General features: G+C 40.9%; 28 protein-coding genes and 8 long non-coding RNA genes across 80 annotated transcripts; 21 read left to right on the top strand and 15 right to left on the bottom strand.

The window, feature by feature from the left end:
- Positions 1 to 1,290: 1,290 nt before the first annotated feature.
- Positions 1,291 to 36,755, top strand: dnah1 (dynein, axonemal, heavy chain 1; the record flags this gene model as incomplete). Its single annotated transcript, XM_017304994.2, has 72 exons — positions 1,291 to 1,510; positions 2,607 to 2,862; positions 2,968 to 3,125; positions 3,225 to 3,436; positions 4,283 to 4,560; positions 4,709 to 4,859; positions 4,977 to 5,167; positions 6,005 to 6,227; positions 6,352 to 6,471; positions 6,567 to 6,649; positions 7,435 to 7,576; positions 8,251 to 8,406; positions 8,558 to 8,756; positions 8,885 to 9,138; positions 9,344 to 9,556; positions 9,642 to 9,803; positions 9,912 to 10,033; positions 10,535 to 10,640; positions 10,725 to 10,904; positions 11,004 to 11,141; positions 11,284 to 11,447; positions 11,532 to 11,645; positions 11,731 to 11,919; positions 12,027 to 12,132; positions 12,625 to 12,738; positions 12,827 to 12,976; positions 13,074 to 13,160; positions 13,238 to 13,424; positions 13,507 to 13,598; positions 14,777 to 14,931; positions 15,018 to 15,195; positions 15,307 to 15,501; positions 15,596 to 15,715; positions 16,240 to 16,398; positions 16,639 to 16,710; positions 16,804 to 16,944; positions 17,080 to 17,240; positions 17,462 to 17,619; positions 17,745 to 17,915; positions 18,544 to 18,722; positions 18,888 to 19,118; positions 19,220 to 19,416; positions 20,561 to 20,696; positions 20,826 to 21,034; positions 21,132 to 21,303; positions 22,549 to 22,740; positions 22,845 to 22,955; positions 23,126 to 23,311; positions 23,424 to 23,618; positions 24,025 to 24,192; positions 24,312 to 24,503; positions 24,615 to 24,746; positions 24,962 to 25,087; positions 25,280 to 25,399; positions 25,506 to 25,655; positions 25,748 to 25,908; positions 26,678 to 26,900; positions 27,625 to 27,820; positions 27,939 to 28,090; positions 28,178 to 28,374; positions 28,478 to 28,622; positions 29,480 to 29,638; positions 30,106 to 30,237; positions 30,364 to 30,534; positions 30,679 to 30,858; positions 32,234 to 32,404; positions 32,933 to 33,109; positions 33,241 to 33,371; positions 33,768 to 33,912; positions 34,137 to 34,343; positions 34,761 to 34,995; positions 36,423 to 36,755. Coding segments are annotated over 72 exons (11,877 nt in total), but the record flags the coding sequence as incomplete, so codon positions are not given.
- Positions 36,756 to 36,897: 142 nt separating this feature from the next.
- On the top strand, positions 36,898 to 64,966 carry mapkapk3 (MAPK activated protein kinase 3). Its single transcript, XM_008409622.3, has 10 exons — positions 36,898 to 37,690; positions 47,099 to 47,238; positions 52,984 to 53,048; positions 53,433 to 53,512; positions 53,617 to 53,743; positions 53,917 to 53,992; positions 54,838 to 54,962; positions 62,295 to 62,380; positions 62,458 to 62,538; positions 64,240 to 64,966. The coding sequence occupies exons 1-10, from the start codon at positions 37,385 to 37,387 to the stop codon at positions 64,393 to 64,395; spliced, it is 1,242 nt and encodes a 413-aa protein (XP_008407844.1). The 5' UTR covers positions 36,898 to 37,384; the 3' UTR covers positions 64,396 to 64,966.
- Positions 55,544 to 57,827, top strand: LOC145551747 (uncharacterized). 2 transcript variants are annotated; one of them, XR_014087640.1, is made up of 3 exons: positions 55,782 to 56,037; positions 56,829 to 57,015; positions 57,344 to 57,827. It is a non-coding gene; the product is annotated as an uncharacterized LOC145551747 (long non-coding RNA). The 2 variants fall into 2 exon arrangements; XR_014087639.1 differs by having other exon boundaries at positions 55,544 to 57,015.
- Positions 64,967 to 71,111: 6,145 nt separating the features above from the next.
- On the top strand, positions 71,112 to 87,363 carry pfkfb4a (6-phosphofructo-2-kinase/fructose-2,6-biphosphatase 4a). Of its 4 annotated transcripts, none has more exons than XM_008409626.3 (14): positions 71,112 to 71,392; positions 78,254 to 78,370; positions 79,255 to 79,351; positions 79,443 to 79,509; positions 79,585 to 79,659; positions 80,091 to 80,147; positions 80,354 to 80,475; positions 80,579 to 80,786; positions 80,860 to 81,006; positions 81,717 to 81,821; positions 83,511 to 83,640; positions 84,193 to 84,255; positions 84,337 to 84,401; positions 86,592 to 87,363. In XM_008409626.3, the coding sequence occupies exons 1-14, from the start codon at positions 71,341 to 71,343 to the stop codon at positions 86,649 to 86,651; spliced, it is 1,365 nt and encodes a 454-aa protein (XP_008407848.1). In that variant the 5' UTR covers positions 71,112 to 71,340; the 3' UTR covers positions 86,652 to 87,363. The 4 variants fall into 4 exon arrangements, with proteins under 4 accessions (XP_008407848.1, XP_008407847.1, XP_008407846.2 ...); XM_008409625.3 differs by lacking the exon at positions 86,592 to 87,363 and adding an exon at positions 84,760 to 85,466 and having other exon boundaries at positions 71,113 to 71,392; XM_008409624.3 differs by lacking the exon at positions 71,112 to 71,392 and adding an exon at positions 76,503 to 76,775.
- Positions 87,364 to 88,084: 721 nt separating this feature from the next.
- arpc4l (actin related protein 2/3 complex, subunit 4, like) lies at positions 88,085 to 90,606 on the bottom strand. Its single transcript, XM_008409627.2, has 6 exons — positions 90,450 to 90,606; positions 89,720 to 89,838; positions 89,303 to 89,414; positions 89,122 to 89,217; positions 88,709 to 88,879; positions 88,085 to 88,617 (listed from the first exon to the last, which is right to left on the bottom strand). The coding sequence occupies exons 1-6, from the start codon at positions 90,450 to 90,452 to the stop codon at positions 88,612 to 88,614; spliced, it is 507 nt and encodes a 168-aa protein (XP_008407849.1). The 5' UTR covers positions 90,453 to 90,606; the 3' UTR covers positions 88,085 to 88,611.
- A 162-nt stretch (positions 90,607 to 90,768) lies between these two features.
- tada3l (transcriptional adaptor 3 (NGG1 homolog, yeast)-like) lies at positions 90,769 to 95,732 on the top strand. Its single transcript, XM_008409629.3, has 9 exons — positions 90,769 to 91,090; positions 91,371 to 91,618; positions 92,342 to 92,589; positions 92,684 to 92,789; positions 93,756 to 93,891; positions 94,003 to 94,106; positions 94,266 to 94,372; positions 94,880 to 95,071; positions 95,159 to 95,732. Exons 2-9 carry the CDS (start codon positions 91,409 to 91,411, stop codon positions 95,349 to 95,351), a joined length of 1,296 nt encoding a protein of 431 aa, XP_008407851.1. The 5' UTR covers positions 90,769 to 91,090; positions 91,371 to 91,408; the 3' UTR covers positions 95,352 to 95,732.
- A 5,482-nt stretch (positions 95,733 to 101,214) lies between these two features.
- LOC103465079 (uncharacterized) lies at positions 101,215 to 115,012 on the bottom strand. The gene is made up of 3 exons (XR_533747.2): positions 113,462 to 115,012; positions 108,849 to 108,926; positions 101,215 to 104,425 (listed from the first exon to the last, which is right to left on the bottom strand). It is a non-coding gene; the product is annotated as an uncharacterized LOC103465079 (long non-coding RNA).
- A 92-nt stretch (positions 115,013 to 115,104) lies between these two features.
- Positions 115,105 to 129,558, bottom strand: LOC103465080 (RNA-binding protein 38). The gene is made up of 4 exons (XM_008409631.3): positions 128,686 to 129,558; positions 125,045 to 125,168; positions 123,086 to 123,140; positions 115,105 to 116,721 (listed from the first exon to the last, which is right to left on the bottom strand). Exons 1-4 carry the CDS (start codon positions 128,896 to 128,898, stop codon positions 116,370 to 116,372), a joined length of 744 nt encoding a protein of 247 aa, XP_008407853.1. The 5' UTR covers positions 128,899 to 129,558; the 3' UTR covers positions 115,105 to 116,369.
- Positions 129,559 to 131,508: 1,950 nt separating this feature from the next.
- Positions 131,509 to 139,416, bottom strand: rae1 (ribonucleic acid export 1). Of its 3 annotated transcripts, XM_017305014.2 has the most exons (14): positions 139,401 to 139,415; positions 138,023 to 138,120; positions 137,336 to 137,454; positions 137,142 to 137,246; positions 135,472 to 135,564; positions 134,647 to 134,733; positions 134,483 to 134,569; positions 133,828 to 133,899; positions 133,642 to 133,749; positions 133,444 to 133,550; positions 133,282 to 133,357; positions 132,630 to 132,824; positions 132,454 to 132,539; positions 131,509 to 131,898 (listed from the first exon to the last, which is right to left on the bottom strand). In XM_017305014.2, coding segments are annotated over exons 3-14 (1,107 nt in total). In that variant the 5' UTR covers positions 137,426 to 137,454; positions 138,023 to 138,120; positions 139,401 to 139,415; the 3' UTR covers positions 131,509 to 131,897. The 3 variants fall into 3 exon arrangements, with proteins under 3 accessions (XP_017160503.1, XP_008407854.1, XP_081463503.1); XM_008409632.3 differs by lacking the exon at positions 131,509 to 131,898 and having other exon boundaries at positions 132,450 to 132,539; positions 139,401 to 139,416; XM_081607377.1 differs by lacking the exons at positions 131,509 to 131,898; positions 139,401 to 139,415 and having other exon boundaries at positions 132,450 to 132,539; positions 138,001 to 138,024.
- Positions 139,417 to 140,392: 976 nt separating this feature from the next.
- LOC103465082 (bone morphogenetic protein 7-like) lies at positions 140,393 to 155,218 on the top strand. The gene is made up of 7 exons (XM_008409634.3): positions 140,393 to 141,166; positions 147,283 to 147,472; positions 150,661 to 150,809; positions 151,773 to 151,979; positions 152,053 to 152,126; positions 152,211 to 152,321; positions 152,410 to 155,218. The coding sequence occupies exons 1-7, from the start codon at positions 140,779 to 140,781 to the stop codon at positions 152,557 to 152,559; spliced, it is 1,269 nt and encodes a 422-aa protein (XP_008407856.1). The 5' UTR covers positions 140,393 to 140,778; the 3' UTR covers positions 152,560 to 155,218.
- Positions 155,219 to 155,346: 128 nt separating this feature from the next.
- Positions 155,347 to 166,826, bottom strand: LOC103465083 (uncharacterized). Of its 3 annotated transcripts, none has more exons than XM_017304601.2 (3): positions 166,471 to 166,826; positions 159,289 to 160,417; positions 155,347 to 157,019 (listed from the first exon to the last, which is right to left on the bottom strand). In XM_017304601.2, the coding sequence occupies exons 2-3, from the start codon at positions 160,285 to 160,287 to the stop codon at positions 156,693 to 156,695; spliced, it is 1,326 nt and encodes a 441-aa protein (XP_017160090.1). In that variant the 5' UTR covers positions 160,288 to 160,417; positions 166,471 to 166,826; the 3' UTR covers positions 155,347 to 156,692. The 3 variants fall into 3 exon arrangements, with proteins under 3 accessions (XP_017160090.1, XP_081463502.1, XP_008407857.1); XM_081607376.1 differs by lacking the exon at positions 166,471 to 166,826 and adding an exon at positions 166,147 to 166,462 and having other exon boundaries at positions 155,347 to 157,016; XM_008409635.3 differs by lacking the exon at positions 166,471 to 166,826 and adding an exon at positions 166,147 to 166,462.
- Positions 166,827 to 170,346: 3,520 nt separating this feature from the next.
- Positions 170,347 to 186,001, top strand: LOC103465086 (dysbindin-like). 2 transcript variants are annotated; one of them, XM_081607381.1, is made up of 5 exons: positions 170,347 to 170,682; positions 180,595 to 180,685; positions 183,843 to 183,995; positions 184,084 to 184,227; positions 185,353 to 186,001. In XM_081607381.1, exons 2-5 carry the CDS (start codon positions 180,667 to 180,669, stop codon positions 185,628 to 185,630), a joined length of 594 nt encoding a protein of 197 aa, XP_081463507.1. In that variant the 5' UTR covers positions 170,347 to 170,682; positions 180,595 to 180,666; the 3' UTR covers positions 185,631 to 186,001. The 2 variants fall into 2 exon arrangements, with proteins under 2 accessions (XP_081463507.1, XP_008407859.2); XM_008409637.3 differs by lacking the exon at positions 180,595 to 180,685 and having other exon boundaries at positions 170,352 to 170,682.
- Positions 186,002 to 186,223: 222 nt separating this feature from the next.
- cdh27 (cadherin 27) lies at positions 186,224 to 203,529 on the top strand. Of its 5 annotated transcripts, none has more exons than XM_017304963.2 (18): positions 186,226 to 187,944; positions 188,275 to 188,397; positions 188,636 to 188,785; positions 189,570 to 189,714; positions 189,800 to 189,963; positions 190,301 to 190,432; positions 191,115 to 191,297; positions 191,399 to 191,715; positions 197,300 to 197,442; positions 197,517 to 197,741; positions 197,826 to 198,044; positions 198,128 to 198,249; positions 198,327 to 198,413; positions 198,504 to 198,569; positions 199,748 to 199,822; positions 199,898 to 199,963; positions 201,358 to 201,423; positions 201,499 to 203,529. In XM_017304963.2, exons 1-18 carry the CDS (start codon positions 187,924 to 187,926, stop codon positions 201,658 to 201,660), a joined length of 2,466 nt encoding a protein of 821 aa, XP_017160452.2. In that variant the 5' UTR covers positions 186,226 to 187,923; the 3' UTR covers positions 201,661 to 203,529. The 5 variants fall into 5 exon arrangements, 4 of the variants coding, with proteins under 4 accessions (XP_081463506.1, XP_017160452.2, XP_081463504.1 ...); XM_081607378.1 differs by having other exon boundaries at positions 188,679 to 188,785; XM_081607379.1 differs by lacking the exon at positions 186,226 to 187,944 and having other exon boundaries at positions 188,078 to 188,397; positions 188,679 to 188,785.
- On the bottom strand, positions 201,728 to 205,337 carry LOC103465087 (protein LSM14 homolog B-like). 2 transcript variants are annotated; one of them, XM_008409639.3, is made up of 8 exons: positions 205,086 to 205,337; positions 204,803 to 204,966; positions 203,853 to 203,979; positions 203,555 to 203,743; positions 203,252 to 203,326; positions 202,491 to 202,631; positions 202,293 to 202,419; positions 201,728 to 202,210 (listed from the first exon to the last, which is right to left on the bottom strand). In XM_008409639.3, the coding sequence occupies exons 1-8, from the start codon at positions 205,210 to 205,212 to the stop codon at positions 202,054 to 202,056; spliced, it is 1,107 nt and encodes a 368-aa protein (XP_008407861.2). In that variant the 5' UTR covers positions 205,213 to 205,337; the 3' UTR covers positions 201,728 to 202,053. The 2 variants fall into 2 exon arrangements, with proteins under 2 accessions (XP_008407861.2, XP_008407860.2); XM_008409638.3 differs by having other exon boundaries at positions 202,293 to 202,422; positions 205,086 to 205,336.
- Positions 205,338 to 206,744: 1,407 nt separating this feature from the next.
- On the top strand, positions 206,745 to 222,922 carry LOC103465090 (transcription initiation factor TFIID subunit 4-like). Of its 2 annotated transcripts, none has more exons than XM_008409641.3 (15): positions 206,745 to 208,176; positions 208,470 to 208,603; positions 208,704 to 208,823; positions 210,065 to 210,154; positions 210,632 to 210,754; positions 210,885 to 210,974; positions 211,097 to 211,306; positions 213,177 to 213,318; positions 213,428 to 213,533; positions 214,615 to 214,787; positions 214,861 to 214,991; positions 215,854 to 215,982; positions 218,330 to 218,386; positions 218,492 to 218,614; positions 221,534 to 222,922. In XM_008409641.3, the coding sequence occupies exons 1-15, from the start codon at positions 207,402 to 207,404 to the stop codon at positions 221,696 to 221,698; spliced, it is 2,568 nt and encodes an 855-aa protein (XP_008407863.2). In that variant the 5' UTR covers positions 206,745 to 207,401; the 3' UTR covers positions 221,699 to 222,922. The 2 variants fall into 2 exon arrangements, with proteins under 2 accessions (XP_008407863.2, XP_008407864.2); XM_008409642.3 differs by having other exon boundaries at positions 206,747 to 208,176; positions 214,618 to 214,787.
- On the bottom strand, positions 215,683 to 225,807 carry LOC103465089 (uncharacterized). Of its 2 annotated transcripts, XR_014087642.1 has the most exons (4): positions 224,223 to 225,807; positions 221,498 to 221,638; positions 220,024 to 220,110; positions 215,683 to 215,998 (listed from the first exon to the last, which is right to left on the bottom strand). It is a non-coding gene; the product is annotated as an uncharacterized LOC103465089 (long non-coding RNA). The 2 variants fall into 2 exon arrangements; XR_014087641.1 differs by lacking the exon at positions 215,683 to 215,998 and having other exon boundaries at positions 219,837 to 220,110; positions 224,223 to 225,803.
- Positions 225,808 to 234,579: 8,772 nt separating this feature from the next.
- On the bottom strand, positions 234,580 to 555,777 carry LOC103465092 (cadherin-4-like). 3 transcript variants are annotated; one of them, XM_008409644.3, is made up of 17 exons: positions 555,248 to 555,777; positions 553,281 to 553,392; positions 431,137 to 431,160; positions 355,468 to 355,694; positions 343,611 to 343,793; positions 310,284 to 310,439; positions 302,391 to 302,535; positions 282,465 to 282,637; positions 269,250 to 269,387; positions 262,095 to 262,280; positions 261,765 to 262,018; positions 255,792 to 255,934; positions 244,965 to 245,201; positions 244,081 to 244,314; positions 243,866 to 244,005; positions 239,617 to 239,781; positions 234,580 to 237,677 (listed from the first exon to the last, which is right to left on the bottom strand). In XM_008409644.3, exons 1-17 carry the CDS (start codon positions 555,299 to 555,301, stop codon positions 237,471 to 237,473), a joined length of 2,778 nt encoding a protein of 925 aa, XP_008407866.1. In that variant the 5' UTR covers positions 555,302 to 555,777; the 3' UTR covers positions 234,580 to 237,470. The 3 variants fall into 3 exon arrangements, with proteins under 3 accessions (XP_008407866.1, XP_008407865.1, XP_008407867.1); XM_008409643.3 differs by having other exon boundaries at positions 255,783 to 255,934; XM_008409645.3 differs by lacking the exons at positions 355,468 to 355,694; positions 431,137 to 431,160; positions 553,281 to 553,392; positions 555,248 to 555,777 and adding an exon at positions 345,633 to 345,897 and having other exon boundaries at positions 255,783 to 255,934.
- Positions 379,307 to 383,194, top strand: LOC145551748 (uncharacterized). Its single transcript, XR_014087644.1, has 2 exons — positions 379,307 to 380,353; positions 381,907 to 383,194. It is a non-coding gene; the product is annotated as an uncharacterized LOC145551748 (long non-coding RNA).
- Positions 493,964 to 496,883, bottom strand: LOC103465091 (uncharacterized). Its single transcript, XR_014087643.1, has 2 exons — positions 495,147 to 496,883; positions 493,964 to 494,656 (listed from the first exon to the last, which is right to left on the bottom strand). It is a non-coding gene; the product is annotated as an uncharacterized LOC103465091 (long non-coding RNA).
- Positions 555,778 to 682,198: 126,421 nt separating the features above from the next.
- LOC103465577 (kelch-like protein 10) lies at positions 682,199 to 690,521 on the bottom strand. The gene is made up of 5 exons (XM_008410564.2): positions 690,292 to 690,521; positions 687,573 to 688,059; positions 685,293 to 685,904; positions 683,367 to 683,516; positions 682,199 to 682,654 (listed from the first exon to the last, which is right to left on the bottom strand). Exons 1-5 carry the CDS (start codon positions 690,441 to 690,443, stop codon positions 682,289 to 682,291), a joined length of 1,767 nt encoding a protein of 588 aa, XP_008408786.1. The 5' UTR covers positions 690,444 to 690,521; the 3' UTR covers positions 682,199 to 682,288.
- A 54,504-nt stretch (positions 690,522 to 745,025) lies between these two features.
- Positions 745,026 to 749,835, top strand: LOC103465578 (uncharacterized). The gene is made up of 3 exons (XR_533817.3): positions 745,026 to 745,195; positions 749,327 to 749,488; positions 749,795 to 749,835. It is a non-coding gene; the product is annotated as an uncharacterized LOC103465578 (long non-coding RNA).
- A 121-nt stretch (positions 749,836 to 749,956) lies between these two features.
- On the bottom strand, positions 749,957 to 753,594 carry LOC103465580 (potassium channel subfamily K member 15-like). Its single transcript, XM_008410567.3, has 2 exons — positions 753,002 to 753,594; positions 749,957 to 751,053 (listed from the first exon to the last, which is right to left on the bottom strand). The coding sequence occupies exons 1-2, from the start codon at positions 753,282 to 753,284 to the stop codon at positions 750,155 to 750,157; spliced, it is 1,182 nt and encodes a 393-aa protein (XP_008408789.1). The 5' UTR covers positions 753,285 to 753,594; the 3' UTR covers positions 749,957 to 750,154.
- A 3,528-nt stretch (positions 753,595 to 757,122) lies between these two features.
- On the top strand, positions 757,123 to 760,860 carry LOC103465579 (opioid growth factor receptor-like protein 1). The gene is made up of 8 exons (XM_008410566.3): positions 757,123 to 758,016; positions 759,139 to 759,201; positions 759,293 to 759,328; positions 759,413 to 759,467; positions 759,619 to 759,697; positions 759,770 to 759,836; positions 759,912 to 760,060; positions 760,151 to 760,860. The coding sequence occupies exons 1-8, from the start codon at positions 757,510 to 757,512 to the stop codon at positions 760,497 to 760,499; spliced, it is 1,305 nt and encodes a 434-aa protein (XP_008408788.1). The 5' UTR covers positions 757,123 to 757,509; the 3' UTR covers positions 760,500 to 760,860.
- A 331-nt stretch (positions 760,861 to 761,191) lies between these two features.
- On the bottom strand, positions 761,192 to 782,152 carry dido1 (death inducer-obliterator 1). 7 transcript variants are annotated; one of them, XM_008410570.3, is made up of 16 exons: positions 781,999 to 782,152; positions 780,569 to 780,640; positions 778,459 to 779,479; positions 776,441 to 776,840; positions 775,416 to 775,778; positions 772,493 to 772,700; positions 769,746 to 770,301; positions 769,483 to 769,642; positions 769,263 to 769,379; positions 768,602 to 768,751; positions 768,199 to 768,358; positions 767,588 to 768,110; positions 767,322 to 767,469; positions 767,111 to 767,200; positions 766,814 to 767,009; positions 761,192 to 765,504 (listed from the first exon to the last, which is right to left on the bottom strand). In XM_008410570.3, the coding sequence occupies exons 3-16, from the start codon at positions 779,316 to 779,318 to the stop codon at positions 762,044 to 762,046; spliced, it is 7,392 nt and encodes a 2,463-aa protein (XP_008408792.1). In that variant the 5' UTR covers positions 779,319 to 779,479; positions 780,569 to 780,640; positions 781,999 to 782,152; the 3' UTR covers positions 761,192 to 762,043. The 7 variants fall into 7 exon arrangements, with proteins under 7 accessions (XP_008408792.1, XP_008408793.1, XP_017160219.1 ...); XM_008410571.3 differs by having other exon boundaries at positions 768,650 to 768,751; positions 772,493 to 772,703; positions 781,999 to 782,151; XM_017304730.2 differs by having other exon boundaries at positions 772,493 to 772,703; positions 781,999 to 782,151.
- Positions 782,153 to 782,157: 5 nt separating this feature from the next.
- zmynd8 (zinc finger, MYND-type containing 8) lies at positions 782,158 to 803,361 on the bottom strand. Of its 2 annotated transcripts, XM_081607383.1 has the most exons (21): positions 803,257 to 803,343; positions 795,389 to 795,462; positions 794,982 to 795,127; positions 792,823 to 793,044; positions 791,588 to 791,701; positions 791,207 to 791,272; positions 790,908 to 791,000; positions 790,662 to 790,749; positions 789,742 to 789,797; positions 789,551 to 789,628; positions 789,321 to 789,436; positions 787,917 to 788,410; positions 787,596 to 787,697; positions 787,305 to 787,460; positions 786,675 to 787,202; positions 785,510 to 785,893; positions 785,242 to 785,435; positions 784,339 to 784,419; positions 784,106 to 784,184; positions 783,758 to 783,997; positions 782,158 to 782,855 (listed from the first exon to the last, which is right to left on the bottom strand). In XM_081607383.1, the coding sequence occupies exons 1-21, from the start codon at positions 803,310 to 803,312 to the stop codon at positions 782,680 to 782,682; spliced, it is 3,543 nt and encodes a 1,180-aa protein (XP_081463509.1). In that variant the 5' UTR covers positions 803,313 to 803,343; the 3' UTR covers positions 782,158 to 782,679. The 2 variants fall into 2 exon arrangements, 1 of the variants encoding a protein (XP_081463509.1); XR_014087645.1 differs by lacking the exons at positions 782,158 to 782,855; positions 783,758 to 783,997; positions 784,106 to 784,184; ... (10 more) ...; positions 790,662 to 790,749; positions 791,207 to 791,272 and having other exon boundaries at positions 791,588 to 793,044; positions 803,257 to 803,361.
- A 1,884-nt stretch (positions 803,362 to 805,245) lies between these two features.
- On the top strand, positions 805,246 to 856,519 carry LOC103465576 (nuclear receptor coactivator 3-like). Of its 3 annotated transcripts, XM_008410562.3 has the most exons (23): positions 805,247 to 805,402; positions 834,969 to 835,029; positions 836,974 to 837,078; positions 837,226 to 837,386; positions 840,072 to 840,172; positions 840,290 to 840,464; positions 840,564 to 840,755; positions 842,096 to 842,182; positions 842,275 to 842,418; positions 843,605 to 843,752; positions 843,852 to 844,480; positions 845,148 to 846,103; positions 846,186 to 846,309; positions 847,277 to 847,519; positions 848,369 to 848,575; positions 848,802 to 848,919; positions 849,044 to 849,215; positions 850,543 to 850,905; positions 851,027 to 851,137; positions 851,760 to 852,015; positions 852,090 to 852,282; positions 852,365 to 852,551; positions 853,780 to 856,519. In XM_008410562.3, the coding sequence occupies exons 3-23, from the start codon at positions 836,993 to 836,995 to the stop codon at positions 853,789 to 853,791; spliced, it is 4,665 nt and encodes a 1,554-aa protein (XP_008408784.2). In that variant the 5' UTR covers positions 805,247 to 805,402; positions 834,969 to 835,029; positions 836,974 to 836,992; the 3' UTR covers positions 853,792 to 856,519. The 3 variants fall into 3 exon arrangements, with proteins under 3 accessions (XP_008408785.2, XP_008408784.2, XP_017160497.2); XM_008410563.3 differs by lacking the exon at positions 834,969 to 835,029 and having other exon boundaries at positions 805,246 to 805,402; XM_017305008.2 differs by lacking the exons at positions 805,247 to 805,402; positions 834,969 to 835,029 and adding an exon at positions 836,284 to 836,830.
- LOC145551749 (uncharacterized) lies at positions 821,809 to 824,701 on the bottom strand. 2 transcript variants are annotated; one of them, XR_014087647.1, is made up of 3 exons: positions 822,990 to 824,701; positions 822,384 to 822,498; positions 821,809 to 822,286 (listed from the first exon to the last, which is right to left on the bottom strand). It is a non-coding gene; the product is annotated as an uncharacterized LOC145551749 (long non-coding RNA). The 2 variants fall into 2 exon arrangements; XR_014087646.1 differs by having other exon boundaries at positions 821,809 to 822,289; positions 822,990 to 824,699.
- Positions 856,520 to 860,421: 3,902 nt separating the features above from the next.
- id1 (inhibitor of DNA binding 1, HLH protein) lies at positions 860,422 to 861,943 on the bottom strand. The gene is made up of 2 exons (XM_008410561.3): positions 861,390 to 861,943; positions 860,422 to 861,145 (listed from the first exon to the last, which is right to left on the bottom strand). The coding sequence occupies exons 1-2, from the start codon at positions 861,735 to 861,737 to the stop codon at positions 861,110 to 861,112; spliced, it is 384 nt and encodes a 127-aa protein (XP_008408783.1). The 5' UTR covers positions 861,738 to 861,943; the 3' UTR covers positions 860,422 to 861,109.
- A 3,116-nt stretch (positions 861,944 to 865,059) lies between these two features.
- LOC103465573 (uncharacterized) lies at positions 865,060 to 890,838 on the top strand. 3 transcript variants are annotated; one of them, XR_001776583.2, is made up of 4 exons: positions 865,060 to 868,749; positions 868,880 to 868,960; positions 885,205 to 885,327; positions 889,685 to 890,838. It is a non-coding gene; the product is annotated as an uncharacterized LOC103465573 (long non-coding RNA). The 3 variants fall into 3 exon arrangements; XR_533816.3 differs by lacking the exon at positions 889,685 to 890,838 and having other exon boundaries at positions 885,205 to 885,457; XR_014087648.1 differs by lacking the exons at positions 885,205 to 885,327; positions 889,685 to 890,838 and having other exon boundaries at positions 868,880 to 872,166.
- Positions 890,839 to 900,748: 9,910 nt separating this feature from the next.
- LOC145551750 (uncharacterized) lies at positions 900,749 to 907,579 on the top strand. Of its 3 annotated transcripts, XR_014087649.1 has the most exons (4): positions 902,622 to 902,970; positions 903,887 to 903,998; positions 906,869 to 907,321; positions 907,389 to 907,579. XR_014087649.1 is itself a non-coding variant. In XM_081607384.1 (3 exons), the coding sequence occupies exons 1-3, from the start codon at positions 902,940 to 902,942 to the stop codon at positions 907,251 to 907,253; spliced, it is 528 nt and encodes a 175-aa protein (XP_081463510.1). In that variant the 5' UTR covers positions 902,624 to 902,939; the 3' UTR covers positions 907,254 to 907,579. The 3 variants fall into 3 exon arrangements, 1 of the variants encoding a protein (XP_081463510.1); XR_014087650.1 differs by lacking the exon at positions 902,622 to 902,970 and adding an exon at positions 900,749 to 901,466 and having other exon boundaries at positions 906,869 to 907,579; XM_081607384.1 differs by having other exon boundaries at positions 902,624 to 902,970; positions 906,869 to 907,579.
- Positions 907,580 to 910,941: 3,362 nt separating this feature from the next.
- On the top strand, positions 910,942 to 982,647 carry sulf2a (sulfatase 2a). 5 transcript variants are annotated; one of them, XM_008410556.3, is made up of 22 exons: positions 910,942 to 911,025; positions 939,076 to 939,144; positions 963,989 to 964,253; positions 967,847 to 968,086; positions 968,187 to 968,338; positions 969,856 to 970,025; positions 971,670 to 971,820; positions 972,096 to 972,271; positions 973,261 to 973,389; positions 973,680 to 973,736; positions 973,839 to 973,968; positions 974,756 to 974,963; positions 975,271 to 975,529; positions 977,728 to 977,824; positions 977,918 to 978,012; positions 978,087 to 978,146; positions 978,230 to 978,396; positions 978,585 to 978,727; positions 978,896 to 979,004; positions 979,100 to 979,133; positions 980,898 to 980,951; positions 981,343 to 982,647. In XM_008410556.3, the coding sequence occupies exons 3-22, from the start codon at positions 964,058 to 964,060 to the stop codon at positions 981,371 to 981,373; spliced, it is 2,658 nt and encodes an 885-aa protein (XP_008408778.2). In that variant the 5' UTR covers positions 910,942 to 911,025; positions 939,076 to 939,144; positions 963,989 to 964,057; the 3' UTR covers positions 981,374 to 982,647. The 5 variants fall into 5 exon arrangements, with proteins under 5 accessions (XP_008408778.2, XP_081463513.1, XP_008408777.2 ...); XM_081607387.1 differs by lacking the exon at positions 910,942 to 911,025 and adding an exon at positions 915,577 to 915,650; XM_008410555.3 differs by lacking the exon at positions 910,942 to 911,025 and adding an exon at positions 926,236 to 926,569.
- A 1,597-nt stretch (positions 982,648 to 984,244) lies between these two features.
- arhgap46a (Rho GTPase activating protein 46a) lies at positions 984,245 to 1,027,697 on the top strand. Of its 4 annotated transcripts, none has more exons than XM_008410551.3 (10): positions 984,245 to 984,531; positions 998,961 to 999,470; positions 1,010,640 to 1,012,041; positions 1,015,995 to 1,016,661; positions 1,017,800 to 1,017,892; positions 1,021,444 to 1,021,517; positions 1,022,687 to 1,022,886; positions 1,024,018 to 1,024,109; positions 1,024,195 to 1,024,364; positions 1,026,417 to 1,027,697. In XM_008410551.3, exons 1-10 carry the CDS (start codon positions 984,518 to 984,520, stop codon positions 1,026,609 to 1,026,611), a joined length of 3,417 nt encoding a protein of 1,138 aa, XP_008408773.2. In that variant the 5' UTR covers positions 984,245 to 984,517; the 3' UTR covers positions 1,026,612 to 1,027,697. The 4 variants fall into 4 exon arrangements, with proteins under 4 accessions (XP_008408773.2, XP_008408774.2, XP_081463511.1 ...); XM_008410552.3 differs by having other exon boundaries at positions 1,015,995 to 1,016,637; XM_081607385.1 differs by lacking the exon at positions 984,245 to 984,531 and adding an exon at positions 998,758 to 998,865.
- A 1,972-nt stretch (positions 1,027,698 to 1,029,669) lies between these two features.
- Positions 1,029,670 to 1,044,878, top strand: phf20a (PHD finger protein 20, a). 3 transcript variants are annotated; one of them, XM_008410548.3, is made up of 17 exons: positions 1,029,670 to 1,029,830; positions 1,032,736 to 1,032,842; positions 1,033,215 to 1,033,383; positions 1,033,577 to 1,033,661; positions 1,034,652 to 1,034,728; positions 1,034,813 to 1,035,395; positions 1,035,495 to 1,035,545; positions 1,035,627 to 1,035,899; positions 1,036,805 to 1,036,999; positions 1,037,681 to 1,037,764; positions 1,039,023 to 1,039,178; positions 1,040,719 to 1,040,900; positions 1,040,989 to 1,041,088; positions 1,041,568 to 1,041,763; positions 1,041,837 to 1,042,287; positions 1,043,440 to 1,043,608; positions 1,043,692 to 1,044,878. In XM_008410548.3, the coding sequence occupies exons 2-17, from the start codon at positions 1,032,760 to 1,032,762 to the stop codon at positions 1,043,832 to 1,043,834; spliced, it is 2,997 nt and encodes a 998-aa protein (XP_008408770.2). In that variant the 5' UTR covers positions 1,029,670 to 1,029,830; positions 1,032,736 to 1,032,759; the 3' UTR covers positions 1,043,835 to 1,044,878. The 3 variants fall into 3 exon arrangements, with proteins under 3 accessions (XP_008408770.2, XP_008408772.2, XP_008408771.2); XM_008410549.3 differs by lacking the exon at positions 1,029,670 to 1,029,830 and adding an exon at positions 1,030,332 to 1,030,942; XM_008410550.3 differs by lacking the exon at positions 1,039,023 to 1,039,178 and having other exon boundaries at positions 1,029,671 to 1,029,830.
- Positions 1,044,879 to 1,046,346: 1,468 nt separating this feature from the next.
- On the top strand, positions 1,046,347 to 1,098,017 carry ndrg3a (ndrg family member 3a). 4 transcript variants are annotated; one of them, XM_008410544.2, is made up of 17 exons: positions 1,046,347 to 1,046,507; positions 1,069,207 to 1,069,292; positions 1,072,880 to 1,072,912; positions 1,083,386 to 1,083,491; positions 1,083,620 to 1,083,740; positions 1,084,688 to 1,084,750; positions 1,084,836 to 1,084,896; positions 1,087,148 to 1,087,234; positions 1,088,532 to 1,088,588; positions 1,090,332 to 1,090,435; positions 1,090,608 to 1,090,673; positions 1,090,762 to 1,090,813; positions 1,090,892 to 1,090,939; positions 1,091,024 to 1,091,059; positions 1,091,419 to 1,091,470; positions 1,094,246 to 1,094,284; positions 1,095,931 to 1,098,017. In XM_008410544.2, the coding sequence occupies exons 2-17, from the start codon at positions 1,069,236 to 1,069,238 to the stop codon at positions 1,096,101 to 1,096,103; spliced, it is 1,155 nt and encodes a 384-aa protein (XP_008408766.1). In that variant the 5' UTR covers positions 1,046,347 to 1,046,507; positions 1,069,207 to 1,069,235; the 3' UTR covers positions 1,096,104 to 1,098,017. The 4 variants fall into 4 exon arrangements, with proteins under 4 accessions (XP_008408766.1, XP_008408769.1, XP_008408767.1 ...); XM_008410547.3 differs by lacking the exon at positions 1,094,246 to 1,094,284 and adding an exon at positions 1,091,894 to 1,091,919 and having other exon boundaries at positions 1,095,931 to 1,096,040; XM_008410545.2 differs by lacking the exon at positions 1,094,246 to 1,094,284.
- Positions 1,098,018 to 1,100,438: 2,421 nt separating this feature from the next.
- On the top strand, positions 1,100,439 to 1,105,695 carry sla2a (Src like adaptor 2a). Its single transcript, XM_081607388.1, has 8 exons — positions 1,100,439 to 1,101,069; positions 1,101,539 to 1,101,618; positions 1,101,715 to 1,101,814; positions 1,101,893 to 1,101,979; positions 1,102,314 to 1,102,417; positions 1,103,910 to 1,104,062; positions 1,104,150 to 1,104,270; positions 1,105,122 to 1,105,695. The coding sequence occupies exons 2-8, from the start codon at positions 1,101,546 to 1,101,548 to the stop codon at positions 1,105,243 to 1,105,245; spliced, it is 762 nt and encodes a 253-aa protein (XP_081463514.1). The 5' UTR covers positions 1,100,439 to 1,101,069; positions 1,101,539 to 1,101,545; the 3' UTR covers positions 1,105,246 to 1,105,695.
- A 4,302-nt stretch (positions 1,105,696 to 1,109,997) lies between these two features.
- trpc4apa (transient receptor potential cation channel, subfamily C, member 4 associated protein a) lies at positions 1,109,998 to 1,122,562 on the top strand. Its single transcript, XM_008410540.3, has 18 exons — positions 1,109,998 to 1,110,162; positions 1,114,307 to 1,114,435; positions 1,114,558 to 1,114,674; positions 1,114,783 to 1,114,840; positions 1,114,937 to 1,114,992; positions 1,115,126 to 1,115,254; positions 1,116,405 to 1,116,606; positions 1,116,704 to 1,116,889; positions 1,117,326 to 1,117,468; positions 1,117,555 to 1,117,686; positions 1,117,800 to 1,117,858; positions 1,117,947 to 1,118,132; positions 1,118,217 to 1,118,307; positions 1,118,427 to 1,118,567; positions 1,119,560 to 1,119,671; positions 1,119,804 to 1,119,916; positions 1,120,016 to 1,120,222; positions 1,121,361 to 1,122,562. Exons 1-18 carry the CDS (start codon positions 1,110,037 to 1,110,039, stop codon positions 1,121,496 to 1,121,498), a joined length of 2,325 nt encoding a protein of 774 aa, XP_008408762.1. The 5' UTR covers positions 1,109,998 to 1,110,036; the 3' UTR covers positions 1,121,499 to 1,122,562.
- The last annotated feature ends 8,455 nt before the right edge of the window (positions 1,122,563 to 1,131,017 follow it).

Raw genomic sequence — 1,131,017 nt, forward strand, 5'->3', positions numbered from 1 at the left:
ACAAAGACCCAGCTCTTCAGAGGGCATCTCCTACGCTCGCTTCAGATTGAAACGTCTACCAATTTATAAAATAAAATAAAAAGACATAGAATTTTTTTTTTAGTTGTAACATGAAAAGTGTAAAATCAAATTGTATTTTTTGCAAATGGCTGTACAGATTTTTTTTAAAAATAAGCACACAGTAGCTCTACTTAAAATAGCTTAATAGTGTCACAGTAAAAGAAACTCCTCTCCACGCTATGTGTCATAGCTAGAGTTTTCACTTCTCCATGGGACCTCTGCATTGACAACAGCCTTAAAGAAGATCCATATTTCGCCGTCGGTGGCGACACACCCAAAGTTCAGATTCCTTACATAACCATCCCTGGACACGCTCCTCGACAGTTAGTGGAAGAGAGGTATGAGCTGTTTTTGTGGTAAAGATTATAAAGAATGTTCTTTTTTTATATCAAATAATAATTCAATTTAAAGTCTTATTTTTTTATTTATTTCTATTAACAGACTTCGTAGAGGATACTTGGTTTTAGACTTACTTCAACTCCTGGCAACAAAAGGCATAAAGTCTAACAACTTGATGCCAGCGCTGCCAGACAAGCAAGATGATTCTGAACCTAAGTCATACAAGCTGGTGTCACCCTTCCTTCCACTTGAGGTAAATATAGTGTTACTGCTGCAGTACTTCTATGGCAACCATTTCACATATGTATTGCGTTCTTTACAATGCCCACATCCTCCTTGTTCTTTTTATTTGATTTGGGTTTTTTATTTTTTATTGTTTTTTTGTATTTTATGAGATATTTGACAATGATGATTACGAATGCCGGACACCGGAAAGCTGGCTTTCTATGGGCAAAAACCAAAAATGTCCTGAGCGAAAGCCTATTCCTGCATTGGCCTTGCTGCTTACTGGTGATTACATTCTCTTTAGTGCAAAATTATTTCTCTACAATATAAATTCATTGATTTTTTTATATATAGTTTTAGTCACAATTTGTGTCTTTGTCTTTTTTCTAACGTGATTCAGAAAGTTCATACCCTGAGTACAAATGGCACTTAGTTGGGGTTCTTGACTATTGTACGGAAAAATGTCAGTACCTAGTGGAGGAGGTTCTTGGAGGGAGGAGGAGGGGAGGGAGAGAGGGAAGGAGAAGGAGAGAGGGGGGAGAGAAGGAGGGTGAAAGAGGAGAAGAGAGAGGGTAGAGAAGGAGAGGGAGGAAGGGGAGTAGAGAAGGAAAGGAGAGAGGAGAGAAGGGAGTGGAAGAGAGAGGAGGAGGAAGGAGAGGAAGTGGAAGAGAGGGGGAGGAGGAAGAGAAGGAGGAGGTGGAGGAGGAGGAGGAGAAGGAGGAGGAGGTGGAGAAGGAAGAGAAGAAGGAGGAGGAGGTGGAGAAGGAAGAGAAGAAGGAGGAGGTGGAGAAGAAGGAGAAGGAAGACAAGAAGGAAGAGGAGTTGTTCGAAGACAGCACTCGAAAAGATAAGGAAGTAAAACCTGTTGAAGAAAGACGCAAGAAAGGTAAGTAATTTGTTTTTCTTGCGTAGCGTAGTAACAGTACTTGATATATTTTTGACAGCAGATATTTGCATAAACACAATCTTTTGTTCACACTGTCTGGCTAATCACAGTCAGAAGAGTCTTATCTAAACAACAGGGACTCTGTGTGAGTAGGCAACTTTTCATCAGAGCGGACAGACGTCACATGTGGGATACCCCAAGGTTGCCGCATGTCCTGCAGTCCTGCAGCCCTCCTTTGTTAATATAGACATACACCTGCTAGCTGAGACTATAGTAAGATTAGTTAGCATAACTACGCAGATGACACATGATTCTACGTTACATCCATGCGTGGAGGTGTTGTGTAGATCAAATCAAAGCGTAGATGTGCCATAAAGTTTTTTCAGATAGACAGAAACAAAACTGAAGTTATTTCTGGACATAGAGAAGAACAAGGCCTGCAAGCCTGAGAACACCATTCCCACTGCGAAGTATGGGAGTAGCAGTATGATGATTTGCAGCAGAAGGGACTGGTTAAATAAATGGCATCAGGGAAAAAAAACATTAAGACTTCGTGAACAACTACTGTTAAGGATTACCCAAAACAAAGTTACTTAAGGGAAACAAAGTCAATGTATTGGAGTGGCCATCAGAAAACCCTAATCTTAGTACAAAAAAAAAGAAGAAGAAGTAAACATAGGTAGGAAGTCAGCTTACAAACCTGACTTAGACAAAACCAGTTCTGACTGGATAAATGGGCAAAATTCCACCAAACTATTGTGAAAGGATAGTCCAAAACATGCCCCAAGTCAGATAGTTAAAAACTGACAATTGTACAAATTAGTAATGAAATTCATATAATCTATAGAATTTGACGAAAGCTAAAAAAAAATCTCAACAATTCTCTCACTTTTAATTCTGTCAGTGAGCAAACTGCAATAATTTTAGCAATCCCAACTGACCTAAAACAGGAAATATTTAGTTTTATTTAATGTCAGAGAGTCATGAATACAGGGCTTTATACACAGTACATGAAAACATCTGACTACAGCTGTATTTTTTATTAATTTTTTTGATTTTATTTTTTTGATAAAATAAACTAACCACTTTGCCACAGACGTGACCATTTTGTATGGAGGCACTCAGCACTGGATACCGAGGATCAGGCTGTTGTTCAAAGCCGAGGATCCTCGAATCTTTGCAAACCGAATCGAGTCTGCTCTTCGTTTGAGAAAGGACGGAGAAATTCAACTCCTGTACAGCACGTCTGTAGACTGCATGCCCATCTGGGAGGCAAATCCGTCCCTCAGTCATGCCAGTCTGCAACGGATCAAGGGACTTGTAAAGTCTGCTTGCGGCTTTAATGGGAAAGTGTGAGTAATGTCATTCCCAGTCAGTCCCTTCGTTGTTGCCTGTTTGCAATGCTTCTCTGACAGAACACAGAAAAGGGTCAAAGAAGACTATGTTTTTATGTGCAGATTTGAGAGATGTATAAAAAACTTGGAGAACCAGGCCAAGCTGGAATATGACCGGGTTATGAACCGCATGGTGTTTGACAGTACTGTGATGACCTACTCAGAGGAGTTTTCAGACATTATATTGCCACAAAAAGATCCTGAGAAAATACCAGAAAATAGTAAGCTCCTTTTTTTTTTAAAAATCAACATGTACTTTTTTTTTGGAAGATGAAGGGTCACTCTCAGAAACTAAACCCTGGGTTCTTTTACTTGTACAGTATGCATTCCAGTTCCTCCCCTTCACTATAAGGTAAAGCAAAATGAATTTGCCCAGAGCTCTCTGCTAAACCTACCCGAGGTGATTGCTGTGATACATGACATTTTGGACACGTGCCACAAAGTGACAGACATGAAGCTGTTCGATGTGACGATCGTCAAACTACAGCGAGTGGATGAATTTGTACGCATCCAGTCTCAAGTTCAAAATGGGGTAAGTAAGCTTGCAGTACAGATATGCTTTAACGTCTCAGTCATTTATTAAAAGTGCAATCAATGGATTAAAAATCACTCTGCGTAACTGTGTAAACTTGAAATATAAGCATGCACGTTTTCAAAAAATGTTTCATTGCCTAAAACCAAACATTTCAGTTGTCTAGACTTTCATATTCAGGAAGGTTCAAAATAAGTTTTTTTTTTTTTTTAAACGTAATTTATAAATGTTAACTATAAACTGGTTATAGTGGTTATACTTCAGTGGAAGGGCAATTCATCCATTGCAGTAAGTGGGATACATTCTATCTTAGTTGTATCTAAACGTCCATCGGCGTGCTTTTTAAAACGAAATTTGACGCGGAGCACACCAGTTAGACTCTTCTCACTCATCTTTTCACTCGCATTTTCAAGTTTGAATTGTTGACCGCAGTACAAGACCATTTAACGTTCTGCATTGTAACGCTGTGTGGCAGAGAGGTTTTTAGGTCAAAAACAGATAATGTGATTAGTCTGCATTATGTAATATTAACGTGCTAAACTTTTTAGATGAATTGCATGCGTATTAACATTGACGGCACTAGTTAGAAATAACAAAAATGTCTCCAAAAAGTGATTGTAATAAAAACACAGAAGTGTTCTGTGGAAAAAATGTGAACGTTTTGTATAGATAAATCTAAGCTTTTTGTTGAATGATTGAAGAATTTATAAAATTAAAAGAAAAAAAATAGCTAGGGGCAGCCCTACTCTGTAGCTGTCCAAACCTGATGCTAGAAACTGTCTTTTGCCACACATTCTTCATCACATGGATTTAAAAAAAGGACCAACACGCTTTCACTTTTTCCAGATAACCTTGTATCTCCAGGAGAACTGGGTCATCTCACTCAGCGACAGCATCCGCTCCGCTAGCAATTCAGTCTCTAAGGTCCGCCCTGAGTATGACTCCGATGAAATTATATACAGACTGATGAAACAGGTGGTCTTCAGAATGAGGAACTCCTTGCGCACCCTTGTGTTAGATTCACTGAAAAACCTGAGCAAGTTCCTTCTGGAATCTTGTCAATGTGGCAAGGCGTTTACTGAGGACATGGCATGGGGAAAAGACCTGATCACTAGCCCCTACAGGTAAGATAAACCACAGGTACTCAGAGGATCATTTTCCAGATTAAATAAATGTATTAATGAAAAGCTAACAAAGTGTCCTCAAGGTTCACATATGTTGATTGATATTCAGTACTTTGTGAGTAATTTTTCTACATCTGTCTTTACTGAGGTCAAGGAAGAATCCTCTGTTCCTTGTGGATCTGATTCTGGACCAGAACGGGGTTCGTTACAGTACTCCCCTTGAAGATTTCGAGACTTTTGTCACAAAACTGTTCAGATCTGCCATTTTGGTCACACACAAAATTCCACAGCTTTACAGGGTAAGCACGAAGCAAACTTTTCTTGTGCATTTACAGTGAAAATCAAGCGCTTTGATATCGACATAAACATAGGTCACCGTAATGTCAAAGATTTAGCTTGGTTCTTCCTCTCACCAGTTTGTGATGAAGAAACTGGTCATCATGGGCAGTTTGTTAATCGAGCCGATGTGTTTCCACGAAAAAGAAGTAACAGAGCTGGAGGAAAAAGTCCGGAATGTTCTAAAGAAAGCAACAATACCTCTCAGAGCTTACGCTGCCAAATATGAAAAATTCTTGGACCTACACATTTTGGACATAGACACTTTCAAGTAAGTTGATTTCCTTTGGTGCATAGCAAAGTAGCAGACTTTGAGATCCCTTTTTCGTCACTCAGCAATAGATCCATTAGCAACGTGGGATCATCTTTTGCGAGCTCGGTTGAAAAAGCAGAGAACTGGAAATTACTATGACAACCAGCGACTTTGCATGCACTAGGCATGTACCTTTAGACGTGAATTTTAAAAGTAAAGCTCATTGCTACCCACCAAAATAAGAGTAACTCTTTCCCAAAAGATATGTTGACCTTCAGATTAAAAGCATACATAATTGCAAACATGGGCTTTGGATTGCTGACATATTTAAACCAATCACAAGAAATTATTCGGTTTTTCAAAAGAAAGCTTTGTAATAGTTTTCAAGTTAAAAGTTTCAATTTTAAAGTGTAGATTACTGAAAAAGGATGCTCCACAACACTAAGAGAACTAAGCCGGTCAGCCGGTCAGTTTAAATTGTCTTTCAAAGTTGAATACTTCATAGCATAGATTATTGCAAAAGGGTATTTCGAGTAAGTAAGGTAACTAAATTAGTTATACTGAGTGAGCTCCACATTCCTGGAATGAAAATGGAAAATGTTTCACCTGCAAACTCAGAGATGATAAACAAAATAAGTCATTTTATTTTGAACTGTTTATTATTTTTCTTGTTTTTCTTTTGTTGTTGATGCTGTTTTTATGGATTAGGTCAGAGTTGTTTCAAACTTTGATACCATTTTTGCCTCTTTGACTTTAGGATTTGACAAAATTCAGTTCAGTCTCATTTCTGCTTTAGTTCAAAATGAAGTGATTCTTTCCTCTGAACGATGAATTCTTATTTCATTAATGCCTCAGGACCCTCAATGCAAAGCTGGCCCCTCAAGAGGTGAAGAAACAGGTCGAATTGCATCTTAAGAAAATGGAGAAGCTCGAGTTCTCGCTGCCATCATACATTGTTATTGGTCCATTTTTTGTCCGTGTGCAAGCCGTGCGACAGGCACTCATTAAGAAGCGGTGGTTTTTGGCCAACGCACTCCTGGAAAATCTTGCTGTGGTGCTTTCAAAAGAAATCGATGATGTAAGTCATTTGTTCGGAGGCCAGAAATCCCATTCTTTTTACTTTTCGCATGCTGCTTTAGTGTGCCAGAGTTCACTAGCAGCTCTCTTCTGAAAAGGATATATTATTTTCTGTGTGTGTTTAGGCCAGTGATAAGTGCATTCATTTAAGCAGAATGCTACAGGAGAGACCCAACAGCATTGAGGAGCTGACTGAAAAGAGGGAATGGATGAAAGAAATCCCTGACCAGGTTAAGAGTTACAAGGTACAAAACTGAACACCTTAGTGAGTTTAAGCATGTTTATATTCAATAATAATTTAAGATTTACACAAATTATCTTCACAACCTATTAACAACAGGAACAACTTTCCAAAATCTTGATGGACTATGAGGTACTGGAAGATCTCAACTTCCTCATTTCAAACGAGGATTTTGGCAAAAAGTAAGTGTGTATTCATTATGTTGAAATTACATGCATTAACTTTGCAGGGTTTATACACAGTCCTGAAAAGTATGGAAAAGTTATGAATTTTAGTATTTTGCAGATCTGACTTAGTTTTAGAAATGAAAGTTGATAAAGGCAAAGCAGCTTCTTTGTAACACTTTATTTTCTGTGATGTGGTCCTCAAAATAGAACGATTTAACCCAACAAAGATCAATGCATCGATCCATCCATCAACCCATCCGTCCGTCTGTCCTTCAAAGAACTTTGCGTTTTGAAAATACATGAAAACTGAATGCAAAATATGGAAATGTCAGTCTAGAAAAGCCTGCAATTTAGTAACAAAATATTTCAAATGCCTATATTTTGGCTTTCTTTGAAATTTAGTGGCTAATTCCAGGACTTTTCTTCTTGTTGCAATTCAAAATTTGCTCTATTGGGAGAGTTTTGTTCTGTGGGTGAGTTTTGAAAAACTGCTCAAATCTATGAGTAATCTTACATGGTCAATTTAAGATTACGGGGAGACTCTTCACTTCAATTACATTTAAAGACTTTTTTTTTCTTTATGGTTTAGGATATGACAGTGCACAGTAAAAGTGAGTCCTAGAAACATTTACCCAATAGACTTTCTTCCTACAAATGCTCTGTATCCCCGCTGTTGTCGCAACACCTAAGGAGACGCAAAGCCATCATAAGACTGCGCTTTGACTTGATTTGTTGTTTTCAGCTTGGGATCTAAGATGGAACTGTGGAGTTAGTCCTGTTGCGGTGGCTCTTTTGTGCAGGTGGACAGCTGTTGGGTGGCCACTAAAGATAAACTGTCAAGTGGAGAGAGTACATGCCCAGCATGAGGAAGATGAGAAGCGCTTCAACAAGATCCAACTATCAGACCAAAACAAACTCCAGGAGCAAATTGACGCGCTGCAGGTTTTCCATCTCTTTTTATCTATCACGATTTGTTTTGAGTCCATCCGAAAAGGTATTGTCTGGATAACTGTCTGGTTGCTTCCTAAAAATGTTCCGCACTCTTTGTCCCTATTTACAACGACCTGGAAAAGTACTAGTACTCCTTTAACTTTTCCACATTGAGTCGCCTTGCAAAGACACAAATTTCAATGTATTTTGTTAAACCACTTTTCACTGCAGATACAGGTGCAAGTATGTTGAGGTGTTACTCCACCAGCTTTACATATCTACAGTTTTACACCTTTTACCCCTTCTTCTTTGCAGAATATATATAGCATTTATTGTGATAAATTTCCTATTGTGATAAGAATTTAAATTTATCATTGTCACAATTGGTTATGTTTAAAACATCCCAAAACTCTCCTTCTTTTTGAACTCAGTACTTGCTTTGGAGGACTTTAATTGCTGTCACACAGTCATACAGTTACATTAAGAAAGATGCAATAAATAGTTCTTATTGTCCCTCTTATTGTTATCATGATAGTGCCACAAAATATCATGGTAGAACTTTTAAATCCAAATTGTCCTTCTCTTACATCTACCCACCCGCCCCTCATGCAACACATTGAATATTTTGCAACACACTGTACATGTCTTAAAGCAGGTCTTAACTTTACATATACCTTTGTGAACAGGGTATCGTTGCTGAGTTTGTGGGATATGACGACATTGACCTCGCCCATGAGATCGCCAACAAAGCCAAGCGTGCAAAAGCGCAATTGAAGCAGTGCCAGAGTTTGTCGGAAACCTACAACAACAGAGAGCGTCTGCTTGATCTACCAATCTCAAATGTAGGTTTATTAGAGAGCTTCAGTGAGAGTGCAATTGACAGGAATCACTCAAAATATGGCAGGGAGTACCTGCTTTTGTTCTTTGGTTTTGTTGTTTGTTGGTCATTGTTTTTGTTTTTTTCAAACTACAAATTATTCATTTTTATTACAGTTTGATCATCTGAATAAGCTAATAAATGACTTCAGTCCTTTTGAAAAGCTCTGGACCACCACGTCTGACTGGCAACGTTGGACAGATGGCTGGTTCAATGACCCGCTTACTTCAATCGACTCTGAGCCGCTTGACCGTCTCGTCACAGAAGCCCTACGAACCATGAGTGGTTTAATTAAACAGTTCGAGGGCAATATTGGTTTGCAGCTGATTTGTTACCTTACAAAATCTTCTAATAGCAAAAAAAAAAGTGATTAACTTGTCTGATTTATTTATTTTTTTGTTTGTCTGTGTCCTGGGATGCTCTGTTGTCCTACACAATATTAGAGGTCCAAACAATGACAAGTGTAATACTTGGTAGGATAGAGGAGTTCCAGCCGTTCGCCATTCTGATTCAGTGCCTAAGGAGCCCGGGAATGAAGAGCTACCATTGGGAGATGATTTCAGAAAACATTAACATAACAGTTCGACCAAAAGCAAACATGAGTCTTGCTCGCTACATAGACCTTGGCATTCAGGACCACTTGGATGAAATAATTAGTGTGGCCCAGACTGCCGGACAAGAATACAGCATTGAACAGGTGATGCATACAGTGATCCATAAGGTCTTTGTTAGATAATGTCTATAAATTGTTGTCAGATTGCTCATTTATATTGGAACCATTGCTAAAACTTAAATTCTTTTCCATTGTTGTGCACATTATCAAAGAAGCTACCTACTAACTCTTAGTCTGTCTGGGGATATCTTTACTGAAGTTGCTCCTCTTTCTCCGCCTTTTCCTCTAGGCTCTGGAAACGATGGAAGAGGAGTGGGCGACAGTTGAATTTGATTCGCTTTTCGACAAGGAGGCTGAGCAATCCATCCTAAAGGTCCCAGATGAAATATTCCAGAGGCTGGATGACCATATTGCCAAAACTCAGAACCTGTCTTTGTCCCCGGTCAAAAAAGTATTTGAGAGCCATCTCAACACCTGGGAGAAAAAGCTCAGGCTAACTCAAGTACAAACAAAACCAACCATTAGGTTCTTAATATTTTTCCTGTGTCTCATCTTTTTTATTGCTGCCTTTTCACATTTGAATCCAGGATGTGCTGGAAGAGTGGCTGGAATGCCAGAGTGCCTGGCTGACCTTGGAGCCCATCTTTAGCTGCGATGAGGTCAAGAACAAGCTCAAACAAGGAAATACGTACAAGCACATAGAGCAGCGCTGGAGAAATGTCATGAGCAATGTCGACAGAAAGCAAAATGTTCGAACTTTTATGTTTTGCCTTTTTTTGAATGCACAACTAAAACGTATAATACACGAACTTGGCACCTGTGTTAATAATGGACAAAATGTATGTGTTTATTTTTAGGTGATTGAAATGTGCCAAAATGTTCACCTCCTAAGTAGGCTGAAGCGCTACAACATGTTTTTGCAAAATGCTCAGAAAGGACTCAAAAAATACTTGGAGGAAAAGCGAAGTTCTTTTCCAAGGTAAGAAATTATTCAAATGCAGAGGCACCTCCATGATGTTGAAATGTTATGTTTTGTGATTGTTGCAGTCTAAAATTACTGATTTTGCAGCATCTTTTTCTAAAAGTTACGGTCAGAGTTGCAAATAATTTCTATGCGGTATTTTTGCCATAACATGATCTTACAAGAAAGTTCAAATTGCTGCCTGTAACGTTTGCAAAAAAGACATGATTTTAACATAGTTAATACTTAAAGTGCAAATAAGATTTTTAAAGTACCTTTTTGAATAGTACTCTTAATACTATTGATCAGTTATAGGCCAAGACAAAGCTTTGGTTAAAATTTTTATTGATATATAAATCTAAATAGTGTGACATGCATTTGTGTTCATCCATGCCTTGAGCTTGAGAATAGCTTCATAGAATTGCTTTCCGTCATAAAGCATTCACATAATGGTGCACTATATTGTCAATACTGACTGCTAAACATTCTGTTTGCGTTGCGCATAACTTTTGTATGTAGGTATTTCTTTCTGTCGGATGCTGAGCTTCTGCAGATTTTATCCCAGTCCAAAGATCCCACTGCTATACAACAACAACTGCACAAATGCTTTGAGAACATCTCACAGGTGTGCTTTGCTTTGTTGATTCTCTGAGTACTCCACAACAACAGAAGTAAAGGATTAGTGACCAAGTTTTTTGTTTGCCTTTAGCTGCAGTTTGAGTCAGACCTACAGATCACGCATATGTACTCTAAAGAAGAAGAAAAAGTCCAACTCTTGCCACCAGTATCGGCAGCTGGGAATGTTGACAACTGGCTTAGGGACTTAGAAAAGTCCATGAAGACCACTTTGAGGGATAGCATTGAGAGTGCTCTCCAAGATTATTCTAAGGTAAGCTGGTTGATTATTTTTTTGTTGTGTCTCGCAAGATATTTTAATTTTACTGAAGCACTTTTAAAAGCTTCATATTCACTCTCTCTCCCTGCATAGCAACCACATGTTGAGTGGGTGTTTTCATGCCCTGGTCAAGTGGCGATTGCCAGCTTTCTGGTTTTCTGGACTGCTAAGGTGTCTACGGCTTTGGAGAAGAGACTCTTGAATAAAATTCTTCCTGTACTACAGAATCAGGTTCACTAGCACTAAACACACATACCAGTTTGATTAGCCACAATTCGTTGACTTAAGTTTACATTATTTTTAATGAGCTGCTCTTCTGAACATCGTGCAGACTTGACTATTTCTAACCTTTTTCATCGTTTTGCTTATGTAGCTTGTTGACTTAGTGCAGCTAATGAGGGGAGATGTCTCTAAGATGCAGCAGGCCGTTCTGTCCTCCCTCATTGTGATAGAAGTCTACGCAAAAGATGTCGTTTCCAAGCTGGTGGAGCAGAAAGTTTCAACCATCAACGACTTTGAGTGGATCAGCCAGCTTAGGTTTGTTTTACTTTACCAACAAACACACTTTTACCACTTGGCATAGTTGCGTAGAATTTATTTGACTACTACATGTATTTGCAGATATTACTGGACAAACAAGGAGCTGCACATCCATGCAATGAACGCAGAGTTCTTATACGGATATGAATATCTTGGCAACTCTAGACGAATGGTGATCACCCCACTCACTAACAGGTAGTGCTCGAATTGGATGGTTTTATCGATGCGCTCTGCTTGTTGCACGGCCCAACCACTGACTCCCAGCTTCTGGCTCTTCTAGATGCTACCTCAGCCTTACGGAAGCGCTGCATCGCAAGCTGGGAGGCGGGGTCGCAGGCGCAGCAGGCTCAGGGAAAACAGAAACCATTAAAGATCTTGGAAATGCTCTGGCCATGCACACTGTGGTTTTCAACTGCTCCGATAAACTCAAATCCTTCGCAGTAGAAAGGTTTCTTAAAGGGGTAGCCAGGTAAAAAAAGAAAAAGGAAAAAAGCGAGCTAGTGTGAAAGAGTATGATGAAAAAGCACGACACATGCCGTCATTCACGTAAGATTTGTTTTCTGTTTCGTTTTACAGCTCGGGTGCTTGGGCTATTTTGGATGACATCGCTCGCGTTCATGTGGAGGTTCTCTCTGTCGTGGCACAGCAGATCTCCACAATACAAAAGGCCCAACAGCAGCAGGCAAAAACCGAATGCACTGATCATTTACATTCATCTTCCTGTTAGAATCATGTCTCGGTCAGGGCTGCAGCTAACATTTATTTCAGTAATAGAAAATTTTGTCGATTTGTTCTGACGATAAATCAATTGATGGGCTGAAACAAACTTTCATACCAAATTAGGAATGTGTTAAAAATGCAAATAATCAAGTGATTCGATTCGTTTTTTAAAATAATATAATAAACATCTTATTTCCAAAAATTCAATTACAGCATTCCCTTAATGTAGGCTTAATTCCATCATTTGTAGCAACGGACGTATCTGCAGCTAAAAAAAATTGCTTCTCGCATTATAATGTGAAAAATTAAGTCATTTCTGCTTGACAAACATCAGTAAAGTCAAGAATTAATCTGTTGGCTAGTTTTTCTGTTGATAATAGGATAGGGTTTGGGTTACTTAACCTTAAGCCTATCCCTAACCCTAAAGTGACTGTTTTTTTTTTGTTTTTTCTAGGCTGAGAATTTTGTATTTGATGGAATGGAGATTCCTTTAGTATCTTCCTGTGCCATATTCTTTACCATGAACGTTGGTCACACCCCTTGCAATAAAATGCCTGTCAATCTGAAGGTATGTAATCATGATTGAAATCCAAATAACTATGTATCACTGAGAAAAAGTTGGTCGGATCCAACAAATGACTTGACGTTCTCTGCAGAATCTGTTCCGCCCCGTATCCATGGTGATCCCTGAATACGATGTGATTGCGGCGATCTCCTTGTATTCATTAGGCTTTTCGAATTCCATAGCCCTTTCCAAGAAGATTGATACATTTTTCAAGCTCTTATTTGATCAGTTAGCATCTCAGGTTTGAGTTTTGAAAAGATATGAATTTATATAATTTTCATTATTTTTGTTTTATCTTTGAAATAAATAAAAGATTCACTTTTGGTTTTATTTCGAAGGACCACTATTATTTTGACATAAGAGCTGTGAAGGCTGTGATCTCTGTAGCTGGAAATCTGAGGAGAGACAACCCCGACATTGATGAGGTTTGTTTTTTTCTTTTGTGGAGCTCTAATTCGTCATGAACTAAGATTCTTACTGTCCTTAATATTTCTGTTGTCAGTGGTCAATCTGCCTTCAGGCCATCCAAGAAGTAAGCATGCCACAGTTTTCGCAGAACGACCTGGAACTCGTTAATGCCATTCTCAGGGATCTTTTCCTTGAAACACCACAAATGCCCATGGGTTATGACATTCTAGAGGAGTCCCTGCATGATATCTGCAAAGCAAAGAACCTCAAAGATGAGTTTGGTCCGTGCCTCGATTGAAAAAAATTCCAAGGATCGTCCTGTCTTTTTGGAGCGAGTTTGTAACAGCACTGTGGTCATTTCAGGGTTTATCAACAAATGCCTTCAGTTGTACCAGACCACTGTGGTGAGACACGGTCTAATGCTGGTTGGGCCTCCTGCATCCGGTAAAACCAAGGTACAGTTCCTTCCAAAAGTACCAATAGTATTGAGCTTTACAGGGTTGAATTCTTCATAGTTTGGTCACCTTACAACCTTCTACTTGTATTTCATTGGAATTTTACATGACTGACCAGCACAAAGTAGTGATTGAATGTGAAAGACAAGGAAAATAGATGGTTCAAATGTTGTTTTTTTAGATGCAATTTGGAACATCTTTGTGTTACTGAAAACAAAAGCGCACCTTACTTCAACGTTTTAATTAAGTCAAAAAAATATTTTGAAAACCATCTATGCTATTCCTTCCACTTCAGGTTTCCTGCTTTGTGTTGGTCTGTTACACAAAAAGGCGGGTAAAATACATGTATGCTTCTGGTTCTGGTAATGTGACAAAATGGGGAAAAGTTCAATAAGCATGAACACTTATTTATGGCAATAAAAGTTATCTACATGTAATTATATTTATTTATAGAATTCAAATTTGTTTAGGTGATTCCAATACACAACAAACAATTTTAATGAGGAAAGTTTAAATAGGAAAACAAATTTAACATTGAAAATATTTGGTCTAATTTTAACACTAAGTCCTACTTTTATTTACTAGTGCAGTCTTAATGTCACTCTCTCTGAGGAGAAGCTGAAACTTGGACTTCACTGGATATTCAATAATTCCAAGATGAAAACTGTAATATTTAATTAATGAATTAATTTCCCCTAAAACCATTTTGAGATGTTCTGTAGGATTTGCTTATATAATTCATGTTAACCTGAATAGCCAATACAGAAATCTTCTTTTTGGACTTTGACTCCCCCATTGGAACATGATTTTATTTGTACAAAGGGCACTATTTAAATTTAATATTAGCCGGACATTTTTGACCATCATACGTGGGTTAAGATTCGTCAGAAACTGATGACTGTCTATAAATCACATTTAGGCTGCTTTACCGAGAACTGATGATGCTTGACATGAACAAAATGTGAAACGTCAGTAGTAACTATAAGTGATACTTTGAGTCGAATTTGGAGAAACCACTTATATTATTCGTTGTGTTGAGTAATTTGTTGGATTAGCTTATTGCAAACAATGGAAAATTTGTTTGCATATTTTTACCATAAACCTATTTGGGTTTATGATTGCAAATGGACACGCGCATTAAAGCTGAACCTAATTCTCCTCGTGAACTCTTTATTTAGTGCTACAAGGTTCTGGCTGCTGCATTAACGGCTCTGGAGGGCAAGCCCTCTTCTCGGGGCGGCGTTTACCAGGCTGTCCAGATTCATGTTCTTAACCCCAAATCCATCACGGTGCCGCAGCTCTACGGAAACTACAAGACTCACAACCAACACTGGTAGAAACATTGTCCTTCAGACAGCGTGTGCTACAAATAATGAAAAAAAATTGACTCAAACTCTTGACTTATTTCAAAACATGTAGGAAGGATGGTATCCTCCCGGCTATTCTCCGTGAGGGAGCAGCAGCGGTTGACAAAAAGAAACAGTGGTACGTGTTAGACGGACCTCTGGAAGCAGGGTGGATGGATGGCTTGAACACCGTTCTGGATGACAACAAGAAACTGTACCTAAGTTGTGGGGAAGTGATAAATCTCACTGATGTACGAAGTTTTTTTTTTTTTCTCGACTTTCTTTAAGTGTGGAGCTCCTCCCACATTGTTTTTCTCCTTCTAGTTTCATTAACACGTCCCCTGGTTTTCTCCACCCAACAGGAAATGACCATAATGTTTGAGGTGCAGGACCTGGCAGGAGCATCTCCGACTACTGCGTCTCGCTGTGGTATGGTGTACTTGGAGCCCAATCTGTTAGAGCTCTCCTACTTCACAGAGTGCTGGCTGAAGCATATTCCTGAGACTTTGACACAATACGCAGAGCACATGAACTCACTGTTTTCCAGGTTCCTAGCGGTGAGAGCGGAGTCGTTTTAACACTCTTTTATTACAGCACCTAATGATAGTCAAAGCCATCCTATGCCCCCTTTTTTCCCCTCTATGTGTACAGGACTCGATTTCATTTGTGCGCTCATCAGTGAACGAGATCATCCCTTCTCTGGATAGCAACCTTACTTGTAGTCTTCTTAAACTGATGGATTGCTTTCTTAGCTCCTACCACGTTAAAGAGGTTTGTGTGTCCATGTAAACGGTGTCAGTTAGAATTAGTTTTTATTTGAATTTGGCTCGTTTTTTGCTACTTACTTCACCATGGTTACTCGAAATGCCAGCAAAAGTAATAGCACCCCTCACGGGATTAAGCCGCACACTTTGAAATATATAGTGTGAGGGGGCACGCAGCAGTACGAGCTGCATTAACGGTGAAAGGAAGCGGCACTTATTTTGGGGTGTAGAATAATAGGTGCCTTCCATGCACTGCATGGAGGCATTGAAATGCCTTGCAAAGCAGTGCTCTCCCAGTCATTCCTATGGCAGGCCCCAGTAACAATTTGTTCAATGTCAGTGGCATCATTATGGATTGGAACTACCTGATAAAATCCCAATAAAAACAACATAGAGGATGCAAAGTGGAAAAAATGTAAAGTGGTGTGAATATTTCTCCAAATCCAGTTTCACTAATATGCTATTTGATTGTCCTGCATGCCTGAGCATTGTTGATTATGGCTCACTGTTGTGGTCTTTGCTTTATTTTAGGGTGAGAAGCCCCCATCTCAAAAGGAACTGGCTCATGTTAAGGAGCTGATAGAACCCTGGTTCTTTTTTTCACTGGTCTGGAGCGTTGGAGCCACTGGAGACGGAGCCAGCCAACAAGGTTTTAGCGACTGGCTCCGAAACAAAATGGCAACAGAACAGGTCATATTAGTTTGCCTTGTTTTGTCTGGAGAGTGAAAACGTCATAAAAAAAACAAACACACACTAAATCTAAAAGTAAACAAAAAGAATGTGCTACTGGTATTTAAAAGCTAAGTGCTCCCAGAATTTGTTTTGAATTGTCACTATAATTGTCGGAGGTTTTAGTGATGAAATTACATGTAAATATAGATGTTTTATACTTGTGGGGGTTTTTTGTGTGTTTTTGTTTTGTTTTTTTAGATCAAACTATCTTTTCCTGAGGAAGGTCTAGTTTACGACTACAGGCCTGACGTTGAAGACGAAGGGAAAAAAGTAGATATATGTCTAAACTGTGAATTTTTAATAGCTGGAGGAAAACAAAAGAATGGTTTTTCTCCAATTATCTTTTTTTTCCTTGTGCCTTAGGTGCAGTGGGCCAACTGGATGAAACATTCAAAAAGTGCTGTTATCACTTCACACATGACCTATGAGGACTTATTTATTCCAACCCCTGAGACAGAGAGAATGTCTTACCTGATGGATTTGTTGCTGACCCACAAGAAACCTGTTAGTGTGCTTCTCAAAATACAGCATAATTTGAAACATTTTTGGTAGAAAGCATAAAAATTCTAAAGCAAATAGAACAAACTTCATCAGATTGTATTTTTTATTTTTTTTTGTTCTGTTGTCTGTGTGATCCAGTTGCTGTGTGTTGGGCCTTCTGGTGCAGGAAAGACCCTGACCATGACAAACAAGCTGATGAGGAACATGCCTGATGAATTCATCACACATGCTCTCATGTTCTCTGCCAGCACCTCGGCGAGTCAGACTCAAGATTTCTTTGAAAGCAAACTAAGCAAAAGGTACGTTTTGATAAGAAAACCTTTAGCACATTTAAAAATCTTTGTGGTATAAACAGAACGTTTTCTTCCCATAAAACTAAACAGATTTTCAGGCATCAAGGTAACTATCTGCTTTCTTTTTGACACCCTAAGCTAAACTAATGACGATTGCACAAAGCAAAACACATGTACGAACTTGCACCGTACACAACCACTTCTTTATCAGATGCATAACCTTTCAGGCGGAAAGGAGTGTTTGGACCTAAAATGGGGGATAACTTCATCTACTTCATTGATGACCTCCACATGCCCATGTCCGAAATGTGTAGAGATCAGACTCCTTTTGAACTTCTGAGGCAGTGGCTATGCCATGGTGGCTGGTATGACAGAGATCTGATAGGTATGTTTTCTTAGATGATTATGGATTTAACTCTTCAGATATTTGTCCAATGAAAGAAATTAGACGGAGAGAGAGAGATAGAGATAGCACTCACTCTCTCGTGTGTTCTTGCTACTCCTGCTCAGGAACGTTCAATCACTTGGTGGATATAAATTTAGTTTGTGCCATGGGTACCTCCAGAGGAGACAGCATTGCCTTTACTCAGCGCTTCACGCGGCATTTCAACATTCTGTCCCTTAATGGCTTGGAGGACTCGATGAAAACAATTTTCTCAACCATTCTTGGGAACTGGATGGGTGAGTCAAACCTCTGGTTTACGTTTATGTTAAAATGAATAAAATTTCAAACACACACCCAACAGATTACTTCTTGTAATATAATAATCTGTATAAAGTAAAGTTATGCATATGTTTACGGGGGTGGGGATTTATTGTATTATGATAAATTTTCTATCATAAGATTTTTTATTTATTGTTGTCATAAATTTCCAATTATTGATGCTTTTAAAAATACTGTTTATATTGTTGGGAATGTTTTGTTTTTTTTTACTATTTTTTTCAATGTTTGTTCAATGAGAGGATCAATAAACATCAATACATTTTAAGCCATGATTAAAAGTAGTTACTACGGTCTGTGGGCATTTTAGTAATACACATCACACTATTTTATGTGACTGGTGTCCTGCATTTTGTATTGATACAGTATGTGTTACCTTTGATTAGTATTTAAACAGGTTTAATGTTCTGAAACATAATCAATTACTTAAATAAGTTAGTTGCAGTTCTAACTGCATATGTAGGATAATTGTAACAACTAATATGGCTCCCTCCTAAACTCATCTCAAAGCCTTTTATAAGTATACTCTGTGCAGATTTTAAAGTTTTTTTCTTTTATGCCTCCCTTTTTCTTTTATTTTTTTATCAGGAGCTATTCTAATTGTCCAGGGACTGCAGGAGTCTCTTGTTGATGCCACTATTAAAGTTTACACCACCGTAACTCATCACTTCCTTCCGACTCCAGCAAAGTGCCATTACACCTTCAGCTTCCGAGACCTATCCAAGGTTTTTCAGGGCATACTGATGGCTGAGGCGTACACTATAAAGGTGCTTATTAAATCTTTTTAGAGATTACCACGTCATATATTAATTACTGAATTGATTCTACCATGGTTCTACATCTTTGGGATGAATTTCAGATTTGTTGTAATGCATTAATATATAAAAGATGAATCCTTGCATTTTTTTTTTTTTTTTTGGCTGTATATAAAGGATAAATTTGAGCTGCTACGCCTGTGGTACCACGAAAACTGCCGGGTTTTCCGGGACCGTCTGGTTTGTGTTAGCGACAGGGACTGGTTCAGCACCCTGCTGAGGGTATTCATCGACAAGTTTGACTGCTCCCTTGAAGATGTCTTACCCTCCTCTCCTGTCTTGTTTGGAGATTTCATGTCTCCTGAATCTGACCAGGAAGTCTACGCAGTTATAGAAGACAAGGCAGAAGTGAGTAGTACCAGTTGGCTTTGCAGTATATAATGGATTTTTCCACTGTGAATGAAATATTATGTGATATTTTACAAATTATGTTGCGTTTCCTTGCCTAGCTCAAAAAAGTGATGGAGCAGTACATTGAAGGCTTCAATCAAAGCAGCCCAGTCAAGGCGCCACTGGGACTTTTTTTGGACGGCATTGAACACGTATGTCGGATCAACCGCATCTTGCGCCAGCCCCTCGGCCACGCCCTGTTGCTTGGAGGGCATTGCAGTGGCCGCAAGACACTTGCCAGACTTGCCTCGTATATGTGAGAATCGAACAAGCTGTCTTGTTTTTTTTTATTCTTTCATGTTTTTATTACTTAAAGTACACTCAGGGTTGCAGATTGCATTCAATTTTAGTCTCTTTTACCACAAGAAAACCCCCCAAAAACATAAATATGAACAGTTTAAGGTGGGGAATAGTGTAATATAGGAGTTTTATTAACGTTCCAACTACATTTTTTCTTCCACTTAACTTCTGGTTAATACACTTGGACATAGAGCTCTGTGAAAGGTCAGTTCAGGAGTTTTCCCCATATTTAAGTAGGATAAACTATACCCATAAGATAGTATTATTATACTAAAACATTATCAATCTGGTCATATGCTATATAATGTATTTTATAAACAAAAAAGCAACAGAGATACATTCTTGAAGTACCGTATTTTCCGCACTATAAGGCGCACCTTAAATGAATGGCCTATTTTAAAACTTTTTCATATATAAGGTGCACCTCTTTATAAGGCGCATAGAATAGACGATTCAGTTTGGGTTGCAAATTTGTTCCGTACTCTTATTACACATCCACATTTGTAAAGAAGTGCTCCCCGAGTACTTTATATAGTAGGCTGCCCCAGTCATTGTTTCACCCACAGTGTTGGTGTTGCGATATTGTACCCAACTGTTTTCTGGGTAACAGACCAGCCGACACGCTGCCGCCGCAGTCTCTGTCTCTCTTCCCCCGCCCCCCCCCGCCCCCCCTGGCTTTAAATGTATTATCAAACTTTATTAACAAACCAGCATTCTGACAACTATCCCAGCATGCACCGCGCACTTCTTCTTCTACGGGGGGAAAATGAAGTCAGCGGCTGCTTACTGTAGTTGCTAGACTTGTTGTGGCTCAATATTGGTCCATATATAAGGCACACCGGATTATAAGGCGCACTGTCGGCTTTTGAGGAAATTGAAGGTTTTTAGGTGGGTCTTGTAGTGCGGAAAATACGGTATTATCCCACACATCTTTACCAAATCAATATATGAGTTTAACTTGAGCTGAATTTCTAAAAAACTCAGCTTTTACATTGAGATCTTGTATGGGATTTAGTGTTAGGCTTATTAAATATATCCAAAGACCAGTGTGATGTATGATGTACTGGCCCAGTCCTAACATTGTATTTATCCACATTTAGATCGGGATATAAATGTTTAAAGGCTGCAGTGTCTAAGAACTACGGTAGGACTGAGTGGAGAAACGATATTAAAAACAACATGCTCTCTGCCGGTCTTCAGAATCAAAAGATCACACTCCTCTTTGTTGAATCTCAGGTAAACAGTACAATTTTATTACCCTCTGTCGCTGTGTTTTTGATTCATAATGATGCGATTACTGAACCCATTTCCTCTACAAACAAGAACAGGTTTTAGCAAGTCAATTGTTTGTTATCCAATTTCCAGATTAAGAAGGAGTTTTTCCTGGAGGACATCTGCAACGTTTTAATCACCGGAGAGCTTCCCAACCTGTATTCGTCAGAGGAACAAGAGCGTATCTTAAAAACAATGAAGCCAGTGGTGGAAGACCTGGACCAGCAGCTAACACAAGAAAATCTGATGGCTGCCTACCGTAGGAGAGTTCACAGCAACTTTCACCTGATTCTCTGCATGAAGTTAGTCAGAAAAGGATCAAAAATCCTCTCTTTTCAATGCTAATGTTATTTTTATTTTTTTTTGCAAATTGATTTTCTTTTTTCTTTACCTCCCCAGCCCTGCAGGTAAGGGGTTTCGTGCGCGGTTGAGGCAGTATCCTTCTCTGGTGAAAAGTTGCACCTTAGACTGGTTTGACACCTGGCCAGATGGGGCTCTGCAGGCTGTTGCGAGAGCATCTTTAAATGAGCTTCTTGTGCTGGATATCAGTCCCGAGACTAAGAAAACCGTGGTAAGAAGCTAGTCTGTGAACTTCTTTCTACATTCAGTTATTATTCTTTTTCACAAAGTCAGCTCATAGCAATCCCGTCCATCCAGTGCTTATATTCACTTAACCGTGCATTGTTTGAGGGAGATCAAACAACCATGCACTCATACAAGAAAGGAAGAAAGGAAGGAAGAGAAAAAAGAAAGAAGCAATGAAAGAAACAAAGAAAGAGAGAGTTTACACTTTCTTCCAAGTCCATCTCAGGGCTTAAACCTAAATCCTACCAAAAACATTTAGGGTTAACTCACAGGTGTCAAACTCCAGTTCTCAAGAGCCGCTGTCCTGCGGTTTTTAGATGTGCCACAGGTACAAAACACTGGAATGAAATGGTTTAATTACCTTCTTCTTGTGTAGATATGTTCTCCGGGACCTTGCTAATTACCTAATTATTCTATTCAGGTCTGGTGCAGCAGAGGCACATCTAAAAGTTGCAGGACACCGGCCCTTGAGGACTGGAGTTTGAGACCCCTGGGTTAACTGAGCAAAAGAGAGAATAGAGAGGAGAGAGGGAGAGATCAGTGGACATAACACTGTGCAAAGGACAATGGTCAAAGATTCTTCTCTCTGTGTCCTCCAACCTTGTGAAGTGTGATAGGAAAAGCCAATGTGCTGTCAGTTTAGTAAAAGAGGATCTGCTCATGTATTCACAGCAGTGGGGCCAGTAATTGTGCATCTGAAGATTGTATTAATGGCACTAAATGACAAAATCATGTAGAGGCTTTTGAAGAAAATTTCTGGTCTTCTCAGAAAGGTGTTAACAAATCTTTGCTGACTCTTTCTCAGGTAGTCAATCTCAAAAAGGGTATGTTGTCACCTTCAACAGAAAGCTACCATAGGAACCTGTTCTGTCCACGTCTTTGTTTCGTCACTATGAATATAGAAAGTAATTTATGGGAGGATGCTTAATTTTTCTGGCATTCAGCACATTTAGATAATTTTGTGTTGGAGGGGAAAAGTTCATCTGCTAAAACAGAAATTGGCACAGTTTGTCCAATAGGTGACAGCAAAGCACACACACAAACCTTCTGATTGCGTGGTGTGAAGCAATCCTCATTCAGTGATGATGTTCAAGTTATTTACGTCCCTTTACTATTGCTGTCCAACTGAGTTGTGACTACGTCAGATGCATGTTAACGTCTTGACAGACAACCAGAAGGAGTGTGGCTTTACTGTCCGCAGAAGACATGACCCGAAAATTTCTCTCCACAGACCCTGATGTGTGTGAACATTCATCAGCTGATGGTCAAGAAGACTGCGCAGTACCAGGCAGAGCTGTCTCGATGCAACTACATCACAGCTAAGAGCTTCGCAGAATTCATCAAACTCTTCACAGATCTGACCGAACACAAGAAACAGAAGCTGAACAGTTCTCTTCAGCACATAGACGGCTGTCTTGACAAGGCGAGGCGCAGAATAGCAACTGATTAGAGGAATGAATTATCTGTGTTTAATTAGCATTGAGTGAGCATTAGTAACTTGATGAATATTCTATGGTCGGTCTGTAGCTTTGTAGCACAGTTGAGGTCGTGAAGAGGCTACAAGAGGAGGAAGAGGCGATGCAACCACTTTTGGAGGAAGCTGCAAAAGATGTTGAAGTCGCTTTGCAGGCCGTTCAAGTAAGCAAATGTCAACAGAAGTGTATGAGCCATACTTGAATATATAACAACAAATACAATAACGGTACTCTGATTTGCTGTCCATCCTTTATACACTGGAACAAAATGCTATCACTGACAGTTGAACATTGAGTTTTATATAGAATTTTTTCTGGCTTTTCTTTTACTAGGACACTTCGGCAGTCGCAGTGGAGATTCGTAAATTTGTGCAAGAAGAGCAGACAAAAGTTTTAGACAAAGAGCGTTTTGCCAAGGCAATCGGTGTGAATGCTCAGCGAGACATAGACAAGGCTGTGAAGACGCTGGATAAAGCTCTCGACAGCCTGAAGGCCCTCAATCCAAGCAGCTTCATTGAGGTACGTTTAGTTTTCATTACCTTTCATGCAGCTGTGTTGAACAGCTAAAACATGCAGAACCCTGGACTATAAGTTTTACATCTATTACCTGAATGATTTATATATTTCACAGCTCCAAGACCCTGAGCAGTATACCCGGGAGATAAAGCTTGTCCTTGCAGCGGTTTGCATCATGAAAGGCATTGAACCAGTTAAGGGCGCTACGGAAACGCCAGACGCGCTTAACTTTGAAGAATACATGGAACCTGCTGAAGGTCTCCTACAAGAACCTATGGTGCTTCTGGAGAGCCTCTTCAGCTATGACAAGGTAGACCTCACTGATATTATACAGGTACATGGAATAGTACCACTTATAATGCTTTACATAAAAGGACATAGAGATGATGTTGCCCTCAACAACATCTTTAATCAACCAAAGAGATCCCTCAGATATAGTTAAGCCCATAAGTATTTCCATGTACCGCTGCTTATTTTAACCCTATCGCTCTGAAATGCTTGACGAGATGTTCAAAGGCTTTTAACATTTGGAGTTTTTTTTTTTTTTTTGTCACATTACAACCAGATTTGATTGGAACTTTAATGAGCAAGTAAGTAGTTAAGTTTTATTTGTATTTCCAGCTGGGACTGAAATGCTTTTATTTCGATTTGTCCTTTGCCTGTTTTGCTGCATAAAACTAATTCTGTCCCCCCGCGCCCCGATGCCTGTTGTGCAGGACAACATTTCAGAAGATGCTGTCAGTCTGCTACAGCCCTACATCGACGATGAAGAATTTCAGCCTCCTGCCCTTGTCAAGATTTCCGTCACCTGCAGCTCTATTTGCCAGTGGGTGCGAGCCATGTATGACTATCACTTTGTGCTCAAAGCTGTGGAACCAAAATGGGTGAGATCTGAAATGTCTGCTTGAAACATTCTCTTGACAACGGTATCTGTGCAAAATGAAAGATTCACAGACATGCAGGGAAAGCTGCTAAACTGTTGGACTTGTCAACACTGTTGCAGCAAATTCTCAAGGAGGCTGAAGAGGACTTGAGTGCCGCCAAGCAGGTTGTTTCTGATGGCCAGAAAAGACTGAAAGAAGTGGAAGAAAGCATTCCCCCTTTAGAGGCAGAGTACCAGCAATGTTTGGCTAAGCAGAAAAAGCTGGTCAACGAAAATGAACTGACCGAAGCTCACCTTGTCAGAGCAAAAGAGGTCGGGAGAAAGACTGAGGCTTACATACAAAACAAAACAAAATAAACTTTATAGCTCAGGACAAAAGGAAAATATTAAGCTTTTGTGACATGTTTATTGTTTGCTCTCCAGTTAGTAGAAGGGCTTGCAGAGGACGAAGAGCAGTGGAAGGAGGCAGTGATACATCTCGATAATTTGGTTTCTAATTTAGCCGGAGACATGCTTCTGTGTGCAGCTTACGTCACTTACCTTGGACCCTTCTGTGTAAGTTTGCCAGAACTTTGGTAGCGGATGAGAACATATGTATTGGTACCTGCTTTAGAGGATAGATTTGTGGCTCTGAATCAATCTTTTACATCAAAACTTGGATTACAGGCATTGAATTGTGTAGGTGACAAAATGTGAATAAGTGGAGGGAGTAACGCACAGCTCTGTGTATTTCCACTAAGATCATTTTTATTTGCTGGTTTTGTCTTCAGGATGTGTATCGGGCAGCCATAGTAGAAGAATGGCTCAGATGTTTCAAAGAGCTGGGTCTTCCACACACTGAGGAAACTAATCTGATCAGCAGTTTAGGAGATCCTATCACAATAAACTTTTGGAAGGTCAGAAGCTGGCTGTGATTGGAGGCGCTACGATTAAATAGATTTAGATTCTTTTTTCTGTTTTTTTTTTTTAAACCAATTTTTCAGTTCCTTTTACATTATAGAATCAAACCTGTTCTTACAAGCTTACATCTCCAAATGATTTTGAATATTTTGAATGCATTGTCATATGTTTTTACTCCATGTACATAGATCGATGGATTGCCCAGTGATACGTCATCAGTGGAAAACAGCATAATTGCCCAGTATTCTCCCCGCTGGACACTGTTCATAGATCCACGGGGTCAAGCCAACAGATGGATCAAAAACATGGTAAAGTCTTTCAGATTGTACCTTAATTACTTGCCGTTGTTGATGTGTTGCATAAAAAGTTAACAAAGTTCATATATTAACTTATATTGATGCTGTTTTCACCCAGGAGCGGCCCAATGATCTGAGGGTTTTGAGGCTCAGTCACAGTAAATTCGTCCAAGGTATAAAGAATGCTATACTTGATGGTAAACCCTGCTTGGTGGAGAATGTAGTAGAGGAGTTGGATCCCGCTATAGAACCTGTCTTGTTCCTACAGGTGGTTACACGTTCATCCTCTTACATCTGTTGGCAGAAACTCAAAACATTTTCAGAAAACGGAGCTGTCTAATCTGTATTTGTCGCTTATAGACCTTTGAGGAGGAAGGCAAGACGGTGCTGAGGCTGGGTGACTCAGTCGTTCCGCTATCTGAGGACTTCAGGTTGTACATCACCACGAAGCTGCCAAACCCACATTACTCTCCAGAGGTTTTTGCCAGCGTCACCGTCATTAATTTCACTGGGTCAACCAGGTAACACACACACGTTCAACCGGTAGAAGGGGGAAAAAAACTGAGAAGCTTCATTTTTGTTGTTCATTACCGTTTGCGTCATTATTGAGATTCAGTCGAAAAGATTGGATTCAAAGAGAATGGTCAGTCAGTCTGTCTGGTTCCTAAATAGCAGCTGTTAAACTGTTGAGCTTCCCAAAAGTTTGACAAAACTGGGTTAGAAGACATTTTGTATCCGGCTTTTCATCGATATTACACCGATTCAGGGCACTTACCTGCTTAATATGTGAATGCACTCAAAAATTATGAATATCTTTTGCAAACTCTATTGTGTCATATAAAAGTAGTAATTCTGAGTCATCGTATTATATCTACATCTAAATTTTATAAATCTAGCATTTTCATTTCACAAGTTTCACACTGGAAGTGTTCGTTCTATATTATTTTAAAGAGCTAGAAGGAGATAAGAGTAGAGGAGAGAAAGAAGCTTTGACTTAATACAAATCAACACCCAGAAGTCTGCTTCTACACCTGCAGAAAGAGAGAGAAAAAAAGCAACAAAACAGTAACTTATGGATTTATAATAGTAACAATTACAGCATCACTGGAAAGTACAAGTACAAGATATATTTAGTGGCAATCGCAGCCCAGAGTAGTTCGGAACTCCAAACACCTGTCTGAAATGTTTATTCTAAAGACGTCATCATATACTACCCTGGTATTTCAGCTCTATTATGTATGCCTCTGTTTGGAGTCCTTGTGTTTGACTGGACAATTTGTGCTCAATCAGCGGCATGGAAGACCAGTTGCTCAGCCGGGTGGTAGCCGAGGAGCTTCCAGACGTGGAGGAGGCAAAGAACAAACTGATAGTCAGCTGCGCCCAAATGACACAGGAACTGAAGGAAGTCGAGGATAAGATCGTGCTACTTCTCATCTCTGCAACAGAGAGATTTGTGGATGAGGATTTAAATCCACAGTTGGAGGCTTGTAAGATCAGAGCCAAGGAAATCAAGGTCCGACCATTGAAAAGATAGATCTTGAAGTCATCACTGAATGTTTTATGTATGCTGCCTTTAAAAAGTATCCATAAACTTTGAAGTTTCATATATCAAGTCACGCTACAACCACAAACCTCAAGGGGTTTTAACTCGATTTTATGTGCTAGACCAACACAAAGTAGAGCATGAGACTCATAGTCTCAGTCAATCCTTAATTGAACAACCTTTCTCTCTACCAAATGTGCACATCAAGAGACGAAAGTCTTTGCCAATTCTTCTTTGAAAAATACCTCAAGTGCAGGATTGTATTGTTTTATAACCTAACCCCGTATTAAACATCTCCACAGCTCTGCTTGACTTTTCTGCCATGTCTTTTGACCTTTATGATGCTATTTGTTGACTAATGTTCTTTAACAAACCTCTGAGACCTTTGCAGATCAGCTGCATTTTTACTGAGATTAAATTACATACAGGTGGACTTCTTTCAATAACTTCTGAAGGCAGTTGGTTGCTGTGGACTATATTTTGGGATAATAATGATAAGAGGCTGAATACAAATGCGCTTGACAAACATGCACTACTTTATAGGTCTGTCACAATGGAAATCCCAAATTATAGTGGAGTAAAATGTGGAAAGGTTCAAAGGTTATGACTATGTTTGCAAGTTTCCATATTGTACTTTAAGCTGCTATTGGTGTTGGTTTTGATTTGCTTTTTTTTGGGTTTAATTTAATGACAGACTAAAATACTGGAAGCAAAGAATACGGAGAAGGATATTGACGCTGTTCGTCTGAAGTACTTGCCAGTGGCAGTGCGGGCTCGGATTCTGTTCTTTTGTGTGTCAGAGTTATCCAATCTTGACCCGATGTACCAGTACTCCTTCGAATGGTTCCTTGCCATCTTCATGAAGGCTATTGCCAACTGTGACACAGCAGGTACAAAGCGAAACTGACTGATTTTGCGGAGAATTGTTTGTGTGTATTTAATATAATGAGTTTAAATATGAAACATTTTTATGATTTTGGTTGGATATCTTCATCGTCTGTCGCACAGACACAGAGGAGGAGAGAATCAACAGCATCAATGAATGCTTTACCTTCAGCCTGTACGTGAATGTGTGCCAAGGCCTGTTTGAGAAACACAAACTCATGTTTGCTTTTTACCTGTGTGCTCGCATCATGATGGACGAGGATAGAATCAAAACCGTAAGTAAAAGAGTCGGTAAAAGACTCGAATCGGCCTAGCCCATGTTAGCTTGCTGAATTTCCCTGAATCTTTTATTATCATGGCAGAGTGAGTGGAAGTACCTGCTGTCTAGAGGGGAGCCGGTCCACAAATTGACCAGCACAGAAGTAAACTGGCTCTCGGATCGGACCTGGCAGGACATTTTAGACCTCAGCACTCTGGATAACTTTGAGGAACTGGCAAAAAGCTTCACAGACCATCTGGAGGGCTTCAAGAAAATTTTTGCCAGCAACCAACCCCACAGGCATGAAAAGATTAACCCTGTACAAACACATGCACTCTTCACTTCTTTGTGATGAAATCATCAAAGTCTTATAAGGTGGCTTTCTGTGTCTGTGTGTCTAAAGAGAGCCGCTCCCAGGGGAATGGGACACCTGTCTAAACTCATTCCAGACGTTGCTGGTCCTTCGATGCCTGCGGCCTGACTGCTTGATTTACGCCGTGCAGGACTTTGTGTCTACTCATCTGGGAGAGCCCTTCATAGAGACTCGGGTAAAAACCCCTTCTCCTCCCTGAAGCCTCAACTTTTCTCTTAATTCAAGCATTTCTGAAGATATTCTGAGCTCCCTACCAGCATCTTGGAGGTCGCTAATTCTTCAATTGTGAAAGTTTTGTCTCCCTCTGCTGACCTTGGAAGTGAATTGCATTGATTACATGGATCGATCCATATTTTTCCTTGGTGAACAACCTTTTATATCTCAACTGGAATTAAGTCCATGTTTTAATTAAATGGACACAGAGACAGAAACAAAAGGGAAATGATGGGAAAAAAGGAAGGAAAAGAGGTGGGGAAAAGCGTTAAAATAGAAGAGGGAGATAAGAAAGGCTAGAGAACATAAGAAAACATGCTAGACATCTGCTTCTATACCTGCAGAAAGAGATGAAAACAGAAACCTGCAACAAATAACATCCACATATAACGACAATGTAACTGAAAAGCACATGGTACTATTTAAAACACACTATTTAATACATTATCTTATTAGGAGTGATGAGTGGGGCTGCTTATGTTATCCTTTTCTCAGGACTCAAAATATTTCAGCCTCAGTACCAGCAACAGGTGGGGGAGGGACGGGACTCTGCTCCATAAAGGCAGAGAACACTTTGGTCACTCCAGCATAGGCATGTCATTTAAATAAATTAAAAGTTGGGAACAATATGACAGTAAATTGTTGTTATTTTTTTAAATGTATCCTTCTCCAACCTTGCTGTGGGATTGATCCCAGTAACTGGGCCATGCCCAACCGAGACACAATTACACAAAAATAAGTTAACGCAAGAATGAACTTGTACCTGTAATGGTTTTGGTGGTTTTGCTGCCATATAAACGTTGTTCTGTGTCTCTGCAGATGTCAGATCTGTCTGTAGCCTTCAAAGAGTCGTCCCCTACCCACCCCATCGTCATTATCCTGTCTCCTGGCACTGACCCCGTTGCTGACATCTACAAGTTTGCGGATGTTATGGGTTTCTCAGAGAAAGTTAGCGGCATCTGTCTGACTCTAAGGCAGGCAAGTCCAACTGTATATTCTGTATTTCTCTTTCTATTTTTATTTTTTTTACTGAATTACCTTGTCCTTGTGGTTCTGAGGTGGTTTTCTTGATTGTTTCTGGATGAATACAAGCATTGCTTCAAACTACTTTTACCACATGTAGCGTTCCAGCAAAAATTAAATAAACCTATCTGCCGGTTTTAAGGTGAGTTATTTCCTTAATCTAAAGGAAACTTCACTGAAAATATTTACCTACAGTAACTACACGTTCCAATTGTGGTTGTTCTATAAACTTCAGAATGGACTTTGCAGATCACTGCCTGTTTATGCAATTTAAACCTCCCCTAGGTATTACACTAATGTGTGGACAGTTAAACTTTCGTAAATCATAGTATTCTCCAGACTGCCCGCTCCTAATGTCCAATTTTTCACTTTGCTCCTGCCATTTTTCAAACTACCTAACCTTCTGCTGTTATTCCCATCAGGGTTCCATGCCTGAGTCTATGATGCGGACTGCTATGAAAAATGGTCACTGGGTCATTTTCCAAAATTGTCACCTGGTGCCCGACTGGCTGCCAACGCTGGAACGACTCATTGCGTGCATCAGCCCCAAAAAAGTAAGGACATACAAAAACGATACTTTAAGAAACAACAACTGAGCTCATCTTTTTGAAAATAACTGTGGACTATATGGAAACAGAGGATTTTTTAAACTCTTTTACTGGCACGCCCTTTGTGCACAGGTCCACAAGGATTTCCGTCTGTGGCTAACCATAATTCCCTTTAAGAAGATTCCAGTATCCCTTTTTCGAAATGGCTCCAAGATTGTCGCAGAGCCTCCAAGAGGCATTAGGGAAAATCTGGAGAGAGCCTACCTGAGATTTACCGACGAGTTTCTGTCTTCTTCAACAAAGGTCCATGTCGCCCTCTTTATGTTCATCTCCATATTATTTACTCAAAACATTTCATTTGGATTTTTGTTTTGTCTTGTTCGCAAAGTTTCATTCGAAGGGGCTGGTGTAGTTCAAATTATTTACAATGCCTTTCTGTCTTCGTAGGAATCCCAGTTCAAGCCACTGCTTCTCTCCCTCTGCCTGTTTCATGGGGTTGCCGTGGAGCGCAAACGATTTGGCCCACTGGGGTTTAACACTCCCTACGAGTTCACTGACGAAGATCTGGATGTCTGTGTAGACCAGCTGCAAATGTTTTTGGAGCAGTACCAAGACATCCCCTACAAGGTGGTTAGACCAAGCATGTCCATTATTTCTCTAAACCACCAAAACAAAATAAAAAATCAAAAAATCTTGCATGACATATTTGTATAGGGCCTTGTATACTACCTTCCAAAACAACTCATACCCTTTATTAGATCACATATGAAGTGAAAGGAACTTTCAAAACATTTTTAGCAGTAAGTAATTGAACAGTGTGGTGTGCATTTATTTTAGATTTCTACCAAGTCAATAATTAGCTGCTATTACAGCTGCAAGTATTTTAGGGTACGTCTCTATCAGCTTTGCAAGTGTAGAGACTGAAATGTTTGTCCATTCTTCTTTTTAATATTGCTTAAGATCAGTGAAGATAGATTGGGACTTTGACTGGGCCATTCTTTTGACTGATCTAGCCCATTCCATTTGGGGCTTTGGGTCTTGTTGCCTTTTATTAAGTTTTATCCATCTCTGCATCACCTCCAAAGCTACAATCCAGCTTCTATGGTTACTGCGTCTGGCCTGTCAAGTTAAGTGAACAGTCATGGTGTCCGTGCATCCTTAAAAATTCTTAAAAGCTCATACATAAAGTCATGTATCTAAAATGAAGGCCTTAAAATGTCTTACATGTATATTTTTAAAATAGTTTGCATTAATACATTAATCACAGGTATTAAATGTTGTGGCAGGACTATTTAATGTTGTATAGTCTATGTATTATTTTCTGGTGGAACTTTTTTGTCAGGCAAAAGTTTGAGTCGCACTCAGACATATTCATTGCATTCTGTAACTTGAGTCACTTGCAGCCACCAGTAACTAGCTGCTAACATACCTTCCCAAGCCAGCTGGCTTGCTTTTATGCATTCAGTACAAATTTATCACCAAGTGGCTGGAAGAAGTTTGTCCATTTCTGTGGAGAATCAGGTCTTAAATTTAATTCTTAACCGTCTTAAAATGTGTTTAAAAGTCTTAAATTTGAGTTGGTGAAACCTGCATAAGCTCTGGTCTAAGTAGGTTTGCAGTTGTGTCATACTCTTTGTTTTTAAATGATTGATTGCTCAGGGCTCCTTGAGTTACTGAACGTTTGGGATCTTGTTTGGGTTTCAGTGAGTTTTATTTTGTGAAATTAGAATAAAAGAAGTTGAACAAAAATACATGTCAACCTTTCGGATTTTATTTTTTGTAAAATCTATATAAAAAAATATATACATATTTTTCCTTCACTTTCTTCTTCCCAGTTATTCACTACCTTCTTGTGGTCTATCACTTTAAATCCCTACAAAATATGTTGTAATGGCTAATTGAAATAGAAGTGCTTTTACTCTAAGACTAAAAGTGTGTCTGTAGGCATTGTCATTTATCTGTCTGTCTGTAATTTTTTTTTTTTTGTCCTCCACATGACCAGCTTCTAAAACACACTGCTGGAGCGGTTAATTACGGCGGCCACGTGACGGATATCTGGGACGAACGGTGTCTGCTCACTCTGCTGGACGACTTCTACTGTCCTGACGTTCTTAGTGACGATTACGTCTACTGTGGTGTCTACCGGCAGGTCGACTCTAATCTGGGCATCGAGGTTAGATAAACACAGAGCCATTTGATTGATGGTGTGCATTCAGAATCAAATTTGAGTGCATCAGTTGGCTTACAAAACTGAGAAGGTTGTCTGGAGCCGCAAACAGACGAGTCTGGAATACACAACATCGAGGACAGTCATCTGAACACTAACACAGCACGTCAGTAATTTAAAACCACAATTCTGATCATGTGTTGTTTTAAATTAGGAGCATAAAAGCAATCCTTTGAGACTAAGCTCCCCTGAAAGGTGCATTCTTATTTAAATATCAGTTGTCTGACCATAAGTTTACAATGCTCTAATGCATTCGCATCAATAAATAGTGTTTTCTTTACTCTATCCCCAAAATCATAAACGAGGAAACGTAAGAGGTGAGACTGTCGATATCTTTCTGTTTGGAGTAAACAATGTCGAGATGGTTTGTGCTGAGTAAGGATGTGTGAAGGTCATCGGTGCCTAAAAATATATTATTTGAATGTAACTTGTATGAAGACTGTGTAAAATGTCATTGTACCTCTGACCCTAAAGGGCTATTTAGCATACATCCGAGATCTGCCCATCAATGATACACCTGAGCTCTTCGGTCTCCATGAGAACGCTAATATCCGGTTTGCCCAGAATGAGACCTTTGCCCTGTTGGACGCTCTGATTGGTCTCCAGCCTCAAGCTCCCGCTACGCCGACTAGAGACAAAACATTTTATGAGGTTCTGGCAACAACTGATTGATAACGTTTCTGCCTTTATTTGTGCTAATAACATCTGTGTGTTTTTATTCATTCAAACCTGCAGTCAATATGAGAGACGTGTGACAGTTTGTGTGTCCTTTTTGAATTCAGACAGTGGAGGAGGTTGTGATCGGCACTGTTAGAAAACTCCCTCAGCCTTTCCCTCATCATACGGTGACTGAGAAGTACCCAGTTCTGTATGACCACGCCATAAACGCAGTCCTGATCCATGAGGTCAACAGGTGAGATCAGTCTGACAAAAACATTCATAAGCTTTAATCTAGGGCTTATGATAGATTAACTGCAATGTTGAATTTGGGTCCTAGATCGAAATAAAGTAGTGCGTAGATATAAAGTGAAAGAAAAAGGACGAATGGTTTTCTGAATGTCTTTCAAACAAAAATCTGAAAAGTGTGATGGTTGTTGTTTTTGCTGTACAAGCCAGACTGAAACTAGTAGAAACTCAGTTTTAGACTACTGAGAGATATTTAGCACTTAAAAATGTGTATATGTTTATTTCAGCTCCATTTCAGTTTTTTTATGTTTGTTTTTTGTTTTTTCCTTTGATGTGTTCAGAAACGTTGGTATAGTGCGACCAATACATAAGATGCTTTTCGTTCTTATTTGTTGTCTTTTAGATACAACAGGCTGTTGGAGGTTGTTTGTCAGAGTCTCAGTGACATGTTGAAGGCTCTGAACGGTTCGGCTGTGATGTCTCCAGACATGGAGGTTATGGCTCTCAGCTTGTTCAACAACAGAGTGCCTGACATATGGCAAGCCAAGGCAAGCCACAGAGAACTGGAAATAACTTAAATTCTCACATAACGTTGTCTAATCTCTGTAAAAGCCTGAATACGTGACTATTGATAGATGATATGTATTGATAATGTGAAGTTTCAGAGATACACTGTAGCGTACACCTTGTTTTCTGTTTAGAATGTCCCAAATTTGTACATATTTCCTGCTTTTAGTCTCTGCTTTCTAGCTGCCATGCTTTCTCTCGACAGGCGTACCCCTCCATGAAGCCTCTGGCTTCCTGGGTGTGGGACCTTCTCCAGAGGATCAGTTTCTTCCAGCGATGGATCTCCGACGGCAACCCATTTGTGTACTGGATTAGCGGGTTCTTTTTCCCACAAGCCTTTCTCACCGGAACCCTGCAGAATCATGCACGCCAGTTCAGCATTCCTATTGAAACACTGGGATTTGACGTTAAGGTCCATCAGGCTATATTTGTGATAATAGTTCAAAAAAATTTTTTTTTTTTTCATATTTCCATGATTAATTTGTTGGAAAAATCTGGAATCTGATTTTAGTTCTTTCCATGTCTGGATATCTTATAGTCCAGTGGACTTGGTTCAATTGGGAACCAAAATTGCCACATTTGTTGCATTTTTGGTGTGAAAGCAACCTAAAGAGTGTTTTTGTATCTGCACACTAGATTCTCTTTATTGTCTGAAAACGTTCCTCTATCTTCTATCTTCTTTGTGTCTTTTCTTGTATCACTTCTTCTTATTCCCTCCTGGCATCCTGTTTTCCTGACCTCTCTGTGTCTTTCCCACATGTGAAGGAACCTGTACTTTTCCACATATGAGGTTTTTTTCTCATATGCCTTGCAATGCCTCCCCCTCCAGGTGATGGTGAAACCCCTGTCAGAGATAAGAGAAATGCCCAACACAGGCTGCTACATCCACGGTCTATTCCTGGAGGGGGCCAGCTGGAATAAAAAATCAGGCCTGCTCACTGATTCCACCCTCATGGAGTTCCACACACAAATGCCCGTCATCTGGCTGTTCCCCAAAGCCCTCAGCAGTCGAGAAACTACCTGGATCTACCTCTGTCCCGTCTACAAGACTCCCAGCCGAGCTGGTCAGTACTTATGCAATGACAAAAAAAATATCCACCCAAACACAGCAGATAAATATGTATGTGGTTGTGGTAATTTGCTAATTTCTGACATTTATGAAAGAAAATCTGTAATCCCATGTTATAAACTGTGTTAAAGTGGTGCCTGGAAGCCGAGGGTCTTACTCAAGTGTTTGTGTGCACCTCCTTAAAGTGGTTTTATTACTCATCCAAAATAGACTCCAGTTAAGTGTCGAGTTTCACGAAGCCGCTGAAAGTACAGCTCTGCGTCTTCCACCCACAGCACGAAGCCCACGTCTCATACTGGCTGTCTCATCAGTTTGTTCAGAGGTTAAATATTTATACGTTTACAACATTTTGTATAGGCTGAGCTCTAAAAGTATTTCATAGCATTTTATGAATCAAGTACTTGGTGCGTGTGACAAATAATGCTGAACTTTGGGTCTTGTAAAACGAATACACAAAGTGCAAAAGTGTAAACAGAACTGTGAAGTTAAAAGTTAATAATATTTCAGGGTTATATAAATAATATAAATAAGAGCAAACTACTTGAAGAATTCTTTACAGTCGATAAACAAAGCTTCCCCACAGGTGTTGAACTTTATCCTACTAAAAGTTTACAAAACAGCCAAGAAAATTAATGCTTTAGAGTTTATCCCGAAAATGTTATTTAAGCACGCTTAACTAGTTCAAAGTTAGTGCTAAATAAAAAATGTGTTATTAGTGAAAGTGTACTCACCACTGCTCCTTAGAAATTATGTCATTTTTAAAGGTAATTAAATGCTCTAGACTTTATTAAAGGATGTGAAACTAAGGAGGTTCAATACAAATGTTAGAGTAAGGTTATGACAAAATAAATAAATACAATTACGAGAACAAAGTTGGATGAGAAAACCATTGAAATATAGTTGAAATATTACCAGAATAAAGTCAGAATATTATAAAAACTCCAACATGAAAGAGCAGTCTTATAACTGCAGTAAAATGAAGAATGTTGAGCGTCGAATGCCAAAGCTATACTTTGGTTTTATAAATGAGGAAATAATCGCTTATCACGCTAGAATGAGTTTATTATCAGTAGCGGAACACACCCCGGTGTGTTTATTCTGGTAATTACTACAACTTTACTCTCGTACTGTTACGACTTGTATTTTTTCAACTTTATTCACATATAACTTTATTCTTATGATTTTTTTTCTTAGCCTGGCCCTAATACTTTGTAGCACAAATACATGCCACACTTTTCTGATTCTTTTCTCTTTTTTTTTTTTGAAAAGAAATTGGGAAACATGTTACTTTGCCACATTTATGTGCTACCTTATGGTGCTCTATGCTATGAAATAAAAAAATGTATACTAAAGTTTGTGGCTGTGAGATAATTATCTAAGACCCTGTATTATGCAGATAATGTGCCTTTTGTTTTCCCATAGGGAGCTCATCCACCACTGGCCTTTCCAGTAATTATGTGACTGCCTTGGAGCTGCCCACAGAGCTAAGTCAGAGGTACTGGGTCAAACGAGGGGTTGCCCTGCTCTGTGCACTGGATCACTGAGCACATAGCATGAATTTTTCTTGCATTCATCACCTTAAAGCTGACCAGTCCACAGCGACGGCACCTGCAGATTTCTCTCACTACACCTCGTGTTAGCAAGAATGTTCTGTAAAAATATATATATATATATATGATCGATTGTTTCTGTAACTTGACATTTTTACCACAGTTTATTTTATTATTATTTTTAAATAACATGTTTACGGTTGTACGCCTTGTCTTTTGTGTGTGTGTGTTTTTTTTTCCTGTCTGGGCTTTTTTATTTCCACCTCTCCTTATCGCGCTACTACTGAGTAAACGCTCAGAGAATTTCCGTCCTGCTCCTTTAAGACTGTCTCATAGGTCAGTGGAGAAACATGACTTGACTGAAGGAGGGGTGGCGCTTAAACAAACAGTGACAGTAGCTGGCCATGTGAATGTAACTAGAACCCAAGATCAACGGGAAACGGAGATCACCAGGGTCAACAGATTAAAGTCCTTTATAGAGATCTAATACTATTTTAATGTTCGGCTTTCGTTTCGGATGTGTTGAATTAATCAGCGGGGAATAAGTGCTGATCGGTGAAACTCGGGGAACAGTTTAAAAACAGGCGCGCAGTTAAAGGAAACATCTGAAACTAAATTACTAATGAGCTCTTAAAAGAAGACGGGGTGGGTTTTTGTGGCGTTTTTATCTCTCTCTCCCCTCTCCCCTCCTCGAGGACCTGTTGTCCAGGATGAGCAAATGTGTGATCGGTGTTTAGATTAGTGGTTAGGGTTCCGAACCTGTCGGCTTTACGCGGTGACCTGCGAGAGTCATCAAGCAACTTCTCTTAGATTCGCTCCAAGCCGGGTGCGATCATGCTTCAAAATGGTAACGGGAAGGAAAAACCGCCGCAGTCAACAAAGACCGATGGAACCGAATCGGAACCTTCAGCTGACAACCCGAAACAGCAGCCGCCGCCAGCTGCGCTCCCAGCCGAGGACACGAAGGGCACCGACACCGGGTCCACTCACTTCCCCATGCCGGCTTATCCCAAACTGGAGATAAAGCGCAACGCAGTGACTGACGACTACAAGATTTCCAGTCAGGTTCTGGGCTTGGGGATCAACGGCAAGGTTCTGGAGTGCTTCAACAAGAAGACCGGAGAGAAGTGCGCTCTGAAGGTAAAGAAGTAACCTGACACTTATCTGCTGGTTTGTTGTAGAAACGACATATGCAAAAGAATGGAGAGGTTTGTTTGAGCTCAGGAAGGGTGTCATTATACAGTAAGGACATTTTTGAAGCGTTGTTTAACAGATTTAATCTTTATTTGGAATTGAAAAGCATCTAACAAATTAAACTTTTGCAGGTTTTTGAAAACTTTTTTTTTTGCTATATTTTTTGTTTAAATGACAGCTCTGTTCTGTTCACTTACATTTTAAAGCATAACATGATGATATTATGAAATATTACACAGTTATTCCAATACAAACATCTGAGGATATTTTTACATATTGGTACTTTCATGCAAACTGTTATGGAAAAGTTTGCCCTTTAACTCTGTCCCAAATGCCTGTAAAAATGAGAAACCTGTTGGAGTATCAAAAACTTTTCTGGAATTATAAATACTCATACTCTTAGGAAAATAAGGAACCCAGAACAATTATTAACTTTTAAAAGTAGTTATACCCCTAAAATTACTTCACATTACAACCAAACATCTTTACCCCCCAAAAATCTGAAAAGTGTGGCATGCTTTTGTAGTTGCAGCCACCTAAATAAAATATGGTGCAACAACCTGCCTTCAACCCAGTGAGTAAACAAAATACAAATCTGGGAAATTTATATATATATATATATATATATATATATATATATATAAAACAATCTTTATTCAAACCATGGATGTTTGTTAGACAACTTTTAGACAAGTGTCACCATGATGACCACACCAGACATGTCAAGGATAATATATCTGTGAGGTTAAAAAATAGTATCCCAAGCTTGGAATGTGTGTCAGATTCCTGCTCAGTCCGTTATCCGAATACAGAAGGAGCATGGCACAAGTCTAAACCTACCAAGCAGAGCCGACTCCAACTGTTCTGGTGCTCTGGGCAAGATTATTGTTTGACTCACACATAGAGGTTCATAAGATAAGAGGTGTGCTATTCTTAAATTAAGTACTTTTAAAAAGCTGCACTACACTCCACGTTGTTTATCATCAGTGTGTCAGTTTTTAAAAGGTTTAGCTGTTTTACTTAAGATTAGCTCCATCTGTTTCTGAATCAATAGTGCAACTGGCACATGCATTTAATTTCATTATTTATTGTAATAATGAAGCTAGCCTCTTTAATAAGACATTGCACAACACTTTGCTTTTATACAACTTTGCTTTCTTTTAGTTAAACTAGCCTAGAATAATCAGTCGACATACAACAGCAGAGCTTCACAGTGTACTGTGAAGCCCCAATTAGCACACATAACCAGACATGTATCCCTACCCAGCAGCATTTTACTCTCTTGAGGATATTTAAATGTGGCCAGAAAATCTGTTCTTCACTATTTCATTCAAAGTTAGATTGCGATAAATAAATGAAGATTATAGATAAGCCGGAACATGAACAACACAGAAAAAACTAACATTTGATTTAAAGTCGCTATTAATTTAATGGTTAAATAAGTGAAACTGCTTTTTCAGTTTGCTAGAAATCATATAGCAACTTTGGTTTGTGATGGCATCAGAACCATCTGACACGTTTTTATCTAAACTGTAACTTAAGGAAACGCTTGAAAGGACAGTATTGTCTGTCAGACTCACCAAAATAGAATCAAGATGACCTAATACTGAATTAATTTAAACATTTGATTTCACTTTGTCAGCTGATTGTGGTTAGGACGGCTTAGTTTTCAGCACTGTCATGTTTTGCGTGTTGAGAGCAGGAACAAAATGCAGACAGAAGTTTTAATAAAAGAGAATTTTCAGATTGTGCGCAAGGAGAACAGGACAGAGTAACGGGAGGAACAAGTAGAGGACAACGAAGGTCAGTGAACTTATAAACTGTGGAAGGAGTGAAGAGTGACAGAGTCCAGATGAGCTAATCGGAGGAAGGTGGAGCAGCTGGGAGAGGAGAATGCTGAGCTGGAGAACTGTGGGAAAGAGACTAAAACTGACCTAAGTTTGTTTTTACTTATTTATGTTTTAGTCCTTGCAGCAATAGGCACCTTAGACAACCACTCCTATTATTTGATTATTTAATAACTACAATCTTTTTTGTTTTTGATCGTTTTCTTTTGAAATGAATAATATGGATGACTTTTGACTCAGATTTTACACGTTTTTGACGTTTTGTTTTATTCCTTTTTTCTTTAACCCACAGCTATGTGAGATAACATCGTCTCCACTTAGGGAGGCATCTTATCTCTGTGGGTTTATGGCAGAAAGAAACATCCCAGGGACCCACAGTAACTATTAAACATGCGCTCCAAAACTCCGGCCTTTATGGAAGAGTGGGAAGAAGTAAATATCTGTGAAGAGAAAGCCATTACAAATCTTGTTTATTCTTTGCCACAAATACATGATGATATATGGTGGAAGTAGCTACAGCATATTTGTTTTTGTTTTAGATTTTTTTTTAGCAGGGACAGGGAAGCTAGTCAGAGTTCACGGGAAGATGGATGAAGCTAAATCCACCAGTTAGAGGGTGCGAAATAACTTGAGAATGGGTTGAAGATGAACCTTTCTGTGGAACAGCAACCCTAAACATGCAGTCAGACCTACAGTTGAATTATATAGATCAAACTATGTTTGTGAGGAGGATGGCCTATGTAAATCCAAAGCCTGAATGCAATTGAAAATCTGTGGCAAGTCTTCAGAAATGCTTTCTGTCCAATCAGGCTGGGATCACAACATTGGCTGATCTTCAGATGTGCAAACTGAGTTAATACTTACCCCAGTAGAATTGCGGTTGTAATTGCAGTGAAAGGAGGCTCTGCAAAATATTGACTCAAGTGCATGCCAAATTGTTAAATTTTTATTTGTAGAATGTTGAAATATATGGAACATTTTCCATCCAGTTCACAATTGCCCACAAACTTGTTGGCCTACCTCTGAAACTCCTATAAAATACATTGAAGTTTGTTGTAGCATCACAAAAAAGTTCAAGATTTGTGAGTAACTTTTGTAAGTTGCTTACGTGTCTGAGGTGAGAAGATCTGCTTATCCGAGGAACAGATGCAAATGTTCGGAAAATGTCACTCTGTGTTTAATGCACTTGTCTTTAAAGACATTAAAATACATCTCTAATCACTGCTATGCAGATGATATTTAGTTGCACAATGTCTGAACTTCGCAGTCTGTTAATGTGCGTAGACGGTGTTAATGCGGTGGATGGCAGTTTTCTTTCATTAAACAAAGAAAAACTTAAATTGTTTTTGCACCAGAAATATCCATGTGTTGATAAAGGAGATATTTGGACCTCCTGGATCTTTAAAAAAACTTTGATTGTGGTTTTTACTTTGAATGCACATGTCAAGTCTCTAGTTCGTTCTTGTTTTTATCCTCTGCGAAATATCGCCAAACTAAGCTCGGTTGACTCGCCTTCTGAATGGAAGAACAATTATTCATGCTTTTGTTTCATCGTGCTAAGACGTGTTTTAGCGCACAAAAAGGTCTTAACGAAGTTGTTCAAAATGCTTCTACCAGGCTTCTGAGAAAATCCACCAAGTTTTCACATGTGACTTCAATCTTGATGCGCTGGTTTCCAGTTAGAGCTCTTCCTTTATATTGTATTTATATTGGAGAGTTTCTGCACCCACAACGTCCCTGGCAGATTTCTGACATCCTATGATGAGGTGGTTCCCTTTGCTAAGATACAGACAAACCTTCAGTGGCCCTCGGACTTGAGACTTGTGATCGGTGGTCTCTCGTGAAGCACTTTGTGATATCACTTATTGAAAGAGACGCGTACATTTTGATGGTGACATCTTTCTCTGCGAGCAGCGGAAACTATAGCGCACGCTTAAAGTCAGGCACGTGTGCAGCGCACTTACCTCTCACCTGTCAGCACAGTGTCAAACGCTCAGAGATTTGCAGGCTTATTCTAATCTGTCTGAGTGACCAAAACTAGCAGCAGCTGTGTTGCTGTGTAATCGAAAGCCTCAGAAAAGATGAAAAAAAAAAAACTGATAAAATTAGACCACGACCGAAAGATGAAATGCTAAAGTCAACATATTGTGGCAGAAACAAACATCCGTGAGGAGAGAGATAAAATGCATGTTGCCTAAAAATTTGAGGCTACAAGGCGAATTTCCTACTGATAAAGTGAGCTGTTCGCATGAAATGTTATCAAGGTTTAACAGCAGCGTTGTGTAATTCCTTGAATTCTTGTCTGATCGCGTAAACAGCTTTCATGATTGGCAGATTTTAGCTTTCATCAGCGTGAGCTCACAGAGGGTCATTGTGACACAAAGTGTGAGAAAACATCACAAACCGTGCAGTTATCGTAAGAAATTTATAGATTTTACAGGAAAATGATGGAGACAAACATACACACACGCTCCTAATGTAGCTCTCCCTCTGTGGTGTGTGGTTTGGCTTCGTCTGGGAGCCAGACAGCCCCGAGAGCTCATCTTTCATTTGCTCTGACGGATCGCATAAGGCGCCCCTTCTGTTCAGACAGATATTCGCTCAGACCAGGCCTCTCACACTCATTTATATTGGCTTTAACATCGAGGCAAGTGACTCAGAGCGATGTCACATGTTTCGTTGTTCTCATTTGTCAAATGTCTATCCAAGGACGTTCATATGCACATTAGTCTGCACCTATACTGACACCTCTTGGAGGTGTAAAAAAAAAAAAGAAAACTGCATAGATGTGAGGTATTTTAACATTGCATGTTGTGGTGGCAATGCCAACTAGGTTGACGGGGTTGAAGTGAAGGTTTTTTTTTTTTTCGCTTTTGCCTCTAAACAAATAGAATTGGAGTAGAAATGATCAAAGGTCTAAGGTGGATTCGAAAGAGTCGTCCATTTTGTGTCTTGAATTAAGAGTTGTTTTGAGCCATAAATGTGATAGATGGATATAGGTCTAATCTACTTTACGGCCGCGCTGGCCGGGAGCCATTCCTCTTAATGTAATTCGGTTACTGTTGTCTTTTAACTCAGATTTGTCTCACTTAGCGACAGGACAAAGGGTTCCTTGTGTTGTTTGGATGGCCTCTTTTGAGCACTGCCTTTAAGCACAAATCTAGCTTGTAATTATTTCATTTTAGAGGTCTCTATGAAAAGGACAGACCTTCTTAAAGTGAAGGTAGGTGTGTTTATGGCTGTGCTGCAAATCAAATACAAAATATCAATATTTCCGAAGCTGCTGTTGCATATCTTGCATGCTCTACCGTTAGTAGCTGGTCTTGTTAAACAAGTTAATCAGTCTCCCAGGTTTTGAGGACAAGGCTCATCTTGGTTGAAAGCATCAGGAGATTGTACGAGTAGCATGACAGCTGACATTGTTTTTAGTCTGCTCTAAAAGAAATTAAAGTCTCAGTGTGAATTATTCATATATCTGCCTTTAGATGATGGAGCCAGACTTTATTCACTGATGGTTCTGTTTAAACCAATTTTAGAAATTTTACGTTCAGCATCTTACAGATGTATTTATTCCCCTGAAACTTTTCCCCACAATGTGCTTTTACATTAAAAGAACAAACTTCAATCCCAATGTAATTCATTGGGATTAATCAACACTAGAAAACTAAAGCAGGATGCAGCATAATTGTGACTTGAAAGTGAAAACACATACTGTAAATGTTTTTTTAAAGTTATGAAGAAAAAAGAAAATAAATCTTGGTGCGCAGTTGGATTCAGCCTGCTTTCAGAACCGCCTTTTACAATATTTACAGCTGCGTGTAATTTGCCGCATGTTTCTTACAAGCTCTGCACATCTAGAGATTGAACTTTTTAGTTCGAGGGCGAGGAATAGGTTTTTTTAATTAGCTTGTATTGTTTGACATAGTGCAATGCGAAAGCAAACCGCAGCTACTGAAATAGTAACAAAGGTTGCAATTATAGTTCCCAACTGAATCGAGTCTAGAATAGCCGGACTATGAGGTGTGAAAGCACCCTTACTGTCCAGAAAATACGGTACTTTGAATAAACACTATTTTATGTTTAGAGTTGTCTGTCATAAGGTGAACCTTGTACCTTTTCTTTTAAAGCCTCAAACAGATTGTCTTCCTGGATTACTGCTTCTTTACCTGGTTTACCGTAAACTGGACTACAACTTCTTCTCCGAATTTGACTTTGTTCTTGCCACTCGACCATAAAATCCAGATCAGTAGAGAATAGAACTAATAGTTGTACCATCGACAGATTCTTCCACCGGAACCATGGATCTCTGCATCTCCTCCTGAGTTACTTCAGGCCTCTTGGTTGCTTTTCTGATTAATGCTCATCTTGCCGGACATGACTGTCCACCCAGGACAGTCCTGGGGTTTCCAGGACTCTCCACCTATACAGGTAGACAGTCATGTCTTTGTTAGGTTTGGAGCTTTGTCATGCTCTTTATGCCTTCAGATGATGAGTTGAACAGTGATGTTCAGAGCTCGGGATATTGTCTTCCAAACCTAAATCTGGTTTAAACATCTTCAAAAGTCTTTATATTGACTATAAAAGACTTGTGAATGGCCTGTCTCTCTTTTTTTTCTTTTTTTTGCTTAATCAACCCTCACAGATCGGATGTTCAACCCACGCTTTGTTGTTCACTTTATGAGTCCTGCTTTATTGGTAAAAGGTTGTAAAGATAAACCACAGCTTTATGAAGCTGTACACACGGCCTCGTCGAACCGCGCCGATACTTAATAGCGCGTAAACATCTCCGAGTGGTAGTGTGTGCATGCGTGTAATTAAGGTTCTGTGAGACGTACCGGGGCAATTAAAACGAGTGAAGTGATCAGGCAAATCATGCTTCTCGGTGCGAGTTAAGCCTCCCTGACACACAGACGGGTTCACTTTATGAGTCCTGCTTTATTGGTAAAAGGTTGTAAAGATAAACCACAGCTTTATGAAGCTGTACACACGGCCTCGTCGAACCGCGCCGATACTTAATAGCGCGTAAACATCTCCGAGTGGTAGTGTGTGCATGCGTGTAATTAAGGTTCTGTGAGACGTACCGGGGCAATTAAAACGAGTGAAGTGATCAGGCAAATCATGCTTCTCGGTGCGAGTTAAGCCTCTCCTGACACAAATCAGACGGCTTTGAGTGCTGGGACGTTTTTGATTGGTTTATGTGTTCAAAGTCCATCATGAGATTAGCTTGCCGTATTCTCTCAACGTTCTGCTCCCTCCCTCCCCACGGTTTTTGTGGTACGTTTAATTCAGTTTTATTATCCCCACCCCCCCAATCTCTTCCTATCCAGGAAATTAAGGAAAAACCTGCTGCTCAGACTGAAGCCATAAAGTTATAAAGAACACAATTAGAAACAAAACCTGCCCACTGCTTTTTTGTCAAAGTCAGCCTCAAGTGGGTGAAGCTAAAAAAGAAATGAGACACAGAGTGTGTTGGATCGGACAAGTTTAGTCAGCGGAAATCCTCAACTTCTTCTTTCAACACCCTGCTCCACTTGATCTCTTGACTTCCTCCTCAGCTTTAGCCAGCTGAAACATGGCCTTACACCAGCTAGGTGTTGTTTTGTGACATTTTGGGGTTTCCAGGAAGTTTCCTTTCTTTCCGTTAGTAGCTGAATGTGAAAGTCCTAAAATAGTCCCCTTTTTTTTCCCTTTATGGTTGTTGTTTCTAAAGAGATAGAGAAGTGAAGACAGACAGGGGAATATGGAACGAAGAACCGGGCAGTAAAGGCGTTACCGAAGCAGGCGCTCGCTGCTAGCAGACTGCGCTCGCTGCTAGCTGACTGCGCTCGCTCTTGGGTCACCTCAACAGTTCGACGCCATTTAACACAGCGCAGATTTATGTTGTGTGTCTGCCACGTGCTACTCAGTCAAACTGTGTGTGTGTTATGAACTGCAGTTTATTTGGCCTCGTGAACAGCATATCACTCCATCACTGCTGCATCCAAAAATACTCTCTGACTGCATGCGGTGTCCAAGTCAAACACCTGCTGCGCACGTCTACATGCGAGCTTAAATGAGGGTGACCGCGTCCTGCATCTGCATGTGTCAAACACACCCCACCATCTGAACGAATGACCTTAAAGGCGACACACGTGCTCAGCTCAGTACTGCTAACTTGTGGAGCGCTCGCTAATTAGCCTATTCAGCTTGGGGCTAAACAGGCTGTTTAGCAAACTTTTTAGGAAGCGTACTGTGACACTTGACTTCATTAACTTTAATGAAAAACAACAGCAACAACAACAAAAAGATTAAACAAAGGTGAACTGAAACACCCAGCACACCAAACTCCTCACGCAAGCAGCAAGCATTGACGGATCACCTGTTTCTTAGTTTTAGGTTTTAGGAAGTCACGGTTTGAAACCACACACGCTTTCTCTCTGCTTCTCCGTTTCCTTTGGGACGGCCCCAAGGTTAGAACCTTATGTTCATAGCTGCTTTATGCGGGTCAGTGTTTTACCACATTAACCAATTTTGAAGCCATCTTGCCTTGAGTTAATGCTGGTCGAAGCAACAACAAGCTTTTCTACCTACAGCACATTATTAAAAGCTGAGTTCTTATTAGTTATCTCATTCTGTTTGACATGTGGCAATTACATACTCTTATGACAATTTCTATTGAAAGAAAAACAAAACAATTCCCCACATCTAAAAGTTCATTAAATTTAAACCTTTACTAATGTAATCTTTTTCTCACCAATTCATACCAGTTTTCATCTATGCATGTTTCTGGTAAAGCCCTTAGTTTGAATGCACTTTCTTTTTTAAGGAAAATGTTTATTTCATGATTTTTCCCTCTCAAGCGTAAGAAGGCATGAATAACACATGAGAACAGCAGCTTAGAGACTTTACAAACCAGGACCCTACCAATGCATTTAAAAGCACGACATGGTGAGCCACTGATTTAACACAGTAGTGTAAAGTTACATTCACAAAACATATTTTTAGAGGCATTTAGATAATTACAGTTATACCTGCTCTTATTCTGAACAGCATTGCAACTCCGATCTTTGTACAGCAACCCCCTTTCTCAAAACAACTGTAACAGGAAGTAGTTATTCGGCTTCCATTAGCAGTGAATGGAAGCAGCTGAAAGTCTCACTGGTTTGTTTTATTTGTGAGAATTTAAGCATTATATTGATGACACTGGCCTGTTTTACCACTAAAACTTTTAGTCCATCTAGAGTTAGTTGTCCCCCAACATGTCACTCCCCCTTAAATGCAGCGACATTTAAGAGACAGTGACAAGCTCAAGCTTGCTAATAATAATAGCATTAGATGCTATACCCACAGAAACAAGCAAACAGACAAAAACAGACTTTTGTTTCAGTTTTTTATTCACATTTATTTCCAGACTTTCTTAAGGACACCTGGCTTTTCTACAATTATAGCATCTTCACCCATCTTCATAGGCTTTAGTAATAACTTAAAGAAGTGATTCTCACTTGTTCCATGTCTGTTAACCCAACAGATTCTCTACGACAGTCCCAAAGCCAGACGGGAGGTGGAGCTACACTGGCGAGTGTCTGGTGGGCCCTACATCGTTCGCATCCTGAGCCTGTACGAGAACATGCACCACGGGAAGAAATGCCTGCTCATCATCATGGAGTGGTAAGATGACACTTTACAAATGTTGACCTAACTCAGCTTTGTACGCACCAATACATTCAATATTTATAATAAAATAAAGTCAGAATTTAAAAGTTTTTTAAAATGACAAACGTACTGTGATAGATATTTTTCCGTAACAGATTTCTTCTAACTTTAGCTTTTTTTTCTTTTTGTTTGGTCACACTTTAAACAATAAAACACATTTTTATGCCACAGATGCACTTTTAAAATGATGATTTCATTTATTAAGGGAAGAAGCAACCGAAACCATTGTGGCTCACTGTAGAAAGAAAAATTGAAAGTAAAGCAAAATCGGAGACTTGTCATTAACCACAAATCTGTAGAAATCCAAACATATGAAGCAAACATGAGACACTGGGGAGCTTTCTCAGGAGTGGCCAGCCAACCTCAAAACGCAGACCGATGAATCATGGAAGAGGTCGCAAAAGAATCCAGAACAACATCTGAGTTGATGTCAGTATTCATGATTCAGCATTAGGAAAGAGTCTCTGCAAAAATGGCTTCCATGACAAACCAACTCTGATCAAAAGATACAGCTGGATGATTCCCAAAACTTCTGAGAAGGTAAACAGGACAAAAGTTGGTGTTTCTGGACATTAGGTGTCTTGCATAAAACCGACACAGCTTTTCAGAAAAAAGCATGGTGGAGATTGTGTGATGGTCTGGGACTGGATTGCATCTTCAGGACCAGAACGACTCGTTGTAATTGAATGGACCACAGATTCTGCTCTCTGACAAAGTCCTGAATGAAAACGTCCGCCCGTCAGTTTGTCACTTGAAGCCCAAGCACACTCTCCGAGTTTTTTTTCTTCTCACAGCGCTATATTGTATTAATGTAGTTTTGTATCTCCTCAGCTGAAAGTCATGAAAAGTTAAATACTTTCCTGTATCTAACAATCCCAGATCAAAAATCTAAAGAAAAACCTGCGGCTCTCATGTTTTTACGCTGAGTTTATGTAGATCCCCTTGTCTTCTAGAAGAGCAAATGACTGTCTTTCCAGACGCGAGCCCCATTACCTTCGATTCGCTCACACTGGTTCGAAGCATTTGCTTCAAGAATACTCATGTCATTGCAGACTTAACAGAAGATTTCTGTGTGTGGAAGCTGTGAGAAAAGATAGTTGTTGTTTTTTTTTTGTCAATAAGAGTAGAGAACTCATCACAACTAAAACCCATCCCATCTTGGTTTTGATGGTTAAGCATAATTTTAGAGATCAAAAGCAGGCAAGGAGTGACTGAAGGGAAATGACCGTTTCTGTTCTAGGGAATTTGACACAGCAGCTGATCATTGTAACCACTTTTAGTTACGCCACAGCTCTTTGCTACTTTTTGTCCTCTCACTGTCTGTGTGTGTGTGTGTGTGTGCGTGCGTGCGTGCGTGCGTGTGTGTGTGTGTACGCGTGTGCAGGGAGGTGTGAAGTTGAAAGGTCTGAGTAATGCTGCATCGCTATTGATTCAGAAGCGTGTGAGTGAAGGCCTATCAAAGCCCGGTATCATTTCCACTGTCGCTTCATGACCTTTAACCGCTGACTAACACAGCCGGGCTGTGACAGGTTGAGATAAGGCTTCAAATAAACAACACATCTTTACCTCTGAACTCAAAAGAGGAATCAGACTAAGAAAAGTTTCAGTAGCTCGTTTTCCTTCAGGCACAGAAACAGGCCAGGATAGAAAGTTTCCAAACAATACAAACTTTTGGTACAAGTCTCTAAAACTTCATTTTTTTTTATTTTTTTTTTTATGGAATTACATTTAATAAATCCATGTGCAGACATAGCAACCTGTTTTGTGTTAGTTATCTCATCTATGCTGTATATTTAGCATATCTGTTTGTTTTTCTGTAAAGCTAAGCCCTGCAAATTTTGATTCTGATTTCAGCTTGAAAATTATAAAACATAATTACATGATGAGAGCAACAATCCTGTTGTGAAGAGTCACTAATTATTTATATCAGAAGTAGAGGCCATATCACTTTGGTTTTACTAAGGTTTTAGAGATTAACTAAATGAGAATATGGTTGGTATTTTAAATTGTCTTTAGTATTTTGTATTATTGATGATGGCAAACTAAACAGCAGTCTTCATGTGTACATCTTGAAAATGTAGCTCCTTTCCCCAACTCAGCGTTTTCTTAAAGGATTATAGTTATTTAAAATCCAGCCTGATTAATGACACGTCGGTGATGAAAGCTTTAAAACCAAATGGAGCCTTCTTTTTATCTAATTTGTGTTTCTCTGTCAAACCCTAATGGAATGGAATGGAATAGAATAGAATAGAATAGAATAGAATAGAATAGAATAGAATAGAATAGAATAGAATAGAATAGAATAGATTAGAATAGAATAGAATAGAATAGAATAGAATAGAATAGAATAGAATAGAATAGAATAGAATAGAATAGAAATACTTTATTTATCACAGACAGGAAATTACTGAATGAACAGTAGATATGTCTTCACATGTGGTATAAAATACTGTTTTACAGTTTCTATTGGCTTATAACTCTGTGATCTCCCTGACTTCAAATCGAACACAAAATTGAGGTTTTATTCACTCAGTAACAACTTTTACATTGCAGAGTAATGTAATGTTGTTCATGTTATGTTGTGATACGCTGCAAAAAAGAAAAAATAAATAATTACGTTGTGTAGTTTCTAGTGGAAATATCTGAGTACACTTGAAATAAGAGAAAACCTACAAGTAACTCAGAAAAATATAGGAGCTTGTCTTAAGGCAGTGATTTCTCAATACTGGCAAATTTTTTCACTTATAACATGGGAAAATGTTTTGTTTTCTATATTTTTCTAACTTGTTTTGAGACGTGCGCTTTTTGCAGTGTAGTGCTTAATTTGGTGCATTCGCTGACTGGAAAAGAAATGTTTTTTGGGGCTTTCGTCCACCTGTCATCAGTCAACCTGAAAGTTAGCTAATTCCTGTCAAACTTCCCATTTCTCTGTGCTTCTCTACAGTAGGACTGTCCTCAGTCACCACCCAAAATGTCAACATTTAAACAGCAACAGCTTTCACATCTGCTCATTTTGTGTGTGCGCGTGGATGCGTGCGTGTGTGTGGGTGTGTGTGTTATAGGTTAGTTATTTTTTGACAAAGAAGAGAGTGGCTACAGCTGCTCTAATTTGTCAATTAAGTTTCATAGCTGCAACTAAAAGAAGATTCCCTGCTGGGAGGACACTGCAGATAGTGAACCAAAACGCACTCACAGTCACACTTGTCCTTCACCTATCTGCTCATCTGTAAACCACAAAAAGAACACACTTATTAATGCTCACAGATCCACCCAGCAATGATAACGGACACACTTTGCTCAGCAGCAGACGGGAGTTTCAGATATCAGTCACTGAGCGGGGGAGAGCAGACTTTTAAGTGATCTTGGAACATTTTGGTGACGTTATACTCAAAACTTTCAAATAACGTGGCTGTATATGCTGGGAATGATTTGAATCTAAAAATAAAACTGTAAACGAGTTCAGTAATCCTTGAGTAAAACGTTATCTGAAAACGACAATACATATCTTGGGTGGTAAACGAGGTCGATCATTGTCTAAGACGTTTTAGTTTCCAGAACGTGTTGGAATGAGAGATGCTTCCGTCTCTCTGCCAGTAATTAAAAGCTACTGGTTTTTCATGAGTCGGCTCCGACTGGTGATCACCAGACCCGTATGAGTTTTGTAAAAAAAAATCTGATAAATGTTGGAGACCTAATATCATCATTTTCTGGTAAATTAAAAAACACTCCCACTATAGAGAAACCCACAGAACATTTTAGGCTTCTATAGTTGATGCTTGTTACAGTACAAAGCATTTTCTGGCACTCCACAAAAAAAAAAAACAATCCTATTTTCCTGTATGGTTTGAGGTGCCTTCCTCCAAACACTGACTGGAGAGTTTTAGGCTCACACTAAAGACAAGCTGAGGGGCTTTGATAAAATCTTTCTATTTTTAGTCTCTCATCTTGGCAGAGATGCCATGTGAAACCAGAGGAGGAGTGAATTCCTCAAGGGGGAAGAAGGACTCATGAAAATGATAAGCAGAGACGAGGGCGGGGCTTACAAATTCTTATGTGTGTAAAAAAAATGTTATGTTATTGTTTTGTTGTTTCAAGCTGAACTTGTGCAGCGTGTGAATCTACGCGCTCGTTCTGGAACGCGCCTGGCACGATGTTTGTTTGTGCTTCCAGCTTGGTAAAGTTCATGTAAATAAGCCACAACACCAGCCAATTACAGAAGGGTCTTTTTTTTATCCAATCAGAATTCAAGCAAATCAAAATATGACACCAAGCTACAGACATTAAACAAGAAAACTTTTTACAACTTTGAAATTTTGAAATTTAAGAATATTTATTATAGCACACAAAATATGCTTACTCATCATTCTCTATTTTAGGTGATATTTCTATCATTTATTTTAGTTTTAAACATGACTAGCATTTCATAGCTTGTTTGGTTGATCACTTTAAAATCATTTAACTGAACTTTAAGACTTTTTTGAGTGTATTGTCAACTACCCAGTCAAATTTGCTCTCATTTTTTAAACATTTTTAACACAAAAACACAAGACTAAGCAAGCTATATGGGGAAAGCCCTGCATCAGATGGTCAAAAGCCTCGTCCACCTTTAATCTGTAGGGTTTAAGATGATGTTTGGCCCACAGATCATAGCTGTAACACTCGTGTTTACGGAAATGTTTGAACATTCTTCCACGAGAGCCTCTGTGAGGTCAGACACCGAAAAGGTGCTCATTCGGGTTGAGGTCAGCTCTCTGTCCAGGTCACTCAGGTTCTTCCACGCCAAAACCCGCTCACCCATGTTGTTTGGGTACCTCGCTTAATCTCCCCGTCCTCAGTCATTGTGTTGGAACAGGAAGCGGGGCCGACCCAAAACTGGTCCCATAAAGTCTGGAGCACAAAATTGTCCAAATTGTCTTGATATGCTGAAGGATTAGGAGCTATTTTCACTTGACCTGAACAGCCTGAAAAACAACCCAGGCCGTAATCCTCTCTGCTCCAAACTTGGAGTCAGACGAGGCATAGAGGTTTGTTCCTCCACGGAAATGTATCCGATGGTCCAGTCTCCATGGCAACCTGGGTCCGGGCGATATGCCTCAATACCTGTCACGAAATAAGCGTTTCATATCAGTCGATATTGACAATTGTCAATTAGTTTTTTGTTTTAAATATATGAAATACAGCCAAACTGATGACGTGACATTTCCTGTTTAATCCACAACTTTCACTCCACGCCATTGTTGTTTTTTTTGTTTGTAAGCAGTTAGGTACAAGTTACTCAACAGGTTGTTACTAGGTAACCAAAAAAAAAAACGAGTGAGTTAGTTGAACATTTTTCCAGACATATTATCTGTTGATATTATGTGTATGTATATTGATTTATTGCCCGGCCCTACTTACACCACTGAGACCCACTTGGGATGTTACTTGAATGCATCTGCTTCACCATGGAAACCCACGGCAAAAAAAACAAAAAACAGATTTAAACATTTCCTTCACTCATCTTATTCCAGTATCTTTCAGAGCTACTAAAGAAACTATTTCAAGGGATTTCGAATCAGTAGAATCAATTACAATTCTTTGTTTTAAAGCAAACTGGTTATAAAAAAAATACATAATCTCAGTGCCTATTAAGGAATAAATGAGACTTTATCATTCTGTCGTAAAAAGCTAACAGTCATGAATTGATCTCTGTTTATCCAGTATGGAAGGAGGAGAGCTGTTCAGCAGAATCCAGGCCAGAGGAGACCAGGCCTTCACTGAAAAAGGTGAGAGTAAATGACCACATCAGACTCTCTCTCCTTAGATGGCATTACCCAGGAAAGGACAGATCCGTGGAGTCAGATGCACTTCAGCCGAAAGCATCGGATGCACCTCTTTAAAGCTAAATCACGAGAATGCAGCTGCCACTCTGAGTCATCTTTTTTAAAAAAAAAAGCTAACTCATGTGTGAAGTTTAAATTATTTTAAATCTTTTGGTGTGAAACAATGTAAGGTCACATGGGTTCATCTGCGTCGGTAAAAATAGGAAGTGAAACTTCCACCGAACATCCAGCTTAAACCCAAAGCGGGCCTGCGCTCCACCTCTTCATATCCTGCCGTACCCGATCCGCTTCTGGTTTGAGAGAGTCTGTTTATGTGTTTCCTCCCAGAGGCATCTGAGATCATGAGGGACATCGGGACCGCCATCTCGTTTCTCCACAACATCGACATCGCCCACAGAGACATCAAGGTGCGTAGAGGTATCCAGATGAGAACCTCCAAATCGCAAAAAAATAAATAAAAAATACACGTCGTAATCTCTGGCTCCTTCCACTTCTCTGCTCGCATCTCCAGCCGGAGAACCTGCTGTACACCACCAAAGCCAAAAACGCGGTGCTGAAGCTGACAGACTTTGGCTTTGCGAAAGAGACGACGTTACATAACCCCCTGCAGACGCCCTGCTACACACCGTACTATGTGGGTAAGAGGTTTCATTACTTTTTTTTTTCTTTTCTTTTCTTTTAGGTGTGTAAAATGATATCAGGAGTTTGAGTTGTTGCTTCAAAGCAAAAAACAAAACATATTTTTCTGTCTGATAATGTGAACTGTTTTATGTATTCTGTGTTTATGTTTTGGTGTGTTATCATTGATAAGCTCCTGAGGTTTTGGGTCCGGAGAAGTATGACAAGTCATGCGACATGTGGTCTCTGGGCGTCATCATGTACATCCTGTAAGTACAGAGACAGTAGAGTCAGGGGTTCTTTGGGGTGAGGGTGGTGATAATTTAAGCTGTGCTTTCCAGTAATAGTTACACCTGTCGAACTTTTTCGCTTGATGAAACTGTTTTCAAATAATTCCACAAATAAAGATCTGGAAAATGTGGCATGCATTTGCGTCCAGTGGATATTTTGTTGAACCCCCGTTTCACTTCCTGTCCTTTCGGTTTTGTCTCTACCACACCTAGCAACAATCCATTTTGACCATTCTTTTTCTCCCCCAATCCACACAGAATTTCTCATTCAGATTTGACAAAGATTCTAATTTGGATCTGGACTTTGACTAGGCCGTCGTAACGTAAATACCCTTCGATCTGAATCATTCCATTTGCAGCCTCAGATGTTTTCTCCCGGGATTTCCCTGTATTTATTTTTTTCCCATTTGTCTTCTGGTGAACTCCGTTCTCTGCTGCCACCACCGTGCTTTGGTGTGGAGGTGATGCGTTCAGGCTGGTGTTTAGTCTTCCACCACAAGTAGCATTCTGCATGTAGGCCAGAAATTTCCACCTTGGTTTCATGCGACCATGTCTGCCATGCCCCGTATTTTTGAGACAAATGTCACAAAGAGCTTCCTGTGCTGTGAGATTAAATTACAGTATTGCACACAGCTGTCAGAGTATAAAAACGCACCACACAATGTGATGTTCCAAATTATATGCATAACATTTGTGTATGTAATGTTACAAAAGGTTAAAGAAAATAAATCAAGGCAATGGTTACTTTTGTAAGGTACTGTGGATACAGAAGTGTATCGGAGGCAGATTAAAAAACGCCCGTATCTGTTTGCCTCCCCTGCTAGGTTGTGCGGCTACCCTCCTTTCTACTCCAACACCGGCCAAGCTATTTCCCCCGGGATGAAGAGGAGGATCAGGATGGGCCAGTACGAGTTCCCTAACCCGGAGTGGTCCGACGTGTCGCAGGAAGGTAGGAGTTCAAACGCCAAAGCGGATCTGTGGCAAACAAATTCAAAAACCTCCGGAATCACCTGAACTGATGAACATGAGAGGACACGCAGACCAAACAATCCTCAACACTTAGACAGGGAATTAGAGTATATGAACAAAAAACCCCTGAAGGATTCTTTATCTGTGGTTTTTTTCCTATGTAAAACAGACAGCACATTCTATACCTTTAGTCATGACAGTTTTTTACTAAAGCGAGCAAACGAAGTTTTAAGGAAGGTTATGAAACCTATTACTCTCACCTTTGTGTGGAGTTGACCTTATTCTGAAGCAAGCCGTGCCAGAAACAGGAAACCGTGGGGCTGCACAGAGTGACTCTGCAGCTTGGCTGGGTGGCCTACTAATTCACACAAAGGAAAACTTTAGTCAGGTGACCGGCGGTCGTACACACCACACAAGATAACATCTCAGCTTTGACAAATCGGACTGCTTTGCATCTTTGTCGCGAGTTTCAAAATAAAAATAGACCCGTGGTTCTGAGTGGTTTGCGTGAGATCGGCAGTCTTCTTCAGCTTAAACCATCTGGCCTCCATAATATGGAAGTAAATATGTGCCATCAGAATTTGAATAAAAAATGCATCTGAAACTTGAATGTTGTATATTTGCGCTTACTTTTTCAATTTGAAAATTAATTCAGAATACAATTTTGACCTAAAAAAAAATTCAGTGTCATTATTTGTACACGTTTGCAATTTTCATTTGTTAAAAAAATTCACATTCCTATTTCAAAGTGATGAAATTTTCAATATATATATTTTTCAGTGTTAAAAAATTTCAGCATATAAAAAAATTCAACTTTTAAAAATTCAAATGCAATATTTTCAGTGTCCTAAAAATTCAACTTGCTCAAATTCGCTGTCTCAAATTCAACATCTAAAAATTCGCTGTACAAAAATGGCGAGGTTACTTCAGGTCACAGACATTAGCAATCGTTGTCAGATTTCAACACCCAGCCAATCACATGACCTAAGCGTCATATTGAAGAAATACCAGCATCACCGAGGCTAGCGACCATGGAGGCGAACGCAAACCCAACGGTGAGTCTATGCTTTCATATTTCTGTAGTACATTTTATTTTGCGCATGAACTTTGATACATGATATTAAAGCTTGATTTAAAACACGGGTTTGGGCCGTTGTTAATCTTACGCCATGTAATGCTGGCATATTAGTTCTCGCTACCTGCTAGACCTCCACCCTCTTCTCTTGGCTGTCCTACGCCCAATTTTCCCCTGTTTTATTTAAAAAAGGAATATTACTTGCGCCAAGTCTAGTATCTTTAAAGATAACTGATGGGTGGCGACTTTCTGGGTTGTTTGTATGTTGTCTTAGGTGAGACTGAGACAGGCAGTCTTAATAAAAGTCGTAATTTTCCAGGACATGCTACCGCTAATGTAGAAGCTAATATGGCTGCCTTGTGTGCTTCAAGGAGGGGCTGTGAACTCTACCGACATTAATTATAACCACAACCCCATTCTGTTCATCTACTGTATTGTTCATGTGACTTCATTTATGAATAAATTTATACATTTATGGTCATTATAGCGTCATCCAAACTACTGCTTCTCTTATCTATTAATTTACATTCTTTTACTTTGCGTTACAAAACGTCGTTCTGTTACCTAGCAACATTAGAAACAACCTCCTTTGTTTTTTCATTTGATTTTAACTCATTTTGAAGAAAATATATGCTTGCAAGTACAGCTGTTAAATTATTTTAGATTAAATATCTTTAATTTGATTTCTCAATACTGACCTACTGATTTCAAAATAGTTTTTTTATTTTACTGACAATGTTTTTGACATTTTTTTTCTTTTTTCTTTTCAAGGAACATATGGATCATATTTTTGATAGACTCCATGATCGTTTGGAGCCATTTCTATTTCTACAATTACAGATGGTCCAATCAGTTGGCCACAGGTGAAGAAGCAAAGTGATGACGGTGACGACAACGATGATGTCTTGGAAGCAGAAACTGCAGGTGACAGGGTTTCTCCATCAGTTTCTCAAAGAAGGTAAAATGTCTGTATAAACATTTGGCCAATGTTTGTTATTTTGAGAATGATAAGACGTGCAATACATACCAGCATAATACACTACATTTATTTTGTTATAATCATGACTTACAACACTGCACAGATAAAGCTGATAAAGCTTTTCAGGTTGATTAGTGAACATGGCAAAAGGTATTCAAATGATTTTTGAAGGATATCACATTCATATTCATTAGTTTCTTAGATGGAAAAGACATTCGCATAAAGTCATATCTCAAAGTCAGCTTTATGAATGATTCCATCTACAGGAAACTCACCATGTATCTAAAAAAAATTATACTTTTCCTAGCATTTTCAGACAATCTGCACCAGCTCATGAGATTTTGGGTTGGCTGGGAGGCTCCATGGCAGGAACTGAAGCCTGAAGTAGTGCAGTCAACTGGACCAAACCACATGGCCACTTCATCCACCTGCAGTGAACGTTTACGCCTTCCAAGCCATTATTCTACCTACCAGGCTCTGTATGCTGACATGATGTCTTAAATCGGTTGGGACTGGCTTTGGTCTTCTTTGAGAACTCAGTGCATTGGTGTTTCATTTGTTCAATAATTGCATTTCAATATGGCAATTAAGTAAAATTACAAAGTCATTTTATTATTAGCTTCTTTTTTTTTTACAAATACTGTTCATCATTCACCGCAGTCTTGACATTAAGTTGTGTTCTTTGAAGTGACGACTAAGTACCTGAAATGTTTGTCAAGCATCCCTGTAAATCTTAAATGTTAGAGTAACTATGTTCAGAGTTTCTGAGTCAGCACTGTTTGTACAGGAAATATGAAACGGAAACTGTTTTTATGCAATGTTTTATTGAATGTTCATCTATGCTTGAAGTATTAGAAAATAAATGACATAAACCAAACTTAACTTTTCCATTCTTATAATGCAAGAAAATTAAGGTCCTACACAACTGTACCTACTAGGTTCCTTTTGAGAAAAAAAGAACAATCAACTCACAAATTTAGAACATTTTAGTTCTTTAACATGTCTACCATAAAAGCACCATGATTCACTTTTCCAAAGCACAAATTTTACCTTTGTGGTAATATGATCAGCACTTAGCTTTACATTTCATAAATGCTGGATTTTGAAACTGGACAACTTTCACAGAGTGAAGAACTGTTCACAAAACAGAACTGCAGCAATATAAATGTCACAACCAAAAGACAGTGATGTGCCTTTTGGGTTTACTGCGTCTCTTAAGTCCATTTGTTCGTCAGTCAGTTGCACATTTGAATCTGGTACTGTGACGTTTGACTCTTCCTGAAGAGGAAGCCCGCTCTCCTCCCATTCAATTTCGGGAATCTACACCCTGGAAAACACAAAGAAGGGATCAAGAGAACTCAAAATGTACTTGATTGCAGATTCCTATGTAATAAATTAAATGAATGATAGTGTACATGCTACACATTAAATTATCCAATTAAAATGTACCTCTGTCAAGGCACTGTGGGGTTCAGGAATTGAATGGTGTGTAACTTAATCAGAATTTGCTTTTAATTACAACATTAATCACAAATTTTAGCATAGCTCAAACATTCTTTGTAACCAAAGATATATTTTGGAGATACAAAGTAGTGGGGATTAAAATGATTTTAATAAGTTAACAGCTGTACTTGCAAGCATATATTTTCTTCAAAATGAGTTAAAATCAAATGAAAAAACAAAGGAGGTAGTTTCTAATGTTGCTAGGTAACAGAACGACGTTTTGTACCGCAAAGTAAAAAGAATGTAAATTAATATATATCAACACTTGTCAGATAAGAGAAGCAGTAGTTTGGATGACGCTATAATGACCATAAATGTATAAATTTATTCATAAATGAAGTCACATGAACAATACAGTAGATGAACAGAATGGGGTTGTGGTTATAATTAATGTCGGTAGAGTTCACAGCCCCTCCTTGAAGCACACAAGGCAGCCATGTTAGCTTCTACATTAGCGGTAGCATGTCCTGGAAAATTACGACTTTTACTAAGACCGCCTGTCTCAGTCTCACCTAAGACAACATACAAACAACCCAGAAAGTCGCCACCCATCAGTTATCTTTAAAGATTCTAGACTTGGCGCAAGTAATATTCCTTTTTTAAATAAAACAGGGGAAAATTGGGCGTAGGACAGCCAAGAGAAGAGGGTGGAGGTCTAGCAGGTAGCGAGAACTAATATGCCAGCATTACATGGCGTAAGATTAACAACGGCCCAAACCCGTGTTTTAAATCAAGCTTTAATATCATGTATCAAAGTTCATGCGCAAAATAAAATGTACTACAGAAATATGAAAGCATAGACTCACCGTTGGGTTTGCGTTCGCCTCCATGGTCGCTAGCCTCGGTGATGCTGGTATTTCTTCAATATGACGCTTAGGTCATGTGATTGGCTGGGTGTTGAAATCTGACAACGATTGCTAATGTCTGTGACCTGAAGTAACCTCGCCATTTTTGTACAGCGAATTTTTAGATGTTGAATTTGAGACAGCGAATTTGAGCAAGTTGAATTTTTAGGACACTGAAAATATTGCATTTGAATTTTTAAAAGTTGAATTTTTTTATATGCTGAAATTTTTTAACACTGAAAAATATATATATTGAAAATTTCATCACTTTGAAATAGGAATGTGAATTTTTTTAACAAATGAAAATTGCAAACGTGTACAAATAATGACACTGAATTTTTTTTTAGGTCAAAATTGTATTCTGAATTAATTTTCAAATTGAAAAAGTAAGCGCAAATATACAACATTCAAGTTTCAGATGCATTTTTTATTCAAATTCTGATGGCACATATTTACTTCCATACCATAACCTATCAGACGATCTGTCTCGTCTCGTCTTTCTTTTTTCCGACCTCAACCAGCTGATCTCCTTTTACCCAACAATGACAGCGGATGAGTCAATCCCCTTGTTCTTTTTTTTTCTTCTCATTTAAATCCCGCTTGAGTTGATGCTTTTGTTTTTACAATCCCCAAACCATAACAACACTCCAGTACACACACACACACATATATATATATATATATATATATATATATATATATATATATATATATATATACATATATACATATATACATATATACATATATACATATATATATATATATATATATATATGTGTGTGTGTGTGTGTGTGCGTGTGTGTGTGTGTGTAACACAGGAGATGAAATGTGTTTCATCTCCTGTGAAACACATTTTACTATGCAGTTTATAATCAGTAAATGGAAAACATAATAATCAGATTAGCTCTTTACTGTATTACCGTTAAGACAAGCAGAAAGGTTTTTTTATGAACAAGAAATTTTAAACCCATTTACAGCGGTGTGCAAAAGTATTTATACCCCTGAACCTTTTTGCGTTTTCACATTACAACCACAAACTTTAAGATGTTATGTTTGGCTTTTTATGCCTTTGACCGTCACAATGTAGTGCATAATATGACATAGAATGAAAATAGCACACCCTTTTCAGTTTTTTTTGTTTTTTTTACAAATAAAAATCAAAATGTGTTCCATACATTTCCACAACGATTATACAATCTAGTGCAACGAACTGCTTTCATAAGTCACCAAATATGTAAACAGACTCCAACTTTGTGTAGTTTTTGAAGGCCCCAAATGAATGTTGGAGAACAACCATTATCCTGAAGATTAAGGGACACTGTGGAGATGTAAAATAATCAGCTACTTTAGCAATTGATTACTTGTTAACTAGCTAAAGAAAACAAAGTCAATTTGCTAAAAGAACGACTTACTCGGTCGTAATTAAGCCAAAACTGTAAAAAACAACAACAAAAACACATATATTTAGCATTTTTAAAATAGGCCGTTTTTCTTTAAATATGTTTCCACTCAGAACCTCGTTTTAATCTCAACTGGTTCAAATTCTGCAGAGAAGAAAATCTCCTGTGAAACACATTTTACTATGCAGTTTATAATCAGTAAATGGAAGACATAATAATCAGATTAGCTCTTCACTGTATTAACGTTAAGACAAGCAGAAAGCTTTTCACATGTTGATGTTAGAAGTATTTTTCAGCTGCAGATGCATCTTTTGCTACATGGAATGCTATGTTGTTGCACTACATGCAGTAATCTGTTTTTCTTCTCAACAAAAGGAGCTCCATTTTTTTATTTGCTTGCACCTTTTAATGTATTTCTGACAGTGCATAAAAAGGCTTATGTGGTTCGACAAAAAATCTGCAGAATGTGACAAATTTATTTATGTGATTAATAGACAGATCGTCAGAATAATTCCTTATCAAAATAAGCATTAGTTGTAGACTTGGAAGACAAACATTCCAAATGTTGTTTAGTTAATTCAGTTGAAGAGGGCTGCAGGTTCAAAATATGGCTTTTACGACAGAGTGAAAAAGAGAAAGGCATAAGAAGTCCTATTTTCAGTTCACATCAAGCCGTGAAAAGCAAACATTTGGAAGAAGGTCCTCTTTTAAGATGACACCGAAGTGAAGCTTCTGGGCCCAGATCCCAGGAAAACTGGATAGTGTTGATGTTAAGATGGAGGAGGCTGGCCTAGTATCCCCTTCCAGCTGGACGACAACTTTAAAATACTTGTAGTGTGACAGTTTGGACCAAGGTATATTGATGAGTTAGAATGGCCTAGTCAAACTCCTAAATCAAAATGAGAATTTGTTGCAAAAATCCTGAAAACTGACTTTTACAGAGGCCTTATTGAAAACAAGCTAATAGGTCTGGTTGTGTAAAGCCGATGGAGATGCCGGAAGGCGACTTTGTATAGAGAGGCTGAATACAATTGCAAGTCACACTTTTTAGATCTAAATTAGATCAAAAATTATGGAAACGTAAACATCACGTTCCTTCTGATTCAAAATGACTTGCTGCTTTGTATAAAGGAGTGTCATCTCCAACTACAAACCCAGCCTCTTTCTGCGGTCCGATTAGTTTGACTCGCCAGTTCTGCTGATGCAGAAAGCCTCGACGGGTGGCTTCAAACTCAACTGCCCTGGATGCTCAGCTTTTTCTCATCTGTGTGCCTTCTTGTAACTAGCCCAGTGGTTGCAGTTCCAGCTTAGTCTGTGGTGCAAGTTTTCTTGTTCCAAACGTTGGTATACGGTTTTGTTGAAACTCAAGTTGTAAGGTGATTCTGCCCTACTTACTGGAAATTGTAGAAGTAGGCCACACTGCCCCTCCCAGAGAGACAATAATTCACTTGTTTACAGCTACTAACCTTATAATAATGACAATGCGTTTCTTTTTTTCTTCCCCCAGCTAAAGATCTGATCCAACAGCTACTGAAGACGGACCCGAACGAGAGAATGACCATCACTCAGTTCACCAACCACCCCTGGATCAACGTAAGCAGCTGACCCGTAAATCCCTTCCCGTTAATCATGTGTGTGTAAGTGTTTGTGTGTGTTTCCCCGCTCTGCAGCAGTCCATGATGGTTCCCTCCACTCCGCTCCACACCACTCGGGTCCTGAACGAAGAAAAGGAGCTGTGGGAGGATGTGAAGGTAAGCTGAAGAACTGTCAACACTGACACCTTCTGGTCAAACTCTGCCATTACAACCTAGAGACGTAACTAAAAACTAAAGCTGCTAATATGAATATTCTTGCTAGCTAGCTAGTTTTTTTTTTTGCATCTGTCACGGGTAAGTAACTTGAAATTTGTCGCCATTTTTCTGGACAACGTTTGTCTTCGTTATTGGCTCATTTCTATTGTCAACCTGTACAAGACTATGTGCATTCTGTGCAAAAAAGCTTGCCGCTGTAGGGGTGAATGAAGGCTGTAAAGAGCGTTTCAAAATATATTTTCTTCAGTAAATTTCTGTCATGATGCAGGTCTTAAATTTCATTCATAATGATCTTTAAATTTGAGCTGGTAAAACCTGCAAAGACTTCGATTTAATAAATTACGTTTAAGTAAAAATGTAATTGGCAGAGAAACAGTGAACCCTTAATAGATGACAGAGTTTGACTCCAGTTAAGTTTTTTGTCACACTCCTCATCTGCCACTAGATGGAGGGAGAGGCTCGAGCGTTTTTCTTTCAATTTGTTCTGTTAACACTAGTCATGCGCCTCCTTCCAGCTATCTCTGTTTGTTATACACAGACATAAGACGCTCCGTGAGCGTCACACAGGCCGGATTCGACACGTATTGAGCAAAATGTCCAATGTAGATTTGCACATTCCGTCACAAGCAACCAAATGTGCGTGATAAAAAGTGAATAGACCTTTCTTTAAAATGAGAAGCTCACAATGGGCTTCTGTGTTGCAACTAACCACTGCTGTTGCGTAAAAATTAGGCAAACTGCACACAGAGGTGCAAAGCCAGAAGAATATTGTAATTCTTTTTATACAGGCCGAGTGGATCATGGCTGACGAACCGGAAAAGGCTGAGACTCCAGTTTCTCTTGACCTCAGCTTAGAGACCTTTGACCTTTCACCCAGTTTATAACCAACCTGTCCACTTTTTCTTTTTCTGCATATGTTTTTTTATTTTTTATGTTTTTTGCTACTAGAGTGCCTTGCAATGATTTTTTACATTTCACCCTGTAACAACCGAACACTTGTGCATTTTACTTGGATTTTATGTGACAGAGCAACAAAATATTGCATAATTATACAGTGAATAGTAAAACAAAAAACACAAGGCTTTTTTCTTTTCTTTTTTTACTTTTTGCAAATAAAAATGTCACATGTGGAAAAAACATTTTACAAATAAAAATGTATATAAACTATAAACTCTTTTTTAAAGACTTTGTAGTTGGTGTTTAGGTATTAATATTCCAGTCTTCAGATAACATAAAGCTATCAAGTGATATTTTCACATTTTCTATCAACTTTAAACATTTTTTAACTCAAAAGCACGGCAGCCGGCTGGATGACTGCCTAGCGCCCTGAGCACCGGGCTTAGCAAGTTTTCTGGCAGAGATCCTGATATTACATCAGACCGTTAACATTTTTAAAACCGAAACGTGGGCTTAGGAAAAATTATATTTAATTCCCCCTTAAAGGTCTGATAATATAACAAATAACTCATTGGAAAGTCTATTCCCATTTATTTAATATGACTGTACACGTTTAAAAACTGACGTCTTACTGTCTCCCGAAGGGAAAACATTAGTTCCAGTTTGAGAAAGTACCAAAGTAATTAACTGCTTTGTTTGCCACCTCGAAAACCACAGTCAAGCCTTCCTCCTTGTCTCTCGCAGGAGGAGATGACCAGCGCCTTGGCGACCATGCGTGTGGACTACGACCAGGTGAAGATCAAGGACCTCGACACATCCAGCAACCCTCTCCTCAACAAGAGGCGCAAGAAGGCCGCGGCGGGGGGGAAGAGCGGCTCCACCGTCTGCCAGAGCCAGTGAGACGACGAGGAAACTCTGTGGAGAGTCCTGACCGAACAGCATCAGCCGAGGAAGAGGAGCTGCTTCGGACACGGAGTTAGGAAGCGCCGGATGACGTTACTCAGAGGGCCGGTCTGAACCTTTGAGACTGGAAGTTGAAATGCACCCTGGGAAGAATTAAAGCTGGACATTCGTTCCTGTCAGTGGTAGAAACCGACAGCTCTGCTCGCTGTGGGTTTGTCTGTGTTAATTATTTTTATTTGTGGATTTTGTTTCTTTTTTTTTGTAGCACTAGGTGTGCAGACACGACGTATCTGCGGTGATATTTTTGTGTATTTGAATGTCTAAAACCTCCTTTGGAGCAATTGTGAAGATCACAAAGAAGCAAACTGCGCAGAGAGAGAAAGAGAGACTGAAGCACTCCTCATTGCCTGTGTTGTCTTAACTTTGTCCTTGGCTGCTTTCCTTTCAGAATTAAAGCCCAGTCTCCCGCGACTGTCCCGTTATTCAAATGTAGCCTCCGTATTGACCTACAGTTCTATTTGAAGAAATATTTTTCACTGAAGCAGCATTAAACATAGCGTCATGTTCACTACTGAGTGAGCTTTTTTTTTTGTTGCTCTGTGGTATTTCTGAGGAACCCTGCCAGTTCCCGTAAATGGAGTAACAAAAGTCGTGCAACGGAGTTTTACGCAAGAACCGGTGGGTTACCAGTGGTGTGACATGGATTTATGACATTTAGCTTAAGAAACATTGAGTGTGACAGCTCGGTGAAGCGCTTCTAAGTAGCGGCTGCAGTTTGCTTTCGGATTACGCCTCGTGAATGCAGTTGAAGTTTGACTTGACTTAAATCCATGAGGATTCAAGACAAGTTTATTGACTTGACTTGATTTGACTAAAGACAGCTGAAAGTGCTTTACACCAATTAAGATATTACTGCAACCAATTGTAAAATAAGGAATAAACATTACATTTTATCTAATGCCATCATCAAGCAGCTATACATCCATACTCCACGCAGGTGTTGTCTTTTTTAAGCTTTGTTGTAAAGGAACTCAGTGTTCAGCATCTTTACAGTTTTCTGGAAGTTTGTTCCTGATTAGTGGAGCATAAAAACTGAATGCTGCGTCTCCATGTTTGGTCCTTATAAAACTTTGAGGATTAATGCAACAAGAAAGGCACCCTGAAGTCTAACTGGAAAGGTCAAAGGCCTCCTCATGTGTCTGTGTCTCAGGAGTTGAGAACTGAGAGTGAAACCCCCAAACACACCGTTCATTTGTACCCTCAACTATATGAGCAACCGCCATATTTAATCTGAACTCAGATTAGCTAAGGATGTCCGACTCTCCTGACCGCACAGAGCGTTGTGTTTGATGTTTTCCAACACTGAACTCGGAACCTTTGACTTCCCAGTACCAGCAAAGCGCCCCGTTACGTGCATGGCTTTTTTTATCATCTTCCCTGTAACTGGGGTCCTTGAAGCTTTGTTAGGTTGTTATAAATAGCAGCAGTGAAGTGCTTTTAGGGGACTCAGTCATCTGATGTGCCACTACACTCCAAAAGGTCAACAATATTATGTTTAGAAGAAAAGAACCTTTCCCCCACTTCGATCATATGGCAGTGCAGGATTATGGATCAGGGGATCATAAACTCCTGGAATAACGAGACGATGATTATACAGTTGAAAGCAATGTCTTTTTATACCCTGAATAAAAAGACACTTTTTTTCTAAAGTTAAATCCAACCAGTCTTCATGTGTTTTCGGTCAGTCGGAATGACCAAAAACGTTTCTGTTTGCCACAACAACGAGAGAGTCTGTCAGATTTATTCGTTAATATCTTCAAAATCAGAAGCATCAGAATGGTTACTGTCTCTTCAAGCAATTGAGGAAAGCCCAGATCATAATGTCATGATCTGGATTTTTTTTTTTTTTTGATAGACTGACATATTTTAGTTAATTGGAGTCACACCTGAAACATGCTGTTTTCTTGTTAGACATGATGGGGAAAGTCAAAAGTTATCAAGAAGAAAACTGCGGCACTACAGACGTCCGGTTCATCCTAGGGGACAAGTTCCAGATGGTTGTCCTACTGACCTAATGTAGCAGCCGTTTAACTTCACATAGTGAGAAACGGGTCTTTTATTTGGTGTAGTAAACAACTGGTTTCAACTATGAGTTCCTCTTTGGTTTGGTTATGATGAAATATGGCTGTAAACACAGCAGGAGGAAATTATATTTAGTACAAGAGTTTATTCCTTTTTTTTTTAATTGCTGGAATTTCACAGGTCGTGAATTTCATCATGAAGTAGCAGCAGCGAGATGTTTTTGTCTGTGGTTGTGAGTCATTTCACGAAAAACAAAGCTGGTCACTATTACGCCATACACTGCGTCGCTGATGCACAGTTAACACGGTGCAACAGTGACTCCTGAACTTCCTGCTGGCGGTATTCCACAAAAGTCACCCGCCCTCACCTGTGGTTTACAAACAAACAGGACGGGGAAGCAAAGATAGGAACAAAACGTCTTCTGGCTCGGCCTGTGAAGCGTCTGATGCTGAAGCTCCTGACATTCCTCGATGTTGCTGATGATCTGCTCAGTCATTTTACCTAGGCACATTTTGACAGCTCGATCTCAGACCAGTAGGACTGGTATGCTCCCAAGTGTTTGGAGTCAGGAGGACGTGAGGAGTGTCTCGCTGCCTTTTGGGAAGGAATGTGTTTGGTGTTGTGGAGGGAGGATGGGGCCAATGAAGAGCTCTGTGACCTACAAATGTCACCTGGCCTCCCTGTCATGCATAGTCCAGCGCTGTTCAAACTTTCCCTGATGCCTTCTGGTTATGTTATTTTTTTTGGCTCGGATTGAAACGTTTGATTCGTGGTGTTTACATAGTGTGAGCACCTCGTTAACTCACAGACGTGCACAGTCACTCGCTCTGCTTGAACAGTTTGGTGTCGATGTTTCACGCTTTTCCAGACGCAGTCATTAAAAAGTTCCCTAGAAAACTGGGCGGGATTTAACAATAAAAACCTGAAAGAAAACAGAGACTGAAAAGCATGACACAAAGAAGGAAGGAGGCAAAGAAGAAAGGATAGAAGGAAAGAAAAACTGAAGGGAGGAAGGAAAAATAGGACACAAGGAATGTGATAGGACACTAAGAAAGAAGTAAAGACGCAAAGGGAAAAAAAATGGAAGGACAAAAGTTTCAAAGTTGAAAGACAAAGGAAGCAAGAAAGGAGGGAGAAAAAGAATGAAAAGAAAGTGATTGCGAGTGGATCAGTGGTAGAATAGGCACCCCCATATACTGGATGGAGGAAGTGAGTGAGTGATAAACGGAGAGAAGGTCACGAGGAAGAAAGGAGAAAGATAGGAAAGACATCAGGGCAGGAGGGAACAGAGAAAAGACGGACACGAGGAAGAAATGCATTAAACTAGGTTAAAAGACATAAACCCCATAAATGTAAATATTACTCCATCTTCTATTATTTTATTTTTTTTTTTCATTTTATCAAAACCTGGAAAATGCTGAAATGAACTCCCATCCTTTCCAGACCCTGGCTCTACAGTCACTGCCATGTGCTGTCACAGGCTGCTGCTGTTCCTTCTAAAATAGCCTCCAGTCCTCACAGACAGGTCACATGATGCTTATGTTATCCTTAGAGAGCCATAGTGCTGGGACCTCTCTACATGTCCTGGCAGATGAGATTTACTTTCTATTATGCCACACTTGATCTCTCCTCAAACAAACACTGTAACAAGATGGTGCATGCCTCGTCTGGGCTCAGTTACATAAAGAAAATACTCATTACTTCTTGGCACACCAGATAGACCAGTTCGTTTAGCTGTGGTTTCCTTGGAAACCTCCAGATGCCTCTTCCTAAAGTTGTATAAAGGGCACAATTAGCCAGGACAGCCATGGAGATAAACGTGCGTTCTCTTTCATATCAACCAGTTCGTAAGGCAAGCTCAATTTAACAACCAAAAACAATCTTTGTTGAAGCAGATGCTTTGGCCGTTTACTCGTCTCAAATGTTTGGATGAGTTGGCATGATGCACATGAGGAGACGTAACAACACGGAGGTCAGGCCTTGCCAATAATAAGTTAATACAATGGGTCAATGCTAGTATAAGGCTGAAGATGTCTGGTTGGTTTGGAGCTGCTGCCAGTACAAGTTTCCTGGCTCTTGAGAAATAAAATGTAAGCATGTTTTCCAAAGTTGCATCAGAACAAACTGACAGATTTCTGGAAAAATTTCCTCTAGACATACATGACTATGGTGAAGTTGTGCAACCATAACACGCAATGTCACATTTATTGTCTCAAAGCCAGAGATTTGATTATAAGGGGTTTGAATCCATTGATTAAATGTTTTATCGATTGGTTAATCTACCCAGAAATCTCTGGATGATGTTTTTGGAATTCGTCGCCTACTTCAGATTTCTGAAAAACATTTGTGACTCAACTCATTTACAGGGAATCAGATGTATTATCTTCCATGATGTTTATTTTGAAACACTAGCTCAGACAGAGCCGACCAATCGCTAAATGATGCGTAGATTCCTACGGGCAGGGGAATCTGTGGAGACTAATTTTGATGACAGACTTGAGAAACAAAAAGTACTAGTTATAACTTGTATTAGTCCAGTTGTAGCAGCCCTGCTGGTTATTTGAACTGCTAATCCACTACAGAGAAGGGATAGGTTTTCCTAAATGTTCTCAACCCATGGGTGAGGCCGGCTCTGCGACAGCTGAGACTGGCTCATGCATTGTTTCAACAATCCCGAGTTCAGAAGTTAATCTATATCAAAATGGCAGAATGGATCTGGGTGGTGCAGTGGCCTTACCAAAATACAAATCCCAGCCTTATTAAAATACTAACTTATTTAAATGTCACAAGCAAAACCCTTGCAAATTTAAGCATCTGATGGAAGCTGAGTTGCCACTTCTCGCTCAGATATTTTAGGCATTCAGGCCAATACTTGGTGCAATGACCTTTGCCCAGTAGGACAAGTCTTCTCCTATAACATTTAATCTTTGACCTGTACTCTCTACAACATCTTGTCCAGTGTCCCAAGTCCTCTGCTGTTGTCTCTATAGCTCATCTCACAGGGTTTCTGTGGGATTTAGGTCTGTGGAATATATATTTTTTGTTTAGTCGAACACTTCTGTGTTGATTTGGGAACATGTTTTTGATCATTAATTTGCTCAGAGACCCAGTAATGACCCCCTTTCCATTTTCTTTATTTTCTTCTCAGTTGCATCTCCGATTTTTACTTAATATTTCCTCGTCTCCTTCATGACACAATACGAAGCGAAACAGGCCCACAGCATCATACATCATCCGCCGCACTCCATGGTATAGAAGGTGTTTTTCTACTCAGTGTGGTTTGGCTAGTAATTGATTGTTTCACACCAATTCCACATGGAGTGGTTTTTTGTTTTACTCGAAAGCTCAGTCCCAGTCTCACATTACTAGAGCACACCTTAATAAATAAATAAATAAAAAGTCCAAGTCAAATTTGGTAAACTCTTCACATTTATGTTTGCCATGGCAGATCAGAGAAAGCTTTTAATTAATTTTTAAGGCATCACTCCCAATCAACCAGACGGCACTGCCTACAAATATCATAGAGCGGTTGTTATGGAGAGCTGGAGATGGGCACCAGCAACCCTCCCGACCCCACTAAGGGACAAGGATGTAAAGAAAATGGATGGATGGATGGACGGTTGTTATGGAGACTCGTGACCCTGACATGATACTTCATGCTGCTTTTCTGGAGATATGCTCAGCGTGTGGTGGCAAGATGACCTTGACCTGCCTACGCGCTGTGGGTATATCCTGTCCAGTCCAGTTACTTCGGAAGACGGATATCGGGGCTGGGTTTGACGTAAAACCCGAGGTAACAGCTGTCGTTATTTAGTCGGGATTTCAATATGGCGACGTCCGTAGAGGTTGTTTGTATTGTAATATATCTTACAAACGTCCTTTTAAGCTTTATTTTCCAAACAACACTTTTAAGTTGTTCAATTTACACGTAGCATAGATTTTACTTGTGTGTCTTATAAAATAAAAACATCTGAACTACATCCGTTTATGCGGCCATTTTGAAATGCAAAATTTCAAAATGGCCATAATTTCAAAATGACAAATGAGGGCATTACTGTTAATTTTATTTTCGACAGGAAAATGGGGATTTCCTAGTTCCGAGTACAAGTGGAATATAGCATAAGAGGGTCTTCTTCGGAAGAAGAATTAGATTTGATGTTATTGGCGGCTGGCAACGAAATTTGTGTTTTGTTGCCACTTACTGGCATACGTCTTCTTCGTGGTTTTACTGGAAAGTGGCAAAAACAGAGCTGGCATAAGAGTCTATGTGTCACATCATATTTATACCCTTGAAAAGGTTCCTAGAAACTTTGTCCAACATAAAAAAATAAGTATTAACTTTTTTTTTTTTTTTTTTAGTTTTTGTTGCGTGTATTTTGAAGGTATTTTTTAAATGCAGTCCACCCTGAATTAAATTTTTAAAAAATTATTTTATTTTTTTTCTAAATTTTCCGCGAAATCCCTGCTAATTTAATGCAAATATAATTCATTTGAGGGTTTCCGACCACGCAGACCGTGCTGTTTCTAAGTTTCACTCCCCCGTGTCATTTGAAAGGTCCAGCCCCTACAAAGTGGCGGGTGCAGCGGCCACTCAGCTGTCAGATGGTGGGTGGGATGAAGGAGGCTGAGGAGGAGGAAGAGGAGGACAGACAGGTAGAGGCAACTCCTTCATCACATCCATTTCTGTACAAGTATCCTCCCTACCTACAGGTCCCTCTCTGTCTCACGTATACATACACACACACACAGAGGGTGTGTGTGTGTGTGTGCTCCAGCATCACTTGAGTGGTGTGCGGGCTGCTGCTGGAGGCACGTACTCACCGCCACGCACTCCGCTCCATCAGACACTCTTCCACGACCATGAGAGGCTGCTCCAGCCGATGCAAGTCCACGCAAAACCAGGACAAGGCGGGTAAGAGACGTCGCTGTTTTAAAAAAAAAAATTGTATTGTTATTATTATTAATAGTATTACTATTATTTTTGAATCCGTGCGTTTAGCTGCGTTGTTGCTGTCATTTTAGCAAAAATACAGGAAGCGACCGTGGGGTCTACACGTCTCTTTAAGACGTAAACAGCAGCGCTGCTGCTGCTGCTGCTGCTGCTTTCACCTTTCCCCTACATTCAGCATCGGACAATAATCTTTGCTGTTTACAGTACGCAGCCTGTTGGTAACAGCAGCCTGGACCGCAGCAGGGGATGGAGAGGCAGGCGGGTAGAACCGGGCTTCAGACTAACATGTTAGATTTATATATATATAAACGGAATATAGAAAGAAAAGAGAAATCAGGACGAGACGTTCCGTCTCATTGTAATCTTCTGTCTCGGTCGGTGGTTGTCATTATCTCTGCGGTAAATATAATGGCTGTGTGAGGATGTATGTGGTCGGATTGTTTACAGCTGTTTGTTGTTGTGATTGTGCAGCTCTTATTAGACTGGACCGCCGCGACGCAACACGTCCAGTCCAGTGACGTCATGCTGAAGCCCCAGATCCGGGCTTCGGAGCTGGATCCTTACTGAAGGGATACGGTTATCACGCACTTCTATATTGGGAAGTGACTTGTCCGGGCTAAAAGGCAGCTAGCTGCAATCAGAGCCTGGCAGCTGCTGGGAGGAGGAGGAGGAGGAGCTGAGCTCTGCTTCCTGTTCATGCTCTGGTGTAAACTATGCGAGACACCTCACTGAAGAATCTGTTTCCAACATAAATAGCTGCTCTAAAGTGCCTTAAAACAGCAGGCGTCGACCGTAACCTTTGACATTTTGTCACAGACGTCAGTGTTTTACCGCTTTACCAAAAAGGAGTGCAAAACTCTGCCTGGGTTTCAGTTTCTGCAACAAGAACTGAGATAACTTGGTGCAGAATTGTAAGGCTAAATAAAAATCTTAAAAGTGTGGTGTGCTTTTGAATTCAGCCCTCCGAGTTATTATGTTGTCGCATGGCCAGATTGAAAGCAGCATTTTGTCAGCTGTAAAGCTGTGGTGTGAGGTCTGGATCAAGGGTGGTCAAAGTGAAGGTTCGGGGGCCATTTGTGGCTCCTGAACAGGTTTAGTGCACACTTTGGTGTATTCCAGTCTGCTTGTTCTAAATGTAGAAAGTGTTTGTGAATGAAGACTATTTTTATTGCTAAGAACTGACTACACTTCTTAAATTGAGACCAGAACAATAAGCAAACTGGATATCTTTCCATGAACAAGGGATACATACAAAAATCATTTGAAATTGTGGATGTATGATCCATTTCCTACAAAAAAAATCATCCATTTATTGCTGAGTAAGTTTAAAAAAACAAAATTTCTGCTAATTTTAGTTTTTAAAAAAGATATTTTTTTTCTCCTCTTTCCCACAAATGATAGATTTAAGTTGTCATGGCGACAGGTCCTCCAGCGTTACTATGGCCCTCTTGGTTGCTTTATTGATCAATGCTCTCCCTGCCGGACCTGTCGGCTCAGCTGGACGGCCGGGTCTTGGTTGGTTTGGAGCTGTATTGTAGTATTTCCCTCTTTGACAAAATGCATGTGTTCTTACTTTGTAAAATTCATGAAAATACATTAAAAGTTTGTCGATGTTATGAGAAAGTTCATGGGCTAAGCGTCTCAAGCCACCCCATTCAGCTACAGTCGAGACCATCAGATAAATAAATAAAAAAACACCAGATGAACGCAGGCCGATAAGAGGCGTCTCAGTTTGTACAGGATCATAAAAGCTCTGCAGCATGTTTACCTTAGACAGCTGAAATTCTAAAAATACGTCGTGAATCACGGGAGCCACTTTTCTTCCTGGACCCTATGAACCCGACTTAAATCATGGTCCGCCAGCAGTAGGGGACGATGGATGCTGCAGTCATTTAATTAGAAACACCTCCATCTCGCCACATTTAGGTCACAGGCTCTGCAGCTCCATCTGCGAGACTCTGAGCTTAATATAAACAGCGCAAAAAGAAAAAGCACCAAACAGACAGGCCTACTAACCTGGAAACGTTCGTGCAGAAACGTTTGGTCCTGCTCAGGAGAAGTCCTGTTGCTGTGGTGTTTTCAGGTGGCTGCACTCGGCCCACACACACACACACACACTGAGGGTTTATGTTCGCACTGGATGGAGAGAGATTCTGAGAAGCTCTTTGAAACAAAGCAGACATTTTATGAAGAAAAGATGTAATTGTATGTATGCAGGGGTTGGAAACATGTCTTTTGTTTCAGCTTTGGTTAGGACATGCTGGTGTCAATGTGTAGTGATACTTAGCACGCCTGATTGACAGCTGAAGGGAGTGCAATAGTGCCACCTAGTGTCGTTTGTCTGAAAGTGACGTGAGAAAGAAGTGCTAAGATTTTATGTAACAAGGGCCAAAAACAAATTTCAACATAACCTTGATGTGAAAAGAGAAATGGACACATTTTCTTTCAGTCTGCTGGAGCTGCATTTGCAGTGAAAGGTGTTTGTACAAGGTATCTACCAAGTTATAAATACTCTTTTCAGTATTTATTAGAAAAAAAAGGTTGAAAACTGCATCTTATTTTCCTCCTACTCCATTTTTGTGCCACTTTATTTTGGACTATGCCATTAAATCCTGATAAACTACATTGAAGTTTGTAATTGTAACTTGAGTTAAATTGAAAAAGACTAAGCAATATGAATAGTTTGCAAGGTTTTACTGAGGAAAAAACTTCAGCAGTTAAGAACTTACAACTTCTTATGTGTATCACGATTCAACCAGAATCGCACTCATAGCTGGAGTTTTTCTCCCTAGGCTCTCAAAGTACAAGCAGTGCTGTAAGATTAGCTCGGATTTTAAAAGGTTAGCATTTCATTCTGCAAAGATATTGTTGTTGAATCAGGCGAACGTTGCCTGATTGTAATGTCAACAGAAAACCACTGTGCTTGGATAACACAATCTCAAATATAATGAGGTGCTGGAGCAATACAGGAAAGCAGGTTTCCTCATAAGCTCAGAGACGGTCAGGGGTTTCTATTTGTGACGCCCTACTTGTAGATATTTTATATTGTAGTTCTTCCCCTTCCTGGCTAGATTTCACTTTGGTTGTAGAGTCCATTTCTGCTTCACTAAACTTGACTGTTTTTGAAGGTGACTGTCTGATTCTCACTTGTTTCTGTCATTGAAACTTCTTATTGTTCAGAGTTTTCTCCAGAAATCTTTTGATTATTGAAGGTTTCCAGCTCAGAGACCGCTTTCATTCCTGGTTCTCTCTCCTTCTCTTACACGCAGATTTCTTAGAGGGCTCTTTTCCTCTTGCTGATCTTCATTTTGTTGTGTTTCAGAGGCCATTTCTTCTTTAGCGACTTGGAGTAGTTTAAGGATCAAAGTTTCGTCTGCATAAATATGATTTATGAATTTGGCTCTCTGATCCTCAACTCTTTTCCATAATGAAACTTTTTCTCCCACCTGAGCTGTGGATCTCTGCATCCTCTCCAAAGTTACCCAGAGCTTCTTGGCTGCATCTCTGATTAATGCGCTCCTTTGCCTAGCTCATTGTTCATTTTTGTGTGCCATGTCTTTATGGGTTTGCAGTCATGCCAAAATTCTTCCATTTTCTGATGATAGATTAGATGGAGCTCTGTGAGATTCCAAAGGTAGTTGTATTGTTTGACAACTCTTAAGTACTTTTTATCTTCCCCACCTCTATCTCCCTGACCTAATGTGTTTTTTGGTCTTCTAATATTCTTTGACAAACGTCCGTGTCCTTCGCAGATCAGCTACATTTACAGATTAATTCACATACAGGTGGACTCTAGCTACTAATTGTGTAACTTCTTAGGACAGTGGGTAAAACTCATTGTGGCAACATCACATTTAATTAAAGACATTAAATTAAATCTGTAATTACAGAAAGAATTACAGATGCAGATGCAATTGTATCTGTAATTGTATCAAAATATGTTTTTCAAAGCACTGGCGCATAAAGAGGCTGAATCAAAATGCATGTCACATTTTTCCAAATTTAATTTATTAAAAAAATAATTTACAAACCATGTATCAATTTTTTCCTTTATACAATTATGTGTTACTTTGTCCAAGTCGAGCACAATATACAATTTAATAAATCCCGTTGTTGTAATCTAACAAGATTAGAAAATATTATCTTGTTATATTTTTGCTGGCAGTGCACATTGCACATTTTATCTAACGTCAACCTATTGCCTTACTAGTCCTATCTGTGCTTATCCTGCTGTTATAATAGTTTATGGCTAAATGAGTCTGTGATGTTATTCAAGGTTCATCAGTCAAATTAATTACTGCTCCAAACCCAACTAAAGTGCTGTTCTCTGTATACGTATTCTATGGATGAACAGGAAGAAATGTTGCGCCTGTACTTCCGTCGTTACGGTCTAGTATGGCAAGTCAAATTGCATTTCATTGCTCGGAGTAGAATTCTATTCTCTAGTCAAGTCTGTGCACAAAAAAAAAAGATTTTTACTTTAGTTCCAATTTGCTCGTGATTCTAATTTACATATAGACATATAAATTTGGCGGTAAATAGAGAGGATTTCATGGAACGGCATTGTTACAAAGAAGACAAGGTTAAATTAGGGGAAATGTGTGAAGTAGCTGGATACAAATTGTGGATGCCATTGGATTTTATAACCATTTCCTTAGTAGTTGTAATGTAAATTTTGACTTGAAAAATTCTATTTATAATACAAAAAGAAATAGGCTTTATTGTGCCACAGAGGGAGAATTTAGGTGTAACAGCAGCATCAGATATATTAAAGTTCACAATATTTTGGCGAAGAGTAAATGACATTGCTGTTTTTTCACAGAAAAAAACTTTATTTCCGATTAAATTTGCTACATTTTTAATAAAATAAAAAAATTAGGTTCTTGAAAAAAAAAATACGTAAGGTGGAGTTCCTTGTTTATGTGCTGAAACTTGGCCATATATTATAGCTGCTGATTCTGAAAAAGTAAAGGTTGGAGTTTGTGATTAAATGTTATTATATCTTGCCATACTGAGTCGCCGGTTAGGTCCCATTGAAGCGAAACTGAGCACGTGACCGCAACACTAACTGGGGGGGGGAGAGAGTGAGAGCGCGAGCGGCAGTTGCGGGTCTGTTTCCATCTGAACTGAGCCGCGCGGATGAAGCACCGGTCACCTTCGGAGCAGCATCACGGGAAGCTTCCCCGGGTCAGTGTCCCCGCTGCGAACGCCTCAGCCTCACCGCAGAGCGACATGGAGGACAAATCCACGTTCAGTCCACGGGAACTCACCCAAAACCCTTTGAAGAAGATATGGATGCCAAATAAAAATGGCCTTCCTGAAAAACACATTTCTCATCGAACGGGTGCGTATAGACGACGTGGCGGGCGACCGTTGCTAGGTTAGCATTACCATTTCTGGCGCGTATGTTGGTGAACTCGCCCTTTAATGATGAATTAACGCTGCGTCAGTCCGTCTGTTTTGAAGCGTGTGTTGGGGGGGGGACAGTGCGCAGAGTTCAGATGCAGCGCTGCTGCTCCAACAGTCTGGCTCGCACGGTTATGTAAGGATTCACATAATGTTCCCCACAGATGAGATGTGCTCCCGCCGAGGAGAAAAGACCCGCTTCTGTTCATCTCTGCCTCGCTTCTGCTTTTGTGCCAGGCGAAGCACCAGCAGTTGACAGACAGGAACTGTTTGTTTTGCATTCATGCGGAAGACTTGCCGTGTGATAGTCACTCATTTTTATCCGCGCACAGACTGTGGCGGGCCACAAAGAGTGGTCTAAAATGTCGCGACCTGACGAGCCTGAAGTTGGCACCCGACTCAGCAGGCTGTTCTGGTGCTTGGCTTCAGCCAGCCCAAAGCAAAAGCAAACTAAGCGTCTGTTTATGGCCGTCGGGGTAAGGTAGGGGTCCCTGAAAGTGGGTATAAACCTAAACACTTTAAATTCATAGGTAAGTTTATAAGAGTGAAAGAAGTGTTGAAATTTGGATCGAATTCTGCTTTGGGCTGCACATAATTTCGGACAACTTCTGTACTTTTGCTAAGCTGCAGTTCAAGATTCAAATATTTAAAAAAAAAAAATCCAACCATCAGTGAATATTTTTACTCTAAATATATTTTGAGTTGTAAAACATTTATTAAGTTGGTGAAAACAGAGGGAGTTTTTTTCCCCCTTTGAAACACTTTAGGAGAAACCCTCTTAAACCAGTACAACCTATGAAATTTATAAAAATGTATGAAGCCTCTGTTGTTTCTAATAAAATTTTGATCTAAGGGATTAACTAAAGTTGCTTTAATCAAGCGCTGTGAATCAGACGCGAACGTCGGAGTCACTCTGTAGGATCTGCTGAGGTGGAGGACATTACCGGATATCGGCTGGTTGGGCGTGCAAGAAAAGCAAAGCAAAGATACAGATTTCAGAGAGCCGGTGTGGACAAGTACTCCGTGTCTCACAATGACTAAGAAACGAACCGTGCAAACTATGCGCTCTCTGACCGGGTTATAAGGGCCCCGACGGGGAAAGCTGCTCCTTGCCTTCCTGATGTAGCATTTCACAACCATAGCGACACGACCTCGAAACAAAGTGACCTCTGCTCCTTGATCAGCCCCCATAAAAAAAACAACATTTTAGCATGAGATATTTTCCTTTTAATTACACATGATGAAAGGCAATAATTAAGCATGCAGTAAAAGTGATACTGGCGTTACTTTTTTATAGCTGGGGAAGATAATTGGAGTGATTACCCTTGTGTTTTCAAGCTGAAAGCTTTTTTTATGAGTCTTCCATACTCATAAAACGTGATGACAGAAGTTTTCTCTTTCCCTCCGTTATTCCAGTATGTATGACCAACTGTCCCACCCTGATCGTCACCGTGGGCCTGCCTGCAAGAGGAAAGACCTACATCTCCAAGAAGCTGACCCGCTACTTGAACTGGATCGGCGTGCCGACCAGAGGTACTAACTTCCAGTGACTCAGACATTTGGGGCTGGGAAGGTTTTGGTTCCCCGCTTCTGGATAGTTGTCTTAATCTCACTGCCACTCACAAGAAGATAAATACGTTTGTCTTTGAAGTCATCTTTCACAAAAAAAAAGTCCAAATTAAACAGATGAAAATATATATATATATATATATGTGTGAATATACTAATACATGTGAAGCTCTGGAAAAAACTAAGAGCCCACTGCACTGACCCCCATTGATATTCCACCAAATATTGATCTCTGAACTCTTCCTGAGTTAAAACATTAGTTTTGTTGTTTCTAAATGAATATGAACCCCTTTTTCTTTGCATTATTTCAGGCCTGAAAGCGCTGCATCTTTTTTGTTATTTTGACCGTTCCTAATTTTCTGAAAATAAATACTAAATGTTTGCTTGGAATTTCAGAGACATGTTGTTAGTAGTTCATAGAATAAAATAATAATGTTCATTTTACTCAAATATTTACATATAAAAAAGTCTCTTTTTTTAAGGAGAATTTTGTTCACATAAACTTAATAATTTATTGTTTTTGTTGTTTCTGTTGTTTTGTTAATTTTGGATATTTAAAACGTCTTCCAGCTCCAGTATTGTTTGTTAGAATTTGACAAAAATATAGGGTGGTGGTAATGTAGGCTTTTAAATCCAGAAGTACCACCACATACAGTACGCATAATTCCAAAGTTAAAGGGACAGACACTCTAGCGTCACACAGTGTCCATCTGTGCACATCCACGACCACTTCTTGGCGTTTTCAGCCACGGTGAACAAAGGCGAACTCACCAGAGACATGGAGCTCCAGCTGTACAAACATCAGAAAGTATTTATTTGTTTTCCTGTTCTTTTTTTTTTTTCTCCAGAGTTCAACGTTGGACAGTACCGGAGGGAGTTCCTGAAGATCTACGAGTCCTTTGAGTTTTTCCGTCCCGACAACGAGGAAGGGTTGAAGATCAGAAGGTATAATCTATAGCTGTCGCTGTCGCTATGTTAATGTTTTTTTTTTTTTTCTTAAATAGCAAGTATACGAATGTCTGCATTGCGTTTGCAGGCAGTGTGCTTCAGCGGCTATGAACGACGTGCGACAATATTTAACAGAGGCAGGAGGCCAAGTCGCTGTAGGTTAAATCTTTTCTTTGTTTTTAGCTAAAGCATTAAGAGGCTCGCCTGAAACTGCAGTTTCTGTTTGACAGGTTTTTGATGCAACAAACACCACCAGAGAGAGAAGGGACACCATCCTGGAGTTTGCAGAACAGAATGGTTTTAAGGTGAAACCTGCTGTCGTAAAGCCTGCAGTAAATCGATTCTAAATTAAAATGAACTCAATAATTTCCTTTCTAATGATTCTAACTCCTTGGAGGTCAATTTTTGCTTGCAAAAATGTGTGTGGTTTTCATTTTTTGTTTTGTTTATTGTTTTTGCTAGTTTTGTTCATTTATCTTTGGTTCTTTACGATACCTTCCCGTTCCGGTGTTAAACGTTCTTTACAAATTTGAAGTTTGTTGCTCTTTAAGAGAGTTGACTCATTTGAATTTGTTGAAAAAGGTCTGGAAGAAGCAATATTAGCCTTTATTGTGATAATTCCTGGGACAATTAATTATCCAGTAACATTTGTTGTCATGGTTGTCATGTAAAGATGTAAAGCGAATGTTTCTAATGGTGGCTACACTGAACCTGTGTTTTCTCCCTCTTCTTCTAGGCTTTTTTTGTAGAGTCGGTGTGTGAAGACCCTGAAGTCATTCAGGAAAACATCGTTGTAAGTAGTTTTAAGTAGCTTTTTTTGCAAAAGCCCCTCTCCTTCATGTTTCTCATATATTTAGTCAGTTTCCATGTTCCTGCTGAAGAAAATCTAATCTACACCACAATAATACTTTTTTTGATGTGTCACATAAAATCGTAATGATTTTATGTGACACATAAAATCAAACGTGAAAAAGGTGATTTTTTTATTTTTTTTTTCAGCAAGTGAAGTTGGGAAGCCCTGATTACACTAACTGCAACACGGAAGAAGCAGTGGAGGATTTCATGAAGAGGATAAAGTGTTATGAAAACTCTTACGAGACGCTGGACGAGGTCTTGGACAGGTCAGGACGAACAACGACATCCAACGAGACTTGACCGGTTCACAGTTGGTCGTTTGACTCGAAGCTATGAAAGCCGAGCCATCTTACCGTCGTCTCCTTTCAGGGATCTCTCCTTCATCAAGATTATGGATGTCGGCCAACGCTACCTGGTCAACAGGGTGCTGGACCACGTCCAGAGCCGGATCGTCTACTACCTCATGAACATCCACATCACGCCGCGCTCCATCTACCTGTGTCGCCACGGAGAAAGCGAGCTCAACGTCAAGGGTCGGATCGGAGGCGACTCGGGTCTCACGCCGAGGGGGAAAGAGGTAGAAGAGAAATCCTCAGAGATGTAGCCTGAAGGCTAGGAGAGTAAAACAAACGTCCTTCTTCTCCGTCCAGTTTGCTAAGAAGCTGAACCAGTTCATCCAGACACAGAAAATTGGTGAGCTGAAGGTTTGGACCAGCCAGATGAAGAGAACCATCCAGACGGCAGAGGCCCTCAACGCCCCCTACGAGCAGTGGAAGGTCCTCAACGAGATCGACGCGGTGAGTTCACCTCGTCGCTTCCCTTCTCTGAACCTCAGTTGTGTATTAAAGAGTGATTTCAGGTTTGGACCATCGGGCCAACGGTAGAGCAGCCATCCAGGGTTCGATTCCCAATCCTTTAGCAGCTTTGTTTTTTGTTTTTTTGTTGTTGTTTTTTCATCACATGAAATTCCTGTGAATAAAGGCCACGCAATTTTTTTTTATGTGAGAAATAATGGCCACAACACAGTCTACGCGTTGTAATCTTCACGCTGTCGATGGTCGTACCATTTGCCAAAAAGCTTCAGAAATTAATTTTTTCTTCAAATAGTTTCGAGTTTCGTTAAAAACTGTGTTGAAAGGGATTTCTGTTCAGAGTAGAATCATCAAATTTAGGTTTGACCAGTGTAGATGTGTAAGATTTAACACCAGAGAGGATCAAATGTTTGTCTAGATTTCCCCCAAAACGAAGAAATACTCCTTTAATCTCGAGCTAAATCACAATCTTCCAATCAGATACGAACTTCAGTGACATTAGCACCACGATATTTTCTTCTTGCGCTCTTTCTTAAATAGAACAAGCATCAATTGACTGAAAATGTCAATAAGTAATACAGTATTTGGTAGAAATTACCATCAGGGACCATCAGGTGCTGTTTTCGTATGCTGTTTGTAAGTAACTTGTTTTATCCATTTTATTTTTTTTATTCAATGTGTGTCGTAATTTTTAGGGTGTGTGTGAGGAGATGATGTACGAGGAGATCCAGGAAAATTATCCCCTGGAGTTCGCCCTGAGGGACCAGGACAAATACCGCTATCGCTATCCAAAAGGAGAGGTCAGAGTTTATTGTTATTATTTGATTAGGTTTTGTCTGATTCTTGTTTTTTTTGTTGTTTTTTTACTTGCAAACATTTGATGTCCTTAAAACCGGCAAAGCAATTCACCGTTTGCATTCATTCACATTAATATTAAAGCTTCCTGAACCAGTCTGAGTCATCAGTTACAGCATTTTGTTCTGAATTGAAATAAAACAGTGATACTTTGTAAGTTTAGAGTTTTACTGCTGACTTGCAAGACGATTTCCGCTAATTTTGGATGTTTGTTTTTATGTCCGCTCCCCTTATCGGAGCCAAAGTGTAGAACGTTTGTGGGCCCACGTTTCTGTGGGTAGTGAGGCGACTTTAAAATCTGCCTCTTAACTCAAATGGCATCAGATCCAACCGATGGCCGCTCATAAGAGCATTAGGGAAATAATAATTTTAATATGTTTATGTTAATTTGAAGACCTTCATAATCTGGGTTTGTCGCTGATCGTCTCGACTGCTGGTTCACATGTAAGCATATTGATGGAAAGTTGAAAGAAGAATAAAAAGATGCACAAGCAACAGGATTAATTTTTTCAACATATTTTAATTACCGATGTGCATCTGCGCATTGGCAGCCAATAAAAATATTAGGGCTGACGCGATTAATCGGCTTAATTGTGATTAATTGTCAACTAATTTAACAACCGATTAATTGCTAACTGGAGTAAACAGACTAAAAAAAAACCAGATGTTTGTTGAAAGAACTACACACTTAAAGCAGTAGCTAAGCCCAAACTGTACAAATATATTTATATACATGTTGGATTTAAGATAAAGAAATAATTTTTTTTTTTTAAATATGTTCTTCCCAGAACTCCTAAAGTGGTGTCGCTTTAGTTTCACTTGGTCCAGATCCTGGAAAAAACAATATCTGCTATTAATCTTTTAATAATAATTGGAGAGCATATTTTGCTTTCCAATTATTAATCGGTTAATGCAAAAATTAGTCAATCTGCAAATGATCAACCGTTCACTAAAGGAAGGCTCTCTTATTGCGTAAATAAATGTCTTTCTTATTTAAAAAAGGAGATAAATTGCTTGTTTGCATCTTTTACTGTATTTCTAATCTAGTATAAAAAAGGCTTTAGTGGTTAAATGAAAAATCTTCAGAATGTGAACAATTCTTTTATCTGATCAATTAATTAATCATCCGAATAAAATAATCACTTACTAAAATATAGCTTAGTTGCAGCCGTAAAAGATATACATAGATGGGCATTTTTAGACATACTTTACATAAAATGATGAATGAACTTGTGGTTTTTGTCCACTGTCTACATTGGAGTGACTCAGACTCAGTTCAGTTCTCCTTTGTTAATACAGTAACCACATTACAAACACATTATTCAAATATCTCCGCTAATGAGACTCTGCTTGGACATTTGGCCTCCAAGCTAAACACAAGACCGCAGTAACCAACGATTTCACATCAGTGGCTTTCTCGCTGAACGCCTGTCCGCCTGGTCAGCTCTCGCCTTCCATTATCCCTCCATTAATCTCCCAGACGGAAGACAGATCCGGTCATTATTGTCCATTTTCCACCTCCTCCGATGTTTAGTCTGTTTACCTTTACGGAGAAAGCCTCACCCGGCAGATTTTCCTTCCGTCTTCTGATTGATGATCTGATTAGCCTCTCTGAACATTTTTGCCACGCTCAGTCCTACGAGGACCTGGTGCAGCGCCTGGAGCCCGTCATCATGGAGCTGGAGAGGCAGGAGAACGTGCTGGTCATCTGCCACCAGGCGGTCATGCGCTGCCTGCTGGCCTACTTCCTGGACAAGACGGCAGGTGGGTGTGTTAAGAAGTCAAACATAGAATAAAACAAGGGAAACGTCATGGGGGAAATAACCAAAACCGAATTATGTGCAAATGACACATTTGTTTGGGTTTTGTAAGGAAACTAGAGCATTTTGTTTAAAAATAAATGCTGGTAATATTTATGCTGTGAAGTAGGGGTGTCCAAAGTGTGGCTCTAATTTCCAAAGTCTTGCTCTCTCTCGCTCACTCACAGGCTGAATGAATGACAGACATGGCTTAACATGTCACATAAAATACAGATTTCCTCTGTTTGTTGATGACCCAGTTGTGCTAAGTTGTGATATTTATTTTTCCTGAAAATCCTCCAATCCTGGCAGCCAGATGGCGTACGAATCAAGTCTGAGAAATGATTTCAGATCCTTCATAAGGCAAATTTATATATATATATATATATATAATATATATATGTGTGTGTGTGTGTGTGTATTTTTATTTTTTTTAAGAATGTAGTTAAAATGTGTATATGGACACAGGAGGTGTGCTTCTGCTGATTTCATTCGTCTGATTTCTGTGTCTGTATAGAGGAGCTGCCGTACCTGAAGTGCCCACTGCACACCGTGCTGAAGCTGACCCCCGTGGCCTACGGTAGGGCTGCCATCTTGTGCTCAATATGCTTAACAAATGAAAAAGGTTGTTTGCTTTACCAACAAATATCCGTCATCACAGGCTGCAAAGTGGAGTCCATCAGCCTCAACGTGGATGCAGTCAACACGCACAGAGAAAAACCAGAGGTGGGTTCTGCTGGTATTCGTAACCTCGGTTGTGTCGTTTGTCTGCGGGGTGCAAACACACTGAATGTGTTCAAAGCTCCCTTTAAAGCTGACAGAAAACATTTGGCACCATTTTAAACTTTACTAATAAAGCCTCAAGATGCTTTAGCTCTCGAAATCAAATGCATATTTAGCATTTTCCTGTTGGCTCACAGCTAATTGTCAGTGAAGGAAGAAAAAAAACATTTTAAGAACCAAACGTGGAAGAGTTTTTATGGTTTCAAATTGTGTTAATGTGTGTATATCTTGTTTCCCTTGTGTTTGATTCCTCCACCTCTTTGTTTTTGTTTTTGTGTGTTTTTTTTTTTTTATCAAACAGAACGTAGATGTGACACGGATGTCAGAGGAGGCTTTGATTACTGTGCCAGGTCACCAGTGAGGCAGTTAGCGCTCTCCGACACCGTCTACCCTTTCCCTCCTTTAGCCTTGATTACGCACAATGATCCTTCATGGCGCACAAAATGCACACTTTAAAAACCTTGATTGAGCCTCTTCTTTGGTCTTTCTCTGTTTTTTGGGGGGGGGATTTTTTGTTCTTTTTCTTCCACTTGCATTTAAAGGCGTGGTGATGGTGGTAAATAAGTGGACTCTGGTTGCTAATCTTTGGGGGTTTTCTTTGAATCCTGCCTCGCCGTGCTCGCTCTTCCATTCTTAGAGAATGAACGAAAAGCTTCTTAAATGACGCTGCACTCCAAACCCTGAAGCAATGAAGCTCCGGCACCCAGTCTGAGGAAGCACCTTTCATGTGTAGCAAAATCTTGTCTGAACATCTTGGCGATGTTTCTCTAGTGCCTCAAAGTTTTTAACAAAACTCTAATCTACCTACACGACATCGCAGATTTTTTTTTTTCTTAACAATCTTTAATTTATTACAATGTGAAATAGTGTTAAGTCAAAAATGCTGGATTTATGTAGCTGTTTGTGATAATGTGAAAGATCTTGAAGGATATTCATATCAATTATCAGAATTAAAAGGAATATTTTTGTTTGCTGTTTGTAAATAAACTTCACCCAAACATCCACCGATTCCTGCCAAACTCCTTGTGCTTCATTTTTTTAAGTTTCCATTAACAGCTTATTTGTTTCAGACATAAGTACAGAAAAACAAATCAAACAATCACTAAACAAAAAATGACACCTGTTTTTTTAACATAACCATATGTGTACTAGTTTTAGACTTCCTGTTTTATGATTTGGTCTGAGGTCAGAACTGATGTAGAAAAACTATCTGAAAGCTCAACTTACAATATCCACTGGTGTTCCCCAAGGAGCTAGGTTAGCCACCATTTTCTTTTGTATTTTACTTTTTCGTTTTAATTCTAAAGCCACTTTGTCTGACATAAAGGTAAATAAATATTGTCTATATTTTTAAATAAGTTTGGGGCAAAATACACTTATATGCCAAGTGTTTTTCATACAGCAGCACCTTCCTTATGTCAAGCTGCAGAACTTTTATACAAAGCTTTTCACTCAGTGTTGAGTTTATTAAATATGGTTGTAAATATTTAGCATCATTCTAATTTATATTTTGTGTAATTGTCTAGTTTTGCCTTAAATAAAACTTTTCTGACAATTCTCAAACATGCTTTCAGTTCATGCTTATAATGACATTTTGACCAGGTCTGCCTGGGGTCATTGACAAAATTAAAGGAAGATTATATTAAATTTTTAAACCAGATTTAAAAAAAAAATTGCCATATACTTGACAGACTCCCCAGACCAAGTACTGCTTCCCTCTGAGGACTCGGATGTTTCCGGGTCATTCATATGCAGAGCTTCCTCTGGGGTTGGATGACAGAGCGGCTGTCTCTGAACAGAATCCTCTGTGTCCAGAACAGACTCCTGTCTGCTCAGAGAGGAGCCTCTAATGAATTATACTCGACATTTAGTTTCAACGTGTAAATATTTTAACGGGAGTTTTGATTATTTTAATGGCACCAAAGACTTTTTTTTTTTACAAGACGAAAGAAGAAAATCCCATTTCCAATTGTCTGGTGCATTTAAAAAAATAAAAACAATTGAAGGTGTCAAACTGCTCTGGATTTTGTCCTCTGTTCCACCAAACTAACTCAACAGACATGAGTGATTTCATTGGCTGACAAAGTGTTGGATATGAAAGCCCATCTGACCCCGCCTCATTCCTCCTTCCAGAACGTTGACATCCATCGTACCACTCAAGACGCCCTGCAGACCGTCCCTGCTCACCTCTGATGCCTGGGCTGGAATCAGATGATACTGAAGTTGAATCCTCTTCCCCCCCAGTGAACTCCCTGCCCCCTCCACCCTGACCAGTCTTGTGCGTTTCTCACATTTCCAGTCACTGGTGACCCATTAATTGGGTGGACGACATGCCACACTGCCACAACCCTTAGCTCTTCCTGTGTCCTGTGTTTGTCCTGTTCGAATTTAAGGAGGAACGTTTGACCTTTATGACCCTGATGTTCATATCGTAAACACTCAGCTCACGGCGGTCGGTAAATTCGCTGCTTTCAGGGTGTTGGTGTTGTGCGGCGGCAGACTTGACACTGGGAAGTTACTGTAGCGTGTTTTCAAGTGTTAACCTTTTTTTTTTGCAAAATATCCAATTCGTCTGCTGCATGTTTGACTTTGTGCAGTCATAATTTCACATGATCATGTGCAATTCTGTAGGTTTTGAACCTGCACTGATATGAAAACAAAGCTCTTTATGATAACTGTGCTAATAGGAGTGAACGGAGAATTGGGTGGGAATAGTCCCCACCCCCCCTCCTAGTTACTGTACGTGATGGGGTAAGCCCACCTGTAAACTATTATTGTGAAGCAACACATTTCAGTAATAAGAATGCAAAAAGGATCATTAGCCAAAAATATTGGTGGTGTTGATCTCAACTTGAAAATGTATGTTCCAACTCTACTGCAATAAAGATGTTATTTTTCTAAACCACTCAGTATTTTTGTTTTATTGACTACTGTATTTTCTGAATGCTTTACTTTTTCCAACAGCATTAGCCTCATCTGCTCAAAAAAAAAAAAAGGTAATACCTTATATGATATCTGAAATATGCTTGATATGATTCATTACTTCATTTAACAAGAAGTTAGGCATAGTCTCTCACCAGAGGGTGAAGCTAACAAAGTATTGTCATAAACCGATTATCATTTTCTGGTGTGGCAAGGTAGTATTTTTTCCGAAAATCTGTATATTTTATTGTGCCAAAAATGTTTTGTGCATTAAAGTGTGAAATGTTAATTTGTTTTTACTGCCTGCACTAGTTGTAGAATTAAACAAAAGGAAGTGAATGTTCTAGTAGGAGTTTACATCAAGGAGCGACAGCTGTTTTATTTAGAAAGCGGTGCCAATGTGAAGTTATTGTCTTAACTGAAAGTAAGATAGAAAAGAAAAGCAGTTTGCTCAGGTTTCATCAGGACAGCCATTTTCTGCAAGTAAGACATTGACAATTTTGGAGTAATCCGCTCAACCCCACTTTCAAAACAAATGACCTTCTCTCCCTGAAGTGACATTCTAACATGCCGTCCGCATCACTTCCCCTTCCTCGCTGACATGACCTCACTGCCTTCGACGAACCACTTCCTCAAAAAGTGTTTATAGGTGCAGCAGCAGCACCAAACCATGTATGGCGCTTTTCTGACTCCAAACACACAAGTACAAACAAGTGACTTTTATTTCTCTCTCATTATTTTCTTACACGGGTAACCATGGCAACTTTACAGCGGCTTCCCGCTCCGTGATTTAATGCCGCGCGTATCACTTCCCTTAGACGTTTTTGTGTTCAAAACTTTGGAGACAATTTTTTGAAGCAACAGCGACAGAACATACAGGACTCCGTTAGACGATATAAAAAAAAAAAACTGGTCATTTTTCTTTTTTTTTATCTGCAACAATAAATTCTCAGCGCTCCACCGTATTCATGGCTATCAACTTGATTAATACTTTTAAGGACCCGCCTTTGTTTGGGGATTTGTTCAGAGAGGCTGAAAATGAAACTGGCAAATATTTCATTATATACAGGAATTGATATCCATGAATACGGGGGAAATATTACAGGATGGACACAAAAAGAGTGTCGGATTGGTCACAAAGATCTCATCTCCTCGCTGATTGGCTGTTTACTCCCCAAGTTCTCCATGAGTTGATTGGCACCTTAGAGAGACCCCAAAGACAACGCCAGCATCAGAACTGTGGAAAGGAAGCGGATAATTAGCCTTGGTCATGATCTCTAACAATATTCAAGCGGACAAAAAATGAAAAAATAAGTAAATAAACGTACGTTCTTGAGGAATTCTTCAGCGACGATACGGGCCCGGGCGTTGACGGACAGCTTCATCTCGCTGATCTCCTTGTCGATCTCCTCCATGAAGTGAATGACGAAGTCCACCAGCTTGTGTTTGTACATCTGCTCAGTGTGGAAGTTGGTGATCAAGAAACTAATATCGTACCCCTGTGGAGATGACAGAAGATGCAAACGATTTAGTAAAAAACAACAACAAAAAATGATAATAAATCCATCCGTTCGCCATCTTCTGCTTATCTCACTACAGCTTCTGTAGAGGGATATGATTTATGTCAATTCAAATAAGTTGACAAAGTAATTTATTGTCTTCTGTTTGCACATGGATGATTGTACCCTTTGCTGTCATTAACTATGTATGTTTTAAAAAATAAAAGACCCTGATCCCTTACCTCGACTGGTTTCCTCCTCAGAATGAAGAAGTTCTCAGCTCTCATCATCATGAACCGCATGAATTTGTGGCAAAGAATCTTCTCGATTTCATCAGCCTGCAGTTGAGTAGGATTGCTTTTAGATTCGAAAAGGATTGTGGTGTTTAAGAAACAACATCATCAAAATTGTGTTAAAATTGACCTGCTTGACGGCAATGCTGACTCTGACGGAGTTGATGGACCCCTCGATGAGAACCTTCTCCTTGTCGTTACGGCTGATCACCACCGGCTGGAGAAGCAGCTCCTTACTGCTCCTGTAACCATGCCAACGGAAAGCGCATCTTTCAGCCTTCGGGGTCGTTCATTCTTTGCAAGATAGCTGCTGATGGCAAAACAGGCTGCGGCAAGCCCCCCCCCTTCCAGCACAAAATTCAAAAGCCCTTGCTCCAGCCTGTGTTATTTTTTTTCTCTTTCCTCCCCCACGCCTTCTTATACAAGTCGGATCAAGTCCGTACTTGTGTGACAGCTGCAGAATACAAGAGGCTTGAGGGATGGAATACAAATGAAAAATTCTTGACAGCCACTGGGTCTCCAAATGAGCCAGCGCCAATAAACATACCTGACCTCCACCTCGGGCTTGTTGTGACGCTCCACCACCTGAGAGGAGAAGTTCTCCAGGCAGAGGGCTGCCTGCAGGGTGGCCCTCACAGCGTTCAGGTAGGGGCGCAGAGTCGCCGTCTGAGCAGGAAAAGGGAGGAAAGATCATCGTCTGCTGTGTTTGTTGTACGATAAAGATCAGAGCAGGAACAAAAGTGAACCTACCAGCTCAAAGAGCTTGACCTCTGAGGTCAGGTTTGACATACATTTCACCCGATTATGTTTTGTTGTCACATTAAGGTTTCGTTTAACAAATGATTTATTATACACGCACACACAAAGGTATTGATTCAGCTATGTGTGGATTTAGGAAGGAAGTGATTGGTTTCTTTAGGAGTAGTGAACGAGATGCCTTCAGGTGGACAGTAGCTCGTCGTTATTCTTCAAGCAAAGCCTCGGCAGCGTCGAGAAAAAAATATATACATTTTTGCCTTCAAATGTCTAGGTGATGAGAAAATAAATCCGTAACAAGAGGCCCGAGCAGGAAAAAAAAACAGCTCAGCTAAATCTCTCTAGTTTCTACATATCGTTTCATCAAGGATGTCCGTGCTCTGATTTCTACTGCAGCCCGGCCGCAAGACGGCCACTTAAGCTAGCTAGTTAGCTAATATCGCCTTGAACGAACTCGCGATCAGCCGAATTAAAAAGCTAAATATTTAAATATAAAGGTACATGTAGAGTAGGAGACTTACCATTTTTGATCTGTACAAGAAGGAAGTTCCTCAGCCACGCCTGGGACGACTCTTCCGTAAATCCTACATAGTAGAGTACAGCTAAAGTGCGCTCGTTTTCTGTCAACACCTTGTTTGAGGGGGCGGATGTCTTCACGTCACAGAGAAAAATATGAAAGTAGTTCAAGCCACCGCCCAGGTCACAAGAAACTTTAAACAAAACGAGCGTATACCCCGACGAGTCCATTCCATTATTTTATGGGAGAAGACGTTGCGTTTAACGGTTTGTTTTGTGATCATTTCAACGATTTTAGGCTGGTTTCCGAGCAAAGTGATTATTTTACTACGTATCGTATAGTTAGAAAGGTTATAATTAAATTATTAGTAGGAATGTACTGACGCAGTTACACCATGGAGGGAAAATGGTTTGCACTGAAGATACCACCTTAGCATTTCAAGTAGATGGGATCGAAACTTATTCATTTTACCCACATATTTGGCGTTACATTGAATTTTTAACTTTGTTACACGTACTAATGCATATGTAATTTTACTTTTAAGCGAGTTTTAGCTTTAAATGAGGTTATGACGTTGTTTATATACGTTACAAACACCCCTCTCAACACAATGGTTTTTCCCATCATGGACGCCGTTCACTGACGGTAAATATTGCTACTCTTGAAACATTTAATTGGGTGTGTATGCGCCCCGAACACATATGAACAAGTTATTAAAACGTTTTTGTATATATAATATGTGTACGTAATATGAACACCGAAGCAGCTTTCGTGAAAACGAAGCAGTAATTTAGCGGCCGTGCGAAGCAGGCAGCCCCGTTTGTACGTGCTTTGGGTTCGAGATGTGAAACGCCGCGCTGAGCTGTGTTAGTGTGTGTCCGTGGGACTGATGATGTAGAAATAACCACGCTGCCTGTGTGAACAGCCGCTGACAGACCCTCCACCCCACCGCCGGACAGCATCATGAGCGAGCTGAAGGACTGTCCCCCACTTAAATACTACGACTTCAAACCCGTGGAGCATGTGAAGCTGTGCCCCCGCTACACTGCGGTGTTGGGCCGCTCAGAGGACGATGGCATCGGCATTGAGGAGCTGGACACCCTGCAGCTGGAGCTGGAGACCCTGCTGTCCTCAGCCAGCCGCCGCCTGCGGGCCCTGGAGGAGCAGAGACAGGTACGTGGAGGTCCAGGACGCTTTATCCACACCTCTTAAACATTCTTGTGTACGTTTTTTTAATCACATTATTTCTAAACTTTAATGCAATTTTCTTGGGATTTTTACTAAGTAGCACATATTGTAAACCTGAAAGGAAGACGCTAAATATTTTAATGTAAAATAAATAAATAGAATAAATTAGTCTGAAAAGTGTGATGTGTATTTTTATTGAGAATCTCGAGACAACCTCCGTCCTCCACTTTCCCATATTATTTCAACTACGAGTGCTTTGGGTTATGCTTGTATCAGCTCTCCATATCTCATTATTCTTTCTATAATAGCTCGAGCTTGGTCAAATCCGGTGAAAATCCATTTTCAAGTTTGTCGTAGATGCTCAACCAGTTTTAGCTCTGGACTTTGACTAGACCCTTCTAACACTTGAATATGCTTCGATCAAATTAAAATTCAGAAATACATTATTGATCCAAAAGCTAAATTAAATATTGTTGTAACTCGTATTAATTCAAATTCATCACTCCAGTTGTCTGATGAACGGTGAGTCTCTATGCTAGTTTTGTTTAGATTACTTCTGAATCAGCTTGTTGCTCTGAATTACACTATAAATGGTATGTATTTGTATTTACTGATTTAATATTTGGGGGGCAAAAAAAATAAAATAAAAGGTATGCACTACTTTGTGACCGTACCACCTTGCCCTCATTGTGGCGTGCTCCTCCTCAGATCCTCACAGACTGGCAGGACAAGAAGGGAGACAAGCGTTTTCTGAAGCCGAGCAAGGACCCGGATCCTGCAGCCCCAGTCCGCCACAAACCCAAGAAGCAAAAACTGGACGGCAAGGGAGGGCACGGACCGGGCCCAGGACCCGGCAGACCCAAATCCAAAAACCTGCAACCGAAAGTTCAAGAATATGAATTTACAGATGATCCACAAGATATCCCCCGCACTCCGAAAAACGATGCTCCCAACAGGTAATGAATCCCTGCTTTCCTGTAAACTTACAGTCCATAAAAAAAAAAAAAAAAAAAAGTTCTTCAGGTGCCTTTGTGCTACTTTATTTTTCAGGTTCTGGGCGTCAGTGGAGCCGTATTGTGCAGATATAACCAATGAAGAGACCCGACTGCTGGAGGAGCTTCTGAAACCTCCAGAGGACGAGGCAGAGTATTTCAAAGTACGACAGAAAACAAAACTCAGCTCCTTCATTCGAGGCTAAAACGGCTCAGCTGAAGCTGGATTGTTACTCTAAATGTAGCCCAGAGGTGTCCCAACCTTTAGCCATGAGGGCAACAAAAACTTATTTTTAAAGCAATTTTAAAACTAACATTTTTGCCTTTTTTTAATCTACTCAATCAATTAAAAGAATGAAAATCTTTGAAATCAACAAAATGAATCAGTAAATCACTATAGACACAAAGCATAAAAAAGCTTTTGCAAGATTGCATTAGTATAAGTCAAGTCCTCAGTTTCTATGTTTTTTGGGGGTCAATTGTTTGGTTTTGAGTAAAAGAAGGATGATAATTTTATTTCTAGTCGCATTGAAATTATGATGAATACAAAAACTTTGTTAAAGGTGCAGTATTATGTAAAATCAACTTTTTTGATAATGCTATTCGTCAGCAAAGACAACACCTGCAGTGTTGCCTTGATTCTTTCATGCATGTTCAAGAAATCCTTTAATCTCCTGTGGCAACCATTCAGCTGTGCAAAACCCCTGGGTGGACCTAGCTCCGCCTTCGAGACGCAGCTCCGCCTCTGAGCTGTGCTTTTCAAGCTTCCGCCTCACAGAGCAGGCTCCTTCAGACTAGCCAGCAGCAATCAGCAAACACCTGGTGCGTCTACTGAGCTCATTATACGAACTGCTTCTTAGCGCAACGCTTGTAAAAACGTTGTTAAAGAGTTAAATGGAGGAGGCGGAGTTTCAGAAAAAGCAGGCGTTTTTAAAGAGACAGAGGCCCAAATTCAAGACGTTAAAATAACAAAGTCAAATTTTAGACTTTGAATATTTGATTTCTTATTTGCATAACAACTGAAGGTAGCATAATTACTTGATTTTGCTGTAAACATAATAAGAGGTACTATTATGGGAAACATCAATAAATGGGAATCTGTTTCTTACACCTGATTCTGTTTCCTGTAGATTCCTGCGTTGGGGAAACACTATTCCCAGCGGTGGGCTCAAGAAGACCTGCTGGAGGAGCAGAGGGAAGGGGCACGAGCCAACGACAAGAAGAAGAGCCTCATGGGAGGACCGCTGTCAGAACTGGACGCTAAAGGTGAGAGAACGACACAGCCGTGTCTGCCTTTGGCTTTAAAGTGACAGGATCGTGTTTCTGCACAGCATGGTGTTTCCATGTCAGCACTCATCCATGTGTTCGTCCATGTAGATGTCGACTCACTGCTGAAGAAATCCGAATCCCAGCACGAAGCGCCAGAAGACGGTTGTCCCTTTGGTCCGCTCACTCAGCGTCTGCTTCAGGCCCTTGTAGAGGTCAGATCCAGGTTTTCTGCTCTGACGATTCGTGTGATTCCTAAAGCTTAGAGGATTTTTCTCAGAACCCCTTTAAAGAAATCACAGGAGATCAAACATAGAGAAATAATCTATGCTTTTGAGTTTAGTTTTATTCCACCCGCCCTTGTTATGTTTTAGGAGAACATTATATCCCCCATGGAGGATTCTCCAATACCGGACATGTCCGGAAAGGACGCGAATGATGGAGCTGGGACTTCCCCTCGAAGTCAGGGGAAAGCTTTCAGGTATTTGCAACATCAACGTAATGTACAGACCCAGCCGGTAAAAGAGTTTCTCTTAATCATGATGGACATTTTGCTTACAGTTAATGAAAACATGGCATTTAAGACTAAAATATAACATCAGACCAGTAAAAACATATATTTTATAAAACAGAAATGTGGGCTTTGTAAATACCTGCTTAAAGTCATTACTTTTAAAAGCTCCTTTTAATCTGACAAAGTAGACTCATTGGGATGTATATTCTAATTTATTGAATGTGACTCTGTAAGAACGCCATTGCTTCAACATTAAAAATCAGCTAGCTTTATCAGCTAGCTTTAGCACTGCTCTGAGAGCAGCATTTGATGCAGCACAAACTCTGAAGTTGGAAGTTGAGTTGATTTTAAACACAGATGTCAAGGACTAGTCTTATCAATTAACGCCATTAATAATGGCCTTTAAAAGTCTTAAACTTGAGTCGGTGAAATCTGCACACACCCTGGTATTGATAGTTTCCGTCTGGTTCCCAGTGTTCCTCACACACGTTCCCTGGAGGCGCGGATCAAGGAGGAGCTGATAGCTCAAGGGCTTCTGGACTCGGAGGAGCGACCCGGACAAGGAGGAGACTTGGAGGACGAGGTCCTCGCCGAGCTGCAGAAGAGACAAGCAGAGCTCAAAGCCCTAATTGCCCACAACAGAGCCAGGAAGCAGGAGCTGCTCCGGTGAGGATTGTACCCTTTTTGGTGTAAACTGCACCAGTGAAGTCCAGGTGTGCATTTTGAGCCTGTGACGAGCCGCTGTCTCCACAGGTTGGCGAAAGAAGAGATGCGCAAGCAGGAGCTGAGGCAGAGAGTGAGGGTGGCCGATAACGAGGTGATGGAGGGTTTCCGGCGCATCATGGCCGCCAGGCAGAAGAAGCGCACACCAACCAAGAAGGAGAAGGATCAGGCCTGGAAAGCTCTGAAGGAGAGGGAAAGCATTCTGAAGCTATTAGACGGATAAAAAGAAGCAATGTTTGGTTTTTCTTCCTTCTTTAACCCACATCTCAACCAGTCCTTACAGACTCAGACGGGAGAAACTGTCCTGTAGTGTAAACATTTATGTGAAGTAGTTTTAATAGTGTGTAAAATCAGCCATCTGATTCTCAGCCTTGAGTAACTTTTCTTTTTTGTACCGTGATTGTTGAATTTTGTCAATCTATGTTGCTTTTATTTTTATATTATCATTATTGATTGGTTATGAAACAGAACAACTTAATGTTTTATTGGTTTTTCTACAACTACAGTGAGGAAAAGTGCGTGATCTGCAGTCTCATTCTCAGAATGCACAATAAGCTGGATAACAAACTGACTCACCTTCTTCAGTAATAAAAATTCAACATGAGGCTTTTTTGTGTGATTAGTATTTATTTTCACGTTGTCTTTAATCAAAGTAGCAGAAATCCTTGGTTCGAAGCAATGCTGATTTATAAGCAGCAGGGTGTCCGCATATTTAAAAAGTATTAATTTATTTAAAATTAAAGCTTTAAAATATCTAAAACTCAATCACAAAAATGTAAGTTGGCCTTAAATGTATCAACAGGATTATTTAATCTCATTCTACGTAGGTTTTTTTTTTGAAAGACTGAGGTGTGCGCTGATATCTTCACTCTGCGTCTTGTGACTGAAGGTGGTTAAGGCCACAGACATGAATGCATTATTCATGTAAGGCTACCAGTAACAAGATGCTAATAGTTGTTTGCTAGCTAGCCGGCTAGCAACCAAGAAGCACAAGATTGTTGCCAAGAGCCACAAAAAGACATAAAATTTAGTTTTGGTTTCCTGCATTTTTTTTCTTTAGATACATTACATTACATTTTATTCATAATTGTCCTAAAATGTCTTAAGTTTGAGTTTGTGAAACCTGAATCCATGCAAATTGGTCATAATCATCTAATAGTTTTTGCTTTCAGATGACTGTAGCTGCACAATGGTTTAAATTGCAAAAAGCATTACAGGAGCTATTGTAACACAAAAATATATCTAAAAGATTTAAATGAAAGCTGAATTATAACTTAAATTGTGAAGAAAAAACATATTTTTTTAATTTTTTATAAAATTGGAGTGGTTTAACTACATCTTGCGTAACTAATTTGCCCCAGTCGAAGGCTGGAGCCTGTGTTTGGAAAAACATTTTCCGTATTGGAACAAGTAGCGCTCCTCCGCCACTAGATGGCAGCAACACCTTTGTGACTCATCTGGCGTCTCCATAGCTCATGGCCTAAGGTTGACATCACCCTGGTATACAGTGTGTGTCGATGTGGTGTGAGCGTCCGGTTGTCTTCAGCTGAAGACATCCTAACTGATGTTGGTCCCAGGAGGAAGCAGGAGCCTGTGTGTCTCACACTGAGCAGCTGTGTGTCAGGGGTCAAACGGTTCATCCTGACGGGTTACAGAGCAGCACAGTTATCCACCAGGAGTTTCACAACAGACAACAGTCTGCAAAGAAAAAAAAAACGCTTCTTCCTGACCAAACTGTCACATGATCACAACAGAAACTACCCCCCACAACACTTGCCCCCCCCCCCCGCAAAAAACGTGGTAGTAAAGTAGAGGATGTCACCTCACTAGAGTCATGCTTCTCTGATTCTAGTTTGTGCTCCTTAAAAGTTGCTTTTGTTGTGCTAGAATATGAAAACAAAAACTTGCTGTAATTTGTATACGATGTTGATGTTTTCATTCACCTCACAACACGTCTTGCCTACAGGTAACATCTCACTAAAATCCCTCACTTCATTATTTTGTTGACATAAAACATTATTGACACCCAAGATGTTCTTCCTTAGGGCCAAAACAATGCAGTGTGCTTGTTTGCATTTTAAACAGGTTAAGGCTACACAGACGACAGGTTTGTCCGGGGCTTGTTGCTGTTCAATGTTTAGGTTCCGCGGTGTTTGGAATACTCTGGAAGTTTTATTTCAGGCAGTCGTCAGATGTGATATCTGGTATGACCCCGTCATATGGCAACAGTCTTCAGTCAGAGGCCTCCTCAGATTCATTTTAAGACCGACTGCTACCAGAGGTCCTTTCTGCCCATAGCATCAACTCTATGAATATAATGGATGATAAGGGTTATGATTTCCCTTTGGAATAGTTTTTTTTTTTACACTACATTTTTAAATGTAGTAGTCCCCCTCCCTAACTCCAACAGTGGCAATGGTGTGATGGAAAAGTTTTACAGATTTTAAGTACACGTCGTTACCAGTAACCCAGCCATACATTCTGGTTAGCTTGTTCGCATGCCTATTGTCTGCGTATCCATGTGTTTGGGTGGCGTAATACTTACAAGCTCCATGTTGGAAATCTACTAAATTAAAGCACTGCAGTAAAATAACCCAATGTTAAGAGCGACAGCCAGGCTGGACGCTTCAACAAAAGCCTCAACCATCATGTAAAAACCAAACCATCGTTTGAGCAGGTGTCCTCCAAGCAAATCATAATACTGTCAGACCACGTGTATGAAAGCTTTTAATAACATGAGGCCCATCTCACAGGTGAATGAGAGGCTGAATAGACTGATACGGCGGCCCCCTCGAGGCTGGGCGGATCACCCAAGGCTTTTGTTGATTTGTTGTCATTAGACCTTAGCTGAAGGGCAGGTGGGTTTTGTGCTGATGCACTGCTCATACATGCTTAATGATGCTCAGCATCTGTTTGCACATCTCATATTGAGCTGTCTACATAAAAAATAAAATCTCAAAAGGATGGACATTTTATTCTTTTGACAACCCAGGTGGTACGTCCCCGATCCAAGTTCGGCCTCCAGCTGTACGTTGACCAGTTTTTCCACAACTAAAGATTAAAATGTTTGCCCACTCCTCTTTGCAAGGTAGCTAAAGCCCACTCAGATAAGTTCTCAGCAACTGTAAACATTCATTTTCAGCTTTTGCCACAGACCCTCAGATTTAGGGCTTGGATTTTAGACCATTCTGAAGTATGTGTATGTTTTGATCTAAACTTCCCACCGTGGCTCTGACTGTATGTTTGGGACTGTTGATTTGCTTGAAGGTTCATCATCTGCCCCAGTCTTCGGTCTTCTGAAACATCCATCAGTTTTATTTTCAAAATTGCCCAGTCTGTTGACCAGCTGAGTCCACTCCACTCAAATGTGACCAGCTTGATGCACCCCACTGTGTTTCCACCCAAGTGGTTTGCCCTCGCATTTTGGAGGTGACTCTCTATGACTTGTAAACCTTCATGGCTTTCTGGCACAAGGTCGGCACCAAAACAAGGAGCAAACGCAGCGTTCTGCGAGCAGCATGCCGGGAGTTTGCGGACACACACTCGCCATCGTTTATCTGAGCCAGCATCAGCGGCGATCAGGAGGGGTTGAGGGCTTCTCTTTCCATCGCTTCTTTGTTTTGCCTCTGTTTAAGAGCTACGTTTCTCCCCCCGGGGCTCTCCCACTCCACCTCCGTCCGCACGTTCCTCAGAGCCTGGAAAGAACGACTGGCGTTCTCGTAGACACGCTCACCAACACACAACGGCCCAGACACGCACAGACACACACCGAGAGAAACATGAGTGTAAGGGGGATTTAACGTGGATCCTTTCAGCTTTCATGCTGAAATGAAATTCTGTGTGTACATCAGAGATCGTGTGTGTGTATCAGAGATCCAGAGGCTGAGGCAGCTGCTCGGGCCGGTCCCCTGAGAAGAGCCTCTGTCCAGCAAGACCACGCCTTGGCACTCGTCCTGCACAGTAAACTATTGTCTTCGGAGCTGCTGCCCCTCCTCACCCCCACCACCATTCTGACGTCACAGTTTGTCCTTCCCCAGAGGGCAACTGTGGCCGCTGTGGTAAAACTGGACTGGCCTTTTCATCAAAAGTCAGACACACAAACATTAAACCTTGACGTACGCAGCTGCACCGTCAAGCTTCACACGGTACGCATAGCGCCGGTACTCTCTCACTTCTTTGCCCCGTCCTCTTCCACATCAGTCGTATTTGAATACTATTTGCCTCCCATTTGCATGGCAGTTGAGGCTTTTCTTGTGACTCCTGAAATTGACAGCTCACATGCAAAGCAAGCACTTTCTGTCACTAAGCTCCACCTGCCTGGGCTTTGCTCACTGCTGAGGTAGACGCAGCCACAAAGACTGCCTGCTGTTTTTTTTTGTTTTTTTTCACTGAACACAGGCTCGGTCGACCTCAAGCAAGCTACGCTGAATGAGGTGAGAGACTGTGAGCAGATCATTCGGTATATTTAGTGAAAACTGGCAGCTATGACAAGAAATCGAACTCGCTCCAGGGTGAGATTCACAGACACAAACTGTAAACTGAAAGCAAGTCAAAGTAGAGGGAAAAAAAACACTATAAATTGAATCGCAATGGTAAAGGATGCCTATGGTTAGGCACGTAGTGACATTTTTACAGAAAAATCAGGTAACAATGTTGCCTTCAGTTGTTATAGAAATGTATATATCAAACATTACTTAAAAGAAATATGACTTTGCAATAAACCGCCTTAAAATTGGGCCTCTGTCCCTTTAAGAAGCTCCTGCTCTTTCCGACACTTTGCCTTGCCATCACGGTTCTCCAGTGCTTACAAACGTTCTTAGGAGGGTAGGACCAGGAGGTAGTTCATATTTTCACCTCAGGAGACTCTGAGGTGCTGTCTCCAGCCGAGTCCCAGTCTACAGTTCTGGGACTCGGCTGGAGACAGCAGATCCCAGAAGGAGATTTGTGGAAATGGGCGGTGCTTGGTGAGAGCAAGCATTTAAGCACAGCCAAAAAGTAACTCAAGTAAATGTGACTGAATAAATGTAAATAGTTACTACTCAACTCTGCTAGGCAGGAGATACTTTTTAACCTTCGTTTCACAACTAAAATGAAACAAAGGTTCACCAAGTAAGTCCAATCATTACTCGACTTGCTTGCTGATGGTGACTTTTGTAGATGGAAATATCAGCGATGAAGTTCTACATACTAAAAACAATTATTGACTCTAAAAACAAAACAAAAAATAATGTTTGACATCATGTCTGTCTCAGTCTAGACAGACCTTGCTAAAGTGCCCAGAAGCCAATCTGCAGGTACACTTTGCAGGCAAGTGACCCGGCAGATCCTCAACATGCTGCTCGGTGTGGAGTTTGTTCATCAAACGCCACAGTTGCTCATTTCTAAAGTGCCGTCGCGCAACCATCGGCTGTGGAGCCTCCAAGCACTAACCCAAGATCTGATAGAGAGAGATAGTCAGGTGGGCTATTTCTGATGTGGGGGTGAGGAGAAAGCTGTTGATAAAACACACTTTACTTTAGAGATAGGACCAGAAAGGAGAGACTCCCCCTCCTCTATCCATCCTCATCAACTAGATAAACCAATCACACAGGATCCATCTTTAAAACCTTTTGGTTTCGTCCAAACTGGAGCATTTATGAACCTGCAGAAGGGGAAAGGAAACGGGAAAAAAACCCTCTCCTTCACCACCTACCACTGTCATTCCTCCGCCGTCTCTCCCTTGTTTTCTCTTCTGTTATTATCTCTGAGATCACTATCAGGCTGTGCGGTGGGGTGGAGGGCGCCCTCCCACATGGCTCTGGTGAATGATTGGTAACAGCAGCGCACGGGAGGAGAGAGCAGTCAAGCAAAGACAAGAGGCCCAATAAAGTCCATCTAAATATAGAGAGGCACCAGGGCCTTTTTTCCCTTCTCCTTATAAAGAGCTGCTGGTGAATCCGGGTGGACTTTCCTGTTCGCTCTGCGTTAAGAGCTGATGACCCCCCCACCCCCCTTTCTTTCCCCCCCAAGGAGTGGGAACCGCACGGAGACACACAGTGTCTTTTTTACGACTAGGCAGGGGGGGGGGGGGGGGGCTCAGCCAGGTCTCTCCCTGTGGAAGACGGTAAATCATGCCTGGTGGAACATACTAAAATAGGAGAGGTCTGAGGAGATGTTCATAAAGAAATGATGGGAGAAATGAGTTGGGGGGCGGGTGGGGGGAGGATGTTCCCGTGCAGAAGATTAGAACAAGTGGGTGCAGAAAAAAAAAAAAAAACTTCAGGCTGAAAATATCTCAGAGGATGGATTTTATATTGCAGTTTAGATCAACACAATCCCCTGTGCCCAGTCCAAATAATGCCCCAATTTGGCTCTGAGTCATGGCCATGTTTTCTAGAATTGCTCCCAAGACCCAGATCAGAATATGGTGGGAATTTCAGTGCTTTTTATAAACGGGCTGGTACAAACGGACCAGAACCAGGGTTTGTTGTAAGGAGGTTTGTCTTCGGGAAAGCAAAAGTGACTCGGAGAAAGGCCATTAGTCAGTTACTGCAATTGTAACGTTGATGGATAAAATGCATTACTTAAAAAGAACAAAAAAAAAAATAAATAAATAAATCTGAAAAGTGTGGTGTGAGTTTTTAATCAGCCCATGTGAGTTGATATTTTGTAGAACCATCTTTTGCTGTAGTTACAGCAGCAAGTCTTCTTACATGCCCAAAGACCAAAGTGTTTTCCAAATTTGTTTTGAATCGAGCTTAAAAGAAAAACTCCTATTGGATGTTTGAGGCTTTGGCTCACTGACACATTGAGATGCTTTGATCTAGTTGGGTTGGACATTTCAGATTTTTGTCCTACTTGAAGGTGAACAGCCACTTTTTTCCCCCCAGGATTGTCCTGCATTTAGCTTCATCCACCTTTTCTGACCACCTTCCCTGCTGAAGAACAACATCTCCACAACCTTTTTGGGGCCCTATGCAGATTTGGTAACACTTTATTTAAAGTTGTGTGCATAAGACTGACATTACACTGTCATAAACATGACAAAACACCTGTTATGATCACGAAGAAGTCTTTATGAATGTCTGTGACTTCTGTCATGAAGTGTCATTTGTCAAATAATGACACTTTTAATCCAAAGTTGCTTCAAGTTTCATTAAAAATCCATTAAAAGTGCTATCTTTGCATTCAAGTGTCATTATTTACCAAAAGTGACACGTTAAAAGTGTCTTTATTTACCGAATGACAGGACATGACAGCAATCAGAAAGACATTCATAAAGACTTCTTCATGTATTATGTCGTATTTATGACAGTGTCACACCCCTTCTAATAAAGTGTTACCACAGATTTTCATTTGCCCCTCCAGCCTCATACCAACAGGTCTACATCAGATACTTCATCATTTCTAGGCTACTCTAAATCTGTGACAGACCTATTATCAGCATCATTTATCGTACCGGTGTTGACATGCCTGTTGATTTTAACCTTACAACACTAAAAAACTAAAAAGTAAAAATTTGGAATTTGAAATGCAGATTTTTTTTTTTTAAGTGTGCCACATTAAAACACTAAATTTACAACAAAGAGATCCCACATATGCTGGACATGACCTGTTCAAATGTTTACCATCAGATGGCCTATAAAAAGCACCGTGTTGCAAAAACCAGCCAACACAGAGACATTATCTGTGCCATGGTGAACACTTCCTTCCCACATCTTGACTCAAGCAGCAGCTTTCCACCGTTTCTCTTAGGTTAACTAATGGTGACATGCTTTTAGTGCTGCAGGACAGAAGAAAGAAAATCAGTAATTGTGCACATTTTTGGCACGGCTGTGACGCTCGCCGCCACATGCGTGAATCAGAGAGGAGATCATTTTCACAGCTGTCCTCGTGTATATCAGCAGTGACAGCGAAGGTCCAGAAGTCAAAGGAGGAGACAAAAGCGTTCGCTCTGTTCCTCCAAATGTCCCCGTTCACCTGTTGCTCCCGCTGCTCCAAATGACCACACACCAGGACACAAGGTAAAACTGCTACTACAGCCAAAAAAACCTAATTAGTCAGTATTTAACTAATAAAAAAGAGCAAACACACTCTTTAAAAACTGATTAAAAGTAACTGAATTAGACAAACAAAAACTCATAACGAAATGATAGTACACTATAATGAAAACTAAAACCCTGCCTGCTCACTTTCTGAACATGTAAATCCTAAAATAAAGTCGCTTTATGATGTAAATAACAATTTTTAATGTTACCGGTTCTGTCAGGAGGAATGGTCCAGAACGCCTGCAAACTATCGTGAGAAGCTTGTGGAATAAAACTCAAGAGGTTAGACTCAATTCATACATTGTAAAAGATTAAATACTGACTGACTGTAAATGTTTTAAATTCAAGGAAAGTTACAAACAAAAAATACTGTGAAACAATCTCTCGCTAAGTTTTCTGACATTTAGGAAATAGAAATAATTTGGACTATTCTGACCTAAAACAAGAAAAGTTTGGTCTGATTTAACTTTGGGCAGTGAGTAAAAAAAAAACTATTTGTGCAAATATCTGTTTTCGACTCTAAATTAATCTCTTCCTGTTGCAGTCTGAGAGTAGTCAGAATTTGCACCAATGGGTTAAAGAAGACAGCTAAACAGGAGCAATGCGTGTGTATGCGTGTGTGTGTGTGTGTGCGTGTGTGTGAGGGAGTGTCAGTTTGTGGTCATGAAACCCCCGCAGAGAGGGGAAGCTCAGCTGTCAGTGGTCGTCAGGCGCTTGTGGATGAGGGGGGGAGCTCCCCCTCCGCCCCCCTTCTCGGTTTGTGCGCCGCCCCTGCTGCAGTTAACCTCAACCCCCTTCGCCCCTCTTTCTCTTTCCTTTCCACCCCTTCTCTGGTTCCCTGCCCAGAAGCAGCAGCAGCAGCAAAAGCAGCTTGGCCCTGTCTGAGGCAGAGGCGCTCCTCGTCACAGCAAGGCGTGTTGGCCGGAGATAAGACGAGATGCCGCGGCACCAGCAACCCTTCAGAGCACGGCGAACGAGTGTCAAGACACTCGGACGCTAAAAGGTCAACCTGTTTTCGTTCTGTGTGCGACTCACAACGCGCTGAATGACACAGAAGGAGCAGACTCTCGGCGTGCTCTGTGGGGGTGAAGATGTTGCCATGAAAGCGGCTGCCAGGCTGCTGCGTTCGGGCAGACGTGTGGGGTGGATGTGAGGCTGGAGGCGTCAGTGACTCCTGCAGCTCTGAGACGTGCGGGGGCGTGACGTGTCATTGTTCTGCTCCTGGATGTTGGCTCGTCTGGGGGATCGCGTTACAGAGCTGGAGACTCGACTTGGTGCAGAAGAAAGAAATAAAAAAAAAGATTAATGTAAAAACAAAGATGATCCCAATTAGGTGTGTGCCAGTTGCACCGATTTCCTTCATTTTGGGAGATCGGTGATCGGCCGATACTGTCATGCAAAGCCGATATTATCCTCCGATTTTATCAACCTCAGCAAAGGTCTAAAATTCAACCACTGTCTTTTGTTTTCCCGTTAGGGAGGTTTGACTGATGGACCAGCCCACTAGGTCATGTCTGCAAGTTTGCAGTTAACGATAGTGACCCCACTGTTACCAACTCAGCGACTTTCTTGGTATATTTAGCGATATTTCGGACAAAAAAAAAAAAAACAGGTATTGGGCCAAATTGGACTCAGCAGGTCAAGGTTTGATCACCAATCGACCAGAAAACCGCAATTGGTGCAGTCAAAGTCCCAATGGTTTGATGTTGTTGGGGATTTTTTTTTTTCCGGCACCAAATCTAAACATAAATACACACATCTTGGAAAATGACTCCAATTAACTTTTTCACACTTTGTGGCTTACCAGGAACCCCCAGCCCAAAGATATTAGTTTTTACATATACCCGGCTACATATGTAGCTACAAGACCTCAATCTGTAGGCTACAACCAGCTCACCTTGCTCTTAAAGCAGAGAGGATCTAAAGTTTACCATTTGCACCTTGACAAAGATGTTCAGACCGACATTTTACTGGGATGACATACAGCGTGGATAGCGTGAAACGTTCAGGAGGTTTGTGATTTAAGTCCATGCTAGGCCGCTGAAAGCAGTTAAACCCGCACTACTGGCTCCGGGGTGTGATAAAGCCTGGAGTATCTCTGGATCAGAGTGAGTTTTAAAGGCTCTGGCAGACATTAAACCGACAGCAGGCCTGCAACTTCTCAGCCACCGTTCGACGACCCGGCAGGCCGCTCAAAGAGCCTCCGGGTCCCGCTGGCGTTCCGACTGAGGCCAGCGATCACGAGACGAGCCGGAGGAGACGCGGTCTCTCTCAGAGGGAGCCCGAGTGACGGGCTTTAGCCGGTGGGACAGTAAAAGCTGAAACAGCTGTAAAAGGGTGGAGGAAGTGAAGGAAGTGAGCTCACTGGGCTTAGTGAACGTTGGTCCGTATTTGATTTCAGTTCACGCTTGCCTTGCGAATGTTCTCAAGTTCACCTTGTTACGCTGCAGCCGCAAAACAATTCTTCATCCATTCATCCAAATCCAATCCGATTTTCTGACCGAATGGCTCAGGTGGGAGAATCTGTTGACAGTCATCCGAGGTTCGCCGTGGTGGAAGAAAGTAAATTGTGGTAAGCCATGTGGAGCAGGGGCCTCATAATGACTATGAATGCACTCCAAGGGCCAAGTGTGGTAAAAATGTATCCAAAAAACGATCAATTAAACTGCTAAAATATAAATAAATAAATAGGTGTCTATTTAAAAAAGTTAAATAACATTGGACATTTTTCACATTGTTGTAATTTGGCAAAAATAAAGATAAAAACCGCTTAGATTTAATTAATAAAATAATATTTTAGTACCCAACTTTTTTAAAGGCTCGATTAATGTCTCTCTAGAGGTCTGTTGTCAAACTGAAGGCCCGGGGTCCAAGACCGGTCCACCATAGCTTTTTTATGTGCCCCAGATGCATAAATAGAACGTCCAAGAAAGCAGATACGTGTATTATTTTATCAAATCAAGGCAGGTTTCTTCCATATCCTTAGCTCAATGTGAAAATGTTATTTAACTTGAAGGACTCATCGACTGCAGAAGCACCTATTTTGGCTTTTCAAAAAAGCCAAAAGCCACCTTAAGCGCGCGTAATAACTGCTTTGTGAAACTGAAGAAGTTATTTCTAATTTTACCGTTTCCAACAGAAATTTCCAATGTGATATTTCAAAGAGAGCTTTGAAAAACACTGTCTGGTGTGAGCATCTGATGGCAGTGAGACTCTGTCCACTTAGCTAAACTTTACATTAGCATGAAAAATGCAAGTTCACAGCACTTGGGATATATAACCACACCAATCACTTCTGTGAGACTTTGTCATTGAGGTATATTAATCCCTTTTTGCCAAAAGGGTGTTTTGTGTTTTATGCCAATATCACTTTTGGCCATTATTTTGTAAATTTAGCCTTGATCATATCACATCCATCTCCTTCCTCAGGCTTTTAGATTGAGTTTTTTTTTTTTTAGATTTGTCCCTCATGTGCAAAGATTCTCCTGGATCCTCCATTCAGTTTAACGTTTTGCACCAAAGGAGTCACGTCAGAGAAGGTCAAACTGTTGAACTAATTCCCCGTCGTGGCAAAAGATCTGCCTGTCTTTACACATTCAACACTTTGCCTGTTTTCTTTTTAAACAGCAGAAGGCACTCCTCACTATAAGTGAAAACACTCATCCCACGGAGACAAAAGGAAGTGTTTACATAGATAGACGATAGAAATCTACTTGTTTCAGGCTCCGCAGTGTATCCAGTTTTTCTCGCTGAACCAGCCTAATTGTTCCGAACCGACTGTTTGAGGTTTTTGGCATCTTTTCATTTGGTCAAACAGGTTTCTGTTCACAGATATTTTCCCCTCTCTTCATCCTCATCCGCATTTTTAAGGAGCGTGGCGTTGCTAATAAATTGCTTTCAACTCGTGTCGCTTTGAGTCGCTGATATAATTTGTTTTAGATTAAAACAGGATTAAGTTATAAAGCAAGATTTCAATCTTAGATTATCTGACAAGCACCTGTTCTGGCACACCTGCAGACCTACCAAGAAATGTCCGTCCACCTAAAAACAGCGACAAAGATGGACGTAGTAACACTGGAGGTGCTGCAGTTTATAGTTCAGGCAGGACAATTCTTAGCTGTACTCACTAATATGCCTGCAAAGAAAACATCCTACCAAGTACTTGTGTTCTAACTTCTAGTGCAAATATCTAAGTATGCTTGAAATAAGTCAAAACCAACTCAAAGGCAACTTTTCAACATGATAGAGGGGTTTGGTTTTAGTCAACAATTTCTTAAAGGGACAGTATTATGTGTTTTCCAGGCACACAGTGCCAATTTATTGCACAGTTACTATGAGAAGTAACTATACTACTTTCAGTTGTTAAAAAAATACTTTGCACCCTGAAATTGAGAGTCTGCCTCTTTAAAAACTCCTGCTGTTTCTGAAACTTTGCCTTCAGGAAGTCATCCCAACATTGCTCCTCTAGCAACCCTTAACCAGATTTGAAATAGGAAGTAGCTCAGCAAATGCGCAGTTCCATCAGCTGTTTGCTAATTGAAGCTGGCTAGTCTGAAGGGACTTAGTGGGGAAGTCAGGGGAGATGGGTGCTCTCTGTGGTTGGAAGCTTGAAATGTGGAAACTGCAGGAGGAGCTTCTTCCTTGAAGGTGGGGTTATGTCCACCCAGGTGTTTTGCACATCTGGATGTTGTGTCCACAGCAAATTAAAGGATTTCTCAAACATGCATGAAAGAATCAAGGTATCAAGGTATGTTTTGATGTAAAGAACAAAAAAAGAAAATTTTTCCTAATACTGCTTGTTGAATATTAATGAAAACGCATTAGTTACAAATGAAATAATCTGCCCAGTGGAACAATACATTTTTCCCACATCATAAGTTAAAATGTCTTACTCTACTTGCAAATTATTTTTCATGTAGCTAGTACTTTTTCATCAATATTTAGGAATTACTGACTTTAAAAAAAGCTTCTATTTCTTGCTACAATGTTGCTTTTAAGTTAGCTTTGTCCTGCATCTAGTGTACTCAGACATTTGCTCTAGAAACTAGACCAAAAATACTTTATAAGATTTTGTGTTTTTGCAGTGTGGCCTTTCTAAAACAAATAGTAGCAAGAAGAAATCTTGAAAGAAAGCAAGGAAGATTTTGCTCTGCAAGTTGTCACAGCACTGCAAAGATGTGGAAGAACACGCTGTGGTCAGACAAAACAACAACTCAAAACTTTAAGCACACACACACACACACACACGCACACACACACACACACACACACACACACAACACTTCACACAGATCTCCGTCGAAATAGTACAATCCGGGCCTGTTGTCGAGTATCTTTCTGCGGACAAAATGACGCCATTTTCTTTTAGCATCTACGTCAATGAGAAGTGATTTCGGCACTTGTATGTGGGAACCTTAACACTGACATATCACAAAACTAGCTTATTTGTCCTTCATCATGATATTTTAGCGGTAGTAGTCAAGGAAGCATGTTTTCTTTTCGGTATTGAAAACATAAAGAACCTCAGTAAACGTAATGTTATCTTTTATCCCACACACTCCTAGACATACAAAAAAGTTTTTTCCCCTAGCTGGGAATATTTGGATCTAATTCTGTTGCATGAGAACTTTTAAACCCATTGGGCAAAATATAAGACTTTAAAAATATCTCTAAAAGTGATTAACTCTACCAACCTTGAATTGTTTAAGACATTTGCATCTTCTCCTAGAGTTGAGGATCACCTCTCTTGGCTTCTCAATGGGAACTCCGGTCTGTAAAACACAAAGAAAACACGACATCATCATGTTCTTATCAGCTATAACGATATAATGTCTTCTTAAATTGGCTTCAAACGTCAAATAACCCCCCTTAAGTACTTTGTGGAGTTACCCTCATGGTGCATTCACACCAAACACGTTTTGAGTGTCGGGCAGGTCTGGTCAACATTCAGTCTATGTGGAGCGTCGGACGCGTCAAAACTCTCAAAATGGTTCAAATCTCGCCGCGCTAGATGCTCGAAACGCGCCTCAGCGGCCCTCGACGCCTCCACTTACTTAAACCAGACGCGCCTGACGCTCAAAACGCGTTTTGTGTGAACGCAGCATTACTTCATCTGCTTGGGAGTAAGAGCTTGACTTTCTTCTTCTTGAAGCAGGTGTCGCTTTCCACTTACCTGTAGGTTTAGCCATAAGTTTGTATCCGCCCATGACTGTTGTTGTGCAAAAGGAAAGAGGATATCCCATGAGGCCGCGCGCTCTTCCCGCGTGTAACAATCGTTACTTAGTTAAGATTAAAATTGTAATTTGTTTCCGACATTTAACTATTAGATAGATAGATAGCTAGATGGGACGATAGATGGATATGCTTATGTATAAATAGTATGAATTAGAACGTCACGAACCACACTCCATACCAGTAGGTGGCGGTAATGCTACTAAAAGTTTTTTGCCAACCGCCAATAAAAAGTAACAAGAAGACGTTTAATACTATTGCAGTTTGATACCTCTTTCTCAGTTTTTAAAAAAAAGATATTTTGTGATATAATTACTTAAAATAAATGTACATCAAATTCCTTAGTTTAACACAAAAACATTTGTTAAATTTTTTAATAATTATTTCAGTATGCCCAACTGAAATAATCACTTATTCGATATTCTGAGATTTTATTAAGTTAATCTAAACATTTACTAAGCCTCTGAACGCGTTTGCAGACTGTAGATGGAATAAAAACAGGGAGATCTTAGATGAAAATGTGTTCGAGGCTGCAAAAGATTTGAGACTGAGATTGATGTTGCAAGAAGACAACACCAAATATTACAGCCCTGCAGCTGTGACCACAGGAAAAAGGTGGTTCAAAGGAGTATTTATTCTGGTGGGATTCATATAAATGAATGTCACACTTAGGACTTTTACATGTAAACTATTTTTAAAACCACGTATCCCTTTTCCTTTCAGTTTACAGTAATAAAGGCTTTTTAAAATTATTTTAGTTCAAGGGGTACAAATACGTTCTCAAAGGATTGCATAAACAAGTTTGCAGAGATGACTTTACCAGGAAGCGTCCCTCCCTCAGATAAAGTCATCCTCAGAAACACCTTTTGTCTCGTGTTCTTCTCACTCTCTGCATTTATTTATGTCTGACTCTCTCCAGACCCTTCATTTTATCCAAAACGTTGGTGGTGCTTCAAAAATGGCCACGTGAGTCAGAAGGTGACGGCTTTCTGGAGTCTGGTCGCCTCCAGTGAGAGGCCGGGTAAATTTAGCCTGTGGCTGGAGCTTATCTGAGGCTGCAGCAGCAACACTCCCCAGGCCCGGGCAGGCCCACTGCGGGGCTGAGTCACACTGGGGTAGGAGGGGGGTGATCTGCAGACGGGACAAGTCAGGTGGAACGGGCTCGGTCCGAATTTTGCAGGGGTTGGATTTGCATAAAGTAATTGATTATTTGTTTAACATAAGTAGATATGCTAGTTCTATAACTTGAGAAGGTGTTTTTTTTTTTTTTTTTTTACCTAGAAACCTTTGTAAAGTTAGCGTAGCTGGAGTTGCTATTATAAACGGTTCAGTTATGTTGAAATGGTCAATTAAATAAATCGCGATTAATTCAGCATTCACTCATCAACTAATTCTGTAATCTCTTAAGCGTTATCTAGAGGATGCAGACAAAAAAGGCCATTTGATGAAAAACCTAGAGCAATAACTAAGCCAAAACTGTAGAAAAATATATGTATATTGCATTTAAGATTTTAAAAAAAATCCTCAAACTCTTTAGTTTAAGCTCCACCCAATTCTGTAAAAAATGATGTAAAGCTCTTATCAAGCACCTTTTAATCCAAAAAAATAATCAACAAGTTTGATTTTAAATTGAACATGTTAGCATTTATTTTTAAATGTTTATTACCTTATTTTAAAAATAAAATTATACTTACATATAAGTGCACTTGAAAAGTATATTTTTAAAATTATTTATAATATCAGAAGACAATATGTTAAGGTGGTGAAATAAAAAAAAAAAAAACGGCAGAATATGTCAATTTTTTATCCGATTAATCAATTAATCGTTAGCTGCCACCCTGGTTTCAGGTTTACGTCAAATCAAGAAGCAGAACTTCTCCAGTTTGTTTCTCACTTCACAAATATAATAACTCATGAGCAAAGGACAGTCCTTTTTTTTTTTTTTTTGATGCAAGTGATTGACATAATGGAAACAAGAGGTTATCTCCAGCAGGTTGCCGTGATTAAACTTAAGCTGCCGGCTGATAAGTAGCGATGATGTTTCTGAGGAACCACAGGACGTCAGAGTTACACGACAGAGCGAGATGTGAGCAGGGAGTGAGACTCGGCCGTGCCTACTTTGTATGTGCATGTTAAAGTGAAGATGAGGTGGGAGAGGAGGGTGTGGGGGGAGAGAGAGGCTTTATGATGACCCAGCATTTAACACGGTCTGCTGGGCCTGCGTGTGACCTCGTTCATCAAGTTGACACCCGGTTCTGTTTCTGCCCTGTGATTCACCAGAAGGGAAAAAGAAAAAAAAAAACTGGGAGAAAGGAGAAACTAGAGGGTGAGGCAGGAGTGCAGATGTGCAGTAAGAAAAAAAAAAAAAAAGCCACAAATGAGAAGTGGGGAAAAAGTAAACAAATGTGTGTGAAAGACGAGAGAGAGGGAGAGCAAACAGAGAGCGCGGGACGAGATAGCAAGAGATAAACAGTGACAACGCGAGGAGGACGAGAGGAGGACCAGAGCCGCCTCGCTTCACTGACATCCAGTAAACACCAGCAAGCAGCAGCAGCAGCAGCAGTGGAGACATCCATTCTGCTGAGCACCAGTGTTTGGAAAAACCGTGACATGATTCAGCTATATTTAAAATGCAGCTTGTCTTTTAGTGTTGGCATCCTGCAGCATGTCCTCCTAACACACGGCATGGTTTCCATCAAAACCGTTGTTGTTGTGTTGTATTTTTTTTTCTCCTTAAATTAGTGGGGAACATGTCTTCTTCCAAACACAAACGCATCATGTCGATGTCAAAACACTTTGGAAAGTTTGCAGCGGAGCGTCGCTTTTACATGTTACCTTGCATGACACTCATCATGAGGCTCTTGTGGAAATATTCAAACCCCTCGATCTATTTCTCGTTTGCTTTCTATCTTCCTCTTCTCTCTCCAACCTATTTCCTCTCCATCTACTGTACAGTCACTGCAAAAACACAACATCTTACCAAGTATTTTTGGGGGGGTTGAGTTTGTAGTGCAAATATCTTAGCTTACTCAAACTAAGACAAAACTAACTTACAAGTAACTTCACAGCACAGTCAATAATTCCTTCATATTGTTGAAAAGCTAGTTGTTCCACTAACAGATTATTTCACTTGCAACATTTTTTCCATGTCATAAGTGAATACAAATGTACACCACACTTTTGAGATTTTCATTCAGAAAACACAATTTTCCTTCCACCACACTTAGTGTTTCTCTGTCAATTAAATAATTTGACAAAATATGAAAAAATTGGCAGGGTATGAATACTCTCGCAAGATACTGTAGCAAAGCTGCTGCCTTCATTAGCTGGACATCAAGAAAGAGAAATGTCTAGAAATCCCACCAAGTCCTCTTTTGTTTACTTGCTCAGCTCTTGCACACAGTGATGTCATCTGATCCCAAAGCCGATGTAGTCAAATATCACTAATTTACATTCATATTCAGCCCCCTTTTTTGCATGATGAAATATAATCCAAAGGCAATTATTGCTTCCTGGTTTGAGGAACATGGGAAATACAGCGATTCTCCCAGACTGTACGCCATCCTACTGCTCCGACTGGTTGTGATGTATCTGGGATTTTCTCGTTTTCAACCTTCCCACACTTTAAACGACTAAAGCCATTCAATGTTTCCTTGGAAAGCCTCATACTGTAGTCTGATTAAATTAGACATGCATGTTCCTTTGCATGTTCAGACATGCAAAGGAACATGTTCAGACATGTTCCTTTGCATGTATCCCCACCTTAAGAGAAAAATGACAAGAAATTGATACCTTAAAACTCGATGCTTAAAGTGAAAATAAAATTCTTGTTCAAAACAACCTTGTGAACTCAAGCTCCCACTAAGGACGGGGCTTAAGAGAAACATGTCTGTGTAACAAGTGGAACGTTTCTTAAGAGTAAATAAGCTCTTAATGAACTTCAATCAAAACCAAAAGCATTTTAGAAAAACCTCTATTCAGTTTAAAGCTGTGTTGTAAATCATTACCAAGTAGATGAATTAAAGCTAAAGAGAGGAACAACAAGATAATGGATGGGCTTTTTGTCTCCACTAACCTTGTCTCTGTTGTGTTCTGCGGGCTTAGCGAAGGACTCTGAAGTGACACGTTTTGTGAAGTAGCTGATGTAAGCACAAACATGTAAAAGCGCTGCTGGGGAAAAACTGAGCCAGCTTAGCTTGTTTGGCAATGTGGGGTAAAGAAAGAGTGAAAGAAAAGACTTTTACATGAAGCTCGGGGCAACATGGCTTTAAATGGATAGCTTGTGGTTTTTGAAGTAGATTTCAGTTCTTATCTGCAATAGCTTTCCACATTTCCGAACTAGCTGCTCCAGTGGTGAAGAAGCTAACGGCTAGCTCGAGAGAAAGAGACCCCGGGCTATGGCCTGGCTGAACATTGTGTCTATAATTAATAGATTTTTTTTTTTTTTGGTTGAAATATGTCTACAAAACTGCCAAATTAATTACATAGTCCGTTCACTCCACACCGTTGTTTTTATTTTATATTTTTAAGCAGGAATGTCAGGTGGCTAAATATAAAGCTACTGCGGTACACATTAACAAGGTTGTTGCTAGGTAACCAAAGGAAACTGTTGATCCAACTAGCCTAGTTTTATCGGACATTTTCAATCATGTTTATCACATTGTTTATGATTTATTGCCCAATCCCACCAAAGATGTAAAAACGTCGTTGCCGCTATTTTACAACCATCTTTACCATTTCTGACTTGGGCCGTTATTTCTAAAGACATTATTTACCCCTTCATGAATACTCAGAACGGAACATAAAAAAGTGTTTCCATGAAGTAAAAATATAAGGAAGGGTAAATTTAAAAATAAAATTGATTTTTTATTTGTTTTTTAATCACCAGGAAAGCGTTCAGCTTTCAGTGTCTGCGACCAACTAATCCGGATTTAGAGTCTAAAAAGATGAACTATCCCCTTAACTTTACTACTAGTACTCTCCTTATTCCTTCAAAACAGAAACGTCTCAATAAGCCACCAAAACCACGTCATGTGCTGGCCCAAGGGAACACCCATCCTCCCTGGCAGGTGGTGGTAGTGGTGTTGTGGCTTGATAAAAAGGGTCTGGGCCCCCCTCCCCCTGGCTGATGTGCTGCTCCCGACAACCTTGATAACAAACACGTATAACTGCACCCTGTAACCTCTCCGAGTTCTCACAGCAACATCCCAGGAGGAGCAGCAGCTGCTACACACTGCTGCTAGTGTACCGAGGGTTTTAATACTTTTAAATTAGTTTCAAAGTAGTTAAAATATCCTGTTCTGCTGTTTAAAGTGTCTGAGCTGGAGTCACTGGAATTTTCTATGGGTTGACAGAGTAGAATAGAAGCACCCCTCCCCCACCTGTTGCTGCACACCGACAGCATGCTGCGTGACAAATTAAGCTGTTATGAAATATTTGCCACCACTAAAGACACCAGCAGTTAGTGTAGAAGCTAAAAGTTATTATAAACTTTTATTAAAATTCCAGAAGATAAGCTTGCATAATGTGTAAAGCATCAGACAGCAGGTTAGCTTAGCCTGACTAATCAACCAGCAAATTGCTTATGCTTCTGTTGCTCTATAACAGGTGTGCATTTCTACAAATATTGCTGAGCCGCACTATTTTTACTTATTCACATAATCTCTATGTGGCTTTTGTTTCCTTTATCATGGAAAAAAAAACACACCAGAGGGCATCTTGAGTAGAAATTTTTATTCTTTATGGCTTGTTTGAAAGGATTGTAAAGAACAATCTTACTGGAAAATGTAAAATAAAAAGAATTTCCAATGAACCCAGTCAAAATCCACTGGTAATATGATGAAAAGAACGACGACACTTTGTGGATCTGCAGCAAACAACTGCAAGTTAAATGACGTCAGTGTCACAACTACAATCACAATAAATTTAAACAAAAAGGAAAAAAAAGTTGTTTTTTTTTAACTTAGTACCTCTTATAAATACCTACATATAAATATTGAAAAATGCACGTGATGACATCTGAATGTGCTGTACATGGAACAACAGTCCAACCAACTCAGTACAGAAACAGAAATAAAAAACACTGGTGTTTGTGCTCAGTGTCAGCGACCTCAACGATACACACAGCTCCTCGATACTGTTTATGATTATCTACATCGAATCGAAGTCGGCTCGGTTACAAAAGGGGCTCTGCGTCCTTAAACTTGGCTTAGAGTGGAGAGGCACAGGCAAAAAAATCTGGAGATTCTCTTTGTTTTGTATTTATTTATTAAGGCCTCTTGAAATCAAATATCGGGATGTAAAAAAAAAAAAAAAAGAAAAAGCTGTGCAGTCGCTTCTCTGAGCTGAAATCTCTCCTGGTTTTCCTGCGCTGTGGAAGTCTGTTGGTGAGGCAGAGCTCTGCTGCGTTTCTCTATCGCCACTTTCAAAAAAAAAAAAAAAAAATTAAATAAAAGAACTAACATGAACGTCCCTCAGCATCTTCAAAATGTCCGCCGTGTCCAGCCAAGACACTCTGGGCTCCAAGGAAAAACAAAACAAAAAAAAAACTAAACATCAATATCTAGCAAGGACCTGCGTGACCTCTGCTGATTGAGCTACGAAACGACGCCAACATGGATAATAATGGCAAACAAATAATGACAAAGACATTAATAATACAACAATAATAGAGAACAATAAAATAATATTAATTATAATAATAATAATGATGATGATAAAAAATGAAGTGTCATGTTCTGGAAGCCCTGGGAAGCGACCACATACTGTATGCTGGTTCGGCTTCCCCTCCTGAACTCCCAGCAGTCCTCTCTCCCCTTGTACCAATGAGCAAGCAGCCCGTCTTAGTCGTATAGTGCAATAATCCCGACATCGTTTTTCCTTATACCTGCTGCTGACGACAGCGGTGGTACCCTATAGGGGTCTGCTCTTCTGTCCTCTTCCACTGCCTGTCCCCCTGCCATCCCCCGTCGACTCCTCCGACTTCACTGCATCCTCTCTGGCTGGATGTGCTGCTGCGGGGCGTAGTGCAGGAAGGTCGGGGCCTGGGCGGTGGCGGAGGGCAAGGTGGGGTGCACGGTGGCTGTTGCCGTGGTGGCGGCGGCGGCGGACGGGCCAGCGGACGCTGTGGGGCTGGTGGTGTAGCCGTAGCCCAGGAAGCCGGCCGGGGAGGCGGCGTAGGGGTACTGCTGGTCGAAGGCGGCGTGGGCGTACTGAGCGTAGGCCGAGCTGTAGTCCAGGTAGGGGCTGGTGCCGACCGAGGCAGCCGACACCTGAGTGGGCAGCAGCAGGCTGGGCTGCACAAACGCTTGGGGGTAGATATACGGCTGGGCCAACCTGCACAGACACACGCAGAGAGGGGGGATTAGAGGGGCGGAGAAACCCCCAACCCAGACTGGTTTCTACAGTTTACGTCGCTCTCAGAGGAGGAGACGTGTCAGGAATACAAACCCTCTGAACACCCAGCCTCACACTCAGCTCTGTTACCATCACTAACTTAAGATAGTCATGTGAGGAGCAGGTAGGGCTGGGCGATATGGATTAAAAATAAAAAATTTTAATAACATGAATTAAATCGATTACCTTTGCCCTCTTATTAAAAAAGAAACAACAGGAAGTATTTTCCAACTGAGAATTAGTGCCAGGCTGCAGGAATAACAGTCATATCAGCAGAAAAAAAATTTTTTTTTCAAAAAAACATCAAAAATTGTGCGAAAAAGATTGTTTAAATGAGAAAAGAAAAAGCGTCCAATCAGCTTGGTTTGTGCGTTTCTTGGAAATAGTCATTTGCCTGATTATCTCAAAGAATTGCTACTGATAATAATTTGATTCTGACGTGTTAAAAGATGAAGTTATATCAAAACATAACCTCATCAGGTGTCCAACATTCCTCATTTCAATTTTTAGGACTTTATTGTGGTAATTTAAAAAAATAAAATAAAATTCTTAGCCTGGCTCTAATATTTTGTTGTAGAGTGCACCTGAATTCAATGTCCAAATAAACAGAAGAATCAAAACACGATTACCAAACAAGATCGTCATCCTGCGCATGCTGGCATCACTCTGAACGACGGAAACACAAAGAGCGGATTGGTGGGGAAAAAAAAATATTTATCATTTTCCAAAACTTAAATCTTCAAAAACCAAATGATTAACCGATTAAAAAATAAATAAAAATGTATTGCCCAGCCCTAGAAACACTTAAACAAAGAGGTTAGTATCGAAGGTGACTCAATTCTCTGTGTAAATCAGTGAGTTAAAAAAAACACCAAACCTGTTGGGTCAGACCTCCTGCGCTAGACGAGAGGGAACAAGTCGAGGGGGGGGGTGGGGGGGGGGTGAATGACAGAGGCAGCCGTTAGTGGCAGCTTTTCAAGCTCAGGCATCAGCAGTGTTTTAACAGCTGCTGCTCTTCACCCTCTGAACACTCACACACACAGAGACGGGAGGAAAAAGAAAAAAAAAAGGGGAAGTGCTTTAAGGGAGGGCAGAAGTTGGAGTCTTTTAGTTCTGAGTTTGTAACTCTGCCTCACACACACACACACACACTCTCACAGGTGATGATGGTGGCTGGGGAACTGATCAGGGTCAATGGGGGGGGGCAGGCCGGGTTCTACTGAGCCTCATGGACCGGCTCAGATGCAGCTGATCAGGGCTGTTGGGTGGGACTGGTTGGTGGATGAACAGCGTTTGTCCACAGAAGAAAGAAATGTTTTTCAGGTGAGATTAAAATATAAAAAGTGTTCCCCATTGCTACTCCCCCAACAAAACAGGAAGGTTTGACCAACGCTGCATATCAAGGAGTTAACGGATCTGGCTCTAGAGACAGCTTCAACCCTTGACATTAAAGACTTTGAGCAAAAACAACACAGAAAGGCAAAAAAAAAAACAAACAAAAAAAAAAAAAACAGAAAATGTCACACTTCGGTTACCTACAAGGAACCATCAAAGTCAACTCAGTTTCACCGTTTTGCCACTGCAAACCGTTCCCGTTAGATAAATACTGCTTATGAAAGTCGCCTACGAAATCAAAGCATGCATGTACAGCGCCTTGTGAAGTTATTCTGCTTGGTCTTTTTCCACGTCGTCGCATTACAACCAGCAACTTCAGTGTATTATTGGATTTTTAGGTGGTAGATCAACACAAAGTAGAGGTAATAGTGATAATCAGAGAAACAGCCAGGAGGCCCACAGTCACTCTGGAGGAGTTTCAGATATTTTAATTTCAATTGTTGAATCCACATATAGATTTTTTTTATGATTATAAACTAAAATGTCCATTTTGTAGTCTGCCTGGGACGCAGTAAGCATGTACAATGTGGTGTTGAGATAAGAAAAAAAGAAAACAAAACAAATAACGTGTCAACTAGGGTTGGGTGATAAAAATAGAAAATATAGGGAATACAGTTCAGAGTGATGTCATCGCATCCAATGCCTACTATTTTGTTAAGCATGTTTTTCAGCTATTTATTTGGATTTAAAATTCAGGTCAACTCACAGATGGGGATGATGGAAAAGGAAAAAATAAATGATGAATGACAAAAAAAAGTTAATTATTTTTTAGGAAAAGAAGGCAAGAAATAAAAATTGGATTTGATATGAAAGAAATCTGATTTTATTTTTAAGCCACATTGCCCAGGCCTGGTATCATTTTCTCTCCACTTCAGAATATCAGTTTGGTCCATCACATAAAACCCACTGAAGCCTGTGGCCGTAATGCAACAAGATGTGAAAAATGCCAACGAGTATGAAACTTCCAAGGTGCTGGATAAGGATGTACTCACTTTACATACTTCCTGCGCACACAAACACGTTCCGTTACCTCTGCTCACACACCAGTTACCACTGCAAACCCCCAAACCATGCCATAATAGGGAAAGAGTCACACCGCAAATCAGCATAAGCTCTTCAGTTCATATCACACAAACAGGAGAGGGAAAAAAAAAAAAAAGAAGATAAGACACTCCAGTCCATCACAGCACACTGCACTGCACTCTCAAGCCGTCACTGGCACCTTGTAGAGAGGCTGGCTGAGGGGAGGCAGGAGAGTGTGGGCAGATATTTTCCCGAACTGAGGACATCATCTGATCCTGAATTGGTGCACTTGGTCAGCTGGCAGCAGAGGGCAACCGTGGCATAAAAATGAAATTAAAGTGATTAATTTGCAAAAAAAAAAAAAAAAAAAAGAGGATTGGGGTCAACATGAATCCTCATGTAACTGAAAGGAGAGTTAGACCTTAAATACCAATGTAAAAATCTACAAAAGAAAAAAACAAAACAAAAGCAAGGATGTGTTAAACAGTGCATGAACATTTTAATTGTGTACTAAACAAAAGTAAATGAGAAGTGAAGGGAACAATAGGGGCTTCAGAGGAAGTGAAAATCCCACCACTGGGGAGCTTCATCCACACTTCAGCCTTGGGAGACGATTGTACGTCATTGGCTGCGGGGCATGAAAGCCCTCGCGCCAACTCTAAACGACCTCAACCTTGCGTAAGGCAGGATGATGGTGGGGTCTGGTGCAGGAATAAAAGACGAGAAGAAAAAGCAGGGATAGAGATCACAGCGAGTCCAGAGGGCAGCAGAGATGCCAAGCACGCTGCGTAAACAAGTAAAATAAATAAAATAAATAAAAACAATGGAAGAGAGGCCATAGATGACAGCCGGAATATCGTTGGTCAGCTGGATTTCTGCTGACAGCCGGTCATAGCGGTGCGCTGAGTGGCAGGCCGGGACACCGGAGAGACGGGCTCGCCAGAAAACGCTGGCTGGCAAAGAGCGGGCCAGTCTAAAGGCTGGAACGTTCGCCAATGACATAATGAGCTGCTGGGGGAAAAAAAAGAAAGAAAAAAAAAAAAAAAAAAACGCCCGGGAGACGTCACACCAAGCAGCTAAATATCTCACAGATGAACTCCAGTGCATGACTCGATGCGACGTGAAGTGTGAAACCAGGCAAGACTGAACTGGGTTGGTGTGGATGAGGTAAAGCCCACCTCTTAAAACGTCTCTACCTCCGAACAACTGCAACGGGTCTTTGAATGGGTGGAAGCAGGGAGGGACAAAAGTGTTTTATTTGACACCTGTAGAGGCGAGTTACCATGGAAGCGCCTCATTAAACATTAAGTCGGAGGATCTAGCCCCCCCCCCTCCGCTCTCCCCCTTTTGATTCTACTTCTCAATCCCCCTCCAAGTCTCACAGAGGTGTCGGTTTTCAGAAATGGAGGGAGGACTCTAATGGAAGAAGAAAAACAAAGAAGAAGAAGAAAAAACAGTGGCAAGAATCCAACAGGATGGAGGGAAGGAGTCGATCCGTGACGAGAGATGAGTCGTCTGCAAAGGCCGACGTCCCCTCCCCATAAATACACAGGCCGCAGCTCTGGTGACCCCCGTCGGCCCACCCCGCCCCTACAGTCCACACCTTATCCACAGTACTCTCTACATGCAGCATCAGCGCACAGCTCAAAATCCTGCTCAACACCCCGTCTTCCTCCCGCCATATGTCCACAGGCATCGTGGGGTCGGGGGAGGGGGAGTGAGGAAAGACCCCCCCCCCCCCCACATCCTGTGTGCAATCTGCATCTTAGCAACGTCCGTGTCCAACACTCTAGCCGTGCAGAGGAACCTCGGGAGGACAGGTGTTGGGCGAGCCTCAGAACGTCTCAGGGGCGGTGGTCACAGGAGATTACGGAGGGTGGAGTTACCGAGGGTGGAGGGGAGCAGCACCTGTTGGGCACACGCCTCAGACAGCAGCCGAGCAAAACACAGGAAACATTCAGGGTTTGTCCAACCCTCTCTGGACCGGCGGGACGTTGACATGGACGGGACTTTCCTTTGTCCTCCCCCCTGAGGTTTTGGAACATGATGGGACATGTTCCTAGTGGGACTCCAGCTAATTTAAGCAGATACAAAAATCCAGCCAAGTTTTTTTTTTCTTCTTCTTTTTTCTAATTTTACTTATTTGTGGAATCCTATGAACATCTCATCCTTTTAAAGCTCTTCACCAGACATTCCTACAACCATCTCAACACAAATCAAAAAGTTTCATTTCACTGTATTCAGAAAAGGGGAGTTTAAATATTATAGGCTGGTTTCACACGGCGTGACATATTAAAGTGTTTATTTTAGCTAACTTTGCCAATTGTAGGCTGCAGCAACAACCAAAATTTAAGTTTCTCAAAAATTCTGGTTATTACGTTCTACAATAAATAAAATGTATAACTTATTAAGAGGAAGAGTTATTATCCCATACCATCCACAGGAACCCGCAAAAATATTTTCGGTAAAGAAAATATTTTGAAGCCATGTTGGTGGGAAGCAGAGGGGAAGGAGCAAAATGGATATTCAGAACCTTTCAGCGGTTCTGTGGAGATCCCTCGCTTTGTCACTTCTGAACTACAGAAAAGGAACCGGACTGTGACTCAGTGGTCCAAAGTCAGTTTTTCAGAGTAAATTTTACACTTCATTTGGAAACCAACTCCTCAGATTTAGAACAAATCGTTTTTCGGTAACATTCTAAATTTCATTCGCTGCAAGCTGCGATCATCAAGATGAACAGAAATAAACACCTTAAATAGATCCCTCTGTTATAAATCAACATAAACTGTGTCCCTTTTTCAACAAAACCACTGAAATAAGTAACATTTTCAGGGTTTCCAACACTGTATTGTAAGCCTGGCGGGTCAGCAGGTTTAGCATTGTTTATTTATGTATTTTAAAAAAGGTGGAGATGCCTTTTTTAAAGACTTTATAGTTGGTGTTTAGGTATTAATCTTCCAATAACGCATAACTATCAAGTGATATTTTCACATTTCCTGTCACCTTTAAACATTTAACTCAAAAACATGGCAGCCGGCTGGATGACTGCCCTAGCACCTCGAGCACCGGGCTTGGCAAGTTTTCTGGGGGGAAACTCTGCATTTTGATAAGATTGCATGTTTTTTAAGATGATGTTTGGCATTCTATTAATTTGAAACTAAATTGCTAAATTTAAAATTCCTTTACTCTACAACCAGAAAAATAAAAACAACAACCAAAAAGAAAATCTGAATCTTAGAAGATGTTTAGAGTCATTTAAACTTGATACTGATGAGTAACTAAGCTCTTACTATTTAACTTCTTTTGCTTGCGGATTAAGAGTCTTGGAATTTCACGCAACCACAGCAACAAATGCCAAACAACTCACTCAGACTAACTTCCTGAACTCCTGTTCTACTAACAGAAAAGGAGGCTGTGCATGTAAAATCCAAACAGGCCTTGGGCTGCAGCTTGAAGCGTGATATCTGAGAGCTGCAGGGAGAATCAGAAGAGTCGTTAGCTGCTCGGCCGACCGTGGCTTCCAGACTCTGGAGTTTCTCCCCCCGTCCACCCTGACCCATTCTCCCCAACACTGATGGAACTCCCCCGTCGGTGACAGAGCCCGCTCGGGCCGGACCGCGAGTCAGGAGGCCCCTGACGGAGGTCAACGAGTGAGTTACACATTCACCTCTGGAACACACGTCCATTACCACGGAGACGCAAATCATCTCGGCAGCCTCCTCGCTCCAAACGAGACTCGATGTATGATAATGGAGGGGCGGCTGGAGTTGCGTGTAGATACTGGAACTGGCGTGTGCTTTCCAGAGGCTGCGTTTTGTCAAAGAAATAGCAGCCCGGTGGCATAATAGCAGAGAGCATAACAAGCGCCCACTCCCTGCTCACTTACCCATACTGCCTCTGGATGAGTGCCGGGTGGATGGGCTGCACTCCGATGGATATGCCTGGAAGAGAGAGAGAGGGAGAGGAGAGGAGAGGAGGATGGTTGTCAGACACACATCTGCATTTACAGAGGAGGAGCAGAGAACAATGCACAGAGGGCACGGAGACACAGAGGCACGGCCTGTTTCCAGCCTACCATGGAAGAAATATTTCAAATGTTCCAGAAAGCAAGCAAAGAAAACATATACGCCGTTTCAGAGCTGCATGGTATTTGTCGCATAAATCCGAGGTATGCGAGTTCCTCCATGGAGCTGCAGGCTGTGATCATGTGACCCGGCAGATTAAAATCAGCAACAGTTTGTCTCTTAGCCTGTAAAACAGCCAGTCTTTTAGCAATCAGGCGTCCAGCAGCCCTGTCAGATACTTCCTCTCCACCATACCTGCTGCTAGGGACGATGAGCATTTATCGTAACGTCTATCATTTATCGGCAGAAATTTTGTATAAGATTTTTTGATTTACAATAGTCACAATACGTTCTGTCCGTTTTGTTTTTCTCCGATGTTTGTTCAATGTGACATTTTGTTCATATCAACAAATATGATTAAATTCAGTTACTGTGTGCGTTTTAGAGATGCAAATCACACTTCTGGATGTGATCGGTGTCCTATAGAAATGGTGCGTTTTTCCAAGAGCAGCGTTTGTGTTTGTGAGGCTATCGATGCTGTGCTGTCACACCCATGCAGTTACCTAAAAACGTACCAACAAATCGTTCCTATTGTTACTTTGATCGTCATCACAATGCTTCCACAAAATATCGTGATAAAACTTCATGTCCCCCATTATGTCGCCCACCCCTACCTGCTGCACTGATGGGATAAAACAGGGGTTTTCAGGTTTCATCAACATATTTAAGGCTTTTTAAAAGTGAAACTTAAGACCTGCATCATGTCAGAAATGTACAAACGAATTTGCTTTGCGCAGAATGCACGAATCACCGACGAGAGAAGTGAGTTTGCGGAGACGATGAACTTCATGCGGCCCACCGGCAATACATTTACACTTACTCATGATGGATGCAATAAAGCCAGTTCTCTAGCTAGCTAGCAAGAGTAGGTTAGCTAATTAGTGATAACTGCATGGAATAAAGATGTCAGAGAGAAAAGCAGCGTGGGAGAAACAAACTAGAAAAGATTAAATAGTCTTGCCACAACAAAATGTAAAACTTGTGATTAACATATTTAATGCCAACCTACTTTTGAAAATACATTTAAGACATTTTAAGGCCTTACTTCTAGATACATAAATGTAAGACTTTTTAAGGATGCATGGACACCCCGCAAAATGTCACATTGCAATAAATCACTAAAAATGATTTTAAAAATTCAGTATTTCATTAAAAAGTACATAAAATGCTAAAATAATTTAATTTGATCTTATTGTGGTGAAATCAAATGTATTGCAGGTATTCTAGTATTTATTGACTTATTTCATTATCCTGTGCTCCAGAACATTGTCATTTATTTCATCAGTCTCAGTGTGTAGAGCTAACACTGCTAAACATGCAGATTAACGCACAGATTAGCCAATCAAATGCTAGGATCTATTTAACAAACCACAGTGACTGTTTAGATTCATGCTCTGTAGCACAGGAAATATTTCATAATTGAATACCAACATAATCATTTCAAAATGTACATTTTTACCAATAATTACACATTTTATTGTGAATTAAAACATATTTTATATATACAGTTATCTGTTCTACTTACCATAGTCATTATACATTATACATTGACTTAACCAATATTAAAAAATGTAAAAACATAGATATTTACTGGAAATTTGTTGAATTGTGGAACTGTTAGACCTCAACACTCATCATTGCCTGCAAAGATGTCCGCAGTTTCCCCCCCACCCTTTACTTTCTAGCTAGCCTGAGCTCTGCGCAGCCCCTCTGTATCTCACCTGTCTGCAGGCTGCGGGGCTTGGCACCCAGGTACGCCAGGTTGACGTTGGCCTTTCTACCGTCTATGATGGGGTTGGGATCCTTGCAGGCCCTCTCTGCGGCTCCTCGGTCAGTCATCGTCACCTGGCAACCACAGACGCAACAGCTAATGAATCACATTTTAGCCTCGTAGAAAAAAACCCAAAACAAAACATGTGCAAGAAGATTTCAACTGGTCCACTTTAAGAAAGACCAGTAAAAAAAAAAAAAAAAGCTGACATTTGCTGGTTCAGAAATCGGGCTAACTGCTCTGGTACCAGCTGCCTTTAGCTTGACAACCGGTTTAGAAAATTGCGTTAGTTTCTACACTAAAACTGGTTATTTATGGCTGGATAACTGTCAAAAAAAAAAAAAAAAGAGTTTGTCAAAAATACAGCAGTTTTTTTTTTTCAGCCAGTTGACAACTAGTGTGCCTTTTCTGCCATCTCAGATTGAATTTAAGCCATAGGAGGAATGCGGTTCAGATTTGAGTAGTTTTGAAATGGCAACTTATTAAAAACCCCAGTGTACTCTGATCTTCTCAGTTTGGGCGCGTTCATTGAAAGAAAAACAAAAATTACTTCTGAGGCAAAAATAAATAAATAAGGAAAAGATGCCCACAGCAGCAGTAGCCAGCCTATGGCTGCCACTCAGACATGGGCAGAGCTGCTGAAATATGGATCTGGCCAACAAGGAGCTTATCCAATTAGGAACAAAATAAGGAGATTGGCATTAGTCCACCCCCCCGGCTCCACCTGGCATTAGATGAGCCCTTCTGCTTTGATTGCCACATCCTGCCAGTTCTCGGTCTCCTCCGCACGTGAGCCGACCCGATCCAAGAACACGGAGCTGAATAGTTTCGGAGGACACTCTGCATCTTTTACGGCGAGGCTTATTGGGAACAAAGCCCACTGCGGCGCCTGTGTTGTGAACACACAGGAAGGAAACAGGCTGTGTTTACAGTGAAGCGCCTTGCTGTGGGGTTAGGGTGGTTTTGGTTGGTGGGGGTCCGCTAATCCACCTCTGAAGTGTGTTTAAGACAAAAAAAAAAAAAAAAAAGAAAAAAGTACACTCAGCTACAGGTTCCTTCTCCTTTTCAAGTCAGACAGAAAAAAACAAAAAGCGACCCAGGAGTGAAAACCGGTGAGGTTAAAGTCCCTGGAAGCAACCCGCAGGGTTTGACGAAAAGCCCGTTTAACCTGAAACGCCGGCCCCCACAACAGAAAGCCGGTCGGTACCTGCTCGACTCACCGGACGGCTTCCCCCTCTGACTTTCATCAGCTTACGTGTAAACAAGGAACAATTGTCTTCCAATTCCCCTTTAGAGGTACACGGAACCGTTTTCCACTCCTTCTTTGGCCCGATCAGACAGCCGAGCTGAAGCGTCTCTGCTAAAGTTCTGGTAAATATTTGCATTTTTTTTTTCTCCCCAACTGCTGCTTCTGTTCTTTATGGTTTTATCTCCCAGGGACCGGATAAATCACTTATTAACGCAGATAAAAACCCGGTACTGCAAAGAATTTTAAAAAGAAGAAGTTGTCAAAGTTATTATAAACAAGAGTCATTTTCCCACAGAACTCCAAGAACTGGGATAACAAGGAGCAGTTAAAAATGTTAGGATGATTTCATTGGTCCAGAGAGATTGGATCAAAGAAAATGTAATCGGTTTCTAAGACTGGAACATGAAAAGTTGACATGAAAGCTGGTTAAAGAAGTATGGATTTCCACAGCAGGATTTCACTGAAAAAAGAAAAGAAAAACTCAAAACAAAAATGGTTCCCGTTTGTCAGCATTTGGTTGGACGGCATCACAAAGATCACACTCACACATCAGCCTGATCAGGTTGCATTAGTAACCATTTTGGCAGCAGCTTTTATTAGATATTGACATAGCGATCCCGTTGAGTCAAACCTTAAGGATTTTAATTCCTGCTTTGAGAATCAGGATCCAACGTCATTTTCAACTGTCTCCTCATAAGTAAACGTGGTTAAACGAGTTCAGCGACATCAAGCAGTAGAAACTCACTTTGCTCCTATTGCCGTTTTGGTTTGATTGTGATGCATAACCTGTCACATTTGACTCAACTAACCCTAAAAAGGGGAGCGTAACCAAACCTAAATGGACCGCAGAGCCACGTCTATTTGGTATTCGTAGATTCACCCAGTTGCAGACTTTTCTGTGGAAATAATCTCCAAATTAGTTGCAGATAATTTGCCAAGTTGCTTATTTTTCTATTAAAAGAGTCAAGATGCAGGTTGAGGAGCTGAAATACATAGCCGAAGTAATATTTTGCAAATCAGCCAATCCAAGCGTCCAATTCATTTTTCTTGCTGCTGATTGGCTGAAGCCCCAATAGCAAAGCTAAGTGCTAAGAGGGTTCCCACTATGCGCATTAATGCATATTTAGGTATATTTGGTGTTCAAACTATTTTAAAAAAAATGCAGCTACAAGCTTTTGTAGGGCAGGTTTTGAGTATTTGCAGATATTAAATATTTTGACCCCCCACGGTTACTGGAGGTCTGCTGCGTTTCCAGGAAATTTACAATGGAAGCATACAATGGATTTGACTTTTCAAAGGACTGCTCATAATTCATCAACATACCCAACTATGGAGTCAAACAAACTGGTACCACATGGACAGGGTACAGATCGGAGATAAACATGGACAAAACAGCAAAGTAGTGGTACAAAATGAGGGTGTAAATTGGGGAGGGGGTAAAAAAAACACATCACGAAATTGTGATAACTTTGAGTGTTGTATATGACAAATGATTATAATTAACCTGCATGTTCTCCATCTCCAGTTCTCAAAACTTGGTCACGAAGATTAAGATTATTTGGGCAGCAATAGTTTCTCCAAACTGATGGGGTCATTATTGGCAGGCAGAGTCAGAATGAAGAGCACTTGCAAATGTTTCCGTGTTGATCATCTGTTGATATTAATCCGATTAAATAATTTAAGCCGACCGCCACAGGTTGTTCCATAGCAGGAAAAACTACATCTGAAGAGATTTTTCTGAAAAACTCAAGCATGCATCTTAATGTCCCTTTTTCAGCAGCCTGAACTGTGATGTAAATCATGTCTTCTGGTTTCTGACAATGGAAAGCAAGAGTGTGCAAGGTCAACCTCCCCACTGCTCTGAAATAACCATATAAAGCAAGCAAAGAGTCCAGCCTCTCTCTCTTTCTCTCTGACATACACACACACACACACTAAATACACACTTCCAGAGCAATAAGCTGGGGCTGCTCAGGGTTGAGGGGAGGTGGGGGGCGGGGGGGGGGAGGGTATGGGGGGGGTTATAAAAGAGGAGTGGACATTAGACATATGCTGAAATATAATCTTCTTAGTTACCCCATCAACTTTTGTGATCCCTCATCCTCATTAATCGAAAAGAACAGCCAACCAGGCGACAAGGCAAGACAAAAACAAAGATGCTGCGCAATTATGTGTTTAAGCCTGCATGAGTGACTTCAGACTTTAAACGTGTTCTTTAGCTAATGACCCAGAAAACAACTTTTTACAAACTGACAGAAACTAGTACGAGTTAAAAAAAAAAAAAGTCAGGTTTTGATAGAGCTATGCAAAAATGAGCGTGTGTTTGTGTTGTTCATACTTACAAAGCCGTAGCCCCTGGATTTACCGGTCTGTCTGTCAGTTATCACAACGGCCTCGTCGATGTCCCCGAAAGCCTCGAAGTATTTTCGGAGCGAGGCGTCAGTCGTGTGGTACGGCAGCCCGCCGACGAAGATTTTGGTGAACGTGGTGTCTTTCTGGACCGGTGTGGGAGGCATGACTTCCAGGGATCCGTTCATGTACTGATGCAGGAGCATTGGTAAAGCCGGAGAGACAGACCGAGGCACACAGAGTACTACACTAAGCGCTCAACAGTTCCCCCGACATCCAAAAACCACGCTCTAATCTCTAGTGGAGTGACGCCGTTTTGTTTCCGCTCTCTGGTAAAATTGAAAAAAAAAAAAAAAAAAAAAAGAAAGAAAAAAAAGTTGCGGCAACCTGTAGGAATCAGCGCTTCACGCCGCTTGTAAGCCTTCTACACCCAGCACACCTAGCCGGTTTGTAGTCAAGGCGAGAAACCGTGCTAGGAGTATTTATACCAAACGACACGACTCCACCCCCACCACAACTCTTGGCCAATGAGCGTGGACTCGTCGTGCACAACTGTTGAGGCAGGTCCTCCCATTGGCTCATCGTTTCACGGTGCCAGTTGCACCTGCTTTTGTCTTTTTAAGCACAAAGAAAAACCTGTCCTGTATCCGCTGGACCGCTCTAAAACAGGAGGGGAAACACTGTACCACCGACCTGTCGCCTAAATCCTTCCCATTCATGCAATACTCAGTAGAGCAAATTTGCCTTTTGCAGATATGACATGGTAGATATGGACTAGAAAGATCGACATTATAAACATGTTTACAATTTAAGCTAATGGCCATCAAACTTATTTTAAATGTAGATTACACCTACAGAGATGTTTTTTGCTCTTTTGTGATCGCGTTTATCCGTATAAATCAGGATAAACGCGACTCTCTCGAAAACAAACTTTACAAACTTTCATAACTCGGGTGAGATAACAGAAAGAAACTAACAAAGAGTTCTTTTGAGTGCCTCCATTTGCATTTGCTGTGTTCAGATCGTCTCAGCTGTGGGAGTTTGGATCTGGGACAGATGTAATGGTCTGCAAGTCGGAAACTCAGCAAAAGTTTCCCTCGTTGTTACAAGCTAATAACGTGTATCTTCATTTTCTGTGTTCAAATACTAAATGTTTAGAGATAGAATTTCTACTCGTGCCGCAACTAAAAACATACATGAACTTATTTCCACGAGATGCACATATTCTGATAACACATAATTCCAAAAATAAAACCAAAAAAGAAATGTTCAAGCTTGTTCTAAATCTAAAGGAACAAGCAGACATTCGTTAAAGACAGATATCTGGAGCTACATTTTCTCACTGTGGGTCAATAAAGGATCAATCTAGTTTCCTTCAAAACCACTACAAAAGAAATCAAATTACTCTGAAAATCTTTGAAATTATGGTCATGTAACCACTGTGAGAATTGCTGCACATCTGCCACGAACAGGTATTTCTGCCCCAGATCATATAATTAAATTCCAAAATTAATGTGCTATCCTTCTCATCACCTCAGAAGTAAATCTTTTCTTAATGTTTTCTACTGATTGAAAGTCTGAGAGATGGGCTGGCTAACACACAAACTAGAACAGAGATTACTCTGGATATTCTGGAGTCATTTTCTTTCTTCCCCATCTTTTATCTTTTGGCTTCCATTTCAAAGTATTCAAGATCCTATCATTTTCTGCCATTTTTTTTTTTTACGTTTTCCCCTCTCCCATAAGCCTTTCAGTGACGGCATGCTGTCCTTAACGGTGTCCAGGATCAAGCCATCTTACTCAAACTGCACTACAACCGTTTGCTTTATTTTTTAAATGGGGTCACGATGAATGACATTAGTGGCTGAAGTCCACTATTAGTTTGAGCAAAGCAAGAATGATTAATTTATACAGAATCAGCATCATAACTCCACTATACCTCAGTAAATTGCCTGGGTATGTCTCCCACAAACATACCCTAGTCTGTTTATAATGGTATTGGACTGCTATTGTCTTGAACGCAAATTGCCCTTTGCAACTTTAGTAGTGTAACAAATCACAATAAACATAAAGCTTAAATTCCAAAGAATCTGAAAAGTAATACTTCTTGTAACTCATGTTGGTTAGCGCTCTATCCATTTGGTTGTTCTTCTGCATGTGCAAGAGTTGTTGCATTTCCAGCTCCAGAGACACGCTAACCCTGCAGAACAAGCCGACTTTAAGGCCTGCAGGGATTTTATTGCAGCTTCGCTGAAACGTTGAGGAACCTGCTAGTGTATATTGTTCTCCGAAAGCGTAGTGGGGACATTGGAACTGTAGTGGCTTTAAACCTTCCCGCCACCGTTGCCTTGGAGGTCTACTGCCAACTACCGGGTCAGTCTGACAAAGAGGTGACGCTCTAATGACCTCTATAAAATGACACTTAAATCGCACCTCTACCTCTTAAGATCTGGTCCACTCTTCACACAAGGCCTTTGTAGTAGCCCCAACTACCTCATTCATATCCTCCTGAAATCCTCCTACCCATCCAGGGGAGCTGGGTGGGAGAGTCTCATCACACACCTTTGATCCCATTTGTCCTGCCGAGTTAAAACTGTTGGGGGGAAAATGCTCCACCTGCTGGTTAACTGTGAGTAAAACAGGCAGATAGCAGGGAGTAATTAAAACATTTAGCATCCAAAAAACGTGAGGTGAGATCTTTGTCAAGTCCGTAAATATTACCTTTGCTCTGCAGCCTCCGAACACAGAACTTTATACAGAGATCCTTTTGGTCACAGTTGACTGTCTTGTTGAAACGCAAATACAACGTTGGAATCTAAGAGGGCGCACTTATTTATTTTACATCCCAATATCTTTAATGGAACAATAACAGCAAAATTACAAGAAAATGAAAAACTTTTTGGAAGTTGTGGGAACAAAAACAAACAAACAAACTTGGACACACTGAAATAGTCATAAAAAAATATCAAGACGAATATCAAATTAAAGCCCTCTTCCCCTTCTACGAAAAACTTAAAAAGGCCAACTATCATGCAACATCAAGATGGGTTGGCCCCTCTGATTGGTCCATGCAAGGCACCAGAGAGCCACGGCATTGGTCCAGACGTCTGTCGAAAGGAAGGAGCATGTCTTGAACGCATACACGCACACTAAAGCAGCAGGTCTCCCGCAATTCTCCACAAGAGGTGCGACTTGGCGCGACGAATCTGGAGACAGGAAGTAGCAGTCAGTGACAGAGCAGCAAGGTTGTTTCATCGCTCGTTTATTTCTGAACAAAAGGAAAAATGGCTATTCTACAAGCAAAGCGCTTACAAAATATGCTTGGTTTTCTGTATTTAGAATATTTTTCATTTTGAACTTCAATATTCCATTCCAATAAATAACATCTTTAAGTACCACTCCTTAACATTAAGTACTTCATGTATACAGGCTAGACTCTTTAGCTAAGACATAAGGCTCCATCCTTTACATACAACCTTGTTTGAGTACAAGAGTAGTTTGTGCACACACACAGATTTGGAGCAAACGACATTACATATTTAAAGTGCAAAGTGCTTTTACCAAACCGGGTGGCTACAGAGCGAGGCTGAATTGAAAAATAAACAAATAAATAAAAAATCATGTCGGTATCCTTACTGCCCACATTCATGCATGCCCTTGAGAGCCCACAGCCAGAGCCACAGGAGCAATCAGGAAATGGGGCAGCCCCATTCATTGACCACGGTCTCCACGGTAACAGACGGCGGCTGCCCTTCTCTCACCATTTCTTGTTCCGAGGCTTCAGCTCCTCAGCGGCGTTCCTCAGAAAGATATAGTTCTTTTTCTGGGGGTTGTAGTACTCATGGCCCTAGAAGATAAAGATTTGTTTCCATTTTTTTTGTTGTTCTTTTTTTAAAGTAAAACGATAAACAGAGGTGAAGAACCGACTGTGAAGTACCTTTGACCAGTCGTAGCTCGAGGCGTACGCGAAGATGTTGCCGTTGTGGTTGAAGCAGCAAGCTGTGATTGGCTGGTCAAGCTGCTCGGAGGTCTTCAGCTTGGTGCGCGCGTCTTTGTCCCAGAAGCTGAAGCGTCCGTCGGAGCCCACGGTGGCCAGCGTGCCGTGGACAGGATGGAAGGAGATGGCGTTAACCTGGTCAGGAGAAACAGAAGTAGAGTAAGGTTAACGACTGATGATTATTTTACTGATCGATTGGAATAATTGATTGTTCTGACAATTAAGCGGAGGAAAAAAATGTGCACTTTCTACAGCTTTCTCATTTAACCATTCAAGCCTCTTGTATACAATATTAGAAATATATTAAAAGATGCAAATAAACAATTCAATTATTTTTTTTATTAAGAAAAATACAACATGGCACAGTTTTAAATTCAAAATCCTCTGATGTCCATCCATCTTCACCGTCTCTGCTGAATACAGCAACCCCAGAGCATGATGCTGCCACCACCACCGTATTTCACCATAGTTAGGATGTGTTCCTGGTGATGTGCAGTGCTAGTTGCTTTTGCCAAACTTGTATAAAAAAGTGAAGAAAATCTGTATCCCATCACTAACTTTTAATAGTGTTAATACAAGATGATCAACTTACAGCATAGATGTCCTGTGGAGTGGTTGTGTTGGTTCCATTGGACCTGTGGCACTTGAAGGTGAAATTATCTTTGGCTCTAAAGAAGATTGGAGAATACGGTGAAGTTGTTGGGGTTTTTTTTGTAAGGTTCGGATACGGGTTGTGTGTTTTACAAAAACTCACGGATTTGGCGGATTGATGTAATGTATCGCCACTCTACCCTCAATGCTTCCCAGTGCAAAGCCTGTTGGCTTGTTCTGCTTGTCCTTAAATATGGCAACACAACGGTGCTGAAAAGCAAAAAACAGGCAACACTGAATTTGCATAACAATAAAACACTGCAACATTTTTAAAACCTCAAAGAGTTAAAGAGCAGCTCACCTGATGTTTGAGAGGTGAGTCTATTCTGCGAAACTCAGAAGGCTGGTTCTCTAACTGGTACACTATAAGGCCTCTTTCCGCTGTGGCTACCACTGCCATGGGATACACCTACGTCCAACAGGGTGAGTCAGTTCTCTCAACGGAAAACTTTTAGAAATGACCTCATGCTGGTTATAACGAACTTACAACGTCAGCACAGTAGCATCTCTCGGGCATCTGCAGGGACATCATGGGGTTGGGCGAGCGGGTGTCCCAAAACTTTAAAGAGAAAAATGCCAATGTTTCTAAATGTGACAAAACATCAGACTGATTGACAGATGTGTCTGAGACTGGAATTACTTTCTCTATAAATGCAACAAACGAATGTGTTCAAAGTGCTTGAAGAAGCAGGCTTTCCCACAGAGTTTTATAAGCCTGGCGGGCCACCAGGCTTGACTTGTACCCCCACCAATAATTGTTTATTTATTTGCTGTAGGGTTTTTTTATACACCGGTTTCTGCAACCACTGCCAATCTTTATTGGTCTACATGCCAAGAACTTCAGCACATAAAGTGACAAGTCACGGATAAAGGATCAACAAATTTTGGACACTTCAATTACGATGAAACGACTGAAACAACTGCTTTTTTGTTTGCCTTTTTTAAGACTTTACAGTTGGTGTTTAGGTATCGCGAATAATATCTTCCAATAACACATAATTACCTAGTCATATTTTCACATTTCCTGTCAACTTTGAAACCTATTTAACTCAAAAACATGGTGGGCCGCAGGATGACTGCCCCAGCGCTTCTACCACCAGGCTTAAGTTTTCTGTGGGAAACCCTGAAGACGGCTGTCATACCTTCAGTGTTTTATCCCAGCTGCCGGTCATGATACAGCTGTAGTTTGGGGCTTTTATCCAGTGGATTGATTTGATTGGACCGTCATGCTGGGGACAGGAAGGAGGAGACGTGTGAGATGAAATCAATCTGATCGCTCGGCGGACCCGGCGGGATCTTGTCCAACCTGTGCAATCTGCATCGCTTGGTTGCTGTTAAGATCCCACATCTTGGCAGTCTTGTCGCATGAAGCGGTGAATACCTTACTGCCGTCCTGCAGAATAAAAAACAAACATGACATCATAAGCTTTTTTTGCAATCCAGCAGCAAAAATCTAACATATGGATTCAGGGTTTGTACACTTTTCCCACATTAAAATTCAAAAACTTTACAAGCATTTTCGAAGAATGTTTTTAAACTTTTCCAGCATCAAACTTTGGGGATAACAACGATACAAATGAACTAAAAAAAAAAAAAAGTTTTTAAAGTTTCAATTTACTATTACATCACTTTTTACTGTTAATGTCTTGTGATGATAAATATTTATCACACTGAAACAATACGAGGTATGGTAAATGACATTGCTGATCAAATTAAATATTTAAGCAAAATATACATAGAAAGTTACAAAGATTCTCTAAAGCTATTATCTTGCCAAGTTTTCTGGCATTTAGCAAATAGAGATCATTTTAATTCTAACTGACCTAAAACATGAAGAGTTTAGTCTGATTTAATTTCAGACAGTTAGAAAAAGTGTCCGTTGTTTTAGCAGATGTACTAAAATATCTCATTTCAACTGTAAATAATGTCAAAGTTTAGGACTTTAAGCGTTAGATTACATTTTATTACAAACCTCTGCTACTGATATATCAAACACTTTCAATGGCTTTATACATAAACCAAGCACTTTCCAAACCTTGAAAACACCCAATTGATGTACCAGTGTTTTGAAGGATTTCAAGCACCCTCATGAGCCGTGTGAGTTGTTTTATTTTTGTAAGATGACACCTACGTCGCTCCAGCAGACACCCAGCACCGGACCCGTGTGCATCTGTTGGGCTTTGGGGACGGTCTGTCCGTTGTCCTGCACCTCCCAACATCTCACCTGAAATCACACAGAAACGACAAAATGCAACTGGAAATGCGTGACTTTTGTCTGGTTTGTGGAAACGAAGTTACGTTCAGCTTTCCATGTAACAGGATGGATTTGAGAGAAACACCTTCAAGTCCTGAAGCAAAACCTCTAAACCCAGAAATTGTTCGGAAAAAATAAAGAAAGTGAGGCTTTAGGCAAGATAGTGACCCAAATCATTCCTCCAGGTTGCTCACAAACATTTTAACTAATACACAAAATGTTTTGTATGATCAACATATATTTAGTCACACTTGGCACAATTTTATTACTAGCATGTTTAAAAAGGATATTTTCCATCATGCAACAACGTTATTTTTAAATGAGAACATTCAACTCCCTTTCTTCATCCGTTTTAGACTAATGCTAGAGCTTCTGACAGTACCTTCTTAAAGTATTTTATAATATAAAGTGTTCTAATGTATATACATGCAATAATATGTTATGTTACTAACACTATATTATGTGTGTGTAACTGTTTCTGTAATAGGTTTTCCATATCATGGCAATGGCTAATGGAGACCCTAACAAACAAATATATTTGAATAATAATTCTGAACCTAAATGTGTCATTCTTGTGCATTTATGATGCAAAGAAAAATCAGTTGTGTTCAGCATTAGGAGGCTGGTGAAAACCAAAAAAATTTAGGAAAAGTTGTGCAAATAATTCTAATGTGGAAGATTTAATGTTAGCCGTTTTTAGCATCAGTATTTGACAATCAAGTCAGTAGAAGCACAGACTTGTAAAATGAGCATTGTAAAATTCCTAAACCCGTTTTTAAACATGTTTGATTTGGGCTCTGAAGAAGTGAGAGAAAGACTTCAGCTGATAACAGGAAGGCTGGATATATTTGCTCTGTTTGTCCTTTTCAGCGTTCACCTCTTTGCATCCAGACTGTGAATAAAGTGAGCTGCAACCATCTCCTGACAATTCAGACTGTGTACAAGTAACGTTAAAAATATTAGTTTTAATGTTATTTGTTGTAAGTTTCCAAGTGAATAACAAGATTAAAATTCACATTAATCACAAAAAAAGCTTAAATGAGTGAATAAATCCAATATGTCATTCTTGTGTTCCTGATAAAGGAGGATTGGAAAAATGTCTAAACATATTTAACTAGTATTTAACTCGCTTTTTGCCTTTCCTATTTCATTTGTATATCATCAAATGCATGTGGTCAATTACACAAATTAAACAATAGCATCCAAAATAAACCTGCACAACATCAGGAAAACATGTTATGTTTTTATGCAGTATTAAAATCACCAAATATACTTCAGATATTGAAAACATGAATACTACTAAAGTAATTTATCACAAAACAAATACTGCATCCAATGATACTACCATAATAATGAATTTGACAGCTTGACCCAGTCAAAGTAAGGGACCTACATTCTCCATGGAAAAGACCTTTAGAGCTCTACTATAGTAACATTTTACAGCAGCTGCTCTCAAACAAGCACACTGGGTCACAAATCACGCACAAAATCCATCCTTGGTTTCTGTCTGCATAGATTTCTATTGATTGACTCAACAACCAACTTACATCGTTAGCCCAGGATCCTGCAATAAGGAAGTTTCCTGGCATGGTTGGAGGACTGAAGGCCAGGCAGCTGATGCTGTCATCTGGAGGCGAGGTCACTTCGACATCCTGTGAGAGAACATCAGGCGAACAGGTGAGAGGGGAATGCACATGAGTCACGATTACTGCACTACGTTCAACGAGTTCTTTCAGTTTACCTTCATGGGATTATGGCTGTCAGTTGTCGTGCTTCCAAAAACACCAGTCCCTCCTGTTCCAAAGCTGGAAGCCGTTCCGAACAAACTCATAATGCATTAAAGGCGCACCGAATGTACGGCTGCGGGAAAAGGCGCAAAGATGAGCTCTCTTTATTAAAACAACCCATTATTTTCATATTAATTATTTCAATTATCCATTACAGACAAAAAAATACATTTGCAAAAGGCAGTACACAATCATATGTAGCGAATGTTGTCACAGATGAAACTAGAAGGTAATTTTATAACATAATATGGACTAGCTTTACAGCTAAAGTAACGGTCTTGCTAACAACATGTCAAGCGCCGACTGAATATGGCTTACTCTAACACGGTTTTAAACAAATAAAATAAGAAATTACCAATTATAAATAGCACTTAACAAAGACCTAAAGGTATATGAAACTAGCCTTGGTTTAATAAAGTTGAGAAATAAACGCGAATGAGCAGTTCAGACGCTAATGTTAGCTCCGTCCGTCTTTAGCTTTGGGCTAAACATATTTTTAACTTCTTCATTCATCATTTTAATATTAGCAGCTGTTTCTAGAAACTGTATTAATACACAAAGCTTTAATGGGTTAAATTAGATCATTAGCGCAAGGTCTAAATATAACGTATATTATTACAGAGCAAAGGTGTGGCGCTTACCACTGCAGTGCGTCTGTGTCGCAGTTTGATGACTTCGTTTTACTCGGCGATTCCTTAGATGTTCGAAAACCAGCTTATAGTCTCATTATCGCCACCTGCTGGATTGAAATGTGAAAGATGAAAAGAATTCCTGAAAATATCCGGAAGCTTCTCTAAGAGTTGAATGATTTTCCAACTACGGTGTTGTGATTGTCCTAATTTCTCTGTAAGCGTTTCGCATATTTAATAACTACAAACTTCAACATATTTCAAAAGGAGTTGAAAGAGAATGAAAACCTATCGTCTAAAAGGTTTGGTGTGTATGTAGGTATTCAGGCTCTTTCACTTCTTGAAAATAATTCGGTGTTCTTCAAATTTGTGCATGTGCCACTATAGGGACGGTGTGTTCACGGCCAGGATCAGTGTTAATTTTAGCTGAGAATAAACTACTTTTAAGTGACTTTTACATTTTAATGAATACAAAATATTATTCTTAGGTTCTGTGGAATCTGTATTATTTTTTTAATTCATGAAACTAACTCCCTAAAGTTATCAGCATATGTTGGAAAAAAATAAATGTTGTGTTTATATCACTTAAAACAACAACAAAACGTCTGTCTTACATTGTGTAGCTGTGTCTGTTTACATCCAAAGATAATTAAACCAATTTAGAGAAACTGTAGTCTAAATAATTACAGTCAAGGGGATGCTAAGGTTTACAAATGTTTGTGTCCCACTTGGATGACTCGTGAGTTTATTTGAGTTTGCGAGGGATGAGTCACATTACGTGACCTGTGTGTGCCGGTGTAAACATCTTCAGCTGCGTAATGTCTGCTGCAAATCAAACTGCGTTTTCTGCTAATTCCGATGCTGCTGCTGATGAAAATCATATTTTGAAGACAATTTCAAAAACCTTTTTTTTATGAATATAAATATTTCAGCACCATATTTCAGACCTTGAACATTGATCCAGAGCTGCGATGATGGCTTAGTTCAAAGCATGTGGTCTAGTCAAAGTAGTGACCTAATTCTGATTGAGAAAACCTTCAGTTTGAGAATAGTATGAAAAGAAAAAAATGGAGAAAAAAAAAAAGAATCGCAAATCTGGTAAAACTCAAAAATACTAATCGTGAAGGGTGGTAAGTTTTGACTTTAAGAGAAATAAACACACGTGTGCATATTATATTTTAGATTTTTACTTGTAAAGTGACTTCAGAAACCAGCTTCTCCTCAGAGTTATGTGCTTCTTTGTTCACCTCATTAAACCCCACTAAAACGCAGCAAAGACAACAGGTGAAATATGACAAATGTGAAAAACTCATTTGAAGGTGTACAAATAGCAGCGGTACAACTTCTTACGCTTTACTTAAGCCGCAGCAAAGCTGGCCTCGCTTCTCACCTGCTCCCCTGATCTGTTAAAGCAGAGCTGCAGCGTCTCTTTGGAAGCACATTTGCATGTCCCGTCATGCACCCAGACTACCGCTGATCACTCAGCAATTAGGGCGGGCCTCCCTTTATTGTCTCGGTTCAAAGAATTTCTGCGCCGTAAAGGGGATTTGCCCCTTTTTCAATGCAGATTGTTGATAACAATTCAAACCACTTTATGATGGACAGATAGGGGGGTGGGGGGGGGGGGGGGGGGGGAGGGGGGTTTTGTGTAAGAGCTGGCCACAGAGTCCCGAAATGCGAAAGAAAAGGACTTTAAATGCCGATCCATTCCAGCTCGTTTTAAACAGCAGCACCTCAAGCAGTCTCGTCCAAACCAGAAGGCACTCTGACCCTGAGCCTTCAACGGAATATCAAAGCTTCACACCCATTCATTTAAGATAAATGGCACTTTGTGTCTCCCCTCCGCCCGTCCGTGCACTATAAAAATAGGTTTTAGAGGATACTAAATACTGCCTATTAAAATAATTAGGTTTTTTAATTTGTGAATGGAATGTTTAGCAGTTCAACTGTATCACAATTAGATCATTTGCGTTTGCAAAAAAAAAATAAAAAAGATTCTAACACATTTTGGTGTGCATTTAATGGAAGATGTTGTTTTTTTGTAATTCTTATTTGTCGTACTTATCCAAGCAGCAGGTGAAAGGTTTTATTATCAGTGAAAAGTAAATTCATTCAGCAAAAGCTGCCCTAAGACTCGAGCTGCGTCATTGTTTCTGTCTGTAAGTTGGATTTATTTCGGAAATACAAGATTTGTCCCTTGAACTGTCAGGAAAATGATCTGTATGTCACCCTTGTTAAAGAAGATTTTTAAAGTTTTTTCCAGTTTTGGTTACTTTTAAACAAAGTAAAAAAAATCCAATAAGACTTTAGAATAAAGAAAATTTAGTTCAATAAGTACATTTGTAAACAAAAATTGGTTGAAATTTAACCCATTTATTTAGGTGTCTTTCGTCTGTTAAACGTGTATCTTTTTAGTGGATTCAATTTTAGAAAACTTTATGGAGAATTTGTTGTTTAGATGTCGCGTGCTGGTCCTTCTCTGAACCGCTCGCGCCCCTCCTCTGACGCAGCGCCGCAATAAAAGTCCTTTCCCAGAGGAGCCGTCAGAGAAGCGCGCGTGGCTGAATCACGGCTGCACGGCGCGCAAATGGGGAATTATGAATGAATGAACGACACACGGCGTTGATAGCAGGAGGCGTGTTTCTAACTCTCTGCACATGTCCGAGGACCGCCTGAGGAACAGATCGCATCTCCGGCGTCTCCTTTTGGATTAGAGCCGCGCGTAAAAGTTGGGGGCGGAGGGGACTTTAAAAGAAATATAAAATAAAATGCTGGCGACCGCTCTGTTCCTGCTGTCGTGCTGGGGAACCTGCGCGTCGGCCACGCGCGTCTCCTTCTCCAACTTCTCCGTGGACAACGAGGTGGGCTCCAGCTTCATCCACCGGAGACTGCGGAGCCAGGAGCGCAGGGAGATCCAGCGGGAGATCCTCTCCATCCTGGGCCTGCCGCACCGCCCGCGGCCGCACGCTCACGCCAAGCACAACGCCGCTCCGACGTTCATGCTGGATCTGTACAACACCGTGTCCACGGCGGCAGAGCCGCGCGCTTACTCGCGGTACAGGGCGGTTTTGGAGGGGCAGGCGTCGGCGGTGGTGAGCCCGCAGGACAGCCGCTTCCTGGACGACGCGGACACGGTGATGAGCTTCGTCAACCTCGGTGAGTTTTACCACTGATTATTATTATCGTAACAATTAATCTGCTGTGTGTGTGTGAGACATGGAAATGTTTAATATGGAAGACATTACAGCAGGTTAATATTTAATACCACCACCTTCCTGATGGGCTAAGTAATTTCTTTTTCCCCGAAAGTGATTTTGAAAAAACAAACACATTTTTTTTTCCCCAAAAAAATCCAGTCCTGGAGGGCCACTGTCCTGCAACTTTTAGATGTGCCTTTGCTGCACCACACCTGAATACAATAATTAGGTCATTAGCAAGGCCTCTACACAAGAAGGAGGTAATTAAGTTATTTCATTCCAGTGTTTTGTACCTGTGGCACATCTAAAAATTGCAGAATAGTGGCCCCTGAAGGCTGGAGTTTGATAGGCAAAAAACAAACATAAAAAAAAAAATCACTTCTTAGGCCATTATTTTAGGACGTGACGCTTTCTAACGTCATCCATAAAGAACAACATTTGTCAGTGTTTACGTGTAAGGTCACAATAAAACATTAAAAAAAAGCAGAACAAAATAATTTAGAAAAATAACCTTCGATGAAGCCAAATTAATGCCGTAATGTGTGGGGGAAAACAAAGCAAATCCACATTTCAGTAGCTTTTTGAGCCTCCTTTAACACGTAGTTTCACTTTCATACCATCTCTCGCTTTATTAGATGAACTCTTTTTGGATTTTTTAAATATGTTTTGAATTTGTAATCAATGGCTTTTCTTTTTTTACTTTAAAAATTCACTGGTGTACAGATTAGGTCATTTCCCAGTGGGTTTCAGAGCCCAGGTACTGTGCCTTTAAAACAAATCCAAATCATCAGCACTCCACCACCGTGCTTGACATTTGTGTTCAGGCTGTCTGCTCTGAGCAGCCAGGCTTCTCGTTCTTTGGGGTCTCAGCAGTTCAAAGAACATTGTTCCAGAGGTTTTGTGGTTCATTACGACGCAGCTGTGCAAACCCACAATGTTCGGCCCTTAAGTCGTTTTGGAAAGAAGACTCTTTTATTGTGGCATTCCTGCTGAAATAGCCATTCGTCTTTCATGACTTTCTTTCTTTTTTTTTCTTTTGGAGTTCTTTGTAATTGTACTGTCATTAAATCAAAGTTTTTTAACATGCTAAGTGATGTATGAAGAAAGTTGGACATTCTGGCGATGGCCTTTCCATGCCTGGGACGATTGTTTCAAATGTCTTCTGCTCGTAAATCATCTTTCTGCGTGAAGAATAATTGTGATCATAAAACTCGTTCCATATTGAATTTCTCCTCCAAGACCGCTCACGCTGTTGTCGTTTCTTCTTGGTGTTGTGTTAATTCACAAGACGATCAAAAGGAGAAAAATTGCACTTTTGTTGAGGTGATGACAATTGCTGATTTTCACTTGGCAGCACCCAATTCCCTTGTTCTTAAAGGGGCAGCATCGTGAATTTTCTAGGCACATTGAGCCATTTTATAGCGTTTTATAGTTTATAGCCTCTGTCGCTTTAAAAACTCCTGCCCTTTCTGAAACTCCGCCTTCAGGAAGTCAACACAACATGGCTCCTCTATTAACCCTTAAACAGTGTTTTCACCAACGCTTCACTGAGAAGTAGCTTGTATAAAGTGCTGATCATATGCACAGCTCCTGCTAATTGATGCTGGCTAGTCTGCAGGAGCTGAGTGGGGGACATACGAGAGATTGCTGCTCTGAAGCTTGGAAACTGCAGCTCAGAGGAGGAGCTTCATCCTCGAAGGCGGTGCTGCGTCAACCCAGGCATTTGGTACATCTGAATGGTTGCCATGGGAGATTAAAGGATTTCTTAAACATACATGAAAGAATGAAGGCAACACCGCATGTGATTTTGATAAGGGAATAATCTAACATGTTGTAAAGTTCGAAATAATAAATTTTACTTAATACTGCCCCTTTAAGGGATTATCAGATATTGAGGGTGTGGAGTCTGTCACGCCAAAACACAATTTTTGCATAATTGAGGCTAGATTCAAATGAATTTGGAACATGGTAGAAACCAGTTCTTATTGATTCCTGACGCTTCAAACTGTATAATTACAGGACAGTGCACTTCCTTTCAAAACATGTACCTGTAAATTGTTAGCTGTGTGTCAGTAGGAACCCGTGGGTCACTTTCGTTGTGATAAATCGTCGCCATGCTGTACACGTCAACATGCATACGTCTGATTTCTCTGCTCAACCTTACAACTTAACGGGTAACTGTGGGTTTCCTGCAGTTATCAGAGCCGCCGCAGTGCATTGTGCCTCGGCGGTTTGTGATCAGTCGGTGACAGATGAAAAGTCGGGGAAACCGAAGCGGCATTGTGTTAATAAAGGGAGGAATCCAAGTTGTTTGCCTTAGAGGAGAAAAGCTCTGAAGTGTGTGTGTGCGCGTTTGTTTGTAATACCTTGTGGGGATCATTTTCCTGACACATACTACATTGTGCGGACCCACCGCTACTTGTGGGGACCGAAGCCTGGTCCCCAAGCGGAAACACTGCTTTTGGGTCAGGGGTCAGATTTAGGACTAAGGTGTGAATTGAGTTTTGGTTAGGGTTAGGATAAGGGTAAGGATAAAGTTTAGGCTGTAGAAATGAATGGAAGTCAGTGGAAAGTCCCCACAAAGATAGCCATGCAAACGTGTGTGTGTGTGTGGTGGGGGAAGCAGCAGGCGGTATGGTGTTTGTGCTTGTTTTGTTACACCAGCAAACCTGCCTCGGGGCGTGGACCGGGTGGAGAGAATGAAACTAGTCTTTGCCACCTCTCCTATCAGCAGCGGGATTCAAAATGTAAAGTCGACAGTAAAACAATCGGACGTCGTGACATCGTCCCATTCTACGCAGCTACAGCGGTGAACTTTTCACTTCAGCTAACGAGATGTGGAAATATGTTTCCAAACACCAAAGGCACATTCATGCGGTTTCACATTTGGGGAGTTCTGAGGCAGGAGAGGGAGGAAAAAGACAAAATACAGACAACTGGTGGGTGGCATTTCTCCTTTTGAGCTCACTTCGCCCAGCTGTTTTTCTCCACCACATTTGACTGAAGGCATTGTTTCCTGGTGGCTTCACAATCGTTTCAAGACGTCCTTCCAAATGTGACACGCCGATACCGCCGATGATTTGAGATGGGACATAAATGGCAAACAGACATGCTGTAAATAAACACTTTAGTGCATGGTCGCGCTGTTATGCGGTGCCAGCAAAAGCAGCAAGTCAGGAAAGTGGTAAGCAGTAGGTGGGAGATCTAACAAACCAGTACACTCCGGTTGGATTTTATAAGCGCTCTGATGATTAAAGGCTGGTTATGACAATTTATTTTGTCTACTTTTCTAAAAAAAAAACAACAACAAATATTTCCATAATATGAGATCTCTCATATTAGGTTATTCGATTAATTGTCCGCCTTTCAGAATCACTCCTTTAAAACCCTAACAATTGAAGGACTGTTTAGTAATTTTAACCTATTATTTTTGGTTGAAAACGTCACAAAGTGTTCTCCATATGAAAAATAAGAATTTATGATTTCTGGTGATGATGCAGCTGACGAGTTGCAGAAGAATCGAGAAATACCTTTTGAACCAAAGCAGGAAAAAACAAGCTTAGACGACAGCAAAATGGGCCATTTTGATATTTACTTTAATTGTGCTATAAACCTCCATGCGCCTACTTATTTATTACTCGATTTATGTGTGGTTTATTTTATGGTTGCCGTCGTTTTTTGTATGAATATCAATATCATCGTCAAAGTTTCCAGAAGGAGACCGGCGACGCCGCTTTCACAGGGACAGAGTTCGACATCGATAAGAAATTTCACAATTCGCTTCACTTATCAAATAATAACGTTTCATAACGCGTAATTACGACCTCCGACTTTGCGACGAAATTGATTTACTGGTAAAAAAAAAAAAAAAAAGTCCATATAGGTTCATTATAGCCGTGTTGCTGTGTGGCCCCGCAGCGTCGGGAGCAATCTGTAGTGTCGAAATGTCTCCCAGAGGGAAGTTTGCATATCTGAGGTCTGATCTGTGCAGCTAATGGGCCCAAACGTAAACACACCAAGTCCTTACAAGCAATTATTGCTTTCATAAAATCACCCCTCGTTCCCCCTGCAGCATTTAATTGCGGTCAAACAAATGACTAGCAGGGTTCAGAATGCGGCACTCTCAGGGCTCCTGGCATGTGTGTGTTTTTATGTTGAGAGGGGTTTTTAGAGAACTGTGAGTCATTGTGCGATGCCGTAAAAAAAAACGTTCCGGATTTGTTTATTTTTATTTATTTATTCATTTATTTTTTTACTTTTTTTTTTTTAGCATCAGAGGCGTCAGGAGAAGATGTAAGGATGATCCTCTCAGATATCTGAGATATAACGTGAATATAAATCCGAATGACGTCATGGGTATGGATGGATGGCTGGTGCTTCAAACTAAAGGGGCGAGAGAGAGATCCCTTCTCAAGGGCACACCTGGTTGCTAAAGAAACATTTCACAGCCTTTTCTGTTTTTTATTTATTTCCTTTTTAACTATTGGGGGGGAACCTTAAGGATGGGTGGAAACCTTTGTGGTGCCACCGGTTACCGCTGTTCCGCTTTCCTCTCTCCAATCAAAAGGAAATCACGGCGTGGCGACGCATTGCGAGATGATTACGGAGGTGTGGTGGGAGCCGACCCAGGCGCTGAGGGCGCACATGAAATTGGCGTGTGGCTTTCCGTACTTTTGTGTTGCGCGTTCGAGGAAGTGCACTTGCTGCTGCGGTTTTCCGGGCAGAGCCCGAACCGGGCCTTTTCTTGTGGTCAGCACATATGTGCGATTTTACACGGAGAGCCAAAGCGAGCCACGAATGTGTTTTTATCTTCCTTCCACCCCCAATAGTGGCATTTAAGGAGGGGGAGTTGAGTTAAATAATGTTTACATTAGTCATTCCACTCATGGAAGTAGGATTTATTTTTTATTTTTGTGACGGAGCGCTTCCAAGCTTGCGGGAAGCGGAACACCCAGCAGAGGGACGTTTAAATAAACAACAGTTTACCACCGACTGGTTTACCATAATAAACTGCTTTTTATTATGCCTTTTATTGCCATATGCCCCCCCACAATTGAATGCATCTCATTTGGGATTTTATGGGACAGACCTGGGGTCACCACTTTTCACAATCCAAAGCGCTTTATTTGCCTCTCGGTCTGGCGATATACAGTTGGGTCAGAGCTGCAAAAATCTGCAACTCTTCTAAAAAAAAAAAAATCTTTAAAAAAGGGTAACAAACTTTTATAAATGTGTGCTTTTTAAAATAATAATAATAAAAAGAGTACGATTACATTTTTGTTTGGTTGATTTTAGAAAAAAAAATTAACTTGCACAAAAAGTTAATAATAAAAATGATATCGCACTTATGTATTATTGTTTTATTTTGTCACTTGTATATGGAAATTACTATTGTATTTACTAAAATTTAACACATTGGATGAAGTAATTCGTCAATATTTCCCCTTGGGAAACGATGGTCTGTTCCATTTTTTTTTTCATGAAAAAGTCAATCTTTGTGAACAAAATTGCAAAAAAAGTACAGTTTGCAATTTAATGGAACATTTTATTTAAGTTTTTTTTAAAACTAAAAATTCATGCAATTAAGACATCTTATTAGCAGATCTGTGAAGGCTGGGGGGCTTTATTAGAGAATACGGATGAAACGACAGCATCATGTAGAGCGCGTAACACAGACGGGTAAGAGTTAAAGTTGTGGAGATTATTTGTTCAGAACCAAATTTTGCCTTAAAGGGGGGGGAAAAAAAGGAGAAAAAAATCCAAGAACTTCCAGTGGCAGTTTGCAGAGAAACGGCAAATGTGGAGAGCGAGGCTCTCTGAACAGACGAGGGTTGGTGGTGGATCATCCTGAACACACCATTCAGAAGGTAAAGCATGGTGGTGGTACCATCATGCTGTGGGGAAGCTTCTGTTTGACAGGAAATCTGGTCAAACTTGATGGGAAGACGGATGAATTTTAGGCTAATTCTTTGAAGAGAACCTGCATGTATTAGTGGTGTGGCATCGTCATTTGGACGAAGTTTTAATCAGAAGTTTTCTATCACAACTGTCTCTCTCTCTCTCTTCATCTGCCAGTCGACGGGGACCGTGACCTCCTGGTCCGGCCGCACACGCAGGCGTTTCGTTTCGACGTGTCCCGTATCCCAGAGGGCGAGGCCATCACTGCCGCGGAGTTCAGGATCTACAAAGACTTCATCCGGGAGCGTGACGGGAATGAAACCTTCCGAGTCAGTGTCTACCAAGTCCTTCAGGAGCCTCCAGACAGGTGAACATGTCCTGGTGTCACACTCTTCATTCATCTTGTTTTCCACCACTCCTTCATTAATGATGGTGTCAAAACTTTCTGCAGTTTTGGAGTCAAACAGACTAGATTTTAATCGGTTGGGTCTGACTTAAATGAGCTCCAGACTTGTTTATCGCAATTTAAGAAAAAAAAGAAGGATGCTAACACGAGGATATGTTTAATTTCTCCCAGACTGGATGGACTCCAGGGTGGAACAGTAAAGGGGATTTTTTTGTTTTTTCCGGTGCTTCCATCGTGACGAGGTAGAAGTTCCTTAACTCGCTCACGCTTGGCAAAACGATCGGAAAACATTCTCCAGGTGACCTTTAAAGTGCTATAAACGTCGGATCGGTTTGTCCGATTATCCTCATGTGGTCTAGATAAGCACCCGGGCCCCACACACGCCGCTTCAGCTCGCGTGAATGTCAGAGCCCAAATGTTTCTGCAGAGAGACGTTAGTGTTAATTGCAGAAAACACAGAGACTTTCACAGAATCCAAACAGGACTGTTCTCAGGAGACCTGCAATTTCGCCGCACTCCTCGCACCACAAGTGATACCAAATATCCCTTGGACGTCACATGTAGTTACTCCGTTTTGCCCATCTCGCTCGCTGTGTTTCATTTGCCAGCTTCTGTTTTGCTTCTTCTTCACCACTTTTGGTACTCAAAATACCGTCTTTAATTACAGCTCGACGGGCAAACTCCTAAAATTACACCTTTTCAGACTAATCAAAACCTCAGGCGCTTAAAACACAACTGTCGCTGTAACGTTTGGTTGGAAGAGGTCTTGAGCTTTTTGTTTTGCTTCCCCCCCGAATCCAAGTAAATCTGCTGTTCTGTGGAACAAGTCTTGTAAAAAATTGTAATTTGAGCCATCATTTCTTTCATGCTGAAACAAAAACAATCAGCAATTGTCTTGTGGAATAGACAACATATTTTTATTCTTTTTGGTTCTTTTGCATTGACTTGGTTTTTTTTGTTTCAAAAGGGGGTGATTCAGTAATGACCTTAATTTTTTGAAATCTATATTTTCTTTCAGTCTTTAAACGAAAACGGATACAAAAGGCTAGTTAGACAATGGAACGACTGAAACGTTATCCACACAGGCAAAGGGTAAAAAATGATTGAAGAAAATGTTCAAACATGTAACTAATTCTGTGTAAAATGTTTTCGTAGTCATTCTCACACTATATTTATCTATGCCAGCGTATCAACACAAAGTAGTGCCTAATGGTAAAACAGAAGAGGAAGTAAACCTGATTTTCACTTGTAAACATCTTAAAAGGATTCTTTTCCCTGAACTTTAAAAAATAATAAAAATCCAATGCTACCAACTGTGTTCAAAAACCACTTCAATGGGAAACAGAATTCACAAATCCAGCTGTTTTGCGGAGGCGTCAGAGGTTTATTAGAGAACATTAATGACCACATGCCAACGTCCAGCTTAAGCAACACAGCAGACAAGTCAGGGATTAAGTTGTGGATTAGTTTTAGTCAGGGTTGGGTTGTAAAATAGAATCCCAAACTCTGAACATTTAACGTAGCACCGTTTTGACGACTCACCTGAAAATGGAAAGACTTTGGCACAACCACAAACATACCAAGTCATGACCCTCTACCTAAGCTGACAGTGGGAGCATTAATAGCCAAGAGGCCCATGGTGACGGTGGAGGAGCTGCAGAGATCTGAGAATGGGTTAAAGTGACAACTTGTGCTTGAGAAAACCGACTTTTACTGAAGAGTTGGGAAAAGTTGAAAGAAAGCCATGAAAAGTCTCATCTAACATTTCTACCAAGTCATACAACAACAACGGGAGTCGCATGGGTAAATTTGGATTGATTGAGACCGAAGTCCAATTGAGCATTTCCTTTAAAACCTCGTAGATGCTTTATTTCCTGACTTTAACCATTTCTGCAACAAGGAATGGACAACAGCTTGATTGGCAACGTTTGTAGAGACATGGCTCCAGAGACATGTAGCTGCAATTGTTGCAAAATGAACTATAGTTGATACGACTACAGTATCAATGTTAAAGAAAAACATCACCTGCGTACAAAATGCACAATTTGAAGCAATTCTAAATTGTTCTAAAGTGACATTCAGCCTTTCTGTCTAGACCGAACCTGTAGCATGAATAAGAGTAAAAACCTTCATTTCCATAAAAAAAAAAAAGGGTGATAATTGTGGTGCTAGAAGCTCGGTACTTGGGTGTCTGATTTGGGTCAGTAAGTCTGACGATGGTGGTAAAATAACACCATTGTCATTCACAGACAACCCCAAACAGACCCGAAGGCAGCAGGACAAGTCACCTTGATGTCTGCGAGCAGATCAATTGTCTTTGAAATTCGCTACAGAGACGAGAGGTCTGAGAGCTGAACCCGTTTATGCAAAAACTGGTTTTGGAGAGTGAGCTAGCTATTAAAAAATAAAATCATACATACATGTCCTTACAGGTTTATGTTTGAGTAAAATGAACATTGTTTTATTCTATGAACATGTCTCTGAAATTCCAAGCAAAAATGTAATATTAGCAGAAAATGAGAAATGGTGAAAATAACAAAAAAGATGCAGTGCTTTCAGACCTCAAATAATGCAAAGAAAACAAGTCAATATTCATTTAGAAACAACAAAACTAATGTTTTAACACAGTTCAGAAATCAATATTTGGTGAAATAACCATGATGTTTTCAATGGGGCCAGTGTAGTGGGCTCTTCATTTTTTCCAGAGCTGTATATCATTATCTAAACACCAAATATTTTTTTATACATTTTCATGGACAAGCTTGCTTTTGTTAAATAAAGGAGGTATCTAAAAATTACTGTCTTGCATGTCTTCTCAACCCAAGAAAGGTTTAAATCTTCAATTATCTTGGTGTATAAAATAAAAATAATTTTCTCTATTCTCAGCAATAAAAGCTGGATGTGTCATCGTTTACTTGGAACATTTTTATTTTAGAGTAAAAACCCTTGGGTTTCTAATATGACATTATGTTTAGATTATTCATCTGTAACCTTTTTGTTGAGTGGAGTCGACCTGCTTTAAAGCAAGAACGCTGCAAACCATCTTAGTTGACGTTTCCCCCAAATGTTTCCAATAGGTGAAAACGCTTCAGCGTGCAGAAACATTAATGTTACTAACTGAACATCGCATCACATGTTTGCTCTTCCAGCGAAGCGGCACTCTTGCTGCTGGATCAGCGAGACGTTTGGGCTTCAGATGACGGATGGCTTGTGTTTGATCTGACCGCTACCAGCACCCTGTGGCAGCTCAGCCCTCAGCAGAACCTGGGACTGCACCTGGTTCTCGAGGACAACAACGGTCGGTACCAACTGTTATCCTGCACTGGCATTGCAAAGTTTGTATTTATAGAAGATACCTGGAACCAGAAATAAAGGATTAAAAAGAATCTGGATAAAAGATACTTTGTTCATTTTTACACATTTTATTGCTTTGGTAACTACAAGAACTGGAACATTATTAGTAGCAGAACCATAGCTGCCAGTTCTATGTGTAGATGCCAATAAACTTTGGGCGATATCACCATTAAAGCCAGTTATAGCAGTTCAAGGGTTTATAAAATGGTGTTCATATGATCTGAGATGATCCATGCATTTTTCACATTTACTGTAGAAGAATAATTCCCAGTTTTGTTGGTACTTAGATATGTATTTTTGCCACATTTAGCCAGCTCTTTATACTTTAAATTAAGATTAGGTACCATTACTATGCAGATGACACACAGCTCTACATTACGTCATCAGGTGACTTTGAACCCATCCATGCACTGAAGAGATGCTTAGAACAAGTCAGTGTGTGGATGTGCCATACCGTTCTGATGCGGAACAAAAACAAAACTGGACTTATCATCTTTGGACTGGAAGAGGAAAGATCAAGAGTCGGCATGCAGCTTCTGTTATTACAGCTGGAAACTAGCGATCAGCCCTGAAATCTGGGTGTAGTGATGGACTCTGACCTGAACCTTCATCAACACATAAGGACAGTTACAAAGTCAGCCTTCTATCATCTGAAGAACATTTATAGAATCAAAGGTCTAATATCCTATCTAGTGGCACTGATTATTGTAGCAGGTCTGCCTAAAAACAATCAGACAGCTGTTGTTGATCAACATATTTGGTGCGTATTTGCTTGATGATTTTGATGATGGCTTTTGACAAATTGGCCTAAATGTTTTTTATGATGTGAAGAACTTTGAACTGCCTTGTTGCTGACACGATACAAATACAACTAAACTGGACTTGACTTAAATTTTGCCCTCCAAAGGCCAGAAGAGGAATCCCCGAAGAGCTGGGCTGCTGACTGGGAGTGGGCCTAAAGATAAGCAGCCTTTCCTCGTTGTCTTTTTTAAAGTCAACGAGGTGCGGTTCCGCGGCGCTCGCTCGGCTCCCGGCCAAAAAGGACGGCAGTCAAACCGCTCCAAACAACAGAAGGCGGTCCAAGAAGCACTGAAGGCAGCAGAGGCCGGGACTGGTACTTATCAGGGAGACTTTCGTAATATTTAACCTGTTGCTTTGTGCTAAAACTTTGGTTTTTCATGTTTCAGATACCCTCGGATTGTCAAAAGAGGGCTGTAAGAAACACGAGCTGTATGTCAGTTTCAGAGATTTAGGATGGCAGGTACAAAGCAAAGGATATCATTTTACACACAGTTTTTTTTGTATGCAGCATCAGTTACTATGGTTGTGGTTTTCCTCTGATCAGGACTGGATAATAGCGCCGGAGGGCTACGCTGCGTATTACTGTGAGGGCGAGTGTGCTTTCCCTCTCAACTCCGACATGAATGCCACCAATCACGCCATCGTGCAAACTCTGGTAAGTCCCAAACAGTCCCTGATCGCTGGCACTTTCACAACGGCCTCTACATGCTCTGCAGATTAACTTGTGCTTCCTCTGACCGCAGGTGCACTTCATCAACCCGGAGACGGTGCCACAGCCCTGCTGCGCCCCAACGCAGCTCAACGGCATCTCAGTGCTGTACTTTGACGACAGCTCCAACGTCATCCTCAAGAAATACCGTAACATGGTGGTCAGAGCCTGCGGCTGTCATTAACGGGTTTTTTTTTTTTAACGCCTTTTGCCCGACTTCTGCAAGTGTAAAAGAATGTCATGAGGCAGAAAGAGGAGTGGCTGGACACAAGAGAAGATGGAGTCTCTGGTCTGCAAACGCTTGTGCCAAAGTGGTAAATCGCTATGACAGGGAGCAGCTACGGCAGACTATGTCTAAAAGGAGAAAACTTCAGACTTTCGTAGACTTTTCAAGCACAAACCAAACTTAGAGGAAGTTAACAGTTTGCAGAGATTGGATCTTAAGCATCACATACTGTATTTGCAGTTGAGGGTCCAGTCTTCTGAATGAATCTGGGTTTCCTGGGTCAGGTGTGCGACGTTTGACAGCTGCCTACGCTGCCCAGCCAAAAAATTAGTCACACCGGATCACCTTTAGCTTTACGGCTCTTGTTCCCTGCGTCATCTGAAAGCTTCCGCAGTTTGTCCAGATTTGCGTAACTTTTTCACCTCCATCTTTTAGAGATGATGGGAGAGTCACACTGCTCTGCGCGTCCCAACCTTGACTCTGTCGAGCCAAAGTTTGACTGCATGCAACTACTCTCAAACAATTTGAACCCAATGAATCCTTGGATTTTTTTTATTTTATTTGTTTTTTGTGGGGTTTTTTATATTTGATTTTTTTTAAGGGGACGCGGCTGTTTAATTCTAATCCCTTGAGTTTCCTTCGCGTTGTGCATGTGGAAATGTTTTTACTTTTACAACTGAACGTAGCCTTGAGTTGTTTTACTTTTTAACAATTTAATTTCATGAAGAGCTTAAAGCCACAGGATGTAACTTTTACAAAAATAAGTTTTTTCCATATTTGTTATGATCAACCTCCTCACAGTGCTGCTGTTGCTGTGATAATTTAAACAAATATATAAAAACATCTTTATATATATATATAAGCTACATACTTTAGCTTCAAGTAATCTTTTTTTTAATGAAAGAAAACGATCGTGATGATTTTTTACATAAAAATGATGGTTCTTCTTAATATCGATCCCAATTTTAAAAACGCAGTGGACAGTTGTCAACTCCATTTCAGTAGTTTCTGCGGTCATTTGCCTTTGCTTGATACAGGCCAATAATTTGAGCTTCCTGAAGCCGATTGCCATATTTTCCATGATGCGTCGTCTTACATGGTGGTTCAGAAAATGAGATGCTACTCATCGCACTACTGAAGGTAAATAACTTGTCACCTGCTGAAACTTGCGATCCACGCTGTAATTATCCGGTGGGAGACTCTTACCTATTCTCTTTGTCGAGTCCAGTTGATGACATGTTTTCCACCTGGCAGTATAGATGGACAAGGTTGCAGTGATTCATCTTTATAGAGAGTCCATTACCTGTAAACAACAGTTGCCCTGAAGTGTCAAACCAAAGTTGCAGAAGTTTTACTTTGCCTGATTAAAAAGGTCAAATGGGAACAGCGGATGCAGGAAGTGTTTTTATCTACAAGAACATTCACACGTGGTCCTTTTGGGTTAGAAAAACAAAGTACACAAAGCTAAGTTTAGACAGATTTAATTATGTAACTGGAACCAGCTAAATACCCCATTGGCTCAGAGAGTCGGTGTCATTTCATGTGTGTGTGTTTGCAGAATATGGAAAATCTACTGTTGTGCCTGGGTTCTGTGAAGTATTTGTTGAACAAAAAGCTGCAGGTGGTGCCATTTCCTCAGTCAAGAACTCTGTAAGTTAACTTTGCACAGACGTTCACCAAATGGAAATCATTGCACATCTTTACAAAAGGTCAAATATAAAAGATTTGTGAAATTGGAGTCCAGTCCATCTAGCTGGATGGATGGATTGGTTTGAATTGTTCTTTTTACATTTCAGCAAATGGAGTTGAGGTTTCAAAAGAGAACATATTATTAGTGTTGAATCATTCTGTCCATGGTTTGAGCTATACAAACCTGGACTGATCTCAATCTTAGGCAAAAAAATAAAAAATTAAATGTTGTGAAAATACTCTTGAGTGTAAAAGCATGGAATAGTTCAATGAATAGAAACTCTTATTTGAATTGGAGATCTGATGCCGACCTGGTGATTTAAAAAAACAAAAACAAAAAAAACCCCAATGTAAAATTCCTTTAGAGGTCTTGAATTAGGCCTCAATTTCAACGCTATTGTATAGCCTCGTGCACAGCCATATTTTCTGATAGCTCTTACACTTTGCATAGTAGCGCGCAACAAAAAATTTATTGGTCGCAGCTGAAAACGTGATTTAATATTTATATTCTTCTGCTGCGTTCACACCAAACGCGACTGGCTTACATTTAAAGTCTATGTGGAGGTGCATTGAGGGCCCATCATGGCGCGTTTTAGGCATCTAGCACGGTCAGGAGAGTCCAACGTGTCCAACAAATAGGCCGGCAACGGAGAACAACGCCTTGAATGATTTTGACACGTCTGACAAGGCCAACACTAGGCGTAGAGCAAAATGTCAGCATTCAAAGTGCACAGGCGTCAAACTTGAAGTGTCGGACGTGTTTTTGACACACGTAACGTGTTTGGTGTGAAGTTGTGGTTTTGGTGAACAGTTGTAGATTTTGTCCATATCAAAAACTTCAACTGCTCGTCAGTATTTATATTTTCAAAGTGAATCCAGCCCTTTTTATTGCATGTGAATAAAAATTATCACTTGATATTTCAGCCTACTCCTGACTCCAATGGAATTTATTCGCTAAACTCGTTGCTGTTGCGTTTTCCCATTTTATATTTATTAGGTCATAAACGCTTTCTTCATCCAGTTCTTGTCAGCTATGAAATGACTGGGTGCAAATGCTTACAGATGAAGTCACGTGATTCACTCTTTAATTTCATCCCATTAAAAATGATTTGGGTGTTTTGTTTTTTTACACAGTTTCAACTTGAAAGAACCAGAAAAAAAAAAAAAGTATCTCTGCTTGGTGCTTCCATCGTGTCACGACAGCCCACGCAGATCCTACATTGAAGAGAGAGGTAGAACGAAGCTTTACAAGTGTTGCAGTACAGAATCAGTTGGTTCACATGTTATTTGGCAGTAGAGAGTTGAACTTCAGTGAAAGACCTGAGAGGCAGAAATCCCACGAAGGAGCAGATATCGTCAGAATCGCAAGAAAAAGGAGTTTAAATCTGAACAGTGCAACTCACCAAGGCGACGTCAGTTCCTGCTTTGGTTCTCTGTTATCACTTCACGACATATTACATAACCTTTAACCCTGAGAGGTTAGCTCACTGTAGCTGTCCTCTTTAGCTGAGACTACTTAAAAGCCAATAAAGATGACAAGTCAAGCACAGAAGCATGATCCAGGAGGTAGAAAGACGAGACGCTTTTCACAGAACAAATCCAAAGAAATCCCAGACCTACAGTGCCTTACAAGACCGTTCCCACCCCTGAAACTTTTACGATTTTTGTCACGTTACAACCACAAATGCCTTTTCTTAAGAGTTTGTGTGGTGGACCAAAAAGAAATGTTCATGGTTTCCATGTTGTTGTTTTTTTAGAAATAAAACTCTCAGAAGGTTTTGCTACAATTATAGCTGAAAGTTTTTTGGACCATGTCTCTTCCATCTTTGCAAATTTTGAACAATTATTCTTATGAGAACAGCTAAAGCTCAGCCAGACTGGCTATGATCAGCAATTTCCAAGTGTTGCCACTGGGGCCAGATTTACAAGGATGTGGGCCCCTGGGCTGGAACCGGTGTTGGTGCTCCAGAGGAATTTTGCTGGGGGACACAGTAAAACGAGGACTTAATTTAAACAATAAGACAATGCTGAGTAATTATGCTCAGATTAGCATAAATGTTAGCTCAGACGTTGCAGAAATCTAAAAATTTCCTACCTCTGAAGTCAGTTTCTTTATATGCAAAATAAATCTAATCAAGTAAGAGTAGCAATAGTTCATATTACTTGTAAAAGTAAAAAGTACAGTGCACTAAAACTATTCCTATACATTTTTTCCCCTAAAAAAAGTTACCATTTTCTTTCCACCTTTCAGTTTTGTGCTACTTTGTATTGATCAGTCACCAGGACATTACTCTGAAATTTGTGGTTTTAATGTGCCAAAGTGTCAAAAAGTTCAAAAGGTGTGAATGCTTTTGCAAGGCACCATATATCTTTTGAAAAACGGCGTCCCTAGTGGTTGAATCTCACGGGGCCGAACAGTGCCTCCTGCGGGACGCCTTCGTCCCCATTCCCTGCTCCTTCAGTTCAGGTAGAACCTGGCTGCACAGCGCAGCGTTTGCCTCTGGGGAATCGTGACCGTCCTCGGGTTCTTTGGGGCCAGTTTTCGGCTGTGGGGAGTCTGATGGCAGCGGCTCGGGAGCGGACACGGGCGTGAGGGCCAAGCAGACGTCTCCCACACTGAGCTGGCGGCACTGCAGGCCGCAGAGACGGGCCGTCCTCTGGGGGCTGCAGGATGACCAGCCCTGCCCGCGCACAAAGAAAGGGTACTCCGCGTACACATCCACCAGCTCCTGAAGGAAGGACGTACACGCGCACACACACACACACACAAAAGCCAGTTACACAATAATGTTACTCTCTTAGAGTGCTAAACTTACCTGCTAGGATGTTACAGATGCAGCTACAGTGATTTAACCCAAAACTTCAAATTTGGTACATGTAACAATAAATACATACTGTATAAGTGAAAAAGTTTAAATAATATCTCTTCCCTCATTCACGAATGAGGGAAGAAGGGAGCGGATGATCGACAGGCGGATTGGGGCAGAGTCTGCCGTGAAGCGGGCGCTGTACCGGTTCGTCGTGGTGAAGAGAGAGCTGAGTCAAAAAGCGAAGCTCTCGATTTACTGGTCAATTTACATTCCCACCCCTCATCTATGGTCATGAGCTTTGGGTCATGACCGAAAGAACGAGATCACGGATACAAGCGGCCGAAATGGGTTTCCTCCGCAGGGTGGCTGGGCTCTCCCTTAGAGATAGGGTGAGAAGCTCGGTCATCCAGGAGGGACTCAGAGTAGAGCCACTGCTCCTTCACGTCGAGAGGAGCCAGTTGAGGTGGCTTGGGCATCTGGTCAGGATGCCTCCTGGACGCCTCCCTGTGAGGTGTTCCGGGCATGTCCCATCGGGAGGAGGCCTCGGGGAAGACCCAGGACATGCTGGAGGGATTATGTCTCTTGGCTGGCCTGGGAACGCCTTGGGGTTCCCCCGGAGGAGCTGGAAGAAGTGGCTGGGGAGAGGGAAGTCTGGGCCTCCCTTCTGAAGCTGCCCCCGCGACCTGACCCCGGATAAGCGGAAGAAAATGGATGGATGGATGGAGTTTAAATATTTTAGTAAAATTTACTTAAATTGTATCCAAATTCAACGAGAAATCCTACTTTAAGTAGAAATCCTTATAAAACCACACAATCACAAACCAGCTGTGGTCTCAGGCTGAGATACTTTAAATATCTGGACTGGTGACAGTCACATTTCACTGCAGGAAACAGGAAACACAAAAAGGGACCGGACACCTGAATGATACTGGGAAGCACAGTTCATGTTTGAAGTTAAAGGAACAGTACTTACGCCACCTGGTGGCAGAAAGAGGAAACTGACAAAGCTTGCCATCAGACCCCCAAGCACCAAAATACTCCAATAGTAGCACTACTTTGTTATATTTTTACTAAAGTAAAAGTAAAAATTAGCCGTGCAAGAAATTACTCAAGTGAGAGTGAAAAGATACGATGTAAAAAAGCTACTAAAGTACGGAGTAATTGATCAGAAAGTCTGATTTATCATTTTAAAATGATGTAATTAGACACAAAAAAGTAGTTATGTGCATATGATGGTATTTTAAAGATGTATAAATAACATCATTGTAAAATACAAATTTTAAGCAGAAGAAACACTTAAAATAAAAAAATATATATACGTTTTATGAAAACGATATTCACTGTATTCATTTCCATGCATTTGTAAATGTCATAGTTGAGCTTACAAATTATTTTTCAAACTAAAAACTTAATTAGTAAACCAAACATATAATGTTTAATATAAATATTTGTCTTACAAACTAAATAGTTAGCTCAAATCAAAAATATCTAGCTTGCTAAATGTTTAGATTGCTAGCTAAATAGTTAGCTAATGTTTAAATTAGCTTGCCGATAAGCGGAAGTGGACTGTTAAAATAAAAGCTGGGTTTTGAGAACTTTAAATATTTTCCTGCTGCTGGCGAGACTAAACCGCTTCAGTCGTCGCTCGGGTAATATTTTCTTCATTTTTAAAAAAATCTTCGATTCTTTCACTCTCGACACGTCCAACGTGTTAGCTGAAAACATAGGACCAAACTATTGCTGTTAATTATTTCCCGTCCAACTTTACAAACAGCGGCAGCTCGTAATTAAAAGTGTAATTTTTGTGTTCAATTTGGAGAAACCACTTGTAATGTTGGTTGTGCTTAACAATTGCATTTGTTCTTGTTTGACTTGTTTATTCCAAACAGCAGCTGTAGTTTAAATTTGCAGTCGGTGTTGAATAATTGTACTTGGATATTATATGAGATGCTAGCTGCCTTTGGTTACTAAAATCGACATTTATTGGGAAAGTGTCCATCTGCTTCTTTTGTTGGCTGGTTTTCAAAAGCGTAAATGAACTTGCGATATTTCAAATGATTCATCTTGGAACTGCGATGAAGAGAAAGAGGCTTGACGCGTCGTATAAAAGGACTATTAACAGCTACTTGTGCGGGGGCCGCCGGCCGCCGTGCATAATAATAATAACCACAGAGTGATATCCCCTCACCTGGGACTGCTGCTCGTGAAGCAGGATGAGGAGGCGGGAGACGGAGGAGGAGGCGGCCGAGGGGGAGATGCTCTGCACCGTGCAGCAGCTCAGGCGCAGGTCCGGACAGGCCAGAGAGCCGAGCAGGAAGTCCTCGGTTTGCAGGTTCTCCACTCTCCTCAACCGGCCGTCTCTGAGCTCAATCAGAGACCCGGCGACGAAGTGGGGAAGCAGCCAGGGAAAGCGGTTAGGGTCGGTGGGAGCAGACGGGGGCACCACGGGAGATCTCTGCTTTTCTTTCATGGGAGTGCTTGTGCCCTTTAGGCTGTTGGGGGAAACTCTCCTGAGGGATTGTCCAGATGTAATTTTTGTTGCGTTGAACAACGAACTGTGCTTCAAAGTGTTGTCCTCGTGCATGGATTGAGGTAGGTAAGCGCCTCCTTTTTCAGCTCTGTGCAAATCATCAGTTCTTCTTTCACCTCTCCTCGCGTACGGACCTTTGTGAGGGCCATAGGTTTTGTCTTTTAACACTTTGAGCCTCTCCCAGCCTCCGCTCCCCCTCTGGATGCCCTCGGACACCAGAGACCCTGCGCTGAATCTAGAGACATATTGTGGATATCCAGAGTGGAGAGCCCTTGCTCCGGATAAATGGTTCTGCAGTTGGTACTGATGGGAAAAGTCCCATCCGGGAGGCAGAGGACTGAAGTCTCTCCACTCTGCCCAGGCGTGGTGCTCTCTGAAGGCGGACGGGGTGTGCTGTTTGGGCCTGGGAGGGGGTTGTACCTGCATCCAGGGTTGGTACAGGGCAGTGACCCGCCTCGGCACAGGCCGAAACAGACCCATGTGCTTTGTCTTTATGTCGGCGTGGCTCTTGTACGGATAGGGCGCCTTGAAGTTTGTGGCGTCGCATTGCAGCAGCTGCTGCTGCTGCTGCTGAGGGGAGCTCACTCTTTGGTCTCTCTTCTTAAACGGGAGGCTGTCCCTGTGTGGGACCAGAGCCGGGCTTGTTGTGAAGCTCATTGCCTCACCTTGCCTGTCATTCACTCCAAGAATACATAGCCTTCTGCCGAGATAGAGCTGGTCCGGAGATCGTGTGTCAAACCCGCCATTAGTCTCTTGGCAACTGTCACACACTCGAGGTCATCGTGATCTAGGCAAAGGAGACAGATATTGATGAGTTTCATTTAGTCAAGTTTAATTAAATCCCTCCTATGACGGCACAAGAAAGTGCAAGAGCACGTTTAGAGTTTTAAAAATGAATTATTAGTGCGTAGGGGAAAAAAAAAACACGGCATCAACAATACGTTGAGAAATCATTTTCTATGTTGCAGCCATGATCCAAAGTATTGTAATGTTTGATATGATAAGCCATGATTACATCAGTTTTAAAACCTTTAGATAGAAAAATGTGAAAAGTGGAAAAAATCAGTCAATCACAGGTGCAAATCCTCAAAGGTGTATTTTGGACAATCAAGAGACGGTTATTGTTCTAGTTTAGATTTTCAGTGTATGATTGAACAGTGAGAAAAAAAAATCATAAACAAGATAGAAATTTGAACGTGTCTGCTGATCTTGCCAGCTGGGGACGTCCCAACAAAGCATGCAGAAACTCAGGAGAATTACAAAAATCCCCGCACAGCTACGTCTCAGGTTCTGCAGACCTCGGTGAGTAAACTTAGAGTTCAGGTTCTTGCTAGAAAAACAAACATAAGAATTATGGATTGCTTGGAAGCATTTCATAGGCAAATAATTTATTTTAATAAAAGATAACACGGCAGCGCAGGCTGAATTTATAAAGTTGCGTCTGAAAGAACCTTAAGACTTGTGGACTCATGTCATTACAAATCGAAAAGGTTTACTGGTGTTGAGAAACAACAACTCCAGAAGTACCTCATGCTAACTGTTAGGCATGGTACTGAAATGGTGATGATCTGGGTTTTGTTAGGTGGTTTACTAAATTAGCCATAATCTCCTTTTGTACAGAAAACAATCTGGAACTATGAGCAAATAGAATAAAAATGATTCTGGATGCTTTGTCAGAAAGTCATCCAGAAAAACACAACAAATCTCAGAAAAAGGAAGAAATGGTGTAAACATGTTTGTACAAGTTCCAGTTGCTTTATTATTCGTTTAAATGTGGGAATAATTATTTCCTCCATGCTGGTTTTCTATTTTGGCACCCCCGCCCCTTTGCTTCAGTAAATATTGGCAGCCTAAAATTGGCACTTGCTCACATCCTGTTGTCATTAAGTTTTATGTAATCTCCCGATATGTCAAACTTTGCAAATAAAAGAGCAGATTCTCTTTCCTCCCTCTTGTTAGGAGTGAGAGAACATTTTTTCCCACCCAACCAAAAGTAACACGCGGTTAGATCGCTGCCTGTAAATATCCCCCTGACGTGCGAACAATAACTTCACCATCAGCTTCAAATTACAGCTTTCCAACCACAATTTGCTGTTCTGAAAGTTTTTTTTTTTTTTTTTTTTGATGGACATCTACCAACTCCTTTGTAAAGAAGAAGAAGAAAAAAAAGAGAAGTTACTATGGTTACAAAGTGCTCCGCAGTGTGGTTGATGAAGGAAGGAGTGCGGAGAGAACAAGGCAGAGTAAAAATGTGGGTAGTGGGTGTGAAGCTAGAGGTCAGATTAGAATTTTTTTTCACACCCCTCGAGGTTGCGAAAGTAACATTTTCCAATAGAAAAGAAAAAGAAAGAAAAAAAAAAAACGACATAAACGTATGGTGGTAAACACACAAGCCCAGGCTGCATCTGAAACACCCATAGATCCCTCTTCATCTACCGTATGCGCTCGCACAGTGAGTCAGCTCACTTCGGTGGGATAAATATAAGAACACTGTGGCCAGAAACACCACGGTGTATTACAATCAACAACTGCGTGTCGTGTTTTTAGACAAACTTGGCTAATAGCACTGGACGTTTTTTTTTTTACAGCCTGTCAATGCACAGAGCTCGTCTCATTAAGAGCTTGTTCACCACCAGGACTGGCAGAGTGCTTCACAAGCCTGTTCATACCTGGTGTCAAACTTCAAAAACTCCAGGACGTCGGTAAGATTTCAGCGTAAAGTTGTGCGTAGTGATGGAGCGACCGAAAAACGACGTATGCTTTTAAGAAGCGAAAACACGGACAGGTGTGTGATTGTTTTTGCATTTGCTTTGTGAAGACTTCAGAGGTTGGACTGAGAACATTAGGGAACAAGCAGCATCACGGAGACCAAAGAATAAACCATTCAGGTCTGGAGGAAATTTAGAGCAGAGTCAGGTTATTAAATGTTATCTTGAGCTTTGAATATCTTGCAGAGCTCTGCTCACGGAAAGAGTGTCACTACATGCAGACGTACCATTTTAAAATTTTAAGGTATTTAAAAAAAAAAAATTATTTGACCTTTATTTCTACAGGTTGGCTTTATAGCTTCATTACAAATGTGTGCAAAACTTTGTTGATACTCGATAATGTCCAAAAAACACCATTTCACAATTGTGGTGTTTTCATTAAATAAAATAATTAAAATCAGTCGCAAATAAGTTTGTTTGCGCAATGACTTTTTAAAAATTATGCTGCGCCACCATTCTCCTATCACTTCCTGTCTTTTTTCTTTTCCGCAAGCAGTAGCATCTGGTTGTTGGTCATGTGACTCGTGTGATGCAGAAAAAAAGGTTTCTGTTGCAGTATTGCAAAATACACTATTTTGAGACAGCCAAAAAAAACTTTGTCAAAATCTGTGTGTTTTTCGAAATCTGCTTGCTTCTAATTAAACAAATTTATTTAGCAAAAAAAACAATTTGTGCAATTTTAAGACGAATGAAAATGCAGACATTGAGATCCAGGGTCTTATTTACAAGAGAAACCTATTTTGATTTTTTTTTTTTAAATTGCAAAAAAAAAAAGACAACAAAACATTTACAAACACGGCAGCAATGCAAATGTTTAAGAAATTTGACTCAATTAAATAAGCTAAACAAATGTGAGATAAAAGCAAGGGGGAGGGGAAGTTTCATGACAAATGTTCTCTTTGGGCCGTCTATCCTTACCAACAGGGAGAATAAGTACAGCAATAATGAGAAAAGTAACAGAAAACACCCATGGTGGTTCTGGAGGAGCTGCAGAGATCCAACGCTCAGGTAGGATAATCTGTTGGCATGGCAACTATCAGTCATAGTCTCTCTAAATCTAGCTTTTATGGACTTGTGGCGAGGATCCATCGCTAGAAAAAATAATTATACATTCTCAATACAAGCCACAGAGGGGCTCTGCAAGAAGCTCTTAGACCTAAGGTAAAGTTTAACGTTGCACACAAAGTAAATTCAATCCCATCAATGCCCCTGGACCAGCATGGAGCAACAGTGGACTGTTGCATGCATTGTGTTGTTTCATACTTTTCTTTTTCAGCTGGTTGGATTTGATTAGGGAATCGATGGATAAGGTTACATGTTTGGTGAACCCAGAAGACAACCTGTAGGAGGCTGCTGAACAATTAGACTGAGGTGGGAGTTTACCTTTTACCTGGACAACAAACTGACATGAAGCTAGAACAATATCGAGACCTAAATACAGTTAAGATTTTGCCTCAGGACTTGAAAAATGACATCAACAGACGTTCTCCATCCAATCTGGCTAAACTTTAGCTATTTTTCAAAAGAAAGTGGGCAAGCTCTGCAAAAACTCAAAATCTTACCAAGCATTTTGTCTATAGCTTCTAGTGCCAATATCTTGGTACAACTGAAATAAGGCAAAGCTAACTTACAAGTAAATACATTTTCAGCAAGAAATGGAAGTCAATGATTCCTTAATATTGACGAAAAAGTACCAGTCCCACTGATGGGTTATTTCACTTATAACACAATCAGTCAAACTTATAAAATTGTGTTATAGGTTCTACTTATTACATCTCGTCATATGTGAAGTAATCTGCCACTGGGACTAGCACTTGCGTGTGTCAGTTTTGTCTCAGTTCAATTGTTCTAATATATTTGCACTGGAAACTAGGCCAAAAATGTATTATTTCACTACAAAGGTTTTGATGTTGTAGTGAAATATCTGTCTCTAGAAGTGCAAAGCTTGTGTTGAAACCTCATACTGACATGATGCTGTAATTCCAGTGAAAGGTGGCTTTTACAAAGTGCTCAAAAATATAAGTTTAATTGAAAACCGTGTATTATTTTGTATTATTTCTGGGCTGCACAGTGCCTCAGTTGGTAGCACTGTTGCCTTGCAGCAAGAAGGTCATGCATTTGAATCCCAGCCAGGGGTCTTTCTGCATGGAGTTTGCATATTCTGTCTGCATGTGTGGGCTCCCTCTAGGTACTCCAACTTCATCCCACAGTTAAAAAACATGACTGTTAGGTTAGTTAGTCTCTAAATTGTCCTGAGCTGTGAGTGCACATCCATTGTGGCCCACTGTGTGACCATGTTGCCCTGTGATGGACTGACCAACCTGTCCAGGCTGTACCTTGCCTCTCACCCAATGACTGCAAGGACAAATGGGTTTTGATAATGGATGGATGAATTATTCCCTCCCTTTCACTATCCCAATAAAACACACTTTGTTTGTAGTTGAGGCATCACAAAATAGGAAAAGGTTATTGGTGTATGACTACTTTTATGGGGTGTGTGTGTGTGCGTGTGTGTGTGCGTGCGTGCGTGTACTTGTCTACCCATCCTATTTAGGAGCATTTCTGTGACACATACTAACCCGATGGGTAGGGTTGGGCGATCTGGACTGTCATGTTTCAATACTTGTGATAATGATAAACATGACACTAAGAACTATGTATCACCTTTTCTAGGTAACTATGGCTCTGACTGCATGGCTATCAATTATAACCCCACAAACACATATACTACTCTTGAAAAACGTTTGTAATGCACTTCATTAGGACATCAGATACATAGAGAACTGATTTGTATCACTAAGCTGCTCACAGTAACTACATTTAATCAAATGTCCAAATTTATTGATATCTATTAACACTGATGGAGAAAAATTGAAAAATAATCAATGCGAACAGCTTTAGGCATTTTTAATCATTAACTGGAATTTTTTTTGGTGACAATAAATCAAAATTTATCACGATAAATGATAGACGATATGATAAATGTCCACCACTACGGATGGGGCCAAAGCTTGGTCCTAAGATGGTGAATCCAACTCTTCACGGATAGGGGAGAGGTTAAGGTGTGAATGAAGGTTTGGTTAATGTCGGGGTTAGAAAAAAATTTCAGCGTTAGCCATAAGTGTGGTGACTAAAATGAATGCAAGTCAATACAAAGTCTTAATGTGAGTAGGAATACAAACTTGTGTGTGATGAGACTGCGTCCTCACACAGACGCGTCCCTGCGTGAGCAGTCCGTCTCGCACAGACACGCTCACCGTGACAAGTGTTTGTCAGCTGAACGCCTGCAGTTTGCATGTAAATTCATTCAAATAGCACTGCTGTGTGGGCTCCACACTCTCACAGTGCGATCTGCACAGGTATGGTCACATCATGACTCGAACATGCCAGTGATGTCAGGCTTCTGCAGCCTTCTGCATCCATAAGAGGAGTCGCTGATCACTACAGCCTGCCTATCTAAGGGAAATGACATGTAAACACAGCAGTGTTTTGTGTGTTTGCTGCCATCGTTCTGAAGCTAATCAGGACTGTGGATGAAACTATTTGCATATCGGTAGTGGCAATATTGTTCTTGGTTAGTTTAATGGTTCCTTCTATGAAGAAGGGAGATAACAGTTCAGACTCTGGTTGTGACTGTCAGACTCAGTCATCTTTTCAAACACATCACAGTTGTCTTAGCCAAGAAAATGATGCGTATATAAACATTATTACATGCACACATAAAAAAAAATCAACTGGTTTTACTTACATGTTGCCTCTTTCACACACCTGTGCCTCTAGTCTTCATGCTGCATGTCCATCAGTCATCCCTCCACACACACACACCTGTGTGTCCTGTGTCATGCTCACACACCGCAGGTGAGAAAGCAGAATGAGCACAGGCATCCAGACGAGCTCACCAGACACTCCTTCTCACCTCTCTCTTTCTTTCTCTCTCGCTCTCTTCCCTCCTACTCACTTTTACATTTTTGCACTCCCACTCTGCTCACTCAGTCCTGTTAACCTTTCTCAGACAGATTCCCCATCTCTTGCTCTCTTTCTCTCTCAGTCTCTCCCGTCTGAACTTGCTCACCCTGTTGCTCTTGAGCCTCTCCTCCGTTCGCAATCAACCCTTCTGTTCTTTGCCGTTGCTGCACGCTCCATGCCATGCTGTTGTCGGGTGTATAATTAGAGATGAGAGTGTTGTGCAACTCCTCGGCTGATGGGTAGGCGTATGATTGCCTGATGGCATTGGCGTTGCGCCCGGTTCAGTAAGTTGCTTCAGACCGGGGTGGACACCAACATTCACAAAAAAAACCCGGCGTTTTTGTTCGATTGAACTCTCTTGAATCTTCGTGGTGTAGACGCAACAAGCCGTTGGAAACGTTTCTTTGAGATTTGTTTTACTCACAATCACAAGATAGCCTCTCTTCACATTTATGATTCAAATCTCCACTTTCACTACATAACAAAGGTGCTCTAATGGATGGGGATCTGGTGAGGCTTCTGGAGTAGAGTGAACTCACTGTCACGTTTGAGAAACCAGACGATCTGAGTGAGCTTTGTGACATGACTCATTATCCTGTCAGAAAATGAGCAAACCGTGGTCCAAATGTGATGGAGATGGTCAGTGACAACACTCAGCTAGACGGCGGTGCTCAGTGGGTACAACAGGCCAAATTGTGCCAAGAAGATACAGTCCATACTGTCACACAAGTTTATGATGTAAAGCACTTGGAACTGCCTTGTTGCTGAAATGTGTTATGCAAATAAACTTGACTTGACTACACCACCTCCACCTGTCTGACATAATGGTATCAATACTTTCATGTTGCCACGCCAAATTCTGACCAAACCATCTGAATATTGAACCTGAAAAAGCTCAACTCTTTTCATTGCCATTCTGAAGCACGGTTTAAGGCACAGAGACTTCGTCATGCCTAAATGCATTGGGTTGGTGCAACATGGTTGCCGTGCTTGTTAAGAATCATCAGAAAATCTCTACCCAACAAATTTGGTGTGTGATGACATTGACCTGCCGATCGTTTCTCCTTCTGTAATTCACTTCCTGATTTTCTCTCATTGGTGGGATTATTGTGAATTAATATTGTTTCACGAGTGAATAAGTGAGAAAGTCCTTCAGACTGCTTTTGTTGAGATCACTGAAAGGTTGACATCAAAGACTCCAAACAAGCTGCAGTTAAAAAAAAAAAAAAAAAAAAACCCTGAAAGCCCTTTCATGGCGGTGCAGGAAACTCGCTGTTTGTTTTATCTCGTGGAAGAAAGAGGACATGTCTTTTGCTCCGCCAGCCTCTGTCTCAGCTATTGATTTTGCAGGGCCTCAGCAGGTGAACCCCCAGTCATGAGAAAGCCCACGCACGATTTATTATGTGGTGAAGAGGATTTCTCACTTTGACTCACACCGTGCTTCCTCTGCCCACTCTCTCTTTCTGTGCCTCTTTTCTTCAATTCTCCGGTTCTTGTCTACTGATGAATACACACACACACACACACACACACACGGTTGGTGGAGGTTCATGGCAATGGTGAGAGCTTGCATTGCATGCCTTTGCCACGATTAGCATATTTAGGCTGAACCACAGCAACCGGTGACATTTACAACCAATGTGTTTTTATTGATAGAAATCGCCAGTCACTCCCACCACTTCCCAACTGCTGCACAACAGCTTGTATTTGCAGTTTCACTTTGCAGCTTGGCACACAGACCAAAGTGAGAGTTTCACTAGTGATTCTTTATTTCCCCCATGCTGTGGTAGGGACATGTTTGTTGTTCTCATACCAGACAAAAAGAGCTTGTTTTATTTATCAATAAGTACGTGGATTCTTCTGGGGATTCAGGAGGAACATATCCATAACCGTCATGTCGTGTATCTTCGTACTGATTCGTGTCGTTGCTCTCTCCTGCATTGACTCACAATTGCTATTTTTTCCTCCACGTAACTGAAACAAGACAGCATGACAGCTTCTCACTGATCTCAGTGCTGTGTTTTGGAAAAAGAAAGAAGAAAAGAAGAGAGAAGTATTTTCAAATGTGAAGCTTGAAAACCCTTGAGTGGAAATTAGTCTGGAAATAACATCTGTTGTCCACTAGGTGGCGACAAGTGAGCAGTATGGTTTTTTTTTTTTTTTTCTTCTTTTTTTTTGTTTTGTTTTTACGTTTTTTTACGTTTCTATCTGGGACCAAAAGTGCCACAATTTTTCACCAAGCTCTTTCAGTAAATTCATATGTGAAAATTTGATTAATCTTTGAGATTAATAGACTGAATAAATAAACAAAATTATCATGATTGTTGAAATAATGTGTTTTTGTAAGCTGAAACATTAATACAATTATTTACATTTGTACTGGATAAAATGTAAAAAAAAATATAATTCCAATAATAATACAACTGTGAATTATTTAAGCAATTATTTAACAAGTTCTATTACTCATCTTATTGTCTATCGTTTAACCTGTCTTACTTAACGATGTAGAAAACTGTGGTCTGTTTGGCACTTTGACATTTCATTAAAATAACTTTAAATCACAAAAGAAGCATGATGACGCATTTCAGCTGTTTTGAAACTAACATTTCAAAACTTTGCCATTCATTGATACAGGAACAAGTTTCTTTTACTAGTTTTAACATAATAATATGGTTTCACCTGGTTCTAAAATGTTTTATAATACAACCACAGGTGTACAAAACCACATACCACAAACAAAATTAGCTGTTACACCCGAACTGTACTTCTTCAGAAAAAATGGAAGCTTTATTATGAAGAAGCAAAATATTATGAAAGTCATTAAAGATGTAGCATTTGTAAAGAGTTCTACCTCGTAGGAGTCTAAAAATAAACTCTAACACTGAGCTGCAATGTTTAAATTTACTCTTAAGATGGGAAAGACAAAGGAAGATGTTTTGAAAACATCTGGACTGATCAGCTTCAGCACCAGTTCCACCGGGACCAAACTGGAAACAGAAACTCTCACGTCGGTGTTTGTCAAGCTGTTGTTTCTACATCCCATTTTGGTTTAGCTGATGGGAAAATCTCCGCTCACGCAGTCGTTGTTTAGGCCGGCGGCTAAATACAAACACAGTATGGGGTAAAATTCATGAAATAAAACAGCCGCATCCAGAACCCGACCAACATGTTGGATGACCAGGCCTTCCTCTAGACAAGGCCTCTTAACTCAGTTCATGTTGGGAGCCTTGAGAAATTCATATAGAGTTTAAAAACCCTTGTTTGCATACTCCTGGTTAAAAAATACAACACTTCTGCAAAATTTCCTTCACATTTTCTTCAAATTGAGAAGTTCTCATCGTAAACTGAGGTTTATTAGATCACACAAATATTTTCAGTTGTGCTGTGGGATTAAGATTAGGGCTTGGATTGTTGCACATTTGGAAACACCTTCTTCCTGACAGAGTGGCCTCATGGTGCAAATTATGAAACGACTCTCATACCAGCATCTTTGAATTTTATCTAATCACTAGATGAGATTAATATTTGTATCATAACTGATTGATTTCATAACTAATATAGATTATATAAATATTTTATGACTTAACAGCAGATTTGACTGTGTGATAAAAGAATCCAGAGACATATCTACCAAGAAACAATAACAGAATTGTAAATGTCATTTTTTTCTGAGTTTCCTTCAAATGTTTTCTAACATTTTTAACTTTCCCACTTTTTCTTTTTTAAATGGAAACTAATAACGGTTATCAAATTGTGAAACATGATTCACTCAAGCAGATTCAATTTCAAAACACAAGCAAACAAGGAGGAGAAGAGGACAAAAAGACAAATGAAGAGGTGAAGGAGAGGAGAGGAAAGGGGAGCAGAGAGACAAAAATAACAGAGGCATGTGTCGGTTCCTCCTTGGTATTTTCCACTCTGTTAAATAAATCCCTTCCTCCCTCCCTCCTCTCCCTGCTTTCCTTGCTCTCTCCCAGCTCCTCCTTCCTCCCCGTCATTGGTCAGCTGGCCGAATCCACAGAGCCACAAAGTTGTCCTCGCTCTCATCCAAGTGGCTCACGCTTCCCTCGGGGAGGAAGAAGAGAAGCAGGGAAGAAGGACCAGCAGGGAGGCGACCTATATCCGGACACTTTGGAGCGGCTGCAGAGAGCGGAGGAGGTGGGGGATGCGCGTCAGGATTTTGGTTCAACTCTGACAAGGCTGCCTGCATAGCGTCTCCTCACCCTGTCGACACGTCTGACTGATGGTTTTGTTTCCAACAACTTTCCCAGCATCATGAGCTCCTCATCAGCCAACCTTCAAAGCAAACGCCTACCTTGTAAGTTTCTGTTTAAAACTTCGGTTTGATGAGATTGAAGGTGTTAACCAAAAAGTTCCGATTATAAGAAAATTGTCTGCATGTTTATGTGTTTTTTTTTCTTCTTTTTACCTTTGCCAGTTGAAATGAACCACAAAAATGGAGTCTATAGGCTGCTGTGTTAAGACAACATTTGGACAACACTCTGCTTGAGTGAAACATTTGGATTATTTTGCTAACCTAGCACTCAACCAAAATATGGGCAACACTAGATTGATTTACCATAACAGGGTTGGGTTATTGAGACACTCCACAACAAAACTATATCTTGAGCAAACTATAAAAATTAGCTGCAACAAAATACAACAAGTTGGTTAATTCCAGGTTTATTACTTTTTCAACCCAAGACCTTTGGTAAAAAAAACCAAAAAACAAATAAATTGGATTGAAACAAGGCTTAATTTTTTTATAGTTAATTTCTCCACAAAAAATGACAATATAACGATGTGTAGCAAAATATGTTGTTGTCAGAACATCTCGGACAGCGTCACTGTTACACTATTGGATATATGCGGCGCATTTCAAGGATTTCAAGCATGCTTTGCTCTTTCAAACATTTACAGACTTCTACAGCACTGTCCGATAACATAACCCAACCTCATGCTACACCGTGCAGACACTCAGTCTTCACTGAAGATTAACTCGCTTGTATCTGTTAAACTTGCTGAATGAATCCAGTAAAGAAGATTTTATCGCTCAGGGGGAGAAGACACTCATAAGGCATTCAAAATTTTTGCCACAAAAAATAAATAAAACAAGAAGCTCACATTATGGCAAACATATTCCACACCGGTCTGATGTAGTAAGAGACAGTGAATTCTACCAAATTCACAAACGTCACAAAACAGCTACACATCAACAGTGAAACACAAAGTTTACTTTACTTTCTTTATTACTTCGACACATTTTTGACATTATGCGTGGGTGGATAAAATAGGGTCATTTTATGTCAATTTTTAAATAAAGCAACTAAAAAAGTTAATTTGTTGAAACACATTTATGAGAAACATTAATACTACTTAATACTACTTTGCGTACCTATATTGACTTTGTTATTGTTTGACAATTGTTTGCTTTAATTAGGATTACTGAACATGACTAGCACTTGGCGGTAAAAGCCTAATGTCATGTTCAGTGAACAAACTGGTTCTCTAGTGTAAATTAAAGTAATGAACATAATCCACTGGCATTTATATTATTCCACTGCATTATTTTACTGCCTTAGCATTTTTTCTGTCTTATCAGATTGTTGTATAGTCCAAACTGGCCACCTAGTAAGAATGATGAGCTGCTCGTTTGTGTCCACACCAATAATCTAGGTCACACTTCTTGACCCTAATTTAAACTTATCCCAACAGAGTAAAGCCACCATTTTGGTTAAATAACAATTTTTGTCAACAGTGCTTCTCTTATATATGTTAATAGATCTTAAAGTCATTTACAATTGTAGTGTTGTCAAGACTAAGCTCCCTTTGTGCATCATGTTTTCATGGGAGCCGGTGTGACGGCTCAGCCGGTGTTTTAATAGCTGCCTTTATGTTGACGTTCTCCGATGAGACGGAACAAAGAACCTCAAGTGCCAAAAAATCTGAAAGGAATGACTCACTACTCTAAGTCATATTCAGTACTACCAGATGAACAGGTCATACTCCGTCAGGAACACGCACACACACACACACACACACACACACACGCACACACACATTGAGCGGTAAAGTTAGATTGGGATCAAAGCACAACTATAGACATAGATCTCTTCTTCCTAATGGGATTGCGGTTGCGTATCTCATCAGAATCGACTCGCCGCAGCCTGTTTTCAGAGACGAAGCGACCCAGATAGGGCCCGAAACTGCATTAGTCCCAACGAGTCCAGAGATTTCACGAGACTGAAATGGATCAGGGTTCTGGCTCTGGAAAAGGAGTCGCCCATCTGTCGTTGTGCCTGCTGTTCCCCGTGTATTCGACTGCATCACGTTTTGATTTCTGTGTGTATGAGCCGGAGAGATCCACTGTGCCGTGTTTGGATACAGCGTCGAGACGCGAGATGCTGCCTAATGAGCATAAAATAGAGGATGAAAACCTTTATCATAGCTGAGCGTAACTCTCTCAGATCACATTGAGGTGTTTGTTGCCGTGTTTTATGCTTTTCTGTTTAGGCGTCACGCAGGAGATTAAGATTTGTGCAGAAGAAGTAAAAAAACATATATTGAACAAGCTACAGAGTCTTGAAAAAGTCATGTTACAGTCACTAACTTTGATGGATTTTATTGAAATGCTGGGTGATAATTGTAAAGTAGAAGGGCATATAAATCATTTTATCAAGATATAGCAGCAGCTCAGAGATATGACATTAGGTCTGTTCTCACTCATAACCTATTTATTGTGGTTCCGATTAAGTTTTCCACATATGTGGAAAACTTGCAGAATACTGCATTAAAAATAACACATTTTTTCCATGATGCTCAAAAAATTGCGTGTGCCAAAAGTGGGCGGGCCTCTCATTCAGAATGTGACCAAGAACACAAGAAAACATATATTGTTTGATTCTTCTGGAAAATGATGATATATTTTCGAGAAACCAAAAGCAAGGTTTGGAATGAAGCTGCTTTACTTTTTCTAATCTAGCTGGATCATCTGTGATATTTCTCTGAAGATGAAAAGTGTTTTTACTTCTTTAAATCTATCTGACAAAAACCAGATTAAATCACTTGAACCCACCTGGAGTTCCTATTGTGTTCAGACACAATGGGAAAATATTTTATTCTTAAGAAAATAAATAATAGTTGGCCTCTTCTTCCCAGCAAAGCCTAAGGACATATTTGTATTAATGATTGTTACAATAAAGATGACATGGATCAATGCTTACATTATACCCTAATTGCTCTGCCGCAAGCAATGCCTTGTGATAATCGAGCGATTATTCAGTCACTGCGTGTAATTCTGCTTAGCAGGCGCGAATGAATGATTTTAACTGAGTTTAACTGAGAAGTTTAAACGTTGCTGCCCCGTGGATACACATCAGCTGAACCCATTATTCTCCTCTAGGGTGTCCACAGTAAAAAGAAAGACGAGCAAAATATATATATATATATCTGGTAAGGTAAAGATCTGATGGATTAATCCAGTGTTAGCCATGATGTTTGACCATAAAGTTTAAACTTGATCACTACATTATTTTCCACTCGGGGTCATAAACAGTGTTGCACAAGGCCTTATCAGGACATACCCTAAATTATGACGTGGTTTAATATTTGGACTCTGATGGTAAAGAAGGTCTTTTTTTATTTATATGCATTTTTCTTGGATGGTAAATTGTGTGATTAAATGTCAACAACTTACCCAAATTTAAACTAAATACTTTAATGCAGGTGAACTCAGACGCCAGTACTTAGAAATCGGGCCGAGCCGAGGGTAAGCAGGGCCCCGGCAGGATGTGACTTGTGTTTTGGTGTGTTCAACAAGCTTCATAACTGCTAAGACAGCAATGAATACCATATGTTGACTATATGACATTGACGTGCATTAGTTGGACAATTTATTTATTTATTTTCTTTTTTTTCTTGGGACTTGGGATTTTTTTAAAATTATTATTATTTGATAAGTAGATTCTGTGAATAAATTTGACATAGGTTTGCTTCTCTGCTTCACATTGTTTCAATTCAGACTACAGTAAAGTCTGTATTTGTTGGTTAAGAGTAAGCTGAAAATGTGACCCCACTTCAGAGATGACCTCCTCCTAACATAAAAAATAAAACTTTCATAGAAAACTGTCATAATTTTAAATTGTGAATTCATTTAAATGTAATATAATTTGTAATTTGAGGTAAAAAAAAAAAAAAGCATCTTGAATTCTTTTAAATCAGATACTACAAAATAAACTAAATTCTTAATAAACTTGACTGTAAACAACAACAGAGATCTGAAGCCGGGCTCACACTGAGAGATTATCATCACAGTCTCTGTGGTTGTCCAGAGTGATCAGACATGCTGACTGCTGATTCAGCGCTTTTATATCACCAAACACTTGCTGCTGAAGTTAATAAGTGTCAGAAAAAAAACGTGAGTCACAAAACTAACGAAGGCTGCAGTGGGAGGAAAGATGACGACCTCCCAGGAGTTCTTGTTAAGTATGAAGCGACCTGGCCAGAGAGCACTGAGTAAAAGACTGAATCAGCTCAATCTTTCTGAGACAGACACAGTTTGCTCACTTCTTTATCAATCACTGTTACACTACTGGGTTTTTTTTTTTTTTGGCTGTTGTTCTAGTAAATTCCAATAAGTCGTGTTTTTCGATAACAATGTGAAACCTTCCAACTCCAAAATAAACGAAAATGAAAAAATGTCTAAGTCATTGTGATTGGTGAAATAGAACATTCCTCTCATTCTCCTGGTTCGTGTTAAAATAACTTTGAGCTGTTTCAAAAGTACAAGAAAAAGAAACAGCAGACACCAAAATATGCAACCCATGAAAACATGATGGTGGGGGAGTTAAAAACGTTAAAGCCTTTTATTCGTACATTGGTATGAAAACATTCCTGCTCACTTACAGATATCTTCTGCTCCTACTTTTTATCTTTTATAAAATAAACTTAAATGTTTCTGATCATAAGGCATATTTTGATGTTGGATAAAGATGATAAAACTAAGACCTGAGTACACACACAGAATGCAATGTTGAAATAATTATTTTCATGAATGGATAAAGGTACTTAAATCAACTAGGCTCAAATTTCTGAGCTATTTTTGCTACCATAAAGAGTTTGTGAGAACTTTTACATCACTATTTTTTGTAGAATAGTTTCAATTAAACCTCACTGGAAGGCTGCTTTGAGATCTCTTAGCTGTCTTCATTATTTCAGCAATGCTGCATGTAAAATATTTCTTAATTCTGCAGTTCTTGCAGTCATCAGGTCTGGGTTGCAGCTTGTGAAATAGCAACTATTTTTCACAATAGTGTTTTTCAGACACTTTCTCTGTTTTGGAGTAACCAGGCCTGTCACAATAACAGATTTTGCTGGGCGATACATTGTCCCAGAAGTTATTGTGATAAACGATAATATTGCTGTTTTGAGACCACTTTCAAGTAATATACTGGAAAATGGCATAATATTGCAAGAAAATATTCTCAGTGATCAGTAGACTTTAAATTTTAATGAGCATTTAATAATGGAACTGGAAGACATTTTAAACGTCCAAAATAAATAAACAAAACAACAGAAACAACAAATATTGTCCATCAAAAAAAGCGACAAGTTGAGACCAATAAACCAGACTGAAGGCTTTTGTAATTCAGTTTTTGGTAGAAAGAGAAAAATTATAAATCATACAAATGGAAATAATTAAACTCTTTTTAATATATCATGTGATGAATTTATTTATTGCTTATTGCAACAGGGATATGCAACTGAATGATTCTGTTTCCAAAACATATTAAAGTTAGAGAACTTCATACTGGCTCTTCCCCACAGACCAGCCATGACCTTCGTTTTAAACAAGTGGCAATTGAAGCTAAATGCAGTCACTCTGCTGTTCAGCAGTAACCATTCTGTCTAAGAGGATTTGCCTGTGCAGGAAACAAACATGGATCAGTGCTTCATCATCTGGTAAAGCCTATTGTGTTAATCAGAACTCATGACAGCCTGCTGGTGGACATGTGGAGGGTAGCAGGACAGGACAATGACCTATAAACGGCCCTATTGTCAGTCACGGTGGAACCAAGAAGAGGCCTGATGATGTCAGCACCGATGGACGGTGCTGGACAAAGCTTTGTCCCGGCAAACACAGCCTGAGCTAATATGACGATGGAAAGACCGGCAAATATAACCAAGCATCAGCTTAATAATGCACGAACCTTGCAACCCGATTCTTGTAAAGCGGGATCGTTTTTAGTGTTCCAACCAAAAAACTGAGTGTGAAAGTCTCACACTCACACTCCATTTTGTTTTTAAGGAGAGGAAAGGAGATGCAAGTGTGCAGTGCAGAGGGATTTTGGCCTCAAACTGCTTCGAGGCCTGCGTTCGTACCCTGAAATCTCGAGGTAGGACAAAGGTCAAAGAGTGATGGAATCTTTTCACCTTTGGACAGGAGGCCCAGGGCATTCACAGCTAGGTTTCACCTCAGGTAGATCCCCGTGTTTCAAAATCTGAGGTGTGGACCGGCTAAGTGGTAACAGAAAAGATCATTCACTCATCCGTTTATGATCTCTAAAAATGTAAGAGACTGATAAATAACAAAGAGCTGTAAAAAGCTTTGGACTATGCTAGTGGTCTTCAAAGTGCTTTACAGTGCTAAAAGTATGAACTAACCTCTGTTTGGCCACAGTTTATTTAGGGTTCTGGAAAAAGACGTTCCCAGTGCTTTGCAGACAACTCTATTACAGTGGAGCATGTTCACATCCAACCCATGAAAAATCCCCACTTTATATAATTGTGGTCATACTTTCATCTTTTTTATTCTTATTTTGCTTGTCCGAGACTCTGCCTCCTTACCGACTTTAGCATTAGTTACTAAAAATCAATCCATTTTATCTCTGACAAAGGCTGGGTGACGTTGGCTAAATGTTTGCAGTTACATTTTCTGCACGCCCCACACTTTGAAAAGCCCTGGACTGTATCAGTAATTTGCTACAACACCATGTTACAATAAAAACAATGAAAATCAAGGCTTTGATTTTGGTAAATGTGGAAAATAAAAAACTTCTGCGAGAAAACTGGAGCAAAAAGTAGCATCTTTGGGTCATCAAGTTCTAAAACCCTTTTCCATCCTACCCTACCACCAGAAATGTAAATATCCAGAGTTTCCTAAACACTGTGGGACCGTAACTGAACCCATGTCTTTTGGTCAGATGAGACTCGGAGTGATCACCTCATACCCAAAGTTAAATATGGTGGAGAATGAGGGATCCTGTTTTGTTTTGCTTTTAGACGTTCCTGACAACCCTATGATGTGCATGACATCAAGGACTGTTTTGAGATACAAAAACACTGTAAATAAAGTCCTGGTGGTATCTAAAACTGGGTCATCGTTGTGTCTTTCAACAAGATAATGACCCAAAACATATGGCCAAGTCAACACATAAATAACTCACCAGTCTTCCTTGGCCATCTGAGTCCCCAAATCTTACAGAAGACCAGCTGAAGAGGAGAGGAGACAAGAGGAGAACTTAGGGAATCTGGACAGTCTGCAGAGATTGTTAGAGAAGTTGTTGATGGTCCCTCTCTCTCTGGGTGCTCCAACCTTGTTAAATGCTGTAGGTGAAAACTAAGTGCTGCCCCCTTGTCAAAATGGTTTCTTTATAAGGTGCATTCACACCAGCACTGTTTAGTCCACTTTAATCAAACTCTAGTACATCTACCTACAAAGTTCGGTCATATTGGGAAGATGTGAATATGTGATCAAACTATGGTGCAGAGCATTCTGGGTAAATACAACCTAAACAAATGCGAGAGTCTAGCGCTGGTCGGAGAAATGGTTTGTGGTCTTTAACCAAAGACAAAAGAGAAATCCTACAACCACTAAAATCTGACGCCGCTCCATTTTTGTTCATATTTTATGAAGTAGGAAGTTGCACTGGTCTTCTTCAGATGTTTTAGTGTCGCATCCTTCAGTGGTTCTACGTGCAGCGCCACCACAGGTGAGGAGAAAATATTTTTTAAAGGGTTTGAATCGTTTGGCACAGTGCAGTATGAAAGTGAACCGGACTAGCTGAATTGGAATTTTTGTCCCTAAACGAACCAAGTTTACCGGACTATCAGGTGAAAACACCCATATTGACAACACATATACCAATACCAGTACCATCAAAGTGCTCATATCAACTTTATTGTAACAATCCAAATTTTAAGACTGGAACTGGGTGAGCCAAGAACAATAACAGAAGTCCAAATATTCTGCTTTGAATTGGCTCTTTATATAGGCATCATTTAAGTCAAGTCTTGCCGGTGTATGCTGTCACAAGAGCTATTTAAACAGGGATGACTTCATCCACTTCGGTAGGAAAACCACTTCCCAGCTCAGACAGAACCAAAGTTGGAGTGTGGGGAGCTATTCTGTAATCAAAGTGGAGAAGAAAGCAGTGATTCCCAGAAGTTTGAATTCTCCGCTGACATTTTTCTGTTGTTACAAAACGACAGGAAAATGTTTCCACAGAAGCGTTTGCTTCTGGCCTTGACCTTCCCTCTCTTCGTCACAGGGGAGCTTCATGTGAGCTCACATTTTCCTCCAGCTCACTGATGGGCCTAATGGGAGCCTGTGGGCGACACCGAGCCCTCCTGTCCCTTCATTTAGCTCAGGGATCAATGCTTTGCTGCTGCGACTGACGCTTCTAACCTGGCATCTCAGCAGGCGGCTCCTCACAAAAAAAAGAAAGAAGAAAAAAGAAGAAAAAAACAAGGGGGAAGAGAAACATGTGACATCCACACATTAAACAGACACAAAGAGTGACCTGATTTTTCATTTTCATTTATGTACGTGCACTTGAAGCTGTGCTGTGAGGAGATGACGAGATTTAGTTGAGCGCTAAATGACCTACCATCAAAAAGGGATGATGGGTTTTACTTCTTAGACGCTGTGCTGAGCCCTTTCATGTGGTCAGCCTCCTCATGACACAGTTTTTGTGAAAATGTGACGATAGTATAATTCAGGCTCTTCATGCTAATCCCAACAAGGGCGCACTCATAGTACCTCTCAAAAGTATTCACATCCATTGACTTCAAATATCTCCTTTAGAACAGGCATATGTATTTTACTTTGATTTTTTTTTTTTTTGCCATAGACTTAACACAAATAGCAAGTATAGTAAAGTGCTGAAAAGTGTGGACTCTGTTTCTGATAGATAGAAATTAAAATTCAACATAACCAATTCATTCAGAGATCACAAAACAAGTAAAGGGTCAACCTGTGTGTACTTTAATCCCAGGGTTAATGAAATCGTTGCTATGTTTCCATTACAAACCTGCGCAAAACTTTGTTGATATTCTGCTAATGTTAAGAAACGTAATTTTGCAATTATGGTTTTCCATTTAATAAGAAACGCAACTAAAATCACAGGTGAATAAGTTTGTTCACGGGATAAGTCATTAAAAAACACAACGCTCCGTCATCCTCATACCACTTCCTGTCATCTTCATCTTTCCGCAAGTAGTAACAGCCAGATGTTGATCATATGACTTGTGTGATGTGAAAAAAGTCTTTCCATTGCATTCCAGTAATTTTGATACAGCCAAAAAACCACCTAGTCCAAACGCAAAAGCGTTTTCATCGAAAAACTTGTTTTTTCTAAATAACTTGTGTTTCCATTAAGGAAACATATTTTTGTGAGTCCAATTTGCGCATTGGAAGCACAGCATCAGGTTTGCCAGGTTCTCTACTTTTATCTGGTCACTCTGTCTGGAAATTTTGTCATTTTTTTTTTTTTTTTTTAATCTGTCCAAATTACTCACTCTAGGAACTTGCGCCATCTTTAAGGAGAGCAGTCAGTCCCATTCAGCTACATCTCTGCCTTTGTGTTTGCCTTGAAAGGGCCCTTTATTTGCCTGCTGCCTGAGCTGAAGATCTGGGTTTGTCTTTATGCGGGGAGACGGGGTGGCATGCAAACACATCCGGCCTCCTCCGTCTGTAGCAAACACTTTTCTGTCTGTTCCAGTCATTCTGAGTGTCCAGCTGGTCTTATGGACCTCTGCTTCTCAAGTCCCAGGGAGAGAGAGAGGAAGGAAAGACGAGGGGGGAAAAAAAGAGCCAGAAAAGACTGAGTGAATGAAATCTTTCACATTCTTCCTTCCTTTCACCATGAAACTAATGACTTCGTTATTGTGTGGAACTGATGTACAATAGACATGTAATCTCATCGCCTTTTTTTTTTTTTTTTGACTGAAGATTTTACCACGTCAGTTCCTGGGCTACTCAGAGGTCACTGGGGTCGCCGGTGGCCAAAAGACTAACTCTTGGATGAGGAAGCAAAATCAATGTGAGGATATACGTCTGTAGCTAACCTTTAGCTGCCCAGGGGCATCAGGCTTTCGGTTTAAACAATCAATGGCGTGATCAATCCGTGTCTAACTGGGTGGGAAAACACTCCAGGATAAGCAGCAGCTATATTTAAACCTGCAGCCTTAAAGGGAATCAATTTAATCCAGCTCAGGTTAGCTGCTTTCCAAAACTAACCCCTGTGTTTTCTCTCTGGCACGCTGCTCTCAGCTGGATGCAGCAAACATTTAGAGTCACACGTCAAGCAGGCCGCTTCTTATTGTGTCAGACATATCGCTTTGTTAACGCTGCTCCCCTCACCTCCCGTTACAGCTCTGAGGAACACTGGATTTGTGATTGTGTAACAATTATAAATGTCCCTCTCTTTAAGGGGCGATGTTATGCATTTTACAGGGATATGGTGTCATTTTACAGCACAATCTAGTAGTTATGTTAACTTCACTTGCTGTGTATATCAAACATTACAAAAAAAATTAAGAAACTCTCTCTTTGTGAAACTCCTGCTCTGTCTGACCCTGTGCTTTCGGCAAGTTCTCACAGATTACAAATTTTAAAATATGTATCACTGATGAGCAATTTTAAGTTTTATTTAAAAAAAAAAATCAATCTCAAGATTCTCTCAAAAACCTTCCCAAAACATATTTTTAATCTGTCAAGAGTTAAGCTTCCTAAAATAAAGTTGTTTCCTCAGCATAAATATCAGGATACATATTTATAAAAATCATTTTAAAAGAATCAACATACAATGTCAACGTCTTAACTTTAATTTTTAGAGGAAAGAACTTAAGTCTTGCTTAATGTCTGCTTTCTGTCAAATACAATTGGTTGAATTCCCCATAAGCACAATTTTTTTTACCTATCCAGGCAGCTGAAAAAAATATCTTACTGAAACTTCAAAGTACACATTTATGTAAAGATGTACATCTGAACTATGAATATGGCTGAATATTGACTACTGAAGAGAAAAAAGTATTTTTATTTTGGGCCGATTAGTTGTAGACTCAGTCATAGTAAATGTGTCATAGAAGGTAATAAGGGAATATAGTTATTCCTATGCTGCTAAATTATCTTCTATTGTAGTTAGTAAACACTTCTCATAACACTTATCAACTAACTGAAGTCAAATCACCAAATTATTCAATAATGATTTTTTTTTAAGTATCGGTATCAGTATCTGCGATACTAGCCCTGTATTTACTTCCTATCGTATCGATACAAAAATTCCCAGTGTCGCACATCCGTACTACGCTGTGAGCAGAAATTGATTTCCTCTTTATGAATGTAAATAAGCAGAAAGCAGGTTCAGCTGATAGTTGTTTCCAATAACCCAGGGGTTTTTAAAATGTCCCCAGTCCTCCTTGTGAAGCTCCGTTTCTCCGTCAACAAGCTGTCAACTGAGACTGGAGCTGTGGTGACAGGCTCCTGTCATGTCGCCGTCGCAGATGTGCGCCTGGCCGTGACTCATGGGGAGGGCTGTGCTGATGCAGCACAGCAGACAGGCCAACCTGTTGCTCTTTTAGGTCAGCTCTGCTGCCTTTGCACTTCCAGAAAAGGACTTTCTTTTTCAGCACTTTCTGTGCTAGTTTAGCTTAATAAAGTAGCACAGAAAACCTGCGATCACAAGCGTCCCCAAATTGACACAAGCGATGACTCATCCGGTCTAAATTGCACTCGCTGGTGCATTTTTTTTTAGATCGCTGGGCCCTATACGCTGACTAGATAAGCTTGACTTTACTCCCAGTTTTGACATGAATCAGACGGTTGATCCAATTAGTTTAATCCCTGTTCGGAATCGCTGCTCGGATCTCAGACACTCATCTGATGATAGCAGCGGCCAGTAAATCCACTGATTCATACATTTCAGTTCAAGTTTCCTGTCGAACTATCTACCTGTCTTTATTTCAACTTAAGATTAGTAATCTAAAAAGAGAGAACCACAGTTTTTTCTGGCGTTCTCTTCAGCCTGGTCTCCACTTGAAACTGCAGTTCGGGTTACAGTGATGCTGATGAGGAGGAAAATGGGATCACATGGTTCCTCAAACAGGATTAACTAAGCAAAAGGACTCACAGTTCGCCCTGTGAATCTTAAGAGCAAGACTGAAAATGTGTGGGTGAGCAAAGTGCGGCTGTCTTTAATCTCCACTGATGCGCTCAGTAAAGCTTGCATTTTCACACAAATGATGAACAGAGGGGACTTAAAAACTCAGTATCTTCATAGATGTATGCTTACAAAGTAACAGAAAAATAAAACTGCCAACATGCGCATAATTTTATGCCTGGCATTGTCATATTTACTGCTTACTTTCTACAGAAACTGAACGAAGGGATATGAAGCTCTTTCTAGGCTACAGCTCAATGTCGCCCTCTTCTGGCGTGCTGGGCTGCTGAGCGCTTTGAGGTCAGTTTTCAGCAATGCTCTGGTTGGGAGTCAAGACACAAGGATGTACTGAACAAGCAGAGGTTTGTTGACAGTGAGTCATTAGAAGGCAATCAGGAACCTCTCATGAACTTTACACACACTAAGAGCAGACTACAATTTGTCATCTTCCTAAAATAATAGCCTAAAACGATTTTGGAAAGATAGTTTAGGCAAACCCTCCAAAAATCCACTTTTAGCAAAAAATTACTTATGAAGGTGACTATTTTCTGATGCCCATGCAATCTGTTCATATACCGAAGTATTTAGACACGTGACAAACACTGTCCCGATGCCAAAACAACTCTGAAAAATGCAAATGTTTTGTGTTTCTAGGAATAGAATAATTGTCTCAATAATTTCAGTGTTTTTAAGAGTCTTTGTTAATGAAGAATAATCCAGTTCGGATTTGACAGAAGTGATTCCAGATTGTTCGTCCTTGAGTCGTGTGCCAACTTGAGCGTCGTTAGAACGGCTGCGGTGAACGGTAGTTATTTTCTGACTCACATCGTCTATTACCGAGAGATGACAATACAGTACCAGATAACACACTGGAGTGTCATTTGCAGACTTTTTTTTTTTTTTGTTTCCGTGCTGCTCCCTTTTGGATTGCTGCCCTGGGCAGTTAGTCACATCAGTCCTGTTGACATTAAACCTGTAAATAGGAAATGTGCTGCAGCAACGTCTGACTTCCTGTCCTGCTGCATCCTACGATTCCCAGCAGAGACAGAGCATGCCCAGAGGCTTCCAGACATGGAGTCACCGCAGCAGCTCAAGCTTAGGGAGCGACAGCGCTTCTTCGAGGAGGTCTTCCAGCACGAAGTGGACGTCTACCTGTCCTCGGCACACCTGTGCATCAGGGACTACAGGAGACGTAAGCTGGACGTTCGGTAGTGGGTTTCTGCATCCACGAATAAAGACGTTCTAATTGTGTTTTTGTTATTTTTCTTTGGATTTTGCAGCGCCCATTGGTAGCATCTCCTCCATGGAGGTGAACGTGGATCTCCTGGACCAGATGGAGCTCATTGACCTCTCAGATCCAGACCCGGTGGATGTGTTCTTCAGCTCCGTGGGGGAGGAAGCGGTGCTGTCCTCGCCGCTGCCAGGTATTGAAACTATTGAAACTAGATCATAATGCACTCTGAAAAATGATACGCTAATTAAATTTAGCAAAATGCAGTGACATTTTTACAAGATATTGAGTTTATTTGAATGCCCTCAAATTAGTTGGAACAACATATTTGTAGTAAACGTAAGTTTTGTTTTTAATTACATCTGATTCAACCATTTAAACCACGCCATCAATTGAGTAGATTAACTATCTGAACCAGATTGAAAAGCTGAGTTGAAAGTATTAAAGGGCATAAATAAATAAAATTCAAAACATTTATAGGCTTTAACTTCAAATTTACCAATGACCTACTGAAAAATGTGTTTTAGCAACTGTTTTTTATTACTTAATTTACTACATTTGACAGTATTTAGTGATCAATATCTCACCGAATAGAACAAAAATTTACATTGTCACTATAGGACGTTATGTGTATTTCTACCATCCCTATTAAAGTAGTTAAGCAACAGATTTGTTGGGTCACTGTATTATTTTGAGCTGGACTTAACCAACATTAGAAGACATTATCCTCAATCATTTCTGTCAGTTGTATGCAACATTTGCCACAATCAGCAATAAAAATAAAATATTTTAATCTCTGAATTCAGACTTTTTTTTCAGAAGAATGAAGCCAGAACACCGATTAAAAAAAGAGGTCAGAATTCTGAGATGAATCAGAATTTCGTGAAATTGTCAAAATTCTGAAAATTAATTCAATTTTTTTTTTTTTTTTAGAAGTTCTAGTACTCTTCCATATAAGGGACCTGGAACACATTTCCATTTCACTAATGGTGCAACGCAGGACACAACAACATGCCGCTAAGCACTCTGGGAAATGGTTTCCACTCCCGCCATTTTTATCTTTCAGTTCTTTCAGACCTAAAATACCAGCTTTAGTGAACAGATGGGACAAAATTAATAAAAAGGTTGACATGACTTACTACACAGTAAGTTCAAAATCTAGTTCTTAAAAAGTCGAAGTTAGTAGACAACTAAATGCTGCTCAAAAATTGTATGCCCATATAGCCGTATTATTATTTTTAGAGTGTTCATCCTACAAAACGATAATAAGCGACTTTGAACCACGAGTAACATTGTGCTTTCTACCACCAAACCTTAGCAGGCCACAGCAGCGACGAGGCGGCCATCAGGAACGGGCTGTTCCGCCACGTCCTGGAGAGTCTGGACGGCAAGTCCCGCATGTCCTCGACGTCTTCGGACTGCTCCTCGGACAGCCAGGCCGCCAACGTCAACGGAGGAGACACTCCTCTGGTCGGGTCGGACAACGAGGAGACGCCGAGCGGCGAGGAGGTGAAGAGAGGCGTGTCGCCGGAGGACGGAGAGCAGAGAGTTCGGAGTGTGCACTCCTACTGCGAAGAAACGTCCCGTACGAAATAATGCGGAGATTTTTTAACGGAGGACGCCCCAGCTAGAGGAGGACGTTGTTTGAGAAAAGACTTTTTTAATGACGCGCAGTAGGTTTCCATGGTAACCCGCTAATCGATGTGTACTTTCTAGCGCGGGCCACGAAGTGTAAATAAGCCGATTCTGGTTAGGCAGCATTTCTTGTCATTTCAGTGTGAAAAATAATGATTTTTGTACAGTATTAATAAAACTCTAAAACAAGAGGTGACAGAAATGACAGATATCAATTTTTGTTATTATTATTTTTGCTCCATTTAGAAAACAAAGCACTGACATGCCGCAAAGCAAACAAGGACTTTTACAACTTGTGTGTTGTACTGAAAATAAAGGAAGTCGGTAATAGAGCTGGTTCTTGTGGGGGGTTTTAACACTCTGTGAATGATGAATATGAGAATGTGCTCAGTCTCAGTGTAACCGGATCCTTTTCTGCGTAGTGCTGGTTATTGACTGAATGGACCGTGACACAGTTTCTTTCAAGCGAATGATTCTCGGGTTTATTTCTGACGAGAATACAGACAAAACAACCGTGTTAAAGGATCCGCGCTCCAAGTCCAACACAAAACAAAAGTATATAACAGAAATTATCTTAATAGATCTATAAATAAACTGAATGTATTTAGATGGAAAAATAAAAGGCACACACCTCTCCCGCAGGACAACATGACAAAAGGGGAGGGGCGCAAACAATTTAAAGACAATACCACAGAAGATGAAATAAAAGGGAGGGGCTTCAGATCTTAAAGTAACACGGTTAAAACAGTGACAGGTATTTCAGTAAGATAAGGAAGACAAATAATCAAAAAAAGACATTTTGTGTAATCATAACAAAAGAGAATTATAACCAGGTTACATCAGATCGAAATGAAAAGTATGCGCTTCAGGCAAAACTCGCAAAGCGCTCCAGTCAGACTTCAAAAAGGCTTTTCCCACAAAAAAGCTTACTGCAGGCCATCATGTCGGCATGTATCCACAGTGACAAAGAAGAGATAACATAGACTTAAGAGTAATTTGAGGCACTGAAAATGTGTTCATTTACAAAGGGCAGTATTATGTAAAATCAACTTTTTTTTTTAAAGCTTTACATTATAATGTTATTAATTCATGCAAATAACAGCTGGAGTGTTGCTAGGATTCTTTCATGAGAAATTGTTTAAACTCCCATGGCAACCATTCAGCTAAAATGCCTGGGTGGACCTAGCTCCGCCTTCGAGGACACAGCTCCTCCTCGGAGCTGTAGTTTCCAGCCCTCCCCCTGCATCTCCCCCACTCAGCTCCTTCAGACTAGCCAGCAGCAATTAGCATACACCTGGTGGAACTGCACATCAGCTGAACTCATTATACGAGCTACGTCTCAGTGCATGGTAAAGATGTTGTTAAAAGGTTAATGGAGGAGCCATGTTGTGATGACTTTCTGAAGGTGGAGATTCAGATTTTTAAAGACACAGAGGCCCCATTTCAGGGCATTAAATTAAGTCAACTTTCTCTTAAGTCATATTTTGTATATACAGCATTTTTACAACTGGAGGTAAATTTTGTCATAATAAATCTACAAGCTTCATGCAGTTTAGGAGGTTTAATGTAGCTCCTAACTGAGGATAATACATGACTAATATTTTTTTTATAGAAACAAGTTTAAATCAAAAAAGTACAGCATGTTCATCCCCAGGGACGTGAACTGGTAGAAACTTGGTGGTGGTAGAGCACCTGCTCTTTCTCCTCTAAAAGTGTCCTTTTGACTTTAATTTTTATTTTATTTTTTTTGTGTGGTGCCAAAGACAGCATTTCTGGATTTTGAAGCTTATATTACTAGAGTCCCACATTTTTGTAATTTAACCTGACAGGAATCTGTCTGCTCCAAATATGCAAATATTTTGTTATCCAATCTGACTGAACAAAGGGAACAGGAAGAACATGTCCCTCTTCTATCTGACTTTTACTTCCTTAAAGATGTACAAATCCATTTACGTTTTGCAGCTGTGAGTTTTTTCCATCAAAGTCATCATGCAAATGAAACACTGCAAATAATTTGGCACGATGCCACACCTTATGCGCCCAAAACCTGATCGTCTGCACAGTAATCGGAGCAGATCCCCTCCCCCATGACGTCTTTAAAGCCATAATTTAAAAAAATTGCCTAAGCTGGAAGGGGCAGAGACGGCTGTAACCTGTGATTGTGACATTTATGCAGGTGTGTGTGAAGGCTGGAGTCCAGGTTTTTTGTCAACACACACACGTCCGCCAGCACTTCAGGCACTGAACAAGCATCATGCTTCTCTTAACCCTGCTGGTATGTAGCACATGTATTAAAGATTTCAGGTTTTACTCAAGAGGTTCTGCTTTACCTAAGTTTATCTTGAGGTTCTGATTTAAGTTTGAATCTTGTTTTCTTTCAAAAAAAAAAAAACTTAGACGTTTAAAATTTTGTTAAGCTATATTCTTTTTGTTTCTGGTTACGTTTAACGGAAATAATACTTCAAGCTACTCAGAGAAAACATTTCCAGTCAAGCTTTTCGTTTTTCACTTGACAGACAGAAAGCGTGTAGCTGAGCAAAAATAGTTGGTGTGTAAACACTGGCTTTCATTGCCCTTCAGGTTTGGTTGGTTCTTTATCTTTCAGATATTTTTGCTGCCAAGTCCGTCATGCACAGCGGCGCAGAGCCGCCAGAAGAGAGACTGGATCGTCGACTCCTACGAGATAGAAGAAGGGAACCCGGGACCCTTCCCTTACGTTTTGGGCAAGGTAAAGAAGTCTCAGAAAACTGGTCTTTCTTCATGTGAAAAAACAAGATGCAAACGCATCGGCGATCCTCCTCCTGAAAACACTGGATCTACCAGCAATCCAATTCAGCTATTTTCACTGCAAATACAGAGATATGCTTTAAACCGAATAACTTATCCTTCTGTATAATTTTATCAGGTGTGAAGGAAATGTTCATTCTCATAAAAGCAGATTGTAAAAAACAAAAGTCGTGTTGCAGATATCTATCGACCGCAAATATCAAGTATTGTTTGACCTGAAAGGCCAAGGAGTGGACAAGGACCCGAAGGGAGTCCTCGGAATCGAAGAGTCGACGGGCAAGATTGTTGTCTACAGGCCGGTGGACTACGAGGAGTACAAAGTGCTAAAGGTTCGTCTTTTACAAACCTTACACAAAACATCTCGGACCGCCAACGACTTCTGCATTTCAGCAGGCGTCAGAATTCGCACCTCAGGGGCCGTGGCCCATGAACTTTTCAGTTTCTCACTCACATCGATCTGCTATATATTTTGTAGAATAATTGTGTTTTTGTTTTTGTTAGACTTAAATGGGATCTCAGAGCATATCCTGCACAAAGGGAAAAACAATGGACAAATTTTAATATGAAATTCAAAACTATTTTCCTTTTTAGTTAACCATTTAGCTGAAATAACGTAGCTTGAAGTTATTTATATTTTTTGTCAATTTTTAAAATAAAATTGTGTATTGTTTTTTTATTTGCACTTCGGATGAGAAAGTTCAATTAACCAAACATGTATGGATCCTACAGGACCACACCCACGTACTACAAAAAGTACGATGCGGCATAGAAATGAGTTGATTTATTTTGCCCTACAGTACATAGCTGGAAAGATGTCTTCAGTTTTGATCATATTTTTGCACTAAGCAAAAATTGATACTCTTTCAAACAATAATACAGCCAAAACAATAAATTTGCCAGGTTTGAAGTTAAGCTTTTTGACTATTTTGGAAGCTTTGAAAACTTTCCTCCTAATTGACTAAGTTGGATATACAAATTGATTTGTAGGGGCAAAACTGCTTGGTTTAAATGTTGTCTTGACTCAGAAATATCTACATCTAGTTGGTGGACAGAATCAGCATTTTATTCTGTCTTTTGTTTACTTGGTAACTTTGCTTCTCTGTGGATGTGTAGCTAAGTTTTGAAGCCAAGAAGAAGGAGGACCAGTCTATCGACACTCGACTAGGAATTGAGATTGCAATTCGGGACATCAATGACAACCCGCCACTCTTCGTGGTAGATCGGTATAACGTCACAGTGGAAGAGGCTCTTTATCAAGGTAAAACGGTTCAGCAGGTCTCCTGTTGTTTTTGTGTTTTACTCTGTTGTAAACCTTTTTTTGTTAAATCATTAATCCTCTGCAGGCTCCCATCTCCTCACCGTATTGGCCCATGACATAGATAAGCCAAATACCCGCAACTCGACTTTCCACTACGCCATCAAATCGGTTTCCCCAGAATCTTCGAACATCGAATTTGTCCTCAAAGAAACTGGAGAGCTGTCGTTTAAAGGCTGTTTCGATCACGAGGCAAGACACTCCCTTTTTCTAAACATATAATAGTTACATAGAAAGGTAAACAATAGCACAGCTATTTCCAGTTAGCCTACATCGCACCTGAGAAGAAAAAATTTCACAAGATGTGGTGTGTATCCAAGCATTGAGGGTGTGCTCACTCCGAGTACTGTCTGACAATACAGAAAGTATGCTTAAAAAGAAGAATGAAAATTAGCTGGAAGGAAAAGCTTTACCTGCTGCATCGCCCTTGATCTATGTCTGAGGGAGAAGCGCAGAATTCCAGAGAAAAATACCTTTTTTTTCCTCCACACCCTTTACGCTAACGAGGTTGTCTCTTCTTACATCATAGGTGGCCAGCAAGCACACGTTGGTGATAGAGGCTATAGACCATGGTGAGGTCATCCAGCTGTCCAGTTCAATCACAGTCCTCATCAATGTGGAGGATGGTAATGACCACCTTCCAGTCATCACGGGTCAAACGGTAGGTAGCCAGTTTCACGTCACGGTCACCTTTTTCTTCACCAAACCTGCATGGGTTTGAGACTTCCTTGAGACTTGGACTTTAACTGAAGTCCTGTGGTTTGGTCACACAAAGCTAATATTTCTGTTACATTATTGAACATCAGCCTTTTGCTTCAAGAAGTGACACATCTATACTTAACTTTCCAACACATTTAAAACTGTTGCATGTGTTATTTGGCCTGTGCCATGTCCAGACCTGTTGCCATTCCTTTGTCGATACATGTAGAATTTTCTAGACACGCTGCTGATGTCCTCACACGTATACATACCTATGTAGAACATATTTTTAATATGCCAACATGCAGGGAAAGAAAGTTAACAGTGGTGTGGATATAGGGTGAGCTTTTCGGCAACAAACACTCAAACCCTAAACCCAAAAAGAAAGAAAGAAGGTTTAGGGAAAAATATTTTTCCAATGAACATGACCAGCGCTGCACCCTACACCTGCACATTTTTTTAAAACATCAAACACACATAGTTTAGATACCATAGCACTTGAGTCAGATAAATTCCAAGTCAGTATGTGCGATGTGCTTTATGTGCTCCTGACTAACTTTAAGGTTATCGTGTTTAGTTGGTTAACTTGAGACACTCCCATTTACCTCTGAATGTTTACCATCACCTTTACATTTAAACAACAGGGCTCAGGCAAAGTGAAGGAAAACAAGCTCGGAGTCTCTCCTCTGCGCTTCCATGTGACGGACAAAGACATGACACATAGCAAAGCCTGGAGAGCCAAATACACCATTCAAGGAGACAAGGGAGGACACTTCAAGATAGAGACAAACGCAGAGACTAATGACGGGATTTTGACTGTTGTGAAAGTAAGATGTGTTTGTATTTAACGATGTTGCTTCTATTTTTTTTTTTTATTTGACTTAAATGTTTTTGAAATGCAATTCAACTAAAAATATGTTTTTTTCAGCCATTAGACTTTGAAGATGGAGCAATGAGAGAGCTGAAGATATCGGTTGAAAATGAGGCGCCATACTTCTCCTGCAAAGTGAAAACGCGGCCGTCCACTGGCCTCTGGGATGTTGATTTCACTGATGAGCAAATTGGTGGCAAGAGAGTTCAGCCTAACACCAAAACAGTTGTCATCGAGATAGAGGACGTGAACGACCCCCCGAACTTTGTCGTGACCGTCAAAAAGGCCAACCTAAAGGAGGATGCGCCGATCGGAACCTGGGTGGAGAAAGTGATTGCTGTGGATCGAGATGCCACTGCTTCAAGCGATTTCATGTAAGGTGGCTCTTTTTGTAAATATGGAGAGCAATGGCCAACTGCTTTGAGGTTATAGTTTAGAGTGCTTTAAACAATCTGCAAAACAATTTGTAATACAAAACCAAGAGAGAGAGAGAGATGTGGAAAACTGAAGAATTATGAAGTTCAGCTTCAGAGGAAAGTTGCATTGTGGATTCGGCTTCTTCTCTGCTTCCCTTTAGACTAGCGGTTCTCAACGTGGGCGGTACCGCCCCCCAGGGGGCGCTGGCGGACATTTTTACAAAAGGGGGGCGCTGGGATGGCTTTGGGGGGCGTTTAGTCGAAGGTAAACTTTACACCTTAAATCCACAACAATGCCAGTTTAGACTTTGAGCAACTTGGTAAAACTGTATTGTGTAACATTAAATCATGCTTGGCTGCAACTGTATCGATGGCAGCTCTCCTTCTATTCAGTGTTTGTAGCTTCATGGCGCAGCTCCGCTCCGCATCAGTTCAGCTTTACACCGGCTGATGACGCTGCTGTGATTCACTTTGTCTGGTATTTATGCAGGCTACATATGTTTTGGCAGTTCTGTGATCATGTCAAAGCAGCATTTTATATTAAAAAGTGTTTTATTTCCGTTTGAAAGCTGCCCGCTTCCATGGAAGGACAACAGAAAATCGCTCTTATAACATGAAATTACTAAAATCACAATACCCTCACTTTGTATCCCTCTGAAAAATTAACTCATTTAAATAAAGAAATCCCTCATGGGTGATTCCACGATAGAGAGCGTTCATTTTATAGCGTTAACATGGTGCTGTAAGTGGTCCGACATGAAACGGGTTTGATAGAACAACGGTACCTAGCACTTTTAAATTTCAATAATCAGAATACCAAAATTGTTTCCGCTGTTTTAAAATACTTATGTCAGTCTGCCTTTTCCCCATCAATATGTTTCCCGACCGCCCTGCACCTTAGGGAGTTAAAAAAAAAACAAAAAAACAAAAAAAACCCCGCCACGCACATTGCGCACAACTCAAACATGAGAAGAGGGACATAAAACGGAGCGACGAACTAGATGTGAATTATGACATAAAAACAGACTCATCAGCTGATTGCAGTTCTAATTCCTGAGATGGTGTTTGGGCTTCATCATTGTTTAATGTAACCTTTGTTTGTGGAAGAGATGTTTCCTGATTTTCCATTAGACCACACTCCTCCTCTGTGGAAACTACATTAACTTCACGTGTTACGTCTTCTGAAACTGTCCCAACTATTGTCTCAGTTTGTTCAGGAGCAATCTGGGGGATGTCAGATATTTTTTCCGAATCAGGATTTGTTGTCTCACTGATTGGGACGAAGTGTTGATCTGACTCAATCGGGTTTACAACAGTTTCCAGTTTAGTTTTTTCTTCAGTGATCTGCTGTTCTTTAAATATCTCTGTTTCTATTGTATGAATCTCATTTTTAACGAAGGCTGTTTGATCCCCAATTGTTTTTACTTTAGAAGCTTCTTGTTCTATCTTTGCCTTCTTACAGAGGCTCTCCAGTTCAGATGCATCTCTCGTCACTGCCTTTCTCTTGATCTTATGCTTAGATTTCTTTGAACGCCTTTTCTTATCCTGGTGGTCTCCATTTTGTTGTGCTATGAAGACCGTTTCTTCTTCTATCACCTGCAGTACTTCACTGATGGCTGTTTCATTCGTGTTAATTTCGTTTTCGATGGTCTCTGTCTGGTCTCCAACTATTTCCAGTAGTGAAACTTCTTTTTCAATGTCACCAGAAACGTTTTCATCATTGACAGCTTTCAGTTCAGATGCATCTCTCGCTGCTGCCTTTCTTTTGATCTTACGTTTAGATTTAGTTGATCGCTTTCTCTCATATTGGTGGTCTCCATTTTGTTGTGCTATGGAGACCGTTTCTTCTTCTACCACCTGCAGTACTTCACCGATGGCTGTTTCATTCGTGTGAATCTCGTTTTTAACGAAGGCTATCTGATCCCCAATTGTTTCTACTTTAGAAACTTCTTGTTCTATCTTTGCCTTCTTACAGAGGCTCTCCAGTTCAGATGGATCTCTCGTTGCTGCCTTTCTCTTGATCTTACGCTTAGATTTCTTTGAACGCCTTTTCTCATCCTGGTGGTCTCCATTTTGTTGTGCTATGGAGACCGTTTCTTCTTCTATCACCTGCAGTACTTCACCGATGGCTGTTTCATTCGTGTGAATCTTGTTTTTGATGGTGTCTGTCTGGTCTCCAACTATTTCCAGTAGTGAAACTTCTTTTTCAATGTCACCAGAAACGTTTTCATCATTGACAGCTTTCAGTTCAGATGGATCTCTCGTTGCTGCCTTTCTCTTGATCTTACGCTTAGATTTCTTTGAACGCCTTTTCTCATCCTGGTGGTCTCCATTTTGTTGTGCTATGGAGACCGTTTCTTCTTCTATCACCTGCAGTACTTCACCGATGGCTGTTTCATTCGTGTGAATCTTGTTTTTAATGAAGGCTATCTGATCCCCAATTGTTTCTACTTTAGAAACTTCTTGTTCTATCTTTGCCTTCTTACAGAGGCTCTCCAGTTCAGATGGATCTCTCGTTGCTGCCTTTCTTTTGATCTTACGTTTAGATTTAGTTGATCGCTTTCTCTCATCCTGGTGGTCTCCATTTTGTTGTGCTATGGAGACCGTTTCTTCTTCTACCACCTGCAGTACTTCACCGATGGCTGTTTCATTCATGTGAATCTCGTTTTTGATGGTCTCTGCCTGGTCTCCAACTATTTCCTTTACTGAAAGTTCTTTTTCAATGTTGTCACCAGAAATGTTTTCATTACTGAAAACGTTCAGTTCAGATGCATCTCTCGTTGCTGACTCTATGCTGTTCTCAACTGTAGATCTCTTGAATACTTTTGTCTGACGATCCTGATGTCTGTTCATTTGTGTTTCAGAAGGTTGTTTTCTAAGCAGTAAAAACAGCTCAGTTTGGGTTGAAATGGTTTTATAAACTGGTTCCAAGTGAAATCTGTTCTCCACCACATCCATCTCCGTTTGCGCTGATATTGATTGACCGACTGGTTTCAAGTGACATCTGGTTTCAGGCACATCCATCTCCGTTTGGACTGACACACATTGGTAAACTGGTGAGGTGTCTTGTGATTCGCTCTGAGTCTGAACTGAAACCATAGTATTCTTCCTCTGTCTTCTCTCCGAGAGTAATTTGTTCGTCAGATCTTTTAGCTGTTTAAGTTTAGCATTTAGTTTCTGATTTACATCGGACATGTCATTGAGCTGTTTCATTAAGAATTTTTGTACTTCCATATGTGCCAATTCAGACTCCTTACATTTGGCTTCACACAAGCATTTTACTTGCCTTGTCATTTCTGTAGAGTCTCTTCTCTTCTGTGTTTCTGTGACGGATTTCTTTTCGGTCACCGGCTCTGTTGTAAAACTAACAAGTTCCTCTTTGCAAATCTCCGTCTTAAAGAAATTCTCCTGATCATCTTCTTCTTCAGGCAGAGAAGTGTTCTGATTGATAACAATTTCAGTGCTGGACTTAGATGACTCTTCCTTCTCTGGTGTCTTCTTCAGTACGGAGATCGATTCCTGTTCAGTAACCAGTGAATCGGTTACTGGTTCAGCGATGGACTCTTCTACACTGACGTTCTGCTTTTCGATATTTCCAGCAGAAATCTCTTGGTCAGTGGGGATGTCTTCCCCTGAACAGGTTTTAAATGGTACCTGGTTGTTCTTGTTGGACTCACTCTCAGGTGGCTGTTCATCCCCTTTTTGATCCACCTTTTGCAGTGCTTTGGCGCTCGATCCATTTTCAAGCACCAATGAAGAGTCCTGCTGTTCCACATTTTTAGTTGACATCTTAAGCTCCTCAGATGCATGCAGTGCCCACCAGACTGCAAATGAAATCTTCTTCTTCTTGCGCTTGGGTGGCTTAGGTGGCTTTACTTCCCTCTCGACTATGTTGTCGGATGCTACTTCTTCGATTGTACGCTGGTTGGACTCCATTTTAACTTTTGCTTGTGGTTCTAAGATAGATCACTTCTCTAGAAACTCAGTAGATTTCAAAGTTGAAAATCCTACTATGTACTGCTAAGTAACTTCTCACGAGAAACTATCGACAACCTTATATGCACCTTTTTGGGCCTGCTACTGCCTCTAGTGGCGTAGGAGTAGGACCACAAAGTCTTTATTATTTTATTATTAATTCTACCTCTTGTTCAGCGCCCTTATTCATTGCATACAGTGCATACCCACTTTTTGTGCCACTTTTTACTCGAGTGGCTCTCAGTTTTATAGGTCAGATCTCAAACCAAACACCTGATTTGACTGTGACGGCTTTTACAATTGAAACGATAGATTCTAAAATGCTAAATACTGTCCAGTATATTGATACAAACAAAAAATAAGATTTCATAACAAAGGTGTTATTCTCTCTATTAGCTGTACTGTTTTCTTGGAATTCTGGTCTCAGCCTGGGATCCCTCTGCATGGAGTTTGCATATTCTCCCCATACTTGCATTGTATATCTCAGGGTACTCCGGGTTTATTCCACAGTCCAAAAATATTCATGTCAGGTTAATTAGTTTTTTTTTAAGTTTCCCTTAGATGTGGATGTGTCCAGGTAGAACATGGATTTTTAAAAAATGTCCAAAATGTAAGTGTTGCTGCAAATATTTTTGGAATCCCCCTTTGGTCTAATGAGCATCTAATTGGTGTGTAATAATCTTAAATGTGTATGGAGGTTTCTGAATCTGACATGAAAAACCCATTTCCTTCAAATTACATCAAACGAGGCCCGACAGGCTTTCTCTGCTGACCTTCTACTGATGAACAGGTGAACAAAAGTATAATCCTTCTTAGTTCTTGGTTTCATACATTTTTTTATTTTATTACTTAAGTCATCCATCAGTGAGCTACTCCCAATGAGAAAAACCAGCGCAATGTGACTCCTTAATCAGCGAAAGTTATGTAATAGAAGATAATCCACTGCTTCCACAGAAATGCTGCTCACACATAGTGTGGAAATTACCTTTTCCACCTGGCTGTCGTTCCTCAACTTAATGATAATATGTTGATAATAATGATCGTAACATTAATAATAAAATAATTGTCAGTGCAAGTAACCTACAAATTCTTTGGTGGGGGGCAGTGAGGGACCTGGATAAAGGCTAGGGGGGCGCTGGCCCAAAAAACGTTGAGAAACACTGCTTTAGACCAAGTTTATGAACCAGGCAAACCGACAATCGCTGCAAACTTTTCCAGAATGGACAGACTGCCAGACAGCCCCTTGCTCAGCAGTCACTCAGAACTCCCCTCTTAGGAATATTATGTATAAATGTGTCCTTAAAAACACCGGTATAAACCTTGGCTTCAAGTTCAGCTCAAAGTTGTGAGGAATGTGACCTACATTCATGAACGCGGGCATGCAGAGCACCGGCCGTCACTGGGAGGGAGGTAATGGTAGTATGGTGGGTGCACTGGGAAGCAATCGACGGGCCGTCATTTATGTCAGGACCACAACTGTTCATGAATTCGGATTCTTCAGAACATTTGCATTTTGAATTTCAATTTAGCATCTTTTTGCATTAAAGTGAGTTGCGTTTGTCAACAGCTACAAAGTGGGACATGATCCAGCAGGCTGGATGAATATTAATCCCCAAACTGGAGACATCACTACCAGAAAGATGGTGGACAGGGAATCCGACCATGTTGTCAACGGCGTTTACACCGTAATACTGCATGCAGTGGATAAAGGTAATCACAATTTCTATAATTCTCATAGCGTTAAATATCTCCATTGTGAAAGCACTGTTTTCTACTTTTAACAGGTGAGCCACCCATGACAGGCACAGCTACACTGAAGATCCATGTTATTGATATGAATGACAATGTACCAGAACTGGAGGTGAACCATGTGGCTGTCTGCATGTCCGACAACCAAACTTCCATCAACATCTCAGCCACTGATCTAGACGCTTCTCCGTATGGAGGGCCTTTCACATTTGAGCTGCTTGGGGACGTCAAAGGAAAATGGAAACTGGATCCATCCTACGGTAAAACTGTGATAAAACGTAGAAAAATCTCAACACAGCGACACAATCCAAGCACCTCAACAAGCTTTGCTTTTGTTCTTGTAGGTTTCACAGCAGGCCTGGTGAGGCTCTCTCGTGTGCCTGCTGGTCGTTACACTCTTGGAGTGAAGGTGTCAGACCTGCAGGGGGCGTATGGCATTTACAAGCTGAACGTCACCGTGTGCTCCTGCTTGGTGGTTCCCCACTGCCGCATTCGGAACTCGGCGATTAGCAGCTCTGGCGCTGTAGGCATCGCACTGCTGCTTCCGTTAGCTTTATTCTTGCGTAAGAAAAGAGAGCACTTATCTTTAGACCATCCTGGAAATGTGACAACTCCTGTAAAATGACTTTTTTTTTTTTTGTTGCAGTGGCAGTGTTGGCTCTAATTACCATCTCCCGCAAAGCAGTGTTTATGCCCGCACACGAAATCTCTGACGTTAATGGATACCTAATTATTGAAAACTTTGAAGCACCAGGGAGGAATGTTGAGGTTACACATGAGAAACACTCAAAAATGTGACTTATTTTAGTACAAATCTCATTAACTGTTTCTTATTTCTTGCAAAGTTTGAAAAGTTAGAGGAACGGGTTACACTGTATGTGCAACGTAAAAACTTGAGGTGTTCAGGTGAATTTACACAAGACATTTCGAAAGTAGGTAGAGAGTAAATACATTTTTTTTTTTTACAATTTTTTTTTACAAGTCAGTCTAGAAAGTTTGATGTTAGTCTCTCACTTCCACAGGGTAGAGACGACGGCTTCATCAGTAGCAACTCATGGAGGTACAGGACGAGTAAATACTGGAACAAGGTAATCTGCACCGTATGATCTTCAGATTCTATTTGAATATTCAGTTGTTTTCTCCCCTCGCATCTACACATCTCGACTTCTCGGCCAACGGCTACATCTTCCTGATAAACACCTGCTACTTGTAGTTTTAGACTTTTAAAAGTGAGATTGTGAGATTCTGTTTCTAGGTTAAAATTAATATCTCACATATACGTAGTAGACGACTCTTTAAAATAACAGATACGTAGATCCAGAATGGTTTTCAGAGGCTGAAGCCAGCAGTGACAGGGAGCAGTTTACTTGAACACCATTTTATGAACCTTAGCACATTGTCAGTGTTTGTTTTAGGCATTTGCATATTTATTTTCAGCTTTTTGTACTAAAATTCAAACTGAGATCCTGATTTTTTTGTAGAAAGCATAACTGTTAAACCCAAAACTATTCATATCCCTGGCAGATTTAGATTCAAGTTCCTTTTTCACCAACAGATAACTTTCTTGTTGGTACGAGTCTCAAACTATAAAAATAGGTCTCCAATTAGAAATAGCATATCACAACTTAAACAATTATTCGCATTTAGCCAATCAAACTCTTCTAATTGTTAACCAGCCTTTGCATTTTTATGAATATTGAATATTGTTTCTTAAAATTTGTCTAGTGGTGAGCTCCATGTCTTTGATTTTGGTTGGCCTCCTTGCCATCACCTAATGTTGAGTTCGATCTCTAGATTCAAATAAATGCTGGGGCTCAGCCACTTGAGAAGGTTCTCTTCCAGTTCGCTTATTGTAAAATGAAAATACTTTAAATTCTAATCTTCCAGCGGTATGAATAGTTTTATGCTCAGACGTAATGGTTAGATGTTAGACAATATGACCAATTCAACATAAAACAATTAGCCACAGACTCTAACAGCACTTAAGTTACCAGCATTTTTCAACAAAACCACATGTACATTCAGCACTCAACTCCATGCTGGGCAGGACGTCCTAACAGACGTCCAACTCACACCAGGAGAAATACATTAAAAGCAATTTTGGCAAAATAAGTTTGAGAAATACCTCAATTTTCCCTTATAATGGAAGCCTAGTGACTTCAAACGCTGAAGCACCATGGAGTTATATTAAGGTTACACATGAGAAATACTCAAAAATGTAACTTATTTTTGTACAAATCTCATTAACTGTTTATTTCTTGCAAAGTTAGGGGAATCGCCACTGTATGAGCAATCTGAAAACGTGAGGTTTTCGGATGAATTTACACAAGACATTTGCAAAGTAGGTAGAGAGTAAAGTAATTTTTTTTTTACAAGTCAGTCTAGAAAGTTTGATGTTAGTCTCTCACTTCCACAGGGTAGAGACGACCACTTCACCAGTAGCAACTCATGGAGGTACAAGACGAGTAAACACTGGAACAAGGTAATCTGCACCGTATGATCTTCAGATTCTATTTGAATATTCAGTTGTTTTCTCTCCTCGCATCTACACATCTCGACTTCTTGGCCAATGGCTACATCTTCCTGATAAACACCTGCTACTTGTAGTTTTAGACTTTTAAAAGTGAGATTGTGAGATTCTGTTTCTAGGTTAAAATTAATGTCTCATTTATAGTAGACGACTCTTTAAAGTAACAGATACGTAGATCCAGAATGGTTTTCAGAGGCCGAAGCCAACAGTGACGGAGAGTTTATGTTGAATGTTATTTTATGAACCTTAGCGCATTGTCAATGTTTGAATTAGGTGTTTGCATACTTATTTTCAGCTTTATTGTACTAAAATTCAAACTGAGATCCTGATTTTTTGTAGAGAGCATAACTGTTAAACCCAAAACTATTCATATCCTTGGCAGATTTAGATTCAAGTTCCTTTTTCACCAACAAGAAAGTTCTCTGCTGGTGAAAAAGGAACTCAAATCTAAATAGTCTCAACCTATAAACATAGGTTTCCAATTAGAAATAGCATATCGCAACTTAAAAGAATTATTCTCATTTAGCCAATCAAATTCCTATAATTGGGTTTGATTGGTTAATCAACTCACACCTGGACAAATACACTGAAAGCAATTTTGGCAAAATAAGTTACCTCAATTTGTTTGAAGACAGTAGCAACTGGCAGCCCTAGGACTTGAGAGAATGTCAATGAGAAATCTGAAAAATATATTGTGCAAAAGCACCAGCACTTACACAAAGTCTTAAGAAATGTAATGAGTTTACTGCATTACATGCAGATACTTTGCATGTGTATAGTCTCTGTTAAAGCTGCTTTCAAGCATTTCCTGCACAAAATTAGTTTGAAAACCAAGTTTCACCACATCAGATTTAGGCAGGAGTGCAATTGGACAAGCACAATCTGTATCTAGTTTCATAAGTCTCCTAATTTCAGATCACTTAAATCAGATTGTGTGTAGAAAATGACAATTTACATGGAAAATTACATAAAGGGGATCAAGCTTTGATTTTCTTGTGAAAAAAAAAATGGAAGAAAGTCAAAAGTGATTCAAGTTGATGCTATGCTGGCTAGAATATTCTGTTTAAACGTTTCAGTCACCCCGTTGCCAACCTACAGTTCCTGTATAAATCACTCAATTCAAACGTTGCAACAGTTTAAAGGTTTATCCAGTGATGGGAGTTGGAGTTTGTTTAATGACTATAGACTAGGCGTCAACTTGTGCAAACTAATCTGACTGAAATTAGGATGCCAAGACAGATTCCAGCAAAGATACTAAGTAAGGCCTTATGACCTCTTAGCAGAATCCCAAATGTAAAATGTCTGGGTCATCTCATTAAAAAAAAAAAACTTCTCACTTTTTTAAGACTGAAGACTGCAACGCCGAGAGCTGCTACCCGCTGTCTGATGAAATGCTACTTCTCCTTCAGAGGGTTAGTATAAAACACTCAAACTTGAACATGAATTAGCCCTTACAACTTTTTTTTTCCCCCTCCCTCTCTCCACAGAGGCTCTCTTCTTTACAAGAACCAATGGCCGAGCTGCTTGATTATGAACCTCAAACCTACGCAGAGGAGGGGGATCCCTATAGTCCTGCAGATCTGAGTTACCTCGACATTCCTGATGAGCATGGTTCACTTCATGAAGTGAACCATGAGAATTCTCCTTGAGAATTTAGGCCCACAGTTTAATGAACTGGCCAACTGCGTTAGAAATCACAACCACAGGGACCAAAACCACCTTTACACAACATACAGTTGAATAGCAACTGTTGCACTTTTAATCTTTTACAAGGAGCAGAAAAAAAAATCCAATGCCAAAAAAAATTGTTTCAAGACCATTTGAGTTACACATAAGTACAAAAATCAATACACGCAACAGAAATGCTATCCTGATCCAGGGACATTAAATGCTGCCTTCTAGTACACAGCTGCTGGATTAAAAAGAAAATTGCTCCCATTTCATGTAAACAAGCCAAAGCTTAAATATTAAATGAAAATACACAAGTCGGAGAGATGGCTTTAAAGTAGAAAACGATATTTACAGTAGCATTAACAAGGTTTTCACACCCTCCCGCTGCCAATCTTGGCGAGGGTTTGCCGATCTGTGCTGCCCTCTGCTTTGCGCCCACGTCCCCTGAATGCTCTCCCCCTCAGAAAGCGACCAGGGACTCCGAATGTTTCCATGTTCAGCTTCTTCTCCTCCGCCCAGGTAGTTCTCCTAGGGAGGTTACATTGGGTGAAAATTAATCAGACGAGGGCAGAGCAAACTGGTACCAATGCAGATTGGCAACCTGAAGTACCTGGGTTTAGGGTCTGCTGAGATGTTGTCGAAGAAACATTTAGCTTTGTTATAATACTTCTCTGCAAGAGTTTCCTCCTGTAGCTCATGCTTCGAGTCCTGGTCCTCCCCAGAGTCCAGTTTCTCACCTGCTAAACAAAGAAAAAATAAAATAATCTTTTTACCAGTTTTACCAATCTGAAAGATGACCTGAACTTACCTTTAGCCTCCTGTGTCAGATGATCTCTAAACTGAGCATTCGCAGTATCAAAGTCAAAATCTGCCTCAAACTCCAAAGCTGTGACTTGAGAGTTTTTCGCCAAGAGCTGGCCACGGCTTCTGGTCCTCGGCCTGCGACTGCCTACGAATGCGCATCAGAACCAAATTTGACAGTTTTAAACTGGCCACAACTTCACCCTGGAAAAAATGTTCCCTAGTTAATTTCCTTCTGTCAAAAGAAGCAGCATCACCTCAAGTTGCTTCTACCTGCTTGAGACTTTAAGGCTTTACTGGAGCGGTAATCAGGATGTTTAAAGGGCAAAATAAAATATGGATTTCCCACCCCCCCCCATTTTTAATGAAAACATGATTGGCAACTGCTTTGTTTTCACACAAACTCCATACCACTGCAAGGCATTTTAAATTTTATGAATTTTCATGCAACTTGTACACACACCTTTCAAAAATAGTGTCATAGCTGAACCTTTAAGCATGTCAGATTTCACAGAAAGCCTTACCCAAACACTAGCTTTCGTATATTTCAGTGATCGCTTCACACATACAGACCTGGAATAAATGGTGCAGCTTTTTTTTTTTAAAGTCGCGTTTTAGAATGAATTAAAGTATTTGTAAAAAGGCTTTGCAGAAATGGTTAAAAAAAAGAGGATGTGCCCCCCTGTGAGAAGGGGAGCGCATCCTAAATCTGACTCCTCGTTTTTTTCCAAGTGTTCTGGGGTGGTGGAGGGGGAAAGCATTTCATACCTTGTTTTTGTCTTGTTTTCTGATCATCAGTACTTTGGCCTTGTACCTTTGCTGCAGCTGGTTTTGATGCTTGACCTGAAGAGCAAAAAGAAAAAAAAAAACATTTTCTAAGTTGTTTGGTGCAATGATGGTTGTGTCCGGGCTTCAGAGTAAATATTTATTTTAATTAAACTAAAAATGGGGAGTTTACAAGTGATCTGAACTGGAGTCATTCATATTTTTTTCTGCATTTTTTCCTGCGATTGTCATGTGTGATGTGAATAAAATTATTGGAGTCATTTGTGAAGGTTTGATTCTGCTTACTGGTGGGAACATTCTCCTTCTCAACCCGCGAAGCATCTCGTGGGGGGCCCCTGGACGGACGAACAGGAATCCTGCTCTGCGGCGGGATTGGAACCTTTCCCCTCCTCTGTGCGGCTGAGGCCAAAGGCACGGTTTGAACCGCCTGCTCCACCGTAGGTGCCCTTCTGACTGTACCATGAAGTCCTGGCACTAGGAGACCAAAAAAAAAAAAGAAAAAAAAGGAGAAAGAACCGAGTTATCTGCAGGCACATAACCAAAAAAACTCAGCACTAAATTTTCAAGATGGAAGGTTCTGTACTTAGGCCTAGAGCTGCATTGTACTGCTCAGTCAACAAAGAGCCAGCAGCCAGTTGGTTAAAGGTGGGCATCATTTCTCTGTATGGACTCCAACGTGGGTGGTATCCAGAAGGTGGGCCCATGGATGACTGAGTTTAAAAAAAAAAGAAGAAAAGAAAAAGATTAAATAATAATTGCCAAGTACAATTTTTATAGATAAAATTCAAAACTGGAGACACAACAAGCTTATCTAATCAATTTAACAGAAAGCTTATTCAATAGAGCAGTCAATTTTAAGTCCAGATAAAAGTTAACTCTGGAAGCAAAAATTGTAAGTACTTTGAAAAATCTTTCCCCCCCTAATTTTAAAGCCTTCCCTTTGCATGTTCGTTCTTACTACCAATTAAACACCTTCTTCAAATCAGACAAAATTGGTGTCAATTAACTCGACTGTTTGTGTAGCAAAATATTTTGCTTGTGCTGCTTTGGCTTTGAAAATTTAAAGGTCAGAATGTCAACCAGCCCCCTCACTTTTACTAAATCAAAATTACTTTTAAACTTCATTAATATCTTCAAAGCCAAAGCAGCACAAACAAAATTTTTGCTGCACAAATGTTTGACACCAGCTTTGTCTGATTTGAAGAACGTTCCTCCCTCTTCTACATTTGGACCAATCAGACTGCCATGAAAAAGTCATAAGTAGGTTCATATGGACAGAGAGGAGGGAAAAAAATGCATTTCCCCTCTATGTAAACATTAAACATAACCTTAGACGTTTGGGTTAAGTGAAGTTGGTTTGAACCGTTTCACAATAGACTGTAGCACATCAAATGTACACTTTTTTTTTAAACATAGAAATTTAAAATGACAACTCTGTACATATTAAGTGGAATCATTTACCAGAATGTGGCACTTTTGGCCTTCCATACAATCATCGAGCCTATACGGCTGCGAGCTAATCAACTAGCATACCTGAACAATGGCAGGATCTCGGGGTAGCCCATGGTGTGGTTTTGGGGGTTCAGACACGGTAATATCTTTGATATCACTTCCTCTGAATATTATATATTGAAAAATCTCATCTTTTGGAGGCACTGGTCTCTCAGTGTGCCGGTCCTCTGTACCAAAGGATTTAACTGGTTGAAGAAAGCGTACGTTTCTTTAGAATATATACCAAATAACCGACAAAAGCTGACGAAAAGAGGAGTTAAAAAGTCGTATATTAAAATATTAAATAGGCCGTGCTTACACTTACCTTTGGCCAAAGCAACGGTGGACCTCTCCGTGTCCACAGAAGACAGTATGCCTTCATATCGAATCTGGGCCTTCGAAACTAAACTTATCTTACTGCCAATATAAGGAGTTCCACCTCCGGCACTCATATTTGCAGTAAACGTTTTTTTTTTTATGAAATAAACGAAGCAATAAACAACAAATGAATAAATAGCGACACCCAGACATGAACTACTTTATGTGCAATTACTGTGCACCTGTGCGCTTTATAGGATTGGATCTGCTCGCAGATGAACGAGCCACCTGTGCATAAGCCAGGGTTAGTTTGTTTAACTCTCCAGCGTACACCGACACAGACGTTAAGAAACTATTTGCGTTTTGTTTCTTATTAAATTAACGACAGACATCGTACAACTTCTATTTGTGAACATAGTTCTTTACTGTTGATGAAAAGAATGTAAGAAATTGGCAGAACTTTATCGTTTTAGACATAAATAAACAAATAGTGACACATTGGGTCTACTGCAAGATTAAAAACAGACTTTTTAATACTCTGGTATTACAGCTTCACAGAGTGGCACTGAATTAAACACTATAAGTATAGATGTGTGCGTGCGTGTGTGTGTGTGCGTGCGTGTGTTTGTGTGTGTGTGTAGGTGTCCACATATATGTATATATATCACTGTAAATATCAATTTTTTTATGTTGGTATTATACATTTCTTATGATGTTTGCAATATGAGAAACTGTGGTGACACTATATTCAACATTTTTGATAAATTTATTTCAAAACACTGTTGTAACAAGTAAACAATATGCCAGTTAATTGTTAATTGGATTAATTGTGTCGTGATTTCATGATACATAGAAAGTATCTTTTTAGCTTTAATTACAAAATCATACTTATCCATATTGAGGAACATTATTATTAAAAACTGGTCATAATTCAAGAATTTTTATTTACTTTTTTACTTCTGCTTAAAGTATCTAAAAAAGCTATATTTAAAAAGTCAGAATCTTTTTCCTGAGTCTTTTTCTGCTGAGCCCATTGGAGGAGAAAAAGTTGTTCTACTCCTGTACTAAGCATAGATTTGAGTTACTTCTTCCACTAAAAGGTCGACTCCATCCAACTCACTGCATTAACAGGGTGTGTGAGATATGTCTACAATCACTCACAAAGACAAACATCTGTGGGAAATACACTACGTGATTTTCTTAAGAGTGTCTTGCCCCAGCTGCAAAGAGGTTCTACATAATTTTTTTCAATAAATAATTGAAAACTTATGCAGCTGACAAAGCTTTTTTTCCAGGCTGGGCTAAGTACCCAAAGGTTCAAGATCCTAAAAACGCCCCTGCATGCAGATAAAAACACATATTACTAATAAGGGATTTGTAGTATTGATGCTTTAAAACACAAATATAAAATTTCTTGTTGTGTATAAAAGTCAGTGCAGAGATGCTTGGCTACAATGCTCAAGACTAAACAGTCATTTTTTAAAAGGGTGGGGCGTCTTTATACGTCTCTGTACAACCGAAACCTCATTTCGCTGCAGCCATCTTGCCCGGTGCATCCAGTGTGAATAAACTCTGAAATTTGAATATTAAGCTTGCAGCAAACCTGGGTATTTATCCACCAAAGGTCACAGGATTGAATTCTGAAAAGGATTATCTGTAGTTTAAGACAAAGTATGCTTTGTAGTATGAAAAATTCGGTGAAAACATATCGTCCCGGTGAGATGTTATACCCTCTTCTACTTCTCCCGGAATGACAGCTGAAGCCATTGGTACCGCCTTTTAGCAGGCAGAGCAGCCAATCACCGTTCAGAGAACTCCTCAGTCTGTGGACTTTTGGCCGTTGTACGCAGGCGCACGTCAGTTAGTAAGTACCTCACTTTTCACAAGCTCGCAGGAGTGCGAAGATGGCGGTTGGCCCCAGTCTGCTGGATGAACTCTTTTCACAGACGGGGGAGAATAAAGCGGTAGTTTGCTATCCTCCACGGTCTGTAGAGTCACAGCTGTCCTTGTTTATTAGTTTGAGTTGGCACGAGGCAGCCGTTAATTACATGGCTATAGTTCCGGGACGGGGGGGTAGCTCGAGCTAATGTCCAGCTGGGACTTGGTCAAGACGGTTGCTAAAGCAGGTACGCTGTAACTACTAATATTGTTTTCCTTATTTGTTCTCTGAGAACAAACGAGAAGCAAGCGCCGGAGTTGGCAGAGAAAAGCAACAGACGTACAGTAGTCTTCCCCCATCACATTCGAGCGTGTGTTACTCCCGGTTAAACTAGTTGAAGTGCAGAGGGGGGTCTCCGCTTAGCGAGTTCCCAATGGTTCAGCCATGGACGCATCGACAGGCAGCACCGACACCAAAAGGGGACACGAGCCGGGAAAACCACTTGTTGTCGGTGACGGTATAAGTTTCCCCTCTAACCAGCCGGGGAAAGTATCTTCATACCCTGTGCAGACTTTTAATGGGAGCCAAACTATGAACTTTCACAATTCAGGAAGCGTTGCCCCTCTGGAGGGGGCGAAAGCGACAAGTGGCACTGGTAACAACAACAGCAGCAGCAGCACTGTGATATCAGCAGCGGCTGTCAGCACCGGAGCAGTGCTGTCAAAAGGGCTGACCGGCGTATCATTGCCCCCCTCGTCAAACAGTGTCATTCAGACGCCGCTAATGAATTCGGACGGTGTTTCTGTTGCGAGCCAAGCAGCAGGACCCACGGTGACACTTGTCAGGCCGCCTATGCAAACAGCCGGGTCGGGCACAACTTTGAACGGCAGCAGTACCGCGAGTTCCGCCGTGGCTGCTAATGCATTGAATCAGACGGGTATTGGCACGCAAAATCCGCCGGTAAACAATGGGCAGCCCGTCAGCACAGGTTCGCACATCATTAAAGCAGAGCCGCCAACAACGATAATCCAGTCAGTACCGCAGCCCGCTGCCGCCGCCGCCGCTGCTGCCGCCGCCGCCCCCAGCTCCATCAGTGCTCCCAGATCTCTTGGCATGGCAGCCGCAGGTGCTCCCGGGATCACGACCCAGATGCTGGCTCCCAGGCTCCCACAGACCTCTCCGGGACAGCCCAGTGTACACAACATCCAGATACCCCCGGGTAAGTGAGGTTGAGCTGTCATTTAGCATTTTATAAGTTGTTGCAAGTTTAAACAGAAAACTAATTATGTAAGTTTCCCAAATTTATGAACTGTAACTATAACGCTTGTCTTTAAAATTAACACATATAATAATACTTTATTTGTATAAACAAATGTTACAAAGTGCTTTACAGAATAATAAATAAAAAAAAATCAGTGAAGCAGCCCATCATAATTCACACAAAAATAAAGCATAAAATATCTTTATAAGTTTTTTGCTGTTGCTCTCACACAGCTTTCTGTTTCACTTCAGGTATGGTGCTAGTGCGCAGCGAGAGCGGGCAGCTGTTGGTGATTCCTCAGCAGACTCTGGCCCAAATGCAAGCGCAGGCGCAGGGAGGCATGGTACCTCGGACCACCACGCCAACAAATGTGTCTGTGGCACAGGTATTTTCGGTTTGGGGTTTCAGGAAACTATATTTTAATCTAGAAGGAAACTGTTAAAACAGTCTAGCTTGTTAGTCTGTAATTACTTAAATTTTTTTAGGCTCCTGGAACTACAATCATCAGCCGACAAGTATCTCCGGGCACCATCATCCGACCAGGCTGTCCGCCCCCAGTATCACTCGCTGCAACCACTGCTCTTCACAGAGCGCCTATCCTGTCGGTGTGTACAGGATTCTACAAACGTGTTCTCTTTTAATAATATGATGCTTTAAACTTTGATTTATATTAAGTATTATAATCGCCAGGCCTATAAGCAAAGGATTTAGTTCTTGATGTCTCATTTGCACTTCAAATTTACCATTTTATTAATGTAATTTGCCGTAAAACTGCAGACCTGGAACCTCGTACCTAGAATTTACTTGACATTTTTCACAAACAAAATACTTTGCACATCTAAGAACTTAAAAAAAAAAGATAGTTTTTCTTTGCAAAGTGGCTCAGTATCAGTCAGATTTTCTGAACTTCAGCTGTCAAGTCTTGTTATAGAGTCTCAAATGGACTTTGTGGAACTCCAATACGTTGGTACTTTAAACAGTTGCTCTTCTGACTGCGTTTCATTAGATGTTTAAGACTTGGAGAAACTGGACTTAATGGCGGTTATTGTGAAGGCAATAACCACCTTCACAATAACCGCAGCGTTAATCTCAGTGTTTCATAGCAGTTACAGTGTAAAACCTGAAGGAAGTCATTCCACACTGTTACTGATGGCTGAATTTAATGTAGAGGTCATCAACGTAAAAATGGATAAATACAAATGCAAACCGCAATTTAGACTTTCATTTGTAAATAGATGTAAAATCCATTATCAGTTTCCTTCCGTTTAACGATAATGAAGTACTTTGTGTTGTGCAAAAATACATTATAGAAGTTTGTAAAATGACAAAATATGAAAAGGTCAGGGGATGTGGATACTTTACCAATGTATTGTGCTCTCTTTAAGCAAACCAAAGCTCTTAATGTGTATTTATGTAATTACAGCATAACATATTTATTATGCATTCTATCCAATAGAAATTATTGCTATGTGCAATGCATGGCTCAAAACTGCTAATTTGCATTCTGCTTTTGCATTGATACAATATGTGTGAATATATACATATTTATGTAATTATTAAACTAAATGCAGTACTGCACCATCAGGCTGCAGTGGGGTTTTTCCCAGAAACAAAATTGCGAAGAAAAAAAAAGGATCTTTCATGCAAAATAGTAAAAAAGAAAAAAAAGTTTATTATTATTATTATTATTAAACATGTCTGGTTTGCTCTGTGGAGCATTTTACCTGCTGTGCGTAATAAAATATATTTCTAACCAACTAGGACTTCAAAGTTCTGAGGTGGTCCTCTACAGTCTTTTATTCTGGTTAATTTTTTAAGCCGCATGTTTGTTTTTGTCTCTTCCCAGAGCTCCGTAGGGGCCACAGTGCCAGGACTGGCCCCTAATATGCTCACTCCAACACCTGGGACCACGGTTACCTCTGTAACTGTGAGCAAAGTAAGAAGTGCTCACTTCAAACACTTCTTTCAAAAGGGCTTATAGGGGTAGTAGTCCAGGGCTCCAATTTCTTTATGGATGGGTAAGAAGTTGCACACATTTTTATTTACTTTTTTATGAACGCATGTGTTTTACAACCATTTACTATATGTAAGAGTCATAGGCCCACATCAAGTGAGTTGTAATAATATTTTGGGGTTTTCTTTATGAATATAAACAGTACTCAAGTATTAACGAATGATAAAGTAATAGCATTTTTCTGTTTGTTTTTTATTTTTTGGGCAACAACCAGGAGCTACTGGTCAACAGATGTATTAAACCCACCATCAAACGTTTTCCAGCCCAAGGGCTCACATCCGTGTAAATTTGGCCATGCACACTGATTATTTTGCAAAAATCGCCTGTCCTGTGACGTACACCATTGTTATTTGAGACTTCAGGCTTGTTTAAAATGCGGATTGTTTCTGTTTGCCATAGGAGACAATGGAGAATGTAAAGAAATGCAAGAACTTCCTGTCTACACTGATCAAGCTGGCATCCAGCGGGAAACAGTCCACAGAGACTGCAGCAACTGTGAGGGAGCTGGTCAAAGACCTGCTGGTGAGTGTGCTTCACACAGTGACAACTTTACATTTACATTTGCAATTGGACAAGATTCCCAGAGACACTAACAAAGAAAGAAAGTATATTCACGTAAATGTAAGCCCTTAGATTTTTGATGTTTTCCCAGGAAGACAAGCTGGAAGCTGAAGAGTTCACCAGCAGATTGTACAAAGAGCTTAACTCCTCCCCCCAACCATACCTAGTGCCTTTCCTGAAGGTGAGAACGCCCATGTCATTCTGTCACGTTTAAAGCTTTCAGCCAACAGCAGCACACTTTAAGGTTGTTACTATGCTGCGGCTTCACCTTAAATCATTTGGCAACTTTTATTAATTTGGTAGAGAAGCCTCCCGGCCTTGAGGCAGCTCACCCCAGACTCAGCAGCCTTCATCCAGCAGAGTCAGCTTCCTCAGCCGGCCTCGGTGGCCGTCTCCTCCACCTCAGCCACCTGCACCACGGTGGTCCTGGGCAGCCCCGGCCCCCGCCTCACGACTCCAGGCAGCAGACCCCAACTTCAGCCAACAGTCAGTCAGGGACAGACGACGTCACTGGTAACGATGCGCAGCGTTAATCTCAATGTTTCATAGCAGTTAAAGTGTAAAACCTGAAGGAAGTCATTCCACACTGTTATGATTGTCAATGAACCGTGTCGACTCAAATGTAAGTGTCGGCAAAAAACTATCATGTTCAATCTTATTGCCATTCGTGCCAAAATTTGTTTATCATTATTAAAAGTGCAAAAATATGAAATAGCTAATGATAAAAATAAAATAGTCACATTTTCTAGAAAAAAGAGCCCTAAATCATTTCAGATCCAAAGCATTAAGTGTCTCACATTTGTGTAAATGGAAAAAAAAGGCATGTAATTTCTCAAATCTTTAGTATTCTTGCATTGCAGAAAACTTCAAGTAGAGTAGCTTCTTAATCCTAACAAACCGGAACAATGTAACTACAGCTTGCTACAGTTAATTATTTTTACACTATGACAATCTGCACCAGTGTTAAATCTAGGATGCCGCCATATAAATGTTTCCCCATTTTAGAAACATTGTTGAATGTGATATTTTCTATGTTTAACTTGTGTTTGTGCTCGTCTTCGCCGCTCGCCTTTAATGAAACAGTTTCTCCCTGAAGCTGTTCTTTCCATCATCTAGAATCAAGCCGAGTTAAACAGGCCACACAAAATGAAGGGGGGTGGAGAATAGTTAGTTTTATTGAGAGTGGTCGGTGCACTGCTGGGGGTGGGAGAAGTAAACTACAAAAACGTATGGAAAATCTCTACTCATCACTGTATAATCGTCTGATAGGTCCAGAATTACAACTGTGCATTTTTTTTAAATGTTATTTGTTAAGTAGTTTGGAAAGGTAATGGTACGTAGCACATTTTCAGCAACAAGACAATATAACGTGCTTTACAGGAGTTAAAAGGAATACAAACAAAATAAACCAAAGGAAAGAGCAAAAGAAGAAAAAGTATCTAATGTTGATCTAAAGAACATGTGTCAAACGCAAGGCCCGGGGGCCAAATCTGGCCCGCCATAGCTTTTTATGTGGCCCTCCAGACTCCAGATTACATCAATAAGTCCCTCCAGTTTTTCACAAATGCGCAAAATTCACACAAAATCAACAGATCCCCACATTTATTCTTATTTTACTGACATTTTTTCTCAAAACTGGCCAAAAACATTAATTTAACCTCACTTGATGTAAAGTTATATATGTGACTGATACAGCAATTAATAAAAAGTTACATTTAACATCATATATTAGCTCAAATATCGTAAAATTTTCTGACAAATATTCCTATATTATCACTAAAAAATCTATGATTTTGATTGCAAAAAAACACAAAAACAATCACAAAGTTCGGCTGATCAGTGTGAAAGGATGTTCAACATAATTTCACTTTAAGAAACACTTATTGGATGCTGAAACATCTATTTATTAATATTTTAACAATTTAATGTTTTTTATCAATATATTCTAGAACAACCGGCCCTTTGAGAACATTCAGATTTTCGATACGGCCCAAAATGAAAATGAGTTTGACACCACTGATCTAAAGTATGTAAACTTGTTGCTCCTGTTCAGGGTTGCTAAGTATCCTCCGGTCTAAATCCATTTCTGGGTTGGAAGAACATCAGTCTAGAAAGTTGTCTGCTAATGTTGATCCAAAGTATATAAACTAGATACTCCTATTCAGGGTTGGTAGATAAGTATAAGTAAGTATCCTCTGGTCTAATTCCTTTTCTGGGTTGGAAGAATAGGAGTCTAAAACGTAGTTGCCAAGGTAGTTTTTCTGGATTCTAAGTTTGAAATGGGGAGGAAAAACACCACATGCCTTTTGATCCATGTGCGTTGGATGGAATCAATAGCTGCCATTTAATCTGGTTATAATGTATGGGTATTAAATCCCCCCAGGTTCTCCAGCCTCAGCAGCAAAGAGCAATGCTGAGACCTCAGGTAACTTTACCCACAGCCCCCATGATGGCTCTGCGGAATCAAACCCCGGGTCGCATCATGGTGGGACAGCAGCAAGTGCAGCTGAAAGAGCTGCAGCCAGGTGAGGCGTCACCCTGACAACTCCGTTGTTTTTGTTTCTGTGTCCTTCTGCATCCACGTAGTTTATTCTGTCATTTCTCCCCCATCCCCATCTGCTACACACATTGCAGCGGTTCAACTGAGACCCGAGGTGACACTTGTTTCCAGGCAAGTCTCCGCCGTTGCTTTGACGCAGGCACAGAAGAACAAGCTGAAAGAAGCGGGTGGCACTTTCAAGTGAGACTCTTCATCTCTTTTTCTGCTCTTGGCTTCGTGCCTTGCGAAAAGCACAGACGCCCTTTGAGCATTTTCAAAAAAGTGTCGAGTCAAAACCCGCAAATTATTATTTTCGATTTGGTCCTAAAATGAAAAGGCACCGTCAGTCATAAGATTTCTGCTGACTTCTTCAGGCAGTAGAAACTCTCTCTTTTATTTTTTTTCATCACCCAAACTCTTTTGTTAAATGAGTCTTGCACAGAAGTTGGTGATGTTTTCAAGTTCGTATACAAAGATGAACCCAAAGTGATAGAAAACTACAGATCCAACTGTTTAATATAATAGGCCAACATGAATGGCCATAATGGGACACATTCGTAAAGTCGAAGGAAAAATATACATGTTTCAGAATTAATTTTGTAAATGAAAATCTGAAAAGTGTCTCACACATCTTTATTTAGCCCCCTTCAATACTTTCCACTAATTATTGCATTTGAAACTTTTAAATTATTGTCCAGAAAACAGCATCCGTAGAAAAGGCATGTATCAATCCTCTTTTTGTGTGTGTTTCATGTTTTTTTTTTTAGTTTTAAAGCAAAAATAAAAATGATTGTTCTTTAACCACAAACTTTCTATTGCAGGTATTTATTAAATATTGTTAAATTGTCATTTGCGACCCTAAACGAGTTTTAGTCTATAATTGTTTTGCATTTAGCTTCATTCATCTTCCTATCAACTTTGACCAATTTGAAGAAAAACATTCCCACAGCATGATCCTGCCACCACCATGTTTAGTAAAGAGGACTGACTTTTCAAATGCTAATCCATATTTAAATGGCCTTCCAGGTCAAATTATATACTAACTTATCACATTAAATCTAAATAAAATACACTATAAAGTTTGCTGATGTGACATGACAACATGTGGAGATTTCCAATCGGCATACATAACTGCACTCGCCATCACAAACAGTTCTGTATCAATCTAATTTTGTGAAGAGAGATGCATGTAAAATTATTGCAGAAAAAGCAAATCAGTCTTGCCGAACAATAATGTTGACTGCCAGACACTGCAACCACAACACGTCTGCTTCTTCGTCAGCAGAGATGACGACGACATCAACGACGTGGCCTCCATGGCGGGAGTGAACCTATCAGAGGAGAGCGCTAACATCCTGGCAACTAACTCCGGACTCGTCGGCGCAGTGACGCATTCCTGCAAGGACGAGGCCTTCCTCTCTTACGCCTTGCTGCAGAGGAGAATGCTGGAGATCGGTGAGGCTCTGGTCCTTCCTGACCGAACGAGGGCCTCCGGTCAGTCAGTCTCTCATTTTCTTTCGTTCTCCAGGTATGAAGTATGGCGTCACGGAGCTTGGCACCGAGGTGGTGAATTACGTCTCCCATGCCACCCAGCATCGACTTCTGAACTTACTTGAAAAAGTCTCCCAAGTAGCTCAACAGAAAAACATCAACTTCAAGGTTTGTTGATGAATTACATCAAATCAAGCTGATTAGCAGAGCGCATTTCATCAAGAAGGCAGCTCAAAGTGCCTTACATCATAATATAGAACCGATTATGAAACATAACCACGTCATTTTGTCAGATGCCGTCATCAAAATCACCGTTACACATAAAAAATGTTGATCAGTGTTCCATTTACCATTAATGAAAGCAACTTTTTAGCTTTTTGGCCTTGATTTAAAGGAACTCAGTTTGTTCAACATTAGCAGGGCATAGAAGATTAATGCTGCATCTCCACCAGATTTCTCAAAGAGGCAGCTTCTTTGAGCTGCCCCTTTAAGACAGCTCATCATAAACATACTGGGAGTGTTGCCTTTATTCTTCCATGCATGTTAGAGAAATCCTTTAATCTCCCATGGACTGTTCATTTAGCTGTACAAAGCGCATGGATGGACCTAGCCGTCCCTCCTCAGAGATGTAGATCAGCCCTCCCCTGTGACTTTCTCACTCAGCTCCTTCAGACTAGCCAGCAGCAATTAGCAAACACCTGGCAGAACTGCTGAGCTTGTATAATGATACAAGCTCCTTCTCAGTTCAACGCTGATAAAAACGTTGTTAAAGGGTTAACAGAGGAGCCATGTTGTGATGACTTCCTGAAGGAGGAGTTTCAGAAAAAAGCAGGATCTTCTTAAAAAGACGGAGGCCCAATTTCAAGGCGTTAAATTATGTCAATTTATTTTATTTTTTTTACATGACTGAAGGCAGTACAGTTACTTGATTGTGCCATAAATGGAAGAAAACATAATACGGCTTTAAAATGATTACCGGTATGTTCATCATTGACTTCTGATTTAGCATTGTATCGATGGCGTCTTTTAGCAGGAGGATGACAGCTATGAGCAGAGCAGCGACGTTCGGGCTCAGCTGAAGTACTTCGAGCAGCTCGACCAACTGGAGAAGCAGCGAAAGGAAGAGCAGGAGAGGGAGATCCTGCTGAAGGCAGCTAAGGTACGCCGTAATGAATCTAAAGAATGAAAAAAAGAATAAAGAATGAAGCTTTTCTTCATTAACACACATGTTAAGCCGCTTGTTACATTTTTGTGTTCACCATAAACAGCCTTAATGTTTTGCCTACATACGATGTTTTAGTCACTCAATAGCTTTTCAGTTGACTCGAGAGCGCCGTACGGTTTGACCCCAGGGTCGGTCGGGATTGATTTATGACTCGACAACAGGGAGCCCGCTGTCAGCAAGCGTCCTAATTGGTATTTGGGTTGAATTTTTCACGTCAGATTTAACCACATGACATTAAATAAGTAATGATTCATAGATTTTAGTTTGTTGAAGCCAGAATGTGTAAAAAACTTTCAGCTCTAGAAGAGTAAGCTTAAAGAAAACAAACCCTCTCTGCGTTTCAAAGTTTACATTTGAAGACTTCTGGTTGTTGCTGTTTTGTTGAGAACGATTTCAACTGTCCAGGATTTCTGTGAGGACTTAATGTCTGAAATTGATTCATCTTAGTTTTAGGGCTTTAAGACTTTACGTTTATGTAAAAAGTAATTAATTGATTACTAAATTAGTTGACGATTATTGATTAATTTGTTCAGCCCTACAGGTATATCCATATACAGGTCCTTCTCAAAAAATTAGCATATTGTGATAAAGTTTAGTAAACCATTTACCAGTGGTTTTGGCACTGTGAGCAGGTGCCAGGTTGTGTTGAAAAATTAAATCTTCATCTCCATAAAGTTTTTTACCAGATGGACCATGAAGTGCTCCAAAACCTCCTGATAGCTGCAGCATTGACCCTGCCCTTGATAAAACACAGTGGACCAACACCAGCAGCTGACATGGCCCCCCAGACCATCACTGACTGTGGGTACTTGACACTGGACTTCTGGCATTTTGGCATTTCCTTCTCCCCAGTCTTCTTCCAGACTCTGGCACATTGATTTCCGAATGACATGCAAAATTTGCTTTCATCTGAAAAAAGTACTTTGGACCACTGAGCAACAGTCCAGTGCTGCTTCTCTGTAGCCCAGGTCAGGCGCTTCTGCCGCTGTTCCTGTTTCAACAGTGGCTTGACCTGGGGAATGCAGCACCTGTAGCCCATTTTCTGTACACGCCTGTGAACGGTGGCTCTGGATGTTTCTACTCCAGACTCAGTCCACTGCTTCCTCAGGTCCCCAAGGTCTGGAATCTGCCCTTCTCCACCATCTTCCTCAGGGTCCGGTCACCTCTTCTCGTTGTGCAGGGTTTTCTGCCACACTTTTTCCTTCCCACTGAGGTGCCTTGATACAACACTCTGCGAACAGCCTATTCATTCAGAAATTTCTTTCTGTGTCTTACCCTCTTGCTTTAGGGTGTCAATGATGGCCTTCTGGCCAGCAGTCAGGTCAGCAGTCTTACCCATGATTGTGGTTTTGAGTAATGAACCAGGCTGGGAGTTTTTTAAAAGCCTCAGGAATCTTTTGCAGGTGTTTAGAGTTACTTTGTTGATTCAGATGATGAGGTTAACTGCAGGTTCAGAGAACCTTTTCATGATATGCTAATTTTTTGAGACAGGGATTTTGGGCTTTCATGAGCTGTATGCCAAAATCATCAGTAATAAAACGATAAAAGACCTGAAATATTTCAGTTGGTGTGCAATGAATCTAAAATATATGACAGTTTAATTTTTATCATTACATTATGGAAAATAATGAACTTTATCACAATATGCTAATTTTTTGTGAAGGACTTGTACTGTAGAGTCTAAAGTTCAGCTGATAGTTATCTATACACCTGGCTTATTTTGTTTTTAAATGACTGTCTTAATACTCAGAGAGTTGTTTCTGATAGAGGTCGAGGCGGCCGTCTCTCAAAAGGGAGTATCAATCTAAAAATATATACATTTTGGGGTTGTTGTTTTCCTTTTTTACTATGAAAAGTCTTGTCTGTAATCATCAGGGCAATCCTTCTGATAATCCCCAATTTGTTGGTATGTACAGCATTAATTTGTGGTGATACGCTCTAACTTTTTTTCTTGTTGAAAGGCCTCTTTGCCATAACCCTAATCTCCACAGATTCTCAATCGCATGCTCAAGTAGATCAAAGTGACTTCAGAAAATGAAACCTGTTATTGTCATTATTTACCACAGACTGTATGTCTGCTTGTTGTCGTTTTGTGCCGCCTGTTGCATTTCTGTCTTTACCATAAACAGTTAATTTAACACATGTTCTGGATTTTTTTTTTCCCTAGTTATTGCACGGTTATGTAAGCAGTATCTTATTCTCTATGCTTTGCTGTTGACGTCAAACTGCCAATTGAAGTGTCTTAAATAAACAGCGACTGTTCTTCATGTCGGCCTTTCAGTCCCGAGCGCGGCAAGAGGATCCGGAGCAGCTGCGTCTGAAACAGAAGGCGAAAGAGGTACGAGTTGAGGCGGAGCACGGTCTGCAGGTCTCTCTGTCACGTTTACGACTGATTCAGTTTTTGGTGAGCGTGTGTGTGTGTGTTTCTGTGTGTGTTGTCCAGATGCAGCAGCAGGAGCTGGCTCAGATGAGACAGAGGGAGGCCAACCTGACTGCTTTGGCAGCCATTGGGCCCAGGAAGAAGAAGAAGAACCTGGATTCTCCATCCTCATCTGCTTCAGCTGAGGTAACAATGAAGACGGTAATTAATGTTTGCACAATTTATGCCTGTGCACCTGCAGCAGCCAGGGCCGGATGCGTTAGGATTCTGGGTCATCTCTCTCTCTCTCTATTTTTTTTTCCACCTGTCCTGTTTTTATTAGCGCAACATCAGGGAAAAACTAAAAAGGATTAGTCGGATAATATTCTGTAATTGCATGTTTTGGTTATTATTTGACAGCACAGCTCGGCCGTCACACAGTGTCTCGCAACAAATATTTAGAGCACTTAAACTTTTACTCAAAGTCAAAAACTTTTATGCATTTAAATAACATCTAGTAAACAAAATGTATCACGTAATTGACATTGATCATTGTAAAAACGATGCATGGCTTTCAGTTGCAGGTCTTTTGAGGTATGTTTCCTCTAGTCTTTAAAATGTGGAGTGTTTTGGAGGACTTTGTGTGCTTTTATTTTGCCCATCTTTCAAAATGACCAGATTTGTGGATTGGACAAATGCAGCTGCTCCAGAGTTATATTGGCCCATCTGACTTCTTCTCCGATTAATATTTCCCTTGCCCAGTCTTGGTGGACAATCAAGTTTTGATACATTTGTGAACTTAATCATCATTTCTCCTACCATTTACCATTATGTCCAATTTTGTGTTGGCCTATTATATTTCTGTCACAACAACAAATTTTGCTGGACCATAAATGAAGCCAGAAAGTATTGTGATAAACAACATTGTCATTTTGAGAACATTTTTAACTAATATAATGATAATAATGACATACTAATGCACGGACACCATCTCAAAAATCAAGAACATTTGACGCTGGGACTGGAAAACATTTTAAAAATCCAAAATAACTAAAAACAAAACAACCGAGACAACAATAATTAAAATAGATTATGAAGCATCTGGAACCATTTCAAAAAATATTAATCATTTCTCTTGGGCAGGGAAAACAGACAAAAGAGCCAGGTAGAATTTTTATATGACAAAAAAAGTGCAAACTAACTACTTCATAGTGAATGTCAAATGTTTCCAGTGTTTTTCAAAATGGCGGCTTTTCAACAATATTAAAAGGGAAGTGTCTTTTTAAAGATTATTGTTCAAGTCGAAATTATCAAGGTCATTTTTTATTTAGTGTGTAATGAATTGATTTATTGCTTGTCGTGACAGGATTACCGCATCACAATTTCAGGTTGTAATGTGATTAAAACGTTACAAAAAGAGATATGAATACTTTAGCAAGGCACTGTCGTTAACAGATCCTTTCTGGGAGTCACAGAGTGTATTTATAGCTCCTGTTTGAAACATTCTTTTTGTTAATGGTTACAAATGTTAGCGGTGAGAGTCGAGCCTGCTTCTCGGTGGCCGTGTTGGTGATAGAAAGCTGAGTTTGTCACCAGCTGTCACTGGCGGTCCTCACCAACTGCTGGAGCAGAGAAACTTGCAGAGCGACTGCTCTCATGAGGTCAAGCAGAGCTCTGTTCTCACTGCAACCGTCAGCTGACTCCTGTAAACACACATCGCATTATAACAAGTTTGATCCACGTACGTCTAATGAAATGGTGCATTCATTTTAGACTGTCATCCTTTATACTCCCCGTTCTTGTGAAGAAAAACTTTTTTTTTTTGAGGAAACTGTTCATTGGCCTTTGAGAGTTTTCCCTTCCTACTGCTTTTAGTGCAGTTTAATGTTACAGCTAACGCTTTATGGCATACTTGGAGAGGTGTCACTTTTTTTAAAACTGCAAAATATTCACATTGACTTCTCACCTCGCACTAAAAGGCGTTTAAACATACCTTTTTTATTACCTTCTATCTCCTTTAAATGGTTTTACTTCTCTTCTGCTTTGCCAACATAATCATTCGCTTTGGTTGAGCTAACGGTCTTTACGAGCTCCCTCGCTCATCGTTGATCAGTGTAATCTGCTTGTCTTTGGACCGTGGGTGGAAGTGTGCTCAGAAGAACATGCAGGCTCTAACCCTGGGAAAGCCTCAGTTTGCTCTCTGATACTCTGTTGTACAAGTAAAAGCTTGAAAAAGCAGAGTATCATGAAAAAAGTTCATTGTTTTTTTTGTCATTCATTTCAGAAAGTGAGACTCATGTATTATATGGATGTGTTACACATACAGCAGATATATTTAATGCTTTATTGTAGCTCCATTTGCTCTCAAAAATATGAAGACCTTAGATAATAAAGGGAATGATTCCAAAGTCCTGCAAAAGTATTCATACTGTTTTTTGGTGGCAGCATCAGTTTCTGGGGATAAAATGCGCTGTTATACAAACCAGGGTGTCTGCGCATCCTTAAAAAGTCTTAAATTCATGTATCTAAAATGAAGACCTTAAAATGTCTTGCAAAAATGTAATATGGCCTTTAATATAACAGTCACATGTCTTAAATTGTGTCTTAGCAGCAGAGTTAAATCTCAGGCAAAAGTCTGAGTTGCACTCAGACATCTTCTTTGCATTCTGTGACTTCACTGTTGAGGCTTCTGGTAACTCACAGCTAATGTACACTTGCTATCTTGCTAGCTTTTTGCATCCGTTATGGGTAAGTGGAAATTTACCACCAATTGGACGATGTTCATACATTTCTGTCGTGATACAGGTCTTGCAGTACAGTCTTGAAAAGTCTTAAATTTGAGTTGGTAAAAACCTGCAGAAACCCTACAAGCTGTACAATGACTGCTTTACATTGCATCAAAGTGTCATATTTTAGATGTTGTCCAATGAAAAGACATAAGGTATGTACAAAAATGTAATTGAGTGTACTCACTTTTGTAGCACACTATGTCCTTCTTCCACTCACTTGCACAGTCATGCACTAGCACGTTTGTAGTTGTAACGTCACTAAACACAGAGATGTTTGTCATGCGCTGTCAGCATCGCTCACCGTTTCCTTCTTCCTTAACTTCTCCACATCTTTCAGGGGTCCGGAACAGGCTCGTCTTTAACCGGCGCCGCTGGTTCCTCGGGCTCCAGACTCACTCGACAGCGCATCACGCGTGTCAATCTCAGGGACCTGCTCTTCTGCCTGGAGAACGAGAGATTTACCAGTCGCTCTCATTTCCTCTACAAGGGCTTTCTCAAATAGCCTTGATGTTTGAGAAAGAGGGAGAGGCAGAGAGAGAGTAGAACTAGAGGGGGAAGAGGGAGCGATGTGAGTGGAGAGACCAAAACGCAGCCACTAGAGAAAGACTCCTTTGGGTAAAAAGGAGAGGAGACGACATATTTGGTGCATTTAAAGGTTCTTTAGGTGCACCTGCTATCATAAAATACAATCGTAGCCATACTGGAAGGCCTCTCTACCTCCCTCCTCAAGTGATGCCTCTTTCCTTCAGAGCAGTCGTTGACTAATGCCCCTTTATCTGCCCTGTTAAAACCTCCTTTTCTTTCAAGATGGTGCAAAAGTAAAACGTGTTTTATGAAGGTTTTATTTTGTGTGAACAAAAGACATAATGTACAATTGTGCACTGTATCATAGTTTGGTTTATTTTCTGAATATTCGTATGCAAGCTAGGCTTTAAAGCTATGGAAATCACTTGTCGTATTAGACAACCGGTTTGTTTAGGTTTTGTTTTTCTTGAATGATGATCTCGTTCTAGTTTGTGTTGATTTTTAGTTTGAACTGCAAACTGTGTAACCTGCTGAGTTGCCTTCCTAACTATGAATAAGCCATACAACCATTCTCACACAATTAACCCTGCTGTAAGCTCACTCTGTTCATCTCCATTACCTTGCAGCATATTTAAAATTTCCATCGTATTTATTTACTAAAAATCAAAGTTTAAATTAATGTTTAGCTATTTATTTATTATGTGACGCTTCAAGTGTGTTCTATTGCTTAGAGCTGAAAAAAAAAAACAAAATTAAAAAGTACATCCACAATAGGATATGTTTGAAATGACGTTTTAGATTTCAGATGCTTAGAGTTGGGTGTTCTTTATTTTTAATCTATTCTTTAGATTTAAACTTAAAATTTCTAATTTTAATAGTTTTTTTAAGGCTTCTAACCTCTGTTGCTATACCAAACTTCTTCTTTTTCAATCTATTTTTGTAGCCTCCCAACACACATTTTTACTCCTGTTGCAAACTGACAGCGGTAATGTGACATTACTACTTTGGTGTGCTACTGGACAGCCCTTTAGGTCTTTAGCGTCTCTGTCTTAAGAAACTAAAGTTTCTTCCTGTACATTTGTAAATGTTTCATCTAAAGTTTTACATACGGTTTTGTATAGAATTGAAAATTTACGCATACTGCATCAAGAAAATCTAAATTTCTCTATTGAAAAGTTTGAATAAAGGATGATTTTACATATTCCATGTATTGGTTTTTTGCTTTGTTTTTCACCAGGGGGCAGCATCTAAATATGTGCTGTATGTCTGTAAGGACTGCGAAGCTTTGTAACACAAAGGACCTAAACCCTTAACATCTGTAAAACCACCTGTAGTTCACTGTATGCGTCCCCTGGGAGTGTGTGTGCGTGTGTGTGTGTGTGCGTGCGTGTGTGAAGCGCAGCAACAATCACTCGGCTCAGAACGAAATCACACGCATACAGCCTGCTTACCAGTCTGTCCGACTCTTTGTTGAGTCGTCTTGTTTAAGGCTGTCCCCATTATCAGCCCCTGCACAGTGCACTGGAAACAGCTGTCACATCAGCTGCTGACATTCGCCATAATAAACCATTTGCTGGAAATGATTAGGCCCATTCTTCCACTGGGAAAGCAGCCTGATGGTCTAATGATTGGGAGCAGAGCAGCTTTTTTCTTTTGTGTGTGTGTGTGTGTGTGTGTGTGTGTGTGTGTGTGTGTGTGTGTGTGTGTCTATGGTGTCCATTAAAAAGGAACGCTACACAGCTCACAAAAAGGATTCCCGTCTTTTTGATGTCTCAGATTTTGTCACCACAAGCCTAAAAATATACATTATAGGGATTTTTTTGTTTTTGTTTTGATAGACCAAAACTATAAGTGGCACTCAATTGTGAAGTGGAACAAGGGTTCAGGGTTTTCATTCCTGTTTGGAATTAAAAATATGATATGTGGTGTACAGTTCTACTGATATACAATACTAACATATTTTCTACCAGCTTAGCCACATCTTATCTGACCAGAGCATTTTTTTTCTTAGAGCTGCAACATGCAGTTCGGAGTATTTTTATTTATTTTATTTTGTTTTCTTGCCACTCTTCCGTAATTTCAGGTTTATCTGAGCATGTAAGTTACTCTGACAGCTGTGGATCTCTGATGATTAATCGACCTGAAAAATAAAAGTGAAATCTTTCCAAACCACAACGTTCATATTACTAAAATAATATAACCAACCCGCAAGTTGGTTAGCAACTCGCGGGTGCTAACCAACAATGTGGAGCTTTTTCTTTTCCTTCAGGAAGATATATCCGGTAACCGCTAGATGGCAATATTTCATTCCCTATATAAGGTTTATCTGTTGCTGACAGAGTCGTTCTCTTAAACATTAGGTTATAATAGCATTCACCATTCAACACTTATATTTCCCTTTACTCATTAAGCACCCAGTCTGCTCGGTGACCCTGTATCATTGACTTCGCTGTGAATAATTTAAAAAAGAAAAAAAAAAGCCAAGAAGAAGAAAGCCAAACCGGGGTCTCTTTCTGGTTGTGTGGGAACCTCGTCGAGCCCCGAAAGCCTCTCAGGGCGTCGATGTTCGACGGCAGCGGGGACTCAGGTAAGGCCTCGGCCCTTGTGTCTCGGCCCAATCCAATATTTTTCCTGGTAATCCTCCCTTCCGCTCCTCAGCCCTGCTGCTCTTTTCCGAGTTAAGTCCACATAAGCTCCCTCTTGAGTGCCAGAGGCAGAGCAGCGCCAGGGATGGTGCGGTTGCCTAGCGACGCCTCAGTCGCTGCACCTGAGGGTGTTGGGTAAACACCGCGAGCCTGCCAAAGGGAAGAGGAAACGAGTGACATCACCAGCCCGACACCCTCGCCTCCTCCCTTCGTGACATTTATTGCAAAAGGCTTTTATTAACGTCTTACACTCAGTGTCGCCGTTTCTGCTTTCACCCCGGGCTGAGATCATTAATGAGTCTCATGCAAGTTCAAATGTGTGCATATGCGCGCGCGCGCGCGTGTGTTCTTCTCAGTTGTCACTTTTGTCAGATTCCAAGATGGGATTTGACTGATGTGATAGTTCCTCTCAGTGGGGCGTTTCTGCTGCACTTCCACGATAAGCCTCTAATCTAAAACAATCTTCCTTTGTTTACTCTCACAGAGAAGCTCATCGCGGTTTGCACTTTAACTCTGATTACGGCACGATCCCTATAGCTTTGTAAATACTAAAACTCAGATCATATTTTAGTGTGATGTTATCTTTGCAAGCTGGTGAATTAAAAAAAAATAAATAAAAAAATCCATTTGCAGTCACGTCGCATTCATGCTGTGAGACAAATGCATTGGTAGTCGGTAAATTGTTTTATTCCTTTCAACACCTCCTTGCCTAATGTTGATTAAGCCAGGGGCTTATGAATAAAAAATCTGCTGGAAGGAGTTCCGGGGAGGGAATATGATTGAGGTGAACTGATGTGGCACAATGTGATTCAGTCGGTGCACTTTATCTTCCATTTGGATGCACAAACCCAGCAGCCCGGAACCACTTTTATTCCCCAAACGAAATTGAATGAAATCATTTGGAGCCCACTGACAGGAATTAAACCCCGAAACATAAAACCGAGCAACAGTTCATTAGCTCCCGCGTCCTCACGACTCTGTCTCTTGTTCGTTTCTGGCCTCTGTCCCACCCGGGTTAATGTTGACTTCAGGACTCTTTTGTTACGAGGCCGACCGGAGCTCGCTGCTCTGGCCAGGAGATGCTATAATAAGGCCGGTGTTTATGGCCGGCTGCTGGAATGGGTTTTGGGAGCGTCGCTGAACCTGTGAGGTATTGATGCTGGGGTTAATAGCCTGTTGGCCTCTTTAATGGAGCTGATTCAGGCCAAAGCAGCACACAGTTTCGGGCCCAGAGGACGAGAACGTCTCCTCTTACAAAGTCATCTGTCGGGCGATGCGGGTCAGACTCCAAAATGCGCGGTGCCCCCAGCAGACTGAACGTATACTGTGCTCTGCTGTTTGCATCTAACATGATTCCTGCTAAAAACGTTACATATTAAGAGGACAACAAACAGCGTAATGCATATCTGCTTAATGGATGGAAAATGACACACGGTTTTCAGAGTTTTTTTTTTTTTTTTTTTACAAACAAAAATCTGAATACAACGTCAGTGTTTAGTCCATCAACACACACTGCAGTCTAAAAAGTGTATTTGGGCTGCAGTTCGTCTTATGGACTTATTTACATTAATTTCACTTAATTCTTTTGATTTTGCTATGGCAACTTACTTTTTTGTGTTCATTTAACTCAAAACTTACAAATCTTTAACCTAAAGGAACTTTTCACTTTGACATTACTTAAAACAATTGAGTTCAATACCAGTTTCGTATCCTATGTCTGACCAACTCAATTTATTAAGTCCTTCCATCTCAATTTGCTAAGTTTTTATAACTTAATTCATAAGGGGGTTTAACATGACAAATTTAAGTCACTCAAATCATTTAGTATCTTCTAATAAACATTTAAAATCTCTTTGACTTAATTCTACAGAAAGTCAACTCAAACTTTTAAGTAGTTCCAAACTAAATATTTTGGGCTGCAAAATTCTTAGTTTGCAGCCCCAAAAAAGTTACAAATCTTTTCCTTAAAGAACCTTTTTACTTTAACTTTACTTGAAAAAATTAAGTTCAATACCATATTTGTATCCCACGTCTGACACCATGACTCAAGCTGACCAGGGACAGATTCTGTACCATGCAACCAGGGTGCTCTGGTGGTGCAGGGGTAGAGCACAATCCATAAGGAGGACTTAGTCCTTGACGCAGCCTTCGCAGGTTTGATGCTCAACCTGATGACCGGAGCTGCAGGTCTTCCTTTCTGTCATTAACCCCTTTCCTGAATAACTACGCTCAAATAAAGGCTGCCTCAGCTAAAAAAACAAAAAAACCCTGAAAAAAGAGATCCTAATTTAATTTACTTTTTTATTTGAAGAAACTTAAATGATTTGAGTAAGACTGACTTAAATTCTTAAACATACTTAATAAATTTGTTTAAAAAATGTTACAAATTGAGTTGGATGATTATAATATATTGAATTGGTTAAACTTGATAAATTAAGTTTGATAAACTTAATTGAATTGCTTGTTACCAATTGAAGCAATTCAATTAAGCTGGTTCAACTAATTTCTTTTTAGAGTGTATGGTCAAGGGAAACAGGTGGCAACTTTTGTATTTCTGTCTGTTGTGTTTGTTCTTTTCTTCGCTGGCTGCAAAACAAATTCCCTCTTGAGGAAAGTAAAGTTGATCTTGATCAAAAAAAAAAAAAAAAGATTGATTTTTGTCTAATCTGGCCTGCAAACACCTTCTTCTAAATGTTTCCTGCGTCTCCCACATGCTTTATGGCCAACTGCAAATGGAAATTCCTGTTTTCTTTCCCCCTAACAATAGCTTTCTTCCTGCCAATCTCCCCATAATGGACAGATTTAAGGAATACACAACAAAAAGCTATCCTGTTAAACGATTCTCTCACTTGAACTCCAGAGTTACCATGGCGCTTCGTGGCTGCTCCTCCTTGTCTGGTCTTTCTGTTTTGCTGCATGGTCACAAAAAAATCCCAATAAAGCACAATGAATAAAGCGGTCATAAAAGTTCAAGAGATGCGAGTACTTTTAAAAAGTCACTAGCTGGCCTCTTTTTTTGTCTGAATGTGAATGATCGCTACTACTCAGATTATACCGCTGATCCTCCTGAGTTATAGACAGAGGGACAGATGAGAATGGAAGATCTATTATACCTTCAACACCACTAAAGAAGCTCTCAGGTGCAAAGAAATAATCTCTTAGCATTAATTGAATATGTGCAGCAGTTTTCCCAGCAGGAGGGGAGTTATGCTAGGCCAACATGCTTGTGCTGTGCTGTGTAGAAGGAAGAGAGTATCCAGGGAAAACCCTCAAATGGATAGGAAGAACATTAGCCTGTCCCCTTGTTCTATGCGTCGGTCCGAACAGAGGATCTGGACCTTGGGCTTTTGGGAAGCAATTGCTGGCTTGAGGTGCAAACCCTGTGGACGTTTTACATTCTACTCAATCGTTAACGTTTGCCTGTGGTGTGACGTATGTAATGCGCTAGCTTGATGCTATGAAGCTTATTGCAAATTGCCCTGCGCTGTAAACAACCATGTTAACTCAATATTTGGTAACGTGGCCAACACGGACTGGACGGCTTTGTTCACCTCCTCCGTTGCCGTCGCTACAACTACAGGCAGACTACAATTCTAAAACAGCAAAGAAAATCGACGTCATCGCTCACAACTTCTCCTTCTGCTTGCTGATTGGTCTTGTTGAAATTCGAGTGGAATTGCATAGGAGAGCAATGGCCAAGCTAGGAGAACATGCTACCCCTCACACAAAAGTTTGCTAGTTAAAGAATCAAGGATCTTTTTAAACTTTCAAGGATCAGTATCACTGTGTGGTCTGGGTATTACTTCTAAAAAAAACGCAACATACCTTTAGAAGGTACTCTAAAGGTTCTAAATACCCTTTCGAATATGTTTCAAGCAAAAATGTCATAAATCTCATTCAGTTATGACAAACAGGTAAACAGTTTCTAATACTTACACTGAGGTCCGCTGATCCATTCGAAATGGAATGAAAACACCGTTCATTCATTTTCTAGGCCCCTTTAATGCTGTTCAGGTTGCAGAGTTGATGGTGCCGATCTTCGACAGCCTACTGATGAGAGGCGGGATAGAAAGAAAAAACCTGTTACACACTGTCAAACATAGAAAGAATCTCAAATTAAACTGGAGAACCTGTCAAAACAAACCCCCACACATACTGGGAGAACATACAAACTCAACCCAGAACGGTCCTAAGAGACAACCCCTGATTTCTGCAACAAAAGCGCTAACTACTCAGTGGGGATGTTATTACAAATATTTCCAGTCATGAAGATGTGATGTCAGAGCCCGCCTCTGTCTTTCTGACACATTTTTCACTTCAGCAGATACGTTCAAAAGTAAAAAAAAATCACAACTGAGCCTAAAACTGCTACAAAAAATGCTGCATACTGTATCCATTGAAGCCAATGATATGGTTTATGGATAACATGTAGACTGTTTTATGGAGAAATCTGGAGCAAAGTCTGTTGGGTTTATGTTTCGGTGCCAGTGGCGATCGTTCCTCGGTGGGTTTATACTTAGAGGCGTTTTTGATTTATTTCATGTTACAGACATATGGGGCTACATGCATCTTTAATGCAAAAACACTATGTGAAGAAGTCTATTTTACAGCATTTCAAATCATCTGATTAATTATGCATAACTCACCGACGTATATCGAGCCTGGAGCTCGATAGATGGTGAACTCTGCACAGTGAGCGAATGCTGTTGTAGAACTCAGACATTATAAGGTCGATTAAAGTCCGATTGTTATAGGACCAATTGTTATCAATAACTTGTTGATCATTAATTTTTTTTTCTCATAAAAACAAACCACATATGTTTAGAAAGGATATTTGAGGAATGTGTCTCCCAAATAGGCGTCTACTTTGTAAAAACTTTAAAGAGTATTATGTATTTTCCAGGCACAGAAATTATATTACCTTCAGTTGTTGCATATCAAGACATGACTTAAAAGAAAACTGACTTTGCAAATTATTGCACCTGGACCGCATAAAGACCTCTTAAAGGTCTCTGTCTCTTTAAGAAGCTCCTGGTTTTTCCGACGCTCCGCCTTCAGGAAGTCGTTGCAACATTTCTTCCTTTAACATCATTTTACCGGAGTTGCAACCGTTTGTTTTCTTTATTACAGTTTTTTTTCCTTGTTAACGTCCCCAGAAAACCATGTATCACTTCACTTCCACTTCAAAAATATCCACAATTCATCACACGAAATCGCAGTGAAATACATAATAATAAATAATAATACATTTTATTTGGAGGTTCCTTTCTGGACACTCAAGGTCACTTTCAATAAGTGACTAGACGGGCAGGGGGAACAGACCAGAAGAGGATCTGAGGGTTTGGGTTGGAGTAGCAATGTGAAGGATCGGGGGGAAAGTATGAGATGGGAAGCCAATGGAGCTGTTGGAGAACAGGTGTGATGATATGAGTGGCTGAATTTTCAACCGATTGTAATTTATGACGTTTTTCTGTGGCAGACCAAAGAGAAGACGATTACAGTAACTGAAACAGGAAGTGACCTGTGGACCAGAGCAGCAGTGAGAGAAGGATGGAGACGATGAATATTTCGGAGATGAAAGTAGGCTGACCGAGTGATATTATTGACATGGGAGGCAAAGGAAGAGGATAACATCCAGACTCTTAACCTGATGGGAGGGAAAAATGGAGGAGCTATCAACCAAAATGGAGAAGTTATTAAGTTTACTTAGTGTTGATTTAGTACCAATTAAGAGAAGTTCAGTTTTATTGCAATTTACATTGAACTTTGCGGTTTTTAAAAGTATTTTCGATAGCCTAAGCTGATGTTTTGGGGGAGGAGGAGTAGATTATCTCCACATCATTGTTAACTACGGTAAGACTTTTTTTGAAGGGGGGTGAATAAGACTGACATGATACTTTCATAAACATGACATAACACCTGTCATGAACATGAATAAGCCCTCATGAATATTTATGACTGTTGTCATAAAGCCTCATTCAGTAAATTATGACACTTTTAATACAAAGTTGACATTATTCAAAATGTCTTTATGACAACTTGACATTAACCAAGAAATCATTACTGTTTAAACTTTACCTTTAATAACATAAAGTTACCTAATTTTTAAAGTGCAATCAGTAATATTTTTATAACAAATTTATATCCGTAATAATTTCTTGGCTAATGTCAAGTTGTCATAACAAAGACATTTTGAATAACGTCAACATTGTATTAAAAGTGTCGTAATTTACCGAATGACGCTTTATGACAACAGTCATAAATATTCATGAAGGCTTATTCATGTTCCACAATGACAGGCGTTATGTCATGTTTATGAAAGTGTCATGTGAGTCTTATTCACCCCCCTTCAAATAAAGTGTTACCACAACTACTCGTCAGGCGGCAGATACTTTCTCCAGGAGGAACATGAAATCCATTGTGGTGCTTTGATCTCATTGTAGACAGACTCCTGAAATATAGCAGAAGAAGTCAGGCTGAGAGTGGTGTCAGCAGAAAAAAATAAAAATAATAAAAAATGTTAAAAAACACCCAGCCAGCAGAGCCCGTCCATCCAGGCCTGTTCTTCTGTGGAATAACTACATAAACACTAAAACCACCAGCGGTTGATCACGCAGCCAACATCACAACCGTGGTGTTTTTCAAATTGAACTGTTCTCTGGGTCAGCCCAGGAGACTCCGGAGAGGAAATGGGGGGGAGTGAAAAAAAAAAAAAAAAGCCAGGCTAGGACATGTTTGAAGAAGAGAACTTTATTTACAACACACAAGGCTCTGGCTGCAAGCCAGCAGCAAAGCTCCTTTCTCAAGAAGAAGGGCGGAGAGGAGGGGGGGTTATGAGGGGTAACTGGAGCTTCCTCTCCTCCGCCACGAGGAAAAAGAAATTTCACCTAAGCCCATCAAAGAGCCCGTCCTTGAACTAAATATTCTTTTCTGCTGACAGCTTGCGACTGAGATGACTTCTTCCCGGTTTGATTATAATTTCAGACCTTCCCACCTCCGCTGATGGCGCACCTAATTAACACAGGTCCACAATCCTGCGGAAGAGTTCATTATTTTACAACCATAAAGGTTAAGTTAGGTTTATTAGTCGTTACCCAGACACTCTGGGAATTAAATCACCTCTCATTAAGAACTCCGGAGTTTTTTGTTCTTCTTCCTTTTCATTGAGTCCTGCTCACACCTGTTTTTTTTTTTAACTCTTTTCACCGCCCAGGTTTCTAATTTTTCCCCCCACAGTGGGCAGAGAAAATATCTCTCCGCTCCCTTCCCCTCCACGTGAGCTTTTCCTCCAAAGCACTCTCTAAATGTTATGCATTGCTCCCGCTGCGCTCGGTTCTCCTTCCCTCTGCTGACCCCTCTCCCCCGTCCCACTAATCACCTCTCCTCTCCACACGGCCTACCTGCATCACGCCACACAGCCTCATTTTTCTCCCTCTCTCTCGGTCTCTCTCCTGCCCGTCTTCCTGCCTTTCCTCTCCGGGCGTCTCATTAAAGGCGCTCTATCTAATGAGATTACGCCGTGGGGATTAATGGTGTGGCTAATTGACAGACACACAGCCGGAGAGGATTAAATCCCCTCTAAGTCCCCAGCGGGGCCTTTTTTGGGGCGTTTCGGCGGACTAATTGAAATCACAAGGAACGGACACAAACACACTTCCTGACCTGCGTGCCTGCGGTGCTCCGCCTCAGAGGGCCTCGCTCCCTCGGCGACGCGGTAAAAGCGCCAATGAAAACAAATAGTAGAAATAGGTGAACTGTTCCGAAACGAAGACGGTACCCAAACAAAAGGGTCACAGATTAAGAGCATCATTTGCGGAGAGTCTATCCCACCTCTAACTAAATACGCCATTTTACAACGGGGAAAGAAATAGTGCACGTGCAAAAAGGGAGTAGTGATGTTAAAAAACATCACTATAGGAGAGAAAAAAACATAGGGAGGTTAGATTTTTAAGTTGGTAAATCTTTTTTGTGTTAAAACCTTTAAAGTAAGTTCATGTTTTATTGAAGCAGCACAATCTCATACTTTTAAGCTGTTTGTTGGCCCTTTGCACGTGGCGTCACTCACTCAGAAACTGCCCGCTCCGCCATGACAGACGTCAAAAAACAACCTATGCGCTCACATAAAACGCACATCTGGTGGCCTAATGTCGCTTTTATTAATTGATTTCGCAGTAAAAATGGTCTGTCTGTGCAGCACAGACGGCTGCACACAGAGACAAGGATACAAACCAAACTTGTCATTTTATTGTATAACTTTTAATGAGGAAAGATGCAGCCCTCGGTGTAATTACGGACTTTTTACAAGGTAAGAAGATTAACGTTCATATATATTATAAGTATCATTAGAAACATATCAAATATCGCATTATGGCGAAGGTACGCATCTAACCATGATGGAAACGACCGCACCGTCATGTAGCCTAGCATGTATGGGGGAAAAATGATTAGCGTCTAGACTTCTGTACGTTTTTACAGCTGCTTCGGTTTAAGGGGAGACGCTGTTTTATAGTGACATAAATCATGTGGTGTGAATTCGGGCAAAGTGGGTAATTTTATCAACACGTCAGGAGGGAGGAAGTACAGGTCGGTTTCTAAGCTAGCTGTTTCAAGCTTCTGTAAATATGAGCCACAACCAGGTGTGTACTCTCAAAAACAAATTAGTTTGACTCGAACAAGTAAAAGCCACGTAAACATACGAGAATAACTTGGGAAAACAACTTAAGTCGCTCAAAATCAATACTCCCGACCCTCACTTCCGACGTCCATCACGGTGCCTTGAATGATTAAGTGATGTAGTAGCAAAGGGTCAATACTACCATGTATGTAAAAATGTCAAAAAAAAAAAGTATTTTGTATTGGCCTTAATATGAAACTTTGAAGCACATTTGGTGGGTCATTAAGTCCTGTCTCATTTTTACAGTGCACTATATTGCCAAAAGCGATTGCTTGTCAGACTTTTCACACATGAGTGAGACTGCATTCTTAGTCCATATGATAAAGTCCCACCCTCTGCAAGTGTTTGGAGAGTTTGAAGAATTCAGGGAAGACTTTCTACAAAGCTAAGGAGTGAGTTTGCGGTAACTTTTGTGCATTGTGTGACAGATGTAGGACGAGAAAGCCCGACTCCCAATCACCACTCTTACAACAAAAGCGTTCTGCCAGGTCGAGGTCACGGTTCTGCATTAAATCAGTCAAGTTCTTCCACACCAAACTCGCTCCATCTACATAGGTATATACCTGGAGACTACGTGACGTTTGGAGGTCAGTAACTACTGACTCTGCAGAAAGTAGGTGACCTCTGTGCAGCTGAGCATCTGCCGTCTCGCCCTCTGTTATTTTATCTCACCTACCACTTTGTATCTGAGTTGCTCTCATTCCCAATCTCTTCAAGTGTGTTGTAAATGGACTTAAAGTTAACTCTAGATAGAATATTTAATAGAGGGAAATTCACGATTTAAACTAGTTCCACTTTGGAACTCTCTGATATCCTGAGAGCGACCCGTTCTGGTCTGCATGCCTGGTTGTTGGATTACATACACTTGTAATGGGAGTAATTGAAACACCTGAATTTAATGAATTGGATGGGTGAGGAAATAATTTTGAAATACTTCTGTTCTAAGTGGATGTCCTGCCACTTAGAACAGTGCATGCGAATCGGGATGAAGGTTGTAAAATTTACCGCAGCCGAGTTTCCATTACAAATGTGCAAAAAGTCCTTGTTGATATTCTGATGTGGAAAAAAGATTTCATAATTGTGGTATTTCCATTAAATAAGAAATGAAATTAAAATCACACGTGAATAAGCTTGCTCAGGCGACAAGCCATTAAAAATCACGGCAGCGATGGACGTAAACAGTTACATGAGATTAACCGTTTACGGTTATTGCAGAATATGTGAAGCTATAGCTTCACATATTCTTGTTTGGTGCGTGAGAGAGAGATTATGCTGCTACTACCATAAAAGATTAATTTTCCACATCTTTACCAGAGGTGCCAATAATGTTGCCAGAGCTGCTAGAGGAGATGGAGACGAAAAAAAAAAAAAAAACTTCATCAAAACACGATCGTATAGGCTCGTAGAAATTCAAAGCTTTGAGCAACACTCTATAAGAAATGACCAGCGTTGAATAAACAAGGCCATTATATATAATTCAGCATCAACCCTGAAGGTGATGCGTGGAGGGAATATTTAAAAAAAAAAAAAGATGGCACATTTTCAAAACATGTGTTGTTTATTTCCTGAAGCGCACATCCAGTATCGAGATGAATAAATAAAAGAACTCCAGTACCTTGAATAATATAATATCAGCAGGCATGGCTAATGAGTCGTCCCAAGGCAAGAAGCCGACCGAGGGAGCGCGTCTGTCAGAGGCAGACGATAGGGCATGTTTCATATAGAAAAGATGCGAAATGGAAAAAAGTTAGCAGAACTGAAGCAGAAAATTTAAAAAGCAAGCATTTTGTAATAAGTCGTGTTTTAACAGAAGATCCACATTTTTTTTTTTTTTTTACAAATGAACGGGCCACCAAAGCTCGGTGAGGAGCTTGAGAGGGAGAGCAGCAACCTTTACAGCAGGGAATATAAGTATTGTTGACTTTCTTCTCAGGAAAGATTTTTAACAATCAGCATACCGGCATGAGAGTAACGCAGGCAATCCACAAAAATAAAAACAAAGAAGTCAAAAATAGTTTGTTGTACACGATCCATGGAATTTGTCCGTACATAACAAAACAGCCTCTTGTGGGTTCGGACTGCTTTAAGTCGCTTTGTGTGTAGAGAAAATAGTCGCATGCTCAGGTGAGATTTTGACACGTCTTCAAATAATTTTAAAGCATCTCCTTTGCTCTCACCTGTACATTTTCCCAGAGATTTTTAATTGGATTTAAGGCTGACTTCTCCAGTCAACAGAGTAACTAGATAATTTTCTCTCCTGAAACCCATTGAGTGTTTTCATGGTTGTGTGTTTAGGATAATCGCCTTGCTTAAAAAGAAAAAAAATCCACCCACGTTAAATCTTCAGATGATCAAATTCTGACATGATGTTTCCACCCCAAAACGGCAGTTTTTTGTGGTGCGTTTGGTGCGAACGCAGTGCCATTCCTCCTCCAAATGTGTCATGGTGGCATCCAAAGAGTCCAAAAACTTTGACTAGGCTATGTTCTCGGGGCTTTCACAATTGATCTGCAGCAAACATAAAACATGATTTTCCTTCTTCAGTGGAGTCTTGTGCATTGCACGTGCATAGAGACCATTTTATTTAAATCCACTAATCATTTTTGAGAATGACTTGACCTGCTAATTCCAAGTTCTTTTAAATGTAATTTGTTTTATCAGAAGAGGATATGGTCATGACTGGTTTAAAAATAAAATAATGTTCCTCTCACTTTTAGTAAATGCCCCCAAACATTGCTGACAAGAACATTTATAAGTTCAGAAATAAGTTTATAAACCAAACCAATTAGTATATTTACCACATGGAGGTTGTGAAGATCTTGTGATACAATGGTGATAAAACCCCTTTTCATCAATTAGGACTAAATCAGCTAACTCAAAACATTTGAATCGATAAAGAGCAGAGTTTCTGTGTAAAAACTGAAATTAGTTTGGATTTCTTTGCATGCTTTTAGTTTACGTGGATAACTACCAACGTCTGCAATGAATTACAATGTGACAGGCCCGTTATGCATCTATCTCCTGACAAAACGCAGACCAGTGTCAATACTTATTTTCCCTGCTATACGTCATTGATACTTGAAAAATACGTATTTTACAGTATTTTTTTTATTTTCTCAGTGTCTTTATACAGAGTATATTCATATAGTTTCTGCTGACTATTTTCACATTCTCACCACAGAGTAACAAGTGCTTTGAGTAAAACATCTGCAGAAAAGAAAAAACCAAACCAAACCAAAATAATAAAAAAAAAAAAAAACATGCACCTTTTAATAGCTTTGTCGGCCTAAACAAAAAACAAACAAAAAGAATAAACAGGAATGTTCAAGGCGACCAAAAGAATCTTCTTCAGGCGTCTTCGTTCCGAGTCATTTGAGTTCCCCTCGATCAACGTTTTTCCGACTAATCGAATCATGCCTACGTCAAGCTTTACACTGTGGAGTTAGCAACACAAAACCATACAAGGGGCAGGCAAGCGTCTCAACACAAAGGCTCCTTAAAACCTCATGAGTCCACAGAAGAAAGGCAAGCATTCTCCAATAAATTATAAAACCCCCAACATGTATAAAAAAATGTTGACGCTGGGTTGACAAGGGTTTTTGGGGGTTTGGGGAGGATGCTAATGGACTGAGCAGGTTCTTGGAGAAGAGGGTGGTCCAACCCTCCCTCGACAACTCTTTAACTCGATGGGTTATGGGGTCCGGTAGTCCGCCCTGGTTTGCGTCCTCCCTCTCAGGGACAGGCTGCCGGGGCTGTTTGCATGTCTGCGATTGGGCGAGGACAAAAAAAAAAAAAGAGACGGGCAGGGCTGGTCTGAGGATGACGGGGGAAACGACAGAGCGCGTCGCCCCCGTTGTACTGCACGAACAGCAACCAATCCTGAGATAGCAGGAGTCTGATACAAAAACACACCACAAAAGGCACTTTATAAAATGACAGTGCTTCTGTTCTAAGGAAATTCAAGTTGACAAAGAGTTAAAGAGAGAGTCGGTGAGCGCCCCCTTCCCCCTCTTTTCCTCCCAAATAAAAACATTCTCTTCAGTGTGAGACTAAAGCCGGAGATAGTTTTGTTTTCAACAATCAATCAAAGCACAAAATTTACTACTCGTGTGTCTCGCGGCCCGCCTTGATTCGTCCCCGGAGGAATCCAGGTCCAGCGTGGCGAGAGAACGGGAAAAAAAGAAAAAGGAGAAAAACTGAAAATGTCACACTACAAACTCGGCACTAAAAACCATAAAGCCAGAATACAGTTGCATTGCAGCGGAGTTCACGTCTGCGGGCTCGGCCGACTACTGCAGCCCGTGGAAAAGGGTCCGTTCCTCTCAGGTCTCTTTGTGTTGTCAGGTGCTTTACATCCTCTCTCGACCGTTCCTGCCTCTCCAGACCCCTGCCACAGCCCGCCCCACCCTCACCACCCCTGCGCCCCACTCTCAGTCGTCCTCTCCTCCCCCGTAGAGGTCTGCCAGCTTCTTGAAACGCGGACCCCAGTCGTTGAGGTAGTCGTAGTCCTGGTCTCCTGAGCTGGTGGAGTTGAGCGAGCTGACGGAGCCGGCGGTCGAACCGCTACCCTCATAGTCGAACACCAGCAGGGAGTCGTACGGTGGGGCGGTGGGGTCGTTGTCGGCGGCCCTCAGACCCTGAAGCCGTAAAGAGAGAAGAAGGAAATTGCTTACGTGAGACCAGAGCTCGCATAAGCAATTTGTGCTTAGTTTTGCTGTGAAAACAAAACTAAATAATTAGGAGCCTTTCTGGAATGGCAAAAAAACCTGAGAGTTGGTCTTTCTAGAGGAGCAAAACGCAATTTTTCAATTGTGATGTTTTCATTAATTCAATTCAATTCACAATTATTTAGTCAAGGACAGCACATCAAACAAAGTTACAGGATAAAAACAAGAAACTGATGTTTTGTACTTGTTTTCTAGCCACAGAGTAATTTACAAACCCAGGCCTTGGTTGGCCGAACTCAACGCCAGGCCCTGGTGGAACTATTTGGGTAGAAGTTTGTTGCCGTTTCCGTCCGTATCAAATTAGATGTGTTTTGCAAAACTACAATGGAAACACAAGTCACGTGCCCACAGATGTTACTTCTGGCAGAAACGACAAAAAAGGCAACAGGAAGTAGTAGTAGTAGTTGGAGGATGACGGTTTGATTTTGTAATTTTTTTCAGCGCACAGTTCGTAAAAAGTTGTCATTTGAACATGCCGAATCCAAAGCTCTTCTATAAAATCCCAGATTCCAATTTCCCCAAAATAAGGAGCTTCCTGCACTGATGGCTGAAGAAGACTTAATTTTATGATCTACAACTACCATTCCAAGAGAACAACAAGAACATCTGATGTTGTTGCTGGATGTATGTTGTTAACCCATGCAGACGCATTTATATCAATGTTTCAAAAACCAGAACGTCATTTCCAAAGCATTTCCGTCAATACCCCACCAAGGTATTGGTACTCCTTCCAGCACCTCAGAAGTCAGAAGTGGAGACAGATAAATCCCACGCATCTACGACTACTTTAAAATGGCAGAAGTGTCTTGCTCTTCGTATAAAAAGATTATCGAGAAAAAAACAGTGCGGTAATCCCGATTGTTGGCTGCTCAAAATTTAAGGTACATATATTTCCCACCTTCTCACTCTTTGACTGGAAATTATTTCTGGGTCTTATTCATGCTTTTAAATACTGCTGCTAGCCGGTGGCACAAACTACTTGTCATTACTACTTCATTCCCTGGACCCACCATGCCAACTTGATGTAGCACAAGTACCCTCCTGGCTGCATAGGTGCTTTCAAAAGACACACGGAGATGGCAAAATGCTCTTTAATGCCACTTTGGAGTTTTTTTTTTTTTTTTTAAAGTGCTCATCCTTCAAATGCATTAAGGATATTCAAACCCAAGGGAAGCCATATATTCTTCATGTCCAAATTACTTACTTTTCCAAACTTGAATTTCCAAGCTACTCAGTCCTTTTAAGCCCAGTTTTAAAGTTTAAATACGAGACCTAACTTCGGATGTGTGGAAGATTTTCTTCAAAACATTCAACCTGCTAAAACCAAAGAGAAGGAAGAAAGGAAAACTCTGAAAACACAAATCTTTTCTTTTCTTGTCTGATTTTTGTCTTTTTCCATACTTGTCCAGCCCTTAAAAACAGACCAAACAATCCAGAACACTGAGAACCTGTCCTCCTACAAGAGTTTTTCCTGTGAAATACAAAAATGAGTGTTTTCAGGAGCTGGTTATCCAGCTGGGAAAGTAGATTCATGGGTGCAGTTGACTTTAAAGAATGTGGTAAACTCCTCTTCTCCGGCTCACCCACCGGGAAGGCTTCTAATGATCCATCATCGGCTGAAAGCTGATTGAGAAGCAGAACAAACGCCTCCACCAGGAACGCTGCTGGCAGAAACTCAACTCTCACAACAGAAGGAAAATCGCTTTATATTAGCCATAAACCGTTATGACGGCATAATTAGTCTTAAGTATAAAAACAGGTGCCCACCATAAAAACATGGATGTACGATACATTTTTAAGTCATGGATCCCAGAAGACGTTGACAGAAGGTGTCGACCTAAAAACCTACGTCGTTTATGAAGTCTCCTATGTCCCCCGGGTGGGGCACGCTGGGTCTGATGGGGTACTGCGACTCAGCAATCACAGGCCTCTCATCGACCCGGCGCACTCCCGTTGGCTTGCTGATGATGTGGTCCAGAGACTCTGGCTGCTGCAGCTGGCTCAGGTCGTAGTCCTGGATGAAACGACCAGAGAGAAAAATTGAGATTAAAATCGGTAAGGAGGATCAGAAAAAAATCACAAAAATACAACAATCATAGAATTCTTCGTGAAGAGAATAGTACGTATTCAGTGTCAAACTCAAATCTGGCCGTCCATGACTTTTTATTTGGCCCTCTAGACTCAAGGGGACACAGGAGGTGACATAAACTGAATCTTCAAAATAATAGTGTTTAAATATTATTTTATCAACCAATTAAATCAGTCCTTCTAGTATTCTGTGATTCCGAGATTGTGGAACTTCATGTAAAATCAGCAGATCTCCCACATTTTGTTGTGCTAATGCGCATTTTGTTGTCAGTTTATGGCAAATTTTCCACAAAAATGGTCAAAAACATTGAGTTTAAGTGACCAACTCCCACCTGCAGATGGCAGTGTTGCTTCTGCTGTGATCGCCGTGGTAACGAAAGTCGTCATACATAAGCGGAAATTTCGCTAGCATTTTTTTGGAAATATCTCGATAGTCTATGATTTATAAAAGAAAGTCACAAAAACAATCGTGAATTCCTGGAGATTGAAATGAATGTGAAAAGATATATATATATATAATAATTTATCTTTAAAAAATACTTATTGAATACAGACACAGATTTTTATTAATATTTTTAAGAATTTGTTCATTACTGTTTTTTTAAATCAATACATTTTTAATGATCTTGATTTGGCCTAAAATCAACCGCTGTAGAGTTTACATTAAGATACACTCCTCCGGTTGGAAATCCTTCCAATCTTTTAGTTTTCTTGTCCTCCCATAATTTTCTCTTTAAAACTTTCTTTCCCCACACTAATTAATTCAAAAGAAACAGAACAGGTAGTTTATCTCTTTACTGTTATCCTACATATGATTCATAAATATACCGTATTTTCCGCACTATAAAGCGCCCCGGATTATAAGGCGCACCTTCAATGAATGGCCTATTTGAAAACTTTTCATATATAAGGCGCACCGCATTATAAGGCGCATAGAAAAGACGCTGCAGGAGAGGCTGGAGTTACGTTATGCATCCACTAGATGGAGCTGCACTAAAGTGAATATCAACAAAACAGTCCGACTCCGGTCGGCGAGGAGAGCCTTCCGCGACTGGGCCGGGGCGTGGCCGGACAATGGTCACCCTTCTCCATTCGCGCACAGCATGTTGGTGGAGAACGTGGTGCTAAATGACCTGCAGATGACCTGATTCTACACGATCGGTAGGTAGATAGGTCAGTCAAACTTTATTTATAGATTACAAACCAGCGTTCCGACAACTATCCCAGCATGCGCTGCGCGTTTCTTCTTCTACGGGGGAAAATGAAGTCGGCAGCTGCTTACCATAGTTGCTAGACCTGTTGTGGCTCAATAATGGTCCATATATAAGGCGCACTGGGTTATAAGGCGCACTGTCGGCTTTTGAGGAAATTGAAGGTTTTCAGGTGCGCCTTATAGTGCGGAAAATACGGTACCCATTAAATCTTCATCCAGGCACGTCAGTGCAAAGAGGCCTGCGAGGACCACAGCCATCTGTTGCTCGCGTCTTTTTACTCTCCACATATTGGTGTGTGTAGGTGTTGGAAATAAGTGAGAATCAAAACAACATTTATTTATTTAACTGTCTGCACTGAATTCGGCTCTCTGGGGTTCAGGGACTTTAATTACGTAGAAAATAGCCAGGCTGTAGAGGACAAAGGAATATGCAGCTTCACATTCCTAAACTTCAACATATTTAGCATAGCATAAAAATGGCTGGAAAGACATGGTTGTCAACCAACAAAAGTATGGCTCACTTTTTAGATATTTGTTTAAACTTTGTATTTCGCATCGTACCTAACAAAAGGCTTCACAGACAAAAAAAAGCAGACCTTATCTGTGTTTCGCCTTTATGTTGTTTTCTTTCCTTTCACTTTCATTTTATTTTCTCTGTGCTGAGCTTGAAAATAACAATATTGAATTTTTTTATTTACATAAAACTTTTTTAACCTGCACAACAAATCAGAATTAATAAGATGAGGTTTGTGTGAAGAAAAAGAACCAAAAAAAAAAAAAAAAAAAAAACGCATGGTGTTTATTCTGCCTGAAGAAATCAGCAGGAATCTTAAGCTTGTCAGTGCCTTTTCTTTTCAGAACCCAAATGGTTGCTGGTTCATGCTGAGGTACCAGGAATACTGCCAATACGGATCATGATCAAAACCCTTAAACAGACAGAACGGCGCTATAATTATCCCTGCGCAGATGTAGAAGCTTTTGTAAAAAGTTTGAAGGTTTTGTATCGTTCCAAGAGACGAGAGCAGAGATGCTTTGTGAAATGTGTGAAAAGCTGCTTTGTGATAGTCATTAAGGTCATAAATCCCGCAAAAACGGTTTCAAACGGCTCATTGCACTACGTCGGATTTATCATATGCAGTTTTTGTCGGCTCTTCGTGTCGTTTCCAGCAGTCGACTGAGGCGGGGAAAAAAGCACAAGCGTGTTCATGCGTGTTGACCTTTTCCACCAGCTTTCTGCGAAACTCAATAAAAGTGAGACATTGTTAATATGAGCTCAATCTGTGCTTTATCTGCGGGAGGTTAACGCAGTGCATGAATGTGTTAAAACGAGTGCGTTGATGACAGCAGTTAATTTTAGTGGAAGAATTTAAACTTAGCTTTTTTCTTTCTTCCAGATAAATGAACTAAGCAAGTTTTCCCTGGAGATATTTAATAACCTCATGTTGAGTAATAAACAGGCTTTTCTTTAAGTCTATGTAGTTAAAATCATGAAATACTCCTTAGCTTCAAAGTGCAATTTAGGTGTTTGCTGCGAAAGCCTATTTTGGCTGTAAAAATGTACGATTTTAATATGGTCTTCTGCCTAAAATAATGGCCAAAATAATTGTTTACCAAAATATGATTTTGGCAAAAATTGACATGGCCCCTTATTTTAGGAATGTAACAATAACATTCATAGGGTGCCGCACAAACAGACAAAGATGCAAACACTTTTTACAAAGCAATAACAGTCATTTACTTCCTAAGTAAGATTAGTCAAATGAAATCAAACATTCCTTTATGAAGAAGGCACCAGGGAGAAAATGCCACACCATCATGTATCCTCCTACCATGTAACAACTGTTAAACATCTAGACTTTTGTACACTTTGCTCCGGTGTAATCGGAAACACAGTTTTATGACACAGTGGTATAAATCATGTCGCGTGAATTCAGGCAAAGTTGGCGATTTGATCAAATCAACAAACACGTCAGGAGGAAGATGCGGTGGGTCGGTTTCTAAGCTGACTACCTCTAGCTCTTGTAAACACCACTGTCTATGAGCCCCAAATGGCTGTGCTACATCCACGGACATGAACAAGTAGAAGCTATGCCTACATCAGCAAAAACAACTTGGGAAAATAATTGTAGTTCCGCCACTCAATACTCCCATTCCTCACTGCTACTGCGCCTCGGTGTCAGTAGGTGTTGCAAAGGGTCAATAATGACAGATCACAATTTAACTGTTGCTGTGTTTTTGTTACGAAGGTGTGCCAAACTTTATTGATATTCTGCTATTATTGAAAAAACACAATTCCACGTACATGAATGAGCTTGTTCACACAAACATCATAATCCCACCACTCCCTGTCGTCGTCTTCGTCGTGTTCCGGCAGCAGTAACATCCGGTTGTTGATCACATAACAAGTATTTCCATTCCTTCAAGTTTTGCAAAACACACCAACTTCGACACAGCCGAAAAACCACCTCATCGAGTTTTTTTTTCAAAATGGGAACATTTCCATTAAATGAATCTATTTTGTGATTCCAATTTGTGCGATTTTTTGGTCAATGGAAATGTAGTTTGTGATTAATGGATAGAAACATCCAGTCTTGATTATTGCCCAACCTGTAGAATCAAGGAATCAGTTAAATAAAACCCACCTGTCGACATGAAGAAGGCCTAAATATCTCAACATATCAAGGCCCTGATCTAAACAGGTACCATGATGAGGGAATCATCAGTGTTATTCTCTTCACTTGTCAGCGTTGCGCATCGCTATACCTGGTTTGTGTATATCTGTAGTAATCTGTCGTACCTGGTCTTCCTCTCCACCTCCCTCTTCGTCATACTTCAGGATGTTGTCTCTGACGTCGTCCTCTGGGTCGATCAGCAGGGGCTTCGCTTGCCGCTCCTTCTCTCTGCGCTTCATCCACACCACGAACAGCAGAACCATACCTTCCGAAGGGAAAAAAAACAACAATCAAATCTCAAAATCATGTGGGAGCAGCCATTCTAGAGAGTCGCACTCACTCAGCAGTATGATGATGCAGATGAGGATAGCGATGATGGCTCCGGTGCCGAGGCCAGCGGCCGCCACCGCTCCCGTGGCACTGCAGTCCCCGTTGTTGTCGCAGGGACACACTTTGATCCTGATCATGGAGCGGTTGGACAGAGGCGGGTTCCCCGAGTCAGACACTATGACCGGGATCACGTAGACGCCTGCCTCCAGGTAAGGAATCCTCAGTCTGAGCTGAGCGTAGTCGCCTGCCGAAGTCAGACAAGGAAAGTAGGTGGGGAAAAGGGAAGACGGACTAAGACATCTTTTAAAATGTAAACAAACCTTTGTTTACATCACACGCGTAAGTGCACGGCATCAGCCGCTTCAGCACGAGCAATCACTTTGACGTGTATGGCTGAAGGCAGAAACATCTAAAACTACAGTGTGTAACCTTCAGCATCTATCACTCAGCCTCAGACAAGAGCCTCTGTGGGAGTCGGATCCAGGTATGTGATCAGATTTGTCCTCAAGACAGCTGCTGTGATGCATCCATCCTGTTGGATTAGGTGACAGATCGGCTGCTCGGGGGACCGCGAGACGAATGGATCTCATTTGTCACAAACGATAGATTGTACGTCAGGGCTGGATGGCACCCGTGTTCCTCACTGCAAGCTTTCTGAGACGTTTTGTTAAACTCGGACCTTCCCTCTCACTGCCTATAGCCACCACCGCCCTCGATCCTGAAGATTAATACAGCCAGATTTTTTTTTTTGCGCCACGTCAGGAGTACGGTTTGTAATTTACCGAGGACGCAGGTTGTCCATCTTGCACTCTCTCTTTCTCGCCTGCTTTATGACCCGAGGGGTCCATTTTCACCATGATCTCGTCTTAAATGCAGCGTGCGGCGTTTAATTACCGTTCAGTCTGGAGATGGTCCAGTTCCGGCGGATGCTGGCGGGAAATGAAGGCAGCTCAAAGACGAACGGCCCGACGTTGGGCTCGGCGTCGGCGTCCGAAGCCGTGATGTTGATTCTGGAGTTGGGCCGGGCTCGCTCACAGATTTGCGCCTCCTTGGGTATCAGCACGGGAGCGTTGTCATTGACGTCAATCAGGTAGATCTGGAGCGTCCCGGTCCCACTGGCCTGCGGCGAACCTGTGGGAGGGAGGGAAGATGGAAGAGACGACACTTTAAAAAAAAAAAGAGAGACTGAAGAGTTCAGATGGAATGACATGACACTGGGGAAGAAGAAGCAGCAGAAGCAAGGGCTGCTTCCTTTTTAGACGCATAGTTGCAGCCGAGTCCTTTGTGGAACTGAGAAAACACACAAGGAAGGAAACAACGAGGAAGACGATGTGTTGTGTCTGCTAAGGGGGTGGAAGTGCAGGGAGGATGCATGAAAGCCAAACACACAAAACAAATGAGTGGACACAGCCCGACGTTGGGCTCGGCGTCCAGCAGATGTTCCAGATGTTCCTTTTCTTTGCCTTTATAATTGCCCTGAAAAGTTTGAACTGTCTGAGGTGAGACTCTCATAAAGATTTCTGTTATGTGCTCTTTGCATATCCCCCCTGAGAAATGAGTCAAACACTAACCTTTCAAAACAAGCTCATCATTATAACCACTTCAGGTATGGTTCTCAAAGCCAGGTCAAAGCAAGACCAATTTATTCTTTCTCTTTTTTTTGTGTAGTTTTCCTTGCTGCCAACAGGAAAAAGTGCTCTTGAGCTGAATAAAAAATATTGTTTGCTGCTGTCTGAAGTCGGTTCTGCTGAACACGATACAGGAATGAAAGCCTCTGGCTTCTTTCCCATCAGAAAAACTTCAAAGCATCAAAATCAGGCTGAACTGTACTGTGAAGGTAAATATTTTACACAGGGGCCGAAAAAATTTGTTGATAGCCAACCATAGCCACCTTGGTGTAAGTCAGGGGTCGGCAACAGAGCTTGACTCCAACTAATTTGTTGAAGTCGGGGCAAAAAATTGTCAAGAGCAGCTGAACCTGCAATAAAAATAACTTTACAGTGTACGCAAACTTAGCGTGAAAGTACAGAGATTTGGGATTGGTTGAATTATTTCTTCATCAGTGCTTCTTGGCAATAAATTTCCTACCAGTGTAAAGATTAATTATTTCATTTTAAATGCTGCCACATTTGGAAGGAATGTGGATTTACGTCCTCAGCAGTGGAGTTAGGTAAGTGAGTTGCATCCATGTACAGCGACCTGTTTGCCAAGCAGAGATTTACTGAGATGAGACTCAATAAGCAGTGGAAATCTCAGAAACCGAACCTTAGCCTCAACCTGTGCTCATCGCCCTTTACAAAGTCCAGAATAAAAATTATACATACAGGCTCAAAGATACTTGTGTATATATGAGCCTATCAACAAGCTACTATGGCATTATGCTGGCTGGTTGAATTTGACACCTGAAACTTTAAACATAACTGGTCGTCCCAACAAGACAACGACCACAAACACAAATCCATAGTTGCTTTGCAATGGACAAACTATGCAGTGATGCACGGATTAAGAATAATACCTGGGGGTCAGTGGGAGGGAACCATCACATCTGAATTGATTCTAGCAGTTCTGGTAAGAGTTGTCACTAGTTTTGCCAGTTTCCTCCTCCACTTCAAAGAGAGAAGTGCTGATCCAAATGAGGTGACTGTTAATGTTGATTCAAACATTAACATGGACTTCTCTTCCCTGATTGGCTCAGTTGCAATTCAACTGGAGAAATCTAACTCAATGGTAGAAAAGCTAGACGCAGACCTAGAGAGATGATTGTGTATGAAGGCAATGGCCATGTTATTGGTATGGTAACCACTTTCCAAAAATAGCTAAATAAATACATAAATAAATTAAAAAAAATAAGCAGAGAAATGCAACATGCTAAGGGTATATTAAACAAATAGTGTAGTATATGTATATATTTCAGCCTGTATATACAATTTAAATTTGGTAAGGGTATTTTCATTCCATCCTTCAAAAAAATAGCACTGGAGCTTCATTAAAAACATAAACATATATAAAATATATTTCCCTGATGAATGTCCCAAGCAAGGGACCCAATATGTGCCAAACATTTTCCTGTCTTTGGCCGGTTGTGTCCATGAGTCCATATACAACAGATTAAATCTCCACTCTGCAGCCTAAAAGAGGACACAAGCAGGTAAGAGGGATAGAGACCGGCCTCTCTGCTCTGAACCCAGGCTGAGGTAAGACAGTCTGGGGCAAAGTAGAACAATCTTGTCCCATCGATCCAGATGAGAAATCCTGTCTGGATGTCCGGGAGGTTGCGCCCCTCCAGGCCGAGGAGGAACAGAACCATCCGGCTTGTTATCGCCTCAAAACCGGCATCTGTGTTTACACTGAATGGTGGCGCATTAGCACACAAGTGCAGCTTTTATAACCTGTAATGGCACCGTTACTACTGAAAAATATATACAGTAGCTCACGAGCAACCAACGCCGAAACCCATGTTTATGTCTTTTTCATAGACGCTTTGAATTTTTAAGCGAAACGACGTCAAACTGCACTTGCACTTATGCCAGCTGTCTTCCCGCCGCACGGACCTGTCTGCATTCAAGCCGTACCAGAGGTGCTGAAAATATACAGGACTTCTCCGTGTAAATAATGAAGGAGCCACAAATCGCTAAGCACCAGAAGTCCTATCGATTAAACATGAATGGACAACATTTCCCTTTTAATTCTACAACTTCTCTCCTGGACTTCTGCTCCCAAAGACGTGATGCAACACAATCCTATCTCTTTAAAAAGAAAAAGAAAAAAGTAAACACTTCCAGGAGAAAATATAAAATATGGACATATTGTCTACGTTTCATTCTGGATCCGAACTTTTGAAAGATAGGAAGAAATTAATGAGAACGCTCCTGCACCACATGCCATGTAGAAGAAAATCAGTTGATCAAGCAGGCTTATTTGTGTGGCATATCTGAGCAACAAGGCACTTCAAAGTGCTTTACATCATAAAAACACAAAGATAAAAAGTCACGAACACAACATTCAGTCACTGATTGAGAAACCAGGAACAAACGTTACATTTTGTCGAGTGGCACCGTCAAAATCCTCAATGCACATCAAATATGTTGGTCGATGTTCCAGTGATTTTGGTTCAAAAGCAACTGGAAGCAGGTGGGTTTTAGAGGTAAGGTGGTCCTATAAAGCATGTGTCAAACACAAGGCACGTGAGCCAAATCTGGCCCGCCATAGCTTTTTATGTGGCCCTTAAACACTTCAGAGGTATGCATAGATAAAGATCAAGATAACAGTTGTGTGCTTAGATATTGTTAAATTAATCAAATGAAAGCGATTTTTATCTGTTTACTGACAAATTACATCAGTCGATGCTTCCAGTTTTACTGCGATCGTGAAAATTAACGCAAAATCAACTAATCGCGTTGTTTTCTTATGCTTGTGCCTAACAGAGTCTACGGAAAATTTTCCAGAAAAAATTGTCAAAAACATTGGCTTTAAGTGATGCCAACTCCCACCTGCAGGTGGCGGTATGTTTTACTTCTACACTTATTTGCGAGTAATAAAAAAAAATCTAATTTTGCCGTATTTCTGGCAAATATTTCGAGAATATGATCTTAATGTGTCCCAAAGCGAAAACGAGTTTGACGCCCCTGACATAAAAGTATTAACTCACACGAGCTGAACCCAAACGCAAACAATTTGAAAATGAATGTGTCCTTTTGAGTTCATATCGCAATAATCATGGGCTGGTTTGTATTGACTTAGTACAACAACAACAACAAAAAAAACCCCTCCAAACAAAACGGGATAAGACATATTTCAGGTTGCTGCACGACAAAATGTGGAAAAAAGTGAATTGCGTCTCACTGCTTTTGCAATGCACTGTGGGCACACTGCACTGTTGAACAAACAGTGATTTATTGTGGCCTTGGCTTCTTTTTTGTTGACAGCTACCTCCAAGCCGTCTGTCAGCAAGCCGATGTAAATTCCCAATGAGGCGCAGCACACAGCGTGCTCCAGCAGCTCATCAGTGTTTTTCCTATGAACTCCTCTCCGCTGCACGCCGCAGCCTGGTGCATCAACTTACAAGCAAAGGTCCGCTGCCCGGCGCCCCGAGGCCCATCGACTGTCTTGTCGGTTATGATTGGCCGGGTGCTTTGTTGCCGCTCACGCTTCGCTTGAGTAGAATAAGTGAAGAGAATTTCAATCAAAGTGGAATATATCCTCTTGTTGACGCCGGTCTCCAGAATCAATAGACAGTCAACAACTTTAAGCTGCGCCTGGCGCGCTTCGGGGCGTCGAATCCCTCATTTCTCACCGGAGGAGAAAAGAAAACACCTGGGTGCCTCCTACTTCAACACAGAGCGAGTTACTCTGTTTGCCGAGCTTTAGTCATTTGTCTTCATACGGAGCTGCAGCGGCTGAGGTGGATGCTGAGGACGCTCACCGGCAGCTAATGGGTTTTCCTTTATTATTTTGACCAAAAAGTGCTTTAACACGTCTTCCCCGTTTGACTTTTTCCACATAATGTCGGGTTAACCGCAAGCTTCAGTGTGTTACTGGGCATTTAATAGCTGAACATAAAGTGGTTAAAAAGCTTTCGGATTCAAAATCCAAAATTTTAAATTAATCTATATAGAATATGAGTCTTACTTCTTCAAAAAATGTAAGACTTTTGCACAATGTTCTAATTGTTTTTATCTGTACTTCATGTTTTTCACCTACAAACTCATCCTCCTATATTCAGCCACATTACCAGAAAATGCTACAGAAGTGACAATTGCCCAGATGTTTTACAGATGACGTATTCTTTCTGAATCATCTTAAGGCTTCTTTTTTTTTTTTTTTACGGGGTGGGGCAAAGTTCAGTTGCACTTTTCTATTGTCGACGCACAAAAGAGCCCTCTGTATCTGTGAGCCTGGATAATGACATGTCCATCTCCTGTGGCGAGTTCTGCACATGTTGTGATGAGATTTTTTTTTTCCTCTGTGATCTTCCACCAGTGTTTCTCACCCGGGCCTCGTTTCCTCACACAACTCTGCACAGATTTTCTTATTTTTTCCTCTCTTCTGTACCCAAACAGCTGCTTCGGCCTTCCGCTAATGATCCCGCTGTCTCTCAGATTAATGCGTTGTATTTTGCCACATGATTATTAGGGCGGGTTCCTTTGCGTGTTTTGAGTTTATAGTGCTGTCTTCCAAATGCAAATGGCAGCAGTATTGGCGACCGTCACCTTGGCTGTGTGACAAAATACAACTTCAGTGATGCAGTGAAACTTTTTACTTATACGGAGTTTACATTTGATCTGGCTCATGTAATATATCTCTCTTTGCAAATGGCACAAATGTTCCACAACGGGCAGAATTTGTTCTAACACCTCAGTTAATCTGACCAGTTGCAGCAGCCCAGACAGAACATGGAGGTCCGCCAACGTTGTTGTTGTTGTTGTTCTGCGCCTGAGGGTGTATGCGCAAGATGACTTGATTGAGTCAACATTTAAAAATGTTTTCAGTCTACGTCACGGACAAGATTCCCTTTGCGTTTCTAAAAAAGTTTCACTCTGGAACCCGTTTGTCAAACCTTGGAGTTTAGGTCCGGATAAAATGCTGTTGCTGGGTGAGAAGGACCAGAATGCAACAAAACATTTCTGCCTTACCGTCCTGGCATGGTCATGTACAAACAGGGTGTTATACTTTTTGAAAAGTTGTCTGTTTGGAAATGGCATGAGAATCAGAGTGGAAAGAAAAAGCCTGGATGTTGAAATTAAGGAAAAAGTACAATTAGCGTGCTAACGGGCTCGTCTTCAATGCCGCCAACCACAAGTTAGCTAACCAAGCTACTGGACCAACAAAACTAGCTAGTACCAGTTTGTCAGACTATCCCTGGTGAAGCGAGTTTTACACCAACATGGACAGAAAAGGCGCTAAATAAGAACCTCGTGCTCCAAAATCCAGAATCACAAAGCTTGACTGAAATCTTTGGTCGCTAGCATCCAGTTGGATTGTGGGAAACGAAGGACTTTATCACGACAAATGTAGGAAATCAAAATGCTCGACTATGAAATCCAACTCCACAGCCAGGTTGTGCAGCGTGTTCATGGCTCACTGAACACACATTGAATGCCGGCGTACGTGGAAACCTTGAAAAAGCCTGAGCCGTCTGGTCACGATAAAAAGAAGTATGGCTCATCATAGAACCTCGCAGAGTCTAGGTCTATTTTACTGCTTATATTCATTCAGGTGACATTTAGGGCTTTTGACCAACTATCTCTACATTTGTGCCTTATAGGTGTAGTTTTGGCTCGACTAGTAAAATCTGGTCTAGATTAAGGAAAACGGCCAACATATTGAACTGGTTTGTGCGAACAATGTTTTTAAAATTCACTGAGTTGTTTGGTCTGTGATCATTCAGCCATGAAAAAGGATGATTCACACAAATAATTAAAAGCCAAGGATTAATATTTATTTCTATGCACGGGTGCATGTAAAGCTTTTTGAAAAGCTGCAAATGCTTTTTCATCTGTACCTCTTCATATTTATGAAACAAACTGTCCGTCTTCATGCATATTCCATGCCGCGTCCTATTCAGAGCGTTTCTCATCCCAAGGTTTTATTCCGCAGCTTTTTATTAAATGTAATCTGGGTATTTATTTCTTTAGCTAAATTTAAGGTGTGCAGAGAAAAAAAAAAGCGTGCTCCACGCACTGCACACATTTTAAACCTCCCCTGGGGCAAATCTGGGATGTTTGGCTTTTTTTTTTCTAAATTAAACTGTCTTGACATGATTTGAAGGCTGCTTCCCAGCCCGCACAAGCGACAGAGAGACGCAGATCCGGTGTAATTTCCCCATAAATCCACCTTCCATCTTAATCCTTGGAAAATTTCTAAACGATCCTGCCTAAATAGTGAGAAAATGGGTTATTTGATTAAGCTCTGATCCACTTAGTCCTTTGATTCTGAACAAGAAAAGCAGAAAATAAACCTCTTTGATATCTTTATCAAAGGAAACAAACAAGATCCTACAGCATCCAAGCACCTCGGTATGGCTCCGCGGGAGGGCTTTGAGCTAAAAGTAGCATTTTGACCCGATAAAATGTTAAAGGCTCAGCAAAGTTGTAACAGCTCATCTTGATGAGTGCTAAGTGTCATGGAAGTCCATCAATACTGCATGAAATGTCCTGGGGGGAAACAGCTCTAATGGCAGCCTCATGATGGCACTGTAGGAAAACAGAAACATGCCTATGGGAGTCGTTTTTAAAAAACAGCTTCGCCGAACTTCATGGGAATACAACAAATGTGTTTCAGACTGTCATTTTCCAGTGAGACACACAAAGTCACAGACTGACTGACACACCTTGCAAAGCAATACAAACCCTTTAGAAATGTTCGGTTTGCTGCCACATTTAATTTTAATGTAATTTATTGGGATTTTGTGTCAGAACAGCATAAAATGGAAGGAGCCGGATATGTGCATTCTTGCAAAGTGTGCCGTGCATCTGTGCTCATATAATCAACTTAAAAGTGCAATTACATTAGAGCTTCCAGTGTTTCCGTCAGATCCAAATCCACTTTAAAATCTTTCGACGTGCATATTTGAGATCTGAACTTTCTCTGGGCCTTTTCAGAAAAAAAAAGCTTCCCTATACGACGATACTGCCACCAACACGACTGTAGGGACTGTAGGTTTTGGCTAACAATGGTCTAATCCGTTGAAGAATTAAAATCTCATTCACAGATGGCAAAAATATGACCAAAACAAAAAAAAAAGAAAAAGAAAGTAACATACCCAGTCCATATGCAGCCAACACCGAGCGTATCTTCACACCATTGATTCCAACATACATGCACTATTCAGAACGGGAACATATCAAATGTGCAAAAAAACCTACCTAGAAAAGGTGACACGTTTTCACAAAATCCCTTCCATTTCTTTGCATCGATAACTAAATAACAGATTTTTCAATACACCAGCACAGCAGGCAAGATGGGAAACGATGGAATAGCCGGAGGGGTTCTTGAAATGAAAAGTGTCTTGGGTGGGCCCCACTTCCCACCCACTCACACACACACACACACACACACACACACACACACACACACACACACACACACACACACACACACACACACACACACACACACACACCTTCTATTTTCTTTGTGAAGATGTCATTTCTTCACATTTTCAGTTTGAGCATTGCTAAAGGAGACACCCAGCCACTATAACTAAAATAAATCAGGACGCTTTGAGCATAACCTCATGTGGACACAACGTCGATGACAACAAACACACCTTGGTGTGTGTTTTCTGCAGCCGGCTGAGCTGTCTTCTTAGAAACATGGAATAAACTTGTTCGGGGTGCAACTTATGGGTAAACAGTTCTGCCATCTGAAGAACTATTTACCTATAGTTTCATACAGCTGTTTTTTATTCATTAACAGCTGTGTTAATGAATAAAATGAATCACATGAAGGCAAACTGTCTTTATGAAGTAGGTGACTTATGAAGGTAAGTGGACCGACTGATTTTTAAAAGTATCGACTGAATATAAAAATGTGTACCGCAGCATTATTTTTCTTCAACTTTACAATTCTGCACTACATTGTGACGGTCTACCAGATAAAATCCCCTTAAATTAATTAGGCCCGAGCAGCTAAGCGCTGCGAAGGCCTATTGAAATCGTGCTGTAAATTATTATTCTTCCGCAAAATAAATTTGCTTTTTGGGGGCTTTATCATATTCAAAAACGCACCAAACTTGGCGGCCGCATAGTGCCCGGTGAAAATTTACGTATTTTAAGGTCCTCGAAAAAATCGCACAAGAAACGGCTCAAGGGCGCCCCCTAGCAACTTTCAAAAGACCCTTTTCTATTCACTTACTTTATCGTAGAGACTTGAAATTCGGTACAGTTGTAGAGCTCCCCAAAACACTCTGAATTTACAATTAATGTCATAGTGCAACTATCCTAGGAAGTCGGCCATTTTGGATTGAAGTTCCGATTTTGCCCCCATTTTGGCCGTTTACAGACGTCACATTTGATCGAACTCCTCCTAGGGATTTCGATCGATCGGCTTCAAACTCGGTCACATTGTTCATAAGGCATGGCCGATTCAAAGTTATCAAATTCGTGAGTTTTCGAGCATGCTGAAGGGGTCGTACCAGGGGTCAAAGTTCACCGACTCACCACAAAGTAATAAACTGTTAGATCTCCTACAAAAAAACTCACAGAGCCACCAAACTTTCTGTGTGTGAACACCTTTGGATGACCTACAACACCCAGTTGTGAAATTTTTAGATTACCTAAGCCACGCCCCCTTAGAACAGGAAGTGTCATGTTTTACTGCGAACGTTCACTATCTGACCCCTTTCACCTAATCAACATGAAACTGTGTCCACAGACAGAAGACATGTTGGTGTGTCAGGGTGTCCAACCCCGTTTGGTTTGGATGCAACAGGTGGGCGTGGCGGCGTGGCGAAGTGACCTTTAACGCCGTCTCCTTACGTTTGGCCTTGATTTCCACAGTTTAAAGCCCAGCTGCACCAAACTCACAAGGTTTGATCCTTGTGGGCCCCTCGTCAGGAATCCAGTGTGACTTTTTGTGGGCGTGGCCTAATGTCTCAACAGCGCCCCCTTGAAAATTTTAAATAACCAGCCCCAAGCCATTCTTTAACCTAGAATTATGAAACTTGGTACACTTGTGTATCTTGTCAAGACCTACAGAAAAGTCTCTTGGAGCCATGGTCCAAACCCAACAGGAAGTCGGCCATTTTGGATCAAAGCCGCCATTTGCTGTTTTTCAGAGACGTCATATTTGATCGAACTCCTCCTACAGCGTTTCAGATACAGACTTCAAACTCAGTGAGCAGAGAGTTGAGACATTAAAGGTCTAAAGTTATCACAGGAATTTTTGTATGTAAAAGCATGTGGGCGTGGCTAAGTGCCAAACTTTGAGTATTCGCCATAAAACATCAAAGTGACAGAACTTCCACATACAAGGTCACAGCTGCTTCAGACATCCTATGTCTCACTACTGACCAACCCTCATTACATTCCCATGGTCAGATGATGACGTAACCTTAGCTCCGCCCACTTTTAACAGGAATTCAGCTGTTTTTTCTACTGTATGTCTTATTTTGACTGAGTAATACATATGGAATTAATCTTCTACCACCTGACATAATATGAGCTGATGATGAACTGTGAGGATGAACTCTGATTCATGGGGGCGTGGCCAACTGTCTGTCCTTCGCCATATGCATACAACTGTCTCTGAATCACACACGCATCTTCCGATTGGCACCAAACTGGATACGTTTGAGCTGTGCTCAATGCTAAAGAGCCCAACGGGTTTGAATTGTGATTTTACTCTACAGCGCCCCCTACATTATCCCATCATCAATATCTCCTCTCTACATCGACCGATCTGCACCAAATTTGTGGTGTGTTGCCAGGGAACCATGCTGATGTGACCGGTGCGTACTGCCTGGCGGACGCGCGCCTCAACTGTGCTACAGGGTACGCGGTGGAAGCAGGTGGCGGTGCTGGGTCCCCCGCGGTGGCTATAGGCCGGAGCGGCGCTTGGCTGCTCGGGCCGCTTGAGGCTCCGCGGAGCTTTAATTGGAACTTGTCATCATATGACAAAATGGGAACGAGTTCAAGATGGATGACGACTTTCCCAAGGCACCGGTAATGAATTTTTGGGTGCTGTTGGTTAAACACACTCATCCCGACTTACCAGACTTACCATTGTCGTACGCCAAGAACGTGGCTTCGTACATGTTGTTTTTGACGTACATGGACTCCCTGTCCAGCAAGGCCATGGTGGTAATCTGACCGTTGGTTCTGTTGATCTTCAGCCAGTTAGCCGGGTCGGAGAGCTTCGAGTACCTGCGCCGACAGACAGACGGAACAGAAACAAACACTTCAATCCCATTTAAAACAATAGGCATATATATGGCATATATATTCTACATCATGACTTTTTTGCAGCTCCTCGGTGCTACAATAAAAAGCAACTCTAAAGCTTTTTATTTTATTTGTAGATCCAAAGTGGCTATTACCAGGTTGAATGCTCATTACCATAACAAGCCGCGGCAGCCGAGCGCCTTTGAAACGCCGTGGCGGCAAGGAGAGCGGAACATATGTTCGTCAAACTTATGAACGCGGCAGCTCATTAGCATTGGGAGCGAAGAAAAGTTCTGCGTCCATTTGTGGAAAGGCTTGTAAACGCCACCCCGGCTCTGTGTGCCCGCACGGCGGCCGTCGCCGTCGTATTTACAAATCTCATTAACGCGGATAATAACCGGCAACAGCTGACCGGGAGCCGGGTCTAACGAGTAACGGTTAATCACGACTCTCGCCAGAGGGTCAGAGTGTGGCCACAACGACAAGAGACGGGGTTCAGAGAACGGAGGAAGGAAAAGAAAACGGGGTGAGAGAGATCACAGTGGAGTTTATCTGTAAACACGGGCAGTGGAACATGACGGGCATGAAAAAGGAAGAGCTTAATTAAAAGGAGAGAGTTGGAGGCTGACAGCAGTTAGTCAGTCAGTAAACCAACATCACCTCCAGCTGAAGCCCCGTTGTTTCCTGAGCAAATGGAGCTGAAACCAGAACACTGTACTTCTTCTGTCTGATATTAAATCAGACTAAAACGTTTCTGTTTTAGGTGAGCTGCGATTACTATAATCATCACAGATGCAAAAACATAAAAAAATAAAACAGATCATAACTAAGTGAATTTTAGAGGTTTTTTTTTTAGTTGTCTTTTCAAAGTTTCTTAATGGTACTTCATACAACTTAGGCAAATTTTTGGTATCCTTCCATACGCTTCTCTTGAGTGTGTCTCATTCCTCTGGGCAGAACAAATGTAACCGAGTCAGGTTTGTGGGCTGCTTTGCACACACACACACACACACACCTTTCCCTGCTCGGTTTCTTACTGAGTCTTATGATTTGAGATTAGTGAAGGCCAATGCGAACCATTAACTTTGTGGCGTTTAAGTCATGTTGCAACTTCACTCTGAGGTATCATCAGAGTCATTGTCCGTTTGGAAGACCCATTTTGACCCAAGCTTGGCTGATGTCTTCAGATGTTTCAATGTTTCTAGAATCTAGATAGTTATTTTTTTCATTTACAGAAGTGCACAAGTTTTGCAGAATTACTGCCTGCAGCATGATGATGCCGCCCCATATGTATGTTGTTCTCAGATAAAACCCTCAAAGTCAGCTTCACCAGAACCACAAGATGTTAACGTCTTTTTGTCCATGTGAATTTGCAAACTATAACTTGGCTTCTTCCTTGCAGAGCGGCCTTTCGGCCCGCGCCAGCAGAGGACTTGTGTCCTCTGTCCTGCTAGCTGCAGCCAGCAGCTTTTCCATCAGGCACTTCTTGTTTATGTTCGTCAAACTTATCAACGCAGCAGCTCATTAGCATTGGGAGCAACGTGTTAATAGGCACACGTTGAATAAAATCAGTGACTCTCAAGGACACAGAACCGTTTCACTACCTGGACTCATGACGGCTGGACATTCCCATCATGTCTGTACTTGTGTGTAATTGTTTGAGCAGATGAGCCTGGCCCATTCAAGAACTGAAAAATTGAAAGAAGTATGAACAAACTTTCGGAGAGCCACAATTTTCTTTCACTCTCGCCATGATGTCGCACAAGTGAGCAGTGCGTTCAAGCCAGTCGTCTTATATCCATTTCACTAAAATGCTGTGAATTAACCAATTAAAAGCTTTCACAGCCATGTGTTCCCAAATTGTTTAAAAGCGTAGAAGTCTTAGTGCACCTGAACTTCAGAATCTGAGGAAAGCAATAAAAATGTCTCAAAATCTCTTATTATTCTGGCGTTTAGCAAATTAAACTGTCAGACGGTAAGAAACAGTACATGCACGTCTAACTGTACATAAACACACGAAAAGAGAAATAATTCTACTTGTAAGAGCTTGTCGCACTGTTGCCCAGCAGGTGAGGGTTTTGCTCTTTGTGCAGCGGCTCCTGGCGCGCTCGTCTCCTCCCTCTGCCAGCAAGGTGTCAGTCCCTCTCCCCCGCAGCACTTATTTGCAGCCGGCACGACTAAATGTCCTACCGCATCTCCGAGGACTTTGTTGTTAATTTTACAGAAAGTTCAACCCTAATCTTTCGCTCTGGTTCCCGGAGATCTTCATAGTGAAAGATTCTGTCCACTTTTAAATATCGAAGATAAACTAACATTAGAAACGTATAGGAAGTACTTGGATTTACTGTACTGCTTAGAAAGAATCTCAGTCATAGGAAGCAAGATCTTGGGATCTTTATTTATTTATTTTTTTACACATAATTTAATCTTTTCTTTTGTGACTGTGGATTTTGCAGTGATCGACACAAAGCACAGCATAAGCATGAAGTGGAAGGAAAACGACAAAAAGTTTTCCGAATCTTTCCGCAAATTAAAGACTGAAAAGTGTGATGTGCATCATGTCCAGCTCTCCCCCCTAACTCATACACTAAATCAGTAAAATCCTGTTTTCCGTGATAAAACATGGTGGTTGTTGCATCAAGCTATGGGGGATACCTTTTCAGCTGTAATGAAAAATTGCAAGTGCAAATGTAATAAAAAAAACATGCAATATTTCTCTTCTACTTCAGTTATGAAATGCTTTGTTTGGATTTATCACCTATAATTTCGCTTGTCGCAATACGCAGTTGATTAATTTATCTCATGATGAACCAAGAATAATTATCATTTTTAATCTGATGATTAATACTTTTTCGAAGTGCAATTTTGTTTACAGAGACTCCACAATCCATTTTATTTTTACTTTTGGTTGTAAGTGGTTTCCATTCCCGTTTTATTTATAGTTTTTGGTTCTTGTCATCTTTTATTTACGATATTTCAAATGTCTTCCAGCTCCGGTGTAAAAGTGTTCTTTACAAAATTAAAGTTTGTTGGACTTTTTCATTCAATTCAACTCGATTCAAAAATACTTTATTGATGCCAATGGGAAATTAAATGTTGTAACTCATTTTACTTCAAATTCGTTAAAATTTGTAAGGCTGAACTTGATATTATGTCATTATCAAGATTTCATCAATACATTAGAACAATTTTATTGTTTATCGCAATAATTACTAGGTCAATTTATCGTCCAGAGAAATTTGTTATTGTAACAGGCCTGCCTATAATCCTGATAAATTATAGTAGTTAAGGGTGAAAAAAAAAATAAAGGGGTATAAATATTTCTGAAATGGACCGCTTGTAAAACGGCCTGCCAGCTTCCAGCTCAGATCTCTACCAACCAAATAATCTTCATCATGATCTTGCATCCCAAACAAGTGTCCTCGCTTTGCAGAGGCTAATAATCAACACTTACAAGGAACGCATAAGGACACGCACGCAAACCCACATTTACTCAGCCTCGCCGCCTCTTAAATCCCATCAAACAGTAAAATCAGCTGGCAAACAGTCTTGGCTTCACATAATCTTGTTTTCTCTTTCCTCCAGAGAAAGAGCAGGAGAGAGAGAGGGAGAGAGAGAGTGAACAAAAAGACAAGAAATTCAGAAGAGCATAAAACAGCCAAAGCTGGCTCCTCTCCCATCCTCGACGCAGGGCTTTCAGTCATGCTCTGCGGGTACTCGCCTGCATGTCGACGGTGTGCATCTAGCAGCCGGTGTTTGTGCATTTCTGTGTCTTTTGTGCACAGGGGTTCAAGCGAGGCTGCTGAAAGGGAATACGGGAGTAGAGACCGTGCTGCCGTGAGCCGAGCGACTGCTGGAAAAACTCCCGAGGAGGAGAAAGCAGCTCTGAGCTCACATCAATGGGAGACACACCGACCGACAGAAAGGAAAATGACTGGGGTCAACGGGGAGGGAGTAGAGGGAGGAAGGAGAGTGCGGTGTATGAAAAGTGACTTCTTTCAAAGGGCAAATGAGCTCAGGCCGTTTGCATAAAGGAGTAGACGGAGGATATTCTCACGCATGAGTACGCCTCTTTCTTTCACCTCTGTTTTGTCAATTCGGTAACATTTCCTCCAGGTTTCGCCGCGGACACGGCTGCCTCCCTGACATTAAGAAAAATCCATCTGGTGCCGGCAGCGGAGTGGAAGGGCGAAGCCGGACTTCGGCGGGGCATGTGGGAGTTTCCACCGCAGAGGGGTCGATGCTGGGATGGCACCGTCCATGCCGCATGTCGTCCTGGCTGCAACGGCACGGATCGATGAGGAGGAAATGGGGGCGCGGACGCGGCCTCCCCCTGTCCAGCTCGTTGCGGAGCGACCTCTTCACACCGGCTGCTTGGCAACTGAACGGGAGGGGGAGATAACTGGGACGTGGGTGGGAGAGATCAGCGGAAAATGTCGCTTCAGAGGCGTAAGCTGTGAAGAAAGCTTTCAGCGCTGATTAAACGCCTGCGAAGCTCAATATTTTGTGCGTCGCGATATGGGAAGTGCACAAAATATTGGAAATGTTTAACTACAAATGAATTCCACGCTTCAGGCTGATCCTGGCGCCTTGCTTGGGCGAGTGCTTTAATAGAAAAGCCAATAGTGGACGTGGATTTCCCCCAACGGCCAGAAATGTACGTTTCAAATGGCTGTCATGGACGGCCGTGATCGCAGTCAGCACATTAGCTTCTACACTAGCGCTTACAAAGAGGTGCACTGGCTTCCTGTTTGAGGGACTTTTTCTTTGTTCTAGTGTCGCGGTCTGGCTCAAAATGGACCCATATTAAGGACCGTATTTCTGTTTGGTCTTTGAATGCTTTTTAATTCATTCTGGAAATGATTTATTTTATTATTAGAACTTGATTTCACCAGATAAAACCCCTCTGAGATCAGGTCGACCTGCCTGAGAAAGGCAGCGACCCACGTCATAATGGACAAGAGAAGTCGGCAACGATAACAAAAATGGACCTGTCGGCTGTCTTGGAGTGACCAAGAGATCTGGGTCAAACACAACTAATATAATGTTCAACCAAAATACCGCAATTACATGTTTTCCTGGCATTGTGGAGCTCTGACATGGAGACATATGCAGTTGATTCAGGCTGCAGGGGAGTGAGCGAAAGCAAGACTTCAACAGAAAACAGTAAGGCTGATGGTATTACAGTAAAGTTTCTTTGCTAAGATATTGCTAACAATGTGATCTGCACTATCTGCCTGAAGGAACTCCCAATGGTGAACTTGTTTTTTACAAGGCTTTACTTGGACTCAAGCTGACCTACATTTCTGCTACAGTTGCACAGAGAAATATTTACCCTCATAGTTTTTTGTTTTTTTTTCACACAACTTGCCGCTTCTTTCTGTCTCTTTTGCTCGGACAGAATTGGGTAAGTCCACTCTGTTCCATCTTTTTGGAATTTACTGCAAGAAACTTTGAGATTGACTGAATTAGTGCTTGAACATCCAAACTAAAAGTTCTTGAGGCCGATTCAGTAACATAGCCTGTCATTTTCTTTTAGCTGTGTAACTTTTTGGTCAGGAGGATTCGATTGAAATTGAGGTTTTTAATCTCAATTGGTTATTTTTATCCTGGTAAAATAATAGCAAAAAAGACAGTTAAACATGCCACCTTGTTTTTTTTTCTGTCTTTGACACATCACGTGCTTCTAAAAGAAATTGCCGCTCACTGCAAGACAGCTGGAAAAAAAGTGTTTCGAATGTCCGTGGAGAGATCAAAACTGGAAATTCAAAACGTGCAAAGATTAAAAAAAAACATTTTTTCCGACCCGTACCTGACGATCTGGTGGATGAAGTGGTCGGGGTCCTGAGCTGCGAACACCGTGAGCGTGGTCCCCGCCGGCACGCCCTCCTCGAAACGGATCGTCTTGGGGTTGACGGGGAAGACGGGCGGCTCGTTCACATCCTGGACAGAGATGGTGACCCCTGCCGTGGACTGAAGCGAGGACTGGATGCCGCTTGCCAGGTGGGCCTGATTGGACACCACCACCGTCAGCATGAAGGCGCGGTTCATCTCAAAATCCACCGGCTGCAAAGTGACGGCATTGGGTGAGACAGTCGATGGCGACGGGACAAATCGGGACTGCATGTAGTTTTGGTTTTACCTTGACCACCGTGAGCATCCCCTCGTTCGTGATGGGATTTGTGCGGATGGTGAAGTGTCCCGACGGATCGCCGCTGACGATTCGATAGACCGCGTTCCAGTTGGGGCTGTGGGGCTGATCCCGGTCCACCACCGTCAGGTTGGTTACCACGACGTTCACCTTGTTCTCCGGCACCTCACCGGAAAACTGCACAGAGGAGGAATGGAATGGACGGGCAGGAGAGAAAAACATTAAGATGATGTCGGCACAGAAGTTTGACCGTTTGCTAATAACCTGATTTATTGACTTTTGACGCATACGCTTGCGCCGTCATCCATCTTTAGAGGATTTTGCATAATTGCTGCCCACAGAAGCACGAACCCGAAGCGGTCGCAGCGCAAATCGGATATTAGAAACAAGGGGGGGGGGGGGGGGGAGGAAAAACCGGCACATTTGTCCAAATGTGGATAACACAAAATGATATCTTCCATTATGCTAATGCAGCGCTTTATTCTGCACCATATCTGCTCAGATGCAACTCTTTAATTGAACAAATGGATTTTTCAATTAAGTGTTTACCCATTTAATTTGGATTTTGTGCATGAAGCAAATCCAGGTCTTAATAAGTAATTAGATAAGTGCTGTGATTAAGACAGCAGTAGGAATAATCTCTGGCTAATGATCTTCATTATATTGCAATCTTAGACAACTCTCCTATAAACTGGCTTGTGGAGGAAGCTCTGTGACAGCTGGCGAGCCCGAAGAAGAATTTACAGCACAGTGGGAAGCATTTATCTGGATGTGAAGGGACGGGCACTCAAAGGGAGACGCGTGAAGTCTAAACTCTCAATCCAGTTTTTCCCAATGGACATTTGAACTGATTTTATTTAGAATTAGTGTGACTAAAGCCATGTTGGAACATGACTTCTTTTCCTCTCCTCCTCTTGTGATTTAACTTGCCTCCCATTCTCCTGGTTAATTTAGTCCTTCGGCTCAGCCTTCACAAACCGAACCGTGTTATTCAGATGTGCCGAGCAGGAAAACATGCAGAAGATCAACCTTTTGAGAACAGACATCAGACACCGGATTTTATTAGAGACAGAAGGACAAATTCACAAAGGCATTCGGGGCTGGCTAAACCTGTGCTCAACCACTCAGGTTCTCAAACTTCAAACACTTTGGGGCTGACACACATGGCCCGCATTTAGTAAGGTAGATGCAGACACATCTAAATAGTGCCTGCTAAAAGATGGTGGCAAATTTTAATGTAGAAAGAGAAGAAAATTAGGGGGAAAAAAACTGCTGCACTGTTTGCTTCATAAAAAACTGAAACTTTTTATTTTGACAATGCATTTCAGATTAGCACTGAATATGTACATACCTTACATTTAAGAGTTTTGCTGTCTGTAATATTGTCACCTTTCTAAAATAATGACCTAAGAAATTTTTTGCCTAAAGTGATTTTGGCAATAAATAAATACATAAAATCCCCACCCTTTTTTCCCCCCAAAAAAGATGATTTATGTAAGAATTAGAAATACATACTTTTGACAAACAAAAATATGACTTAGGCCATTATTATAGGATGGTGACAATATTTCATCCTCAGTCAATGATTTTTATTTTCAAATAAATCAGTGAGAAAACATTCAATTCATCGTTTACAATCTGTTTTAAAAATTTAAATTCAGTTTTAAATTGCTGCTGTGATTCTTCTCTGGCAGCTTTTTGATGATTTGCAACGACCATGACGAAGGCCACCAGCCAAAACGCCACGGTGCCGCTAAAGTTGTTCCCTAAAGCTTCAAATGTCGCTGGAGTCTTCATTTCATTTCACCTCACCAGAACCTTTGACCCTCTCTGTGAACTTTGGGAGTCGATGAAGCCAGAAACGTTTGGATCGCCGTGGCGATGGGAAATGTTCTTCAGGTGACAGAAGCCCGACTTTATTATCGTCTTTATGTGTCTCTGAAAGGGCAGGTCGCGGTACTGAGGTGAGCACTGAAACCGGACTGAGAGACGTGCTTGGTCGGAGTTAGGACAGCGTTTGACTGAACACAGTTAGGTCAATAATCTTACTGATGAATGAAAAGTTGGAGATTGGGCTTGAAAAGTCCAGTAGCATCTCATCCAGCTTCCTCATTTTCAGCAGTTTTTTGATAACTTGTTTTTTTTTTAGATTTTATTGGATTTTCACATTTTCAACCCTTGTGCTTCGTTTTGTGCGTTTGATTAATCAGATTGGCTAAAAAGCATTGTGATCATCACCATTCATAACACGACAAACAAGTAATAACACAGCACTTTTAGACCAATGCTGTTTGCCTTTATCTTTTTTTTTTTGTCAAATTAGAAGTAATATATTAGTTTGGTTTACAAGCAGTCCAGTAATTTTGCCTAATTAACATGCATATACTTTCTCTTCGCTCCCCCCCTCCACCAGAAACCAATAAACTCTTCTTGCATCTGTCAGGAAAAACACAATAAATCACTTAACTGTTCCAGGTTGCGTTGTTTGTGTGGGTAGCAAAAGCCAGTTACAGAAAATGACAAAGTAGTGGAAAAAGCAAACAAAAACAGGGTTTTATTCATTTTTACTCATTAGCATATCTGAGTCACACACCAGGATAACGTAAACTGGCCTCTTAATAACAACCTTGTTAGTTTGTTGAGCTTACACATCGCTTTGCAAAGGTATTTGTTTGTTTTTTCCACTTTCTTATGTTACAACCACAAACTTTAATGTATTTTATTAGTATTTTAAGTGAGACCCACGCAAGTTAGCTTATGTTTATGAAGTGGGAAGACAATTATACATAGTTTCCTGCATTTTGTTCTTGTCTTTCAGTAGAATCAATGCAAAGAATTATCTGGGTCTGGGTGTAATGATGGACTCAGACCCGAACCTTCAGAGACACATAAAGACAATTAGAAAGTCGGCCTTCTGTCACCGAAGAACATTTCCAGGATTAAAGGACTGATGTCCTGGAAAGACCTGGGTTCTCTTTTCTGGAACAGCACTGCAGGTCGGCATTAGAGACCAGCTGCTTCATCCTAAGCGCACAAAGGAGCATCATCATAGGTCCTTCTTGCCGTCAGCAGCTGTTAGGCTTTATAGCTGTCTAACAACAGAATAAGCTTTTCCATCCAGTCCTTCTATATTGCTTTGTATATCAGTGATTCTTGAAAATACGGACAAAGTGGGTTTTAATTTTCCCATAATTTTTTTTTATTTCTCAACCTTATGTATGCAAATATGAAAAATAATGTTTTTGAAATGTAAAGATGCTAAGGTGCAGGCTCCCAGTTGCAACATTTTATTTTTAAAAATTACATTTTTAATCGACCTGACCCAGAACTTTGTCATCACCATCTGACAAAAATAAATAGAAAATAATTTTTTAATTTTAGTGATATTAGTGATATTTTTACTCATTTTAAGGACAAATGCATCTCAAGAAACAAAATAAATATTATTTAAAACAAAAAACAACAAAAAGTCCATCTGATGGAGTTGACACAGAACTGAAGGTGGTGACAAACTAGTGAGTAAAATGAAAAACTTGATACATGTGAAATAATGCAATTTATGTAAAAATACATTAAAATGAATTAATTGCACATTTAAGTGAGATTTGACAACAATTTCATTGAAATAGTCAGAAAAACTCTGATGGAGTTGACATCTGACGGAGTTGACAAAATGCCAAACTACCTACATTTACATGATGTTATTCTGAAGGAGGCCATATTGTAGCTCATCAGGTCCATGAAATCTTTACATTATACTAAAATTAAGCTGTTATTTCACAAAATATTTCATAAATTGTCAGTTATGGTGTTGACACATCATGGTTGTGACAAACAACTTAGGAATAAAAAGAAGAAAAAACTAAAAGAATAACATAAGCTAACCAGAGCTAACTAGCCCTCTTAGCAAAGGAAGAGAAAGGAAGAGGTCATGGGGTCCTCAGAAGTTCTGGTGCCCCCCAATAATGTCTGATTTTTTTTACATTCTTTTTATGTCTGACAGTGTTGACAAAAACTAGGGACAAATTTCAATAGAGTTGGAAAATATATAAAAATTATTTTTAATTCAATGTGTTGATACCTTTTTAATTATTTATATGACTACTTATACTTAATTGTCATAATATATAATTTTTGTATTTCTTTAATTGTTTTAAACTATTATGATGTGTTGAGTTCTGCTCCTGGATAAGGGATTTTACAGGCATCATCCACCGACTACAGCATTTAAAATAAAAACATATTCAGCAAATACCTGGAAAATATACATTGTTGTGCTCACATGACCCAGGTTAGTTTAGTCAGATATTTGAAAAAAATATATTTTGTGTATATTTTATTCAAATTTTGTGCTTTATCCATAGGACCTGTTTTGTCCCTATTCTCAAGAATCACTGAAATACATTTATATGCCCAAAACCACAATTTGTGCAAACTAGGTTTTTTTTGTTTTTCTTTATCCTATTAGATATGTGAGTTACTTAGAATCAGAACAGTGTAGCTTTTCTTATTGTTTAATTTCCTTGTTTTATTAAACTTCTAAAAATCCCGACATTCTGTTCTTTTCCATATTCATCGTTGTTAGAAGGGCGCTGCCTCATGAATTTACTCCTTTGCGTTTAGTTTCTCAGTTTGTTGTTGCAGTCTGTTCTGTTCTGTTCTGTTATGTGGGATTTTGTTCTCTTCCATAAACGTTTGTGTTTTCCATTTGGACTCCAGTTTCTCCGGCTCTCTGTTCGGCTGCTTTCGTGTTAATTAGTCTCTCTCCCTCAGGTTTCCCTGCTTGTGTTCTGTCGCAGCTGTTCCTCATCGCCTCCGATTAGTTCCTCTGGTGCCCTCGTCATTTATCCACCTCTGACTCAGCGTTTAAACTCTTCTTGTTTTTTTTACTGTTCCTTTCTGGATTCTTTCATTACTCGGCCAACGCGCTTAGTGACCCATAGATTCTACTGCACGTTTTCGTACACGGCCCTGCGCTTTGGTCCTTTCTTAAACCCCGACTTGAAAATGATTATTTTTTACAGTTTGTAGTTTGTGTTTTTGCATTTGAGGCTTTTCACGGGTGTTGGTGCGCTTTCCATTTTCCCGCCACTCTGCTGCTGATTCATTTAATTTCCACACGGCGGGACAGATAATGGAAGTACTCCACTCTCATCTATTCTTACCCTGATTTAAACACCTCAAATTCATCCCTGAACCGTCGGCTGCGTTCCTTGTTTCTGAAATGCCATTTGTTCGGTATTATTCTCCAACAAACCTCTGAGACCTTCACAGGAAAGCTGGATTTACACCGAAACTACAAGTAGATGAGCTCTGTTCAATAGTCGGGTGAAGGCCTGTGGTTGCACTGCATTAAAAAAAAAAAAAAAATCACACAACCTTTTCCTTCCACTGTAGAGTTAGCCTTTAACTGTACTGGTACACAACATGCCAGCAAAATGCAGGCGGGGATCCGAGTGTCCGACCCTGACACACACACACACTCTCGCTTTGCAGTAAGCACAGCGGCGCTTCTGTTTGAAATCTCTGACATCCAGCTCACGACGGGCGCCCACAAGAGTACAATAGCTCTAACGGACCTGTCAGCATTCGATTCTACTTCATCACCCGGAAGGTAACAAAGAGTGGGGGGAAAAAAATGTAATAAAGAGGGAAAGCGACAGATGCTCCCGTTCAAAACATCCACGCAAACGTTTGTGCTCCGAGAAAGCCCGCCCTCCGAATACTGCTTCGTCATCAGAACCAATCGCTGTCTTCTAGTGATTCTCGAAGCAGCTGAAAGGTGCTGCGCTGCTGGAGGAAAAGCAGATGTCGGGGACGGACGGAGGCCAGACGCCTGCAGACAAACCGGGCAGAGGCTGAGCAAGCAGGCGGAACGCCGAGACGGAGGAAAAAAGCCCAACTTCATCAGCAGCTTTTAGTTTCCCCCCATATGCTGTGTTTTCCACAGTGTTCCTGAGTCGCAAGTATTTGTTCTCAGCCTGCTTCCCCACATCACCCATCCAGGTTTTTCAGTTCATTCCCACATTTAATTGGCCTCACCCAGAAAAAGCTAAGTTTGCTGTTTTTATGCCGAGAACACAAAATATATCTGCATACAGAATTTAAGAGTTTGGAGGCAGCTGTAGACACGACACCCACCGAGTCTGTTTCCACCTCTGGTGCAACGTGTGTACGAGATTCTCATAACCAAACGGTTGCCACGGAGAGACGATCTGAAGATCGACACACATCTGTCGAATGACACGTGTACTTTTGTCTTTCCGGTTTTGAAGAGTGGATAAGGTAAAACTGCTGCTCTGTCATTTCATGTTTGGTGAAACAGAAGGTTGTGAATTATGAATTAATTTGAAAAATTAAAAAGAAAAAGTATAAATGACAAGAAATGATTCGGCAGCATTGGTTTTATAGAAATTATTTCCAGTTGGAGGAAATATGAGACAAAAAAAATGCAAAAATAAAGAAATGAAATGTTTTTAAATCACGAATTTTACTTAAATGAAAAAAAAAAAAAAGTTAATTTCCGTCTGCAAAATATTCAGAAATTCTGAGATTAATCTCAGAAATTCTTAAGAAAAAAACTTGGAAACTTTGGAGTTTCAAAAGTGGATTTTTTCCCCTTTTTTACTTTCAAACCAAAAACGAAAAAATTTCCAGTACTGGATCATTTTAGACTTTATAAACTCAGGAATGTCATTTTTTTTTCCTGAAAAAGTCTGAGATTAATCTCTTTGCTATCAAATTTCTGACTTCAAGCTCAGTTTTTTGGTGGAAATTTAATCATCTTCTTTTAAATTTCCATTTACAGCGGTCGTCATGTGCCGTCCTAAATCCGTTTTCTTGATCACAAACTGTCAGTTAAAGTAATTTGTTGAAATGTCATGTTCTTTGATCGTCTTTCTGATGTGCTAGTTGTTACATTTATCAAGCTGCTTTGCTCTTCAAGCTAGCATAACAATCACCAAATGGAACATTTTCTGTCGAGAAAAAGGCGTCAGAATCCATCCGGCGACCTGCTGAGAACCCAGAAGGCACGAGGCAGCGTTTAGGCTAAACAGACGGAATAATTGTTGAATAGTGAACAAAAGTGAGAAAAAAACATTCTAAAGTCAATCTTTTCTCACATATTTTGCAACGTTGACTTACCGTCCTGACTGTCAGTTCTGGCGGGTTGTCGTTGATGTCGGTGATGGATATGAGCGCCGTGGCCGTGTTGGAGAGCCCAAAGTTCAGATTGCCCTCCATGTCCGTGGCCTGGACGATAATGGTGTACTGCGAAACTTTCTGTGGACAGAAATGGAGAGATTGTGCTCAGCGATCGGCTGATCCGGTAACAAACAGACAGCGGAGTACAAAAAGGGGGAAAAGCAAATATCGTCCACGAGACGCTGATCTCCAAAAGACAAATGAACCGTTAATCTGTGAATCCAGCGCGACTCCTAGCCTGGGATTGGCAAGCAAGACAATCCTTTCGCTCATGAACCGGCCGCTCACTGCAACAACTGTGTAAATGGAGCGACCTCGCCCGCTCGATACCACACAGTAAACGGCACAATAAACAAAGACAAACAGACACACAAAGTTTAAGAGAGGCAACAATGAGCTGGTTAACAGGCCCATTCGTTACTGTCGAAAAGTCTCGCCGTTCTGCTGCGGGAGCAGACCCGGGTCATCACTCACTCTAATGAAGGTGCCGCCACTTTAAGATGCACAGGAAAAGCTTTGGCTAATGAAAGAAGGTTAAAGGGCTTTATTTAGTCCAGTGACTGTGAGGAGGAGCAGCAGCGATAGAGCGAGCCCCACTGAGGGACGCAGGGTCAAGTCAGCCGTTTCTGGCATCTATTGATAGAGATGACAGCGCATGACATAATTTATAATAATTAAAAAACAGGAAAAAGAAACAACAGCTAAATCCCTTTCAAGAAGTGAATGTTTGTAGATCAGCCAGTTTTTCACATCCTGCTTTTCTCAACTGGATTCTTTCCTTCAGGTATCGATATCAACCATGTGTCACGTTAAACTTGCTGCAGTTCTCATTTGAAGCAGAAGATGTCACCACAGAGAATCTGTAGATAGTAGAGGAAAAATCTACAGGAAGCATTTTGCTAATATGTAATACTTATTGAGCCTCTGAGATCCGATATTAATATCTTTATGGGTTTGGATATTGAAAAACGATCCAGATCTGGTGTTACTCTGAGCAGCGTTATGCTCGATTATTTATTTTAGATTAGTTTTTTAAATTCCTTGTTGCACTTTCTGAACCAATTGAAGAAAGGACTGTTGCAGTTCTTTATCAGTTTCAGTTTCTTTATTATTTATTTATTTTATCTTACATTCCTAACTGCACTGACTGAACACATTGAAGTTCATTTATATGTTTGACCAAGCTTGTGAAGATATTGGTGTATTTAAGTGTGCTGCACTGGTGCAGAGTTACCAAATACATTTGTAATTCAGTACATTTCTATCTGCATGAATTAAAACAACAAAAAAGTTTTTAAGTAAATTTGGTATCAGCTGATACTAAGCATCCAGTATCTGTATGAGTATCGGAAGTGAAAAAAGTGGATCAGTGCGTCTCTACTGAGCAGCGTAACTTTATGTAATTACAGAGTTTATTGTGCCAGTAGCTGATATGAGTTACGTCAACAATCGCTTTTGAATTGAATTTGCAGAAAGTTGCAAAAACAAAGACGCGCTCGGCAGCGCCATGTTCAGGATGTACCTGGAGAAAGGCAGCTAACCCCCCACACACCCAACCACCAGAACCAGCATCAGCAGACAGGTAAAGTCAATGAACAGATGACCGGATACCAGAACGACCCAATAGGGCTGCAGCCTCTTCTTCTGCCGTCACAAATTAGCAGCACTTGTAGCAGCAGCAGAAGGGCAAAGTCTTCCTTCTGCACAGCTGACTTTAACAACTGTGGTGAACACAGACATGGTCTCTGACGTGATCTTTCACCTGCTGTAAGTGTTGCCCTCAGGTCATTCTCAAAAACATCATTACAGCCGTAGACAGAACGGCTCTCCTCCACGCAGACAGCGTCTCTCCATCGTCAGAGTGAAGGAGCGCAAGACTTTAGGGTTTGACCGGCCTCACGTAAACGTTCCTGCGGCTGGTTGAATGCATCAAAACTGATCACATTTCTCTAACCGAGAAGTTAAGAAAGTCGAATCATTTGGTGACGACTGAAATGAGAGTTCAAACCGAGGAAGACTTGACCCTGAGAAATGTGCTTGGGTTTTTCAGTCTGCCTCTTTTCTCTTAAGGCTGAATCTTAGTTAGAAAAAAACCAAAGGCCTTTCCACTGGGGCTTTTGTGGAGTCCAGTAAGCTCAAAATGGCCATTAACTATTAATCAGTCAAGTAGTAAAGTTAATCATTTTAGAGGTTTACTGTTTTTGCTCTTTGTTTTGTTCCTTCAATTTATAATCCAGAGATGCTACTAAATACAGCTCTGGGAAAAAAAAAAAGAGACCACTTAAACTGACCAGTTTCTCTGATTTAACTTTTTATGGGTTTATGTTTGAGTAAAATGAACATTGTTCTTTAATTCTATGAACTACTGACAACATGTCTCTGAAATTCCAAGCAAAACTTTATTTATTTGCAGAAAATGAGAAACGGTCAAAATAACGACAAAGATGCAGTGCTCTCTGACCTCAAATAATGCAAAGACAACAAGTTCATATTCATTTAGAAACAACAAAACTATTGTTCATTCTAATAAGAATAATCCTAATAAGAACAATTCGACGTTCTATTTTCTTCTTCTGCTGCAACTCTTTCAGTCGAGGCTTTTTTTTGTCCTTTGTAGTGACATCTACTGTTTAAAATGAGAACTGCAGCATGCCTGAAGATGGGGGTATGATAGGCAGAATCATACCCCCATAATCTGTGCTGATGCCAGAATTAGCTAACGGTAGACCCTACGCCGGGGCGTTCAGCGGCAGCACGGCGGAGCACCAGGATGAAGAAACACGACATGCTGAACTCTGTTTAAATGCGGCTGAATCAAAAGGAAGAGATAACACAAAGGCAGAGCGTCCCTGCTGACTGGCTCTGTCCGTGGTACTGAAAGTTCACGCTGTACTCAGATCCAACCACCCTCTCAGTCAGTGTGTGAATGCGTGTGTGTGTGTGTGTGCGTGCTTCCACCCTGGCCGTATATAAGCCTCCCTGCTTTGTGGGTTCTTTTTATTCCTATAAATCCATATGGCTTCATTCTGCCAGAGAAAGGGAAAGAAAGAGAGAGAGAGAGAGTGAGAGAGAGAATGGAAATCAAGGACGGCCCAACCATTCACTCTCTGAGACCTGCCTCCTTTGTTCAAACATCCACAATGAATCTTACAGCGACGGTCTAAACGTCTGTTTGTTGCGGCGCTGGCTTCAGCACATTCATCCGCGCTCTCTAATGACTCGAAGTCCAGTGGCACTTGTGATTTCTTAAAGGAACAGGAACGAGTCTGAAGAGAGGCGTGGTGAGCCACACATTCGGGAGATAAAGCTTCCCATGTTTAGTCTTCTTCTTTTCCCCTCTTTCTTCTCCCTCTGGTTTATCGTGCTCTTTGGTAACACATTCTGAGCTTCCTTTGATCTTCCATCACATCTTGGCTGTTCATGTCATTTCTCAGCCTCTCCCTTTTCCTCTCTCCCTCTTTCTTTTTAAGACTAGAAGGAAGCGGCTGATTGGGAGATAAGTCCGGTCAAAGCCCGCGTTCGGCCGTTCTGCGTCTCTCGGCGTTATGAAGTGCGCCGACGTGTTAATTTGCACCAAACCAGCGCTATTAATGAAAACTCAATACTGGCTGCCCTTTATTAGATTCATAATGAAATATCAATACCATCTCGCCTCATCCAGTGCCTCGGTAAACAGGCCCCCCCTCCCCCTTTGACTGAATGTGTCTCACTGCAGACTCATTGAGATCCAGTCGCATGCATCGGTCTTGAAATAGCAGCAGATGGTTATGAGAAGCCAACAGGCTGGAGCTTTTTGACGGATGCGTCACAGGTCAGGGGAAGAGAAGCTGAGCCGGTAGGTGGTGCTAACGCTCGGTAGGGGGTTGGACGACGGGGGGGTCCGTGCCATCCTGCAGGGTTATATCACCCATCTGAGAGTAGTTACAAGTTTACTGCCCTCCGATTGCACACATATGCATCCATTAACCCTGCGGTGAGTGGGAACAGGTGGGACTCAGACACGTAAAAGCACTCGGCCGGCGTGTGTTTATGCGCAGCGAGCGCGCGCGCTGCGGGAGCACTCTCCTGTCCAAGCAGGAACCCTCTAATGAGAACTGCAGAAGTGCTGAACAGGAAAAAAAAAAAAAAAATGTCCCCCTCAGATTAAAGTCCAGCACTGGCAGAAGACGCAGCTCCTTGTCTCGCAACCAAACAGGCCGACAGGCCACACCAAACTCAATCTGCACGAGCAAGGAGCCATCAGAGACCAGAGAAACATCCGCACATCTGCTGACCATAAAAGCCTCCATTGCTTTTTATTTTTTTCCCCTACGCACGGCCCAAATTAGGCAGCCCGCCGTCCAGGAGACGGAACACAAATACTGGGAAATGGCTTCAAGTTTCCAACGTTGACTCCTCAAATTGCCCAACAGAGCAGCTGTCAGGTGAGGTGGAACGAGCGGGGCGTTCTTAACACGCAAACGAAAGAGCTCCGGTGAGACTGTGTTAACCAAAACAGAGCAGGACTTAAAGCTACAGTGAGCAACTTTTATGAAAAAAAAAAAAAAAAAGTCTTTTACGTATTTGATAAAACTGGCGCAATCTTGTGACAGTTTGTTTTGATTCAGATGATGTGTTTAAAAAAAATCTAGCTACTGCATCTCCTTTTGCTGTCTGAAGAAATGCACCCCTGGTCAAAACTAACCAATCAGAGCCTGGAGGAGGGTCTTAGCGTTGTCAATCAGCTCATGTAAGTGTCGCTAAATGTGCTAATGGTGAAGAAAACCGTTTAGCCGCCATCATCGGTGGCTATGCTAACTAGCCAGAACATTTAGCCAGCTGTGAATGAGCCAGCTGTAGCGTAGCTTTGCTTGACTGACAGCGCTAAGTCCCTCCTCTTTCTGGCTCTTATTGGTTGCTTCTGACCAATCAGTGTATTTCTACAGTTGGCACCGGGAGGAGGCAGAGGAGAGGAGCTTTATAAAAGTTACATACTCCTGATTTAATGCTGATGTGAGCTGGTGAATGTGGCTCCGTGGCAGCAAGACGTGGACAGGTGAGTGAATTATCTCAACGTCGTGCGGTTCTGTACATGACCACTCGGGGAGTGGAGACCAGATGAGGGAGGCTTGCTGCTGTCTCGACTCGGCTGAGTTGTGATCTGGCTTGCTGGGCGCCCACCGACCACGCTCATTGGCTTGTCACTAGTAATCTGCGTCAAACAGTCCCGGCTCCCTCCTTCCCTTCCCTCTGTCCACTCCAGTGAGTCGCTGACCCCGTCGCCCCAGCCTCGCTGTGATCGCTTAAAGCAGTGTTCACAATTTAAACCCATTTAATCACATTTTAATAACCATAAAACGAGACTGGGCGTGAAGATTTTTCTGAAAAAATGTGTGCTTGTTGTTTTTGTTTCTTTTTACTTTACACAGTAAGACTTCAAAATATTTTGCCTTACAAAAATTCTGAAACGTTAGAACCACTAACTTCTATTTATTTTAATAGGATTTTATATCAATCTTTGTCAAATAACTCAAACTCAACCAAACTGTGAAGAGCACATTTTTAAGTCAACCCTCAGATTCTGAATTGGATTAAGCTCTGGACTTTGACAGGGCCATTCTAACACATGAACAGGCTTCGATCTAAACCAGCACACTGCAACTCTTACTCTATGTTAACCGCAGGGACAATGCTTCCAAAGAAAAATTTAAACCTGTTTAAATACTTTTCATTTATTAGTCATGCTTTTCACTTTTGTTATGTCGCAGTAAGTCGGGTCTGAAGCATCCAGCAAGCTTTTTATTCAAAAACTGATTTGGACAGACCCACCTAAAGAAGTAGGCAAATAAAGTTAGGAAACATTTAAGACCCTTTTCAGAATCTACAATATTTTTTCTTTTCTACATGGTTAATTAAAATATTGAATGGAGGTAAAAACAAAGGAATTAAGGATAAAGTTATTTGAACATGGATCTTACAGGGTTGGTATATTTGTCCTGCTGAAAGTGAAAGATTCAAGCCGTTTCCAACAGGTTTTCTTCCGAAAACGGAGTAAGGAAGATGGCTGGTGCTAACAGATATTAGCTCCACATATCTTCCCATTAAAACTTTGAGCTTCCCTGTCCCAGCTGAAGACAAGTGTCATCATGTCGTCCTGTCAGTTTGTGTAGACATCTTCGCATTTTCAGTGGATAGATGAAATGGTAGTCATAGAGACGGTAAAAACCTAGGAGACTGTTTAGATCTGATCCAGCTTTAAACTTCCCCATAACTAGTTTGGAACTTGCTTTTGCTGTATTTCATTTAGGGGTATCAGAGTAGTGAGAGTTAATAAATATGCACACATAAATCTTTAATAAAAAAAAAACACCAAAAAAAACCCCACATTCATCGTTTCCTTCTAAGCAGTAAAGAAAATGAGGAAGAACTGTAAATCCAGGCAAGTGTCTGTCCCGTTGTCGTCCCTGCATGGAGACGTCCACCATGCTGGGTTAAGGACACAAGCAATGACGGCTTGAATAAAACGTGCAGCGTGGAGACGTGCTGTGGGCAGCGCGCTGCTCTCTGAAGGCTCTCCATCTCTTTTGTAGAGACACTGACTCAGATATGAAGGTAAACCTGAGTCCACTTGATTAGATACGCCTCCACATCTACGCAAACGGCTCACACAGCGGATAAAAGAAGCTGTGATTCACCGTTGGGGAAAAAAAAATAGGAAGAAAGAAAGAATACAGAGCGAGGAGGTTTAATTGACTGTTCACCTGTGCATTACAACACAATGCGCAGGCCAGGATTAAGATAGAGTTTTGAACGGACTGTTGCTAACAGCAACAGATGAAAACAGCCGAAGCGAGTGTGCAAACAAACGCTTGTACTGCAGCGGGTCATGACTCCTCACCAAAACCAGACACAAAGGAGACAATGTTGAAACGGTCACAAAATAAAAATACCGGAAGGTGGAAAACTGAGTTCGGAGCATAATTAAGGATTTCTAATAAAGCCGAAGAGTCTAGATAATACACAGAAAGACGGTAAAAACTAAATCATGACAGTATTACAAACAGGTTCCTGAGATTATGGTGTTGCACAATAATGCTAATGTAAAAAAAAAGGTGCAATTATTTTACACTAGAGAAAGTTTGTGTTCACTTTAAATGGCATTAGCCGTTTTGCTAAAACGTTAGCACAAACTGGTGCTATAGTTACGTTCACTGTTTTCTCTTTGACCAGATAAGTGGTCATTAAGTCAGTACTTACAGGCAATATTTTATGCTGTTGTATATTAACGTTATCCTAATTCCTTAATTAGGATAACAAAAATGCTAGACATTTTTTTAAATTCTTTTAAATTCAGAATTAAGCAAACGACATACCGTAATTTCCGCACTATAAGGCGCACCTAAAAACCTTTAATTTCCTCAAAAGCCGACAGTGCGCCTTATAATCCGGTGTGCCTTATATATGGACCAATATTGAGCCACAACAGGTCTAGCAACTACAGTAAGTAGCTGCCGACTTCATTTTCGCCTGTAGAAGAAGAAGCGTGCGGTGCATGCTGGGATAGTTGTCGGAAAGCTGGTTTGTTAATAAAGTTTGACTGACCTATCTACCTACCGACCTGATAATCAGGTCATCTGCAGGTCATTTAGCACCACGTTCTCCACCAACATGCTGTGCGCGAACGGAGAAGGGTGACCATCGTCCGGCCACGCCCCGGGCCAGTTGCGGAAGGCTCTCCTCGCCGACCCAAGTCGGACTGTTTTGTTGACATTCTTTATGTCAACAAAGTGGCTTTAGATATTCATCCGGGGTGCTTCGACTAGGGTTACCAAGGGACCAGCCCTTATACATTTAAAGCCGGGGGGGAAGAGAGACAGAGACTCCGGCGGCAGCGTGTTGGTTGGTCGGTTACCCAGAAAGCAGTTGGGCACAATATCGCAACACCAACACCGTGAGTGAAACAATGACTGGGGCAGCCTACTATATAAAGTACTCGGGGACCACTTCTTTATTATTACACATCCACATTTGTTGAGTACGGAACAAATCGCGTCCCGGGACGGGTGGCAACCCTAACTAGCGTCTATTCTATGCGCCTTATAAAGCGGTGCGCCTTGTATATGAAAAAAGTTTGAAAATAGACCATTCATTGAAGGTGCGCCTTATAATCCGGTGAGCCTTATAGTGCGAAAATACTGTACTTAGTTTGAACCAAAATATTACTAGCTAACAAAAGATGATGGTGCTCTATACTAATGTCAGTGAGTGGTGTTAATTGTTTTACTTGATATTAGAAACCAGTTTGGCTAAAAAATTTAACATTAGCCATTAAGAAGCTAGCATAAGGTAGTGCTAGTTTAGGGGAGCGTCTCGGTCCATCGGTTTGTAGCTAAAGGTGTTTTTAGACAGTATAAGGAGGTTGCTTCTGTTTTTATAATGCCATTAGAAAATAACCTCATCCTTATTTTATGCATTTGTTCGCCAGATAAACCAGACAGACTCAAAGCGGATACAAAGTTATCGCAAAGTCTGCCGGGATTTATCTAAACATCACCTCAAAGCTTTGAGGAACGTATATATAAATTAACAAAATTATTTCTTATCTATTAAAGTAGTTTTGGATTGTTTAAAGTCTTTAGTTCTTTTTTTCACAAGTTTCAAGTTCTTAGACAGCACTTAAATATAATCCATTCAGGTATAAAATGGCACCAGCTATATTAGCATATTTTTACCAACAGCCTGCAGCAGGGAGACAATTACTTCCCATTTATTTAGTTGTAGCCAGAGAAATATTAAAGAAACCTCAACTTGAAAGGCATGAAAGAGATTCATTTTGTCCTAACAAGTTATTTCCTAAATAACAAAGCCTCCACAAAACCGATAGCGACAGTGATTTAAATTCCTGACTGTTATTGCTAATCTCGTTTTAGCTTGATTTGTTTTTGGTTAACCCTCTGTGGTCAAACAGCAGAGATGTTAATAAGTCATTTGGCTTTTTTCTCTCTCTCTCTTAAATCTGTGTCAATATGTTCATCGTTAAAACAAATTCTGTTTGTAATGACATATGAATTAGGATGCAAGAAACTTATTTTGGAATATGAGATGCACAATGGCCCAGTTGTTAGAATGGCTACCAAGATGCCACTTTTTGATGCAGATTTTATATTTGATTAAAACAAAAAGAAAATCTCATTGTGGGATTGTTCTACCACAACAGAACAAGAGTTTATGCGCATCATAACCACCAAATTTCCAACTTGTATTGTAAAGCAATAAATTTGAGAGCGTTACGATAAAACAAAGCGGTGCTCAAAAAGCAAGAAATTTTAGCGAGAGCACTGGCATCGATTTATTTAACAGAGGAGCATAAATTAAGCAGCTTGGCTTCTTCTGAAGGCGATCCGCGGCGCAGCTCAATGCTAACTCGGCGCACACGGCGCGCATAATAAAGTGGATATTGAGTGGATATTTTCTTGATTAAACGCTCGCTTACAAGCAGTCAACATCCACCTACATGCATCAATACTTTTCATTCAGCAACCGGCTCGTAATCCTCTGATGATTTTTTGCCGTCTGGCCTCTGGAGCTCCGGCTAAACAAGGCGAATTAACATAACTCAGCATCTCGGAGACAGTGCAGCCCCGGGCCCATTTAGGATGCAGGTTCTCTTGCCTGTATCCCCTGGTTAGGCTCTGCACATCCTAGTGGAGCCAGGCTGCGGGCCGCTCGGGTCCTTGAGGCTGCTCAGAAGATGTCCTAATCGTCGGTGAGGCGGTCCAGTGTGTAGTTGGCACCAGCCCTGGGGGCACAGCATGATCCCCTCCCCACTACCCACCCCACCGACAACCACCAGACAGTTCCAAGCCAGGGCTCATGAGAGATTGAGACAGCCGGGGGTAATGAAAGACAACAGCCCTGCCTGCCAGACGAACTGCTGGCATGGAAAAGGGCCGGAATGGGAGAGTGTCCATGCCAGCTGTGGCTCTTTGACGTGTTGGACTCTGCTACCTGCTGCATCAGAGTTGTACTTCATTTGAAGACTGTCATTTCTGTTGCAGGCTAACAAGTAAATTTGCTTTTAGTGCAGTGTTAGGGGGCGGGGGAGAAAAACAAAAAGAACACAAATAAAATTGACCAAATCTAAAACGCTGATTTGATTTTTTTCCCCCCCTCTCAGCTCAACTCTCTCAAGCACAACAAACGATGGGCCTGGTAGGTGTGGACTTAAAGTTTTATCATGATAATTTGAGATGCTATTGTGATAATAAGAAAAGTGATAAGAACTATTTACAGCTTATTTTTTTAGGTAACTCTATGGTTCTGACTGCATGGCACAGCAATCATTGCCCCACAAACACAAATATTGCTCTTAAAAAGTCCATTTGTAACAAGCTTCTTTAGCACACCAGACACAAAGAACTGTGATTTTATCACTAAATTGCACACGGACTTCATTTAATCATATTTTCAAATGTATTACTTCTTATCGATAAACCTTTATTGAAAAAAATGAAAGCATAAAAAAAATTGAGGTTGTAAGATGACAAAATCTGAATAAATTGACTTGGTTATAGTGGATTTACTCTTTTGCTTGTCACCCATAACTACGCTGCTCTGATGGAACAGTTTCATCAACAAAATAAAATGTAGGTATTATTAATTTATTGCTGTGTGTCACAGCAAAGGCAAAGTAACGCGGAAAAAACAATAAAAAACTGAATTATAAAACAGACTTGTTGTCATAGCAACTGACTGACAACAGCTCCACTAGCATATCAGGACTCGACACAACAAACCCCCCATGAAAACATTTACCACACAAAAAACCGAACATTTAATCCTTTACGGTATTACGCTTTCAGACTTGATGTTTATTTTGCGGTAATTAATAAGTGATCGTCTGATCACAGCAGTGGTTGATTAGCTAATTTAAACACCTGCTCTGGGTTGCCTTTTTTTGGTTGTTTTTTTTTTTATATATTTTTTTTTAACTTCGCCAAAAATGCATCAAATTCCACAGCACATCTGGTTAGCTAGGTCAAAGTCAAAAGTCAAGCTAGCACAGCTGACCTACTGCCCTCTGCCACGATATTTTTTTAAGTCAACTCTTTTTCTGACCTGTGAAATGTGACGCACTTTGTCTGTGTTATCTAGTTGCTACATGTTGACAATTTTTATTTTACGTGTCACAAGTACATTCAAGACTTAGTGAGTCATGTTGACAAACCTAACAGCTAAAACCAAAGGGTGTCGTCACCATCAGGCAGTTTTCTGACATCTTTAGGGATCTTGCATGGATGAGTGAAATCACGTTGAACACAAGTTCTCCTGTAAGACACTGAAAATGACCTCCGACCTCTGACTCTACGTTTTATCTTATTTTTAATTTCAGGAATTAATCGACACATGTTGTTTGGTTAGCTCGTTCCCCGTGAGGTGTGAAGGATGCGACGTGCAGAGCAAGGAAGAATAATTGGTATATTTCAAAGTCAGAGGTAAGTGACACCAATCTTACCCTTCATCTACCCCCTGATTTCCTCCTCAATGCGAGAGAGAACCTGCTTCTCCTCTTAGTTACCCTATGAATATGCTAATTAGACGCCAGCGTGGCGCTGCAGGATTAGCAGGAGTGTGACAGGATACAGAATATAAATATATGTACTACACAGGCGTTAACCATGTGTTCCCTGTCAACGCAGTGAGTGGGGAATGTTCATGTCTTTGCATGACACACGCTACTTTAGCTGCTCAGAGACCTCTTCCTCTTCCCCCCCCAGCCCCCCGGCCCCCCAGCCCCGCCTCCGGCTTGGTGCACTTAAAGAGCACGTGAGCGCGGAGCGTTCACTCATGTCGACGACCTTCACAGCAGGTGGATGAACTCCCAGGTGTGTCCCAGTTTTAGAGTGAGGATCACAGGCAGGTGGGTATGGCGCCGCGGCTCGATGTGTCCAGATTAATGAGCTTTTTCCTCGCTCACATCAGCTTTGCTTGGGCTTCGGCCCGAGCCAGGCTGGAAACAGGGACAAAGCCCTGGCAGGCGCTCACTAGATTCATTTATATTGTCGCACAAATGTGCCATTCTGTAAAGCCATGCCAGCTCCGTAGAAAAATTTAGATAAGGGAGAGGGATTGATGTATTGTTTATCTTGTTATAAAACCGACTTTGTTTTTTTCCCCCCCACTGCAGATATTAATAATTATTCCATCAACAACAACAACGACAAAACAACCCCCAGGAGTTCCCTGGCCAGGTTTTAACATGAAGAGATACAAACGGGAGTTTTTAGAAAATAAACGTTATGACACTCGCTCCGGGCTGCGTTTGATTGTCCACTTAAATCAGCCAAGTAAGTTACAAGGACGGGACAATCCTGGTACAGGACAGCACATGAATTTACCACCGTCCAGTTTTCATTCCCACGACCAAAAGCCACAGAAAATCCACCCAAGTTCTTTCACGGAGTGTGGAGAAACAGAGAGAGAGAGAGAGAGAGAGAGAGAGAGAGAGAGAGAGAGAGAGAGAGAGAGAGAAAGAGAGACAGAGAGAGAGAGAGAGAGAGGAAGCGAGGACGAAGAGGCAACCGGACCCGGCTTTGGGATAAACAAAAGTTGACCTCTGTGACCTCCCTCATTAGCAGCCCACGGTGGAAGATGGAGCGGGGACGACGAGCGCGGCGGCGGCGTGTGGGTTGGTGAGCGACTACAGAAAGCAGCACATGAGTCGCGGATGAGACAAAGGAGAACGATAAAACGAACCCTCTCGCGACCCCGCAAGCAGAGAGGTGCTGGATTTACGTGGCCATTATCTCGGCTCCCCCGCTCCGCACCGAGGCCGACATTAAATATTCCTCGGCTCATTTTTGTTTGGAGATAAAAACTCAATAAAATATCTGCTGTTAATGGAGGGAATGCCGTTAATGGCTTTATTTGTTTTCCTTATCGATAGTTTTCAGCGAAACTTAAATGAAAGAGTTAAATAAATCTTTAAAAAAAAAAAAGGCTCATTACATATATATGTCATAGCAGTACATTTTACCAGTATAAAAACTGTGGGAACTAACAGTTTCTGTGAACTTTTGGAAAAGTTTGATGTTTTTGGACGGTGAAGCAACAAACTAATTAGGACAGCAAAGAAAAAAAAACAAAAAACACCACAACACCACAGCGATTATTGACCTCCCTGTCCAGTCCGGCGGCCACAGTAACGATGTCTCCCGTTTCGCTGTTGATGGTAAACATGTTGGGGATGGGACTGTGGGGGGTCTGCGAGAGGATCCGGTAGCGGACCATGCCGTTGGCCGTGGTGGAGTCGTCCGAATCCGTGGCCGTCACTTGCATCACAGACGAGCCTGGGGGGGAAAAAAGAGAAATGAGTGAGACACGGGAGGCGACGCGTAACGGACCGCAGCCCCTTACAGATGCACTTCTGAGGTCTTTTTTTTGGTAATAGACCGACATAAAGTAGCGCACAATTGTTAAACCTAATTAAAAGCATAAACAGAAAGTTAGAGTCGTAAATCCGTGGGCAGGGTTTGTGTTCAACCAGCTGAATTAATACTTAATAGAGCCACTTCCTGTGGTGTGCCTCCATAAGCTTTACACAAACAGATTTATTTTTGTCTACTCCTTCATGTAAAATAGTTCAAGCTTAATGAACTCTTGAAGCCGTTTTTGTTTAGAAATCCGTTTCTTGGAGAAAGTTTGTTTTTAATATTCACGCCACTATCTTGATTTGCGTTTCCACCATCATGACGACGCCTCCCTCGCTGGTCTCAGAGGGTCTTCCTGGTTAGACAAAGGTGCAAATAAATCGGAGGTGTTGTCGAGCTGGAAGGTGAGCGCCTGCTTCAGTCTTTGCTTCGCTGGCAACAACTCCGACTTCAGACCTGCATCGGTAAAAGTCATTTCTGCCTGGGTAGTACTCGATGTCAGTGCTAAATATGCTACAGAGTTGTAACATATTTATAGGCTGGAAAAAGGTTTGAGGTTGTCATGTTACATTGTCATTAGTAAATTTGACCTCCGGGCGCAGAAAAAAATTAATTGTGGGGTTCCTCAAGGGTCCATTCTCGGGCCACTTTTGTTTGGCGTCTTTTTCAGTGTTCAACTTTGTATTGCTCACACATAAAAACCTGTGAAGTCCTGTGGACGTAACAGGACAAAATGAAATGTCTGAAGACGAAGTTAGGCCAGTCAAAAAGTTGCCCAAAAAGAAATTGGCGGCATCGCTCTTCACCCCGGCCGCTTCACGCTTGCCAGATAAAAGCTGCAATTAGAAAAAAAATACACAATGTTCCTCTCACTCTTATTTGCACACCTGCATTTCAAACTAAACAAAACGTGGCTTTGTAAGCTCATTATTATTATTATTATTATTATTATTATTATTAATGAATTTGTTGAAAATATCAAAAGGCGACCGCGAGGTGACTCGTTTCGAGCGTCTTGAAACGGGTCCATCAGAGTTCCCAAATTGCTGTGACATTTTCCGTTCCGGATAACAACTTTTTAAGAGAGACGGAGCTGGTTCCAGAACAGAACACAAACACAAAGCCTATTAAATAAGCTCCTATTTTAAGCTGCGCTGCTTATTTGTCCTCTGTACATTTCAAGCTAGGAGCGCAAAGTTTCCACCTCTGCAGAGACCATTTAAGAAATGAGCAGCACTGGGTCTCCCAGCGTTCCCCCCCCCATCCATTATTTCAGCCCTCGGCAGCACTGTGGTTGCCGTTAATGCTTTGATACTCTCTCCCCATTTGTCTTAGCATCACAGATAAACTCTGTCATTTAAGGCAGGCGGCAAAGAGGCAGAGAGACACAGAGAAGGTTTGCCACCGTTTCTCTGCGTGTGCCGACTGGATCTATGTACATCTAAATGCATTTCCAGACACGTCTAAGCATTTGTATGCATGCGTGTGCTTGTTTGTGTCATCTTAGTATGTAGCAGGGTGAAGTGGGGGGAGGAGGGGTCTGAGTCCCAGAGCAGAATTATTGATTTGCACGAGTTTGTCAGCTGGGCTCGCAAATGCAACCAGGCAATTAGGAGCACTTTGTGCTGGAAAGAGGAGAGATCACCTCGCCTCTCTCACAGGGTTCTGTGAAAATGTCACTTTCCATCAGGCGGCCATTTACAGGCTGCTGCTGCTGCTGAGAGGGAAAGGAGTGTCAGTTCACAGGAGGAGGAGAGGGAAGTGGAGAGGCAGATTAAATACAAAAGGAAGGCCGGAAAGTAAAAAGAAGTGATAAAAAAAACACACACACACACAACCCCCCCCAAAAATACCCTTTTAGCTTTAGAAATATTTAGAATTACAACCTACATTGGATTTTTACTGGGATTTTATGTCACAGACCTAGAAAATGGTGGGCAAATGGGAAAAGGGAGGAAAATGATACAGTATTTGAACAATGGTTTACTTCATGAGTGAATGGGTATTTATTCAAATGTTTGTAATTTGACTCCATCCATCTACTCATCAACTTTAACCCACTTCTCTGTCCCTGCTGAAGAAAACCTTCATCCTCACAGCATGATGCCTTCACCGCTGTGAACGCGTCTCTAACGATGAGGTGTTCAGGCTGCTGTGCATTACTCCCGGCCAAAAGAGTGTCCTCATCTGACTACAGCATCATCTTTTACTTCAAAACTACAAACAAAGTTACTTTTGGCTTTCTTTCAACAACAGCTTTAGATTTGCTTTCACAACAGCAGCAGCTGTGTTGAGGACCGGAGCGTTCCTCTGGAGTTAGCCTGGGCCTCCTGTCTGTGTCTCTGATTAATGCCTCCCCTTAGGTAGACAAAGTCTAATGCATAATTAGGTAACTTCTGAATGTAAATGCATATTTATAGTTTTAGAACACTGATTACAAATAAAAGTTGCACTTTTGAGATTGGTATCAACAGATTTTCAGTGTTAAAATGACGACATGTTCCCGTAAATTCTGCCAAATAGTGTTAATGTTTGCAGCTGCACCTAAAAACGTGGAAAAAGTCCAATGGCTGTTTCTACGTTTTGCAATGTGTTTTAAAAGTAACGAAAGGAGAAGGAAGAAAGTTGTACGTTATATTAATTTTAGAATTTCTAAGTTTTTCTTAGAAATTCTGAAACTCATTTAATCTTTAAGTAAGGCACGTGTGTCAAACTCAAGGCCTGTGGGCCACCTGCAGCCCGCCCTAAAGTTTGATGTGGCCCAGACGGACACATAAATAGAACCTTGAAAATATATGCTGTATGTATGCTTTAATAATATTTTATCAATCACAGTTTTTAACGGAAGAGGATTAGGACCACGGAGAAAACAAATCTGAATCTTTTTCTTGCAGTTTTGACATTTTTTCTCAGAATTTTGACTTGTGTTTTTTTTTTTTTTGAGAATTTACCAGAATTATTCAGACTCAAAAGTACGAATTCTGAAGGAAAAAAAAAGGTGAAAATTCTTTGAAAAACGTCAGATTTGTGACTATTTTTCTCAAAATTAAAGCCAAATTCTTTTTTTTTTTCCCCAGCGGCCACAATCTTTTCCCATAGTTTTTATATCTATTCTGCCAAATCACATTAAAGTGAAATGATGTTCGGTATTATTTAACTTTAAGAAGAAGTAATCACCGAGTGCAGAGGCGATAATTTATTCACGTTTTAGAGGTTTGTTAATGAATTGTATCAACACATTTCACCAGAAACGGCCCTCTGAGGATATTCACAATCTTGATCTGGCCCAAAATAAAAATAAGTTTGACACCCCCTGAAGTAAGGCACACAAAAATCAGCCGAAACCATCAGCGCTGATTAAGTTAGCTGTGTCACATCAATAGCAATCAAAGTCAATCACCAAAAAAAAAATCACACCGGAACGCCCAAGTCCCGTCTCACTCCACGACCTTTCAAATCAACCGGCGGGAAAAGATGCAGAGCAGCCGGCGGACTTGTCGCAGACTCCCCGGCTCCCTGCGGGTCTGAGTGCTTAGCTGGGGTCTCACTTCCTGTAATTGGGTTTCGGTGGCACCATCATTCCCTGCGACAGCCCGTGCGGACAGGATAATTGTGGCCTCAAATTCTATTTCAAACTTCATTAAGTTTCAAAGCAGGATTTGTCACTTTGACCAGCGAGCAAAGAAAGGAGGTCCGAGGGAAGGAGGGAAAAAAGGAAAACAATTACAGAACATGGGGCTGTGTCGATATATAATGAAGCTCTTCCAGTCCTGTGGGTCAGCATGGGGAGACGTGAACGTGTGTGTGTGTGTGAGGGGGCGGGATGAGGTGGACCACATGTTGGTGCCGCTGCCCTTCGTTTCGACAAAGAGGATGCTGGGATGCGATAATAGGCCGCTCTCAGGTCCACGAGAGGCAAACACCGCGCATGTAAGGGTAAACTGAGCCTGCTTAATTCCGATTCAATTTGAGCACTAATTCCAAATCCTAATTGCTTTTCCACCAAAACTGCTGGACCAGAAAATTTGTCGCCGTTCGTACATTGTTGGCCGTTTTGCACACGCGACTTCTGATCATCAGCGAAGTCTCACCGCCGTCGAAATTCTAATCAGTCTGAGTCAACATCTGCCCCCGAATTATGGAGAAGATGTAGAAGAAAGTGGATATAAATAGAAAGAACGAATTGGGAGATAGACTGGTTGTAAGACAAAAAAGAAAAAAAAAGAAAAAAAAAATCAGTGGAGGAAATTGCATAGAGGGGGAAAGAAAGTGAAGAAAGGTCATAGTATGGAGAGGGTTTATAAGGACCATTAAAAGGAGAAGTGCAAGGGGAAGTCAGGGAGTGAGAGGGCATGGGAACGAGAGCATGAGTGGATAATGCTTCTCATCAGTGGGGAGAAGATAAAAGGTTTCTCTTGGAGCAAAAAGAATGACCGTGTTCCCAGGAATAGGAGGGAAACGAGGTAAAGGTTGAGAGGTAAGGAAAGGCAGAAGGAACGGCTAAAACCCGAAACATCCCGGTGGAAGAGATAAGGAGGACATCGCTTTTCCACACCTGAGAGCCTGATGAGTTCTTCTGCAACAAGGCAGAGGTGAGACTGGTGCAAATCATCTTTTTGAGATTTTTTTTTTTTTTTACTTCTTGTCGAAGCATATCTCTCAAAAAGGAACATGTCGAGTTCTGTTCTAGACTAAAAGATGGGCGGCTGAACAATAGGCAGGAACACACTCACCGACCGATTCACCACATTCAGCTATTCAGGTGTAACAAAACTAGCAAACCGGTCAATGAAATGGCAGCAGCTCGTCACATTTAGCTTTCTATATGTGGCAGAAAGACGGCACTCAACATTATAATGGGGTGAAAAAAGAGGATTTAAGTGGCTGTGCACATGAATGTTGGTCTTCCAGAACCTGATGATCCATAGGGCTTTTAACACATGGCCTCATCGAAAGAATTTAACTAACTAGCCCTAACCAACAGCACCGCGCAGTAAAACTGAGGCTAAAGTATGCACAGGTCCACCAACAGTAGGCAGAACTGGAAAAATGTTGCCTATTACTCTGTAGTTCATAATATGATGTGTTGTGGCCTGAACAGTCAGTTTCCCCTTTGTCTCATTTAGAGAGCTCTGTTTGTTTGAATCAGTCTGAGTTGATTTCTGTTACTTTGACCTCTTTTATGAGCCCAATATTTACCCAAGTTTTCATTATTTACCCAAGTTTCTGTTTTGGGTTAAGAAGAAAAACACTATTCTTTTTCAATTTAAGCCTGTGCTTGACTCTCCTTTTACTGCTCGGCTCATCACAACATATTTAAGGAAAACCTACATTTCGTTTTTATGAATTTAAGACTTTGTAAGGCTCAAATTTGAGATACATGCATTTAAGACTTTTTAAGGATGCACAGACAGCCTGTAATGTCTACAGCAGGACGAGATCTGTTTTCAAACTTCAAAATCCAAAGGAGCGGCACCACATCTTGTGGAGTCTTCACCAAACAGAATATTTCATGGTGCATCCTCATCATACTAACATACAGTACAAGTATGTTTTGTTGTGGTTCTGCTCATTAAACAAGCATCTGCTCTACCTCAAGTCCTACGCCAAAGCCTTCCCTGCTGTTTCCGCTTACTTTCATCGACCTAAGTCGATAAATCCACTGAAATCAAAGTCAATGGCAAATCTATCACTCCCGGATCATTAAACGACACTAATTTTGGGTTTTATTTTTTTAAATAAGCTATACAGCAAAGTAAGGTCTGGACGGGGAAAAGACGTGTCACGATCTGGAATGACTTCTTCTCAAACTTCCCTGAAGTTAGAATTATGATAAAATACACATCAACATTTCTGTCTGCAGGTCTGTCTGGGTTAAAAAAAAAACAAACAAAAAAAACATGTTATGGGTAACTGCAGGCAGCAGAGGCTCGCAGATGCGCATATACTGCCTGAATCTCAACGAGGTGCTGTCAGGGTGGATGAACCGGCTCCTGACAGGAGGCTGGCTCAAAACGGGGGGGTGGGGAATCAGGGGGGAAAGAAAAACAGTCGACATTATACCCAGAATCTGTTAAAGGCTCAGGGGCATCAGACTATTTACAGCTAGCTGCCATCCCCACTGGCAGGGAATGTTGTCAGAGAAAAAGCCAGTCGTACAATATAAAATTAACCTGGACAATTCCAAGATTTTTTGGCAGCGGCATGAAAAGAATATTGCCACAGAATAAGTGCCAATTAGACAAAAACTTTTTTTTTTTGCTTAATCAAGTGGAGAAGAGCATATAAGTTTCTGACAGGTTGTCAATACAAAATAATAAGACGGACCAGATGAAAGGGCTACGTGGTAAAGTAAAATTAATTTTGGCAAGAGGAAGAAAATAAGCACACACACACACAGAAAAAAAAACAAACTAAAAACATAATTTATACTCTGGCAAATGTGCAATAAAAATTCATCCAACCCTGATGAGATCTTTTGAGAGGCAGGAGAGCGGAGACGAGAGCTCTCGTCTTTTCAGCGGCTATTATTACGTTTCCTGAGTGATCGGGCAGCAAGCGGACATCTCTAAATATATCAGCTCACACGAGCTGCTGAAACGCGTCGCCAAGAGGAATCCTGAGTGACCACTTGTGACGGCGTCTCAGCGGCCCGTTCATCGTGCAAATAAACACGGAGCCCATCTCACGCAGTCGGCTGGCCGACAAACACGATCAATATTCTTGGTCTGTGAGACATTCTACATCGGTTTCAGAATTTCATTAAGAGTTAAACTACTGGGCAAATGATGTAAATCTCTACGACAAGATGCAGATTTGTGGATTTCTTTTGACGCCTGATTTTTCACTAATCGTGATTTTTTTTTTGTTTGTTTGTGCTGAACAACACGTATTCCTCTGAATGTGCGGTAAGGAAGGGAATAATCATCAGGTCTCGTTTCCTCTTCAATGCATGCTGTGTGCTCCTTCTGATGTTATCTGAACAGTGCATGTTAAATTGGGATCAAGGCTGAAAGATCCAGTGTTTTTTGTTGTGTCGCCACACGCTAGGTCTGGACAAGATGGCCGAAAACCGTATCACGATATAAGGGATTCATATCAGTCGATACTGATAATTATTTATTATCAGTTTTTGGTTTTAAATATCTGAAATACTGCCAAACTGGAGGCCTGGCACTTCTTGTTTTATCCACAGTTTTCACTCCATGATGTTTTTTTTAATTTTTTTTATTTTTAAGGAGTTACAACGAAAGGTGGAAAAAGCTGCTCAATGGTTTGCTACTGCGTAACAAAAGAGTGAGTTCAATGATGCTAACCACGTTGGTTAGCTAGCCGTGGGAGGTTGAATGGCTGAAGTCTTTCCTCTTCCTACATCCCCCAGAATGCTCTGCAGTTCTGGATCAGTGAAGTTATTGAATATTCTGACCTATTTTCTATTAATACTGATCAAGTGTCTATCGTGAGGAATATTCTTGTGGATTTATTGCTCAGCCCTACAACATGGTACAGTGATGCTTCTTATTATGTCACCAAGTTTCATTTATGTATTTATTTTTTTCCAAATGTAAAGATCAATTTGCCATCTGGAAATGAAATTTCAAGGCTCTAAGAGTCTTGAAGAAGTCAGATAATTACTCCGAAATAAGCAGAAAGTTACTAAGGGAACATGTGCAGCACGATCAGTTGTTTGTGAATCCAAAAAATCAAAATAAAAAATAAAAAATGATGTCATTGCCATTTCTGTGTTAAAAACAGAAATCCATAACATTGTCTGATTTGTTAAGAAATTCAAAAGAGAACTTCATAAGTAGATGCAGTCTTTTAGCTCCGATGCTTTTGATTAATAGGAAAATCCAGTTTGTTTTTTGTTGTTTTTTTTGTCAGTACTTGACCCACCAATCCACAATCAGGTCTGACCGGTTGATTGTTGCATCTCTAAAAGCTTAACGGTGATTCAGAGTTCAGTGTCGGCGCGCATCTTCGAACAAAACCCAGACACATCAATGCTTTTCAGTTTGTAGTTTCCGTTCTGAATGAGACTCAGAAGCTGAATGATAAACTCCCCCCCCAAAAACCAGCCTTTATTCAACATAAAAAAAGAGAGATGCAGCGTACACAATAAATCCAAGGACGTTTGGGCATAATTCCCTCTACCTTGAATCTCAAAGCTCCAGAAGTTCTGCAACCTGCTGAAAAGAAAGTTCAGCTCAGCCGCTCCCGTTCTGTGTTACCCGGGTCGACACGGCCTCACGCTCCTCTCTCAAAGACAACCATCACGGTCTTTCATATTAAAAACACGCCATTACCTGACAATTTATAAAATGAGCAGGTTGTTTAAATGGTAGAGCTACACAAAATATCAAATCACAAAGGTCACGATATAATTTCACCTTTCTCAATGGAGTGCTTAGTAGCTGTACTTTGATGGATATCATATTTCAAATGTCGTGCATTCATCTTCTACCTGGAAATTACATGCGTGGAAAAACTGGTTGGCAACCATTATAAAGACACCAACCCCCCAGCCCCCCTCCCCACAGACCTCCCCCCCGAAAAATCCAATATAACCTTTCATTACAGCAACATAATCTCACAGGGACAAATTTTAACAAACCAACCATTAAAGTGCATTCATTCACAGATGGAAAAACTAACACATTTAGCTAATAATGTCGAATTTTTAATAACTCTTTTTCTAAAAATCCTCAACAATTATTCATACACAAAAAAAAATCCCTTTCAAAAAATATTATTACTACTTCAATCTTTAATTTAGACTCTTTAGATGCTACTTTTCAGCATTTTAAAGGCTCCTCATGTCCACTCAGGAGTACAATGGAGGAACTCTGATGCCGTGAGTTTGCTTCTCCTCTCTGCGAACGATAAATGAGTCCAGTTCATTGTGAACGTTTTGAAACAAAGGCAAGTCTCCCCTCTAAGGTTGCTGGGATGTTTAAAGATTCATCTTTCTGTTTACTGAAGCCACATGAAGAGTTAAAGAGGTTCAAACGCCGACCTACAGTCAAAATGCGTCTGACAATAAGGTAAGGAGAGCAGCGGCACCGATAAATGTGCCAACGGTGATTTAAAAATTCACACGTTTGTCAGGGGCTGCAGCAGATTTGACTTGATTTGTAGTTGGCTTCACATTGGGTTGGATTCAAACTGCTTAATCTTTTTCAATCTAAACACCAAAACTGCAGCTCCTTTAAGGTTTCAAAACTATGCAGGCAAATAAAATGGGTTCCGTTAAATCAGCAGTACAGTATTTTCCTGCCACATAGTGCCATTTTATAGCACAATCAAGTAACTAATCAATCAAGTATCAAGTTGTTCAAAAGAATTGCTGCATATATCTAATATAACTTAAAATAAATGTGCGCCTCTGTCTCTTTAAAAGCTCCTGCTTTCTGAAACTCCGCCTTCAGGAAGTCGTCACAACATGGCTCCACTATTAACCCTTTAACAACGTTTTTACCAGCTTTGCATTGAGCATATGAGCTGAGCAGATTCTCAGTTCCACCAGGTGTTTGCTAATTGCCGCTGGCTAGTCTGAAGGAGCCGAGTGGGGGACTGGGAGGACGGCTGGTCTGTGAGGCGGAAACCGCAGCTCCGAGGAGGAGCTTTATCGCTCGGCAACACCCCGGGTATGTTTGTGATGAGGGAATAAAATTACAATAAAAAGTTGATTTTACATAACACTGCCGCTTTAAGATGTTTCAAACATTCAGCTTGCTCTCCAGCCCCCCTGTCCCTGCTTCATTCAGCGCTAAAAATCGTGAGGTTGGGTTACCTTGCGATTCAGAATTGACTTTAGCAGTGAGTGAACATGGCTCTCTTTTCCTCTCTGCATTGGCCTCTTGCCCGACTACAGCTGGAGTTGGCTTTTCACGCCGGATCGCCCGGGCAGCGCGCCGTCTGTAAAACACGGGATGAAGTATTGTTCTGGCCTCGGCGCCGGCAGCTGTGGTTTTCACCGATTTTCTTCCCATCGGAGCGCAGCCCACATAGTGCCAGACATGGGAAATAATAATCACGTCCTGCTCTGTCTCAACAACTCCGAGGTTCGTGTTGTGTTTGTGAGAGAAACAGACAGGATGGTGAAATTGTGTTTTTGTTTTTTTTTGGCTTACCGGGTCTTGACATGCTGCTTACAGCATGGTTTTTGTAGCAAAAAAAATAAAAATTCTGTGTCTTCCTTTGGAAAACGTCTCTTGTGTAAGTTGTGTTTCAACTAAAGGATTTAGGTAGATGGCCTCTCATTTTTGGAAGCAACAAGCAGCAAAAATCTACATTTACACAAAATCTACAGTAGAAAACTTTGCTGTGAGGGATCTGCAATGACAGACGAGTGGGATTAAACAACGTGACAAAGAATAATGTCTGAAATTCAATACTCCACATAATTTTGCGTCCTTATCCAGACTTTGAAAATAATGAAACTAAATTCCTATCTCGTCCAGATCGCGTAGGAACTCTGGTTTTAAAAGGCCTCAAGTGTCCTAATTAAGATCTCTGAGTGTCTGAATGGGATTTCTCCTCAGTCCAGTTCGACCGTTCATCCTGCTAGTGTTGTGTTAGCGCTGCGTCTGCACAGGAGTTCACTGATTATCAAGCTTCATCTCGTGTTAGAAACTCGATTGTTCCCCACGTAGCTCTCAGACTGCGGGTTTGTAGATGGATTTTAGAGTTTCTATAAGTTTATTAAAAGAAACATCATTTAGTTATCAAGTTAGTTTCCAGGTTGAAAACCTCTCTTTTTGATAGAGCGCACAGTAGGAGTGGCTTCGGTGTGACGGACTACTTTTTCTCACTCTGTTAATTTACAATTCTGCATTATAAGTGCATTATATAAATTGCTGTGAATACTGGGGATTTTTTTCTCGTCTATAAGGGCCCCAATCGAACAGAGTCTACTGGACCATCAGGTGTGAAAACACCCGTATGTTCTGTGTCATAGACCAAACCACTGCTCTTAAACCCCTCGGCCAGCCTGAACAGATCAGATTCCTCCTATCGATTACAAACAGTTGTTTCGTTCCACTGTCACCATATTCTTGCTCAACAGGAAGAATTGCAAAGATGACCTGATGAGACAGGCGTTGTACAGTAAACATGAATTTGTTGCATCATGTTACAGGTTAATTGGAATGCTATTGATTGATTTTAAATATTTTTATCCGATTAGACTAAACCGACGTTAATAAATGAAATCCCTTGGTTTTGCACAGCACCCTGAGATGACGCCTATTGTGAATTTGCACTGTGCACTAAATAAACTGACTTGACTTGACTGTAAGTCAGACAAATAGCAGAAATTATTTAGAAAACACCCCGGTGCTTCCACGTCTGCTGTTTACACCCATCACTTCGCCTCTCCGCGCCGAAAGCAGCCTTTAATTAACCCTTCCCCCCAGGCCAGGCTGAGATAAAAAGTCCGCTAAATCTCACTGGAAGTGTCGGGAGAGAGAAGCAGAGATGCACTCCCTCTGAACCCCCTCTTGGGAATCAAGCGGGAGCTGCTTGGTTTTTGATCTGCTGCTCTTACTTTTGAGAGAGATGCTCCAACCTTCTCTCAGACTCGGGTTGGAAGTGGGAGGTAAGAGCGACGGAACGATGCTCCAGATGCTCGGAGCCTCAAACGCAGCGTTATCTCTAGAGAAATCCCGCCGTCCATACGGATCCGTATCTGAGGCCACGTCATACGATTTCAAAGACTCGTCTTGGTGACCCTGTGTGGCAGAGCACTGGGTTTCACAGAGTGTGTGAGCTTGTTCCAGTTGCGTGTTGGTGCTCGTTAGTTGTAACCCATTAACATTAACAGCAGACCAACACTCCTGGTTCTTTATCTTGTTCACAAAGCTAATCCTCTTAGTTTTAGACACAGTTTTCATTTATCCCTCATTGGCAGCTAAATTCAGTAAAAACCTGATTTTTATTAGTCATGTTTATTTGTTGCTTAGCAGCGCGGGGTGTGTGGGGGTCCGGTGGCAGAATATGCCAAATGGCGCGGTTTCAAACCGGTTCGTCCTGATGGTGCGATCCCATCGTCGCCTGTGGAACGTCTGGTCATGTCGATAAGCGCGATCCGCTGGACGTTTCCCCTTTGATGGCGTTCTCACGGTGCTGGATATGAGAATGAGTCGTAATGCTGTACTGAACCTTTTGATATCCGGGGTGTTTAGATGCTGAAATCGATACACACACGGCTCAACATGTTTAATGTGAGTGACATTTATGTACAGCAGAAGAAAAAATGCCGTGGATCTTTTTAGGGATCAGAGGCTACGTTGTTATTTGTTGTCTTTCGTGTAATTAATCATCTTAAACACAAGTTGTAAAACTTCTAAACATGTGGAGCAAGAAAGAAATAAAATCTAATTCTTTGTTTGGCTCCAGCTTTATTTTAGGATTATATGCAGCTCTTCTGTTATTTTAGAAGATGAAAAATAAAAATTTGGGTCTTGGAAAATAATTGTGTAATTTAAAGCAGTCAGTGTTGACCAACGTTGTTATTGTGATCTGGTGACCGTGTGTGGGAAAAGTCTAAAAATAGTGAAAATAGAAGGATAAATGTCGTCTATAAATGCTTGTGCCAAATGATTTAACTTGTAATAATCAGTGAAAAGAAATCAGTTTAGAAAGGGAAGTCATAAAATTAATTAAATATAAATCAAAACCAAACATTTTTTTTCTTTTGCGTCTTGGCAGAGTCGTTTCAAAACTAAATTTGGGTTTTTGTTTAATTTTTTCCAGACACTCTGGATTTCTACTAAAACACACACACTGGACACACATAAAACACACATATGGACTTTAATATCGACGGTACAAATAATCCCTAAATGATTGTATGTTTTTCTCTAATTAAGTACATTTTTGCTCTTAATTCAGAAATGAGAGGTTTGTTCACACCTACTTGAAGGTTGTTTTTTTTTTCAAAAAGTACCTTTAATCAGATAAACGACATATCATAACACATATTCTACTTTACTTTACATTACTATGTTTATCTTTTATAAAAAGTTAAGTCGCTTCAGCTTCTACATGATAACTTCATGATCTCTGCCTCCCGTTTCTTGTTTAATTACCATTAATAAAGGACATGATCCACTAAGAAAATATTAAATAAATAAAAACATAAAAAAACAAAGAAGCTGGTGTTTAGTTCCTATTTTGAAGTTTTGAACCACTATGTACATCTATAAAAAGAAACAATATAGAAATAAAGCATTATTTTAGCTTACACTGACTCCATATGGTTTATGTCATCTTATGACTGAATTAATGACAAATTTTCCTAATATTTTTTGGCAGAATGAATTATTTAGGTTTGAAACAGGTGGCTGAATTTAAACATCGAGTTGTAATACTCTCACCTGGAGGAGAACAACGTCGTCTAGCTGAGTGAACATCTTCAGGCATAAATGGAAATGTTGACACGGTAAACAGGTTTTTCTGCTTTTTCCTCATAATGTTTTGTCTTTTTATTCTTTATTTGCGGTTTTGCATGAAACACAAGCTGTGAATATTTCCTTCAGTAAATATTCCATGATATGTACTTTAACTTTTCGGTACTTTAACTTCTCACCAAAAACGGTGAGCAGGACTGGAAATATGAAGCATGACTTTAAATTCATAATGTGTCAGCAAGGAAGAAAAGGTGATATAGTTTAGTAAATGAATTAATGCCAATTGTCAATCTTTAATAATACCAATTAAACTTCAACAAATATTTAACTTATTCTGATATTTAAAAAAACAACATCTGTTTTGCAGGTTGAATAGTAGCTGCTTTGCTTTTTTAAGTATTTGGTAAGTTTCATTGCACTAAATAGAAAAACATGCTAGCTAGAATCAGTGGACGTGAAGGACAAAGCGTGTTTTCCTGTCCGTCTGCTGTCCCCTCGGTGAACTGGTGACCTGTCCAGGACGCGCCTCGACTCTCGCCTCTTCAATCGGCTGCAGCCTCCGGAGACTCTAAGCTGGATTAAACGGGCAACGGAGAGGAGCAAGTGAGGAGTTTCTTTAGCGAACGACAGGAATGGATTTCAATATTTCTCCACGCATTTTAATTAAAACATGTTGGTATTCAAAGAGAATTTTAGCGAGTCGTGATGCCGCCACGACGTCAAGAGCTGTAATTACGCTACGGCTGATGTAACAACATGGAAAAGGAAGAGCTCCAGTAAGGGCTTTGGATTGGGACGGGCCAATCAGAAGTCTCACGTAGCCTGAAGGCAACACTGAGACCTCCGGGAATCTGCGACAGACCTTCTCTGAGCGGAAACACGCAACGCAGTCAGACAAACTCACACGAGTTCGGATTTTGTTTGTAAAACTCTCAGAGCAAATCTTACAAAAACTACAACGAACCCCAAAGAATTATTCAAACAGTTTTGAGCGAAGTCGTCAAGAGCCGTGCGAAATGTTGAATAATTGTGCGTTAGAGATTAAGTCGTATTCTTTGACGCTTCAGGCGTGAGGATGTGTGGTTCCCTACTGGCGGATAATAGTGTCCATCAGCGTTGATGTAAACGCCTTGAGCACAACGCAGGTCGCCAGAGGTGAGAGGAGGTTTAGACTGCAGAGGTTTCATGTTCTCTGAAGACTGGATGAACGTGAATCTGTGAAGATCCTTTGTTGCTGAAAATGTCGCATTTAATGAACAAATTTGTGTCGTAATTACTAAAAAACAGCAAGATCTGCAGTGGAAAGAGAACATGTATAATAATAGAAAAGAAGCAGACGACTTGATGAATAAACAATGATAGGTTAAAGAAAGAGGAGTCGTCAATGAGCCAATCAAATATTTGGATTACGGCTGATATTTAAATCACTATCAAGATAACAAATTTTGCAGGACGATAAAGTTATTGCGATAAATGATAACATTGTTTTGAGATGATTTTCAAGTCACAAAATGGTTATGGTCTTATGATGCAAACAGACATAGTCAGAGATCAACAAACCTCTGATGACTATTTAACTCTGGACACAGATTACATTTTAGATATCTAAAATAAACAAAATAACAGCAACAACAAATAAAATGAATTATGAAATCTCTGAAGTGACCTTCAAAACAATGTCTAGTTGAGACCAATTAACCAGACTGAAGACTTATATCATCCAGTTTCTTTCCGTACAAAGAAAGAGAAAAGGAAGAAACTATTAATCATCAAAATGGAAATTACTGATCTCGTTTCAATTTATCACGCAATTAATTGATTTATGGCGAGAGACGTAATAGATCATCTGTCCAACCTTCAAGAGGAGCCATAAATCCCTGTTTTTTTTAACACTTGTAAACTCCATTCCATGGGAGGCCAAAAGTGAAACATTTGTTACACCTGCTGCTGTTCACTCGTCCCTCTGCTCTGTATCAAACGAGGCTGTGAAGGAAACGACACAAAAGCCCCAGAAGAAGACGCTGAGTGCAGCTTCCTTCCTTCTGCACAAAATGTAACCAAAAATCAGATTTCAGCGGTTTGAGGAATTATCTTCGGTCTTTGATAAAAGACCAGGAGGCATTTGTCCTGCTAGAGCCAGCCTCTTGTGTTTTTTTTTTTGTATTTGCCCAGAATTCCCTGCGCTATAGTTAGCTTCCTGCTTCTGGAGCGGCCTCCCGTCCGCTTGGCATCCACATACGCATTGATACTGCCAGAGTTCACTTCATCTTGTGTTTTTTTAGTCCGCGTCAGAGTTCGACAACTCCCCAAACGAACCGGACTTTCCAGTTTGATCATCGCAAAGCTGAACCCTTAAACCTCAGGAAGCCTCACAATCTTCCAGTCTTCTTTGTTGGATTTTTCCAACGGTTTAGATGTGGAGTCAATTCTCTGTCAAGGAAGGAAGAGTTAAATACCCCCCCCCCCCAAAAAAAAACAAGTCAGATCTAAAATTATTAATGTACTTCGGCTCGGGCTCGTGTCTCAGATGTGGCCGGGTTCTTTAACTGCAGGGAATGAATCAGAGCCTGAGGCTATGAAAACCAGCTCCGGCATAAATCTGAGGCAATTAACTCCAGGTACAAACCAGGTACGTTTATGATGAGTAAAATCTTTAACTGGCAAGGGACATATTAAAGAATCAAACAGCCTAGAAATAAATAAATAAATAAATAAAAAATAAAAGTAAGCCTCTCTGAGACTCAACTGGAGATGAATCACGATCACTTCTTGTTTTCTTCAGCTAAAAAGGCAATTAGGCAAACACATTGTCTTTCTCTTTCTTCCTTTCTTTAATTAAAATTCAGCACTTCAGGGAACAATGACCGTGTAAAAAAAAAAAAAAGAAAAAGGGAGACAAAAAGGGCTGAACTCCTCACTTATGCTATTCTCTTTTTGACACGACACTCACAACACCTAACAAAGTGCGCTCCGCAAACAAATAGTACATGGCAGAGGCTGCTCAATGAAAGGGAAGAGCAATTACTCCGCTCATAGCGGGAAGCGTTTCTCGCTAATAAGAGCAGCCGATTTCATTCTGCTCAACACAAAACTCCTTTTGTCGTCTGCTCTCGTGCTTCTTAAGGCACGCAGAGAGTCTCCGATTGGAAAACAAAAGGAAGGAGCTTTTGGGATGTCTGGTTGGCCTGGTTAATTAGGAGCTCTGTAGATAGACCCACGCTCCGCTGGGTAGAAGACAAGCACACGCAACCGCACACTTGCTGATCCATTGCTCACACATCCACAACACGCCTTCCTATATTGTTTACAAATCCCCCCCGAGATTAAACTTCGCAGCAGAACAATATCCGATCGCTACGAAGATAAACACGGGGTCCTCGGGGGGGTCTGATTGTTAAAACAAGGGCTCTTTTCCTGTCGAGACGTGAGATACACTGGAGCGTATTCTGCTCACGTCTCCCAAGCCTCGCTGCTGACCACAGGAACCCCCAGCTCCCCAACTCTGAGGGAGGAGCTGCAACGCTCTGCGGATTCTGATAACAACGCAGAGGGGCGCTCTGGGGCGCAGACGTCCCGGGAAGTCGGCTTCGTCTGACGTCACAGAAATCCTCGCGCGAGGCTTTCCGACGAGATGACGCGATCGGATTTGTCCTGCAGGTGAGGGGGCAGTGGGGTGAATGGGGTCCATGACAGGCGGGAATCCTTGAGTAATAAGAGTTCAAGCATTAAAGCAACTTTTTTCCCCTACAATTCATGCTATTAATTAAATATAACTAATCCATTAAAACCTTTTAGCAACTCATAAAGTTGGCTCCAGATGGATTATTGCATTAGTAATCCTCGGCAGAGAACAGCTTGAAACCACACAGAAGTGGTAGTCGGAGTGATTATTTTTTTCATGCATTAATTTGAATGGTTTTAATATTAAATTATTACTTTCTAGCATTTAAAGGTGCTTTATGGCTCCGTGTGACTCAGACAATTAGAAACGGAGTCAAGTCGGAGTTCTCACATGAGTAAAAGCAGCGCTGCCTCCTGTTCCACGGCGCGGCGGAGTGCCGAGCATGTGCTTTGTTCTCAGTAACTCAATAAAAAGGCAGAATCATCATCAATGCGCTCAGGTTTCATATAGATCCTGTCTCTGTGATTGATTCGGAACTTTTCTGGCTTCTTATGCTCAAACTGGATTGAAAACGGCACGAGCATATAACACACAGCTGGAATAAAATATTAAAGTTTTATAGAAGCATGTCGAAGTGACAATCTTACTGAGGCTTCATTTGAGTTGAAATGAAAAAGACTAGTTAAAGTTTAATTTGTATCTCGCTAAATTTAAAGTGCATCTAACCAATATAATGACTTTGTTGCTTTAAATATGATGGGTCATTTTTCACATAAGGTACATGAGCTAAAGCTAAAGGATGTGGACGTCAACATTTGTTTTACGTTAGAAGTGTTGTTTTGGTTCCATTTGTATTTGCTTTCTCTAGCTGCGTTCCCAATACAAGTGTGCACAAAACACTGCCAATAGTCGGCTAATGTCAAGTTCACAATTACGGTTTTCCAATAAATAAACCCCCCCCCAAAAAATCACATATAAATAATTCATTCAAGTCATTAGAAAACATCCTCCTCCTACCACTTCCTGTTGTCTTTGTCGTCTTTTCCGCCAGTAGTAACATCCGGTTGTTGATCACATGACTTGTGTGATGCAAAATAAATTTTTTTCCATACAGCCAAAAAAAACACCTCATCCCAGCGCAAACACTTTTTATTACAAAATGTTTTTTTTTTTTTTAGATTGATGTGTTTCCAATGAACAAATGTATTTCCGTAATTCCAATTTGTGAAACTATGCAGCCACTGTCGATCGCCGGCTGCGTTTCCATTGACCATAAAATATAAAAGTATCTCATGTGTTTATATTTTTAATGGTTTTTTTTAGTGTACAAATTTATTCAAGTATGATTTTAATTGCATTTCTTATTTAATTGTGAAAATGTGTTTTGTCAAAACCTTTTCGTTTTGTTTTGTTGTCATTCTTAAAAGCTGCTTTGCACGCTTAGTTCTGCACCTCAGCATTTTGCATGGATTATGGTACAAAAACGACACTATTTCTTCAGCACATGTGAATAAATAGTGCGTATGGAATCTTTTTGGTGTGAATATGTGTATTGTTACACTTCTACCAATTAGTATGTAATTTAATCTGAGTGTAAAATGAGTGAGATAAAATTAGTGAGCAAAAAAGATCAGTTTATGTTCTGGTAATAATTGGATTTTCAAATCAGAAACCAGAGAGAAAATACAACAAACAAGAAGTTATTTGATTTTTTTATTTTTTTTTTCTTGGTCCTAAAAAGGTCAAATTTAACCTGTTTCTTATTTGGCGGTAGAAAATGAATGAAGAAAATGAAATGCCATAATAAAAAAAGAAAACACAAAATCTGTGGTTTCAGGAAATTAAAACCAGACCATTTAAATTTCCTCAGTGGATTATTTTTGACTTTTCTTTAAGAACGTACCACGCTGACAGAGATAGTTTGTTTGAGTTAAATAAGCTAAAGTGTCGGTCGGCTTCCTGATCAATCCCAACACCTTTCCTGTATGTACCAGAACTGCAATGCAATGATTAAAATAAAAATCAAATGTGCGCATTAAAATGACCTAGTCAAAACCCTGATCAAAATTCAATGAAGAATAACTTGACGCAGTAAGGACTACAGTCTATTTGCAAAAATGCCCCAAAAGACTCAAAAGACAGTGAGATGGATCTACAAAGAGTCGACTTTTGGTGGCTTTATACTTCTCAGATATTTTTTGTTGTTTTGAAAGACCTGGACCATTTTCCTTCCACATTAAGAATATTTTCTGCTGGCCTATCATGTTAAACCCAATAAAATACATGGAGGTTTGTCACTACACACATACAAACTGTATAAAGGCGGCTATGAGAAGTTTTACAAGTGTCTAATTCAGAATTTATAGTAGAGGCAGCATTAAGGAGAAAGCGCTCAGATTTACTGACATCTTGTGGCAAAATTGTGAAATGCAGCAAAAAGTATTGGCGGCGTTAGCAACCCGATGAGAACCTTTGTGTGACCGCGAACTGCACCGTAAATGACTGCTGCTGCTGCTCGACCACAACAATGACCCGACAGTTCACAGCTCAGGCTGCTTGAAACAAACTGATTTATCGCTGGCGTGACTTTGTTTGAGCCACAGTTTTCCACATTCGCAGAGCCGCTGGACTGTCTTACCTGGTTTGGACCCTTCAGCCACCGAGCCGTTGTAAACCTGGTTTTGAAACTCGGGTCTGTTGTCGTTCATGTCGATCACGTAGATGTACAGGTCTATCGGGTTCTCCACCTGGTTCCCGTTCATGTCCACCGCGTGGGCTCGCAGCTGAAAAACAAAAAGCGAGAGGAGAGAGTCGTAAGGCGTTCGGGACGAAGCGTCTCTTCCGGGCTCAACCGCGGGGTTCTCTGGACTGGAGCGAACGCAGCAACAAACGCAACCTTGACTTTTGTTAATTGGCAGCTGCATTTAACTGGCAGACATCCATAGGTGCCACTGATGCAGTGGCATCCAGCTGGCATCTTGGCACAGGGAGCAGACGACACAAAAATAGTGGGGGGGATAGTGAAATGTTCCAGACGCACAAACAACACTTATTCTGTTGTTAGCACAGCCAGAGGCCTGAAAACATCAGAGAGGTGTTGCTGCTCAAGCTGCGTCTTCTTTTTGTTCGGGGGGAATGTTTGTCTCAGTTTGCTTTGACAAAGCCAGCCATTTGGATGGATGTCTTCGTCTGATGAGCCGCTTCTTGACAATGTGTAGTGCGAGAACAGAGACGGAAAAGAGGGTGAGGATAAAAAGCAAAAAAAAAAAAAAGAAAGAGACAGAGACAGACAAACAAAAAGTGGAGCCGGAAAAAGATGAAGGAGGTGGGAAGGAGAGAAGAGAGAGAGGAGGCTTGTGGAAGTAAATGAGGGCTGGAAACACAAAGAGGCAGTGTGGGGGTGTTGAACAGGGGGGCACTGACAAAAGCAATCATCATCTACAGTGGGGTGTCTTAATTTCCACCATTGCTGCGGTGTACTTTAAACTCCCCACCTATCCCTGCTAATGGTTGCCGACCTGACACGGAGCTCAGTAATGGCCCTGGAACCAAACGGCCTGCGTTTCCTGTGATTAACAGACTGCCGCTGCTTTCTGCTTCTTCATCACACTTAAATGTTTCAGATCAAACATCTGTTGTGCCTGCGTCAAAGACTAAGACCGAACAAGTCGATACAAAATTCAATCATCGACTGATGGTTTAATTTCTTAAAGCTGCAGTGCGTAACTTTTATAAAATAAATGGTTTTTTACACATTTGTTCAAACTGTCACCATGTGCTGACAAGGTAATACTAGACAGATAATCTGTTGGAAAAAAAAAAAAAAATTTCCACCACTTCTGCCTGGTGATTCTGTTGCCGTCTGAAGAAATGAATCGCCCCCGGTCGAAAGCAGCCAATCAGAGTCATGAGGACCGCTGTCAATCATGCTCACTAAATGATGGAGAAACAGCTTATGTTTCTTGGTAAACTGTTTATCCGCTGTCATGGCGGCCACGCTAACTAGCCTGAAAGTTGATGGAAGCGTAGCAGAAAGATAATTGTTATTATGAGAACTGCATACACAAGCATGATTAACAGCGCTACGATGCTCCACCTGGCTCTGATTGGTTGTTTCTAGTTAGCACTGGGAGAAGGCAGAAGACCTTCTCCCAGGTCTTATCATTGGACGATAGAATCGCTTTTAACCATTTTAACTTGATTTCAAGGTCATCATGTTCAGCAGTAAAACTACAGACCAAATCACCCCAAAGTCGTTGATCCTGTCAAACGGCGTCTCACCTCCAGCTTGTTTTGAAAGTTATGTACCGCAGCTTTAAGGGAAAAAAAAAAAAAACTGGAAACGAGGGAAGCGGAAGAGGAACATCCTTCTCCGTAACAGCGTACATTAATCTCAGTCAGTTGCTTAAAAATTCAGACCTGCAACAGAAATGCGAGTCAGTCTTGACTTGGATTGCTAAATGGATGCGGGCTCCACGCCGTCGAGGAGGAGCCGCCTGTCAGCGTATTTACAGGAAACCGGCATGAATTGTGGGACAACATGAAAGATTGAGTGGCAAGCACCTGCTCTCTGCAAAGCACCACTAATCATCTTGGTATTTTTTTTTGGGAGGGGGGTTTTGTGGCCGCCTGTTTGCAACTCCTCCCAAAAACACCCAAACGAGCGTCCAAGCGCCCCGTTCAGACACGTGTTTACGCATATCAACACGGACGGCGACGCAGCGCGACGCGCGCTCTGGAAGATGGAACGAGCCCTCTTTAGCCCCTTAATGATCCTCAAGATGCTAGTTTTCCATTGGCTGAAGCACAGCAAACAAACAGGGAGAGGAGACCCAACAAACAAACAAACAAACAAAGCCAATCTGTTTTCTCAGCTGTGAGCGCTGCATGCTGGGAACGCGTGGCTGCCGCGGCGTCTGCGTCTGAACGTGTGAGATGAGGCGTTTCTGTGTTTTCGTGTGTGTTTTGTCCACTCCGCTCCCGCTTTTGCTTTTTAGCGTCTCCCTGCTTTGTATTCATCTTTGTGTGAGTGCTGATCTTTGTCTCCTGGGATTTATTCCTGCGAGTTTGCGCTCCGCGAATACGGAAAAGTATACCGTTACATATGCAAATATATGCTAATGTGTCATGCTATGTGTGCCGCCGAACTATAGCATGCAAAGACTTTGGAGTGATTTGGTCTGTGGTTGTGCTCCTGAACATCATAACCTTGAAATCTTTAAATGAAAATGGTTAGAAAATATATGGTATCATCCAATGATGCGTCTTTAAAATGAATACAAGCAATTAATGTACGGATAGAAAGAAACTGTACTTGTTTTTTTTAGTTGATTTATTCATTTATCTGGGGTTATTTACAGAAAATATTGATTATATATCAGACAATATAGGTATTGCGTCAGATTATCACTTGCTTCTGGCTAATTTCCATCTGCAGTCCCAGTGGATGATACAAAAAAAGATCAATAGGGAATACAATAAACAAAAAGGATTTTAAGATGAACGAAATGTCAGATTTATCATATAATATAAAGAAGGAATCATTAGTTTTAAATAAATCAATACTTGTTCTATATTGAGGAGTTTAGGGGGAAAAAGACATATTCTGGACAGAGTTTATTCCATGGCTTTACATGAAGAAGCTGCTCGTTTATTGATGATTGTTTTTGTAATTAGCCGTCTGATGTTTAGCGGGTGTGTGACAGTGGGGACACATTGTGTGTTTTCTCATCTGTCTTGGACATCCAGCCATGAAGGATTGAAACCGAATACAACAGGGCTGGTGAAAATCAGAAATCATTCATGTCTGGACATCTTTATTCAAATTTATTCATTTTCAGATATTTCTATGAATATAAATGTATTTCCCCATTGATTATTTGATATTCAGTGTTTGTCTTTAATTCCATGAATATTAATTATTTCTGTAATTAGTAATTCGCTTCCTTCTCATTTCACTGTTGGCTTTGTAACTTTTATGCAGTGGGGAAAAAAAAGATCATCTTGTAGTTGGCAGAGAAACAACCGGTCCACCATGATGACGCAACATCGCCTTCCCACGGCTCCCTTTTACTTTGCATAAACACGTAAAGGTGACTTTATTGACCAAACGTCTATGAATATTGAAACCCAGGGGAAAAATAAAGCCAGAAAACATCGAAGCGAGACGGGAATTAAAGCAGAAATGTGGCGGAGCAGAGCGGAGAAACGGGAAGAGGAAGCTGAAGCTATGCTAACTGGACTCTGAAAACCGCAGAGATGAAATGTGATGGTTTTGTTCGTCTTTGTCTTTTTTATTCCCGCAAACCTTGGAGCGGGTTTTTTAATTGACTATTGAACTCTTCCTTACTCAAAAGCCTTTCCACAGAAACCTGGGCGACAGCGGCTGACGAAATGGGAGATTTACTGAGATGACAGAAACATAGCATCGCCTTCCCTGCTAAAGAAACACCGTCTTTGAATCAGATCTCCGCCTGGAAACGTCGCTGCCTCCTCCTCCGTCTCCTGCTCAGACCAGTTATTGTTTTTGTTGCTTGCTTATTTTATTAGGAACATCACATAATATGATAGAATTGGCCATGAAGGCTGGTTTTCATCTGTTGTCCAGGTTCAATCAATATAAATGCAACACACACAGGAAAATGAACCCGCTTCTTCCATCAAAACAGACAATAATAATAACAACGATGATGATGATAATAATAATAATAAATAAAAAACATATCAGGTTACAAATTTAAAAAGAATAAAAACAAAAAAGTTCACCGCAAGTAAATAAAAGAGCAGAATGAAGATGAGAATCACGATCAATATGAATCAAATATGACACATTTGATCATCTAAGAGCCATCATTTTAAGTTAGTAGAAAACGATTTGAAAGATTGATACGTTCTTACGTTCTCTGGTATTTTGTGATGAGTAATCATGAAACTACTATGTTTATTGGCTCATTTACCAACAAAAACAGCCTATTTACCCAACGTCTCGGTTCTGCAACTTTTTCATTTGATTGCCTTTTATTTTTTTTAAACTGGTCATTGAATGCTATTTTTCCCCAGATGTGATGTCTGTGAATAAGCACCAGTTGTGTTTTGTGTCTTTAATCTAAAACAATTGTGTTAAACACCTGTTAGAAAAGCCTCAACTACACCAAATTACACGCGGTTATTAAATGACGTCGCAAAGCAGACGGTATCTCCGTGTAACCTCGATAAACGTTCCTCCCTCATGATTAATAACATTTCTCCCATTTGTTGTGTATTCATGTGAATTTACCTTCATTCAAAGTCAACAAAAATTCGTCTTTGCTCAACAGCTGAAGCTGTTGGCTAAATCTGCGACTCTGGTTAACGCCCACACCGCTCACCCACAGCAGATCCCTTCCCTCTGGTGCCAGTCTGTCAAAAACAGCAGCCGCGTCTCTCTTTTCCCCTTGAAACAAAAAATAAAAGTAAAAAAAAACAAAAAAAGAAACTAACAAGCAAAGTTTGGCCTGCGAGCGCATCGCCGGCGCCGGGAAACTTCCTGTCAAGTTTGGAAGAAAGTAAGCCATGGACCAAATTTCCCCTGAGCCAAACACCGGCTACATTCTCTCTCTCTCACACTCACACAAAAAAATCATACATCACATCAAAAGCAGCATGGGACCCCGCAGTTTAAATAGGCGGTGCATTCAAGCTGAAGTGCCAAACAGCCTAACATGCTGTTTTCACTCTGGGCTGCGTCAAACAGGAAGTGTTTTCGGAGCGGCTGCACTTTTCCGGGGGACCGACCGACAAACTCGCCTGCTTTATTGATCCCAATTTGCCGCTTGGGCGTCGAAGCAGGAATACTGAGAGAACAAACACGCAGAGTCCAGAACAAAGCAAATGATCAGAGAGCAACGCATAAGCGTTCATGTGTTTTTAAGGGTTTTTTTTTTTTGCATGTCGTCACATTAGAGCCGCAGTCTGGAGAAAGATCTTTATGTTATAGAGCAACACAAAGTAGAACAGAAATGTGAAACCATTTGTGGTTTTGCGGTGAGTTTTTTTTTTTTTTTTTTTTGGGTCACCAGGTCAACTACTTCACCGTTCCTTCCAAGGAGAGAAAGCCCCTCACCATCATACTACCACCACCATGCTTAACTGTATTCATAATGGTGCGTTTAAGGTGATGTGCTTGCTTGGTTTTTTGCTTGCAGGGCAACAAGTTTTATTTAAAACTTCTTCCACGCCTCCACTCGTTCCTGTTTGTTCCCTGTGTCTCCAAAGTGATGGCTCCCGTCCTCTTCCCTCTTTTAGATAAACAGATTCAGCGTTTGGAATATTTTTCCTTTTCTTTTAAATATATCGCTTTTCCAATCATTCTGACCACTCAAAATGCTTTACACTTGCGTCATCCGTTCACACTCACAAACGCACACGCACATTTATACACCGATCGCATATGTTGATGTGCCAAGGAGCACATCAACATGTGGCAGGAGGAAGCTGGAATCGAACTTACAACCTTCCGATCACAAAACAACCCCACCCTCAAGTCGCCCCACTACTTTATCTCTTTCCTGTCTGCTTTGTTTCCAGGGTGCTGTTTATTTTCCATTGTTCTACGACAAAACTTTTCAGAACAGCTGGATTCATCCAGAGATTAAACTACAGACAGCTGGACACTGATTTTATAGGCAACTTGGAAAAGGAATTTGTAGCACAGGATTTTGTTTATGGGTGTCTGGGTACAAATTCTGATTTGACACATTAAAAAAAAAAGTGTTCCGTCCCTTACGATGCACACATATGCACCTCTTTGTGTTGGTCTGTAGCACAATGTCCCTATAAAAAACAAATTTGTGGGCAAGGCATGACAAAAAGTAGCAAAATTTCATGGCGTGTCATTACTTTTGCAAATTAATCTATCAATCCAGCCATTGTCTATAAATGAAGGGTCAATGTGGGGGCTTGATGTCCGTTCTCCAGCGGCCTTTGGGCGAGATGTGTGTCACAGAGACACACAGGACAAACACCCAGGCACATACAAGGCACACACACGGTGTTACATTGTAACACACGGTGTTACAGTGTCAACCCTCATCTTTGTTCATACCTATAAAGACCAAGTGACGAATTAGACGATCCTACAGAGGCATCTGAATGTTTATGCAATACATTTCTATTTTTGGTTTGTATAGCGGATATTAAAACTTCAAACTCCTCTGTTAAAGAGCAAAATGCTTTCTAGGTGAAAAATAGGACCAAATTAATCATAATCATCCACTACTGTAATTATTACACCAGACACACATAGAGTTAAATTACCAATATTTGATTGAAGTTGTGTCTCCTAAAAGACTCCAACTTGAAATTGAAAAAAAAAAAAATAAAATACAAAGTGTGCACTGCAGGAACACAACCAGATGATCGCAACATTTTTAAGATTTTTTTTTTATTTACACGTCCTCCTAGCAGATGTGCTTTTAACTTGGTGGATTGTACAACCTACATGTCAGTACATGTTTACTATGTGACAAAAACCAGATTTTTGACCAGGGCTCAAAAACCTCTGTGGGCTACAGTGTCAGAGTTTCCAGGGTCGACACGCTGCAGAGAAGTGCTTCCTCCGCTCAACCCCGCCCCCAAACACAGAGACACGCGTTGGACTTAGCTCCATCAGCAGCACAGCCATCTATCACGTCGACCGCCAAGACCCGACACCGGCGCTCACCTCAAGCACAGGCGTTGCCCAGGGGCTGATATAAACTGTAACCTCTAATACGAACAAACGGGTGAGCCTTAACGCATGTCTCGAGTGGTCTGCATATTTAACTCCAACATCTACGAACGCCGTTTAACCCGAGGTTTGAGAGAGAGAGAGAGAGAGACTGTCAGGATTTTAACCCTGCAGCTTCCTCTGTGTGTTGTAAATCCTGTAGGCCTCATGGAAGCTGCCTGTGCAGCTGTCATGGTGCCCCATTGATCAGCGTGCCTGCTCTGGGTGCATTAGGTAATGAGAGAATCTGCAATGCACAAAAGAAAAGCAGGAGGAACACGGTCAGTCGGGAGAGAAGACCTGGGCTTGCTGAAAGGCGTAAACAAACATTTATCAATCTGCAGGCCATACACACACACACGCACACACACACACCCAACTGAAGCTGCATCTGCTCATTAGTGCCGATGGTAGGAACAAAGACAACAGTTTTCCTTCACGCCACCTTTGCCGTCTCCGTTCGTCTCAATTCCCCACTCGTCCCTCGCTGCTCAATCTACAGAGAAAACGCCGGCTTGAGTGTCAGTGTGTGTTTTATCACGGCATTCTTCCTTTTTCATCGTCGGCTTCAAGATCATTAAAGTTTGGAGAAGCTGATTTGAAGGCACAGAAGAGGCGCACCCACCCCCCCCGCCCCCTTTTTTTTCTCACCCCGACCCCCCCCCCGAACGGCGGCTTCGGGATAAAAGGAGGAGGAGACGACAGAAAGCCGAGGCAGGAAATAACGAGGCAGACCTAATTGGGGATGGAGTGGCAACAGAAGCGGACAAGATGGTTGTTCCTTACATGGAAGGAGGCTCTCTCCTCGCGGTCCAGGGGCTGGGTGACGAACATGTTGCCGCTTATGGGGTCTATGTTGTAGATTCCGCTCGGAGGCTGATCGGCGCCGGCGCCCGTGATGCTGTAGCGGATGCCGACGTCCTTATCCTGATCCGAACGGATCTGTGGGGAGATTCAGACAAAACAAGTTCAGCAGAGAGGAAAATCTGTTCTTTAGTCCCCCCCTCGCCTTTCAGACTTTTCCTGCACTTTGTGATAAAAAAGAAAAAAAAAGAAAGTGAAAACAAAAAGAGAAAACATTCAGGCAAGAGATTTTTGACATGCGGGGCTTTACAGCAGAAGTCTTATCCCTTGATCTTTTTCACAGTCTGTTTCACTATCGTTTAAAAAGAAGAAAAAGTCCATGTGTTTGACATTCTCTATAAAAGACCAACATAAAGTGAGGCATAATCATAAAGTAGAAGTAAACTCTTGTTTGAAACATATTAACAAATAGAAGAGAGTGTCGCCATGGTCAGCTGAAATCAGAGTTTTAGTTTTTAGCCTGCGGGCAAACGTGTGTCAGAAAATTTACAAGATCATTTAAAATATACCAGGCTGTCACAGTTACTATTAGTAAAACAAAAACAACAAAAAAACAGTAGAAACCAGTTATCTGTTGGTCTGTTCCAGGGATCTGCAGCCTTCACAGCCCAAAATCTCTTTTTACCCTCAGTGCAGCCAAAAAATCCTCGTTTAGAACCAGACATTACCCAACCCTTTGACAAAGAAAACTTTCATTGTAGTTTGATTTGTCATTTATAAATGAGTCATCATGTAATTTCTATACTTAGGAAAAATGAAATAAAATTCAACATAAGACGTTTGCAATAAGAAGATGAATACATTGTCTTCTATTGCAGTGTTTTTCAACCTTTTTTTGAGCCAAGGTACATTGTTTTAATTGAAAAAATCACGAGGCACACCAACCAACCAAAAATGGAAACAGAGAGACTCTGTAGTCGCCTATATTACATATATAGTCATTCTTATCAAAGTGTCTTGAATTGGAATCAAATAAACAACTAAAATTTAGTTTTTAATACATTTTACATTTTTTAGATTTCAAATTGCACTTAACATGTCCACATCATAAATACACCTGAACAGTGCCACGACAAAGTGGTGTGAAATTTAAAGATGTTGAAAACTCCAAAGTGTTTTACAAACATAAGAATCCACAAGCATTCTTATAGCCGGAATACAGAAAATAATTCTTATTCTGAAAGAAACAATAATATTTGGGAAAGATTTCACTTCATATTTACTGTAACAATAAGAAGAGTTGGATGTACAAAATGTCAATATCTGCATATTTTACCCATCTAGTGTGAAACCTGTGTATGTTTGGATGAAAACAGATCTTATTTCTTGGCAGAAATTGACAAAGCTCTTCCTCAACAGCTCTCAGTCTCTCCGTTTTTAGTTTTTATAGTATCCATGCTTGAGAAGCTCACTTCACACAGATATGTTGTGGGAAATGGACCCATGTTCTTTCCAACTACTGCTGAGCTTCTCTGTCTTTTCCATCAATGTCATCACAGTCTTGCTAGATACGATGCTCTCACTGCTACCTGTAACATTCATGCATCACTAATTCTCGTTTTAATGTAAAATGCTCTGTATCTACTGCCATCTAGTGGTAAGAAAATTACATGAATTACTCAGTTTTTTATAAGGACCCAGCAGAGGGCTGCGTCCCAATACATCTGCTGGATATATTAAGGACTCCGTCTCCAAAGCCGAACCATGGTTTTGTTCACACCGAGCTTAAGTGCAGCGACTCTATTTCCCTCCTGTAGTGCCAGATCGACAGCCCTCAACTTAAAAACTGCATGATACGAGTTTGAAAACATTTCTCCATCATGCCTGCTGCTAGCATGTGGTTGTTCTAAATGAAAATTAGCGCGTTCTTCTTTGATTTCCAATTTTGACTTCTAATGATTCACTTCCTGCTAGAGAGCCCCCTGGTGGTTGAAGAAAAATCCACAGAAAAGCCACATCGGGCTACAATCCGCATGGTTCAATGCTTATAGTCCGGAAAATACGGTATCGTAGGTGAAATTTAATAATTTCCATGGCACACCTGACGATCACTCACGGCACACTAGTGTGCCGCGGAACAGTGGTTGAAAAACACTGTTCTATAGGATGTTATTTGTGGAAAATGATGTAAAAGAACAGGTTCCAACCTAAAGACCAGCAAAGATCATGTGTTTGTCATGTTTAGATGGTGGTTGATGGAGGACCCAAATGCAGAAAGGTGGAGTAGATGATGAGAAAGGTTTCTAATGAAGAAATGATGAACAACAAACTTACAAAATATCCACAGAGAGCCACAGCAAAATGCAAAACATAATCCAAGAAAGCAAAAACGTGCAGAAACACGAGGGGAGCAGAGTGGAACTGGGAAGTAACGTTAGGAACCAGCAAGGAGTGACTGAGAATGAGGCTCTTAAATACTGGGGAGGCAGAATGCTGAACAGAGGGCCTGGGCTGGTGAGATAACTGATTGCAGGTGTGAGGGGAGAGACCAAGAGAGTGTACACAAGCAGTTTAAACATAATTAAACTAGAGTAACTAAACATAACCTGACACAAAAAATAAATATTATAAACTAGACTGAATAAGAAAGGACTGAACTAAAGAAAAGCAGAAACATGACTGATCTAATAAAAGGAACTAAGTTACACAGAAATTGACAAAACTCAAATCACAACTAAATATCGTATGCATACTTAAAAACATTAGTTTTTATTTTATTTTATTTTATTTATCTTATTAGCCAGAGATATAAAGAGCCATTGTAGAAGATCCAAAGAGCCACTTGTTCTTTGGTCTATCCAATAAAATTCAGAGGAAAAACCTTGAAGGTTGTAGTTATGACACGACAGAAGGTGAAAATGTTTATTTAATACTTTTGTAAGGTTAAACTGTCAAAAACAAACAACAGATGTCAACATAAAGCCACAGTTTGAATGAAAACCAGGAGTATGTGGCCATTTTGATAGATGCATCATGATTATATTAGCACCGCAATCTTTCCTAAATGTCAACACTTTAATCTTATAGCCTAAAGGTGAGAATAAAAGATGGAGCAGTCTCTGTGGATGGAAACAGATCCATGTTGGGCCACACTGATGGCAGACTGAACCTCGGTGACCTTCCTGGCTTATACTCTCATGCTTATTGTTCACCCACTCATGGAAACCCAATAACTCAGAACGCCAGCTCCACCTTTCACAGCCCCAACGAGTTTTCATACTCATCCTAAATGTGATGCTTAAATGAGACACATTTTGCTTTAAGGAAGGTTTCATTATTAATGCTGATCTGTCAATAAAAATATATTTCTTTCCTTTTTGCGCTGTCTTGCAGACTTGGAAGAAGAACTAGTGGGATGGGCCTGCAGCATTTCTTCAGATGCGTTTGATTTTTGGTGAAATTTTCAACGATTCTGCCTTTTCACCCAGCGGTACGGCAACATTAACCTGGCATCACTTCGGAAAAGTGTGTGGGGGGGGGGGGGGGAATGGAGTCGTTTGTAAGACCGCTGTCCCTCACAGCTTATTGCATTCCGGATAAAAGAATAAAAGCTTGAAGGTGAATGGGTTCATTTGTTTAGAGGGGAAGGAAGACAAGATGACAGTAGAAGCAGAACTTTTACTCAAAGCTAATGCATAGATTTTAGGTCAGAGAAACAAAAGACCGAACTTCACATTTAGCAATGAAGATTGATTTACTTTCTTCTTTCTAGAAACAAATGGGACGACTGACACCCATTTAAAAATGTATAAGTTCATTTCATACTTCAGTTGAGCTGGAAAACAGCCAGTTTGGCTAAAGCTAAATTTCATCATGACACTGCTGCTTTATTAAACAAATGGTAACCCTCAAAAAGCGTCCTATGACCCTTTTTGACACAACATGGTGGTAGAAGAATCATTCTGTGGGGACGCTTGTCTTCAAGGATGGAAACCCATCCATTGGGTTTCATGTTAACCCAATGAATGGGTTAACATGAAAGCATTTTTAATGTCTTAGAAAAGCCTAGTCAAAGTCCAGCTCTAAATTCAGGTGTTTATGTTCCCATTCCCTTCTGAAAATATATGTTGAACATATTTGTTCAACATCCCTCTTGTTTGACCACTTCACCCTGCAGTTTTATTTTCAGCAGGCTGTAAATCATCACTATGGTTACTACTACGAGGAAATAATCAAAGAATCCAATGAAGAGAAAAAAAAGGTATGTTTGACTGCTTTTTTTTTTTTTTTTTTTGCCCTCCAGCGCTATCTTTCTCTTCCCCTCCTATGCAATTTTGCTGGTCTGTGGCGCCGCAGATCATCCATGAAAATGAAATTACTTCATCCGTTCAGCGGTGACAGAGGCTGCTGCATAAAACATTTCACTGTTTGAACATGATACTCCCTCCAACCCCCGCCACTCTCTTAATTTCCAATGCCGCCCCCCTCCCCGCACCCACAGTGAGGCACTCCGCAGCCGCTTTCACTGGTGCAATTTTCGTATCCCCCCGAGCTCATGTCACACGTGGTCCATTTGTGGGCTCTGCAGGTAATGCACGGGGATTGCGTAACCCCCGACAACCGCTGCGCACGCTGCTCTGTGTGGACCGCGCGCTCCGTCACGACACCGAAAGCCTTAATTACATTTATTGTTCACTTTCTGTCAATCAAACCAGGATGTAATTATGGAATAAATAATTACCCCGAAGTGATCATTCTTTTTGCTCCCCCTCCCCACCTCCATCATTAGTGTCATCAGCTCGAATAACAAGGAAGTAAGGGGGAGCAAAACGATGTGCGTGAGAATTACTCTGCCACGTCTGGGAAATGACGCAAACATGCCGAGGAGTTGCTACAAGCTAAAACGAACAAACCCCAGAAAAAAACAAAGTGAGGCAATCTTCAAAATTGGAGGATATTGGCAAAAAGCTACAAAAGGTTTGTGACAGTGAAAGCAGAAAAAAAGGTAAACTTGTTCAGGCTCCTTCTGATTGTATAGTCATGCAGAAGCTGAACACTACTAAAGACATTTAACGGGCTTTGGGGATTCTTCTTAGCATCTTGCAAGCTGCTCTCATTGTGAATTGCATAGATGGAAAGCCTGGAGCATGTTGGCGTTCCTTACCAAACTCACCATGTGAAACTACAAGTCAGAATAAATGGTCAGTAAATGTCAACTTAAAAAAAAAAAAAAACATGTGATAATTGCTTTTTAAGAACCATAAAAAGCTGCAGGAAGTTGTGGGGATGGTATCGTCTCCACAACTCCCTGTGTTTGACTCACAGGGTGAAACAAAGTTCTCCTTCCATGGTTGAAATGCATGAGCCTCTAGAGTAGCGGTTCTCAACGAGGGCGGTACCGCCCCCCAGGGGGCGTTCAGAGGACGGCAGGGGGCGCTGGGATTCTTTTGGGGGGCGTTTGGTCGAAGGTAAACTTTGCACCTTAAATGCACAACAATACCAGTTTAGACTTTGAGCAACTTGGTAAAACTGTATTGTGTAACATTAAATCATGCTTAGCTGCAACTGTATTGATTGCAACTCTTCTTCTATTCAGTGTTTGTAGCTTCTTGGCGCAGCTCCGTTCCTGCTACTGGTAGCTTCACCGCATCAGTTCAGCGTTTCACCGGCTGATGACGTTGCTGTGATTCACTTGTCTGCAGTCTCATTTTCAAATATTTTATGTTTCATTGAGGATTTTTGTACATATGTTTTGGCAGTGCTGTGGTCATGTTAAGCAGCAACTTATATTAAAAAGTGTTTTATTTCCTTTTGAAAGCTGCCCGCTTCCATGGAAGGACAACAGAAAATCGCTCCTATAAACATGTAATTACTAAAATCACAATACCCTTATTTTGTATCTCTCTGAAAAATGAACCCATTTAAATAAAGAAATTCCTCCTTTGGCGATACCACGATAGAGAGCGTTCATCTTATAGCGTTAATACCGTCGCTGTAAGTGGTCCGGTATGAAACGGGTGTGATAGAACAACGGTACCACAGCACTTTTAAATTTCCATAATCAGAATACTGAAATTGCTTCCGTTGTTTTAAAAGGTTTATGTCAGTCTGCCTTTTCTCCATTGATACGATTCCCGACCGCTCCGCATTGTATGGGGTAAATAAAAAAAAAAAAAAAAGAAAGACGTTGTGCAAAAATCTGAAACAGGAGAAGCGGGACATAAAACGGAGCAACGAACTAGATGTGAATTATGACATAAAAACAGAGAATCTGACGCTGAACAGTGAAAAATCAACACATGATGATTAGGCGGCGCAGCAGGTGATGAGTGAAGATTACTGGTGGTCAATAAATGATAAAATAAACCTAGCAACAGGAAAGAAACTAAAGTAGAGACAGCAATAAACCAAGAGAGGAAAATACTAATCAAATGAAATTAAATGGAACTGAATGAAGAACAAAATGCATGATGTGATTATAAACTAAACTAAGAAACTAAGTAAATACAGAGGAATAAACTGGTATGGCAAGACCTTTCGAGCAATAATTAATACAGAGGACGGTATCGCAAGAATAAACAGACACCATTTCCAGATAAAAGGTAAAATAATATTGTTGAAGTGCCGTGGGTTTGTTGAGACCAGATCTAGTACTGAGAATAAATATATCTTACAGACCATAAGAGTAAATAACTTATCACTTATTTATGTTTTTAACTAGATTTGATATATTTATTTCTTCAATATTATTTTTCATGTCAGTGTTAATGTCATGAGGCTGATGACTCCATGACACTTTCAATTTGACTCATTAGGATTTGATAAAGAGCCAGATTTGTTCTTTGTAATTTCTGTCCAATAAAACTATTAATCTACAAATGAATAGACAGGTCCATATAAAGATATAATCAATGTTTCTGTCTCATATTTGTATGACATTAAAAGAACCTGGAACTTTAGCTGTTCCACTGAAAGCTCTGGTTTGCACAATAAATGCCATGTGGGTGAAATTTTATGGATGATACTCTGATGTCCTATTTTCCTGAAGGCAGCACAGAGCTGCACCACCAGAAACTCACAGAAATACTGAAGAGAAGAAGAGCCATGATTAACGTAGTTACAGTTCCGTCCATGTTTTAATGTTGCAGAGCTCAGTCGTTTTGCAAGTAGATCAAAGTTTAAACTGGCATGTTGTACATATTTTATCTGCTCATTTTGTGCCAGATAAAGATTTTTTGCATTTTTCGTAGCCACGTGTGAAAATAATTTCTATTCCCATGGCTTTTTTGTTCTCTGGGAAATTATTTTTGATGATAAATACAGAAACAAGCATAAAAATCAAAACATCTACAATAGTGATAGTAATATCAATAATAAAATACTAGTCAGTGCAAAGTAGCCTACAAATTCTTTGGTGGGGGGCGGTGAGGGACCTGGATAAAGGCTAGGGGGGCGCTGGCCCGAAAAAGGTTGAAAAACACTGGTCTAGAGCGTAAAGAACTGTACGCTAACTCTGAACAGGTAAAGGGAATAACTAAATAGGAACTGCGCATCACATCATTTGCGCATCACATCATTTCAGCTCTGACCTAAAACCATAAATATTTAGGGGTCAATTAGTCACATAAAAACTAACATTTAGTTTTATGCCTCACTAATCTAACCAAACATTAACATCTAGTTTTATCAGAACAAGAATCCAGAGATCCCCCTACTAGTTTATAAATTACTTATTCTTATCAAACATGGGGAACCAATATGTAGTTTTATACTTTTATTTTTTTGTCTTTCTTTTGGTTTTGTTGTTTTGTTTGAATTTCCTTCTCGTTCATGTAAAGCACTTTGAACTGCCTTGTTGCTGAAAATGTGCTACAAATAAAATTACCTTTAAACCATAAAAAAGAAAAAAACATTTATTTAAAGTTCAATTTGTGTTTCGTGACAAGCTTGACAATAAGAGTGTGTATTCGCTGTTGATTGACAACAATTAAAAGAGGTCTACAACCCCAATGAAGCAATGTTTTCTTTTCATAAAAACAATTCATTATTCAGAAATCACAAAACTTGCTGCTGAAGTGTTTAATGAAGAGCAATAATAATTAACTTCAAGTTTAAAATTAGAGCTGATCAAAATGAGGCCGTTTTTTTTTCACATTTCATGTGTTGTTATTTTAATTTTTCACGGTAATTCGTGCAACATTGCCGATGTGCACACTTGCGACGGCGTGCTAAAACATGCAGCATTACCCAAAGACATAACGTTTACTCACAGAAAGCGGAAATTAATCCAAATAATTGTTGACTAATTGGACAAATATTTAGAATTAATCAGCCAGTATAATAACCGTGGTCCCTCCACAGAACATCCTCCTAGTCTCTTCAGCGAACCTTCAAAGCCGACCGAATGGTTGGCACGTCAGCGCGACCCTCCCACGAGACAATGACCTCTGGTGCGGATTTTTCCACATGAAGACCTCCCGAGACCACATGTCATGCTCACTACTGTCTCTTAATGAAGAGTCTTTATGTGAATAAATTGAACACAAGCGCAGCTTCCTGGAGGCCCGGGAATCCCGTGAGTGACAACTGCTCTATTGAGCCATTTGAATGGAATGCTAATGAGGAAAGCCGGGATTTTCTGCCTTCCCCTCACTTTCTCTCTCTCCCTCCCCGTCCATACCGTAAAACACGCCAAGTCTCTTTCGTAGCTCGACGTAGATGGAATGACAACAAATTAGTAGAGGTGTGCCGATCGATCGGTCACTGATCATAATCGGCAGATTTTTGTGAAAAAGTGCATGATCGGTGATCATTGGCTCTTGTTGCCGATACCGATCACCTACATCTCATTTCGCAACCTGCCTGTGCAGCTGGTCTTCTGTTTCCTTCACACTGCGCAAACGTGCAGCAACAAATCCTAAGCGATGTTGAACTATAACGCACTGAGTGAATGGGGAAGTTTGCGTGTTGCGGCGGAAAATTGAAGCACGTCAAAATGCATCAACACAACGAAGCTAATACAACATAAAAACAATGCCATACTTGACGGAGTTTTGCTACATCGAGGCTCACTGCAGTAAACAAGAAATATGGAGGATCAGATAGCAGGTAAAGCAGCGCACAGCTACAATGACCCGGATTAGCATGACGGTCAGAAAGCTAAACAAATAACCTGCAAAATTATTTAAGTCTTCGAGCTGCGATGTAAGACGCTGGTTCTGCTCTCGCTGTTGAACCGCTGCTACGCGCTACAGGGAGTAATATTTCACAGACAGAGCACCGCTTCTGCTCCACCTGGTAGTGACTCTCACACCGAACCTCTGTTTAAAGCTGCAGCATCTAACCTAAAAAAATACATTTTACATACGTATTAAAACTTTCGCTGTCCTAACATGAGACAGATAATCTCTAAAAAAATAATCTATCTCCTCCTTGTTCTGCATAATTACTCCGCTCAGTCAGAAACAGCCACTCAGAACTAGCAGTAATCAGCTAGCCGCCATGCTATCAGGAAGTTTTCATTCAGTAACTCAGTATTGTTTATTGTAATGGAACCTGCATTTGCCTTTGAATGTTAAGTTTTATACTTGAATTTTTTTGGCAATGTTGAGAGGTTTTATTTTGGCTCTTTGCATTATTTAGCCTCTTCAGAGCTTTCATATGTTTTCAGTCTGTTAAAGATAGTATTACCAATAGCAGTACAATTTGCAGAATGCCTGTTTTGTTTAGTTTTCTTCTTGGAACAAGTTATTAAAAACAAGTTTTTGTCTAAATTAAGGTGAATTCATGGTTCCTTTATCCACATAATGTAACCGGTAGTGTTTATGATAAAATAAATAATTATGTGATCGGCCCTCATGGGTGATCGGTATCGGTATCGGCAGGAAAAAACCTGATCGGCACATCTCTACTAATTAGACTATAAATAGTCGAAAAAGACTGGACGCAAAGAACTTTACTCGCCGTCTGACTCGGTCAGATCAAACCAGACCAGACACATCAGCTAAGTGGCCCGCTTGTGGTTCTTTGAGAGTTATTTCCTTGATTACTGACAACTGATGGGATCCTTCGGGACAAGCTTTCTTTGTGAGTTGAGACGTGGAGAGGCATGCAGACAGGGAAGATCCAGGCAGCAACAGCAATGAGGAAAAATCACATGAAGAATATCAATTCTACAAAATCTTCAGACGTTAGGCACGCAAACAGCAAAAAAGAAAAAAAAAAGACAGAGGAAGGAATGGAAATGACTACATTTCCATTTATTGAGCAAAGCTGCTGGTTGCCTAATTAGGGTGGCATGGAGCTTCCTTCTGCCCAAATCTCTTTTAATTGATCCAGCACTGCATGATCACCCTATCAGCATGAGTAGTTTGATGCCTCCATAAAGAGGAGCCAATTTGTTGCCTATCTGACTGTGATTCAGCCGCTTGGCCCGCGAGTCACTTCAAGCAGCACCGCGAGAACAACAGAACTGCATCTAGACGAGCGTAAACTTGCTGGTGCGAAGCGCAACATCAGATTTTTTTTTGCTTGGATGAAATGACTATCCTTCAACCACCATGTCATAAAGGGGACGGTATACAGCAGGAACCCCTGGGACCGTTAAGGGTTACAGTGTGCTATGAGTTAATGTTACTCCATAATAGGAATCTGTGCCTTGCACTCCTTGATGGCCTCTTTTATGTCTCATCAGTGCAGGGTCGTTCAGGCCTATATTCCCCCCATCTCTCTCTTTATTTTATTGGTCTCGATGGAGTCGGTAATGTCTATTTCCCTTTAGGGCAAATCAAACATTCCCTGTGGTTAGGCAGGCTTAGGAGAGTCTCACCTGTGGTGTTACAAGAGAACAAAAACAGCACGTTGTTAACGTCTGAATCTTTTTGAAGGAGGGGCATTATGTAAAATCGGCTTTTTTGGAACCTTAAATCATGTTGTAATGCTATCCCCTCGTCAAAAACATACCCAGACTGTAGCTGATTCAATTCATGCATGTTTCAGAAATCTTTGAATCTCCCGTGGCAACTATTCAAGAGTGCCTAAACATTTGCCCATACAAATCCCCAACTACTTCCCCACAGCTCTACCTTGCAGCTGCAGTCTCCAACTAACATTTCTACATCGATATTTAAATATGTTTTAAATCATCCTCTTGAGTAAACCTGCACAACCTCTGGTCCTGTTGTTGCATATATCATGCAAAAGCAGCCTTTTAAGGAAAATAACTTCTGTTGGTACGAAAGGAATCAAATGTAACAAACGTCTGTGAGGAAGGTAAATAAAGTAGTAGTATCCCAATATATGTTAGTGCAGTGGTTCTTAACCTTTTTTGAGGTACCAAACCCCCCAGTTTCATATGCGCATTCACCAAACCCTCCGCGGCAGAAGCTCCGCCGAACCCCTGGGACCAACTCACCGAACCCAGGTTAAGAACCACTGTTAGTATATCAATCCAAGCGTGGATGTTGAAGGCCAGCTAATCAGAAACATGGTGTAAGAGGGATACATCATGGGATAACTCATGATGAATATTCATAACTGAATATTCATAACACTTGAATATTCATAACTGGTATAATTTCGATGAGGTTACTAGTCGGGACAATATGATAGAGAACATTTTTTTTGTTTAAAACCCAACATAACCTCTGCTTTTTAGAATCTAATACCAGTTTGAGGTGAAACAAATACACTAAATAACACCAGGGGCAACTGAATCTTCATGACTATAAACAACTCAGTTGAGTACGCTAAGGAGGCCAGTCCTGACTCTGAGGCTGGTCCTGACCCGGAGGACGGTCCTGACTCGGAGGATGGTCCTGACCCGTATGACGGTCCTGCCTCAGAGGCAGGTCCTGACTCTCGAGGACGGTCCTTACTCGGAGGCAGGTCCTGACTCGAGGACGGTCCTTACTCGGAGGCAGGTCCTCACTTGGAGGACGGTCCTGACCCGAAGGACGGTCCTCACTTGGAGGATGGTCCTGACCCGGAGGAAGGTCCTGCCTCAGAGGCAGGTCCTGACTCGGAGGACGGTCCTGACCCGGAGGACGGTCCTCACTTGGAGGACGGTCCTAACCCGGAGGATGGTCCTGCTTCCTCTGAGTGGCCCAAACTCTGAGGCCAAACTAAGACTGGACAAAACTCAATGTTTGTTCCACTCTTAGAGGGTTCTTGAGTCTGAGCATCGTCTGAATTATCTCCACAACAGAAAGCATGTTGAATGTACTTCCATGCCTTTCTGAGATAGTCTTGTGGTGGAAGATTAATTTTCCTAGGACATGCCGGTGTTCTTTTGAAACACTGTATAACATTGTAACTATTGGGTTGTCACTTTTTATCATCCATCCATCCATCCATCCATCCATTTTCTGCTGCTTATCCGGGCTCGGGTTGCGGGGGCAGCAGCTTCAGAAGGGAGGCCCAGACTTCCCTCTCCCCAGCCACTTCTTCAAGCTCCTCCGGGGGAATCCCAAGGCGTTCCCAGGCCAGCCGAGAGACATAATCCCTCCAGCGGGTCCTGGGTCTTCCCCGAGGCCTCCTCCTAATGGGATGTGCCCAGAACACCTCACCAGGGAGGCGTCCAGGAGGCATCCTTATCAGATGCCCGAGCCACCTCAACTGGCTCCTCTCGACGTGGAGGAGCAGCGGCTCTACTCTGAATCCCTCTGAGATAGGGTGAGAAGCTCTCACCCCATCTCTAAGGGAGAGCCCAGCCACCCTGCGGAGGAAACCCATTTCGGCCACTTGTATCTCGTTCTTTCGGTCATGACCCAAAGCTCATGACCATAGATGAGGGTGGGAACGTAGATTGACCGGGAAATCGAGAGCTTCGCTTTTTGACTCAGCTCTCTCTTCACCATGACAGACCGGTACAGTGCCTGCTTCACGGCAGACGCTGCCCCAATTCGCCTGTCGATCTCCCGCTCCCTTCTTCCCTCATTCGTGAACAAGATCCCCAGATACATAAACTCCTCCACTTGAGGCAGGACGACCCCCCTGACCCGGAGAAGGCACTCTACCCTTTTCCAGCTCAAGACCATGGCCTTGGATTTGGAGGTACTGAGCCTCACCCCGGCCGCTTCACACTCGGCTGCGAACCACTCCAGCAAAAACTGCAGATCATGATCTGATGAAGCCAACAGGACCTCATCATCCGCAAAAAGCAGAGATGCGATTCTAAGGCCACCAAAACGGATACCCTCAACACCTTGGCTGCGCCTAGAAATTCTGTCCATGAAAGTAATGAACAGAATCGGTGACAAAGGGCAGGCTTAGCGGAGTCCAACTCTCACCGGAAACGAGCCCGACTTACTGCCGGCAATGCGGACCAGACTCTGACAACGGTCATACAGGGACCTGACAGCCCGTATCAAAGGGCCCGGTACCCCATACTCCCGGAGAACCCCCACAAGACCCCCCGAGGGACACGATCGAACGCCTTCTCCAACACATGTAGACTGGTTGGGCGAACTCCCATGCACCCTCCAGGACCCTGCTGAGGGTGTAGAGCTGGTCCAGTGTTCCACGACCAGGACAAAAACCACACTGCTCTTCCTGAATCCAAGGTTTGACTATCCGACGGACCCTCCTCTCCAGGACCCCTGAATAGACCTTACCAGGAGGCTTAAGAGTGTGATCCCCCTGTAATTGGAGAACACCCTCCGGTCCCCCTTTTTGAACAGGGGGACCACCACCCCAGTCTGCCAATCCAGGGGAACTGCCCCCGATGTCCATGCGATATTGCAGAGTCGTGTGAGCCAACACAACCCTACAACATCCAGAACCTTAAGGAACTCCGGGAGCATCTCATCCACCCCAGGGGCCCTGCCACTGAGGAGCTTTTTGACCACCTTGGCGACCTCGTCCCCAGAGATTGGAGAGCCCAACCCAGAGTCCCCAGGCACAGCTTCCTCAACAGAAGGCATGTTGGTGGGATTGAGGAGGTCTTCGAAGTATTCCGCCCTCCGGCCCACAACGTCCCGAGTTGAGGTCAGCAGCACACCATCCCCACTATAAACAGTGTTGGTGTTTTTATCATCTTAAACAGCAATTCTCCAACTAAATCATCATTGTCTGAGAGAAGTTGAAAGATATCTCCGCAGAGTTTTCTTGTCAAAAAAGACAAAATCTATGTCCTTCTTCCGAGAGTTTAGGAGCAAACTTTTTCTGGACAGGTAAGGTGTGGTTCATTTTGTAAGCGGCATATCTAGGTCTGTGACTGGACTTATAAATCAATCGCCAAAGAATTTTTTCTACCATATGTCTTCTTTCCTCTTTGGTTCCACGTTTGAAAGCCATCTCTTTCGTGTCCCTCAAAAATCATTCAGGGTCCATGCCTGCCTGAGTATAATCCTCACTCAAGCAGTTTTCAACTGAGTACAAGTCCTCACTAGGAAAAAAAGTATTTCTGATCTTTCGTTTTGTAGATGTAAACATTTTCTTTGGAGGAACAGGATTCTCCAGGTGATGTTTGAATTTTTCCACAATAACTTTATGTCCTTCTGGGTAATCAAGAAGTCCAATTAAATGCAGTCCACAAGAAAAGAGGAAAGCACCTCACGGTGTTCTTCCACAGTCCGTCCGCAGATTTTTCAATCACTTTCCAAAGAAGTTTGCTGAGAAAGTTTGTTTTCCTGTAATCCGGGGTTGTTTGACCAGCATGGACTTTGTTGGAGAACATTTTTTTCATGTTTTTCCAAAAAAAGTGAGTTGTGAGCTTTCGTTACTCATCTTTGTTGAGCTGAGCTAAAATGTCCAAATGAATTCTGTGTTAATTGACCGGAGAATTAACTGATCAGTTGGTGATGTCATGGACTCTATGACATCACAGTCATACTTAGCAGGGCCTCATGACAGACATCATTTAAAGTCATGCTGATGACATCATTGTCAGCAGCATGGCAACTGTTGCTAAGGGTAATAACAGCAGCAGTGAGCATGCGCTATAAAAACAATAGAATCTGTGGGCACTAAATACATTATTCCCACAAGTCTGAACTGGAAGTGATCTGTGCAGTTTCGCCAGAACAGGGGGGGCCAGGGAACCATTGGCCCCTCCACTTTATCGCCCTACACATTTTTATTTGTTATTTGGGTTGTATCTCCTAACAGGCATAGTAGGGCAAGTGTCAATGGGACCGCTACATCCAACCAGCTACTCAGCAAATCCACCGGTTTAACCCAGAAGAAGGGCTTGACCAATTTGCAGTCCCATATTCAGTGCATCAGCTTATTTTGGTGGGGACAAAAAAGCAAAAAAAAAAAAAAAAAGAATCGAAGCAATAATAATATTACTCAAGTAAAAGAAAAAGGTACAGTGCTGTGAAACTACTAAGTACTTTTTTTTTTTTTTTAAAGTTACTCAAGGGAATGTAAGCAGATCTACTCACTTTTGAACATAGGCAACATCATCAGTAGCCTACAGGCTACTTGTTAACAAGCTCGAGGTGCTGTATTGTTATCAGCTTCTTTAGCTAACATTAACTGCATCCAACAGCATTTGAACTCAGCCGGTTAGTTTGCACAGTTTTTCAACCAAAGTTCTTTGCGTTTTGCTGGTTTGTTGCCATAAATCTAATATCATTACATTTTATTTTCAGCCTCTTAATTATATTTACAACTTACATTGCTGACAGCCTATCTCATAATCTAAAAAGCTTGAAAACATATTATTATAAAAACAAATAACAGTGAAACTTACAAATGTCCAGAAAGAGAAATAGGAAACACTCCATGAAAGACGCAAACAGGCTGCAGACAATCAATTACTATGAGTGTAGTCATAAAACCTTGTTGGACCTAATGCAGAGCCTTGAGGAACACCTGTAATGACAATCAGGAAGCAGGAAGAATACAGATTTTGTGGGGAGTTTAATAAACTTAAAAAAAAGACAGTTTACCGTAGATTTAAGGTAAAGTTTAAGCTCGTACATTTTTTTCTCCAGGCTCAGTAAGGCATCTCCTACTGCTTTTTCAAATCCACATAGCCGCATTGGTGATTTCATGAGACCATTTCAATAGTCTGTCTAAATGTTTTTTACATAGCGAGCTCGCGCTTCTCCAACTTAATTAATTCTGTCTCATTTTTTTCCAACGTTGATATTGCCTGCCTAACATATTGTGGGTTCTGATATTAAAACTCCATGACAGCAAAAGCTGAGTGAAAACCAGCATAATGTCATCTATTTATACTTCCTGGTGGGAGTAAATGTCACTGTTGGCACCACAAGTCAGATATTAAAACACCTCCGGAACAGTGTTTGCTACAGTTTGTTATGAAGCATGAAGACGGAAGTTTTAAGGGCCGTTAAGGCTGAGGAGATCAACGCAGTGGAGACAGAATAACGCCGTTTTTCACCGCCGAGGTGCATTCTGTGATGCCAACCACTCAGGGCACTAATAGGCAATGACTACGCTGTCTAACATAATTGGGACAGCATTTGCCAAGCATCTCGGTGCCTTTAACAGGAACCAACACCGACTGCATGACGTATACACTGATAAGAGGGCACTGCTTTTAAACTCTGAAATAATGCTACACATACGAGCAAATTAGGAGCAGCAGTGTACTCATTTGTTGTCAGTGGAATCAAAATTGGAATTCTCACTGCATATCGCACCGTTTTAAGGTTTTCGTGAAATATTCTGGTTGTAGCACAACAAAAACAAAGAACAGATCGATGTAGATGATAAATGTTTTGGAAGCTGGACAGCCTTTTTTTTTTTTTTTTAAAGCACGGATGGCCAAACTGTACCACAAAATATCCCCCCAAATTTATTATCACATAATGGGTTATTTTTGCCAGAGTTTTTGCATCTAATTTCATTTTAGAAAAAGATTACATAATTGGATAATTAAGTACAAAATTGCCCCCGAATTAATGTGTCCTGAATATAAAAAGCATTCTGTAGATTTCAGAACAATCACACTGCTCCATTAGAAGCCACTTATGCTACCTGGACAACGAATGTCCACGACTTTACATAAAACATATGTTGTGTCCACAAGCAAAGAGAGATTTAAGTGGAAAGTTTGCAATTCTGTCAACCAAAACATCCCAAAAAAGAATCTCTGACCTTTTGTTGGTTAGCGTTAAAACACTTGGGTTCTGCAGCAGGACAATAATCCAAAATGAATGACTTAAGAAAAGACTTAGCCAAAGTTCTGACCTGAATCCAGATACTGTGGCACAACCTTAAAAAGACTGGAGCGTCTTTGGAGCGTTGGAGCGTTTCATGCTGGAAACGCTCCAACGTGACTGAATTAGAACAGTTCTGCAAACATGAGTGGGCCACAATTCCTCCATATCGCTGTTAAAGATGCTAGTTATCACAAATGCTTGAGCTTCCGCCTCACACGTCTCCCCCACTCAGCTCCTTCAGACTAGTGGCAGCAGCAATTAGCAACCACCAACATAACGAACGCATCGCTGTGATGGCGTGCTGAAGCTGCACTGTTGGACAGAACAGGAGCTTCTTAAAGAGACAGAGGCCCAATTTTAGGGCGTCAAATTACAAAGCCAAATTTCTTTGAAGCTAAATTTGACAGACAGCATTTTTATAACAACTGATGGTAAAATAGTTACTTGATTATGCTATGAAATGGGACTATGCCCCTGGAAAATACATAACTTTGCCCCTTGGGGGAAAAAAATCTACCAGTTTATTGAATTTAAAAACACTCTCAAAATGTTTTAAATATACCCAAGTAGCACGTTGCGGCACCTTAGTGAGAGCCTTTAAAGAAACAAAATGATAACTGATTTCCCTGTGCCGACCTGACTGACTTCAGAGTCACTGCTGGGTTGAAATATTCCAATTTCACAAGGAACCTTTGCAGTCGTGGGGCTGCCGGAATAGCTGCTAACATGACTTACTGCAAATGGGTGCATTGCTATGTTAAACAGCATTATCAAAAGCATCGGCGCCTCCGTGAACTATGCAGGCATCCTTGAAAATCGCTGTTTGATAATGTCTCATCTCTCCCCGCTGTTCCGCAGTGTCTGTTTTCTCTTTGTTGAACATGAGGGAAATGGCAAAACTACATGCTTTTTAACTTCCTCTTAAATTTCCAGTTTTGCATCGCTTTGATCCCTCCCGCTGCGCGCTTGTCACTCTTCAAAGCCGACGGTGCCCCGCTTTTGATGGGGAGAGGGGAATTCAAATAGTTTGATAGGCCATCCACACAAACATCCCGAGAAAAGAAAATGACACGGGAGGAAAATAAGAAACCAGGAGGATGAAAGAATTACAAGAGATGGGCTGACAAAATGGCAGCAGGAATTTCCAATTAGGGAAAATGTGGGACCTCAAGTTTTTTTTTTTTCCTATGTCTCCAAACTTTCTCCTTTCTCCCCCGTCCCCTCCCGAAAAAACAAAACAAAACAAAAAAACAGGAAAACACAACAACAATCTTTGACACAAGAGTGTGGTTCTATGTGGAGGTAAAAGCTGTCAGTTTAGCAGTGTCATAAGAAGGGAATGACAATTTTAAAAATACTCACACACTATAAGGCGGCCTGCAAGAGGGAAGATGTGGAGAGCTTAGGTTTAATATCTCTCAAGTGAGAGCCAGTGACAGCCACCGTCGCACACAGTTATCCCTCATACTCATAAAGAAGCGCAGCCTGCTCTGTTATGGATCGGAAACTGAATGGGAAATGAACCGAGTGCCGCACACTTCTGGGCTTCTGCTTTGTTCGTATTTTACTCCCTCCTTTTCATTTTGCGATCTCGCCGCCTTTCCTGTCTGCGTATGTGCCGCTGTATCGGTTTATCCACCGTTCGCTCACGTTGTCTCCCGTCTCTGCCCCCAGGAAAGAAACAGTAAAGAGTCCCATCAACACAAACGAGAGTTAAAGTCACCACCAGAGGTTTAGCTTATCTGTTTTCTAACCCAGCTTCATATGAATGAGAAGGAAATACAATGAAACAACAAACCAAAGGAAAGAGCAAAAACAAAAAAGAAGTAGTAATTTGTAAACCAGTAGCGGTTTCTCTAGATCCTTGTTCTGATAAAACTAAATGGTGCTTTTCCAAGTTTGTTCTAGATTTGTAAACTAACAGGAGTTTCACTTGGTCTTGAGTTCAATGCTAAATGTTGATCTAAGGCAATGAGTAGTTTCTCTAGAAAAACTAAAACTAGTTTCTTTGGATTCTAAGTTTGATCTAATTCCTGATCTGGGTTGAGTGAAGTATATAAAGTAGATGCTCTTGTTCTGGGTCGCTAGATAAGTATAAGTACTCCATAATTATAAGCTAGAAGGAGTTTCTCTGGATAAACTGATTTCTATTCTCTGGATAGAAATAGACCATTTCTATCCAGAGAAATTGATATTTTCTCTGGATAATAATCTAAAACATATACAGCTAAATATTGATGTAAAGTATTGAGTACTCCGCAATTTCTAAAAGTAATAATAAACAGACAGGAAAGGAAATGACACATCAGGAAAAATAGCTACATGTAGCAACATTCAGATGACACAAAGTGAAAGGCAAATTTAAAAGTAACAGACAAGGTCTCCTTTTTTGTGTATTAACATAAACATCCGTCTGTAATAGGCAGTGACCCTCCAGGTCCCAATCTTGATCTTGTACTTGTTGGCTTGGGGTGCATAAGGACTGAATGGTCTTTCAAAGCCACTCGGGAACCCCATCACACCCACTGGACCCGGCCATCGACTGTGCAGCCAAACTCCAACGAATCCCGTCAGGAGCTCTGAGTTTTCCCAGAACCAGAACAGAAGCTGCTCTGCTTCTCCTGACTCACAGCTTTGCCAGTTTTTCAGACGACTTCTCTTTACGTGATGTGTTTAGCTAAAAAGACGAGTCAGACAGAGGCGGCTTTTAATGTGTGAATATGTCTCCGTTTAAAAAAAAAAAGACCAAGAAGTATTCTGGGTGCCTCTGGTATCACTAATAAATAACCTTTGAATCAAACATTTTTAGAGCTGTTTAAAAAGAAAGAAACCCAGAAAGATGTTGGATCCTGTGACGGCTCATGTAAACGCTTCTGAAGTCGCTTTCTAAAAACCCAAAACAATCTGACACATTCTGCATTTCATTTATCGAAACCTACATCCAAGACTTTTTTCTACCTAACAGAAAGCAGATCAGATGGTCTCCCAATTGCACATGCATGAGTAGCCCATCGTCACTGGCTCGACCACAGACCATTAGCCAGACGCAGGAGTGAAATGTAAGAATAGGGGGGGGAGGCAATTAGAGAGAGAACAAATATTAATGGAAGTTAAGAAGTGACTCACAAACCCAATTATGGCATTAGTCAGGCAATTTAGATGAGATTTGCATGAAGCACAAAAAAAAAAGTGTTGAAATGTACTGGCAGTCTCCCTGCATTAACAATGGCATTAATACCCTGATTCACAGCAGAGGGAGACGAATAGAGCAAACACAGCCATTCTCCCTCTCGCGTATAAGGAGGATGCTTTCCCCAAATGCAACGGGAGTGGAGGGAGAACATGGCCGTGCTCTTGTCTTATCCACCTCAACAGTCCACAGACCCCTGGAGAGATTAAACTTGCTAAATTGGTCCACTTTACCGGCGTCTTCCCGGTACAAGGACGATAGGTAAATAGAGGAAAACAGCCCACGAGATAATTATCATTGCAGGCATGGCTGGCTGCTGGAAGGCTGGCTATAGGGGGAAAAGCAGAGCATGAAAAGAAAACACTTATACGAGTCCAGCGAGCAGCAAGGAGCACTTTGCTGGTGCCGCGCCTTTCCTCTCCGCCTACCTCCATCGTCAAATCGCATCCCTCAACCGCAGCTACTGCCACACGCTCCCGTGGGAGACATGCAGCGATGACAGCCTGGCCAATCAGCCGCACCCTGAGGCCAGTTGAAAGTCCTTCTGGCATGCCTAAGGCGAGCGCTGTTCAACCAATCAGTTAAAGGCCCGGCTTGAAAGGAGGGCAATGCTTGGCTTAGGGAGCTGCCAAGGCTGCCAATGAGCGTCCGGAGGGGAGCTGGAGCGGCTCGGAGGGAGGCTGCCAGGGAGGTCAGAGTGGACGAGGGGCAGACTGACAGTCATTTAGCGAGAGGCTGAGCTCCGTGTCACTCACGACACCACAAAGCCTTTGTGGTGCTGAACAGGGTTCTAATGGGACTGTCACCTTCTAATTGTCCGACTGGGAGCGCTCTGAATGAGAAACGGCGGCGCGGCTTCCAGGAGGGCGAAGACAACAGAGACACAAACACGAGCTCTCGTGTCCTCACGGAGAAGCAGACCAAAGTGTGTGTGTGTGTGTGTGCGTGTGTTCACACAGAGAAATCTCGTTTTAAAATGTTCGCCGACAGATTTCCATAAATTTCTCTTACAGTAGACTTTGTTTAGTCCAGTAAACAAACACTGTGGGTTTTATTTTATTTTATTTATGTAAGCAAAGAAGCCCCAGTCCCAATCTTTTAGTGTTAAGATGTCCATATGTTGTAATTTCAGCTTGAGCTTGGAAAGATTCAGTCCAGTTTCTGTTTTAGATCCGATACTGATGTCATTCTGGGATCGGATATCGGGCCAATGTCAGCTAACCGTCCGGCTGTTTACTCCTGAAGTGTATATTGGTAGTAGCCAAGAAACAGTAATCTCATACGTTTGTATGTAAACGGATGTTCGATATACGTCAATAGACGTGTTTGTCAGATTTTGGAACTTCTCGCAAACACATATTAAACGGCTTCGTAACACTAATATGGACATGTAGATAATATGCAGTGGTTTTCTTTTTCATCTGCTCTATATTTTTTTTTAATAAATGAGGAATGAAAAGTTGATTATTGAAAGTTAGTGCCAGAGCGAACACAGAGTGGACAGACTGTTGCTCAACAGTTTACACATTTCTTCTGTTTTTCTTTTTTTTTAGTCAATTGAATGTTTACAAGTCATCAGATGAATGCCAGTATCAAGATAATTTGACCAAATACAAAATTAAATGATGAATTTGTTTGTTCAGAGGAAGAATTGCTTTCCAAACCAATCTGGCACTATAAAAAAATCCCTCTAAGCCCAATCCCTGGTTGTGCTGCTCTTGGAACCAAAAACTCAAATTACATGTTTGCAACAGCTAATAATCAGCCTTTCAGATCACTGTTGAGGAACTTTGGTCCACCACTATTAACATAATTGTTTCAATTCAACCACATTGGAGGGTTTTACTTTCTGAGTGTGGATAGCCTTTTTGAGATCACACAATACACAGCAACATTTCAATTAGATGAAAGTCTTTGACTAGGCCGCACAAGACGTTTTATTTTGTTTCAACATTTTAGCCATTTAGAGGTGGACTTACTGGATTGGTGGCCAGCAATGGGCTTCAGTTTGGAAATTTCCCATTTTTCCATATTTTTGTCCAGATTACTGAATCATGAACACTGAAATACAAGATATAAGACCTGCAGTAAATTTAGAGGTTCCATCCATTTTCTTGCACCCTTGTCCCTTAGTGGGGTCGGGAGGGTTGCTGGTGCCTATCTCCAGCTAACGTTTCGGGCGAGAGGCGGGGTACACCCTGGACAGGTCACCAGTCTGTCGCAGGGCAACACAGAGACACACAGGACAAACAACCATGCACGCACACACACACACACACACACACACACACACACACACACACACACACACACACACCCACACACACACGCCTAGGGGCAATTTGGAGAGGCCAATTAACCTGACAGTCATGTCTTTTTTGGACTGTGGGAGGAAACGGGACTACCCGGAGAAAACCCACGCATGCACAGGGAGAACATGCATACTCCATGCAGAAAGACCCCAGGCCGGGAATCGAACCCAGAACCTTCTTGCTGAAAGGCAACAGCTCTACCAACTGCGCCACTGTGCAGCCCTCAAATTTAGAGGTTGTTCCTGGTTATTTTGTAGCAAAGTTTGATGAGTTGTTGATGTCCTCATGGTCATTTGGCGAGACCGGCCACTTCAGGAAAGGTTCCTCCTTGTTGTGTAGTTTCTCCATTTGTAGACTTTGGCTCTCATTTGTATTTTAACAATTGACTTTCTTATCAGGTCTTGACTTTATTTTAGACCGTGGAACGATGTGAGGGCTGTAGTCATAATTTTAGTCGTCTTCATGTTGGTAGACCAGTTCCAACCATGTTGTTTCTTGATTCGATGGGTCATAGTGTACTCATTCAATATCTTCGTCCCCCCAAAATCTGCATATGCTGTTTCACATCACAGCATTTTTAAAGATTTGTTTTAGCTCTAGATTAGAGTTCTCTAAATGTTACAAAAAATTAACAGACAGTTTTAGGATACAATGATCAAATTTTTTCAATTTCTAACCTCACTGTGACAGAACAAGCAGCAAAGTATGAAAACGTTCAGAAGCAAGTTGTTGGGTTTCTAAGAAAAAGTTTCTTCCAATAGGAGCAAATACTTCCTCTGACATCATAAATAAATAATAAATGAAAAACTTTTTTTTTCTACGTGGGATTTTGTAAAACTGGAGTTTACACGTCAGACTCGCCAAACTTGGATGTACTAATACTATGTGAAAGCTGTACTGTGACCAGAGTGGAGCGGTAATGTCTGTCATGGTGAGTCTTCAGCGTCTAAACTTTAATCGGGTCTACGCCAAGCAGCTATGCGGGATAAACGGAAATAACTCAACAGTTTTGGCAGATCTTTGGCAGAAACAAGGTTACAGAGCACTTCCCACCAACAAAAAGTCAGGTATGTGGAACAAGATTAAAGGCAACTTTATTCCTGGAGACCGTGCTGCTATTCTGGATGATTCAGAACCCAGAAACACTCAATTTTGGGAGGCATTCTGAGGATTATGTTGGTGGGGGCAAATAGAGGAGCGTCCCAATTTAAGCCCAGAGTGAGACGTCATTTCAAGAAACTCAGTTTGCTCCTTGGAGATGAGTTAAACCTACTTTCTGGGTGAGAAAATGTCATATAAAAACTTTTTTTAAAGAAAAAAAACAAATGCAGCTAAATATCACAGCGAGAAAATAAATCAAGAAAGTCTGGGTAGGCTTTGGAGCTGTGACCTCAGCTTCACACTGACCATGATCATTTCCAGCCAACGCAAGGCGAGTTTGTTCATACGTCAGTCAATCGACTCAAAGGTCAAAGCACTTTATAGAAAAAAAAAAAGTCCTAAAACAAAGCAAGACAAAAGAATACAAGCAGAATTTATGCAATAAGTAAAGAAGAAAATGTGAAATACCAATTTGGTTAAGATTGTTTTTCCACTAGTAAAACAAGTTTTGGCTGGACAGGAAAGGCTGAGTAACACTAGTCCACCCACAAGTAAAACCACAAATTAAAGCTTTGATTTGTCCTGTTTTTATATGACAAAAAAATACATTTATTCTTACATTGTACATTAAAATTAGATGTAGAAATAGACTTTTGATTTAGAAATAGACTTTTTGTGGTTGTAAAAATCTAGACAAAAATTAGCAACAAGGTTTGTAATTTTAGCCTTATTGGTTCTGGTTAATAACTTTGCATATTTACAGATCAAGATCAATGACATCTGATTTCAACTCAGCCACTGATCAGCCTATTTATTATGGCAAAAGATGTTGTTACACTCCAGGTTTTCCCCCAGTGTATTATAAGCCTGGCGGGGCACCAGGCTTTACTTGTGCCCCCACCAGGCTAAGCATTTCTTATTTATTTGAGTCTTTTTGAAATGTTTGCATCTTTTTTTTAATGACTTTATAGTTGGTGTTCAGGTATCAATCTTCCAATCTTTCATTAACACATAATTATCAAGAGATATTTTAACATTTTCTGTCAACATTAAACATTTTTTAACTCAAAAGCATAATGGGCCACTGGATGAACGACTGCCCTGGAACCCAACCATCGAGCTTAGCAAGTTTTCTGGGGGAAACGTTGTACTCTACCAGGGAACCACAGGCCAAATGTTTGACCCCATATGTAGATAAAAATCTATGATGGGCAACCATTCTTGCTGTTCTTGGTCAAAGTACCATGCTTAACATGCCATGTCCTTTTTTGTGCAAACAATCAGGAATGCTTCCTTCTGCCTGTGGAACAAGCAGACAGAAAGAACGCTACATGAGTTAAGGCGTGCTTGTCGGCAAGGTGCGACCGGCTCAGGCTCGTGAATGTCTTGACTTATTTTCATTTCTCTCTCTCCCTATTGCCACCACTCAGCCTGCCTGCATCTAATGCTAAGTCAGTTTACTTTTAGATGGATGTAATAATAGATAAAATGCTTTACAGGTTCGCCTATAGCAGGAAGCATGCAGCAGTCACAATGCTGGACAGTTTGTCACTGTTATTGACTGCTATAACTCCCTGCCTGCATGTTAGTTTGTTTAAAGAAATGGAAACAGCAACTGTAATAACTGCTGGTGGGAAAAAGTTAGAAAAGAAGCGCGGATAGACAGTACAGAGGCGGCAGGTGTTTGTATTTTTCTATATAATGTGCAACAGCGGTTGGCAATCTAATATTTATCAACAGTGAAAAAAATATGTAATGCACAGCTATTATTTAAGGAGTTGCTTGATGGTGAAATTACTGAAACTGTAGCAATATATCAACATTTAGAAAATCTATAATTTTCAATTTTTCTAACTACTTGTTTTTTTTTCATGTATTTTATTCCGAAGACAAACCAGTTCTATATAAAGAAAAAAACAAACACCAAAACTATATTGTTACACATAGTGTGATGGTCAGAGTGTTTATGTCTGCAGTGGAAACTTTTCAAACTACGGCATTTAGAGATGGAAAATTGTTGTGAAAAAAAAAAAAAGAGTTGTGAAAAGTAAATATTGTGAGGCTTGCACAGGTTAGGTGTATAAGTAGAGCCTGTCCAAAACGTTTGGGGATAAAGAATTGAAAGGAGGCCGAGTATTTAGCCTTGAGGAGCTCCCAAGGCTAAATACTTGGCTAATAACTGTGCAGCTTTGCAAAAATACACAGATGGATGACTGAAAGCTTTAAAAACCTTGAACTATCAACTTTAATTATTTATGGAGGCGGGGTGTGTGATCAAACTGTTAAAATTGTATTCATCAAAGGATGTGGAAACTTGAGTTGAAGAAAATCAGTTTCATTTGTAAAGTTTGGAATTTAGAAATATATATATTTTAGAAATAACAGATGACTCATCAGTTTTTAAAAGTATTTTTTTGTTTTTTGATTTTTTTTTTTACAATAAATATAACACAAAAGTTCATTTTTTGAGATTGAAAAATGACCTTTAAATTATTTTCTAAACAATCTGAATAACTTGTTTTTCTAGCAAATTATTTTTTTGGGTCGTAATTTTAAAAAAATTACCATTATGATGTCATGTACTCATCCCCTTTAGATCTGATACCTCAAAACAAAAAAGCAACTAACTTCTCTAAGAAACCACCTAATAAATAATGTTTGCTCCCCGTGTTTAATCTCATCTTTGCAGACGTTAAGTGATGGATGCAGCTTGTCAATAGAAAGGCCTGTTGGCCTCTGCTTTGATTCTGTAAGAATGGAGAAAGATCTCTGACACCGACAATAATAACAGGTTAATGCAGCTCGGCTGAGGTTGGATGTTACTGTGATGCTAATTAAGCCGATAGATCTAGTTTAAAAGCAACGTCCTATAATTTCCTGCTGGGAAGTCCTTAGCAATTAGCCATATCATTCTCTGCCTGTAACTTACTCTTTTACATTTAGCATAACACCACACACACACGCGCGCACAGCCACGCACGCACACGCACACACACACACACACGCACGTTTGTGTGGCTAACTTTATGGGGACTTTCCATTGACTGCCATTCATTTCTATGGATTAAACCTTACCCTAACTCTAACCAAAACTCAATTCAAACCTTAGTCCTAAATCTAACTCCTGACCCAAAAACAGTGTTTCCCCACAAGGAGCAGTGGGTCCCCACAACGTCGTATGTGTCCGGAAAACGGTCACCACAAAGTATTACAAACAAATGCATACACACACACTCTTGTGATCCTTTTCTTCATAGAAATTAAACATCAAATGTTGCGGCGCAGCAGCTGTTTGGAGGAGCTTTGTTCCGCTACAGGTGGAGGAAGGGAACCTGTGCCGCTGTAACGAAGAACCTCGAGCCGCGGCGCTTTTACGGCATTGATTTAACATTGAGCCAAAATGGAAGGCGCTTCTGAGCTCTGGCTGTCAAATAATTTGACATGACAGATGTAAGTGTGTTGGAAATGGAGAGGTATGTGGGAACAGCTCCGGTTCAGTGGACACAAAGGGAAATGGCAGAGGGACGACTTCTTCCTTGAGAAACTGACGAGCGTTTAGGGTTGGGGGAAGGAGGAGAGATGGAAAAATGGAATGAAAGTTGGATACTCGGGTTGAAAGAAAGTAAAAAAGAAGAAGAAGAGGAAAAAAAGGGAAATACAAAATAGAAAGTCTGTGGAGAGTGCTGTAAATCTCAAGGGGTGAGGCAGGCCAACATTAGTTTCAGGCCATTTGTGGCATTCTCATCTCGACGGCCCTCTCGCAGCACCTACACCGGGGCCAATGAGGCAAAACTGATGGAAAGCAGTCTGAATGTGAGCGAGAAAAGATCTTCCTTTCATTTAACCAGGCCTCACAAAGTGGGCTACCTCCCTGACCTGCAGTTAGGAAGAGGAAATGAACAAGGGGGGAAGAAAATAATTGAGCACATTGTATGCAGCTCCAATAAAACGTGACTCCACGAGCTCAAGGCAAAGGCCGACAGTGTTTGCTGTTTGCTCAGCCAAAATGAAACCGTAATATACGTAATAAATAAGTTTTAAGTCGCACCCTTAAGTGAGCCTGTGTAGGATCTATTTTAAAGCCTTAGTTGCAGCAGCTCATTATGGTAATTCCGGTGGTTAATTTAGTTTGTGCGGTGTGGAGTTGGCAAAATGATCACAGATTACTCGTCCTGTATAATCGCATCAAAGTAAACGTAAACAAATGATTGCATTTCTCCGCCGGCCAGGTTATTTTTATACGCCTTGATAAATCTTGACTGTTCGCTTCAGACGCAGATTGAATTTGTGGCTTTTTAATTGTGTTTTAACTCTGCAGAGCTGCTAAAATAAACATGATGTATCCGTGTGCGCGGGATTACAGGTCTGCTCCACCGTGCGCTCGGCGTAATGTCTGCGCTGCTGTTTGCTCAGTACCCAAAATGATAACACTGTGGCTTATTTGCAATCTCATATCGCTCAGAGTATTTCATTACCGCTCATAATGACTTTATAATGTGATTTTTGGATCCGCTTGTTTTGTCTGGAGTTTTATTGCCTCCCATGTGCGCTCAAATACTTTGCGCCTGCTCTTTGTGTGTTCCTCGTATCTACATGTTCATTTATGTGTGCACAATTACTGAGTTAAAACGATATTTCATGCCAATTGATATTTTTCCTTTTTACATTAAAATTGAATTTCACATTTTATATTTGCCCCAAGAGTAAAGCTTCAAATACAAATCCGTTTTATTGTTTTTGGGGGGTATTTTTGTTTCAGTTTTGTATTGTTTGGCTATTAGCTCTTGCTGTGTGGACATTGTGAAAATCAAGCTAAATAATACTGGGCTTAATCAAATTATTGCTTGCAAAGGGCTTTCATATTTTCCCAAGCGTCGGTTCAGTTTTATGTAATTTAATTGCTGTCAAATCTTACAATAAGCTAAACAACTGGTAGGTTGGTAGTTGTACTAATAGAAGGGGATTTCTGCCGCTCTGTAAATCTTTTTTGGAAGATCTGAAACGCTTTGTCAGTGGACAGAGTTAAATCTCAACAAACATAGATTTAACTCTGTCCAGTTAAGAGTCCATTAGTTTTAGTCTAAGAGTCTTTCTGCATTTGAGAGGAAGCCAACATGCTAACCTGACAACCAGAAACATTACTGTGGGGTTAAGTGGTTCATCTAAAATACCCTTAGGTGTGTGTGTGCGTGTGTGTTTGTGTTTGTGTGTGCATGTAGTTTGTCTTGTGTTGTCCTGTGATGGACTGGCAGCCTGTCCCCGCTTCAGTCATTATGGTCTATCACAGTGTTTCTCAACCCTGGTCCTCAGCGCCCCCCTGTCCTGCATGTTTTGGGTATTTCCTTTCTGCCACACACCTGAATTGTATCTCTGGATGATTAACAGGCTTCTGCACCACTTGATGGTCATGCAATCATTTGAATCAGCTGTTCTGGAATAGAGGCATATCTAAAACATGCAGAGCAGGGGGGCGCTGAGAACCAGGGTTGAGAAATACTGGTCTATCATGTCAAATCCTAATACAGATTGTAAGGCGCACTTAAAAGCCTTTAATTTTATCAAAAAACAGCAGTGCGCCTCATATATATTATCCTTGAGTAAATCAGCCCCTCTAGTGGATTAGTTATGGATTAATTCTGGTTGTGCTCACTGACCTTGAAGTGATTTTTTGTGGTACACGGCGCTCACGGCGTTCTGTCAAAATGTTTTAGCTACATTACGGCTACTGTAGTCGGGAGCGTCGTGGAGTAATACGCACTGTGCTTTGACTGACTGACTTATCCGACTGTTTTGTTTCGCTTAATGCACCTTGTGGTCTGGTGCGCTTTATATACGAGAAAAGATCAAAAGCAGACCATTCATTAACAGTGTGAATTATAAGCCAGTTCGCCCTGTAGTGCGGAAAATATGGTAAAAGAAATCATCACTGTGAAGTGAGTGGCAAAATGTGAAAAAGTAAAAGAAGTAGGGATACTTTTACATCTAATCCACCTGTTTATGAAGCTTCATTCGAGAACTACACCTACATCCCATTTACATTCTAACACCGGGTGGAGCTGGTGTGTCTTCAAGTTCAGACTTTAAAGCCTCGCTTCCTCTGAGCCCGGCGTTCGTTCAGAATCTCATCTCAGAATCTCCCTCTGCCGCTCGCCTTCACGTCACGACAAACCGCAGAGTTGTGTGGCAGGAAGAACTGGGAACAGACAAATTTGCAGAGCAACAGACTCATCTGCCCCCATGCTGCACAGCTAAAGGCCGAGGCGCTGCTACAGGACAGCCGGCTTGATAGAGTTACAGACACGCATTCAAACCAACCCGACCTCAACGCCGACCCGGCCCGCGTGTATAAAGGTAGTCACCTGCAGCTTAATCCAACCATCAGACACCTGACACGAAAAAAAGGGGATGAAAGAAGCTCCACTTCTCCAGCAGGGCGCGACAATTTCGCACCTCCTGTTACACTCCGTGGCATGATGGTGTGTGTGTGCGTGAGTGCGTGTGTGTGTGTGCGCGCAAGGGCGAGAGTGTTCACGCATTGGTGGAAAATCTGCTCACTTGCCATCACATTGGTGAAAGGCGATTTTCCGTAATCCCGGAGTGTAAGCCATGGAGTACAAATGGGCGTAAAGGACTATGTGTGTGTGTGTGTGTGTGCTACTATTTTTGTGTGAGTCAAAAATGTCTCCAAGAAGCCGCCTGTCTGTGTGGGTGACTGATAAGAGGCAGAGAGTGTGCAGCGATTAGAGCAGTGAGAGCAAAGAGCTAAAAAAATTGTGACACCTCCATGAGAAATTAATTTGGAGATTTTCTCCACACCTTACAGCCACTGGATATAACTCAGCATTTGTCTGATGCCTGTTGAGTTTAAATTTGATCTTTTTTTTTTTTTCTTCCTCCAAGTTTTGCTCTGCGGTTGTGTATAATTGAGTTCTTTAAGTTTCAAAGACATCCTTTTCAGAAGCAAGGTCACGCTTTCGCCTAAAACCGGTCTTGGTGAAATGAAAATTACCTTTTTCTAAACCAAGGAGCGTTTTCAGAGGTGGAAATGGGAAAAGTTTGGTCTAACTACAAGAAAATATGTCCTTGCACATTGATTGCTTGAAAACCACCTGTCTGAGATATTAATTATATGATGCTAGATTGTGAGAGCAGCCATGGAACAAGCGAGAACATCTTGTCAATGCAACAAGTATAACTTTATACGTCTCATGTTAACATCAAATCCTGTTTAACTTTAACACTCGACAGCCAGACCACCGGTGGTAAGGATGATAAACACCGACTCTGCACTGCAACTCAACACTGGTACACCCCAAGGATGTTACCTAAGCCCCCTCCGTTTCCTCTTTTCACCAATGACTGTGTAGTCATACAGATATCAAAAGCGTTTTTTTTTGGTTCAAATATCTATGAAGACGTAATATAATGTCAGCAAGCTCAAACATACTCAGTCTGTGACGACTGAGTAAGTCCAAGATGGACGCTACACCCTTTGGATCTCGATCGGGGTCTCTAAGGTTGGGAATGAGAAAGAGGGCTACACCCTGGACAAGTCAGAAGTTTATCAAAGCACTAGTCAAGATATTTACAAGACAAACAACTATACATGAATCCTTTACCACCCGCAATGAATCTACAATTACCAGGTAATCTTACATTCCTAACTGTATAACTTTTGGTGAACAATGGAGTACCTAGAGAAAAAAAATTATTAAAAAAACCTTATTATTCATTTTAGCTATGATCGGTTTAAAATGTGTTCTGATTGAATGAAACAAATGAATCATTTTATGTGGGTGCAAAACTAATTAGTCCAATCATGATGTGCGTTTTCATAAAACAACCCTCTCATTCAGATTACAAATTCAATCAGAATATTCAGTAACACTTTTATTTGAATGCTGACATGACACCTGTCATGAACATGAAGGAGTCTTTATGGATTTTGAGGACTGTTGTCATGAAGTGTCTTTCGGTAAATAATGACACTTTTAATAAGTCGCTTTAAAAGTTTCATTAAAAGTGTCATTATTTACCGAATGACAATTCATGACAGCAGTCATAAACATTCATGAAAACTTATTCACGTTCAAAACAGGTCATGTTTATGACAGTGTCATGTCATAAACATGACACTGTCATGTTTATGTTCATGACAGTGTCATGAACTGTAACAGTTTATTTTTTTAAACTGTAACAGTTTATTCGGTAAATAAAGTGTTACCGAATATTCCAATTGGAGCATTTATATAACTTATAAATGCTCTTTTTCACTGATTATTCTGTTTTTATTTTTTATTTTAATTATGTTAAGCACTTTGAAATGCCTTGCTGCTGAAATGTGCTATACAAATAAAATTTGATTGATTGATTATCAGTTCTGATTACTTATGTAGATGTAAATGTGAATACTTAGACATCACATTGGTGTAACAATTAATGTGCCTTGACAACTGTGTCATGGTTTCCACTCTCTCTCATGTTAATGGTGATTGCCAATAGGATTGCAAAGCTGAGCCACTTCAAAATTCAGCCTCAAAATTCATCTCCACTGTTGAAAAAGTCTCACAACAGGAACTATTTTCAGCACAGACTAACTGGCTCTGGGTTGGCTGAGTTGGTAGAGCACATGGACCATGAGTAGCAGCTATAGTCATCGAGTTATTGCTGTCAAGGGTTCAATTCCTGGACCATTTGCTGCGTGTTTTCCCACCTCTCAATTTACTGCTCAAAAAAGGTTACTAAGACTAACTCACTCTTTGAAAAGGTCTTAATATTCATTAGAGAATTTGAATCTGTCATAAAATACAATAAAAGGCTTTCTTTTTTTTTCTTTTCGCTACTGATGCGGAAAAAAAAAACACACACAAAAATTGAAGCCCTGCAGAAGAATCATGTTTAAATGAACAAATGTGGAAATCCAAATCAAGCTGTGAAATTGTCTGGAGACCTTGTACACAATGGCAGAAAGAGTTTAATGGGAACATCAGGGATCTTCAGCAGGATGCTGCGCTTTAATGAAAGCCTCCTTCTTCCGCTATTACATGGGAAAAATAGACACTTAGTTCATGATAAAAAATTAAAAAGAAACAGTTTGCCAGCTGTTTTAACAAGCACAGAATTCCCACTCTTCAGTAATCCTCAGGTCTGCAGCTCTGAGACCAAGCATCAAGTGGGTATTTGTCTGCCTTCCAAGGGATTCCACCCCCCTCCCCTCGTCTCCTTGTCTGTTGATGCCCCAAGGCCCAGAATACAAATCATTTGGTATTATGATGTAAATCTGAGTAAAGTGCAGTGTTTTCCCTGTACCTCCCCTACGTGGCAAGTAGAAAATACCAGTAAAATTGTGTCTCATGGCCTGGTGGTGAATGAAGAAGATATAATAGAAAGACATCTTCCCCAAGTTTTTTTTTTCATATTCTATTCTTCCCATAGACCTAAATAAGTCCTTTAAAATCAAAGACGTTTCAGAGTGCGTTCTCGAATCGGGTTTTCTTTGTGATCCGACGTCGCGCAGAAGTTTTCCGAAGACAAAGTTATGTTTGCTAAAAATCACACTGTCACTCACCCTGACAAGCATGTGTGGGAAAGGTCCTCGGGAGTTTTCAGGAACGTTGATAGGTGGGATGACCCAATCTCTCTTCTGCCGCCTCAAGCTGTTCGCAGAGGAACCTCTCTGATGTCTCCGAGAGAACTTGATAACCCTGGGTTGGGACTCCCACACCCGTGACAGCATTTCTTCAAAGCCGATCTGAAAAGAGAAAAAGAGAGAGTGCGTTGTGAATCTTGCGAAGCGGCAACAAAAAAAAAAAAAAGCAAAAAAATCTTGACGGCTGATCGGTCCTGAGGGGAAACTGGCTGGTCAGAGAGTCAAAAATGAGATCTCTTTACGACTAGAGCTACCAGGTAGTGCTAACAACAACACTCTTTGGTGTGAAAGTTGTTACTAAGTACAAAAAAAAGATTCAAAGTGTGTAGTGAGGTGGCTAAAAAGACAAAGAAGAAAAAGAAAGGTGTAACAATTTCGGACGTATTACTTAAAAAGTGAAGCCTGTGGTTCGTTCAGGCTGCGAGGGAGCGAGAGAGTGCAAGACTTCCAGCAGGTAACAAGCAGGCTGAATGTTGGATTAGGAAATTTCCTGCAGGTGTCTGACCATTGTCCTGTGAGTTTTAAATGAACCACTGACTCCAACAGACCTGGGTCACATGGCCGGATTACATCCAACATGTAAACAAAATCTGTTAAGTGTTCTGTATACTTGGACACTTCTTAAGGTTCATCAGTTTAATTGCTTGATACCACAAAGAGTGAATTAACTCTGCGTTTTCATTAAACTGCTGACATTCTGGGATTCTACAACCACTTGTCCAAAAGAGAGAAAAAATAACAGCACTTGACTGGAGATCAGAGGAAAATTGACAAATTGGCTCAAGATCATGAAACAGAGTCGTTCAAAACACTTGTTACAACCAAAGTATGCAAAAATTAAATCTATGAACATTCAAGACTCCCACATACACGGGTATACTTCATTCCACTGAGGTTGGAGCGTACGCCATGCAGATTCAAAGTGGCACTGAGTCGCTCAAAAGTAAACCACTGCATACACAAACTCATGTCACACAGCAAACTATTTGCATCAAACTGATGAGGTCGAGAATCGACGAAACCAGTAGAAATGGCACGTATGAGCCGGACTGCCACTGGAGAAGAAACGAGGTTAAAAGACACAAATTCCTTAAAATAATGCCGCATTGCTTGTTTCAAAACCCTGAGCAGGAAACCTGAGCCTGCCTGAGGCCCCACGACTCCTACCTGAGACGGTGAGTATTCCTTCAGACTGCACCGTGCATGGATGTGCGTGCCTTGTTTACATCCCCGCAGGGACGTTTTTAATTTAATGTTTCCTTCATCTCTGTCTTTCCCGTTTGTCCCTGCTGAAGACTGAAACAAATGAGGTATCCCCCCCACCCCACACCTCACGTAAGCCTTTCTTGGCATGAAACAGATACAAGAGAAACATCTGTCTGATAATGAGAGGAGTACCCTGCAGTTTTGTAATCATTCCAAGATGAAAACAGTTTTCTTCAAATTGTGTTGAAAGCCTTAATATTGTTTTGGTGTTTCAGACCACGAAGCTTTTTGCTTTTTTATTTTTTGTTATTCCCAGCTTATGTTTGAGGCTTTTGAAAATCTCCCAGTGTTCAGCTCTCATGTAGGAACGTATGGACGGATAAACAATCCCCACGGCCCCTCCTCTGTGATGCCCTCCGGCTATAGCTGCAGAGGGAAGATTGCGTTCTTACTCAGTTTGCCTCGTGAAATAAGGGTTAGAGGGGTGCGTAAAGCCCTGGGGTTTTTTTTTTTCCACCCCGATCCTTTATGCTATCGTCATGTGTAATATGGCTGTATTGCTGTAATCCACCTAATCCTATTGTTGAGTCTGCACCCCCACGTACAAACACACACACACACGCACACGCACACACACACACACACACACACACACACACACACACACACACACACACACACACACACACACACACACACACACACGCACACACACATCGGCAGCACCGTTGTCACCTGAAGCACGGTGGAAATCCTCCTGCTAATCCCACCTGGACCGCACGCAGCGCCGCCTCGCAGGCAGCTGAGCACACGAGCGGCAACGCGGCCGCGCCTCTGAAATGCAAACCCGGGCCAACTGTCCGGCCTATCAGAGCGCACCTGCTGTGCCTGTGAGGGAGGCCGACCGGAAGCTACACGCTCAGGCAACAGCGGTGAATGTTTTTCCATCTTTCGTCTTCACTCGTTGCATGTTCGAGGGAGGACATTTTGGACGGAGTCAGCCGTTCCCACCTGGACGGGAAGCTTTTTTTTTTTTTAACCTCAGAGTGGCCAGCTTTCTATTGGTCCCATCTCGATTTGACACAGTAGGGGCTCCCGCACTTCCTGTATTGGTGCCCTCTGTCCCCTGCACTTTTATCAGCCGTGTTTATCAAAGTGGGGCGAAGAGGCCACCAATGGCCACTAGGGGGAGCCCCGTAAAACTTGAGTGAAAAAAGTGAAAGTAAAAAATAAAAAAAAGTAACATTTAATCAGAAGATTTTGTTCAATATTTATAAAACAAGATTTATTTTTCAATAATTATGACGTGCAAGTTAAAAATAATTTATTGAATATTACTTGACATGCTCATCTTTCTGATTGGCTGATCATTTATCAAGAAGAAGATTTGCCTCAAAAGCAAGTATCGCACGGCTAATTAAAATCAAAAGATAAGATTTTAACTATACATGCTAACGAATGTGATAGTTACTGACGAGAGAGTTAGAGAGTGAGACAAAATAAATAAATGCCCATTCGAAATGGAGGTGTATACAAGCACACACACTTTCGAGGTGCCTTTCAAATAAATTCGAAAAGCAGACGATTCTTGATATATTTTGCTGCGTGGCATGGAAAAGTTTGGGAACCGCTGGTTTAATCCGTTGCTAACATGTTGCAACGTGTTTTTTCAAGTCACCGTTAAACACAACATGGCCCTGCAAGCTTTACACCTGTCAGACAGCGATGGAGACAAGCCGCTGTTAGCATCAAGACAGCTGGAAAGACCTTTACAGTTTTCTTTTCTCTAAGCAAACTGAGTGCGTTGAGTAATGCTATTGGATGCAGATAATTACATCCATGCCAACATATTACAGTAAGCTTGTTAAGAAGGAAAACTGACAGTGTCTGAAAATGTGCTATATAAGTTTGATCTATTATTATTGCTAATAATAACAGGCTGCTAATTGTGTTATGGGTAATGGCTACATTTTCTTAAGTGACTTTTTAGGTAAAAAGGAACTTGTAGCAATAGCTTTACTGTACTGTACTTTTTGCTTTTACTTTAGTAATAATATTGCTACTCTTACCTGAGTAGGTACTGGTGCAGGTGAGGCAGACAGTCGCTGATCGAATTAGTTTTTATCTGGGAATTTGTGCCATGTAGATGCTGGACAATGGAAATATTCACATTATGTGATGTCATAACCTTATAATTCAATATTTATTGGGTGGGGTTTTATGTGATAAATCAACACATATTAATACACCAGTGTAAAGTGTTATATTGCTCTCAAAATGTTGGGCATTTATTTATTTTTAAATCCTGTAATTATTCAAGCTGATCTGTGAAAGCTGAATACAAGTGCACACCAGACTCCGTAGATTTTTATTTGTAAAAAGAAAAAAAAACTTAAATGCATAATTTCTTGTGCTTTTATTTTCAATTATCCACTAATCTGTAATGGTCTGTCCCATAAAAACCCAGTGAACTCATTGTCGCTTGTGATAGTTACATTACAAAATGTGAATAATTGGTCCAAATCCTTTTCGCAAGGCACTTTCAGCTTTGCCAATCCTTGTATAAAAAAAATAACCCAACAAAAAAGCGAATGTTTAGTTTAATGTGGATGAAAAACGATCCGTGACAGTTTATGTGAGCGTACTCAGAGTCCAGTGACATATACGATGAGCCGCGGCTCTGTTCTTTTTCATCTTCGCCCGTCCCAGTAAACAGCTCCTGAGATAAACTCCATATCTCCCCTCCCAGCTATCAGTGGGAAAATACAATGAACGACCAGCCTCTTCCATACAACAATCCACCAGCTGATGAAGAGCGGATGATAACGGGGTTGAAATATTTCATTGGTCAAGCCTCAACATTCCTTTAAAAGAAATGAAGAAATAAAGACGGGAGACAGTCAGCCAGAGCGATAGGAGTCAACAGAAGAGCTGTCGTTGGATGGAAGTCTGCTAGTGGATGATATCTGCATAGTGGCTGCATGCGACTCTGACTTTCAAACAGCATGGCAGATGAAATGCTGCTGGCATTGAGACAGAAGCAGAATTACAGAGAAGAGAGAACAACACAGGAAGTACAGTCTCAGTAAGCTTCTGGAAAACAACAATGTGTGCCTATCCAATATATGGGACATCTTTTGGCTTGTTTTCCTTCACATACACTCACCGGGCACTTTGTAAGGTTCAAAACCAGTTTGGAGCCTCTTGTGCCTCCAGAACTATCTTAATTCTTTACGGCATACTTTCTCCAGGGGGTCAGAAATGTTCCACATTTGCATGATGGCATCACACAGTTGTCATAGATTTTGTCAGCTGCGTATCCATAATGGGAATCTCCTGTTCCGCCTCATCACAAAGCGCTCTAATGGAATGAGAGCTGGTGACTGGGGAGGCCCATTGGAGGACAACCATCATGTTCAACATACCAGTTTGATGCGATTTCAACTTTGTGACATCGAGCTCTATCCTGATGGAAGAATCCAACAGAACACGGGTGGTGATGAAGTGATGGACACGGTCACCAACAATAATCAGATCAGAGTTTAAAACCAAATCCGTGGACGGCTTCTTGCTTTTTGTGTTTTTTTTTTGTTTGTTTTTTTTTTACCAAACTGATCCTGTGATGGGGAATCTGATAAGAGTCCAGTTTGAGAGAGCAGTGGAAATAGCAACTTCGGTTTTCTGTTCGTAGCTGCTGTTGAGTGAGACGCTGCACCGCTCCTCTCCAGTCCCCTCACTTGTTCTCTGACGTACTAACCCTCCCACTTGCACCTTTGAGAGGCCAACACCAAACCCGCTGTTTACCTCTATGGATCCACAATTGTAAAAAACATAATCCATCTCACTATTCATAGAGGATCTCTTAGCTGGATTATTGTTGGATTTTCACAGAACGTCTCATTCCTCTTCCTTCTGTGGGTTAATCGGACTGAGCAGCCTGCAGGCCTCCTGTCCTCCTATTCATAACCGGCTCCTGGAGCTGATCCAGGTTATGTTTTAGTGACTCGTATGAGTCCTGGGGATGTTGTTCCAATGATTCTGTACTAAGTCAGCTGATAGATAACTTTCATAATGTTAGAACCAGGCACTAAGGCTGTTTTGCTGCTATTGAAGAACCATGAGATAATAAGTGAATCCAGTTCACACTTTTGTATTTGTCAACAACAATAATAATAGTTTTTATTTACAATGCTCTTCATCTGTTGAGATCCCAAAGGGCTAAATACATATGCATGAAGTGATATGCTTCTGTAATTTATACAATTTAGAACAGCTCGATTCAATAAGGTAGGGAAATAATAAAACACATTTACCTACTAATTACCTACTACCTATCTATTTCTGATAGATAGTGTTATGGAAATTTCATTATCAAAGAATGAGAAGCTGTTTCAATAATAAGAGAAAGATTAATCTTTGTCTTAAGTTTCTTTATTCGAAGGCAAAAGCGTTCGAAGACCCGTCTCACTGAGCGCAGTCAGGAGAAAGAGCCCTGAACAACACACATCACATCGTTATATAGTCACAGCAAGACAAAGACCCACCCAAAGTCTGATCTTATCTCTACTACCAGATGGATCACAGAGACGATCCTGACCCCCACCTCATGAACTATCCCTCACCTCTTGGAGGGGATAATTTTATGGCAGGAAAGAGAACTTATAAGGATTTCAGGAGAAACTTCTAATTCTTCTTTGTCAGTTAGTCGTAGGTTCAGGTCAAACAAGGGTACAAACTACATTCCACACACATCAGCCCTTTAAGACAATCACCAGATCAAGCATTTTACCCAAGATGTCTTTAGGTCTCCTCTGCTATCACAGCTGTGGAAACATCTAAACATTATCTGCAAACATATTTAATGGACAAACACATATTGCAGAAATATAGAAACAAAGCAGATATAATCTGTAAATAAATGAGAAAAAGTATAATCAGTTCCTTCAAAAATGAAATAAGACTGAAAACTAAATTTTCTATTACAATAGGTTCACCTGAAGGATGCAAGGTGGAACATTTTGACAGAAGAGGCCCCCAGACCAGTTTGCTCTTTGTAGCTCATCTACTTCAGATTGTGCCCCACATATCTTAGTAGTAACAAGTGTTGCTTTAGACGCAGTTCCATTACTATCATCTTCTGAAAATGATTTCTTTAGCGATGAGAAATGATTGGTTATTGATAGATCAGCATTTTCTGAAATACTCCCAACGTATCCGTTACCAACCACCATGCCACATTTAAAGTTACTTCAGTCTACCTTCTTCACAATTGCACTAAATTATCACAAAAAAAAACAAACAAACTAGACATATCTTCAGTCGTGCCTAAATAAGTGACATTTAAGAACATGTGTACACGATGAATGAATGAATGAATGAATGAATGAATGAATGAATGAATGAATGAGTGTTTAGCATGTGTGGAGTCAGTCAGTCATTTTTGCGTGTTCATGTGGAAAATCTCCTGAGATGACCTTGATGCAGGCATATGCTTAAAGGTTTGATTGTGTAAAAATAATTCATGGGTGTATCTATATGAATGTGTCCCTGATTGAAAGTGCGTGTGCTTGCATACATGATACAAGAACAGTGTGTGTGTGTGTGTGCGTGTGTGTGTGCGTGTGTGCGTGTGTGTGTCCTCAGCTTGCTGGGGGCCCTTGAACCCTAAAGGCATGAAGAGCCAGCTGCCATCTCTCAGTTCCCAGGCATCCCTGCACACTGCTGCTACATGGCAGTCGTAGGGCCTGTGCGCCCTGAGCCCTGGAGCAGACATCTGGAGGTTATCTGTCTGACAAACAGGCGTAGCAACACAATAAACGCGTTCTCCCTGCCAATTCTCTGTTCGCCATGTCTTCTTTTATGTTTTTTTTACTACTGGAGATCCCTTAGCTGAATCAGATCACAGTGAAAGACTTCAGTAAGAAGAATGTTCTCCCATGAGATCCTTTAGCAAAAACCAAAACGAGGGGGAAAAAAAGAGAGAAAGTTTCCAACACCGAAATCAAACTGTGTCAGAAAAAAATTATATTGAAGTTCTTGATACTGTTTTCCTGTCGAGACCCTCTGCTTTCCATCGTAGTCTCTAAACGCAATCTAAAAGTTCGGAGTTCAAAGTACTTTTGCTTCTGCTCCATTTCCGATGACCGACAGACCCCGGGGTCCCGCGTTCTGGCCCGACAACCGTTGTCGTAATCTACCCCGAACAGGAGAGGCTGCTTGGGTGGAGCGCAGTGGAAAATGCTAATTAGATGAGCACTAAAACCTGTTCGGGCAAACCGGCGGACTCCAGGTTCGTCGGTGCATAACCAAAGGGGGCTCTGATCTGGTGGAGACGGCAAACAGCCGAGCCATGAAATCAGCCCGAGTTGGAGAGCTCTCCACGAGGGGAACCTACCTGCGCGAGCTGTGATAGCCTGAGTACATAAACGCAGCGAGAAGGGCTTTAAGCCAAAGATGCTCCACACTTCAAATGCTGGAAAATTAAATGGCAAAAAAAATAAATAAAAAAATCCTAGTGGTACACATTCAAAGTATGCTAATTTCCGCTTCTGAAACAGAACTGGGAGATATCGAGCCGGTTATTAAAAGCAAATTAGTTCCCTCTCACTGCTGCTGCACAGCAAAACATGCACAGCAAGAGGAGCGTACATTATGAAGCAGAAGCGAGTTCATTTACAGAGCTAAGTGTATCATGGTTGGTAAGAGCAAACCAAGTCATCCAAAATCTGAAAAATTAATGTCTGAATGCCATATAAGGTCATACAGAAACATTGGTTTGTAATTTAAGCTTCATGTCTGCTGTCGTAAAATCAAAGACAAACGTACAACAAAGCAAAAAAAAAAATCTAATTATAGGCAAAGGTCACCTTAACAAGCAAACATTGTTTTGACAATCACAATGCCTTGAAGAAGTCTTCATTCATACTTCTTAAAAATCTATTGGGTTACGTTAGAGGTGTGGACAGTGATGGCCAAGTCTTGTTTCAGATTCCTATTTAGATTTTGGTCTTGACTTTGACTTGGCCATTCTAACAATAAATATGGTTTGATCTAAACTATTCCATTGAATCTCTAGTTGTATGTTTAAAGGGTCACTGGAAGGAAACCTCTACAAAAAAAAAAAATCTGGATTTTTTTTGTTTGTTTTTGTTTTAAAGTCATGAAATATGTAAAATTCAACAGCATACGAATACTTTGGCAAAGTTCTGCATCCTGCAAAGCACCGTATGCATGTCAGTCCAAAACCATTCTGCTGAAACTGAAGGTGCAGTTAAGTCAGAGCTCTTCAAGCAAGTCCTGTCGCTTACCAAAACTCTGTTTTTGAAAGTAGGAAAATCCTTTAAAATGTTAATTGGTGTAAAAATGAAATCCCATTCTTTAAAAAAAATAAAATAAAATGTTTGTTTTTTTAGAAATAAGCTAAAAAGTTTGTAGCAGTGACAAAAAATATATGTATATATTTTGTTTTTGTTTTCCATACTTATCCAAACCTAGAAAATGTAATTATATTTAGTTATATTAATCAATAAACACTGGAGGGCCATGGTGATGAGGGTGAATGTAAACTTAAAGAAAATATGAAAGACACCCAAGCACAGCAACAAGTATTGGAAGTTTGGGATCTTAAATACTGATAAAGATGTGATTGTGACACAATAACCAGATGGGTACAATCAACAAAATGAATAGACCAATCGACTCTAAGTGATCGGAGTTAAATATAAAAAATATGGAGATAAGTCAAAATTCAAGACTCAAAATGCAGAAGTCCCCGTCCATGGGATCAAATCAGTTATTCCCTGTAATATCACATTATCACTTTTATAAGTAAGTTTGTACTAAAACCTTATTTTAGCTACTAACCCAAAAAAAGTATCTGTTGAAAGCGACGTGAGAACACATAAACACCACGGCGGTGAAAAAACCGATGTGGCATACATGCACAAAGTCATTTTCAGCTATTGATGTCATCAAAAACAACACCTTTCCCTCCCACCCAACCTCTCTCAATTATTGAATCTTTCTCTTGCTCCGCAATGTGTGAAACATAATTATACAGTGAAACTACATCACCTGGTCTTTGCAGACTCTACCAGAGTGGAACATTAGCTCAATCAATGTCAATTATTTCCCAGTCTCCATTATTGCGCCCGCAGGAGTGGGCAGAATTATAATCCTCTCTCTCTCTTTCTCTCTCTCTCTCCCTCTCTCTGTGACTGCTTTAGTTACACGAGTGCCGGCCGGGCTTTTCGTCATGATTAGAAACATGAGGGAACATTTCGCCCAATGGCTTTCAACAAGTAGTCCGGGAATCGTATGACAAGGGATTTGTCACTCGGCGAAGGACTTGGTGGGATTGAGACGCCTCTAACTGAGGCTGTGTTTACTTTGCGTGGTTGTGGGTTATGGTTATTAACGGAAAAATGATGAGAAACATTTGTGCAGTTCAACTCATTACACATATAAGACAAAAAAAAAAACATTTTAGAACATTTACAGTGTTTATGAATGGAGTATAATTGTGCAAATGAAGGACGAAACAGTCCAATTTTTAAAAAACTCAAGTATTCAAAGAGAATCTCTGCAAAATTTCAATATGGAGTAGTTTTTTTTTTCACCAATGTTCATCTTTTATGACTTTTATTACGAGGATCGGTATACTGTGGCTTGACTTTCTGATTAGGAACTCAATCAGGAAGATGCTTTCATCGTTCCTTCACAAAATGAATCGCAGCCAATCAGGGACACAAGTCTGCTCCTCAAATCTTCACTCTTTTTACGGAATTTTTCAATCAAATTTAATTAAGTTTAGCTTTCATCAAATGTAAGTTATTAAGGCTGGAGACTTAAACAGAGATCTGTAATCACCATTTGCCGGCTCATTAGAAAGAAGAAGCTTCGAGTGGCTGCCACGGTAACGCTCGCAACCTGTTGCTCCAGTTTTTAAAAGGAACGAGATGATGAAACGACGGTGTTGAATGGAAATTAATTGTGAGGTGGCTCTCCAGAGCGTGCACGGCGCTTTTTTTGTTTAGAAAACGCCAGGTGTTTCTGATTGGAAAAAGGAAAATAAAACAAAAAAAAAACGATGCTGAATCTTTTTAAAGAATGTTGTAACATCTAATGACAGTTTCTGAGCAAATCCCAACTCAAAGATACGTAGAACATTCAGAGGTGAAACAACATGTTTGTAGAAGAGCCTGGACCTTTGAACTAATCCTTTTGTAAAAGCGTCATATTCACTGTCACGGTTCAGCCTTCTCTAGATAACACCGAGCATCCATTCTGATGAAGCATGGCCGTCCTTCTTGGATTCTCTCGAGTTGTCCACCACTTGATCCGCACGATTATTGATATATACTAAAGTTGCGACTTAAGATTTGAATAGTAGGGTGACTTTCCTAAGAGCAGAGAGCAACATTCAGTTTACTGCATACCGTTTTGAACTCACTGCTGGGTAATATAAGCTTTCTGATGCTGCCAAAAGGACTTTCAAGACTCTTTGATGACAAGGATGATTTGATCCAGAACGCTGCTCCTCGAGTTCTCACTAAAACCAGGAAGAGGGAGCACATAACACCAGTTCTACAGTCCAGTTCTACAGTCCCTCCACTGGCTCCCTGTAGCTCATAGAAGAGACTTTAAAATACTGAAATCACTGAACGGCTCAGCACAAAAATACATTAAAGATGTGCTGTTGTTCTATCAACCTTCCAGACCTCTCAGGTCTTCTGGTTCTGGTCTGCATCCCCCAGACTTAAGAGAAACAGCATTCAGCTTCTACGCACCACAAATCTGAAACAAACCTCTGGAAAACTGTAAAGCAGTTTAGTATAGACTAAATCTAGACTGAAAAGCCACCTGTTTGGAGTCGCTTTTGAAACATTAGAACATTTGAAACACTAACACTAATTCGTGGTCTGAAACATTCGTTTGCACCGTTGATCAGGCTCTCCATTAGCCTGATCAACGGCAGACTAGCAGGGCCTGTACAGACTAACATGAGGCCCAGACGGTGATGAAGAGTAGCATGTAGAGGACGTACTGTATGTGAATGGAAATGGTGATGGGGATTGTACTGCCGATCTGACATTTGTGTTTTTATGTAGTTTTGCTTTTATGTCTTTATAGCTACTCTTTTTTAGATGTGCTGTAGTTTTGCCCCTGCTTCCTAGACAAATTTCTCCTATGGGAGACTAATAAGCTATCAACATTTTTGATGTAATCTCACTTGACAAATTGTAATGCTTCAATTGTTGACTGTGTGTTCTGTGACTTTGTATTTTTTTGTGTTTTTGTGATGTAAAGCACTTTGAAATACTTTAAAATGGATTGATTAATTGATTAATAATTTATCATCTTCAGTTGTCTTCAATGTGCCTCCAGTCATGGTTCAGTAAACATCAACGTAAGCCGTCTTTGGCCGTAGGCGGCCGCACGAGTTTCCTACAGATCTAAAAGACGGTGTCACTTTGTGAAAAAGAGACAATTTACACCTAAACAAATGATAAATATACCAACAGTCAGACAAATATCAAGCCAACAGTTACACAACTATTGCCCACTGTACCTTTGTTAGCGGTAGAGGGTGAAGATGTCCGGCGAGGGCCAGCTTCACGGTGGTCTCCCAGATGTGCGGGTCGTGCAGTCCCCGCGCCGTCACCATGAACTGGACGGGCTCGGAGAGGTTGGCCACCTCCTGCTCCGTGTACACGCTCCCGTCGGGCCTCACGCTGAAGCTGGGGTCGCTGCTGACAAAGCCCACCTCTCTGCTGCGTTGGCAGTCCTCAAACTTCACTGCAGAGGCAGACAGAGGGAGGGAGCGGAGGTGCAGGATGAGAAAGAGGCGACGAGCTGAGATTTACTCCGCAAGGTGTTCGCAAATCCTTGACACATCTGGCAGGCTTAAGATTAAACCGCATCCATCAAGACATATCTTGAAATATCTCATCCCTCCTGCTGTCACTTCAGATTCACCGCTTTGACGTTTTTGGGCAAAACAGACTGCTTATCTCCTCCTGAACACAGAGAGAAACCTAATACTTTTTTCCCATATAACTCTTTTTTACTCCCCCTGCAAGCTGGACTCAGAGGTAGAAAATACTATTTTCCCCTGGCTCCCCAGGGAGAGCATGAAGAGATGGTCAAGAAGCACATTAGGGTGAGTGACCAGATACAGCACAATGCACATGTAGGTCTGGAATGACATTCTGAGGGTTCTGCTTCACCGACCCAAAAGAAAGGGGAGCTGCAAGAAATCTCTCGTTTGCACGCGCTCACACAAATCGCTATTTCTGTAACCAGATGTCCGGACGTAAAGGTGTTTCCTGCCTTTCCACTTCACATATGAGTGATCGGCTGGGAGAGAGGCGCAGACGAAGAAATATGCCACTGCAGCACACAAAGCAGCAGAGACAGAAATCCCTTTCATTCTGTTACAGGATTTAATCAACTCTCTGCTTCATTCTTTTTTTACACGCTTCGCAGCACGACCTCGACATCGACGCGCCAAATGACTGATTGGTATTTTCAACATGTCTGATACAAACAAACAAAGCAACAACAACAAAAAAAGGCACATTCTGTCCCTTGTTTCATTCTACCCCCAAGAAATGTGGATGCACGCGCTGTGATGTTATCTGACGAACTCTGGCTGCTGATAACAAGACAAATTGATTTCATAAATCACCCTGGGAAACGCGTCGCCCGTTATGAGCCGCGGCAGCGTGATTTCTCAAAAATCCGGCGTGAAGAATTCTGCACGGCAAGCTTTTTATCAAGCCATCTATTTAATTTATCGCTCAGCTTCCTGTCAAAAAGCAGCTTCAAAACAACAGGCTAATAAAGGCGAGGATCTCCTCAGCCAGAGCGGCTTAGCGTCCCGCAAACGAGGCCGCTTGTTTTCAGCCGCTGAGTAATTGCAGCCGTAATGGCGACGGATGGTAAACACAGTTCCCAGGATGTGTGCATCCGTCTCTGTTCGTGAGTTCGCAATCTGTATTTTTATTTCAAGAAGTCAGAAGAAACACACACACACAAACACACACGCAGACAAACAGTGCGTCTTCGACTGTTGGGTGTCGTTTGAAATTGTCGCTTTGTTTTTGGGATCAAACATCGGTAACTGGGGTTGAGAATGAATGGATGTGACAGTATACCGATCAGACATAATAAAACTACCAATAGCGTGTTGGTTCAACTTCTCCTGTCAAAACTAATCCTGATCATCTAATGAGAGATGCTCCATTAGACTGAAATATCGGTAAGTTGGAGTCCAAACATCTTTTGCTCCTCAAACCATTCCTTAACCATTTCCCCAATTTTAGGTGTCAACCTACTAAACCAATACCAGCCACCAGGCATTACAGTTTTAATTAAATGGTCAGAAATGCTTAGATAGGTCAAATCACAAGAACATCCGTATAAACCTGACCCAACGTTTTCCAGCCAGTAGGACACTGTCCACAGCTCCAGACTGCCTCTGCTAGCTTACCTTCATCCTACAATGCATCCCAGCACCATTTGATCAGCAACACCTATCGACCCAGCTATATACATCAAGGGTGTCCAAACTTTTTGAAACAGGGGCCACAGAAATGGCATCTGTTATGAAGAATACAAAAACAATTCAAACTGAATACACAATATTTCAATGAAACGTACCAATCTCAGCCAAAAAAATGCGCCAACCCACTCATTTAGTCATGTGACCCTTTGTAAACTCTCTCATATGTTTACACTTGATCATCTTTCCCGTTTCTGAAACATCAATATTGATGACACAACATCCACTTGATGCGTGACATGCCTCACACCCGCTGACAGGTTCCACAACGACGGCATAATCGGTACTATTTGCTTCACTTGTCAGTGGTCATAATGTTACGCCTGATCGCTGCGTGACACAGAACTGCTTGAATTGTCCTGAGATTAATTGTGATGGCGGACATGTATTATGCAAATGACTTCAATTAGCTTGAACTGAGCGAGCTAATTGTTGTCACTTAGACAGGTCTCTGGTGGTGCAGCTGGAGAAGCGAGGCTTAAGGACACGAATACGTGCGTGCGTGTGTGTGTGTGTGTGTCTTCTGAGTGTAGGTGCACACAGACAGTGTGAGAAAGTACTTCCCTAGCAAAAGAATGCATTACTCTAGGTGTTAATGCTTAAACTTGAACCGGCTGCCTTTTGCGCTGTAGCGGTGCCAGTTGGCATGGGAACACTCGGGCGGTCCGTGAGACACCAGCAGTGCAAAATAGTGTTAGTGGAATATCTTTGGTTCTTAAAAGGGCAGCCGAGTCAACACTCAGTTTACCAGTCAACGCCTGCCGGTGTGAATCCTCTCTGGACTCAGATTGTAACCCAAAGCTTCATGTGTATAAGACTGAGAATATAGATACAGTCACAAATGACTCCGTGTTCATTAAACCGCAGCACAAAGCACATTTTAATCAGGCGGTGGGATCTGAAAGCTGATACAGAAGCAAAATAGGTTTATGTGTCAAAGTATCTGAGAACAAAAGAGAGTTGAGCGTTGAAGTCAGAAGACGGGGGAGGCAGACGAGACGCAACAGACAGTCGATGTTTAACGAAATAAATCAAATGAACCCCGGTGGAAATCATTTTCAGAGCTAACAAAAACAATTCTATGTTTCAAAAAGAAAGAGTTTAGATCGACTGTGACCACTGCTAATCAAATGCACCTTAACCGATTACCAACAGTGCAACAATCTCTGTAAAGGCAGGAGGGTTTGGAAGCTTGTTGCTCTGGACCACTGAATGTGTTGACACGATGCTGAGAGGGGAGAATAGTAGCAGTGACCTTCAGGAAACAATTACTGCTGCTATTCAATCTGGAAAGGGATAAAAAGGTGTTTCAGAGTCACTGTATACTGGACGTCCAGTCGGCCACTTTTCACCTTTCAATAAACTACCATAAAAAAAGCTGTTTTGGTAACACTTTATGTGAAGGGGTGTGAATAAGCCTGGCATTATGCTGTCATAAACATAACACCTGTTATGAACATGAAGGAGTCTTCATGAATGTTTACGACTGTTGTCATTTAGTATGATTCGGCAACTTATGACACTTTTAATGCAAAGTTGACTCTTTCAATGGAAAGTTTACTAAAACTTTACATTAAAATGGTAATTATTGACTCAATAGTGCAACGTTTACAGATTTAATGGACTTTTAATGCAACTTTCAGTGTAACTTTGCATTAAAAGTGTCATTATTTACCGAATGACACTTCATGATGACAGTTGTACTCATTCATGAAGACTCCTTCATGTTCATGATAGATGTTATGTCATGTTTATGACAGTGCAATATCAGTCTTTTAATTTCTTTTTCATTTCTAATAAATATTATGAGCTACAGTTGGCAAACAATGTTGTAACCTGGCTGGTTACAGCAAGAGAAAGGCCTGATTGATGTGAACGTAGAGTCATGTCACATGACTATCATCAGCAAAGACATTTCTTAAGTGACGAGCTTGTTCAATATGATAGCCTGCTGTTTTACATGCATCGATGCGTTCGATGACAGGATGTAGATATGGATTTCCTACTACTCTATTTTTCAGGTTGGGCTCTGGCCCCACCGGCCCCTACCATCTCTGTGCTAGCGAAGCAACTTCACTCCTTCTCCGTCCTCCAGGGATTATGTTACAGCAAAGGTCCGTCTCTGCAACACCTGGAGTTATCGCAAAATAACCAACAGCTATATCTCAGACTCCACAGGTCTCAGTTAAAATGAACATCAACGACAGCAGTGCGATTTGAAAAAGACTCAAAAAATACACCTTGTTTTGAAGGGTTGAAGGCAGCAATTCTCTTCTCTGTAAAGACGACAGCATGAGTTCGATTTGCATCTGAATGAGCCTCGAGGCTTCTTCGTGTCCTTTGGAAAGATGACGGTGAGGTAAGACAGATTTGCCTAAAATGCACATCATTGTGTTTGGAGAAACTCTCACAGCAAGTGTGAAGCATGGCGATGATTGGGGCTCGTTGTGCAGCCACAGAACAAAAACGCTGCAGGCCGAATTCTACTAAAGTCGATTTCGAGGCGACTGAAATAAAAACCTGCATCGCCAATGAACTGAAGCAATATGACCATAAGTCATAGAGAAAATTATGACTCAATTAAAAAAAAAATAAAAAATGAGTAAACATGCTCTTATAACCTATCTCTAATCAAAGGGGATGCTTGGTTTTGAACTGGACCCCTTTTTTCTTTATCATCTGAAGGTAAATTTTTTGCAGCCATTGTCCATCAGAGAGAGCAATCAGTTATTTCATCTTGGGTTAGCAAAGTACGGCTTGTTCTTATGAACAAAAACTCAAACTTCAAATGATTAAATGAAAACCCGGCCGTAGGCTACGTTCTCCGCTCACAACACAAACTGCTACACATCCACGTTTCTTCCTCTGTCAGATAACCGTTCATGTTCAAAACAGTCCCAGTCACTACTGGCTTTGAACTGCAGCACTTCGTTATCTTATCGGGAGCACCGAACGTAAAAGAACAAGAAAGCGCTGTCAGATTTTTTTTTTTATATATATATGTGATTAGTTATTAATACCCTATATAAGAACATCGCAAACAACATCAGACTTTGATGCCAGATAACCAAAAATAAACACTTAAGATACTTCTAATTCTCAGGTATAACACATATTAAGTAATATTTTGATGAAGGATAAAGAGGTACAGCCCAAAAAATTGGAGTCTTGCGTTAAAGTGCAATATTTCTTGGAAGCTATCTCAGAAAGTGAAGTTTAACTCACAAATGGACGTCATGAGGTAAACTCTATTTTTTTTTCTTCTGACCTTTACTGTACAGGAACAATTCAGATATGAAACAACCAACAAAAGCACCTCGATGCATTAAAGATCTGCAAAAGTACAAAACGCCAAACTAAGGAAGTTTACCAGAACAGCTCAAAATCGAGTTCTTTCTCTTGAAGAAAGAAACTTCAGCAGCATCTGATAGTTTCTTAAACATGTTTTCACATTTTTAAGCATCTCACTGGCACTGAAAACAGCTTAGTTTGAGTCTTAATCCCACAGAAACAACTTTTACGCCCCAATAATGCTGATGTCAGTGAATCCTGGTTGGACAAAGACAGAAGTTTTGGCACTTCAGCATTCCTGACTGAGTGTGGTAAAGACCGGTAAAGCTAAAAATGGTCCGATTCCATCTGGGTTCGGTATGCGTCTCTAGTTTAGCTCGTCTTTGAAATATCCACAACTTTGCTAAGCGACAGGCTTTTACAGAGACTAGTGAGCGGCTAAGTGTTTACCGACTACTGGGATAGCTGTCTGCTCCCCTGCAGCCCTGAACAAGACTGATCCATTACTGGAAAAGGGACGGACAGATAATAGCTGTCAGTCTGGAGCAGATTTAAAGCATTTTTACCTCGTGTTGACCAGTGAGGTAAATGCGCAACTTTTTTTCCCCTCTTTAAACAAAATAGCAAACATTTTTGATTTTGTACCTTTGATAACAGATGGATTCAATTACCGACAAATTAAACGTAAGAGCAAGTTGCCATTGGCAATGACAGGCTGAAATGTGACAATTAACAAATCTGTAAGGCGTATGCATGTGTGAACTCAGCTTTTCAGCTTGCATGAAATTGTTTTGGTTGGTTAAAAGAATGTATGGTGTGCAATTTAACTATGCCGCACATCTTGATTTGTTCCAACTAGCCAATAGTTTGGTCCGATACCCAGGAAGTATAGATTCAACTGTGACCAAATTCTGCTGGTTTTGGTTTGTTAGTGTTCTCTTAAGGCAACTCAAGGTGCTGCAGAAAGCTCAGTTCGAACTCCGTCCCAGTCTCCTGATCTCATCTCTTCGATTCCTTTCAGCTCATGTGAAAATAAGTATGAAAAGAAAACCTCCTTTGTGTGTTAACCATGTTTGCCACCTTTCTTGTTTTCAATCCTTTTGTCCTGAAACAAGAAAAAGAAAGAAAGAAAAAGTCTACCATGTTCTGTGTCTGGCTTCGTCTCCCACTGGATGCTTCTTTCAACACGAGTGTGTTTGTGTGTGTGCAGGTTTTTTTTCCTTTTTTTTGTGTGTGTGCGTGTGTGTGTGTGTATGTGTGCGTGTCCTCTATATTTTTTGCTGCACTCTGCTATCCACAGAGATGTTTGGCGGGCTGCTGAGGCCGATGTCATTCTGCTTGGCTGCTCTTCTCTGGACTTGTACGGCGCAGAAAATGCTGTCCAACAGAGCGGCTGGTGCAGCTCAGACACGGCTAAAAACAGGGCAGGCGAGCAGAAACAGCCGTCGACCGTGACGTTCCGCTCATGTCACACACACGCACACGCACACACACACACACCATATATGCAATTACTTCCAGTCTTTGTCTCCTCGCGCTTGCAGATCAGTGACAAAACCCAGGAGGAATCCCAGCTTTTGCTTTTACGGGTACGTTACGTGTGCATAATGCATATGGCAGGCCACTCTGCACAACCTTCTCCACGCATCAGCACAAAGCAGACCACCCTCGTCCCTCCGCGGGCCGCCCACCACGTGTTTACCTGTCAGCAGCGAACGGCTCTGCTCTTCCCCTCCTCTCTCTCTTTCTCTCTGCTCTCCCAGAGATCCTTTTCTTCTCTCCTCCGTCCTCATGTCATTCAGCCTGATCCTCCTCTCATTCTCTATCTGGCCTCCTGCCAGAACTCAACGTGACACAAACCTGGACGGTTCTCGTGACCCAGAAGTGTCGCGCGGCACAAAACCGAGAACTTCAGCGGTCGATTAGAGATGTGGAGATGTTCTGATAGTCATATTTAATGAATTAGAATATTATTTAAGCAGGTATTAAGCACACATCAACCTGTATTTTTGCTGGTCTGATGTAATATTTTAATTTTAAATGTCACGTTTTCGTAAATCGTCAATTATCAGAAATAAATGCTCTCAAACATCCATGTGTGTGAAATCATTCTATATAATGTGTTTCCGTTTTGTGACCATGTTCCTAAAATAAATGGGCTTTTCAATAATATTGAAATTTATTGAATGTGTCTGTTTGTACAGAAATTATATTACAGTCTGAAAAATAATAGCCAGAAGATAAATGGATCTTGTATTGAATTAATGTAGCCTATTCAAGTTTAAATTGGTTAATTCAGCAGCACGTTACTATTCCTAAAAATCCCTTTAAAAAAACGCAACTGACACATTTTGTAAATGTTACACTAAACATTTCAAACGTGATAAAAATTTTCTAGGAACTCATAATTAGTCGTCCGCAACTCCCGGTTTCCCTGAGGTATAAATGTGGCGTGAGGCGGAGCCGCATTTCCTTTGCCACTGGCCACCAGGCTGGACGAGAGCCCATATTTATTTTGCCAACAAAGCAAAAAAAAAAAGTGTCCTGTTAGAAGACCAAAGGGTCACCGAGTCTCCATAGCAACCATTAGATACTTTTCTGCCTGACAACTAACTGTTGTCAGGCTGTTTTAGAACGAGGCCAAGAAAACAGTCTGACCACCACACATGTAAAAGTCATTTAAATGCTAGAGGGACCTTACTAGAGCTGAAATATGCAGATGGGGCTCCGAATGCCTATTGCTAAGTACGGTGGAGGATCTGTGATGCTGTGTGTGTGTTTCTCCTCCAAAAGCCCTGGGAGCGTCGTTACAGGGCATCATGCACAGCTTGAAATACCAGTTTTCTCCCATTTAACAGGAAACTGGTCATTACTGGGTCTTTCAGCGGCGCAACGTAAACAGAAATGGATCAACAGACACCAAATCAACATCCATTTGTCCATTTGGCCGTGCTGTTACCGGGTAATCAGCTTTTCATCGCCTGATGATGTGAGGAACTGCAGCTCCCTGAGATTTAGCAAATTTAACTTGAAAAATTAAATTGGAAACTGCTCGGTTATAATCATCAACTGTACGAGTGTGTGCCAGTGATTAAGTCAGTACGTGTGTGTTTTGTTGGTGTAGTGGGACTATAAAGTAACCTGTAGTGTTAGATTTTCCGCTTCATTTTATATCCGGCACAGCTCATCAAATGGTCCCCTTTTTAAGTAATAAACAAAGTTTATTATCATTAGACGTGTTACTTTCATAAGAATCACAGTCACATAGTGGACGCTCTGCACTGACGGTTGCCTTTGCGGACGTCAGCAACGAGCCACACGAAACACAGCGAGCGACACGGTTCACACAGGTTTAAAAACGGCGAGAAGCAATGTGAGAATCAGGTACGAGTAAAACCTCTGACTCGATCCAAACGGAGCATATGGAGCCTCCCTTTGTTGAGGCGCTGCTCATCGCAGTTTGCGGCTCAGTGCTAAGTAAACATTCCCTCTGGTGTGCCGTCGCCAGCATGAAGCCAAAGGGAAAAAGCTATGCCACCCACTCAATTTGCAAATAACTGTTTTTTTTATTTTTTCCTTTTGCCAGGCTGAGGCTGTGACAGACAGGAGCGTGGGTCCCACTGATGAGTAAACTAAAACCGTTAGGCGGATGGAGAGAGAGAGAGAGTTATTCAACAAGTGCAGAACTTCAGAGCTCCTGTGCAATGGAGGGGATTTTAGCTTCTGAATAGTAGAACATGTTAAAACGCTGATATTTTAAAACAGTAGTCAAACAAATACATGGCAACGAAGTAGAAGGGAAATGGTGCACTGTTTTCTATGTTTTTTTTTTTTACAAATAACATCGAAAATCTGAGACGGTAACCTCTCACTACTATTTTCCCCTCCAAAAAATCGGGGTGCATTTATTTACAATCTGTCAATAAGTTTATAACTTAACCTCAGCATAAATCCAGCTGTTCTGTGAAGGCATATTTAGAGATCATTAGTGGACAAACAGAATCATGAAGACGAAGGAACTAGTCAGGTTGTAGAGAAGTTTAGAAAAGAGCGAGGCTATAAAACAACGAGACAGGTGCACCGATTTCCTGTGGAATTTGAATCCAAGTTATTTGAAAATTCACCAATTTTCAGATAAAATTGGTGAATTTTAGTCACCAGTAGTACTCATCTCACATATTTGAAAAAAAAATGCAGCCTGGGAAACCGAACTACCAATGCACAACCCTACTCGACACCATCGGCTGGCATTTCCGAAGCAGCCAATCCGGATGCACCGTTCATTTTCCTTGTTGCTGATTGGTTGCAGCCCCAGAAGTGGAGATGAACACCAGGCCAGTAAAGTTTCTACTGTGCTTATTGATAAAAGTTGGGGAGGTATGAGCAGGGAAAAGATGTCAACAGAATTATTAGTCATGCCCTGGGTGTAAATACGACGTTTTGTTGACATAAAAGCAAAAAAGAATTTCCCCCCTTCAGCATAGCTTTCCAGGCGGGGCGCCCTAGAAACACATGGAAGGAGGTCTGGTCATCTGGTCAACAGAAAGAAAATGCTGCGAGGGAGAAAACTGACACCCGGAACACAAAATGTCTGCTGTGAATAATGGAGGCAACAGCATCTTGCTGCAAAGATGCTTTTATTTAGCAGGACAAGGAAGCAGGTCAAACCTGATGGAGGCTGCAGAGCTGCTAAGACTGGGGGAGAGGGGCTTATAACCAGCAACACTGAGGCCTAAACACGCACTCAGGAGTACAATGCAGAAGTTCAGAACAAAGAAAACTCCTGGGTGAAATGGGCCAAATGTTCATCTTAAGATTTAGGGGTTTTTTTGTAAGAAATTTTAAGTCAGCCATCATCATCTTTTTTACCTCCCGATAATGCAGCACACAGTGTTGGTCATTCACCTGAGAAAAGAGGCAAATACACTACGGTAGCCAGGGCAAACCTGTTAGTGGGGCAAAAAGTCTCAATCCGGCTGATGAACGTCCCTGAGACTCTCAACCTTATCAGCACGGTGTCGCGTACAACGCCGACAGTTTGACGTGAGCACGCCGAGCTCTTTACTGTGCGACGCCGAGTCTACGGAAAAATTGTACCTTGTGTCCGGCAGACGAAACTGAAACTGACACAAACAAAAGCTTGACTAAATAAAGGTTGATTCCTTTGGCCAAACGTCAAAACAAACTAACCTTCTTTCAGAAAGGGCATTTAGATGTGACGTCGCTCAGATAAAACGTAGAATTAGACTGAGTAGAACTGTCATTATGGATCAGGCACATTGTCACAGATACCTGAGCTAGAGTTTTTTTTCCCCAATATCGAGACCGATGTCGATCTCAATATCGGATCGGAGCATCTCTACCTACAACTCCCAGAATGCTGAGCTGTTCTGGATTGAAGTTCACTGAAACTATCCACCTTCTATCAAGACACATTTTCTACCGATATTGATCGATCTTGATACCTATCATTAGCCTACTCTCCCCCAGGGATTATGAAACGTTCACATTAAATTTGTGAAGCTCCTTCCAACTACGAGATGCGAGATATGAGAAAAGTCGATCTCCTCCGGTGGATCACGCGGGAACGCCGGCTTTGAACGGGCGGCTTTGGCGAGCACCGATGTGAAATCTTATTTTCTGATGTGCGCTTTATCTCCATAAAAACGCTGCAATATGTGGAACTGTAGTCAAACCCGAGGCATCCCCCCGTGTGCCGTACCTTCACATCCCTCGGAAAACTCTTTTTGAAATCCATCCCGCCGCGTCGCCCCCCCCCACCGGAATGCTTGGAACTAATTCAATTTACATGCTGCTGTTTTTTTTCTTTCTTCTAAAAAACACTGCAGGTACAATGTGACTGCCCTGCAAAGATTTCTTTCTTGCGTTCCTTCTTCTTTTTTTCTTTTTTTGGGCCGCAGTTGGAAATGAATTTCTCTGCCTCTGCAGTTCTCTGTTTCAACAAAGGCCCACACACTTCCTTCTGACAGCTCGCTCTCTCAAAAAGAAACCACTGCGACTCGTGTGTGTGCCTTCGTGTGCGCGTGCGTGCGTGTGTGTGTGTGTCGTTGTTGTCTCGTGTGTGCAGGGGAGCAGGAGTAAGAGAGATAAAGACAGAGTGAAGGAGAAGAGGGACATCGAAGTGGGAGAGTGTGACATGAGCTCTTTGCATAGACGATTATTACAGCTGGTGCATGAGTGGATATTGGTGTCATCGTCGCTTATTTGCCTGTGTGTGTGTGTGTGTGTGTGTGTGTGTGTGTGTGTGTGTGCGTGTGGGGGTGTGCAGGGCTGAGGAAGTGCTGTCAGGCTGCGTTTGTGTCTGTGCTCATGTTTCATGTTTTAAACACCTCATTCTTGTTATCTGGGGCAGCTCTCCTCTTACAGAGCTCAGTAAAAACCTTGTCACATCTCTGGGTGCACAGCAACATTTGTATGGCCAACACATGCGCCTCCTTTCAAGCCGCGGTTCTATCACACCTAACCTCCTTCCACACCTACAAAGCCGTGGATGTTAAAGAGAGAGAAAACAGAAAAAAGAAGAAGAAAAGAAAAAAAAAGGGCCCCTGTGGAGACAAACCCACGGCGGCTTGGGAAAGTGTTCATGCCTCTTGGATGCAGCTAGTATTTTTGCCAGGCTGAAGCTACAAACTCCAATGTGTTTCAATGTGATTTGTGGAAGGAAAGCGATCGATGTTTTCTACATATACGTTCGTACTCAGCCACCTGCTCCCTTCACATCGATGCTCTGCAGAAACACATTTTGCTGCAGGTCCAGCTGCAGATTTTTACTCCGTTTCCTCTATCAGTCTTGCTAGTAACATTTTTTATTGTAAGTTTATTCAGACATTTATCTTTAAGTTTTTCCACAGAGTCTCAAATGAATTTGGGTCTGGACTTTGACTAGACCATTCCATTACAGCTCCGGATGTGTTTAGGTTTGTTTTCCTGTGGGAAGACGAACATCTGGACATCTTGAGCATGTTTTCATGTATGTTTTTCCTTTCAGGACTGTCGTCTTCTTTGATCCATCTGCAATCAATCCCAATCGACTTTGACAATGTAGCGACCAATAATGTAACGCCTTCCAATAATTGACGGATTTTCAAGAATATTTTTGATAGTAACCAAAAAATTATGTTATTTAGTTCCTGGCTCGGTGTAGAAAAATGCATCATCTGATAATGTGATGATATATGAACATGACTGGGTTAATTGAAAACATGTAATTTTTTTCAGTTTGTATGTGCAATTTGGTAATCTAGATCACACTGTGGATGTTATAGTTGTCAAGGAAAGTACTGAGCAGCTCTCTCTACTTCAGTGTAAACTCCAGCACTGCGGGCCGTTCATCATATCTACAGATTTTATTACCCGCTGTGCATCTCTGCTGCTCCTCCAGAGCTACCATAGCTATTATTATTATTGCTTTCCATGACAGCCACGTCTTTGCAGTTCTCCAGCTGTGCTATATTCTGTCTGTTTACAAATCACATACCACAGTTAACCTAGTCTTTGTGTTGTCTGTCACATGAAATCCAGAGAGTAGAGCAATTTTTTACTCTTGAGAAAACAATAGAATATTCTATCAAGGTAGAATGAAGTATATTGATTCAGTAGTGTTGTATCATTGCAACACTAAGTTTCCATTCTTTATTATTATGTTATATATATATATATATATATATATATATATATATATATATATATATATATATATACACACACGTAGCCCGTTTTGTGTTAAAAGTTGAACCTGTTGGTTGATTGACGGCGCAGCGAATTGACTTTTGAGTAGATTATGCAAGATGTTTTTCTTCCACTTACTGCTTTTCATTCAAAACTTGTTTATGTCAACACTCGACATGTTTCTTTTAAACTAAACGAAAGAAATAAAAAAAAAGCTCTCAGTAAAATACATGAAGGTTTTGCAAAACGGTAAACAGACTTGAAACATCTGTAACTCACACACAAAGAAAATCAAGGATTGCTTATTTAGCTGCACATCGACTTTTTTTCCGCCCAAAAAATGTTACTATATTTTAAGAGATTGTGATATTTTGCTCCTCTGTAATTGCCACCACCGTGCCACATCCTCGCGTCTCTCAGTGCGAGTCGCTCTGCGTGTCGGTTTGAATCCCACCACGTTAAAAGTGCCGCTCCGTTCGGTCGTCTCGTGCGTCTTGGCGGGGGCTCTTTGGAAGGAGCGATTGGGTTCCGCGCATCCGCGGCCCTCCCTCTTATCTCCGCATTAGTCTCCTCTCGGGGGCGCCGGAATGAGGCGGCTTGAGGAATGAGTAAGGAGGAAGGGGAAAAAAAAAAGGCAAGATAAAGAGGGAGAGCCGGAGCAAAGCAGAGCGGATGCAATTAAAAGACTGGGTCACAGATCGCAGTGCCAGGCGTCAGTGTGATTAATACTCCACCACTCAGCCCAGGAGCTTTTCTTTGCTCTGCGGATGTGTGAATGCTGACTGTGTGTGTGTGTGTGTGTGTGTGTGTGTGTGTGTGGGTTTGTTTGTGGTTTTGTTAACTGCTGAGAGAGCCGCAGCTAGAGGGCACCTGTGTGTCTGATTCCAGCTCCTGGTGAAGCAGGCAGAGGCCAGCATGAGGGTCCAACAGCAGGGCGACCTCATGGCATCTCAGTATTTACACAAATATGAATAATAAGAATAATGTAGAACATGATCAGATTTGAAATGTTGCCATCTTTCAAAATGTTAACTCTTTCTATTTTGAATTTGATACAAAAAAGGAGCAGTTTTATGTAAAATTTTTTGAGCTTTACATCGCGATATAAAGTAATTCCCAAATCAAAAACATACCTGGAGTGTTGCCTCGACTTTTTCATGCATGTTTCAGAAATCCTTTGGTCTCCCATGGCATCCATTCAGCTGTAGAAAATGTGTGGGTGGACCTAGCCCCGCCTTTGAGAACGTATCTCCTCCTCTCAGCTGCAGTTTCTACGTTTCCGAGCTTCTGCCTCACAGAGCAGCCCCTGCTGCACGCGACTCCCCCACTCAACTCCTTCAGACTAGCCAGCAGCAATTAGCAAACACCTGGTGGACCTAGAATCTGAATGTCGTCTTAAAAGAGTGTTTCTTTACAAAGAATTTAGATTTTAAATTCATTAGTGAGCTTTTTAAGATTGGAAATATTATCAAAACGAGACAACGTTGTCTTTTTGGGGGTGAGTGAATGTGTCTTTTTCGTATCGGATTCTTTTTTCAGCAAAAGAAAAAAGGGTGAAATAAAAGTTTGAAGTTTAATTTATTCCATAAAATGTATTAGCTGTTGACGAATGATATAAGTGTGTCTGATTTAAGGTTGTGGATCCAAAAAGCTGCATGCAAACATTTGGTTTTGTTGTATGCAGGTGACACAGTACTAATGGTTTCAACAAAGAAGAGCTGAATAAAGTAAACCTGAATAACTGACGGTGTGCAGCAACAGGTGGGGGAAGGGAAAGTGTACTGCCAGAGAGAGAGATAGAGAATAACCTAAAGTCCAGTATGTACTCTGGAAGAACAGGGAAATTTGTTATTTTACTAAAGCCTGCTAGAAGAACAAAATTCCTGCTGGCAAGGACATTTCATGCTTCATAAGAACTAAAGCGCAGAATTCCCAGAGGTACTCACCACTCCAGCACCCCATACTCTCAGATATATGTATAAAAAACACTTCAGAATGGACTATGTGTCAAGAACAAGGCGCAGGAACCTCCACACCAGGGCTGCAAGAACAGATTAGTGTCATTTTGTTCCTGCAGCTCTGGGGGAAAAAACTAATTCCTCTGTTCCTTTGACCGTACGGTCACTACCAGATTTCTATCGACTTCAAACCCCTCTTTTGAAACTAACTTTTTAAAGCTGCGGTATACAGAAAACCAACTTAGAGCAAGCAGATCAGGTTTTCAGAAGATGGTTTCCTCCTGGCAGAAAAATAAAAAAATACCAAAAATGAGAGACGGGGGCGGAATCGAAAACCAAAGTGTAAAAATGGCTTAAAAATCACCTTAAAACTTCCTAACTATTTATGCCAAGATCACCCAAAAGCTCACCACGGAATATCTTACGTAACCGTAGTCAGCTTTTGAGCCTTAATGAGCATCGATTACCGGAGAATTTCTCCCTGCGTGACTCTTTGGCTGAGCGTCTCATCAACATTTACCCACTAATTTCAGATCAGACCTTGCCAGTGAAATCTCTCTTTCCGACTCTTTACACAAAGCTTCCATCGGGGCGGGAAGCAACGCCTCGCAGCGACTCCCAACCGCCCCGCCTCATCAAGCTGCCGGCCCTTTCCGGAGAGAGCTACGATAACGAGGGAATGCTTTAGTTTTTAAAAAATTTATTTCACTTTTTTTTTAGTTTTTTTGAAATCGTAGAGAGTTGCACAAACACAAAAAAACCAAATCTTTCTTTCATGCCTTTCATCTGGCTCCCACTCACCAGACCTTGGCTTCAAGGCTTCCCTTTCGATTTAAGCGCGAGCAGAGAAAGAGCCGCGCTCTATCACAGCGATATCGCTTTTAAGGAGGTGAAGCAAGGAAAGCGCCGCGAGGCTACACAGTGTCTGTTATCTCCTGGTACAATATAATAATTTCACATGGCCCTAAGTGAGGCAGAGGGACCTCAGCTGAGCCGAGTGACAAAGAGGGAAAGTGTGAGCAAACTGTGGGCGAGGATCAGGAGGCAGACAGGGGGGGGGGGCTTCTGGGAAATATACAGGACTGTCACTCAAAGCCTGTAACAGCTATAATAAAAACATGTTTTCTTCAGATAAAGGTGGTGGTTCTGTTTTTTTTGTTTTTTTTTTGCGGTTTATAAAAACGACAGAAGACGGCCGGGCTGCTTTCAGAGTTCATGACTGCAGTACCTTTTAACTGGTTATTTTTAGCTGGATGTGATTACCCCGGAGACTGGCTTTAATAAACATCGTAAGGACCAGGGGGAAAAAATTATAAAAAAATAAAAAATAAAAACAAGCTGTTTCCCTCCGACCAACCGGATCCGGGCACGACTCGGCCCGGATCCGGAGAGAAACCAAAGACTCACTCAGAGGGTAATCAGCTTTTAATTTTCCACCCATTCTTTTTTTATGTTCTCCCGTTTCATCTCTCTCTCTCTCTCTCTCACTCTCTGTATCTCTCTGTCTCCATCACCCTCATCCGCTCTCTGAGCCGTTTGGTTTTGAATTTATTTTCTCTGTTTCCTTCTATTTTTTTTTCCCCGCCCTCTCTCTCCTCACTTCCCTCGTCTCATTAGCATAAAAGTGTTTGCATCCCTCCCTGGTGATTGTTTAGCTGCTGTGTTCAGCAACTTGGGTTTGATTCCTTGCAATTGCCCCCGAATTAGCATTACAAATATACAGACAAACAGAAATATTTGTTAGGCTCGACAGAGATGCTTAAGGGGGTAAAGGGGGGGGGGGCAAGTGATGAATCTGTGAGCTACGCCCACCAATAACGACGGTCTTATTCGGCAGTAATGGGTTTACTCAAAATTCGCATCGATGTGATGAATGTGAGAAATAAATGAAAATTCTTCTGTGATAAAATGTACGACCGTAACGGCTTTAACACCTCTACCTCTCCTCCACGGCCCGGATCATGTCTTCTAAAGCTGCGAGTTAGAGTTACGACGTATCTCCTTCATTATCCAACTCTCTCATCCATCTCCCTTTAATCCTGTCTTCAGCTCAAACCCCTCTACCCCAGGGGCGAGTGATGGGCCCCGGCCCCTACATTAGTCTCCACAGTCGGAGACTGGGAACAAAACTCAACCCAATTTTCCCCATGAAGAGATCCGGGCCGTCTCCGAGGTTAAATACGCCGAGAGCCGCTTCGAACCCCGTAATTGCCGTGATTTTTTTCATCCAACTGTGTATTTTCCATTGAAGAGTTTCTCTTTGCATTGTTTTGATTTGGGATTTAGGCTTTGAGACGTCGATGCGGAGGGATGAGAGCACCGTAATGGTGAGTAATTGTTTCCTCCAACATCCAAAGTGTCGCCACTGGATCTCAGCCCTTCCATGTGATCAACCAGATCACACACAGAAGCTGCGTTAGCTTGACTCCTGCAGCAACCCAGGCCTGCTTAGTGGAGGATGCATGTCAGGAGAACACAAAGAAGAAAAAGCAATGGATGTGAGCCTGTTGCAAATGTCATCATTAGGAAGATAACGGTTCAGGGTAGTAATGCTCTTGGAGCCTCTGCAGCTGCGTTTCCATTACAAATGGGCCGAAAAAACACAATTTCACAATTAAGGTGTTTCCATTAAATAAGAAATGAGAATCAAATCACCTCTGAATAAGTTTGTTCATGTGATAAGTCATGAACAATCAAGGCAGCGACGGATGTAAACAGCTACATGAAATGTATTCAGAATTCAGCCATGGAGCTGAACACACGGGTCAACCATCAACTAAACTGTCTGGGGTTTTTCAGCTGATTTAGGGTCATTTTGATGAGCTGAATCCAAAAACCTCATTGTTTTTGCTCAATCAGGTCAACTTTCTGAACTGTCGACGCAACGTGAGCATCACAATGGACGACTTGTTCTCACATCTGGATGCTGAGAATCTGGATCAGTGAGTGACGAGCAGGAGGAGAGACTCCATCAGGACAGGAAAGAGACGGAGACTTTTACACTATGAAGATGTAATGTTCAATTTACATGGACTTACCTCCATAAATGTTTATTATTCAATTTACAGAAGTCCACATTTGTAACATTTAATTAATAAACTCTGTTGGAAAACTTTTTTTTCTCTCCTAAAACCTTTTATGGGTGAGAAATATGAACGGAAATGAACCGATGGAGTCACAAACATTTTATTAATTTAGTCATAAAATCAGATTTCTCTACATCAAATTAGAATAAAAACTTGACCTGATTGAGAAAAATTAATGTCACTTTAGGATTCAGTGGTGCAAAATAGTCCTAATTCAGTTGAAAAAAACATGGACAGCATACAAACAATATTTCTTTGTAAGCCAGTGTTTATCAGCCGTGAGAGGAGACGTCGGCGTGTTATTAAGGCACTAGAGCAACAAACTGCTTATACTTTGGAGCAGTTACGTAGGCAGCATTTTGGGGAAATTGTAATTGGCGATTTTACATTAGAGTTATGGATTCAACACATTCGAAAGACAACTTTTTATGAACTGTGTGATGCTGCTAGAGCTCTGGTGGAGCAGCTGCCAATTGTCCAAAACACCCAAAACAAACCATCATCCTCCTACTACTTCCTCTCTTCTTCTTCATTTTGAACAGTAGTAACATCCGGCTGGTGACTCGCACGATGTGATAAAAAAAGTGTTTCCGTTGCAGCTTTCCTAAAAACCACGTCATCCTACCTCATCAAATTACTGAGCTGATAAAAATGATCTGACCAAGTGGAGAATTTCCTTCCTTCCCAGATAATCAATTGATTTTTTCCAGTAAGAAACAATGAAACAAGATTACAGAACAATTTAAGATTGGAACATTATTGTCAAGAAAAATAAGAATCTGCATTTTTCTTTTCAAAACTGTAACAAAGGCTCCACAGACAGGCTGATTGACTTCTCAGTATCGGTATGCTCTGTGTTTTCGTTGAGTTCTAAAAATGTGTTTTTCAACACTGGATTCGTTCCGTTGCATTTCGAGGAATTGGTTCTTAAATGCTGTGAGCCACAAGGTCTTATGAGATCTCATTACAACCCGAAGATTTGTATTTGAACAGATTAAACCCAGACGGGAGCGAGTGGCTAGCCTCGCCCGCAGAAAGACGTCCAAATGGCCCGAATGTTGCTTACATCATGTCTGGTTTCTGACCTCCGGGCCGCATCTCACAAGCTCAACACTCGCTAATACCATAATTGAGCTATAAGTGTCAAAGTCGGCCTGATTTAGGCGCGGTCTTCACTTCACGTGATAGTGTTCATCTGTTCTTTTACTGCAGAACGGTCGAAGTTTTAACGCGTCATCTTTACTGGTGGCTAACGGTTACTAAAGGGCACGCAGTGCTGAATGAGTAAAAGCCAGAAATAAATCTGACCATAACAAAATTAAAAGACGTAAAAAAAAAAAAAAGCACACATCAGGTCTACATCATAGACCTTAAAGCCTACAGCAAATCATGGAGATGAGTCAACCTGTAAAACTGGCTGTATTTTGAATAAGACTGCAGCACACACATGATTTCCATCATAAAAAACATCATGTTGTCGTCTATTATGGACCAAGCAATAAACATTACTTTAATTTTAACAAATACCAACGTCAAAATCATCAAGCAAATACAAGTTAATAGCGATGTCAACTCTCCACCAGTGGGTTTTTAGCCTTAAAATAACTCAGTGTTTCGGCTGCTTTGCTGTTTTCAAGTAGAAGTTTGTTCCAGATTGTTGGTGCGTAGAAACTGAATGCTGCTCATCCATGTTTGGTTCTGGTTCTGGGGATGCAGAGCAGAACCAGAACCAGAAGACCTGAGAGGCCTGGAAGGTTGATACAACACCAGCAGGTCATTAATGTATTTTGGTTCCCAAGAAGTTCGGTGATTCATAAAGTAACAAAAAAGTATTTTAAAGTCTTCAAATCATTTACACACACACCAACTCACCAAGAAAATTCTACATTTCTAGCTAGTTAGTATTTTCTCAACAATGTGTAGATAAGGCTTTAGCTCTTTAAAAAAAACACGGCAACACTGTTTAAACTTTACCTTTAATAAAATAAAGTTACCTAATTTTTAAAGTGCAATCAGTAATACTTTTATAACAAATTTATATCAGTAATGATTTCTTGGTTAATGTCAAGTTGTCATAACAAAGACATTTTGAATTATGTCAACTTTGTATTAAAAGTGTCATAATTTACCGAATGACGCTTTATGACAACAGTCATAAATATTCATGAAGGCTTATTCATGTTTATGACAGTGTCATGACAGTCTTATTCATCCCCCTTCAAATAAAGTGTTACCAAAAACACTTCCATGGAGAAATAAACGACCTCGGCTTGGAAAGGGAAGTAGACGTAAACTTTCCACTGTTGCACCTTTGGACCACCAAGTGATTCAGCTGCTGCCAGGTGACTTATGTAGGTTTAGCTGGCTTTGCAGCCAGAGGGTGTAATGTAGCAATAATAAATGCTGTGTGTGACTAGCTAGCTGTGGGATTTAAAGCAGAAACACACAGAAACTGGTGTGATGTGCAAAACACATAAACTCTTGCCTTAGTGAGACACCGGAAGAGTTGTGCTGTGCTGAGCAGCAAGTCGGAGCAGATTGCTGGACACCAGCCAGTGGTGTGTTTTCTCCAGCAGAAGGTGGGAAAGTCATCACACACGCACACACACACACCACTGAAATGTTTACCCGTTACGATCGAAGACGTCCAACACACAGTGTATGTATGACGTTCTACGTTGACCCTGTTGACTTCAGTCCGATGCCTCCAGTGGTTTCACTGCTCAACAACAAAAGTTTGAAATTTGCCAGAATTAAACGTTGTGGTTAATAAATTTTTATTTTTTTTGCAAATATTACTGAATTAGTAACATAATCAGGCACAGATTTGTAGCTGCAGCTTGGCTGCATGATCTCAATCGTTAAATAGTCGTAGTTCAGGGATGAAATCCTTACACAGGGAGCTGCATGGGATGAACAGGATCACCATGATTCAGAGGTAAAACTTTCTTTAAACCACCGTGTTCTTTTCAGTCGCCCAGCCTCTTAGAAAATCACACAAAAAAAAGAGGAAGGGGAAAAAAAATCAATTAAACACCCGACTAATCATTTGCACCTAACATTTCCATTTGTCCTCTTAAGGACTTTTTGATGAATCCCACCGCCTAACTCTGCTTAAATGCCAAGATTACAGAGACGGCAAAGGGAGGATTTCAATAGACTCTCTCACACTTACTCAACGCTTGAAGTGAAGCTTTGACCCAAAGTGAAATTAAATAATGAGGAACATCATTTGGATTTCCTGCTGCGCTCTTTTTGGATGACACTCGGCTTGAGAAACTCCACGCAGCTCGAGGAGCCCACGAGACAAAAGGGTAAAATATTCCACCCCCCTCAGATGTCCCTTTTGTCTCTCGAGTCTTTAAAAGATATTTTATTTGCATAATGGCTCACAATTCGGCGACGCGGCGTTTCGGCTCGCGATCTCGCCTCCATCCTTCGTTCTTCCGACGTGTCCCGCGGCGACGGTTATCGCGGGAGATCAGGAGAGGCTCTTATCGTTGGAATAGAGCTAACCCTTAAGTGGGCAGTCCTGAGCCTCATTGTCGGCCGAAGATGTAGGAGGCTCAGTGAGAGAGGTTCGACCGTCTACTCAAAAGGGAATGGGAGGTCGGTCTCTCCGGGCCGTGGTGCTAAAACCATTATTCTTATCACTGCAGGAAAACTCGCTGCAGGCCAGGAAAAAGAAAACAAAAACCCTCTTCCGAAAGGTCAAACGAGCGTCTCAATGTGTGTTTACCTCCCTCCCCGCCTCTCTCATGCCAGACATTTCTGTATTTCTCATTAACTGATAATACATCACTTTTGACCTTGTGATAAAAATACATTAGCTGGAGACAAGTCATTAATCTATAAAGAATCAGGCTGTTTAGGTTATCAGGTGGGAACGGCTAGGGTATACGTGTTATCGCGCGATTGACGGGAATGGGCTGTTGCCCTTCCTAGGCAAGTTGCTGTATGTAGAGGGGGAGTTGTCTTTGGTGGCAATGCTGACCATTATCGGAATTAAAAGTTCAAAATGTACAGCAAAGAAAAGCTACAATTGCAGTCAGAAGCTCAGACAAACCCTCAATAATACTTACTGAAATGTTCTTTAGTAACAGATTTGGTACATTGTCACTTCAGAGTATTTACATATTTAATCTTAATTACATGGAGCTGTTTTCTCAATGGTATTTATTAGAGGTGTGCCGATCGATCGGTCACCGATCATAATCGGGCCGATTTTCGTGAAAAAGTGCATGATCGGTGATCGGCGATCATTGGCTCTTGTTGCCGATACCGATCACCTGCATCTAATTTCTCAGCCTGACTGTGCAGCTGGTCTCCTCTTTCCTTCACACTGCGCAATCGCGCAGCAACAAATCCTAAGCGATGTTGAACTATAACGCACTGAGTGAATGGGGAAGTTTGCGTGTTGTGGCGGAAAATTGAAGCACGTCAAAATGCATCAACACAACGAAGCTAATACGACATAAAAACAATGCCATACTTGACGGAGTTTGGCTACATCGAGGCTCACTGCAGTAAAAAAGACATATGGAGAATCAAATAGCAGGTAAAGCAGCGCACAGCTACAAACATTCACCCGGATTATAAGCATGACGGTCAGAAAGCTAAACAAATAACCCGCAAAATTATTTAAGTCTTCGAGCTGAGATGTAAGACGCCGCTTCTGCTCTCGCTGTTGAACTGCTGCTACGCGCTACAGGTAGTAATATTTCACAGACAGAGCGCCGCTTCTGCTCCACCTGGTAGTGACTCTCACACCGAACCTCTGTTTAAAGCTGCAGCATCTAACCTAAAAAAATACATTTTACATACGTATTAAAACTTTCACTGTCCTAACATGAGACAGATAATCTCTAAAAAAATAATCGATCTCCTCCCTGTTCTGCATAATTACTCCGCTCAGTCAGAAACAGCCACTCAGAACTAGCAGTAATCAGCTAGCCGCCATGGTATCAGGAAGTTTTCATTCAGTAACACAGGATTGATTATTGTAATGGATCCTGTATTTGCCTTTGAATGTTAAGTTTTATACTTGAATTTTTTGGCAATGTTGAGAAGTTTTATTTTGACTCTGCATTATTTAGCCTCTTCAGAGCCTTCATATGTTATTGATAGCAGTACAATTTGCAGAATGCCTGTTGAGTTTTTTTCTTGGAAAAAGTTATTAAAAAGTTTTTGTCTAGGTGAATTTATGGTTCCTTTTTCCATATAATGTAACCAGTAGTGCTTATGATAATAATAATAATAATTATGTGATCGGAATCGGCAGGAAAAAACCTGATCGGCACATCTCTAGTATTTAATATGTGAAATACAGCATCTTCCTAACATATTCATACCCATGTGTAGTCAGTTTAGGTGGCCAGCCATGTTTTGGTCAAATTACAGTTTCCAGATGCTTTAAACATCTCTACAACTTTCATAACAGGATACACACACACACACACACACACACACACACACACACACACACACACACAGAGTGGTGTTTTCATCACTTGTGGGGATTTCGCATTGACTCCCATTAACTACAGCCTAACCCTTACCATAATCCTGATCCTATCCTTAACCATTACATACCTAACCCCTACCTTAACCTTTACCATAAACCTAACCATCACAGACCTAACCACTAACCCAAAAACAACAATTTCCCTCTTGGGGACCAAGAAAATGTCCCCACAAGGTGCAATGGTCCCCATAGCCCCACATTGTAGACAGAAATAGGTTCCCATAAGGATATGAAAACCTGGTACACACACGTACACACACACACACACACACACACGCATGCACACACACACACACACACACACACACACACGCACACACGCACACCCACCCCCACACACACACACACGTTTGTTTCGCTGTCTTTGTGGAGACTTTCCATTGACTTCCATTCATTTCTGCAGCCTAACCCCAACCAAAACTTAATTCACACCTTGGACCTAAACCTTAGCCCTAACCCCAAAACAGCATTTCTTCTTTGGGAGCAGTGAGTTCCCACAATGTAGTATGTGCCAGGAAAATGGTTCCCACAATGCATCAAATACAGAATACACACCTACACACACCCACACACAACAGGCTTTTAGTGGCTTTGATCAACCAGTGATGTCACTCATGCACTATGACATCACTGATGACTGTGATACATCACCCTTTAATACCAAGTTCCACAGAGCAAGTCATTTGATCTACATGTCAGAAGACCAAAAGTCAATTTCCCATCCTTGGACTTTAGAGCAACAAACGAAAAAAATGTCTAGAGAAGAAGGTAGAGACGAAGATGTGATGGGTGAGCTTGCCAGCATTTTAAAAGAAACATTAGTTGATGACAGCATGGACAGACTGGAGAAGGAAAATAGTGAATTAAAACATATTGTGGAATGTCTTCATTGAAAGCTTGAGCGCTCCAAGTCAAGTGAAAATGCTTCCTGGGAAAGAAACCTGCAAGCAAAATATGATATGGCAGCAAGTCGAAACAGAGAACTCCGTGCGGAGTACGAGTCGGTTCGTGCAGAACTTGATAACATGGAGCGCGAATATGAAAATACGACAGATGAGGGGCGTCTTTTAGAAACCGCTCAACAATCTCTCAAAAGAAAACTCAAGGAGATTCTGGCAGATTTGAAGACGGCACAGAGGATCCTGGATGAGAAATCTGGAGAGCAGGAAAATCTTTGTGAAGAACTGAACGTTCTCAGGAGCCTGAATGCCTTTTGTAGTGAAGATCTTGAGATGTTAAACAGGCAGAACATGATTTTGTGGCAGAAAAATGCTCTGCTTAAGTCGAAGATAAGAGAACCAGGAGAGGAGGGCAACCGGGGACGAGGTTCAGTTCTGAGAAAAGTAGGTAACTGGGCATATACCACTTTAAAGACTTTGTACCAGTCTGGAACACTTAGGTACTGGGTCCCACCGTGGCTCGTATAATTCCTCTGGTTAGTCTGGAAAACCGCTGCCTTGATCTTGCTGGTTTTTCTTGAGTCGCTGGCTGTTCCTGAATGGCTGGCTGTTCCTTAGTCGCTGGCTGTTCCTGAGTCGCTGGCTGTTCCTGAGTCGCTGGCTGTTCCTGAGTCGCTGGCTGGTCCTGAGTCGCTGGCTGGTCCTGAATGGCTGGCTGGTCCTGAGTCGCTGGCTGGTCCTGAGTCGCTGGCTGGTCCTGAGTCGCTGGCTGTTCCTGAGTCGCTGGCTGTTCCTGAGTCGCTGGCTGGTCCTGAGTCGCTGGCTGGTCCTGAATGACTGGCTGGTCCTGAGTCGCTGGCTGGTCCTAAGTCGCTGGCTGGTCCTGAGTCGCTGGCTGTTCCTGAGTGGCTGGCTGGTCCTGAGTGGCTGGGTGGTCCTGAGTGGCTGGCTGTTCCTGAATGACTGGCTGGTCCTAAGTCGCTGGCTGGCTCTGAGTCGCTGGCTGTTCCTGAGTCGCTGGCTGTTACTTAGTCACTGGCTGTTACTTAGTCGCTGGCTGGTCCTGAGTGGCTGGCTGGTCCTGAGTCGCTGGCTGTTCTTGAGTCGCTGGCTGTTCCTTAGTCGCTGACTGTTCCTGAGTTGCTGGCTAGTCCTGAGTCGCTGGCTGATCCAGCGACTCAGGACCAGCCAGCTCTGAGTCGCTGGCTGGTCCTGAGTGGCTGGCTGGTCCTGAGTGGCTGGGTGGTCCTGAGTGGCTGGCTGTTCCTGAATGACTGGCTGGTCCTGAGTCGCTGGCTGGTCGTAAGTCGCTGGCTGGCTCTGAGTCACTGGCTGTTCCTGAGTCGCTGGCTGTTCCTGAGTCGCTGGCTGGTCCTGAGTCGCTGGCTGGTCCTGAGTGGCTGGCTGTTCCTGAGTCGCTGGCTGGTTCTGAATGGCTGTCTGGTCTTGAACGGCTGGCTGATTCTGAATGGCTGGCTGGTCCTGAGTCGCTGGCTGGTCCTGAGTCGCTGGCTGGTCCTGAGTCGCTGGCTGGTCCTGAGTCGCTGGCTGGTCCTGAGTGGCTGGCTGGTCCTGAGTGGCTGGCTGTTCCTGAGTGGCTGGCTGTTCCTGAGTCGCTGGCTAGTCCTGAGTCGCTGACTGGTCCTGAGTGGCTGGGTGGTCCTGAGTGGCTGACTGTTCCTGAGTCGCTGGCTGGTCCTGAGTCGCTGGCTGGTTCTGAATGGTTGGCTGGTCTTGAACGGCTGGCTGGTTCTGAATGGCTGGCTGGTCCTGAGTCGCTGGCTGGTCCTGAACGGCCGGCTGGTCCTGAATGGCTGGCAGTTCCTGAGTCGCTGGCTGTTCACTAAATCTCACTAAACTGCACACACTAACTGTATTTAATAGAGGTGTGCCGATCGATCGGCCAATGATCATAATTGGCCGATTTTTGTGAAAAAGTGAATCGGCAATCATTGGCTCTTGTTGCCGATACCGATCACCTGTTTCTCATTTCGCAGCCTGCCTGTGCAGCTGGTCTTCTCTTTCCTTCACACTGAGCAAACGCGCAGCAACAAATCCTAAGCGATGTGGAACTATAACGCACTGAGTGAATGGGGAAGTTTTCGTGTTGTGGCGGAAAATTGACGCACATCAAAATGCATCAACACAACAAATCCAATATGGCACAAAAACAATGCCATACTTGACGGAGTTTGGCTACATCGAGGCTCACTGCAGTAAAAAGACATATGGAGGATCAAATAGCAGGTAAAGCAGCGCACAGCTTCAAACACTCACCCGGATTATTAGCATGACGGTCAGAAAGCTAAACAAATAACCCGCAAAATTATTTAAGTCTTCGAGCTGCGATGTAAGACGCTGGTTCTGCTCTCGCTGTTGAACCGCTGCCACGCGCTACAGGTAGTAATATTTCACAGACGGAGCGCCGCTTCTGCTCCACCTGGTAGTGACTCTCACACCGAACCTCTGTTTAAAGCTGCAGCATCTAACCTAAAAAAAAATACATTTTACATACGTATTTAAACTTTTGCTGTCCTAACATGAGACAGATAATCTCTAAAAAAAATAATCGATCTCCTCCCTGTTCTGCATAATTACTCCGCTCAGTCAGAAACAGCCACTCAGAACTAGCAGTAATCAGCTAGCCGCCATGGTATCAAGAAGTTTTCATTCAGTAACTCTGGATTGTTTATTGTAATGGAACCTGTATTTGCCTTTGAATGTTAAGTTTTATACTTGAATTTTTTTGGCAATGTTGAGAGGTTTTATTTTGGCTCTTTGATAACACATGAAGGCTCTGAGGAGGCTAAATAATGCAGTCTGTTAGCTCTTCTTGACCGGAAGGTGTCGGCGCCGACACCTCTAAATTTGCAGTACCGTAATTCCACCACACGTAGCGCTATCTGAAAAATTCCAACTGTTTCTGAAAGGGGAGACGTTGCACTTTCCAGCACGTATCGGGACAATATGGAAACTTCGCAGCTGCAGCTGCAGAGAGTGTAATTAATCCGGGGGGCACTCGTATAATAGAGGGTATATTGCGAAAATAACTTGCTGGATATTGAAAGTTCTGGTTGTTATGGATACATGGGTAAGTATATCATCTCACAGGACATTTAAAGAACTACTTACAATTAAAATAAGGAAGATTTATTTAGGCAAACGCTTGAAACTTCGACGTAAAAGGGTCAAAGATAGTATTACCGATAGCAGTACAATTTGCACAATGCCTTTTTTTTTTAGTTTTCTTCTTAGAAAAAGTTATTAAAAACAAGTTTTTGTCTAAATTAAGGTGAATTCATGGTTCTTTTTTCCACATAATGTAACCGGTAGTGTTTATAATAAAATTTTTTTTTTAAATTATGTGATCGGTATCGGTGATCGGCCCTCATGGGTCATCGGTATCGGTATCGGCAGGAAAAAACCTGATCGGCACATCGCTAGTATTTATCCAGTCTTTGGTAGATTACTACTGTAAACTACAATGTTGTTGGTTTAAGTTGAAGCTAAAACAAAATTGTAGCCATTCCTGTTTATTTCACCTATTCCATGTACTTTTGTACCAAAGTATTTTACTCCTTTCTCTTTCAAAAAAAGCCCCGGTAACACTTTATTTAAAGCAGTGTGCATAGGGCTGACATGACACTGTCATAAACATGACATAACATCTGTCATGAACAGGAAAAAGTCTTAATGAATGTTTATGAAGTTGTCATGAAGTGTCATTTGGTAAAAAATGACACTTTTAATGCAACGTTGCACTAAAAGTGGCATTACAAGTCAATTAAAAATGCCAACTTTGCATTAAAGTGTTTAAATTTATCAGATAATGCACAGTTGGCACTTTCAATTGACTTTTGGTGCAACTTTTAAAGGAATTTTGCATTGAAAATGTCATTATTTACTGAATGACACTTCAGGACATCAATCATAAAGATTCATAAAGACTCTTTCTTGTTCATGACAGGTGTTATGTCATGTTTATGACAGTGTCATGTCAGTCTTATGAACTTCAGATGAAGTTTTATCAAAGCTTGCACAGGTTCTTCTGAACACACTCCTCAGCAGGTGTCCAAATAGTTCAGTCTTTGTTTTGTCTCACTATCAAAGTGTTCTCCAGAGTGCGGTTGGGTTGTCCATGTGGGCAGCTGCAAATTTCAGTCTGACTGTGAAGCCAACAGTTTTAAACCAAAGACTTATTTCATGGTAAAAGGGATCTCAGAGTGTCTCCACCTCTAATTTTCTTCTGTCTGAGGTGATTAAGCCACGTCGCTGATAGGAGTCAGAGTTTGGGCTTTAACAGGGCAATGATCCCAAACACACACCAATGGGGAAAAAGCATCAAGCAGGATAACCTGAAGACTTTCTAGAATAGCCAAGTCCCAGACTCAACCCCTGAGTCTATGAGGTGAAAATCAACTTTTTAAAATATATTCATCAGTTTTGCTAAGGCTGGTTAAGTCGGGGTAAACATGTAGACTTGTGAGATTTAAAGAAAATTCGCAATAGATTCAAACTTGTTCAGCCAGTTCTCATCGAAACTCTCAGCTTTATTTGTGCAATTATTCCACTTTGAAAAAAAATGGTTCAAAGACACACACAAAAAATCATGTCAACAACTGTACTGTACCTGATACGTCTGACTAGAATTGACTAATGCAGTCTAAGGTTTTATTTTAGTCTCACGACGCCGAAGTAATAAAAGTTATTTCTTGTCAGATGTCTGAGAGAAAAATATCAGTGGCTTGATAAAAATTTTCAAAAAGTTTCATAATTCTTGCAGTGAAAGAAACTCAGTAAAAGCAGGGGGGAAAAAAGTCAAAGCAAAGCAAATGAAAGGGGAAAGAATTGTGAAAAACCTCAGACAGGAGAGAAAAATTTGACGTAACAAGACACTTTATCCTGTCACCTGCAAATAACAGGCAGAAGCATTATGAGCTCCAATGGAGAAAACCTTCAGTTTTCTGTCTGACAGAGATATTCTTTATCTGCACCGAGCAGTTTGGTAAATAGCCTCCACATCATATTTCAAAGACCTTTTGGATAGTTCAACCAATAATATCATGTTTCCTGCTGTAGCCAAGCTGAGTCCTCCTCACAACGTCAAATGACTTTTAGCACTTCTTAGCATGTCGTTGTTCTTTCCACTTCGCATTTTCTCATTATAGCAGTTCAAATTCAGTTTGACCAATGGATGTTCAGCTATAATATAATAATGTATGTCTATGATTATTTAAAAAACATACTGACATTATGTCAAACTTGTGTTTGAAATGGATTTTCTGCAGATGCTAGAGCTAAGCTAACCTTTTTGACTTGGTGTTGACTTGTAGCATTAGTTTAGCATGCTAGCTACGATGTAAACGTTACAACAATATGCTGGCATATTGTTGTAATAATAATATACATTATTATTATAATGTATATAATAATAATATACATTATTATTATATACATATAATAATGTATATTATGATTCCATAATATACATTATGGAATGATAATGTATATTGAAAAAAATGTCTGAAATGCAATGTATTAAAAAAATTATATATATATATATATATATATATATATATATATATATATATATATATATTTTTTTTTTTTTTTTTTTTTTTTAATGAATAGCTTTCATTTTTAGACATTTTCATTACACAGCAAACACTGACAAAAGCAACAAAAAATTATTTTCTGTCAACAACTTCTCTATTCCTGACTCGGGCTATTTTTTTAATTAATTTTTTTTATGTTGTCTTCAATAAAGTTTCATGTCTGATAAACTGTTACATGCTGCTTGCAATGTGTGATGCCATCTCAGAAAATTAACACCTGTTGTGTGTTAGCAACGCAAAACATACTACACACATACAGAAAAAATGGTTTGGTTTGTTTTTCATTAAGCAAAAAACATTTTAGGAATTTCTTGCAAATTTCAGGCACCACGAGTCACTGGCAGTGTGTTTATCAAGTTACACAATTGCTCAAAAACTAACAGAACAGACAGGCTCTGTTTCATTTGGCTCTGGAGAGAATTTGCTCAAGCAACAAAAGGCTGCTGATTACATCAGCCAGCTTTCTTGGTGTTCTTTTAATCAAACCTTTCCAACAGGATCTAAAAATTGCCAGTAACAAAAACCTTCCCAAAAAACTCACAATCTGTCCAAACTGACCTCCTGCAGTCCCCATGTTATACATACTGCAGCCCCAGAATGAAACTAGCAGAGAAAAACTTTCACCAAGAATGCTGACCAGGTGACAGGCCGAATTAAAATATTTAGAGATTACTTTACATTCATTTGTTCAAATATTAGAGTCATCAGATTACTCACACACACATTCACTAACAATTTCTGTATGCAGTCGACGTTTGTTTTTGATTGTCGTGGGCGTCTTAGTTAAAAAATGTGCATGAATATTTTATAGTGGAAATAAAAAAATGCAGTTAAACAAAACTTGTCTAATAACATGAAGTAGGCTGAAAAATCATTCCTTGAGCTAAAATAAATAAATAAATAAATAAATAAAAGTTACTGATAAGAATCAGTCTGGAAAGGGGTCACAAAACCATTTCTTCGCCAGTGGGGCTCTGTCAAAGTACAGTGGGAACCAGTATCCAAAAATTGGGAAATGTAAAATGTGAAACAAAAACACGGAAGAGTGATTTCCTTCCCAGAAGGGAATTCTCAATGAGGATGGCGTGACCTTAAACACACCATTAGAGCAAATAAATCCTTCAGTGTGTAAACTTAAAAAAAAACTTCTCCAGAGAGTAACAATCACTTGATAGCATGTGTTACCAATAAGGGCAGCGTGACCCGTTGTTACATGTAGGAATAAATAATTTTTTAATTGGACCAGGTCGGGTTCCGTAGCTTTTTTTCCCCCCTTAGTAAATCATTTGAAAACAGCCTTCTGTATTTACTCTAATTATGTTTGTTTGATACTGACATTCGTTTGATGGTTTTAAACCATTAAGAGAGACAAAACAGCAAAAAAACAAAAAAAAAACAACTACTGATATTTCAGTTTTAACTACCAACTGGTGCTGTAAGATGTTAATTGTTATATAAATAAAAAAAGCAAAAAACAAATATGAAAAAAAACATTTATTCTTCTTTATGTCAATGTTTATCAACTATGGGTTGTAGAAAGATGGCTCTATTATTATTGTCCTCATAACAAATAATTAAAATATGCCGTTTGAATCCGTCAGCTTGGCAACAGAAATGCAGTGGCTGGTTGCCAGGCTTAAGGATCTAAGGCCTGGCCACGTTTATCTGCATTTTATAGAAAGTGAAACAGAAACACGCCAAGGACCTGTTTTTTCTTTCTTATTTTTATTTTTATTTTTTTTAAAAGAAAGCAGGATCATTAAATTAGCAGTTTCACATCACCAAGAGACATTTCCTCTTTCATTTCATTCAATTTGCTGCACTGTACTCAAACCAACACGATTCTCTCGCTTGGCCCTCGCAAAGCCTTCACAAAAACAGCCGAGTTCTGAGAAATGTTCACGACGAAAACCCCCTCTTTGTTGACATAAACATCAGACATTAAATACGAGTGAAAAAAACAAACAAACAAAAAAAAAACCCTACATAAAACTCACAAATCATTATGTAAACCAGGTCCGCGGTGGAGGGAAACGCTTAGCATCGACCTTCACAGCTTCAGGCTTTAAAATGCAGAATTAATTGCACAACACGGATTTTGTTGCCAAGTCTGATTTCAGCCAGACTCGCATGCCAAAAAGTAATCTGTGCATGCACGAAACTCTCGCGGAGACGCCCCCGTCCCGAGCCCCGTCAGGAACGCCGCTCGGCCGTTCACGGCAACGTGCTAATGATGCGTGCTTGCACTCCGGCTGCACGCCGGGCGTAAAGCTCTTTGTGGCGCCGCAGGCGGGAGTGACAGGGAGGCGGATGAGGACATCCGGTGCAGCATGAAGGATGGTGGCAGTCGTTTCCCCCCCCCAGGCCACAGTGACGGCCCTTCATCGATCCAGCCACTCCAGAACCTGAAGTGCACGGCCCTTTTGGCTTTGTCAGCACAGTTCGGCTCAGCGGTGCTTCAACTCCCCTGATCGCTGTCAGAAACCCAGGAGAACCCAGCACCACCCCCTCCTCGTCCTCCTCCTCTAGGGAGCAGAAAGTGAAAATGCTGATGTAACTAGTGCAAAACAGGTGGCAGAGGGTGAACTGCCACAGAGCTGCTACCTATTCATTAAGCAATCATTTTCAGCCTATTTGGAGATTCAAGCACATTTCCATGTACTGTAAGGCGGGAGAGAAAAGCAGAAAGGCACTTTGTCGTTAATTTAACTTCGAGATGAAAGTCTTGGTAATTCTATTCAGCTGTCATCTGCTCCTCTTTACAAATCTATCTTACCGCTTGCACAGTCGCAAATGTGAAGGTGTGCTATTATTAGTAGAGGCTATTCACTAAAAAAAGGACAGTGTTTGTCCTCTGCGCCGACGACACTTTGTACACTTTGCATTGTTTGTCATTCATCCCTGGAGTCACTGCGGCTGCGACCCGAGACGCGACGTTCTCTCGTTTTCCTCGTTGAGCTGCTAAAAGTGGACTTTGAACCTCCCGGCTAATTGTCGCCCGTTTTCAGTTTCATTTACATATGACTCTGCACAGCTTGACAGATAACCCACCGATTCTGAAAGCTCAGACCTTGATGACGGAGAGAACTTTAAACCCACCGACGGAGCCGTTTAATGAAGACGTTCAAACGTTTGGCTACGTCCTACACCTCAGAGCTAGTCTCATGTCCAACTGTCCAGGTTGGACATCAGCGGTTTGATGTTGTAAGGAGGCTTCATTCACATTGCTGGCACCGGGCAGGAGCGCTTTAGCTTTAGCTTTAGCTTTAGCCTTGGCTTTAGTTTTCAGAACTGCTGCACGTCTTCGTGGTCTGGATTCAACAGAGAGTCAGAAACATTCCTGAGACGTTTCGTCCTATGTTAACGTGACTGCATCATATAGTTGCTGCAGACGTCTGAGTCTCATCCTTGACAATAAAATCCAGTGTAACAACACATCTCAAATGATACTTGATGACTATGAACCTGCTGGGAGGAGGTGGCGGTTTAGTGTTCTGCCAAATATGTAAAAAAAAAAAAAAAAAAAACACATATTTTTGTAAAAGTTATACACTGTGGCTTTAAAAAAGGCACTGCATTTTGGGTTTTCACTATCTGTAAGTAATGAATTTTAGAAGAAATAAAGTCTCGACATATTTCACTCTCGGCATAATGAATCTATAGAACACAAAATATTGACTTTCTGAAACGAGAGAGGAAAAACAATGGCACTTATCCACAATTTTCACATTATTTTGTTAGGTTAACATTCACATCTAAGGGACAAGAGCAGCTATGAAAGATTTAAAAGATATTTTAGTCTTTCTTGAAATGATTCAGAGTCTTGTCACATATGTTTCAGGTGCTAAAAACCTGAGAGTTTCCGTCTACAAACCCTGTTTTTCTAACTTTGGTACTGATACCAAATGGGTCGCTTTGAGAAGCACTCAAAAGCAATCCTGGCATCAGCTGTTTACGGGGAAGCAGATCTGTGGTAATGTAGCGCTAATTAGCTCAAACAGACAAAAAAAAAAAAAAAGGAGAGAAGTGGTTCAAGAACATTGATTTCTGATTTAAGTGGATCTCAAAAGGGAAGTCGAGTCAGTGATATTTTGAAAATCCAACATTAGAAACTGAAGGACACAAACGTGAACTGAACCTGGATCTGGAAATAACGTCAACGCAGGTCAGATGATCAATTATCCAGGTCATTTATGAGCATCACAAGGAAAAGTCGTGTTTTGAGTTTCTTGTATTCAAACAAAGGTAACCCTGACGACGTTACCATCCTGGGTTTTTTATATTAGATTTTCACCCTTAATCCTCTTCCCATTAAATCCCCTAACAAACAAACAAACACAACGTTACTATTCAGTCTATCTTGATTTGATGAGATAAATCAGCACAAATTAACACATATTCTGACACCAAACCATGTGTCCCAAAATATTTTCAATGTTTTTCCAAAAAGTAAAAAAAAAAAAATCTGACAACTGTAGCTTTTCACTTTAAACAAAAGCTGTCTATAGATTTTTTTTGTTTGTTTTTACCCATTCTTCCTTTTCAAGGACAGTGAAACTGCATGAAATAAAATTTGAGTGAAACCACTAGTAAACTTGAACTAGCTTAGCATGTTAGCATACCGTTATGGAGGTACTTGGGGAAAAACTGTGAACTTTTAAAACCACCGGGCTTCTGTTAGCAAACCCACTGCGTTCAACAACAACCAGCTTGTTTTTTAAAGCTGGTCCTTTATTATTTGTGACAAAGTATAATAAACACGCTCTCTCTAAAAAAACACCGTGCATGTCTCTGATCGCTCTCAGCCAGCTCCTTGTCTCTTCTCTTATTTAGACCGAGTGCGTGGCGGAACGATAATTGAACCACTCGGTCAATTCTATTTAAGGATCTGAGGCAAATCACCCAGCAACGCCCGGCCGTGTGTGTGTGTGTGTGTTTTTTTTTTTGTCCCTTTTTCTTGCATTGACACTTCCAGTTCAGAAGCCTCCATAAAATCTGCTAAGCCTAAAATCAAATAATCCTGCCAGGACTTGTAAAACTGAACTCAATCTTTCTGCTGCGCACGGGGAAAAAAGCTTTTATTCATCCCATTACTATTTGTGTGTTCAGCAATAACGCTACAGTGAAATCCATTAGGCACAATTGCTATGTTGGCATGGTTACTCTTTAGGTAGGATAAGCAAATTTGTGCCCACACAGGCAAATTTGCAGGGTGGCTGGATGTGAGGAGACGACCAATATTCATCTCTCGGTTTATACGTTTCATCGTCGTTCAGCCGCGGCTGATTGGCTGGAGGATGTTTGGGTTTTCTTGACGTGTGACATGTATTTAGTGCTGCCGTCCAAAAGGAATCACACCCTTTGAGGCTTTGTGCGCTTCTTGTGGTGTTTAAGCCATTTTATTTTAATCTGCTAGACCAACATAAAGCACATATAAAACGTTAAATGATTTGACCTTCACTTGACCCCTCAGGTCGCCTTTCGCTTATATTATCGCTTCAAGTCTTTTGCAACTGAAAACTGGAACAAAGAAATCCTCATTGTTTTCTCCAAATAACCCAAACTGAGTTCAATTAAATCTGTGAACAGGGTTTTTAAAAGTCTGGCCACCAATTCTCAGTCGGGTTCTGGACTTTGACTGGGCCATTCTATTACAGAAATATGCTTTAACTATACAACTGTAGTTCTGACTGTATGTTTAAGATTGATGTCCTGCTGGTAAGAAAAAAAAACACACAGTCACCTCCAGTCTGAAATATCTTCCACCTTCTACTTAGTTATTGTCCATGCTGAGAAAAACCCTCCCCACATCATGATTCTGCCACCACCCTGCTTTACTTATGACTCGGTGGGTTCAGCACAGATGTGGAGTAATGAGTTACATCAAGTCAACCACATTGACTCGAGTCATTCTGCTGCCCTCTACGCTTCCCAACCTCTTTTTGTGACCGGTTTGCGTCAAGGTCAAATGCGCCTCAATTTCAGACAAACTGAAATCAGGGTAACACTTTATTTGAAGGGGTGTGCATAAGACTGACACGACACTGTCATGAACATGAAGGAGTCTTTATGAATGTTTGTGACTGTTGTCATGAAGTGTCATTCGGTAAATAATGACACTTTTAATGCAAAGTAGCAGTAAAAGTCCATTAAAAATGCCATTATTTACTGATTAAAGGAAATAATATTAATGGCCTTGTCTGCTGTGTTCCTTTGTCATCATGATGCCATTTAACTCGTGTCAACAAACTCAGACTAAGAGTAAATAAAAAATTTGATGTCTTGTCAAACTAAAAGGGGGTGGGAGGTGAATAAAATATATAAAATTCATATTACCTTTTAATTTGAGTACTACTTAATTTGAGTACTACTTTGTGTTGGTCAGCCATATAAAATACTCATAAAGTACACTGAAGCAGAAAACCCAAAGGATTATGAAAACCTTTGAAAAGCACTCTGCGACACACGCTACAGATGTGTATATATATATATTTTATTCTATATTCTGAACAATGACAACATGACTCAAATAAACTTGACTTATTTAGTTGATGAAATATTCCTGATGCTTTATAGAAATCCGACAATGAAATAACAGAATGAAATGACATTTCCTCCTATTCCACGGGGGAAGGAAATTCGCTACTTCCTATGAAAAAGCTTGCCGGGAAATGTCAGGCTGACTGTCATTAAAGATGCAGTGACATTTTTATTCCATCTTTTAAAGCCGCGATTCCATCACAGCCAACAGAGGCAGGCAATCTGTTCATGCCGAACAGACAGCCGTCAGACAGATTAACTCAATTACTCTTTCGACTTGACTGAGCGGAGGAAACAATACATTTCTCATTTAAAGCTCTCTCTCTCCTGCGTGGGAGGAGAGGCGGAGAAATATTGCAGGTGGAGGAAAAGCAGAGGTGTGGAGCTGGGGGTGGGAAGGGAGCAGGGCAACAGACTTGTTTGCTCATCTAATTCTTTTTTGTCTTCCTGACTTTGTTTCCTCACCGCGTTCTCAATTAACTACAGTTGGCGGCAAGCGGCGGGGTTGAGACGCGGCGTTCTTCGGGGAGCGGAAACGACGACGGACTCCGCTCCGACTCGGACGTGACGGAGCTGCGGGACAGGAAGACGGGCGGCGGGGGAGACGGACGAGACGGGAACGAGAGAGACAGAATGAGGTTTGCAGCTTCTGCGTGTCGGAGTCAGTTTGCCGCGTGAGGCGGGAGAGGAAATCAAACGATTTCCACCGCGCTGACACACCTGAACTAATACGCCGCTCGGGGCATTACAGTCAGCCTTGTGTATGAAACGCGGTGTGACACGTGTGGCCTCTGAATTGTCTGCAGCATCTGTTGCAGGGCCCCAGATGGCGGGAGGCCTTCTCAGTACTGCTGCTGCTCCAAACCTCTGCCTCGTGCGAGACGTGGTCCGACGGTGCTGACCATCTGTCAACACACGACACCGAGAGCGACTTAAGAAAAGTATTCACACCCGTTAAAAAAAACAACTACAAAAAATCCCATAATTTGAATGTTGGAATCAAAATGTAAAGTTGTGCATAATTGTGAGGTAGAGAAAATTTGCAAGGGAGCATATGAAGCTGTCCCTTTTTTTTTTTACAGCCCAATCAAGTAACTATGTTACCTTCAGTTGGTATATAAAAATATGAACATAAATTTGACTTTGTAATTTTACCATCTTGAAATCAGACACGTTTCTTTAAGTACGTCCTGCTGTTACTGAAATTCAACCTTCAGGAAGTCGTCATAACATCGCTTCATTTTTAACCCTTTAACAAAGTTTTTATCAGCCTGTAATGAGCTCTGCTGATGTGCAGTTCCATCAGTTGTTTGCTAATTGCTGCTGGCTAGTCTGAAGGAGATCAGAAGCTCGTAAACTGCAAGGAGGAGCTTCGTCCTCGAAGGCGGAGCTAGGTCCAACAAGGTGTTTTGCACAATTGAATGGTTGCCCTGGGAGACTGAAGGATTTCTCAAACATGCATGAAAGAATCAAAGCCAACACTCCATGAATGTTTAGGATGAGAGAACAACAACATTACATGACTTAAAGCTCGAAAAATGTTGGTTTACATAATACTGCCCCTTTAAAAGGTGTGAAGTGTTTTCCAGAGGACTGGAGTATTTTTCTTAAATAACCACAAGGTACATACATTGATTTTTTGCCCTTACTGTACAGCATTTCATTCTTTTCTCTTTTTATATATATTTTTTATTTAGTCTTTGAGTTTATTTACTGTTATTTCCTGTTGCTTTGCTGCTGTTGCACATAAATGCTCCCACTGTGGAACAATAAAGTATTTCTATTCTCTTCGGCTTGTTGCCTCGATAACACAGACTGTTTGAGTTGACAGCTCAAGAATCACCAGTCTGCTAAGGGTTTGTTGACGGTATGCTAACATGCTAAGCTAGTTTACAAAAGGTTTCACTCAAATTTTATTTCATGCAGTTTCACTGTCCTTGAACCAGGACAGTGAAATGTTTTACTTTTTGGAAAAACATTGAAAACAATATTTTGGGACACATGGTTTGGTGTCAGAATATTCTTGCAAAAGAAACCATAAGTAACAACTGGATTCTCCTGCTACAGTCGAGGTAAAAACTGTTTCTAAATTACAGCTAATTTATGCTGGTTTCTCACAGAACATCAAGACAGACTCAACAGTAAAGTTGTTTGTTAGGGGATATAATGAGAAGAGAATGATGCATCATTTTGGAAAAGCTTGCCTTCAATCTGCTCTTTCTTTCCTATTCATGACTGCGGGCCCAGGCGGTGGTGGTGGCGGCGCAAAAAAAAAAAAAAAAAATTCCCTGTGTGAAGGAAAATTTGTAGAGTGAGTATGAAAAGGTCAGGGCATCGCGCTTACCGCGGAGTCAGACCCCGGAGCGGCAGCAGCGGTGAAACCTGGGATCCCCAACGAAACTGTGTCAGGCTGCAGGAGGGAGCTGTCAGCGCAGATACCGAAACTTCTACTGCACCTCCATCTACGTCCCTCACACTCACTCCTGCCTCACTGTGTCAACTCTTCAAACTATCTCTATTTCCTCTCGCCTGGAGCCAGATGCACCGAGCCACATCAGATTTTTCTCAGTTCTGCATAAAAGCAAGAAAGAAAAAAAAAAAAAAGGAATTCCTCTTTCCTCATTTTCCGTATTTCCAGGTCCTTCACTAAATCTCAGCCTAAAATGAAACCGACGGGGACGGAGATAATGAAGATATAAGCATGAAGCACAGACTGCGAACCAGGGATATTAAAATTGACTCGAGTAGCTTCGCTGCCTCTTTCCGCTCCCCACTTTCTGAAGGGTGATAAAGAATCATTAAACATTCATTGCTCTGCATTCAAAGGAGCGGACGTCTGCATTTTGGCCAGACTGAGAGACAGCCAGTTAAGTCTGGACTTCCTGTTGGGTCTGACACAGTTCGTCATCATCAAAACAAACCGGAGAGGGAAAGAAAAAAAAAAAACATGAAGGGTTACTGTATAATTTAAGATATGAGTCAAAAAGGGCCGAGTGCAAAAGCCAGGCTGAGAGTCTGCAATCGTGCTGACGGTTCTGTAATGCTGAATTAAAGCGCGTTCGTTTTTGCAACACACTTTATGCGACGCACAATGCATATGTAGAAAGTAAATGTGAGCTAAAACAGAAATCCGGATTTTTCTGACGCCTTCTCACTGGAAATCTCGCAACAGCTGCTTGCTTAGTCGAAGCTACAGAACATTGAAACACAAACAGGATTTTTCCATTTGGGATTATTTTAGCAAATCTTTAAACCTCATTGGGGAACATAAATAAAGCAGTTTTTTTCATCTTATTTTAATTTAGGCTTATTGAAGAACTTTTTTGTTTATTTATGTTTATATAGATGGAGACATTAGCAGATGTACATGTCATCTGCTGACATAAATGTTGAGGCAAACCACCAACTCTTGCAGGGAATGCTTCCTAATTTCTGACATCTTTTGTCAGTTCAAGAATCCTGTGTTTATTCCTTCTCAAACTAAAACCGTGGGAACAAAATTGACCTACTGATGACTGGCAGGCTCTTTTTAAACACTCTACACTTCACACCTTAATTCGTGATGATTCAAACAGCTGTCACGCTGCTACCTTGTAATGCCTCTTGGCAGGTCAAACATTATATTTTGTAGACGTCAGATTGTGAAGAAGCAGAACACCTTTTGTGAACCGTCATTTTCTGTAACATCCTTGAATTATGTGTCGCTTTTGATGCGTCTCAAGCTGTGAAGTGAACAGCTAGCTCTACTCAATTTCTCTCATACTGACATGCTTTTTCCTTACTGGAAAGAACTTTCATTCCAAGTCGAACAACAGGTTAGCGGTACAATGCTTATACGGTCTAGGAGTGCCCCCAAGTGGTCAAACATTCATCAGCTGAACTAAACAGAAAATAGGTCGGGCTACTCTGCCGTTGGAGTCAGTTTGAGCATTTGGCTTGCTATAGTAAAGAAAGTGCATATGCATAAGGGTGTATGAGATTATTACTGTTATCATTGGTTTATTATTGTGGCCTTTTAGTAACACTTGCATAACATTATGCACCAAATAAGATGTATATTTCATCTGTGTTGTGCTTTTTAGGTGATCGCTCTGCATATGTTGCAGTATCAGAAGTGTAGAAACGTACTTAAAACCACATATGTTCATGTACCACCAATACATTGAAGAATGTTACAATTTTCTCTGGTGGATGAACTTATTGTTATAATCTCAAGTACATTTATAATTTCTGACTTTGAAAACAGCTTCTGACTGTCGTTCATTAGCAGATCTGAAACTTCTGGAACAGAGCAAAATTAGAAACCAGCAGCGATTAGGCCTAAACGACTGGTACAAAAAGCCTGGGTCAGCTGCAGTCACAATGTATTTAATGGATAACAAAAATAGAAAACGCGATCTTGACTTCTACGTGAGAAATACTGTAAAAAAAACAAAAAAACTTGAAGTTACAGCCAGTTCCTAAAGAAAAAGCCAGAGTTTAATCTTTGTCTTCTTGTTATCGTGATGTGCCTCCACATAAAGTCGGAGCTGGAGCCCTCCAGATTTGTGAATCATGATAAATGTGCCACACTGATCCACTGATGCTGCGATCGAGGGGACATATGAAGAGGCAGTTGGAAGAAACATATAGTATGAAGAGGGAAAGTTAAAATGAATTTTGTTATTTAAAAAACCCATCAAACCTAAACAACCTCCTGAGCCTAAACCATTATGTCTGTGGCAGGATGCCTTATTTAAACAGGTAAACGTTATTGTCAAGTACAAAGGAGTGATTGTGGAGATATTCAGCAAAGGATGTTGAAATGAAGCAGCATGAGAGAAGAAACAGAACAAGTACAGAAAGGGATGTATATGTAGTGAGTGTGTGATACAGAGGAGGATGGTTGGGAGGCTGTATAATGAAAACTAATAATTCATTGAAGCAACCACAACCAAAAGAAGATCCTCTTGTTACATCCGTACAGTTTAATCCAACAATTGCAAAAGGGACCAGAAGCCCTTGGCAATGTTTGTTGACATGAAGTTGCACAAAAAAAATCTCTAATATTAACTAAAAAAAACCCCCGGAAGAGTGAAAGTAAGAGCAGCGTGGATTTAAATCATATAGTAAAAACATGTATTTCAACTGGATATACTGGATATGTTCCTGCCATGGATATGCGACTACACGTATTTAAAACAAAAATACAAGCAGCACTTTATTTGTAACTAATACTCAAGTGGTTTTTTTACAGGCTGCTAAATTTCTGTAAAGTGGAGTGTTGCAATAATACTAGCATAGATGCAAAGCACTTTTATCAAGAACCTTTAATTAGACCCCAACACTTCCAATACATTCCACAGCATTAAAGTGAAGCCAAACTTGTATGTAGGCAGTCCCTCAACTTCGTACCATTAATCTAACAAATTAACATTATCTAGTTTTGCTAGCTAAGGTTAAAACATCAACTTATACATTTAGCTAGCTAAACACCAACTCGTTCACTTAGCTAGATCCAGATTAATTCATGCACTTAGCTAGCTAAACTTGAACTGACTTAGCATTAGCTTGAGTGAAAATAACAGAGGGAGGAGAACAACTGAGGTCACTCAGCATTCTGTCTTTCTTGTAACAGACAGAAAAACATTCATATATATTTATTCACTGGCAAATGCTTCTTCCTCTTTTCAACAGCGCTCCACTTAAAACCATAACCAGAAACCTGGAATTAAAAGCTAACTTCAAGGTTAGCATTACTGCAGAGAGTGAACGCCAATTGAGCCATTAATGAACCCCAGTCTCACCAGTTAGACCAGTACAGTGCAGTCTATAGCAGCACCTTGATTCCAGTAAGACGGACGAAGTATGAAGAAAAAACCACATTGTTCTTTAGATGAGCATGAAAAATTTGTTTGGGTGCATGTTGAGAAACTAGTTCAGATGATGCAAGCTGAATAAATCAATAGTGTCTGATGAACATGCACAGAGACAAATACATTCCTACCTTGCTTCAGTTTTACTATCCGTTGCTACATTCATCATTTCACATTGTCAGAGTCAAACTCTGACTTAACCAAAAGAGGCTAAACCCCATGCTTGCAACTCAGACTGTCAGACCTTCACTGTTCTTTGTCTGAGTTTTATTCGAGGATATATGCAGGATTAGATGAAAATGTTTCATCTACATTAGTATCTACTTTTATTATTAATTTAAAAGTACTCCTTACACCTTGGTCATCGACCCAGTTGCACAAGATGCTGAAATACATTTATTCTTTCAACATGCTTTCTTTAAAATTGAAGATGCGCAGAGAAATAAGCCGACGACTACCCCAGCGTTTCAGCTTATTCAGCCAGACCAGAGAGCAGCTAGTCTGAAACTCAGGAATCGGATGATTTTCTGATTAGTGAATTCACCATAGCCAATCGCTACCAGGTCATGACGACCGCACGCCGGTTACAGGGTGAAGACAGGGTCAATCATTTCTAGTGAATAAAATGAAGCAGAGATACAAAAAGCAAGAATGAGACTGTCTAAAAGTAGGTGTTTATTTTAAGGTAATTCTGATCCCCATAAGAAGGCTGAATGCAGTAAAGCCATAAAGAAAATGAAACAATATAAATCAGTCAATTTATATATATATATATATATATAGCTTGTCAAAAACTATTTATACCCGGATAAACAATTAGTAGTAAAGCAGTAAGGGTATTTTGAGGATTTATCATTGGTGTCACTGAAAGACCTCCTTGCCATTACCCTAATCTTTAGCTCCTTCCACAGATTTTCTTTGAATCAAAATTTGCCAAAGGTAGAACAGCTTTGGGATTAACTCTGCACTTATTAGGGTGAACGCACACAACTGCTGTTTACAGTTAGCCAACAAAACCTATTGATAACATAAAATGCCAACGACAAAAACAAAACAAAATAATAATAAAAAAGAAATACATTTCCAATCAGTGAACCTGCCAAACATTAATAGCAGCAGGCTGGATTAAGAAAACGTCTTAATGCACGGTTACCTAGTGAAAAAGAAGGGAATTTTATTCTTAATAGGGATTACAAACACACAACTATTTACAGTTAAGGCTAACCAAGCAAACTGCTAACATTTGATGCTAAAATCATTTCAAAATATTGACTTTGTGATCATTTTGTCTCCTTTTTTGATCTCCCACAGCATTGATATATCTATATGTGATGTCTACACTCTGTGTGAAACTGAAGTCAAATTATTTGTGTGTGCAAACTTGACCAATAAAAACGATTCGGATGCCAAGAATGCCGTCACTTCTGTTAGCGTTGTCAATTTTTCAGTAAAGACACATTTATTACACTTAGCTGAGTTTTATTAGAGGAAAAACAGCTCGAAAACTCGCCTGTTGGTGTTATTAAAAAAAAAAGGCTACTGGAAGTTTAAAGATGCATTTTCAATATAGAGATAAAATATTTCCCAAAAGAGAGACTTGCATTACTTGGATGGCAAACCTTCACACTGTGTGGGCTCACAAAAGATTGAGACTGTTCTTTATAGAGCAGAGTAAATCAAATAAAGTTTGATAGAGGACCATAATCAGTGGGTGTGAGGCACACTGCCGGTGCACAGAGTTACGAACTGATTTCAGAGGAAACTTTGATCCGCTTTTGTCCACATGACCTCCACCGCCAGAGTTATTTTATCTCTCAGAATTGAGAATGAGACAAACGGTTCAGTTCTCTTTTGACAAGTTTTGGTACTTTCAAGCCCGTCTCACTGGTTTGTTTATTCGGAGCAGAAGCTATCCACAAACTTCACGACTTCGGGACAAAAGCTTCCCAAAGTTCATTTTCTTTTCAATCACCTGGTTAAAAGTAGGTGTTTAAGGTAATTTAGATCACCATTTTCTTTGTGTGTGTGTGTGTGTGTGTGTGGTAAGACTGTGTCAATTTGTCACTATTGCAAGTTATATGCTCTAAATCTTTCTTTTGTCCCCGTGTTTATTTACATGTAGTCAAAGAGCTTTTTTTTTATCACGCTTTCTAACAGCATTTCAACCAGGCTTTCTCACTACTGCATCAATCACACGTACATATTGATGCACACGTTTCCACTTACATTCATAGGAATATGAACAATAGACGTTCGAATATCTTAAGATGCATCTTAAGTAGGTCTAAACTTGGAAGAAAGGAAGCAAACACAGAATCCATACAGTCATCTTTTTTTTTTCAAAGGTGAAACCAAAAGTAAACTAAACCAGAAGAAAACCAAGTCCAGCAGCAATAACTGTCACCAGTTTTTTTTTTTTTCATGACTTTGTCTTTCGTCAACATCGAAAACATCTCGACTCCCAGTTCTCCACCGTTGTTGCTTCAGCTGGACGTTTCCAGACATTTGCGTCTGCATGGCTCACTTTACGTCCCACAATGAGCTTTAAATCAGCCTGAGTACAGGAGCTTGATGGTTATTGAAATAATTTGCCAAACAAGCTGGAACAAACACCAGAAGGCTGCCAGAAACAACCTTCTGTAGTAGCTGTAGTTGATGAACAGTTCACCAGTGCTTCCCCCATTAGTCCGACAGGAACATCCACGGGTGTACTTACTTTATCCACACTTATTTCAAACTTGCCTGTGTTTCAATCCTCATGACGCCTCTTTCTGTACAGAGAAAATAAGGCCAAGGCCTTGAGATTTTGAAAGCAGTGATTTCACTTTGTCAAAGTGATGAAAACAAATATGTCTAACACCACATATAAAGATGTTTTTTGAGAATAGAACGTCAAACTTTATATCCTAGTTCCTGGCATGGTGATTAAATTCTAACATCAGCATAACACAGAGTATAAGTCACTGCCAGTGAGGCAGCGAAGGAGTCCACAGCCCCTTGTAACTCTCCGCATGAGGTAAATAGAGTAAAAATGCAAAATATATTCAGAGTGGCGTCTTCTGAGAACTTGGCGGCATCATAGCGTGATCTCTCTGCAAGGTGTACAAAGTTATATTTCTGTGTCAGAAAACAGCGGGAGTGTTACCAACGGCAACGCTGTTCCTTTAAAACCAGCATCACTGGGAAAATAACAACTATAACTGTAAAATAGCTTATATGAAACTTAAGAAGAAAAAGATTAAATTTTTCCATAAGCAATCGAAACGCCCTTAGATGAAAACTTTTCAATTTATGGGAATTCAGATATTTAACTCCAATCCATATACCTGCAATTGATGCACACAGCAAATCAACAGTTAATATCGTCAACAATGCTACATTAAAACCTCGCTACAAGGCTTACAGAAACAAAAGAAAAGAAAAAAATCAGCTCACAGAAACTTTCTTCTGTTTCTGATTGATAGGAAAAGTTCCTGAACTTTGTTAATGTCCAGGGTTACGATGGATGTCACATCTATGTTTGGTTGGTACAAAGTGGCGCTGTGGGTCAGCAATGACCTACACCTATACACACACTTAAAGTCCTAAAATTTCTCTCAATGTTTTTGTTTTTTAGTTTATTTTTGCCTTTCTCGCTGCAGTTATCTTCCCAAACATTAGGAGTCACCACTGACAAAGTAACACCGCAAGAATGAACCCAGAACAAAAGACCTACAGACGTTTACAACGTAATTTTCATTTTTTTAATTTGAACTAATCAGATTTCAAACAAAATCAAAACACGATTAATTAGGATTTAATCCAATCGTTTCTTTAAACGGGGATCATCCGCATATCTGAACATAATTTAAGTGATCTAGTTACCAATCATAACAATGTTATGGTTATGCACAGCAGTGAATTCGTTAAATCAAATGCTCCATCTTTAGTACAATCTTTTTAACAATACATAAATGTATGCTGGTTATCTTATAAAAGCATCTGATGAAAGAAATAAAAGACAAAGCATGATGAGAGAGTTATGTTGAGAGACAGGAAAAAAGAAACAAGTTTGACTTTAGGACAAGCGATTCTCCCTGAGACCGTCATCACTGCAGAATCACCATTTCTACTTCCTGGGTCGAATCCTTTTAGACGAAATAGATGCAAGAAGACATCGTGGATTAAAGTCTAAAGCAACATGGACGAAAAGAAAGGATGGTAAGAAGCATTATGATTATTATAAACTGTAAGTGTAAAATTATATCGAAACAAAGAGAGGAAATAAGAGCAGAGATTAAACTGTTCACTTAGAAAAGCCAATAATGGAGACTAATGGACCACTTGGACTAAAATAAAAAAGAAAGGTATTTCTAAGAACTAATAAATTGGCTTTTAGCAATTTCTCCAATCCATCTTATTGTAGATCTCCAGTCTTATAGTCCTCCTACTCACCGTTTTATTGATGTACAAGTTTTTAAAACTGGGAAATGAAGTTAAAGAAAAGCAAACGGTGAACCGGGTGACTTCTATCTGAGCAACCAGACAACGACTTCTGCTGCTGCAAGTCCTTCAAATCGAATAGGGCTTGAATTTCTGTTTCAAATTAAATGAATAAAGCACCATGAGTAGTGTAGTGTATCCAATGAAGTGAGTTCACAGACACACACACACACACACACACACACACACACACACAAAAAGGTGAAATAGTTAACATTCCAGGTTGGTGCTACACAGAAGATAACACTTTTTTTTTCTTCTGTTACCTGAAAGCACAGGAGGACAAAGTGACTGACAGAAATTTCGTTTAAAGAAGTTACTTCTTGATTTATTTATTTTTTTCTTTTTTCGCCCCAACCATCCTGGCAGACGTACTCATCCATAAGGCCACACAGACAGACGCCAGGCCAGGTGCAAATGTAGGTGGACATATTAATACCCGGTCATGTATACGTCCACACGCACAGGCAAATAATTCCCGTGTGAATGTGCATACATATGATCGCTTTACTCTGCGCCCTCTCCGGCTACTGTTCTGCTCAGAGCTGAATAAATTAATAATGATTATCTGTAATCTTTTTTTGATGTTATTGAAACAGTTGCCGCAACATATTGACCCATTTTCTGCCTCATTTGCCGAGACATTCGGCTGAATCGTAATTTTTATTCACATTCGTTTGAGAAACGGGGAAAACTTTCACCGGTGCTTGTGTGTGACTCGGCTCCGTGGTCCGGATGAGATGTTAGACGCGACAGTCGGGAGCAAAATTAAGAGTGAAATCCGAGCACTTAATTGCATAAAAGCGTATTTTGGCAATTACTGGCCAAAAATCTCCTAAAAAAAAAATGAAGCACACGCTGAGAGGGGACGGCTCCCAGAAGACAGAACATCGCCCTGATTGTAATAATCAACATTTTAGTCAACCAGCAGTCAAATAAGCGGCTGTAAATGCTGCAGAAAATATCCAATGACTATCACAGTATCATGATGTCTTTACTTTGTTTGGAAAGCAGAATAAATATGTAAGCTTGCTCTTGATAAATGGGTCATTTGGGTAAAATTCAGGTTTACAAATCCAATATGCAATTATTTTTAGATGCTAATAATTCAGAGATTAAAGTCAAATTTCTGAGAAATTAGTAAAAAAAAAAAATCTAATTTTTTTTTCAGTGGCCCTAATCCTCTTCTGTAGTCCCAAATGTTTTCTCATGTAGTAAATACTCTAGTTTACTTTTTTTTCCAGTGTGAGATTATGCTGCTGGAAAAAAAAAAGATGAATGTATTGTAAGGTTTAAATAATTGCTAAGGGAGATATAAGTTACTCACCGCAGCAGTGTGGGATGCATAGCTCTCTGTGAAGAGAATATCACGGTCTGCTGCATTTAGCTAATCACTAAACAAGTCTGCTTAGGGAGAACGCTCACTGCGATCAACAACGGAGAAAACCAAATGTGTCTGTGTGTAGGTTTGTGTGTGTGTGTGTGTGTGTGTGAGAGAGAGAGACCGAGAGCATTGAGGATGACTGAAGGGTTCTGGCAGAACGAGGTCACTCTGTTCTACCAGGTGATTTTATTTTTGGTGGGGGCGGACAAGAAAAGCAGGTATGTTTTAAGTGTGTGTATGTGGGTGTGTGGTTGCACTGCAGCACTTGTGGTCATGGAGAGAAAAAAACGACCGGTCAGAATATGTCTGTCAGTTTTCTCTGGCAAAAAAACAAAAAAAGAGCCCTTAAATTAAAATATGATGGAAAAGTTCATTTACTTCAGTAATTTAGCTCAGAAGCTAAAAATAATTAATTATACTGAACATATTGATATGTTTCAAGCATTTATTTCCTGGTCATTTTAATAATTATACCTTTAATTGTTAATAAACACCCAAAATATGCACCTGTTGTTAATCAATGAAATGAAAAGAGCTTTCCCCCCCCAAACAAAATCAGGCGAGCGACTTCACAGCAAGAGCTAAGTAGCAATGTTTAAGATCCAAGCTGTCAAACAGGAGATTGGAACATGCCGTATTATAAGTTTAGAATCACTAACTCTCCCCAAAGCCTCTGCTTCCTTGATCTCCTTAATAAACCCTTTTTTGAGGCAAGACTCTCAGCCCTGCTAGACGTATACGTGCTGATAAATCCAACGTAAATAGGCGGCAAATGTGGCTCTTTGCGCTAATGATGTGATGTGATGTGATGTGTTCCCCGTGTGACTTAATGAGCGTCTCCGGAGTGAGGCAGGTACACGGCGCCTGTCCCTCCAGCCACCCCAGAACACCCATCTTCTCTCAGCATCATTAACTTGCGCTGAACAGCAATGATGGCAAAAACACACAGCCATGTAATGAGGTTAAGTAATATTTTTTTTTGTCTGCGCATGCGTGTGTGTGTGTGTGTGCGTGTGTGTGTGTGTGCGTGTGTGTTGAGAGTATAATAAATGCCAAGCTACACAGTGTAGTGTCAACACAAAGAAGTCACCCTAATGAAGTGGATTAGCTGACAAAACACCGCGGATCATTATCAGTGGGATTTGTAGGGAGGGAAGAAAAAGAAAAAGAAAACAAAAATTAACAAAGGTGCACCGAAGCAAGGGAAAATACAGGGCGATACTCGTGGCGCTTAATTACATTGTTAATGAGCGACTAATAAAGGGGTTTCTTTTCATGAATGGCAAGGCAGACTACGCCTCGGGAGAGCACCTTCTAATGTCTGATTAATCCAGTTCAGGAAGTCTGAGAGCTCCGCTTTCATTTGTTTCGCTGCACGCCGCATTTACTTCCCGCTTCAGACAAGAAGCCGCTCGTCTATCACGTCCCCGAGCCGAAATGACACCTGTCGCGCAGCTGGCGCCAGACTGCGAGAGGAAAAGCGGAGCCCTGGGGGGAAAACTAATGTTCACCGTGCCTTGTCCTAAATATTAACCAGGCACTTCCTGCTCCGAACCTGCTGACGGCAGCTACTCCGAGACAGACAGAAGGGAGGTGGATGCGTCGAAATCCTCCGTGGGACAAAAGTGCCCTACTTGTACAGGAGGGGTGACCCCCATGTGTTCTACACAGCCTGAAACATCCGCAGCCGTTATTTATGAGCTCACAAAAGGCGTCCTTTTTGCAAAAGGGGGGACCGTGTTCCACCTGTGCTAGCAGCGGGTTAGCGTGCGGCACAAATGTGGTGCTGTGAAAGTGACAATAGAGGTGCCTTAGTGGAGCTAACCTAGCCGTAAAACGGGATAGCTGTGCAGCAAAACAGGCAACGGGAAGTGAGACATTGATCATCTCGTTGCAGTGGAGTGCAGTGGGAGTCCTCAGGGACTGGGCACACAGTAAAGAGGGCAGTTTCTCTCCAGTCTAAACTTTTGCGTTTCGAGAGGGGGGAAAAAAATGAATCTGATCTGTATCCAGGTCATTAAATAGGTAAATGCAAGAAGCTTGATAAAAAATAAACAAAACATTGCGTTACATACACCGATCATTCGTCTTTTCTCCACACCTGCTGGATCCTTGTAGGGTTCCAGGGAGGCTGGTAGCCCATCCCCAATGCTTTTAGTAAGACACGGGCTAGATGGACCCAGGGTGGGATGCCTGTCCAGTAGCAGACCCAGGGGTAGTGGGGGCACTCCCAAAAAAGGAACTATTTTAATCATAACAGAGACAAAAGTCTAAGTAAACTGCTTTTTGCAATATGTAGTTTACAATAATTCAAAGCTGTTGACTTTTTTAAGGTTTTATCGTCTCTAGTGGCCTTAAGTTGAGAGTGATGAGACAGGAAAGTGGGTAAAGACACATGGCAAAGGTCATCAAGTCAGGACTCAAACCTGTGATGGCCACGTTGAGGACAGGGGGTCTGAGCTCTCAGCTATTGAGGAACGATTGCTTCCTAGAGGCAGTGAGAGCGGTAAAGTTGAAGTTTTAAATGTTATGCAATTGCTAACGTTTGCCCGTGATGCATGTTGAGCGCTAGCTTGACGCAATGAAGCTTACCAGAAGTGCCTGCACTGTAAATAACCATCCTCTACTGCGAACAGGGAAGTGTCGAAATGAACGAGGCAGACTTCCTCCGCTGCCATTGCTGAAACTACAGGCAGACTACAATTCTAAAACAGCGCAGAAAATCGACATCATCGTTCATAACTTCTTCTGTTCGCCGATTGGCTCGGTTGGAACCCAAGTACACGGGAGAAAGCCCAGGCTGTGTGTGAAGAGAGATGTTAGCTGAATGGAATTGCACAAGGAGTCAATGGCCGGGCTAGCTATTAGAGCAACTGAGAAAATATACCTTAAGCCTCCATAACAAACAAATCAACCGCATAGCTCACAGCACCAAGATGTTAGCATCAGATCCTTTAAGTTGTGAGGTTTTGGTCGCCAAGAATTGAACTTCTTAGTCATTTACCATTTTTGCTTCTTGACGTGTGCATCATCCTGCTAAAAGATGCCACAGCCATCAGGGAGTAGCATTCGCTTGAAAGAATCTACATGGTCTGTAGAAATGATTGAGCAGCGAGCACCTACATGGAAAACCCTCTGAACTTCACCAACGCAATAGTCGCACTGAACATTCAAAGCGGTTTTACCCCTGATCCACTCGCAACACGCATGCTTTTTTCTATCAACTGGTGTTTAGAGATATCAAGACGTGCATTTGTTCAGAGAAGATGTTAAAGTATGCTTACAAGGCGAGCGCAAATCGTGAACCGTTCACTACCATGATTACTTGATTTATACAAGAAGTTCAGAAAGCATGTGTGTATTTTTGCTGGTGGCAGAGCGCTGAATATACGTTCTTCAGGTTGTCTGGAGAACATTGTTCCAGATGTCCTCAGTAAAAAATGATTCATGTGACTTTGAATCTAAAATGATGCAAAATCCACATGGAAAGGACTCAGATTTAAACAGAACCTTTCTGCAGTGAGGTGTCAGAACTGTTCGCCCCACTAACTGAGCTTTTCTAATGATAAAATCAGCATTTCTTAAGTTTTTTTTTTATTTTACTGCATAGTTGTGGTATGATTTTCACATACCAGCACTATTGTTTGTTTTTGGAGATACATTTTAGAAGAAGCACTTATGGAGCCGTGAAACACACACAACCTGGCCTTCCAAAATAAACCGCTGACAAGATAAACACTAACGAGCTAATTAATGTCTAAGAATGTGTTAAAACTCAGCTAAGAACTCTAAATCTTCAGGGCGGCCTTTTCACATCTTATTTTTAACTTTTTATACCACTGGAATATCTGTTAATTGTCTTTTTACCACTTCGTTTAGCACATGCAAAAACAAAAAATCTTAATGTTTTAAAACTCAACAAAAATTGTTAAAAAAAAAGGCAACGGAGAAAGAAATTATGGCAGTCATCTACTCAGGTTCATGTTTATATTTTGAAAGCAAAAATACAATTGATCTTTACAGTTGTTTAGGAGAGAGAATGCCAAAATGCATCAGACATTTTCTCTACAGTACAGACGTATATGTAAAATGTCTCTATATTATAAACATCGATAACATTTTTGAGTACTTCTTGTACCAAAATAAAACACTAAAGATGTAAATATTAATATTGCAAATGCATCTAACCCAACTCAAACACTCATGACATTCATGCTGTCTCTCCCATTGGTTTTACTGGAAAGGGACAGATGCTTCATCCCAACAGGAGTTTCCTCAGTGGATGTCTGAACACACCGGTCAGAACAAGTTACAAAACACAGAGCAGCAGATGAGGGGGGCGGGGCCATAATGAATTTACGTACCAATAATAATATTACTCAAGTAAAAAGCACAGTGCAGTAAAACTACTACCTTTTTATTTTTTCAAAAATGTTACTCAAGCGAATGTAACCAGTACTGCCCACTTTTGAAAATAGACAACATCAGTAACCTGCAGGCTACCTGTCATGCTGTGCTAGTATTAGCTAGTCATCATTTAGCTAACATTACCTGCATTCAACAGCTTTACTCAACTCAGTCTGTTAGTTTTGGGGAAAAGAAACCTGCGCAAGGTGCTTTGCACAGGTTGAACACACACCTGATAAACACACCTGTGTAGCTCTGCACAGCAGCATCAGGCCATGCTGCGTTTAAAGGCGACTCGGAAAAACAGGTTACGACGTGTTAACAATGGATTAAACAGTTTTAACTGCTGAAAAAACGTGACAGAAGGCACAGATATTGGAAGTACGGAAGCCCTACTGCATCAAATCTATACAGGAATATCAGCCACTTTAAGATCAAAACAACAAACAGCTTGCAGTCCAAGACAGGCTGACTCTGTGGGTGGGTAATGCCCGTCTATGCCCGCCCATGCCGCCGGGCCTGACACAGAAAGACCTCTTTTATTACATCATTGAAAATATATATTAAGTATTTAAATTGCTGGAGAAAACCAAGACTTTTTGGATCATTGACCCTCAAACATTGTTATATCAATAACTGCTTATACAAATTCTGTTTCTGAAAGAGTTTTTATGAAAAAACTTTTTTTTTCACTTTGTTGTGTCATGTCTTAAATTATTGGTTCGAATGGAACAGTTTATTTACGAGTCTAATTTTTACTTCAACGCTGAAATTTCTGAATTTGTTGTTCAAAAGGAAGAAAGAAAGAAAGAAAGAAAGAAAGAAAGAAAGAAAGAAAGAAAGAAAGAAAGAAAGAAAGAAAGAAAGAAAGAAAGAAAGAAAGAAAGAAAGAAAGAAAGAAAGAAAGAAAGAAAGAAAGAAAGAAAGAAAGAAAGAAAGAAAGAAAGAAAGAAAGAAAGAAAGAAAGAAGCCTGATGTTGGAACTACAAGTGAGACATTTCTTACCAAACTTGACCTTAAAAATCAATGTGGGTGCCTTGAGCAAAAATAAAAGTAAAAATAAAAAATGTGACTCTAATTATTTTTATCATCAGTACTATAAACCTGTAGTGGTCGTGTTGCTACAAAATGCAGCATAAGACATGAGCAATACCACGTAATGGAATTACAAGGTACTGCCATTAAAAGTGTATTCATCTTGCATTATTCCAAGAGGAATAAAGCATAAGTAATACGGTTCACTTTCAACCATTAAACTCCCGTTACTAAAAGAAATATGATCCGATGTCAGCGCTAGCACCTAGCTACAAGTCCTACAGCAGGCTTGAGTTACTTTCCTCAGCTGATTTTACATTTTTCCAACTCATATAGCCTCTTAACAACATTTGGCCACATAAACCGCGATGTGAGCTTGAAGGCACCGTCGCAAAGACACCTTGAACAGTCCATTATTGCTGATTCTTTTATTTTCTTCCTAAGCACAAAAGATTTCCATTTAGGCTAGCAGTCAAGCAGAGAATTAAAGGATATAATCAGAGGGGAAGATAGCCATCTGGACTGCATTTGTGATTAAATGTGGAGGACATAGGTAGGCAATTCCCTTATTAAGTGCTGTTGTGCTGAATAAGGGTCCTTGGAGTTAAGTATCTTAAAAATTCATGACATTGAGGAGAGCTACCACAAAGACAGTCAGCAGACAGTCAGCAGTCAGTCACTCAGCAGGCGTAGCTCGGTGGATGGGGAAGGATGCACCTGAAGTGGGGTCGTTACCCAGTTTTATCTTTGTGCGAGCTAAAGCAGCTCTGCACCGGCGCGTATTCCCCTTTGCCCCTAGTCTATTTCAGGACGAAGCATTTATTTATTCTCTTTGTTGTTGCCTGATGTCCTGAAATGGCTGATTATGCTGCCTGAAAATGCACAGAAGCGCACGGTGAACATTCCCGCTCAGGCTGCAGGACGACTCGCGCACCGACACAATGAACCTCGTCCATGAACTGCGTGTGAACTTCTAAACCCCTTCAAAGCACCAGGGGTGAGCAGAGGACTCGCTTTCCAATAATGAAGAGGAGATGGTTAATCTGGCATTAGCGGCCGGCCTCCCAAGAGGACGTAACATGACTGAAGGAAGGTCTGAGGAAGTCTTCAGCATGCATTGCCTCTCCCTTCTGCTTGCCTTTTCCCAGATCGACACTGGTGAAGCACAAAGAGAGCCTCTACGAACGGGCCGTCAAACAAACATTTGTCTCTGACGGGGGAGCTCTCTGGATCAGCGTGCAACGTGGTCCGAGCCGCGTCTGGGGCCGGTCAAGGACACCGCCGTGTGGGAGCATCAACAGAACCTGGCTCTCGCCACCAGGCACCAAATGAACCGCCGCAGCAGGACGCGGGGATCAGAGAGCAGCGGGAGTCTCCTTTCATCTCTCGGGAGATTAGCGCTCCCTTAGGAGAGGTGTGCGTGCGTGTGTTTGTGTGTGTGAGCTGTGTAACACTAAGAAGTCGGTGCCTTTTAGCCACGGGCTACACACTTCCTGCTCCTGCTGCACGCTGAGAAACTCCCCCAAGGCCATGAATACAGGAGCTTCCATAGGCAAGAGAGGGATGAAGGAGGAGACAATCTCCTTGGGCAAGTTTTCTTAAAATAAACATGAAACGCTGTTTTGCGTGAGCTCCTTCCTCATGTGCATCGTAGGTGGTTTATTTGCCAACTCACACCACGCTCGCTTGATTACGTTCAAAGTTACGTAAACACGATTCAAATGGCAGGGAGGAAGCTGCTCCTGCAGGGCCAAGTGCATTGTGACTGCTACATGAAAATGCTGACAGGTGGTCAGCGGGGCAGTGTTTCTGTGGAGTGTCTCCACTGGGTGTCTTGACGCAGCAGTGCCCTGGTTACAAATGTGAGACAAAGAGCAAGGCCCTTTGGGGAGCAGCACCTCGTGACAGTCTGTGGCATCCCGGATCATCAACCACTTCACACGACAACACCTCGCTGGAACTTCTGCACAGAGGTTCACAGCAACACAGAGCTAAGTGACAACCTGCTACACAAACACACTGAGTCACAGCAAGCATGAAGGCATCTGTGGGGATTTTCTCTCAGCAGACACTTTTAGGTTTTTTTTTTACACCAAAGTGACTCCACTGCTAAAACCTGCTGGAGCTGGTTCTTAACTGGTTCAATGAAAACAGTTTGATAACTTTGTTTCCCCCCCCACACACACACACCTGGGGCCATGTCATTACATCATATGTGAAGGAGGTAAAACAATATCAGATCATCAAGAGCTATTATGATCTGCTGAAGCAATTAGAGTGTAGGAATTTGAATAGGACACATTCTAGGTGATGCAGTTCTAGTCTGAGCAAAATCTTGATCAGATTGAGTTTTTCCTTTTTTGCATTTGACGTCACAAATGGCATTTCATTTAAGTAGGGATAAAGCATTAGCAGTTTCAAATTAAGATCAACATTAAATTCACATTTGCACACCACAATGTTTGTTTTCTGCTGTTCCTCAGATCACATCCATGTGAGAGTAAAGTAGAGATATCTAAACCTGTCCACCACTAAAGATGCCAAGTATTAATTGTAGTTGTATTTGGGACATTATAATGCCTACAGTGTTTAAAATGTCTGGTTTGTCTTTTTAACTTACCACATTTGATGATCAGCATTACATTCTTCAAAACAACCAAAATAAGTTGCTAATGCAGTCGGACAATCATCTGTTTCACTGGAACAAAAGGCCAGTCCGACAGCTACGTTACTGTAGTGATGTTAACCTCTGTGATGCAAAACATAAACTGATTATCTTAAGAAAAGTGAGACATGCACAACCATTGCATAGCTTGCTAAAGTAAATGACGTACTGTATTCTGGTGTCAGTCTGTGCTAACAGCTAGCACAGTCATGTACTAACACATGCCTGTGCTAATTAGAGTGATAATGCTGGTTAGATACAGATGCTGAAGGTTGCTATATTTTTAACATTCCCAGTTGGCCTTTCTGTCATAAGCAGACATTACAGACCGACTACATGCATACTGGGCTCAAAATAGAAAATTTTTCAATAATGCCAGTTTGCTAGATCTCAACACTTTACTCAAATTCTGATTTGTGCTAGGTATGTTACCATGACAATTTCTATTTCAAGTGGACGTTGTGTTCTGCGTTAACGGCAACGTTTGATTCTAAATCCAACATCAGCACTGTTTGGCAACATGTGATTGCTGTTCTCATTAACACTTTTTTTTTTTTTTTTACACATTTCTTCCTTTTGTCCACGGAAATTTCATTTAATTTGTCATTAGCTACAATACTGAGTATAAAGGATAAAATCCATTGATAAATTACACCATTAAAAGGTTTATTTCAATAAAATTAAACAAAAATACAGTAATTACACACAGATTGTTGTTTCCAAGCCTGTATTCCTGTTAATGATTTTCTGCTTATAGCGCATGACAAAATGAGAGAATGGATACATAAATGTGGGCTTGATAAAAGTGATGTTTAATATCTGCTCAAAGACGATTTTTCTAGAGCTACGTAGAATCTGACAAGAGAGTCTCATCTGAACATATTTTCTAATTTATTGAACGAGACTTGAAATCTGCTGGGAGGTGTTCTTCTAAATCACACTCTGTGATTCGTGCTTGTTGTGACCAAAAATATTCCCCAAACAGCTGAATTTGTCTCTTTTTTGCACACAGTTGAATAAAAATCCGGTTGCTCCACCACTCTCTCGGTTATTCCATGCAAAATACTTTGGACCTGAAGAATGCGATAACAAAAATTGTGTGTTTTTGAACCAGAAAAAGAACTGGTTACCAGCATCAAGGACTGGTTGGCAACCAAACAAAAGGAGAGGAAACGGTTCGTCTCTCTAGCCCACACCACTCGCGCTCACTGTGGATTTTGCGACGGCTACTACTGTGATCAGGAAGTCAACATTAGCTTGAGGCTATACGCAGAACCCTAACCACAAACTTAGCTAATGTTCTGCAAGATGAAATAGAATACAGCATCATGTTAAAGTGACATCTAAACTGGTTTGGCTCCAACTTCAAAAAAAATACTTTGAAGTTGCACCAAGTTTGCAATAAATATGTCACTTTCTCAGCTCTAGTGCACCATGAATTATTAACCGTGATCTATATGCGCCTTTCACGCCCTCTGATATTTAGCTGCTTCATCTTTTTTACCCTTAAAGCACACTTTGTCCTAAAGATCTGAGAATCTATATGTGTGAGTGTGTGTGTGTGTGTGTGCGTGCGTCGTCAGAATGACTTTTTCGCTCCACGACCTGGGACCCACCACCGCAACTCGGAAAACAATGTGCGCACGTGTCACTTTGTGATGCCGGCACGCTAAGAATAAGGACGGCTCCTGGTGCGCACGGTGTCCTGGATACCGAGAGGAACTCGTCTCAGAACCGCCTGTCTGCGTGCGCTGCAGCACGCAGCCTCAACACGGAGACGGTGAGATTTTTATGAAGATTCCCTTTTTGTTTTTCTTCATTTCCATTGTGTTCTCTTACTTCGTACATTATCAGCTAAAAAACCTGACACCTTCTAGCCCAACAGCCTAACACTTCAATCCTATTTCAGGTGATAATCCACCCAAAAAAAAAAAAAAAAAAAAAAAAAAAAAAAGTTCCTCAGACACAACTCATTTTTCCTTAAAAAAAAAAAAAAAAGGAAACCTGGCCTTGCCCCTGCTGCCTAGGCACATTTATCCACCTGCAGTGCACCACAATGCCAGGCCATCGGGCTTTGGTCAGCACACAGTGAGCAGCTCATAAATGAGTAATGGCGGTCACATTAACATTTGGTGGTAGGGCAGGCCGGGGGCATAAAGGAGGGAGACCCAGGGACTATAGGAGCTTCCTGTGTCTTATAAAACAGCAGCTGATTAATGTTTGATTCTAGCTGGCCTCATTCCTACAGCAGCACGTTGCAGAGCTAATCTACAGAACGGCTGGCAGGGAGAGAGAGAATGATGGAGCTGGAGAAGCGGGGTGAAGGGAAAACGGTTTGTACTTTTGCTGTTTTTTTTTTTTCTGTAGGGCTGAGCTGGTGATAATGTTCTTTTTCCTCATTCACTTCAAAGCAAAACATATCAGGAGAGCAGAGCGGGTCGATCAATCCAAACCGCACGCATGCGATAAAACACTAACCGATGGAAACAAATGTCTTAGGATTGGTCGGAACAAATATTTCTCACAGGGAACAAAAACTCCTCTCATAAGACGGAGCGGTTCAGCTAATCTAGGGCTGGGTCAGTCCTCGCGGTTATAGGTTTTTGGATCTGCTGTCAGGAGACGCAGCTAAAACGAGCCGTAGCTCGTCCCCAAGTGGAACTCGATGCAAGCAGATCCTTATTCAGCAAAACGGGCAGGTAGGTGTTAAGTTTTGGACTGTGTGTGTGTTTTTTTTCTCATTATGTTAGAAGATTTTACAGCTGCACTGGTAGAACAGGGAGGACCAATAAGATCCCTGCCGAGATTCAGAGGCAAGATGGCCAACAATGAGCAGGTTGACAAGTGATGACATTTTGATGTAAAGTCTCCCAGTGTTTTACAGAGATCCTGGTTTTGTGCATTTCGACAAGGTTTCCAAATCCGTTGGTCCACACCATCACAGATCCTCCACCGTGCTTCAGGCAGAATGTGTTAAGGTCAGCTTAGTTCACTAACAGTGAAGGTCAGTAAACATAAATTTTGTACCGTACGTGTTTGACATAAAAGCGATGGAGTTTGAAAATCTTTCCTGCTGGTAAAAGTGATGTGACATTTTAGCCTGGAAAAGTGATAAACTCATTCTGTTGGGTTTTTTTTTTTGGTTTTGTTTAATATTCTACAAGTTCAAGATTATTTATCTTATTTAATTACATATTATTCTGCTGCAAAAAAAAAGAAAAGTTGAAATATCCATACTGGAATCAATGGTTCATGTTGGAGCATTTCTGACTTTGGTAACAGAAACACGTTTTTTTTCTGAATTTCAGCTCGATAATTAGTGAGACATGTTCTCACCTACTTTCCTTGAGCTTCCTCTGAAAGTGTTTGGATTCCTCCAAGGGCATTTTGAAAATAAAAAAAAAAAAGAAGCTTAATTGCAGAAAAGAAAAACAAAAATTTTACAGTTAAAATATGGAAAATAGCTCAGTGATGATTTGAGCTCCTATGACTCTAACCAAGGTCTCAGACTTTAATTGGCTTGTTAGGGCTTTGGGGTTTGTTCATAGTCAAATCTGGTGATGCTCACGCATTTCTGCCCCAGTTAGTCTTGAGCAGCAAAACACCGAAAATTATTTAAACTAATAGGCTGTGTAGGGTAGTCATAATAAATTAACAAGCTAGAGGAATTCAACTTGTATAAAACATAAACTGCATCTCCAGGCTGATGCATCTCATAGTTCCTAATGTATGAAAATACAAAATAATGTTTAGAACAGATTTAGTTCAGGTGTCTGTGGAATTTATTGAATTTAAGGAGGGTGTTTTTTTTTGGTGATATTTATGAGCTAAAGGGTAATCCAGAAGTCAAAAAATGTGACCTTGATCCACCACTTTCATGCAATAAAAAACATCCAAGAGCATTAAACCGAGCCATAACGTTGGACTTGCAGGAAAAAAACGCAACAAACAAAGCGTCACGGTTAGCAGGTTGTAAAAAGACCCAAGTGCAGAGACGGGTGGAGATTATCAGAGTCCTGCAATAACAAGCATTCACACAGCAGGTTGGTTCATTTTTTAATTTTTTATTTTAACTGAAATCTGATTTATTTTGCATGGTTGCTCATGTGACCAATTAGATGTGGTCAGACTTGAACGGTTTCTGATCCCAAAGCGCCTTCCCTCACCCCCCATTAGCAGAACAAGAACATTGATGTTCCACAGGAGTAATAATTACTCTTTTGGAAGTAATAATTGATCCCACCAACTATGGATCGCTTTTAAAGTTTTGTCAAAAATGGGAGCCAACAGTTTTGTCAAAAGGTTAACACTAAGAAAGCTAACATTGGAAAAAAAAAAACAGCACAATAAATACCTATAGTTTATTTGTGGAGCATTAACTGCAACATCTGTAGAGAAGTTTGACTGGATGTGTCGTCAGAGCCGAGAGCGGTGGGACTGGCTTCAGCGACGGGCGTCTTTCATGATGACATTATTATAATTTTCAGCCATTGTTTGCGTCCACATTTGCCGCAGCTAGCCTCTGCTAGAGGGTCCAGAATTGCGTCGCATATCTCACATCAGTGGCATAAACGTCCGATAAAACGCGATGCGATCATTCACACTGCAGACGCTTTGAAAGCAATCAATCCAATTTAATGCCATTTATGGAAGGGGTAAAAATGACATTTTTTTAGAGGTATAAAAAAAAAATCTGATGCAGTGAAAAAGTCAAATGTAAGTTTTCAGTAGGGCAAAATGGATTTGGGTGGCATTTTCCTGCTGTCTGAACACAGAGAGTGAATGGGCAGAGAAACAAGTGGGATAATGGGAGAATCTAACAATGAAACCAGAGAGTTATACTTTCTAAGGAAGAATGACACTGGGTGCAGGTGAGGAGAGAAGGTGACTGGGTGCAGCTGTGGACCGGCAGCCTGAGAAAAGGTGAACAAAAACACAGAAGCTGAACTTAAATAAGCTACAAAACACGGAGAAAAACAAGACTGATCTAAGAGAACAAAATCCAGTTGCTCAAAGAACAGAACACAAGAATAAACTAAAAAATTGTTTGCCTTTCAACAATAATGAACACCGAGGAGCAAAAAAATAAATAAAAATACGGCAAGACCTATTGAATATAAAGAAGAAACGAGAAAATACAAACACCAACGGCAACGGAAGAGCGTTGCTCCAAAGATGAGTTAAAACTGCACCAGGTATCCATCTTTAATTTATACAGGGTAAAAAAAAAAATGAAGCTCTGTGAAAGCAGAATCAAACGTAATTGTTTTCAGTGCTTAAACCATCATCGGGCCGCTCTGCTCTGCTGGGCTCAGGCTGGGAAAGTGAACCGACCCGCTTCTCTGTGGAAGACGAGGAGGAAAATTGCAACAGCTAAGTGATTTTGACAGTAACACGCTGGGAAAGGAAAAGGAAATTAAGAGTTTGTCACAGGTTACAGAGAATGCCTCCTGAGCCCTCACTGAGCAAACTACTGAAAATATACCATAGAGAGCACCTTGAGCACCTTGAGCAGCGATTCTCACGTTTCGCTCCCTCTCCGTGAAAAGTGATGATGCCTCCCATTGTTTGGCGCAGGAGGCCAGGGATCAGCTGGCGTAATGGGCAGGATTATCACTTTACCTATTGGTTTATTTAAGCCCTTCTTATAAGAGTTGTATCATTATAATAATTATTCAGACATTTCAATGATTTCTAAAAACAGGAATAAGTTTAAATTATAGATGCATCCTCTTTAAAATTTGGTTAAGTGTACTGCAGGGAAAACACACACACCTTTCGCACTCATCCAAACCTTTTCTGACATCATTTGTATATTTGACTGCTGTTCCCATCAGAATCGGCAGAGTCCATTGACATTAGTTGGCTTCTTTTCCCCATTGCCCGTTCATTAACAAGAGTTTAGGTCTTAGATGTTCCAGAAACGTAACAACTTCCTGGTTTGTCTGTTCAGAAACCAGTTTTCTTGTTTGCTTGGGATCATTGTTCTGTCTGAGTTTAAGGTTTGAGATTTGAATGAGGTTGCTAGTTTAAACTTGTTACGACCGAGGCATGCAGAAGGACATCTCTGAATGCACAACCTGTCAAACTTCGAGGCGGACGGGCTACAGCAGCAGAAAACCACACCGGGTGCCACTCCTGTCAGCTAAGAACAGGAAGCTGAGGCTACAATTCACACAGGCTCACCAAAACTGGACAATAGAAGATTGGAAAATGTTGCCTGGTCTGATGAGTCTTGATTTCAGCTGCGACATTCGGATGGTCGAGTCAGAATTTGGCGTGAACAACATGAAAGCGTGGGTCTGTCCTGCCTTGTATCAACGGTTCAGGCTGGTGGTGGTGAAATGGTGTGGGGGATATTTCCCTGGCACACTTTGGGCTCATCATGTCAACGCCACAGTCTACCTGAGTACTGTTGCTGACCATGTCCATCCCTTTATGACCACAGTGTATCCATCTTCTGATGGCTACTTCCAGCAGGGAGCCATGTCATAAAGCATGAATCATCTTATAGCGGTTTCTTGAACAAAGAGTTCACTGAACTCGAATGGCCTCCACAGTCACCAGATCTCAATCCAATAGAAACCTTTGGGATGTGGTGGAACGGGAGATCGGCATCATGGATGTAAAGCTGACAAATCCACAGCACCTATGTGATGCTATTATGTCAATATGGACCAGACTCTCTGAGGAATGTTTCCAGCACCTTGTTGAATCTCTGCCACAAAGGATTAAGGCCAAAGGGAGTTGAACCCAGTACTAGCGAGGTGTACCTAATGAAGTGGCCGGTGAGCGTACTTTCTGTCATCTTGGTCTCATCTAAACATAAAACTTCTCCCCAGAAGTACTTTGGTCAGACAGCTGGACACCATCGAGGCAGTGACCTGTCGAAGCCGACTCACTTTGCTCTTCTTTATTGGCTCTGAATTCAAACCAACTGAACTTTCTGTAAGTTGCCTGAAAACTTCAGTAATCCAAACACTTTAAATGGGTTCTACAAATTCAGCTAAGAAAATGGTCAAACATCCAACGAAAAATAGATGTAAAACTAGCTAGCGGCTACAAACAATGAGCATATGTATGCATGTATTCACATCTCAATCTAAATGTATAATGTTGACTCTAGGTAGAGATGCAAATATCTAAAATAGGTTGACATTTTCTTGTAAAAGATTAGTTTTTTTTGTACGTTTAAGTTGTTTGTAGTACTAGCTTTCAAACCTGAAAAATGGGTCTAGATAACATAAAAGCCCACAAATTGATACGACACTCATGCCCTATGTGACTGCATGCAAATGAGAACGTCTAAATAACCCGCTTAGAGCCAGAAAGTCTCTGCATGTGCAAGTTAACTAAACAAGTGGAACGTGCTTAACTTTAGCAATTTCACCGCTTAATTTTTCAGCTTTTAATGGCATCTACTTTCAAATGCAGATGAGCAATAATTACATAGCACTGTTATGTCACTAATGGAAAAGGCTCCGAGAGATGGGATGTGCTCCACATGCCAAATTTGCCACGAAACCCCTACAAAAAAAAAAAGAAAAAAAAAAAAAGTAAAAATCCAGTGCAGCCGAGCAGAATGGAGTCGGAAAGAGTTTCGATGACATTAATGTGTCAAGTTAGGGTCGATTAAATCCATCTGGTTACATGGAGGGAAGTGCTGTTGGAATAAATGTCATAAAAAAAGAGAGAGGAACTCAGCAGGTTCTGTCAGCTAGAATGTTGATATGGACCTCATGAAGGCAGCTCAAGTGGTAATCTTAATCAGCAGGCTTATTTGTGCATTTATGCACACACACGCACACATACACACACACACGAATTCAACACATCCCAAAAGTTGTAAATTAATCTCTGCCTCTATAAAGAACACAGGGAGATAGCTGTGATTGACAGCCAAACCGTTGCTGCCGAAAGCCTCATTTGAATGAGAAAAGCACCAAATGAAAAGTGTTAAAAGCCAGCGCCAAGACATCTCCAAGGTATCCTTACATGAAAGAAAACTTAAGTAGTTTGTATGCATTTTAGAAGCTAAGTGTCTGGAGTGAAATGTGCAGAAAACTGCCCTGCTTTTTCGTTTCCTTGCCCCCCTCTCCTCTTCACCTCCTCCACCTTCTTCTTTTTGGAAAAGAGTAACGCTCTCCGTGCAAACCCAGACGCCAATCATGAGCGAGTCTTTTTGAGGTCCGGACCTCTTGGGGAATATCAGTACAGCGGCGCGTTACGATTCTAACCCTGAATCTTCGGGATTGACACACTTCCAAAGATGCTCTTGTGCCGCCATGCAGCTCTGCCAGGGAAGGAGGAAGGGAGAGGAAAACAGGGAGGAGCTAAAAAAAAAGCTGCTTGTCTTTCATTCAGCAGAGAGTAATTTAACTGTTGGTTCCAGGCGGCGAGGATTGGCTTTAATAATGGTCTAAACCCCTCAAATTGGGAAGGACTTTGTCGTGTCTTCAGCTCGTTATGCTGCTGTACCGTCCAATCCGGCCGTGCTGCGAAGAAAAGGGGAGGATCTGCCTGGAAAGTGCTAAGAAGAAATGATAAATAATGGGACGGAGGGAAGGCTGGAGAAGGGTAAAGACTCCCACAGCGGGAGGCGATGATGAAACAGTGAGATGCTCAAGAGGGTAGCGCCATTTACTGTTCGCTAATATCTCCCATAATGTTGGTATAATTAACCCCAGGAAATGTGACTTCATTAGTCTCAGTCTGGGTAAAAACAAAATGAAGTGAGATCTAACTGCTTGGTTATACATGGTGGCATGCTAATAAAAGACCAGGATGCAGATATAAGCAGAAGCAGGAAGTAGTGCTCAAAGAGATGTTATTGTCTTTACTTACAAACAAAAGGAGGAACGGAACCAAGATCCAGCAGGAATGTCTGTTTTTGGATTCAGATCAGAAGAGCGAGACTTTCAGCAGGTAACAGGAAGGTTGAACGCAGAACATCTGCACCGTTTCATCTTTTTGAGCTCCGTCGGTCATGAAACACGATTTATCTAGCAATGTTGGTAGATCTTTTTTGGTGGATTCTGATAATTTTCTACGTTCTGCAAAATACGAACGCACAGATTGCTACTTTGGCACTGTGAGCTAATTTCAAGGATTTGTTAAATTAACAAATAGTTCAACATTTCAATTCATAAAGCAGAATTTCCAACCTATTATGAATTTAACAGGAAGTGCTTCAATTTGACAAAGATATAGTTTCTTTTTAACGACACTGCTGGCTTAACAATGACAAACTGAAAATATTGGTTAAATGAGAAAGTTTGGGAAATGTAATAGCGTTTCGAAAGGATAATCCTGTGGTCAGTTTCATGAAGCTACAGCCGTAACATCACTGGTTAACAATGAAAGCGTATTCATTCAAAAGAGAATGAACACAGAGCTGCTTTTAGTCCTGAAAATCGTCAAGATTTGAGTCTCAGACCGCATGTCAAGTCTGAATCTGAAACTGGAGTTCCCATCTCTCTCCTGCCCTGATTTCTTTTAACGTTTTCATGGAAAGCACACGAAGCTGAATTCATTTCCCCTCATGTCATTAACATCTGCAGACTGTCCATCTCCAGTGACAACATGAAAAATATGCAGGAGAAGTGGGCGACTGGGATCAGGGATGATTCACCTTGTTCTGTGTGTAAGCTTTCCATCTGCGTTGAGCTCTACCTCCGTGGCAAAAACACCACGTAAACATTTTCTTTTTTACTTTGAGTTTTATTCATTTAAAATTCAGCAGGCTTCCAAGAATACAAAAGGACTCGGGTTGTCTGAGGTGTCGAGAGCCGGCGTGTTGACCGAATTATTAATGATGACTGGGGGTAGGATACAAGGGAGAAGCTCTGGGTCCACACGCCGACTAACAGCTCTGCTGTATCAGGGTGTCTGAAGTCAGACCCACCGGCCGCTTCAGGTTCTGGGAAGGATTTTATGGAAAACACGACCGAAATGCACAGATGTCTTAAAATTCTCTAGGGCAGAGGTTCCCAAACTGTGGGGCGCGCCCCGTAGAGGGCGCCGTGCCATTGCAGGGGGGGGGCGCGGGAAGCCGTCTGGATGAAGAAAAAAAAACCTGAACGCTGTATGAGCTGGGTTTTTACCTTAGAATGGCCAACTCTATTAATCCCATGTCAATTTGATACAGTAGGGGCTTCCACACTTCCCATATCTGTCTCCTCTGTCACTTTTAACAGCAGTTAAAACTGTTTAATCCGTTGTTAAAATGTGGTAACCTTTTTTCCGAGCCGCCTTTAAACGCAACATGAGCACTAAGACGCTCGCCCTGGATTTAGACCTGTGCGGCAGTGAAGGAGACCTGCTGCTGCTGTGCAGAGCTATGCAGGTGTGTTAGAATCATGGCAGCAAAACGCAAAAAACTTTTCACAGTTTTCCCCCCAAATTAACAGACTGTTGAGTAAACCTGTTGAATGCAGGTAAAGTTAGCTAAAAGATGACTAGCTAGCTAATATCAATACATCACCTTAAGCTTAACAAGTAGCCTGTAGGCTACTGATGTTGTCTATGTTCAGCTACGTACATTCATTTTGCCCCCCAAAAAAGTCGATCCCCCACCCCTCCGGCTCGCTAGCAAAAGTCGTTCAACCAGACAGCTATTTGTAATCCATAGGGGGGCCCCAGAAAATGTTTGGAAACCACTGGGGGAGCCCAGGAGAAAAAGTTTGGGAACCACTGGGGGAGCCCAGGAGAAAATGTTTGGGAAATTTAAGCACCAACATAAAGGTTATATATGTATATATTTTTTTAATCAGCAGGTTTTATCCTTTCATTTGTCTTTCATAGTAAAAGGGACCAGAAATATTCAGTGACTTAAACGACGACTTGGGAACACCCAGTCATTGAGTTTGGCCAAATAAATTAGGTTTTCTCCCGACCTAAAAAGGCAAAAATGAATCTGTTCATAAAATTTGCCACATAAATGCAATTTTTGAGGATTTACTGGACATTAATTGGACAGGAGACAGACGAGGAGAACGCAAATGACCCAAGACTGGGAAATTAATAAGAGAAAAATGGGAAGTCAATTTTATGTCTTTGATCTACATTGACTTGTACTGCTCTGTTGAAATCAAAATACTCTGTTCAACCTGTGTAACTTTTTACTATTTTGAGATCTGAACAACATTAAGAAGATTTGCAGATTTATTTGCCGTACCTTGTTTAGACTGCATGGTTATCCACAAACGCCCAACAAGGATCCCATTGGATGTGAAACCTTTTGATTCCTCCATGAAATGTTTGGCTCTCTCATCCCATTTTTTAAAGAGTCAGCAAACCCAGTTTTACTGTAACGTCTCTCTCACACCAGAACCGGCTAAAAATAACCAATAATGGCAGGTCAGCCCTTGACTGGAAAACCAGAAATCGGCAGCAGAGCTCTGATGGATGCATCCCTCAGAAAAAGTTAAAGTGAAACGATTTCTTCAAACCCCGCAGACATTCCTCATCTATATTCTCCAAACTCCAGCCTTGACTGCTTCAGAAGGTTTTCCTGTCTGCTCTCAGCTGCATCACAAAAAAGAAGCCCTTTGTCTTGGAGATGAAAAAATAAATTACATATATATATATATATATATATATATATATATATATATATATATATATATACACATACATAGATCAAATTTTATCTTTCTCAAACATGTAATCCTGTGGGAAAAGCCAGACTGGTAGCCATTAGGCAGTGTCCTCTGTGCCTTGGCTCGCTCAGCCTTTGTAGCGAAAAGGCCAGAGCAAAGCTGGTTTCCATTCAGCTGGTCGAAGCCGCGAGATCAAGCAGCTTCCAGCAGCACTTTTAATTTTTTTCTTCTTCTTCCCTTTTCCACAGTAATAATTGTTGACGGTGCTCGAAGTCTTAGCATGGAAAGAAAAAAAAGAAATTAAGCAGATTTCAAGTCCTTTCTCGTTTTCAGCAGGTTCCACGACATCCCACCCCCCAAACAGCGCGGCCCAAAACCAAACAGGAGAAAAGAGGCGCCATTTTTTTAAGGCTTGTTTGTTTTCCTTCCTCTGTTGCACAAATCACCCACCAACACAGGCGCTGCGCGACTTTACTTCGAGAGCTCTTGCTGGCTTGTCTTCATCAAGTCGAGATGTGCGGCAGAAAAACAGTTTTAATTGGTGCTGAGGGGGAAGTGAGGCGGAAGAGGCTGCACGCCTCACCACAGCTCAGAGAGGATACGTGGACATGATCGGGAGTTCTTCCTGCAAAGGCATTCGATGCTAACGATATCGATACATGTGTCTTTTTCCTAAACATTTTACATTATCCAGCAATCCTACTTCACCTACATAGATGGGAAGGTGACAAAAGTGCATCTTCTAAAATGACCGACGTCAGCATCACTGATAATGAACCAAAGATCGACCCCATTAGGCACATCAGTCTGCAGATAAAGGATTTGCAACAGTAAATCAGGCAGCATACGTCCAGAAAGCTCGCTGGAAAGACCTTCGCTGACACATTTAAAGGAAAGCCGGATCGCCCCGCCGGCTCCTCTCTCTGCGCTGTCGGGCCTCGTCACTGCTTTCGTTGTTTTAAGACGGATTTAGAGAAATTAACTTCCTGTTGCTGCTTTGGCTTCGGAGGCATTTCACAAGCCATTAGCTGGTTCTTCCAGCTCCAGCGGCTACTCAGACCCAGAGAACGAGCAGGGAGAGCGGAGGATGAGAGAGCGCAAGGACTGCAGAGGACGTCGCATCTCGTTCACATGTGGAGTCGTTAGCTGTGGCACATGAGAAAAATTCAAATGATGTTTTTTTTTTTGGCCCACATGAGAAAGTCTGTTTGCCAGGGTGTTGATCCCATCGTGAACCGGACAACCAGCCACTTCACAGACGGGCAATTTGAAGGCAGAGAGAGTAAATAGAAAGTCAACGACATCATCACCATCATCTAATGCACACTTTGAAAAGCCAAAAAGCTGGCTGTGTTTTATTGTTACTTTAACTGCGATGAATCCATTTTAATCCCTTCTCTTTTATGATGCAGGGAATTTTGAATGGCTGGAGATTCATCAACCAATTCCAGACACGTTTCACGATGACCGAGTTTGACTAGTGATCAGCAGAAATGTGGATTTTTTTTCTTCTTTATATATTGAAATTAAAGGGGCGATGTTGTGTAAAATCAGCTTTTTTTTCCAGCTTTACATCGTGTCATAGTGTTATTTTCTAAGCAAAATTGGCCCGGCTTGTCTATTTTATCACTAAAATCATCTTTGAAATTTAGCTACCCATTCATCATGACTCGAAACAAATTCTGACGAGAAAGCTGGTAAATCTGTTTTGTTGTAGCAACACCTTTTTTCAGCTTCAGCAGCTTCTCAGACTGTGAAGGACAGGAAATGCAGCATCTGTGTGCCGCTTCTATGTGTAACGTTTTCCTCTTGCGGCTTCAGGAGGCTTTGTGTTGAGTGACGGAGAAACACACATTCTGTCGCTTCTATTATTAAGTCCATTGCACTTCGAAATATGGTTTTACATACAGAGCACATCATCTCTTTGACTCCGTGTATGAAATGATGCCGTGATAATGTGAAATCGGGGCTTTGCCTAAACAGAGCAGTGGGAATGTTTTGATGGTAAGTGTTAATGTGATGTCATGAAAAAAAGAAGTGAACTACTGCTGCTTACTACGACCTGCACTGTAAAAACACTAAATCTTACCAAGTATCTTTGTCTAGTTTTCAGGGCAAATATCTTAGTACAATTGAAATAAGAAAATTGTACTACTAACAAGTAACTTTTCAGCAAGATATCGGAGCTGGTTTTAAGGGTTAATGATTTTCATCAACATTAAGAGATTATTAGCTTAAAACAAGCTCCTACATCTTGCTGAAAGGTTACTTGTAAGTTAGTTTTGTCTTAGTTCAAGTGAACTAGAAACTAGACCAAAAATACTTGATAAGATTTTGCATTTTTGTAGCGTAATGTTCTCCTTCCACAGATGGCACACTTGGCCCCGTCTCCCTCCTAGATGAAGCTTTTGCCTGAGCTTTTACTGTGACTAACCCTGTGTGTCCTCTTTCATCTGGCTCAGAGTTTATCTCTTTAGCTGCGTTTCTCACTCCTAACAGAGCTGTGGTTGACATTGGCGTTTTACTTTCCTTTAACATGCAAAGTACTCCTCGGTCAGCGAGTCGGAGGGATTCCTACATCGTCAATGACTCAATGCCAGCAACCGTCTCCCCGTCTCTACGTCCTCATCCAGGAGACGTCAAAGAGTCGACGCGAGCTGCTGGGGTTCCTTAGACGACACACTTTCAGACTAATTTAAATAATAAACTGAACTTGGCTGCATTGTTTGACAATTATGCTTAAATGAAACACATGTACGGCTGCGTTCGCACAGAAGGTCTCTGTTCATTTTCCGATTTTTTGCTGAAATCAGATTTTGTTATTTTTATCTTGTTGCTTGATCATTCATGCTACTGATTAATTCCAACCGCAGTCAGACGTGTGTGTGAACGATTTACATTCCCAAAGAGGCCTGCACACACAAAAGGACACCGACGTCACACAACACCGCACGTTTTCCAGTAGTAACACTGGGTGAAAGCGTTTATATTTTAGAGTTTATTCACCAATGAGAGCCGACAGCATCGTCGCAAGATCGAAACAACACAAACGGAGCCAGCAGCTGATCGCTGTGGCTTGTTGTGGAGCACCGACTGCATCTTCTGTGTGTTTCGATGCGTAGTCAGAGCCGAGAGCGGAGGGACTGTGACGCGTTGCACTGACTTCTTCCCTGAGTTCGTTATCGTAATCTGCAGCCGTCGTTTGCGTCCCGATCCGCCGCATCCGGCTTTTTCTGGTGCAGAATTATGGTGTTGCATGTCGGTGACATAAAAGTCAGATAAAATGCAATGTGACCGTTCACACTGCAGACGCAGACGATTTGGTACCTCTTATGAAGTGTTTTTTTTTTTTTTTGGGGTGCTGAAAATATTAGGCGTTCATATACAGATCAAATATGGACAAAAAAAAAGAAAGCTGATTCAGGTCGCATCTGGCCGCTGTGTGAACGAATAACTAAAACTAATGTGCATCAAGGTAAAACTGAGACATTTACTTATAGCCACATATTTCCATACACCATTGAAATGCATGGCAGATACACATTTGTGTGTTGGAGGCTGGCGTAATCACCACCGGAAGAAAGAGACACACCTTCAACTCATCACAAACTCTTGAAACTGTTTGCATCCACGAGCAACAGCTTGCAGAAATAGCCTTGTTAATTAGGCTGATAAAGAAAAAAAGAAAGATGCTGACCGGTGACGTCGTCTCCGACATGAATCCTAATGACGTCCACAACCGAGCTGAGTTTAAGATCAGTGTAAGGCAGTTCAATATGTTTTAGTCGAGGGTTTTATTTAATTTTTTTTCTATCAGGTTGTTAGGGGTCGAACAGTTTTAAAGCCGACAGAGGAAAGCCATAATCAATCTGGAGATTATAGATAAGGACACCAAAACCAGCCAAGAACAGCATTTTCCTCTTATCGCCAGTACACCTTGCCCTCCTGCCTCAGGTACAGCCAATTAAGCCTGGAGAGGGGAGAGGACGCGGCAGCAGCCACTTCAGATTGAGGACGCCCGTCAGCAGACTCCAAACAGGCCCCGGCCCCGCCGAGGGCGCGCAGAGAGCTTGTTAAGTACGGGAAGAGACGGAGAAACACGTCAGATTCTCACGGCAGGTACGGCGTTGTAACATACGGTCCAGAAAAAAACACACGCATGTAGGATAAACTGGAATTCGAAAGGCACGAATAACGGGCACTCTGCTGAACGACGGGCAATTTTCTGGATTACTTACTGCTGACTGCGCTACGGAGAGCGAGCAAGGACAAACAGACGTTGCCCTGGCTTCACTCTCTCTCATCGCTTTTTTAATTCCTTATCACTTTATGTTGTCTTTCTCCACCTTTTATTATGGAAAACGGCTCACATTATGGGACCGCGCCACAGCGTGGCAAGAAGAAAAGAAGGCAGGGAGGAACAAACCACGAGCGGTCGAGCAGAGGTCACTTTGGTCGAGTCTCAAATCTCTACTGACTGACATAAAAATTCTCTCAGATTAATATGAATTCAAATAATTTATTTATGGTTTTATCTCCATACGGAGCAAACAGTCATTTAGTGGCTTTTTTTTTTTTTTTTTTTTGAGAGAGTGATCCATCATTCAGAAACCTCTTATAAACGGTTGCACATCATTTTGAACTTAACCGAAGCATAGTTACCCAATTATAAATAAAATATACATGTATGCAAAAAAAACAAAAAAAAAAAAACAAAGATTAACATTTGAGCTTCTACTTGACTTAAACAGCAGGGGCTTTCATTTTGAAGAACTGCAATTCAGTAATGATGCAATAATCCAGATATTTATATAATATCGGTGAAACCGGATTAAAACTTTTAATCGTGTTTGAGATTAAATTTGAACACTTAATGGCAATTTAACTGAGAACTAGATGGACAAAACAAGCAACTTCTTTCATTCAAAAATCCTTTTCTTCTACTACATTATTGAGTAAACAGACATATGAGCTCAACAACAAAGACATGTATTGTTTTTAATCTGTTATTTGGATTATCCAACCATCGGATTGGTGCAAAGTCCTACTATTCTGCTGTCATGTGTTTCAGGAACTCCTGATCACTCCTGATCGGAGCAACGTGTTTTGAGACTGTATTTAAGATTTGATAGGTTTTTGCACAACTTGAACACAACAATAGTCTCTTTCAGATCATTGTATTTTTAAGCAAAAATTAACCCACAGTAAGTCAAGAGAAGCAGCTTTGTCATCTTTCACTGTCTTCTGGTGCCACCTGTGCATCAGATTTGCAGGCGTACCAGAAACACGCAAATACAAATGGTTCTGGCTGGAACCTTTGTATTTGTACCTTAAAATTAACAACAACAAAAAACAAAACAAGATTAATTGCATTAAAATTTTAAAAAAAGCTAAAAATCTATGCAACTAAATCATCAAAATCGATACGTAAAAGTGCCGGCCCTCAGATATATATAAATATATATATACATGCTTTTTTTTTTTTCATCCATGCATAATATTGACTCATTGATGTGTTGAATGCATATCATGTGCAGCATATCTGCAGACTTTTCAGTTGGCCAATATTTATTTTGTTAGAAATCTCTTTTAAAATGGTCTCATGTAATATTCAAATTATTCGAGAAAGTGAATTTAATGTTTTCATATGTTGGTCAGCCAAAATCATCGAACCTAACAGAAAAAAATTATGGTTAGATGTCACTATTTAATGAATTTATGCGAGTTTAACTTTTGGAATACAACTATAAAGGTAAATTAGCTTTTTTTGATGATATTCTGATTTATTGGTTTTGGTTCTGAAATAATCAGAAATGAATGTTAGACAACAGGGGGCTACAGTATGTAACCCTAACCCTAGCTAATAAACCATTTGGCAGAGTTTGAACAGAGCTGACATCTGTAACTTATTGACTGGTTTGCTTTCACCTCTGATTACATGCGGTGAAAACATCAAATCCCGGACCAAGAGTCTCATTTGAGTCTGAAGTTTCAAACAAGTGAGGAGGTCAGTGTGGCTCTGGCCTTTGCTCCCGCCTTCGCAAGTCTGAGTCCAGAGTCACCGTCTCTGGCAGGAGCAGCAAGGAGTCCAAAATCAACACCACAAATTAAAGCAAATGTTGATATTTTTGTGGCTTCCTGTTGCCTCTTTTTTCTCCCTGAATCCTGGCTGCATTTGAAAAAAAGAAAAAAAAACCCAAACAGAAACACAGAACACTGTTGCTAGCTCAGCAATGAAATATTGATCACACAGCTTCACTGTGCTGTGTATCATCACCTCCTCCACCAGCAAGCAAAGTATATCCCAGCTGCACACACACACACATGTAAAGCCCCCCTCAAGGGCCCAATCTAAACTGCAGCTTTATGCTCCTGTTCCCCTGCTGACTCTTTGATGTTGCCCAGACCAGACTCTCCCAGCGTCTGGATATCTGTCTACCACTCCCGGCTGATGCTGCCGGATCTAGGCCTGTCGCAACGAGCAGAAAATTAATTCCATCTCACGATAAACTTAAACGAACTCTACAATTTCCATTTACAGGATTTTTTTTGTTTCCGTCTTTCAACCTAAAACTGGATGACGACAGTCTTCAGTCTGGTGCACAGTTATGAAATTCCTTTAATTTGATGTTTCTGTTGCTTTCATTATTTACTTTGGATTTTTTAAAATGTCTTCCAATGTTAAATACACAGGAGAATTTAAAGTCGATTGAAGAAGATTGAGAATTATTGCCATTACCGTTATATTACATGAAAATGCTCTCAAAAGAATAATATTATCGGTTATCGCAATAACTTCTGGGGCAATTTATTGTCCAGCAAAATCGGTCATTGCTACAGGCCTGGTCAAATCAGCGTGACTCGGCGGCGGTCACCTCAAACCGCCACCAGTCGAGGAGAGTTCAGCCAGATTCCCCGCTTTTGTCTCAGCTTCATCTGGACAACACGTACAAAAAGGTGCATCAGCAGAAAACAAAGCCCTGGGAGAGAACGAGCGCCCGGTCCGGATAGCTGGACGACGCACAATCGCGCCGGCAAATCGTAGAGAGAAACAAAAGGCAGAACAGCAGATGGACTTTCACATTCAGGGGACAAAGAGTTTCAGGAAGCCAGAAGTGACTACACCACAGAGACACCACAGAGTAGTAGGATGGGAGGGAAAGAGATCCATCTACCCTTTATTTAGTCTAAACTGAGACGGAGTCCATTAGAGTTGCAGAGACTCAAAGAAAAAAAAAAGAAAAGAAACGAAAAGAAGAGAATGGAAAAGAAAACGATGCTCCCTCTCGGCTTGTTATTGAGTACTATTGGAGTCAAAAGGGGGTAAATTGACTAAGTAGGTCGAAGCGAAGAGCATGCAGAGAAAATATGCTAAACTGAAATTCTGATTGGCCACATGGGTGTGTGGATGCTGCTTTCATAATTGCCTTCGCTTGATGCTTCTCCCCTCATTTTCAACATTTGCTGTGACATTCACTGTGATTGAGAGGGGAGGGGGGAGGAAACAGCATCCCGGTGATGCAAATGGTGTTTGTGTCTCAGCTGCCCCCCCCCCCCGTCTCCGCCCGCCCCGACCCCAACCGAGACTAAGCATCTGAGAGCGGTTCCCTTCACATCATGTGAGTGAGCGGCTGTGCTACTTACCACGCTTGCTGGACACGGTGGTGTCTGTCACAAAGAAAGAGGGAGGAGAGGAGGGATGGGGGAGGAGGCGGAAGAGAGAGAGAGAGACAGTGATGATTAGAACATTATAGGTTTCAGGGAAAGTGGCAGTGCGATATTAAAGACACAGGTAAACAAGGGGAGCCAGCAGATCAATTCCTGAAGATTAATGGAAAGTCAGAAACAGTAGCAGGACGAGGATGTAAATGCGACATAAAGTGAAGAAACTACTGAGGAAAATTTGCTGTTACATCCATTGCAGTCGCCTACATTTATCAAGGCGACTTCATTTAAAAAACAGGATTCAAGTCTGTTTTTTTTTTTCTTCTTCTTTGCCTTATTTTTTTGTATCATCGCCTCCGGCAGCAAAATTCATCTTTATCTTCAAACACCTGATGTGATGTCTGTGTTGTCTCTTATGTTTTGTCAATAAAAAAAAAATAAATAAAAAAACTTCAGAGAATTGCGCGCTGCCGTCTGCGCACACAATTGCAACAGGTTACAATTTGTTGCAGTACCACTTGCAACCCTCGTGAACTTTTTCCACATGTGGTTGTTTTGCAGCCGCAAACTTTTTAAAGATATTTCATCGGAATGCTACCTGACAAACACAAAGTGGTGCAGAATCTTTAATGGGAAGGAAAATGAAACATGGTTTTCAAAGGTGTTTTTTTGACACAAAATAATCGTAGTGTGTGTTTGTATTGACATGCTTCTGTACTAATGAGGGTTTCCCTGCACTAGAAGGAGCTCCTGTCAGATGAGAGTGAAAAGGAACTTTTTGAATTATGTGAAACAGTGTTTGGCTGTAAGAGTCTAAGAGATCACCTAGTATTTCCTTTTCACTACTTTGCTTTGGAAAACCTTTGCAGTTGGTCTGTCCTGTCCAGCCTTCTTTGTTCCTGCTTTCTATTCTTGAAAAGAAATTAGAAAATATATATATGTATTTTCAAAATCTTGTTTTTATTTCATGAGAGTCTGAGCCTTTAAAACAACGTGGAAGGTAATAGGAAGAGTGACATCACTATCACTATGGAAACCCAATGGATATCTGATTTTCCAAAACTGAAATCTTCCTAAAAATTTCGATTAATAGATAAAAATGATTTATTGTCCAGTTCTAGCAGAAACATTATGTGGTATGATCACTGAACTGCAACTGCATTTATGCAAGAGCTATTTAACATCACAGCAAAGACTCAGTAGTGTTACTTAACATCAGGCTATAGCTAGTTGATTCTCTCACCTCAGCATGCCAAGAGCCTGAAGTGGCTCCAGCTGTAAGCAGCCTGACCCGTTTTCTGATTAATTTAGCAAATACCTTTGTAACTACCAAAGATATTCAAATATCAGGCAACCGGTCAAAAAAAAAGAAAGACCTGATGACATCACTGCACAGGCAGCAGTCTCAGTCCTTATGCATCAGCTTCATCCCTTTAGTACAGAGTCTATTCAAAAGGAGACATAATCAGAACAGAGCTTGATGTTTCACTAAATTTGCTTAATATTCCAGTTTAAAAAACATTTAAACTGGAAGATCGGAAAAGGTGCGATAGCTGCTTAACCCTTGTGCGTGCGAGGACTGAGGCAAACGTAGAGGGCTGTGGAAAATGATACAAGTTTTACGTGTGTAAAACTTGTTTTTTAAATGATGTCGCCTTGATAAATGTAGGCGCCCGCAATGGATGTAACAGCGTCCATTTCGACATACAAGGGTTAAAGTCGGCAGAGAAACTGCAACAGATTTAAGTCTTTCACCTCTAAAGGCAAAAATGAAGGTTCTTCTGTAGGAAATGTGTAACTTTTTCAAGGCGCGGTGATGGGAGACTCAACATCACCAAGAAAATAGGTGCATGAAGCTTACGGTGAATTTTGGTAGGTGAATAGGAATCAGAATGTGTTCACCACATAAAATATTGCATGAGAAAGTTTTACAGACAAAGAAGAGCTGTTTATTGCCCCCTTCCTTCAGAAGACGTCCCTTTTAATTAGAAAGTTTGAAACAATGTAAAACTTGAAAGGACGCTACTGAATATAAAGCAAATTAAAGGAGGTTTTGTTGGAAATGTCTGCTAAATTATTCATGTTTTAATCTAGGCATGCTCCCACAAACTGAATATTGTTAACTAATATCTCTGCAACATTCTTTTGTAGTTTTTTTAATTATTATTCTTTTAGCAAAGCATATCAGAGCTAGCTATGATATGCACAGAGGCCAGAGATTTATACTTTTTTTATCTGAGCAGTTTACTACAACAACTCGAGAACTGCTTTTTGCTTACTCCATGCAAAGTTTTTGACATCTTTAGAGACAAAAAAAAAACAAAACAAGAGAAAACCGTGGCACTTTTTAAACAATTGTTTTGCTTTCAGACACTCGGCCGTCTATTCCCCTTCCCCGTGTACAAAGACACCCCGGTCCATCCCAACAGAACTTAGCTTCGCACATGTTCAATTATTCATCTCCCTCTGTCAAGAATTCAGCCGTCCTGGCACTTGCCAGTATCCCCAACACATTGGCAGGCAGGCTCAGATTTGGCATATGGTGCAGAGCGGGGTTTGCTCATCCCTCCCTCCTTCACTTGGCCTCCTGGTACGTACAAGGAGAACGCTAGCGGAAGCCAGCGAGCGCGTGTACGGCCGTCGGTACGCTTAAAAACTCCGCTCACCCCCTCGCTGAGTCGCTGGACGTCTGCCCACAACCCCTTCGCAACAGGTTGCGAGGTATTCAGCAGATACAAAAACAGCTAAAGACTGCAGCTCTGAGGAGAAAACGGAACATTTCAGACCGGAAAGAGGTGAGCTGGGCTGGATCTGCACAAAAATCCACATCTCTGTTCTTGTGCTGAACGACGCTACGCATGTGTCTCGGCACCTTGTTTGTAAATTTGGGATTATATTTATAACAATAAGGCAAGGCAAGTGTGTTTGTGTAGCACGTTTCAGCAACGAGGCAAATCAAAGTGCTTTACATTACGAATACATAAAACAACCTAAAAATATTACGTTTCAGGGGTATAATAAAAGATGGCCTACATAGTAAAAGTAATGATGTTTCGGTAAATAGTAGGAATATAACAATCAAAGGCAACTCTAAACAAATGGGTGTTTTTAGCCTCCAGTTAATGGAACTCAGCGTTTCATCGGTTTTCTTTAAGTTTGTTCCAGATTAGAGGAGTGTAAAAACCGAATGCTGCTTCCCCGTGTTCGGATCCGACTCTGGGGAAGCAGAGCAGACTTTCACCAGAAGATTCAATGATTTATAATCGAACAAAAGTATTTTAAAGTACGTTCTCTAAACTAGAGGGAGCCAATGTAAGAACTTTACAACCGGGGTGATGTGCCCTATTTTCCTAGCATCAGTGAGAAGACAAGCAGCAGCGTTTTGGATCAGCTGTGTCAGCCTAGCTGACGTTTCAGACAGACCGGTGAAGATGCTGTTGCAGTCATTAATTTGCCTATAAATGCGTGGATGAGTTTCTGAAGATCTTGTTGGAACATTAGTTCTTTAATCCTAGAAATGTTCTTGAGGTGGTAGAAGGCCGACTTTGTAATCATCTTTATGTGTCTCTGAAGGCTCAGGTCCGAGCCCATCTCTGCACCCAGGTTTTGGGCCTGATCTGTACCCAGCATGTAATAACTGAAGTCGTGTGCCGACTTTGGTCCAAAAACAACAATAATTACTTCAGTTTGGTTTTAATTCAGCTGAATGAAGGTGTAGCAGATCCACGCATCGAATTGTTCCAAGCATCTGTTTAGTTCTCAGATGTGTTCGGACATTGTGATGTAGAGCTGCATATCACCTGCATAATTATAACTTAGGTTATCTGTCATAATGTGAACTAATGTGAGAATGTAAACATTAAACAGGAGGGGCACCAAGATGGAACCTTGGGGTTCTCCACATGTGATTTGTTTCAACTTCAGCGTAAAATTACTGATCGACATGAAATGAAGACGTCCTTGTTGTGTAGGTAAGGCTCGAACCAGTCGAATCCTGTGTTGAAAAGGAAACCATTTTCTAAACATCTTGATGTGGAGACTTTCTTTCAGGAAGCAGGAGACTCCCAGCGAACAGGACAGCAGAATATATTTACAGTAAAGTTATATTCTTTCCAGCAATGAGCTTTTGTCCATCATCAAACGTACAACGTTTTTTTTTTAAACTTCAGAGTAAAAGCCAAGAGTCTGAATTCAACAGAAAGTACACCATGAAACTGAAGTTTTAGAACTAAGTGAGTATATTTTATTTATTCAACACCTTCAACAGATGAAAACTAGGAAGCACTTCACAAAGAGAGGATCTATCAATATTAAAACGTGGTTAAATGAAAACATGGAAAGGAGATGTGAAAAAAAAACACACGTTTGTCTTTATCTGCTTTCAAGACAACAGAAACGTTCAAATCTGTTTTATGTCTACTCATTGGGACTACAGGCAGATTTTGGTTTGAAGTCCTCAGGGTTCAACTTGAAGTGTTTGTCTTTAACTATTAAGTAACATATGAAGGAGTTTGACCAATCAGGGCCCTGAAAGTTCAAGTCTAATTAAATCTAACTGCAAGAGCAAAATTATTGAAAGAGGAGTGAAGTAAACTCTTCTGTTTAATCTTCTGCTTAAAACCAGAGATTTTTGACTCAACTGAAGGTGATCGGGTTTTGTTGATGCAAATGAAAAATTAAGTATTTCTCAAATTTTTGAAACCCATTCTGACAAGGTTTGGTTTGGTGACTTTCAAGAGAGGTAGGTTGAAAAGAGCACCTCCATTTCTTACATTTGGCTTCAAGTCCTACAGGAACTCTGCTCTTTGGAAAAAGAGAATGATCCGAGCTCGGATGAAGTTCTGGAGCTATTTTTAAAATATGTGATTTCTTTTCCCACACGCAATTCAGACGGTTTGAAAAACTCTGAAATTTTGAAGGAGCAGTGCAGCTTAATGCCATTTGCATAAAAGGGATGAGATAATGTAAAACTGAAGTGTCCAAAATTGAAGCTTCTACTTGTAAGGTAAGCTCTAATCCAATCTAAAAGCCGCAGAGCTTCGTTAGCTCATGGTGTGAGCGGCGGACTCAAAGGCCACAGAACGGTCCTGCAAGATTAAAATCATCAGCCTCCACGGCCGCCGTGATGTCACTGGACTCTTAAAGCGAAGAGGTTTTGGTGAAAATCCATTTCACAAAAACCAGTTTGGAAGAAAAATTAGAATTATGTTCTGATGATTTAGTTTTGTGACAGATTGGCGACCTGTCCAGGGTGTAACCCTGCCTCTCGCCCCAAAACGTTCGCTGGAGGTAGACACCAGCACCCCTCTGGACCCCACTGGGGACAAGGGTGTGAGAAAATGGATGGATGGATGATTTAGTTTTTGAAAAAAAAAAAAAAAGAAATCAAAATCAGTGTAAGCCAAAAATACTGACCAGTTGTGATTTACTTGTTTAAAGAAAGGTCTGTCTTTGTGGTAGAGCTTTATAGTACATGCCGCTATGACAATACTGTAGAACATTAGAATTATGATATAAGGTATAATAAAACTGTCACTTCCTAATTTTCATTATTCTCCCCCATCATCAGAATGACTCCACCACTCTTTTCAGCTTAGTTATCTCAGGACTTGAGGCAGTAAGAATCCATCCAGCTGGCCAAACATATTGCACTATTAGCATTAACAGTGCTAATGCACATCACTTGAAATGTTGCATATTGCACCATTTGTTTAGAGTATTGCATACATTAAATATCGCAATGACGACTGCAGCACAAAACGTTGTGCAGCTGCTGTTTTCTGTGGGTTTTGCAGAATGCTGCGGTTGTGGTGAGTTGTAGCAACATGTAGTTTTTCCATCACCTCACATAATAATCAAAGGCAGAAATGAGAGAATAGAGTTTTTATCATATCCAGCTAAATTAATACACAGAACATTTCTTCATGGTGTATTTATTGTGACCCAAGCGGTTGGATTCTTGCCCTAAGCACACCAAGACCAGGGATCAATAACCTGCCAGACAAAACCGTAGCATTACAGAAGCAAGGCAAATTTGTGGCCAGTCACATTGCAAATTAAACTTATTTATGTTGCATTTGACCTCCAGTAAATTCATTTAAATTCCTAACCAACGTACTGTGTCCTTGTCCAGATCGGATTCATCCAGTTTCCTCTCAAATTAGTCTCACAAATTCGCCGTACTCTTTTAAAAAGGAAACCGTTGCGGTGAAAGGCATTAGTCAAAGCAAGCGGTGACTCAGACACCCACATTTTACAACCTTATCCAAATGGTCACAATTAGTCATAATGTTTATTAGGGATTTGTGAGAAAAAAAAAAGAAAATTCTAATTATTTTAGCATCTTGCACCCTTTTGGAAATAAGCCCAAAAAGAAGCCAATCTTTTTTTACAGCTGGTAGGTACAATCTGGTTCAAATGTTAGCAGAGAATCAGCCGTTTACACGCCACCAACCCGATGGGTTTAGCTGTTCATACGTGTTGAAGACATCATGTTGGAGTCCAAACTGAGAATCAGAATATGGAAGAAAAGTGATTCAAGACACTTTACACATGGCGTGGTTATTGTTGCTATGCTGGCTGCTCTAAGAATTTCAGAAACTGTTGATCTCATAGGACTTTCTTATGCAACCATCTCTACACTTCTATAGAGCTACAATCGTGTAGATGACAAAGCCGTGTTAATGCCAGAGGTCAGACAGAAAGGGGCAGCCTCTGAAGGCGCTTTGTAAAACATCTCAACCTTAAAGCAGATGGACCAGAGGAACAGGAAACTGAGGCTGCAATTCACACAAACTCACCAAAATTAGACAATAACAGTGGAAAATGGTGTTTGGTGAAATTAGTCTCAATTTCACCTGCAATATTCAGAATATGGATTAAGTTTTGTGAAAGCATGACTCTGTCCTGCCTCATATCAGCAGCCTGGCATCTTGAAACGCTTTGGGCCCCTTAGAACAAAATGAGAGCTGTCTATTTGAGAATCTGGTGGCGCGGGAGAAATGAACAGCAACTGCATTTTGCTATAATATTAATATTGTAATGGCTTCCCATGCCTTCTTGAATCTGTCAAAAATAATTAGAGCAGTTCAGAAAGCAAGGCAGCCCGACCCAGTACTAGCAACGAGGGGAGATCCGTGTAAGTAAATGGACTAAAAGATAAAGGTTGTTTCTTCGGTTGATAAATATTAGAAATGACAACTTGGTGTAGATTCTCAATCGTCCAAGACATGACAGTTCAAAGTACTTACATCACTCCCTAATGTAAGTACTTTCTTCAGAAATGTTCCCTCTAATCCAGTGGTTCCCAAAATGGGTCCTGGATGTTTTCGTTCTCTCCCTGCTGGTAATAACAACCTTTTCAGCAGGTCAATGTTCTTCTCAAACCTCCTAATGAGCCATTATTTGATCCAGGTGCGAGAGAACTGAAACATGCAGGATGCCGGCCCTCCAGGACCCCAAAGGGATATTATACATTAGAGATATCACACCAAAAAGGCCTGTGAAGGTCACTAAAGGGGTCGTCAAGATGGCACGAGTCACCAAACCTGTGGCCCATTTGATTCAGTGATTGGGTCTTTGTCACTTAGTCACCTGAAAACATGTTTAAAAGAAGTCAAAAATGCTTACGACACACAAACGACTCACCAAAGCGCTCGCACGCACACTAGCTGCCACCTGCGACGTGAGCGAGTGTGGATGGATATGAGAACGTCTCTTTGCGTGCAGCTGTGTCCTCATGCTAAATCTTCTAGTTGCCCCCGTGATGACTAATAACCGGAGAGCAATTTCGGCTAATAAATAATACATTTAAGAGTCTAATCAAATTGAGCAAATGAGTATGTCTAGAAAACTATTTATCAAAGAACAAACGTGTATTTACAAATACAACACTGGCACAAACAATCAATTATTCATAAAGTGAATACTGGGTAAGTGGGCTTCTTCCCGGGTGAAATGCTACCATAATTGGAGTGGGACTACTGGAGTGAGGGCTTGCATGTGTGTGTGTGTGTGTGTGTGTGTGTGTGTGTGTGTGTGTGTGTGTGTGTGTGTGTGTGTGTGTGTGTGTGTGTGTGTGTGTGCGTGTGTTTGCATGCGTGCATGTGTAGGTGTATGTGTGTGTTGTCTTCGCCAACATTTCTCCCCATGCACCCAAGTTCCCCCAAACACGACAAGAGCAGGTACCGACGGCTCATTACTGCCTAATGAGTCGTCTGATTAGTGCTGAATATAAAAGCCTTATTGTCAAGCATTGTATGTTTATTCTGATTAATTATTACACTGAAGTGACTGAATGGGAGGCGCGGCGACGTACGGCGTTGGCGCTTTGCAGCAGAGGAGCTCTCGCGGAAGGAATAATTGCGTGTATTCACGTGTCGCCGCTGTTTGAAGAGATTGCGTCCGAGACTAACCGCTGTGTGTAATTGTGCTGCAGTCGGTGCTCGGAAGAGGCGAAGTCAACCTTTCGAGCTCCTACCTGCGGATGCTGATGCCCGCTAATGACCAGCAGCTTCTCACCAGACAGGTGGGCAGAGAGGGCTCATCTTTGCCGGGGCTCGTTTGCAATTCTTCCTCAGCGTTTGGTCGAGAAATAATGAGGAAAGCGGCGCTGGTGAACCAACGTTGGATTTCGCTGAAGGTCTGCGCCTCAGAGGTTTGAAAGAGGACAGCATCATGAAGACCCAGTAAGACGTCAGACAAGTTAAGAACGACATCATGGAGACGTTTAACGTAGGGCTATTTGTAGGTTGGAAAACAGCTTCAGAGTCTTGCGTCTCTCGTAGAGGACTGATTAATCCATCAACTATAAATGGAAAGAACGTGGCATGAATATGGCACAGATGAGACCAGCAGCATTTTGATTTGAATTTTTCAGGACTGCTGGTGTGTTATACTGATAACACATTGTGTGATTTGTTTTGTGCTTGAAAGCTGCTGTAGATAAGTACAAAATGTTTTTTTTTTTTACATATTTGTAAAAACTGTCCTTATGTTATTGCACTATAACATGAGACGGATAATCTGTGGGGGAAAAAAAACTAAATTATTCCCATCTACACAAATACACCACTGTCGGTCAGAAACAACCAATCAGAGCCACGCAGAGGGTCTTTGCGCCGTCAATAAAGCTCATGTACATGCTGCCTAACATTACCAGTTTAAGAAACAACTTACAGGAAAACTGTATATCCACCATATATCCACCTTATCACTTGTTTCATTTGCCTCAGTCTTCGCACGCACAAGGGTTAAGTATCAGGCTGGGACTCGGTGTTGGGAAATGTCTACTAATAAACAGATATGTCTCAAACTTTAGGAAGAAATACCTACAACTAAAATTCCTGAGACAGTGCTGTGGTTGATAGCGCTGCATGGAGTTTGCGTGTTCTCCCTCTGTGTGTGTGTGTGTGGTGCGTGTGTGTGTGTGTGTGTGTTCTCTCTGGGTACTCTGGCTTCCTCCCACAGTTCAACATGACTGAGAGACTAGGGAGGTTAACTGGCCTCTAAATTCTCCTTACACACAAGTGTCTGCATGCATCGTCATTTGTCCTGGTTGTCTCTGCATCGCCCTGCAGTGGGCTGGTGGTGTGTTCAGGGTCTGCCAGCTTTTCAAAGACTGCTGGAGATGGGCACTAGCACTCCATGTGAGGATGGGCGGGTATGTGCAGTGGATGGAAGGATGGACGAAACTCTTGCAAGAAACCAAAGCAAACTGCAAAATTACAGTGTAATTTTAACCATGTTTTATTCCCAAAAGTTGTAGCAGTTCAAAGTGCTAATGAGCCAGCAGTTTGATTCAAGTTCATAGGACTTTAACAATATCATGATCTGCTTCAAACAATTACAGTGTTTTATGAACTACTGGGGCACTGACAACAATACACAAGCTCACATCCAACAGTGGGCTCTAAATTTTCCGTTTAACCAAACTAATAGTTGAACAATGAGTGGAGAGTTAAGCGCTTTAAGAAAACCCATGCCGACACCATCCGGAAAATAAAACCTCCTCAGCTCCCCCGCTGGCTTCAGCTTAGATTCAAACCGCCCCGTTGTGAAACAACAAAACCCACCAGCGGACGCTGCTGCCAAACACAATTAATTACAGAAAAATTATTTTTCGCCGCCGCGACTGAAAATATGACAAACGCCTCGAGTCAAGAAGTGGAAGCTTATTGTTTGGAGCCGTTTTGTAGGTGCGGAGCAGCGGCTACGCAAACACACTTGCTCTGAAATAAGTCATGACTCCCCTTTGGCCACGTGTTGAGAGCGTATTCCAGAGCAACATATTAAGAGATTGTTTGTGGACCTCCGGTGTTTGTGATTTAAAGAGGGAAATGCTTTCAGAGCTTTGTCAACCGCATTCATTCCTCCCTCGCGATGTGTGGCGTGCCGGCAACGTGTGAGCATATTCGGCTGCGGGAGGCGGGCTGATTTATGACGGGAACCTGGCTGCGCGCGGGAAACGAAGAAGGGTTTTTTCCCTCTCTCGACTGCCGTGATGCCGACAGGAGCTGCCGGTGGAAGCGGCGTCTCTCAGCTCTTACCACTCAGCCTCAGCTTGGAACGTAAAGTAAACAGGGTTTTACTTTAGCAGTCGAAATGGACGCGCTGCATAAAACCCCACAAAATCTGACCAAGTATTTTTGGTCGAGTTTCTAGTACAAATATGTTAGACAACTAGTTTTCAGCGAGAAATATGAGCTCGTTTTAAGTCAATAATTCCTTAATATCGACGAACAAGTACTTGTTCCATTGGCAGATTACTTCATGGGAAAAATGTCTTGTTATAAATAAATATAATTTGCCAATGAACAAGCAGTTATTTTTTTTATCAATACAAAGAAATTATTGACTTAAAACAAGCTCATAATTATTGCTGAAATGTTACTTATTAATTAGTCTTATTTCAGGTGCACTAAGATATTTGCACTGGAAACTGGACCAAAATTACTTGGTAATATTTTGAGTTTTTGCAGAAAACTTGCATGAAAGAGATCGTCTCTCCTTAAACATCTTTTCAGCGCCTCTGGCCGAGGGAATGCAGAGGAGACTGCAAAAAGGTTATTGATGGGGGTAGGAGGGGGAGGGGGAATGGGTTGTATCAGTTCTTTTTTTCATCCCCCCATTCCTGATGCATGAACAAAGCTGAACTGGTCTCCTCAGACAGGCGCCTGGATGACTTGGCTCGTCTGTGTACATTTTAAATCAAAGGTAATGGGGCTCTTTAAGGGGGACTTCTGCTTCATGCCCACCAAACTGTCGATACATTGCAGGCCCGATCGCCGAGGCCCTCTGTTCTTCAGAGTAAAGGATAGTATATGTGCTCTGTGTTGGAAGCAGCAGCCGCTTTGGGGACATATTGATGAAAAGTTGAGCACAGAACTTTGTGATTTATGGTGCTTTGACTTACTGCCGCAGTTACAGACGAGCGTAAAGTCTGGACGAGATTTCAGCACAAAGAAAATATTCACACATCATGGATGGCAGGCGCGTCTATAAATCAGCTTCAAAAGTCAAACCTCGAGATTGGGGCGATTCTTTTTTCCGCCCTTCTCCCCCATCCCTCCTTCCAGAGATGCCAACTGTCAATACTCACCATGAGTCTCTGCTGGAGGTGAGTAATGCTGGAGAGGGCTAAAAACATTTACAGTGTTGAAGGTCAACTATCTGCAGCAGCACACTGAATCCTAATGCAGAAATGTGGCTTTTTCTTGACCTGTGCTGCTAGTGGAGTTAAAAAAAAAACAAACAAAAAAAAAAAAAAAAAGAATATATATATATATATAATTTTTTTTTTCTGTTGTATCTTTTATTCATTGGAGGTGGGAATCATCAGACTAGACTGGAAGTTTGAATGTTGAAGTACAAAGCCTTGCAAAATATATATTTAATTCTCTAGAACCTTTTGACAAATTTTATGGTTTTTTTTCATTTAACATGAAAAACTTGCACAAAGTACTGGGTATTTGTAAATGGAAAGGAAAAATGATACGTGGTTTTTATTTTTTCTTTTAAAACAGGACAACATCTCAACATTCCTCCATTATGCCATTCTTAGGAGCAACAGATTGAAAAGTAGCTTGTATGAAAAGTTCAGCAGGCTCAGAGTTCCACCAGGAGTTTACTAATGGCTGCCGCCACTAGTCTGGAGGAGCTGAGTTGGGGAGGTGTAACATGATAGAAAGCTTTAAAAAAAAAGTTGATTTTACATAACAACTCCCCCTTTCAATAAAATGTGGAGTCAACATAATGCTAGTAGAGAGAAAGAAACTGGACACACTGAACATGTACTGCCTTTTTACTCTTTGGCGAGAGTTCTGAGAAGAACAAAGTTCAGTCCAGGTTTCGAGAAAAGAGCCATCAAATTTTTTCTTTTATTTAAGTTTCATCACTTCGCTCAGCTTCGCTTTGTAGGTTTGATGTGTTGGGTACGATTCTGACCATTTGACAAGCAGCGTCAGAACTAATTAGACTTGACAGCTGTTGCTTTTTGTTTCTTTTAAAGATCCGGATCAGGGTGCAGTAAGTGCCCCTGTCAATCTGAAACCTCTGAACACTTCCACCGTGCCGAGCGCCGACGTTCCCAAACCCTGAATACCAAGCAGATCTCTGAAACTGCCGTTACATTCTCTCATCTAACAAAGAGCCACTTTCCCTGAAGGATTATGTATTTAATGGGGTGACTCAACCTTAATGTTAATGCCGTTTAGGTAGCAGCTGATTAATTGCTGCAGCGCTGCGTGTGGTTTCACTTAACTATGTAAACATCTCATGTGTTAGGACATTTGACATTTGTGGGTAAACACTGGCATGCTTTTTCTTTTTTCTTTTTTTCTCCTCCCACTCCCCCCCCCCCCCAAAAAAAAACTGTAAACATTTGTTCAGAGACTGGAACTAGTGTGTGGTTTTACTGGGAATGCGGATTTCCAACATGAAAGATGCAAACATAGGAAGAGAAAGATGTGTTTTTGTTTTTTTTTCCTCCACTGACATTGGAGTTGGTGGGGATGCATTGCGCACCCCCTCCCCAGACACCCCCCACTGTGACGAACTGGTGCTGACACAGCCAGATGTTTAGTTAAAATGCAGATCTCCAGCGTGGGACGGAGGGAGGAGCTGACACACGCTTCGTGGGCTTTAAGCTGCCAACTGCTTCCCCGCAGCCACCGTGCGTCTCCGTAGGAACCGCGCACGTCTGCCTGGATGTCGTACAATTTGCATTCTGTTGAGTGTTCGTGCTAGTACGCGCGCGTGTGTGTGTTTACGTGGAAGCGATCATCTGGCAATTTAAAAAATACGCTTAGGAATAGTCAGCGACATATGCGAACGCATGCCGCTGTGCGTGTGAGGAGTACTACATTAAACATATGTCTGAACCGAGGTCTCCCGTCGCAGTTTACTCTTTGCGCTCCGCCAGAACAGACTGCTCAGGCTTGCACAAAAACTGCTCTCTCTCTCTCTAACTCACGCACGCACGCACACACACACACACACACACACACACACACACACACACACACACACACACACACACACACACACACACACACACACACACACACACACACACACACACACACACACACACACACACACACTGCTGATTCAATGCTTCCATGCATAGTGTGATGCTGCTGCTGCTGCTGGGCGGACAGAAACATCTGCAAATCTCCATCGCCGTGCAAAGGTTTTACCTCGTAAACTTTTCCCTGTGGTCTAATTACACACTGATGTGTTTTACTGGGAAATGATTTGATAGATTAAGCAGTTCATAAATGTGAAACAGAGTAAAAATTATACATGGTTTTCTTAAATCAGTAAGAACTGACAATCGTTTGTGTTTGGCCTCCCCAAGTGTGTTAGGGTTATGTCTGCAACAATATGCACATGGAGAGATTATATGTTTATCTACTATTGTTTGTTAAAAGAACCTTAAACTCAATCAAATTGAATGGGGAACGCCTGTGAACATGATTATTTTTTAATTCTTGGGTGGATTTAGGCTCGGACGTCAACCACTTCACCATCTGACCTAAAACAATCAAGAGTTCATCAGTATTTAGCTCCATTCAGCCTCCATGTCCGTGTGCAGGAATAATTCCCACATGATGATACAACCAGCATCACGTGTCTTTATTTGGCCAGTGTGTTTTCCTTTCCATACCTGCATTTTGAATGCAGGTAAGGAAAAATCCCCCCCTGTGAATTCATCTGAACTGAGCACTTTCTTCTGCATTTGCTCTCTTACCTTTACAGCTCGTGGCTACAGTGGCTTTCCCCTTGCCACATTTATCAAATGCACAGCTAACTTGTCCTTGCTATATGTTCTTCCTCCTCAGCTATAGCTCCGTGCATCTCTTTAAGAGCAAAGTTTATCTAGTTTGGAATGTCATTTTGTACCCTCCCTTCCAACTCTCGACTTTTTTGAGCTTTACATCAGGCTATAATGTTATTCCCTCATCAAAAATTTACCTGGAGTGTCGCTTTGATTCTTTCATGTATGTTTGAGAAATACCTTAATCTCCCATGGCAACCATTCAGCTGTGACAAGCGCCTGGTTGGACGTAGCGCCATCTTGAAGGACAAAGCTTCTCCTTGGAGCTGAAGTATCCAAGCTTTCTGCTCACAGAGCAGCCCTCCATGCATCTCCCCCACTCAGCTCCTTCAGACTAGCCAGCAGCTATTAGCAAACACCTGGTGGAACTGCACATCTCCTGAGCTCATTATAGGAGCTACTACTCTGAGCAACGCTGCTACAAAATATTGCTATGGGGTTAATAGAGGAGAGCTATAGATGACTTTATGAAAAGTTGAAGTTTTTAAAGAGACAAAGCCAAATTTCAAGGTGTCAGATTTCTCTTAAATCATTATATATATACAGCATTTGTACTACAACTGAAGGTAACATAGTTATTTGTGTTATAAAATTATATAACAAATAGCACTGCCCCTTTAAGGTGGCTGAAAACCACAATTTTTAGCCTTGAGTTTTAATCGCTTTTCAAAATCTCACATCTGTTTTCTTCAACTTTACAAGCACGTGCTGCTTTGTGTCGGTCGGTTGCTGCTCGTGGTTGTTAACATGGCATTATATTAGAGTAAGAGGTGGGGCCGATAGAGAAAACAGCAGCATTATGTGAATGAGATCACATAATGACGCCTGTCATCTACAAGAGCAACCCTATCATCATTTTCACCGCCGTCGTTCTGTTGGTTCGCCGGAGCCGCCGGTGCTGACTTTAATGGCATCAATCACGGATTAAAATAGAGCGCACTTGAGGACGAAGAGGCCTCCAGGTGAGAAGCGACGTGCTAAGACAACACGCTTTCTCATCCCCCCTCCCCCCTCTTCCCTCTCCTGCCCCGTTTCGGCCAACTACCACTAAACCTAATCTCTTTCCCCAAGTAGCCCGAGTTAAATAAATGTCTGTCATTAAGGCCGGTAGAGGATGAAAGAGGGCTGGAGAAGATCAAGAGGTGGGTAGGCTATGGAGGATGATGCTTAGTTACGCCCCACAGATTCAGAGTCTGGGAGGGAGACGATGAGGGTGAGAGGCAGAGTGATAACGCCCAGGAGCAGCTCCTCACACCGCTTGTGTTCTCTGGAGTCACACGTCGCGCATGACAGAGGGTGGTGGTGGTGGTGGGGGATATTTGAGAAAAGGAGAACAAGCAAAAAATAGATTCCAAGCTGTTATGATTAAAGACGAGGCTCACCTAGATCTCTGCGGCAGCCAAACAGTCTCTTCTCATTTGCTCCGTGTCAACTCATCACCTCCCCTCCCCCTCCTAACTCATCTCCCTGCAACCCCATTTAATCATTAAGGCAGCAAAGAGCACCGCTGTCTGCTCACCGAGTAACAGAAGTCACCCTTCATATCCCCCTGGCTTCTAATGACAAGCAACAGCTAAAGGGTACCATGAAATATCTCGCATCCACCTAGGACTCGTCCCGGCAGTCACATCTGTCCCGCATGCAGCTGCAAGGAAGTGGCTTAAGGCTCCTATCAATCCCGTCTCTGTCTGTTTGATGATCCCCAAATGGGAATACTTCACTGCAAGTCTTAGCTAACCTGCCCAGCTATTTTAACAATCTCCCCTGGGTCTGTTAGAGCTCCATTATGTGTCTGCTGGAAGGAGACATTATGAAGTGCATGTCCAAACATAGAAAGCGTTTCGTCTAAGTCCCTGCAGTGTGGCGTCGCTGCAGCCAGCTCGGCTCCGACGGTCGGGTTAAAACGTGTGTGGGGGGGGGGAACTCGTTGCTAAACCACGAAGCAAACAATGAGCAGCGAGGACGGATGAGGTTTCAGCCGGACTCGAAAACCGGTTTGTGTCTAGCAAGTGTCTTTGATCTCGACACGTGCGTGAGCTGGTTACTGGATGGGGGTCTGTAAGTGGACATGGTATTTCAGTAGCTGCTTGGAGAAGTTCAAAGTCTTTATACTGGACTGAAACGTCTTTTCTTTCTCCTCCTCGAGCTTTGATTTGCAAGCTGCTGTTGCCCAACAAAGAATGCAAAGCTCTCAGACTGACCCTAAGAGCCAATTTGCTTTTTGGAGACATCAAAATCCCGTGATGGACCCTTGGGCGTTCGTTGTAACCCCGCTGCCTAACTGACATCTTTCTGACAGATTCGGACAACGGGACACGACAGGTGGAGAGACAGAAATGAGAGAGATGCAATGTTTTAAAGCAGGAATGCTTGGAATTTGGTAACATCATCCGACAAACAACACCGATGCCCCAAAACTGTCACAGTTCCCCAAGTCTCGGTTTTAACATTTCTGCGGATGAATCTCGAGAAACAAAGCGAGATACTGACTATTTTAGATCATATGGTGTGAGACAATTGCTTTTATCATTCCAATTCTTAGCAGATAACCTTAGGGTGAAGGTGACTTATCCTTTACGGGTATCATAACTTCAAAACTACTGCCAGGGCTATACTTTGGGAGGTATTAACCATTCCACAAGGAGAGCAATCAGGAGGTTAGGCACTGATGTTGAACAAGAAGACCTAGTGTGCATTTTCCTCAAAAGTTAATCTTGAAATTGTCCAGTGAAAGTCAAAGCTTTGGAGAGCCACCCATGTTGCTCCACATCGAAGTTGCTTCACTACATCCAAATAAATGCTGTATTGGTGCACATTTATGTTAAAACTGTTAAAGGCCCCATTGTTCATAGTCCCCATGGTAAAATTGTCAGATTTGTCTTTGTGTGCTTCTTTCACTGGAACTTAGGAGCATCAAACTGTACACTTCACACAATTCAGTCAGGCAAGCAGGTTTTCCAAGGACTCGCCAAACTCAAACAAGTCAAATTCGGATTGTCAAACAGGAGAAGATAATCGATCAATTCAGAGAATATGTGTCTGTCGCTCTGGAGTCTAGCGGCTCCACGTGAATAAATCCAATGTTCTGCTATATTGTAGGGTTTCAAAAGCAAAGCTATCCTATGAGGCCCTCCATGCGCTGATGCTGAGCTAACCTGAAAGTCTCTGTAGCCATTGACTTTGCTATTCGTTGGCAACTCTGCCACACTATGCGCCTCATTATGCGCCGTTTCCTGCTCTGTGGTTTTATGTGGCCTACAACTTCATGGCTGAGTTGCTGTTGCTCCTAATTGCTTCCACTTCAGGATACCAATAACTGTTGACTGGCAGCGAAGAAACGCCTGCATAGGTGAATTCACCGGGCTCCCGACAGAGACCAGTTCTTTGTCTCAGAGCAGTCCGCATGCGTGAGCGCTTCACGTTTTACTACTGTAGCCATGGAAATCATAGAAGAACCTGCTTGTATGGGTTTAGAGGAGTGTTTATGTCGCAGGCTTTCAGAAACTTTATTCAAGTTAACCAGAGACAATGGAGCAACAATGCTTGTCTGGTGGGAAATTTCATTACATTTAGCTAAAAAGTGGAGACTTTGCACGTTTGATTGTGTAAGTAGACCAGACATTTATGATCAAATCAAACATGCAACATTATTACTCAAATAATTTAAGTCTTTAAAATATGAGTTAAAGAGTGTTGATCAAACTACTGGGTGGAGATTATTTTGTTTGTTTATCTGGTTGTTTTTCTGTCACATCAATGGTTTTTCTATTGTTTTCTAGAACATTTTCATCATTTTTTAACAACTGCTTTTAAACATACAACCGCTTTTCTCAATGATTTTGCCAAAATATTGTACATTTATTTATTTTTTTGCAACTGATCAAATCCCAAAACCCATCCAAAACTGCAAGACCCGTTTAACTACAACATCGATCTGTGTGCTTATACGTTTCAAGTGGCCTCAGATTGAGTTGTGTCTATTTTATTTATTTATTTTTGTGAAAAGATCTCTGGCTATAGTTCAACAGTGACTCTCGGCAGGAAAGCAAATGTGAGAGCGCAGGTCACGTATGAGGTGATGAGTTTTGTTCTGGAAACTGAGATGCTGAGAAGGTCAAATAGAGCACTTAGACTGTGCGAATGCACTAAGTGGACAGAGAACACATTTTCCTCCGGTGAGAGACTGAGGTAACACATTGAACCATTTGCCTTTTAGCACTTTCTGTCACTTGCCAGTATGTTTCAATTGTGTCTGGCCGCCCGCTTCAAACCGCGTGCGCTCGTTGCACCTTTGCGAATTTCTACAGTTATGGAGGTGTTTTACAGCGATCAAGTCCAGCATAGAGCTAAAATACAGTTTGGAAGGATGGCAAATTCACACCAAACCTGACAGAGTTTGGCTACATTTACATGGAAATTGTAAAAATTAAAGGGAGAATTAAGAATAATGTGAGCCCTATTTTTTTCCCCCCCTCTCCATTTCAGAGTGGACAGACTCCATCAGAGTAACACCATCAACCCACATGCGCTCATTTATGTGCCTCTGAACAGAGCGGAGATAGAACGGCAAGAGAGAACAAGACCACACTCTCAGGAGGCATAACTGCTTTTGATAGGCTCATTTTTTCTGAAGTAGCTGCTGGGCTTAAAAAAAAAAAAAAAAAAGTCAATATGTCTAGCAACAAACTTGTTAAATTGGCAGCATCAACGTGAACACAGGAGTGTTCAAAGCTGAAAGTGTGAAGCCGGACGGGAGTTACAAAAAAATAAAGACAAGAAAAAACAAAAAAGAGGAAAACAACAATTATAAATCTCAGTCAGAATTAAGTCAGTTTCTTCCTTCTGTTCTCCATTTGCTCCCTGTGACTCACTCGTGTTCCTTATGTGCAGTGTTTGCACTTTTATGACATGACAATTGACTTGAACAACAAATACAATAAAAACACTTTGCAATTATGCCCACTAAAACCCACGGGGAGCAGATGTTTCCGCTTCTTTTTTTTTTTCTGGTGTCACGCTGTCATTTGTCTACATAACCTCGGCGAGATTAGCTTTTCAATAAAACCATCCTCTGTAAAGCAAACGCAACTGTGCCCTATTATGGGCGGCGGGATTGCAGTAAAACTCCATCATCCCCCCCAATTCAGTCTCTTATAGCACCAATAAACCGCAATTTGATCTGTCCCGGTGTAACAGCGAAAAGCAGACGCAACATTTTGCCATAAGGAGAAGCACAGCTGTGATTATGCGCCTGAACTGCATTGAGACAGTTGAATACAGATACATCATGGTTTTGATAGACGTTTTATTTTATGCATCGTACACATAACCAATTTTAGAGGGTTCACTGAAAAAAGAAGAAGGTTTTTCTGCCCACACTGGGGATCCATGGCATCTTATGACACTATGATATTTGAATAAAGTCTGTTATGTGGTGATGTATACTTCTTGCCATCAACATTTTACTTTGTCTGGTAAAGTGACTAAAAGCTATTACTTTGAGTCCTCTATGTTTGAGTGCTTTACAGAGGTCAAAGGAAGATAAAGTGTGCCTTACAAAGCACCATGGAGTTGCTGTATCCATGTTTAAGACTCAAAGAAAGAAAGAAGGAAAATACGTAGTTTTTGACTTGCCCGTTGTGTTGACAGCTCTTGCGGCTAATCGATGACGCTAGGCTGCGAAAGCATTCAAATAGCCACCAATACTTTTGAATAGCTTTTGTGGCAGTGTTGTGAATGGGTTATAGAAGTATAACCCATTCTATAATATAGAAAATTCTTATAAATAAGAAACAAGCAATTTACAAGCACTGGAGAACAGCCCGGCTGGCTAACTGGTAGTAGCTAATGACTTTTAAAGCTAGCATCTGATTTGAAGCTCTCTGTTGGCACAAACAGGGCTAGCTTTGCATTTTAAGAACGTCTGAACAGAATGTTATCAAATCCTAACATACGTTTGGCTGTTAAAGCCAAAGCTAAATTATTCAACACTGAACAGATCAGTGCAGTGGTCTGAGATCTAAAAGCCTAAAAGAAAAACCTTGTAAATTGAGTAGTTTTATACTTTTTTTTTTTGCATCAGCACCATCTTATAAGTATAAGCAAACTTTAAATACATTATCCCACACCCAATATTGACGACGTAAAACGATTGATATAAATGTACGCCCCTACTCTGTAGCAAGGAATTGATCTAGAATGTACATTTGTCGTCGTTTTTTTTTTCTTCAGGCATGAATTTTAACCTGAGCAGACGCAAACAAAATAAGAAAAACTAGTGCAAAACGCGTTTTTCTTCCTTCAAAGTTTGAGTCCAGCCAACTTTAATCATCACTCTCTGTGTTGTGAGCTGAAGACGGGGTCATTGATGTTCTGTAGATTGCAGGCTGGCATTTTGTGCGACGTTGTTCCAGGACAAACCAAGCCAGGCAAACAAGCGATCCAACCCATCTAATAACAGGGGGAGGTTGCTTTTCAGCTGCGTCTGCCTCCTCTAATTTTCATCAGTTTTGACAAGCCCATTATACGAATCTGGGGACCCAAAATAAATATGTTTGTGCTGAGCTAACGCGACAGGCAGTGATCACACCTCGCAATGTCGGAGGGGAAGGAACTAATTTTAATTAAAAACGCGGCAGCCGCGGCGACACGCTGGGCATCACAAGCAGGACTTTTGCCTTTGGGCGCTGAAACTTTACAGGAGCCCGGCACAGCCGAGTGCCATCCCCGACAAAAAGCAGAAACGGTGCAAATTACCACGATCGCACGCAAAAACAACTATGGCAGATGTCATGGAAATATGCTTCTTTACCATAAACGCATTGCCTTCTGGCTGGGAAGCAAGTAGTATGTTGTTTTTTTTTTTTGCTATGTTTGAAAGAATCAAACCAATGTTGTATCTTCTTGTTGCAGTTTGCTCATTTCTAAAGCTCGCAGCATGTTAGCTAGTGTTACGAAAGCCAGTGATCAGACTGAAAAGGAAAAAAAAAGAAAAGCAGACTGAGCAGGCCTGGGAATCCTCAGTGGACCGTGCCGGACAATCGAGCTTCAGCAGAGACACTGTCAGCATTCAGGTCCACTGACAGCCAACACCTATTCTTTTCTAAGGATGACATCTTTAGCAGCGGACATTGTCATTCACTGGAAAAACACAGAGACAGACCACCGCGCTGTCAGCAGTGCTAGCAAAAAAAAAAAAAAAAATTGTCAGTTTCCATGACAACAGCTGTCTTCAAACTCTCCAGTCATTTCTGTCACAGAAGATGACATAAGTTGACTATCATTACTTTTTTTATTATTAAATTTTTTTTACTGCTTTTCTTCTTCCTGGGTCTGCTTTGACTCATTTACTTCCTACTGAGCTGTCTGGTGTGATTATGGCTCCTCATATCTCCTCTTCGTGTCCTTTTTTCTCTTCTCACCCACTTTTATTGCCTCTGACACCCGTGTATGGCTCAGACTTGGACGTCTGGGTCAGAAGCACAACTGATGAGACTTAACGTTTGCCTTAGAAGTTAAATGCCTCTTTTTAAGAATGCCTTCTGGTGTTTTGTTTAACGCCAGAATAAAAACGGTGGTTTCAGAAGGGGGTGCGGTGGGGAGGGGGTGTAATTTTTGGATAAAGTTAAACTGAATTTGGTAAATAAGAAAACGGATTTCATGGGCCCTTGCGGGTTTCTTATTTTACTGCCAAAACTACTGTAATAAATTGACATGTATTGATTTTGACGACGGCGCTCTTCAAAATGGGACGTTTCTCACGTCACTGGTTTGTTAGTTGTCAACTGTTTAGTTTTTGTGTTTTTATAATGAAAAGCACTTTGAACTCTCCTGTTGCTGAAATGTGCTACACAAATAAACTTGATCGATTGATTAGACCACAAAGTAAAGGATTAGATGGATACCTTCCCTTTGATGGTAGTCTTCACGCATTTAATCTGCTAAACTCACAACCTGTATAATCCGGGTTTGCCTTAACAGTCTTAGTGTGTTTCAACTTTTAGAGCAGTGGTTCTTCACCTTTTTTGAGGTACCGAACCCACCAGTTTCATATGCGCATTCACTGAACCCTTCTGTAGTGATAAATAAAATATGATTTTTTTCAAGACATAGGGGTGACCCAGCTAGAGTCTAGTTGGGTCACCCCATGATCACTAAGCCTTCTTAAAAGGTAGAGTCTCTGAGAACAGTTCTTCAAAATATAGTCAGTGTTTTCAGCAAAGTTGAGCTGACTGTCCAGGAACGAGCCAAGGTATTTAAAATCTGTCACAGTTTCAAAAGTTTGGCCATCCAGAGAAACTGGAACCACTTTAAGGTCTTGTTTAGATCATTTAATTAGCTCTACATTCTTAAGAAAATGAAAAATTTATAATAAATAATATAGACGTTGCGGTATTCTGATTTAGTAATGTAATTATATAAGTTGTGTTACCACCCCGACGCCACTAGAGGCAGTAGCAACCCCGAAAAGGGGTTGCGACTAAGGAGCAGATTTAGAAGTTCACCGAAAGCTACAGAATTTGGTTAAAAACTTTGAGCTTTGCTGAAGTAAATAAAGACACAAGTTCAAATCCATGCTGAGAGTGGAGCTCCTTCAATCAGGGCTCCTCCACAGCTCTGATTGGCTAAGCAATGTAACGTGATCCTCTGCAGCAAGTGATGGCAAAGCGGGACGTCATCACGACTTTACACAAGTGTGTCTTTACCTCCCCAGCAGAGGCTCCGCCGAACCCCTGAGACCGACTCACCGAACCCCTGGGGTTCGATCGAACCCAGGTTAAGAGCCACTGTTTTAGAGCAACACACACAGAAACGGAGACAGTACTGGCTGCTGCAGTCTCCTGTCCAGTAACGTCTAGTTCAGGGGTGTCCAAAGTTGGTCCTGGAGGGCCGGCATCCTGCATGTTTTAGTTCTCTCCCTATTGGTAATAACAACCTCCTCAGCAAGTCAGTATTCTGCTTAGGCCTTCTGATGAGCCATCATTTGATGCAGGTGTGTAAAACCAGGGAGAGAACTAAAACATGCAGGATGTTTTAGTCCCTCCAGGACCGACTTTGGACACCCCTGGTCTAGTTACTTGTTAGACAGCTACAGATAGCTGCAGTTTAGGGGAGAGGAAACACAATTTGGTACATTCTGCCCACACGCAATTAACTGGAACCATACAGAACTGTCCTATGGTGTAATAACCCTAATTTAAAGGATTATAGCTTTATACTAACATAGTATTAAGACAAACATCTGCAATATTTCTTTCATTGAAAACTGCCAACCAGCTGCTAGCTTGCTAACAGGAGTTTAAAATCAGTCTTACTCTAAAGTGAGTGACTGAATTTACACACATCGACTGTCTGTACTGATTAAGAACAGAATATACCAAAAAAAAACAATTGTTTTTTTTATTTTTCTGTAAGTATATAAAAAACAAAGGAGCTTTAATTTGGGTCACTCTGGTACTTTCTCGAAAAGATTTGAAACCATGTTTTGCCATTACATTTGAACGGTTCTGAAATGACTCATTCTAACTGTGCTGTAAGTTGCGGCTGCTGTAATATTGATTGTATTAGCAACTTCCGGTAACATAATGACAGGTTGAGTAAAGAGGTTTATTTTGACGGCTAATCATAACGCAGTAAATTTTGGAGTTTATGTAATTATTCTTTTTTTGTGTGTCTGTTTTGACAATAACAAACATACGGACTTGTCCGGCTGTGCAGGGTCACGTCAGGACACTTGTTGTGGCGTACGCTACTCTACCTGCGATCAAAAGCTTAACTTGTGGCCTAAGTAGGTGCATCCACCCGAACTGGATAGGATTATTTCTGCAATCAGTTGATTATTGTTTCATATACGTCTGCCGTTTTCAAAAAGCCCCCAGATAAAAAAAATTAAAAAAAAACACCCATCCCCACATTTATCTATCTACGACGACTCCTGACCAGCAGACAGTTTAAAAGGATTAACAGCACTGCTGAGAACAAATGAGGCATGATTTAGGTCAAAGAAATAACGAGTAATGTCGCCGCCGCCTTTTTACGAGCCGGAATAATTCACCAACGTGTGACAATCCTCTGCCTAAAGTAGAAAATTACGACTTAAAAGGAGCCAAATATTCAAGCAATGGCCGACATAAACAAAAGCTATGGTCCTGATTGGGACCTTCCTTCTATTTCATGTTTAAAGCATTTAAACATGTTTCCCTCAATGCATCAGGATTTAAAAGCAAAGTAAACAACAATAACTTTGTCACATTTCTTTTTTCCAAAAAGAGAAGGCAGGAAAACATGATTAAATCCGAAAGGCGGCCTCGGCTTCCAGCTTGGAAACGATTCCGGCCTGAGAGCAGATTTTGCAGAAGACCCTCGGTTCTGGACTCTGGATCCTTGAGAGCCTTATGAAACTTTTTTTTTTTTATTGTTCTGTTTGCTAGGGCTGCCTCCAATTCACTAAAGATGTGAGGATAAAATCTATCTGATAAGTAAAAGGTGTGAAAGACTTCAAAGAAAGAAGAAGGCAAGGTTGAGGTGAAACGGGGTCTTGGGTATATATTCAGTTATTTCCCCCCTCCCCCCCTCCCATCTTTATTTGCCCTGCCTTGAGTAAATGTCAGGCTACGCTGGGAACTGGCAGTAACAGCTCATTATAAAAAGTCTGAAACTGAAATATATCTCACCTCTTCCGTGCCAAGATGCAGCAGAAGAAAATATATTAAATAAGCTGAGTCTGATATCTGTACTGTGCCATAAGTGCAAAGGCTATGGTTTGAGTTAAAAAAAATATATAATTTAATGGTCCACCAGCAAAACAGAGGCTGATGCCCTGTACCAAACGTGCAATTACAGTCACTTTGTGTCTTGTACGATAAAATGAATCATTACCACTGCAGCATGAAAGAACATAATCTGGCCCGTTTCCAGCCGTTCCCCAAAGGGGCCTGATTTGTGATCGCATCTGAAGATAGACTGCGCATTCAATCAACAATGCAGCTTTCAGCTTTCAGGCCACCCTGCTGAAACGCTTGAGGGATACACGAGATCAATAAAGATAAATTAATTACTACGCTGCCAAAAGGGAATTCTGCACGGCCAGAGTTACTATAGAAACATAAAACCGCACGGCAGGCACCGACATCGTAGAGACAAACATAAAAAAAAAATAAAATAAAATAAAAAATGCAGAGAGTGGGGTTGGAGGGGTAAGGGAGGGGGTAATATCCACGCCATGACAAACAGGGTCCCAGAGAGGTCTGTGAGTTGCCTGTGGCAAGTCATGATCATTTTGCTGCACCGATGACATTAAAAAATAGCCACCGGTTTGATGCAGAGGAGCAGCTGCTTCCATGAGAGACATTCTGCAGCCTGGAAACTGCAGCCACTCAAGAAAAAAAAAAAAAAAAAAAGAGGAAGGGGGAAAAAAATGATGCTAGTTTGCCAGGATGGGTTTGTGTCTCAGTAATGTGAGCGCAAAACAACAAGTTTATAATATGAAGCCAATTAGAACAGAGCGTGAGATGAAATGAGAGGAGGAAGGGACACAGATATGGAGACATAGTGAACAATCCAACTTTTTGGATATTTTGTCATGTTACCTCCACAGATTTGTTTTTATTTACGTTTTTTTTTTTAACAAAAAGAAGATCAAAGTAATACATAATTGTGAAGTGGTTTCAGATGGAAACATGGGAGAGAAGCAATAAACAGGCTCCAGATACGACTGAATTTCAGACCGAAGCACAAAGATAGCGATGCTAACACAAACAACGAAAACGGAAAAAACACACAGTTAATCTAGAAACGACCCTTCTAGAAAAACAGACCCAAAAATAAGCAACATCTACATGTAATCAGAGAAGACACTAACAAAACAAACCAAAGAATCGAACAAGCAGGGCGGCGCGAGCTAAGCTAGTCACGATGAAGCTAACTGTGCGAAACATGCTACAACAAGCCCACATATCTTGCTGAAAAGTTACTTTTAACTTAGTGCTACCTTATTTTAATTGTACTAAAATATCTGCAGTAAAAACTATTTAAAAATACTTTGATCTTTATGGACTACTTTGCGTCAATCCATCACAGTGTATCCCAAACTTAACAGAACTTGGTGGTGTTGTGGTAAACGAGAAGAAGCCTCCAAGGGGTGTGAATACTTTTCCAAGCCGCTGTGCAGCAACCGGCCCCCGTACGTTGGAGCTCGTTTCTCGTTTCGGCGGGCTTGCGCCGCAGCCTCGGCTGCGAGCGAATCTCTCATCTACAAAGCTCATCTACGGAGAGCGAGCAGCAGCAGCAGCGCTGGCTGCCTCGCCTGCCTGCAGGCTACATTTGCTACAACACTAATATCACAGAGGCATCCAATGAATTCCTAAAGAGCACAATCAAGAGAGAAACAACCCCTGCCGCTGCCATCACCATGCCACTTGCTTTCCCCCTCCTGCTACTTACACAAGCAATATTCCAAGTTGTTGTTTTGCTTCCATCAAATTTTCCATTAAAAGTGACATTTCATCTAAATCAGGCCCTTGGGGTGTGAACCCAGACAAAAACCAAAGAAGGTAAGGGATGGGGTAATTCTCGCAGTTACTAAAGTTGGTACACACACACACGCGCGCCCACGCACACACACACACACACAGAGGCCTGTGTGTTCACCTCCTTCAGCCCGCGTGGCTCCGTATACAGAGGGACGGCTATTATTTGCAGTCATCCATGCAACATCGAAGCAATTACATGTGTCTCTGCATTCAGCGCAGTTATTAAAGCAAGCAGCATACCGCATCAGTTATCTGAGGTGTGTAAACGTGACAACTTTCTCGCCTTCTGGAAACCCTCACCGGTTGTTGGCTTCACACCATGGAAGAGAGCATTTACGGGTGGTGTTTGAGCAACCTGTGACGGTAAAAAAATAAAAAATGAAGATGGAAAAAAAAACAAGAAAGCAGACTTCAGTCCTGCCATGCAAGAGCGACAGCTGTGTTTAGGTGCCAGCTCCTCGGGGACGGCAGAGTCCAACGCTGGGTTTGAAATCATGAAGAGAGGATGAGGAAGAAATGGTCTGTTCTGAAAACTGTTCTATTCATGCTTACTTATTCCTAAATTAATAAATCAAATCAATAGCCTGCCTCGCAAAGCGCTATCTGGGAAGTACGGGTTTTATTCATCGCAATATCAAACGATCAAATTCTTCAATATTATAATCACAAGGGCTTGCTTATGAAGTTATTCAAGTTTATTTTCCATAATTTAAAAGTCCGTGCTCCAGTTCCTGTAGCCACCTGAATTAACTTGTACAGTCCTACAATTGATCTGAAAATAAAGTTTTCAAAACGTCTTTAATTCATCAGAAAAGACATTATGTTAATCACAATTCTTAAAATTTATTAGCAACTATTTAGCTGGTAGCACCACATTGCTAGCTAGCCAGTTAGCACAGCTAGCTAGCTGAGTCTATTATGGGTAAGTGTAAATTTAACTCCAGTTTGCTAAACGGCGGCTCACTTCTGTTGCCAACCCATGATGCTACATTAGTAGCTGCCTTAGCCAATGTTTTATACTACTATATTAAATATTTGCTTTTCTTTCCTACATTCCTGTCATAACATGGGTCTTAAATTTCATTCATAATGATCTAAAGAAGTTGCTAAATTTGAGTCGATGAAACTTGCAGAATCTTTTATTCTCTCCACTGATACGGATCGCATCAAGCAAAGCCTTTTTTTTTCCATTACCCACCAAGACTGGAACAAGCAAGCAGCCTTTTTCTCTGACTTTCCTCCTGTTACCCACCACGTTACTCCATCACGCGATGTAAACAGAAACATGATGTGCGACAGTAATAACCGTCCACCTTGAAACACGGTGACCGCTGAACAGAAAGCATTTATGTTTCCTGAACAAGGCATCAGGTCACAGGCTCGGCGAGACTCGACAAAAAGCCACTTTGGAATTAAAAACAAATACAACAAAAATGAGCGGGAAGAACCACTAAAGCAAACCGTCTTCAAGTGGAACTCATCACCAGAGGAGGCGATTCAAATGTGTTTCGACACAGTTTTCAAAAGGCTTTTGATCATCCCATTTAAAAGCATCATAACCTTGCATTCTATTATTCCCATTAAGTAGATCCTTCAGTTTGGTGAGAACTAGCTTTTGAGCTTTCCAAATGAAATCAGAACTGGCACGCTTCAAGTTCAGCGAGGGGAAGCTTAAATATTAGGTTGTGTCGTCGTCGATACAGGCAAAAACGGCCTGTAACGGTGACGTTAAAAAAAGCCTTTGTTTTTTGAAAGAACGGTTTGTGCGTCACGACACAACGGTAGGTCTTCTGAAACCGTACAGAGGCCGTGTTAAGAACCGCTCCGGCATTCATTTACACATCTGCTGTGACCTTTACCTTCTACCTTAATGAGATTTCCCTTGATTCGGTTTCCCTGAGAAAATAAATCAATCAGAAACTCTATAAAAAATTGACACAACAGCCCTGAACGCATCAGCGGTTAGGTCTTCGACTTGTCAATTGCAGGTATAATGAGACATCTTATGAACAGCCAGGCTATTACTCTTGCTGAGCAGAGTGCGTGTGCATGTGTGTGTGTGTGTGTGTTTTTATTGGTTCCCGTTCTTGTGTGTGAGCATTTGGCTCTCGTCTGCATTTTCTTTTTTTTTCCTTTCTTTCCTTCGGATAGAAACGGGGGATGCGCTCCGGAGAGGAGAGCGGAAGTTTGAACTCCTCACCTGTCATGTTCCAATTAGCCTGATCTTTCCACAGCTCATTACGGTTAGGGAGGGTTATAGGTGCAGGACGAGACGGATCGATAGCGCCGGCCAACCTCAACTTTAGCTAACAAATGTTTATCTAAATAAACGCTTACTTTCAAAAAAGATTTAGAGGTATAACAAGTAAAAGGGAAACAAAAATAAAAAGGGAAATAGAAGTCAATGGCGCCCCCCTCCGAAAATATAAATAAAAGCGAGTCTAATTTTAATACGTTTATCCCCAACCAGCAGCGGCAAAGACCAGACCTGGAATGCTGCAGAGAAAAAGCAGGAATAGGCTCCCTAATGCCTCTTATTAATTAAAAGATGTGTCAGCACATTCGCCAGTGACAGAAGCAATAAAACAAAGTGCTCCTCCTCATTTACTTCACCTCCCAGCAGTGCGAGAGGAGAGAGTGTCGCTCCTCTTTTAATATCTTTTCCTGGGGAGCAAACCGGTGGCACATGCCGGCGTGTGTGGCGGCGGCGGCGCGCGGGAGCCAATCCTCCAGACAGCCTCGGCGCATAACTCGCGGCGTCCAACTGCGCGCGCGAGAGAGCGTGCGAGCTCCTGATTAGGCAAAACAAAAGGAATGTTTTGGAAGGCAAACGAGTGGGAACTGGGCAATTAGATGTTTCAGTTCTACTGATTGAGGATGACAGGAGCAACACACTGCGCTAGGCCTCAAACATTCAGGGGGACACACACACACACACACACACACACACACACACACACACACACACACGAAGAGCTCTTCCACACGCAGAGGCGAATACGTTGCTTCATTTACTGCAATGCCAAATTGGATCTGATAGGCAATTAATGGTGTAATTGGCCGTTGGAGAGGTTGTCTTCTCCCTGGAGTGGAGCTGGTTCCACTGGGCAGTCAAGAAGAGAGTGAAGGATGTGTTGTTGATGGAGCCGGGCCAAAACGGAAAGGATTTTCTCAAGTTTTAGAGGGACTAAAAATGCCCAAAGCAGCACTAGTAGCATTCTGTTTTATTTTGGTGCTCCGTTAGCGAGCTACACAGCGACATTCAGAGCAATCTGCAGATTTGGTTTTTTAATGTGAGACACTGTTGACCAAATTAGATTTGGAAGTAAGAAATAACCCAGGGCATAACTTATGGATGGAATATGTCAAGTTTTTTTTGTTTTGTTTTTTAACAAAGCTTATGAACATTTAATATCTTACCTGTAGTTGAAAGCTCTCATGGCATCCAGTTAGTGTAAGGGTAAATCAGCCAGGCCTGAAGACGACTCCAGTCTCAAAAGCCTGATATCAGAGGTGGTGCGACACAAATAGTCTTCCTCTATGAGACGTGCTAGGAAAAAGTTTCACATCAGAATAACTGTCTGATATAAAACAAAAAATTTAGAAATAAGGGGCTATTTTATTGATTTCTTTTTTCTTTTTTTTAAACTCCGGATTACTTTTCTGTTTGGTAATTAGTTTACATTCCATTAGTGCATGTTGTACACAGGAAGATCAATGCTGACGCACTGCCTCCAACCTAAATTTCCTGTGTAGATAATTTGGGGCTCGTGCGTAAGCAACCTTCCAATACAACACTGCTGACAGTCTAATGGTTCGTAGAATTAATGAAACAGTAATAACACGGCTATGACAATTTAGAGAAATTTTATGGGATTGTTTTCAAGAGAAAAAAATCAGTTTGGTCTTGGCATCTATACTGCCAAATCATCTGGATTTATTCTCAATGAAGATGCCAAGAGTTATCTACTCCAGGTAAGATACTGACTTTTTTACCTAACAGATTCTCACTTCAAGAATCCAAAATAATTTACTGAAGATTTCTGCATTTCAATTCGGTAACCTAGTCATCAACCAAGTAGCAATGAAGGTCCAAAAAATAATATTCTTCAAATGATTTTCAAGGATTCTTCTAAGAGTGAATAAACAAATCCACTTCTGCGTTTTTTCCTGTTTTATTCCGAGAAACAATTTTTACCCAAAGGTCACCATGAAATTACATATCAGTCTATTCCCAATGAAGGACAATAACGCATCTTAATTACTACATTATGCTACTTTTGCCAATCTGAGGCTTCCAGTGAAGTTAGCAATCCTGAAACAGAGCAGCTACAGCAGCTTAGAACCAGCAAGATAAATTTAGCTGAATAGCACATCAGCAAGAAGAAAATTCAAAGTGCCGTACAGACAGTAGATCCCCATCCGCTTCAGGAAAAGATTCACCAAATTTAACATGACCACTCCATGGCAGGGTCAACTCAGGGGATGCATTGTGAGAATTAGACAAATTAAGCAAAACTGATTTGCACAAGAGAGAACATGCACACTTCTAGATTTCAAATCAGTACAAATTTTAATGCTCCTATTTCTTAATTGTGAAGGCCTGCCCTGTTATTGTTGGGTCCACTACTGAGCAACATTCAGTCAATTATCTTCCTGAAAGTGATACATTGATTTAATCATTTTGCCAACCGCAAATAAATTTCACCTTCACATTGTTGTATTTTGTTTATGAATTTTAGTGTATGTAAACTAAAGGGGGGGGGGGGAATTCACTAAATTAATTTGTTATTCATTTCTAATTTTTTTTAACATCGCAGGAGTAGGTTTCAGGTCTAATTGATAGTTTATTGTTTTTTAAAATGAGTTTTTCTGTATGCGCCATGCAGTCATGTAAAAGCCAAAATGAGGCCATTAGACTCACTGTTGCAATAATTTGATGCTGGAATTGATTGTGTGCTGCAAGCGGCGGAACATTTTACTCATTTAGCAAAAAACTGTTTAAAACCTGTGAATTCTCACTTCATTGCCAAAGTCATTAATTCTACAACTAAAGATGTAACTATAAGTAACAATTTAATATTACATATAATACGATATTTAGATCCATTCAAATCCGTATAACAAAATGGTTTCTTCTATGCAGTAGAATTTAGCACTTTTTGAAATCAAATGTTATTTAAATGTATTCACAGAAGCAGGGTCAGGGCAGCTGGGTCTGTTTGCACTGTAATTAGTTTTTTATTTCTTTATTTTTTCATTTCAGGGCTCTGCTGAAGTGAACACTTGAGAAAAGCTTTGAAAGTGTGTTTTATTAGCTAAGTTTGAAATGGACTGACCTTGCTGTATGTTAATGGATGCACATATCAGACAGGTAAAGTTGCCTGCTGTTTATGATTCTGGCCAGAGAAGCTTGTTAATGCACAAGGAGAGATCCTTACAGTTTGTTTATGCACACTTAGGCAACTTAGTTTAAGCAAATGTTACATTACCTACGTGTAAGTTAAATTTGAAGTAGGTTTAAGATATATGTAATGCCAATAGATACATGGAACACCTTGAGAAAGTACATAACCATGAGCATCATAGATTTTTTTCTTTTGGAATACTTTGAGCTTCACAAATATAAAGTAGTGCGTGTGTAAAAGATACATGGTTTAATTATGTCCTTTCACGAATAAAAGTCGACAAAATTGAACAAAAATGTTTTTATCCCTACCACAAAGCTGCCATTACCACTATGCGCCGCTTTGGGGATGATCTGTTCAGGGTGACGTACATTGTGATTTTTTTTTTTTGTCCAACACTCAGACAAATGATTCCAATAAGTATTATTTGACCTGAGGATCGTCTTCTACATTCCCCCTGCATGGCTTATGACAACACTAAATGGAAATCTAACCTAGGTTAGATTTCTAGCGTTCGTCCAATCAAAACATTTCTCCAGTCCTTGCGAAGTTGCCGCAGGCCTCTTGACTGTTTCTCAGACTAAGGCTCTCCTAGGTCCTAAAGATACTATTTACTGTATGATGCCCTACCAAACCACTGACATTACTTCACAAAAAATCCTTAATTTTCTCATGGGTGGATTTCATTTGTCACAATCCTCTGGACATTGGTTTGGTATTGCCTCTTTCGTGTTCTGGTGTTTATATTTTAGTGTTTTGTTCCTTTTTTGCTTACTTATGTCTAGTTCATGTATCGCAAATAGTTTGACAGTAATTATATGAGTGTGCAAGTGGGAACAGGACTGCTTCTCTTGGGTGGCTCTTAGCAAAAGCGACAGGATGAAGAGAGACTCCGTCCTCCATTGTCTTTCCAAGCGACTCGTAAGACAATCAGGAAGTAATAGTTTATGTGGCAGTGGTGGTTTCTCAATGGCATTCCTCTACAGAGACAGTCGGGAATTTTTTGAAGCTTTGGCGCAGATGTGTAGACGGTTAGAAAAGTGTCCATTACCAGGGACTGTTTCACCCGTAGGCCTGCACAAAGAAGGGAACTCTATACTCTGGAAACCAACAGTGAAGCCCCGGGGAGCAGGAACTCCATTACTGAGGTAAGCTGGCATACATTCAAGCACTACAATGATCTGGTTTCACCATGGGAAAGTGAATAATCATCTTATCCATAATCCTTAATTCAGTGGCCGAGTAAACAGCCCCAGTCAGCAACATGGCCAGACAGAGAAGGCAGAAGTGCGTCAAAATCCACGAGGCGGTAATCAAATGAGGTCCATCAATCCATCCATTGCCTTCCGCTAATCCAGGGTCGGGTCATGGGGTTCAGAGCCAACAGAGTAGCTAAGAGTCCAGACAGAGGCAGAGTAGTCAGGATGCAGAAAACCAGTCAAATACACAATCAGGAACAATGACATGGAGAACCTGAAGGAAAACTATCACAAAGATGACGACAAATGGCAGCAGAACTGATGAGAGGCATCAGCAATCAGCAGCCCGCACGCGCAGGACGAGTCACAGGTGAGAGCAATGAGCTAATCAACCGGTTAGGGACAGGCTGCGAGCCGAGGAGCAACACGAACCATCGGAAGAAACAGGGAAGTCAGAACATTTTACGTTTTAGTTATATTTATCGGATAGTTTCTGCTTGTGATGTTTGTGACGTCAGGCTTTTTCCCTCAGCTACTTAGTAATTCTCCCCTCACAGCTGCTATGCATTATGTAGATTTCACTCACCTGATTCCACAAATGTATAAGCTGTTGTCCACTCTGTTCCAATGCCAAGTTTGTCTTTGGATATTTGTGGAATGTTTCTTTTGCAAGTTTTCTCAATAATTTCAGTGCTTGACCCCCATCAGCTCCACAAAATCCTGAAAGAGACTTCTGGAGGCAGTTGGTTGCACTGCATCTTATTTATGGTGGCTACAATTTGTTAAAGAGTATGCTCTGGATTAACAGTAGATTTCTGTGTGTGTGTTTGTTGTGTAGGGATGGGCGGTTCCTTTCAGTGAAGCCGTCAGTCAGAAATATGACATTAATCAAATGAGCCTCCGGTGCCAGGGCCATCGTATGGAAGCAGGTGATTGATGAAGGGCGAGGCTCCAACATGCCCACAGCTCCAGAGCCATACATTCATCCCGGGGCATTTTAAATGGTCTTGACCTTGCAATCATCCCTCCCACCTTACCTTTCATTCTTTTATTACTTTTATCCCCTCCTACTTTGAGCCTCTCTCTTCTCCGAGCCGGAGATGGGGAGCTAATAAATAAAGAGCAGGAATCACAGATGCCGGGCACCCGCACGAACCCCCCAGCCTCCCACCCCTTCACCGCCCTGCTGCTGCAAAACTGTCTTCAGATGCGTCAGCAGAATTAGAAATGCACAGTTTCATTACCAGTCTTTCCACAGCCCCAGATGATGTTCAGACTGAGGGGGATGCTTCGGTTCCACTGGAACCACGGGTTATCAGTCTTCCCCTCTTCCAGGTGTAATTAGGTGCTCTGAAACAGGCACCAATTTAGACGTTTACTGAAGACTCATCCACACAAATGGAATCAGAGATAGTAATCCTTTTGATGCTGCACATCTTGTCGGTTTCAATCCCTGACAGGGAAACTGTAAACAGATTATCGCCGGTTGTGCCCTGGGCGCGGCGGAGATGATATTTCAGACGTCACGAAGCACCGGCCGCATAATCTCATGCTAAGAGTTGGCTTTGCGCGGTCACGGAATCAAACGTCATGTCTACCTGCAAGGGAACTGAACTGCTTGTTTAGGTAAGCGGGTTTGTGCGCATGTGAAACGTTGTCTCCACGGGGAGAGAGGTACGCACCACGGAAAGCGGACACCCTAGCAACCGCGCGCCTTCCTGCTTCACATGATGCGCTGCTGTCCAAATGATGCATGGATGATGCGCCGAACAGATTCCCTTCGGCCTGCGGAGTGTCAGCTGCATCTTCCTGAGGGGCGGCGGAGAGGAGAAGATACAGCTTGGCTTGGACTGGCAGGCGGAGACGGTGAGGGGAAACGAATGAGCGAAGGGAGAGTTGCAGCGCAGAGAGTTTTCACTTCCCAGCGGTGACATTTGACCACTCGGCTTTGATGTCCTTTCTTTAAGCCGCGCCGCCTCTGCGAGCAGAAGCATCCGCAGGTGTGCCGCCGGAACAAAAAGCGACCACAACAGGAAGCTTTGGAAGCTCGGCTGAATTTGCGTCTCACGAGGAGGCCGTCTGCGAGCTTAATCCTCCACTATGGGCTACAGCGGCGAGTATGCAAAACCAAGGAGTAGCAACAGAACACATTTTCTAAAGATGCTTTTTATTTTTTATGTTTTATATATATATATATATATATACACAAATGCTGGAATTTAAAGGTCTCTTTGAAACTGTTTACAAGCCTCCTTGTGGAGAGATCCGGGGCTGGAGATGAGCCAGAGCGCATCGGAGCGGAGGGGCGTCTGGCAACCCTGAGCTCTGCTGGACTGAGTTTGGCTACCTGAGGAGCTAAACCCCAGTGGAGTGTGTGGACTGACTTCTCTACAAAAACTATTTGCAGAAAAAAAAAGTTGCATAAATCCAGCTCTTTTGTAAGTTAGGAACAATGCTACTATGCTTGCATTCCTTGAACTATTTCCATCTGTTTTTTCACAAACTTTAACATGTTTTTTGGATAATTTTTTTAACAGACCACCAGGAAGTGACACGAGTCTGAGAGGAAGGCCAATGATGATTGGTTTTTAAAGGTTTTACAAATATAATCTTAAGAAGTGTGGCAAAAGCTGTATTAAGCTCCCTTTGGTCCATTATCCCTGGACAAAACCAGAACTGACCCAATTCATGAATAGAGTCCAGCTGTGTGTAACTGAAGGTGATTATAAATCTATGGCAGTTGAACTAGACTGGCGTTAATCAGAGAAGCGTTTTAGGCCCCGTTTCAGTAAAACCCTACCAGTTTTGTTGATCCGGCACATCTTGAAACCAGATTTCAGAGTGAAACTTTTCTGTGAAAAATTTTACAGGTTTGATAACACACATGTGCAGAACGCACAGGGTTTATTCTACAGCAAAAACAATGGCGGATAGCATTGAGCTGTGTTGTGCGGCTTAACCTATTCAAGTTAAGCCACACAACACAACACTGTTTGTTAAGTCAAACAGTTGTTTGACTGTTCAACAACATGCTAAAATCACAGAGCCATCTAGTGGCATATGGATGCATCTCGTGAAAAGTTTTATTTTACAAGACATAAATGTAAAGGTGCAGCTACAGTCAATGCTACATGTGGTGCCGGCATAAAAACTGAACAAACTAAAAGTGATGTTTGCTTAATAGAAAGTGAGGCTGAAAATGATCTACGTAAGATGAACTGCAAATATCTCAGTGGAACGTCGTCGCCTCAGGTCTGATGACAAACTTTCGACTTTCCAGGTGAGTCCACATCCACAGCTCAGGAGGAGGAACATTATAGGTCAAGTATTTGTACTAAACATGTCCGTCTCTTATGGAAGAGTAGCAAGAAGAAAATAATCGATCTAAAGTTCTGTTTGGCACACAGGAAGAGTTCACCCTCTCTTCAGATGAGACCAAACTGTAACTTGGTGACCAACATGAAAAATGTCCTGAGTAGCAAAAAAATAAAAAAAATCTCACACCATGACCCCCCGCCTAAACAAATTGGAGGCAGCTTTCATGCTGTGCGGATGTTTTTCTTCAACTTTTGGGGACAAACCCCAGCAGACTGGCAACTGGAATTGCAGCAAGAAATTATTCTCCTACTAGCTTTGACAGAAATGAACAGCATGCTTTTCTTTTTCTCTGCTCTTCAGTTGTGGCCTCCATCCATTTATTATTCCCACTTCATCCTGTCCAGGGTCACAATGAGCCTCAGTGTTTCCCAGATAACTGTGTGAGAAGCAGGAAACTCCCTGCAGAGCTCGCTAAGGCTAACAGTCTGAAGCGCAGATCAACACCTGAGACATGAATGAATTCCTAATTCTACCTGCAGATAATTTCAGTTTAAAGAAAAAAAAAGTACTTTTTTCAGACTCACATTTCGGCCTGGACGATAAATTGCCCCGGTAATTTTTGCGATAAACGCTAATATTGTTGTTTTGATGCCAGTTTCAGGTAACATGCTAATAATGGTTTAATGATGCAAGTTTGCCCTCTCAAAGATCATAAATGTTTAATTTAGTAAAAAAAACACAATGCTGGAACTGTGAGATAGTCAACTAAAACAGAAACAAAAACCATTTACAACCAAAACCGTAAACACATGTACTATAATGTACCTGTAAACAAAATTGGCTTTCAAAAAATATTAATCAAAATGGAAATGATTGAACTCATTTTAATTTGTCATGTGAGTAAATGATTAACACCTTATTGAAAGAGGCTTAATCATATCTACCTTTGGTGCACTTCATGCAATGAAACTATTCAGTGTTCTGAAATTACTAAAGGTCTTTTTAAGACTTTTAGCAACTGATGTGATCTGTTTTTGCAGAAACTCAAGACGCTTCGACTCTTCTGAGCAGCAGGTCCAAACCCTGTTCTTCTCTGGTTTCCCACTGAGGTGGATCTGATGGAGAACCTGATAACTTGACTCTTTTATCCGACACTTTCCCCTTCTCTCCCCCATGCTTTTAACTACAATCACATACATGGGGGAAAATAAATAAATAAAAAACCTGTACTCTTCATGCACTCCCCTACACATCATCATCATCATCATCACCATCATCTATGTCTGTCTCTCCCTTTTCGTTCGATCTGTACCTTAATTTTGGAGATGTTTTTTTTTTTTTTTTCCACCCTTACCTGCTAGACATCTGAGCTAACAATCAATCCCGTTTCATTCCGGTGAGGGAACGAATGGAATTCCAGCTGAGACTGTGGCAGCAGGTGAAGAACAAAGGCTTTTCTGGCACGCCGCCACCGCCGCTCCCCCCCTCCGCCCCGCCAGCCGCCCTGCCTCTGCCTTCGCTCTGCTGCAGAGACCCGTACCTGCTCCGGGTCCCCATCACCTCCTCACAAACATGCAGCGCTCCTCCAAGATGAAGGGACGCTGTGACCTTTCTGCCATCAATAGAATGCGGGTCTGTACGTGATCATTATGTGGAGAGAAATTGATGGGCTTAGACGGAGAAACCACTGGTATTACTTTGTCACTTCGACCGTATTCTCTCTCTCTCTCTCCCTGTGTTTTCGCCGTAATTTATCTCAGATTTTGACTCCCGTGCAACAGGACAACTCACTGTATTAATAAGTATTTTTATAAAAAGCCTTAAATGAAGGTGATTAGAGCTAATGCGGTGACAAATAACCTGTGATCCCCGACAAAACAACCCGCAACACGTCTGACACGATGATCGACGCGGCACGAGGAAATGTTGGATCTCGCATCGACAGGAACTGATGTGATTAACGCGGCACAAAGAGAGTCATCAAACCTCACTGCTGCTGCTGGGTTTTTTTTATGCAGATGGTTACATAAGGATAAGGAAAAGGAAAATGTAAATAGAGCCAAGTCACTGGAAGTCTGGAAGAAATCTGAGAAATAAATGCATTGAGGCACATTTAAACAAGAAACGTCAATGTCGTTTATGGGATTTTATTGGTAACTCCAACACATAGTAGTAGATAATTGAAGTGGATGGAAAAGGATGTAGGATTTATTTTTTCTGTCCCATTCAGTTAATGCTGTATAAAGTCTTTTGCTTAAGTCAGTGGTTTAGGAAAGCTGGAGGGAAGATGGGGAAAATTTCAATAGACTGTTTTTTTTTTTTAATCCCCAAATCTAGTCTGGTTTTCAATCAACATTATAAAATATAAGCTAAAATGAGTCATTGAAAGGTTATGTGCCAAGCTCATTTTTCTGAATGGCTGCCAGTCAGGATGCTAGCTGGCTAGCTTGCTCCTCAAGGTAGCATAGCGGGCACAAAATGCACAAAAAAGACTGAAGGAAAGGTGCTTTTGCTAAACTAATGTAATAATTATTAAATGGTGAATAAAAGCGAGGAAAAACATTCTAGAGGCCAATGTTTCTTTACGTATTTTGTAGCATTGTCTGTGGGGTTGCTAAGGAGGGCCTCGGGAAATGGCTGCAGCAGTTTTACACATGTAGTGGCAGATTTTCAGATCTCTGCTCTATGACACAAAACCTCAATAATGTATATTTATTTATATATAATTACAGGATGCCTGTAGTTGCAGCGTGACGTTTGAGGAATATGAATACTTTTCCAAGTCACTGTTGTTCTCTGAATTTGTGAAAAAGAACACAAGCGGCTTGAAATGTTCTCGTTACACGAATCCATCTTTGTCTCCGCAGTACAGAGAGGATATGATGCACATGGGCTGCTGGACTTATTGATCAACAAAGTGCAAAAAAAAAAAAAAAAAGCGGAAATGAGCACTTACTATACGGATGAAAACGTGTCTATATGGAAAAAAAAAGAAAGAAAAGTTAATCAGGAAGTCGCAAATGACTACTTTCTGTGACATTAAGCGCTTAGCTTTTAAAGCACTTCTAGTTTTTTTTTCCATTAAAAATAAACCTTAAAAGGGCATTTTTATGTAAAATCAACTATCTTGAGCTTGTTGTTATTTCCTTCATCAAAAACGTACTTGGAGTGTTGCCTTGATTTTTTCATGCATGAGAAATGAGAAATCCTTTCATCTCCATGGCAACCATATACCTGTTCAAAACACCGGGGTGGACCTAGCCCCTATCTTCAATCTCATAGAGCCACCCTTCCCCCATTCAGCTCCTTCAGACTAGCCAGCAGCAATTAGCAAACACCAGGTGGAACATCTAAGTTTATTATATGAACTATTTTTCCGTGCAATGCTGGTAAAAACATTGTTAAAGGGTTAATAGAGGAGCCATGTTGTGATGACTTCCTGAAGGCGGAGTTTCAGAAAGAGCAGGAGTTTTTAAAGCGACAGAACCCCAATTTCAAGGCGTTAAATTGCAAAGCAATTGTCTTCACCCATATTCGACACAAACTGACTGCAACAGTTACTTGACTGACTTCAATGTTCTTTAGAATCACAACTGTAAAATGTAGGATTTCTAAAACTATATGTTCAGATGAATCCAACATTTAAGGACGACAAAAGACAAGTAATTTCTGCTGCTAAGCTTTTCAGCCTCCGCTCGTTATCGCCGCGTACGTCCACCCTCAGCTGCTTCACAGGTTGGGAGCGGATCGACTGGCCTGTTTCCCTGCCTGACAATGGAGGCTCAGTAATGGATAAAATAACGTATTAATAGCTGCCTCGCCGACTCGCGGCTCAAAGATGTGTTTCATTAAAATCCAACCGAGATGTGTCAACCAGAAATAGCAGGAAAATCGAAGCGGGAGAGAACACGCCTGACAGACGCGGCAACGTTATATTTCACAGTATGTTCGCGAGGAATTACAAGTGGAAAAAAAATATAGCGAGTCGTCTGAACTTTAATCTACCGCATGACTTTGTGTATATTGAAAAAAATAAATGAAAACATTTTTTATTTTTCCACACATAAAATCTTTAAATGTAAGCGTCTACAGATGTTTATGAGGTGTGGCAGGAAACATTACCCTTATATGGAGTTAAACGCAGTTTCTGGTATTCTTGGTTAGCAATGACAAAATCCTTGATTTAACTTCATCCTGATCATGAATGCAGACAAACTAATGTGATTATTTGCAGCAAGAGCACAAACACAGGAGCCAATATCGCAAATGCAATGAGAGCATAATCAGATATGATGGAATCTGATTGCAGATTACACATTATGCCCTAAAGAATTTGTAATCAGTGTAAATGATCCCAGTGTACGTTTATATATAACCCTTTATTTAGACAGAAAAAATCTCTTTAGACTCATTGTCTCATTCATAAGAGAGACCCGTTACATAAATCACAAAAACAGTCCACGGTTTTATTTTTTTTATTGTGATACCTGCATTTGATTTGGTTATAAGATTAAAGGGGAAGTATGTTGTTGTTTTTTTTAACAGGGACATTTTATAGAACAATCAAGTAATTATATTACCTTCAGTTGTTTGTATAAATACAAAATATGATTTAAAAGAAATCTGACTTTGTGGTTAATTGCGTTCAAATTGGACATCTCTTTAAAAAAAGACTCCTGTTCTTTCTAAAGCATAAAACTGCCCCCTTTAAGTGAAAATACAATGACTAGAGGTCACATGACTTCATATATTCTAAAAGTCAAGGTCAAAAGTTAAGACAACTAGTCGCTGTGACATAGTAGACGGCTTCACAACAAGTTACAGGTTTTATAAGCTATATTCAAAGTGACCACTGACCGCTTAGAGAGACACTTTGGACAAACTCGCACAAACGAGTCCCCAACACCGGCCGGTATTGATGTTCGGGTAACATGATCGTCTTGGACAACGAGTCGACGTGAAACGTTAAAAAGTCTTTTCAGAGAACAGATTAGCCTAAAAGTTGACTAGTTGGTTTAACCCAGTTGGGTTTTTTTAGCGCAATTCAAAGTCAGACAGTAAGGGGGATAGAAGCATACAGGGGGGTGATTTGTACATCTGCTGCATCCATGTCTGTTTTAATAATAGAAGAAAAAAATAGATAAACAAAAAAAAAACCTCCCAGTCGATGGAAAACTGGATCAATGAGGGTCATTTTCTGCTGCGGTTCGCTTTGATGCCCCAGCCTTTTCTAATCACCGTGCCTTTATTTTCTGGTATTATGGATCCAGTCAGGAACACAGGGCAAAAAGTGGGACCGTATGAAAAAACATTTAAATGAAAGCTAGCATGTAGGCTAATGTATTTTTAATCATTTCTGAGTTATCACTGTCATAGAAGGGGATTATACTTAAATGCAGATCTCTATTGTGGACCGTAATAGAGCCGGCCGCCATAAAAAGCTGTAATAGAGATGGTGGGAAGGGAAAACTGAGCCTTAAAGAGGCTATTGAACATAATAGAATAACTTTATTGTTGAGTAAAATTCCCTATGAGATCTCAGAGAACTGCATTTTAAAGGCGCTGATTAAAAGTGAAACCCGGACGTACATTTTCTGACGCAAACCTTGTGATTACAGGTCATGAAAACTCTTGTGGCTGATGACAAACAGAGCGCCCTTCGTCTCGACTCTGCGGGCAACTGATTTCACTTAAAAATGCACTTTGAAGGCAAAACTTAATCAAGTTGCTGCAAGCATTTTTAACACTGGAAAAGGTCACATTTAAAGAATGGCTATCACCATGTCAAAAAGACAATTTTACTGAATTTTATTCAAATCTTTTTTTTATTGTCATTACTGAAGGCAACACGTCTATTGAAAAATATTTTTGACAGCTTGTTGGAATCTGTAATTAGATTTACGTGAATCTTTATATGTACTCTCCAGTGCGGGGCGCAGGGTCAAAACGAAAGTCCAGTGTTCGTCAGTGGAAAACATCAGTTTTTCCAGCAGATTTTAGGGTCATAAATAAGAGGAATTTTAGGTAATCTAATCCTCGTACAGCTTTGCTTTTTTACGCCTCTAAAGGTGAGTTTTTTTTTTCTTCTCTAAGCCTCTTGACTGCGAACCAAGAATCATTCAGGCAAAAAGTGTTGCATTCATTGATGAGAGAAAAATCTGATTTTAGAGTTTCCGATCTGCCGTCACCGTTCGAGCTGAACGTTTTACTCCAGACAGCAGCTGATATATTTGCTTATGTCTGAGATTTCTCAACTTTTCTCGTTTTCTAACACACGCTGCACTACGGACAGCAGACGAGTTAAAAAGCCGTTCAAGTCATAATAAAACTTTAAAATTCATCACAAAGGCTGGAAAACACTAAAGGATTACAGGCTCTTTGAAAGCAAATATAAAGGTTATTAGTTCAAACTTGTATGCTATTATCGTCATCTATAGGAAGACATACGCCTGTCACAATAATCAATCAATTAATCACATCATAAATTAAAATGAGTTCAATTTTGTACAGCAACATAATAATCCTTATGGTTTTTGTTTGTGTTTTTTGTTTTTTCTGTTTCGTTTTATTGTTTTTGGTTGTTTCCAATATATAAAATATCATCCAGTTTTTTTAAATACAAAATTAAAGTTTGCTACACTTTGGGAGGGTGAACCTGCATTTTAATGCCCTCGTCAATGAATCACTTGAAAATGGTCTCCAAGCAACAATATTATTGTTTATCACAATAATTACCGGGACGATTTATTGTCCAGGCAAAACCTGTAATGGTGACAGGATAGAAAGACAACTGATGCAAAGAAAGCGCTTCCACGCTCAGATTTCTTAAAACACAATAATGTAACCCTATATTTCTATTCCAGGTCTTGGTGGGGCAAAAACCTTGAGGCCAAACACACACACGCACACACACACACACACAGACGCACACACACAGGGATTAGCCCTCAAAAAGCTTTTACATCCAAGTACCCAATGCCATGCACTGCCTCCAACCACTCTACCACTCCCCAGCTTCCACTGCTGCCCCTCACTGCCTGCCAGCTGCATGAGGGCTCCCTCAGGCACAGCCCAGCCTAATGTCTGGCCAGCTGTGGCCATCCTCCTTAGCAAAGAGCTGAAACAGTGGTGGAAAAGGGGAAGAAAAAAACAAACAAACAAAAAAAAACAGTACAACCCAAAATTGAACTTGTGAGATTCAGCGAGGTGAGAGGTTGAACCCACACAGACCCAGAAATCTAACGCAGCACAGAGAATTTCACTTGGTGCAACACGGAAAACAATTATAAGATGCTTAATTGAACCACAGAACCACATGCACTTTTGGTGCTCTGTGGGATTATTAATGAATGCGCTGACATTTCTTTTAATTTGCCAAGCACTGTTAGATGCTGTCCAGAGCTGTGGGAGGTATTCATGAAAGAAGGAGGGAGGGATGGAGGGAAAAAAAAGAGAACAGACAATAAAAAAAAAAACAAAAAAAACATAATGCATCAGCATACGGTGGATTGTGCAGGGGATGGCGGAAATAAGACGGTGGCCCCCGGGGGAATCGTCCAGCCCAGTGCTACACAACCGCCCAGGAGGTCCGGCTAACATTAACACACATTATACGCAAGACCAGCTTTCCAGCGGGACACCATCACATGCTGTTTGCATCTCTGCTCCATGTACTTTGATGATTTGAATTTATAATCAGGCGGGACTGGGAGGTCAGGATTTTTCATAGAATCAAAGCTACTTATTAATATGTTTCCTACTGGTCTAACTCATGTAAATGAGCTGAAACTTAATTGTGTTTTTTTTTTTCTTTTTCTTTTGCGTGCGTGTGTTTTTCTTATTACCGAGAACCAGAGGCATTATGCGCCTTAATTCTGCGCTGCTGTTCCTCCCTACCTTCGCTGGCGTTCCTGATGTCATTATGAAATCACTTTTAATGGCGTGCGCTTCAAATATTTGCATAACATATTACAATAGCGGCGAATTAATCTGCTCCTCGATTTAAATTAGTGGCATTCAGAGAATCAATTAAGTCACCATCACTTTCCGAGCTGCATTAAGTGCTAACAGCGAGGGGAATGGAAAATTACATTTCCCTTCACAAAATTTGCATACTGCATTGGCACTGGTGATGCACTCAGCTCCTTGGCAAAGAAAGTGCTTACTTTGTTCCAACTGCTAAAGACAGCTGAGAAAACTGTTCCTCCCTCCGCTGAGTTTGAAGCTGTGATTTTTTTTTTCTCTCTCTCTCAAGGAGACATTACCCCAACCCAGTACATTTTGTAGTCATTTCTTGGACAGCAGTTCTTGGCTCAAGTTATTTTCTTTGCAAATTGCAACATGCCCATTGCTTTGGGTCTTTCCACATCATTTCCAAGGCGTTGACAGTGGAACTGGAGTTTTTTTTTGTTTGTTTTTTTTACTTATTCTCCACTGGAAAAGTATTAATGTAGCTGAATTTTTGTTAGTATGCCACGTGTTTATGGTGGCCACGGAAGGTCAAGAAAATGCAACAGCCACAACAAAAAGTCACAATGCCACACCAAGAGGTTGCAACAAAATAAAAGATAACACAACAAAACGCCACAACACAACAAAAGACACAATGCAGGGCACAACGGAACAACAAGCAGCCACAACATAACACACCACAAAAAGCCACGATGGAAATTATTCTAGTATTTTTGTCATAACTTTGTGTTGACATGACTTCTGTTGTGTTGTGATTTCTGCAGTTTGTTGGCCCTTCTAGGCCACTATAATATGTAGTTGGGGGGGGAAAAAAAGGTATACCTGGTTCTACAGACTTTGTAAGCAAAACTTTAAAAAGTGTGACATGAACTTAATTTTAGCTCTCTTTACTCTGATGCCCCATAATAAACTTCAGTGGAACCAACTTGACCTCCGCATGTATCCAGTGGTTCTGTGAAGGTTTTTCTTAGAGAACAATAGTGGGAAACGAGACACGTTAACGTTCTCTGACAGGAACGTTTACAGATGGTTTAGGCCTCAGAAGCAATATCTTCAGCTTTGTTTCATCCAGCATGAAAAAATGGAAAGAGTTTTTCACAACTGCAAAGCAACAAAGACATGGACATGAAGTATAGTGACTAGATGATTAATTAGAGAAGCAGCCATGTAAATCAGATTCTGAAGCCTACATGCAGAACACTGCGGGAAACAGAAAGCCAACACAGTGGCATGACCCTGAACGCACCATCCCTACACAGTGACATGGTGGTGGCAGCATCATACTGGAGTGATGATTTTATTCAACACTTTTATTTGCCTTGGTTTTTTTGTTTTTTTTTTTAGGAGAGGGAGAGAGCTGGATATCCACAAATTCTAGGATGTAAAGAATTTCAACAAAAATATACTAATGCACTTCCTGTCTGGAATCATATGCAGTCCATTTAAATTCCTCATCGCGCCATGGCAACGGGCTGAAGCCTTCCTCACAACAAATGAAACTGCCCTGCTTTGCATTTTCTCCTCCACTCACCGTCTCCTTCTCTCCGACTGCTGCCTATACACTTCTGTTCAGCAGAGCTCCCATAATGCACTGCGGCATGATGTCTATCAGCATTCGCCATGCAGTTTAGATTTTAATTTCCAAGTGAAATACCAACCGAATACCATTCTTATGGTTTACCACGCTCATCACTAGAAACGCAAAATGTTTCAGTCCTGCCTTCATAAAAAAAGCCTTTGTTATGAAGCTGAAGGAAAAAGGAGGGAAACGAAGCCGACGCGTTTGTGCGAGAGCGTAGAGCTGCCTGGGTGATCCTGTGATCTCTCTGCTTTGGCAGATTGTCAATACATTCTATTTCTTCACAATCTGATATTGGTTTTTTTTTCCATCCGGCTCTAATGCCTTCCTGATTTTAGGTATAATTCCCCCCCACACACACTTCACAATATTCACTACATTCAACAGAGAGAATGTGGAAGTTTAACAGTGAAAAAAATTACAGTGGGCGACTGTAAATAAATGTGTGTGCTACTGTATCCCCCCGGGTCAAAAACACGGGGTGGCCTTAGCTGCTCTGTTGCGTCTTCTTCGCCGGGGTTGCAGCGACGACCGGAGCGGTCAGCGCAGAGTTAGTCTGACTCATCCCCACGATCCTTTGATGAAGCGTTCCTCGTCTCCCGGGAGTGGTCTTTCCGGGGTGATAAATCCCCGACTCACAGGGACTCTACAGGGAGCGAGTGCTCTCTGAACAGAGCGACAAGCGTGGAAAATGATGCAGCCTGCACAGCCACCGAATCTCAACCCAGTCGGAACACTCCGCAACCTGTCGCGAGCGACGTTTTGGCGTGTCAGTCGCGGGACGGCGCCTCGTGGCCTGGAAATCTCTGCCACCTTCTTGATAAGGCTTTTAATAAAACAATAGGTGTGACGGGGAAGTGACAAGGCGGACGTGTCGTACTGGCGCAACCAATTAAAACCGTTATTCCTTCAAGGTGCTGAATTTGGGCCCCGCGTGCCTCGGCAATCATCCTGTCAAGTGACTCACCTATAAGCCTCCGCGCGACTACACCCGTCGCCATTCAAGAACTCCGGTTTCCTCCCCTCTCTTTAATCTCCTCTCACCTCTCTCGGTCAACCCGAGTCTGCGCCTCGCTCGCTAACATCACCATCCACAAAGCCCACCACTCACTGTACTCTGTAGACAGTGGAGCTGACATTAAGGCAGATGGATTTTCTCTCAATCCGCTTAAGACATCAGACGCCGAGTGACTTTGTTCCGTTTTTTTTTTTTTTTTTTTAAAGACACATTTTAATACTACCGCTTTCATGTCTGAGTGCCTCCCCACTGTTAAAGATATTGAATCGGTAGACTGGTGCATGACAGGTAGTCAGACCTTGTCAAAAGAGAGCGATGAAGTGCTTCTAAATTTGGCCCACTTACTTCAGTTTGATCATTTTAACGCCGGCCGCATCGAGCAATGGACCTCTTCAATGATATGAAGCTTCTGTGTTTGCAATCTGATGAAATGAGATCCAGCAGGAGCTTAGACTACTATGACCTGCCGACACAAAGGAAGACCTTTCCTGACTACTTGCAGCAAGCTGTCTGCGACTGGGAATCGAACCCAGGAGATCCGGGTTGAGGATCTCCTGTAGCCTCTGCAGCCAGCTGACCCAATGAGTGTCCCTGCAGAACTGTTTTATTTCTGAAAGGTGTGTTAAAGGCCAGACTGCTGCATCTCAATCCCATTTATGTCTGGACTGACTTGGCCACTTCACAGGCTTGATTGTGTTTAGTTTTTTTTTCTGAACTGTTCAGTGGTGGACTTGCTGGTGTACTTTGGATAATTGTCATACTACATAGTCACTTACTGTTAGTCTGGCATTTTCCTTTTCAATTTTCTTGCAGACAGAAGGTTTTATGGCTCAGTTAATTACTTCAAGTCATTAAGGATGTTGAACCAGCACCATCATAATACCACCACCATGTTTGACAACCGTTCCCTGAAATGCTGTTTTAGTTTAACGTAGCAGGACGGACACTTTGGAAAAAAAAAAAAAATCCTGTTTGGTCTCTTCACTGCCTGGAAGATTTTTCTCAAAGAATTGGGGATCAACAAGATCTACATACACATGTATATTTATGGGCTGTAGTTTGCGATGGCATTCAGAAAAACTAAAAAGACTCTTCCTTCCACCGTCTCTGAAGACAGAGTCCAGACTTTTGGTTTCCTGCTTTTTTTTTTTTTTTCTTTTTTTTTTTTCAGGATTTTTATACATGTATCAAAAGGCGCTGGGGGAGACAGCAGACAGGAGATGATGGGAGGCCAGGGACAAAGCAGTTTGTCTGATGTGAATGTGTTTTTCTCCGTTATCACTGTAAGTGGGAGAGATCCTACATCTGCCTGATAACACAGGGCCTCTCTTCTTTTTTCTTTGTCTCTCTGACTGCCAGAGTAACAATGTCATCTTAAGTCAACACAGTTCACCTCTGGAGTGAGATAATTTTAGACTCTATTCAGTCTCTCCTTTATGAGGTCATGACTGTTTCTGCAGAGGTCCTGCCTTGCAGGTGTTTTGTTTCCATTCATTGCTCTCTCAAGATTAGTGGAGAATCTAAACAGTCGTGTGGCTTCGGTTTAATTGTGTTTCTCAAACTATTTGAAAAGGTTATCACTGTTAGTAGTAAATCCAGAGCTTTGGTGCAATCTAGAAATGATCGGGCATGAGGTTCTGATGGTCAGTCGAAGATACAACTGCACTTTCAAGCATACAAACTTCTAATAAAAGTAATCTGTATGCTTGAATGAAGCAAATCTTTAACTTCTGTTGAAGAGAATCAAACGAATTTAAGCAGCGTAAAATCAAAAGCAGCATTTCGCTCCGTTTGGGTTCTAATTCCAGACAGACTTGATCCCATCTGGTATCTGAAAGGCCCGCAATGAATTTGCCAACTTTTCAGAAAATCAAAGTGTTAATCTTCACAAAAACATCAGATTCTGTAGCAATGCTATGTTCAAATCAAATGTAAAGAAAGTGACCAAAATTCTACCAACTCAACCACAAACACTTAGAAAAAAAAGATACATCAACACAGCTCTCCTTAAGAAGGTTTTCCCTGTAGTTGCGTCACATTGTCGATGTTTAACAGCAGCTACTCTTTCTAACACAGTGATTGGTACCTTAAAACCTCTACAGGTTGTACTTTTCTATTATTTAAGCAAATATTTTAGTTGGAAAAATGTCAGCGTCTTTACTTTATTTGGCTAGCATGCACATCTGACTGACAGCACACACAAAGCAGAGATTCAGATATGTAGTGGCACTTTAAGGATCGTTTAAAGGGGCAGTATCATAGAGTTTTGGAGCTTTACATCATGTTATAATGTTATTCCCTCATCTCAAACATTCATGATTCTTTCAGGAATGAATCCTTTCATCTCCCATGGCAACCATTCAGCTTTTCTAAAAGCTTACGAGGCAGTTTCCAAGTTTCTGAACTTGCGCCTCAGAGAGCAACCGTCCCCCACGATTCCCCTTCTCGGATCCTTCAGACTAGCCAGCATCAATTAGCTGGGCTCATTTGACGAGTTACGTCGCTGCTAAAGGGTTAAAATTAGTGACGACTTCCTTGAAGGCAGACAGTCGGAGAGAGGAAATGTCCTTCAAAAGACCCAATTTCAAGGCATTAACTTACAAAGTCAAATTTCTTTTAAGTTATATTAGATATTCTTTGTATAAACAGCATTTTGAAGTTGCTTGATTGTGCTACAAAATGATTCTATGAACCTGGCAAACATAAAAATCTGTATATCAGAGTAATTAAAATGTTTCGTGATTTTGAAACCGTGACATAATTTGAAACCAGACGACGGTTTATGCCTGGTATTTATTTAACAACCGTGGTTAGTGAGGACGGGGTTTGCTTAAAGATCGGCAGAGCCACATAAACAACACCACTGCTCTTCCATTAGCCCCAATATTACCCTGACTTTTGGATCATTCGACCATTATCTTTGCACAAATCAATATGCCACTTTTACACAACCTAATCACTATTACTGCAGTCCGTACCGTGGCACCGTATAGTTTTATAGGGATGGTACATGTCAGGCTACAGTATTGGCTATGAACTAAGTCTCTGCAATTTTTTAACGGCAAACCACAAATCAGTCTTCCTGCTGCCATCATCTCAAGGGCACAGCCACAACAACCGGCGTGGCACAGCTACGGAGGGGAGGAAAAAAAAAAAGTCGCACACCGTGGCACAGCGAAAATAAGGTTTGATTGATATTTGTTTTTCTGCCTCCGCCGCTGCAATCTGCATTTCATCAAAAGGCCTCTCTCCCTCCAGGCTCTCTTAGTGTAGTTGCCGGCTTCATTGACAGAAACGAAAGCCCCCCTCGGGGAAGGAGTTGAGTATGTTTCATGAGAGGACAGCTCCATTACTTCAATACATGTAACACGGGTTTGAATCACACGGGGAAGTGATGTATAACCCCCGCTCTGCCACTATTCATCACCATGTGATGGCTGCAAATCAAAACGCACGGTTTAGGTAAGTCTCGCCTTTACGGGCAATCAGAATTTCTCCGCGTGCAATAAAAGGAACGGGGGGATCAGAACGACCCAGGAAATGGTTAATACTGTCTTTAGCCTTTAAGTGCCTTCTTACTGCAAAAAAAAAAACGTAAGACAAATTGTCGAGAATAGTGCAGGGATTAGGCTCATAATCAATCAAATAGATTAGAACCAGTGACAACAGTGCAAGCAGCAGTACCACATACGGTCCGCAGTCAGTCCTGGCAGGAAGCGTTGAGTGTTTTGGCTGTGATTGGCTGCAGAGGGGGGTCCGCGCGCGTGCGAGAAAGGGAGGCAGCACTGCAGTCAGCGCTCCGTCGTAAATCATGCTCCCTGCTCCTTTTGATTGGTTTAAATCGAGCTTCTCTTCTGAGCCTTGACTGGGTCCCCGGGCTTATTAGGGCTTCATGCTGAGAGAATAACCAAGCTTGCAATTCATCAGAAAGATCTTAAAAAGGGAAAGTCAGGCCAGGACTATTCATTTAGATCATCCTTTAGATTTCCTTACACAGCCCCTTTGCACAATAACGCTAATTTGTGTTGCCCCTCATGCGTTTGGGTTTGCCGCATTTGTTGGTTTAGGTTTTCAGACATCTAATTTTGCCCGTAATGACAATCAAATGTGTGTGACACGGCGGAAGCGACTTCAATCAATCTTTTCTCCGCTCTTATGAAACGGCACCTCGAGCAGCCAAATTTAAATCTCAGCTTGTGACGACGCACACCTGAAACGGTGGCCCCGCAATGTTTTTGGTGGGAACGAATTACAAAGAGAGACTCCGACAGGCAAGATGATGATGGCGGGCAATTACCGACAGAACACATCTACACGCTTTTGCCGGCGACGGCGAGAAGCAGAACAAAAGATCAGGAAGAACACAAAGGCCTGGAGGAGAACAACTGCAATCAGCGGCGTGAATAGCGTGGACGCTAACTCTCTCTTCACGCGAAGAGATGGGGATCACGCTCAATCCTGTCTGAATGGGAGCTCTTTCATCTGATCAATACGGATCGCGCTTTCAACAAACCCAAAGGTCAAAGTCAGCGCCAAAGACAGGTTGTGGAAGCAGCAGCTCGAAAAAATTTGCTTAGAAAGTTTTTTTTGTTGTTGTTTTATTCCAGGATTAAAAGACAACATTCTGGCAAAATGGCTCAACTCAAACATCTGTTCTGCCCCGTAAAACCGTTCTGCACTTTCTGGCTCCACCAGTCCACTGGCTTTCATTTATTTAAGGAATTTAACTGGCGTTGGACGTGGCTGAATTTGTGGGATTCTTCCTCATTACAAACACTGACACTGCTACAAATCTGATTATGTGTCTCATTATAGAGACGCAGAAAGACGGGCTGATCGGAGCTTTCAGATCCACGCAAACACACTGACAGTCTGCATCTCCAAATGTAGATCCAGCCTAATTCAGCTCTGTCAGCTAAGCCTGCAGGATGACAACATGGCGCTCAGCAAAGACTCTCAAAGAGGAACAGAGACAGAAAAGAGGGATTTTTTTTTATTATTCTATATTCATGAACACGTGCTAACAGGCAGGAGATATTTTGGTTTCTAAAAGTTTCACCAACGTCCTTTTGACTCCAAATCTGTGAAAGGATGATTTGAACATCAGTGTTGGAAACAGCTGTAGAAACAGTTTCGATTTGTACCAAACTATAATGTCAATATCATGTCTTCCTGTTATGTTAAGCATTGTTCAAATTAAATTATGTCATTCAGGTGGAAAAAACCTCACATTTAAAAAATGGGAAAGGTTTTAACAATACGGCTTTTAAAGATGCCAGAAAAAGTCTCAGAGTAGTCAAAGTTTCCTCTGTTTACATGTTGCACGTTTTTACCTTTCTATATAAAAAATGGTTCATTGGAAAGAGCTTGTCGAGATCAGAGTGATGCCATGGCCTGAACGCCACTTTTATTAAGGAAACACTGTTTTGAAACTACAATTACCCTGTTCAGTCTCCATTAAACTGCAATTGCAAATAACCCACCTGGATTTATATTGTTTCATGGCTTTTGCATTGATCCAACAGAGCAGAGAGTCGGCGCTTCTGCCCCTTTTTCCGGGGCAACTTTAACTTTTAATATCTGGCAGTTTTTCAGGGCCATGCGATTCACGGATGTACACTGATGGGACGGTAAAGGAAACGATTGAACAGCTGATGGTTGCTCTACATGAGCAGACAGTTTGACTAATTTGCTCAAATTGGCTCAAGAATTATTCTATCAAAAGCAGGCGATGGAAACTTACTACTAATTTCACAGGCGATGCTTGTGTATTACATTCTAAACTCAAAATATCTATCCTTTTTTTGAGAACTACATGCTGAACAATACCTTTGTTTTACAAACACAGTGAACACTGCTCATTCTGATAGTTACATTCCTATGATATTTACTGACACTACTCTGAAGTAAACACATTATCTGAGAAGGGGGAGAGCAAAACCAGCCTTAGCTTTAGTGGAATAAAAAAAAATAAGCAAATTTTTCCTCCAAGGTGAGATGGTGACTGCTGTGTAAACACAGAGAGTTCTGCTGTTACACACACACACACGCACACACACACACACACACGTAGACTTTTGGGGGACCTGGTGTTGACAATTTTTGTTTCTTTCGTCTTGAACTTGAATGCCTTCTTCTTTGATTTAAAGTTAGATAATATAAACTGAAGGCTTGTGCCTTAACCCTCGCAAATAAAAAGCTTGAACCAATCTGTTGTTTGTGTGTGTGTGTGTGTGTGTGTGTGTGTGTGTGTGTGTGTGTGCGTGTGTGTGTGTGTGTGTGTGTGTGTGTGTGTGTGCTCAGTTTCTCTATTTCTGGACAGGAAGTAGACGGCAGCAATGAAGCTTCAGCACAATCCATTATGACTCTCAGATCATTACACATGTCAATGTAGTCAAAATAACAGTTGAGATGCTTAATTTACAGGTTAGCTGACATGTTTGGCCAAATCCTGTCTCCAAAATCGGGATGGAAGTAAAATAGTTAAATGACTCAAGATTTGATGAAGAGGAAGTGCCGACCTCATGGTGCTTCGGCAGCATGTGCAATGACAAATGTTGCTTTTCTGCCAGAACTTCAATTTCGTTTTGCTTTTTGATAATAAAACCAAAGAAACACTTGAATGTTCACTGAACTACAAGAAAATAAAATTTTATTTAGACAAAAAAAATCAATGCAAGGACACAAAAACATAAATTGGGTGCTAACGGTCAGGTTTTTAATGTTTTTCAAACTATGATCCTCAAGGTTTAGCGATATGGACTTAAGTTTTTGTCGTAGTATTGCAGTGACTACTAATAGAACCAATTGTAATACACTTTGTAGGTGTGGTTTGTGTCACTAAACTGCGTTTAAGTATTCATTTTTCTTTTTCAAATTTGTTATTTATTTATCCTCTTAGTGAAAATAATCTTGACTATACAGTCAGTTTTGGGTCTTTCTAAACTTTAACTGGAATTTATCGTGATGACAATAAATCAAGATTCTTATGGCAAGAAATTGATCACAAATGATAAACGATACAATACATATCAACCTATAGTTGAATTTAAGTCGAAATGTTAAGTATGTGGCACAAAATGTCAGGTTGAAACTGGCAAAAAGACAAAGTTAGAGAGAGCGTCTTGAAAAAGGCAACATTCTCACCTTTTAACACGACTTTATCTAATATGAAAAGAATCCCCAGTGCATCATTGTGAGGGACAGAAAGGAAATCAGCAGCCAGGCTGATAAGGCTGCAGAGCTGTTTGATCTGAATCTTTTCAGCTTTTTTTTTTTTTTGCAACTGTGAAACAGTCAATTGCTAACACTGATTGAATCAAAGCAGCAAATTGTCAACCTGATGCTTTGTCCAACCAATTATTTAGATCTGCGGATGCTGTTCAGACAAGAGAAAAACCCGACGAGCTCGTAATGTGCTCAATGCTATGCAACAAAAAAGTTGTGACGTATTCAGATCAAACTGACAAGTGAATAATCTTTACGTTATTTTAGAGACAAAGCACAATGCGGGTGAGAGACTGTGGCGCATTCACCTGTTTTTCAAAGCACGGAGCCCATTGATGCAGTTCGTATTGATTTTTTTGTTGTTTTTTTTTCTCCCCAGTCTACCTTTTTCTCCACCAAGGCAGACGCTTTCCAGCCCTAATCTTTCCCCGGCTGATAAACACAGCCGGCTGATGCAGAGCGAGAGGCGCAGATTAATTCAAAGGTGTCCTCGTCTCATTCACACGGGGGAAGGGGTCAGAGGGAGCGGTGGAAAACAGGCGAGTTCATCCAGAATCTGAGCCGAGGCGACAGGTGAGCAGCGGCGGGTGAAAGGTTGCCGTGGAGGCGGGAGACTCGTTGCTGCCGAGCCGTTGGAGATAATGGGGTTCGGAGGCAGGTCGGAGGTCAAGCAAAGGATGTGACCAGTTGTGCGTGTGCGCCGTAAATGGCGGCCCAGAGCGTGCGGCCAACGTGTGCGTTGTGAACACCACAGGTTTATGAGCATTTTTAAACAGAGAGAAAGCAGCGGCTTGTTGTGGAGGACGAGCTGCATGACCTGCTGTGGGGGGGAGGGAGCCAATGAGCAGGAGATGGAGGCTAAGCAGCAGAGCCATTAGCCACGCATGGTTAAGAGCTGAGCGGCCGGAAGCGAGCAACACGACCGGGTTTTTGCTGCAGAAGAAGTACAAACAGGTTGGCTCACGTACAGATCCATGAACACACACAGCGCGTTCCCCTCGCGAGTAAGAGATTGCCGTGTTTTTGACCGTCTACATAGCAATGTTCTGAAATCCAGTTGGACGTGCTAGCGGACTAGCAGCTAGCGTTGTTTCATTCAGACAACAAATCAGCGGGTCTACGGCTAACTCCATATCCTGTGGTTCATATGTGAGATAAAAGATGAAGCACTGAAGACAAGCACCAGACGTCAGGCAGTACAACAACCGGTTACCATGGTGACCGAACAAGGGCTAGAGATTACTGACTAAAGAGTCGCTTTGGATTTCTCTTCATTGATGTCCTTTGGAAAAAAAAAAACTTTTAATGTTAATTTCTATTACATCTGAATAAATTGACCTAAAAAATTGCCTGCAAAAATTCTCCTTCAAAAAATTTGCCTTAAAATGTGGTGACCCAAACCGAAAGTAACTTCTGTTTTTTGGAAGTTTTTAGACTAGCACTGCTTTGGCCATATAAGGACCATCTTTTGATTTTTGGTGTGACTAATGTCACATTAGCACCACCTGTTGATGCCGTATAAATATTACAGTGCTGTTCTATGAGATACCAGAGACCCCGAAGACTTTATATATATATATATATATATATATATATATATATATATATATATATATATATATATATATATATATATATTTTTTTTTTTTTTTGTCGTTTTTTTTAATGGAAGAGAAAATATGTTAGAAAATATTCAGACTAGTGTTGCTGGAGCAAAACAACAGAACAGCTCACACATCTCACCATGCAGTCAGTCAGCTGTATTAATCACAGGAGAACTAAGTTACTTACGGTCCATAACCCAAAAATAAACGCGAGTCTGGGAAAGCTGCAGTGGATGCTCGGCCCATTAGACATTATGCTTCATTCATAAAAAATGAGGCAAGTTCAGCATCATCAAAAAGCTTCTCGGAGACGCCTCAATGAGACAGGACGGTTGAGTCGTCAACACAGGCCATGTGTCACCAGAGTGAGGCGAGCTGGATTGTTTTCCCGACGTCACCTGGAGGAAAAAATTGTTTTCAAATGTAAAAATGTAGGCGTTTATATGAATTTTACCCTCAAATAAATGATCCATAATAATATCTTTAAAACCTAAACATTATGTGTGAGTTAGTCCCAGTGCAAAATTTCTGTTTTTTGGCTACTTTGACCTAAATAGGGAAGAAACTGGGATCACGTTGAGCGCCGGTCTCGTTCTGTTTTCTTTGCTAAAACGAAAGGAACCCACGCACCGAGGGAGAGACTTCGGCGTTATCTTTATTTATTTACTGGTTTGTTTTCTGATTTATTTCATGCCAAATGTTTCTAGAGAGAGAGAGAGAAACTTAATGGTGCCATAAATCACTGAAGCTTTTGCTTAGTTCAGAAGAAAAAGAAAAGTTTTGCACGCACTTGTGGTATTAATTTATTCACACTGTACGCTTCCACCGAAAACCTGATGGCGTTCCACACGCGCGGCTCTCGATAATATAAATTCATCAGCTCGCCCACCCCTGCTTTCGAGACGTAAATGCAGACCTTTAATGCAGCATGCCAATCCAGCTTGTGTTTTTCAATTAAAGTGCGTGAACATGGTTGAGGCAGAAGGAGGCTGACAGGCCAGTAATTATAGGTGCTGCTTTTAAGCTATCACTCTCGGCTAATGGCAGACCTGTCACATTCCCAGCTCTGATGGCACAAGCATTAATCACCACAACTGTCTGGACAATCAAAGTGTGCGGAACAAACTCAAGATTCCAACCGTCACAATCTGGCGGGCTATAAAAAGAAGATGGTATTAAAAAAAAAGAGAGAAATAAGAGTTTAAAAGCCATTTAGAGCTATCTCGAAGCTCCAAAATGAGGCTGCAGTATGTGAACGCGATAAATCTGTTTATGCAGGCCAATTAGTATTACTCATCCAGAGACTATGGTTTCTATTAGCGACAGAGGTCTGGTTCGCTGTGATTCCTCTCGTCAAAGCTGGTTCTCTGCTTGGACTTCACATGTTGAGTTGCGTTTTCTTATTCTTCAGGTAATACAGTTTCTAGAAACACAATATTAGATACTACTTTGCTTTCAAAGTGGCTTTGGAAATGTAGTGATAGCATCGCACAGCTGCTGCCGGTGAACACGGACGATGCGACTATCCAGTTCCTCCGCATCCCAAAGGTTCTGTCTTGCATTCAGATCAGGTGACTGTGGCGCCAACTGAGAACATGAAATCTATGGTCGGAAACCAGATTGAGATTATTTCAACATTTGGATTCGCTGCTGGATTCTGCTGGAGTAGCCATCGGAAGATGGGGATTCTGCGGTCATAAAGGAATGGACAGAAACAACGCTCTCACACGTCAGAATGAATCTATGATTTGATGTTTTTGTGCCATATTCTGACCCTCAAACGAGAATGTTGCACCTGAAGCCGAGATTCGTCAAACCAGGCAACATCTTTACAATCTTCTTGTCTGGTGGGCATGTGGAAACTGTAGCCTCAGTTTTCTGTTCTTAGCTGACAGGGTGGCAACCATAATGTGGTTTTCTGCTGCTGTAGCCCAACTGTTTCAAGGTTCAACACGCTGTATGTTCAGAAATGGAGTTCTGCATACCTTGGTTGTAAGAATTGGCTATTTTAGTTACTGTTGCATTTCTCTCTGTTGCATCATCTGGGGGGGAGAAAAGCCTAAAAAATGTTCCTCAGACATTAACAAGGCGATTTCATGAACTGCTGAACACCAGATGTTTTTTTTTCTTTTTTTGAACCATGCTCTGATAAGAAGAGTGTTTGTGTGTGAAAATCTCAGTAGATCAGCAGTTTTTGCAACAGTCTAACTTCTCTGGCATCAATAACCGTGTCGCATTCAAAGCCAGTAAAACCGTCTTTCTTCTCTAAGCTGATCCTCAGTTTGAGCTTTGGCAAGTTACACTTCTAAGTGCATTTACTGCCACGTGATTGGCTGATTCACCTTTTGCGTTAAAAAACAGAAAAACACCTAAAAATACCAGTTGAGTGTTTGTGACATTAATTAGAGATTTTTAACTCCCCGTTGGTAAAAGTTGCATATAGAAACGGGATGTGGGCATTGTGACAAGAAATTTTGCTAGGCGATAAATTGTTCCAGAAATTATCGCAATAAATGATAATATTGTTATTTTGAGACCATCTACAAGTTATACATTTATAATGACATAATAATGCAAGTTTGACATCTCAAAGAGAAGTAAACGTTGTGTAAAGAACCCTGGTTCACTCGCATGTTCTTCTGGATATAGATGCTACTGAACTTGAATATTTAAAAACACAACAACCAAAAACAATAAATTAATAAAAAAAATACACAAAACAAAAAAATGGATTATGAAGTCTCTGTAAGCATAATGGCCATTCAAAAAAATATTAATCATCAGAATAGAAATGATCAGGCTCATTTTAATTTATTATGGGATTAAGTGATAAAATTGATTATTGCGACAAGCTTAGACAGACTTTTACTTTTAAACTGAAATTTCTACCAGAGACTTAACTTGAAGTTTACCAATTACAGACTTGTAAATCTGGGTGGATTTTATGTTGTTTCAACATCGTCGCAATTTTTCTCTTTTTCACAACCAGGAAGTTGCATTAGTTTCCCTAATAAGAAAGGGGAAACTGAATGAGCATTCAGCCAGCTGACTGGCAGTGCACAGCAACAGGAGGAGTGAGGACGTTTAGCATTTTACCACTGTGGAAAACTGGAGTCTCATTAGAAAGAGCTTTGATCCGTAGGGACGGTTCAACAGAAAACGACTGTATTGTCCCCCACAGAACGGGAAACTGGACTCAGCTGAAATCACAATCGACGGGAGAGAATTCAAATAAAACCGAAAACCAGTTCACGCCACCGAAAGCCTGACTGGAGCGATCTCAGCGACGGACGGATGACGCCTTGGAAGAAAACTCCTGCAAGCTGATCGCAGCTATTTGTTCTCCAGCAAATATTCTAACAGAACCCTCTTTTACACAGCAACAACAACAAAAAAATTACAAGACGTTGTTTTAGCGTGTGTGGGCGTAAAAATGACAAATGGATGATAGCCAGAGGTACTGGAGCTCCTTGTAACAGCAGATTCAGGGGCACTTTAAAAAGCATCAAACAGAAGCGGTGATTCTCCCAGCTGGGCAATTTGAGAACAATCAGCGTGAATTGTCGAGAAGCTTCTCCTGGCAAGACGGAGGCACTGGTACCATTGTTCATGTCAGCAGCACTAAACATTCGACGGAGAGAGTTGGGGGGGAAAGGGACAAAAAAAAGAGAGGAGAAAGAGGATGCAAAGTAACAGATGGAGAGAAGAGAGGCAGCCAAGAGGAGGGGGGGAAAAAAAAGAAAGTTTGTCTTGATATTAGGCTTCCCGTGTTAAATTAACCACTGAGCTGTTGGTCGATGGCCTCAATAATCTGCTCTGTTGACCGTGTTCTCAGCTCCCCTCTGAACATTTAAATGTCCACAAGTAATCTGTCTCGATCAATCAGGTTGCCGTCAGACGTAAGGTTTCACACTAAAGACAAACAAGCCATTTAGTGCATTTAGTCACGCTACACTATTACATGAAGCTTCTTTGCGAGCGGTTTTTACAAAAAGGCGCAATTTAGATTTGGCTACATAGTCAGCCTGCAGCAATTGGACATGGAACAAGGCTAGAACAGGATAAAAAGAAATACAGCTCTCTGTAGAGACTTAAAAAAAGGAACTAACCATTGCACTTGAACAGGCAGATATAAACAAAGCACAGATTCCTCATTTCATCCAGGAGTGAACAGGAAGCAACATAAAAACTACTGAAGAGGGAAGAGGATGTTATATAGGATGTTATATATACACAATGCCTTGTAAATGCAATGTAAGTATCATATATTATTGGAATTTTGTGTGATAAATCAGCACAAAGTAGTGCATAATTGTAAAGTGGAAGAAAATATATACACATTTTCCAATTTTGAAGGAGTTAGTCTGAAGTTCCGTTTCCTCCGATAACCCTGCATGACACTAAATGCAGCCCACTGCTGTAAGAAGTAACCCAAGCAGTCAACAAACTACTCTGTGTATAACTTCATCTCAATTTAAATACAACTATTATGTGAAGGCCACAGAACCTTTCTGGAAAATTACATAAGATGTTAAACAAAAAAAGCACAGTCATCAGCAAACTGTCTATCCTGTCATAAGATAAAGTGGTGGGAACATCATCCTGTGGGGATGTTTTTACAACTGTGACACAGAAGTTACTAAAGTTGATAAAAAAGTAATGATTTCCACAACTATAAAAAGAGCTCTGGAACCATTTGTCTGGAGCTACTGGTGTTAGGATAAGGGATTGCTTGAGTTTGGTTTTGGATTTTGTCATTTTTGGTGTTCCTTAGTTCTTTTTCCGTTAGTTCTGCCCTGATTTCAGCTCTTCCTTAGTGATTCTAGTTATGTTTATTTTTTCCTTCTAGTTATTCTCTGTCACTCTTGTATAATTATGTTTCTTTAGTCTCGTTATTCTTCAGTGTTAGGCTTATTTTCTGATCCCCTGGGCTACTTTTGTCTCCCCCCACCTCCTCAGTCTGCCTCCTTCTTCCTCTAATTACACCTGCAATCATTTAGCTCATCAGCCGAGGTCTTTTGTTCAGCATTCAACCTCCTCAGTATTTAGGCTTCTCATCTTCAGCCATTACTTGCCGGATCCTTTCGTCTACCCCTGTCACTTCCTTGTTCTGCCCCATGTTCTCTTCAAGTTCCCTTGCTGGTTCCCTTCTTATGTATTTTGTCTTTTGTTCTTACTCCACATTCCTCCATGGATTTTATTTTTTTTGTTGCAAGTTTTGTTCAAGTATCTTTATTAAATTTCATCATCACCTACTCTAAATCTCCATCCTCTGCATTTGGGTTCACCTACAAACTTTTCATCATGACAACAGGGGCTCATTAAATTCTCCAGAAATAATAAAGAATTGAGCAATGGTTTTAAATGAAAGTTACAATCATACAAGTTTTAATTTAAACCATTAAAATTTTTTTTCCAATAGTAGATACAAACACTGATGTCATCCGTTACTTAAAGGGTCATATTCAGATTATGTCAGTGAATTAGAATAAATGTTCAGATGAGGCCAGTTTGTCAGATTTACGGCATGTTTTCAAAATAACCTTTACATACGTTTCATGAAGTAAACATTTCTGATTTAATATCGTAACTTTAAGATAAGATATTCCTTTATTAATCCCGCAGTGGGGAAATTTACATTGTTACAGAGGACAGAGGTCATGTTTTTTTATTACCTGAAAGTATGAAATCATCAAAATTAACACAAATAAGGGCTTTCAAACATGCAGAAGAGGCTGGATAAACAATACTGGCTGAGACGTACTCCTAGAAAACACTAGAAGCTGTAGGTATGTTGACTCAAGGGGGTTGAATACCAAAATATAATTTTCCTTCCACTTCAAAATGATGAATTGCTTTGTTGACCATAAAACCACACTGCAAAAAGTCCCCTTTCAAAAACAAGAAAAAAAAGTACAAAAATAGGGTATAATTTTCTTAAAATAAGAAAAATTATCTGCCAACAGAACAAGAAAATTTATCTTGTCAAGATTTTCTAAAACAAGAAAAAATATCTAACCAAGATAAACCTACAATATCTTAAAATGAGTGTATTTGTACTTAAAACAAGCCAATTTTACTTATACGAGTAAGATATATTATCTTATTTTAAGAAAAATTATCTCAAGTAAAGAAAATGTTACTTGACACTGAATTTCTTGAAATAGCGTAAAATTTTCTTATTTTAAGGAAAATGTTCTATGTATTAAGAAAATAAATCTCATATATTCTATTTGTATTAGTAAAATTGGCTTGTTTTAAGTACAAATACACTAATTTTAAGATATTTGTAGGTTTATCTTGGTTAGATATTTTTTCTTGTTTTGGAAAATCTTGACAAGATAAATTTTCTTGTTCTGTTGGCAGATAATTTTTCTTATTTTAAGAAAATTATACCCTATTTTTGTACTTTTTTTTTCTTGTTTTTGAAAGGGGACTTTTTGCAGTGATATACCTAAATCTAGTTTATTTTTATTGTTGCATAGGATTAAAATATATATTTTGTCACAGCTTTACTCAAGGTTCTTATGCTAAGACAAACATCCAAAAATTGATCCTGTGAATACTGGAACAAGAGATGTTATTGGCTTGCTGAAATGAAGACATAAGTTCAATTACTTTTAACATCTTTATTACATTTAAGTTTCACATAAACACAATAAAACATGACTACTGGTCAGAATTTAAAGTCTGGATGGGCATCTGATTCTGAAACAATCCTGTAAAATGACAGAACAATGAAGATCTGACACATCTGCTGCACTAAGAGTCAAGCAAACCAAATTGTCCAAAGCAAAAAAAAATCTTGGGATTAGATGTCAACAATAGGAGCTTCCCCCGCAATGAACTTCTTCCAATAAGCCATAGCCTTTTATATGTGGAAGTCTTGCCTCAGTTACGGACGCTGTTCTCAAGACGTCTGTCAGCAGCACAGAGAGGAGTGGTCCCACACACGGATGCTGAAAAGTGTAGTAGCTATGATGTCCTCCTTTCAGAAGATCAGGGCAGGCAGGCATGGTTCCAATGGCCAGTAGAAAGTTGGTTTCACGATCACCACAGAGCTGAAAAGTGGTCTTGTTTGAAGTTGTTGGGTCATCTGCTAATTGGAGCACAGACAGAAAAACAATCACAAAACAAACCACGTTTTAGGGACTAATCAGTGTAATGATGAATCAGTATCATAAATTTCTTACCTCAAGAATGTGAAGGACGCCGTCACTTGCAATTCCCAAAGTTTCTTTTAGATGGTGCAATACGTGATTGACATGTGTCTGGCATAGGCTTCACCATGGCAACAGTTTGGTTTACTTGAAAAATAAAACAAGTCTTATTTTAGTTCATGTGCTCCATTACAATATTACATGAATTCAAGATGACAAGAAAGTTATTTTAATTTAATCAAACAAGGACTACTTAAATTCACCAATCAAAAATAGTGTTTAAAATATTCTGGTAACAGTGTGGAATATCTAACCTTGTAGACTCATTGCATTTAAGTTTTTAAATTACAGCACATCAAACACCCTCAGTTCGTGAAATACTAGGCGGAATTGCCCTTTAACCATTTTCCGAATCAGAAGCTATGAATGAGAAGCCACCTTAGCTATGTTAAAAAATGGAAGCTACCAAGAACTCGTGTCGATATTATTTTTAAGCCACAGCTATTGTGGTTAATAACTGTTCAAAGCTCATATTTACAAGAGCGGCTCTTTAACCGCGGATGAAAATTGGCATTTCACGACATGCTAACTAGCTTCAGTTAGCTTATCTTAGAAAGACAGACAACTTTAAACTTACCTCTGAGTACAGCAGCTGTAGGGTCTATACACGTAAAAAGTCCTCCATCGTCATTCATGTCCAACCGAGATTAGAGAATTTGCCAAAAGAAAATCTTATAAAAGTACAGTAGATAAAAGCTTAGTTAGGCTGTTGCAACTGAATTAACCGTTAATCAGGGCAGTTAAATGATCTCTGGCGTTGCCGTTAGTGATGTGCGGATTGATACTGAAATATCGATTCTTCCGATACCAGAACTTAATTCTTTAAAATCTATTGTCAGATCCAAGGATCAATACTTTCAACACTTTAGTAATTTGAGATAATGTAGATTAACTAGAGTACGTTAAAAAGTAACTAAATTATTGAGATCTTGCCTAAATGAAACGTTGTTAATGGGAACTACTTTTTCTTCCGCTTGGTAAGTATGTAATGTGTAAGGACGTAATGCCCATGCGCAGCGTGCTGCTGACGCTCACTCACTCAGAAATGAACATGTTGACAGATTATTATAAAAGTGACATGGAGCTATTTCAGCTGTCATTTTATAGTAGTTTTAATAATTAAACAAGGATGTGTTTAGTAGGGTTATTACTTTACTAATTTTCTCTTTTTTAGTTTGCAACTCGATTTTCACATGTTTTGTATATTTCAGCTGAATTAAAATAGTTTATAGTAAACGAGATTGTTGTCTCAATGTACTTCTGAGTTTAAAATGAGTGCATCAGAGTACATTGTGTTCTTTTTATGAAGCCAAGATATGGATTACATTTATTTTTTATTTAATTAAGAAACAAATTAACTGTCTTTGCTCAAAGTATGGGATCTGTATTGCCAATACCAGCTTAAATTTTACTCGGTATCGGATCGGAAAGAAGATCTGTTGTATCAAACATTAATACTATCTCACTGACATTTTGGGCGCTTTCCCATTTGGATTGTATGATGTCATAATTAAATCAAACAAATACTACTTGTTATTGTTAGTTTGAACAATAAATTATTGTTCAAACTAATATTAATAACTTATAAAGTAAGAATTTCAAATATAAACCAAAAGTTAAAATATTTATCATGACATTGAGCTAATCAATATTGTTGATTCTAATCTCATTGTGTGGAATACCAGCCATTTCAAATCACACATCAATAGAAATTTTATGACATGTCAGTAAGAGCTCCCACATCTTGCATCAAGAAGATGAGATTAAGGTCCTTAGCAGATGGAAACATGCCAAGAATTATCTTGATATATAAACTGATATTGTCTCTGAAATTGTTGTGTTAAATGTCAACCGTTTAAATATTAAATTATAATTTCCAGTACACTCTGCCAACTTATACAAGAGTATAAGTTCATAGGGGTTTTTATTTTTCATTGTCAATAACACAAAGGATTCCATTTGGACATAGTCTGTTTTAATTATCTGAAGACATTTCATTAAGTATGTGATTTTGCTTTATGTGCTTGAAATAAGAAATTTTTACTTATATAAAATAAGTTCTAGACTTGAAGTTTGATTGGTAAATATTGATATTCTAGATTCTAGCACATATTTACTCATAATAAGTAATATTTTCTTAATATTAAGCTTTTATATCTTACTGAGATAATTAAGTACAAAAACACTTAAAATAAGAAAAATATTCTAACATAAATCCCTCTTGGTGAGAAAAATTATCTTGTCAGAAAGAAAACAAGAAAAATCTCCTTAATTTAAGATATTTAATCTTACTAAGATTTCAGTTTTTGCAGTGCATGGAAGGCCTCAGGGTAGCATCTGCATACATCGTTGCAAGCATGTTGTATTTAATAGCTCAACTTGTCACGGCTGTGATCTTTATAAAAAAAAAAAATTAAATAAAAAAAATCTAACAATTGATCCAGTTACTTCTGATATCGAGCAAAAGCATCAGGACTTCCACTACATGAGTGCCGAGGAATTCATTCAAGCACATTAAAAACGGTCTGTGTACTTTGAGAGCTTCAGTAAAAAAAAAAAAATGAAGAGAATATAAAGCTACTTCAGATGAAAGGTGGCATAAAAATCATTTTAGCAACCATTACACGCTATAACCTGATTAAGCAAAGGATGCACACCATCCACAAAGTCTGCAGGCGTTTTGAAGACGGTCTTGCTCTTTATCGGGTAATTTTCTCAACACAGTCTGATTTAAAACTTATTTTATTGTTTAGTTCCTTGACATTGGGTATGTCAAAGAAGCATAATCCTTTCACTTAAAATATACAAGAACGTACAACAATCAAAGGGAAGGCAGTTTACCAAGCAAACTGAATTTATCACTGATTTATTTAAAGAGCGTCAACACATTCTACTCTAGGATGGTCACAGATTCACTTTGACGTTATGAAAGACGACTGAAAAGCAGCTGGTGATAAAACGTGTTCTGTACGACATGCGGCTCTGTTCTTTGTCAAATGATTCAAAGCCTGTAATTTCCAACCATTGTCTGTCAGCCAGCCGCCAGTGTCAGTCCACCTACCGATGGTTACCACCACCAAAAGATGTCAATATTCACCACCGTCTGCTTTAAGCTAGCCATTTACTGACATAAGTCGAATATAGCCATCAACTCTCTGTGTAGGGACAAATAAGGTTGTTATCTGACATTTCTATAGTTTGTGTAACCTACAGACCATCACCTACAGTCATATTTTTTTGAGGTTAGACCTAAAATAAATCAGTTTGAAACCCACTCAGCAGGCTAGTTTGCAGGCTAGCTGCAGGGTATGGACAGACCGTACATAAATAATCTATGGCTTATAGAGTGCTGCATCCTTGATAACCAAAGGGCTTTGCCTTGGAAAACATAAGGTTGTGGTGAGAACATTAAGTCTGTAATTTGTAGAGCAATGAGCTCTCAGAGGCTGAATCCAAAGCAGGTTTTTATTTAGTTTTTTAAATCTCATTAGCTTTGGTTGCTTAATCGGTCAATACACAGTTGTTGCACACCATATAGTATGTGTAGTCGACCATCATAATCATAGGAGAAAATGCTTACTTTTGGCAAGATGGACATGCATAAATCTCCCTCGCATCGCTGCTTTTACACACTGTCATTTAACCATAAGGAGCTACACCAAAGCCCCTTACGAGTGGTTATTCAATGAGGTAAGCTTGCATTAATGTGTTTCTCTATGGTCTAATAGATCAGCAGTATATTCACAAGTCTGGCATGAGTCATGGTGTGACCAGTGACTTGGTAAATTTAATTGTTACCAACAGAAAGCTTCAAAATGCCAACTTGGTAAAGTTTTGTGCCTAAACTACATCAGAGATACAGACGGAGAGACGGTCAGTGAAAGACTTTAAATGTCACAATCATTTATTTGGCACTGAGTGATGTCAAGAAGAATTCACATCCTTTACATATTTCTTTTAACTCTGCTTTGGAGCACATTTATTTGAGAGCAAACAACTTTTAAACATATTGGTTAATCTGAATGCTGTTTTCAGTGATTATTACCTTATTAAAGGGAAAAGATTAATAGTCAGACAGTGGGAGCCATCAGCTACGAATGAAGAAAACTTACAACATGAGTGGTCAGCCTACAAAGATTCATCCAGGAGGTCACGACAGAACCCATCTAAAGATCTTGAGGCCTCACTTGACTTGGTTATTGTGAGTTTTCAGGTTACTTTCTACTATGGAAAGTAAATTCTGCACTTGGATGTGATCATTTTTAATCATTTTAATGTTATAAGTTCAAAGTTTGTTTACTTAAGACAATTGGTTTCAGACTGCATCATTAATTGGGAAGATAATATATCAAAATAAGCCCGTCGGTACAGTGCCCAGTCTGTCTAATGAATCAATGAAAAGGCGATGTTAGCAAGCCGTTAAATGGAACTTTGGATCACTTTAATGACCCAAAGTTTGTTTGGATCATTAAAGTGACAATGCTTGGATGTTTTCCATTTGCTCGTCAGTCATTTTTGAGAGAACGTTTCCCGACACCGGATCAGATTTTTGGATCTTCCTCCAGGGGAAAGGGGTTTTCTCTCTCTCTTCACTGAACTTGTGTGACCAAACATCACATGGCACACAATTCAGATTTAGTTCAATCCAAAACACTACATAATTTATTCCAAAGGCCTCCTTAGGAATTCCTTGGAATGTGAAGGATCATTGTCCTGGTGGAACAGAGTCAACACCACTTTGCTTCCAGAAGCGGCTGCTAATCATTTTATCCAAGAGTCCTCATGTTTTTTTAGCTTTAGTTTGGGGTCTTGAGGATGGTGCTGCCACACACTCAAACACAGGCAAAATGAGATTTAGGCTCTCTTCATGCAATAATCGATCTGCTCTGTGGAGGACTTGGCTGTCTCTGTGACACCTTCGACATAATCCTGCCCCTTAGGCTGAATCTGAAAGGAAGAAGAAGAAAAAACAAACACAAACCTGACTTAAAACAGAAACGCTATGAACATGGACAAAGGTTTATTTCCTGGCTGCAGAATGAAAACAATTTAAATCTGATGTCAAGCTCATCACGTGTGTCCAAGTGGTGTAAAAACCAGGAGCTATGAACAGTGACAGCTCACTGGGATTCCTATGCGATGGCCAAAAGATCTGATAACTACGTCTTCATAGAGATTTACTGTTGAAAGAAAAAAACAATTATTATGACAAATTGAGGAAAACTCACACACCTGACAGGTAATTGAATAGAAAATTGAAAAACTAACGTGCAAGCTTGGAAAAAGGAAGAACATACTTTTCTTATCTGTTTATCGTTGTTTAGCACACCACGTCTAATCTCACATACGAGGGCTAAAATTGGACAAGCACCCAGAAATCTGCAGGTAAGTAGAAACAGTCCAACCTTAGTCACAAGAACGTTTCTCATGTCGCAATAACAACTCTCTTTAGTGTAGATGCTTCTACTGAGGCATCGTGACTCCTTACAGAGACGGCATCTTAAGCCAAAAAGAGACGTTCATCTCGTGCTGAGGTACTCTCTCTTCCTGACAACTTAAACAATCGGGTTGGAAAATTAGAAGATTTCATTTTGGCCCTTTTTGTTTAAAATACATTTCAATTTCCTGAGAGAAATATTTTCTGAACAAACCTGATGCAAGAGTACAAAAGAAAACATCTTGATTTTATGGGCAGCTCTGTATTCCTGTAGTTATTACCCTTCTTACACAAAGCAGAAATTGTTCATTTTTAACTACCATTTCATCTCCGTCTTCCTCCATTTTTTTTCTCTTTTGTGCCCCCCCCCCTCGCCCTCCTATGTACAAGAAGTCTGAGGAGAATATGGGGTTGTTAGTCGCAAAGTAGCACACAGGAAATGAACAGCTGCTTGCAGGGAGGAGAGAACCACAGCAGAGTGGGAAGCAGAAGAAAGGACTGAACCGAGGGAGGAACATCCAGGTCAGACTGGTGAGCGCCCCCCCAGCCCCCCTCTTCCCCTTCTCGGCAAGCTGACGTGATCCGCATCGGAATCGAGACGCGGCGCAGCTCGGCACGACGGTCTGCGCCTTCTTCAGACGGGGCGGCGAGGAGAAAAGAACGAGCCTCTAAAGTCTCAAGGTCAGATTTGAGATCTAGATGTTGAACAATAAATATGGATTGAATTGGCAGCTTTGCGCCCGGCCTGGACAACCATTCAATTACGGGCTGACAGTGCACTTGCTCGTGGCTAGATCCAAGGCGCTGATTGAGTTTGAGTTGTTGCTGCTTGTGGGATTATGGAACATGACAGGCTTTTTATAAGGTGTAATTAACACTCGGATTTTAATGGGGACATGACAGATATTAAATTGGCTTCAGATTTCAGTGTCAGGGATCGACTGTTGGGGATACTCTGTGTGTTTGTTCGGTGTGTGTGTGTGTGTGTGTGTGTGTGTGTGTGTGTGTGTGTGCTGATGTTATTATAAAAATTCATACAAATCCATCATCTGTCGTCATTTAGGGTTTACTTACAAAAGAGGTGACACCGTTTAAAGTCACTGACAAATGATTTATAACTAGAATGTTTTTTTTTTTTTTAAAGTTGATAGTTTGTTTAATGCCAACTTTAAACCCCAAGACTTGTCGTTTTCTTATTTGGCTCTGCGAATCACAAAGGTAGTTTCCCACGAAGAACAACGGTGCAGAAAAGCAGGCAGCAGATTTGTAAGACTTGGAACAGTTTTGAGAAATCAACAAGTATGGCGGACTTAAACTTTTTTTTTTTTTAACCCAACCCTTTCTCGGTCTTAATGATGTCTCTAGGTGCCCAGATTTTTGTGTTCACATTCAGCTGAACAGCTTGCAACAGAGCGCAGCCATATGGCCCAAATGAAAAAAAAACAAAAAAACAACAAAAACAAAAAGAAGCAAGTGCAACAAAACAAATTTTCAAGTAAGTGCTAGAAACAGGGTCGGATTTCTTGGCAGAAGAAGTTGGGAAAACAAAGTCTAATGAGCAGCGATTCTAAAAATTAACGCGGCATCCGCACTGCGTACCTTTTTGCAGTGAATTTGTCCCAGTGACTCGCTGGACATGCTGTAATTGTCGTGTTGTGCCCGATCCTCGCATCCGTCAATCACGTCTTTTGTCTCCACTCTGGAAACACCAACCCCTGCTGTTCCTCTCCCATTGTACCCATTGTAATTCCACGGCGCACCTGAAAACAGCAGTTACGCGCAATCAACCGCAACACGTTCCCTTCTCGTCCCGTCTCTTTGAGCACCAGCTGTAGCCATCTCTCTGTCTCTCTGCGCCATAAATATTGGCAAATCGAGTGGAGAATAGCCAGTTAAAACAAACAATTAGAGAACACATTTCCCAGAGGGACTGCCTGTCAGAGGTATTTATACCTTTCAGTCAGAGCCGGATTGTTGAGGAAAGAGTCCTAGGGGAATGCTGATGTACAAGACGCATGTGTGATTGTCATACGTATCGCCACGGAAAGAACAGGCCTTGTTAAGCGGCGAGGCTTGTGAACGTGGTAGGAATTCATCTGTCTGCGTTTCTTTGCCTGCTAATCCCCGATGTGAGGTTGGTGTTGGTTCCAAAATCAAGATTGAATACCAGGTCCAGTTTCGCTGTCCTCCAAATCTTCTGTTGGCTGCATAATGGTACTAGGTGCACGACAGACAACATAATAGTCTATCACCGTCTTTGTAATAATCCCTTTATTTGAAAAATCACAATTATGCCGAATATTTCAGTGATTCTCAGTTTTGTCATGGAACAGCACAGAGAACCACACACAGCCTCAACGTTCGCTCATGTCGTCAAAACGGGGCTCATAGAAATAAATAGACTATTTCAGGTCAAACATTCTTCGTTCATAGAAATGGATCAGGATGTTGAAATATCTTTCAGTCATAACGTTGTTGTTGATACTTTCTGGTTCTTCATAGTCGGACCAAGCCGACAAAATTGGTTCTCGTTGTTGCGTTTTGTTCTCAGCTTCATGTCATTCACTCTGTCTTCTCATGAACGTTTCGCCCCTCTTTATTGGAAACTATTGTGAAATTGTCCAGAACTTTATGGGTGTTTGTATGGAAAACAACCCCAAGTCCTCAACTTTCAGATGCCGGTTTTCTCACTCACAGAGCAAGTAGTCAGATGTACGAACAGTTGGACTGAAACACAAAGGCTGTTTCATGGGAGCGTGGCTCGGTGTGTGTTTTGAACATCCCGAAGTCTTGGGACGGCGCGTCAACAGCTGGACTTTGGTCTGACCATGCTGGGCCCTGGATGGACGCATGTAAATTTCCTGTTAAGATTTTCTTGTCCTTTAATTTTTCTTTCAAACTAAAAAGTCTTAGAATCCAACTGAAGCTTCAGTAGAAATACATCTTATCCCAAATAAATCACTGGTAGTTTTATTTAAGAGGCACAAGCAGCAGGTATCAGATACAGCATTTCTCGCCTAAACTAATTTGTAATTTCAATCCCTTGTTGGGTCAATTATTCAAGGCCTCAAAGCTAGTCCGTTAAAAACTGCTCCAGTTCTGTTCTATAATGGTTGAGTCGGTTCCCTGACTAAGATCCTGACACTGGTTGTTCGATGCTTCATCTGCACTATTATGTCATAGCGTTAGCCAGCTAGCCTGCGGCCAAATTCGGCCTGATTTCTTGTGCCCCGAAAACAAAAAGCTAGTAATGTAGGCCATGTTTGGAACGGCGCTCGTTTATTAGTAATTATCAACAAGTTGATCGAAACATTCTGGAGGAAATCGTTGCAAGATGCATCTTTAGAATTAGAGCGCTCTTCTTGTAGATCCTCTTATTGGAATGAAATAAATGTTTTGCCGTCAACAAAACCCAATACTGCAAGTTTGAAACTTCTTAGCTGATTTGCAGCGAGATCTCAAGAGGCAGAATGAGTTAAGGAGGATTTTAAGAACCATTGAAAATATAGCAGCTGCCTAAACTTTATATGCTAACGATACTAAAGTTGGCATCTAAATCATAGTTTTCTGTTAGTGCAAAAGTAAAGTTTACTTAGTTGTAGTCAAACCTAAACTGAATAACATAGTCAGATATTATTCAAAACATTAAATCTATTTGCGAAAAGATAATAGGACCTCTTTTCAATCCATACATGAGTTAGTCACACCTTGACTGAAATGTTCCACATTGTTTGCAGATTCTTTAAAAAACAAACAAAAAAAAGTAGTTTGCATTTTTTAAAAACCTTGGTTCATTGCTGAAACTCTCTCTGGGAGCCCAGTGTGGTGGATTGTCTCTTGTGATTTGGATGTATTACCCCACCCCGGGTGCTAAGTGAGATAAAAGCGACACAACCATAACATGAACACGGAGCGTGTAATAATGATGGAACGTAATGCGTTTTACTGCACCTTAAAGCCATCGAGTTTTTAAGCATTAACATGAAATTGATTTTAATGAGGTATCCAACCGGGACTTCGCCGTGGCATTAGGAGCAAAAACATCCTGAACGGCACATCCACACACCTCACGCCGACACTCGCGTGGATGACACCTCCGTCATGACACACCCGGTGATTTACTGCCCGGTTTAATCACACAATTGCAAGTAACCTCATCTGCATCTTTGTGATGGAACAGATTAACTCTCAGACCGATCCACTGAAATATGAGGAGGGGGAGGCGTCCTGCAGGAGCACCCATCTGGGCGCTCTCTCTCCCTCTCCCTCTCTCTCTCCCCCTCTCTCTCTCCCTCTCTCTCTCTCTCCCCCTCTCTCTCTCTCTCTCTTTCTCTCTCCCTGCGTCTTCCACTGAGTTGCATCCATTTCCTCTCTGGAGGGTTCGAGCCTGCGGGGCTGCAACTTGTCAAAAACAATTACATTGTTCGGTCCCCAGAAGGGCCTCCTCTTAATTTGAACTGATAACCATCTCCTTGCATATTAGCAGCAGGGGCCCAGCGGTCATCCCGGTCCCACAGATAATGGACTGGACTGGCAAACAGCATTTGTCAGGGACAGCCACTTACCTGAGTCGTGCGCGACATGTTGAGCAATGCTAATAATAGCTACTCAGGCAGACTAGCAGTTAGCGGGGCCGCGAAGGCCCAATCCCTCGGCTGGCCAATCGATAGTCATTTACTCTCACTTTCCTTTCAGCCCAACAAGAGAAAAAGATGTATTACTGAACCTCCTTTGAGTTGCTGTAAGGCTGGATGGTGAAAAAAACAAAACACTTTTTAGAACACTTTGCCACTTCAAGAGGCGCAGCCATTATCGTTGAGTAAGCCTGAACTTTGACCTGGATAAACACGTCTGCTAATCAACTCTATGAAAACATTTTTGGGAAACAAATAGAGCAGCACTGAAGAAAGAAAACAAGACCTGAGGGGAAATTTGATGAATACAATTCTTTTCTTGGTTGCAGTCTGTTTTTCTGTCATATGTTCTGAACATCATTAAATATGCAGGATGTGTGTCTCTTATTTTCAAATGCTCGTCTATCTCCATGTCATGCTTTTTTCTGCAAATTGTGTTTCAGTGTCTAAAACAATTAAAGGCTCAGATTAAAATGCATTATTATTATTATTATTAGAAAATCTGAAAAGAATCCACAGACAAGCAGATGGATGGATGATTACAGATTAAGGCAGACAAGAAACTATGCAAGAACAAAAGGAAAATGTATTTCTTAATAAATACAGGAAATGCTGTGGAGCGGAGAAATGAGACCGTGAGGAAATCAAGTCTAGAAGAAAGCACGAAACAATAAATTCATATTCAACATGCAGTGCACACAACCAACAACTGCATTTCAACTGGCCTGAGTGGCAGCGCCGCATCCTGGCACTGGCCCAGCACACTTGTATCATTAAATCAGTCATTAAAGGCAGGATTAACTGACATAATTTGATGTACAGCATCACTATAACCGACTCAGCAGACAGGTAAGTCATCCAAATACGATTACGCGGGGGGTGGGGGGCAATGACTTGAGGGTGGCGGGAACCGTCGAGGGAACCCGCTGGCTCTCCTCGTGCAGAAAGGCGCTGACATTTACAGGAAGGCGGAGAACAGCGGCAATTCGTTTACGTTCGCGGTCCGTTTGCATGATGTGGAGCGCCGTCGCCCCGAGCAGCGATCTGCAGGCGCTTTGTTTTCACCTCACAGAAGGTAAGATATTCACAACAGGCACCGTGCAAATGGCGAATCAAAGCCACTTTAAGGATGATAAAGGTGTTTGAGGGCCAACAAGCTGACAGGTGTCATTTTCAATTAAATGTGTTATATTTTACTGCTCTACCGGAGGGGAAAAACTGCCACTCGACGTAAACTATAAGAGACTCTCACGTTATGATAACGCTGAGTAAAGGCAATGTTGTGTTGGCATGTTTTCCCAGTTTGTGTGGCATGTTGATGGTTACAGTTACAATGTGAGTATGTAGCTATTATTGCACACAGCCTTAATCTAACTTTTAGAATGAAAAAAAAAAAAGCACTAATTGTATAGAATAAATGTTTTTTTTATGGTGATAAATTACTGGATAAATAAGACATAGGAGTACAAAGATATTTATCGTTTTTAATCTGTTATTTTAGGTTACTCAACCATCAAATTGGTGCAATGTCCTACTACTTCTCAGGATCATTTGAAAAAGTAAATAAATTCTTTAGAAATGTGAACAGAGCTTGCTGCAACATGTTTAGCATTGAGATGCTAGTTTCAGTTTGTGCTTGAATAGTTTCAGTGATAGGCCAAGTCCTCTTTGTACAACCTGCACACAGCGATGGTCTCTCCCAGCGTCCCATCAGATCGTTCTTTTGAAGCAAAAATAAACCCCTAGCGACTTTGTCGTCCATCGCCGTTGTTTGCGGATCTACCAGAAACGCATGAGTACAAAGATTACAGCTAGAACCTTTGCCTATCAACAAAAAAGCAGCTAAATGCATTGAAATCTTTGTAATTAATCAACCGATTATTTGTTATTGATTCACAAGCATGACATGTTTAAGTAGCAGTAAAAGGGTAAAGCTCATGTTGTCTCAAGGGCTCTTGTTCTGCTATAAAGATGCTGGTTTTAATCTCAAAAGGTGAGTTAAAATGCGCATCACAAAACCTCTAGAAAAAAACCCTGTAAATGGGAGTAAAATGACATAAAAAACTACCTTTGAATGATGGATGGTGAACTTTCAGCTTCCACACCATGACAGGATTTCTCGACTAGCAATATTTCCAAAAAGTTGGATTATTATTGTTATTCTTGTAACAAGAATAACCTCTCTAAAACTAGCTGGTCTGGTAGCCATTAGCTAGTCTGGCACATACTCTGTTGACTTTAAAACCCTCGTTTTGGTACGATGAAAAAGGTTTACTGCTTTTCAAACCAGAACCTTTTTTTTCATATGTCTGCCCATCAGCAACCAGTTTCTACCTGTTCATTACTATTAACGTCGTACAGTCTGGTGATTTTTTTTATTTATTTTTCCATTCAATACTCTGATTAAATGTCAAATGACAGAACGTGAGCGAACTCTTAGATCACACAAGACAAATCCATAAAAACAAGGAAGTGCCACTGCCTTTATTGCCCTTTCAGCCCTTCAAGTGCAGTGCACTTTTCTCGGACTTCTTAATAAAAACGCTTTAAACGTCAGGAATGGTTTGATGGAAAGCTCGAAGTTTTAAGACTGTACATTTTCGAAAACCTTGCTATACTCCGATACTGGTAACCAACTAGCGGATAATTACTCCATAGCTACAGAGGAAATTAGAGCAAAACTCACTGACATTCAGAGTATAGAGTATACGATCCATAACGTTACACACACACACACACACACACACACACACACACACACGAATAAAGAAACGACAGTAAGGGAGACAAAAAGAAAGGACAGGATAGCGCTCAGGCTTGGCTTTGTATTCGCATGCTGCGAACACAGTTCTTTTGAATGCATGAGTGTCTAAATATGTCTCAGTCTGAATAATCTTCACACACAATGATGCTTTGTGCGGCACAATATTGTTCCAGAAAAGTACAACAAATGGATTTCAATACATATGAAACTATGGAATTCAGGACTCCTATCTGATGCAAGAGGGACGGGGGTGTCGGGGGGAGGGGTGTGGGTGGCTACATTCAAGGCATCCATTTGCTCATTTGCGTTTGAATGGCCCCCACTATTAATATGGTAAATATGTTGTAGCACAAGATAAGCACATTTTAGGGCGAGACGCGCATCAAATTGAGATCAAGCGCAGTTGTGCAAAGTGGAGCAGAAAGAAACTTTGTCTCTTTCCCACACGAGCAAGCGGACACACAAACCAGCCCCGGCTCACAAAAGCCTTTTGTACCTGTATTTCATCCCGGTCCTGAGGGGCAGTTGCCTCCCCCTCTGTGTAAGCAAAACTGACATCCTTTATAAAAGATTTATGAGCCAAAGATGCAAACGATAGAGCGTGAACTCCCCTGGGAGCAGCCTCCTCCATCTGTGAAGGATCACCTGTTCTTAGGTGGGCTAAAGTGCTTGTTCCCTGCCAGTGTACTAACAGGCGTCCGCGCCACAAGGCTTCGGGCGATGGGTGTTGGGGAGGGGGCGGCAACGGGGTACCGAGGACCAGTAAAGCTTCCCGCCTGTGGCTGCGGAGCTTTGAGTGATGCGGCTACTGCGGCGGACGGAGAATTCTCAGGCAGCTCACAAAACTTTCTTCAGGCCGCGGCGACTGGGGAGGAGGAAGTAAGACGTAAGAAGCTAATTTAGATGGGAGAAATCTAGAGGAGAAAAAATCTGCAGCAAACTTCACCTGCCTTTTTAGCCACACACCACACTGGGAATTACTGCTGACTGCTGCTTTCAGGATTGTATGTGAGAAATTCTCAAAGAAACGCAACAAATCAGCAAACCGGGATACTACAGTAGGTACGAAAGCACAAGGGACCACGATGTGGTTCTGTCTGCACTCGGCCTTTTTAAACTTCCAAGGCCCAGAGAAAGAGATGAATCAGACACGCATTGCCGTCAAACAGGCATAAACAGCTGCAAGCGGAGGAGTTCCCGCAGTGATACTGCCAGCTTAATGCAGGAAGTGAAGACGGCCGGGGAGACGGCGGCCAAGCCAAGAGGCTAAAACAATTTGCAACATCAACAGGATCTTCAGCGAGGGATGAGTGCTGAGGAAAGCTTTTACATCAAATCCTAAGGAGCCCCAACAGGATTACAGCACTGTGCCTTTTTACACCCACAACCCAACAACAACACTGTTGCTTAGACTGACGGCTCAGAGGTGACACGTTCAATAACAGACAGGGTATCGCCTGAGAAATTTTCCTTGGACGAGTAATCTGGATGCCCTATGTTTGTGTTTCTCTGCCTTAGCCCTTGTAATCTTGATAAAGGGACAGTTAGGCACTGATGCATTGATGGAGAGAGCCACTCTCAGCCAGATCTCCCAAGAGGGGAAGAGAAGGAGGGGGAGGGTTGTTGAAATAATGCCATGCTTTGTGAGGGGATTCTGCCTCCCCCCCTCCCGACGCTCCGCCCTGCTTATTCACCATCTCTTCACTGCGGCCTCTCCTGGAACCTCTCCACACCTTCCTCCATCAGTCTGGAAGATAAACGCCCCCCCTGTTGAAAGCTTGGTCACACTTGTTGCTTTATCAAATTCTCTATTCATCCTCTGTATGAACTCCCATCCCGCCCCGCCCTCCCCGCCGACGGATGTCGCGAGCTAAAGCGATGAGAGCGGCTGTCTCCCAGAGCCACTTGGTGATGAAGGGGAATGTGCTCAGTCTCCACAGACGCATTTAATTGAGGACCTTGTCAGCACGCCACACCCACAGTCGCTTTATTCCTTTATCCCGTTTGTCTTCTCAGTGAGGCGAGCAAGAAATGCGCCAAAACACCGAGGTGAAAGGCAAGACGACGTGCCCGGCTTTTCGGGAATACAGATAAAACTGAGCGTCGGCGGCAGCCCAGAAAGAATTCAAATACGTTGGCTCGTGAAGCAGAAATATTTCTCCCCTGCATTTTTGCATTTTTCTTTCACCGAAGGAACTTGAACTGAGCATGGCTCTTTGTTGTAGCAATAAACGATGCTCTGTGAAAAGATAGTCAAATTGAGACTTTTAAGATCTATTTTTGCCTCTTCATGCAGACAACAGTCGTCTGCAGCGCAGTCAGGCGGAAGGAAGCACATCTGCAGGACTTCAGTTCAATAACCATAACGCACACAATGAGCGTAACTTTCATAGATGAATCTTTGTTCGTAATTCTGTAGAACAGGTTTGTTAAGACCTCCTCAACATCATTATTTAAATTGAAAAATTAAGTTTCATAAGTTACTTTAGGCAAGCTAATTATAACTGTCAGATGCTTAACACCAAAAACAATATCAATAATTATCGATAGACTGATATGAAACACTTATATTGTGATAAATTTATCAGACATATCATTCAGACCTAATTCAACATATCCACAAACTTAACATGTAACAACTACATAAATTTTTTGGTTTATCTCATGAAAAAAATGACAAGTAACCAATGAACAAAGTTCATGGTGGGACGAATCAAGTCCATTTTAAAATGTGTGAACCGGTGAAGGACTTCTGAAGGTCAAACCTGCACCACCAACCCAGTAGATTTTCCCCACAGAGTGTTTACTTCTTTCTCCAACACCCGCCAGACAAACACGGGACTCCGAGGAATATTTAAAAGTAGATTCAGCTAAAAGAAAGCACAACGTGTGAGAATGCCTGACGTCTGCTCCACCACCGTTTGCTGTTTGTGCCACCAACTGGGAGACATTAAACCAAGCAGTCGCACACTAAAACACAGCAGACTCAAAGAAGTTCGTATCCAGGAATTTGTGCGGCACACTTCCAGCGCCCAGCATTTGGAGAACACTTTTAGAAACTTCTACTTTGTCTTAAAAGTGCTAAAAATGTTTTTTTTGAGTTGCGAAAATATTCACCATTGTGTGAAAGTGTGAGGAAATAAATGGGTGCTTCAAAATGTTGTCAGCTTAGTGCCAACATGGCCACAAATTGCACCTCATAAAGAGACATTTTTACCTTGAGGAGACGTTTTGAGACTTGGCACGAAAAAAAGGGGAAGCTTAGGTCTGATAAAGGAGAGAAAATTGGCCAAACGGTCATTATCATGCTAGACAGCTGAAAGAAATTCCCTCTGTGGCCTGAATGAGACTGGTGTCATTACCGGGCTTTGCTTTGCAAAGCCATCAGATCAGAAGGAAGGTGGGAGGTGGGAGCTATTATCCATTTGTAATTGTGCAAGCTAGTCGTTACTCATCCACCTATGACCCGCTAGGCCTCTGAAAGAATTCTCTCCGTCTTGGAGGGGTAGGAACACGTTTTGAACCGATTGGTAGTCAGAATGGCCATTCATTTCGCCTGTATACCCGTCCATCCCGCCTTTGTTAACGCCCTTTCATTCCCAACCCTTAGTTCTCTTTCTGGACTGTTTGTTTAAAGAAGGAGCCTGTCATTTCCCAAAGGGCGATACCTCTAAATTAGCACTAGAAGTTTGGTGTCCTTGTTGTGAGGAGTAACTCTTCAGCCTGTGAACGTCTTTGTGTGGTCCTTGTTATGTCAGTATTTTTTATTTTTTAGAGAGGACAGATCTTTTACAGACAGCCTGTGCTGCAACCGCATTGGAGTAAAAATCTGAAGATCTGCACATCTTCAGATCAGGTTTAGGCCAGTGTCTTTATACATTCATATTGTGCATTAAAAAAAGAACCATTCTGAATTCTTTACATAAATCTTGCGATGGTTTTTAAATGCAACCAAGAATATGAAGCAGGATAATTTGCAGATTTTGATTTAGCATTGGTACGCAACAGTTTTAGCCATTGTGTTGCACGAGTAGCCAAAATACCATTATGCCAACATTAGCTAGGATAAGCTAATGCACAAGCAGCAGACCATGTGCAGTGCTGCTCCTGACAGGCTTGCTGAAGGAAAAGTGCAAGTGGACAGATGATAACTGATCGAAGTAATGCCAGTCTTAATTCCCAACTGTTATCTTAATGAGGTAAAATGTTCTCATGAGGCATTAAGACATCAACCGCGCCTCATCAGTGTTTAATGTACTGAATGCAACCAATCATTTGCCCAGATGAGAAGGTTGGCAAGATGTTAACAACAAAGCCTTCACTGACAATGTATGTATGTGTGAGTACATATATATTATTTCCCTTTTCCCAGCAGTGCTTTCTTGTGATATTACTACCCTCTCAAAACACCAAGCATATAAATACTAAGTTGTTTTTTTTTTATGATTTTTTTTTTATACAAAATGAACTCATGGGCACCTGATTTGAATCATACCTGCTTCCAAATTAACATCTTTACATAAAACTCCTGCTATAAAGCTCGTAGAGTGGCTATTGGACATTTTTGTGTGTCCAAATTCAGGGGCTGCATCCTTCAAAGGCCACATTTGAATTGTGATGATGTCACAGCGATGCAGCGAAGATAAAATGATATCAGTATAGCAAACAAAACATTCAAGTCGGAGGCACAGGGTGGGATCACTTTGGCCCACTTGACAAGTCGACGCGTTGGATCGCGCTAGGCAACTTTATTGCCCACATCTATCTTAATGGTAATGACAAATAAAATGTTAAGAGGTTTATAATGGGGAGAAATAGGCACTTATTGTTTGATGACCTTTTAATTTGGATGAAATAAACATAATTCAAAATGAATGAGAGTTTTAAAAAATGTGATAAATTAGCTAGCAAAACAAGATTTTAGGAAGCATTGAAAGCATGTTAGAATTCCCTCCCTTATGTGTGGTGAGCTGTAGCAGGGTGCAGACACATCACAACCTTTATTGCAGCAATCATTTGATTTTTCTCCTCCTTCAATAATAAATATGAGAAAAAGCGTACTCCACTGCTGGTTAGGTTTTATAAAGGAGTGGGATTAGTATCTTATTAGCTGATTTTCATACGTGTCCTTCGCTCTCTGCGTTTCCACTGCTTTTGGGTTGCCCTGACATTCCCGTTTAGTCTTTTGATCCCCCCCTTAATGACTCTTCTGATTTAACGAGTCAAGCCTCAACTTTATGAATCTCATCAAACTTTACAGAATAAATTGAGCCCTTGAGCCGTGGCGTCACCTACGAGAGAGACTGTGATATTGAGTGTTACATTGTGGGCAGAGGAGACAGCGCAGTGGAGGACCAGGTGCTACAGGGTAATTACAAACACAGCAAGCTTTTAATTATGCTTTCTTGTATGAACTGTTAATGAATGTGAACTTCATCCAAACAGCAGCGTGTTCCCACTGTGTCTGCACAAAGACTCGCAAACACAGGCGCACCGACGCACAAATATCGAAGTGTTTAGGGGGGAAGGTTGGCAGCCGACGGCTCTGGTTAAGGGCCTTCTCGGGACTTGGAGCACACCTGACTCTCACCCGGGTGGCCGCTCGGAGGCCCTCGAGTGCCTCAGACTTTGACAGCTGGAAAGTTGCAGCTCTTCAGCTTGGTTTGTCAAGAGTAGCGCAGACGTTCAGCATAATCTCAGAGGTAGGCACAAGCTGGTTAAAAAGCTACCTTCAATAGCTGCTGTACCATTCCTATGTGCAGGACAGGAATAATGTCGTTTTGCTGGCAAAGTTTCAGACTACGTGGAGTTTTCCTGCTAGCTTGAGCCGAGTTGCTGTGCACGGCTTTAGCAGTCACCAACTGTTTCTCTCCATTTCAGTTTTCTAAGTATTGTTAATACTCTGTATTGTCTCGTCTCTTGACCTGGATGTACCATTACTGTATCATTAGAGCTTGATTTCTACACAAAGGATTGAGCTGTTCTTTTTTAAAGAGGCAGTATTATGTGTTTTATGGTGCCATTTTATAGCAAATCAAGCAACTAGTTACCTTCACTTGCTATTATGCTGCACATATCAAATATGACTTAAAATTGGGTCTCTGTCCCTTTAAAAAAAACTCCACTTCTTTCCAACACTCCACCGTCAGAAAGTCGTCCCAACTTTGTTAAAGTGTTAACACTTTAACAAAGTTTTTACCAGCTTTGCTCTGAGAAGCAGCCTGTATAATGAGCTCAGCAGATGCACGGTTCCTCCAAGTGTTTGCTAATTGCTGCTGGCTAGTCTGAAGGAACTGATCAGTGGAAGTTTGAAAACTGCAACTCCGAGAAGGATCTGCGCTATGTCTACCCAGGCGCGTTGCACAGCTGAATGGTTGCCATGGGAGATTAAAGGATGTGTCAAGCATGCGTGAAAGAATCAAGGGGACACTGCATGTGTGTCTTCACATAACATGATGTGAAGGCTCAAAAAGTCGATCTTAAATGATACTTTCCCTTTAAGTCACCCCTTGACCTTCTAATTTGTTGATCTTGTTGGACGTTTAAAATGCTCACGGCAGGCTGTAATCCCAGAACCCTCTCATTTTGACAGCTTCGCTCCGTAACGATTCAGCCGGACGCAGGTGAAGGCATCGACAATCGATTCACTGTGAAATCACCTTAAATGATTTGTCTGCAGTATTTCCGCTCTCGTGTACACATGTACATTTACCCCGTGTGCTCTTCTTGTCATAACTCACGTTCCATTTTTTTTTATATGAACGGATGAGAAATCATTATTTGTGGTCTGCTTGAGAAAAACGGCAGCAGCAGCAGGAAGGCTATGCTCGTGTCTTCCCGTCTCCACGCCGTTTCCTTTCTCCTCGCTTATTCAGTCTGTCTCTCCTCTGTCTCCATCCCTCTTGTCCTACCGCTCGACTCCACTTTCTGTCCTCTCCTCATGTCATCTCAGTCATCTCCGATGTGAAGGGGGGATAAAAAGTCTAACCTAGACACGCAGAGCACTTCAAGCCTTTTATAATGCTTACAAATATGCCTTAAATCGGATTAAGCCATTGGGGCGGGAGGTTTTTCCTGTTGAAACTCAATTTATGATGGGCTGGACGTTGTGTGCACAATGACAGGCAGGACATAAACTTGTCTCAAACACTGTGAGAGTGACGGGCAAAAAGAAAGTCTCAAGATAAAAGAAAGGATCTATGGAAAAAACACACTTTGTGAGATACAATTGCACCGAGGAATCTATGGGGTTTGTTGTTATGTAAATTAGGCAGCAGAGGTTGTGAATGTGCTAAAAACAGTGATAAATTTCAGATTTATTATTATTTCAAGTAATTTTTCCATGTAGGCATTTAATAGGGGTTTATTGTTACATTTAGCTAACCACAGCTCTTCTTGAACCTGTAACCGAGGTTTTTACAAAGAGATAAAATATATCACATTATTGAGATTTAAACTGCAAATAAATAGATCCCACCTCATAATCATTCATCAAATTAAGATGCCATCTTATTTTGTCGTTAGAAATTGAGTTGCTGGCGTAATGGAACGTTTTTTGCTAAAGGGCGGAGCCAAACCTGTGGATCACAGAGCATCGAAATGATCCAGTCAGCTCTGCTTCTGTTCATGTTTCCACAGCGTTAATGTAGAAACCTTCTTTCAATGCTTCTTTCATGTCGTAGTTTTTTACCGCGTTATTATTAAAAGGTGTATTGCTATGGTAACGGTGACATGTCCTTGTTAAAGATGTTGCTGATGTCAAAATCCTGCAGCTTTACTCAAACAAGCTTTGATACGTCAGTTACAACGCAGAAAAACAAAAAGTCAAGAAGAGTTGAGATCGCATCAAAAAAGAGTAAATGTATATAACTTTTTCCTTTTTCTAGATGGATTTATGGCAGTAATTTTTTTGTCACTCTTTCATAATACATTATTTAAAGCTGTATTTGTGTCTTTGTTGTTTGTGTTTGACTGCCCAGGAAGTACAGATGGAAATTAGCCAGGGGCTACAAAACAGCTTTAATCTTGAGATCTGTATTCCCATGCATAGTTTTTTACAAATGAATAAATTTATACTGTGAAACCAGTAGCCTGATTTCCCAAAGAATTACCACAAATTTGATCATCCACTAACACCAGATTTGTTTAGCTTCTCACCAACAAACCTGGTGAGAAGCAAAAGACTCTAAATTAGAAGCGATCGATAATGGATTGATACCAAAATATGCAGCATCAAGAAAAGATTCCCCAGATCCCCTAATCTTATCTTGTTCAGCTAAAGTCTAAAAATCAGCCACTGTCCTCTGTTGCTGTGCTTATTAAGTTAGCATTGAGAATCTACAATACAGAAATAAAATGAAATTTCACAATGTAATGTGAAACTAAAGATCAATCACTCTGGTATCCATCCACTTCCGATGCTCATTTGGTATCGATATTTTGGGTCGATCCGCCCCCCTCTACTCTAAACCACTAAATAAACGATAACGGAGGCTGGGCTAATTGATGCTTTTAACTAATTTGCAACAGTTTGCTTGTGTTGCACACAGGAATCTCTTTCTTTTAAACATAATCAAAAAAAGTTGAAATAATACCCATGTTAAAGGTTACGAGCAGCACCAGACCAGACGCAGTCGGTCCACAGAGGTTGCACGTGTAGCCACAGCTTGGGGTGGTGTATTTGTGTGCATCTCTCTTGGCACGGCAGCACCGCGACCCGCTGAGATACACACTCTCCATCAAGACGAGCACAGGAGGGTTTGAATGGACCCCCGTGGTGGTCTCCATTTCCAGCATCCTGTTTTTGTCTCCGGCTAACCCCTCGCTTATGAACGCGCTAGCTGAGATGGAAACGTCCAAAACACGACCCCCGTCATCGCCGTGGCACTTCGCCCGACGATATACAGGCGAAACGCTACGAGTCTGCATTCACATTAAAAAAAAAATCAACAAAAAGAACTTAATTATGCATGAGATTTCAAAGGGAATTGTACAGCGTTAAAATGTCAGCGTGAGGTGTGAACGGAGAACAAGAGCATTTCACAGAATCAAAGCACAGAAACTTGAAGCCTGCAACTTGTCAAACAAAGTTCCCTAAATTCAGACAGTTGATATTTTGGAGTTGCTCACTGCGATGCTCCGGTGCTCTGCTGAAGCAGAAGCAGGCTCCAGTTGATAATCATCTGCTTTGTGGCAGGAGGCAAACGGAGATGGAGCAGATGGCAATAGTTTGATTTTGCTGTGGAGGCTCTCTCTCTCTCTCTCTTTCTCTCTCTCTCTCTCTCTCTGAATAAGGAACGCTCTAGTGAATGCCAGGCTCTGTGGGGAGAAGAGGGGGAAATTGATGCCCTCCTGCACCCCGCTCCTCGTCGGGGAAGGGGGCCATTGTTGTGTGCGTGCGGCCATCCCAGAGTGATGGGCGAGCTCCGCTCATTCATTAACGCGTCGAGCCCGGGGATGGACAAGCCGCGAGGGAATTTCATTACCTCACTCCATGCCTCTCGTTCCCCTCACCAACTTGTTCTCCCGCCGACACGGCCGCCGCGCCTGATGAGAGGCGATTCTGTTGTTCCAGAAAATAACCGGGGAACAGAGTACAACTCCGATTCAATTAAAGAGTAATGATTCAGTGTTCGCTTACTGATGTTTTCCACCTCCGAAAGGAATGGGGGCCACTCTGCTCCCAGCGTATATCTAATTCAGCGGTTCCTGGAAACCGGCCGACCTCGTAAGAAAGCGTCGAGAGCGAATGCTCCGGTTTAATCATGTTCAATCCGAACCCTTTTAACGGGAAATGAAACAGGACGGTCTAAATGTCACATTAAGTGGCGTTTCACCGAGCGACCGTAATGAAAAAACCAAACGGAACTTGCGCTGGTGTTGCATTATTAAACGTGAAACTAAGGCTTACGAGCGAGCTGCGCCACGTCTGAATGTAATTATGATTTTTTTTTTTGTAGGGAAGAAGAATAATTCGGGTTCAACACATTTGCCCTCAAAGGCCCTGCCTGGGAATTGTGTGGACTCAGCTTCAATGGGATGTTGTTGTTTCTCTCCAACTGCAGCCACTCTCAAAAAAGGGGGGAAAAAAAAGCTGAAAATTCCCTTTTCCTCACTGCTTTTCATTATCTAATCACTTTTTACTTATTTAAGAAATTATGCCTGCATGAGCTTTTTTACAAAGCATCTAAGAGAGAGGGAAAACAGCGAGTTCACACTCTGCTTCCTTTGTCGTTTCTAGGGGTCGTTGTGGGTCTCTCCGACTCGTCTACTGCTCAGTGCTGACCTCATTTCTTCCTTCATATCACCTCCGCACTTATCAGGGATTTGGGACCACTATTTATTTGTCAATTTCCTCTTAAGTACTACAGAATAATAAAAAGCATTATGGCAAATCAATTTATATGACGTAGGAGGACAAAGTGAGGAGATCAACGAAATGAAAAGGCACAAAATGGCAAAAGCTACAAAGCAGCAACAACAACTACAACAGCTAAAAGACAACACAACAACAAAAGATACAGTGCAACTGGAAGCGCTACAAGGCAGCAGCAAAAACACCAACAAACAAAAACTGCAATGGAACAGTATGAAGACGGCGCAACAACAGAAGCTACGACAAAAGGAGGCACAGAGAAACAAAATCCCAACTCAGCAATAAAGTAACAACGCAACAAAAAGCCAAAATGTAACAACAAAAGCCACCACACAACAACGGAAGCCATTTAAAACTTGCTAAAAAAAACTTCCAATTTAGCGCAACTCGTTTGTGGTTTCTGTTGTGGCTTTTGCATTTTGTTGAACATTGTGGGCCACCGTAGCTTCCAGTCACCAGTCAGCCTCTCGGCGGGTCTCTTCATAATCTCTCTAAATAGTATGTCCGGTCCATACCGATCGATACGGCTTAGGCGCTGCAGTCCCTCTGAAAGAGCCCAGCGTCCACCTCAAATATCCTTCAGAGTTTTTGTCGTTATCATCTGTTATCGCCAGAGTCCTCTGTGTAAATGGACGCAGACCGCTGTGCAGTGTGGATCCCATTTCACACGTGCGCCGCAGATATCAAACAGAGGAAGCACAGGAAGCTTCCCCGCATCGAAAGGGGGCCGGATGAATCAATACGATCTCATTTGAGCCGCTGCGAAACAGTGGGAGCGGAAGGCTTTTAATGAATTATTGCTGTACACGAGGTGTGAGATTTGTCTAAAACGGCGTCGAGGAGCCAACAGCTGCCTCTCCCTGCCCTGCCAACGGGCCATCTTTCTGTCCTGGATATGGGGGCTGGCACCGGCCAGAACAAATGATTGAGTTGGATGTCGGAGGTAGAGCTTTTGCCAAGGAGGCCACGGCGTCCATGCTAATGGGCTGATGGAGCTTAATCTAAACAAGTGCGAGCGGGAGGGCTCTTACTGTGAGTGCTCGCGTGCAAAAAAATAAAAACGGCAAAGCATGCTGAAAACGGTTTTGTCTTAATAAAACAGTGGGCGAGACAGAAATCCAATTATCCCACTCTCGCCGATCGGTTTTTACCTCGACGTCGACCGTCCCTGGAAAACGGATGTCGGCGCGCGCAGAGATGTGCGGTTCGCGCTCCGTTTGCCCGTGTTTGTTTTCTAAGCGCTAAGTCTCCAGAAGCCCTCCTGAAAATCAATCACCTGGTGGAGCATGATGGAAAGGCCTGTCAGAGCTCGCCACTGTGGCCTTGATTCAGTAAAACAAATAAAATAGGCAAAGGCCTTACAGAACGCTCCGACGCCAGCCAGACAAGCGGCCACACCAAAGAGCGTTCGCAGAGGAGGAGTGAGTAATGAGGAGAGGGATAAATGTCAAAGAACAGAGGGAGGAGAAAAATGATGATGTTGCAGAGGTAGAAAAAGGCAGAAGTATCCAGAGAGAAAGAGAGAGATGGGAACCAAGGTAGACATGCAGTGCAGGAAGCGTCGCATCGTCGTCTCTCTATGTTCACGACTCGACTGTTCCTGGTGTTTCCAGCCGCCGGCGTGTCACCGGCGCAGCCCTCCCCCGTTCAGACCCTGCTGTGGAGGGCGCCGCGCGCCGCCCTGTGATGAAAGGGAGTCGCCCAGAGACATTTTTTAGTGCAGCTTCCCTCACACATCCTTATGTCGGAGCGCATCAGCACACCGCTGGCTTGAATAATACCTCTTCTCTAATGACTACGTTGGCCGTGTAACCTGAGCTCTGCAGCACTCCGCTCTGCTCAGCTGGATCTGATTAAACAGCATTTACAAGACTACATATGACAAAGTAGTACAGTTCCCCTCCCCTCAGCCCCTCCCCCCCCCTCCAAGCTTCTACCCACCATAACATAACCTGAAAAGGCCATTATGAACTCCTGTCAGCACTTAACCTCCTCCCCATGCTTCAAAGAAATGTTCAGCAGCAACTTGCTCAGAGGTGAAGCCCCTAAGAGATGCCCCTGCCTCTGCGCTGTCAGATGTTCCACCAGGCTCTCATGCAGACCCATTTCCTGTCGTTCCTCTCAACTTCACGTCTCACACTCAGAGAAGCCGACGGACTGAGCTCCGTTGGACTCAAACGGTCTGAAAACGGGACGAGGTTAGAGATCCGCTGAGCACCAGCTGTTCGGCTCTCGACAATCAAAAGAAGTTCCCATGATGCCTATAATGGGTATGAAAGTCATTCTGATCTTATGCAATGGTTGACAACTTTAATGAGCTCTTGCTAAAAGAATCCAGTTCACAAGTTCGACAGAGAGCTTTTTGTAAACACTTGGCATAAATCTAGACATGCATCTGACAATTCTTCTTGGCAGAACTGACTTTTTTTTTTGCATTTATTGGTTTTCACAGACACCATCTTAATATTTGGGAAGGTGATCACAGAAGTTTAATGTCAATGTACTTCATTGTGCTAATAGCTGAGCTAATTTTTTTGTTCAGTGTTTTTGTGTTTTTGGTAACTTTGAAAACGTTGAGCGCACTTAGCTTAGCTTATTAGTTATTTTTCCTGATAAATTCTAAAAGTGCTAAATTTATTTGGCTGCTTTGTGAACTTTCAGTTGAACGGAGTTGAAGATCGGTGTTGAAGTTTTGGTCATCGACGTAGTGAGACATTTCACGCTCTTATTTTGAAGTGAGTGAAGATTTCATTCCATTTCCTTTCCTCATGTTCTGTTTTTTTTACAGAAACCTTTTTGAGCAAGTGTACAATAAAGAGATGAGGTATACACAACTAAATATAAAAAACAAACAGTGACGCTAAAGAAATACACACGATGAAACACTTTTATGAATTATTCTGAGAGCCTTTTTGTTGGTACTTCTTACAGCTACTGTACAGCTACTGTAGCTGTAGCTTTCTAACCAAAGCCCTACAATCAATCAAACAAAATTAGCAAGAGTTAGCAAAACTCAACAATTATGAAACTGAAACAAAGAGTGAAAGGTCTGGTCCAAATAACAGTTCCTAAAGCGTAACCATGCAGATACATGTGCAATAGCTGATTTAATCATGTGGAGTGTGATGTCACATGTTCTGTCAATAACATGTGGTTGGTATCAATATGGCTGAATTTAGTGGTTTAGCATTAGCTTCTGCTAAACACCATGCTAACATAGAGCTTTAGCGTTAGCGAAACTAACTTTTTATTTAGCGGCGCTGACTATTGATGCTTTTCTTCATAGAGCCAGAAGAAACCATGGGAGCTGCACAGTTTTAACAGTTTATGAACTGTAAACTGTAAAACTTGTTTATACCTTGATAGCAGTAGCGGTTCCTAAAAGAGATGATCAACTTCATCCCCAGCCATCCACATGGTACTGGTCTTTCCAGGAATGTTACACATCATGATTTCTCGGCTCGGACCACATCAGTAAATTTTTCTCTCAACACTTGGCTGTTTTACTCGCACATTCTGAGGGACAACATCGAGTAAAGAGGAGAAATAAGAACAGGTCTGGAAATGTGGGGACGCCTGTGAAGCGGTCGCTTTGTCTGCATTAATCATGTCGACTCTGTGACTGTTTGGTCTCTATTTTAATATAATGGTGAAATTTCATTTTGCTTTGAAGCGCGAGCGTTAAGTCAGCCGTCAGTCAAATGTATCCAACACTAAGCAGATTATTTCTCTCTGCTGGGAGTTCATTTTATTTTAAAGTTGTGCGTAGTGGGGGGTGGGGGGGAACGGTGGGAAACGTCGTCATCTTGCAATCTGAAAGTTGTGCATTCGACTCCAGCTCGCCTCTGTCACATGTGCCCCTGGGAAAGGCATTTACCCCCATGTTGCTCATGGATGTGTGTGTCACTGTGTGAATGTGGCCCTTGTGTAAAGCTCTTTGGGTGGTCGGTGTGACTATAAAGCGCAGTATAAATCCAGTCCTTTTATTTTGTGGGTTGGCCAGAATGTAAAAATTGACTGTAATTTAGTTCCAGCTATTGAGAGAAAATGTCATAATCTTGAGAGCCAACTTAAAGTTTCTCAATTCAGTAATAAAACCTGTAATATCTTACATATAACACCAGGGCTAAAAGATATACTTTGTCCTAAAATATCAACCGTAGGATAAAATAAAAATACAGATATAGGATTTGTGTTTACATTCTGCTGGCTTCATCTTTTATTCATAGCAAAGAGTTATATTGCTTGCGTCAACATCGTGCTAACTTGACTTTTTATATATATATATATATTTGCAATAAAAGTGCCTTTTGTATGAAAAAGGTGTGCTGATGTATCACTGTAATATATAATATTTCATTACAGCATGAAAATGAGCTTTTTCTTTCCGTCACAGAGGCAGCCATATGCTACCTCACAGCTGCGTTTGTACACAAGTTTGCTTTTCCCTGTGTGGGAGGGCATCTCTGGCTTTTAACTCCCTCTGAAAGAATGAGTTCTGGATTCCAATCCAAGAGAAAGCAATTTGTACTTGACTTTTGTCTTCCTCCCTCTAAGCATTTTTGCATATCTTTCATGGCAAAATTGACTTTTCCACTCGCTCTCACAAACGTGGAGACGGATGAGAAGGATTTTGTTGAGGGAAGCGTTTGGAAATGCCTCCCCGTCGCCGCGAAGCGTTCGCAATAAATACGCCTTCAAACGAAACCGCCGTCCGGCAAAACCGTGAGGACGAACCGGCGCGCGGTGTGCGAGTTTGTTTTCTGGCACCGTTTTTAAAAAAAAAAAAAAATGTACGTTTGAGCACTCAGGTATGGCGGCGCATAAGCAGCTCCTGCAGCACTCTGACAATAAAGCTGACAGCGGCTCCTCAATAACCGTAAATCGCGGCGGAAGAGGGAAGGTTCCGGCTCCTGGATGATAGAATTTACGGAGAAAGACGGCGGCGTTCGCCCAGCACAGCGTGCGCCTTTTTATTTTCCCAGAGTGCACAATTCATTAACCGATTCTGTCCAATAAAAACACAAATTATTAGCCTTCCGTCGGCCTTACAATGCCCACGCTGCAACATAAAGAGGATCCAGTCGTCTCTGTCTGAATTTCTCGGCTTGCTTCAAAATTTGGACCTCGATTTTTTTTTTCTTTTCATCTCACTGGGTGTATGGCGGCGTAAAGAAAGCTATGCTAGTAGCTCTCTCTCTCTCTTTTTTTTTTTGTTACCATTACTAAAAAAGTGCCACATTTGACGTCTGCTGTACTGCTAATGACTCAAGGCAGGTTTTTTATAAATACATATGTTTGACTGCCGAGGGAGTGGCGAGACTTTCTCATTAAAAGTTCAAAATGAAACCGGGGCCACGGCCTCGCGGGGCTCAGCCTCATATCTAATTACGCTTGTAAAAGCAGCGCAATATCAGCGCGGCGTAAATTGGCAACGCGCGGATCCCGGGCAAAGAAAGCGCCAACGGTGGGAAGCAAGTCGTCACCGGGCCACGGAGGAAGAGGAGGAGGAGGAGGTGGAGGAGGAGGAGGAGGTGGAGGAGGAAGAGGAGGAGGAAGAAGAGGCTACGTGTGAACGGATGTCGCTTCGGCTCATCTGCAGTGCAGTCTGAGGCTCACAGGCTGGCAGGGATCCAGCAGCTCTGTTCGCCCCCCCCCTCAAACCCATCTCTTTCTCACACAGTCAACACGCGCCGACTCCGCTCGCATACGTTTGGCCCGGGCTTCTCCCCGCCGCACAATGGCGCCTGATTCACGCGCGAAATCATTAATCTGAAACAAAATGCGATTCAGAGGCGCCGTCCGATGGCCCACAAAACCATTTGGGTTTTTTTTTTTTAAACTGCAGTTTAAAAAAATAAAATAAAATAGAAAAAATCAAGCCTCTTCATGAAGATGAGTGCGCCGCCAAGCGCGAGCGGCGCTGGGACCGATTCTTCCCGCCTCCACTTCCCCGAAGGTGCGCGGGGAAGATAGACTGACGCTGTAAAGAAAATATTCAGTCATGAGGGTAAATTATGCATACAAATGTGCCACAAGTTTGAAAGGGGGGAGAGGGGGAAAAAAAAATGCTATGTAGATTTGCAAGTTAGGTGGTTCAGGGTGTGGAGGAAGTAAATAAATAATCCTGTTTAATAATTCATTGAAATTCATGTTGCTTTGCCTCCAGTCTTGAGAGTATTTAGAATGCAGCCTTCAAGCGCCCCGCTTCCGACTTTGTGGTGGTGTGTGGTAAGATTACTGGAAATAGGGAGGAATGTGTGTCCAACATAAACGCACCTGCATGGTAAATATATACCGTGCATCGGATGTTTGTTGAAAGCCTAAAATAAAATGTAGCAAAAAAAAAAACAAAAGGTGGGGCCATCATCCTTCAACCCAACCCCTCTATCATCCTCTTATCCACTTTTGGCTCCATCTCTCTCAGGAACATCAGATCAAATCTCCAGAGTGCGGGGAGAAGTTCACACAGGGCTCGGGGCTGCCGAACACACCGACACCGAGCGAGATGGCAGTGAGGGGCGCGGAGAGGAGTGCAAATTGGATCTAAAAGTCTTCCATGGGAAAAGAAAGGGAGCGAATAAAAGCCAAGAAGAGGGGCAGAGAGCGTGGAGGGGAGAGGGAAGCGAAGAAGAGGAGCCTAAAGGCGACTGAATCCATGTATGACCGATCCCGCGCGATGTCTTCCCCTTGATGGAATTACGCCAACAAACGAAGCGAACCAATCTTTGTTCGCTTTGTTTTTTTTTTTGGCTGTTTGGTTGTTGCTGTTTGTTTTTTTTTTTCATATATGCCTGTGTAAATTGTGCAGCTCCGATGCGGTGCCGCTATCCAATTTGCAACTTTACAAGTCATTATACCATGACTAAATTCATTAATACAGGAATGTGTTGGCGTATCTGTAATATCTCGGTTTCTTTCGGGTTGCTGTTGAGAACGGAGCCAAGAGGACGAGCTTTCTGAATATCAATATATGCTAATGACTTAAAGGAAGAGTTAATGACTAAGAAGATATTGAGAAAACAGCATCTTTAAGTACTCACAGCGTAGAGCGTACTCTTTGGCACTCTCTGTAAATGACTAACAGCAAGGAAACATTATCTGCTAATTTAAATTTTTTTTTTCACTGGCGGCTGTTTATATCTGAATTCAGAGGTTTTACTGGTAAACTATTGATCTGAACCAAAGCGAAACTGTGGAGCATTTAGGTGGGAGGGTTCGTCAAAGTCCTTCTTTTCTCTCTATTTAGTAAAAAGATCCACAAATGCCTTGTTGAGTCCTTAAGGAATACAGAACATTGAAATTAAATTATACTGGTGGAAAGTCTTGGACAGATTTCTAAGCCACATCTTTCCATAAACTAAATAAAGTAACCTAAAATATATATTTGGGTCCCTTCCCTAATTCTCTTACCCGTTATGTAACCCAGTGGTCCTCAACCCCCAGTACCGATCCGTGGACCAATTGGTACCGGGCCGCGCAAGAAATAGTGAAATATTTCCGTTTTATGTATTATTTGAGTCTGGAGGATCTTTTATTTTGAAAATCCTTTAACCGGATTCCCTCGGTTACTTGCGCACCAACACTGAGCCCACAAGCAAAATGAGTAAGAAAAAGATCAGATGTCTTGGGAAAGTTTCTTTGCAAAGGGGAAAGGCCCAGAAAAGAGACAGGAGAATGGATTTATCCCGGACCGGTAGGTGAGTCCCACATTACAAGCCCGCTCTGCGTATCATGTGGCGACGGCCCACTAATGAGCCAATGAAGCTTCAAAGTGCTTCGACATAGAGACCAAGCACCCTGTGCTTATGCAACACACCTCGGGTGTTATTGTCTCTCGTCACTCCCAGATGGGACCGTCTCATTGCAGAGAAACAAGCTCAAGACTCCCGTTAGTCATTATAGTGAGTTAAAATTTTCACAAAAGTAAAATGTTCGTTTTTGTGGCGCATCTGTATCTTATTTTGAAGGGATATGTAAACTTTACCATATCGACCAGAGTCAGAGCGTTTGGGTAGTGGTCGAGAGGAGATGAGTAAAGCTTGTGAGTCTTAAGACGGCAAGATTTAAGAATTGTCGGCCGATTCTCCAAGCCTCTGTGACTATGTTTTTTCATAGTTAACATTTTTAACTGAATAAACACAATAATATATAATAATGACCTTTACATATAATAATAAACATTTCCACATATCATCTCCGATATCCACCGGACTCTCAGTTGCGCGATATGTCAGCTGTTTGGGATTCCCCTCTGTTCTTACGTCACTGCGCTTTCTGATTGGCTACCTGTCACATTCAACAGGTTTTATTCTCGTTCCCAGACGGGGAAAACCCTACAGGCTGCGATAAAAGGGCCAAGAGAGCAAAATTTGACATATTCAGGCTTTAGCGGGAACACCAACATGAAGCCTTATCTGATGGTTCATCACCACCCCCCCCCCCACCCCCGGGCCGCAGCAAAAATTCTTGACCGGTCCGCGGTAATAAAAAAGTTGGGGACCACTGATGTAACCTTCCTACTTCGACTGCAAGCTTGTAAAAATAAGAACCACAAAACGACGAGGAATAAGCCTGTCTCAATATGCAATTCATCAATTGCATAATAAATTATAATGATCTTGATAATTTCCATTCTGATGATTAATATATTTTAAGGGAAATTTTATTTACAGAGACATCATCATCTATTTTAATTCATGGTTTTGGTTGTATGTAAGCTTTTATTTCTGTTTTATCATTTTTGGTTGTTGCGTTTTTGTTTTGAATATTTAAAATATCTTCCAGTTCCAGTGTTAAGTGTCCTTTACAAAATGAAAGTTTGTTGGTATTTATTTTACCATTATCAATCCACAACTGGAAAGTGGTCTCAAAACAAGTTTAATCGCTTATCGCAATTATTTCTGGAACAATTTATCATGCAGAAAACTGTGTTATTGTAACAGGCCTGTGTACTTAAAGCATTGGGATACTGTTTGCTTTTTGTTGTTTTACTCTGGTATTAGTCTGACGGGGAGAAGCTGTACTGTATCGTAGCAGAAAGAAAAGAAAGGGGTGTTCAGAGTGAGCGACCCATACACCAGAATGATTGACAACGCTAAGGTCTGCCTCCTGGCTCTGATTAGTTGACTCTAGTTAGCTTCTGGTAGAAGGCAGAAGATCTCAATTTTTTAACAGACTGCCCCATACTATACTGCCACGACATAGTGACAGTTTCAACTATATATATATATATATATATATATATATATATATATATATATATATATATATATATATATATATATATATATATTTATATATATATAAATATATATATATATATATATATATTGCTCTTTGGTTATATATATATTATATATATATATATTGCTCTTTGGTTGACATTCCTGTTGTAATATTTTCTCAACAGTGACACCTAATGTATATATATATATATATATATATATATATATATATATTGCTCTTTGGTTGACATTCTTGTTGTAATATTTTCTCAACAGTGACACCAAATGTTTAGGAGAGGTACTACAGTGTGTCGGTCACAGGTGTAAACAGAAACTCAGTAATATTCTGCCATCGATATGCGACTACATTCCTCTGTAAACCTGCCAATAGGCACAAAGACAGACAGAACTGATTAAGTATTAATGACTTGAAGTGAAATCTATCCACACATCATGTTCCTGTTTTTATACCACGGGAAACTTTTCACAACAGTGCAGTCAGTCAGAGACTGCAGTGTAGGAGAGGCACTGCGTACGATGAACTCTGGATGAAAAAGAAAAATCCAGTTTGGCAACCTTGAATTAAAAAAAAAACCATCTGCCTGGATATACGGTTACTTTTCGATTCACAAAGACGGTCTCAGCTAAAGACTGAATTTGGTCTTCAGCTGAAAACAAGCTGCTTGCTTATTTTGAACAATAAACTACCAGGATGATTGTGTAATTGTACTGTAACTTTTACAAAATCTGTGTTCGATATCTGAGGTTTACTTACAGCTTCAAATATTTTTCGGTGACATGATTTTAGGACTTAAACTGAAGTTGGTTACAAATCCCTGAAATGTCTTAACTAATTTACATACAATGATGAAAACAAAAGCTTGTCTAGGATGATGAAATATGTTTTTGAGAAAGGTTAATTTCTCTTAAAGAAATATACATACACACTAACCCTAATGGAGAAGGACCAACCCTAATGGCAAATGACTTCCACATAAGAGAGTAACTATTATAAAAGTGATGTAGTTATCACCTCAAACTTGAATGAATTCTCAGCAGTAAGCTATTTAAATGTCCTAAAGCTGACAACCTCAAGTTTTTTGTCCTTTGTTTTAATATCCAAGACAAACAACTAACAGAAGGATTGTTTCACTCTGTTTTCTTCAGGAAGGAGGCAGGTCCGCTTGTTTGTAAACCTAAGACTAATTTTAGCTGGTTTCTGTCAGCTGCTTTGGCTGTTCCTAAAATGCGCACACTTTGGCCATGTTTACAGTACACAGTCCAATTTTAGCCGATCCCCCATAGAACAGCCCACTCCCATCTGCGCTTTCTCTGGACTTATAGCGTTAATTGACCAAGCTAGCTGCAGGCTCCATGCTGGTCGTCATCCCGGCTTGTTCCAAACTGGACGGATACCAAACCTCGTGTGCAACATCTGTGTCCCGCTCAGCCGTACAGTTGTTCCTGTTAGTTTGTGCTTATAGTTTTTCTGTCGAGCCTTATTGTTAGGGGAATTGGATTTTATTGAGATTTAGGAGACCGACAGTGTAGTGTGGAACCGAATTATACATCGGAGAACGTGGCGGGCACATTGAAGTGTTCAAGAGATTTATATTTTTGGTTTTCTTCAACAATAACCACATATTTAGCTCCACTCGCTAACTTTCCTATCCCTGCTGAAGAAAACATTAACACAGCACGATGTTGCCACTGCCATGTCTCAGGAGTTAAGGAGTGATCCGGGTGATGAGTAGTGTTACGTTTTCACCACTCAGTGTTTAACTCACCAGTCAAAAAGTTCAATTTTGGGCAAATCCAACTAGAGCACCGACTTCACTTGACTATCCTCCTGAGCTTGTTTTTTCGTGATTATACTCTGCTTTAAAAGGGGCAGTATTACACGTTTTCCAGGCACTTAGTCTCATTTTATAATACAATTAAGTATCTATGTTGCCTTCACTTACAAAAACGGGAAACACTTTACTTGAAGGGCTGTGCATAAGCCTGAGATGACACTGTCATAAACGTGACATAACACCTGTGGTGAACATGAAGGAGCCTTCATGAATGTTTATGACCATAGTCATCAAGTGTCATTTGGTAAATAATGACACTTTTAATGCATAGTTGATTCTTTTAATGGCATTTTAGTGCATGTTTTAATGAAACTTTGCATTAAAATGACATTAGTAAGGTAAATTAAAAGTGTACTTTTAATGCAAACATTCATGAAGACTCCTTCATGTTTATGACATTGTCATGTCAGTCTTATACACACCCCTTCAAGTGTTACACAAAAAGGGTGTATATATATCAAACTTGACTTAAAAACATTGACTTCATAATTTGATGCCTTGAAATTGGGCCTCTGTCTCTTTAAGAAGCTCCCACACTTTGAGACTCAACATAAAACTAAAAAAGTTGATTTTACACATTAACCCCCATTTAAATTCCCCTATAACATTATCCTCAATGGTCTGCTGTATTATTTAGTCTTCTTTATGATATCTTTGAGGCTCACACAAAATATTTACGCTTCCTTTATACTGATGTTAAATCAAATTTGGTTTATTGACTCATTTATTTTGTGAAGGCAATTTATTTCACTGAATTGTATTTAGTAGAATCAGAGAGTTCTCCATTTTGTGCTCAACTATCACTTTACTATATAAAATACATTGCAAGTTTTGGTTTTAATGTAGCAAAATATGAAAAATGTTTAAAAGGTGCGAATACTTTTACGAGGAACTGTAAGTTGTGCGATGTGGACTGAAGAACAACAACAAGGCTGCCCTTTGACTGGTGCAGTCAGGGTGAGTTTTAGCTAAGCTTGTAATAGTAATCACACAATCCACTATAATGATGTTCAGGCCTTGTTCCAACTCCTCATATTTTCATATCACACGCTCCAGGGCCTAGAGGTGGAAGAGGGCCTTGTTTGGTTGCCAACATCCACTGTAGCTCCACAATAATGAGCTCTTGAAGCCCTGAACCCAGCCCCAGCATGAGAGGCTTTTTGTTAAAAATAGCATCGCTGTGGTCAAATCGCCGCATGGCACTTCAGTAGTTTGATATAATGTCGGGAACGGATGACAAATCTGCAAATCAAGGGGCAGGATCATCTTGCGAAATCCGAGCCCACCGAGTTATCTGCGGACGGTTAAATGTTTATTCATGACAGGTGGGTTGTGTGTGGCCCCGCGGGTTAGCAGAGCTTACTCAACCAGGACATTAAATCTTGGCTTCAGAACGATACATTTAGAGAGCGCTCAAAGATTTCCATCACCCCTGGAAAGAAAGAAAGAAAGAAAGAAAGAAAGAAAGAAAGAAAGAAAGAAAGAAAGAAAGAAAGAAAGAAAGAAAGAAAGAAAGATCAGGTTGGAGACGACTGCAGGAATACAGTGTGCTCAGTCAGTAACCTTTATGCTGAAAATCAAAAGATATATTTGGTTCCTACACATTTTTCATGTCGAAATCACAGTCTCATGCAGACCAAGTCCCACAGATTTCTGCAGGTTTCAACAACTTGAATTTAAGACTTTTTAAGACCATCATGAGTGAAATGTAAGACCTGTATCATGATAGAGATAGATAGAAATAGAAACTATTGAAAAAGAAGCGGTTCTCCTTGTGAGATTAATTATTGACACATTCTTACTTTAGCTGAAGACATTAAATTGAGTTCCTTTTAATCTTTTTCCCCCCGTTTGTCATCAGAGCTGCATCCGAGCCTCTCGGTTCTCTTTTGGTTACATGCTCTTCTTTTTTTTCCCTCCTACTCAGCAGTATTTCTCTTGATTGGAACAATTTTGTTTAAATAAGGTAAGATCTAAACAAAATGTAAGACTGGGGCTTGCTAACTAGCTAGCTAACCAAGGCAGTGTTTCGCAACACTTGTCCTCAAGGCACACTGACCTGCAGGTTTTAGCTGTTTCCCCCTTCAACACAAACCATTCAGACGATTGAAATTCAGCAAAAGCCTGTTAATCAGCCATCAATTCAAATCATGTGTGCTGAAGCAGGGAAATGCCTAAAACATGTAGGGCAGTGTGTGACTTGAAGACCAGGGTTGAAAAGCACTGAGCTAAGGTATATTAGCAGCTAGTTAGCGGTAGCCTCGGCCGCCTCTAGTCGCAGAGCTCAACGTTTATGTCTGCGTGCGACTCAAACTGTTGCCTGATGGAAAGTCCTGAAAAAGGAGAAGAAGAAAAAAGAACTATGAAGAATATCACCACCTTCCTAGTCATTTATTGCCTTTTTTTTTTTGCCTAAATTATCTTTTGGAAATAAAACATGGGGGGATTTTTTTGTTTGTTTGTTTGTTATCACTTATTTCAGTAAGGTGACAATATGCTAAAGTAAAAATAGTCCTGTCACAACAAAATTTAAGAGCTGTGATTAACGTATTTAAAGCAGACTTTAAAAATATATATACACTTAAGACATTTTAAGGATGCATGAACTTGTTAAGGATGTACAGACACCCGACCGTCTATTTTGTGTATATAAACGTTTCCTATAAATGTATTTCTTAAAGCATGATGGATAATAGAAATAGAAACATTTGTCCATACTTGTCCACCTCTCCAAAGCCCTTTTTCCACATTTACCCAGACTCGGAAATCAAGCAACAGGAACCCTGAATATGTTCACCCACAAATTCTTCGTACTCATCTGTGGTCTAAACATGGAGGTCCTGCACTCACAAAACAAACTTCATGCTGGAGACTCATTCCAGAAGCGTCGCTCACTAATCTGCAGCAGCTCTCACGTATCATCGTGGGGATTAGCCTCGATGTTCCACTGGTTTACCCAGCCATAAATTTGACGCTGCGTTTAAATAGACGCCTGGATGGAGCAGCCATCACTCAACCCGGCCACAGCCCTGTGGTGGCTCTAATCATGATGACACAGTAATATGGCTGTATCCGCTTTTCTTTTAGCCTGGCTAAATTGCTGCTTACAGCAATAAGAAGGCTCCTGCTCCCCTGGGGCGACAGTCAGGCTGCCTCTTATTGTCTTACCGCTGGGCTCTGGCGCAGAGCACAAACACTGTCACCAACCCTCCTCCCCTCTGTTGGTTCTCAGAGCTATTATTTTTATCTGAAAACCTAAACGAGGCTATAGAGAGCAAAGAGACAGGAGGTGGGGGAGGAGGAGGGGGGGGGAGGGAGGAGAGGCGCATGGAGAGATGGAGTGAAGAAAGAGAGGAAAACTGTGATTGATGCTACCAGCGAGTTTCTGCATTGCGCGAATCCTGCCAAATAGGGGGGCCGTATTGATTTGCTCTCGTGATTCTACAAAGACGCCTGCTCTCAACAGCAGAGTTTCACCTGTGCTGCTTGCAAAAAAATCCCAGCCTCATGCTAAATTAAAAAGTAACAACAAAGTGTGACTATTGAGTAGGGACGCATTAGAGTTCTCTGGGTAGTTTTCACTTTGTGGAAAGCTTCAACCTGCTGACAAAGTGTGAGGTCCAACAACAGCATCCTCAGAAATAGAATTTTTTTAGCCTTTCTGCCATTAGATGTTAGAATTATTTAGGATTAAATAATTTAAGACACTGAAATGTAAAAAAGCCACTGTTGTAAAAAAAAATGTATTTCAGTGATTCTTGAGAATAGGGACAAAACGGGTTTTAATTTTCCCATTTTTTTATTTTTTTTTATATTTCTCAACCTTATGTATGCAAATATGACAAATAATGTTTTGTAAATGTAAAGATGCTAAGGTGCAGGCTCCCAGTTGCAACATTTTTTTAAAAATTACATTTTTAATCGACCTGACCCAGAACTTTGTCATCACCATCTGACAAAAATAAATATACAATTATTTTTAATGACCCTATTAGTGATATTTTTACTCATTTTACAGACAAATGCTTCTCAAGAAACAGAATAAAAATTATTTAAAACAACAAAAAAGTCCATCTGACGGAGTTGACACAGAACTGCAGGTGGTGACAAACTAGTGAGTAGAATGAAAAACTTGATACATGTGAAATAATGCAATTTATGTAAAATACATTAAAATGAATTAATTGCACATTTAAGTGAGATTTGACTAACATCTCACTCTCTCTCACCTGCAACCGAAGGAACCGCAGACACGTCTCAACAAGTTTCCTTTTCAGAAAGTTTGCTACACCTGTGTGCTTCCTCTGCTATTTTTAAACACCCAATCGACAATGAAAACAGCCAACATTGATTATTCGTCGATCCTTAACAGCATCCACGCCGAACAGCGTTGTCACAGCAACCCAGCAACGCTAATTATGGAGCATTTCCCAGCCAGGAAAAGATCTGTTTTTAAGATAGAAACTAAGAATTGGTCTATTCCTGCCATCTCCTGCTCTTTTCTAGGCACAGCTCTAAAATTTTAAACCAATAAGTAAAAGAGCAGGTGAATTCAGAAGATACATTAGCATGTGTGAACTTAAACCCGTCTTTAAAAGGTTTTTAAATCTTCGTGACTCTGACTGTTGATAGTCAAAGGTTAGAGCCTGATGGGTATTTGCCGCACGCCCCACTCTACGCGCCGCACCAAAATGTCAGCGTTTGTGTGCTTGATCTCCCCTGGAGATCAGGAGCGATTCCACCCGCAGGTGAATAATTATTAAGTAGGAGAAAACCATCTGGAGGTAAAAGCTAATAGTGTAATAGCACATTTAACATTTGTGCAGATACCTACAGGGGCCCCTGCCACGATGAATTAACCTCTGCAGGAGCATTAGCGTGCATCCAAGCGTGTGCATGTGCCCGATGTGCCTCCGACGGAAGCGGCGCGCATGCAACCTGCTTTCCTCCCGAATGAACGGAGCTCTAAATATAAACCGAAGTACGCTTACAGGAGCTGGATTCACAAAAGGGAAACCGCATCAGCCTGATTAGCTCACTGTGATTCTGTGAGGGGAGAAATCAGACGGGCAGATAAACGCGTACATGGAGAGAAAGCAAAGCAGGCGATAAAACACAGAGGCAGAGTTTAATTCTTAGCCGACATTAAAGTCAGCGGCGAGGCGAGACAGGAAGCCGCGAGGATGAAGTCGTGCTCAAATCGTGGACCAGAATGTCTCCCGTTTGTTCTGGTCAGTAAAGCATATTTGCAGACTTTGTCAGCCTCCCACAAACAACAGAGCACGGCTCCATATTGTGCTTCTTCAAACCCGGCCATCTGAATCCCGGCCAGAACCATCTCTCTCAAACAGTCTGTCTGCGAAGAGAACACAAGTTCCCCGAGCTTTAAATAACGGCGTAATTCCAGTGGAGTAAGCCAATCTTTGTTATCGGAGATCAGTTTTTAGCAGAAGCACCACTTTGCGATTTGTCAGGATAAAAACGAAAGAGAAAGTGGACATCTTTGGAGTCAAGGAATTGATTTTAAGGTTGATTGTCTTAGACTAGTGGTCACACCACAGGCTACCAGTTTGTGTAAACTACAGAAGACGTTCCTCACAGATGACTCAAAGTTATTCGTGACACACTATTTAAAAGGGAAACTTTCCGTCGATGGTATGTTGGCTGTCCATTCAGGTTGCTACTTAATGAGAGAGTGAGAGCACAACAGACAACAGGAAGGCTAAAGTTTCTACTGAATATCTTCTCTGTCTTATTCTTTCAGCCTTTCCAAATCCATCTGTCACAGGTCAAGCTGGATTTACAAATGTTGGTGGTCTCCTTGGAAAACACACAAGTTTTCCACTGTTTACAATTACCAATGCTAGCCATGCTAATCACAAAGAGAGATTAGAAGAAACTCCAGAATAATTCTATTTTGCATTAGAGCAGAAAAAGGAATTAGGATGAAAAATACGCAGTTAAACATACGCCTGAAAGAATAACATTAATATCTGGAGCTGGAAGTGTTGCCAAAAACCAAATTCACAAAATTCTGATCGATGCCTTTTCAAAACCAAGCCAAAAATAATCCAACTACAAAATACTGAGCTTCAAATTTAACAGGTAATGCGTGCACAGGAAACAGAGCATCCTCGACTCGCCGTGGAGGAGCAAATAAGCCTGCACACAGAGCACTTTTTAGATCAGAAAGGACAGCAAATTGATACAATCAAATCCAGAAAAGTGGCACCACCACAGGAGATGCAATTCCCTCCCCTTCTCTCTATGATGGAGTCAGGATTTGTGTTTCTATTTTCTTTTATGGTGCCATCGTTTCCCAAACAGCTCATTTTATGTGCCTCAGAGCCTGGTGAAAAATGGTAGAGATGCTGTATATCTTTCAACACTGAGGCTAATCTGCAGCACACACACAGTTTATATGCTGCTATGTTGTCACAGTTGCATTCATTCATTTTCTATTTAAAACAGGAACAGAAGCAACTGTGAGACAAGTCCTAAATAAATGCTGGGAGCTTTCAACACGGGGAAATGTTAGACGCAAGAGGCAGACTGACAATTTTAGGTTCCCGGCAAGCAGCTGCTGGATCGCTGCTCGCTTCCACACATTAACATTTTTCATTTTCCAAACATCTTGAGGGGGAAGTTTGCTTTTTTTTTTTTCTTTCTAACTCATAAGGATCAAAGTGGGTATTTTAATAGAAATTGGTGCTCTTCCACACCTAAGCTGGTAAATTTGGTTCCAAAATCTAAAAAGAAAAAAAAAAAAGACAAAACTCTTGAAACATTAGCCTGGCCATTACTTTCCATGAAATTCCACTTGATTCCCATCCCCCTTTTGTGCTCCCTCTGGGTTTTCTCCAATTGAGCTGAATTTCTCTGGTCGCATTTCAAACCAGGAAATGGCGAACGATTTGAGGCGTCATTTCAGAATTGCCTTTATAGGATTGTTGCTTTAGCAATGACAGCGGCAGGAAGTGAACGAAGTCGTTCGGTCCGTGTTGGACAAAATAATGAATTAACCTGAAACAACCACGTTGTTCAGATCGGCACTTCGATGGGAGATGGGCAATTTCCTGTAAGCTTCATAGCGACTTGTGACGCATTGTGTGCATCACGACTAAACATTAGCAATAGGGTAAAATGTAAAACATCGAAGTCCGCGACTCTAGCAAGCAATATTGGTTATATTAGAAAGTCAACAATGCAGCATTCCTTTTCTAAAACTCAAAAATGTGCATCAGAATACATGCTTAAAATTCAATTAGCTTTATATTAGCTGCTATCAAAAACAATTAAGGGAAAATTCCCATTTCTGGCAGATTGATTATTGCATCCCTTCTAGTTAGCGGTTCTGTCTCCTCAGGTAGCCACCTGAAAGATTGCAGCAGCTTCCCAGCTATCATTTAGAACCGGAGATAATTTAACAGGAGTGAATGATGGTGCCTCTTTCGTTTAAACACTGCGACTCTCCGCAAATATTTCAAAACAGCCATGGAGCCTGCTCTCTACCAGCGGAACCAGCAGAGACAGGTGGGGAGAACTCTCATTAAAAGAAACAAATAAGATGGAAAATTTGAGCGAACCTCAAAACTTCTTCAAACCTCAATACGCCTTGATTCGGTAACTGCCTCCCGCCCAACGACGTGTAATTAATATCGTGCCAAGAAGAACGATGCACGTGGCATCAAAGTGTTTCGCACAAAGCATCCACTTGGAATGAATCGCAATTACAGAACGTTGCGTTGTGAACGGCAGACGAACCCCGGGCGGTGTGACACCACCTTTTCTCGCCTGCGAGTGGAGTCAGGCGAAAATAAAAGGTGCAAATGGCTTAATTTAAACGGGGATTCGTCAGAAGGGTCCGACGTCCAGAGCGCTCACAATCTTCACACGAGTGGCCCGTTTTGGGTTCGAGTCGTCCTCCGCTCTGTGCCTGATCGGAATAAACAGGTTCGTTTTACCAACGCTTACCGTCTCTGCGTCCCAAAGCTGCTAAAGAATAAAAGGAAACAGAAAGTTCCCCTTCTGTCTTATAACGCCGCATTGTGCAATAATGCCACAATATGTGATAATGTAATAAAACATCATTAAAACTGCTTTATGTAACGAAGATCTTGAACGCCACATAATAATTACATTTTATCCCAGTTGTTACAAAATGTGGAGGTAGGTCTTTTTTGGAAATGATAACATAATTTAACTCTGTTAAATTAGGGTTAGGGTTGTGTGTAATTGGCGCATTGTGTAATTAATCAAACTGTTTCTGTTCATTGTAATCATTACACTTATGATGTTAATCATGTTGATTTCTACAGACATTTAAATTGAAACTTTGACCAATAAAAGTAAACTTTCTGTCACTTTGTTGCCTTTTCGTCTCGTCCAAGGCAAAACGATTCAAAATGCGTTCAAGGATTTTATCACATTTTGAGTCGATCGTTGCATAATGCAAATTTAATGATCTTTTGTTACATTTTAAAGCCCGAGTACGTTATTACACAATTACACAGACGTGTCTGTTTACATCGCCAAACCTCAACAGCCATGCAATGTACACTGTCGCCGTAAACGCCGTCACCTCTCACTTCCTGTGTGCTGAATGTCTCGGCCCGTCTCTCATCTCTCGCCTCTGTGTACTAATGAGCCTTGAGATTGACAGCTGGATTACCGGGCTGCTTTGTAATCCTTTAATTTCTCCGTTTAAGATAATCACCCTCTGGATGGAGCGCCGCCTGCAATCGCATGTATACACACAGCAGATATCCTTGGTTTATTTCTGAATGCATAACTGTGTCAGTGCTTACGCATTAAAAAAAAAAAAAAGGCAAAAAGGAATAAGAAAATGTGGAGGAATACAAGTGCACGCGGGCGCCCTGATCAAATATAGATTCGTAGCAGAATTAATCCCGAGGACAAAGCAGAGCGCGGGGCCCCTCTCCGGCGAGGGACCTTTTTGATATTAGAGTTTGCAGAACAAAGGCGTCTTGACAGAGCAGTCTTTTAATTAAGGCAGTGGAATAGCAAAAACCTAAAAAAAAAAGAAAAAGAAATGGCTGCGCTGCGCAACACGGAGTGGCCCTCTGGAGATGCATTTAGCAGCAGCTTAGACGGATCTGTGTGTTGAGTCGAGGCAAACGTAAATCACTTTGAGTAGGCCGTGTTTCTCTTCTCCTACAGTGAGAATATGAGTGCTGGAGAACATGTGAGGCCAAGTGGCAGAACAAGGTCAAACTACCCGGCTGTAATCCATCATCAGAGTGAGGAGCGATATGTCAATCTGAGCCACTGAATCAAGAAGGGGAGCAGAGGGATGGAGGGGGCGGGGGGTAAATAACTGGGGGAGGCTGAACAAAATGGCAGCCGGGGTGCAGGCAGAGATTACCCTCAGCCAAAAGCTGAGTAAACAAAACTACGTCGTGATGGATGCCGAACGCTGGTGGGGGCTTGGCTCTGAAAGCCAGACGCTCAAAGAAATTGAACTTGTTGAATGAAAAATCTACTCGGCTCCACGGTTTTCTTACATGACGAAGCATTTTACGTTGCCCTAATTCAATGGAGCTGAGCTGCTTGTACATGATCTGTTATGGCTGATTCAGTTAGTACAAGGGGTGGGTCTGATTCGTTTTAGCTCGGTTGGTCAAATTGATTTGCCCTTGATAAATGCATTTTTCTTGCAATAATTCTAATCGGATTTGTTTGAGTTCCACCCACTGCATGAGTTAAGTGGAAGAAAAGCAAATCTTGTGTCAAAAAAAAAAAAAAAAAATATATATATATATATATATATATAACACTGAAAAAGGCGCAGTGGGTGTAGCTATCTTAATTCATTCATTTTTACATTTTTTGTATATATGTACAGCACTTGGTACACTTCATTGAGAGAAATTCCCAGCGAATAGTTACGAGTTTTTAAGAATTTGAACTGCTATAATAATATTCTACCATTATGATAAAACGACAAACTGTGGATTTTCTGCAAGACTTCTACATGCAGGTCCAAATACATACACGCATAGATCTTTGCCTATACTAGGTTAAATATCCACCTGCTTTCTGTACTTATCAAAAGGCGTGTGGGCATAATTCTTCATATAAATCTATCAAAAACATAAACAATGCTAAGCCTGGTGGGGTGCAAGTAAAGCCTGGCGGCCCGCCAGGTTCATAATAACTCTGGGAAACCCTGTTTGTGCACAGAAAACAGCAACAGGCTACAAAAAAACTGCAAACATCACTGGGAAGTTATTTAAAATGCCAAAAACAGCAAGGATGTAAACACAATTTGCAATGATGGTTGAAAAGCCCAATGACTAAAGGGAGGAGGGATCAGTAACGATGATGTTTTGTGCACCTGTGATGCATCAGTCCATCACCTACTAGTAAATCATTGGAACCAACTACATTTTTTGTTGCGAGTAAAAAAAACCCAGTAAAAATCTTGACAATATGTTCAAACCTTCCTAGTAGAACAAAGCTCAGTATGACATTATGTAAAAGTCAAACCATTTGCATTTTTTTTTTTTCTTTTTACTAATCAACTCTAAAGGCTCAAAAGTCTTCAGGTTATTTTGAAATGAAGACAATTCAATTCAGGCACATTTTGCAGGATAACTCTACTTAAACTGTTCTCTTTTTTCCCTAGTAATTGAGATGATGCTCATGTATCTAACAATCCATTTAAAAGTGTTTTGTCATGCCAACACAAACAAGCACAATGACATCCCAAGTAGGCGACTTGAGCAGCAAAACCAGCACTTCAAAGCTGAAGACCTGATTTGTATTCAAATGCATGCAAATCCTACAAGTCTTAGAGGAGGGGAGGAAAAACCTGTGTAATGAGCTGGGTTACGCTCGCAGCTAAAAGGTGAAACGGAGGTTTCCTGGTGGGAAAATGGCTCGTTTCTGCATCGCAACACAGGGCCGACGGAGTCTTAATCAAGGCCGAAAAATTTGTTAAAAGTTTGCAGAGATGCAAAGTGCTAATAAACATTGATTATGAGAGAGGGTGGTTGATTACTAAAGGTTTCCAATAATAAATGCAAATCGTATTCACGGAATTACAAGGTCATTAGCCGGTGGTGAAGGGTGAGTCCGTGCCTTCAAAACATCTTCACAGCCATCTCCGACAATTTATGTAAAAACATTGCTATGTTTGAGGTGGGTTAAACCCTAATTGGGACAGACTTTATACAAAACGTCACTTAAATATTTTCCTATGAAGCTGCCGCTCTGACAACACTTGAAATACAGCAGCAAAATGTCTAGTTCTTCATCCAGCCGAGTCTTGTTTCTTATCCGTTAATCCCTTGCCAAGGACTTCTGCTGGCTAGTTCCCTCACAGGCATATTCCTCCCCGCTTTCCTTCTAATCACTCTATGACTTAACCCGCACCCGCCAGTTCTTGAAGATGCGATCTGAGGTCTGATCATATCGAGGTCGGCACAGTTGGAAGGTCAGAAGTCGGGGGATAATTAGCTCGCCTCTGTTTTGTCAGGAATTATAGATCGACTGGGAAGCCAGACTCGGGGTGTGCGGTGTGCTGAAAACGATGCGGGGTTGGTTCTCACAGCTCAGCGCTAGGAAGATAAGAACAACTTGGGGTTTTGCGAGGAAGACAGTCGCCCTAAGAAATAACAGCTTTTAACAAAAATCACTAGTGGCAGAATTATTGACAACCCCTTTTTGACACCACTTAGTCTTTCTCAATAACTTTTCACAAGGTTGGAGAACACACACACACACACACACACACACACACACACACACACAGAGAGAGAGAGAAGGGGATATTTGACCATTCTTTTTTTTTCACCATCTCTTTAGATGGTCCGTTCCTGGGTCTGGGTTCTCCGAATGATTTAGGTCTGCAGAATATCAGGACTATTGAAACAAGGTTGATTTAATGATAATCAATTTCTTTGCTGAGCTGACCTTAGGTTTGGGACATTCTCCTGCTGAGGACCAAGCGATTGCCAGTTTCCAGTTTCCTATAATAGACCGTTGTGCTTTGAGGAATTCATGATGGAGCGATCTGTACGGCGTAGGGCGCTCTCAAGAGGATTCGGAGGTCAAGGACGTCTCTCTGATTTTTTGTAACTTTGCTACAAGCTCATGACATTCATTGCGGTTCTCAATTTAACCAGAGGATTACACTGCAGATGAGATCTGACTGTATTACACAATTGGCAGCAGAGGAGCAATCTACAGAGCTACAGCGTTCTCAGTAACACAAATTACAAAGCTTCAACTTAATGTTGGCATTTTAGGAATATTTTTGAAATATACGAACCATTTTATTAAAAATATTCCATCAGTTTCTTTTTTTTATCGTGTTTGCTTGAAATAAAAATAAAATAAACTCAGCTGGAGTGTTCCTTGCCCCAAAAAACCTAATCTATACATGTTCCTACTTCACATGTTTATGTTGGGTGGTAGGACATGAAAAGGCTGTTTTTCTGGCACCACTTCTGTACAACCAGTTCGCATCAGTTAGCATCTAATTGTTCCCATGGAGACTCACTGAACTCAACATCCCACTGTTTGCTGCTGTGACCTTTGGTGATCTTTTTCTCTTTTTTTTAACCTCGACTACCATGCAGCTCATTGTATTTGGTGGTGAGATAGCGATATGTCATTGTCCGGCATAGTGGGCTATAGAAATGGAAATCTGTGTCACTTTATATTTAAAGGGGCGGTATTGTGTAAAACTGACTTTTCTGAGCTTTACATCATGTTATTCTATTCCCTCATCAAAAACATACCTGACATGTTGCCTTGATTCTTTTGAGAAATCCTCTAATCTCCCATGACAACCATTTAGCTGTTCAAAAAGGCTGGGTGGAGCTAGTGCCTCCTCAGAGCTGCAGTTTCCAAGATTCAGATTTCCTGACTCATGGAGCACTTTTCCCCTGCATCTTCCCCACTCAACTCCTACAGACTAGCCAGCAGCAATTAGCAAACACCAGGTGGAACTGTGACAGGTTCTCGTAATACAAGCTCCTTCTCAGTGCAACACAGTTAACAACATTGCTAAAGGGTTAACAGTGAAGCGTTGTGATGACTTCCTGAAGGAGGAGTTTTACAAAGGATGGGAGTTTTTAAAGTGATAGAGGCCTAATTTCAAGGTGTTAAATTACAAAGTAACATTTCTTTTAAGTCATATTTGATATGCATAGCATTTTTTAGCAACTGAAGTTAACATAGTTACTTGATTGTGCTATAAAATGGCACCATGTCTCTGGAAAATACATAATAATGCCTCTTTAAACCCAGTGAAATAGAAAATCATGCAGTACTATGCATACGTTTGTTGACTTTTATCAACAAAAAAATGTATAGTTAAAGTTTAAAGTGCCTCAGTGGCAAATATTGAATAAAATTTTTCTAGGGTTCTCACCTGTGCCACAGGTGAAATTGCAAAAAAAAAATTATTTCTTTAAATGGCATCATTTTACCCAAAGAATAAATGGACTTAGATCCAAAGGTTGACTTTTTTCTCAACGTGAGATAATGCCACTGCAATAAAAGATGAATTTGTTTTAAGACCTTTTACACATCTTTACCAGAGGGGCCAATAAATATGGATATCTGCTGCAGTTAAACAGCCTGTGGGAACATGGCAAGACCCAGTGAATGACCATTAGACCAAAGCGAATATCAGCAAACTCGGAGGAGACCGGCATAGATCAGCGTACGACCGGTAATAAAACTCACACTGAAGCGCTGACAATAACATTTCCGCTGACAGCCAGCTTTCCGTCTTTTAAAACCAACCTTTTTTTCCCCCTTCTACCCCCAACAGCCTCCCTCCCTACCCACAGAGAGAGAAAGACTACAAAACGGGATGAAAGGCATTGTGCTGAGGAATGTACTATATCTTGGGTGGCTTCCTTGATGGAATTGGCTCAGCGTGTATGTGATGTTGTAGGGAGTTTGAGGGATATAGGAGCGCGGCTCGGCTTGGTAAGAAGGCAGGCGAGATAAAGAGAAATGATGTGGCTCATCTTCTGTACCTGTATTCTATCAGCTCGCCACAGACTGCAGGTCCTGGCTGCCGAGATGAAAGACTCTCTGGAGGACAAGAGAGACGTTCATGAGTCAGAAGGAAAATGGCATTCCGCTTATCAAATGCCTGAAAACATAATCCTTCCCACGCTACCGGGTTCTTGGGTCTGGACGTACTTATGAAAACCCTGTCACTTCAGATAGTAGGTTAGGAGTCAGAAGTTCTCCGCGGCGCTGCAAAAACTCCCAGCTTGCCGTTTCAAAGCAGATATGGCTCTTTGCCAGATGTTCCTGCTGTCGTCTAATTGGGGTCATGTTACATGTCATTTTGTGTATGTAACTTTCAGAGATGGTATTAAACGGCAGGAAGTCCGGGGCTGAAAGCGTACAAGTGATAAAAACGAAGGCAGGATCCCCTTTTAAATAAATCATTTAGATTAAAGTTCAGCGTGTTCATATTTTTCTCCTCTCTCTGTGAACTTGGAGACCCGCTGTTAAATTAAAAGCCCAGAGATGACGGAAGCAAAAAGAAGAAGGAGGGGAAAAAAAGACATTCAATTCAAGATTGCTTTTAAAGATGGAGGGAGGGGGTTAATCCAATCCAGTAATGCTATTTGAACCAATCCTGATATCATTCTTTGATTAGATATCAGGTTTAGTGACCCATCTATACAACATAATCCTGTGTTGCTTGAGGTCATGCCTTGACTGAAGTCCAAAGCAGCTCCTCTCTTAAAGGTACAGTATGTAACTTTTATGAAAATGTTTTTTTTTTTTACATATGTGTTAAACTTGTCACCATATTGCGACGGTATAAGACGGATAATCTGTGCAGATCGAGCTCCTTCGCCTCATTCCTGAGCTACTATTGCCATCAGAAGAAATGCACCGCTTCCCGGTCAAAAACAACCAATCAGAGCCCGGAGGAGGGTCTTAGTGCTGTTGGTCAACCTCAGGTACAGGTTGCTCAATGTACTGATGGCGGAAAAACAACTCATCATTTCAACTGTTTATCCATCTTCATCAGTGGCTATGCTAACTAGCCTTGGCATTCATGGCAGTGGTGGTAAACCAGCTGTAGTGTGAAAGGGGGAGGACGTGAGCAGCGTACACGAGCATGATTGATAGCACTGAAACCCGCCTCCTGGCTCTGATTGGTTGTTTCTGACAGAGCAGAGCAAGTGTGCAGATGACAGCAGAGCCACAGGGAGAAGGCAGAGGAGCAGATTGTCTTATAACATCACAACATGGTGACATTTAAATATGCAAAAATATAAAAGTTACATACAGCTACTTTAAGTGATAAAAAATACAGTAATTTTATTGATTTTTCAGGTATATTAGTAGTCTGAACATATGGGTGGAGCAAATCATAAAACGTCTCTTTGTGGACAGTCTGTTATTTCAGAAAGTCATATATAATACTTCCAAGAAGAAAAAAAATACAAGATAAATATCTGTTGTAAGTTTTGTCCAAACATTAGGAGCAGTTAAAGGCACGTCAAACTCTAAGGGTGCTGGAAATGCTTTGGTTTGCTTTCACGTTGTGTTTTTCTTACAAGCGGATTATGACTTATAAAGAAAGACATGCAGGTGACAATTATTCCTACCACTGGACAGAAATGACAGACTTCCCTTGAGTGCATTCACACCTACACAAAAGGTCCAGATCAACAGGGGAAACGAACTCTGATTGGGGCCCTGCAGAGCAAAAATTTAACCAAAGAAATCCACAATAATGCCCAAGAATATCGTAGTCATAATGAAACGGGTGGCTATTACGCTGAGCACTACCAGTCCTGACAGGCTGAAAAATACATCCCACTCAGTTCTTTTCCTATTTGTATTTGTGAAGCATCCATCACGAATATCATTAGCCTAAAAGATTTTGGGACCACATATTTACCACTGCCACTTTCTGTCTAAGCATCTCAGCAAAGTAACAGCAAACAAGCATCCAGCCAGGCACCTGATCTAAAACAGCCTGCTTGCGCTTGCCGTCTCCCAGGACCGGCAAGGGGCAAAAGGTGATGCTAATCACTGTTGTCTTTTCAAATATGTGCTGACAGCAACTTAAAGAGACGCTATCCAACCGAGCGGCAAATCAATGTCTCGCGCGCCGAGCCGACGTCATCCTCTCTGTGTTCCTAGGTGTCCGTTCAGGCAAGTTGATGGTTTGCACAGCGATGTGCAGCAGTTGGTTATTCCCCTTTTCTTGGCTTATCTGCCTCCAGCCGGAATCGGCAACCTTATGGCCCTGCTGTTTGCTCGTCCATAAATCACAGCCCTCACCTTTAATCCTGACCGGACGCCCACACAAACATTTACATGGAAGCATAGGATGAGTTATTTCATGTAAGTTTGAGGCAGGGCAGACATTTGTGAATTAGTTAAACGATGGTCTTCCGTGGTCAACCACTCGATCGCAGCAGCCTCTTAAACCTATAAAGTTCGAAATGAATGACCAGCAGGGCCACTGAATGATGCATTACACATTTTAAAGGACCTCAGCATTTTACCAGTCATATATTCTGACTATTCTGAAAGTAAGGATGGATTCACACCAGCCCTGTTTAATGAAACTCTAGTTAATGTGCCTAGAAAGTTTGGTTTCTAGTGGAAGTGTGAATGCAGAATCGAACTGCGATGCAAACTCAGAGACGCCAACAAATCCAGGTCTCGGTTTGGTTGAAGTGAACGCTGGCACGGTTTGAACGCATAACCAGACAGGAGAGCAGGAAGTGGACCATAGCACAGGGCATTCTGGGTAAACGCAATCAAAATGAACGCAAGAGTCTAGCACTAGAGGGAAAAGACAAATCCTACAACTGGTAAAATGTGACGCTACTTCCCTTTTTGTTTACACTTTGTGGAGAAAGAAGTTGACCTCATGTCTTCTTCATACCTTTTCATGTTGTTTCCTTCAGCGGTTCTCGGTGCAGCACCACCACAGGCCAGACGGTGAACAGGTTTTACAAAGGGTTTGATTCAGCAGGATGCCAGCGAACCATATAGACTGAAAATGTAAGAATATTGCAACTTTGTCCCCCAATCAAACCGAGTCTGCATTACCATCAGGTGTGAGAACACCCAAAACCAAAAAGGGTGAGCGCTGGTATGAGAATTGTTTTTACATCACGCATAAAGTGAATCTAAATTATTTATTTCTGCTCTAAAAACCTGATGTGCTTTTTTTACTTTATTTGCATAATGTATTTCCAATTTTCATTGCCCACTATTTATATATATACATTTCTTTCCCTTGACGACACAAAAGCTTTCCCCTCAACAGGACACAACCCCCGACTTATAGCCGGCAAAGGGGAGTCCTTAGGTTTGTTTAGCGATGGAGCATTTATTGGATATTTTTGGATCAGCCAAACGGGAGAGGAACAAGGAAAAAGGGATTACAAGATTCGTAATCGGCTGAGAAAACTTTGCTCCGGCACAAACACAAAAACCTGTAAAACGTGGATAAAATTGGAGGTTATGGTGACCCAGCGGCCAGGCGGCTTAAAGGCTTTCCCCACGATCTCCGTCGAGAGATAAAGCATCATCTCACCGCGGTGTTGCACCCCCACCTGGCAACAAAACAGCAGAGGTCTGGCTGTAGAGGCGGAGGCTTATTGTGCCAAACAACGGGAGCTATATGATGACGGTGGTGGAAAATGGTGCTCAAACATGTTGGGCCCCGAAAAGAGAAAAAAAAAAGAAAGAAAAAGAACTCTCCAGTGTTCAGCAGAGATGAAAGCTGGTAAGAATTGCTGTATGCAACTCGCATCATTTTCTTCCTCATTAAACCCTCCAGTGAAGCCTCACGCTGTACGGGAGCGGGTACCGTCAGGCTGCAACAGGCCACTCCCATCAGGACTAAATCATTTGGACACAGGCACTCAGTCAAAAAGAACAGGGGAGAATGGATTTTGTTTCTTTGTAAAATGGATTTCATCTTTTTCCGCCTGTAATTATTCCTTTTCATGCTGAGGCGGTTTTGTTTTTGTTTTGTTTTTTTCCCCTTGCCAGACACCGTCTTCTAGCTGCTCTCTTCCAAACGTTGGCAAACCAGCCGCTGCTGACTGAAGTGAAACACTTCGTACCAAAAAAAAAAAAAAAGGAACGTCATCTCATGTACGGAAGCAGTCTGTACATGTCATTTAAATCAAGCAAAAACATCTATATTATTGGAAATTTGGGGGATACAAGAAAAAGTACAGAAACACTGAGAAACTGGAAGAAAAGCAAATAAACAGTACTTGTATTTCACCCCTGTCAATCTAATACCCCTAAATAAAAACCTCATGGAGGTTTGTTAGAGAAAATAAGTGAGTGAAAATCATTATGGAGAGACCAGATAGGCATACAGTGGGGTTATCAAATATCTCAACCTTTAAACATTTCACAGTGCTGCAGAAACAGCCACGTTCTCGTTATGTAGGAGATAAAAATGTGCCGAGAGGTGATCAAATGAGACCCAAAGTAAACGGTGAACGACATGCGATGGAAAACTAACTCTGCGCATCACCCTGAACACGGCGTCTTAACCGTGACACGTCGCGGGGGCAGGATGGTGCTGTGAGGACGCTTCTTCTCCAGCAAGGATGGTGCTGCATACAAGCCAAGCCTGAAAGAAAACCTGTAGGAGGCTGTAAAGGTAGAATGGTTTTAGAGCAGAGGTGTCAAACTCGAATACACAGCGGGCCAAACTTTAAAAAAAAAAAAAAGAAAGAAAAAAAAAAACCTCAAAGTTGTGGCTCAAGTTTGATATTTATTGAAAAAGATTTTACGACAGAGGAAGGTTTTCTATTTTCTTCCGATATTACGATAAAACGTTTAACATTAAAAAGCAGCATAACCAAATGCTGTGAGCACAAGTAAAACTAAATGTCAAACGGGACATCCATCCATCCATCCATTGTCTTTCACCCTTGTCCCTCAGTGGGGTCGGGAGGATTGCTGGTGCCCATCTCCAGCTAACGTTCCGGGCGAGAGGCAGGGTACACCCTGGACAGGTCGCCAGTCTGTCGCAGGGCAACACAGAGACACACAGGACAAACAACCATGCACACACACACTCACACCTAGGGGCAATTTGGAAAGGCCAATTAACCTAACAGTCATGTTTTTGGACTGTGGGAGGAAACCGGAGTACCCGGAGAAAACACATACATGCACAGGGAGAATATGCAAACTCCATGCAGAAAGACCGGGGCTGGGAATCGAACCCAGAACCTTTGTGCTGCAAGGCAACAGCTCTACCAACTGCACCACTGTGCAGCCCCGTCAAACGGGACAGTTAAGAAAAATGTATGCACCTTCCTGTGTTTCCAGACTTCTTAAGTTAATAAATCGTAAACTGTCTCTGTATTACAAAACTTTTGTCGATTTTCTGCTAATGTCGCAAAAAGCACAGTTTCACAATTACAGTGTTTCCATTAAATAACAAACGCAATTTAAAAATTATACGTGAATAAGTTTGTTCACATGGTAATTAAAAAACAAGAGGCGCCATCATCCTCCAACTGCGTCCTGACTTCTTCTTCGTGGTTTGCACAAGTGGCAACATCAGGTTGTTGACCATGTGACTCGTGTGACGTGAGGAAAGCTTTTCCATTGCAGATAATGATAAAACCCCACACCTACGACCAACTGTGAATAAGTGTCAAAACCTGAAAATCGATGTTCACGGATGCATCCCTCCAACTTGGCGAAGCTGGAGCTCTTTTTGGAAGGAAAACGTGGAAAGCTATATTTCCCCAAAATAACATATTTTCTGGGAAAACGCAGGGAGCCTTTTACTTTCACTTCACAGTTATGCAAATTTGCTTGTGCTGTGCCAAAATGTTGAATTCAAAGGGAGTATGAATGCTTTTACAAGGTATTAGTACTGTGTCAGTTCAAAATAATGAAAAAGGAAAAAGAAAAACACAAGACATGTTTGACGAGCAATGCTGGCAAGAAGCTAAACGTGGTGTTGGTGGAGTTGCGTGCCAACATTTAGTGTTCATTACGACGAAATGAATACAAACTGACAATCACTGGAAGTTGCGCCCTGGAACATACATACTGGAGTAACTTCCAGCAGTTATGCAAGGCGTGATCCGACACCGGTACGGACGGAAAGGAGAAAAAAAGGCGGTAGATAAGGCGGACGCGCACCGCGACTGACGGTTATATGCTGCCGCCGCGTCCAGGACGGCATTTCTAACACCTTTAATTAACCGAGATGGGTGTTAATGAATTTGACAAGAAAAATATTACATGGTCGCCTTCTTAGCCGCCCACACGCCAAGCGAAACAGAAGCAAAACAACTGGCCCCTCCACCTCGCCGTGAGAGGAGTCGAAGTGGACAGATTGCTCGGTGACTGGAAGAGGAGAGCTTGCTTCACACTGCTGCACCCGCTGGGCTGCAGCGTCTGCCCTTTCCTCACCCCGTACCTAGACGCCCGTGTCCAGAGGGAGGCGGAAATCCCCGGAGAACGGCACTTTGGACACTCTCGTGGAGGCCGGCGTGCGATTCTGAAGGTGTGAGAACGTCGACTTTACGGCTGAACAAAGACATAATGTGATCACTTTGACCTGCGACTGGCCGATTATTATCACAGTTCGGATAGGATTGGCAATAACACTTAGCCTACTTATTGTCATTTTGATGCACAGACTTAATGAAAAGCACTGAAAACTATTTCTTTCAAGAAAACCTGCTTACTGCACAGAAAGTCAAATATTTTTGCCAGTAAAACAACCTTCTGCTTGACAGGTACAGACAAACATCAGGTCTTCATATCTGATTACTGAGTGCATCATTTCAGACTTTTCTTAGATTTCAACTGACAGCTGTACGATCCATTGACGTATTTCCAAATTTATGTTTTCTACGAGCCCCTTCTGAGGGAACTGACCCATTTTCTTTCAGTAACTAATCAGTCAAGGAAACATATTTCACATCAGTATGATTTTGAAGCACAAAATATGAATATGATGGAAAACTGAGGACCATTATTTTGTCAAATTTATATTCAAAATTCTAACTAGAGCAGTTTTAAACAGTATAAATTATAGTAAGTTTAGACTATAATAAACTTGTATGATTTATGTGACCAATACTCCCAAGGCCTATATAATCTTAGTGAAATCTTTTGGTCATCTCCAAAACTGGACGTATACGTCTCATTTTAAAAGCATTTCTGGAATTAATGGGCGAGAAACGGAACATGTTTTTTAATAATCTGCAATATTTGATGCTGGTGATGAATCTACAACTGAACTGCTATGTAAGACACTCAAAATAGGTCATATTTGTGAGGCTAATGGTTGGTTGGACATATAGTGGACTGACTGCAAGTAAGTTTCATTTCTCCAAAATGTAAACGAAGCACCTTGAAAAATAATTTTTTAAAAAAAGGGTTTGGCTGATTTAAAAAAAAAAATGGTACCGCTTTAAAACTTTATTACTGGTAACCGGCCTGTAACGGTTCCCCTCCCATCTCCAGGATTCCTCCCCCAACAGGCCCTGACCAATTATTTTCCTTGGAAGGGGAGTTTGGAGGTTTTTATACTGTAAAAATCGAGCTTCCCTCCCACTTTGTGTCCCACCGCACAGCAAACAGACGTCCAATAAGACACGTTTGCTGCGCATTAATCACTAGCGAGACGCCTCGAGCTGCTGGAACCTGAATCTCTCTGAATAGCAGGTATGGGAGGACTGCACGGATCTCAGATTGATTTCCACAAAGACCGACCAGAGAGAGAAGGAGAAACGGGAAGCCAAGGTAACGTGGGATCAAAGCCGCAGCCATCGGGAACATAAGGTGAATCAAACTGACGCAGCTGAAGCTCTGCTGTGACACTTTTTCAAACGAAGGCATTAGCAGCTAATAGCTACGTTGGGACATGCTGCATCCCCGTGACACACACACACACACGTCCACATACACACCACATCCATCCGCATGGTAAGCGCTCTGGATCCATCACGTTCTTCCGGACCAGCACCGATGCCCCGAGTCGGTTTGGAAACCTTGAGCTGCGAGGCGCTCTGGGGCAAAGCGGCTCCCCGCCGACCGGCTGCACTGTCCTTGTCAGCTCCTTAAACAACAAAATCACCTCCAGAATAATTCAATTGTTACGCTCTGCAGCCGGAAAATCCTCAAACAGCTGTTCCAATAAAAATGCCATTTCCCTCTGGCAAACAGCATTTCACAAACAATAGACAAATATTTGGCTATAAAGGCAAGGTGTCAGGGGACAGCTTACCTCATTCTGCTCGCTTGCTGGAGCCGCTATCCACAACTATGAGTAACAGTTTGCGATTATGCAGGGAGGAGACGACGGGAATGTGAAACGTCCCGAACACTGGCTCCGTTCCCTGAGTTAAATCTAAGCTTTTGCCGATTTCATGTCAGATCGAACCTCCTAAATATTCAAAACGAGCCTCACCGTTCACTATGTCTGTGCTCAGGGCCGGATCTACAAGGATGTTGGCCCCTGGGCTGGAGCCAGTTTTGGTGCCCTGGCCACCGAAGGAAAAAAAGCTTTCATGATGCATGGTAGATTTAATATGACCCCCTGCCAATAGCTTCATGTTGTAGCCAAAAAATGCGCCATAACTTAACCTTAAAATACTTGAGCATTGTTCATAAAAATCCCTAAATGTTTACGCAACTCTCCTGATATTAGCCTTTCAGTGTTACGCAAGTAAAATTTTTCCAAAACATATTTATAGGAAAAAAAAGAAAGTATGTGGGCGCCCCCAACAAATTGGAACCCTGAGCTACTGCCCCAGATTTACACATTTCTTCAGTTTTTGCTTCTTTATCACGTTTAAATGTTTCAGATCAAACTAATTTGAACATCAGACAAAGAGTAAACACAAAGAAAAAAAACTGCATTCGAATTAAGTTTTCAGAAATGGCTGTGGATTTATGAGACAGAAGTGACATTTTCTCAACGCATCTGGTATAACAAAAAACTAAAACAGCATTTCAGTAAATAGCATCAAGCCAACAGTCAAACACAGTGGCAGTAGTATGGTGCTGCGGGGCTGTTTTGCAGCTTCAAGGTCTGAGTGGACCGCTGTTTTTCAGTTCTTCAAGTTCTTCTACAAAATGCTGAAGAACCTTTGTGACCTTAAACTCAAGAGGATTTTGAATATGCAGCAGGACAAGGATCTCAAGAAATTCTCAATTGAATGACCACAAAAAATAAAAAATAAACTTTTGAGGTGGCCTAGTCAAAGTTTGGCTTGTAGTGGCATGACCTTGAACAAGTCACAAAGAACACTTGATTGCAGTTACTCCTGCCAAAAGTGATGCTACAAGTTATTAGGTTCAGGGGTTCATTACTTTTTCATACATGACCAGATTAGTTTTGATCATTTTTGTTCCTCTTAAAGAAATGAAATAATCTTTTGAAAACTGCATCTCTTCTTTACAGAGAGGATATGTTTGACTAAAACTGAAGATATAAATCATATGTAAAAAAAAACAAAAAAAAAACTTCTATAAGAACAGAAAGCTATAACAGGTCACATAGTTTCTTACAGCGCCTTTAAACAAAGTTTTAAGATGTAAATATAATCTGCTCTGCGCTATGCAAGCACATTCGGCGACTGTTCAAGGTGTTCTTTGTCAGTCAATTATGCAAATGGGGGACACTGGAATGTGGCTGGAGGGGGGGAGGCAGAGCGGTGGATTCATTTCCATTATAGCTATGATTCACCAGAAAACAAATGAGACATGCTGAAAAAGCTGCAGCATAATTTTCAGATGGCTGCAGATTAACCTCGCAGTGGGTGCAGCGCGCCGCCTCGGCTGAAGAGAGATGAAGTGGATGAAAAACGGGAATTGGATTCTCTTTAAAAAAGAAAAAAGAAAGGAACAAAACGAAGCGATTAAAAAAAGCTGTAAGAAACAGCGAAAAATAAAATAAAAATAAAAAGTTGGAAATGAAAGGAAGGAGGAAGGCTGTTCAACTGCTCCGAGAGCCTCCGTGCTAAGTCAATCAAGAAGAAGAAAAAAAAAAAGAAGTAATTTCTCATTTTTATTTCAGTCGGAGTAATTTCAGTGTTCATTCATCAGTGAAACCTCATTTCAATTGAAAAGCTGCTGGAACAGAATGCGTGGAGCTACCTGCTGCCACATCGCATCCCCACAATCCTGCGGGGGGAAAAGGGAAAAGAGTCCCAGCCGCACTGTGCGGCGTCCATGTTGCACTAAATTACATTCTGACCTTTTAGGAGCGATGGAGACTCCCACACCACATCATATGCCCCTCTTCACACACACACACACACACCAGGTAGGCAAACACAGACTCGCACAATGCGACACATCAGTGCAGAGATGAGAGAAAAAAAAGAAGAAAGAAAATCATCAGTCAATAAATGGTAGCCAGCAGCAGCAGACTTACCTTTGAGGATGCTCTGGCCGTGCAGTGCGTCTCTGGGGACGATCACCGTGTAGAAGTTCTGAGAGAAGCCGGGTCTGCAGGGAGGCTTCGGGGGCTGGCCCGCCCTGCTCCCCTAGGGGAAGGGGGAAAAAACACAATAATAAAAGGTGGACTCATTTAGGCTCATGAGTGGATTTTATGTTTTTTTTAGACCAACACTGAATCGTCCTGTTTGTTTACAACTTGGATCCACCGTCTGAAGCAGATCGATCACCATCAGATGCTGCCTGCCTGGCCAACTCTACACATTCACTAGACTTCAGCACCTGGTGTAGATTTTTTTAGGAGCTGGAATTTCAGGGAGGAGATGACTGGCTTTATACGTTTTCCTCCAGTGCAGTGCAGTGCAGTCAGTTCCCCCAAAATCAAAATCAAGGTAGGCAGAGGTTTCAAAAAGCAATACCACTCTTACAGTCTGAAGTCCTTTTTAGGACATGAGCAAGTAGCCATGTCAATGCTGTGCACTGCCGTCCAGCTGGAGGAAAGGCAGCTAGTAAACTTGTTCCTTGTTTACATGTCGAAATAAAAACCGCTCACTCTCATAAGCTGTATGGCTGTTAAGCTGCCTAATGCAGGCCTCCTACCTTAGTAATCAGCACAACAAATTTATAGTCGTTAATATGTAATATGTTGATGTTGACAAAAGAAGCAAAACAGCAAAAATGTAAAAATTTAGCTGCATAAAGAGCAGTTGCAAACACTACTTAGTGATTATTCAAACTTTTTAAGTCTCCCAAAAGTCAAATAGTAAAAATATTTTTGTTTTGTTTTAAATCAAATCAATTTGCTCATCCAGGTCATTTTTTTTGTATAAAAGTTTATACATTTTTACACAAATTTAGAACCACAAGACAGTCATTCAAAACATCCCAACCTGCATTATTTGATAACTGTGTTTTTGTTTGCATGTAGAATGCCTGTCACACACGCCACATGAAAATAAGTCTGTAAACCACATGCTTAACCTCAACACACGCAAATAAGCAGTTAAACATTTATTTGTGCGACAACACACAAATAACTTTACATCAAAGTAACCCGGGCCGCCCCAAAGACGCTGCCGACCTGGGTGGTGAGCCGCATCGCCCAGATCACAGTGCAGTGACACAATGCAGTGAAATCCTATTAGACATACATCATCTGTGAACACAAATGATCATAATTAGCCATAATCCTTAAAATAAAAGACGACCAGCTGCTTGGGTAACGGCAACAACACAGAAAGTGTCCATAAAGTGACGCGCATATCGTCTCTGCAATGTGTAGATAAGGATACAAGAAAAATGCTAAATGTGCATTATTATCAGGCACAGCTGCAGGATCACAGAGTGCGAGCACTATCCTCACAGCATGCACCTGATTCATGCGTCTATAGTATCACATCCCCTCTGACTGCACACACGCAGGCAGACAGACAGCTCAGCCACGGCAGTTGTTTGCCTGTGAACGGAATAAGATACCCCCCTCTCACATCCCTCCAATTATTCTTCCTCATTAGGCAAAACTGATCGCCAACCGCTCAGTTGTTTTGGCGCTGAAATGTTAGCAGTGTGCAAGCGAAGTTTAATTGCGGGCGGCGCAACAACAAGCCAGTCCAGAACATGCAGAAAAACATCGTCCACCGCAATAATGCTGCAGTTTATTCCGGGGAGGATAACGCTCTTACTTTTTATCCGCCCGTCTTTGAGAAATAAATAAATGACTTTAAATCACGAGCTTTGCAGATTTTCTCTCTCTCTCTCTCTTTCTTTCCTCTCCAAACTGCACGGCTCCACTGCACCCATCATGTGGCGGCGCAGCACAACGGGGCAAAGTGAGCCGTCCGCGGCCACTTCCGAGCGCCCATGCAGGGCTCTCTCTGCAAAGCACTACGGCAGTGCAGCACTTCCGAACCGGAGCAGACCGGGGAGAAAATGAACTCATCTTACCGAGGATGCGCCCACGAGGACGGAGCACGCCAACAGGATGCAGCCAGCGATCATCTTTGCGAACAAACAAACCAAAATAATAATTATTTTTTTTTTAAAAAATGCTAAAAGGTTAGAAAGAAAGAGAAAAAAAAAGAAAGAAAGAAGAAGAAACAATCAGGGGAGGAAAAAGAAGAAGGATGAATCTCCGTCAGTCGGTATAATTCCCGGATCTCCCGTAGTGGTTTTGTGGGGTTTTTTGTGTTTTTTTTTTTTCTCCTCTCCTCTCTCTTCTCCACCGCTGAGCAAGAGAACGTCCCTACTTGTCTGGCGCAAAAGTGCCGCTGAGACAGAAGATGCTGCGCTCCGTCCGGAGGAAGCCGGTGCCCATTGGATGACGGCGTCACTACAACCCCTCCTACCCCGCGGCGGTGCGGGCGAGGCTGGGCCAGGCAAGGCAAGGCAAGGCAAGTCTGCGCCGCCAATAACTCCACCGTGATGATGCCACTTCAGGGATCTATTGGTGGAGAAATGCCTTTTTCCAGGCTATTTAGATCCATATTTTGACTTCAGATGGAGCAGAGGCGGCTCTCCGGCTGTGTGAGTGACAAGCAGCCATCCGAGTCCTTTTCATGAGTCCATCAACTAACTGCAGTCTATTTCACACCCCAGTTACCCCCTCTGCCCCTGATCCAGGGTATAAGTGTAGCAAGAGCCGGCGAGTTATTAGCTTTTTATTAAAGCTGCCAACGATAGAAGCTCGGCAGATAGGACTTTGATTGTGACTGAAAGCTTCAGATGAAATAAAGTACAATGTGCCAAAAAAAAGAGAGAAAAATCATCTGAGATCACAGGAATTTCATTTCTCTGATTTGCTTCAAGGATCTCAGTTCATTTTAAAGATATATAAATATATACAAATATGAACACATTTTTTTTTTTTTGCCAGACAGTTAATATTAAGAAACTCATTTTTCTTGGCATGGTTTTAGGAAAGACGGTGTGAGAAAAAGTCTGGCAATCCATGGTCAATTTTTATTTTTTATTTATTTATTTATTTTTTTTTTTTGCCACAATGTCCAGAAATGTATTAACAACCCATTGAAATTGTTCATTTACAGAATTCTTTCTGCTGGGATTTTAATGTTTCAGAGGCAGTAATGGATAGAAAGATGATTTTGGTGCATATTCTTATACAACACTGATGTTTCTGTGCATTCTCTTCAAAATAACATTGCATGTTCTCTCCATCAATCCTGTTTCCCTTCGGCTGAAAGTAAAGAAATAAAATCAACGCCATAGCATGATACTCCCACCACCAACGTTTCGTGTTTCAATTCTTTCTCGTTCTTTTTTTGTAAAATTGCTCTGCCTCATTTAGATTGGAGGAAGAGTTTTAAAAACCTCAATTATAAACACTTCTGATGGATTCCCAGTTGGTTTTAATTGTGTACTTTAACTGGTCCATTGTGACATATTGGTCTAAACCATTGCAAAAACCTCCAGCTGTACTTTTAGATTGTCGTTGTTATGCAAGATGCATCCGATGGGTTTGGGTTAGAGGTTGGGCTAATGCCTCAGCGTTTCCACAAAAGAACTGTTTTCAGTGACCACATGAATACGGGAAGGCAAAAAGTTTCATTCTTGAACCTGTCTTAACAAAAAATAAATAAAATAAAATGCTAAAGATTGCCTAAATACATTGTTTCCATGTGGATGCAGGGCGCAGACAGTTAAAAACTGTCCGGCTTTAGAGGAAAAGATATACCTGTGTGGGCGGAGCCTCAGAAAATAACAGTTCAGATAACAAGCAGAGGTTTTTAAGAAATACAGAGAGGAGAGATTGGCTGTTTTGCTACTGTGGATTATTTCCCTCTTTTGGACAACAATTATACAGATTCTCAATTTTGTTTCTTTTCCTTTGACAGCATATGTTCATCTGAGCTAAAAGTATATAACTAAGTAGTAATAGAAGCGTGTGCTTGTCTGCGAGATGCTAGATTGACTAGACGTCCTGTCAACAGATTCTCTAATCCAGAGCTGGTAAACTCCATAGCAACCATTGGTCAATTATTGGTTTATTGAATTAAAAGTGCTCCAAGAATGTTTGTATAACCGAGGTCACCTTTCTGCACTCTAAAAAGAAAAAGTTGAACCAACTTAATTGAATTGCTTCTATGGGTAACAAGCAATTCAATTAAGTTTATCCAACTTAATAATTTATTAAGTTTAACCAATTCACTATATTATAATCATCCAACTCAATTTGTTAATTTTTTAAACAAATTTATTAAGTATGTGTAAGATAACAGATTTAAGTCAGTCTTACTCAAATCATTTAGTTTACTTCAAAAAATGATGAACTGAACTTACACAGCACTTTTCACGTTGACTACTCAAAGCACTTCACATTAGAGTCACATTCACACACCAATACCCATGTGGCAGGAGGAAGCTGGAATTGAACCTACAACCTTCTGATCACAAGACAACTACGATACCCACAGAGCCACAGTCACTTACCAGAGAACCTGTCCCTGGTCAGCTTGAGTCATGGTGTCAGACGTGGGATACAAATATGGTATTGAACTTAATTATTTCAAGTAAAGTCAAAGTAAAAAGGTCCTTTAAGGAAAAGATTTGTAACTTTTAAATTAGAGTATATTTAGAGGACACTGTAAAAAGAGTTTTAGGCTGCAAACTAAGAAGTTTGCAGCCCAAAATATTTAGTTTGGAACTACTTAAAAGTTTGAGTTGACTTTCTGTAGAATTAAGTCAAAGAGATTTTAAATGTTTATTAGAAGAAAATAAATGATGTGAGTAAGAGTGACTTAAATCTGTTATCTTAAACATACTTAATAAATTTGTTTAAAAAATTAACAAGTTGAGTTGGATGATTAGAATATATCGAATTGGTTAAACTTAATAAATTAAGTTGGTTCAACTATTTTCTTTTTAGAGTGTACGTTTCGAGATAAATGAACACAAAAAAGTAAGTTGGCATAGCAAAAGCAAAAGAATTAAGTTAAATTAATGTAAATAAGTCCATAAGATAAACTTTAGCCCAAAAACACTTTTTAGAGTGTCTGATTTAAAGAAAGATAATCTGTGTGTTTTAATAATAACCGTGGAGAGGACCTACAAGGAAGGTAACCATGGAGGAGGAAGCAGCATGATGGCAGGAGGAACCAGTAGAGAATGGCAGAAACCAAGAGGCTTAAATACAATGTGATTATGGACAAGAGGCAGGTGGTTGATGGCTAACAGGATGCATCTGGGAGAGAGGAGGCAAACAGGTGGAATGAAGGAAAATGAATAATTTACACTGCGAGCTGAGAGTAAAAAAAACAACAACAAAACATGAGGAAAAGAACAATACTAAGACTCTTAAGAGAACAAAACCCAGAGAGCCTAAAGAGCAGAACGCAAGGATAAATACAGAAACCAAACAGAGAAATCAACATTTATGGCAAGACGTGATCAAATATAAATGAGCAACAAGGGGTGGCAAAGGCATGAACACAAATAAAATCATACGATCTGCTGAGTTCCTTGGTTTTAATGGTGCCGATTATTCACTAATGTTCTCTAACAAACCGCAACTAAATAGCTGCAGTTATACTGAAATTAAATTAAACACAGCTTAGCTCTATTTTGTAATTTGTGCCTTCTTAAGGTGGTTGAGCTCCCTGGATTTAATTTAGGGTAGAGGTGTCCAAACCTTCTGTCATGTGATCCAAAGATGACTAGTCAAAATATTCATGAGTCAAGAAAAAGAAAGACTAAGAGAACTAAAATCAAGCAAAGTAGGCCAATTTTAGTTTTGCTTTTGTAGGAAAGGGATGTTATGTATCAAATATCCAGACGTTTAAAATGATTTTGCCCATTTGAAATATAAAAAAAAGGCATCTTGCTTTCAAGTCCTGCTAGGTTTCGTTAAACACATTTATTTTCAGGTTTGGATCATTTTCTTTCAAAATGCTTGCCCAGATTAATAAATTAAATAAAAGCTGATTTGTTGCAGCAAAGTCGGCTTTTCGGTAAAAGTTCAGAGGTTCTATTTATCATGAAAGCTTGGGTGTAAAAAGGCAAATACTTTATTACCAACATAAAAAAATATTATGTTGGTAATAATTTTACTCTAATTAAAATGAAAAAAGTTCAAACTAATTTTTCTCATTCTTAAACTGCTGTTTGTGGGCCAGAAAGAGTCACTTCGAGGGCCACAAATGGCCCACGGGCCACACTTTGGACACCCCTGATGTAGCAGTATCAGAGCAGGATACAAATGCTTGCTAATTTGCGGATTTTTATTCTCTTCCACATTTATACATTCTTTCTATTGGTCTAACAGGCGGCGATGCTTTCAAAGATCTTCGTAAAATTGGACAAAACGAGCAAAATAAAACGTTTGTACGACGCCTTTTAGCTGCGTTGACCCGTCTAACAGTTTAATAATGTTGACATTTTCACTGCCTCAGATCAGTGCCTCCCATTTCCATATCTGAGGGGTCGTGACAATTTAATCCCATCAAAAGGAATATGACAGTGTTGCCGTGTCAATCAGCGCAATCCAGAGTCTGCCCTGTCGCTGCCATTCACTTTACTCTGCTTCATGTTTGGCACCAGTGGCTTCAGTGTTGGAATAAAAGAAAAAAGAAAAAAAAAAGGAAAAAAAAAATCTTTGAAAATCCTTTCCTTCGGTTTCGTCCTTTCGAACAGTATCTTCAAAACAAACCGCTCAAGGGTGATAATTAAGAAGTACTTCTAGCCGAGCTGACTACTGCTCAGTGGGTGTTTCTGTCCACAGGGCGGGATTTTTTTTTCTTAAGGTCAGAGATATGAAAGAAAAGGGAAGAAGAAGAAGAAGAAAAAAATACTCTGCGCTCATCCGTCTTCCGGGCATTGTGTTTTTTGCTTTTATTGTACCCTGGAAAAACTTGGCAGAGCCAGACTGTGACAAGGGTTTTTGAAGTGATGGCCTGTGCACTAAACAATGACTATCGGTAAATAATGTCACATTTCCTCACATGGGACCTGGCTGCCTACTGGAAGGAGGGCGACAAAAAAAAAGGAAAGAAAAGGAAAGAAAAGGAAAGAAAAGAAAAGCTCCCGGAGAGAAAATGACAGTGTGATGAGTAGCACGTCCTGAAGAGTTTGTACTTCCCACTGTCTGCTGGTTTGCCTTTAAAGCTGATTCAGAGTTCAGTCAGTGTCAGTCAAGAGCTCATGTCCCTTAAACCTGTTCACATTTGGTCATGTTGCAACCACAACCACATATATATATATATATATATATATATATATATATATATATATATATATACATATACAGGTCCTCAAAAAATGTGGATATTGTGATAAAGTTAATTATTTTCCATAATGTAATGATAAAAATTAAACTGTCATATATTTTAGATTCATTGCACACTCATTGAACATTCATTGAACAGAAGACAAGGTGCTGGAAGTACCATCATGGGAGGACAAGCCCCTACATGGGATGTACCACCGACAAATAACTGAAGTGGCTTATGTCAGGAAAACCTACCAATGGCTGGAGAAAGCTGGACTCAAGGACAGCACAGAGGCTCTCATCCTGGCCGCCCAGGAACAGAACAGGCCCTAAACACCAGAGCAATAGAGGCTCAGATCTACCACACCAGACAAGACCCAAGGTGTAGGTTGTGCAAGGAGGCCCCTGAGACAGTCCAGCACATAATAGCAGGGTGCAAGATGCTGGCAGGGAAAGCATACATGGAACGACATAACCAAGTGGCGGGCATAGTGTACAGGAACATCTGTGCAGAATATGGACTGGAAGCCCCGAGATCAAAGTGGGGAACACCCCCAAAAGTGGTGGAGAATGACCGAGCTAAGATCCTGTGGGACTTCCAGATCCAGACAGACAAGATGGTAATGGCGAACCAACCGGACATTGTGGTGGTGGATAAAGAACAGAGGAAAGCCGTTGTGGTGGATGTAGCAATACCAAGTGACTACAACATCAGGAAAAAGGAGCATGAGAAATTGGAGAAATACCAGGGCCTCAGGGAGGAACTGGAAAAGACCTGGAAGGTGAAGACCACAGTGGTGCCTGTGGTCATCAGGGCCCTCGGGGCAGTCACCCCCAAACTGGAGCAGTGGCTCAAACAGATCCCAGGAACAACATCAGACATCTCAGTCCAGAAATGTGCAGTTCTAGGCACAGCCAAGATACTGCGCAGAACCCTCAAGCTCCCAGGCCTCTGGTAGAGGACCCGAGCTCAGAGGATGAAACAGACCACCCGCGGAGGGTGAGAAGGGAATTTTTTATATATATATTTATATATATATATATATATATATATATATATATATATATATATATATATATATATATATATATACAGGTCCTTCTCAAAAAATTAACTTATTGTGATAAAGTTCATTATTTTCCATAATGTAATGATAAAAATTAAACTGTCATATATTTTAGATTCATTGCACACCAACTGAAATATTTCAGGTCTTTTATTGTTTCAAGACTGATGATTTTGGCATACAGCTCATAAAAACCCAAAATCCCTGTCTCCAAAAATTAGCATATCATGAAAAGGTTCTCTGAACCTGCAGTTAACCTCATCATCTGAATCAACAAAGTAACTCTAAACACCTGCAAAAGATTCATGAGGTTTTTAAAAACTCCCAGCCTGGTTCATTACTCAAAACCACAATCATGGGTAAGACTGCTGACCTGACTGCTGTCAGGAAGGCCATCATTGACACCCTACAGCAAGAGGGTAAGACACAGAAAGAAATTTCTGAATGAATAGGCTGTTCGCAGAGTGTTGTATCAAGGCACCTCAGTGGGAAGTCTGTGGAAAGGAAAAAGTGTGGCAGAAAAAGCTGCACAACGAGAAGAGGTGACCTGACCCTGAGGAAGATTGTGGTGAAGGACCTATTCCAGACCTTGGGGACCTGAGGAAGCAGTGGACTGAGTCTGGATTAGAAACATCCAGAGCCACCGTGCACAGGCGTGTGCAGGAAATGGGCTACAGATGCTGCATTCCCCAGGTCAAGCCACTGTTGAACCAGAAACAGCGGCAGAAGCGTCTGACCTGGGATACAGAGAAGCAGCACTGGACTGTTTCTCAGTGGTCCAAAGTACTTTTTTCGGATGAAAGCAAATTTTGCATGTCATTCGGAAATCAAGGTGCCAGAGTCTGGAGGAAGACTGGGGAGAAGGAAATGCCAAAAGGCCAGAAGTCCAGTGTCAAGTACCCACAGTCAGTGATGGTCTGGGGAGCCATGTCAGCTGCTGGTGTTGGTCCACTGTGTTTTATCAAGGGCAGGGTCAATGCAGCAGCTATCAGGAGGTTTTGGAGCACTTCATGGTCCATCTGGTAAAAAACTTTATGGAGATGTAGATTTAATTTTTCAACACGACCTGGCACCTGCTCACAGTGCCAAAACCACTGACCATGGTATTGCTGTGCTCAATTGGCCTGCCAACTCTCCTGACTTGAACCCCATAGAGAATCTGTGGGATATTGTGAAGAGAAAGTTGAGAGACGTAAGACCAAACACTCTGGATGAGCTTAAGGCCGCTATCAAAGCAGCCTGGGCCTCCATAACACCTCAGCAGAGCTGATTGCCTCCATGCCACACCGCATTAAAGCAGTCATTTCTGCAAAAGGATTCCTGACCAAGTATTGAGTGCATAACTGAACATAATTATTTGAGGGTTGACTTTTTTGGTATTAAAACACATTTCTTTTATTGGTCAGAAGAAATATGCTAATTTTTTGAGACAGGGATTTTGGGTTTTCATGAGCTGTATGCCAAAAATCATCAGTATTAAAACAACAAAAGACCTGAAATATTTCAGTTGGTGTGCAATGAATCTAAAATATATGACAGTTTAATTTGTATCATTACATTATGGAAAATAATGAACTTTATTTATCACAAAATGCAAATTTTTTTACTCATATATATATATATATATATATATATAAACCACAGACTTTCTGTCTGTGGTTTTTGTGGTTATGTTTAAGTCTATGTCCATACATATGTTTTTGTTTTTTATGCTAACACTATTAAACCATTTGATAACTGTGTGTTTCTTTTGGTACAAAGTACAGATTTATTTCTTCTTTGATTGAAAACATCATGTCAGTTTATTAGTTGTGTGGCACCTTGTCTGTACCAACTGTTAGAATATGAACGTCTCTTAGCAACATACAGATAAAAATGGCTTTGATTTGACTTTTAGTATTTTATTTAAGCATAAAACTGTTTTCTAAGGTTCATAAAAAGCTCTGAAGAGCCTGTTTTGGCCTCTGGGATTTGAGTTTGACACGTTGTCTACACCATACGATACCCCTAAAAAACACTGAGGTTCACTGTTTCAACATAAAAATGTTCAAGGTGTTATTTTTTTTATGCACTCATTTTATAAAGTCGACCATGGCTGGATTTTGCAGTCTGCTGGCATTACCAGCTCATCCCTTTTTCTGCACTTGCCATCATATATTTGCGGTTTAAATTGAAAATGCAACCTGCTCTTCTGCTCCGTGTGCTACAAACACAGAGATATCCATGAAATTATTGTTTTGGTGAATTAGACGAGGCAAACAGCCTCTGGTTATTACCACCGGGCTCGAAGGCAATTTTTTTTTTACGACTTTTGGAAAATAAGCATTTCTTTCAAGTACGGAGCATTTCCAAATACAGAAATGTACCATCTGTGCACCTGTGGTGAATTGGTTTAAGGCCATGTTAAATTGTTGAAACATGTTTCACAAAATAGGTCCAAGTTGTGGTTTTTACAAGGTCCACCTTGCCATTGACCGAATAGGCTGACATGTCCTAGTTTCCATTTGCTATCTCATACTTCTGCTTAGTGCAGTGGAGTGCAGTATGTGGTATTTTTGCATTATTCCACAAGAAAAAAATGGTTTAAAGAGACAATTTACAGTGAGCAGGTTAAACACCACTGTAAACAGATGAGTTTGATCCGTTTGGATTGAAAAAATAAGATGTAGAAACATCTACATATTGGTAACTAGCTTGGTTGGGCATTTATTATATTGTTTATCATTTATCATGATAAATTTCTTATCATAAAATTTTGTTTTATTGTTGGCACAATAAATTCCAGTAGATGTTTAAAAACCCTCAAAACTGACCACATTCTCAGGATTTTTATTTTTAGTAGCTGCTCTTTTAATAAAGGTGTATCAACGCACAGCAGTAGATTTGAAAATATGATTAAATGGCGTTATTTTGCTAATTTTAGTAACAAGAAGCACATTTATGTGATTGGTGACATACATGGGTTTCTGAAGAGCAGTGCTTGTGTTTGTGAAGCTGTCATTGCTCTCAGTCACGGCCATTCAATGACCTAAAAATGAAGTAAGAAATAGATTTTATCATCACTTTTACCATTATCACGATATTTATCAACAAAATATCGCGATAAAACTTCAATTCCATATCGCTCTGCCCTATTTGACTGAAGTTCACACCTCCCCAAATGAACCGGACTTTCAGACAAACGGACCAGAGGTCTGTTAAAGCGGACTAAACAGAGCTGGTGTGAATGCACCCACAAGACACCAGGGTTATGGGTTCATTGTCATGTACTGTAGTTGTAACTTCTCTCGGAGTACAAAGTAAACCAAACTAAATGAAAGTTTCCCATCTCACACCAACACCGTCATAAACTATGAACTATGGTCAAGAAATTAAGCTGCTAAATCTGGATTTGTAGCTTAGTTCGTCACGGTATTCAACAGGTAAACTTTAGAGGTAAAATAAAATGTGATCGTATCCAGGATGTTCTGTGAATTGTGTGTAAAAAAATGCTGTGACTCAGACAGGTGTTTCTCTACATGTAGGTGGAGCTCTGCCAAGTGGAAACAGACCGAGAGGTGATTAGTTTCAGTAGATTTCCGTGTTTAAATCAAAATCAAATGACATCGACTATAATCAATCACCATTGAGGGACACATTGCAGTCCCTATAACAATCATGGCACATAATGAAACGGCAGCGGTGCCGCTATGGATTCTGCTGTCCGCCGGGGCTCATCCCACCTGGTAAATATGGAAAACGCTCTGTACTTTTGTGCCAATATTTTCAGTCCATATAGATGCAGGGATAGTAAAAAATTAAAGCCTCCGTATTGATTTCTGCAATCCGGTGAAGAAATACAGCTCAAATCAAAAGGTTGTGCAGGACCTAAGTATTCATTTCTGTCTAAACTTTTAACTGGTGCTGTACGTATGAGTCTGTTGAGCATATGAATATGATCTAATCTTAGCCGCGAAACAAAAAAAAAAAACACACCAAAAAAAATCCAATCATGAGTGAAATTGCTTTCTATTCATTTCACATCCACTGCTTCTCTCAAGGTGTTGCTCAAATGTTTACTTTGGTCTTTTACTGCCGGATCGTTTGCTTCCTGTGATCTCCAGGCATTTCTGTTGTGTACATATCAATATTTGATTCATTTAAGAACTGGTAAGAGCAAAGCAGAAGTTTGCAGAAACTATGCGAGGAATGCGGTGTTGGGATTTCGTGCAGACTTTGTGCTACATTTTAATGAGGCTGGCATTTCTTTTCTGGTTTCTAGCTTCTCTGCTGTGCATCGGATTTGTACACCGAAAGCCACGGTCGGGCCGGCCGGCCTTACTTTGGCTGAATGAATGATGCACAGAGCATGCATTTATTTTCTACACTGTGGCAAGTAATGTTTTATCTGCCAGGCTACAAATACCTTGACTTTTAAAAGTCGTGTAAAAAAAATAAAAAATGGATTGACGCTGGGGAGAGTTGGAGGTTTTTTGACTGATGTCCAGAGTCAAACAAAAAATAAAAAATAAAATAAAATATGTGTTGCTGTCCAGTCAGTATGGACCAAAATCTCTAAAAGGAATTTTTCCAACACCGCGGTGGATTTATGTGAAGATGAATCCTGAATGAAAAAGAGCCCCAACCCGATAGATCTACCCACCTACCCAGGAGGAGAAAGCAGCTTGTAGGAGCTTTAGCGGTGTGTTGTTGTACAGCAACTTTATCTTAATATATTAATATTTCAGTTTTTGAAACCATAATCCTGTTGACAAAAGAAAACTGTCAGTTGTGTTGTCATCCAAGCGGAACTCTTGCCTTGGACTTTTCTCTCTCTGCCCATTTTGGGTCTAATAACAATCAAAGGTCACCAACTGCAAAAAAAAAAAAAAAAAAAAAGAAAGTGGTGTGTTTGATTTGCGATGCTATGCTAATGTGTGCTTTCTTTTTGTTTAACTGGTGGAAGACAGAAACATTGCTGTATGTACACTAAGAAGAACCTCTGCAACCTTCTCTCATTATCCTGCCAGGCAGCAAATAGAAAATAATTTGGAAACCCTAACTGACCTAAAATACAAAATGTTTAGTCTGATTTAATGTCAGATAATGAGGAAAGTTGGTGTCTATTTTTGCCCTGTTGATAAATGTAGCGTTTATAAGTCCACACTGTTCAGCTGGAGTTCACAGCGTCGGAGACAGTAGCAGATTTTTGGGGGTTTTTAACCTCAGCTGAACCGTGTATTTCCTCCTGGCGGATGTAAATTCACTAACAATGCAAGTCAGGTTAATTAACCGCATTCGCTCTTAATATTAATAGAAATTAAAATCCATTTGGCGTCCCTGTCATTAAGTGTTTTCTCTTTTAATTAAGAGTCGACGGCACGTTGTTGTAACCCATTAAATGAGCCTGAAGCTTTAATAAGTCTTTGCCTTCAGAGTGTGGCGGCCTGAAAGTTTTGCAGCGCGTTAATTTAACATGGTTACCGTCGTGACAAGCGGTTCTCGAGTCGCATACAGAGAGCTAAAGATGATCTTTTTTGTTGTTGTTGTTGTGGAAAAGCCGACATATGGTCCTAACAACATTTCAACCCCGACAATTGCAAAAAGCCGACTTTCCCAGACCAGAGGAAGGTTAATTGGTTAAGTCTCTGTAAAAACTAAACAATGTACTTCCACCTCTTCATTGTGTGCTGTTAGTATGAAGGCGAGCACCGGCATTTAAATGCTCAAAAATAAACTTGTGCTCTCTCCTGAGGTTCTAATTACTCTTATTACACACTGTTTGGCTGCATTAAGCAAATTTATACTCACTTAAGTTAAAAAAAGAAAAAAAAAGATGCAAGCGCAGCCTTTATGTGGCTGTGTTGTGCATTTCTGCACGGAGGAGGGGCATAATTAATAAAAGAAGCAATCTTGAGGGAAGAAGTGTTCAATAACAGCTGGTGCGTAAGTTTAAACTGTCTCTGGGAAGAAGAAGAAGAAGAAGAAGAAGAAGAAGAAGAAGAAGAAGAAAATAAAAAAAATGCAATAACATAAAACTGATGTGTGAATAATTCAGGAGTAGAATGCATAAATAGTGGATTAGGCTTGATTTAATTATGTCTGCGTGAAAGCACAGCGCAGTGTTAAAACAAACAAACAAACACAGGGAAGTGGAGCGAGGCGGTTCGGCGCCCGGGCGACCAGGTGACCAGGCCTCGCCGAGAGGCGGCTTGGTGTGGAGATCAAACGGCAGCGTTGAACCGGACCCAGGCAGAAAGACGGGCAGGAACGGGAAACTCAACTCGTCTTTTCATTGTTGCTCGCGCGATGGGACGCGATTCTCTCACAGGAAAGCTTCCAACGTTGATTTTATGACAAGACCGGCATATTGTTTACTTCACAATATCCATCTGTACGTTTGAAGTGAAACGGGTTTCTGCTTTGATGAAAAGGAACAGCTGTAATGTTATGATAATAAAAAGCACTACTTCAATGGAAAAAAAAGCAAAAAGATTAAAGGGGAAGTGTCATGTTAAAAAATTTTTTTTTAGCTTTACATTACGTAAAACTAAAAGAAAAATTACATTATGTTGTAAGAGATAAAAAAAAACCTGGAGAGTTGCTTATTTTTATGCATGTTTGAGAAATCCTTCATCACTCTTGGCAACCATTCAGCTATACAAAACGCCTGGATGGACCTAGCTCCGCCTACAAGAATGAAGCTCCTCCTCGGAGCTGCAGTTTCCAAGCCTCTGCTTCATAGAGCAGCTCCTTCAGACTAGCCAGCAGCAATTAGCAAACACCTGTTGGAACTGGTCGTCTGCTGAGGTCATTATTCAATCTACTTCTCAGTTTTACGCCGCTAAAAGTGTTTCTAAAGCTTTAATAGAGGAGCGAAGTTGTGATGACTTTCTTAAGACGTCAAGAGTTTCAGAAACCGGAGGAGTTTGTAGAGAGACAGAGTCCCGATTTCAAGGCATTAAATTACAAAGTCAAATTTCTACATACAGCATTTTTATAACAAATGAAGGTAACACCGTTACTTGATTGTACTATAAAATGCACCTGGAAAATACACAACACTGCCCCTTTAACGTATGCAAACTGGCTGCAGGCATCCGCAGGGCGTCTTATGAAATTCAGAAATGGTAAACATCTCATCATTTTCATTTACTTTCTGTGCGCCCATAAGAGCCTGCACAAGGACACGCAGTCACAAACGTCTTGATGAGTCCTCGTGAATTACAAGGCTAAATCTGATCGCGTCACATCATTCACAGCGATTCGCTCATTCCCGATAAGCAGCACGAGCGGCGGGGGAGGGGGGGGGTGTGGGGGGTTGGGGGCGAGATGTATCCAGCGTGATATACGGTAAGGAACGTGAACAGATTGCGAGTTATTGTCTGAGCAGCGAAAGCCAAAATGATGAGCCAACAGTAAGCTGCGTCTACACAGGCTGAATGGCTGATTGAGTTGAGATGGGAGGGAACAGCCCTTTCATCCGCAGACCTGCACTTTCATTATGAAACACCTTTGAAACCAGGAGCACATACTCAACCTGAAGTCTGATCAGTGGCCTGACGCACTTCACAAGTGGCCAATTCAAACTTTCTGTCTGCGTCTGCAGAGCACAGAGAGCGTATCTTCAGATGTTAATGATTAATATCAGACAGATTCACCGAGGTTGCACTGCACACACTTTTAGCTCCAAACTTTGTGAATCGCTCTCCGATTCACAAAGCAAGTAGCACTGATGACGCGCCAAAACAAACAAGCTCATCAAGTGTCGTAGTTGGGAGCAATTAGTCCACTTTTGGCAGCCAGCAGAGAGGAATTTTGTCTCAATTTTGTTTTTTTAATATCAGAAATATTGAAGTATGCATTGAAGTAAACAAAAACTTTGCGTAGGTTGGAGTGTGAAGAGGCAGAGGGTGTTTGTGGGAGATCAAGTCCTAAAGCATCGTTAGTGTATGTGTGTCACTTCTAACGGTTTCCTGTTTTTGAATATTGCATGTTTCCAGGTTTCACCTGGTTGTAACTCTTGTTCAGTAGCATCATGACTGGGTGTGTTACATCATTTTTTTATTTTTTTGACACGACTGTAACTTTTTGATTCTCATACGTAATGATCAATTGATCATTTTAGACCTTATCGTTCTGTGAGTGGTCATGTAACTATTAGTCCAGTGATCACAGCTTTGCGTAGCGCATCAGATGGCGCCGCTTGAACGTCGCTCTGACATTTGCAGTTGAAATGCAAGTCAAGTACAAAGCAGAGACGCAGCAGTGATGCGGTTGGAAGCTTTGTGTGTGGTATGTTTTGATATATACCTGAAAAATGTTAGGACCGTTAGTTGTTTGATAAAATCCAGAGAAAGATCAAGCTTTCTTTCTTTTTTTTTGTTGTTGTTGTTTGTTTTGTTTGATGAAAATTTCAAAGGTTTTGCATGCACAAAGCCGCTCTCATCCTTCAGTAAGCTCCGACACTGCGCTGCTGCTCCGCTTTAAGAAATATCCAGGCATTTTGGATTTTAATGTCTTCTGATGCTGCTAACATTGCCATTTTTTTTTTTTTTGGAGTGTATTTTCAAATCTTTCAAACACCTCTTCCTCCACGCGCCCCTCAAGCCTCAGCCTCCTTTAGAAAAACATAACAATCCCTTTATTCGTCAAACATCTTGCCCTTGTCAAATTTGCGCTGCCCTCCGTGTCTCCTTCCAGGTACAGGTACGAATTATTGACCGTTTTCATCCGGGTCTGAAGCGCAGACCAACCATCCCATTAAGCAGCCGCCCCCACAGCTACTCTGCCGCAAATGTGCTGGCACAGCAAAGTGGGAAAAAGAGAAGAGTGAGGCGGGGGAAAACAAGAAGGGTGACAAGCTTTAAAACCATAAAAATAATAATAAAAGCTGCTAAGGAGGAAAATATGTCTCACTATTAAAACAATAGGATTTATAATAACCACTACAAAAAGGACACATGGAATAACAACATCAGTCTGAATCTTTATGTTAAGCCAACAAAAAGAAGAGTGTCTCGTCTCCAGCCATTCTGAAGAGTCCTGGCATAGAGGGTGTGACAAGACAGCTGACTGTGCAGTAAGTGGTAATTATACACTGCGGTCTGCTGCTGAGTGACAAATAGTTTTCTAGGTCTACATTTCTTTTCTCTTTTTGTTTTTTTTTTTGTTTAACAGTCTCTCAGACAGAGGAAGACAGAAACAAACACGAACGGTTTGTCACAAACATGTTCCCAGAGCCACGAATGTTCCTGCAGAGACAAGAAACTCCGCAGGCGAGCCCAGTTACATTACTGCAGATTAAAGGGGAAACGCGGCGCTTCTGCGGCGTGTTCCGTGATGATAACAGGATGTAATACAACGAGCGCGGCTCGGTTTACAATTCCTCCAACCAGAATGTGACAGGGAAGAAAAGGCGACGTTACAGCAAATACGTCCGCATTCGCAACGTGAAGCTCTGCCGAAACGACACGGTCTACGTTATAGAGTTTGTTTGGGGGGGAGGGGGGAGCGCGGGGGGGGGGCGGGGGTTGTGCCCGTTTCAGACATGGAATGATTTCACTTCAATTCATTTTATTTATATACCCCAAATTTTCCTAATCCGGTTACACACAGACAGACAGAACAAACTGTTCCGATGGATCTGGCGCATTCACATTTTTCGGGCAAAATTTACAAAGCGACTCTTTCAAGTGCCGCCGCGCGTTTTCTTCTCGTTCTAAATTTGAAACAAGAGGCGGAGGCAGGTCTGCTCACAAAACAGCGCTCGCGAGAAAATAGCGTCTCTCTCTGAACTGACACGGTTTTCCCCGCATCTAAAGAAAGCACTCGTTTTAGGGAACGTTCTGCCCGTATACCGTATATATGCATGATTTTCTTTTTAAATTGCAAGAAACTTCACTTTCTTAAAGATCCGAGCTGCGCCACCCACTGAAAAATTACATTTCTCTTCTTGTGAGGAGTCTAAAATTTCAGCAAGTAGTTTTTCTATATATATTTCTTATATATATATATATATATAATCAAATAACTGGATAAATTGTTTCTAAAATCATATTGCTTTTTTTTAATTATGAAATCCAAACTCTATGATTGCGGAGCATTCCAGCAGATGCTTCAGACACACAGAGGTTAATAAACACAACGGAACCAATTAAAGTTGTGAAGAAGATCTGTCTGCTTGGCCCAGCCAAGGTAAGCCAGATGGTGGGATATCTGTCTCTCTCAACCGTTGTTGTGTTGGGCAGAGGAAGAGGGAAGGCCGCCGAAGTTTTACGGAATCCGGAGTTCTCTGGAAATTACTATCAAAACACTACAAAAGTAAAAGATGAACAAGTTCTCAATTGCTTTTCTGTCACTAATTATCCTGCATTTTCTGGCTGCTAAAAAAAATTGCAAACTGCTTCTATGCACTGGGCACGATGAGGCTGCTTGAGTGTGCGTGCGTTTAATGCAGTTTGTTTTGTGTATCGGGTGCAAAGACAAAGCAAATGAGATGAAAACTTGTATTTAAAATAGTTTGGATATTCCAACTTGCAACGCCGACTTCTTTTTGAGAAAAGCAACCGATTGCTGATGCCTTTTATACCGATGTGTTTATCCAACTACAACACACACAAGTCTGTGGTAATGACACTGAATAATATGGTGACTGTCTGTACTGGAATACAACACATCTCACGTATTTTGGTAGCAGTCAGATATCTACAAATATGTTCGGTTGCTATAGTTTCACATAGTTTTAAGCTACGTATCAGGAAACAAAGGGAGATTTTCTTGCCCTGTGTTTCCTGAGGGGCCTGGAGCCGATTCACTTCCGGACAAGAGAACAGAACCTCTTCCGTCGTTTCTAGACTGTTGCTATTTAGAAAAAATAATAATAAAACTAAAATAAAATAAAAAAAACGATTAAAACACTGTGCCTGTACAATGAAAAATATCAGATTAGCATTAGAATAACTGACTGTATCGTCCTGCTGTATTTTTTAGATGACCCTCAGAGTTTTAGGAGATCGATGGGCTGCTTGGTTCTGTACCCAGAGGTGATGATTTCCCCCTAAAATTACAAAAATCATTTCCAACTCAGTTAGCATGTTAGTCTCTTAATGTTTCCATGGAGATATCATTATCAATGGTGACAGAGTGAGGTTCCCTGCACACGCCCAGTTCTGATTTCTATACATGCACCAGTAAAGACAATTTTTAGCAGGTTTTGTTCCGTACATGTTGTTGTGTTGTGGGTTTTGTACTTTATTAAACCTTCTGGGTCAATTCTGAAGAACTTAACTACAGAAGAATGGGTTAAAAAAAAAAACATGTTACCTAAAACTACAACTATTTTCAGAAAATCTTTAGCCTAGCACTGCTTTAGCCATGCTCAGCATATTCTTCATCTCTGATTTGTGATGTTGCATAACAACGTTATTGCCGCCTACGGGCACAGCATAGATAATGCAGTATTTCTGACTGGAATGCTACAGTTTAGGTGAAGATCTTTTCCCAATGAAAAAGAAGAGGATAGAGAGGATAAAACAGCCGTGTAGCACAGCTACACAAAATCATAGCAAGTTAATTTTGGTCTAGTTTCTCATGCAAATATCTTAGAACACTTGAAATAAGGCAAAACTAACTTAAAAGTATCCTTTTAGCCATATACAGGAGCTTCTTTTACTGACTTTTTTAAGTCAGTAACTCCTTAATATTAATTAAAAAGAACTAGTTCCATTTGGAGATAATTTCACTTACAACGTGGGAAAAATGCCTCATTATAAGTGAATTTATAAATACTTTTTCCATCAACATTAAGGAGTTACTGACTTAAAACAAGCTCCTATATCTTGCTGAAAAGTTACTAATAAGTTAGTACACGTGAAATAAGAAAGCTAAGACATTTGCAGCACAAACTGGATGAACGTTTACTTGGTAAGATTTTCTTCTTTTGTTCCATTCGATTTCTTTTCTTCTCCTTTTGTTCCCTGAACCAGTCTCCCTGCGTTGGCACCTGTAAACAGCCGAGCTGGTCTAATTTTTTATTTTCTCCGTCTGCATAAGAACATTGATGGAAACTGATACAAAGGCAGTTCTGAGAGCATTGAAATGCGTTTTATTATCGACGTAGAGCATTCAACACAACAAGGTCGCAGTCGGGAAGTAAAAGAAAAAGAAAAAAAAGAAACACGTCTGAAGACATCAAAGGTGTGCAGCTGTCATAACAAAAATAAAAAATAAAAAAAGGTCACATTCAAGGATGAATGTATGAACTCGTTGGCTCGAGAAGTGGTGAGGATCCGACCGGAAGACGGGATTTAATCCTAAAGGGTGGAAATGTTGTATCGCTGCACTTCAGACCCATGAGTGCAGATCAAGACGCTGTCAGGCCTGGTGGCTGGTGTGACTACGCCGCAAGACGGTCCTTCATCCTGACTGTCTTTTTGGTCTTAGCATCCGCTAATATGACATCCTGTGACACCAAATGTTATCCCAGGACTTGACAGCTGACACCGCCTGATCTGTTTCTTTTTTTTTTTTTTTTTTTCAGTAAAAAATGTCAGCAGAGTCCTCCCACCTGTTTCCTTTCAATGTCGTGAACATTTTCTCACGGAAACACACTGACTTCATCCTCTTATTATTTTTACTTCTGCCACTGGTGCTGCCCAGATTCGGTTAAAAACAATCTGTAGGCTGTTACCCAGTGGCAGGGATGGGAAGAATGAGCACGGCGCTTTCCCACAAAACTACAAAAAAAAAGAAAAAAAAAAGTTCTAAATGCTCACTTTATTTCCTCTTTTATTGAAGGAAAAGAAAATGTATTTTTATTTTAATAAGGTTCTGACTGATAGATCAATGGGTTTCCTGTAGATCCCAGACAATTTGCTTTGGCTGCTTTTTCATTCATTTTCTGTCATGACCATTAGGGTTTATATATATATATATATATATATATATATATATATATATATATATATATATATATATATATATATATATATATATGGCTCAATGCCCTGGGTGGCATCGTGTTGAGGGGCACGGCGGGAGCACTACATGTTAGGTCAACCCGACCCAGATCATTTCTGCAAAACAAAGTTAGAGATTTATAAGGCATCTATTTTATTCATAGAAACACGCAAAAAGCACTTCAGTCTTTGCCAGTATCAAGTTAGCACCTGTAGTTCTTTTCATAAAGTATTAACCCAACACAAACTGAATCAAGTTGCCTTTCTCTTCTTCTTTCTGGCAGAATGATTTTTATGCATGGATGCAGCATTGTCTGTATTGAAAGCGAAGGTGTCAGGCGCAACGAGGAAGGCGCTCACAGAACAAGGTGCTTGTCTGGGGTGCAAGGCATTCGAGATCCGCCACCACTGGCCGTGATATCGATGTCGTTTTGTGCTTGAAAAGCAGTAAAGTGGAAAAGTGAAGGACAGAACAAGAAATGTCAAATGTTTCACTCTGAGTCATGGTTGGTGGAGCTCCACCTCCTACTGTTCTCCCCATGTAAACAATCATCTGCTTCTTTGCAAAGAACTGACCACAGGAAACTTGGCAACACAATAAAAGTTATCCAAGCAGCTCCAGCATAAACTGGTACTGTGATGTTGATACCGGAGCTGTTGAAATCCACCTCGGTCTCGGTCTGTATCAGATTAGCCATTAGCTTCAGCTACCAGAATCACATTGATCTGGATTTATGTTAAATTAAGACAAGCGGTTTATTTACGGCGAGTAAGACATAAATTGCTTTTAAACTTTTTAATGGTTTCTCACAAGTTGTGCATATGACTCAGCCTTTTATGCACCACAGATCTGGAATGAACGCCCAGAATATTTCAAAATCTCCAAACTCACCTGTTTGGCGTTGCTTTTGAAACACAATGGATTAAGAATTTAATGACAGCACTTGACAAAATGTGATATTTCAAATGTTGATTCTGTGTTGCACGATTATATGGTTTTATGATGTTAAGCCCTTTGAGCTGCCTTGTTGCTGAAATGTGCTATGCAAGTAAAATGTCACTGATGGGTGCTTTGAAATGCGACAAAACATCCTGAAAAGTGGCCAGTTCTGGTTTAAAAATGAGCAAAAAAAACAACCAAAAATTCAACAGATTTCAATTTGAAAACTTTAATATGCCTTCAGAATGTCTGTAGAAATATTTATCAAGATCACCTGAAAGGATTTCATTTCATGAATGGCTGTTTTTAAAGCAGTGAGTACAGAACCTTCGTGTTTGAGAATCATCTTCGGTGAAAGCCATTTCCATCAGCTTCAGAGCATAAAATATACCTCCTTACTTCACTACTCCATCAACATGTACAGATGTTCATGAAAGTGCTCTGCAGCTGCATGCGGCCAGCTGTTCTTTGATTTCAGATTCTTCCATAAAACACTTTGAATCGCCATGTGGAAGATTGGTGCTGTGCAAATACACTCTGCTAGACATCCTGGTGAAGCGTCTCCAGGGGGGAAGGGGGGGGCGCATTCAAATTCACTAACGATATAAACGTTACTACTGATGAGCTCGCAAATACTAACCACAAGTCTTACGATTCCATCTGAAGGAACCTTGTGAAAACAGTTAAAACACATTGTGCCACTGCCAGAACTGCAGTAAGACATAAATAAATCTCAATCCCATTGAAGGGGAAATGTTTGGTTTGACGTTGGGAGGACAGTAACAATTCTGTGGAGTCCATGAAAAGCGGCTGCGGTGAAGACGAGGAGGCACAACGTTTATTTTTGTACTCGGTGCAATAGGAAAGCTTAATAGCATCAAATCTCAAGGTTTATTGCTTAGGCTACACAACATTGTGCTTTCTTTGATGCTGACTGATCAAACATGGGCTGCTCTGCTTTGCCTTTTCAACGTATAAAGCTCGTATTGCAGCAAATCCGCTCCCTCGAGGGGATTGGAAAATCAATATCGATCACTATTTATTTAGCATTCAGCTAAATAAATAGTTCATTTTTGTGTTTTTGCTAAAACATTAGGTTAACTGCTTATAATAACTTGGGGTTTATTTTTTCTTTAAAGCTCGTGAAGTTGTGCTAATTAACTACATGGCAATTAACACCTGCTATTTTTGCAGCTGTCACGTAATCTGTCGATGTTGCAGAAATGTTAATGTTTCGCAGTAACAAATCCAGCATAAAAACAATACCGTCTTGCCTTCTGGATGCTGAATTAATTTATTGTCAAGTTTTAATTGCACCAGGACTATAAATATTAATTTTATTACTACCCATAAATATACTCTCAGAAGACTTGCTGCATTATTACAGAGCATTATACACGGGATTAGTGCAACAGCAGGTGATAAGTAGTGGCAGAAGTTTAATGATAATTCTTTCTGTTAATCAGTATTGTTATACCTCAGGGAGTCGGATCCTGCTGCCTGCTTTGTGTCAAACAAGCCAAACCCTTTGAGCACCTGGTTCCCCTCCTCGCCTGTGGTGGCGCTGCACCAAGAACGACGGAAGAAAACGACTCAAAGAACATGAGCTCCACCATCTTCTTCACAAAATGGAAATGAAAACGGAGTGGTGTCGTTTATTTTTTATTTTTTTAGCAGCTATAGGATTTCTCTTTAGTCTTTGTTAAAAGACAACGAGCCGTTTCTCCCGATAGCGCTGGACTCGCATGTTTGTTTTACCCAGAATGCCCAGGCACTTCCTGCTTTTGAAGTGGTCTCCGGCCACTTGGCATTTGCATGTTTATCCTAGCTGCACAAGTTTATTAGCAGAGTTCTCTAAAAAAAAAAAAAAAAAAAAAGGTTTAGCTGTCCTTATCAGGTAAAATTGAGACATCATCAGCGACGTCAACTTAGACTTAGCTAAAAATGCTGACAGGAAGTAATATTTTTTAGGAATGGCCGCGGGAAGTCAACTTAAATGTAACAGAGTCTTCCAACTTTAATGGCTCACTGCAACTCACCAAAGATTAATTACAATAATGCCAGAGGAAACACTCAAAAAGCTGGAAAGTAATTAAAGGAGGGTTTGGATGCTATAATCACATTGATTTTAACATTGGTGATTGAGAAAGTCACAAATAATTTCTAGTATGTCATTTTTTGATAAAATGCAAATTGTTAGTATTAATTTTGTCTTTTTTCTTTTTCAAAATTGACACTTTTTTCCCATGTTTTTGAGAGATACTTGGCTTATTTCCTACCAAACATCCTGGCAAATAAAATGCATCTTCTTGTGGTATGAAGCACATTTTTCTTCTTCTTTTACTGCATATGTTTTACATTATTATTAAATGTATCAAAGATTGATTTTGGAAACTGTCCATTCTTAAATAAGGTCAGGAGTAAAACACCTTTACAGGGAAATTCTTAACTATTCCAAAATGTATTCAATAAGAACTAGAAAAAACTATGTTGCTTTGAACAGAAGAGCACAATGTAGCTAATAATATGATGTGCCAAAAAAAAAAAATTATCGCATTATATTTCCTTAATCATCTTTAATTTTGTAGTTGATTGGACTTCAGGGGAGTTTCCCTTCCTTCTTTGCAGAATTTTCCCACAAATAAACCCCAGAGACACACATTTTCCTTGCAGTATTATAATGTAATCCATCTGATTTGACAGATGTGAAAATTAGAATCGGTACAACGTGTCGGTGAAGTTGATGATTCGTCAGTGCCTCTGATTTAGTTTGCCCGTCTTAACAGACTGAGGCGTCCGTCGTCTACAAACGCAGCGGTTTCAGACTAAATGAAGATTTTCCAGCACAGATTTTCTAACTGGTCAGAGCAGGAGAAACTCGATGCGAGGCCAATACCGCTAATGTCGGGCAAAGTGGGAACCATTCCAGTTGCCCGGCATACAAATGAACACTGTGCACTCAAACGCAACACGACGACCATTAAAGTTATTAATGACACCTGTGCTTTTTGCAGCTTCGTATCAAAACGTCTGCAATGAAAAATGCCTTAATGCTCCACTGAAACAAAACATCTGTCGTTGTAAATATGCTAATTGCTGGTCTCCAGACAGGAGGGGAACCTTGAGCCAAAAAACGGAAGCATTGTTTTCTGTTCGGGCCGAGGGGAGTTAATCCTGAACAGTCTCTATAATCTACCGAGGTGCCATATCGACTGGCAACTCTGATAAAAATCTGCCAAACCCCCAAGCATAAATTAATGTCCTAATTCAGTATAATACCTATTTAAAACACTTCATAAAATCAAAACTTGAATTTTTGTACATTTACTTAAATATTTTATTTAGTACTACTGTAATCATTGGTACGCCTACTTTTCTTTGTCTACTTATGACTTTTTAAGTAGATATGCGTTTCTGAGAGCTACTGGTCTATATTTTTTATTTTCTTAAAGGGCCGGTATGTAATTACATGGCATTTACAACCATTTTTTAGGAGCGTTGGACTGAGAAGAAGTTTTTATGATGAGCCCGGCAGATGCGCAGTTCGACCAGGTGTTGGAATTAGGTCTTTGTGCAGGATTATAATAAAAACAAATCAACACAGAAATGGTTTGATGGACAAAAAAATGAAATAAAAAGTGTATTGAGGAGGATCCAGGACTGTGGATGATTTAGAGAGAGGAAGGATCAAAGACTCCTCTCACTCTCTGTGGCCTAAACTTGTAAAACGTTACAGTTGATTAAATGCTGTCCACATGACAAAAGTGGGTTTGTACAGTTTAACAGCAGGAGAACCAAGACTTGCTCCACTTTTGAGTTAGAGAATAACACTTATGTCAAGGGATTTAAAAAAAAAAATGTATTCTCCACATTTACGAAATGTAGTCAAAAATCAAAGATTGGCTTTTTACCCATTTGTTCCGTGTTGCAATGAAATCCGAATTTACTTTTTAATGCTTTTATTACACGACTTTTAACGGGGGGAGGGGGGGGGGGGGGGGGGGGCGTAAATCTGCCCTTGTCGGTAAAATCCATAAAGACACAACTGGGTGATTTTACAACGGGACAGTTGTTATCCTGATTCAGGAGGACTGGCTCATGGGCCATGAGCCTGATAATGTGGACACAATGCGAAACTTGGAGCGCTTCCCCCCGCTTGTCTTTTTACATTCAAAGCGGTTTGAGCCGCAGTCAGGTGTTTATTGAAACATCACTTCATTAGCCGCGGACGGTGCTGGACACACATAAGGGCCCACCATCTGCTCCTCCAGCCTCGCCAAGGTTAAGTATTCTCTCTGCGAGAGCGAGGAGGAGGCGAGATATGTGTAAGCAACAATGGATGGAAAAGGTTGAGGGAGATGGAAGAGGAGAGGGAGAAAGGGTGATATTTTATATGCCCTTTAATGGACTGAGCACGACTGAATAATAAAGGCGGCGAATGCATTCCAACTGTAAGCACTCTCCGGAAGAGAAGGCGAGGGGGTGGGGAGAGAGAAGAAGAAGAAGAAGAAGAGAAAAAAAAAGTCGAGCAAGGAAGGATTTTTACTTCTCATAAAAAAAAAATGTGACTCATACAAATAGGAGGAAGTCCATAGACTGCTTAGTTAAAAAGCCCACAAAAGGATGATTGTGTTTTATTTGTTGCATACGTGAGCAGACTAGGGGTTGCTAAGACAACTGTTCCTTATTTTACACTCCTCTTCTAAAGCTGCACTCCCTTGCCAAGCAACCGGCGGCGCCTTAAAGACGACTCCCGTTTCATCCTTTAAAGTCCGGATTCCGTTAATTGCGTCGGTCCGTCGTGACAACCACGACGCTGCTCAGCCTCGTTTGCCCTCCGACGTCACGGAATAAACAAATGCCGACGAGGCCGACAGGTACGCGGCGCGGCGGTAATTACGGCGGAGATCCTCTGCACATCAGGAGCTCACCCCAACACCGGGGTCACCACGCTGATGTGGGGATCGGTTAATTCGGCTAATTACCCGGCGCGCGGCGGTGAGCTCTCCCATTAGCAGGGTCGTCCTGCTGCCCTCCAAGTCCAAACGTTGGGAATGTTGTTTGAAGTAAGTCGTGAATTAAATTTACGCTGGCCTTAACTGGTTTTCTCTCCCCATGTCTTTCTATGTATATGATATTTTTTATAGTGTTATTACTTTTGATGAAAGAGTCGCTGAGAGCTTTGTTGTTGCCAAGAAGCGTAACCATGTCCAGCTCTGGGGAAAAGAAATGAAGAGACGATCTCACTGGAAGCCACCACCAAATATTGATCTCTGAACTCTTCCTGAGTTAAAACATTAGTATTGTTGTTTCTGAATGAATATGAATTTGTTTTCTTTGCTTTATTGGAGGCCTGAAAGGACTGCATCTGTTTTATTTAGGCAATTTCTCATTTTCTGCAACTAAATAGTAAACTTTTGCTTGGAATTTCAGAGACATGTCAGTAGTTCATAGAGTAAAAACAACAATGTTCATTTTACTCAAACATACACCTTTAAAAAGTAAAATCAGAGAGACTGATCATTTTATGTGGTCTGTTTTTACCATGCGGCAACAAACTAATTCGGTGGAAGGATACATCACCTTTTCAAGCCTTGCTGCAGGTTCTCTGTGTACTTCCTGACGCCTGATCATGCATTGATCCAAGACATTTTATTGCGGCTCTGACAGCAGGGCTGCTATCCTGTTGGAAGGCGAATCTCCATCCAAGACTCGAGTCGTTTGCAACCTCTTAACATCCGCAGGACACGATGCTGCCTCTGCATCGCTGCACTGTGTGAACGGTGAGTTAACCGTGATGTCCAGGGTTAGTTTTCTGAAACAGATGTGGGTCCGTTTTGGTCTCATCCGACCAGAACTGTCAGCTCAGGTGGCACGTTTGCAGCGGTTTGATGATTTTTCTGTTTTTCAGGAGGTGGATTGAGCCGTGCTCCCTGACATGTTCCAAGTTTACAATATCGCTTTACAGCCTAAACCTGCTTTGAGCTTCGTCCTTGACCTGTCTGGTGTGTTCCAGGTTGGCAATGAGGTTTGTTCACCAACTAACCCTCTAAAGCATTCACTGGACACCTGTATTTATAGTTAATTTAAGCTACATGCAAGTCTTCGTTTACGTCAGGATAATAAATGCCGACGATAAGCTACTTTAGCCAAAAGAGATGCTGTGACAGCTGCAGTCGGCTCCAGACCTGACAAGTTCTGTCTGACCTGCTGCTGAACTTTCCGGGTTGTTTGCCTTTAGGGGCGTCGTCTTGAATGATTTCGGCTTATAATAAATCTTTCTCACTGAAGAATGATGAAATCCAAACCGGCTGGAAATTCCTCCTTTAATCTTTCCACAGCTGATGAACAGATTTTTTATTTTTTTTCTGGACTCTCTGTCCAAGCCAGTAACAGAATGACCAGCTGAGTGCATCTAATGATCAGCGCCTGGTTTCTCATTAACCTTTTTCTCTCTTTTTGGCTTTACAAATTGTGTTGCATTATTGCTTAATGTGTGTTTAAAACACAATGACGTGATGTAACATGGTATTGTGTAATTCGTTTGAAATTGGATTAAAATTCATTTAACATCTTTTTTTTTTTTCTTACATCCTGATACATAAAAGCGCAGTATTAAGACTTAACGTTTCGTTTTTAACCCTTGTGCGTGCGAGAACTGAGGCAAACGTAGAGGTCTATGGAAAATGATACAAGTTTTACGTGCGTGGGGTCAGTTGGACCCCATTTCGACATACAAGGGTTAACCGCCTCTATTATTTAAAAGTGCTTTAAGAAAGAAAGAGGAAATCTCCTGTCTTCTTCCACTGAGCCAAATGTAGCTCTACATTAATCTTGCTCATTGCATGTGAATGTTCCCCGCTAACAGCGCACCTTTGTGCCGGCACAGTCGTCAAGAAGCCTTCATTCAGTTCTTAATAAGTAGAATCAGATATTCCCGGCCATTATGCTTTAGGGTTGAGGAAGATGAGACGTCAAATTGGAGCTGATTTAAGGCCGTTTGGTCGTCTTTGTTGGATATGAAGCAGACACGCGGGGGGTTCTCCGTCTCGACATGGGACATTTTTCCTGGGCCTTTTTACCGTGACGCATTATAATGTCTCTGTTTGAACTTCTCCATATTACTTGGATCTCTGGGGCGACGGTAGAAAAGCACTTTTGGTTAAATGTCAACGTATGGGGTAAATGTATGGAGTATTCCTGGAAGAGGATACTCCATACTTTTGCTGCTTTTTTCTTCTTTTTTTTCCAAATTACCTGATTCAGCTCAAAGACGACCTGAGAAAATAAACATGTCGTTTCTTAAAGCTGCAGTAGGTGAGTTTTATACACTTTTAAAAAAGATATTTATTAAAACTGTCACTATGTCATGACGCTACAACATAAGACATGATTGTCATGCGTGACTCTGAGACAGCCTGCAGAACTGCACTGCTCCCGGTTAGAAACAACCAATCAAAGCCAGGAGGAGGGGATTAGCGCTGTCAATCATGTTCATGTATCCGCAGCAGCTGTGCTAATGGTGGCTATGCTTACTAGCCTTAGCACTAAAGGCTAGCTGTACAGAAAGAAAGGAGGAGGGAGTGAGAAACACATATATGGGTGTGATTGACAGCGATGAGACCCTGCTCCTGGCTCTGATTGGTTGCTGTGTTTTCCTGCATGTGGCAGTAGGACCACAGGGAGAAGACAGGAATTAAACGAAACTTGACTCAGTTTTTCTAACCCCAAAAATCAAATTTTGTTTTAAAAAAAAAATCTAGTTTTTCCCTTAAATGCACATAGATGTGACCAAAAACAACAACAACAACAACCACATGAGGGGCAAATAGCTTTGTCAGTTCTGTGTGTGCTGTACGACAATGAGGAGAAGCACGCAACGTTAGTTTCCTAATGTTCTGATCAAACTCATTTTATGTACAAAACCAATAACAGCTGAGGCAAAGGGGAGGCGTCTCGTCACCGAACGAGAGACATGCAGGAAAAATATGGATCTAAATGCCGCATTGAAAACACGTACAGTCAGAGGGCCTGCACGCTTTGATGGAAACGAACAGAATCCCTTCCAGATAAACCACGGCCCCGGCATAAGGACTCTCCTGCTGGGAGAGATCACGGCTTGAAAACGGAGCTCATGCAAATCTGTAATAATATCTTTATCTCATCCATAAAGACTCTGCTGTAATGAGGAGAGAGAAGCCATCAACGCTGATTCACTCTTCTTCTTTTTCCGTGTCCAACAGATACCAGCCTCGCATCAAAATGCGAAACGGCTAGATTGTTCCGCGGCACAGAGCATTGCAGTGTTATGACAAAGGCTGTAAGATTTTGGGTTTGTGTGTGTGTGTGTGTGTGTGTGTGTGTGTGTATCTCTTGTGTTTCTCAAAGTTGCCCTACAATGGACTGATGAACAGTTTCCCTCTGATTTGATTTGGCACTTTGGAAAACCCATCAGGTGACATGATTTTAGCTACTGAAGAGAAATTCACCCAATCCAGTCCCCAAACTTTCCACACCTGGGGTTTCAGTAAACATCTTTTTAACAATTACAAGAGAATGAATGTTTTAGTTTATCCTAGAAAAAAAAAAAGACAAAGGTCAGATTTTCAGTTCATAGTTTGTCCAAATTAAACCGACAATTTTCCAATTTGAGTCAGAGTAGATCTGTTAGCAATAGGCGGTCTACAACACAACTTTATCTGTTTAGAAATGCTTTTATTTAAATTCAGGATTGTTTCTGAACGGTCCACGCTGTGTCCTGGAGTCTCTCCCCCTCCTGCACCATGAGATCATAATACTAACCCAACAGAAGGATCAATGTCGGGCTTTTTCTGGTATTTTATTTGTATTAATTTATGTGTATGATTTAAAATGTAACTGAGTCAAATACTTTACCCAAAAACAGTAAAAAGTGAAACTGCAAGTTCAGGTTTTGTAAACAACTTAAAGTAGAAAGTACAGACGAATTGTAATTTGAGCAAAGTTACTTTTCATCTCCTGTATGACAGAACCGAAATCAAATTGTGTATTTTTTTTTCCACATCCGTACAGGTAGCCAGTACAGTAAAATATTTATATGTTTCTACTTGTTCTGGTTCGGAGGGAGACGGAGAGAATATTCAACGAGGCAGGGCGGATTTTTGTCATTAGAACCGGCAAGAATTTCAAACTACCTTCACCCCTGTCAAAAGACTGGTCAAAATAACCCTGATGCCTTGAACAGAGAGCAAACCAGATAAACAACCAAACAAAAGCATCATGCTGTTTGCAGTTCACTGCGGGGTGAAGGTCACAGATCTTTGTGGTGGAAATTAAACAACCACTTCACAAGCTCACGAGATGGGACAGAACGGAAAGTTCTTCTGGTAAAACGGTGGGGACGTGAACACACACCTCAAGGACAGGAGACACTCTTCTCAGGTCAACAATGTAGGAGTGTATCCTTGAGTGTACGAAGGGTACGAATGTACCCTCGTATACATTTTGATCAGAGATGGAAAACTGATGTAGGACAGGAACAGGATCTTCGGTGAGCAAGCAGGACCTACGTTTAAGAGATAACAGACTCTCCTTACAGGGTGGCTTCACAAGCAGTGAACACTTTGAACACTTGTGACCAAACGCCCGACACCTTGGTCAGGTAAGTAAACAGCTCAGAGGTGACGCCAAGATAAATGCCCCAAAGGATGGACAGCTGAGTCAGAGTCACGCATTTGACTTCAGCAACTCCAGGTGTGACTGTCCTCGCCTGAACTCGCCGTCAGTCGCCAGAACCGAGGACGAATCGGTGAGTGCAGATCACCGCCCATTTTAGTCCAGTGAACATCCAAGATTTATATCTTTGTCTTCTTTTTATTACAGAATGTAGACCGGTGATAAAGACATCATGACTTCCTGAACTAGCGTTTTTTTTATTATTATTTAACGGCATAATTATTTCCCCTTTAAAATGTGTATATCATGACCCAAGACTGAGCACATCTACCTCTGGACATTCACTATCATGTATCATAAGGTGAAGAAATGAAGTAGATTCTATGAATCTATGAAGTAGATTTTGTTGGATCTTTGAAATATGTGGGTTGCTTTTGATCGACTCCCAATCTGAATAGTTTATTGAGATCAGTAGTTTGTAATTGATAGCTTGTTGTACAGTGAAACAATCAATATGCAATTTATGACATGGATTGTAAAAATGAAAAAAAAAGAAAAAATTCATAGTCCTTGTACATTGACTCATATTTTTGAGTGAGCCCTGTCTGAGAAAAAAAAATCTTTTGGTTAAATAAAAATAACTGAACTTAAACCTACCAGAACTAAGCATATTTTTGGACTTAACTATAGGTCAATTTATCAGTTTGGTCTTAATTTTCAAGCATCTGACATGCAGAGGAGAGCAAATCAGTGAAAACAGCCTAGGGTAGCAAAAGAATAAGGTTTGTTATTGTTCAGTAATACTGTTCTAGTGTCGAACAAAGCGTGTCAGAGCCGTTTTCAGGCAGTATAAGTTTTCAGCATGTCCCAAAAAAATCCTGCATTTGGCTTATCTGGTGACAATTTTACATGTTACATTATTAAATATGCAACAAAGTGTATCTGGTGTGTTATTTTCCTAAGATGTTTGATCTTTTTCTTTGTTTTGTTTTTCTTGCCCCAAGAGTGTGGACATCTACCTCTGGACATTCATAATCATGTATCATAAGGTAAAAAAATTATGGAACACAAGGCATGTCACATCTTTGAAATGTCTTTGAATCATGTTGCTAAGATTTGTCCCACATCATAGAAACGTAGGAAGATACAACTAACTACATGTAACTTGTAGCTAGCTTTGAGTTAGGACTTTGTTTGCTGTGATCTCTTTGTTTAGTTGGCAACTTTTATTTATACCAGTTGGACTTTTGGTTTTCTTTGACTGGGTCTACAAAGCAGGTTCAATCAACCCAGTTTGACCTAGATCGCTTAACCGGAACCGCTTAAATGTTGCATGTGTCCACTTTTAAACTTTTGAAAACGTTTCAGTCTTGGTTTCTGTGCAGTAACCACATGTGTTTAAAATCCTCCCTGCTCTAGATCAGAGGGTATCTAACTCGTTTTGATTTTGGGCCAGCTCAATAATGTCCTGATAAAAACCTGTAAGCTATTAAAATATCAACAAATAAGTCTCTCTATTTCTGGTGAGAACTTCTTCAAATATATTGAACATCTTTTCACATTGATGTAATTTGTCAGTATACAGAAGAAAACTGCTTTGATTTGACTGATAAAATAATATTGAAACACACAAATGTTGTCTTGAAGGTCCTATTTTTTTGTGGGCCAAATAAATGGCTACAGTGGACAGGATTCGGCCTGCGGGCCTCGAGTTTGACGTGCTCAAAATGGTTCTATAAAAAAAATTCACGCAATTTAGTCCAACAGGGGGCAGTGTTGTAAATGTCAAAGTTCATTTTCTGTACTCAGACTGTAGAACGGTCGATAGATTTAAATGTCCTTTAAACAATACACAATTAGTCTAGCTTTGAAATGTGTTAATTATTTTGTGCATCTCGCATACAAGAACAATTTTTTATTCATTTTTTCTGCCGTTATTGATTTATGTTTACACAGACGGGTCAGTCTAGCTGTTTGTCCAGGCACATGAATCACAGTTAATGACCAGGATGTCGTTTTGGAGGTAAGCGTTTTAGCTCATGTTGGTTTCTAATCTTCAGCTTCAAACAGGAAGGAAAACCCCTCCGGAGTCATTAGTCTACGTTTCATGTACATGTGTACGAACTCTGCTGAGATTTCTCTCACAAACATTTTCTGATGAAACTAAGATGAAATGCAGCAACTTGGACGATTCTTTTTTTTTTTTTTCACTTTTTAGTGAAAAAGTTGAGTGATGATGCCGTCACGGTCCTCATCCTTCCTATGGAAACCTAAGTTACCTCAACTGACCATAAACAATACAGATCACTCATATTTCTCAGTCCATCATAATGCAACACCTGACTTTTATGGCGTATATTATAGGAACTTTTGAAGGCATTACTATAGAGCCAAGGACTTGACATCTAAACATTCAAAGAGCTATTAGTGCAAAGCTACAAATACAAAATGTTTGCAAAAGGCAACTCTGGCTCACACTGACAGAAGAGCACAAACATACCATCAGCTTTCTGTCGTGATTTGCTCTGAATGCGACGCTCTGCCTCTCATGTTGCGCGTCTTTCAAAGGGCTCACATGGAACAGGAGGCGGAAGCCGCCGCACGTTTTGGCTTACATCATTCTCCGCCACTTCAAAATGAGCCCCAGCCTTCATAATTGCTTCTGATGTGGAGCTTCACCTTCAGCTGCGGTAGCTGTCACAACAGGAGAATCCCATAAAACACGTAATGGTAAATGCGTCGCTGTCGAAACGATCGATCGGAATTAAACTTTTAAGACCGCATGGTGAGTTTTCGCTGCAAATTAAAAGTTTAATTCATGCATCATTTATTTGTGAATATGAACCAATTTGTATATTTGTTCAGATCAGATGTCCATGTCGGTTTTTTTTTTAAATTATGTGCACTAACAAGTTCTACACCTTTTTTTCCCCCCTCTATTAGCTGCATTTATCAATAAACTCCTTCCTGGCTTCGGTGACTCATAAAGAGTGTTAAAGACAGGTAATTATTAATAAACTTATTTTTAAAAACAATTTCTAGCCACCTGGAAGCAACAACTACAGTATCAATCTGCACAGACGTGCATATCTGTGCAGATTGGCCGTCACGTCACTCAGTTGCCCCATGAGGCTGAGCTAAATGCATAGAGCTACAGCAGAACCAGCAGTCGACTTCACAAAGTCTGAGAATCAAGTAAAAAGACACTGAACAATTCTGCTTCATTGGGACGGTGAGGACATTTACCAATAACTGAACTTTGGTCACCCAAGTCTGAAGTGAGCAACAAATGTACAAAGAAGCGACTCCTGAGTGACCTGAATGACTATTTTCCGGCTCTCGTTGGAATAAACGTGCGCTGTGACACGCACGTTTATTTTTAATGTTTGTTTTCTATGTTTTTGAGTGTCTGCAGACACATACAGATGAAGCTGCTGTCAAGGCAACTGTAGTACATCTGGTTCGTTGTTTTTGTTGTTGGGTTCAAGGTGTCTGTAGTTAATTAATATGAAACATTAAGTTAAATGTGTGGTAGCTTTCAGTGAATTTGTGTTGGTGTTTGTTTGTCTGGTTAAGGCTGCATTCAAATATGCGGGGGAACTTGTATTTCGTTCCACAAGCCATATTGATGCACCGGGGAAACATTAGCTGGCGCGCTTAGAGCCACATGGGGCGTTCTACCTGAAGTGTTTGTCAGCTTTATTCCTCTGGAGCTGAGGATGAGGTTCAGTTTTGTTTTATTTGTATCTTTTATTTATGGAAATTTTCAATTGTGCTACCCTTGTTTAGTTCTGATGGCAATTTGTGGGGCGTAATAAAGACATGTCCACAATAAATGGCTGTGGAAGCCAAGAACTGCGTTGAGCCTTGATTAAACTCGAGAGGAGTAACGACAGACATTTCACAATCGTTAACAAAACTATTAAAAGCGTGGGAGGGAGATGGGATCGCTCGTCGTCTGGAAGCTCAGTTGGATCCAACACATTTAGAAGTCTAATTTTGTCCTAGTCACAGGCCGTAGTCACTAAGGATAAGTACAACCATCCTCTGCATGTTCTCTTTTTTCCCCACTTTTCTTGCACCACTTGTAAGGCCAGCTGATAAGTTTGCCTGGAAATGAGACTAGATAATCTTAGATGAACCCCTCGACCATAACTAGTCAAAAATGAATTAATATTTAGCATTTAAATCCAATCTGCTCTATACTTTAATTTCTGAAATCCTCCTTAGAACAGGTTCTAAATCACCTCAGAGTGATACGAGATCATTTTAATTGCATATATGTATATAAATATATTGGCACACATATATGAAATAAATATTCATTTAATATATTTCAACAGACCTTAATTTATTGTTCAATATATTAAATTGGTAAATCTAATTAAAATTGGAACCAAAATATTCACATACATGAAACTCAATTTCAGGACTTATTACTGAATTGCGGCACTTGTGACTTTCCGTACAGGCTACTGTCCATATTGTTCTTGTTATATTTTTGTGAAATGTTTAGATTTGCGCTCCAAACGCTATCGGCTGAACCTTCCTTTGACAATTATGACTCTGCAGCAGCAACGTTTCATTCACCTTCGCTGCAGCCTCCATACCCAAGTGAGGCAGTTAACAGCCACAGGGGCCAAAGCTTAGATTTTATAGTTAGTTTTATATTTAGATTATATATCATAGTTCGCTTAACAGGCTTTACATTTATGTTGTTGCTGTAAATGATATATGTGACTTTATGTGTATAAATGTGGATTTTAAACAACATCAAAGAAATCTTATTCCATTAGAAAGTGATTTTCCACAAGGCCATTGTCATCATGTCCAGTCCGGTGAGATGGCTACCATGATCATAACGAATGAATGAGTTACATGATGATGGAGCTCATGTGTAAGGCCACATTCTGTACACGCAGCAGTATTTTATGTTAAAGTGTAAACATGCTGCACTTGGGTTGTTTTCTGTCTGATTTTGTTCCACTTCTTGCTCTGCTGATGGAGGAAACGAGCAGGCAGCTTTGCCTGTCCACTGTGTGTCCACAGTCGGTCTCCGTTCTGCTCGTTAAAGATGGATCCCTGGAATTTCTTCTTCATGAAATGTTCACCTTGTGCTCCTTGTGAAATTGATTCAGCAGGAACTTTATGGAGACAGCTGGACCGAACGTTTGGTTCCAGGAAGAGAAGCAGCTTCAAAATCTTCAGACTCGATGTGGATTATTAGTCGGAGGCCGCGGACACACAGACAGATTGTGGACTGACCGGAAACCCCACGTATTCACATGATTTGATTGAATCTGTTCATCACTCCGGTTTGCGGACTCGCCAGAAACACAACGGGCTTCATCGATTCAATCAAGCTGGTTCGCTGACTAGAGTTACGAGATCCTCTGAAACCTCTGCAGACTCGGATGATTCAAGTGAATTAGTTCGCTTATTCAGGTTAGCTGACTCACTGGAAGCGCCGCTCACTCAGTCGATTCGGTTCACTTACCTCGATCCCACTGACTGATGCGCCGACTGTGACGACCCTCAGTCAGAGGATGCATCAGGAGATTGTACCAGGAGGTGTAGTGGATTTTACCATAAAGTCTCTGGATAAAAGTCTGGTTTATATAATAAAAATAATAATAATAAAAGAAAAGTCCCCACTTACAGGGTGTTGTTTGTAAAGTTGCACAGTAAAAAATGACAATACTTTATTTAGCCTGTCAAATTGCTGTTCATTTTTCTGTCATAAATGTCAGTGTTCCAAACAAAATATTTAATTCACGAGCTAAAGACATAGTTTACAAACTAAATATTTAAAATATATTTAAAAATATTTTTTATTTAGTTTTTTAACTAAATATTGATTTCACAAACTAAACATTAATTTTCCAAACAATTTTTTTCCTCCAAACTAAATATGTAGGCTGGCAGTCTGAGCTCTTCTGGGTTGCAAGATAAATATTAAGTAAGGCTCAAGTAACTTTATTTTTGGACTTTTCATGCAAACAATATCTTAATTTTCATATGCATGATTTTTTTTTTTTACGTTTAAGTAAATCCATCTGTAAAGGCTGTTTTCCGTCAAGAAGAAAAGAATCGTTGAAAAAAAAATGTTACCAAAAGCGACGAATGAAGCGATTTAGTCCTGCCGGCAGCAGGAATTTACATGGACGTCCTCAAGACGCAGCTTTTATTTTGATAGTCTACTTCCACTAAATTTGAATACCTGATAAATGTTTAGCTAACAACCTAAATATTTAATCAGCAAGCTTAATATTTGAGTCTGAGCTCAATATCTAGCTTAAAAATTAGATTATTAAGGAAAATATACATTTAGTTTGGAACTAAATATTTAGTTATAGTAAATATTCAATTTGAATATTTAGTTTGTAAACTACATATTTCATTGACCTTAATAAACTAAATATTTACATACATTTACTTAACATTTAGTTAAAATATAAATTAAATAACATTTAGTTTGTAAATATTTAAAAATTAAACATTTAGTTTGAAAATGGACAAAGTGCTCAGCTTCCTGACTAAATATTTAATTTTCAAGCTAAATATTTAGCTTGCGAATGAAATATTCTGGAACTAAGACATTTTAAAATGTATAAACAACATGGTGAAAATACGACTTTGAAAAAAAAAACAAAAAAAAAACTTTCCCCTTTAATTACAGGCTAAATAAACCAAAATATTAATTTCATCCCGTGTCATTTGCACACGGCTGCCCTCACGCCCACTATGCTCTAAATGGAAAAGTAAAGAAACGGTTGTATATCTTCTAGCTAAAATTCTCTGATTCATTAAACGACTATGACATAGTGCACTTTTAAAACGCTTGAGAACGGCGTGAAATAGAACACCATTTAAACGTCATGTGCGTAATTATTCCCTCCCACTTTGATAAACGGTCAGCGCCACCTCGTCTATGAACGTCGTGCTCTCAAGTCCTTTTAGTTAATTGCAAACGACGGCAAGAAACATCAGATAATGAGCTTTTACTAACTTGATTCACCGAGCCGACCTTGTGCATCCTGCATAGAGCATCGCAGAACCAGAGCGTTTGGCTAAAAGAAAAAAAAGTGGAGAGGATTCGCTTCACGACACCTGCTGCAATAAGTCGCATACAAAACCAGGTTCCACCCACACAGAGCAGCTGGAGAACAGAAGACGTGCGAGTTCGGTTTACCTGTTGGAAGGACACCTGAGAGAGGGAGAGAGAGAGCGACGGTAATGTGATTTCGGCACATGTTAATAAAGGCCTCGCGCCCCGTTTTTCGGCCGCCGTGATTTTATTTGGACGCATAATGCCCGACATTAATATCAATACCCGCGCTATCGATTTTTCCTCTGTGCCTCTTTTGAGAGAGAGGGAGGTTTAGAGCGCGGAGAGGGGATTCAATTGCACCGAATTTAATTTGGCGGTTTCTTGTCAGCGCGGATATCCTGAAACGCAGACTCGTCTGCAGCTCCGCACCCCGTATCCTTGCTTGACCCCGCCATCCTCTGGTTTCATCTCCTCAGAGAGAGCCGTGTTACACTGAAGGAAAGAGAGGAGCTCTAATCGCACTCGCTCGCCCTCCCCTCCGCTACCCTTGCCCACAGAACCACAGCGGGTCTCCGCAGTGTCAGCGCTGCAACATTTTCATAGGGAGGAAAGGCCAAGCACGTGGGCGTCCGATGGAAATCCGACAAACAGGGAGGAGGGCTTCCTCTGGGCTTAACAATGGATTCGTGGTGCGAGTGCCAAAGGTGGTTTGTGTGATTGTTTTGGTAATAAAATGTATCCTTTGCTGGAGGATCAGAGGTCACTTGCTTGAGAGGGTGTATATTGGGTTTTGAAGAAGAAGAGGGAAGTTGTGCAGTCGGGCATGAAAAGTAGCTGTGATGGAAGCCGAGAAGAAAGGCCGCCATTATGCTCATCCAACGCCAAACCGAACCTCGACGTATCACTCCGAACGGCGCTCCCTGTTCACTGGACGCGTGTAACGGACGAGAGATTTGAAGAACAGATGTTCGCTCGACCCAAGTCAATCGTCGTGGAAACCTTCAATTACGGAGCCCCCCCGCGGTGGAGAGCCCAGATGCGGCGTTAATCCGCCGCAATTGGCGGCAGATTGAACAGATTACCTTATTATGAGGAAGCTGGGTTATTATTGCCATAACTCAAAGGCGATTACAATCTTTTTCGCGATGCAGAGAGAGAGAGAGAGACGAAGTAAACACGATGGGAGATCTAATCACCAGGCCAGCCCATATTCATCTTGTATACTTTATTAGGTCAAATATACAGAGAGATGCAGGCGGGGAAGAGAGTGGGTATCAATTTGATGATATGAAAATGATTTCCATAGACACCGGTGGGTAGAGGAAGGGCTGCTGCTGCAACCGTCTGATTGGACGCCATTAATCACGACGAAACGGTCTAGATCGATCTGCAGGAGCGCAGGATTTTGCAGCCAAGTATTTTTTGGGGGGGCGGAGGGGGGTGTTATTTATGACTTCATATCTGCTGCATTTGATGCATTTAAAAAGAAATAAAAATTAAAACAGATGAAATATGTATGTATTTACACTCGTCTCGCAGTGATGCGAGTGCAGACAGCAAACAGATGGAGCCGGTGCCTTGATCTGTGCTCCACTTGCTGAATCGCTTCAATTGAGACGTACCACCACCAACCCCAAGCCCCCACCCCGCTTTTTGCTCCGCAGGCATGATGAGGGCTCGCATCTGAGCTTCCCATCCTGTCAAGTGTTTCTTGGATGCATTCTCCTGACAGCTCTCTCGCTTTACTATGCACTCCTACCTCCTTCCCAGAGCCCCCTATTTCACACTGCAGAGGTCAAAGACTCGCTCTGTGTCTGTGCATGTGTACCGCGCGCAAGGAGAAGGTAGGAGGGTAAAGGAGTAGAATAAAAGAAGTTGGTGTGTTTGGGGAGAAGCTGTCCAACTTCTCAGCCCTCGGTGTTGTCAGGTCTGCGGTGTTAAGGCAGTCCGACAGTGTGTCCCTTACCTCCTCCTCCTCCTGGTGCAAACAGGGCCTGATATCAGCTTTCATCTGTGTGAGGAGAGGTCGCGAAGGCTTGTGAAGTACAACGAGGCTGTTCTTTTCTCACAGGTCTGCTCGGTGTGCGGTTGCGTGCGCTGCTAGTGCTCGCACCCGTCGCTCTCTCCGCCCCGCCTTCACCGCAGCTCAACTTTTTTTTTTTCTCCCGCTGCGGTGAAGGCGGGCATAAGGGAAGGAGAGCGGGAACACAACATGTCAGATTTTCACACTTTCCTCTTCTTCCCCCCCCCAGTGATCAGTCGGGTGGGCTTTAGATGGGAGGGTGTGAATTTCTGACGCTTAAGCCAAGTGGTAGAAAGTGATCAAGCTGGCGCAGTTTACAGGAGTTCAATTAGTCATGTTTTTAACTGAATCCATTTGTGTTCAGACTTTAACATTTACAGCCAGGATGTAACTCACCTTTTGTTTGTTGCTTACCGGAGACGGCAACTCAACATCATCCTTTACAGGGATGCGCGATACATCGGCACTAACATCGGTATCAGCCGACACCAAGTCACTTTTTAGCGTATTGTATCAGGACAATGAATACAACTGGGCCAATATTTACAACTGATATGTATTCCTGTCTTGTTCCAACTTGTTTCTGGAGGGAGGAGGTTGTGACAGTGATGCAGCGCACAATTGTGAAAAGCTTAACCGAAGCATTTCTATTACAAATGCGCTCAAATCTTTGTCTATATTCCGCTAATGTCGAAAAAAGCACAATTTCCCAATTGCGGCGTTTCTTTTAAACAAGAAATGAAATTAAAATCACACGTGAATAAGCTTGGTCACGCGATAAATCGTTAAAAAAAAAAAAAACACGGCAGCGACGGACGTAAACAGTTTCATGAGATATTTATAATCCAGCCGTGCGGCTTAGAGCTCATCATCTATCAGCCATCAGCGTCGGCGTCTTATTCAGGCACTGGAGCAACAAACCCTTAATATGTGGGAGCTACGTTCACCCCACAGGCAAAACATGTTCCAGCAACATGTTTGCCTGTGGAAAGCAACAACACAAAGCAACAGTGTGAAAATGCCTGCATGCGTGGATCGCTCTCATGGCACCTGTTCTGCTGTGACACTAAGGTGCAAGGGCATGCGATGTTTAGCAGTGAGAAGTCAGACCTGTGAAGTAACCTTGTTACTGTGAGGGGGGGGGGGGTGAGGTCAGCTCTCTGTGTGCTTTGATTCACTCCCAAAGCCGGCTCTCATTATTTCTGTCGTGTAAATGTGTGCGGGGGCGTCACAGCTGTCGGATGCAGCACCGTTGCTCTGGGTGACGTGACGAAGATCTTTAACTTTATGCTACAGATTTGCTTCGCTTCCTGCGGTTTAAGGTTGCATCTTTTAAATACAGCTAAAGTGAAGCAAGATGCTTAACCTTGTGGAAAGCAACACAAACAGCTTTCTGGAGAAACAAAAATAAAGTCAATATGCCCTCATTGGGGCACATTTTGTTAGGAACATCTTGTCTTAATTTTTCATGGCCTGGATTCAACAAGATGGAGAAAATATTTCTTTATATAAGGTCACCCTCTGTCATTCTTTGCCTTTTTTTCTTTTCTTTTTGCCTAAAAATCACTTACGGAGCCCCCTAGGGAACATGGGCATTTCTTTTCTTTTGAATTACTTTGCAAAACTTTGGTGTTTCCTCGCAATAATGTACCGATCAGCTCATGCGGCATAATTGATGGTAAAACCTTACGAAGACCTTATGTAATAGCAGAAGGTTCGGTGGCCACCATAAAAAAGACTTTCAGTATTGTGTTATGCAGCATGAACTGATCAGCACATTAATGAGAGAACACAGTAACGCAAAAGTATTACGGAGTATCACAAAAGGAAAAAAGAATCCCCTATGTCCCCTAAGAGGCTTCATACTTTGGGGGAAAAATAACTTACGAGATGCATCGTTATCAGTTTCCGCAATTTACCCCCTTGTGAGTTCTCATTTCTTAACGTGTGTTTGCCTAAACAAATGGACTAGTGGCTGTTTAATTTACATTGTTGTACTGAATTTGGCCCCAAGACTTCTAATGTTCCAATAACAACTTGGTCCAATCTCCATAAAGCTGCTCTTCGCCGCTCCTCCGGCCCTCATCTCCATGTTGCGGCCCCTGTGTGCCTGTCCTAAAACACGTCGCTTCCTGACAGGCGGCAAACCTGGCCTGACAGGTGGCCAGGCGGTGTCACAGGCTCACCGCAGAGAGCAGCGCCTGTCTCAACTAATTTCCTCCTCTCTACTTCCGTGACCTGAACCGCACCTCTCTGTGCACCCGGCCCGATTCCACCCACCTTCCTCTGGGGGCAACGTCATGCCAGGGAAGGTTTTTTTTTTTTAAACTGATCCCCTTCTGGTCTGCAAGCAGGCTGTGTTTATGCTGAAAGTAAAAAAATAAAAAATCAAAATCAAATCACAGGTTGATGAATAATAAAAAGGGAAACCTGTGAGCGCAACTTCACCGACTAAGAAAAAAAAAAAAAGACGCCTGGGTAACCGGAGTGAGGCTTAATGAATGCAGAAAGTTCTACGCAGACTCGCTGTCAAAACACAACTTAAAGAATTCAAATAAAGTGATAGCATGTTCTCTTATTTTTCTCTAACCAGGTTATGGGCAAAGTACGTAATAAGTCAGTGTCTTGACAGCAGCGCTCAGAGTGGCCTCAAAACAACTTCAACACACTCAATAGATGGCAAGGATTTAATTTCTGAAGAAATGCATTTGTTATTCTCCGGCTATCTTGTTTGGAGCCATATTGATGTTTTTGCTGCTGGAAGAAGTGAAAACAATATGCATTATGACAGCCATAGCCTTCTGGTAAAGTTTACATTTTTGAAAAAATAAAAAAAATGTTGTGTAAATTTCCTTTTACATTGTTCTTGATATGAATAGTTTTTTGTTTTTTTTATCCATAAAAAAATTCTCCCTCTCTGTCTGAGCTGACAGTTTGACTGCTGTCCTCTTCGGGTAGGATGCTCTCTACCTATATCAATTTTCCTACATCCCTTCTTTCCAATGCTTTAGTCATGTAAAAAAGCATTCTGTAGCACATATAGAAAATGCTGAGGAATCAATTTTTTTTTGTCTCCAAATGGCAAAAGAAAGAGATCAATGAGACTTTTGAATAATATATAGTGTTTGGATACAGATGGCATGAGATTCAGTTGCAGACTTCCTTATCTGGAAAGTGTAAGGGAGACTTGGGTGACCCCTGAGACGCATCTGTTGGGAGGACGTTTATAAATAGGGTCGGAAAATGATGGAATTTGACGTGCAATCACAACAATGACTTGAATGTGTTCAATAGCAAACTTAAAGCAAAAGAAGACCACCCTGTTTTTAGGTTACTTATCAATGCTCCCATCATATTACAGCGTATCTACGTTGTATTTATTAAACAACATTCCAGCATTGCCTTTCCGGCCGTCTGTGGCATGCGTCTGATCTGATCTGCAGCAAGAGAAAGATGTCACTGTTTAATGACACTGCTGTATTTTCCCAAATTAACTCACCTCAGGATGCTGAATGCTTGAAGACATAGCAGGTCTGGCCTTATTTGCCGTTTATCCCATCTAGTATTTAGAGGTTGTGTATAAGGCTTTCAACCCGAGATGGTCATTGATCAAAAAGAGTCAACTTTTTTTGGTAGACCTGTTTCAGTTGCTTGGAAACACAAATTGCGAATCAGTCAGTCACATGCTAGCAACTTAGTGCACTTATGAATCCAGACATGCTGAGGAAGAGATGCTCTGATCCAGAATTCTTTTAATATGCCACTATTTTCCAGTCCCTATTGTTTTATTTAAACACTCTGTCCTGCTACTGTACAAATATGAATAAACCCCTGAGACCCTCTATACCACTGCACGTCATACACCAACATTTAGTTGTATTAATAAGCAATCACTTAATCCTCAGAACAATTCCTCCACGTCTTTATGAACATCATGCTTTCATAGGCATTATGTCTGCAACATATGAACTCTCTGAAGCACAAAGTAGAGCTGACTGCTCTCTGTACCACTAGACTCTTCCCTGACAGCTGACTTCGATTACAGACTTCGCTTGTATTTTTGAAGTTTAAGCATCTTCTGATCTGGTCGGATTATCTCATGTTTGCAGAGAATGGTTCGAAACGCGGAACATATCCAGTCAGGAGAACACTGTGCAATGTCTTTTTGATGTCAGAGGTCAGAGGAGCGTGATTAGACAGGTTCGGGATGTTGGAAAAGTTACAGCAATTCATACAGCTACTTGTTTCCAACCAAGGTATGAAGAATTCCATCTGAAACCATCTCTCCTGCGAGCTAAGAGCAGGAAACTCTGACTACAATTTACCTTGGCTGACTGAAATATGGCTAAAAACAGATTTTGAAACATTAAGAAGACAGAGTCAGAAATGAGCAAAAACAGCAAAGGATGGAGCAAGTACTGATCCATCTTGCCTTGTCTCAACTGTTCAGGCTGATATTTCCAGTTTGATGAATAGAGGTATTTCATCTGGGTGAACTCTCAGCGTCTGAGCATTGATTAAGCACCACAGTGTACCCAAGTATTAGAGCTTACCATATCAACCTATTTACAACCACAGTGCACCCCTCTACTTAGGATCTCAAACTGCGTTCTTTATCGTTTCCAGTAATCTCCACCACGACGATACTTCAATCCAGTAGAGCGCCCGAGTTTCATTTCACGGATGTGAAATCGACAAAACCTCTGAGGAATGTTAAATCTACACTGTGTTGATTTAAAGCAGCTCTGAAGGTAAAAGGGGAATCCAAGCTTTTATGTGGAAGGTGAACCGAACAAATTGGCCGGTGAGAGAAACCGACACGACGAGAAACGTGTGACAGCAGTACAAGTATTTTCCTGCCTGATCTGTGTTTAGTCTGAGTCAGCAAGAACGGTCCGACAAACAGAGATGGCTGCAGCAGAAAGATTGTTGTGTCTCAACCGGTTATTATGGTGATGAATGCACATTTCAAAGAGCATGATTGAGGTCATGGTGGGCTGTGATGATGGACTGGACTGAATTACATTTAAGTGGTCTTAATCCGCTCGCATGTGTTTTGCCACTCCAGCTCTCCCAAGTTAAATGTGTTGTTTTCTGTTCATGGAAACCAGAGTTAGCTGGATGTTCTGCACCTAGATACTTGTCTTGATTACTTTTTATTTTTATTTACTCATACACTGTCATTTTCATATTTTCTTCTTTACTTTTAAGAGACACGCATGACTAACTGTGATGTGATGCATAACGTCAGCTTTCTATAGCAGGAATATTTACTCTGATTAGAAAGGCAGGCACGGTGGCTGTGAATGGTGATAAAACACCTGCTTTTAGAAAAATGTTCAGCTTCAATGGGAAAATTGTTTTCCGTCATTTTTTTAAATTTGGATTTCACAGGTTCAGCTCGTGACAAGTTGTGTCGCCACCGTTTCTCCCTTTCTTTCTTTCTTTCTTTTTTTTGTTCACCGTACTTTTAGTTTTCACTGAAGCCGTTTTGTTGCTTGGAGCACAACCACCCTGGGTGAGGTTAGGGCATAACAGATGTGCTTCAGTACAGCAAGAATACCGTGGATGACCTATTTTTATCAGAAATAAGCAGCAGGTATATGTACAAGACATGAAATGGTAACAGTTACCATGCTGAGACATATCTGGATGGAGTTACTCTGTGAAAGTTTGGCAACAACAACTTGATCTACAATATGTGATTTTGCTCAGAGATGGTAAGCAAACGGTACGGCTCACATGGACTGGTCTGCAGGTGGCGGACCGACACTTTTCCAGCTGCACTGGCTGAGATAAGCTGACTAACAACGGGGTTGGCCAGCTTCTATTTTCGATGTCCAGATCTTCTGGAAAAGTTTGCCTTGAAAATGGATTCTAGAAACCAGACCAGTTTCTCCTTCTCCGTCCGCCATTGTGGGCAACAACATACAAATTCACAAGTGTTAAAGGGCCAGTATTGTGTTTTTAGCACAGTCAAGTAGATATGTTCACTTAAGCTGTTAAACAAAATGCTATATGTGTGAAATATGCACATATAGCATCTTGCTATATGTGCATATTTCATATGTGCAATAAGGGTTTCTCAAGCATAAATTAAAGAATTAGAGCAACACTCCAGGTAAGTTCTAATGAGGGAACAACATTACAACATGATAAAACCGACCTTTTAATGTGCATAGATGGCCGGGGATGTGCTGTGCTAGCAAAACTTGGCTAATTCTGCTCTGATCGTCCAATCAGAGCGCGGAAAACTTGAACTAGCTGATCCAGTGAGGTGAAAATAATAATAAGTTTTAACCAACTACAACTGATTTGTTAAAAACAGTTCTGTTGCTATGTATTTGCATACTTAACATAGATCTACTCTGTAGATGCTGAAGGTCCTGAGCAGTTTAGCTTGGAAACTAAAATCAAATTGGATGAAACATCAATGATCTGCACACTGCATCGCCAAGAAAGACAAACAAAAGAATAAGCCAGTAGAAATAAATTTATACAATTTAATCGAGCAGACATTATGCACTATAATTAAGCAGATTATTTCCAGATAGTCCCGGGTTTCCTGTCATCACCAAGGCACTTTGAGAAATAACACAAACTGCTTCACCTGTGAACACAAACTACTTCACCTGTGAACCACAGTAGTCATTAGCTACACAAACAATGTCCACACTCTTTCAAAGTCTTGCCAGTTGCACATTACGAACACATTCGCTTTATTACAGCTCAAAGAAATCCTTGCCCATCAGTCCAGTGATGAGGCGTTGGATAAAGAGGTTTCCTCGTCCCCCATCAGATGGCTCACACATTACAAGGGCGGTCGTCCATTAGGCCTCCAGACCAGCATTTGGTGCTTACAAAACAGCTTTTCAATATTCATAACAAGTCTGAATAAAAGCTTGAACTTGTCAGGCCTGGACGCATTTAAATATTGAGTAGCCTTCCGTCATTTCTTTCCCGGGGCCGGCTCTCGAGATGAAAGGTAAAAGAGTGGAAAGGCCGGGCCTGGTCAAATGATTTTAAAGTGCTGATATCTGCATCCCTTTGAAAATCAAAGCGCCGCTTTTGTCCTTCTATCTTTAATAATTCTTTCTTTTCGTTAACGACGATGCCCAGCTTTTGGCTGTGTCGAGGGCAAAGCTGAGCTAATATTCATGTCAACTCACAGTGACTCTACATCTGGTTGACTCAAACATGTAGATGCTAGAAAGACGATCCGTTTCCCCAGCGAGAAAAAAGCCAATGGGGTCGCATGAAAACTCAGTTTTGTCAATATGGTCCCCTTATTTTGTATTTTCATTTTCCATCTATAAAGTGACAAATTTATGCCCAGAGCTGCATATCAGTTCATTTCGAAGTTTTTTAATTAATTATGGAGATGAGCAGAAATAGAAAAGCTGTGGCTTCATGCGTAGTTTCAAGCTAGTTGTATATTATTTTCCACACAGCTTCCATCTTGTGCCTCATCCCAGTTTGAGACTGTTGACGCACGGAAAATGACCCCTGCATTAACCAAAATACCTAAACATTGTTTATTGGAGTCATTTGATCACACATCCTTACATCTGATAGGACCTGACTGAAATGTCAGCTTAGCTCAAGGATGAGCAATTGCCATAAATTACCCAGTAAAGGCTGAAACATATGTTTTAAACATCTAAACATATTATAAACCACTTCTGACAACCCTTTTGTGACTGGAGATTCAGCTTACTGATGCATTAATACCAGTCATTTCTAGGATTCCCATCAATTCAACAAAAGACTTGGGAACACAATGTCTTTTTGATAGGAAATTTCCAATTTTGCCGTTTAAACAATTAATTTTATCCAAACGAGGATAGACTAGAAAATTGCTTCTGGAGTCATCTCGCAGCACTGAGTCATCTCTTTTCATTAAGCACTTTTTTATGCCTGGATGATCCTGGGGTCAGTGTTGGTCAAGCAAATAAAAAGAGAAGCTTTACAAATGGTTTGCTATAGGGAGTGTGATGGGGGGAGGGGGGAGTCCAACTCCATCAAAAACTTCAGATGACCTTCAGAATGCCAACAAAAAAAAAAATTATAAATTGCTGGTGACTCTTTCTCAAGCAATAGCTTGGCAACTAAATAAATGAGAAATAGCTCAGGACTTTAATATATAGTTGAGTTTTTATATGCTTTACTGAACTTTACTTTGTCCTCTGCACATCCTTCCTGCTCTCTCAAAAATATAACAGACATAAATTTAGTGGGATAAAGTGAAGTTTAGAAATAATTCTTTTTTAACACAACCAGCAGTGGCATAATTACCAATATGAAAACTAATGATACTTTGAGCAACCGCCTTTAGACAGCAGAAGAGCATTTAGTCTTCCTCTGTAATATTTCACAAAGCTGGAACATGCAGGGAGAATTGAAGCGCTTGATAAAAATAAGTCTAAGAGATGTTTCGACTGCAAGAGGACGTCTAGGCAGAAATTTGGACATGTTTGGTCTGAAAAATGCCATTGCTTAAGACGTCCAAGAATGAGTTTTGTCTGCATGTTAGTGGTCTAAATGTAGACATGTTTCAGATGACACCAATAACATAAAAAAAAAATAATAATAATAATAATTACAGTGACTTGCTCTGGAATAAAAATCAGGACCACTCGATAACTAGCATACAACGTTAGACCAGTGGGGTGACCCACAGGTGATTCCACACAGCTCCAGGACTTTTTTTGCGTTTTTCTCCTGGTTTTGTTGTCATTCCTACATAAATAAATAAAATAAAGTGCTGCTGTATGAGAGAGCAGAATGTCGGGTTGGAAATTAAAATTCGTGCTTTGTCCAAAATGTCAGCAAGTGTCTTGTTGTCGGTGGATCCTGCTAATGCAGCACAATTATGTAAATATGTCTTCACATTTTCCATTTTAGTTCAACAAGAAAAAAAATTTTTTTTTTTTTCCTCACACGGATATTATTACAGCAATGTTCTAAAAAGATTACATTAATTTCAGTTTGGGGTTTTTAGCATTTTTTAAGACATCATTCATAGTTCATTTTGTTGGATAAGTGGTCTAATTATAAAGCAAAGGTCTACATCTAAATTTAAAGCATGTAAACAGTTGAGGCCACAATTATTCATGCCATGGAGATCAAGGCTGAAAGGAATCTTTTGAGTTTTGGGACGGTGAAGGCACGCAGCAAATGGCCCTGGACGGTCATGAAAGGACGGTCAGCCTCCGGACAGCGCTGCCCACTGCGCCGTTGCCCGGTTAGCCTGATTAAAATGCTTTTCCTCAGTCTCATGTGAAAATGCACAGTTCCAGTTCAAGATACAATATTTGTAACTTGAACATTTCTTTTTGCTGACATCATTCCAAAACGACCGGCCGACATGTAGACAGTGACTAATGGTTTTTATGGAAACCTCCAAAAAACACATAATGAAGCTGGGGAAAGGACTCAACGGCAGCAGACAAAACAGAATTAAAATAATGAAGAAAAAAAAATCATTCCTGTATCTCTCTCAGGCGGAGTCTTGTGACCCCCCCTCATTTTTCCCTCTTTGTTGTAGTTTTCCAACATTGAGGTTTGAAGACTTTTTCACCTTCCTGCTCTCTGAATGTAGTGACACAGATAAACCCAGGTTCTGTTACCTGGGAAACAAAGACAAAAGCCTCTTCTGCACATTTGCGATAGATTTATAACAATTAAACATGAAATTGCAGATTACTACTTAGAGGTTGCTAGAAACTTGGATCAAATTAAAAACAAAAAGTACGCATTTGAAAAAAAAGCATACTTTTTTAATCAAACCTCTGTTTGATTAAACAGAGGTTATAATTATTGTGACAATATTCATTTTATTACAAAAAAAACTTATTTTTTAACATTTCTTATTTTGCCCCATCCAATCAAAATTAACAGTTGGTTTAATAGAAACATTCAGCGCAAGATAACGCAATAAAACAAGAATTCATTTTAAGGTTCTTTAAACATCTTCACCATGGATGCTAATAAAAGGGTTTTAGGAATCATCCTAGAAAAGTATTGACACCCCCCCCCCGTTTTATGTCTCTATTGGAATTTAGCACCATGTCAAAACAACCAACCTCTCCGTCCTGCAGCCAGAACATCATTTATGACCTGCTCTGACCAACGATGTACCAACATTCCAGCTCACGCAGACCGACTCAGGCCTACAATTCCATGACCAGAGCGCTTGCCAACAATCCCGACGTACCATCTGGGATCTGGCTGCAATGATTTCCTTAATGAAAATCCCAGCTTGAAGACCAAGAGGTCATCTGGGACAGCAAGCGACGAGACCGCTGGCCACCAGCACGACGGTCGACGGGGGGGTCTCGGCGAGGGGCCGATCCGGATTCATCGGCTTCCGAGGGAAGAAAGGCCGCCCGCTGTCATGTAAACAGCTAGAAAAAGACGGAGAACCGCCGGTGGTTGCATGTACGGCGCGAGCAGGTGTGAACGTGGTCTGCATGCGCGTCTTTGGAGTGAGAAGTCGCTAATTGGAGCCTCAGGTGACACTGCGAACGCGTCGTCAAAGCTGTGAATCTTAACAGAAACAGACAAGGCCGTAGCTTTTTTGGTTTTCTTTTTTATAGCCATCAAAGCGGACACGCCGCGACCCAGAGTGCCCCCCCGAGAGCAGACGGGAAGAGAGGACGTGTTGTTATTGTGAATGTCAGGGTCAAGTGTGGGCCGGCCCTCCCTGGGCCCCGTTAGCTCTCCGGTGGTTTAAGTGCTCGGCATCGAAACTACGTCTCCGCTGCTCTGTGTTCCTCGTGCCACATTCTTTAGCAAAGTTACTTATCTGATTTTGAATGAATTCGACTGAATGCTGTTTTACAGAATTACAGAGTAATTGAAAAAGTTTCACAAAATGTTTTTTCTAATTAACTTGGGGAAAAAACCCCCCAAAAAACCAAGTCTGTGTTTGAGAGTCTATGAGACCTTGATACTAACAAGGTTGTTTCAAGAACCTTTAAGTAGGGTTTACGAGTTATGAGCTGTTTGGACAATAAAATGTGCTGAATAATTTCAAACAAAAACTGCATTGGGTAATAACTTTTTTGGCTTCACCTGTTTGGTGGTTTGTTCGCAAAAGTAGTTTCTCAGTCAGCCTCATGGCAGGAACCCAATGCATTTTGGCAGATATAGTGAAGATCACTTGCTGAGGTTTAGAGCAAACATCAGAACATCAGATTTAAGGGACTTTCAATGAGGCATGGCTGTTGGTGCCAGATGAGCTGGTTTGACCTTTTTTCTTTTTTTTAGAAACTCCGGATCTGCTGGGATTCATGCACAACTCGGGCTTACATAGCAGATATCCAGTCCGTGGCAGTCGAGTCCGGCACATTCCGGCCAGATGGTACCGTGAGAATAAGGCGTAAACGACACGACAGCATAGATCCGTCCCGTCTTGTGTGGTTCATGGTGTTGCAAGCAGTGGCAGGTTGTGGGTGATATTTTTTTAGGACGCTTTGGGTGTAGCTGAAAATGATTGCTGAGGTGTTCCATGCCTTAATTACCACAATATCACAAAGCTCAAGTCATCTGAAACTGGTTTCCTGAAGATGACAATCAGACAGTTATGCATTAGCCTCCATGTTCACCAAATCAGCTGATAAATCTGCGTCAACTGTGTGATATTATTGACTTCCAAACCTTTTGCTAAACCATCAGTGTCGTCCCTGAAACTGTTGTTTCACCCCAATATTCCAAGTACATCAGCTACTGTTTTACCAGTCTAACTGCGTTCAACCACTGAAGTTTCACTCAGCTCCTGTTTAAGACACGAAGCTGTTTACTTAGAACGTCTTTCCTTAGAATGCATTATAACCGTGTTTCTAACAAACTCGATGTTCTTCTGTTTCTCTCATGAAAACACAAGAGTCTTTTCTCTGCTTGAATATACAAGGTTGCCAACCTTCATCTGGCAACGTTCCTTCAATGAATTTCCACAGCCTCTTGTTTCTGGTATCTTTTATCGAGTTAAAAATCTGCAGTCACCTTGAGTTTTGAGGCTACCAAAAATAATCATCCGGAGTGGCAGTCGTTTCGGGGTTTTATCGCCGGCATGTGATACGAAAGAAGATTTAGAGAGATAAAGCAGATGAAGACAGACAAAGCGGAGCAATTAAACAGTTATTTGGTTAATACAAAACCACAGAAATGTGAGAGCATGAGAACCACAGAAGAATGAGAACTGAAGGCTCTTACATACTTCATTCAAAGTGCAGAAATCAGCTTTCCTTGACTTTGGCGCTTGACAAATCAGCGGCTCAGGTCCTACTGTTTTGACAGAGATCTGTATGAAGTGTTGTGTGACAGGTCAGAAAGTTGTTGCTGTGTTTTATGCAGAAATGCACTCAGGTGATCTGCGTCATGCATGAAAGTTGTGTGCGTACATAAATGTCCCAAAGCTATGTGACCACGCGTCAATTGTTTAGCTTCAGATGAATGTGGGAACCTTAAAAGGACGCTATTGTAAAATTTTCAGGCAAAATGAAGTAACCAAGTTACCTTCATTTGTTATAAAATGTAAAACATATAAAGCATGACTTAAAGGAAATTGTAATTTGGAATACGACATCTGGATGTGAGGCCTCTGTCTCTTTAAGAAGCTCCTGTTCCTAAAAAAAAATTTGCCTTCAGCACATCATCACAGCAATGCTCATCATTATTAACCTTTATTAGGAGTGTTGGACTGGGAAGTAGTCCGAACGGTTGCCACGGGAGATTCAAGTATTTCTCAAACACGCATGAAAGATTCAAAGTAAAACTTCAGGTAAACTTGTGATGAGGGAATAACATTACAGTCTGACATAAAGCTGCAAAAAGTCAATTTTATGTAATGCCACCCCTCCGCCAGCAAAGCTAGCACATTCTAAACTTTGCATGGTAAAAACCAGAACAGAGAACAAATAAAACGGGAAACATTTACACTAAGGTAGGATTAGAATCGTTAAAATGTTCAGAAAAAAGACATTAAAATTTGATCTGGAAGAAACACAGAGATGCAGAGCATGAAACAAAAGCAGAAAAGGCAAATATCCAAGGATTCTAACTAAACGACACAGAACCATCCAAACTAGAGATCAGATCACAAAGAAAACCAAAGAACATAAATAATCACGCCACCAACACATGACGTTAATGGCAACATAAGTTCACGGTTTAAAACAGCATTAGCCTTTTCCAAAATTAATCTCCTGTGTTTCTTTAATGAGACATTTCCATCTGAAATGTATTCAGTTACGGTTGTGGCCAAAAACGGTGAGCTCAGCTTTCCCAGCACCCCCTTACCCCCGGCAGCCTGTCGTTGTCACGGAAAACCTCGTGTTACAACCGAAGCTGGGGCGGCCGCAAGCCACGGCGCACTGACGGCTAATTCACCATTTGTTTGTCCCGGCAGGGATACATTCAGAACACGGCGTACTCCGGCTGAATGAGGAAGGGATCGATATGCAGCCGGCTCAACAAATAGGATTTAGTTCCAATTAGATTCCATTTCCAGGTGTCATACGTCTGAATATCCTGTTTTGACAGAGTTAGACCTGGAGAGCAGGAACATTAAATAGATTCTCTATCTAGCAAACACTTGCACAGATGGAACTTTTGATTAAAAACTGTACTTTCTTCAGATTTTCTTTTTATTCCTGTGTTTAAAAAAAGAAAAAATTGGTTCAGTCTGGTCTTGATCTCATTTAGTGTTTCATAGTGTCAGAAGTATTCATTCCCACTACGCATTTTAACATTTGTCACATTACAACAGTAAATGTCAGTTTATTGGGATTTTATGTGGCAGAGTAACATCTGAGAAGGAAGGTGAGGGAAAATGTCACATTGTATTTAGAAATTAGATTAACATATCTGAAAAAATATGTTTTACATCTGCATCAAGTCCTTCTGTGTTTAATCTTCCACTGAAATTGCGGCTGCTTGTCTTATGTGGCATCTCTACCAGCTTTGCAAATCTAGAGATTGACATTTTTTTGTCTGTTAATTGATGTTTTTGTCTGTTAATTGATGTTTTTTGTCTGTTAAATTTTGCATAACAGATTGGAAAGGGAATGTCAGGGCATCAGTCTTGAAATTTTTCAGTTTTCAGATGGGTTTTAGTTCTGGAATTAAATGAACACATTCAGATACTGTGGAGTAAGCCGTTCTCTATTGCAGCTCTTGCTGTGTGTTTAAGGTTATTTCACTGCTCCGTTTCCCAGAAAAGCCACATATTTGACTTTTTCTATAGTTTTCATCGCTTACTGTATATTGAAGCACAACGCACTGATGAAGGCAGTGAGCAAAGCAAATATGATTTAACTAATAGTTTTTGTAATGAGCTACAAAAATGTATATGTTTCAAAGTGTATATCATGGACCTACAATTATCTGCAGTTCAGTATTCATGGATTCACACATTTTTCTAAATAAATGTGACTAAATGATTTACGAAATAATTCTGCATTCATGGACTTTGTTGTAGAGCATACCTATCGTAATTTTATGTTACTTTTAATGCAGCTTGGGAAGCTAAAATACCCAGGTGCAATGCTACTTGACGTCCTATTGGCTGGTATCTGCAAAGCAATCACACTGGCAACGGCATTCATTTTCCTTGCTGCTGATTGGCTGCACCACCAATGGCAGAGAGATGAATATTGTGGACAGCTTCTGTGGCAGTGCTAAGGCGGTTTCCACTGTACACTTTAACGTATATTTGCTGTCATAACGATTAAAATAGTCAGTTATCACCTTCAGACAAATGGTTTGAGCTATTCCCTGGCGGCTGTGGTCACTAAAAGAGTGACTGTCAGGGTCAAACCTTCCACAAGACGTCACCTACTGTTCGGTGTCAGGGTTGGTTCCAGCCTAATTGCTGCACCCAACTCTACAGTCTCTTTTCTCTCACCCAAATTCCAATAGTTTCTTTCCCATCTTTTGGACGCCCAGATTTTTAGCGCGCCGTCACCTGAACAGAAACAAAAAACAACATAAGTCAGCAATTCCTCTTCATGTCAATGTCCCTTGCAGGGATGGAGAACATCACGGATCAGAGAGCACATGGGAGAGTCACGGGCGGACACGTGACGAGTCATTAAGCGCCCGCTCTGTCCCCGTGCAGAAGGGAGCGCCCTGGGTCAAATGGAGACTGCGACTGCAGAGATGTAGCGGAGACAGACAGCAATCATAACAGGCCAAACGGGGCAGGTCTAATGGTGCAGCGGGCTCCAATTACAGGCCTTCTTGACAGCTGCTCACCATCACCACCCTGGTTCACCTACACTGGAAGACAACCAATGGCTGGCCTGCCGAGGATATTGTTAGCTCTGGAAAAGTTATCTCCCTGGACACCCTGTAGGAAACAATGGTCCACTGCACACAATTTAAGGCCATCACTGTGCACGAAGGAATTTAGCCTGATGAGCAACATGGCTCTATTCTTTCTTCCCCTTATCTGTGGTTACCAGCATGGAGCAAGACACTCAGGAATATTTGGTCTCTTTTTATCTTTTTCACATGGGTTTTCATTGTCGCCTGTACTTTCCGGTTTTGTTTTAGAAATGCTTTCCATTCGGGTCACAATCGTCATGTCTCGAGAGAAAGCTGTTCAGGAATATCAGCTGACAGTGGCGATATGACCCTGGATATACAGTTGAAACCTGACATTTTACATGTACTGTACAACAACAGGTCTAATAATTATTTTCACACTGTCAAGAGAGAAAGACTTTAGGTCAGCTAACAGGGTCAAATTTTTTTCAAAATGCCAAAAACAAACAATATGGAAATATTTTCATTTTCTTCCAAATCAAAAGTTCACACAGCTTTCTTTAGTTTTTGCCTTTTTATTCTGGAAGATTCAAACATTTTGGGTATCTTACCACAGGCTTCACACTTAGATCATCTGAAATTGTGGCTCATCCCTCCTGGTGTAAGCTAGCTGAGTTAGCTTTGTAGGCTGCCTTGCTCACTCTCACCCTTTCAACTCTGGCTTTACATTTTCTACGGCACGGAGATCGGGGCTTTGTGGTGGACTGTCCAAAACATTATCTTTATTGCCCATAAGCTACTTTGTACCAAACTGACCTAAAACAGAGAGCAATTGAACACAACTCTTATTCCTTGTTTCCACTGAGCAGTACGGCATGGATTGCTGCGGTTCCATTCGCCATTTTATGGTCCGACGTATTCAAGGGAGGACTTTCATGAAACTCTCACTGCGGACGTTGGGCAAACAGTGACGTTTTTCTTTCCCTCAATTGATGGACTGTGTTGTGTGACGAAAGTATATCCTAACCGTACTGTACCCTCGTCCTATGAATCTACAACTGAAGGGGGTCTGGGAACGACGCAGTGCGGGTTGTTTGTTTGGGCCGCTTTTACAGTTTAAACGGACAAAACGCCCGACTGATCCACAACGGCTCTTGCTGCATCGTTCACTGGAAGCGAGGTGAAGAGTCGTAATCGAAATATTAATTGTGTTGCTGTGGAAATCTTCACAGCTTCAATCCATCTACGAGCGATGCATTACACTAAGGGGGTCTTTCCTCTGAGCCGCCCACTAATGTTCCCTGGGGTTTTGCACACACACACACACGTACGCACACACACGCACACACACATCTGTCAAAGAGGGCAGCTTGCCCTGGAAGTGAATTACTCTTCAGCACTTAAAGAACATCCATTCCCTTACAACAGGAGAAACCTGCTTGCTTCCCTTGCTGGCAAATTGCAGAAGATCATTTGATATGAACAGTGTGGGTTTTCTTTTTTTTTTTTTCCCTCTTCTAGCGTGTGTACGGTAGGATCTGTTTACAGTAAGTGTTCAAGTAAGTACCATATTTGTGTGGATAAAGAACATCAACAAAAAATAATTACCGCTGCAAAATTACCAATGCAGCTTTTCAGTGAAATTCACAAACATAGCAGCCTGCAGTATAATCATATGAAAAGATGTTGTGTTTTTTCAGCAGATCCTTGACCAAACAAGACTCACTCTGTTTGCCAGACCAAAATCCCTCTTTGAGAATTTTAAACTTTTATCTGTGTAGGTTTTCAAAAGCAAAGACCTTTTTCACATTGGTGTCAGCATTATTTATCAGACAGGCATTTTGCAGTTTCAACTGGAAATCACTGTAGCCATAATGGCTGCACCCAGCACTGCTGCCATGCTGGCAGAAGGTCCTCAGCGTTTAAAAACACAAAGCCTTTCCTTAAAGAAATCCATAAAACTCCCGTTTATGGTTTGTTTGGCCCATTAACCTCCTCAGAATTATTTTTAATTGCGTTTTCAAGCACAGTCAGCCTTTTTAAAGTCATGCTACAAAACCTTTTGAAATCATCTTTATGTCTGGACAACAACTAGTCACGACCAAAATTTTGAGTGCTGGTGTTGTGGATCACTGTCCTGTTGCGCGACTGTCCTTTTGGGCTAAAGGTCACGGACATTTTCCTTCAGGATTTACTGTTCCAATTAATTACAGCGAGTCACTCATAATCGGAGGCAGCAGACCACCTCACTGCCAGCACCATGTTTGGCTGCTGCTGTGATGCAGTTTTAGCTTTTTGATCCGACGGTGACGCCCACCTTCCAAACATTTACACTTTGGTCTCCTCAGTTCATAAGTCATTTTCTCCATTTCTGGAAAGTTTGTAACGCAAGTTTGATTCTTTTGTAGCCCAAAAAGCTGCCACTGTGGATCAGTGATGTCCAAAAGCCTTAAACAAGCCTTTATAACTCAGTGACTTTACATTTTTTTCTGGATTTTCTAAAGATCTTGGCACAATGTGTTGTTTTTCTAGACCTTTTGGTCTACTTCCTGTTGTCAGTTTATACCGCATCCAAGTGATTTTCTAATTCTTTAGTTATAGATCTAGTAATGTGTGGCTTAAAAGCAACATTGAATGCTGCAATAATAAAAAAAAAAAAAGGTAAATCATAGTAAATGTTTACCCCCACTGATTTCTAACAAACTATTTTCTTTTTTATTTCTTCTACACATGGTGGAGTTGGTTTTGGATTTTTTTCCCCCATCTTAATAAATGACCTCATTAATTGCAAACGATGCTGCTTTAACTCAGATGAACTTTTTCTGTTATTAAAATTTATGTGATTATTTGAAGCGTGGCAAAAAAAGGGAGCAAAAACAAAAGAATGTGCGAAAAAAAGTTTTTCATATCACTAATAATGAAAATGTTTTGACAACTTCATTAAACTTAGTAAGAGGCTATTATGGCCAGACCCAAAACTTAAAGTTAAAGTAGATGAAGGGTGAAATTTGGGGTCCTTTGTGCGCTACACCACTCCGGCTTAAACACCCAAAAACCAGAATATTGAACTCCAGATTGTAGTTAAACTACATCTCCCTTTACAAGTTCTTCTCCTAATGGTAAACCTAACAGACAGTGCAGCGTTCCTCACCTCATACTGGACCCTCTGCATGGCAATTACTCAGCAGATTATATCAGTGGTGACTGTGTGACTTGGGAGGGGGTTCATTACCCCATTGAACCTGAACCGCCATTAGCCTCTGCCTAGTAAGGTTACATACATACTCAATACTGCGTCTCAGAGAGGTTGACCTCAGCGGTTGCGGTGTAACGTGCCGACTCTCAGAGCCCTGCTGAAGGCTTCACATCTCGATTAGAAAAGTCAGCGGGTCACACTCGGCACAGACATTATTCTCATATTAAACAGTGATCTGCGCTCGTGTACCTTCGATCTGAGGTCGTTTGTTATTCCGCCGGCAACCACGTGCTCAGAAGGGGAGCGCCTTGGGAGTCGGGCCGCACTTTCTTGATTCCCATTTTCTCTCTAATTTCTTACTTTCAGTCCCGTGGAGCCATGTCGGCGAGAGAGTCGGTGTCGGCATAAAAATTACAGTTAAGCCCCTGCAGCACTAGAATTTCACGCCTAAGTACCTGTGTTTCATTGATTGTGTCATATAAAAGCATGAGCATTGAGCAATGACTGAATATGTACTCAGATTAATATGCTAGCTATTACAGGTGTTATTTTCTGGTCTGAAAAAAGGTCATTTTGACTGTAAGAGAAAACATTTGCTGCACTCCCTACAGAGTACTTGAACAAATTTAAGAGATTTCCATTTTTAAATCCTCGTTCCCCTCAAGAAAAGCTAGTTTACACTGTGAGAGACCACCCTCCATCTTTGTTGCTTATAGCTCTGGTCTGACGGAGAGGTAAACAGACAAGTGAGTGTCTTCTTTCCACCTCCAAGCTTTATCTGTTTTATTGAAAGTCTGTAGAACTCAATTTTCTAGTCATTTAAGGCTTGTCTGAGGAAACGGAGGGAGACAGAGGTGGCAGATGTCGCCTCATGTGCACATGTACACACAACATGTGCATAAAACAGCTATTGCACCTGTTGTGTTCTTACGGCAGTTACATAATAAAATCGACAAAATAGCATTCCAGCGTTATACATCTACAGCCGCTTAGCTGTAAAACATGTCAACTTGAGAATCATTTACATAGATTTTAGTGGGGTAAGAATTTCCCCCCAAATAAAGGTTCTGTTTCTGGGAATCCATAGATCACATTAGATTTTTTATTTATTTATTTTTCCAAATTAGTTCCATGAATGATCAGGTGCTTCTGAAACAGCTGAAAACTAAAGAGGTACACTTGCACTTTGCACCTATCTGCTAATTGAGTAACCTAGACAACATTAAAGACAATCTCCTCATTTTTGAGTTCTGATGTCCATTCGGTAATTTAGCAGCAAAGGGGGATTTTGAATTGGAAAATATTGCTTATTTTGTTGACATTAATTATAGACCGTGTAATTAACTTGATTAGAAATTTTAATCAAGTCCAGCCACCGATATTTTTCAGACAAGAAACCAGCGCAATTTAGATTTATATAGTAGCTTTGGACTACATTAAGCGTTTATATATTTCTATTATAGAAACAGTGGAGAGCTGCTTTAATTGTCTCTTTTCTCTGCAGGTTACATTACCGACACTATAAAGTGTTTCACATATTTGCACGGCATAGTGTTAATAAGCTTTACCTTGAAAGAGCCTCCCCCACCAGGCTCCATGCAGCACAAATTAACTGCAGTACTTTTGTATCAGTGTGTAGACAGAGCTGTTGGCAAATCCATATGCAAAAGCACAAAGACATCTGGTCTCATGCTGCAAACTTGTAACTGTTGTTTCTGCTGCTCCCATAATGCATTCTTGGTGTGTTTCTACAGAAACCAGTTACCTCTTAATCCACGTTAAGGAAAAAAATGAACGCATGAGACGTGTGCAAAGGCTCAAATCACAATGGAAGTATTCAATGAACATGTCTGCAAAAATGAAAGTGGGATCTGGGTTTACATGTCGTTTCTGGACTGACGGACCGTTCATCGGTCTGGACGCTTCATGATCATGTTGGTCCAGAATTATATTCACTGTGAACACCGTCTCACCAGCTTATTGGTATATTTCTTCTGTTCGGTGATTGTTGCAAACATTTAACACGTACCGGAACCTGAACAATATGATGCCTGGACATTCCTATTATTCTTGTGTATGTTTGGTTAAATTGATTAACATGGACGCTTGAGGCATCCAGAAATGACGCCCAAGGATGAACCACATTTCTCATAATACATCCTGACCGATTTCTCAAAGGAAAAAATCAAAAGGAATTTTTCTTTCAGGTCTTTCCAGGAGGAAAACTCTAAAGGAAACACGTCACCAAAGGAAGCAGCGTGTTTGAGCTGTTCACACATAAATGTGCCTCCATTCAACTCCAATCTTGTTAAGTTACTATTAAAAATCCAACTCCAGGTGGACTAATTTACCAGCTAATTTGATCAATCTAACACAGTTTAAAGCTATTAGAACAATATAATATATGCAATAAGCACTGCAAGCTGCTAAATGAAGTGGGTGTATGTTTTATGTTTGCTGCAGTTGATGTGGTACAATCAAATTATAACAATGTTATTTTACTTATTTAATCTCGGCAATCAACATGTTTTGTTTTTAAGCAGCTATAAGACTAATTGTTGCTTTTCTCGCCTCCTTCGAAATGAAACAACATTAAATATGCATGTTTTCAAATTTAGTGCTTCTATTGTGGCATTTTTGCCTGCTGGTTCTCCAAAGCATCCCTGACAGAGGGGTTGAAGATCCAACCTGCTGCCAGAACAACCCGACCCGAGTCCCAGTCCCGAGGCGGCCGCGGCAGTCAGGACTCAACACGGAGTCGTTTCCCCACTGAGGACTCGGAGCACAGCGCCGGAGTGAGAGACGCAAGCTGGCGCCGAGTCGCGGACACGTGGCTTTCAGAAGATCGGCGCCAAGCGAGGCTTTGCAGTGGCCGGGTTCCAGCAGAACGGCCCCGCCGAAAGCGACTAAGAACATAACGATCCCGGACAATCTGTTGGACGGCGAACAGAGGCGGGCTGAGCGTGACGGATCGAAGCCGACAGTAACTTCAGAGAGAACCAGCATTAGAAGATTGAGAGCGTCTGAGGGAGCGAGTGAAAACGATGTTGACAAGAGCAAGTACATCCCTTACAGCGCCTCGTCCACACCTCGGAGGGGGGGGGTTGAATTCTTCGTCGCTGAATATGTTTCGTTCCTCAGCCGCCCTCCGGCTCAGCTCAGGAAAGGTAATTGTGCCAGCAGAATCAATCGGCTTGTTCCGGTTTGTGATGCGAGCGGCGGAAAGAATGTTTCACGCAGATATATGGCCTATCACGAAATCCAGGCCTTTAAAAAAGGAGCTAATTAGACATCACGTGTTGGAGGAGTGTCGGCTTTGGTACAACAAAGATATAGTGAATGTGACAGTTTGCCAAGATGCTGCGGTTAAAGATTATAAAACCTAAAACTACCAACCGATGCCATCTCGGTCCATCCCTCTCGTACTTAGCCAAAGTGCTGCCGACAACTTCACCCGACGAGAGCTCGCCGTTGGCTGCCTTGGGTTCACGTAAGTTACGAGTGTGGGCTGAATTACCGTCACTAATCAAACCGTCTATTCATCTGCCCGCAATTCTTCTAAACGAGCTCATTTCCTGGCCCTCGTCAGCAGAATGTTCCCGAGTAAAAAAGACACGGCAGCACACAGACATGTCCGTTTGATGCAGCCATCCCTGAACTCTGAATGGGGTTTTAGAAAATGTGAAGATCAATAATAATAATAATAATAATAATAATAATAATAATAAAAAGATGTTTAAAGGAAGCATATGTTTCTGAAATGCGTCTTTGCATTTCTACACATGAAATATGCGCTTAAAAGCAACAGAGTCGAGTTCATCCGAGTCAAAACGGGAAAATGTTGACGAGAAAAGACAACAAAATGCTTTGAATTCCCTCATAATAATGTAAATACCTTTTCAAAGTCGTCATTATCATACATGAAAGTTCTGAGCAGAACTATAGAGCAAGGTTTTCTATAGCCACTGAAGTATGTGCAGAGGCATTCAGAGCGATATTCAGATTTACATTTCATGAGTCATTTCTACCTTGAAGAGTTCTAATTACAGGGGGAATATGATTTAAAAAAAAGGTATTTATTATAAAATAGATAATTGTGGACTCTGCTTGGACTGAAAACCAATTACTAGATGGTGGGTGTAATAATCTTTTCAAATTGCGGCCCACAAAAGTCAAATTCCTTCTCATGTTTAAATTTGAGAAGAAGGTAAAAATGTGTTCAGATTTTAAAAGACTAATAAAGTTTCCTTAGGGTGATAATGTTACGTTTCATCAAAAAGAGGCACCAACTCATAACCATATGATGGAAAAGGACAAAAAGTAGTGATGGTACAATCTGCAGCTTGAAATTAGGCTCACTAAATAAAGATGTGCATGAAGATGTATCCAGAAAAATGTCTGAAATTATCATCTTAGAGACTTAGAAACTGTTTACACCAAACTAGCCAGCTTCCCCAGTGGTTTTGCAAGCCTCACTTTCCCTCACATTATCACTATATTACCCATAAGGGCAAAAGTGCACTACGGTAAACTGTAGCCGTCAGCATGTCATTATTTGCATGTCTACAAATAATTTTCCCCACATCGACACAGTTTGCACTCATTACGTTCACGAATCTCATGTTAATCTGGGGGGGATCAATCACTGCTTTTGCTGGAACGTCACGACAAAACAAGTTCAGTCATTGGAAAAACAGCCGTTGTTGCACTCTGTCATATGAAGCCCATTCACCTCTGGACAGATTCATCCATAACTACAAACGTTGTTGGGTCACAGTTCCGACTGCTCGGTGTTCACTCCTTATCCACACCAACCATTAAAACAGCCCGGAACAAGAAGAAGAGGAAGAAGAGTGAGAAAGAGGCTCTTTTCATCCACACCTACCTTTCATGTGGAATTCGAGAAGCATATTTACCAGAGCCATTTTTTTTTGTGCGCCTCAGGAAGGAAGGTGTGTGCAGTGGAAAAATGTTTTTTTTTTTTTTTACTCCCAGTAATTGTACGAGAACGGAAGCAGCAAAGGTTTATTTTAACATGAAATTCAAACCAGCCGGAGAAAACGAGAATTTTTTTTGTCCCCCCTTTTTGTTTTAAACAAGTTTCGTCCATTTGCATCCAAATGAAAATGTATTTCATTACATACCCTCAATTTTGTTCTGCTTTTGTCTTTTTTTTTTTTTATGTCATCAGAGCTCCTCAGTTGTTTGTGAGCCGCGGCAGCTGCGTGTAATAACCTCTATTTCCCCGCTGAACGCTGCATGAAGGTAACGAGGTGATTAAAATGTCCGTGTGAAATTTCACGAAGATGAAACTTTAAAGCTTTTTGGCGTTATTAGTCGGGGGGTTGGGGGGGGAATTCCATAATTGTTATTATCGGATCTACATTTTGATTAAAAACGCTTTTATTCGCTGGAATAATAACGCCTCATTATTTCACGGTGGAACGAACAGTGCGTTCTGAAATGGGGGGGAAAAAAAATGGAAAGAAATCTCAATTTAGCAGCGTTCGTTCCTCCGAGTTTGTCAACAACCCAGAACTGCGGAGGACTTTGACATTTTCCAAATGTTTCCTCATCCGTGCGCGCAGGAAAAGTCTGTAATAATGCATATTTAATTATAGTGCACAAATCGTGAAGGTCATTGCCGGTGAACTCCCCTCACAGATCAATACGTCTGCATGACCTGCCAGAGTTAATATGATTGTACTCCCCCCCTGCTGAAGTTCTCACTCATAGTGCTGATCTGCATTATTTCTGAATCTCCGTTTTAATTCTCCATCTGAAAACTCTGCAGGAGACACTTTTTAAAATTTTTTTTATGGATTTATGGCTCTTTCCTCTTGCAGAGCGACGCCGATTCGTGGCTTCAGGTTACGTTCTTTGCGGCGGGCCTGTAATCCTCGTTGACACGGACCAACCTGCAGCTCAGAGTTCCTGTAGACATCTCCGATATAGATTAGCAGAAATCCTTGCACCGCTGACCTCAGAAGCATGGCGTGACAGCCATTGCTCACGGACCGGCTCATTTTCCGTACTGCGGGCTAAAATTGATGACTTGACCGGCCTGTTATGAGAGATGGCGGTTATTCCTTCTTGCAATGTGGTGAAGTATGACTCCTGCGCCGCGCGGCCATGTGCTGCCTATAGACCATAGGAAGGATCGATACTGCAGCCGGCGGAGCTTGCATTCAAATTATAAATCTCGGAGACATCCGAGGAAAAGGAGCAGGAGCGCCGACTCTTTTCCTCGTCTCTTTCGGCTCTGATGTTTTCCCCGCTCGTTTCTACGTCGGCACCGAGCCTCGCAAACGTATTTACGTCTGTTTGCGTCTTAAGAGATGGATCTTTGTGAAGCAGCAGGAAAATGACAAGTTGTTTTCAAAATTATTTACAAATATTTGAAAAATTCAGAGTGATTTTGTAATCTACCCCCTTTTACTCGCAATACTTCTTAGAAACGACTTCCAGTGCAACTGCAGGTGCCTAAAAATAAACACCTGGAAGTCTGGAGAGCAACCAGCCGACTCGATCTCTCAATTACACTGTGCCAATTTTTTTTTTTTTCTTGATGTTTAACATCCATTTGCCATTTTTGTCTCATTTGGATGTAGATATGGTACTTGGACTAGACTGTTCCAACACATGGATTTGTTTTGAGGGTAAATGTCCTACTGCAAGGTGAACTCCATCCTGGTCTCCAAGCTTTGATTAGGATTGTTTCTGGACTAGTCCGTATTTAGCTCCTACTTGTCCTATCTTGTGAAGGAAAGCGTCCCGCTGACCTGAAGAGACCTCTAAACTTGTAGAACATTTGTACGCATTGGCTGCATGAATGCCTCTCTGACATGTATGCCGTTATGACGGGTGGTTCCAGGTGCCGCGCTGTGTTCATTTTCCTCTAAACACTGTTGTGCATGTAAGCCAAAAAGAAATTCTGGTCTCTTGCATTCAGAGCACCGTGGACCAACAATACGGGACAAAAAGAAATGCACAAAATTCAGTGGACTGATGGAGGGGATTGTCTGCAGTGAATACACATCCTGTATTGAAAACATGGAGGGCTGGCATTTTGCACGCTTCACTTAAAATGACTGTGATACTGGAAATGATGACGGACTGCTGGGAGCGTTGGGCGAGTCGCAGCAATAACAACCACATGTGCAACGACACACGGCGACTCATATCTTCATGTGTGCGGCACCTAAATTATGGAACATGTTTAAAAAGAGTCTTTTCTTTGACAAGTCACCAAACTCATTCCTTTGCCCTGACCTTTGACACTATATGAGGTGATATATTTGTTTCAGATTTTGTTTTACGTGGTTTCTTGCATCGTTGGTCTTATCCCTTTGTGTAAGGCAGGTATGCCTCGAGCCAGAGTTCACTCTTTTGTAAATCTCTTCTTCTCTTTTAAAGCATTTTTGCTCTGTGTATGCCTGAGGAAGACGTGGATGTTCCGATGATCTGTCGTGACAGCTATATCGAGGCCCCAAATGGAGCGGGACAGAGGCAACGGCGTAACAGTGAAGTGTTTAATGAGAAGGAAGAAAAAAAAAACCACACACACACACACTGGAACGGATAACGGAGGATCCAGCAGAGTGTGAAAGGGGTTAGAGGAGCTTAAATACTGAAGGAGAGATGGAAATGACAAAGGAACCAGACGAGGCAACGACAGGCGAGTGGATGCACCTGAGGAAGGGGAGCAGGGAGAGGCTAATTGGGAAATGATAAACAGCTGGGAAGGGGAGCAGAAGGGCAGGCTCAGGGTGAAACTGAAAACAAAGCAGGAAGGAGCCCTGAGCAGCAAGCAGAAATAAATACTAATCAAACAAAACAAACCCAAAAACACGACGAGAGTAAGAAAATAAACTGAAATGGAGGGTAAATAATGGAGGAATCACAAACCAGAAGCACAAATGAAAAAGTCCAAAACATGACTGGATCCTGTTTTTCAAAAATCTACATTGATGAAGAAATTAAATAGCTATTTTTCTGCAGCCTGGTCCTAAAAGACCAACTAACCAGACCCCTTCATGCCCTGCTGGCTTGTGGTCACGACTAAACTTTTCTCCTTCCTCTCACTCTTAAACAGGTCAGCTTTGTAGAGTAAATGATCACTCCATTTACTAATTATCCTGTCAACACTGCCCGTGTATTAAATATTAAGTCGCCATGGAATTTAAATTAGCAGTGTTACAACTACTGTCAAATTGTTGGCATTTATGAAGCTGTTATTTTTGTTATTTCTATTTACCTGCCTGGTCTGGCTTGGCCAGGTCAAGATCCTCTGATCTCAAAGGGTTTTTATTTGGTTAAATAGAGATTTGATAAATAAAAAGAAAGAAGAAAACAAATCAGGGTAGCTTTTTAAAAAAAACAATTGGCTGCAGTAGATTTTATGTAGGGATAATAAAGTAAATGGGAATGCAAACACATTCCACACTTCTCTGAAATTTGTTTGTTTGCCTTTTTTAAAAAACACACAAAAAAACTACACATCTATCACATAAAACTCCAATAAAATATGCTAATGTTGGTGGGAGTAGCCAGACAGAATCGGATAAAGGTTTGAAGGGTTTGAACAGAAAGGCGGACCCTCCATCACGCTGCTCTGGCACACAGAGAAATCAGATCCAGTCTGATCCCAAGGTCACCACCTACAGACCGTCAGACTCCCACGACGATATGAGACACTTGATGCTGTCTAACAGACTTTAATGGCTCCTTTAACAACATAGGAATTAATGCTGATAAACAACCAATCAGGCAGTGAAGGATGGCAAATGTATTGACGGGTTTGTTTACATTCACAACAGCATATAGCTAGCCTTAAAAAGAAAAGCATCATGCTTAGTAATGTTAACGTTCCAATGGACCTTCTGGAGGATTTTCACTCCAAACTCCAACTAAATTATAAGGTTGCAAAGACAGGAAAGTGTCTTGGTGGTGGTGGGGCGGGGGGTGTTCAAAAAGAACACAAGTGCAGACTGGTTTCCATGAATATTTGATGATTCAGTCCTTGAGTGCAGGAGTGCAACACATTATTTAATGTCCCTAATGGTCCAAACTCTTCCTCTGCTGCTGTGAATGTGAGCTGCTTGTCAAAAGAGAATCTCAGAATCTCTTTCTTTGTGTTGAAAAGGACACTCAACAGCATCGCGCCTTTGTTGTTTTTCCACTAGAGATCACAGCACTTCAACAAAATGCACATCTTTCACATTTCATTACAGGGCTATTAGTGCAATTCTCCCTTCCTCCAATTAAACCGCGCGGAGCACCAGAAGGCGACGACGAGTGACGAGTGCCTACGAATGTGAGTCTGCGTTTGTGAGAAGCTGCAACCTGGGGAAGGGAAAGAAAGGTGCTTAACAGTGGAATTACAGCCGGAATGAGTTTTAAATCTGAGAGTTAATGTTGGGGAAATGGAAAGCCCAGTGACAGCGCAAATTGCCTCCATGAGGGATAAAACCCATCAGAGCGGCGAAGTGGAGAGATTACATAAGATCAGACTGCATCTTGGTCCAGACAATAGGAACAAGGCTGTGTGTATGCCTTTTAACCACCACAGAAACAGAGAGGACTTGAAGGAATAGCTCAGGATTGTTGTAGTGGGCTTTCAATAAAAGGTTAGAGGCAGTAAGAGTTGTACCTGCAGTAGAAAAGAGTCTGGCTGTCGTCATTTAGCGTAAATCAAAGTTAGTTGGTCGTGGAGGCTGAGGCAGATGTATAATATCTGGAGGGTGAAGACCAAAGATGACTCAACTCCAACTGACATGATGCCAAGGAAACATCGCTCCGTCCGCACACAAGTGTAACTTAGGTGGAGCATGAGGTCAAAAGGTGAAGGTAGAGGAACTCGTGGCTTTACCAGACACATTTGGTGAGGCGTTTTTGCCTCATCGGCCAACATTACTGCAGTGAAAGAAGGCAAAAATAAATTCAAAAGAGTCGTACATTAGAGCCGTGAAGTTAGCTGTGGGAAACCAAAGATAGATGAAGTTAAAGTCCAGGGCATCCAGACGCAACATCAGCCAGTATGGAAATGAAATAAATAACGCTACAAAGTTTAGTCATCATGGAAATTAGTTTTTAAAAAATTACAAAATTGTAAAATTTCATGTTAAGTCAGCTTGATGTAGTATTTTAAAAATTGAAATAAGTTGTAGTAATTTTTTTATTCATTTTAACTAATTTTTAGTTTAATAAAACTGCTAAAGATAGTTAAGTTAAATGAATTTGCAGCAATATATTTTATTAAGTATTTTAAACTTGTCAAGGTTGATGCAACTTAACTGAGTTAAAGTAACAACAAGACCGACTCAGGTTGAGTGAGCAAATTGTTTTTATTTTATAGTGTCAACATCTATACATTTATCAGCTGCATCTTCTTAGAATATTTTAGATGTACTCTGTGACAGAAATGGATAAAAATCGGTGAATTGGAAAGTGTTCACACAATAGCTTAAGAGGTAGAAATTTGCAAATAGGTGATTCTGCGATTGCTGACTAAGTGGCGTTCCACTGTACACATATTTAAGAAGTTATTTATGTTTTATTTTTAATTTTTGGCAAAAGTCGAACATTTCCTGAGAGGAAAGATGGAAGAAATGTCTCAAACAACAGGAGCGCCATCTACTCCAGGTCAGACATTAACTCATATAACCTTTTAACAGAACCGTCCATCCATCCATCCATCCATCCATCCATCCATCCATCCATCCATCCATCCATCCATCCATCCATCCATCCATCCATCCATCCATCCATCGTCCATTTTCCTTTGGGCCAGAGCCGGGTACAACCTGGACCGGTCACCAGTCCATCACAAGGCTTTTAACTAAACGTTACTTCAAAACTATTCCTTTAATAGACCAAAAAAAGAGAAAAACATTGTTCCCTATACTCTAGCTTATCTATCTGTACTACAGAATAAAAGGCTGAAGGTCACCTGCAGTTCGTAGGTCAAGCAAATCTTTTTTTGTTTTGTATTTTATCTTTCCAGGCAAGTCGCTATTATGCATCCGTGACAGGAAGAGCGAGCGAGAGCTAAATGTGCTGCTGTTAATGAGATACTGGTTATCTCCATAGCACAGTGCCTCCCACCCTCTCCAAGCACTACATTATTGTGCATCAGAGAGGAACGCTGTGTGCCATTAGTGCTGAAAAACGATAATGGAACAGCTCCTACCATCTCTTATTAGTGGGGTTACCATGACCCAGCAGAAGTAATAGACCTGGATAAAGAGATGGGCTTATATGGGATCTTCTATGTAAAAAAAAAAAACAGCGACTGGAAACAAAAGCGATGCTACGTTTTCCTGGCACTCCTTCAGAGGCTGTTTCCTGGAGCTTGATGAACGCATCACTGTGAGCAATTGAGTAAAATTGTTCCACTCTTCATTAACTCTGGAATTTTTTTTTTTTTCACAGAAAAAAAACAAAACTTCAAATCAGAGAAATTCCAAGCTTCATTTGCAGAAGCACGGTGTAATGTGCTAAAAAGAAGAAGAAAAAAATCCAAACTCCCTGGGAAAGCGTTCGTTTCTTTTACATCGCAACACTGTAATTACAGATTCGTCTTTCATCACCAATGTTCAAGTCAAACAGCTTGTGTAATCTCAAACATGGCAAGTTGTTACCTTTTAATTCAGTCAGAGAAAGCAGGCGAGAGCCGCATAGCGATTGCGATTCCCCAAAGCATTTCATTATTCCGCTCTGTACGATAGCATCTTTAATTCCATTTTAAATAGGTTTATATGTCCATCATAAAATACTCCCTCGAGGGTTTAATTATTGTCGAGAGATAAGAGGCGCTACGGGAACGGAGTGGGGACAAAAAAAAAGAAAAAAGAAAAAGAAAAGAAGACAGTCATTTCTAAAGATGGAGACACAAATTATGTAGCTCTCGGTGTCTGATGGTGTTCTTTGTAAGGCTTATCGCTGGTGACATCACTTCCTGCCGCTTTCATTCATTCGGATTAATCTTGTCATCTCCTCTGCGCTGACAATGGGACCCCTGCATCTGCTATGAGCTCCGCACACAAAAAAGGGGGGGAGATTAAGTGTGTAATCTAAAATTTCTGATTCAATGAGTTTTGATACAGATACAACCCTATTGATGGAGCCGGGGCACCGTTTGAACCATGAATGCATTTGTCCTTGTGCTTCCCCTCATTCTATGCGCACACAGTGCAGGTGAGAAGTTTACGCACACTAATTGTCGGCATGAATGCCGTTCATTTGGGGCTTGAATAGGTGCATTTTGAAGCGTTTCTTCAGGGTGAAGCGATTACACGAAAACATCTATCATTTCTGAAAAGCAGATTTGAGTGCGCAAGTACAAAACTGTTGCTGAGTTTCATCAAATCAGCACAATGAATGGATTATTACATTTGCAGGCTGAAATGTATAAATACACACACACACACACTCACACATGTGTGTACACACCAACTTTTGGATGGCTATGCTTTAGCAAGTTACGGAGAAACCTTTTTTTATTTCCTGCCACAGATGAAGCTTTAAAGCATGGTGCTCACATTTCAATAGAATAAAGAATGGCCCATTCATGTCAGGATGCATTATCTGTAAGATCAGCTTAGATGTGTGTTTCACATTATCGTCCTATTAGAAGAGTTTGTGTCTGAGCTTATTCATTAAATGCACAAGTGCCACCAGAAAAAAATAATGTATCCACAGCATCATGCTCTCTCCACCATACATGAGAGCTGGTGCATTGGACGTCAAACATTCCTATTGATGTCCAAACGGCTCAATCTTTGTGACCTCTGACCAAAAACCTGTTTTCTAGTAAAGCCTGTGTGGCCAACTTCACTTTAGTTTTAAGCTGAATTTGAAGGTGTACGTTCTAAAACAAGTTCGTTTTCTGGGTGGCTACAGTCCAAGTCCTTGTAGAAGTTGAGCTCACTTCATTGTAGGCAGCAACGGTGGCGTTTCTATGACATTTGGTGAACCTGTTGTATGACCCAAATACAGATGGAGTGACACTGGGGTGATGACAAAAGCAAACTATTGTGCAAAAAGTACTTTTTGTACATTTTTGTATTTCCGTTTGGGTCTCTACTGCTAGAGACAGCCTGGAAAAAGAAAAAAAATGTCCAGCCATTATCTGGGAAAGATTTTGTGCAAAAGTTGTAATAGGCAATGCTTTGTATAGCCCACTGACCTACCCTAACTTGTCTAAAACTATAAAATCCAGTGATGATGCAGGGAAAATCACATGGCCGGTAGCAGGTACTGGAACAGATTGAGGAACAGAGTGGCACCAGAAGAATCTGGCATGAGAAACTGGCGTCGGTGAAGAGAGCAACACAAGGAGCTGGAGAAAACTGACTAAGGACACGGAGCAACGGATACAAGGCAAGAAGACACTGTGGGAATATCTGAAAAAAAAACATGAAATAACCAAACTCATGAACACAAACAGTACTAAATTGGAAAAAGATTGCCATTTCTAATTATAGTGTGGTTAGTTGAAACTCTGAAACGACAAGACATTGAATTGAGGATTGTCTTAAAAATGTGCGATATAAAACAATGATCACTTTAAATGATTGTTCTACTAGCACAATGACTCATCTAAACTGGTTTTGGAAAGAACAAAGGAGGCCAACATTAAGCATCTGTAAAAAGCCCCGACCCCAATCCAGCTCCACCTTCAGGCTTTTGCTTAAAAGCTGGAGCAGTCCACCAATCCAGTAAGAACCTCGGGACTTTTTGCTGGAAGATTCAAATAGGCAGATTCAAATAGGCAGTCAAATTTAGCCCAAGACCAGGCCAGGACAGACTATGTGTTTACATTTGAGCCTGCAAATATAATAGTAACACTGTGTATTAGATCAAATCTCCAAAAATGTCATCGGTGTCGACGTCTTCTTGGAACTCGGTGGAGTTGTTGTTTTACATCAAACTAACCATGTAAAACAAAGAGTTCAAAGTCATCAGGAACAGCCCAGAGTTAACCTGATATTCATGCCGGTGAAGAGTGCATGTCCCACCATCAGCGCATGTTTACAAAGTCACACATGGCCAACAGAGTGAGTCTTTTCTTCCCCCTTTGACTCTGAGCCATCGTCTCTGTTAGCACAAACACTGGACGGTCAAATAAATTGCTATGTCAACCATAAAATTACCTTCAATTCAAATTTCCCTCAGCTGAGGAAAAAAAAAAACTTACATCCCTTCTCACACAAACGCATCTCAGAGATTGAGCTAAATTCGACTTTTTTTTTCCTCTTACATCCTCCGCTCGGAAACAGAAAACCAGCGGCTGGTTTGAAGACCAATGAACGGGTTACTCTGTGAAATAGGTAACCTCTCAATCTCTTTTCTTTCCCTTCCCTCACCGTGATGTTTTCTGTGAACTACTCTCTCTTGACTCACGCTAACCTACATCCCTCCCACATACTCGTTAACGGTTAGGCACGCTGCGTTTATGCTGCAGGAAATGATTACCCCTGAGAGCCCTCCATGAAGAGACCAAGCAGGGATTCACTTCTTCAGCTTCTTCGCTCCGGTTCGCCGAACAAAGAGGCGACAAAGAATGGGTCTTCTTTGGAAACGGCACTTACAGTGACTTCATCTTTCTGCCAATCTTAATCAAAAGCTCTTCAAGTTTACAGCCACAAAGAAAGGGAGAGTGTAAAGGGTTTACTCACTGGCAGAAAACCTCCATGGCTAAATAAACATCTGATATTCGGTTCCAGCGAAAGGTTACAATTAACAGTGAAAGCCCTCTGACATTTGAATTCCCCTGGCTGTATTGATTACTTGTTAGCTGAAGTCAACAGTACTGATGGAAGCTTTATTACTCCACTTAATGAGTGATGTTTTATTAATGCCTATGTAACAAGATTACCTTTATCTCAATGAAAGCCATCAGTCTTTGCACCCCTACTGAGCAGTGATGTGAATGCTCATTAAGCTCTCTGCGGATCCTGTTCTCTGGAAATCTGCTCCATCTGCACCAAACGTCGCAATCTGGAGAAAAAAACAAAACAAAAACGAACCCTCCGTTGGACTCCTAAAGGCCCCCACCTCACCTTCTGCATTCAGGCAAGCAGAAAAGCAAGTACACAAAACAAAGTAAGTCAGCTACCTACCGCCTTTGGTTTCAATGTGACTTTCTGGCACTGCCTAGTCACAATCACTGGGCACTTCAGTTCAAGTAGCTATTATTAAGATCTGTCACTGTAAAATCAGATACACCTTAAAGAAGCCAGTAAGTCATCAGTTCTTCCCTTGAAAAAAAAATTTCCTCCTTTTTTCAAGGGATAGATGTAACAGGTTGGACTTTCTATCCATGTACAGGGCCTTGCAAAAGTATTCAGACCTTTCCACAGACTTCATCTTCTCTTCTAACCTTAAGTTGATACTTTGCAGAACTACTTTTTACTGCAGGTAAAAACCTGTACATGAAGTATCTGCCCAGATATCCTGACCTCAGTCAGATTGGATAATGAGTCTTTGTGAGCAGTTCTTTTTTTTGCCCCAGATTCTTAATCAAATGTATGACTTGACATTAACTGGGCTATTTTATGTTTGGACTGTTATCCTCCACCTCAGGTCACAAATCTTTTGCAAAGTCCAACAGGTTTTCTTCCAGGATTTGCTGCGTTTAGCTCAGATGGTTCTTGACCAGGTGACTTTGGTCCAAAATTACAGATTTTATTGTCAAGAGGTCTATAGCTTCACTTTATCTACAGGCTGCAGGGCGTATCCTGGAAGATAACTCATCTAGAGCACCCATATTTAGCTGGTTCTTGTCCAAGGACATTAACCCTAGGTCCAGAAGGGTCCGTGAGTATTGCTAACACACACACACACACGCACACGCACACACACACACACACATTCAGAATCACTCCTTAAAAGTGGGTTTTGACGATGGGAGGAAATCAGAAATTAAATGGTTTGAATTTAAGGCACTTTCTAATTGCACTGACCTCTCAAAGAGCTTTACATGACAGCCACATTCACCCACTTATCTGTACACCAATATACAAATCTGTGGGTAAGTAGAGGTTGAGTGTTTTGCCCAGGGGCACATTGAAAGGTGAAAGCTGGAATAAAAATTGACTTCATCTCAATAGCAAGGCCACGACTCGGCCACCGAAACATTTTGGCCAGAATAACTGACAACACAAAACTACACTGCTGCACAAACAAAGCTGATGACAGAAAAGATGCTCAACAGTTAATTAGCATTAGGAGAGAGAAACTTAGCAAAATGTCACAAAAGCAAAGTTAAATAACCTCTATTTCTTTTCTTTAAGGGCTTAAAATTACTTTAGCATCTCAAAACAAAACGCAACCAAGCAATAAAATGCCTTGCTTTTTTACACTTATACTGGAACTGGTACCAACACTTGAGCTGCAAGTCATTTTTCAGGCCAAAATAGACACATGATTACCATTTTTTTTCCCCCTTTCATTGAGTAATACTTTTCCTATACATGCCTCTTCCATACATTTTCCCACAAAGCACAAATTTATTGGTTTTAGTGAACTCCAATCTCAAGGTAACGAAGCTCCTGAGCACCACCCATTTTTTCATAAATGTTTGCAGAAGCCTTTGGTCTAGGATTTTTACACATGTGGTCATATAAGTTATTGGAAGACACACAGTCATTTCTTAAGTTAACAGAAAACTTTCCAGAGAAGAAAAAATATTCACTGAGTGTTAACTGTGTGGACAAAATCATTGATATTAGAGCTAGAATGGGCATAATGATTAGATACAACAGAAACGCAACAGCAGCTCAAACAAGCATCAAAGTCTGCAGGAAAAAACTTAGCAGAAAGCACAACAAGCCAAATCTGGAAGCAGAAAAAAAAGACTATATAAATGAGAACAGGAAAGTGAGGAGACGGCTCAGAAAATTATTAAAATTAGGGAATAACAAATTGAAAAGAAACTTTCTGATAATAAAAAACATTACAACTTGACATTAAAAAAAGCATAAATACATGTTTCATCTCATCAGAGGCTCAGGTTGGTAGCAGCAGTGTAAGGTTTTGCTTTTAGCCCACCTGGTGCCCTTTAATGCTGATTGAGCATGTCGTACACGTTGTAAGTGCCACAGCCTGCCTGAGTGTTGCTGCCGACTGTGTCCGACCCTTTATGGCCACAGTGTGTGCATCTTTAGACAGGTGCTTCCTGCAGAAAAATGAGCCATGTCAGAGAACTCACGTAATCTCCAAGTTGTTTATGGGAGACGGCCATGAGTTTACCGTACTGCAGCGGCCTCCGCACTCACTAGATGTCAATCCAGCGGGGAGCGCCATAGATCTGTGGCCAACAAAACTGCAAAGACTCCCCAATAATATCAAGTTAATATGGACTAAACTCTCACAGGAGCGTTGCTGACACCTTGCTGACTTTTATGCCATGGAGAAAGCAAGGCACCTCTAAAGACAAAAAGGTGGCCATGGTACTTTCAAAGTGTGCCTAATAATGTGGCCGGAGAGTGCATCGTGGGTTCCTGAAAAAGAAAAATGGCAATGATTTATTGTGGAGGGTGGGCTGCTTTTAACCTGCACAGAGAAATGTAATGCATCATTTTGGGGGCCTATGTGTTTTAGAAAATATGTTCCCTGACTCCCTTTGTGCCTCTGCATTGGCGGAGAGTAAAAAGTGACCGGTCTCGCTGCATTACACTCAGAAACTGCAGGCGCAGTTGCTGGCGGACTTGGTCTCAGAGGTAAAACCATCTGAAACAATGGCGGCCCCTCCCCGCCTCCCCACTGCATCTATCAAAGACTCGACACAAGTTGGGGGGAGATTGATCTCTCTTCCGCATGAGCCCGACACCCAGCGAGGCCTGTTTAACAAGAGCCATCCTATCTGCCAATAAAAAGCACCTTCCCACCCCGTAAGGCATGTCAGAAGGCACTGCGGTGCGTATATATTAGCCATAACTTTTTTTAAAAGCTGGATTTATAGACCCCTCAGTGGGGATTTATGACAAAGGATGGTGAATTAATTATTCCCAAACAATTTGATACATCTGATTATTAATTCTGGGACACGAGCCCGCTTAGAGCAGAGACTGCTTGTAAAGGTTGGATTTATCATGTTGACATTTTGCTACAGTCGACGCTCCTCTCCCTCTCTCGCTCCTACAATGCAGTTGTTCAAAGCCGTGCCCTGCAGCTTCTCTTCCGCGGCATAAAGGGGCCGAACACAAATGTGCCCTTTTCGTCTGTCTTCTGCCTCTTTTCCAATGAGAAAGCGGTGGATGTTTTAGTAAGAGATTACAGCAGGGGCACACGAACGCGTCGCTCGCACACACCGGCAGTTGACAAGCGTTTTTCTCTGCTGGTGTGCCATGCATGGTGAAGCACGCAAATGAAAGGTCAGACCCATCAGCATCCATCTCCCACTCAAACAGCAGAGGCAGCAGCCTAATCCAGCTGTACGAACAAACAACAAAGACGCGAGACAGCAACAACTCCAGTAGATGCATCAATCTGACAGCATTAGAGAAGGTTAAGCCCCCCAGTTTGTTCGGCAAGTGCTCGACATCAGCTGCGCGCTAACAGCTTAAACGCATGCAAATGAACAAAGGCGAATGTTGGCGCAGAGGTTGAGTTGGGTTTCATGCAGAGTTACGTTGAAGGAAATTCCACGCGCGGCCGAAAGATCTGCGGCTGCAACCTCACGATAATGCACTTTGAACTGCTGAGCAAACGGAAGTGGAAGAGTCAATCTTACAAAAATGTCTGAAATTGGCCTGGTGCCAGAACCAAGATCTTGACTGGACACACGAGGCAGAGACGCATCGGGTCACACTTTAAGCAACAAATGACTGTGATCAGAATAAGGCTTTTAGGAAGGTTCAGTCAGAAGGCTAATGCGTTCCTTTTTTATTCGTCTTAGCACAATATCCGCGATACCCATTGCTCTATTATCTTCTGGCTTTCTCACGCTGTCAAAATAATCTGCCTTTCTGTGTCAGTGTAACAATCGTCCAATTATCTTCAAGCCTTATTGCAGGCTAATAAGGCCCTGCAACACTTCTTCTGAAATAATGAGATTCAACTGTGAAGCAATGAAAAGAAATACTGAAACATTACACAAGGAAAGCCAGTCACTGACCAGTACTGGGGAAACAAAGTCTAAACTCAGTAAAGTCTGTGTCAAAGGGGTTAAGGCTAAACTTATTTTCTCAGAGTGTGCCTCCTCTTCTCCTCAGTTTCACTACCAATGTTTGCTAGAGAAACCTCAAAGGCACATACTCCACTTGAGGTGCTAAAACTACATTTATATGAGCCTTAATGTTTTTGTTGAAGTGTAGGTTACTTAGTTGATTACAAAGGTTTTCTTGATGTTCCCAACAGCACTAAGAGCCATCGATTGTGTTCGGTGATGATCTACTTTCCACAGATTTCTACCGGTGATTGCTTCCATGCATGGCAGTGAGTTAGGTTAGTCTATGTCAATGCTGACGTAAGCAGTTTTGAATGCTCAGATGTGACTCTTTGGTGACATATTTCCCTTAAAGGTGTCTAGAGTTGATGTAGCGTTCACCATCCAGTTCAATATACTTCCACTTATTTGCTTTTCTTATGACTCTTCCAGTTTCTGCAACACTCCGTGACGCTCTAGGAGTCGTGTCAGCTACTTTCTGGGAACGTCCAGTTTGACGTTTCCAGTGGCCCGGTGTGAATAAACGATTGGTTTTCTGGTTTCAAGATATCAAAATGTGAAAATCATTTTTATATAAGTGCTTAAATACAAATTTTCAGTGAACCAGAACATTTGGCAGCTGATTGTTGAATCAGGCACTTTTGTGGTTAATTGCCATTTAGAGAGCAGCATACTATGCAATAAACACTGAGATGTATTCAAAAGTTGTGGTGCATTTTAGGTTCTTTCTGAACGTGTGTAATCATGTCACAAATATAAAAGATAATGTATTATTCCAACATTGAAAAGATATTGTTAAATATATGTATATGGATGTTTCTTTATTAGATGGATCTTGAGCCAGAAATCTAAATATCACCACAAGCTGCTCTATAACAGCAAAATCAGATCTCCAATCAAACATGGATTAGAACTCAGTCAGATTTTGCAGATGAAACATTTTTCTCAAGTGCTTGTCAAAGCCTGGGCGCACAGTGACCAGATTCATAAAGTCGTAAAGAAAACATTTATTTATTTCAAGGAATAAGGATGACATGACAAGTTTGAGTCAAAGAAAACACGTCAGCATTTGTATTCACTCTTCTGATGACATGAAAACAATAAATCAAAGCGTAAGAGTTTTCAGAAAAGTAATGTCATCCAAGTCTAGATGTGCAAATATTTTGCATTTCCCAGTCGTTTTATTCCCTTAAAAAAAGACAAGCTACCCCAGGCAGCAAAATATAAATAAATGTAAAAATGAGCCAGTCTTTTGAAGGGAAAACAAAATCTATCTACTCAAAAGAGCCTTAAATCCCATCTCTGCTCATCACATAGGATCTTGTGTATTTGATTATATTTAAGTGGCAGTTTCCCGTTACAGAGTTCAAAATGCGGTTAGTAAAGACTGTGATGCATCCACTAATGAGATACTACTGATCATGAAACATACTGTGACTATGTAACTTGTTGTTTCCCAAACATAAAATCATTCCTAATCTGCTCTCACTGATGCTTTTATAGTTCGCAGCCAACCACAGCATGAGATAGACGTATTTGTCACCACAGTCTTTAAGTGAAAGGCCTGAAAGTGGTCACTGCAACTTTAAGGCCCCCCACATACTCCATACTAGGGCGCATTTCACTACGCTGCATGGATCAACGCAAAGGTAGATTCTTACAACCGCGTACGCATAGCATAGCAAACGGTGCTCACATCAAACTGTTAGGTATGCAGCACCAACATGATGAGGTTTAGAGTTAGTGCAACCAGCCGCAAGGATGCAGATCAACCACTCTGCCACTTTGTGCCACACCAACATGTGTTGGCTGCAAACAGGGCATCTTGCAGATCAAACTTGCTAGCAGCCTTTAGAATAGTAGGAAATGAAGGACTTTGTCATAAAAGATGTAGGCAATCTGTACTCTCGACTATGAGATCTCAAACTGTTGAAATCTCAACCAGGGAGACATTTGAGATGAAGAAAATCAACCCAGCATCCACAGGAAGGTTTAAAAGACACAGACATTTAAGGGAATGTAACACCTGCTTATCACCCACCTTCGCACCAAATGATCCCAAACCATGTTGTGTGTTAGCATGTATGTTGGTGTTGAACATAAATAGCGCATTTCTCCCTGACCTGTTCAAGACAAGCTGAGACCAGAGCGCTGTCCACACAAGTGACCTTGAAAAATAAGATCCAGTCCGTTTCGAAGCGCATCAGTAAGGGAAGCCAAAACACACTCAGTAGCTATTTCCCAGAGCACTGAGTTTCATTACACTTTGGCTTCCCTGCTTCTATTTTGGCAGGGATCTGTGTGTGCCCTTGATGTGATGAGAAGTGTGAATTTCTGCACAGGACACGCCGTGAAAGCACACAGCGCCGCGCTGCCTCATAGTCATAATTTACATCCCACTTGAAGCGTTTCACTCGGGCCTCTCGGCAGCCTGTTTTTCCACACACTTCCTTACACATGAGCAGGCTAAAAGCACTGTCATTACTCCATCACGCTCTTAAAGCGGTGTATCTGACCCATTAGAGAGGGCTGGTGGGAGTAGCGCTGTGAAATAATGATCACTGAGATTTCTATAAAAAGAAAACTGCGGCGCGCATTTGTTGGTCGCGGGAGAGGAGCGATTAAGGCAGACTGATTGAAAGTGTCCCGTGTGAGCGGACGTGTCAGACTGGGAGGTGAGGGGGGCTGGGGGGGGCGGCGGGTTGGGGGGGAAAGTTTTGCTGTTGGTGTAATGGGCCAAATATCTGCTCCGCTTGGCTCCTCTCTTCCTTCCACTCTGCAGCGCTCTGCTCAATTAATCCAGAGCCTCTTAATGACCCTCGAAGGTGACTTGCTAGATAAGTGCAATTACACTGGAAACAAGGGTGCTGCCAATTAGTCCTCAAGCCTCCCTACATCCTCGCAGAAGAGGCTGGGCGCGTCCCACTGGGCGAGCCTGTTTGTGACTTCATTAACTGGCTTCTAAAAGGGGAAAATGGCCTAGATCATGTGTTGGCGGACTGGGATCAACATGAGCTGATGGCGTTTGTCCCGACATGTGCCGGAATGACGGGGAAGCAAAAGAGGAGAAGTCTCCGCCGCGCCACTTGGATGAAGACCGTGTTCGCATTTCTTGCTGTTGTTGTTGTTTTGGGCATAAAGTCTCTGGGGGATCCAGGCTGTTTGATGCCACTCCAAGTGGTGAAGACGGCGACGAGGAAGACCGTAAGTGACAGCAACCTCCTCTTCCTCTTTAGTGCCCACTTGCCTGTCTCTAATTGCCCCCCCATTGTTCTTTCCTGAGCAAGACGATAATGAGAATTTCTTGCTACGTCGACGTCAGGACCACAGTCACTTGTTGTCTGCCAGCAAGAGTCTGTGAGTAATGGGTGTGACTAATGCTGCCTGGCGGCTTCCACACTCATCCCTCCCTGCCATCTGTCCCCTGCCACCCCTCTGGGTGGACTGGGGTGCTCTCAGTGGGTTTCAGTAATCAGACACACGCGCTTCACACACACACACACTGAATGTTCAGGCAATTTCAGCCTCATGGCAACTACCAAAAAGTTTTTCAATTTTATATATATGCAGGCCTGACACTCGCACACACTGCGCCTCTGCACCAAATGGGTCACACCAACAAACTTTAGTTTCACTAATTAGTTTTTATTTTCAGTACATTGATCTGCTCTTTGAAGTGTGGACATACGGAGAGCCAACAGTGCCACAAATTAGTGTATAAGTAAACTAAATAAACTGTGAAATAATTACTTATATATTTTAAAAGAAATATAATTTTGCATACGTATTGAAATTGCATTCCTTTATAACTACAGTGAAACAGACTTTGAATCTGTTTATATAAAACTAAAATGATTCTGTACCATTTATAATAAACTGAACTAAACTAAATTAAATGTATTAGTAGCCTAAATGTTACAATAATTCATAGACATTTGACTTAGTTGATTATTTCATGTTTACTTGTCAGCAGTGAACCATTAAATAATGAAGACCATCACAGTGGTTTAATTGTACAACTCTTGCATCTGATTGGGTCATTTGTCAATCACATTAATCTCTGCAAGTAAAATAATTAACACAATAGAGTTATATATCTTCAACCTAAATGCTTAGTTTATTGTGTTTGAGCAGAAGGTGGTTAGTTACAGAAACTCTGAGTTAAATCCTCCGTGTGGTGAAAGTCTCAATCTGATGCATCCAGCAGGTTTGTTCTGATTTTAGCATCTAAAAACAACTTATGTTGTAAATGCTAATATCTACAGCAGTGGTTCTTAACCTGGGTTCGATTGAACCCCAGGGGTTCGATGAGTCGGTCTCAGGGGTTCGGCGGAGCTTCTGCCGCGGAGGTAAAGACACACTTGTGCAAAGTCGTGATGACGCCCCGCTTTGCCATCACTTGCTCCAGAGGATTACGTTATATTGGTTAGCCAATCAGAGCTGTGGAGGAGCCCTGATTGAAGGAGCTCCACTCTCAGCATGGATTTGAACTTGTGTCTTTATTTACTTCAGCAAAGCTCACTGTTTTTACCAAATTCTGTAGCCTTCGGTGAACTTCTAAATCTGCTCCTTAGTCGCATCTTTTCGGGGTTGCTACTGACTCTAGTGGCGTGGGGGTGGTAACACAACTAATATAATTATATTACTATATCAGAATACCGCAAAGTCTTTATTTATTATAAATTTTTCATTCTCTTAAGAATGTAGAGCTAATTAAATGACCTAAACAAGACCTTAAAGTGGTTCCAGTTTCTCTCTATGGCCAACCTGTTGAAACTGTGGCAGATTTTAAATACCTTGGCTCGTTCCTGGACAGTCAGCTCAACTTTGCTGAAAACACTGACTATATTTTAAAGAACTGTTCTCAGAGACTCTACCTCAGAGACTTAGTGATCATGGAGTGACCCAACTATGTCTTGAATTTGGGGGGGGGGATCATATTTTATTTATCACTACAGAAGGGTTCAGTGAGTGCGCATATTGATCTGGTGGGTTTGGTACCTCAAGAAAGGTTAAGAACCACTGATCTACAGCATACAATGGCGTATTAACAGGTATTGTAGAGCATGTACAGAGTTTGCTGCCGTTTGGCAAGCCAAACAACTTCTGTGTCACCTTGTTAAAGTTATGTTGATTGATGCTGGCATTTGTAGCAAATGCCTCTGTCTCAAAGACTAATTGCAGCCTGACATCATGAGCACCATCTCCACCCTACGTCTCCCTCTGGTTGGAAAAGAGCAACAGAGCTGTAATACATCTTCTTGCAATTGCTAAAACAGAATTGATGCTAAACCAGAAATTATTACAAACTTGCCAGCATAACTTTAGTTTAAGCAGAACTTCTGTTGCTCCTTGTTTACCCTTCTGGGCCACCATACTGTTTCACATAAATTTTGCTTTTGGCTGTTTGCACAAGCATAAAGTCACAAATAGTCGATGTTAGCTGCTCTCTTGACCCACAGAGCCACCATCTTGCTCCCATCACTGTAAAAGCTGACAGCCCTCTTACATTAAACGCACTTATTGTATCTCTTAATCTCAACCTGTTATGAGTTTTTTTCTTTTACACAAAATGTTTGTGCTTTTCCGAGCTTGCCTTGTAGTTGTTAATTGTCTTGATCATTTTTGAACTTGTTAGCATTGATTTAACTCACATCTTAAAGTTGACTTTACTCGTAGTTTTAAGGCAGTTTTTGAAGTTTTGTTTCTAAGTTAAAGAACTTAAAATCTACCTCGCTATGCCAGTCAGGCCATCTTCCTTTCCTTTCACAAAGCACATAGAGATGACAAAAATAAATAAATCAGAAACAGGTTCTTGTGATAGCGTACACTTTATATCCACCAATATGAACTTGTATCCCTTCAATGCAGACTTTCAATTTGCTAAAATGGCTCAAATCAGACGTATATTTTCACTTTTCTACAGTGTTCTTTAACATTTTTCTACCACAGTTATGTACAGGTAAGAGAAACTAGACTCCATTTTCACACAAAAAAAAAAGCAAACTGGTTGTCTTGAACCCAGTAGATTTTAGAGTGCATGTGAAGGAGTGTGAGAGATGTATCCAGGCTGTCAGTGTTGGCTTAAGATAGGGAGAAGCAGCATGAATCTCATTACAAGGACCCCTGGACCTGCCCCCGCAGCTAACTGAATCACTCTGAGTAACTTTAAATTGGTGTCCAATGAAGGAAGAATTGATCCCTGGCCCTGTTCTGCTTCTCTCGGGCAGTTTGGAATGTAATCCTCAGAAGCTGCAGCTTTGATGGATTCTGCTATCTGTTTGGTTTGGTTTCTGTATATCTGAAGCTGATGCGTAATTGGAAAGCGATTCAGATACACAGAAAACATTTGCCTCTGGTGACTTCAGAGGTGTGATGCTGGCCCGAGAACACATTTTACGCCGTTTCAAACATGAAACACGACGAGGCAATCTTAAGCCAGAATTTAAAGACGCAGGCTTTGGTTTCGTTCGTTCGCTCGCTCTACGTGCAAAATATGCACAGGATCTCCACGTGCCGTTCAAGAGTCGTGGTAAACGTTTGCAGCGCTGGCGCTGCGCCTTTGACACTTTCACAGCAATCACTTCCCTGCGACTGTTACGGTGGAAGTGTTTTTCACTTCCTGGATTGCCAGAGGCACAGACACTCTCGTTCTGTCTGCCAGTTCATAAACGACTGCAGCTTCAAAAGCGAAGATTGTCGCCCTAAAAAATTAAATTGCCATTTATTACCTCTCACCTTTTCTAAGCACTTCCATAGTGCAGGGGGGGGGGGGTGAGTAGATTGTGGTTATTATTAGAGTTTAATCATGCTGAAATGATTATTTTCAGGGCTGCATTCTACATTTAAATTCACTTTAATGGTTTTAGTTTGTTGTTGTTTTTTTTGTAAAATTCATTAATGAATGTCATTTCCAGCAGTTAGAGGGAGTCACTTTAAAACCACAAGGTTGGAACCATTAAGTTTCAAAAGAATATTAATAAATATTTATACACTTTATTTAATAAGAACCTCAAACCCTAACAACATCGCTCGCCAAACGGCAAATTGAAATGCATACAGGGTAAATATGTGAAGGGTCTGATTTTAACAACGCTATATAAATACGTAGCACTGGAAATTATAGCTAAGAGGCTCCTATATAAGATTTATTTTATGAGCCGCACAAAGACTAAGTGATACATCATGAAATGGATTTGCCATGGATATTTTCAAAGGTCACCCTGTTGGACCATAATCTCATTTGGAGTGACTGAAATAAACATATCCGTGGGAATTGGACACAGTTATTTTCGAGGGGCGCAAATTGATTTTCTGTAGAGCTCGCAACACACAGTCGCCGTTCGGCCTCAGAGAGGAAAACTTAGATTTCTTTATCAGACAGCTTCCAGCAAGTAACTGTGGTAAAGCTGTGCTGTTACCAAGGAGCGAGAGGGAAGAGGGAAATTTCTATAAAATGGTAGAATAAATTATGCAGAATAAAACTACTTCATATTTTGTCACATTACATTAGGCGCCAATCCCAGGTGTAGATGACTGCCCATCCCTTCTTCAGAAGCCACCTGAATGGAAATTAGACTCAGCACAAATTAGAGGCGCACCGATCCGATATTAACTATTGGTCCAGGCAATTAAAAAAATAAAATAAAAAATCTAGATTGGGTATTGGTAACAATGTGCCTGATTCATAAGGGCACATCTACTCAATGTATTTCTATCCATTGTGCTCTAAGCGACATCATGCTTTATAATTTATTTTAGATTATATTTATAATTCCTAATTGCACTTTCTGAGCCATTTGAAAGGTTTGTTGCAATTTATTGTTTTACATGTTTGAAGCTATAGGTGTATCTAAGTATTTATCAAATAAATTTGTAACTCTGTACATTTATCTGTGTTTTAAAAAAAAGAAATGTCTTAAGTCAATTCAGCTGTTTTTCTGTATCTGATTGGTATCGGGCGACACCAAACCTCAGATATCGGTATCGTGAGTGAAAAAACGTGTAGCTTAGTACAAATCCAGTTGTTCTCTGAAGCCCTGAGAGGTTTGTTAAACAATATCAGAGAACAAAAAGCACCATGAAGACCAAGGAATACAGTAGTCAGACCATTATAGTTCATCTCACAAGGCACTGTGTTTTAAAAGATCATCAGAGGCCTAACAGGACTCTGCCACCCAACCAAACCAGGCTGGATTCATATCAGAAACAAACCTCTCGGTTGAGAGATGATCATTTTTAATCTAAATTGCCCAGTGAATGATTTGGAGCTAAGAGCATGGTGAAAGACTTGCACTGAAAAATACCCATTGCTGCAGTGAAACATGGTGGTGGCACCATCATGGTGTGGTGATGCTTTTATTTGAAGTCGGGAAGAGTTGTGAATCTGTGGCAAAACTTTAAAAACTGTTGTTTGGTAACATCTCGGCCCGATCAGAGCCTTTGCTATTTTGCAAGGAACTGACAAAAAATTGCGTAGCTGTTCCAAACTGGTTGAGCCTGCAGCAAAACCGTTTTTAAAACTCTGGACAGTAAAAAAGTAAAATGAAATTCACAATTTTCCTTGAAAATAGGACCTACATTGTGCTCATCTGTGACATAACAGCAGTTTATATATTGCGGGGAAATTAGAGGAAATCAAAGACTGTGACAACAAAAATACCCCACCCCAACGCCCATAAACCCGCCTGAATGAGCGAGTTCTTAGTCGTTGCTCATCTCCCATCTTCACAGCCCCGTATTGTAATTTCCAGGGTATGTAGAGACGCTGTTGGTTTAGATTTATTTTCCCCCAACTACAATATAAAGGCATTTTCTTACCATCGGCTTCTCATTTCAAACCTATCACTCATTATTGGACTCAATGAAAGCTGGCTGCTATGGCAACGGGTCCATGGAAATACACTTCAGTTGTCACAAAGGCTGTGGTTTTCATATTGCTTCCACTTTTTACAAAGGCAACAGATTTTTTTTTTCTTTTTTTAGAGATCTGCATACTTTTAGTATTTTTACAGCATTCATTGTTGTGTGTTTTTACTAAAACCACTCATTCTTTGACAGAAACACTTAGAGGGATGAATGACATTTACTTTGTATTGCTCATCCATAATCCTAATTGTGGTAGTGCATGGTTTTCCTTACATTAGCTTTGTAAAATTGTTAGTGAAAAGTTTTATGTCCCACTTGTTTGTGATCTTGTATAAAAATAACATTTGTGTTTGGTCAAATTATTTCGTTTTTGTAGCAACGTCTCTTGGCAATGAATCAAAACCATTTGAAAGGCTCCTCATTTCCTTTAAAGTGTAAATAACACCAAAGTTTACTTTTTTTGCTAATAAATTGTCTACATGCCTGAACAGTTCAGTTCTCCTGCTGTTTTAAAACGGTACAGCTTTTCTCAAGCAGTGACACGATCGGGCATCTAATCATCCCACTCAGACACACGCCCCCTAGTGGCAAATCAAGAGTTACAATAGTGAGTATGGCGAGCGTTGATCAATAATGTCACTCAGTTTTACAAATGTGACTTTTTGGCAAAGTGGTACATCTCCTCTGCTCTGATGCTTGATGCTGTAAAAATCTTCAACACCACAGGGGGGGAAAAAGTAGATTTTATTTTCCCTTTTTTTCCAACTAGTGATATTAAATCACAGCTAGTGACTTGGTTTTAGTGAGCCACTGTGTTGGTCACTTTGGCATAAACAGGACACCCAAGCTGATCACACAAGTGTTCAAGGTGGTTGACATGAGGACTGGAGGCAGGTCATTTGATTCTCAGGTAATTTCCGGTAAGCTTCATAGCGTTGAACTGGCACACTAAAGACGTCACGGATAAAATTCAAAACTTCAGAGTTCAACCATCCAACAAAAACTTGTTTGTCAAAACCCAGGAGTCCAGAGCCTCTGTACAAAGCAAAGCACAGAACAACAGGCTGTTTTTTTTTTTTTTTTTTTTTTTCCAGGCTAGGAAATATTTGGACAAACAAATTTCCTAGCTTTTTGTTAAAGCTTTACAAAATACACATTGCAAGAATGACTTCCCACTATCAATCCGACAATAATTCAGACAAAGCCAGAGGGAGAAAAAGAGTTAATTATCTGGAGCTTGTCAGGTATAATTGAACAGATGTGTTTTGAAATTGGCCATTGCAATGCCAGTGGTGGCATCGTCCCACACTGCCACAGTTTGCAGTTCACAAACCAAGAGAGAGAGAGAGAGGAGAGTAGAGGAGAGATACAAGTGCCGTCTTTATGAAACAGAATTTAGTTGCAGCACACAACAGTCCACCCTGGAGACCTCTGGAGAGGTAATTAACCTATCACCCCTTTCACAAGCAACGCACTCCTGTAGGCTTTTGAGCTTGAGACTTTTACCCTTAAAGAAGTGTAATGTGCAGCAGTTTATCCCTGTTTAAAACCGAGTTAGTTCAGCTCCGAGCGTGCTTTCTGCTTCGCGCCCAGCGGCCGCAGCGCCGCTCAAGTCCTCGTCTGCGTGGGAGCCCTCCGGCCACTGGCTGCTCTCCGTGATAAGAGCACGGTGAGGTCCAGCCTCATGACTACCACGTTCCCTCCATCACTCCCCCGATCCCCTATCCCCTCCACCATTTCATTCCACTGACTTTAAGAGCCGGCATCAAAATGCAGTGGCCCGAGGCTGAGGCTGCTACCTCCACTCCACTTCCACGAGTTCGTCAATATAAACATGCCTCGGCGCGCTGCAGAAGATGGCGCCCGCTCTGATATCTCCAGGTTTCTCTGAACAAATAAAACCCGACGGCTTTCATCACTCACACGCCTGCAACAGCTGTGAGTCACGGCCCGGTAATGAAAACGCAATCAATAAGACAACCCACGGGTCAAACAATGCGAAGGAACAGCCACAGGACCAGACTTATTACTTGCCACTGATAAACCAAACCAATGTTTGAGATCTTCCTTTGTGGAAAGCGTGACATTAGCCATCTTTGCCATTGCGCCTCAGATTTGATATGGCGGTAGATGATAAGTAATTATGTTCATTGCAACCACAGATTACATTCTCAGCTTTAAAGTAGAACAACAGAACAAAGCCTGTGAATTTTAAGCAGAAGGGGGAAAAGATATCTGATGTTCCAGATGTCACCGGATATCTAATTAATCCGCCCCAACCTTTGAACATCTAGCAAAGATTATCTATGGCTGTCCTACTAAACTGAGCTGCATCATCCTGAACACACACCGCCCCCACATGACCGCGTCATGCTGCGGGGATGCTTTTTCATCACCAGGAACACGGAAGTTGCTCAGAGTTCATGGGAAGACTGATGGAGCTACATGAAGGACAAACCCTGGAGGGAATCCTCCTAGAGGCTCCGGAGGAAAAGAGACTGAGGCAGATGGTCGCCTTTCTGCAGAACAATGACTAAACATACACTCTGAGGAACAACGAGGGAGAGCGTTAACGTGTTAGACTGAGTCAAACTTAGGAAGCTGATGTTCACAGACAATCCCCATCTAGCCTGGCTGTGCTTGAGGTGTTTTACAAATAACGACGGGCAAACAATTTTACCTCCAGATGTGCAAAAGCTGGTAGAAACGATCCCAAAACACTTCCAGCTGTTACAGCAGAACGCCACACGTACAAAATATCGTGTGACTTGCATCTTCTGTTGCATCCACTCTAGATTCTTGACACAGTAAACTACAAATGATCATTTGCAGGAGACACCAACTGAGGAGGATAATGTATTTTAGAATGACAATACAGTGTATTAGGAACATAATCAAATGTATCTGGCAAAAACCATTTACAACCTAACGACCCCACGCATAATGTTCAATGTCTCTGAACAGCTGATCTGCTGAAAAGAGTTTAAAAATCACCAACCTTCATAAAGTTCGTCTTAAAACCCATCTATTTTACTTGGCTTTCAACTTCAGTGGGATCTAGTTTAAAATTGTTTTTGTTTGTTTTAAATTGTAAGAGTTTTTATTTTTTATTATGTTGTTATTGGTATAGTATGGTTTGGTATGGTATGGTTTGGTTTGGTATGGTTTGGTTTGGTTTGGTTTGGTTTGGTATGGTTTGGTTTGGTTTGGTTTGGTTTGGTTTGGTTTGGTTTGGTATGGTTTGGTTTGGTTTGGTATGGTTTGGTTTGGTTTGGTTTGGTTTGGTTTGGTATGGTTTGGTTTGGTTTGGTATGGTATGGTTTGGTTTGGTATGGTTTGGTATGGTATGGTATGGTATGGTATGGTTTGGTTTGGTATGGTATGGTTTGGTATGTTATAAAAACCCAGCCTGCAAACAACAAAACCTTATTGCTTACAGTTGTGAAACTCGACTCAAACATATTTACTTATCCAAAATAAAACACAATAGAACTAATACAAATACATTTAACAAATGATGGTGGGTTTTTTTAAAATTGTTTGGTCATTTTTGTCTTTGCAGTAAAAGATGCAGGTCTCTAGCCTCTACAAAGTTGTTTTTTTCTTTTTTACAAATTCTCATATTCAAATTTTTATTTGTGGACAAATTCTAAATCAAATCAATCGTGTAAAGGTCTTTTTTCTTCCCATTATGCACTACTTTGTGTTTATCACATAAACAATGTTAAGAAATACACTCAGGTTTGTAGCTGTAATGTGACAAAAAGCTGACAAGTTCAAAGAGGATAAATACTTTAGCAATGCGCTGGATGTTCAGTTTGACTGCGTCATTTTGGAACGAAAGGCTCAACTCTGGTAGTTTTTATTAGATTTTTTGTTTTGACGTAGAAACACACAGGAGCCCAACACGAACAGAATTCTCCAAATTGACTCGCATCCTAATTAGTCCGAGGACTTTTTCATTTCCTCCACTAAATTCTCTCAGCGGGGTTTTATAAAACGGGAAGGCAACACAGCATAACACCGACCCACTGTGTAACAGGAGGCAACATGAGTAATAGGAAGTCTTTTACTACCTTCAGTCAATGGTGTGTGTCACAACCAGCGTGTTCAGAGCACCGGATGGAGAACCCAATCCTGACATAGTCCAGGCTGGAAGTAACAGCTGAGTAATTTTAATGACAGACAAGTAACGACACACATGGCAGGTGGGAACAAGTTTGGCTGGTGACTGGAACGCAGCGGGTCAGAGGCAATTTTTGACAAACTGGCATGTGAGAAACTGGAGCGATGAAAATAGTGGCAGAGCCGCAGCAAGAGGAAAGAAGAAGCAGGTGAGTTGGCAGGTATGTGCAATCGGATGATTGTGACAGCTGGGGGAAGACCGAAGGCATCTGGTGTCTGGATGGAGAAATGGAAGTCTGGCATTTGGCCCTTTTTCTCAGCAGATACTTTGACTTGACACGGCAGGAAATGATGCACAAGTGAGACAACAATCCTCTTATAGGGATGTAAAAAAACACTGTGTTATACTGATCTGTGAGATGGAGCTTTGGCCAACACTTCATTGAAAAATTGTTTTAATCCGAAGATGTTGGAGCCTCACTAAGATAAGGCAAAGAATCTGGATTAGAATAGCATCCAGACTTTGACTAGTCCATTCTCCTTTGGATATTTTTATGGTAAAGAGCAGGATTTAATGTTTCCTTCAATTACTGCAAGTTGCCTATGGTCACCAACATGCTTTGATTGTCAGTATAACATACTTTTTTCTGTAATTCTTTTACTTTTATGTCATATGTAAGTATATGCACTTTCCAAAAATGTTTTGGTTTTGTTAAATCCTGTCTCTTTCTTATTGTTTAATCATGAACAGTTCTGCTTTAGATGTTCTGGGTTCCTTTGTGACCACCTCGAGAAATTGATCATTCAAAATTGGTATATTGGCAACTCCTGGGAAGGTTCAGCAGTTTGCGGATAACGACTCTCTGAAGGTTTTGCATCCAGAATGATAAATATCAGTGTCTTTTTATCTGTTCTTGAATTTCTTCAAACTGGAGCCTGACGTGTTACTTTTTAAGACGGTGATGTCTCGATCCTACAGGCAGCTCAACTCAACCAACCAGAAAACTGGAAAAGGGCTTTTGCGTTTACTCAGACTGTCTTTTTCTAACATTACAATTTCTCTGATGATGACAAAGGAGCAAAATCACAAGATATTTCGACAGGGGCAAATACTTTAAGAACCTTTTCTGCAGAGCTTTCCCTGCTATTGAATCAAAATGTCAGGTCACTTACTTGAACATAAAGGCTTTTTGTTGCCTTACTTTGACACATATGCACATATTATAAATGTATGTTTATTCTCAGTGGAGATAACAAAAGTCCTCTGTGAATTAATCCTGTGTTGCACACTTCTCTTATTGTCTTATATGTTCGTCTCTGCAGCCTTGAGTCCTTCTTTTCACGTGGGAAAAAAACCCAGAGCAGATCTTTTGTCAGCGCTGCTTTGTGCGCTCAAACCACCTTTTGTAATTTGAAAGTAGAGGAGCTCCTGCAACTTCTTCACACCCATCCTCTTCGTAATTCTGCTCTCGCTCCACATATGCCAGCCATCTAAAGCTTTTCTCACATTCCAGCCCTAACAAAGCATACTTTAAGAACACAAGCTGTTTTTCTTTCTTATTGTCATCTTTTAGGTTGGGTGCTTATTCACGTTTATGCAGCGTGGAGTTTCTCAGTTGCCAACGTGCGGCGTGCGTTCAACCCGCTGCGGAGCGGCTTCTCGTCTCAATCTGTGGAAGTGAAGGCGCAGGTCCCTCCTTCATTCCAAAAACCGCAAAGACCTTTGGCAGAGCAGCTTCCTTCTACTTCCTCTGGATCGAGTGACGCCGATAAAAGCTTTCAGTGGAGCAGCGGGGACGTGTGGGCCGAGGCTAATGCGTATTCCGATGTCTGAATGAGACGCGCCTCCGAGACAGGCCGCGTCAAGGTCAGCGCGTGGCGAGCGCCGCTGCCGAGTTTTTGCTACAGATATCCGAGTTTGGAGGCAAACGCCGAGATGTATGATGTTTTGATGACTACATGCAACATTATGAATTCATTAGCGCCGTTGTTGGTAGACGCAGCCGAGTGTGATGACACGAGTCCTTGAGAAGTGAAATGAGCCTCAGATGATGTTAGTGGTGATGATGATTCCTTATTGTGATTGTGTTTTCATGCTTCTTTTGCTCCTTCAAACCTTTTTTTTTTTCTTCTTTGATCCTCCTCCACCTTAATACGTTCTCCAGCTCCGCATCTGTATTTGCTTAATTATTTCACCATAACCTCAACAACCCCGCGCAGCAGAGCAGAATGAGCAAGCTAATTTCATTACGTCGTATGTGTTTTTAATGACACAGCCATGAGGGACCAGGGAAAAGTTAAAATAAAAAAAAAAGCTGGTCGCTGACTGATTAGGCCTCTCTTTTACACAGCGCGAGCTACTAAAAATAAAGTCACAAGTCATAGCTGGAAATCGACTGCAGATGTTAATGTGCATTTATATTCTTACACGCGAGAGAGTCCATTGTGTATCGCGTGTAAATTATCAAAGCTCTCCTGTGTAACGGTTACTTTCCTCTGCTAATTGGTGCCACAAAACAAAATCTTGCAGAATATCCTAGGGTTATTTGGGGTTTCGCACATCAAGACCAAAACAGTCTCTGTCTCCACCAGCAGTGGAGCTTGAAAAAAAAAAGAAGAAGAAGCTTTTCTCTCTTTGAACATGCTCTGTTTTCCTTCTTGTTTCTCCCTCTGTTGGCTCCTAATAAGGGGTGATCAGAGCTGAATAGCCCAACAACCTGACCCTCATTATGACAAAAAAATAATAAGGATAAGACACCATGGAAGCAGGCCTCATTAGGTCCAGAGCTGCAGTGTCCCTTGGGGGTCATCACCCTAAACGTCTCGCACCGCTCATGACACTTCTGCTCTCGGACGCTCTCGCAGCCACTCAGAGAGCTTTGTGTGGCACAGCCAGCAGCGTCTTGGTTAAACGAATGTGTTGGCTAAGACTGTGGTTTGTGGCATCATTGCTACTTCACTGCTGTTTGTGCTTATTTTCCAGTCTTGGCTGAGTGAGTGAGTGAGTGAGTGAGTGAGTGAGTGAGTGTGTTTGTGTGTGACCTTTAGCTCATATTTACGATCCTTCTGAAGACCAATGGGCGTTATAGGGTCCAAAGTTCAGTCCTAATATGGAGGACCCCCTTGTTTAGGGTTGGGAGTGGTTTATGTTGGGGGAAATTATGTAGTCACTAAAATAAATGAAAGTCAATGCAACGTCCTAGCGTCGACTATCCAGCTTGAAAGGGAATGTGAACCGTCTCAAGTCTTTTGCAGCCTTTAAATGGTTTTCTTCCAGGTTTGCTCTGTTTAAATCCATCAACTCTAAGCTCTGGAAAGAGATGCAAAAAATTATACATCCACAAGTTTTTGGTTTTTAGGGTTGTTTATAGTGTTTCCACCACACGTGGCTTTTTCCACATAAGTCAGAAATGAACGTGTATGCGGTTCTAAAGCAACAAAATGTTAAAAACATTTGGTTTATAAATAGACTTTTGAAGACCCACTGCAGATCCATTACTCTGGAGGACACTGGTTCCCATTCATATTTAGAAAATGTGCACTTCCCTGTTCATTTTGATTAATTCCTTCACCAGAAACCAAAAACCTATTTTTTTGTCTTGTAAATAGACAAGAGTTCAGCAAAGAGGACATGTTTTTGAAAGACTTTTTTTGTTGTTGTTAAGTACCAAGAACTCAAGCAAACAGCAGCCACTCAATAATAGTTTAGTTTTCAACAAAATAAATTCATTTTGAAAAATGTATTACGAGGGAATGGACCTTGAACATTGAGAGGAAAAAAAGTCTTTTTTTTTTATCAAGATAATTATACAACACATTTTTGCCTGAGTGAAAGCAGATAACTACTTTAACAAGTGTGTACAGCAGGTAACACACTTGTACCAGCTTTGCCTGTAATGTTGCAGGTTTGGGGAGGGTTTATATTTTTACACAGTGCTTTGCAAAAGTATTAACACACTTTAAACTTTTAAAACAATGTCATTTATAAACTGCAATGTTTTATCGCTACATGCATTAGGATCCTGTATGTGTGACTAACAACCTAAACAAAATATTTTAAAAATTACATGGGTGTTTCTAGCCATGCCTGGTACAAGAGAAACCAACAATAGAGATGTAGGTTTTTCCAAATAATGTCTTGAAACAATATATTTTGATGCCATCACGATTAAAAAAGTAATTTTAACTCGACAAAACATGTTATTCATTGATGTAGGAGAAGAAAAGTAATTCTCACATCCGATCTGACCATTTGTAATTAAAATAAAGATTTGCTTCAATTCCCATAACAGCTTTTGATCATCTTCTGAGAATCAATAATTTACTAATAATGGTGTAGTAATTAACTTCAGTTGCAAGAATTTGCACGCAGTTGTGACCATATTTTTAATACCAATTTAATCTACAGAGAAATTATTAGGAATTATAATCAATCTTCATGAACTAGAAGCTGGTATCTTGAAATGCTTCCCTCAGATCTAAGATGAGGAACACAGTCAGTGTCTCAGAGTTCATCCCATGTTATTGACTTTTATGCAAGAAAAAAAACGCAAAGCCATGTGATGAACTGATGGTACAAATTACGACTAACGAATCCTGACGCTGTGTCAAATATTAATCCTACTTGAATCTCTCAGTGAAATAAAGAAATAAAAACTTTAAAAATGAGAGGTCCAGATTGTTACTAATTAACGGCCATAATGATTGACGGCGAACTTATATTGTTTGGCTCGTATCATGGTGACATTTGTATAGAATCTGCTCTAAGTGTTCATGTTGGAGGGTTGAGCCCGGCTCTCTGCAAGTTAAATAATCGACTGAGTGGATCAACACACTCGCATGGGGGAAACAGCAACACACACACTGTGTCCAACAGACTAGTGTTTCCTCAGATAGTCTTCACACACACGCGAACACGCACACAAACACACACACAAATACAAAACTCTTATGAGTGCGAACACTCGTAAGATTTTAATTAAAAAGCCAGTTACGGCTCTTTTGACATTCAGATGACAAATTTTACCGCAAAGGCTCCAAACTGATTATGGCAATCTCAGTTTTGGCTGCTCAGAAAAATGATATTGGGACTTTATTGTGACAAATCAATTTGGTTTTTTTTTTTAACAGCATAATATCTGCAGCTGTGTAGAGAATATGAGAGAATATGCTGAGGGAAAAGGAGCTAAGAAGGAACATAAGCATAAATCAACACTGGGATTTTATCAATATTTTAGCTATAAAGTTGTAAAGCAGAACATAAATCAACAGTAGGAATATCAAAACAAATAGATTTGAACCATATATAATTTGTAAAAAGGTAGTAATATAAAGTGTGGGAAAAGTTAAAGACTGTGAATGCAATCAATGTTGCCTTTATTTTCCCCATCAAAGCCAAAAAGCTTTAAAAGTCATAGCATATTCTGGGGTTTTCCAATTTGCTCAAATCTCAGTGGATGAAGGACTTATGAACAAAACAAATCTACTGGGCAGATACCAGGAGAGCAGGAAGCAGGTTGAGTGGAAGCAACCAACTGAGAACAATGGGAACCAAGGAGCTTCAATGTAATTAGAGACATGGAGACCAGGTGAGCACAATTCAGGGAATGCTGAACAGCTGAGGGACAATACTTTTTAACAGAAAAAGGGAAGGGGACTATAGGACACCGGATAAATGAAGCAAGACCAAACCGCAAAAGAAACCACAGCCTGATGGGGAACACCACAAAAATGATCCAAATACAAATATTAGTGAGTATCAAAATGCAATTAACAACAGATCAGGACTAATTGATCTAAAAAAGTTCAGTCTGATGTGTATCTTCTTGTACAGTTTATGTAAATATCTAATTTCAGATGTAACTGGTGATAATGAAGTAAGTTTGGGGATCGACCGTCGGTAGAAGCAGCTGTGTTTCCATTGACCATGTAACTGTGAAATTTGATATTTCTAAAATAAATTTGCTTAAAGGAAAAACACCAATTTTGAAAAAACTTCCATAAAAGTTTTTTAGCACGACGATGAGGTGATTTGAAACACTTTTCTCACATCACATGAGTCACATGATCCACAACCGGATGTTGCCGCTGGTGCAAACCGTGAAGGAGAAGACAACGGAATGCAGTTGGAGGATGATGGTGCGGCATGTTAATGCCTCATCACCTATTCAGGTGTGATTTTAGTTGCGTTTCTGATTTCATGGAAACGCCACGGTTGCAAAATTGTTATTTCTTTTCACATTAGCAGAATATTGACAAGGTTTTGCAGACATTTGTAATGGAAATTCAGCAACTGCACAGCATCTTGTTTGCATGCTTTAGAATCGCCTCTACACCTTCACATAAACCTGTTTATAGATTTGTTGTCACCGTCTAGCATTACCACTGGCGCTTCTTCTTTCCCGTTTGGCAGCAGCTGCGTCATTTTCTCTGCTAGTCCACGGCATTACTCGTCTGTATGCCATTGTTCCCATGATTGCTCCTTGTACGTCTGACTTCACCCTAAAGGACACCATCGATTAGGAAAGGACCACACACAATTTGTTTTATTTCTGTTCCTCCGCTGTGCTCTGCTCAAAGAGCTATCCATGAACTGCTGGAGCCAATTAATGTCCAAACAGATGTGCAACGCCGAGAGCTAAGCTTCGCTGCAGGGTCAAGCAGTCAGAATCCAATCTCCTCAGTAAAATTACATTTCTGCCATCATGGCTTCATACCTGCCGACCTGCTCGCAGGTCAAAAGAAAGCTGAGGGGTTTAGCAATGTCACATGGTGTGATTGCAGTGGAATTAACTCTACATGACCCGAGAGGAGAGCCGTGTGAATTCTTGGGATGTCGGGTCGAGCGCCTGCAGAGTTGCTGTAAAGACAAGCGAGTTTTCTTCATTTGACTCCTAAGTGTGCAAATATTCGCTCTTTGATGTGCGTTGCGGCGTCTCCCTTCTTCACATTTTATTCTGATTACTGTTTACGGAGAATGGCGCGAGAGATCCAAACACGGGAAGATGAAATACCTCAGGCAAAAGTGGGACTTTACACTTGAAAGTGGGAAAACATTACTTATGCATTAGGTGTGTCTTTTGAAGAACTCAGAACGTGCATATTTCCTTACTCCGGCTCCCCTGAAATAATACAGATATAATCAATTATTCATTTGTAAATGTTTATTTCCTCTCAAAAACAAGCATGGCACAGCCTTGATGTTGGGGTGGGAGAAGAAAAAAAAAATGTTCCGGCTGCAGCCCTCGCTCAACACGCCCCGAGTGCAGGCAGGTTTCCATACTGATTCTTTAAGGTGTACACAGCTATGAATAAAATACATTACATTTTCATATGTTAACAGTCTTTGTGATGTTGGGGTAAAATTTGTTGTAGGAACATGCGACCCCTGAGAAAAGCCCTGGAAAATTGAACAGCCAGAGCAGCCACCTTTAATTCGGTTATTTGCTCGTCGCTAGTTGACCTTATTGACAGATAGACAGGAAATGAGCAGAGAGAGAGAAGGATTTAGGTCAAAGGTGAAAGCCTCTGTGCATCGCTACACCTCCTCTAACAGCTATTTTATGAATGTTTTAAATTATGAATAACTTAAAGACTTTTATTAAAAACTAATGAAAGTTAAAAGTTAATTGTTATCATTATTTTGTTAATTAAAGCTGATTTAATTTTTTCACCTTTTAATTGTACATTTTAGAGGAAAGAAATGGAGTCAAAAGATGAATTTCTGAAATAAAATCCTATTTATGCGGTATCAAACATTAAAGCTGCTGCTGAGATGCTATCGTTCCTAACATCAAGTATTTATGAACTAATATGTGTTCATTGCTTTTCCCCCCCCTCCAACATGAGGGCTTCAGTTCAACACAGGTTTGTGCTACATGTGCTTTTCAATAATTTTTTCCTCGCTGAGAATACACCAACTCTTCTCAAGGCCTCCACCTGATTTGATTGAGGTCACACTCATCGTTAAAAACTGTGAAAAGAGTCGATTTCGATGACAGATTAATCCGACAACCTCTGCAGTTATGGTTGAAGAAAAAAACGGGACAAAAAAGGAAGGCCGGCTGGACAAATTAAATATAAAATACTTTTATATAATCGTACCTGAACTATACAAACACACATTACAGATTCCAACGTGTCAATGTTTATTCATCGAGGAGAAAGAGAAACTAGAAAAAAAAGTGCTCTCTCTTTACTTTGTTTTTAGGTTTTTCCCAGAATTCAAAATTAAAGTTAAGAAATCTCACTGTGGAACTCTTTATATCACATAAAAAAATTCTAGAAAGTTTTAAAAACCTTGTGCCAATTATTTTCTCAAAGGAGGCTTGGTTCAATTGGGGACCAAAATTGCAACATTTCCAACTGGTTTGGTTCGTTTTCACGCTCCACTTAGTCAAAAAAAAAAAAAAAAAACTAAATCCTTCAAAAAACCTGTTCACCTCCTCGCCCGTGGTGGCGCTGCACCAAGAACCACAGAATGAAACAACACAAAACCTCTGAAGAAGACTCAAACACAACTTCCTATTTCACAAAACCTAGGTAAAAATGGTGTGGTGTCAGATTAGTGGTTGTAGGATTTCTCTTCTGTTTTTGGTAAAAGACCATGAGCCAGTTCTCCTACAAGCACAAAAACCAACAAAATAGTGTTTTTATCAGAAGGAAATGTACGTTTTAGAAGGGAGCGGTCTTCAGAAAGGAAATCAGTGAGGACTGTGGATGAAAGATCAGAGATTTTGAGAGCTTTGGAAATTAGACTCGACGAAGACATTAGATCCTGACAGAACCCTAACGAAGAAGATTAAATGCTAAACTGAGCAGCATTTCAGTTTAGCATTTAGACTAGACACATTTTTTTTGTATTCAACCTTTTCAACCTAGATATAGCGGAAGGGCAAGACAAACCCTAAAGCTAATTATGCTTCTAAAATAAGTGTGAACCTCCGTTTGTTCCCTACGACTTAATGTCGAGCTCCTCTCTACTCAAATGGCTGCATCATTACTTCAGTTTGTTTTCCAACACATCCAATCAGCAAGCCGCCTTATCTGTTACCTATTACCATTAAATCCCCGGCACGGCGGAGGGACCAGGAGGAGCACTTAAATACCGGAGATTTAAGTTAGCAGATAAAGTGACACAGCGGGCCATAACAAGGCTATTTCAGTCAGCAAGACAGTTCATTTTCTCTGTGAATGTTTCATTTCCACAATTCATCTCTGACACGTAAATTGTATTTGAGCTGGATCTTCCGAGGGCTAAAGTGAAGTCCCTCCTCTGCAATGTTAAATGACCTCTGGAACAATTCGATTATGATGTCTCTCTGACAGACAGATTTATCACAGCGGCAGAGCCGTGTAATGGATCCGAGCGCGGCTCCGGCGACAGGAGAGAGGGCGGAGAGGAAGAAGAAAAAGGGGCAGAATGGACTCCAACCTCAGCTTGTGTAATCCACTTAGACGTACATCCAAAGATAAATACGTGAGGAAAACCCGTCTGCGGCCTTTCCGCAGCTGCAGTGAATCTGAATTATGGCTTTAAAAGTAGCAACAGTCTGCTAAATTCACTCAGAGCAAATGGATCCTTGAGGAGCACTTTTACCACAAAACTATAATCACTGATTACATTTATGACCCCGTTTGAATCAGGAACAGGACGCATGTTTCAGTCCAAGGCGAGGGGCCTTGCACGTGTTATTAACTCGACTCCCCTGCGGCAGGTCTAATGAAGCCGGATGCGTTTTATTTAGCTCCTGCTTGTATGCTTGACATGTTGTTAGCAGCGCTGACATGCGAGCAGAAACGGTGCCGGGCGGTTGTTTTGTTTCTTCCCTCCTCTTCTTTTTAAATGCAGGAATTCGAGGCAGCAGGCAAAACAAGCAAAACAACAAGCATTTCCTAAATGTCACTGCAGAGGTTTAACCGCTCTATATTCGGAGTGTCTTGCTGTCCCCGCCGACTGTCAGCGCCGCAGACTGAACTGCGGAGCTGAACTCGCGGTGAAAGATACAAGAAAACGAGTCCGACCTCATCCCCCTCCACCCCTGCCTCCCTCCGCTGACATTTGTTTGGAGACCTGCGTGTTGTCAGGAGTCTCTCCACGACGGATGGAGGATGCACATTAGCCGTGCCACCGACGGAGGCCTCGCCACGGCAACAAGTGCTGACATTGTTCTCCTGACTGGACCTTTCCATCAATCATGCTCCCACAGAGATTCGAGGGGAGGAGGGGGGGATGGTAGAAGGTGGGTTGAGAAGCGGGGAGTGTGTTTGGGGGCTTATCTGTCTGAAAGTGCATCAGGACAGGAAAGAAAAAGAAAAAAAACGAATAATTTGACCGGCCCTGACAGAGCTCTCACCATGCCTTTCTCTGACTGTCAAGCTGACAGTGCATGTAGATTTCTTTCCTCCCATTGCCAGACCACAGAATATCGCTGACACGCCAAGTGCACCACCAACAAAAAAAAAAAAAAAGAGAGAGAGGAGGGGAGAAAAAAAGTTAAAAGGGAACTTATTTCTACACAAAGCTTCTTATGAGTTGGAGATGGAAAGAAAATTCAATTTATGTGTTGGAAGGGGACAGAAAAATAGAGCAATTTCTTAAGAGCAAATGCTGAGGAGGACACATTTACTGGCTAACAGGTTATCATCGTCTGCTGGGCTCCCCTTCTCTCAGCTGACATTTTCCCTCCTCTTCCTTTCTGCATAACTTTCACATTTCCTGTTTTCTTACTGAATCTGAACTTTCTCTCTAAAAACAGACTCGAGGTGCTTCTATTTCCAGAGCTGATTTGACAAATATTTCAGCACAACACCAAGACTATTTAGTTTTTCTCAGCCGTTTTATGTCAGACAGAGAGCTTTATTGGATGCAATTGTGAAAACGTTAAATGAAAGAGAGATTTTGTTTTGGTTTTTTGTTTCACCAATTCTTTTCTTGTAATTGCTTTTAATGAGACCAGTGGGAAACATTTTACTCAGCATTTCATATCTTTGGGGGAAATATTTACTCAAACTCCCTTTGAGGAATTACAATAAATTGCAGTTTGATATCCTGAAGCTTTATGAAAGAAACAGCAAACTGTACATTCAACATTATGCCATTTCTGTTTGTGGGTTTTGTTACCCATTTGCTGCCAAAGCCACCCTGACCCACTTAAACATGATTTTTACCCATTTACCTATTCACAGATTTTTATTACTCCAAATTTCTAACCCAACTTCAAATTATTCACGGAGAACTTGTCTATTCACAACTTAAATATTTGAGACAAAATGCAGCTGGAAATTTGAAATATCTAGGAGCAATGCTGTTTAACATGCCATCGACTGGCGTTTGCATACCAGCCAATCCAGGAGTGGCATTTATTTTTCTTGGCACTGATTGGCTGAGTCTCTTAAGAGTGAAGACCAGGAAGATTGTAAATGTTAGTTTCTGAGCCAGCGCCAAGACATCTTCCACGGTGCGTGTCAATGTAGATTAAGTTTCATTTGGTGTTTCAACTATTAATATAGGCATTTATAAGTGTTTTTAGAGACAAAGGTATTTCAGCAATGTGTGGGATGATGTGGTCAATGACCCGGTGGTCCACTTGAACTTTAATCCTAAGATGGTCAGGGTCATTTGTAAGAAAAAAAAAACTGACAAATAACAAAGTTACACCCCCGCAAAAAATATCTTGATTTGTCTTTGTAAAGTGTCCAACCATAAATGTTAAATTTTTTATCAATGCATAATTTCCACAGTTCTGAACTGGAAGTGATCTGCACCACTAAAACGCCATCTTGGTAGGCAAGAAAAATACAAAGCCTGGATGAGGTCAACAAAAAGAAAGTAGAATACTCAAAATTGTAATTTAATAATCGCTGTAAGCTACTTATATTGTTTGTAAATTACATAGGATTGAGGTGAAAGCTTGTTCTAAGCTTGCGGCTTGTTTACTGTTGTCACAGCAACTGCCAAGACAGTTACCTGCCAAGATGGCTGCCACTTACAAAGTTTCCAAAAATGACATCACAAGAGGAGCGACTGTGGCTCAGTGGGAAGAGTAGTCGTCTTATGATCGGAAGGTTGTAGGTTCAATTCCAGCATGTTGATGTGCCCTTGGGCAAGGCACCTAAACCCAAATTGCCTACCAATCTGCATATTGGTGTATAAATGTGAGTGCGAATGGGTGAATGTAACTCTAGTGAAAAGCACATTGAGTGGTCAAAATGATTGGAAAAGCACTATATAAGTTCAGTCCATTTACCATCACATGAGAACAATGTATACACACAAATATATTCAATATAAATAAAAGCAGCACATAATCAATTCTTGTTAAAATTCTAATTAAAGAAGGACAAGTTTCCTCATTTTGTGGTAGTTAATTACAACCAGAACAAAGTAAAAAAAAAAGAGCCTCAGACAGAAGACTGAAAGTGAAAAGCTGCACATAATTTTGGCCTTTGTGATGTTTTCTGTCAGGCATTCACTCTGGTCTGCCCCCTGACTGAAAATGCCTGAAGGCTTTCTGTCTCTGAACATGGTGGGATTGGTGAGCTTCACGCGCAAGCGCATCACTTAATTGCTGAAAAGGTTAGACGGAGTAAACATCAAACGGTGGACCAAAAACAATGTCATCTCTGCTGAGGGAGACCATTTGCCCCAATTTTACTGATGCTGATGAGTCCGTGAGAGAAAGGCAGAAAGACCAAAAACATCTTCAAAGGTCATTTCTCTTCCCACACCACCAACATTTCCATTAGCAGTTGCAGAGGTGAAACAAAGTTAATGGAACGAAAACATAATCTGGGCAGTCCTGATGGTTTCCAGCATTAGCAACATGACAATTGGGCTGCACTGGAGATGGTTTCTATATAATAGAGTGCAGGAGGCTCCATCATTAAGATTTTTTTCTTTCAAATGTTCCGTCAGGTTGTGAAGGAAAACCTTTATGATTGCAATTTTCAACAGGGCAAGAGTGCAGTTTACAACACAAGTCTGTCAAAGACATAAAATCCCTCCTCTGAGCCACCCTGCATGTTCTCCTGTGATCAGTGAGAATAGTCGGGTTGTTAACGTTATTCGTTTTGATCTTTCTGCAGTTTCTGGGATGAGTTTAAATGTTATTTTTGACAATCATCCCGCTGCTTCATTGTTTAACCTGCAACCTGTTTAAGATCCAGCAGTGCAAAATTGTAATTTTTCTAACTTCCATCCCAGTTTATTTATATGCACGTACCAGGGCCAGATGTTTCACAAAATGTGCTTCATCTGCATGGTTGAAGCTCTGTGAAAAGCATTTTTGGCAAAACAATGAAGTACTCTCTCGTTAGTCCCTGTACAAACCATTGTAAACTGCACTTGTGCTCTTCTTGTATCAAGGACCTGCACTCCTGAACAATTTCGTCCTGCTTCCAAAAGGGTCTCGATCGCAGTTTTTCTTTTCTTTATCGCAATCCTCTCCGCAAAACAACAGGCTTATTAATTATTAGTTCATACGATTGGTAGCTAAAATTCAGCAGTGAAACAGTTGCTGAAATTTCATAAATAGAAACATTAAAGCGCAACAACACCACCTTTGACATCCATTAAAGTCTATTTCTACAATGCAATGAAAAAAATAAAATTCTTTTTAATTTCCATAGCACAAATGTTGCTTAGGTAACCTCAACCTGTTTGTGCTGGTCTGATGTTGGCTTTTTATGCTGTGGGGCGTTTGGTGTCTGTGGGCAAACGCAGCTCAACCTGCTCAATAAAGCAGCTGTCCTCATTTCACTTAAAGCCTGACTAGTTAATGACTTGTGAAGTAATGTTAAAAATTGCATTAAAATGTAAAGGAATTTTTTTTTTATTTCCAGTTACGTGGATATATGGAATATGTTAGTTTCCATGGCTGATGAAAAGTGACTAAATGTCTCCTCTTTTTTTCCCCTTTTCACAACCATTCTGACCTTGCTGGCTAATAGACAAAAACAACACGAGAAAGAATCCGGAAGTACGAACCTCTGCTTTTGAGTCTTCAGTACATCATTCGCCAGGCTCCTTTTTGTTCCCACCACCTACATCTGACTCTTTACTGCTTCTCTACACCTTCACCTATGAATCGAGTTCGATGAATGTTAGTGCATTCAGAAGAGGTTGGGTTTTAGATGTCGTCTGTTGAATGGATGTCTGAGTCTGTTATGCGACGATACCAGTGGAATCGCCAAGGTCCTCATTGAACTGGTTACCTGGGTGACAAGTGCTGCTCCAGTTCGCATCAGGTGAGTCATTCACGCCGGAGAGTTACGGCGATGGAAGTGGAGCGACTATAGACGTGGAAACAGAAAACATTCTAAGGACATTTTCACTTGACCTCATTAATGAAAATTCATTTTGTCTTTTTCTTTTTGCTGGTTTAAGATACTTTATGTACGCAGGACTGGTAGATTAACTTTTTTTTAAATCACTTTTTTTTTTCTTGATTGGAAATGGCATAAGTACTTAGAAAAAAATTATAAAATTAAGATAAAATTCAAGGTGTATTATTTCAATTTTATATGTAAAAACATTGTGTCATGTTAAATTTATTTCTGATCTTTAGAAGTGGGAAAGCCTATAACCCTAACCAGATTGGAGCATGTTTTGACTTGTATTTTCACGATGTATCCCTGGTGACGACAAATTTTGATTCATGGTAACACTTTATTTGAAGGGGTGTGCATAAGACTGACATAACACCTTTCATGAACATAAAGAAGTCTTTATGAATGTTTATGACAGTTGTCATGAAGTGTCATTCGGTAAATACACTATACAATGACACTTTTAATGCAAAGTTGCTCTAAAAGTTGCATTAAAAGTCCATTAAAAGTGCCAACTTTGCATGAATTTGTAAATTATGATAATTTAATGCAAAGTTGGCACTTTTAATGCAACTTTTAGAGTAACTTTGAATTAAAAGTGTAATTATTTATTAACTGAATGACACTTCATGACAACTTTCATAAACATTCATAAAGACTTCTTTATGTCTTTAAATATAAAGACATATTATATTTGTAACACTTTCAAATAAAGTGTTACCCGATTCATTAACAATCACAAATCAAAATCAAATCAAATTTTATTTGTATAGCACATTTCAGCAACAAGGCATTTCAAAGTGCTTCACATAATTAAAATAAAAGTAAAAACGGCATGTGACATAGAATAAACACTGAGGAAGAGAAAGAGATTTTAAGAAAGCATTGAAAAGGAAACAGTGAGAAAGAGAAATAAAAAGAAATTAAAAAGTAAGGATAAAAACATTAAAAATAAGCAACTCTAAACAGGTGGGTTTTAAGTTGAGATTTAAAGGCACCCAGTGTTTCAGCTGTTTTACAGTTTTCTGGAAGTTTGTTCCCAGTTTGTGGTGTGTAGAAGCTGAATGCTGCTTCTCCTCGTTTGGTTCTGGTTCTGGGTATGCAGAACAGACCAGAACCAGAAGATCTGAGGGGTCTAGACAGTTGGTACAGCAATAACAGATCTTTAAGGTATTGTGGTGCTAAACTGTTCAGTGATTTATAAACTAACATCAGTATTTTAAAATCTATTCTTTGAGCTACAGGGAGCCAGTGTAGGGACTTTAAAACTGGTGTTATGTGCTGTATCTTCCTGGTTTTAGTGAGAACCCGAGCAGCAGCGTTCTGGATCAGCTGCAGCTGTTTGATTGATTTGTTAGTCAGACCTGTGAAGACGCTGTTGCTATAATCAATGCTAAAGATAAACGCATGGATGAGTTTCTCTAGATCTTGCTTAGACATAAGTTCTCTAATCCTAGAGATGTTCTTCCGGTGATAAAAGGCCGACTTTGTGACTGTCTTAATGTGGCTCTGAAGGTTCAGGTCAGAGTTCATCACTACTCCCAGGTTTCGGGCTGATCGCTGGTTTTTAGTTGTAATAACTGAAGCTGTGCATTGATTGTGGTTCGCTACTCTTTAGGTCCAAAGATAATAACTTCAGTTTTGTTTCTGTTCAGCTGGAGAAAGTTTTGGTACATCCACTCATTGATCTGTTCTAAGCATCTATTCAGTGATTGGATGGGTTCAGAGTCACCTGGTGACATTGTGATGTAGAGCTGTGTATCATCCGCATAATTGTGGTAGCTAATCCTATGTCCTGTTATAACCTGAGCCAGTGGGAGCATATACATGTTGAAAGGAAGAGGTCCTAGGATTGAACCTTGGGGTACACCACATGTGACTTTTGACCTCTCTGATGAGAAATTTCCAATTGAAACAAAGAAATCCCTGTTCTTTATGCAAGATTCAAACCAGTTGAGCACCAGACCGGAGAGTCCGACCAAACTCTCCAGGCGATTCAGTAAAATGTCGTGGTCAACAGTGTCGAAAGCTGCACTGAAGTCCAACAGAACCAGCACTGTGGTTCTCCCACAGTCTGATTTATATGGATGTCATTGATCACTTTTACAAGGGCCGTCTCCGTGCTGTGGTGAGCACGAAAACCAAACTGGAAGGAGTCAAAGTGATTCGTTATTGTTAGGAAGTTATTTAATTGTTTAAAAACAGCTTTTTCAATAATTTTGCTGATGAATCGGAGGTTGGAGATCGGCCTGTAATTCTGCAGTAGTGATTTGTCCAGATTGTTCTTTTTTATCAGCGGTTTGATAACTGCTGTTTTCAAAGCCTGGGGGAAAACACGTGAAGAGAGCGATGAGTTACTATTTGGATCAGATCGTTAGCAACAACAGGCAGGACTTTCTTAAAGAAATGTGTGGGCAGGACATACAGACAGCAGGAACCGGAGTTTAATTGACTTATAATTTCTTCTAGGGTTTTATAATTTAGTAGTTGAAATTGGGTCATTTTTCCTGCATTTGTTTTGTTTGGGCACAGCATTAGTACTGTCTTTGGAGTGGATGTGCGGATTAATCCTCTGATCTTTTGAATTTTCTCTGAAAAGAAACTAGAAAACTTGTTGTAACCTTTGTTATTATATATTAAGAGTTAAACATATTCTTGAGCTTGCTAATGTTTATCTTCTGCACATCACAACTAATTTATTGCATTTTACTATACACATTTCAATGTATAAATTAAATATAAAACAATCTTGACTAGTCTTTGTAGTCAAACAGTTTTGTTAATTACTATAAGATGGAACATACAAAAATTGCTTTGGAACATGAAAATCATAGTTGTAAACAGGACCAACATACTTCAAACCATCAATAACAACAAGAAAGAGATTTGATAAAACGCAATGGGCATCGAGGTAAGGTCAGTGTCTGGGAAAAAACAAGTTCCTGCAAGAAGGAGCCATAATGTTACTGTGTGGGAAATTCCCACCACACTTTCTCAAGAACTAAAACACGACAAAAACAATATAACAGCAGAACTAGCATTAAACGTATTTCAACAGTATGCAAAAAACAAAACCATATTAACATTTCATAAAATGCATAAATATATGCAAATGCAAGTATATGTCAGTTATGACATCACTCTCTCTGTGATGTCATAATACCATTCTCTTGTTATGACATCATAAAACAGTCTTAAGTACTTGAACTTTTTCCCAAGAGATCTTTCAGTCAAGCACTAAAGACTTACAACTTGCAAAACGTGTACAATGGAGGATCCACAATTTCTTGAGGAACTCGAGGAATTTTATTTAAGGATACAACGAAGAAGATTACATAGTTTAAATGCAGAAGAGCTACTGGAAGAAATGGCAGAGCTCATGCAGAAAATTAAACTATTTTATAATCTGGACGAGTCGGAAGAAGAAGAGATGACAGAGGCTGTATTGCAACATCTAAGACCAGAAGTGAGGCATCAGCAGCAGCAACCATCCTCGAGTATGTGGACTTTCCTGTCCGACTGCGGAGAGTCTTTCATGAGCGGCTTTACTTTTGGCTTGGGTTTTGGCACAGCTGCAGGAATAGCACTGGGTGTGTACAAACTGTTTTACTAAACACTCATGAAAATGGATGGTGCTTGTGGGAGGGGGTTCCCGATGATCTTCAGTTGCAGATTCTGGCTCTTGGGACGTGGAATGTCTCTGGGAGGTTCCTGCCTCAAGTGGAGGAGTTTAAGTATCTGGAGATCTCGTTCACAAATGAGGGAAAAGGTGAGCAGGAGATCGACAGGCGGATTGGGGAAGCGTCTGCTGTGAAGCAGGTGCTGTCCCAATCTGTAGTGGTGAAGAAAGAGCTGAGTCACACAGCGAAGCTCTTGATTTACCAGTCGATCTTTGTTCCCACCTCATCTGCGGTCATGAGCTTTGGGTCATGACCGAAAGAACGAGGTCCCAGATACAAGCGGCCGAAATGAGTTTTCTCCGCAGGGTGTCCAGGTTCTCCCTTAGAGATAGGGTGAGAAGCTCGGTCATCCGGGAGGGACTCAAAGTAGAGCCGCTGCTCCTCCACTTCGAGAGGAGCCAGTTGAGGAGACTCGGGCATCTGGTAAGGATGCCTTCTGGACGCCTCCCTGGTGAGGTGTTCCGGGCACGTCCCACCGGGAGGAGGCCCCAAGGAAGACCCAGGACACGCTGGAGGGACTATGTCTCTCGGCTGGCCTGGGAACGCCTTGGGGTTCCTCCCGAGGAGCTGGAAGAAGTGGCTGGGGAGAGGGAAATCTGGGCCTACCTTCTGAAGCTGCTGCTCCATGACCCAGAAACGGCAGAGGAAAATGAATGGATGGACAAAGGATTTTGTTATCCTTTGAGGATGAGGAGGTTCTACAAACAACTCTACAGATAATTTTTCACTTTCACTTGCTTTGCCTGACCTGTGGAGAGTCAAACAGAGTTGTTTACTCTGTTTAATTCCCTGAAATTGATTTACTTACCTGGGCATTACATTGTTTCTTCGGTGGAAACTGAAACGCTGGGTAAGCCTCGCTGTCTTCCTGCAAAAAAGGAGGAGAAAGGTTACTGATCTGACAAAATTAATACAAACATGATAAAAGAAAGGACAAAATAGATTCCTCAAAGTGAGGTCCTTACCTGGGGCCTTGGGACTTTCTGTTTGGACGTCGTCTACTGGGTCTTTTGGACCTTCTTTCCTGCAATGAAGAGAAAAAAATTTGGGTGGTTCATTTGCAGGTACTGGTTATAAAAAGTTTTATGTACTTTGATTGGAATGTGGGCTGCACAGTGGTGCAGTTGCACAAGAAGGGTTCGATTCTCGGCCCTGGAAGACTCCATGTCTTTCTGCATGGAGTTTGCATGTTCTCCCTGTACATGCATGGGTTCTCTCCGGGTACTCCGGCTTCTCCCATAGTCCAAAAGCATGACTCTCAGGGTTAATTGGTTTCTCTAAATTCTCCCTAGGTGTGTGTGCATAGTTTTATGTCCTGTGTCTCGGTGTTGCCCTGCGACAGACTGGTGACCTGGTCTCTAATTCTCATCAACTTGTTTGTACTCATTGATTTAAATGAACAAAATAAAATAAAAAGGGGAACTATTTGAAAGTGGTGAGGATTTTGGCTGGTAAAAAGTTTAACCTTTTAACATGTCCGGACACTACGCCACACAGTATAAACAATCCCGTAAAAAAACAGGAAAATGTCCTGGTAATTTTCTGCCAGTACATTTTCAGTTTTTTTACGGAATTTCCAGCAGAATTTTTTCCGTAATTTAACAGATTTTTTCCCGTAATTTAACAGCTTTTATATGTTAAATTTTAAACATAGAAAACTTTTACATTTCTGGAAAAAAATACTGTGAAATTACCAGAAACTTCTGACGGAAATTCTGTTAAAAAAAAAAAAAAAAAGAAAGAAAAGAAAATATCCTGGTAAAAAGTTACCAGGACATTTTCTGTTTTTTTTTTCTTCCAGAATTTCCATCAAAATATTTTCCATAATTTAACAGTTTGTCAAATATATTAATATTTTGTTAACACAAAACTGAAATTATCTGTCTTTTTACTCTGTCTTTTGTGATATAGTCACACTTTTTTAAAAAAAAACCTTGGACATTTCTAAATACTTTTGTCTTCCAAACCATTGAAGTCTGTACTCTATACCATATATTAATTATAGTGTAAAATATATTAAAGTTAATGTATTTAATATATTCTTAGCATAATTTTGAAACAAAACTAAATTCTAAGTCTACATGAAATTGTAGAACACAAAACACTTAGTTTGAAAGTAGCTCATGCAAAGTGATAAAAATGTCGAATGGTTTTATAAAAATAAAACCATTCGACAAACAATTTGCAGATTTTATTTTGCAATTTAAGACCATGAATTGACGTCATCTAGTCTTTATAACGAACCTTTGCTATTATATATTAAGAGTTAAACATATTCTTGAGCTTGCTAATGTTTATCTTCTGCACATCACAACTAATTTATTGCATTTTACTATACAAATTTCAATGTATAAATTAAATGTAAAGCAGTCTTGACTCTAGTCTTTGTAGTCAAGCAGTTTTGTTAATTACTATAAGATGGAACATACAAAAAATTGCTTTGGAACATGAAAATCATAGTTGTAAACAGGACCAACATACTTCAAAATAAATGCCGAAAAATAAATGAAATACAGGTATAAATATTTAGTTAAAAATCAAATGCTACATAAACAGCCTAATGCCAACGACAGTGGAAGACACTGGATTCATGAGTGTGTGCTCTCATTACCTCTAGTCGCTGTGAACATAAAACAAAACAGTCCATTTTATGTTCATGTTCTGCAAAAAAAGATTAATCCAACTCTTGGGTCCAGTTACCAAGAGCTTGAAATGTTCTGTGACCAGTTCTTGTGCTTCGCAAAGGTTCTTGGTGCACCAGGTTTGATGAGATGTTCAATCACGTTTAAACTTCCAAAGGCTCAAATATCCCATGGATTCCCAGTCATTCAGTTCATTAAGGGACTTGAACCATCTGGGTGGAATGCAAAGCTGCTTCTTCACCTTCGTCTGCATCGTGTGAGTCGACCTCGTTCAGGGTTTGAGCCCAGAAAATCTCTAAACAAAGAGAATGGATACTCAAGTTTAACACAGAAACACTTCATGTTATAAACATACTTTTTACAAAACGCTTCTAAATTACATTACAGCAGCACATCACCTTGCTCATCAGCATCTCACAAATTGCTAATACCTTCTTCACAAACAACAACATAGAGTAATTTTGATAAAAAAATCTACACTAGGAGTGCGTCAATTGCAGATTTCTGGCCAATCTTTAAAAATCTGACTTGTCAATTCTGATTTTGGCCGATACTGATCGTCTTGTCTGAATATTGCTAAATGAAGAAAACGTCAGTGGGTTGGCAACAGTGGGGTGACTATTGATAACTGCAAACATGGAGACATGACCTGGTGGGCCAGTCTATCAGTCAAACATCTCTAACAGGAGAGGAAAGCGGTTGATTTTTAGATCTTTGCTGAGGTAGAAAAGATCAGTGGATGAAATCACTTTCACATGTATTGGCGGATCACCAAACTTCAAAATTAAGGATTTGGGGAAGATTTATTGGTGCACCCCTAACATACACAATACACAAATATTTTCTTTTGAAAATAAAAACATACACTGATTTTTGCATATTTGTTCAAATAAAGTCATCATGTCATGATTTTATGTTATGAGATGTATAATTTGTGAAAATAAAAACTCCACTTCCCCTGAGCTACTATTTCCATCTGAAGAAATCCATAACTCCCAACCAAAACCAACTAACCAGAGACAGGAGGAGAGTCTTAGCGCTGTCAATCAACCTCTTCATGCTGTCAATCAACTTACCATTACAGGAAAACCGTTTATCCACTGTCATCGGTGTCTATGCTAACTAGCCTTAACAATCATGAGAGGTTCCGTTAGCTGCAGCGTAGCCAAATGCAAGAGATCAGGGAGAAGTGGGATGAGCAGCACCACAAGAGTTTGTGATTGACACGCTAAGACCTGCCCCGTGGCTCTGACTGTTTGAATCCAGTTAGGACTGGCTAACAGAAGAGCTACATTTTTTTTTCACAGATTATCTGTCATGCAATATCACGACACAGTGGCAGCTTCAACAAATATGTAAAAGAAATATCTTAAGTTACATAGTGCTGCATTAGACATTATTAGAAAGACACATAACAAAACAGTATGCCTATGTTATTGTAGAAAACATCACACACTTAATTTAAACTGAAGATTTAACAGGTTGAGTAAAACAACCTGTTAAACCTTGTTGCTAGGCCTGTCACGATAACAAATGTTGCTGGACGATTAATTGTCTAAAGAAATTATTGCAATAAACGATAATATTGTTTCAAGACCTTTTGAAACTGATTTAATGGAAATGACTAATAATACATGCGATTTCCTGATATTTATTTTCAAAATAACACATAACACTGGAACTGATAAACTAAATAAACAAAACAACCAAAAACAAAAATAAAATGGATTCTCAGTCTCCATTAACAAAAAACTTACTTGAATAAAAACTAAACAACATAAAGCCAAAGTGGAAATAAATACTGCATTCAACCAAAAGAGTGCAGATTATGAAGTCTGTATTGCCCTTCAGTAATCTCTAGATTTAAATAGAGAAAACCGGCACATCTGACTACCTAATGCAGTAGGTCACACTACACCATTTTTTGCCCCTATTTTCCCCTTATGACAATCTTAGATCGTTGGCCGATCTAACCGATCATCCTGCAGTGTGTGGTGGTGGTCGCTCCGGTCTAAATCAGGGGTTTTCCCCGTCTGGGAGCTTAACGCTGAATGTGACAGGTAGCCAATCAGAGCGTGGATTCTCCTCCTGCTTTTTGAGGGGAAATTACAGAGGGGAATCCCAAACAGCTGACTCCAGCGGACATCGGAGATGATATGTGGAAACAACATTAATATTTATTTAACGTTTCGTGCAAAGAATATAGAAATGACAAGGGGAGCGAGCTGTTCTTCGTTAACGTAATATAAATAGGTTATAATTATTTTCATTCAGCTAGGACTTTACTAGCCACATGCATCACAGGTAGATTCTAGTAAAGCATTGATTAATGCTGAATTTTAAAATTAGTTAAATGGACTTGCAGCCGTTATTTTGTGCCCATGTGGCTGGACACCACACGGCACGACGAACCCGATCGAACCGTTATACCTAGGATTTCTGTCGGCTAATGTGTCTCTAAGGGTTTGAAAATGGGCCGACAACTCGTGTAATGTGCGCTGGACATTAGACTAAGGAAATGAAGGTCAGCGGAGAGTACCAGAGCTGAGCCTTTTTCATTCAGCGTCATCAACAGAAAGAAAAAAAGGCAGGAAGAGACGATAAAGACGATAATTAAAATGATCTCGATAGGTTTTTTTTATCGTTCGATTAGTTGATTTATTGTTTATCGCGACAGGTTGCTTTCCAGGAAAAGTTCAGGAGTGTCTGGATGCAGCTGTTGAGGAGAGAAAACAAAATAACCATATAAGGAGAAAGAAATATAAACACCTTCCAATTATTGGAAGCAAGTCTTCCAATAATTAAATCAATTAGTTTTTTTTTTGTTTTTTGTTTTAACAATAAAATGAAATAATTTGCTCTGACAACAAATTTAGAACAGTACTATTTATATAGTTTTAAAGCTAAGCTACAATAACTAATAATGAGTTTGCAAGCAGGCATTTCAGTAAAAACTCCCAATTGGATTTTTTTTTTTTTTGCAAACGTCACTTTTATTTAATCTCAGTGATGTTTGTTCCTATTTCAGAAACAGAAAAATTAACTATTTGTATGTACAATCCACAATTTATATGAGGCAAGAAGCTTCTGACCCATTCTAACAGTTTTATCAACCTAACCTAATCTCAACATGCCTGATTAGAGCACCAAACATGCAACAAATTTAACGCTGACTGAAACACGAGCCGTCGCCACCCCATTTTTACCGTCGTCCCCTGGTTTAACGGTTTCCCTCCGCCCCCACATTACGTTCATTCGTCGTTCGACCCCACCATACTCCCCACCCACGACATTTCCCATATTCTAAAACCCCAAAGTTGACATGGAAAGTATATTTACCGAAGTCAAATGGCCACCTGCTTTTATGTTAACAACCGGGACGTCAAATCATGTTTAGCAAATAAGACAACTGCAGCTTGATATTTTTAAAAAGCAGTATTGAGACATAAGCAGCATGACGCCATGAACGGTTAGCTTTCACGCGCCCAGTTCAGTTTGACTTGAAAAAACAGCCGGTACTTTGAATTCGGTTAAATACATGAGTAGTAACACAACAATCACCGCATTTTACTTTTATAATACACAAGCAAACACAGCATTGTAAAAAATAATATAATTTTTTGTTAATAAAAAAAAAGAAAAAGACTGCAAAACAGTCTGCAATTACAGACTGTGCCAGGAGTGTCACGAAGTCAACTACAAATATTTCAAAACATTATTCACAGAAAAGAATGCGTTTTTATTTATTTTACTTTACCAGGGAGGTGGCAGAATGGTAACTACGTCTCTTAATCCAACCGAAGTCCAAAAGATATATGTTCCAGGGGGAGATAAGAAGGGTTCGGTGAATGCGCATATGAAACTGCGGGGTTCGGTACTAGAGTCAGCGTAAAGTCCTGACTGAATGAATATCATTATAACCTATTTATGTCACGTTAACGAAGAACAGCTGAAAACTTACCGAGTTTATCAATTAAGGCAGTGGCGCAACTACACATTATTCAGGTGGATGCAAAAAGAGATCGGCGCTGAACTGAGGTAGCAATTTGGCTCCAACTCCTCTCCTTGTCATTTCTATATTCTTTGCACGAAATCTTGAATAAACATTAATGATACCACATATCATCTCCAATGTCCGCTGGACGTGTCAGCTGTTTGGGATTCCCCTCGTAATTTCCCTTCAGAAAGCGCGATCTGATTGGCTACCTGTCACATTCAACAGACTGCCTTAAGCTCCCAGACGGGGAAAACCCCTGATTTAGATCGGAGCGGCCACTACGATCTGAGATTGTCATGAGGGGAAAATAGGGGCAAAAAATGGTGTAGTGTGAACTACTGCATTAGGTAGTCGGATGTGCCTGTTTTCTCTATTTAAATCTGTAGATTACGGAATATACATCATAATCTGCACTCTTTTGGTTGAATGCAGTATTTATTACCACTTTGTCTTTAGGTTGTTTAGTTTTTATTCAAGTACGTTTTTTATTAATGGAGACTGAGAATCCATTTTATTTTTGTTTTTTGCTGTTTTGTTTATTTAGTTAGTCAGTTCCAGTGTTAGGTGTTCTTTTGAAAATAAGGTATATCTACCAGGAATTCAATGCATTATTAGTCATTTCCATTAAATCAGTGTCAAAAGGTCTTGAAACAATACTATCGTTTATCGCAATAATTTTTTAGACAATTAATTGTCCAGCAAAATTTGTTATTGTGACAGGCCTACATCAGCTTGGTGATTATTTTCCATTAGACCCAAAACTACACACTACTCTAATTTTCTTCAGGGAATGACTCGCTTCTCAAATTGAGAAACGGGAGTGGGTCTCTTTTTTGCATAGTATGGTATCGGCCCTTTCCGGCGTTTCAGCCTATCCCTGACCCAAACAATCTGATTAATCTAAAAATCTATAGACTAAGTGAATGTCCCTCTGCCTCTTTATGGTCACAAATGAAGGCCAGAAAACGAGTGAACAAAAATCAAGCTTTGTAGTAAGATGTTCAGCTAAACAGGCCTAAACAGGTGTGTGCACAAAACTATCTGTTTAGTTGTGCACACACCAAAAGATAAAATTTTTGGTCACCACAGTCAGTCATTACCTTAAGAAATGATGAGATTTGGTTAAGTGTAAAACAGGCTTTAATGCCAGAAAAGATCAAGTGATACAAATGGAACAGACACACAGTGGCATTCACTCTGGACTCTAGAGCAGTGGAGTCATATATATACTGTAAATGTGTGTTCTCCCTGTACATATATATATATATATATATATATATATATATATATATATATATATATATATATATATATATATATATGACGATTCCTGTACACGCAGGAATCGTTATCGTTTTATCTGCTGTTCTGGGTGGCCATGCTAAATAACCTTAGCATTCATGGCAGGTTTCAGAGTAGGGAACCAGCTACAGCGTAGCAGAGAAAGACAGACAACGTGAGCAGGGGGTACACTAGGGTGATTGACACTCCTCCTGACTGATTGGTTCTTCTGACAGAGCGGTGTAGACTGCTAAAAAAAATAAAGGGAACTCCTGGACAGTCTGTGGTGCAACGTGACGTTGGTGGATGGAGCGAGACATGATGTCCCAGATGTGCTCAATCGGATTCAGGTCTGGGGAACGGGCGGGCTAGTCCATAGCTTCAATGCCTTCATCTTGCAGGAACTGCTGACACACTCCAGCCACATGAGGTCTAGCATTGTCCTGCATTAGGAGGAACCCAGGGCCAACCGCACCAGCATATGGTCTCACAAGGGGTCTGAGGATCTCATCTCGGTACCTAATGGCAGTCAGGCTACCTCTGGTGAGCACATGGAGGGCTGTGCGGCCCTCCAAAGAAATGCCACCCCACACCATTACTGACCCACTGCCAAACCGGTCATGCTGAAGGATGTTGCAGGCAGCAGATCGCTCTCCACGGCGTCTCCAGACTCTGTCACGTCTGTCACATGTGCTCAGTGTGAACCTGCTTTCATCTGTGAAAAGCACAAGGCGCCAGTGGCGAATTTGCCAATCCTGGTGTTCTCTGGCAAATGCCAAGCGTCCTGCACGGTGTTGGGCTGTGAGCACAAGTGGTCACAGCCCCCTTGTGCTGTGACCTCCCTTCGCAAGCAATGCACGCAAGCTAAGCAAATGCACGCTTGCAGGACGCTTGGCAAATGCCAAGCGTCCTGCACGGTGTTGGGCTCTGAGCACAACCCCCATCTGTGGACGTCGGGCCCTCATACCATCCTCATGGAGTCGGTTTCTAACCGTTTGTGCAGACACATGCACAGTTGTGGCCTGGTGGAGGTCATTTTGCAGGGCTCTGGCAGTGCTCCTCCTGTTTCTTCTTGCACAAAGGCGGAGGTAGCGGTCCTGCTGCTGGGTTGTTGCCCTCCTACGGCCTCCTCCACGTCTCCTGGTGTACTGGCCTGTCTCCTGGTAGCGCCTCCAGCCTCTGGACACTACGCTGACAGACACAGCAAACCTTCTTGCCACAGCTCGCATTGATGTGCCATCCTGGATGAGCTGCACTACCTGAGCCACTTGCGAAAGGAGGTCACAGCACAAGGGGAATGTGACCACTTGTGCTCAGAGCCCAACACCGTGCAGGACGCTGGTTGAGACACCTGCAGAACCACTCCTTTATTGAGTGTGTCTTGCTAATTGCCATTAATTTCCATCTGTTGTCTATTCCATTTGCACAACAGCAGGGGAAATTGATCGTCAATCAGTTTTGCTTCCTAAGTGGACAGTTTGATTTCACAGAAGTTTGATTTACTTGGAGTTATATTGTGTTGTTTAAGTGTTCCCTTTATTTTTTTAGCAGTGTATTTCTGCAGATGGCAGTAGGACTACAGAGACTACAGAGGCAGAGAAGCTTGATTTTGTTTTTGACAGATTAGCTGAGAGTCAGTGACGTGTGGTCAGGAGAGGCAGGTGAGGCTCTGCCTCACCTGTCATCATGAAAAAATAATATATAATAATAAAATAATTTATAAAGATATTTTAACCCTGTGGTTTGTACTATAAAGTACCTATTTTTCATTTAATTTAACCAAATCTGATTTTTTTTTCTTCAAAATCGCTGAATTTTCTCATTTTTCCATTCAAATGGTTGGAAGCGAAGCCGGTGAGGCAGCAGCGAGCTGAGCCTCACCTGGGATTGCGCAACCTCTCGCTAACTGCACTGGCTGCCATTCTCCTTCTGTCTGTACATCGCCAATAAAATGGTTAAAAACATTTAATGTATGAACTGATTTTCCATAATTTAGCTTATGTATTTAATGTACTGTGTTTTTATTGTCACCAACTGTGTGTGTAACGTGTTTCGTGTGCTGAGGAGCGATCAGAAACTGCAGAGTACAGATTCGAGGTGAGGCAGGCAGTTCTCGTGCCTCATCGCTGAGGGCGCTCATGAACCCAGACATTGTGATTACACAACTGCGGAGTAAGAGACGGTAACAGCGATCTAGCCATACAGTAGCTGCGCTGATACAGAGAGCGGGAAAGTCATGGTTTTGAGTTGTACTTTAACGATTTCTCCCTTAGTTGTTAAGCACGAAATTAATATCTACATGTCTAAGTTTGATTGAGATAACGGAATTACTCTGCGGTAGCGGCGCGGCTAAGCATCACATATTAAAGAATAGTCTTTTTGCCCTCCAGCATTGTACGCATGCGCGAAATTTCGTTACGTAAACAATAACATGTAGGGGTTAAACAATAACATGTAGGGGTCTAGATTTGTAAATCTGATTATAATTAAGTCGGTGCCTCACCAGCTATGAACCTCATCGCACGTCACTGATATATATATATATATATATATATACACACACTTAGGCTACTGATGTTGTTTATGTTTAAAAGTGTGTAGTACTTGTTACATTGAGTAACTTTTTTGGAAAAAACGTACTTATACGAGTAGTTTTACTGTACTGTACGTTTTTTCTTTTATTTGAGTAATATTGTATTCATTTTGTCCCCCCAAAATAAGCTGATTAAACTCATCTGGAGCCGGGGCTGGCACAAGACCGGTTACATCTGCTCAGGTATTGGTCTGTATTCGGCCATGCTGTTAAGTGGTCAGTAAAGAGTCCAGAAATTGAGCTTTGCTCTGAACCAAAACAGTTTCAACCAAGTTGCAATTTATTTGCATTGGGCCAGTTGATCAAAAATTGTGTATTATGAGTGTTAAAATAAAAGAGGACCTTTCTTTTTAAAGAATTAAACAAACATTGTACAACGATAATGTAATTTAACTCTGCCGCACTCAAATATTCAACACACCCTGTCATAAGTTTTTACAATATACAAAAAGTCAATAACATTCACTTATCATCTTCCCATTAAAACCATAACACTGCAGTAATTTACACTTTGAAACAGCCAACATGTGTTTTCTGGAAAAGACAGGTTCCTGCTGGTTAACTGTCATTGGACTGGGAGGAAAAGAAGCAAATTGTTCAATGTCTTTATGTACCACCATTAGTCAAAGTTAGTTTCTTCAGTGATCTCTGGCTCCGTGTCCCTGTTGCTAGGTCTTTAACACTGTAGCTGGATCACTAATGAGAAACTTTCCTCCCACACCTTCCACTGGTTGGGATCATAACAGATTCAGTTTCAGACCCACGGTGACTCACGTCTCCACCAGTTCTTTATCTCTCAGTCATCTCCAAACCTTTTACTGTCCCAACACTTTTACTCAAATCAACTCTCTTTAAACTTGATTTATTCCCTTTTTCCCTTTAATTCCTCTAGTTTGTCATCTTGTTCCTTGAAATATTTCTGTCCTTTTTTGTCAGCAGTTTGCAATTGAACTAACCAAGAACTGTCAGAAACAAAAAAATGCATTTTTTTTTGCAAACTTTACTGACAAAGGGAATCCTTTTCAATGATGTTAAAGCATCTTATCTAGGCAGGATGCAGAGGAAGAAGGCCTTGTAGTCTTAAGGAATGAAAATCTGCTTGAAACGTCACGAGTTGTTGTGTGGGAGAGAGTAAGGTAGGAGGGGGTTAAAATGCAGTAAAAAAGAGGGATGGAGGTGAAAGACGTAGCTGGAGGCTCTAGGGAAGTGTTAAGTACCAGATAAAAGGGATGTTTGGTTTTGCTACGGTAGATATGAATCCTCACTTGGAAAAGTTCAAATTAGGTTTCTATGGTGTGGTTAGAGAGGAAATATGAGTAAATGACAGGAACAGTAAATATACTAAAAACATCTCAAGAGCTCGTTATTGGACCAAAATAATCAACTGAAATGCAAAATCTCCAAAACGCTGATTGTTTGAAACTTTGAAAGAACATTTGACAGATACATTGGAAAGACTGAACAAACTTTGAAAGAACATTTGACAGACATCAAAAAGACTGGGTTATTTTTTTATTTAATTTTTTTTTTTTTAAGCGTGTAATTTTTGTTTATTTGTACAATGTGGATCCACAAATGTTGATTATATTAAATTCTACTTTTTAAAATTAAATTCTACTTTTTTATATACATTGTGTGCTCTCCTCTGTTCACACCTAGGCTCCCCCGAATTTAGAATCTCCTGATCAGGCCCAACTTCCTTATACTTTTGTAGTGTTGGTTTTAGTTAGGTAAATTAACTTAACTTGCCATCTACTATTAAAGGTATTTAAAGCAACCCTTCTTGTGGGTTACACAAGGGTCACTGACAAAGACGTGATGCACACATACTTAAGATCAATTTCTATCTGTTGTGTCCCACGAGCCTGGAAAAAACCAGATCCTTGAGTTACGCTATGCTTCATACACAGAATCTAGACCCTCGCCTATTGAGAAATGATTGCCTAATGGAGGTGTGAACTTCAAGTTTCAAAGAATTAGATTACGATACATAATTGCTGGCGTTTGGCCGTGACATATAAAATGTGCCATCTCGATCATGAAGGAATCTACGCAATGAAGCTTACCGGAAAATACAAACCATCCTAAAATAGAAATGCCAAGTCAAATGGCATCTTTACCAGCAATAAAATGTCTTAAAACATTCTTCTTGGTTCAACTTTAATTTCTCAATGCTTGGAGAAGTGGCCAACACAGACTGAAAGATTTTGTTTACTGCAGGGTTAGTGAACGAAGCTACAAGTAGGTTATAACCCTAAAGGAAGCCAGAAAATCAATATCATTGTTCACAACTTCTCCTGCTGTTTGCCGATTGGCCCGGTTGAAATTCTACTAGAGAAACCGAGGTCAATGGGAGAAATCTCAGACAGAGCACTGAAGGCAGATGCGAATCAAGCTGAATTGCATGGAAAGGCATTTGCCCAGCTAGTCTTCCACATCGGGTTGATGGGGCAACAGGTCCAGAAGGGAACCACAGGCATCTCTCCCAGTCCAGACTAGACACATAGACCATCTTCATCAGTTCATTTTAAATCCTGAATCGTATTCAAAAACAATCTAATTATTATTAATAGTAATGCCCATCTGATGGAGACATAAAAGAGAAGCTACTATTCTTCTAAAAACAGATACAAACATTTGTTTACCAGTTGGTTTAATAGTTAAAATACAAGAAAAGTGAAAAACCAACAGACTCATAACCAGTTTACAGGAAAGCATAGAAATTGACTCATTTATCTCCTTCCCGGCTATCAGCAATATGGGCTGCTGACGCTGTGCTGCTGTTGGTGTCGAGCTCAGTTACACAAAAAAAGCTGGAAGACATTACGTTCTGTCTATTGTTTACGTTTCCGCACCGTACAGAACAAATGTGTTCGAGTGGGTTGTTTACAACCCATCAAGTATGGAGCGGCAGCCATTTCTTTGGGATCATCCTTTATTCTATTTTTATGCTAACGTGTAAAATTATTAAACTAAAATTATTTATTTGTAGCTCTTTTCCAAGCAGGCAAAATTTCTTGTCACAATTTACAACAGCAGCAGCAAATGTTTGCCAGTTACATTACATTTTTTTTTTGAAGATATTTTTAGTCAAGTATAATTCAAAAATTTTAAACCCGATAGAATGATGAAAAACCCTACTTAAATTAATGATTTTAACATAACATTGTCAATCTAAACTTAATATTCAGCCATTAAAATCTGTGGTTTTAATCCCTAGCCTCCTGAAATTAACCCTTCTGAAGTCCGTCATGGCGCCTCGAATGATTAAGTGATGGAGTTGCAAAGGGTTAATAGTTTGAGACATGCAGAACTGATTTGACTGTTTCCATAGCAATGATCAGAAGCAAGATATTCCCCCAAGAACTACAGTGAGCTCATTGTAGCGATGACCTCATCAATGACATAGATCAAAGAACATCTGAGGTTATGAATGCTTGGGTCTCAAAACAGGAGGTTATATCCAAGTATCTCTTTTAGCAATAGCACCGTGTTTGACATATTTTCATAATGCAACACATCGGATTTACCACAATGTTTTTTCCCCTGACATTTGGAGCAGGCTATTTGATCACGACAGGAGTGAGAAAACTTTTTAACAAGGTACTACCTGGGATCACTTTCGACATAAGCAGTTACAAGGACGAGAATGAGTATGACGAATTTGATGAGTACCTTTTCAAGCCTTCCCCAACTGTCAAGCAAACATCACAGCAAGCTGCCCCGGCTGGGGCAGAACAGACGTCCTCGGCTGAGGGCGTCTGCTCTAAAAAATTAACTGGTATCTTGAAGAAAGGGAAAGGAAAAAGGAAAATCCACCGCGTTCAATTCGCTGATCCGCCAGACTTTTTGTCCGTCTTGTTGTCCGTCATCTTGACGGACAACAAGATGGACATCAGGGGGTGTGCAACAGATGTTGCACACCCCCTGATTTTTAGAATGGCAGAGAACTTAGCCAGATAGCACATCACAGCAAGCTGCCCCGGCTGCTTGCTGTGATGGGGTCTACATTAGGAGAGACCCCGGTAGAAGGGAACGATGTATCCAAAATTTCTAAAGAGCAGACTTCCTCGGGCAAGAAAAAAGGACTTACATGTGCAATTCGCCAATCAGCACAAAGATAGAAATTCTTGTGGCCACAAATTCTTGTGGCCATAGTGGGAGTTTTCAGTCAGCTCTGTCTGACGAAAAAGCAGTTTGGAGCGGAAAGGAAAAAGACAAAACTAGAAGAGATGAGGAAAGACCGATCTGCTGTGTGAGCTGAATATTACAGTGTTTGCAGCGATTCTTCTGTTCATCGATAGAGAAAATTCATCAGAGATCGTCTGACTGCCGCTGCTGGATAAATATTCAACATCACTAAGTAGTAGAAAAAAAGAAAACAGATCGACCATCAACTCAGAAATCCGGGATCATAGAGCCGTTAGCGGTTGAGATTCGTTAGCCACTAACGGTCTCACCTCACTTTGCGAGGAAAAAGACAACAATCAAGAGAAGTTTTTTCTGAGTTGAATATTTGGACATAGCATTAAGAGACGGAAAGACTCTGGTTTAAGCGCAGTGCTAGATGTTTATTCAGTAATTGTTGCTATAATTATCAGCGAAGGCGGCGGGGAATTCCGGAAAGAACCAACCGTTAAACATTGTATCAAAGTGAGGACGCCTGAGAGCCGTTACCCAGACTTGATATTTATTTTTGTTATTATTAATAAGCGCTCCCCTGAACACAGCGGTGGTTATTTAGTTCATTTTAAACTCCTGCTCTGATAGTTATTTTGGTAATGGAACCGAAACGCACAGAATTGCACAGCATCTTGTTGAAACAATAATCACTGAGATTATTATTGTTGTTGGGTCATTAATTTGAACACGTTTTGTTGATTTTTGTTGTTGTTCTTTAATAAAGTTACGGACGTGTTGATAAGGAGCCAGAGGAGGACGTGCTGGTCACAGCGTCCTGGTGGTGTTCAGTTTGTCACCTAATGCCGAGACTCAAAACCTTCCGCTGCTCTAGCAAAGCACGAACAGTTCAGAAACAATGTATTTGAACTTCTGTCTTTTATTTTCTTTAGTGCAGCTCACTTTCTGTGAACTTCTAAATCTGCTCCTTAGTTGCATCTTTTCTGATCTACTACTGCCTCTAGTGGCGTGGAGTGGTAGCACAACTAATATAACTAATCACTTAACGAGAATAACACAAAGTCTTTACGGGAAAATACTAATACGGGAGCACGCCGGGAAAGGGGGGATAAAAAGCGGCCAAAACAGGAGACTTGACAGGTACGGTGCTGATCTATCAAAATAAGAAACTAAGGAACACAGAATAATAATAATAAGACTAGAATTAAATATTTAAAACCCCAAAACTCTGACATATCCCCTACTTTATACACAAACTATAAAGGTAAACCTTGTTTCATCATATTTCTTCTAACTGATGATTGTGACTGTGCATTAGTGATGCCACTAATGCACAGTCACAAAACAGCTGGGTACAATGTTCCTGCGTAAACCAATGAAAAAACATTATTTGACAATTAATTTGTTTTTTTTTAACAATTTAACAAGGGAAGCACTCAAACAGAAGGATTTCATTTGGAAGAAATCTAGTACTTTCTGTTTAGGCTGCCTATTTAGGCTTGAGTGGCACATTGTGTCCAAAATGAGGTTGTTCCTGTTGTAGCACAGAAACCATCCCTCTGTATTTAACTACATCTACTCTGCTGGACACAGGAGATTTGGCTGGAGTAAATTTTAACTGTGATTGAAAGAACAGATACTTGTTTCTTATTTAATTCTGTAAAAGATAGTTGGTTACACACAGTATCCTAGGTAATGTAAAATTTAGCAAGAACCCTGAAGCTTATACAGCAGTTTAGTTTGATCTTACAAAAACATTTTTTTATTTTATTTTATTATTTTTTTTCCTTGAAGTTCTCCTAGTACACCTATTTTCAGGACAAGATTTTATTTATGGATTTTTTTTTTTAATCACAATTTATTCATAATATTTTTGAAGCATTCTCATTCAGGATATTCTCAGTGTTTCTTTGGAGCTGATATAGCCGATTCACCTAAGATTTAAACATCCCCTAACTGTTGAGTATCTGTCAGCGTTTCAGCCCAATTAAATTGTTCTCCTGGAAATACGAGACAGATCAGAACATCAACATATAGCGACACAGACCGCACTGCAGACATGTAACATGTAAAAATAACATGATGTTACAGCTAACACACTCCATTGTCAATGAGTTGGTAACTAAGGTGACAAGCGCTGCTCCACTTCAAATTAGGTGAGTCATTCATGGAGTGATGTAGAAAAAGGAGTGGGAGTCAAAGTGTTTGTCATTTGCAACATATACAAGTCTTGTTTAACCCATGAGAGCATTTAAGACTTCTTGGGGGATTTTTTAAAATCATTATTTAACAAACATGCATTTCTTGTGTGTTTTTTGTCAGACAGCAGGGGAAAAAAACATGTGAAATAATTGCCATTATTACAGTAAAACTGACTTTTTATATATGTGTGCATGGGGTACTGCTCAGATAGCAGTTTGTCATTACTTAACAATACTAATTTATGCTTTGAAAAAAAAAATCTATCCTATAGCTACAGGTGGTGGATAAATGATTAGTTTTCCATATTTGTCCTGGTCGCTGTGACTAATGGCCAGCCTGAGGGGGAATAAGACCAAAGCAGACTTCTGCCACCTTAACACCTCGCAGACTTTTATCATCAATTCGTCTCAAATGTCTTCCAGTGTAAAGGCGGCCAAAGTGGCAAGTTTGTTGTTATGGCAACATTCCACAGATTTGAAACTGACACCCTTAAGTGATTTCTTTACTGTAATCTAACATAAACTACAAGTTTATGTTAGATTCTATATGTGGTGTTCAGAAATGTATAACGCCTTTTTCTCTCCAGCATTAGAAGTTGCATCCAGTTGAAGGTGGCCTTCTCAGACATTACAACAGAATGTTTTGTAAAATATAATTTATTCTAATATTTATGAAAAATTTAAAAAAAACTTTATCTAGTGATTTTTTTGGTTTTTTGAAATATTTCACATAGTTCATAATTACTTTATTTGCTTCATGGCCAGAAAAATGATCAATCGTAACACATTCATACATCTTGTATAAATGAATAATTGTGTCACATCTTTCCAAACCAAGCTGTTAGTAAAAAAAAAAAAAAAAGGTAGCATGTGATACTTGCTGCAGTTTTTCTGGGGCGGATTTGAGAGCAGGAGGGTCTGAATTTTAAACAGAACAGCAAAAGATCTTAAGCGGGAACAGAGCAGAAACAGAAGAGAGCAACAGAGTCAAAAGTAGGATAGAGAGAAAATCGGTAAATATTGTGATATTGTAACTTTTAATGCTTTTGTATTTTCAAATACAGAAAACGCTATTTTAATTACAGCTAAACCCGGAAGTTTACACACACCAAAGAAAAGACACTAACCTTTTTTTCTCCCTGGCTAAAGTTAAATTAAACCCAACTTCTCTTGTTTTAGATCAGTTAGATTTACCAAAATTATTTCTATTTGCCAAATGCTACAAGAAAGCAGGAGATTCTGTCAGAGATTGTCAGATGGGTGATATAATTATTTATTAGCACTTCTGATGTTTTGTCTCTTTAAATCAGTAAATACATAATGCTGCAAAAAAAAATTAACATTTTCCTAAATTAGAATAAATGTATTATTATTTGCTTTTATTGCTAACAGCAGTTACCCACTACAACAACTCACTCCCACTAAAATGCTCCCAAGTTTGAGGTACAAGGGTCCCAGCTCTGACCTTTGACCTCTGAGCGAATCAACTACAGCATTATGCCGTGTTTGAACTGTGGGGGGATTTTCTTGGTTCCAAGAAGGGGAAAATTTAAAAATCCTACACAAATGCTCTCTCAAGTTGAAATTCTGGCTGAGGAAGTGAAAATGTAACGACCAGCTGATCAATGAGGCAATGTGCCTGCTTGCATTTAGAATGTATTAAAATTTCCAGGATAAAATTTAAGCTAAGAACTATTTTCTTTACCTTAATAAACCAGTGGCACCCAGTAGTACTGTAAAAAATGCACGTGTAAACCTAGAAAATATTACTCCAAGAATGCATACACAAAAAAGGGGTCACAAAAATTCAGAACAATATGAAAAGTTTCGTATAGCTCATTTTCCTCATGTAAGGTTCATGATTTATCAATACAGACAGAATGGACAACACACTCCTGACCTAAAATTAATAAATGGGCCACCTCGCGTTTGGAAAACAACATCTTGCTGATCGCTAAGACTTTTGAGAAAATGTTGGTTACTATTAATCTGAAAGGGTTTGTTTTTTTGACTGCGTTTTACATAGTGTCTTAGCAGTTCCTGGATTGTTTGTGAATATTTTTTTTATCTGATTTTGACAGTATGGCTGCCTCCTCAAGGCCTCAGAAAGCGGTCACATACTTGAACATGGAATCAGAAATGTTTGGAAATTGCTCAAAAAAATATTTCCAATTGATAGAAATCTACAATTCTTCTTCCTCTTGGACCTTAACTGTGTTCATTTTACTGACCATTGATTAATTCAATAAGTTTTGTCAAGCAAAGTCATCCGAGTGCGATCGCAATCACAAACGACACTCGTGCCCATGAGTGTATGACAATGTCTGAAAATGGGTGCAAATGACAACTGAGGAGTAAATTCTGAAAAAGGGATTTGCAAGTGCAGCCAGATGGTGCATAGCCTTAAAACAAGTGTGATTTGTTGTTTTAGCTTCGTCTTACCAGCCTCTGAAGTGAAAATATTCATGCAAATATTAGCAAAAGAAAAAAAAGCCTGCTGGACAGTGGTTTGATGCTCTCAATGGTATATTGACAATGCAATCTTACAGTTGTTCCTGTCTTAGATGGCACTGGAGAGAAAGTCTTAATTCGCTAGTTTTAGGAGGAGTCTCCTGAATCCGTTTCGTGGTCGTCCTCTAGGGGCAGCAGGGGCAGGGCGTCACGAGGGATCACGTACTCAGGCATGTTGGGGAGTCCGGCTATCACGCAGCAGCTCACGGCGCTCCGGAAGATCCCCATGCCGCAGACCTCCAACCATTCGTTTCTTGTGGCGTCGTAGCACTCGACATGATAGCTTGTGGTGAAGCCGTTGAAGCCCCCGACCACAAAGAGCCGGTCTTCGACTACTTCAATCCCAAAGTTACTGCGGGTGGTGATCATGGAGGCCACATTTGTCCAGGCGTTAGTCTCAGGATTGTAAGCCTCCGCCGAGCGCAGGCGGCTGTTGCCATCGAAGCCGCCGACCTGTTGGGAGAGAGAGGAACGTGTGCTGGGTCAGGAGGTTCAACTGGGTCGATTCATATTTTAACCTCTGGTGAAAATCAGCTGGTCACAGCAACAAAAGCTGTTGAAAGGACATGTCAGCTATGGTGAAGGATTTTCCTTTCTTTTGGTCTGATCTTCTTCTAAAGACCACGGGGACTTTTTTATACTGCATCTCATCATGAACCCTTTAAAAAGAAGGACATTTTTAATGAGGTTTTGTGAACTCTACCAGTAAGCTTAAAATGCTCCAACACTGGTGCAGTCACACCAGTCCCGTTTAGTCAACTGAACTCTAATGTGAACCAAAAAAGGCAAACTCCGATCCACCTAAAAAACATTTCATTCTTGGCTTGGTTTGAATGCACTTGTCAACGGCGAGCGGACCGGAGACCGCTGCAAAAGCCGGAAATGGACTAGAGTGCATGGCATTCTGGGTAAATACAACCAAATCAAATGCTCTTGTCTAGAGGAAGCAATGTCTCGTGGTCTTTCATCAACGACAAAAGAGAAATCCAACAACCGGTGAAATCCGACGCCTCTTCATCTTTGTTCACATGTCGTGAAGAAGGAAGCTGCTCATGTCGTCTTCAGAGGTTTGTTTGTGTCGCATCCCTCGGTGGTTCTTGGTGGAGCGGCAACAACAACTTCAGCCGCTGTAGCCGGTGAATTTAGAGTTCGTTCTCGCACTCACCGCGTAAACATGACCTGCATATGCGACGACTCCTATTCCGCTGCGCTGGCTGTTCATGGGGGAGATCATTGTCCACTGGTTGGTCTCTGGGCTGTAATATTCAGCTGTCTGCAGGCAGTCGTGTCCATTGAATCCCCCACAAATGTAAATCTAAAGAAAGAAAGGGAAAAAAAGTACAAGGATTCAAGAATGTAAAAGTTGATGATGGGATGAATGAAACTGAATATATATATATATATTTTATTGGCTTGTTTCATTTATATCAACGTTTTCATCTCCTACACTAAACCTAGTTTAAACTCCACCATCAGACCTTCATCATGACGTCTGACTGCAGTCATGTTTGAATCATTACACTGCAAGAAACAATACTTACAGGCAGGAACAATAATAAAATGTTTGCACATGTTTCTTGAGCAAATTAAAATTTTTAGCATCCTCGCAACACAAGTGGGTGTCATTTAACAAAGGAGAGGAAAGTGTGTAAAAACGCTCAGAAAACAACGCAGGGTCATGAGGGTCTTCAAATGCTCATTTGAAGACCCTCATGAAGAGCGCTCCCATTTTCGAGACCTTGAAAAACAATGCTAGTTTTGACATACATGTAATTATTAATCATTTAACGGCACTTTTTTAGGGATCAACTTAAAAGACTTGAGCTACTAATATTTGACTTTGCCTTTTTCCTCAGACTAAGCTGGCTGACGGCAATAAGACATTATCAAGGAGGAACATTTTGGTGTTTTAACCTTATGACCACAGGTCTGAACGGTCGTCGAATTATGTAAAAATATGCAGTCAATAAGTCATACTGCCCTTTTTCCAAGACAACCTAAACTTTAATTTTCCATCACTTATTTATTAGTTTAAAGGGTAAAACATAAAAACGCATGTCAAATCCCGTGGGCCCTGTCTTGACGGCAATATGAGGGTTGAAAGCTACGAGATGCTGTTTGTAAAGATACAGTGTAAAAAACATTTATCAATATTTTTGGCTTATTTAGCTTGTCGTAAGATTAAAAACAATTGGTATTGATTTTTAAGAATTATGGTTACATAATAATGTTTAGTGTGAATTCTCACACTAAATATCTAATTCACAAGCTAAATATTTAGCTTGCAAATTAAATATTTAATTAGGAATTACATTTTTACTTTGCAATCTAAACATTTAGTTCCCAACTAAATGTTAAAAAATTAGCTTAACTGAAAAGTTAGGTAAAAGTGACCATTATCACTAGTAGTCTACATTAACCACATTTTAATAAAAGTCAGATGTTTTTTTATTCCTAAAAATGTGTGTATAAGAGCCACTGTTTTGGTAAATCAGCCTTTAGAAGATACTGTTTTTGTGAGCAGAGAGAGTAAAGCACATCGATTCATTGGCATAATCGATATAATAATTTGTGAATGACATCTTGACCTTTAAACTTTATTTCAGACAAACATGAAATCTCAGTGATGACCTGTGGAAGCTGTGAATCTCTTTCAGATTACTTTGGTACTGAATGATGGACATGATTTAATCAATTTCAATCTGGCAGAACGGTAAACGCACTTTAAAGACGTGAGAAGACTTGATGATCCCCAAAGGCCACTGAATTCAGCTATGCGCAACAATTTTTTTCACTATAATTTTTTTTTTTTTAAATGTTTTACAGGTTCAATCAAGGGGAGACGAGGAAGGCAACAATGTGACAGCAGCCTAAAAAATGCAAAAAACAAACAACAGGTTTGCAGAAATGACCAACTAGTAGCTGCCATTTAACATGTTCATGATTACTTTTCCGGTAAACTACTAAGACAACAATAACCATTTTTATCTTAAGTTCACTTAACGGTGCTCTGCTTGTACAGATAAACACCAGTGGCTAACAGAACCTAAGACAAATAAATGTGTTTTATTGCAGTTTTCATTCCACTCACCTTATTGTTGAGGGTGGTGCAGTTCGCGTCACTCCTTTGCTCGTGCATGGGAGCAATCAAAGTCCACTGGTTGAGCTCTGGCCGATAGTACTCAGCTGTGCTTAGTCTCATGTGTCCATCATAGCCTCCTATGGCGTAGATGTAGCCGTTCAGCACTGTGACGCTAACGTAGCATCGTTGGTAGTACATGGGAGCCACCTCGTGCCAGTTGCCCTTGATGGGGTCAAACTTGCGCACGCTGTTGAAATGCTCCAGCCTGTCAAAGCCGCCGATGCAGTAGACAAAGTTGTTGAGGAAGATGGTGCCGTGGTAGGCACGAGGACGCTCCGTGTTGTTGGTCACGTTGATCCAGCAGTCGGCACGGACGTCGTACGCCTCGATGCCGTTGGTGGGACCACCGCCACTCCAGCCGCCGATGGCCAGTAGGATGCCAGTCGGCAACCGAGGGCGGGCCAGGGGGTTGCAGACGCCGGTCAGATAAGGCCTGATTGAGAGCAGCTGGGTTATAGTCTTGGTGGCTTCAGAGAGGAGAGAGAGACACGATCCTTGCGTCAGCGTATTGGGCAGCACTTTGTCTCTGATGTACTCTACGTCCAACAGGGCCAGCCGGATCTACAGAGAGATGACAAGACAGAGTCTGTGCACAGAATCGAATTGATTTCACTTGATTTCATCAGTGATCCAGATTGAATTATATTTTAGTGAATGGGGTACACACGTTTGGTTCCCATTGAAACACTAAATCCGTTAGCGCAGGTTATAAGTTGAAAATTGTGAACTATTTTACTGGATGTGAAAGCAGACGTGTACATGACAAGTGTATAGTTCATGCATGTAATGTTTTGCGAGTTTCCTTGTTTTAACAGCAGTATGTGCCATTTGTATAGACTGAAATTAATCACACTCAGTGCAGTCCTTCTCAGAGCAAGAACCACACAATCAGGCATCACCAACCAGCTGAATTTACACGTCAACATACAGAAAAAAATATATTTCTACCAACAGATGATATCTGACTGTATAATATCTTATTTAACCCTCACATCTCCTCTCCACACCAGCAATAAAAGTATGGTCACTTATTAGATTAACTATAACTAAACTGTGGACAGAACAATTTTCTGCAATTTCAATGAAAAACAGCAACAACAGAAAAAAAAATAGGTGGCATGATTAAAAGAAATTGTAAGGATAAAATATAATAAGAAAGTAACTGGTGAAATGCTTGATTCTAATGATATTTCCAGTATTTCAAAAAGAAAATTTTTGTATTTCTATGTTTTAGGTATAGGACGGGTCCAAGAACTTCCTTACTTGTTCACTAAATAACAAGTAAGGGAACTAAACCAGGAACTAAAACTCCCAGCAAAATGAAGCATGCTTTTCTTCTGGTTATACTTAAGAAGTCCACAGGAAAGTTTGGCTATAATTTATAACTACAGTAAACATTGTCTTGTTCTTATCTTGATCTTCAAAGATCGCTGGGAAGATCGCAAGTATACGAATGTCTGCATTGCGTTTGCAGGCAGTGTGCTTCAGCGGCTCTGAACGACGTGCAACAATATTTAACAGAGGCAGGAGGCCAAGTAGCTGTAGGTTAAATCTTTTCTTTGTTTTTAGCTAAAGCATTAAGAGGCTCACCTGAAACTGCAGTTTCTGTTTGACAGGTTTTTGATGCAACAAACACCATCCTGGAGTTTGCAGAACAGAATGGTTTTAAGGTGAAACCTGCTCTCTGGCTCTCTTCAGAGAACCTGCTCTTTTGGGTCTCAATTTATCATCATCTGTGCTTTTGCTTCACTTTGCAAACATGAATGTTTTGTATGGTAGTAAATTATTTTGCATTTTCCTGGTTACAAAAGCAGGCATTCCCACTTCCCACAGGGCGGAGCCACTGAGAGTGAGAGCTGAGCAGCGAAAGGAACAAAAAAAGCAAAGCTTAAGTGTTTCCACTGGACTGGAGATCATTCAGTTTGAGTCATATGCACCACTCTGCATTACAGACAGGACGGCAGAATATATGCCAAGTTATACTCAGCCACAGAGAAACAAATACTTCATTAATATCACTCTTATTTCTATCAATCGTACACTTTTTATCTCCATCTAAAGGTGCAACATGTGAAAGTGAAGGGAAAATAAAGAACACATTCAATCTATTAGAATATTATTGAAAAGCCCATTTATTTTCGTAACTTTACCACTAAGTGAAACAGAATATATAGAATAACTATACATATGTTTGACCGCCTTAAGCTACTAACTAGTTAACTACCGTACCTTAGAAAAGAGAGCAGGGAAGTGCGTCTCTCGCTCTTCGAGAGAATGACTGGTCCACCTTAAAATGGCCTCATACACCATCCTCTCCTTTTTTACAATCAAGTTGTCTGTTTCGATGATGTCGGCGAGCTCCCCGGCAGAGAGCAGCAGGAACTCATCACACAGGGCGACGGATTCGAAGTGCTTCAGAATGTAGCAGTAGATCTTGAAGTGCAGCACGGGTTGCGGGCAGACGGTCGTCGTGTACCTCCACATCCCGATGCAGTTGTCTGGGTTGATCAGGTCCTCGATGAAGATGCAGCAGGCGTGCACCACTTCGGACGCGCACAGCAGGTTGGCCGTCAGGAGCAGCTGCTGCACGTTGCCCTCTGTGATGGTGAGGGAGTTGGTGTACGCGTATTCAAGTATGAGCCCCATGACTTCCGCGGATATGCCTGGTATGTGAAAAATCTCCTGGTCCAGGCTGCAACTCCGCGTGAAGAGTTCGCTGAGGAGGAGGCAGGGCAGAGGATCATATTTTACCTTCGTTCAATCATAACTCTTTAAAAATATATACATAAACACAGTAAAAAAAAAAAAATAAGTAGATAAGAACAGATACTACTAAAGCTAATCAACTTGTGGTTATTCCTTAAACTGACAAAAACCTTTGAGATCTAAGACGGCATTGAAATTGTTACCTTATTATAACTTTATGTGTTATAAAAGTGGCAGGAAAAGGTTTTTGTGACATATTTGTGGTGACTGAGACGATCTGTGAAAACATCGATCTCCTGCTCCTCCTCTCTGAGCTACAATACCGATCTGCACAAATTCCAACATCCCCTTCAAAAACAACTAATCAGAGCCGGGCGGCTGTCCCTGTAACGTTTGGTAACTGGGATCGGTGTGCCTGCACTGAAACTGTTGTTTTGTACACAATGCCTTGAGACGACATTTGTTGTAAATCGGTGCCATGTAAACAAACTGAACCGAACTGAATTGAATCTGGGACTTCAGCAAAAACACTCAACCTGGTAAAGGGGAAGAAAAAAAAAAGAAGGAGAAGCAGAGGAACATTGATATTTGATATGCGGTTGAAGAATCAGAGAGTCAAAGATTTTCCATGCTCAATGCCCAAATGTATCGTAAACTCTGGGGAAAAAAACAAAAAAAAATACTCTCAAAGACTAGAAACACCCCAAGAATAAAACACCCAAAACACAAACTCGGTGTGTCTTCACAGTCCAGCACAGCAAGGCATGTTCTATTCACAAAGAACCGGCGAAAAGTTTCCTAGATGTGCTGGTGGAGACAAACCCCAGAAGACCTGCCGCTGTAATTTTAATAAAGTGTGGCTCTTGAAAGGATTGACTCAGAGGGGCCTTCATACAAATGGATGAAGCGCTTTTCAGAGTTTCACAATCCAAAAGCCAAAGTTCATATTCTTTATAGTTCAAAGCTGTTCACCGCTTTGTACGTGCGAAAGCTGAAAATATCTTTACAAGAAGCACTAAGTCGCATTCATGTTACGATTCCTTTTATAGAAGTACGTGATATTTCAAACTGTTTCATTTGTGCCAGTGCTCGGCCCCCCATTTGCAAGCAAATTTTTGAAATTAGTTGAAATTTGATGAGAGCAGTGGGAAACAGAAACAAAATGCAAAAAAAAAATTCAACGCTATGTAGGTCAAAAAACAGTGATGTCAAGTTTTCTGAAATCCCTGTATGTGAAATCCATTCTGGATTAATCACATCTGCTTCAAAATGCCTGATAAAACTGATTTGACAACCGGTTAACGTTCAGTTTATTGAAAACTGGTCAGTTGACGCAGTTTTCAATAAACTGACCAGTTTATTGGTCAGTTTATTGACCAATAAACTGACTGCGCCTAAATGCACAATGTACATATTTAGGTGACAGGAAGAAACAAATGGAGTACCTGCTGATATCAACATCAATTAACCCGGTAATATTAACCTAATCTTTTATCAGTCCTTCTGCATTACTATTTATTTCGTTTTGCTTAGGAAAAATATATATATCGTTGTTTTCTTCTTGTGTCTTGGGGAGTGACTCCTCGTGTGTAAAAATGCCACGCAGTGACACAAACAAGCAAGCAAGGGAGGGAGGAGAGATTGCAGATGTACAGTTTGCAACTTCCTTGAGCAAAATCACGCGGGCCAGCTCAAAACTGACCGTCTGAGTCGGTCATCGGGGAAGCAAGACGAAATCCAGTCTAAATGCAGTGTGTCGCCAGACACAGACGTGGTTAAACCCTTCTAACATCTCCGCTTCTTTCTCTTTTGTTGAAGCTGGTGTTTGACACATTTCTGTTCCTCGGGAAATCTACAATCATCTCCTTTGTTTTGTTTGCAGACGAGAACACCGGACAGCTGCGGAGCGTGAACTGGAAGTCTGAGAAGTTTACGGCTTTTGAGATATTGATCAACTGGTTTAGATTTTAAAAATAAATTAATACATTTATTTGAGTAGGTAAAGAAAAAAAAAAAAAAGCCTCGTTGCTATGGTTATTGATCACCACAACTGGTCGGAGTAACATGTCGAGCAGAAAAACAAGGACGAAACAAAAGGAATAAACCGTCGCAGTGCTACTCCGACAAGCTGCCGCCTTCTTCTGCGCAATTCTGTCCTACTTAAATCCCCATCTGAACCAAAACATTGGCCCCTTTCCCAGCTAATTAAAACATAACAAGTCATGTGACTTGCCCAACTTACCAGAAATACGGAGTGCAGTTGCAGAGGATGATCTTGTGAACTGGGAACCCGACGCCCTCGGCTATGATGACAGCATCAGTCAACTTTCCCGCCAAGCGGAGCTGGTTGTACACCGAGTCCTGCTCGTTTGAATGCTGGACTTTGTCGTTCATTTTGAACTTTGGAAGAAATTAGAAACATGATCTCTGATTCGGTTGCTATGCAATCACAGTAGCTTGGTGGAACTACCTCAGAAACTGAAAAAAAGGGAAAGTTTGAAAAATGTTTACCTTCAAAATCCAACTCAGGCCTCTGACTGTCACAGCAGTGTTGACGCGCGGTGTCGGCGGATTTGAGAGAAATCGGACGAATAAATTACTCAGGATATATGTATGTATATACATACATATGTATAACTTTTATTTTTATTTATTCATTTATTTATTTTAGCTGTGCCACTGCAATTTTTATTGACCAGGTCTGGCAAATCCTGTAGAATGTTTCTGCTAAACTCAGAACCAAAATGAACAAAACAATTTAAATTTAAATGTAGATTTACTGAATGTAATGTCTTTGTGGTCTGATATGTCTTTGTTCTTTCTGCTTCTGTTTTACTTTTTTTTTGTTACCCAGTTTCCATTTTCAGAAGGCAATCCAAAGAGCTTAACATCAATTTAAAGGGAAAGACTAAAAATTGTACGTTTTCTTTAAAACAAAGCTTTTCAAAATAAAAAAAAAATCCCTATTTAACTGGCTCCTCAGCATGCACATTTACATTTAAACTTCCTATCAATCATATTGATCAGTGATCAGTCTGTTTTTCTTTTTCTATCCAACACTAAAGATAGAAACTGCCTGCTAAATGCCACAAAACACCGAGTCAGCAGTTCTCTGATAACCTGATGGGTTCAAATGGCTCAAACTGGACGAGCAACTCAGAAATGCATTTCAGCCCAAGACAGTTTAGTGATTCAAATAGCAGAATTTTAATGTTTGTCTTTTTTATAAACTCCAATCGTGACTAATTTTACTCATTTACATCAAGTATAGCAAAATTAGTATATATTAGACTTATAAAAAAAAATATATATATATATATATAACAACTCCAGCCTCAAAAACATCACAGCAGTTTGACGCCAACACTGTTTTACAAATCCCGGCACCACTTCTACGTTTCCCATCGGCTCTTATTTACACAAAAAGCCGGTGATTATTTACGTGGAAAATGGAGGTGGGAGGCGTTGCGCCACCCGTGAGCTTCACTTGCCGAGACAGAAGCGAATACATAAGTTATTTGTTTTGTTCTGTTTGAAGCCTGCTCGTCTCCAGATGAAACAAAGCGTTCAGGCTTCACTTCGTTCCCCCACACGGACCGATAGTCTCCGTTGCATTTGCATTCATTCCCGTTTCTTTTTCTGAGAAAACAACAGGTTGGAGTGCTTCTCGTCGTGTGCTAGATTTTTTGTTGTCATTATTATTAGTAGTATTTAACTCACTTTTATTATTGTTACTCATCCGTACTCTGGGAACAGATGCTGCCTGACAGACTTTGACGACATTTCTTAACAGGAGGACTACAAGTGAAACCTAATCTTACAAAGTTAATCATGCAAAGAATATCCAAGCTGTTTTTTTTTATATGGTAAAAGTGCCTATTTATGCCTTTTGAACTTTTTACATTATACAATCTGACAACCACTGTGGTTTGATGTGACAGGCTCAACAAATAAAGCACACAATTGTAAAGAACACAGAAGTATTGCTAGTTTTGACACGTTTTTAGTAAAAACCTGTCGTTTATGGTGAGACCCTTTCACTCTGATTCCCTGAAGTCATCCAATTAGTAAACGCACGTCCACCAGTGGGGAATTTAAGCTGAGGATAAACAGCTGCTCTTATGTTTTGCGAGGGCCTCGGAGGTTTGTTAATGAACACGAGAGAACAAACAGCAATCGGGAAAGGTTTCGGGTTCAGGTTTTATGGATGTTCAGTTCATCATGTAAAGACTGAGAAGAGTTCGGAACAACTGCAATCCTAACAAAACACCAACTTGTCCTGACCGGGCAAGAAGAGCGTTAATCACAACAGCAGCCAGGTTAGAATCAAATCTTTATGGAAAAGTAGCAAGCAGATCGTTTCTGCTGAATGATGGTCATGAGACGTCTGATTTGCAGTTTGCAGGGGACGAAGCCAGCATGTTGCTCAGTCAGATCAAGCCAAAACTGAATTCTTTGGCTTTCATGGAAAAACTCTGTGTGGTGGAAAACCAAGACGGACTGTTACACCAAACACGCAGGAAACAAAGTGGTGACGGATTCATGTTCTGGGTGGAGAGGGACACAAAAGCTGGTCAGAGTTGATGGAAAGACGGGTGGAGCTGAAAGGGAATCCTGGAAGAAGAACAAAACCCTGGTGAGGTCCGAGGCAAGAGGTTCACCTTCCAGCAGGAAGACGACCTCAAACATAAAGCCAGAGGTAGAACCGAATGAGTCAGATAAAACTATATTCAGGTGCTAGAATGGCCTAGTCAAAGTCAGAACTGGAATCAAATGACAAATCTATGGCAAGACCCGAACATTTTAATTCGTTGACTCTAAAACCAAAGTCTGACTTTGACGGAGCTCTTTGGCAAAAACGGATGAGCAAAAAGATAAATCTCCAGATGTGCAAAGCTGGTGCAGACACACACACCAAAACCGGAGGCGGCAATTAAAGACGTTGTTGCGGGAAGGACAAACTGGTGCACAAACATACATGCTAGACATTTTGTGGTAAATTTAATATGAAATTCTGGCATACTTCCTCTTCCAATTCAAATTAATTTCTATTGATTTATCAGAAACCTCGATAAAACTGATTGAAGTTTGTGGTTGTAATGTGACAAAATGTTAAAAAGCACCCAGAAGTATATTACAACAGTGCTATTTGTTCTTAATATATATGCGTGTGCGTGAGTGCGTGCGTGCGTGCGTGCGTGCGTGCGTGCGTGCGTGTGTGTGTGTGAACCTAGTTTTTAATTCCTTGTGGGGATCTCTTTGTGTTTACAGTGTGGGGTTGCGGGGGCCACTGCTCCCTGTGGGGACATTTCCTTGGTCTCCATAAGGGAGAATGCAGTTTTTGGCTTAGGGGTTTAGGTATGTGATGGTTAAGGTTAGGGTAAAGGTTAGGCTGTAGAAAATGAATGGAAGTCAATGTAAAGTCCCCACAAGTCATGAAAACACGACTGTGTGTGTGCGTGTATTTAAAGTCTGTCTCCCATAAGGGGAAAAAAAACATCTTCCACTATCTAGGAAGTGCCTCCAGTGTCTGCTCAGTGTCATTATGTTTTAAAAGAGATGAAATATTAAATTGCATGTAAGAGATCTTCTTACATGACTTTCTGTTGTTACCTCAATAAATCATCATCATTAATCTTCCACTGACGAACAGTGCCGACTGTTGCAGAGTGAGCCTCTCCAGAGATGACGTTAATGACTTCAACTGAGGAAAATGTAGCTGTCATCAATACACGCCCCCATGAGGAGTAAACACACACACACACACACACACACTTGTCAGGTTTTTTTTTTTTAAACTTCTTGTCAGAAGCCTTTTTATGTGTATTGATTGCATATTTTGGGCTGTTTATAAACTCCTTCAGCTGCTGCCACTAATGTTGCCTCATCTCTTAAAGATTAAGAGATGAGGAGCTTTTTTTTTTTTTTCTGGGAGTCAATCTCAGCAAAATTCAGTACAAGATGATGCAAGTATTTTGGAGTTTTCTTCCTTCTCCTTCAGTTTTCTTGCCTTTTTAGATAAATACAATTTAATCACTTCAGCGCCGAGGCGAGACTTAAAAATTGATACGTTGCAAATCATTGGCAGTAATTGCATGTTTGCAGAAAATGGCTCTGGTGACATTTGAGCATGTCCCAGCGTGGCATTAAGCGAACCTTAAACTGCATCGATCACCAGGAAGCGCATTAGAGCCAAACCCGCGCACCTACATTACATGGACTACATAAAAAGACATCAGCTCAAACCCGGTTCGGTTAATGAGCTCGTAAAACCGGCCGGATGTACACTCAAGTCATAAAAAGGAAAAAGAAAAAACTGAAAAAAGTTTGGTGAAGTTATTATCCACACTGAAAACAAAAGGTAAATTACACTTTATCTCCTCTGTGTTTTTCTTTTCCGAGAGCCAATACGGAGACTGCTGACAAAGCAGCGGCTCCGTGCAGCAGCAGCAGCAGCAGCAGCATAATCGATGGATGGAAATTCACGAGGACCAGTGAGCAGCGGCGTGAAACTGTAGCCACATCACACTGCTTCTAAAAAAAATAAAAAATAAAAAAATCTGTCGGTTAGGAAAATGTAGAAAAGATTGATTATCAGGCTTCTACGAGCCACTCGGTGCTGTACTCAAACAACTGGAATCAATAAGTCATGCTGCGAACAGAAACATTCAGTCTTCTTTTTCAGGTTGGTTCTGGGAGGGGGAAAAAAAAAAAAAAGTGTAATCGCAGCTTCAAAACGCATGTGGTGTGTGTGCGCAAGAGGGCAAAGTCTCAGGTGCAAACCAGCCTTAGGAACTTTGTGATCTATGACTAGTTTATTCCAACTCCTGAAGGCTGACTTAATGTATTCAGATTCTTTTTTTTTTTTTTGTGATGCTTCCAAACAATTTCCCTTTTTTTTGTCTCCTGCAGGGGCCTTGAGAGTTTGGATGGAGCTCAGAGCTGCTCTCCAGGTTTTAGGTTATCTCATACATATCGCAGTTCTGCACATGAATGCACTTCAGTCCCCAATAGACGCGCCGTGTTTTCACCAACAGCTGAGTTCAATCAACTTAAACAATGAGCAGGGGCAATTACTGATGGTTCTGGGGGCATTGCATGACAATGGAGGAGTCTGCTTTGAAAGCGTAAAACATCTTTCTTTTTTTTTCTTCCAACAGCAGCACCAACCTAAATAAAAATAGTCTCATGTTTTTGATGCAACTTCGGCTCATTATATCGTGTTTTTTTTTTCTTTCTTTCTTTCTCCAACAACAACTGCTGCATCCTTCGACAAAACAAAACAATGTTCTGAGGTGATGCAAAAACAGGAAAATAAAGCTGCCAATCCAGGCAGCAATGTTTCTTTTCTTTTTTTCTTTTTTTTTTTTTTCCTGCTCACAGACATAAACAAAACGCTCCTGGTCCTGATGTTGATATTGAAATACACTGCAGTAGTGGTATTACAAATCAGATGGAATACATCTGACATGAAAGTTTAGACCTTCTTGTTTTAAGTCTTGGTTTGCCTCATTGATTTAGTTGAATGCCACGTTAGGAATTTGATTATTTAGTTATTATTAAAACTTTTTAGAGATTTTTGTTTTGCCTTCTCTGGTTTTTGAGCTGATCCAAAGCAATAAATCAACCCACTTTTAGTTTTGCTCCGAAGGTTTTTGAGTAACATATTTTCCATAGGGGCAGTAAAATGCGTTTTCTAGGTCCATCATTTAATTTTATAGCATAATCAGTATGTTACCTTCACTTGTTATAAAAATGCACTATATATCAAATATGACTTAATTTACTTCCTTGTTTAACGCCTTGAAATTAGGTCTCTGTCTCTTTAAGTAACTCCTCCTTCAGGAAGTCGCCCCAACGTGGCTCCTCTCCTCCTCCGGAGAGCTACAGCAGCAGACGGCGCGGCTCCCTAAATCACCTCTTACGCAAAAAATTCACATTGAACCTCAAGCGGCCTGGACTCTGTGCATCTCCACTTTTCTTTGAAAATGAATTTTAAATGAAATGGACATTTATTTTGATATGAGAAGAGAACAGCATTGCAGTCTTTGTTTCTCCTGATATTTCACTGTGCGCATAATGGATTAATAACATATTAGGATTTTTTTTTTTGGTTTGTTTATTGAAATACAGAAATGAAAGAACCATCCAATCATATTATTCACTGAGACGCACCTGCGTGTCGTTTTCAGTCATAATTTAACGCCATGATTTTAATATGTGGCTGCTGACAATTCTCAATTAAAAGCAATTGTTGATTCTCAGTTTTACTGGTTGTGGACACAACCAGTAAAAAATTGCCGTGCCTTTCCTGACTCCACTGAGTCTGGATTGTAAGTAAACACGTCACACATGACTACCAAACCAAATCAATTTAAAAAATTTATTATTTGAAGGATGAAAATACTTTCATAGAATTACATCAAACTTTGTTCCACAGAAATGGTTTGCTTCTTCCTCATTGCCCTTCCACCAAAAACACCACGCAGTCAAAACGCTTACACACATTATAGATCATAGTATCCATTCCCCCTCAGTTTTTCAGATGTCGTCGCGTTGCAAAAACAAACTTAAATGCAGGACCGCCATGCGCAGTTTTAAAAATGTTTCAAATTAAAAGGTGAAAAAGGGTCCCGCGTGACAAAATTCAGATCAAATCCACTACAGCAATTCAGAAATTATAGCAAACCAAATCAACCTGCGTGCAATCTGAGCTCGGCGTAAACCCGGCTGTTCTGAGAAAGCCTCAGAGGTTTGCTGGAGAATATTGATGAACAAACGGCATCATGGAGACCAACAAGCACCGCAGACAAGTTAGGGAAAACCTTAAAGCAGAGCCTGGAGGTAAAACAATATCTCAAGATCTGAACATCTTAAAAGACTCTATCCATGTCAGCATACAAGAAAATATGACAACAAGTAAGCTAGCATCACTGAGATTGAGAATTTACAATTAAAAAATGCCTGAAAATAGATTCTGTTGTCAAAATGTTATGATAGATGAATAATATTTGGTACTTTTCTAGATATAAATTCAACCTAAAGCACAGGTGTCAAACTCAAGGCCCGGCAGCCAAATCTGGACCTCCGCAGCTTTTTATGTGGCCCTTTAGACTCCAAATTACATCAATAAGTTTTTACAGTTTTTCACAAATCTGCAAAATTCACACAAAATCAACAAATCTACACATTTTTTTTTCTGATTTTACTGCAAATATTTTTCCAAAATTGGTCAAAAACATTGAGCTTAAGTGACTGCTGCCTCAGCCGTACTTAAAGTTATCGTCCGTAATCGATACAGCGAAAACGTCACATTCAACATCATACATTAGCACAAATATTGTAAAAAATTCCTTGCAAATATTTCCAAACCATTGCCACAAAATCTGTGATTTTTGATTGCCAAAATAAAAACCTGAAACAATTACAAAATCCTAGAGGAATGGCTATTTGTTGATATTTTAAATTGGTTTTGTCAATATATTCTGGCACAACCGGTCCTTTAAGAACACTCTGATTTTTGATATGGCCCTAAATAAAAATGAGTTTGACACTCCTGGCCTACTCCTGTGTTCAGAACTATAAGATTCTGCACGCAGAATCTTATAGTTCTTGTACCAAATTATAGTTTGATGCGTTCCAAGAAGGAAGTGGGAATGAAAATCTCAATCTCCTGATTACGAGTAGGTCTGCTGTTCCTGCTGTGCCACAGCTGTAGCCATTTCAGCTCGAGTCTCAGCCTCTCTCCTATCTCAAGGACAAATCCAAGGTACGAGGAGCCGGGGTCATCCGAAGACCCCGCAATGATGAGCCTGAAGGAGCTTCAATTCAACAGGTACAAAACAAATTCCTGACTGGAGTACTCATGGTCACGAGATGGAGCGCAGAAAACTGCTCCCTCATTCCCAGAAAACTGCTTTCACATTATTTAGACTCCGTGGGAGAAAAGGCCACAATGAAAGGGGTTTCTGCTTTCATACCACATCTGATAGCCACATTGGCAGAGAAGAAGAAAATGAGACAAAAAACCCTCAAAAGTGGGTGAGAAAAATCACATACTATAAATTGCTAGTTGAAAAATGTAATTTTTTTTACTCCTACAGAAAACAGAGTCCAGGAGGAACCAGGGAGTCTATCAGTGAAGCATAAAGAAAACCAGGGCTACAATGATGCTGCAGTGATCAGTATGGTACATTCAAGTAAAAAAAAACTAACAGTTTAATATTTCCATCCATCCATCCATTTTCTGTACACCCTTGTCCCTCAGTGGGGTCAGGAGGGTTGCTGGTGCCTATCTCCAGCTAACGTTCCGGGCCAGAGGCAGGGTTCACCCTGGACAGGTTGCCAGTCTGTCGCAGGGCAACACAGAGATGGACAGGACACACAACCATGCACACACACATTCACACCTAGGGGCAATTTGGAGAGGCAAATTAACCTGATGGTCATGTTTTTGGACTGTGGGAAGAAACCAGAGTACTCGGAGAAAACCCACGCATGCACAGGGAGAACATGCAAATTCCATGCAGAAAGACTGGGAATCAAACCCAGAACCTTCTTGCTGCAAGGCAACAGCTCTACCAACTGCACCACTGTGCAGCCCCCGTTTGTGTCCACAAACTTGGCTAAATAAATTTATTCAGATTTTTTTCCCCCAGATATTTCTAACACTCCATCACCAAAATACGTATTTATACGCAAAACTAGCTGGGGAAAATTACCTGATGCTCAGAAAATAAAGAAAAAAAGAATACATTCAGCCTACTGGTGTAATGAGCTGTGTAATCTGATCCCTGACAGTTTAATACTTGTAAAGCTAAAACGGCTCAAATCTAGTCAAAACTCTGAACCCCCCCAATAAATCCAGGAGATTAATTCTCAATCTAAGAATGTGTGCATGTTCGACAGCATGCACACATTCTTGTGCATGCTGAACTCACCGATGTGCTCAGCAGTCATCATAACAAAAGCAACAAACAAGCAAACACAGAAAGTATTGCTGAATCTGTACTGGCAGATATTTGATGGTGTACAAAGAGAGGTCCCACAACTTAGCAATTCATGCTTTGCCTCTGGGCACAGCAAGTCGTAACATCGCGGACAGATTGCAAACAATTACACTGGCGCTTAAAGACGTTGCATCTGATCTGAGAACAATCCACAGAGAGTCGTTGAAGCAGCTGCTCAGACAGATTTGAAGTTTGTGGGATGTCTTGTTCTGTTTGGAAAGCTCTAGAGAAACTCCTAACTTCATGTCAGGCACAATCCAGTCCAAAACAGTGGTACGGCTGTTGAACTCGCTGAAGCAACTTCTGGTTCAATATCGTGGTCTAGAATTAATTCTTGGTTTATGTTGTAGAAGGAAATTTGAGGCAGTTCTGCAAAACCCTCAGAGGTCAGGAAAGAAAGCAAGGAGACCTGAAGATAGTGTCATCCATTTCACCTCAGCGTAGTCGTGTTTCACGAACTCAGTCGCATGCCGATAGCGTTTCACAAGGCAGACCGCACTTTAAATTAGAGAAATGTCAAAGATTCTAAAAGACTTAATACAATGCAAACTATTAGACTGTAAGTTCTTTTCTTGAGATGCAGGTGGAAATCCTGGAGTGACTGGAAGTTTCTACACCTGTGCAGAACCAGTGTGACGCCTTGATGCCCCTCCCAAACTTGTTGCTGCACACAATTAGTCAGCTAGCCGAAAGACGAATGACACATTTGAGCAGAACAGACTGCCGTACCTAGCATCTTATATGAAATCATAAATCTAATCTTTAACGTGCTTTTTACCTTTTAGATTTAAATTAAAATCAGATCGTTGTGTTATATATTTTTTTATCCATACTTTGATATCATGGTATTTTTTATTCAAGATTATTTTCTATGGTGAGAATCACATCTCAAAACAGTAAGCTAGCATTACATTACATTCGTTGCACTTTAGCAAACAGTAAATGTCATGTAACAGCCAGGGGATACTTTATCTTCTTCTCTTTTTTTCTTTTCTTTTTGCATCGTTAAACAGCTATTAGACGCTAAGCTTAACCAAACCATCCATTACAGTGAATGCAAATAAATGCTACATGTAAAAAAAGAGAAGGAAAGAATTTCAGTCAGAAAGTTTGCTCTCCCAACTTGCGAGCGCCTCGGGCTGCTTTGACAAACCTCAGACACAAGGACTGCTGCAGGAAGCTCAGAGGGATCCACGCTCTTATCTCTGCTTAGACGAAATAATGCAGGCTGGCTGATGCCTTTTGGCTCCTTCTGACTGTCATGCTGAGAGGTTTCCCAGAATCACATACATACCATCCTCCAAGCTCACCTGTGAGAAGACGATTTACATGTACGTAACTTGAAACCGTGACGTTTAAAATTCACGTTATGGTCGTGTTCTCTCTGCATTTTCCAGATTTTAATAAGTTGATGTAACGCTTGGAAAGGAGAAGAAAAAAAAACAAACCACACACACACACACATTTCTGAAGATGGAAAGCTTCACATAAATAAATGTTTTACACTACAACAGCGAACACGATCTCGAACCCAAAGCCGTGGGTCTGAGAAAGCGCGCGCCTTCTCTCCCCGGCCGACTCCGAAACTGGCCTGCAGGGACTTCGCTTCGGGATTTACGAGGCGGAGAGCTCATTGTGTGCCAAAAACCGGAGAGGGTTTAAGATGAAAGATCAGCAGATTGCAGAAAGTTGCAGCATGAAAAGGAGAAGCTCAGAATAATTCGGGCCCTTTCAAGCAAAAAATTTCCACTAGGTCCTGCTGAGCCATACACCGGGACAGATGATCTGGATAAGTTCATATGACGGAGGGTGACAGAGGGCATGGAAAACACTTTGTGTCTATTCTGAGAGGCGTCCAGAATCACTGAGAGGAGAGGAGGAAGGATCGGCGATAGAGAGGGAAAAGGCAGCATAAAAAGCACAGCAGATGATCGCAACCATATTCAAGTAGCGTCAGCAGAAAATATCAACCTTATTTTATTAAAGAATGTTTTTATTCACAGTCCTGACTGGGATCGATATATTGGCATTCAATATATCGCTCTAATTAAATCAATGACATGTTTTTAATAGAAGTATTTTTTTCGGTGTGGTGAAAAGCTTACTATCATGTGTAAGGATTGTAACAGTATTATGTAAAATAATTTTTTTTAGCTTATGATATTGTCAAAACCATATCTAGAGTGTTGCTTTGATTATTTCATGCACGTTTGAGAAATCCTGTAATCTCCCATGGCAACCATTCAACTGTACAAAACGCCTGGGTGGACCTAGCCCCGCCTTCGAGGCGCTGCTCCTCCTCAGAGCTGCAGTTTCTGAGTTTCCTTCTCACAGAGCAGCCCTCCACCCCTCGACTCCACCACTCGGCTCCTTCAGACTAGCCAGCAGCAGTTAGCAAACACATGCTGCGCTCATAATACGAGCTACTTCTCAGCAAAACGCCTGTCACAAATGTTAAGGTGTTTATAGGAGGAGCCATGTTGTGATGACTTCCTGAAGACGGAGTTTCACAAACAGCAGGAGTTTTTAAAGAGACATGAGCCCAGTTTCAAGGTGAAAATTACCAAGTCATATTTGATATATACAGCATTTTTTTCAACAATTGAAAGTAACATAGTTACTTGATTGGTCTATGAAATGGCACTATGTAACTGGAGGAAAATACATAGTACCGCCCCTTTAAGAAAAAAATCCCCTTTTCAGTATCATAGTAACCACTCTTGAAGATATAGTGTTCTTTATGGTAAAGATAACAAAAATATATGGCTGCCTACATTGTGACAAAAGCGTTTAGCAGTAGCAATCCACCAGCCATTTAGAAAAGATAATTCAAACATTGCATCCCTGAATAGCAAAACAGCACACAACACAGCATTCAGTGAAAGGATTCAGTCCGTTCTGAAATATGCACATTAGACTCAACTGTGCGATTAATTAGAAAAGGCAGTTCCTCACACTGGAAGCATGGATTTTCAGTGTAAACAAGGATCCGATACGTGCAAATACATCCTGCAGCAGCGTCTTTGTTTCTTTCCTGTGTTTTGCATCATTCTGACTCCATGTAGCCGTCTGCTAGCTGGTCATTTCCCCACATTAACATGTGCTGTGGTAGGACTGGTGCAGATTTGGTAAGGAAACAGCGTAACGGATCCATCACTAGGTTACTAATATTTAAACTTTTAATAATATATTGTACACTTAAATTATTGTATTTAAACCTTGAGCAAAGGCAACGTTTTCCTCCTAATCGTCCTTCCAGATCTGACTGCAGCAACTGTGCAACGTCTGGTCCGTTCCAGGCAACAGATTTTAACTGCTATCCGTCTGTTCAGACAAATTGTAACTAAGCCAGGGCGATTACCTTAGCAATGGGTGACAAGAGCAGCGGGGATGCAGCAGAAAGCTTTTTGCAAACTTTTATTCCTCGTGCCTCAAGTACGCATTGAGCAAATTTAGATTTGGTCGACCAAAACCTCCGTTAGAATTTCAATCGGATGCAGAAGCTGTAAACCACTAAGATTGTGTTGAAATGGCCAATCCTATCCAAGATGTCTGACTTCTTCTTTGTTGAAGAGATGTCTGAGCAGGTCTTGGGAAGTTGTGAAAGCGTACCAAATTCACTACCTCTTTGATCAAATCAGGTGAATAAGGAGCATGTTTTGAAAGTGGCTATAACTTTTCAGTTATTAGGCCCGAGCAGCTAAGCGCTGCGAAGGCCTATTGTAATCGTGCTGTTTATTAGGCCCGAGCAGCTAAGCGCTGCGAAGGCCTATTGTAATCGTGCTGTTTATTATTAGGCCCGAGCAGCTAAGCGCTGCGAAGGCCTATTGTAATCGTGCTGTTTATTATTATTTTTCTTGTGCCAAATGAATTGGCTTTTTGGGGGCTTTATCATATTCAAAAACTCACCAAACTTGGCGGGCGCATAGAGCCCGTGTGAAATTTACGTATTTTAAGGTCCTCGCAAAAATCGCACAAGAAACGGCTCAAGGGCGCCCCCTAGAAACTTTCAAAAGACCCTTTTCTATTCACTTACTTTATCGTAGAGACTTGAAATTCGGTACAGTTGTAGAGCTCCCCAAGACACTCAGAATTTACAATTAATGTCATAGTGCAAGTATCCCAGGAAGTTGGCCATTTTGGATTGAAGTTCCGATTTTGAGCCCATTTTGGCCATTTACACACGTCGCATTTGATCGAACTCCTCCTAGGGATTTCGATCGATCGGCTTCAAACTCGGTCAGATCGTTCATAAGGCATGGCCCATTCAAAGTTATCAAATTCGTGAGTTTTCGAGTATGCTGAAGGGGTCGTACCAGGGGTCAAAGTTCACCGACTCACCAGAATGTAATAAACTGTTATATCTCTTACAAATAAACTCACAGAGCCACCAAACTTTCTGTGTGTGATCACCTTTGGATGACCTACGACACCCAGTTGTGAAATTTTGAGATTACCTAAGCCACGCCCCCTTAGAACAGGAAGTGTCATGTTTTACTGCGAACGTTCACTATCTGACCCCTTTGACCTAATCAACATGAAACTGTGTCCACAGACAGAAGACATGTTGGTGTGTCAGGGTGTCCAACCCCGTTTGGTTTGGATGCAGCAGGTGGGCGTGGTGGCGTGGCGAAGTCACCTTTAACGCCGTCTCCTTACGTTTGGCCTTGAATTCCACAGTTTAAAGCCCAGCTGCACCAAACTCACGAGGTTTGATCCTTGTGGGCCCCTCGACAGGAATCAAGTGTGATTTTTTGTGGGCGTGGCCTAATGTCTCAACAGCGCCCCCTTGAAGATTTTAAATAATCAGCCCCAAGCCATTCTTTAACCTAGAATTATGAAACTTGATACACTTGTGTATATTGTCAAGACCTACAAAAAAGTCTCTTAGAGCCATGGTCCAAACTCAACAGGAAGTCGGCCATTTTGGATCAAAGCCGCCATTTGCTGTTTTTCATAGACGTCATATTTGATCGAACTCCTCCTACAGCGTTTGACATACAGACTTCAAACTCAGTCAGCAGAGAGTTCAGACATTAAAGGTCGAAAGTTATCACAGGAATTTTTGTATGTAAAAGCATGTGGGGGTGGCTAAGTGCAAAACTTTAACTATTCGCTATAAAACATCAAAGTGACATAACTTCCACATACAAGGTGACAGCTGCTTCAGACTTCCTATGTCTCAATACTAACCAACCCTCATTACATTCTCATGGTCAGATGATGACGCAACCTTAGCTCCGCCCACTTTTGACTGGAAGTTACCTGTTTTTCCTAATGTATGTCTTATTTTTACTGAGTAATACATTTTGAATTAATCTTCTAACACCTGACATTATATGACCTGATGAGGAACTGTGATGATGAACTCTGACTCATGGGGGCGTGGCCAACTGGCTGTCTTTCGCCATATGCATAAAATTGTCTCTGAATGAAACACGCATCTTCCGATTGGCGCCAAACTGGATACGTTTGACCTGTGCTCAATGCTAAAGAGCCCAACGGCTTTGAATTGTGATTTTACTCTACAGCGCCCCCTAGACTATCCCATCATCAATATCTCCTCTCTACATCGACCGATCTACACCAAATTTGTGGTGTGTCCTCAGGGAACCATGCCGAAGTCAACGCTGCGAACTGCCTGGCGGGCGCTCGCCTCAACTCTGTGACAGCGTACGCGGTGGCAGGCGGGCGGCGGTGCTGGGTCCTCCGCGGTGGCTATAGGCCGGAGCGGCGCTTGGCTGCTCGGGCCGCTTGTTATTTTTCTTGTGCCAAATGAATTGGCTTTTTGGGGGCTTTATCATATTCAAAAACTCACCAAACTTGGCGGGCGCATAGAGCCCGTGTGAAATTTACGTATTTTAAGGTCCTCGCAAAAATCGCATGAGAAACGGATCAAGGGCGCCCCCTAGCAACTTTCAAAAGACCCTTTCCTATTCACTTACTTTATCGTAGAGACTTGAAATTTGGTACAGTTGTAGAGCTCCCCAAGACACTCAGAATTTACAATTAATGTCATAGTGCAAGTATCCCAGGAAGTCGGCCATTTTGGATTGAAGTTCCGATTTTGAGCCCATTTTGGCCGTTTACACACGTCGCATTTGATCGAACTCCTCCTAGGGATTTCGATCGATCGGCTTCAAACTCGGTCACATCGTTCATAAGGCATGGCCGATTCAAAGTTATCAAATTCGTGAGTTTTCGAGCATGCTGAAGGGGTCGTACCAGGGGTCAAAGTTCACCGACTCACCAGATTGTAATAAACTGTTATATCTCTTACAAATAAACTCACAGAGCCACCAAACGTTCTGTGTGTGATCACCTTTGGATGACCTACAACACCCAGTTGTGAAATTTTGAGATTACCTAAGCCACGCCCCCTTAGAACAGGAAGTGTCATGTTTTACTGCGAACGTTCACTATCTGACCCCTTTGACCTAATCAACATGAAACTGTGTCCACAGACAGAAGACATGTTGGTGTGTCAGGGTGTCCAACCCCGTTTGGTTTGGATGCAGCAGGTGGGCGTGGCGGCGTGGCAAAGTGACCTTTAACGCCGTCTCCTTACGTTTGGCCTTGAAGTCCACAGTTTAAAGCCCAGCTGCACCAAACTCACTAGGTTTGATCCTTGTGGGCCCCTCGACAGGAATCCAGTGTAATTTCTTTTGGGCGTGGCCTAATGTCTCAACAGCGCCCCCTTGAAAATTTTAAATAATCAGCCCCAAGCCATTCTTTTACCTACAATTATGAAACTTGGTACACTTGTGTATATTGTCAAGACCTACAAAAAAGTCTCTTGGAGCCATGGTCCAAACTCAACAGGAAGTCGGCCATTTTGGATCAAATCTGCCATTTCCTGTTTTTCAGAGACGTCATGTTTGATCAAACTCCTCCTAAAGCGTTTCCGATACAGACTTCAAACTCAGTCAGCAGTGAGTTGAGACATTAAAGGTCTAAAGTTATCACAGGAATTTTTTTATGTCAAAGCATGTGGGCGTGGCTAAGTGCCAAACTTTGACTATTCGCCATAAAACATCAAAGTGACATAACTTCCACATACAAGGTCACAGCTGCTTCAGACTTCCTATGTCTCAATACTGACCAACCCTCATTACATTCTCATGGTAAGATGATGACGTAACCTTAGCTCCGCCCACTTTTTACAGGAAGTCACCTGTTTTTTCTACTGTATATCTTATTTTTACTGTGTAATACATATGGAATTAATCTTCTAACACCTGACATAATATGACCTGATGATGAACTGTGATGATGAACTCTGACTCATGGGGGCGTGGCCAACTGGCTGTCCTTCGCCATATTCATGCAATTGTCTCTGAATCACACACGCATCTTCCGATTGGCACCAGACTGGATACGTTTGACCTGTACTCAATGCTAAAGAGCCCAAAAGGTTTGAATTGTGATTTTACTCTACAGCGCCCCTAGACTATCCCACCATCAATATCTCCTCTCTACATCGACCGATCTGCACCAAATTTGTGGTGTGTCCTCAGGGAACCATGCCGAAGTGAATGCTGCGAACTGCCTGGCGGAGGCGTGCCTCAACTGTGCGAAAGGGTACGCGGTGGCAGGCGGGCGGCGGTGCTGGGTCCCCCGCGGTGGCTATAGGCCGGAGCGGCGCTTGGCTGCTCGGGCCGCTTGAGGCTCCGCGGAGCTTTAATTATGATTCTAACGTAAAATAAATTGGCTTTTGGGGGCTTTATCATATTCAAAAACTCACCAAACTTGGCGGGCGCATAGAGCCTGGTGAAAATTTACGTATTTTAAGGTCGTCGGAAATATCGCACAAGAAACGGCTCAAGGGCGCCCCCTAGCAACGTTCAAAAGACCCTTTTCTATTCACTTCCTTTATCGTAGAGACTTGAAATTCGGTACACTTGTAGAGCTCCCCAAGATGCTCAGAATTTACAATTAATGTCATAGTGCAACTGTCCTAGGAAGTCGGCCATTTTGGATTGAAGTTCCGATTTTGAGCCCATTTTGGCCATTTACAGACGTCGCATTTGATCGAACTCCTCCTAGGGATTTCGATCGATCGACTTCAAACTCGGTCAGATTGTTCATAAGGCATGGCCGATTCAAAGTTATCAAATTCGTGAGTTTTCGAGCATGTTGAAGGGGTCGTTCCAGGGGTCAAAGTTCACCGACTCACCACAATGTAATAAACTGTTATATCTCTTACAAATAAACTCACAGAGCAACCAAACTTTCTGTGTGTGATCACCTTTGGATGACCTACGACACCCAGTTGTGAAATTTTGAGATTCCCTAAGCCACGCCCCCTTAGAACAGGAAGTGTCATGTTTTACTGCGAACATTCACTATCTGAAACCTTTAACCTAATCAACATGAAACTGTGTCCACAGACAGAAGACATGTTGGTGTGTTAGGGTGTCCAACCCCGTTTCGTTTGGATGCCGCAGGTGGGCGTGGCGGCGTGGCGAAGTGACCTTTAACGCCGTCTCCTTACGTTTGGCCTTAAATTCCACAGTTTAAAGCCCAGCGGCACCAAACTCACTAGGTTTGATCCTTGTGGGCCCTCGACAGGAATCCAGTGTTATTTTTTGTGGGCGTGGCCTAATTTCTCTACGCCCCCTAGAATTTTTAAATAATCAGCCCCAAGCCATGCTTAAACCTAGAATTATGAAACTTGGTACACTTGTGTATCGTGTCAGGACCTACAAAATAGTCTCTTGTAGCCATTGTCCAAACTCAACATGAAGTCTGCCATTTTGGATTAAATTCGCCATTTGCTGTTTTTCACAGATGTCGTATTTGATCGAACTCCTCCTACAGCGTTTAACATACAGACTTCAAACTCAGTCAGCAGAGAGTTCAGACATTAAAGGTCTAAAGTTATCACAGGAATTTTTGTATGTGAAAGCATATGGGCGTGGCTAAGTGCCAAACTTTGACTATTCGCCATAAAACATGAAAGTGACATAACTTTCACATACAAGGTCACAGATGCTTCAGACTTCCTATGTCTCAATACTAACTAACCCTCATTACATTCTCATGGTCAGATGATGACGCAACCTTAGCTCCGCCCACTTTTCACTGGAAGTCACCAGTTTTTTCTACTGTATGTCTTATTTTTACTGAGTAATACATATGGAATTAATCTTCTAACACCTGAAATTATATGACCTGATGAGGAACTGTGAGGATGAACTCTGACTCATGGGGGCGTGGCTAACTGGCTGTCCTTCGCCATATGCATAAAATTGTCTCTGAATCAAACACGCATCTTCCGATTGGCACCAAACTGGATACGTTTGACCTGTGCTCAATGCTAAAGAGCCCAACGGCTTTGAATTGTGGTTTTACTCTACAGCGCCCCCTAGACTATCCCATCATCAATATCTCCTCTCTACATCGACCGATCTGCTCCAAATTTGTGGTGTGTTCTCAGGGAACCATGCCGAAGTGAACGGTTCGAACTGCCTGGCGGAGGCGCGCCTCAACTGTTCGAAAGGGTACGCAGTGGCAGGCGGGCGGCGGTGCTGGGTCCCCCACGGTGGCTATAGGCCGGAGCGGCGCTTGGCTGCTCGGGCCGCTTGAGGCTCCGCGGAGCTTTAATTTCTATTGTGACTTTTGCTTAAAATACACAAATTTCATGCACAACTGATGCATGTGAAAAGTTTAGCGACTTTTCATACATGTTTAGGCCTCCAAAAAAAGCCAACTTACTTTGGATAGAAATAAACATTTGCATTACAAAAGAAGTAAGATTGCAAGACAGGACTGCGGTATGTTTTGTTGTCTTAATTATCCCTATTTGAAGTGTTCTCCATGCATATATAATGTAGCAAAAGGATCCTAACTTTACTTTTAGTACTTCTATCGCGCACACACACACACACACACACAGAGAGACATCCTCACTTTGCCTTATTAGCCTTCTTCTCATATTTGGGTGAGTGTGTACAGAGTGTGCTGAGAGGGTCTTTTTCACAAAAGACATCTTGACATGTCAAAAAGTATAACAGGAGGCAGAGTTAGCACCTCGTCTCCAGTGGAGCCGGCTCTCAGCTTTAGTGTTCAGGGGACAGACATCATCTCCGCTTTCGCCTCCCACTTTCAAAGGGATGCTATGCTGAATCTTAATTAAGAGCAGCTAATATACCGAAGATCGCTGGAGGTATAGGCACCGGACCCCTCGCGGCTCTGCTCACAGCAGAAAATGGATGGCCGTGAAGTGTTTCCTTTATTTCCTAAGACTCGTTTTAAAGTGTTTTTGTTTCCTTGTCGCCTGCAGAGTGGGCTCTCTCTCAGCTGGGGCCTTTTGGTGAAGAGTTTTCATAAACTCTTCACCAAATTTACTGTTAAATGGAAGTGCAAGTGCATGGTTCTCTGTACTGGCCCAGTTACGGTCTAATGGCTCATCCAGGACGTACACCAATACCTCAATACTGCAAGAAAAAGGCTTCCTGGATTTTGAAATCCAGGAAATCTTAATTAGTTGTATCATTAAAGGGCTATCACTTACATTAGCATTCTGCTGAGATGTGTAAATAGTTGGGTCATATTCACAACATAAGATGCTGGCAATAATCCAATCCAAAGTTCCCACCAGTCACGTTAGAAAATAAATTACTTCAATTGTAGCAATGGAGAAAGTTGTACAATGCTATTTTTTTTATCGTAATGTAAATGTAACCCAAGGATTAGACCCATATCAGAAGACCATGAGCAAATATGGTCTCAATTAGAGTCCTTAAGCAAATATTTACATATTGAGTTGGGTAAGAAATGTCAGTGTCCTGGACAAAAGAAAACATGTCAGCCTTACTATTGGGGAGGTATCAAATTTTAATTTTGGTATTTCTCTCTTGCCTCAAAATCTTTCAATGAGAAAATCCACAACTCATCTCCAAGCTGAAGTAGACCTAAAATCGACTGGATTGGTCAAATTGATGTGATGTGACGCCAGACTCACATCTTTAAAAATGTTATTGGTTTAGGCATCAATCTAACCTGAGTATCAGTGTTAGGATGTCCGCAGTAAACCACTCTTCCATCAGGAAATATTTCAATGGAGACTTCCCTGCTTCGGTAAAGTGTTGAATCGCATTAATCATTCTCTGGTATTTTATGACCACATCCTTTTCGTCTCTGTAATTCCTCCTTCCAGTTTGCTGACCGCAAAATGCTATAAACCTTCCTCCTATTCTGTTGTCTCTGTTTACATTAGCTAGCAACAGCTCGTAAACTTGATTTTGCTTCACAAAAACTCTTTGCGGCTTTACCTCGTTCGAATTAGTTATGTACATCTGATATGGAAGCAGCAAGAAACATGCTAACATTAGCTTAGCACTTCAGCAAGGTGCCTCAGATTTAAACACGGTCAGATCCGGTAAAACCTAAAACCTAGCCGTACGTTTGAATTAGAAACAAAGGACGAAGCTTAGTGCATTTTCAGTGAGATGTTGTCAGAACATTATCATGGCTTTCTTAAGAGCTAAATTATGTTTGAGCAATATTACTGAGGCTGACCTGGAGAGCTTAGGCAGCTAAGTGTTTCCATACATCTATGGTTGCTAACAGTATACATAATACCGTCAATATACATATTTCTCTTTACAAGCTTCTTTTTATTTTCCACCAAATGTTTGTGTCCACATCCATCCATTTTCTTGACACCCTTGTCCCTCAGTGGGGTTGGGAGGGTTGCTGGTGCCTATCTCCAGCTAACGTTCTGGGCGAGAGGCAGGGTTCACCCTGGACAGGTCGCCAGTCTGTCGCAGGGCAACACAGAGAGACACAGGACAAACAACCATGCAAACACACACTCACACCTAGGGACAATTTGGAGAGGCCAATTAACCTGACAGTCATGTTTTTGGACTGTGGGAGGAAATCAGAGTACCCGGAGAGAACCCAGGCATGCACAGGGAGAACATGCAAACTCCAAGAACCCAGGCCGGAATCGAACCCAGAACCTTCTTGCTGCAAGGCAACAGCTCTACCAACTGCGCCACTGTGCAGCCCCCGTTTGTGTGCACAAACTTGGCTAAATAAATGTATTCAGATTTTTTTCCCCCAGATTTTTCTCACACTCCATCACCAAAAGACATATTTATATGCAAAACTAGCTGGGGGAAATTACCTGATGCTCAGAAAATGAAGACAAAAAGAATACATTGAGCCTACTGGTGTAATGAACTGTGTAATCTGATCCCTGACATAAAGTCTTAGCTTATATTGTGTGTAGTATACTTTCAATGCAGACCTTTGCTCTCATTTTAACAAAGCGCTAAAGTTTGGACCGATTCCTGTGTGAACAATGGACTCTTTAGTTATGCTGCTAGGAAGACCGAGGTGTCGGGCCTTTAGTCCACTGAACTATTCTTTACTTCCATTCTTCTCGCTTTCCTCCCTTCTTATCTCCGGTGCTTGTATATCTCCTTAGTGTGTCATTAATTTTGCATCCTTTCTCTTTTGGAACTTGGATTTTAAATTTCTTCTCTTTATCTCTAACCTCGCCGTAGTTCAAGCAGCCAAACTAATCAAGGTCACGATCTGAGGAATCCGACTCTCCTGGAGGTTTACTTTGTTTAAGAAGGAGTTTATTTTTATTTTTCAATTGTGGGGTTAAAAAAAAAACAGATCATGGTTTGTGTCTTCTTGTCTTAACCAAACAATAGAATAAGGTGTTTGTTTTGTTTTGTTTTTGTTATTCTGTGAATGCCACTGATGGAAAACATTTGACCTGCTCATAATTCATAGATGTGTTTTGGTTTTCTTTCGTTTATTTTAAAAAGATTTCTGGGGTTTTGGGACAATCCTGTTTTATTTTCAGGCCATGTTCACTGAATTTAGACATGTTGAATTTACTTCTTATTTCTTATGCTCTGTGCATTTTTGTTTGTAGGCTTATGTTTGGCGTTGGGCTTTTTTTTAAAGGTTTTATTGGCTCTAGTGGCCTTTATTTGATAGTGAATACACAGGTAACAGGGTAATGAGACATGGGGAAGACATGCAGCAAAGGTCGCTAGGCTAGGAATCAAACCGTCGACAGCTGTGTTGAGGACTGAGGCCTCCATATGTGGGTTGTGCTTCACCCCTGCGCCACCACAGCACCCCGGCGTTGGGCTTTTTATTTTTCCGTTTGTAAATCCCTCATGTTTAACGTATCTCTCTCTGTGCTGTCTTTGTTAATTAGCCTAATTTCCTCCATTTCCCTGCTCGGTTCTCTCCATCAGGTGTCCAGACCTGCAGAGATGACGTCTCGTTTCGTTCCTAAGGTCCAGAGAGAGAGACTCCTGGTCGGATCCCGACTCGGCCAGCCTGGCCTCCTGCACACTTTGAGAGTTTCCTTTGGAGTCAAAGCAGGAGCCAACAGCGAACTCAAAACGACAAGGTGTGGACAGGCCAGTAAAGAATCCACTCCCTTGTTTATTCACTCCCATTATTTCCTGTTTAATTGCGAGTCAACATGAACAATGAGCTGAGATGCTTGGCACTAATTATTATCTGACACTAATGATTATTATCTAGCCTGAAACTGTTAGGCGCTACAGGCGGATGACATTTTTTTTCTCCTGGATGAATTAAATGCAAGCACTATTTCACGCCCAACATTCGAATCTGTCAGTGAATAATAATCTGGGATAGATGGATGCTGAGGAACGCTTTGACAAATCATTTGTCTTTCTTTCACTCTTAGTCTTTACATGTGCTTCTATGAAAATTCTCCATCAGCCATGAGAAGCCGTGCATTATGTAAGCTTCTTTTTTTAATTCTGTCTTGTTGGCTGTGTAGGAGGTTAAGAAAAGCAATAAAAGCCTGTTATGTGTAACTTTAATATGCGAAGTATTTACTTTGCACACTTAAATGTTTCAGGTTGTAGAAAGAAAAAAAAAGACAAATACCATTCAGGATCCTGCGTGCGTTATTGTGCTAAACCAAACGTTTCATTTAAACGGAGCAAACTATTTTTAATAACTGCAGGGTGTTATTACTAAGGAAGCACCGATTTGAAAATATGAGCTAATATATAATATCAGTATTGCTGTTATAGTTGATATTTAGCAATATTATATAGTTTTCATATATTTCACTGACTTTTCAACACTGTGTCACTAACATCATGGTGAAACAAATACAACACGACTCTTTCCCTCCACCTCCAGAAACTAATGGCAACAGGAGAAAAATAAATATGAATTGTTAATATCAGCCTGGTTTTATTATTGGACCAATACGGATACGTAAAAAATCACTAATATTGGCCAATAGTGACGGTAGTGCCAATACATTGCGTATCCTTAATTAGTTCAGTGTTGTAGATTTGTCCTTACTTTACAACCTTCTTTTCTGATTTTGTTTTTTCTTAAGTTTCTGTAAATATGCTATCTCACACCTAGCTTAGCTTGCTACTTACACCTGAGTTTCCTCTCTGTGAGACAGTAAAGGATTTTTTTTCTATTCTTAGGTAAAAATAAATAAATAAAACATTGAGAGAGGAACAACAGCTAAGCACTGCTGCAGGCTGCCTCTCTTCCCTCAGTTACGGTTAGCGCTCATGGCTACCACTACGAACGCCAACATAGGAGCATTTGAGGCCAAAGCTGGAACTGATGAGATGAAAATCACATAACAGCCAATTTGAAACTAACCAAAAGTACCAATAGATGGCACTAAGGAGTTTTAGTAAGTGATTTTGTGGATTGACAATTTAAAAAAGGGACTTTTTAAAAGGTACATGTCTTGCTACATGTAGCATAAAGCTAGGGCCTAGTGGGTCTAGCGATTCAGGACCAGTTCCACTTACTGTAACTGATGGAACTACGAGTTTTGCTCTCTACCAGAAAATCCTGTAGGAGTTTATCCAGCCATCAGTTTGTGACCTGAAGCTAAATCACATCTTGGTTTGTGAAGCACGACTACAATCCAAATCACACCAACAAAAGCAGTTCAAGTGAGGAAAAAAAATTCTCCACTGTGATGTAAAAGACTCATTTCTAGTGATCACAAATGTTTGGTAGTCGTTGTTGCTCAGGGTAGCACAACCAGTTATTAGGTTGACACAGGATCAGGTTCCTTTAAATAGATTTCTTTAATTAATAAATGAAATAAGTTGAAACTGCTCTTTGCATTTACTCCAATTAGAGTATCTTCATCCAATATTGAATCAATCCAACATGAAATATGTAAGTGTGACCAAAAAAAAGCCAAAAACAAAAGAAAACGGGAAGGATGCACATACTTTTTCGAGCACAATAGTTTTGATGAACCAGATGAAATCTTAAAGGGAGAGACACGATTCTTTGTATGGATGTGACATACAAAGAAACAAAAATGATAATTATTACAAAAATGTACTGGTATGTCTAATTTTCAGTATTCATCTAATTGTTCATGTTCCTTTTTTCCCCTTGAAGCAAATAATATTTTTGAAGATAAAAACTGTCTGGATCAGAGCTTGAAGGGAACACAGGTGCCTTTCCTTCAACCGGTTTTTTTTTTTTAATGTGAATTGAAATGTCTATTTACAAAAAAAGAGAAAAAAAACACTTCAAGTATAAACTAGTGAGTTGTACTTCATTTTCTGTAGAAATGCAAACCGAATGAAGCAAGAGAAAGACACTGACTCATACAAGAGCCGGTGAATTCACTGCAGAGTCCCAGCCTCTGGTTTGTTGTCTTTAAGGCGAACCACGGGCCCTCTAAGCGCTCAGCTGCTTTCAATTCCTACAAAGCCTCCAGACAGCCTTCGCTTTCCACTTTCCGTCAGTTCTCCTCTGTGCTCTCGCCGGCTCCCCGTCTCTGTGTGAGTAAATGAATTCCCCCCTGATGGTTGGGGATGTGAAGTGAGAGCAGCGATCGGGAGGGGGTGGGGGCACTTTAATCTTCACAATCCATCCTGGAGGTTTCGCGCCCTGCCTCGTCATTCACTGTTCAAACAGAACTTTCCTACCAAGATGACGAGGATTACAATACGCGCAACCTCGCTCCCTACCCGCTTATTTCACTTTATCTACCGTGTTTGGTGCTCTGTCTGTAACTCCTCGTCACGTCGTGCCGCCGCCGCGCTTCTAGGACCCGGTTGCGCAAAGGCGTTCGTTTTGGTGCAGCTAAAACCCAGAAGTGCAAGAGCGTCGCAGAGAATTCAAGCTTTGCCGATCTGACAAAACTGGTCAAAGAGCATCTCAATATGTGTATTGTTTAAAGGAGCAGTATTATATGTTTTCCATTTTCTAGCACAATGAAGTCGTTATAGAAGTGCTATATATATCAAACATGACTTAAAAGAAATTTTACTTCCTGATTTAACGCCTTGAAATTGGGCCTCTGTCTCTTTAAAAACTCCTGCTCTTTCTGAAACTCCACCTTCTGGAAGTCATCACAACACTCTTGCTCTATTAAGCCTTTAACAACATTTTTACCAGCGTTTCACTGAGAAGTAGCTCATATAATGAGCTAAGCAGTTCCACCAGGTGTTTGCTAATTGCTGCTGGCTAGTCTGAAGGAGCAGAGTGTGAGCTTGGAAACACCGCCTTTTAGGGAGTTTTTCACAGCTAAATGGTTGCCATGGGAGGTTTAAGGATTTCTCAAACTTGCATAAACAAATCAAGGCAACACTCCAGGTGTGTTTTTCATGAGAGAATAATATAATAACCTGATGTAAAGCTCAAAAAGGTCCATTTTACAAAATACTGCTCCATTGAAGTAAAGCAAGCAGTTCGCTGTTGTATTCTGAAGCGATCGTTTTTCATATTACTCTGGAAAAGAAATGAGAGCAGACATCAATCTTATCTGTCCTAATGTGTCAGATAGAGAAAACCGTCCATGAAGGGGTGAAAAATATTAGTGTAAAACTTGTTACTAATGTGTTGGATTTGTGCTTTGGCAGCTTCTGAGATTCAAAGTAAAAGTAATTTCCTTTGTAGAAGTCTGACACACAGTTATTAGCCATCTTAACTCCAACCATCACGTCTCATATTGCTATTGTGACCGGAATTTCTTTTCTTTTTTTTTCATGGTTTATCTGAAGTTTTTTTTTATGAAGTTCAAGGCGTGCTCACATGTGGTTGAGATTAATCAAGTTAATGAAATTGTGCCAATGTGAAAAACAGGTAAAGTGAATATGTGATTATATGCTTATGTTGAAACATGGCAGATGGTAAATGAGTTTAACTTCTTCCAGACTATTCTAGTGCTTTTACACTTTGAGTCAAATTCACCAATGTGTGAACAACTCAAGGTTGTTCACACATTCAAATGTACACCGACATGAAAATCAAGGAGAAGTATATACAGAAACTTCCGCTCATGGCTGGCACAATTAAAACTGTCATTTTGGCGCCTTCAGAAAAAATATAGGTAGATCTTGACATGAAGTACTTCAAAATACCTGCTTATCAAATCGTCACCATCCTAACATAATAATGGCCCAAGTCGTTTTTTTGCCAAAAGATTTTTTTTTTTTGCATAAATTGTAGTTTGGCCAAAATTAGTTTTGGCAAAAAATGACTTCGGCCATTATTTTAGGAAGGTGACAATATGTCTAATTAAGTTTGTACAAAAAGATGGACAGGATGAAATAAGAGTAGAAAAATAAAACTGTACATGTGTTATATAAACAAAACCCAGAATATCATTCCTGTGCAGGTTATGTCTCATAAATCCCAAAATATTTTAACACAAGGACAAGGTGCAGCGAGTAGTTAATATCCAATATATTGAATACACCATTAACTTTAAGACTAATGTTCATGTTAAAAAAAAAAAGTATATGCTTATGAATGAAGCGCTGGATTGCTCCTTTTGTACAGCCGCTGTATTTTTGATTCTAGTTGTGCATTTCAAACTGTCCAGCCGCATCTTCTTGCACAGAAACTTGAGTCACAGTTTCATCTGAATCCAGGTCTTGGCTGTTAGACTTCCTGTCAGATTGGTCACAATGTGTGAGAATTAACGGTGTGCTGTCATCCAGGTCCTCCTCGTCCACAGGCTCCCCTCGGGGGCTGCGTCCTTTTCTTCACTGCTGCTCATTCTTCACACAGATTTTTGCAGTGACACTCAAGAAGAACAGGGACATTTTGAAGTTTGCCGTTGTAATAAACGACAGTGAAACTGAGCTTGGTGCTGTAGTGGACAACTTCATAGCTGCAGGTGCAAGGACGTTTTCCTGACAATTAATTTGATCAAAAAAGCGAAAGACATCCCTTTTAACCTTCGAAAATTTCATTCTATCAGCACTTTTTTTTTCCCTTTCTTTTGCAGAAGTAAAAAAACTGTGTAAAGGGTTATTGGTACTGAGCTGAACTTTGAATCAAACGCTGAATGCAGTGTGCAAAAAGGTCCAGCAACTCCTCTTCTTTTAACAAAAGCAGAGTTCCTTTAAAGTTTGTACTTTATTAATGGCCCCATTTAATCATTGCTTTATTGAGTCTGTTCTCCGTTGTGTAAATTGGTTTGGGCTTTTTTACTGTGTCTAGCAAAAACAGGCTTTCATTAATGCAGCAAAGCCTAGGACTAGATTAAATACTCTAAACGAGTAAAAACTAAGGCTAAATTTATCCTCAGCTGTCCTGAACACCCAATTTATGGTGCATTTGATTTCCCTCTATTGTAGGATGTCTAACAATCGTATTGAGGATTCCTTTAATTCCTGCTGCCATTGCTAACAAGCTTAAATCACCTGGACGGCACTATGCAGACTGAACCATCTCTCAGGTTTTTGAACTGAATCGTACTTGATGTTCCCATTATCCTTGAAGCAATAATGCACTGCATGCAATAATTCAAGCTTATCGTGCATCAGCAGCATCTGAGAATAGCAGTGTGTGCTTTATGATTGATTATCTTTCCTGGAATTTGTAATTGTGTTGTACTAAGGGAAGGACTGCCGGTGTTTTGTGTGACTGTCCTTTGTTTTTCTGTCTGCTGCTATTTAATTTGTCTGTGGGAAATTAATCAAAACTAGACTGCATAAGGTTGAACCAACAGTTTTTGTACCTTTTTAGAACCACTTCAGCCATAAAATTCACAGCAAATGTGTTGCATTTGTGTAATAAAAGTGAGTGTATTATGCATTAGCTGGGAAACAAAAATGACCCGGTTCAAAGCAATTTCAGGAAAGGTTTGAAATGTGAACAATGTGTTACACATGTGGATAAGATTTCATGTGTTAACATGTGAACAGGCAAGACGTGTAAATAAAAAGCACCAAAGTTTCAACGTGTTTCACATGTGGAAATCATGTCATGTGGTAAAATATGAAAAATGTTCCACTTGGAAATTATTTAGTTTAGTAGCATTTGGGAAATAATTTCACACATGGCAAAATTAAAAAAAAAATCTAAGCAAAATATGTAACTTGCAAAACTTGCATACATGGGAAACATGTATGACTACAAGTGCAGATAATCGCAGCAAAAGTCGCGGCAGTGTGAAAACGTGGCTTACATGTGGAGATTATACCGTACAATGTGAAATATGCTTCACATGTGACAACAAAAAACTCGGCGAAAAGAACTTTTTGCAAAATGTTTAACGTGAAAATCGCGTTCCACGTGCGGAGAGCATGTTGTGGGGTTACATGTGAAACATGCTGCACGTGTGACTACAGAAAGCACAGCTAAAGAATATTCAGAGCACAATTCGCTACATGTGAAAAACAGGAGAGCCTTACCACATGTGAAAAACATGTGAACTTTGTCTGGTGTTTCCTTTTTTTTTTTTTTTAAAGTCCAAAGTAATACGTTTGCAGTTTAAGCTGCTCGATTAGACCCAAAAGAAAACACGGTGGAACAGACGCTCACTTCTTCCGTGTGGATAATCTCTGCTTAGGATAAATACTGAAACAGAATAACATCCACTTTAGGGCGGGGGGCTGATGGGAGTGGGCGGATTTTGTGCTTTGAATAAAAAAAGCCAGCAACAATTGAGCAAAAACAAAAAAAATAGGTGTGCATTTTTCTACTAGCCGATTCTTTTGTCTTTTCTTTCTCCCCCCTCAACCTGCTCGTCTTTTTCTGATTAATGTACAGTTCAAATGATTATTTCCGTTGAGCTCTGAAACCTAATCATTACAAGCTAATGGTAAGAATCGTCACACACCTACGTTTTAGGTTATTATATTTTTTTCCTTCAGGGCAAATAAGTTATTAAGAGAAAATCCATTAATAGACACAAATGTTCATTAGAGGGTTGGCTGGTGCAGGCTTTCGACTCCAAGCGCAGCAACTGTACTTTAATCTGATTCGCTCCGTTTTACAGGACGGAGTATTTACATGATCGCAATGTCATTAGACAAATCAGTCGTTAATAAAAAACAAGTGGAGGAAACATTTCAGTGTGTTTCAGACAGAGAGGGAGAGAGAGGCAGAAAGAGAAGGGAAGCATTAATTAAGATCAACTTAATTATGTTTGCATGTAGCCTCACTTTAACTGCTGCTATGAGTAATGTAGACAGATAATGAACAAACCCCAGAAAGCACTTTGCCTCTCTGAGCGCCAGTTATCAGAGTATGAGGCCCCTCATCTGCGTGCAGAGACCTGTTGATGTTATCCTCTTAAAGCTGCCGAACAGACTTGTTTCGCTTAAGGCACGAATGGAAGATCTGAAGCCGTGCAAAATCGGCATTTGGGACGTGGAGTCCCAATAAAAAGGTTCGGGGATTAGCCTAAGAAGGAAGAAGACTCTAATGGTATCAAAATTTGTTCCAGCTTTCAGGGCTCTGTGTTAATGAAAGGTGTTGTGGCGCCTGTCTAAATGATTAAGTTCACTTCCTGGAGCAACATGTGGCCCATTCGCCTCAAAATGAAATGTTAAAACTTTTTAAATGATGAATGTGTAGGAAAATAGGCTGGCAGAAGTTTGTTTTTTTTTGTAATGGAATGTGTCTGAGCTGCAAAGTATGTGCTTTTTTTTATTATTTAAAAAGGGTGATCTAGTTCCTTTAATTTCCCATAAACATGAAAATACTTAACTTAATCATTCTAGAAAATAGTCTCTTTGCAAGTTCAAGTTATAAAACCTAAAAATAGAAATTGGTTCTTAATTTCACAATTTACCTAAATTGTAAATGACTTTATGTCCCTTGCAGGAGGGAGGAACGGCATGGTGTCATTTTGCTAAATCAATAGCAATATGTATCACTACAGACACGTGATCAATATCAATAGAAAATATGACACATAGAATGAAATTCCACTGAATTACCTTCCAGAACCACACGGCATTCTGGGAAATGTAGGCTGACGAAATGCTTCAGCTTCTCAACCTCTCACAGCCAGCTAAGCAACTAACTCACTCGCTCTTTGGTTACCTAGCAACAACCAGTTGAGTGACTTGCGCAGCAGGAGTTTCAGGTTTTGTCACCACGCCTCATAACTGTTAAAAAAATATATAAATAAATAAAATAAACAAAATAGTGTGGAGTAGGAGAAAATGAGCACAACACAAGTCCTGAGCTTAGCTTCACAGGATAGCTTTGGAATGAAACCATCATGCTCACATTCTTGTCCAACATCAGTGCCTGACCTCATGAATGCTCTCCTGAAATAGTGCTCAAAAATCCACCACTTCCTAATCTTTGAGATTGCCATGCCAGAGGAGATGAAGCTGCTATGGCTTCAAAGCGGGGGGGCAACTCTGTATTAAACCCAATGTCATTGGGATGTCATTAAATTTTACGGATATATCAAGACTTTTGCAATACGAGTAGTTCATATACCAATCACATATTCCCTAGTTAAAGTTGTGACAGCATTCATCGTGTTGTTTCTATACAATAAGCCTCAGGCTGGAATTTATTGCTCTCATCGCTCTTTGGAGCAGTTTTCTCCTTTCCTTTTTTTCTTTTTACAAGGTTTTGCAGTCGACACAAACAATCCTTTGATTCATAAGTGTGAAATCACCTTCGGAGGGGGAAAATCCTGTTTCTGTCTTTTCAGAGCAGAAAACATCCGCTGAAAGTGCGTCACGTCACGATTCCTGGTGAAGTGGATGAGACACGGAGATAACTCGACGTGAGCTCACCGTCATTAAGCCGAGCATGTAGATGCAAATTTTCACTGAAGATATGGAGATAAGTGTCATCTGAAGAGCCCATTAGATGAGGATCTATGTGTAAAATAGGACAGAGAAGTCTTATTAACCTTATATATCAACATATATATTTCATATCTTTATCAGTTCTTAAACAAAAACATCCACTCAGACTGAGAACCATCAGAAATGTCACCTTTCTTTTAAGTTATCACAGCTGTCACATCTAACTCCAGAAATAAGTTATTTTAAAAAAAAACTTGCAAATACACTTTTGCTTATATCAACATTAAACACGAGTATTAATCCTGTTCACATATTGTATGTGTGGCAAACATGACAACAGGGTCAGGAACTTGCTAGCTAATGTGGCTACAGATACATGTGTTCTTCCTAAACTCAGTAAAATGTTTTAATATACAATTTATGTAATTAAAAAAATGAATGTTTTCAACAACTAGAAGATAATCAGTTTAGTTTTGAAAAAGCATTACACCCAGGGCTACATTAGAAAGGGATGTGGGGGGTCACAAGCATGACTTCAGAAGATAAAACTCCCTAAACAAGTTTTCTGTTCCTTTTAAGCAGTCGGTGGGAAGTATCACATGCTTCCTGCTGAGAAATGGGATGCATTTCTAAACTGCCTGGTTTGCATGAAAGTGCTCTGGATTTTCCCTCACCCAGAATCTGAGTCGATTGCCTGCAATTTAATTGATGGTAGCAGAAGGAGGGGCTGGTCAAGGGAACAAAAAACAGCTTTGAAGCAGAGAGAACGCTTTCATTTGTCCTTTAGCTAAGGTATGCTACATCATTTAGATTTAGATAATTGCCTGTATGCTGATGATATTGTGTTATCTTTTTCATTTTGAGATTCTGTTTTTGGTCAATGTAAGGGGTCCATTGAATGACACTATCCAAATTGCTTTTAATTACCTGTTGAAAAAACATTGTGCAACATATCAGATCATGTCGTTTGCATATTTAACTTTTTGTGACACTACTGTATCACTCAAATAAATTTTATCAGTGTTCACTGTGTTACCGATGATAAATGGCTCATAGCTGTCTCTTTAAAATTGGTAATCTGAAGTCTCCTTGCCCAGCCTGTCAGATTTAGGAGACGACCTTTTCTTCGGTAGGTTTTTCCATTTGACATATTTGAGATTTTCAAACCCTATAACCTAATGCTGCTTTAAACATCTCCACAACTTAATCTCTGACCACTCTGCTGTGTTCATTGTTCCCACAGCTGGCCTCTTTACTCATTAGATACTGAAAATCTTACATTGTTCTCTTTGTACTTCATAATTATGCACCATTTTTTGTTGGTTTATCACATAAACTCCCAACTTTGACATTAGAAAATGCCCAAGGGCCACAGACCGTCTCAGAATCAGTAATGGATATTCTTCAATAAATATTAAAAGTATATATTTGAGGTGTCAGGTCAAAATTGTCTTAAAAGTTCTTAAATCAGGGAAGCACAATCCAAAAGTAATTTTCTGATTTCGTGCCTCATTATACACCAATCATAATATAATACGTTTTTGTTTGCTTTTATTGTAATCTGCAGTCGTATCTCGGTGTCAGTACCTCATTTTTATGTAGCACGTGTGTTCAAGGGCATAAAAGTTTGACAACTGTCATTAGGATAACAAAGCAGAATAATCTTTATGGTTTGCGCCGACGTGACGCTCGTCGAAGGAAGAACTTGTCTGTTTTCACGAAGCATCTCATCGTCCAAACTCGATTCCTCCCAATAACGACCAGGTTCCCATTATCGCGACCGGAACATCATATTCATCAAGCGAGCGTCACTCAGGCAGTTCGTCGCAGAAGTGAGACGAACTGAGGACGGAGGGAAAAACAATAATGTTTCTGAGCTCTAAATTGTGTTTGCTGATGGCGCTACTGCTTGGCTGGCTGTTGATGGATATTACTTTCCATGCCGTTCCCCAGGCCACCGTGTGAAGCAGCGCCTTTTCAAATGAACAATTGTGTGATGCTCCTCTTAAACTAGTTCAGCGCGGCGTCATTCATCATCTGCAGCACTGCCAGCGGGTAACGCCGATGTCCCCGTGTTTGCCATCCACAATAGGGTTACAAGAACTGTTGTCTCCGAACTCACAATGCGGCGCTATGTACGCCGGGCCTGCGAGATGGCAAGTGTACCTCCACTCCCCCCCCCACCCACATTCAGGGGAAACAACTGCACCGCGGTATCGCTGCTATTTTAGAAACACTCTGCAGCCGTGCGTCTGTCTTGTTGGTACAAAAGGTTTCTCCGCGGAGATTTCGTCCTGTAGGTGGGGAATAATCATGCAAGCAATTATGCATTATCCGTACAAAACTCGACACTAGAACTTCCTCAGTAAATCTTACATTCACTTCCAATCTAATGCATGGGCATGTTTGAACAGTTTTTCAGCTATATTGAAAAAAATAAACTCAAAATTAAGGTGCTTCTATACACCACCTTCTCCTCAGTCCTAATGCGACAGCTGCAGCCCGTCGCCTACCCTGTGTGTGTGGTGGCTGTTGAAGCAGTCCACGCTCAAACTCATACATTTACTTCACAATCCCCTCAAGTTCCCATTGATCCTTGTTGCTGTTTTGCAACACTTTTTCCTTCCACTGAACTTTCTGTTAACATGTCAGTTGTGTAGGTTGTCGGTGACTGTTGGACAATTATTGAGTCAACTTTTTCCCCTCAACATGGATACAGCAAATATTTTTTAATGACGTGTACTAATCTACTTTTATGAGTGAATATTGATTTTGTATTATTGCAATCAAATGAGCTGAAATGAACATTTGAAATATGTACCTGCATAATGAATTTATTTAGTGCATGAATGCCAGTTTTTATTTGATTTATTGAAATCGATCGTTTTTCGTGAAATTCTTAATTTACAGCTCTTCTGTTGTGCAGCATGTTGAGACAACACTCATAAGCTTAAGACTGTATGACAGAGGAGCCAGATGAAGTGGCTCAGGCATATCGCACATATAAGAAAGTTGCTGTTTCTTAAGCGTTATTTGTCGCTCTGTATTTGTGTAATTTATATATATGTATTTTTTAAATCATGCATAGCCATTTGAATTTCACTTAGATCAGACTTTTTGTTGTCTTCTGACTCTAAATGCTTCATGCTTTCTTGCTCATTAGCAGTTATCTGCCACTATGTGAACTCACCAAGCCTGCAGTACACACGGTGGCAGGCTCCTACCAATTATAAAGAAGAAATGTCTCACTTGAACATGTTATACATCAGTACCAATGTCTCAAAGCTTTTAGACACTAATGGTGCTCACTAATTAGTTTGCTTCTTATTTTCTGCAGTGAGCCACACAGGAATCAAACCTAAAGCAACATTTGATTGCCGATTATTTTGGAGTTCAGCATCCAGCTCTCTCTCTATATTTTTTTTTTTCTTTTTTACAATTCATTCAGACTGGAGGTGAAGTGGAGGTCGAGGTCAGCTTAAGTGGATCCACAGGTTTTCAGATTTGAAGCCACGCCTGAATCTATCCGAAAATCAAAGCCATCGATCCAAATCAGAAAGAAAATGAAGCGATGCTACAGCACCCCCTGCTGGTGATAAATTATTTTATTCATCAATTTGTTGGGTTTTTTTTGCAGTCACCAATTTGCTTCCAGCTGCCTCTAAATGCCTCAAATACATATTTAATGCAGCACTTTTTATGTGTACGTCTGTCATGAAGGTTTTATTTAACTTGAGGATTAGAATGAATCTCATTGACTTGAGATTCCTATCGATTGATCTCATCTGTTCTTTTCGATTTTGTCGTTTCAAATTATCTACGATATTATCAACAATAATCTAAGTAATAAATAATGATATGCAGTATTAAAATACTGGTTTCATTCATTGAGGGAAGCAAGTTATCGGAACCAACCTGGTTATAAATGAAGAAGAAGTGAAACATAACTGGTTGTGTCATTTGCATTGCTTTGAACAACTCTTTTTCCCCAAATGAAAAATTAAATTCAGCTTTCCAAAAATTGGGGTAATTACTTTTAATTCATCATTTAAGCAGGGTATTGATTGCAGTTTCTCATAGCATTCAGTCCCCTCCCACCCCTAAAAAATAAAATCATGATTTGAAAACTGCTTTTTTTTTTTGTCTTTGTCTTGTTTTTTATTATTACTCATTTGATAAAGTGTGTAAGTTCATTAAAAAGAACTAAAACAGAAACAACTGGAAGCAGACATGCTGGTTTTCACAGCAACGTGGATGTAATTTGTCATTCGCCAACATTAAAACGCTTTTCTCAGTGGTTGGTTTGTTCACTTCACAGTTTTCAGACTGCGGTTGCATTTAATTTTGTATATGCTCTATATGAGGTGGTGAGCTTCAAACGGCCTTGGATTGCTTTCCATTGATCTGTTGGAAAACAGGGATCGTAGACTCAAGCTCATCTCAAGCCCGTCATCTGATTTCTATAGTTTATGATAATGTCAAAGTAAATCTAAAATTTCTTAAAAAAAAAAAAAAAAAATATATATATATATATATAATAAATGAGCTACAGCTGATGGTGCTGGATTGCTTTAAGCTATTTAATATGCATAGAAAAATGTGAGAAATATTTTATTTTAAAATGAAAAAAATTATTCTAATATTAAATAGTTAAAACAAATAAGGGATAGTATTATGTATTTTCCAGACATAGTATCTTTTCATAGCACAACCAAGTAACTGTTGCCTTCAGTTGTTTATATATATATATTCTCCTGATCTTAAGACCAGTCAAAAAATTGCAAGAATTTGCATTTTGCACTATTGGATATTGAGAAGGTTCTAAGTGCTTCACAACGTTAAAAGAAAAAATCAGTGCAAGAGACAAGAACTTTTGAGCGGGGAATTTTCTAAAAACTGCATTTACACTCAAACATGATTTTTTCAGCTGATCAAAAGTTTAAGACCATAGTCTTTAAAAGCCAAAGCTGTGCAAAAATCTGGATTCCAAGTCATTACACTGTCAAGACCTCCTGATGGCAAAAACAAAAAAGCTCACCGACTTTGAACGTGGTAGGATTGTTGAGCTGCATAAGCAAGGCCTCTCGCAACGTGCCATCGCTGCTGAGGTTGGACGCAGTAAGACAGTCATTTTGCATTTTTTAAATGATCCTGAGGGTTATGGAACAAAAAAAGTAAAGTGGTAGACCCCAAAAAATTTCACCAGCTCTGAGCCGCAGGATCCGATTGGCTGTCCGTCAAGACATGGGACAATCCTCTACCCAAATTAAGGCCATTACTGGTGCTGACTGCAGCCCAATAACCATCAGACGGCATCTGCGAGAGAGAGAAGGGCTTCAGAAACAACAAACGTCTTCAAAGGGCACGTCTTCTTCAACGCCACAAAATCTACCCTGCACATCATATGTCAACTATGATTAAAAAGAAATTTGACTTCTCAATTTCATGCCTTGAGATTGGGCATCTGTCTCTTTAAGAAGCTCTTGCTGTCATCACCACATTCCTCTATCAAGCGTTTAACGTCTTTACCACTTTTCACTAGTTGCCTTTCCATTGACCCTAGAACTGTTTTTGCGTTTGGATGAGATGGTTTTTCAGCTGCATCAAAATGAGTGTATTTCTCAAAACAGAAATAGAAGCAAGTTTTTGCAAAAGTTATGTGACCAACAACCTGCTGTTAGTACTGATGAAGAAGATGACAGTGCAGCTTGTAGTTTTAATAACTAATTTAAAACCAAACTTATTTCCGTGTGAATTTAATTCAGTTTCTTATTTAACAAGAACACCTTGAATCGCCAAATTGGTTTTTTTGACATTAGCGGAACACTGACAAAGTTTTGCGCATATTTGTAATTGAAATGCAGCTACTAAGAAGATGCGTAGTTCCACTAGGTGTTTGCTAATTGCTGCTGGCTTGTCTGAAGGAGCTGATTGGGGCCCCCGAGGAGGAAGGCTCCTATGTTATGCAGAAGCTCAGAAGCTTGGAAACTGCAGCTCTGGAGGCAGAGTTTTGTCAAAATGGCCGTTTCTGCACCCATAATGGTTGCCACGGGACATGAAAGGATTTCTCAAACATACATGAAAGAATCAAAGCAACACTCCAGGTATGTTATGTTTTTTATGTGGGAATAATATAATAACATGATGTAAAGCTTAAAAAAAAAAAAGTTGATTTTACATAACACCGCCCCTTTCAACTTTACAGTCCTAGACAGTCAGTAAGGTCCCAAAAAAAGAAATAAGAAGCTGAAAATTTGATGAATGTAGAAACATGCCCTAAAGCATTGCTGGTTGTCTGCACTGCGTCTCAATTACTCACTGCGATGGCTCCGGAGGGCTCAGGACGGAGCGCGGATTGCTGTGCAGGAAGCATTTGATAGCAGTGTTGTTCAGCACATCTTTTCATTAGGCCCCTTTTACTGATTGTGCCATAAAAGCTAGCAGTGATGAACAATGGCTCGACTGGAGCAACATCTTTGCCGTCCACGCCTCACACCGCGTGTAGACCGAAGAACAGCGGGCGACGTTCTGCGTCAGCTCACAGGTAATCAGTGACTCGTAGATAGATCACAAACTGCCTGCTTTATAGCTCGTCTCCAACGGGAGACATCTTTTCATTTTCAGAGTGCGGTGCTTTGATGCAACATGCCAAGTTTTTTATTTAAATGCTACATAAGCTCTAGATACACTTTTTTTTTCCTTTTCTTTTTTTTTTTTTACAAATAGACATAACAACCCTAAATAAAACTCATCCGATTTTCCTTAGAAGTCACTGCTCAGTTTAATTCAATTCGATTCAGTAACACTTCATTATTCCCAAAGGGAAATCAGACGTCGTAGGAGCTTTTATTATCTATCCTGAGTTCACACGAATGGCCTAATTACTAAATAAAGTCCATCTGTGTGTAATTTAATCTTAGTATAAATACCGCTGTTCTGTGAAGGCCCAAGAGAATAGTGGCTTGAGATTTTTTGGCTGAAACAAACAACAAAAAAAAACAGAAGAACAAAAAGAAAAGATACTGAGGCAGAAAATGGTAAATGCAGCCAGTGTCACACTGGAGGAGCTGCAGAGATCCTCAGGTCAGGTGAAAAAATCTGTTGGTAGGCACATTAAGTGTGCGCTCCAAAAATCTGGTCTTAAAAAAAAAAACAAAAAGTTGCAAGAAGCAGAAAACTATCTTTAAAGGAACTTTAAAGTTTGCCTGAAGCCTGTAGGGGGACATCAGATGTGTGGAGAAGTGACTGCTTCAAATTGGAACTCTATGTGTTGCCTGTAACCAACACTGCAAATCTCTGTGAGCACACCATCCCCGCTTTGAAACATGGCGACAGGGAAGACGGACAGAGCCAAGAGAGGGCGAAGCTGGAAGTAAATCTGATAGAGGCTGAGACAGAGAGTAAGGTGGAGGGGGTTCGTCCTCCAGCAGGACAGCAACACGGTGACACTCTCAGACAAGGTTTAAGCATATTTAAGACAAATGGGCCAATATTTCTGCCTCCAGATGAGCAAGGAGGCCCAAAAGATATGCCAAGTTTAATTGCAACCACAGATGCTTCTAAAATGATTTCATTTGAACAAAATCTTGAAAACTGTGCATCCTTTTTCTTCCGCTTTGTTGCATTGGTCCTACACATAAGACCATATCTAAAACCATTTTAGATTTTGGTTGCAACATCACACAACTGGAAAAATTCCAAGAAGTGCTTGAACTTTTGGAAGGAAGTGTTTCCACCCATCCACTGTTAATCTTTCGAGGGTTGCAGGAATCAAGAAATCAGTGCGTACAGGCAAAGTACTCCGTCGGCAGCTCACCAGTCCATCACAGGTCAGCACAGAATCTCAAGACGGACAACTCCAACACATACAGCTAAGGATATTATTAGCAGTTAGCACAACATGCACATCTACGGTCTGTGAAAACAAGCCGGAGTACCTGGAGAAAACCCACGCCTGCACAGGAAAAACAATTTTTTAACTAAAAAAAAAAACTAAAAAAAAAAAACCCCACAAACTTCTTGCTGCAAAGCAACCATGCTCACAACTATGCCACCATGGAGCCGCTGTACAAACATATAAATCAAATGTATCTTTTTTTCCAGCGTTGTGTGCTGTGAAATCCCAGAACACCAGCAGCCTTGTGTTTGCGGCAGTTCAGCACAAGCTACGCACATAGGACTACACGGCTCCTGCGCCCCAAAGCTCATTTATATCTTTTCAGTATCATTTGCTAATTTGCACACGTATAATACCGTTGAACCAAGTTATTTCTTCTCGCATTCATCTAAAAATATGCACACTCTCGAGGAATCAGGTGTTGCACGGTCCCTTCGGAGGAATTCTGAGCCAAGCGCGGTAGCTGGCTAGCGGCCATATCCTTATTACAGTTATCATTGTCTGCACCATTTTTCGCAACATCAGGTCCTCGTGAGTAAAAGGCTACTCATAAATCCACTAGAAGTGAAGGTATTTTTGAAGTTTTTCCAGAATATTAAGGTGAAAAATTCCAACTGCTGAAGGTTTACACCAATCCTACATAAAAAAAAAAAAATTTAAATTGAAGCAGCACTGAACAGGTGGGCTGCAGCCTGAAAGTGTTTGTGAGAGTTTCTACAGTGGGAGTTGAGGTGACCTCCGTGACCTGCAAGCAAGAAGCAAAAGTGTAGCAGGCCAGGAATGTGGGAAGAACACATGGAGCCACAATGGATCCTCAAGTAGTCACGAGCATTTTGAATTAATTACTGAATTCAACGAGTGGCGAGATTTCACAAATCCTTTTTGTTTTTTTACGAACAGAACTTTTCTTGTGACTTTGAGGCGCTGCTTGCTCTTAGATCACATATGAACGCTGACGGCTGTCCAACCACCTGTTCAGGGTCAGAAAAAAAAAGAGCACCTGCTTCAAGGAAGGACAGCAGTACGGCCAACTGAGATGAGTCAGGAATATTTTCTAGGATTACAAAGAAAAACGCTGTATTGTCATCCTGTACCGATATTAACGTGGGATTTCATTACAGAGAAAGTGCCTGTTTAACCAACTTTAATATTCTTTAAGAAAGGTTTTTCTGAATAAAATTAATGCAAAAGTATTTGGATTTAATATGCTTTTTTTTTTTTTTTTTTTACATTTTGTCATGTGTCAAACCTATAACTTCAAAATTACGTTTTATCTAAGCTTGTTTGCAGAGAAGAGAGAAATTCTAATGCTGGAGAAATGCTATTTGCTAGTCAGTCCAGAACCTTGGACAGGCTGAATTTCCAACACTTTGTAAAACTCAAAGTTAAAACTTTTACACTCCTCCAAGATATTACAGATATTGTATATCAACCCTTTTTCTTGATAAAACTTTCTTTAAAAAGAAAAAAAAAAAAGTCCAATCCAGCCAGTGACCAGTTTAGGCATACTAGCCGTTAGCTTCTGCAGTGCTAACCCAAAAATAGTCTGTTCTCATTTGCCAGCACCGGCCTAAATCAGATCAGCAGCTGCCTTCAGAATTGATATAGCCAAGACTGGATGCACAATAGTCTTAATTAGCACAAGATTATTAGTTTATTTCTGTTTTCCTGACCGAGAAATTCAAATGGTTTTTGGCATAACCTCACAGTGACCCAAGGTACATGGAGAGGGTCAAAGATCTGGTGAGAGAAAGACTTGAAGTACTAATAAACAACTTCACATGTTTCAACTTGTAGCCTTCCTCAGGGTCATTCAGGTTTTGTCTCTTTTTTTTAAACTAAAGAAGTGTTACTTTGCTGAACATTAGAGGCCGAAGGTTTAATATCACTGCTGTCTACTACAGGCATACTGTCTTCATCTAATCACTACTTTACAAAAAAAAAAAAAACTTTAAAAAAAGTCACACTATCCCTTTAAAGGCTTTACATAGTTTTCACTCAACTTGTTTGTAATGTAATTGCATATAAAATGTACACATATTAGGACTCATTTCATGGTTATACAACACTTAGCAAGATCATGTCCAAGCAAAGATGTCATCAATAAAAGCCTATCTATTTGTTTTAAACAAGCTTTGGAAGGCAGCACTGCTTGTAGCTTCTACTGATCCACCAAATGATTGAGACAAAAAAAAAAACACCCAGGATTTTCTTGTAAAACCGCAAACGCGTGCTTTTTCAGGTGTTGTTTGTCCACATACTTGTTAGCAAGAGAAGCATTTAGAGAATCTCCGCATGTGGCAAAGCCATCTAGAGACGGTGAGCGATGGCGAGTCCAGAGTCCATCTTTAATTCAGATGACTCATGCCTCTCTGTTGAAGAGGGGCACAGAAAGAGACATCAGGTTCAAGATTGATGATGAAGAGGAAGGTGCGCACAGCCAGAGTAAGACAGCTGAGGCGTCCAATAAAACAGCAGGAGACTTGAAGTTCATATGTCATGCCATATCTATCGATTAGGCTGAGTGATTCTCTGCTTTTATTCATAAATCACTGCCGGAGTTGTCCTTTCTCTTGTTTTTGCTGAGCAGACCTGTAGCTGACGAAAATGTAGGTGAGATGAATATTTTAGGATCGTTTGTGGGAAGAATATCACATGACATTCCTGAAGGCAAGGATGAACTTTGGGCTCTGGTTAGCTCACCCTGGTGCATCGTAGCACAGACATGGAGAAGACAAAAATTACAGCTCAACAAGCCCTAAGTGAATTCTAACTTCATAGCTGACCTAATGTATTTGGATTGTTGGAGGAAGAAAGGAAGAAAGAAAAGTCGAATATGAACAGGAAGACCATACAAACGTAGTTCAGAAAAGCACACAGAACAACAAAAAGTGCATCAAAAACTTTTACTTGTGCACTTTTAAACTGTTTAAAGCAGAAAAGTAAATTTATGACATGCTTCTTTGACACAAGAAGAGCCTTTGGAGCCCTGCCTTATTTAAAGTTTGATTTACGGATTGGTATGTGTGTCTGGAACTGTGTACTGCAACTGTCTTTTGTTGAGAAAAGAAAACGGATTATTTACTTGACAAAAAAAGACCTGTCTGATGGGAATTTGTCAAATGAGTGTGTTTTGTCCTCACAAGACGTGAAGTTAAATGCATCACTTTCTTGCTAGACAGACAGCAAACAGTTAATGGATTTAATACCTTTGCATTATTCCATAGAAATAATGTAAAGCTGAAATAAACAGATAAAATATTTTAGTACATTGTCTTACAAGTGAGCTCTCAATGCCGTGTGTAGAACATAAGGATTCACAAAAACCACACAGTTGTACTGCACGCGTGAACGTTAGCATAATGTTAACCGCTAATGCTAACCAACATGCAAACCTATGAAAAGCTACTATCTTTGTCTGGTAGCTTGCTAATGCTTATTCCCATGCAATTAAATACACAATAGCATGCTTAAGTCCGTGTAAACAGTGGCGGAGCCAGAGGGGGGGGCCAGTGCCCCCCCTGTCATCTGATTGCCCCCCCCAGTGGCCCCCCCTGATGATTGACATGTAACAGCACCAGGTTATTCCTGTACATTATTTGGAATCATTCTAAGTCAACCTAATATCTAAAGAAGAAAAACAATAAATATGTGAAAAGAAAATGTATAAAACTTTATATAAGTCCATGTGACATAAATAAATAGATTTTTATCAGGCGCGATACCAGCCTCCTTTATACTCATAACAACAAGCTGAAATTCTTCTCCTGGATGTTTCAGTTGTGCTGCGCTGTGGTGCAACTCAAAGGCTAAAGCACTTCATACCTGGTGGTGATGGTAAAACACCAATAAGTTATTTATTGATCCTCCGCAAAAAGAAAAAAAACCGAAGAGGGGCCGACAATGTTCGTAGTTTGGATCAGAGGTGGCGCTAGAGTTTTTTCGTTGCCTGTCAAAGAAAAAAATTATTTTATTTCCAATTTGTAGTCATCAAACGAAACATTTATTATTTCTCTGCGAGAACGTTTTTGAAATCAGGTAACAATTCACGAAATGACGTGATTAGAAGACGACAGAACTCTGATCGTTTCCTGATCCCGCATCACTTCCCTCAGCGGGAGAAAAACCAGCAGAAGTGGATCAGCTGCTGGACGCTCCAAAGTCTCTGGTCCGTTAAAGCGTCCAGATCAGAGGTGATTCTCTGACAGTTATTGTTCTTATAATGATTAATAATGAGCTCTGCGATGTTCTCTGTGCGTAAAGTTGAAACTGTCTGAGCACCAAGTGCTGCGCTTGATCACAGTCTGGACAGAAGACGAGGCTGAGGAGGGAATCTGACATATTAACTAGGTTAAGTTTTTACTGGTTTTGTTTTTAAAACACCATTAACGTAAGCAGTGTAACTGTATATTGTATATTTGGCGTTTGTCATCTCATGTGTGATTAATTGAAGCGTAACGGTAGAGCATTTATGCGCATTTATTGCCCAGCGCTCTGCGCTTGTTTCTGTCTAACGAATCTGCACTTTAATTTCTTTCCTCTCTCAACAGTCAGCTGTAATTCCTCTACTTAAACTACAATAAGTAGATCACATTCTCTTTAGGTTTTCTCTGTGTGCTGCAAACTCATTAAATGTAAACTCATTAGAAGCCCGAACCACCATCAGGCAAATAATTCTGGTCCGACCCGAAATATTGTTACCTGTCAAATTACCTGTCCAAACAGAGCTTCCTAACCAAGGTGTAACTCATCAACACTCATTTAGACGAAAGACGCATTTAGTTCAGTGTCCATGAGATGATATTCAGAAAGGATCTTTTATTTGATTGATTTTAGTTGCCTCTGCGATGAACTCTTTGCGTAAAGTCTATCATGTCTCCATGTGCGCCAGTCAAAGGTGTTAATTATAACATGTCAAATGACAGAGGGGCTTAAAAAATAACCAAATATTCAGTTTGGTTATTTTTTAAAATGATATATAAAAATTCCCTTCTCACCCTCCGCGGGTGGTCTGTTTCATCCTCTGAGCTCGGGTCCTCTACCAGAGGCCTGGGAGCTTGAGGGTTCTGCGCAGTATCTTGGCTGTGCCTAGAACTGCACATTTCTGGACTGAGATGTCTGATGTTGTTCCTGGGATCTGTTTGAGCCACTGCTCCAGTTTGGGGGTGACTGCCCCGAGGGCCCCGATGACCACAGGCACCACTGTGGTCTTCACCTTCCAGGTCTTTTCCAGTTCCTCCCTGAGGCCCTGGTATTTCTCCAGTTTCTCATGCTCCTTTTTCCTGATGTTGTAGTCACTTGGTATTGCTACATCCACCACAACGGCTTTCCTCTGTTCTTTATCCACCACCACAATGTCCGGTTGGTTCGCCATTACCATCTTGTCTGTCTGGATCTGGAAGTCCCACAGGATCTTAGCTCGGTCATTCTCCACCACTTTTGGGGGTGTTCCCCACTTTGATCTTGGGGCTTCCAGTCCATATTCTGCACAGATGTTCCTGTACACTATGCCCGCCACTTGGTTATGTCGTTCCATGTATGCTTTCCCTGCCAGCATCTTGCACCCTGCTATTATGTGCTGGACTGTCTCAGGGGCCTCCTTGCACAACCTACACCTTGGGTCTTGTCTGGTGTGGTAGATCTGAGCCTCTATTGCTCTGGTGTTTAGGGCCTGTTCCTGGGCGGCCAGGATGAGAGCCTCTGTGCTGTCCTTGAGTCCAGCTTTCTCCAGCCATTGGTAGGTTTTCCTGACATCAGCCACTTCAGTTATTTGTCGGTGGTACATCCCATGTAGGGGCTTGTCCTCCCATGATGGTACTTCCAGCACCTTGTCTTCTGTTCCCCATTGCCTGAGACATTCGCTGAGCACATCGTCCGTTGAGGCTTTGTCCTTGATGTATTTATGGATCTTGAATGCTTCATCCTGGACAGTGGCTCTCACACTCACTAGTCCCCTGCCTCCTTCCTTACGGCTTGTATACAGTCTCAGGGTGCTGGATTTGGGGTGGAATCCTCCATGCATGGTTAGTAGCTTCCTAGTCTTAACATCCGTGGCCTTCATCTCTTCCATTGGCCAGCTAATTATTCCGGCAGGGTATCTGATTACTGGTAAGGCATAGCTGTTTATTGCACGGATCTTGTTCTTGCCATTGAGCTGGCTTCTCAGGACTTGCCTTATTCGTTGGAGGTATTTGGCTGTGGCTCCTTTCCTTGTGACCTCATCGAGGTTGCCATTTGCTTGTGGTATTCCCAGGTACTTGTAGCTGTGCTCTATGTCTGCTATTGTAGATATTATATATATATATATATATATATATATATATATATATATATATATATATATATATATATATATATATATATATATATATATATATATATATATATATATATATAAAGCGTCTTGGACATTTCCCACTTAAAATATTTTTTCCCCCCCTTTTAAATAATCTGCCATTTACTTTATTTTGTAAATGGCAGATTTACAAAATAAAGTAAATCTGCCATTTACTTCATTTTATATATATATATATATATATATATATATATATATATATATATATATATATGTGTGTGTGTGTGTGTGCGCACACATTTAAAATTTTGCCCCCCCAGAGGTAGTCCTGGCCCCCCCTTGGCCTCCCCAACTTTAAAAGTCTAGCTCCGCCACTGCGTGTAAACCTTCCTTACTTGCAAAACAATGTTTTATGAGGCACATTACAACCACAGACTCATACTTAAATCAAGAAATAAACATGATGTTGGAACTTACAGACTGACGTGAACCAAACATCAGCACGAAAACGGGAGTTTTGTCATGTCATCCTGTGCTGGAACTTTCTATCGTCACAGACACCACCAGGGGGTGCTAAACATCCCAAATCAGAAACCAACATTTAAAGCATTCATAGTTCGTACCAACACATGGGTGTGGCCCTCTAGTGGCTACACAGAAAATAACAGAATGAGAACATTTACTGGCCCAGAAGGTCTCTATACTAATAAAAAGGAACAAAAATACAAAACGGATACAGAAAACAGCAGAACACGTGCTCAAGATCCCCAGGAGAGTTTAGCCCAGAGGCTTCCTGTGATCAAGATAACATGTAGGAGTACTACAGCAGCAGTTATTTTAAAATGGCATGAAGATTTATATTTATACAGAGATTTGACAAGGAGTGATGAAGAGAACTGTAATCCTGTTGTTACGATTTGCTGATAACCTCAGGAAAATGACCCGCCAGTGACCAACGCATGCTGATGGACCAGGCCAGCTCAGGTCGGTACGCTGTGAGTCATTTGCCGTAATTTTGGGAGATGAGGTGACCGTTTCGTAGGGTTGAGTCATGAAATCCATTTTCTGTGGCGGCTTTATGTTTTGTCTGACTTCATTATGATTTTAATCGATCGCTGACAGTTACTGAAGTGTGCTTCGGTAAACAACCTGCAAATCTAATAAGATGGGACTGAGGATGATTATTGTCCTAAGCAGTTTATTAGTTTAATTTAAAAAAAGGGACTAAATAAGGCGGCTATAAACAATCTACAGCAAGGCATGGAAGGATGAAGCGACCTGGAGCTGCTCGACTTTGAGCTTCGCCTCATAACGAGACGAAAGTTTCTTTCTGTTACCACTTATTTGTACTTTCATATTTTAGAAATAAAATACCTTTTTCAGACTTTTTCTGGTGCTCTCTTGTCCTTGACCACTTAGTTCATCATCGCATAAACAAACAAAAGATTCACAGAAGGGGAAATGACAGAAGAAATAAATGGTCTTCTTTAAAAGGCACAAGAAATCTGATCGAACAAAATTAAAAAGAAAACAGTGAAGCAGAAGTAACGGTGAAAATGTTATTATTCAGTTCCAGATAGATGCAGCTAACACTGGGATTCCCTTTACTTAGCAGGCAGGCTCCATATGTTTCCCGGAGGAATGAGGGAAATATAAGGAGTCGACAATAGTCAAGGATGAAAGCTAACGATACGCTACATTCAACAGCTTCCCTGTGTAGATGTAAAGAATTAAACACGCCTCACAGCATGAGCATGTCACATCGTTAATCTGGTAAACTGTTTTAATCATGCAAGAACCAGATGATCTCTTCCACTACACCAAAAACTTCAAGGTTTGGCTTTATCCATTTAATATTTACCAAAAGTACTTCCTTAAATACATTATTCCGGTATGAACCGCCCAGAAATGCCTTTGGAGTTGTACAATTGCTCAATCTAACTTAAGGTATTTTGAGGCTTTCTAATACGTTTTCTGCATTTTTCCACTGAAATCACTACAACAGAATGTTAGGGCCATACTAGATAAAGTCATGAATAAAATTATGTAAAAAAAAAAAAACATGTAGCAGTTTATAACAACTGCAAACAAAGTAAGATTTTTTCTGAATATAAATATATTATAGCCCAACACAAAATTGAATGTGAAAAAATCAAGTTCAAAATGTAAATAAAACTTTTAGGATTGCTAATATGAAATAGATATGAAAACCTAGATGAATAATAAGTTGGATCTTATTCATAAAAGCTTAATTTATGGGTGTGAATATCATGAGAATGAGTGGTACCAGAAGGTCCGACCACAATAACTTGTTGGACCTGTATCCTGAAGCAAGTCTATTGAAACATGCCCATAACTCTACATCCCTTTTATTCTTTTCTCCACACAAACATCATCATAATTAGATCCTGTAGGACTGCGTCTGACATTTTGAAATATATGGGATGCATTTCTGGGGAGTAATTATATACAGCTTGTCCTTATGTGAGAAAAGCTGTGGGGAATAAACAGCCTGCGACTCATATTCTGTACTGAACTGTTGAAGTGGCTCTGATGTACTGCAATAAACTCTCTGACATTTTAAATTGCGCAAATGTCAAGATGATACCTAAGTTGACTGCTTGTGTGACTGTGTGTCTGTCTGTTTGCGCTTTAGGTGTGTACCGTGTGGAGAGATTTTGCTCTCGTCGAGAGGCTGTCTCTGCTCGCTGAGCGGCAGCGTTTGCGTTTTATTCGCTCTTTTTGCAGAGCTGAGCCGCCGTTCACTTCGCCGTCGACGTCCACACGTTGGGGTCGGATCTGACGGACAATGGCTGTTGCCCCACATTTGGCTCCTGCCGTCAAGACGCAACTTTTCCTGCCAAACCCATTTACTCCAGCCGCCAGCGCTCTAAACTGTTGCCTTGGTAACAAAAACTTGTGGTGGCTTTTGTTTAGTGAAAGTGAAGTAATTGATGCATTATATGCTAATCAAAAACAACAGTGTAGGTAGGATGATGTGAATGTTCCCCCAGTTGGCATACCAAGCAGATGCAGATGCGTGTGTTTGGGAATGTGTGTGTGCGTGTGTGTGTGTGTGTGTGTGTGTGTGCGCGTGCATGCATGTGTTTGCCAGGAAGACCTTTGATGATAGATGTTGGACGCAGCTCTGCTGATGGATACGTCTTCTTCCTGCTCAGCAGACCAGCAAAGACACACTCGATGGAATATTAAAATTATTATATCCAGAAAATGAAAAACGCAAGAGCTTCGAAAGAATGAAAGAATCTCACGATGAACAAGCAAGGACTGGTGAGAAAGGTCTCATTTTGTCAAGCTTCTTTTGTCACAAGTTGTTCCTTATGGAGGCAACTGAAAAATGTTCATTTTGATCCTTCATCTAAAAATGGTCTTGGAAAATGCAGTGTGAATGTTGTAAGCTGATTTGAAGTCAAGTGCAGAAGACACGCAAAATGTAAGAAACAGGCAGAAGCAGCAAAAGTCAATAAAACTATTCTATTGAACTGTTGAACACGAGTGAACACTTTCAGTCAAAGACTATTAGAAACACGGCTTTCAATGCTAAACTGTAAGGCCACAGCAGCTTATAAGGTAAAATTAGCTAAGAAGCTAAAACTAGCTGACTTTCTAATGTGAGCTAGCATATAGGCCATCACTAGCAAGTTGACCTACAGTGAATACCCCATGCAGTGTGAAAACCCAAGTAAATCCATCCATCCATCCATTTTCTGTACACCCTTTGTCCCTTTGTGGGGTCGGGAGGGGTGCTGGTGCCTATCTCCAGCTAACATTCCGGGCGAGAAGCGGGGTTCACCCTGGACAGGTCGCCAGTCTGTCTGGGGTACTTTACTTTACCCAAGTAAAGTAAAAGCTAAAATTAGCTTAAAAGGTAACGCTAGCTAAAATACCAATGCTAGCATCTAGACTAGCACTAGCATGTTGACCTGCAGGATCATATTTCCTGCAGTGTGAAAAAAACAGATGTAAAAGCTAAAAATGAGCTAAGAAACTAAAACTAGCTGACATACTCATGTCAGCTATCATATAGACTATCACTGGCATATTGACTTACAGTAAAATACCCACATGCAGTGTGAAAAACAATGTAAAAGCTAAAATTAGCTAAAAAGGTACTGCTGGCTAAAATACCAATGCTAGCATCTAGGCTAGCACCACCATGTTGACTTACAGAAACATGCTCCATGCAGTGTGAAAAAAATGGATGTAAAAACTAAAACTAGCTAAAATGCTAAAGCTGGCTAAAATAGTATTGATAGCCTCCGTGTATGTTTCAGGTTCCCAGCCAGCTGGTTGCTCTCAAAATCCGCTCATTTTACTGAATCTTTTACAGTTCCCTTCACGGGTAATGGCACACGTTTGAAAATCTTGAAGAGATATTCACCATTTATCTCAATAAAATTATCCGTCCTTTAATTTGACTTGATTAGTCCGGTGGGAAAAAATGTGATTGAGAAATGTATAGTAAAATGATCATTTCCACATTTACTGGCATCTCAGGCCATGTCTACAGAAGAAATGATTTCTGGAAACTGTTAGGTTAACCAGCTTTAAATAATGTAATTTGAATGCTTTTAAATAATGATTATTAATCTTGCATTGATAAGTAGGTTATTTTGCGTGTTAACTAATATTTAGGAATGTAACCGATTCATAGCAGACTTGATTTTCATAACTGATTCAGTGGTTGTTTTTATCAAATTCAAAGATATTTTCAGTTTCATGTTGATTTGTTTGCCTTTTAATAAGTACTATTCCTGAAAAAATATAAAAATCTCCTCATGTCTCTATGTGTATTTCTTAACTCAGTTGGAGCTAAAACAATTGATCCTTTCATGATATTCTTTATTAATTGCAGACTAACTGGTTTATGGAAATTAAAGTGATGTAGAGTTGCTGGAAATAATTAAATGATTCTCTTGAAACATTCAATTATAATTCAAGATGAAAGAATTTTGCTAATTTTTTTTCATCATTAGCAAAAACTACTAAACAAATATATTAATAATTTATTAAAGCTGAACAGATTAACACAATTTAATATTTTTACAAATATTCAAACTCGCCCATTAAATTTTTTCATTGTCTTTTTAAATGTTGCGAAAAAAAATCCTACATTTATTATTTCAGTTCAGTAAATATATCTTACATATTTATTGATAGATTATTGTCTTTACTTTTTAGTATCATGAGGAAACGGCTAATGATTTATTTATTTTTGGAGGTTCTGAAACTCGTCGTTTCTCACAGTAAAATCTGCAACAATAAAATCACTCCTCTGATCCTGATGACTAATTTGCTCTGAAGCTGGCTGAGCCCCCTAATAGGAAATACTGTCACTCCGAAGCAGCTATCACATATAAATGATTCCCTTTTATGTCACAAACATGAATGATGGCTTCAATTGTGAAATGAAAAGTTTTCTTTCCTGGTGTTTTTGTTTGTCTTTTTCCCAAAAGGCGGCGTTTTAATGAGCATGGCGCCCGTACGAAGGGAGGCATGACACAGTAGCAATAATTTGGGCTTCTCGCAGTTGACGAAAAACAGAGTAAAAACTGAAGTGCAGTAAATTATTTAGTGCAGGGGCCGTAGCAAAGATCTGACAAGTTGCTCATTTAGAAAGATTAACAGATGTGCCACATCACTCTGTTGTCAGTCTCCGCCGAGCTAAAGAAGCATGAATAAATTGGGTTTCATATCTCCAGTGGGAACCATTCTTTATGACGGTCCTTTTTTCCTTTCTTCCCTTTTGCAGTACGTCTAAAAATAAGAAGGTGGGGGGAAGGAGATACATTTGTTATCTGCAGCCATAAGGGCCATTGTGCTGCATTTTCTCTTTTTCTTTCTCCTTATCTCACTCATTCAAATTCTGCTCCGGCAGCAACTTCTGGATCTATCCAACTAACAGGAGGAGGAAGCGCATTCGTAAAAAGTTTCTTGCCGAGTCTAAAGTGCAGCCAGAGGTTTGAACAAACGCCGATGCCCTTCTCACGGCCGAGGCGGCGACCTTACCGGAGGAGCTCTCAGACCCGGCGAAGACGCTTTCGTTCCAGACACAACCTCAGATTTTAAACGTTTTCCCTGTTTTTGTCACGTTACGACCACTGTGGGACGACTTCCTGCCCCGAGTGGAGGAGGTAAAGTAGAGCTTGGGGTACTGTGGCGCGTTCCTTTTGTCGTCGAAAGTAGGAAACTCCAAATTCCCAGTCGGAAACAATAACTGGAACGCGGTTACCCCCAGTTACGACTTGAAAGGCCGGCTTCGCGTTTCGATATGGCCGCTCCTCACGACAACAGCGGTGAGCTGCGGTGGAAGTATGTTTATTTTATAAGACGTAACGTTACCCTTCATTCCTGTAACTCTAAAAAAAATTTAACATTTTTTTGAAAACATGAGTACAGTTTTGGTTATCAAGTGCTTAAGTGGTTTCCTAAGACAGTTCAAAGATGCAATCGTTTTTAGAGCATTCCAAGAATATGACACTCGAAAATGGGAACTGACCAAAAGAACGAATTACCTCATTATTTGACCCAGATGTGTTGAAGCACTTTTGAAGTTAAAGGACTCGATTTGAGGTCTCCTGGCCTAGTCCAAGTTCAGATCTTTGGACGTTGTTGTCGCCGTTCAGATGATCTCCATCTGCTCTGACATGTTGTACAGAGAACAGAGAAAAATCTGTTGAAACCAGCTAGAAACGTAAACCCAAAAGACTGAGGAGTGGTTCTCTTAGGGGCCTGAATATAAATTCACAAAACACGCTTTTTATATATATAAAAAAAAAAAAAAAACGAGAAAAGAAAAACGTTTATATACATTTTCAATTTCACAAAGGAACAAAGCGCTTCAGCTTCACCACCTGTTACTTTGTTCGTCTTTTTCCAGCCTTTTGCTTCCTCTCCACTGTTGTGAAAGAATGTCGCGTTCAAAGAAGCTGTTGTTTTGTTTACTGGCACGACAGAGCCGAGAATGACTGACAGACAACTTTGATCATTTCTTTGTCCGCTGTCTCAGACGAAAAGAAGCGAACGGTGGAGAGTGATTCACCTCAACAGCCGCTCTCTGCCTCTGCTGCTGGAGGCACACATTAGGCCTCTTTTACAATTCTACAGTCTTCTGGGGAAGAAAGAGCCGAACGCGACTCGTTCGATGTGCCAAGTTTGCCAAATGAGAGTCAAGTAGTCTCAAGTAGCCGTTATGTTAGCCAAAGATGAAGGAGACGGGTCGAAAACGAATGTCCGACAGCGGGAATAAGAACTACCAAGCAAGCAGAGCTGGAAAAATGTTCAGTTCCAGCCAGAAACAACAGGAAGGCCATGTTCATTTGGCGCATTTATTGCATTATTTTATTGAATCGACACTCGGTTAACACGATATATGTTCAGGCTGGAGAGTAAACATTTATCACCACTAATACTTGGAGCTTTGATAAATGTTTTGGATCATTGATCTGTTGGTTTTTCCGATATTTCAACCATCTAGTCGTTAATTTGACTTGAAATCTGAGGCGTTGGTGGAACGCCTCACTTTGATGTTACCATTTTTTCGTCCAGCCTTAAAACTTTTCATCGACTGACTCATGAGATGAGTTGTCGGCTGCAGAGGGTGTGCGGGTTCGTTTTGACAAAACATCGGTTGGAGATGAAACAATTGATCGAGGTGAATCGATTACTGAAACAATCGTCAACTCATTCAGTAATCGATCAGTTGTTAGCTGGAGAGCACAGGCTCAATAAGAAGGCCTTTTGCTGAAAGAACAACTCATCCAGAGCAATAATTAAGACACAACTGTACGAAACATATGTACAATTTATCTGTAAATCTTCCTGTGTGGCGTAGCTTTAGCTTCATCCACTTCATCCATCCATCCATTTTCTTGCACCCTTTTTCCCTCAGTGGGGTCGGGATGGTTGCTGGTGCCCATCTCCAGCCAACGTTTCGGGCGAGAGGCGGGGTACACCCTGGACAGGTCGCCAGTCTGTCGCAGGGCAACACAGAGACACACAGGACACACAACCATGCACACACACACTCATACCTAGGGGCAATTTGGAGAGGCCAATTAACCTGACAGTCATGTTTTTGGACTGTGGGAGGAAACCGGAGTACCCGGAGAAAACCCACGCATGCACAGGGAGAACATGCAAACTCCATGCAGAAAGACCCCAGGCCGGGAATCGAACCCAGAACCTTCTTACTGCAAGGCAACAGCTCTACCAACTGCGCCACTGTGCAGCCCTGCTTCATCCGCTTCAAATTCTGTAAATAAAACAAAATCTCCTTTTGCTATAAATTATTAATTGAAGGACTAAACAGATTAGCCCTACGCTCTGTTGACGCCAAGTCAAGCAGAAAGGCCTGAGCTTTTCACCTGCTGATCTTAGAAGCTTTTCTTAGCTGCAGATACATCCGCTGCTTCACACGAACAAGCATAAAGGAACGCTGCGCTGTTTCATTCTAGGCAATAAAATCTTTATTTTCATGTTCAAAAAAAAAGGGAACTAAATTATTTGTTTGTTTGCCTCTTTTAATGTATTTCTAACATTGTATAAAATAAAATGAAAAATTCTCCAGAGTGTGCCAATGCTTCTATCTAATTAATCATCAGAATAAACAGTAACTAAAGCAAAGCAATCATTAGTTGCAGCCCTAGTGTCATGTAGATGTACGTCTTTGAAGGTGTATGTAAAATTCTGACCCAGAAGATCCAAGACGAATTCAGGTGTTAGTTTGAACGTCTGCTTCACTGAAGATATTTCCTCTGGACACCTTTGGTATCCCGTCCAGTTTTTACTCCGATTAGAGATGGAGAATTCATCTTTACTCCCCAACTATGGCAGCTCAATGGAGTCATGTTGGGGTGTAGCTCAGAAATTCACAATCTCAGCCAGGCAGTAGTATTTTTTTATGTATTTTTTTATCCAGTAGAGATCACAACATTCTTTACAGAAAGTCAAATACTTGTTGAGAGATTTCAGTCTGGACCAAAGCGATTTATCAATAAGCCAAAATATTTCATCAGCGGAGCCGCTGGGCTGTAAACATTTCTTAAGCAGCGCTCCCCGAAGAGTAACTCGAAATGCTATGAAAGCACAACAGCACTAAAGCCCTCGCTTTTTAGCTGCAGTGGGGCATCAATAATCATCACTCCGCATTAAGATCCGAGCGTAGACGCAGCGCAGACCCGCTGTTTGTTGCATGGGCTTAAAAATGTACCATTTGCTCCGACGGGAACGATTCACCCAATTTGTTTTCTACCCTCTTGTCAGCCCCAGTGAGTGTCGTCGTCACAGATCTGTACCCCGCGCGCGCGGAGGCAGACGCCTCAAAGACTCATTTATGGTTTAATTCAAACTGTAATTCGGCAAGCGGCGTGATCCCTTTGACACGAAATGTCAAGGAGGGGCGGCGTGCCAGACACATTGTCTGATGGAAGAAGGCGACGGGGGCTCAGCGAAAACAGGCTTCTCACTCCGACACCAAGTGCAAATTGACTGAAAATTAAAGCTAATGAGCAATTATCCCGCCAATTTACCTCTATTGATGTCTGTTGTCTTACTGATTTGCAAATGAATATCAGCTTTTTTTTTTCTTTTTACTGATTTAATTCATCGAAAAGATGACACGTGTCTTTATTTTCCCGCCTTTTTTATATCATGGACGTTGTGACTCACGTAAAATACTCTCTCTCTCTTTCTTTTTTTTGTTGTTGTTTTCCGGTTGCAGCATTTCCTAGGGAATAACTCATATCCTCCTGAAAGCTCCGCGGACGTACACGGAACTTTCAGTGCACGTCCCACGTACGGCTGTCAGAAGGATCTGGACTTTGTTCAGGGCAAAGTTGACCTGAAAGGCGCCGTCCTGAGCCGGAAACATCACTTTTGCACAGCAGGTATGTGTAGCTCAGTCTTTCTCAAACTGTGATGGTCCGCGGGCGCCCCCTAGTGGTCCACGAGGTACTGCACGTAAACAACCGTTTGCCGTTACGTTAGCTCAAAGTGCGACGCTACAGCTAGCTTACCAGAGGGTTGTGTTTAAAAATAATAATGGACAATTGGGAACTTCACCCAGCAGGAACCATAAAATTCATCTTTCGATTCCAGGTTCATCTTGGTTCTGGGGAGCCCTACACTCCTGGATTCCCGTCCTTCAACCACACCCTGTTTGCCTCAACAGAGTCAGCTGGCCTCCCAAAAATCCCGGCCCAGACCATCACTGCCAGCTCGGCTACAACTTTTAGTTACAAATACAAACACCATGAATACGCGGTACAGCTTCTCCTGACGGCTCCGTGGACTACACAAGCAGCCAACACTCCGCTGTAATCAAAACACGCTTGGCACCGTTTGCTAAGTTTATTTATTCATTCATAAATGCAGATGCTGCTGGGATGTCCAGCTCGTATTTCTGCCTTTCAAATCAGCCGCGCCGCACTCAGCTTGAACCGGCAACTTGGTAGTCTGGCCTTCCTTTTGACTGCACATGAAAGACCTGCGTTGCAACTGTAATGACTTAACAGAATTTGTTCACAAAGAAAAAAAAAAAAAGAAAAAAACATCTAAAAATAAAATGAATTATTTAGCCTCAAGCCTCTCGGTCCAGAACCTCTTTTTAAGTTCAGCTGAGGGTTAACACACGTGCAGCTTTGATGATTGGGCTCGACGCTCGTCTCTGAACGGCGGGGTTAATGGAAACTTCTGTTTGCTTTGTATTGGTCTCTTGAAAGAGAATTAAGGATTGATGTGTGTAAATGTGGATATTTTACATTGGTTGGTGAATCCAGTGTCTGGAAAAGGTTCATCGCATTTTGTCCCCTCGCAGCCACGAGTATTTTATTAGAATTTATGCAGCAGACTGACACAAACAAACGTGTAATTTTCAAGTGGAAGGATAATAATGTGGTTTTGTAAAACAGGCGTGACATACATTTGTATCCAGACCCCTTTTTCATATAAACCGCAGTAAAATAAAGCGCAAGACCCTAAAAACTTAGTAAACAATAGGGTTGTCATGGTACATGTATTCGTAACTAAAAGTACATGTTCTGTAAAATTTCAGCGTTGCTTTATACCTGAACACACACAGAAACTGCGCAAGGCAAACGTTCTGTAGCGCAACTTTGGTAAGTGACACCAAAACAAAACAAGAGAGGAGTCCCAGTTTGGGAACGTTAGGGGTTAAACATTAAGCTACAGCTGAGAAATAAAGGTGGAACGAACCAAGATTCAATGTCAGTGTATCAAGATTTCCACCAGAAAACTTGCTGAGCCCAGTGGTTGGGGCGCTTGGCAGCCATTTATCCAGCGGCCCACCTTGTTTTTGACTTTAAAAATTTTTTTAAAGTTGACATGAAATGTGAAAATATCACTTGATAATTATGTGTTATTGGAAGATTAATATCTGAACACCAGCTATAAAGTCTTAAGGAATACAAACATTAAAAAAAAAACTTAATTATATAAGCTAAGCTTAGCCTGGTGGGGGCACAAGTAAAGCCTAGTGGCCCACCAGGCTTATAATGCACTGGGGGAAACCACAACACACCGAGACTGTTGTGACAAGTCCTTCTGACCAGATGAAGTTTTCCCAACAGTTGCATTCAAGTACATCTTGTAAACTGAATCGTCTAAATAGCCAAATAGAAAAATGTCTGTTGTGCCTTTTTCTTCTTGTTATTATTCCTTACAAACGACACTGAATAGGTGTTGGGGTGGTAATGTGACATAATGTGAAACCTTTGCATGCAGCTGTAGATCTGCAGGCATTTTCCGAAACACTGATCAGCGTTTAGAAGCAAAGTGTCTTAAAATGGAATATATGGACGTAAAACGAGTTGAAAAATATTTAAGCGGAAGAGAATATGGACAGCCGTGCTCCATCATGGGAAATGTTGTGAATCAGAAAAATGTGCAATTTCAAGTCACCCTCATCTCTCCACCTGCAGCTCACTGCTTGTAAAGTGCATTATCTGCACATAACACGCTGGACTATTCAGCAGTTTTATTGTAATGAAACTGCCGGACCGTCCGCCTCTGATGGAGCCGTAAAAGAAGATTAATAAAAGTCACCCGAGCAGAGGTATGGGCTCTTCTTAACAGTCATGGATGAGACAATGAAAGTGGAAGATTGTATACAACACACGAAGCTTTGATTCAGAGTAAATAACCCGTTTCCGTTCAGTTTACACCATTATATCACTGTTGCCATGTGCACAATACATCATAGCACAATAAAGAGAAATAAAACCCGCAATAAAATTTCAGCAGCCATGGAAATTCAACAGAGTACTCTGGAGATGGGGAGTTTTTTTTTTTTATGCATTAGATTGCTCTTTCTGCTGGTTCAAGTATTGTTGTTGTTTTTTTTGTTTTTTTCCCCCTCTCAGTTGATCATGCTGAAAGCTGATCCACGTCTGGGTACTTGACTGAAGTGCCTACACAGCCGAACAGCTATTCTCACTCACAACAAGCTGTGATCCAATTTCAACTTTTAGCTACAGAGGAACTTATAGAAACGACCGCGTAGCGGCTGTAAGAGACGTAACATCAAACAGGCTCTGCAGCACATGCGCAGAGGACGCGAGGTTGTATTTATAGCAGAGTCTTGGTTGAGCTTGACAGCAACTTTGTGTCCAGGAGACCTCAAAGAAGTCAGCTGGTCTGTTTTTTTTTTTTAATTAGTCAATGCTGCCCTCTAGTGGTTGAAATTGGAACAAGAGGCGAAACTACAGCATGCAAAAGTTTGCACTTGTTAGACATAATTTCCATGAGTAAAACAATTAGCGTTGAAGTTTCATTTGAAAGTCAATTATTATTATTATTAATTATTATTTTAAAACATACATTTACAATTCCTTTTTTTTTCCAGAACTATTTTTACCATACAATTACAATGAAATTGTGGCCGTAACGTCACAATATGTAATTCAAAAAAAAAAGAAAAAGTTCACAAGTTTTGAATCCTCCATAATAAATAAGTACAATTAATTTTCCACTTACATTATTAACATCAATAAAAATGTTGTTTTATCTTAAATATATAGGAAATCAATTTGAACTTGTTTGCAGGAGTTTCCAAATGTTGCCGTTATGACGTCACTTCCTGTTTTCCCATCTTTCACTGGTGCACTGGTTTCTTGTTTAAGCTGAAAGTCCCAGTTTTGACTAGATGGTGGCCTCAGAAAAATACCACCAACTATATAGTGTGTGAGTCCGTGCGTGCGTGCGTGCATGTGTGTGTCCTCAGTTTCTGCCACATTGAGCAACAGGGCTAAGGGTGTTACCTTGGGAACCAGCCAGAGCAACGGAGGAAACGTTCCTAATAGAGAACAGCGATGATTACTCACTGGAAAGAACTGAAGGTCACAGGTGACGGCACTGCTGGGAGTCTGAAGACTCTGATTTTCTTAAAGTTAACTTCAGCTTACCGACGCGTGGAGCAGCATCTGCAGTTTGATGACACATTCTGCACCTTTTATTACGCAGCAGGGCAGCAAAGACAAAAAGATATACCGTACGGCGCCGGGATGTTTCACTTCATCCAAGACGAATGTCAGGCAAAGTTAAGTTGAACAAATACAAAAACAGTTCTCAAAAGATGATTTCATTTATTAAGGGAGAAGTATGGACAGCATTTCAGAATAAAGAAAAACATGCTGAGAGTTCAGCGTGATGTGTGTGATGATCTGGGGTTTTTTGGGTTTTGTTTTATTGTTGCTTTTTGCTTGATTTGGGACCAGAAACCAAAAATTCTGCTCTGCAGCACAAAATCCTAAAACTACAACTGGACAAAAGATCCTTTACAAACTTTTTTATTCTTGGTGCAAAGAGGACCGCTACCTTAGGTCCTTCCTCCCAGAGACTACCTTTATAACCATCACTGCTCCTAACAAGCGCCACAACTGTTTACATCGCTGTGATCATTCGCTCTTTTTCCATTTCTTGTAAATAGTCGGTTGTTGTTTTGAAAGGCGCAGTATTATGTAAAATGAATGTTTTTGAGCATTACGTTGTTCCCTCATCAGAAACCGACCTGGAGTGTCACCTTGATCCCTTCATGCATGTTTGAGAAGTCCTTTAATCTCCCATGGCAACCATTCAGCTGTGCAAAACGCTTGGGTGGACCTAGCCCCGCCTTCGATGACGGATCTCCTCCTGTTAGCTGCAGCTTCTAAGCTTCTGATCTGGTAAACATATTGTTAAGAGGTTAATAGAGGAGCCATGCAATAGAGGAGGAGTTTTTAAAGAGACAGAGGCCCAACTTCAAGGTGTTAAATTACAAATTCAAATTTCTTCTAAGTCATATCTGAACTGAAGGTAACATAGCTACTTCACTGTGCTTCTGCCTCCTTAATGCTTGACTATGAATGCACATTTGGCACACCGTTTTAAAAATGACCCTCCTCAGTTGTAGGGTGCAATGTCGAATAACTGTACAGTATTATTTTCTTATGTCGTAAATTTGCTCTTACCGTTTTTTTGTCTGTTTTCAGAATTTTCCCATTGTGTGACAATAAAGGATATTTCTGGACTATTCCATAAGAAAATTCCAAGCCATTAACTTCTGACGTTGAGCTGCAACGTGTTTAGGTTATGCTGTGGGACATGGTCCAAAGTACACCAGCAGGTCAAACAAAGGTTTTGGAGCAAGTCTGTTCAGTCTGGAGTTATGTTTTGTTTCTTTTGTAAACGAAATAATTTGAAAAGTTTAACAAAAACAGAAACGGCACATATGTCTTAGCATTCAAACTGTTCAGTGTAGAAAAATATTTCTCAGGTCACTTAATGCTACGTTCGAAAGCAGAGGAAGTCTGACCCTTTGATGGTTTCATCTGTCACAAAAAGCTCCTGCGTCAGAGGGACCTCCGTCTGCTGTGACGGTAGTTCCTCTCCCAGCAGAGAGCGACGGCGCTGGGAGAGGCATGTGGTGAGGCAGCGTGGGAGCTGCAGGAGACCCGGTCCACCCTGTAGGAGATGGAGGTGTAAAACACAGGGTTGCTATGGCCGCACGTGTGTCCCTGCTGCAGGTCGGAGCTGCTGCCGCACACCTCCAGCCCACGGCACCAGCAGCAGATCAGATCCCTGAGTCTGTTGGGTTTGGGAAGCTCGGAACGCTCCGGTTCGATGAGTCTGAGGTCGTCTGCAGGAGAGGAGACCAGACTCACGCAGCTGCCGCCCTCCTCCACCGGAAGAGCAAACCGGCTGCTTCCTCCGCCTGCAGCATCTGACTCCGACTCCTCCTTCAAAAGTTGCTCATCCTCCCGTTCGGCAGTCCTCACGTCAGAACTCACAGTGAGAAACCTCAACACCACCAGGTTGAGGAAAGCTCCCGTGACCGTTAGACCGACCAGAATGTACACGAAGCAAAAAGCCACGTAGGGCGGCCGCCTCTGCAGGGCTTCCGTCTTCTTCAGGGCGACGAAGTCCCCGAAGCCGATGGTGGTGAGCGTGACGAAGCAGTAGTAGTAGGCGTTAAAGAAGGTCCAGTCCTCGAAGTGCGAGAAGGCGGCGGCCCCGACACACAGGGTGCCGACGCAGGACAGCAGCCCCACTAGCACCATGTTCCCCATGGAGACCTCGGTCTCCCTGAGGCCCAGGCCCCGCTTGACTCTGCGCAGGAGGAAGCGGACCAGCGTGTTGATCCTCTCCCCCAGGCTCTGGAACATGATCAGAGTCAGAGGGATTCCCAGGACCGCGTAGAACATGCAGAAGGTCTTGCCGGCGTCGGTGCGAGGAACGACATGGCCGTAACCTGAAACGTCACAAAGGCACTGCGGGTTAAGCACTTACAGCTACGGGTGCTGATGGTGATAAAGCAAGGGGGTCAAGATTGGATTGATCCAGTCTCTGGTTTCTGTTGCTTTACAACCAATTTGCTTCCACTTTAAAGCAATATTCCTAAATTTCTGGCTCCGTTCCGAGGACTACTGTGGAAGTAGATGATGATGCAATGAAGGATTTTCACATGAAGTGAAACCATGAGGCTCTCATAGGCTCTGTCTTCAGTCAGAGGCTTCCTCAAATTCAATGTAATACAGACTGCTACAGGAGATCCTCTAAAAAGTGTATTTGGTAATAAAAGATATTTTTCTAATTCAAATAATTAAATTATTTGAATAAGACTGACACAAATTTGTGAAGTTCAGTCAACTTGTATCAGTTAAGTTGTATAAACATATTTGAATTACTTGTTACCAATTGAAGCAATTCAGTTAAGTTGGTTCAACTACTTTGTTTTTTCAGTGCAGCCATCACCGTCTACAATAACTATTCTAGGAATCTTGGTTTAATATAAATCAAATGATAAAGTTTATTTGCGCAGCAACAAGACCGTTCAAAGTGCATCATAAAAACACAAGAATAAAAAGTCATAAATGCAACACACAGACAAAAAGCAAGAAATAAACGTCACATTTTGACAAGAGCATTATTATTATTCACCTGTCAGGAGAATCAAGAAAGTTTTGAAAGTGGCCAGACAGGGGCAGCTGACAGTTATGGGGTGAAAATCAAAGCTACAAATGTTATATATATACAGGTCCTTCTCAAAAAATTAGCATATTGCGATAAAGTTCATTGTTTTCCATAATGTAATGATAAAAATTAAACTGTCATATATTTTAGATTCATTGCACACCAACTGAAATATTTCAGGTCTTTTATTGTTTTAATACTGATGATATTGGCATACAGCTCATGAAAACCCAAAATCCCTGTCTTAAAAAATTAGCATATTTCATCCGACCAATAAAAGATAAGTGTTTTAATAGCAAAAAAGTCAACCTTCAAATAATTATGTTCAGTTATGCACTCAATACTTGGTCAGGAATACTTTTGCAGCCTTCAATGCGACATGGCATGGAGGCAATCAGCTTGTGGCTCTGCTGAGGTGTTATGGAGGCCCAGGATGCTTCGATGGCCTAAAGCTCATCCAGAGTTTTGGGTCTTGTGTCTCTCAACTTTCTCTTCACAATATCCCACAGATTCTCTGTGGGGTTCAGGTCAGGAGAGTTGGCAGGCCAACAGTAATACCATGGTCAGTAAACAGTTTACCAGTGGTTTTGGCACTGTGAGCAGGTGCCAGGTCGTGCTGAAAAATGAAATCATCTCCATAAAGCTTTTCAGCAGATGGAAGCATGAAGTGCTCCAAAACCTCCTGATAGCTGCTGCATTGACCCTGCCCTTGATAAAACACAGTGGACCAACACCAGCAGCTGACATGGCTCCCAGACCATCACTGACTGTGGGTACTTGACACTGGACTTCTGGCATTTTGGCATTTCCTTCTCCCCAGTCTTCCTCCAGACTCTGGCACCTTGATTTCCCAATGACATGCAAAATTTGCTTTCAACGGAAAAAAGTACTTTGGACCACTGAGAAACAGTCCAGTGCTGCTTCTCTGTAGCCCAACATTTTGGTTTTCAAGTGATTTCGTCGACGTATTTCTTTTCGTTATTTGATTAATTAGTTATTAAATGCTTGACTTAGCTTTTATGTAGTTTATTATTGATAGTAGTAAAAGAAAAAAAAAACCTGGTATGTGCCTCAGAAAACTTTAGCTAATATAAAAAGAGATTTTTTTTTTTTTTTACTTATTTTATGTACCGCCGCTGTTTCACAGAAACTTTTGCAATGCGCCTCAAAACAAAAGTCATGTCGTCGTGTTCACTGGACGTAAAGAACCATAGCCGCGTTCTTACCTATCGTGGTGATGACCGTGATGGCGAAATAAAAAGAGCCGGAGAACTTCCACTGCCTGCCGCCGCGGTGCGGCTCCGACTGCAGGATGACTCTCTCCATCTCCCGGTAGTCCTCCTCCAGGAAGCCGTACTTTCTCTTCAGCTCGCCCAGTTTCTGCTCCAGGGCCTTCTTCCCGGAGCTCTCGCTCTCCGTCTCCAGCGCGTCGAACACCGCGGCTCCGATGAGCAGGTAGAGAACAACGGAGAGGATGAGGAAGAGAGTCCTGACGTTCTGCGCCTTCATCCTGCTGCTGCTGCTGCTGCTGAGGGTGATGGTGCTCAGAGGGAGAGCCCCATCCTTTCAATTGCTGGGGGCCCCGCTTCAGCATATGCGGGGTTAAGAGCAGGGACTGCAAACAGTGAAAGTTGCTCCAACAGCAGGTGGAGAGGGCAGGCGGGCGGACACACCACCTCTGAGCTTCACGGGATGTTTGTCTGGCCTACTGGCATCATTCACTGAGCCTCTTCAGGAACACTGATGTGTGCTGGGGTTGTCTTCCCATTCATACTAAGGGGGAAAAAAAACATTGGATAAATGGATTAGACTGTTAAATTTGTAAATATATTTTTAAAAATCTATATGGTGCATAAAAGCCTATGACGGACACCTTGGATTTTTTATTTAATTTTTTGTTTATTTTTGTTACATACAAGACTCAGATTTGAAGGTGTTTTGTGGGATTTTATGAACACAATAGTGCATAACTTACTGGGGAAATGAAAACAGTGTCACAAACTGTAGGTGGTAGAACTTTACTTTTACATTTACTCTCCTAATTTGTTGATTATATCTCACCATTTTCTATTCTGACCTCATGTTGGTTCATTTATTCACATTGTTTGTGCTTTGCACTTGTTTCCTTTGTGTTTCTTATTGTTACGTCAGTCTGAGGTTGTTGTTTTTTTAGTTCTCTGCTTTGTAAGTAAGTGTCACAGACATTAAAATCACAAAGCGAGTCATAAAGACGCAAACATGACAACAAGCATATAAAAACTGACATACAATTTAGTAGTCGTGTTTATCTGTCATCTTCCCCTCATCCTGCCACTCTGCTCCCCTTCCCAGCTGCACCTACTCACCTGTGATTAGCTCTTCTGGTCCCTTTGTCACTTCCACCCTCTGCTGTGTTATGGAATCTTCTAAACTGAGCGGCTGCTGATGTGAAAACACCATCCTACATCGGAGATTTACATACTTTTGCCACTGCGAACATTCATCAGTTTGTTAAACAAAGGAATGCTAACCCCTCGTCCCCCGAAAAAAAAAGAAAGAAGAAGAAAATATTGTTTTCTCTACTCATGGAAACCAGACGGAGATGGTTTATCCGTCCTTGAGCAGCAATGCGTACACACATTTCGGAACACAAGTGCGACCGTTAATCAGTGACCCTGCCTTGAGGGATCTTAAATACACAAGTGTCTGAGTGTGTGTGTGTTGTGTTTGTCTGCGGCTGGCTCGCACAGCTACAGCTGAAGCGGCTGCCCTTTCTGGGCAGCTCTGGCCCTCCTTATGAAGCACTCATGTGGGACGGTCGCCTCCGCTTTCAGCCAAAGTGCTACGCTGAGCGATGAGGCGCAGAGGCTGGTGGCACAACGATGACCTTTCTCAAGCGCACTTAGCCACGGAGCGATCCAGGATTCCTAATGTCGGGAATCCAGCACCACAGGCCGAGTGTGTGGACATCAGGAGAGAAACCACGGGGGATTCTCAGCTGCTCCACGTGTTGGGAGTTTACCTCTGCGCCGTGCTAATCAGACACGCAGAAATAAGTGCCGTAAGTCCATCCTGCAAGTTGTTCCACTTATAATGTCTGTTTTGGGAAGACAACCCAATCGGTGGACACTGTTCGTGCTCCGAAGACGTTCATAAAGAGCCGGAGATTAGTCATTTCACTGACATTTGTTGGCTCCATTCCCTTCACAACACTGACTTTCTCTGTGCTGTTTTTAGCAGAGAATTCAGCACCGCCACCTGTTTTAGCACAAACAAACTGAAGAGACACATCAGCACAAGTCCAGATTTTCTCCACTGGAACACAAAATAGTCGTTTATGTCCTTTCTTTAGCTATCATCTGACCACAGTTCGTAAAAGTTCCTATAGGCTGGTAGGTTTCCTGATGTGACTCAGCTTTTAAGCATACTTCATCACTTTTCAAAGGGTTCAAAGTTCACGCCATTCAGGAAAGTTTATGCTAGCCTTCCTTATCCAGGTGTTTGAAATCATTGTCCTGTTGGGAAACCAAACTGTTTCTAGATCTCAACTCAACCGATTGTCGGAACAATGTAAAAGTATTTGCCTCTTGTTAGACTATTTGCCCTCAAACTTGATTTTACCGATCGTCAGACAAAAATAACCTGAGCAAATACAAAATTCAGTCTTTTTTAATAATGATTTAATTTAATAGGGAAAAAGTACCTACACTGATCTGGTTCTGTGTGAAAAAGTAAGTGCACTCCTTGTTAAATTCTGACTTTACCAAATTTTTGGTTGAGTTTCACTATCTGCACCCAAGCCTGATTAGAACCAGACCTGAGGAAGGATAAAAAATAACTTCAATAGCAACGTGAAGCAGGCTAAAAGGTCTCAAAACGCAGCATAATCTAAAGAAACAGATGAGAAGTAGTCACTGACATCGCTTTGATCCATCCGATCCATCCAGAAAGGGTTACGGCAAACAGAAATGAGAGGCAACAACCTCTAACGGAGAGAAACAGATTTGTGGTGAACCCTCGAGTAACCAGCCAACCAAATTTCTCTAAGAGCGCTTCAACAAATTATCCCACTGGTCACCTAAGCAGGGGAACACCTGAAGCACCGCAGGCCTCACTGGCTTCTGGTCAGTGTTAACGATCCAACGACTAAACAGTGGCTGCGTCTCCATTACAAACATGCGCAAAACTTTGTCAGTTTTTGCACAGGTGAATGGTTGCCGTGGGAGATTACAAGATTTCTCAAACAAGCACAAAAGAATCAAAGTGACACTCCAGGTATGTTTTTGATGAGGGATTGTCATTGTAACATGATGTAAAGATCAAACCCATATAACACTGCCTCTTTAAGACAAAAATCACACATTAAAGTTAATCACCTGGCTACCTCAGGGTAGCCAGGTGATTTTTGATCTGCGTAGCTGAAGCTATGACCACAAAGAGCACACAGTTTAACAGCTGTATTGATGAAGCGATGATGCTGCGTTATCTGGTATCTCTGCTCCGCAGCAGAGTTCGACCAGCCCTTCTTTATCTTCCACAGGAAGACATTAAGAGCAGGATGTCCACTGACTGAAGCCTCCACGCTCTTCCCTCTATGTGCCATTTTTTATGGAAAATGAGGCAGCGAGGCCTACTGTAAACATGATGCTATCTTTACATAGATAGCACCTGGAGACAGCGCGCGAGATAAGACAGGCGGTTATGAGGATCATGCGTGTGGATGCAAAATGTTTTCGTCTCGTGGATAAAGCTGCAGCAAGTTGGTGTAAAATGTGTGCATTCGTTTTGCAGGTAAACGTTTCTTCAATGGAAAAGTTAGCGACATTTGGGTTTTCTTAGGTGACAGTGGACTGTCAGTACCTTATGGAATAGCAAATAGTCATCGTGACATTTTATCAAAACAATCTCCAACATGGGAGCATTTTGTGCAAATGGGTGCTAAGAGTTTTGCCTACTTAATTAATTCTAATTGTTAGATGCCTGTTTTCAATTTACAGCACGTGTTCATGAGATAAACTAGCCAAGAGGGTGAGCTCTGTTTTGGAAGCTAACTAATTGATGGATAGGAACATACAATCAACAGAAAATAAAGTCGAAGATTATTCAACTAAATACTCTAGCTTTGTAAAATATATATATATATATATATATATATATATATATATATATATATATATATATATAAAAAACCATCAGACTTCACTATATTTCTAGCATATTTCTTTTTTTTTTTGTGAAAGCACTACTAAACTTTGTGAGTTTATGTTTTGGAGACAAATTGGTGCTGACTTTCTTTGAGGCCTTGGCCCTGAGTATGCCCAGTGAATTCTCCGATTTTGATTTGGAGACGTTTCATGTCATGGACGGAAGTTCACAGCCAATCATGATTCTTTGTTGTTTGAAAAAGTACATTATGCAAGAATAGACATCGTTTTTACTACGATTCTAGTCAGCAGTCCTGGTCAGATGCTCACTGACCACCTAAAATTCATATCTTAAACTTGAACAACATTTTGACAGTAAGTACTCTAATTAAATTAGATGGACCCGGAAGACATTTTAATGCCTAAAAACGTTATCGATTCGACAAAAACAAACAAACTGGACTGTATACGTACAAACTGGACTGTGCGTAATTTCATTTGTCACGCCACACACGCGACGGGTTTATTTGTGGGAGTTGTTAAAAAGTTAAGTTTCGATTTCTGCAAAGTGAACTGTGGGAGAAAGTGAAACTGACGTGCTGTCGGCTAGCATGGAGAGCCTGTCAAACATGTACCGTCGCGCTCGACGCAAGGCTTTCAACTTTTTCGACCGGGTTAGTTTTATTCTTAGGTTGCTCTTTCAAGCTCTGTCTCCACTGTGGTCGTGGATTTTGCGGATACCGGGTGTTGAGTTCCTCTGCTTACGAGCTCGATTGTTATGTGTAAGAGTCCAAAAATTGGCCTCGCTGACTTGGCGAGGCAGCAGAAATGAGCAGAGTGAGAAGAACCAGTGGGAGAACGGGTTCTCTTCGGATGAGGAGGGGAACAGGGTGGGTCCTTACAGTGGCCCCACGGCAAGGAGTCCCAGTGAGGTCCCCGAAATACCGGACAAGCCTCCAGAGGTTCGGGTAGAGAATGAGTTCAGCGGAAATGAATATCGAGTCGACGAAACGGATGATTTCTACTGCGACTATGATTCAACTTGGGAGACTGAGCATGAGAAAGAGAAAGAGAGCCCCCCAAGAAGGAGGACCTATCAAAGCAGAAGGAACAGAACTGTGAGTTTTAACCTGTCTACAACTTTTATTTATTACGCAGCTCCTTTCAGCGGTAGTTTCGCTTCAGGTCTTCTGCTCTGCATTCATTTCCTGCACTCATAAAAACAAACAGCTCGACTCAACCACCTAATAAAAGTGCTGGAAAAGTTTGCAAGCCTTGTGTTACTTACTGTAGATTTTAATCTACGTTTCTGATTGGACGATGATAAGATGATCATTGAAATCAGTTTAACTAGTCATTAAAAAAAATCTTATTTAATATTCCCATTTTTATTTATGTACTTTTATTTACAAATGTTTGCTCTGTGATTTGTCTGAGGAATCGGGGCGTGGTTATTGTTTTGGAGCCGAGGGCGATGCCACACAAGTTTTTATTACCATTATTGAATTTGTATCAACAAAATAAAGGGGCACAATTTTTTTTTTTTTTTTTTTTTTTACCATTGTGCCGAAATAATTTTTAAAAAAAACTACAAAGACTGAACCAGTAGAATTTAAAAAAATGAATGCGTCATTATTCGGCCATGTAGATGTTCAACAATAAAGCTGGTATTTTTGTTAAAATTTATTTTAATCGGGTGTCAAAAAATCTAAAATTTAACGGAGATTCAGAGAAATCTTATATTTATTATGCAGATAATTTTTTCTCAAGGCTTTAAGATGCGTAGATAAGAAGCACCTCATGCTAGCTAGTTTGACTTTAGCATTAGCGCTGCTGTTAATAACAAGCTAAAGGTGAATCTAACGTTAGATTGTTGTTCCAACATGTTTTCCTCGGTCTTATAGCAGTTCTTAACTTTTGCTAAATTTGTATTCATTTATTTTCCAATTCATACAAATATATCCCTCTTACTACTCTTTGTGGAAATCTTTATAACATATGAGGCTAACTGCTGACTAAACCATCATTTCAGTTAAATTATAATTTGATACAATTTATCTGTTACCGATCAGCATATTATAACATGCCTGATTAAAAAAATAAAATAACTTTAGTAGTTAATATTTAACATTCTTCAAAATAAATGTTTACAATGATTATGTTTATGTATTTTTGTTGTACACTAATGGAGAGCTGAGCCAAGTGTTAATTCAATGACATGACTGTGTTTTCTTCTCCAGTACAAGTTCACCAGGTTTGAAAATGCTGCTAAAGACATGCAGAACTACAGGCACGACTACCCAGTGAGTTTAACACACATAAAGCCGCAGACAGCATCGTTGTACTTCTACAATTGGCTCCAAATTATTTTCTCCAACTTATTTTTCCCCACAGAACCTTCACCGGACACGACACTTTGAGCAAGAAAATGTACATACACACATTCACCTTTTTCAAGTGACTTTTTTTTTTTTTGTGAAAAGCATTCCTAAATAAAATGTCTTTCCTGAATAGGATGAAAAGCCCAATCTGAGATTCTACCTCAGGAAAATGGCCTCTTTACCAGACGGTAGGCCTCCAAGAACACCTAATATGGCTTTGGCATCTTTTAGTCGACTTCATGTTGCCAGGCTTTATTTATATTTTCCATAATAAATGAAATATGTATGTGGCTTTTGTTGAAACTTATATAAAAATTGATTACTGTTGTTTGTTATCAGAGATCTACATTGATCAGTTCCACAATGAATGGAAAGGAAAGTATGCCAAACTGGAGCATACGCACAGCTATATTCAGTGGTAAGGTACTACACAATGTAAAGATTGGGAAGACCTGAAGTACCATTTTGTAATTAAATTTGTCTTTGAAAGGCTGTTTCCTCTGCAGGAACCCGGGATGAACTCTGAAGCAAAAACCCTGACAAAGCAGGAAATTCAGGTAAAGCTCTATAAAATATACAATTTGAACAAACGTGTCACACAGATTTTCACATAATTTTTGCATTTCCTTCAGGATTTTCTTGATAGTCCGACCGCAAGGAAGAATCTACTGGAATCTTACAAGCTCATGTTGGATTTTTATGGTATCAAGTTAGAAAATGAGGAAACAGGAGAGGTAGCGAGAGCAGCCCACTGGAGTGACAGGTTCCAGAATCTGAACAAGTGAGCAATTTACGCATTTACCAAAAACAAAAATCTGTGTATTTTAGCTACAATTTCATCCAAATTTTAATCCTTTGACCTTTTTTTTAGTCACACACACAACAACTTGCGCATCACCCGCATCCTGAAGTGCCTGGGAACTCTTGGATACCGTCACTACCAAGTCCCTCTGGTTCGGTTCTTCCTGGAAGAGACTCTGGTCAAAGGTGAACTTCAGAGGGTCAAAGACAGCGCCCTGAGCTACTTCTTGTTTGCTGTTCTCGATAAGCAAGAACGCAGGAAGCTTCTCAAGTTTGCCTATGATAACTACGACGATACAGAACCATTTGTGTGGTGCCCAAAGAAAATCCAGGACGCATGGTCAAAACCTTGGCAGGAACAGGACCAATTTAGTTCAGGGGGAAACGGCTGGGACAACACATCAACGTACAACTGCTGATGTAGCAATAAATGTGTTGGCAGTAAGAATAAAAATTTAATGCACAACCTGTTGGACATTTGTTCAAAAGCTTTTGAAGTGAAGATTGAGATGAAAGCAGTTGTTTGTTGAGGTATAACACCTATTAATCATGTTTGCAGTTTTTCCAGTTTACTTATTCTTCCTGTTCTTATGCACTAAATGTGTGTTTTGCACTAAGACAAATAAAGTACATTAGAGTAATTTAAAAAAAAGGTGAACAAACTGGATTATTTTTCCATGCTTCTTGGTTTGATTTTCAGAATTTAAATGTACACTTAAATTGCTCTGAGTTCTTGAATTGTAATTCATGCCTTTTCTTCATTAAAAGGATAAAACCTCACTCCATAACCTGAGTCATTTGAATTGAAATCCAGGACTGCAGTGAAAAAATGTGCAGTGTACTGTTGATGTATGCTTAGCTTTAGTTAGGGACTCCATGAAACAGTGGCAAGAAATGAGCTTAAAAAAAAAAGCAAACCTACAAGTTGTCATGTTTAAAGTTGGTAGAGGACACAGCAAGTAGGATGTTCTCACAAATGGCTCACAAATATAAACGTCTGGGTCTTTAGATCCTCTTGAGAACATGACCCACGTATCCCAAAAATACAAATGAGAACAGTATTCATTGTGTAAACGACAAAAAAACAAGACTTCAATAAATAACAACAGTATAGCTGTGATGATTTTAATTGTACCACTTAACGTTTTCAGCAAAAATGCTTGTACACTCAAGGAGTCGAGGTCTTTCTAGCTCCCAGAAGTTCACGTAAACTCAAAAGTTCAAATTCCAACTTTTTTTTTTTTTTTTTTGCATCACTTGAAAATTGCAGCTTTATACAAGGATGAATTTTGATACCTGAATCTGGTATATAAATGCTAAACAACTGCACTTTACACACAGCCATGTGACGCTGTGCGCCACACTCCTTTAAATAAGGAGAAAAAAAACTTAGACTAACAAACTTTAGGAGACATTTTAATTGGTTTAGCTGAGACAAACTGTGGACATTTTTCTCAACACTATGGGATGTACACTGTTGATAAAAAGCTTTTAGTTCAAAGTAGCTGGACACGTTTCCACAGTGCTGCCTTAAGCTTCACATTATCCACCTCATATATATGGCTTTTATTTGCTGCACTTAGAAAAGTCTGGATAAAAACATCAGTATATACAGAAATATATATGTGCATATTTACATTTTGTCAATGGTGTGTTAATCAGTTACATTATTTTTGATTTCTTCAGAAAAAACAAGAAGCAAAAAGAACAACATTGCAACCAGAGAAAAGTACATTTGTCAGGACTGGAAGTCTACACAATGTGTTGTAACTCGAGGGAATAAAAAACACAAACGTAGAAATCTTAAGGAGACAAAGAGTACAAACACTGTCTATTGTTTAGAGCTTTTTCCAGAGAACCGTTTGAAAATGGAAATTCAACAAAATACTGCTCATACACATTTACAGTGATGTTTGGATGAAGATTTAGGAGCAAGAAAGATGTAATGTCTATAAAACAGAGTCTAGGAAGAGTGCTTGTCATTGTCTGTACTCTTAGTTTTCTCCTTGGATGAATCGCGTTTACTCTCTCTCTTGTCCTCTTTCTTTTCTTTACTCCTCTTGTCTTGATCTCTGTCACGATCTCGATCTCTCTCTCTTTCGCGATCCCGGTCCCGCTCTCTGTCTCGATCCTTTTCTCGTTCCCTGTCTCGTCCCCGGTCTTTTCCGCGGTCGCGGTCTCTGCTTCTTGATCGATCTCGTCTTCGGTCTCGTTCCCGCTCCCTGTCCCTGTCTCGGTTTCTTGCTCTGTCGCGGTCATAGTCTCTTCGGTCCGATTCCCGAGGCCTGTCTCTATCCTTATCCCTGTCCCTCTCCTTTTCTTTCTCCCTGTCTCTCTCCCTCCTTTTCTCAGAGTCTTGATCCCTGTGTCTCTCTCCCTCTGTGTCCCTGGTCTTCTCACTGTCCCTCCCCCTGCTGCGCTCTCCTTCTCTTCCACGCTCCGGTTCCCGCTCCCTCTCCCTTCCTCGGTCCCACTCTTGTTCCCGACTCCAGCGCTTGCCCATCCCCCTCTCCCAGGGGGGCCTGCCACCGTGAGGACTTTCCTTCTCTCTCTCCCTCCTGTGGTCTTCAGAGAGCTCTCTCTGCCTCTCCTCTAAGGACTGGGAGGAGCCAGAACTGAGTTCTCTGTGTGGCATGTCAAAACGACTGAGACGCTCTCCACGTTCTCCACGTTCCCCACGCTCTCCGGTACGAGGCTCTAAATCGTCGTGGGTGCCACTACTCCTCCTTCTCACTTCCGGAGAAAGTCGTCGCCAGTGGTCGTCCCTCTGTAAGTCTGGACTTTGGCCTCCGTGGCGACTGGGAGGGCCATGTAGTCCATCTACAGATGGTGGCAGCAGTGGCATACCGTGGCGAACAGGTCTGGGATCGTCTGAATGCCAATCGAAACGGTAGCGTTCTGAAATCTGAGAAAGATGCGGCCTGTTTTCCTGAGCCGGGAGTCCGCGGGGTTCGTCGAAAGACCTTCTCTCTAGCGGTGAAGATGGCGGTGGCCTTGAACCGCCATACTGGTTATGTGGTTGGAAGAGCTGTCCACTCAACTCCGTGCTAGGAGGCAGTAATCTCCTGTCCTCGTACTGGTCAGGTGGAGGTCCACGATAAGCGGAAGGTGCTGGAGGACCAAGATTCTCTTTAAAATATTGGGGAGGATTTGGATTCTGGTCCATACTGGGATTGAAGGAGTTACTGGGAGTGTCCTTGTTGTAATGCTGATTTGGTGGGGGAGCCCTGGGACCCGGGAAGAGAGCAGGAGGAGGGTGCCTGGCATCAAAGTGAGCAGATGGTGGGGGTCCTGTGAAAGATGGAGGAGGGCCTCTGTTAGCAGGGAAATTAAAAGGAGGGAGAGGACTAGAGAATCTAGGTGGCGGTAAGTTGTTCTGTCCTTCAAAGTTTAGAGGTGGGTGAATGTTTGGAGGTGGGCCTTGTAGTCCAATGTGTTGAGGGGTCATGGAGGGGTCAAATATTTGTGGAGGGGGTGCTCTCTGAGAAACTGGAGGGAATTGAAGAGGGGGTCCCCTAGGCGGCAGGATGTTTTGTATTGGTGGTCCAGGAGGTGGCTGCTGCTGTTGGTGCTGGTTGTTCGGCCACTGGTTCTGGTTTTGATAGGGAGGGTAGGATGTCGGAGTTGGGCCGTACTGCTGACTGCCATCCCCTTGACGTGGGGGAGGACCATGAACAGAGGGAGGAACGTGGATAGCTGGGGGAGGCCCCTGCATCGAAGGAGGACCGGACATTAGAGGAGGACCTTGCATGGGTTGCAGCATAGACTGTGGCGGAGGCCTCATTATCAGGTTCTGACCTTGCATGGGGTGGGGAGGGACAAAGCTGGACTGTGGTGGAACATCGACTGGCGGTCGGTACTCGTTATCGAAGGAGGCCATGTGGTGCGACATGTGATGCGAGTGAGCATCGGCCACCGTGGTTTGAGTGAGTACTGGGATGGCGGACGTTACCGTGGAGATGTCTGCAGACTCTCTGCGATACCGCGAAGATGGGGAATCTTGGCTGTTTTCCTCATACTTTAAATCATCGCCAGCTTTTAAGATACTGGCAGCATTTGGCCAAATGCTGTATTTGTCCACTTCAGTTTCCTCTTTGTCGTCTTCGTCTCTTTTCCTTTTTCTATCGGTTATGTAGCTGACCTCCATATTATGTTCCATCTTCTCTCCCAGTAAAGGAATTGAAACCTCTTCATTGTCTGAGTCCATGAAAGGCAGAGTCGCCTCACTTTTTTCCTCCTCCTGGGCCAGAGAAGTTTCAGGACCTTGTGGGGCATCAACCTGTTCTTCTACTTTAGGCGGAGATTGCTCTTGTGCAAGAGGTGCAGAGGCAGGAGAAGGTTCGGTTAAAGGAGGAGGAGACGACTCCTCTTTTTGTTCCGGTTCAGACTGTTTCTGTTCACCCACAGACTGGCGAGGATCCCTGCTCTGTCTTGGATCTCTTCTCTGGTTGATAAGCGGAGCAACCGTTGACGACTTGACTAGTTCTTCAACTTTCTTGCCAAGTTGGAGCAGGTGACTGCTGGCAACTGTGTTTGGAAGTAACAAAGCTGCGGCGGTTGTCTCTGTGGACGTCTGCTGTTCTGCCTGTTTCTGCAGTGCTTGATCTCCAATTCTTCGAAGATTTTCCAGGATCATCTTTGCATCGGGCACATTTTCAGCTACGGGCTTAATTTGTGCCGGTATCACAGTTTTCACATCATCAAAAATCGAATCATCTTCAGGATCGTACTCGACATCGTCAGTTTCAGCTGCTTCCACCTCAGTCGGCTTAGAGACCTCGGGTTTGATTAGCTCGTCAGCAGCCTTCTTGGGCACATTAAAGACCAGACTGGGATCATACTCTTCTTCTGGATCATATGGTCTGTCGTCTTCATCTTCTTCTTCCGGTGTCTCTCTTGGATTTTGGGTAAACTGTTGGACAATGGGGTCTAACATGGTAGCGGTGGCAGGAAGTTCCCTAGTTTGATCAGATGGAGAGTTAGAAGCATCTGAGTCCAGCTTTTTGTTCCTGAAGATCGTGTTAAGAATGGTTTGAAGAGGCGTGGCAGCTGATGCAGAGGCGGCAGCAGAGCTTCCGGATGTGGAATCCTTGCCAAGGGTACCGGATGTGACTGGAGCATTGACAGCCGACAGCAAGGAAAGGACAGAGGCGGCGGCGTTTGGGGTGCTGCTGCTGGGAGTCTCAGAAGAGTTGGATGGAGGTGAACCTGGAGGAGTCGTGCTGAAGGGGATTTCAAGACTCTGCCGTGCACTTCTCTCCGCCTTGACTGCGGGAGCAGGTTTTGGGAGTCCAGTTTCATCTGCATCTTTGATTTGAATTTTGGACCGTTTGTCCTCCGTTTCAAGCGGCCCGCCGGCTCGCTTTCGGTCCTTCTGGCAGATCAGCAATCCCAGGAGGAGGTTGGGACGAGCTGGTTCAAGTCCTGAGATGCAAACACACAGGAACCAGAGAAAATTTCAAAATCCATACAAATTAAACATTTAAAAGCAAACAATAATAACAATGCTGAGGTAAAAAACAAAAAATACTGGAATGAGAGCTAAAGACTGCTTTAGACTACAAAAAGGTATCAAAGAGAACCTCTTGCTATAGTGAAGACATATATTCTTGCATTACAACAATTGGCCAGAGATCAGAACAGTCAATTTCCTTTAGCCAGCTAAATGCTAAAAATTTGCCTTTAACCCTCTTCATTAAATACATCCAAATTAAGGTATTTCACCAATTTCAGTCTAAAAACACATCAACCAACAACAGTAGGTAGTTTCATGCATTATGTTCAATAGAAATCTGATAGCTTGAAAACATAAGCTTAAATGCATAATTAGGATTCATTTGGTTTTTTTCCTGGAGAGAATTTAACAAGACATTCCAGTGAATGAATGGTTAAAAAAATTCAAATCTGTTGGATTCAAATCTACCAATTAAATTGTCAGATCAGACCTTAGAGAAACTTAACTGGTTTCTGCCAATGATGCGTCGCCATTATTAACTTGCTGACATTTGTTAGAAGCTTAGACAAGCAAATAAGGGTCTTGCAGGTCTTTTAATAGATGCAACACATAAATAGAAGACGGTACTAAAAGGACTATATAACATTTACATAGACTGGAACATATTTTCCTTTTAAACTGATTGGCTTCATTTAAAATCTGTTCCCAGACTCTCATTTTTTCATGATTTGGTGTAAAACCTGACCTCTATACAGACTTTTTGGATCACCTTTATTCAACCACCGGGTTCAAAAACTTAAAAGTCCTGGTCTTTTATAAGCAAAAATGTGTTTGAATCCAACTTGATCCCTTGGTAGTGATGAAGCACTTCACTGTATGGTTGGCATCTTAAAAGAAGGCTTGACTGAAGACCGACTTGAAACTGATTTATTAATCATATATGTATTTAACACATATACTGAGCCAAGTCTTGAGAAACAACAGATTGAGACTGGATGATGTGGCACCAATCTGCAAAGCAAACTTTATTGAAAATGTGCCATACAATTTCAAATACACATAAAAGAGTACAGGAGATAATACAAACATGTTGGGAGACTCAAAAAGAAACATGAGCACCCCCTACAGTTAGAAAAAAAACTCTCATTCCAGTCTGAACAAAGAAAATATACTTACCGTATGTTAGAAAAAAAAAAAATAAATCACAGTTTGACAGGAAATTAACAAATACCACACAAGACTTAAGCAGTATTTCTATAATCCCTTCTAAATGCTTACCTGGCCCGTCAAACGGTAATAGCCTAGAGGGTAAAGGGTCTTTTGAGCCGAGTGGGATGAGATAGAGGTCTTTGATGCGCCGGTTGTTGTTGGCTACCACGCCAAATTTCTTTCTGCTGCTGAAGTAAGAGAAGAGAGACACATATGCTACTTCTTCTTCCTCTGTGGCTGGCTGGAATCGGATCAGACACAGCTCCTGAAAAACACAAAGAGGGGGGGAAAAAATAGAATTTGATACCAGAAGTTTGAGGAGAAAAAACACAGCTCTTCTACAGGTTAATCTCTCTCTAAACCAACCTTGGAGAGCGACGTTTTCAGCTTCCCGACATAGTCCCATACGGTGTTGGGAGTTATCCTGCCTCCGATGTGGATGGTGTCAGGTAAATCCTGTACCACATTGACAAAGAGAGACAGGTTGAATGTTTTATATGAAGTGGAGTAAACAGAAAATCTACTTGATGTATACAAGAAAATAATGTATAACCCAAATTATGTTTGGGGAAAGTACCTCTTTCAGGTGTTCAAAGGAGCCTGACACCAGATAAGCTTTGGTCACAAACTTAGCGACTGACTGCATGTTGACAAATCCTTTCCATATCGTCTCCTGACCGTACAAGAAGATCGCTGTTTCCCCCTCAGGAGGAGGTTCAGCTGAGCTGTAACAAATCAACAACACCCTCCTTTTAGATAAGTTGACGCAACGCTTTAAAAAGTAGGTCTCTATTCAATATTTTGAGTTTTTCTTGGTAGTACTGCAGCAGAAAGACTGAACACCTTTTTTTCGAAGACTTGGACGTAGCCACCACCGGAGGCGGCGCTGGAGGCAGTGGAAGTGACAGTGGTACTTTAAGTACAACGTCCATCGGAGCAGCAACAGAAGCTGTGATGGGAGCCAGGACAGGCTCTGCCGGGTTACTGGTGGGCTTTTCGACGGCCGGTGGCACGACACTCGCGGCGGAGCCATGGCGGGCCATGCGAGGGTCTCTACGAGAGATGCTAACGGTAGAGACGGCGGGGGCGACGAGCGGAAGGGTTGGAGCGGGAGGCACCATCGTGTTTGGATCCTCCTGGTAGAGCTGCAGTGGAGTTTCTGGAACAACTGACCCCGTGTTGGAGTGGTAGGGTGGAGCGACCGGCGGATGGGACATTAAGGGGTCTAGAGGAGGGTAGGCCGCGGCATTGACAGAAGGTGAATCCCCAGACCTGGATGACCTTGATTCGTGTCTGGGTGGTTTGACGTCAGGCTTACTGGAGACTCTGGCCTTTTTGGAAGCAAGTTCATCTTCTGTCTTTTGTCCTGGAAGACACATTTATGAAGTATGAATATGGAAATAAAAACATTGGAGTAAACGTAGTAGCATCATACTACCTTGAACCTGTATTACCTGTGCATATTTTACAGTTGAGGTCAAACAGATGAGTCTTGTGTTCAGAAGTGGTGTCTTTAAGCATGCTGCTAAAAACATCCACCATGTTGCTGCCAGTGTTGCCGTCAGCAGAGGGCTGGGCGGACGCTGAGGGGGTTGAGCAAGCCTCGTCTTGGTCCTGAGGAAACGCAAGAGGAATCCCATCAAACGTTAAATGTAAAAATAAAACAAAACATAATTCTCCCATCTTATGACACTTTTTTATTTGCAAGTCATCCAAGATAGGAATTGCAGAGAGCGGCCAACTAAATCAAAAATCTTTCTATTTGCTAATATTTATTGGCTACTTTTCACATTTCCTCATGCAAAAGCTTCATGCAGGCTGAAGGAAGATGCAGAAGAGAAGCTCGCCACCACTTACTGCCGCAGAACCCAAGCGAGAAGACGGCGCAGTAGCAGAAATACATACATCTGCATCGGATGGGGGAGCATCGTCCATGTCTACGCTGTGGGAGCCCGTGTCGTGCCTGCTTCCATGTCTGGAATGCCCCGAACGGCTCCGAGAGTGACCCTGAGGATGAGAATTCAAAGATGTGCCTCACTGCTAATTGTTCCAGTCACCAAATCAAAAAGAATTTATTAATAATTTGTCCTTTTTTTTTTTTTTTTTTTTTTTACAAAAACATAGTACAACAGAAAAGTGAGAGTGGATTTTGTTCTTTTTAACAAAAGAATTAACTAAAAAATTCCCAGTATTTCCCTGTTTTCAAGCTCCACCCATCTTTTCCTGTTTACTTCTGAACTGGTGAATCCCCACATCATGATGTAGCCACCATCATGTTTCACCAATGAAATGGTGTGTTTGGGCTGATGGGCAACATTAATGGCCCTCTAAAAGAAGTATGCTGAACTCGATTTTATTTAAAAGTGTCAGAGTAATGGGAGCAGAAAACAAAAGTGCAAAATACTCAGATCTTTAAAAAAGAAACATTTCAATTTCCTTCCACTTTGTAATTTGTCAAACTGTGAAGTCACGTGTTAAAGAAAACCTGATGATTTGTAAAAGTAGTAGGAATTTTTACCTCTGAACTTTCAGACTTTCTCCACTCGGATATTTCTTTGGAGAGCAGCTCTTCAGCACTTAGTCTCACCAGTCTGAAGGGAGTAACTTGTCCACCAATCACCCTGTAGAACAAACCCTGCAACACACACATCATCCATCAAACATCCCCAAAACCTTGCTGGCTTGAAAAACCTTTAAAACTTCCCTGCACATGTACCACGTGCTCCTGACCGACTCACTTTGTTTTTAGGGTCCTTTAGGTTGAACATCAGCGTCCTGTATTTGTTCTTGTATTTGCTGTCAGTACTCAGGCAGAGGTTAAACATCTCCTTCTCGATGCCGTATGCAAGTTTCCCCACCTCGCTTTCTGTCATTTTCAGATCATCGCTGTCGCTCACCCTGACGGAGGATAACACATTCTCAATGGTCACTAAGAAAAACAAAAACAAACAAAAAAAAAAACTCCAAAAAGATGTCCCACCTGGAGATGAGAGGAACCCACCTTTTGAAGAGAATGTCAGTGAGCGAGCGCCGGATGTTCTGCCTCATCTGGTTGTTGGCTGGTGGTCTCGCAGGGGAAGAGTGGGAGGACGATCCAGGTGGATGGGAATGCCTGGAAGATGAGGAGCGGCTGGATGAAGTCGAGGACACTGGAGAGGATGGGACTCGGGAGGAAGAAGAGGAAGAGGAGTCTGGCTGACTCTGGGAAGGGGAGTCTTTCTGTTGAGGTTGCTTCTTGGGAATGGTGAAGTTAGACTTGGTGACTCTGAGGGCCCCTGTGACGTGAATTGGACCAGCGGGGAATGGAGATGGGTTGTGGGCCGGTGCCTGGCCAGGTTTCTTGGACTTCTCTGCGGTTTTAGTCGGGGTGGTCGCCCGTTTCTTGGAGACCTTGGAGCTGCTAGCTTGAGGAGAAGACTTCTTGCTCTTCGATGAGACCGCAGTGGATTTTTGTGGAGGGGACTTCTTCTTTCCTTTGCGTAGATTTGAGGATACTCTGGTGGATTTCTCAGGTGACGGGCTCCGTTCCTTCTCAGTCCTCTCTTCTTTGGGAGGAGCTGTAAACCAAGAACAAAATCCAATGTTTGTATAAAAAAAAAAAAAAAAAAAAAAAGTTGGCAAAATTTGTTCCTCTGAATATCAGTAGTTGAGAACCAGTCTATTATTACGTCACAATAAAAACACCCTCAAATTAATTTCACATTAAGATGACAATTTTTAACAATTTCTAAATCAGGAACCATAAATCAGTCACATCAGAAAGAATATAATATACTGACAAATATTTAAAAACATAAAATCTTGGGAAAAGAAGACAAAAAACATTTTATTTGTGGCTGTGAAAGCTGGTACATTTTGATGTTAATAAACCTATTTTAAAATGGGAGAAAAGAAATAAGAGTTAAAATAAATTATCCAAACTCCCCAAACCCAAATACAATAAAAAAAGATCAGTGATCTCACATTACTGCCTGTTTCAAGTTCAAATTGTTGGTCTATTAGCAGCAGCATCTAAGCAGCTATTTCAATCTGCCATTTCCTCTTTCTTGAATATTTTCTAGAACAGCAACTTTAACCACTGTGTTCAACCCACATGTACTGCTTGGACAGAGATTTATTAAACTTTAAACTCGAGTAATTTGAGAATAGTTAATGTTTTAATTTCATCAATAGGTGAGCAACACACTTGAAGTATCTAAAGCACAAAACTCAACCTCAACGTGAATCTGGGTGAAGTCCTCATGGATTGTGCAGGAACAAAAAAATCCACAGGTGGTCAATTTTTCAAAATTCCCAAAATGACGCATTTCACTTTCAGGGTTACTGTAGTTTTAATTTAAATTGTAGTCAAAAGTTGCACACTTAGGAGTAATGTACATCCAGTACCCCTAGAAAACCACAATATTTTATGCAAAGCCGCCAATGTAGCAGTGTTTTCTAGAGATTTTGTAACATTATATAAAATGGTAACGGAACTAATCAAATTTTCTACACTTTGGTCTGGTTAACCAAAAACAGCTGAACTGTTTTCCTTATCTGACAGCATATGCTTATATAACCTTCACTCCTTCCAGTTGATCACAAGTGGGAGCTAATCTCATACTGTTGTCCTTCATATGCATCAAATCCATTCCAGGAAGAGACAGGAAATCTTCAGTCTTCCATCTCCTTCTGAAGCTGGCAGATCTTCACCGCTCGTCTTCAGAGTCTCATCTTTGCAGACGTTAATCCCCCCCCCAGCTGCGTTCGCCGCTCCCGACTGCTTCCGTAAAAAGGGTGTGGATGTTAACTTTTGACATCGACGTCTCTGGTTTCAGCTGAACTTGGTCAAGACATCCAACAGCAAGCCAACAACGCCCGAAATTAATGGAGGCATCCAAAAATCTGTTCATCACCTTTTATTTTAAAGCCAGTCACTTAGGAAAAATAAGTGGTGCACCACATTCAGTATGAATGAAACATCTCATCACCCCCAAACATGAAGGGCAGGTAAGTAAAATGTTTTAGCTGCTAATAGCAACAGCTCAACATGAGCTGTTCTCAGAAATTCCCACCTACCTGCAGCAGGAAGGACCTTTGAGAGGCAGACAGCAGTGGGATGTGATGAGGCTTGTGGAGGGAAATCAGGAAGGTCATTGGAGAAGGGAAAAAAAAAAAAAAACCCTAACGGCAGCACCTAATAACAAATCCACTTCATTCAGTCGACCTCAAACTGATTCTCTAAAAAGTGATTCCTCTGCTTTTGTCTCTCCCAAAATGTTGGGGAATTATCCCAAATGCATCAAAATGTCTAGTTCATTATGTTCTGATCCAGAAACTAAGCTTTTTCCTTCAAAACCATTAACCTATTTCAGACCGGTACATTCCTAACTTGGTTAACGCCCACTTTTATTATAAATTATTATATATATATACATAGAGAGATCTAAGTGTTTAATTTAAAGCTGCCAATCCCTGACAGCATCAGTTTAATCGCCACCAGTGTCGTATGAGGAGAGATTTTTAATATAAAACTCCATTATTACTCCTCACACTTACCTGCTGCAACACTGCAAACCATTGATTTTATAATAAGGTCTCTGTTTAATTTAGATCATATTTCTCCTGCAAAGATCAGTTCATGTTCTCCCCCCAGAAACACGGGACGCTTTCCGAATGAGGTTAGCGTCATAGGAACCACACACACGGCAGGAAAACAACTAATGCAGTTTAAAAACAGCAGCACTAGACCTTCAAGGAGATACATACACTTTTTGTTTAACACTGTTGGTGATATGGGTGTAGTCTTTTCTGGTGTTACTGCAATGTAATTATGGTCACTGGACCAGGAGGCAGTGGACGGCGGAGGCCGCTGCTCCTCGGCGTATTCGTCTTCGTCATCCTCGTTGGGGCTGAAGTCTTCGTCGCTGTCGGACGCCCTCCGGGTCTTCTTCTGTGCCGTCCCGCCGGCTCCGCCCTTCTGGACAGGAGAGGAGAGAAACAGATTCACGAGTCAGAGAAAAATTCTCCGCCACATGAATTCAGACTGGTTACAAAGACTCGAGGAAATTCTACCAACTCTGTTGGTGAGAAATACAGCTATTAGGGTCACTGAAAAAAAAGGCAGTTCATCACAGACAGCAACGCATCAAGAGTTTTAACTCAACATTAGAGCTCTTTAGCAAGCCAACACCGTCACAGAAACCACACACTTGGATTGAGGAAAGAGTTCACACCAGAGACGAGAGGCAGGTGAGAAAACTAGACAGATTTGCTTAAGCCAACAATTATTAGCTACACAAGGCCTGTAACACATTCCTCCCCAGTTTAGGTCACCGGGTTTGGAATCAGAACATTTTCAAAATGTTTCCAAATAAATCCTGTTAAATGATCATTATTTGATCCAGGTGCAGAGATGCCTCTAACAGGTTCTGGACAGTCGCCCTCCAAGACTGGACTTCAACACAATCCGTGTTAAAGCAAAATGGCTCCCATGTTGCTCTCGTTCTCATTAAACATTAACATTTGTTACTTCACACTGCATTAGTCCTATTCAGGATCTGTCTGAGTAAAACAAGTTATTCTTGCTTGCAAACACTGTTTCAGATCTGGAGCAATAAGATGACACCAGATCACAATTATTCATTATTGACCTTGTGACAACGTACCAAACGCATCAATATGTCATCATCTATGAGGGACACTTTATTCACTGATGTTCCAGCTGAGCCGATGGACACCAGTTCTGTTTTTCTCCGTTTTGTTTAGCCACATAAACCAACTTTCATGTACATACAGTCTAATACAGTGTTGAATTTTAAAGTGGATTTTTAAGTTTGCGGTGTGGTCAGACTCAGAATCTAACATATCTAAGTAGCTAATCACACTGCTTGGGTTACAATCCTGCAAAATTCACATGCATCTGATCCAACACACCTAAATCAGACGGCTAAAGTCCTTCAACTCTGCATAGGCCTGGTAACGAGCTGTTCCATTAGATTCAGGTGTGTTGGACTACAGACGCATCTAAAAGTTGCAGGACAGTAGCTCCAAGGGACTGGATGATATAAACATTTGCTGTTGCTTATTATTTAACAGCTATATTTTTACACAATGAAACATGCTGAATGAATATCACCGGTATGCATTTGTAAATTATATAAAAAAAGAGCCTTTTCTTAGAAAGCTGTTTCACAATAGAGTTCAGAAACTTAGCAGGCAACATGAAAAACATTGGTTTGCAAGAAAACGGGTCATACACAATATCTACTTTGGCGTCTTCTACTAAAAGTCCTCATAAACATCAATTTAGGTCAAAGATACAAGTTTAAGGGAACAAGAACATAGAAGAATGGAGGTGTGTCAGCTTCAAAAGCTGTGGAGAAACTTAGTTTGTAATTTATGAATTAAAAAGCTGGATCAGTTCTGGAGCGGCTCTAAGAACGGGTCCATCACCTGGTCAAAGCTGTACAAAAAAAAAATATGCGTTCAACATTTAAAAAAAAAAAAATCAAATATCGTATAATATTTCTGGAATAAATACAATTGTCCTGTAAAGACAGAATACCGTTGATATTTAACTTCCTAAGAGATTTAACAGGAAGCAGAAAACAGAAACTTCAACATCCCATTCTGTTGTGTTTGAGATTAAAAATCATTTAAATGAGATATAAAGTAGTATTCATTTTGATGTTCATAAACATTTAAGATTTTTAAAGTTTTTATACCTTCAGACGATAATGACATAAAAGTCCTAATCTTAGGAAAAATGGTGAGATTATTTTTCTTCGTCTTTGACACAGTTATTAGAGGACATTTGGAGCTGCACAATATTAGAAAAAAACACACAAAAAAAAACACGCAATTGCAAAACTGTTGCTGAATACAGTTAGATATCAATTGTTCTTTGATCTGAATGCTTCCACCACATTTTGTGAACTTTAACCTCCCAGCCACTACAAATATAAATCCGATGTGGGTCTTGATGACAAAGTTCAACCTAACAAGTCAAATAAATTACTGGCATGCAGAATTTGCCTGCACAGCACCGATATCCTACCAAACACGGCATCCCAGCAGTCTTTTGTGATCGCTACACAGCACTCGTATTGTGACGGCCATTTTGACTTGCTATGGTGTGCAGCTGCAGAAACATTAGGAGCCGCTTTCCACAGGCTGGAGAGTCATTTGGTGTTCCCCAACAAAGTGACAGATTGTGATTAAATGCAAGACAACATTTACGTAAACATGTTCGGATTCTGAAATCACAGTTACCATTAGCTAAAAAGCGCAGAGACCACACATATTTCAAATTCACAGCAGATCCTTATTCAGTTTAATTAAAGCACGATTAAAAATGCAGAGGGCGAGCACAACAAGTAGTCTGACACCGTGGTGAAAAAACATTTCTCCTTCTGAAATCAAACTCTGGTTGGAAGAACACTGTGATAAATATTAAACAAGTCCTAGATTTAAAACATCCCAAACACTCTAAAGCATTCATTGGTGCTCAGCCATAAACCCCCCTCTGATTCTGACATGCAAACATTGTAAGTTTAATATTCCTGCCACAGATCTGCAGTTATCCACAGCGTGCAAAAAAAAAAACAGAACAAAAAACCCCCAGTTTCTCTATCCTTATTGGACATAACCAGTGTGTTCAGGGGAAACCGTTTCAGGCAGTCCGGGTTACCTTTGCTGTGGACTTGTTTTTCTGAGGCATGCTCTTGTCCTTCTGCTTGGGCTCTTTGACGTCAGTGATGGACTTCATGGCTGCGGCGGCGTGCTTCAAGATGCAGTCGTTGCCACAGTACACAGAGTCGGGCTGGGCGATGCTGTCGCAGCCGGGGCCAATGCATTTAGGCAGGGAGGAGTCATCCTCTGCCCTCTGCTTGGCCGCCGCCTCCTCGGCCGGCGTGGTGTTCACCTCGACCGTCGTCTCCACCCTGTGCTCTAGTTCCGGTGCGGCTTTCTGCTCTGCTGCCGACTGGACCTTCGGCTCCACGGCCGACGCCGCCTTTTGGTCTGCTTTGTGCTCGGCTGGCTGATGAATAGCCTGATTTAAATCGGCGTGGAATGAGATTAACAAATAAATAGATCATTTCATATTGCAGATCTGCCCTGAGCTTTAACTGTGTGCGTACGGTGAATAAATGCATCAAGAAAACAGGACTGAAACGATTACTCGATTTTCAAAATGGTCAATAGATTTACTAATCGATCGTTAACTGGACTAAACAGCCTCAAAAAAGACCATTTGCTGAAAAAGTAACATTCAAAGCCATGCAATTTTGACAAAAATCTATTTTTCTGTAAATACGTTTTGCCCAAAACTCCTCTAGTGGTAGTTTCGGCTTCACCGGATCAGATTCACTCATGGAAAGCTGCTTTTAAATTATAGGCAATAAAATGATTATCTTTTATTTAGAAATTAACCGACTTGTTTTATTTGCATTTATTATATTTATAATATTGTACAAAAAAAGGTTTAATGAAATAAAAAATCTGCACATTGTGACCTTTTTATCCAATTACTTGTCAGACTAATCAATTAATCGTTAAACTAGTCAATTAATCGTCAAAAAATAATAAAAATTAGTTACAGCCCTACAGGAAGAAGCTAAGGATGAAAACAGCTGGGTGATGAGGAGTCCATTTCGTAAAGTCAACTCTGACCATGGATGACGATATGAAAGGTTTCCAGCTGCAGTCACCTACCGGCTGGAAGATTTTTATCTTCTTCTTCCCGGATGGATTAGTCGCTTTCTCTATCCTGCCTTTGATGCCCTGATCTTCCGCCCCGCTCGCTGTGGAAAACGGAGCCGCCCCTGGAACAGCTGATGGATTTAGCCCCGTCCCGCCGGCTGAGAGTTTCTCAGCAGATAGGGAGGAAGCTGAGGGGGGAAGCTGAGAGGCGACGTCTGCTCTGGGCCTGGTCGCCTCTGCGCTCATGGGGAGAACAGCCATGGCGGGCCGGACCACCTGGTTCTTCTTTGCGGTGCAGTTGGGGCAGATGTAGTCTTCTCCATTTCTCTCCATCAGACGCCCGCGGGCCTCGGTGATGCCAACGCAGTCGCCGTGGAACCATTCCTCGCAGCGATCGCAGCAGATCATAAACCTATGGAGCAAATTGTCGAATACAAACCTCACTCTCGCATAGCTACGAACAGAGATGAATGGTTAACCTTATATTTACCAAATTTAATCTAGAGAGAAACCAGAAATAATGGAAATTGGTGGACTGCTGTCATACTCCGATTCAACTATTTTATGTTTTGCAAATAGTATATTTTACTGGGATTTTATGTCAGACGTAGATAAAGTAGCAGAAACTTAAATGATTTCAGAAGTTGCCCATCTAGTGTGCAGACTTGACCTGTGTGTAATTTACTGCCAGTAGAAATCCAGATGTTTTGTGAAGGCCTCACTAGAAAACAGTCAGCATCACGAAAACCAAGAACCACACCAGGAAAGCACACACTTATCAAGTAGAAAAACAACAACAAATACTTAGTTTTACACTTTTGAAACATCTAAATAAATATAAAGCTTAAAGTGGAGTTGGATTATAAAACAATATCACAAGCTTTTAAAGTTCCCTCTTCAATCAGTCATCTGAAAATTTACCAAGACATGGTTTACTGATTAAACATGACTTATCAAGAGGAAGGTCCTTTTTCTGGATGCCATTAAAAGTGCCATTGCAGTTCATCACAACTCATATAGGGAAGACAGCAACAATCTGGTCATTCTGGCAAAAAAAATGAACACAACCCATAATCAACAACTACAAAACGCTAACTAAAAAGAGGGCATGGAAGCTGGTGAATGAATGAAGTTAAAACAAGGCAATAATGAAAACAAATATTTCAGATACCACAAAAAAAAAAGACTTTAGACAGGTGGAGGATAGAAGGAGGTCACCCTCCAAGCCTAATGCATTCCTTCCAGTCTGCTCTACCACAACGCTCTGCAGGCTTCTGCATGAAGGCCGGTTCTAGAGGTGACTGTTCAATACCACTCAGGAGAAACGCTGCGTGGTCATGCTACTTTTCCTAATGTGCTTCTTATACTTGGAGTACAATATCACTTATTGTATATATTAAAAAAAATCTTAATATTGCCGATGTCAATATTGATTGCAAAATGTTCAGACTTTAAGGTTTGTTTTATGCATTTCTTGTTCTGCATCTTTTATTTGTTTTAACATCAACCTGCCAATTGGGACTAGAAATAGAAATTAGTCACCTGGTTATAATCTCATGTATTTACATGTAAATGTTCACCAATTCATATTGTTCTATTCCTAAACTGGAATGTTCTGACTCAGCATCCCTACAGCAAACACAATACTCCCATTGAAATGGTGGAACCAAACATACAGCAGAAAGATAACAGGTCAAATCACAATCAAAGCGAATAAAGTAGCGGCGAGTTTGCTTTTAGGAGATACAATGATGAGCTGACTGTTAAGTGTGGATAATTGTCATTTTGATCAGGATAACATTTTTGAAAGAAGTGGATCATTTTCATCCTACTTCAAAATTAAGTGTTACTTTGTGTCGGACAACCACATAAAATCCCAATAAAACACATTAATGTTTCTGATAATTACATAAAAACATTAACAAGTTCAAAGGGAAAGCTCATTTTTCAAGCCGTTGAACGTGTCAATTTCTGATTAGCCAACTGAAAGAGGAAGGAGCCATAATGACAACATACTGAATAAAACAAACCGTTTGTTGTGTTTCTGCCGACAGATACAGTATAGCGCGTTGGGGTCGTAGCCTCCATCATCAGACTCCTCATCTGAAGACGTAGATGAAGACGAAGTAGTGAAGGACTCATCATCGTCGTCGTCGTCATCATCCTCCTCCTCCTCCTCCGTCTCGTGCTTGCTCATCTTCCCGGCTGCTTTGGGTTTTGTTTCCTTCTTCACAGGAGCCGTGTTTCTGCTCAGGGCTGCTGGAGCTTTAGCCAGCGTCGGGCTCTTCTTTGCCATCTTCTTCTTATTGACGTAAGTCCGCACTGGTCTGCGAGTCATTACTGCAGGTGTGTCTGCGTCCTCGTCATCAGTCTCCTTTTCTGTTTCACCTTCGGGTTCATTCGTCTCCTCGGTAACCTTGTTCTCGCCGCCCTCGGTAGCCTTAGCGCCCGGATTGGGTTTTGCATCTTTCGTCTCCTCGCTGTTATCTTGTGTCTGACCTTCATCTTTACCGTCTTCCTCGTTCTCAGAGCTCCCCTCGTCCTTGACCGCAGCTCTCCCCGAGGATCTCGTCTGCCGGCCTCCTTGGGTTTTCTTCTGCACCTGCTGCCTAGCGCTGCTCCTTGTCCTCCTCTCCGGAGACTCCGCTTTGTCCTCCGCCGCCCTGGACTCAGCGTTCCCATCGAAACTGGCTTCAGATGCCGTTTCGGCGTCGGTTGGCGTTTGGGAAGGAGGATCTCCGCTTTCGACGCTCGGAGGGGCGCTTTTCCTAGAGCCCCGCTTTGTCGTCATGAGGAACTCCTCCAATTTGTCCGTTCGTTTGGGCTGCCGTCCGCTGCGCCGCACCGGACAGCGGCTCTCAGGACTGTCCGTCGTTGCCTCCACTGGCATTGTGCTCTTCTGCAGTTGACCAACAGGAAGTTTGAATGTTTTTTTTTTTACTTCACGTTGTGGCCTTCAGTGCTGCAGCTGGTTGCTTTAGCAACTCTGTAGCCAGACTCTCAAAGTCATTTGAAACTGTCGCTTTAGTCCGCTTTCTGCTTCTTGAGAGCCTGCAAACAGCAACGAAAGTCAATCACCTAGGTGCACTATGGCAACAATGATACAAAAAAACTGTATTGCTTAAAAAAACAAAGAAAAAAATTGCTCACTGAAAACAATCTAATTTGTACCCTCAACAATAGACGTAAATAAAACCTCAATAGAATGACTATGGGTCACTGAAATACTGATGGCTGTCCATTAGAGGTAGTACTGGGAAACCGTATTGCCTTAAAACTGTTAAGTTTTTCTATTATACTCCCACACTGTTAATACTATATGGCTCTGACACTGCTTTTTTTTATATAACCATTTTAGTTTTAATAAAAGTCTTCTTAATGTCATGCTATCTGCAAGAAGACTTGAGACATTTAAGTTACTATGAACTAAAACAGACAGAGATTATTGTAGTGTTGCACCCTGCACTATGTCCCCTAGAGGGCAGTGTTTTCAAGTTGAGATAAAGGTACCATCAACATTTTCACAAAATATAGTTCCCATGTCCTAAAAATAAAAGGAAAAAGTTAAGAGGGAAAGATAGTCAATGGATATTCTATTTAAAGATACGAGTACAAATGTTATGTATTTTTATACATGCCTCAAAGGATCATCTTCGTTCCTGATATACATTTATTATTTTGTCCAAAATATCACTTGTTAATTGGTTTACACACTGCATAACACGCAGAGATCATTACATTTTGCATTATAAAATAGAGCAATTTTGTTAAAATTCAATATAAAGTCATATTAAAGGGTATTTTGGAAGACACGACCATGGTAAGCAAGCAGATTTAAGAAACTTTTTCATGGCTTGATTTTTTTAAAGTGAAATATCACATCCGCCCCCCCAAACAGAACCACTGCTTCTTTAATAAATTTGTCACAAATATAAAAGACGATAAAAGAATGTCTTGTAGTATTTTTGAACAAATGACTGAATTCTAATGTTGAAACTTAATTTTGACCATCATTCCTATTACAGTTAACCAATTTAAAATAAATTTATTTTAATCTCCCCCCTTGTATAGTATAAATGAAAAACTGTGGAAAAGCTGCTTAAAAATAAAGACAATGTTATTATCCACTATGATCCATACCTGCACTCAGTAGTGATGACTTGTCAACCTAAAGAACATCAGATTAATTATGTCAGTGTCAGGTTGAAGGTTCTATCAGAGAAAAAAGAAAAAACGATTTAGAAACAAAGCAAGTCTCACTCACACACGCATACACACACACACACACAGGGACTCATACAACGATGTGACAAAATTTGAAAAATAAATCAGTTTGATCCTTCTCAAATACACCAGAATGGGCGGAACTGATATCGATTATCCGATTCATTTAAATTACTCTGACAGTCTCCTAACTACGTAAGGGATTATTAAATAACCGTATTTACAAATATCAATGTGGAGAAAACCACCAGAACCCTTAATAGGAAGGCGATTTTAAAACTTACTATATTAAAATGGGTAAGAAACACATTTTATCAAAGCATGAGTGTTTGTATTTGTGGCGTTTTAAGCGTAGCAAGGCGTTGAATAAGATGCGGTCACGACTCCGAGCCACGTGAACGACAGGACAAACAGTAGCCAGGAAAGATGGGAGGGGCTCGTCCATAAAAGAAAATAGATCACACACAATATTAACTATATTCTCAAGTAAAATCGCCTTCGACAAGGTGAAGTGATATTGGTAGTGATAACGAGCTGTTGACTGGAGCACACGGTAAGCAGGTCGAGCTGTTTCCAAGCTCCACCCAAACCGGAGGGCTGCACACGGCCTTCTGCACGAGCGCATTACAAATGCTTGGTAGAAACGTTATATACGAACAGATGGTATATTCAGAAAAAAAATTGACGCTTGCACAGCTTATACTGGGACTGAATAGAACCAGGAACTAATATTAAAGTGTCTAGACCCCGTATGTTCTTTTGGCCCACGTTACATAACGAAGAATGGAAAAAAAACAACACTCCGCCAAAACCTTTTTTGTGGCGTTAGCTAGCGGCAATCCGGGCCACGCCGTCTCAAGCACCACCAAAAAGTAAAAACGTAAAAGAAACATGAAAGACTCCCCTCACTGCATCCCATAATACTTACAGACTGCATTGCTGTCTTCTCTTTGGTCCTAATTTATATCGTGGTCTCGCAAAGTGGAGGTGAACGCTGCAGAACGTGCACTCGCAAGCCAACACGCTAAGCTAACCTTTTTAGCGGCTAAGGCGTTTTAATTTCCCAGCATTTAGGTCTCACTCGAATAAACAACGCAAATACACACCAACCGAAAGTCATCCTTAGTCAATTCTATACGCTAAAATCGTCAAATACCAATCTACATTTAATTGACGCAGTTACCTTATTTGACAGCTAAAACGGGTTTGGCTAACGTAAGAGGCGTCTTTGTTCAGTCTCAACGCTGCCTTCAAGTAGGATTACTGAAACCAGTAACACTCGAGAATATCACAGAAACGTTAAGTAATTGCTAATATGAGTCTGAAATGGTTTTTAATGTACTCACCTACATGTTAGAAATACCGACGCTATGCCCTCATTTCGGTCAATCCTCCATTTTCCAATCCCGTTGGATCTAACTGACTGCGGCAGATGGCTGACGGTTTACACAAAACGCTTTCGGTTACAGCGCCACTCATTGGTCTGGAGGAGAACTGGGCCGATGCAGAATGTTGTGCTTTTTTATTTCAACAAGCTAGCGATTAGCATGATATATTTCTTTTGGACTTAATGTATGAATAGAAATTGTATTTAAATGCAGAATAAAAAAAAAAACTCAATTTTATCATCATACAGTAACTGAAAATATCCGAGCATACTCATCGACTATTTTAGAATAACACATCAAATAAGAGCTGAATAACAAAGATTACAAAACAGTTTCATTTTTTTGCCACCAGTCTCATAATCTACATTTATGATCCATTAAGGTCCATTAACATAGGCTATATTTTATAACTGTATAAAAGCTTTTCATTGAGCTATGTGCGTATTTCTGTTTTGTGAGACCAATGCATGCTCTTAGATCATTTACACTAACAGCTTAATGTATGGAGCAGCAAACATGTTTTTGAAAAGTCCATAAATAACGGTAAACTAAGTCCCAATTTTGGAAAGGCATCCAACATAAAACAGCTCAGACACAACATAGTAGTAAAACATACATAATTTTACATTTTCATGTTGGTTATGACAAGGTCACAGCAACATTTTGAGTACTTTTTTCTGTGTCACAGTCTTTGTCTGAAGAGGCAGACACTGGGGCATCTCTGAGGGTATTAGGGCCGCTGCTTGTCTGCCCTGCACCTTTGTTTGGCACTTCTGCTGTTGGCTCTGCCTCAGGTTCTTGCTGTGGGGCAGTTGCTACAAGAAGAAAACAAGTCAAAAAATTGTCATAAATGTAAAGAATGTACAGTTATTATGGAATATGGCTAAATCTTCCTACCAGATGTTTTACATATAGTCATCATGGACATAAATCATATTTACTCTGCACTATATATATATTCATGTCACTATTTTACAGAGTGGAGTGATTAAAAAACATACAATTTCAGTGAATTTCGAAAACAAGAACCAGATGGGTAAATGTGAATTTATTGTGAATTTTCTCCAATTCACACAGGGTCAAAATTAGATATAAAGAATCTATTATATACATGTTCCCTCACGTTCCCGCGTTCAATTGTTGACTGAAAAAGTCAAATGATTGAAGTTGTTTGGTATTATCGATCCACTAAATCCACTAAGAAAACATAACGTTTCCAATAAATCATAAAGAGCCCAATTCATTAAAGAGACTTGTGGTTATGTTGGACGTAGGTAAACATCTGATCTGAATTGTACGCTGCAAAACCACAAAATCTTACAAATGTTTTTGGTTTGGTTTCTAGTGTAAATATCTTAGCACACTTGAAATAAGACAAAAATTAATTACAAGTAACTTTTCAGCAATATCTAGACGCTTGTTTTAAGTCAATAATTCACTAACATTGATGACAAAGTACTACAGTATTTACAAGTAAAATGATCTGCAAGTGGATCTCATACTTTTTCATAATTATTAAAGTATTATTGACTTAAAACAAGCTCTTATTTCTTGCTGAAAAGTGACTTCTAAGTTAGGCTTGTCTTATTTCAAGTGTAATAAGATATTTCCACTAGAAACCAGACCAAAAATACTTGGTAAGATTTTGTGTTCTGCAGTGTAGCTGTTGTTTTTGTTGTTGTAAGCCTTAGTTTTGATTCTGGCTCAGTGTCCTTACCTGACTGAGTGCAGGACTTCATGTGTTCTGGCCAGTGGGCTTGCTGACATGGGTAATCGCAGTAGCTGGTGTTCCAGCAGCAGTAGAAGATGGCCTCCTTCCTGCAGTTTGCGCACCACTGTTTCTTCTTGGTCTCATCCACAGCCTGCTGCTTCTCCAGCTCCATCTGCTTCTTCACTTCGGCCATTAGCCTTTCCCTCTCCTGCTCCAGACTCTGTCTCATTTCTGCCATCGTCAGCTCTGCATCAGAGAGCAAAAGGAGAACCAATCAAAAGGAAAAAAGGAACGACGTTGTGATAATTAAGACAATGTACTGAGGCAGCGAGGAAAAACTAATGAGGACCTCACCGAGATTGTGCTTCATTTCAGACAACTCCTGCTGATGTAGCCATTGTAGTTTTTCTATTTCAATTCTCAGTCGTTTTATCTGCAGGAAATACATGAAGGGGTATTATGTACAATTCTTTATAGGAAAAGTGTTCACCCACCTTAAACCTTTTCATATTTTTCAGGTTACAACTCTGAAATTTTTATCACTTGAAACGTAGTTAGACTCTCCACAGCCCGGACTAAACACTTACCTCTCCTATTGTGTTCCCTGAAGAGCCTTTAGAGAGATCGTTGTACATCTCAGTCATTGTACCTTTAATTGCATCCATTATCTGAAAAAAAAAAAAGATTATTTAATTAAATGTGTTAAAAAACATGCATTTGATGTTCTGGATTAGACTAACTCTTCTGTATTTCAAACTAACTGTCATGAAGGCTATTAATATTGTAATGAACTGAAACAGTTTATTTTATTTTATTTATTTAACATCGGATATCCCCTTTAGAAGGAAGCAAAAACCTATTATTGGTCCACTATGGTCCCTTTAAGCAAGTTAGGGTAGGTATATGAGCTATAATGTAATGTGTTCATTACATTTTTTGCTCAAAATCATCTAGTGTGATTTTAGTCTGGTCAGTTCTGCCAATTTTAGCTACCTTTTTAGGGCATCTTGTCACTTTAAATCCAAATAAGCTAATGCTGGCCACTCCCACAAGTAATGAAAAGGACTGCAAACAGATGCGCAATTATACAACTGGACATCTTTGAAAAGAAGAAGTGGAGCCTCCTGCACAAGCAACAAGAATGTAGCAAGTGGTCTCTGAATGGTAAGTCAAAAAATTTTTCTTTTCCAGGAGACGTTGAACAGACCATATAGCGCTAAAACCAGCTGCCCAAACGTGCTGGAGCTCAGCTTGGGTTGATAGGTCAGTGGCTGAGGTAACAAAGCAATGGAGGATTTTAAAATGGCTAGTTTTCCAGATCAACTTATCGCCAGAGAACTATTGGGTGTTTTTTTAACTACTTGGGCTGTTGTTAGAAGCTGTTGAGACCCAAATGGAAGAACAAGAATTCTAAATTTGCATAATAGGTCCCCTTTAAGTCTTGCAAATTAGGTTAATCAAAAATTAAGTTAAAAAAAAATTATACTAACTTTATTTGTATATTTTGCAATGTCTGCAGCCACATCTGCAGAGGCAGTGGGAATATACACGTCTGTTCCGGCCGGCGATGACGCAGGTGTGCCCAAACTTGACGGAGCTACCATGGTAACAGAAGCTGGACTGCTAGGTACCAGAGTACCAGCAGGTGTGGACGTGCTGATGGATGGGTCTTTTTGTTGAACGGCTAAAATTAAGAACACAAGCATCAATATTATGCACAAGCGGAAGGAAGCTCACGATGAAAACCGTGCGACTCACTCTTAGCAGCCTGTCTCGTCTGGTAGCGAGAGCTTTGTGAGGACTGCTGCGCCGAGGACGACGACGAAGGGACGGCTGCGGAGCCATTTCCCGCTACTTGTGTCTGGGTCAGAACCTGGGCCTGGCTGTGTCTGGGCGAGGATGCCTGCGTTTGCGGGGCCACGACGAGCTGCTGGGTTTGCTGCTGCCGCTGCACCTTCTGCATGTGCCACTTCTGGGAGGACGTCTGAAACTTTGCAGCGGGACTCCACACCACGGCTCGCTGAACCACCGGCACCGTCTCTCTGGGCAGCAGAGGGCGCTGTTTCTTCAAAGCTGGCGCGGCTGAAATCGATGAGGAAGACGACGGCGTTGTGGCAGCGCTGGCGACGGACGAGTGGCTGACTGTGGCGGGAGAGGAAGTAGTGAATGTGACCATAGTGACAGGAAGGGCCACCAGAGACTGCGTGGAAACGCCAGAGGATGTGGAAGCGGCGGTAGAGTTTGACGACGGGAGCCCCGATGTGGTCAAAGCTTATCCTACGTACGACAACGAAAAGGAAATTTTAACCCCCCCACCCCCCCCCCAAAAAAAAGATACAGCTGCTCCGAAGTTGTGGATAAAATAACGGTCCTGAAGATTCTTCTGTTATTAGACACCGAGTTATTCAATGTCTCTTCAGACATACCTGGCATGTTTCGACGTTGTTCAGTCTTCTTCACGACTGTTGTTCTCAGTCGAAACATGTCAGGTATGTCTGAAGACCGAGTATCTAATAACAAAATGCTTAAGACTGTTTCACATATGGACGAAATGAGTTTCATTGATATGTTACAGGATAAACTAACGAATAAGGACCATCTCAATGTCCTTTAACTTCACCTCGAACAGAATGGTTGAAGCTTGGACAAAGTTGAGTCTCTCAGAGAGAGACACATCAGAGCTGGCTTTAGAGTTGATAAAGGAAGCTAACATTAAGCTACTGGAAAGGCTCTATGCTAACCTTGATTTATAAACCAGAAAACCAATTATTTTAATTTAACTTTCAGAATTGCCAATTTTTTTTTTTTGGAGTTTTAAAAAGATTGCCTTATTAAAAGTCCAAAATGGTTAAGGCCATCTGACTGGCCTTTTGATCTACTGTGATTACTTCACAGTAGATCAAAAAGGGAAGCCCCTTCTCACCTTCAGATTTCCCAACAGTTGACTCTTTGACAGTGCCGTCTTTTCTGCTTCTCTTTTTCTCCTTGCCAGGCTGTTCTTCCCCAAGATCAATAACCAGCTCCTTCTCTGAGTCAGAGTCCTCAGTGGGAACTGTCTGTTTTGCCTCCTTTAGTTTCACCTGACACTTTTCCTTGGACACCGGGGCTTCTAGAGCCGTTTCAGTCATATCTGGGTTCTCTTTACCCAAATTGGTGCTCGTTTTCTGTTCAGCTTCGCCATCAGATACGGACACGCTGGAATCATCCGTTGTGTTTGGCAAAAGTGGGTCGGCTTTGTCTTTCTCCGTCTGGCTTACAGAAGGTTGCTCTTTCGCTTTACTCCTAGTGGGCTCCTTCTGCATTTCCCTTTTGGGGGCAGAGTCTTGGCCAGGCTTAGACTTTGACTCTTCATCTGTGGCGTACTCACTATCGCTGGAGTCGGATTTGTCAGAGTCTTCAGAGTCGCTGTGCTCCACACCTTTATAAACGTCCACCGAGATTTCATCAATACCTACAAAGCAAAGACAGAGACGACTGTCCAGTCCAAAGGAACCACAATATTTAGCTTATTAAGAGTAGTCCATGTGATAAATGTCCAGGTTTCCATACTAACCCAACTGTGCCTTGCAGCTCTCAATTGTCTTGTCCAATTTTAGCTGGAAGCGGCTCTTGGTCTGCCTTTTTGGAGATGTGAGGGCCGGAGCGGCTCCCTGTTTCTGCTGAACCGTCTCGCTGAGCTCCTTTAGATCCATTTCTGCTTTACTTCGATCTGAAAGGACACAAAACAATCACCATAACCGCATGAACCAAAACAGAAAGATTTGGATGAAGTATCCATATTTTAGCCGTCATGGTTAAATATTAATGTCATATATCTTAACAAAAAAAGGCGTAAAAGATTCACCTAGATTAAGATTTAGAATGCTTCCAGTCTGTGGCGCCTTTTCTTGCTTCGGTGTGTCGGGGGTCTGAGAGTGGGGTGGTTTCGGGCTGTCTAGGGAATTTCCTGTAAAAACCAAAAAATGGAAAGATTGTATGGAAGAATACCTTCTGCATGATAAAGATTCTCTACAATTCAGCTAACAAAAAAAATGCAAAGCTCTACTGATAAATTAATTGAAGTCTCATTGCAGATTTTTATATTTTTTTCCTAATCTTTCTCATCTCCAGCTAGCACAGCAAGCATGAAATGGACACGTTTCTGACAATGCAGATGTGTTGGTACCTGTGCAGTCGGTGGACTCTTCTCCTGCACTGGACTGGCTGTTTGCAGATTTTGTCTGCGTCCTGTCTGCCGTTTCCTGCTCCCCATCGGAGACGCCGTGTGCGGAGGAGTTGGTGCTCATGGGGGACCGCTGCCCGTCTCCAAGAGGACGCCGCTGTCCCGTTGTGCTCCCTCCCAGACCTGACAGCACCGCCCTGGTCAGGGTGATCTTGGGCGACGCCGACATATCGATGCTCAGCTTGAGCTTCTCCGGTTTCTCGGGTTTTACGGCGGTGGACGAGGGATTTGAGGGGTCAAGAAGCAGCTGGAAGCTATTGTCAGGGGTGTATGGCGTCCTGAAGGGGGCATAGTTGAAGACGCCAAACTTCTTTCTCATGTTCTCCACATAGACCTCCATCTCCTGCATGGCACTGTTGAAAATGCTTTTGGTCTTTTTCACAGAAAAGGGAATCTCTTTGGACATGAGGTAGCAGTTGTTCAGAGGAACCCAGGCCCTGCAAGATAAATTCCAGAACTGATCCACTATAGGAAGAAAAACAAAAGTAAATATAACGCTATAGGTCCATGTAAATCCCGGTGCAACTTTTCACTTCTGATACGATATTAATATTGCAGCTTTGGGTATTAGTCGATACAGATATTGACCCAATAAGATATCCGCTCCAATCATACGTTGTTCTTAGGGATGCACCGATCCACTTTTTTTCATTTCCGATACAGATATTAATATCTGAAGTTCAGTATCGACCAATATCGACCCAATACTGAAAAACAGGTTAATTGACTTAAAAGGTTTCTCTTTTTTTAAAAACACAGACATAAATGTACTGAACTGCAAATTTATATGATAACTCTGCACCAGACCAGCTCATTTAAATACATTCATAACTTCACAAGCTTAGTCAAACACAGAAGAATGACGCAACTATAATTTTTTCACTTGCTGCAATAGATAAATGTAAAATAAATAATATAGAAACTGAAACTGACCTTGGTCAAGTACGTAAAACTATGGTGATCTGCAAACCTTTTTTCAAATTATTTAAAAAGTGCAATTACAAATTCTAAATATAATGCAAAATAAACAATAAAGCATGAAACAACTCAGAGCACAAAGTATAAAACTATACTTTGTGATCGATACCTAGAATTTTTTTCAACATTGGGACTGATACAGATATTACTATTGAATCATTGCAGCTCTAAAACATTTATTGTGTATTTTATAGTGTTAGAAAAGACTTGATCAAGAGGAGTGTTTATAACGGTTTGCTTCTGTCTGAAATTTTAGATGTGGGTCGATATAATACGATATAAAATTTTCTGGCTGATATCGGACCAATTTTCAATATCGATATTGGATTAGGGCAGCCCTAATGTAAATGAAGCCACAACGGCCGATACCTGTCATGTTGGCCAAAGAAGCGAGCGTCCACCTGTCCGTCTTTGTCCCGTAACGCTTTAGCAGGCCAGAACGGAAATCCTTTCAATTTGGCCCACACGAGAGGGTGTGGGTGGCTCTGCAGACAGACAGTAACAGACTGGAACTACAGAGCTGCTGCCTGATCATTTATTTCACAACCGATGAACAACAGGATGGCGTTAATAAACATCAGGCAAGTCAGCTAGCTTACGCATGGCTCACAGAACCAGTTCTCTCTCTTTTGGCAGGCGGACAGGTAACACTCAGGACACACTTCGATCTCATTCATCTGCAAAAAAAAAACAAACAAGCCAAACAAAAATAAAAGACAGGGATAAGTTTCATGCTTTGAACAAAGCATCGTCTGTACAGAAAGATATGTAACCCAAACTTTATGCTTACCTCGTGTTCACAGATTTTTACTATCACTTTAGCTGTAGCTGTGAGCTTGTGATTGCCTGAAAGAATAACATGGATTATTTCTGAACACTTTAAGTGTACCGCAGGTTACAGTACTATTCTAATCTAACCGGAATTCACACTGTAGCTACAACTACCAATAAGATCATTGGGTTGATTTTCATGTGTAGAACTTTTCACACACAGAGGCTGACATTTTTTGCAATTTCCTGTGTGTAAAATAGCTCAAGCACAGTCAGATAAGTGAATAATAAACTGAATAAAAAGTATTTGTGAATACCTTTCAGGTCTGGCCACAGATTATTCATAGGATTTCTGAAGCAAAGCTTTAGACTATTGCTGTTTTTGGTTTTTTGAAAAAGGGCTTTTTAATCACAGCCAGACTTGTGTGGTGCTGACAGATTCTCCCACCTGAGCTGTAGACCTCTACAGCTCCCCCTGGTGTTACCGTGGATGGCTGCTTCGCTGATTAATGCTCAATTCAGCAGCAGTGCTCCGAGTTGTTCATTTTATAACCTTCTGCTCCACCCTATTTCTTAATAAAGTGACTTGTGAAGACAGAATTTATTTAGAGGCATTAAGCTAAAGAAATATTATAAATGCATGTATACTTTTTCAGATTTTTCTCTGCAAAAGAAATTTTTAAAACGTGCCATTTTCCTTCCACTTAACTATGGCGCTCCACTTCACCTTAGCCTGCTGCATAAACATCCGGTGAAAATCTGTGGTCTTAATAGGTCAAAATGTGAAGTCGTATGAATACTTTTTTTTCCAAAAAAGTTATGAATACCTTTTTTTTCCTAAAAAGTATTCATACCAGTTGTAAGTTCATTACAGTCCTTACAACCTGTTATAAATATCCAGAAATCGTGTTCATGTTAATAATAACATCAGCAACATACCTCCATTGTAGATAATGCAATTGTGCAAAATCCATTTAACATCTGCCAGAAAGGCCTCTGTGCAGCCGTACATTTTCTTTTTGATATTCTGTGGCATATAAAAAACGACAAAAGAACTGTCTGAACAGCGATAGTTTGATGATCAATGATACGAGTCTAAAGCAAAAAACAGCAAGTCACGGATCTCTTGATAGAGAGGCTGTGGTCAAATTGCAACACATAAACACGTTAGTAACTAAAATATACCTTCTCAAGTGTGCAAAGATCCATCGGATGAAATATATACTCTGCGTAATCTGGATGCTGTTCAAGAGACACCGGTTTCTGGAAAGGTTCAGTCTGCAAAATTGAGTAAAGAAGAAAACAAAACAAAAAAAAGAAATAGTGAAGTTAAACAAATACTGAGGATTCACAAGTATTTCCCCCCCTAACATGCCACCCACATACTGGAATAAGCTCTAAAAGCAGCTAAAAAAAAAAACGAGAGAAAGAAGCAGTGAAGTAACAAATCATGATGAGGTCTTGTTAGTGATGTGATTGATTACCCAATTAAAAGTCTTTCTCTGCGAGGAAGCTGCATGTGGGGAGCGAGATGACAAGCGCGGATGATCCTGAAAGAGAGTGAGAGGGGCAGCTGTATCCTCACCACCAGCTTGCGTGTTCACCGCCTTTCAAGCCTTGACAGGCCCATTAGAAAACACTTCACGTGACTGTTAGTTCTGTTACAGCGAAGTTCATCATGCAGATTCATAGTTACGTGAAAAACCGGGTCGAAAGGTGAACAGTAAAGTTGCAGATCTGGCACTACCGAAAGGTGGCAGATCGTCGCTTGGTTGTGTAAGCGAAACAATGCATGCCTAAATTCAGGTAAACGTAAAGACAATCCTTTTTAAGAAGGAATGGCTCCTGTTAGAAAAAATACTTACACCTGGTTGCTTCATCTTCTGCAAAGCAAACTTAAGAAGATAAGAAAGTTGGTCTGTAGTGAGCATCATCATGGCCTTGCTCTGTGTCTCTATACACTCAGCAACAGTTATTTTCTGAAGGGCGAGAGAAAAAAAAAATCAACATTTCATTCACGGCTTTTTACGAGATGCAGCACATAGACGCTCTGAAGTTTTTGCTATTTGTGCTGTCAATAACCTCTCTTGCTGTAATTGTTTTTTTCAAATGTAAGCCTTTTTGTAATTTGCAACCAAAAATGTGGTGAAACAATAAACTCAACCTCTTGCATATTTTTCTCATTTTGTCAGATTACAACTACTCACCTCAGTGTATTTGTATTTTAAGACCATGACAAAGTAGCACATGGGAAATGATAGATGTTTGTCAATATTTGCACAAATATATGAAAATTGTGACTTAACTCTTATTTTTTAGACTAACAGGTTTTGTTACTTAGCTCCATCAGGCCTAAAAAATCCAACCCGACCTGACCCAACCGGAGCCCATAATGTGAGCGCTATCCAACCTAACTAATTAACTTTATTTATAGCTTGAAGTAAACCCGACATATTATTTTAGCTATGATTTTACTGCTTTCGTTTTTAGACCACTGTTTAAGTAAGCAGAGAATCTTCTCCCATTTTTAGCTTTTGTTTCATATGTTCCAGCTCCATCTTGTCGCTTGTTGTGACGACAGGCAAATCAACTGGTATGAGCGATTAAAAGGATCCCATCTCCTTGAAACTTTATAAAAATTCTTGATCGGCCAGAAAACTCCAATTGGTACACAACTAATTTAAATGTATCGGAGTAAAGGGGTTGAGGATGTATGCATACCACATTTTGAGATTTTTTTTGACAACAGTCATAAATATTTGTGAAGGCTTATTCATGTTCTTGACAGGTGTTATGTCATGTTTACGAAAGTGTCATGACAGTCTTATTCACCCCCTTCAAATAAAGTGTTATCTTTTTTTTTGTAGAAATGTTTTCTTGTAGTTTAAGAACTTTTAAGGGGATTGTCCTTCTCTAATTTGTGTTGGTCTAAAATATAAAAGCTCAATGTAGTATATGGAAGTTTGTGGTAGTAATGCGCCAAAATGGGGGAAAAAAAACATTCTAAGAGGTATGAGTACTTTTGGGTGGCTGCGTCTAAAGTCATAAAGCAGCTTTCGACAAGTTGTTTACAACACCATTCACATCCCGGGTTCAGTACCTCACATTCTGGACAGAACCAGTCGCCCTCGGGCTCAGCTGGCAGTTTGAGACACTTGGCGTGGTACACCCTGGGGCAGAGCTCACAGCAGAGCACCTGGCCCTCGCGGTGGCACAGCCAGCAGTAAAAGTCGTTCCTGCCGTCCTGCGGTACAACATCAACAGGGTCTGTGGTGAGTGCTGGCTGCTTGGCATAGTAAAAGGGACCGTGTCTTAGCTCAGACTGGAACGCAGGCAAAAGAAAGACAAAGTTGGGGGAAGGTCAAAATCAGGATGACAATTAAAGAAGCCAAGGAGGCATGCAAGGCATCTGCATAAAGTAGAGCTACTGAACTAAGCATAGATGAGATTACCCTTTGAGCAGCTAAGTGCTTCATAAGAGTCTCTTATTCAATTTCATGACGTTCACAGAAAAATGCTACATGTCTGAAGCAGGGTGTTGAGCCCTTATTCCTGGCAGTGTAACCCTGGGTAATTTTATCTCAGGTGAACAAGGACTCTGGATAGATAATAAAGAAGTTTTGGTAATAGTTCAAAGATTTAATGTAAGTAACTCTCAATCAACTAAGCAAAATGCCACATTTGTCACAATACAGAGAATCTGTCTTCGTCCTGGTGCTGAAGCTTCACCTTAGTTCACCTTAAAGATGAGCCAAGAGAAGCTGGAGATGAGGAACTGATCGATAGCTCTTATTCTCTATGCTACTCCCTCTCTGAGGGATGTCGCCCAAAAACTTTAAGCCTGTGTGATAATCAGCAGTTATATGTGTGTATGCTTCAGCTGTGTGTGTGTGTGTGTGTGTGTGTGTGTGTGTGTGTGTGTGTGTGTGTGTGTGTGTGTGTATGTGTGTGTGTGCTTACGTGCGTGCGTGTGTGTAAGCTAAGAAAAAAAAATTCAAATACAGCAATAAATCTGGTAGACAGCATGTTCCCCCTAAGACTATGAAACTACAGTTGTACTCAAGGCAAAGGTTAAACTCAAAACATTGATGCAGAATCTAAAACACTAACAAGGGGAACAGTTTCTTCCCTAAGGTCAGGCTGTGCACAATTAACCTAAAATACATTCAACCCAAATGATCAACAAGTCATATAAAAACAGAGAGTTCCCTTGCTAGTGGTAGCCTAGCATTTCAGCAAACTACTCCGCATTAAAACACACTTAGCAAGGACCCATATAGCTACTATTTACTGAAAATTGCAGCTGCACGTGTTAAGTCAGATGTCTCTGTAAGAACAAATGGAATTAATTTGTTTAACTTTAATATTAACAGGTGTCAGCAAGAAATTGATTTTAAATCTCGGATCAAAACAGGGGACAAAACATTATGTTAAATGTCTCATTTTAAACAGTTCTAAATACGATAGTTTTGACATGTGCACAGCAACATATAAAGAAACAATTTTATTTGTAATGCCTGATGGAGTCCACTAGTAAATGTACCACAGACAGCTTTCAGCAACAAAAGATCAATAACATTGTTAATCTATTCTGATTCTTCTTATATATTGTTCACTTAAGTTGTTGAGAAGGAATAATTGAGACAAGTATAAAATGTTAACATCTCCTAAAAGCTTAAAAGCAATAACCTAGGAATTGGTGATATTGTATGATGAAAACAAGGCATCTCAAAAATGTGACTTTTATTGTCATTTACAAACGGAGAAAAAAAACCTGTACTTTTTATGGTAAATGCATTCCACTAACTTAAATCATATGTCCTCTTTCCCTTTTATTATTTTCACATTTTTGTTAGTTTCTAACAATACTGAATGCGTTTGCTCACGCATCTTGCAGATTTCCCTTGTGTAAAACATTCAGGATGTGGAGCTGCATGTTCTGACTGTGTGGTATCGACGCTCAGTGAGTCGAGCAAAAACAAACAGACATGTGAATGTTGACAGAACATCGAGTTTTGAGCCTTTTTTAAAGCTGCTCGTGTATATGTAGATGTTCTCTACGCCAGCATGCTAATAAATTCTCATTGTTGCGTAATTTTAGATTAATTAAATCTAAATGGTAAATACATTCCACTAACTTAAAATGAAATGAATATACAACTAAGATTAACTAAATCGTTTTTTTGCGCACAGACTGAAGATCCAGCTTCTACATTTTGTTAGTTTTTTTTGTTCCCATTTGCCAGAGTGAGATGATACCTGGTCCTTGGTGCTGCTACCAGCTCCGGGTTTTTTCTTCTTTTTCAATGGGCAGGGTGAGCTTTCAGCAGGGGAGTGGCCGCTGGATGAGTTTGAAGGACTGGGGATTTTCCTCTTCTGGGCCAGCCTCTCTGTTGATCCTGCATCTGAAACAAGAAGAGTTTAGACTGGATCAGGCTAAGTCAGTGTGTTCTCAAACTGTGGACAAACAGTCCACAGTTCATGTTAAGTTGGAAAGTACACAAGAAAATCAAAAAGAAGAATATCTGTTTTAGAAAAATGCAAAAAACAAAAACAACATCAAAAACCGCTTCTAACTCTGGGCTACTTAAAGGTTTCTTTTAGTTTTTAAGTCATGTTTTCTGAGAATGCCACGTCAAATTGTTTGGCCAATTTGCTGTGCTTACCTTTGGATCTTGTGGAGATCTCCATTTCTTCTGCTTCAGTATAGTTTTCTGTTTTCCCCTCCTCCTCTATAACACTGACACACAAAGACAACCTTCAGTATATGCTCAGGTTTTATCCCTTCTGTGTCCTATTCTTTTATTTATTTTTATGAAAGTAGTGCACTGTGCCGTAAAGAAGACAGTACATTAATCAAAACGTATGATTGGATTACAACTAATGTTTAGCACATAAACAATGTGTAAATTGATCAAAATCACAATATAATATAGATTTACAGATTCCTTGGACAAGCTGCACTTAGCAAAGCTGAGCTTATGATTGACTGGGATTCTAAAATACTATGAGTTTTTAGTTTTGTTTCAGTCAGTCTAACAAGTTTCTACTTTGTCAAAAGCATCAATTCAGCAGATGAATTGAGACACAACGTCCTACAAATATTTACAGTAAACAACTTAAGTGTAAATATTTGGCACTATTAACTTCAAAAACACATATTTAAGACACTTAAGAGTTTACGGTTAATTTGTTTGCTCATAAAAACCTAAGAATCTATATACTGACATTTGTCGGTGATTTAATTAATAAAGTACAGTTGTCACATCTTCATCATAATGTTATTTGTTGCACTTATGATAGTGAATTAACTCACAGCTACATTTTTGTATACTTTTAAGACATTTTAAGGATTTTCTATAACTTAGAAAATCATGATCGGCTTGCTTACAAAATTTATCATACTTAAATTTCATGACATTGCATGTCTAATATCAAGATACATCTTAAAACATTAAAGATTTTTAAATTGAAATATATTTTTAGAAAGCAGTGAAAAAACAAGGTTTTACCAGAGATACAGATTGTGAAAAAACAAACATAAATAAACCAGCTGTGTTAGCCGATGACAAAAATATCTGACGGAAAATTTAAATTGTCCCAGAGCAAACCGATTTAACACGATACTGCCAAAAAACTGAGAGGAAGTATTGAGTAGTCACTGAATATGTTTTGCTTCTCAAGATGCATTGTGATGAAAAAAAATTTAGATGATATGGAAATTAAATACAACACTTTCAGCGATTTACAAATGCTGAGTTCAAGAAAAATGAGGAAATGGTTGAGAAGCAGTTTGTAATGGTGCAATTACACAACAGCACTTCCAGGTATTTATGATTAAGCATAGAAAAAATATTCCAGTCAAATCTGAGCTGTCCAACATCTACCAAAATATATCTTTTTAAATTAATAAAAACACATTGTACTTGTGAAAATCCTCAAAATGCGAGCCCAAACATGCCTTCAACCATCTTTATCAAAGATTTGCCCAACAAGATTTTTTATTCCCTATTGCCACTCAGACGTGCCTCAGCCTGATTTGAAGCCTATTGTTTATACCAATAAGGATATTCTGAGTGAACTGCAATGTTCAAGCTGTTGAGATGCTTTTGGATTTAGTTATTTTTGTTGTTATCCACAGCCATGAAACACATCTAGCGCAATTCTTTCTTCCAGTCAAACAAAAGTCAGTTTGGTACTGACCCTCTCTGACCTCCTCTGCCTCTTCAAGCTGACAGAAGAAAAATCAGAGACAGCGGACGCGAGACAGTGCAAGGAAGTGCCTCTGCTGACCTCCGTGTCTTAACCTGTCTGGACAGTTTCATGCACTTCACAACAACAACACCCTAAGCAAGCCACGGAAAATAGAAACAACACGCAACAGAAGACACGCAGCTGCACGGTCTGACACAACATCTCAAATATCAGAGAATCTAATGCAGCTAACTTATTGATACATCCCTGTCCACACCCACCTCTTCCACAACAATCATGCCTCAAGTGAAGGAAAGGATCAGCATACCTTCTCTCCTCCCTCACTCGCAGAATCTTCGGCCTGTTCTTTTATCTTTATCAATAATTGAGAACGCCAGCAAATGATGGGGTGGGAGAAAAAGATGAGTCCAGGTTTCCCAGAAGGCCTTCTCTCCCTGCTGTTCTCTCCTGCAATTGTCAATCTTTAACCTCGGCTGCGAGCCGCCGATTGGCTCGGGTACCAGACGGAGGTACCTGATTGGGTGCTGGGGCTCAGTGTGCAACACAGGCTCTCTGCTCCCTGCTTTCCTCAACCACACTGCTGCAATGCAGAGAGGACTGATCCGTACTACGGCTACAAAATTTCCCCTTGAAGCCATCATACAGAGGTCCACAGGGCACCAGTCTTTAGAACAGACATGTTAGCTTTAGCACTAAGAGCTTTGACAGAGAGAGAGGTTCAGATCTCCCCCTCACGGCACTCTCAATCAGTGTATGTATGTGTGTGGCATCCATTTTGAAGAAACAGTCTCTCTCTTTCTCTCCCTCTCTCTCCCCCTCTGTCTGTCTCTCTCTATCACCACTGCACAGACACACAGCACCATGCAAATTGTCTGTAAAGGACCACATACGGTTTATTATGTGCCCCAGCATGTGGACATGTAACTCTGGGCCAAAAAACTGGCCTGGAAATGTCACAGGGCCAGACAGCTGAGACAGTAGGAATGCATAAAGGTAATCTCTAAATAATACTTCTCCTTTATTCTGTAAAGTCGTATCTACTCAATACCTGACTGGAAATTGGACTTTGAGAACAAATATAGCTTTTTTTTTTTTTGCATTTTATTGCATAAAAATTACGCTGAATTAGAATATGGAAGCCAAGAGGAGACGTTTTTCCGCACATACTTCTTCTCAATGGCTTTATCAAGATAACGAGTCAATCTTGAGAAAACCTGATACTATCCTTCAAATGCCTGGCACAATGCATGGCACATCGGCATGCAATTGAGTGGTGGAATCAGGTTTAACACACATTCACACCAATCATCTTGTTATCTCGAAAAAACCACTGAGGAAAAAAGAATATGTATAATACAGAAAATTCAATAGTTATCTTGAGAAAACCATTGGGAAATTAACTCACTATCTTGAGAAAATCTTTGAGAAAAAGTATATGCGGAAAACGCCCACTCTCGGCCTCTGTATTAGAATACGCAAAAATGATCAATATCACCCAATCTGCAATGTTTTGTCAAGATTGAGAATCTGTAATGTGTTCAAAGTCTAATCCCTTCTCTAAAAACTCGATGAAGAGGGTATCTGCCCAGTATGTCCATTAAGTCGATGTTTTCCACTTATCTGAGTTCAGACTTCAGTTGGAACAAGTTGAGGTGGGGAACCAATACATCCCTCTCCCAGACACATTCCTGGGGATTCCACGGCTTTCCTTGCCAGAAGGGACGTAAGACGAACCTGGTTTTTGCCCCAGCTGAACTGACTTCTTTTCATGTGGAAGACTGGTGGCTTTACTATAAGTTTTCACAGGATGTCAGAGCTCATTTTAGCTGATTGTATACAAAATCTTGACCTTTTGGCCATTATGCATTTGGATTAGGGTTAGGGTTGCAAAGCCTTCTACACACTAAAAATGCCAACAGAAGAGCCCTATCATCCCCAAATAGAGGAGATGTAACCTTGAGGTTCCCAAACTGGACCACCATGGCAAGGGTTTTACTGACAATGCCGGCAGTCTAAACACAGCTCTTTCTTTGATTATTAAAAAACCGGACAACACATAAAATCATCTCTGGTGCCCCATACTCCCAACAATCCCCAGGAAAAAATTTATTTTCCAAACCCAAACTCCCTGGACCCTCATAACTGGTCCACACTGGCCAGTACATGAATCTGAGGTTTGAAGGGCAGTTTCTTTTTTGATACCATTGGTGTCAAGCTCCATTTGTCAGTTTTAAGACTGTTTCTTTTTAGCATATTTATACTACTCATTTCATCTTTATATGTAAATTTTTCTTGATACACAGATATCAAACCAAATAGGCTGTGTGTGCTTTTACACTGAAGGGTTAGCCACACCAGTCCTGGAACGAGGGGATTAAACACATTCCTGGGCAAAGTAACACTAAACACTAACCCAAGCTTAAGCTGCATTATGTTAAACAAAGCAGCCACACCACAGTTCCCTCAGTTATATTAAAAATAATCGCAGTAAATGACAATACTTAAACATTGTCTTAATGTATAACAATTCCCACTTACCATTTGTAATAAACTATAAAAACAAGTTTATTGGAGAATGTATTTGGATATTATAGGTCAAATTCTACACAGATTCTCGAGCCTCTCCAAGTGAAATCTTTGTGTGAAAAGCTTCCAGAGGAAGTCCTTCCCACCTTCTGTCCTTCTCTCCTACATACAAATCACCAGTGTGTTTGGAGCAGAGGGACAGAAAGGGGAAGCCTTTTAAAATGGCTGACATTCAGCAGTCAAGAATAACGCTGGAGGGTGGGAGTCTGGGGGTAGCGCAGGTCAATATGCTCCACCAATTCCTACCATCTAGTACAGATTATTGGTATCTTAACTAATAGAGAGGTTACTAGATTGGACCATTGAAAATTATGTTTTACTTCAGTTTGCCAGTAAAAATGGGCATGATTTGAAATTAACAAGGTGTCTGGTGAAATACAGAAAAACAAGCAAATTGAAGTCTGTTCTTCAAGGCTATGTTAGTCTGGCAAACAATGAGCTACCCTGCTGTCTTGGTCTCATTCTAGTATAAGGTCTAAATTAAACTTGCTGTGCAGTCAGTTTCCCCATCTGTTAATTCCTCTGGGAACACCCCTCTGCATTGCTGCCTGTCTCTTCCATCCTGCCTGATTCACTCAGAGGGTATGTCATTTTGACAGCCAAGGCCAGACACAGCTGTAATGCGGTTTTCTCTTCAAAATTACTGGAAAACAGGCTTTTAGCATCAGTATCGGCTGCATTACTAAGCTCACTACGTCCTCACTCCAGGCTGCACTCATATGCTTGGGGGTTCCAATAAAATTTTACGCCCCCCCCCTCACCCTATCTCTCAAGCAAACTTATAACACCAGGCAGGCACAGATCCAACTGGTGCTCTTTTAGCAAAGCATTATATGTGAGAAAATAAAAGTAGGGCTTACCTCTGTGGCTGCATGGCTAAAAACTCTGTGTGATATGTCAGTGCTTATTAAAACATGGAGGACAGCCCTGTCAGCCCTCACCCAGCTTAGAGCACAGCCACGATTCTCCAAGCTCTCTGACTCCAATGTTCTGATAAAAGCCATGCCGAGACTGGCTGAGCACACAGAGCAAATGCAACGCAGCTGCTGATTGGCTGGTGCGTTTCCGGGCTGCTTGTCTTTTGTTCAGCACAAGTGAGTTGAGACACAGCAAGACAACCCAGGCCCAAAACTCTGTGATAAGCCACCATATGTATACAGAACCATTTAAAAAACAACGCTATTCTTTTTCATAGACTTACTATAAAGCCAATCTTTGTTGCAATTGGGAAGAGAAGTTAGCTGTTATGTTGGGAACGAGCCTGTATTTAATTTGAAAGGTTATGACCCACAAGTTTCTTCCTGAAACCTAAACTAACCACAATGGTAACAATAAAGATCAGGCACTTGTACACTGATTGACCAGTGTTTAAAAACTAAAACAAAGACAGAAAATACAGGCTGATTTACGGCGTGTAATTAACCTCAGATAATAAAGTCTTCTGAAAGATTCCTAAAACGATGTTAAATGTCCCTTTATCTAACTTCCACTGCCTATGGGTGTGTGTGTGTATATATATATATATATATATATATATATATATATATATATATATATACACACACACACATAATATATATATATATATATATATATATATATATATATATATATATATATATATACATACACATGCACAAGTCCTTCGTCCTTCTAAAAAAATTAGCATATTGTGATAAAGTTCATTATTTTCCATAATGTAATGATAAAAATTTAACTGTCATATATTTTAGATTCATTGCACACCAACTGAAATATTTCAGGTCTTTTGTTGTTTTAATACTGATGATTTTTGGCATACAGCTCATAAAAACCCAAAATCCCTGTCTCAAAAAATTAGCATATTTCTTCCGACCAATAAAAGAAATGTGTTTTAATACCAAAAAAGTCAACCCTCAAATAATTATGTTCAGTTATGCACTCAATACTTGGTCAGGAATCCTTTTGCAGAAATGACTGCTTTAATGCGGTGTGGCATGGAGGCAATCAGCCTGTGGCTCTGCTGAGGTGTTATGGAGGCCCAGGCTGCTTCGATAGCGGCCTTAAGCTCATCCAGAGTGTTTTGGTCTTACGTCTCTCAACTTTCTCTTCACAATATCCCACAGATTCTCTATGGGGTTCAGGTCAGGAGAGTTGGCAGGCCAATTGAGCACAGCAATACCATGGTCAGTGGTTTTGGCACTGTGAGCAGGTGCCAGGTCGTGCTGAAAAATGAAATCATCTCCATAAAGCTTTTCAGCAGATGGAAGCATGAAGTGCTCCAAAACCTCCTGATAGCTGCTGCATTGACCCTGCCCTTGATAAAACACAGTGGACCAACACCAGCAGCTGACATGGCTCCCCAGACCATCACTGACTGTGGGTACTTGACACTGGACTTCTGGCATTTTGGCATTTCCTTCTCCCCAGTCTTCCTCCAGACTCTGGCACATTGATTTCCGAATGACATGCAAAATTTGCTTTCATCCGAAAAAAGTACTTTGGACCACTGAGAAACAGTCCAGTGCTGCTTCTCTGTAGCCCAGGTCAGGCGCTTCTGCCGCTGTTTCTGGTTCAACAGTGGCTTGACCTGGGGAATGCGGCACCTGTAGCCCATTTCCTGCACACGCCTGTGAACGGTGGCTCTGGATGTTTCTACTCCAGACTCAGTCCACTGCTTCCTCAGGTCCCCAAGGTCTGGAATAGGCCCTTCACCACAATCTTCCTCAGGGTCCGGTCACCTCTTCTCGTTGTGCAGCTTTTTCTGCCACACTTTTTCCTTTCCACAGACTTCCCACTGAGGTGCCTTGATACAACACTCTGCGAACAGCCTATTCATTCAGAAATTTCTTTCTGTGTCTTACCCTCTTGCTTTAGGGTGTCAATGATGGCCTTCCTGACAGCAGTCAGGTCAGCAGTCTTACCCATGATTGTGGTTTTGAGTAATGAACCAGGCTGGGAGTTTTTAAAAACCTCATGAATCTTTTGCAGGTGTTTAGAGTTACTTTGTTGATTCAGATGATGAGGTTAACTGCAGGTTCAGAGAACCTTTTCATGATATGCTAATTTTTTGAGACAGGGATTTTGGGCTTTCATGAGCTGTATGCCAAAATCATCAGTCTTGAAACAATAAAAGACCTGAAATATTTCAGTTGGTGTGCAATGAATCTAAAATATATGACAGTTAAATTTTTATCATTACATTATGGGAAATAATGAACTTTATCACAATATGCTAATTTTTTGAGAAGGACCTGTATAACATATAACATATATGGTGGAGAGTTTTGTTAATACGTTTTTACATTTGAAAAGTTATGATGCGTAAATACAGCACATATATACGTGTGTGTGCGCGAGCGCTCGTGTGTGTGTGTGTGCGTGTGTTTGTTTGTTTGTTTGTAATACCTTGTGGGGACCATTTTGTGGGTTTTAAACCGACGGGTTTAAAACCCACAATTGAAAGAAGAGTGAATATATTACACTCTTCAAGTTAACTACAGGACATGTATGCCATGTAACTAACATTTACATGCTAACGTTAACATTTCTCTAATGACATATGTGCCATACTTTTCCGAAGAGGAATTTTCCGTTATGCCAGTCAGGAGAAGAGCAACATGAGCCTCCCGAGAAACAACAAACAACCTCCCGAAAATGCTTTTTTGACGAGAAACTCTGAGAACATATTCCCACTACTGTTACACCCCAGACAAACCTACACTTGTAGCATACTCATAATTTCCCACAGTACCGTTTGGTGTCCAGTCTGTGCCAGTAAGGTAGTCCGACTGGTGATGAGCCTAGCATTCCCCAAGATGGCGCCCAAGCTACAGTCTCTTACTCTGACGAGAGCTCAGCCAAGAGGACGCGACACTTTAAGTTTAGTTAAAGTGCGGATAATCTTCATGTGAGAGTAAAGTTGATCAGATTTAGTTTTACTATAACTTTTCTCCCCCTCTTGTTCTTGCTTGTTCCCTTTTGAAGTCTGTATGCCCTCAAACTATAAATGTGTTCGGCCAATCACAAAAATCATTTCAAAATCAATCACTTTGTGCTGAATTATATCAATTTGACAAATTAGTCTGCTGTTTTTGTTTACCTAATGGTACATGCTGAGCCTGACACACAACGATGTATTATACATATATAGCAAACAAAAAAAAGTTAATCATTTTTATCTAAAAATGTCATAAATTTGAATTAAAGGTAGATTCAAAGCGCTTTTGAGCTTCACAGCATAAAGTCTGAAAAGAGTGGTGGGGGCTGATTGGTTAGTGCAAAGAAAGCCTTGCTGTTGGCTGTTTGCAGGTAAACCAGTCTGAATACATTGATGGTTATGGGGCTATCTCCTGTCCTTTTAAAGTGGAGAGAGGGCAAGTAGGGAGGGAGAATGGGATAAAGTGTCTCACACTTACTGAAGGAGTAGAGGGGGGGGGCTGTAGGTTAGCATGTTTAGTGGGGGAAGGGACACAAAAACACTCCATGGGACTCTGGAATGTGCCTGAATCTCTCTTCCCTGACAAACCTACAACATGCAAACAAGAAGTTCAATCTTTTTTATTTGGTTATTTTATTAACTTGTGAATCATAAGTGCTTTTGTGGACAACTGTGACAAAACCGAACAAATGTATATTTTAATATTTTGTTTTACTTCCATTTTGGTGGTGATTTGGTTTGCAATTTAGCTCACTTCACCTCTGTTTTAATAGTGAAATGGCAGATAGCATTTTCTCCTCTCTGCAAAGAGCAAGTAAAGAACATTCATCTATTCAACCCCCCTAGTCTCCGACGCCCTTTAACCTCACACTTGTCCTGTTGCTCTCAGGCCAACCTTGGCCTTCACTCCTTCCACACCAGTTGCAAACTGGCCTGCTTTACAGATCGCCACTGAGAAAGTTACTTATATAATGTGAGCCTACACAACGATGATGTGGCAAACCTTATAGCTTACTGCGGCAGGAATTTGTTTCACATGAAGATGCAAATAGCATCTTCATTTTATGTGATAGTGTATTACAATCTTTAGGGTATCTGCCAAAGTAAAATTCTGTGACGAGGTACTACATGGAGTGTTCTGTTTGATGGCATGATGTAAAACTCACTGTGACGGCTTTGTAGATCTGTTATCAAGTTGAATTTGTTTGTTATCATTCAATAAGTAGTACTAAACAACATATGTCTTGGTTATCTAAAAAAAAAAAAAAAACGGCGTGAAAATGAAAAATCATTAAATATACATATCATTTAAAATTTAAATTCCACAAAATAGATGAAAGTCCATAGTCCTGTTCCTGTAGCATCTCGGAATGCATCTTCATTAATTTATGCAGGTTACTTTTGGGTGCCATATTGCAGGAGCCAACTTAGATGCAGTCTGTACATAACTCAGTAACACAGTTAAAGGGGTGTGAATACTGTTGCTATGCAATACTTGTGTTACCACCACAATAAATTTCTAATGCACATGAGGGTGCTTATAAAAATTTAAAAACAAGTCTTTTAAAGAAAGAATTTTTAAATAAATCAATAGTTTTACAAAAAAGTGTAGCCCAAGACAATGCAATACTATGTAGAAGAGCAATTCAATTAAGTGCTTCTGCATCTAAAAATAAAATTTGAAGTCTCTCTCTCCCCAAATAATATCAGTGACTACTGGTCATGTAACCTAAGGGTTCTAGTGTGCGTGTAGTTCATTTACAGAAAGTGCCAAACAGTTTGATTCAGTTCAAAATAGAACACAACTACATTACCCAGAGGGCATTTCGTTCTGCTACAAGCTGGCTCCCTCCGCTCTGGGAGTGTTTCCCATTTAAACAAACACAGTATTGCCGAAGATGGCGGAGAGTTTGTAGAGGCTTTAAAGAAGCTGGTGCAGTCAATGAAAGCGTCGAAGCCGGTAAGTTTTTTTTTAACCCCTGCTAAGTGGTTTGTGATTCGGCCACAAACAAGTCTTGAACAACTGGCACTAGGTTGTTTGAGCGTGATGTTTTTTGTTGTTGCAGAAGCAGTTGGTGCTGCTTCGCTTCCGAGCAGGCTGTGGTTTTTAAGCTACCGTGTTAAAACGAGCCACCTTAACGCTGTAAATTTGTTGTGGGATTTTAGTCGTGTAATAATATCAAGACGGCCGGCGCCGTGTATATGACAGTAATAAACATCGAACTTCAGTTAATAGTTTGTTATTCCTATTGGTTTTCGCGTTTATAGCCGTTTCCATATTCCGCTAGCCACAAAGTTTTACGAGACATTGACTTTGATTCGCTGGGGTGCAGTAGTCTTCCTCCTCCTGCTCAGCCCGGCAGAAAAGTCTGCTTTTCAGTGCTTACGGACCGTTGTTTATTACGTGTTTGCATTCTTTGAAACTCTACAGTTGAGTTGACCCCATTCATTGAACGCAACGTAGCCGGATAGCTTTGGGAAGTCGGTCCGCTTTGAGAGGGACCAGTTGTAGTTCATCTGCTGCTGGAGGAATCATCTGTCTCACACCACTGGGGCTGCGAGTCTTTAAAGCCATACCAAGATTGTGTTACAGCACTTTCAAATATGAGATTCTAGTGTAATAAATAGGTGTTTTATGTTTGATTAAAACGTGTGGACGGTCGAGACCCAAAACAGAATACTAATTTAAAGATTGGCAAAATTTCATCTTTTGTTGTTCCTTTTTTCTTTTAAATCTTGCCATTGAGCAGTGAGTGTTCATTGATGTAAGTTGATGTAAGGTTGAAATTAATTTTAAACATTCAGCTTGACTTTTAATGTTTTTTTTATTTTTAGTCAAAAGTTCAAGTTTGTCATCTTGGAAAATATGTTCAGAATAAGAAACGGCAACAACAATGCGCGTTTCTTCACTCATTCCAGTATTTTTAAACTCTATTAACACTCACACTTGTTTTCGCTCGGACTAGAACAGCACGCTGTTCTATATGAAATAATTTAACAACTTCAGGCTTGAAAAGAACCATTAAGTCATTTTTTTAAGCATTCTCATGTGAATCAAGCATGGTGTTGAACCAAAAGTTTGACATCGTGAAGTAAATAAATACATGATTTGAATTCTGTTTGTGTCCACTTTATCAGTTGGAGTTTTTGAAACTTCTACCAACAATATCAAATTAAAAGGCATGGGGATGGCACAGCGAATCTAGCAATTGCAACAGAATATCACCTGAACTTGAGCAATAAATACTGTTGTTGTTGAAAAGAATAAATAAATGGTAAATGGTATCCTGCAACGTTTTCTTGATCAAAAATTGTTCAAACTGCAGTCGCCAGTATGAAATAACTATCTTTTTGAGGGGATAGGTAAAACTGACAAGCTGCATGGCTTGTTGTGTTGTTACTTTTACAAAATAGTTTTATGTCGGAACAAATGGCTTGATTTGTAAGAGAATTAAAACTAATCTTTATGCATTGCGAAGGGCTCCTCCGCCAAGAAGAATTTCATCTAAATACAGTTATGCAGCCATGATGAAATGATCTATCCATTAAAAACTATGAAAACCCAAATGCCAACAATCCTAGCTGGACATTACCAACAATCCTAGCTGGACTGAATTCTAGATTGCTTATTAAATCAACTATGAAACATCCATTTAGAAAGTGCAGATGTGCAAATAGATGTCTGCACTTAATGTTGGTGTAGAACTTGCTAACCCACCAAGTTTTTTTTCTTTTCTTTTTTTGTACTTTTGACATGGATGCAGATTTTTTGCATCCATATCAGATTAAGTTGATTGACAATATGACCGGAGTAGGATGTTGGTTTATAAAATTCTACTCTAATTCGTATAACTCTAACGTCCCATTGTCAGACCGAAAGTTTGGGTTTGTGGCTTTGCTGTTTCCCTAATAAGAAGTAAATGGAGAACAAGCTAAGTTCTGAGTGCATTTAATCTACATCATCAGCAGGGATTGTAAAAACTCCAACCCACAACTGCAAAATAACCCAGCTTTTCTAGGTACCAGCCAGTACCATCCAGAGATTGGCTTTATACTTCTTTACTTATTTGGGGAACCTGTTATGTCACATGGAGTTCCAAAAAAACAGAAAACGACTGCGAAACTTGACCTGACCTGTTCGGAGTGTCAATAATCCGTCTGTTATTTGTCTGTTTACTGCGGCGAGATTAGGCAATCCGTGCTTTTAACGGCCCCATCGCACATTTGAACCCCGGTTTTGTTGTTGATTCAAAAAGGCGAAACAAAACGTCTACAAGTTTTGTTTCTTTTTTTAAAGGAGGTTGAACAGCGGCCGGGGTTTCGTACAGTCTCAGGTTCTTACTCCATGTGAGCTTAACAAGGTGTTAGGCTGAGGTTGTAAAAGGGCATTCTTGGAAAGCGTACTCATATGAGGTAGTGTGTTAGTCATTCCCCTGAAATGGCTGTGGTTTAGGTGTGTTGTTGGGCCCGCTGCCCTTGGGCCATCCCTGCCAATACTTGCAGGCACCTACATCTTGATGCCTCTTTGCATGAAGGACTCTCTTAAATGATCCTGGTGTTTTTGTTTTGTGTGTGTGTGTGTGTGTGTGTGTGTGTGTGTGTGTGTGTGTGTGTATGTGTATGTGTGTGTTTTTTTCTGGATTCTAGAAGATAGTTCAGTTCTTCAATAGCTAGAAAGCATGATTACTGATTGCAGTCTTCAACTGCCAAATGAGCTTACCTGTCTTTTTACTTTGACTCACACAAAACACCATTACTCAAGCGAAGGTATGTCGTTTTCGAAATGGAATGAATATCCACTGTGGGAACCTGTCCAGTGAATTGCTTCTGCTCCTTCTCTTTGGCAAATGGAGCCCCCTGTTCCCTATTCTCTGTTCCTTTATCTACCACTTTCTTTCTCCCTCACACAGGGTGTCAGGCTGCGTTAACAATGAATCAATCTTTTGGGGGGGATTCTTTGACTGCAGATGGGGTGCAGAAGTGACCACGATCCGTGGCTCTCGCTCTTTGTCTGCCATCCCCCGTGTTTGCAATAATTCATTAACTTATCACTTTTTCTCATGGGTCTGGGAGAGGTCCTCTCTGTGGTGGCAGATCCCGATCTTATGTCACATGATTGATTATGCAATTATCATAATGTTAGCGGTATTACATTATAATGAGATAATCGGTTTAATATCCTACCACAAATGTATGACTGGATTGAATGTATTTCTGCAACTGGGTTTAGAAATGGCTCTTTGAAGGTCTGTTTATTTCAGTAAATTATGTTTAGAAGAGGTATTTAGTGACTTAAAGAAACAATATTGGAACAAAAATGCCACCAGTAGTGTGTTGTGTAGTTATTCTGTGATGACACCCTGTGAAGAAAATAGTTGTTTTTTTCCCGTGTTTTTGTGTTAAATGCACAAGCAGGCACCATAATTTGGAATTAATGCAATTGACTGCAAAAAGCTCAATTTTTGCAGCTGATTTTATTATTTTAAGTCTTAGAATGAGTTGAAGGCTGAGTTTATTAACTCAGTTTGTAACATTTAATCAAGACTTCTCAGTCTGCGTGATTCCCAAAAAAGAAAAAGTAAAAATATTGCTGTTAAAAAAAAAAATCATACTTTACTACATCATTAAAATTAGGTGGTGCAACTCTGCTTCTTAAGACTACATAATATTGTGTTCAGTCATCTTTTCCAACAGAAATGGAGAATTTATTTCAGCTCTCATTAAAACCAACAGCAGAAGAAACAGTTTAAACTTCAAAAGTAACAATTTCAATCTAATCATCAGTTTTTATGCTCAGTAATTATCCTTCATCGTTTTCAAAAATCTTTAGATGTTGCCCGTACTTGCTGAGTTTCAGTTTTGAAACACTGGTTGAATCAGGAAATTGCTTCTGATAGTAAGCCAAACACTTTTAAACAAACGCCTAACCTTTTACAAAAAAATAAATAAATTGTGTCCTCAACATTACACTTGTTGTCGTAAAGTCCACATCACCTGTTGATGTGGCCTGTGACATCGTAAAGAAAACCTTTACCCTAAATGTTTCAAACTAATAAAATAAGAGTAAGTCATGCTGAAATGGGCTAATATTGGAAAGAAAAACAAAAAAACATCAATCAATCATCTGTCAACTTTTGCAGCAGAGCAGAACTGGCACCAGTTTTGCTTCCTAGTGGGAGAATTAAATGGAAAAGGATGGTCGTATAAACTCTTCATTAGGACTCTGACAGTTGGTATCTCATTAAACCATCAGCATATGCTGCACAGTCTCATCATAAAAATGCTATTTTGGATGGAGATAAATTCTTACTCTGCTCAAATGTAGCTAGATTTTAAGTGAGGATCAAAGATTACTGAGACATGCAGTCCTCACACTGTCAGGGTCAGAAAATATTCCAATATGCAAATATTCATACTCATTGACAGTTGATGGGTTTGATGCTTTCCAAAGATTGGAAAGTAGTGATGGCGTGAAGTCAAAATAATAATAAGAGGGCAAAAAGTATAGCTATCTCAATGTCACTGCAAATGCAGAGGACTAATTGAATGCAGTATTTGTTGGTTTATATTATTTTAGCTGCCAGATATTCAAACTCTGTTTGCAAGTAATATACAGAAATGTTCATTGGAATATTATTGAAAACGTATTTTATTTTCTAGTTTTTGGATCACCCGCCCCTTTCTGATGTCACCCTGGGCAACTGCCCACATCAAAAACTGCCACTGAAGGCAGTTCACTAAGTAAAACACATTATATAGAAGAGTTAACGGGAAGCTTTTCTTTATATTAAATCATGATGATATTCTGCTTGCAGTCAATAAAAACACATTTAAAACTAAAATATTACATTAGACCACTTAAACATTTGAATGCAGAAGTGTGGGCTAAATGAAAAGTGTGTGTGTGTGTTACCTGCTTAAAAGTTAGGAATTTTATCATGGTGTTTAGCATTATCACAATAAATCATTATTCTTATCACGATACTTATTTTTCTTGATGACTCTAAACATTGCAATAATCGCCAATATCTTGTTTTAGATATTTAAAACATTTTCACTACTTTTGCGATGCCACATCCTTCTACAAACACCAGTGAGCCTTCATGACTTAAAGATAAACGGCCGGGGAGCTCGTCTTTTGCATGCCTTTTTGATGACTGCCCTGTCTTTGTCGAGTGGCGTTTTTTTTTGCCTCTGCTTTCTGAATAGATCGCATTCTTTAAATGTTTCATCAGTCCGAGCCTCAGTGTGCCCCAAGAGAAACCTTGCAGCAGAAATAATAGTTTTAGTTTTGAGCGTCCGTCTGTCTGGTCTGTCAATCCATCATGTCATCTTGTGGCGTGACTTTGGTTGAAAATGAATAGCCTGATAGCTGAACGGTGGCTGTGAGAGTGCTCCTGATGTCATGGAGCTGAAAGGACAGCCTGATTGTTTCCCCCCAAGTTGAAATATGACTCCCTGGTCTTGATGCTGCTTCTGTCAGGCACTAGTTCTGGCAGCGCACGGCTAGTCAAAGGGAAGCGGTTTCTGCTGACAGATGAGCTTCCCTAGGGAACTCGCTGTGTCTTCACACCGTTGGTTGGATTATTACCTTAAACCAAGCGCAGATTAACTTTGTTTCTTGCAGTCGACTTGCATGTTGTATTTACCCAACTCATGTCAAGGTCAGTTGTGCAGCCATAAGCATCTGAAAAGCGCTGCACGTCGGTAGGGTGAAACTCAACAGGTTGGTTGGCTTTTTTTTTTTTTTTTTTTTCTTTTCTGCCTACCTCTCTGGGGCTAAATATAGAAACAAGACATTCACGTTTCCACTGCTCAACTATTTCGCCGCGTTACCCAAAACAAGAGAGTATATGAGGTTGAAACCAACCGAGACCAGAGCCACGGCTTGGTCAGACCCAAGTCAAGCAGGGTTGGTTTGCACATTTGACTGTTTTTGAAGTCGCATCTCATTCTTTCCCCACACCCCCCTGTAACCTCTCCTTCAACTCTGGGGTAAAAAAGTGTTAGGCCAGCTGAGCCATATGTGAGCCGCGCTCGCTCCTATAAACCAAACGGGCAGCCTGAAGCAATCATTGGAGCCAATTCCAGTTTATAACCAGCGAGGAGTTGGAACGGTTTGTGCTCGAGTCCTCGTCGATTGGATGAGGGGAAATGGTTTATTAGGAAAGGGAGTGTCAGCATCATTGTCCCCCCCCCCCCACTACTACCTCCTCCCTTTTTTGCCCTTCCTCTTTAACTTCAACTCCCCCTTTAACTTTGCCAACCCCCTCCCACACCAATCTGAAGAATGCTCGTAAAGCGAGTTCACCTGAACAAGCCAGTGGGGGTGGTGGAGCTCTCTGAGTTTGGGGAGTATTGTAAAATGTTAGCAGGGCCTTGTTTGTGTTTTGTTTAGGAGACCCCCTCTTTTTTTTTCTTCTTTTTTTTATAAGAAAATGCTTTGGGGAAGGACAGCAGGGCCGGGGTAAAAAAAAAAGTTTGGTTTGTGAGATAACTGCTACCAGATGCTCTCTCTGTCTGTTATTTAACTTAAAGAAAAACCCTGGTGAGTAGGACAGAAAAAAAAGGATTGTATTCTGGATGAACTGTTCTTTGAAATTTTTTTTAACTCTGAAATATCCTTCACACATTAAGTTTTTTCTTTTTTCTTTAATTAAATAAGGATTTGAAAAATGTTTTCTTTATTGAGATTGACAGTTATTGTTCCAGCTAAGAGTTTCTTCCTATTGGTCCTGTCGCTTCTCACATTGTAAGAATGGGAAATAAGGTCAAGTACATCCAGTTGAAGAAATGCCCCAGGACGACATGGCTCTTCCAAACTTGGGTTATTGTCTTCTGGAGGTGGTGAAATGTAAACTGCCTTACAACAGTGTCTATATTTTTAATGAAGAGTGCCAAATTACAATAAATAAATAAATAACTTGAATAATTACTTAAATGTCATAAATTCAGAAATACAATGTTATGTGTGTGTTGGTTAAACATAGTGATTTAATTTTAAAGACTATATATAATTCATGATTTAATTATTTCATGTTCTTATGCTCAAGCACATCATGGAATAATATAAACGGTCAACTTCACCCATCAAAGTCAGTGGGCGGGACTAGGACAGCTTCTATAGAGATCCTGATGTCTGATTGGCTGCTTCAAACAGCAGGTCAAGACAATGTCTTCCCAGTTTGCTGGGACTCTGGGTCAATATTTTCACTGGAAGTGTGAAAATAACTTCAATAAATTGTTGTAATTTATTTACTACAAACTCTTAATGAGCCTCTGTCACTCTCGTTTGGTCTGAAATATCTCCAATAAGTTGATGAGAGAGCTCACTGTGGTCCAGCGAGGAGGAAGCTCCCACAGACGGGATAAATGCTAGACCCCGCCCTTTAGCTAACACCGGCTAATGCTTTCTTGTGAATTTATTAGAGATACTTCAGACCAAACTAGAGATCTAGAGACCAGAGTTGCTCACCCAGAGTTTACATTTCAACTATTTAATTATATTATTGTATATACTTTCCACAGTCATAGCAGACTTGGAACTTGACAATCAGATGTTAGGGTTTCTATAGAAGATAGTCTTAATTAATTAGTTAATCCATAACGTGCTTTGGCGCAGGAATATAACATTTATTAAGTCATAAACTAATTATATGTAGTTTTTAAAATGAAATCAATACATTTAATTAAGTCTTGTATGATTTTATTCTTAATAAAGGATTCCGGTCTGACTGTTTTAATAAATTATTATATTTTAAATAAGTACTTAAGTTATCTATTGTAATTTGCCATTCTCCACTATAAATTTTAACCCAGACCATAATTTATTTGACTTTGTTGGCAGTTTTTATGCGATAAACATAGAAGTAATGCATATGGCATAAAACGTGGTCTTGATTATCTTCATAAAGAAAGATCTGGAGAAGACTGGTGTGTGTGTGTTTTGTTTTGTTTTGGTTTTTTGGACATCCTTTACTCCAATCGGCCAAAATTTAATTCTGCACAACAAATTACCTTCAGAAGTCAAATTTCTGAGTGTGCTTGTTTGGAATTTAAACCCGTTCGAAACAGAGCTGTTCTGTGAAGGACTGAGGTTTGCTGGATAACCGTGATGGATAAACAGCATCATAAACACCAAGAAGCACAGCAGACAGCTCACGGACAGGCTGTGGAGATGTTGAAGCAGGGAGGGAGGGATGGATGGATGGGTGGATCACATACACTGAAATCCTGAACAAAAACTGAGACTGGAGCAATACTTTCCAGCAGAGCAGTTAGCATACCACCAATGCTAATATTCATGTGTTAGACTGGCCCAGTCAAAGTCCAGACTTGATAACTGCTGTTTAGAAGCTTTCCATTTAGTCTTGGGGAACTTTGAGTGAACTCAAAAACGAATTTGTCAGAGAAACAACCCAAAGTTGCTGTAATTACAGCAACGTATTCACTTAGCATGACTAAATACAAACACAGGTCACACTTTTCAGATGGTTAATTATTTAAAAAAAATGTCATATAAAAACCATGTAAAATTTTCTTTAAGCTCCACTTTTATTAGTGGAGAACTGAAACAACTAATAGAATAACCGTATGCTAAAATAACTGCTAGTTGCAAGTTCAAAATATGAAAAAGTTCAAGGAGAATGTTTTTGCTGGGAATAGGTAAAAACCGGTAAGAAAATCACTAAGACTGCTGACACAGGCCAGGTTTGACGACGAGCTGGATTAGTTCAAGGGTGTCGGAAAATGTTTCGTTTACTGTCCTCAGAATGCCCTGGCGTCAAAACGCTCCCTGGTTTTGTTTACATTTCGTTCCTGCTCCTGCATCTCCAAAATGAAGCATTCAGTTGAATTTCTGTGGCGGCGGGGGTGCGGTCTCTGGCTGAGTCAGGATTTGTATAGCAGCTGCGGTTGGCACAGCGGCGCAGCGGCATGTTTGTAAGAGGATATGTGAGTGCGCAAGCATGGACTGTACGGACACCGTCTCCCGGTTCATCCACAACTCAAACTCTCCTTTCATTTCGGAAACAACCCCAGGGTCGCTGTGACCGTGCAGACATTCGCTCTCAGCTCAGCTCCTTTGTGTCTTTTTTTTTCTATGTTTTTTTTTTATGTTTTTCTGCAGATTTGCTTTATGGCAGGCTCGAGTTCATAGAAAAGTTAAGTCATAAATGACAGGGGCCTCCACAACATCATTTAAGGCTCCAGAAGCATTACAGCATGTCAACACAGGCGAGGCAATATTTCTCATAATTTACAGCACTCGTTTCTTGATTGGGCTGTTTTTAATTTTCACTCTGGATGAAGTGGAAAATGTAACTCTCTCTCTTCTTCTCGCTCTCTCTTTTTAAGCTGTTCTTCTGCTTGCCTGGTGAAGTCACCACTGTTGATGAGGCTTGTTGTTACGGCAACCCTCGCATCAAGAGGTTGCTGCTCTGGAGCTCACTGTTGTCCCCAGAATAGCATAGCAAACATTCGCTTCTTGACATTGCGACATCGCAACGCAACTTGAAGTCATTTTGAGTTAGTAGCAAACAACTCGTCCGACATAAATCTTTTTTTTTTTTGGTTTAAAAGGGAGGTGGTCCAGCTTAGCTTTCACAACTGCTTATCGTTACCATTTCCATCAGGCTTATTTTGCTCTACATGTGTGTTTGCTGTTGCCTTGCAGAAAAAAACTATTCTCCATAGCGAAAATGGAGGAAGTGAGGGTCTCGATACAATAAGCACCTCTAAAAAAGTCTTTTCAAGGTCTCACCTGTGCACTCCGGGTATCTTGTGGAATAGATTTTTTTTTCTTTATGTTTAAGTAAAGGTCATCCAATGCTCACATCTTTGACCTGTTCGGATATTTACGAGTGCAAACATTTCAGACCAATTATTTTGTTATTTCACTTGGTCTTTCCAAAATTTGGGATCATGATCAATACACCCAAACAATAATAGATTGAAACAGACATTTCAGCTGATCCACATTCGTTGTTTAAAACTCTGCTTCACATCACACACAACCACTAAATAAAACCCAGTCCTCCAGTCTAAATTATATATTTGGAACTGTTTACTTATTGAGCTTCTTTTGATTTGAGCTCATTTACCTTTAAGCTACTTTTGATTACAGCTAGGCTATTAAATCAGCAGGTCACTGCCACCCGAAAACGCCATTACTTAAAGAGACAAACGAACCTTATTCATCATCCTGTTGCTATGTTAGTGTGTCCGCTGTGTTGTTTTTGTTGTTGTGGAAAGGATTTATTTCCGAAATTTGTTTAGGTTGAAACAGTAGGTTGAAACAGTTGTTAAGAATTGCAGCATCGTTGGTAGGATTTTCACGAAAACACATTTTGTTGGACGATAGATTGTCCAGGAAGTTATTGCGATAAATGATGATATTGTTTTGAGACCATTTTCAAGTAAGTTTTTGAGATGGTGTAATACCGTTACAATACAAGATCAATAAACTTAAATTTCTTGCGAACATTTGACATTGGAACTGGAGGACATTTTAAATGTATCCAAAATACATCGACAAACACTCAAAACAACAGCAATAAAATAGATGCAGAATCCTCTGTAAGCAAAATTGTCCTTCAAAAAAGAAGGGCAGTTGAGACCGATGCACCAGACTGAAGACTTTTATTATCCCGTCTTTGGTAGAAAGAGAGAGAGAGAAGAGGGAAAATATTGAAATGACAATGATCGAGTTCATTTTTAATTTATTATGCGAGTTATTGCTTATTTCTAAATGCCTAACCATCAGGCCATTCAAGAAAATATTTCAATTAAAATGAGAAAATTATCTGAACTGAAGTGTTTTATTAATAGTTGTAGTGGGTTTTTTTCCCTTGGCTTTATTAGAGATGGTCTGACCAGTTTCAGATGTTTTGCCTGCAATTTTGGCCATTTCTTTGTCCAAGAAGTGCATTCAAAGTATTTTAGCCTTCTGATGTAGTCGACATCCGACTGTGCTCATTTGGTCGAATTGCAAATGTCTGATCATGCTTCAGTCAAATTTTTAATAGTTTAATCCTCTACTCTTTTAATTCTTCTCCTGACTCCAAATGTGTTTTTTTTTTTTACGTTCAGGTGGCCTTGGTTAAAATATATAATGTTAGTTGCTACTCTTCTTATCATTTATCATTACGAGCCATGAGGAAGAAGCAACATTTTTTACGTCTTTCCGCAGAAATGGGACATGCACACCGACGGCTTCTGTGGTAGCTGTATTAATAATAAATTAAACTTTAAATGTTTAACTGCATTCTTTCCTAGCAACTTACCAACACACATAACTTGCTTCTGAAAAGGCAAAACTAAAAATGTGAATGAAAAGTATAAAGTTTGAAAACTGTCAGGACAAATCTTGTTCGGTGTGCTCTGGCACTGCGTTGTCCTTTGCCTCTTCCCCTCCAAGCGCAAACGGCTCGATTAGAGGTAGGCTTAATCACTCAGCAGATGGAACAGAGTGCAGTGTCACAAAGACAAAAACAAACCCACACTTGGATTATGGCGCGCGCGTGCCTGCTTGTACACGTGCCTTACGAGTGTGTTTGTGTCCAGTCAGTCTGAGCAGCTCTGATTCAAAGCTTAAACACATTCCCAGGAGATGCAGCGTACTCTCACCAGAGATTCTAGATTTCCAAGTCTTCTGTTGGTAACCCTACATCTGACCTGACCACTCTTTATTTGTGTAAAGTATTGTCGATGCAGTAACATGGTAGTTTAAATGGAAGGCAGAACAATGAAAAGTAGGTTTATGTTGCATCTAATCACGATGAGCCTGGTGTGAGATTGTCACTGTAGGATAACCTTGAGTAAAAATATAACAGTGTATGCAGCAAAAAATGAAAACCAAAATTGAAAACTTAAAAGGAATTTCTCTTTATTCTGCTGCCCAAAAAAAGCAACATATTGATAATGTTGCTAATGTTTTCTGTATATCATATTAGTTTGTTATTTTGGCTTTGATGCATATACTGTAGTAAAGATATAGACAAATTTCTTTTATATTTAGAAATGTTCTAACAAGGGAAGCGTCTGAAAATTTGAGCAGATATTGATGTTATGGATGAATGATATATGAGTACTAACATCGGTTTCAGCTGATATTAGTAATTTTTTTAACGTATCAATTTGATAAATAAAACTTGGCAGATATGAGCAACCAATATTTATTTTTGTCTTGTTGCCGTCAGCTTCTGGTTGTTTTTGTTTTTTACCCCAAAGGTGTCAAAATGGTAGTGAAATGTATACGAATATCTGTAAATATTGGTTATCGGTCCTAACATCAATGTTAATATCGGATTTCAATATCAGCCTAAATCTTCATATTTGCACATCCATAATTTATATCTGACATAAATATTGCTGTTACGGTTGATAACTGATTTTAACCAATATAATATATGTTATATAGATTTTACTACAACTATTCGATGACTTCACCACTGTGTATCTGCTTCAGTTAAACTCCCCACAATCCTTTGCTGCGTCACTGTCAGATAACTAAACAAATACCACAGGACTAGCCTCCTTTCCTCCAAAACCAAATGGTAGCAAGATGGAAATAAGTATCGGTTGTTAACATCGACCCAGTTTTATTTATCGGACCGATACAGATATGTTAAAAAATGACTTTTATCGTCTGGTATTGATGTTGGTGCCAGTATATTGTTCATACCTGATTCTAATCTTTTTCTTAGGAGTGCACCAATAAATTGGCACTGGTTTTGTTCATTTTGGGAGATTGGCTGATGCGTAAGTGTGAAACTGCCCTTATTTATCTCCTGCCCACTAGATCACTTCTGTACATGTGTGGTTCAGAATAAACATCTCATTGTTGCCAGCTTAGCAACTTTGTCACTATATTTAGGGACTTTTCAGACAAAAAAATAACATCATTGGCCAAAATCAGAATCGTCAGGTCAGGCTTTGTAAAGATCAGCGGTTGGCGATCGGTGCACCCCTACTTTTGTTGCTATGGAGACTGGGAACAATGCTGATTCTAATTGTTTAATTGGTCAAGCTATCGGTTCAATTAAGTTAAGGGTCAACATCCTGAGGCTCCAGAGTCTGACTCTTTGGAGCTTCAACTGTGACTTTGTTTAAAATTGATAAGTGCTGATTTTTAATTAGAAGTCTAGTTACAAATATAGGTTTTAGCAGGGTTTTTATTATTATTATTATTATTATTATTATTATTATTATTATTATTATTATTATTTTCATTGAATTTCCTCTACAGAATTATTCTAAAAGTACCAGAAATAAAATCTTGGATATGTTTTCTGTTATCAGATTGGAAACTTTTCATTTTTTATTTTTCAAAAAACATCATTTTACACAAAATGTATCCCTACTCATCCAAAAGTTTTATGTTTTCTTTATTAAACACTAGGCCTGTCACGATAACAAATTTTGCTGGATGATATATTGTTCCAGAAGTTATTGCGATAAATGATAAATATTGTTGTTTTGAGACCATTTTTAAGTGATTTTACGGCAATGGCCGTAAAAAAAATCTTGCATTCTAGCACATTCTAAAATATCAGTAAACGTTAAATAAACAAAAAATAAACCAAAAAAACTAATAAAATGAATTTTGAAGTCTTTTAAATAAAATTGTCTTTCAAAAAAAAATGCTTGTTGAGACCAAAGCACCAAACTGAGGACATCCAGTTTTAGGCAAAAAGAGAGAGAGAAAAAAGAGATAAATTATGCCAATGGAAATTATTAAGTTTGTTTTAATTTACCATGCGATTAATTGATTTATTGATTATTGTGACAGGCCTATCTTTAGTTCTTCAAAAAGGACAACAAATTTGCTAAATCAAAAATGACAATTTTTTTTTTTAAAGACCATGTGACATTTCAGAGGTTGTCTTTTTCTTTAATCATGGTGTCTCAATCACTATCTCTTTAGTAGCTAAGCTGTAGATCAGATGCTGGCATATAAAGGACAGTGACGTTCATCCAAGCAAATTTTTAATGCGAGGCTTCAGAAAGTATCACATTCTGCCAGATATTTTATTCAATCTGTCCTTTTTGTCGTTACTGTCGGAGGGAAGGAAAGGTGCAGTAGCGCTCCTTACGTCAGTTGATTGGCAGTATGCAGCAACAGCTGGGGGAGGGGGAGCGTTGTTGCTTAATCTGTTAATTTTTAAACTCTTTGTATACAGTGATGCTTGTAAAATTGGCCCAGTTGGAATGGAAACCAGCTAAAATGCTGTCATTCCTTATGTAACGGGGCTGTAAAACGTTCGCACGTGACGAGTAGAAATTTCCGTACGCTTTCTCCTCCTTGGCGTTTCGAAAAAACTGCAAAAATCTCCCATGGCCCGGCGAAAGCCAGCGGGACACGAAAGCCGCTTTTCAGCTGCTGCTCTCTGTTTCCCCTTATAACTCGATTGTGGATTCTGTTTCACCTAGGCTCTGTCAACACACGAAACCGGCCAGTTGAAAGAAAAGAAAAGGAGTAGTACAGGGAGCGGGGAGCTGGGAGGGGCCAAAGTTGTGAAACTGGCGTCAGACCATCTTTTGAGTGGAATTCTTTGCCGGGGTCAGAGTTCAGGCGCTGCAGTGTTGGCGCTGTGATTGGCTGAGGAAAGGTGAAATGAAAACCACGGTAAACTTTTGACCCCGGCGCAGCGGCACTGCAGGAACGCCCAGGCTCTGCTCCGGCGTGGTGGAACAGAGCCCGCTCTCTTCCTGTGTTTACTCCACCAATCCAACAGGGACGGAGGGGAGAACAGGAGGAAGAGAAAAGGGGGAGGGGAAAAGAGAAAGGCACAAGCAAGAAGGAGAGGAGAAGAGAGGAGAGGAAGGGGGGGGGAAACTATCACAGTAGTGCAGTTAAAACGTGTACAAAACAGAATCCTTTTGTTTCTCTGCTCCACAGCTAAAAATATTTTCAGTTTAATTGCAGTGGCTGAAAATGTGTTTGCACCTCCACAAGATTTGTTGGATCACTGCAGCTGCTGTAGTTGCTAAAAGAGGAGGGCTGTATGTTATCAGAGCGGGCAGCTTGGAGGCTGATCAGACCCGGGCTCCTCCGATAAAAGGCCGTTTCCCCATTGATTAATGAACTCATTTCCATAATATTAGCTTTGTGCCATCACAGCACACTGCATTTTCTTTTTTTAGTTATTGTTTTGTTTTGGTCTACTTTGGTTGGTAGTCTTCACGTTCCCTATACATCCCAGCGTGTCAAGCTTGCTTAAAAGGATTATTAGAGATTTAGCTTTACAGTTGTGTTGAGTTAGCGAGGTAAACCTACAGTATTGTTTGCCCCATTTTGTTCTCTTTTTTTGTTTCTTGTTGTTGTTGATTTTAACGATAGATAGTTGGTAGTGCACATGTGGCACACTCTTAGACACGCTATGAAGAATCTGCAATGTCTCTGTTTTCACCTTCGTTTTATTTTCCCTAGGTTTTCCACACCTTGCAGTTTGTGGGAGTGGGAAAAAAAACAAAAAAACGGAGAAATGCAAAGCAGGCTGTCAAAGCCCTTGTGTGTGTTCAGCAAGGTGGGGAAGGTGTTTTTTTTTTTTTTTTAAGAGGAAACGAGTCTTAGGAAGACGCTTTCTTTACTTTGAAGTATATCTTCTGTCTCGCCACATTTTTCTACACTGCAAAAAGTCCCCTTTCAAAAACAAGAAAAAAAAGTACAAAAATAGGGTATAATTTTCTTAAAATAAGAAAAATTATCTGCCAACAGAACAAGAAAATTTATCTTGTCAAGATTTTCTAAAACAAGAAAAAATATCTTACCAAGATAAACCTACAATATCTTAAAATTAGTGTATTTTTACTTAAAACAAGCCAATTTTACTTATACGAGTAAGATATATTATCTTATTTTAAGAAAAATTATCTCAAGTAAAGAAAATGTTACTTGACACTGAATTTCTTAAAATAGCGTAAAATTTTCTTATTTTAAGAAAAATGTTCTATGTATTAAGAAAATAAATCTCATATATTCTATTTGTATTAGTAAAATTGGCTTGTTTTAAGTACAAATACACTAATTTTAAGATATTTGTAGGTTTATCTTGGTTAGATATTTTTTCTTGTTTTGGAAAATCTTGACAAGATAAATTTTCTTGTTCTGTTGGCAGATAATTTTTCTTATTTTAAGAAAATTATACCCTATTTTTGTACTTTTTTTTTCTTGTTTTTGAAAGGGGACTTTTTGCAGTGTATACCCAAATCTAGTTTATTTTTATTGTTGCATAGGATTAAAATATATATTTTATCATAGCCTTACTCAAGGTTCTTATGCTAAGACAAAAATCCAAAAATTGATCCTGTGAATACTGGAACAAGAGATGTTATTGGCTTGCTGAAATGAAGACATAAGTTCAATTACTTTTAACATCTTTATTACGTTTAAGTTTCACATAAACACAATAAAACATGACTACTGGTCAGAATTTAAAGTCTGGATGGGCATCTGATTCTGAAACAATCCTGTAAAATGACAGAACAATGAAGATCTGACACATCTGCCGCACTAAGAGTCAAGCAAACCAAATTGTCCAAAGCAAAAAAAAATCTTGGGATTAGATGTCAACAATAGGAGCTTCCCCCGCAATGAACTTCTTCCAATAAGCCATAGCCTTTTATATGTGGAAGTCTTGCCTCAGTTACGGACGGCGTTCTCAAGACGTCTGTCAGCAGCACAGAGAGGAGTGGCCACACACACGGATGCTGAAAGGTGTAGTAGCTATGATGTCCACCTTTCAGAAGATCAGGGCAGGCATGGTTCCAATGGCCAGTAGAAAGTTGGTTTCAGGATCACCACAGAGCTGAAAAGTGATCTTGTTTGAAGTTGTTGGGTCATCTGCTAATTGGAGCACAGACAGAAAAACAATCACAAAACAAACCACGTTTTAGGGACTAATCAGTGTAATGATGAATCAGTATCATAAATTTCTTACCTCAAGAATGTGAAGGATGCCGTCACTTGCAATTCCCAAAGTTTCTTGTAGATGGTGCAATACGTGATTGGAGATGTGTCTGGCATAGGCTTCACCATGGCAACAGTTTGGTTTACTTGAAAAATAAAATAAGTCTTATTTTAGTTTATGTGCTCAATTACAATATTACATGAATTCAAGATGGCAAGAAAGTTATTTTAATTAAATCAAACTAGGACTACTTAAATTCACAAATCAAAATAGTGTTTAAAATATCCTGGTAACAGTGTGGAATATCTAACCTAGGCTTTTAGACTCATTGCATTTAAGTTTTTAAATTACAGCACATCAAACACCCTCAGTTAGTGAAATACTAGGCGGAATTGCCCTTTAACCATTTCCCGAATCAGAAGCTACGAATGAGAAGCCACCTTAGCTATGTTAAAAAACGGAAGCTACCAAGAACTCGTGTCGATATTTTTAAGCCACAGCTATTGTGGTTAATAACTGTTCAAAGCTCATATTCACAAGAGCGGCTCTTTAACCGCGGATGAAAATTGGCATATCACGACATGCTAACTAGCTTCAGTTAGCTTATCTTAGAAAGACAGACAACTTTAAACTTACCTCTCAGTACAGCAGCTGTAGGGTCTATACACGTAAAAAAGTCCTCCATCTTCATTCATGTCCAACCGAGATTAGAGAATTTGCCAAAAGAAAATCTTATAAAAGTACAGTAGATAAAAGCTTAGTTAGGCTTTTACAACTGAATTGACCGTTAATCAGGGCAGTTAAATGATCTCTGGCGTTGCCGTTAGTGATGTGCGGATTGATACTGAAATATCGATTCTTCCGATACCAGAACTTAATTCTTTAAAATCTATTGTCAGATCCAAGGATCAATACTTTCAACACTTTAGTAATTTGAGATAATGTAGATTAACAAGAGCAAGTTAGAAAGTAACTAAATTATTGAGATCTTGCCGAAATGAAACGTTGTTAATGGGAACTACTTTTTCTTCCGCCTGGTGAGTATGTAATGTGTAAGGACGTAATGCCCAAGCGCAGCGTGCTGCTGACTCTCACTCACTCAGAAATGGACATGTTGACAGATTATTAAAAAAGTGACATGGAGCCATTTCAGCTGTCATTTTATAGTAGTTTTAATAATTAAACAAGGATGTGTTTAGTAGGGTTATTACTTTACTAATTTTCTTTTTTTTAGTTTGCAACTCCATTTTCATATGTTTTGTATATTTCTGCTGAATTAAAATAGCTTATAGTAAACGAGATTGTTCTCAATGTACTTCTGAGTTTAAAATGAGTGCATCAGAGTACATTGTGTTCTTTTTATGAAGCCAAGATATGGATTACATTTATTTTTTATTTAATTAAGAAACAAATTAATTGTCTTTTGCACAAAGTATGGGATCTGTATTGCCAATACCACCTTAAATTTTACTCGGTATTGGATCGGAAAGAAAATCTGTTGTATCGAACATTAATACTATCTCACTGACATTTTGGGCGCTTTCCCATGTGGATTGTATGATGTCATAAAAGGGGTTACAAACATGATGAATAAAATATTGTTCAAACTAATATTAGTAACTTATAAAGTAAGAATTTGAAATATAAACCAAAAGTTAAAATATTTATCATGACATTGAGCTAATCAATATTGTTGATTCTAATCTCATTGTGTGGAATACCAGCCATTTCAAATCACACATCAATAGAAATTTCATGACATGTCAGTAAGAGGTCCCACATCTTGCATCAAGAAGATCAAATTAAGAAGGTCCTTAGCTGATGGAAACATGCCAAGAATTATCTTGATATATAAACTGATATTGTTTCTGAAATTGTTGTGTTAAATGTCAATCGTTTAAATATTAAATTATAATTTCCTGTACACTCTGCCAACTTATACAAGAATATAAGTTCATGGGTTTTTTTTAATTTTTCATTGACAATAACACAAAGGATTCCATTTGGACATAGTCTGTTTTAATTATCTGAATACATTTAATTAAGTATGTGATTTCGCTTTCTGTGCTTGAAATAAGAAATTTTTACTTATATAAAATAAGTTCTAGACTTGAAGTTTGATTGGTAAATATTGATATTCTAGATTCTAGCACATATTTACTCATAATAAGTAATATTTTCTTAACATTAAGCTTTTATATCTTACTGAGATAATTAAGTACAAAAACACTTAAAATAAGAAAAATATTCTTACATAAATCCCTCTTGGTGAGAAAAATTATCTTGTCAGAAAGAAAACAAGAAAAATCTCCTTAATTTAAGATATTTAATCTTACTAAGATTTCAGTTTTTGCAGTGTAGAAATCACTAACAAATTTCCTTCTTATTCATATTGTCTGTAGTTCTTCTACAATTGGCTTTAGTTGTGTTTCTTGGTGGCTAATCGCTCTACACTCCCATCCTCTTCTTACATTCGCGTCATAGGCTTAGCTTTAAGTGAAACTCGATTCCCATAGCTCCCAACGTCTGCAAAAGTCACTCAGCCATGCCTCTGAATATAGGCTTTTACTTTTACGCAGCTTTTGTGAAGATCTTTCTAAAAAGTTGTCTTTATTTTGTGTAGGGCTGCAACTAACGATTATTCTAGCATTCGATTAATCTACCGATTATTCTGACAATTTATTGATTAGTCAGGCAAAAAAAATGCCACATTCTGCAGAATTTACATTTAAAGCCTTTTATATAATTTTCTAAATAAATTAGAAGATGCACATTAACAAATAATTCAGTTCCCTTTTTAGATAAAAAAAAATATAGAAATTTAACTGCCTAAAATGCAATTACATACCATTTCTTTAATTAATCTGAAGCAGGTGAAGCTAAAACCATGCCACTTGTGGAGTTTTGGCTTAACATATTTACAGACATATTAAATGCATATTATATATATTTTGAACAGCTTTGGCTTAATTACTGCACTGAATATTTTTTTTTAGGAAAAAGTTTTTTTTCGTTTGAATACTCTCCTTAGCGATTAATCAATTACTAAATTACTAGTTGATTATTTTGCTAACCAATTAATCACAATTAATCAGATTAATCGTTTAAGTGCTAATTTTGCGATACTTCGCCACACAGGTGTTTTTTTTTTCCATTTTATGTGTTGTTCAAAATGTAAAGAAGCAGAAATGTTGTTCTATATTCTCAGTCACACCAAAAGCAAATAAATGCCCAGATATGCTGACATTTAATCTCTGCTTTGTCTTTGTAAGTGACAGCCTTGGCATTTAGTCATGTCCCTTACTGTCTGAATGATTCATTACCAGAAGAATCCCTAAAATGTAAAGATGATGCATCAACAATAGATGCTTGATGTGGCCATTTGAAAATAACTATAAAAAACATAAACCTAATGTTGGGTGACTAAATGTTTTTCTTCATCATACCATTTACTTCAGTTTACTGTAGTGACCAATTACCGTTTTTCCATGACAAAGTCTTAAGTCAGAGATTATAAAGGTTAAGAACCAAAGCAACTTTATAAGTGGTCTACCTGGAAAATCAGGTGATGAAGCTGACGTCATCCTGATGCATTTCAGAAACTCCTCAAGCCGTCAAGCTTTCTGAGAAACATAAAACTTTATCTAAAGCAAAAAACATGACATAAAAGTCCCTAGAGAAGCTAGATGATATGCATTTTATAGTATACTAATCACTTTGACTCATGTTTATTAGTGATTTTGAGAACATGTTATAGATTTAGTTAAAAATGTTGACACTGTTCCTTTCCTTTGCCTTTTCAACTTTTTTTTTCTTTTTTTTTTGCTGTTTAATAGTTTTTCTATTTATTCAGATTTGTCAAGCAAACATTTAAACTCTCCAACAAAGCAACATTTGTGATTTTTCACTGGTTTTTCTGTGGTTATTAAAAGTAGGATCGGCAGGAAAAACAACTTAATATGCTGCCACAACAGGTACGGCTTCTGCAGTATCTTAGCTTGCAATTATATATCGTTCTGCAGTTGTGGCTGAATTTGACTAAAATAGTTGTTGGTATATGTCAATTATATTTTAGATCTTCTCATTGAGCTTGAAATCACTCTCATCCATCCATCCATCCATCCATCCATCCATCCATCCATCCATCCATCCATCCATCCATCCATCCATCCATCCATCCATCCATCCATCCATCCATCCATCCATCCATCCATCCATCCATCCATCCATCCATCCATCCCTCCCTCCCTCCCTCCCTCCCATTTATTTACTTCCGCTTATCCGGGGTCTGGTCGCGGGGGCAGCAGCTTCAGAAGGGAGGCCCAGACTTCCCTCTCCCAGGCCACTTCTTCCAGCTTCTCCAGGGGAATCTCAAGGGGTTCCCAGGCCAGCCGAGAGACATAGTCCCTCCAGCGTGTCCTGGGTCTTCCCCGAGGCCTCTTCCCGGTGGGACATGCCCGGAACACCTCACCAGGAGACGTCCAGGAGGCATCCTGACCAGATGCCTGAGCCACCTCAACTGGCTCCTCTCGACGTGGAGGAGCAGCGGCTCTACTCTGAGTCCCTCCCGGATGGCCGAGCTTCTCACCCTATCTCTAAGGGAGAGCCCAGCCACCCTGCGGAGGAAACCCATTTCGGCCACTTGTATCTGGGATCTCGTTCTTTCGGTCATGACCCAAAGCTCATGACCATAGATGAGGGTGGGAACGTAGATTGACCGGTAAATCGAGAGCTTCGCTTTTTGACTCAGATCTCTCTTTACCATGACGGACCGGTACAGCGCCCGCTTCACGCCAGACGCTGCCCCATTCCGCCTGTCGATCTCCCGCTCCCTTCTTCCCTCATTCGTGAACAAGATCCCCAGATACTTAAACTCCTCCACTTGAGGCAGGACGAGCTCATCATTCCACTCTCATTTGCTCTTTTATTAATTTTAAAGAGCAAATGTTTGTTTCCCAAGTTTAAATGTACTTTCTCTTAATTATATATTTTAAAGAGAGAGCTTTTTTTTTGTCTCCGATGTGTATAATATTGCATGTATTAAACATACATAAACTTGTCAACAACAACATTTAGATGTTCACTCTTGTCTTTTTTGTTTAATTAGTGGTAGGGTTTTCTTCTGATATAATCTTCATCTGAAACATCCAGAGTAATATCTGGTCAGGTTCATATGGCTACAAAGAAATACAAAGAAATCTGCTGTAAACTGTCATCTCACTTCCACCGAGGATCTTTGCCAGGCTAGCAGCGCGCTAACGCTAGCTTGTTTCCTTGCCATATATTTGTAACTCTGGTGATTCATTTGATGTTTTCCTGAGGTGGAGGTGAATTTAAAGTGACCGAAGACAAGGACAGACATTTCAACTGGTTAATTAAATTATAAAAAATTGGTTTCCATATGTGACTTTCCTGTTACTGACCTACACTAACCCTACCCTTTCCCCCCCAATTTTTTTTTTTTTTTTTAGATAAAACCCACATCTGTGAGCTCTCGCCCTCATATTAACAAATTCCACATTGTTTGGAGTTTTGCAGTAGACACTGTGTCTTCTCCAGTTTCCAGCTGGTTTGATGCATATCATCCACTGACAAGGACCTAGTTCCTTTCAGACACACAGAGGGGAGAAAAAAATACTCTGACAAGGCCATATGATTCACTCCTCTGTCTTGATGCAATGCAATTTAGTGATTTATCAGGATAAACTATAATATTAGCTAAATGAGCTACCTTGATAAAATGATTATCTTCCTTGTCTAACAGTGCACTTTTGTTGGACATTACTTGTAAACAAAAAAAACCCAGTGAGGCTTATTACTGCCCAGCAGCAAGCAGATGTACTCATCAATCAATCAGCTTCTCAGCAGTGAGCAATAAACAGCATTTTCTATATTATTCATAACAAAACATAAAATTACCCTTCAGAAAGTTTTTTTATGTGACTTTTTGCTTTATGACTTCTTAAACATTCACTTCTATTGTAAAGTAGAAACAGAATTACTGTTATAATTGACAATGAGGAAATTCAACTGTGCTAAGAATTTAATATCTGGACTCCAAATTATCAAGGAGATGTATAAGCCCTCGTCCTCAGTAGCACTTTAAGGTAAATGACATCTGTAATTGTTTTGAAACAAACGTTCCTCATAGTTTTTGAAGCTGCTCCTCTGAGACAAGTCAGATTCAGGGTCCGGTAACGCTGTGAAAAAATTCATTTTTACCACATCTGCCATCTTTGACTTGTTCTTCCCGTTTGTGGCGCATGTCCCACCCATCCTCCTCCTCCTCCTCTTGCACCAGTTATTGTCTGCTTTCCAACAAAAGATACACATCACTAGAGGAAAACCCCATGAGCAGACATAATTTTGTGCGTCGTATTTCTAAATCGGTGTAGTCATTTTTCTACAAGTGGAAGGACGCGGAAACTGACACGTTTCAGTTGAATCTGCGAAACTGCATCTTATCGCGGTTGTGCTGCTGATGCATGCTCATCTTGCACGTGTGTGTGTTTAAATGAACATCCCCAGTGAATACCCATAACATTCCAGAAGCATGTGGAACACAGAATGTGGCAAAAATAATTATAGTAATAGGGGTAGATCTTGACCATTAATCCATCCTTCTACCTAACAAACAACGATGTGGACCACTAAAGCTACAGCAGATTCAGAATGGTTGTCCATTGTGTTTGTCGACTTATAAATTAAAGATTTAAGACCACAGCAGACTGTATAACAACAAAACTGAGATTAATTTAGATCACTTCTATGTGAATGATTCAGATAGCCGCATAAGATTCAGTAGGAAAGCTATTATTTTCTTGCCTATTACTCAGAATTGCTTCTTGTAAAATTTTAAATTCAAGTCCATTTTAAATTAGCCATTTTTATTCCTTCGTTAGTTCATGAACATAAAACCATTTATTTTCTCCTTATTTGTTAAAACTGGATCCGCTTTTGTTCCTACTCAAGTGTAGAAAACTCGTTGAGTCGTTCTCAAAGTTTGAAGCACCGTTCTGCTTTTTAGTCCGTAACAGTCCTGCATATTGGTCCCTATTTACGATGTCACGAGTAGTAAAGTTAAAGATGATAGCCCTGCAAATATAACTCCAACAAGTCGGGCCAACCAACGGAAACTCAACGTCGCTGTTTGGCTTCAGCAGAACCTGGAATCAAAGTAAAAATGTGCCTGCTAGCCAAGGTGGAGGCTGGGGGTTTGTGGAGGCCCTTTGTTCAGAGTCTGGATGGTTTTATGTTCCGCAGAAGGTGGAGAAGTTCTTTGAAGAAAAGAGGAAGTCATTCTTTTCTTTTGTTGGCTTTTTGCACTTGATCTCTCAGACTCCAGTTAGCGCCTTTTTTTTGTTGTTGCTTTATTACCTTGTCTGGGTTCTCCCTGTGTGTGGTGGTGGTTGTGGTAAATACATGATACTAAACTATTAAAGTAGGCCAGATGGCTTATAATTTAGTATGGGCTGCAAATATATCTTTGTTTTGGGGTATAATTTTTAAAATAAAGATCTTAATACATAAGCTGAATGTTCATTCTTGAGGGGATTGAGTCGTATATGTGTTCCCCAGATTGTGTGATCTTTGTTTTGGGTGGGCCAGTGTTTATTGTTGGGCCTGCCACTCTTTGTCCTGGGGAAGCTCAGATTGCAGGCTTTATTTAAGGCTCTTCAGGAATGTCCTTCTTTCTATTCTCGTCCTGACTGACTCAAACTCTTGCTGCTCCGGCCCTTGGCCAAATGACTAAAAATCAAATCGGACCATTTTGTAACAATATCTTGACGTGCAGCATCTGAATTTTTTTTCATCCTTGTCAGGTTAAGAGAAATACCAATGCCGTGTAGACCTTTAACACAGCAAGTTTGTGACTGTATGTTAACCAGCTAGCTGTCAAGCTGGGCCAAAAATACTGGCTAGCTAATACATTTGGCTGATTGCTATTTGTTGAATTGCAAATATTTTAGCACCCAAATGATGTCTAGTGGTTTATCAATCTGCTTGCTGCTCAGAAAATAATGAGCTCCAGGTGAGTCAGTAATGCTCTCAGCATGCAGCCCCTTTGAAACCAGCCAAGGCACCAAACAGCATTGGTCTGTCTCTACACTTGGATATTTGAAACCAATTAAAAAACAAGTACAAAAGTTGTAAGACTTGGTTTACAATTTGACCACCCAGTCAGTGTAGTAATGGAAAACCAAGCCACGAAATCTTTTGGAAGAAGTGTTGAACCAAAAAAGCAAACACGAGCCTAGAAAAAAGACGAAACCTCTCATCAAAGAAAGCTCCCGTATGAAGTTGTATCAAAATACATGTAAATAAAGACGGTTATCTGGATGGAATTGGAAACACTAAGTTGTATGGTTAATAAAGGGTTTAAATGGGAGTATTTAATATATTTTCTCAGTTGATAGAGCCATCTCTCTGTTGTAACAAGCTAACTCTGATGGCTAAGCCTAGAAAACGTACAATCTAAATGCACATTCCAGCGTAACGTAGCAGAGCTCATACGCAAAATTTTTAGAATCGATTTTTACTGTCACAGATTCCACTGAAGTGATGAAAACTCAGTTGGTACCTGCTAAATTCAAGTTTTCCTTATTTTTTTTACTGCATGTAGTGTAGTATAGACTAGATAAATCCCAGGTGTCACCTTCACTATGTTCTTTAGAGTTTTGTTTAACTGTTAGTTTAATGTACCGAGTTCACTTTTACTTTGAAATCTGACCTATTCCAGCTTTGACCAATTCTGACTTATTTTTCCATGGTGTATAACACAAATTAAGCGTCACAAGCACTTTTGATGGAGGCACTAGTTTTTAAATTTAGCAGCAAATTACAAAATGTTTCCAATTTTTCCATCAAAACATTTATCCATATATCCTTATTAGAATTTGTATTCATCTAAAAAATTCTATTGTTAAATTTATAGACTAAAAAGAGCAACACCTTTTGTCAGATTCCTCAGTGTCAATCACAAATGATGGCTGATCAGAGGAAGATTGGTCGGACTGGTTTTACCGGTGTTGATGAATTTTGCTGCCGGTTCTGTTGGCGTACACAGTTGTCTGCTGTTTTGCTGAGTCATCGCAAGGTAGCATTACTGGAAATCGTCCCGCTCAGAAAACTGCTGCTTCCTCAAACCTTGAAGGGAAAAAAAAACAAAGCAGTGTTATGACCTACAAGTAGCTACATTTTACTGAAAAGACACGTTGCAATATTTATGTATTTATGTGGAAAATAATCTGAGGCTTATTTGGTCCAGAAATGAAACCGTCTGATCCGATGTTTTTGGCGCGGTATCAAGCAGCAAAGACCCAGATCACCTATTGGAGAAGTCCAATCTAAAAAGGATTGTTTTGTGGCTCGGTATGCATGAATCATGACGCAAATTTAAACAACATTTTTATCTTTTACTCTTTAAATGAGAGGATCTGACATTCCAAACGCCTATTTTTGTACAAGACGTAATAATCTACAGTATAATGAGATTCTATCAGTAAAGTAAATGTTTTTCACGTTCTGTGGTATTTCAATATAGCAGCTTTAGTTTCCTTATTAAGGTGGTTTTCTTGAATAGAGTTGAGCTCAGTGCAGTGTCTCCTTTCTCTGCCCCTCCCCCTACCTGTCTCTCCCTCCTCCCTCCTGTCTTTTTATTTCTAATTCTAACCAGTCAGCTTGACTCCTCCTCTCCCTCCTGCACTGCATAATCACACAGTGCTTAAACCTCCTGGTCTGAATTACACTTTAGTTCTAGAGCTTACTAATGCATGCTGACTGTGTGTCTCTGCCAGGACACTAAAATAACATCACTGATCAAAATAAGTAATAATGTGTGAGTACAAACCAAATAGTCTTTGAACAGATGATAGAAAAATGGAATGGAAAAAGGGGGAGTGTGATGCTTTTCTGTGTTTTTTTTTTTTTTTTTTTTTAATTATTCAACAGCAGCATTAGCTCGGTTGCAGTCTTGTGTTTAGGGCTGATGTGATCAGTGGTCTGTGGTTGGTCGGGGGGGGGGGGAGAGAGATCACACTTAGACACACACACACAAAGACTGAGGGTGGGAGCAGCTTGTAATTCACACTCCATCTGGCTACGATGGCTGCGAGGCGAATATCGAGGCTAAAACCAAATGGTTACGTCACAAGGATTTTTTCCTCTTTTTGGTTTCTACTGTAATTTATATATAGCTGCTACTTTGGTAGGAAAGTTAAAAGGTCATTGTCTTATTTTTGAACTTGCATTGTTAAAGTGACTCTATTGTAGGTATATTTTTAGAGCTCTGCCTGCAGGTCAAAATTATTCAAGTTCATGATGAAACCCAACTATTCTGGTTTCGTCTAAGGTTTAAAACAACAACCCCAAGCGAAGATGCATATTTGGGATTTTGCGTGCCATTTTATGATCTTTCTTCTTTAGAAAAAGCTTGAACCTACTGATCTAAGCTAATACAGATTTTGTTTCAATAAATATAATTTGAAAACAGAATTGAACCTATTTTCCTAGGCGTCCTTCGGTAAGCAGTCATTAATTATTTAGATTTGGAGCAGAGGGGCTGCCATTCCATTTGTGGGAAAGAGCGGTCGCTGTTTAAACTGGGTTGTACTTTGGTAGAACAGACAAAAGATAAGTGTTGACATTTTTAAAGTGAGTTAATTCCACTCAATTCAAAAATACTTCATTTAATCCCAGAGATTAAATAATTGAGTTTATCTGATAAATGTACTATTCTATATTAGCAACCTTTGTACTTTGAAGCACTAACATTGCAAAGAAAAAAAGCTCTCTCTGTGTATTGAAGAGAATTATAAAGCTATAGCTTAACTCCAGAATGTTCCTTAACAGGTTGAAAGGTTAAATGGATAATACAGAGCAACTTTAACCTCATCTTCTTTTCTGTTTACATCTAGATACAAATATATGTTGAGTCTTCTTCCCTCATTTAACTGTGTGAAGTGGAGAATTGACTGATGGGGAGAGAAAATGTATTTTTTTATATTGATAATTGACCAGTTTTGGTCACTAGCCAATTTCCTGGCGCATCTATCATTGAGTGACACCAGTTTGGGATGCACGTTTTATGCCAGCACTTGGCTTTCAACTTTAAAGAGTAACTAAACCCCAAATCAACTTTATTCCACAGATAAACCTTGTGAATTGGTCCTTGCGGGTGCTATCTTTACTTTTTCTATGTACATTTTCATACAAACTTGTTTAATTCGGTGATATTTGACCTAAAACTGTCTTAGTGCTGCCCTCTTCAGGTTCAAGGGTGGCTACTGCAGTTGAATTTTCCTGTCGGGTACAAACTCTACAGCTTCGTCGATGTCAGAGTTGAGACTGACTACCGTGCGTAGGAAACAGAAGGTGCTCACGACAGCATTCGCTTCTCGCTCAGTCAGGACCGTACCTGCAGAGCAGTTGATGAACGTTCTTCTCCAACAGCAGAGAAGAAAGATACTAGATTTGTCGCTGGTCGCTTATTTTGGGAGAAGAAAAATAGCTAGAGGAGTTTGAAAAGTACTGCAGGGTCTAAGTTTGCAACAGTGGTGTCCTTTGTCTTGGCCACACCCCTGTTCAACCTTCTCCTCTCATCCCCACTTTTGGCGGGGAATGTTCCGTGGCTCCGCCCACTTTGGGATTTTTCAAAAAACTGTATGCTTACACTTTTACTATGAGATTAGTTACACTCCAAAGCTCTTATAAAATTTAATTGTATCAGAAGCAAAAGAATATTTCATTTGTTAAAGTACTCTTTAATGTTCTAACTTTATGTATTCAAAAATCTCCAGAAAGTTTAATGATGATGTTTTGATAATCATCAAAGCAGAAAACTATCAACTATTTTTGCCAGATAAATTGTAAAAGTAGTTTTTTTTTTTTTGTTAAACTGATGAAGGCCAATCATCAGCCAATAGGAATCACAAAGCATTGTGAAAGTATGAACATTTACAAATAGTCATTAGTGACGCTACAGCCGCACGTTTCAGTTTGTTTCATTGTGATAGACTTGCACAAACTTGCACCTAATTAACAAATGGAGGCAAAAATAATTTTTGTAAATAATTTAAAAATAAAAATATCTATGTAGCCTCACTTTGATGCACCTTAATAAAATTCACCTTAACTAAATGCATTTTGGCTCTCAGCACCTAACTGTTAAGTAAGAATGTATCTGTATGCAATTTAATCCCACAGACAAAATATTGCAATTATTTAAATGCACTAAAGTTTATGGTTTCTTTACAGGACAGCATGTGTGAGAACTGTAGGGGTTTAGATACGTTTTCAATGCACTTTACATTAGGCAGGAGTATTGGTCAGGAATGGCAGGGAAGCAGACTGATAAAGAGAATATGTAAATGGGGTGGATGGGTGGCAGCATTTCCAGGAAAGGGAAGTGATGACGCTGTGGAACACACTGAGGGGAGAACGCAAACAGGATGCTATCTGCTGCAACTTCCTGTGCAATTTTAGAAATGAGTGCTTTCCCATGAATCTCTGAATGGATAAATATATGAGGAGCTGCAGCCCTGCTGACGTGCTGAGGCACCCAGGCCTTCGCATAGCGCCACAGTTCATAACTTTAATCTCTTCTTCTGTTCTCAGGAGATGTTGAGAAGTGACGCAGACCCTGAGTGGAGTTTGACTGGGGCTCATTCTGCCTGAGGTGAGCCTGTAGTCAGTACTGAACTGAGCAAATCACCCACCTCTGATCTCAGCCCCCGGTGGGGCAATCCATGAGAGTTTCAAAACATTTTGATCATCCACTCGTTATCTGCAGCAGATTTGTGTTTACCTGAAGCTTGTCATGCAGCAGATTTTATTCTTGTTAGGTTAAAAACAACAAAAAAAGTGTTTGCCATCTTATTAAGTGTGTTTAGACCCAGTTGAAGTTTTTTTGTGCGCTGTCTCCCTTTCTCTCGAGGCTGCAAATTGATCAATTTTCACGTCAAACAATCTCCTAAACAAGATCCCGTGACTGCACTTGTTTCATAAATGTGACCCTGTTTTCAAAGTCCGCTTCCTTATAGCGCCGCTCCAAAACGCTCGCTGTCAAAGCCCGAACGCGTGAGCCTGACCGAGGGATGACGTCATCTCTTTCTGCCGCTGCAGAGGTGAAACCAGGAAGGGAGAAGATCGGCGGGTTGAGAGGCGTTGAGGGGCGGAAAGCAGGGCAGCCGAGAGTCGCAGACAAAAACATGACAAGCACTTTTAGAGAGAAAGAGAGAGAGAGGTTGGAGGGCGCTGAAAGGTAGACGAGACGTGCAGCAGGAGATGCAGATTTATGACGCGGAGCGCACGTCTGAAAGACTTGGTGTAGTTGTTGTATTTGGAGCACTGGTAGGTGACGGGGCGGCATGTCCTAGCCTGCAAATGTAGAGCTGGTGTTGCATAATAGTTCCTATCCATCCTACAGTATTCCTCTCCGGAATGAGCTCACTCACTGTAGACGGAAAGAAATCCACCTTTGGAAGGTTTTCTTTCTTGTTTTTTATGTCGAACGATCCGTTTGTAAAGTGTCATGCAACAACCCTGCACTGCAAAAACACAGAATCTTGCAGAGTATTTTTGTTTACTTTCTAAAGGAGATATGTAGGAGCTTGGTTTAACTCAATAATCTCTTAATGTTGATGGAAAAAGCACTAGTTCCTTATATCATGGGAGAATGATCTTATAAGTGAAATAAGCAAGATTAAGGAGTACTTGTTTCATAACACCACAAGAAACTCCATAAAAATCCTTGGTAAGATTCAGTGTTTTTGCAGTGCGTGCGCTGTTCTGGGTGGGAATCGGAAAGAGCGGTGACCTTAGTAGCTGGCTACAGGGGTTTCCTCTAATGTGAACTCTGTGGGGTCAGACGCAGGGCAATGCCAGAGCAAGAAAACAAGGGCAGGGTCCTGAAGCAGGGAGGAGTTGAGAGGGAAGTTAAAATTATTGGAGGAAAAGTAGAAGCAGACTGCAGGGATAATTTTCTTGTTAGTAATTGGAGTGTCTCTCTGGGTACTTTCAAGTCTTCACATCTCGTTCACTGCTCAGGAAGTTGGACAAAGAAAGCTAGCTGGTGAATATGTGTGTGTTGCTGCCCGTCTCTTCTTCTTTTTCTTTTTTTCTTGTTTTGTTTTCTCTACCCCCTCATAGTACAGCGACATGTCTGAGCATGCGGCTCTGAGCATGCGAGTGTGGTTGGTGTGAGCAGTGTGTGCGTACGTGTGCCTCCGCCGCCGCCGCTGTTGCTAACAGAGAGGTAGCGGGTAGGCTGGCTGAACGCAGGATGACCCATCTCCCCCGAGGCTTCAAATCACTACATCATCATCAGTCCCTCCGTGCAGTGGAACAGATGAGATTTCACTCCCATCAAACATGGAAGCACAGAGTGAGAGGCTGCTCCACCAAACGGATAGTCTGTCTGGATAACACCGTAGAAAACTGCGATCTAATGTTCCCATGAAAAGTCAGCTGATCGATAGGTGACGTGTTCAGAAATAAAATCGCATCCAAGTAATCTCATCCAATTCACGGCGATTGGGCGGCACCGCACGTGAAACAAACATGTCGGCACGCTTGGTTTGTGTTTTCATTGATCACATTGCCTGGTTTGTGTGCGTTCCAGGTGCTGATATGTTCTGAAGATGAGTGGCGTAGGAGACAACTCGTTAGAGCCGCTGTGCTCCGACCGCAAACGCAAGCTGTCCAGCTGCGACACGCCGGGTCTGGGGTGAGTGCGAGATCCCCGGCGTCGGAACGGCTTCAAATGTCCGCCGCTCTCGGAACGTCCTCACGCCCCCCACACTCCCACCCCGCGTGGAGGCGAGGTCGCCATGGCAACGTGTCTAAACCTTCCTTACCTTCCCCTCCCCGGCAGGTGTGACAAGCGTCGGAGGGAGCAGGAGAGCAAATACATCGAAGAGCTGGCGGAGCTCATCTCCGCCAACCTCTCCAACATCGACAGCTTCAACGTCAAGCCTGACAAATGTGCCATTCTCAAGGAAACCGTGAGGCAGATCAGGCAAATAAAAGAGCAAGGTACAGACGCCTCTGCACAAATTAGTCGCCTGTGTACATTTTAAGTGAGAGAAAGCACATGAAAAAAGTATGACTTGCTTTTATTTCCCCCCTCCTTTAAAATGTTGTTTTTATTTTGTATTATTTCAAGGGACAACAGCGTATTTAGGCAAATCAAGTTTATTTGTATCACATATTTCAGTAACAATGTTTGTCAAAGTGCTTTAGTTTAGACCAGAAAGACATAAGACAGCGACCAATTAGGAAACGGGTAATAAACGTTACATTTTATCAATTGCCACCATCAAAATCATCAAGTAAATACACATCAAGTGTGTTAATGTGCCTAATCAGAGGCAATTTGAAACAGTTGTGTTTTTAGCCTTGATTTAAAAGAACTCAGTGTTTCGGCATCCTTGCAGTTTCCTGGCAGTTTGTTTACAATAAAAAATGTGCAGCAGTGCATCGATTTCCTTTGTTTTGGGCGATCGACTGATACTGATGCATGTGAAGCCGAACTTATCCAATATCCAAAGGTAATGGGCGGTTAGATGTGGTCACTGCAATGTTGCGGACTTTGCAACTTTGTCACCATTTTTAGTGACTTTTTGGATCAAACCAAACAATATTGGCAGATGAGACTTTCCAAAGATTAGGGATTGGTCAGAAAACTTCAATCGGTGTACGACTAAAAATAGGGGAAAAAAAAATCAAGCTTAGTAGTATATTATGAAAACAATAAAACAAAGTCTTTGACTGCCTCGATCCAGGATCTAAATGGTATAACTAAGCGTGTTGTGCAGTTGGTCTCCTCTGGTTTCAAGTCGGGTCGGAGGAATTTAACAGTCGTCTCCAGCAAGTCGCCCTGAGGGAAAAAGGTTGATTTGTAAACAGTGGATAAAGTTAGGCTTAAGGACAGATGACGCCGGTGATGAAGTGCGGTGCGAGGTTGATGGCCGGGGCACTTCACGGCAGCGTCCAGTCGGGCTGTTTGTATTGCCTGGGGTAAATGAACACCAGTAATTGAAACCAGTCCTTGGTTCTCATGGCCTGAGGCTGTTGTTGGTGACAGCGTGCATCTGGTAGGGCCAAACTGTGCCTCTCGCCTTAAAACCAATGACAACAGAGACACTAATATGTTGTTTTTAACCCAAATGTCATTTTGCGATTGTTTTCACTTTAGGAATTAGAAACGAACTTTTGTCGCTAATTTTTTAATCTCTGGTTTCTGTTTAACTTTGTCCCGGTGATCTTATTTTTTCTTAAAATACATACTAGAAGAAGTCATAAGGATAGCATTCAAAGTATTCTTGAGCTCTCCTGCCATCATTAGTTATTTATCTTGGCGACCAGATGACACGTCACAGGACGTTACTGCGAGCATTGCTGATGCATCATTCTCAGTATGTGTTCTCTCAAGAATGTGGAGCCTTACTTCTACTTCAGGATTTCCAAAAATCCAGCATTTTACACAGCAGACAGTCTGGAACCTCCAAGGGATTAAATTGAGCAACTTTGCAGCACTCTGTACTCCCTAATACAGCCTGATGAAGATGCCTCAACAGATCGCAGAAAATTCAGAAGCTTTCTGCATCTTTCCTCTTGTTTCATTCTTATGCAGAAATGCTAAGATTATCTCACTTCCAACCACAGGGTCAGCACACTGCATGGATTGCATGTGCATCCTCGAAGGACTTACTTAGTGTGGTGTGTCCACTGATGTGAACAATGATTTTTATTTATTCATTTATTTACTTTTTTTTTAGTTACCCCTAAAAAAGAGTATTGACCAGTATTTTCCTTGTTGCTGGTCAAGGAAAATAAAGCTTTTTTCTGCAGTTCTAGTTAACCCAGGCCAGTATGAGATTCTTAACAAAAGTAATTTCTCTTGTATATAACAAACAGCTGTTTATTTGTTTTGGTTTTTGTCTTGTGAGACAGACCTTTCAACCCACTGGCCAGCAGTGTGCAGTAACAAGTGAGGGAGGGGCATCCAGAAAAGCAGAAGTTCCTCCGATACTCTTTCTGGCACCTTAAACATAGGAACAGCATGTCTGTGGTATAGAAATCGAATTGGTTCGAAACCTCAGCTTACGCCGATACCGTCACTGACCCGATCTTGATTTCTTGTCTGAATTCATTAAATGGTTATTGACAGACAAGTCTTTCCTTTTATACGTTTTACCCTGATTATCTGTGGAGGTAAAGGCAAGCAGTCGCATCCGGAGGGTCAGTTTGTTGTGCAGTCAGGTTGCCATAGTGACAGAATAAAGCAGGATGACATTTCTCCCTCTTTCTTTCAAATGTATTTTTTTTTATTGACTCTTCAACACACCTGTGCTCACATCCTAGCTCTTTGGAAGATCTACAAATATATATATATGTATGTGTGTATGCATACATACACAGTGTTGTTCTGCTTCACATCTGCTGTAGAGTCATGCTCTACAGATGACCCTGCTATATGGGGTGGTATCTATTAAAGACTCAAGCATGTGGTGATTTTAAAAATAGAAAGGCATGCAGGCCGACCACGCACAGAGGAATTGTGCTTCCCTCTGGCGGCCACTTTTGGGATTTTATAAAATAAGGAAAGTAGCTCCTACCATTCCATTCAAGATGAATAATAGAAATTATTAGTTTGAAAGGTTTCACACTGAACATTGTGCCTTTACTGCTCTCTTTGTGTGTCTCCTGTCTCTCTAGGAAAGAGCTCTTGCAATGACGACGATGTGCAGAAAGCAGACGTGTCCTCTACTGGTCAGGGGGTCATTGACAAGGACCATCTGGGGCCCCTGCTCCTGCAGGTCAGTTGACGCTGATGATCTCTCCCCCCCACCCCGATGCAACGGGCCACTTGGCACGTTTTAAAATAAGTTGCCAAGAATAAATGTCGTCGTTGTTGTCGTCGTCGCTGCTTTCAGGCGCTGGACGGCTTTCTGTTTGTGGTCAACCGAGAGGGCAGCATCGTGTTCGTGTCCGACAACGTGACGCAATACCTGCAGTACAAGCAGGAGGAGCTGATAAACACCAGCGTGTACAACATCATCCACGATGAGGACAGGGACGAGTTTCGCCGGAACCTGCCCAAGTCTAGTGGTGAGGCTCCTACCGACACAAAGACGCTGGATGCAGGATGTTGCCTCATCAGTGTCGCTCACCCACTTTACCCTGCTGCCTCTTTCTCTCTCTTCAAAGCACCAAACGGGGCACCCTGGGGTGGAGATGTGCCCCAACAGAAAAGCCGGACCTTTAGCTGTCGTATGCTGGTGAACCTGGTTTATGGTCAGAGTCACGGGTTGCCTGAAGAGAGGCCAGGCAACCAGCGTTACGAGACGATGCAGTGCTTTGCTCTCACTCAGCCTCGAGCCATGATGGAGGAGGGAGATGGTAATTATTGTTCCCAGCTTTGAATGTTTAAGGGTTCATATGCTCTGCAGGGTTTTCTCTAGGATTTCTTTTTTTAAACCGTGGTGGTGGGCTGTCTGAACTCTTGACACCACTCTGTGGACAATTCAAATTTCCTTTAAGACAAAAAGAGAAATCTTCTCATTAAACTTGCTCTTGTTCTTAGCTCATATTTTTTTGTTTAGCTAAGCCAAATTTGCGTATCTTGTTGCTCTGTTTGTAATTTATTTATTGGGTTTGTTTTATCAAAACAAGTCTCTCTTGCAAAGGAGAGCTTGGATCTCAACAAGACAACCTGTATAGATAATAAGAGAAATAAAAAAATAATAGTAATAAAATGGAGCCTTGAAATCATATTTCAAATATTATGCCAGATAAAGGCTAAACTGTATTAACTAACTATATTACAGGCGTTCAAATTTGTAACAGATGTTGACATTAGGGTTGTTTTCAAAGGCTTGGACTAAAAATCTTCCTTGGGTATCTTTCTGTCACCTTTTCTCTCCATCTGTTGTCTCTATTCTTCCTTCACTCCAGAGAACAGCGCTTTGCACAGTAGCCAGCTTCAAAATTAACATTTCACGATATTTAAATTAATTTTAAACTCTGATTACATTTAATATAAGTCTGAAAATACAGACTATAAATATGTGTTTATATGCAGCTCTGGCCCACTGCACTGAACCCCTTTGAAAACCTCATGGTTCTGATTTCTGAGCTCCTCCTGAGTTAAACGTTTCAAATACTAATACGACGATTCAAATGTTTCAATTTAAAACATTAGTATTGTCGTTTCTAAATGAATATGAACTTGTTTTCTTTGCATTATTTGAAGTCTGAAAGCATTACATCTTTATTGTTATTTTTGACCATTTCTCATTTTCTGGAAATAAATAAAAAAAATTTGCTTGGAAGTTCGGAGGCATGCTGTCAGCCGTTCATAGAGTAAAAGAACAATGTTGGTTTTACTCAAACATTTACCTATAAAAAGAAAAATCATAGAAACTGATCAGTTTAGGTGGTCTCTTAAATTTTTTAGAGCTGTATATCTGCTTCACATTGTTTTAACATGTATAAAAAAAAAAAACGTCATTCTTAAGGTGTCTTGGCTTTTATTTTGCTGTTGCAGTACGCCACAATCAAGTACATGTAGATTATTTAGATCCATATGTTTTTGTTCAATCACTGAATTTTGGGGTTGTTTTTTTCAGTGCTCTTGTTTTTGCAGAATCTAAATTGTATGTCACATCCTGGAGTTATCATCGAACCTGGAGCTGCAGTTCAGTCCGACTGGGTCTAACCCGGCTTGCCTCTTTCCTCAGATTTACAGTCGTGTATGATCTGCGTAGCGCGGCGAATCACGGCGGTTGAGAGGACGGAGAGATTCAGCACTCGCCATGAGCTCTCTGGTAAGCGTGCACGGCATTGTGTCGAACAGATGCGCGCATCTGCTGAAAGTCGAGCCAGAGTTGAACTTTTAACTGTGCATCTTCTGTTGCAGGTAAGCTGATTGAAATTGAACATCAGAGCGCTCTGCACACCTCGATGCTGCCGGGGTGGGAAGACCTGGTGCGGCGCTGCATGCAGATGTTTCTTAACAGGAGCGAAGGACAGCCGTGGTCGTACAAACGCCACTATCAGGACGGTATGTTGTTAGGCTCCTGGCTCGTTGGCAATCAAACCTTATCACAGTAAAATGTTTCCATGTTTTTGCATTTGCGAAACAAGGCTGCCTACATGTTGCTTACAATTTGAAACTTAACAGCAGTGGGCAGGGTTTTTCTACAGAGGACCAATAAATTTCAAACCTTATGTTTCTTATTGTATCTAAGTCTTTACAATCTGGTGGTTCTTATGTACTTTGAATCTTCTTTTGGCATTTTAAAAGTTTAAAACTGAGGTGTGACAACTTTTTGTCATGTGGGCCACATTTGCACTCCATTAGTCCTTTGTGATATGAATACTCATCTTCGCATGCCCCAGGTGTGCTGGAGTTTACCAGAAGGGTCAGAGGAAAAAGGTGTGGAATAAAATAAAACGGATCAGGTGGGAAAACTTGTTGGCAGAAGAACTGCGTCCCTGGAAGAACCCAGCCATTGTTAAGAGAAAACCAGAAGAACACCTGTTTAAAGTTGAATGGAGGAAAATTAACATGGAAAGCATCCTCAGGGTGTCTGCAAATCCTTAAAAAGTCTTAATATATCTCAAATTAGAACCTTAAAAAGTCTTAAACTAATTACAAAATGTGAGTTAGCATTTAATACGTTAATCAGATCTTAAATTTTGTCGTGACATGACTATATAACTGGTACATGTAGGTTTTTTTCTCTGTCAGGTAAAAGTTTGAGTTGCACACAGACGTCTTCATCGCTTCCTGCAACTCAAGGCAGTCGAGGCTACCGCTAACCAACTCCTAATATGCGCTTGCTAGCTAGAAATTTTTGCTGTGCTTTATTGTAATACAACAGGAGACCTCAGCCATCCCCTATATTTATAGATTTTGTGGTCTTAAATATAATTCATTGTGGCATTAAAAAAATATTTAGAAGTCTTAAGTTTGACTTGCTGAAATCTGCAGATACGGTGATCTTGCTTTCATTCCCCACTCATCACTATTCTTCCTAATTATGCACAACCTGGAAGCGATCTATTTGAAAAAAACTTTACAGGGACATTTTGTCTTGTTACAGCAACAAAATATCAGAGATCTTCGACTCTACCTTTGTCAGGCACTGTAGTTGATGATTCATAAAATCAACATTCTGTTTAAAATTTGGTTACTGTTTTTTTTTTAATGGGGCTTTTTATCACTTTTTTTCCCCCTGCTCTAGCTTTCCACAACGGACACTCAGAGACGCCTCTCTATCGCTTCTCCCTCTCTGACGGGACGCCAGTCACCGCCCGGACACGGACCGAGCTCTGCAGGAATCCCAACACGAATGAGCCGCTCTCTTTCCTCTCCACTCACCTGCTGCAAAGGTAGAAATGCTTTAGCAATGGAAAAGAAAACCACAGTTGCACCAAACATTGATATTCCTAGAACATTTGTTCCTCGTTTTGATTGTCGGTTCTCTGCAGGGAGCACAGTGCTTATCGCGGCGCACAGAGCGGCCCCATGAGGCCTCAAAACATGGGCGTGAACAACCCCAGCCAGCAGATGAACATGGGTCCAGGGGGGAACATGGGCATGAACAGGGGCTACGGCATGGTGGAACACGGCAACATGCCGCAAAGAGGAGGCCCCCCGTACTCCGTCGGCGGCCGCATGAATCCCATGAACCAGATGAACCACATGCACCAGATGAATCAAATGAATCCCATGCATCAGATGAACAACATGGGTCAGATGAATCAGATGAATTCCATGCATTCGATGAACACAATGAATCAAATGGGGTCCATGAACCAGATGAATCCGATGGGCCATCACGGCATGCAGCAGCAGCACCAGCAGCAGCAGCAGCAGCAGCAGCAGCACCAGCACCACCAGCAGCAGCAGCACCAGCAGCAGCAGCAGCACCACCACCAGCAGCAGCAGCACCAGCAGCAGCAGCAGATGAGCCAGTTCCATGGAGGTGGAGCGTACGGGATGGGTATGACCAGTCCCACTCAAGCCAGTCCAGGGATCAACGGGCCACACAACGTCATGGGTTCACCCAGAGTCCGAGGAAGCCCCAAGACGGGCGCCAGTCCCTTCTCTCCTGGAGGTATCGCTGAAATTTTCAGTCAACTATGAGTTAATACAGTCGCTAAACATGGATTTCAAAGCGGACCTATGATGCAAAATTCCCTTTCTGCGTGTTTTTGTACTTCCATTTGGAACTCTAGCACATTTGGTCAGTTACCTGGGATTTCCAGCTGTATGTAGACAAGTGTTGTTGACAGTAATGAAGAACATGTTCATGCATTCACACAAAGAACATAACTGCTTGGCTTCCTTTTATTTTTAAACCGTGTTTCTATCAACGTTTTTTCTTTCTTTCTTTTTTTCCCCTTTTGAAGTACCACTTAATTCAATTAGTGGAAGTTGATGGAAATAGCAAAATTAGTCACTTTCTGTGCCAAAAAAGTTCAATGCACACTTGAGCTGGTTTGTGGCTTTTCCAAAAACGGTCAATTCACTCAAAGGGGAGATGGAAAAGTGTGAGTTTAAACATGTGGTTGGGGGCGTGGCCAGTAGCAGCTTATTTGCATAAAAGTGACAAGAGCCTTAAAACAGAAATTTCATTTTGAGAATAATCTTGTACAAAGTATCTAATGAACATGTTTTGTATAGCTCATAGACCTATCCTAACCTATTCAAGGAAGCATAATAGGTCAACTTTTAAGAATGCTCTTCTTTCTTATGTTTGTTTGTCTTGTACTATGTTGTAGCTTTAAACTCCCCCATGAGCTCAAGCCATACTGGGAACTCTGGAGGCGGAACAGGAGGAGCCAGCTACTCCAGCAGCTCCTTAAACGCCCTGCAAGCCATCAGCGAGGGTGTCGGGAACCCGATGCCCCCATCACTCACATCGCCGCCGCCACAAAAGCCTGACAGCTCCCCGAGCATAAACTCCACCAATCAGGCAGCAGGCGGCCCCTGTAAAGCAGGCCCCCCGCCATATTCAGAATCCAAGAGCCCGGGCAGCTCGTTGGGGGGAGATCAGCAGTCACAGCAGCAGCACCCACACACCCCAACCGCCGAGGGCCCTCCGGACCGGCCGGACAGCCAGGCGTGCCTCGGAGCCGGAGACTCCAACCGGCGGGCCCCCGACAAGTGCAACAAGAAGCTCCTGCAGCTTCTCACCTCTCCAACAGACGAACTGGTGCAGCCCAATCAGACGCTCGGCTCGGCGCCCGCTTCCATGACCGACGCCAAGGACGGGGCCCCCGGCGTCACCAGCCCGTCCTCGACAACGGGAGTGTCGTCCTCCACCAACGGGAATCACGGCGCCGTGACGTCGTCCGGGGCAACGAGCCAGTCGCTGCAGGAGAAACACAAGATCCTCCACAAGCTGTTGCAGAACGGGAACACGCCCGACGACGTGGCCCGCATCACGGCCGAGGCCACGGGCAAGAGCAGCCTGGACGCGGGGACGCCGGAGCCGGGGCCCGCCGGAGCCGCCGGCGGGAAGGGACCCGAACCCAAGAAGGAGCAGCACAGCCCCAAAAAGGAGAAGCCCCGCCCCCTCCTTCAGTACCTTCTCAATAAAGACGACTCTAAGGAAGGAGGCGACGTGAAGCCAAAGCTGGAGGATTTGGACAGGAGAGGAAGCAAGGCGGGCGGAGTCAGCAGCTCGGGCCCTCACTCCATGGATGGGAAGGTGAAGCTGGAGCCGACTGATGAGGTAGGACTTTGAATTCATAGATGGGGTCGGATTTAATAAATGAACAGGTTACATTTGCAGTGAATAATTTCTCTTTCTTCAGACGGAGACTCTGGAGACCATACTGGGCGTTCCACGGAGCAACTCCGGATTCTATCCTGAGCCAGACTCCAGAGCCGGGAAGGAGACGGGAAACAAGCCGGGAGCCATGTCTGACGCTCTACTTGGTGAGGCGTCTTAATGATACATGTCATAATCAAATGCTATGAATGAGTGGTGGAAAAACAATCATACTGCGCCGTGAAGAAGTATTCATGCATGTAGGTGTTCTGGTGGTGCCCTAACAGCTTTGCACATGACTGAAAAGGTTTCCAGTTCTTTTTTTGTAAAATGATTCGAGCTCCGTCAGATGGGATGCAGAGCAACTATGAATATCAGTTTTTAAACTGGCTGTGCAGGTCAATTTATCTGGGCTGAAATGATTACTCGGATTAATTGTGATTAATTTAAATATTCGTCAACTAATTCAGTAATCGATTAATCGTCAACTGGAGTATTCAGACAAAAAAAAAAAAGACATTTAGTGAATAAGCAAGAGCCAGGGGAGTAATTGAGAAAAATCTGTACAAAAATATATATATGTTTTTATTTAAGGTAAAAAAAAACATCTTTTGTCTGTAAATATGTTGTACCCAGAATTCCTCAAGCAGCATAGTTTTAGCTTTAGCTATCTATACAGTCAATAATCAGTTAATCCATAAAGTAATCAACACGGTAGCCCTACTCTGCACTAATAAGTCTCACAGAAAGTTGATGTCAGACGTATTGCTTTGGCTGCAGATGCAGCTCATAAAATTCAGCAATAAGATGTTCATTTTCATATTCAAAAGGAAAGTTTTATTTAGTTATGTGTTTTGCATAATTATTTGTTTATTTGCATCTTTTCAAGTATTTTTAATAAAGCATAAAAACGTTTAATTGAAAAATCTGAGGAATGTAGTCATTTTTATCCAGTTAATCAATTAATCATCTGAATAATCGACAGGTTAATCAACATCTAAATTAATCATTAATTCCAGCTCTACCATTCGTAGTGTTTTGTTGTTGCTGTTTTTTTGTTTCCTCTGAAAGTTAATAGTTTCCTCAGTTTAAGTGTTTAAATGCGAGCTGATCTTGTTGACGTTTGTGTCTCAGATGGGGAAAGAGTCCCAGGCCTGGCAGCGCAGCGCGTGCCTTTCCAGAGAGCCCTGTCCCTGGATGCTAAGCCCATGGATGGAGAGATGGCAGCTGGAGGTGGAGGACTGGCGACGAGACAGAACGTCCCCTGTCCATCGCTGGTTAAACAGGAGAACATGGATCCTTCCATCCGACCCGGACCAGTGCCCAACGGCTTCCCCGGAGGCATGGGCGTGTGTCCACCCCGAGGAAACGCAACAAGTAATTTAAAACGCCAAAACCTTTACACACACACACACACACCATAAAAACAAGATGGACACTATGCAAAACTGAATGCAAAATACTTAAATAGATGGGATTTTCAGGGTGCTACGTTGGCAGAGTTGCACAGTTTGTATTCGAAACTATTGGGGCTGAAATGATTAATCAATTTAATTGTGATTAATTGATTTATTAAAATAATAGTCTACAAATTTTGTTATCAATTAATTGTTGACTGGAGTATATGGACTCAGTAAAAAGTAATTTGCTGAAAGACATGATCAGAGAAACAATTAAGCCAAAACTGTACAAAACGTATATACATTTTGCAATTAAAAAGAAAAACCATCCTTTTCTGTAAATATGTTTTACCCAGAACTCCTCAAATACCACAGTCTTAGCTTCACTGGTTCAAATATATATTTTTTAAAAATCTCTTGTTAAGCACATTTTGCTATCCAGTTATTTATCGATTAATCTAAAAATACTCAACATATTAACCCTATACTGTATTGATAAGTCCAGCAGAAAAGGCTGAGCTTTTCACATATTGATGTCAGAAGTATTTTTTTAGCTGCAGATGCATCCTTTGCTACAAACGATCAAACGCTCTTTAATTTTTTCAATGTTATGCTGTTTCATTTTAGGCAATAAAAACTTTATTTTCCTATTTAAAAAAAGAACTAAATTATGCTTGTTTGCCCCTTTTAAACTATTTCTAATATTCTATAAAATAAGCTTAAGTGGTTGAGTTAAAAATTTGCAGAACGCATAAATTGTTTTATGCGATTAATCAATTAAAACAATCGCCGCAGCCCCAGAAACCATTTGACCTTTGTTGTACAGGAGGAATGGGCAGAGGTATCCATCAGCGCCCTCCGATGGCGGTTCCAGGGGAGTGGGGGATGCAGAGGCCCAACAGCAACCCTGTGACTGGACCTGGACATCCGGGCATGGCTCGTCCGGGCCAGATGGGATTGCCCATGATGAACCGCTCCAACAGTGTCCCTGCGAACCCCAGATCGATGCTGCAGCAGCAGCTCATGGATATGGGTATGACTTGTGATCAGTGATAAGCTGGGCGGAGTTTTATGAAGTAAAAAAAAAAAAAAAAAAAAAAGCAACATAGAACTATAAAAGCCAAACTGCTGTTACAGGAATCTGTTACGTTTCACATTATGACACCAGATTGAAGATACTATCTGCCGAAATGGATCAAAGCTAGTTTTTTTTGTTTGTTTTTTTTTAATGCGTAGAATGTCCACTATCTCTTATGCAGGTAATAATGAAGGTGGCATGGCCATGAGTCCGTTTGGTGGAAACGGCCCTCCTCCTCAGTCTCCCTCCTGGCCTGACACCCCCATGGGGATGGACAGACCGCAAAATTGTGCAAACAGGTGAATATGTTGCTGCTTTTTCACACCTTTGGGTTTTTTCAGGTTCAGTTAAGACACTGATAATTTGTCGACTTTGTAGTCTCTGACAGAGACCTAATCGTTTTTGTGTCATTGGTTGACTTAGGGACACGTTTGTTCATCCCCTGGAGGAGCTGCTGGGGACTCTGCCCAGTAATGATGGGCCAACTGATGAAAGAGCTCTTCTGGACCAGCTGGACTCTCTGCTCAAGACCGCTGATGTCATTGCTCTGCAGGAAATAGATCGAGCCCTGGGGATCCCTGAAATAGTGGGCCAGGTATGGACTAACTTGGAGCAAGAGATTTGCATTGCATTCACTTACTGGATGTTGGTGCCCGCAGTTTGTCACACACATCCATTTCATTGTTTATCCATTTGACACATTATCCATCAACACGTCCAACTGTTCATCAGATTTGCTGCTATAATGGTTTCAAATCTTCTAGGGAGGCATTTTCGGGAATTTTCTAACTATTTTTCTAGAAATGCATTTGTGAGGTCAGACACTGATGTTGGACACCTGAGTGAAGTTGCCCCCCACCTTCTTCAAATTAAATGAAATTGGACTCGAACGTTTGTGCAGCCAAACTTTTCAATTATAGCGTTATAAGTCTTAAGATTTTAATTTAAAAAGTTTCTATAAACCAACTTGAGAAGAATGTCATGTACAGAAACTCTACTAACCACTAAGCACGGTCTCTATGACGTGAATAAATGAAACTGATGCTTTCACTAGACTGACCATACAAGAAAACCTGTTACAATGAGCAACGAAGCAATGAAGTGAGCTTGATTATTTTTATTCTGATGGGCAGTTTTGTTAACAGACACTTTATAGTCCATTTTATTTATGGTTTTAGTTGTGTATCGTTTTTGTTTCTGTTTACTGTTTTGTGCTGATTTTAATTTGGATATTACAGTAACACTTAATTTGAAGGGGTGTGCATAAGACTGACGTTACACAGTCATAAGCATGAAGGAGTCTTTATGAATGTTTGTGACTGTTGTCATGATGTGTCATTTGGTAAATAATGACACTTTCAATGCAAAGTTGACTCTTTTTTAATGTACGTTTTAATGCAAATTTGCATAAAAATTTAGTTATTTACACAATAATGCTAAATAATGCACTTTTAGTGGACCTTTAATGCAACTTTTAATGGAAATTAGCTTTAAAAGTGTCATTATTTACCAAAAAACACTTCCTGACAACAGTCATAAACTGTCATGTAGACTCCTTCATGTTTATGACATTGTAATGTAATTCTGATGCACACCTCTTCAAATAAAGTGTTACCGGATCTTTAAAATATCTTCCAGTTGCATTGTTCTGCGTTCTTTACGAAATGACAAACATGCATTAGTCTTTGAGAGAGCAAACTGGCATTATTATGCTTTTATCAGTACAGTATATTACTTAAAAATAGTCTGAAAATGACAGTATTATTATCATTTATCACATTCATTTCTGGGACTGTTTATTGCCTTACAAACTGAGTTATCATTGCAGGCCTGCTAACAAACAGTGTTGCTTTGTGTTGCTATGCTACCCTGCCGCTCCGGTAAAGTTTCTCCTCCTTAACTTCTGTCTTCGTCTCCTGCAGGCCCAGGGACCCGAAGGCCCACAGCCGTGCCCGGATCAGGTCCAGGGCTCATGCGTCCCGTCAGAACCCTTTCCAGGCCACGACTCCTCGATGAGCTTGGACCAGAAGCCAATGTATGGCCAGGCTTACCCGGGCCCCCAGTCGATGGGAATGCAGCCTGGTTACGCAGGTAGCTCGATGCAGGGCCAGTCGCCTGGCGGCTTCAACCCCATGATGAGTCAGATGGGCCAGACAGGAGGCTTCCCTGGCATGGCGAGCATGGGGGCCATGGGCAACCCCCGCGCAAACATGCAGCGGCCTCGCATGATGACCGCCACCAAGCCTCTCCGACTGCAGCTGCAGCAGAGACTACAGGGACAGCAGGTGAACACACAGAACCCTGGGAATCATCTTTTATTAATTTTTCTTCTGTGTTTCGATGAACCTTAAATTGCCATAAACGTTTCAGGCTCATTGAAAAGCATTTTTGTTTCTTCTTTGGCAGTTTATGAACCAGGCCCGACAAGGCATGAAAATGGAAAACGTCCCTGGAGGAAACCCCGCCATGCGCTCAGCCATGCAGCCCGCCATGCAGTCAGCAGGGATGAGTGGTCAGGTATGCAGCCAGCACCATGCATGTCGCTTTAGGTCAACAGGGCTGCAACTAACAATGATTCTAGTAATCCATTAATCTGTCAATTACTCAGACAATTAACTGATTACCTTACTATTGATTGGTTACTCTGACGATTAATCAATTAATCTGTCAATTATTCGGACAATTAACTGATTACCATGACGATTAATTGATTACTTTGATGATTATTTGGATTTTAAAAATGTCCATATTCTGCAGATTTTTTATATAACTACCTGAGGCTTGAGACAACTAACAAATTTTACTGTCTAAAATGGCATAACATTCTTTTAGTGAATGCTTCGTCATTTGTAGCTAAAAAAAATACTTATAACATCAACACGAGTTTTGGGTAGAACATATTTACAGACGAAGGTTCTTGTTAGCTTAGATGAAAATGTTTTCTTTTTTTTGCACAGTTTTGATTTAATTACTGCTCTGAATATGTTGCTCTTTCAGCAAATTTCCCTTTTTTGAGCCTGTTTGCTTAGTTAACAATTAATTGATTACTAAATTATATGATGATAAAGAATCACAATCAGTCGGATGAGTTAATCGGTTACTAAACCCAGTGACTGCATGTGCTGTTGTGTGTCTGCAGCCGGGTTTCATGAGTGCCCAGATGATGGCTCAGCGCAACAGGGAAAACATGATGAGGAGGCAGAGGATGGTGATGATCATGCACCAACAGCAGCAGCAGCAGCAGCAGCAACAGCAGCAGCAACAGAATCAAGCGGCGGCAGGAGGCTTCAGTCCTCCTCCTAACGTCACAGCACCTGGGGGCATGGAGAGCCCCATGGCAGGGCCCCCAATGAATCAGGCCGGGCAGCAGGGATTTAACTACGCAAGCAACTACGGTGAGCTGAGTGAGGCAGAGACGGTCGTCTGCAACGATTCTCAGGTTTCAGCTTCATATCCGGTGTTGTTACAGGGATGAACCAGCAGGGGGACTCGACATTCATGGCTCCCGGCAGCAGCCCGCCGGGGAACATGATGCAAGGCCGAATGGGGGGGCCTTCACAGAATGCCATGATGGCGGGGATTCAGGGGAATCCCCAGGGAGGGCACATGTACCCGTCTGGAGACATGAAAGGCTGGCCACAGGGAGGAATGCAGAGAAATAAGTGAGTACCATCATCCATTCACCGGATATTCCAGGGTTGTTGCTTTTTTTTTGTATTTGACTCTATTTCTGTTTCTATCCAGCCCTTATCCTCAGCAGCAGTTCCCACAGCAGGCTAACCAGGGCCAGTTTGGACCCATGATGATGAACCCCACAATGAGTGGACCCGGACCAGTCAGTGGCCCAGCAGCAGGACAGATGGCTCAGATGCAAGGCCAGATGGGGATGAACCCAATGGGGATGAACAGGCTGCCAATGGGACCCGATCCGGTAGATACGATGTTACAGTACTACAAAACTCTAAACATTTAGATATTTTATCCTGACGCAACCAGGATTTTGCAATGTGACAGACAGTCACAAAGTAGCAACTAATAGTGAGGTAAAAGGAAAATAAAGTTCATGGTTTTTGGTTTGGGAACGTATTTTCAACGCTGCATTGTCCAACAGATGAAAATGTGCAGCAAACAGCAAAACATGCTGCAAACACGTGAATGATGAAAAGTCCAAACACACATAAATACAAAAAAAACAAATGCAACAGACAAACCCTTCAACAACAAAAAATCACAGAAAGTAAGAGAAAAAATAAAAATCCCACAAATGGCTAAAACAACTGCAGATACAACTGCTGGAAACTCTTTCCACAAAACGGAAATCCTCCAGGGAGAGGTAACATTACTGCCTTAAATATGCCGCTGCTTTATAATATTCATCTTCTGACTTGACATCCCATTAAAAAACCAACAGCCCTGCTTTACTGAGTACAGTTTGCTGTTTGTCGCCACCTAGTGGCCTGGAGGACTTCCGTTTTATGGTGCAAGTTTGATGGGTTTTATGCCTTTTTTTTGCTACTTCCTGCATTTTTTTCTTCTGCTTCTATTTCCTGTTGCAACATTTTTAATTTGCATTTCTGTCATTGATTGGAGGTATGTGCTGACATTTTCTGTAATTGCAACATTTTTTGGCACCTAGCATTTTTCTGTTGCATTTGTTTTGTGCGTGCGTGCGTGCGTTCGTGTGTGCGTTCGTGCCTGCGTGCGTGCGTGTGCGCTTGCTTGCGTGCGTGCGTGCGTGCGTGCGTTCGTGTGTGCGTTCGTGCCTGCGTGCGTGCGTGTGCGCTTGCTTGCGTGCCTGCGTGCGTGCGTGTGCGCTTGCTTGCGTGCGTGCGTGCGTGCGTTCGTGGGTGCGTGCGTGCGTTCATGGGTGCGTGCGTGCGTGCGTGCGTGCGTGCGTGCGTGCGTGCGTTGGAGTTTTCATGCAGTTAACATTAGGAACACTTTTTGTTGTCTGGCCTTCACACAAACATTTTTGCCCATTCCTCTCGCTTCAAAATCAAACCGTCCGATTTAATGGAGTGTTCAATTTTAACATTTCAATGTCATTATAGTTTGCACAAATAACAGTACAAGGGATAAAAAATATATACTTTCACACAGTACTGTATTCATCTTTACGACATGAACAATGGTCTCATGATGGACCTCTGTCTCTGCAGAAGTTCTGCTGAGGACCTGTGGCGGACTCTTCCAGCTGGGACAGGACGCCCCAGACGGTAGATAACCTACCCCCAGCCCCCACTCCTTTTTCTTGCTAAAGAAAGTAAGAAACGATGACTTAGAAGCCTGGGTACAGTCAGGTAACGTGGGACTGTACTGCAATAAAAGAAGTGGGCCACAGAAACTGCTTTGTGCGAAACGTTTTATTCCAAGTCGGAGCCTTGGAAGCACAAAATCGACCCGCGTCTGTTTGGGCGGCTGACCCGGAGCCGCCGGGCAGTATACAGCGCCGCAGCCAGGATACAGAACAGGACTATGGTACGACTGGCTGCGGCTGCACTTTACCATTAAGCCTCCTTGTTTCTGGAGGGGAGGGGGAAAAGTGGGGAAAAAAAGCAAAAAAAAAAAAAAAAAAAAAAGGTGGATGCAATATTCCTTCATCTTTACAGCCTTACTAGAGATTCAATGCCTTTACAACAGTTTTAGTTTGTTTTGGGGTTTTTTTTTCCTTAGCCTTTAAATGCACCTCATTCTTAAGTCATTGGAAGCTATAAGCACACAGTTTACTAATAATGTTATGCAGATTGGAGCAATAATTCTTGCCTCTATGCTTTAGACTGTAACTGAGCATCATAATCCATGTTTTTAAGAAAAAAAAAAACACAAAAAAGGAATGGTACTGCAGTATTAGATGTCTCGTATGTCTTCTGTGAATATGAATTGTAAATAGTGGAGAAATATATATCAGCCCTGCTTTTATAGGCCCGTTCTTGCACAAAAAAAAGAGACCTGGTTGTATTTTTGTGTCCCATAGGTCAAAGCTGATTTGGTTGATTTTTTTTTTTGTTTGTTTGTTTTTTTTTTATACCATTTGCAACACGTTTGGGTTCCTGTTCTTGTCGTTTCCTGAATGATTTTAATTCCCCCCTTTATTGGGTTTGTTTCTCATCTTTTAGCAAGGCACTTTTTTTTTTTAAATAAACGAGGAGCGTCTGCTTTGTTGAAGGTCTGGGTTTGGACACGGTCGGAGGGTTGGTTAAAGTGAAGGAACAAAAAGACACGAACTCGTCAGAGCGAGTACGTCAATTTGGTTAGGACACCCCCGCCCCTCCCTTCTCCTTCGAGCTGCAGTTTTTTTTGTTTTTTTTTTAGTTCACACCATCTTTGTTTCGACTGCTATCGACCGGCAGGATCTACCTTTTCAACACGCGCAATCCAAAGAGATATTTTTCCACATCTGTGTATAGTTTGAGGTTTTTGATGTACATTTTTTTTTATTTTTTTTTTATGAGATGTGTTATCTATTATTGGAATGGTAAATGGGTACATATAATGAATCTGTTTAAATAAATAAACAACATAGGACGGTTCTGGAAATGGAGGAAAATTCTCGGCTCATCAGAGCGAAGAGGACCTGAAACTTTGAACCTGCTGGAAGTTTTTTTTTTTTTTTTTTTTTTCCCCCCACTTCCAGGAAACATAAAGCATGCTTTTGCTGTGTTCAAGAAATACCAATGGAATAACATGACATCCACTTTGAAACATATCAATATTTCTTCTATTTTTCAGGAAGCAGCATTTGTTTTTAAGCTGTCCAGATTTTGTTACTTCAAGAAAAAGAAAAAAAAGAAAGAAAAAGGAACTTTTCGAGTCGAATGAAGTACAAAAGAGACGAAACGTTTTTAGTTTTTCTTTGTTTGGAGGTGGAATAAGCTGACATTTTACGGGATGTATATTACTAATTTTTCTGTTGATGTTGATATTGTTGTAAATACAAATTTATATTTAAACATTCTCGACTCTGACTCTGCGTTCGTATCTGCGTGCAAATCATCTGTTTTTATTAGTGTGGGTCTAATAAAAATGTGTTGCCTTCTCATTGGTAGTCTAATGTTGTTTTAAAAGTAAAACTCTGCTGCTTTTATTCTTCCTGTGTTGCACCAGTAAAATATCTAACATTTGGAGAACTTTACTGGTTTAGGATTGTCTGTAGGACTGAGGCCAAACTGCACATTAAAAGTCCCATGTCTATTAAAAAAAAAACAAAAAAAAAGCCTATTGATGATTTGTTTTTTCCCCAGACAGCATGGTGAGTTATTCATAATTATATTAAAAATCTGCATCTGTTCATTTTACTCACGACTACAAAGGCAGTTTTTTACTCTATTATTGGAATGGTAAATGGGTACATATAATGAATCTGTTTAAATAAATAAACAACATAGGACGGTTCTGGAAATGGAGGAAAATTCTCGGCTCATCAGAGCGAAGAGGACCTGAAACTTTGAACCTGCTGGAAGTTTTTTTTTTTTTTTTTTTTCCCCCCACTTCCAGGAAACATAAAGCATGCTTTTGCTGTGTTCAAGAAATACCAATGGAATAACATGACATCCACTTTGAAACATATCAATATTTCTTCTATTTTTCAGGAAGCAGCATTTGTTTTTAAGCTGTCCAGATTTTGTTACTTCAAGAAAAAGAAAAAAAAGAAAGAAAAAGGAACTTTTCGAGTCGAATGAAGTACAAAAGAGACGAAACGTTTTTAGTTTTTCTTTGTTTGGAGGTGGAATAAGCTGACATTTTACGGGATGTATATTACTAATTTTTCTGTTGATGTTGATATTGTTGTAAATACAAATTTATATTTAAACATTCTCGACTCTGACTCTGCGTTCGTATCTGCGTGCAAATCATCTGTTTTTATTAGTGTGGGTCTAATAAAAATGTGTTGCCTTCTCATTGGTAGTCTAATGTTGTTTTAAAAGTAAAACTCTGCTGCTTTTATTCTTCCTGTGTTGCACCAGTAAAATATCTAACATTTGGAGAACTTTACTGGTTTAGGATTGTCTGTAGGACTGAGGCCAAACTGCACATTAAAAGTCCCATGTCTATTAAAAAAAAAACAAAAAAAAAGCCTATTGATGATTTGTTTTTTCCCCAGACAGCATGGTGAGTTATTCATAATTATATTAAAAATCTGCATCTGTTCATTTTACTCACGACTACAAAGGCAGTTTTTTACTCTATTATTGGAATGGTAAATGGGTACATATAATGAATCTGTTTAAATAAATAAACAACATAGGACGGTTCTGGAAATGGAGGAAAATTCTCGGCTCATCAGAGCGAAGAGGACCTGAAACTTTGAACCTGCTGGAAGTTTTTTTTTTTTTTTTTTTTCCCCCCCACTTCCAGGAAACATAAAGCATGCTTTTGCTGTGTTCAAGAAATACCAATGGAATAACATGACATCCACTTTGAAACATATCAATAATGGGTTTGACTCTGATTAGTCAAACCCATTATTTTCATGTCCTGGATAAACATTCAAAGAAAAATAACAGAGTTGATAAAATGTCAAGATGACAAGATGTTAAAAAAATACTTTCTGGAGCATTTTCTGAAGCACTTTACTAAAAAAAAAAATCATAATGTGGTTAAGACGAGAGGCATTAAGTGTCTTAAGGCACTTCATGTATGGTCATGTCATGGTTGAGTTTAGCAGCATCTCTCGAAACTTGAGACATGGCGATGTTTGCAACAAATAAAACATTTTTAAATCCTGCATAAAATGAAAAATCTGTCAATTATAATATACTTTGTTAAGGGGGCAGGACTGTGTATTTTCCAGGCACATGGTGCCATTTTATAGCATAAGAAATCAACTGTTACCTTCAGTTGTAAAAATGCTACATATGTCAAATATGACCTGAAAGAAATGTGACTTTATTTAACGCCTCTGTCTCTTTAAGAAACTCCTGCTCCTTCTGACGCTCCACCTTCAGGAAGTCATAACTGCGCTCCTCTATTAACGCTTTCATAATGGGTTTTTTTTTACCAGCGTTCTACTGAGAAGCTCATACGATGAGCTCAGCAGATGCAGTTCCTCCAGGAGTTTGCTAATTTCTGCTGGCTAGTCTGAAGGAGCAGAGTGTTACTCTGAGAGGTGGAGACTTGGAAACTGCAGCTCTGAGGAGGAGCTTCATCTGCATAGATTGCACACGGTCCATCCAGGCATTTTGCACAGCTGAATGGTTGCCATGGGAGATTCAAGGAGTTTTCAAACCTGCCTGAAAGAATTAAAACAACACTCCATGTATGTTTTTCATGAAGGAATTACATTATAACACGATGTAACGCTCCAAATGACTAATGGAATAAATGTTTTTATAATTGTTTCAGAAGAGGCTTTCCTGACCCAAGCTTAAGGAACCACTCAAAATGGATTATGTATTTCGGCTACAATTCAGTTGTAATAAATGAAAGAACATACTACATCTGTAAATTTGTGTATGTTTGTGTGTTACTACGACAAATATTTTGTCAGTATCAACTGTGTGAAATAATAAACGGATAATGTTTAGAAACATTTTAAAATCCTATTTTATTCCCATCAAGTACAAAAAAAACCCTGCGATTCTGTCTAGATTGTTTGTGAAATGTCACCAGGTTACCAGAAGAGGGCGCTGTTGTCTACTTGTGGTTTTCCACTTTTTTTCCTTTTTTTTTTAACCGCTGGTGTAATTAATTGTGATGTCGCTAGAGGGAGCTAAAATACAAGCGAGAGCCAAGCGAGGTGACATAAGGATTCCTTCACGTTTGTATATCATGGGATGAGCGTAGAAATTAAATTGGTGTCGATATTGAGACATGTGTCCACGGCAAATCCCTGACTGAAAATACTAATTAGAGAATAATAGATGGGTGTTGGGTCGGAGTCCAGCGCAGTAGGCTTGTGAATTTTCCCAGCTTGGTCATCTTGTACAACGCTTAGTAATACGTGTGCCATATTAGCTAATTAGCTAATATTTGCTGAATAGCGGACAGCGATAAAAACCTGGCTGCTAAAGCGGTGCGATGAAAGCTATTAAGGAGATTGTGGGTTAAATAGCTTAGCTCCTGGAATTAAAAATAAAAAAGTTTCTCAGTGTATATTAATAGGTAACTTATGGCGTATGAGTGTACTGTGGGAATCTCTACCCGTGAGCAACTCTCTCTCTCTCTCTCTCTCTCTCTCTCTCTCTCTCTCTCTCTCTCTCTCTCTCTCTCTCTCTCTCTCTCTCTCTCTCTCTCCGTGTCTCTTTGGCGTGATTCCCAGCCCATCTGCGGCCTGGCCCGCGGATTACTGTTTGTTAATGTTTCAATCAGCTGTGTGTTGAGGAATGTGGAGCTATTTAACCTGAACTTCCCCAGGTGTGCCGAGGCGCCGCTCAGTCTGGGCCCCGCCGCCCTCCCCTGCCCTTGGCACAAAGCTATCACACAAACACAATCACACACTGGCCGCGCCGGGGCTGCAGCTGTGCGCATCGCACCGCAGGGAAATGGGAAAAACATTGCACCAGGGAGACGGAATAAATCTTAGAGCGAATCGCCTCGCCAAAGCTCGTTTTTTTTTGTTTGTTTTTTTTTTAAACCACTGAGTGAGAGAGCAACAGAGAGAGAGAGAGAGAGAGAGAGAGAGAGAGAGAGAGAGAGAGAGACGCCGAAACAGAGCTGCAGATTTACGCGATAACATATTGGAACAGTACATTTAAATGATGTGTTATGACGTGAAACAAGCCCCCCTTTAAGATTATTGTTTCTTCTTCCCTTTATAAACTTCTTTCTCTCTCTCTCTTTCTCTCTCTCTCTCTCTCTCTCTCTCTCTCTTATCATTTCACACCTGGAGAATATTAAAAATGAAAATGGATTTGATTTCACGTTTTGACCGAATCTGCCCGTCTTTATCAAGGTCTGCATTTCCTCTTGTAATGTGATACTTTAATGGCCCACAGAGGCAAATGAGCAATTTAAGTACATGGATATGAGCCATTATGTTTACCACCAGCTGCGCTTGGATGTTACCTGCAAAGCCGGCCCAAGGGATAAGAAAGCCGAGCTGGTTCTGAACGTTTATGTTTTGATCTTCTTAAAGTTGGACATCTCTCACTTTTCAAGTTCTCCAAACTTTTGGAGAAAGTTTTTTTTTTTTTTTTTTCCATAACTATGAGTATGTGACATGCAGAAAGTTAGATTATCTATTAAGAATGAGCCTACTTTTATGCAAAAACGTACTTTTTAGCTTTGGGAGTTTTAAATTTGTTATGGGGTCGAAGAGAATGGGGAGGTTAGCTCTAATAATAAAGTGGAACTTTAAATAAATATTTAGATTGACTTCTCACTCCTGAATCTACATTAAAGTGTTGAGAGTTGGGGAAAAAAAACTTCCAGATTAAATAAATCAGAGACACACCTACTTGTCTGTGATTTAATAAATGACTCAAAGTAAATAATGCTGGTCAAAGCAGCTCGTTCGCTTATTAGAAAACGGTTAAATCAGGCTAATAAATGCACAACGACCATTGGACAATTGAGCTATTAGCATCACTATGGTGACCTCGAATCAAATACTGCTCAGGGGCCCCATAAAATCTTTTGCCAGCCCTGTTTGGCTGAGTTTTCTTTTTTTAACAGCTTCTGGTAAGTTTGAGGTTTTTCTAGTGATGCTTTCACTGTCACATAAAAAAAAAAATTAACAGACCTGTGCAAAAACACACCTAATACTCCTAAGAGTATTTGCTTTATTAGGAAAAAAATATATATAAAAAAGTTTGATTTCATCCTTTAAATCTCTAGGTGAGAAACAGACGCAGCACACGGGGTTCTTGTTCAAAAAATAGTGTTCTTGTTTTAATAAAAACGCAAATAAAGTACATTGTAAGAAAACAATATCTTCACATACTGTGGCATTGTAATATACAATACAGTTTGTCACTCAGGAATCTGAGAAATAAATTTTTCTTCTTCTTTTACAAAATGTTTGAATTCTTTATATGATTTTACACAAAATACAAAGAGAGAGAGAGAGAGAGAGAGAGAGAGAGAGAGAGAGAGCGCGACAGAAACACAAGCTTTTTTTTTTTTTTCCTTTTTCGAAACTCTACAAGCAGCAGCAGCAGCCTGTCGCTGGTTGCTCTGAACTTTGTCTTGGTCCCTCTGACTGACCCAGGCTCTCTAGATCTGGACACCGCTGCTCTCAGAGCCCCCGGATGAATCGAGAGCTGCGAGTGACAAGAGTCCACCGCGGCCGGAGGATGTCCAGTCTTGATTTTCTAGCTTTTGATTTAATTTTTTTTTTTTTGTAATTTTTTTTCTTTTTCTTTTTGTAAAGTTTTTTTCTTTTTCTTTTTTTTTTTTTTAAGTTGGGAGAGTTTTCAACATCCCCTACACAGTTCGAGGCGCTAGATTTCGACGTTTGCCCAGAATGTCACACCGGGTTCGCCTTGTTGGTCCTCCGCCGGGGCGCACGGCTTTTGAGGGGTTGATGTGGGGAAGATGCTCCATCTGCTCTTAGCGACACATTATCCTCTCTTCTGAGCAGCCGTTCTGGAGGAGGGAGAGAAAGAGAGAGAAGCAGGTCAGTGCATGTTGCTTACCGCCAAACACAGATGTGGTTTAAAAACGAAAAGCAAAACAAAACGTGCGCTTTTACGCATAGATTTGGCAACTTTTACGCACTCGCGCTCTCATGCGTCCATTACAAACGTGCATCCTGCTTTACGTGACGCTCTGATCTGTGTCTGCGGCACGTGCGAGGATGGAGAGGGGGGCGGGGGAGAGGGATATTTACCTCCACCGAGATGCTGGCCAGCTCCGCGTTCAGCGTGGTCAGCGGCGTGCGGGGGACGGAGTGCTGCTGGCGGCTCTTCTCCGGCTCGTCCAGCTCGACCTGCAGGTCCCAGATGTAGTCGATGACGTGCTGCAGGATCTCCACCTTGCTCGCCTTCTTGTTGGTGGGCAGCGTGGGCACGAGCTCCTTCAGCTTGCTGTAGCAGCTGTTCATGTCCTGCAGGAAGACGTTCATCTGCTCGTCCAGCAGCGGGATCTTGCACTTGGTGATGGCCAGGCTCTGGTCGGACAGGCCGATCTCTCCGCCGACCTTGCTCTTCAGGGCGCAGGTAGATCCGACAACCTTCATCTTTTGTCTCGTTAGCTTCCACAGAATGCGCCGAGGGGCGTTTTGGGAAAGTTTGAGGAAAAAGAAAACGCACACCCCCACGCGCGCGCACACACACACATACACACACACACACACACAACTGAAACGAGCGTCTTTCCTTCCTCTCGGAGGTAATGTCTACAAGTCTGTGTTGACAGTTCGCGACGTCCACATGGGGAAGCCTCCTCGGCCTTTTATAGGACGGCAGCGGCTACGGGGTGTGCGGGGCGTGGCCGAGCCGTCCCGTTTGAAGGGAGACGGCCAATGAGAGGCGCTCCGAAGGCGCGCCGTCAGCCAATGTCTGCGCTCCGGGCTGGTTATCGGAATTTACAATCTGTTTGAGGGATGGCGTTACAAATGGAAACAAATGTGTGTCTTTTATGGGTAATATGTGGGAATCCAGCTGTCCACGGCTTGGGGACTCTGCAGGTGTGGATTGCCTGGAGGTGGTGGGGGGTTGGGGTGGGTGACAGTCCAATCCAATGGGTGGTGAATTCCGGGGCCGTGCGCTGGGAGAATGTGTGTGGGATGGGACGGAGCTGAATGGGATGAATGGTTAATGACAATTAGGCCACCGCGGTGCCCCAGATTTGCCTTTGACGGCCGCTGATGGCACTGCAGATGTGCCGGACAATGGTACAGTAAGTTTAGGGGAATTAATCACACAGGCTGAGAAGAATGGGAACCTCTTTTTATATACTTTTTTTTTTTTTTTCCTAACCTGAGTGTCTCAATTATTATGGAAGAGCCGGCCCAAGGCAGAAGAGATGTAAGCAGCAAAACAAACCTGAACACCACAAGGTCCATAAAAAGTTGTATTCTCTTATGAATTAGAATATATTTACTCTGTAGTTGTCATGACGCATAGAAAACATAGAAGTGCAGAAAAAAAAAATTGGTTTACCTGCTCAATTTATGCCCTAAATTGCACATTTTAAGTCTTAATATATATGCGCAATATTATCATTTTCCTGGAACATAATTTTGTATCTGTCTGTGCAGTGCTTCTTAAATTTAGTGAGCTTTTATCAAACATTTAGTCTCATGCACAAACATGTCTGTGCAAAATATTTTCATCAACACTTCTCTCATATTTTCCTTAAAAGTAGCCGGAATGGCTTCTCAAAGAGGATTTTTAGGTACCGTTGCTTGTCAAAAGTCTGCGTTTTATTCAAAAATCATGTGAAATTTTTTTTACGGCACCACATATCACCCGTCTACAAGAGTAATGGGTTTGACAGCTCTTAGTAAAAGCACTTATTAAATCAATTGTTTGCATCTGGCGTCAAATGTGCATTTCTTACTGTAATCGTCAATTTTACGCGTAGCTCGTAAAGCCTACTGGTCGCCCTCGGCAAAATTAGCCCGGAGAATACCTCTGTTTACTCGCAGTGATTTGATTTGTAAAAACACAACGTTGTTTATTCATTGAACAGGTTTACAGAACAGCTCAGCAAAAGCCATAAAAGTCATATTTTCATGCTGGCGGCTGGCGGTCTCCAATTTTGTTTCAGTCAGTCTTTTTTTTTTATTGTGTTTGTCTCAATGAGATTTAATTTATGAAGAAGATCTGGCACGGATAACGGTGCTAGATCATTCTCATTGTGTCACTCTGATCACACAACAGCTGCAAATTACATAATAATAATAATAATAATAATAATAATAATAATAATAATAATAATAATAATAATAATAATAATAATAATGCTGGCACACAATTATCATAGATGCAATTTTTATTTCTTTTACAAAGGCTTGGCAGAGCAAGTTTTCTTTTTCTGGGAAGTAAGTTTTGTAAATAAATAACTGGTGCTCATCTCCAATGACCAAAGAGAAAAACCAATAAATTTTTTTTCCTTAGTCTAATTAGGATTTTTTCTTCCCCAAGTAATGAGATTGAAAATGAAAACATATTTGTTGATTTAGTTCAATAAATCTATAACAGCTGTAAAACTGAAAGTTGGCCCCCAAAGGACATGCCACCCTGGGTCCTGTTTAACTTCGTACTGCCTCTGGCTGGTAGTGTTTTCTCACTCTGAGAGTTTATTGAATTGACCGGATAGTTATGGACTTAGAAGTGTTACGATCTGTTTTACTGATCTGGAAAATTAATCCCAACGTCACCGGCGCTCTCTGGGTGAAATCTGCGTTCATTAAACTCAAGGCTTTCTTTATGTTCACAAAAAGCACACAGTCCCGTCACCCCCCCGCCCCCTTTTTTTTTTTTTTTTTAGCGACTAGCTGAAGGAGAGCCAGTGTGAGCAGCAGCTTCACGGATTCCTTCACATGTTTCTGCAGTGTGTGCTCAGCCTTGTGTGCACACGAACTCAGATCACATCGCTCTGTTCCGAGCCTTCCTCCTCCTTCGCCGCCTCCTCCTCCTCCCAGATTGTCCAAACAAGCCAGAGCAGACTGGCAGGCGCCAGCGCGCTGACGTCACCCATTCATCCGAGCCTTGACGCCTGTCAGCCTGGCGCCGCTCGGGCGGTCTCCATGGAGATTTTAAACAAGAGGGCTCGCGCTCTGCAACTCCTCCATTCACCTGCGTGGAGGAGCAGCAGCCATGAGAACAAACCGGCTCAGGAGCCTTTTTTTTCTCTCTCTCTTTCTCTCTTTTCTCTCTCTCTCCTCCATTTATCACCTTAAAGCAGCGGGATGAGATTACCGCCCAGCGCACCTGCGGAGCAAAGCGCTGTCAGCCGGTTAACAGCGGGGCAACAAAGGAGGAAGGCTCGTCATTATGCTGTTTTAACAGGGAATAAGTGCAGCATTCCTGCAGACAGCCCACTTTCACTGCTTTATGTCCCTGTGGTTGCTATAAAGGCTCAAAGCATGCATTTTATTTCAACTGCTGGAATTTTCAGCTTTATTTCTGCAGAGCTTTATAAGCTCAACACAAAGTTCTGCGTACGCACAGAGCTAGCATAGCACAGACGGAAAAAGCAAGACTTACACAGAGGCTTGCCTTTTTCAGATTTCAGATAAAGCTGTGTACAAAAATTTAGTTTCAGCAACACAAAAATAAGTTTTATGCTTAACCGCTGACCCAAGTTTCATTCTTATCTCCTTCTGAGCAAACATTACAGCAAAACCGTAATGAAACACATGACATATTACAGATTATGTTTCTGAATTAAAGAGATCCTGCTGATTTTAAATACACTCTGTAAAGCTAAAGCCGGCACTCTAAAAGCTATTGTGTTAAAATAACCCTACTTTAGTTCATAACACTGTAAAATGTTATTGTGTGTGTGCGTGACCAACTCTGGCCAAAGTTTGATAGTTCAACACATAGCACTAACTTGCGCTAACTACTTAGTAGGTGAAAGGCTAATGTTAGCTTAGGTGAACAAACTCGTTTTATTGACACATCTCACTAACATCAACAGCACATAAGACATAATTTTATGATGTTACTTCTTTTTTTTTTCTCTCTCTTACCCTGTGTTAGTCTCATGAGGTTGTTGTATAGTTTAAAATGGCAGCCTGTGAAGAACGACCAGGCTCCACTTGGTCTCTACTCTAACCCCAAAAGCCCAGCGTCTGACCCAATATTCTGTTAAAATGACCCAACTCCTGTCCGCTGCAGTTAAAGCCAGCATTGTGCTTTAAGATAAATACCCAGTAGGATTTAATGGGTGTCAGAATTATACACTTGTAAGTAATTATGTCCTTTGTTAGAATGTGTTTTGAGGTACGTTGGCACCTCTGCCACCGCAGGATTTTCCCTTCGTTCTGTGCTGTCAGTTTTCATAAAGTAAGTCATGCATGTCGCGTTATAAGAAAAAAAAAATGACAGAGATAAGCATATTTAATAAATCAGGCTTAGTGACACTAATGCTGGAAATGTTACTCAAATAATGACGGAATAAAACCTCCTATTACACTCCAACACAGGCAAATATACTTTCTTTTTTTTCTTTTTCTTTTTTTTGGATTATGTCTGATTCAGCAAATGTAGCATGCAAAGCTGTCTTACGCAGAGCTTTAAATGTAATTCTGTCATCTGCAAAATTGTTGCAGAATACCAAGTGTAACAAAGTTAACAACCACTAGATATTTCTTCGAGTTGTCCCAGTAGCTTGTAACAACTTTTCTGAAAACTTTTTTTTTTTGCCCTGTCTCCCTCTCCCTTTCTTTTTCTCTCTCTCTGCCTCTTTTTGCCCTCTGTCCCAGGTCGCAGCTGACAGGGCGGAGGGAAGGGCCGGGTGGGCAGAACAATGGGAGTGCGGTGCAGGGATTGTGGGAGAGAATCTAGGCTGGAGCCACAGTGTCTGGAGCGCCCCTCCACTCCCCTCATCCAGCTTTTGTTCAGCTGCAAAAGCTATCAGCACTTCCTACTGACACCAACAATAACTCCACACAGCTGGGCCCTTTTTAGCCTGTTTACAGCACATCAAGGCAAGGGGAGAGAGAGAGCGAGAGAGAGAGAGAGAAGACAGAGAGAGAGGCAGAGGAGGGGAATGAAAAGTGAAACATATTAGCTCCTGATTTTAGCTGACAGAATGTCAGTGCCCCTCTCCCAGACACTGGATTCATTTCCCTGCGGACCCCTTACATGTGAGCTGATTATCGCTCGGTGCTCTGCCGCCGCGACAGGCTACTGTTTGTGCGAAGGGGCTGTTGCGACATCGCACATCCATCAAGCAGCAGAAAGGCAACACTTGTACTCTGTTACATCACACTGTGTGTCTTGGTTATATTTAAAACTCCTTCCCGGTAGCATTTCTCTGGAGTAAATTGTATTTGTTGGAGGGGGAAGCGCATTAGCCGACACGCCCTCTTTATCGCTGCAGCGAGTGAAGATCAACAAAAAGCGGCCTACAGGAAGCCACGTCGGTGCAGGAATTTACTCATAGGAAATAGGACATTCCAGCAATGCCTTGACACTTTTGCTGCTGGTTTTTATTGCTGTGAGAACAATGTGTAGTACTCCGAGCGCTTCCTGAAACATGAAAGTGAGCAAAGCGCTTGAATAAACCCTTTTCTTCGACGGATTATACCTTTTGAGATGAGCTCTGGGGAAGAATTTGATTATGAGAGGAGAAGTTTTCAACAATTTTCACTAACGCGCTCCTGAGCATAGGTCATCTCCTCGCAGCTGTGGGATTAGTTTCCAGTTCCCAGTCAGGCTCTTCCTGTTTGCTCGATAATGATCACACCTGTGCGCAGGTGTGTGTGTGTGTGTGTGCAGAGAGGCTCAAACGGGGCGGGGAGGGGTGAGCGTGGTGTCAGATACAACACACGGCAGTGTCACCATCTGAATGATGATTGAGTGGCGACATTTGATACGCATCAGCAGCAGGCACAAGTGCAGGAAGTTCGTGGATGTTTGTAAAGCTGCAGTGGGTGTACTGTGTGTGCGTGTGTGTGTGTGGGATTCCTGGCCTGGCCTGGCCTGGCCTGGTCGCTGCATGGGCAGCCGGAGGACCTGTAATGACTGAGGACCAGTGGTTAGGACTCACTTCCTGTGGGAGTCCTGGTTTAGAGATGTGTCATCGGCAGGGCAGACCGACTGGAGCCTCGCTGCCGCCTGTTGGGTGTTTTCCCTGTGTTCAGACAGGCAGATTTGGCGGGTGGATGCATGCCCTTTCCTGAGAGCCAGGCGTAGGTTACAAGGCCGCTATCTACCATCTGATAGCTGACGCCCGCCGGAACTTTGCAGGGATCCTTGAACCCCACAGGTGTCCTCCGCCGTTCGTCCTTGGCCAGCTTGTTCCCTCGTCTTCTGGACCCAAACCTCTCCCCTCCTTTACGTCCCTGTGGCCATCGCCCTCCGCCTGGTTCCCACACACACTATCAAAGCCCTTTAATGGCTTCTAATTAGCTCCCCATCTGTTGGTGACAGCGCACTGGTGGCATGCTAAAGCACCCATTGAGAGCACGGGCATTGTGCTCTGGAATACTTTCCACTCCAGTGGCAATTGCCTGGAGAGAGAGCTTTAGTTTGGGTGTGGGGGGTTGAGTGTGCATGTTTACGTGCATGTGTGTGCTAGATGGAGGTGGGGGGGAAAGGGAGGGGTGTTCAGGGAAGACTTGCAAGTTTCTCGCTGTGCTCGGGGGGCTCGGGGAGAGGAGGAGGAGAGTGGAGGGAGACACAATGGGTGACAGTGTTACGGCTTGTTGCAAATCTAATAACGCCAGAGCCTTGTTTCCGTTCAGCGGTCATCACCCCCTGCACAACTAGCAGCTATTTAACAATCCCACCTCACCCCCTCCACCGGGTTGTTTAAACATAGCAACAGTTTGCCATCGACGTCACGCTCTGGTCCGGCAGAGGAGTCGCTGCGGGTTTTGCGGTGATGCCGACAGGGAAGCTGGAGCGTAAACCTGGAGAGGTGCACCGCTGTCCCCAGGAAACCACTGACTCTACCTCACCTCTCGGACCCAACAATTGGCGCGCCTCTATGGGAACTGTAAATGAAGCCTAATGAGCCTTATTCGTTAGCATGGCCTGTCTTTGAGTGAATGTTGCTTGTTTGTCACATGCCTATGAGGCCCTCTCCTTTGCAGGGCTTCCAGCGGGGCCTGGTTGTGCTGGTAGCAGAAGGGGAGGCCAGCTGTTCCCAGCTGGTAGCCAGAGGATGCCTATGGGGGACAGAGCTGATTGCTGTTGGCCAGCTGCCCCCCTGCTGTAAGAGGAAGATGGGGAACAAATAAATAGGCTCTTCTGTTCTCGCACCATTTCTAATTTCCTCCTCCAGCATGATTGTTAGACTAGATGGGCATAATTAGGGATGCAAATCTTGCGGGGGTTTTGTTGCTTTGTGTTGTTTTGTTTTACTCCTGTGCAGCACAGGTAACCAGATTTTTTGTTGTTGTCACAAATTCCAGAACCACCGAGTGAGTAAGTTCAACCAACAGTCTTTGGAGAATTCCTTTGCACATGCGATTTCTTTACCGGATGACGCCGAACTCAAAAATGGGCATTCATGCTGTTGTCCTTCAAACTCCTTGGCAACCTGAACGGCCTGCTTTGAAATGACAAGTAAGGCCCCGCGTTAAGCCACATATTTGTGTGTTTCCCCTGTGTGTTGTGAGACAAATGGCTCGTCACCTGACCTCTCTCTCTCTCTCCATCCCATCACACACACACACACATTCGCACATCCCCACAGCTGCACAGAGGCGTCCAGTCAGCACGGCCAGGGGGACATGGGAGCCAAAGTCCATAGATGGAGCGTGGACAGTGGCAGCTGGTGAGCTGACAAAGCCCCATTCAGAGGGCCCAGGCCTTGGGGACAATGGCCCGGCCAGGCTGAGCCCTCTCCTCCACTCCTCCACCAAAAGATTAATACTTCAGATGGGCTTCCCGGTGGCAGGCAGGGGTAAAAAGGAGAGTCCTCCTGTTTGTCACCGGGCTTTGTGCGAGTTGCCTGAGAACCAACCTCTTGGATGGGCTTGACAAATGAGAGCCGCCATTGACAGTGAACAGATTGGGGCTGCCACTTTTGTTTTGATTGTGGTGCTGGTATAATCAAGTTATTTGGGCCTCCGGGAGTTTTTTGTTTCTTTCTCCCGACGCTCTTGACGCCTGAGTCCCACCTCAACAGCCCATTGCTGACCCAGCTGTGGTCGGAGCGTCCTCCAGCTCCTCTCCTTCTCCTCCCCCCTCCCCCACTGTTTGTTGTTTCTGTTTGTCAAAGCCGTGGAGGAAGTGAATTTACTTGGGTGTGGGAATCTTTTCAGGCTTCCCACATAAGGCGGCGCAGGTGCAACAGGTGTAGGTGTGTGCGTTCTTGTCACAGGAGAAGGTTATTGTAATGTTTTTCTATGCCTATGCTCCCCATACACCTGACCTGGATTGTTTGCAAAAGAGCAGCAGCTTGTACCGGGCACTACGGTAACCAGAAACCCTTTTCAGGTAAAGGTGCAGGCAGCTAACTTGTGCCTCCCACCCAATCCATTCTCTGAAACCCTGTCAGCGCAGCGCAGGTGTTTAGCCCCCAGCAAGGCAGCATTTCAGGTTAAACTGTAGGAACGCTGCCCCGCCTTTTTTGCACTGGGAACTGGAAGTGGCTGCAGAGCACACGACATCGCACCTGCGCACCTGTGAGTGTGTGCTTGGCTACTGTTGATCCCGTCACGTGACTTCGCAACAGGAAATGTCCTGGCGGACAATCTTTGCAGGGAAGAAAGCTCACATTCAGCCGGCATTTTACATGCAAATGCCATTTTTCTGTGCCTCGTAGCCAAATTCTACTAGCGTAAACTCCCCCCCCTATCTTCCCACCTCAATGACAGAACTATTGTTCTCCTGTACTGTCGCTGCAGGCCATCTGTCCTGTCTGTCCCTGTGTTGTTTGCTAAGCATCAAGCAGCCATTCTCACGGCAAAGGAATGCGTCCTTCCTGTAAACATACTGTACGTTGACCTCCCCTGCGAGCTCCATAAGCTTCATCCCTTATCCTTGTTCCCACCCATCAGTACATCGGCTTCTCAAACCCCCTCTAGCTTTGGTCTGGCATCCCTCCTGCCCCCTCCCATATACTGCCAGTCTCCTTTCGGCTGCCCAGAGACAATCCTCCTCTGGTTCCCACGTCCGGTAGACGAACGCACCGTTAAGACAAGGGTCCTGCTTCTTTTTCTTGCAGAGAGCTCTCTGCCAGGAATCTGCTTGTGTGAATCTTTGATGCGGCAGAAGGTGCCCTACTTTTAAACCTCATTCTTCTTGCTTCTTGGATTTTTTATTTATTTTTTTAAACAAAGGGCATAAGAGCCTGTGCGTGGGTCAGCGTGGGTGTGTGCATCTAGGCTGGACACGTCTCATCCATGTGTGTGTGTGCACGTGAGGGCCGGGCTTTGGGATTATAAAGAGGAAGTGAATGGGAAGTACACACTCAGCGACAAAGTAAGAGGGAGACATTCCTTTGCTGTCCCCCCTCTCCGTCCCTCTTTCTCCTCTCTCCCTCCACAGTGGCAGGACCCTGGGAAAATCAAACAGGTGGTTTGTGCCTGGCAGGAAAGCTGGCTGGGCCCAGGGTGGGCAGGCCTACAGGCTGCTGGGGGCTATCAAAAGCTCTTAGCCCCAGCTTTAGGCCAGCGCCATGAATGGCCCCAGGCTTCATTATCATGTGAATTCTGGGAACTGCCCTGGGGCCCCAGTAACACCAGCGAGCTGCCCATATGCTGTTCGCTTGGCAACTACGGAGACCTCGGCTCTCCACCCAGGGACCCCCACCCTTTCCTTCAGCTCCCTCTCTCTCCCTCTCTATCTCTCTCTCTCTCCATTCCAGCCCTTCTGATATCAAGGAGATGAAGGAGCCTCACTCTGCTCTCGGGGGGAGGAAGACATGAAGGGGGTGAGAGTGGACCACACAGAGCAGCGCCCACCGGTCCTCGGGGACGGCGGGGGTGACACTGCTGCCCTGAAGGGCAACGCCATTCTGCGCGCCCAACTCTGGGTGGATTTAGCTATTTAATTACCATTAGAGACTCAATTTGAAAGCTGTCACGTTTGCATCAGAAGGCCTGGGTTTTGACAGATAAAGACGTCAACGCCCTTTCCGGCTTCTTCTTTCCACATGCCATCACAGGTTGTAGTGGTGTGTTTTTTTTTTTGACTGAAATGGAATTTAACTCTGAATCACCGTCGTTATTGCTCAATCACAAACGAAACTCGCAAAATTCATCCATTTACGTTTGTTTTGTTGCAACTCTAAAATTTCAGTGAGCGTTCAGATGTTAGACAGATCCAATGTCAGTGGCAAAACATGCTCAACGCTTTCTTTAAGTCCCATTTGTCATGTTTTGCATCAGACCATGCCGCCTTGTAGCAGTATTTATTTAACTTTTCCATATTTTGTCACATTACAAACACAACATGCAACATATTTTAATGTGATAAATGTTTGCAATCATACTGCCCCCCTCCCACATTCCGAAGACCTTTTTTCTGTTCTGTTAGGCCAACTCAGTGCATATCTGCGAAGGGAATTAACCCTGTATTGTGCAAAAACAACAAAGGTGTGCACTCAGTTTTGTTTCCATTAGCAACTAGACAAAAAGTCCACTTCCACAAGATAATTTGCAACTTGCGTTAGCAATCATCTCAGAATCTGATCGCTTCTTTTGGGACAATGTCACATTTCTACTCGCCGAACAATCACATTTCTTGGCTTTGCCTGGCCTTCAGTGAGGCGGTAAGGCATTCTTCAGGGCAGCGTTTCGGAAACCCTAAACAGGATCCACGCATCAGGTAAGGAACTCGATGAGTCATGAGGCTTTTCCTGGCTGAGGATGAGGACACTTCTGCAGAGGAGATGTCACTTAACAACTGAGCTGGAATGCAGCAGGCGGCCCACCTGCGCAGCAGCAACAGGACCAAGAAGAGGAAGTGTGTGAGCGATGTGTGTTTAAAAAAATAAAAAACGCCACATGACCTCATGCTGACGAGGAGACTCTGGATGGCTCTGGCATTGTTCATTGTGATCGCCGAGGTGTGTTGCTATGTGTGTGGGGATGCTGCACATGTGGCCAATTCTGGTGCGCTTACTTCACCGCTTGCACCTGCGACTGGGAAGGTGAGGTATGAAAAACAGAGGGCGGGGAGTGGAGTGAAGGAGGAAGATGTGTGTGTGTGTGTGTGTGTGTGTGTGTGTGTGTGTGTGTGTGTGTGTGTGTGTGTGTGTGTGTGTGTGTGTGTGTGTGTGTGAGAGAGAGAACTGAAAGTGTGATCTGACTTCTGAGGAACTCTGAGTGATTCATGCTGTTACACATGGAGCGATTCACTCCCTCTGCAGCTGTGCTGGCCACATGCGCAATATGATTTCACAACATCTTCCCCCGTCCTTGGAAATTCCTTTTTTTAATTTTTTTTTCATCACACAGACCTCTCACCCTCTTTTCCTCCTGTCAGATTGCTGCTGCTGTTCTCCTGACGGAGAGGCAGGTGCATGACTTAGTCATACTCCTGTTCCCCGAACGGCTCAGTATTTTCACTGAGGCAGAGAACCCCGGTACAGACTCGTGTGTTTATCACACAGTTGGCTCCGCAGCGCTGCGGGTGATGGCATTGTTGATATCTCTCTGCGAACCGCTGCGCTGTGACGTGTCAGCAGCCAGCTGGGGGAAGAACAGAAATCTCTCATCCTGACAAACTCAAGTGACTCAGCGTTTCTTGGTATCAGCCCCCCGATTCCTGTGAGCAAAGAAGTTTGATTTTATGTTCATGGATACAGAATTTCTCTATCTAGGATTTGTTTTTGTTAACATCTTTAGGATCCCACTCAGAGGGGTGTGCGTGTGTGTGTACAAAGCCACCCCCTCTGACCAACCGTGGCCCCTGCGGGACAAACACAGCAAATCCAGAGTTCATATTTTCTGATCGCATAATCTAAGCAAAATTAGCTGCATGTTTACTTAGAACTTTTACCATGCTGGGGGGGAAATAAGTATTGAACACTTTGATATTCTTTGCAAAAAAATATATATATTTCTAATATTTTTACTGCCCACGTAGGCTGTGGCCCTACATGGGCAAACCCATGTGGGGTTTGCCCATGTGGGGTTGGCCCATGTAGGGCCACAGCCTACGTGGGCAGTAAAAATATTAGAAATATTAGAAATAATTTTTTACATGGACAAACCCATGTGCCCATGTAGGGCCACAGCCTACATGGGCCCTACATGGGCCCTAAATATGCAAACCCATGTGGGCCACCACCATGTAGGCCCCATGTGGGCTGTGGCCTTACATGGGCAAACCCATGTGGGGCCACCGTGGAACCCGCGGACAAACCCATATGGGACCCATCTGGTCTGCCCTTCTTTTCCCCATATGGGGCCCACCTAGGTATGCTGGCAGGGAGGTTAACACTCACTGCACAAGACTCCACTGTTGAAGAAAAAGTGTGTTAAAGCTGAAGCAGAAGATCAGGACAAGTCAGTGAAATATAAGAAGATCATTAGATAAAAGCCAAAATCCACCCTCTGGGTGTTTTTGCACATAGCATATTTGGAGACAGATTGATTCTCCAAAACCATCCATACAAAAAAAGAAAAAAAAACATTATGGTGTAGAATGTTGTACAACAAGAAGATACTGGCTTTGAATCCCAGCCTGGGGTTTTTCTTTCTGTGCATGCCTGACTTCTTCCCACAGTCCAACCTTTAGGTTAAGAGGCCTCTAAACTGCCCTTAGGTATGGGTGTGTGTGTGTGCATTGTTATTTGTCCTGTGGGTCTCTGCGTTGCCTGGTGATGGACCGGCGTCTTGTCCAAGCTGTATCCCGCCTCCCACCCAACGACCCCTGGAGGTAGAGACCAACTTCACAACCTGCAAGATCAAACATCTAAGAAGATAGCTGGATGAATGTGTTTTTACACAGATTTTACAAACTCCCTGTGGAGAAAACAACAAGAATGCCCCCTAAAGTTAGGATTGTGACTGGGAAAGTTGGTGGCAAATCCAAATTTAGTCTCCAACTTGGCCGCCAGTTATAGAAAAGTAAAGCTGCCAGCATAAACCATTAGTTAACACTCATTCTTGCATTCACACCAGCCCCGTTTAGTTCACTTTAATCAAACTCTAGTTTGTTTGGGGAGGTGTGAATTAGCAATCAAACCCTGATGCGGACTCTGGTCTGCCTAAAAACCTGGGTCTTGATTTGGCTGAAGTGAACTCTGATACGGTTTGAATGCATTCATATATGGAAGTGGTTCGGATTGTGCTCCAAAAACTGGAAGTGGATTTTGGGTGAATACAACCAAAACAAACACGCGAACCTAGCGCTAGCTGCAAAAATGGCTCATGATCTTCTACCAAAGACAAACAACAAATCCTACAACCGCTAAAATCCGACGCCTCTCCACTTTTGTTTGCATTTTGTGAAGAAGGAAGTTGAGGTCAGGAATTTGTTGTGTCATTTCCTCTATGGGTTCTGTGTGCTGCGCCACCACAGGCTTTTCGAAGGGTTTGGATCGTGTCACACAATACAGTTTGAAAGCTAACCACACCAGCTGAAAACGTAACAAAATCTTGCAATTTTGGTCCAAAATCAAACCAAGTCTATTGCACTATCAGTGTGAAAAAACCCTACTACTCTACACAACCTCTGTTTGTCCCTGTGACGCATTATCATGCTGTGTTGCTGATTGTAGCTAGTACCGCAGCAAAGAGCAACTTCATATTGTTTGTCTGATTTCCACAAGAAACCATTCAGGTCTGACATCATTCCCAGATCGAGCTTCTTCTTCTTCTTCTCAAACAAATCAACTGCTCTTGTGGGTCTTCTGCTGGCTTGGAGGCCCTAAGCAGCAGCTTAGTGCTTAAGCCTTAAACCGGCCCACAACAATGAGTGGCTCAGATCAGCTGAGAAAAAGAAACCGCTTTAGCACTCGGTGGCTATTATGATGCCATATTCCTTTATAAGGGTGACATTATTGTCTGACAGGTAAGGCTTCGTTCACCTGAGACGTCTTCCGCAAAACATAACTTCTTTTGAAGACACTCCACAGCAGTGAACTTAAGAATAGGGTATCTTATATCAATCAATCAATCAAGTTTGTCTGTGTAGCACATTTTAGGAACAAGGCAGTTCAAAGTGCTTTGCGGCATAAAAACACAAGAGTAAGAAGTCATGAAAACAATTGAGAAACCTGTGGCAAACATTACTTTTTGTCAATTGCCTTCACTAAAATCAACACACATCAAATATGTTGGTCAAAGTTGTATTTATTGTGGTTTAAAAGCAACTCTGAGCAGGTCCAGTTTCAGAATTGAAGGAACTCAGATTTGAATTTATTTTTCATTGAATTAATACGTGATGATACGAAACGATGTGAGATTCCGTTATCGTAAGAACAAGCCTGAATTTTTTCATGTCTGAAGTAAATCTGACCAATCGAAGAGGTTTGATAGGTTTCCCTCCATGACATTCCAATCAATGAATCTTTGTTTTGCTTGGACTGTTTCTGGACAATGAGCCCAGTACAGTCTGAAAAGATTCCAGTGCATGCTGTAGGTAAAATATGATTGCAGTTCTTTGCAAAACAAGCCTTGACACTGACTTTGTTAAGCTGATCTGATAGCAGATCTGGACTCATCCATATCTGCGCTTCCCCCTCATAGGTAATACAGAACGTCTGCTCTCTCAAATCTGCTTTGAATTACAGTTTAGCATGAGATTACACGAGTTTACAGCTCCAGTCGAAGGTTTGCAGCACGTCGTATTAAATTGGGGCTTTTAATGCATTGGAACCATTTTGGGTTTTGTTTGTCTGGACTGGTGAAGCAGCACACTACTTGACTATTTTTTTAAAAAACAAGAATAAGGAGCATAGACCTGCAGAAACCTACACATATAGACTCGAAGAAAGAAGCAGAGAACGAAGGAAAGATATTGCCAGAAGCCATGTAGAGCACGCAGTAAACATGTGGAACAAGGCGCTCTGATCAGATAACTGCAAACTTTTTTGGCTCACGTGCAAAACGTTATGTCACGGAAAATTAACGCTGCACATCACCCTGAACACACCGCCTCCTCAGTGAAACATGGTGGTGGCAGAATCATGCTGTGGGTATATCTTTTATGGGTTGATGCAGGAGTACAGGTGCACTCATTTTCATTCGGGGTCAATTCAAATTTGTGGAGAAAATTATGGATGTATTTTGGAGCCTACAGGGCCTCATCAAAAGCTGTGGCGGGCCAGATCTGGCCCCCGGGCCTTGAGTTTGACACACGTGTTATAAGGCATCAACAAGCCAAACTGTGGACATTTGTCCCATTTCAACATGCAACCGAGAAACTGAAAGTGCAACAAGTGATTTACTTAATATTACTCATCATGACAACATGATGAGACATGACAGCAGCTGGGTATCTTAGTGAGTACTGCCGACAGCAGGAAACAAACGTCTGCTCCTTGCTGTAAATTTCCACCTTCGCTTACAAAAAATGTTTTTGTTTTTTTTAAATGACTCATCTTTTTGTCAAAACTTTGCGTCCGTTTTATAAACCGTCAGACTGGTTTCTTTTTGTCACCAGTTGCACTCAAGTACCGATTTTCCCCGATGCACTCCGAATGTTCCAGCAGATCTTTCCCGCCTCTATAAATCTGTGATGAATTAACCATTTTGATTTAGCGATGTTTAGTATCTATAAAGGGCCATTTTCCCCAGGTCTTAATCTGCCTCTCCACCCGCCCTTGCACACACGAACGTCCCTTATCCACCCCCTCTGTCGGCGCCAAAAGAGCCGGCGGAGGAGAGGACGGAAAGAAGAATGGGCCGTCGAAAGGCCGGGGATGAGAGCTGAGTTGTGGAACAAGTGATGGAGCGAGAGAATGAGAAAATGAGAAGGAGAGGCAGCATTGAGTCCATTCTTTGCGGGGCCTTAAAGACATGTTTCCCTCAGATGTTGGCTCTTCTTCAGATGCTAATGGCTCACTCTTATTCCCAAGCTGTGCCTTAGCATAACAATGGCGTGGAAGTGAAAGAGCTAAACCTCTGCTTTCTTTAAGAAGCCAAAGCTGGAGGCCTTTTTTTTCTTTTTTTTTTTTTTCGTGCGCTACTAACGCCCCGCTCCCCTCTCTTTGTGCTCCGGCTGAAAAGCCCGCGGAACGCAAAAAAGGCAAGGTGATCACAGAGTTTACTGAAAGTGAGACTGAAACAACACACACACACAAAAAAAAAACTTTGGTGAAGTCATCTAGAGCCGAGAGAAATGACCAAATATAGAGCAGTGAACATTCCCCTTTTCCCAGCAGTTTCTTTTTTTATATTATCAGCCGTTTGCTTTCAAAGCTGTGCTGAATTATGTCTGTTGGGAAGACTCCAAGCCCGGTGTTGTGACTGCGCGTCCCGTGCTGACTCCAGGACGCCATCAGGCCCTGTGTGACGAGCGGCGGAGGGAAGGAGCAGATCGTGGCCTTGCTGGGTTCGTGGCAGGATAGCGCGGGGCTCGATAGCCTCCGATAACAAACGCAGAACGTGTGTTTGGCTTTATCGTTTGCCACTGATTAGGCGTAGAGGACACACAGATAACAGCACGACGCTCTGGCTGCACAGAGACGTGATGACTTGGGCTTATCCGTGTTTGCGGAGACTCTCGTATCATTTGGTATCGTGACTTTTTGTAAGAAGAAAAAGGATTTTCCTATAAATCATAAAGGAAAAACATTCAGATGTGGTTTCAGGGCTGGCTCACAGGTGAACCAAGCAGAGCCTTACACACTTACTGTCACAATCCTAAAAACTTTGACATAATCATTTTAGGTTTCCACGTTGTCCTTTTGTTATATTTCCGTTGTCCTGACTTTTGGTCTTTGCACTAAAGAAGTTGGTTTTAATGACTGACTGGCTCTCCAGGTATTCAGACCCGCTCCATTATTTTAGGTCTGTCAAATAACAGCCACAACTACTAGTTGAATCAGCTTCTAGCAGGTTTTATTACAGGATCTCCCTCCATCTTCCCTGTAGCTGCTGAATGAAATCATCCCATCAGCAAAATGCTACCACCGCCATATTCCACCATGGGGACGCTGCGTTCAGGCTGATCTGTAGTAGGGCTTTAACGATTCCTCCAGTGATTCGAGTACCTTGATTATTAAAATTCCTTAACGAAAATTACCTGCCTTGAAGCTTCGTTAAATTATGTTTTATTATTTAGCACACCGTGTTCCAGCCGGGTGATTATTTGTGTTGTGCAACGCTCTCACTTCCGCCTAAGCTACGTAAGTGCTAGCAGCATAACGTCCAATTTTCAAGTTCGGTCTGGGGGAGATTTCATTGATGATAATGTCCGGGTTACTGGGGAACCTGTAATCATCCTTAAATTGACTGGCAGGAAGTCTAGAGTACAGCAGCCTTTCTCCTCTGGAGCCGCTGCCTGGTGGCGGTGAAGAGCGCGGTGGGAGTATTTATACAGGTGAGCCGATAGGCTGAACACGGCGGGCGGCTGTTCTGTAGTTGATGCTTAACGTTAGTGTAGCTTTACGAATGAACCGGAAAATAAATGTACCACCATCCCGGTCTCAACAAACATGACGATACATAACCGGTTAGACGTTTCTGTGTGTGACGAAGGAACCAAATCCAGTCGTTCATATGGACCATAGCAGACTGGACAGAATGAGTGTTCACCTATTAAATCGACTGAAGACGAATACTTAAGCTAAAAACTGGAGTATAGACATTTTTTTAAGTGTTTTTGTGACCCTACCTCTTTATTATTAAATTGAATACAGTTTCAGAATTTTGTATAATTTTTGTCCGGGTTAACTGTTATTATTACTGGTTAGTTTTCTAAACTACAGGAAAGTTATTGTTGGGGATGCTCAAATATGAAAATTTGAGTTGATATCCAACAATAACATTACTGTCATGGTAGAATTTACCAACAATTTATTTTATCAAATTTTTATTCAATTACTCAGAGTAATCAATAGAATGGGCTGCACAGTGGCGCAGTTGGTAGAGCTGTTGCCTTGCAGCCAGAAGGTTCTGGGTTCGATTCCTGGCCCCGGTCTTTCTGCACGGAGTTTGCATGTTCTCCCTGTGCATGTGTGAGTTTTCTCCAGGTACCTCTCCAAATTGTGAATGTGTGTGTGCATGGTTGTTTGTCCTGTGTGCCTCTGTGTTGCCCTGTGACAGACTGGCAACCTGTCCAGGGTGAACCCCGCCTCTTACCTGGAACATTAGCTGGACATAGGTACCAGCATCTCCCGACCCCACTAGGGACAAGGGTATAAGAAAATGGATGGATGGAATCAATAGCATACTTGATTACTAAAATAACCGTTAAAGACATGCCTAATCTTTAGTGTTACTTTCTCACAAGTAGCACTTTGCTTATAGGTGTGTAAAAAAATTTACGTTTTGGTCTCATCGGACTTCTTTCACGTTTGCTGTGTCCGCTCCATTACTTATGGCAAACTGCAATGTGAGCATTTTGTAGCTTTCTGTTTTCTTTTTACTGCTTTTTATTGTTAAGGCTCCATGTTTGTAGAGCACTCGGCTTCTGTCCTGAGGATAGATCATGCTTGCGGCGGTTCGGCCATATCCTTTACGTTTTTTCAGATGATGGTTTGAGCAGAGCTCAGTCAAACGCTGGGACATTGTTTGATAACCTCACTCTTCTTTTAACATCTCTCTCTCCATGACCTTTCTGCTGCGTTCCTTGGTCTTTGTTGGACTTAGATTAAATTACCCAGTTTGACTCTAATTTTCAAAATTAGTGGCTTCTGAAGGTAATTGGTTAAACCATTAACTATTTTTTCCAGCTTTGCACTTAGGTGCTTCTTTGTAGAGGTGTGCTATGCTGCACGTTTTGCTAACGATTTGATTCCAGGTATATACAGGGCCCGTATCGTTGTACCGATACCAATACTGATACTGATACTTTTTGAGTCCAACGTGTCATCAAACATATGACCTTAAGGTGTTTTTGTGTTTTTACCTTTTCAATTATTTTGCCTAGATCTCCAACAGAATTTATATAAAGTCTGTAGATGTCTAAAAAAAATAACACACTAACATGATTTGTGTGCATTTTTTCCCAAATAAAGTACAAAAATGTACAATTTGAAACAAAATCTTTTTTTGAGGCAGAGTTGAAAAACGACAATACAGAAATAAAACAAATCTGAAACTAAAGGATCGATCTTATCGTCTCGACCTGGTACCGGTATCGGCTTGGTATCGATATTATCGTTATTTTAGAACAATCCGTTTATTTCTGCTTCTTTGACCTGGTTTTTCACATGAAATCCTGGTATGCTACAGGGAAGTGTGTTGTTGCAGCTTTAAAAAAAAGTAGAAAAAAAATAAAATCATAGGATGTTAATAGCGTTTCAAGACAATGTATGTCACGTGTCAAACTCGAGGCCCTGTGGTCTCTACAGGAACACATACGTCAACGTGAAAATATGTTCAGTATTATTTAGCTTCAAGTATGGAATACAGACACAGCTATGTATGAATATTTTAACAGTTTAATCAGCTTTTATCGATACATTTGTTCAAAAGCGACCCTTTGAGAAATTTCAGGATCTTGATAAGGCCCAAAATTACAAATATTTGAATATGTCACATCATCTTGGTACACAGAGAATTCAGGTTGTTATTTTTTATTTTTTTATTTTTTGCGCGTGAGCCAGAGAAGAAAGCCCCCTACTACTGAATAAAATGTTGGACTTTTAAATTCTGCAGCATGCGTCGATTAGCTGCGCCTCCAATTAGCCCCTCCTCTAACGCCTCTGATGTTCTCCATCTTTCGCTGGCCTCCTCTCATGTAGATGAGCAGTTGGTCCAGGTGCAGAGCAGAGAGGAAGTTAGCACCTCCTCAGCACAGTGACACACTCTATTTACATGCAAAACACTGGGCTAAGTCTGGGAAATGTGTGAACACAGGTGTGCGTGCATGTGTGTGTGTGTGTGTGTGTGTGTGTGGGAGCAGGACGCTGGTGGGGATGTTGTTGCTGGAGCCACTAATCTGTTTGTCCTGACGTACTCGGCGTTAGCCGTGATGCTGCTGAATGGCTGCATTGTGTAATTAGACGCTTTGTGGGAACACATTTCGGTTTTCTGTTGCAGAAGAAGAGGCTGGAAATTTAACTCTCGCAAACAAATGCAAAGCCTGCATTTTACTTGTGCTGAGGCAAACGCTTTGTTTTTTTTCCCTTTTCTCTCTGTGTGTGTGCTCTCTTATTTGTGTACATGCGTATGTGTGTAGGCTGAGAGGAAGTCGGCGGTGGCACCCAGTGTCATTTGAAGCGGAGAGCCTGGCGCCACGGCATCAGGAACATCACTCTCCTGGTGCCAAGCTCGTTTTTATAAGCGCTCAGCAAATGACACACAGCTGGCGGCGCAGAGACAGCTGTCACTGCCGTCACTACGCCCTAATCTGCCTCTGCCTTTTTTCCTCCTCTTTTCCTCCTCTCTCACACTCTGGCGTTCAGCTGGGCTGCCTCCCATCCTCCTCCCCTCTTTCCCTCCCCTCGGGGTCCAGACTTCGTGGAGCCGAAACTGCAAAAAAAGAAAAGGAAAAAAAAATGCACTTCCTGGACCTGGTGCTCACTTCCTTTCCTTTTTTGTTGGACTTCCTGCGCTGCCTCTGTGATCAAGCCGGCCAGAGTTGACTCTCTGGGAGAGACTTCCTGATGCACAGACAGCTGGGGAGATAATTCTCAACTTTCTGCTTTTGTCAGGATTTTTTTTTTTGCCTCATTTTCTACGTCCCCAGAGGTCTCCCCTCCACCTCTGTACTGTTTTTCCATTTTCTCTGCTGTTGTGCAGCAAGTTTGTTTTGACGTGATGCAAAGCAAACCTGAGAAACGGAGCCCGTGTTCGACTACGTGGCTTCACGTTTTTGCATTTTCTGTCCAGTCGCAGCTACAAACAAAGTATTTTGTTTTACTGACATTTTGGAGTGACACACCAACGCAAATGTAGCTTCGTGTACAGATATTTTCGGAACATCTCTGATATTTAATAATGTTCAACACTCTACCAATCAAGCCGGCAGCGCAGCAGAGCAGCAGAGCAGCAGAGCCACAATAGAGTCTATACAATAAAAGTTGCCATTTCAAATCCACAAATTTATAAACAAGCCTGAAAGAAATGAGAATCGTTCAGAGAACCAGAACCAAACATGGAGAAGCAGCTTTCAGTTTCTACTACAAATATGGAACAAACTTCCAGAAAACTGCAAAACAGCCGAAACACCGAGTACTTTTAAATCAAAGCTAAAAAAAACTTTTTAAGAGTTGCTTTTGAACCATAGCATACAGAAAAATGACCAACATATTTGATGTGTAGTGATGATTTCAATGATGCCACTTGACAAAATGCTATGTCTGTTATTGTTTTAACAACTATTGACTATACTATCTGTTTATGATGTTTTTTTTATTAAGTTTTCACGATTGATTTGTTAAAAGAACTTGTTGAGCAAAATTCCAACAATGCCCAGCATTGGTACTATAATCCAGAAATACTGCAATGTAAAATATTGTATAACAAAACAACATAAAAAAAATTCAGAAGGGCACCTTTTTTTTGTCCAGAGGAAAAAATGATGAATTAAGGTCCAAACCTAAATCCAATTGATTTTCAATTAAATTTAGGTCTACGCCTTGGATTTGGTGACTCAGTGCATTCTCAGAGTCCAGACCTGTTTAGGGCAACCTTACAATGAAATAAGCTATTCGTCATACAGCTTTATTACACCACAGTCCATACCTGCTGGTTAGGATAAAATAAACTGGAATATTGCACAAGGGCGTATCATCTGTAAGGACTGATGTTCACCTTGCCCTCCCCTCTGGCTGACAGTAGTGGAATGCAGTAGGGGTGTGGGCCCGGGCGATACCGGCAGCCTGGCTCTAAACGGCACACCGAACCCGACAACAGTGCTGGGTATAGACAGGACGATCCAGAGGGTGAGCCGATACAGGACTGGATAATGAGCAGAAGGACTGATAGCAGAGGAGAGAATATGGTGGTAGATGCCTCTCTGTCTGAACTTGCTACACAGCACCTGCCAGTAATGCTATCACCACTTGTGATGCAACATCGCTAACTTGTAGCCAGAAAGAGAACAAAAGTGCCAGTGCGTGCCACTTAGAAACATCATGTTTGGTACGACTTGTCCCAGTGAGGCACGAGGCCCCCGGAGGGGGGGTGGCGGGGGGCATCAGGACCAGCCAATAGGAACAGGTGTGCTGGTGAAAAAAAAAAAAAGTTGCTTTGAGCAGCATCCATTGCCACAGAGGCCAAACTGAAAAATGGAGAGCTGCTGCTCCCACATGGGTCCAGCAGGAACCCAGTCAGGTTCACACAGCTCCAGGTGTGTGTAACGGACTAATGGGTATTTTTGTCCAGCTGCTGCCCCACATTTGAGGTTCTTTTAGGGATCGACCTGCCAGGGGCAATAAATAGCTAAGCCGGACAACTGGCGCCAAACATGTCCGAAGGATCCCATGCAGCTCTGTTTTTACACATATTGATCATGTCAGTGTGCTAAGAGTGCTAAAAGTTGTGGTTGAAGGCTGCATGAAGCAGACTCGCAAACAGCAAAGTCCTCAGTTTCTGATTTTGCTACATATTATCATTTTAAAGTTGCATGAATAATGTGATAAAAGTCAAAAACATATAATGTGACATAAAGTCCATCCAGGTCATGAGAATGGGTAACATTTTGTGACAATAATTACCTTAAAGAGGCAGTAGTGTGTGTTTCACTGCACAATCAAGTAACTGTTAACATTTTTACCAAAATGCTCAAACATGAAGGAAGAAATTTGACGTTTTAAATTATTGTTTTGAAATCGGGTCTCTGTGATAAGAATCACACTTTTTTTTTTATTTTAAAGTCACTTGTGTCCTGAAGTAACCTATTTCCAGATGGAGATCTGTGTTGGTGGGGCTACAATTCCTTAAAAAGGATTGAAAATAAGTTTTTACCGTCACTTTCATTGAAATACCACAGAATAACACGATGAAGTTTTAGGTTTATTTGGCCCATTGTGTTGTAGTATTTCTGTTTTCAGAAGACGGATTGAAGAGCTATGGGATATTGTTTTATAACCTAAATAAAGCCTCAGACTTTTCCACAGCTTCGTTTCTGACCTGTCTGTCGGACTCCTGGTCTTCTGGTAAAAGTACAGAGTGTGTTCATCTGAGGACGGTTTCCCGAGAATACTTAATATTTGAATTTATAATGAATTACATGCTACCAGCAATTCCAGTTCCTTCATTGTTTCCTGGCACACGTGTCTAATCTTTACAAGGCGGTCGGGGCCTGTCTCGACAGAATTTAGCGCATGTACAACTCGCCTGATTATTTGCGAAAGAAAATGGCAAATAGAAGTCTTTCTGTCCAGACAAAAAGTAGTCCATATCACTTTAAAAACTAAAAGGGGAGCTAAAATAAATTATCAAGCGTAAAAGACAAACACACCCATCGCAAAGCAAACAGTTATTCCAATACTTAAAAATAAAAGAGCTACAGTTAGCAAAACTCTTGCTATTAAGTTGTTTGACACATTCAAACGACACATAAATTTATACGTGTAGCTCCTTAGAAAGGCGTGAAAGGTTGAGAAATTGCTCGTGTCAGACTTTTGATTTGCGGGAGTCCATCTTGGAAGTCAAAATAACTCAAAATAAATCACTTATCCGGGAATTATAACGGGATTCTGATTGAATTATTCCATGGTGTGTGTTTTTCTGTTTAAATCTCAAATCATCTAAAGGTGGTTTAAGAAAACTATAACAATCAAACCCAACACTTCCAAAGGTACTGAGTGGCTTATCTGAGAATTTCATATAAAAGGAGATGCTTGAGAGGAACCGGAGATGAATGTGTAATGAGCTCAAAATAACCTAAACTCTTTTCTCTCTCTCTTTCTCTCATTTTTCTCCCTCCTCTCTGTGTCCTCCCTCCTCCCCTCTCTGTCCTTTTTTTTTTTTTCTCCTCTTTTGGGAAACATGCCTTTCCCAGCTGCACAGCCCCCACAGCGCGAGGCCAGGCCAGGAGCACAGCTGGCCAGACTTGGTGGAGCCAGTCGACAGGCGCATGGAGCGCAGCCCGCCCAGGGCCCGCTTCCTCCGCAAACATGCCCAGGTGTGGGGCCTCTGAGCTGGGCTTCTGATCTCCACCAAACAACACTGCTGTGTGTGTGTGTGCGTGCGTGCGTGTGTGTGTGTGCGTGTGTGTGTGTGTGTGTAGAGGGATGAGGGATCAAGAAGGCAAAGATGGAGGAGGCGGAGGGGGGTTGTCATGGGGTTGGGGGGTGGGAGGTGGAGGGGTTGTCCCTGCTGAAGCTGTGTCAACATTGTGTGCTAATGTGTGTGATTCTGTGCATCTGTATCTGCATGTGTTTGTGTTTCGGGAAGCGAGGGCTCACCCCTGGATGGGGGTGGGGGGGTGAGACAGGGGGAGACAGTGGGCAACAACAATTACTGCGGCATTGTAGCTAAATTGTGTCTGAATTGTGGGTGCCTGGCCACAGGCGGCCGGCCGGTGCCAGCCGGAGAGAGGGACGCGCGGAGCGGGGGACGTAATTGCTCGTTTGAAAGATGCAACGCGGCTCGTTAGCATATAATGAAACATAAACGATCACCTGCAGGACAAGCGGGTGCTCCGAGACTGGAAATATTGCCACTCTACTGGCTGTTTACCACATTGACTGGAGAGCGAAGCGCCCAAACTAGTTGTGCAAACAAACAATTGAAAGCCATTTTTCTTTTTCACCTCCTGCAGCTTCATTACTGCGGGCCTTTTTCACGTCTGCACGCTCTCTGTGGACTCCAGCGACCAGGTTTTACCTGCTGAGCTGTCCTCTTAACACACTTAAACGGAAACACACTCCAGCTCGGGCCACAGAGATCGCCTGCGTAGCATTCCCATAATTCACTTCATAAATCAGAGCACAAATGTACGCTTAAACGATTTCAGCTTTCACTGTAGCAGTAAGATTACATGTGGCTGATTTGAACTGAACTGCACCCCTCCGACTCCGCCGCCCCCGCCCCCACCTTCACTTATTTAACTGTGTTACGGCCGGTGGTGACCTCACTGTGGCCTGGTTGACATCCAAGTCAAGCGTTTAACTTTATAACCAGATTCCAGCACGCATGCACACCTTCAGACGGACGTGCACGCGGCTCCCGGATGAAATGCGGCCCAACGGGAGGCATGTGAGCCGGAGGTCAGATCAGATAAGGCGAGGCCAGACGGCCTCAGATAAGCTCTTTGAACGGCTCTATCTGCAGCGTCGGGGAGATGTTCCCCCCTACAGCCGTTTCACATGACGACGGCTAGCCAAGCGACCCGCTGCTGGCCTGTTTGTGTCCAGGCCCTGCTACTAATTAACTGGGGGGAGCCCAGGGCCGTCTGACTGACTGCCTTGTCTCCAGCGCCCTCACCCTCCTCCGCCTCTCCTCCCTAGCCCTCACTCAGGATTGCTCATGCATGCATGCTAGCTGACACTCAAGTAAATACACTCATAGACAGAGAGACGCCTATCTGTCTTGTGGCCCCTGAGAGGATCTCACACGGTGTAGGTGGCCCCCTTGTGGAGCAAAATCCAGTTTGTTGGAAAAACGGTTTGTGAATCCCTTTTTTTTTCTTTGTTTTTTGCAATTGTCCATTTTAGAAACTGTTCTCGAGTTAAAGTGGCTGAGTTGTTGCTACTTTTTGTTTATTTCAAAAGGGATAATGCATGTCGCATGATATGCCAGAGTTAGCCATAAAGGCTAGTTCTCATCTATAGTACCTCCAGGTGAAATTCATGTAAATACAACATGTTGCAGTGTAATACAGACAACTTAATAAGTTTCTTTCAGAAAAAAAGAGATACTACTGCTAATAATAATAGTAAAGCATATATAGTTACAAAATTAAAAAGAAAAAAGTGCATATTATATAAAAGTTATTAAATGCACACAAAAATACAGAATAAGAAAAAGATATAGTACAAATATCTTGATATCTGTTAGGAAACTTGGTTGATGTTTTTATGTTGACAGAGCTCCATCGACAGCTAGATTCTTATTCAGAAATATACAAGCCAAGTTTCCTGCAGCACCGAATCACATTAAGTCGTGCAGTTTTGTTTTAAATAAAGTAATTATTTTTTAAAAATTGATTAAACTTCTTATAATAACCATGTTATATCCATGTATGCAGATTCATAGGAAACATTATTTTATGTAGTCATTTATAAAAGGGAAGTGCACATTAATTATGTCGAGGAGTTTCGCTCATCGTGTCAAGGTGCCAGATTTAGCCACAAATGCACATTTCCGTGCACAGCCCCCGGCATGTCGACTGAATAAAACAAAACTAGAAAACTGAATTTAGTTCAAAACAAGATGCCAGACAGTCAGTCTGCATCTTGTACACTGTTTTTGAAAATTGTTTGTAAAATCTGATGCTCCTCAACTCTGTTGGTACATTACTCTGAGTGTTAGGAGAATGCTGACTGCATTTAAAAAATGTTTTGCATAGGGGAATTTACAGACCCCTCTGGTTATAGCGCTCATGGATAATTTCATCTTGGTCAATGAAATTATTCAATAGAGTAGGGAGAAAAACCCTGCAACGTTATATAAATTGGTGAAATATCTTAAAACTTGATCTTGTTAAGAAAAATATGTAATGCTAAAATGTTGCAGTAATGCTATGACCTTGACTTTTTATTTGTATGTTTTTGCTTTTAGAGTTTTTCTACTATTTGTAGAAAATTGTACAATAATTGACATGGAAAAAAAATTATGCCATTTATTTGAGTTCCTTTTTGTGTATTAATTTAATCAAATCCAATTCTATTTGTGAATCTACTGCTGCACAAAACTATTTTTTTTCTGTTGACAATCGTTTACTTGAAACTGTAACACTTGGATGTGGATCTCTCTCTCTAGAACTAGGAAGGAAAATGCAGACGATGTGATCAGGGTTGAGTTGTAAGCATATAATCAGGCAGAGATCCCAATAATTGCATCGGTTTGAGTGTTAATATGCAACAATAACTGATAAAGTAACATGAGGAGGTTAAACTTCCCAAGGTCAATAACAGGTAAGTAAAAATCAATGGACCAAATGTAGAACCCTGAGGAACACCAACAGCATCACCTTTTTTACAGTGATTGAAATCTGATATTAGACTACAGACAAAATAACTCCAACATTTACTGTAAAAATGAGACATTTATTAAACATGTTGCATTCCTGTGAGTCCAAACATTTAGTTCCATCGCCGCTGTTTCTGAGACTTGCTGCACATCTATTTTGCGTGGAGGCGGCCAACGTTAAGGTATTCCAACGCAGGACTGCTAGATTGGATTCTATGACTGCTCTCCTTTTCTTGTGTTTTGCTGAGAACATCTAAGGTTAAAGTCTGGGCATCATGCCGGCTACTCCACAAGGTTAATCTTGTTGGTGTGGAACCAGGAAGCATCTTAATTACTGGTGTGCTTGGGGTTGTTGCCTTGTTGGAACATCAGTTTCAAGGGCCTTTTTCCTCTTTGGCTTCTGGGCAACAGGGCTCTCTTTAAGTGTTTTGTTGTTTTCAGAACTGATGCATGATCTCTGTTATGCAGTAAATAGAACTGACAGCAGAATGAGAAACAGGTATTGATATGGTTTGTGATTTTGGGCTCTGCTCATCGTGGGTGACGTCTTGCAAGGAAGTAATATTTCTATAGTACCTTTCCCAGCTAATGTTTTCTGTTTAGCTTTTGTTTCGTCGCAGAGTGGTAATTACTTTGGTCAGACTGAGAGAGCATAGAGGTTAAAACAGAGAGAGGAAAGATAGACAACGGTGAGAAGATGGACCTTATAGATGTTTGAGTAACCTGCAAAATGCAACGTTTAAAAAGGAAAAACTACAACTCCAAATCTCTTTTGGCCTAAGACTTCCTTCAAATAGCCCAGAATGAGCCAGAGTGACAATGAGGATGAAGGATGCATGGAAGGAAAGAGTTAAACTAATTGTTATTTAAACGATTAAATTATTATTACTGCTGCTTCTGCTGGCTTTAACATATATTGGTGTTTGCATTCAGTACTGACCCTTCTCTGAGGAACCAAAATACCTTAGACCAAAGCAAGAAGCCGTAATTTGCTCTACACTCTCACTACTGGAAGCAGGTATTTTGGGTGCTAATTACCTCACTGGACCAACTGTACTGAAAGGGCAAAACGGCAACCTGTGGAGCAAACGTGGAACAAAAATCATTTTATATACACAAACGGCCTGCTCCCAAAGTGCTGTTTCCTTGGTTAAAATGTTACTTTGTGTGTCCCGATTTATACAAGAAATAAAAAAGTAAAAAGGGAAGCGAGATCATGCCGCAGGTTGGGACATTGTGAAGATTTTCAGACAGTTTTACAAGCTGCGGGGAGATAAATTGCAACAGCACTGGATAAATGTGATTTATTCTCCGTGCTTTATTTTGCTTTTGGCTCTTTTTTTCAGATATCAAAAAGCTCAAATGAAACCAAGGACGTGCGACGGAGAAGAAACTGACCGATGAAAGTTCACAGAAATGCAGAAAAGATAAAGAGAGTGATGGGTACAATCTGCTGTGTGATCATTTACCAATGATTTAAACACGAGAGGCAAATCTCTTCACCTCCTCCGTCAGTCCCAGTCCAGTACTTAAAGTTAATAAGATCAAATTACGTCTAGCTGCAGGAGAGCCTCAATATGCCGCACCGACAGAGGATAAACTGTTTGGAAAGCTACTTTAATCTAGGCTAACCTTAGTTTATTTACTCTGTTTTGATACCACTCTTTGATAATTTAACTCATAACATTTTTTGGTATGGACAGTTACTTTTAGAAAATGTTGTTTTTCTTCTTCATAACTACTGTTTTACTTTGAATATCATACAACTCAGTACATGACACAGACCGACACGAAGCTGCTGCAGCCAGTGCACTCTCACTCTCCCCGTGAATGTCACTGCAACAAAGAGGGTAAAACACAAAAATCATCTGGGAAAACTTTATTGTGAATGGTCTAAAATACAATTTTGCAAGCAATCTCTGACTGTTCAAAATGTGAGCGCAACAGACCATGTTTGACTGTCCATGCAATGTTTTTAACTCTGAGAAGCCGTGTTGGTTTCAGACTATAAATGTAGCACAACACTCACTTTCCAAAAAGTCACATTTGTATTCACAGATTATTCTTCTAAAAGGGATCAAATGTTTTCCACCAGATGTGAGAAAGGCCTTCAACGTTCACGCCGGAACTCCTCGCTTCGTCTTGTTCTTCATTGTTTAATCCTGAGCGCCGATGTTAACGAAGGAAGCGAAGTCTGCCGAGTCTGTGCGAGTCGATGCTGAGCTCTTGCAGTAATTTTGGAAGATTGGCCACGCCTGTGGAGGTTCCCTATTGTTCCATGTGTTCTCCATTCGTAAATAATGGCTTTCGCTGAAGTTTGTGATGGCTATTTCTGCGGCTGTGCCCCAAAGCTGCAGAAACGTCTTTGTAACTTTTAATAGACTGATATTGACATTGGCTTCTCATTTTTGCTTGAATTTCTTAAATTGAGGGCATAAAACATTTTTGCCTACTTCATCTTGTCAGAGAGGTTCTATTGAAGTTTGGCAAGATACTAAAAATAAACCAAATTAAACAGATTTTGTTTGGATAACTTCATCCCAGCACTCCAATGTTTTTGTCCAATGATTAAATCAAATTGACGATCTGAAACATTTAGGGACGATAAGAAAAAAAAAAAGCAAAAACAAAAGAGGGTTCCAACACTTTCTCCTGCCACTTTTAAGTGTTTGGCTCAAACAGATGAGAAGGATTGGGGTTTTAAAGTGTTTGTTTGGATGACTGCTTCATATAATCCCGCAAACACCCTGATGTAAAAATCAGGTGATAGTTTATAAATCCCAAATCAGCCTGGCGGCGCTCATGCTGCCGAGCAGAGAACCCTTGATCCGCTCGTGTAATCTCTTGACGACAGCTTGGTCAGAGGTCTGCTCCGCGTTCCAGTGGTGCTCCCCTCCCACGGTGCCGAGGTTAAAGCCCAGTTAACCTCATGCGTTCGACAGCATTCCAGGGACCGTCAGCTGTTTTTCCCCGCGGCGTCCCGTCGAGCGCCCCGTGCCTCGACGCTGAGAGAGACGAGACGGAGTTGAGGGTTAAGGGGGCAAGCCTGTCGAGATGTTTCAACAACCATTTAGTCAAAACCTGTACTCATGTAGCGTCTGAGATGGCTGCCATAACTGGAAAAGGCACCAGGAGTGAGGAGGAGAGCTGTGTTTTGGAGGATCAGCTGGGATTTGTGTGTGTGGGACTGTGTAAATAGGTGTTACATTTACGGTGTTTGTGTCCACTAAAAACAAGGACTCACTCATCTGTTCACACAGAGAGCTAAACAGAAGCATAAAAGGCCTCTTTTTAATTCACGGCTAAATGACACGCAGGCAAATAGACATACTTAGTTACCACCAGTCCAGTTTTTTTCCCCCCTTCTCTTCACCTGTTTATTCAGAGGCTGTTTGCCTGTTTGAACAGCTTAGACTTTAGCATGTTATGCTATCGTCCGGTATTGGGTATGGAAATGGATGCGGGCCTCTCCTCTTTGTGCTCCTGACGCTACGTTGGGTTTGGATGTGTGCGACTTGCTCAAAAAACTTTGTTTCTCCCTCCAAAATAACTCTCTCTCTCTCTCTGCTCCAACAAAGTACAATAAGAAATCTGGTTTTAAGTGCATGTTTGTGGTCTGCATTGCTTACTATATATGGGCCTAGCCTCTTAAGTTCAACGTCTAATTATGTGTTGAGCGCTGATGGGAAAAGGGCTGCGCAGACACACACGCGCACACGTTCAGCAGGAATCTGTAATTGTGTGAATGGATCCTGGAGTGGATGTGAAAGTTTTGGGATGCAGGGTGCAATTGAAGGAATGCCCTGGTGCCAGTGAGACTCGGGAGCAGGACGGCAGACGAGCTGCGGTCGAGCTAAATGAGGAGAGGCGGCTGGGTTTATGATGCAGAGCCGCGCTGCTCTCTGTTCTACAGGCGGCTGTACGGTGGGTATCGTCCATGTCTTGAGCGGCGCCTACAGTTGAAACCAGATATTTACATATGCTAATTAAAAAAAAACAAGCATTTTTTTTTTTTTTTTTTTTTTTTTTTAAGATGTTCTGACACTAAGCCAAACTTTTCCTGGCTTATGTCGGTTAGGATTACAAAAGCAGGAAACGTCAGAGCAAGAGAAAAAATTGTTTTAAAAAAATGTAATGAAATTCAGAAGGTTAGGTCGATTTCCTTAGTAACTGGGTAGGATTACAACTGTGGGTGTTTTCATGCCTGATAGTCCAGTAGACTCGGTTCGATTAGGGACTAAGATTGGAACATTTGCTACATTTTCACTTGGTGACTTTGGCTTCCAGGCCACACTGTGTCAAATAAATCAAACCCTTTGACAAAACCTGTTCCCTCTCTCGCCTGTGGTGGCGCTGCACTGAGAACTACCGAAGGAAACGACACAGAAACCTCAAAAGAAGACACTGACGGAAACTCAAAAGTCAGATTTTAGCGGCTGTAGTGTTTCTCTTTTGTGTTTGGCGCTCGACATGCGCATTTGTTTTGGTTGTATTTTCCCAAACAAAATTTCCTCCAGGCAACTTGCTGTTTACATATGCATTCAAACTACACCAGAGTTCATTTCCGCCGAACCAAGACATTGGTTTTAAGGCGGAGTTTGGTTGCGCATTCACAGCGCTCCAAATGAACCGGACTTTCTTCTCAAATAAACTATCCATCCATTTTCTTTACACCCCTGTCCCTAATTTTGTCGGGAGTTGTGCTGGTGTCTATCTCCAGCGAGACATTTCGGTCGAGAGGTGGGGTATACAAAAATTTTTAAAATGACAGAAAATATCTCAAAAACTTGGCTTTTATTTAAATAATTCCTTCCGTGATTTGACCTAAATTCAAAGTCGAAATTAATAGGAGCTGCAAAACAAGCTCGTCAAAAAAGATGGCAGTTCTTGGGTGAGCTAACATCACTGTCAATTTTCGACACACAAGGAGTGCATTGTTAAAAAAAATAAATTAAGGTTTTCCCAAAATCAGAAAATGTTATTAATTGATCAAATTGATTTATCCTACTGTGACGTCATCATCTGGGGTTTTCTGAATAATTTTAAGGCATATGAGAATAAAAGTACATTTAAACTTTTAGTTTTGCAAAAAATAAATGAAATATTCTGTTTCACAATTCTGGTATTTAACAAGTAGAAATGACCTCAATAATCTAAACTGATCTAAACCAGGAAAAGTTTAGTCTGACTTGACGTCAGATGGAGAGAAAAAATGAAAAGTTGTGAGTCCTTTCATACAGTAGTACGCTAAATGTGGGGCTCCAGCTGTGCATACAAATGCAAAAAGGAAGGTAAAAGAAAGGTGAACATGGAAAAGGGTAGTCACTTCTTTTTTTTTTTCTTTAACAGTTTCCATTTTAAACAGGCAGAGCGGGGAGGCCATTTAAAGACGTAAGGCTGTTCGGCGGGCTCATCGGCGTCCGTCTGTCGCTGGCCGGCCTGCTCTGGGGGTCCGGGCGGAGGGGTTTTGTGGCTGCGGTGCTGCCTGAGGCCTGGCTGGGCTGATTTACAGGCGGCGTGGGGACATGTGTTGGGGATACTCCCAACGCAGCCTGGTGGGGGCCAAAGCGCCCACTCTGCTGCTGCCGGAACATCTGGAGTCTAGACTCAGTGGCTCTGCTGAGCGCCTCGCTCCCTTCCTTCTCCCACATCCATCCATCTATCCATCCCTCTCTGCCTCAGCTACTCGCCCCCTCCAAACCCTGCGAAACTCAGCTTTCAGTCACAGTGTTTGTGTAGCTGTTTGGATTGGAGGGAGCGGGGGTAGGGGGGTACGGAGAAATAACTTTTTTTTTTTTTAACCTCTCACGTTTTCATGTCACTTGCCTTTTCTAACCCCTCTGTATTGTTCTCCCCTTTGTCAGTCTTGTCCAAACTCCAGCACATCTGATGAAGGACACAACAGCCAGAAAAAAAAAAAAAAAAACGGGAGAGAGGATCATGAAGCACATGTGGAAGATATCATAGAGAGGATTGTTATTCCCTTCGCTCTAAAGGCTGGAGCCAAGTGTTCACAGAGGGACCCCTCCAGTGGTCTTTCAACCGATTGGCTCCCAAGCCAAAGAGCGGTCACATAAACACATTGGCTCTGACATACATATTAAACAGCTGTGATAAACACGATACCTCCCCCGCCCCCGGGGGCTCGAGCACACGCCGCCTTGTTTGAAAGGTGGCTCCTGTTGGGTTCTGTCAGGACAAATGTTCCTTATTCTGTTGATGACCTGGTGCAACATCCAGCCTGACGCTCCAGCTCTCTGTCCTCCCTTCCTATACCTTCCTGCTTTAAATATAAACACCCACTTCTCTTTCTCCACCGTCCATCCGTCCTTATTTGGCCTCACACTGACACACGAGAACAGCTCCTTAAAGGTACAAAAAGCAGAGAACGCTTGCCAGATTTAGAAAATACAGTTCCCCTTTTTCTATGTTCAGCATGTACAAATGTAATATGCAAACGCAGAACCTTTTATATTTATATAGTTATTCACCTACGTCAATCTTTTTGGGATTTACTCTACCTTGCAGAAGTATTCACTCCCAGTGAACTTTCTTCTTCATCAGTGCATTTGATTGGGATTAACAAAAATCAGATGTGGGTAGAGAAAGCAAAAATTGTACCAGCGTAAGAACAGCACGACTGCAACATGCTTTTATTAAAGTAAAAGCAAAACTTTCCAAGAAATTACTCAAGTAAGAGAGGAAAGGTACTGAGTATCAAACAATTACATCAGCAGACGGACCAAAATATAAAGTTAGTGGAAATATTGGTATTTTTAAATACAAAATAACAGAATCGGGCAAAAGTAAAATTTTTCCAAATTATTTTCTTTCAGGGTTAAACTTTAGAATTTTTAACAAATACTGCAACTGAAAACTGCAGCTGAATTTTTGGTCGCAACAAACCTGTTCTTCATTCAGTGAAGTTACTCTCAGTGCACAGAGTATCCAGAAATTTTACTCAAGAGTAGCGATACTTCATAAAAAAAAATGACTCAAGTTAAAGTAAAAAGTACAGCATGGTAAAAGTACTCATAAAAGTAATTTTTTTTTTTCCTTAAAAAATTGCTAAAGTAAATATAACTGAGTTAGTTAGTACCCAACTCTGGCAAAGTATGGTGTATAATAATGAAATGGAAGGAAAACGATATGTACCTTCACATTTGTTTTTTCATAGACAAAGTGTAGATTGCATCTTCAATACTTTGTAGCACCATTTTATTTTCTGCAAACAGAGATCCAAATCTTTTGGAGTATGGTCTTTATAAGATTAGCACATGTAAGTCCTAAAATGTTGGTCCATTCTTTATAAAGTAGCATAAGATCAGTCACACTGGATGAAGACGGTCAGTGATAATCTCTTGCCTTTTTTTGTATAGCAAGTTAATTTTGGTCTCATTTTATGATAATTTAGTATAGGGGGTTGAATCCAGATGCACACCACACTTTCCAGATTGTTTTCATTAAAAAGCTCATTCAAAACTATGCATACTGCTACTTATTTGTCACAATTATGTGCTAGTTTGTGCTTCATCTCCTACATGAAACTAGCAGAACATACTAATGGTTTTTATTGTAACATAAAAACGTTCAAGCGGTTTGAATGCTTTTACGTCGTTTGGGGAGTCTTAAGGGAAAATTAGGCTCTAGCTGGGATTGTTATGCAAATTATAGATTGTTCCTGACGGTGTCTGTTTTAAATTTCAGGCCTGGCTCTCCGGTAAACAGCATAAATCAGGGTTTCCCTTTGGCACAGGACGAAAACTGCAACGGCGCTTTTCCTCTCCAACAGTGGAAAACTTGTGACAGAATCGACCTCTTTCGGAGAGGCAGGCGCCACAGGCGCTCACGGCGAGGAAACTTTACGTTGCTTTACGTGAGCGTCTCTGTTGTTGTTGTTGTTGTTGTCGTCGTCGTTCTTCACTGCGTTACGACATTCACGCCACGTCCTACCCTGCATGGGGGGAGAAGACCCTGTTAAATTATGCATTACTGGTAAACAGGTCTACGTGATATTCTCCACAAAGCTGCAGCCTGATTGCCTCCCCTCCTCTGCCCCGAAATGGAACAAACTGTACAGCCACTTTAGGAGAAAACAAGGCAATCCTCATTTAAGTGAGGCGTCAAGAGAAGGAGCGACTACTGATTGCATCTGGGCAGCGCTGGTTGGTGTTTGCCTTCTCTGGAAGCCATTAGGAGAAATGGTTCCCCTGCTCTCCTCTCCATTCTCACGTTTCACTCTCCTGGTTGAACCTTTGCGCATCCCTCTCTCACCACCTGTATCAGCTCCGGTTCCCACCCTAGTTCTTTTTTTCTGTTGTTGTTGTTGTTAGAGGACAGATGCAGAGGGCAAAAGATGGGAGGAAGACACCAGATACACAAGAGGGAGGGAGCTTTGCATGACAGACAAAGAGAACAAGTTGTCCCGAGTGCTCGGTGTGACCTCAGCTCTTCGGATTACAGGTGCGAACTGTCGGCGCGGCTCCCACCTGCGTCAAGGCCACAGGGACAGAGCGGCTCGCGTGAAGAACTCTGTGAACCAAACTTTTGAGCGCTTTACTGACACATACTGTATGTAAAAACAAAAATGTTGATGACAATGCTACTTTTTGGTAACTGAAGCTTTATATTCAACAGTTTTCCCACAGATATTCTGAATAGGATTCGGGTTTGGACCGGGGGCGGAGCCAGAAATACTTCATGGGCCCAATGCTAGCAACTAATGCTAGTAACAACAACATTAGCAAAACATCTGTATTTTCCAAATAATCTACTAAATACAGAAAATATTATCTTGAATTAAATGAACATACTCCTACAATAATATATTTATGCAGTCTGAGCATATTTAGTTTAGGTTTTTTTTCTTTATATTTCATAAATATATGGCATTAAACATATTCCAGGGAGTGAGTGGAAGTACAAATTTATCAAAACTCCCTGTCCTTAATCTGCTTAAATGATATTTCACTGCTGTCACCAACTACTGTTTCAGAGTGGGACCTGGTCTGGACTTTGACTGGACCGTTCCAGCAGCTGAACATGCCTCTATCTAAACCACAGGTGTCCATCTAGAGGGTCAAGATCACAAGTTAAAAGTGCTCGCTTTCTCTAAACAATTGACTTTCTTTCTGAATTATTCTGTTTTCACCTGCCACATTTTACATGCAACATTTTAAAGACACAACCAGAGCAGTTTGAATCAGCAACTCACTGTGGATGTGAAATGTAAAAAGTGCCTTGGGTGTTTGATGATTTTAGAGAAAGGAAACAATCAATTCCCTAATTTGGGTGAATCAGTTGTTTTCTAATTATATTATATATTGTTTTTTTTGTTTGTTTGTTTTTAATGATCATTTTATGTTTGGCATCAAGAACAAGATACTCCTTTTTCTTCAAAAACGTTTGCTCTACTTAGTCGAGTTTAAAAATTAGCCCACAACAGGGATTAAATCAAAATGGCAGGAAAAAACCTCACCCAAAATATTGTTTAAACAGCCCTGATCTGTATTAAGTGCCTCCACTGGACAGTCAGATTCGTACCACTCTTTAATTGCCCCAGACCAGATTTTGGACCCACTGGTCTAAACCAGTTTATTATTGTTCAGACTGTCAGCTTAGAGTCATTATCCTGCCGGAAGGTGAAGCTATGAGGCAGTTGTAATTAGCTCCATTTATTCTCATTATTTGTTTGCACAGAGACGATGTACAACATTTTATTAACTTTTTTAAAAGGAGAGATGCATGGCACCAGGTCATAGTGACTAAAATGCTACACCTGCAGTAACTGGGCAGGTTGATGTAATCAAGTATGATTCAACAGATCACGAATTGGTGAAAAACCATAATAATAATTAATTACACACATTATTATAATTCATTATTCCGATCTCACTAAAAACCAATCAAACTACAAATCGACAGAAACAGACAATTTATAAAACAATTCGATGTGAATTCATCAATAATGGACACAAATCTATTTATTTAACTAAATGTGCAAACATTTTGTGTTATATTTATTGTTTATCTTCTCATCAGCTCTGACCAGATTTCTTCTCCCTACTGCCAAGAGTCATGATGCTGCCACTACCATGCTTCATGGCAGTGAAACACAATGTGGCTTCCTCCACTGCACTGCGTTAAACACACAGTCCAAACAGTTTCGTTTTGGCTTCATCTGACCAGCACACAGTTTCCCACACTTTTGCTGTGTGTGTGTGTGTGTGTGTGTGTGTGTGTGTGTGTGTGTGTGTGTGTGTGTGTGTGTGTGTGTGTGTGTGTGTGTGTGTGTGTGCGTGAGTGCGTATGTGTAAACTGCAAGCAGGACTTCTTTAACAAAACATCTTAACTGACACTGGGATTAAATTACACTCCATTGGATTTATAGGCGATTTATTACCAGTCAGGTGCACTGTATTTAATTTGGATGCACCAGAGTGAAATTGGCTTAAGCATAAATACACATTACACATGAACAGGCTACATACACCACAGTCAGCTTTTAGTTTCAAACTAATAAATCTGCAAGGATGAGGGAATTTGTCCTTCTGTTGCACAATAAGGCATCATCCCGCTGGCTGGGCAGGGCAGGTGTGTGCTGATGGTGTGTTGAGACCCGCAAATTGGCACCAGATCACGTGTGAATCATCAAGCTTACCAAAGGCCAACACAATCGTCTGCACAAGCGTTCCCAGCGTCCCACCGGGAGAGGCTCAATAGACTTAGTGGTGCACAAGGGCTGGTTTTAGCTGTGTTTGTGTTCACAGAGTTGGGCAAATAAAAGGTTTAACTCAGCTATTAGGGTAAACCATCCAACCAATAGCAGGGAAAGAGTCATTCACGTACGGTAACGGTTTGACTTCTCATGAAGGGACGATGATGGCGAGGAGGCAGGGCAAAGAAAGGTGACTACTTACCAGTAATGTGAGTAAGAGGAATCACACGTAAATAGTGTTATTTTGAGTAGAGGAACAATATGAGGCTGAACAATATGAGGCTGAACAATATGAGGCTGACCAAACAAGCGATTTCTATAAAGTGTAGTTGATTTATCAAAAAAAAAAGAAAAGCCAGAGCTCTGAAAACGCTGTGGTGCTGAAGTTAAACAGGATCACGGATGTTGTAATGCGCCATTGTGTTTCAATGGCAAAGAAAGAAACCTCAGATAATTTGTTTTGTTCAGTGATCTACACTCCTCATTGAGTTACTTTGTAAGGTGTAAATCTGCAACCGCTGGCACTTTAAGAGCCAATAGGGGAACAAGTTTGACATAGAACAAATCAAAAGAGGACTATCATTTCGTCGATAAAGTACTAAATGAATTTGGACGGCCTGCCTGCATGAGCGTCACCTCCAGCAGTTTTAGTGATGTCATGAGCTTTGGCACGTACTGTAGAACCTTACAGGACTTAACCTGTAAAACTGTACAGGCGAGAAATTATAATAACTCCTGTCACATCGCACAATGGAAGGTGCCAGACTGCATGACTTATTGCTGCAACGTTAAGCGTCCGACAGATCCAACCAAGCTTTTAGTCTATCAATAAAAGAACTGCAAGCTACGCATATCGACGTGCTCACTGTTAGACATGGATGCTGAAAGAAAGGAAGAGGGGAAGGAAGCAGGACGATCTCATGTCAGGGTAAAAAGGAGGAGAATCGGCAAACAGAAGACGCTGCTAGATGGTTAGCAGGATGATTTTGGTGGCGGCAGCATTAAATCGCCTGTTGCCGCGTCTGCCGTGCTAAACGAGCACAGACCACCGATTCAAGCTCAGGGTCAAAGATTTTCTTTCTCTGTGAAGGAGTTTGGCTACTGCGGTCAAAAATCGCCCAATGTGAACCCAGGTATTTGTAGGCCATGAACCTACAGTTCTGCAACCCCAGCTGCAGGATGTGAAAGTGTCCAAATGTGGCCTCCATCAGAAGGTCACTTTATAAGCCTGCAGATTATTTGATTGAATTCATAGAAATCAGAATATATCAACAAAACAAAATGCGTTTATTGACTTTTGTGACAAGAAAAACATTTGGTCGCTCCCTTCTGTTGGTCTAAAGCTCAGAGAATAAATATTTTCAAAATTGAGCTTATTGAGCTTATTTGGTTTGGCACACCAAATGTTGCACAGACAGGGTGAAAAATCTGGAACAGTCTCACAGTCTGTCAGCCACAAAAAGACACATCGGAGCGGCCTCGTTGACAGGCAACTTGCTTTTCTAGCACTCGCCAAACCGGACCCTTCAGGAGCAGAAAGGGCCTGTGAAGGTATCAGCTCTGTAACAAATGGCTGTAAAAACTACTTCATGAAAGTACAGTGAGATGGCCGGGTTTTGAAAATGCAGCTCTTTACTGTGATCTGAAATGCGTATGGAAAGTATATGGGATGTTATTGGACATGTTATTTATTGTAAACTTTAAATTAAAACTTTACATTAACTCTGGCCTGTTAATATTCGCCGGCTGGAGGCCGACATTAACGGGCCAGAGGGCGGAACCAACGATGACTTTCACCGGGTAAGTACTTTTTAAAAAAACATTGTATTGCAGTTTTGTGTTTGGGGAAAAAAATATATTTTATGTAGTTACATTGAGCTACTGTTGCTTCTATTGCATTGTTTGCCTAAGCTAACTTACAGTAAAATTGTAATAAATTTACAGTAAGACTGCAATGAAATTACAGTAAAACTGTAATAAGATTACAGTGCGGCTATACTGTAAAAAAGTTACAGTATCTGGCTGGCAACCATGCTGCCAGAAAGTTACTGTAAATTCTACAGTGACTTTTTCAACAGTGAAAGCCAAGTGCTTTACTGGCTGCAAACATCCCCGGTGTGCTAACTTGGTCTCTAACAAACTATCCTAGCAGGGGTCTTTACATCTCTGTTATGACATCGCCAATGGCCTGTTGTCTGCAGGTGCCACTTAACCTTTCACTCAACTCTCCTCGTTTCCCTGGCTCCGTTTCCCCCTCGGTGAGCCTAATCCTGCAGTCGACTCGCTCGGTCCGGGGCCGCGATGGAGTGAAACCATCTGGGATCTATCTATCACCAAGCTGCTGTTGCCATCTGTGATCTCAGCAACCCTTTGTCACGTTCGCAGTAATGCCTGTAATAACACTTCTGCCGGTAATGACAACAACAATTCTCAGAGACATATTTAAAAAGATCATGGGCTTCTCTCCGTATAGGTGTGGCCTGTTGTTACAGGCTCCACGCCGCTCCATGGGAAAACTGAAACCCAGCTGAGGGAGCGAAGATGTTGTTCGCCCTTCGTAGCGAGTGGCGGTGCGCTTTCTAGAGGAAGGATGGTTTAGATGAAACGAGCAGGTTAGAGGAGGTGTTGTTATGAGACCGTCCTTTTCCAGGAGCTCTTTGCCTTTAGGGGGGAAAAAATAAATAAATAAACACATGGCCTTGATGTTGACTTAAGGAGACATGATCCACAGGTTATTACTGCTCTCTGCTTTCTCTCGCTCTCCCATGACTCCTGGATGAGTTTATGTAAGCTAAGCAGATTGCCTCCCGCCTGTCTAAACCCCACACACGCACGCACGCACACACACACACACAGACACATTAGCCTCCAGGGCAATGGAAGGCAGATGCTGCTGTCATATCTCATTTACACCTATTGCTGTGCAGCTGTAATGGATAGATGGTGAGTGTTTGTGATACAAGTCTTTGCAAGCTGACATTTCCCACCTGAAGGAAGGTTTCAGCATACCTGATTTACTTGCTTGAAATAACAAAAAGAGACAAATACATCTTAGATATTTACAGATGGATTTAAAAAGGTATACGATTTGTAATTCAGATTTTATTTGGATAAAAAGTCCAATAATGGTGATGAAGAAAGAAAATATGTTTGCACAAATCTCACTGTTCTGTTTGTTTCGCAAACATTTGGGAGAAAAAAAAGGGGCTTTTTTTCTGAACGCTGTCACAAAACTAAAAGGCCTGAAAAACTGATTGGACCAGAGCTAAAGATGAGAAGACGGTGAGCTGGTGGCGCCATCTTGTGGCCGATATGAAACAACTACCACCTCAGTGGAAGCATTAAAACAGCTTTATAATGGGACCCTGATCTTTTTCATCTGTAATATTACACTAACAAAAAAATAGCAGAAAGAATAACATTCTTATTTACTGGCACTGCACTGCTTTATAAGAGATAAACCTCTGAGTGCATCTCATCTATACTCCGAAGTATAAGATTTCAACGAAACAAATGAACAAATACTTAACCCCGAAGTCAGAATTTAAAGTAGTCAGAGGTAAAACCATAATCTCAAAATCCAATATGTCTGAATAGCATTTAAAGCCTAGTGGGAACCATAATTAAGTAAGTCTATTAGCAGTTTCTTTTGAATCTTTTACACATTGCGATTCAACATCCTCTGCTGAACAAACCTAGCAGTTTGGAGAGTGTGGTAAAGAGGAGGATGTTGTTATCCATCATGGCTAACCCTGATCACCCTCAGAGCAGCCAAGTGTCTCCTTAAACACTTCTCCAACTGCGCTGCCATGGCAACAGGTACAGGAAATCACTCCTGCCTCAGGCCATGACAACGTTCAACAGTCACCTCTGACTGCAATGCAATGCCTCTTTTGCACTCAACTGTTTACACGGGTTTGTCATTCCTACTTCAAGCAGAAATGTATCTTTTGTGCATGTTGTTTGTATAAAGTATACTTTGTTCTTTTCTTATTATTTGTACTATGGATGAACTTATCTACCTGCTTACCTCATTATTATTTCTTGAAGATTTAGGATTGAAATGATCTGTTTCTTTTATCAATATGTTTCTTCAACTCTATAGTGAATCCGCTAGAGAATCTGAGGGAGCATAGTAACTTTTTAATAACATTTAAACAGAAAAATATTTTTTGTTTCAAAACTGACGATCTTTTTTTTTTTTTATAATATTTTTGAAAAATACCAGACTCATATCCTATCAGAATCAAACTTCTTTGTTGAGTGTAAATAATTCAAAATGTAAATTTTGCTAGCAGTATGAATAATTCCAGGCTTAACTGCATTTATCTAGCAAAGAAAAATGTTATTAGCTTGTATTGCCAATGACTTAACCTGGTTATAAAGTATCTCATCACGTTCTTTAATATCACTTTACTGAAATATTTTACATTTTGTTATTAAGAATGTATGTCAAGCTCCAACTTCAGTGTCAACATGCATATTTCTGGTGTATTGTTTTCCTTAGTTCTGATTCAGACTGTGATTTTTTAAAAAAGTATTTAGTCTTAAGAGTTTTATTGAAAGGTTTGATGAAGAAAAGGTCGATGTGCTTGAAAGAAAATACACCATTTTTGTTTGCTGGAGCTTAATAGCTCAACATTTAATTTGTTGGGGTTTGCTTGAAAATAATAGCAACCACAAGAAAACAAACCTTTCCAGATGTTTTTCTAGTTTTAAAATGTCACGGTAGGTGTAGCAGCATCAAATGCGACCCTGCTTCCCTGCCCAGGAAGCTGCGCAGCCTTAATTAGCCTGATTGGTAACACCTGCGCTCTTCTGGCTGCTCCAGGTCGTCATGGCGGCGGTGGAGAAGCTCTGCGGTCGGAAGAGGTCGCTGCGGGTTTAAGCTCGCTCGAACCAGAGGAGCTCTATAGCCGTTGTGCTAACAGGATATTTTGCAGGTGAGAACAGCTTGTCACTTGCCAAAAGAACACCGAGTGTCTCTGTTAGTGCGAAAGCACCCGAAACGTTGCTCCGTCGCTGAGCTAAACTTTTCTGGGTTTGAAAAGCAAGACATAGGCATAGGAGTCTGCAACCTGCGGCTCCGGAACCGGCTTTCCACAATATGGCTCTTGATAACTTGTAGAATCAACAATTAAAAAAGGAATAAGTATAGATACAATAATAAATTGGGATTTTACCATTTTTTTCTGCATTGAATTTACGCAGCGAAATTACTTTAAAAGTATCAGCGATAGTATTTTTTTTTCTTGTCATGTTGGAAACGGTATTTTGCCATAAACATCAATAATCAATAGGAGAAAATGTATCCATCCTCTTTTTGCATTTTTTTTTCTTTTTGTTATCTTAAAACCCAAAATTAAAGATAAAATAGTGGTTCTTTTAAAATGACCTAAAATTGTCTACATTTGACACTTTATCAAAAAAATATTCTCAAAAGCTAATGTAACAGTTGCTCTCTGGTTTGTAAATTTTGCAGACTCCTGACCTTACAGTTGTAGCAATCTCTCCAACAATGCAACAAAGATGGGTTCTACTTTAACACCTCAACACAGTCAGAGGCTTTCACTGCACTGATGCAGCATTTCAGGAAAAAGGAACCGGGTCAAGTTTTGAGTAAATGTAATGTATTATGCTTTAAACTTGTACAATAACCAAAATGTAACCAAAATTTTAGTCCAGCATGTTGTGAGCTGTGAAATGTTATCAGCAGTAGATGAGTACAAGAAGCTATTTTAGTTTTAATCGTTGGCTAAATGTGGCAAATGCATGGGTACCTCTCTGTGAATATTATTTTAACGTTGTACTGTTTCCACAAATAAATTCTGTTTGTAAGAATGAAGAACAAAATTCGATGAAAATACAAAAATGAAATAAAGCTATTACAATGCAAATGACCAAAGTAAAAGAAAAGAACAATGTGTTCTTAAAGAGAGGCTTAAACCTGAGTCATCGGATACACAAGCTGCCTAAGGATTAAGCAGACATATTATTTTAAGATCTTCTCTTTCATTCAAAGTGTGTGGATGTGCACCATTTGTCACCTGGACAACAGAGCGGTGAACCAGTTAGAAAGAGTTTGAGTCCAATTTGAAACTGTTTATTAGCTGGAGATCAGCTGGCAGAGAATGGTGTTTAAATAATAAAGCTGTTAAATCTGCAAAGAACATGATTAAATCCCAGTTTGAACATTAACCACAAAGTGATCTCTTGCAGAGTTATCTTGTTAGTGCTCCTTTACTTTGTCAGGTTATTGACGCAGTGCTGTCAGATCCCTCTGACCTTGTGTTGTTACCAAATTCCTTCGTCTCTAATTAAGAAGAAAACTTGTCCTTAGCTGCTACATCATCACTAAAGGAGTGCACCCTCTGGGTCCCTGCCAGGGTGAGTAAGAGGCCTCTTTGCACGGTTTTGCCTATGGGGTCATTTCTTTTCATAATCCAACCAGGGGATAAATCAAGGGAATGTTTAAGACATTTATGATTTACATGGGCCCTTGAATTACATTGTTAAAAACAGCAGATCTGAGGGAAATTATGCACAAATCCTACAAAAAAATCCCCCCAAAATTGGGGCATCTGATGACTATAGTCTGTCTCTTTTACTGGTTTAAATATTGTCTGTAAAATTAGTTGTATGAACAAATAATGAACTAATGGGGTCTGTATAATAACCCTTTCATCTGACTGCAGGTCCTTGAAATTGGTACCAATAGTCCATGTGGGATGTTTATGGATTCAATAAAGTGCATTACTTATAGATGGTTTGTCCTTAAAAGTTTTATTAAAATGTTTGAACAAAGCACTGGAGACATCGAGTGGCTCAACTTTCTTCCAAACTGCCGCAAGACTTTCCATCCGCAGAGAGGGACAGGCTGCTGTGATAAAATATTCCTTAGAGTTCCTCGGATTCTGTCCCTCTGTCTTGCTGTTTTCTTGAGAGAGAGAGACATCCACACCAACGTGTCTGTAATGTGACTCAGTCTGTTGTTGTGTTTTTTGGGACAGTTGTCTTGACTTAGTTGCCATAGAAAGGTCTTCCATCCAATCACTGAATTAAAATACATTATTCTCTTTATAGATTCCCCCAAGTCATTGGAGGGACTTGGCTCAAGAAAGATCTCAAAATAAAGAACAGTCTTGGTTTTGAAATCATCCACACATAACACACTTAGGAAATGAGCCATATTTTGGTACAGCTGTTAGGCCAAAGTTTATTTTCTTAAAGGAACAGCTAGGTTTCTTTCTTCTCAAGAAAAAAATGGCTGTCGTTTTCTCTTAATGAAGTTAATAACAGTGACATGTACCTTAATCTGTGAAAGTTGGGCACACAAATCGCTGCACTGTTGCATTGTGCTAAGTGGATTCTGATCATTTAGAAAATTAAAATTACTAATCCTCGGCAGCAGCGTTACAACATAAATACAATATGGAACAGAATCAGGTGCCACTGCTACAGAAGTCATGCAGGTATGACACTATAATGACTGGAGAATTATCCTTTCTCCAGCTAGGTTTGTATGAGGTCGAAGAAGAGTCGGTGAGTTGAGGTCATCAATTCCTTTTATTAAGACTAAAATGCAACGCTGGTCCATTTTTTTAATGCTGTCCTTACGGGCTAACAGAACAAAATGGCATCTAACAACAGTTTCTAGTTCTCTTTGTTAGCCTCCATCTAAGCTATGCCCTAAAGAAGACGTTCCCTAGCATGTCATTTGATTAAAACCTTAGTTGTGCGTGTGTGTGTGTGTGTGTGTACGAACATGCAAATAGGAAGTTGACCAAGGTGTCGGTGTGTTGCTTCTCCACAGGTTTGCTTACATAGACTGGCTAGGCCCAAACACCATGGACCCAGTGCCGGCTACCATTAGGAAACGCTTGACATCCTGCCCGGTCTCGGCCAGTTCCAGAGACGGTCCTCTCTTTACAGCGCTGCTGCTGGTTCCCTCACAGATTATGGCTTCGGACTCGGAATACGGCTGCTGGTCTTTGATCCTCTGCAGCCTCTATCGGATATGTGAGGATGACCTGGATGAAGTTCTTTCTCATCTCCATGCCCATCACCGACAGCCGAGTCTTCACCAGATCACCAGCTCACTGGTCCCTGGACTGGGCTCTGTGACCCCCGGTTGGCCTGCTGGGGGCTCAGGTGTTCTTGAACCATCTTCTGCAGTGATCGCATGCAGACAGAGATGAGGCGGTCGATGTAGCTAGCGTTGTAGCTGCAGGCTGACGTCAGGATAATCAGAGCTCCAAACAGCTGGGTAGGGTTGGTGTTGATGGTTTCCTTCTTGAAGTTGGTCAATCCTCAATGGATGACTTTCCCCACAGTGGCTGGTGAGACTCCAACTCTCCTTGTACTTGGAGGCAATGCTGAACGGCCCAGTGGGGAGATCATCATGAGGCGAGACAGCAGGCAGTGAACGCATCGCAGCTCTGTGTTGCAACCCCCTGGACACATCCCATAAAACTAAGCTATAATGTGTTTAGGTGATCAAACATCCAAAAATATGACATGGTTATGTTGTCCCACCACCAGAGCCTTCGCTCTGGTGGTGGGACCACCACCAGAGCGTTACTTCACTGAATGGCATAATGAGGTCATCGGGTCACAGGGAGTCCTCCCCTCCATGTTCTGGTGATGGATTCAGGCCTTAGATTTTGATGGCTCCAATTGTAATTTTGTTTCTCTATTTTCCAATCAATTTTCCAGAAACACCTGAGTTTTAATTCCAATTCCTTTTAACAAATTTAGTAGACCATACTTCGTATGTAATTTGGCCTGGAATAGGGCTTTCTCCTTCTCCCCCTGAAAATATGATCAAATTACCAATTTGGAGTCGATGTTATTGTTTGTAAGATCATTACTAAAGGACTAAAATATTGTGAAGTGTTTCAAGAGTTTTCCAAATCTACCATCTAGAGTTCAAGATGGAATATAAAATGTTTCAGATTTAACATTTTAGTGGTGCCAGTCTAAACCATTTTCTGATTAATTATCCTTATTTAATCACTGTATGTTGAGCTAAAAAGAACCAAGGTAATTGGATATAGTTAGGGTTTTTTTCCACAACAACAATGTGAGCTCCTTCTGTTAGGGAGCATGACCGCTGTTAAAATGTCAAAGCTTCCATTTAAAAACTATTTTATTTACTCAAACATGCATATGAGAGTGGGAGCCAGTTATAATCAATCAAGAGAATATTTGCCAATTATTGATCTGATTTTTGCATCACCAGCTAGAAGTGAAGTTTATACCTTTCAAGACTGAATTATGTAAACTTTGTCAGTATGGTTTGTTATTGTAGAGACTTGAAATTAAGAGTTAAACTAGGAGTACCTAAAAATATCTCTTGCTTTCAAAACAGAACAGTTTTGGGTTAGAATAAAAAAAACAAAAAAACTTGTAAACCTCTTTTTGAAATTTAATATTTACTTTCAATTCAGACTCACATTTGTGAAAATTTAGGCCTTTGTATTTAATTTTTTTTTAAAAGGACATCACCACTTGACATCATTATTGTCATTTAGTTGATTTTTCTCAAAGCCGACTCGACATCTGAATGGTGGGGAATGGGGAACCTTTTGAAGATGGCTTAAGAGAGACTGCTGCGTGAAAGTGTGTGTGGATAATTTCTAATTGAATTTTCCATCCAGTAATAGAACTGAGGAAAACAACGATAGTTATTTCATTTTGTTTTAAAATAGACACATTTATGTTGTGATACAAGCCATTTCCGTGGTTACAGGGATCAGTCACATTTTGTAAAATTTGGTTATAAAATTGCAATAATAGAAACCTCTGCATTGCAGAAATTATTAAATATTTATTTTTGATATTTTACAACATATGCTTTCACAAGCATAGGTGGCAAAAAGGGCATTTTACTTCACAGAGGGTATAAAATCCATTTTTTTCTGCCAACATAGTTATTGCATCTCTAGAAATAAGATTAAGTACGTAGTCAGCCTTACACCCCCATCCCCATTCCGCTCCCTCACAGACTGAATTAGGCTCAGTGTCTCTAAATAAAACACCCGCACTTCTAAAAACGTTATTTGTGGATTCTCTTAAAAATGATTTTGCTATTTCTGTGTGATGAATTATGGTAAAAATCAATAACATTTAATAAACAGCCTCTCGGGTTCTCTCTCTCCTCATCTTGCACACCGTGAATACATTTTAACCAAGAGGTTCTGTTCCTGTAGACGGTAACTCTGCAGTATCTCCTCTCATCTAGAAGTCTACCGGTGCTGCACTGTGAAGTCAATAAGCTAATTTTCAACAAAAAAAAAAAATCCAATCAAAGTTGAATAATGTCCAATTGATCTAACAGTTAAAACTTTTTTCTACAAAAAAATAATTTAAAACTGTTACTATACTGAAGCACAGCAAAATGTCAAGGATAGACATGATTTTACAGCTCTTTTGTAAGCTTTAAGTGTCAGGCCTCCTTAATACTAAGTGACCTTGTGAGTAACTCAGTGGGCACTAAGTAAAAGACATAAGGAGCAACAATGGGGAGAACAGATGTGTGCATTAGCCAGTTGAGGTAGTTGGGAACAAAGAGAGAGGACACGCTGGCACACACAAGGAGCATAAAGAGCGTAAATATAGCAGCAGCTGTCCTGTTTGCTTCCAGTGGAGGGCTTTATTGCAGATTAAAAAATATATTTGGAGTGCTGCCATGTAAAAGCTGACCCACTAAAACACCCATTTTCTATTGCACATTAATCAAAGAGTATGGGTGTTATTAGTCATCAGAAATGACAGTGGTGTGCAGCACAGGATGTGGACAGAAAAAAAAAGACTGTTTATTAAACTTTATTGATTTTTTTTCCTTTAAAGTACTCAGAAATGGCATGATGGAAAAAAATCTGCTTATTCTTCCTATACTGGAGAGTTTCCAAGAGTCCATAAATCTTGTTTTTTTGTGGACTTTGTGTGTCATTAAAAGATAGAAACCTTGAGTCTGTATACTGCAGATGGAGTAAAAGCTGCTCTGCTGTTAAAACTGCATATTGGCATTCTCTTTGTACAAAGGTTTTCGATAAGTGCAGTAAGACATTTTCTCTTCAGTGGACATTGTCTTTTGCTTTCAATTTCCTCTTTAAAAGTAAAAAAAAACAAAAAACAAAAAAAAAACATTGATCTTTTAATTTACTTTTTTTTTCAAAGCTTGAAAGGAAACTCACAACCGCCAGATAAATTTCCCAGTTACCGGACATCTGTGGTCATGCTTTTATTTTCCGTTTTAGGCTGGTTAGTCCTTATCTTTATAAATACTGGAAAAATTTGAGATAAAGTTTTTTTAATGTAATGTCCAAATTAAGCCCCACACAGATGTTGAAAGTCACATTTAGTTTAACCAAATGATCAAATCATTTTTGAACTACATTTAGTTATGCTTATATTTGTTTACCTGTTTCTTGGTTGAGTTGTCAAGTTTAAAAAGGTTCAGTATTTAAATGACACATTGACAAAAAAAAGCCCAAGTCTAAAACTATATGGAGTTGAATTTGTTTCAATTCAATGAAAAAAAAAATCTAAAACAAAATAATTTTTTTTAACTTTTGGAATTGGAATAACTTTTTTGTTTCAAACTAAAAACGAAAACTTATCTAAAAAACAAAAAACGTTTTGTTTAAAAAAAACTTTTTTTAAAAATTAAAATCACTAATTTTTGTCTCACGAAGTGAAAAAGTTATTTGCAGAACATAAACTTTTATTTGCGCGTGTCAGAATGTTTTGGTTGACAGCCTAAGTTTTTGACAGTCCCTTTTTTGATTGAACCCGAAGAGTTTTGATTGGTGGAAACATGAACATCTACAGACGAGCGATGCAAGATGTGTTCCTATTGGTTAGCGCTGACTAAAGCGGATGACTTACTTTCTGCTCTGTCAGAACTCTGCCTTGAACTGCAGGGTTTGCTCCCTCGCTTCAGTGACGGGACACAGAATGTGAATGGTAAGCAAGCTCCACAAAATTTCACGGTTAACGGCTACTAAAGTGTCCTGCCCTTTTTCAAAGAAGAAATCTTACATATCTTATGACGACAGTCGCATATCTTGTCTGCCTTGGTCCCTGTTAGCATATCATGCTAGCTAATGTTAGCATTAGGTAAAGTGCATAAACTAGGCTTGTGTAATGTTCGCCTGTCTTTATGTTGAATTCGTTAACCAGCGCACCTTTGTCGAGTGGCATTAAGCGTGGAAAATACCAAATGTATCTGGAGGAAATATGTGTTAAAAACTTACGTAATGCCTTCGTGTGTTTATTAACTAACAGCGAAGTCCTGTGTGTTTTCCCACTTTAGCTTTCCTGCTAGCTTTTTAAGTGAAAAGTTTTTTTCCTTTTTGTTTGAAACAAAAATATTACAATTGCAAAAGTTTTGAACACAACTTAATTTATTTTTTGATGGAATAATTGTGGAACACATTTAGGAGAGAGCTGAATGGCTCCATCATCAAGTCGTTCAGCTCTTGAAGCGGCACTGCAGCCCAGAACATTACGCTGCCTCAATGTGCTGCTGGAGTAATTATGGCTCCTCCTGGGAAGGTTCAGTCCTGTGATGTGTTTTCTTTATGTGTGAATGATTGCCTTCGCTGCGCGTCACTAGGACCCCAAAGCCTTTGTAACCCCTTCTAGACAAAATTCAACCCAAAATGTGGATAACAGTTAATTCATGATTTAATAGTGGAAAATATATTTATCTTAGCAAAACACCAGATTGGCCTGAGTTCCTTTTTCTTTTCCATTGGTAAATAAAAACATTACTCATTACTTGGGTTATTTTTATCTGACATCAAAATTAGTTTGATTTGAAATGGGTAAAGGGGTGACTTTATCTTCACTGCAGTGAAGCTCTTTGACTGTCGATCTTATGGTTTTGTGGTCAGAAGGTGATTTAATCCCCGGCCTCAGCAGCCTCCAGTATGAGTAGGTGTGTGTGTGAATTGAATGAAATAAGGTATTATAAATTGTGTATGGGGATAGAAAAAAAAAAAGTCCTTTAACGTTATCTTACAATTCAAGGTTACAGGCATATGCCGCCTTGTAGTACCTATAATTTACCAAAATCCTGTAATACCCACACCTTCCTGGTGCTTAAAACTAATTCCAGAGTCTTGTATTTGTGTAGAAGCAATTAGGACTACGTGATTAACTTATTGGACTCCAATATACGTGACATTTAACTCCTCCCGCTCTCCTTTTCAGACGCGTTCATGTTTTCAGATCGTCTCGAGAATCTCTCACTCTCTCGCCAGTCTCACCGTCGTTTTGCTGCGAACACAAAGTTGTCTCTGCTCCGTTGACGAGCCTTTGTTTCTCCCAGCGTACCCTCCCACCTATCCATCTGTGCTCTTCCTTGGCTGACTTTGTGTCTCTCCTCTGAGTGTGTTCCAGCCATATTGCAGCTTGAAGTCTCTCTCTCCTTCTAATGAGCCAATTGTTCCCGTGTTTTGTTCCCCCCAGGGAGCGTGGCGCAGCTAACAACATTCTGCTCACAACCATTTTAAAACATATTCACTGCACTGGGGAGGGATCGGGGCCAACAAAACAATAATGCCTTGGAGCACGTACCAAAAAAAAGAAAAAAAAAAGACAAATGTGTTAATGACAGTCATACCAGCAAAGTGACAGCACATTGTTTTTCTGTCAATTAGACCTTGGTTATTCAAAAGAAATTTGCAACTCCCCGCAGAGTAAACGGCGTGGCATCTCCCGGCCCTGCTGTGGGTTGCGTAAATGATGTATTCATTCCCTTTCTCTGCGTGTGTCCCAGTTTGACACATCAGTCTGGAGACAAGTGACATTATTTTATCCACATATTGCTGCTCCTGCAAATATAGAGAAAAGTGTACATCCATTCTTTGAAATGTGGCTCCACAGCAGTGTTGTAAAGAGTAATGAAGCAGATGGCATTCAAGGCCTGATTAACTGTTATGGCATTTGGCTTTTCTCCGTAAATGCTACATCCCATGTGAACTACTCTGTTAACGGATGACCAACCTCTGTGTCACTTTCTTTTTCCTGTCTCTTTCCTGCCTGTTCTCCTATTCCTCTGCTTGATATGAGCTCAACTCTTCATTAGTTGGGCATAGACTGAATACAAACTGTGCCCTGCAACATTACTCCTCCTATTGGTCCTTTTTTCATTTTGTCACACTACAACCTTTATAAACCTCAATAGATTGTACCGTAAATATAATCCTGTGTAAGCAATAGCCCATAGAATAAGTATGTACACCTGTGTGTAATTTAATGTCGGCATCATGAAGATCAAATAACACAGAAGACGGGTCAGGAATGAAGTTGAGGAGAGTTAAAGTAAGCTTTGGTTATTATGGCTCTACAGCAGGGGTGTCAAACTCCAGTCCTGAAGGGCCGCTGTCCTGCAGTTTTTAGATGTGCCACAGGTACAAAACACCTGAATCAAATGGCTTAATTACCTCCTCAGTTCTCCAGAGCCTTGCTAATTACTTAATTATTCTATTCAGGTGTGGTGCAGCAGAGGCACTTCTAAAAGTTGCAGGACACCGGCCCTCGAGGACTGGAGTTTGACACCCCTGCTCTACAGCAAATAAAGCAGCCAGGAGGCCTGTGGTGTTTGTGGATGATCTGCAGGAATCTACAGCGCAGGTGTGTGAATAACTGAGTAGTTCTTTCGACAAACATTTCCCTAAAAAATGGCAAAAAGAAAGTTATTGTCAAGTTAGGGTCATTAGAAGACCTGTTTAAAGTTTGCTGCACTGCAAAAACACAAAATCTTACCAACTGTTTTTACTTTATAGTGCAAATATCCAAGTACACATGAAGTAAGACAAAATTATTTCATAATTAACCTTTCAGTGACATATAGGAGCTTGTTTTGAAGTCAATTATCCCCAATACTGATTTTAAAAAAGTGCTTATTTCCCTGGCAGATTATTTCATTTATAATAATAAGTGAAATAATTTACCAGTGGGACTAGTTCATTTTAAAAATCAATATTAAGGAATTATTTGCTTAAAACAAGCTCCTATAGCTTGATTAAAAAGTTACTTGTAAATTAGTTCTGCCTTATCTCAAGTGTAGAAGAAATTACGTCAAAAATAATTTTGTTAAATGTCATAATCAGAATAATAAACCAAATCCACATCAGACTGAACAAAGTTCCACTTACTATTAATCAAAGGCAACTCGAAATAGGTGAGTTTTCAGCCTTGATATTAAGGAACACAGTGTTTTTGGCTGTTTTCTGGACATTTGTTCCCTATTAGTGGAGCATAAAAAAATGAATTGGTAAATGTGCAAATCAGTTGGAGATAAAACCCAAAGAGATGGAACAAAAGGTTGTTCTGCAAGGCTCTGATTTATGAGAGCTGTGTATAAAAGCATGCTGCACTCATCAATTTTTACATGTGCAATACAGCATTACTTTCCAATATTTTCATTCTACTTTGCAATAAGCTCTGTCGGCTTATCACAAAATAAACTCACAGAAGTTACAAGCTGTTGCTTTAAGAAATATAAAAAAGTTCAAGAGGTGTTTTTATTTTTGGAGGTGAGTGTAGATGTACTTTTTTTTGTTGACAGGTTTGTCAAGAGTTGGCTTGAATAAAACTCTGCTTGCTCTCTAATTATGTCAACATTGGTTTAATGGTGCCGTTATATTCTCACCGCTGACTCCTTAATCTGCATTAAATATGTCAGGATAAAGGTCTGCCTTCGCTTGTCCACACCCTTTGCACCTCACTTCAATTTGTCTTCAAATCTCGAGCAGAAAAGACAGATATGAGGAATTAGCTCTTTTCCTCGAGTGAATTACTTTGCTCTATCTTAATGAGGTTCGCCATGTCGGAGTGAGCGCTTCACAGCGAGCATGCTAAATAGACTCGTGCTGGAAAAGAGTATTAGTTCCTAACTGCATAAATAAATTTTCTCTCCAGCTCTAATTCTGCCACTGCTGCCACGCAATTAGCCCCATACACAATTTTATCTTGTCACTTCCAAATGGGAATATTTCCTATTCTAAGCACAAGAGAAATCATCCTCATTTTTGTTTTTTTTTTTCTTTTAGAAAAACTAATTCCAGAATCTAATTAACTGTAGAAGAAAACATGTCACCCATTTGGCTGGAAACATCAAATGTAGTTATGTAAATAGCCCCAGATTGTAGCATGTGCTTGGACAGAGTTTCATTGTGGATGATGTGAGCCCCGGATAGAAAGATTATTCAGCCATGTCTACGGGGAGACGAACAGGGAGAAATAAGCCTGGTAATTTATTGTGCTGGTATTTCTCCTGTTTCACTTCAGACAGCTCATTAAGGGACGGGGTGTCACCCAGTTGGACAGAAAGACAGACAGGAGCCTCTCTCTAATGGGGCCTCCTCTGCTCTGGCTGCATCAGCTCTTTTCTGGCTTTTGCGTTGCTAGCTTAATCTGTCTTTTTTTTTTCTTTTTATTTGAGTTGCCAAATAGGATTTAGCACAATTCATCATTTTACTCCTTGTAGGGTAGAGGGAGGAGCCGCCTCATATCCTCCCTCCTGACTGCAGTCTGCTTAGCTGGCTGTTTTGGGGAACCCATGGAGACATGGCCACAGGGTAAGGAAGACATGTCCTTACAGTTTTTGTAGGATGCAGTGGACAGACACAGATAACTTCATTAATATGCTGTACAGGCGTCGTTCTGTTGTAGCACATTGGAGACTGTTGGCAGTAAGTGGTTCGTGTGTTGAGAGAATCCTGCAGCTTCGCCTTAGACTGTGCTCACATACAGTGCAGTGCGTTGCAAATGTACCTGTCAAACTTTTGTTTTGCATTTCATCACTTTACGACTACAATCTTCAATGTGTTTTATTTGCAAACACTGACACAAAATTGTGTATAATTTTGAAGTGGAAGGAAAATGACAGATGTTTTCTTTTATTATTATTATTCTACAGTTCAGTCTTTTTGGGGTAGGTAGGGAGAGAGATCACTTTTACACATGTAAAGAGTGAATTTTTTTGCTCATACATTTTTGGTTTATATTTCCATCTCCGATTGGATGGACATCAACTTCTAAGTCTTGTAATAGATGTCAAATGGATTTAGGCCTGAACTTTGACTGGGCCATGTTAACACCTGATTATGATTCGATTATCAGGTGTGGCAGATAAATTCACTTAGAACAACAACCCATGTTATAAGTGAAATAATCTACCAGTGAAATTAGCACAGTTTCCTCAATATTAAGGAATTATTGACTTAAAACAAGCTCCTACATGTTGCTGAAAAGTTACTTGTAAGTAATTTTTTTCCTATTTCAAGTACACTAAGATATCTGCACTAGCAACTAGACCTAAAATACTTGGTAATATTTTGTGTTTTTGCAGTGTTATGTCCCAGTGCCAGATGAAAGATAGCACGTTGTTTCCTCCACCATGATTCATCAAGTAGATTTTAGTAGCTAATGTGACCAGAAGAGCTTCTGATTGCTGTGACTCCTACAATGCTTGGAAACTGCAAAATGACTACTTGACCTTTCTCTTCTTTAACAACTTTCTGTTTGACCCCCTCTTCCATAAAGACTAATTTTAAATTGTGCATAACTAATGGATCCTTTTGCTTTCTCTGCAACTCCTCCAGAGTTTCCATCTTGGTCTGCCAGTTCAGATACACGGTCCTGACTTGTATTTTGATTGATAGATTCAGCAGTGAGATGTTCAGATCTTGGGATACTGCTTTATTCCCTGGCCCTGCTTAACTCTATCCCTGACCCCACCCCGTTGCCTCGTTGTTGACCTTTCCTTCTGATGTCGGTCTTCACAGCAGGCTCTTCTGCTGCTCTGCTCACATCCCCACACGCCAGCCAGTGTTTGTTTGCAGACACAAAGGAGGCACACAGAAGAGAAGTTGGGTCCACTGAGTAGCAAACAAGTAATGAATTATTGAAGACTCCAAACACAACTCGTCGCTGATCTACATGGCCGTTTAGGGCCGGTTGATCCATAATTCACGCCACTCTTTCACTCCAGTGAGTGGTGAGATCGAAAGGCCACACTTCAGAGCTCTCGAGACTTAGCCGTCCTTCGTTGTCCCTCAACTGTGGGTTGCCTCAAAATCACACTGCATGTGCCAGGCTGTATCAGAGTCAAGAGCAATCAAGTTCGCACAAGTCTTTTGTTTTAATTAAGTTTTAAATTCACCTTTTTTCTTTTTTTTGAGTAATTAACCTTCTCTGTGTAGTTGTTCTCACAGCGTTTTAAAGTGATTACCAATGCATTTGTGCTGAAAGCACAGGGTGCCTTTTTAGACAAACCCACAAGCTTCTTGTTTAATATGTGAAGCAGATACTTTCCAAGTGCTGTACATCAAGAATGCAAATAGCGTGGTGTCAAAGGGGGTTTGGTTAATTAGCTGGGGATGTGATGCTGGCTCTTGCCCATAGCGGCTTGTGTTCTTTGGGACTGCAGTCCTCAACAGGGGGGCTGCTCTTTGATCTGCGGATCCCACGGTCTGCCAACACTTCCACAACCTCTGCAGCGCTGGAGAACAGACGGACGGGAACAAAGTGTGTGTGCCTCTGTGGGTGTGTGTTTGTGTCTATGACGGATCCAATTAGTTTACAGTTTTCCTTTGCCAAACTATCCTTTTCTGTCAGCTTCTAACTGTCAGGTTGAATTAACTTTTCATGTTTGACTATTGATCATTTATGTTGTTTGTCTTCAGAAAGAGGAAACGACAGAAGATTTTATTCTTTTTCAGCTCATTTTCAGTTTTTGTGCGAGTTCTACATTTGTCACAGCTTGAGATTTTTCTTTGTTGCAGCAAAAAAAACAACAACAAACTACTATTTTCTAAACGGGTTATTAATCCCAACACTTATCTTCTCCCTTCAGACAACATGATATATAATATAATATACACACTCTTGTTAAAACGGAAACAAGTACTGCAATTTTAGATAATCTTAATTGGATATTTTCCTTTACTAGATTCAAACCTTTTGGCTGGATGAAAATAATTTTTAATCCAAATCTGCCAGTGATTAGAGTAATTATACTCTCGTCTGTATATGTTAATGATTTGGGATTATTTATCTCAACCCTTAGTCTGTCAATCTGTGTCAATTCAATCTGAATTCACTAGTACATACAGACTTTAACTGAGAGATTTCCTAAAAGTTTACATTTCTAAGTGCAACACATTCATTAATGGACAGACATTGAAAGTTCAACACACAATAAAACCAAGCAACTTTGACGCAACACATTCATCCTGCTCAGTGTCTGTTTTACGTCTCACTCCCTGTTATCGTTTACGAGCTGCCTGTATGAAAACATGTTTAACAGTAGTTTCCTTTTAAACACCCTCTTACAGCTTTTGTTCTTCTTCGGATTTTGTTTTTAAAACCTCCCTGACAGCAAAGATGCATCACTGAGAAGAAAGTATTTTATCTCAAGTAACTCGGATCATCAAACAACTCTTAAAGTCATACAAAGAAAATTTGATTGAATACAAAGTGCAGTTTTGAAATGGTAATTATATTTATTAAGGAGAGAAAGCAATTCAAAGCAACTCAGCTCTATTTGGAAAAAGCAATTGTCCTCTTTGTTAAATCATGAGTTAACATTGATTAATGGCATTTTCTTTTGTTCAATTTCACTAGCCACATGCAGGCCTGATTACTACCAGACCTGAATAATAAAAATGCACTCAAAAGGAACCTGGCTGACAAGCTGAAAGACCTGGAAAACCAACACTTGATACTCCGATCTGAAATAAATTGGAAACAATCGAGAAACATCTTTTTCCCTTCTCAGAGGATCCGTTTTTTTTCTGTAGTCTATACATCTAGGTGGTAGTTTATGACTACCACCTGGGGAAGGTAGTCATAAACCGTAACCACTATGAATTGACAGCTAAAATTGGGGTACAAGCCCAGGAAGCAGCTACTGGAGGAATATAGGGCACACAGTGTTGACAGCAAACCGTTCCCCAATTTTTGATCTCAGATATAAGCAAGTTAATAACAACTGTGCTTATTGACATTGGTCCTCCATGAGGAACGTAACAGAGTTCTTCACTGCATGTCCTATCCAAATGAAGGGTTGCCACCCCGCTTTGGTTCCACATCCCCGACTGCATAGTCCGAAAGCACAAAGAAAAACGATTTTGTAAAGAAGAGTATAATTTATCCAGTGATGCTAAAGACATAATGGCAGACAGTTGTTGCCTCCCAACTACTTCATATCCGGCCAGTTTGACTGGGAAAGTTTCATTCCTTCAATAACAAAATCACAGCAGCGTAGCTGGTTTAACTGTTGCTTTGCAGCCTGGTCAGGCTATAGGACAACAGAGCAACACTGGCAACCACCAGCCGTCGCTATAAGGATTGAGTGGCTTTAGACAATTGACGAAATTAATGATTTATACTTTTAAGTATGACAAGAAATCAAGATCAGTGGAAATCTGCAAGGGAGAAAGTTACATTTTCAAAGCACTGTAACATGAATCTTCTGTCAGTAACAACTTTTTCACTGAAGAGTGTTATAGTGTGGCTACCTGTGGATGTTTAGGTGTAATACCTCATCTCAGTCAACCTGGAAATGAACTGATTCTGTTCCAGTCTCTCTGCCCATGTCGAATGAATCTTATGCCCAGGTATTCTTAGATGAAATCTTGGCATCGTATTTTAAAAATCAAGAGCAAATGAAATCAGCGTAGTGTTTTGCATTCATGTGACAATAACAAGAAATATTAAAGGATGTGATTCAACAAGAGCGACAATATTTAAGTCATTTTCAGTTATAAAGATTCTGACGTATAAACTATGATGCATGGAATAAAGTAAATTTTGCCGATATCTGACTTGGTAAATTCATTGGATTGTGCGTCCCGTGACATCCGGTTAGCACAGCCTTGACGATACCAAAGACCTTACATTGTGTCACACATTTTCAGCTGAAACAACTAATTTGCCTTTCTCGTGTTTTTTGTTGTTTTTGAATGAATTATGGCATTACCCGAGGATGTGGAACAATGCATCAAAAACAACACGTGCTTCTGCTATTTATGTTCTCAGTGGCACCCTAGGAAATTCTGACAGAAGAGCTGAATTGAATTTATTATACCAGGGCGATGTTTGACGTGTGTTAGAATGCATAAAGTGGTCTTGGAGTGACGGGCACAGCTGGACGTGTGCTACGTTTAACCCTGTGACAGTTGTGTCTTTAGTTGGTCAGGACATTTTCTATGAATGCAAACTGAAGTTTAGAGCATGTCTGAGCCTTAGCATGCTCGGTAAGAGCCACAGATACGCGTCTGCCTGCCTCAAGCAATGCACTCAGAGGATAAATGGGAACCTGCTGCAGCCCGTGTGCTGCTTTACACCAGAAAGGCTCCGCAACACAAGGACTTCTCTCCTCGGCTCTACCGATCCCTTGTCCTTGAGTCTTTACATTTTTAGCTTCTGGGACTTTTCCTCGCCAGCTCTGTTTCTCATCATAATGTAGTCATGGTGACATAGACATTCAACAAGGGATTTATGCTGAACAGAGGACAGCCCGCTGGGGATATGTCGGTCGCCTGTTCGGCGGCGATGAGGAGAAGTCAGCCTTGAACCAACGAGCCCAGGCTGCAAAAATAATAGGAGTAAAACTCTGAGAGACGGGAGAGTTGGTGAAAGGAAGGCATTGAGGTGGTCTGCCTAATTTGCAGTGAGCCCTTTTCCTCTTTACGCCACCAACTGACAGGGGGATATTTTTATTAGCCTGGCCCACAAAGTGCACGAGGAGGAACAAATTCATTTGTTACAACATACTTGAAGCCAAGGACAAGATCTTGGCCTGATAGAACATGGCTGTCTTTCTGTCCTGTCTGAGGAGAAATCCTTCAGTTTTATTTATGGATCTGCCCTGACATTATCATGCAAAGACTTGTTCACAAGGCCTCTCCCACTTTGTATTCAATGAAGCAAAAAACAGAAAAGCAAAATGTGTTCCCCAAGGTCTGGTGTCTCTCTGAGGCTTTAAACTGTGATTATTATTTTTTTTTTTTGACTAACATTAAGACTTTTTTTTTCTAGTGTGTACTAACTACCTTTCTATGTTTTACAGCTTTTATTGAGGTGCTTTTTTTATTACTTTTCTGTCTGGTGTGATATCTGTTGAGATGAATCCTAGCTGCATAAGCAACGCTGCTCTGTTCATGATTGATTTGATGGAAGACGCATCTGTTGATCTGTTTTGAGCCCAATTAGAAGTCAGCAGCATGACACAGCTTTAAGTGCATTTGAGAGGGACCGAGAGAGAGCGAGCATGAATAAACCATGTGCTTAAGTGGTGTCGCTGGGCTGCTGTGTTGGCATGCCGGCATGGCTCTGGAAAAACATGGCTGTGTCTGGGGAATCGTCTGTAATCTAGCATGTAAGAGCCATAAGATGGCTTCTTTATGTGACTAATACATGCACATGTTGGAGAATTTAACTTCTCGACTTTATATTTGTTAGAATCTTAATCCACAATGATATCTTGTCAAGTCTTTATGACCCTTGACCTTTTCCACCTTTTTCTGTGTTATAGCCACAAACAGCAAATTATTGTTTGGTATTTTATTTTACACACAAGCACAAAGTAGTACTTAAATCTGCAGGATGTAACTTTTACAGAAATATGTTTGATTTTTTTTTCTCATTTGTTAAATCCGTCACCATGTCGTGATAATGTAATACAACGGGCGATCTGTGAAAAGGTTGCATTTCTTCAGTGCTACTACAGAAGAAATGCGCTGCTTCCAGTCAAAAACAACCAGTCAGAGCCAGGAGGAGGGTCTTGGCGCTGTCAATCAACCTCGTGTGCACGCTACTAAATACGCTAATGAAAGAGAAACAAATTATTGTTCCAAGAAAAGTGTTTATCTGCCATCATCAGCAGCTATGCTAACTAGCCTGACTATTCATGGCAGGTTGTATTGTGGTGGAGGGTTTGAGCAGCTCCCCACTGACCCTCCCTTCCTCATTTCCTTAGTCTAATGTCCAGCGCACATTACACGAGTTGTCGGCCCATTTTCAAACCCTGAGACACACCTTAGCCGACAGAAATCCTAGGTATAACGGTTCGATTGGGTTTGTTGTGCCGTGTGGTGTCCAGCCACATGGGCACAAAATAACGGCTGCAAGTCCAGTTAACTAATTTTTAAATCAGGCATTAATTAATGCTTTACTAGAATTTACCTGTGATGTATGTGGCTATAGAGTCAGGTAAAGTCCTGACTGAATGAAAATCATTATAACCTATTTATGTTACGTTAACGAAGGTAGCAATTTGGCTCCAGCTCCTCTCCTTGTCATTTCTATATTCTTTGCACGAAACGTTAAATAAATATTAATGTTGTTTCCACATATCATCTCCGATGTCCGCTGGATTTCGGGTTGCGTGGTTTCAGCTGTTTGGGATTCCCCTCCGTAATTTCCCCTAAGAAAGCGCAGAGGAGAATGCGCGCTTTCGGATTGGCTACCTGTCACATTCAGCGTTAAGCTCCCAGTCGGGGAAAACCCCCTGATTTAGACCGGAGCGACCACGACGATCTACCGTAACACACCACACATTGCAGGATGATCGGTTAGATCGGCCAACGATCTAAGATTGTCATAAGGGAAAAATAGGGGCAAAAAATGGTGTAGTGTGAACTACTGCATTAGGTAGTCAGATGTGCCGGTTTTCTCATTTTTAAATCTAGAGGTTACTGAAGGGCAATACAGACTTCATAATCTGCACTCTTTTGGTTGAATGCAGTATTTATTTCCACTTTGGCTTTATGTTGTTTAGTTTTTATTCAAGAAAGTTTTTTGTTAATGGAGACTGAGAATCCATTTTATTTTTGTTATTATTTTGGTTGTTTTGTTTATTTAGTTTATCAGTTCCAGTGTTACGTGCTATTTTGAAAATAAATATCAGGAAATCGCATGTATTATTAGTCATTTCCATTAAATCAGTGTCAAAATGTCTTGAAACAATATTATCGTTTATCGCAATAATTTCTTTAGACAATTAATCGTCCAGCAAAATTTGTTATTGTGACAGGCCTAGTGATAGCTTTAACAAATGTATATAAAAAATTTTTTGGTAAAAGTTGCATACTTCAGCTTTAACTATGAAGTGGTGGGGAAAACTCTTTTTAATCCACCTTTCACTGTAATTACAGCTGCACGTCTTTTAGGTTGCGCCTCCACCTGATTTGCACTTTAAAGGCGAGCCGTCACCGCTGCCACAGAATAAATATTTCAGCTGATATTTTCTCCTGTTGTATTTCAAATTGGCGTATCATGCTTTGAAATAAACAGACGGTAATTGGGAGGACTGCTAAAGCCTTTATTCATTTATCAGCTGAATTACATGGATGGTTTTTGTCTGTGTGTGTTGATGTGCGTTTCTGTGGCCACGCTCGTCCAGCTTACGCCACTTCATAGCAGCGTTCACCTTCCTTATACAAGACCCGTGTTAATGTACCGCACATTTTTTTGGGTTAAATACGATGAATGTTAGGAATACTAAGATAATTGTTTGAAAGAAATTTGTTTTTTTCCTGTCTTTTACCTGTCCTTGCTGCTTCCTGGTTCTCGTGTTGAGAGTAAGGCTTCGATCACACAGCAGGTCTTGATACTAGATTTCAATTTATTTTTATTTAATTTTTGTGTGTGTGGCTGTTCGTGTTAATTAAATCAGACTCTTGTGTTTACGACCAGGAGTGGTGGAACCGCGATGTGATGTGATGCGCTTCACTGACGCTGAATTCATTCATAATTTATTTTCATACTAGGCACTTCTTGCTTTATCCATTGTTTACATCCAGCTCTACCTCTGATGCAAAGTTGGCACGTTTAATTAACTTTTAATGCAAGTTTTTACTGTAACTTTTCTTTTAAGTGTCATTATTTATCAAATGCAAATTTGACACCTGTGATACATTTTAATGCATATTTCCATTAAAAATGCCATTATATAGTGAATGACACTTCATGATAGCAGTTGTAAAGACTTCTTCATGTTTATGACTGGTGTTGCGTCCTGTTTAAAATGACAGTGTCATGTCAGTCTTATGCACAGACCTTCAAATAAAGTGTTACCTAAATTGTGTTTTTCATAATATGATAAATGTTCCTTATTATTTTAAATGTAGAATGAGTTGATGTTTGTATTGTAATTTTATAAACACCTACTTTCATTATTTGAAATTTTTTGCATGATTTGTAGTCCTGGGTGTATAATGGTTCAGTCCAGGTAGTGGAATATCTTGCGAAGTCATTTAAGCCTGTCTGTCCTATTCAGTCATAAAAACCAAAAGATGGTGTTTAGAATCACGCTGTTACTTTCCATCTGCATTAAAAATGTCGCTATATAACAAATGACACATCATTGCTGAATAAGTGAGCTTCTGAAAGGTCGTCTTGACTTTTTGGTCCTTGTGTTGCACAAAGGACAACATCAAAAAACGTGAACGTTTTGAAAGTCCTATTAAAAATTCGCTAAGCTCTGACAGACTGGATAGATATAAACTTCAAGCATCAATTTTTAAGTCTTTTAATTGGATACTGGGCATTGACTAGGCCATTTTAACACATAAATATGCTTTCATCCAAACCTTTCCATTGTACTGGCTTTGTGATTCTGGCTCTTGTTCTGAAAGGCGAAACTTTGCGTCAGCAGCACGTCTTTTTTAAAGCCTGTCTGACTCCCTTCGTTTTCATCTCCCTGTAATCGCTGAAGCAACGTATCCCTACAGCATGCTGCCTCCTCAATGATTCACTGTGGGGATGTTGTAATTATACTGTTTCACACATAAACCAGAAATTTCAATTTGCCTCTCGTCTGACTTGGAGCATCCTCTTCTACCTGTGTGCTGTCTGCTCCCTTTGTGGGTAAACCATTTGTTTTTGCCTCTTTCAGAAACAATCCTGGTCAGAGAAATGCCGTTTTTATTTTTATTTTCTTCCCTGCTCAGCATGGTTTCATCTCACCGCAGCGACACAAATAACCTGTTTAGCCCCGCTGACACGCAGATGATCCATAGCCGACTCTGTAATTGAAAACATCGAGAGGAGTGGGACAATTACTCTTTTTTTTTTTTTTCTCTCTCTCTCTCTCTCTCTCTTTGTTCTTCATATTTCCATGAAGAAATGCATCAAAATGCTGATTATAGATAAGAGTGTTATTGATTAGATGAGGTGAGAGGAGAGGCAGACAGGTGCAGAAGTTTCCCATCACTAATCTTTCTGGCTGTGACTGCATCTAAATAACCTGCAGAGAGGGATAAACAGGCGCATCCATCATGGGACGGCTGGAACAGACAGAGACGGATGCCTCCGCCCTCTGCTACCCTCCGTCGCACCTCTTCCTTCTGGTCAGAAATAGGAGGTGACACCCGCACTCAGGAGGAATATCTAGCCGAAGCCAGGCTAGAAAATGCCTTTTGTTTTTTTTTGTTTTTGTTTTTTTAGGCCGACTATCAAATAGAGACTTTTTAAAAAATGTCCCATGTTTTCCATCATCTTGTCCATTTAAGTTTATTCACTTTTTTGGCACTACTTTGTCAGGGAAGTGTTCCTCTTTGATATTGTGTGTGTGTGTGTGTGTGTTTTTTGCGAACATGGCTGTTTTTACTTTTTGTGCCGTTTCTGTATAAATTGATTTGGGTGTGCGTTTCTTTTCTATCTGCGTGCTCAAATGCTGTGAGCCAAATCCCCTTCAATGCCTGAACCCAGTGAGCAGGCGTGCCCATGCCAGCTCTCTTCAGAGGTGCCAGCCTGACAGATATAGTGTGTGTGTGAGAGAGAGAGAGAGTGTGTTTGCCACGCCGCGCTTTCCCTCTTCAACCCTGCAGTGTTAAGATTGATCCTTCGTTCCCTCCCATTCCTTTCTCTTTTGCTCCTCTGTGTGCCTCTGCCTTAATGAGACTGTGAATAGGTAAAGCTCACAGGCTCCAACAGATGGCCAGAGCTGCCCTGGTTCAGTGTCTGCACACACACAAGCACACACACGCATACACACATGCAACTCTGCAGCATGTTTGCTCATGAATGAGAGCCCAAAAAGCCTGAAGAGGCAGAGGGAAAATGCGACACGAAGAAAGAATAAACAGGAAGCAACCCAGGAGAAGAAAGAGTCAAACTAATGGAAACCATTGACAAATAACACGCAGGAGGGGGGAGAAAGGAGGAAAAAAAAAGGGAGAGGGAGTGCTTAAAAAGAGCGAGAATATGCTAAAAGAAGAGGAGGAGAAAACGGCACTGAAAAGAGAGTGAGGGCAAAATTGAATTGTAGATTGAGGGAGCCTCTCTCCACCCTCTCTCCCTCCCTCTTTTATTTATCTCATGTGAAGCCACGCCTCCCTCCTTTCACTTGTCAGTGCATCCATAACAGTGAGCTGTCTGCACCGGGCTGCGTGGGGGGTGAGACTCGCTCCTCACTTTTGCCAGTGCAAGCCGACCGGATCCAAGCAGAGCAGGACGGGAGTGGACGGTGTATAGTCTGGCCAAACAGGTGCGTGAACAAATATCTGATGGCTAATGTGTGTTTATAACAGCTGACATGCAGCAGCATGTGTACGTATCTCTGCCCTCCCCTCCATCTCTCTCTCCCCGCGACCCGAATCTCGGTCCTCTGCAGGACTTGCTTCCTTCTTTCCAAGAGTAGCGCATCCAGAAGGTACAGTGCTGGAGCTTTGCCCCAGTTTTACACTTGAACGCTCTCATCCGTTTTGTTCGCCTCTGAGATTTATGCGTGCCGCTAACGGTGCCGCTCATTGGGCTAAAAGAGATCAGACCTCTCGCTCATAACGGATGCTCTGCGGGATCTGGCTCCGAGTCAGGGCAGTGAGCGGATAGGCGTTTCGCTTTGCGAACGAAGTTTTGAGTTTCAAACGTGGATGCTGTTAACATGTGATCTCTGTCTCTCGGTTTGGTTTTTAAGCAACTCCTCGCAGCTGATGCTGTTTTTGAGTGGATCTTTGGTTTTGAGAATAGACCATAAGATTGCACTTTATATGTTTCTTTTATATGGTTCTTTTGTCTGTTTTGGTGTTTTGTTCTCCTGGAGCAGAAAAACAACAAAAGTGAAAATGCTACTACTTTTAAAGTTTGGTGCAGGTCTGTGGGGAATAATTTACATTGTGGCAACCGTTTTTTTTTTTTTTTTTTTTTGAAGCCAATTAGGTATCCACCAGTCGGCATTCATTCAAGAGTCGCCATTTCAACAGTTGCAGCTGCCTGCCTCCCGACAACTGGTCTCGGTGAATGTACTCACCATCAGTGTTTTGTCAATAGCTTTATGGGTCAAAAGTCTGTGTCATCACCAAGCGGTGGCGGTTAAGAGTAGCCGAGGGGAGGAGGGTGTGATCGCTGGCCTGAAGGCTGAAATATTTATGACAGAAGCTTCTGAATGCCCCTGAATGCCGTCTTTGGTGCTCGTGGTGGGTGGATGAACGAATGCAGAGATGGACGGATGAATGGAAAGAAAAGCTTCAGGGATCTCTTCTTTAAGCATTCATTATTTATTCCTACACACTCACAGAAGCTGTAACCCCACATCAACTGGCCTCTTTTCTCGCCGAAATGTCAGTGGACCAAAGGAGGATGCTCTGGCTTACTCTACCTGTAAGGCATGTCGGAACTGCATGCTGCACTCTGCGCCCAGATGGACACATTTATGCTCACATGCACACACACGCATTCTCCCAGGCATAATTGCTTGGTTACCCTCGCCAATGCTGTGGGAAAAGAAATAAAACCACAACCGCCGACTTGCACTAAATTAGTTGCACGCACGCATCTAATACGCGCACGCTGCTTAAAATGACGCTCACGCACAACACTTGAACCACCATCGGCCATTTTCTCCATTTTATTGTTCCCTCACCATTTTTTAAAAGACTTGAACTCCTCACACATGCCAACATGCAGACAAAATAAAAGAGGAGGTAATGACCTTGAGACCTGTTGATGAATTTTTTTATTTTTTTTTCCCTGCTGTGGCCGTGTTGAGAATACACAAGAGGCCCGCGGGACTCCTGGAGAAAATGCTCGACATGCTGATTGTAAAATTGGCTCAAAATGTGCGAGAGGAGCTGCTTGACGCAGTCAAAGGGAAAACACACATGAATATGGATTGTATGCTAATGCTGCACGCTGTACCTGCTGTCAAAGGCAGAGGAACGCGTTCCTCCGATCTCCACCCCTCGAAGTGCTACTGACGGACCTGTTGTCAGCCGGGCCTCCTCCCCTGGCTGGAGGGCGGTGTTGTGGCAGATATCAGCAGTCAAGGTGACACTGCAGGACGTCTGGGCAGCTCTAATGTCTGCTCGTTTTACCACAAGCTTAGCCTTTTGTGGTCAGATAATGGTTTGGATAAGGTCACATTAAGAGGCCTAAATCTAGCATCCCCATTAGTTTGTTGGAGCTGTTCAGACGTGTTTCAACTACACTGCTTAATTTCTATCCCACGACATCTAAACAGATGTACGTCATTCTTAAGTGATTTTTACAAGGATGTGCTGATCGGGATTTTCTGCTATTCATGCTAATCTGAATCAAAGTTTGATTCTTCATTAAAGTTAATATCGTCAAGGGCAACTATTTGCTTTTAAACTTAGTAACTTATAGGTGTAGGACCGTAACATTATCATTTTTTTATTAGTTATGTGATTCAATATACAAGTTTACCAACTTGAATATACTCCCATCTCAGTCCTGTTGACATGTTGATAGGTTGCTAGAAAGCCAATTCAGCCAATTACAATAACAGAAGATGAGTCACTGTTTGTTTTTAAAAGTCCTGAGCAGATCTGTGCTATTAATCTTGTACTGCTTACTGTGCAGCGACAATAAATCTTATCTAATCTAATCTAAGCAGCTAATGTCAGCATGTTAACTCTGTTTTGATCTGTTGGTGATTTATTTCAACCGCAGACCCAACAAAGACTTGTGACTTGGGCTGTGTTCACACTGCAGCCTGAAGTGACCCAATTCAATTTTTTTTACGTAATGCGACTCATATCTGATCTGTTCTTGATGGTCTGAACAACACAGGTCGGATTCTTTTTGAATGCAACCCAGGGTACTTGGGTATCCGATACGTATCCGATTCAAATGTATCGGATATGTATGTCGGATGAATGTCGGACATTCATCCGACATTCATCAGGTCGGATGAATGTCCATGTCACATTCATCCGACCTGAATGTTACTGATACTCGACAAACGTCACTATTCTGTACCTGATAAATGCAAGCAGAGAGAAAAACAACAACTATGATGGACTGTAATGAGGATTTAGTTGTTAAAGTGCTGCTCTGGTCAGACAACAACTTCAAAATTGTAAGCTATGCTCAGTCATTAGCATTCATGTTTACTTCTGCAAACACTAGCACTTCTTCTTTTTATGACTGTTGGCGAAACATTGCGCACGCTCCCTATGTGTGACATTACTGCGCCCTCTACTGCGCATTCAGGACACTTTCAGGTCGTTTGCCCGTTCAGACTTGAGATCACATACAGGTCACATAAGTGTGACATCTACGGCAAAAAAATCCAATTTGACTAAAAATCATAATTGGGTCATTTCAGGCTGCAGTGTGAACGCAGCCTTAGATTGTATTTGGTCCTATACAAGTGGCCTGTTGACAGACCAGGCACACTCACCACCCATCCAGCAGGAGTGTAACAGCACAAGTTTTTGCACCAAAAATATTCGGTACAACCCTGTTGATTCCGTACACGAGTAAGAAGCAAATACAGCATTGTTATATACATGAGCACATGGTATATGTGGTAAATGTACCCAATGCCATGTTCAGCGGGCAGCTTTAAACAGTAAAAAAAAAAAAAACAGGACTCCCAGCTATCGCTAAGCTCTGCTATGTGGAAACATGAAGGTTCCTCATGCAGCTAGAGAGGATAAAACATGTAGAACAAGCAACTTTATCACCATAAAGCAGTAAAGTACACAGCTGGCTCTACACTTAGCTGAAAAACTCACCAGAAACAAAGTCAAGATGAATATAGACATCACAGTTAATGGAGAAAATATATCTGGCTTCAGACCTGCAGCATCCAATCAGACCGAACTCTGTACGTCGTTTAAAATGCAAAAATCTCTGTTGATGAGACGGGATAATCAAAGCGGCTGCACAGGTTGCATTCAGGTACAGCTGGGACACCGGCTTGTTGAAATATAAAAACAACTTGAAAGCAATCTAAACATATTTTGTGCTCTTATTCAAATATTTCTATGCATCATCATGAACGTTTTCAAGTGGTTATATTGTACCTTAGTTTATCTTTTCTCCCATTGGCTTTGAAATAATCCTACAAGCTCTAAATCTTCCGCCTTTTTAAAGTTTTAGAACATAATAAAACCAAATTGTTTACTGCAGATCAAAGTAAAAAGAAAACTCATGTTTTTGTTCCTTTTTAAAAAAAATAACGGAGAGTATTGAAAACATTCAACAGCGTGACTTTGAAATCCGAATACATACTCAGTCGTGAATTTATCAGAGGAATGCCCTGGACAGCGCAATCTCAGGGCAACAGAGACTCAAAGGACAAACAATGCATGCTTTTGGGCTGATGGAAAAAAGCCAGATAACCCAGTAAGAACCATATAAACAAGAGGAAAACAAAACAGTGCAGCAGGATTAAATATGGGTCATTTTAAAATAACATCATCAGAACTGGAGCCAGTAACTGGGTTTAAATTAAGATATACCTAATTTTCAATGTTGCAAATATACGTTTTGATTTAAACGTTGTCTGCAGCAGACTGTAGCTCCCTATTTGAAATAAATGATTGTGTGTTGAAATATTAAGAACCAACATAAACCCATGGAGTAGCTTGAATGCTAAATTAGGCTGTTTGAAACCCCTGAAAATGAAATGTTTTAACATATATGTTTCCCCCCCCCCAGAAATTCATCACTAACTCATGAGACAAACCGCTATTGTTGCACTATTTATTCACTTCCTCACAGCGACTCTTCTGAATCGTTTTTTAACACAGTTTGATAGTCAGCAGTACTAAACCGACTCCGTGTTCGTCTGAAAAATATACGAGTCGCCATTAGTGCATCCTGTGATGAGGCAACTTTAGAGGATCAGCATTTGAGACCGGTGTTTCTGCTCCCGTCAGCTCTAATAAAAGAGAGACTGAAGGGCGTTTCGACAATGCCTCTCTCAGACTCTCCTCTGCGAGAACAGTCGGATAGAACGACGACCGGCAACGCTTTTGATTGGGTGTGCGCTCGTTCATTCGCTCGTGCCAGATGCAGACTGGCGTGCACGTCGTGCGCGCGTTCACCGTTGACATGTGGACATTTGATGGCTGCGCGTGAGTGCAATCAGATTTCAATCTCTCTCCTCTGTATGACTGAGTTGGTGCAGCGGAGGTGCCCCACGGGAAAATGTAATTATACCCTGCTGGCCACAGAGTGCGGGCTTCACTGCCCTACCTATCCCGAGAGACAGCAGCTTGAGGCCCCTTCTCACTGCTAATATCAAACAGCAGCAACATTGCTAAAGAAAGCCATGTAACATCTTAAAACGCAGCATTCAATTCTCTATCCAGCGGCCGTCTCCAATCGGCTTCATCTGCGATTTTGTTACAGCTGTGGTTAATTTATTGTAGAATTAACTAATGGCTACGAGCGACGATTATGAGAATCGTTTAAAACCAGATTGTCTGTCTGATGAGCAAGGCTCTATCGGGCCTGGTTTGATTGTTACCTTAAGAATCGTCCTCATCTTTCACTCCTCCCGAGTTGCTGACAAAAATATGATTCATTGATTTTTTTTTTTTTTTTAAGACCGTTTTATATTCCTTTCTTTCTTCTCTGGAAATGTTTCTTTTCATCTCTGTGTTTGCTCTGCCGCTCGCTTTCGGCTGAGGTGCATGCTGAGATGGTGTCCATTAGCGAGGCAAAACAAACAGACACACCCCACTCTCCTGAATTTCGGCAGGCAATCAATGAGTGCACTCGGATAGCAGTAGACTAAGTGGGCCATTAAAGTCACAATTAAATGAATCTAGGACTGCAGGACTCATTGGAAGAGGGTAAGACACTCTGACCCAAAACAACTCAAAATAGCTTTTTTCTCTGCTGTAATTTACTCTTCAAAAAGGCACTTTTGGCCTGTGTTGGCTTCGAAAAAGGTCAAATGTAAAATTGATAAAACGGGAAAAAGGCAACTTAAACAGCTGCAGAGAGATTGCTGGCTGGAAATAGAGACAGAGAGGCGGAAGAATTTAAAATGAAACCCACTAAAACCTTCGCGTTATCCATTTCATTATGCTGTCGCTCGTCATGGCAACTCAACATGAGGTTAAGTACGACAGGGCTCGCTGCAGCCAATTTGGTCGCGGATGCAACCCAATTTCTCAATAGAGCACCTGGAAAAAAAGCAAATTTGAAATGCCACCGGTACGAACCCGCGGACGTTTGCCTAACAAGAGGACATTTACGTCTGTGTAAACTCGACTCGTAGAAACATTAATGCTCAATATATGCTATCCTCAGCAAATAAATGACTCCGTTCATTTCAAAAGTCCTACTGGCTCTGATTGCTTCGTGCCTCTAAACGCTTTGTATGCTGGAAACAAAAATCCACCTTCCCGACTTTATTATGAATAACAACTGCTGACTTCATTCCTGTAAAACACATTCTCGTAGCTCAATAGACATGAATGGATTATATTAAACACATCCCAATATATAAACAAATAAAAATGGAATGCAATTTCAGCCAGAAACGTTTCCTAACTCTGGCAGATCTAGATTTAAAGTGACTTCAGTTCAATCAAGAAGTAGGTAGGATACGGGTCGGATATCTAAGGTATACTCTCCATCTCAGTGGAAAACGTTTTATTGCTTTTAAAGTATTCAAAGCCCTCTATTGGCTACTTACCAACTTTTTGCATGTTTGACATTTTTCTTGGGCAAAGAGAGTCACACCTTCACCATAATTTCCAGCTGTATGCACAGATTTTCCATTAGATTGAAGACGGGACCTGTACTTTAGCTTTAGTTGACAAATACTAACACTGACTATTTACTCCTGAAATGTTGGTGTTACTTTTTCAGGAAGTTACCCGTCTTGTACAGTTCTGCTCATTCAAAAAACTTTATATTTACAAGCCTTAATGCAGGGGCGTCAAACTCATTTAGTTTTGGCTACCTATTTTTTGTGTCATTTATCTGGCTAGAGCACATATGTCAAAGTCAAGGCCCGCGGGCCACATCCGGCCCGCAAATCAATTATCTATGGCCCCCTGAATGATATTTAATTACTATGAGAACCGGCCCGCAAGCCAGAGCCGCCCGCTCGTGTTTTGCCTGCAAACACTACATTTCCCATAATGCAACGGTAGCCCGCGAAGTGACTACAGCGCGCCCACACGGCTTCATTATTCATCAGCTCAGAGCCTCACCCCGAACATTGATGAACTTGTACAAAAGATGAGACACCTCCAAGTATCAGGCTCAGCCTCAGACAAGTGAGCATCACAGAGCAGTAACGTATTTTCAGTTTATAAGTTTCAGTTAAATTTTTACATTTGTTTCTACAAGACGTGATTTTTCTTTGAATGAAGTATTGTTTTGTCTGTGTGCCATATATTTTTGTATTTTATTTTATTTTATTTTATTTATTTTTCAGTTGAATGGATTCAGGTAAAATTGCAGATAAGAGCCATGAGAAAGAATACAACTGATTTGATTTATTTTTTTACTTTACTATTTGAAAGCAGTGATCGGTAGGATCATAGAGCAGCACAGTAATGCATTTTCAGTTTATAATGCATGTACTTTGATTTATGCATTTATCTTGATATTAAGAAACATATTTTGTTTTTAAAAACAATTAAATTTGTTGCTGTTTGCCTCTTGAAAAATGTTTTCCCTTGAAGTTACTGACAGAGCCATAACAAAATATTGCTTTATTCATTTAATCGTTAAATAATACACTCTGTTAGGTCTTGGTTCAATAGGCTATGTGCAATCATTTCAATATGTTTTAATAAACATTAAACCAGTCCGGCCCTCGGCTTGTAGCAAATTTGTTTTTTTGGCCCTCTGAGTATTTGACTTTGACATCCCTGGGCTAGAGTGAAGAAGAGTTTGTGTCGCAGTCGTAAAGAGGACGACATTCATGACATGACTACTTCAGTTAGCTTATAGCTAGTTTTTCATTTCAGTTGAGTCAATCAATCAAATTTTATTTGTATAGCACATTTCAGCAACAAGGCATTTCAAAGTGTTTTACATAGAATCAACAATGGAAACATTACATTTAGTCAAGTACCATCGTTAAATTAGTAAATGCTTCAAAAGCGACTAAGCAGGTGAGTTTTTAGTCTGGATTTTAAGGAGCTCAGTGTTTCAGCTGCAGTTTGTTCCAGATCGTTGGAGCATAGAAGCCGAATGCTGCTTCTCCTTGTTTGGTTCTGCTTCGCCTCAAATTATCTCAAACTTACCTGTTCTTTGCTTCGCCACTGATATGTCCAACATCCAACTCAGCCTACTCAAATTTTGTGTTCTATTAATCTTTTTTTTCCCCCCTTTTCTCTTTTTTTTTCTCCCCAAAAATGGTGTTCCATCTTCTCTTTGCTTCACAACAACAGCCTGTTCTCTCTCCCTTGGGGTGGTGCGGCCGCCGCTGTGCCTAATATTATTTATGGTCCTACAGCTATCTGAAATTGGATTTTTCTCACTCTACCAATGCAATGGGATTACAAGTTTAAACATAAGGGTGGAAACTTGGGGTGGAGGGAGGGCTGAAATTTCTGAGTGTGAACAGCTTAAATAAAAGTTTCGCCCAGAACGTGGCCAGATTAGAGGATAACACGCCAACGGTTCTGGGGGAAAAAAGACGACGATGTAGGCAGATTCCTTGGACGTGGATGTTCTGAGCAATTAAAGCCGCGCCTAGTCAGTCGGCTTTCTGGCTCCGCAGCCTGGATTTCTATTCCTCTCATGTCGACCAAGCTCGCTCTTACACCTCCTCTGTGCATCCGCACAACTTCACCGTGTTTGATCTAATTCTCATCTAATGAATCTTTTGATCTTCCTCGCCTGACACTCAGACACATCCCCGATTTCTGCGTCCAAAATACCTCCGTTTGTTCTGATCCCTTCAGATATCTGGCTGCAGGGTAAACAGCCGGGTCTGTCTACGCTGTGATTTTTAAACCGTGTGCAGCGAGTTTTATCTTTTAAAAAAAGGGGAGCTTTTCTTGCACCTCTCAACACCCTGCAATATCACGAGATCGATGTAGTTCTTAACGTTCGGTGACAATTGCGACCGCAAGTTGAGACGTGCCGAATTAAAGACAACAGAAGAAGTAAACACAGCAGAGACTTTTGGCAGTGAAGAGGAAATAATTAAGAGTTGCTTTTTAGTGAACTCTTAATTGGTGAGGAGACAGGGCTGGAGATAAGGGATCGATAAAGGCAAAAGCAAAGGTTCCAGTCCAGTGTAATCAATCGGCCTTCTCTCTGTCTCGGAGAAGGAAAACAGAGCCTCGGGCTGCTGCTTACTTACTCCTTTGATCAAACTTTCAACAGGATCGACCTGAGCGCAGGACCTGCTGCTACTTATCTCAGTCAAGAAGAGCATCAGCTTGCACGGCTGATTCCAGCGAGTCGATCCAGTCGTCCCGAAATCAGCGTTCAGAATTCGGTTTTGGAGAAAATATTGGAATGACAAAATGTTCTGATGAAAAGGAATATCAAGTAAAGCGCTGGTGTATTTTTACTCTACTGCTAAAAATAGTCACTTTCTACTTTTGCTCCCTATTTTCCCTTGCTCTTTGGCAGGGTAATAACCATCTTTCTGCTCTGTCACTTTTTGATGCATCATCCTCTTATTCACATCAAGGACAAGGCCAGGTGTCGCATTTTTCCCCCCCCGGTTGCTACGCTCGTCACAGCGGCTTGTCACCCGCAGCCTGTACCGGTCCCCCTCCTTCCCTCCCTCCCTCCTTTCTCCTCTTCGCTTATTTATATTAAATCTGTCATTCTTCTATTTTATTGGGTGAAAAAGAAAAGTAAGTCATTTGCAGCCTGCTGTGTCTGCTGAATGCAGCAAGCATGTGGGTGTCAATTTTTGGCCTTGTGAAAAAGCTGTCGGAACCAATTTTGTCTCTGCGGCTTTGCTTCTTCGTGATGACTAAAGAACTTGCTCCTCATGTGTCCTTGTTTTAAATATCAATGTCACTTACTTTTCAACTTCCCTTTTTGAATTTTCTGGCGGACTTAAACTTCTCGCAAAAGTATTCATGCGCCTTCAAATTTTTCACATATCGTCTGGTTAAAACCACAACCGATGTGTTTTACTAAGAGGGACATAATGGTGGAGAGGTAGGAAAATTTGTGGTTGTGACGTGACAAATGCGTCCATATGACGAGGCACATTGTCTAGAGCAGAAGTGTCCAAACTTTTTTTAAAAAGGTTTTATCGGCTCTTGTGGCCTTTATTTGATAGTTAGTTGACATGAAAGTGGATAATGAGAGAGGGGGAAGACATGCAGCATAGGTCGCCAGGCCGGGAATCGAGCCTACGATGGCCACGTTGAGGACTGAGGCCTACATATGTGGATTGTGCTTAACCCCTGCGTCACCCCAGCACAAGTGTCCAAACTTTTAAGATGAAATTAATCTAAATATTTTAAAAAATTAAAAATTCAAACCTAAATATTCTGCCATTTTTTTTTCTTGTTTTACCTAGAGTGATTTAAACATGCAACAATGTGATTGTTGAGAATCTCTAATTCTTAATCTGAGACATAAAAAGGTTTTTGCCCAGTTTTGGGGCTTTGAAAGCTTATGAGTATGAGTCACTCTTATTATTTTTAGTCAAGTTTAATGAAAGGTTATGTCCAAGCCTGCTTTTTAGTAAAAGTCCCTGGCTGCTTATGGTCCTATATACTGTTAATAGTTGATGCAGAAAGCAAGGTAGATAAGGTGTCTAAAGGATTCTGTTTGAAAAATTTTGCCATCCTAACATTTTTAATTTCTCTGTCTGCCTCAGTGACCTACTGTAGGGCCAAATTTACATTGTTGTTAAACTTCTATTGGGGGAGAGAACGGACAAAATCACCACAAATGGCCGCTGGACATTGTGGACACCCCTTGTCTAGACTAGTGTTTTTCAAAGTGGGGACTTTTTAATCAGAAAATCACATCTGTTTTTCAATCATGGTTATAAAATATAAGTTGTAAAAGAATAGCGAGTACTCCTTCGATTATTTTTACAATAATCGAGTACTTGGAAATATCTCCGTCTCTTTCTCATCACATTCACCGGCAACACACTTCTCACCGTTTGCTTTGAAAATGTCAACGTGCAGTTCCGGGAGGAGAAAAGCCGTCGTACTCCAAGCGTCACGTCAGTCAATTAAAAAAACAACCCTTTTGGTCCCCCTAAGAAACGACACAAACCCGGAGACTTTTGCTGTTATGCTGCTAGCACATAGCAACAATTCATAGGCGACAGTGAGCGCGCTGCCCAACACAAATAACGACCCGTCCAGAACACGGTGCGCTAAATAATAAAACATAATTTTACGAGGCTACAAGGCAGATCAATTTTCCTCGAGGAATTTTTAATAATCGAGGTACTGGAATCATTCGAGAAGTCGTTACAGCCCTAGTTAAAATAAAGTATTGAAATGTTATTTGACATGCTCATCTTTCTGACAGGCTGAAAGTCATATTTATCAAGCTGCTTTGCTCCCCAGAACTCATTGCCAACTAAAATCGGAGACTTTAAAGCATCATTTCTGCTAAACGAAAGTAATAATTATAGAATAGTGAGGAGGAAAAAACTTCTTATAAGTGAACGATTCTTTACATATTTCATAGCACTGTTTGTAAAGGGCGTCCTTACCCGGAAGCTAATGCTGTTTAGGGGAACCTCTGGTCTCAACCACCAGCTTTCTGACGTCCAAAAATGTTTTTCAGTTTAGCTCAGAGAACAGCTGGGGGTCGTTGACATGCTTCGGCAGTGAGACGACCACGGCTTTATAAAGTCCTCTGCTATTCTTAGCCGTTGCAGTGAGTAGCAGACATGGATGTGTGCGCCTCGCCTCGCCAGGCTACGAGCCGTCTGCTCGACTCAGCCGAGACGCTCACGAGCCGGACACTGACACCTGTCCAATCTACACGAGCGCAAGACGCAGGCTCCATTCTTGTGAACGTGCCTTCACTGACAGGCGATGAAAAACAAGGCCTCATACTTTACAAGATTACAAATACAGGCTCTTGTAGACACAGTGATGCTGTGAGATGGCAGCCTGATGGAAAGAGCTGAGAGAAAACAGCTTTTTTTTTTTGTACCTCGGCTGCTTCTGACACCTAGCTAAAAGCAATAAAAGGATTTCACGTTGTCTGCCTGGATAGTGATCCAGCTTCTACATGGTGTTAAAACCTCGAATGTATTTTTAACATTATTGCTATTGTCCTGGAATAATATCCTACAAAAAAAAAAAAAAAACAGCACATAACTCACCTGTCTGCTTGTGGTAGTTTTTACACAGATGATGGCAATATTAAATATTAAAAAACAGAGACCATTTTTATCTCTTGTTCCTGGCGTAGGTCTAATTAAAGCTTCCCCAGAACTATTTCCTGTTTCCTCAGGCATCAGTAGGAGTAAAATATGAAATTATCCGTCGTGAATATCATTTGTATTTCTACCGTCCTCTCCTGTAATGTGTGTGTGTGTGTGTGTGTTTTCTGGAGTGCTTTACCAGATTTAGTATCGTCTTTGTGTAAAGTGCAAGGTACGGGAGGGGCATCGGGATTATGAAAAACTGCTACGGCAGAGACGGACGAGTGTAGATTAAGTCTGAGTGAATCAGAATGGGAAAATGTTTTTTTTTTTTATTTAAAAGGATTTCTGAAAACAAGCTGGAAAGGCAAAGATATGCGAGTCATTTGGACTCCTGTGTTGAAGCCTCGCGCTTGCCAAGAATTCATTCACTTTGTGTTTGCTTGCAGAACTTGGCAGTCTGAGGCTGATTTCTGTAGGAGAGAAGAACATCTAAAGGAGCTTGTTTAGAAAAGAAGGTAAGGCTGTTCACCACCTACTCACAGATTGATTGAAACCACTCCTTCCTCGCTGTCACAGACAGAGAGCCTTGGAAACATATTTCCCGCAGCTTAAACTTTTTCCCAACTCGTCTCATTAAAGCGACAAGCTTCACTGTGTTTTATTTGAAGGATTACGATTCATGGTTATTTGTCCTTCTTGCAAATCGTTAGCCTCATGGCATGATTGCCCAAGTCATATCTTGGCGTTTTCGTGAGACGAAAAATAAACATGTATGAAATGTAGGTGAAAATATAACTTTTGGACTGGAGCAAGTGTTCTGATCGGCTGAGGAATGTTATTCAACTGTGACCAGCTTTGGTTCCAGCTGAAGAAAAGCATCTTTAATAATCTTTCATCAGTTAGACGAGGTGTTTGAGGATATTTAGTTAGTTTTGCTCAGTAAATAAGGGTTACTTTGAGGTCATTCTCAAGGTTTAATGTAGGGTTAGGGTTATAGTTCTGGTGTCTTAGTTTTAGGGATTTTACAGCCTGAAATGGTTTTCTTCGTGAGCTATCTTGTATTTAGCTCCATCCATCTCCTTTATTAACTCTGTGTCCACAGCATGATGCTGCCACCACCATGTTTAGGCAGGAGGGTGGTGTGTAGGGTGATGTACAGAGTTGGTTACAGGATGCCGGCAGCCCTAAAAAATTTTGCACTTGTTTTGTGAGCCCAAATGTTGTATCTCTTCATCTCCTTCAGACTTGGGGCAGACCTCTTGGCTGCTTCTCTGATCAAGTCAGTTTAGCTTGATGACCAGGTTCTTCGTAAGCCAGCAGCTGTGCTAAATGTATTTTATTTGTCAAATAACTGATTCCACAATCCTCATGCTAGTATTTATTTACGTTGAGGTATTGTTTTACAACCTGACTATACTTTAAACTTCTCCAGGCTTGTCTAGTGGTTGCTCTTCACAATGCAATTTGATTTCTGAAGCTCTCTAACAAACCTCTAAGGAGATTTAAATCTACTTTTACAAAAATATGTTTTTTACGTATTTGCTCAAACTGTGACAGTTTGGTATGAGATGGATAATCTGTGAAATGATCAAACTCCTCCCTGAGTTACTATTGCTGTCTAAATAAAAGCATCGCTCCTGGGGAAAAACAGCCAATCAGAGCCAAGAGGGGCATTTTACTGCTGTCAATCACCACCGTGTACACACTACACACTATTTATAGACTATGCTAAGTATCTTTAGCATTCAGGATAGACTCTGCTGTTGGGAGGAAGCTGTAGAGTTCAGAGAGCAAAAGGGAAGGTGTGAGTAGCGCATACGTGAGGTTGATTAACAGCACTGACATCCTCCCCCTGGCTTTGATTGCTTCTTGGAGCTGTGTATTTCTGTAGATGAGTTAAATGTTTCAGATCATCTCTCATATTATTCTGTCATGACATAGTGGTAACAAATATGTAAAAAAAAAAAAAAACTCTTGTTTTTTTAATAAAAGTTACGTACCACAGCTTTAAAGACCAGATGTATTTTTCTGAACTTAGAAGGACTTCCTGCTTCTCTGGACTAGTTTGTGTTGGCCTGTCACATAAAATCTCATAAATTAAAGTTGGTTATTATAATGTGACAAATATGTAAAGGGTCAAGTATCATGAATAGTTTTGCTCGGCTTTTTTGTGAGTTTTTCCTCTGAGATGTATCTTCATACTGATTGCCCCCTTCCTACTAGTTGGTGTTTTTCTATCTTAACACTAAAACCAAATTACGGAATCACAAAAGTTTAATTGCGCGACGCTCGTGTCTTTCCAAAGCGAATCGGGATGTTCGTCTTTTACACCTCCGTGGGCATCGTTCCTCCAGCTGCAGAGAAATATGTCAGATTCTGATTACGGCTGCTGTTATCGTGGAGTTTACAGATCCCAGAGGAAATAAAACACAAAGCTATCCGCCGCAGTAACTGTCAACACTTTATTTACTGCAGGCGAACAGATTCATCACCTCAGAAACAGACTCGTGCATCACGCTGCTTTACCAAAGTTCAAAAAACTCCATAAACTTTATTGTAGTTCCAGGATTTTATTTTTTTTGTTGCAAAGTTAAGAGAGCCCATAGCATTAATCTGCCTCCATGTGTTTACAGTAGACACTGTAGTCTAATTGATGCAGTGGAGGGCTGCCGGCATCCTGTAACGTACAGGTGCATTTTGCCGAGATCAGAGCCATCCTGTGTGAACAGCTGTAAGTCGCAGCAGAAGCTACGACTTACAGCTGCGACTCATTAGTACCTCAACATCAGCAGGACGTGAAGCTCTAATCAGATCCCCCTCGCATGAACAGACGACCTTCTTTGTGATAGTTTTAGAATATATAGGCTCAGCCGAGAAACTTTTCATGACAGAATATTCAATGGAGCTGAACTTTGATTTTTTTCCGTCGCTCGTCTGTGACACTGGCAGGAGCCGACAGGTAAATGACGGGCCTTTGGTAAGATATTCTCTTTGAGGACTGATCTCCACTTCAAAACCCCCCTCTATGTGAGGACAGTGTTCACCTCGCCCCCCCTCCCCCCCCTTTCTCTCTCTCTCTCTGCCTCATCCTTTTGTTGACACGCAGAGCCTTCAGCAGTCTGGGATTAAACACCCGAGTCTTCAAAGTTCAGCTCAGCTCTCGTCTCTCAAACCACTGTCCTCTGCAGAGCGATGTGCCTCTTTCGGTACGAACTTGTGACACCCCTTCCCCGCTCCTTGCAGTGGGTTACGTAAGGCTTTTAGTATCTTGTGCTGCGATGAAAGTTTATTTTCCTTTCACATCTCGAGGGACTTTTTTTTACGATCATGAAAGCCGTCGAATGGGGTACAGGATATGCACCCCCCGTCGTACCCCAAAGCATTTTTCTGACCCTCATTTTCCACATCAGTAAAACGGACTCTGCCAGCCCTGCTTTCATGATCCGTCCTGCCGTCTGCCCGCCGATTAAAAGTTAAATATTAAAGTGCTCTGTTGTGAGCTGGGCCTAATTGATTCTTTCCGCCGGGCGCACACAGAATGGGCTGACAGCAGGCGATACCAGGCTTTGTCAACACCGGGCACGCTGCCTGGAGCTTAGGACGGCACCCCAATAAAGACCCCTGTGAGTGTGCCAACCTGCGGCGCCACACACTGTGAGGCCGCTCGGCACTTCAGCCGGGCTTTACGGTGACGACACAGAGGCGGCTCATTCTTCTGTTGGGTGTCGGCTTCCATCAGCGAGCTGGGAAGTCGGCTCTCCGTTTGTAAGGAAGCGCCGGGCTGCGACGAAAATGTGCGTGTGTGAAAACAATCCTTTATGTCCACTTGCATAACTGCTCATCTAACTTAAGCAGTCTGATGGGGTAAAAGGGTCTGAAAGAAGCATTCGCTAAATTTCCTCAAAACAACCTTTTTACTCTCTCAACTAATTTCCAGTGCTCATATGTATGACCGTGTCATACATATGACCGTGTATCTCTTCTGCAGGAGAGTCTTTTAGGTCAAAATAGGTGATGCAATTAAGCTTAATGTGTAATATTAACACATTAAGCTCTTTAGATTAATCACATGCGTTAATGTTGACCCTAAGTCAGGTCAAAGTTTATTTATTGAGCGCCTTAAAAGCAACCAGAGCCGACAACACTGAGAACAGAACAGTAATGACAGTTTGCAGGCTCGATAAATTAAAAATATGAATATCAGATTTCATACATGAAATCGTATCATCACATCATCAGATATTATGACATCACACATCAAGTGATGTATCGAAGGAAAGGTGGAGTAGCTCCCGATTGGCGTTCCTTCCCAACGGTCTCCTAAAACATCACGTGAGGCCAAACGATGGCAGCGAAGCGGTGTCCTTCTCCCCGAGATGAAGACGCTCCCTCTCCTGTCTGCTTATCCTGGGGATTTACTGGTCGTTTGCCGAGCATCATGAATCGGCTTCGCTGCCCATTTATTTTCATTGCTTTGCTGCTCCACACAGGAGATTGTAACAGTGATCTTGGCTCTCCGCAGCGTTCATTAAATGCAGACATTCATCCACAGCGTTTTCTCATGAATCTGATTGACCTTTCATGCTCCCTGCAATCCACAGTAAATGGATATAGGTCCCCATTAATCCCTTCATGGTTGAAAAGCTGGCTGTATCTCCGCGTTGTGTTTGCTGCTTTATGTTCCCCCTGAGCTGATGGATGGGTGCAGTAAGAGGGTTTAAAGTTGCACGGTGGGGACAGGAGTCAAAGACGTGCGATGGTAGGGTCCTATCATGTCTGGGGAATTGCTTTGGCACCACACGAGGTTTATGAACTTGATCAGAGGCCCTGTTTATTCATTTTTAAGGAGGCGAAACAGAGCGGAGGTAAGGAAAACGAGCAGGATTTTGGCGTCGCCCGGGCGTCTGGAACGCTTTAAAGAGGACCACAGTTTATATCCTTCCACCCGTGGTAATGCAGCATTCAGCGTTTGAGGTTTTCACATCACATCTTGGTGTGACCGATTGCCTGCACAGCCGTGGAATAGTCTTTTTTACTGACAAGCAATCACAATGTCCTCTCCTCCGAGTCTGAGCAGGGTTTCATTTTTACCGTCATCCTGTTACTTCCCTGCTGCAGATCCGGAGGAGTGGGGGGCGTTTCAAGGTCTGAAAGGGGGTCATGATCGCATCGCAACAGTGGCGGGTGATGGAGGAGTCGGGGGAGAGGGGAGTGTTGGGGGGCGGCTGGCTGCCTTTCTGACAGGAGTCTAATGGAGGGCTAATAGGAGAGACTCGAGTCTGTAAGACCTCTGCTGTGGCTTTTATGGCAGCTTGTGGAGGCAGGTGAAATGGAAGATAAGGGATGCAAAGTTTAGGATCCATTACAGAGGCTGCCTGGTAGTGCTGGTGGACGCACTGCATCCTCACTCGTCTCGGCTGACATCTTCACGTCGAAGCTGCAGGATAAACTCCCAACGTTTTACTTTTCCTTACAGACTCGTGTTGGAGGCTGAGTGGAGTTTGTCAGGTGTGCATCTGAAAGGTTGTCAGCTTGTGTTAGAATGAGCTGCCTGTTTGCCATTTGCTTTTATCATCCCTTTTTTTTCTGCAACCTGATCTCACAGGGGGGAAAAAAGCAGGAAAGAAAAACCTCTTTTGTTCTTTAGGAAAGCATGACCTCTGTTAAAATTTTTGTGACGTTAAGAGCAACTTTTAGTTCAACATACTTTTCCTGGATGTAGGATTTAGTTGTTTAGCGTGTTTTTTTTGCGTGTGTATGTGTTTGATGAAATTTTAATTGCAGGCTTTCCTTGAACTGAAAAGTCTGTAATGTCTCCAAGTCACTTCAAGTAGGAAGAGATATCTTGTCTCTTACTTCCATTTTTCTACTTCTAAAAAAAATCCTTTGTGCTCATGCACTTAAACCAGTGTTTCTCAACCTTTTTTGGGCCAGCGCCCCCCTAGCCTTTATCCAGGTCCCTCACGCCCCCACCAAAGAATTTGCATTCTACTTTGCACTGACCATTAATATTACTATCACTATTGTAGATGTTTTGATTTTTATGCTTGTTTCTGTATTTATCATCAAAAATAATTTCCCAGAGAACAAAAAAGTCACGGGAATAGAAATTATTTTCACAGGTGTCTTACAAAAAAATGCAATGGACGTTCAAGTTAAAATCGGTAGGCCTTGCAGCAGCCAATCAGAGTGGAAAAAAATATTCTTATTTTGTGCCATTTTCTAGTTGTTAAATCTTGCACAAAATGACCAGATAAAAGATGTACAGCAATGCCAGTTTAAACTTTGAACTGAGCTCTGTAACATTAAAATATGGATAGAACTGTAACTACATTAATCATAGCTCTTCTTCTCTTTAGTGTTTGTCAGTTTCTGGTAGTGCAGCTCTGTGCTGCCTTCAGGAGAATGGGACATCAGAGTACCATCCATAAAACTTCACCCACATGGCATTTATTGTGCAAACCAGAGCTTTCAGTGGAAAAACAAAAGTTCCTGATCCTTTTAATGCCATATAAATATGAGACAGAAACATGGATTATATCTTTATATGGACCTGTCTATTGATTATAGATTAATAGTTTTACTGGACAGAAATTACAAAGAACAAATCTGGTTCTTTATCAAATCCTAATGAGTCAAATTGAAAGTGTCATGGAGTCATCAGCCTCATGACATTAACACTGACATGAAAAATAATATTGAAGAAATAAATATATCAAATCTAATTAAAAACATAAATAAGTGATGTTTACTCTTATGGTCTGAAAGATATATTTATACTCGGTACTAGATGTGTCTCAACAAACCCACGGCACTTCAACAATATTATTTTACCTTTTCTGTGGAAATAGTGTCTGTTTATTCTTGCCATACAGTCCTCTGTATTAATTATTGCTCAAAAGGTCTTGCCATACAAGTTTATTCCTCTGTATTTACTTTAGTTTCTTAGTTTATTCTTGCATTTTGTTCTTCATTCATTTGCATTTGATTAGTTTTATCCTCTCTTGGTTTATTGCTATGTCCACTTTTGTTTCTTTCCTGTTGCTAGATTTATTTTATCATTCATTGACCATCAGTAATTTCATCACCTGCTGCGCCGCCTAATCAACACATGATGTGTTTCACATCATGTGTTGATTTTGTTCACTGTTCAGCGTCGGATTCTGTTTTCATGTCATAATTCACATCTAGTTCGTCTCTCCGTTTTATGTCCCGCTTCTCCTGTTTCAGAGTTTTGCGCAATGTGAACGTCTTTTTTTTTTTAAGCCCCTAAGGTGCAGGGAGGTCGGGAAGCGTATCGATGGGGAAAAGGCAGACTGACATAAACCTTTTAAAACAACGGAAACTATTTCTGCATTCTGATTATTGAAATTTAAAAGTGCTGTGTTGTTCTATCACCCCCGTTTCATATCGGACCACTTACAGCACCGGTGTTAACGCTATAAAATTAACGCTCTCTATCGTGGTATCACCTATGGAGGAATTTCTTGATTTCTTTATTTAAATTGGTCCAATTTTCAGAGGGATACACAGTGAGGGCATCGTGATTTTAGCTACCAGTAGCAGGAGAACGGAGCTGCGCCAAGAAGCTAACAAACACTGAATAGAAGAAGTAGAGCTGCCATCGATACAGTTGCAGCCAAGCATGATTTAATGTTGCTCAAAGTCTTGGTGATCATACATACATACCAAGTTGCTCAAAGTCTAAACTGGCATTGTTGTGCATTTAAGGTGTAAAGTTTACTCTCGACCAAACGCCCTCCAAAGGCATCCCAATTGTGTCAAAGTGGATAAAAATAATCCACTTGGGTACAAAGTTTCTGGTTTGAAACTATGAAAACATGCCAAATGACAAGAAGAGCAAAATAACCACCAACTGTTTGTAATGTGTCAAAAAGTAACAGAAAAACAACTAAAAAGTACAACCAAAAATGAGAAGCTGCTGCTCAAAACAGATCAACGTGGAACAAGATGGTTATTCTTAGCTTCAGAGTTGTGGGATTAGCTAAGGCAGCCGGACCTTTCAGCCTCCTGTGAATGGCTGATCATTGTTTTATCTTCTAGCTCTTACTCACTGGAGGAATACATTTATAGTTGCATTTTTGTAATAGTTTTTAGCGTACTTCCCTCTTTTTAAGCCACACAAGATTTTGTTTTTTATATATATTAAAAGAGCAGAGGGTCCCGTGTGAAAATTGGGCAGAACTTGTGTTGGTGGTGGGCCAGTGCAATCTTTTAAACTCTGATCGCTGTGTTGCTCTGTTTTCTTCTAATGCTAGATTTTTAATTGTTCCACTATTCGGTTTCTTGCACCCAATTAAGTGGTATCACTATTATCATCTTTTTATTATTTGAACAGTTTCTGAGGGATTCAGTTAACACATTTTCTGCAACAGGATTAGAAAAGGAGCTAAATTGTGCTGCTAATTTTATGGAAATCAGATTAATCTCATTTCTAATCGGGTCCGCTGAAAGCCGGGCTTTGTTTTAGCTTGTAAACCACTTTAATTAAAACAGTTTAGCAACAACAACAAGAAATAGTGACTGCAACAAAGGATGCCTGTTTTTTTTTTCCTCAGTATGGCTGAGAAATATATGGCATTCTTTTATTGCATATTGACCGAAAGATAAAATCAGGAGTATCCGTAAAAGTCATTAGCGTTGTAGTTTGTGAGAAAACACCCAGGGCAAAATTGACATTTTTGTTCACAATATAAATATTTGATTTTCTGCTTTATTGTACAGTTTCTGCGTTCTTGTGTCTGGATTCTCTGTGTGAAGGGGTTTGATTTATTTATTTATTTTTTTTGCTCATTCTCGGTCAGTGAAACGGATTAGATGGAGGTGAGATCTGCAGGGACAGCCAGGGAGAGTAACTGCTGCTTGATCAATCTGAGCTCTCATTAAAAGGCTGCAAAGCCCTTTGCAATCTGATACAATATCAATATTGTAGCACCACATGAGAGACCTGTTAGGCTAGCTGCTGGCAGCTTTGCTGTCATTACCGAGTGGGCAACATGCCAGAGACCCCCTTCATGGGCCACTTAGGCTCCCCCGATGGTGCCAAACACAGGTCAGGACAGACAGATAAGATGTCTGGGCAGCTGTCCCAGAGACAGGGGAGGGAGAGACGGATACGGACCTGTGGAAGAGGAGAGACGGCATGTGTTCTCTAGCTGGGACGAGGAAAGCCATCGACTGTGGCTTCAGTTTGTTCAGTTAGATTTAAAAAAAAAACTGTGGTTTCACCTGGAACTTGGTTTTCGTTCCCATGTGGGGAGGCGGACTTCCTGTAGTTCACTGTTTGCATTGTGATTCATTACAAGGAGTCACATGTTTTGTGTTTAAACGGAACAAAAAGACAAAGAGTTAGTCTGAAGTATGTCTTCGCAGGGATTCAGAAAATCTGGATTTTTGGCAAAGAAGCTGTTGATTCCTGCTGGGAAAACCACAGTTGTTGAATAACTCTCTGTGGTGATTTCTGAGCAAAGCAAATGGAGGGGGGAGGTGGGGGGGATACAAAGTGGCATGCACAGAATAGGCTCTGTAATTCAGATCATTGTGTGGGGGGTCTCCCCTGTGTGCTCCGGCCTTTACCCCCTGTGTGGCTCCAACAGAGGAGGCAGGGATCGGTTTGTGCATCTCTAAACCGTCGGTAATCCGCTGACAAAAGGGCCAGGAGAAAGGCAGCTAGTGAAGTTTAGGGGGGGTGAGGACGGAGAATGGGAGGAGTTAAGAGATGCAGAAGGAGTTGTTGCCTCTCAAAGTCCCAAGGGTGTGCTCAACATTAGATGAAGATGACTCCCACTGCGCCCACTGAACTCTGCCACCCTTTGGTAGTGCTCCATTTCTGGTGGTTGAGGTTCGTCCAAGCTGGGGGGGGGGAGGTAAAGAAATAAACACGGGCTAGTACGAGTCTGAAAGTGTGATAACTTGAGTAAACATACCACGGTTTCACCTTATTAGAGGATTTACAACTAAATTATCAATAAAATGTCTTAACGTGATCCAGAAAGTTTTATTTGAAATGGGAGAAAAATATTCTGCTGCAAAAGCTACTAAAATTAATCTATTTCAGTTATTTGTCAAAGCTAACTCTAAAAAAAAATGGGTTGTTGCTTGGAATATAAGCTATTTTTTACATTGTGCTTTTTATATAGTAACACGCTGATATTACCTGGCTAAGCAGTCAGGCTATCTGCTCCTGTAGTGAGGCCTGCAGTGAGAGATTACTACCAAAGACTTTGAGTTAAAATGCAAATGAAATTTGTCATAATAGATGGAGAGTGTGAGTCCAGCCAGCAGACTCGTAATAAAAGTCCAGGTTAAAATATTTTATGGTATTTCTGTTTAATTACAAGTAATTTGACTATGAACATATTGATAGTTATATGTAGCATTTTGGAGTTTGTGTTGCTCTCTGTATGATTTTCAGACAGAGGAAGAACAATCCATTATTTTCTAATCTTCAACAGTAGCAAACATTAACTGGTCTCTGCTTTAGGAACATGTGGATCAATTCTGCTGAGATATCACAATAATTTTCTGATCAACTTATGATTTCCTGGTATGACTTGGTGGGAGGAGTGAATTTCTTGAATTCCTTTTTATTTTTCTAATTTTCTCAGGAACTTTAATTTGATTGAGAAGATGAACATTTTTAGCTTTTCACACCAAAGGTCAGTACTAATATCCTAAAATAGTTGCTTATAAATTATCTATGAGAAATAAACATTTTCATAGTAATTTGAAGTATAAATTGGTGTCCAAATTGTACCTCTGTCATGTTTTCACCTGGCTACCCCCCAAACACAAAGCATGTTAAAAACTCCAAGGCGGTAATCTTTACCTAAAGTTCAGCCTTGGCTATGCGCCATTAGCCAAAGAAAACTGCCCCATTCTGTCTGCTGTCTCCATTAAAAGCACTTTACAGCATAGAAGTTATATAAAGTAATATTTATACGCTGACATTTTAAATCATGGGTTCACCTTGATGCCAGCAATGAGACGACGCCTGTGAAGAACTCATCTCTTCGTCCACTTCCAGTCTGTGTTTTGATTCATTTCAGTCATCTGTCATTTATTCAGCGAGCAGGAATGGATTTGTTTACGGAAAGCTGAAACTCATGCTTTCTGTAGTCATCATTAAATCAGGGTCATTAGGAACAGTTCCCATTGCAGGTGCTAATTTGATGAAATGAGGGGTGGGGGTCGGGGTTAAAAAATTGTCATGTAATTAAAACACAACAGATAACGGAAAAACCCCTAAGCCATGCGGAACGAGATCTAATTTTGCCGTTGTTTGCTCAGATTATGAACTAGAGGCAAACTTTAATATTGCGAGTCAATAAAATTCTTCTCAATAGCAGTCCATCCACCGCGCTTGTTGTGATCTGTTTTTGGAAACATTTGATTTGTTGCTGGCGTTGCGCCTCCGCTGTGTCACACAGCGGTCATCTGGCCACCCCTGAGGTCTTAATAAGGTAGATGGGTCGGTGGAAGAGGGAGCGCCGCCTGATGGTGTCTGTAATCCAGTTAGTTGTGCTGCGACACTGTAGAGGGGCTTTGATTCTGGTCAATAAGTGCCAATAAGAAACAGTCATCACTCAGCAGGCTGTAGTGCCCACCAGCTTGCTCACTTGTTACAGCTGTCAACCGCCGTTTCAAAGGACGCTGCTTCGGACAGATTGTAAATGACTTTCCCATGCAAATTTGAATAGGACAAGGAGGACGACGACGACACTTGAGGACTCAAATGTTTCTGAACTGACTGATTTCTCTCCAACGTCTGAATAAACCTGTCCAGTGTAAACAGCTCCGTATTTACAGAACCACCATTGATGGATACTCATTCTGTCAGTCTTAAATGCTTAGGAGTGAGTCCGTAGGGGGGTGTTGAACCCTCAGCAGTGACAATCGGAGCTCTGTTTGGGTTTTCTTGAACACCTCTGTGTTCTCTGCAGGCTCTCATGGGGTGCACCACAAGGCCGCAGTGGAGGAGGGGTAAATACCCCGATCCGAATGTAGACTGACTGAAACCCTCTTGGAAAGGAATCCGCGGACCTCCGCTCAGACCCAAAGTGCTGCGCAGTTGTCGCTGGAAACGGAAATGCAGTGCCAAGTGGAAGTGTGTGAATGAAACTTGAAAACAAGAATCTGAAGAGATTAGGAGTGCATTCAGCTACCAAAACATCCTCTGTGCTGCACATTTTGACATTGTGTAATCCATAGTGGCAAAATGACACGCTCATTAAATGCTCTGACTTTGTTGTAACTTAAGGAGATAAAAAGAAAGTATGACAGTAACTCTGTGATGTCGTGATGAAGACTGGACCTTAAGAGAACAATTGAACAATGCGATGTTCATTTTGTTCAGATTCAGAGATAATTAGCGTGGCTGTTCCTCTTCTCTTTCATGTTCTCTTTTGGAGAGAGAGCTTGAAGAATGATGCACAGTGTGGGTGTATTCTCGTTTACGTCAAGTTGCGTGTGTGTGTGTGTGCGCGCGCGCGCGCATGTGTGTATTTATAGTCAACAGAGCAGACCAAGGGACTCTGTCAGAGCTCTTTGTTCTCCAGTGAGAACACATCATGACTGGGCCTTTTGTCAGAACTGACACCACCATCCTACCCCTCTCCTATTTTCTCTTCCTGCATCACTCTTTGCAACTTGCCACTAAACTAACCACATAGTTTCCTAGCCCCTTCCATCCCAGATAAAAACATTTAAACTAGAACATGTCCAGAGATTCTCCAAGCCAGGACTTTTGGGTTCCGATCCAATCTTGATATTTGGATTTAAATATCTGCCAAGATGCCAATACTTTCCAAGAGGTAAAGCTTAAGGTGATGGCAAGGAGGCCTTTCAACCTCAATGAGTTGGAACTCCTCACTAAAGATAAATCATCCAAATACCAGTGGAAACATGCAAATAGCTGCTCGGCAATTACAAGAAGTGCTTAATCGCTGTAAAAAAGAAAAAGAAAAAAGATGTAAAACAAATGGCACTGATTACTTAGAGTATTATTTTTATCATGCTGTTCTTTATAAGAATGTAAAATGAGATGGCAAGGGAGCATAGTGTATTGTGTGTATTGGACTTTGCAAAATGTTCTGCTAAGCTGCTAAAGCCAGTGACAAAATCGCTCCATACAACAGTAATTGAAGGAGCTATGTGCTCATTATTAACCGTCATTAATTATTGATGAGCAGAGCCGACAGCTTGTGTGTATGTGAGAAATGACACAATAAAATTAGTTTCCTATTTTAGTGAAACAAAGAGGGGGGAAAAACATTTCATGCTGAAATGTTTTAGAAAATGTTTTTACCAGTGATTTGATCAGTTTTAGGTGTTGGAGCCATTAGCATTACTCTCTTTAGCAGCAACATCTCTGTATTTGTGCACAGTTGTATTATGTATAATCAAAATAATACCACTATTGATATTTCTTTAGCATCATATGAGATTACTCATATTCTCTACTATAAACTTAAAGTTCAAGAATTTGTCAGAGGACGACCTCCATCAACTTCAAATCCAATCCATGATGTCAGAATCAGTTTCAATACTCATAATCAAATTTGGCTGGACCCACTTTTCTGCATTATAGACAGTTAGTTCTAGATGTAATTTTTTACGAGAATAGATTGTACACCAGGTTTTATGACAATCAGTGTGGATGTGCACGAAGTTTATTTTTGTGACATTTTTTACTGTTTTCTCTGTGAAAATCACTGATACTGCAAAACATAGAATGAAAAACATGGATTTCCAAGACAAATTTTGGGATTTTTAATTTGTACAATTGTTCTAGAACCTTTAATCAACAGTGTTTATAAATAGAGGTGACGTCGCACTGTGTGAAAGAGAGATGTTACTGTTCTAAAGGTCTGATATTGATATTTTCCAACATTTTGAAACATTACAAAATTAATATTTAAACTCTTAGTTTTCTCATATTAACAATAACCATGATTAGCACAAAGACAAAAGTGTTTGTGCTAAAAATTTTAGAAGATATAAATATAGTATTTACAAGTTAGTTTTGTTGTTTTGTGGGTCATAAGGTGAAAAGTTTTGGCTCTTGATGAACGGAAACTGACTTGTCAAATGCATCTCATGAGTGACAATTTCTCCTTAAAGTGAGTAAATCTACACTTATTTTCTACAAATTACTCTCATACCTTATATAATCTCCTTTGTGGTAACCTTATTAAAAAAGTATTGTCCTACAAATACTTGGGTAAGTGCCTGAGTGACGGCTTTATCTCAGGCTGAGTATTGAGCACTTTGTAGAGAAACTGAAAATTAACCTGGAGTTTTATTATCAAGGTATGGCTTGTGCTCATTTATTGACCAAGATAAAACTTATTTACACTACATTCATAAATGTTTTTGTCCACGGTGACGTTATTTTAATGTAGGTCACATCATTCCAACTTTGTTGATTAGTTTGTGTTCATTATCATGTTTAGTGTTTTATGACATTTTACTTTGCTAAATTACTACAGGGTGTGCTCTCACTTTATTTATGTCCCTTCTTAACACAGAATTATAACAAATATAAAACGACAATAATTATACAGTTAGGTTTATATTGTAATAGGTTTTTCCAGAACACAAACACAAACCCATTCCAAAAGCCTTTCGTTCTTTACCTTGAGCCAGCTTCCCATTAAAGACATAATTACAAGTTAATGAACACATTGAGGCGACGCGGAGCTTAGTGTCTCGCCCAAGGAAGCCTAAATAAGTCAGGAGCAGACCTTCTTTTCCTCTGATTAGAAGGCTATCAGAGGGGATGTACGTGACAGAGAGGGAGAGTTGAGCCAGAGCACGTCACATCTTCACCCCATTTCCCAGGGCAACTGCATTAATGATGGGTTAAGTGCTAAAATTACACGCATTTATATTTTACTTTCAAGAAAGAGCTTTTCACAACACTGTTAAGGTTGCATAAGCCTAATATAAATAAGACAAGACACAAATATAGAGGCAGAAACGTTTAAGAGCATCTCTAAGGGGGCAGTTTTTTTTATCTACAGTGTTGGTATCAGCAGAAATCTCATTCTCACTTTAAAAGTCAGTGCCCTTTTGTGTCTGCATGCTCACAATGAAAATTGCTGTGCAAGAAGTGCCTGTCATCTTAAAATGTCTGCAGAGTGCTGAGCTTATCAGAACCTGCGGGAAATCTAAATTAAATCTTTTGCGGTAAATGAAACTTGCTTCCAAATTAGCTCTTATCTTTCTCAAGTGATCTACTGAAGTTGGGCAGAGAGGTTTTTGGGAAGCAAATGCACATTTATCGAAGGAATGTGTATGTCGGTGACTTTTTTTTCCATTTTAAGAAATTGAATATGCTTCAATGTATTTTGTAATGGATAAAATTATATGTTCTTTTAATTTTGTAGCAGACATCATGTGAACGGGTCACATGATGAGTGATGAGCAGCTCTGTGGATAAAAGGTTTATCTGATGTTTCCACAAAGCGTATGCAGCATTTACCTCGTTTTCAACAGGGGCAATAAATAATAAATGTAAACATTAAAACTGGGAGAACATTTCAGCAGGAATAGATCAATAACACGTCTACGTATTTGGAAATGAAGACTAGAGCATTCAAATAAACCAGAAAATTCTGACTTTATTACCAAAATAACTCAACGCTAAAGTTTTATGTCCTGTAATGATAAAGTACATTTTCTGGCTTATTTTATAACAAAGCAAAGAGTTATTAAACAAAACTAAAAGTAATAAGCTCTTTGATTTTGACATTATTTATGTGAAAAGTAGTAACTCAATGAGATCAAAAAGTCAAATTTCACTGATGAAAAACTGATGAAAGCAGAAATTGATGATTTTGTGTCGGACTCATTGCTGACTGGTAATAGCTTGGAAAATCAGACCTTGATTCTTAATTAATTTAATTTTTAACAAGCTGACACTAGAAGGTGTCGTGACTCCATTTATTTTTATTTTTCAGTCTGAACAAAATTAGCATTAATTAAACCATTTGCAATAATTTTCTTATGTATTAGAAACCTGGAATCTTTTTTAATTTAATGCTTTTGTCCTGAGGTCTGTTTTTTACACAAATTAAACCTGCTGAACTTACAGTTTAGTCCATGTCTTGGCTCAGCTTTAGTAATGAATTTGTTTTGACGTCATGTGGACTCTACTAAACTCAGTGGATTTATTGCTTTTCCGTTCCCAGTAAAGCATGCTCCCCTCCAGTATTTTGAGCACTGCAACAAACTAATAATTGGAGCTTTTTCTAGTAACTACTGCTACCTCCCAGTGGACAAACTCTGTGAGCTGCATCAGCATGAACGGATGACAGTTAGCTGGATCCTGCAGGCTGTGGTGGACCGCCGTTTCTGATAAGCTCAGCTCTCTAAGTTAATTAGGCCAGTTTATCACTTTTGACTGGATCCATAAGAAAGTCCCACACAACTGGCCTGAGAATGAACTGCCCGCTGCCTTGCTGACAAATTAAAGAGCTTGGTCTTTCCTGTTCTTGTGTATGATTTTCTTGAGTCAATCCACTTTATCCATAAGATTAACTAGCCTGATTAGAATGAAGGATTTTTACTGGTTGTAAAGATTTTTCTGAAACTAGCAGCAGGGCAGAGATTTACTTGTAGAGGATGATAAATAAGCAATAACAGCAAGCTGTGGCCTTTTTGTATCATGAAAAAGCTCTTCGTACTGTATCGAGAATGCACACACACACACACACACACACACACACGCATGCATCCTTGTACTTGTGTCAGTCTGAGGACTTTGTATTGACTTCCATTCATTTCTATAGCCTAACCATCACCAGTACACGCCTAACCCTAAACTCAATTCACGCCTTAGTCCTAAGCCTAATCTCTAACACCAACCAAAACTTAATTCACCTGTATGCCTACCTAGCAGACCTCAGTACAACTGGAAAAAAAGTGAGGAACAGGAAAATGTCCTCACTTCCTGAAAAAGACCTTCTTTTGTTGGTTAAAAGCTTGTTTCGGTTCTCTATATGTTGCATATACAAGTACACACACGCGCACACACTTTTGTATTTCTACCCGTAGTAGGAATTTATATTGACTTCCATTCATTTTAGTAACCGCATTTATGCCTCTCAGACATGTTCCCTAAACCTAACCATTACTAATTTTTTCTTAACCTTAACCAAAACCTAATTCACACCTTGCCTCTAAACCTATCCCTTGATCCTAAACAGTGGGGTCTGCCCTATTAGGACTGGGCTTTGTGTCCCCCCAAGACCTTCAGAAGTTCAGTAAATATGCCAGAAATTATCCTAAATAGACTAGCTAAATAAGTACACACACATATGACATTTTTCTATCTTCTCAAGGATTTTGCATTGATTTACTTTCATGTGTTTCTGTAGCCTAACCCCTAAACAGCACTGCTTATGGGCCAAGAAAGGATCAGTGGGTCCTCACAATGTAGTATTTGTTGGCAAAATGGGCCTTACAAGATGAGAAATGCTAGCACGCGCACACACACACACACACACACACACACACACTCCTCTGAGAAGAAGTTACTCTCACATAGATGCATGCCGTTGCTCAATTTGCATCTGAATACCAACTTTGGTTGGAAAATTCAAGGGTCCTTGGAGATTTTGCACATTCAGTTCGGAGCCAGGCATGCCAGTGGGAACAAAGTCACACATTAGCAAAGCCCTGCCAGCCTCAATTATGACCACAGGGACTGGCTTGATAATGTTCGGCCGCTCACATTCAGCTCTGAATGTGTCCATCTAAACTTCCCTGGCCACTTCCTTCATGTTTTTTTTCTTTCAGCCATCAGGGAATAGCAGATCACACATTTCTGTGTCAAGAATGAAGAAGGAGAAATATAGAGGTTCTCTGCTTGTGGATTCTGTTTGATTCTGTTCTGTTTTATATGGAAGCCTTGGTCTTGGTGTCTAGTTTAATGCTGTAGAAAATCCATCTGCAGTGGATGTGCTTGGTCTTTGTACTCTTTAGTCTGTACTCCCAAAGTTTTTCCCTTTTTCTTATTTATTTATTTTTTTTCTGTTTTCGCCCACTTTTTTTTTTCACTTGTATTCTCTCGATCTGTTTCTGTCTCGGAGCGTTGGAGATGGAGATGGAGAATCCAGGAGTGTGGTTTTAAGCTTGTGGCCTGCTGGCTCTATATTTTGCATGCATCGTGAAACGCAGCTGATTAAATCAGAAATCCGGAGTGGTTTGTCCTTCTTTAATAAGAAATACACGTGCAATTTGCTGGCTTCTATCGAATGCTGTCTGTAACTTTTGAATCTCAGGGGAGGGAGATTCGTGATTGGGCGAATCAAACTTTCTCTTTCAAAATGCAGGGTGTTTTATTCATGGGAAGAAAATTACATCTGAAAAGTCTGGGAAAAATTCACAAGCTGCTCTCTTTCTCCCTCTCTCTCTCTGTGTCTCAGCTTCCTCATATGGACTCTGATGCAGATGTGTGTAAAGTAGCTGTGAGTTGATCTGGTGTGTGTTTTCGTCCCTGCACGCTTGCTGCTGTCTTACCATCATGCCCATGCTGTGACATGGGCAGCCCTGTTGTCACTGCATTCATAATTTAGTCCTATCAATAAATGATGGAGGGCATTAAGTTTTCATCTCATGATGCAGCGCGGCCGTCTCTTAGAGCCTCTTTACAAGCGCATGACTGAAGAGCAAAACTTTCCCTCTGTGTTCTTCCATCCAAGCATCACTAGGCATTAGTATAACCTCAGATGATCCTTGTTCCTTATCCATGCTTTTAGAGGCTGATTCCCTCTGATCTCATATTCTGCTATAGCTAACTCCCACAGCCCTTCCTCTCTGCGAGCCTCTGGCTTTTAATGAGTTTTGCTGAGAGATATATTTACTCATGTTGTCTGCTGCTTCTGTCTAAAAGGCAGAACCCCCCCGCCCCCCACTTTCATTGCGTCCCATCGAGCTGAATCAGCATTGTCGTTTCACAGTTCGGTTAGCGCAAAGAGCTGATGCGGATATAGCTCTGTCAGGGAAAACAAGCTCGAGAATCATCCCAGTTTTCAGGAACGGTTTTATAAACGCTTGAAAACCTTCGCGCTGGTCATGTTGTCGGAGGCTGAGAGAAGCTGGAGCTTAAGGTGTTGCTGGTCTACAGCGGGGAAGATAAATATTACATGTGTCCATGTTTCTCTGGGTTATCACATTTTAAACCTGGCTGTTAAATTACAGCACGTCAATAACAACCACAATAAACCCCAGCAAATAAAAAAAGATCAAAGGAAATGAGACCATAGATTATTAACCTTACTGGAGATGAGGAAAGCTCCAAAAAGATATGGAAAGCCAAAACGGTAGCTGAAACCTTTAGCATTTAGAAAGCAATCACGACCCACTCCAGTGCAACGTTGATTTTATTATAATTAATAGCACTGGTTACAAAAAGTAATTTCTCTTCTTTTATGCGCATTTAGCAGCGCGTACACAAGGATGATTGACAGCGCTAAGACCCTCCTCCTGGCTCTGTTTGGTTGTTTCTGACCAGGAGCTGCCCACAGATTATATGTATCATACTATCATGACATAGTGATTATTTTAACAAATATGTAAAATAAATAAATAAATATATATATATATATCAGTGACGTGCGGTGAGGTTCATAGCTGGTGAGGCACCAACTTAATTATAATCAGATTTACAAATCTAGACCCTTGCATGTTATTGTTTACATAAGGAAATTTCGCGCATGCGTACAATGCTGGAGGGCAAAAAGACTATTCTTTAACATGTGATGCTTAGCCGCGCCGCCACCGCAGAATAATTCCATTATCTCAATCAAACTTAGACATGTAGATATTATAAATTTTGTGCTGTGCTTAACGGCAAAGGGAGAAACCCTTAAAGTACAACTCAAAACCACGTCTTTCTCACTGTCTGTATCAGCGCAGCTACTGTATGGCTAGATCGCTGTAACTGTGTCTTACTCTGCAGTTGTGGAGTCACAATGTCTGGGTTCATGAGCGCCCCCAGCGATGAGGCACGATAACTGCCTGCCTCACCTCGAATCGGTTCTCTGCCGTTTCTGATTGCTCCTCAGCACACGAAAAACGTTACACACAGTTGGTGACAATAAAAACACAGTACATTAAATACATAAGCTAAATTATGAAAAATCAGTTAATACATTAAATGTTTTTAACCATTTTATTGCCGGCGTACAGACAGGACGAACATGCTCTCATAGAGTGGCAGCCAGTGCACTTAGTGAGAGGTTGCGCAATCCCAGGTGAGGCTCAGCTCGCTACTGCCTCACCGGCTTCGCTTCCAACCATTTGAATGGGAAAATGCAAAAATTCTGCGATTTTGAAGGAAAAAAACATCAGATTTGGTTAAATTAAATGAAAAATAGGTACTTTATAGTACAAACCACAGGGTGAAAATATCTTTATAAGTGATTTTATTATTATATATTATTTTTCCATGATAGGTGAGGCTCTGCCTCACCTGCCTCCCCTGACCGCACGTCACTGATATATATATAGCAGCTTTAAGTGGAAAGAACGTAACTGCACCAAAAAACAAACAAATGAAACAAAAACGACCAGGTTCTCCTCTAAAGCTCTTTCCCAGTGGAGTCGAGAAAAATAATCAGTTTTTATAGTTCCAAGTTCTGCTTGCAGGACATCTCGACAAGCTAAAGACGTACGGGGAGAATTGGACAAAATCTTAAGAGGAGCTCAGAATGACTTCGGCACAATGAGGTTTGAAGGTGTGAAAATCTGTCAAGATGTCAACACGTGGGACTGGCAGGTGACGTAGAGCTGAGTGGAGGATTAATGGAGCAACGCATTGGGACGTTTTTCAACAAATCTGAACATGAAACAAGGGTGGAGTTTTCCGGCAAGACGATAATCTCAAACACGCAGCCTTTGAAACTCTGCTGGCTTCAGAGAACATAATTAAAGCAACTGGAAAGGCTCGCACTTGAATTCAATTGGAAAAAAAACACTAAGATTTGAAAACCCACCAGATTAATTCAAATGACAAATTTTTACATACAGGAGATGGTTTGAAGTTTTCATTATCAAAAAGTACCTTCCTAAATATATAATAAACTACAGTAAATACTCAATAATTATTCTCTGTGCTGTTTTTGTCACACATGGTTTAAGGACCTTTTTATGTTAATTTTATCGCCATCTGGCCTGAGTTTTGTGTCACTATCCCTATTAGAAATTTTTTTGCTGGGAAAAAATGTTGACATGTTAAAAGCTCATTTTCCCCACTGCACACCAGCTGTCCTCTGCATTTCCACACATCTCTGGAGATGCTGCGCCCTCGGCATGGTCGGACGTTGTTTTTATCTGCTATTTTTTTGTTTGTTTGTTTGTTTCATGTATCTACTGCACAGTTGGATAAACAATTTCTGCTGATAAAAGATGGAAGGGAAGAGCAAACTGGGAAGAAATAAGTCCATGTGTCACCTGATAAAAGCCTGAAAATCCAATTAGCGCCGAGTATCAGGTAGAAGAAGACTGCTTTCACGGGAGTAAGGCAAGGAAATATTCACAGCCGTAAAATGGATGTACTCCCTCATTTACATATGAGGCCATTGATAGATCTTTATAAAAAAAAACAACATATATCTAAATACTTTCTTTGAAGACGAGAACTACGGTTTTCCCTGTAGAGTGGTGCAGATTTCTGCTTTTTCTTTTACAGTCTATGGTTTGCCCACATCAGCTTTTTGAAACGACTCAAACAAATATCAAAGGCAAGCACTGTGCCTTCCAACATTCACGAACCACTGAGAACGAAGGAGCCACTGGCGGAGGATGATCTCCACATCGACACAAATCCACCCTCTATTCTCTGTGAAAATGTATTCGCAGCTAAATATAAACGCAGCTAGTCAAATGGACATTTTTCATTATTTTTATTTAACATTGGATCATCTTTTCTTGTTGGTACCTTTTCTTTTTTTCTTTTTATCCATCGCTAAAGATGAAAGGAAGATCCAGGCAGGCAGAACGGATAAAAAAGAAGAAAACGGGAGCAAGGACATTTCCAAACAGCACATCGCCTCGGGTCAGAGATCAGATGTTCCCCAAGGAAGAGGCTAGCGCGTGCCCCGGGTGTTGGAAACCAGAGCAAATACAGCCCTGTCATACATTTTACCTCAGACTGTAATGTACACAGTCACACAGTAGATTTGCATGTGTAGGTGTGTGCGATGCAGAGCCACAGAGGACGGGGAAGGAGGAGGGAAGAGATGTAGATGTTGGTGCAATAGGGAGGTCCTTAATGAGCCCAATCCGGACACTGTGGAGCAGAAGTGGTGCTGGAACGCAGCGCCGCCACATTCACAGCGCAATAAATCTGCTGGGATCCTGTGATTAAGCGCAGCAGTTTGTTGGAGTGCTGGTGAAGACGTGTGAAAAGCTTTGAAATAAATGTACCTTTTATTGAACAGACATAATCTCACCCTGAAAAAAAAGTAGAAAAATCAACCCTTCATTTGGAATAGGTACATCTGCCTCACTTTTTCCACTTGATGTCCTCCTACAACATTTCTGAAAGGTTGGACCACACCGGCAGAGGGATCTTTGATTAATTCTCTAGATTGCTCTTTTGAATGCTCTCTTCTTTTAGCTAACCCCTGTGGGATTTGGGTCTGGATACTTGTATGCATGGAAGAAGGATGACTTTGTATCTAAATCATTTATGTGCCCTTATTCTGCTGAAAGACCAGTTTTAGACTAATTTTTAGTTTACTGCCAGAATCCACCAGATTTGTGTTTACAATCATCTGGTGTTTTTGAAAAGTTTATGAAGCCGTTCACTTTAGCAAGGTTTCCAGGGTATTTTGAAGCGAAACAGGCCAACACCACCACACACCCTCTACCGTGCCTAACGGCGAGCTTGACTTGGATTCATCCTTTGTTTCCTGAAAAATGCCCCTGGAGTGTTTAGTTACTGAAAGGTTCAACTTCAGTCTGATTTGACCACAACACATGGTTCCAGTTAAAGCCTAGATGAATGCATCAGTTGTGATCAGAGATAGACACAGAAGCTGTTTAAGCTTCTGTGTTTTCTCCAGATAAAAAAGTGCCTTACTGAAATCTTTTCTTTTTTTGTCTGTTTATTGTGTAAAGCCACAGACAGCAAATGACTATTGATTTGAAATGCTGAGATACCTGATTTTCACACTATCAAACTGGTGGATACACTTGAGCACCTGGTTTCCAAAATGTCTACTGCTGGTTGCTATGGAGATTTTGTTACCCATCAATATGGTACTAACCACTCCCAAGTCCTTTGGAGGATTTGTTTTGCCTCTGCTCTCTGTGTAAGAGAAATGCTCCCAGAAAACCGAACGTTTATAGATCATTAATTAGAAGTCAATGTGACGAAATGTAAAAGTAAATACTAATTTTAAAAGTAACTCATTAGAGTAAAGGGATTATTAAGAGTACCAACAATTGTCCCACTAGTAGTTTTGTTAAAGATTTCCCCCCTACTTTATAAATATACTCAAATACAGGTTGAAGTTTTCTAAGTGGAAAATAAATAAATGTGTGAGATTCTGCTGCTGCAATAAAAGACACATTTCCATTTAAACCATTTCACACTTGGTGCCAACAAACCTGTCTGCCTCTGAATAACAGAATAGCCCGTGTGCATCCAGACTCAATTAAATATGTACATTTGTTCATTTTCTGCAGATTATCAATGTGCGAGAGACGGTATGCGAGAGTCTCTCACACACACACTCTAAAAAATATCCTGACCCTCACCTCTCCACGACAGCGGAGCATCTCGGCAGACACGCAGATGCTGCATGATGTTAACTGTGCTTGTAACTGCGGTCGCTGGGACGTGGCACGGCTCCAGCTATGTGTCATCATTAATTAGACACAACATTTGAGCTTCCTTTTTTTGCTGTCGATTACTCATTGGATGGTGTGAAGCACCAAAATAACAGCTTATTTAAAAAGTGTGTTAATGGGAGGCATTGATTTCAGCAGCTGATAAACATTGGAAAGGCAGGTTCTTGTTTTATATTTGAATACTACATCATACTTTATCTAATTCATAAAAAATATACTTTTAATGTCTTTCTTATCTTCCATATAGGTCACTTCTGCTTCACTATTCAGCAGGAAAATAGACTTGTTTGGCCTTGGTGCTCCCTGAACAGTCACTTTCATCTTTTTCAACTGTGGGAATAAGTGATGTAGCACATATTAGTTTGGGGTTCTAACAAGTGTATAAAATCTAAAACATCTGATATTTTTGGGATTTGTGGAAAAAAAAGCTGAAGATAAATGATAAATGCAGTAAACACCCAAACATTTGGCACCTAGCAAAACGTATGCAAGCAAAGCGCTAGCATATGTCTATGCTAGCGGCTAGCCAGGCTTGCATTTACACTTCTTACAATCAAAAGATGCATGCAGACATAAAATTCTCACTATATATTAGTGGAAGACCCTTTTAAATAATATATGTAGAAAATATTTTAGCTATATTTGTTTATTAAAGTATTTTATTTGCTTGTTCTTGTACTCGTTTTAGACATTTACCTCCGGCAGAGCGGGCAAGAAGTAAAGGGCGATATGAAATTGATATTGCTCAGCGTTGACTCAACAACCTGTTTGAATTTGTAACTTCAGTTAGATACCCAAAGCCAAAACAACATTTTTAGAGATTCTATCAGTAAAAATAATAATAAAAAAAACTGGTAACAATTTTTGGTGGTTCGATTAAACAGTTTTGTTGACTTTCCATAATAAGAATTTGTCACTTTCTTAACATATTATGATTGTGTTTGTATTCAATTACAGATATATTTTTTATGCTCTAATGGTTCACAAATATTTCCTTTTTTACGTACACTGATTACTTCCCGGTACTTAAGTAAAATCAGCATTTGTAATTGTTTTCCTGTCTTCTCTGAATCTGACCTGCTTTTCTCCTCCTGTTACTCCGTCACCTCCACCCCTCCTCCTTGACCCCACATCGCCCTGCATCCCTCCTGTCCACAAAACCCTCTCAGGGAGAGGTGAGTCTTGAGCTGGCCCGAGTCCCAGGCCCATTAGCCCCAGCCTGGCAGCCATGTGCTCATCACCAGCGATCATTACAGCCAGCCAATGACACCACTCTAATGCATCATTAATGATTGATTAACGAGCTGAGCTCAGCCCAATCGGGTGCATTTGAGTGGAAGAACACCCTGTAATGGCTGCGTATGGCTTGCATCTGCTTATTTTTTCCTTGTGTGTGTGTGTGTCCGTGTGTGTGTGTTCGTCAGTTTTAAATGTTTTGTTCTTATCGGAGCCCTCCTGTGTCCTGTCTCACAGGCTGCAGAGAGATCTGTCGACTCCCCGTGTGGTGAATGAAGGACTGAGGCGGTACTGTATGCTGAAAAGATGGCAGGGCGACGACACCCTGCCGTTCCCTGTCTTCTTCTCCTACTTGTCTTGGTGGGAGTTATTTCTGAGGTGCAGGGCTCTGGCTACCTGTCTGGGTTTCGCCTCAAGTCTCGCTTACAGAGGGACCGCCAGATGAGAAACGTCCGGCCCAACATCATTCTTATTCTCACAGATGATCAGGACATAGAACTGGGTAAGATGACTTCTGTGGTTGTACAGTTCTGTGGAAAAACTATTTACCCCCTTACAGAGTTTTCCTGTTTTCACATTTTTTGGGGGTTTTTTTGTAATTGCCCACCTTGTAATATCAAGAAATTAATGCGATTACTCACGTTTCTAGTTTAGTTTCACCAACAACTCCCAGACCTGTTTCACCTCAACAAAGCCTCTCTAACCACATGAACCAGGTGAAAAGACCTTAAAAGCAGCACATCTTCCCCCGATTTAAAGAAATTTAAATAAGGGTATTTAAATCTCTTTAAGCGCCCTGATTTAAACAAATTAATTTATTGCTGAAACGATTCCTCGAGTGATTCGCTTTCCTCGAGTATTAAAATTCCTCGTGGAAAATTTACCTGCCTCGAAGCTTTGTTAAATTATATTTTATTATTTAGTGCACCATGTTCTGGCTGCAGCACTCTCACTTCCGTCTGAGTTGTTGATGAAAGCTAAGTGTTAGCAGCATAACGTCCAGCTTTCAAGTTCGGCCTGGGAGGATTTTATTGATTCATGATTATGTCCGGGTTTTTGTAATTTTTCGGGGGACCAATAAGCATCCTTAAAATGACTGGCGCGATTCCTGGAGCTTTTCTCCTCCCGGAGCTGCTGCCTGGTGCCCAGCGAACGGCGGGGACCAGCACTGAAAGTGTATTTATACAGGTGAGCAGATATTAACACTGAGGGCGACTGCGCATTAGATGATTAACGGATTTACGGATGAACTGGAAAATTTATTTCATATCATCCCGGTCGCAACAAATGGGTGGCGGAGCTCATCGTGGCGCCACATAGCTGGTAGATGAGTTTCTGTGTGCAACAAACTAAGAAGTCAAATCCCGTCGCTAACATGAACACAAAAGCTATAAATGTCTGGGCAAGGTGAGAGATCATCTGTTAAACTGACTGGAGATGAATACATAAACAAAAAGCTGGAATGTTAACATTTTTTATAAGTGTATTTGTGAGCCTGCCTCTTTATTATTGAATTGAATATAATTTCAGATTTTTGTATAACTTTTCTTCAGATCAACTTAGAAAGTGAGCTATATATATATATATATATATATATATATATATATATATATATATATATATATATATATATATATATATATATGCTTTGTTCACTGACTCCTCAGTGAACAAAATCTTTCAGTCTGTGTTGGCCACTTCTCCAAGCATTGAGAAATTAAAGTCGGACCAAGAAGAATTTTTAAGACATTTTATTGCTGGTAAAGATGCCATTTGGCTTGGCATTTCTAATTTGGGATGGTTTGTATTTTCTGGTAAGCTTCATTGCGTAGATTCCTTCATGATCGAGCTGGCACATTTTATATGTCATGGCCAAACGCCAGCAATTGGGTATTGTAATCTAATTCTTTGAAACTTGAAGTTCACACCTCCATTAGACAATCATCTCTCAATAGCCAAGGGTCTGGACCCCATGTATGAAGCAAAGCGTAAATCAAGGAGCTGTTTTTTTCCCAGGTGATTGGGACACAACAGATAGAAACTGATCTTAAGTATGTGTGCATCGATGCGTGTCTTTGTCAGTGACCCTTGGGACAACCTGTGAACAAAAACCTCCAGCAACCATGGTAACTGCGGCTGTCAGACAGCAGAAACCGAGGCTTTTCCTCTATCAAACTGTTTTTTTGCTTCTTATTTAGTGGAAATATTGATGTTGATGAGACTTTCTCCAAATAACCAAATAACCTTTCTCAACCTTTATAACTAAACTGTTGAAAATGAGCCTCTAACATTCACAAATGACATTAAAATAAAATCCAGTCCAACATCTGGTTTGAGGTGATTCCTCTGGAACCTGTTGGAGAAATATCCCAACTTCAGAAGATGAGCTTTAACTTAACAGAGCTCTGTGGTTCCTCCTATCAGTATGAGAGTCAGGGTGAGGAGGTGCCATGTTAGGAAGAGAAGTGGAAGCTGCAGGATCTTCAGAACAAACAGGTCATGATGCTGGGCTACTGATTTTCCCTCTGTCTGGACACAGGATCAATATAACCAGTTTAAAAGCTAAAATGAATGTCTATATGCCAGACATGGAAAACTGGGACGCACTCCATGCCATGATGTTCAGGATTTAGGTCTCATGGTGTCTCAAGGTGTCAACATTGCAGCCAGTGGGCTGAAGGAAATACAGCTTTATTTTGTAGCAATTCAAGAGCGACACAGCTCTTGAATTGCTGTCCAAGAGGTTGCACATCTTGGACAGCAAGATGTGCAACCTTGTCAGATCTGTCAAAAAAAAAGAAAAATATTCACCAACTGAACGTCATATAGACAGTGGTGTAAGTGTAAAAGCCTCAGAACCTGGAAGACATCTTGATAGAATCATGAATTATGCTCTCTACCACAAAATCCTCACAGAAAGACCTTAAGCACAAGCTAGACCTAGATTATGCAGAAAATCGATCGATCCACAGCACACCACCAAGTCCACCTGTGAACGAATAGAAATCTTCAAATGAAGGATTTTGAAGTAGGCTAGCCAAAGTCTGTACTAAAATCTCATTGAGATGCTGTGATCTGACCTGAAACAGGCTGTTCATGCTCCAGAGACCCTCCAGTGTGACTGGATTTAAACAGATCTGCAAACAACACCGGGCCAACAATCCTCCACCCTACTGGAAAAGACTTATTGACAGTGGTTGTTGCCAAATGTGCCACCACCACTTATCAGAATTAGGAGCCATTATTGTTCTGTATTCCACCAGGTTGTTTTGAATAGCTTTTCATCTTAATAAATAAGATGAAGCATTTACTCAGAGGCCATCTTTCTTTGGATTAGAAAATCTGCTTTACAATCTGAAACATTCAAGCACGAATAAAGGAATTAAAAAGAGGAAATTTGTAATGTGTTCGTATAATTCTGTCTTTGCTTTTGTTCCGTTATTTTAGATATTCTGTCCATGTCAGTCGGACAACATTTGTAAGAGAAAACCGACCTAAGCGGCTCCCTGGCAACGTAACAGCTAGCTCAGTCCAAGTCATGTTTCACCCCGTTGCCAGCTCCGTTTCTGACATGAATTAAGGCCAGCCTATGGCTTCCATTGTCTGATTGCCAAACTCTGGCCATCTCCCTACCCTCTTGAGTCCTTTAGCAACATATTGGATTGGAGTAGCAGCATAATGGCCTCTGTGACATCTTTTGTCCTCGTGTGATGGCAGCGAGAAGGCAGCCATTGAGGGAGGAATTTATGGTCAAGCATCTGTTTCCCCAAACAATCACCATCAGTCTGAAAAGCTTTGGGTACACAGAAATCCAAATGGGTCACACTTTACCAAGAAGGTTTATTTCCTCATTTAAGTCCAGCTCTTTTTTTCTCCAACTTTATTCCTAATAATTTTACCCTCTCTTTTAAATGTATATTCACATTTTCCCAGCTGTGCTTCTAGAATTTCCAGATTTTTTAAATTAATTTTTCTCACCTTGGGTTCTTTATATTTCAGCTGTTAGCCTTTGAATGTAACCCAGCCAGCCCCGCCCAATATTAAATCCTCTCTTTTTTTTTGTTTCTTCCTCCCTACATCCCCGCTCTCTCTCAGGCTCAATGCAGTCCATGAACAAAACTCGCCACATCATGGAGAAGGGAGGCACGCATTTCTCAAACGCTTTCTCCACCACCCCCATGTGCTGCCCGTCCCGCTCCTCCATCCTGACGGGGAAGTACGTGCACAACCACCACACCTACACTAACAACGAGAATTGCTCCTCACCCTCGTGGCAGGTGCACCACGAGCCGCACACGTTCGCCGTGCACCTCAACAACTCCGGCTACAGAACGGGTCGGTGCTGCCGCCGTGACAGCCTTCGCGTTTTTATCGAAGTCCCAAGAATTCGAACAAAAACAACTTTTAACATCTTTGTTCCCGATTCTCCACCCAGCCTTCTTCGGAAAGTACCTGAACGAGTACAACGGCTCCTATGTGCCACCTGGCTGGAAGGAATGGGTAGCGCTGGTGAAAAACTCCCGCTTCTACAACTACACCCTCTGCAGAAATGGAGTACGGGAGAAACACAGCAGCGACTACTCAAAGGTATTGATACTCTATTGTTTTTGCAAAATGCTTCTTTAACTGCCCCAAAACAATGACCTACTTTAGAAAATTGGTTATTATAGCATAAATTTTAAGCACTTCACATTTAGAGACTATTGTTACTAAACACACAGTATTGGGTTGTCCACTCGAATGAATGAATTAATGTGTTAGAACGTACTAATCGGCCATGAAATGCTAGGATATGTATAATCAGAGAGCGGGGTCAAAGGGTGATAAGTTGCTTATAGTGCCTATAGATTACTAACTTTCTGCAGAGTAAATAGCTTCACCTGGTCATCAGATTAGCTCAAGAAAGGCGCATAGAGAGCTTCGGGGAAAGAGTTTCCATTGGGAAAGCGGCTACATCCACATTTTACATTTCGAGGTGTAAGTCAAATAATTAGATGCAGTGGTGTGAAGGACATCACATCTGGATTCCACAGCAATGGAGTGGCGTTCTTTCCTGTCAGTCCGACAATCTAACGGAGGAGTCCTGGATTGGCGTTGATCAGGGGAACGGCACTTACCTGACTGTATCATGTTAAGTTTGGTGAAAAGAGGATAATGATATGGGGACGTCGTTTTTGGTGTTGTGTTCAGTCCCTTTACTTCGGTGAATGGAACCATTAATTCTTCAGCATACAGAGATAATTTGGATAATTTCATGGTCTTAGCTTTGTTTGAGAACAGTGTGTGAACGGCCCCTTCCTGCTCCAACATTACTGCCTACCAGCACACGAAGAAAGATTTGTAAAGAAAAGGCTCATTGAGTTTAGTGAGGGAAAACGTGACTGAGCTGTACAAAGTCCTCAACTTTCTAGATCACCTCAAATTAAAATGGAAACCGTAAACCATATCCCGCATCAGTGTCTGACCTCACAAATGGGTTTCAGAGGAATAGTCAAAAATTCCCATAATAATACTAAAATACTTTCCCTGAAGAGTTGCATCTTTTATAGCTCCTAAAAGGTGAGGCAACATTATATTAAAGGGGCTGTATTATGTGTTTTACAGGCACACAGTGCCAATTCATAGCATAATCAATTATAGGTTAACTTCAGTTGTTATAAAAATGCCATATATATATATATATATATATATATATATCAAATATGACTTGATAGAAATTTTACTTCCATATTGAATATCTTGAAATTGGACCTCTGCCTCTTTAAAAACTGAAACTACGTCGCTCCTCTATTAACCCTTCTCAAAATTCTTTACCTCATTTACAAATATGTGAACTATTGCAGAAACCGTGTAGAATTAAAATAAATACAATAATTTAACCAAATGTTTGCATGATGCATTCCGAATATCTGTACCTTCTGTACTCCTGTTGGATCAAATACAAGCAGTGGATTGATCGAACGAGTCTCATCAGTTTGAAAAGGTAAAAAAACGGGATTTATTTGTATTCGACACTGATCCAGCCTAGCAACACATGCTTTGACATCTGCTCTATTATCACTGACTGCTGAGTGCCTGGTGGGCAATAATTGCTCGTTCCACAGGACTACCTGACGGACGTCATCACCAACAACAGCATCAGCTACTTCCGGATGTCCAAGAGGATTTACCCTCACCGGCCGGTGCTGATGGTCCTGAGCCACGTGGCTCCGCACGGTCCAGAGGACTCCGCCCCGCAGTACAGCGCTGCCTTCCCCAACGCCTCTCAGCACATGTAAGACACAGAAGCTGGAACGTTTGGGAACCACTGGGATAGATCAGCAAAATAAAAAAATAAAATAAATAAAAGTCAATTGTGACGTGGAAGGAAATGTACTTGTATTTAAAATAATTGAACAAATGAAAACTTACATGTTGCGCCCATTTGTATTCAGAATCCCAGAATCAACACTTTGTAAATCCATGTTTGTGAATTTTGTTCTGCTGTTTTTTTGGTCCATCAACTACAATCATTTTAAAAATACATCCAAAAGCGTTATAGTAGCACGACAAAATGCCAGGATGTCTACGGGCTTGACAGCTTTCGCAAGGTTCTGCATTTCTCTCATTATCCAGACTCAATTAAACTGCAAGGTGTTTGAAAAAAAAAAGTGATTTTTTTTTTTTTCTATCATAAAGAATTTGTGTGATCTCTGTGGGAGAAAGCTGACAAGTACACAGCACATTTTTACTTTTTCACTGCCGTTTGGTAACAAATGACTCATCCCTGCGTTCACGCTTCTTCTTGTTTGACCCAGAATGACACAAATTTGATCATCTGAGCTGGATGTCGTCTTCCACTGCTTACAGTAGGCTGCTGGCAGCTTCGGGGCCTCTGCATGCACAGCCAGCGTTTTTTCTTCTTTTGCTCCAGTTTGTTTGGCTCCATTGTTGTTCATGTTAGTGTTGTCACCACAATGAGCCCAGTTAATTTGTACCGTTTTGCCAGCTATGGTCACAGATTGGAATAAACAATGTACGTTTAATGCTTAGGTAATGATTTTGTCGTGCATATGCACAAGCGCGTACTTCTTTCATTTTAGCCTTTTTTTTTTTCTGACCTTCTGTACCTCTTGACTGCCTCTCTATAGCTGCTAGCTAATAGCAAGCCCACTATTGGCCTCCGGAGAAGGATCCAAGGCCAGTAATGAGATTGTAGTTACTATTCCCTCCCTCGGCCCACACCCTCCCCTCACTCCCGTGCTGCTTCATCTAATCCCTCCTGCATCATTAACCTGTACCACACTGGCTTTGTACAGAGAAGACTCAGAAAATTCAACCTCCGTGTCTTTGTGGAAACTTTTAATTGCTCCTTCTCCATAAATGCACTCCCTCTTGGGTTTTTGATGCTGCGAAGTCCTTTTTTATTTCTCCGTTTCTTTTTGTCCTGAACTTCACAATCTATTTAACTTATAGGAAAAAAAACCCAACAATGATGCATTATCTTTTTTTTTTTTTTTTACTTCCAATCAATCCACCTTAGCATTCATTCCCATCGGCTCTTTGGCACTTATTGTTTCCAAATTGTTAAATGTCAACATGGAGCAGAGTTAAATTATCATTAAAATGCGCAGCCGTATTGATTAGCACGTTAGCATTTTTTACATTGCTTACATAAGATCCTTTATAACACTGAATAAATAGTTCTCTTTCGATTCTGGAAAGTCATTAGGCTTCGCCAGCAGAAAAAAATGCTGCGTCTGCACAACAGAACTATAAACATTTTACGACAGCTCAGAGATGTAGCATTTACCTTAAATTGTGCAGTCTGAAAAAAAAGCCACATTTTTAATATGAAATCCTTTTCAATAATGGAAAGTTTTAGTAGTTGATCATTTATAGCTCATTATTTTCTTCTTATTTTTCCCTCCCTCCAAAGAACGCCGAGCTACAACTATGCTCCTAATCCAGACAAGCACTGGATCCTGCGCTACACCGGCCCGATGAAGCCCGTCCACATGCAGTTCACCAACATGCTCCAGCGCAGGAGGATGCAGACGCTGCTGTCCGTGGATGACAGCGTGCAAAAGGTACGCAGTGAGCCAGAGACGGAGGCTTTAAACACACATCGACCCTTAAACGCGGACGCACACGTACCGCCGGCGGTCCTGGGAGATCTGTGCTTGTTCTGACTGGGACTGGGGTAATGAATTCACTGACATACTTGGTAAATTGTTCAATCTCCTTTTCCTTGAAACTGGCACAAGAGATTTGAGCTATCAAACAAAAAGTGTAACTTTTTTCTTTCTTTTTTTTTTTTTTTTCCACCCCGTGTGCCTGCTCAATGAGTCGCGTCTCCCCGCAGGTGTACAACATGCTGGTGGAGACGGGAGAACTGGACAACACCTACCTCATTTACACCTCGGATCACGGCTATCATATCGGCCAGTTTGGGCTGGTAAAGGGCAAATCGATGCCCTACGAGTTCGATATCCGCGTGCCGTTCTACGTACGGGGGCCTAATGTGGAGCAAGGCGCTACGTGAGTAGTTCTCCTATCACGCTCATTTTCCTGTCAGCACAATTGGTCACTGGTGCTGTACTGAACTATTCACTCTTTTGCATCTGATCACATTATGTTGAAATCACCATCTATGATGTTTTGTCAGGGTCATATTTGATAAACTGGCAGGAAGTAGTGCATAGTTGTCAAGGAAAAGTCATGATTTTAACAGGTTTGAAAGCTCTGAATTTGAATTAAGATCCTTTTATTCTGAGTGAAGTCTGGTGCAAGAAAGAAGTCAGCTAATTATTGATAATTTCTCTTTTTATCACATTTTATGTTAATATTTTGTTGGGATTTTATATGATAGATTAGAAAAAAGTACATAATTGTAAAGTGGAAGGGAAAAATACAGAATTTGAAAAGTTCTGCACAAATAAAACTAAAAAAATAAATAAAAAAAGGCCAGAGTTGAGTAGAGGACCCAGAAATTGTACTCAAGAGCAGCACAATTCAACATATTTTTACTGAAGTAAAAGTAAAATGTAGCCGTCCAACAAACTACTCAAGTGTAAAAAAAAAAGTACGTGCTAAAAGGAAAAAGTACAGCATAGTGACAATATATATAATATAATATTTTTTCCAAAACGTTATTCATGTTTATATAACTGAGTAAATGTAACTGGACACAACCAAACTCTGAGCGTGACATGCATTCAGCCTGCTTTATTCTGAAACCAAAATTAACTGAGCCATCAATTAAAAATGCACACAAAACTTTTCATAAAGTTTTACTTACAAAATGTGATAAGTATATCCTTTTTCTTCATCTTCACAATTATCCACTATACTGCATTAGTTCATCACATACAGCCCCAATAAAACACACTTGTTGTTTATTCCTACAAAATGTGAAATATTTCAAAGACGTGTGGGTACTTTCACATCAAAAAAGAAACGTATATTTTGTTGGGGCGTTAAAAGAACGACGTTATGATGATCACGTTGAGTTTCCTGTTTCTTGGAAGAAATCCTCACATTGTGCTGAACGTTGACCTGGCGCCGACTATGCTGGAGATGGCGGGCGTCGATATTCCTGCCGAAATGGACGGCAAGTCCATCCTGAAGCTTCTGGCCTCGGATCGACCAATGAACAGGTGAACACGCTCGGCGTCTCAGCATTCCATCGACGGTTCCTGGACGACATTTAGAAAAGGGGAGAGTGAAACAGACCCAGTCAAACGGGGATTTAGCTAGAATTTTTGATTTATTTTTTTTACCAAAACGAAGCGCTTTGTCGCATATAATGAAATTCACAATTCAAACACAGAGGTACAGCATCATTATCTTTTAAGGAAGCCTGGCATTTCGAAATGGCACAGATGTTTGCTCACTGCAAATATCACAGTCTGGTGTTTTTTTTTGTTTTTTTTTACTGATTTCTCAGGTTCCAGTTGAACAGGAAGGGAAAAACATGGAGAGACTCCTTCCTGGTGGAGAGGGGGTATGTTTTATTGATTGACCTTTTTGTAAGTCGGGTTCTCATTCAAGGCGCCGTGTTCTGGCAGTGTCGGTCTCCCTGTCAATGTTCTGTCTGTTCTTTCAGGAAGCCTCCGCACAAGCGAGCCGACGGGAAGGAAATGGCCCAGGAGGAAAACTTCCTGCCAAAATACCAGAGGGTGAAGGATTTGTGCCAGAAAGCAGAATATCAGACTTCATGCCAACAACCGGGACAGGTACCTGACCTGTATGAGCCAAGAAGGGGAGGCTGTTCAGTTTCCAGCAAAAAAACAACAACTGTGTTGCCATGGCAAGATAGTAATTTGCCATCTGTGAACATACTGTGATGTGCAGCCACTGTAAGCTCAGTGATGCTTTTGAAAATAGCATCTAATTTCTTTATAAACAAAGAGGACGGAGTCTATATCATTAAAGGTGAACTGTTACACAGGTTAGGATAGAACGCAGTGAATATGCAAATCATGGTCATTAAATTTTTTTGCACAAAATCTTTCTTAGATAATGAGATTTTAATCTGCTCAGTTCTGTCTTGAGCTCCTTTCAGAATGAGCTGTTTTAGGGCCTCTTGTCACTTTAAATCCAAATAAGCTGCTGCTGGTCACGCCCCCCCTCAAACTCAATGTTTACAATCGCATGTGAAAATGGCTCCAAACAGATACACAATAATACAATGAAAACCAGAAGCAGCAAGCAGTTTCTGGATGGTAAGTCAACAACAAAACGCTTGTATTTTCCAGCAGCCATTGTACAGCCCACAAAGAGTTAAACCAGCCAACTAAGTGTGCTGGAACTCCGCTTGGGTTGCTTGGTAACGGCGCAGTGTGACTCGACAATCGGGAGGTTTTTGAAACTGCTCATTTTCCAAACACCAAAAAGCAGCAACTTATTGCCAAAACATGACAGCAGAGATGCAAATGGAGAACAAAAATGTGAAAAATGTAAATTTTGTTTAATAGGTTCCCCTTAAATACATTTCCCTTTCCTTTTCTGGTTTTGTTCCAGAAGTGGCAGTGTGTGGAGGATCCGACCGGCAAGCTGAGGCTGTATAAGTGTAAAGGCATGGCGGGTCTGTTTGCCCCTCGCATGCAGGCTCTGATGGCCAGCAGTCCCTCTACCATGTCTGTTACCTCCAACTTTGATGACTGTAACTGCGACGACGGGGGGCTCAAAACGTTTGTCCATAAGAAGAAGAGACTCCTAAACAAAAAGAGTGAGTTCTTTATCTCACTTGACCGTTCTGCTGTCCCAACAAGTGTTATTACACCATGAATTGATCAGAAATACACGTGTTCTGTGCCTGGAGAGGAAGCAGCGGGTCTACAATCTGACATTAAAGCAGCCAGGTTTTCATGACCTGAGAGGCATGTGCCAGTGCTGCCACCAAGTGGTGGAGTTGAGAAAACACTTGAGCCCTAAATCATTCCAAAGAAACAAATTCAGAATATATGACATTTGTCCAACTGCAACTCTGATCAAAAGTGCTCAATCTATCTTCTGTCAATCAAATTAATCTGCAGAGGTTAAGTCCAGTAAGGCCGTGACCAGGAAGCGCTGGGCGCGCTCTGTCTCGTTCGAGCTGGATGGAGATCTGTACGCCGTCGACTTGGAGGAGGGCTACAGGCCCCTGGGATCCGGGAACGCCAGCTGGACCAGAGACAGGTGGAGAGGCGCAACCGCCGGAGACGACGGCGAAGAATTCAGCGGAATGGGAGTCGCAGCCAAGCCAACCACCCGTGACAAGCTCACACCACCTGCTGCTTTGAAAGTCACCTACAGGTGTGTGGGATTGGGGGGGGCATGCAAATATTCAAGCTGTCAGGTCCACAGCTACTGCATGTGTCTCTCAGAATAAAACTGACAGTAAGCTGTGTAAGTGATGGCCAAAAACGGAGGCTTTGAAGCTGAAATAAAGTAGTAATTTTTCCATGAAAGGAGGTTTTTTACTCAGGATTAAGTAGCTTTATAACGGATGTAGTGATCAGAAATATGTGACTGATTTGTGGCCTCTGGTTTTGGTAAAGCTCTAGCACCGATTTTTCTTTAAAAACTATTACTAAACAAAGCAAATGTTAATTTCTAGCCTTCCTGCTGTGAGAGTTCATTAATCATTTCTATTAGAAGCAAAGACTACGTCAGGATTACAGTGTTTGTTTGTTTTTTTAAGGATGCCTTTAGCGTCTTATGTTAGCAATTCACGCAGTTAATGTAGCTAGCTGTAAACATCATCGACCGTGTGTATATTCCTTGAAGAATAAAGAGCCTTGCCTTAATTGTGAGATTTCCAAAAGACGGCCAACATTTCCAAACCCAGCATCTTTCATAGCAGGCAAAGAACAGAAGCACAAAAAAACCAACAAAAAAAAACGTTGATTTACATCCAGCCTCTCTGCTGAAGCCGGCCCCCGGTCGTTCAGCCTCTTTGCCGACTTGATGAAACATCAACACGGTGGAAACAGATTGATGTTTTGTGTTTGATGGCTCCTTTTCAAACCAAAACAGGAACTACAAATGTGCCTCATTATGGAGTAAAGTGATTAGCACCTGCTGAAGTCACTCTGGTGAAGTGACTGAAAAAAATACAGCCTCACACAACATCAATCCTTCTTCAAACGGGGTTTCACCAGTAGCTAGAATGAACGAAAACATTTACAGAGCTGATGTTCCAGCACCATGTACAAGCGATTAGCAAGCTTAGCATTGCTAAAACAGCAGAATCTGTATGTGTTCCCTAGAGACGCCTACTGGAGCAGCGCACATCCAGCCTGTTTCAAGATAAAACAGAGCAACTTTGCTGTGATACGTTCATTCTTCTTGTCTTGCTCTCTTTCTCTTTCTCTCTCTCTCGCTCTTTCTCACCTCATTTCTCAACAGGTAGAAAATGCATTATGTTTTTGTTTTTTTAAGTAGTGTTTTAGTATTTATTCTTCCTCTGACTTCAGTTTTAAACCCACTTATACCAGCACCAGATAACAAAGACTAAAGTGGTTGTCGCAGCTTTGTAGTTTGGTTTTATTATGCTGGGCGATTGGAGAAAGAGTGGATTTCTGCACATCCGACCGGCTGAAAACAAAGAAGCTGAAAATCATCCGAGTCTGGTCACCATCTGAATCAGTTCAAGTTTATTTAATCAGGAACAGCACAGTAAACGTTACATGGTGAAGACAAAGATCCTATGTTTTTTGTACGGAGGTTTTCTAGCCACAGGCTAATTTGCAAACCCAATCCTAAGTTGGATCTTTAAAAAAACAAAAACAAAAACAAAAACGGCAAATTTAAAAATTAAGGATTCCCATTTCACACACATTAACACACCTGCTGACGTACTGCAACTATTAACAAGAAATACATGAATTTACATGTTGGAGAAAGAGAGACTCATTCTCCACAGCACAGTAGGTCTTTATACTTGTGTGTCTTTAAAACAAACTGTTCTTAAGTTCTGCAATGAAAATAAAATCTTATGAATCTTAAGTTGCTTTATGAAAGTCTAAAATAATGACAACAAAAGGTGTAGCAACTTTTATTAAGTAGTCACAAATGTAGATTTACAACATATTCAACCAAGGAATCTGTTTCTGATTGGAGATGACAGGCATCTTAGAAAGAGGACGATAAGATGAAATTCGAGGAGTTTTGGTTTTTAAATAAATTATTTATTTGCCATAATATTTTAACAAAAAGAAAACCGCCTTGCCTCAAACTCTGCCAGGTATTTAATTCAGTTTGAGCTTAAGCTACAACTTCACTTCATTTTCAAAATACTTTTAAGCATTTTTAAGGGGATTGTTTCTGGAACAACTTTAAAAACACACACAGTAACAGCAGTAAAAATGATTTCTGCTTCAACCTTCAGCTTTCACTGTCGGATAAATCCACTCGTTTCACTCGGGAGCATTTACGCCGAGTGGATTTTAAGTTTCAGTTGTGTTGTGCTAAATATGCATGAACGATGTAATATTTTCCTCTACGTGCAGATGCTCGATCCTCATGAACGACACGGTAAAGTGTGATGGGGGCCTCTACAAGTCCCTTCAGGCATGGAAGGACCACAAACTGCACATTGAGCATGAGGTGCTCCCATTTTTATCTAATCTCTGCCGAACCGATCCGACGCCACCTGTAACGTGCTCCAGGTGACTCTCTGGTTCTTCTCCCTGCTCTCAGATCGAAACCTTGCAGACCAAAATCAAGAACTTGCGTGAGGTGAAAGGTCACCTGAAAAAGGTGCGGCCAGAGGAATGCCAGTGCAACACGCCCAGGTGAGCAAGTCATCCGAAAATAAGACTGCCGCCGAGATTCGCCAAATGGTGACGGCTGAAATTTGTCTCCTCAGTGATCTTCTCAAGAGTAAGGAGGCTTATCTGCTAAATGTGGAGCAAATGCACTCTCTCAGGTAAAACTTTACTTCATTAGTAAAGGCTTTTTTAAATGATTTTTTAATATTTCAATCACTCTAATAGATTTTGTTCCCGTCAGAATGCCGTCCAAGCAGAAGACTCAGTGGCTGCAGAAGGAGCAAAAGCGCAGAAAAAAACTGCGCAAATTCCTGAAGAGGCTCCAGAACAACGACACCTGCAGCATGCCTGGTCTGACCTGCTTCACCCACGACAACCATCACTGGCAGACCGCCCCCTTCTGGACGAGTAAGGGATGACAACTGGCTTTTCAGAAAGTGTTTTTGGAACATGGAGTTTTGTTTTCTACCTCTGCTGCCGTTTGTCACGGCAGATCGAGATAAAAAAACAATATTATGGCGACCTTTTTCTGAAAAACAGTTGTTTTCTAAATCTGCTCCCCCTCCCTTTCCCCTCTGGCCTCCCTCTCCCTGTAGTGGGTCCGTTCTGTGCGTGCACCAGTGCCAACAACAACACATACTGGTGCCTGAGGACCATCAATGACACACACAATTTCCTGTTCTGTGAATTTGCCACCGGTTTCATGGAATACTTTGACCTCAGCACCGACCCCTACCAGGTATTTTGTTTGCACAGACACACCCATAGCGGAGGGTATAAATACTTCTACAATAATAACTATAAAAAAATGCAGTGCATTCCTTTGTCCACCGGGGATAGAGCTTTACTGACATTTTCCAGAGTTTACAAAGCGCCGTTGACATTTTGTCCTCGCTCGTTCCCTCAGCTGATAAATGCTGTCAGCACTCTGGATCGCAACGCGCTCAACTCGATGCATCAGCAGCTCATGGGCTTAAGGAGCTGCAAGGGCCACAAGCAGTGCAACCCGGAGAAGGGTGAGTAAGACTCCTCTCGGGCCAGAACGTGATTCGTCGCTTTCTCTCTCTCGACTCATTTCGGAGCAATGTTAATCTCATTCACTTTCTTCCAGGGGGAAAGGAGAGAAGCCACTTCAGTGAATACAGGTATATCTTCCTCTATGATTACTTCTACAAACACTCCAGATGGAAGTAAAGCTGCAAAATGAAATCAGGGAGGATTCTGTCTGCACAGCGAAGCTTCGTCTGCAGTGCCTCACAAAAGCAACACTTTCACATTTTTGTCATGTTATTAGTTCATCAAGATTGTCCCTGTTAAGACACAAAGTAGGGCGTGACTGATGATGCAAAAAAGGAAACCGAAGCAGGCGTGTGTATTCAGACTCCTTACTCTACCATCTGCTATCAGAAGTCACCTGATTGCTAGATGGAGGGCAGCAGAGTGTGTGATTAAATCTCAGGGTAAACACTGTTTAGGATTTAGAGGTTTGTTAGAAACATCACATAACAAACAAGAGAACTAAATACAGGCATTGCTTTCTGACAGACAGCCCACAGTTTGAGGCTGAGGTTCTCCATACCCAGCAGTCGGAGCCTGCCCGGCCCATAAGTGAATTAAGCCTCTACTTAGGGGCCACCAGACCTTCAGGAGCCTCCCCTAAACCGTTGTTTATAAAGTTTGACAGTATTGAGTTTGGTTTATTGGTTTCGGCATCAATAAACTCAAAGATTTTTATATGTTAAGGGAATTGTGAAGTTTACTTTATAAAAGTGTAGAAGTATAATCTTCATAGTGCAACTGATGCTGTGAGTTAAAACAGTTTCTTTGAGTTTGGGTTTGTCCATAAACTCGTCTCAGCAAATAAGGTCAATTATTTCTTCCCAATGTTGTCGTTTCATCCTGCTTATCCTTAAACTCTTAGTAGTGCAGACAGACTTACATTACTTTTAGAAATTGTGGAGTATTTACTGTTTAGACCAATATTATACTTTTTAGATTATTATGCAGAGAAACTCCTTCCAGCTTATCCCAGGAAAAGGAATTAGAGCAAACTAAGAATCCAGAGGAACAAGTTTGCAGAACAGGAACATTTAGTTTTATACTTCACTCCAAAGGACCTATTCTTTCAAGAATTAGAGCAAACTTAGAATCCAGAGGAACTCACCTTGCTACCTTAGATCAACCTTATCAGAACAAGAATCCAGAGAAACCCCTGACTAGTGTATAAATTACAGACTGCTCTTCCTTAAATATGTAGTTTTATGCTTCTTTTGCTCTTTCCTTTGGTTTGTTGTTTTTGTTGTAATTCCTTCTACTTCATTTAAATCACTTTGAACTGCCTTGTTGCTGAAAATGTGCTATAAAAATAAAACTACCTTATCGCTGATTGCTTTAAGCTCCACCCCCTTTTCCAGATGCCAACACATCTGAATTAAAACGCTGTTAGAGGTGCTGAAAAAGGGGGACGGGACCCAAATAAAGTCCTGCTTACGGCCCCTTATTGGTTGGCCCCACTAACGGCAGCAAGTGCTTCTAAAATCTTTTGCAAGGCACTGTATGATTCTGCTTACTGTCTGCGGTCAGAGGAATCAATAAAAATAATAATCTGAACTTATTTTAAGCCTCTATGTTTTATCATAGTCCAAAACCTTTCTAGTGATTCAAACAAACACCAAACAGGCTAACATGCAAGCACTGCTCTGCTGTTTCTGCCGGTCCTGTTTTTAACCCCTAATGACTTGTCTCTGTTTTGTGTGTGTGTGTGTGTGTGTGTGCGTGTGTGTGTGTGTGTGCGTGTGCATGCCAATACGTGCGTACGCCTGCGTACGCCGTGTGTGTGCGTCTATACCTGTTTGTTTCCATGCACGTGCATTTGGCCTGCTCGTGTGTACATGCTGTGCATGCCTCAGGCCAGTTCATCGTCGAAAGAGGCCAAAAATGAAGAAGCCCTCGTCCAAGTCGCTGTGAGTTTGTCATGACCCATCTGCTATTTGTAGTCAGCCAAACAAGCTCCGCTCCTGTCGCCCCGTTTCTCTCCGGGTTTTTGTTCAGCTCGCTCAGGCGACCCAGCAGCTTGCCATTTGCTTTAGCTCTGTACTCATTCATTTACAGTAACAGCCTGCATTAAAAACGGCTGCGGTTCATTTTTCTTCATTCATCTTGTTGAGTCAATAACAGTCATGCAACGCAGGGGGAAAAAAACAAAAACATTCTCTAATGCTGTGTTGTCAGTCCTCCTATCGTCTATTTTTGCTTTTTCTCACAGTGGCGGTAGAAAGAACTGGAGCGACGGTATTTATCGGATGCCTCAGGTTGCACTTTTAACTCACACGGCTTTATTTGTTGGTTTTGCAGAGGACAGATTTGGGAAGGATGGGTTGGGTAACCAGCTGCAGCCCCAAACCACACCAGCCTCGTCCAGCAGAGGACGGAGCATGGAGACTGTATACAGACCTAAGGACCTTGACCACACTTTGCTGAACCATGAACCGGAGATACTATTCATCTCTAAACCGGGTTTAGTTTTTGGGAGAGCTGCTCTTTGTTGCCTTTGCGTGAATGAAACACTGAGACTGAAGAAACTAAGAAAGCTTCTTAGGTTATCTGCATTGGAAAACATCTCATAATCATTTGCATTCGGGTCAGCTTGGTGTTTGGTTTTGACAGCAAATCCTTGTAGATAACATCCAGAATATCGCTTTAATCTGCTTTCTTTTGGTCGGGAAACGGGGACCTGGATGGAAACACGATGAGCTACACTTCGACTCTGCTGTTACATGGTGACATCACGGCCTCGTGCTGACGAGGAACCCGGACAAACATATTTACCGCACCGACGTGTTTGCACATGGAAGTGATGTAAACTTTTTAACAACCAACTGTAAAAAAAAAAAAAAAAAAAAAAAAAAAACTCCTCGCCATAACCTATTGTGGTGTAGTTGATTTTTAACACTGATGAATGTCTTTTATCAGGAATCATCTCCCTCACAGCCGTGAGATGTGACGTGACCAGACTTCTCCTTTGCAATCGTTCAACCACCTTCACAGAAAACCCTTGGAATAGGCCTTCACTGAACACTCCCTCCCTCACAGCTAGAACAGAAGAACATTTCACCAGTGAACAAAAAAGTGACATTAGTGACTTCGATGTTACTCCTTTGTACTACACTTTAGAGGTTTCTATATAGTTTGTTTAGCTTGCTCTACATGGTGCTACTGGATAACAACACGGAATTAAACCTTTGCTGTACAGTACAGTATGTATTTGAATGTATGTTGTGCAATTAATATAAATGTTTACAATATTTTTTTATAATACTTAAGAGGCAGACCTCAATGTACAATACGAGTTGACAAAATGATGGTAAGAAGCGGCTTCAGAAATCCCACGATTTGTATGTTTGTCCTTATTTACATGAGAAAAGCACTTAAAGGATTCACTGTGATGAGATGTACAATAATCAATACATGGTCTACTCTGTGCCAGAGGGGGGGGGGGACACAATTCAATAATACTTGATGTGAAGTACTTGCTTTTTGTTATTAGATCATGTTTTGTTTTTTGTTTTTCTTTGTAAACATTTCCATAGACTTAGATAGAGCCGATAGTAATTGTGGATAATAAAGTGTTTTGTTTGAAATAAAAAAAAATGGCATGCATTTTATTGTTTCATTGTCATGATGTTGTTTTTGTCCAGCAGGTGTCTCTGTCTGCTCGTCTACGGGATAAGATCTTCATTTGGGCGAATACGCCGAGCAGTGTTTACTGCAGAGTGCTGCAGGTCAGAGAGCAGCGAGATACAGCTTGTGAAAATAAAATACATAATTAAAAATGGTTAGTTAAGGTGAATATGTTCTCTAATACAATTAAACATTTTCACGAGTCCAAGACTTAAGCGATATGTGACGTGGCAAACCAAGATATGAGTAAACTTGTCACTCTAATCAGGGCAGTTTGTAGCACTGACAAGGTGCTACAAACTTAAATTATCCAGCTGAGGTGTAGTCAGTCTAAACATTTCGGATTTTAAATGACCTCTTGATTCAGCACTGAATCATGAGCTGTGAAGCACGTGCTCTGTCAACGTTATCAGTTGTGCACACTTTCTAACAATACTTATTTCCTTTGAGTCATTCTGACTGCTGCCCTGGGTGGAAAGCCACACTGCCCAATTAAAAAAACAGTATCTGAGATTCTGATGAGTAACTAGTATTTTATATACGGATGTTGCATTTGAGTCACCTTTGGATGTCGGGTGAATGGCTCAAATCAGAGAAGAGGGCATTTTGGATGCAATTTGGAAAACGGGAAGTGTATGGTATAAGAGTCTGCAATGTATTATCTATTTTGTACATACAAGAAACCAGTGGTTTATAGTTTATACTGGTAGTAATAATTACTATAATGTATGGCTCTTTTACATTAGCGCCTACTCAGCGTGGCGTCTGTTAATAGTTTTCCAGTTGCATGGCACCAGCCCCTTTCTTTTTTATTTTTTTATTTTATTTTTTTACAAACTTCTCTGCTGGGGTTTCTTATTCAGTCAGGTTGAAAGGGTGTCAAGACTGTAGGTCACTGATTGGCTAGGAGGTGGAGTCACTGGTTGCCTCACAAGAGCAATTCTCTTACAATAATCAGACCTGTCATTTGAAAAAAAAACTCACAACTACCACTGAGTGTATTTGGAGATTTTAAGGACAATGTTGGACTAAGCAATATGGTCAGCAAATATATGATGACTCCACCCACTACACTATACAAAAGCTGCTATTTTGAACCGATTTGCTGCTCTTTGCTCTTAGGAAACGCTCATAAGCGGCCATATTGGATACTGAACTCAGGGTTGCTTGTTTAGCTCCGACTTTAAGAGTCAGAATTCAGGTGGACTTTCGTTGAACTAAACACTGTGAGACAAGATGTTTGAAAGTCGGTGTCTTCCATATCAGTCTTCCATCTCAGTAGTATACCGGAACAGAACCGAATGACACCTGACAGTCGAAACAGGTTCAACTTTATTTCTCACCCACTGAACCAAAAACAAAAACAAAAAAGAGCAAGTAAAGGGTTAGAAAGTGGTATTAATAAAATAAAAAAAAAGATTGGGTAATTCATAAATTGATAAGTTATGTTGGTTAACAGTAATGGGTTACACGTAGCTCTATTTAATTGTGGCAGGCAGTTGTCCCGGCTGGACGGTCTACTTTTGAAGCTGTTTCTGAATGAGTCATAAACGCTTCGGCTTGTCGTCGGACAGCCGGGGGTGAAGCGGGATTGGGTGGATGGTGTGGAGTAAAGGAGGAGGAGTTGTATGTGGGCTGGGAAGTTTGTATTAGTGCTTCGGTGGGGGTTGCAGACCGGGTGACCCCCATCCCAACCCCATGATTCACGTGGGGAGGCGGAGACTCCATATCGGATTCACCCAGGCAGGCAGCGCCGGGAGGACCGTCCTGTGCTCACCGCTCCGAAAAACTAACATCCGAAGCAGAGCTGAGTTTCTTCATTGCGTCCGCTTCGTTTACAATGTGAAAAATGGCCGGGACGAGGTAAGTTTACCCACTTTATTTTGAATGCGACACGAAATTAAACGCAGAAAGTTTAGCTAGATGTGTCTGCTCGCTATCATCCTTACTGCTCTCGCGCCACTTACTGGTTAATTAGTTCAAATAAATTTAAAACTTTACGGTTTGTGGGTAGAGACAATGCAAGAGAAGTTTTAAGAGTGGAAAACTAGATAATTTGTTGGCTTTCTTTGCAAATGTGTTGGCTGGTTCTGTTGCTACTATTATTTTAAAACTCATATTGAAACTGTTTTTGTTTGCTAACAGCGTTGGAAACAGGTTTCACACTGAAACGTCTGCAGCTCTTAGTCGCAGCTCTTAGTCGCTAATTAAGAGTTTTAAAGAGCTACAACACAGCAGTAGCTGCAGTGTGACTTGAAATGTATCTTCTCTCAAATGATATACCACCAGCAGCCACATCGTTTGAATTGGCTTTGATCTCGTCCAGTAATTTGCTGGACTAACTTTCCTCTTTGCTGTGGTTTAGGAGGCCAGCAAATGTTCCACAGTCTCCCATTTGTTGCTCCGGTTTTCACTGGTGGCTCATTCAGCCTCAGCCATAAGGGTTCATATTCTGCTGGATGCCTTCACCATCTGCTTTTCAGAGCAGATGTGCTTTAAAACTTTACTCCGTGTTTTTTTTTTTATTTATTGGATTTCAGCCCCCACAGCTACATTCTCCTCAGATGTTCACTGTCGTTTAGTGTGATGTAAAGTGATTTTCCTGATAGAAGCTCCTGACCCCAAAGTGTTTGTGGGGAGCAGCCATATCTCTCTGGTTTGCCAGCTGTGACTTAGTATTTCCATTCAGTAGTTATTTAAATCCTGGGATGTTGTTTTGTAACCTAACTCTGCTTTAAACATCTCCACTATTTATCCCCTGACCTGTCTGCTGTTCTCTCTGGTCTTCACGATGCTGTTTGTTCACTGTTGTCCTCAATATTGAGATTAAACGGCACAAAGGTGATGAGTTGTGCTGGATTTTAATTAGGGATGTTGGTGTAAAAGGAACTTGATACAAATACACACTTCATTTTTCATATCTTCTGTTTATGAAAGCGTTTCATAACAGAAGATATGAAAAAGGAAGATTGTCCAGGAAAAAGGACGAAGATAGTCCTTTTTCCTGGACAATCTGTGTGGCTTTGTGCTGGTCTACCACATGAAATTTCAGTGAAAATATGTGAAAGATGTAAGGAATGTATACATATTCTGTAGGCATTGTTGTGGCTCAATTGATGAATCATTTTTGTTTTATCCCTGGTACATGTGTACCTAGTGCAGATTCTTTTTTTTTTTTTCTTTTTTTTTTACATGTCATCTGACCGCAAAGACCTCTTGTTGACAGCTGTTCCACATACATAATCTAAAAAAAACCCCCAAAAAACAAAAAAAAAAACAAAGCTATTGATGTTGTTTGCATAGCCTGAAGCTGCTGGTTTGGTACAGCAGGCCAACATGGCTTCTTGGGTGCAGCAGATCCCATCACCATCCTGGGTGCTGCGGTTTAAAGTTTTTTCTCTCCATTTCTACTAAGTTCATCTCCCATCATTTTATGGTATAAACTCTGATCCATTTGTTGTCGCCGCAAGGCAGAGTTTATCTTCCTTGCACGGGCTTGTTAATATGAATGGCTGGAATCACAATGGGACGTCACCTCGGTGTTTACCCTGATGGGCTACAGGAGACGCTTCAGACAAAAGGAGAACAACTTACTTTACACACCCCCTCTCACAAAGTGTCGTCAAAGAGACGAAAAGACAAGACATCCTGACAATTAACTAATCTTTTTGCTGTTCTACGGGACATTTTAAAGTGTTTTTGACGTTGAGTGCTTCTGAAATATTAAAAATGTCACCGGGATTTAATGTTTTTGGGGGGGTTTTAGAGCTGAAACAATCGGATTACTCATGATAACTCAATTATTGAAATAACCATCAACTAATTTAGTAATTAATTAATTGTTAACTGGAGTATACAGACTCTCAAAAAGACCAATTGCTGAAAGTAAAACATATTCAGAGAAGTAATGAAACCAAAACTGACTCATCTCTGTTTAAAGACAAACAAAACTTAGTCTATAAATATTTTTCACTCAGAACTCGCATGGCATAGTTTTGTCTGTAATAAATAGATAAATCTATTAATGTCCAATTATCTGTTGATCCAAAAACAGATAAACAGTATCTCATATGTTGATCGCTGTCTCAGATGGTCAAGCATTTTACTAATTTTAGGCAACAAAATATTTTTCCATTTTTAAAAATGAGTTGAATTACTGGTTTATTTGCATATGTTAATGTGTTTCTAATACAGTATAAAAAACGTCTGAAATTAAAAATCTGCAGACCAATATTTGAATATGATTAATCGACTGTTCGTCAAAACAATCAACAGATTAATCATTAACTAAAATCGTTAGCTGTAGCCCTAGTATTCCTCATGTCTTTTTTTTTCCTGGACTGTAATCCTGTTCAGATCTGCGGATCAGCTCTGTTGAACCCAACACACCCTTCTAATTTGACCCTGGTTCGTCATGACCTGCAGCAGTGACTCCGTAATGAGGTTAAGGTGGTTTATAGTCAAACACGCTTATCTTCACCTGCATGTAACCATTTGATGTTGCGCACTTTTCGTCCTCCGGGAGCTACTTCGCCTCACCTGCGCACAGCAGACCCGAAGCCAGCACGGAAAATGCTGATCATCACTCGGCCGCATTAAAGCGGATAATAACTCGTTGCACTATGCAGATAGACATCTGAACGGGTGACTCATCTCGTTCTAACCCGTGCAGCCGGTGCGTGTTGTACCGGTGGGCTGTCAAGAAACTGAGTGAAAGGTATAAATCACATGGGAGTGGAACGAAACACGGCCACAACGTTTTGGACTGCTCTTCCACTGTTTGGGAAATATTAATCTCTCCCTGCATGCTGATCCCCTGCGATGGCCTCTTAAATCCTCCTCTCCCCGTCGGGCCCCGGGCAGACTGAGCGCTAACATCTTCACCAGATTGCTCTGCGTTTCTAATCCTGGAGGGTCGGCGTCTTCACTTCCTCCAGAGGACAGCACGAACAGACGTGTGTATCCTGCCTGGCTCCTCGTCCGCCCACTGACCTCCACTTTAACCTCCTAGCTCCACGCCGGGATTCAACGTTGGCGTCGTTTATCATGTCATCTGGGGGAGCGGGGCGAAGGTGAGGCTCCTCTTAAAATGATGGTACAAATTACTGCTGCTGGTGGAAAAACAAACGGGGACCAGCTTGCTTAAATGCATATGTGGTGTTTGTTTAGCAAGAGATGGTTCAGTGGAAGTGAAGTTTTTGAACAAAATTGTTCAAAAATTTAATTTTTTTTTTTTAAAGAAAGAAATTGAATTGTTTGATCCATTCATGGCTATCACAAGAATGGCTAAAAGTTGAACCGCCTTACATTAAAAAAATAAAATTAGTATAATGGTAAAGATCACATTTTCTCTCACGATTCAAACAGATGCATTAATTTAGTAAAATTTGGTAAAACTAGTCTTGGTATGTAAGATGGAACATTGTTTGAAATCACAGCATTTTACCACTCACTCCCCTTGTTTTATGATGCGGTACTGTTTTTGTACTAGGAAATCTAGTTATCAAGTAGGCCTCTCCGCCTCTACTTTGGTTTGCTTTCATTGGTGTTTCTGATTTTCTATTTACTGCAACTGAATTGTTGAATCACCAGCAAAAGAAATACAATAAAACTTACAACAATAAAGCAGGAATTGGATTTATCTTGTTTGGACAAGTGACCCCATTGTTCGCTTTGTGACAGCTGGTGTGCTGGACGGAAAGAGGCGTGTTTGTGCTAAACGCTGATCCCGTCCTCATATCTGACCTCAAAAGTCTCCATATGTTTTCAGGTAGCCAGTGGGAGGCGGGGGATTTCAGGAATGACTATACCAAGAGTTCAGTGATTCTGTTGCCGAGTGCGACCTCGGACAGACACCGACTGTTCAGCTGAACTGGATGAAGGGTGGAGGTTCCTGAAAGCTCTGGCAGGAGAATGCAGGCCGACGGACCTGACAATACTCTCCATAGAGAGATCTGAGCAACGCTTCTCCTCATTCAGTTTGTTGGCAGATACTGTGGCTGGGTATCTGAAGAAACTTTGAAGTACCGACCCACAAAAACCTTCTCCTGGAGCTGTTGAAAGGGTTAGGCGCTTTTATTTCACAACTCGTGGAGAATCACTTTGCTTCAGCGGGGTCTGAGCAGTTTGGCGGCTCCTGGACGTGAATTCACTCAAGCCATGTAAAATTGTTTGTTGTAAGAGAGTATGGGAAATGTTGGCCTTGCCCAAGGTGGCTCGGTGACCCTGTGGGATCCCATTCTAAGTCTGTGCCAAAGGAGAGGCGGAAATTGTCTCTCGTTTTTAAATTTGGGGCAGCTGGTATTGGAGGTCACCCCAGACCTCTCCTACATGACCCAGACTCCTCCCTCTAGCCTAGGTCTGATTGGCTGGACTCTCCTCGTGTGGTGGCGGTACAGAGACCTCCTTGAATGGGTGCCCGCCTGTTGATCTGACAATAGTTGGCTTTGTTGTGCACCACCACAGGCTTCAGAAGAAGGTTTATTTCAAAGGCTTTGTAATGCATAAGGTCACGTGTCATCAGGGGACATTCTTATGTACAAGGTACCATGTTTTGTCCCTTTACAAAATGCTTCTTATGCACAAGCTAGTTGGTATACCAATACCAAATTTTTAACCCCTTATGTATTTACAGTTGTTTCTGTCAGACACTAAATTCATTTGATGTTGCTATGAACTTAAACACATAGCACATAGATCTAACGGGTATTTGGTAACAAATTGGCAAAATAAACTTTGACTGCCAGTGGCGAAGCGTTTCCAATTTATCCTTGGAGTGTGCATCAACAGGCATTAGCAATGCACATACAATACTTTGGTTGTTCAGTGAATTAATGCAACAGTAGATAGTTGTCCAAAAGGGGTTAAAAGTTGCAGTTTCAAAAGTCTTATACTGCTCTGATGGCTTAAAGTACTTTTAAAGATATTCCAGAGACCAGAGTTGCTGCCCCTACCCCACCTGTTGCTGCACACTGCTAGTCGGTTGGGTAGCTAAAGTTTGAGTCACGAGTCTTCATTGCATTCTGTGACTCGAGACGATGAAGCCTACCATAATACATCCATGCTAACTAGCTGGCTAACGTTTCTGTGTCTATCGTTAAGTGCAGATCCAGTTGGCTGAACGACGTTTGTTTTCGCTACTAGCTCACATTTGCTGCCAACACATTTGAGGCTAGGTGCATTCTGTGCAAAACACATTTAATCTAGGCACCACAGGGGGCTTTGTGATGCTTGGCTGTAGTACAACAGGATCCCCCAACCATTCCCTATATTTATGATTTTTTTTGTCTTAAATTTCTTTCAGGGTGGCATTAAAAGTTCTTAAAAAGTCTTAAATTTGACTTGTTTAATTTGAAATAATAGGATCATGTTATACATTTTCTTCCTTGTACCAGGACTGTGATCCAGCAGAACTGTGGTATATTACACAGAGTTAAGGTTGTGATACTGTGAGAATCCCATTCTGACCCAGAGCAAGTTGACCTATTTTTCTCAGTGATATCAGTGTCCACATCACACACCATCTAGTTCGCCTTTGTTTTCAATTGGGTAGTGTTTTGCGGAACAACTCGGATTGGAAAAGGTTATGTTTTTCTTTGTGTTTTCCTTTTTCTTTTCTTTTTTACCTTGCATCAGTTTGAGAGAAACCCCATGTTTGGACTAGTTTGTATGCGCCAGCCCTGTAGCGCTGCGAGCAAACTGGTTCGTCTGGTTGTTGAACCTTTAGGTGCGTCACTGTTGTGAGCAACAAATATCGGCCCAGCTCAGTTGACAACTGGACTAGACAGTTTTAGGGTTACTGGGAGGCTGTTCACTCTTCTCCACTAAGTGGCAATGACATTTATCTGTTCAGATAAAACGTCCTTAGAGAGGGAACACTTTCCATGTGTGATTTCACATGACGCATTATAAGGCAGTCTTGGGACCATTGTTTCAGCCATTATTAACAGATTTCTAGTCTTATCCCAATGTTTGGAAGTGAATCCGGTCACAGGGATAAGAGCACAGGGGGGTGCCTATAGCTCGCTCGTATCCGACCCCCGTTTCCCTCAGCAAGGCATGTAGATTCTTTGCTGTTGAGTCTTTACTCTTCCAGTCTTCAATCTTTGCTGGCTCAAATAAAGCAGCTCTAGCGTGCTTCCCGTGGCTAAGAGTGTAAGACGATCCTCCCCCCCCCATAAACTTGTTTTCCAGCGAGTGACGAGGAATGGACATTGACAACTGCTGGAGATCCAAACAGAACAGAAAGAGGAAGCTGGAGGAGGCTTGAAGCAAAGGGAAAGTTGGTGGATTAGTTCACGCCATCATTTCTCTTCAGGAATCCAAAGTATTTGTTGGCAAATTTTGTGGAGAATCTAAGGGGTCTTGTAATGTGTGGTGTTTAGGAAAATAGACGAGGATTTGTAGAATCAGACATAAAACAACTAAGAGTAAAAAAACAAGACAAGCTGCAGGCTTGAGTGGGTCTGGTATATAGAACAAACGCTAAGCTAAAGACAGATCAGGATGGGTAAATGACAGCCTGAAGCCTAACATTAACTTTAATGTAGATTGCTGTGGGGATGAATACCTCCTAGATGTCTCTAGCAGAGTTACAGTGCCTTGCAAAAGTCTTCATATCACTTGAAGATCTTCACTTTACAACCACTAACTTCGTTGTATTAAATTTGGACTCTGTCTAGCAGATGTATGAAATGACGAATGGTTTTCAACATGTTTTACAAATGATTCTGAAAAGTGTGGCGCTCACTTGTGTTCAATCCCAGACACCGTGTAATGAAATCTTGTACAACCAGCTGCCATTATAAGTCATTTTATCAGTAAATACTGACTGTATAATTTCATCCTCCCACGCGACTTCCCCTCTAAGCTCCTTCAGACTAACGGCAGCAATTAGCAAACATCTAGTGGAACTGCAAGTTTGCTTAGCTCATCAAGCAAACTACTTTTCAGTCCCGTCTTTGAATATATTGTACATTTATTTTCAGTCTGTTTGAGCTTTTCCAGAAATTGTTAACTTTTCCAGAAGAATGGGTATTTAGGAAACTTAAAACATACCTACAAATCAGTCAACTAGACAAAGTCATGCATATAAAAAAACAAACAATCCTTCTGGAGATTGGCTGATTAGGCAGTTTTCTTTTTCATTTGCATTTACAAAAAACAAATTGAAAGGCTCCAAAACAGCAGTTTTTGTCTTGAGTAAGGTAATTCCTTACAAGTCAATTGCATACAACGTGACATTCAGTAGTTTAAATAACTGAAGGGACTGTTCTGATTTTTCTATCAGGACTAAAAAGCAACCAGCATTTACAGAAAACAACTCTTCAAAGGCTCCTCAGAAAGCCTGAAGAAGTATTTCTGAATACAAGCTGTGCTGCGGATGTCCTGCTCCCTTCTCCCTCTGACACGATAGGAATGGGAGGTGTTAAACAAAAGCCCCAGAGAATGTGTGCGCGGCAGGTGCAGGACGTTTTTCTGTCATGTAAGGTATGTGCACTCTCCCCTCTCTCCGGATTGTTCCGGACATCTGGGGTGGTGAGTTGGACCCCGGTCACGCATCTTGCACCTCATCTCAGTTTTTTCCTGTTTTCCTGCAGAAGCAGCTCTGGCTTTTGCGGCCCCTCAATTTGGCTTCGTGGGCCTCCTCGTCACGCTGCGAAACAGAAGCGAGGCTCCGGGCCCTGCGGCGTGTCGGGTTTACAGTTACAGCTACTGGAACTGCTGCCAAGCGCTCTGTTGTCAGTCCATATCTACGCTTCGTGCTTTACAATATTTAGATAAGCGCGTTGCTTAGCAGCCACCCTGAATAGACTTTGTACATGCTTTATCCATAACCAAACAGAAGTGTTGTATTTTGGCAGATCGTGTCTTGTGTTTCATTCACAGGCCTCTGCATGCTTTGTTGGGGGAAATAACCCAGTAGTTTCTCAGCATTGCACAATTTGTTAGCTGCTTTTCTCCGTGTGGTGAGATGATTTAACACTTCTCCCTTTCCCTGGAGGCACCGTCTTATTTTTAAGTTTGTATCTGAGCAGAAAGAGGAGGCAGCTACTCCTGTAAATACACCGGTAAAGGGTGGACTCCTAGCACTTGTTGCTGGGCTCGGCGATTCAGGGTGCTAAGGTTTCCTGGATGAATGGCAAGCCCTGTGTGAGCGCTCCGCCTGCCTTGGTCCATCAGAAACAGCTCAGAGTGGGCTGTTTGTTGGAGAAGGTTCTAGATTAACCTGGTAACTTACTGCCTCAATGCTTTTCTCTTAGTCTAGTTTACTTCAATCAAACTCTAGTTCTCCTTTGAAAGTCTGGTTCGTTTGGGGAGGTGTGAAAGCGCAATCGAACTCTGATGCAGACTGATCCGCCTAAAAACCCAGGTCTCGGTTCAGTTGGAATGAACTCTGTGGTGGTACGAATGCATATTTGGACACAAGCAAACAGGAGACCGCTCCCAAAGCATGAAAAGAACTACAGTCCAAGGCATTTGGGGTAAATACAACCAAAACAAACACAGGTGTCTTGCGCTAGCGGGAAAAATGGCTTGTGGTCTTTTACCAAAGACAAAAGAGAAATCCTACAACTGCTAAATTCTGACGCTACTCCATTTTTATTCACATTTTTTGCGAAGGAAGAAGTTGCGCTCCTGTCGTCTTTCAATGATTTTTGTGTTGTTTCCTGGAGTAGCTATTGTTGCAGCGCCACCACTGGTGAGGAGGGGAACAGGTTTTTCACTTAGTTTGAATTGTATGACATGGTTCAGTGTGAAAGCAAAACACACCAGCGGAAAATGTAACAAATATTGCAATTTTAGTCCCCAAAGACCGAGTCTACTGGACTGTCATGTGTGAAACACGAACTTTCCAACAGCCCCCACTGAACTTTGTCAGAGGTGTCCTATCCGTACATCGCAAAATGCCAGAGTGGCAATGAAGCAGAAAGCTGCAATTCAGCCGTTCCTTGATAATCTGATTAAACGCTACCAATGGAGTTCACTACGCAACTCTCTGCTGTTTCTTGATTTCTTTCTCTTCTTGTTGAACTCATTGGTATTCAAGTTTGTTTGAAACCCACAACTGGACAATGACACATGGTTACTCGTTGCCCTATTTCCAGAGACTGCATTGTCCATTCCTGTATGTTTACAGCTACTGGGAAAAGTGCCATTTAAACTTTGGCGTTTGCTTCGAACAATGGGGCAGATTCCATGTTCTGTTGTTTCCCTCACTCTGGGAAACTGCTCTCACTCCCAGTTATTTTTGGAGCCGATGGTAAAAAAAATCTGTTTGATAGATGTCTTATGTCTCTCTCAGAAGGCTGCTGAGACTGATATGATGTTGGGGAAGGTGTGTTTAGTCTCTGTATCTTTTAGTCCTGATGGTGGATTTACAATTTGGCCAGCTTTATTTTTAGCTGCTGTGGAAAGAAAGAGAGAAAAAACACGCAGCTGAACCGTCTCCTTGACCCAGTTGGGAGATAGAAACCCTTGTTTCACACCAGAATAAAATGGACGTTGCCTTTCTTCCTAGCTCTTCTATCTTTTGGGCAGGTATGTTTTCTGAGACACGAAATGTTAAAGCAGCTCTTTATTCAGAGAGTTTCTGAAAGAAGAGAACGGACAAAAAACATTTCCATTCCCAATCGTTGGAGTGAAACAGAAACCGGTGAGCTTCAGCTGGAGTTTCCCCTCAAGGTAAATCAGGTGCTGTATTCATCAGTCATAGGACTGCATGCGTATCAAGTTCATTTTAGATCAATAAGAAAAAAAAAACATTCCTGTCAGAGCTGAACTTCAGTGAGCTGGTTGCAGACTGCATTCCAAGCCATTTATGAACATTTACAGCATGAAGCACATTATGTGGAGTCCTCAGCTATTCTTTCATGTTTGCCTCTCGACTCAGACAGACTGCCTACCGCTGAGGCAACCGAGGTTAATTTACATGGTGTCATGTGCAGTCTACATACAGAGTACTATTTACAAGCGCTATGCAACAAAAACAATTTTTCTCTCTCCCTATTTTTTTGTTCTGCCTTGTTCATGAAGCATATTAATGACTTTTTGTTACTTCAGCTGTTTCACAACAAGATGTTCCTAAATTCAAATCTCAGCCACGACCATTTTTGTTTTAACTTTGCATGTTGTTTTCAGCCAAGCGTTGATTTTTTTTTTTCTGTGTTCTCTAGCTTCCTCTTGCAGTTGGTAGTATGCAGGAGGAAGGTTTACTGATCTAAATCTTTTATCTGATCTTTTTTTTGTAAAGCTTTGACCTGCCAATACTGATTTAAGCAGATTTAAAACCTGAGAATCTAATCAGTTCAAAATTTACGAGCTCCACACTTTGAGTTTAGCTTCACCTTTGATCTTCTAAATTAAAAAGAAAAAAACTGCAAAAACATTCCGCTTTCACAACAACAAAATCTAACATCTCAATAAAACAAGCGGTTTCCTAACTGTATACAATAATGTCTCTTTCCATTGAATTCCAGAGGTTCAGTGTGCTATGTAGGAAAAGAAAACAGCAAATTATTTTCTACTGAATCCATAAATGTCATCACCAGGTCCCTTCTGTAACAATGTGTAATTGTTGATCAATTCTGGCGTAAAAGTTACTTAACTCTGATTTTACAGCGGTTCTGGCACCGATGAGCGATCAACTGATTAGGATTTTGAAACATAAATTTGATTGGTGATGTACAGACATCTGTTTGCTGGTATTCCCAGTTTGTTAAATTCTCTCCAACCACTACAATCCTTTACAAAAACACAGCATAAAACAGTGGCAGGATCACTAAGTGGATGAGACGTTTATAGTGATGTAATGGCACGGCATTGGCTTGGCTCTCGGGTGGTGGAAAAGCAAATAGTTTTTTTTGTTGTTTTTTTTAACGCAACTGGTGAAGAACTGGCTGGTTAAATACTGGAACCACTTTGATGCAAAAGCCGTACGAGGCCCTTTAATCAGGGTGTCCAACCACCGTTAAAAAGTCCTAGATTCATGTATCTAAAATTAAAGCCTTAAAATGACTTAAATTCATTAAAAAAAAAAAACGCAAGTTGTCCTTTAAATAAGTTAACCATAGGTCTTAAATTTTGTTGCGGCAGGACAGTCTCGTATACTCAGACTTTATTAAACGTTTCTAAAGTTCAAGTCACCCGCAGACATCTTCACTGCATTCTGCGATTCCCTTTAATTGAGGCTACCAGTAGCTATCTGCCAATATACCCTTGCTAGCTGGCTAGCTTTTTTTATCACAAATAAGTGCAAATTTACCACAAATTTATCGTCTTTTATTTTACATATCCATCGCACTACAAGTCTTAAATTTTATTCATAACTTGAAAAGTCTTGCATTTGAGTTGGTGAAACCCTGTTAATGAACTGGTGACCAATCTACACTGTACATCGCCCCTCGGATGGAACATCGTTGAGGTTAATCAATGCAGCAATTTAGTTATAATATAAAAAACATTTAATCCTGTTTTAGGTCAATTTGTTAAAGGTTTTTGCTTGTCTTTGCAGTTTTTTCTCAATATTAATTTCAGCCTGAACACTAGCCAGCCTCCCTACTTATCTTTTCGTGTCAACAGAACCCAGCAGGCTAGCTCTCAGCTCTAGCTGCTGATTATTTACTCAAAGGGAGCCAGCCTTTGCGACTGACGCAGCCTTTGCCACTCGGCTCGTCAGTAACGTCCCTGACTGCTGACCCCCTGAATCCTGCTTTCCTGCCTCCTCTCTTGATTATAGTGGCTTTTTGAGGCATTCAAGGGACAAAACTCAACCAACACGTTGCTACTGCTGCTCGTCGGATAGATTCAGATTTTCCCTAGGCAGAAAGTGGTGATTAGCCCAGCTAAATGTTGCTGAATGCAGCAGAGCTTCTTAGTGTGGGAGCGCCTCATTTAGAGACTGGGAGCAATAAAAGGATAAAGGCTCTGGTATGCGTGTTGTGTGTGTGTGTGCGTGTGTGTGTGTTCGTGCATGCGTGCGTGTGGGAGAGATGTGATGTTGACTGTTGACTTCGCTTTGAATGGCCTATTATATTCCAGGCTTCCCAGCCATTAAGTGTTGCGGATCTAATCAGTCTGCAAGTCATCTTCTAATAGTTTGCTCTCTTTGTGGGACCTCTGAGTTCGGGGGACGTCAGACATTACGCCCAACAATGGCAGCTTGTTCTTTGACGCTCATGTGCCCCCTTGCCACAAAAATGCAGCTTTCTTATCGAGTCGTCAGAAGGTTAGAGCCGGTGTGAGGGAATGAAGCAGATGGCTGCCCAGCGGAGAGCCCAGAACCGCATGGGAAAACAGTGCGTGTAAGGCTCCTATGTTCCCCTCCGTGTTTGCTCTGTCTTTACCTGGATGTTTTATCAGGGAGCGGGAGCGCCCCAGGCTGCATCTGGCACCCGATTAAACACAACTCCATATTTAAAACGCGGCGGAACAGGTACCGCAGTATTACTCAAGGCGTTCCCGTTAAAACGGAGAACAGCTGTCGTTCCCAGAGTGTAAATCTGGCAGGGCTGACTGGCACTGTCTTCTGTGTCTATTTCTGAGCCCGAGTTTCAAGCACACAAGTGGAGACTTGGCACGAGCTCAAGGAGCGCATATGTGCGCTTGTTGGTCCACACTCTGATCCACGCTAAGCTTCTTGCACCTCCTGAGCAGCACAGGTAGCGTGGACAGCGAGCCTGCAAACAAAACGACATAGAGGAGTCGAGGAGGTTTTCTTCCTCCCACCCAGAGACTGGGAAAGCGGCCAAATATCCAGCAGATTCCAGTGACACCAGTTCATTCCCACAGGCCCGTTCTGCCAGAGATATTTAGCTGGAGCTGGGTGGGACACAAAGGAAGAGAAAAGGAGCTCGGCCTGCCAGGATCGTCCAAGTGGTCATTGTGAGAGAGGAGAGCAGATTATATGTTGGGTGTTTGGAAGCAGTCCTCCAGGGGTGACCTACACATCGCCTCAGTGAAGGACTTCTCCTTCTTCCCTCATGAATAGAGCTGGCTTTTAAAAAATTTTTATATAAAGGCTTTCACTAGTGAACTAGATCAAAGGAGTCTAGAAAATAGTTTCATGGCCTGGATACACAGCTCTCACAATGTTTTTATGCACTTTGTTTTTATTTGGATAAATGCTTATCAGATGTTTATATGATTATCGTATTCGAGGCTTTTGAGTCCTGTTTTGTTTCAGTAGTAGTTGCATATTTATTAATTTTGAGTTTTTTGTATTTTGAACATTGCTTAACTTCACATTTTGCACGTTCCTGTACTTTCTAAAATCAACTCAATCACTTAAAAAAAACAAACTGTTTTTTGCAATAAGTTGATATTTTTGGTGAACTGAAAATGAGTCGTTTCAAAAACCTCTGGATTATTAAGTTAATGATATTAATGTTATTTTAAAAAGTATGCTCTTTTTCTTTTTGGTTTCTCGCACAGTGAGACGTCGCCTCCAAACTTATTGCAGGAGGCGTAACAGATATTTGAATTCCTTTTCTACCTATAATGCAGCTCTTAAAGAATCATTGAAAATCTGCATAGTCATTTCACTGGACACAAAATTCTTACTGGTTGTGCTTCAGACATTGTTCTTGTGACTTTCACTTGTTGAAGAAACTTTTAAAGCCCAATTTAAAATGTGCTCTCTGCAAAGTTGTTTTGTATTTTGACCTAATGGTGGAACAGTCAGTCCCAGGGTTTCAGGTTTTTCTGAATTATGGTAAAACTATAAACTGGTTCAGACCTTTTCAGCGGCGTACTTATCTCCCACCCTCCCTACATATCTCCTTTTGTTTCCTGCGCCTCCTCCCTCCCAGCATTTCTTTTGTGTCCTGGCTTCATTGTGCTGAATTGGCGGTTGCAGACCGCTCTGATTGTAGTTGAGCTCTGTGGTTTCTGTGGCGCACCCAGAGCGCGTGGGTCTGTTCAGGCCCCGCCGACTCCACGCTCCGGCTTCCCATCGACATTTCCACCTGTCTCCCGGTTTGAGGGGAACACACTCCATCTCTCTACACCCCCACAGTTCAGAGATGACATCACTGAAAGCTCACACTCACACAGATGGATGCTTACGGGGAGCACAGAAATTAAAGCTCTTGCCATATGGACACGTGTGTTTTTGAACCTCTCAGCCTGCCAAACGGCGTGACTTGTTTACCGCCTGTCCAGTTGATTAGTGCTCAGGCGTGACTGCGACCTCTAAAGGTGGATCGCGTCCCATCCTCGGATATTGGGGAGGGGGGTTGTTTGTTTTTTTACCAGCTGGTAACTCTTTTATTTTGTGATTTGTTCCTCCTCAGCTCTGATTGGGTGGAGATCCTGGAGCCTCGCTCTCGCGAGCGCATGTATGTCAACCTGACCACAGGCGAATGCGGCTGGGATCCCCCTACCGGCGTTCCCGTCCGCCAGGCAGACGGCAACCAGTGGTGGGAACTGTTTGACCCCCACAGCGGCCGCTTCTACTACTACAACTCTACAGGGCGCCGCACGGTCTGGCACCGGCCCCAGGGGGCCGACATAGTGCCCCTCTCCCAGCTGCAGGCCATGAAGCGGTGCAGCGACGCCAGGAAGGCCGGGGGGGCGGTGGAGGAGCACCACCACCTCTCCACCACCGGGAGCATAGGCAGCGTGGGGAGCCAGGGGCGCCGCACCCCTATGGCCGAGCGGGACGGCGACGGCCCGTTGCCCAGAGCCCCAGAGCCGTCCGAGCAGAGCGTCAACTCCGAGCCGGACCCGGCAGTGGGCGGTCGAACCAAAGGAGATGGAAGCAGCGCCGAACACGAGGCAGAGGACGGCAAAGACCCTCAGAGGTAAGCGACTAAACCCCGCCAGGTTTTTATGTGACCCTCTAGATCAGGGCTCTACAACCTGCGGCTCCACAAGAGGCTCTTTAGACTGGGGATGGCAATATGGACTTAAAGATTTATCCCAATGTATCATGGTAGTATTGCGATAATTTTAAAGTGACTATAGAAACTATTTATTGCTTCTTGTTTTTGGTAATGGTTTGGCTGTGACTGCATGAAAAGGCAATAACAGCTCCACAAACACAAATCCTGTTCTTGGAAAAACAAACCATTTGTAATGCCTCTTTAGGACAGCAGTCACATAAAAAATGTGATTTGTATCACTAAGCTTCTCACAATAACTTCATCTAATCATATTTTAAAATGTATGGATATTTATTGATTCACTCACTAAACAAACTGAAGAAAATTGTAAAACTAACAATCCTGACAAGACAGTTTTTTTTTTAAAACATTAACTGGATTTTATTGTGATATCAATAAATCATGATAATATGATAAATGCCTACCCTAACTATAGATCTAAAAGTTTAGTTTTTCTTTATTTTAAAACCTCAAAATAGAAATGAAATGATGGTTAAAAATAACAAAAATATCCTAGGTATTTATCTAAAATTATAATTATAATTTGTCCTTTTTTTCTTCAAAATGCCATGTAACATTTGGGTCTCTCAACATGTTTCATATAGCTCGGCTGAGAGTCAAAGTGGCTCATTTGAAGTAGCCAACACCTGTTTAGATTCCAGAGGGATTCATAAATAGAACCTTCTAGGTAACTTGTGTACTTAAATTGTATTTTAAGTTTTAATTTCAAGTTCAGTATTATTTATTTATTGAAGTTAAAAGGCAGAGGCAGTTGTTTATTGACATTTATGGGTTTTATCAATAGATTCTGTCGCAACTGGCCCTTTGAGGACACTCATGATCCTGATGTGGCCCAAAATGAATTTAGGAACTTCTACTGAGATTAGGTTTGATCATTAGAGGCTCGTATTACCAGAAGACCATTGAGGAAACGCGATACCGATCGGAGCATATGTCACACCGCTGGTTGTAAAGATTCTCAAATGCTTCTGTTGTGAGAATTTGCAAGATTGCGTTGACTTTTGACCATCTGGGCCAGACTGCTTTCTTGTTTTCTTTTTCACTTATCTGCGCATTCCATACATCCCGAGTTTCCATACAATCGCCTGTGAACCGTGCCCGGCTGTTTGAGCAAATCGCTACCAAATGGGGGGGGAAAACGGTGCGCTATGTTGGCGAGCACATCATTTCCCCCCTTGCGCTTGGGTTACTGGTGCAGAACGAGCCCTAACAGTAAGTCATTCAGAGACCCCGTCATGCGCTCGTCGTTGCGGCCTCATCTAGACCGCATCTTTCCCTGTCCAAGTCAAATACCAGACATACCACTTCTGTTTCGCCTGGCACATGGCCACCGGGACTATCTCAGTGTCCCTCTGTGTGCTGACCAGCGCTCGGCTCGGCTCAGCTCGGCTCCGACGCACTGCTCATTTCGTTTTCCTTAAACAAATCCAGGCTCCAGGCCATAGAACGCTGTAACCCCTCTAATGTGCATGCATGAGAGGCATGTGAGAGAATGTTGTGGTGGTTAATAACAAACAGAGCCACCACATTCCTGCTGCTTATGAGCAAGGCTAACCCTGAAAAGTTTTCAGAGGTTTTGCCTTTGAAAATGGATTAGTTTCTTCTTCTTACTGGCTGGCAGCTTGGATCTGCTTTGTATTTCATTTGGGTGCTATAGAAAGATGGTTGAGGAGTTAAATGGTAATCTCCGGCTGATGGGTGGCACTGGTGGAGGCGGTAGGGCAAAACAACATCGCCAGCTTTGAACGGTTCCGTCAATCATCCAAAAATGGACCCATAGTAATGCTAGCGCTTGCTAAGCACCAGTTTGTTGTGTTGCTACTGAGACAAAACCCACTGAAAACTGGAGCTATCCAATCCCTGGCTCCCTTCTGGGCCAGAGGAAAGAGCATCTTTTATTGGTAGCTGGAGGCGGGGTCATGGGGAAATGCAGCCAATTAAATTGTTCTGAAGTATGTTTCTAAAAATATTGAATCTATTTACCCATTTTAAAGTCCAAGGTAACCAATCAGTGCCACACTTTTCAAATCATTGCGAAATGATTGAAGACCATGTATGACTTTCTGTCACTTTAAAATTATGACTTACTTGATTTCCCATCAAATCCCAGTAAAACACATTGAGGTTTGTGGTTTATAATGTGATAAAATGTGAAAAGAGTTCTGGAGGTATGAGTTAACCTGCCAGCACATTGCTACAGAGAGAGTTTTCACTCTGGGGTCCCACACTGCCGCCCTCGACCCCCCGTGACTCAACCTTTCCCAGAACCTTTTTCTGTCTCTCCTTTAAAACAATAGCCAGCTGTATTCCAACACAGAAAGCCGAGGAGCCTTTAGCCGACAGGATTGATACCCTAATTAACCATATGGTCCTTCACAGCCTCACCACCCTCCGTCTCTCAGCAGGTAATTGGAAACCACAAAACACCCACACAGGGTGGAATGCATCGGCCCAAAATGGCTGAAGTCGAGGCTTCGGAGAAGGTTTGAGATGAGCCGGTTGTTTTATACTTCTGGTCATCGAATGTTCCCTTAAAAAAAAAAAAAGGAGCCGTTTCCTCAAAAAAAAATTTCTTCTCTGTATTAACACTTGAGCTATTTTGGACATGTCTCAACATGTTCCCGTTTCTTGTAGCGCAGTGGGAATAAAACATTAACATCTGACCTTTTTTAGAAAACAATGCTGCCCTGTGTGGAAATAGGACTGTCCTTTATTTTTGTTTTAGGTTATGACTAAATGCGTTCAGAATAGCTTCCTGACAGCTTAGTTTTTATGAAAGTCTCTAAGCTGCACTCGGCGATGCTGCTTCCTTTCTCTTTGTAGAAGAAAGCTCACACCTGTATTTGTGTTTTGTTTTTTGTTTTTTTTAAAACAATGCTGTATCCAGTCACGTGAGTCTGCACTTGTGTGGCTGTCTGTCTCAGTGCCAGATCTGTGAATCATTGACTGAGTCTTATCACATGTGCAGGGAAATTTCTGTGCGTTTCAAGCAGCTCATTAGGGAAGTACCGTGAAGTCCTCAGAGAATCGGGATGGAAAGTGTCACGGTCTTACCATGACGTAGTAATGAAAACAGATTAAAAACGAGGTGGGAAATTCATTAGTCTACATGGTATTAATGAGGTTAAACACTAAACATAACCAAAGACTTAAAGGGCTCTCTGTTTATGTACATAGTGGCTGCGTGTGGGCGTGTTCCCATGCAGCTTTTTAGTTGCACACCTGTAGGGTTCGTCGGATCACAAAGCCACGCGGGACGGTTGACTGCTTGCTTTAAGTCGACCAGAAAGGGACTCGAGGAAGTTTATGTGAGCTCCGTGGATTCTCCTTTGTCTTACGCTGCACCCTGAGGGGCAGCGTGGACCAGTAAGGCGAACAAAAGGTATTTTCGAACATAGTTCTGCCCGAGAGTGATCTGAAAGCTTCCTTTTTTGTTGTTTTTTAGGAAGTTTACGTATGCTGCCATGAGAGGAACAGCATTCTGTTTGCAAGCAACCTCTAAATTATTCCGGTAATGACCAATCAAAGCAATTCACACCATTAGTCACTGACAAGTTGCATTTCCTGTTTTGGAGTAGCTGAGTTGTGAGTAGTTTGTTCTCAGTAAGCTGCTTTACAGGCCGTCTGCTCTCATAACCAAAGCTACACACGACGGTAGTAAAGCCAATTTTAACATAGTTTTTTTTACTTTTGTTAGTTTTTAGTGGGACAGTGTAATTGAGTGATTTCTGAAGTCAATTTGGTTGTACTACTACACAAGCCTATCACAATGAGTGCGTTTCATGCATAATAAATTAAAATGAGTGGAAATGAGCCACTCATTTCCACTCGGAGAACAGTTATTGTTAAAAAGATGTTTCCGTCTAATATTGTTAAAAAGCCGCCATTTTGAGAAAGATTTGATGCCCACTACAAAGTGGCTAGTTCGCACTCTGTGCCACTTTTGCCTGAAATGCAGTTTTGGTTACTGAGACATCATAGTCTATTTTAATTTTTGTTTTGGATATTTTTAAATGCTTTCCAGTTCCAGTGTTAAATGAGGGAGTTTTCAGCTTTGATGGGGTAATGACATATTGAATCAATATGTCATTATTATTATTAATTGAAAAGGGTTTCAAAATGACAATATTATTGTTTATCACAATAATTTCTGGGACAATTTATTGTCCAGCAATATTTATCATGACGGATCTTGTACTAGATTTTATTAAGGGTTATCAGAGTAAAGGGGTGGAATACATATCTCAACTCTTCAGACTTTTTTTTTCTATTTTTTTGCAAAGAACTTGAAAACAATGTTTGTACCACTCTCTCTGCCTGTCTGACCATCAAACACCATTAGTGGCTTAAAAACAAAAACATCAGGAAATGTAAGGACTCAGTCAAGCTATTTTTGTTTTTAACAAAAATCAAAAATGGATGAAAACGTGATTTATACAATAAATGTGGAAAATCATGTAACACTTTTATTTTCTTTTTGCTCTAAAACAATTACCTCGAACAGAGATGTCTTTTTTTTCCCTGTCATGGGTCAATTCTTAAGAGAAACGTTTTATTTTCAAATTTGAAGACTCCAGAGAGACTTAAAAAAATAAAAGTCAGGAAAAAACCTGACTGATTTACAGGATTGTTGATAACTTTCCCTGACGCTGTACAAGCGCTTCAGGTTCCGTTCTTCTGAATTGCACCACAGTGAACCAACCATGACTCTCTATTTCATTTCAGTTTTTAGGGACTCTTCAAGGGAATTTTGCAAACAAACCCTTCGCACAAAAAGCACAAATACTTAGAGGAACCCAAACAAACCCTCTTCCTCTTACGCGCTCGTGAGCAACAGGCTGTGAGCCATGTGGGCCAAATCACTGCTGGGGTTTATTTAGGAAGCGAGGGCGAGCTTTATGGGTAAGATAAAGATTTTAATGAATCACACATTCTGTCGGCGTTTTCTACGAGAGCAGAAGTCTTTCATGCTTTTTGATGTGCCACCAGTCTGAGGACATACGCAGCATTTTTTACACACGCACACGGGAAGGATTTGTTTTATCTCGACTCTACTGGTGTGGTAAGGTCTTTGATTCCTGATCTTTATAGAGGCCTTTTTTAGTCTGCTCTTTAAAAAAAATAAAAATAAAAGAAGGAAATCTTTGCCTCTTTTTTCCACTTACAAAAAAAACCCCTACTTGTTGAGTTTATGGTTCTTTACTTTGGTCTCCTTGAAGTCATATTTTTCTTTCCATTTTCAAACCTTTTTTCCTACACATCCCACTTTGTTCTCTGTATTCCACATAATTGCGACGTTTATGTCATCCTCAAAAGATCGATTGCAGACGTTTGTCCAAAACCTCCATTGTTTCAGCTCCTATTCAAGGCATTTCTGCAGTAAACCGCCTCACTGTGATTCTGGGATGTGCTGGAGCGTGTGTTTTTTTTCTTAAAGACCCGACGGCACCAGGTTGCATCTGACCTCAGCTCCAACCTCTTTGGGCGACTCGCGCCTTCAGAGCTGGTCTATTTCTGTATACCGGCGTTGGTGGGTTTCTGTTTTGCTCTCTGATTATGTTTCAGCGAGCAGACGCTGACTACGGTTTCAGCAAATCGTCTATTATCGGAGCTGCTGAAAGAGCTGCAGATAAACTTTCAGATGGCAGAGGCTGGTCTCCGTGGTACTGTCCAGAGCCGTCCCGCGGGCCCCCCTCTGACCCAGCCTGGTTCTCCTCTCGACTCGGACCCACACAGCTGCTAGACGTCTTGGCTTGGGGGTGGGAGGTGTGTCTTTTTTCAGCTGTTTGCAGGACAGCTGGCTCTCTGTTGGTCTCTGACAGGAAACAGGATGCTACCAGCTCCCCCCAACAACCCTTAAACTTATTAGTATTCTTTTTTTTATGTCATTTGGTATTTCAAAAAGTGATTTTTAAAAAGAAAAATCGGCCTTGAATGCTGGCCAATTGGTGCAATATTATTTTTAATAATTGCTCTGTCTTTGATTTCCTTCTTCCCCGTGGATCACTGATCCTGTACTCAGAGGTGTTTGTGCAGCAGCAACTCTGTCTGTATGACCTCATTTCCTCTTCCTGTTCTGCCGATGTTAATAATAACCTGTTTTTGTTACCCCACTGTTCTCGTCATATTTAGAAATTTCCAAATCCATATTCTAGTCCTGCAAAGTGACTCTGCTAATGGCTTCTCCAAATTTATTTCGGACATGTAGTGAGAATTCTCTCCTGAAACCGAACTACAGAATTACTGTAGAGTTCAAAAGTATTTATGATAAAATGAATAATAAAGAAATTATTGTGAAAAACGATAACATTGTTATTTTTGAGACCATTTTCAGGTAATATAATGATAATGGCATAATGATGCAATAAATTTTCATTTTGTGAAGAACATCTAACACTGGAACTGGAGGACATCTAAAATAAATATACAAAACGACCAAAAACCATAAATGAAATGGAAATCAAAAACATACCCACAACCAAAATCATAAATAAAATGGATTATGTTGTCTCTGTAAGCAAAACAGCCCTTAAATTATTGAGCTCATTTTAATTTATCATGCGATTAATAGATTTATTGTTCACTGCGACAGGTTTTTACCCCTCAGTGGTGGCAGCATCATGGCATTGGGATGCGTCTCTTTAACAGAGAGAGGGTGGATAACAGCTGTGGGTGTTGTGGAAAAGTTTTTATACGAATTTAGATTTATTGTTAATAATTTTCACTTAATACTTTTAAAAAACTGACTGAAATGTTGTTTTTACTATTTTCTTCACTCTATTCTATGAGAGTATCACTAAATATCAGTAAATTAAAAAATATATATGATTAACTGAGGTTTTTAATGTACAGTTCAGTTATATAAATCACAATTCTTTAAGTAAGGGCCATCTTGAAAAAGAATTATCACAACATTGCCGCAAAATATCGTGATAAAATCCTAAGTCCATACCGCCCACCAGTAGTATAGAAATGTTAAACATTCAGAGGTGAAATGCTTTTCAAAGACCTTGTTTGGAATTTAGAGGATCTGAGGCTAATTGAAATTTGCTGACAGTTAACTTGATTTGTTGCTTCAGAAACAATCAGATTACCCCATTCAGTGCCAGAGGAGCTCTGAACTTATTTCATCTAACTTTTCTTTATCACATGCAAGCTCGTTGCTCAGAAGGAGAGGATTTTCTGTTTTCTAAAGGGCTGTTCTCGTGTGTTTTTAAATGCTAAGAATCGAAATAATCCTGCTGTAAGCCTGCCTTTTGAACTTCTGTGATGAATAGCCGTGCATAGCGCCCATCCCAGGCTAACACCTGACAGGCGGCCATCCAGCAAACAACACACCCTTTCCAAACAACTCTCTTTGCGGTTAGAATGACGCCAGGGGCCCCGCGCCGCATTACGTAACCCGGATGCCGCCAGACTCGCAAGAGGTCAAAGATGGCTCTTTCTCTTGTCCCCCCCTGCGTCCCCCACCAACGATCTCCATTGCTGCCATTGAGGGAGGCGTCTCCGTGACGATGGCACAGCCACGCATTGTGTTGGGCTCGCCTAGCTGCCACAAAGGCCGCTGAATGAGCCCTGAGGAATTCCAGCCTTCCCGCTCATTCCCTCGCTGCACTCTCCCACGACTAATCCCCACCCCTTCTCATTTACACACACACACACACACACACACACACACACACTCACTCACTCTCTTGCTGCTCACTTAGACCTCACACTAAAACCACCTCCAAATTACCCCATGTTTTCTAGCTGTGGCTTTTCTCGGCATTGTGCTGCTCTGGTCTTCCTTTTGGTGCAGAATTTAGAATTGGGCTTTTCATTAACTTGAGTTGGTATGTGTTTGGTGTGTAATGGGATGACAAGCCTTGAAAAGAGATTGAAAGTGCTGTATAGTATTTGCAGGGGCTTAGGGACCACAACCATCCGCTAATGGCTTAAACCTACAAATACTTGAGACCCTCCCTAAAACGCTCATAACTACCTATTTTAGTAGATCAAACCTCAAATATACCATAATGTGCATTGATACACACCATGGAAACCATCTTGGCGCTACCGCAGAAGTTAACATCTACAGTCTAATCTACGCTGTTGGTGGTATAGCCAATCAGCACCAAGGAAAATAGATGGCACTTCTGAGTTGGTGGCTTTGAAAACACCATCAAATATCACTGTGCCTAAGTACAAGGATATATTTTCTTTCAAATATTTTGGATGTTCTGTTGGGGGGGAATCAGCAAATATCTGAATTTTCCACTAATAATTTGGGATTACGTTCCACAGAAAATTTGCAATTACTGAACCTCGAAAAGACGGGTGTCCACTGAAGACAGTTTGACGTCATGCTAAAATCACAACAATTATTATCTGAAGGTCCATGATACTCAATATGTCATCCATGTACTAAGGCAAGGTAAACAGTCTAAGCTTTTTGCATTGCCTGGTTTGGACAAAGAAAACAAAGGCAACGCCTTAAAAAGTCGTCTCTTTGAACTATGAGAAATGAGCTGCTGAGCCTCTATTTTATCAGGCAACACAAAATGGTGCATGAATGCAAAGTGGAAGGAAACATAACCATGATTTTCAAAGCGTTCACTAATAAAAATGTGGTGTATTGAACCCCAGCGTTTCGTTTTGTTCCAGAAGCAGCTTGTATTGCAATTATAGCTGCAAGTCTTTTTGGTTCTCACTCTACTGGCGCTGCACATCCAGAGAATGAAAAGTTAGCACTTTTTATTCAAAACAGTGCAACCTCAGTCAGAATAGATGGAGAGCTTTTGTGAATCTTTTCCATTACATGTCTCTCACAATAGCTAGAGAGGAAACTGGATGAAACAGGAAAGGTTGGGCCACCAGTTTGGCTGTATTTCAGAAATTTAAAACAAAATATGAATCAATAATTATTGGTATCAATTGATCTGAAATGCTTATGTTTGTCAGCCATATTACCCACCCCTAATGTATGGCGAGATTAAATTACACAAAGGTGGCGTCTGTTTACTTATTAGGTGACATCTGAGGACACTTGCTGGATTTTATCTTGGGGTATCTGAGTAAAGCTGGCTTAATGCATAACACTTTTTTTTTTCCAACCATTCTCTCAGTTTCCTTCCACATCACAATTAGGCTCTTTTTATTTTCCAAATGTGTGTAAAAGTCCCTCTCCTCCATAAATGCAGCGTGTGAACCTCGCATAAAGCATTTCCTGTTTGTACAGCATATAGGGAAGCCCTCTCTCCCAACCCTCCCAGTTTTCTCCACACACAGGAAGTAGTGGTCACTTCTTCTTTGGGGGTCAAGCCTCACAAAGTTAGTCACTCACACAGCCCAAATATGGAGAAGCCCAGTCATGTTTTATTCACCAGGCGATTACATCCTCCCAACACTTTGTTTTTATGCTGGAGTACCAGACTGGGATTTGGAGTTTTCTTCACGGCGCTTAAACAGCCGACTGTGCGCCACCTGCCGCGGTGGCTCCTCTTCCTGTTTGACAAGACCAGAGTGAGAAAACTTCCCCTGGTTCAAAGGGAGCAGGCGGCGGTTCCACATGTTTACAGCTGCCGCGCGTCACCTGACCACCATGTGTAAGCAGACACACTGCCACTGGCTTGTAACAGTTCTAACAGTGGCGTTTCGTCACAGCGGTCGTTCGCACGTGTCTGTCTGTGCATGTGTTAAGTGGGCAGTAAAACGTCCCGGTAGGCTTTGGTGAGGAAGAGGGTGTGGGATGATGTTCGTCAGAGATCAGTGCAGCGTATTTGGGTGGCTGCTAATAGCCATGCCTGGATGGTGACTTTGGTGGAGTGTTTCAGGATGAGTGTGTGTGTTTACATTCAGATGACTGAGGCAGCGTTAGTCACTCTGTATACGGAGATGATGGGGGGGGTGGAGGGGGAGACACAGACGGGGTCCTGATAAAGAGATGGAGGGCCAATCTGTAGCTGCTAGGACTAAAGGAAGTTAGCCGCTGGTGTGAGGGAACTCTGGGGAATTGTTTCAGCATTGTTCCAGAGAGACGTAGGGGGCAGAAGGAGGGGGTCTTTCCACCTCCTACTCTCCTCCCTCGCCGTCCTCTTCCTGCTCTTCTAGTCCAACTCTCAAGTTGTAGTGTTCCTGGTGAAGAGACGCTTTTAAGCATAAGTTCTCAGCTCCGCGCTGATCTGTTTGTTTGGCTTTACCCAGATGATCGGCTTTGATGTAATTAATGACCGTATTGGACTGGGTCGGAGTGTGTGAAGGTAAGTCTGCCTGGCCTCAATTTAAACCCATTTACTTGTTTTGCCTTTTAAGAAACCCATGTGCTGCTTTACACGTTTCTCAACGTAGACTCACGGACATACAGACTTTATGCTGGTTTTAGATGTAGAAGTCGTTCTATAGGCCACGTCTTGATCAGCTGAGGGATGAGATTGCAGTAGAGGATTAAAAAGCAGCAGCAGCATTGAGGGCAGCAGACCAGAGCAGCGTGACCAGATTGATGGCAGATTGTTTTTCGTTGCTGGGATTAGCAGCCGGCTCTTGGCTTTGAAGTTTGGCCGGTCATTCAACCCAAAAAGGGGGGAGAGTCACCCTTCAGGAAACCTCATCTGTGAGGAGCTGTGGTCTTGACTTGATTCAACTCTCCGTGCACTGATTCACTGCTCAGATGTTGCAGCGGCGACCCAGCAGCTCCGCATTTGATCATCTACATATGAGTCCAAGTAAATATTTTTGCATGAGTCCCGATATGGTCCCCAGACATGAGTCACACCTATTAAGAGGACCTCAAGAGAGATGTGTTTTGTTCAGTCAGTCTGTAATTTTAGGCTACTGATTTGCACAACACGCATACAGGAGTCATTGTCTTGTGGTTTTGACGGGGCTGTTTTGACTGCCAGGCTAAAAATGGACTCAAGTCTTTAGAGGTTAGGGAAATGTTTGGAAAAGACTTCATGGATTGCTGGAGATTTTCCCAGCCTCGTAAGGCCTACAGTTGTCATATATAATGATGCCGTTTTATGACAGGCTTTTTAAATAGTTTACTCTTCTGCTGTTACTGAATTTAAATCTCACTTATGTTTCCAGGGATAGCGGTCAAAGATGGCAGCCAGCACCCGGTTCTAAAGCAGCCATGTTGGTGAAGGTGAACAGCATGCAGCGCGGCCAGCCCATCCCACCTCTTCAGCACAGTGCGCACAGCAAATCCAGCACCGCGTCCCTGCACCAATCCTGCAACAAGCCCCAAGGAGGACAGCTGAGCTCCAGCCAGGCCTATAAAACAGCCCCCTCTGGCAAAATGACCAGTGATGCACGTCAGGCTCAGCACATGAGAAAATCCAGCAACGGTAGTTTCTGTTTGGTGACGTCGGATGGTAGCCATCCCAGTCCACTCCTCCATAGATCACAGACTTGCACCCCTCGCCCTGTATCTCCTCCGTATGGTTGCACTGCCCCGATCTATGACGAGCCAGTTTCAGACTGTCCAATATATGACGAACCTCCTACAGATATGGAAGTAGAGGGGGCACACCTGTACAATGGACATTTGTCTCGTTTGACACCAACCCAAAGTCTCCAAAAGCCCAGACTTCTCCCGCATCCTGTGTCGTCACATCCGGGGTCTAGACACCGGAGAGACCAGTCTTCCTCTGACTACAGCCCAGCTGGTCTGGAGTGCATCAAGCACATGGTCAACGTGGACCCCAAACAGGGGCTCCCCTCCAGCTCTCCTCTGCCTACGCGAGCCGCCTCCCCTACGTCCAGACAGGAGCGTGTTTTGACTCTGCCTCAACCTCAACCTTCGCAACAATCTCGAGGCCAGTTGAGGGACAGAGAGCCAGGAACCCCGGGTCCGAGTTCGCTGGACAAAAAGCATAACTGGCGAATCCTTGAGGCCACCGTGCAGCGTGCCATGGACGCGCGACACAGCAGGCAGAGCAGCCAGGCCTCACAAGACTTCCCGTCTACAACGCCGCAAGCCACAGCAAACTATCAAGACTCCGGTTACTCAACGGGTCCCTCTCCAAGTTTGAGAAGAAAGAGCCGGAGGAGAATGGGAGGTAGCGGAGGGGCAGGAGGCAGGCCGGGCTCCGTAGGCAGCAGCGGGGAGCTGTGCGCCCTAAACGAGAGACTTATGGCTGAAATGAGGGAGGTGGTGAGTCGCTCCAACACCATGAGAGAGGTGAGAGCGGGTCTGGACCCGGACGTGGGGGACAGGGGCGTTGTACCTCGGACACGCTCCCCCGCCGACTCACTCAGGTGGTTCGGAGGAGGTGTCAACTCTGCGGGCAGGTGTCCGTCACGAGAGGATGTCAGCGGTGCACCGCGGTCACTAAAGGGGATGGCTAACTACGGCCCCTCTGCTTTGACCCCTCTGGAGATACCAGGGAGGCAAAAACGAACCTATGAAAAGGTGGATACATTAGAGATGAGCATCAACAGCCAGGCCAGCCTGTCTTCACCAGAGACCCCAGGACCACCATCACAGGTAACGTTATGACTATTAGTTGTAGGTCTGGGGCCACGTTAATTCCTAGTACCTGTTTGTACACCTCCTGTCATTGCATGTAATAGTTATTACTATGAGCAAAGGTAATATCTTTCTGAGATATATTAGTGACTAGAATAGTTAGCATCACTAATGCCAGTAATATAAAATGTCAATGATCTAAGTCTTCTTCCCTTTGTAACAGTTTAGTTGTTAGCATAACCTGGTTGTGCTTTAACGGAATATACATATTGATGGAAGAAGACCAGGGCTGATGAAGCAAACAGCCCATTTCTAATCTGTTTCTGCATGAATAAACATTTACTTCGTCACTCTAGCTAATCTAACGCTGTCTTTACTGTGTAATTAAAAAGCTTAAACATGCTTGAGTCTATTTGAGCTGGTGGAGCTCTGATTACTGATTTCTCTGTAGATTAACTGTCGGATAAGAAAAGAATTTGCTCCCAAATGAGGCCCGGTCATGCTTGAATAAAGCATCTTTGTTTTCATCTGTGAGTTGTGTGAATTTTTAGATATACATGTGTCTAGTTCCTCTAAGGCACAATGAACAGATTGTTTGGCAGGGCAGAAATGTACCTGCTGTCTGATTAGATTACGTTGTGTGCACAATTATTAGGCAAGTCTTATTTGTGAGGATTACTTTTAATAATCACCGTCCACAGAGCTCTTGGTTGATCCAGAAGGTTAGTAAACTTCAAACTTGAATGTTTAAGAAAGTAAAAGTGATGTTTTGGTTTTCTTAGGAGGACATTTGTTTGTACTTAATCTTTGTGCAGCTATTATTGTTGAGAATTATTACTCAATCAAATAAAAAACACAATTTTCCCATCTCACTTGTTTTGTTCTCAACTCAAAACTTTCCAGTAAACATTTCGATCATTTAGTCAGTCACTTGATCAGTTTCATGCTTGACTCTTCTCAAATCCTTGGTAACTAACTTGTCCTATTTTTCTCAACATGTTTCTTGCGACCCATATGACTATTTGCAACAAAAAGTTTGTTTCTGTAATCAGACTTCAAGATCTTGGTTATTTCAAGAGACCTTTGGTTTATATTTCACTTTTCATAGTCGGTTAATTCGTTGTTTTTTTTCCTAAAGAACAGTAGCTCCATAATAATTATGCTCGCCTTGTGTTGACATCTTTAGGTCACACCCTCCCTCGTTACTTGATAAACTTTATCTGCTATTCTTAAATCCATCAAGAATTCATGTTCATCCACACTGTAGTTATAAAATATGCCTAAAAATGATGCTCAAAATACTCAGTTTCCTAATAATTCTGCTTTATAACTATTGTACCTTTTCACATCGTGTTGCCTCCCATTAAGCCTTGCCTATATTAAGTTTGATTCATCCCAAAGACTCGTACATTGCACTTTGTAAAGAATGACCATTTGCAATTATTGAGTTTTATGGTCTTTTTACAATGTAAAGAGACTAAAGTCCCTTTTCAGATACTTTCTACATATCACAAATCCAAAAGCAGCAGAATGAGCTTGAACGAGCCACCAAATGCTCCTCTAAAGATTTATAACTCTAATCTTCCAGGGTGGGGTATAGTAACACTTATTAAACCGAGGATATGAAGGAGAGGACCCCCACTGTAGAGGTGGAGGTCTTCCTCTGGTCTTTCATCAGCTCAGGGCAGTGACCGATGCAAGGCTTTGCTGTGTTAGGCACGTCTGTAATGCCTACTCATTTCCCACAGCCATCCTGTCTGTTATCAATGTGGACATATTTCCAATTCTCAAACTCAGTGCCCTCTTTCAATAGGTTGTAATGGCCTATTATTATGGCCTAATAATATGTCTGCATAAAGCTGAGAGGAACTGTAAGCTAAATGGGAGCCATATATGCATAACTATATACCCATGCTACTATAAAGGCACTCCTGAAAGGGATTTAAACGGTCCAGAGACATCGGGCTGAGCACTGCTGGCTGTAATGGTTCCAGCAATAGTCATCGTCCTCTTACTGCTTTCCATCTGCCTCGCTCTGCAGGCTCTGTAAATTCGTATGCCAGCTCTGCGCTTGGGCAGCAAAGCCCATGCCAGGCCAGAGAGATTCAGGACATGGCCTCCTTCGGTCAGGAAGGAGGACCACTGAGGCCCATATGGTCCAGGATTGTGAGGAAGAGGAGAGAGGCGTTTCGGTACCAATGCCTGGTGGTACCACTGCAGCTGACGTGTGTTAGAAAACAGCAACAGCGTCGAGAGGGCCCCTTAAGTCTGCTGGAATGTTCTTCAGACCTGCTGATAAATCAGGGTTATACATTCATAGAATATACTGATTTTTATTTTTTTATTTTTTTAAGGACATGCTAACATTTAATTTTGCTTTAGTTATTTCCACTGGTATATGAGACTCACTGTGTGCTTACTGTGAGTAAAAGTACTCCAACGTCATCAAGATATTTGCTTAAAATTTAAATAGAAATGGCCGAAGATGAACCTATTGTTTAATTTAGACAGGAGGGAAAAAATCTAAAATAATCCAAACTATTGACATTCTTTTTTATATAGTTGTAAGCCAAAATATAGAAAAAAGCATTTGCTAAATTTACAGTGTCCTGCAAGGTCTTAAAATGTTTTAAATATCTGAAATGGACTAGAGTATGTCTTTGGGATAGTCTGGTTGAAGATTGATGTTTATCTTTTAAAAGATAGACTAATTTTGTCGGAAAAAAGGTGAATATATTACTAAAACGTTTCAGTAGATAATTGTGAGGCCTACTTTGTATCCCAAGGAGTTCAAGTTAGAAAACTTTTATGTAAAATTACTTGCTTAAAGACTAGCTAAACTTGAAAAACTTTTATTTTTAAGTTTTTAAGCAAGTCAAATTTTACAAAGGTCAATTTACATATACATTTAAATAGTAATTGTCCTAAAAGTATTTTCAAAGGTCTCCAGAATGCAACTTTTCCTGTTTACAAAATAACATGCATAATGAGATGATTTTAGCTGGTTAATTATTCTATCTCTTTGCATAACTAGCCTGCAGTCTGCTGCTTTACAGACATACAGTTTGTAGCCAACTGAAGTTTTTAATTGCACAACCTTAATAAGCACAACAGGTGGAGCTCTTATTTTGCTTCTGGGAATATTTTAAACAACCAAATTTGTCTGTTTTTTGCATCCAGGGAATAAGTTCAGTATCCTTAAGCTTTGAAGTTAAGAAAACTCCTGTCAATCTACTGCTACCTCTGGCCCCATTAGAAGTTGTCTTATACCATAGGAATGGTGTAAAATTGTAGCAGTTTTGCAACTTTAACTTGTTAAAACCCAAATGTATCTTAATACGCCTCAACAATATGGACTCTGTTGATCCAGACCACGCAATTATCGCTGATTATTGGAAACCAGAATCTCAAATCCAGTTTCCCCTAACACAGATCATTTCATTCCACCCAGGTCCAGTGATTAGAGATCTTGGTGCATTTTATGTCCTACTAAAAACAACCTGCGCTTTGAACTTTGTCTAGCTCTGTGTGTTGTTTCTGGCTGTGTGCAGAATATATCTGACCTTCTCGGTCATTTCTTCTAAGGAGTTAGAGCTGCTGCTTACTCTACCGCAAAGTTCAGAGGGAGTTTTTGCAAAGAAGAAAGCTTTAGATTTTCTGGAAGGCCGGTCTGATGTTAGGGAAAAGCCGGGGTTCGTACTGCTGTGCTGGTGTGCAGCCAGAGCTTAGGAGGACGTACTTTTCTGCCAGCTACACATCCAGCTGTAGGAAACGAATGTGCCGATCTTGCTACAGTTTCCCCTGGAGTCCCAGCACTGCAGAGAGGGGAGAGTATTAGGCGAAAGGCCGTCCAGCTCTTAGTGTGACACAATGAAAAATGCAGCTACACTCAGAGTTTGTATCTCTCTTGGCCTCTCCCTCTTTGTATCCACTACCTCGTTGATTCCCGTCCCTCTCTCCTTCTCCTGCAGGCGGGAACCCTAGAGCTACAGGCTCAGCTGGAGAGCAGGAAGAAAGGCATGGTGGATGGACGGACGGCGTCTCTAGGCCCGCATCGCTCCGCCAACCACGACAACCGAGAAGGAGGCGATGGAGCAGGAGTCCGAGGAGGAGGGTCCTCCTACCAGCTCGCTTACGCTACCCTGCGGCAACCTCCGCCGTCGGACATGGGCATGGAGGACTGGGCCAGCAAGCACCTCAACATGCACACACAGGGGCTGTTCCGGCGCCGCGTCTCCATCGCCAACATGCTGTCCTGGAACCGCGGGTCCATCAAGAAGCCCATGCTGGTCACCAGTGATCGCGCCGTCAGGAAGGAGGCCTGCGAGATGTTCAAGCTGGTGCAGGCCTACATGGGCGACCGGCCGTCACGCCTCGATCGCCGCCACTGCGCGCTGCTCATCGTCACCAAGTGCTGGGACATGCCTGGGCTGCGGGACGAGCTGTACGTGCAGCTGGTGAGGCAGACCACGGGCAACGCCAGCCCCCGGAGCCTGGCGGCGGGGTGGGAGCTCATGGCCGTCAGCCTGGCCTTCTTCGCGCCCTCGCCGAAGTTTCGCTGCTACCTGGAGGGCTACATTCAGAGACACACGGAGCCCAACAGCGACAAGAAATGTGAGTCTCAGACTGAGGCACAGGGTGGGTCACCTTTCTTTCTGTCTGCACCTCCCTGTTTTGTCTGTGATCTAGGACTTAAACAATTAATCGATTAATGGAATAATCGTCAACTAATTTAGGAGCCGATTAATCGTTAACTGGAGTATACAATTTCAGAAGGTAATTTGCTAAAAGAACAATAAGCAAAAATTGCACAAAAAACACAAATATTTTGTTTAAGATTAAAAAAAATAACTTCTATAAATATTTTCTACCCAGAACCCTTCAAGGGACAGTTTTAGCCTAATCTGATTCAAATTCTGTGAAAAAATCTCTGATTAAGCACCTCCAATTATTTATAGATTAACTCAAAAATGAATCAGCAGATCAGCTGTTTTGACGTTAAGTCAAGCAGGAAAGGCTGAACTTTTCACATGTTGACATTAGAAGTATTTTGTAGCTACAGATGCATCTCTTGCTACAAAGGATCAAACTAAAAGAATGCTGCTGTTGCATTTTGGGCAACGAAATGTTTATTTTATTTAAAAAGGGAACTGAATTTTTGTTTTAGGGCTGAAATGGTTAATGGGAATAATTGTGATGAATTGGTTATTAAAATCAACTAATTTAGTAATCGATTAATCATACTAAGAAAGGAATGTTTGCTGAAAAATGACATATTTAGAGTGATAATTAAAACTAAACTACAAAATATAAATATACATTTTGCATTTAAGATAAAAATGTATTTTCCTGTAAATATATTTTACCCAAAACTCCCCAAGTGGCATTTTTTATTCAGTTGTTTCAAAGTCACTAAGGGAATGCTATATTATTGCATTTTAGGTAATACGTTTATTTTCTTATTTTAAAAAGGAACTAAATTATTTGTTTATTTGCATCTTTTAATGCATTTCTAATATTATCTGAAAACAGATTTGTGTGATTAAATGAAATCTCTGTAAAATGTGAATTTTTTTTACCTGATTAATCGATTGTGAGAATAATCGTTAGTTTTATTCCTTCTGTGATGCTTTTTGATAGAACTCAGTCCTTTTTTCTCAGTTTCTGTCGGTGTGTGTTGTAACCGTGTGTAGGAGGACTGATTGAACCCTGGATAACAGTGTTCTGTTCTCCGTTTTCACCAGAAAATTGATGTTTGCTCTCTTTGTTTTCATAGTGACACAGTTTATTTTGGAGCAGCAGGAACTGAAGCTGAAGAAGAACTCAAAGTCCAGAAAGAAGCGGAAACAGAACACAGAGGAGGAAGAAGGTGTGTTTTCTCGCTCATCGGCATTTTTCAAAATAAGTCTCGGATGTTGCTTTTCCAAGAAACGAGCAATTCCCACTTGCACCAGCGTTTCTGCTGGATAACAAGCTAAAGCAGGCCGGGAGTCCCACACATGGTTTTCCACTCTCTGCAGAAGCCGAGCAAAACCATTACAAATCAAACGGACTGCTCCCTGCGGAGCGGCCGCTGGAAGGGGGATGGAAAACCGGGGGCCGTGCAGTTTGTCAGATGAGTGCGTTTTGATGTACTGGCAGAACGAGTGGGCTTCACAGACAGCTGAACAGGGAGGGAAAAATAGTAGGACGAGAATTTCAGATGGTCCTTCACAACCACAATGGTCCGCTCTGTGAATCATCCCGGCATCATTTCTGGTCATTTCTTCATCATCAGCAGCAGCAGCAGCACGTGGCTTCCCTTCACCGACTCCTTTGACTTGGATGGTCGGTGACATCATCATCCAGCACCACAACAGCGGCCTGGCGTCGAGCTGCTGTGATTCAGAATCACACAGAGCAAGGCTGAGCTCAGAGGTCGAAGGTGAAGCCCACTGGTTAAAGATCAAACTGAGGAAAATAAAACCCACATTGGTAGTCAGAGCTGGAACATGAGTGGCAGCTTTGCTAAAGCCATTTTGTCACATTTTGACACTTGAGTTGATTTTATTTGATGAATCAACACAAATTGGGTTCAAAATTATGAAGTAAAAAGATTAAAACGATTCGCAGCAGTGAACGTTTACATTCATTTATCTTTTTAATACTTCCACAGTCGATTTTATAAGTCATCTAAAAAGATGATTGGGGAATATTAATCAGTCCCTCCAGGACACAAAAATGACTTTATGATCGTTTTTGTGATTTTTATTTATTAATTTTCAAAATCACAGTTTTCATTGAGCTACTTGCAAGGAATTTGGCAATATGTTTCCAGAATCTACATAAAGAAGAAAAAACATGGGAATAATATGACAGTTTACACATGCAAACATTTTTATTCTCTAAATAACTTAAATAGTTAAATATTTTGTACTCACTATAAATAAAGGACCATAATTTAACATCAAGTAAGGCTGACACAGCAGTGTAGTAGCAGTAAGGTGAGTTTGTCACTTAAACCAAATGTTTTTCACCATTTTTGCATAATTATGCATTATAGTGGAAAAAATGTGGGACTCTGTTGATTTGAGGTGAATTTCCATGTCAGGAATCACAAAAAACTGGATCAGTGTGTTGACTAGAGAAGTATTAGTTCCCTTCAACTCAAATCTAACCTTTAGGAAAGAGTGGCTGCTTGCATGTCAATCAAATTTATTTTTATAGCCCATTTAAAATAGAAGTTGACCAAAGAGCTTCGGAACGTACACCAACCATCATAGCGTAAATTAAAAGTTTACAAGCTTTTTAGAAGGTCAGAAAACGAGTTTCTTGGTCAGATGAGACCAAAAACCGAACTTTTTGGGCTATGGAAACGTTAAGAGCCTGAACACTTTCAGGAATGCTTTTGCAAAGTAGATGGCAGCTGAGCAGATCAACAAGTAGCTGTGATCAGCAGCACTGGGAGTTGTTTGGTGTCATGTTGTTCTCAGTCCGGTGCAGTACTCTCAAGCGTCTAATGGGCTCCTATTTCTCCCAGGTTTTGGTTGCTTGGTTGTCCCTGCACTGACAGCGTCGACGCTGATGCAAATATACGCAAACGATGGTGTTGAGGCTTCTCTCCCACTAATTGTTCTGCGTCTCTGCTGGGAGCTTTTGCTGGGGTAGAGAAGAATGTGGAGATCAAGGGGAAATTATTGGTCTGATCTTTCTAAATAGATGTAATTATAGTCTGATGACTCCTATGTCAGATTAACATCTCACATAGGAGTCACCTATTTGCAATGAATCTAATAGCTTTGACCCTAGGGAACATGCCAGGGACAGTTGGTTACTTTATAAATCCCTGTAGAAAACATCTCCACATGGCCCTGCCTCAGGTACTTGCTTCGGTGAGGACTCTGAAGAACAACAATAACGCCCACAAGAGCGCAGTGTTTGGCTCTACTTGCCTCACTGATGAAAGATGGGGGATTCTATCTATGCCTGAATGTCAGAACTTTCTTTTTTGGTTTTTACTTTGAGAGCTGGAGGAGGAGACTTTCTGAGGATTGGGGGTTACTTTTTTCAGATCTTCTCCAGGTTTCTTAAAGTGTGTCCAGTCTTGGGAGGCAGCTCTTGTAATTAGGTATGCAAACAATTAATCGATTTACGATTAATTGTCTCTTAATTGTTTGTTAGATTAAAATTGGCTCCACAATCGTTCAACTTGTATAGTCCGCTTAGGCCTTCTTTTAGTGTTGTAGTTTGGCCGCCATCCAACAGAGGGCGCCGCTGGCCATCCTTAAGCGGAGCCTGCTGATACAGATCCAAACGGATGGCGGTGTGGGATGGAAAATGCACTTCATGCAGTTTTGTTTTGAAATATAAACACTCAACAAAATCCTTAATTCATTACCTTAATAGCGCTCATTGAGCCTTGCTTTATGACGAAGCAGCGTCAACTTTTCAACCAAAAAAAACTTCGTACTGAAGAGCTACAAAAGTATAGGATGTGACAGAAAACGCAAAGAAATTTTTTTTAACTTGATTTAAAAAAAAAAAAAAAACATGATACAAATAAGCACATCTGATTTTGAAAGCTATCACGAGTTTTAATATTTCCTTTTTATTCAGTCAGTGTTTAAAACAGCTGACTCAATAATGTAAATTTATTTGAAAAATAATCAAATTTTAATCACATTTTGAAAAAATCTAACCCTTTATGTTTTTTTTAAAGACAGTTGCCGCTTATCAATTAATTGTTAGTCAATCTTATTGGTCAGTCAACTTTAAAACAACTCACTAATCGATAACTTGCATCCCTACTTGTAATGCATTTCTCTTCTGAAATATCTTGTGGCTTTTAATGCAGGTATCAGACAGGAAGCCCCCCAAGCTTATTCTTCTCTCCAGAGGCCTTTTAAATGTGTGTACGCTGATGAATCACCTGCGTGTGTGTGTGTGTGTGTGTGTGTGTGTGTGTGTGTGTGTGTGTGTGTGTGTGTGTGTGTGTGTGTGTGTGTGTGTGTGTGTGTGTGTGTGTGTGTGTGTGTGTGTGTGTGTGTGTGTGTGGGTTGGATTGTACCTCAAGCTTTTTGTAGCAGCAGTAAATCTCGGCTCAACCTGACAGTTTAACCGGGTACGCTCTAATCCCCACATGCCGGCGTCGCACCGTCAACATGTCTCTCTAGTTACTGCCGCCCACCTCCCAAACTCTGCCTCCCGTTTGACATCTGTGGGAAATAAAAACGCTGCTGTTCCCGTTCGTGGGAAAGAATCTAAATCATTTGTTGTTCTGTGCGTTCAACGCTGACTGACGCTTCCAGAGTTTTTACTTTGGGATCTTTTGAGGACATAGAGAAGGGGGTCTGTGCTTTTTTTTTTTTGTTGTTGTTTTTTTTTGTCTGTTTGGTTTGGTTTTCTTTGGTGCTAAGTGTTTGCTTGTTCTGTTCTCCGCAGGCCTTCCTGTCAGCACATATGCCAAGTTCTGCCATCGGAAGCTGCTCAAGGTGGCTATCACTGGAGGCAAAAAGGTAAGCAGGGCAGAGAATTTTTTATTCTTTTTTTTTTTTTTGGCAATTCACAAAAGTTTGGAATGTGATTTGTGGTTTTCTAAATACTAATCGGTATGGAAAAACAAGATGGGAACAAAAAATTGTTTCCATCCATCTTTTGTCAATCAATTTCTGTTCATTCTCCGTCAGTCCCATCAGGTATCCATATTTTAGTCCATCCATTAATTCTGTCCATTTGCTTGCCTGTACATCCATCCTTTGATCCATCCATCTATTCGTCATTCATCAATCCCCTCATCCATCTGACCATCTGTTCCTCCTTTAGTCCATCCATTCATGCTGTTTTATCCATCCTCTGATTTATGCGGGTTCTATTTTTAATGTCTGCCTGCTGTAAATATGTCACAATGACACACTTGACGGAGCAATTAATTGTTCCAGAAATTATGATAAACGATAATATTGTCATTTTGAGACCATTTTCAAATGGTATAATGCAAGTACGCCTTCTGAAAGTTCAACAAACTTTAGTTTCCAAAGAACATTTATCTCTAACATTATTAAAAAATTAACAAACAAAACAAAAAATAAAATGCATTATGAGGACTCAGCAAAACAAAATTGCCTTTTAAAACAGATGGGAAAAACTGACACTTAGGACTTTTGTAAAACATAAAAGTGCAAGTAAAAGTGGCTGTCAAGTGTTTCAAACTGGTGGCTCTTCACTAATATTAAATGACAGCATCACTTTAAAAAAATTAAGCAAACAAGCATGAAAGTTGTCACGCTCATTTAAATGTATAATGCTATTAAAAGATTTATTCCTTATTGCGACAGCCTTAGTCACAAGATTAGAGTTTGATACTTTCAGCATGTGGCTAAAAGTCCTGAGAACTTTGCAAGTTTGAGTCGACTACAGTGTAATTTTGAAGTGAAAGCCTTGCAGGAGCATGATGCAGGGCATCCGAATCAGTTTGAAAGGTACAAACCTCCTCTGAATCATCCGTCTGCAAGGGAGACGTAATTACAGGTGTGCCGAAACAGTCACAGGCAGAGACGTAAACACAAGACCCAGTCACAGCAGCGCACCTGCAGGCCTGGCCGTGATTTACCCTCCCCAACCCTCTCACGTCTCCTTGACACACTCGGATTGTAAATCTACCTCTTGCTTCCCCATTACCGTGCAGGGTCTGCGTAAGCCCACCTTGGAGGAGATTGACCACAGCAGACGGGCCATCATCACACCGTCTCTGTTCGGCAGCTCTCTGGAGGAAGTGATGGAGCGGCAGAGCGAGCTCTTCCCAGACAGGAAGCTGCCCTGGGTGCAGGTCCAGCTGTCCCAGTACGTCCTGGCTCTGGGCGGGGCGCAGACGGAGGGCATCTTCAGGTGAGGCGGGACCCCGAGTCGACTGACGACGTGCCTCGACACGAGCGACGCTGCGGCGGTCTGGCTAATTAAAAGGGGTTCTCACAAAGTACATGGATGGCTTTTATTGCATCTGTAGTGTGTGTAAACAAGTGTGTGTGTGTGGTCTTGTGATTCCTTTTGTTTCTAAGCAAACTTTGCTACTCATAGCTGCTCTGTGTAACACGACACTGGGTGATGTGTGTGTTTACATTGCTGTCCGAGCGGCAGAGCACGTGGGGGCCCCACAGCAGTCGGTGTGTGTGTGTGTGTGTGTGTGTGTGTGTGTGTGTGTGTGTGTGTGTGTGTGTGTGTGTGTGTGTGTGTGTGTGGAGAGTTTTCAGTCGGATTGAATTCTGTATGATCTCCTCATGTTTACAAATCAGATCCCTTTACGAAACAAACTTTGTGCTGTGGAACGTCTCTGGAAGACATCTTTGGTTATGATGACTTCTCTGTGTTTTGGTTTTCATCTCCAGTAAAAGTACGACAGCTGGGATCAAGAGGTTGTGTTTAAAAAGCTGCATTTTAATTCAGGTTAATTGAATTGTGTGTGTTTATGTTGCACCAATTCACAACAAATGTAATCCAAAATCGCTCTGAGGAACATGCGGAATAGAGACGGAGGTCCCTCTAGTGGCCAAAGAGTGCAACTCTTGATTTATTTATTTATTTTTCTGTTATGGGGTGACACGTTGAGGGACCATTTACATACACCAGCTTGGTTTTAATAGTAATTTTTTCTTACATGAAATAATCTGAAATAGGATTTTAATTATTTAACAAATGCTTCTACTTTTTTTTAGCGTACCACATACACACACACACACAGTATGTTTCGTCAAAGAAGCTGGCAGTGGATGATATAAAAAGTACCTTTTGATTTCATTTCCCTAAACAGACAGAGCAGAAGTCGCTTTACTGCCAATCTTCTCCAGACAGTTCCTCCCAGCTCAGCCAGAGCAGCTACACATGAAGTTAAAATTGGACTAAATGTCATTTAGGAGCTAAAATGTAAATTTAAACCTTTTTGAGGCCTAACATTCGGATTCTTGCTGACATTTTAAGACCCAGCTGAAATCCTAACACTTTTTGCTTTTCTCTGGTCTTTAGAGTGCCTGGAGACATTGATGAAGTCAACGCATTAAAGCTCCAAGTGGACCAGTGGAGGATACCAGAGAATCTCTCTGACCCCAACGTTCCAGGTACGGGTTGGGTTTATCATCCAGAGATGTTTTCTCATTCACACTGTCAGGTTTTATGGATTAATACGGTTTCCTTTTGATGAAGCCTCTCTGATGAAGCTGTGGTATCGGGAACTGGAGGAGCCTCTGATCCCGATGGACTTCTACAAGCAGTGCATCAGCAACTGCGACGACCCGGTGGCGGCCATTGCCGTGGTGCAGTCTCTGCCAGAACTCAACAGACTGGTTCTGTGCTACTTCATCCACTTCCTTCAGGTAACAACCAGCATTTTCTCACACACCTTTTTTGCCCTGTCTGCAACAGGGATGCACCGGCCCATTTTCTTTCCAATACCAATATAGATATCTGGGATATTTTTTTAGGTTTTGTTGACTTTGAAAGTAGTTTGAAAGGAAAGAGGGTAATGAGAGAGGTGGAAAACATGCGGTAGGTGTCGCCAGGCCGCGAATCGAACCTGCAACCACCGGCACGAGGACTGAGGCCTCAATACGTGGGTTGTGCTTTGCCCCTGCGCCACCACAGCACCCACCAATATAGATATCTGACATTTAGCCTCCGCCGATTTGAAAAATTGTTTAATTTTAAACGGTTTTTTAAACACAGATGTAAATATACTGAATTACAAACATATTTGATAACTGCACCAGTGCAGCTCACTTAAAGAAATCAATAGCTTCACAAGTTTGGTCAAACGTGTAAAATCAACACAACTTTAATTCGTTTCGTCAGTGCAACTAGGAGTAGAACAGCCAACGTAAATAATATACTGAAATGGACAAAAACAATAGGTTCAACCTTGGTTGAATGTATAAAAAAAATAAACTGCAACAAATCTTTCAAATGGCTCAGAAAATACAAGTAGGAATTGTAAATATAATGTAAAATTAATAATAAAGGGTGACATCACTCCGAGCACACAGCATAGAATTACACTAAATAGATCTGCCCTTATTGATTGAGCACATTATTCTCCCCACCCCAGTATGTAGACTGATAATTCATATTGGATTGGTGCCTCTCTAGTTTGATGTTGACTTACTGGCTATGTTTACATCTGTCATTCAAATATTGAGCAAACTTATAACATTTTGCACAAAAAAAAAAAAAGCGTAAAAAAGTGAATCAGGCACATCCCCCTCCACTAATTTGGAGCGACTCAACCTGAATGCGTGAAGCGTAATTTTGTGAGATGTTGAGGTTATGGATATAATAAACCAGATGTAGAGGTTGCAAACTAGCACGGACCACACACTTCAGAAAATTTGAGAGAGTCCTCTCCTCCATCGGCCTTCATGCTTCTGCTATGGCACGGACCCACCAGTAGACGCTACCGTTCCACAGCTGCCAGGAGTATCTCTGGCCGGCCACTCCCATTAGACGCTCCTCCACCCCAGACTGGATTGGAAAGTTGGTTATGTCAGAATTTATTCGGCAAATGTGTTTCCATTTTTAGTGCATATTTTTTTTTTTGAAAACTAAAAAAACCACCTCAAGTGAGCAAAAAAGTAAAATTGAGGACCATTTCTAACACAATTCAAAAATCTGCATAAAAATACACTCAATATACGGCGGCTGTCTGAATGAATACTATTTCCACCAAAAAATGGTCTCTCATACTTCCTGTTTACTCTCTAAACTACCTTAAATTCAGCTTAAACTGGACCTGTGGTTCCTTAAAATAGGTCTAAAGGCCAAACAAAGCACTAAATCCATATTTTTTAAAGAAAACAAAAAAACCTAAGTGCACCAAAGTGGAGAAATTGTAGTGAAAGAATCTGCATTTAGTCCAAGTACTCCATTTGAATCAGAATGAATCCAAGTTGGTCCAAATGCCATAAAACCTTTGAAATGACCCTATCTCACTTGGAAGCAAATTTTGACTTTTACTTCTTGTTACTGCCACTTTTAAAACCCCCAAACTGTTTAAAGGTACCTATATATAAAGTTGGCTTGGCTCGGCTTTTGTGGAACCTTCACATAATTACACATGACTATGATTAAAGTAAGTTTAGGGTTAATAATTTTTATTCAGGTGCTCAGAATGTTTTAGAAAATGCTGAAGGGGAAAAAATTTAGAAATTTGAGTCTGGAAAATGTGGAGTTATGTGATAAAATTCACTAATTGTGAAGTTGAAGGAACATAATGCATGATTTTTTTTTTTACCATCTTCAGTAAATAAAATTCATAAAATTGTGGGGTTGAGTTTGTTTTCAGCCCAGTTTCTCATGAACAGAGTGCAGTTTAAGGCTCATCCACACAGTGCGCCTTCATCTTTCCTTCCTTTTCACACCTGCTTCATCTCCAGGTATTCGCCCAGCCGTCCAACGTCGCCATAACCAAGATGGACGTCAACAACCTGGCCATGGTGATGGCCCCCAACTGTCTCCGGTGCCACTCCGACGACCCGCGGGTCATCTTCGAGAACACGCGCAAAGAGATGTCCTTCCTGCGGATGCTCATCGTCCACCTGGACACGGGGTTCATCGAGGGCGTGGTGTAGACACTGGAACACCCAGAGCGCACATATCGGTCACACATTGACGAACCAGCGGAGAAAAAAATAAAATAAAATCAACACTGTCTGTTTAGGTCACACTGGAAACTTGAGGTGATGTTTTACAGCTCTCAGAACATATGTGTGAATGCTTGGTTTTTTTGTTTTGTTTTGTTTCTTTGGTCCATTTCCAGAAAGACGCTTCAGTTCAGATTTTTATTTGTTTAACCGCAGCACGTGAAAACAGGCTAACGCTTTATTTCTAACTATAGGGCTATTACTACTGTTACAGCTTGGTCAAGCAAGGTGAGACTGAATCAAGATTCAAGATCTTAATTATTCATTTGTAAAAAAATAAATTTAAGCAGTTGAAACTTTTTTTCCCCCCCAGCTTTCAGGTTTTATTAATGTGTGTTTGTGTGATTTATCAGTGTGAACAGAAGACACCTTTGGGTTTTTTTTTTTTTATTGTGTAACCCGAAAGTCAATTAAAAGAACTATTGTAATCATGTCTTATTGATAGGTTTGCCTCAACTCTTTTTATTGGTTGTACTGACGGCTGCTTTTGAGATCATTTCATTGAATATTGATCTTTTTTTTCCCCCCCAAAATGGAACCTCTCACAAAGCCCGTTTATGCAATAATAAGTATTTTATTTGTCAGTCTTTCAGTTGGAATTGTTCTTTTTTTCTTTTACATGGGTGTTGGATGAATATCGCTGACTGAAATTCAGTTAAAAACACCTGTAGAGAAAAATGAAGTGTCAGTGAACTCTCTTAAAAATGTAAACTGAGCTGTTTGTAAATAAATTCTGTGTCGAAATTTGTACTAACCTTCCAGAAGTATATTCTAATTATCTAGGTTACGGGGTGGGATGGTTTGTGGGGATGGAAGAGGGTTCGGGTTCTCTGTAAAGAGCAATAAAAAAAGAAGCGTAAGTGAGAGGCTGTGATTGACGGCTCGTTTTCCTGCTGTAACTGCTTGCTATTTTAACAAAAACGGATTCAAACCACTTTCGGCATATGTGTGTTTGCAGACTGTCTTCTCTGTAATGACTGACTATAAATAAAAGTTTGTTCATTTGTTGATGAAGTGGATTGTGGTCTTGCTAAGATAACTTATGGCAATGAGAGAGAGAAAATGTATATTTTTAATTCAACTATAATTAACTCCAAAAAAAGTTCCAGCAGAGTGAATAAAACAAATTAGCTGAAAATTGTCTAGAAATAAAGTTTTAATGTTTTGGTTGAAATTTTTAATTACGACCATGATGGCAACATAATAGCTGAGAACTATATTATTAGCTCGTATTGCTAATAGTAATTAGCTTAGCACTGGTTTTTCCTCACTTGCAACTGGGGCAAGTCAGACAAACTTTCACATTAAAAGTTTAAAAAACATAACTGGAATGTTTCCGTGAAGATGCAACACAAGATTTAGAAAGAAATTCCTCATCAACCATGATAATCAAAATCCAATATGGCGACTGCGTGTACAGCGCATCCAGACAGTATTCTTCTCTTTTTCCTCTCCCAAAACCTGATGCGACTACAAGTTTTTAAACCATGACAGTTTTAAAAAGTTCACGATGACAAAGTAAAAACCGTGTTTTTAAACATTTATAGTATTTTTATGTAACGTTTAACTATAACAGGTTCACAATAGCCCAAAAGATGGCCTCTGTTCAGATGTCTCTAACTTTAGTGCTGTCCATCTGGAGGAGCTTTAGAGACCAGACTGTTCATCCACAAATCAACTAAAGGATGCGGAAAGGTTTCTGGCAGAACTGCGTGTCTCAAAAATGCTTGCGGTCTTTTTCATGAATCGGAACGTGAAGTTGGATGTGACGTCATTCTGAAATCCTAGTTCCTGTTTCAGAGGCACAGTGAATGCACCACATGTTATCAATGAATTGCCTGCAGCAACCTTGACTTTTAGGCTTTAATTGTTCTACTTTAATGTCTTTCCACATCAGCCCCATGAGTCATTTTCTACATGAGACCACTTCCTGCAGCATGGGAGCTGTTCCATTAGAAGGCCGTGCATTATTAATACATCCTGACGGAATTTAATGGATTAATTGAGTAAGAATCCATTTTCTCTATTCTAGTCATTGAAGGGAAAAAGAAAAGTTAAATGATTGCCATTTCCTTCCAGACCAACCAGGTTTGTTAATTTACTTCGCAGAATTTCTGAATTCAACTATTCAACTGCCTAAGCCTATGTAAGATGTAAATTATCTGAAAAGTCATTCACTCGCTGCTTTAATTTGAACCAATATCGACTCTTTCTTCAGAGAAAACTGAAATTATAGAGCATTTTCAAAAATAAAGAACTATGAAAATATTCCTCTTGTTTTCTCCGTAATTCTAGAGAGTTCAAATATATTTCAAAGCAGAAAAAGATTATTTAAAAAAAAAACCTCTGATTATATGTTTCTGCTTCATGGCAGTGCGTTGCTGTTATGTCCACAGGCCAATAGGGGGGGCACGAGAGCATGTTACTTCTCTCAGAGGAAAATATTTAAACTATAGCATTGGCATTTTTCAAACATAAATTTCAAAATGTAAATTTCTTCAGGATTTAAGTTGTAGTATAAAAAATGTAATACGTTTTACAGTTAACAGTCATTTACAGTTGCTAATTTACAATAATTTCTGATGGTTTTGAGGTAAATTTCATTGTGATATCAAATGTAACTGCATACTAATAAGTAAGAAAGAATTTGTACTGACGTCCTACTTTAACCGAGTCTTTTCTTAAATGCTGAACTCCCCATACAAATTCCAGACAAAGTCTGGTGGAATTTGTATGATTCCACAATTTCCACTATTCCACAATTTATCTACGACTTTTATTTGAATAAATTATTTGATTTGGCCCCAACTCTACTTCTGCTTCGGGCGCATACAATATTTGGCCGACACTGCATATGGAGATGGCATTTTGACTTTAGAGTTTCCTTGTTTGTGAATATTAAGCTTGCTTATTTTCCAAATAAAGGAACAACCGTGTCTATCTAAATAATTAAATTACCAAGAGTTCAGTTCGTGGTTCACGCATGCGCACTGTGCTTTTACACTACCCGCGCCGGTGGTAATTGCAAGCGAGAGAAATTCAACTGCGTGGTTTGGAGCAGACAGGCGGAGGCGGCTGTATCTGCGCAGTCAAGGGATTGCAGGCTACATTTTTCGCTCAACCTGACACATAGTGACTGGAAAACAGGTAAGAGGCTTAAATCCTCTGAGTATGGTGCATCTCCGAGTTTATACCGCCGTAAATGAGGCCCTGTTTGTGGCTGCATCACACACTTGGTATGATGCCGCATGTCGGCTTGGAGAGTTCAAAACAAACGTGACGAAGTAAATAATTGAATGTCCTCTAAGTACATTTTGTTTGCTCTTTATGAGTTTACCCTTCTATATTTCGGCGTACGTTTATTGTTACTGACTGAACAGTCGTAGATATGAGTGCGGTGTCCCAGTTGGAGAAGTTTACTGTTTTGCATTTCCACGCCGCTCGTTCGCGGTTGGAAAAGTACGAGGAGGTAGGCCTTAGCGCGAGGCCACGGAGAGCCCACCCTGTGACTGACAACTGCGCGTCCAATCGCCAGCGAGCTACAGCGAGCACCCGCCCACGCTACACCGACTCGACCAATCACGTTTCTCTAAACCACTGACGTACAGCTGGTTTGTCTCTTGCTGCGCCCTGTGGTTATAAAACACCGGACAATAAAGTGCTAGCAGCGGTAGAAGTGGTCAACAATAGCTTACCTGCAAATTAAGCACGTGTTCGCGTTGTATCCGTTTAAATAAAAGCTGAAACCTGTCCACGTATGTAGTTCTTTCGTATAAAGAAGACTGTGTTCGCACCAAGTAACCTTTCCCCTGCTTAAATCTTAACTAATATGTAAATTGATGTTTACACAACATATACGCTAAGCTCTCACCTTTTAAACCTCCAATAATCGGAGCCTCTGACCCAGTTTGGGCATCTTAACCCCGGCTTCCTCCCTCCCTGCCTGCCTGTCTTGTCATCCTTGGCTCTCTACAGGCCATAAAAACAAACGGGTCCATTTTTAAATATCGTATTCCACAGGCTGGATCACTATCCATGCTTTTTTGACGTCGTGCTCTGAATTTTAGCTGCCACACGAGGATGATCACGGTAGTCTTTGTCTCCTATTGTCTGTTCGGCGAAATCGGCTGAGCAGAAAACACGTGGGCCGGGGAGTGTGGAGATATCCGGTTTGTAGGTTGCAGTGTGTTGCATTGATGAAAGCCAGCTAACACCTCCACTATGGCGAACCTCACCAGGCGGCTGAACGCGGGAGAGAAGTAAGACGCTGCCGGTATTTTAAAAAATGTTTATCGTTGCTTATTAGTAAAAGGGCGCCAGTATGTCAGCGTGGCCGCCGTGCTTTTTTATGTATAACAAAAGAACCTCTGTTAGCGGAGGAGGGATGATGCGGTTGCCTTTTTTTTCGCCCTCCTTCCTTTTAACGACTGAATGAATCTCCTTTTATTTAGGCCTTTCTTTAAACCGAAGCCGACAGTATTAGAAACGTGTACATGTGAAACAATCAGAGTGGGATTTAACGGAGCGTGCAGTGAAATCGATGCGGGAATCAGCTTGGCGCATCATTGCTTCCTGCTGGCTTTTAATGGGGCGGGCGGTCAAAATGGTCCGTCTTTAGCCGTTTTATGTCTTCTCCAGAAATGCGGAGTGAATATTTCTCTGGCATAATAGTTTTTTTTTTTCTTTTATTGTTGGGTTTTTCTTCAAATGTCTCACATGCTCATTTGAATATCTCGTCGCTGGACATATTCACCATCATTTCAGGGGCATGGCTCACCTCACTAGTCCAGTTTTCATCACCTTGTTCATAGTAGAGCTACTAGATCAGGGATTTCCAGGCTGAAGCCAGTCTCCACTTCTCATTGAGGTCTGACCTGCTATTCTGATTTGTACCGGATTCTCTTTTTAGAAGGAATGCAACACCTAAAACAAAAATCCTCCTGCAGGTTATTTGATAGAAGTATTGCAATTTAATCTGACAGCAATGGAAGAAATGACAAGAGTGTCTTCAGCTGTGTATCAAAACGCATGTCCGTAACCTTGATCTGATTTATTTTCTGGTCAGTGTGGTATTCTAATGATAACAAAACCTATAGCTTTTAAGTCCTGATCTAATCTATTTATGCTGCTACACTGCCAGTAATATCCAGCAATTTATTGTTTTGACTTGTATATATATATATGTCAAAACAATAAGAGAGAGAGATGTAGATTAAGCACCTGCTAAAGATGTTTTTCTTCATGTGCCTGTTGAGCTCTAGCAGAACAAAACACTCATAATTTAATTAGCAATTAGCCGGTTACCTAACTGCTTGTTTCAGTCGTATTTTTGTGTGGTTTTTTTTTCTTTTTCTTTTTTGTCGGCCGAATCTGAATACTAATCACAGTTGGTGTAGTGACCTGCTTTCAGCCAGCTCACTGGTGGTGTGCAGCAGCAGCACATGGCTTTAATTTGTGCTTCAAACAGCTGGAGTTTATCAAGTATCTTATTAAAATACTATCAAGAAAAGCTTTTAAAATCTCTGCTTCAAACCCTGCTACACCTCAACGTCTGACTCCTCTGGGCAGCGTCTTAGTTACGCTGCTTGGTGTTGTTTCTATGCAGAAAATGAGGAAATGGCGGAAATTTTTATTATTAATAAGAAGAAAAAAATCTGATTTAGTGTTTGATCTGAAAATCTCAGGTGAGAGTTGATCAAGGGTAACTTTACATTTTGATCTGCGGCTGAGACGGTGCGTCTCTCTAGTTGATGCGCATGTAACGTATGACTTGTGTGTTTTTGCAGAGGGAATCTGCTCTCTGGTGTTTTCCAGCAGCGTTGTTCTGCTGTTAAGTTGCTGGTCTCACTTCCCCTGCTCGGCGTCAAACCTGCCACTCAGGTTCACAGAGCCGAGTTTTTTCCACAATCTGTAGACCGGCTGTGGAGCCGAGCGCCTGCAGAGACCTTGACGGCTCTGTGTTGTGTCTCTGTAGCATACCCAAGGTTATACGAGTGTAGCTTTGCGTTGGTATGTTATCGGTTAATGTGTGTACGTGTGTGTGTTTGTGCAGGAAGGGAGCCTTGATGTGGGCAGTATGAGTAAGACGCCCCCTAACAGAAGAGGGATAACATTTGAGGTGGGAGCTCAGCTCGAGGCCAGAGACAGCCTCAAAAACTGGTGAGTCATGGCCTCGCTCATTCCTCCCCTCATTCTTTCACTTCCCTCATTTCTCACATTCAGCCTCTTGTAGCATATTTTCCTTTTATTTATTTGACTGGCTATGGTTGGGAAAAACATCTTAGACTTTTTATTTCTTCATTTTTCCTGTGCCAGTAAACTACTCGCTTTTTTCCCCCAACCCCCATCAGATTCACCTCACTGAAATCATTACAAGGGAAATCAATTTCTTTCCCTCTAAGATCACATTATGTTGCATTTTGATGGCTGTAGGAAATTTTAAACGCAACCCAAATTGGGATTTGAGCCCCAGCATGATTTCCTAATCATGCATTATTAACTCTTTTCTTTTTTTTCTTTTTTTTTTTGAAGGTATGCTGCCAACATAGAGAAGATTGACTACGACGATGAGAAAGTACTGATTCATTACCGCCAGTGGAGCCACCGCTATGATGAATGGTTTGACTGGACCAGTCCGTACCTGAGACCCGTGGAGAGAATTCAGCTGAGACGGCAGGGCCTGCACGACGACAGTTCACCTGTAAGACGGCGGTCCGCTCCCTCTCCATTCTGACCGGAGAGACGGGGAAAACACACACCACCTTTGTTTTGTTTACGCCTCCTAAATGCTAGCTTCAGCGAAGCTATAGAAAACAGTGCTGTTCTCTGATGGCTTTTAGAAAACACCGGCTCGCCAGCACAAGTCACTCAGATCCCTGTGTTCTATCCTCCAGGGCTTTCATGTAAATGACAAGGTTCTGGCCAGCTGGTCTGACTGCCGTTTCTACCCAGCCAAGGTCATTTCAGTCAATAAAGATGGTGAGTAGCCTCAGCTTCTCCAGATGCATATAGAGTGTTTGGACCTCTTAAGTAATTAATATTTTCTCATGTTGCAATTAACTTGAATGGATTTATTGGGATATAATAGACTGGAAAAAGTGTGGCATCCATTTGTATCCAGTTCACTTTGGCACTCCAGATATAAATTAATTCCCTTTAGAAGTCACTCTCTTCTTTTAGGTAAGAGTCCAATTATGTCATTTAATCTGACTGTAAACATCACCCTAAACACAACATCTCCCCTTTGAAACATGGTGGGGGTAGCATCATGCTGTTGGCATGTTTTTCTTCTGATGGGAAAGAGAAGCTCCTCAGTTGATGAAGCTACAACCAGGCTGTCAGTCCAGCTAAATAAAACAGATTTAGAGCCACAAAAAAGGCAGTTTAATTTTTGATAAATATTAACTTTTTTTTATTTTTTATTTTTATTTCTATGTTTAGGTTTTAATATAAAAGAAAAAAATAAAACGTTTTCAAAAAGATGATGGCTACAGTTTCTTGATATTTGCACAGTTTCCAACCTCATAAGAAAATAGATCCAAATAAAAAGTGACTGGTACTTTTAGTGTCATTCTGCTGTGGAAATTAACTGAAATTATTCCATGAACAAAAAAAAATCACAGAAAAATGGCTCAAATCTGGCATCTTATCTTATTTTTAAAAGTCAAGTTATTTCTTTTAGTTGCATAATCCAAATCCATTTCAGCTGTAAATTCAGCAAAAATGTGATTCGGATAGTTGCCGACTCTGGTGAATTGAATGTTGCAAAATTATAGGAAATAATGTATTTCATTTAACATCACAGTTAAGTGCTACTCTGTGTTCTTGTTTGATAAAATCACAACTAAATGCACAGAATGTTGTAGTCGTAACACACGGAAGTAAAAATCAAGGAGTGTTTGTGAGACACAATATGGAGCTGATTGTGTAAAATATAGTTTGCTTCAGTTTCTGTGTTTTCACCTTCAGCATCCTACACTGTGAAGTTCTACGACGGCGTCATCCAGACGGTGAAGGGGATGCATGTAAAGCCTTATATTAAAGAGGTAACATTCTATCCAGCTGATATCTGTGGCTTCTTCTGGCCGATTCCCTGAACTTGTTTTTTTTTTTTTTAATTGTTCTGATAGAGAGGTGGAGCTGGGGGCAGATCTCGGTCCTCAGACAAGAACGCGGTGCGAAGGGCCCCGAACCGCAGGAGGCCGCAGGAGAACGGCTGTCCCAAAAACAAGCGCGCCCGTCGCAGCACTTCGGACCAGGACGAGGACAGCAACAGCGACGATGAAGAGCAGGAGGAGGGCGCGGTGAACGACAAAAACCCTAAACTGAACGGCGTCTCCGAGGCCGAGCACGCCGATACCAAACAGGAGTCGGAAACCTCGGAGCTGAACGACCCTGCGGACGCCGAGCAGGGAACGGGACTCACGAACGGCGTGAAGGTGGAAAAAGACGAGGGGGAGACGGAGGGAGAGCGCCGCGTGAACGGAGACGTGAAGAAGGAGGAGGAGGAGTCGGAGCAGAGCGTAACAAAGCCATACACGGAGCCACCCAAGCCATACGCAGAGATGCAGAGCGAGTCGCCGGCGCCGACGGAGCGGGACTCTGTCACTACGACGACCGCCGAATCCAGTGGCGATGCAGAGCAGAAGCCAAACGTCCAATCAGAGAGCGCACAGCCTGCAGCGGACGCACCGCCTCCTCAGCTTGTGAAACGTAAGCGTTTAGCTCGACAGCAGCAATACAATGGATATAATAAAAAATAAATGATTCGATTTATTCAAAAGGTGGATTTTTCTTTTATTATATTTTCAGCGGTACGGAAGCAGGGCTTCCACAATCCCAACAGATTCAGCCGAGAGCCATGTAAGTCTGTGAAATGATCATCATGTATGTTGTTTTTATCTGCTTTAAAAAAAAGAAAAAATTCTCATTTTATTTATTTAGTGTACCGAGTCATCAAAAACCAGCCTCCTCCCGTTCTGTCCATCAACCTCGACCACAATCCCTTCAAGTGTGGCGCTCCAGGCTGCACCAAGTCATTCCGTAAAGCGAAGCTGCTGCATTATCACATGAAATATTACCACGGTGAAGAGCCGCCTGCGGAGGGACTGCACAGCCCCACCAGGAACGTCCAGACCAGGGCGTCTGACAAGCAGCCTGCTGCTGCTCCTGGTCTGGACAGCTCCAAGAGACGCCGCACCATTTCTGCCTCTATGCGTGAGTTCCTGTCCATTTTCACTCAGGTTTAGGGTTCCCAACAGTTAATCACAGATTAATGGTTTATTAGGTTAAAATTAGTTCACATTGACCAACTTAAAAAATCCGTTGAGACTTTCTTTTAGTGGTGTAGTTTGGCGCCATCCAGCAGAGGGCGCCGCTGGTCATCCCTTAGCGGAGCCAGCTGATAAAGAAATTAAAGATGGCGGGGAATACCGGAAAGGGAAATGGTCCAAATAGAGTCTGGTGTGGGATGTAAAATGCTCTTAAAACGATTCTGTTTTGTATCATAAACACTCCACACTCTTAAGTTATCACCTTAATAGCGCCGTCAACTTTTCAGTCAAAAAATTTGCTATGAGAACATGAAGAATTGTAATGTGAAGGGGAGGGGGAACTTGATGCTTATAAGCACAAACCTCTCTCTGTTAAGTGTTTCACATCTTATTCTTTTCATCTTTCATTAACAGGTTTATGTTGATGTTCTATTTTATAAAACTAACAAAAATATGAAAAAGTTTAATGTGAGGAAACGACAATCCAGTATGTTGGTATGCAACACTGCTGACACAAAATGTTAATGCAATTTTCTTAATATTTGCAGTATTTATGTTGATATTTTGAAAACATTTTGTCATCTTAATAAAAAAAAAACCTAATGCCATTTTTCTTAGATTTTTAGGAAAATGGCCACTTATCAATTAATCATTAGTGTATCAATAACATCAATCAACTTTAGGTTAACTCATTAATCAGTAACTTGCATCCTTACTTGGGTTCCTTAAAATTCTGAAGACAATGTTTGAATGAACAGTCATAATACATCCATAAGATTCACTGTTTCTGAATTGTGACACCCTTTAATTGCTCAGTACATGAACTCATTCCAGTTCTTTCCATTACAGACTCAGTTGGAGCTGCTGCGGCTCCACGTGGTGACATTAAGGCTGCAGGCAGGCGCACATCGGCCCCTCCTGCTGTCAGCACCCACAGCCACCAGCAGAGGGCGCTGCTGAGGGAGAAGAGTAAGGAGAACCAGCTGGACAGGAACCTCTGCCAGCTGCAGGACAAGGACACTGACAAGATTTGCTTTGACATTGGTGAGTGTGATGCAGTGTTTTATTTAGTGAAAAACGGGTTAAATGTAGTTAGATATTCATCTTTATTCCCCGTTTTTTCTCATATAAAGTATGTTTTCTTTGGCTTAAATTATTTATGATAATTGTTTATCTTCCACTGTTGGGGTCGACATGTAAAAACTTCAAATGATTTTTGCACACTTTCCTTGTTAAATCAAAGGCAGCCAGTACCTCAAACGGAGGAAACTGAACAAGTATTTCTTCTGTTCTTGGCAATAAAAACAGAATCCAGGCCAGTTTTCATTTCAAAACACTTTCTGTATACAACCAAGTTATGATAATGCATCAATTAAAAGCAGATTTGGGTCCACCAAGGTACACTTGAACCACCAAGTTGCCATGACAACAGTAGAAAACCAGAAAGCTTGTAAAATATGATCTTTGTGTTGCATGTAACATTTTTAAGTAGATTTTGATTTAGAAGCCATAGTTTTATTTAAGCAAAACATTAATGACAAAAAGAATACACTTGGAGTAAAGTTAGAATTGTTAGAGATGCCAATATGTATGTTTTTTGTTGTTGTTTGTTTTATCACAGCTAAATTATGCTCCTCCAATAAAAGATGAATTTCTTTTTCATCTTTTTTGAACCAGAGGTCCAGTCTTTCTGATGGCCTTTAATGTTTATTTCATGATCCTTAGGGAAACCCAAAGAGAAACCCAAACAGAAGGACTTCCTCCGCATTAAGCTAAAGAAAAAGAAGAAGAAAAAGAAGGCCAAGTCTGGTAAGAAGCAGGTCCCCAGAGCTGGGCGAGGTCAATCATCTGCTGCTCTGCATGCGCGCTTGCTGTGACGGCTGGCCTGCTAAAAGCACAAAGCGTTCCATTCACTCCTCCTGGTGCGGTGACTGAGCTGGTGTGTGGGAGAAGTGGAACATTTCTGGCTGCTTTGTCTCTCCAACATGACCGCCAGGATGTGTCAGATAATTTCTTTTTATAGTTCAGGGGCTTTTTTTTTTATTATTTAATTGGCTGGACTCATACATTCATCTCTATGTTCCAAACCTTTACTGTGTTTGGGATGTATGTACAGGCTGCCTTCCTCTAACTGTGACTGGGCGATATGGCTGAAAAATAAAATCCCCATTTTTAGAAATTATTTTATAGTTATATTTTTTAGAAAGAAAATCTGTTCTTTCCAATTTTTGAAAATAGTTTTTTTTCCTTGCCACTTGTCTTTGCTAAAAAAAAAATAAAAATTCCCCCCAAACGACAGAAAACATTTTCAAAATTGTTATTTTTTGAGTCTTCCCTTCTGTGAGTCGTACAATGATGTATTAAGGCCAGACTATTTGAATCTTTTGTTTAATTTCGAGAATGCAGTCATATTAGCAGAATAAAGAGGCAATGATTCAGGGAAAAGCATCTTCCAAAAAAGTTTTAAAATAACAAGGCTGGGATCATTTGTTCTATTTTTTCATTTGTTTCCAATGCTACAACTTTATTCAGGAAATGGGACTTTATTCTTGTATAACTGTATTCTTGTAATATTATAACTTCATTCTTGTAATGAAAGAAACTAATCTGGCCCTTACATTTTGTCACAGAGTTGACTTGAATTAAAGTTCAGATAAGTAGAAGCTGTAAAATACGCTCGTCAATCAAGATGGCCGCCATGGGCGTGCTGACATCACCCTTAACGATGGAAACCCAATAAGTTGGTTGGTTGAAAAAAATGCAAATTTTTACCCCCCTCCCCCATTTTTTATTTTTTTTTCAAAATGAAGTCTTCATAAGCCAAATATTTAATTAATCGATAAAATGGATTTATCGCCCAGCCCTACCTTTAACCAACTGTGTGAGAACTTGTTGTCCCTGGTTGTTGTTCAGTCCATAATCTACCAACGATGTTTGTTTTTTGATTTTGTTTGTTTTGGGGGTTTTTGTGCCACGTTTTGTCGCCTCTGATGGGCGTTTTGTTGAGCATTTCCATAGCTGACGTTTTTGTTTCACATCTGCTCCCCACCCCTCCCTGTATTAACAGAAAACACTGGTAGTGAGGAGAATATTGACATCTCAGTATTGGGTCTTCACTCCAAATTGAATTTGCCACTCAAATTCCCCCTCTCACACAATCACAAGCCTGAGGCCTACCCCAGCAGGCCCGGACACAGCTACACAGAGCAGATACTTGTCGATGGTGGGTATATCTATAACCGTGTGTGTGTGTGTGTGTGTGTGTGTGTGTGTACGCTTCAGTTTGAATAAGTGACAGCTGCTCCCTCCTCTCGTCTTTTATACGCTTGGGATTCAATCAGCCATGGTGCCAGCTTTGCAAATAATATCTAATGTAATACAAGATGCAAATATTGCACCAGAGACGCATCAGAGACTTGGGGCAATTTTGTTTTACCTCTAGTAGCAATGGAAGCATTTTTTAAAATTCAAATTAAAGCCCAGTTTTTTTCTAGAATTGCTGCTCTGATAGGTCACACACTTCTTTAAATACTGTATATGAGAATATGCGGGGTTAATGGTGTCACTGTGAAACAGGGTTTTATCAGTTAAGTGGAGCAGAAATGATTTGGAAAAGACATTTTAAGCATCATTTAACATGTTATATTGGCGACAAGCATTACTAGCTATAATGTAGATGACAGGAGATTTAAAACAAAATGACAGATCTTGACTGAAGTGCTTCACCATTCAGTTAAGTGTTATAAAACAAAAAGTTTAATTGGAAATAGTTCCACCTGGAACTGTAAGGTCTGTTTATGTCTTATATTCTGCTTCATTCAAGCAGAAACAGCAGTGCTCCTGGCCGATCCATTTTTTTTATCTAACCTGCCAATTCTGATTTTAAATTTTTTTTCCATCTTAAATGCAGCTAAATGTGGCTACAAAACCACAGTGTGGCTCACTGCTGTACCATTACTCGCAAAGACTGTTACAAAATATGCAGAGCAGATGTGACAACATCTAATAAGCTTTTCAATATTTATAACTTATTAGCTAAAATATATTTTTCAAACATCATTTGCTATGCTCATCTTTTTGATTGACTGCCAGTCAAAATCATCAACCTGCTTTGCTGCTCAAGCTAGCATAGCAACTTGGTTGCCGTTTATGCTAAACAAATGTAATAATTATCAAATGGAGAATAAAAGTGAGGGAAGACATTGTAAAATTTGATGTGTGTTACATGTATAGTAACATTATGAGTTTTCAAAGGGCTCATTTCCCAGAGGCTCAGGCTGGAAGGCACTGAGCTAATCCACTTATCCAAACTGTCGTCTTGCTTGGTTTGAATGAACATGAAATGTCCTGATTTCTAGTAGGATATAGTTTTAGTTTTTGAATTGCTTTTTACAACATTTCTGCTGGCTGCTGATTAATTTTTAAACACCACTCAATCCAATCGGTACGAAATTTGCTGCCTACTGTAACAACTTCCACTCTGAAGAGTGTTGAAAAAGGTTGGATTTTTTCCCCGATCATTTCCAACCAGCAGGTTTCTCTGTGCATCGCTGACATTAATATCTAATATCAAACTGATGGTTGGTTGAACCCTGAGCTTTTCTCTGCTGCAGTGGCTTGCTTCATGGTTTAACCTGCAGATTCCCATTAAATCATCCAATTACCGAGCAGCTTCTGGCTACTTTTACATCCTGACGTGGCAGAATTGACAAAGAAAAACCCCTTTTGAAGTCCAGCGGTTGTGCTTCTCCCTGCCCCTCTAGACGAGGACAGCATCAGCGACTGGTCCACGGACAGCTGCGGCTGGAGCGATGACGACTTCGACATGGACCTGGACGTCACCACGCCTCCCCTCAGCGTCGACTCCGGCGCTTTGGACTCCACCGACCAGGAGATCGTGCGCTGCATCTGTGAGGTGGAGGAGGAGAACGACTTCATGATTCAGGTTGTGCTGGTTTTTGCTTCGCTTCTCGACACGATTCGTCGTGTTAAAGCGCGCGGCTTTCAGCTAACGCGTTTCTCCCGTTCATCAGTGCGAGGATTGTTTGTGCTGGCAACACGGCACCTGCATGGGTCTGATGGAGGACAACGTCCCGGACAGATACACCTGCTACATCTGCAGAGATCCGCCAGGTGAGGCCGACATGTAGTTACCTACTTGAAAGAAACAGATCTGCTTGCATCAGACACGTAAATGCAGAACAGTTTATTTATAAAAGAACAGATGGCAAATATATTTGTAAGAAGAGAATTCGTCCAAAAAAGTGTTATCCTTGATGGTTTGATTGATGCACATTGTCCAAACAAACCACGAAGACAACTTCCTCTGTTGTCTTCTTCGACGTTTCCATCAGTGGTAACATCCGGCTGGTCACGTGACTCCTGTGATGTGAAAAAAGCGTTTCGATACTTCTGAATAACCACCTCATCCTCGCTCAAAAACTTTCTATGGAAAAACGGTAGCTTTATCAAAACCGGAGTAATCGATTCAATCTGCGCAATTTTACTGTAAAGGGAATCGCAGCTACAGTTGAAGTCAGTTTAAAATCAGATGCCCCTCTGCACCGGAAAAGAACTCGGCAGTTTGTAAGAAACGTTTTTCTCCATCTTAGGTCAGAGGCAAAGTCTGCGCTACTGGTACGACCGCGAGTGGCTGACCAACGGCCACATGTACGGCCTCTCCTTCCTGGAGGACAACTACTCCCACCAGAACGCCAAAAAGATCACCACCACCCACCAGCTGCTGGGGGACGTGCACCACGTGGTGGAGATCCTCAACGGACTGCAGCTGAAGATGAACGTCTTACAGTGAGTCCGAGGCGTCGGCTTTAAATGGCACCGTCGTGTATTTTCTAGAAGCTTCATTGTGGGATCGTTGCAGGAGCAGCACTCACCCCGACCTCAGGCTATGGCAGCAGCCGTGGAAGCACTTCGACCGGCCGCGGCTCGGCTCGGACTCGTGCCGCGGCAGCAACACGGCCCCGTCCCCGCTCACCCCCGACGAGGACATGAGCAGGGGGGAGATCCTGATGTCCAACGCGCTGGAGAAGCTGAGCCGGGCCGCCACGGCCACAGCCTCCGCCGCCTCGTCGTCCTCCAGCTCCTCCTCCCCCTTCCCGTCTTTCCAGGACTCGTACATCACCAGCGAACACTGCTACCAGAAGCCGCGGACGTATTACCCAGCCGTGGAGCAGCGGCTAGTGGTGGAGACCAGGCAGGGCTCCGAGCTGGAGGACAGCATGAGGAGCACGGAGGAGCTGCTGGAGAGGGAGCAGCGCTTTGGGAGCCTGCTGGACATGGACAGGCCCAAGTCAACGGGCAACAGCAACAAGGTTCGGGTTCATGGCGCTAGTTCCTGAAGGGGTTTCCATGAGGGAAAACTCTTCCAAAAGTTACTTCCTGTAAACCAAAAATTTTTAAAAATCGATATGACTGAAAAACATATCGCAACATAAGCATTTCATATTGGTTGACAATTATTGTTTTCCTTTTTGTTTTAAATATCTGAAATACTCCCAAACTGCTGATGTGACCGTTCTTTTATCCAGACATTTCACTTCACGCTGTTTTTTGAAAAAATATTTTTAAGCAGTTATGAGGCACTGTAGCTGCGCAAGTTTAGGTAACCAAAGAATGAGTGAAGTACTTGATGCCACTAACCTAGCTTAGCTTAGCCGTGAGAAGTTGCGCCTTTCTCCCGTCTACTTCCCCCAGAATGCTGTGCGGTTCTGAATCTGTGTGTGGTGAACTTATTTTAATCAGATTTTAATGCACTTTTTCTCATAAATTTGGACTAAAACTATTCACGCCTCATTTTTATATAGCTGTTCATTTGTGATCTATAGTTAACTGTCTTTTCAGAAGTTATGTGTCCTTTCAAATTTATCACTGAAATTTCTACAATAACAAAAAGGCATCTGGAAAAACAAATTTCTTCAAACTTCATCAATCTAAAATGTCTGAAACTGTTTTTGTAAATAGGTGTTGGCGTCTACATTATATTATTGATGCCGCGGTTAACATTATTAGCAGCAGTTCCATTTCAAAACATCAAATTTTGTTATATATTAGTTTACATTAGTCCTAACGTAAACTAAGAAGTAGCAATAAACACATAATGACATATAATAGTGAACCGTCACTAGTTTGTTTTATTTTTCTCCAAAGTGTGTTGCTGGAAAAGTTTCCTTGAAACTGCTTGAAAAGTGCTTGAATTTTACTGTGGAAAAAGTGTGTGAAACCTGTATTAAGTACGGCAGACTTTCAATAACAACTTCGACATTGAAGAGTGTTGTCACTGCAGTGGCCTGGTAGCACCTTGTCATGTTGCATTCACTGAATTTTTAGAAGATTGGATTTTTGAGTATCTGAGCTATTTTAGATCAAATTTACAGAACTTTGCAAAAAGCCTCATCAGTTAACTTGGCGCTATTTTGAAAATATTTACTGAAACTAAATATGGCTCGTCTTTATTTTTATCTTAGGCTTTAATGGGTGTGTCATGGTTGCACGCTGAGAGCAGAGAGGATGATGTGAGAAACCTGGCAGATAACGGCCAGTACCAACAGTGGCAAATCAACCTGCTGGATCACATCGACGCTGTCCAGGACGAAGTGTCTCATAGGATGGACTTCATAGAACGAGAGTTGGACGGTAAAGGGGGAAAAAAAACGATATGCTGCGTTTGAGCCGATCAAAGCCTCCATTAGCCTCTGACCTTCTTTTCTCCTCCTCAGTGCTGGAAAGCTGGCTGGACTACACCGGGGAGCTGGAGCCTCCGGAGCCTCTTGCGCGCCTCCCTCAGCTCAAACACCGCATGAAGCGGCTGCTGACGCAGCTTGGCAAGGTGCAGCAGATCTCCCTGTACAGCTCCACATGAGGGCGCCAGAGGTCCGCTGTGGGTTAGGGCGTCTCGCGGCGACTCGCGTGGCTACGGCGGAGCGGCGGAAGAGGCTCTCTCTCTGGGAGGAAACGTTCCGACCTCGCTCAGCCTCCCGCCGTCCGAGGTGGAATCATAGAAATATCGATATGACCACAAACGGAAAAGCAAGCAAGCATCCTTTGCATCAGGATTTAACACAAAGAGCAACCTCGTTAAAATAAGAGGGGAAAAAAACAATCCAGAAGGAAATCCTTAGGACCAGATCACACTTAACGTGGCTCTCATGCAACTCTAAACCTTGTGAATGCCTTTTGTCCGAACTGCCGCCGAAGGTTGCCCTCTCTCCCTCCCTCTCTCTCGGTGCACAGTGCTTTACACACAGCTTTAGATTCAGATTGCAGTTGTGTACTTGAACCGACGCACTCTTTGCAATAGTGTTTCGAACACATTTTCGCTTGGGGTCTTTTTTTTCTTTTTTTTTTTTTTTGCATCTCACTTTGTTTTTCTCCATCAGTCCTGCCATATTAAGTTGAAAAATTTTCTTTTTTTAGACGGGTGGCGATTTGAAGACATTCACTGTAAAATTACGTTTCAAAGAGGTCTATAAAAATGATCAGTTTCCTATTATACACTGTGAAGTTAATTTCTGTCTCACATGAAAGGTAGGCTCAGTTTTTGGCTCGTGTTTATTACGTCATCTCCTTATTTTTACTTCTATATTTGTGTCGCTGTAGCATTTTGAAGTATGATTCACTGGGAACTTGTAATGTGGATTCCTCTCAACATAGCATTTTGTGTAAGTGTAATATATTACCTAGAACGTGTAAATTTATTTTTATCTCATTCTCTTTCCTCTGTTTTTCTTCTTCCTTCATTGATTCTTTTTGTTTTTAAGCCATCATTCAAAATGTGTTCTGAATAAAAATACAGATATTGTATGCTACTGTACTGTAACTGTCTGTCTTAGAAGCAGGGAAAATGTCAACGGCAATGCAAACAGATCTGGAACGTAAATAAACTATCATTGTTATTAATCTCTAAGCACATCTTCTGTGACGTTTTTAACAAACGTTCTGACATTTTTAAATGGGTTTGATTGTCTTTGTGTTTAGGTCGGAGGTCGCAGCTCGCACAATTTCATTCACATTTATTTCTGTTTAACGCAGGTTAAAGATATGAACCAAAATGGCTTCCATATGTTGATGGAAGTCATAAGTAGGACTAGGGAGGCCTAAGAAGAAGCGTTTAAATTTCCTGAGTTTTCTGAAGCGATCAGGGAGGAAATATTTTTCTGGTCAACATTTATTTCAGTCACATTTACTCAGGTTGAAATTTGAGACTTGATGGGATCAAAAAGTTAGTCTGAGATTTCTGAAAATAGGGGGGAAATGTTTCATCTTGGTATAAGATGAAAATTTTCAGCTCATGTCTGGTCAAATTTGTTTGCACATGCTCCATTTTGATTTACTCAAACGCTAAAAACAAGTCAGTCATATCGATAAATTGGAATTTATCCATGTATTCAATTTTCACTTAGTGAAACTTATGTTACACTATCATGTTTTCAAGCCTTTATTTCTAGTAATTGTTTTTCTGCACTTTCATTGTTACTAATGAAAACTTCTGATTATTTTTATTGGAAATGTGAAAAATGTTTAATACGCTTTTAAAGGTTATTTCCAAAAGGAGCTTTTAATCTGACAAATGATCCTCATTGGAATCCATTTGAGTATGACAACGTAGCCTATTTCTGCCACTTTACTGAAGAGTTGGGTTGACATTTTGTTTTTAGAATTGAGATGCTGAGTATTTATTTTTGCTTATTCCCGTTCATTTTTAACATTAATCAGCAGATGTGATTCCAAAACTCAGTTTCTCTGAAAGTTCGAACTCTACATAAAGCCAATAACACAATTTTTAAAACGATAATGCCCATGTTGCTTTAATAGTGACCTTTAAATCATCTGCATTGTCGGGTCTAGTCTTTGTTGGTTAAACCCAATAAATTCTCAGTCGAATAAATGTACTATGAGCCTAGTACAAATTTGAAGAAGTAAGACATAGCAGTGTTAGTTAATGTATTTCTGGTAATCGCAATATTCAGCCACATTGTCTCATATCTCAAAATTCTCTAATATGGATTGTAAAGGAAACAACACTCTGAAGGGCCAGCTTTCTATAAGATAAGACGATAAGACTTATACATTGAATGTTTTTTTTGTTGTGGTTCTTGCAAAGTATTGTAATTTCTGAGAAACTAAATCGGCGTTTCTTTATTTAGCTACTAAAACTATTAAAATTAACAGAAACAGCCCCTTGAAACATATCAATGTATTTGAAATGGCAAGTCATGTGCGAGCTTTCCTTTTTAAATTGAGTTGCTGTGATTTTAAGTGCGCCTGTTCTTCCGAGCGGAGTGAGATCTCCTGTTTCCTCCTTTTATCTGTGTTGCTGTGCCGCCTCCTCTCATTGGCTCCTCCGCTGTGTCTCCTCCGCAGCGTGTAGTTCCGCCCACAGTCACTCAGATATACAGGCTGTCGTGGAGAGGAAGCGACAAGCAGAAGCTGCTTGTTTTCTACAGCTCAAAATATACATTTATTTGTTGCTATTCAGCAATTTATCAAGCGGGGAGTTAACGTTAATTCACCGGAAGCTCATTTCACCGACGAGGTAAGTGTTATGTCCGTGTTTACCCAGGAACATCTTCAATTTAACCACAGTTACAGATGTGCCCGATGCTACAGGCGGATTACCTCAGCTTTCTGGATACAGTACAGTTTACTCTGCTCTTCGTCTATATGTTACCCTGTTATTTTAGGCGAACTGCGTTCGTGGTGAAAACGTCAAAAAGTCCCAATTTACCGCTTAAAGTCACATGTTTGAACCCCGGGAGGGCTGAAATGAGACATAGTGGAGGGGTTCAGTAAGAAAAACTGCAGTTGAACTGGATCGAGTTCGAGTGCTGCTCCTCTCTCACAGAGATGCGACATTAACACACTCAGGAGCTCGTTTCTTTATTTTTTTATCGGGCTGCTAAGTAGGAATGTATATATATCTGTTTGTAATCGTGTACGAATTAAATTAGCTTTAGTTTTTACAGGAAAAAATGGAACAAGGCCTGTTACGATGCGTTCACCTTTTTTATAAACCGAGCTAACAGGTTATGTTTATGACAACCTCTTACAGAAACACGTTTCCCAGCAAATGAGATTTTAGCAGAATACGTCATACAACTTTAAAATAATAATAATAAAGAAACATAATGAATGTAAACCTCAAAATAAAAGTTCTCACTAGTTGGTTATGATGGGATTATACGATCACGATGTTTAGTTTTCTTCTTTTTGTGAAGAAGAAAACAAAACAAAGTTTTGATCTATTTGTGTAAGAATTAATTATTAATTTCACTGCTAATATCTATCATTATCAAGCAGATCAGCTCACTGCATTCACACGTCATGAACTCCAATGTCAGCAGGACAACACGAAGGTCACACAGGTGGCAGGGTCAAAAACCACCACGTGGGCTGACCTCAGTGTATAGTTTGAGACTAAAACCACAAGACACACACATAATTTCACTTATCTCTAATTTTATTGAAAGATGGTAACACTGAAAGGTCATTGTGACCTTTTTTTTTTTTTTTTTGCTTACTTCTTCAAATCCATTTGTATTCTTCAGTCCGTATTTCATCATCACGCTGTTTGAGTCATGCTCTCTATCTCCCACGGCCTCCTTAAACGCATCACATGGTTAGCAGAGAGTGAGTAGTGTGTACAGCTTACACAACAAGCAGCAACCATGAGTTTGTTGACACTCGCAACATTAACTGCTGAAGACCGTTGCTCCACCTAGAAAGGCAACCAGATAACAGATTAGCACCAAAGCTGGCGTCTTTCCACAGGATCAGGCTTTCCGGGGTTATAAGAGGTTTACGGCCATGTTGTCGAAGTGTGTTGGTTGATTATTACACTGAGAATCCACTGCCATACCAACAGGACGGTCAAAAGTTGTTCATTAATCCACATGTTGTCCCCAGGGTGTTTAATTTTGTTTGAAACATTTTGCTTTAGTGTGTTAAGACTGAAGCAACAGGACCCTACATAGAGATACACCCATAAGATATTATTTTTAAGCTTTTACCTACTTAAAAAAATTCTAGCCAACTCAAATTTGTCTATAAAAAATTCTAAGTAAACGGCATAAAAAAAAAAGTTCCCCCTATGAGCTGTTATTAATTATTTAAATAAGTAGCAATGGTGACATCACACTACACAACAGACTTCATGAAAACTAAATTGTTATCGATTTGGGGATTATATTGCAGGGTTTAGCGCTAATAGTGTCAATAACATGACTAAAAACATCAGCCTCCGTTTGCATTCCTGAGATTATGCAGATCCTTAGCTTAACTTGGAGATTTCCAAAAGCCTCCCAGTGTTTATAAATCCAGCATGTTCCGTGACAGAAAAAGGCTGAAGGGTTCAAAAGAACGAAACGGAACGGGTTTGCTGGCCGGCCTTGCTGTTGTCTGCCCAGCTCCACTCCAGGTTGAGTCACTCCTTCAACTGGTGAACGAATGTCCTCAAGGCAGGGGGGCTAATTATTAGCTGGAAAAGGTATGAGACGACCCATGATAGAAAAACATGCTAAAATTGTGAGATGAGCAGCAAGCTGAAGTTTGGTTGTCTGAGTTGAATTGAGTTAATTTGTGGCAGCAGTCAGGAAAAAACAGCTTCCCTTCAAATTGCTTTCAAAACAATTTGAGTTTTTTCTGACTTTATCTTAAACTCCTCACTAGGCCTGTTAAGATAACAAATTTTGCTGGATGGTAAATTGTCAGAAATTATTGCAATAAAAATATTTTTGGGATGATTTTCAGCTAATGTAATGATAATGGAATAACAATGCAAGAACACCTAGGCCTGTTGCAATACATTTTACTGGATGATGAACTGGCCCAGAAATTATTGCGATAGATGGTAATGTTGTTGTTTTGAGACCATTTTCAAGAAAATGGTCTCATTTGACTAAACTGTCATTTTGTTCACAACACCCCTCACTGGTTATGAAAGATAATTTAAATATCCAAAATAAAAGCCGTAAATAAATGAATTATGAATTTTCTGTAAACAAAGTGGCTCTTCAAAAAATATTAATCATCAGAATGGAAATTAAATTAATTGATTAAGTTCTTATTGCGACAGACTTGCCACTCACCGATACAGAAATGGCAAATTTTTAAGTCTTCTCACAGTAACGACTTCCACACAGAAGAGTGTTGCTCCTAGTGCAACCTCATATAATCGGCATGGTGCATTCATTGCTCAGAAAAAGACGTAGTTTTCTGAGTTTCAAGTCGTTGAACGGCACCAGTCAAGTTTAAGATCCACAAATTACGGCCCCATCTGTTTCATCTGTTCACTTCTGAGAATAATTCTGCCGCCCGGCCCCTCTTTGTCACAACAACACAATCCGTGAACCATGTGAAATAATTTCAGGATGTCCGCATTAAGCAAAACCAATATTAAAGCCCTTTCCAGCTCGGATTACAACGTAAACTTGATGTATTGCAGGGATTAGCGAGCACATAAAAAGGCAGAAATGCTCTTGTGTGGAAGAGGATTCCTTGCAGCTGTGGCGGGGGATGAATGTCAGGCCGTAACACCCAGCGGAGGGATAGAGACAGTAATTAAGCCTCCGTGCTGACAGTCAGTCTGCCTTGTTTTTTTTTTTTTCCCACCTCAGCTTTTGCAGTTTCTAAATTCAGGCTGGGCCAAAAATCAATTTTGACCCAGAGAACCACACCTGTAACAGGAAGGCCTGGTCAGACCTTACCGTTGATGCTTGCACAGACTCTAAAGCTGCTGTTTGAATTATAGTTAACAAAAAGTTACATATTCTCTAATAAATGTTCAGCTGCAGTTTTCTTGACGTTTTCATATATCTAAATAAAATTACTAATTCAAAATAGAAACATGTTACATTGTTGTTTACTGTACAACATTTCATATACGTGCATTTAAACTGTAGGTTTGACTTTGTTTTCTCATAAACGTCATTAAGTCATAATGGCTTTTTAGTCTGGCTTCCAAAATAAAATAAATAAACTAATAAAAACTACTACAGTAACTGACTTTTCCTATAATCCTGTTTTGTATAAAACTGTCTGCAACATATTCGGAAAACAGGAAATTGGAATAGAGTCATAAGATATTGCAATAAGTTTTGCGATTAAACCACCTTGTGTTTGTTTAATCACAAGGTGGTTCAAATTAAAACCTCATCCAACTGGCCAGTTATGTTATTGGCAACCAGAGTTTGGTTGAGTTCCTTTCAGACACAATGAAAGGATCCAATCCCAGCTGGTTAATTTATGAGATTTTTCATGCTAAGCTAGCTGATGTTGCAGATTCTGTTGCTCCTAAACCTTAGGTGATTTTATCACCAGTACTTTGAGGTCTTTATTGTACACATTCTAATTTTTTTGATGTTCGGGTCTTTATGGAGTGAAACTGACTAACACCAAGCTGCTGCTGGACTGGAGAGCTCATTCAGCTGCATCCGAAGAGCACAAAGGAGCGTTATCATAGATCCTTCCTCCCAGCTCCTCTCTTCTAAATCTTCAGTGATTCTCATTTTTAATAACACCTCCCCTCTTATCAATTTTTATCAGTAATATCAGTTTTTAAGTGCATATGGATACTTAGTGCTTTTAAAAATAAAAATGATCCTACTCTGTTGCACATTTGTTTAGATTGTAATACTAAATTTTTTAGTAACCACAGAGTATTAAATGTTGTAAATTTTACAATATGGCATGCTATTTTTAATTAAAGTTTTATATATTAATCAATTGTCACTTTTCGTCTGTTACAGCAGAATTTCCCCCATTGCTGGACTACAAAGGACATTTCTTTTGACCTACTTTATATTAGCCGTTACTTAGTCAAGCTATCTGAACAATTGCAACCGCTGCTTTAAACACAAGTTTCTAGGGATGCACCGATATGAAAGTTTGGGCCAATATTGGTACATTAAGATACACCAATAAATGACTAATATCAGCTGAAACTGATGTTGGCGCTCATATATTGTTCATCCTTGAAAGTTTCTCTTTCTCATAAGCAAAGCAAAAAAAGTGTAGCAGCAGGTGGGGGAGAGGGGATAGTTCACTGGTATTTGTGAGAGCTTCCATCATGCCGCTGCTCTCTTTGGCGTCTCTTTAAAAAGACAGAAAATGTAAAAAAGTTTTGATGCAACTTCTTAAAACTTTGATATACTTTGAGTTGGGTTACTGGCTCTTCTCTGGTCAGTTTCTAATGATTAGATTTACTAACAGGTCACCGTACAAGTCCATGCTGACCAGTCTTCATGACGTCAAGACTACAACCAGTTTCAAGTTGAGTTCTTCTCTGACCTTCTCAAAAACAAAAATGCCTGCTATCGTCATCATCTACTCAGTTTGCCGTTTGTTTTTCGTCATGAGAATAAGGTCAACATTGTTCTTTATGTGTCGGATGTCAGCCGGACCCTTCGCTCTGCACAGGCGCAGCACATTTGTAACTAGAAGTCATTTGTAATCTAAGATGTTCCAAGCTTCGAGTTACAGCCAAAGCGTTGCTAAAGCAACGGACACTACCTCTTCCAGGAGAATATATGTCTCCTGGAACAAGACCGGCTGGAATTTCAGACGGCTCCAGAGGTTTCTTTGATATTGTTATTTGATTGTTGGAACAATGGGAATGCTGAGTTTCCTGATGGCGAAGAAGAAAAGCGAGGCAATGGCTCGAATTGTATCTGAGACGGTGTATCTTGAGTGAGGCAATAAGGAGAGTCTTTGCATTTCATCCGGTGGAAGGCTCCCCTGCTGGAGCTTGGGTTCTGTCGGTCTCCATTTTCAGTATCGGCTGCAACGGCAGCAGGTGGGGGTGGGGAGAAACAAAGCTCAGGTTTTAAGCTAGTTGAACAAAAACATTAAATCCAGGACTCGCATGCCGCCCAACACACTGCCTGGGAACTTTTTCACACATTGTCATGCTGCAACCACCAGCTTTGATGCATTTTTTGAGGTTTCATTTAATAGACCAACACAAAGTAGAGCAGGAATATATGTGGTTAGAAAAAAAGTTGATTTGTTGTTCCACCTGTTTTCTGTGTCCATACTATAAACACAACCTCTCGCGGTGTTCTTTCAACCGTGGCTTTTAACACTATAAACAAGCATAATAAAAAAAGAAGCATTGTATTAGTGACAAAATAAATGAAAAGTTGTTTTTCAGACTAGAAATTAATGTTCCAATTGTTATTAGTTAAGGACAGATGTAAACGGGTGGGTTTTTAGCCATGACTTAAAGAATGTCAGCGTTTCGTCTGTTTTGCAATTTCTGTACTTTTGTTCCAGGTTTAGTGGAACGTAAAAACTTAATGCTGCTTCTCTGTGTTAGGTTCTGGTTCTGGGAATACAAAACCAGAAAACATGAGCGATCTGGAAGGTTGATACAACAGCAGATATTTACTGTATTGTGGTGGTAAATTGTTCAGTGATTTATTAACTAAGAGAAGTATTTTAAAGTCTATTCTCTGAGCTACAGGGAGTCAGTGTAGGGACTTTAGAACTAGGGTGATGTGGTTTAAGTGAGAATGCAGCTGTCTAATATTAGGCAGGCATCTAAAGACATCTCTGCCTTGCATGTTGCAGTAATCAATGCAACTAAAGATGAATGCATGGATGATTTTTTTCCGGATATTGCTGCAAGATTAAGTCTTTTAATCCTCGAAATGTTCCTCGGGTGATAAAGGCCAAGCTGTCTTTATGTGACTCTGATGGCTCAGGTCTGAGATTAAACCCAGATTTTAGGCCTGATCATTTTTTTTAACAGTAACTGCTAAAGCTGTGTTGACTCTTGATAGTTCTTCTTTGGGTCCAAAAATGATAACTTCAGTTCTGTTTCTGTTCAGCTGAAGAAAGTCTTGCAGAGTGAAGTTAAAGGGGCATGAGTACTTCTCCAGAGCCTGATGTTTAAAAGTGATAATGTTGCAAGAGCCTCATATAAAGACTCACTGACCCGCGTTGCGGTGCGCTCATCCTCCTGAGGGATTTCGTCTGACCCTGCCGGACGTTGACTGTTGGTGTTTTGAAGACGCTCTCGCTGAGGCCTCAGGTTTCTTTCTGCCCACAGAGAAAACGTTCACACACAGTTTCACTACGAGGCGGTAGATCTCTCAGGAGGGAGTGTGAGCCAGGACTTGCAGATTCATGTGTGTGTCTGCTAAGGATGGGTAGGGCTGGACGATGTTGCTGAAAAATGTATCACGACATAAGTATTTCATATCAGTTGATATTGATAATTATTGCCAAACTGGAACCCTGACCTTTTCTCTTTTATCCAGACATTTCACTCCACGCTGTTGTTTATTTTTAAGCAGTTATGATTTGGTCAAAAACTTCAACTGCTGGTGCCCACGTTATTCAACAGGTTGTTGCTAGGTAACAAATGAGTGAGTGAGTGAGTTGATGCCACCAATCTTGCTTAGCTTGCCTTGAGAGGTTGAGCAACAAAAGCATTTTCTCTGTCTACGTCCCCCAGAGTGCTCCGATCAGCCAGTCCTGATCGGAGTGAAATTATTGAAGATTCTGTCAGACAAATTATCTATTGATATCGACCACGTGTCTATCACCACATACATCTTTATTGATTTATTCTGCTGTCGATGGATTTATCTCCATGGTTTATATTACTCTTTGTTTCCGTACAGAAAGCTTCGGCTGCCTGTTGTTTTCCAAATGTCGGATGAAGTCATGAAAGCAGAATGAGTTAATGTAAATGATGTCTGAAAGGTTATTTGAGTTCAGGGCCGCCACCAGCTGAGCTTCGGATGGCGTTGGGAAGGAGAGGACAAGGCGGAGGGAGGGGACCTCCTCTTGAGTGGTTGCCAAGGACACTCAGGACCTCCACAGCCAGCGTTTGCTAAAGGCGGGGCGGTGCAGGAGTGTTCCCGGCGTTTCTCTGGAGATTGAATTGTCAGTAATCAGTCACTGTGACAGCCAGGCTGACCACACGGATAACTCTATTAGCTGAAGGCGCGTTCACGCGAGGAACGGCCTTCCCAGTGCTGGTTCTCACACTGAAATATGACGTGTTGGGATGTAAAGCTCTTCATGTTCTCACAGACAGCTTGTCAGTAGAGGTATCACTGTGTTGTGTTCATGTTTTATTGAAGCCTGTATCTCACGTTTCGGCCCATCTCGTCGAGCACTCTCTGTCTCAGTTGGTCAGTTCGTGAGCAGGGTTTACAGATGGCCTCGCTGCTGTCGCCACATCTGCCCTTGTCTGACCGCGCTCTGCGGATCCTGCTGGGCTCCTCTGCTCTGGAAACTGCACTCCTCACATCCGCTGGCTACACACACACACACACTCTGAGTCTCTCAGACACTTTGTCTTTGCCAGTGCTCTCTACATGGCCAACCATGGCTGAGGAAATCCCGACAGACCTGCAGCTCGCTTAGTGTAGCGGCGGAGGGACAGGTACTCTATTAGCAGCTCTGAGTGCAGGGCTGACAGCGGCAGCCATTCAGTTTTATTTATAGCTGAATAGAAGGAGGGGCTCAGCCGGGAGAGGCGCATTCAGCTGGGCTCAGACCTCACTTTCACCTATTAGAACAGAGATTCTTTTTTTGTTTTTCTTTTTGGTGTTTTTGTTGGCAATGTTCTTTTTTTAGCAATTATCTGCACCTGCGTTTTTTACCCGTTAGCAAAAGATGCATTGCTGAAGAATTTTGTGGCCAATTTCCCATCTCTAGTTTTTGTAAAGACTTATCTGCCAATACTTATTTTCATCCAATTCTTGGCACTGCCAACTTGCAGGAAGAAGCTGCTGGATCTCTGCATGGAGTTTGTATGATCTCCCCATGCTTGCTTGCACACTCTTCTGGTTCTCCCAAATTCCTCCTGCTGTGCACATCAATTCATATTAGGTTAATTGGTTTCTCTCAGTTTCCAACTGGCCAGTGGACCTTCACTGGACAGACGGGGTTGAACCCAAACGTCTATCGCTTTGTTCATACCCCAAATCAATGGACTGTAACTCCACCCTAACCATACTGTACCATTGTCATATGGAGCTACAGGTAAAGGGGATGAGGAATGGTATGGTATCGGCCACTTTTACAATGGAATCGGACAGAATAGCATACCGAACTTCACCGATCCATGTCGTACCGCTCAGTGGAAACTAAGCATTAAGTTTAAGTGTGTGTTCATGATTGTTTGTCTCAGGTCTGTAGAAATAACCTCTTTAACTCTGAGGTTGTTAGTCTGGTAGATTCAGTTTGATCAAAATTGCAACATTTGCTATATTTTCAGCTGGCGCGGTTTGCTTTCACACTACACTGTATCAAACAAACCAAAGTCTTTGAGTAAACTGTTCACCCCCTTGTTGTGGTGGGGCTGCACCAAGAACCACTGAAGGAAATAACATGAAAACACTGAGCACAACTCCCTCCTTCACAAAATGCAAACAAAAAATGGAGTGGCATGAGATTTTCAGCAGTTGTAGGTTTTCTATTTTGTCTTTGGTAAAAGACCACGAACCATTTCTTCTGCAAGCGCTGGAGTTGCGTGATTGTTTTGGTTGTTTTTACCCAGAATGCCTTGCGCTAGGAACATCTCCAATTCCAACCTGTTCCATGACTCACTGAGGTTGAGAGATCAGAAGTGGAGTGTTAGAGAATGTCGACTTCACACAGGTTTTCCTGCTTTCACACCCCACTGCCAAATGGTAAAGTTGTAGATGCCCATTGTCTTCCAATCTACAGGTGATCAACCCATTTTCTATCCATCTTCCTAGACCTAACAGAATTCATAATCCCCTTTAAAAACACTTCAAGCTGAAATTAAACTGCATTCTTGTAGGTTTTTTTGCAAGGACCAAGACAGTAGGGGGTTTAAATCATCCCACTGCTGTTGTGCCTCTGAGGCACCATGCGAGGGGTCACATCGTCAAAACACACTGACAAACAGTTTAGCCAAAAGTTATGAATTCATTTCAATTCCTCCTTTGATTTGACAATGACAGCTTCATTTTTGAAAATCTAGAAAATTATTTATAAACTGTGAGAGTAAGCTTAGAGAGGGCATTGTCTTTATTCCTATGAATTGGCATTTTGTTGCTGCCCGCTTATATTTTATCCTGGTAAACAAGACAATTTGTATTCATGCACTTGAACCATGGCATACTTCCTTTGTAGTTGCATTTCTTTCCCATGTATAATTGAGTTAAATTCCCGTGAAAATATTCAAAATGTACTCATCATTTAATTCATTTGGGATCGTGATACCTCTTTTATTTTTTGCAGGGGCTCTTGACTGCTTGATTTTAAAAAAATTAAAAAAAAAAAACCTCTTCAATCTTAACAGGATAAATACTTTTAATTTTTCTGAAAGCACACTGTAAGTACAATATGAAAAATGAATTGTAATTGTCTGTTGACAAGGGGGTACTGACTCACCCCCATGTTTCATGTTTTACGTTGCAGTCTTTGGTTACAACCAGAGAGCCTCTGTGCGCAAATCTGAAGGACTCCCATAAAATTGATATGCAACTCACTGCAGAAATTGTCCTTTTAATCATGCATGAAGTTGACTAAAATAGAATTCTTAGTAACTTTGTGAGGCCGTATAGACGGATGCACTGAAGAGGGATGGACAGGAGAAGTCTGACTCACATCCCAGCTAAACCCTGCCGAGTCCGCAGCTGCTCCGTGCACTGCCCTCTCTTTTACGGGAATGATGAATAAATAGTTTCCAGTTTGCTGGTCTGAAACATCGCTCCGCCAGTGGAAGATATTGGTGTCACTTTCCGAGTTTGTATTGGTATAATAAAATAAGCCTGCCACTGGAAATCATGGCCTACATTTTGGAAAGTATGGCATTTCAGAGAACCTTCCAGGTTTTCTGAAGCTTTCTCTCATTGTGCATCTTGTCCAATATGATAATTTGAGGGATATGCCATTATGAACAAAGTCCAACTCTGCTGTTTTATGATGGAGGACAATTTGATACATAAGGGTCCTTTAAATTAATTTAAATCTTTAGAATCTCCTAGTAATGATTTTGGTGTTTTACAGTTTGTTGCCCAGTGTCGTAAGAAGTGTGTATGGATGTACTTGCGTGGCTGCAGTGAATACAGGCCCAGTCTGCTAAGGTCATGTGCTGTTTAGATGGATGAGAGCATCCGAGGCTTTCCCCAAACATGGCTCCAGTTCTAAGTGATTAGAGGAGGGCCTCCCCTTTGGCAGGCAGTGCAACCCAGAGTCCGTGATGCTGTGCCAGTTTCTGTCTTTGCTAATGAACGAGCCTTTTCCTCGCTGATACGCATACAGACGTTACAGTGACAGATGACTTGTATGGATTTTTCTTTCTTTTGTTAAGACATGCAAGTACAATTAGACTTTCCAGTGTAAAATTTAATAAGGGGATGTCTTATGTAGAAAATACTTTTGTGTAGAGATTCTCTAAACTCATTTTGAAGACGATGTGAACTTAAGCTGTTACAGCTAGAAACTACGGATCAGGCCCCAAATCTGGGAGTAATGATGGACTTTGACCTAAAACGTTCACAGACACATAAGAACAGTTACAAAGTCGGCCTTTTAACACCTGGAGAGCACTAGGATTAAAGAACTAATGTCAAACAAGATCTAGAGAAACTCATCCATACATTTGTATTTAGTTGCATTGATTATTGCAATACTGTCTTCACAGCTCTGCCTAAAAAGTCAATACCCTTTATAGCTTAATAAAAATAAGAAAGTAGAGCACATCACCCTGGTCTTGAAGTCTTTCCACTGGTTTCCTGTAGCGGAGAGAACATTCTTTAAGATACTTTAGTTTATAAATCACTGACTTTCTTACAGCACCAAAATACATTAAAGGCCTGTCGTTGTATCGCTCTTACAGACCACTCAGGCCTTCTGGTTCTGGTTTGCTCTGCATCCCCAAAATCGGAACCAAACATGGAGAAGCAACATTCCACAAATCTGATAAACTTCCAAAGAGCTGAAAACTAGGTGAAACAGAGTTCCTTTAAATCAGGGATAAAAACTCACCTTTTTAGAGTTACCTTTGATTAGTAGAGCATTGATCTACATATTTAGTTATTTTGATGATGGCATTTCACAAAGTGTAATGTTAGTTTTTGTTTTTATGTTATGTTTTTATTGTGTGAATCACCTTGAACTGCCTTGTTGCTTAAAGTGCTACACGAATAAACTTGGCTGGCTTAACATTACAGATATAATTTAATCTCAGTGATCTTAGTGATGCACTCCCTTACCTGTCCATGCTACATTAAGGACCAGGCTACTCACTGCAGAAGATGGGCACATGTGGCATAAAACAAACCAGAAATAAGTACAGAAAGGCCCAATTCTGAGAGACTTGGTCATAACAGAAACAATTACCAGAATACATCCACTGCTTGATTGGATTACACTGCAAACCATATTTTCTCGAAGGAATAAATACATTTTGCGACAGTTGAGAAGTTGTAATTCATACAAAACTTTTAAGTCGTTTTAATATTTGCAGGGTTTAAACCCGAACAGTTAAAAAGACATTTTCTGTCAAATTATAATGTCGTTCTCTGTCTGTCCTTCTTTTGTTACTAAAGTAATTAATATTTCACCAGACATTTCGACGTGTTTTCATTTTGATTGAGTCGAAGTCTGTGGGTTTTACTGCTGAATGACTTTATAATCAGTTTCCTATGGTCTGAATATTTTTCATAGTTTGATTTAATATTATAGCCCCACACTGTGCTCCTTCAAACCAGACGCAGTTGCAGAAAACATGTGAAGTTAAGATTTACTACAGAATACCTAGATAAAAAGAACATTTCTCCCAACTTTACTTTATATTGACAAAATTCCCTACAATATCCACTTACACAAAAAACTGTAAGCTTTGAAAAAACGGAAGACATTTCCCCGCTTTCAAATGTGTCCTTGAAATGCACATCTGAATGCAAATGTTTCGCTGATGCAACTGTTTGTTTGGACTTGTTGTATTTTCCAGCTTCTGTTCAAATCCAGGTATCTCTTGTAATTAAATTACACCGCAGCGCGGGCATTATGAGGGCTGTGGATCTTTCTAATCAGTCATCAGTTAAGTGATTTCATGTCAGCGCTGTGCTTAATCACTCACCGGGTCTCACCTGGCCTGTCGGCCGATTGCTGCGGCGAAGAACGCAAGAGAACCTGGTGAGACATTTAGCTTCCCAACAGCGTGATTCTAGGTTGTTAGCATGCAGACCTGGAGAAGAGCGCTGATACAACATGAAGTTCAGCTCATCACAATGAGGACTCAAAGCGCGTCCATTTTGTTTGTGGTGCCTCAGCTCAAAATATACATATTGTTTTCTTTCTGTTAGCTGCTTACTAAGCAGCGATGCTACACTGTGTGAGAGAGGAGATGCTATAAATCATTTTAAGGCAAAGAGGAAGTGACTGTACAGTGAACATATTTTAAACAACTACCGTCTTATTTTAGTGGTTCGCGCAGTTTGTATTATAAAGCGTAAGTTTTAATATTTCTTAGAGAATGTAGATCTTTACCTGAACTCAAAGAGTCATTAAAAGGCTGCCAGGATTTCCAAAATTATAATGTTCCATGACAGACGAACACTGGAAGTTGAAACGGATAAAACGAAGTTAACTTTGTGGTAATGGATTCAGCCTCTCTGCAGCATTATTTAATGTTTAAAAGCATCAGTCTGAATTAACACCGGACTTACCTTCATAGAGGATACGGTTTCCTATTTTAGGAGCTTCTTCCACCTCTTACGCATCCTGGCGATCCGTGTTTTTAAACACTTGAATAATTCTCAAAATCAGTAGTATCTTTTACACAAGAGTGGTTTTATCAGCGTGACCTCATAGGGCTTAAGTATGGTGCATTTACTGAGTGGAAAAGATTGGATTTTACAATTCTGACTCTGTTTCACTCACCAGGGCCATTCAGTCTGAATAGCACTCTTTCTTTTAGGGTGTTTCTTCTGATATTGTTTTCCATTCTTCAGCAATTTTCAAAGATTATTTTGGATCACATAATTAAATTAGCTAAGATTATTGTTGCAGAATAAATTTGCCTCCTTGTCTTGCAATTTCATTACTTTTTGCTTTATTTTTCTTTGTCTCTATGAATTATGGAGATAAATAGCCTCCATATAGAATTAAGTTGTATGTTTCCTAAAAGCTTTGTATTGCACTCCTATTGGGCCAATTGACTATGGAATATGTCAGATCATGCCTCCTGGTCAAATAGTTAAAAGACCAAATACTTCTTAATTTGCATTAATACATAAAGCTGAAACCATCTTGGCAATACCACAGACGCCAACATCCACAGTCTTCCTCATCTCCACTCTTGGTCCGTGGTACAGCCAATCACTGCCAAAGGAAAAAAGCATCTGCCTCTGGATTGGCTGCTTTGTAAACTCCAGCCAATAGCATGTCGAGTAGCATCGTGGCTAGGGATCTTAGCTTCCTGACTTGCATTTTCTTTGGAATATTTTGCTCTATGAACAAATCACGGATACACAAGTTTTCCACGAAGTCTCAACCCGGACTAGGCGGTGGTCCACTGTAAGCCGTAAATTTATTAGGATCGCATTTCCAAACTGTAGAGGGTAAGGAATAATAATAGTTTAGAGCTATATAAAAATGTTTGTTCTCGATTAAAGTTGCATCTTTTGAAACCAAAGATTAGCTTTAATGGCTCTCATTAAGGGTGTTTCCATTTGTTTTTTAGCTGCTGTAAACCACAAAGCCTGAGGTGCTGAACTAATGGCCTTTCATTGAGGCATATCCTAAATTAATCAAATAAAACTTGCCTCACAAAAGGACAACCTTGGATTTATTTGTAGGCTGCCTAAAAGAGATAAAGACGTCCACATTAGGAGTAAATTTAATGATCCGGGGGTCGGTGGTGTTGGCTGCTGAGGCTCTCAGGCCTCAGCAGCAGCGCCTGGAGTATCGATCCCGTGTCTGTAAGGCCCCATGTTTGAGTACAACCTCTGCAACATTTTTTATTTTCTATCACTTCTGTATTGCGTTATGGACGATGGAAAGCTTAAAGTGCTGTGAAGACTGCACCACACTGGCTTCAGATGGAGCTTATTTAATAAAGGCGCCGACAATTATAGTAGTGCACTGTTTAGCTTTTATTAGACCCTTTTAATCCTGGAAAGATCAATGAGTGAGGTTTATGTTTAAGGCTTGGTTTTTTTCTATCTTTTCTAAACTTAATCAAGCTTTCTACTTCCCTGTTCTAGTTGCCGTTTCAAAGCATCCTTTCACATTATTCTCAGCTTTATTTCTAAACTCAAACGTGGGTGTTCTGTAGGATCTTTTGATTGTTTCTTTTCTTTTCTTTTTTTTTTTTTTGTCACATTGTCTGTTTAAGACGGGAAGATTGCATCAGGAGAGTCCTGAGAGCTGCAAGGAGGAGGACGGCGCCTCAGGAGAGCAAGCTGTCATTTAATTAAGCAGACGCGCAGCACAGGGGGGTAGAGCTGTGTGAGGATGTGCGTTTCGTCTGAGTGGGGTCTGCTGGAAATACCAGCAGGAGACCTTTGGTGGTTACATTTTCCACCATGGAGAGGATTATACCCCCAGATCAGATTTGCTCCCAGGGTCTTCTCTTTCTTTGTGCCTCTTGATTTCAATACAACACGACACGAGTGAGATAATCAGTGAACCGTTACCTCACCCATGTTTTGTTATTGACCTAATGAGTGGAGGGGGAGGAGGCGGGGGCTCAAATCCCGCTCAAACGGATTTTCCCTGTTCTAATTCTGTTACCAAACGAGCCGTGTTGGAGCAATAATCTGGAACTGAGCCTCGTCACAGCCCATTAGCTTTACTCCGCCGCCGATGGCCGTCTCTGCGGGCCCAGAACAGTAAACACTGGCTTACAAAAAGTCGTTGGTGTGGGGGGGGAGAAGAAGGGGAAGTGGAGAGGGAATAAGGAAATTTCCAGTGACATGATCCTGGAGGTTTCCCAGCTGAACAACACGACCGGAAGACGTTGTCTGGTTTTGTTTTGTTGCCCAGAAGACCTACAGAAGCGTGAGGACTTTGTGTCCCCAGTCTACTTGCAGAAGTAATATTTAGGTTGGAAAGTAACTGTAAAATGAGAGCTGCCATCAAATGTCAGGTTTCAGTGATAGCCAAGCCATCACTGGACAGATGGTGGTCAAATACAATCAGAGCTGATGAGACAAAGTTATGAAGTCAATTCCAGACTCTAAAAGGGAAAAGAAAATGAGCTTGTAAGTGAAACTCCAATACATAATTCAGATTTTGTGTGGATGGAATGTAACTTGATTATGCTACTTTGAATAATTTAAGACTATAAACCAATCTGATAATCTACCAATTATTAGTCGGTTTTGTAACCAGAAAATCAATCTGACGGATGAATTTGAGGGAACAGTCTCGCATAAAGGGAAGAATGACAAGATTTAGGTGTCTTTATCAGGATTAGGACATACTTGTCATTCAGTCAAGCTTATTTATAGAGCACATTTCAGCAACAAAAAAGTTCCAAGTTCTTCATGTCATAAGAACAAAAATAAAAAGACATAAAAACCTCACACAGTCACCAATAGACAGTATGAGGCCTGGTGTTTACAGGAACATGAACCCAAACATAAATAAATATTTTGTAAAGTGCAAACAAAATCATTTAACGTGGCAGAAATTGAAACCTCTGATTCAGACATTTTGTTCTGGTTTTGAGGCAGGAGACGTCACAAGGTGTTCGACCAATTGGAAGCGAGCTTTGGATAAAAGATGAGACATGTTAAACAGACAATTTAAAAAATCTATTCTTTTTCCTTTTTTCCCTCTCTAAACCAAGATCATTTTACCTCGCCAGAGACTTTCACTTGGTACCTTTCTGTGTTTGACTAAGACTCAATACATGGCATAACCATTACCATAACAACTTGACAACTCTCGGTGCCAGGCAGTTAAAACAATGTTTATTTTTTGTAAGCTTCAAAGTTTTCTGCATAACCTTCCGTGAGATTTATGTAAATTTATGAACGGCTTTGCAGCAAGAAACTCCCAAAACACCAACTTCTAAAGCAGGCTTCAAGTGAAGCTATGCGTCATAAAGGAATGTTTTCTAGACTCGAGTAAATATAAAAAATAAATCATAAGAATTATGATGTAATATATTGATTGATCTGTGTGGTAGGATTAATCGGCATTACCAAGATTGTCTTGCATTGAAATTCAAGTCTATTCCGAACTATGCTTTCTCAAATGAATGAGTGTTTCAGGTGGCAGATCGGATCTAACTTCAGCCTGTCACTCAGCCACCATTTCCACTATAATCCTCTTTCAGCAGTTTGAGTTCAGCAGTTTAGCCCAACGTTGTTGTGGCCGAGTCAGGCCCACAGCAGTCACCTCTGTGACCCTGAAATCAGAAGAGTCGCCGTCATAATGACGTCAGGGAGACCTGCAGTCAGCGTCACTATGGTGACAAATGGGAATGGGTACCAATTGAAGAGGCTAAATGTGGGTTGGTACCACGTTCTGGCCTCCTGATCACCCGAAAAGAGTAAGAGTACCTTATGATCCTCATTGGACATTTTCACATTTTGTCACATAACGCCTACAAACCTAAATTCATTTTGGGGTGATTTTTTTGTGATCGTCTTAGGCCTGTCACTCATAACCAACAGCCACTAAAATCCATTTTTGCTTACATTTCATGAAGTAGGAAGTTGTGCTCGGTGTCTTCTTCAGAGGTTTTTGTTTAGTTTTCTTCAGTGGTTCTTGGTGCAGCGCCCCCCACAGGTGAGGAGGTTTTCGGATCGTTTGACACAGTGCAAAAGCGAACCGCTCCACCTGAAAATATAACAAATGTTGCAATTTTGCTCCCCGATCAAAACGAATCCACCGGATTATCATAACAGTAACTTATGGATACTTTGCTTTGGTCTGTATAAAATCTCAATAAAAAAACTTGGATGTTTGTTGTTGTATCATGATGAAATCAAAAACACTTGTGCTCTGCAGGTGGTCCGACACACAAATCCATCTTCCCGTTACGCCATCATCCAAACTGCTGAATGTGTTGAGGCGTTGGGAGCAGTAATGTTTGCTCAGTACAGAGGAGATGGGATATTAAACATGTTATCCGTTTATCAAACCGACGCATTTGAGCTCGTCTTTGCGCAAACAGCCCATCTCTCACAGGTATCGCTGACTGTGAAAATGGACCTCTTCCCTCCCTCACCAGGTCCTCCTTCGACTCAGTTCTTCGTCCCCTGCAGCCTCCTCGCCCCTCGCTGCGTGGTGTGATAATTACAGCTGAGCTGAGGCTTCCTTTGCAACAAAGCACCGTGCAGGGGAATGGACTTGGAGAACAGGATTCCAGGGCTAACCATGTAATCGTATGTTGGTTCATCACCTTTAAACAAAAGTCTGGTGTAATGGGGAAGCATTTTGCAAGAGTGAGGCAATCCCACTCTTTGATGGAGGGTCTCGTACATGATCAGTTCTCCATCCCTCCCCTCGTGCTGTTCCACATTCATGGTATGGTGTGAATGTGGGGCAAGCCGCACAGCTTGCAAATAGATTTCTCCACTGTCATCGGGGAGACGACGTTCTGATCTGGTTCCACCTCGCTTTACCGTCTTTCTTTTATTATTATTATTATTATTGGCGTCTCGTTTGGGGGTTGTCGGGAGGTAAACAGATTTTATAAAGTGAAGACATGCTTCTGCAGCATCGCTTCCATCGCGCGTCTCCTTGCCTCACATCTGTCCCAGGGGTCTATCCCAGTTTAGAATGAACATCAGCAACCAGCTTTGTCTCTATGGCAACAACTGTGCATGCCGAGCGGCGGAGCTGGCATGCAGTGGGAAGGAAATGGGTGCACTGTGGTGATATTTGCGTGTTTTGTTTTGTTTTGTTTTGTTTTTTAAGTTGTGATTTGATATCAGGAGAGGAGCGGGTATCATTTAAGAAAAGGGTGCTGAGGACTTGAAGGATGTCTGGGTAGTCCGTCTGTAGGACATCAGTAGGACTGGGACAGAAAAAACCACCCAATCAGTGTCTCATTTAAAGCGTATGCTGACCTTTATCTCCCATTAATGCCTCAATTACCGACTTTCCTCCTACAATTAAAGCCGTATTTGCCTCTATCCCACTTTCTGTGGCAGAGGAAGTATTGGATTGATCCGTTCAATCTGCCCAGGCATGCTGAATTTTTTTTTTGTTCTTTTTCTTCCATGCTCACTTGTCTAAATATTATTCAGTTCCACACTTGAGCCGGATTTCTCAGCAGGGATTTCTCCGGCCTTGTTTTCACTTCTTATTTGTGATCGCTGAAGACTTTCTGCACTGGATCTTTTCATGTTTTTTCTGATTGTTTTATGTAATTTAAAGCCTCTGCTGCCTTGCGTCCATCTGCTTCGCTGGTTGTTTTCGTGCGAGACGCAGTCTGTTGACAGAGCGCTGCGACCTCTGACACCAATAATTCGTCAGTAGGCAGATGTCTGTTTGGACCTTTTGTCGCTTTAATCTGAGGTCGACGCAGACGTGATTGCTTGGCGACGTCATGGTGGCAGGACCCCTCCTGCTGGAAGTTGGCTCATCAGTCGCAACCTTGAAAGTTATTTGACACCAGCCGCTCAAGGTTGTTCAGGGAGGATTGGCTCAGGCTCAGGAAGGGATTCTGCTCCGTTCCGGCAGCTGGTTTGGTCCCCAATGCCTGACTGCATTTCTTCACATTTTGTGAGCTTTAAACAGGAATTACTGTAATTTTTACCATTTAAGTTCCGTGAGTTGTGACAGTATGATAATTTTTGAATGTAATTATCAATAATTGTGCAGTTCTAATTGCACTATCTAGCTTATTTTGGTAACAATTCCTACTTGAAACATTTGTTTAGCATTTAGCTAAAATGCTAATAAAATGGTAAAAATGTTGGTTTAGTTAACAGTTTTTCTTATCCACTGTTGGCAGCATCCAACTAAGAAACAGTAAGGCAGGTCTTTATGGCTTCCTAAGAAGTCAGAGGACTTAGTTTAAAAAGTTAAGAGCGTATGACAGTGCCAATGCTAAAGTCAAACCTGCTAGCTAGGCATCAGGGAAAATGTTTACATGCCTCCTAGTTACGGTTGATTTTGAAAGGTTTACTCAATTTCAGCAATGCTTAATGCCAAAGTTACAGTGTACTCATATTTTTAGTTTCTTTTTAACATGGATGATAAACTAGATGAACAATATTTAATTAATAGTTAATCTCCAATAAATGTGGTAGCAGTAGTACATTTAAATTAACAAATACACTTATATAACAGTTTGAACAGCTTTGCCAGTGCCAGTACTTGTTTGTGATAATCACACACAGATGATACCAATTTTTTTAATTTAATGAATAAAACCAATGGACTAATTTCAAAATGTTTCATTTGGGTAGAGTTTAACCAAGATTTGAGTAGAAACTGTGTAAGCTTTACGGCCAAAAGTCGCTAGCAAGTAAATAAAATTCCAACTGCGTACTCCACTGTCGTCCGCAAAAAACTAAAATCCGCAGCTAGTTGAGAACCCCTCAAAAAACACTTTAACTGCCTATTTTAATAGTTAAAACACCAAATATACCTTAATATGCTCTAATACGGACAGTGGAAGCCATTTTAGCACTGATGCAGAAGCTAGCATCCAAGACTGTGGATGTTAGCTTCTCTTTGGCTATAGAGTCAATAGCAGCAATCAATGACAGGAAAAATAAATGGTGCTCCTGCATTGGCTACTTTCTATATGTTGTGTATATGTATCTGAGCTTCACAAGCTGCATTTTCTTTCCAATATTGTAAATATGTAAAAAAATCTGTTAATTTTTCACAAATAATTTACGTTACACAGAAAAATCCATGAATAATGGACCGGTGTGCTCTGTTATACTTAAAACGGAAATCCAAATTTTGAAATGTTCTTATTCAAATTAATTTTCTTAAGTAATTCTTTAAATAAATGGCTCTTTCAGTCTTTTGTTGACTTTTGTCAACGGGAATTGGATATAATTTTGTCTTCCTAATTAAATGGACGTACAAACCCTCTGCACAATCAGCAGTTCATAAACAAAAGCACAATAGTGTGTATTTAAATTTCTAATGAAAGTATCCATCCATCCATTGTGTAAACGCTTTTATACTTGGGGTTGGTTCTTTCTCTAATTGTACACCCTGGACATTTAGCTATTATTGAAGATTACATTCACAGGCTGATGCACTTGATTAAAATTTAAAACTTGTTTTATGTACTTCAGAGTTCCCTTCTGTAGAGCTTTTGACTCTTAATGAAGTGTCGTCTTTCTGTATGAAGACAGTTTTTTTTCTAAATGACACAAGGTGATCTGACCTCTCCAGGCAGTTTGAGGCACTGACAAAGACTAGGCTTCATGTGCGATCATTTGCAACCTGAGCCAGGTAATCCAACACTACTTCCTGTCCGTGCCTCCTGCAGCCAGGCGAGGCTGAGCTGCAGGCAGCGTTTCAGCAGCTGTCTCGGGGACGAGGCGGGGTGCGGGGGGTATTTTTTTCTGTCTCTGTTGTTGCTCTATAATCGAGTGCAGGGACAAGCTGCTCCCTTCAAGGAGAAAACAAATGAGGACGGCTTCGGAGCATCTTGTCGAATCTGCCCGGTCCGTCTTTGTGTGTTTGCAGCAACACCTGTGTGGGCTGGAAGGATGCCCTTTCCCTCAAGATGTCATCCCTGGCTGTGCTGTCATTATGCAGCTGTGCTGAATCACTTACTATTAATCAGCATGTGGGATTTAAAGATGAAGAGAAACGGGCTGCAGCAAATGGACACATGAATGCAAATGAGTTGTGTGCTTTTTAAACACTTACCGTTGGTTATTTAGTAAGGTATTGAACAGAAGGGCTGAATTTAAAGTATTTTGACATTCAACCTGCTAGTCTTTTTCTGTTCATTCTGATAAATGAAACACTACTTTGCTTAACAAGTTGTAATTCCTGTAGCATTATGACTATTTATTAAACCTACTAAAAATCACATCAGAAATAGTCACCTGTATAAAAAGTCATGTAATTGTTTTGTTTTTGCTTTGCTTTTTTTGTTGTAAAATGTTTAGTTTAGATAAAATTGACCCGCTCAACAAGCTTCAACGTTTTTTTGTTTGTTTTTTGGCGGTGACATCGCTTAATGCATAAGACAACACATGTGAGATGAGAAGTATTTTGTTGTTTCTTAAAGTCTTAACCTATTTAAAATCAAGGCCTTAAAATGTCTTAAATTTATAATAAAGTAGGTTGGCCTTCAAATTGTTATATCCAGGTTTTAAATTTTGTCTTGGCAGAAAAGTTTTATCACATATATTGTTGGGGTTTTTTTTCTTCTCATGGGACTTTTCTACCAGGGAAAAGTTTGAGTGACACTTCTTGTTATGCGACTCGAGACAATTGAGGCTACCGCTTATTAGCTGCTAATATACCCTTACCTGCTAGCGAGCTAACATTTATGCGTCTGTCATGGATGGTGGTCAAAGTTCGTACATTTTTCTGGAGATGCAGGTGCTAAGACATTTTTAAGACCATTAAAGTTGAAATTTAGGTCTTAAATTTGAATTTGTAAAACTTGCAAAAACTGTTTTCCCACATTGTTTCCTCTCTTAAAGTCCACCTATGAATGACTCCAAAAATGAGGAAGAAAAGAGAGCTTTAAAGTGGCCTAGTCAAAGTCAGGAAATCTGATTAAGATGTCGTAGGATGACCTAAAATAGTCTGCTGAGAAGCCTCCACAGTAGTGGTCACCGGAGTCAGATTCTGATTGATCCCCTTGCAGCTTAAAACCAACTTAAATGATTCATATGTCTAAATTTGTCAAATGATGCTGATATTTGCTAGACCTGCTAGATTCATATTTTTTTTATTGCCTCTTATTGTCATCATCAGCCCAAATGAGCAATTACCAGAAACTGCTAACAATTAGCAGTTTTTCTACAGATGCAAAAAACACAAATTCATACTTTATTCCAACTTTACTTCTTTTAGTTTGAGAAAACAATACACACAAACACAGAGTGGCATCTTTAAGAAGAGATGCCTCTTCGTTTGATTCGATTTCCTCCGCATCCTGGATCTTATGCAGAGTGATTACCGTTGAGCTTAAAAATCACATCCAGATGGTTATGTAATGCCTAACAGGTCTAAACTGTGTTGTTGAATGGTGCAGCACTCTCGCTATGCGCCGCTCTGCTTTCCTGAATGTTTTATTTTCAGTTTGATTTTATTCTCCTTTTGTTTTGTTTTTTTCATTTCAGTAAGCGCAGAGATTCTCAGCATCAGGAAGATGGACGAGCTGCAGGACGTACAGCTGACCGAGATCAAGCCGCTGCTGACCAGTAAGGTGAGTGGCGAGTCTCAACGAGACGGAAACGAGCTGCTAATGTCACCGGTGCACAGACGGGCAGCTGAGATGGAACTCAAGTGTTGTGTGTTGAGCGAAACGGAGCCAAACTCTACGCTAACGAACAGCACTCTACAGCTCTGGTCATCAAAGTGAATTATTCATACATGCTCAAAATGTTGGGAGCAAACGTATACAACCAGCAAACAGAGGACGGACAAAAAATGTAGGAGATGAAAGGAAGAGCTTGAGGAAATTCTTATTTTTATTATTCTTTCCAAAAAAGTCGACTAGCCAGCAGAAGGTAAGGGAAACCCCAAACGGCAGATCAAAGCCGTTCCCGTTCGCTCCGGCTCTCTTTCCCTCCCTGAAGTGTCGTCTCGGCAGCCGATTATCTGGGTGTTTTTGTTCCCTCAGCAAACTCAAAGCAGATCGCTCCTCTCACCTCGGAGAGGAGGAGTGTGAGCTGTTCTTCATCCGATCTGAGGGGATCTCACCTCCGCAGCCGGGGTGTGAAGACCGAGGAGGAGACAACTCCTCCTGGTCGTGCTGCATGACAGCAGGAGAAATGCATCAGAAACGCCATTTGAATGGACAACATTGTCACTGACCTCTCACTCCACCTAGTGGTCAATTCATCAAAAAGAGTTTACAGAAGTTTAAGGCAAAGATCAAGATGAAACGTGGATGAATAAGGGTCTTTTTTTGTTTGTTTCCTTTAAATATTTCATAAAGTTATTTAACTGAGTTGTTCATGATGCTTCCTGTGTGATCATATCAGGAAAATAAACCTAGTTGGAAGAATCGCTGTAACCTGAACACATGGCAAACACACTCCTAGTATCTGTCAGGCTTCTTCAAACACACTAGAGATTATTAAGATGACATTAGCAGATGGAGTTAAACTTGTAAACATGGAGAATATTTCACTCATTTGACATTTTGATGCTACTTTAATTGAGTCAAACATTGTGAAGAAATGTGAATATCAAATGTGAGGATTTCTCTCTATATATAAAAAAAAGAAAACTTTCATATATATTTGTTTTTACTTCCTGGTTGTGACGGTCTTAGCATTATTGGCCTCTCCTCCTTTCTCTGATGCACAGTACAAAACGTTGGCTTTCCATCCACGAGATGAGACTTTTTCTATTATTTCACAAGTGGAATAAAGTTTTTGGTGGCTTCAAAATGAGTTTCAGAAACATCATATTTAAAATCTTTAGAGATGGCCGATATGCAGTCTGGATGTAGGCACTGAACAGGATTCCAATCAGATACAGATGCAACGTCATTAATAAGCCGAGATGTACACCCACATTTTATTAAACAGTACCAACACAGGGGAGCCGAATCCCCATAAAAAATGACATTAAAAAGAAAAAAAAAGATATATATTTTCCCATTTTAAATATGGAACTAACCCTGGAGCGATGGAGCCCTGGGTGGGGAGCCGTATCGTTCACATCAAAAACCACAGGTGATGAGTATTAGGGTTGTAAAAATAATAGAAATGGTTAATAATGTAATTAAACATGGCCATATTTGGGTATAATCTATACAAAAAGTATAATTTCCTAAAGAAAACCATTTTTGCTAAAGTGAGATGCACACTTTTTTTTCCCCCTTTTTTTTTTTTACTCTGCTTCACCCAGCAGAAACATCAGCTCTCTGTCCGTTCCCTCTGCAGATGCTAACCTGGATCAAAACGGAGAGCTGCTGCTGCTGGAAGTCTTAAACTTTGGTAGTATGGAGAGGAGCGGCTTTGCTGCAAAAGGCAAACGTTCTGTTCAGATATTATTTTGCTTATGAGGCAGATGAACGGGAAGAGCCAAAGGATGGTGGTAATTACGAGAGCAAAACTTTGTCGATAAATATTACGATTTTATTGGTGCCGTTTTCCAGGAAGCCTGTTTTGACACAGAATTTTTTTCTGTTGCCTTTTCTTTCTTCCCTTCACCAAATTATATAATCTCAGTATCTAGGAATTCATATTTTGAGTGCAGCGTTGGTGAGAAGAAAAGTGTCCATCTTAGACGAAACATATTATCTTTTTGACTTTCTTCTACATATGATGTGTTTTTGGGAAGACGACAGTAAGCTCTCTGTTGTGTCTAAACCGTACTGGTAACGCCTGGAGCGAATCCCAGTATAGTTTTCACTGCCGCCTGCTGCCCACTCGCAGCGCTCTGGCCGGCAGCTCTGACTTCAGGAAGCTGCGCAGTGGATGAAAACGTTGCCAACAGGAACAAAACAATGAAATGCTCTGCTTTTATTTGCTACGTTTAGCGGCAACATCCTTTATACTGTTGCGGGGAATATATTGTGCATTTCCCTTTCCTTCAGTGGTTTGAAAGGTGTTATGTGTATGATAATAAATATCTGCAGTGTTGCTGCAGATATTTTTAGTGTTCTCTGCAAAGTCCACACCTACTGGGAGTTATTCTCTCCTAGATGCTCCCTACTCCTAATTCATCCTGTTTGGAGTCTGTCCTTTCACTGTTTGGGTTTAAATCTGATCTGCTGTTGTCCCAGTTTTAATAATTTAGGTTAACGATCAAGAGAACAAAGACTGAATGAAGAGTACAAAAAAAAAAAACAACACACAAAATATTCCATAATGCCGATATTTATTTTTTTGCGCTGACCTGCTGATTGTGATTTGGCCAATGCCAATTTATTTTTCTTCTAATGATTTATATTTAATGTCTAAAAATAAATCATTAAAGCTGGGCGACCATTGTTAATCGCACACATGCAGACTTGAGCGGCATGTGTGTTGAGATGTAGATGAGAACGGTTCCTCATGCAAGTATCGGCCAATCTCCCAAAATGAAAGTAATCTGGACCAATTTGTCTGTTGGCCGATTTATTGGTGCATCTCGATTTTTAAAGCCAAAAAGGATTAAAAAACAAAACAAACTTAAGTACACCTTATAATTTAATACCTTTTAGAACCAGGTTTGTAGTTGTCTCGTGCCATCGTAGAAATTTGGCAATCTCCAAATGTCCACAATTGTGAAGAATCTCAATAAATTCTCCACAATTTGTTGAATTGTTGACTCTTAAGCTTTATTAAGTTTACGTGTCCTAAATTTAATAAAGGTTTAATCCTAATAAAACTCAATTATGATGCTTTGTACGATCCAGTTTATACCAAGCTTCTTTTGTCCTCACATTTGACTCTTAAATTCTTCCGTACACAGACGGGCCATGATGGATTCCAGTGAATGAAAGGTTCCCAGGTCCTTTGGCTGGAAAAGCTGACAATATTTTTCCACTCATGAATAATTGTGTTGAGCTTGATCAAGAGTTAAAGTCGTTTGGAAATGGTGCCATAACTCTTCCTGGACTAATTGGCAGCAACAGCTTCTTGTTTTTACCACAGTGTGTGATCTGTGGTTGGATTAAGATCATTTTAGAATCGGATTGTGTTTTATTGAGTCCTGATTCATAAAGCCCTGGAGTTCATGCCACCTTTATGCAAGCGTTTCACAGACCTAGTGAGAATCAGCTCACCTCGCCAAATGCCTCAGATATGAGAACGCCGCACATTTTAAAGTTTCCTCTTTTTGCTTTTCTTGCAGAATGCGCGGAACTTCCAAGATTTCGACTGCCAGGTGAGTGCTGCTCTGCTCGCCATTAATTATGTCCTGGTCAGAGCGGATGCTGTGAGGCTTTTTGGGGAGGAGGGGTTAAGGGCTGTATCCTCGGCCTCCCTGTTGTACTGAAAGTGAGTTAGTGTGTGTTTGTTCCTCCCAGTGTCGGAGAAGTACGGCTTGTTTGTCTTTTTATGGATAAATCAATCATTGTACCCCACCTTTGCTTTTTGTCCAGCTTTCTGAAAACTGCAGCAAAAAACCCCAACAAAACAAATGCTGCTGCTTCTTAGCACCGTGGGTCTCCTGGGTGTTAGGCTTAATATTTAATAAATGCTGTTTTGGTGTGACTGACTGAAGCGTAATACTGAAGACTGTTATAGCTGTTGATTAACTGTGAAACTCAGATCATGTTTATCTACTGTAGTTTGCTCTACGGCTGGATTCTGCAGTAGCTAAACTGCACTTTAACAAAATAAAAATAAATCACATATCCATACATGAATGTGATGGAAAATTGTCGAAATCCACTTGTTATAAGAGTGTCGTTTAACTGGATAAAGTCATAATCCTATAAAGTTAATCTTACATGTTATTACTTTAAAGTTTTTATGGCAGATTTTGAAGGGATTACAGGGACACGCATATAAAATTAGTCAGATAATCAATCAACAGAAAACATTGTTATGCTACAGCGGTTCACATTCAGAAACATTTGAAGGGCAATTGTCATGCATATGGTGTTTGATTTATTTCTAAGCAAATTACGTCAAATACACACGGGCAAAAATCATGTCCAGATGGAAACTATTTGTATTTAAGTTTTGGTTTCTGCTTTGTAACTTTATTATTATTATTGTTGTTGTTATTGTTATCATCATTTCTTCACTTGACTCTGCATTCCTGTGAGCTTTAAGAACCAATCAGAGACGTCACGCTGGAACGTTTCTAAACCAATTATGAAATATGTCATCTCTAATTCATATTGCGATACAAGGTATGAATTAAACCTAAAATATGTCTGCACAAACCCAATCCAGACGATTTAATTGCATATAAAATGTATTTTACTGAATTAGCATGAACACCTCATTAGAAGAGAGAATAAGTTCCACCAGCAGCTAACGCCAGAATATTTTTATGCGAGCAATCTGCATAACACAAATAGCTCTGGTCGATGATGAGGCGACACTGTTTGTTCTTTCTCTAATTTACATAAATATACATTATTATGCATGAGGGCAAACAGGACCAGATCTGCCTTTGCATCTTAGATTTAGAGTTAGGAGGGATATTTAAACCCAGGTTTGCAGACATTTAGCACATTCAAACAGCTTTATGGATTTGCTCTTGACTAGTAGCGCTGCTCAGTGATCATCATAAAGGGGGTAAGGTATCTCTCCCCCCCCCCCCCCCCCCCCCCCCCCGCCACCTCTTGCTCTCTCTTTTTTTTTCCTTGTTTTGAAGTCACGCCTCATCCTATCGTCCCACCAGAGCTAACTATAGCAGCTGCAGGAAGGGTACCAGTACTTCAGGTAGAGCATATGGTATATGTCCTCTTCAGGACTCAATCCTTTTCTGCTGTTACTAATAAAGTTGTGTTCATATATCCCTTCTGCTAAATTAGTCAGTATTAAACGTCTTTCCCCATCACCGTTTTCTGTTATCTGTTCAGTTGAAGTTATGCAGCTGTAAGCTGCAGAAAATCTGTGCCAGGATTTCTGTCGCCGGCATGGAGGCGGGCTTAAACGCGTTTGACCTTAATTCCTCGGTTGTCATTTTAAGCTCAGACTACCACATTTATCAGTCACTATAAAAGAACGACACACAATCCTTACATAAAGGACTCTTTAAAGTCTATGCTATTTTTATTTTTTTTAAATCAGGACATAAGCAGCTTTAATTACTTTAGAGGTAGCCATCTTTGGACTACGTCCTGGATGAAAACGGGAATCAGTTGGACCATTTCTCACAGCACATCCTCATGCATGCATCAGCGTATTTTTGCAGCTGTTTGCGGGTTCAATTCTCGCAGCAGTCTGTGTTTTCCAGAACAAATAACATGCAAGCTACTGCTTTTTATGTGGAGGCGTCCAAATTAGGACGTGCAGTTTCACAGTTTATATTAAGATGAAGGAAAAATAGGCATAAGCATTACGCAGCACAATTTTACATCTATACACTAAGCGTGCCACTGCGCCATCACTCTGAGCAGCTGGAAGTCAATCCACCTGCTGCTACAGCTCCCCCTGCAGGCTGCCCGTTAACACTGCAGCCCTGTGCACCCCACAGCGTCGTGACTGTCTTCACTTTGTGCGTTGCTTGTGACAGTGTGCCACACTGAGGATGGAGGTTTGAGTCAGACCCATGTGAAACAGTGTTTTAAAGTGTAGGCGTCAGCATACAGAGTCGCCTCATGGGCTGAAAATGACTAAAACAGCTGAGTGTGCTCTTATGCTGGGCGCTATAAATAGATTTCCCTGAGGTGTCTGATCAAGGCCGTTTTTATGACCTGTTTCTTTCTTTTCTTTTTTTTCCCAAATCTGTTTGGCTTTAATTATAAGAGATAGATTTGCATACCTAGTATAATTTAGCGTCTTTCCTTTGAGCACTGTCGTTTCGACGTGATTCAGATTGCTGCTCAGGATTGTTAACGCCATAGAAATGCCCAGCAGAGGGCAGCATCCGCCCGTCTGTTTCTTTGAGACTGGTTTGTTTTGACTTTCCTCCTTGCAGCTTTTACTGAAGGATGGTCCTTATGAGAGTTGTGATCGTCGTAAAGAGTGCATGCATTTGGTAAACTGATCATCTTGCAGTGGTCTCTTAATTTTTTACGGAGCAGTATACTCATAAAAATGCTTTGATCTCGGTCGTTCCCTCTGGATTTATATTGTTCTGCTGGCAGGAGGACCTCCTCCCAGATCTCAAGTCTTTTGCAGAGTCAAACTTTTTTCCCAGGACTGCAATGTTCTGAGCGCCATCCATTCTGTCTAAATAAAAATAAAAACATTCCTAATGATTATAATGCTCTCACTGACTTGCTTTACTGTGGGCATGGTACATTTACAGTGATGTGGAATTATTTTTCCACCTTACATATCGTTTGCATATAGGGCAGAGATCTCAATTAAGGGCTCCTTATCCATGGGTAAGTTACCCTCCTCGTGTTCCTTGGTCTTTCTGATGCTGTTTAGCAAATCTCTGAGGTCTTTAAGTAATTTCTGTATTTACACTGGACTCCATTTACTTATTAAATGATTTCTTAAAGGGGCAGTGTTGCGTATTTTCTAGGCACATTTTTATAGCACAATCAAGTAACTGTTGCCTTCAGTTGTTATTAAATACTGTATATCAAAAACGACGTAATAGAAATATGACTTTGCATCGGAGGCACTAGCGTGGAGCTTTCGGTAAATAGGCGGCGATTTCTCAAACACGCACGAGTGACTCAAAGCAACACACTTGGTGCATTTTTGATGAGTGAATAACATTTTAGCACGATATAAAGCTCAAAAAAATTATTTTGCATAATCTCACCCCCGCTTTCCCTTTAAGACAACTGGTTGCACTAGATTTCATTTGGCTGTGTCGGAGTAAAGGGAGTTGAAATGTAAGACACGCTACTCAGATTTTTGATTGTAAACAGAAAATGAAAACCGCACATCATTTTCATTTTGCTTATCTGTCACATTAAGATTCCAACATAACCTATTGAAGTTTGTGGCTCTAATTCAAGAACACGTAGAAGGTTCAAGAACAAGAATATTTTAGCTGGGTTCTGTATGCTGATTGATTGATAGATGGATGGAAAGCTGCAGTGCATTTCTTAACGCAAACCTGAGCAGCTTCATGTGAATCTATAAAACCTCCCACTGCGGAGTTATGCTTAGACCCTGATGACTCACTGTATGATAAAGTGACACAAGTAAAGGTTGCTTCTATGTTTTAATTAAATATATGCAACACCGCCGACTATAAAGCATATCGTGACACAAATCCATTGTGTTGACACACACTACCTTTGTGCAGTTTGACATATTTTCTGCTACAGAAAGCCTATACCATCTACATTCATCAGGAACAAAGAGGCCAGCATTAAAATGTTTGAAACACAACATCCACATATAGTTCCTATGTGTTAAATTACTGTACATGTCCATACTCTGTGTGAACAGCCCCCTCTATGGGTCAGGACCGTGAGAAGATGTAGAAACTGCAGTCTACAACCTAACATGCTAATACACTGACGGACCAATAAAACCCATTATTTGCCTCTTAAATCTCACCCACTGCGCTGCATCTGATTGGCTGAGGCGAGCAGCCCGTCTCAGACTGAGGTGTGACGCCATGCCCTGCTAGCTGCTATGCACCGACAGAGGAGAGATCCATAAACTGTGTGGATCAGGTGACTAAGCAGGAAGTTTAGAGGACAAAAAAAATCCTCATCGTTCTGGTTCTGGAGATGAAACAAGGAGCTTCTTGTTTCCTTTTTCTGGTCTATTAGAGAAGCACTTATGGATGTTCGTAACAGTGTTGTGTGAAATCCGTGTTCAACTCCTTCTTATTAATCTGGAGGTCATTACGTGGGTCCTTTAGGATTAGGTTTAGAGTTAGGGTTACTTCTCCCAAAGTAGGGTTAGGTTAAGGTCATTCTGATCTCTCCTGGTGGCAGCTATGGAATCTTGTTCAGCCATTTTGCTGATGCTGAAAATGACCCCAGGGCCAGCCGTCAAAGTCGGCCTAGTCCCTGCCTCTCCTCTCCTCTTCATCCATAGCACACAGTGATGTCAGCAGCCTGTCGGTATTCCTGGACTGCTTTTTGCATCCCGTGGACCCCGTCACCCCTCTCCCACTCCGCTATCCTCCTCCTCCTCCTCCCGATGCTCCTCTAAGTCCCTCCCTCTCCCACCAACCCACCTGACCCTCCGCAGTCCAATTAGACGCAGCATCGGCTGAATGCATGATCGCGCTGTGACTACCAAACACAAGCTGCAGTCTCACTCTCCTCCTCGTCTGTCTCCTTTCCTGCTCTCTTTTCCCACCACTTCCCCGTCTCTCTCTCTCTCTCTCGGTCTTTCTGCCTTTCAGTCGCCCTCCCTCCTCCTTGTTTTCATTCAAGTTGTTTACCCGTGTCCTCCTCGCCTCGCACTCTTCTGTCTCTCTTTTCCTCCCTTGTCGCTGCTGCTGCTGCTGCTGCTGATCATCTGGCAGCCTCACCCCACATCCCTCCCATCCAACCAAAACCTCCTTCTCCTCTTCCTCCTCCTCTGCCTCCCCCTTCTGGGTTTGGAGATCTTAAGAGCCGCTCAGCACACGCTTCCGCATAGCATAACAGACTCGGCTCCTACATTGGGTAAAACATGTCAACCGTCCTGGACCTGGAGCAGATTTCGTATGCTGGAAATGATGCGGTGAGTGACTAATGCGTCCGACTGGAGAGTCTGGCTAGGTCTTAGAGGAGAGGCGTTATTCTGCACTTTTTCAATAGACTGACTGTTAGTAGCTCAATGGGTCTGTTCTGGATTGCTGGTAGAATAAGGGGAACATCTGAGAGGTGTGTGTGTGCACCCACAGGTCACACAGCACCCAAACTTGCTCAGGGTGTGGTGACGATACGAAAGATGCCCACGGTGTCTGTGTGTACATGTGTGTCCATGCAGATGAACGTGTTCTGCAAACGCCTGTGGTGCGCCCATGCATTGTGTTCCTTATTCATCCATCACTCACTATAAAGAGGCAGTGGGAGGGAGGTCACTCACCCCCCAACGCACGGCATGGCAACAACACGTTAAAAACATCTGCTTCTGCTTCATTCCCTCTGCAGAGTCCTTGAGTTTGTAGCTCTAGCCTGCCGTTTGTGACACATGCGAGTAGCATGGGGGGGCTGCAGGGAGGGGAGGACCACTGTATCGCTGGGGGAATATGCACATGGATGTTTGTATGTGCATGGAGGGGTTTAGTGGCTCACACCTGAGACTGCCGTCGTTTTTAGCTGGAGGAAACGAGAGTGCAGATATTGATCGACCGAGGCGTTGCGGGAAGATGATGAGGGTGGCATCTCTGTTTTGCACCTTTTTTTTTTTTTTTTTTTTTAGAAAGAGAATCATTTGTAACCTTTTCACACTTGTGAACATGCTGATACTCCTATTTTAAGCGCAGACATTTCCCTGATTTTCCCACAACTCGCCCAAAGCGGGCAGGAGTAGATGCTAACGCCCTTCCCTTCCCATCTTATAGCCCTATGCGTTGAATCACAATCGTCAGTCGGTGTGTATCGATGTGTGCAATATCCCAAAGGACTGCTGGGGTGCAATAACTTTAGTAGTCATTATGTTTCCAATCAAACGCCCCTTGCTAATAACTTATTCAACCAGGAGAGGTGGGAGCTCTGTCCTGGTCAGACAGGACATCACAATCTTTGATTTTTATTACAGTGACAATAAAATTCAATCAAATGTTTATTTGGTTGCAAATATGCCACTCCATACAGTCAGAGACTCAAACAACAAGCACTGCTATAAATCAAAAATTTTATCAGATGGCTACTTTTCTACACCAATTACGTTAAATAGTGCAACTGTACTGCAGAGTCATAATTCAGTCGTTTTGAAAGGCAGACATTGGAAGAACAGTTTGAATTGGATGGACTCCTGCTGCTGTTTTTACCCACAACCGACCTGGATCTTAATGGCAGAGAGGCTAAAGCTCAGGGAGAATGGTAGAGACATCATGATGGAAAAGGTACAACTAAGGGAGTTGCATGTTGGCTTAATCTCAATCGATGTCATCGTCGCAACATTCAAATTAATATTGCAGTGACACGTTTGCCCAGTTTTGTGCAAACTGGGCAATGTTGATGTACCGATCAACATTGGTACATGAGTTTGATCAGTAAGAGAAGTTCAAGCGAGGTAGTTTTTCCTCGTTCAGGCAGAAAATTCTGTATTTGTACCTATACACTAATTCACAAACCAGGATTGTCATGTAATTTCTTTATTTTCTATTTGATTAGAAATGGTTACTTCCATCAAGGAGCCTGCAACACATTTCTTTTTCTTTTTGTGCAGTTGCTCAAGGAAAACGAGATCTGAATTGGTCATAATCAAAACAAATTTTAAATCGTTGTCTGCCTGGAAAAATCTAAATAAAAGCTCACACACAGTAGATCCAGATAATTACAGCATTCACTGCTATTAGAATAAAAAAAAAAAACTTCTACTACAAAAAAAATTAGCCTGTTCAACGCTGATTGGTTCGTCTCTCCTAAGAACTTATCCAAGCACTCATGTTTATATGTTTAAAAGCGTGACGAGAGATTTGAAGAGTGAATCAATAACACTTTTAGCCCGACAGAAATCTCTTCCTCTCCTTTCCTCCTTCTACATTATAGCTGGAGCAGATATGAGAAATTAAAGCGACGCAGCCCTTTCTGTTTTAAGGCACTCTCCCTCAGCCAGCCTCTTGTCTTGTCTCTGCCACGGCTTTCATGCTCTACTTCCCTCCATCTACGTCCAGTCTGTCCCTTGATCCGTCTAACCCATCGTCACCCCGGTTCCCCCCACGGACCTTTTCATTTCATGTCAGCGGTGGGGATGCATGTGCCTGCTCTCTCTGACACACACACACACACACACCGAAGAAGACAGGCGTTTGAGCAAAGTATATTTGTGGACTTGTCCTTGACTCTGTCCTTGTCTGGAAATGAAAATCTGCAGCAGCACGGCCATTGAGACGGTCTTTCCATGTATAGCTGGTTGTTTTTCTGCGCTACCTAGAGCGAAGGCTCCACACGAAGGCGGGAGTTCCTCCATCAGGGTTTATTTGGTCTCACCATGAGAAGTAGAGTTAAGTATCGGTTCATTTGCAACACATTTCTAGGGTTGAAGCCAATAATTGGTTTTGAAATTGATTACTCTGGCGGGTTATCGATTAATCGGATAAAAGATTTTTCATTTACCCACTTACGTCTTTTTTAAAAACTATTAGAAGTCCATTAAAATAAGCAAGTAAACAAGTACTTCATTTTTAAAATAAAAAATGCAACATCAGCATTCCTTTAGTGTTTTCTTGACTTGTATCAAAGGATGCAGCTTAAAAAATAGTTCAAGTATTATGAAAAGCTCAGCCCTTAATACTTGACTTTTCATCAGTAAAAATAAACCAATGATCAACTGGTTTATCTTTTGATGAATCAATTAATAATGGGTGGAAAAACTAAAACTAGCTAAGGTTTTAGCTAACAACACCTGAGGTGTTTTGGGTTGAACATATAATTTTTCTCCACATGTTTTTGGCCGAATTGCTGTTCTTAATATGTTCTTCTTTCTGCTAGTGGGCTTTTTTTTTTAGTTTGTATTCTCCAGTTAAAGTTAAATCGATTACTAATTAGTTGATGATTATTTCAACAATCGATTCATCACGATTAATCCGAATAATTGTTTCAGCCCTACACATTTCTGATACTGTGTTGCAGTTTTAATGCTTGCCCAGACCTGTGCGGTTCAGGAAAATGGCACCGACAGGATCAACTCTTCCTCTTCTTCTTGTGTTGCCGTGTCCGTTATACTCAGCGAATCCGAACAATTACAGCGGCCGCCGGGCTCAGGATTAGCCTCCATCTAATCTGAAGTGTTTACAACACATGCGCTTCTCCCAATGCTGCTGGGAGTTCAGGGAGAAGCAGGGCTGACGTTCGATCTGTTGTCCTTAATGTGGATTTCTCGTTCGCTCCGGCTTTCTCGCTCCATTATTGATGACCAGCGGGCCTGGAGACCAGGGCAGCGGCCCCGCCCGCTGCTCTGTGCGGCTCACACGCCCTCACAGATGTATGGAGCCACATCACGCAGAGCGTTGTTTGCAGCGCCGCATCATGCTGACCTTGAGGAATCTGTTTGTTGCTATATGATGAGTTTGTGAATCACAAGGTTGGCCTGGAAAGTGGCTGCTTTTTTCCCCCACTTCCTGTCATTTCTCTCTGAGGTGCATCAACACAGTCAATGCTTCGATTGTTTGTTGCTGTGTAAATTCCACACTTTAGTCATTTTTTTATCATCTGATATACAAACATGGAGCTTTCCGGTTAATGGTGAAGAAATAATAATAATAATTAATAAAAATGCTGGGATGTGCTTTCTGAATTTCATTATGCTTCTCTTTGCAAACCCATTGGTCCAAAGCACACCATGCTGAAATTTTTGCGGAGTCATCCGGGTGAAAGCCGATTCAGAGTCCTGAACAATAATGCTGCTTTTTCTCTTTCCCTTTTTAACCAAATGAAAAGGGTTCTGCAGCCTGCCCTATTCACTGCTTTGTTTCTTCAAGGGCTCAGGACTGAAAAGACGCATGCTTTGCATACCCAATTTATAAACTTTAAAGTGTCCTTGTGGACACACTAATACAACGAGTGTGTTAGAAATGACCTGTCAACAGTTTGAGGACTGCAAAACTTTAAACAACAAATGGTATGTAGTAATGAACCCAGTGTCACTACATTTAAATTTCTACTTGAATAGTTTAGTTTAGCCTGGAAACTTCATGCTCATCTCTGGAGATACATTTCCTTCCGCATCGATAAAGAAACTGCAGCTGTTATTATCTACGACTATTGAGTTAAAACCAACACAGTTTTGGGTGGTGTGGCCAATCAAGTCCCTGGTTAAAAATGAAACTCTTCTAGTCTGAGTTGATTTTATCACATTATGGTTATGGCCTTAACTTAATGGTTAAGTGTTTAACCAATAACATGGTTAAAGCAGCTGTTTATACCCTCAATATGACAGAGTAATAACTTAAAATACTAAAATATTAATATTCGGATCAAACTAAATGACATTTGTTTTTGTTTTACTTCAGTTTCCATTTAAATCTATTGATTAAATTTAGTGCATATTTGGTAAAACTAATTTAGAGTAATACAACTAATAAACGGCAAGAAAACCTATAACGTAAATAATTACAGTTTCTTACCGTGTCTATATTAAATGTCTGACTCTTTGGTCAGTGTGTGTGAAACATGGCTAGCACTAGCTTGTGCTAATAAATTAGCAGCTAAAAGGCTAAAGGTGACTTAAATGAACAAATTGGTTTCCTTGTGCGAAGAAAAGTTAAACAAATTATGTTATGTTCTTAACATAAGCTGTTGAAATGAACATTGTTATTCAGCATCATTTTACATTCTTACTATTGCTTATGCTATCAAGAGGTTGAGTGATATCTCATTCAAAGTAACCCAGCTTGTTGGTTCTCGGTTTTTAGACGACTCCCCCAACAAAGTAAATCCACCATTTGGGTTAAGGAAACAACCCAGCTGTGATTTATTAGTAGTTTCTTCCTCAGGAAACATTATATGCCTTCATTTGCTGCTCATGTTTATCTGAGAGGTTTCTGTTGTAACCTAGCTTGTTGGTAAAAGAAAACTAGAATCTGCCTATCTACCCTCCTGAAGGCATTTCACCTTTCATCCTAAGCTCATGTTTTTGCTCTCCTTGGTTGCAGGAACACGACATTGAGACTCCTCACGGCGTTCTCCATGTGACGATGCGAGGCGTTCCCAAGGGCAACAGGCCCGTCATCCTCACCTATCACGACATCGGACTCAACCGTGAGTCAGCCAAAAAATATGTCTGCCCATGTCCCACCCTCCTGGATGAATGGCACGGCTTAATGAGGGGTTTTTTTTGTATTATTTGTAAGTTGTCTCCATCTTGTTTGCCTTTTTTTTTTTCTTAGACAAGTCCTGCTTCAACACCCTGTTCAACTATGAGGACATGCAGGAGATCACCCAGCATTTTGCTGTGGTCCATGTGGACGCGCCCGGCCAGCAGGAGGGCGCGCCTCCCTTCCCCAGCGGGTGAGTGGCACTCTCCTTTAACACATTCATTTCAGAGCTGGTGCTGACGCAGCAGGTTCATTTGCTAATGGAAACGTTTTTACTAGTCACTTGTTTTTCAAATCGAACTTCCTTGAACCTATAAATCTATAATGATCTCAATTTTCTGATTAACTGAACGATAAGAAAATGTGCGGGGTTTAGAAACTACTTGTATTCCACGAACCTTTTAAAAATATTGTCACATTACAGCCATGATGTTCAATGTATTTAACTATGGTTTTGTATGATGGACTTGCACAAAGTGGTGCACAGCTGGAAAGTGGAAAAAAGTATTTGTGGATTTTCAAAACGAAAAACCTATATACAAAAATATCTATACTCTAATGCCCCTAAACATAATCCAGGGCAACTAATTACCTCCTGTTCAAATCTGCTCTAAGCATACAGGCTGAGCTGCAGTGGAATGCTTTAGATGTGCGTGTGTGAGAATGACCAGTTGAAAACAATATATAACTCTCCTTTTCCACTTCTCAGTTATTCACCACTTTGTGTTGGCCCTTTAGTCAAAATCTAAATACAATCTGTTCAGGTATAAGTCTGAAAAAATGACAGGATGTTAAAATTGTCAGTGCACAAACACTTTTACATGATAGTATAAATTAGGGATGCATCCATATAAAGCTTTATGCCAATATTGATATCCAATAATAATATTGTCATTATGGGTGACACTCGATATTTACTGCTATTTTTGTCTGATACAATGTTGGTGCTGAAATATCATACAGCCAATATTGATATTAGTGCTGATATATTGTGTGGCTGATGTCATTGTTAGTGCAAATATATCATACATCCAATACCGATACCAATATCCATATGGATGCAGCTATATCGAGTGGTTGATACCTATGTTAGTGCTGATATATCGTATATAAATTACATGACCTCTGACCTGTCTACAGATACCATTACCCTACCATGGACGAGCTGGCTGAAATGCTGCCCTCTGTGATGACTCAGCTGAAGTGAGCATCTTTCTGCTGTTTGCTGGTTAATGTTTTTTTTGTTTTTTTTTGTCTGAATCTCTACAGTATCCGTTTGTTTCTGTAGGGTCAACAGTGTGATCGGCATCGGTGTAGGAGCTGGAGCTTACGTCCTCACCCGCTTTGCAGTGAGTCCTCCACATTGGTGCTTTTTATTTATCCTTGTGTGCAACATCATAGAATCCCCCTAGCACCATTTCCCAGATGTTTTTTTGACCACACAGCTTGTAACATGAAAGCCTCTTATCAAACCCACACAGGACATCGGGCTCCTGTTGTGGTGCTGGTCACCCCGTGATGAACCACCTTTAAGATTCCCTCCTTTTTCGTGCGCCTTGTTTCTGCGCTCGCTTAACGAAGCTAAAATAAGCACAATCTAGCAGAAAGCTCTGGAGAAGAGAGGAAGTACTGACAGATTAATAATGAAACGGGAGGCTGGTAATACAGGGAGGTGAAGAGATGGAAAAATAGCAACGGTCTCTCCAAGGACAGTCTGCTCCGGTTTAAAACTCAAGTGGAAACATTGATTGTGAAATATGTTTGGCAGAGCAGCTCACGATGCACCCCATTCATATTTTGGCCAAACGCAGCATCTGCAGCATCCACTCGATATTAAGCAAGATGGGTCCTGTGTTTCCTCAGACGGCCTGTCTGCCTTCAGGCCATTTTAAAGCCACTCGCCTGCATTTAGAGTCCCAGCACTCTCTGTTGAATCACATTTCAGCTTCATTTGAACTGACAGATGTGCTTTATTTTTTATAGGTTTTATCAGTGTCTTCATATGAGCATAAAATTCTTATGTTTTTCCATTTTCTTCATGTTCTCAGCCCTTCATTAACAGCTTTAAAAAAAACATTTATTTTCCCCAAGCTGTAACCCGACACCCATTTGTAAAAATAAGCAATTGGTACCAATTCTTAAGAAGCAATCGGCACTTATAGCTTCCAAAAAATGTTTTTCTTAAAGTGTCCGGCTTGTTTATAAGGCAGTCATTTGTTCGGTGGGGAGGAAAAAGTCGAGAGATATTTTGTCTGAGAGCAGCAGCCTGGATACCCAAGCAACCGGTACTCTACCCAGTTAATTAAAAGCACTCTGTGAAGAGCCCAATTTGTCTGAAAGTTGCCGAATGTAGTGAATGACTGCTTGTAGCTGATATGTTGATAGTAATTTCAACTTCTAAAACTGAGTAATATTTTAAAAAAGCATGAAGAAAAAAGGTAACCAGCTAAATGCACAGACAAAGGTGGTGAAGAGCGGTAGCGCGAAGGTAGTGCAGACAAAGGTATCACTGCTTGTGATTAAAAACTTCTCATTCAAAAATTAAAATTCTGGCAGCTTTCTGGTTGGACATTGTTATTTCTGCTGGTTCTGACCAGCATTTTTACTCTTATCCACCCATGCATGCATCAGCGCATTCCTCCCAATAGTTGTCAGTGGTAGCGGTTCTACAAAACATGGTAGAAGTGAATGGAAGCGGCTGGAAATTCCGCTTTTCAGTCCCCATTTAATTTGAGAGGGTTTAGCTTCATACGTACATAAGCATTTAGTTTTTCTTACATGTTGTTTTTCAATAAGTCAATTCTAGCTAATACCACACATGTAGTGGATTGAACTGAAGATAAAACACTAAGATACAGTCAGATGCTCTCTTATTTATTGGTCTCTAGGAAACATTTAGTCACAACTGCAGCTATTAGTGCAGGTAAACATAGGAAATACACAGCCTGTTATTTATGATGTCATCCATAGAGTGATAGAAGACGCGTGCAAAATAAAAATAAATCTTTTTCTTATCTTAGGCAGTATATACCCACAAACATCACCTCTGACCTCAGTGGCCTGCTGGCTGACGTACAACTAGAACTGTGTGTCCTTGCCACAGCATTAACTGTGTGTTGGGCTTGTCCCCTTAACTTCCTGTTTACTGTTGCTTCCTTTAAAATCAAGTCTTCAATTGTTTTGTGATTCTGAAGTAAAAAGTATTTTTGGTAAAGAGAAAAACTGAGACTTCCATTCACTGCTGCTATGTTTATAAAGAGAATAAAACCTGCTTCTTTGTTTTTATTCACTTTTATGTTTTTATTCAGTTTATGGCCACAGAGTCATTTAAAATTTTTTCCCTTTTTTGTTTTTTATTTTATAAAGGTAATTAAATTTACAGGAACAGATATAGGTGCTTTGCTGTCCTAGACGGACTGTCATCATCCATGTTAAGTTTTTCTTTTTTAGAAGGGTGTGGCCCCAAAGACTCTTTTCGTGTGTCACTTTTTTTTAATTATTACAAAAAATGGTGGAAAGTTGTTTCTTTTTAAAAATTTTCTGTCTCTAAAACATAGCTGGCCTACTGCATGACCTTCACGTTTATCGCTTTCTTTCCAGCTGAACAACCCCAACCTCGTAGAAGGATTGGTTCTGATCAACGTCGACCCGTGTGCCGAAGGCTGGATTGATTGGGCCGCTTCGAAGGTCAGTGTTCCAACTTCACCACAGAACCTGGAAGGAAGGTTCATGTGAAATTCAAACAGGAATGAGAAATATGCAATCAGAAGCGACCAAACTGGAAAAATAAACTGACGAACTACACAAAAGTATTTATTTATTTTCACCGTTATCATACTGCAATTCAGACGACTTTTAACTTATTGCTAGAGGAAGAGTCTCCCATCAACAAAAAAAATGGTGGAACAATAACATTGGGTTACAAAAGAATATTCTTTGGAAGTTGTTTTTTCCAGCTAAATTTGGACTAATTTTCGCCGCTGAATCCAAAAATGACATCAATTTTTCTCCATCAGGTCAAGTTTTTATTATAATTTGACTTGGAGAAATCTGATCTTCTGACTAGATTCATTACATTTTTGAGACATCACAAAAATCAGTTCAGAACCATCAGTTCATTTCTGAACTGATGGTTCAGAAATGAACCATCTGTTAATATTTCTCATCCAAAAATGGGTTTAGGAGGAAAAAAAATGTTTTCCAACAGAGTTTATTAATTAAATGTTACAAATTTGGATTTTTATAAATTGAATAATAAACACTGATGAGGATATGTACATGTGAATTGAACATTACGTCTTGATTGTGTAAAATTCTCCGTCTCTTTCCTGTCCTGATGGAGTCTCTCCTCCTGCTCGTCACTCACTGATCAGATTCTCAGGAAATCGATCCAGATGTGAGAACAAGTCGTGTGTTTTGATGCTCATGTTGCTCCATAGTTCAGAAAGTTGAGCTGATTGAGCAAAACCAGTGTGACTTTTGGATTGAGCTCATCAAAATGACATTAAAACAGTTGAAAAACCACAGACAATCTTTTGACTTCCAACCAGTGTAATAATAAGTGTATAATATAAGATCTGCACAGGCAGAGCAGACTCGGTATTATTAGATGAGCGGTGGTTAAAAATACACATGGTAAGTTTTTATCAGAAAGCGCTGATGCAATCTCCAGATAGGGTTGTTTTTCTACCAGACCTCATGTTAATGTAACATAGTGCATCTAAAGATATATTAAGCAGCTCTTTGTTAATTTCTAAAACACACAGTAGACAGTGTTTGTTGTTCAACGATGTTTATTTAAGTAATAACTTAGCTACACTCTAATTATGCCATTTATTCTGCTTATTATTGTTGCACAAGCTAAATGTTCTGTGAATTTGCTAACCGAGTACAAAAATCAGTTTCCTAAGAAAACGAAAAGCACACACTAACAAAATGAAGATAAATGTGTTACATTGTCTCTGCTGGCTGTGTGTGTTTGCAGCTGTCTGGATGGACCAGTAACTTGGTGGACATCGTCATGGCTCACCACTTCAGCACTGTGAGTTCTCACTGCGACTCTTTCTCACACCCCCCCCTCTCGTTTATTACTGACACTGTGTCAGCGTCTGTAATAAACTACTCGACTTGTCTAGAAAAGCCAGAAGTTTATCTAACCATTAACGACTAACAGACGTTTGCTAATAACGTCTTTAATATGTGGAGAGGCCGATCATGACCCACTAAAAGCAAACAGTCGTCTAATAATGCTATAAATGACCCCACTGTGCAAACATAAGCAGCTGTTGGAGTGAATCAATCACATAAAATGTATTCACATCCACCGCGCTTCTGTTAAATGTGACTTCCTGCATGTTGTTGTGTATGAAATGGATTATTCCTTAATCTTTTCAACAAACGTGGTCACGTTACAGGCACAGAAATTTGAAACATTGTTGTTTTTTTGTGTGTGTTTGACGTCATATGCAACTTAAGCAGAATTGTGAAGCTGAATAAAAATTACACCAGGTTTTATTTTACCCATCTGAAAAGTGAAGCTGCAGAGATTCGCAGACTCTGCAGACTAGACAAGTAGGTGTGAACTGAAAAATTGGCCTTGGTTTCCTCAGTCTTACTGATCTTATCTTCCTTTGGAGAGGTCTAAAAATTAGCCATTGTTCCCTTTTCTTCTGCCGTGAGAGAGATTTGACTGACAGCGGTCAACAATAGTCACCTACTGTTGCCAACTTAGCAACTTTGTCTATATTTAGTCGCTTTTCAAACAAATAAAAAAAACCCATCATTGACCAAAATTGGAATTGGGAAGTCAGGCTTTTTAACGATCAACGATGGACATGAAAACTGTAATCAGTGCCTCCTCTGTAGACACCTGTTGGGACTTATACATCCTCCATAAGAGCAGAAAAATTGGTTCTATATACCATGTGTGCAAGTACTTTATGATGTTTTTGCAGCTTGTTCTTGATGCATGTTCATGGGTATGAAGTGTGCGCATCAGTGTGAGAAACCTATGAAGACTTTGTAGTAGTTCAGTCATACTTTCTATAGATCTGGCATGTATGGAAGAGAGGCGGTAGAAAGCTTAAAGAAGTACTGTTAGCTGTTTGCCACAAGAAAACATGTGGGAGAAGGTTATTTGTTTTGACCTACATGTAAAAGTCCAGGTTTTGGCTAAAAATTAACTGTAGCCATGCTTCCATCCAATTGTTTTGTGAATTTTGAGCAAACTTCAAAAATGTTCCACAAATTAACAAAAAAAATTTAAAAAATTAACGTTTCCATCTACGGGTTTGGAGCGAATCAACCAGGCTACGCAAAGCGTAATGTCGTCAGATGTAATAAACTCATGGCTGTAAGTGGAGGTTACAAACTAGCATGGATCACATGCTAGTTTGTAACCTCCACTTCCTGTTTATTGCAGCCATGAGTTTATTACATCTGACAACATCATGCTGACTATGTCAGAACTTATTCAGCAAATGTTTTTCCGTCTGCCCTTTGGCACCTTAGCACTTTTCAAGAAAAAAGTACAAATATTTTTGTGAAATTGAGGGAGTTTGTTCTTTTTTCAAATGTTGCCATTTCCATAAACCTATTGACAATGCTATACCTCAAAATGCATATAAAAAACCCTCAATGGATCACCCTGAACATCCCATGGTGAAACACAGCAGTGACAACATCATGCCAAGTGTGGCAAAACGAGAAAGGGATACGATTACTGTAGCGTCTGGACTCTTAAATGTGTTTACCAGGATTTGTTGAAATATTTTCTGTCCGTCAGGATGAGCTGACAGAAAACCAGGAGCTGATCCAGACCTACCGCCTCCACATCGCCCAGGACATCAACCAGGACAACCTGGCCCTGTTCTGTGGCTCCTACCAGTAGTAAGTTCAAAGACGTGAAAGATGCACATGGTTTGCTTTTTCTCCTTCTTTTTTTTTTATTATTATTATTGGTCAAAACTTAAAATTAATCCCAAAATGGCCAGTCTAACCCCACAGCTTAAGTCAACATTACATCTTCTCTTAAGACGCCGTTACTTTACTTTGTCTGCAGCCGCAGGGACCTTGAGATCGAGAGACCCATCGTGGGGTTGAACGAAGATACGGTGAACACACTAACGTAGGTGTTGAGACTGAGGCGGCGCTGATCTGTGTTTTGCACCAGAGCGCAGTGTGACCTTAGATGTTTTTCTGTTCATCCACTCCAGGTGCCCCGCCCTGCTGGTGGTCGGAGACACGTCACCTGCTGTCGAGGCTGTGGTAGGTCAAAGTTCACCAGAAATGTTAATTTAAATAATTTGCTGCTTCTTCTTTGTTGTCAACGTCTTTGTGTTTCAGGTGGAGTGCAATTCCAGGTTGAATCCCACCAAGACCACACTGCTAAAGGTGCAGAGCGTTTGCTATTTCAAAACTCAAATCAATTTTAGCTTTAAAATTCACATTTTAATAAAACTGATATTGATTCTTTAGATGGCTGATTGTGGAGGCTTGCCACAAGTTGTGCAGGTCAGTTAATTTTTTGTTTTTTACATTTTAGAAATGCAACATATCACTTTTTTTTCTGAAGCCGAACCGACATTCAGCTTCTGCACAAATCTGGGATAAACTTCCAGAAAACGTTAAAACTGCAGAAAGACCGACTTCCTTCAAATCAAAGCTAAAGACTCACCAGTTTAGAGTTGCCTTTGATTCATAATAACTGGAACATTAATCAACATATTTGATTAATTGATAGCATTTGACAAAATGTAACGGCGGCTGCTTGTTTCATCATTACTATGTTACGTTTTCATGATGTCAAACACTTTGAACTGCCTTGTTGCTCCAATCTGCTCTGGAGATAAAACTTGACTTTCTCTCTGCAGCCCGGGAAGCTCGCCGAGGCGTTCAAGTACTTTGTTCAGGGCATGGGATACAGTAAGTAAAACAGCTGTCATTTTAATGTGTCAAAGGTCTTTGAAAAACATCGGAATATATGAATATATATAGTAACTCGGGTTTGAACCGGTTGACTCTGTGGTCACTTTCTAGCTGCTTTTCGATGACGTTCTTGTGGTTCAGGTTCGCCTGTGTTTACTTCTTTGGCTTCCTGTTGACGTGAGCGCAATTACAAAAGACTCCTGAGCTCGGTGGGGGTTGTTTTTTGTTTTTTTGTTTTTCTCTCTCTCTCTCACATTGCTGCCTGTTGCTAAACAACCCGGGTTTTGGTGGAGTGGGTTGGGTTTTGTCCAGGAGAGCATGAAAAGAGGCATGCTCTCTGCGCCCCCGTCCCGGACGGAGCGCCCTTTGGGGGCTGGGGGCCTATTGGTGCTAATATCATTTCCTCTGTGCTCTTCGCAGCGTGTGCCACTCACAGCTCTCAGTAGGTGAGATTTGTGTCTGAAATCACACTCAGATGTGCTGAACAGCAATTTGCTTCCTGCTCGGCACAGAGTGGGTGTTGAAAATGACCCCTTTTTTATTGTTCTTGGTGTGCTTTTTTTTTTTTTTCTCTCTCCCTTTTAGTGCTCAACTGTTTACTGATGCGCTCTCTTTTGAGGGAGAGTCATAGTTAAACAGGCTTTCTGGTTTTAATGTTTGTAGTTTTTGAAAAAAAGAAAAAGTGTTCAAAGATTGAGAGTGTGACCTCTCGGTGAGTCGGTTTAAAAAGTTTTACTTTCCTTTCTCACACAGATAGCATCTGTTTGCAGTGGGCTGCAAAATTAGCCATGCGAGTGAACATTTTCACATTTTGTCACGTTACAACAAACCACACTGTATTTTGTTTTAGATTTCATGCAAAAGATCCACACGGGTCATCAAGAGAATTATAATATACTTCATTGATCCCCAGGGGGAAATTTCTTATTTGTTGACAGGCTATTCCTGTTAAATATTAGCAACAATTAGTGATATAAAATGTGCAACACAAGTGTGAAATTAATAAATTAATATTTAGACTACAAGTACTTTACATGTGACTTAAATATAAAGTAAATTAGATAAATAAATGGAAAAGTGTGGATCTATAACAAGCCTAGAGGGTAGCAGTGCATAACTGGGAAGTGGAAGGAAAAGAATTTTTTTTTTATCTTTTTTTTTTTTTTTTTTTTTTTGCAAATAAGATTAAAAAATTTATGAAACAAATTTATATTCAGCTTCCCTGATTCAACACTTTGCAGAACCACATTTCGTTCTCTGCACACCTACACCATTCCTCTTTGCAAAAGATGTTTCAGTCTGATTGGATGGAAAGTGTCTGTTCTGCTCCAGAATGTGAACGCGCTCTGAGCTCCGGCGTCCGGCGTCCGGCTTCAGCTCTGGACGAATGCTTGGAGTTTGTTGTCCAGGTGAAGCCCTGCCCCCTTTCTCAAGTCTTTTGCAGACTCTAATAGGTTTTTCTTCAAGAATTATCTTGGATTTAGCTCTGAATGATTCTGCCACCACCGTGTTTCACTGTGGTGGGGAGATGAGTGATTTTCATTTTTTTTGCCACATTTTTAGCATATTGGCCACATAGTTCCCTTTTGGTCAGAGACCAAGAACACCTCCTTCTCGCCACTTCTCCATAAAGACTCATTTTGTGGTGTGCTTGACGAATAATCGTCCTGTTGACTAGCTGTTGACTATTTTAGTAATTAAGTAATCTATTTTTCTCATGATTAAATGTATAATCAAATAAAAAAAAGTATCAATACGAGCTGTAGATATCAGCCCAAATTTTCATATATGTGCATCTCCAACTCCTACTCTCCTGTTTCTTAGAAAATGAACTTGTATTAATATCAAATTTTTATGTCAAAATTCCACAAAAATCTGAAATTATGTTCAATGTAATGACATTAGAAAGCAACATATTCAAAAACGTTTTTTTAAATGTGTATACTCCAGTTTTTAGTTTATTCATCTTCAGTCAATTTAATAAATGTGAGCAATGGGATCTTTGTCACACAGAAACACATAAGTCAGATGTGTACATATTACATACATTTGGTAGGGAATTTATTTTCCGCTTCGTCTGTAAAGCTACACTTGTAGCTACAGCTATCAGCTACAGCATCCTGATGTGTTTGGTCATTCTTTGCTATGCTAATAGCACTTAGCCTTTGTTAGCAGCTCATCAGCAGAAGGAAAACATTCATAATTTTTCTTTCCACTTCCGTTATGCAACTCTTTTTCTTTTCTGTTTTTTTCCTGTCAGTCTGCCACATTAAACCCTCTGCAGTTTGATGTTACGTGACAAAAGTGAAAAAACTTTTCTGCAAGGCGCCGTATGAGTGAATCTCTTTAATGTCACTTCTCTCTTGGTCTCTGCTGCTCTCAAACTCTTCACCGTGGGAAGAGCCGGCGTGGCGGCGTCGCTTTAAAGGCCATCCAGGTCCACCTATCGAGTAAATGTCACCGCGAGATTAGAGCAGATTAAAAAAAGACTGTTTTCACGCAGCGAATGTGTGCAAAATAAAACCTTGGCACCTGAGTGTGTTTCCCCCTCATTAACACCTCGGGGCAGCGTGAAATGCAACAGGAAACGGCCAGAGACGGCAGGAAGCAGCTCTCGATGTGTGCACACATGCTATGATTTCTTACCTCTTGTTGCCAGCCAGCTGCCGTTTGTCTTGAGCCGCTGCCAAGTCTCCTCTATAAACACAAAGATGCACCTTTTCACTCCTCTTCTCTTTTTTCTCCTGTCTTTTCTTCTACTATTGCCCTCAGTTCCCTACGTTCTCCTCAGTCACCTGAGCAGCGAATCAGGTACTGGACTCTTCAGCAGCTCCTCCACCAGGGGGCGCTTAGAACCGAAATGCTTCTGCGGCGCACACGTGTGTCAAACTCAAGGCCCAGGGGCCAAATCCGGCCCGCCTTAGCTACTTATGTGTCCCTCTGGGCTGCAGGGGGACGCATATAATTAACAGTTGTTTGCTTAAATGTTGTTTCATCAATTAAGGCAACAGTTTTTATCTCTATAGGGCCGCACTACATCAATCAGTCCCTCGGGTTTTTCGCAGTCGCAAAATCAACAGATCTTTGCACTTCTTCGCGCTACTCCATAATTGTGAGTTTATTGCAAATCTTCCACAGTGGTTGAAAAACATTGGGTTAAAGTGATGCCAACTCCCGCCTGCGGGTGGCAGTATGTCTTATGTCTACCACACTGCCCCCTCAGCCTTAACTGATGTTAAATTATAGTTTGTGATTAGTATGGCGAGTAGCAAAAAAACAGATTTACTGAAATATAAGCTCAAGTATCATATTTCGTGCAAATATTTCTAAATTAGCCCCTCAAAATTGTCATTGGTTTTGTAATATTTTTTTTAATTTTTACTCTTTTTTTTTTTTCTTTTTTTTTGCACTCATGGAGGGACTGACCAAAGTGAAAAGCTGTCCCATATCATTTACTTTTTAAGAAGTGCTTATTGAATTCAGACATGGCTATTTATTAATGTTTTAAAGGGGCAGTATTTTTGTAAAATTGACTTGTTTTTTTTAAGCTTCTTCTGCTCCTTCAAACTAGCCAGCAGCAATTAGCAAACACCTGCATAAGTGTAATGTTACGTCTACTGATATGGGAGCTACTTCTCAGTGAACCACTGGTAAAAATGTTGTTAGAGGGTTAATAGAGGAGCCATGTTGTGATGACTTCCTGAAGGCGGAGTTTCAGAAAAAGTAGGAGCTTCTTGGAGACAAAGGCCAAATTTCAAGGTGTTAAATTACAAAGTCAAATTTTTTTAAAGTCGTATTTGGTATATGACTTTGAAACGGGGAACATAGTTAATTGATTGTGCTATAAAATGGCACTTTGTGCCTAAAAGGCACACAATACTGCCTCTTTAACAGTTTAATGGGTTTTAGTAATACATTCCAGCCCAAACGGTCCTTCGGGGCATTCGTTATCTTGATGTGGCCCCAAAATGAAAATGAGTTTGACACCCCACCCCGCTCCATTCTGAATGTGAATGTGTGCAGAAAGCTCAACCACAGTGCTCTGCTAGACGCTTTCCAGCAGCAGTTTTAGAAGCTTCTGCATTACATTCTTCTTCTTCTCCCTGTCGGAGCCCGGCGCTTCCCGTTAGCATGTCCTCGCTCCGGCGTCCAAATACTGCATGACCCGCTGCAAAATGCCGTGCTCTGTTGTGCCGCATTGCTTGTGTCGTTTTAATTTTTTTTGTCCCCCTTTCAGTGGACACTTCAGCAGTTCTCAGTCACACGTCTTTATTTTATTTTAGCCTGATTAATCGTTTTATCTGAGAATTGCTTGCATGGTAGGCACTTTTCTTTTTCTGTTTTTCAGTTGTTTCTGTGTTCCTGCTACACTCTGGTCTATGTGTTGATGCGTGTGTCAGTCTGTGTGAGAGTTGAATATTAACATCTGTTGTTTTTTTCCTCCTCCCCTGTTTCAGTGCCGTCAGCAGGAATGACTCGCCTGGCTCGCTCGCGCACCACCTCCTCCTCCAGCATCACCTCCATGGAGAGCAGCCGCAGCCGCAACAACATCAGCAGCCTGCTGGAGGGCAACGCCGCCGGGGCGCTGGACAGCCAGGTGGCGCCCCAGACCATGGAGGTGTCCTGTTAAACCCCTTCCCACCTGCGTGCGCACGCCCACAGTAATTTATATGCCACTCCCCTCCTCCCTCTCTTTTCTCTCTCATCGTGCTCCCAAGCTACTCGACGCCAGAGGGAGTGTGTGAGTGTGTGTGTGATTAGAAAAGGAGGATCTAAAATATATATTAACAGATGCATATTAGAGGATGTGTTATATATATATATATATATATATATATATATATATATATATATATACATACTGTCAAAGTGAACATACTAACATAAACCATGAGAACATTCAGATGTTGTATATTTAAATGTTTGAGTCAGCTGTCTAACCTTGTATTTATTTTTTTTGTTTTTGTTTTTAAACCTCTTCAGACATTATTGTAGAAATCCTCTGTGTTCGCAAGAGCTTCTTCTTTTAGTTTTTTTTTTTTTTAAAGTTCTCACATGGATTTTAAACAAATTGTTTCTCTTTTTAAACCTGCTGCAATGCAGATGAGTCGCAGAAGAAAGCGAGGGATCAAAACATGCACAGATTCTTGTCGGTCCGCAGGTTTGGGATGTGAAAAATGAGATCAGGATGAATCACTTTAAAGGTCCTTCCTGGATGTGATGTTTTTATGTGGTGCGATAAAACTGAAAGCAGGTGTGCTCAAAAAAGGCTCGAGTTTCATTTATGTGTTTTCATGTCATCTAAAGCGCTTGATATTAAAACGTCACCGTTTTGAAATAAAGTGCAATCTACAGCGTTTGATTAAAAGCCTGAAATTGGAAAGCATCGTTTAAAGTTGAAACTGGATGTTTAAACATAACAAAATGACACACTTTATTTTCTTACTTTCTGAAATTAATTCTTGTTTTATGTTAAAATTAGCAACATTATTTCAATTTAGTAAATTCCATAAAACTTAGCAAGATTTTTATTTTCTTTTAGAGATTTTTTTTGCAACTTAACCCAGTCAGATGTATGAGGGAGACATTTTAAAACATAAAATTTTGCTACACTTCAGCTTACTTTGTCTCTGCTGTAGAATATAGAATACCATCACAAGCTATTATTAATAACTGTAATAAATTACAGCAGAGAGTGGCGAATTGAAATGGTTTTTATATTGTTTTCATCTTCAAAGTGTGGAGCTGGAAAACTGAAAATACTGTGGAAGTGCATGAACTTTTCTGCGAGAAAAGTGGGCGAACTGAAAAACAAACCAGACATTTCGTTAATCTAACCTTAGAAACCAGGTTAAAAAGCATCAAAGGAATCTTGTTGTTTAAAGGTAGCAGTCAGGAGAAGGGTACAAGAGCTTGCAGTGCACCATTTGTATACCATGGTGACGAAAGTGGGTGGAGGAGGATTGCTGAGAGGCCAAAAGTAATAACAGCTTGTGTTCTCCATGCTCTAAGAATGTATTATTGGTGAATCGGTTCGAAGTGTCAGCCATGTTTGACCAAAAACCTTCACTTAATCAAGTAAACGATTTTTCACTTCCTTCCATCTCACCAAATCATTGCTTTTGAATTGATACATTAAAGATGAGGGGAATAAAGTTGTAAGAATGCATCTAGGTCTCGTCATTTTACATCACATAAACCTAACAGCAGAGGAGTTGCATTTTGACGGCAGACAGTGAGGCAGAGGTAGCACTGCAACGTAGCACAAGTGAGATTCTAGAAAATGTCACCGTTTAGCTTAGATTTCTCCTTGTGATCAAACTCAACGCCTCCGTCTTTTTCTTTTTTTTTTCTTTTAATTCTTTACGTGCTGTGTTGATGTTTGTGTCCAGGCTGAATGGATTTTTCACTGACGCTTAATAAACAGGTTCAGGTGTGAAAAGTGTAGCAGTCCTGTCACGTATAGGGGCCAAGAACGGTTTCTCACTGTCCGCTGGTTCAGCTCATTTCCATTACTACTGAATAAAAAGCTACGAGACGAGAACGTGTCTGGTGTTTTTCTGTTTGCCGCGCGAGTTTGCCTCTTTATTTTTATTTTTATTTTTTGTATCTTTCTCCCAATAAAGTGTAAGAGGAGCTTCTTCATTCAGCTGGCAGGAGAAAGACAGTAAGTTCTAGTACTTTTCCTGTTCTGTTAGTGGAAAAGCGAGGTGACGGTGGTGAGATTGTTTCCAACCGCACATGTTCTTATTTCCTTTCTGAGTGATAACTGCTGCTGTCACAGATGAGGCCGTCTATTTTTAGCACGCAGCGACAAAAAAAAAAATACAATGATCAGCTGCTTTACAAAAGACAACGACTTCAGAGGTGCAGAGTGGAACAAAAACAAAGTATCTATGTAGAGGAATGTTCTAGTTTCTCTTTGAACGTTATGCAAGCGCTAGAAAACACTGCGTCATAAAGTAACGCTGTTAAAGATTGATCTTTTTGGGGACCTACTGAAGCCACAGTTTGCCAGGGTGTACACGCATCCCACGTCTTAATGTGTATTAAATTGATTAAAAATGTAATTTGGCATTAAATGCGCTAATCAGGTCTTAAATTTTGTTGTGTCAGAACTATTTAATTTCGTATGCTATGTAGTTTTTTTTTTTCCTCGCAGGATTGTTGCCTTTTCCATCAGGCAAGATGTTCTTAACTTAAGCTATCCGGTCTATGACTCAAGGTGGTTAAAGCCACAAACAAAAACACTTAATATTCATGTATATGATTAAGGCTACTGATGTGTAGCTGCTAATACTGGATCGCTATGTGGTTAGCAAGCAAACAAATCGACCGTTAGCAGCTAGCAAACGGCTGGTGAAGCACAAAGCTGCTTCCACGAGCCACAAAAATACCCCAGAAATGTCTGTTTTGTCCTCTTACATTTGCACATATCTTGTGTTAAATTTTATTCATTATGGTCTTTCATATGTTTTTTTTTTTTTTTTTTTAAGTCAGACATGTACAGGTGAAACCTTCATAAAACGGTTTGCGGAGCTGGCCTGAATTCAATTCTGCTTCAGTTGCATCGCACTTGAATCTGACATCAAACACAGCGAGGCGGAGGTATAGAAAGCTCCGCCATTAGAAAATCTGACCCGTTTCATAAATGTCGCGCTGCTATGGAAGATTTTTAATGGTGATAACTTTCCATATGTGCTAACGGGCTGTTCTGGTGATTCAACTCCAGTCTGATCTGTTCTTCTATTTCTTCCGTTCACTGCTGTCGTTTTGGTTCGATTCCAAACCTCTAGATTTTATCACGCCACCAGTACCAGAGAAGATGCCTTTTCCGGCAACAACAAAATGTTATCGTAATATTTTTCCTTGCCTTTAAAATGCACAAATAGAAACAACACCCACATTGAATTTCTAATCAATTTTTCAGTAACCTTTCCACTTTGCCTGCGTTTTTGTTTAACATGTAGTAATATGGAGGACAGGTGTAACTGAGTCAGGTTTGTAGGCCGCCTCGCTTCACAAGCATCTCATGGTGTAGCATTAGAGCAAATATCATCCCTCCACATAACCATCCAGGGTGGGATTTAGGTCCCTTACTACATGACTTCCTCACTTCATTTCTCATTAGTGCTGAATAAAAGCCTCCAGAACCTTTCTAAAAGTTTTTATTAATTATTGTGCCAATGCTGTAGATTTCTTGCCAATGTTTTTATATGTTGCATCAATATTTCAATATAATTTCCCCTAATAGATAACTGTATCACTGAGAGATGTCAGAAAAAAAAATCAGAGGTTCAAGTGAGTTTTTACACCACTTTACTTTTCTATTTCACAAATGGAAATATTTTACATGATCCAATCTCAGAACAGTTTCTTCAGAAGCCTCAGAGGTGGCGCACAGCCTCCTACCATCTATTCTGTAGCTAATAGTTTGATCATTAGTAATTAACCCTAGCTTAATGGTTGATTAAAATATTATTTACACATTAATTTACAAGACTGGATTGAATCTGTTTATGTATAAATTATGTCTCTTAAAGACAGTGAAATGCTGCTTTAATCTCCTTCACAGACAAACTGTTAGCTCACATCTAATCTAGATTTATACTCAATAAAAACAAAAAAGGCATTAACTGCAGGTAATATTGCTTTCAAATAACAATAATAAAAATGGATTTAGTGTTGCAAAGTAGTTGTTACTTTTTTTGAATGTATGTGAATGTTTTATTTTTTCACATTTTCTCAAAATACATGTCGATAAGGCAGTTAACGATAAAACTATGATTGAAGCAAATAATATATAAATATATTATACATTATACATTATTATAAATTTTATATATATATATATATATAATGTATATGAAAAGTATACATAAATATATTGTAAAAAAAATATATGAAAAATTATAAATATATCATATATATTTATGACAAGTTAATATTCTTTACCATTCCACTAATCAATTGATCTGAATTCCATAGTTAAAGCTTCTATAACCTCAGGTTTGTGTTGCACTTTAGACTGATGAGAAATGATCACTTCATGGACCCGTAGGCTCTTCTCGCTTAATCAGCAGCTGGGTTTCAGTGGGCCGACGGAGAATCATGTTATCTGGCCGCCGCATTTCGATTCCAACGACTGCAAATGATTTTTTATTTTTTTTATTTTCTCCTTGAAATTATGCCACCAGATCAAACCACAACAGCACTGCAAGTGCAAAGGCCACTTACGCAGGCAGGAACGCTCATTCCATAGACATGCGGTGCGTTTCAGAGATCTGCACTGGATTAGCGAGCATCGCTGCAGGGCGCTCTGAGTCAGATGTTCGAGCGTCGAACGTCACAGGAAGCTGAAGCTGAAGCTGGGCGTCGTTACATAAAGACGAGGCGGGAGACCTCCTCTCTCTTCAGTCAGCCCACGTTAGAAACAGCTGCAAAAACACAGCAGCAGCAGAAGAAGAAGAGGCAGAGCTCAGCGTCACTCAATCTTTAAAGGATTTTCTTACAGAAGATAAGGATTTAGCTGCAAGCATTGTCTTTGGATATCACTGCGTCATCTTGATACATTACTGGAGCAAGAAACAAACTGGGTAAGTTATATTTAACTGGGCACTTTTACCTTTTTTTTTTTTTTGATTGCATGTATTATTGAATTCTCCTCTCATGAAAAATAGATGAACAGTAAGTGCGTTGTCTTCAATGCATTTTGCACTTCGTGTCATAAGAGGAAAATCTCCCTCTTTTCTAGCCTCCGAGAAGCATCAAAGCCTCGCTCGTTCCCTCGCTTACATGCTGCATGGAAATTTAACACAGGATATCACAGGGCTTCTTGTTGTGGTCGGGCGCTTTCCTGTGTCACCTCGTGTTTGTTGCCTGCTTACAATAAATGTAGAGTCCCTATAGGTGGCCACGATTTGCTGCACAGTCATAGCAATAATCAGTAGGATGAGGAAAATGAATTCTCCATGTTTCCTAGAATGTCTCACTAAGTTCTCCACTTCTTCTTCTACTTGTTCTTCTTCCTCTTCTTCTACTTGTTCTCATGAATTCCCAAACCAGGTAGAGCATGGGCACCTGCTACACCAGATGTCAGTGCAACCAGACAGTCCTCGAAAATCAGCCTGGATCTGCGACGCCAAGTAAGCTCCACTCCCAAAAACACTCAGGACAAAAAAAAAAAAAAATGTAGTAAGTGAAGCAAAACATTAACGATGCCTGTATCTCATCTCTTGCAGGACAACAGGAAAGTGTGATCGTCTCTTTGTACGACTACCCATCGTTTGAGTGCACAGAACTGACCATGCACATGGGGGAAAGGCTGACCGTAGTCTCAGAGTAAGTGTAACTCCAAACATCATCCGATCTGGACTTGAAGGCAGATTAGTGACGGACGTCTGTTCCCTAACGTCACAGCGACGGTGATTTCGTGATGGTGAGATCCACGACCACCGGGCGCGAGAGCTACGTGCCCACCAACTACACGGCAAAGGTGACAGACAAGTGAGTGACGTTAAGATTTCATAGCCGTACGTGTGAGAAAGCAGAGAGAACAGAGAAAAGAGAAGAGGGGAGTTCCGTGAGAGGAGGTTCTGTGTAGGTGAACTGCGCCTCGGTGGAGGCGGACGTTTGGAACAAGATGTTTGCTCTCTCTGATGACACAAACAGCTCCAAAAGTTTCACTCCTCCTCCTCCTCCTGGGGAGGGAAGGGTGGGGGGTCAATCTTCTGTCATGGTGTTCCAGTGGATTTTCCAGACCTGAAAACATTTATCAAATGTTGCAATGTAGTCACATCTTGTTGAATATGTGGGTAACACTTTTGTTTTTTTGTGACAGGTGGCTGTACACGGGGATCAGCAGGTGTAAAGCAGAGGAACTCCTTAGACATCCCAGCAACCAGACTGGAGCCTTTTTGATCCGTGAATCAGAGACAAACAGAGGTTAGAGCTTTTTTTTGTTGTTTTTTAAATAGTAAACTGTATAATAAACACATTTAATTCAATGTGATAGCCTCTGCTGCAATGTATTTCATTTGAAAGTACAACTTTAAAAGGTTTGAGGTTAAAAACAGCTCTGTTACGGTTATTTTTGCTAGCTGGACGCTGAGACAAATAGATTCAGACCTGAGTTGGTTTAACATGCAGGTTTGACCCAGTACACTGAATATGAGTTACATTAAATAATGTTCAGCCTGCCATAGAGTGGCCTTTATGCAAAATGGAGTACTGTGTCGGATTTTTTTTTTTTTGGTTTAAATTTGCGTTTACTTATTGAGAAAGTTGAATTTAGATCATACAATTAACTCTCAAAAATGGAAATGTTTAAAATTCTCAGATCCTTATGTTGACCCACGTTTGTGAGAAAACTTGAAAGTAGAAACAACTTTAGCCTTTTAGCTAGCTACATTAACTTTATGACTATTTGGTAAAAATGTGGATATTGAACACAGCTAGCACTAGCTTGCATTAACCGCTTAGAAGCTGAAAGGTAATTAATGTTACTTTCAGTTAAACTGGTTCTCGTATGTCAGCTGGTCACTGACATTAACATAATCATACCACATCATTTTACTATCTGTTCATTTCTCATTTCATCCTGTGGAAGAGTTTCAGTGTAGACTCATCAGGTTGTCATCAGGCTGTAAAGAAGCAACTCTTTCTGGTGTTTCTCTGTTCCGACAAACTGAACCACAACGTCTAGTTGAAACTACACAACTTCTGTCCCAGCAGCATAAATCTAGCATGTTGCTTAAAGAAATAACTCGACAGTTTATAAACTGCTGACATATACATGAAATAACTGAAATATTTGCTTTTTTTGTTGAAGACAGGGAAAATATAACGGCTTAGCTCATATAGGAGTAGCGCTAATGCAGCCAGATTAGCAACTTAGGGACTGAATACAACAAACTTTTTTTGTTTTTTAGAATTAGCATCTTTACATTTTATACAGTATATTCCATATTCTTATCATGGCAGCAAACCTTTATGAAATGTTTGCTGCCAGCCAAGTGCTGATTAGAAACTTCAATTAAGGGAATTACTTTTTAACAGAACCCTATTTAAGAAAAGAATCAGAACGATTCCTAAGATATGATGAAAGCGGAATGTGAAACGATTGAGCGTGGACAATGTAAAAGAGACATTATTATGGTGGCTGATGCATAAACAGGTTAACAGGAAGTGGGCCCCAAACCAAAATTCTGCCCAGGACTCCATTCAACGTTTGACCAGCCCTGCTGGGATTATAACACGTTCTTCTGGGGGCAGAATCTAAATATTTGTCAATTTTTTTCTATCACTGAACTCAGTCATGTGTTTGATAATTTACTTAAAAAGTGCAACAAAGGGATTTCAACTCCATGAAAAACGGTACAAAAGTTCAAACCTGTGTATTTTAACAGCTGCGTCTGTGTGTGTTTTCTGCATTTAGACAGCTATTCCCTCTCCATCCTGCGGAGGACCGGCTCCTCAGACCTGAACCCCGTGAAGCACTACCGCATCTCCCAGCTGGAAAACTCGTGGGTCTACATTTCTCCAGGTCTCACATTCCCCTCCCTCCATTACCTGGTGCAACACTATTCAGGTTTGTGCTGAGATCCTAGTCCTGTCTTCTCACATCATCGCAGCAAAATGTATTTGACTGACATCGGCGCCGTTCTTCCTTCCACAGAACTTCCAGATGGGCTGTGCTGTCGACTGACTGTCCCTTGCTTCATCCAAGGGTTGGATGAGCCCAGACCAGTTCCCACCACCGTCCGGAGGCCGACCATCAACTGGAGGGAAATTAGCAGGTGAGAGGACCGACTGATGGCTGTTTTTGCTGGCATTGCCTCAGAATGCATTGGTTCAGTCCAAAGTCATTAAAACCACCAAAGTAAAGAAAACTAAAACTGGACCTACGTTGTGCATTTATAAAACTAAAACATACTGAAATTATAAGTATAATATTCTTCGTTTTTGTATTTATGAATCTATTTCTTAGCCTTTTGAACAGGTGAGAATTTTTTTTCCACACACACACAGTTTGCATCAGCTGGTGGCAAATTCAGACAGTTGGTTGTTCAGCAATAATTGAATAATTTTTTAAAAAAATGGTATCGTATTACCCAATCGATTTATACATAATCAAAATACAATAATATTTAAACCTTTTTGAATTCAGCATCTAAAAATTAACCAAAGTATGAAAAAACTAAATCTAAAACTATGACTAATTAAAAACTAATCTAAAACTAGGCAATATTTATCCAGTAAAGACCAGAAAACACACACTAAATCTAACTAAATTAGACAAACAAAAAGTCACAATGAAATAAAACTAAACTATAATGAAAAAACAGAGCTATTATAGTCCTGCAGTACTGCGTGAGTTAGAGCTAAGCGAACCGATGCAGAGGAGTTTGAAAACATGATCAGCGGGGCAGATTAGGCTGCGGTTGTCTTGACTGGTTGCTATTTGTGCGCTTCACTGCCATGTTCGGTCTGAAGAAAGTTTCCTACGCTGGGTTCAGATGTGTGACTCTGTGGAGTTCTACTTCTATTTGTGATAATTGCTTTGCAACATTTTTTTTTTCTTGTCAAGCAAAAACCAAAGCGTTTCAAACCCCTAAACCGTTTTTTCCATTGTGTTCCGTTGAAATAGGTCCGTGATTCTCGGAAGGAAGAGAACCGAGTCGGACAACTCCCTGGTGAGCGACGGGCTGAGGGAGGCCATCAGCTCCTACCTCCAGTTAACAGAGTGCAAAGATCACAGCTGGGACACGTGAAGGGAAGCCTGTGTGGTCAGTTTGGGGGAAAAAAAAACAAACAAAAAAAATGAAGTCCAACAAAAAGAGTGTAGGAAATTACTGCTCTGGGGCTGCTGCAAGCTTGAGCAAACCCCTGAAGGAGGTCCTCTGCACGCCCAAACGCCGTCTCTGAGGATTGGTCCAGGAACAGAAGCGAGGCAGAGGCACTACACCGCTCAGAGACGAGTCAAACTGTCGGCCATTTTTAGTGGAAGGCGGACGAAGCACAGAGGCAGAGGATGTCGGCTGCAAAGAGGCTATGAATGTTTCACCTAATTTATGAAGATTTTAACTTAATATTGTCTGTTAACATTACAGCAATGTGATTGTATCTGAATGTTGTCGCTGTTGTCTTGTTATTTGAAACTAATATAATCTATACGCTACCAATAAATAATTTACACCAATAAAAACCACATATTTACAAGAGTTTGACGTTTTTTTATTTCATATGATTCTTGGGGGTACTATAACAAAAAAAAATATATATATATATATATATATATATATATATATATATATATATATATATGTATATAGCTTCTTTGTGTGCTTTGGAGTTTCTGTGCTGATTACATTTTTGCGAAGCCATAACAGCTGGGTAGCTCTTGAATTGCTACAAAATAAAGCTGTATTTCCTCCTTCAACCCACTGGCTGCAATGTTGACACCTTGAGATGCCATGAGACCTAAATTCTGAACATCATGGCATGGAGTCATCCCAGGTTTCCATGTCTGGTTTATAACAGTTCATTTTAGCTTTTAAACTGGTTATATATTGATCCTGTGTCCAGACAGATGGATAATCAGTAGCCTATTATCATGACCTGTTTGTTCTGAAGATCCTGCAGCTTCCACTTCTCTTCCTAACATGGCGCCTCCTCATCCTGACTCTCATACTGATAGGAGGAACCACAGAGCTCTGATAAGTTAAAAGCTCATCTTCTGAAGTTGGGATATTTTTCTTCCAACAGGTTCCAGAGGAATCACCTCAAACCAGATGTTGGACTGGATTTTATTTCACTGTCATTTGTGAGTATTAGCTTCTCATTTTCAACAGTGGAGCTATAAAGGTTGAAAAAGGTTATCATTTTGGAGAAAGTCTCGTCAACATCAATATTTCCACTAAATAAGAAGCAAAAAATGTGTTTGATAAAGGAAAAGCCTCTCAGACTCTGAGCCTGACAGCACCAAACTATTTTTTATATTAGACAATTAATTTAATTTCACATAATTATCGCGGTAGAAGCCATTTGTTTAAATACCTAATGAAACATATTTACCGTGTTTGATGTTTGTTGTAAATGACGTATATTCACAAAGAACGAGGTAATTAGTCCAAGTTTGTCGTTTATTGAACGTTCAGAAACTACAGCGGCTGTGATGCACCACAGCAAAGTTAAACAGTTAAAACAACCCGAACAGGTGATCAACTCGAAACCACTTGCACATTTTTATTCTCTCTCTCCCTGTCATTTAAGCACACCCGTTGCCGTGGCAACCGCCTGCGCTCCACAAGCCGACCAGAGATTAAAAACAAAACATTCAGTCCATCACGACATCAGGTTTGCAGGCTTGATATTTATTTTGCGATCATTAATAAGCCTCCCTGAACACAGCGGTGGTTGATTAGTTCATTTTAAGCTCCTGCTCTGCTCGTTATTTTGGTAATGGAACCGAAACGCACAGAATTGCGCAACACCTCGTTGAAACAATAATCATAGAGATTATTATTGTTGTTGGGTCATTAATTTGAACACGTTTTATTTTTTTAATTTTTTTATTTTGTTCTGGCTTAAACGTTAAGCCAGTCAGAGGAGGACGTGCTGCTCTCAGCCTCCTGGCGGCGTCCAGTTTGTCACCTGATGCCGAGATCGACTCAAAACCTTCCGCGATCGATGCATTGCACCGCTGCTCTAGCAAAGCACGAACAGTTCAGAAACAATATGAAATGGGGAAAAAGCGATTTATTAACTGATTAAGTCGTGTTTTAGATTGTTTTTGAAAAACTAATCAGTCACGGCTGATTAGTGGGTGCTCTCACAGCTGCACAGTGAACCCATTCATTTTTTACAGCAGACAGCCGCTCCTCTCTCTTGCAGGTACTGCGTACCCCCACTAAATCTTTTAGGGGTTCGGAGTACCCTGCCGTACCCCCTTACTTTCAGGGTAAGGGTTCCAAAAGTTGGTCTTGAGACTAACAAGTCAATATATGTGAGTCCTCAGTAGGAGCGGAGCCAGGGTGTGGCCAGGGCAACCATTGGCCACCTCTGCGGCCATCTCTGTGAAGTGATTGGTTAATTCAGGTGAGTCGCTCATGAGCAGAACGTCAAGCAGTTACCCTCCAAAACAGGAGGTGGCAGCAGTGGCGCAACTACACATTATTCAGGTGGATGCGAAAACATAGATCGGCGCCCCCCCCTCCCCCCGAGGGAAGGAACGTCGTCAGGGTGAAGGAGCGTCGCTCACTCAAACCCCCCTCCCCACCCACCCCCCGAGGCGACGATACGTGAAAGGTAAAACTCGCTACATTTACCTCGTTATGTGCGCGAGGTGAAGGAGCGTAAGGCGTGCTGAAGTGTATGGGAAAACATCGGCGTGCCGCCCCCTCCAGACGGGGTTTTGGCGCCCCCTCTGGTGCTGCGCCCCTATGCGTTGCATACCCTGCATACCCACTTTTTGCGCCACTTTTTGCGCCACTGGGTGGCAGCAGTGTTGAAACCAATAAATTTATGTTTATCGATATAGTAAGAATACAGATGCGCTCCGTTGTGGCTCTGGCGCCGATCAGTTGTTGGGCCCCTTGAGTGAGTTACGGTCCCAGCCCGTCACCCCCATGAACATTTCCTAGCTTCACTGCTTCTAGAAGTTAAGAACAAAAATGATAATTTCCCTGTTCAATGTTATTTTGCTCATTGTATTACACTATATGTATTGATATTTGCTTCATCAATTAAAACTCAAGCAAATTTGAAAGTACATAAAAGTCCAGCACTTAAAAAAATCAATCATCTGCCATAAAACATCAGCGAAGTCTGTAAAAAAAAAAAAAAAAATTAAAGAAGAAAAACAAAAACAACATAGAAGAATTAATACATGAGCAATAAAAATGTCACTTTGTCTCTCTTTGGCAAATAAAATCCCTCTTCACAAATGTTAGTGTATAAATTAAAAAGTTTAGGTCCTGATACTGAGCCTTGTGGAATACCACATTTAATGTTTGAGCTCCAATATTTTATTACACCACAAAACTCTCTGTCTGTCAAATAACAGCTCAAAATCTGATGAATAATGCTGCTTATTTAATAAGCCGGTATAAACGTGAAAACAGCTAATTATGAGTTTAAATGTGTAATTAGCTCCATGACGTGTTGCTGCTGTAACGTCCTTGGTCAATTAAAGGATGGAGATCTGTTTGAAACTAGCTTTTTAAAGTATTTTTTAAAATTGTGAATTTTAATAAAATAGATCTGTATGTTTCTCTCTCTCTCTCTCTCTCTCTCTCTCTCTTTATATATATATATATATATATATATATATATATATATATATATGTATATATGTATATATATATATATATATATAATTTTTTTTAAATAATGAGATTACTTTTGACAGATTCTTATTTTCTAAAAATACACAATGCTAAAAGAATGAATTAAACAAAGGTTTAATCATGAAGTCCATTTTTTTCATTACAGTCACATCAATTTAATCACAACAAACAGATCGTTTATTTTGGCTTTCTATTACTAATAGCAGAGCAGCTATAGAATAATATTATTGCTAAATTCAGAATTTTTAAACATTTATTTGGGGGAAATGATTTTTCAACTGTGTGACTCGGATGAAGTATTTCAAGCTTTTCACAAACGTTTGCTCAAATTTTCTCCCATTCTTCCTGTCATAATTGGTGAAACAATAAGTTTGTTCGGCTCTGCCTGCATGTTTTTACGGTACTGAGATCAGATCAAGATTTTGTGATGACCTCGCCAAAACATTGACCTTGTTGCCTTTCAGCCTCTTAATTTTAATTTGGTGACTTTCCGATAGACCTTGTCTTTTAAAGATCCATTTGTTCCCATGTGCCAACAGTGTGGCAAATGTTGCTTTGATATGTATTGTTTCTTCTCATACCAGTAGTTTCTCATGCAGCAAAACACCCACACAGCATGATGCTGCCACCCCCGTACATCACAGTTGGAATTATGTTCTCAGGCTTGCGAGCTTGGCTCTTTTTCCTCCAAAGCTAATTTTGGTCATCGTTGCTAAAATGTACACTTATGATCTGTTTTATTTTATTTTTTTCCCCGATGTTGCTTATGGGATTCTTCAAAATAAATCAACAATGTCACCATATTCAAATGTGGTAAATGATCCTATTATGAACTTATGAAGCATCACATCATCTGGGCTTTCCCAATTTGTTTAAAGACAAATTTTTGAGAGGTTTTTTTTAACCTTTGTTACTCTATTTTTTATGACTTATTTTGAGGTTTTAAAAGTTGAAAAAAATGTGGGGCCACTGATATAATTAAATTTTCATTTTTTATTTATATTTAAGTTCGTTTTAGGATCAATAAAGTATTTGAGAATTTAATTGAATTAGCACTTTACTGAACAAAGCAAATACCGTGACGAAAATACACTATGAAATTAAACGTGTAGTGTCAATTTCGCTACCACCAGATGGCGCGCCACTCCTCATTTTTCTATTTTATTAAAGCTTTCCACTTCCTGCCCAGACAGTTGGGTTCAGGAAGAAGAAATAATGGCGACGCTTCTGGGGTCTGAGTTCTCTAGTAGTGGAAGAAAACGAAGAAATTGCAACAGTAATATAGTCACGAAGTTAACGTCTAGTAAAATAACCGGGAAAGGTTTCAGCCGAGGAACACAGGTAAGAGAAACGACACCTCTATCACTTGTGAACGCATTCGAAAGTTAGACGAGTGAGACCGGGGACTTGCGCTTGGAGTCAAGCCTGAAAATGAAGACGTTATCCCGGAGAGTTAGCTGGGAGGTTTCCCGTCAATGTCCGAGTGTATTTTGCCAATTAGGCAGAACGTTTCACAGTATATTTAGAGGCAAAAATAATATATATGACTTGCACTGGAATAGCATTTTATCACTTGTAGTTGGACAAGTATTGATACCAGTGCAAATGGAAAAGCTCCGCATGAAATGCATCTTTTGTTGTTAGCTCCACGTTAGCTTAGCATCTAGGGCTACGTTAATGCGATATAATCTAATATGTCAAGATGTTTAAATGAACCCTTGTTTTGCACTGTAAGATCCAATTGTTGCTAAAAAGCTTCGCTTTATTTAATAAATGATTTTAAATTCGTCACTGACGGTAGTGGTAGCTGGTAATGTTAGCCAACGGGCTAACTACAGCTGGTTAGCTAAGGCAGTTCAACAGCTCAGGTGATTACGTAACCACGCAGCAACCACAATAACTACCGTTTCCATAAATGGATAGGGCAAAGCAGCTGCCTGGCCAGGTTGACACGCTTTTTTTTCGTTTTCACAAGTTGACAGAAATTTACTAGATATTGTTTACTTTGAAGAGTTCATTTGATGAGTTGGTTAGCTCGAACGGTTTCGATTGTCCTGGTAACTGCGTTAGCCTCTCAACTGTCAAAATTGAATTGGGAGCTAATTTGACGCGCCAAATCTCCAAAAAAAAATCTGTATTAGAATTACAAAAATGTTTCCACTGAATATACTAATTATTAAATTTAAAAAGTATCCCGTGAGATATTTGCATCATCTCTTAAAAATTTCATTATGGACTACTTTGACGCAATTTGTTAAATCTACAGTAATTTTTGAAACTGTAAAACTATGAAATATTTATTTTAAATATATTAAACATTAATCTTTGCAAGATTTCAGAGGTGGTTTCTAAAAAACATAGGCATAAGGCAACCAAAACTACAAAGGTACATCATGGCGGAGGGTGTTGTAATGAACAGGTTTGGCTGTGTTAGGGAACGAAAATGGGTAGGATCAGGTAATTTGGTTTTACCCCCGATTTTCCAGTCAGGAAAAGTCTGCATTACTCTGGAAGCAGTAGGCAGGGTGAGTTGGCACAAACGCATGTTGCTAAGTAGACATAGAATATAGCAGAACTAAACAAATTTACACAAAAATGTACATTTTTGAAAAATAAAGCTAGAACTCTAAATAATATATTCAGTTTATCAACAATAAACATTTTATTTGGGGATTAGTTGCACTTTAGATACAAAATTTGAACTATAAGACATCTTAAATGTCAAATACTAATCGATCAGTCGGTTTATTCATTCAACAAAACGCATTCGTCACCAATGTGCAAAAACATTGTCTTGTAATAATTCATCTACATGAGTGAAAAGGAGCAGGAAGAAGAAAAACCTTGTAAAAACCTGCACCTTTTGGGGTGCTGTGGTGGCGCAGGGGCTTGGCACGACCCATGTATTGAGGCTTTAGTCGTCATGCCGGTGGTCACAGGCTCGATTCCCAGCCTTGTGACATTTGCCGCATGTCTTCCCCCTCCTTCCTGTCTAACTACCTTCAAATAAAGGCCACTAGAGCCAAAAAAAAACAAAAAAACTGCACCTTTCACAATAATTACATATTCACAATAATTACAAATTAATTACGATCTCATAGTAATGAAAAAAAATGGGGAGGAAAAACAAAGGGGAGAGACTGATGTTTTAGACTAGAATACTGTAAATATTGAATAGCTATTTCAATAAAACTATGAACATTTTTAATTCTTTATTGAGATGAAAGAGTCACATTTTGAACACAATGGTAAAGGTTCCCTTTATTTTTTGTGACGGTAATGTAAACAATAAAATGCTTTATTTGGTGTTTAATGGAAAGAATTTATCTTTCTGAATAAAATATGTTGCTACATTTGTGCATTAAAGCATATGACTAATATTTAGCTGCTGTTTTGTTTCGTCGTTGTTGTTGGCGTGGAAACCAATCAGTCATAAGAACATATGATGATGATTGTGGTTTTGACGATACGAATTTCAATGCTGTTTACATCATATGACCACATGACTGTTTATGCGTTGGGTTTGGGTGAATGTCCACCGATAGAGGGTAGTTTAAATTTTTATTCTTGCTGTGAACAGGCAAAAACAAAGTTGATGTTAAAGGAAGATTCTTACATGCAGTATTTAACTGAATTGGTAAACGTGCATAATAAGGACAAGTGGCCACATTGAGACTGAATACTGATTTGGCTTTTAACACTATGGCTGAAGAAAAGTCTTGCTATCCAAAAAATGATCTCCAGCTTGAAGAGCTTTCAGTATTTGAAGCAGCGAGTTCGTTTCCAGATTTAGTCAGAGTTCCTTTGTGAGCTCAGACTAAATTCCTACTGATCACAGAGTGGAAAAATGTGGTTTAATTTAGAAAACCTTCACCTCCTGTGCATTTTCGCACAAGCGATCCGCAGCTTCCAACTGTTCACGTTGGTCCTGACCTTAGTGTTTCTAAAGTTTGTAAAAGTCAGCAGATAAACGGATGCAGATTCCAGATTAAACCGGTAACAGAGAAACCTGGGGCTCGCTCACGGCTGCTTACAAAGATATCCGGATCTTGAAGCCAGAAGATTTATTTTCAGTGTCCAGTTCCTTCAAATACATAAGCGAGTAAAATGTGATTATTTCCTGATTAAGTCTTTACAACTTTCCACAATCTAAATCAGGTTTATGCCATCATCCTCTAAACTTCAGTCATTTGAAGAAAAATTAACAATAAACGTCACATGACGGCTTCCTCTGCCAAATATAACTGAGCTCTGGTTTTCTTTGTTGCACTTCACTGTTAACTAAGGCTGTAACTAACTATTAGTCATCGATTGCTCTATCGATTTATTCTGACGATTAATCGGATAAAAAAAAAATTTGTATGTTCCACAAATACTTCATTTAACCACTCAAACCTTTGTCAAACAATATCTAGATTAAAAGATGCAAATAAATGAATGATGAATTCCTTTTTTAAAATGAGAACATTTGGACAAAATATTTAGTTGCCTAAAATGGACCGATTGTCTGCATCAAAGGATTCATCTGCAGCTAAAAAACATACGAACATCAAAATGTGAGAAGCTCAGCCCTTTCTGCTCGACTTAACATCAATCAGTTTAAAATTTTTTTGGATTAACAGACCAATAATTGGGTAGAAACAGGTGCTTAGTAAATGACTTTTTTTTTTTTTTTGTTCTCGATAAAGTAAATTTGTAGGCCAGTATTGTTTTTTTTGTCTTGAGTGCAAAAGTATAAATTTATTGTGCATTTTTGAATAATTACTGGATTGATTGTGTCCTTCTTTCACCAAATGGCCTTTTATTGAAGCTGTATTCTCCAGCTAATTGAACTTGTTGGCAATTATTTTATTAATATTAATTTTATTAATTTAGTAATTCAAAGACGATTAATTTGATTGTCTTTTATTGATGTTCAGTGTCAGGGTGAGCGATATAGACTTTGAAAGAATCTTATCACAATGTTTAGTATCATTATATTACTATTTAGTATTTATTTTTAACTGTATATCATATTCACATTTATTGAAGTTCATGTGGAACAAACAGTGGAGGACAAAAGCAAAAATAAAATTTCAGATCATGTTGTCAGTCTTGTTTTTAAAATTTTATTTATCATCTATAACCAAAATTTACCATGACAACGATAAATCCCCCAGTTCAAAGTGATGCATCCCGAAACAAGCAGCCAGTTTTCTGCTGGAAACGTCATTAAATGCAACACACACTTGGTACCACATCGTAGACAAACATCAAACTGTGTAAGATGCTTTTAAATTTTGCCATATTTAGTTTTTTCCCTTTCCCTTCCTTTTCTCTCTACTTCCTTTTCACTTGTACAGCTAAAGTCTTTATTCTTTGTATACACAGTTTGAATCGCATGACTGAAAGTAGTTTAAGTTTGCAGCGTGTCATTTGTTTTGAAGTGTTTTGTCTGTGTGGGTCTGCGTGTGTTTTGTTGACCGGCCCCTCTGGTACGTTGCAGCTCCCTGGAGGCTTGCTTCAGGAGAGAGATAAACCTGCTAAGTGGCATGGCATCCCCGACCTGCTCCAGAAGCTCCATGAGAGCAGCCACCCCAACAGCGACCTATCCCACGCTCACGGCTATCTCAAGGTACGCAGCGTTGCTCTCGTCTCACCGTCACGGTGGAGTTTCAGCTTTTTCAGTGAGTCCCAACCTGGTTATTAGAGATTTTATGCTAATTAGCCCTTTCTTTTTCTTTTGTCTTTTTCTAGAGCTTATCATCACAGCTCTCAGTGGAGGCCATGTCTTTTGTCACAGAAGACAGGACAAAAGCTCAGGAATCCACCTTCCCCAACACCTACACCTTTGACCTTTTTGGTGGAGTCGATGTAAGTTTGAGACTTTCTTCAATTTCTTTCTTTTTTTTGTTGTTGTTTATTTTAAAAGTGGAAGCGTAAGTGGATTTCTGACATCCAAATGTTCTCTTTCTTTGGCAGCTGCTTGTGGAAATCTTAATGAGACCCACACTAACTATGCAGAAGAAGAAACCCAAAAGTGAGTAAGAATAACATCAAAATGTCATCTTTCTCATTTTGTTTTCTCTTTTATCAAATAAATCCCTTGCTAACATCTGTTCCTTTACTTTTACAGTGAATGATGAGCTGGTCAAAGACTGCCTTAGTGTTCTCTACAACTGTTGTATATGTGTAAGTGTTCAATTACATCTTTTTAACGCAAGATAAAAGCGGAGGTGCTTCAAGCTTTCATGAAGTCTATTTCAAAGAATATGTTGTTTCTGACGAGTCATTTGTAGTGAAGTTGTTTCGTTTCTGACTGCAGACGGAGGGAGTGACGAAGAGCCTGGCAGCCAGGGACGACTTTGTTCTGTTTCTCTTCACGCTGATGACAAACAAGAAGACGTTCCTGCAGACAGCGACGCTCATTGAAGACATTCTTGGAGTGAAAAAGGTGAGCAGTGCACTCAGGTTGAACCTGTAGATTTGGTTCATTTGACTCTGGAAGCACCAGGGATCAGGGATTGATTTTTAGTTCTCTTCTTCTAATGTGTTACATGCAGTGATCTTGCAAGGTACATTACAGGCTTTCCATTTAAAACCTGCATTATTTAGCAACAAGTTAAAATGCAGGATTTTTGTTCAGTTTTTATTTCAGAGATTGATAAAATCGTCGTCTTCTCACGATTCACAAGAGAAACATGTCATCAACCACATTGCTTAAAATAACTCGGCAAACACATTCACTGTGTTTCTGTGTTTCTAGTTTCACTCCTTTTAATGTAAACATTTTCTGAAACGATGTGGTTTAGCCTCACAAACATTGTTTGTACCAACGTTGTATTCAGCAAAAGCTTAGCCCTGGAAACAACTGGAACTCAGGGATTTGACTAGACCTATAAATAACTGGCAGTGTAACCTTTACTATATTCTGTAGTATGATGTAAGGATTAAAATATTTAGGAAACTGAGTTCTGTTGTAAATTGAGAATATACAACCAAGTCCCAGTATAGATGCCTAAAAAAATTATAAAGAAGTGCAATATTATTTTTTTTAAGACCATGATTAATTTTTTTAAGATTAAAACGTAGTAAAAATGTTTTTTCATGCTCGGGTATCAGTTAATTTTGCAACAATATGTTTTAAATCGCTTTATTATAAACCATTAATCTTGTAATATTTTTTGCGTTTTATATCCTGACATTTAAATGACTTTGAAGAAAAAAACCCCCTAATGAATGTTTTTGAATCCAGTTTTTTAACAAATGGAAATTGTAAGAATAGTTTTCTTGAATAATTTTAGTTGAGTCTTTATACTGTTAGATTAAAATCAGAACAATCATTGGTCCACTTGCACAATAATCTAACGTTGTAACACTAAATTGTTGGCCTTACTGAAGCAATGAAAATGTCCTCCATGACGGTTTCTGGTAACGACTCTCGGGTTCAATTGACCAAAACATTGAAACATCATCAATCTGCAAAAAACTCCAGACGTTGATGTCCTCACTCAGCCTGATCTCTGTCAGTAAATGTGGGATGTTATCCAGTAAAATGCGCTCCGTGTGAATTTGATGGCAACACGTCCGTTTGTGTGTTTAAGGAGATGATCCAGTTGGAAGGAATCCCCAACCTCTCAGGTCTGGTCCAAAGCTTCGACCAGCAGCAGCTGGCCAACTTCTGCCGCATCCTGTCCGTCACCATCTCAGAACCGGATGTAGGGAACGATGACAAGCACACTCTGCTGGCCAAAAACGCTCAGCAGAAGCGCAACGCCAGCCCGTCCCGTGCCGAGGTCAACCAGGGTAGGTTGGGTTTTATGTACAGATATCAGATTGGTCTGAGAAAAAAAAACAAAAAACAAACCCTGATTGGTTCCTGATCTCTGTGTTCGTTTCACAGTGACTCTACTGAACATCCCGGGCTTCATTGAGCGGCTGTGTAAGTTAGCCACTAGAAAAGTGTCTGAAGCCACAGGAGCAAACTTCCTGCAGGAGTTGGAGGACTGGTACACCTGGCTGGACAACGCTCTGGTGCTTGACGCACTCATGCAGATGGCCACCGAGGAGGCTGAGCAGAGCAGCACTGGTGAGGTTTTAGACATTTTTGGGAAAATCTGGATTTTTTTTTTTAACCCATCTGCCATTTTGTTTTCCGGCTTCAGTTCAGTCCCTCTAGAATGTTTTTCTTGTGATTATTACTAATTTTGTGGCACCTTTTTCAAAATGTTGCTGTCAAAGTTGCAAATGTTTTAAGCTTTATTGATATTTTCATATTTTCTAAACTCCCCCTCCCACCCCCATCCCAAAAAAGGACTTGGTTTAGCCAGATTATAATGACATTATTGATATCACTTTTCATGTCACTGCACCAGCCTATAGAAAATCAGACCTAACAGGTTTAACATATCATGTCCACTTTGACCATATTCTGTAGAAAGTGTCCCTTTCACTGTGACAGACGAACGGTTTTTCCGGTATGTAGTCTCTCGGATGGTCTGAATTTCAACTCGTTTCCTTTTCAGAGTCATCAGACGAGAGTTCTCTGGCCACCAGCCCTCTGAGACACAGGCTGCCCCAGTCCATGAAGACCGTCCACGAGATCATGTACAAGGTGGAGGTTCTGTATGTGCTCTGCGTCCTCCTGATGGGCCGACAGAGGAACCAGGTACCGCTCCGCCGTCCGGAATCGGAACATGTCGCGCTTCTCGCCGTGGCCAAGCCTTGTCTCATTCCTCCTCCTCGTTTTTGTAGGTCCACAAGATGCTGGCCGAGTTCCGTCTCATCCCGGGGCTCAACAACTTGTTCGACAAGCTGATCTGGAGGAAGTACACCGCGTCCAATCACGTGGTGCACGGCCAGAATGAGAACTGCGACTGCAGCCCAGTATGAACCTCTTCACCTTCTGCTTTCACTGAGAAGTGAAAATCTTCAAAGAATGTGAACATTTATTTCACCTGTTCAGAAAAAAAAAAAACATGTTCTTTGTTGTTGTGCAGGAGATATCGTTTAAAATCCAATTCCTGCGGCTACTCCAGAGTTTCAGCGATCACCATGAGTACGTGTCCTGAAATTCACCTGCTTTTGTGCTGATGTTTAGTGTTTTGGTGTCTTGTTTTTTTAAGAATCCACTCTCCGGCTTTCAGGAACAAGTACCTCTTGCTCAACAACCAGGAGCTGAATGAACTGAGTGCCATCTCCATGAAGGCAAACATCCCAGAGGTGGAAGCTCTAGTCAACACAGACAGAAGCTTAGTTTGTGACGGAAAGAAGGGTCTCCTTACGCGTCTCCTCACCGTCATGAAGAGGGAACCTCCCGACTCATCTTTTAGGTTCAGATTATATATCATTGTCACTGTAATCCTAAATCAGAAAGCACGTTGAACTAATCCGTGTTGTTTTTCCTGTTTGTTTAGGTTCTGGCAGGCGAGGGCAGTGGAAAGTTTTCTCAGAGGAGCAACATCTTACGCAGACCAAATGTTCCTCTTAAAGCGAGGGCTCCTAGAGGTAGAACACGCTTGTCCTGCAGGAATACACCCATGTTAAAAAGAAAAACCAAAAAGTTTTTTTCCACTTTGGTCATTTTAACGAGTCGCTGCTCATTTTGTGCTTCAATCCTCCGACAGCACATCCTGCTCTGCATCATAGACAGCGGCTGTACGTCTCGAGACGTCCTTCAGAGCTACTTCGATCTGCTGGGGGAGCTCATGAAGTTCAACATCGATGCTTTTAAAAGGTTCAACAAATACGTCAACACTCCAGAGAAGGTATGAAAACACTCCGATATAAAAATGTCAGATCATACGCATGATCTGACAGAGTACAAAGATTGTGACACCATCTGTTGATATATTTTTTGATTTGACTTCTCTGTTCTACTACTTATCAGCCATTACACAGGTCTCCATAGTAACAGAGAGACTGTAGCTCACTCTTTGATGTGGCCGACTGTGTTGAGGAAGAGACCTTGGTACATGTGTGGCATTTACCATAAATTAAATACATTTTTCAAGGACAACACTTTGTTTATGAAGGAGGAGAGTGAGTCTTTTTGAGTTTTTATTTTTAGCAAATCAACTGGAGCCGCAAAGGAAACCTTTTCACCACTGAATTATTAACAAGTCCTATCAAAACCCACTAAAAATGGACTGCCATGCACATTTTAGTGCATCTGTGATCGGAACATTATAGTTCTCATTATAATGTTGCACCGTCATCATTATTTGACTAAATACTCTTTATAAATGAAAGTTCTACACATTAGGATTCTTTTCTTTTTACAAAATATTTTAAATAGACTAATTTTGAAGAACTTTACAGAAACAGTGAAATAATTTTCAGTAATTTGTGTTGGGTAATAAACACTGAAAGAAAAATAAAGCGTTTCTCCTTATTGTGGTTGTTTGTTGATACATTTTAGATAATATTTGAGTTAAATTTGTAATTAGCAAGGCATAAATATGTCAGGAAAATATGCAGTGGAAACCATTTTATCTGCACAGAAATTAAAATAATTTTAACTTTCTTTACTGTATGGCCGCTGTAGCTGTTGATTTAGCATTAGCGCTTAAATTGAATCAAATTTACTTTTTTGGTTTAAAAAAATTAATTCCTATTTGTTGTTTTCACCTAACAAAATATCACAGCTGAAGCTGCAGGTCTCTTATTCTCTCGTTATGTTTCAGTGTCGCTCTTCTGCTTCATTTTGATTGATCAGTCAGTATGACGTCACAGCTGATTGAACCTCAAACTGTTTTAGTTTCAGGCCTTCCTGACTCAGATCAACAGCTCCTTGGTGGACTCCAACATGCTGGTGCGCTGCATCGTCCTCTCACTGGACCGCTTTGAAAGCCAGACCGAAGACGTCAAAGGTAAAACAAGCCTTTAAGGATGGCCACATTTTGATTATGGTATGATTCTGTAATATGATCAGAAAATAGTTAGTAGCTTTATTTGAGTAAAAAAAATAATGAATAAATCAGTGATTTTTCTGTCCTCATCAGTTATGGAGGTGCTGTCTGAGTGCTGCCTGCTGTCCTACGTGGCCAGAGTTGAAAACAGATTGTCCTTCCTCTTCCGACTCATCAACATCATCAACGTACAAACACTTACACAGGTGGGGGTTTGCTTTCACTGCGGTGTGTGTGCGTAGAGAAACAGGCGAACCTGCCTTAGTCATGTGACTCCCCTACCCCGCCTCTCTTTCTTTCTGCAGGAGAACGTGAGCTGTTTAAATACCAGTTTGGTGATCTTGATGTTGGCCAGACGAAAGGCGAAGCTGCCCTTCTATCTCAACGCCCTGCGGGAGAAGGAGTACACGGAGAAATACCCCGGCTGCCTGCTGAACAACTTCCACAACCTGCTGCGCTTCTGGCAACGCCACTACCTCAACAAGGACAAGGATAGCACATGTCTGGAGAACGTGAGTCCCTGAAAACAGTTAAACCATGAGCTGTTAGCGTAAATTCAACTTGGGTCATTTTTAAAAAAAAGTTGATCTTGCAAGTTGCATGATGAGTACGTTGTAGTGCAGCTGATTGATCATTAAAAATGGTTTTATTGGGCCAAGCTAACACCTTGGAATAGATCCAGGTCTCTTTTTAATGACTTTTTCTATATCAATATATATTTACCGTTGGTATTTTTAGCCCTTTGCTGTATTGTAGTTGACAGTTGCGTTGATTTTAGAGCAAACTATATTTATATTTATATATACATTTAACTTCCATCAAAGTCAAGCAGCAGTAAGTGAAAACAAACTGAATGCCACACCTAAAATGTCGATTTTTTGTTGTTGTTTTTTTTGTTTCATATTTTCTGTACTGAAGTCGGGTACGGAGTACTGAAGCTGCCAAAATTGGTAATAGATATTAAAAGAAATAAATGGTTAAAGTAATTAATGTGCCAACCAAATATTGCATCTAAAAATTGTAACACAAATAGGACAGTATAACCTTTGATTATCTCCATTATTTAATTTGCCATTTTATTTCAATCTTAGTTGAGTTTTTTACTTATTTTTTCATATTCTGTAGTTTATAAATACAGAACACAAGAAAATGAAATGTGATGGTGAATAAGAATTGTACTAAATAAATACAGAATTTAAATCTGGTCCACTTTTTGAAAAGTTTGGACACCCTTACAGGTCAACCCAGGTGTTAATGCTGTGATAAAAATGTTATGTTTAGAAAAAGTCAAAGTAATTACAGGATTGTGACCGAATGCTAATTTTGCCAGGATGAACTGGATGTAGAAATGAAATTGAAAGGAGCTATTTATTTACTTTTATACATGCTTCTGTAGTAATAATAATAATCAAAAAATAATCTTAAGGGAAAAAAGATGTTTCTCTTGAGGACTTTTTTATGTTACTGCTGCCCCCAAGTGGCAGAAAATGATCAGTGACCCTTTCAGAGTAACACTGTTTGTCTTAAACATAAGATTGATGTTTAGCAGCAGCTAATTTAGTTTTAACCTTTCCAGCTCAACAAAATTGCCTCCCTATTTAAGGCTGTAGAACAAACAGAAGTAAATATTCTCTGCTTTCTCCCCCTCAGAGCTCCTGCATCCCGTTCAGCTACTGGAAGGAGACGGTGTCAGTACTTCTGGGCTCTGACAGAACTTCTCGCTGTGCCATTGTGAGTTACATTGACGAGCCCTTCATGGATCTGGACAGGGACCTGCTGGAAGATTGACCCTCTGGCGGGCGGAGGCGCTGGGGGGCTGAGGGGGGGCCCGTGGCTCCGACTCCTCTGATCCGACCCCTCCAGGTGTTTTTGTGACTGCGTTCAGGATCTAAAGACTCACCCGTCTGCTGTCCGTACCTTCGCATGGAGGCCGTCATCACAGTTGAGATTGGATGATGGAGTTCGACTGACTGTCATCTTCTCACAAAGTTAAAATGCTTTTTGTTTTTTTGGAAAGAAGAACTTAAAGCTACAGGGCCCCCTTTCCCAGCGGTCTGACAGACCTTGGAAATAGACTTCGGTAAAACGACACCCGCATTGGTTGTTTGCTTTATGTGAAATTCAGATAGAGCCTTTTATATAGCCTATACAGAATTCTATGGAAAAGTATGAATGAACAAATTATATGTAAAAAGAAAAAAAACAAGAACAAAAAAAACAACAACCAGTTTCTTTTCACATGGACTTGACTTTGAAACTCTGCACAGATTGAGCCCACGTGTGCAGGACGGTGGTGTGTCGTCACCAGCCTCACTCTCACTACTTTGACTAACTCTGTTGACTTCATGCCACACCACTGCCTCGCCCGAGGTGAACAAAATGCTAATGGTTCACCGTTTGCAGGGGTGATGGGGGGGACTTCTCATCTTCCTGTTCTCTGGCCCTGCTTTACTACGTGGCTGTCTTTGGTCGGTGCTTTCTGGCTCTACTCGGCCCATTTAATCAGCAAGATGGCCTGGTTCTCATATCTTACAGGATTCCTCTTGCTTAAGAAAACTCATTCTCTTTGTGGCTTCAGAAGCTTCACCCAGGGACTCATGATTATTTTATTTGTATTCTTTGTTTTTTTTTCTTTCCTTTTCCAGGTTTCTTTTTTCTTTTGTTTTGATCAATGGCTTTTAACTCTGGATAAACTGTAGAATAAAACATTGCACAGAATAATTGTTTTTATTGTTTAATATATATATATATATTAACTCATTTGTTCATTAAAATGTTCCCATTCTCTAACAAATTGTTTCAATGTTGTGAGAGATGCTTTAGAAAGAGAATAAACTATGCAGGTGCTAGTATTCAGAGAAGACTCTTCCTTCAGGCTCGTCTATCTGGCTTCACTAAAACCCAGTTTATGTTGGGTTGGTTTGTTCTGGACAGCAGGAGTCCAGATTTATTTCCAATCATGACACGGCTATAAACCTTATGCTGTTCTTCACTGGGATCCATTTTATCTTCAAAGCTAAACTCTCCTCCTCACTGCCTTGCTGAAGGATCCATCTTCCCATTAACTCTTCTGTCAAATCTCTCTTTATTTTTATTCTGGGTCAAACTATTGCTGACGTAATTTTCTTGTCTTGGAGAATGTTGAGTGCAACAGAAAGTAGTCGTATTTTTACGACCAAACTTTTCTAATAAGTAGAACCAAGTCCATCCAGAGGCTTTCACTGAAGAGCTGACGCTGCACCCAAATTGGCATTTATCTAATTTACTAACCCTAATATAGCAAGCATTTTGTAAAGAAAGTGACTCAAAATCTGTTTTTATGACAGAGAGTAAGTTTGTTCAATAAAGCCAGAAAGAATTTGAAAACTGGACGCCATTCGTTTGATAAATCTGCAAAATCATTTCGTCATGAGGCTAAATTGCTTGATTTTTTTTTGTCAAACTAATAAATTTGTACTCTACAATTTTGGTACCACACGGCAAAAGGTTTTTACACCCCTGCCTTAGTGGATGACTTTTTCTCTGTTTTCATTTGCAGTTTTCACCTTCCGAAGACGGATTAAACATTGTTCTGAAGCTTTGGATGTTTTAAAAACTAACTGCTTTAGATTTCACCACACCTTCATCCCCTACCTGTCTGCTTTGTTTCTTGATCTTCATGATGCTGTTTGTTTTCTGAGACCTTAACAGGACAGCCGGATTTATCCGTAGATTAAAATACTCAGAGGAACTCCAGTTTGCTAATCAGGTGACTCGTGCGATGGATTTTATTTTTTCAGTGTCGAGGGCATTTTATACATTTGCTTTTTTCCACTTTTGAGATTGTCATTTGTAGAACTTTTGAAAAACACGTAGTTCTCCTTCTACTCTACAGTTTAGTGATTTTCATTAACTTAAAGAAAGCCAACTATTCCACAGGACAGCAGGTGTTTGACACCATAAGTTTTTGGGAAGCACTTAGTACTAATCCACCTCATTTGCTTTAGGTGTTTCTTTAAGCTGCATGGCTTGTATTGTTAGAAAGCTGTGTGGTGCCTTTTGTCAAGTTACACAGTCAAAAATTGACAGCAGTTAATTTAATTTAGCTTATTTCCATTTTTCAGCCATATTTCACCATGTTAGCAAGCTGATTTAGTTTGGAAATTAATTAAGCTTTCATATCAAATATTTAGTTTGTAATTAAATATTTAGGTGGCAAGCTAAATATTTAGAACCTTAGCTTTCATATTCAAAATTTATTTGGATCAAAATATTTAATTAGCTAAATAAATGCTTGTTTGGGAATTAAATATTTAGCTTAAAACTAAACATTTGGCTCCAATTTGTTTGGGAACTAAATATTTTTGCTTTTTAACTAAGTACTTAATTTGAAAATATTTATTTTGTAAACTGAATATTTAGCTGGTAAATTACGTATTTTTTGTATGAATAAAAGTGAAAATATGATTTTGAAAAATTTGCACATATTTTTTTCTTTGACGGGCTAAATAAAACAAATTATTGGTTTAAAAATTTTACTAGAAAGCCGACCAGAGGGGGGTCACGTGACCGACAACCGGAATGGCAGCTCGGTGAATAACTCCGAGGACAGTGTCCGAAATTCCCTTTTAAAACCCTTGTAAATGCTGTAAGTAAGGCTTGAAAGATACGACACTGATATGTCTAAAGCTTCGTCTGTGAAACAGTGCGAAATTTTTTCAAGAAGACGCAAGGCAGCCACCAAAACAACACAGAGTCCAGCGTGCGGTGAGGATGCTAATATGGCTAGCATAGCTGAAGTGTTGGAAGAGCTAAAATCGCTCCGGTCGGATTTTGGAGCAAAGCTGGATAGTATAGATGAAAGACTGACTGGAATGGCGACCGCTATGTCTGCACTGGAGGTTAAAGTGTCTGAGGTAAAACAAGACCTATTAAACCAGGCGGCTCAGATGGAGGAGGCCGAGGTTCGCATTGCCGAAGTAGAAAGCTCGCTCGAAAAAGCAGAAACGTCGTTGACTTCGGCAATGAAACGAATCTTGCTCCTGGAGGCTAAAACAGATGACCTGGAAAACCGAGGAAGGCGAAAGAATCTGCGTGTCTTTGGCATTCGAGAAGGAGCAGAGGGAAGACAACCACTTTTTGACTTTATTAGCAACATGCTACCGAAATGGCTGGAACTCGCACCGGACAAGTCATTCACACTGGAGCGGGTACACCGCACACCAGCCTCTGGAAAACCAAATCAGGGCAGAGCGGTTCTGATTCGCTTCTTAAAGTTCCCGGAGAAGGAATTTGTGTATCGAGAGGCAAGGAAAAAAGATATTATACAAGATGGGGCCAAAATCACGTTTGCACAGGATCTATCTGCGGAGACGGTACGGATCAGACGCGGGTTTCACCCGGTGGTGAAGCTGTTTGTTGACATCGGCGCATTCCGTGGATTCCAACACAACCCCTGCAAACTTGGGATCCTCCACAGTGGAAAGATCCATCTCTTCTCAACGCCTCAAGAAGCTGAACAATTTTACAAGACTCTTCCTAAATAAAACACAGTGGATGCTTTTGATCAGTGAGTCATGAAAGACATACTGCCTAAGAAACAGGTAAACCGATAAGACATTTCATGTGGATATTCCTGTTCTAATACAACTGATCAGTGACGGGAACATAAACAGGATAAGTTCGAAGTTAATGGACAGTTCATGTTGCACTTATGTGTTCACGTATTCTAAGCCTAATTTGAACTGCTTTAGAATTTATGCTAAAAGCTAAGCCTTAAATAAGTTATTAGCGTTCTATCAAGGGTTAAAGGTATTATTTTATTTTGATGGTTAGTGGACACTGTCTACCCCGTGTGGAGTTTTTGGTGAGGTCACGTTGACTAGTTGCTCCTCAGTGGTGTGGATCAACGTCCCCCAAATACTTGGTTCAAGGGGGGGGAGGGCAGGCATTTCAGTTAAAGAAATGCAAAAGTTCAGTTGGGGATGGTTCATTACTAGTTCTGTATCTTGTATGGTTGAATGTGTGAATGTATGTGCAAACCTGTATTTTCAGTACTACCTTTACTTTCTTTATTTGAGTGGAATGGTAAACTAAATAATCTGATATGGAAAAGACAACCAAAGGAAATATTTTAAATATCAAAATTACAAGCTGGAATGTCAGAGGAATAAGAAAGTTAACTAAATTGAAACAAGTATTAGACCGACTAAAATATCTGAAATCTAAAATAGTTTTCCTACAAGAATCTCATTTGGTGGAGCCAGAAATACATCAGATAACCAAAAGATGGCAGGGTCAGGTGTACCACTCTTCCTTTACTAGTCACGCCAGAGGAGTTATTATTCTTATACATAAGTCAATACCATTTCAAACTATAAGGTCAATCAAAGACCCATATGGGAGGTTTATTATTGTGCAGGGACATATTTCAACATTAAAACTAAATCTGATAAATATTTATGGGCCTAACAATGATAACCCATCCTTTTATGAAAATCTATTCTTAACCTTGTCAACGCTGGAGGGACTTTATATTGTGGGAGGGGACTTTAATTGCACCCTAAACCCAGGTCTGGATAGATCTACTCAAATCGATACCAGTCATACACAAACCAGGAAAATACTTCTTAACTACATAAAAGATTTAAGAATAAATGAAGTATGGAGAACAAGGAACCCAAATAACAGGGAATTTTCATGTTATTCAAGTACACACCAATCCCATTCGCGTATTGATTATTTTCTCATCTCTGTGGAGTTACTGCCTCATGTGGAGAACTGCTGGTATAATAGTATTGTAATCAGTGATCATGCTGCAGTGTCTCTGGAAATTAAAGTAAATAAGACTGATCAAGGGGTGAAAAGATGGAGGATGCAGACACTTTTACTAAAAGACTCGAAATTTGTTACATTTATAGAAACTTGCATTGACAAATATTTTGAAATAAATAAAGACGAAACCACAGCTAGTATTAGATGGGAAGCTTTTAAAGCCTATATTAGAGGAGAAATTATCAGCTATAGCAGCAATAAAAATAAACAATATAATCAAGAACTAAAATCATTAGAGAGACAAATTAAATCCAGCGAAACAGAACTTTATCAGAGCAACGATCCTACAAAATTACACAAACTTATCGTTTTAAGAACCAGATATGATAAATTAACAACAGAGAAAGTGGCAAAAAACTTAATGTGGACAAAACAGGCATTTTATGATCAAGGAGAAAAGGCCGGTAAATTATTGGCTTGGAGGATAAAACGGACGCAAGCAGAAAGAGCAATTAACAGCATAAAATCAAAATCTGACATTTTAATCACAGACCCTTCAGAAATAAATGAAAATTTTAGAGAATTCTACAAAACCTTGTATAAGTCAGAATATTCTGGAAACGAAGAATCACAAACTAAATTTCTTAATCAATTAAATTTCAAAACCCTTTTAGAGGAAGAGAAAACAACTCTTGATAGTCCTGTAACAATAAAAGATCTATCTGAAGCAATAGACAGCATGAATAGTGGTAAAACGCCAGGTCCTGATGGACTTCCAATAGAATTTTATAAAGCATTTAAAAATAAATTAATCCCACCACTTCTCAACATGTATGAAGAATCATATAAAGCTGGAATACTCCCAGACTCACTGAGATTAGCTACAATAACTCTTTTGCTAAAACCAAACAAACCCCCGTCTGAATGTTCCTCATATAGAGGAATCAGTCTTATGGGATGTGACACAAAGATTTTGTGTAAAGCTCTCTCTAGGAGATTAGACAAATACCTACCCAATTTAATAATAGATGATCAGCAAGGATTTATAAAAACGAGACAAGGATACCATAATATAAGACGGGTTCTTAATGTATTACATGAAAAGCATAATTGTAAGGACACAGCAATGTTATCATTGGACGCTCGTCAAGCGTTTGATAGAATAGAGTGGAATTATCTGTTTGAGGTTCTCCCCAGATATGGACTGGGTGAAACCTTTCTAAAATGGATACGACTGCTATATACTGATCCGACAGCACAAGTTTTAACCAATAATAACATGTCAAAACCTTTTAATTTACAACGGTCAACTAGACAGGGTTGCCCCCTGTCACCATTGCTTTTTGTATTGGCAATAGAACCTCTGGCCATGGCTGTTAGAGCAAATACAGGAATATCAGGTATTAGAATTGGAGGAAGAGATCATCTCATTTCTTTGTTTGCAGATGACATCATATTTTTCTTAAGTAATTTGAAGATCAGTATTCCCAATTTGTTAAATCTAATAAAAGAGTTCGGTGAATTTTCAGGATATAAAATTAATAATTCTAAATCAGAGTTAATGTTTCTTAATGAAGAAGAAAGGAGAAGTCCTATTGTGACTACCCCATTTAAAACAACTACAAAAGGTTTTACATATTTAGGCATTAAGATCACCCCATCCCTCAATGAAATAAGCATAGCAAATTATAATCCCCTTGTGGAAAAAGTCACAGAAATACTAAATCGATGGTCAAATTTACCTATATCTATGATAGGCCGAATAAATGTATTAAAAATGACAATCTTGCCCAAATTTTTATACTATTTTCAAACACTTCCATTGCCACTGACAGACTCATTTTATGATAGTCTGGACAAACTATTTAATCAATTTATTTGGAGTAATAGAAAAGCAAGACTCCGTTTAAAGCTACTCTATTTGCCCTATGAAAGAGGTGGACTTCAAGTCCCTAATCTCAGATGGTACTATATGGCCGCCCAACTAACATCAGCTACGCATTACTTTTGTCCGATGGCACCCCCAGCTTGGGTAGACATTGAACAGCAATCAGTTCCAGATTTACCCTTAAACACCTTCCTACACTCTTCGGATATAAAGGCACTAAAAAAAAACACAAAGAACCCTTTTTTAAAAAATACAATTATAATTTGGCATGCAGCACACAAACATATGGGTGACTGTACAGAGCTATCACAATTTACCCCTATCTGGGGTAATGAAAGGTTCACCCCAGGGAAAAATGATGGAGGATTTAAGCTATGGAAAACCAAAGGCATTCAGAAAGTTAAAGATCTATATGCCGATGGCATGTTGCTTACTTTTGATCAGCTATGTAATAAATATTTAATACCTCCAAAACATTTTTTTAAATACTTGCAATTGAAAAATTATATGTCATCAAAACGGAAACAAATAGTGGACATTCCACCTTTAACAAAAATAGAAGAGGTGTGTGTTGGGGACTTAAAAGGGAAAGGTTTTCTTTCTGTGTTCTATAATTTGTTGATGCTTTCCTCTAAAGATTCTGCAATGGATAAGTTAGACGCTTGGAGAAGGGATACTCTTGAAGATATAGATGAGGAAGACTGGAATCAGGCCTGTTTGAAAGCACAAAATCAAACGATAAACACGCGATTTAAACTTCTGCAATATAAATGGCTCATGAGAACCTATATAACACCAGTTAGGCTTCATCATATGTCCAGTGACATTCCAGATACTTGCACTAAATGCTTATTTGAAAAAGGAACCCTTCTCCATTGTATGTGGGAATGTCTTGAAATTCAGGAATTTTGGAAGGATGTTATAAGGTGTCTATCTGAATTGTTTAGGGTGAAAGTCCCATTAGAGGTTAAAATCTGTGTTCTGGGAATTTACCCAGTGGAATTTAAACAATCACAGATTAAAACTAAATTGATAGACTATGGACTTCTTCAAGCTAGAAGATCTATTGCATTATGCTGGAGGAGCATGGACGCGCCCTCCATGGGACTCTGGAAGAAAGAAATTGCAAACTCACTCGGACTGGAAAAACTAACATACATCGCCAAGGGTAAACAGCGGGACTTTGAGAACTTGTGGGAGCCATATATGAGGATCATAGGGACTGAAGACGGAGCTTAATAATGGGTGTCTTGAATGGATTTCTTGTTTACAGTTTTTATTTAAATACTGTCTTGTTAATTTTTCTTTTTGTTCCAATTTTAAGGGCCTTTTTGGAATCAAACAAATGCAGGTTTGAATGGTGAATGCGTGAGTGAATGTGATGTTTATAATGTTAAGTTGAATGTTTGTAAATTTATGTCCTAAAAGAGAAAATTCAATAAAAAAGTGTGAAAAAAAGAAAGCCGACCAGAGAGACGTTGGAGTCGGGGACATGACTGATGCCCTTCATGACTGATCGCAAGAGATGGTTTGAACTTCCTCCTTCGTTCTCTGCCTTCTGGTCCTGCTCTTCATCCACGAAGCTTCCTTTTCAACTCATTTTGGATTCGGGGTTCAGGTATTATTTAAGCTTTATTTTTATTTTTTGAGTTAGGCTGTTCAACTCAACTTCAATTCTTTGGTCGATCTCCTGGTGATTGCAGAAAGCAACAGGTGGCTAATGTGATGTCGTTGTTCATCACTCACAATATTGAAGGAAGCAACACGTCCATCTTTCATCTGAGTTTCAATCCCTCTCTCTTTTCGGTCTCCGCCTTAAATACTCCGAGGGAATTTAAGAAATTATTAAAGACGTTCCTTAAAATACAAACTCAACTTCAGCCTCAGCATTTGTTTACTGACCTGTTCCCCGAAAAAACCTCCTAGTCGGTGGCTTTACAGTCTTAATTTGGGTGTGTGCAGTGATGAAATGCTTGGCCGTGGCGTCCACGCCTTGCATCACTGGACAAACTGAGATGCACAAGGCGGACATGTTTATTAGTAGCAGTGTACACAGTCACCCAGAACCACCTGAGACATCACATGAGATGGCTGTGCCGTGCGAGTTCATTTTCAACAGAGGATTACATCCAGGCGTGTCTAAATTTAGTCCTTGTTCTAAGCCCGCTGGCTAATTTTAATAAATTCCTCCAAAGGTCATTTAGTTCCATTCTGAAGCGTCATGGGCCGAGTTGTAGACGGTTAACCGTGCTGGCTGCTCGGGGCAACCGCGCACACAGGAAGCTAGCCGTGTTGTAGCATCATAAGGCTCACACTGGAATTGCTGGTTTTTAGTTATTTGTTTGCACTTTCTGTTCTTTTGTTTGGTTGCGTGCTTGTTTTTTTCTAATTCTTTTTTTTTCCTTTGGAAGGCGAACCAGTATGAAGCTTTTGGCTAAAATATTTGTTTTAATTTAGACAGAGGGATAGAGCGCGAGCCGTGAATGGAGGTCTAATGACGCGGCTTTCACAGGTTCGAGTTCCGGTTCGAGTCTGGGCCACGAGAGCCTAAAACAAATCCTGTAACAAAAGCTAAGCTGCGGTTAGCTTTTAACTTAGCATATGCTGAGCTATAGTGATGGGCGATATGGACTTAAAGTTTTGTCACAATATTTTGTGGTACTATT

The sequence above is a fragment of the Poecilia reticulata genome, chromosome 5 (genome assembly GCF_904066995.2).
Source record: "Poecilia reticulata chromosome 5, P_reticulata-male-v2, whole genome shotgun sequence".
NCBI lineage: Eukaryota > Metazoa > Chordata > Actinopteri > Cyprinodontiformes > Poeciliidae > Poecilia > Poecilia reticulata.

Excerpts from the sequence above, each read along its gene's own strand:
- id1 (XM_008410561.3), bottom strand. The coding sequence starts at position 861,737 with ATGAAGGTTGTCGGATCTACCTGCGCCCTGAAGAGCAAGGTCGGCGGA. Across the intron at positions 861,146-861,389 it reads TGGCCAGCATCTCGGTGGAG|AACGGCTGCTCAGAAGAGAG; the intron begins GTAAATATCCCT and ends TCCCTCCTCCAG.
- LOC103465086 (XM_008409637.3), top strand. The coding sequence starts at position 170,640 with ATGAGCTCCTCATCAGCCAACCTTCAAAGCAAACGCCTACCTT. Across the intron at positions 183,996-184,083 it reads CATCAGGGACTACAGGAGAC|CGCCCATTGGTAGCATCTCC; the intron begins GTAAGCTGGACG and ends TGGATTTTGCAG. Across the intron at positions 184,228-185,352 it reads GCTGTCCTCGCCGCTGCCAG|CAGGCCACAGCAGCGACGAG; the intron begins GTATTGAAACTA and ends ACCAAACCTTAG.
- LOC103465576 (XM_008410563.3), top strand. The coding sequence starts at position 836,993 with ATGAGTGGCGTAGGAGACAACTCGTTAGAGCCGCTGTGCTCCGACCGC. Across the intron at positions 837,387-840,071 it reads CAGGCAAATAAAAGAGCAAG|GAAAGAGCTCTTGCAATGAC; the intron begins GTACAGACGCCT and ends CTGTCTCTCTAG. Across the intron at positions 842,419-843,604 it reads CAAACGCCACTATCAGGACG|CTTTCCACAACGGACACTCA; the intron begins GTATGTTGTTAG and ends CCCCTGCTCTAG.
- LOC103465092 (XM_008409643.3), bottom strand. The coding sequence starts at position 555,301 with ATGATCGCTGGCTGCATCCTGTTGGCGTGCTCCGTCCTCGTGGGCGCA. Across the intron at positions 262,019-262,094 it reads GGATGCTCACGGTGGTCAAG|CCGGTGGATTTTGAGATGAA; the intron begins GTAAAACCAAAA and ends GTCACTTTGCAG. Across the intron at positions 244,006-244,080 it reads CTGCATCATCATACTGCTGA|GTATGGTTCTGCTGTTCGTG; the intron begins GTGAGTGCGACT and ends TCCCTTCGGAAG.
- LOC103465080 (XM_008409631.3), bottom strand. The coding sequence starts at position 128,898 with ATGCTCCTGCATCAGTACATGAACGGATCCCTGGAAGTCATGCCTCCC. Across the intron at positions 125,169-128,685 it reads AATCCAGGGGCTACGGCTTT|GTGACGATGACTGACCGAGG; the intron begins GTAAGTATGAAC and ends TGTGGTTGCCAG. Across the intron at positions 116,722-123,085 it reads CTCATCCAGAGGCAGTATGG|GTTGGCCCAGCCGTATATCT; the intron begins GTAAGTGAGCAG and ends GTGTCTGTGCAG.
- sla2a (XM_081607388.1), top strand. The coding sequence starts at position 1,101,546 with ATGGGCACCTGCTACACCAGATGTCAGTGCAACCAGACAGTCCTCGAA. Across the intron at positions 1,101,619-1,101,714 it reads GCCTGGATCTGCGACGCCAA|GACAACAGGAAAGTGTGATC; the intron begins GTAAGCTCCACT and ends CATCTCTTGCAG. Across the intron at positions 1,101,815-1,101,892 it reads AGGCTGACCGTAGTCTCAGA|CGACGGTGATTTCGTGATGG; the intron begins GTAAGTGTAACT and ends CTAACGTCACAG.
- trpc4apa (XM_008410540.3), top strand. The coding sequence starts at position 1,110,037 with ATGGCGACGCTTCTGGGGTCTGAGTTCTCTAGTAGTGGAAGAAAACGA. Across the intron at positions 1,118,133-1,118,216 it reads CCTCCCGACTCATCTTTTAG|GTTCTGGCAGGCGAGGGCAG; the intron begins GTTCAGATTATA and ends CTGTTTGTTTAG. Across the intron at positions 1,119,672-1,119,803 it reads CCAGACCGAAGACGTCAAAG|TTATGGAGGTGCTGTCTGAG; the intron begins GTAAAACAAGCC and ends TGTCCTCATCAG.
- LOC103465083 (XM_017304601.2), bottom strand. The coding sequence starts at position 160,287 with ATGAGCTTCACAACAAGCCCGGCTCTGGTCCCACACAGGGACAGCCTC. Across the intron at positions 157,020-159,288 it reads TTCACGAGCAGCAGTCCCAG|GAGCTGGTGGATGTGTACGC; the intron begins GTGAGGGGATAT and ends TCCTTCCTTCAG.
- tada3l (XM_008409629.3), top strand. The coding sequence starts at position 91,409 with ATGAGCGAGCTGAAGGACTGTCCCCCACTTAAATACTACGACTTCAAA. Across the intron at positions 93,892-94,002 it reads GTCAGAACTGGACGCTAAAG|ATGTCGACTCACTGCTGAAG; the intron begins GTGAGAGAACGA and ends TCGTCCATGTAG. Across the intron at positions 95,072-95,158 it reads AGGAAGCAGGAGCTGCTCCG|GTTGGCGAAAGAAGAGATGC; the intron begins GTGAGGATTGTA and ends CTGTCTCCACAG.
- LOC103465090 (XM_008409641.3), top strand. The coding sequence starts at position 207,402 with ATGGACGCATCGACAGGCAGCACCGACACCAAAAGGGGACACGAGCCG. Across the intron at positions 213,534-214,614 it reads GAAGCGGGTGGCACTTTCAA|CAGAGATGACGACGACATCA; the intron begins GTGAGACTCTTC and ends CTTCTTCGTCAG. Across the intron at positions 218,387-218,491 it reads TGAAACAGAAGGCGAAAGAG|ATGCAGCAGCAGGAGCTGGC; the intron begins GTACGAGTTGAG and ends TGTGTTGTCCAG.
- LOC103465577 (XM_008410564.2), bottom strand. The coding sequence starts at position 690,443 with ATGAACGACAAAGTCCAGCATTCAAACGAGCAGGACTCGGTGTACAAC. Across the intron at positions 685,905-687,572 it reads TCCCTGCTCTCTTTTCTAAG|ATCCGGCTGGCCCTGTTGGA; the intron begins GTACGGTAGTTA and ends ATCTCTCTGTAG. Across the intron at positions 683,517-685,292 it reads GCACCACCCTCAACAATAAG|ATTTACATTTGTGGGGGATT; the intron begins GTGAGTGGAATG and ends TTCTTTCTTTAG.
- LOC103465579 (XM_008410566.3), top strand. The coding sequence starts at position 757,510 with ATGGAGAGCCTGTCAAACATGTACCGTCGCGCTCGACGCAAGGCTTTC. Across the intron at positions 759,202-759,292 it reads ACTACAGGCACGACTACCCA|AACCTTCACCGGACACGACA; the intron begins GTGAGTTTAACA and ends TTTTCCCCACAG. Across the intron at positions 760,061-760,150 it reads AGGTTCCAGAATCTGAACAA|TCACACACACAACAACTTGC; the intron begins GTGAGCAATTTA and ends CCTTTTTTTTAG.
- zmynd8 (XM_081607383.1), bottom strand. The coding sequence starts at position 803,312 with ATGCTAGGCTCATCACCAGTCGGACTACCTTACTGGCACAGACTGGAC. Across the intron at positions 789,437-789,550 it reads ACTGGTTCTGTGAGCCATGC|AGCCACCCACACCCTCTCGT; the intron begins GTAAGCTAGCTG and ends GTCTGTCTGCAG. Across the intron at positions 785,436-785,509 it reads GACGAGACAGGCTGCTAAGA|CCGTTCAACAAAAAGACCCA; the intron begins GTGAGTCGCACG and ends TCTTAATTTTAG.
- phf20a (XM_008410548.3), top strand. The coding sequence starts at position 1,032,760 with ATGAGTAAGACGCCCCCTAACAGAAGAGGGATAACATTTGAGGTGGGA. Across the intron at positions 1,037,765-1,039,022 it reads GAAAAAGAAGGCCAAGTCTG|AAAACACTGGTAGTGAGGAG; the intron begins GTAAGAAGCAGG and ends CTGTATTAACAG. Across the intron at positions 1,041,764-1,041,836 it reads CTGAAGATGAACGTCTTACA|GAGCAGCACTCACCCCGACC; the intron begins GTGAGTCCGAGG and ends GGATCGTTGCAG.
- dido1 (XM_017304730.2), bottom strand. The coding sequence starts at position 779,318 with ATGCCAGTGGAGGCAACGACGGACAGTCCTGAGAGCCGCTGTCCGGTG. Across the intron at positions 776,841-778,458 it reads CGGCAGAAACACAACAAACG|GTTTATGATCTGCTGCGATC; the intron begins GTTTGTTTTATT and ends TTTGCTCCATAG. Across the intron at positions 768,752-769,262 it reads GAAAGTCTGAAAGTTCAGAG|GGTCACTCTCGGAGCCGTTC; the intron begins GTAAAAATTCCT and ends TCTCATCCTCAG.
- LOC103465082 (XM_008409634.3), top strand. The coding sequence starts at position 140,779 with ATGCTGGCGACCGCTCTGTTCCTGCTGTCGTGCTGGGGAACCTGCGCG. Across the intron at positions 147,473-150,660 it reads CTTCAGGAGCCTCCAGACAG|CGAAGCGGCACTCTTGCTGC; the intron begins GTGAACATGTCC and ends TTGCTCTTCCAG. Across the intron at positions 150,810-151,772 it reads GGTTCTCGAGGACAACAACG|GCCAGAAGAGGAATCCCCGA; the intron begins GTCGGTACCAAC and ends TGCCCTCCAAAG.
- pfkfb4a (XM_008409624.3), top strand. The coding sequence starts at position 76,571 with ATGAAGCACCGGTCACCTTCGGAGCAGCATCACGGGAAGCTTCCCCGG. Across the intron at positions 81,007-81,716 it reads TCCTCAACGAGATCGACGCG|GGTGTGTGTGAGGAGATGAT; the intron begins GTGAGTTCACCT and ends CGTAATTTTTAG. Across the intron at positions 81,822-83,510 it reads ATCGCTATCCAAAAGGAGAG|TCCTACGAGGACCTGGTGCA; the intron begins GTCAGAGTTTAT and ends TGCCACGCTCAG.
- ndrg3a (XM_008410544.2), top strand. The coding sequence starts at position 1,069,236 with ATGGACGAGCTGCAGGACGTACAGCTGACCGAGATCAAGCCGCTGCTG. Across the intron at positions 1,084,751-1,084,835 it reads TCTGTGATGACTCAGCTGAA|GGTCAACAGTGTGATCGGCA; the intron begins GTGAGCATCTTT and ends TTGTTTCTGTAG. Across the intron at positions 1,088,589-1,090,331 it reads TGGCTCACCACTTCAGCACT|GATGAGCTGACAGAAAACCA; the intron begins GTGAGTTCTCAC and ends TCTGTCCGTCAG.
- arhgap46a (XM_008410551.3), top strand. Across the intron at positions 999,471-1,010,639 it reads GACGGCAAAGACCCTCAGAG|GGATAGCGGTCAAAGATGGC; the intron begins GTAAGCGACTAA and ends TTATGTTTCCAG. Across the intron at positions 1,022,887-1,024,017 it reads CAGACGGAGGGCATCTTCAG|AGTGCCTGGAGACATTGATG; the intron begins GTGAGGCGGGAC and ends TCTGGTCTTTAG.
- cdh27 (XM_017304963.2), top strand. The coding sequence starts at position 187,924 with ATGCTTCTCTTAACCCTGCTG. Across the intron at positions 189,964-190,300 it reads AAGGCTGTTTCGATCACGAG|GTGGCCAGCAAGCACACGTT; the intron begins GCAAGACACTCC and ends CTTACATCATAG. Across the intron at positions 198,570-199,747 it reads CGAGTAAATACTGGAACAAG|TTAGGGGAATCGCCACTGTA; the intron begins GTAATCTGCACC and ends TTTCTTGCAAAG.
- LOC145551750 (XM_081607384.1), top strand. The coding sequence starts at position 902,940 with ATGCCTCTTTTGCACTCAACTGTTTACACGG. Across the intron at positions 902,971-903,886 it reads GCACTCAACTGTTTACACGG|GTCGTCATGGCGGCGGTGGA; the intron begins GTTTGTCATTCC and ends TGGCTGCTCCAG. Across the intron at positions 903,999-906,868 it reads GCTAACAGGATATTTTGCAG|GTTTGCTTACATAGACTGGC; the intron begins GTGAGAACAGCT and ends GCTTCTCCACAG.
- arpc4l (XM_008409627.2), bottom strand. Across the intron at positions 89,415-89,719 it reads AAGCCCGAGGTGGAGGTCAG|GAGCAGTAAGGAGCTGCTTC; the intron begins GTATGTTTATTG and ends GCATGGTTACAG. Across the intron at positions 88,880-89,121 it reads TGAGGAGGAAACCAGTCGAG|GGGTACGATATTAGTTTCTT; the intron begins GTAAGGGATCAG and ends TCATCTCCACAG.
- rae1 (XM_008409632.3), bottom strand. The coding sequence starts at position 137,425 with ATGAGTTTGTTCGGAACGGCTTCCAGCTTTGGAACAGGAGGGACTGGT. Across the intron at positions 135,565-137,141 it reads CAGGATCCTGGGCTAACGAT|GTGAGATGTTGGGAGGTGCA; the intron begins GTAAGTTGGTTG and ends GTGTGATTTCAG. Across the intron at positions 134,570-134,646 it reads AAGCGATGCAGATTGCACAG|CATGACGGTCCAATCAAATC; the intron begins GTTGGACAAGAT and ends TCCTGTCCCCAG.
- mapkapk3 (XM_008409622.3), top strand. The coding sequence starts at position 37,385 with ATGCTTCAAAATGGTAACGGGAAGGAAAAACCGCCGCAGTCAACAAAG. Across the intron at positions 53,993-54,837 it reads GGCGTCATCATGTACATCCT|GTTGTGCGGCTACCCTCCTT; the intron begins GTAAGTACAGAG and ends CTCCCCTGCTAG. Across the intron at positions 62,381-62,457 it reads CCAACCACCCCTGGATCAAC|CAGTCCATGATGGTTCCCTC; the intron begins GTAAGCAGCTGA and ends CCCGCTCTGCAG.
- LOC103465580 (XM_008410567.3), bottom strand. The coding sequence starts at position 753,284 with ATGAAGGCGCAGAACGTCAGGACTCTCTTCCTCATCCTCTCCGTTGTT. Across the intron at positions 751,054-753,001 it reads CACGGTCATCACCACGATAG|GTTACGGCCATGTCGTTCCT; the intron begins GTAAGAACGCGG and ends GTGACGTTTCAG.
- LOC103465087 (XM_008409638.3), bottom strand. The coding sequence starts at position 205,212 with ATGAGTGCCGGAGGTGGAACTCCTTATATTGGCAGTAAGATAAGTTTA. Across the intron at positions 204,967-205,085 it reads CACCGTTGCTTTGGCCAAAG|TTAAATCCTTTGGTACAGAG; the intron begins GTAAGTGTAAGC and ends TTCTTCAACCAG. Across the intron at positions 203,327-203,554 it reads GAAGGAGAATGTTCCCACCA|GTCAAGCATCAAAACCAGCT; the intron begins GTAAGCAGAATC and ends TTTGCTCTTCAG.
- sulf2a (XM_008410556.3), top strand. The coding sequence starts at position 964,058 with ATGGCAGGGCGACGACACCCTGCCGTTCCCTGTCTTCTTCTCCTACTT. Across the intron at positions 978,147-978,229 it reads GAGCAAATGCACTCTCTCAG|AATGCCGTCCAAGCAGAAGA; the intron begins GTAAAACTTTAC and ends TGTTCCCGTCAG. Across the intron at positions 979,005-979,099 it reads GCAGTGCAACCCGGAGAAGG|GGGGAAAGGAGAGAAGCCAC; the intron begins GTGAGTAAGACT and ends ACTTTCTTCCAG.